The 1,153,433-nt window shown below is 39.2% G+C and overlaps 6 protein-coding genes, 3 non-coding genes and 1 pseudogene across 11 annotated transcripts; 5 read left to right on the forward strand and 5 right to left on the reverse strand.

Moving 5' to 3' along the window:
* The first annotated feature begins 69,643 nt into the window (after positions 1–69,643).
* Positions 69,644–69,715, forward strand: TRNAC-GCA (transfer RNA cysteine (anticodon GCA)). Its single transcript has one exon. It is a non-coding gene; the product is annotated as a tRNA-Cys (tRNA).
* A 92,336-nt stretch (positions 69,716–162,051) lies between these two features.
* CETN3 (centrin 3) lies at positions 162,052–179,906 on the reverse strand. The gene is made up of 5 exons (XM_068980818.1): positions 179,790–179,906; positions 177,675–177,810; positions 175,439–175,553; positions 167,204–167,395; positions 162,052–162,393 (listed from the first exon to the last, which is right to left on the reverse strand). Exons 1-5 carry the CDS (start codon positions 179,804–179,806, stop codon positions 162,350–162,352), a joined length of 504 nt encoding a protein of 167 aa, XP_068836919.1. The 5' UTR covers positions 179,807–179,906; the 3' UTR covers positions 162,052–162,349.
* Positions 169,701–170,733, forward strand: LOC138085530 (actin-related protein 2/3 complex subunit 1A pseudogene; annotated as a pseudogene).
* Positions 179,907–233,009: 53,103 nt separating the features above from the next.
* Positions 233,010–246,423, reverse strand: MBLAC2 (metallo-beta-lactamase domain containing 2). The gene is made up of 2 exons (XM_068981425.1): positions 245,970–246,423; positions 233,010–233,395 (listed from the first exon to the last, which is right to left on the reverse strand). The coding sequence occupies exons 1-2, from the start codon at positions 246,421–246,423 to the stop codon at positions 233,010–233,012; spliced, it is 840 nt and encodes a 279-aa protein (XP_068837526.1).
* Positions 246,424–262,924: 16,501 nt separating this feature from the next.
* On the forward strand, positions 262,925–294,883 carry POLR3G (RNA polymerase III subunit G). The gene is made up of 7 exons (XM_068981290.1): positions 262,925–263,041; positions 265,151–265,280; positions 274,936–274,992; positions 278,475–278,525; positions 286,277–286,359; positions 290,567–290,713; positions 294,785–294,883. The coding sequence occupies exons 1-7, from the start codon at positions 262,925–262,927 to the stop codon at positions 294,869–294,871; spliced, it is 672 nt and encodes a 223-aa protein (XP_068837391.1). The 3' UTR covers positions 294,872–294,883.
* Positions 294,884–299,820: 4,937 nt separating this feature from the next.
* LYSMD3 (LysM domain containing 3) lies at positions 299,821–310,674 on the reverse strand. Its single transcript, XM_068980914.1, has 3 exons — positions 310,564–310,674; positions 306,217–306,479; positions 299,821–301,827 (listed from the first exon to the last, which is right to left on the reverse strand). Exons 2-3 carry the CDS (start codon positions 306,469–306,471, stop codon positions 301,186–301,188), a joined length of 897 nt encoding a protein of 298 aa, XP_068837015.1. The 5' UTR covers positions 306,472–306,479; positions 310,564–310,674; the 3' UTR covers positions 299,821–301,185.
* Positions 310,675–354,142: 43,468 nt separating this feature from the next.
* On the forward strand, positions 354,143–891,564 carry ADGRV1 (adhesion G protein-coupled receptor V1). Its single transcript, XM_068981126.1, has 90 exons — positions 354,143–354,218; positions 369,846–370,030; positions 372,000–372,149; positions 373,313–373,408; positions 376,248–376,352; positions 377,842–377,955; positions 379,788–380,353; positions 380,721–380,991; positions 381,596–381,925; positions 389,861–390,037; positions 392,095–392,318; positions 397,015–397,141; positions 398,199–398,384; positions 399,124–399,304; positions 400,193–400,356; positions 401,705–401,828; positions 402,816–403,082; positions 409,369–409,495; positions 410,137–410,354; positions 410,999–411,742; positions 414,222–414,595; positions 427,302–427,478; positions 431,357–431,537; positions 432,501–432,703; positions 438,492–438,621; positions 441,375–441,455; positions 442,872–443,011; positions 445,324–445,933; positions 449,547–449,762; positions 454,858–455,073; positions 455,771–456,015; positions 457,232–457,413; positions 458,202–459,013; positions 463,300–463,509; positions 470,318–470,448; positions 471,502–471,601; positions 472,306–472,485; positions 473,198–473,361; positions 477,288–477,381; positions 479,464–479,542; positions 479,648–479,786; positions 480,416–480,557; positions 482,562–482,824; positions 484,666–484,841; positions 485,628–485,752; positions 488,923–489,080; positions 489,171–489,317; positions 489,642–489,749; positions 493,489–493,753; positions 494,490–494,612; positions 502,016–502,238; positions 502,563–502,767; positions 506,111–506,257; positions 508,799–509,054; positions 510,547–510,749; positions 512,184–512,360; positions 512,721–512,900; positions 514,829–515,008; positions 518,302–518,466; positions 522,328–522,445; positions 524,316–524,439; positions 526,347–526,485; positions 526,648–526,833; positions 527,116–527,348; positions 529,034–529,182; positions 532,516–532,717; positions 533,237–533,456; positions 535,792–536,031; positions 537,435–537,584; positions 538,716–539,189; positions 545,124–545,267; positions 548,179–548,357; positions 551,547–551,678; positions 553,683–554,788; positions 558,496–558,613; positions 561,737–561,908; positions 571,756–571,998; positions 576,784–577,191; positions 581,717–581,901; positions 584,929–585,178; positions 585,671–585,810; positions 587,341–587,501; positions 595,261–595,361; positions 702,422–702,538; positions 712,642–712,820; positions 792,467–792,624; positions 821,591–821,712; positions 879,766–879,957; positions 882,192–882,369; positions 891,446–891,564. The coding sequence occupies exons 1-90, from the start codon at positions 354,143–354,145 to the stop codon at positions 891,562–891,564; spliced, it is 18,978 nt and encodes a 6,325-aa protein (XP_068837227.1).
* Positions 419,910–419,981, forward strand: TRNAS-GGA (transfer RNA serine (anticodon GGA)). Its single transcript has one exon. It is a non-coding gene; the product is annotated as a tRNA-Ser (tRNA).
* On the reverse strand, positions 701,303–701,375 carry TRNAC-GCA (transfer RNA cysteine (anticodon GCA)). Its single transcript has one exon. It is a non-coding gene; the product is annotated as a tRNA-Cys (tRNA).
* Positions 891,565–1,064,504: 172,940 nt separating the features above from the next.
* On the reverse strand, positions 1,064,505–1,078,470 carry ARRDC3 (arrestin domain containing 3). 3 transcript variants are annotated; one of them, XM_068979666.1, is made up of 8 exons: positions 1,077,992–1,078,470; positions 1,073,932–1,074,013; positions 1,071,921–1,072,068; positions 1,070,808–1,070,910; positions 1,070,182–1,070,438; positions 1,069,701–1,069,863; positions 1,069,276–1,069,430; positions 1,064,505–1,067,173 (listed from the first exon to the last, which is right to left on the reverse strand). In XM_068979666.1, exons 1-8 carry the CDS (start codon positions 1,078,269–1,078,271, stop codon positions 1,067,117–1,067,119), a joined length of 1,245 nt encoding a protein of 414 aa, XP_068835767.1. In that variant the 5' UTR covers positions 1,078,272–1,078,470; the 3' UTR covers positions 1,064,505–1,067,116. The 3 variants fall into 3 exon arrangements, with proteins under 3 accessions (XP_068835767.1, XP_068835769.1, XP_068835768.1); XM_068979667.1 differs by lacking the exon at positions 1,064,505–1,067,173 and having other exon boundaries at positions 1,069,291–1,069,468; XM_068979668.1 differs by lacking the exons at positions 1,071,921–1,072,068; positions 1,077,992–1,078,470 and having other exon boundaries at positions 1,073,932–1,074,006.
* Between the last annotated feature and the right edge of the window lie 74,963 nt (positions 1,078,471–1,153,433).

The raw sequence follows: 1,153,433 nt of genomic DNA on the forward strand, positions 1-1,153,433 counted from the left end.
CCAAACCCTTCCCAACTACACATTGTTCTGTAAGCATCTGATCTATCAATTCTGCCTATCCATTCAACATCTAGCCAATATCCATAATCTACCAATCAATTATATCTTGGGTCCATCTCCACCCTCTTTTCTGAGGCACCATCTTCCCTTAACTAGACCATTGTTCTCATGTTTCCACTATGTTCCCTCCTCCAGTGTATTTCCCACAAATATTACCCTAGTCATCTTCTTGAAGAGCTTCCCAGATGGCTCAGTGGGTAAAGAATCCACCTGCAGTGCAGGAGACACAGGAGATGCGAGTTCAATCCCTGAGTCAGGAAGATCCCCTGAAGAAGGAAGTGACAACATACTACAGTACTCTTGTTGAAAAAATTCCATGGACAGAGGAACCTGGTGGGCTACAGTCCAAAGTCATAAAGAGTCGGAAAACAACTAAGCGACTGAACACACACAACACAACTTCTTGAAACATAACTCTAATCGTGTCAGTACTTCTTAAAACTTGTCAATGGTTTTCTATTTATCTTAAAATCCTAAATCCCATGGTCAGGAAAATGTCTGCACGGTCTTCTCCTGTCTTCTTCTCTAGTCTTATCTTACATCACCCACTCTCTCTTATTATCCTGCAGGCATATATGCCTTTTTTCAGTTTTGTCAAAGTGCCAAGCTCTTTCCTACCCCAGGACATTTGGACGTGCTGTTACCTTTGCCTAGAATTCTCATCCTCCCAACCTTTCATTTGGTCATTCCAGATCACTCTTCAGGCTCCGATATAATTGCATCTTCCTAGAGAAGCTTCAGCGAGAAGGCAACAGCACCCCACTCCAGCACTCTTGCCTGGAAAATCCCATGGATGGTGGAGCCTCCTAGACTGCAGTCCATGGGGTCGCTAAGAGTCAGACACAACTGAGCGACTTCACTTTCACTTTTCACTTTCATGCATTGGAGAAGGAAATGGCAACCCACTCTGGTATTCTTGCCTGGAGAATCCCAGGGACAGGGGAGCCTGGTAGGCTGCCGTCTATGGGGACACACAGAGTCGGATACGACTGAAGTGACTTAGCAGCAGCAGCAGAGAAGCTTCATAATCTAAACCAATTCCTGCCATGAGAGGTAATAATCTCTCATCATCTTCTGTGCTTTAAAACTGAATTGATGCTGTTTAGTTGCTGAGACTCTTTAGCGACCCCATGGACTGTAGCCCACCAGGCTCCTCTATTCATGGGACTTTCCAGGCAAGAATACTGGAGTGGGCTGCCATTTGCCCAGATCTTCACAACCTAGGAATCAAACCCACGTCTCCCGTGTCTCCTACAGTGGCAGACAGATTATTTACCACTGAGCTACCATGGAAGCCTGCTTTACTGAGCACTAATCACAATTCATAATTAGATATTTATTTATATCATTTACTCAACGCATCTACCTAGGTTGTAAGTACTGCCAAGACAGGTGGATCCACTGCACCTAGCTCAGTGCCTGCCAAAACTGATGAATATCAAGGTGGGTAATGGACTCAGCAAGAGCAGGACTGGATACACAATTTTAGAAATTTTTAGCATATGAAAGTGAAAGTTGCTCAGTTATGTCTGATTCTTTGTGACCCCATGGACTATGCAATCCATGGAATTCTCTAGGCCAGAATACTGGAGTAAGTAGCCTTTCCCTTCTCCAGGGTATCTTCCTAATCCAGGGATCGAACCCAGGATTCCCACATTGCAGATGGATTCTTTACCAGCTGAGCCACAGGGGAAGCCCAAAAAAAGAAAGCTTAGCTGAGGATGGTTTCGACCCATCAACCTCTGTGTTATGGGCCCAGCACGCTCCTGCTGTGCCACTCTGGTGAAAGACATTTTAACATATATTAGACATAAAAGTGCTACAAAACATTTCTAGTAAGAAGAAAAGATGACCAAAGACTGAAATCTGGGAATCTCAGTCATCCTTGTGTGTGGATAGCCTGTGCCCAAGCAAGTTAATTCCCAGCTGCCAAGACGAGAAAGAAATATTTACATGAAGATGATGGCAGCACTGCTGGCAACTACACTGAAGGTGGCCTTCATGTTGGCAACAATGATAAAGGGAAATTTTTATTTTTATTGACCCAGCATTTTCTGCACAATTTCAGTCACTTATTTTAACGTTAAACTTTATCACAGTTGAATTCTAACTCTAAGCATATAAACTACAGAACTATAATCCTCCTCTTTGAAAACCATAGACAGTTCTGACAATGTATTTGAAATCCTTAACCTCTTAACTCTGGTACAAGTCCATATTCACAAGTATGACAATGATCAAGGTAATGAGTTAATCATTCCCTTCTAGTTACAGTCTTTCTTAATTAGTTGATTTAAACTGGGGAGTGGGAGGTGGAAGGGAAAGAATCTTCTGTGGAGTCTATTTTCATAGTGCCAGATAAGATTTCTGAAGGCTCTTTTTTTCTTTTTTTTTGAAAGATGCAGAAATGTAGACATCTTTTTAATACCATTTATGATTTTTTAAGCTACCAAGTCCTCCTAAGCCGATTACCATATTTTAGCAAAATAAATCACTTGGCAAACACTTTCTACATGCCTGTCCTGCCCTGCAGAGACCATACCCTTAAATTGGGCCCTAAAGGAACAGAAAGAGGCCAAAGGATGTCACATGAGCTTTACAGGCTTGAAAATTTGAAGTTTTCTAGTCACCTAACCAAAAATTAAGGGCCATGGATCCTATTTTCAGGATCAGCTGTATCTCCTTTTCTTAAAAAAAAAAAAAAAATGTCAAAATTTAATGTCCCCACATGAATTGGACAAGACCCCACAAATACCCTATCATTACATTTTGCAGATACTGTTCAAATAATATCCTCAGCATTTTAATTTCTCTTTCTCATTTATGATTTAAAGAACTCTCTCAAGTGACCTTAAATAAATGCTAGATGAGAGTCTCAAATTTCTTCTCTTCAATAATTTCTCTCTTATCAGTGCACTTGTAAGTTTTAAAATATCTTTGCTCCTTCCCCTGTGTAGTATCATAGTATAAACTGGGACGATGCATACTTGTTCCGTACCTTTGGCATTCAAGACTATTTTACATTTTACCTCTTAATGTCTGTGGTAAAAAGAAGCAGAAAGGTGAATGAATCAGTAAAAGCAAGCCAACCTAAAGAACTTAGAAGATGATACGAGAGATTCATTGAGGCACTTAAGAGAAGTGACTTACACACAAATTCTCTTCCCATTTTCACTCTTTTCTCCCAAAACATTTCTCACTCTCTGTTTCTGTGAGTGTGACTGATATACATACACTTCCATACGCATGTAAGTGGAATCACACAGTATTTGTCCTTCTATGACTGGTTTACTTCACGTAGCATCATGTCCTCCAGGTTCATTCATGTTGTCACAGATGGCAAGAAGTATGTTATGGCTGAATCATAAAAGCAGAAAGCAGAATGGTGCTGACTAGGGTCTGCAAGGAAGGGAAAATGGGGAAGCAGTGTTCAACTGGTAATGTAGTTGCACTTATTCAAGATGAATAATTTCTAGGGATGTGCTGTATACTCTAGTGCCTATCGTTAACATTATTGTACTGTACATTTGAAATTTATGAAGTGGATACATACCATAAATTCTCTTACTACAATAATACTTAATACAATAAACTTCTCACTCCCCCTACCCTCTCCCCTACCACCTCTTAGTCTCTCTTACTCTTTTTATCTTACCTACATCTTCTATTCCTAAAATAAAAGCCTTACCAGGTTGAATTGATTTTCCTCTTTCCACAATCCTTTAGTCAAACTCAAAACATATTTCGATTTAAATACTTTCAGGTTTTGTATTCTGTTCTGTTTGTTTGTTTCACTATGCATTAAGTTTCCATAATCCTAAAGTAATCAAAACTGAAACTCCACGACACTATCATTTGGAAGTATAGAAAAGAGACTTTTTTCTTTAGGTTTCTCTGTTGCTGTTGCTAAGTTGCTAAGTCATGTCCGTCTCTTTTGTGACCCCATGGACTGTAGCCCACAAGGCTCCTCTGTCCATGGGATTTCCCAAGCAAGAATACTGGAGTAGGTTGCCATTTCCTTCTTTAGAGGATCTTCCCGACCCAGGGATGGACACTCCATCTCCTGTGTCTCCACCAGAGAAGCCCTAGATTTCCTAGATATCATCTAATTGTTAACAATTTTTACAAATTTATCTTCACTTAAGAAATTAGAATATCAAGGCTTCCTTGGAAGCAACTTGCCATAATTCTCTCCAATAAATTTAAGCCATTATAATAAAGAAAGAAAGCTTAAAAAGGCGGAAATTTACTAAAAGCCAAATCCTTGCTGAAGAAGGCCCATGATCCCAGGACTTGCACTTGGGTCTGTAGAGAGGTCTCACTCTATGTTTGGTTTGTAATTAACTCAAATATTGGCCATGGCAATAGGGAGAGGGTCTTGGCATAGCCCTAAGGTACCTAATAGGATAAAGGAGGAGAAAAAAGAGAGAATGGGGGAAGGAAAAGCAAGTCAAGCACTGACCTGGCAAACTATAATGTCATTTAGTTTCTGATTTGCAGTTGTCTCACATATTCTGAAAAACAAATGTGAAAATTAAACGTAAGAAATTGAGAACATTACTCTGAAAAGTAAATACTACCTAGCACTTTTAACTTTAATACAAATTTTATATTGTTCATACCTTTTATAGTTATTTCAGTTCACTTCAGTTGCTCAGTTGTGTCCAACTCTTTGCAACCCCATGAACCGTAGCACACCAGGCCTCCCTGTCCATCACCAACTCCCAGAGTTTACCCAAACTCATAGTTATTTATATGTTAATATTTGTTTTCATCCTATATTATAAGTTTCTTGAAGACAGGGATCTTGAAGTAGGGCTTGTACATACCACTCAGGAATCATAATGCACCCAGTACATACGTACTTGAATGCTGAGAGGAAACAGAATCTATCGTTGCTTAAATTTTTAGTGCTGTAAGACACAACTTAAATGTTTCATATTGACTTGAAAGGAATTAAATTTATCTGTATGCTAGTAAATTATTTTAAAATGTGTTTCAGAAAACGTTTATAACTTTGCAGAAGTGTTTCTTCTTTACCTGTAATTTAAAAAATTAAACACAATAGAATATGATAGTTCCAGTCTTTATATACATGTGAGATTATGTGTGCCTATGTATTAATATATCTTATATGTATATATGTGTGCATGTGAATAGAAGGGAATGTGTGTGTGTGTATGAGGGAATATGTGTGTGTGTATCTGTATATGAGGGAATGTTTGTATGTGTGTATAAAGGAAGGTACATGTGTGGGAATATCTGTGTATGAAGAAATGTATATGTGTGTGTGTGTGAGGGAACGTATGTGTGTGTATATATGAGGAAATATGTGTATGTATGTGTTTGATGGAATGTATATGTGTGTGTGATAGAATGTGTATTTGTGTGTTTGTATAAGGGAATGTATGTGTGTGTGAATATGTGTGTGTGTATGTGTGTGTGTGAGGTAATGTATATGTGTGTGTGTGTATGTGTGTGTATGAGGGAATGAATATGTGGTGTGTGTATGTGTGTGTGTGTATGAGGGAATGTATATGTGGTGTGTGTATGTGTGTGTGTGGGTGTGTGTATGAAGGAATGTATATGTGTATGTATGTACAAGGGAATGTATATATATGTATGAGGGAAAGTATGTGTGTGTGTGAGGTAATGTATATGTGTGTGTGTATGAGGGAATGTATATGTGTGTGTATGAAGGAATGTGTGTATGTGTGTGTGTGTGTGTGTGTGAGGGAATGAATATGTGGTGTGTGTATGTGTGTGTGTGTGTATGAGGGAGTGTATATGTGGTATGTGTATGTGTGTGTGTGGGTGTGTGTATGAAGGAATGTATATGTGTATGTATGTACAAGGGAATGTATATATATGTATGAGGGAAAGTATGTGTGTATGTATGAGGGAATGTATGTGTGTGTGTGTGTGTGTGTGTGTGTGTGCATAATAAGAAATGAAAGGAAAGAAGCATCTCTGAGCGCCTGAGCAGCCACTTGACTGAAAAGGACTACAACCAGCATGGCTTCCTGTCCTAGTCTATACACTTAATCAGCACCTGCCTCAACACTTGCAAATCAAATCTTTATTGATTTGCAGCCTCACTGCCTCAGAATGTGCTTTTGTAGGCAGAGTGTCTGGAAAGTGGGAGAATTCCGAAAGCAAAACACTGGAGGAGAGGTTGGCTCTATGGGAAAGAGGTCACAGGGCTTTCCTCTTCCAGGACATTCAAAGGAGGACAATCTTTCAGAGAAGCAACTGCTGCAAAACAAAGAAGACCAGTATAATACATTCAATATGATCAGACAAAGAACAATAACCCCAATAAATAATGATATGTAACTCATGAACCTGACTCTACATAGCACAGAATAAAGGAAATGGCAACCCACTACTGCATTCTTGCCGGGAAAATCCCATGGACAGAGAAGCCTCATGGGCTACAATCTGTGGGGTTTCAAAGAGTCAGACACAACTGAGCGACTGAGCACTCACTCAAAGAAATAATTTAACAATTATAAATCCATCAGATCAAAATAAGTAGTCAACATTTAGACTAAAATGGGTATTTTTCACACCAATTTATGCAGTTTGGCCAATTTCACTCTCTAAATCAATCTGTTTAAGCAGATTGATCAATTTCACCACCTAAATTCTTTCCACATGGATGCAGTTTAAGAATGTTGCTGCTGCTGCTGCTAAGTCGCTTCAGTGGTGTCTGACTCTGTGCGACCCCATAGACGGCAGCCCACCAGGCTCCCTCGTCATCGCATGCACACAGTCATCTCATAGGTGACTGACCAAAAATGGAATTTCCAACACAAGATAAAACGAATACAATTACATGAATGGTGGTGGAAGTTGTATTTGTAGTTAAAAGACTGCTCTAAAACATATGATACCTTAGATGTGTGCCCAGTTTTTTATAACTGCCCCCAGGCAGCCTTGCTGTAGGAGGTTTAGGGGCAGGTTATCAGAGACTAACGGAAGCAGCTCTGGGCTAAGAAAGGGACTTTCAGACCACAGCATTCTCACAAGTTCTAAGAAGTCATCCCCAGTGAGAGGGACCACATTCGAAGAGGATTGACAGTTTAGACTGAAAACAGCTTTCAAAGAGACTAATCTTATAAAGTATTGCAAATGAATAAGGGCAACAGGAGTAGGTGTTCACCTGCCAGTCTCCGCTGAACGAGATGAGAGCCTGTCTGTGCTCACACATGCGCTGACTTAAAAAAAAAAAATCACATAAAAAACAACATCTTTGCTACAGAGACGTTTTTAACAAGTATTACAGAAAGAGCACCAGCTACCAAAAAGAGTTGCCAGGGCCAGAAGGAGCCATCAATCGAAACAGTTTACATTTCAAAGTTTTTCCAAGAAGAGTGAAAACGTCTCCCCGCCTTGATGGAAAACGGAGGCGCTGTAGTAAAGGTTCTATGTGCTCCCTTCTAAGTCAAGTTCCTTTCTCTCCAGTGGTCCTTTAACCCTTAGGTTTGTGCCAACAGGTAGAGACAGCAGAAGTGTTTTCATCTCCTGGGGCAGGTGCTCTGAGCAGCTTGCTAGGCTGTGGAGTCAGGATAAAAAATCCTCTTCCTTTTACAAGTTTTGTAAGAGAAGCACCTGCTTGCTCTCGGGGAATGTTTGAGATTAATAGGTCACTTTTACTTCTATATTCAGTACTTCCTCCCATCACTTAACAAATAATTATACATATCTGCCTTGGAATGCTTTTTACCCCTGGAGACAATTCAAGAATTGTATTCAAGCTCTTACTTAGCTTCTTTAACAATCTAAAATATGAATACTAACAATGCTACATTTAACCAGGGTGTTGTGTATTTATTTGTCCCTTTTAAAGAATGAGGTTTTTATTTGTTTGTTTGGATGAGAGAAAAAGTTTGCAAGTGTTTCTTTGGCCTCAGGAAAAAAGAACATTTCTTAAATTCAGTAACAATTTTCCAAAGGTCTATAATCTAATGTATACTTTTGCTTCTAGCTTTTAATTTTCTGCTTAATTTTTTCATGACATTTCTAAACACCGTATCTAATTTCCTGAGTCTATTAGAATAAACTCTATATACTTGCATTCTTTGTTCTTAGAAGCTAGTCAGATAGAAACACTAATCTAAAAATTTTTTACAGTTAAGACTTGGGGAAAGAAAATAACAACAGACACTGCAAATCTTTTTTTAAGACTTGGGTCCCATGAAAATAGTTGCTTGTATGTCTCCCTCTCATACATATGGCCTGGTGTCAACAATCCCTCCACGAGATCCAGTGTCACGGCATCTCTTTGACCCACTGGCAATTTGTCCAACCATTGATAAGGATTCAGACACTCTGATAACCCAGCAGCATTGCCATGGCCATTTTCTTAGATTGCAATAGGATAGATTGAATAAAAAAGGGAAAAACTGAAAGGACCATTCTCTCTTCTTGTACACACATAGAAATGCTATTCATTATGATTATAAAAATTACAGTCACTTTCTTAGATTGACCTATTGATATTAATTACACAGTAGCCCTGAAAATTATTGCCAATTTCCATGCCAACATTCTTTGTAAATACCCGTGGTTCTCAATGAACTGCTTCTGACCTTCTGGGCGGAGGCTGTCACTGTGCGATGTACGTAATTCTCTCAACACTGATCCATTTCTTCTGTTCCGTGTTGGGGGTCAGGCCAATACTGCAAAGTCAAAGATAATTAGCAGCCCTATCAATAACCAGCTCCACCACTGCCACCTAAGTGACAGGCCAGAAAAGCTAAGAAAAGAGGTAGCAATATAAAGTAGAAGGGAAGTGCTGGTACATACTATGGTTCGAGCAGCTGCTATGGACTATCAGCATCACCAGGAGACCTCATTGCATTAGCATAAATTCAAATGACAAATGCACAGTGCTATTCAGAGACTCATTAATTTGCAATGGGTGCAGTGCTCATGACATGTTAGTGCAAAATTCAAATGTCTTTGTAGCAATGTGAATTTAGTTGTGAGACCAAAGTCGCTAAAATGAAAATGTGTGGGTTTTTTAGCAGTTTATTAAATTATGAACTGTGATGACTATATCCGTGCATCTTTTTAAGCAGATGAGGTCCAGCGTGCTCCAGCGGCAAATCGCATGGTTTATGTTGATATTTTCCTGTCAGACAATTTCCAAGCCGCAGATAAGATACTAGACTGTCTGCTTTGCTCTGTTGCATGCGGACTGAGAGCTCCCCCTTCTGGACAAATGACACTGCCACTCTAAAAGAAAGCCGGACTATTTATTGTCTTCTTTTTATGCTTTTAACAACAGGTTCTGATGCAAAAATCTTAAGTGTCCACCTAAAGCCAGAAGGAAATGATTTGGTATCATCTATTGTAAATGAAAGTATATTAACTCCTTCTAACAAAATGCAGAAAAGCCACCCACAATTGAAGTCAGTCTTACATAATTTTATATGAAGCTACTCCAAGACCTCATTTAAAAGTATCTTTTTAAAAAAATAATTGCCTGACATATATACCAAGAATAGAAGCAAAATACAAGATAATAATGAAAAATTTTTTCATATTCATATGCTTTCATGATGCCATAAACAAGCATACAATTATTAGCATTAAATTGAATAAAGAAAAAAGCATGCATACATAGAGACAGAGCCTTTTAAACAAAGCAACCGAGTATATATTGTATTCAACTCAGTTGAATGAGATTATGAACATACATAGACAAGGAAAATCAGATCAGACCTGTGTCAAGTGTATCTGGTGAGCTAGTTTTTTTTTAATATAAAGAATCTTTTACCAAATTATTTCAAATTAGCCAAAGTAGATTTATCACTGGTGAGTCTTTTCAAAATAGGCATACCATATATATATATATATAAAATGATTCAAATTGTTACAACAATGGAATAAAAGGGGTTAACTTTGTCTGCAGTACTGACATAACCCAACCATAGAAAATGTCAACACTTGCATTTCTTAGTATCCAGGGTTCATAGTCTCTTAAAGGAGATCTAGATTCTAGTTTATATGATATAAATACTCACGTTCATATCTAATACTTATAAAGACATCGATTTAGCATTTTACAGTAGAAAGTATAGCTTCCAAACCATGTAACATACCTTTGAATAAACTGAAATGCAGGTTACCATTTAACTTGCTTTTAAGAGAATATAAAATCCACAAGTAAAAGTTCAACCTTTGGCCATTTGAACTAATCTCCACCTGGCTACCAGAAGTGTGCTTTAGCAGATCCTTATGTAAAACCAGTACTTCCCTGGTAGCTCAGAGGTTAAAGTGTCTGCCTACAATGCGGGAGACCTGGGTTCGATCCCTGGGTCAGGAAGATTCCCCTGGAGAAGGAGATGGACACAGTCCATCAGGGTCACAAAGAGTCGGACACAACTGAGCGACTTCACTTTCACTTTTCACTTTATGTAAAACTATGTCTACCACTTTCTAAACTTTGAATAAATTATATAATGTAAAAAGAGGGTTATGTCACACTATGATTGCTTCTAAACTTAATTATGTACTTTCTGAGTACTCAGTTTATGATGAATTTGGGGAAAGCCATTCCACTAAAAGCTGTGTACTGTTAAATTACATTTTATCATATCATAGATGTTTTGTGTCATCTTCAACAATTAAAAGTAAGATCATTGTCATCTCTCCTACTTACTTGCACTTGAATTGTCTTCAGTAATTGAGCAGGCTCATTTTGTTTTATAGTCACTGCTACAAGAAAGATACAGAGGTGATGAGGACTGAAAAGGATCGCTATATATTAAACATGTGGAAGGAGCATATAACCGAGCATTATCAGATTTATCACTATACCTGCATATACAGGCAGTGCTTTTCTCTACCACATTCAGAATACAAGGCTCACAGAATGTTAGGGCTGTAAAGGCCATTGTTGATCATCATTTTATGAACACAAGAATCAGAGACTCAGAAAAGTTCAGCAAATTTACCAAGAACTAATGGCTAAAAGGTGGTAGAACTGAAAAAAGAAACTCTAGACATTCCTTTCAAACTTGATCACACACATCAGAATCACTTGGAGGGTCTGTTGCAACAGACTGCAGGCCCACACCCAGAGTTTCTCATTCAGGTATCAGCTGGCTGGAGCAGGAGGGGGAATTCTCATTTCTAATAAGTCAAGTTCCAGGTGATACTCTTGATGATCTAGGAACCACACTTTAAGAACTACTGGTCTCTCCACCAGTTTTCATAAACAGCTGTTATCTTATTTCCAATAACTTTTCTCTTCGTAATGAGCGAAGCAAACTCAGGTTAATACCATATTACTTGGCTATAATCTCTCTAATAGAAGACTGGGATAATACCTACAGTGTGAAAAACCTGGAAAAAAATTAAAGCAAGATTAAGGGATGTAAGGTCACTAAACACTCAAAAGATTATGGCCATTGAGGTGAATCATTATCCCAACCAGCCTATCTAAATCTCAACTTAATATTAAACCACACCCAGTGTGAAAGAGCCAAACAATGCCCTAAAATGTTCCTCTCTTTCCCTCCATCCTCAGAAGTCCCTGTGTCATTTATATCCTAAGAATTTCCTACTGCATTTGTCAAGTCATACTAAAGGTAGCTCTGCTTCTGTGATTTCCAAACTGTCCTTCTTCGTTGCCTCTTTACCTGCCTGATCACATGTTTATTTTGTGAGTACAAAATAGTCTCTGAGCTGCAGTTTTCTTAAATCATAACAGAATCTAGTCAGAAGCCAAATACAGGGAAGACGACCTTATTCCCTGCTGCCTTCCCCCACTAGCAATATTTAGACCAAAACAGACATTCCTCCTTTTCCGCCTCTAAAATAGAATAGCAGCTATAGACCTAATGAATCAAAGTGCAGTTCATCATTACCTAGAAGGTCTGAGCAAATTTCGGTCACAAGAACCAGAAAGAAAAAGCCTCTGCACAAGGGAACGTGAAACCGCCGTGCTTGAAGCACTGGCTCAGAAGAATAGGAGCGTATTCAAGAGGAATTTCACTCAGGCATTTGCCTGTTCTTAGTCTCCTGTACAGAAATCAGCAAACCTGTTCAGCACTCTGGTATCACAGTTGTGATATCACTGCCTTTTTTTTCCTAGTGTGGGGAATGTCTGTGATAAAGGTAATCACCAAAATACTACCACCACCAAAAAAAAAAAAAGTTTTAAAAATAGTTTCAATTTGGAAAATGAATTTGACTGATGGTGGGAAAAGGTTTTAACTATATATATATATATAAACCTTCATGTTTTTGTGCTCTCTCTCCCATTTTTATTGGGGTTTACTTACTTCTTTTTCATAAGAGTTTTAATTAAATTATTTTTTATCAATTTTCTTAAAGAATTGATTTCATGGAATAGGTTTGATTCCAATTCATACCATGAATAAGATCGCACTATTCTGAATGTTGAGAATCCTCCCCCCACAAAATAACACCTCTATTTCCAAAGTTCTTTGGTAAGCTATTACATTAAAATCTGCTTTGATGTGTTACTTGAATGTCTATACAAAATAATGTTTCCATTTCAGAATAATTTTCAATATAAATGGTTTCTAAACAGATTGCACTCCCTTTGCCAAATATTCACTTTTCTACCATTGTCCCCTTTTTTCAGATGAGCCACACAATCACAGAAAAATTAATATAGGTTTGTCATGATTGCAGATGCATCCCGGATATTCCTGGGCTTACCCCCTGCCTAAACCTGAACTTTATGTTCACCGCTATTTCACCTTGGCCTTCCTTTAATAGACTCCAAATCCCAAAACCTTTATTACTCTAGGTGGTTCCTTTCTTGTTTCTTCTTCAGGTATAGATAAAACAGACCTGTTTCCCACAATCCTTGAATGTTTTGAATTTCTGAATTGTAGCAAAAGTTTTGTTTTTTTCTAAATTAAACTGAATTATTTAGTGCTTCTTTCATCATTATTTAAAAACCACCATGAGTGGCAAACATGGAATTTGTTTGTTCAGAACAAAAGACAATGAAAATATAATTCCTCTTTACAAGAAAACAGAATACATATTCCTGCAAAAAATTCTTTTTTTAAATGTATTAGTGAGTGCAAGTATTGTAACTCAGAGGTTATTTAGCAAAAAGTTTATTAATGTAAATGGCTAAAAGCTAGCCACATGTGAATACTAAAGCAGATAAATAGTACTATATTAATTCAGGTTATCCACTCTATAACTGCATTTTTATTTATACTTTTTAATTTCATAATAAATGTGCAATACTATTTTTAATCCTTCAGTAAAAATGAAACTAGATATTTTCTAGTATATTAAGCAACTCTGTTTTACCTATTTCTAAAATTTCCTTCTGATATTTTTAAGACAGTTATCTTACACAGATTCTAGAAATGCAAAGGCAATAAAAATGAATGTATTTTGTCTCATAGAGGAATATTTTTTAATGACTATGTGAACATTCTCTCTACAATTTAATATGCTGTATCCACCCATAAAATTCTATGAAGAAGTTTATTTTTGTGTGTGAGCCAATTAAACTTGATTTTAATAAGAAAACAGTAAAATATGCATATTGAAAATGAAGAGAATACAGGTTTCTGTCATTTATAGTTAGAGCTTATATTTCAGAGCTTAACAATATAATATCTGAATATTATATTTCAGAACTTCCCTGGGGTTTAATAAAGCAGGTACTTTGGTATTGCAGGTAGTTTTGCTTTTCCATCTCTCTTTTTCCTACCTCCAAAGGAAAAAAAAAAATCTCATGACCCTATTTATCTAGGATAAATCTAGTAAAGTATAGTCTGAACTGTACACCACCTAAGCTGACCCAGATCTCCAACTCAACCCACTGTTCATTACTGAGTTTATAAAGCACACATGCCCTGTGAAATTATAGGCTGAACCATTCTCTCTCCATCCCTAACGCAAGAAGTATAAAACCAGTTTAGAGTAGCTGGCAATTGCACAGTATTTCAAATTTAAAGAAATACATGTTATGAGGGGGTGGAGTAGGGGTAGGAGTCGTTCTTAACTGTTCTTTTCTTCAACAGAACACTGAACATCTAAAACATGTTCAATCCTGTTAATGCTTGTCAAATATTTCACAGTTAAGCTTTGTTCAGATTTTTTTACTATGAAAAATCAATTTAGTGGATTTCAGATTCTAGAGATAGAAGTGCTGGGAGAGACCTTAAATAACCTTGTTCTACTGGGTTCTATAGGTGAAAAACAGTCCCAAGAAAATCAAGTGACTTGTCCAAGGTTTTGCAAAAAGTCCAGCATAGAACTCAAGTCTGCAGACACCCAGTCCAGCATTTTTCCCACTGCTCTTTTCATCCAATTTTTCTTTAATAATTAAACAATTTCAAGGAGCTATACAATCTGATTTTACAATTAAGATAAAGCAGTCATATTATATCCAGGATTGTGTAGAATTTCACTTGATGTTTAATCATTACAGTCAAATAGTATCATTATCTTTCAATTACAGAGATCAATTTCAGTTCATTAGCAAAATAAAATGCTTGCAGAAGGTCCACATGAATGCTTCAAAGCTGCAATTTTCTGAATGCCAGAAGTGAAATACATTTCATAAAAAAACAAAATTTGACAAAAGCACTTGAGGTTAAACCACAGCGGTGCAAGCCTCACTGCCCTGCTTTATCATAGATCTGCTATAAAAGCATGATTCAAAGGTCTGAAAAGAGAAGTATGTGCCATGGCCAACTAATAATTGCCATTTTCCCCTGTTTCTTGGTTTTAGCAGTTTTTCAAGAGAGATTTGGATCATGGGCTATTGTGACACGGATAGAGCATTATGTGCACAGATTCAAGCTATTAATAAAATGATCTACAAACTACACATAAGAAAGACTAAAATAATCTCTAAAACTTACAAAAGGATTACTACATCGTATAGGTAAAAGCAGTAGCCCAAACAATATAGCTATTGGGATGGTGGCAACCATATTAGACTTTCTGAACTATGAGCCTTAATTGCTACCCAGGGATACCCCAACCAGCTAAGCAAAGCTAAAGCCAAAGGGGTGGCAATGCTTTCAAGTCTAAGTTGATGTTAGCATCCTCTAAGGTTGTACTGGTGTCTCTTGGAAGAAGTCATTACATATATATATATGAGAGAGAGAGAGAGAGAGAGAGATGTTTCTCCTTGATAATGTTCAATTATTATGAGGTTACATGAGAGTTCCTAAAATGCTATGGACATGTGAGTGTTAAATTTTTAGATTGTGTAAAGCAAAACTATGGCCTTTGGTATTCCAACATATTTTTAACTGTATGTTTCAAAAAAAAAAAAAGGAGGTGTGGTTCGCTCATACTGTGATGTAGCCACATTAGTATCATTGTTAGTGATACTCATGGTATTAGTCAGGATTCTTTCATACATAAACCCTTTTCAATGTGAATCAACTCTTCATAAATTTGGTTATCCAACTTAAATAATACATGATCTCATCTGCTTAGTGATCATTTGTTTCATGGGATACAATTTCTGGAATTCTAAATTACTAAAATTTCGAGATGTTCATCTTGTTAAACAGTTAGTTGATATAGTAGAAAGATGTTTCTGTGTCATACCGGACAAAGGGCCATGATGGTCACGGAGCCTGACAGCAAGTTAAGGAGGCAAGTAAGTAAACTGCTTGGTCCTCCAAGCATGCAGTACTGAACTTTGAGCCAGTCAGGCACATGGAGGCTTGAGCCCATCCCAATTTAACCCAGCAGGGCAAAAGCTATGTGACTGTCCTTGCATGAGGAGCCTGGGGAATGGTTTATCCCAATCACATAATATTGCATTGTGCTGATGTCTCTTCTATTTTAAAAATATCACCACTGAAAGTAGCTGCTACATGTGCAGATGAAAGTGAAAACCCACTGCACAACCCCTGATCTATTTTTCATTTTCCACCTGCAAATCTAGTCTTTTAGATTATGACATCTACAAGCACAGGCTTGATACACAAAATCTAGCATTGCTTCTACTCTTGCTGTTATACATTATTCCATAAATAAATTTATTTATGAGGAACACTTCTTGTCAAATTATCCTAAATGCTGCCACTAATTCTTGGAAATTTTTAGCACTTCCTTGTTGTTTCATGATATTTTGCTTAGCATTCTTCATTTATATCTACCTTACAAAGAAAATAGAACTAAAAGAAACGCGTCACTATATTTATGTCCTCTTGATTTAGCCTAGAGATGAAGAAAAGTTTCAACTCTGGAGTTTAAAAAACACTGACATAACTAGAAATGAAGAGCCTCTTGATGAAAGTGAAAGAGGAGAGGAAAAAGCTGACTTAAAACTCAACATTCAAAAAACGAAGATCATGTCATCCAGTCCCATCACTTCATGGCAAGGAGATGGGGAAACAGTGGAAACAGTGACAAACTTTATTTTCTTGGGTTCCAAAATAACTGCAGATGGTGACTGCAGTCATGAAATTAAAAGACACTTGCTCCTTGGAAGAACAGCTATGACAAACCTAGACAGCATATTAAGAAGCAGAGACTATACCTTGCCAACAAAGGTATAGTCAAAATTATGGTTTTTCCAGTAGTTATGAACGGATGTACCAGACCACCTAACCTGCCTCTTGAGAAATCTGTATGCAGGTCAGGAAGCAACAGTTAGAACTGGACATGGAACAACAGACTGGTTCCAAATAGGAAAAGGAGTACGTCAAGGCTGTATATGGTCACCCTGCTTATTTAACTTATATGCAGAGTACATCATGAGAAACGCTGGACTGGAAGAAACACAAGCTGGAATCAAGATTGCCGGGAGAAATGTCAATAACATCATGTATGCAGATGACACCACCCTTATGGCAGAAAGTGAAGAGGAACTAAAAAGCCTCTTGATGAAAGTGAAAGAGAAGACTGAAAAAGTTGGCTTAAAGCTCAACATTCAGAAAACGAAGATCATGGCATCCAGTGCCATCTCTCCATGGGAAATAGATGGAGAAACAGTGGAAACAGTGTCAGACTTTATTTTGGGGGGCTCCAAAATCAGTGCAGATGGTGATTGCAGCCATGAAATTAAAAGACGCTTACTCCTTGGAAGAAAAGTTACGAGCAACCTAGATAGCATATTAAAAAGCAGAGACATTACTTTGCCGACTAAGGTCCGTCTAGTCAAGGCTATGGTTTTTCCAGTAGTCGTGTATGGATGTGAGAGTTGGACTGTGAAGAAAGCTGAGCGCCGAAGAATTGATGCTTTTGAACTGTGGTGTTGGAGAAGACTCTTGAGAGTCCCTTGGGCTGCAAGGAGATCAAATCAGTCAATCCTAAAGGAAATCAGTCCTGAATATTCACTGGAAGGTATGATGCTGAAGCCTCTCCAATATTTTGGCCACCTGACTCATTTGAAAAGACTGATGCTGGGAAAGATTGAAGGCAGGAGGAGAAGGGGACACCAGAGGATTAGATGCTTGGATGACATCACTAACTACATGGACATGAGTTTAAGTATGCTCTAGGAATTGGTGATGGACAGGGAGGCCTGGTGTGCTGAAATCCACGGGGTCACAAAGAGTCAGACATGACTGAGCAACTGAACTTAACTAGAAATGAAGCTCTCCATCAAAAAAAATCGTGTCTTTATATTAAAAAAAAAAAAACAGGGTATCTTAAATAGTTAAAATATTCTAAGGGCAAGCACCTAGAAAAGATAATTTCTTAAATTATTTTAATTTTTAATTCCTTAAGTTATGCGTTTTCACTAAACTGTAAACCTCACAAAGACCTGTAAAGTGCCACTTGATTATCACTCTAATTCAAATCAGCTTCCAAGAGGTAAGCACTGTGACCAGTTAGAAGTGTCCTCTTCTAAACTGTTTCCAATGCATTTACAAAGATATATAGAATAAATGCACAATTGCCTATATATAGAAGGGGGCTACCCTGGTGGCTCAGACGGTAAAGAATATGCGACCTGGGTTCAATCTCTAGGTCAGAAAGATCCTCTGGAGAAGGGAATGGCTACCCACTCCAGTATTCTTGCTTAGAGAATTCCATGGACGGTGGCAGTGCATGGGGAAACAAAGGGTCAGACACAACCGAGCAACACTTCCATTTTTTTAAATATTTTATGTGTATTATATATATGTATACACATTTTATATTTATATTTAGAGAGAGAGAGATGTGGGGAGAGAGAGCATCAGGATATATTATTTGCTTGGTTTTACATGAACAGAGAGGAGAAGGCAATGGCAACCCACTCCAGTACTCTTGCCTGGAAAATCCCATGGACGGAGGAGCCTGGTGGGCTGCAGTCCATGGGGTCGCAAAGAGTCGGACATGACTGAGTGACTTCACTTTCACTCTTCACTTTCATGCACTGGAGAAGGAAATGGCAACCCACTCCAGTGTTCTTGCCTGGAGAATCCCAGGGACGGGAGAACCTGGTGGGCTGCTGTCCATGGGGTCACACAGAGTCGGACACAACTGAAGTGACTTAGCAGCAGCAGCAGCAGCACATGAACAGAGAGAAGATAACTTTTAATTCTAGGATGGCACAACTTGATTAACTGTTCTGAGCAAAATAAAACATCTCCTTGAAACTACTGACCTACAAGCCACCACTAAATTTTGCTCCTGAAAAACCATACAAGCAGCAGCATTCCCTGCCTGAGGAAGAAAAGTCTGCTTTAGTAGCCACACCATGTCCTTTACAGCCCCCTGATAGACAGCATATATTTAGCTTGAGGCTCATGTACAAACTAGCAATGTTATTCACCCTCAGCACCCATTATGAAAACTTGTACCTGATGAACCTGAAAGCAAGTTTCTAGACCACACTCCCTCCTGGTCCAGTAACTGACTGTTCATTCTTATTGTCAGGCTTGTTAAATCCGCAACACACACACACTCATACGCATAGCCAGAAATCCTACACTGTTCTTCTCTTAGGAGAGAAGAAAAACAGGAAAATCAATATTCAATATTTGCTATGGTGATTTAAGCATACTTATGTGTGTGTTTCACCTTGGAGGTTGCTTATCTGATAGAAGATGGGTTTACAGAAAGTTTAAGTAAGTGGGTCAATTGCTATAAGACATACTTTTTTCAGCTCTTCTTATTGGGGAGTTGTTCGATTTGATGTTTGATTTTTAATTCAAATAAATGCTTGGAAAGTATACTGGATGGCGGTATTTAGCAATCTTGTTTTCTTTACAAAATGTAACACACTAGTGGACTGCATTTTTCCTTGCTTTCTGCCATTAACTCTGAAAATAAGCAAGTTACCGTCCAAATCAGAGCCAAAAACACCACAGGGCTTCTGATTGTGAAGGGACACTTCATGCATAAATGTGGGAAGGGAAAAGGTTGATTAACAGCCAGTTGGGAAGTGTGAAGAGATTATTTTTATTTCGTGGTGTTTTCAGCATGTAGCAAGTGTCTCAGATGTTCAAAAATACATCACTGTGCCTGAAAGTTTACAATCCCAGTAGTAGTTATTATCCAACGTAGTAGATGTGAAACACTTAAAACGGGGACATTCCCTCAGTCCTTCCCTCTTACTCTCCCTTTTTCTCTCTCTCTTTCTCTACTCCAATCTAATAGGGTTAAAATGCAGCTTCACAGAAATCAAGCACAGGGACCTTGGAATTTTAATGAAAGGGTCCATGAGATGTGGTTCCTTAAAAAATGAAACAGATGCTGCCCTTTTGCTGCTGTTCCCTCTTTCTGGTTATTTTTATTTCTTTCTCAGTCAAGAGTCTGGTACTTCAGGGTGATTTTTCTTTGCTAACCATCTTCTTCCCAACATTGAACACCCAAGTATTACGTTCAGGCCTCAAGGTTTACAATGATAGTGTTTGAACAAAACTGCAGTGAAAAAAAAGAACTTGAACAAATTACAATCTGCACCTCATTGTTGATCCCATAGAATTTTTTTTATTATTTTTTTTTTTTTACTTTACAATACTGTATTGGTTTTGCCACACATCAACATGAATCTTTTTTTAATTACACATAAATACACAGAAAGAGACATACACGGAAACACACACACACACAACATGACCAGTCTGGGTCTCCGAAATGATAAAAATATTATCTGACCGAAGTGCCAGCCTCCAGCTTCTTTGCAAGGTTTCTGGTGTGTGATACACATGTTCTATCTAAATGAAACATGACCTGTGCTGGTTTTGCTCGTTAGTTCATGTCTCTCGTTGTCATTGCCCTAATCATTCTATTCATCATGATCTTGAATTTTTTATTATTATTTATAGAATGTGATAGTTTTATAACACAGGAAACGTTTGAAATTTAATAAAGCAAAATCATAATTGTCTTATTTAATCAATAAAGTTGTGTTGATTGGTTGGAAGTATAAATGGGAAGTTAATTTGTTTTGTGAAATGAATGCCACAATAGAGGAAAGACAAAATGATTCAAAATTCTGTTAATAAAAAGCATCATGAAGAACATTTTCATTTGTTATTGTGGAAAAAAGGAATATTGAGATATAATCAGTTGACCAATGTATAATCATGATTATAAATATTTCTTTTATATTCACTTATCCAAAAAGGCTATTTTAAAAGCAAAGAAACTATCACACATGAGCTCTAAAGGATTCACCTATAATCAATCTGTTGCATGAAATTCAGAAATGCAGAGTTAAATCTTTTGTGAAGCTAGGAAGCAATTTAAAACCACCATCTAATCATAAGAGGTAGTGATTGAATGGGTAACTCATCTAGGTGTTCTCTATCAGTTCATTAGGTGACAAACAAGAAAATCCAGAATAAAACTCATTTCTTAGACTCTCCTTCCAAAAAGAACCGAAGTAAATCACCAAATTTCCAATTTAACTTTGGAAGCTAGTCAACCCTCTGTTCAAACTTCTGAAATATTGGTAAAATAGAATCACAGATTCCTATCTGCTAGCTTTCTAAAGACATGTGGTTCCTCTGTTCCTATGCAAAGAAAAAGTTTATTTCGAGTAAATAAAACATTTCATGGGCAGGAAACAATAAAAATGATTTTATAAGGATAAAATAATACTTCTAAGGGGAGAAAAGTGGCAATGTGCTTATACTGTCTATTTTAAGATACTTTCTTTTTATATTAGCAATTTCCTATCAAAACAAGGAAATAAACTGTTCTTAAGATATTGAAAGAACAGCCACTGAAAGATATTGATGTTTGACAATGTAAAATAAAAAATATAGTGATCTCTCCTTTTGTAAATTTTGAGGATTGCTAAACTCAAAATAAACCTCAGAAATAAGAGACTCAGTAGCACCAAGAAAAATATAGGACCTAGAGAAAATCCTTAACCCAAAACTCCTGCCTGCTTTTCTACTTAGTTTTACTGAATAAATAAACCCATTGGTTCAGTTCAGTTCTGTCACTCAGTCGTGTCCAACTCTTTGCAACCCCATGAACTGCAGCACGCCAGGCCTCCCTGTCTATCACCAATTCCCAGAGTCTATCCAAACTCATGTCTATTGAGTCAGTGATGCCATCCAACCATCTCATCCTCTGTCGTCCCCTTCTCCTCCTGCCCTCAATCTTTCCCAACACCAGGGTCTTTTCCAATGAGTCAGCTCTTCGATCAGGTGGCCAAAATACTGGAGTTTCAGCTTCAACATCAGTCCTTCCAATGAACACCCAGGACTGATCTCCTTTAGGATGGACTAGTTGGATCTCCTTGCAGTCCAAGGGACTCTCAAGAGTCTTCTCTAACACCACAGTTCAAAAGCATCAATTCTTCTGCACTCAGCTTCTTTTATAGTCCAACTCTCACATCCATACAAGACTACTGGAAAAACCATAGCCTTGACTAGATGGACCTGTGTTGACAAAGTAATGTCTCTGCTTTTTAATATGCTGTCTAGGTTGGTCATAACTTTCCTTCCAAGGAGTAAGCGTCTTTTAATTTCATTGCTGCAATCACCATCTGCAGTGATTTTGGAGCCCAAAAAAATAAAGTCAGCCACTGCTTCCACTGTTTCCCCATCTATTTGCCATGAAGTGATGGGAATGGATGCCATGATCTTAGTTTTCTGAATGCTGAGCTTTAAGCCAACTTTTTCACTCTCCTCTTTCACTTTGGTGAAACCTATTGGTAGAAGAAGTAATTAAATGTTAAGGCTTCCTTCTTGAGTCTGCTTACCTTACAAATAACCAGACAAATGTACTCCCTTTAAGTGTTAGAAAGTAATGTACATCTTTGGGTCTCAGTCTTTGGAGGAAATGGTCCCATATTTAGATGGCCACCCCCAACTCTCTCTCCTGCATGACCTCTTACAGGTATCTGGTCCTGCGTGACCTCTTACAGCTGTCCTGACTATAAAACTAATTGCTGAGTTTGTCAAAAAGATTAACATCTCCTCCTAAGTATACACTCAAAAAAAAAAAAAAAAACCTGAAAACAGTTGTTCAAACAAGAACTTTGATATAAATATTCATAGAAGCACTATTCAAAATAACCAGAAGGTGAAACAACCCAATTTCCATCAACAGATGAATGGATAAACAAAATATCAGATACATACACGGTGGAATATTACTCACCCATAAAAAGTCTTGCTACATGAAGTAATAATACATGCTACATGAATAAACCTTGAAAACATTACACTAAGTGAAAGAAGTCAGACACAGAATGTCATTTATTGCATAATTTCATTTACATGAAATAAATAGAAAAAGGAAACATGTAGAGACAGAAAATAGCTCAGCAGTTGCAAGAGGCTGAAAAGAGTAGGGAATGAGGACTGACTCCTTAATGGGTATGAGGCTTCCTTTGAGGGTAATGAAAATGTTCTGTAACTAGATAATGGTGATAATTGTCCACACTGTGTACAAAAAAACAATAAATCATGATTAAAATGGTGAATTTTATATTTTATCAATTTTACTTCAATTTAAATAATAATAATTTTGGTGCATGTGGCCTGGCCCAGAAAGTCTTCAGGTTTGGTGTATATGGTGCAAGTGAGCTGGAGACCTTGGCAGCCAAGCAACATTTTTGTTTTTTTGGCCACACTGCACAGTTTATAGGAGTTTAGTTCCCTGACCAGAGATAGAACCCAGGCTCTTGGCAGTGAAAGCATGGAGACCTAACTACTGGACCACCAAGGAATTCCCCAACCACTGTTTTTAAGTTGGGTAAAATTCCCATGCAAGATCTCAATGTCTAAGTGAACTCTCTTAAAATGTGGCAGTTGTGGCTCTAAAGATTAAAAATCCTTGCTATGTTGACTTTTATTACTCATTTTAATAGTATGCATTTTCAAGAGATCTGGATTTTAGAACACCACATCCTTCTTTCCAAGTTTAGGACTTTCCACCTTATAGCTCTTTGGCCATTAGGTAAAAGATACTTTACAGAGGAAACAGTGAACTAGCATCTTTATAGGGTAACTGCTGCTAAGTCACTTCACTCGTGTCCGACTCTGTGCAACCCCACAGATGGCAGCCCACCAGGCTCCACCATCCCTGGGATTCTCCAGGCAAGAACACTGGAGTGGGTCACCATTTTCTTCTCCAATGCATGAAAGTGAAAATGAAAGTGAAGTCGCTCAGTCGTATCCAACTCTTTGCGACCCCATGGACTGCAGCCTACCAGGCTCCTCCATCCATGGAATTGTCCAGGCAAGAGTACTGGAGTGGGTTGCCATGGCAATTTCCTGGAAAACTTCAAGTTTACATTGATTAACTTAGTATAATTATTACCGCACAATTGCACTCATCTCACACATTAGTAAAGTAATGCTCAAAATTCTCCAAGTCAGGCTTCAATGGTATGTGAACCATGAACTTCCAGATGTTCAAGCTGGTTTTAGAAAAGGCAGAGGAACCAGAGATCAAATTGCCAACATCCATTGGATCACAGAAAAAGAAAGATAATTCCAGAAAAACATCTTCTTCTGCTTCATTGACTATGCTAAAGCCTTTGACAGTGTGGATCACAACAAATTGTAGAAAATTTTTCAAGAGATGGAAATACCAGATTACCATATCTGCCTCCTGAGAAATCTGTATGCAGTTCAAGAAGCAACAGTTAGAACTGGACATGGAACAATGGATTGGTTCCAAACAGGAAAAGGAGTCGTCAAGGATATATATTGTAACTGTGCTTGTTTAACTCATAGGTAGAGTACATCATGAGAAATACTGGGCTGGATGAAGCACAAGCTGGAATCAAGATTGCCAGGAGAAATATCAATAACCTCAGATATGCAGATAACACCACCCTTATGGCAGAAAGTGAAGAAGAACTAAAAAGCCTCTTGATGAAAGTGAAAGAGGGGAGTGAAAAAGTTGGCTTAAAGCTCAACATTCAGAAAGCTAAGATCATGGCATCTGGTCCCATCACTTCATGGCAAATAGACGGGGAAACAGTGGCTGATTTTATTTTGAGGGGCTCCAAAATCACTGCAGATGGTGACTGCAGCCATGAAGTTAAAAGACGCTTACTCCTTGGAAGGAAAGTTATGACTAACCTAGACAGCATATTAAAAAGCAGAAATTATTTTGCCAACAAAGGTCCATCTAGTCAAGGGTATGGTTTTTCCAGTAGGCATGTATGGATGTGAGTGTTGGACTATAAAGAAACCTGAGCACCAAAGAATTGATGCTTTTGAACTGTGGTGTTGGAGAAGACTCTTAAGAGTCCCTTGGACTTCACAGAAATCCAACCAGTTCACCCTAAAGGAGATCAGTCCAAAGTGTTCATTGGAAGGACTGATGCTGAAGCTGAAACTCCAATACTTTGGACACCTGATGCAAAGAACTGACTCATTAGAAAAGACCTTGATGCTGGGAAAGTTTGAAGGCGGGAGGAGAAGGGGACAACAGAGAATGAGATGGTTGGATGGCATCACTGAATCGATGGACATGAGTTTGGGTAAACTCCAGGAGTTGGTAATGGATAGGGAGGCCTGGTGTGCTGCAGTCCATGGGGTCACAAAGAGTCACACATGACTGAGCAACTGAACTGAACTGAACTGAATTATTAGTAGTGTCTCTACAACTTCAAAAGTGTCCCAGTCCAGATGATAAATTATATGGTCTCCCTACTTCAAGGGGACCACTGTTTAGCTTCCCTTCCTGATTTGTCCAACAGAAGTCAATCTATGCCAGTTTGACCCAGTTCCCTGGCAAGTTAAATGTGATATGTCTTAATATATGCATTCTGTTTGCCAAGGCATACATAGCATGTTTGGACAATATGGTCTCATTTTGTAATGTTTTGTTCTTATTTATTCTTCATATCCTATAGTACAGCTAATCATTTGTGGAAACCAAAATGTAGGAATGATGCCAAGAGCAGACTTTTCTATAGGATATACTTTCAAAAGTAGGTTAATCCAAAAAGAAAATGTCTTAATATACTCAGTTTGGGTAGATCCTAGTGTTACTCAATAGTAGTATTGAGCTAAATCTGGAAGAAATTACGCTTACATATATCCAATGGGATCAAATGCTACAGATAATTTTGTGGTTGTCTCCCAAAGCTTACTAATATCCCTCTAAGTAAAAAAACTTGTCATACTTCTTTGTTCTTTTCATTTGTTAATCATCTTAGAACTATCTTCATACAAGATTAGATCAGAAAAGTAAGGGGACTGAGAAATCTGAAATGTGTGAGAGGTTTTCAAATTAGATTGCTTGTAAGCTTATCAGATTTGATGCATACCCTTAAATGTCTGCTTTTCACATCTAAAATTTCTTACTTCTAGGAATTTAGTGGAATTATGGTCACAAACCTAAGTAGACTTCTGAAACTCCCTTGTACAGCAAGAAGATCAAACCAGTCAATTTTAAGGGAAATTAACTCTGAATACACATTGGACTGATGCTGAAGCTGAGGCTCCAGTGTTTTGATCATCTGATGATCAAGAAAAAGGCAAAATGGTTGTCTGAGGAGGTCTTACAAATAGCTGAAAAAAGAAGAAAAGCGAAAGGCAAAGGAGAAAAGGAAAGATATACCCATTTGAATGCAGAGTTCCAAAAAATAGCAAGGAGAGATAACAAATCCTTCCTCAGCAATCAGTGCAAAGAAATAGAGGGAAACAATAGAATAGGAAAGACTAGAGATCTCTTCAAGAAAATAAGAGATACCAAAAGAATATTTCATGCAAAGATGGGTACAATAAAGGACAGAAACTATATGGACCTAAGAGAAGCAGGAAATATTGAGAAGAGGTGGCAAGAATACACAGAAGAACTATACAAAGAAGATCTTCATGACCCAGATAATCACAATGGTGTGATCACTCACCTAGAACCAGACATCCTGGAATGTGAAGTCAAGTGGCCCATAGGAAGCATCACTATGAACAAAGCTAGTGGAGGTGATAGAGTTCCAGTTGAGCTATTTTGAATCCTGAAAGATGATGCTGTGAAAGTGCTACACTCAATATGCCAGCCAATTTGGACAACTCAGTAGAGGCCACAGGACTGGAAAAGGTCAGTTTTCATTTCAATCCCAAAGAAAGGCAATGCCAAAGAATGTTCAAACTACCACACAATTGCACTCATCTCACATGCTAAGTAATGCTCAAAATTCTCCAAGTCAGGCTTCAACAGTACATGAACTGTGAACTTCCAGATGTTCAAACTGGATTTAGAAAAGGCAGAGGAGCCAGAGATCAAACTGCCAACTTCCGTTGGATTATAGAAAAAGAAAGATAATTCCAGAAAAACATCTGCTTCTGCTTCACTGACTACCCTAAAGCCTTTGACTGTGTGGATCACAACAAACTGTAGAAAATTTTTCAAAAGATGGAAATACCAGACTACCATATCTGCCTCCTGAGAAATCTGTATGCAGTTCAAGAAGCAACAGTTAGAACTGGACATGGAACAATGGACTGGTTCCAAATTAGGAAAGGAGCAAGTCAAGGCTGTATATTGTCACCTTACTTTTTTAACTCCTATGCAGAGTACATCATGCAAATGTCAGGCTTGATGAAGCACAAGTTGGAACCAAGATTGCCAGGAGAAATACCAATAACCTCAGATATTCATATATCACCAACTTTATGGCAAAAAGCAAAGAGAAACTAAAGAGCCTCTTAATGAAAGGGATAGAGGAGAGTGAAAAAGTTGGCTTAAAACTCAGCATTCAAAAATGAAAGATCATGACATCTGGTCCCATCACTTCATGCAAATAGATGGGGAAACAATGGAAACAGTGATAGACTTTATTTTGGAGTCTCCATAACCACTGCAGATGGTGACTGCAGCCATGAAATTAAAAGACACTTACTCCTTGGAAGAAAAGCTGTGACAAATCTAGACAGCATATGAAAAAGCAGAGACATTACTGACAAAGGTCCATGAAGTCAAAGCTATGGTTTTTCCAGTAGTCATGTATGGATGTGAGAGATGGACCATAAAGAAAGCTGAGCACTGAAGAATTAATCCTTTTGAACTGTGGTGTTGGAGAAGACTCTTGAGAGTCCCTTGGACTCTCCTTGGACTGCAAGGAGATCCAGCCAGTCAATCCTGAAGGAAATCAGTCCTGTATATTTATTGGAAGGACTGATGCTGAAACTGAAACTCCGATACTTTGGCCACCTGATGCAAAGAACTGACTTACTGGGAAAAAAAAAAAACCCTGATGCTGGGAAAGATTGAAGGCAGGAGGAGAAGGAGATAACACAGGGTGAGATGGTTGGATGGCATCACTGACTCGATAGACATGAGTTTAAGCACACTCCAGGAGTTGGTGATGGACAAGGAAACCTGGCATGCTGTAGTCCATAGGGTTGCAAGAGCTGGACATGACTAATTACCTGAACTGAACTGAACTGAGGCTCACATAGGCCATTTTAAGAATAATGGAAGTTTATTGTGAAATTATGCACAGTTATTGACCAGTTACTGTCTGCATCAACCTTCCCTGGACTAGATGGTCTTAATTAATACCTTGCTTAATTTATTCAAAATGTCAGCTCCATAAAATTTTCAGTTTCCTTATGGCCTACCATGGTGCCAATTTCACACCACAGCATACTTCAAGTTCCAGCTCTTAACTCTGTCCAATTACTAAAAGAGAGAAATAACTGCTCGAATAACTAAAAGGGAGAATCTACCTGTGTAAACTCATTTTGTATTAGGCCATGTGATGCAGAGTACATCATGAGAAATGCTGGGCTGGAAGAAGCACAAGCTGGAATCAAGATTGCTGGGAGAAATATCAATAACCTCAGATATTCAGATGACACCTCCCTTATGGAAGAAAGTGAAGAAGAACTAAAAAGCCTCTTGATGAAAGTGAAAGAGGAGAGTGAAAAAGTTGGCTTAAAGCTCAACATTCAGAAAATGAAGATCATGGCATCTGGTCCCATCACTTCATGGCAAATAGATGGGGAAATGGTGGAAACAGTGTCAGACTTTATTTTTGGGGGCTCCAAAATCACTGCAGATGGTGATTTCAGCAATGAAATTAAAAGACACTTACTCCTTGGAAGGAAAGTTATGACCAACCTAGATAGCATATTCAAAAGCAGAGACATTACTTTGCCGACTAAGGTCCGTCTAGTCAAGGCTATGGTTTTCCTGTGGTCATGTATGGATGTGAGAGTTGGACTATGAAGAAAGCTGAGCACCGAAGAATTGATGCTTTTGAACTGTGATGTTGGAGAAGACTCTTGAGAGTCCCTTGGACTGCAAGGAGATCCAACCAGTCCATTCTGAAGGAGATCAGCCCTGGGATTTCTTTGGAAGGAATGATGCTAAAGCTGAAGCTCCAGTACTTTGGCCACCTCATGCGGAGAGTTGACTCATTGGAAAAGACTCTGATGCTGGGAGGGATTGGGGGCAGGAGGAGAAGAGGACGACAGAGGATGAGATGGCTGGATGGCATCACCGACTTGATGGACATGAGTTTGGGTAAACTCCGGGAGTTGGTGATGGACAGAGAGGCCTGGCGTGCTGCGATTCATAGGGTCGCAAAGAGTCGGACACGACTGAGCGACTGAACTGAACTGAGCTGATGCCATATGTCATTGACTCACCTGTTGAATAGCTTAGCTGCCCTTGTGTCAGGTTCATCACCCTCACCCCCTCCCCTAAACAAAAGAAATTGCTTTGGTCAGAAAGGAAACACTGGAACAGGTAGTATAGTTAAAATGCATACCACCTCCCTGTCAGCAAGAATTTTAAGCAATAGAGCCTCTCTCAGAATGGGAGTTTCAATATGCCCCCTTGGGGAAGATTTTTTTGTATTTTTCTTACTCTTTTCAGTCCATCTCCATGAAAAGCTCACACCATGAACATGCTTTATCTCCATTCCTGCTCCAAACTCCCCTCGACTTCATTCTCATTACCTCCTACTCTTAATTAGATATCAAATATCTCCAGCATCAATTGCTAATGACAACTTGACGCTACTCCCAGGAGATTACATTTAAATTAGTGACTCCTTACAGTTAATGGAGACATATTGGAAACCTATCTGTACTATTGGAGAAATATTTAGAAAGAAGAATTTCTGCCAAGCACCTCCCAGCCCCCAATCATATTTCTGTCTATTTACTTGACTAACTCGGGATTTTCTTGCTTTTCCATTTAATCCAAATCAATACCCAAACAAAACATGCTTCACTAGACATTCCTATAACACTGTCTTTAAGTAAAAACTACATAAAATAAAGAGAGTCAGATTTTTTGAAGTATTTTTTAGAATTGTAAACATATGGTGTATTTGAAAGTCCTTTCTATAGAAATAAAGCCCAGACTGCAAGTGATAAAGCATCTTGTATTATCTGTGGTCTTTGCTGCAGTCTGCAAAGCAGTTTCTAGGAAGTTGAAATAACTGAATAATATTTATTAAATGACTATCTAACATAACATAGTACTGTAAAATAATCTACTTCTTTAATAAAGCTATTATATCTCCCTGCCCTCAGAGAGCCTATATTCAGCTCATGAGTTCCTCAGTGTTCCCAAACTTGCTCAGTTTCTCAAGTTTTAAAATGAATAACTCATTCAGAGACTTGGGGAAAATAACAAATGAACAATCCCGGAAAGTTTCTCTGGGCAAAAAAAAAAAAAAAAAAAAGCCATGAAATTTAATGTGTTAAGAAAATATCTTTCTTGTTTCTCTGGTGCCCCAGGGAAGCCTGTCAAATTCTCCTGTCTGTCTGCATAGGGACAATCAGGGGCTGTACTAGACGACAAGGTTCAGGAGAGTGATGTGTCACAAGCAGAGGGTGGTGTCCAGAGCAGCACAGAAGATAAAGGCACACTTAATCTTTCAGGGGTCATGTGTTTTGCCTATCTTTTGTTCTCTTCCTGTGTTCCCTGGAAACGTCATTCTGGAAGGTGAGGGTATGAGAAAAAGGGGACAAGATGAAAGACATTAGACAAAGGAGCAGGAGGGGAAGTAGATAAACAGCCTGGCATCTCAGAATGTGTGGATTTCGCTTTACCGGAAAGCAAAAACATTTAAAAAGAAAAGTCTTCTCAAGGAAATTTAACATTTTCATATATATAATTAATGTATTGACACTTTAAAAACATGGTGATATCAACTGTAGTTAATTCTATACTGAAGATACTGTTTTCAGGCCCAGACCATGCAAACAGTCCTCAAGCATATAATGAACTATATTCCTGGAAGAGGAGCTATCTCAATGATGTAACTGGATCTAGATTTTTCAATAGAAGCAATGCCATAAGAAGAACAGGATCGGGGAAGCATGTCTCCAGCTGATGCTGATATTAAACACTTTCAGTTCAGTTCAGTTCAGTTGCTCAGTCGTGTCCGACTCTTTGCGACCCCATGAATCGCAGCACGCCAGGCCTCCCTGTCCATCACCAACTCCCGGAGTTCACTCAGACTCATGTCCATTGAGTCAGTGATGCCATCCAGCCATCTCATCCTCTGTCGTCCCCTTCTCCTCCTGCCCCCAATCCCTCCCAGCATCAGAGTCTTTTCCAATGAGTCAACTCTCCGCATGAGGTGGCCAAAGTACTGGAGTTTCAGCTTCAGCATCATTCCTTCCAAAGAAATCCCAGGGTTGATCTCCTTTAGAATGGACTGGTTGGATCTCCTTGCAGTCCAAGGTACTCTCAGGAGTCTTCTCCAACACCACAGCTCAAAAGCATCAATTCTTCGGTGCTCAGCTTTCTTCATAGTCCAACTCTCACATCCATACATGACCACTGGAAAAACCATAGCCTTGACTAGACAGACCTTTGTTGGCAAAGTAATGTCTCTGCTTTTGAATATACTATCTAGGTTGGTCATAACTTTTCTTCCAAGGAGTAAGCGTCTTTTAATTTCATGGCTGCAGTCACCATCTGCAGTGATTTTGGGGCCCCCCAAAATAAACACTTTACAGACTAGGAAACATAAAGCTATTTAATCCCCCCAAAAATCTTTGTTTTAAACTTATACAGATAAAAATCTAAAATATATAGAAATTCAACAGAACCCGAGTATGTATCCCAGCTCTCTAGCTTGCTAGCTATGTGACTTCATGTAAGTTTCCTCATCTATAAAACTGAGATATTAATAATGATACCAATCTCATAGGGTATGAAATTGTGATATAATAAGTGATATGCACTTTGCTCCTCTTCCCTGATTCCTGGCCAGAACTCTTAAAATCCTTGTAACTTCCTAAATGATGAAGGTAAAAGGAGTGTGTTTTGTTATATTTGGTTTTTGTCCCTGGCTCCTGAAGTAGCTGAAGAGTGGTAAATGTGAAACCAATGTCTTTTACTGCTAAATAACAACCCCCTTGCAACCACATCTGAGTTTATGTTAATGAAGTGACTTTTGGTTAGCCCCTAATGATGGGAGGACTAGTTGCCAGGAGAACCAACAATGTGATCAGAAATTTGGAACTTATAGCCCATATCCAAATCTCAAGGTGGGAAAGAGGATGGAAGTTGAGTTAACCACTACTGTGTAATGATTTAATCAGTTGTACCTACCTAATGAATCCTCCATAAAAGCTCTACTAACCAAAGTGGCCTGGGGGTGTTTGTGAAGACATGTTACTGGAAGTATGACGTATCCAGATAAGGCATGGAAACACCCCACCCTTCCCCACATATCTAATCTTAATGCATCATTTCTATTTGGCTCTTCCTGAGTTGTATTGTTGGGCTGCACTCTCCAAGCCTACAAGCCCTGTACTCATCCAGCTTCAATACCAAAGAAAGAGCTGGGAGTCAGCAACTGAGCTATCAGTGGTTTAATGGATGGGGGATCTTTCACATCTGAAGCAAGGTTCTGGAGCCACACTCCATTGTGTGTGGCAGATGGCCAGCAAGACAAGGTAGCAGTCTTCACTCCCAGAGGGCGGGGGAGGTTACCACTTATAGGAGATTTGACATCAGATTGGCTCATCAGTTACCTAGGAAACCAACAGAGGGGTTGTCCCTCATCGCCCCTTTCAGTCTATGAAATAGTTGAAGCAGGCACATGTTGGGCATGGAATGTACAGAGGGCAAAAAAACAGCTAACTTGAGTGGCCTGACCATACATGTATCTTTTATAATAAAACACTAATAGTAAGGAAAGCAGTTTCCTGAGTTCTGTGAGCCATTTTAGCAAGTGATCAATCCTGAAAGGGGGACTTCAGGAATCTGCAATTTATAGTACGTCAGTCCAAACTGCTGCTGACAACCTGGGACTTTTGATAGATGTCTGAATTAGGGGGGAGGGGGGAGGAAGTCTTCTGGGGACTTAGCTCTTAACCTGTGAAATCTTCACTAACTCTAGTCAGATAATAGTGTCAGAACTGGGTTAAGTTAATTGTAGGGCAGGCTTCCCAGGTTGCACTAGTAGTAGAGAACTTGCCTGCCAATGCAGGAGACATAAGAAACTCGGGTTCAATCCCTGGGTTGGGAAGACCCCCTGGAGGAGGTCATGGCAACCCACTCCAGTATTCTTGCCAGGAGAATCCCATAGACAGAAGGAGCTTGGTGCTACAGTACATAGGGTCCCAAAGAATCAGACATGACTGAAGCAACTTAGCACACACACACAAAATTGTATGGCATCGACCCACTTGGCATCCATCAAGAAATGGAAAATTATTAATACTTGCTAGAAAAAACCCACACATTTTATGTCAGAAGTGTTATGAGAGTAGAGAAAGTTTTTCTGATATCTGTTACTGTTATTCAGTTGCTAAGTCATGTCCATCTCTTTGCAACCCCATGGACTGCAACACTTCCCTATCCTCCATCATCTCCCAGAGTTTGCTCAATTTCATGTTCATTGAGTCAATGATGCTATTAATATCTAACCATCTCAATCTCTGCCACCCTGTTCTCATTTGCCTTCAATCTTTCCCAGCATCAGGGTCTTTTCCAGTGAGTCGGTCTTTGCATCAGGTAGCCAAAGTACTGGAGCTTCAGCTTCAGCATCAGTCCTTCCAGTGAATATTCTGGGTTGATTTCCCTTATGATTGACTGGTTGGATCTCCTTGCTGTCCAAGGGACTCTCAAGAGTCTTCTCCAGCACAATTCCAAAGCATCAGTTCTTCAGCACTAAGCCTTCTTTATGGTCCAACTCTTACAACCATACATGACTACTGGAAAAACCATAGCCTTGGCTATATGGATTTTTGTCATCAAAGAGATACCTCTGCTTACCATAGCCTTGGCTATATGGATTTTTGTCATCAAAGAGATACCTCTGCTTTTTAATACACTGTCTAGGTTTGTCATAGTTTTTCTTCCAAGGAGCAGTTCAGTTCAGTTCAGTTCAGTCGCTCAGTCGTGTCCGACTATTTGCGACCCCATGAATCGCAGCATGCCAGGCCTCCCTGTCCATCACCATCTCCTGAGTTCACTCAGAGCCACATCCATCGAGTCAGTGATGCCATCCAGCCATCTCATCCTCTGTCGTCCCCTTCTCCTCCTGCCCCCAATCCCTCACAGCATCAAAGTCTTCTCCAATGAGTCAACTCTTCACACGAGGTGGCCAAAGTACTGGAGCATCAGCTTTAGCATCATTCCTTCCAAAGAAATCCCAGGGTTGATCTCCTTGCAGTCCAAGGGACTCTCGAGAGTCTTCTCCAACACCACAGTTCAAACGCATCAACTCTTCGGTGCTCAGCCTTCTTCACAGTCCAACCCTCACATCCATACATGACTACTGGAAAAACCATAGCCTGGACTAGACGGACCTTAGTCGGCAAAGTAATGTCTCTGCTTTTGAATATGCTATCTAGGTTGGTCATAACGTTTCTTCCAAGGAGTAAGCGTCTTTTAATTTCATGGCTGCAGTCAGCATCTGCAATTATTTTGGAGCCCCCCAAAAATTAAAATCTGACACTGTTTCTACTGTTTCCCCATCTATTTCACATGGAGTGATGGGACCGGATGCCATGATCTTCGTTTTCTGAATGTTTAGCTTTAAGCCAACTTTTTCACTCTCCTCTTTCACCTTCATCAGTAGGCTTTTTAGTTCCTCTTCACTTTCTGCCATAAGGGTGGTGTCATCTGCATACATGACGTTATTGATATTTCTCCCAGCAATCTTGATTCCAGCTTGTGTTTCTTCCAGGCCAGCGTTTCTCATGATGTACTCTGCATATAAGTTAAATAAGCATGGTGACAATATACAGCCTTGACGTACTCCTTTTCCTATTTGGAACCAGTCTGTTGTTCCATGTCCAGTTCTCACTGTTGCTTCCTGACCTGCATACAGATTTCTCAAGAGGCAGGTCAGGTGGTCTGATATTCCCATCTCTTTCAGAATTTTCCACAGTTTATTGTGATCCACACAGTCAAAGGCTTTGGCATAGTCAATAAAGCAGAAATAGATGTTTTTCTGGAACTCTCTTGCTTTTTCCATGATCCAGCAGATGTTGGCAATTTGATTTCTGGTTCCTCTGCCTTTTCTAAAACCAGCTTGAACATCAGGAATTTCACGGTCCACGTATTGCTGAAGCCTGGCTTGGAGAATTTTGAGCATTACTTTACTAGCATGTGAGATGAGTGCAATTGTGCGGTAGTTTGAGCGTTCTTTGGCGTTGCCTTTCTTTGGGATTGGAATGAAAACTGACCTTTTCCAGGCCTGTGGCCGCTGCTGAGTTTTCCAAACTTGCTGGCATATTGAGTGTAGCACTTTCACAGCATCATCTTTCAGGATTTGAAACAGCTCAATTGGAATTTCATCACCTCCACTAGCTTTGTTCGTAGTGATGCTTTCTTAGGCCCACCTGACTTCACATTCCAGGATGTCTGGCTCTAGATGAGTGATCACACCATCGTGATTATCTGGGTCATGAAGGTCCTTTTTGTACAGTTCTTCTGTGTATTCTTGCCACCTCTTCTTAATATCTTCTGCTTCTGTTAGGTCCAGACCATTTCTGTCCTTTATCGAGCCCAAAATATTCCCTTGGTATCTCTAATTTTCTTGAAGAGATCTCTAGTCTTTCCCATTCTGTTGTTTTCCTCTATTACTTTGCATTGATCACTGAAGAAGGCTTTCTTATTTCTTCTTTCTATTCTTTGGAACTCTGCATTCAGATGCTTATATCTTTCCTTTTCTCCTTGGCTTTTGCTTCTCTTCTTTTCACAGCTATTTGTAAGGCCTCCCCAGACAGCCATTTTGCTTTTTCGCATTTCTTTTCCATGGGGATGGTCTTGATCCCTGTCTCCTGTACAATGCCATGAACCTCATTCCATAGTTCATCAGGCACTCTATCTATCAGATCTAGGCCCCTAAATCTATTTCTCACTTCCACTGGATAATCATAAGGGATTTGATTTAGGTCATACCTGAATGGTCTAGCGGTTTTCCCTGTTTTCTTCAATTTCAGTCTGAATTTGGTAATAAGGAGTTCATGATCTGAGCCACAGTCAGCTCCTGGTCTTGTTTTTGTTGACTGTGTGGAGCTTCTCCATCTTTTGCTGCAGAGAATATAATCAGTCTGATTTCGGTGTTGACCATCTGGTGATGTCCATGTGTAGAGTCTTCTCTTGTGTTGCTGGAAGAGGGTGTTTGCTATGACCAGTGCATTTTCTTGGCAAAACTCTATTAGTCTTTGCCCTTCTTCATTCTGCATTCCAAGGCCAAATTTGCCTGTTACTCCAGGTGTTTCTTGACTTCCTACTTTTGCATTCCAGCCCCCTATAATGAAAAGGATATCTTTTTTAGGTGTTAGTTCTAAAAGGTCTTGTAGGTCTTCATAGATCCATTCAACTTCAGCTTCTTCAGCATTACTGGTTGGGGCATAGACTTGGATAACTGTGATATTGAATGGTTTGCCTTAGAGACAAACAGAGATCATTCTGTCATTTTTGAGATTGCATCCAAGTACTGCATTTCGGACTCTTTTGTTGACCATGATGGCTACTCCATTTCTTCTAAGGGATTCTTGCCCACAGTAGTAGATATAATGGTCATCTGAGTTAAATTCACCCATTCCAGTCCATTTTAGTTCACTGATTCCTAGAATGTCGATATTCACTCTTGCCATCTCCTGTTTGACCACTTCCAATTTGCCTTGATTCATGGACCTGACATTCCAAGTTCCTATGCAATATTGCTCTCTACAGCATCAGACCTTGCTTCTATCACCAGTCACATCCACAGCTGGGTATTGTTTTTGCTTTGACTCCATCCCTTCATTCTTTCTGGAGTTATTTCTCCACTGACCTCCAGTAGCATATTGGGCACCTACTACCTGGGGAGTTTCTCTTTCAGTATCCTACCATTTTGCCTTTTCATACTGTTCATGGGGTTCTCAAGGCAAGAATACTGAAGTGGTTTGCCATTCCCTTCTCCAGTGGACCACAATCTGTCAGACCTCTCCACCATGATCCACCCGTCTTGAGTTGCCCCACGGGCATGGCTTAGTTTCATTGAGTTAGACAAGGCTGTGGTCCTAGTGTGATTAGATTGACTAGATTTCTGTGAGTATGGTTTCAGTGTGTCTGCCCTCTGATGCCCTCTTGCAACACCTACCATCTTACTTGAATTTCTCTTACCTTGGGCATGGGGTATCTCTTCACAGCTGCTCCAGCAAAGCACAGCCACTGCTCCTTACCTTGGATGAGGGGTATCTCCTCTCATTTTTAATTTCATGGCTGCAGTCACTGTCTGCAGTGATTTTGAAGCACAAGAAAATAAAATCTGTTACTGTTTCCACTTTTTCCCCTTCTATTTGCCATGAAGTGATGGGACCAGATGCCATCATCTTTGTTTTTTGAATGTTGAGTTTTAAGCCAACTTTTTCACTATCCTCTTTCACCCTCATCAACATGCTCTTTAATTCCTCTTCACTTTCTGCCATTAGTGTGATATCATCTACATATCTGAGGTTGTTGATATCTCTCCTGGCAATCTTGATTCCAGCTTGTGATTCATCTAGTCCAGCATTTCTCATGATATACTCTGCATAGAAGTTAAATAAGCAGGGTGACAACACACAACCTTGATGTATGCCTTTCCCAGTTTGGATCCAGTCAGTTGTCTCATGCCCAATTCTAACTGCTGCTTCTTGACCCTCATACAGGTTTCTCAGGAGACATGTATGGCATAGGGTATAGAAAGAGTTAAACTAGATAATCTATATAAAGCAGTTAGCAATGCCTATCAAACACTATGCACTCAGTAAAGGTTAGTTGTTATCATTATCTCACATATTATTAATAAACAGTTTCCTGTCTTGCCACTCATCCTACAAATTAGCCTGGTTCATCAAAGCACTTTGCAACTTACATGTCCTAGATGAAAATGCCAACCAAGCCTGTCATATAGGATCCACCATGGTTATTTCCGACATGGCTTTGGTTCAGTCACTTCTCTTGGCTTGAACCATATGTCCAGTTCCCAACAGCTACACCATGCTCTCTTTAGCTCCAGTCCCTATTCTGGTCCCCAACATTTAGTTGGGACCTGCCCAAGCTATCTCCCCTGCACCAACCACTCATATGCATTAGTTCAATGAAAGGATTCAAATCACCATAATCACTGTATATTTAATACAACACACTATGAGGGTATAAAATATAAAGTTCTCATGATTTTCCCTTAATTTAATTGAATCTTGAATCTTCCCTTACTCCTATTCCACTAAAAATTATTCCTTCTCCTCTCACTACTTTTCCAAGGGGAAAAGCCTTTCCCTACTTCTCTGAAATTCTAGCGGTTGATTTTTCTCATTTTCCACTTCCAAAATTGAACCCATCAGCAAGTTCTATCACTCCAATTTTAAAATACATTTTAAATCTTTCCCCTTTTGTCTGTATTACTACTACTTTTGCCCACTGGAGGGTCAACATCAGCATCACGGCTGGATCGTTCTCAGGCCCCATCCAAAATGTACTGAGTCAGATGCCTGATGGAAATGGGAAGGGAAAGGGCCTCTGCCTGTGATTTAACAGGCCCTCCTGGTGATTCTGTTGAATACTTCAATCTGAGAACCACTGCTCCCCTCAAAACACCATCAGCTCTCAGTGTCAGTGTGTGGGAATTGCTCCCCTACCATCTGTTTTCCACACAGCAGCCAGAAAATATTTTTTTACGTGAAATCCTCCAATGACTTCCAATGTCCATTAAACTAAGATTCATTTTCCTTACTCTGGCTTACAAATCCCTACATGATCTTGCTACTCCCCACTTCTCTCTCCATCGTTCATGCTTTCACAACACTGGTCTTCTCTTTCTACTGCTTGAACATACCATGCTGGTTTCTGCCACAGGGCCTTAGGGAAAGGCTGCTCCTCAACTGAAAGCATTCTTGTCATTCGAGTCTCAGTTCCGATGTTTCCTCCTCACAGTTCAGTTCAGTTCAGTTGCTCAGTCGTGTCCGACTCTTTGCGACCACATGAATCGCAGCACACCAGGCCTCCCTGTCCATCACCAACACCCGGAGTTCACTCAGACTCACGTCCATCGAGTTAGTGAAGCCATCCAGCCGTCTCATCCTCTGTCGTCCTCTTCTCCTCCTGCCCCCAATCCCTCCCAGCATCAGAGTCTTTTCCAATGAGTCAACTCTTTGCATGAGGTGGCCAAAGTACTGGAGTTTCAGCTTTAGCATCATTCCTTCCAAAGAAATCCCAGGACTAATCTCCTTCAGAATGGACTGGTTGGATCTCCTTGCAGTCCAAGGGACTCTCAAGAGTCTTCTCCAACACCACAGTTCAAAAGCATCAATTCTTCGGTGCTCAGCTTTCTTCACAGTCCAACTCTCACATCCATATATGACCACTGGAAAAACCATAGCCTTGACTAGACGGACCTTTGTTGGCACAGTAATGTCTCTGCTTTTGAATATGCTATCTAGGTTGGTCATAACTTTTCTTCCAAGGAGTAAGCGTCTTTTAATTTCATGGCTGGGCTTCACATTAATGTTATTTAGTAAACAGCTTCTTGGATCCAATAACTAGTCACTATTAGCCAACCAACATTCATTCTCTACATATAAATGTGACCTTATAGTTTATTATTTGCTATTTTGAGAGTTTATTGTCTTTCTTCTACTCTAATAGCCTAAGAGTAAAGACTTTGTCCAATGGGTTCACCGTGTTCATCCAGCAACCAAAACAATCACTGGCACATAATAAATGTTTAACAAATATTTATTGAAATAATTAATTGTAATAAAACAGCAGAGGAAGAAATACGTCTGTCAGTGTCAAGGAATTTGTAAAGTCTTTGAGGAAATTGTGTCAAGCAACTCAAAAAGAAGGTCAAGGGATCAAAAGTAAGGGATAGGACAAAGGATCAAAACTAACCTTGGAGTCAGATCTAGCAAGGTTCAAATCGCAGAGCTACCTCTCCCGAGGTACAAGACCAGGAACAAATTTCTATCTTTTGTTTTGTAACCTGTTCAACATATTCCTCTTAGCATTGTCATTGGGAACAACTAAAATGATATAATATGGAACTCAGCACATAGTAAATACATGGTAATTATAACTTGGAACTACAGAAGATTTGGAGTCCCTTAAAAAATATGTTCTATATTGATTATGACAATGTGAATGTAAGTCAAAATTAAATAAAGGAAAACATTCACCTATAATCTTGTTACCTCAAAAAAAAATTTCATCTTGTCATTTCCCTTTTATGTACATAGAATATTTTTACATAACGAAAAACCTAAAGTAGATTCAATTTTGTAACTCTGATTTTTTGAAAACCCAATTCAGAGATGTCTCTTTTTCTGTTTCCTTTTTAAATTTTTCTCAAGCAGACAGAGAGAAGTGATCAAGTCGCTGGTCTCTCCTGCCTTTGAAGCTGAAAGTTTTACTACCTTCTTGAACTATAATCTCTACATTAGCAATTTCATCTTGCACTCTGATATTATGAATGTCATGCTTTTAAAATGCATGAACCAACCCTTATTTGCACTAAAAATTCCTAGCCTTTGATCATTTCTCATCTTTTTGTCTCAAAAATAACTGTTCCAGGTTTTGACTTGAATAGTGGTCAACTAAAGGCACACATCTCTCTGTTTGATCATGAATCTACAAAATTAAAAGCCTTTGTTCTCATTGGAGAAATGCTAGTAACAGGGAAAGGAGTGAATCCTGGAAGCTGATAGAAGCTGGAAGTCACAGTAGCATGGTGACTGTTATTGTTCCAGAAAAACCCCAAGTACCATAAATTATTGGATGCCCATGGTCACTCTAAGTACCAGGAATGGATGACACAGATGTGGTGAGAGACTCACTGCAAACTGATGAACTCTCAAAAGTGAACAGGGAGAGTGAATGTCTCCAAGTTCAAAAGCTATCCAAACAATATCAGTTGAATAGCCACTATATGCTATACAATGTGCTAAGTGCTAGGAGGATAATAATGATCAAAATTAAATAAATACATAAAATTGAAACCTAAGCATGGTTCCTATGGCCATAATGTACAACCTAATGTAGGAAATCACCTGACCCAAATAAACACACAAACACCATATATGTATAACTGAGATTATTTTGGAAACAAAGGTACATAGTGTTAATAACATCATGAAATAATTGGATCTCACCTGGATTAGGGGATAAGGAAAGCCTGAGAAGAGGGCATTGAAACTAAAATCTAAAAGTAAATGTTTTAGAAACAATTTACTAGAAAATTGGTTTTGAGTTGGGGGTAGAAGGTAGTGGGTAAGTGGAACATTCCAGACAGTGAGAATAGCATACACAAAGGCCCTGAGTCAGGAGGAACTGGCATGCTGATGGAACTGATGGAAAGCCAAAATGATGATAACCAAAACAGCTCAGAAGGTGAGCAGGAGCACTCTGGAAGTCAAGATCATATGTACCTGAATCAGTGATGGAGTTCTAACTCACAGAAATCTGTTTTCAAGATTTAAAAAATTAAATGAGATAATTCTGATAAAACACATAGTACAGTGCCTGACACAAAAATAAAGCAGTTTGTGTTTTCTATTATTATTAATGGAAAATATTAAATAAAATGGAGTCACTTATGTCAGGTTTTTTTTTAATGGAGCCCAGAGCCATTAAGGAAGTGGACCTTTTGCCTGTCCTCACTGGTAAAACTTGAACCTTAGAACTGGGTCAAACTGCAAATATTTCAAGGGAAGAATAAGTGCAACTGGTTCCAGCAACAGATTTTGCTTAGTGATAGCCTTAGCAAAAAATCATGTTTAGCCAAGACAACTTTCTGCTGCCAACACCAATCAAAATTGTTTATGAGCAATTCACAGACATTCTTTTTTTTTTTTTTTTGGTTTTTAAAGCCCATGATTTGTCTCCCCAGGGTGACACTATTTCAGTTGCTACCCAAATCTGTGTAACACAAATTGCAATTCTTTGACCCTCAATAAATGCTTTTGCATGATTACTGCCTCTTAACATTGTTGGGTTGGCATTAACATAATTTGGTATTTCTACATCTAAGGCCAATTGTTCGGGCCCATGGTAGGTCATCTCAAAATATGCCTCAATGGAATACTAATTCTTTTGAATTAAGGTTACTCAATAAACAGCCAACGTAAGAGGGACACAATGACTCTCTTTTCTGTCTCGCTGAAATCAGGAAACATTACTATCATGTGAACAGATCGCCTCCTACATCTGAAGGGAGAAAGACACTCATCACCAAAGATAGGGAATTTGAGGCCAAGAAGCCTATATAAACACACCTTGTTACTCCTTTAATTTACTACCCCAAGTCCAGACTCTAAATTCTTCACTAACTGGACATGAAAGTTGAGAACACTTACTTTGTTAAAAATATTTATTTATTTCCTGGTCATTAAAATGTATATTCAATATAGAAAATTTGAAAAAAATTAAAAAGCATGAAGAAGGAAGTAGAAAATCCACCAAAAACATACATAAACATTTTATTAAGGAGTTTCCCTGGTGGCTCAGTGGTTAAGAATCCACTTGCCAATGCAGAAGTCATGGGTTCAATCCCTGATCCAGGAGGATCCCACATGCCACAGAGCAACTAAGCACCACAACTCCTGAAGCCACAATTATTGTTACTCTAGAGCTCGGGAGCCATAGCTACTGAGCCAGCATGACACAACATCCGAAGTCCTTGCTACCTAGAGCCATGCTCTGCAACAAGAGAAGCCACATCAATGAGAGGCCCACCCAGCAGCTAAAACCCAGCTCAGCCAAAAATAAATAAATAAGTAAAATTATCTTTAAAAATTTTTTTATTAATATTGTGATGTATTTCCTTACAGTGTGCTTCTCTGTACGGGCTTATGCATGAATGTGTAATATTTTTTTAACTTTTTAAAAAATTTGCTTTATAATTGGAGGATAATTGTTTTACAATGTTGTGTTGATTTCTGCTGTACTGCAGTGTGAATCAGCTATAAGTATACATAGATCCTCTCCCTACGGAGCCTCTCTCCCACATCCCCCATCCCACTCTTCTAGCTCAACACAGCACTGAGCTGAGCTCCTTGTGCTATACAGCAGCTTGCCACTGCTGCTGCTGCTGCTGCTAAGTCGCTTCAGTCGTGTCCAACTCTGTGCGACCACATAGACGGAAGCCCACCAGGCTCCCCTGTCCCTGGGATTCTCCAGGCAAGAACACTGGAGTGGGTTGCCATTTCCTTCTCTAATGCATGAAAGTGAAAAGTGAAAGGGAAGTCGCTCAGTCATGTCCAACTCTTCACGACCCCATGGACCGCAGCCCACCAGGCTCCTCCATCCATGGGATTTTCCAGGCAAGAGTACTAGCTAACTATTTTACACATGGTAGTGTATATATGTCAATGCTACGCATTCTGAATTGTGTACACTTTTTAACAGCTTTATTGACATATAATTCATACATCATATAATTCACCAATTTCAAATGTACAATTCATTTGTTTTTTAGTATGTCCACAGGGTAGTGCAACCATCACCACATCTAACCTTATAGCATTTTCATCCTCCCCCAATTTCCACACTCCCCTCTCCCAGTCATCTTCATTTCATTAACAACCACTCCCTATTTTCTCCAGTGGCCCAGCCCCCAGTCCCAGGCAACCACTAATGAACTTTCTGCTTTACGGGTTTGCCTATTCTGGGCATTTCGTATAAATGGAATCATACAATATGTAGTGTTTGCGACTTGCTTCTCATTATAATATTTGCACAGCTCATCCATGTTGTAGTATGTGTCAGTACTTCATTCCTTTTTATCGCTGAATAGTATCTCATTATATGGATATACTGTATTTTATTTATCGATTCATCAATAGATGGATATTCCAGTTGTTTCCACCTTTTGGCTATTAGAAATAATGCTGCCATAGGCATTCAAGTACAAGTTTTGTGTAAATGTATGTTTCCATTTCTCTTGGGTACATGCAGAGGAGCAGAACTGCTGCTGAGTTATATAGTAACTCAACAATTAACATTTTGAACAACTGCTGAACTGCTTTCAAAGTGGCTATACCATTTCATATTCCCACCAGCAATGTGTGAGGGTTCCAATTTCTCCTATACTCTTTGAATTAAAATCTTAATGTGTTTAGTTTAGCGTCGTGCTTTACAAACTACATGAGTGCTTCTCTGTTTAAAGAATTACTTCTAATGACTGCATTAGTCTGTTTAGGTGTCATAACAAAATACCATAGCCTGGGTAGCTTAAACAACAAAAAATTTATTTTCTCACTATTCTGGAAGCTGAAAAGTTCAGACTAAGGTTCTGCCTGGGTTCAGCCAGAGTTTCTGATAAAAACTCTCATCCTGGCTTACAAATGACCACCTTTTCACTTTGTCCTCATGTGGCCTTTCCTCACAGCACATGCAAAGAGAAAGAAAGGTCTGGCTTCTTCCTCTTTATAAGTAGATCAATCCTATCAGTTCAGGGCCCCACCCTGATGATCTCATTCAGCCTTCATTGCATTCTTACCGGCTCTGTCTAAAAATACAGCCACATTGAGGATGGGACTTCAACATAGGAATTTGGGGAGAGTGGGATACAGAATGCAGTCCACAGCAAAAGCTAAACAGTAGTCTACTGAAAAATTCTATATGAAAATAATGCTCCTGTAGCAAAAAAAGAAAAAAAAAGTTAAGAAACTTTTTCCCTAAAATATATTATTTGCAAATTTCCTTTAAAATTCATTTTGTTGTGTTAGCTACATACCCTTCACGTCCAAGTGTGGATAAAAGTGTCTTTCTGAAATTTCTCACCTGCATCTACTTGCAATCTGGAAGAACAGACTTCACACTCTTTCAAAAGATATTTAAATTTTCTGTGTAGCTCAACTGTTGTTGTTTCTAACTCCATTTCTATGCTAGAGAAAATGATGCCTTTTACACCATTGAGAGCCTGAATAATCTTGAAAGTTTTCATGTGAACTGATGAAGGAAAAGAGGGCACCCGAGACTTAGCCTTATTGGAAGCTTCTACTAAACAAAAGAAAAACTTTAAAATTTCAAAGAACACGAATTGGAACCCTGAAGCAGATGGGAAAAGCAGAAATTTCAGGAACACCTCAGTGACCTCATTACAAGCATAATGAAGGAGGCAACGATGGAGTTAATTAGAAAAGAGGCAAGGAAAAAAGATTAAATGAGAGCACAAAAACAACAAAATGTAACTCAGAGAAAGGGAGGCATTCAGCAAGAAATAGAATATGCTGATCTCTGCAAAACTATTCAGAACAGTGGGAGATGGGAGCTAGACTCAAACAAAAGAAATACGAACCAGGTGGCCACTGAAGATGAAAAGTCTGTAGAAAACACAAAGAGCAGGCACCTGGGAAAGAACCACCAGATATCAAGCAGAAAATAGAGGCCTGGTAGCCAAAGTAATTTAGCTGGTTACACAAGAGGAGTCCTTCTTAGCTAAGTGGCATTAATTGTGTGCCGTGTGGGTCATGGATAAAATTTAAGGTTTTTTTTCAATAGTGTCAAACAGGCGCTAGTTCAAATTTGTTCTTTACCATTTAAGAACACCTGAAATTTTTAACATCTTCACTATTTTCTAACTTAAGGGATATTACTTTATTAACTATGTGTAGAGATTGAAAATGACTTCTAAAGATCAATTATTATTTTCACAAGCAATACTTGTCTTTCAGATATAGGCTGCAGGCAGTAAATTTTAAAACTTGTTCATAAAGTAGCATTTCAGATATGCAGTTTTTTCACTTATCTATGGCTCACACTCGTTTGGACAACAAAAAAAGGCCACGTCATAGCCCCAAATTTCACTGTAAAAGTTTGTGACAAAGAATATCATGCTTTCTAATCCAAGTATTATCATGCTACTTGTGTAGACTGGTGGTTTAGATTATGAGAAACAAGTGAAGAAGAGATCAGGAAGTTACTCAGCTAATACAAGTCAACTTCTAGAAAGTTCAGCCCAAAATCATGCTTCTGAACTATATAGAGGAGCTAGTTACAATGAGCACAGAAACTAGAAATTTTCCACGTATTTTCTTTTATCTATATTTAAAATAATCCCTGTCTATATCCTGTGATTGAATTAAACATGAAACCATAAAATATGACTTGCTATGATTCATGTTAATACCAAAATGCTGATAAATTTAGGGCTCCAAGTTCTCACTCATGCATGACCCCAGGGATGTTGCCAAGCAGGCATCAAGTTGGACTGACCAGTCATTTTTGCTATATTCATACAGCTCTCTGTGTGTCAAGAATATAAAACTTCTTCTAGCTCATGACTGTTACATGAATAATGTAGAGGGTATATTTCTCACATGTACCATATCTTTAAACCTCTCACAGAGCTACATTCCATTATAAAAGTAAATGAAAAGTTAATCTGCAAACTTCCTTTACAGTATAAAAGAAGATATGAAAAGTTGAAATAAAACAGAGAGGAGGGTCAAATTACTCTGTGATCTTTGGAGGGTAGATTCCAAATGAGAGAAATCTTATTTTATTTCTTGGTGGGTATCTTATTAGAACTTATTTAAGAATTTATACCATCATTTACTCCCCCCCTCCACCCGTAAGAATTATTTCCTAGCAATTAGTCTCTCTTAGAAAGTCAGAACCTCATTTTATCAACCATGGGTTTTCTAGTCCACTAATCTCTTTAATCACTTTACCTCGAACCCTTCCAATTATCTGCCAGGACAATTTCAAAGCCTGAAACTCCTCACTTCTCTCTTCTGCTTCTCCCCTGAGACTGTAGACTATTATTTATAAAAGAAGGCAGATAGCCATGTGGCCTGGCTTATGCAAACTCTCACCATACTTTTTTTCCCCCAATTGTTTTTAACTTACAAGATTGCCCTCAGTGAATAAACAACAGCTGTCCACTTGTCAGCCCTGGAGTCCCTCTTGCCCTGTCTTTTGACAACTCCTCTCCCTGCCTTCTACATGATAATTTGTGTTTAATAACTTTGACTCCTTATATAGATTCCTTCTCTTGTCTGACCACAAGGATTTGAATTGTGTTTTGAACTGTCATTATTTGCACTTGGCCTTGCTTTTCAATAAAGGTCATTCAGCGTAAAATACAACACTACTCTTTGAGGACAGGTCTAGACACCTTTGGTTTTCACATACAAGAATACAGTAGCAGCCACTGAGGTAACCTGTTCCCATCACCTATCCAAAAATTACTACCTAGTCAGGTGTTCCTTCTTCTTGGCTCCTTCCAGATGGGGGTCAGTTTTGAACACTTTTCAAACTGATTTAGGCTTCAACACTGTCTGGAAAAGGAAAGGCTACCCACTCCAGTATTTTGGCCTGGAGAATTCCATGGACTATAGTCCACGGGGTTGCAAAGAGTCAGACACAACTGAGCGACTTTCACTTTCATTGTCTGATCATCTTTTATCCAACTCTTGCTCTAATTTTTATCATGTTTCCTTTTGTGTTCTTCTCAGCTCTTACAAGTCCCTAAAAACCTGCCAAACACTCCACCGCTCATTTGCAGTAAACATTCTACTCTATCAGTAACTCCAAAGTCATTCAACAACATTAAGGCTCTTGACTTCTTAACATCCCAGGGCCAAGTGCCAGTTTCTCAAGAGCTGAGTTGGGAAATGCCTTGAGTTTGGAATGTCCATCTATAGCCTTAACACTTGAGTCACTGCCACTGGCAGGATCCTTGCAAATAGGGCAGAAACACAGTGGACTCCAAACTTTAGCCCCGCCATCTGGAGATCTGCTAGCTAAATTGGTTTTATTTGAATTAGAAGGAAAAACTAAACAGAGGAAAGGGTGTAAAATATCAAAGGCACAACAGATAAAAAGGGGTTGCTGAGAGTAAATTGAGGACCCTGGAAAATGTTTTAAATACTCATGTCGGAAGGTGTGAAAGCCAGCATCAGTTACTAGGAAAAGCATCATAGAAAACAATTAGCAGCAAAGCAGAATGCATATACTAGGATGGCTGGGCAAATAAATCAGGATAGGAGCAAAGGCACATCTCTCCAGAGACGGAGCTGAGCCGTGGCTGACAGCAACAGAGCGTGATGACAAGGGTAGAATGAGGGACTCACCAGGCTGGAACCAGTGCCAAGGCCTCACAGAGGAGGGGGAGAGAGCACATAATACTACATTAACAAATGACGCTTCTCTTTTAAAACAAGTTTAGAATTTCCTTGTATAGATTGGCATACACTCTTACCCAATTTGTTATTACCCTATTTTAAATCAGAAATACATGCATGGAGCAAGTATACTCCATGTTCTATATGAAAGTTTCCTGGGTATATTTGGCACCAAGGTTAAAGCATATGAGTACAGTAGTAATACCACCATTATATCTATTTAGCATTTCATTGTAATGCTTTTGGACAATATACTTAGCTTTATGATAATGAATCATATATATTTGTTGTTTAGTCACTAAGTCGTGTCCAACTCTTTGTGACCCTATGGATTGTAGCCCACCAGGCTGCTCTATCCATGGGATGTCCCAGGCAAGAATACTGGAGTGGGTTGCAATTTCCTTCTCCAGGGGGTCTTCCTGACCCAGGGATCAAATACATGTCTCCTGCATTGGCAGGCAGATTCTTTACTGCTGAGGCACCAAGGAAATTCTGGTGAGAAGGGGACAGCCAAAGATGAGAAAGACCCAATGATTAGGTAGCACACCAACTTAATGGGCATGAATTGGAGCAAATTCCAGGAGATAATGGAGAACAGAGGAGCCTGGCGTGCTGCAGTCCATTGGGTAGCAAAAAGTGGGACACGACTTAGTGACTGAAAAACAACATCATATAATGTGTGTGTGCTCAGTCGCTTTAGTCATGTCTGACTCTTTGTAACCCCATGGACTGTAGCCCACCAGGCTCCTCTGCCCATGGGATTTTCCTGGTACTGGAGTGTGTTACCATGTCTTCCTCCAAGGCATCTTCCTGACCCAAGCATCAAACTCGTGTCTCTTGCATCTCCTGCACTGCAGGCAGATTCTTTGTCACTGAGCCACCAGGAAAGCTCATATAGTATAACAGTTTACAGTACAATATAATAGTCAATACTATAAAGTGGTATTTGTCTCCAAGCCTTCCACCAAAGCATCAACTTCTTCTCTCCTCTTCCTGCTAGCTCCTAAACTGCTCACACTCCTTCTTGTCTGTGATTGGATTTAAAAGGACTTTCCCTCCACTCAGCAAAGGTCTTGCTTTGTAGCTGCTCTTTGCATTGCCCAGAAAAGAAGCCAGTCCTGCAGCTTCTATGAGTCCTGCTCCCCTTCCCTTCTCCAACACCATTATTACCTAAGCATCAATGTTCAGGGCATATTCTTCTCATTTATCTCTCCTTCTCACAAAGCTTTTCTAACAGAACTGAAACCTCTATTTCAGAATTCCCTGCGACTCTAGTAACCATGTAAGCATCAGTTCACATTCTCACATCTCAAAAATTATGCAAAAGCCAAATAAATAAAGACCAGAGACTTGCTCACTCCAGCTCCCCCAGAGAACTACAGCAAAAACACAGGCTGTGTCCTAAGCCACTTCATTTGTACCTAGTAGACAGATCATTATGGAAGGAAATACTGTTAGAGAGTTGATGGCAGGCCAAGACCACAGAATAGCCCACTGCGGGTAACATACTAGGATCAGACTCTGTGGAAGAAGACAAGTATGGAGATGGAGAAGGTGGTGGGGGATAGAAAGGGGCAAAGGGGAAGAGAAGGAAGAAGAAAATGGTATTCTTATTTGAAAATACATGAGATACCACCCTTTTACAAGATAAGTTTGTTTGGGAAATGACCACTGCTCAGTTAGACCCTAGATAAAACCACTTATCCTGATGGTTTACCTCATTCCCACGCTTGTCACTTTTCTCTGAGCCATGGAGATCTAAGATGTCAGCTAATAGACGGTGTAAGTTTACCTAGATGTCATGTAAGCCTTTAGCCACGTAAAAATATTTACAATGTTATACTTCTCTTTCAATGATCTAGTGCTTAGTTAAACTCTTTTTCCAAAGAAAATCAGTGTTTAGCAACAAACAATAAAAAATTATAGAGTCGGTGATCTTCAGGATGGGAAGTAATACAATTAATATTTATTAAATGGCTCTACACTTCTCTGAGGCTACAAAATATAATCTCAGTTCTGCAAATGTTTGTAATATATGTAGATATATATATATATATATATATATTATATAAGTTTTGAGATATAATTGCATATTTAAAATTTCCTAATACTAAGCATGGATTAATTTTAAATGAAACAGTTTTGTTCCAGTAAATGTTTTGTCTCTGATTTTAATACCTGACTGCCATTTAACAAGCACAATTCAAACTGGAAAAAAGCTAAATGATGGACTAAGATATAATTAGAAAATACTTCTTATATACATACAGCATTAATGTCTCTGAAAGAGTTAATATAACTTCCAAAAATACCAAACCAGGAACTATGAAAAAGCAGTGAGAAAACCAGTTCGATATGATATCGATTTTTGGAATTCTTGAGTTCAGAGCATAAGTTTCGCATTTGGTCTATAGATCCCATCTAGGTATTCCTGGAGCCAATATCCATAATTCAGGCAGAGAGCTCAAGAAAGATCTAGCAATATAAATAACCTTTGACCAAATTAATTCCAACATGGTTTAGCCATAGGTCTACAAATGTGCTCCTAAGAACTCTTGGACTTGGCATATTTTCCATCTTGCTGTGAAATGCCCAGATATACTCCAGCCGGCAGGCAAATAATGGATGGCATTTAATAAAAGCAAATCAAAGCTAACATTTTGAATCAACTTCCTTCCCTAATATAGCAGCAGAGATTTAAAGCAAATGTTTTAATTGTGAATTTCTTCTGGCCAATCTCATTATAGCATTAAAACAGTGCCTCCTACAAATTTGTCACTCCCACCTGCCAGTACTAATGTTGTAGTTGTGTAGGCATAACCCATGTGCATTTAGGCCCAAATTTAAAATATTCTGGAAGTTGGTGTTCCTTTTCAGTGTACTTTGCCATATACAAACAGGAAGAAGTTACGTCTAGACAAAGTCTGTGTCTCTTAGGATATTTTGACATAAGCATTTTCCTCACCATTTTTAATCTTTTTCACAATACGGCTTTGTCAGATAATAGCGGTTAAATTCTTAAACAAAAATAGTGAAGAATTGTAAATAAAGACCAGAATAAACAGCTCCCTCCTCCAAATGAATACATTTCCTATTATATTTTGTCAGTGTAGTTACAGCTTAAAAGATACAAAAGGAATGCCCAAAGCAGTCGTATAAACAAATAAATATTATCTAAAAATGAAACATCTTTATTAGCTTTTTAGGACTTTCTATTTCTTTTGGCTAATAGAGTGAACAATTCAAATAATACATTTGAAACTGAATGATAAATCCATTTAAGAGCTTATTTTCTCTAAATCCTAACTTCCAAAACATATGGAAAATTGCCCTAAGGTGAAGAAAGTTGTTGCTTTTATCACACTGTGCATCTAAATTCCCAAGATGACTGATTTAACGAGGTTCATACATTAGAAGCCTTTTCCATTGTTACAATAAGAGGAAATCACGAGAAAGATTAATGCCCACCACATGGGGCCACTGTATTAAAATGTCTTTGAAATGTCTTCACCCCAGGAGCACTTCCTTTTCATGCCAGTGCTCAGTAAAGTTGGTCTCAGTAAAGAATTTATTAGCTATAGCCGATGAAGCTGTTGTGCTGGAAATACATACCTGAGACATGCCCACTTTCAAAGAGACATATAAGCCAGTCAGTCTGCAAACAAAATCTGATTTCATGGCTTGGTTACCAGGGGAGCACATCTCTGAGGTGCTTGCAAGTGAGGCCGCCCACAGGTCTGCCATGGTATGTACGATCTTGTCACCATGGGGCAGTGTTAGCAAACTGGAAGCAAAGCCATGCACCCTCCTATCACTTAGAAAACCTCTCACACCTAGAGGCTTAAGGTGTCTTTTCTAAAAAGACAGGATGCTTTCTTGCCCTCACCTTCGCTTTTCTCCTCATATACAAGAGAAAAGAAAACATTTCAACCCAGTCTTACAAGTCATTGGGATGGTGACATCTATCTGAGTCCTTCCCTTCTTATATCACTCTGACTATATAAAAGAGGTGGCTTTAGAAGAATAGTTTTTGTAAAACCTGATTAAGCTCAGGTTTTACAGTCAATCATCCCACTACTGACATTAACTGGGCACCAGTCATATGCCTAGTAAGGTGCTACATACTGGGATATATACATGAAACTATTTATAAACCCAAAATGCTATTTATTTCATGACCACAAAGTAAATAATAAAGTCCAAAGTATGTAGCCTTTACAGCAATAAAAGTGAGATATAATCGAAATCATATTGAAAAGCAAGAGGACTATGGCTGACAGATACCAAAACGTATATGGCATAGAAAGACAATTGTCGGCACACATCGAATATAAGACCAGCAAGCCTCGATGCAGATTATCTATCACATCAATCTTATTCCCTGGTATTAAACATTTCTGCTTCTTACCTTTACTCGTGCTCCCCTGGTCTGGAGTATTGTATCTCCTCTCCATGCATTCATGGGATACTCTTCATAAAGACCCTACTGAAACCCCACATTTCTCATGGCAACTCCAAACCCCAACAACCTCTCACTTCTGTAAATTCTTACACTTTTTTAATCTTCACCTCATACTTCAACAAATATTGTTCTATACCACTTGTTATTGTTTCCTCTTGGTTAATTTTATAATCCTAGCTAGCTTGGAAGCTTCCTGAGGGTAGGAACCAAATCTTCCATAACTTCTGCCTCTCCACAACACTTACAGAGGAGTGAGCATATTGTTATTTGCACTTAATAAATACTAGACAATTTGATTTGTTCTAGGTTGGACTGGTGTGAAGAACTGACTCATTTGAAAAGACCCCGATGCTAGGAAAGATGGAAGGCAGGAGGAGAAGCGGACAACAGAGAATGACATGGTTGGATGGTATCACCAATTCAATGAACATGAGTTTGAGTAAACTCCAGGAGTTGGTGATGGACAGGGAGGCTTGGCGTGCTGCAGTCCATGGGGTCTCAAAGAGTCGGACGCGACTGAGTGACTGAACTGAACTGAACTGAGGTTGGACTGGTAGGGAAACAGTTCCTTTTAAAAAAAGTTGAGAAATGTAGAATACAGTTGTCAAATTATATAGAAAACAAGGACACTGGGGTACAAGTAATAAAGTTGTAAATGTTTGATTAGGTCATCAGTTTAAAACAGTAAAAATCAGAAACATGGAAAAAATCCATAAGAAACATAACAGGAACAAACATTAATGTAAGAAGATTCATAGCCTCTTTGCCCTATTCTGAAAAATTCCCGCATTGCTTCTTGAGCATGCCCCTCAATTTAAAGAGAGGATAAAAAGAAAAACTGTTGAGGCAGCTACTGGTGAGTGAGGTAGGCATGAGACCAGGCCAGGGTTGCAGTTTTACTCACATACCAAACAGCAGAAAGATTTGGGAAAGTTATTTAAACTCTTTAAATTAGAGATTTCATATCTGTAAAAATCAGAGTAATAAAACCTAGCACACTGGGGGAGGATCAAGTGAGTTCTTAGTTTACAGTTGACTCTCAGTAAATGGAGTAAATGTAATCATGTTGTTACCCATAACAGGCTTTGAAAGTTTTACTGATAATTACTTAGAAGGAAAAAAGTATCATTTATTCATATTTGAAAATACGCTTCCTCTTAGAAATTAGTATGTGTACACGTGTTTTAAATCACTTCAGTCACATCCGACTCATCGGCCTGTAGTCCACCAGGGTCCTCTGTCCTTGGGATTCTCCAGGCAAGAATACTGGAGTGGGTTGCCATGCCCTTCTCCAGGGGAATCTTCCCAACCCAGAGACAGAACCCATGTCTTCTGTCTCCTGCATTGGTAGGCAAGTTCTTTACCACCAGTGCCACCTGGGAAGCCCAGAAATTAGCATATCTATAAGCAAATTTTACAAACTGGACCCTGTAAGAGGGTCACTACACAAAGACTAAACAGCATGGTGGTCAGAGAGAGGCCAGGTGAGCCTGCTAGATCCTAAACTTTGCACTTGTCTTTTCTCTCCATTTTGCACTTCACCTTTCCTATTCTTTTGGAGAAGGCAATGGCAACCCACTCCAGTACTCTTGCCTGGAAAGCCCCATACCAGTTTCCTCTGGTAGGTTACAGTGCATGGGGTCGCAAAGAGTCGGACACGACTAAGCGACTTCTCTTCATTTCATTTCCCATTCTTCTGGAGAAGGCAATGGCAACCCACTCCAGTACTCTTGCCTGGAAAGCCCCATACCAGTTTCCTCTGGTAGGTTACAGTGCATGGGGTCGCAAAGAGTCGGACACGACTAAGCAACTTCTCTTCATTTCATTTCCCATTCTTCTGGAGAAGGCAATGGCAACCCACTCCAGTACTCTTGCCTGGAAAGCCCCATACCAGTTTCCTCTGGTAGGTTACAGTGCATGGGGTCGCAAAGAGTCGGACACGACTAGGCAACTTCTCTTCACTTCATTTCCCATTCTTCACGTATTTCTTCAAGTATTCTTGACCTCTTCCTAACTAAATCTTACTTTCACCCTTTCTTCTTTTCCTATATTTTCATGAGTTCCCTTTCACCCATCCTGCTGCCTATACATATTAACTCCTGAGAACACAGAAATTTCAAAAATGAAAAGAAAGAGAAAAGTATTGACTCTCTTTCATATATATAGTTAAGTTGAGCCACATGAAATTGTTGTTTTGTAGGTAAAATTTATAGACACAAAAATATACAGTATGTAACTATGGTGGTTAGTCACTAAGTCATGTCTGACTCTTATGACCCCATGGACTGTAGCCTGCCAGGGTCTTCTGTTCATGGGATTTCCCAGGCAAGAATCCTCAAGTGGGTTCCATTTCCTTCTCCATGGGATCTTCCCAATCCAGGGATCAAACCTGGGTCTCCTTCATTGCAGGCAGATTCTTTACCAACTGAGACTCCAGGAAAGCAATGTAACAGTATGTCTACCTACAAATATTACAAATATCTTCTAATGTTCTTACTGTCCTGAGTTTGTAAAAAGTGAAGATAACTTCACTTTGGTAGCAGTGAAAATTCATGTTCAAAGTGTATTGAAATTTTAATTGGTTTTGAATAACCTTAAAACTTCTTTCCATTTGGCCAAGATGTGACTACAATTTGTAAGTCAAATGCTTTTTCAAATAATAACCCATAGAACATGGATCAGTGTGTGGGGGTATGCAGTTACGGTTCTTTGTTTATAAACAACAGAAGCCCACTCTGGCTAACTTAAGAATGAAAAGTAACTTGATAAAATAATTCATAGAATTTTTAAAAGTCTGAACCATCAGGTCTTGGGAAAAGTGGAAGAAGGCCAGCCATGAGCTCTCAAGAGCAAGAATTAATGCTCAGAAACTTTAGGAAACTCCCAAAGAAGCTCCATTTTAAAAAACATAATTGATTTTATTTTTTAGGACAATTTGAAGTACCTGGCAAAATTGAGCGGACAGTAAAGAGTTTTTCCATATACCCTTTGTCTCTACGTATGCATGGACTGCCCCATTGCCACCCAAAGCTTATAGTTTACATTACAGTTCAATCTTGGTGTTATATATTCTATGGATTTTGAAAGATGTACAACATGTGTCCATCATTATAGTGTCATACAGAGTAGTTTTACTGCCCTAAAAATCCTCTGTGCTCCACCTATTCATCTCTAACTCCACATAAACCCTAGCAACCATTGATTTTTTTAACTATTGCCACAGTTTTGCCTTTTTCAGAAATCCATATAGTTGGAATCAACAGTATTTGTCCTAAAACTTATCTGAAAAATAAGTAATAAGTAAGTGTTAGTCTGCTCAGTCATGCCTGACTCTTTGCAAACCCATGGACTGCAGCCCACCAGGCTCCTCTGACCATGAGATTTTCCAGGCAAGGATACTGGAGTGGATTGCTATTTCCTTCTCCAGGGGATCTTCCCGACCCAGGGATCGAACCCAGGTCTCCTGCACTGCAGGAAAATTCCTTACTGACTGAGCTACAAGGGAAGCCCACAAGCGATAATAAAACTCTTCAAAGTTAATATAAGAGTGCTCAGAAAATGGCTTGGGACATCCTAAGTCTCAAAAAAATTGGTTGGATATTATCCTCCCAACAGTCCTGGCATACAACTGTTATTAATTCTACTATACAGTCACCCCTCACAATTTCAGCTTGTATTTATACCAGTCTCCCTGGAATATGATCCTGGCTTTCCCCCTAAACTATTTTCCTTTGTCTCATCTCTCAGAAAACCAACATAGAATACTTCTTTGGGCTGACCTAATTTTTCCAACCCACTTTTTGCCCCCCATAATCAGTCTCTTGGTCTGATCTCTTATGACTTCAAATATATCGGCAAACCAATGAACAATCTGTCCGGAGGTATTCAAAACATCACCCCCATGTTGTGAAGAAAAGATCACAGTAATTAGGAAGACATCAGTTTAGTAGTGAAACTACCATTCAAGTTAGCTAAAATATAGCTGATGGGATAAAACACTATACTCTGGAAATCTGACATCTATGCTAAAAATTATCTTTATAGTGTTCTTTTATGCCTAGATTTCACATAAATGTTTCAAATACTTCAAACAAGGTGGCTTGGACAACAAGAGCTCAGTGGTGCTCAGATTCATCCCAGGAAAGGAGTCAGGCCATGGGATCATAAAGCAAAGGCAAGCCACTGGAGAGAGAAGAAAGTAGATTACTCATTAAAAGTTGTAGTGGATTTTACTAACATGTAAAAGTAAAGGTTCAAGGAAACTAAACAGTACTCAGAATATACAGGTAAAGGATGAGGTTTATTTTAGTAAATTCAGGTAGCTTGTTACTGAGCAAAGAATAATGAAGTGACAATTACACACGTATAGACAGTTATGTTCCACCATGCATTGTAGTACCTACCCACTAGCGAGTTCTCTGCCTTTTCATTACTAATAGCATTCAATTTATTCAAATACAAGTCAGTATCATCTTCTCAAAAATCTGGGCTTCTAATCAATCCCAAGAAGATAAGCTTGTCTGATTCAGTTGTGGTAATTTTACTTCCCTTGCAAATGATTACTTTAGGAGTAGACATGTACTACCTAAAAATGACCAAAAAGAAATAAAAGGAGGGACTTCCCTGATGGTTCACTGGTTAAGACTCCAGCTTTCAATGCAGGATGCAGAGGTTCAATTCCTGGTAGGGGAACTAAAATCCCACATAGTTCAGGGTACAGCCAAAAAATTTTTTAAAGGAAGTAAAGGGAAAATTCTGAAGATGGATTGATGGACACATTTTATCACTTTTTTTTCAAGGCCAGGAAAAGGAAGTATCAAGCATTTATTCTCTCTTTCCTATATTTTGAGCAACAAGTTAGTTTATAAGGAAAAATTCTTCTTTATTCAAGAATTGCAACTAACAAATGCAACCCTTAAGAGAATAATTAATCTAGGCAACAACCATCAGTAGATGACAAAACATTATGCAAAAGCGGATGCAGAACTTTATAAAGAATGGATCTTATTGACAACTTCTGAATCCATTGATGAATCTTAATATCACTAACAGTAGAACAACCAGTTATTACCTGTCTTCTGATTTGGACTTTTAGGAAGTACACAGTATCACTTATGAAATTATTCCTACTTATTCCTACAAAATAAAATAAAAGTGAATCTAAATCTGTTTAAGTCTTGATATTTAAATACTTAAATATGAGGAAGAGGATGAAGTTCAATGCATCACAAGGAAGCAATCAGCCAAATCTAGTATGTGGATGGTCTACAGAATAAATATAACTCAATGTTGACTCTTTGTGACCCCATGGACTGTAGCCCACCAGGCTTCTCTGTCCATGGGAATTCTCCACGCAAGAATACTGGAATGGGTTGCCATGCCCTCCTCCAGGGGATCTTCCCAACCCAGGGATCGAACCCAGGTCTCCTGCATTGCAGTCAGATTCTTTACTGTCTGAACCACCAGGGAAGCACATGCCTATGCCTTCTCCAGGGGATCTTCCTGATCCAGGAATTGAACTGGGGTTTCCTGCATTGCAGGCAGGTTCTTTACCAGCTGAGCTACCAGGGAAACCCAAAAAGAGACTTAGACAAATATAACAATCAGCAAGCAGTGTATGGATCTAATATGGATTCTTTTTTTTTTCTTTAGACATTTGGGGAAAATTGAACATAGTAGTAAATGATTTTAAGGAATTATTACTTTTATGTGTGATAAATGTACATGATTATGTTAAAAAGTTTGTATTTGCTAAATGCATGCTGAACTATTTGGTAACTACATGGGTAAAATATGTGATGTTTGGTCTAACATAGTCCAGTAAAAAAAAAAAAAGTGGAAAGTGGAGGAAAGGAATAAATGAAACAGATTGGCAAAATGTTGATAATCATCAAAGCTGGGAAGGACATAGGCTTGAAGTTTTCAAAACTGAAAGATTTTAGAGACATGGGGGAAACCTGACACAGAAGGACGCACCATCTTTCCATTTCCAGCTTCTGATTATTACTATGCCCCTGATGGGGCACCTCTTCTAAGGCAGAGCAGAGACAGGGAAAGAAATTCAGTCACTGATGACATCATTGAGCCACTGGATTAACCAGCCCTGACACTATCCTACTCTGTGATTTTACTAGGTCAAGTAATAAATGCTTTATTATTTCAACTAATTTTAAGATGGGTTTTCTAGTACTTGCAGCCAAAAGTATCCTAATTGATATGAAGTTACATAAAATTATTTTATTGCTGTTTTCTAAATTATTATCTTTAATTAGACAAGGATTACCTGCTCATTGAAAAAACAAACAAACAATAGAGAAGCATATAGGGCACCAAGTTATTTCTCTTCATGTCTCCCCCGACCCTATCTATCTCCCACTCCTTAGCAGATGCATCTACTATAAACACATTTTTATTTAACTGGAATATCTGTACCTGTGTTCGCCAGATGATATTGTTTGTGAGTATTCCTTTGTGAATCTGTGTGCCTATATGTCTATGCATATTCTCATATGGGCCTTAATCCTTTTGGGACAAAGAACTTGTCTTTTCATTTAGCTATGATTATCTCCCTAAGTGGCTAATGTAGCACTAAAATTTCACCAGGCACTCAGTAAACATTTGTTTGTAGGTGATAATGATGTTAAAAAAAGACTAGCTGGGCTCACAAGAATCATTTCCAAACTGCACACAAACTGAACTCCAAGTCTGCAAATGCAATACTGTACCTTCCCCACACCCCCGCAGAAAAATAACAATAGATCACAACCGAAGATACCAGCAGGTGTGCAACATGCAAATGGCAAGCATGGAAACTGAAGTGACTGACATTCTGAAGACATTTTCCAGCAAGATAAATTGTCAAAGCTGAGAACATTTGAACAGCAGGGCACAGCAAAGAGGCATTACATCTTCACATTTCAAGTCATTTGGCTGTGCACAGCAGAGTTACTTATAAAACTTAGGAAAGAGAAATCTACATTAACTGTTGAGCCATCCATAGGACTGCATTTGGTAAGGAGAGAGGGCATATGTGCCCATCTGTTCCGGATCTAGCTACCTTCCCAACCTTCCCTCTCTTGTCATTTTTAGAATGTAAACATTTTGAATGTAGGGAGGAACTGGGTTCTGTGGTATGTTCTGAACAGTTTCCAGCACTTTGAGCACTTAGAACATTTTTAAGGAATAACAACATTTTGCATTGGACTGGAGGGAATAGAACTTCCCCTTCATTTGCTAAAATGAGAATATCTTTTATTCACCAAAAGCTGTTCTTTGGCTGACCAATTTAGTAAAAGAATAAAGAACTCTTCCTCTCAAGCTTAGAAGAGACCTGTTCTTAAACAATGAAATGGTAATTCAAGAAGACATGTAGTATCAGAGGATCAGTTTGTAAAAGCAGTACTTCTCTGAACCACAAAGATAGCTTAAGGTTGTAGAAGCTCAATTGGTCCCAGCCAGGGGTTCTGCTTTAGGAGGCCCAGTCTCTTGAGCAGATGTAGAAGAAATTTGTGCAAGATTAGACCAGGCAGAAAACGTTTTGATTTCAAGCGCTGAAGTTGCAAAAGAGGGGAAGGGCTAGTGTCAATCTTGTAGAATTTTTAAGAAATAATAATGAACTCTTTCTTGAATTGAAAATTAAAATTTTTTAAATACTATTTGGAATTTAGCCTACAAATATCATTGCTCAAGTGTGAAACCAGTGTGGAATTAAAGTGAGTCATTGTGCACTGTAATAGTGAAAGATTGGGAAACAATATAAACATCCATCAATATGGGACAAGTTGAGTCATTCATGGCACTTCAGTGGAAAGCTATGTAGCTGTAAAAAATGAATGAAAAAGTGCTCTACATAGTAATGGAAAGATTTGAATTTAAAAAGTACAGGATAGTATGTATAATAAAATGTTTTAGTATAAATGAAAGACAAATATCTATATTAGTGGAAAGTACATGCATAAACAAAACTCTGTAAGGGCACAAAACTTTCACAGTAGCTACCTAGGGAAAGTAGAAACTGGTCATGTGTGAGAAAATAATTGAAGGAATACTTTATACTGTGTAGGTTTTCATAAATTCTCATTTTGAATCATATGACTATTTAAACCATTTTTTTTTCTTTTTTTTTTTTATTTTTAATTCTTTAATTCTTACATGTGTTCCCAAACATGAACCCCCCTCCCACCTCCCTCCCCATAACATCTCAGTGGGTCATCCCCATGCACCAACCCCAAGCATGCTGTATCCTGCGTCAGACATGGACTGGCGATTCAATTCTTACATGATAGTATACATGATAGAATGCCATTCTCCCAAATCATCCCACCCTCTCCCTCTCCCTCTGAGTCCAAAAGTCCGTTATACACAGCTGTGTCTTTTTTCCTGTCTTGCATACAGGGTCGTCATTGCCATCTTTCTAGATTCCATATATATGTGTTAGTATACTGTATTTAAACCATTTTAAATTAACTTCCTTTTATACCTATACTGAAACTTAAAATCAAGTAAACAGGACAAATTTCTTTAGGATGACTTTTTAAAATGCATTCTTCCAAATATTACAAAAGAAAGCCATGCGCCGCCCCCGCCCCAGCCTCCCCTGATTGCCTTTAAAAATAAAAAATTAATAAAAAAAAAATTGGAGCAGGTAAAAAGGATGTAAGCATACAACACACTATTTTTCCCTAGACAGCTGTTAACCTGAATATATAAATATTTGAAATGGTGAGTTGCTAATGTAAAATGAAAGATGTAACCTCAGGGGTAGAACTGAATGCACAAGGGAATAACTACAATTTAGAGAAAGAAAAATACGTAGAGTCAGACTAATGCTAAAACCTCAATTTCGTCCTCAGAGACTGTAAACAAGAAGTCTAGGTGAGTGACAAACATTATAAGATCTTCAACAATGAATGCTGGTTTATATTCTTCACTCCATTTACGTCAATAACAGTTATATTTATGGAATGTATAGCCAGCCTCACCCAAAGGCCCTATTACCACAGAAAATAAAAGTGTGGATAAAGGGCAACTCTGCCCATTGCCCCTGGTGAAAATAAATTGTTGAGGATACTATCTAGTCAAAGAATGAATGCCTAAAGGCATCTGTTAAAAGTTTTCATTTAATTCCTAAAACCTTTTGCTGTATATTTATTTTCTGTTATTTCTCAGTTGTTTTGAAAATAAGCTCCTATGGTAGTAGGGGAAATAAATGCTATATTAGGTTCTCTGCCAAGGCAATATGGGTCCTTCTCCCTCAATAATAGCACAAAACAAAAAATTCAAGTACTATTTGTTGCGTACATTTTCTTTTTTCTTATTATAAGAGTTTTTTTAAAAAATGACCATTGCTTTACAATGTTAATTAAATGAGAATTAATTCAGTATTACACTAAAAAATGCAATGAACATAAATGATAAACCAGCTAACATTATTTATATTTGCTATTTAATTTAGAAATTTAATTATTAATATAAATCAATATAATATAGGCATAATGTTCTCTGATAGTAATAATTTCACACTGTTAGTCACATAAAAATCTTTCATTTGAAAATGAAGTCACTTTTTTAAATGCACTTGGCAAGATTGGAGTCTCTCCAAATAACTCACAGAAGCACAAACATTAATAATCTGAGTATCATTTCGACTCTATGTTTGTGAAATATCAGATGTATGAAAAACTATGGTAAAAAAAGGGGGGGGGAACATGTCTCAGCAAATTATTGTTATATATACATGGTTTTTAGGTTTGCTTTAAATCAGTTATCTTTCCTAAAACTCTGGACCACAGTATATCATACATGACTATTTCGTTTGTCTAACATCATTAAAATTTATACCCAAGTAGTTATCAGGAGTTGCAACTTTAAAAAAATTATAAAAGGCCCTGTTTAACAATTTGGGTATGCCATACTGTGACCAAAAATCAATCAATTAGTCAATCAATCAAATCAATCCAAATTTAAAAGCAAAAGTACAGTCACTCATTTTGACAATTTGCCTAAGTCACTAAGCATCAGAAAGTAGAAATTAAAAAACTCTTCAGGACTGGAAGGTTCTGAGAAGCTTTTAGTAGCAGAGGGGAGGGGACTTTTTTACAACAACTCGTGACAGATGATCATTCACACTGGATAACTGGGTGAGCGCTACCAGAGATGAGGAATTAACAATGAGCAGTTCCTTGTTGACTAGTACTGATTTTTATTGAAACGTTTTCCTTATTCCAGCAACTAGCCCCCATTCCTTATAGTAATTATTCCAAAAAAAAAAGTCTCTTTCCCCAACATGGTAGCTTTTCAAATATTCAAACACTGTTGCCATGTTCTTTGTGGTTCTAAACCAAATACTCGGAAACCATTCAAGTGTTTTCTCATAACATACTTTCCAGACTCTCTTTTTACTTTCTCTGATTCTCTTTGATACTCTCATATGGTGGTGTCCCTTTTAAGTGTGACACCTAGAACTGGGCATAAGTTTAGTCTAACCAACAGACAGTACCCCAGGAAGTCTCTGGATGTGAACAATACCAAGCTTCAACTAATGCAACCTGTAATTGTATGCCTTAACAGTCATACAACTTTTTTTTGTCTTTTATTGCACTTAGAGTTATCCATAATGCTAAAGCCATTATAATATTATACTTTCTGATGTCTTTTATATTATTTTAATAATCTTATGCTTATATATTAATATTGGCAAAATTTTATCTGATTTCATCTTTCCAATGAATATTGATTCTGTTATCTAGTATATTCACTATACCTCAAAGTTGATATTAATTGTAATTTTTATAAACTTCGGTACTGTTTCCAAGACATTAAAAAGAATGTTTAATAGGAAGACTAGTGCATTATGAAACTTCACTAGAGAAAGTCTTAAAAATTGACACAAGTGCATTAATTAACCAAATTTTTTTGCATTTAGTTCACAATCTTACAATTAATTCAAATTAATTGTTATCACCAATTCTGCATTTATAACCTCTTCTAAAAGTACATGAAGAAGGGCTGCCAAATGACCAGGCTACTCTAAACCATGGAACATTGTTGAACCATCAATTTCACAATACATTTTTTCAAAAAACAAAAGGAAATGGCATTACTTAGAAGGACTTTTTGCTGGTGAATTTGTGCTGCCACCCAGAGATTACATTTCGCATTTCTATATATCATGTATAAATTTATTTTCTCATCAAAAAATTTTTCTCATCCACACAGATGACCTTAGGATTTGGAATTCAACTATTATGGAGTGTTAAATTTTAAAAACACTACTGAAATTACTAAGAGTGGTCAAGGGGAAATAAATGGTGGTCAACAGTACGATTATTCACTTTGAATTGAATCTGGATGTTTTCTTAGAGAGATGAGTTCTATCCAATTTCATCTCCAATGTAGTAATAACATAAAATAGACTAGAGAAAATAGTCTTTTAAACATTATCTTATTAATATTATCCAAAGTCATGTGTGGTATTTGTTTTAAAATGGCTTCTCTTCTGTCAGCATTTGTTAGCTTCTTGACAAATAGAGAAGAATCTAGAAACAAGATACTCCTTGGTTATGATAGTATCTAGGATGAGCAAATGAATGAACTAACAAATTAAAAAAATAGGAAGATAAATGGAGAGAAAGGGAGGAAGGAGTGAGAATTTTGTCTGCTAACACATTGATCTTGTTAGGGTATAAATGCTTTCCTTAAGTGACGTATGGTGGGAAAGCAAATTCACCAAGAAGGGCACAGAAGCAGTGGAAAAGAGGTAGACTAAAGACTTGAGACACACCACCCAAATCTTTCACACAAGTTTTTGGATAGACTTGATTAACTTATTCCAAATGATTTTTTAATCTTTAGCAGGGAAAGATAATCCCCTCAAAATCCAGTCTGTGGACTAATCCAGAAACATAAGCCAGTTAAGAGACCATGTTCTGTCTACATGCAACATTTTGGAAGGTTTAATCAAAGTTGTAAGGATGATATAAATTATTTCTTCAATTATTTTAAAAATACTCTTTTCATAACAGATGAGTCTAATGTAAAACACTTTTTCCCTTAAGGGAAGAAAATTCATCTATTGAGATGAATAGATTTCTAGAAAAAACTAATTGAGTTGATGTAACCTTATAAGAAAACATCAATTATAATACAAGTAGATTATGTAGAGATTAACTGGTCTAAAATGCTATAACTTGTATAGGTGAAGATGAACTTGGTTTCACAAAGCAACTCTGGTCATCATTAAAATATCAGGTTAAATAGGGCAATCCAAAAGTTTTAAAGAATATTCTTAATTTTTGGAAAGTACTTTGTTTTCTATAAGATTTTTCATTAATGTGCATTCTTTTCTTGGATCTTTTCCCTTGACATTAAGAAAATCACTTGCTTTTTTTAACTTGTACTGTTTTGCCAACTACAAATTTGAAAGATAATATTATTTGTTCTTCCTCTCTCTTATTAAAGATTACAAGCATTAAAAATTCCTATTTATGCTTTGTGCCACTTTGGATAAAGTGTGTAAGATGTTATTTGTGTAACAGAGAAAGGGTGATTCTTCCTGGCTTACCTTTCTCCTGACATCATCTTAGCATGAGATTTTGTTGGTCCAAGGATGGCTGGGGAGAGGAGAGATGCATTGGTACATTAAGCCACACTGACTCTAAGTTCTTTGGATCCTCGAAGCTGGAAAAACCACCTTTTCAATGCTATGAGCAACTTGATGTCCTCCAAGATGTGAAATCATGTGCCACTTTTTCCTTTGTCCTTAGAAAAATACAATGAGTCCCTTTGTTATACAGACATAAAACACCAATGTTTAAGAAGCTGTGACTCCTAAGAGCTAAATTGTTCATTGAAATCATGGAAAAGGCTGAGTTCAACTTCTGCAGACTTTTTCCTATAAAGAAAAACTCCTTTTTCATATCTGTTTTCATTGCAGCATACTTCCAAACTGTTGCTTTCCTTGTGGGTGAGGATGTGTGATAAATCTAATTATTGCTCACAGAATAACAGGAACTAAGATTTAGAACTACCGAAAAGATATCTGACATTATACTAGTTTCAAGGATAGAAAAGTAAACTAGGGTCAGAATCTCTGAGGATGGAGCCTGCACATGTATATTTTAGAAAGCTCCATGCATCTTCTGAAGCACAGAAAAGCCTTCTACAATGGATTGTAGGTAACCCTCTCATGGTCTAAACTACCGTTAAAAAGCCCAGATTTTGAAAATAATCTGCTATTGGGCTTTTATGCTCTGATGTGACTGGAACAAAGACATACGGGAATGTTCTAAGACTGAAGGTTTTCTGAAAAGAAGTGGAAGTGAGAAGATCCATGGACAAGACTTGAAACAGCACATGTGAGACTGGGATGGTAAAAATTTCTCAACTCACATTGGGCCCCATAGTTCAGAGTACAGGAACATCAAGTCATACTAGATTGTTCTCCTGGGTAAACTCAGCTTCACTCATGGAAACAGACCGGAAGTCAGATTACAAAGCACAAGGGAATGGCAGGTGCCAAGGAAATACAGGCAGAGCCCTGACAGCTTCACCTGCACTCAGGAACTAGGTTATTTGTGCATGAATTATGCACAAAATTGCATAAAGACTCTGACTCTTCCATCTATTTCTTATTTTGTGTGTGTGTTGTTGAAGTTTGCTAAATTTGGGTCTGCACTGAAGTACAAAGATCACTCCATTTAAGATACCACAATTCGTCACTAGTTCAAAACATCCTCTGCCTCTGGGACAAATAGAGCAGAAAGGTTTTATCATCTGGCATTCTTGACATCTGACTTCTTATCCCTCAGCAGCTCAAGATGATATCCAAATGTTAGCACACGCTCTAGGCCCTGACAGAGACAAACACGGAGCAACAACAATTGCTGCTAGCATGTTCAGATTCACATGGATAATAGATGGGACTTTGCAGGTCGCCTCACAGTCAGTGATGAGGCTGTATTTCATGTAAGTGAAAAGTGTGTCATCATAATATGAGTGACTGTATGAGTTTCAGAATAATATGAGTTTCTGTATAAAACTCAAAAAACTACCATACTGCAATGAAATATGCACAAGATTTACAATATTTAATGACTTCTGTGCCACATAATGCACAAGGACCTTTGAACTCTTTCTTTTGGCTGAAAGATCTCATTGCTGAATTGTGCTGATACAGGGAACTTTCCCATGGCTACAGGAAGATTCTAACATTTCATACAGATATATATAAGATTCTTATTACTGGATAAAAAGGGAAAAGTCACCTGTTAATCTTGTTGCCAAATTCCTTCCAAAGGAGTTGTACATTTTTACACCCTCTTCCCCCAGAAATATAAGAACATGCCTACTTTCACAAACTTGCCAACAAGAGTATATTACCATACTTTTCGGTGATGATAATCTGATAGATGAGAAACACACCTTGGTGAAATTTTGACCTAACTTTCACTTGATATGAGCAAGGTTGAGTATCTTCTCATGAGTCTAGGGATCAAGTACACTTTATTTTTCTGTGTTGTACATGTTTATATCTTTTGCTCACTTTTCTATTGAGTTCTACTTTTTTCTTCTAAATTCCTAAGATTTGCAAAACTCCTTAAAGTAGCTTATAGATTTAATATAAGTCCAAGAAAAAAATGCCAACAGTTTTTTTTTTCTGAAATAGTAAGTGCTAGGTTGTGGGTTTTTGGATGCTTCTTGCTTGTTTATTTTTCTCTTAAAACTTGAGAAACAACTTGGATTTGCTTTAATATATATAGAACACCTTAGAAGATTTGAATATTTCTTGTTAACTTTTATCTAGGTACCATATTTTATCTTTATGTTACTATTGTAAATGAGGTCTTGGCTTCAATTATATTTTCTAACTCATTTTTGTGTCTATTAAAGAAATTTTTGTATATTTTAACTTCATATCCTTTTACCCTTCTGATCTTTGTTTGTAGTCAATTTTAACAGATTTTCTTGGAATTTTCCAGTTATCTGTTTATAGACTGCCTTTTTTCTTTCCTATTTTTACCATTTTAATTTTTTCTCTTATTTAATTGTGCTAGCTAACACTGCCAATACAATTTTAAACTTCAGTGCTAAAAACAAGTATCATTGTCTTATTCCTGACTTCACTGAAAAAGACTGACTATTCCTTTCCTGTGTAAAACGTGGTTGGAGGAAGATGACACAATTATCCACATAGGTGCATATATGTATTTCTACATTTAGATAAATAGCTATAGCTAATCTACTAGTCACCATCTTAAGGTTTTCTTTTTTATTAAATCAGAAATGGAGGCTGAATTTGGTCAAAAGCCTTTTTAGCACCTATCTGTTCTGTTCTATTCAATCGCTCAGACATGTCCTACTCTTTGCGACCCCGTGAACCGCAACACGCCAGGCCTCCTTGTCCATCACCAACTCCCAGAGTCCACCCAAACCCACGTCCATTGAGTCGGTGATGCCATCCAACCATCTCATCCTCTGTCATCCCCTTCTCCTCCTGCCCCCAGTGTTTCCCAGCATCAGGGTCGTTTCCAATGAGTCAACTGTTTGCATCAGGTGGCCAAAGTACTGGAGTTTCAGCTTCAATATCAGTCCTTCCAATGAACACCCAGTACTGATCTCCTTTAGGATGGACTGGTTGTATCTCCTTGCAGTCCAAGGGACTCTTGAGAGTATTCGCCAACACCACAGTTCAAAAGCATCAATTCTTCAGCACTCAGCTTTCTTTGTAGTCCAACTCTCAAATCCATACATGACTACTGGAAAAATCATAGCCTTGACTAGATGGACCATTTGTTGACAAGGTAATGCCTCTGCTTTTTAATATGCTGTCTGCTGCTGCTGCTGCTGCTAAGTCGCTTCAGTAGTGTCCGACGCTGTGCGACCCCATAGATGGCAGCCCATCAGACTCCCCCGTCCCTGGGATTCTCCAGGCAAGAACACTGGAGTGTGTTGCCATTTCCTTCTCCAGTGCATGAAAGTGAAAAGTGAAAGTGAAGTCACTCAGTCGTGTCCAACTCTTAGCGACCCCATGGACTACAGCCTACCAGGCTCCTCCGTCCATGGGATTTTCTAGGCAAAATATGCTGTCTAGGTTGGTCATAACTTTCCTTCCAAGGAGCAAGCGTCTTTTAATTTCATGGCTGCAATCACCATCTGCAGTGATTTTCAAGCCCCCAAATATAAAGTCTGACACTGTTTCCACCATTTCCCCATCTATTTGCCGTGAAGTGATGGAACAAAATGCCATGATATTCGTTTTCTGAATGTTGAGCTTTAAGCCAACTTTTTCGCTCTCCTTTTTCACTTTCAACAAGAGGCTCTTTAGTTCTTCACTTTCTGCCATAAGGGTAGTGTCATCTGCATATCTGAGGTTACTGATATTTCTCCTGGCAATCTTGGTTCCAACCTGTACTTCTTCCAGCCCAGCGTTTCTCATGATGTACTCTACATATCAGTTAAATAAGCATGGTGACAATATACAGCCTTGACGTACTCCTTTTCCTATTTGGAACCAGTCTGTTGTTCCATGTCCAGTTCTAACTGTTGCTTCCTGACCTGCATACAGGATTCTCAAGAGGCAGGTCAAGTGGTCTGGTATTCCCATCTCTTTCAGAATTTTCCACAGTTTATTGTGATCCACACAGTCTAAGGCTTTGGCATAGTCAATAAAGCAGAAATAGATGTTTTTCTGGAACTCTCTTGCTTTTTCCATGATTCAGCAGATGTTGGCAATTTGATCTCTGGTTCCTCTGCCTTTTCTAAAACCAGCTTGAACATCTGGAAGTTCATGGTTCACGTATTGCTGAAGCCTGGCTTGGAGAATTTTAGGCATCACTGTACTAGCGTGTGAGATGAGTGCAATTGTGCGGTAGTTTGAGCATTCTCTAGCAATGCCTTTTTTTGGGGATTAGAATGAAAACTGACCTTTTCCAGTCCTGTGGCCACTGCTGAGTTTTCCAAATTAGCTGGTATACTGAGTGCAGAACTTTCACAACATCGGCAATCATATGATTTCTTCCTGAATCTCTCAATATTACTAATATCAAACTATCCCTATTTTTATGGGATAAACCCCACTTGGCTTTGAAGTATTATATTTTACTGAACTGTTGAATACTGTTTGCTTATATTTCATTTAATATAGTAACTGCATCAATATTTAGAAGTGATATTGATTTGTAGGGCCTTTGATTCCCTGGTGGCTCAGAGGATAAAGCATCTGCCTGCAATGCAGGAGACCCAGGTTCGATCCCTGGGTTGGGAAGATCCCCTAGAGAAGAAAATGGCAACCCACTGCAGTATTCTTCCCTGGAGAATCCCATGGACAAAGGAGCCTGGTGGACTACAGTCCACAGGGTCACAAAGAGTCGGATATGACTGAGTGACTTCACTTTCTTTCTTTCTTTCTTTCTTTCTTTCTTTCTTTCTTTGTCTTCTAAAACTTTAGTAGTTTTTGTCTCAGTACTATTCTCCCTTCGTAAATGAATGTGTTTTCTTTATTAAACTAGAACAGCTTAATCAGCATAGGAAACATCCAGTCATGATGACATTTTTAAAGGATAACACATTGACCATGTTCTTTTTTTTTTCTAAACCCATCTTCCTTTTCCTCAATCATCCAATTTTAGCCAATGATTATTTTCCAGAGTACTTATTGAGAATCTTATATATGTTTACACACTTATGGCAGAAAGTAAAGAAGAACTAAAGAACCTCTAGATGAAAGTGAAAGAGAAAGTCAACATTCAGAAAAATAAGATCATGATATCTGGTCCCATCACTTGATGGCAAATAGATGGGGAAACAATGGAAACAGTGTCAGACTTTATTTTAGGGGGGCTCCAAAATCACTGCAGATGGTGACTGTAGCCATGAAATTAAAAGACGCTTGCTCCTTGGAAGAAAATCTATGGCCAACCTAGACAGCATATTAAAAAGCAGAGACATTACTTTGCCAACAAAGATCCATCTAGTCAAAGCTATGGTTTTTCCAGTAGTCATGTATGGATGTGAGAGTTGGACTATAAAGAAAGCTGAGCACCAAAGAATTGGTGCTTTTGAACTGTAGTGTTGGAGAAGACTCTTGAAAGTCCCTTGGACTGCAAGGAGATCCAAGAGATCCAAGAGATCATCCTGAGAGAAGTCAGTCCTGAATATTCACTGGAAGGACTGATCTGAAGCTGAAACTCCAATACTCTGGCCACGATGAGAAGACCTGACTCATGTGAAAAGACCCTGATACTGGGAAAGATTGAAGGCAGGAGGAGAAGAGGCCAACAGAAGATGAGATGGTTGGATGGCATCACTGACTCAATGGACATGGGTTTGAGTAAGCTCAGGGAGTTAGTGATGGACAGGGAGGCCTGAAGTGCTGCAGTCCATGGTGACTAAAGCGTTGGACACGATTGAGCGACTGAACTGAACTGAACAGAACAGAACACTTTTACCACTTGATTTGTCACCTTAAACTGATATTACTTTCAGTTCAGTTCAGTCCAGTTCAGCCACTCATTCTTGTCTGACTCTTTGTGACCCCATGGACTGCAGCATGCCAGGCCTCCCTGTCCATCACTAACTCCCTGAGCTTACTCAAACCCATGTCCACTTCTATTTATTACTAAGGAAGCACTAGTAATTACTTTACTCTAATATCTAAGCACTAGATATTACTTTACTTCTAGTTATTACTAAGGAAGCGCTGTTGAACTTACACTGCTTTCTACCATCTGACCTCTTCTTTCTCCCAGTTTTTTCTCAGGTATTCTATTCTTGCATTGTCAAAGCATATAACATATACTATTATATCATCCCTATCATTTTGCATGTTTTTAAAAATTGTTGGTACTATATTTATATCTATATGTTGCTTACTACTGGTCCTCTGCCCCTGCTTCCTGATGGTTAAAAGTGCATCTTCAAGGTCTTAGTCATTCTATACTTTTTATCTGAAACTTCAACATGTGAGATATACAGAGAGATACAGATATATATCACTCTCATATATTCCTTAGCTCACACTTTCTTGAGTATTGAGCTCTGCAATGTTCTGTAGCTGTTGACTTTAACTATTGAGAAGTCTGGTGCAACCTGATTTTTCCTCTCATAAATAACTCAGACTTCTTGTCTAGTTAAGCAGAGGATTCTTTTTTATTCCCAAAAGTCTAGTAATTTTATTATTCTATTTCTTTAAGTCTTAATACTAACCATCCTGGATTAATTTTCTGAAGTATATAACATGCAGTCTCAATACATAAATCCAAATCTTACACAATATAGGGATGTTTCCTTTACTTATAATTTTAAACATTTGCTATGTTACATTAATTTCTTTTTCTTCTTCAAGAATCAGATGTTTATGGATCTCCCTTGTCTTCAATACTTATCATTCTCCCCTCTAGTCTGTCTTTCATTTTTCACTTATGTTTTATTTTTTCCCATTTTCTCTGCCATACTTTTACCATGTTTGCATAGTGTCTCTTGTGCTTTTCATAATTTAGTCTGCATTTCTGAAATAAATGTATCTATTTTTTCAGTTTCTTTCCTGAAGGCTATTAAATCCCATTTTCATTTCCTATTGTCTGACCTCTGAGTTCCTTTACTTCTATTTCTATCTTTCTAAGGAAAGATGCATATATCTTTCCTTTCTAAGAACATTATTTGCACTTTTCTTCTAATTTTGGTGGTGTGTTCCTTGTGAGTTTTCTTCTGTTGCCAAGGTCACTTCTCTCTTTCCTTATGTATGTGGATGTAGCATCTTTACTTTTTTTATTCATCATTGAGTGAGTTTCTTTTTCTTGGCTTACCTATTATCAGGAAAACCTGGTCGATGGGAGAATTGTTCTCACTGCTTCCCGCATCCCTGACGCCTTGTCCTACTTGTTTTCAGTCCTAGCCTCAGCAGTTTTCACTCAGATAATGGCCCCCTTCTTTTGAAGGGTGAATATTTGCTGATACTTTGTATGTGTTCTGCTTCTGCTAGAAAAATCTTACTCCAAGTTCTTCCCCACAGTTCCTACCACTCTGCAGCACCTTTTGGTGTCTCATCCTATTCTGGTTTCATATGTTCTTTCCTCAACATATATTTTATCTCAGGTTTGTGGAGTGGGCTGTGGGGAGGTGTATTTTTTGTTGTAATCACTTGCTGTTTTAACTGGAAACCAGAATTCCTCTCGTACAAATTCCTGAAGTTGTTATCTCTGTTGCTCTTATCTTGTGTCATCCAGGAACCTTTAGTAAATTTTGATAAAACTAACACCAGGTCTCTGGAAGAAAAAACTAAGAAGCATCTATGCTCAGTTCAGTTCAGTTCAGTTGCTCAGTTGTGTCCGACTCTTTGCGACCCCATGAATCGCAGCACACCAGGCCTCCCTGTACACCATCTCCCGGAGTTCACTCAGACTCACGTCCATCGAGTCCATGATGCCATCCAGCCATCTGATCTTCGGTCGTCCCCTTCTCCTCCTGCCCCCAGTCCCTCCCAGCATCAGAGTCTTTTCCAATGAGTCAACTCTTCGCATGAGGTGGCCAGAGTACTGGAGCTTCAGCTTTAGCATCATTTCTTCCAAAGAAATCCCAGGGCTGATCTCCTTCAGAATGGACTGGTTGGATCTCCTTGCAGTCCAAGGGACTCTCAAGAGTCTTCTCCAGCACCACAGTTCAAACGCATCAATTCTTCAGCACTCAGCCTTCTTCACAGTCCAACTCTCACATCCATACATGACCACAGGAAAAACCATAGCCTTGACTAGATGGACCTGTGTTGACAACGTAATGTCTCTGCTTTTGAATATACTATCTAGGTTGGTCATAACTTTTCTTCCAAGGAGTAAATGTCTTTTGATTTCATGGCTGCAGTCACCATCTGCAGTGATTTTGGAGCCCCCAAATATAAAGTCTGACACTGTTTCTACTGTTTACCCATCTATTTCCCATGAAGAGATGGAATCGGATGCCGTGATCTTAGTTTTCTGAGTGTTGAGCTTTAAGCCAACTTTTTCGCTCTCCTCTTTCACTTTCATCAAGAGGCTTTTTAGCTCCTCTTCACTTTCTGCCATAAGGGTGGTGTCATCTGCATATCTGAGGTTATTGATATTTCTCCCGGCAATCTTGATTCCAGCTTGTGTTTCTTCCAGTCCAGCGTTTCTCATGATGTAATCCACATATAAGTTAAATAAGCATGGTGACAATATACAGCCTTGACGTACTCCTTTTCCTATTTGGAACCAGTCTGTTGTTCCATGTCCAGTTCTCACTGTTGCTTCCTGACCTGCATATAGGTTTCTCAAGAGGGAGGTTAGGTGGTCTGCTATTCCCATCTCTTTCAGAATTTTCCACAGTTTATTGTGATCCACACAGTCTAAGGCTTTCGCATAGTCAACAAAGCAGAAATAGATGTTTTTCTGGAACTCTCTTGCTTTTTCCATGATCCAGCAGATGTTGGCAATTTGATCTCTGGTTCCTCTGCCTTTTCTAAAACCAGCTTGAACATCAGGGAGTTCACGGTTCACGTATTGCTGAAGTCTGGCTTGGAGAATTTTGAGCATTACTTTACTAGCGTGTGAGATGAGTGCAATTGTACAGTAGTTTGAGCATTCTTTGGCATTGCCTTTCTTTGGGATTGGAATGAAAACTGACCTTTTCCAGTCCTGTGGCCACTGCTGAGTTTTCCAAATTAGCTGGCATATTGAGTGCAGCACTTTCACAGCATCAAATTAGCTGGCATATTGAGTGCAGCACTTTCACAGCATCATCTTTCAGGATTTGAAACAGCTCAACTGGAATGCCATCACCTCCACTAGCTTTGTTCGTAGTGATGCTTTCTAAGGCCCACTTGACTTCACATTCCACGTATGGCATCAAATAGAAGGTTCAGTGGAGCTTTTCCAATCAATCTAAGGATGGTCAGCCATCCCAGACTAGAGAAAGCATTCTGAGTGGAGGAAGGCTAAAGTCAGAGTATAGATGCAGTGTGGAAACAGCCAAAATGACATATGATATGCTATTTATGAAACTAGCAGGCACACTCAGGAAACCCGACAAGTTCTTGTGGAGGAGAATAATAATAATAGAAGCAATAACACCTAACATAGAGTGCTTTCTGCATGCCACTATTCTAAGTGGCAGTTATCATGTATCAGCTCATTTACCTCACACAGCACTAGGAGATGGTTACTTCTCTTACCATGTTTTACAGATAAGAACACTGAGGCACAGAACATATCAGCAATTTACCAAAGGTGTCACAGCTAGTGAATGATGGAGCTGAAATTCAAACTCATTCTGTTCCAAATGCCATGCTCTTGACTAGCATGTGATCTATATCTGTCAATCTTTTTGAAAATAAAAATAAAAAAGACACCTTTAGAAAAGCTGATTTGGGGGGGGGTGGGTCTTAAATATAGGATTCTACTTCCCTTAGTTTCTTAGGACATATGCCCAAAGCCACCATAATTTGAACAGTAATGTTTAACGTTACTACATATAAGCCAGAAGCCAATAAACAGGTCAAGGAAATTCTGCTTTGCACATATATGTTAAGAACAAATACCACTTTGGTACTTTAGAAACCAGTGGTTAAAATTTCACATCTGGAAGATAGTCATTTAAGTTAGAAAAGTGGTTTACTTCAAGAAAGCAGTGATTTGATGTGCTCCACATTTTAAAAAGAAAATGCAATTAATTTTATTTCATTTTAAAATCAAGTTAAGGTTAAAATAAAGTAAAAACCATACCTGCTCTGTTTGCTAAAATGACAACTTTTCTTTGTGTTCTGTGTGTGGCATATAATCTTGCTTGCTTGATAATGGTCCTACGACTAAAAAAAAGAGAATTTTTAAACAACCATCAGTATTAGTGTCACAATTATTGGAGAATATAGACAATACATAGATAATCTGTGTTCTTAATCCCAAACTAAAGTCTGTCTTTCTGAATTTAAAAAAAATGTATATTTTCAAGAAAACTGATTTCCCTGAAATATATTTCTCAGAGATGCCTAAAAATGATTACTCTGATTCATATAATAAACTGTTCAAAACATTTTTTGAAGAATTCTCACAATCTCCAAATTTTGCTGAAATGATTTTCTTAATGGTTTTCAAAAAATTATTACAAAAATGAATAAGCAAACCAATGACTGGGAACAAAAATATTTATAATACATATATCTGAAAAGGACTTGGGGTATATAAAAACTCTTATAAATAAATAATAAAAAGATAAGTAATCTATTATAATAGAAAATGTGCAAAAGATTTTAAACACTTCACAGAAGAAAATGTGCAATGGGTCACTAAAATAGTTTTTGTAAGTACACAATATTATGAATTTTTAGGGAAAAAGTATAAAATCCTGCCCTTTGGGACAAAATAGGTACACCTTGAGGGTATTTTGCTAAGTTAAATGAGTTAGAGAGAGACAAATAGCATATGATTTCACTCATATGTGGAATTTTTAAAAAGACAATACAAACAAGCACACAAAAGAAAAGATACCCATAGATACAGAGAGCAGATTGGTGGTCACCAGAAAGGAAAGGGGTTGGGGGTAGACAGAATGAGTGAAGAGGTCATTTGCATGGTGATGGATGGTAACTAGACCTTTGGTGGTGATCAAATATAATGCCGTACACCTGAAACATATAATGTTACATTTTAATTTTATGTCAGTTTTTTTAAAGGCAATGCAAAATGGATAATAATTAATTAATTAATTAAATTATGTTGTATTTATACAATGGAACATTAATATAGCAACAAAAAAGGAATGATTTCTGAAACACACAGTATGGATGAATCTTAAAAACATTACATTGAGAAAGTGAAACAAAATGCATAAGAATATTATTGTATGATTTCTTTTATCTGAAGTCTAAGAATAGGTGATATATGGTAATAGATATCAGAAAGTGATCCCCTCTTAAAGGTTGCTGCTGCTAAGTCGCTTCAGTGGTGTCCGACTCTGCGACCCCATTGACGGCAGCCCACCAGGCTCCCCTGTCCCTGGGATTTTTCAGGCAAGAACACTGGAGTGGGTTGCCATTTCCTTCTCCAATGCATGAAAGTGAAAAGTGAAAAGTGAAAGTGAAGTCGCTCAGTCGTATCCGACTCTTAGCGACCCCATGGACTGCAGCCTACCGGCTCCTCCGTCCATAGGATTTTCCAGGCAAGAGTACTGGAGTGGGGTGCCATTGCCTTCTCCCCTCTTCAGTTTGGGAGTGACCTTTGGGAGTGACTAAAAGGGAGCATAGAAACCTTTTTGATTATGGTGGTGCTTATACACATGAACCTATATATCAAACTCATCAAACTGAACACTTAAAATATGTGTATTTTATTGTGTGAGAAATGTGCATGCATGGTAAGTCACTTAAGTCATGTCTGACTCTGTGTGACCCTATGGACTGTAGCCCACCAGGCTCCTCTGACCATGGGATTCTCCAGGCAAGAATACTGGAGTGGGTTGCCATTCTCCAGGGGATCTTCCCGAACCAGGGATCGAACCCACATTTCCTGCATCTGCAGGTGGGTTCTTTACCACAAGTGCACTGCCTGGGAAGCCCATTGTATGAGAAATATACCTCAATAGATACAAAGGGAAAAATAACAATGGTCATTTTTCACTTATTTATTCAAAGACATTTATTGAGTAAAGTTAGTATAACTACATATTTGGTTTAAAATTTGGATTTATGCCCTCAATCTTTCTCAGCATCAGGGTCTTTTCCAATGAATCAGCTCGTCACATCAGGTGGCCAAAGTATTACAGCTTCAGCTTCAGCATCACTCGTTCTAATGAATGTTCAGGGTTTACTTCCTGGTTTGATCTTGAAGTCCAAGGGACTCTCAACAGTCTTCTCCAGTACCACGGTTCAAAATCATCAGTTCTTCAGCTCTCAGTCTTACTTATGGCCAACTCTCACATTTGTACTGACTATCCTTACAAAAAGAATACCAGAAACTAAATCTGGACTGAGGCCTAAGTCATCCCACTTAACTGAGGAGTCGGTTCAGCTCTGTCACTCAATCATGTCCAAAAACTCTTTGCTACCCCAGGGACTGCAGCACGCCAGGCTTCCCTGCCCATCACCAACTCCTGGAGCTTGCTCAAACTCATGTCCATCAAGTCGGTGATGCCATCCAACCATCTCATCTTCTGTCATCCACTTAACCTCCTGCCTTCAATCTTTCCCAGCATCAGGGTCTTTTCCAATGAATCAGTTCTTCACATCAGGTGGCCAAAGTATTAGAGTATCAGCTTCAGCATCAGTCTTCCGTGGATATTCAGGACTGATTTCCTTTAGGATTGACTGGTTGGATCTCCTTGCAGTCCAAGGGACTCTCAAGAGTCTTCTTCAACACCACAGTTCAAAAGCACCACTTCTTCGGTGTTCAGCCTTCTTTATGATCCAACTCTCACATCCATACATGACTCTTAAGAGTCTTCTCCAAGGAGGAATTGGTTAGATTTACATAATAATAGTAACATAACAATTACATGGCATTCCCTACACACCAGGAGCTCTTCTAAGCAGTTTGTGTTATTAACTCTTAATTCTTAGAGGAAACAAAAATACATATGGAATAAGTCACTTTCACTTATTCAATTGTTAAATATCTCCAAAATGGCAGAGGCTGATCCTAAGCAGCTCTAGAGTCCCTTTTAACTACTACATTATTTGGCCTCTTGTGGCTATTCACCAACTTACCAAGATAGAACGTAGTTTGAAAATGGAGGACTGATGTCTATTTTAAAGGAAGAAACCCTACTCCCAGTGGGTGATCTGCTTCTATTAACAGTGACTTGTTTAAACCTGGTAAGAAGCACAAAAGTAGCTCCTCAATGAAGTAATGAGAGTCACTTAGTAGTCCTTAAGTGATGCTCTAGATATAAAGCAGAAAGTGCAGGCCATTCTTGGAACTAACTAGATATCATTGGTGAGAGGGAGACCCTTCACCCATGAGGCACAGGATAAGTATAAACCAAGAACCAAGCTCAGAACCAAGCAGTAGTGGCCCCTCAATCACATGCCCATACATCCAGGAGAAAACCTCACCTCTCATCTTGCCTCACCTTACACTGTTTCACAGCACCTAATCATTTTCAAGGGTTTCCCTGGTGGCTCAGTGATAAAGAATCTGCCTGCCTAGGTTTGATCCCTAGGTTGGGAAGAACCCCTGGAGAAGGAAATGGCAACCCACTCCAGTATTCTTGCCTGGGAAATTCCATGGACAGAGGAGCCTGGTGGGCTACAGTACATGATGTTGCAAAATAGTCGGGCACAACTGAGCAACTAAACAACAACAATGATTCTCAAAACAGCTTCACTCCTATTGTGAGCTTACAGCAACCTGGTAAAGTAGGTAGGCCTTTACCATCCTCATTTCACAGGTTATGAGGCTCAAGTTCCAAGCCATTAAGCAATCATGTAAGGTCACATGAAAAGGTAGACGGTGAGAAGTGATGAGGACCAGGGTTTCTGTACCCAGATTCATGTTCTCATAGCACCTCACCAACATAGACATGTGAGAGACCATCCAAATACTTTCAAATAATAGAGCAATGAAACACATAACTTAAACAGGCTTTCCTGGTTAGGTCTAAGATCAGCAGTCAGATATCCAGGAATGCCAGCTAAGTATATAGCAGCTCATGACTTCTGATTTCCTGTTCAGTACAGAGATTATAAATTCATTTTGTTTTCTGTATATTTGCTTTTGAAGTCATCCATTCAGTCAGTAATAACTGTATTAAGAGAGGGAGTGCCATGTTTGTTAACCAAACATATACCTAAGTTTTCATTGGGGCAAAAGAGAGGCTTATATGGGTTAAAACTAGCTGAACTTCCATTACAAATACATTCCAGTAGATTAAAATAAGATGACCTAGACCCACACGAATAATCCACCAATGTGATCTTAAATGTAATTCTATTGATAGTCTATTTGTTTAAAAGTGTATTAAACAACTCTTTTATTTTAAATTATGAACAAACACATTTAAATTTCTCAAGAAACATATTACTTTTTATGAGATAATGCATTTATTTTTTAAGTCAAATTACATTAGACCAAAGCTTATGGATTTAATAATTTACTTCAAGAAATATAGAAATATACCCCTAACATAGTTTCTTCATATATGATTAAACTTTCTAAAATTCTCATTCATTAATTTATTTATTTACTCAAAAACAGTTACTAAGTGCCTACTATGAACTATTCTGGACACAAGAGATACAACAGCGAAAAACAAGCAAATTTTAAAAATCTTTTCCCTCGTGGGGATAGCTTTGGGAGAGGAAGCAAAGCAACCAATCAAATGCAAGAAGGTAAAATGTATATTATAATAGATGGCGGTAAATTCTAAGAAAAATAGTGAAGGAGGGAAGCCAGAGAGAGGAACCTGCAGTTTAAAAAGGGTGACAAAGTCATCCTGGCTTGACTGGGACTGCTGCTGCTGCTAAGTCACATCAGTCGTGTCCGACTCTGTGAGACCCCATAGACAGCAGCCCACCAGGCTCCCCCTTCCCTGGGATTCTGCAGGCAAAAACACTGGAGTGGGTTGCCATTTCCTTCTCCAATGCATGAAAGTAGAAAGTGAAAGTGAAGTCGCTCAGTCGTGTCCAACTCTTAGCGACCCCGTGGACTGCAGCCCACCAGGCTCCTCCATCCATGGGATTTTCCAGGCAAGAGTACTGGAGTGGGTTGCCATTGCCTTTTCTGTGACTGGGACTGAGGACGTATTAAAACTAGAAGTCCCAGCTCTGAAACATGTTCAGGGAAAACATGTTACTATAAGTCTAGACTGAGTAGCTAGAAGAAGTATACTATGAAAATATTTGAGTAAAAAGAACATTCCAGCTAGAGAAAACAGCAAGTGCAAAGACTGAGGCAGGAACATGCCTCACGTATTTAAGCAAAAGTGAGGACCAGTGTGGTGGGAGCTGGTGAGAGCAAGATGTGAGAGAAATGAAAAATGACCAGAAAAATTGACCACTAGCCCTACAGTCAGACGAAAATATGACCGAGTGAGGTGCTTCAGGGAAAAGCTCAGTGTCCTCAGCGGGAGAAAGGAATACTAACAGCACCGCTGCTCCTTACAAGGAAGAGACCTGCCCTGGATGCTAATTGCTCCCAGTTCTGACTTCAGTACTTTGGAGAAACCAAGAAGGAAAAGGGGACAAGAAAAGTATCTGGGGAAGGGAACAGACAGAAGTGAGCCTAGCCATAAAGAAAAGATCCCTCCCCAAAATTCATTTTCCTCAAGGAAATCTGAGGTTAAATCCTTGGATGTGCCTGCGTATTTATCCCATCTCTCCCTTTCTTCCTCTCTAATCCTGTTCAGCGAGGCTCCTTCTGTTTGTTGACAACTCAGGGTTTTAAAGTTAGTACTACCACCAGGCATTCCTGCTAATGGAAGAAGTCCAAATTCTATTTGGCCACGAATACAATTACACCCACAGAAGTATATTTTTGCTCCCAGCTTCAGTCTTCTTTTTGCCAGGTAGATAATTTATACAGAGCTAGAAAAAGATTGCTTGGGGGCAAATGACACAATACACTTGCCACAGACAGACACAGCCTCCGTTTCTGAGGAGACATTAAGCAGTTCACTTCACTTTTCAACTCCCATTTCAGCATCCTTTTTAATTTAAATGGAGACGATATTTCTTTACCATCTACTAGCACCAGAAGGATGTCATGAGGACACTTTTAAAATGCTTTCAACTACCCAAGATGAAAGATACTTTATGAGCATTATGTGATGCTCTCACTGAATCTTCATTCTCACTAGCCCTATTTATGTGTCTCTCTTTTTTATTTTCAACAAACATAATCATGCAGTACACCCATTGTCTGCATACTTGGCAAATTTGCTAACTAGGCATTTGTGTGCTCCTTCAGGTGTTTCATCCATATTTATTGATATTCATCAAATAAGCGGGAGTAGTGATGTAGCCTGTTTGCTTTTTTTATTTTCGGCTGCTCTAGTTGAAGACGAATTAAATTGTCTCTCAGATGCTATCAGCAGCTGTCAAAAAGCATACCTTACTCAAAGACTTATTTTGGATTCAGAAAGCACAAAATCATGCAACACATTCACTCCAGCAGCAAACTCAATAGTTATCTATAGCTGTTTATTGAGAGGCAACTTTGTGTCAATCATCAAATTCTTAAGACTGTATCTAGGAGAATCCCCAGAAATGGGTAAACCACCATGTGACATATAGGATTTCAAAGATGCCCAACGGTAGTAATCTGAATGCGTTTTCATTACATTCTCCTGAATGCATTTTCCTAAATGAAAGGGAAAGTGAAAGTCGCATCCGACTGTTTGCGATCCCATGGACTATACAGTCAATGGAATTCTCCAGGCCAGAATACCAGAGTGGGTAGCCTTTCCCTTCTCCAGGGATCTTCCCAATGCAGGGATCCAACCCAGGTCTCCCATATTGCAGGCAGATTCTTTACCAGCTGAGCCACCAGAGAAGCCCAAGAATACGGGAGTGGGTAGCCTAACCCTTCTCCAGTGGATCTTCCTGAACCAGGGATTGAGTCGGGGTCTCCTGCCTTGCAGCTGGATTCTTTACCAACTGAGCTAACAGGGAAGCCCAAATAGATGCCTCTAAATAACATGCTGCTGCTAAGTCACTTCAGTTGTGTCCGATTCTGTGCAACACCATAGACGGCAGCCCACCAGGCTCCCCCGTCCCTGGGATTCTCCAGGCAAGAACACTGAAGTGGGTTGCCATTTCCTTCTCCGATGCATGAAAGTGAAAAGTGAAAGTGAAGTCGCTCAGTCGTGTCCGACTGGGACTGCAGCCTACCAGGCTCCTCCCTCCATGGGGTTTTCCAGGCAAAAGTACTGGAGTGGGGTGCCATTGCCTTCTCTGTTAAATAACATGAGAGGACCCATTAATGGTTTTCAGGCCCTGAGTGGAGGCTTCACAGGTATTTTGAGCTACCAACACCCTCATACGAGAGAGGAATTTAGGTTTTGGAGAGTGGGAAATAAGAGGATGAGAGAATAAGCATAAGAAAAACACTCAAAGGAGATTAAACTGGGTGTGTGAGACCCCTGCCTGATAGAAAAATGAACAAAAATGAAAATACTGTATTTAAAGGGTATTTTTTAAAGTATTTGAAATCATTCAATTTCTAGAAATTGACAGTTGATACCTTATAAGAGTTCATAATCCAGAAAATGTGTATCCTTTAAAAACTGATCATGTGTAATTAACATGTTTGACTCTTTTGTTTTCTTTGTGTTTTTTTCTCTTTCTTAAAAAACAGAGAGATAGAGAAGAGTAAAACATTTTACTAGAATACATATACACACATGGAAAATAAACAAAAAGTTTAAGTTCCTGTAGCTCATTCTTAAACTTGAGATTGTTGACATTTCATTTAACCCTCATATATATTGATTTTGTAATCTGTAAAATGGTAATAGCATTGCCACCCTTCTCTTTTCACAGGGTACTCTATTATGTGAGATAACGTATACAAAAATACTGAAAAAATATGTCACTATTCAAATATTAGATGAAAATCATTATTTTTTTTTAGTTTTAATCTATTAAGTTTATTCTTCCTTTTGTCCATCAAAGATTACCCTGAATGAATGTACAAAAAAAAAGAAAGAAACCTTTCGCATTTGCTTATGTAGTAATTGTTGTACTCTGCCACTTCCATAGGAGAATATGTTTATCTTTACCCAGCCTCTGGCAAGCATATCACTCCACCCTGTGTAGCCAAAGGGAAAGAATAGTCCTGAATAAAAAATAAGGTTCAATCATTCAACAGACATACACTCCTTCTGTTTCAGTCATCTATTTGTCATGATGAGAAACCACAAAACTATACTTGCATAGGAAGTACAAAAACAAAATAAAGAATGGGGGAAGAAAAACCTGAGCAGTCATCACATATTTTTCCTTTGAGGGAACATTCCTCAGTCTGTGTTTCAAGAAGGTATTTTTGTTAAGGATTTTTTTGTAGATTTCCCAATATGTAACCTTATAATGATGTAACCTGCATCTCTATAAATTATATAGCATGTGTCAGAATCAAATGCTCTTAAAATATTATAAAAGGTTGCTAAATATATTTTGCACATTCCTTCCTAACTCTATGTTATACAGTAATTGATACACAGCCCACAAAACATCTAAAAATACTTTTACAGCAAAATAAATGCCTGCAATTTCTTTCTACTCTATGGTAAATGTGGACCACAAAAACCAATGTAGAAATTCAAAAGTACAATTCAGGAAGTGAAGGAAAGGAAAGACAAAATAGCAGTCTCCACAACTCAGCATTTACTTCATCTCTGCCTAAGTACCAATTCAAGCATAGTTCAAAGAGTTAGAGTCCATTAGAATCATGCTCTTTTTTCCCCAGTGATATAGAAGTGTTTTTCTCTCCAGTCAGGAGAATGAATTTAAATTAAGCAAATATGAAGAAGCAGCAAACAATTTGGTAGAACACACTGTCGCTTGTCTATCCCACATGTAGTCTCCCTTCGACCTTCCTAACAGAAGGATGGTTTTCCTTAGGTATCTATGTCTCCCTTCCATGACTCAGGAAAGGCTCTCCTGACTTCTCACCCTCTCTCAGTGTACTTCTCCACTTCTCCAGTAAACAGAAAATTTGTGTACCTCTCACGACTGCATTTGGTCTAAGATAGGATGTGTCCTACGGTACGCAGATTACACTGGCGGCAACAACTTGATTCCATACTTGAGGTCGGGGGTCTCACTCTCTCTTTGTTGGGTGTGAACAAGAAATAATTTAGCCCTGATAGTAACCACAAGGGAAAGAAACAGGAATAGGATGAAGCTGATGTTGTATATGCTAGAGCACAGAGGCAGAAAAACCTTGGATCCTCGATGACTTCTCACCAGACAACTGATGACAAGAAGTCTGTCTTACTCCTGACTTAATCAGCTATATAAAATAAACTTCATAATCGTTTAACCAATTTAGGTTGGATTTTTGTTGTTGTTACTTGCAGCCAAACACATCATAACTGTTAACAGATATGTTCCTTCCAAGTGTTCTTTTATTTTGTGCAGCTTTTTAAGGACTAGACTGGTTAGGTAGTTTCAGTCAAGGTCATACATATACATTTACATTCACTGTAATATATGCAAGTGATTAGTCCAGCTAATTGCTGCTACTGGGATGGGGTGGGGGGGGAAGGAGTCAACAGGAAAAATGCTGCATGCATCTCCATATAGAGCTATCCATTTTAGCACCAATAGAGTGACTCTTCCTTAAAAGGACTTGTTAAAAACAATATCCTCATCACCACAGTGTATAAAAATTATTCAAGAAGAGAAAAATTCATCAATTTAAAAGCGTGCATGCTATTTCATCTTCCTGGAGCAGTCTTCCCACTCTTCCTCTCTACCTGATCTAGCTTGAATGTTATTCTTCAGGATTCAATATCATGGCCTCTTCTCCTGGGAAGCCCTTTTTGACCATGAAGACTAGACTGGATGCTATTCATGTTTCCATAGCATTCTCCCTTTACCCTAATCCCAGCTCTCAGGGATAGGGCAGTTTCCTTTATGTGGGTTTGTACTTGCCCCTAGCATGTAAATTCCCTGGGGCTGGGATAATGTCCAATTCATTACTGCATACACAGCCTCTAACACAACACCTGTTCATCATGAGTGAGTGAGTGAGTAAAGTCGCTCGCTCGTGTCTGACTCTTTGCGACCCCGTGGACTATAGCTCACCAGGCTCCACTGTCCATGGGATTCTCCAGGCAAGAATACTGGAGTGGGTTGCCATTTCCTTCTCCAGGGGATCTTCCCAACCCAGGGATGGAACCCATGTCTCCTGAATTGCAAGCAGACACTTTAACCTCTGCGCCATCAGGGAAGCCTGTTCATCATAGGTACACAATAAACATGAGTAGAATGAACATAGACCCAGAATGCTTTGAATAGAATAAAACTTAGAGTTGCAACATAAAATAGCAATCACTTTTAGAAAATTGAATAGGAAATATTTTGGAAAAAGCAAAATTTCCAAAATAAGACTTTCTCTGAAGTGAACTTTGAGTATTTGGAATTGCATATTTTTAAAAATTTAATAAAGGCTCTGATGCAAAACACCTCTTCATAGAGGTGTCATAGCAAACACCCTCTTCCAACAACAGAAGAGAAGACTCTACACATGGACATCACCAGATGGTCAACACCGATATCAGATTGATTATATTCTTTGCAGCCAAAGACAGAGAAGCTCTTGTTTTGTCAGCAAAAACAAGACCAGGAGCTGACTGTGGCTCAGATCATGAATTCCTTATTGCCAAATTCAGACTTCAATTGAACAAAGTAGGGAAAACCACTAGATCATTCAGGTATGATCCAAATGGTCAAATCCCTTATTATTATACAGTGGAAGTGAGAAATAGATTTAAGGGACTATATCTGATAGACAGTGCCTGATGAACTATGGACGGAGGTTTGTGACATTGTACAGGAGACAGGGATCAAGACCATCCCCATGGAAAAGAAGTGCAAAAAAGCAAAATGGCTGTCTGAGGAGGCCTTACAAATAGCTGTGAAAAGAAGAAAAGCAAAAAGCCAAGGAGAAAAGGAAAGATATAAGCATCTGAATGCAGAGTTCCAAAGAATAGCAAGAAGAGATAAGAAAGCCTTCCTCAGCGATCGATGAAAAGAAATAGAGGAAAACAACAGAATGGGAAAGACTAGAGATCTCTTCAAGAAAATTAGAGATACCAAAGGAACATTTCATTCAAAGATGGGCTCGATAAAGGACAGAAATGGTATGGACCAACAGAAGCAGAAGATATTAAGAAGAGGTGGCAAGAATACACAGAAGAACTGTACAAAAAAGATCTTCATGACCAAGATAATCACAATGGTGTGATCACTCACCTAGAGCCAGACATCCTGGAATGTGAAGTCAAGTGGGCATTAGAAAGCATCACTATGAACAGAGCTAGTGGAGGTGATGGAATTTCAGTTGAGCTATTTCAAATCCTGAAAGATGATGCTGTGAAAGTGCTGCACTCAATATGACAGCACATTTGGAAAACTCAGCAGTGGCCACAGGACTGAAAAAGGTCAGTTTTCATCCCAATTCCAAAGAAAGTCAATGCCAAAGAACACTCAAACTACCAAACAATTGCACTCATCTCACATGCTAGTAAAGTAATGCTCAAAATTCTCCAAGCCAGGCTTCAGCAATATGTGAACCGTGAACTCCCTGATGTTCAAGCTGGTTTTAGAAAAGGCAGAGGAACCAGAGATCAAATTGCCAACATCCACTGGATCATGGAAAAAGCAAGAGAGTTCCAGAAAAACATCTATTTCTGCTTTATTGACTATGCCAAAGCCTTTGACTGGAATCACAATAAACTGGAAAATTCTTCAAGAGATGGGAATACCAGACCACCTGACCTGCCTCTTGAGAAACCTATATGCAGTTCAGGAAGCAACAGTTAGAACTAGACGTGGAACAACAGACTGGTTCCAAATATGAAAAGGAGTATGTCAAGTCTATATATCGTCACCCTGCTTATTTAACTTATATGCAGAGTACATCATGAGAAATGCTGGCCTGGAAGAAGCACAAGCTGGAATCAAGATTTCTAGGAGAAATATCAATAACCTCAGATACGCAGATGACACCACCCTTATGGCAGAAAGTGAAGAGGAACTAAAGAGCCTCTTGATGAAAGTGAAAGAGGAGAGTGAAAAAGTTGGCTTAAAGTTCAACATTCAGAAAACGAAGATCATGGCATCTGGTCCCATCACTTCATGGCAAATATATGGGGAAAAACAGTGGAAAAAAAACAGTGGAAACAGTGTCAGAGTTTATTTTTGGGGGCTCCAAAATCACTGCAGATGGTGATTGCAGCCATGAAATTAAATGACGCTTACTCCTTGGAAGGAAAGTTATGACCACCTAGACAGCATATTAAAAAGCAGAGACATTACTGTGCCAACAAAGGTCCATCTAGTCAAGGCTATGGTTTTTCCAGTGGTCACGTACGGATGTGAGAGTTGGACTGTGAAGAAAGCTGAGCACCGAAGAACTGATGCTTTTGAACTCTGGTGTCGAAGAAGACTCTTGAGAGTCCCTTGGACTGCAAGAAGATCCAACCAGTCCATTCTAAAGGAGATCAGCCCTGGGTGTTCATTGGAAGGACTGATGCTGAAACTGAAACTCCAATACTTTGCCCACCTCATGCGAAGGGTTGACTCATTGGAAAAGATCTTGATGCTGGGAGGGATTGAGGGCAGGAGGAGAAGGGGGCGACAGAGAATGAGATGGCTGGATGGCATCACTGACTCGATGGACATGAGTTTGAGTAAACTCTGAGAGTTGGTGATGTACAGGGAGGCCTGGCATGCTGCGGTTGATGGGGTTGCAAAGAGTCAGACATGACTGAGTGACTGAACTGAACTGAACTGAACTGATGCAAAAAGGAGATATATCTTATGCTATGACATAAATATATGTATATTTAAATACACATATATATTAATATTTTTAAATAATGTAAATTGGAGAAGAAAAAAATTGGAGCTAAGAGCAGAGACAGTACCTTTAGCTACATTGTCTAGAGTTATCATCAGCTCCTTAAAATAAATGAACATGGGGCTCAGAATTTTGTATCCTCTCACATTTATTTTTCTTAAATATAGCTAGTCAGTTCAGTCATTCTCAACAAATATGTAGTGTTCATAAATGTCCATATTTTAAAATCCTTTCAAGTGTTTTTGACATAGGTAAACCCTACTTGACTATTTTACCCTATAGTTTCTGTTGCCCAGATGATTATTTCTATTATGTATGAAACTTTTAATAATTATATTTTTAAATTTTAATCATTAATAATATTTTTCTGAGTACATACAATTCACTAGGTCAATTACTATTTGAAAAGTAAGAAAAGACAGCAAAATTGTTTTGTTATACCACATTTTTGGTATCAAACAATTACAAAAACTCAAACTTCACTAGAACTTAGAAATCTCCTTAAGCACTTTTCTAATATAGGACTTTGTTAAAAATAGAATTTGGTTTATGCCATTAGAAAATGTCAAAATTTTAATAATATAAATTGTAACAGAAGGCTTTCATTTTGCCTAATTAGACCAAAGGAATTTATTTTGTTTTTTCAAAGTAATATTTTTTATTCATGAGCACCAATACCCAAAGAGGTCATAAAGGGTGTAAAGAGACGATTTACTGGAAGAAAGGGCAGAATAGTTACACTATATCTCCAGAGTATTTACATTTAGTTTTTATTTGATGCTTATTTTCACTTATTTCTAGTTTTCTGATGATATTAAGATTTTCCAATTTTATTTCTGTTGGAAAGATAATGATTTTAGCTTCACATCTCAAGACAACACCTACAGAAGTTTTAAAGGTCAGCATAGATGCCCCTAATAAGAGTTCTCAAAGTAAAATTTATTAAAAGCAAGCAGCAAAACAAACTATGTAAACTGAATTACTTTTGCAAATTACAATTCATATCTATAAGTGTTTACTGAAAGCACATTGTGGTTATAAGTCAGTCTCTGTATGAGTTAGGGGTAGGAGGTTGAAGAGCTATAAAGAGTTTCATCTTACATTCTAGTATCTGCATCTTTGGCTTGTGAAAGAAAGAGCAAGAAAGAACAGAATAGAAAGAAAGAGCAAGAGATCCAAGAGAGACGACAGGGTTGGCAACAAAGTTAGCTGAGTAAACTCTCTCAGCCTCTTATAACCACCATGAAGAGTGTTAGTACACTTTATTGAGCATGTGTGTGTGTATTAGTTGCTCAGTCATGTCTTGACTTTTTGCAACTCTTTTATTGAGTATCAGTTCAATTCAGTTCAGTCACTCAATCATGTCCAACTCTTTGAGACCCCGTGGACTGCAGCATGCCAGGCCTCCCTGTCCATCACCAACACTTGGAGTTTACTCAAATTCATGTCCATTGAGTTGGTGATGCCATCCAACCATCTCATCCTCTGTCATCCCCTTCTCCCACCTTCAATCTTTCCAATGAGATCTTTCCAATGGCATCTGGTCCCATCACTTCATAGCAAATAGATGGGGAAACAATGAATGCAGTGAGAGAGTTTAATTTGGGGGGCTCCAAAATCACTGCAGATGGTGACTACAGCCATGAAATTAAAAGACGCTTGCTCCTTGGAAAAAATGTTATGACAACCTAGACAGCATATTAAAAAACAGAGACATTACTTTGCCGACAAAGGTCCATCTAGTCAAGGCTATGCTTTGTTCAGCAGTCATGTATGGATGTCTTTTCCAATGAGTCAGCTCTTCACATCAGGTGGCCAAAGTATCTGAGCTTCAGTTCCAGCATCAGTCTTTCCAATGAATATTAAGGACTGATTTCCATTAGGATTCCCTTGGACTACTTGCAGTCCAAGGGACTCTCAAGAGTTTTTTTTTTTAATTGGAGAATAATTAGTTTACAATATTGTGGTGGTTTTTGCCATACATTCAAATGAATCAGCCATGGAACATGGAACATGTGTTCCCCATCCTGAAACCCCCTCTCACCTTCCTCCCCATCCCATCCCTCAGGGTCATTTCAGTACACCAGCCCTGAGTACCCAGTCTCATGCATCAAACCTGGACTGGCGATCTATTTCATATATGATAATATACATGTTTCAATGCTATTCTCCCAAATCATCAATTCAAAGCATCAGTTCTTCAGTGCTCAGCCTTCTTTATGGTCCAACTCTCACATCCATACATGACTGCTGAACAAAGCATAGCCTTGACTAGATGGACCTTTGTCAGCAAAGTAATGTCTCTGTTTTTTAATATGCTGTCTAGGTTGTTCATAACATTTTTTCCAAGGAGCAAGCATCTTTTAATTTCATGGCTGTAGTCACCATCTGCAGTGATTTTGGAGCCCCCAAAATTAAACTCTCTCACTGCATTCATTGTTTCCCCATCTATTTGATATGAAGTGATGGGACCAGATGCCATGATCTTCGTTTTCTGAATGTTGAGCTTTAAGCCAACTTTTTCACTCTCCTCTTTCACTTTCATCAAGAGACTCTTTAGTTCTTCTTCACTTTCTGTCATAAGGGTGGTGTCATCTGCGTATCTGAGGTTATTCATATTTCTCCTGGCAGTCTTGATTCCAGCTTGTGCTTCTTCCAGGCCAGCATTTCTCATGATGTACTCTGCATAGAAGTTAAATAAGCAGGGTGACAATATACAGCCTTGACATAGTTTTTTGTCGATTTGGAACCAGTCCATTGTTCCATGTCTAGTTCTAACTGTTGCTTCTTGACCTGCATACAGATTTCTCAGGAGGCAAGTAAGGTGATCTGATATTCCCATGCCTTGAAGAATTTTCCACAGTTTGTTGTGATCCACACAGTCAAAGGCTTTGGAATAGTCAATAAACAAAAATAAATGTTTATCTGGAACTCTCTTTATTGAGTATGTACCCACTTAAATCCAAGTGTGTTAATTGGGACAGCTTATTCTATTATTGCATGGTTCATTGGTTGACTGAGTGATTTGTCAACAATGGAGGGAGTAGTTCCCCATACTACTATTACCTAAAACACTACATATACTACGGTTTGTTGCTTTACTAGTATTTACTCTTAAATCATGACTGTTCTCATACGTCATCTTAATGCTCCTCCAAAAATATATTTATGTTTCTGTTTCATGATCTAGTTCTCTGTTTTTCCCCTTTACCTCAATCCCACTCTCCCATAGGTAAGCTTCTTTAGGAAAAAACTGCTAGGAATATTTTAGAAAAGAAGTCTAGAAAGGAGAGATATTTAAGAACACCCAATAGATTGTACCTCCATAACCTAGTAGGAAGAAGAGATGATGTAAGATTACCAAGCTGACCAAGTTGAAGAGAGACGATGTAAGAAATGTTCCAAGAATGATAGCATTTGGGGCCTAAGTTGTGAATCTCTATGGTCAAATCTCACAGTGCACCATGCACATCTGAGACCTCATGTTAAGCGAAGAAAATGGAAAGCTTAGAAACCTGACATTTGACAGGAGAAAGGTAAAAATTGGTTACAATCCAGAGATGAACTGAAAGGAAGGTAGCACTGAAAATAGAAAGAAATCAGAAATGCTGATTAATTCCCATCATTTCTATTATTTCTACAGAAATTTCTATTTCAATACCATTTCTATAGAAGATGCATAAAGGAGAAGTGGATGGCAAAGTGGAACATTTGAAAAAAAGAAACTACTTTAGAAAATAAAAATGTCATCATCAAAAGTAGAAACAACAATAAAGGGAAAAGTTAAATAGTCTTGGGAGTACAAATTATAAAGATAATTGAATGGGATTTTGAATATTTATATACATATACATATGTGAAATGTCTGTTTAACAAACTGAATGCAGAACAATGGAGAAGAGGTTCACCTGGGAGCCCCATTGTTGAGTGGAAGTGAGTCTTGGGACCACACCTCCCTTTGCTTGCTAAGACATTAATGTCAAAACCTAATATTGATATTAAATAAATCACTACATCTTTGCTAAAGTCTGTAATATGTAACCAGAAATAATTCTCTAAAGATGTGTAGATAAATGTGAATACTCATAATAGTGTGCTGTGAGTACTACTATAAGCACTTTTTCCTTTTTTGATATTTCAATATCCAGCAGTGTGTAATTATATAATGTCAACCTGTTATGTTTGAAAATAATACCCCCACAGGGGTTGGCTTATATCACAAGATCTTTGAATATGAATGTGCTTATAAAAATTTCCCTTTTGATTATACCTGTGTTGAGGTAGTTTGTTGCTATAGGTTGTGGTAATAATACTTCACATTTTATAGCCCTTTCATCCAAGAATTTGGAGAGATGTTGCTAAAAATAGAAAAGGTAAAATTCAACAACTAGAAAACCTAAAACTGTGGTTCTTTATCATTTGTGGAGCATTTTAAAGGTAAGATTTCTTTTTTTGGCTATTTCTCACACTTTTCTGTGATTACGCATAAGAAGATAATGCTGATATAAATGCAGAGGCAATTACAAGAAATATACAATTGCATAATGAATTAGAGTATACATAATTCAAGAAAAAAATGTATCTAGAGCAAAGAAAGGACAGCAGTTAAAGACTGCCTTGAACGTTGATAAAAATGTGCTATATTTAAAAATAAAATGACATTAGTAAGCTTCTTTCTTGGGATTATAATTGGACCCATATTTGCAAAACAGTAGACTCTGCCTAGTGTGCTAGGCGAGTTCACCACTTGGAATGGAATCTACAACTAGTTCTTAAATATAATTCTCTGAGCTAATCCATGATGCACAAAAGCAGCCCACCTTTAATACAAAGGGTAGACCAAAGGAAAAGAAGACTTTAAAATTAACAGAGGAAGAGTATGATCTACTGTGTCAAAACACAAAAACTACTGTACAAGTGTTGGTCGGTATATTAACTTGCAATGAAAATAATGATGTTAATTATAGCACTTATTTCAAAGAAGAAAATATTTATAATATTAAATATCAACATCTGTGCATCTCAGCTTGAAACTGATATTTTTTTCCTCTTCTCACCTGCCAAACTAAAACTTATCACGTAACACCCTATGTTGATGGTTCTATTTTGATTGTTTTAAATATATATTCAAGTGGCCTCAAGGTGGTTCAAAATTGAATTGACGGGCTTCCCTGAGGGCTCAGTGTTAAAGAATATGCCACCAATGTTGGAGACACAGGTTTGATCCCTGGTCGGGGAAGATCCCACATGCTGTGGAGCAGTGAAGCCCGGGTGCTGCAGCTACAGAGCTTGTGCTCTAGAGCCCACACACTGCAACTACTGAGCCCACACGCTGCAACTACTGAAGCACAAGTGCCCTAGAACTGGCGATCAACAAGAGAAGCCACTGTAGCGAGAAGCCTGTGCACCACAAGAGTAGCCCCAGCTAGATGCAACTAGAGAAAAGCCTCTCAGCAATGAAGACCCAGCACAACCAAAAAGACACAGGACTTTTAAAAAAATATCTTTTAAAAATTAAATTCAATTTCCAGTTCCATTACTTAATTATTCAATAAATATTTAAAGAGGCCCTAATATGAGCCAGGGACTGGATTAAGGGCTTGGGAGAAAGTCATGAGTACATACAGACTCTGCCTTCATGGACCTGACAGTCCAAAGGGGAAGACAGATCCTAAGAAGGTAAGCCCTGAAAGTGCCGTGAAAAGAAGCGCAGGAATCTGGGGAGTACAGAACAAGATGACTGTGAGGGAGTGTTCTATAAAATAAGTCTTGAAGGATGACTAGGAGACAGGGCTAGGTAGAGGGGCAAAGCAGGGGCGGGAAGAAGAAGGCCATTCCTAAGAGAGGGACTAGCATATTTAAAGGTCCTGAGACAAAATACAACATGGAAAATTCAAGACAGGCTGGGAGGTTTCAAATCCACAGTTAGCACCATGAGGCAATAGCCATATCTATTATCTCTTGGTTCATTGAATACCATCATAGTGCCCAACACATAGTAGTCGCCCAGTAAATATTTCTTGGATGAATGTGTTGAAGGATAGATAACTAGAAGACCATTAGCAAAAATGATTCTACAGTGGTAAACAAGGGTCAGGCATGCAGGGCCTCACAGGGAAGTCAAGAATGTTGAATTCTACGACTCGTGTCCAACAGGGAAGAGTCCCTGTTATAGGTCCACACTAAGTTCAGTGAACACTAATTATGTGATCAATATACAGGCATCTGTTGGATTTATTGTTACATGTAATAAAGGTAATTTTTGCAAAGTATTTTTTAAAATAGTGAATAATATCTTAAAGGACAGTGGGAAATCAATGAAGTTTCTATGCAGGATAGTAGCATATCCAAAAAGATGATTTTTCTTATTATTCAGTTCAGTTCAGTTGCTCAGTCACATCTGACCCTTTGTGATCCCATGGACTGCAGCATGCCAGGCTTCCCTGTCCATCACCAATTCCCAGAACCTACTCAAATTTATGTCCATAGAGTCGGTGATGCCATCCAACCCTCTCATCCTCAGTTATCCCCTTCTCCTCCTGCCTTCAATCTTTCCCAGCATCAGGGTCTTTTCCAGTGAGTCAGTTCTTGGCATCAGGTGGCCAAAGTATTGGAGCTTCAGCTTCAGCTTCAGCATAAGTCCTTCCAATGAATATTCAGGACTGATTTCCTTTGGGATGGACTGGTTGGATCTCCTTGCAGTCCAAGGGACTCTCAAGAGTCTTCTCCAACATCACAGTTCAAAAACATCAATTTCTCAGCACTCAGATTTCTTTATGGTTGAACTCCCACATCCATACATGACTATTGAACAAACCACAGCTTTGACTAGATGGACCTTTGTTGGCAAAGTAATGTCTCTGCTTTTTAATATGCTGTCTAGTTTTGTCACAGATTTTCTTACAAAGAGCAAGCATCTTCTAATTTCATGGTGGCAATCACCATCTGCAGTGATTTTGGAGCCCAAGAAACTAAAGTCTGTCACTGCTTCCATTGTTTCCCCATCTATTTGCCATGAAGTGATGGGACTGGATGCCAAGATCTTCATTTTTTGAATGCTGAGTTTTGAGCCAGTTTTTTCACTCTCTTCTTTCACTTTCATATAGAGGCCCTTTAGTTCCTCTTTGCTTTCTGCCATATCTGCATATCTGAGATTGTTGCTATTTCTCCCAGCAATCTTGATTCCAGCTTGTGCTTCACCCAGTCTGATATTTCGCATGATGTACTCTGCGTATAAGTTAAATAAGCAAGGTGACAATATACAGTCTTGATGTACTCCTTTCTCAATTTGGAGCAAATCTATTGTTCCATGTCTGATTCTAGCTGTTGCTTCTTGACCTGCATACAGATTTCTCAGAAGGTAGGTAAAGGTGTTCTGGTATTCCCATCTCTTGAAGAATTTTTCACAGTTTATTGTGATCCACACAGTCAAAGGCTTTAACATCGTCAATGAAGTAGAAGTAGATGATTTTCTGGAACTCTCTTGTTTTTTGATGATCCAGCAGATGTTGACAATTTGATCTCTTGTTCCTCTGCCTTTTCTAAAACCAGCTTGAACATCTGGAAGTTCACAGTTCACATATTGTTGAAGCCTGGTTTGGAGAATTTACTTTACTAGCATGTGAGATGAGTGCAATTGTGCAGTAGTTTGAGCATTCTTTGTCACTGAGCATTACTTTATTAGCATGTGAGATGAGTGTAATTGTGCAGTAGTTTACTAGCATGTGAGATGAGTGCAATTGTGCAGTAGTTTGAGCATTCTTTGTCATAGCCTTTCTTTGGGATTGAAATGAAAACTGACCTTTTCTAGTCCTGTGGCCACTGATAAGTTTTCCAAATTTGCTGGTATATAGAGTGCAGCACTTTCACAGCATCATCATTTAGGATTTGAAATAGCTCAGCTGGGATTCCATCACCTCCTCTAGCTTTGTTCATAGTGATGCTTCCTAGGGCCCACTTGACTTTGCATTACAGTATGTCTGGCTCTAGGTGAGTGATTATCTGGGTCATTAAGATCTTTTTGGTATAGTTCTTTTGTGTATACTTGCCATTTCTTCTTAATATCTTCTGCTTCTGTTAGGTCCATACCATTTCTTATTACATTTCATCGACTCTAAGACATCACTAAATAGAAAATGCACCATCCTTTTACATATGACATTTTAAAAAATGCTGCTAATGGAACTATATATACTAAATCAATCATAAGATATATCCTGATTTCAGAGAAGTTAAAAGGTAAAAGAAAAACGTGTATATTACAGTTAATAAAATATAATATGTGTGAATTTTAAGTGGGAAACCAAGGACAGAGGATGACTAGTTAGAAGGTATTTTCATGGCTGCTCCAGTGACTCAGGCTATTGCAGACAGATAAGATGGAAGCAGAAAAGTGGCATATAAGAGTAAAGTGAACAGAAAAGAAAGCTATTCAGCAAGTAGAACTACAGGAACTTGCAACTGATGACTATCAGAGTGACAATGTCAGGCACTGGGTGGATTGTGGTACTGTTTACTGAGTTCAGATCATTACTATGGAAACTCTGAAGAGAAATCTGGACTAGGGATATGCATTTGTGGCTTATCAGCATACAGATAGTAAATGAAGTCATGGGAGCAAAAGAGATTTCTTTTTTCCCTTGGGTAGCACTTTTTAACCAAGGGCAATGACTCCAGCTGCAGGTTAAGGTGGAGATGGCCACAATGGCAGGCAGTGAAACAAATCAAAAGCTTCTTGGAGTAGTACCAGTGAGAACAAATGAGAGCCTGACAAAGGCATCAGTCATGGAACAGAAAGAGTGTTCAGATCCTGCAGATATTGTAGAGGTGAAAGCTAAGGACTCAGTGACAAAATTGACTGCAGAGGCTGTGAAAGTAGAATTATTTATAGGTTCCTGGGTAGACTATGGTGCCATTAACTATAATGAAGGAAAGAAGGAGGAGGTGGAGACGGGGTTTGCAGGGAAGACAATGAAATCAGTTTTAGGCCCTTTTAATCACTGACTATGGCCTATGGAACATCCAACTGAAAATGTCTCCCTAGCAATTTTACAGAGTGCTAAACAACAACTCTACACTACACTGTATTGGAAACTGTGCTAAGTCACTGCAGTCATATCTGACTTTTTGTGACCCCATGGACCATAGCCACCAGGATACTCTGTCCATGGGATTCTCCAGGCAAGAATACTGGAGTGGGTTGCCATTTCCTCCTCCAGGGGATCATCCTGACCCAAAGGTCTAACTTGCGTCTTTTACCTCTCCTGCATTGGCAGGTGGGTTCTTTACCACTGGCACCACCTGGGAAGCCCCAGTATTGGAACCTCATACATACTAGAAGGAACAGGGCGACTGTCATGGCCTTACTTATTTTTTTTCAGGGAAAAGTGGTATCATCGGTCACAGTAGTTAGATGGACTTGAGCAACAGACTGGGAGAACTGGGGCAAGACACTTCATATCTCTGAGCCTGATTTCCTCATTAGTACATTGAGGATGACGTTTAGCTTCTAAAGGTATTTTCCAAATTAAGCAAGATACAAAAATAATCAGACAGCACTTGGCATGTGAAAAGCACTTGATAGATTGTAGCTATTTTTATTATATGTTCTGGTGCGGGACAATCTCTTCAAATGTTCATAACTGTATTCATCTTTTTTATTCTTACATCAAATATTTATTGGACCCTGCTATGTGGGATGTACTGGTACCTATCTGCTTCTACCACTTCTCTCCATCTCTTATTCTAATCATCTGAGTTACTAGCTGCTATTCCTCAATTTTTCCTGTGTTCCTTATAGCCTTTGATATCTCACCTCCAATCTGGGTTGAAATATCAGCAAAGACTCACATGCATGTCAGCACAGAGTCACACAAGCTTTCTTCTTAAGAGGACAAATAAAAGGGCATGAGGAAGACAGACATGCGGCAAGAAAAAGAGGATCCAAGTTTGAACCCAAAACTTACATTTTTGCAGAACGTATGTATTAAAAAAGAAAAATGATTTTTACATCAGAGAGAGTCAATTTCTCAAAACGATTTAAATCTCTTTTCTTGCTACACTTGTGAAAATTGCACCACCATTCATTTGTGATTCTCTTTCTCTAACATTTGTAATTTTAATCCTTACTGGTACCTTTCTCTCTTTAGGGATTTATTCCTCTTTGTTACTATTTTATCATTAAACGTCTTTGTCACCAAGTCATTTTGAAGCTAGTCTCCCTTACAATTTTATTTTTCTCCACTTGACTTTAGCACTGATTTTAAAATTCTTACCCAGAGTTGCCTGTTGGAAACTGCCCTTGTTATAGAAGAGGTCACTGTGATTTATAATAGATCGAGATATGTATTCTTTTGTGGTTTCTAAATTTCCCTTTGCTTACTTGTTTTGGAAAATTCTTCAGTCTGCTTCTATCTGTTAATTGATCACTTCCTCAGCTAGGATTTTACTACTTTAACTTTGAAAATGTTTCCTTGTAATTATTTCATTTTTATCCTCTTCTTGTCTGGCTATGCCAGTAGAATACCAGGAGAATATCCTAGATATCACTATCCTAGTTTTAAAAGATTCCCATTCAGAGCCATCTGTTGACTCTTTGCTCATGGCAAACCACCCAGGATCCCATGTGGAAATAGAGACCTTTCATCAGTTTCTTCACTGAAGAACACACACTATAGAATTAAAACACAAACACAATTTTCTGCATTTAGAGGAACAAAATTTATGAGCATATTTTTATGTAATATCAACATGGCATTCCTTTGTTAGCTGTTTAAGAGCTTCCAATCTAGTTAGGAGAGACAGAACACCATGGAATGGTTCAGAGAAGTGAAAGTGTTAGTCACTCAGTCCTGTCCGACTCTTTGTGACTCTATGGACTGTAGCCCACAAGACTCCTCTGTCCATGGAATTCTCCAGGCAAGAATACCGGAGTGAGTTGCCATGCCCTCCTCCAGGGGATCTCCTCAACCCAGGAATCTAACCTACATCTCTTATGTCTCCTGCATTGGCAGGCAGGTTTTTACCACTAGCCCCACCGGGGAAGCCCTCAAAAGCAAGTTCCTAGGGAATATAAAATGTTTTAGCTATTTAACAAAATAAAATAATCTTGTTTCTTTCAAAATAGGTAATAACATGGAGATTTCAGGGTGCCAAGAGATTTAGAGACCAATGCAATAGTTTGAAAGAAAGTGAAAGTGTTAGTCACTCAGTCGTGTCTGACTTTTTGTGACCCATGGACTCTAACCCACCAGGCTCCTCTGTCCACGGAATTCTCCAGGAAAGAATACTGGAGTGGGTTGCCATTTCCTTTTCCAGGGGATCTTCCTGACTCAGGGATCGAACTTGGTCTCCCACATTGTAGGCAGACTCTCTACTGACTGAGCCACCTGGTAATAGTTTGAGACCCAATCTATTCTCAGCTCAAACAATATTATATATCAGATGTTTCCACATAGGTTTCAGTTCTTTGATTATCTGGATATTTTTCCTATAAATATTTAGCAGCTAGAATCGCCCTACCTCTTGAAAATAGGGAAGGAAGGGCAGACAAACAGGTTTTTGCCTTAAAGTAAGTGATAACTTCAAAATTGAAATACAGTTGACCTTTGAACAACACAGGGGTTCAGGGAGAAGTAAAAAATCTGCATATAACTTACAGTGGGCCTCTGTATCCACAGTTCCTCCAATATATGATTCCTTCATGGCTGCAGTTTGGCACTGGAATCCAAACAACCACAGACCATATAATACTATAGTACTTACAATTTTAAAAGTCTGCCTATTCGTGGATCCAGTCATTCACAGGTCATCTCTATGTCCCTTTATAATTCCCATGGAACAAAAATGTTTGAAAATGACAACAGCCCATCGTAATTCCACTTCCCCTGGTGGTTCAGACAGTAAAGAATATGCCTGCAATGAGGGAGCCTGGATTCGATTCCTGGGTCGGAAAGATCCCCTGGAGAAGGGAACGGCAGTACACTCCAGTGTTCTTGCCTGGATAATTCCATGGACAGAGGAGCCTGGTGGACTACAGCCATGGGGTCACAAAGAGTCGGACACCACTGAACAACTAACACTCTCACTTTTTCACTTGCATATGACATTGTCTCATAACCAGGACCTTCTCCATTCCTTAGCAGAAATATTAAAGTGAAGCTAGCACACTTTTAGATGGTGATTTCTTACAGAAACTCTCATACATTAAATGTTCTATTTGTTTGATAATTGTCTTTTGAAAAAAATCTTGTTTCACATAGATCTTAGTTGTTTCCCATAAGAAAGAACAAACCATTAATCGTATGGTGAATATATGGGAAAATTTACACCATGTGTTTCCAGGGTCAAAGATACGCTGAGAAGAAGCAAAAGGGAATTCTGGAATAGCCCAAAAGGAAACAAAATAAGAAACTTCCTAGAAATTTTAAGAAAAACACAAGAGTTAAAAAAGAAACTTTATTTTCTATGAAAGAAAATGGATATAGTCTATCAAGGAGAATAATCTTGACTTAGAGAAAAGTCTCAATTAGAGGACAGTTTTTCTAGAGTAGTTTTAGTAATTAATTTCAAACACAAAATAAAAACTAAAATAAGAAAAAAAGATATTAGCAAAATTACTTTGCATTTTGAAAATTTATAATTCATTATAATGTGATAAGAACTTAAGAATTTAATGCTAAATAGAGAAGGTGAACATATGAACATATATTGTAAAAAACTCTTACTTCATGAATCACTTGATTTCAAAAGATTGGATTTCTTCATACCTGTGAGTAAAACCTGAATTTCAAAATAGGGGGGGGAAAAAAAACCTCATTCTAAAATAAGGGTTCAAGTAACAGACTGAGTTTTAATTCCAACTTGTCATTCACTATGTTCCTTCAGCATTTTCTTTATATATACTAATACATGCTGTGGAAATACATTGTGATGTATATAAAGCAACTAAAACTTCCTGTTAAGTATGGTGGATTAAACACACCTGTCTCTGGTCCTTCCCCCAAAGCTCTAGAGCTCTAGATTAAAAAAAGAACAAGAAAAGGAAAAAAAAAAAAAAAACAATCCATACATATTAAATATTAATCTACAAGGACAACAAAAATAAGAGAAGAATGAAAGGGACAAGAGTTGACAAGATAAGTTTAATAGCTGGAAGCAAACAAGTAAAAGGTTAAGTGTCAACATATCAGAGAAAGCTGAAACCTGGCTATCATCTACTTGTGCCAAAGAGCCTGAAGTCTCAAGAACTCACAGTACCAAGTATTTCTGAAGCTACATGTAGAGTGGGACCAAAAACAAAATTATAGCCAAATCTCTCTCCTCAATCTGTGCTGAAGACTAAAGTTTACTATATGGGGAGGATGAACCAGGGAAGTTCTAAAACTAGGGATAGACGTTAGAGCTAAAGGCATGAGCAAGATACCAAGTTCAAAAGAGGGGCACAGAGTGCAAGGTTACATTTAGAATAACACTGCTCCTCAACCCCTACTTGTCTGTTAGAACACCAGCAGCCATTTTGACCCCATAACCCATAATATCAAAGATTCTTCTCTAAATTAGCTAGCCCAAGGGAAAAGACATAGATATGAAAATAAGACAGAGAGAAGTTAAAAATTAAAGGATCCATCTAGCAAGTCCAATATCAAAATACCAGGGTTTTCAAGAGGGAAAAAGAAAAACGGAAGGGCATAAATTGTTCTAGAATTAAACAAGAAAAAAACCCTCAAATCCTAAACGTCACAAGTTCCAAACTGAAAGCTGGATAAAAATAAACTTTTTTAAAGTACTGATAGCAACAAAGGCAACCTGGACTTCAAGAGCCAAAATCACAGAGGAAGGGGAAACTCATTGAGATGAGCTTACATTCACTGATGCTTTTTCCCCAGAATATTTGTTGATTTGCACTGTAGGGCACTGAAGTTGGACAAAAAAAGGTTGGCTTTTGTGTGTGTGTCAGTTTCCATGGTTTATGGAGACCTAAATTTAAGTTCAGTGATACCTAGGCTTCCAAATTTGAGGATCCAATATCCTAAAGAAAAGGGGACCACAGGAAGAAATAAACCTGACATTCCTTATAACTTCTCTGCTTAAGGTATTTGCAGATTCTTAAGATGCCCAAGATTAGAAGCCAAGAAACCAAGCAGGAATCTGCAGGTTAGAAGCTGCAAATGAAGCAGTGTTCAACTGACCACAGTGTCAAGAAGACAAAAATGGGGGTTCAAAGTCTGTGAAAGATAAGAGGTCTTGGTAGATACCTCCAGACTTTGAGCTGAGATTTACAAGCAGAAATACTGTGAGAACAGACTGAAATAACTATGCACAAATATATCAAGGTGATCCATCCCTCCTCTAACTGCCTGCCAGAGGGGGGAAAAATTCTCTCTGGGAAAAAAAAGATAAAATCAATCATTTTTAATTTGCAATGTCTGGCATTAAGTCAAAAATTATGCATGCCAGGAAGACAAATATGACTGAAAACAAAGAGAAAGAGAAAACAGAAACACATCCCAGGTGTTGGAGTTATCAATAAGAATTTCAAAATAACTCTAATAACACAGTCAAGAAAATAAATGGCAAGATGAAGAATTTCATCAAAACTGCAATCTGTTTTAAAAAGAATTCAGGGAAAATCCTAAAACTGAAAAATAACAGTTTAAGAAATCAATGAGTATAACAAAAGATTTAGATAAGCAAAAGAAAGAAAGGATTAATGAATTAGAAAATACTTCATTAGAAAAAAGATCTTAAGGAGACAAAAAGATCTTAAGGAGACTAGAAGAACGGAAAAATCAGAAATAGCACTAGAGTGAAATGGAACACAGCAAAAAGATGTAGTGTAAAAGTGAAAGTGTTAGTCCCTCGTCATGGCCGACTGCAATTCCATGGCTGTAGCCCACCACGCTCCTCTGTCCATGGAATTCTCCAGGCAAGAATGCTAGAGTGGGCTGTCATGCCCTACTCCAGGAGATCTTCTCAACCCAGGGATCGAACCTGGGTCTCCTGCATTGAGGGCAGATTCTTTATCATCTGAGCCACCAGGAAAGCCCAACAGACTTATAAATGGAACTCTCAGGATGCTAGCTATGCGGCAGGCCTGAAGAAACAACCAGGGCAGATAAGAGTAGAAGAAAAGAGATCTTTAAAAGAATACCTCTCACACATAATGAACATGACAGTTACCCAATGAGTTAGGATTTTAGTTTCATCAGAGAACTGGGGATGAATTAATGATATTTACATAGAAAAAAAAATGAAAACAGATTTTTTTTAATTTCAAAGAAAATATAAGTTATATCTGAAAGGAAATGAAATAGAGTATAATACATGGTTCACTATCTGTATATAATATTTACATGATCATAAAAATGTAAATAAACATTGACAAATAAAAATGATTATATAATTTCACTGAAAGAATAAGGAAGGAGAAATATGTCTGTCTTGAAGGAGTGGGGATATAAGAGAACTAAACCATAATCTTCTAGAGAAGGAAGTCAATAAATAATATTCAAAGAGATAAATCAAGAAATGGCAATAAAAGCTATTTTTATATATGGCAGCAAATATAAGACTAAATAGTTAAAAATAGAGTAGTTGCCTCTGGAGAGAAGGAATTAGAAGAGGAGAAAAATAAAACAGGGATTAGCTATTTCTTATGAGTCTTGAAGTACTGTTTGATTTTCTAAGCATTTGTCAATATAACTGTAATAAGAAAAAATTACATTAAGATAAAAAGATAAAAAAAACTAACAAAATGACTGATAATGGAAGATACTCCATAAATGTTTGTTATACAAATTGTATGACCTCAGGGAATATGGTGAAAAGTAAGTAATCTACATTTGTTGAGCTCAAGATCTTCTGGAGAAGTGAAGCACTGCCTGAAATTGAATTCCTGTATATTCTGAGTATGGCTTCTGCCCCATTGGCCGAAGTCTCTCCCAACAACTACTCACCAGGACTGTCCCTCCTCAGGGCAGAGTGGGCAGCTCCCTACATGAGCTATTTGATAACAGTAAATCATCACATGACTATAGGTAATACTCCCCAGTGCCTTTTCATAGGCTTAGATTTATTCAAGTCTTCCAAGCTCATAGAGTCTGGCTACTGATCCAATGGTGAGGTCAGTTGGCTATCTTTAGCTGATTGGCAAATCATGAAGAAACTTCAAGTGCTGGTTTGATCATGCTAAATGGTCCAGGTTGTGGTGGTAGATAAGAAATCCTCAGTGTCAAAAAGTTGGAATACTGTATCACTATCCATCCCACTTACCCAAAAATAAAACAAAACAAACAAACAAACAAAAAAATTGTAACACTCACATTTCACCTCCAAGTAACAATCATATCTGCTTAGGTGATCATATATCTGAGAAATGGTATTAATAGTGTGGATATTTACAGCCTCAAATAGCACAGCAAACCCGATAAGTACCTAGAGAAACAAAGCTAGTCTGTAGTAAAAGGCTCAGTATTTGTTATTAGGATGGATGTATAGTTAGATGGATATGAGGCTAAGTTGTGACTCAGAGGAAGAAATATAACTGTAGCACACAGCTAATCTTAGACATGCAGAGTCTGATAATATAAGAGTGAGGCTATACCATATATTTATTCCTTCTTTCACAATTTTGAGTTACCTTATACAGTCACAGACCTCAGAACTAGAAAAAAATATTAGGATATGGTTTTGTTCTCTTATTTCTAACAGATGAAGAAACAAAATATTCAAGAATTCAAGGTAGGAAGAAACTCTGGAGAGACAGTGATGGCAGTGGAGCAGTTTTGAATCTAATTCTGTCATAAAAACAGAAAACAATTGTAGCAGCGAAACCAAAACCCATAGACCAACATCTAATAATTGAATAGGTGATAAGGTTGAACCCACAAATCAAGAAAATAGGGACAAAATATCAACAGCTCATGACCTGTGTGGAATTGGCATTTTCGTATAAGAAGGTGGAGAAGTATCTTACTGACCTGAGGATGACACTGGAAAGTGGAAAGTGTTGCAGGCTGACTCAAGGCTTCTTTCTAATAAAAATAAAATCACTCTTTTAGAGGTAAATATTGATTTAACTGACATCACAAAGATCGGTGAGCTCTTCTGACACTTTCGTCTGCAGACTATGCTCAGTCGCTAAGTTGTGTCCAACTCTTTGTGACCTCAGGGACTGTAGCCCACCAGGCTCCTCTGTCCATGATATTTTCCAGGCAAGAATACTGGAGTGTGTTACCATTTCATAATCCAGAGAATATTCTCAACCCAGGGATCTCAACCCCCATCTCCTACATCAGCAGTCAGATTCTTAACCACTGAGTCACCTAGGAAGCACACTCTGCAGATTCAGTCAGTTCAGATGCTCAGTTATGTCTGACTCTTTGTGACCCCATGGACTCCAGCACGCCAGGCTTCCCTGTCCATCACCAACTCCCAGAGCTTGCTCAAACTCATGTCCATTGAGTTGGTGATGCCATCCAACCACCTCATCCTCTGTTGTCCCCTTCTCCTCCTGCCTTCAATCTTTCCCAGCATCAGTGTCTTTTGCAATGAGTCAATTCTTCCATCAGGTGGCCAAAGAATTGAAGCTTCAGCTTCAGCATCAGTCCTTCCAATGAATATTCAGGACTGATCTCCTTTAGGATTGACTGGTTGGATCTCCTTGCTCTCTAAGGGACTCTCAAGAGTCTTCTCCAACACCACAGTTCAAAACCATTAGTTCTTTGGCACTCAGCTTTCTTTATAGTCCAACTCTCACATCCATACATGACTACTAGAAAAACCATAGCTTTGACTAGATGGATCTTTGTTAGCAAAGTAATGTCTTTGCTTTTTAACATGCTATCTAGGTTTGTCATAGCTGGGTGCAATTTCATGGGTGCAGTCACCATCTGCAGTGATTTTGGAGCCCCCCAAAATAAAGTCTGACACTGTTTGCATTATTTCCGCATCTATTTGCCATTTAGTGATGGGACTGGATGCCAGTTAGAACTGGACATGGAACAACAGACTGGTTCCAAATAGGAAAAGGAGTACGTCAAGGCTGTATATTGTCACCCTGCTTATTTAACTTATACGCAGAGTACATCATGAGAAACGCTGGCCTGGAAGAAGCACAAGCTGGAATCAAGATTGCTGGGAGAAATATCAATCACCTCAGATATGCAGATGACACCACCCTTATGGCAGAAAGTGAAGAGGAACTAAAAAGCCTCTTGATGAAAGTGAAAGAGGAGAGTGAAAAAGCTGGCTTACAGCTCAACATTCAGAAAACGAAGATCATGGCATCTGGTCCCATCACTTCATGGGAAATAGATGGGGAAACAGTGGAAACAGTGTCAGACTTTATTTTTGGGCTCCAAAATCACTGCAGATGGTGACTACAGCCATGAAATTAAAAGACACTTACTCCTTGAAAGAAAAGTTATGACCAACCTAGATAGCATATTCAAAAGCAGAGACATTACTTTGCCGACTAAGGTCCACCTAGTCAAGGCCATGGTTTTTCCTGTGGTCATGTATGGATGTGAGAGTTGGACTGTGAAGAAGGCTGAGTGCCGAAGAATTGATGCTTTTGAACTGTGGTGTTGGAGAAGACTCTTGAGAGTCCCTTGGTCTGCAAGGAGATCCAATCAGTCCATTCTGAAGAAGATCAGCCCTGGGATTTCTTTGGAAGGAATGATACTAAAGCTGAAACTCCAGTACTTTGGCCACCTCATGCGAAGAGTTGACTCATTGGAAAAGACTCTGATATTGGGAGAGATTGGGGGCAGGAGAAGAAGGGGATGACAGAGGATGAGATGGCTGGATGGCGTCACTGACTCAATGGGCATGAGTCTGAGTGAACTCTGGGAGTTGGTGATGGACAGGGAGGCCTGACATGCTGCGATTCATGGGGTCACAAAGAGTCGGACACGACTGAGCGAATGAACTGAACTAGATGCCAAGATCTTCATGTTTTGAATGCTGAGTTTTAAGCCAACTTTTTCACTCTCCTCTTTCACTTTCATCAAGAGGCTCTTTAGTTCCTCTTCACTTTCTGCCATAAGGGTGGTGGCATCTGCATATCTAAGGTCATTAACATTTCTCCTGGCAATCTTGATTCCAGCCTGTGCTTCATCCAGCCCAGCATTTCAAATGATGTACTCTGCATAGCAGTTAAATAAGCATGGTGACAATGTACAGCCTTGATGTACTCCTTTCCCAATTTGGAACTAATCCGTTGTTCCATGTCCAGTTCTAACTGTTGCTTCTTGACTTGCATACAGATCTCTCAGGAACCAGGTAAGGTGGTCTGGTATTCCCAACTCTTGAAGAATTTTCCACAGTTTGTTGTGATTCACACAGTCAAAGGCTTTGGCATCTAATCTGCAGATTAGGTCACAGAAAATTTGAATATTGGAAATTCATCATGTTGTAAAAGTCCCATTAGTTGACAATTTTAAAAAACTAGTAAGAAAATAAAGAGCATTTTGAAAGACTATTCATCTCTGTGTGTATGTGACCTTACCAATATCAATCTATCAATATTTTTATATAATCGCCCCTTCAAGTTATTTGTTTTGTACTCTTTGGGGCACTAAAATGAGTACACTAGAAAATCACTATATTTTGACTTTAAAATTGTTTGAAACTATGAAATTGACCTTTAAAAATACGAATGTTTTAGCTAAATGCTCAAGTGTCCTTTTAGCATTAAGCTGCTCTTATCTTGGGGATACCAAGTCTGCTATTTTCCCCTCAAAATGCATGAGAAGACCCTCCAGTGTACATTGATATGGTGCCCTGAGGATGTCTCTATTTATAATGTGGGGTATCTCATGAACAATTCTGGTTCTAGGCCATAGTGCTTCAAGGCAGAACACAGTGATCGGTCCCAGGTGAGTTTCTTAGGTAGCCCCCTATAATGTAAATTGGGCTGCCCTCAAGGCACCCTATAAATTTATTATAAAAACCCAAAATAAAAAGTACACAAAACCCCTAAAAGTTTGCCTTAATAAAATGAAAACTGTTCCCCTGAACTAAATATAACTTGAAAATAGAGCAGAGCAACAAGTGCCAAAGGAAACCATGGAGGAGGCCTCTAGCACTTCCAAAAACATTTGTATATAACTCGGAAAGAAGTTTTTAAAAATCTGATTTCAAGGTGCTGAGGTGATTACAGTGTCTTCCCTGATCTGCAATCATTATATTGTTTTGTGGGCAGACAATGAGCATTAACTATTGTTAAGAGTTCATTGTAACAAATCCAGAATTTGTTTAATAACCTTCTTATTTTGATGTCTCCATCAAAGTATCCTGGCAAGAACTGCTAAACATTAGCTAAATACAAATCTTAAACTACCTTTTAAACTTTAATTATTTGCAAATCTGCTCTGACCGTGATAGAAGTAACAATGAGCCTTCCACCTTAAACAATTAGAAGATTTGACTGAAATCCAGGAAACAATTGTTTTTAGACATTAAATAATAGGTGACACAAGAGTGTGGCTCCCAAGGAGAGCTTCCTCTGTGAGCTCTACCACCTCCAACATTCTACCTGAAGACAGTTAACAGTCTCAGGGAATGGAAGGGAACCCAAACGGAGCCCTATGGTCTTGCTGAGCTGAAGCAACCGAAGTTGGAATTCAGAAACAGCAAGACAGGGAGACTTTCTGGGGCAGAGTACCACCAGAGAGCAGGGAGCTACAGAAGCAACAGAAAGCAGTAAGTAGATCAATTCTCAATTTATCTCCTACAGGGATGAAAACAATCCATGTTCCCACCAGACAGAGCAGGAAGATGTAAAATATGCTAAGCATGAGGAAGAGTTTTCAGAAGATACTGCCTTAGCCACTGGGGCAAATGAGCCCTAGACGAAAGGCTGTTCTGGATCTGCCCAACAAAGCTTAAAACTCAGCCTCAAAGAAATTTATTCCTAAGAATGCAATTGCATGCCAGGACAAAAGCCCTATTTTTAAAGGTACTTGAAGGAATACCAAAAAATTCACCCCCAAAAACAAAAACACAATATCCATTATTCAATCAGTATTCGCCACACAGGAAAAGAGGCAAAAATGACAGAGATAATAGAATTAGCACACATGAAGTGATGAGGTGAGAAAGGGAAGATTTTATTCATGAAACTTTTAGAGATGAAAAATATAGGAGCTGAAATTAAATATATAAATACCCTTGATATAATTAACAGCAAGTGAGGCACTACAGTGGGGGGGTGGGCGGGAATTAAGGAGGGGAAGGGAGTGGATTTGAAGACCTGCAATAGAAACTACTAAGAGTTGACTCACTGGAAAAGACCCTGATGCTGGGAGGGATTGGGGGCAGGAGGAAAAGGGGACGACAAAGGATGAGATGGCTGGATGGCATCACTGACTCAATGGACGCGAGTTTGAGTGAACTCCGGGAGTTGGTGATGGACAGGGAGGCCTGGTGTGCTGTGATTCATGGGGTCGCAAAGAGTCAGACATGACTGAGTGACTGAACTGAATAAAAACTACAGGAATTGAAGCATAGAAAGAAAAGATTGGGAAAAGAAAGTATCACTGACCTCTGGGATAATATAAAGTTGTCTAATATATGTATACTCAAAATCCACAGGAAAGCCAAGAAAGAGGAGGAGAGAAAAATCCACGAAGAAATAACAGTTTAAAAACTCCCAAATTTGGTAAATTCTAGTTATTTTTTAAATTTGTAATATCTTGGAGAAAATTCCATTCTCCAGTGACTGATAAATCTAATACTTAACTTGGAAAGACAAAAATTCAAAGCTAGAACCGAGAAATTCAACATAACACCTTAGCTCTTGTATCAAGATACAGAGAGAGAAAAAGAAAAAGAAAATAAATAACAGTCATAGGCCATGAATTAAGGTTAAAATGCCGTGTGGTATTTTAACCTTAATTCTGAATTTTCTTGTTCTCATCTATCTAAATTAGGCCCTAATGATATTTAAACAAAGCTACTTGTAATTCCCATAATAGGCAAATAGAAGGAAGGTTAAAATAATTCTATTATTTCGCAATGATGAAACAGATTGAATATTTCAATTATTCTACTTATTATAGTACACATAGAACAATGCTCTGTAATCTGCTTCGATATATATAGGCTCTTTACCCACACCACAGTGGGACTAATGCAGTCAATTTGGTTGAGCCTCACTCGCTGATTCAGTATTGGAATAAAGTACTTCACAGATTAGCTTAGTCTGCAGCACTTAAAGGTCAGGATTTATTGTAATGTAAATCACAAAGCAATTTTATCTTGACAGAGATTACATACTGTTACAATATTTCTCGCTGAATCTAGTGATGCGTTTGCTTTTTCTTTGCAACTGCTGTGCAAATTGGACTGTAGCCCAGAAAAGAAAAAGAGATGGCAGGCTGCTTTGGCTTTTTAGAAACAACTTAATTCTCTTCATTTTTCAAAGTTCCACAAAGAAAAAAAAAAAACCTCTGAAAATAGACATAAAACCATACATAAATACTTGTAAACCTTTACAAACCCTAAGCTCGAGTGCACATAGATATCTGTGAATGACCATCTTTCAAATATTTTGATGTGCTTTAGGACAGAGTGTAATTGCTAGTGGCTGACCTCTTATAATTCATACAAAAGAGTCTTGATATATTATCTAAATTGTCTCCATTTGAAGCAAACAAACAAAAGCAATAAGAAGCATTCATGCTTTCCACTGTCACAAACAAAAAGAAAAACTGAGTCCAAACAAAGCAAGGTGAACATCAGGAAATCCACTGCTGTCAGCATCTAGGTAACAAATATTGAAAGACAGAATGGCAACACCTTCCTACTTTTTCTGAAACTTCAACTGAAATAGAAGGGATTGAGACTAGATATCAGAAAAAACGTTTTTCATTACCAGAGAATTAAATGAACTACTCAGAGTCTGAAGAGTACTCATTCCTGAAATCTTCAAGACAAGATCAACTGTCTCCATCCGAAATCATGCATCTCAAAGAATAAACATGAATAAAATGTTCCCACAAAGTTTAAACCAGCATCTGTATTAAATTTTACCACGTTTTATCAATTCTTCATACATTTGTTGTTGTTGTTTGGTTGCTAAGTCATGTCCAAATCTTTGCAGCCCACAGACTGTAGTCCACCACGGTCCTCTGTCCATGGGATTCTCCAGGCAAGAAAGCTGGAGTGGGTAGCTATTCCTTCTCTAGGGATTTTCTCAGCCCAGAGATCAAACCCACATCCCCTGCACTGGCAGGCAGATTCTTTACCACTGAGCCACCAGGGAAGCCCTGATCATAAGTAGTTTCCAATACTGACTACATAAGTAGTGGTAAGGCCCAGAACTTACTAGAAAAAGTAACCAAAGCTAATTGTCAGATGCAAATACTCCATTTCTATTCCCCTCACCTGAGGCATGATTGGTTTGAGTATTTGTCTTTTCTCCAACTCTTGCAAAGCACTTTTCCTGGAATGAAAGGTGATACATTATAATATTGTTTATTCAAATACTGACTAGCTTATTCTTTCAGTCTCCTGGCTCTACCCTGTCAAGCAGGGCTTCCCACTTATCACTTATTCTGTAATCCAATTATAATATGATTCACTTGTTTTCTTTAAATGAATTCTAAATTTGGTCTAAATAAAAGTATTTTAGCATAGAAATTTTACTTTCAAAAATACAGATTTGACACGCTAGTTTAAAAAATTCAGTGTTTGCTCTGTAACTCTTGAAATGGTCTCGGGTGCCACCTGTTGTCCATGTAGCACATGCTGGGGATTATAAGCTATACAAGGAGCTGTGAAAATAAACAATAAGTGGTACAGGTTCAACTAGTATGTGGGCAGTAAATTGTATTCTTATTCATAAAACGCCAGCATCTGTGTCCACAATAACATATACAATTAGGCATAGTGAAAGAAGTATAAGTGCAAGTGTTAGTTGTGTCCGGCTCTTTGGCGACCCCATGGACTGGGGCCACCAGGCTCCTCTGCCCATGGGATTCTCCAGGCAAGAACACTGGAGTGGGTTGGCATTCCCTTCTCCAGAGGATCTTCCCAACTCAGGAACTGAAGTCTCATCTCCTGCATTGCAGGCAGATTCTTTACCATCTGAGCCACCAGGGAAGCCCTAGGTACTTCCCATCTGAAATTTCCCTAAGTCCATGGGGTCACAAAGAGCCAGACATGACTGAGCAACAGAACAACAACATGGACTGATCAGGCATCCTGGTTTGCTTGGGAAACCATCCCAAAGTCAGAAATCATTCCAGTTTCTGACTGTTGTACTAGAGCTCCCTCTTTCATTCTCAAAAAAGGTTCTGGTTTGGATGATACCCACAAGAGTGGAAAACTGGACACTCTCAGGAAACTGGACTGTCAAATGTTTCTGACTGGCCTTATTCATATCTGCTGGGTAGCTCTTCAGTTCTTCCCTACAAACTATCTTATTTAATCTTCACAGCAAACCTGTGACTTAGGAAGTACATATAAAGTACAAATGGGAGGAAAGGCTCTGAGAGGTTAACAACCCAGGGTTCACACAGCTCTTCCAGAGCACAACTAGAATTCACATCCAATCTCTGTTCCCTATCAAGAGATCTTTCCTAGGGAATTGGGAGGTCTGGGAGGTCTGGGAAGAAGAAAGGTGGGGTGTGGGAGGCAGAAGCATTCTGAGAAAGAGCCCATTCCTTTTCACGGTGCATTTGAAGAGGTTAGCGCAAAAAAGAGCACAGTTGGTCTGCAATGTTGCCACCGTCTCATGTCATAAGAATACCTCATTTTCCATTAAAACCATAAGCACTTGTTCAATTACCAGTATTATAAGCAGCAGGCCTTGTGAGTTAAATGGACTTTTGTGCTCTGCCCTGAAAAATCTAACCAGACTGTTAAACACAGCCAAATTTTCTAACTGGGTTTTCTTTTCTGATGCTGAAAAGAAAAGAATTAGAAGGAAGAAAAGGAGGCACCCCTGGGTGGAGATATGGAAAAAAGGGGAGGACGTGTAACATAACACTCAGCCGGCCTTTCCCCAAGACCCTCCTTTCCTCCTGTGCCTCTGTGCGCTGCCAAGCGCATCTCCCCTCCCAGCCCGTGTGGGGGAAGGCCAAAAGCTTTACATTACACCACTGGTTTACACCCTGAGAAACGTCGTGTGAGCTGCAAAATACACTTTGAAGCAACTTTCGAAAAGGCACATCTATATTTACCAATGTGTTCCACATGATTAAACTGTGAAATTTGTCTCCAGTTTGGCAATACCTTAGAGAGATGTTGTGAGGTTTAAAAAGAAAATGCCTGTGAAGTGCCTTAAGTTCCATGGGAGGGAAGCACATCCAAGGTGCTGTTATATGCCTTTATGTTATATTGGTGCAACAGCAAATAAAATAGCGTAAGTTATGATGTCACAATGTTGTCACGCAACATCATCCACAGTGAGAGCAAGAAAAATCTGTTTTTAAAATGCCTCTTTTCCCCCCTCCTCTTCAGCATGTTAAAGCATATGGTATCCAAAACTAGTTCACAGTGAACTTCATTTCTGCCGCTGCTGTAAATGAAGTTTCTTCTCAGGCAGATGTCAGTGCTAAAAGTTTGGTGCTCATAAATACCAAATTAACATAAAATCTATATAGCTTTTTTTCAAACGTCTTCCTTGGTTGATGTGGGCTGACTGGATAGAACATGTAGTTCACTTATTTAGTCTTGAATCCATAATACATTTGCAGATTCACTAATATGAAAAACAATAATTATAACTGAACCACAAGTGATATTCCCCGAGGCCTCTCTGACTGTAAATGTCATGTGACAAAAGAAAGAAAACAAAACTAGAAAAGTAACAGATATTCTTGAACTGTTAATTTAGGCTTTATGGTTCCAAACTATAAGTCACCACTTACACAAAAAAGCATTTGTAGATGGAATAAGAAATAAACCTTGTATATACTTTACTGCTTGATAAAACCATCAAAATAACCTGTTAATAAAGAAAACCTGAGTTTATTGCTCACCACAGTACAAGAGGCCAAAGATCCTGACAAGAATCGTGATGACGTTTCAGAAGAGGAAAGGCAAAGATGGGATACATATAAGACTTAGGGGATCTAGTTTAAGATGGATATTTTGGAGGGTTTGATTATGATTCGGCAAACTTGTGATCTGATAGTTTGGGACTGGCAGACTAAGAGAGAGGAAAGATTTTTTTTTTTAATTAAAAGGGTTTCAAAGCACATCTTGAAGAGTAAAAATGTTGTACAATGCTGCTTTAATTTGATTTGTCTAATATTGGTTTAAATGGATTCCCATGAATTTTCTGAAATGAACAATAAAGTTATAGTCAATTTTGTCCTTCTGAACAAGAATTTTCTCATAGTAAGTAAAATCATGTCAATGCAAAATATAGGCTGTTATGGGTAGAGATCATTACATATAATTACTAGTATTATTATGGAGCCCCTGGTGGCCCAGACAGTAAAGAGTCAGCCTGCAGTGTGGGAGACCTGGGTTCAATCCCTGTGTCTGGAAGGTCCTCTGGAGAAGGAAATGGCAACCCACTCCAGTATTCTTTCCTGGAGAATCCCATGGTCATAGGATCACAAAGAGTCAGATGCAACTGAGTGACTTCACTTTCACCTTCCACTTTTTTTCACTATTATTTATCTGGAACAGCCCAGCACACCAAGAGGAGCTCCTGTTTTGAGAAAAGAACTCACTTTAAGTCACCAAAACAGACAATGGTCTCTCCGATGCCACCTCCCTTCACCCTTGCTTTCACTGCTGACCGAGAAAGACGGGCTCATTATTCCTTACAGAAGTGACTGCTTCTTTCAGATCAGCCAGTTCTTGGTCCAGGGATCATGCCTTTATCTGACTTAACATGTCTCAAGGTTTATAACATAGCTCAACACTTTGAGGACTAACCTCAAGTTCTTCGGAAACACTTCATCATCATTTCCACAATAAAAATCCTAATCATATCTCTACTCTGCTTAAAGCTTTTTAGTAAGTCTCCTCTGTCCTCTGGATGAAGTCTAAACTTCTCAATGTGCCTCTTGAACTGTATCATCCCCTGCTCCTCTCTCACTTTTCCACATGCATGTGTGTATACATGAATTTTATATGCCAATCACATTGAACTATTAATACCTGCAATTCCAGGACATGTTTGGCTCTGTCTTCCCTCACTGAAAGTTCTCTTCAGTGCAGAGCTATGGCTTTTGGGAAAACTCACCAACACTCCTTCACTTCTCTTTCTACTGGTTGATTTCTATGCATATTAAAGATTCACTCAGCTGAGAAATTACTTTCCCCAGGATGACTCTTGAAAATATAAGAGAAATGCTCCCCATTAATGCTCCCTTAATACTATGTACTTATTTCCATCATCCCACTCCATTCTCAGTAATATGGTTCTTAGTACACTGTATTGTAATGGTCCATTTATTTGCTTACCCTGTCCTCCCTGTCAGTAGCAACTTGAGGGCAAATACCACATCTTACTGCATTGTCTGGGAAACAGGTCACTTGAGATATTTTTTTAACAGGCAATGAGTGAATGGATAGATAAAACCTTATGATTATGACCAAAAAATTATAAAGATGGATAGGATTCTGAAAAAAAAAATCATCTGATAGATCCTAAAAAATAAAAAGGGATTAATCCTCAAAGTGTTAATTACAAATCAACAGTGAAATTTAAGAAAACTAAAATTTGCACAAACCGAATTAATAAAACTTTTAAAACATGGGAAGACATTCTGTTGGTGAGGCTATGGGAAGGCAGGCACTTTCATATCTCACCAGTATACCCTTTTGGAGGGGAATTTAACATTGACAATACCTCATAAAACTACATGTGCATGTACATCTCATCCCAGCAATTCCACTTCTGAAATTGAGCCTAAAGTTTCATTTACAATAGAAAAATACATATGCACCAAGTTTTTCATTGCAACACTGTTTATAATAGCAAAATACTAGAAACGACATAAATGCCCATAAGTAGAATAATGATTAATAAATCATACTACATTCACAAAGGGAGAATTATTGCAGCTAAAAAAGATAAGAATAAGGAAGATTATGAACTGATATGGAGTGATTTCCAGGATATTTGGTTAAGAGAAAACAGCAAAATGCAAAAGAGCACCTATAGGATTTTATCATTTATGTTAGAAAAGGAAAAGGGAAATATAAGAAGATACACATCTGAAGGATAAACCAAAAATTAATAAAACTGGCCACCTACAAGGGGTGGAAACAGAATGGAAGGAAGGAAGAAAAAGAACATAATAAAATGGGTAAAAGGAAATTGAAGTACATCTTCTTGTATAATTCTGATTTTTAGAACAAGGACAGAGCAGAATTTTGGACTCTGAGAGAGAGGGAGAGGATGGCATGATTTGGGAGAATGGCATTGAAACATGTATACTATCATGTAAGAAACGAATCGCCAGTCTATGTTCGATGCAGGATACAGGATGCCTGGGGCTGGTGCACAGGGATGATCCAGAGAGATGATATGGGGTGGGAGGTGGGAGGGGGGTTCAGGTTTGGGAACTCATGTACACCCGTGGCAGATTCATGTCAATGTATGGCGAAACCAATACAGTATTGTAAAGTAAAATTAAAATAAAAAATAAAAATTTAAATTAAAAAAAAATAAATAAAATAAAATACAATCAACCAGGATTTGGAGAAAACCCAAAAGAAAATATAAACAGCAACAAATGAGCCTTACTGCCCTAGCAAGGAATAACATAACCCTATTTAAGAGGACAAAGAAGAAAAGAACTAGCTTAAGCAACTTTGTGGGAAATTTTATATATATATATATATATATTTTTAAGTCTAAAGACATTAATAAATTATTCTGAAACTAAACACATTCTGCTGCTGCTGCTGCTGCTACAAAGTCGCTTCAGTCGTGTCCGACTCTGTGTGACCCCATAGACGGCAGCCCACCAGGCTTCCCCATCCCTGGGATTCTCCAGGCAAGAACACAGGAGTGGGTTGCCATTTCCTTCTCCAATGCATGAAAGTGAAAAGCGAAAGTGAAGTCGCTCAGTCGTGTCCGACTCTAGTGACCCCATGGACTGCAGCCTACCAGGCTCCTCTGTCCATGGGATTTTCCAGGCAAAAGTACTGGAGTGGGGTGCCATTGCCTTCTCCAAAAGGAGTCAGTAAATAAATACATTGTAGGTAACAAAATGCAGGTATCTATTTTACTGTTGGAGAAAGGATTTACAAATAATGAAAGAGGGAAGGCTAGAATGAGTCTTGTACTGTTGGACTGGAATTGAAGGTATCAGTATGAAATTATGATTTTTAATCTATTCAGAGAAAGAGAGTGTTTCCTTGCTCTGTCCACTTAAAGGAATAACATCATAGAACTAATGAAGGCACTTAGTACCCAGATCTTGGTTTCTAAAGATATCAATAAAATGAACCAGGACTCCTTAGAGAAATAACTGAGTCAAGGGCTGGAGCGGAGAAAGTTCAACATGGGTCTGGAATATCTCATAGAACCAGAAAGTATGGAAGTGTTCAAATAGGTAATGTTGATATATTAGCCCCTACACAAATACACAAATGTCACAAAACCTAAATGAAATTAAAAAGGCAAAAAATACATGAAATTAAAAAAAAATTAAACCACTGGTGGCAAAAGAGTATGAAGAAAAAATGTACCTGAAATATTAAAAGTAGGTACCTAAAATTAATTAATTCATTTAACTCTTGTTTATTTTTTTATTTTACTTTGTCTAGGTATCCAACTTCCCCACTCGCTTTTGGAAAGTATGTAGAAACACAGGATAAGCAATTACTTTATATCATGTGCTCTAATACCTAAGCGGGAAAAAGAAAACACTTCATTTGCTTAATTATTTAAATACAAGTTCTCTTTGCCTATTATTGCTGTTATAAACAAAGATTAAATACCTCATGTTTAGTCACTCAGTTGTGTTGGACTCTTCGCGACCCCATGGACTGTAGCCCGCCAGGTTCCTCTTGTCCGTGTGAATTCTCCAGGCAAGAATACTGGAGTGGGTTGCCATGCCCTCCTCAAGGGGACCTTCCCAACTCACAGATTGAACCCAGGTTTCCCTCATTGCAGGCGGATTCTTTACCAGTTCAGCTATCAGGGACTACTTCAATGCCATTCTCAAGAATATTTTCCAACACTATGAAGGAAGATTCACTTTTATGTCTCATGACCTTATAATAGTGGTTGGTTAACAACTATAGACAATATTTCTTTGCCCTCCATGGGTTATCCTGGAAACAGAAAAGGGAAAAATGTAATTCTGGTTGCCAATATCAACTTCAGATGAATGCTTTTATTTCACATGAAAGTTGACCATTCTTCAGAATGTTGCATTAGCACATATTTATGCTAATGGTAAATGTTCTGACAATAACTCAGGTGCTACCTGGGGCAGCTCTTTAAAGTTGCTTTGAATGCTATTTAGATCTTCTATTTTTATTTACTTTCCACTTGTTTTTGATGTCTGTCTACTGGTGAATCCAAGATACCTGAAGACACATTATTTATCTTACAGTTCTCTTCCTTACACCTCCTATAGCATGTATCACAGTATTTGCTTGAAGAAGGAGACCAGGTTTGAGGAAGACAGTGCAGTTTTGACACACGCTTTCTTTACAGAAGACAGATCAATATTATATACTATGAATAGAAAAGATACCAATTAATCAGAAAAAATACCTTTAATCATCTTCAAACTGTCTGTTAGAAAAATGTAAATACAAATGAGAATTTGAAAGTGATAAATATCTTTAGTCAAGTTAAATTAAACTAAACAACTTTTTAAATGGCCAAAAGTTCTTTTAGAAAAAAGTATAGGAAATAGGGGCATAAGTATCTACTTGTTTCATCTATACAATAATCTTATAATGTAGGAATTATTACTCCCATTTGACAGATGAGGAAATGGAGGCCCACAGTCCTTTGCTCTGAGCAATTCACACACAATCATGCAACTAGTAACTGGCAGAACTAGAATTCATAATTCACTTTGATATCAAAGTAAATAATCTATTATGCCACAATAAGAAACATCTCTAATAAAATCTAAAAAGGACAAAATCAAAAATAGCCAAATGAAGTTTTAATTATATTAAAACTAAAACAGAACCTAAGAGGCAAAAACAATCTTAGATAAAAATCAACTCAAATAGCACTAGACTCGGAGACCTGGGTTCTAGATTTTTTCTCACTTTATGCCTTTTAATTCTAATACCTAGCTCAACAAAACCAGTCTTTAAATATTCATTGCCTTACCCACTGACTAAAAGGTACAAATAGAACACTTAAAATCAATCACCAAACTACATTATAATAAAGTTTCAATTAATCAGAACAATTAGATTGTTCATTTTAATACAACCTTTAGCTAACTAACAAGGAATGAGAAAAATCTTTTTGCAGATTCAAGGTTGCCATTGGAAACCTTTCCAAATCTATTTTGCTAAGCAGAGCAAATTTTATTGTATAGAAGCAGCACTCGAGAACTTGCTACAATGCAGATCCCACAAGAGAGTCTTATTTGGTATGTCTGTCTGGAGTGATTCTTATTCAGATCTTAAGATGAAACTAAGAAATGTTAAGGATATAAAACATAATAAAACCTTTTTGAATTGCAAGGCTCAACAGTACCTCAACCATCATTCTGACCACTAATCGCTTTTCCCAAATCTCAAAATAGATGTTGAAGGCACAGAGTCCTGAACAAGAAACTAGAAGTACAAAACCTGGGCTTTTATCTTTGTTTTCTAAGGAAACTATATTTAAAAACTTAAAACTGAGGTTAATTGCCATCTAGTAAACTGAAGTTTCGAAATTTTATTAGATTTACGTGACATATTTAGGATTATTAAAAACAATGTTCATAACACATCATACCTAAGGAATTAAGAATATGCCAATGTCATGCAAATGAGGTGCACCAGATCTACTACTTCACAACTTCCTGTTTCAGTAGGTCATAGTAGTATATTCATGGCCACAACACAGAGTGCATAGTCAAGAGCTATGGGTTGCTAATGGATATATTAGTAATTAATTTATAAGTAGCAGAATTTAAAATATATGTTAAACAGCTGGTACCAGAATTCTTCTTAAAGAAAGAAAGAACAATCTTTGTTTAGGGAAATGTCCTGATGAGCCACTTGGATTGGAAAATATAGATCAGGAAAAAAAAAAGAACAAAGGGAGGATTAAATTGCTGTGGATGAAAAATATAAGGCGTTTGGGGAAGGAGGTCTTCCTTGAGAGTGGAGGAAGAATGGAGAAAAATAAAGGTAAGCAGTATGGCAGGAGCCTAGAGTACAAGTTATGAGAAATAGCTAAAGTTTGTCATTTTCTTTAAGCCAGCAATGTTCAATGAAATTTAAAATTATGTTTGGCTAAGATATAAACTTTTTCTCTCTCTCCAAGCATTCACTGAAGGCTGCTACTCTCTCAACTTATATTTTTCATTTCAACCCCTTCTGAATTGTTCTATTTTTAATGTATATATATATATATTCATAAAAATGAAATATTAACATACTAAGCTCTTTGCTATTTCATTTAATCTCCAGACCAATTCTATAGAGTAGGTACTATCATTAAATCCATTTTATGGATGAGAAAGCTGAGTTCTAAAAGGCTAAACAACTTACTCAAGATCATGATGTTACTAAATGATGAACTGGGATTCAAACCTTTCTAGATCAAACTTAAGTTCACAGCTAAATAGGTACATAGGGTTTTCCACGTGGCTCAGTGGTAAAGAATTCACCTGCCAAGCAGGAGACATGGATTCAGTCCCTGGGTCAGGAAGATCCCTTGGAAAAAGAAATAGCAACCCACTCCAGCATTCTTGCCTAGGAAATCCCATGGACAGAGGAGCCTGGTAGACTACAGTCTATGGGGTCGCAAAGAGTTGGACATGACTTAGTGACTAAACAGCAACAACAAATAGATACATATATACATATACACATATATACACACATACATAAAATAAAAAGATATCCTGGTATCCACATTTAAGCAAAATATATTTTATAAAATAGGAATATTCAAAATACAAGTAACATTCAAAATATTAGCAATGATGCTTTATTACTATTTTTTTCAAAATATTTCAAAATCCCTAAAAGTTAAAATATACAAATTCCAGCTATTGAATTCTGACTATTCAGCATTTCTACTTTATTCTTTTATCATATAATCATCTTTGAAAAGTTAATCACTAATAAATATTTGCTTCTGAAAGAGATCAGCCCTGGGATTTCTTTGGAGGGAATGATGCTGAAGCTGAAACTCCTCATGCGAAGAGTTGACTCATTGGAAAAGACTCTGATGCTGGGAGGGATTGGGGGCAGGAGAAGAAGGGGACGACAGAGGATGAGATGTCTGGATGGCATCACTGACTCGATGGACATGAGTCTGAGTGAACTCTGGGAGTTGGTGATGGACAGGGAGGCCTGGCGTGCTGCAATTCATGGGGTCGCAAACAGTTGGACATGACTGAGTGATTGAACTGAACTGAACCTCTGCAGTGATTTTAAAATATACCTAGATTTGTTTGGACACTCCTCCCTCCAAAAAGTGGATCCTAAATCCCCTTCCCTTAAGTGTGGGGTGGACTCAGTGACTCACTTTTAATGAATAGTATGTGGCAAAAGTGATGGCAAGCGACTAGCTCATTAAAGTCTGTAACTTCCTCATTGCTCTCCAACTAGGATCACTTGCTCTGGGGAAAGCCTGCTACCGTGACACAAGGACAGTCAAGCAGCCCTAAGATGAGATGCAGATACCAAGGAACTGAGTCCTCCTGCAGACAGCCAGTGAGGAATGGAGCACCTAATCAACAGTTAAGTGAGTGAGCCACGTAAGACGTGGACTCTCCAGCACCTGTAGAGCCTTTGGAGGACAGCAGCCCTGACTGATGTCTTGACTGCAACCCTATGAGAGACCCCAAGCAAGAACCAGCTTGAACCAACTCCCAAGACCTGGGCCCACAGAAACTATGTACAATAATAAACCTTTAAGTCATCTAAGTTTGGAATGATTGGTTATACTAGCGATAGTTATCACTTACTATGTCAGTAATTCCCAAAGTGTGATTCCAAGACCAGGAGGATCAGCCTCTTCTGGGTACTTGATAGAAGTGCAGATTCTCAGGCTCTACCCGAGATGTACTGAATCAGGAACTCTCAAGATGCCGGGCAGCAATTTGTGTTTTAACAAGCCTCCTGGGTGATTCTGGGCTTCCCAGGTGGTGCGAGAGTTAAAAGAACCTGACTGCCGATGCAGATGACATGAGAGATGTGGGTTCGATCCCTGGGTGGGGAAAATCTCCTCAGGGGATGTGGATGCCATCACAACCCACTCCAGTATTCTTGCCTGGAGAATTCCCATGGACAGAGTCTGGCAGACTACAGTCCATAGCGTTGCAAAGAGTCAGACATGACTGAAGCCACTCAGCATGCACACACATACTAGGTGACCCACTCCAGTATTCTTGCCTGGAGAATTCCCATGGACAGAGTCTGGCAGACTACAGTCCATAGCGTTGCAAAGAGTCAGACATGACTGAAGCCACTCAGCATGCACACACATACTAGGTGATTTTAATATACAGTAAAATTTGGGAATCGCTATGCTAAGCCCTCAATAATTTAGCTAACAGTGAACAAACCTCAAATCTCCTTAATAACAGACCTCACTCTCCACCTCCAGAGAAACGTATTTATTCTTGGAATATGGCATAATCTTTCAGCATCAGATTGCAAACGAGCTTCATTCTCATGACAAAATGTCAGCTAGGAAAGGGCAGAGAATCCTCCTATCTCCATATTGTGCCTGGCATACAATCAATGTTAAATAAATATTACTTGACATGAATAACTGAATACACAACTATTGTTTAGTGAAGATTAAAATGAAGTCTTTTTTTTTTCTTTTCCATCTATCATCACTTGAACTCTTTTAAACTGACTTCAGCCAAGATCATGTTTGTTATGGTATCCATGGAAATAAGATGTTCCTAGTATTGTTATACACCAAGCCCGTATCTCCGAACCGACCGAGAGAACAAGTCCACCACAGTAATGCAAAGGCAAGAAGGGAGTTTATTTCTAGCGTGCTAGGGCCCAAGTCTCATCCAGCACAGTGGAATCCGACAAGAGCCCTGAACAAAGGATTACGGTGGCTTATATACAGGCAGCTCTTTGTCTCAGTTACAGGGGTAGCTGGCGTTACATGATTGGCTAGGCAAGATGAGCTCACGACCTGTCTCCTTTAGGTTGGTGTGTGCAGGAAATCTTCCTAATTTGGTCAAGGAATGTTCTGTTAAAGAAACACTCAGGTCCTAGGCTTAGTATACCTCACTGAGCTTGTCGTTTGGCCCCTAACATTCACCCCTGTCCTTAGATCATATAGAGGAATCTTCCTCTTTGTCCTGAGACACAGTTTGATATTGTTGCCAAAGCACAAATAGCTGTACTATGTTTATACATTCTTTTACAAAGGCTATAAGTCTATTGATAATACATGGACCAAAAGTAAGCATCAGTAGAAGCACTAGTAGGGGCCCCAGCAATGTGGAGATTAGAGTGGTCAACCAAGGGGATTGCTGAAACCAGGACTCGAACCACCCTTGTTGAGCCTCACGTTCCCGTTTACGTTGGGCTAGTCCCTCTCTCACCTTGGCCATAGATTTTCTAACTATTCCTGTGTGATCAGCATAGAAACAACATTCTTCTCCTAGGGCTGCACAGAGTCCCCCTTGTTGTTGAAAAAGCAGATCTAATCCTCTCCTGTTTTGCAGAACTACTTCAGATACGGAAGTTAAAGACGATTCCAAATGACTAATAGATTGCTCTATACGGGTGATGTCTTCATCTATGGCCGCTCTCAGGGAGTTAAATCCCTGGCTTTGCAGGGACAAGGCTGTTATTCCTTTTCCGGCCCCAGCTACTCCAAGACTGAACATAGTTGCTATAGTTACGGCAGTAATAGGTTCTCTTTTAACTCTGTAAGTCCTTTTTTGAGGATTTAAGGTCAACCTTTGGGCCCAGTAATCATATATTGTTTCTTCTGGTCAGTACAGAATTTTTGGCATAACACAGAATTCTTCTTTGGGGTCAAAGATTGAGCTGTGTACACATGGAGTCAGGCCCGTGTGTGAACAGACCCACCATCCTCCCATCTGTGGTATTAGCCACCTGGCTATGGGCAAGTCCGTAGGCTTAATGACATGCACACACAGTGGAGACCTACCTGATAATATCTTGCCCATACATAACCCTTTTCCCCATACCTCTCTCATTGTAAGGCCCACTTTTCATTCTCCCCATCGACATTGGGGAAGATCAGTGCCATTGGCCAGGTCGTAAGAGGCGTTGAGGCCTATTGCCTCATAGTAAGGGGGAATTAAGTTGTAACATAACCAACAGGATTTAGTTGCCTCAGGATGGGTCTGATTTAAGGTAGCATAGGCTGCCTTTACTAATTTCCATAGTGGATCTGTATGTCCGAGTTTAATAAGGGAGCCTGCCTCTGGGTCTTCTGTTGGTCTCTGTGATATAGGTAGGGAGGTTATCGGGTAGGGAGTTACATCAATTTTTTCCATTGGGTTGGGACCTATACTGTGTACCTGCGCTGGCTCTAGAATCTGGCTTATAACTATAATTCCTCCGTCAATGTATCCGAATCCTCCCACCTCTCTTGTCTGTATTCTCCAAGATAGGCCGGAAATCCAAGCCCCCTCCTTTTTTGCTTTTTCCTGATTGAACCTTATCTTAACCTGTGCATAGTTACAACTCTCTTCACATTTAAAAGTTGGATCCCCAAGGGCCTGGGGAGTGGGCTTTGCGAATGAGAAGTTGAGCAAGTCCAGATTTTCAACCTCCCAGCGCCGAGGCCCATCATTAGAAGTAACACAATCCCATGATTTACAAAAATAATCTTGTCCCCCGCTACAAGTCTTCCAATTGGTCCTCTGGTGGCCCGGGCATGCCCAGAACCCCTGCATCCGAAGGTAACCCCTAGCCCAAGGCACATTTACCACTGGTTTAAGGTCAAAGTATAAGTCTGGCCACCACGTATTTGGCGGATGTATTGCGGTGGTTGAGTTGAGCATCTCACGTGTTAGTCCATTCTGCAGCTTCCAGGTGATTCTGACGGGTTGATGCGGGTTTATGATGGCAGCTTCGGAACAGAGTAACATGGTCATCCACAAGACAGTCCAGACGATTTGTCTTGGTCTTGTCGGCGATGGAGCTTCAGCTTCAGGGGGTTGGACGGGTGTAGAGATGCTTCCCATTCTTTTTTGGTGTCTTCTTGTTCTGCTGAGGTAGCTTGGTGTACGTGGTTGCAATGCACTCAAGGCCCGATACCATCGACCTTTAGGGCAGTTGGGGTGGTAAGAAGAACAACATAAGGACCCTTCCATCTAGGTTCTAGTGCCTTGGTTTGGTGCTTCTTGACCCACACCCAATCTCCCGGGCCAATGTCATGCGAGGGGACAATTTCTTTATTTTGACCTACATGTAGTTCCCGGAGCAGTTTTCAAACATGGGAATGCACCTTACTTAAGGCCATCAAGGCCTCTTGGAATTGTCTCAACGTGGGAGGTGGTAGTTCTTCCCTTCAAAGATTGGACATATAGGGGGAGGTCTCCCATACAGAATTTCAAATGGGGTCAGATTAAGTTGATAAGGAGTATTACGCACACGGAAGAGGGCAAAGGGAAGGAGGGTCACCCAGTCCCCGCCAGTCTCTATAGCCCATTTAGTTAAAGTTTCTTTTAGGGTCTGATTCATTTTTTCAACTTACCCTCAGCTCTGTGGACTGTATTCACAATGTAACTTCCATTTGGTCCCCAGGGCTAGGGCAAGGCTCTGAACTATTTGACTCACGAAAGCAGGTCCATTATCAGAGCCGACGGTCACCGGCAGGCCAAACCTGGGAACTATTTCCTCTAAAATCTTTTTCGCCACTATCATCGCGGTCTCTCTCTTTGTAGGAAAAGCCTCTACCCACCCTGAGAAGGTATCTATCAAGACTAACAAGTACCGGTAACCATACTTACCTGGCCTTACCTCAGTAAAGTCTATTTCCCAGTGCTGCCCCGGTCCTTCTCCCCGATACCTCAGTCCTATGTGTTGTCCTTTTCCTGGTCTCATTTGTTGACATGCCTTACAAGCATGTACTACGTTCCTCACAGTCGTTTGGTGCCGGGGGAATCACAGGCGCACAGTTTGAAAGAGCATCAGAGTCTTTTTTTCTCCCAGATGAGTAGTCAAGTGTAAATGTTCACATAGTTGTCGTACCAACTGAGTGGGGAGTATCAACTAGCCATCTGAGTCTCGGTACCATCCATCTTCACCTTTTTGAAGGGTGGTATTTTCTTGAATCCAAGCAAGGTCTGAGGATGAATACTCAGGGGTCGGGGGCAAAGTTCCCATACCTGGAGGTGGAAGTTCGATTGCCAACACAGGGGTGATGTAATCTTCATCAGCTACCTTTCAAGCTGCCAGGTCTGCGGCACGATTCCTTCGTGCCGTAGGGCTGTTGCCCTTCTGGTGTCCAGGTACGTGTACTATTGACACAGCCTGAGGCATCTGTACAGCCTCCAAAAGTCTACGGATTTTAGGCAAATTTTTAATTTCCTTTCTTTTAGCTGTCAAAAACCCCCGTTCCTGACATATTGGGCCCTGGATGTGTACCGTGACAAAAGCATAGCGGCTGTCAATGAAAATGGTTATTCTCCTTTCTTTGGCCCTCTCTAGTGGTTGAATTAAGACAATTAGTTCTGCCTTTTGTGGGGAGGTATCTGGGGGAAGGGCCTCAGCCCATATGGTTTGTCCAGAGTCATCTACTACTGCGGCTCCCGCCCGTCTCTGTCCATCTTTTACATAACTGCTGCCATCTGTGAACCATATTAGCTCACTGTTATCCAGTGGAGTATCAGTTAAGTCTTTTCGTATTGCTGTTACCGCGGCCAATATCTCATCACAACCATGGAGGGGGCTATTTCCCTCCAGATTGGGCAGAAGAGTAGCCGGATTTAGAGCACAGGGCGTTTGGAAATGTATCCGTGGGGTGTCGAGCAGCAAGGCCTGGTAGTGTGTCAAGCGGGCATTAGAAATCCATTTACCTGGGGGTTGCTTTAGAACTCTCTCTATGGCATGAGGGGTGTAAACCAAGAGTCTCTGTCCATAAGTCAGTTTATCAGCATCGTGGACGAAGAGAGCGGTGGCCGCGATGATACGGAGGAAAGGTGGCCATCCGGCTGCCACTGGGTCCAGCCTCTTGGAAAGGTAAGCTATAGGTCGCTTCCATGGTCCCCATTTTTGTGTTAGTACCCCTTTTCCTATCTCCCGCTTTTCATCCACAAATAATTGGAAAGGCTTAGATGGATCAGGGAGGGCAAGGGCAGGAGCTTCTAGCAAGGCTCGCCTGAGCTCTTGGAAGGCCTTCTTCATTGGCTCAGTCCATTTCCAGTCCTTGTTTTCTTTGCTCCCTTCATATAGGGGCCTAGCCTTTTCTGCAAACCCCAAGACCCACAATATCCCACAGTTCCCAGAAATTCTCTCACTTGCCTAGGGTTAGCCGGCTCAGGGATCTGGAGGATGGTTTCTTTCATGGCCTGTGTTAGCCACCTCTGGCCCTATTTTATCTTATAACCGAGGTATGTAACCTCTTGTTTGATGATCTGGGCCTTTTTGGCACTTGCCCTGTAACCTAAAGTCCCCAAGGTTTGGAGAAGGTCACCTGTTGCCTCTTGGCAATCTTTTTCTGTAGCCGCTGCCAGCATGAGGTCATCAACATATTGTAATAAAACAATGGTAGGGTGTTCAACCCGATACTCACGGAGGTCTTCGTCCAGAGCCTCATTAAATAACGTGGGCGAATTTTTGAAGCCCTGTGGTAAGCGAGTCCATGTCAGCTGTACAGGGGTCTGGCCACCGTCTTCTTGCCATTCGAAGGCAAAGATCTCTTGGCTCGTAGGGGCAAGAGGCAGACTGAAAAAGGCATCTTTTAAATCTAAAACAGTATACCAAATGTAGGTTGGGGGCAAATTGCTTAGTAGTGTATAAGGGTTAGGAACCGTAGGATGAATATCACTCACCCGTTTGTTGACTTCTCGCAGATCTTGAACCGGTCTAAAATCCGTTCCCCCAGGCTTTCTCACAGGCAACAGAGGAGTGTTCCATGGGGACCGGCACCTTTTTAGGATCCCTGCATCTATGAGGTGTTGTATATGAGGCATGATTCCTTGTCGAGCCTCTTGACTCATAGGATACTGCCGTACCCTCACTGGGGAAGCATTGGCCTTTAGTTCCACAATGATAGGGGGCCTCTGTTTGGCTAGTCCCATTCCTGCTGTTTCAGCCCAGGCCTGAGGGTAACTTTGAACCCGTGGTTGTACTTCGGGGCTTATTGTCGCTGGGGCCTCTGGCAAATATAGTCTTTATTCATCTTTCAATGCCAGAGACAGGACCTGAAGAGGATGCCCGGTCCCATCTAAGACCGACACTTGTCCGTGGTCGAAATGAATTTGGGCATTCACCTTAGACAGTAAATCTCTTCCTAGCAAGGGCGCTGGACACTTGGGTATCACCAAAAAAGAGTGGGTTACCTGGTGGGCCCCCAAGTTCACATGCCGTTTTGTAGTCCATCCATATCGTTTAGTCATGGTTGCTCCCTGCACCCAGCTACTTTTTTTAGACATAGGTCCATCTTTTTGGTTTAAGACTGAGTATTGGGCTCCCATGTCCACCATGAAGCCAACCGGTTTCCCCTCCACATTTATGGTTACCCAGGACTCGGGGAGGGGCATCGAGCCCTGACCCCCCTAGTCGCTATCCTCACCCGCATAGAGGATATGACTTTCTGGAGAAGGAGTCTCGTTCTTGGGGGTCCTGGGCCTCTCTATCTGATTTTTCTTGGGGCATTTATCTTTCCAATGTCCAAACTCTTTACAAAACGCACATTGGTTTTTCTCAAGCTTACGCCTTGTTGTTTTTTCTTCAATTTTTTAGTCCATCTTTTTCCCTTTTTGGGACCTGTTCTTGTTTTCAATCCCCGCAAAAAATATCTGGGCCAGTTCCTTTTGATTTTTACGGTTTTCTTCAGCTCTAAATTCTCTTTCTTCCCGTCCAATGCGGTTCTCTCTCTCCTCTGGGGTCTCCCTATGGTTAAAAACTCTCTCGGCTGCCCTCACTAGATCCTGCAAGGATTGTTCACTTAACCTCTCTATCTTTTGTAACTTTTTCTAATATCGGGGGCTGCTTGATTTACAAATGCTAACATAACTGCCGCTCGTGACTCATCGGCCAGTGGGTCCATAGGGGTATACTGTCTAAAAGCTTCCATTATCCTCTCAAGGAAGGCTGCTGGGCTTTCATTTGGCTCCTGCCTCACTGAATTTATTTTGGCCAAATTTGTTGGCTTCCTGGCGGCTGCTCTAAGGCCGGCCATAAGAGTCTGGCGGTACACTCGGAGACACTCCCTACCTTCAGCGCATTCGAAGTCCCAGCTGAGTCGCACCAAGGGGAACCCTTCCTCAATAAGGTTAGGCTGTATCGTGGGCCTCCCATCCACCCCTGGCACATTTTTCTGAGCTTCTGACAGAATCCGTTCGCGCTCCTCTGTTGTGAAAAGCACCTGTAACAGTTGCTGACAATCATCCCAAGTGGGATTGTGAGTGAAAAGGATAGACTCTAAAAGATCAATAAGACCCTGCGGTTTTTCAGAAAATGAGGGAGTCTGGGTTTTCCACTTGTACAAATCACTAGTGGAGAAGGGCCAATACTGATATGTCCGTTCTCCACCCTCTCTGGCTGGCCCCGCCCAGACCGGAAACGCGTGAACGGTGGAGGAGGGAACTTCTGGGTTCTCTTCCTCTGCCACGCTGGCCATTCCCCTTGTCCTTCCCCGAGTTCCCTGGGCGGGGCCCCCTTCTCGGGGAGGAGCTGAAGGCTCGGTTCCCCTCCAGGCTTCTCCCGATGAAACCTGTGGAACCTGTGGAAGCAAGGGTGGATGTGGATCCACATATGGGGGTGGGGACAATTCAGTCTCCAGGTCTATCAGATTAGGATACAGAGAAGATTCCTGGAATACCGGTTTCGGCCGATTCTCATCTTTTTTCCCTTCCTTTTCTTCGGAAGCCTTCATGACTAGCACCTGTGGGCTTGGCGAGGTTGGAGTTGGGGAAGAGGGAGGGGGAGGTTTAGGAGGTTTAGGAGGAGTGAGAACAAAGGGTTTAAGCCATTCTGGCGGGTTCCTCACTAGATCCTGCCAGGCCAGAATATAGGGAGTCTGGTCTGGGTGCCCGGCAGGACCAGGAGTGAGCACCCTCTCTTTAACTGCCTGGATAATTTGTGGATTGAAGGTTCCCTCGCGGGGCCACCTGACATCAAAGGTAGGCCACTCGGTGGAACAGAAAGTCACCAGTTTGCTCTTCTTCACCAGCAATGATAGATTCTGAGCTCTAGACTTGAAATCAGAGAAGTGGTCAGTCATCAGAGACAACGGAGTAGAAGTAGTTTGCCCCATGGGTACAGAGAACACGGAACACAAATAACAATGAGACTCACAACAACAGAGCCGGCACACAGAAACACAGGAACGACACAACAAACAGATTTCAACTCTCAATATCACTTTCAGTCCTCTTTATAGCACTAGAAACCCCTTCTCTACTTGCAAGTGTCTTACTGTCAGGACGTCCTCAGTGCCAGCTGCCCTCCCGGTACGCTACCGGGGACTCGGCCTCACGCTGGACTTGCCTCTGCACCTATACCCAGATGCCTCCCCAGTACGATACTGGGCCCCGGACTTAGTCTGGGCCTTTACAGCATTAACACCGGTGCTCAGAGCTCCTACCTCCTAATGAGGTTACCCCCTTCTACCAGGAGAGTTGTTTGCCCCGGTTGGATGGAGATCCCAGACGAGCCCCCAAATGTTATACACCGAGCCCATATCTCTGAACCGACCGAGAGAACAAGTCCACCACAGTAATGCAAAGGCAAGAAGGGAGTTTATTTCTAGTGCGCTAGGGCCCAAGTCTCATCCAGCACAGTGGAATCCGACAAGAGCCCCAAACAAAGGATTATGGCAGCTTATATACAGGCAGCTCTTTGTCTCAGTTACAGGGGTAGCTGGCGTTACATGATTGGCTAGGCAAGATGAGCTCACGTCCTGTCTCCTTTAGGTTGGTGCGTGTGGGAAATCTTCCTAATTTGGTCAAGGAATGTTCTGTTAAAGAAACACTCAGGTCCTAGGCTTAGTATACCTCGCTGAGCTTGTCGTTTGGCCCCTAACAGTATATTAAAGTAGAGATTAAAATGACTAAGCCTGACTTCACAACAGACACTCACCTTGGTGGCTTGTGGAGTTGTCAAAAACAAAATGAAATTCATCAATTATCAGTAATGCACAGTATGTCCCCCCAGTCCTTATTAGGGATCTTATTAGATGTTTGAACACCAAAACAGAGCTTGAGGAACCTGGAAAATGCTAACAACTGCCTGACATTTGTTCTTATCATTCCTTTCTAAAACATGTGTTATTAGACTATAACTCCAACTGACTATAGGAGTGTTTAAAAACTAACAGGTAGTGATACGAAGTCCTCCAAATCAGCCAATTTGCTGAGTTCATAACACTAATTCTGTAACATCTTTAATTAATCAAATGAAAAAATCTCTATCCATATAATTTGGAGTTACAAGGTGGAACAAATTTTTTTCCTAGTGGACATATGCCTTTGGCATACACTAATGTGAAAATATGGACACTTTTAAAGGAGCAGCTTGTAAAGCTAACACTTTAGTAAACACCACCCTATTGCAAACCTTCAACAATTTCTTTACTTTGAATTTGTAAGTTTAACTTTTAAGTAAATTGTTTGATTTATAAACTGTATCTCTTCTTTCTGAGTGTGTACGTGTGTACGTATATACTAGTATATACTAGTCGTGTCCAACTCTTTGCTATCCCATGAACTATAGCCTGCCAGGCTCTCCTGTCCCTGGAATTCTCCAGACAAGAATACTGTTGAGTAGCCATCCCTCTGCCAGGGGATCTTCCCAACCCAGCAATAGAACCTAGGTCTCCTGCATTCCAGGTGGATACGTTACTCTCTGAGCCATCAGGGAAGCCCCTAGTGATATTTAAATCATTTAAATTATTACTTCCCATTTTTCCTATAGACTTAACTCCATACCCATTCCTATCTCCAAAAATACTATTATATATTCATTGATATTATTATTATATACGAAGTAATTCTTTTAGTATAAAGTACAACTTAGTTGTTAAAATGACATATCCAAAATTATATCAATATTTTCCCCTTGTTATTAATTTAAATAAAAACCATATAGAAATATTTTAACAGTTATAACAGTTCAAGGGAACATGTTTTTAAACTGAGATAGTCAAACCTTTTAAGAGTATAATAATAATCTATATAATTGTACTGATAATACTCTTAAGGCAATTATTTCCAACTACACTGTGTTCCAACTGTTATCTGTAGCATATACATTCTAGGTTGTCATCCTCATTCTCTGAGAACAAATATTCACCCCATTCAGAAATAGGCTCTAGTACCCATGTATTCTGGTGCCATAGATCAGAATTAGTTGGGCCAGATTTGGATACTAGACTAATATGTCCAGTCATATTCTCTTTCCAGGAAATTGTATTTAGGAATAAGAAATTCTAGTTTGTCTCTACTAGGGTTAAAAAACTGAGTCCATATAAATTTGGGAACTTTGGGGATGACTCTATAGATAGAAAAGAAAAATCATTCTGCAAAGAAAACCAATAAAACATACACAACAAGGAAAGTGTATATGACCTTAGAAAGGTACTTAATAAGTATCTATTTGTAAAAGCATGGTATATGTTTATAATGGATGCTTTATTACACATTTAGCAGAGAAGTCCCTTCAAGTTTGTCACTGCATACTTGAAATGATTATAAAGCAGTAGGTAAGTTGTGAGTCACAAAATCATACTTAGAAAATTCTGGTGTAATATAAATAAAAAAATAAGGAAACAAATAAAAACACTAAGAATTCTCCATCCTCCAAGGTCAAGTTTCAAAGATCCTTTACCCACATCCAAAGCAGTAGCCCCACTTTTACAAATGGCTTTGTGGCTGAGCCACATAAGAACTCAGGCTGCTCTGTTTCTCTATTGGCAGATTCCATTATAGGTAATGGGGCCTTGTAAGGAAAAACTTACCTCTGTGTGTTTCTCCTTTGCTCTCACACTACTACCACACTCACAGCATTTCTGACAGCAGATGCATGGGGCTTTGTCTCACACCAAACAATTCTTTGTGACACCAGCCAGGTGTCCTGCAAGTCAGTCATGACACTAACCAGAGTTAGTAAAGACCCCACAGGTTAAGAACTCAGGCCTACAACTCTGTTCCTAACTTTAGATATCAATTATAAGCAGTAGGACCTTTGGTTATACACAATTTCTGTCCAACATAGTATAAATTAGAGGTTCCCAGAACCCCCATCCTTGGGTTCGATCGTTTGCTGAAATAGCTCACAGAACTCAGGGTAACGTTTCCTTACATCTACCAGATTGTTATAAAGGATAGGATAAAGGATACATATGAAGAGTCAGATGAAGTGATACATGGAGCAAGATCTGGGAGGAACTTCACACAGGAACATCAGTCTCCACGGAGTTGAGATGTACCACTTCCAGGTACTTAGATGTATTTGCGAACCAAGAATCTCCCTAAATCCTGTACTGTGGGGATTTTATTGAAATTTCACCATGTAGGCACAATGGAATAATAATTCTATCTTGTTTCTGGAGAATGGAGATTAGGGCCAAAGTTTCAGGCTTTTAATTATGGCTTAGTCTTCCTAGTGATTGACTCCTACCCAGGAGTCCACTTAGAGACACCTCATTAGAACAAAACACATTTCTATCACCCAGGAATTTCAAGGCAATTCCAAGGAGCTCAGGGTAGAATACCCTTTTCACTCAGGAAATCACAATGGTCTTGGGAGCTCTGTCAGGAACCACACTTTTTTTAAGTTTCACAACCCCACAGATGGAACAGTTTCCACCGTAAGTAACTACCATGAACTTCCACCATTAACTACCTGTGACTGACATGACCTGTTGAGAAAGGTAAAGGTAAAACTTTATTAACCAAAACATATAATGTAGCTCATCTAACTTCAGAGGGAGTGGAAAGTTCACTCTTTTCAAACTCCTAAAAGTAGAATGTAATACTTATCACATTAAGACATAGCTTGCATTTGAACACCTGACAATTCTCATGTCTGGATAATACGTAGAAAATACTTCTGCTCACCTCCATACTCTCAAGTGAGACTTCAAATCTGACCTAAACATTTCAGTTCATATACAGCACCTCCAACACTTCTGAGCTAGCTTCTTATGATATAGGCGAATTCACTAAGGGATTCTGGCACAGACACTAGCAACCTTCCAGAAATAAGAAGATGATTATTTGTGTAAGCAAAAGAAATAGTGAGGCCTTGCTTTTCACATATATCTGCTACTCCTAAAGTCTATCAGTTTTGCATCTTTAGATTAAAAGGACCTTAAAATTATTTTAAATTTAGAAAGCAAATGTAAGCTCAGAAATTCCAGAGAGAATAGGAAAGAATCAAGACAATTAAAAGTACTCCTTTTCACTACCTAGAGATATCTATTTCTTATTATAGAGGACTTCAAAACATATTCGAAAGTATCTAAGTATTTGATACTAAGCACTTGATACATTATATATTGTTAGGCATTTAAGGATATTATAGTTTTTCTGCACTATAATGATGCAATAGGGATTTGTATTCATCAATCTTTGTGCAAATCTCTTAAGTGTCAGATTAGATTAATAAAAATATAAAAATTAAATTTTAAAGTGTGGGCTTTCTTTAAGTTCTTAACACATATTGCTCAACTGTAAAATCCATGAGGTCAGGAACTTTGTCATATTTGCTCCTGTATTTGTGTATGCTAAGTTGCTTCAGTTGTGTCTGACTCTTGCAACCCCATGGACTGTAGCCCACCAGGCTCCTCTGTCCATGGGATTCTTCAGGCAAGAATACTAGAGTGGGTTGACATGTCCTCCTCCAGGGGATCTTCCAGACCCAGGGATCTAACCAGCATCTCTTATGTCTCCAGCATTAGCAGGTGGGTTCTTTATCACTAGTGCCACCTGGAAAGCTATTTGCATCTCCTGGAGCAGTAGAAAAGTGTCTGGAACATAGGAGACCTTCACTAAGAATGTGCTAAATGAATGAATGAATATATTGCAAAGAAACTTTCCAAAGTAAACTGCACATTCCTTCCCTCACTTGTTAAGTCCATCACTTGTTACCATCCTGGTCTGATTCATTATTTAGCTCATTATTTCCTTCCTGATACTCACTAAAGGAAAATGTACATTTCATGAGAGCAATTTTCTAGGAAGTAATAAAAAAGAGAAGGATACAAATTTACTTTTGCCTCTAATTCCCTCCCCTACATTTATCTGGGACCTTAACAACTTTTTGATAATTTTGCAGCAAAAAAAGAAAAACCCTCCATAGGCTGAAGATACTTATATTTTTCTAAACCCCAGACAGGTGATAGATGCTCATAGGTAAATGAATATAGGTGCTATAAATTACTGCAGTGTGTGTGTGCGCATGTGTGCATGTGTGCCCACTAAAGGATACAATAATACAAATTACATTTTGACCCAGATTAAAAATTGTTTTAAAAAATTGTTCATATTTTTCAAATTAACCCACATCCAAAATGCATATATTGCTTTCCATTTCTACACAGTACTATGATTTCAGATCAGCCTTTGACAAATTCTTTAGCTTGCCTGACTCACCTTTCTCTAATAATACAAAGTATACATGGAGTAGTTCGATATAGAGCTTCTATATCTCAATTTCTAAATTAAGACCTTTCATAAAGCTTTTAATAATACAGTTCCACGCTCCTGGAATTACAAAGTTAAAAATCATTCTTTCTATGCCTTTCAACAAACTTCATTTCTCTCCTCTGTGTGCATGTAAATTCTATTGATGCTAATGGAGGCAACGCACATGCATACAGTGTGGAATATATCTCTAAATCACACTTCAATCTTTAGCTACAATTCTGGCACCTGTTCAAATGATACATGTGCCTCAAACACACACTGTATGTCTGTTGTTTCCTGTCTGGATATTAAAATTTATTCATGTATTTTTAGTAGCTATTACAACATTTTGGCCAACAAATTTTCTTATTATTATTATACATGTGTCGAGTTTCAACTGGGTGCTAGATGCAACTGTAAACATTCCTGATTTATTATAATATAATTAGAATGTAAATTCAATTCCTGACCAGGTTATATTTGTTTTAAAAAATGGAAATTTTCTGTTGTTTTCACCTGGTTAAACATATGTAGCAAAGAGAAAACATAATGCAAACAAAATAAATATAAGTAACCTGGTTGCTTGTTTCTGTACTGAATCATGGTTATCCTTACATAATTAAAAAGAATTTTAATGCATGCATTTAAAACCTAGTTAAAAGATATTATATTGTTTACTAAAAATACCAAACTTATTATATTAACCATACTTTTTGAAGAAAGTGGCTAGCTAAATAATTTTGCATTATTTTTACATAATCTTAATTGATGTTCTGTAAAACCACATAGCCATTTCTCAACAGAGCCCTATGCATCTCCGTATTTACATTTTTTTCTTTACTTTTCCACTTTTTAGGATGTTGCCCCAAAAGGTTAAAAAAAGATGATCCTGAAATATGTAAAACATAGCATAGTCAAAATTTATATAATTTGAAGTGAAGAAAAATGGTAAAATTTCTCTACAATTGATCTCTTCTTATTCTGAAGTCCTATACTAGTAGGAAAAATATTCCCAATTTAAATGTAATCCAGTTTATTTGCATTTTCAAATGTGAATATTCAGTCAGTGCAAAGTTCAAAATCTCTGTCAGATCTGTTTTTCCTCTAAATTTCCCTTTCCTTTCCAGAAACAGTAGAGGGAGTATGAAGGCTTCACATGCTGTGATCCATGCAGTTTTGTCAATTCTTTTGGTTGCTGCCTAAACAGTCTTTGGCTTCAACCAGTCTTCAGGCATAAAATCTACCTTCTGGAGGAATTTTAAATTATATGGTACTCACTTGTCTGGAGAATCCCAGGCACAGAGGAGCCTGTTGGGTGCCGTCTATGGGGTCACACAGAGTGGGACACGACTGACACTACTTAGCAGCAGCAGCACATGCCGTCTCAGACACTTAGCCCCATCCTTCAGGCATTTAATCTTTTAAAAAGAGGCATGTTGAATGTGGCTAAACTCCAATTTCAACATTTCCCTAAAAACCTTCAGTTCAGTTTAGTCGCTCAGTCATGTCCGACATTTGCAACCCAATTGACTGCAGCAGGTCAGGCTTCCCTGTTCATCACCAACTCCTGGAGCTCGCTCAAACTCATCTCCACAGAGTCAGTAATACCATCCAACCATCTCATCCTCTGTCGTCCCCTTCTCCTCCTGCCTTCAATCTTTCCCAGCATCAGGGTCGTTTCCAATGAGTCAGCTCTTCGCATCAGGTGGCCAAAGTATTGGAGTTTCAGCTTCAGAATCAGTCCTTGCAATGAATATTCAGGACTGATCGCCTTCAGAATGGACTGGTTGGATTTCCTTGCAGTCCAATGGACTCTGAAGAGTCTTTTCCAACACCACAGTTCAAAAGCATCAATTCTTCAGTGTTCAGCTTTCTTTATAGTCCAACTCTTACATCCATACATGACTACTGGAAAAACCATAGCTTTGACTAGACAGAGCTTTGTCAGCAAAGTAATGTCTCTGCTTTTTAATATGCTGTCTAGGTTTTAATATGTTGTCATGGATTTTCTTCCAAGGAGCGAGCGTCTTTTCATTTCATGGCTGCAGTCACCATCTGCAGTGAGTTTGGAGCCCAGGAAAATAAAGTCTGTCACTGTTTCCATTGTTTCCCCATCTATCTGACATGAAGTGATGCAACTGAATGCCATGATATTCATCTTTTAAATGCTGAGTTTTAAGCCAGCTTTTTTCCTCTCCTCTTTCACTGTCATCATAGGCTCTTTAATTCCTCTTCGATTTCTGCCATAGGGTGCTGTCATCTGCATATATAAGGTTATTGCTGTTTCTTCCAGGGATCTTGATTCCAGCTAGTGCTTCATCCGGTCCAGCATTTCCCATGATGTACTCTGCACAGAAGTTAAATTAGCAGGGTGACAATATACATCCTTGACATACCCCTTTCCCTGTTTGGAACCAGTCCATTGTTCCATGTCTTGTTCTAACTGTTGTTTATTGACCTGCAGGTAAGGTGATGAGGTATTCCCATTGCTTGAAGAATTTTCCACAGTTTGTTGTGATCCACACAGTCAAAGGATTTAGTGCAGTCAATGAGACAGAAGAATTTTTCTGGAATCCCCTTGCTTTTTCTATGATCCAACATATGCTGGCAATTTGATTTCTGGTTTCTCTGCCTTTTCAAAACCCAGCTTGAACATCTGGAATTTCTCAGTTAACATACTGTTGAAGCCTAAGTTGGAGAATTTTGAGCATTACTTTGCTAGTCTGTGAGATGAGTGCAACTGTGCAGTACTTTGAGCATTCTTTGGCATTGCCTTTCTTTGGGATTGGAATGAAAACTGACCTTTTCCAGTCCTGTGGCCACTGCTGAGGTTTCCAATTTTGCTGGCATATTGAGTGCAGCACTTTCACAGCATCATCTTTTAGGATTTGAAATAGCTCAACTGGAATGCCATCACCTCCACTAGCTTTGTTCATAGTGATGCTTTCTAAGGCCCACTTGACTTCACATTCCAGGATGTCTGGCTCTAGGTGACTGATCACACCATCGTGATTATCTTGCTTGTAAAGAGCTTTTTTGTACAGTTCTTCCATGTATTCTTGCCACCTCTTCTTAATATCTTCTGCTTCTGTTAGGTCTATACCATTTCTGTCCTTTATTGAGCCCATCTTTGCATGAAATGTTCCCTTGGTATCTCTAATTTTCTTGAAGAGATCTCTAGTCTTTTTCATTCTATTGTTTCACTCTATTCTTTGCATTGATTGCTGAGGAAGGCTTTTTTATATCTCCTTTCTATTCTTTGGAACTCTGCATTCAAATAGGTATATCTTTCCTTTTCTCCTTTACTTTTAGCTTCTCTTCTTTTCACAGCTATATGTAAGGCCTCCTCAGAAAACCATTTTGCCTTTTTGCATTTCTTTTTCTTGGGGATGGTCTTGATCCCTGTCTCCTGTAATGTCACAAACTTCTGTCCATAACTATTCAGGCACTCTGTCTATCAGATCTAATCCCTTGAATCTATTTGTCACTTCCACTGTATAATTGTAAGGGATTTGATTTAGGTCATACCTGAATGCTCTAGTGGTTTTCCCTACTTTCTTCAATTTCAGTCTGAATTTTACAATGAGGAGTTTGTGATCTGAGCCACAGTCAGCTCTGAGTCTTGCTTTTGTTGACTGTATAGAGCTTCTGCAGCTTCAGCTGCAAAGAATATAATCAATCTGATTTCAGTATTGAACATCTGGTGATGTGTAGAGTCTTCTCTTGTGTTGTTAGAAGAGGGTGTTTGCTATGACCAGTGTGTTCTCTTTGCAAAATTCTGTTAGCCTTTGCCCTGCTTCATTCTGTACTCCAAGGACAAACTGCCTGTTAGTCCAGGTATCTTTTGACTTCCTACTTTTGCATTTCAGTCCCCTATGATGAAAAGGACATCTTTTCGGGGTGTTAGTTCTAGAAGGTTTTGTAGGTCATCATAGAACTGTTCAGCGTCTTTGCCATTAGTGGTTGGGGCATAGACTTGGATTACTGTGATATTGAATGGTTTGCCTTGGAAACGAACACTGATCATTCTTTCCTTTTTGAGACTGCACCTAAGTATTGCATTTCAGACTCCTTTGTTGACTCTGAGGGCTTCTCCATTTCTTCTAAGGGATTCTAGCCCACAGTAGTAGATATAATGGTCATCTGAATTAAGTTCTCTTATTCTGGTCCATTTTAGTTCACTGATTCCTAAATAGTCGATGTTCACTCTTGCCATCTCCTGTTTAACCACTTCCAATTTGTGTTGATTCATGGACCTAACATTCATGGACCTAACATTCCAGGTTCCTATGCAATATTGTTCTTTACAGCATCGGACTTTGCTTCCATCACCAGTCACATTGAGATCGTCATCACCATACCTTCCAAGATTGACTAAGGAGGACATGTTTAGGAATCAGTTTATCCTGTATTTGTTTCTTTACAAGTTTTGCATTCCAGAAGTGTTTTAAATGAGCCATGCAACCTAAGGGGTGGAGTATATTTTGCTTTTAAATGTTGGTTTCACTTTTCTTGCAATACCATGAAAAGTAACCAGTAACACTGAAGAAGTTGAAGTTGAACAGTTCTATGAAGACCTACAAGACCTTTTAGAACTAACACCCAAAGAAGATGTCCTTTTCATTATAGGGGACTGGAATGCAAAAGTAGGAAGTCAAGAAACACCTGGAGTAACAGGCAAATTTGGCCTTGGAATGTGGAATGAAGCAGGGCAAAGACTAATAGAGTTTTGCCAAGAAAATGCACTGGTCATAGCAAACACCCTCTTCCAACAACACAAGAGAAGACTCTACACATGGACATCACCATATAATCAACACCGAAATCAAACTGATTATATTCTTTGCAGCCAAAGATGGAGAAGCTCTATACAGTCAACAAAAACAAGACCAGAAGCTGACTGTGGCTCAGACCATGAACTCCTTATTACCAAATTCAGACTTAAATTGAAGAAAGCAGGGGAAACCGCTAGACCATTCAGGGATGACCTAAATCAAATCCCTTATGATTATACAGTGGAAGTGAAAAATAGATTTAAGGGCCTAGATATGATAGAGTGCCTGATGAACTGTGGACTGAGGTTCGTGACATTGTATAGGAGACAGGGATCAAGACCATTCCCATGGAAAAGAAATGCAAAAAAGCAAAATGGCTGTCTGGGGAGGCCTTACAAATAGCTGTGAAAAGAAGAGAAGTGAAAAACAAAAGAGAAAAGGAAAGATATAAGCATCTGAATGCAGAGTTCCAAAGAATAGCAAGAAGAGATAAGAAAGCCTTCTTAAGCAATCAACGCAAAGAAATAGAGGAAAACAACAGAATGGGAAAGACAAGAGATCTCTTCAAGAAAATTAGAGATACCAAGGGAACATTTCATGCAAAGATGGGCTCAATAAAGGACAGAAATGGTATGGACCTAACCAGAAGCGGAAGATATTAAGAAGAGGTGGCAAGAATACACAGAAGAACTGTACAAAAAAGCTCTTCACAACCAAGATAATCACGATGGTGTGATCAGTCACCTAGAGCCAGACATCCTGGAATGTGAAGTCAAGTGGGCCTTAGAAAGCATCACTATGAACAAAGCTAGTGGAGGTGATGGCATTCCAGTTGAGCTATTTCAAATCCTAAAAGATGATGCTGTGAAAGTGCTGCACTCAATACGCCAGCAAAATTGGAAACCTCAGCAGTGGCCACAGGACTGGAACAGGTCAGTTCTCATTCCAATCCAAAGAAAGGCAATGCCAAAGAATGCTCAAACTACCACACAATTGCACTCATCTCACACACTAGTAAAGTAATACTCAAAATTCTCCAAGCCAGGCTTCAGCAATATGTAAACCGTGAACTTCCAGATGCTCAAACTGGTTTTAGAAAAGGCAGAGGAACCAGAGATCAAAGTGCCAACATCCGCTGGATCATGGAAAAAGCAAGAGAGTTCCAGAAAAACATCTATTTCTGCTTTATCGACTATGCCAAAGCCTTTGACTGTGTGGATCACAATCAACTATGGAAAATTCTGAAAGAGATGCAAATACCCCACCACCTGACCTGCCTCTTGAGAAACCTGTTTGCAGGTCAGGAAGCAACAGTTAGAACTGGACATGGAACAACAGACTGGTTCCAAATAGGAAAAGGAGTACGTCAATGCTGTATATTGTCATCCTGTTAATTTAACTTATATGCAGAGTACATCATGAGAAATGCTGGCCTGGAAGAAGCACAAGCTGGAATCAAGATTGCTGGGAGAAATATCAATAACCTCAGCTATGCAGATGCTTGATTCCTGGACCTGACATTCCAGGTTCCTATGCAATATTGCTCTTTGCAGCATTGGATCTTGCTTCTATCACCAGTCACATCCACAGCTGGGTATTGCTTTTGCTTTGGCTCCATCCCTTCATTCTTTCTGGAGTTATTTCTCCACTGATCTCCAGTAGCATATTGGGCACCTAATGACATGGGGAGTTCCTCTTTTGGTATCCTACCATTTTGCCTTTTCATACTGTTCATGGGGTTCTCAAGGCAAGAATACTGAAGTGGCTTGCCATTCCCTTCTCCAATGGACCACTCTCTGTCAGACCTCTCCACCATGACCCGCCCGTCTTGGGTTGCCCCGCAGGCATGGCTTGGTTTTACTGAGTTAGACAAGGCTGTGGTCCTAGTGTGATTAGATTGACTAATTTTCTGTGAGTATGATTTCAGTGTGTCTGCCCTCTGATGCCCTCTTGCAACACCTACCATCTTACTTGGGTTTCTCTTACCTTGGGCGTGGGCTATCTCTTCACAGCTGCTCCAGCAAAGGGCAGCCGCTGATCCTTACCTTGGACGAGGGGTATCTCCTTACCGCTGCCGTTCCTGACCTTCAACGTGGGATAGCTCCTCTAGGCCCTCCTGCACCTGTGCAACCACCGCTCCTAGGGATGCTCCTCCCAGCCGCTGGCTCTGGCCTCGGGCGTGGGTCGCTCCTCCCAACTGCTGCCCCTGGCCTCGGGCTTGGGGTGGATCCTCAGGGTCACCGCCCCTGGCCTCCGGGGCGAGGTGGCTGCTCCCGGCCGCCCCTGGCCTCGGACGCGGGGTGTCTCTTCCCGGCTGCCCCTGTCCTCGGACGCGGGGTGTCTCCTCTCGGCGCCGCCCTGACCTCGGATGCGGAGTATCTCCTCCCAGCCACCACTGACCTCGGACGTGGGGGGTCTCCTCACACCACCGCCCCTGACCTCGGACTCGGGGTAGCAAGATCTTCACAACCCAGATAATCATGATGATGTGATCACTAATCTAGAGTCAGACATCTTGAAAGTGAAGTCAAGTGGGCCTTAGAAAGCATCACTACGAACAAAGCTAATGGAGGTGATGGAATTCCAGTTAAGCTGTTTCAAATCCTGAAGGACGATGCTGTGAAAGAGCTGCACTCTATATGCCAGCAAGTTTGGAAAACTCAGCAGTGGCCACAGGACTGGAAAAGGTCAGTTTTCATTCCAATCCCAAAGAAAGGCAATGCCAAAGAATGCTCAAACTACCACACAATTGCACTCATCTCACATGCTAGTAAAGTAATGCTCAAAATTCTCCAAGCCAGGCTTCAGCAATATGTGAACCGGGAACTCCCTGATGATCAAGCTGGTTTTAGCAAAGGCAGAGGAACCAGAGATCAAATTGCCAACATCCGCTGGATCATGGAAAAAGCAAGAGAGTTCCAGAAAAACATCTATTTCTGCTTTATTGACTATGCCAAAGCCTTTGACTATGTGGATCACAATAAACTGTGGAAAATTCTGAAAGAGATGCGAATACAAGACCACCTGACCTGCCTCTTGAGAAATCTGTATGCAGCTCAGGAAGCAACAGCTAGAACTGGACATGGAACAACAGAGTGGTTCCAAATAGGAAAAGGAGTACATCAAAGCTGTATATTGTCACCCTGCTTATGTAACTTCTATGCAGAGTACATCATGAGAAACGCTGGACTAGAAGAAACACAAGCTGGAATCAAGATTGCTGGGAGAAATATCAATAACCTCAGATATGCAGATGACACCACCCTTATGGCAGGAAGTGAAGAGGAGCTAAAAAGCCTCTTGATGAAAGTCAAAGAGGAGAGTGAAAAAGTTGGCTTAAAGCTCAACATTCAGAAAATGAAGATCATGGTATCCAGTCCAATCACTTCATGGGAAATAGATGTGGAAACAGTGGTAACAGTGTGAGACTTTATTTTGGGGGGCTCCAAACTCACTGCAGATGGTGATTGCAGCCATGAAATTAAAAGACGCTTACTCCTTGGAAGAAAAGTTATGGCCAACCTAGATAGCATATTGAAAAGCAGAGACATTGCTTTGCCAACAAAGGTCCGTCTAGTTAAGGCTATGGTTTTTCCAATGGTCATGTATGGATGTGAGAGTTGGACTGTGAAGAAAGCTGAGTGCCAAAAAATTGATGCTTTTGAACTGTGGTGTTGGAGAAGACTCTTGAGAGTCCCTTGGACTGCAAGGAGATCCAACCAGTCCATTCTGAAGATCAGCCCTGGGATTTCTTTCGAGGGAATGATTCTAAAGCTAAAACTCCAGTACTTTGGCCACCTCATGCAAAGAATTCACTCATTGGAAAAGACTCTGATGCTGGGAGGGATTGGGGGCAGGAGGAGAAGGGGATGACAGAGGATGAGATGGCTGGATGGCATCACTGACTCGATGGACATGGGTCTGAGTGAACTCCGGGAATTGGTGATGGACAGAGAGGCCTGGCATGCTGCGATTCATGGGGTCACAAAGAGTCGGACACGACTGAGAGACTGAACTGAACTGAACTGAAGACAAGAGTAGCCACCATGCTAAGAATGGCACACAGGATAAGCACAAAAAAAATCTGGTCTCTAGTAATATCATTGAGCCATTGGGCTAAACACTCTACCTAGAACCTCAAGATTTCTTTTTATGTGGAGAGAATATTTCCTTATGGTTAAACACTTTTTGTTCGCTATTACTTAGCCAAAAGCATACTATTGGATTATATCTTCCCAGGAGTAAAAATATCAGAAGGGCCACAGGGTGAGAAATCACAGACTAGACAAGGAAAACTATAAGGAAATAGAATATAAAAAAATATTACACCCATAACAAATACACTGCTGTCAAATGAGGTGATGTAAAGTGATACAAATACTTCACAATTCTGAGTGGGCTCAGCTACAAAAGAGTTATTGGTGAATTCAGGTTTCTACCCAGGAGTAATGAGCTCCATTTAGCTACCTGGACACTACTGAGGCTAGATTTAATCTAGTTGGAATTAAAAAAGAATGCCCAAAGTGTTAACATCCCCTACTTGGTGGCATCTTTGATAGAGACCCAGATGTCTACAGTGCTTGAAAGGAACTCAAGACAGTTCTTAATGACACAGATATTTTAAAAAAAGAGAGAGAGAGAGACAAGTGATAACTCTGATTTCTCAGATGCTGCCTTCCATTTTTTTGTTGTTTGTGCTTTTTTTCAAACTTATAAATACACATAGTTTATGGAATCAACGAGTTCCACAAAGTTTTCATTCAGTTTAGTTCAGTTCAGTCACTCAGTCGTGTCCGACTCTTTGCGACCCCATGGACCGCAGCATGCCAGGCCTCCCTGTCCATCACCAACTGCCGGAGTTCACCCAAACTCATGTTCATTGAGTCAGTGATGCCATCCAACCATCTCATCCTCTGTCGTCCTCTTCTCCTTCTACCCTCAATCTTTCCCAGCATCAGAGTCTTTTCAAATGAGTCACTTCTTCACATCAGGTGGCCAAAGTTTTGGAGTTTCAGCTTCAACATCAGTCCTTTCAATGAATATTCAGGACTGATCCTCCTTAGGATGGACTGATTGGATCTCCTTGCAGTCCAAGGGACTCTCAAGAATCTTGTCACCACAGTTCAAAAGCATCAATTCTTTGGTGCTCAGCTTTCTTTATAGTCTAACTCTCACATCCATACATGACCACTGGAAAAAACATAGCCTTGACTAGACGGAACTGTGTTGACAAAGTAATGTCTCTGCTTTTTAATATGCTGTCTAGGTTAGTCATAACTTTCCTTCCAAGGAGTAAGCATCTTTTAATTTCATGGCTGCAGTCACCATCTGCAGTGATTTTGGAGCCCAAAAAAATAAAGTCAGCCACTGTTTCCACTGTTTCCCCATCTATTTCATTAGAGGAAACAAAAAGCAATCTCTCTTCCCTACTATCATATCCTGCTTCCCAGAGGCAACCACGTTTAGCTCTTTGAGGTGAACCTTTTGGAATACAATAATTAATTTGCTAGGGCTGCCATAACAAAATACCATAGATTGTGCCTTAAATAAAAGAAATTTTACTTTCTCACAGTTCTAGAGGCTACAAGTCTTAAGAGATCAAAGTGGCAGCAGGTTTGGTTTCTCCTAAAGCATCTCTCCTTGACTCGCCCTTTCTGTGTGCCACCTGTGAGGAAGACACACTTGTCCTCGCATATCCTTTTCTCTGTGTCCATGCATGCCTGGTGTCTCTCCGTGCATGCCCTAGTGTTTTCTTATAAAGACACCAATCAGATTAGACTGAGACCTACCCTAAAGGCCTTGTTTTGATTTATTACCTCTTTAAAGGCCCCAGCTCCAAATATTCATTCTAAAGTACTAGAAATTAAGGCTTCCACATATGAATTTGGTGGTGGAGAAGGGCACCATTCAGTCCATAACAGATAACATAAATTGAAAATATTTACATCACAGTTACTGTAGAACAGTACAGTGGTGGTCTAATCTTACCTATCCATTATCCTCACAGTAACTATGTGTGACGTGTATTATCATTATCTCCTTTTTAAAGATGACTACTAATGCACAGAGAAATCAAGTAACTTGTTTAAGGTCATACTGCTGGAAAGTAGCTATCATTCAAACCCAGACAGTATCAATCCAAAGTTCATGTTTATAATACTCAAGTATGCTCCATTCTTATAGTGCTACTTCCCTCTATAGAAAATGAGCATTTAGTTCTCCAATCCTATCAAATACAGACACGTGAACACAGTCTTCTGTCACCCTTTCAATATTATTATTTCATTAATTTTGGTTAGATCAATATTCAGCATTTACCTTTTGTGAGTATGTATGTGATTTTATAGTTAGGCAATAAAGACATTCTTTCTTTTTCTTTCTTGCATAAAATTTCATTTCCCTGGAGTTAATATTAATAGTGATCTTGTTTTTACATTTGCTTAGTTTTATGTGTAGTTATTGGGCGCACAGTGGGACGACGGTGGCCAGGACAGGGACGGGTGCTGGCCTGCAGACCCAGCATGAGCGAAGTTCCCTGCAGAAAACATGATGACTCAACATTCAGAAAACTCAGAAAATTAAGATCATGGCATCTGGTCCCATCACTTCATGACAAATAGATAGGGAAACAGTGGAAACAGTGACAGACTTTATTTTGGGGGGCTCCAAAATCACTGCAGATGGTGACTGCAGCCATGAAATTAAAAGACACTTGCTCCTTGGAAGAAAAGTTATGACCAACCTAGACAGCATATTAAAAGACCAGAGACATAACTTTGCCAACTCAGGTCCATCTAGTCAAAGCTATGGTTTTTCCAGTAGTCATGTATGGATGTGAGAGTTGGACTATAAAGAAAGCTGAGCACCGAAGAATTGATGCTTTTAAACTGTAGTGTTGGAGAAGACTCTTGAGAGTCCCTTTAGAATATTCAGGAAATCAGTCCTGAATATTCATTGGAAAGACTGATGCTGAAGCTGAAACTCTAATACTTTGGCCACCAATGCAAAGAGCTGACTCATTTGAAAAGACCCTGATGCTGGGAAAGATTGAAGGCAGGACGAGAAGGGGAGGACAGAGGATGAGATGGTTGGATGGCATTACCAACTCAATGGACATGAGTTTGAATAAACTCCACGAGTTGGTGATGGACAGGGAGGCCTGGTGTGGTGCAGTCCATGGGATCACAAAGAGTCGGACATGACTGAGTGGTTGAACTGATATGTAGTTATCAGGGATTTCCCAGGTGGGCACTAGTGGTAAAGAACCTGCCTGCTAATGCAGGAGATATAGAAAGACACACATTTAATCCCTGGGTGGAAAAGATCCCTTGGAGGAGGGCAGGCAACCCACTCCAGTATTCTTGCCTGGAGAACCCCTTGGACACAGGAGCCTGGTGGGCTATGGTCTATAGGGTCACAAAGAGTCAGACACGACTGAAGCAACTTAGCATGCACACACATGTGCATCAGTTCGGTTCAGTTCAGTCGCTCAGTCGTGTCCAAATCTTTGTGACCCCATGAATCGCATCTCACCAGGCCTCCCTGTCCATCACCAACTCCCAGAGTTCACTCAAACTCACGTCCATCGAGTCGGTGATGCCATCCAGTCATCTCATTCTCTGTCCTCCCCTTTTCCTCCTGCCCCCAATCCCTCCCAGCATCAGTCTTTTCCAATGAGTCAACTCTTCATAGGAGGTGGCCAAAGTATTGGAGTTTCAGCTTTAGCATCATTCCTTCTAAAGAACACCCAGGGCCAATCTTTAGAATGGACTGGTTGGATTTCCTTGTGCATAAGTTATCACTAATTTAACCCCAAACTCTGAAAATTATTAAATCTCTCAATTTTTTATTGACAGTAGGTATTCCAGTGATCTCATCTTGAATAATTTCTGCCAGAGCTTTCAGACTTGCTTAAATCTGGATTGGTCACTCTCTAAAGCCTAGGGCACAATTAAAATTTTGGTATTTGCTTAACCCACATCACAGAGATTTTGCTTTGCTTCTTCTTTCTTGGACGCTACATCTTAAAAGTTTCTTATTATATGTCCTCATTTCAGAGGATTTTATCTTCCAGGAGCTTCCAATGAAGACAAATGGGGAGGTAAAATTTCTGAGAACTTGGAGGTCTCCAAATGTCAATCCTATCCCACAAGAGTTTGACTCACTATGGAATATCTGGGCTTCCCTGGTTGCTCAGACAATAAAGAATTCACCTGCAATGCGGGAGACCCAAGTTTGATCCCTGGGTCAGGAAGATCCCCTGGAGAAGTAAATGGCTTACCCACTCTAGTATTCTTGCCTGGAGAATTCCATGGAGAGAGGCTATAGTTGCAGGCAGTTGGATATGACTGAGCAACTTACATTTTCATGGAGTATCTGCATCGAAGTCATTTTTCTTCTCCATTTTGAATCTATTGATACACAGTCTTCAAGCTTCCAGTGTGCTAAGAAATCATTCTGATTCTTAATATTTTATGACTATCTATTCTCTCCAGAAAGTTACAGAATTTTCTTTTTGCATGCCAGTATCCTGAAATTTTGCTGTGAGGTGCCCTAATTCACAAGTGGGCTGCTTGGAATTCAACCTGAAAATTCATATACTTACATTTGGGGAAATGTTATTATTTTGTTGGTGGTATTTACTTCCCCCTATTTTCCCTCATGACAGTCATTTCCTCTGTGATGTCTTTCTGAAGCTTTTTTTTATTCAGATACCACATATTTAGACTGATCTTAAGAACACCATTTCTTTCCTCTTTGTCCTTTTGCTCTACTTTCTGAGATTTCCTAAACTGTGTCTTTCAACATATTTATTCAGTTTTTTTTTCATTTCTACCATTATATTTTTAACTTTTAGAAGCTCTTTTATATTCTTTCGATTCTTCTTCTTGTGGTGTCTTGCTTTTGCATCATGGATGTAGTTATCTTCTCTAATTTATCTAAGGTTATCCATTTTTTCTTTCCATTTTTCGCATTTACTTTAGATTCCGTTATAAGTAGCATTTCCCGAGGCTGAGATTTAGGGGCAGGTGGTTAACTGGGGACCACCTTCAGGAACAATACCTTCAAGGGAGTGAGGAAGGCAGGACTGGAGTGACAAGAAAGCTGACCCGTGATGTAGTCACCACAGCCAATCTCACAGGGACTTCTGAAGCTGGAATGGCTCTTTAGAGTTGTTTCTCATTTTTGTCCCCAGATGGGGCACGGGAACCATGTCTTTGTAAAATCCTCCATCTCAAACAGACTGGATGTGGGCTGGTCTGAGGAAAGGATATAACTCTAGGCAAAGTGAAATTAGAAGGTCTTGGTATTCAGTCTGCAAATACTTAATAATCACTTTGTTTTCAGCAAGTTACTTACAATGCTCCCTGTACCCTCACCTCCTCCTGGTACATCTTAATCCAAACACAAAGAGTTTTGTGTTTTTTTTTTTTTTTTTTTAACCCAGTTCAGAAACTAAACCTTAAGATTGGGGAAGGGAATTTGCCTGGCTGTGCAACTGGGAACTTAACTGCTTTAAGAAGCTTTCAACCATTCTTCCTATTTTTAGCCCCACCTTCCGTCTCATTTCCAGAGGTAACTGGAGAAGCCAATTCCTGGACCTTCAGGATATTCTGCAACATGAAAGCTTCTGTTTTTCCCACTGTCAGCAAAGAATCTGGCTCTCTGGGTCTGCTGAGTCAGTACCATTCATTCATCTGCTTTCCAGCTTCCAGAAATTTGCTATTTCTTCCTCTTTCAGTCTGTCCTTGTGGGTATATGCCTTTTTAAAAATATCCCTTTACTGTCATTTTAGGAAGCAAAAGTATATATGTCTACTTAATCTCTTACGTATTTTCTCTCTTTCTCAGATACGCATTTTAAAAATAGGTTGTATATTCTCCTGGCTCTAAAGAAAATGTCTTTTTTACCCATCTCTGAGCTACCCAGTTACTTCTTTTGCCTTCAATTCTAAGCAGGAAATCACTTGTATTAGTCCTCTGTGTAGCCTTTATCAGTATAAAAGGAAATATGCACATTCTCTTTCCTTTTTAGACAAAAGATAGCTTAAGACTGTTCTGCACCTTGCAGTTTTCATTTAATATTGCTTAAAGTTCTTTGCCTATCAGTGTAGCGCTTGCTCATTCTTTTCAACAGCTGTGTAATAATCTATTTAACCAACCAACCACCTATCAAAGGGCATTTATTTCCATTTTTTGCTATAATAAACCTATGAATAACTTCAAACATAAATAATATTGCATGTGCAAAAGTATATCCACAGGCTAAATTCTAAGAAACTTGTTGCTGAGTCAAGTAGTGTCTATCATTTACAGTGCTGATAGATATTATCTACAGGTGGTTGTACCAATTTTTAATCCCAGCAGTGGAAGAATGTCTGGTTCATTTATTTATCCCCCCAACATATATACTTTTTAGTGTCTAACAGAGTATATTGCAAAAGTAACTAGGTGAAAATGGTATCTCAGGGTACTTTAACTTGGTATTTCTTTTAGTATGGGTAGAACTTTTCCTATATCTGAGTCCCATTTCCATCTCATTTTGCTTGAGTTACATTCAGTCCTTCATAGAGTCAAAACTTTTCTTTGGGGAGAAAAATTGGGTGTGTGTGTGTAAACAGAAATTCAAAGGCATCATTAAAACACTGTTGAGCCAAATGGATTATTATGGTATCAACAAAAAATATCTCTTGCCACATCTACACCACCATGTATTCGCATTTTCTAAGGACAAGGGAAATTATCCAAATACTTCATCTAGAGTGAGGCATTCCTCATACAGAAGAACATGTTTAGTCAGAAGACATACTAACTCAAATTATGAGTTCACTAGTCTTGGTCGAGAAATATGCTTGGAAAGATGGTTGGTCCATATCTGGAATACCTTAAAATCAACTGTGGTATTGCAGAGAAAATACTGGGCTTAGGATCAGAAGGCAGAGTACATTACATTAGTCAGGTAAGGTCATCATTCTCAGCCTCAATTTTCTAATCTGAAAAATGGAGAAAGTAATGTCTGCCTCACAGAATTTGTAAACTGTTCACCACTGAAAACCATTAATGTAAATTACTTCTAATCAATAAATTCAGGAAGTAGGAGTAATGCAAATCAGGTAAAAACACCTTGAATATAAAAACAATTATTTGAACCATAAAAAATTAAGGAATATTAAGAAATATGAGCATAAACAAATAGTACCTGATGCTAAGAAAGCATGTATAATCAGAAGGCACAAAAGAGAATGTCCTCACAACTAGAAGTGAGACAAAAGATTTACCACTTTGGTGATTATATAACTTACCCACTTCATGATCATAAATATTAGCTTGGTGCAAAAGTAACTTCAGTTTTTCATTCTTGAACTTTGCCATTTGATATTGGAATACATTCTTAAATGTGGTTATGTTATATATCATTTTAATGCACATTTCTTGCTTTATGGTTTTTTGCTAATGACTTATTACTTGCTGTTTATTTTATATTTATTTTAGACAATAGAAATTACATTAGACAAAAAACAAATCTAAGCGATTTTTTAAATTCAAGTTCAAAATAGGTCGTAAAGCAGCAGAGACAACTCACAACATCAACAACGCATTTGGCCCAGGAACTGCTAACAAATGTATAGTGCAGTGGTGTTTCAAGCAGTTTTGCAAAGATGAGAGCCTTGAAGATAAGAAGCATAGTGGTCAGCCACTGGAAGTTGACAACAAACAGAGCAGTCATCAAAGCTGACCTTCTTATAACTGCACGAGAAACTGCCAAAGAACTCAACATCGACCATTCTATGATCATTCAGCATTTGAAGCAAACTGGAAAAATGAAAAAGTGGGTGACTCATAAGCCGATCACAAGTCAAAAAAATTGTCACTTTTGAAGTGTCATCTTCTTATTCTACACAACAACAATGAAACATTTCTCAATTGGATTGTAACAAAAAGTGGATTTTATATAATAACCAGCAACAACATACACAGTGGTTGGACTGAGAAGCAGCTCCAATGTACTTCCCAAAGCTAAACTTGCACCAAAAAAGGCCCTGGTCACTGTTTGGTGGTCTACTACCCATCAAGTCCACTACAGCTTTCTGAATCCAGGTGAAACCATTACATCTAAGAAGTATGCTCAGCAAAGCAAAAACTGCAATGCCTCCACCTGGCATCAGCCAACAGAATAAGCCCAATTCTTCTCCACAACACCTGACTGCACGTAGCACAACCAGCACTTCAAAAGTTGCACAATTCTGGCTACAGAGTTTTGCCTCATCCACCATATCCACTGACCTCTCGCCAACCAACTACCACTTCTTCAAGCATCTCAACAACTTTTTGTAGTGATAACGCTTCCACAACCAGCAGGAGGCAGAAAATACTTTCCGAGGATTCACTGAATCCCAAAGCACTGATTTTTACACTACAGAAGTAAATAAACTTATTTCTCATTAGCAAAATGTGTTGATTGTAATGGTTCCTATTTTGATTAATAAAAATGTAAAAATCATCCTAGTTATGATTTAAAATTCATGGGTATGAAACTGCTATTACTTTAGTACCAACCTAATATTATAGTATAAGCTAAAATGTTCCATAAGAATTATAAGCCTTTACATCACAGACAAAAGCCAGTAGAGGAGCAAAAAATATATACTGAATTGGCAAAATTTATAAACATGTTTTGTGAAAAAGGTTCTTCTGTTTTATATAGGTCATTATGTACATATTTTAAATACAAGTTATTCACAAGACTGAACTTATATTTTCACTTTATAATTATTTTCTAAAAAAGTTTGTTAAATCAAACACACACCATCTTATTTCTCCACTTTTATATTTTAAGATATAATGTAAAAATAAAATTATAACACAAGAAATATTTATGAGGAATACAAAAGCACTATTTCAAACGTGTGTATGCTTCAAAAACTAAAAACTATTATCATGTAACTGTCATGCGAAATTCATGTTTTCTCAGATGATTTTTTAGTTGCAGCAATAGGTCCCCCTAGTGGAGGCTGGTAGTATATTTTATCCTATTTTTCTCCAAATGCTATTCTAATTTGAACAGTTAGATTAAGTACATTGATATTCTTCGCTGAAGAAATCATGAGAAACGCTGGGCTGGAGGAAGCACAAGCTGGAATCAAGATTGTGGGAGAAATATCAATAACCTCAGCTATGCAGATGACACCACCCTTATGGCAGAAAGTGAAGAGGAACTAAAAAGCCTCTTGATGAAAGTGAAAGAAGAGAGTGAAAAAGTTGGCTTAAAACTTAACACTCAGAAAACTAAGATCATGGCATCCGGTCCCATCACTTCATGGCAAATAGATGGGGAAACGGTAGAAACAGTGGCTGACTTTATTTTGGATGGTGACTGCAGCCATGAAATTAAAAGACGCTTACACCTTGGAAGGAAAGTTATGACCAACCTAGACAGCATATTAAAAAGCAGAGTTACTTTGTCAACAAAGGTCCGTCTAGTCAAGGCTGTTTTTTCCAGTGGTCATGTATGGATGTGAGAGTTGGACTATAAAGAAAGCTGAGCACAGAAGAATTGATGCTTTTGAACTGTGGTGCTGGAGAAGACTCTTGAGAGTCCCTTGGACTGCAAAGAGATCCAACCAGTCCATCCTAAAGGAGATCAGTCCTGGGTGTTCATTGGAAGGACTGATGCGGAAGCTGAAACTCCAGTACTTTGGCCACCTGATGCAAAGAGCTGACTCATTTGAAAAGACCTTGATGTTGGGAAAGATTGAGGGCAGGAGGAGAAAGGGACGACAGAGGATGAGATGGTTGGATGGCATCACCAACTCAATGGACATGGGTTTGGGTGGACTCCGGGAGTTGGTGATAGACATTGAGGCCTGGCGTGCTGTGGTTCACGGGGTCACAAAGAGTCGGACACGACTGAGCAACTGAACTGAACTGAACTTGAAGAAATGCATAGGGACAGTTAGTTTAAGAAAAGAATTGGCTTATTAAGAAGTTAGAAGGCCTGTGAATTTACTGTCAGCTACACTACATGTAAATTTGTTCTAAACACATTCAAAATTATAAGAATCAAAACCCACTCCCCCTAAAAGGAACATTCGCAAAACATAAGATTTCATTAATAGAGATTAACAAAGCTGAATATGTAACAAGATGAGCTTTAAAAAGTTAGACTCATAGATTACAAGAACCAAGCTAATGACTCCTTTTATTGGTCTATATCTATTAATGTACACAAGGCAAACAGCTCCTTAGACACAAAAGCACAATTACTGTTTGATGAAAACTCACAAGAATATTACCAAATTGAAGTGCCTTTAAAATTTTATACTTTTAATTTTTAGGTGAATGGGATGATACCCTAAGTGATACAAAATGGGAGAAGTGTGTTGACTTCTATGAATAAATGAAATGGAAGGAACCAGAACCAGGTGTTCCCATTCAATTCCATCAGTGGATGCCCAGCCACAGTCACCCTAGAACAGTATGGAACTTAGATTCCATTCTATGCTCTTTTGAAAACTGAGGTCAAGCAGAATCAGTCCCAGGACAAAAGCAGAATCATAGATGAGATTGTTTTCCACACCCTAGAGGTCCTGGAACATTCAAGATCTGACACTAAATGCACAAGCCAATAACTATTGAGCAGTCCTTTGCCATCAGTGTCTCTCAGCCACCCATCCTTTCCCTACAACTCCTGCCAACTTCTCCCATACCACTCCTAAACCTCTGGCTTCCTTGAGGTTTAGGAAGCCCTAAGCATCAATTGAAATGGTTACTGTACTCCTCAATGCCCAATTAATCAGAATCCTGAGCCTTAAGATATTGGGCCATACATTTAATTTCATGTTTCTATACTCTTTTAGAAAGTAGTATACAGGATATGTCATTCAGCAATGAGTCTTTGCATTAATTTGCACTTCTGAAACTTCTATTTTGACACAGTAACTCATATTCCAAATCCAGCTTTAAAAAAATAAATTATTGGCCCTCACATTTTACCTTAGTCTTGATTCCCGGGACAAGTATCTTGGTTATGTAGGCCCAGCTTAACTAGGCTGTAGATTCACCACACTAAGGCACAGCAGGACTCCAGTATTTTCCCTTCCCTATAGTTCCAGGAGTAGGGGACATGTACTGGAGAATGGGCTTCCCAGGTGGCGCTAGTGGTAAAGAACCTGCCTGTCAATGCAGGTTGAGATGCGGTTCAAGCCCTGGATCAGAAAGATTCCCTTGAGAAGGGCATGGCAACCCATGCCAGTATCCTTGCCTGGGGAATCCCCATGGACAGAGGAGCCTGGCGGCCTACAGCCCATAGGGTCGCAGAGAGTCGGACACGACTGAAGCGACTTAGCGTGCACACACTGGAGAATGAGGGGCTGCTGTACGTCTCACTCCCACTTTAACTAGAGATGGTTCTCAGTTAACTCAGCACTTCTTCAATCCCAAGGAGGTAAAAGGAAGGCGAGTATAGCGGTAAAAAGCAGCTATTTGTGATGGGGAGATAGGCCTTGTCCCCGGTCTCTGTTAGCCAGTTAATTTTAAAACTCTTTCAAATCAACACTGAATAACTAAAGTTGACTTTGATTTGTGTCTTCTTCATTCCATCTGGTTTGTAATCTATTATTTCTAATTGAATAATCTTATGGTATTTGTGCTGGAGACATTTGCTATAAATCTCTCTTTGGAAAAAGAGGAGATATAAATTATCAATAAAATAGAAACAAAGAACTCTCTAAGAAAAAAATTTGCCTATCTTTTTTTCTCATGAATTAATCCTTTAGAAATGAAGACCCTCATAGCTACCAGGAAATTAAGATTAGCTTTTTACAACAATTTTAAAAAAAATCTTTTGACAATAATAACTTGAGTAGAAATATGCTGCTGCTGCTGCTAAGTCACTTCAGTCATGCCTGACTCTGTGTGACCCCATAGACGGAAGCCCACCAGGCTCCCCTGTCCCTGGGATTCTCCAGGCAAGAACACTGGAGTGGATTGCCATTTCCTTCTCCAAGAGTAGAAATATAAATTGTTACAATTTTAAGCTTATTTCAACCAAATGGAAACAGTTAACATTATTACTGTTTTGACCAAACATAAACAGTATATGATTTATATAATTCTCTACTTTTATATACCAAGTTCCCTAAGAACATACTTCCTTCAAATGGACTAACACTGGGCTTACTCATCTGCTTATAAACATGTCAAAGAAACAAATGCAGGTTTGAAATTTTCCCCCTACCAATCTTCTAGCTACATGGGTCTGGGTACACCTGAGAGTCCCTTAGGGGACTTGGAGATCCCAGATGTTCCAGGACCAGACTATAGAACTACAAGTCACTTGGGCCCACAGATCACCAATTCCAACTGTATTACCTATCTAGTTCTATAGCAATTTACATTTTATTAAAATTTGCAATTCACAAAACATCTTCACAAGTATAATTTTTCCCGAAACCAAAAAATGTATTTACAACATATGTCTTCTAGTTTTTAAAAATCTTTCCTATTTTTTTTCTTTTAATCTTTGCTAAGCAGTGAAACTAGCCAATTAGATTTGAACAGTTTTCTCTCATAAAAAACATCCTTAGAATCTAAATCTTCCCTCCCCGCCCCCTTTGGAGTTATTTTGTTTTTATTGCTAATGCTGAAAAACATCACATCATCTCTTAGGAGTTAGATTAGCAATAATTATCTCTCAGCAGGACTGATATAGAGAAGGTCTCCTGGAAAGTTTAGTTTTGGCCAGCTATTTCAGATTTAATTGAACATGTTTACCTTAATAGGAAATGAAAAAGAAAAATGTCGATTTTGCTTAAAGTATGGTTAAGTTTACTAGGTTAGCAAGGACTTTAAATGCCTCAATTTTCAACACAAGCAAAATACATGTTCTCTAAGGAAAGATAGGTTCTCTAATGAAACACAGATCATTAACCAGCTGTTACAATTAAAGAGGTCATCCATGATAGATCCCCTGGAGGTTTTAAAAGTTTGATCCTTTGTACCTTGAGACAGTTTATAAACATCATTGTAGGCAGATAATCTAGTGGCTATGAGCAGACTCTGGAGTCAGAACACTTAGGAGCAAATTCCAACTTTTATTACCTTGAAGCGCTTCCCTAGTAGCTCAATTGGTAAAGAATCTGCCTGCAATGCAGGAGACCAGGGTTTGATCCCTGAGTCAGGGAGATCCTCTGGAGAAGGAAATGGCAAGCTACTCCAGTATTCTTGCCTGGAAAATCCCACGGACAGAGGAGCCTGGCAGGAGCCTCTTTGGGGTTGCAAAGAGTCGGACACAACTTAGCAACTAAAACCAAAGCATTACCTTGAACAAGTTACTTAAGCCCTCTAAGCTTTGAGTTTTGTGTATGTGAAACAAATGCCACTCAACAGTATCTATCCCAAGTTATTAAGATTAACATACATAATGTATATAAATACCTCTGTGTGCCTAGAACACAATAGCACTTAATTAAGTTACTTTTACTGTTTGTTTTCTTTTTAATCTTTCAGCTACACCTCAAAGCATGTGGGATTTTAGTTCCCCAAGTAGGCATCAAACCCATGCCCAGTATTGGCAGCATGGTCTTAACCACTGGACCACAGGGAAGTCCAAGTTACTAGAGTTTTAAAGACATTTACTTTATAAAACTTAGCTGCAGAATGGATAGAATATTCATGCGAAAAAAAAAACTATTTCTATAATCTCATGTAAGTGCAAAGGAAACAGGATGAAAGAATCTTCTCCAAAATAACAATGGATACTAGACCCAAATAAAAGGTGACAGTATGTCCTAGTTTGCCTAGACTAGTTCTGAGTTACACCTGTTGTCCCAATATAAATAATAATCTCCCCTAAGCCCCTTCACTCTCAAGTAACCTGGTTCAGATCATAAAATATATGGTCAATTGTGTTTGTTACTAAACTTTTTCCCCACACACCTCCAAGTCATATTCTATACTTAAATGTATAATACTAGGGGTTAGGTCTGTGTAAATGACATTTTCCTTTTGCCAGCTGAATTTTTTTAAGCTCCACTAAAAACTGAACTGGGGCTTCCCAGATGGCACTAGTAGTAAAGAACTCTACTGCCAATGCAGGATATGTAAGAGATGGGGGTTCGATCCCTGGGTCAGGAAAATCCCTGCAGGAGGGCTTGGCAATCCACTCCAGGATTCTTGCCTGGAGAATCGCCATGGATAGAGGGCCCTGGAGGGCTACAGTCCAGGGGGTTGCAAAGAGTCAGATACAACTGAAGTGACTTGGCACGCACGCATGCAAAAAGAGAACTAGAAGAATAAAGGAAGACGAGGAGGAAAGGCTCTTAACATTTCCTGTTTGCCTGGAGTTCCTGTCAGCATCTCCAAGGCAACAGGTCTTCATTTCAGGAGCATCATCTGGTTCCACCCGCCAGCTTTTTCTCGAGATTTCCCAAACCAGCCTCATCAATCCCCTACCAGTATCTTCCTCCTCAGGCAGCTCCGAGTCCCTGCTCTGCAGGACCTCTCCTCCAAACTTCTAGTTTCCAAGAACCACCACCTTTACCCTCAGCTATCTCAGTGTTCCTTTTCTTATTTTTTTTGGTTCTCTAGCATCAGGGTGATGGCACCCCACTCCAGTACTCTTGCCTGGAAAATCCCATGGACCGAGGAGCCTGGTAGGCTGCAGTGCATGGGGTTACAAAGAGTCGGACACGACTGAGCGACTTCACTCTCACTTTTCACTTTCATGCATTGGAGAAGGAAATGGCAACCCACTCCAGCGTTCTTGCCTGGAGAATCCCCGGGACGGGGGAGCCCGGTGGGCTGCCATCTATAGGGTTGCACAGTCGGACACAACTGAAGCGACTTAGCAGCAGCAGCACCACCACCACCAATTTAACTTATTTCCGATATTTGCCGTTATTTAGTCGCTAAGTTGTTGCGGGACTCTTTCGTGACCCTAGGACTGCAGCCCGCCATGCTCTTCTGTCCATGGGATTTGCCAGGCAAGAATACTGCTGTGGGTTGCCATTTCCTTCTGCAGGGGTTCTTTCACGACCCAGGGTTCAAACCTGCGTCTCCTGCTTTGCAGGCTGATTCTTTACCACTGAGCCACCAGGGAAGTCCACTCTCTATATTACACTCTGTTAAAATATCCAGTTGTGCTCTTCTTGATGTCTGAAGGCTAACTGATACTGATACTATTGAGAGGAATGGGAATGGAACTGGCAACTTTAAAACAAAAAAAGAAATTTTGCTGTTACTTTCTATATTATCTTTATATAATACCTACATACATTAAATTTAATTATATTTTTTAAGTGATTTTTTAAAAGTGTTTTGCCATCTTCACGTTGGTCTTCAGAACATTAAAAATCATCTTCAGGGTAGAACACATCATTAGCAATTCCCAAGAGGATTTACATTCAGCGATTAGCATCAGATAGATGGCTTAGGGAGTTGAGGAAATGAGCAACCCAACTGGATAGTCCACTCATCATAGTGTTTGCTAATGCAAGGCCATTAACACTGGCACATCAGCTAAATTTGAAAGTGTTCCATTAGAAGTGCTATATGAATTTCCTGCAATAAACTATTAAATAAGCATTATGCATCACATATTAAATGCATAATAAATATATTTCTGATTTCCTTCCCATCACAACTACCTACCACCAGACCCTAATCTAGGAACTGTTGAGAGGCACATAACTTCTTAAGAAACGAGGCTTTGTTGGCTTACATATAAAAAAAGATCTTAGCTGAAAAATCACAAACTATCAAAGCTTATCAAGACACCAGAGCAGCAAACGCACCAGCTTAAGTTTAACAATAAAGTTATTTTATTACATCATGAAATGTCATTGCATAATCAATATAACTATAATAATAAATGACTAATACTCACCTCCACTTCCTTTTGTAAAGCAAATTCACTCCTGTCTTCTTATTGCCCCCTCTACTAGCTAATTTTATAAGCCTTCGGACTCTACAGTTATTGACACTGGAAAAAACTTAAAAATAATTCATACCCTTCTGTAAGAGAAAGCTTTCACAAACAAAGAATTGAGGTTAGCACTCTTCCCCTCAAGCCACAGTTTCAAAAGAAAATGCTGGCATCCCAAGGAGAAAATATTTATATTAAGACTAAAGAAGAATCTCTGTACATGACAAAAAGTACCTTGGGTTATCTATTCCAATACAGTGGTAGAAGACTAGCAAGCCTGGCTATATGTTTGTGCTCTACTCTGCATTTTCTTTTTTCTTCAACTTCCTGGAAATCAACATATTTTGTGATTAAGACAAGGAAGGCATATTCATCATTATGATACAATTTTTTTAATTTCACAGTCTATTTGTTGCTCCAGATACTGGACACTCAGTTGTGTCCGGCTCTTTGTGATCCCTACACTATACTACTATTAACAATTGATTTCAAATTCAAAATTAAATTTTAATATGGTGAACAATTAACTTGCTTTCTAGATAATTATCTGAAAGATCACCACTATTATTTTTTACTGATTTTTTTTTTTGCTAAGTTCCTAGTGGATAATTCTTTCTATAGTATTCTAAGAGGCTCACATTTAGAGTGCCTCAAATTATTACTGTCTTTTAGATTTAAAACAAGAACCTAAACACCACTGAACCAAACTTTCTTCCTACCACCAGGAACAGGATTATTAGTGAAGGATGGGTATAAGTTCCACTTGTCTATGACCTATCTCCCATTACCAGGTGTCTTCCCCCAACATATCCTTCTATAAGGAAGAAGAACCCACCAATACCTGGAAAATCTGCTGCCACTGTTTTCTGGTGAATCACTGAATGTTCCTTTATGCAAGTAAAACAGAGCCTTACATGATTTCTGTGACTTACAGTTCCCTATTTTCATCACTGTGACGTTTAATTGAGTGATAATTATCTTAAGAGATCAAAATTCCAAAATTTACATCTTTCACTTTGTCAAGAAGTTAGATGATTCAAACTGTATTCAATTAGTTTAAGATGGAAATATCCAGATTTAACTGTCATAACTTACGTTGACACCAAAAGTATTATGGAACATAATACATGAGGATAAATGAATCTATATGCACAACACTTTTTCCCTCCAAACTGAAAGACTCATGAAAAAGGAATTATGCCTATATTGAGTCATCATTTTGTACTGAAACATCAAATGTCAAACTTGTAATGAAAAATGTACTATTATATTAAAATCTATATGTCAATTTTTATTTCTGAAACCAATAGTGTAAAGAGAAAAGATTTAAGAAAGATACTCTTGAGAGTTAACAGACATTTGGAATCAAAATAAAACAAAATGTACCAAATTTTAATACACTAAAAAATAAACATTTTATTAAAGAAAGTCTGAAAAACATATGCACCAAAACAAAAGTGACTAACGCTAAATAAAAAACCTTCAAAAAATGTGTACCACATGAGTCAATGTTTTAACTTTATATATAAAAGCTATACTATAAAATACAAAGCTAAACTATTAGAGTACTAACAATACTATTCATATAAGAAACTTAACAGTAGTAAAATATGAATACATAAGATGCTTATTTTTGGTCCTTTTGGAAAAACAAACTAAGATTTTTTTTTAACACAGCTCCAGGCACAAAAATAGAATATAAGATGACAACTGCAACATTCTTAGTGTTTATCCTTGTAATTCTTTAAATGTCACCAGTCATAATAGCAATGAATTCCTCTTGATTTACTGTGATAAGAAAGAAAATGTAAGTCAGAAATACAAATTTTTTTCAGAGAACACTTTTACTATTTTACACTAAGTATTTTTAAATTTTATATTATACAAAATTCTTAATAAACCAAGACATAGTATTTTGCTTTTACTTCTTTGTAGCAAATTGAATACATTAAATTGAACTTCATGAATACAAAAATATATAAAATATAATAAACAGAAATATTCTATAATATTAACTAGGAAAAGGACATAATAGTATCCAAGTTACAAAAAATCCATCATAATCATAATATTTATACACACAATAAAATAGTTTTAAAAGCTTGTTATTTTAAATTTCTTAGATGGTTAAGCTCTCTTTGATAATCTTTATTCCACTAGTTCATTTAACAAACACTTTCTGAATAAATAAGCTTAAATATATCATACATGTAAATTAGAATTATGAAGGATGAAAATAGAAAAAATGTCAACTTGTTTTTGGAACTTTTACAGACATAAAAGCCTCTGTTTAAAAGAAAACAAAACTGAAACATAGTTAAAGAAAAAACAGTGCCAAAAAAAGCTATAAGGAATTAAGAAGAATGAGTTGTTCAGAACCTGTGAAAAAACAACCAATTCATGCATTCAATATTAAACATCTACAACACAGTATGACAGACAGTAGAACAGAATACAAAACCTATAATACAAAACTCAAAATACTTTCAATGATTTTATAAACTGCAGTACTAATCTTTCACCTTTGCAGTTAAAGGAATACGCTTCAGTATCTTATGACAGTTATGACCCCTTTCCCTCTCTAGTTATAAAACATAATCAAAATATATTAAAACTTTGAACAATTTCATTGATATGCACCTTCATTTAAGAACCCCTGATTTAGAAAAATCTAGAATCAGGCATCTAGACCAAAACAGCAAACAAGAGTATATTTTTAAGGAAAACAACATAAGGAAAGTGGCCTTAGAATGATTTGACTAACATCATTTTAACAGCATAACAGAGCCATAATTAAAATATTTGAAATCTGCAAAGTACTTATGTTTTCTTACTTAAAAATCTCAAACTTTTTCTCTCAATTTGTAAAATCTCAATACTCAAATTTCAAATCAAGCATCATGGAGTTCTAAAACAAAACACTGGAGCATTTCAAAAGTATTTTAAACTATTCCATAATTTCATATCTAAAAACAAAATGTTTAAGTCCAAAAAAGTAAACTTAAAAGCTGGCTCAGACAGTAAAGAATCTGTCTGCAGGACAGACCTGGGTTCCATCCCTGAGTTGGGAAGATCCCCTGGAAAAGGACATGGCAACGCACTCTAGTATTCTTGCCTGTTCAATTCCACGGAGAGAGGAACCTGGCAGGCTACAGTCCATGGCATCACAAAGAATCGGACACAACTGAGCAACTTCACTTCACTCACACACTGAGCAACTTCATTTCACTTCACTTTGTTATCAGTGAGACTTCCAGACAATTGGGAGGATCAGTGATGCCTTCATACATTTGGTTTTTATAACCTTCTCTATCAATCCTATCTTATATCTAATATGTTTTATAACTAATAAAGTTAGTTTTATAACCTTCTCTATCAATCCTATCTTATATCTAATATGTTTTATAACTAATAAAGTTCCTTTATTTAATAATTCAAAGACAACACCTACCTTAAAATAAGCATTTGATAAAATGTATGTTGAATCGAACAAATATGCCACTTCATTTTTTTGTACACTACCTTTTCAAACAAAATTTTCATCAGTCATTTTATAGGGTAAATCTTATTATATGTTATTAAAATTAAAAAATTTCAGGGAAATTAAGTAGATTAATTACCTTAGAGACTATCTGGCTTCAGAGGGGAAATAACAAATTTTAATCTGAAGTGCCAGTTGAATATTTTACTAACACATTGTTTCCTATAAAAATACGTAATTTAAAAAACTCTATAAACATAGAAAACTAATTTTTTACTTTATAGCATAAGAGGCAATACAGTATTATGGTTAAAAGCATATTCTTTGTCATTATGGAGATTTGAGTTTAAATCGGACTCTGCTGTGTTGTGATAACCTTGAACAGGTTATTAAACTCTCAGAGCTTTAGTTTCTCCATCTATATATTCATCTATCCTAAGCATAAATAGGTAAAACAATATATTTACTTCAAAAAAGCTATTATGAAAATTAAGTGACATAATCCACAAGGTAACATTATAAGCACAGAATATAAAATAAATATTAAGTACTAAATAAATGTTAAAGGGATTCCCTGATGACTCAGATGGTAAAGAGTCTGCCCGCAATGTGGGAGACCCAGGTTTGATCTCTGGGTTGGGAATAACCCCTGGAGAAGAAAATGGCAACCCACTCCAGTATTCTTGCCTGGAAAAATCCAATGGACGGAGGAGCCTGGCGGGCTACAATCTATGAGGTCGCAGAGTCAGACATGACTGACCAACTTCACTTCACTTTCAATGTTAACATTCATTATTATTTAGAAGATGGTCCACTTGGGGTTTTTTAATGTTGCTACCGTTTTTCAAAAAGATTTATTGTGTTTTAGTTTATATATCTTGGGACGGAGTCTTTCTATATCACTACCACAGTTTTATTTAGAGAAGCAATCCTGTACCTAGTACAGGTAAAAGAAACTGTTTATAACTCTGGTCTTTTGACACATAAGTAGCAGGAGTATGAAACAGACACACCAAGATTCTCTCTACCACTGAAGAGAGTACTTTACATAAAGGAACTCATTTAAAGCTAACTCAGAGTAATAATCAACAGCTAGGGAAGACACAAACATTTTTTAACTATGAAGGCAGCGGATTATAAATCCAAATATTAGAGTTAGACCTTAAGAAGTCATTTAAATTTTCTCAAGTTTCAATCATCTCTGTTTTAAAATATAATTAACTATGTTGATTCTCTTCAAAGAGCTAGTACTAAAAATAGAAAAGTTGTATGCATGCATGCTAAGTCACTTCAGTAGTGTCCAACTCTTTGCGACCCTACAGACTATAGCCCACCAGGCTTCTCTGACCATGGGATTCTCCAGGCAAAAATACTGAAGTGGGTTGCCATCCCCTCCTCCAGAGGATCTTTCCGACCCAAGGATCAAACCTAAGCCTCCTGCATTACAGGCAGATTCTTTACCACTGAGCTACCCAGAAAGCCCCAGAAAAGTTGTATAATGCTCAATAATAATCACATAAATAAAATGGGAAAGCATAATAATGCACAATTCTAACAGACAATCTACAAACCTGAGTTGACAACCAGTTGCTGCTGTCTTACCTCCTTATTGAAGCATGCCAGTATTTCCAAGGTTATATAAATATATGTATATGACATATAAATATATATATTCATGTAAAAATGAATAGTTGGTACTATAGCAACATATATCTACTGTAACACACACTTCTGCTCACTACTTAAGTCAACAAACATCAGAGTACTCATCACGTTCAAGAAAACGCAAGAGAATAAAAACATGAAAAAGAAAAAAAAAGGAAAACAAGTTTACATTTAATGCTAGGCACGTTCAATTATCTTCATTTCATAATCATAACCACCTTGAAAGGTATTAAAGTTGATTTTTTGTAAATAGGAAAACTGAGACTCAGAAAATGTAACAACCTGCACAAAATTACAAAGCTACTAAGAAAGTGGTAGAGATTCAATTCAAATCCAGGCCTGTATGATTCCAAAGCCTCAGGCTTTTTGCACTGTATGATTCCATACTGCTCTTTAGTGGCTCACAATATAATTGGAAAGACACATATGTATATAACTAACAGAAGGCAATGTATAAAAGGTCAAAAAAGATTGTTTCGCTAAATGGGCCCTCAATGGAAATCTCATCATTTACAAATAGAGATCAATGAGGGAGGCTTTGGGGAGTTTAAGATGAACCTGAGATAACGACTAACATTTTAGCAGACAACCTGGCAATTAGATTAAAGAACAGCATGATGAAAGGCACAGCATAAAAGGACAGGTTGGAGTATATTCTGTCAAAGTATGCATACTATATAAGTGGTGAGGGTTAGAGTAAAAAGAGGAAGAATACACTGGGAAATAAAACGAGATGGCTGTTGTAGGACAGATCTCATAAAAGGCTTTGGAATTTATTCCATAGGCACTAAAGAATCGTAAGTGTCTGAATATGAAAATGACATCACCAAACTTGCATTTTAGGAAAAGAATGATATTAGGATGAAAACAGAAGCTTAGAGGCATACAGGAGGCAATTAGGAGGCTACAAGAGACTCTAAGTCAGCGAGAGCAGGGACAACATCAGCTTCTTATTGGGCAGCACCAGTCAGCACACAGAACTGTGTACTAGCAGGCATTCAAGGAAATAATGAACAAAGCTATTATATTATAAAATTCCAACAAAGAAATTAGGGCCTGAATTAGGACAGCAGCAGTAAATAAAGAAATAAAACTTCAAAATATTTGAAGGGTAGACTCAAACTTAGACATGCATAAAGGTTGAGGAAGAAAGCATTAAAGGATGAAATTTACGGAGTGGCTGAAATTTGGAGATACTTCACCCTCAAAAAAAAATACTTTCTTGAAGTGTGGAACCTCATATTATAACCTGTACAGTTGGTTTTAAAGGTCTGCTTCATTCCAAGCCAAGTATGTGTGATACTTATGCAAAAAGCCCATTACAGGATGAACAACATTTACACTAAATAAAGGGACAGTTTGCAAAGGGTCTTGAAAATCATTTGGTTTAAAAAAAATTACTTTTATGTACAAGTAGGAATATTTGAAATATATGTTTTACTCAAAACTTACTTTCTCCATCACCATCTTTATCAAATTCTTCTATCATAGCCCGAAGTTCTTCATCACTCATGTTTTCACCCAATTCTCTGGCAACACGTCGCAAATTCCTCAAGCTTATTTTACCAGAATCATCATCATCAAATAGTTTAAATGCCTTTAATATTTCTTCATGTGGATCTCTTTCCAATATCCAGTCTGTCACTATAGTTAAAAAGAGATTAAAAGTAAATCTTCACAGTCACAAAGGCATTCATTTGTAAAATCAACTAATTATTAGATGAATTAAAACTGTGAAATTAGTTTGGCGATAAAAATGCCAAACCAAAGTACAAAATCCCTGAGATAAACCTAAAATCAGAAAAGTCAAATCCATATTTTAGAATTTAACCTTCACATTATCAACAATTTATCCTATTATATGGCTTCCCAGGGGGCTCAATGGTAAAGGATCTGCCTGACAACCAGAAGACATGGGTTTAAAGCCTGGGCCAGGAAGATCCCCAGTGAAGGAAATGGTAACCCACTACAGTATTCTTGCCTGGGAAATCTCATAGACAAAGGAGCCTGGTGCGTTACAGTCCATGGGGTCGCAAAAGAGTCAACCACAACTTGTGACTAAACAACAATATCCTATTTTAAGAGTAAGCATAATTATATTACACAGAAGCAAATTTTTAAAAACTATATTTATACCATGTTTATTTAAGGTCTACTATTAAGAACTGTACTAGGTTCCACTGACATCAAGCATACAAGTCTAGGAGTTCATAACCTATTTGTAGAGATGACATACCAACAAAACAATCAAAACCAACTAAAAATTGTTTGCTGGCTAAACTTAATAGTAATACTGATTGTTCTCCAAATTTAACACAACTTAAAAATAAATTTCCCTAACAAATTTACAAAATTAACTGTCACCATTGATAAAGACACAATCTCAGAAAGTATATGAAAATTCTGCTGGTATCGTCATAACTTAGAAGAACCCCTTGGTTTCTCAAAAGAAGTTACTAAAAGGATAGAATCTGATTGTAGTAAAAATTAAAAAGTCTGGAAAGGAGATCTCTCTAAAGTCAAATCCGTTCTGTTCAGCAAGATAGTAACTATCAGACAGCTAAATTAAAATTAAATGTAAGCAATTTCAGGCCTCACTAGTAACAATTATTTAATATACTAAATTTAACAATATATAATAAGAGTAAGCTTAATATTTTCATAAAACCACAGTCTTTAATCAATAGCCACAATAACAAAACTTTTTAAATCTGTGGTATAAAATTTTTTAAGTTACTAGATAAAATTCTGAAAATATCAAAGTAAAAATCTTTGAAGTAATTCTACATGTTAGTCTACCACTACAAGAGGCATTTATGATTTTCATTGTGCCATTAAAAATAATCCCATCCTGTGAGGTTTACAGAATCATTAAAAATTTGCAAAGGCTTATAGTCGGAAAACACTGGAATATTTAATGCACTCAAAAGAAAAATACAATTCAAGTCCCCCACAAACTGTTGCTGTGCTGCTGTCTGCATCATATGTGGTTGAATGAGCTTTAGAATAAGCACCTATTCAAGCTAATGTTAAATCATCTACACATATATTCAATAATTTTCTCTTTTTGAGTTTTTCCTCTACAATAATTTTTTTATCCATTAATTTTATACAAAAGTCTTCCAAGTAACTAATTGAAGTATATTACTATAAGTATGCAAATCATCAAAGCTCATAAATATTCAGTTAAAAAGGAGTTGGCATATATACAGCCATAACACCAAAATAAAATACCACACTTAACTTTATGGCTCATACTCAACTTATTTTGAATTTAGTCCCAACAAAAAAGCAGGACAAGGAAAAAAAATAAGTGTTAAGAAATTTTCTTCACCAATTAAATAATTTACATGACAGGTGAACCAAAAAAGCAGCTTGCTGAAAATATTAATGTACTTAAAGAAGCAACAGGGTGATCTGGGGAACAGATGGGGTTCCAAGATGTATAAATTCCTATCCCAATGGTGCTTTAATTGTGTTAGTTACTTCAGACTTGTGTGTCTATAGAATCTCGTATCAATACTTTGCCTTAGAATGCAAATTTTCTTTGCAAGTATAAATACCCATCATTCTGGACAGCTAACGCATTTTAACTTTATGATGACTCTCCTCCATGCCTTCATGTTCTATTCTTGCTCTACAAAGTAGAATTATAACATATATTTTTTTCAATGAAAATAAATCGAGAAAGGCAGTAAAGGTGGGTTGAATCTATTTCACAAATTTCTGTCCATGTAACTCTATTTTCAAATGACTTAATTATACTATCAGAAATGTACTCACTCAAAACAGTTAGATCTTATACATTGTGAAAATCACTTAAGGGTCCTCCACCCGTGCTCACCAGAGTCTATGAGCATGCACTAACCAGAGACTGCAAATTCAACACTCCGAGCCCATCCAGATGGCCCCGATCCCAGCTTTCTATGCTTCAAAAACACTAAGAACAATGCCCCTGCATCAGTTTTTACTATAGCCAATCACCTTTCATGCCTAGAACACGGATCATTCCCAAAGTGCCCTTAGCCCAAATAATCACAAAATCCACATCTATAAGAAGAATGGGGGCCAGTGGGTGAAAGTTCAGGAACTCAAGGAGCACAACGGACACATCACAGGTCCCGGCTGGGCTCCCAAGGGTGACCGCACCATCACTTGCAGGGCCCACCGCAATGCCTATGTCTGGAGTCAAAAAGATGGTGTCTGGAAGCTAACCCTGGTGATCCTGAGAATTAACCCTGCAGCCACTTTCATCAAGTGAGAACAGATTTGCGATGGGCAGAAGGGCATGACTCATCTCTGTTTGGTACCTCAAGTCTGAAAATGACTGGTGGGTGAGCAAGCACGTTAAAAAGCCCACCCGCTCCACGGTCCTCAGCTTAGATTGGCATCCCAAAAACCTTTTGCTGGCAGTGGGATCCTGTGACTTCAAATGAAAAGTGCTTTCTACCTACATTAAACAAGTAGATGAGAAGCCAGCCAGTATGCCCTGGGGCGGCAAAATGCCTTGCCGTCAGCTGATGTCAGAGTATGGAGGCAGGGCACACGGGGTCAGCTTCTCAGCCAGCAGCAGCCGCCTGGCCTGGGTCAGCCACAACAGCACTGTGTCCATTGCCAACACCTCAAAAAGCATGCAGGTCTCAACTCTGAAGGTGGAGTTCCTGCCCCTCCTGAGTGTGTCGTTTGTCTCAGAGAACAGCATCGTGGCTGCTAGCCATGACAGCTGCCCCATGCTCTTTAACTAGAACAATCACAGCTTCTTGACCTTCGTCGCCAAGCTGGACATCCCCAAACAGAACATCCAACGCAACATGGACAAGCGGGCCATGACGGAGGACCACAACATGGCCCTGGAGACACTGCACCAGAACAGCATCATTCAAGTCTCTATTTATGAGGTGGACAACCAAGATTGTTGCAAATTTTGCACTAACGGCATCGACAGAGCCATGACCATCTGGGATTTCAAGACCTTCGGATAATGTGAAGATGAGCAGACCTCCAGACCCAGCATGAGGACAGACAGGATGCATGGGGCAGCTCCACCACTGGCATCAGAGGAAAGCCACTGCCAGGAAGCACTGCAGACACACGCAGTGCAAACCTTGTTCTGTGTTTTGCTGCTAAGTCACTTCAGTCGTGTCCGACTCTGTGCAACCCCACAGACGGCAGCCACCGTCTATGGCTCCCCCATCCCTGGGATTCTCCAGGCAAGAACACTGGAGTGGGTTGCCATTTCCTTCTCCAATGCATGAAAGTGAAAAGTGAAAGTGAAGTCGCTCAGTCGTGTCTGACTCTTAGCGACCCCAGGGACTGCAGCCCACCAGGCTCCTCCGTCCATGGGATTTTCCAGGCAAGAGTACTGGAGTAGGGTGCCACTGCCTTCTCCAGTTCTGTGTTTTGTTTGAGTATAATTGGTGAAGTGTTGGCTTTTTAAAAGCAGCAGAGATTGAGTTTTGTTCCACGGGTTTTTTGTTTTGTGATTTCATTCCATTCTTGACCGAAGTTTCTCTTTAAGTAGTTTACTATGAAAAATTGTCAAGACTAACTTAAAGGAAGAGCTGGGGAGGTATATAAATCATCTGCTAAAAAAATTAAACAAAAACACTGAATATGTTTTAAAAAATCACTTAATACAGCAAATTAGAAAACATCACATTAAAACTTTAAACCCAAGCAGTCATATCCTAGAATACTGAGGTTACTAACTTTTTTACTCGTAACTACATCCCTTTTCTTTTCACTCTCACCACCTTCAGCACAAAAAGTCTATTACAGTTGTCCCTCAGTTTCTATGGTATCCATGGGAGACTGGTTCCAGGACTCTCCTCAGATTTCAACGTCTGGAATGGATAGTATTTGCATATAATCTATGCACATGCCCCTGTATACTTTAAATCATCTCTGGACTACTTACAGTATCTAATACAACGTAAATGCTATGTAAATAGTTGTAAATACAATGTAGTGAAGTGAAGTGAAAGTCGCATCCGACTCTTTGAGACCCCATGGGCTATAGTCCATGGAACTGTCCAGGCCAGAAGACTGGAGTGGGTAGCCTTTCCCTTCTCCAGGCAATCTTTCCAACCCAGGGATGGAACCCAGGTCTCCCACATTGCAGGCGGATGCTTTACCAGCTGAGCCACAAGGGAAGCCCAAGAATACTGGAGTGGGTAGCTTATCCCTTCTTCAGTGGCTCTTCCCAACCCAGGAATTGTTGCAGGATTCTTCAACTGAGCTATCAGGGAAGCCCAAATACAATGTAAATGTATGCAAAAAATTGCCAAGTATTCAGCAAATTTAAGTTTGGCTCTTTGGAACTTTCTGGCATTTTTTTCCTAATATTTTCAACCCACAGTTGGTTGAATCCATGGATGTGGAACCCAGGGACAGAGGGACAACTGTATCTTCTATTGACAATCTCTCTTCCCTGTAACATAATCTTTAATAATCTCAACAGAGTTACCTCTCTAAAAACATATCTCCTCTTTAAAAAACTGGCAAAGATCCTCTGCTGACTAAAGGCCAAACTCTATGTCATATAAGACTTTACCTAGCTAGCCCAATCCTAGCTTTCCTACTCTCTAGAGCAGGGGGCTGGGCTTCCCCGATAGCTCAGTTAGTGAAGAATCTGCCTGCAATGCAGGAGACCCTGGTTCAATTCCTGGGTCTATTCTGATTCAGAGTAATTTGTCCCAAACTGGGTTCGATCTCTGGGGTGGGAAGATGCCCTGGAGGAGGGCATGTGGGTTGCCTGGAGAATCCCCATAGACAGAGGAGCCTGGTGGGCTATACTCCGGGAGGTCATAAAGAGTCAGATACAACTGAGCAACTAAGCACAGCACAGCACATAAAACATAAATTCGTCTGTGGTCAGTCATTATAAAATAATCAAAAATGGAGAGAAAACATGGTTCTTAACTATTTCCAAACAGTAATAAAATTTTATCTGACAGTTGATATTCTTAATAAGTGACCTGAGGATAGCTGAAGTATGTGCTGAGCCTGTGAAAAGGTTGATCTTTGAAAGTCAGGATGAAGTTTATTCATGAACATTTATTCTAGAAGGAACCCAGTATTTCTGCTCTATTAGAAACACAGAAGAGATGGAGGATGAGGAAAGGTAGAGATGACAAAGGACTCTGGCTTCAACTGCTAATAAAATCAAAATTTTAAAACTGTATCCACTTAAGATGAAATAATGTGTTTTATAGAAGTATTAGAGACAATTATATAGTCCTTAAAATAACCTACAACCAGGTGGCACTAGTGGTAAAGAATTCTCCTGCCAATGCAGGAGATAACAAGAGACGCCAGTTCAATCCCTGGGTTGGGAAGATCCCCTAAAAGAGGAAATGGCACCCCACTCCACTATTCTTGCCAAGAGAAGCCCTTGGACAGAGGAGTCTAGCGGGCTACAGTACATGGGGTCACAAAGAGTAAAACACAACTGAGCGTCAACATACACAGGAAAAGGTAATGAGAAAAATATAAATATATGCAGTAGAATACTTTTTATGCTTCAACAATACACATATATGATATTTTCGAGCCATTAAAACAAAGACTAATTTTTCAAGTAATAACAAACACTTAATTGGCACAGCTGGTGAAGAATCTGCCTGCAATGCGGGAGACCTGGGCTCAATCCCTGGGTTGGGAAGATTCCCCTAGAGAAGGAAAAAGCTACCTCCTCAGTTCTCTCCTGGCCTGGAGAATTCCATGGACTCTATAGTCCATGGGGTCTCAAAGAGTCAGACAGAACTTAGTGAGTTTCACTTTCAATTGAACTTACTATATACTATATACTTACTATATACTATATAGTAACTGAACTTTATACTATAGTAATTGAACTTACTATATACTATACTTACTATATATAAGTAAGGCTCTTTTGTTAAACACTTCACATATTTTTAACTTATTTATTCCTAAGAACCCTATGAGATAGTACAACCATTCCCATTTTATAGCTGAAAATGAGGCAGAGAGAAGTAAAATGACCAAGTTACACAGCTAGCAGGTGTCAAAACCAGGATCTAAACCCAGGGAATCTGATTCCAAAATGTCCATGCTAAACCACTACACTGGACCAAATTTACTTGAATTATAGCTCTTTCCTAGTAGTATCATTCCTACTGCATCCTGAACCTTGTTTCTATAAACAATCTAGTTGAAACTTTTGCTAAAATCATAAAGCCCGAAAGCTTCAATACTGGGAAAATGAAGATGGCACTCTTCCTCAAGTAAATCCTACAAATTAGAGAAAAAAAAGAAGATGCTCTAAAAAGGGACAAGCTCCTTTCCAAATAATCACCTATTAGTTCATAAGTTGGAGATCTTCTCTGTGGTGCTTTTTTTGTCTTCTAGATTTTTTTCCTTTAATTTCCCACTTCCTTGCTTTGGGTTCAAATTTTCAGATTTGAAAAAAATTACTAACAATACGAATCTATTTTTTTTCACATGTACTAATTGCTATTCCTTTTCTTTCTCATATTACTTCTTGTTGAATACTTAAAGGTTTCTTTGTATGTCTGTGTGCAGCTGAATTTTCCTAGATTCTTAGAATATCAAAAACTAACTAAATATTTGGGATTAGGATATTATTATTATTTAGGATATTATTATTTATGATTATTAGGATATTATTACTAACTAAATATTTAAGATTAGGATATTATTATTATTACATAATATTAGGATATTAGAAGGATATCCCTGGTGGCCCCATGGTTAAGAATCTTCCTTGCAATGCTGGGAACATGCATTTGATCCAGGAACTAAGATCCCATAGGCTGCAGAGCATAAAGCCCACACACTGCAACTACTCAGCCCAAGTAACACAATAAAAGTGTCTGTGTACTATAATGAAAAATCCAATATGCCACAACTAAGATCCAACACAACCAAATAAATAAATTTTTTTTTAATGAACAAAGGATTTGAATAGACATTAAAAAAAATAATAATATGCTTAGATTATGACCTAGCTGGTTGTTCTAAAATGTTTTCTTCTGCTCTCAGTCTGGCAACTGCCACCCTTACTACAATCTTCTCACCACCAGTAACTTTAAAGAGATAACTTTATTCATTGAGCTCAAGGTCATCTACATTATGGAGCCGCCCACATGCTTTGTCAACCTGAAGGCATGTACTTCATACATGGCTAAAAATACCGTATCTTTAGATATGGTAGATTGGTAGATACTGCTACCAATTTCTTCTTCTCCCACTGTGCCAACGAAAATCACATATTTGGATGGTCTTGGGAAATATTTTCCAAACAAAAATACACCAGATCTTATCTTTTCCTCTAAGAAAATAATTTCTCGACCACTCTTAGTTTTATCACATAATATAGGTACCCATTACGTAGAAAGACATCTTCCCATAACAAGCAACACAACAGTTGTTTGGTTAAAATCTTCAGAACAAAACAAAAGACAAAATGATAAATCTCATTTACAGTGAAGCTATTAATTTTTTCTTTGAAAATTAGCAAAAAAGAAAGAGCACCCAAAAAAAAACCCCAAAATAATGTACATTATATAGCAATGTTCAATGACAAAATTCCATAACCCAGAGAATTTTAAAAATACTGATAGTACCCAGATAACTTCCTAACAACAGTTGATTACAAAGACTTTTGTAAAACAGTGTTTACAAAATTGTAAAAATACACACCAACTTCATTGAAATCCTCAAAGGTTATTTTCCCAGTGGCTTCTCTGTCATAATCTTTAAGAATCTTCAGTACATCAGCTTTTTTTACATCAAACCCCAAGGCTCTCATTGCCACCTTTTGGATTAAAAGGGAAAAGCAAATTATAAAAAATTTTTACAAAATAAGTGAATTCCAATTCTTCAGTTCTTAAAACTTAAAAGATGACAACATATCAATAATGCATATTCTTTCACATGTTTTGTCTCTAAAATGACAGTGATCGTTTTTCATTACTAAAATTAAATGGCATTTCTTTTCATTTTTATGTATCCCTTTTTTAATATGACAAACTAATCAATGAATGTTTACAGAATATATTGTACAATGTATTGACTTTACTGCAGATAATTTTAACAAGTTATTTTTTTCTCCAAAGATTAACAACCAAATTTTAAAAAAAGGTGTAGCATAAATACTAAAAAGTTATACAACAGAAGAGATTAAAAAATTAAAATAAGAATTACTCAACATGATTAATTATCAAGTAAGTTATCAACTACTTACTGCTATCAAGTAAGTAGTCACGATCCTGAGCTTAGAAAAAGAAAAGATCTAGTTAACAGTAACAAAGAAGACGGGATGTTATTATTTAAAGAAGTCTTATTGGAGAGATACAAGTTGGATGAAGTGGAGTAGAAGGGCATTTAGAAAAGAATGACTAGTACTAAAACACACAAAGAAATACACAATAGGCTTGAACACAGTGAACAGAGCACTTTACCTTACCTGAATGGGGAAAGATCAGGTAGAAAAAAAGCAGTTAGCAAATGAGAAAAGTATGTGGTAGTAAAAGTGTGGAAGGCATTCAATGCAAATTTAAAAAACCTGAACTCTACCTAGTGTACAATGACGAGCCACTAAGTATTTATGAGCAATGAATAACATGAAAGAATTTTAGAAAGATGAATCTAATGACAGTGTACAGGAAATGGAGAAACCAAGTTCCAGATATAAAAAATCACAAACCAAGATAATAAGAATGGCCACAAACAGAAGAGACATTATAAAGGAAGTGAAGTGAAGTCAAAGTCGCTCAGTACCGTCCAACTCATAAAGGAAGTGAAGTGAAGTCAAAGTCGCTCAGTCCCGTAAAGGAAGTGAAGTGAAGTCAAAGTCGCTCAGTCCCGTCTGACACTCTTCGATCCCGTGGACTATAGAGTCCATGGCATTCTCTAGGCCAGAATACTGGAATGAGTAGCCTTTCCCTTCTCCAGGGGATATTCCCAACACAGGGATCGAACCCAGGTCTCCAGCATTGCAGGCAGATTCTTTACCAGCTGAGCCACAAAGGAAGCCCATTATAAAGGAAGAACTGATCAAAGCTAGGTAACTAAACCAGAGGGAAAGTAAGCTAAAGAGCCACAAGGATGCTACCTCATTCATTGTGCTGAGTTTAAGATCCAAACTATCTTAAACACCAATTTTCCATTGATTATTTATAAAAAATTCTAAAACTTAAAACTGATATTTTTCCCCATTAGCACTGCATCAACATCAGACACCACTTATATCATTTGAATAAGAGAAAATAGGTTGAGACTGTTACTAACATGTTTAAATTAGAAAACAAATAACACTGCCTCAATCTGAGAAATGAATGAGTCATAAAAAAACAAAAAAACATTCAATAGGAAGAGGAATATGGTTAGACTGTTTAAATCCTTCAGTTTCAAATATTTTAATTATGTGAATGAAAAATAAGCCCCTCTATAGGAATATATTTTTACATTTAAAATATTATTCATTTTACCATGTGAAAAGGAGTTTCTAAAAAGATACAAGTACTACTCAACTTTCGGAGAAGGCAATGGCACCCCACTCCAGTACTCTTGCCTGGAAAATCCCATGGATGGAGGAGCCTGGTGAGCTACAGTTCATGGGGTCGCTAAGAGTCGGACACGACTGAGCAACTTCACTTTCACTTTTCACTTTCATGCATTGGAGAAGGAAATGACAACCCACTCCAGTGTTCTTGCCTGGAGAATCCCAGGGATGGGGCAGCCTGGCGGGCTGCCGTCTATGGAGTCACACAGAGTCGGACACGACTGAAGTGACTTAGCTTAGCTTAACAGTAAATGTTTAAAATGGTTTACATTTCCAAAACCAGTTCAATTAAAATATTTAGAAATGCATTTTTAATCAGTGGACAAAAATGCAAAATATTTTAATAGAAAAGATATATTTTAAGTGTATTACCTTTAATTCATGATAATCTATTGCTTCATCTTTGTCTGTGTCAAATAGTTCAAAAGCATCTTTAATTTCTTGTTTCTGTTCTTCAGAGAGTTCTCTTCTTTTTTTCCTCTTTGTTTTGTCTACTACAAGGTCATTTCTATGGAATGATAAGAAAAAAGTCTATTTAGTCCACTTTAATCCTATTGTCATATGCTTCTAAATGATAAAATTCCAAAAATGCAACAAAAAAATTAGCCAATGAATGTTTTAAACTTCTAAAAAGTATTTTATAAAAAATTTCCTTACATGAATCAAAGCCCTGCTCATTCCATTGTCTAAGCTGCTTTAAATTTGTACCTCCCTAAAACTGAAGTTTTACAGTTTTAAAAGGTTATTAAAAGAAATGAGGACCTAGCTTTTCCTTCTTCCTAGCTTTGTATTCATTCCCACTAATATTACTGTGGAAGAAACAAGAACTGTGAAAAAGAAACAGTTCTGTCAGAAACCCCAACAAAAAACAAAACACCCATACTTATTCTCATCATTCTACAATACAGACTGTTTTAAAAAATAAGAATTCAATTCACAATTGTTGATCTCTATATATTAGTTTTACTTTTATAGTGCTTAGAATTATCAAAATTATGGCCAAAAAATCTAATTCATCAATTAATTTACAAACTATTTTGGCACTGTTTAGACTAGTATTTTTAGACTACACATTTTAAACTGTTTGGCACTTTTTTGTAATTTCTCCCATTGATATTAACAAATCAGCCAAAATAATGAACGTAAGCATACCACAAATATCAAACACCAAAAAAGTACTTAATATTTGTGGTATTTTATTTATATATAAGGTGAAGAGTCAACTGTCTCATAAATCTCAGCATGTACATCTAGACAGTTTGTCACAAACTCTGAAAAAACTTAAAAGTAAAAAACGTAATTTACTCTAAAAACTAGAAATGTATTCCTTAAGAGGTGCCAATATAAGCATTTCAAACTTTCAAATGGGGCTTACAACACTTGTACAAGCTTTGAAACAAGAATTCTATAAACTTTAAAAATGTAAAAACCAGTTGACTTTTCTTTAATTCTGTGAAATCTACTCTAAAAAGGCAAGAGATGACTAGAAAATGACCAAATGAGGTTATGATGAAGCTCTCTCTTTCACAAGAGATCTGAATTCACAAAAACTTGGAAACTCCGGGGGTTATTCTCTTCCCAAGATTCCGACCAAAGTTCACAACCCACCGACAGTAGACCTCATTCCCTCTTCAGAACTCGCTTCCTTTTTACTGAAGCGTAACTACATAAACACTTTTAAGGTAAAACTTCTAGTTGTGGTTGGGACAGAGAGCAACAAACAGTGGGTTAGAGGTTGGAAATGAATGAAAGGTAAAATCAGAAAATTTAGGAAAGCTAAGAGATTACCAACTAAAATCACTAAAAAGGGCCTCTGATTATACCCTTCTGCAGGGCCCCAGGAGAAAGAGGAGAAGTTCTGCGTTGTTTCCAAAATTTACGGGTAAATATGTTAGTAGGGGGCTTCCCAGGTGGCTCAGTGGGTAAAGAATATACCTGCAATGCAGGAGACGCAGGTTTGGAAGATATCCTGGAGGAAGGCAGGGCAATCCTCTCCAGTACTCTTGCCTGGAGAAACCCACACCCAGAGGAGCCTGGCGGGCTACAGCCCATAGGGTCACAAAGAGTCTGACACGACTGAAACGACTGAGCACGCATGTTAGCAGAAAGTCGGCCGAGGTGGAGGCCGTGGACAAGGCACTGAACCAAGGGATGCTCCAAGGCCTGGTTTCCCGGTTTCTCGCATAAACACCGCGCATTGAAACATCGCGATATTTCCCTGCCTCCTCAAGACTACCACAGCCCGGCTTTTTGGCGGTCTAAAGCCAGTGCCCTGACAGAAATGACCGCCTCAGCTAAAGTGCAGAGCTCACCAGGGCCCCCAAGGGGAGGGGTCTGGGCCCGGGAACGTTGACCAGGGATCCCGTCCCTCGTCCCAAACTGCATTCGCTTCCTCCCTTCGGCCCCCAGCTGTTTCCCTTCCACACACAACCGCCCTGGGGCCTGCTGCGAGGTGTGGAGTGCATCTGCCGTCTCCTCATTACCGACCTCAGAGCTAAACTCATTTTCTCTTCGGACTGAGACGTTCCTCTCGAGAACGATTTTAACCCCCTACCCAAAGCAGCAAGACTTCCACAAGCCGTTCGACAGACGCCAACGACCCTCAGCGGTCTTAAAAACCTCCCACAAAGCAAGACACTCCTGAGCGGGATTGGTTGAAATCGCTAACGTCCTGCCCATTGAGGCGAAAGCGTCACTTGTCCTCTGCTCTCATTGGTCATATTTCACGTCAATCAAATAGATCTCCCAGCCGGCGTCCCCCGCTACGCCTCTCCCCCTTTAGATTGGCCTGCTGCTTTCCGCCCCACCCCCACGCCCCACCCCAATCCTTTGAGAAGCTGAGTGTTCGCTGGACTCAGGTGGGAGGTGGCGAGCTATGCCTCTGACCAGAAAGGCTGTGGCATGTGGCCCAGTGTCCGGAGACCCGGTGGAAAAGGAAAGGATGAGATACGCCGCAGGCTCTCCTCCGGCTAGAAGGAGGGAGCGGCTTTCGAACTGTGTCTGCGAAACTTGACTCTACTGTATTGTACATTTTTGGATGGTTTGAGTACATGGGGAGTGTGTTTAAAACGCAGATTTAAATATCACTCATTCTAATTTCTAGTAGGTGTGAATCTGCATTTTTTTATACAAACTTCAAATGATTCTGAAGCAGATACTGCGGATTATATTTTGATAATCACTGAGTTGGATTATTAGGCTATTTCAGGTTGAAGCTGTACCTAAAGGGCCATTTGCTCCCCTATTCCTCCTTTGAACGGGTTTGTTCGTTTTTGTCCTTTATTTTCGAGTGCTGTAAGCTGCTTATACTCATGATGTTATCTTCACCACCAAACGAAGTCTCTTAAAGCTCACTTGGACATTTAATATCTTTACCTGTTCGTCTCTCCTACTAATCTTAAAAGGCTTATATCCTTCATTTAACACTATTCCTAGTGCCTAAAACAATGTATGATTCGTTGTAAATGTCTGATGCCTCTGCTCCGTAGATATTTGTTGCATTAAGTGGAATCTTGCTGTGAAAAATCACAAAGTACTGAGCTAAACTGCAAATCTCAAAAAGGAATGAAATAGCTAGAGAGTAGGTGTCCAGTAACAGAAGAGGGAAGATATTAATATATAAAACTGTGACATAAATATAAAGAGATACATGTACACGTTTAGAGAAGAGAGAGAACACAGAAGGTATAAAAAAGACTTCTTGAAGGAGATGGCATATATGTTAAGCCTAGAAGGATCAGCTAAATTTGGGTAAGTAAAGATGGTAAAAACATCCACTTCCGCTTTATTGACTATGCCAAAACCTTTGACTTTCAGATCACAACAAACTAGAAAATTCTGAAAGAGATGGAAATACCAGACCACCTAACCTGCCTCCTGAGAAATCTGTATGCAGGTCAAGAAGCAACAGACTGGTACCAAATCAGGAAAGGAGTACGTCAAGGCTGTATATTGTCACCTGACTTATTTAACTTATATGCAGAGTACATCATGAGAAACGCTGGGCTGGATGAAACACAAGCTGGAATCAAGATTGCCAGAAGACATCAATAACCTCAGATACACTGATGACACCACCCTTATGACAGAAAGTGAAGAGGAAGTAAAAAGCCTCTTGATGAAAGTGAAAGAGGAGAGTGAAAAAGTTGGCTTAAAGCTCAGCATTCAGAAAACTATGATCATGGCATCTGGTCCCATCACTTTGTGGCAAATAGATGGGGAAACAATGGAAACAGTGGCTGACTTTATTTTACTGGGTTCCAAAATCACTGCAGATGGTGACTGCAGCTATGAAATTAAAAGACACTTGCTCCTTGGAAGGAAAGTTATGAACAACCTAGACAGCATATTAAGAAGCAGAGACATTACTTTGTCAACAAAGGTCCGTCTAGTCAAGGCTATGGTTTTTCCAGTAGTCATGAATGGATGTGAGAGTTGGGCTATAAAGAAAGCTGAGAGCCGAAGAATTGGTGCTTTTGAACTGTGGTATTGGAGAAGACTCTTGAGAGTCCCTTCAACAGGAAGCAGATCCAACCAGTCCATCCTAAAGGAGATCAGTCCTGAATATTCATTGCAAGGACTGATACTGAAGCTGAAACTCCAATACTTTGGCCACCTGATGTGAAGAACTGACTCGTTTGAAAAGACCCTGATGCTGGGAAAGATTGAAGGCAGGAGGAGAAAGGGATGACAGAGGATGAGATGGTTGGATGGCATCACCAACTCAATGGACATAAGTTTGAGTAAACTCCAGGAGCTGGTGATGGACAGGAAGGCCTGGTGTGCTGCAGTCCATGAGGTCGCAAAGAATCAGACACGACTGAGTGACTGAACTGAACTAAACTGAAAGACGGTATAATAGCTCAGACAGTAAAGCATCCACCTATAATGCAGGAGACCTGAGTTGGATCCCTTGGTGGGGAATATCCCCTGGAGTAGGAAATGGCAACCCACTCCAGTATTCTTGCCTGGAGATTTCCATGGACAGAGGAGCCTGGCAGGTCACAGTCCATGAGTGTTGCAAAAAAGTCAGAGATGGTATAATGAAGTAAAGCTAAGAATTATAGCTACAGGATAGCCCCCCAAAAAATAACAGAACTAAAAACTCTAAATTTTAAAGTATAAATCACCTTTGAGTCTAAAAGGACAGTAAAACTGCAATTACATACTAGACAGTAATGACAATGGAAAACTATATTAAAATGGTAAGATACAGACCAAACTATAGAACAAGGTTATTTTACTATTAAATAAGAATAAAAGTAAACCAACATGAATCTGAATATTTTAGAAATGAACAAAATTAACTAATTGAAATTAGGAAGAAGAAATTACTAAAGATAAAACAACAAGAAAAGAAAATAGGTTTTTAGAAGAAAATTGTGAAAGTAATTGATAAATAGTCTCATAATCTAATAATAAACTGGTTTTTGGCAATAGCAATAAAATGGACAGAATTAGGGAATTGTAACAAAAAAGGTAATATTGCCACTAATAAAGTTGACAGTTTAAAAGAGAATTTCAAAAATTATTAAAATACTTTATACAACTTCATTCTGCCAATAAATATTAACACTAAAATGAAATAGTCACTTTTCAGGGAAAAAAAAATAAGGACTCAAAAAAGGTAGAAAACTGAAGCTATAGACAAGACTTTAAAATTATGCAAAGCTCTGTATCACAAAACAAAAAGGCATCCAGCCTACTCAGATTTATGGGTGAGTTTTAAAAATTCCTGGAGAGCTTATTCTTGTGCTTTAAATCTAAAGCATGATGGAGAGCTTCTTAGCTTAATTTCTGAAGAGAGCACAACCCTTAGCATCTTAAAAGTGTTTAAAGTCAGTGAATGCATGCTACATGATAAGCCAGATGATAAAGTTACTCAGTTGTGTGCGACTCTGCGACTCCATGGACTGTAGCTTACCAGGCTCCTCCGTCCAGGGAATTTTCCAAGCAAGAGTACTAGAGTGGGTTGCCATTTCCTTCTCCAGGGAATCAAACCCAGGTCAGCCACATTGCAGGCAGACGCTTTACCCTCTGAGCCACCAGGGAGGCCCATGATGAGCCAGAGCAGAGCCAAAAGTAAATAAAATGGTTTAGGAAAATTAGTAGCATTAGTTATTTGTTTAGCCTTCCTCCTGAAACCTTAATGAAACAATCGTTGATAAATTAATTTCTAATACAGAAGTGACTTGGAGAAGTACCATCTACAGACAAGATATTTCAAAAAAATATCTGAAATATCAAAAGAGGTATGGAAACCTCTTAAATGACAGAGATCATCAAAGTAGCATCTCAGAATTTGCAAGAGGTGACTAATGGTTCAGAGAGAGTTGATCTGCCTGGCAGAGTCCAAGATGCTAGGTTTAGAGTTACAAAGTAGAGGGTGGAAATGAGAAGAGGGCTACATAAAATGTAAGTTTAAAAACTCTAGGTAACCACTGAACTTCAGTTTCTCCAAGTTCTCCTCCTCATTATTCTCTCTTAACCTCTGTTTAGAACCCCACTCTTAAAAAGTGAATGAAAAAATCAAAAACCATTAGAGATATGAAGAAAATCAATGGTATGAAGGATGAAACTAAGGAAACAGCTATCTACGAAGACAGCTTAGGAACCAAAAGACCTCATGATAAATTTAATAATATTAAGCTTTCTAAGGACTTCCCTGGTGGCTCAGACGGTAAAGCGTCTGCCTACAATGCAGGAGACCTGGGTCGGGAAGATCTCCTGGAGAAGGAAATGGCAACCCACTCCAGTATTGCCTGGAAAATCCCATGGATGGAGGAGCCTGGTGGGCTACAGTTCATGGGGTCGCAAAGAGCTGGACGCGACTGAGTGACTTCACTCACTCACTCAAGCTTTCTAAGAGTCAAGAAAATATTGTATTGGAGAATGGGATACTTTGAAAAAGAAACATCCTGACAGTAAGAAAAGACTTAAATATGATTACAGAAATTAAAATTTTAATACATTAGTGAGATGATTTAATTGAAATATTTCAGAACACAGAGCATTCAGACAAAAACATAGAAAAATTGAAAGAAAAAAAAAAAACGTGGAAGATTAATTCAGTAGGTCCATCATATGACTAATAGGAATTCCAGAAAGAGACAGTAACAACTGGAGAAGAGGCAGAGTCAGACACAACTGAGCAACTGAACTGAACTGAATAAATAATTGAAGAAAAATTTCAAGTAACTGAAGAGTAGCCCAGGTCTTCAGATTGATAGATATTCCTAGTGCTGAACAAAATAAATGGTAAAGGAAACCACATCTCACCACATCAACAAGATATTTCATAACATCAAAAATAAAAGATACAGGCCTAAAAGCTTTGAGAGACAAGAATCTGATCTTCTATAAAATAATAATAATTGAATTAGCATTAGATTTTTTTATCAGAAGCATTAGACAGACCACAATGCCATCAAAATTTTAAGGGGAAATTATTTTGAATTTAGAATTCTATTCCCTGTCAAGACAAAAATCAAATGTGAGAACATAATAAGGATATCAGTAAACTCAATCATCATCTATGCTGAGAGGTGTACTCCATAAAAATGAGTGAAATTAAAAAATAAGATACATGTAAAAGACAAAAATTATAACTTTGTGTGGGAAATAGAATGGCTAGCCAAAAATGTCCATGCCCTAATTCTGAAATTTGTGAATATGTTATATTACATGGCAAAAGGAACTTTGCAGGTATAATTAATGCTACCAACCTTAAGATAGGGCAGTTATCCAGTAATCTCAATCTAATTACATTAGCCCTAAAACTTAGGGAACTTTCTCCCTGTTAAAGGAGAAGAGATCAGAGAGATGTGCAAAATGAGAAGGACTCAATCCACCATTGCTGGCTTTAAAATGAAGAAATGATGTCATGAATTAAGGAATGTGAGCAGCTTCTAGAACCTGAGACAACCTCCTGCTATCAACCAGCAAAGAAACAGGGATTCAGTCCTACAAAAGCATGAACTAAATCCTGGCAGTGACCTAATTAACCACATTCATCCTCTGAGCCTCCAGAAAGAAGCATGTCACTTCTAACACCTTGATTTAGGCTTTGTGAGACCCTAAGCAGATAATTCAGTTGAACCACACTGTGCTAGACTTTTGACCCATAAATCTGAGGCAAAATGAGTGGCTGTTGTTTTAAGTCATTGACTTTGTAGTAATCTTTTATGGCAGTAAAAGAAAACTAATACATTTCATAATTCAATGAAAAGAGAAAAGGCAAGATACAAAAGGCTTAGAAAGCAGTTAACCTAAAATAGACACCTAGAAAGTTTTCAACAAGAAAAATTGAATGGATTGCAAGCAATAGATAGAATATGTGTGTGTGTATGTGTGTGTAAAAGACAAGTGTGATATTAAAACCAATAGAGATCTAAAAATATAAAGATTAAAAAATTAAACAGCAGACTTCCAGGGCAGTCCAGTGGTTAAGACTTCACACGTCCACTGCAGGTGGCTTGGGCTCAATCCCTGATCAGGGAACTAAGATCCTGATGAGGGAATTAAGGCAAATAATGAAGTAGAAAAAATATTTGCAAATACATGAAGGACAAGGGGGTATTATTTTTCATAATATAACTGAAAACTGTTTATAATCTGACCTTGACCTGTTCCAAACCAGAAGCTTATTTTCTTGTTCTTCAAATACTGCTTTCAAGTATATTTTAGCCAATCTCTCCTTCCTGTTGCTCTCTGTTTAGGGCATCTCTTATAACTTTTTCTCATCGTTGGTTTTAAGACTAAGGCCCTATGATTATGATTTCCTTTCTGCTATTAAAAAGTCAAATCTGTGGCAAAACTATATCTAGTCCATTACTTTTCCCTAGTAGTTAGAAAGTTGTGTTGGAACAATTGAGTAGCCTTGCGGAAGAGGTAAAGGTGGGTTCATACCACCTTGGTTCATTGGTTTATGATGGAGAACTATGAATACATCTTCATACATTTCCAAAGTAACACTACATAGATGATTTTCTTGTCCCAAGGAAGGAAATGTCATTTTACCACAAGGTACCACAAGTCTGCTCTTTCCAGGTGGTGCTAATGGTAAAGAACCTGCTTGCCAGTGCAGAAGACATAAGAGATGCAGGTTTGATCCCTGGGTCAGAAGATCCCCTGGAGAAGAGCACAGCAATCCACTCCAGTATTCTTGCCTGGAGAATCCCATGGACAGAGGAACCAGGTGGGTTACGGTCCATAGGGTTGCAGAGTCCAACACCACTGAAGCGACTTAGCACACACGCATGCATCACCAGTCTGATATAATGCTCTAAATTAACACCACCAATTGCAATATGCAGTTCAGTTCAGTCACTCAGTCGCGTCCGACTCCTTGCGACCCCATGAATTGCAGCACACCAAGTCTCCCTGTCCATCACCATCTCCCGGAGTTCACTCAGACTCACGTTCACCGAGTCCGTGATGCCATCCAGCCATCTCATCCTCGGTCGTCCCCTTCTCCTTCTGCCCCCAATCCCTCCCAGCATCAGAGACTTTTCCAATGAGTCAACTCTTCGCATGAGGTGGCCAAAGTACTACAGCTTCAGCTTTAGCATCATTCCTTCCAAAGAAATCCCAGGGCTGATCTCCTTCAGAACGGACTGGTTGGATCTCCTTGCAGTCCAAGGGACTCTCAAGAGTCTTCTCCAACACCACAGTTCAAAAGCATCAATTCTTCGGCACTCAGCTTTCTTCACAGTCCAACTCTCACATCCATACATGACCACAGGAAAAACCATAGCCTTGACTAGACGGACCTTAGTTGGCAAAGTAATGTCTCTGCTTTTGAATATGCTATCTAGGTTGGTCATAACTTTTCTTCCAAGGAGTAAGCGTCTTTTAATTTCATGGCTGCAGTCACCATCTGCAGCGATTTTGGAGCCCAAAAAAAGTCTGACACTGTTTCCATTGTTTCCCCACCTATTTCCCATGAAGTGATGGGACCGGATTCCATGATCTTCGTTTTCTGAATGCTGAGCTTTAAGCCAACTTTTTCACTTTCCTCTTTCACTTTCATCAAGAGGCTTTTGAGTTCCTCTTCACTTTCTGCCATAAGGGTGGTGTCATCAGTGTATCTGAGGTTATTGATATTTCTCCCAGCAATCTTGATTCCAGCTTGTGTTTCTTCCAGTCCAGCGTTTCTCATATTACCAGGTGTCAAATATCTGCTAATGTAATTAATATGAAGTAGCCAACCCAACCTCTTACATCTTTTAGCCTAGAATGTTTAAGTTGAATTTTATTACATTGTAATATCTAATTTTCCATTCTATAGGAAATATAAGAGATAAAGAAACTTCTTTTTCTAAAAAAAAAAAACGGGGGGGGGAGCTAGTCCAGAAAAAGCACTCTATAGGGTAATTGGCCTTTCTCTTCAATAAGTTAGTGCATGAAAAAAGGGCTGACCTAGTTCAAAGGGTCTTAAAAGATATTACACTCAGATAGAATGCCTTGTCCTCAATTAAATACTGATTTGGACCAAGCAGTTATAAAAGGCATTATGTAGACAACCGAGGAAATTTGAATATGGACAGGGAATTAAATGATATAAACAAATTATTATTTTGTCCATCTAATAAAATTCTGTCCATCTATGAAAGCGTTCTCTTATTTAGAGATACAAACTAAAGTATTTAGAGGTGAAATGTTTAAAATGTTTATAGATTTTACATTAAAATAGCACACCAAAATCTGTTAAAAAAATTTTTTTAATACAATGATAAGTTCTATGAAGAAACTAAGACAGGAGGATGAGATAAGAGGTGAGTTTACTGCTCAGAGGTTGAATACCACAGATCTGGGAAGGCTCTGAGACAGTGATTTTCGGTCTGACACGTAAGATGATTGCCAGCTGTGTTACAGATCCTCCAAGTGCAAAAGAGAAGGTAGGATTAGGTGTGACAGAGACTAGGAAACATCTGTGAGGGTAAAGGTGTGGCAAGAGGAATCAAGAGAGTCTTCAAACCACAGGCTAGTTGTGACACCTGGGAAGGGAAAGCAGGAAGGAAGGAAAATTAGGTTGCAAGAGCTTTAGAGTGAAATACAGTTGTGAGAAAATCTGGGCCAGTAAGGAACCCCAAAGCAAGAACTGCTCTTTTGAGGAGTCCTATGGTAGGCAGAAATAGCCTAACACTAGCTAGCTCTGATATCCATGCTGTACTCACTAGCTAGGTGCAGCTCAGGTTAAGTGTGGTCTCAGTGTGAGTGGATCTGAAGGTATGCATGTTGCTGGAAGGTGTCACTGTGTTCCTCACAGCAGGATTTTTTTTTTTTAACTTTCTTTTAAAAGTTCTTTTAAAAGATGCCTTCATTACTGTCATACAAGAGTTGCAAAGGTCTGGAGGGAGAGGATATCAAAAAGAAGAACTGGCAAAGCTTCTAAGGTAGGAACAAGATTGGCATATTCAAGGGGGAAAAAAAAGAATTCAATAAGTTTGAAGCATGATGAGAGTGGCAGAGTCGTACAGGAAGGCAGATTGATAAATAGAGTCCTAATCACATAGGAACCTAATAGACTATGATAAGGAGATGAATTTCATTTCAAGTCTAATGGAAACCCATCAGCATGTTTTAAGCAGTGAATTATTATGATCTGATTTAGGTCTTAGAGCCAAACTTCCTGAAACAATCTATATTTACAGCATCCATTTCCTCATATCTCATTTTCTCCCAGCCCACAGCAAATCTAGCTTACATCCTCACCTCACTACTTGAAGAGCTTTTACTAGGTCACCAAAGACTTCTTAATTGCTAGGTTCAATTGCTTCTTTTCAATTCCCATCCTAGTTGTCCCCTGGGTCATGTCTGCATACTGACCTCTCACTCCTTAAAATTGCTCTCTTGGCTGCTTTTTTACTACTCCTTCTTTGATGACTTTACTTTACCCACTGTCTAAATGTGTTTTTTGGGGAAGAATTATATCCCTAATTTTTCCTTTTTTCCATGCTGTCTTAGGCCCTCCCATCTCCTAAATTCCCACAATCACCTAAAATTTCTCAGAAATGTTCCTCTAGCCCTCTACTCTCTGTTTTCAAACCTAGATTTCCATTTCTGTGTTAGCAGGTCCACCTTAATGGAAAATAATAGACCAAAACAATAGTCATTTTCTCCTAAAAGACTTCTTATGTACGCTCTACCTTGCATACCGGCCTCACCAGTCACCTAGTTCATGTAACTCAGTGGAATAAATTTAACTCCTCACTATTGTCAAAGTATAATATTCAAAACTTAAAGGCATGACTATTGTACAAATGTAAAGTGAATATGTTTCCAAGATCTATTTAATTCTTTAATCAGGAAACCAGCAAGATGATAAAGCTGGTTCACAGAAAAATTATAGAAACTGAGTATACATAGATAGCCACAAGAAGTGTGCTGAAATAAATTTGCTCAGTTATGATGTCCTGCTGGTTAATGTCTTTACAGGTCAAAATAAACTGTACCCTTTTGATTTATATTCTCTACCAGACAAAAATCATTTACAAAAATCTATGAGTTAACATTTTGTTCCATTTTAGCCCTATGTGTACATGTGCTAAATCACTTCAGTCATGTCCGACTCTTTGAGACACTATGAATTGACTGTAGCCGGCCAGGCTCCTCTGTCCAAGGGATTCTCCAGGCAAGAATACTGGAGTGGGTTGCCATGCCCTTCTCCAGGGGATCTTTCTGACCCAGGGGTCGAACTCGCATCTCTTACATCTCCTGCATTGGCAGGCAAGTTCTTTGCCACTAGCACCACTTGGGAAGCCTACTCATACAGTCAATTAATTCACTACAAAGGCACCAATATCATTTAATGAGAAAAAGAAGATCTTGCAATGAATAGTACTGCAGTGACCAAATGTCACACAGAAGAGAAATTAACCTGATTCCTATCTCTTGGCATAGATAAGAATTGATTTGAAATGAGTCTTAGACTTACAAGTGAAAGAAAATGTTTTAAAGCTTCTAAAAGAAAATATAGACTATCTCCATGACTTTAGGGCAGATACAATTTCTTAAACAGGACTTAAAAAGTATTCATCATAAAATTAAAGATTGACAAATTAGATAGCATCAGAAGTTTACATTTCTCTAATCAAAGACACCATCAGGAAAGTGAAGAGGCAATCCACAAACTGGGAGAAGACATTGACAGTACATATATCTGAGAAAGCATTAGAAATCAATTATAAAAATGCTGAAAATCAAACAGAAACCTTGCATAAAATATTTGAATAGGCACTTTGCAAAAGTATATATCTAAATGACCAATAAGCATATAAAGAGGTGTTCAACAGTATTAGTTCTTAAGAAAATACAAGTTAAAACCACAATGAATATCATCACTCATGCACCAAAATGACTAAAATTTTAAAATATTAAAGTTTTTTGAAAGACTAACAATATCCAATGCTGGGAAGGATGTGCGCCAACTTTTAAACATTGCTCCTGTGACTGTAAAATAAAACAACCACTTGTAAAATTGTCTGTCTCAACTAATGTCAAGCTCACCCAGCTTATGACACAGCAATTTTATTTCTAGGTATACACCCAGGAAAAGTAGTATGTCTCCCTAGAACAATTTTTGAAAGAAAGTTTATTGCAACTTTATTCATAATCACTCCAAACTGGAAGCAAACCAGATTTCCATGAACAGGTTAAAGAACAAACAAATTGAGGTATATTCATACAATGGAATATTACCAGGGATAAAATAAAAAAATTATAAACAACTGAAAAAAATAAAGAACTATTCATAGTCAACAAAAAGATGGATATTCATGGATTCTATTTTAAGTGAAATAAGACACAAAAAGTATGTGTGAGTAAATTTGTAGCATGATTCCATTTGTATAAAGTTCAACAGCAGGCAGAACTAATCACTGTTTACCGAAATCATAACAGCATTACTTTTGGGTAGGTGGAGATGGGATAGTAGCTGGTGGTATGTACTGAAAAGAAGCACAAAGGAACTTTATGGAGTAATGGAAGTATTCTATATCTTAGTCTACATGGTGGCTACAAGAGTGTATGCATGTACAAAAATCTTCTAACTGCATACTTAAGATTACCATGCTTTATGCATTTTACTAGGTATGTCATCTATTTAAAAATATTAGTTTTTCACAGGGCCTTTGGATGCAATTTTTGTAGAATTAGGGAATACAGATTGTAGAGAGTTAAAGAATGTTGAGATAGTGATTAACTTCACTTTGAAGAAACTCAGCTATGAAGAGGAGAAGATTGAGGAATTAATAAAGATATCAGCAAGTTTTAAAAATTCCTTTAGAACAGGGAACACTTTATCAGAGGAGAAGCCAATTGAGAGGTACAGGTTAAAGACAGGAGTGAAGCAGGAGAAGAGAAAGTTGAGAAGATTTAGATCTCTTAGAGTTGAAAGTGGAGGATTATCTACATAAAAAGAAGGGAGTTGGAGTGAAAAAAAGAGATAGGGTGAAGATACTCAGAGACTGTGAGATAGAAGATAATTTGAAAACTTTCACTGTACTTGTTCTCAAACTTGTAAGTACAATAGGAAGTTGGGATATCCACTAAAAGTCAGGATATGGGATGAAAAGTTGACCAGAAGTAGAGTGAAGATTTGATGAAGCCAGTTAGCTCTTTTATTAGCTGTGAGGGGATAGTTTTTTACTTTTCAAGTTTCCTCATCCCTGTGATGGGGATCACACTTAATTCACAAAGTTGCTTTGAAGAGTAAGTAGCTTAATGAATGACAGAATGTGGTCCACTGGAGAAGGGAATGGCAAGCCACTTCAGTATTCTTGTCTTGAGAACCCCATGAACAATATGAAAAGGCAAAATGATAGGATACCAAAAGAGGAACTCCCTAGGTCATTAGGTGCCCAATATGCTACTGGAGATCAGTGGAGAAATAACTCCAGAAAGAATGAAGGGGGAGCCAAAGCAAAAACAATACCCAGTTGTGCGTGTGCCTGGTGATAGAAGCAAGATCCGATGCTGTAAAGAGCAATATTGCATAGGAACCCAGAATGTCAGGTCCATGAATCAAGGCAAATTGGAAGTGGTCAAACAAGAGATGACAAGGGTGAACGTCAACATTCTAAGAATCAGCGAACTAAAATAGACTGAAATGGGTGAATTTAACTCAGATGACCATTACATCTACTACTGCGGGCAGGAATCCCCAGAAGAAATGGAGTAGCCATCATGGTCAACAAAAGAGTCCGAACTGCAGTACTTGGATGCAGTCTCAAAAACGACAGAATGATCTCTGTTCGTCTCCAAGGCAAACCATTCAATATCACAGTTATCCAAGTCTGTGCCCCAACCAGTAAAGCTGAAGAAACTGAAGTTAAACGGCTTTATGAAGACCTACAAGATCTTTTAGAACTAACACCCCCCCCCCCAAAAGATGTCCTTTTCATTCTAGGGGATTCGAATGCAAAAGTAGGAAGTCGAGAAACGCCTGGAGTAACAGGCAAATTTGGCCTTGGAATGCAGAATGAAGCAGGGCAAAGACTAATAGAGTTTTGCCAAGAAAATGCACTGGTCATAGCAAACACCCTCTTCCAGCAACACAAGAGAAAACTCTACACATGGACATCACCAGATGGTCAACACCAAAATCAGATTGATTATATGATTATATTCTTTGCAGCCAAAGATGGAGAAGCTCTATACAGTCAACAAAAACAAGACCGGGAGCTGACTGTGGCTCAGATCATGAACTCCTTATTGCCAAATTCAGACTTACATTGAAGAAAGTAGGGAAAACCACTAGACCATTCAGGTATGACCTAAATCAAATCCCTTATGATTATACAGTGGAAGTGAGAAATAGATTTAAGGGTCTAGATCTGATAGAGTGCCTGATGAACTATGGACGGAGGTTTGTGACATTGTACAGGAGACAGGGATCAAGACCATCCCCATGGAAAAGACATGCAAAAAAGCAAAATGGCTGTCTGGGGAGGCTTTACAAATAGCTGTGAAAAGAAGAGAGGCAAAAAGCAAAGGAGAAAAGGAAAGATATAAGCATCTGAATGTGGAGTTCCAAAAAATAGCAAGAAGAGATAAGAAAGCAAAGAAATAGAGGAAAACAACAGAATGGGAAAGACTAGAGATCTCTTCAAGAAAATTACAGATACCAAGGGAACATTTCATGCAAAAATAGACTCGATAAAGGACAAAAATGGTCTGGACCTAACAGAAGCAGAAGATATTAAGAAGAGGTGGCAAGAATACATGGAAGAACTGTACAAAAAAGATCTTCATGACCCAGATAATCATGATGATGTGATCACTAATCTAGAGCCAGACATCTTGGAATGTGAAGTCAAGTGGGCCTTAGAAAGCATCACTACAAACAAAGCTAGTGGAGGTGATGGAATTCCAGTTGAGCTATTTCAAATCCTGAAAGATGATGCTGTGAAAGTGCTGCACTCAATATGCCAGCAAGTTTGGAAAACTCAGCAGTGGCCACAGGACTGGAAAAGGTCAGTTTTCATTCCAATTCCAAAGAAAGGCAATGCAAAAGAATGCTCAAACTACCGCACAATTGCACTCATCTCACATGCTGGTAAAGTAATGCTCAAAATTCTCCAAGCCAGGCTTCAGCAATACGTAAACCGTGAACTCCCTGATGTTCAAGCTGGTTTTAGAAAAGGCAGAGGAACCAGAGATCAAATTGCCAACATCCACTGGATCATGGAAAAAGCAAGAGAGTTCCAGAGAAACATCTATTTCTGCTTTATTGACTATGCCAAAGCCTTTGACTGTGTGGATCACAATCAACTGTGGAAAATTCTGAAGGAGATGGGAATACCAGACCACCTCACCCGCCTCTTGAGAAATCTGTATGCAGGTCAGGAAGCAACAGTGAGAACTGGACATGCAACAACAGACTGGTTCCAAATAGGAAAAGGAGTACGTCAAGGCTGTATATTGTCACCCTGCTTATTTAACGTCTATGCAGAGTACATAATTGTGTGAAGAAACACAAGCTGGAATCAAGATTGCCGGGAGAAATATCAATAACCTCAAATATGCAGATGACACCACCCTTGTGGCAGAAAGTGAAGAGGAACTCAAAAGCCTCTTGATGAAAGTGAAAGAGGAGAGTGAAAAAGTTGGCTTAAAGCTCAACATTCAGAAAACGAAGATCATGGCATCTGGTCCCATCACTTCATGGGAAATAGATGGGGAAACAGTAGAAACAGTGTCAGACTTTATTTTTGGGGGCTCCAAAATCACTGCAGATGGTGACTGCAGCCATGAAATTAAAAGACGCTTACTCCTTGGAAGAAAAGTTATGAGAATCCTAGACAGCATATTGAAAAGCAGAGACATTACTTTGCCAACTAAGGTCCGTCTAGTCAAGGCTATGGTTTTTCTTGTGGTCCTGTATGGATATGAGAGTTGGACTGTGAAGAAGCCTGAGCGCCGAAGAATTGATGTGTTTGAACTGTGGTGTTGGAGAAGACTCTTGAGAGTCCCTTGGACTGCAAGGAGATCCAACCAGTCCATTCTAAAGGAGATCAGCCCTGGGATTTCTTTGGAAGGAATGATGCTAAAGCTGAAGCTGTAGTACTTTGGCCACCTCATGCGAAGAGTTGACTCATTGGAAAAGACTCTGATGCTGGGAGGGATTGGGGGCAGGAGGAGAAGGGGACGACCGAGGATGAGATGGCTGGATGGCATCACGGACTCGGTGAACGTGAGTCTGAGTGAACTCCAGGAGATGGTGATGGACAGGGAGGCCTGGTGTGCTGCTATTCATGGGGTCGCAAACTGACACAACTGAGCGACTGAACTGAACTGAACTGAACTGATCTAAAGTATCCATTAAGACAATCAGTAAATGTTAGTTTCTGTTTTCAAAAAAGGACCAGAGCTGCACAAAATTATTATTCATGAGTAGTTTGTTAAACAGATTGAATAATCTGGAATCAGGACAGAAGATGCAGCAGGGAACGAGGAACCTCATCCCCAGCAGGTCCTTACCATTGTGAAGGCTGGTGCAAAAGCACAAATATTTCCAAGTTACAAAGCAAGTTGTGTACATGTGTTAGTCACTCAGTTGTGTCCAACTCTTTGTGACCCCATGGACTTTGTGGCCTGCCAGGTTCCTCTGTCCATGGAATTCTCCAGGCAAAAATACTGCCATTTCCTCCTCCCGGGGATCTTCCCAACCCAGGGATTGAACTCAGTTCTCCTGCATTGCAGATAGACAGGTTCTTTACCTTCTGAGTCACCAGGGAAGCTCATAAATCAGACTTGCAAGCTGTTGCATAAAACATGTTCTATCATCCTACTTTAACAAACATGGCTTCATGGTGACCTGAAGTCCAGGTTCAAAGTTGGAATTCTAATTCTTTAGTTTTTCATACTGAATCCTGGTAATGGGGGAAGATCCAGAGAGACTCAGCCTTTTCTTCTTTCTTCCAACTCCACCCCACACTGTGGAGGGTCTCTAGTGTACATGTGTAGATACTACACCCTGCAAACCCAAGCTTCATTCTCACCCTTGGCAAATAACAGGCGTTTGGCTGTTAACCCATGAGCTCAGGGTTGTACACTCCAATGGCATGGTTCTTGCCATGCAAAAATCCTAGAGGCAGACTCAGAGCCATTTGGACAAGGAATTCTGGGGTCCCAGGTATCTGGAACTTGTACACAAAGTGGGTATGTGGGCTTTGGGTGTGTAGGGGAGGAAAATAATTTCCCCTCTTTCCCTTTGAGTTCTTGCCTGACAGCCCTGTAATAAAAGGCTGATTAACAAGAGAAAAACAAACAGAAGTTTATTAACATATTTACCCCCTATATACCTGGGAGATATCCAGAGAAAAATGAGTAATTCCAAAAAGTGGCTTAGAACTCCAGCTTATACAAAATATTCAACAAAGAACAGTACATTTGTAGAGAGAAGTTACAGGATAAAGGAAAACAATTTTAGGCTTTCAAGGACAGAAAACTGGGAAGGTGAGTCTATGAGAGGAAACTAAGAATAAGGTTTGCAGATTCCTCTGGTGCCATCTCTGGGTTAATAAGGGTCTGTCTGTAACAAAGGGAGAGTTTGTGTCCTTTTAAGAGGTGGGTCAAGGGAGCTTTTCCTCCATCTGCTGCTTCTTAATTGCTTTGGCTCAAAAAATTTTTGTCAGAGGCACTTTTTAAGGTAACGCATTCTGCTGCTCCTCAGATGGGTATTTCTTAGGCCCCTGAAACACCTTACCACATATGAAGTACAGCTGAAGAAGGGCCAGAGTGGGTTCCAAAGTGTGGGACCCTGAGCAGGGACCTCTTGTGCCCAGAGCTAAGGGCAGTATAGCTAGTCATAATGAAGTCTAGGATTATCCACACTTCATGCTTCCAGAACTCAATACACATAATATCTCTAATCACATTAACTAGAAAGAACAAAAAACCTCAAGATTAAAATATGCTGAAATTTTTAATCAACTAGAACATATACTTTCTACTTGAAAAGTAAGTCATCTAGCTTTTTGAGTTATTTTGATGGATTGAAAGTTTCCCTGTGAAGCCTTGTATAAAACTGAAAATGATTTATTAATCTCAGAGCTACTCTTCAAATCCGAATATTTAGTTGGCAGCAGTGGTCTTGTAACCAGCTTTGGGGAGCTTTAGCTAAAGAGAAGGAAATGTCATGGCTTCTTTATCTGGCTTTACATTTCTTAAAACCAGATAAGTTGTATTTAAATACCCATGCTTGTAGATTCATAGGGTGTCTTTGAACCCAAATGGTGTTCTTATCACAGCAGTCAGAAACAAAGGATTTTGCTTTTTTTTTTTTTTTGGATGAATTCTCGTTAGTAATGACGTACTAAACATGCTACTGAATACAATATAGAGAAGATTAATAGAGTTATTTTTAGCTACCACCTACATACTATAGGCAGACAGCATCAAGAGCAGGAGGGAAATAATGGTTCTTTTAGTTTAACAAATCATAATGTTCCTGCAAAATTCTTCTCTTTCCTCCAAAATTGGGGCATCTAATTATATAAAGTGATTACTGTGGCAACAGTTGAGATATTTAGAGAAAGAAAAAAGAGAAAGAGAGGGAAAAGAGGAGGATGTGGGGGGGTGGGGGATTAGTCTATTAAACAGAAAAATGATTAAAAGAAAAGAAAGTATTTTGACTGAAAAGTAAACTGTGATAACTGGTAACTAGAAGAGAAATGAAACACTGAAATAACTAACTAGGTTTGAACAGTCAATAGCTGAATATCAAAGTAAAGACAAATTTTCTGACTGTAGATAAAAGAACCACAATAGTAGCTTAGGTGAGGAAATAACAATATATTTATGTCTCCGAACAAACCCTGCAAGTCACATTCGACAGAATGTAAAATACCATATGAAATAAGATCAAATTTTATATGTTATATAGTATATTATGTATTATTAAATATAACATTTAATATCCTTTTATATTATATTCTCCAGCCCAGAATGCTGGGGTGGGTAGCTATTCCCTTCTCCAGAGAATCTTTCCAATCCAGGGATCGAACCCAGGTCTCCTTCACTGCAGGTGGATTCTTTACCAGCTGAGCCACAAGGGAAGCCCAAGAATACTGGAGTGGGTAGCCTATCCCTTCTCCAGCAGATCTTCCCGACCCAGGAATCAAACCAAGGTCTCCTGCATTGCTGGCAGATTCTTTACCAGCTGAGCTACCAGGGAAGCCCAACATTTGATATGTTTTTATATTAGAACCTAAAATATATGGAAGACAGCTTGCATAAAAAGAACTATAAATATCTTTTAAACATACAACTTGCTCAGCTTCTCTAAAAATAAGTTAAATGAGCAAATAAATTACACTGAGATAAAAATTTTCATCTACTAGAAATGTCTAAGCTTGGTATTGTTTTTGCTGTTGTTTAGGCGCTAAGTCATGTCTGACTCTTTTGTGACCCCATGAAATGTAGCCCACTAGGTTCCTCTATCTGTAGGATTTCCCAGGCAAGAATACTGGAGCAAGTTGCCATTTCCTTCTCTAGGGGACCTTTTTGACCCAGGGATTGAACCCATGTCCCCTGCAGCAGCAGGCAGATTCTTTACCCCTGAGCCACATGGGAAGCCCAAATTTGGTATTACAAACTTAACTATGGAGAATTAGCAGGAAAAACCTTCCTTAAGCATTGTTAGGCAATTTGAAACAAACTCTTTGGAGAGCCTTGGAGATCATATGTATCAAAATTATAAATGTATGTACGATTTAAACTAAGATTTATACTTCTCAGAAATTATGTTGTAAATATAGTTGCAAAAAGTGGGGCTTCCCAGGTGGCTCAGTGGTAAAGAACCCACCTATCAATGCAGGAGACCTGGGTTCCACCCCTGGGTCAGGAAGATCCCCTGGAGAAAGAAATGGCTATTCCAGTATTCTTGCCTGGGAAATCCCATGGACAGAGGAGCCTGGAGGGCCACAGTCCAGGGCATGGCAAAAGAGTCGGAAACAACTGAGTGACTAAACAGCAGCAACAGTGCATAAAATATGTGTATAACTATTCACTGCCATTTAGAAGAAAGATTGGGAAGACACTCAATGTTCATAAGGTCGTTAAATATATTTATTTACATCTTTAGCATGGAGTTATTACGTTCCTGTTAAAAAAGATAAGACAGATCTGTACATACTAATATGTAATATGCTTGAAATATATCCTTAAGCAAAATATAAGTACAAACTAGTATATATAATAAACTATCACTTGAGTTAAAATAATATTAACAGTAAGAATAAAGAGAGATTAAGGCCACTTCACAATGTCAATGCTCTTCAGCCAAAGACTACCAGAAATAACTGTAGTTGAACGAGTGAGTTTATTTATTTATATTTGCTGCAAATGCAGTGAGAGAATTGTGAGGTATCTCAGAAAAAAGAGTGTAGAAAAGACTTGTCTCTGATTGGGTAATTTGAGGGGGTCCGAGGAAGCAGGGTCAACTATAGGAGTGGGTGTCTGAATAAATTTCATCTATAGCGAGGACAGCTGATGGGAGGATAAAGAAACAATTGAACAGTCTCAGTTTCCCACTTGGCCTTTGCTGGCATGGGAGGGGATGAAGCCATAGTTTTTTCTGTGGTAAATTAGTTGCTTTGAAAAAGATTTCTGTCTTGCTAGGCCACCCTCTTCTGGTCATTTGGTTCAAGGGATAAGGCGTTGGTTGGACCTTTGTCCGTGTCCATTGTCATTCGCAAGGTGTCTGCTCCTCCAGTATTCATTCTAGCATGATATACCTTGAAAAAAGACATCCAAGGAACTCACCATGTGGTTGGCTCTCTGGATCTTGAAGTCCTTAGCTGTTCTGATCTATTTTTATCTACCAGGATCTTTATATGTTTGTGTTACATGTTATGCCCAGAGCTGTTTTTTGTTTTTGTTTTTGTAACTGGAAAAGTACAGCTGCTCCATCCTCCTGGAAGTGGAAGTCTCCTGGGTATATTTTTGCACTGTTTGAATTGTTTCACTCAAAGTATGAATCATCCATTCAAATGAATAAATACCTACATAGGTATATGCCTTGCTTTTTTAGAACTGATAATGGTGACTACAGCCATGAAATTAAAATATGCTTGCTCCTTGGAAGAAAAGCTATGACAAACCTAAACAGCATATTTTAAAACAGAGACATCCCTTGCCCAACAAAGGTCCATATAGTCAAAGCTACAGTTTTTCCAGTAGTCATGTACGGATATGAGAGTTGGACCATAAAGAAGGCTGAGCACCAAATAATTGATGTCTTTGTATAGCAGTGTTGGAAAAGACTCTTGAGGGTCCCTTGGACTGAAAGGAGATCCAACCAGTCAGTCCTAACGGAAATCAACCCTGAATATTCATTGGAGGAACTGCTGCTGAAGCTGAAGCTCCAATTCTTTGCCACCTGATGCGACTCATTGGAAAGACCCTCAGGCTGGGAAAGATTGAAGGAAAGAGGAGAAGAGAGCTATAGACGATGAGATGGTTGGATGGCATCACCAACTCCATGGACATGAGTTTGAGCAAACTCTGGGAGATAATGAAGGATAGGGAGGCCTGCAGTTCATAGGCTTGCAAAGAGTCAGACACTACTGAGTGACTAAACAATAACAATTGCTAAATATCTTTGAACAAAATAATGGAGAACAGTAGGACAAAAAGTAGATGAAGTGCGTAAAGCTGCGTTGGTAGAGTGGTCAAGGAAAGCCTCTCCACAGCACTTGAGCTGGGATCAAAAGCCAGTCTAGTGAAGAGCTGAAAAAGAGAAGAGAAAGGGTAAATGCAAAAGTACTGAGCAGGAATAAGCTTGGCATAATTCAGGAATAGAGAGAATTCTAATGTAAGTGGAGTGCTAGAGCTGGCTAGCATTGTCTTACTTATCGACATAATGAAAACAATTAATGACCATTCATATTGGAACTACATTTGTTTATCAATTGCAACCATAGTTTGAATACAGATACAAGAGTTTGGCAAAAATCAATGACAGAATGTTGCAAGAACTAATATGCTATATGGAATTTTTAATAAAGAATATTGCCTTCATTGTGCAACATATTTCTTATATCATTAAATTTTATTCTAAAATGTATGAATCTTCATATAAACACATATGTGAGTGTATGATGCCTCAGAAAAAAAGTGAAGGCTAGGAATAAATTTGAGTCATCAGTATTTAAATTGTAGTTAAAGTTATATAACTAGATAAATCAACTAGAAAAACCAGTGTGTTTAAAAAAAATAATAAAGTTCAAGATGAAATCCTAAGCGTGTGAATGGAATGGTCAATGTAAGAAAGAAAACCAGGAGAAACTGGGAACCAAATAGGAGGAAGTGATCAGCTCAACTGAACTTGGCAATATTGGTAACTTCAGCAGGAGCACATTAGTGGAAGGTTGTTGCTGGAAGCCAGATTGGATTAATTTAAAACAGGCATAGCATTTCTATTGTCGATCAAGATTTATACAAAATGTATTTTGAAATTTTCTTCTAAGTTAGAGAACTATAAGGTAGCTGCTGCTGCTGCTGCTAAGTCGCTTCAGCTGTGTCCGACTCTGTGTGACACCATAGACGGCAGCCCTCCAGGCTCCGCTGTCCATGGGATTCTCCAGGCAAGAATACTGGAGTGGGTTGCCATTTCCCTTCTCCAACTATAAGTTAGAAAACTACTTAAATGTTAGGTTTACCTGATAATTGCAGAAAGAATTTCTTGCTTTAACTCTATTAGGAAACCATCCCTTCTTGCTTATGCTTCCCCTCCCCATCATCACTAAGAATCTTCCCACGAGACCACTGTTTCTCACTCATCCCTTAGAAAACTGTATAAATATTGAAGTATTTACAAGTGAGATGATGTGATGTCTACAGCTGGCTTCAAAATAATCCAGTATGTGTGTAGGGTAGGAGAGTAGGGATTTGAAGAGGGTGAGGAGGAAACAAAATTGGCCAGATGTTGAAAATTCTTGAGGATAATCAGCTCAGGGTTTGATTATACTACTATTTTTCTACATCTGTATATGACTGAGATTTTCCAAAATAAAAAGATTTTTTAAGTGTTGGGAAGAACAGGATAGTCTTTACCATTAAAAAAACTTGCACACGACTTAGGACTTCCCTGATGGTCCAGTAGTTAAGATTCCACACTTCCAAAGTAAATGAGGCATGCCTTTGATTCCTGGTCAGGGAACTAAGATCCTACATGCTGCAGAACATTAAAAAAAAAAAAAAAAAAAAAGACCTTACATGCATTAAGAAAGGTCTTATTTAAAAGAGTTAAAACTTGGGAGGGTGAAGGGAGGAGATTGTGCACCGACAGGGAGAATGGCCCATGGATGTTTGAAAGAAGCCAGATTGTAGTGTGATTTAGGTAGAGTAGGAATATTCATGGAATGTTTATTTCCGTGGTGCTATGTCTTACAGGTGTTTTCTCATTTACTGATCATACATCCAGAGAGGTCATACATACACACAAAAAAAATGCTAGGACATGTCATGTTTCTTGAGTCACAAATCTGGTAACTTTTGGCTTAGTAATCTCACTGGAAAAGCCAGAGTGAAAAACTAATGGGCTAAGGGAGAGATAGCCAGAGACTGCTGCTGCTGCTGCTAAGTCGCTTCAGTCGTATCCGACTCTGTGCAACCCCACAGATGGCAGCCCACCAGGCTCCCCCATCCTTGGGATTCTCCAGGCAAGAACACTGGAATGGGTTGCCATTTCCTTCTCTGATGCATGAAAGTGAAAAGTGAAAGTGAAGTCACTCAGTCGTGTCCGACTCTTTGCGACCCCATGGACTGCAGCCTATCAAGCTCCTCCATCCATGGGATTCTCCAGGCAAGAGTACTGGAGTGGGGTGCCATTGCCTTCTCCGGCCAGAGACTACCTGCTAGACACATAAGACCTACAGAAGACATGTTTAAAAGTTTGACTTTGCTCCTAACATTTAAACCAGGAACCAGAAAACGAAGAACAAAAACGTTCAGTTTCCGATTTGTCTTAAAGAATGGAAGATTCAGCATGGAAGATTCAATGGAAGATTCACTGCTGCCCTCTTTGTGTGGGACTTGAGCTTTCTCCTTTTTGCCAGAGTCCCCTTCACTTGTTTTATTGTGAATGAACTGCTTCACTTTGTGCATTATGGCCTATATAAGTATTTGAGTTCATTTATATACTAATTGTAGGAGAAGGCAATGGCACCCCACTCCAGTACTCTTGCCTGGAAAATCCCATGGACGGAGGAGCCTGGTAGGCTGCAGTCCATAGGGTCACTAAGAGTCAGACACGACTGAGGGACTTCACTTTCACTTTTCACTTTCATGCATTGGAGAAGGAAATGGCAACCCACTCCAGGGTTCTTGCCTGGAGAATCCCAGGGAAGGGGGAGCCTAGTGGGCTGCCATCTACGGGATCACATAGAGTCAGACATGACTGAAGCAACTTAGCAGCAGCAGCAGCAGCATATACTAATTACATTCAACCTGGAGTGTTATGACTCTGGTTCTGATCAGTGAGAAAGGAATAGAGGCATAGAAACGCAATATGATTTTTCCACCACATGTTGAGAACTACAGTCCAAACCACTCCTTTAGCAATCAATCCCACACTCTGTGCCTATTGTAACGTCTCTTGCAGAGTTTTCTTGTGCTATAAATGTTAACTGCCAGGTGAATGAATGGTATAATAATAAACGGTTGAAAATTCAGAGGAGGGCACAATTATTTCTGCAATCATCAAGACAAAGAATTCTAAAGTTGTGCTGAAATTTTATGAGAAGCAAAAACATTTCAGATGGAAGAAAAATCAAAGGAAAAATGCATGAATTTAGGAAAGTACAAAATATGCGGAATGACTAGGAAAGTAGACTAGTATATTTAGAGCAGAGACTCCTTGATCCCGGTAACTCTATTATTCCATCAGGATCAGATGGAATCACAGAAATGTTAAAACTAGAAAGGGGCTTACAGCTCATCTATACCCAAAACCCTTCTTCCCACAGACAACAAACAAAATGTGATTTGCTTAATGTCACGTAGCTAATTGGTGAAGGAATTAAAATTAGATTTTCCAATTTCTCATATTCTTCCCACATAACTTCCCTTCAATGTGTCTTGTTTACATTATATGCAAGGAGAAGAAAATATGAGCTGAGTTCTGGGTATATTGTTTTCAATAACCTCAAGGAGCAGTTGCCCTTTTCCTTTCATCATTCATTTCCACTTCAAATTCTTTTTTATTTATTGTTATTGTTACTGGTTGCACTGACCTTGCATTTGGGCTTTCTCTAGTTGCAGCAAGTGGGACCAGTCTCTAGCTGGAGGTGCATGGGTTTCTCATTGTGCTGGTTTCTCTTGTTGCAGAGCATGGACTCTAGAGCATCTGGCCTTCAGGAGCTGCTGCACATAAAGTCCATAGTTGTGGTTCACCGGTTTAATAGCTCTGAGGCATGTGGGTTCTTCCCAGATCAGGGAAGCTGACATTCGGGAGCTTCCCTGGTGCCTCAGATAGTAAAGAATCTACCCACGATGCTGAAGACCCAGGTTCGACCCCTGGATCGGGAAGATCCCCTGGATAAGGGAATGGCAACCCACTCCAATATTCTTGCCTGGAGAATTCCATGTACAGAGGAGCCTGACAGGCTTCAGTCCATGGGGTCACAAAGAGTCAGACATGACTGAGCAACTAACACTTTCTTTCAAGAGGGTGGGATAGGGTGGCAGAGGACAAGATGGTTGGATGGCATCACTATTTCAATGGACATGAACTTGGTCGAACTGCAGGAGATGGTGAGGGACAGGCAGGCCTGGCATGCTGCAGTCCATGCGGTCGCAAACAGTCAGACACGACTTAGCAACTGAACAACAGAGTGGACAGTCACCTATGCTGGCCTGCAATCTCAGGCTCAATGTTTATACTAATAAGGGTCAGAATCTGAAAATAGTAATCAGTAATATTGCTCAAAAGGGGTTGATAGGCTGCCTCTGATTTTTACTGTCAGTTGGTGATACCTGGTTTGCGTCTTGGAATTTGACTGGCGATATAACATAGTGTTGGGTTTGAATCCCGGCGCTAGCATTTATCATCTAAGTGACAAGGACAATTTATTTAACCTCTCCAAGCATTAAATTGCACATATATAAAATAATGATAGGAATAGTTTCTACCTCTCTTTCTGAGTTGGTATGAGAATTGAGTACCTTTGTTTGGGTTTTCCCCAGAGCAAACTCTGAGATAAGGATTTCAAATAGTTTATTTGGAAGATGATCCCAGGAAACATGTGAGAGTGATAAAGTGAGACAGGGAAGGAAATATTCCTGGGGATCCTCCAGCAAAGGGCTAGGAAGCTCAGAAGGGTAATTATCCACAATCTGTATTCCCTATTAGGTGAGAGTTGTCCCTGGGATATTAACTGTCTAGCACTTCTGGCTGACCCTGAGCACAGGTCTACTCCAGGGGCAGACAAACCCCCCACAGAGAAAGATCCATGGCTTGAAGTAAGAAGCTTTGAGTTTTTCCAGGAATTGTCAACCAAAGTTACAGGTGACCTGGAGGGGGCTGAGAGGATATGAGCAGAGCATTGACAGCATCCTCTACAGTGAGATACTGTGTTTGTCGTGGTAGCATTTGAAACATAGCCAGCATTAACAAATGAAATTAGCTACTTAAAATACAAAATACGAAGATGGCAGAGGGAAAGTCTTCCCAATTAAAAAGAAGAGACACTGTTACCAAGGAGATGAGATGAATGGATTTAAAACCTAGAAGTCATCCTTCACACTATCTTCTTCTCATCCCACCAATCGAATCACTTGAACAGTTTCCTCTCTCTCTTCTCTATCAACACTCCTTAAAGTAGGCTTTTCACATGTCTTGCTCGAATTATCAGATGACCTTCTAATTGGGCTTCCTGCTAATTTCACTTCCTTGCCCCACACCAACCCTCACTCAACCCATTTATTCAGGACTATCAGAATGCTTTTTCTAAAATTCAACTCAGATGGAATTATCCTCTGTTCCTTACTTCAAATAATTCAGTGCTTCACCACTTATTTGGGGGCAAAAATACACCCCAAAGCTTAGGATGCTAGACTGTTCATAGTCTAGTCCTGCTTACTTCTCCAATCCGATTTCCCTTGTGCCTCACTCTTAACTCTTAAATTCCAGGTACAAGAAATCTTCCTTGGTTCCTCATATGTCCCACACTATCTCATAGTTCAGGGCCATTTTTCACGCTCTTCACCACCTTTCTTCATCTAGAAAACAACAAGTTTTTATTCAGGAATTCAAGTTGATACCACTTTTTATGAAAAACTATCCCTGATATTTACCCTTCCTTCTTAGTATGGATCAGTGATCAAATAGTATCTGTATATCTCTTAAAACTTACCACTTGTATTACAAATGTCTGTTTACTTTCTAACTTACTAATGAGACCAATTTCCTCATAATCAGATACTGAGCATCTGCATTCTTAATAAGTACCCAGGGTTATTTTTATTCCTACTGAAGTCTAAGAATCATTTTATTATACCAAGAGCATTCTAAGCGGAAAACTTGTTTCTCTATCATCTTAGTGCATGTTATAGCATCTGGAATGTAGCTGATATTCAACAAGTAACTATTGGATTAATAAATACTATTGTTTACATCTTGAGTATTTCTACTCTCAAAGAGATTTTATCAGGTTGCCACCTATGGTAATATGACTCATTAATTAAACATTAAATTCAGTATTTCTTGTACCAATGATGTTATAAATTGGGATTCTTATTGGTGATCTGCCAGTCCTCCAGTGAAGTGGCTATTAAATTGGACCAGTTGTTCCACTCTTTCACCCTCGGTAGACTTTAGCTTTTTCTATGGAAATTATTTAGTCTTACTGGTTTTTAATGACATTTAGAAGAATAGTTCTCAAACTAATATATACTAAAAAGACCTGGAGAGCTTGTTAAAAATAGGTGTGGCCTCAATCTCTTAGATTCTAGCTCAGTAATATTTGAGAGAGGAGGGGCAAACTTCTCTATTTTTAATAAGGTCTTGAAGAAGAAATTATCCCCTATAATAAATGAAAGTGAAAGTTGCTGTCATGTCCAATTCTTTGCAACCCCATGGACTATACAGTCTATGGAATTCTCTAGGCCAGAATACTGGAGTGGGTAGCCTTTCCCTTCTCCATGGGATCTTCCCAACCTAGAGATCGAACCCAGGTCTCCCTCATTGCAGGTGATTCTTTACCAGCTGAGCTACAAGGGAAGCCCAAGAATACTGGAGTAGGTAGTCTATCCCTTCTCCAGGGGATCTTCCTATAATAAATAGATTTACATATTACATAGACAGAGAAAAGACTGACACTTCTACAAATTGATTTATGCTTCAGTTTTATTTCTTCTAGTTAAATAGTGTGACCTGCTTCAACAGAGGTCATTAACACACTTTGCAAACAGGTCTTGAATTAGCAGTGCTACAATATTTTGCCTTGATTGACTTGCCTGGTAACTTAATGCACTTAAAGAAAACACGTCTAAATTTTTTCTTTCACTTTTGATGTATATAAATGTAGATTACATACTTAATCTACCAGGATCCTTTGCTTTTATTAAACAGCTCAGTTTAGTTCAGTTCAGTCACTCAGTCGTGTCCGACTCTTTGTGACCCCATGAATTGCAGCACGCCAGGCCTCCCTGTCCATCACCAACTCCCGGAGTTCACTCAGACACACATCCATCAAGTCGGTGATGCCATCCAGCCATCTCATCCTCTGTCCTCCTGCCCCCAATCCCTCCCAGCATCAGAGTCTTTTCCAGTGAGTCAACTCTTCGCATGAGGTGGCCAAAGTATTGGAGTTTCAGCTTTAGCATCATTCCTTCCAAAGAACACCCAGGGCTGATCTCTTTGGCTCCATCCCTTCATTCTTTCTGGAGTTATTTCTCCACTGATCTCCAGTAGCATATTGGGCACCTACTGACCTGGGGAGTTCCTCTTTCAGTATCCTATCATTTTGCCTTTTCATACAGTTCATGGGGTTCTCAAGGCAAGAATACTGAAGTGGTTTGCCATTCCCTTCTCCAGTGGACCACATTCTGTCAGACCTCTCCACCATAGCCCGCCCGTCTTGGGTGAGCTACTTGTCAGCAAAATTGGAACTGTAGCCAAGGGCTAGGAACGTGGTCATCTAGTTTTGGCTTGTGAGTTCTCCCATGCTTCCTTCCTACATGCAGCCTTCTTACTAGATGCATGAATCAAATCTTACTCTAGACCTTGAGTCTGGCTTATTTTCCACACAAACCACAACAGGATCTGTAGTTACCTGAACTCTGATGATAATTGCGTGTGTGCGTGGGGCAGGGGAGGGTGAGGGAGGCAGGATGAGAATGAGTATGCATAGTAATACTCCCTCCTTCTCTTTCTTTCTGTTTTTTCCATTACCATCAATCATCATTATATGTATGTATACATATATATTATTGATATATAGTTGATTTACAATGTTGTGTTAATTTCTGCTGCTCAACAAAGTGATTCAGTTAGGTGGCGCTAGTGGTAAAGAACTCCCCTGCTAATACAGGAGACGACAGAGATGCAGGTTTGATCCCTGGGTCGGGAAGATCCCCTAGAGGAGAGCATGGCAACCCACTCCAGTGTTCTTGCCTGGAGAATCCCATGGACAGAGGAGCTTACAATCCATAGGGTCACGACTTACTACACACATATACATACATACATTCTTTTTCATATTGTTTCCGTCACAGGATATTGAATAAAGTTCCCCTATGCTATATGGTAGGAACTTGTTGTTTATCCATTTCTACGTATTAAACTTCTCCTTACTTTAAACACTGCCCAGGGGTCATATGACAATCTGTGCCCCTGAACCATTTTTGGAGTAGAAGGTTTCATCATTTCACATCAGGATCATAAATGGAGCCTTTGATCATAAATGTCCCTCGGTCTAGTTTCTGTGTCTCCCTTTAGATTTTTATATCTACCCCAGAAGATGCCATGAAAAGACATCCTTTCTCTTGTTTGTCCCCAGCTGGATGGATTGCATCATGCCGCTTTCATGACCAAGCATGAGAAGGCTCTACCAAGTTCAAAGTAAGCATATGGTTCCCAGAGTGTAAAGTCTGCTTTAAAAGTGGAATCAGAATACTCAGAAATTTTTATTTTAAAATTCCCATTTGAAGAAACCTGGATACATGATGGTCTGAAAATACAAGAGGAACCTGGAAAATCCCTATCACAGCTAGATGGAGTCAGAGTGTCTTCGGGAGCTATTGTCTCTCATGCTGCTATGAGAAATGAAATGTTTCTACAGTACAACAGAGTAATTCTCCCTTATATAATACTATAAAAATTTATACCAATGCAGAAATGAATGATAATATCTGTGAATTTTCTGTTTACCTCTAAATAAAATTTTGCTGGTCTTTTACATATAATTTTTATGTTTAAATGTCAAAGTTAGGGGGTTGGAGAGTTTTATAGAAATACATTTCTTCTTTTATGATCAAAACAAATGATGGAATGATATTTTACTTAATGGAATATTCTTTTGTAGAGAATTTGCTATAATGGAGCTATTTAATACAAGCAAAGGATCCTGGTATAAGAGCCTAGCTTAAACCATACTTTAGAGGATACTGCTATTATAATTCGGAGAAGGCAATGACACCCTACTCCAGTACTCTTGCCTGGAAAATCCCATGGATGGAGGAGCCTGGTGGGCTGCAGTCCATGGGGTCGCGAAGAGTTGGACACGACTGAGCGACTTCACTTTCACTTTTCACTTTCATGCATTGGAGAAGGAAATGGCAACCCACTCCAGTGTTCTTGCCTGGAGAATCCCAGGGATGGAGGAGCCTGGTGGGCTGCGTCTATGAGGTCACACAGAGTCAGACACGACTGAAGCAACTTAGCAGCAGCAGCTATTATAATTGTATGTGATGTGTACCTATTTATTATATATAGTTAATTTCTAAAATTTGGTATGAACTATTCATTTGATCATTAATTTGATTTTATGATTTGGTTTAACATTTGGTTTGTGGCTTGCTTAACCAGTGGAACATTGTCTTTTATTACTATTTTCTTCAAATTATGAAAATGTTTTTGCTTGTTCTGATTAATACTTTACAGAGCTTAATAGTTAGGGAATGTAACCTGAAAAGAGTGACTAATCTAAAAAATCAATTTAAATATATATTAATAATTTCTTTCTAAAATCAAGGTTTGCAAGGGAAATTCAAGAGGAAGGAGACATATGTATACTTATGGCTGATTCATGTTGATATATGGCAAAAACCAACACAATATTGTAAAGCAATTATGCTTCAATTAAAAATAAATAAATGAAAATTTTAAAGTCAAGGTTTTTTTTGGTTTCTTTTTAAATTACACTTAACTTCATATAAACAGAGTATTATGTGAACTTTCAGGAGAAAAACTGTTTCACTGAATTTCTTCAATTAAACCACTAGATGGCAATATCTTTGTGTCTTTATGAATCAACTAGACAATCGCTCTTGAAAAAAACTGTTATATTTTTTAAAGCTCAAGCCTCAGCTACCAAATTGCAATTCCTCAATTTTAAAGAAAGAAAACTACTGAGGAAAAAAACTGAAGTCCAGTTAAAGATGGTGTGTTGTATTTCAGGTAGTAAACTAACATCCTTCCTCAATAACCAGAGGTGTCACTGGGTCACTGAGGTGAAAATTCACTTTGAAGCACACAAATTTCTGGGATTTTGTGCCTGTAAGGATACTCTATACAGAAAGACACAGCTGAAACAGTGTTCTTTAATCTGTTTTCCTTTCTTGCAACTGCTTTTTCCTTTTTTTGGCTTTCTCATCTAATTCCACTGTTTCTAACACTTCTCTTTCCCCTTTATGCATGACAAGGATGGAAGGAAGGATTTGAGAGCAAACCACCCTTGTGGAGGAGATCCCTTTACCACAGAACAGTTTACATCCTGCGTGGAAAAACTACAGTCACTATACCCAAAATGTTCTTTTTACCTGAAGATCACTACAACTAATTTTTGTGCAATTTAGGTTTACATATTTAGTAACCTGAGTTTCTTTTTCAACTGGAGCTCCTGAAATGCAATAATCAAAACATCAGGTATTTAATCACTAAAGCATTATGTCCAAAAAGAAATATATATTTTTCACTTTTATGTATATATAATATAAAATGAACACACGTGAAAGATTTCATTCATCTCATTAGTAATGAGAGAATCAGTTTAAAAGAAAATTTCAAAAACATACATACATATGCACATAGTAAGGAATGCTGAAAAGAATCTGCTAACAGATGCAAAACTGGTTAATAACCAATAAGGCAATATAATTTAATGTTCGTGGTAATCTTTCCTATAAGGCAGAAGTCAGTTTTACAGCTGTAACACAAAATCAATTAATTCGCACTGCTATGTGCAAGAATAATTGTTTTACTAGTAGTTTTGTACAAGTTAATTTCTACAGTATTGAGATGTAAAACAGCCTCTTCAGTAGAAAGTCAATCAAAGATACATAATGTTATGTAATCAGATCATCCCCAGGAAGTCTGATAAACTCAGTGATCTCTTTTGCCCATTTCCAAGTCGTGGACAATTTTTCCTCACGTGACAATTTTTTAAAATAACGATGTTGTTGGGATGAGCAGTATAGTTGCAGTAAGAGCCTTATTCCATGCGCTGTAATATTAGGACCAACCACAAGGGGGCACTTTCTGCACTTGATTTACTGCACTGCCCTGGTGGCTCAGACGGTAAAGCGCCTGCCTGCAGTGCGGGAGAGCGGGGTTCGATCCCTGGGTTGGGAAGATCCCCTGGATAAGGGAATGGCCACCCACTCCAGTAGTCTTGCCTGGAAAATTCCATGGACTGAGAGGCTCCTCAGAGCCTGGTAGGCTACAGTCTCGCACAGAGTCGGACACGACTGAGCAACTGCACTCGCTTACTGCACAGATGGTGACCAGGACCAATGATTAAATCAAGGACACTGTCATGAAATTTGCGACCCCAGGGACTGTACAGTCAATGGAATTCTCCAGGCCAGAAAACTGGAGTGGGTAGCCTTTCCTTTCCCCAGGGGATCTTCCCAACCCAGGGATGGAACCCAGGTCTCCAGCATTGCAGGCAGATTCTTTACCAGCTGAGCCACAAGGAAAGCCTCACTATCGTGAAGTTTTGTAACAAATTAAACTGACACTATTTCCTTAGCTCTGAAAGCAGATGTCAGAGGAGGTAAGCAAAGAATTGTCCCTAAAGTAAAACAGAATAGAAATTACTTGTCTCTGACTTGGCTCACTGTTTGAGTGTAATGTGGTGCCACATCATAGTTTCAAAATCTGGAGATGGGTCACATTTTCTCCAGAGGTTAGATCTGGGAAAAAAAGAAAAAGAATACAGTACATTTTATAAACTGAAAAGATCAAGATTTGCAAGCACAAATGCCTACAAGGGCAAGGCATTTAAGTACAATGAGAAAAGCAGGCTGAATGAGTACAGCACATAGTAGGGGAACTGTGACAAATTGGGAAGCTCATGACCCATCTAAAGAGGGAGATTGCTCTTTGGGTCCAACCGTATGAAACTATGGGCTTTCCAGGTGGCACTACTGCTGCTGCTAAGTCACTTCAGTCATGTCCGACTCCTAGCAACCCCATGGACTGCAGCCTACCAGGCTCCTCCATCCATGGGATTTGCCAGGCAAGAGTACTGGAGTGGGTTGCCGTGGTTTAAAAAAAAAAAAAACAAACCCTGCCAATGCAGGAGACACAGGAGACGCGGGTTCGATCCCCTGCTCAGGAAGATACTCCAGAGAAGGTCATGGCAATTCACTCCAGTATTCTTGTCCTGGAACCCCATGGACAAAGGAGCCTGGTGGGCTACAGTCCATGGGGTCACGCAGAGTCAGACACAACTGAAGTGACTTAGCACCTATGCAGGTATGAAAATACATATAACCAAACGCTGGGTTTTCAGATTTTTCAAGAGAAACAAGAAAAACATATTGTTATTTGAATTCTCCTGTTTTTTTTTTTTTTGTTTGTTTGTTTGTTTTAATGCTGGCTACTTACTTTGGCCACCTCATGCGAAGAGTTGACTCATTGGAAAAGACTTTGATGCTGGGAGGCATTGGGGGCAGGAGGAGAAGGGGACGACAGAGGATGAGATGGCTGGATGGCATCACTGACTCGATGGACGTGAGTCTGAGTGAACTCCGGGAGTTGGTGATGGACAGGGAGGCCTGGTGTGCTGCAATTCATGGTGTCGCAAAGAGTCAGACATGACTGAGCGACTGAGCTGAACTGAACTGACTTAACCAAAAAATAAATAAAATAAAATAAACATCATATGTCTTCCCTTCCTTTCCTAAAGCTTGCCTAAGGGAATTTTCTAGAATCCTTATCTCATGTGACGCCTGTTGAAGGAGCAAGTTCTGAGAAGTGAGAGTGCGATTGAGAGGTAGTGGCAAGAACTGAGCAGCAGAGATGAGCAGGTCAACAATAAGTATGTGTAGACTACACACTTAGGAGCCCATTGGGAATTACTGGAAATGGAGGATCTTTGGGGGAGTTAGACTTTACATAACTCAGAAAAATCTAGAACACCAAAGACCACTTGTATCATTTATTGTCCTTCTTAGCCCCCCACCACCCCAAGTTGTCCAGTGCTGAGCTCACTGAAGGGAGTCAATAAATATTATCTCATTGAGTTTATACTCATTCAAATAACAAGCCAAGCAGAAAGATCGAAATAGCAATCTTAATTTTTTGTCAGCTCTTTTATAACTTAGACACTGTGTGTATGTGTCTGTGATCATTCTTAATTTCTTAAAATCAGTGGGGAAGAAGAGGTGTGAAAGAATAAATGGTAAGATTCCAAAACGGAGCTGGGAGTATATTGTCACCGCAGCCCGGTTTACCCCTTAAGGATTTCATGAAACTGTGGATGATATGTATTTTAACTGGTCACAGTCCCTGTAAGGACATATACAAAGGCCACCACACAAACCACAGCCTATTGCTCCACCTGGAGACACCTGACCTAAACTGGAAAAAATCTGACTCTTTTTCTCAGGACTTCTGAATACAGGTACTGAGTCAATGAGTCAGAAGATGCTAAATGCTCCAACTGAAAGGTCAAGGCAAGACACAACAAAGGACAGCAAATCAAAGTCAACTACAAGATAATTTATGGGGGAGCAGAGATGCCACAAATAAACCGCAAACACAGAGAAAAACAGAGTCCATAACACTCAGAGGGATATGAAAGAAAGTTGTTGGGTTTATAACAGTCTCTTTCCCATTTTCCAGGTGTATTTTATTCTTCATTACCCAATTGTATTTTACTCTTCAAATGTTTTTGAAATGGCCGGTTTCATCGCCTCGATAAATCCTCTTTATTGATGCTGTTTTGAGTGTGTGTTTGCCACTTGCAACCACACAATTCTCTGTCTACTAGCTGCAGCCGTGTCAGATGCAGGGAGCTCGTCCTTGGCAGAATGGAGAGACCTCATTAATGTGACCTGACAACATGGTATGGTCTCCATGGTGATTCTTACAGTTGATTTTCAAGTACTTTTTATCGTTTTGACTCTGAGGGTTAAAGTGCTGCTAAAAGACATGAAATAGAACCTCAGGGTCAAACGGAATCTTCCTTGGCATTTCCTCTATAATTCTTCCAACATCATACGTTTCTATTAAAAATATCATGATGACTGTTGGGCTTACATTTAAAGACTATAATTTTTGCAGTTTTTGCCATAAGAAATAGCATTTAGATATTTAGAAGTTAGTTCTTTTGATTGTCTACTTAATGGCCAGATATTTTTAAAAGCTTGAAATAACCTAAATAGTTCAATGGAAACAAACTAAAAAATGTATTTCTCCTTAATTTATAGATCAGTGATTCAATTACTTTTTGTCCCCTTTTCCCATTATGTCTCATTTTCCCCAATACCTTACCAGAATCTCTAGGTAGCTTGACAATAGAGAACGTACTACCCATATTCTCTATTTGTGTGTTCATTTGTCAGTTCCCATAGCATTTAGTCCAGGACTATGTATCTTATAATGTTAAATGTAAGAATTGAATTGTAGAAATGAATTAAATTATAGAAATGAATTATAAAGCAATATTTATGACTATATTTGCGTTTATTTTTATATTATAAATCTATTATTGAAACGACTTATAAAACGTAGGATTTGGTTTGTTCGGGCCACGCTGGAGTACAGGCTACAAAACATGCAGGCTCAGCAGCTGCAGCGTATGGGCTCTCTAGCTGCAACAAGGGCTTAGTTGCTCCAGGGAATGTGGGATCTCAGTTCTCCAAACAGGGACTGGACCCATGACCCCTGCATCTCAAGGCAGATTCTTAACTACTGGGCCACCAAGAAAGCCCCCAAAACATGGATTATTATTTTTTTAAATTTTATTCAAGTCTTTTACAGGCAGGTAGCTTTGTAATCATATCTAATTATACCAACTATGTGGACAATAATGTTGTGGATAATTAAATTTCATTATTATTATTTTGCTATGAACTTAGTATAGCAATAAGAATAAATAGGCTCCGTAGCTTCTTTATTTCTAGTAATAAGCTTCATTGTACATTAGTTCTTACCATCGGTAAATAAATAGTAAATGACACTATAATAGAGAGGGTCAATTAAAACCAGTCTTTTCGGGACATTATTCTATTGGTAACACTCAAAGTAAGAGAGGGCGATGATGGAAAAGACATAGGAGGTTCCTGCAGTGATCTGTGTGTTAGATGATAGAGCCTTGAAATAGATAGAAAGCTGAAGGGATGAAAAGTAAGAGATCAGCTTGAAAAACATCATGAAGCTGATGGTACTTTTGATAGGAAAGAATCAGGATAACTGAGTGTTTGATTCTGAGTACCTATGAGAGAAATGGGGAAATCAAGAGAGATGGTTTTGTGGCAAGATTTCCTAAGTTAGAGTGATGATACAACAATTCTTCTTCTCATGATCAGTGAAAACTTTGTTATTCTCTCTTATTGGCACCATAAATGTTACTTTATCAATATTATACCTACAAACCCAGTCATTTAGAACAATCAGGTTTGCCCACATTGACTAATTCCAACCTAGAGTAAAAATTGGCATGAAGTAGGCATCTTGTGTTTTTTTTCCCCTCAGTTATTCATTAGATAAACATATTATTGAGCACCTACCTTGAGCACATTTGTGCTATTTAAAAATCGGCAAAGATGGGACAGGAATTACGTGAGCAGAGGGAGGGTGGGAAGAATTCAAAGGGGTAAGCGAGTAGATTGGCAGCATCTTATAAAAGTACACAAGCCATCACTAGGATTTAATTTTCATTTGAAATGAGAAAAAAATTCATGAAAGCCTTGGGGCAGAGGAGTGATATGATTCACCTTAAGAATTTTAAAATGTCACTTTGGACACTTGGTGAGAAAACACCATGGGGAGATACGCAGGAGAAGAGAGACAGTTGGAATTTGTTCTTGCAAAAACAAAATAATAATAATTTGTTATTGCAATAATTCAGATGAGATTTTGATGGGAGCTGAGACAGGTGACAGTGGTAGAGAGGATGAGAAGTACTCAAACTCTGAATTTGAATTAGATTTTGAAGGTAGAATTAGTAGGATTTGTCAAAAGTGGAATGTATCAGTTAGGAATTTAGGAACTATATTCAGCCATCAGGAACAGAAATCTACCTAGAGTGTTTGGTTTTTTTTGAATGTAAAGTAATTCTAGAAGTAGACCATCCAATGATGGTATAACCTGGACATTTTATACAACCTTTCCAGAAGTCTTATAAAACATTTTTACTTGTAACTCCTAAGGTAGAGCTTAGTCACAAAGCTATGTTTAATTACAAGGCATGTCTGGGAAATAAGGTCTCCCAGATGACATTATTGTTGCTCCCTGCCAAAGCACCCCTGGGGTTCTGATACTAAGGAAATAGGAAGAATAGATACTGGTCATAACTAGCACCTTTGACATAAGGGTGAGATAAACTGAGAGGTCAAGGAGGACCAGAAAGAAAGTGCTTTTACCCCTCATATGGCATGGATCCTTTAGCCTTTAGGGAAGCTTATGAACCACCCTCTGAGAACAGCATTTTAAGTGCATGAAGTGAAATACATAAGATTACATGGGAAGCTAATTCTATTAAAATATTACTATCAAAATATTAGAAAATATGTGATATGCATGCTCCTATAAAATTCAAAGTAACGAGAAGTGTTAAAGATATTTTGAAATCTCTGCAACAACTGTACTATGATATAAAAATATCTGTTAACCATTATTCGTGACATTGTCACAGATACTACTAACACTAATGTGATTGATTGCCTGTGATCATAAAAGAAGGAAATGTTACATTTCAGGTATAGCTTCATGGTGTGATAGGTGTAAATCTTTCCCCATCCAAGTTAATAGAGTCTGTCACCCCTTGAACATTCATGAACCCAAAGTTAAGGACCTCTTTCCAAGAGGGCTTCAGCCTACGCAACTGAAAGTATATAAGAAGTAGTTACTGAGGTTTGAGAGAAAAGAAATCCAGAGTCCATTTTTGGACACATTAAATTTGAAATGTCTGTTTTACTATTAAGATTAGATTCAGTTAGAGTAGTAGAAGAATTCTGACTATCCATGGTTTACGTAACAAAATCACGTGAACGTCTGAGACAGACAGTTCAGAGTTGGCATGATGGCCCCACAACGTCAATAACCCAGGATCATTTCATCTTGTTGCTCCACCGTGTGCTTTTTCATTCCTAAGTTTCCTCTATGGTCCAAGATGGCTTTTGGACTTGAATCCTTATATCCATTCTAAATGCCTAGAACAGAATTCTGCAAATAAATAATTGTTGAGTGAATACACAATAGAGGCACAAATATTGTAGTCATCATCCCAGAAATAACAGCTCAAGTTTTAAGAGGAGATAAGATTTTTAAGGAAAAAAAAAAGTTATGTATGTGCGTGCATGTATACACACGCATATGTATGTATAAAAGCATATATATTTGAGATTTTTCTTTAGAAATCTAATTTTTATATAAAAGTTTATGTGTGTGTACGTGTACACTCACATACAACACACACACACATATGTAGGAGGGCCTGCATTTAGAAGGCCTCTACACTCAGTTTACTGTTCTGCTATGGCAGCCCACTCCAGTCCTCTTGCCTGGAAAATCCCATGGACAGAAGAGCCTGGAAGGCTGCAGTCCATGGGGTTGCTAAGAGTCAGACACGACTGAGCGACTTCACTTTCACTTTTCACTTTCATGTATTGGAGAAGGAAATGGCAACCCACTCCAGTGTTCTTGCCTGGTGAATCCCAGGGACGGGGGAGCCTGGTGGGCTGCCGTCTCTGGGGTCACACAGAGTCGGACACGACTGAAGCGACTTAGCAGCAGCAGCAGCATGACCATCTTGAAATTCTTCATAATTTCTCAATGAAATTCATTTTCATTTTGCACTGGGGCCCCACAAATTAAGTTGATCTTGTGAACAGACTTTTTGTTCTGGTGATTCAAAACCTCAGCTTGGATTGTACTTTGTCTGCTGGAGAAAATAAAACCATGAGAAATCTTGGGCGAATGGGCCTATTTGCATTCGTCTATAAACAGTGAATCACAAGTTTCAACTCCCACATAAAATTTTAGTTTCCACCAAATAACACCTGTGCTAAGACACACATATAGAATTAGTCAACACAGCCGAACACATACCTGAAAAAACATGTATAGTGACTTGGTTGAATATAGATTAATACTACTTTACTATACTTATAAGCCATCACACAGGACAAATAAATTCAACTTCCATGCTTGTCAGAAAAGCCTCTTAAGTGGAATTCCAAGTTTTAAGACTATTCAATCTTTAATGGATGATACCAAAAAATAAAGTTAAAAAAAAAAAAAAAAACTTGGCAGTGAGAAAAAGAGGCTGGTGGCAGATAAGGTGAAAAAAAAATTTCTTGAGCTACTGTATCACCAGAAATGCAGCTGGCTCTAGTCTGCATTCCCCAGCTACACTTTTCTCACTCAAGCATAGGCCATCTGCTAACCAGCCAAGGTGACTGTCACTATCAGCCCCCAATATAAAGGAAACCAGCTCAGATAACTGTTGTGGGCATTTTGCCTAATTTAAGAAAAGAAGAGGATCGTTGTTACCATCTTTCTAAATTCCATATATATGCACTAATATACTGTATTGGTGTTTTTCTTTCTAACTTACTTCACTCTGTATAATTGGACTCTGTTGGAGAAGGCGAGGGTGAGATGATTTGAGAGAATAGCATTGAAACACGTATATTATCATATGTGAAACAGCTCTCCTGTCCAGGTTCAATGCATGAAACAGGGCACTCAGGGCTGGTGCACTGGGATGATCTTGAGGGATGGGATGGGGAGGGATGTGGGAGGGGGGTTCAGGATGGGGAACACATGTACACCCATGGCTGATTCATGTCAATGTATGGCAAAAATCACTACAATATTGTAAAGTAATTAGCCTCCAATTAAAATAAATAAATTAATTTTTTTAAAAAAGAAAGAAAAGAAGAGGAGACTGATGAAATCATCATTTGCCACAAGCAAATTTTTTTTAATTTAAAAATATATTTATTATTCTAATTCAAAAGACCCTGGATACCTTAGAAATGGTGGAAAGAAAACAGGAGTTAACAGATCTATTGCTTAAAGTTACCCAAACTGACATTCAAAATATCAGTATAGTAATGTTCATACCAGTGGTTCTTAACCCATCCTCTGAGCATCAGAATCACCTTGGGAAGTTTTCAACACTAAGATAACCAGATATTTTAAATTGCAGCCCTTCAGTTATACTCTCTTAATTGGCTTGTTACAGGCATTCATATTTTTCCACACTCCTACATGATTTAAATATACATTATATTATATTTAAATATCACATTTTATTATGTAGTATATAATATACATTATATTATATTATAGGCTGAGAATTGTGATTGCTCTCACCTTCAGATAGAGATATTAAAGTATTTTCCTATCTCCCAAATATCTCTGGATTTTTTTTTCTTTTTCTTTTTTAAATTATAGGGCAGGTCTGTAATGACCTGACTTAAACTTTAGAATTAATGATAGACTTGTAATTCACTTTTGGTTGAGTCCTGGGATTCCCTGAGAAAGACAGGCACCCACTTGCAGAACAGCTGCAGGAATGTTTCGAGCTAATTAACACAGCTTTAAAGAAGGCTTATGCAGCATAGCATACTCCGGAGTGAAAAACAGCAGGATTTTACTTCACAGTGGGCAACGAGCTTCCATACAGTGCTCGGAAGGCCACGAACTGATGAGGTAAAAGTTCAGAGCTGGACACCTTGGGAAATAAAGCTGTTTGGGTGTTAGTTTTCTGGATAGCAGTATGACTCTTCCTTTAAGCTTTGAACCTAAAACTATTTGGGAAGCAAATAATTCTCAAGTGTGTTACAGACTCACTGTTTTTCCCAAGAAGTTTACTGAGTATAATTTAATCCTTTTTAATACAGATTCTTAATCGTTATCAACTACGATGGTGTAATCAGTCAAGAAATTATAAGGGTGCCACGGGGCAACTAAGCCTGTGTGCCACGACTAAAGTGTCCATGCCCTGCGTTGAAGAACTCACATGAGGCAAAAAGACCTGCTGCACCACAACTAAAACCTGATGCAGCCAAATAAATAAGTAAATAAACAGGGTGCTGGGAGTTTTCCAAGTACCATGGTTAACTTCTGAAAAAAAAAAAAAAAAAGAAATTATAAAGGAAAGTGGAAACGGTGAGGTGAGGCAGGGCATCCAAGGTGAATAGAACCTGGCTTCCTAACTTGAAGGTCCAGAGAATTATTCTTATTATAAGCTGTTCCCTGGTGGCTCAGCTGGTAAAGAATCTGCCTGCAATGTGGGAGACCTGGGTTCGATCCCTGGGTTGGGAAGATCCCCTAGAGAAAGGAATGGCTACCCATTCCAGTATTCTGGCCTGGAGAATTCCATGGACTATATAGTCCATGGGGTCACAAAGAGTTGGGCACGACTGAGAGACTTTCACTAGATCACTAGAAAAGATAAACTGAGGCATATTAAAAATTTTAAGAATTCATTTGAGCAAAAATCAATTTGAATTAGGCAGCTTCCAATCTAGCAGATAGAAAAGAGCTCCAGGGAACTATACAAAATGGAAGACTTTTATAGCTTTAAGAGAGCAGGAAGTTATTCTAGGCAAAAAAGCAGATGGTTATGGCAAGGTTAATTCTTTAGGGGATAGTGGTGGGATCTACCAGGTGGTTTACCTAACTAGTAGTGAGCAAGTAATTCCTGATTGACCAAACATTCCATTTCTGGTAGTGCTGAAACTGTAATTAAATTGTCTTGGTTTGGCGATATGGGGCTTAGAATAAGCAGCTCCATTTTCGTGCTCTTGTCTTGCTTTTATCACAGCCCAGAGCCATGATCACATAAGATTAAATTCATAACATACTTACTGCTGGGAGGGATAGTACAAGGATGCCAAGTCTGTAACTCTAACTTTCTCACACTGGAAATATTGGTGTTAACCTAGCACATTTTTGCTCATCTTCAAGCTCCAATGGAAGCTAAATCAAAATGAGAAGCTAATTTATAGATTTATCTTGAGAAATCTCTGTCTCTGAGGCGCCGGTCTTCTCTATGTCTAGGGAATATAAAGTTGGGGTTAAGAGTGTGGACTCTGGAACTGAACTGGTTTGGATAGTAATCCTATTTCACTTATCTGTGAACTCTTTGTCTGTGGTGGAGGCTTCTGACAAAGGTGGTCCACTGGAGAAGGGAATGGCAAAACCACTCCAGTATTCCCGCCTTGAGAACCCCATGAACAGTGTGAAAAGGCAAAAATATATGACACAGAAAGATGAGCCCCCTCCAGATCAGTAGATGTCCAATATACTACTGGGGGAAAGTGGAAAAATAGCTCCAGAAAGAATGAAGAGGCTGGGCCAAAGCAGAAATAATACTCAATTGTGGGTGTGTCTGTGAAAGTGAAGTCCAATGCTGTAAAGAACAATATTGCATAGGAACCTGGAATGTTAGGTCCATGAATCAAGGTAAATTGGAGGTGATCAAGAAGGAGATGGCAAGAGAGAACATTGATATTTTAGGAATCAATGAACTAAAATGGACAGGAAGGGGTGAATTTTATTCAGATGACCATTATATCTATTACTGCAGGCAAGAATCCCTTAGAAGAAATGGAGTAGACCTCATAGTCAACAAAAGAGTCCAAAATGCAGTGCCTGGGTTCAATCTCAAAACAACAGAATAATTTCAGTTCATTTCCAAGGCAAATCATTCAATATCACAGTAATCCAAGTCTGTGACTCAACCACAAACTCTGAAGCAGCTGAAGTTGAACAGTTCTATGAAGACCACAGGAGAAGGCAGTGGCACCCCACTCCAGTACTCTTGCCTGGAAAATCCTATGGATGGAGGAGCCTGGTGGGCTGCAGTCCATGGGGTCACGAAGAGTCTGACATGACTGAGCCACTTCACTTTCGCTTTTCACTTTCATGCATTGGAGAAGGAAATGGCAACCCACTCCAGTGTTCTTGCCTGGAGAATCCCAGGGATGGGGGAGCCTGGTGGCTACCGTCTATGGGGTCACACAGAGTCGGACACGACTAAAGCGACTTAGCAGCAGTAGCAGTAGCAGCATGAAGACCACAAGACCCTCTAGAACTAACACCAAAAAACAATGTCCTTTTCATCATAGGGGGTGGAATGCAAAAGTAGGAAGTCAAGAGATACTTGGAGCAACAGGCGAGTTTGGCCTTGGAGTACACAATGAAGCAGGGAATGGGCTAAAAGAGTTTTGTCAAGAGAACACATTGGGCATAGCAAACATCCTCTTCCAACAACACAAGAGAAGACTACACATGGACATCACTGTGTGATCAATATGGAAATCAGATTGCTTATATTTTCTGCAGTTGAAGATCATTATTGTTTTTCAGTCGCTAAGTCATGTCCAACACTTTGTGACCCCATGGACTGCAGCATGCCAGGCTTCCCTGTCCTTCATTATCTCCCAGAGTTTCCTCAAACTCATGTCCATTGAGTTGCTGATGCCATCCAACCATCTCATCTTCTGTTGCCTGCTTTTCCACCTGCTTTCAATCCTTCCAAGCAACAAGATCTTTTCCAATAAGTCAGCTCTTCATATGAGGTAGCCAAAGTATTGGAACTTCAGCTTCAGCATCAGCCCTTCCAATGAATATTCAGGACTATTTCCTTTAGGATTAACTGGTTTGATCTCCAGTTGCAAAGAGTCAGACATGACATAGTGACTGAACAACAACTGAAGATTCTATTTAACTTGTTCCTAATGAGAGAACCAGGAAAATGTCACAAGTGATTCAAAGGCAAAGTTAAAGAATGGAGATATTTATAAATCAGAAATATGAAACAAATTTGCAGAGGGACCAAAAGCTTGCTTTTGGGACTGAGAGGGTCCCTATTGTCTTTCCACCAGAAAAAAAATTTATGTGCATCTCTAGATGAGAATTTTATGCATCGCCCTTGACTTCCAAGGTTAGGATATCACACCCAAGCAACCCTCTGAGCCAAGTTTTATAGACAGTACCTATAAATTTGGGGAAATTCCTCGTTCTTGAAGTTTCCAAAATATTGGAATATTCTTGGATTGCCAGGAAGGAAAGTTTCCTTACCACTTGTCAGTCTGGAACTGTCTTGGCCCCTTTAACCTTCTGTATCAAAAATATCATAGATTAGGTGGCTTACAGACAACAGAAATTTATTGGTTACAGTTCTGAAGAGTGGGAAGTATAAGATCAAGGCAGATTCCATTTCTGGTGAAGGTCTGCTTCCTTATTCATAGATGGTTACCTTTTCATTGTTTCCTTCCATGGCAGAGGGGAAAGGGAACTCTCTGAAACCTCTTTTATAGGGCACTAACTCCATTCATGCATGCTGCTCATGACCTAATCATCTCCCAAAGGCACTACCTCCAAATACCAGCACATTTGATTTCGACATGAATTTCAGGGTGGGGATATAGACATTCAGTGTACATCAGTGACCCTGTAAGTCAGGGGCAGGCCAGCTTTCCTAAAAGGCCTCCATAGGCACCAACTTTCCATTTCTTTAATTTTGAGTTATTTTGGTATTAACGTATATTAGGATGACATTAAATTTGTAAATAGCTAGTATAGAAGTCTTTATGATATGGAGTCTTGCTTGTCAAAAACTAGGAAGGGTATGAAATTTTGCCGCATTCACAAGCTGACAAGTAAGCCTGTTACCAATTTATGTATGCTCGCAGAAGATATGAAACTTATGAATCAGAGACCAAAGATTTCATTGCTTACTGCAATGGCAGTAGCTACAATATTATAATATTACACTGGTTCCCTAAGCACCAGTTGTGAAAAGAACCAGGTAACATCTCTACACACCGTGAATTGTTTCACAGGAAAGAAACTGTTAGCTTAGGGATCCAAAGTTTCCATACTGGCCGGTAAGAAGAACTTCCCTTTGCTGTAGAGGAGATATCATGTCATTTTTCAAAGCTGTTTGCTACATAAACACCGTTGAAAAGTTTGTCTATCTGGTTTTGGTAGTAGGGTGATGCTGGCCTTGTAGATTGAGTTCAGAAGTGTTTCTTTCTCTGCACTTTCTTGAGACTTTCTTGCACTTTCATTTGTGAAGGAAAAATGTTCACTTTTCTCTAAACGTGGTAGAATTCACTGTTATGCCATCTGGTTCTGGACTTTTGTTTTTGGGGAGCTTTTTGTTACTGACTCAATTTCATTGCTGATAGTGGGTCTGTTCCTATTTTCTCTTTCTTCTTGGTTCAGTATGAGGAGATTGTACATTTCTTCTAGGTTTTACATTTTGTTGCTGTATAGCTGTTCATAGCTATCTCTCATGATCCTTTATGTTTCTATACTATCACTTATATAACTTCTCTTTCTTCATCTGTGATTTTATTGATTTGGGCCCCCTCTCTTTTCTTCTGGATGAGTAGCACTAAAGATTTATCAATTTTGTTTACCTTTTCAAAAAACTAGATCTTTGTTTGATCTTTCCTATTTTTTTAGTCTTTAGTTCATTTATTTCTGCTGTGCCCTTTGATGCTTTTGAAATGTGATGTTGGAGAAGACTCTTGAGAGTCCCATGGACTGCAAGGAGATCCAACCAGTCCATTCTAAAAGAGATCAGTCCTGGGTGTTCTTTGGAAGGAATGATGCTAAAGCTGAAACTCCAGTACTTTGGCCACTTAATGCGAAGAGTTGATTCATTGGAAAAGACTCTGATGCTGGGAGGGATTGAGGGCAGGAGGAAAAGGGGACAATAGAGGATGAGATGGCTGGATGGCATCACCAACTCGATGGACGTGGGTTTGGGTGAACTCTGGGAGGTGGTGATGGACAGGGAGGCCTGGCGTGCTGCAATTCATGGAGTCGCAAAGAGTCAGACACAACTGAGCGACTGAACTGAACTGAACTGAACTGAACTGAATAACTTTGAATTTTGTTTATTCTCCTTCTTTTAGTTCCTTTAGGTATAATGTTAAGTCATTTGAGATTTTTCCTGTTTTCTAAGGTAGGTTTGCATGGCCATAAACTTCCCTCTTGGAACTGCTTTTTCATTTGTCTCCAGGTATTGTTTGATTTCCTCAGTAATCCATTGGTTGTTTAGTAGCATATTATTTAGTCTCCACATTTGTGTTTTTTTTTTTCAATTTCTTTTTCTTATAGCTGATTTCTAGTCTCACAGAATTGTGGTTGGAAAAGGGTGCTTGATATTTCAGTTTTCTTAAATTTACTCTGACTTGTTTTGTAGGCCTGGTAGACGATATATCCTGGAGCATGTTCCATGTACACTTGAAAAGAATCTGGGTGGAATGTTCTATAACATCTAGTAAGTTCTTCTTGCCAATACGTATGTGATCGTGGTAGAACGAGTTCTCCAAAACGGCTGCAGTCAGTGTCTGTCCCAACGTGATCTCAGATTGCCTCCCGCCTCTCCAGGAGGCTCTCCAAGATCGGCATATAGGTCTGAGTCAGGATCCTTTTCGAATGACTGCTTCTGCTTTGGGTCCTGAAGCATGTGAGATCTTGTATGCACTCTCTAGGAATGGAATATATTTCCCATAGCCCTCTGGGTCTCCCAAAAATGAGCCATTCTGGCCTTCAAAGCCAAACATTCTGAGGGCTTGTCTTCCTGGTGCAAGAGCCCTGGGCTGGGGAGTCCAGTGTAGGGCTCAGACTCCTTATTCTTTATTCTACAATTGTAATTATTCTCCTGCTATAGAATTGCCCACTGGTGGGTATAGGTATTAATTATACCACAGATCTGCCCCTCTTACCTGTCTCATTGTGGCTCCTTCTTTACATGTTTAGTTGTAGAAGATCATTTATGCTAGTCGACTGGTCCTTCTCATCAACAGTTGCTCTTTAGATAATCTAGTTGCAGTTTTGGTGTGCCCATGGGAAGGGGGCTCAGGGTCTACCTAATCTGACATGGCCATTCCCTGAAAGCTCATTTCTGTTTTTTAGCACTGAATAAGATGCCATTGTCTAGATGTACCACAGTTTATCACCTACAGAAGGACATCGTGTTTGCTCCCAAGGTTTGGCAATTATGAATAAAGCTGCTATAAACAAACATGTGCAGATTTTGTGTGGCCATAAGTCTAATTCAGTTGGGTAAATATGGCAGAGCACAATTAAATCGTTTAGTAAGACTATATCTTGTAAGAACATGCCAACATTCTTCCAAAGTGGCTGTATCATTTTGTGTTTTCACCAGCAATGAATGAGTCCCTGTTGTTCCACATTCTCATTACCATCTGGTGTTGTCAGTATCCTGGACTTTGGCCACTCTAATAGGTCTGTAGTGATATTTTATTTTTGTCTACATTTCCCTGATGACATATGATATGGAGCATCTTTTCATATGCTTATTTACCATCTGTATATCTTCTTTGGTGAAGACCACATATTTTTACGTTAATTTTATATGCTGCTACTTTGTTAAATTTTCTTACTGCTTTAAGTGGGTTTTTTTTTCATTTATTTCCATTTATTCTTTTAGTTTTCCATAACATGCTGGCTCTTGATGTATGTATTATATTTAAATTCAAATAAAAGACTACAATTCCATGTAGGAAAGGGCTAAGGAAGGGAGACTCAGCGATTGTGCACTGCATTGAAGGGTAATCTCCCAGAAACCTTTCTTTGGGGACTCCAGATTCAGTATCATTATGTCTTTTCTTTGGGGAGCCAAATTTTTAAGGCCTTAAAAATCTACTCCTAGAAAGTATAATGTTGATTACCAGCATTCTTTAAGCTAGGTTAGAGAAGTCTGGGAATGTGAACTTCTAGTAAACAAACTTCACTGAATGCAGAGCTTTGCTAAATCCCTCTCTTTTTTTTTTTTTTTTTTTAGTATAGGACCCTGACTTAACAATGTCTAGTTTATTTTGAATAAAGATCCTATTTTATCCTCCTCACATAATAATCCTCTAGCCAGGAGCAGATCCACTTTTCAGGACCTGAAGATTATGAAATTTGGAGGCTTTGAAACAGAGAATAAAAAATAGCTTAGTTTTACAAATTAAAACAAATGGAAAAATGGCCGTTTGAACACGTTTCTTGAGCCCCGCCCAGGGCCTTCGAAGGGACCCATACCAGTACTACACCATGAAGCTAAAAATTACTTAATTTCATGATAAATCTAAATTAGCCTCCATTCCCACCAACAGTGTAAGAGGGTTCCCTTTTTTCCACACCCTCTCCAGCATTTATTGCTTGTAGACTTTTGGATCGCTGCCATTTTGACTGGTGTGAAATGGTACCTCATTGTGGTTTTGATTTGCATTTCTCTGATAATGAGTGATGTGAGCCAGGACATGGAAACAACCTAGATGTCCATCAGCAGATGAATGGATAAGAAAGCTATGGTACATATATACACAATGGAATATTACTCAGCCATTAAAAAGAATACATTTGAATCAGTTCTAATGAGGTGGATGAAACTGGAGCCTATTATACAGAGTGAAGTAAGCCAGAAAGAAAAACACCAATACAGTATACTGACACATATATATGGAATTTAGAAAGATGGTAACGAAAACCCCGTATGCGAGACAGCAAAAGACACACAGATGTATAGAACAGTCTTTTGGACTCTGTGGGAGAGGGAGAGGGTGGGATGATTTGGGAGAATGGCATTGAAACATGTATACTATCAGGTAAGAAACAAATTGCCAGTCTATGTTCGATACAGGATACAGGATGCTTGGGGCTGGTGCACGGGGATGATCCAGAGAGATGATATGGGGTGGGAGGTGGGAGAGGGGTTCAGGATTGGGAACTCATGTACACCCATGGCTGATTCATGTCAATGTATGGCAAAACCAATACAGTATTGTAAAGCAAAATAAAGTAAAAATAAAATAAAATAAAATAAATAAATTAGCCTCCAATCTTCCTTGTAGTGGGAGAGAAGGAAGTGCTTAGCAGTATAGAATTAGGGGGAATTTGATGGTCAAAGTTGCAAACCAAAATTGAAGCAAAAAGGTTTTCACTCATAGTCTTAGAGGTACCTGCTACTATCAATTTCTGAGCATATGTAGGGGGAATGTAAATTGGTACAGCCACCATGGAGAACAGTATGGAGGTTCCTTAAAAAACTAGGATAGAACTACCACATGACCCAGCAATCCCACTACTGGGCATACACTCAGAGAAAACTAATTTAAAAAGACACATGCACCCCAGTGTTCATTGCAGCACTATTTACAATAGCCAGGGCATGGAGACAACCTAAATGTCTGTCAGCAGAGGAATGGATAAAGATGATGTGTGCATACACACATGGAATACTACTCAGCCATAAAAAGGAACAAAACTGGGTCATTTGTAGAGATGTGGATGGACCTAGAGACTGTCATTTTTTCTTAAAATGGTATATCTGCCCTCAAGCCTAGCCACTCCTCTGGGTTTTTACTTATATATAAAGACCTCCATGTACATATAAAAATATCAACATCAAATAGAATTTATATGCTTTGCCCTATTTCTCTCTCGTTTGTTTAATTCTCAGGCCCAGCCTCAGAATCTAAGAGGGTAGAGAAAAGGTCTTTCCTGCCATATGTTAATCTTTTTCTTGTTGACTTGCAGGCATTCTTTATATTTGCCTTAATTTTTTTTCTGTTACACAAGTTAATGAATATTTTAAAATTTCTCTTTTTAACTTTCATTATGACATCTGAGTTATATTTTAAATTCTAATATCGTTTTATCTTGTGTTTCTATATAGAGATCTTTCCTATTCTAATGGCTTAAACACGATTAATTTTCTTTCAATACACATGATTCTGCTTTAGATGTTAAATCCACCTAGAATTTATGATGATGAATTTATCTTTATGATCAACATTTTTATGATGATGTGGATTTTTTCCCACATCAATTGAAATATATGTTTAACATGCCATCTTTTATCCATTTATTTGAAAGGCCATATTTATGAACTAGTAAGGCATCTATCTACTTTGACCCAGCTGCTTCATTTATTCTGGGGCTATTGGTAATTCTCCTTCAGTATTCCTCAGTAGCATGTTGGACACCTTCAGACGTGCAGGACTCATCTTTTGGTGTCATATCTTTTTCACCTTTTATACAGTTCATGAGGTCCTCATGGCAAGTATACTGGAGTGATTTGCCATTCCGTTTGTCAGAACTCTCTGCTATGACCCATTCGTCTCTGGTGGCCCTTCACGGCATGGCTCATAGCTTCATTGAGTTACCCAAGCCCCTTCATCATGACAAGGCAGCTGGGAAAGATTGAGGGTAAAAGGAGACGAAGGCATCAGAGGATAAGATGGCTGGATGGCATCATGGATGCAATGAACATGAACTTGGGCAAACTTTTGGAGATAGTGAAGGACAGGGAGCCCTGGGGTGCTGCAGTCCATGGGTCAAAGAGTCAGACACAACTGGGTGACTGAACAACAACAAGGTTAAATAGGTATTATTCAGTTTCTAGGTTCTGATATTCTTGCCCAGGGATTTGACATCTTCTTTATTTCAAGTTTTAAATAAAGTTTTCTTTATTTTCAAGTTTTTTTCTTCTTTATTTTCAAGCTTCATACAGAAAATAACCTTTCAAGACATTAAACTGAAACTTGCTAACATTTATTAAAAAATACCAAACATAGATTGAAATAAAATGTTCACTTTAATAGATATCACGCAAATGTTCAGTTACAGTTATCTGAAAATTATGAGAACAATTTTGCATGTCACATTCATGTTACTATCCATATAAGAACAACTACACATAATCATTTTTTCAACTACATCAGGATAACACACAAGGTTTTGTTTGCTCTAGACTTCTCAGTTAAAAAGTAACACCAAATAAGGAAACTGAATTTCCAAGAATTCCAAAAAATTAAGTTATTAACAAAATAAATAATAAAAATTATTTCTAAATGTCTTATATTTTGACAACTTCGAATTATACTTACATACTATTATTTCTCCAAACCAAAAATTACAACAAGGGTCACTGTCAGGGTGAAAATACATATTTTTAAAGCTTTTTTAAAATACGCTATTAAGCTTTAACAAGACTTGATTTATTCTTGGCACATGTGGCATTTTGAAAAGTAAAAATACACTTTGCCAATTTTACGTTATTGTGCAGGTATTAGAGAAAGAGCACAGTTTGGGAGGCAGAGAGACCTGTGTTCAGTTACCAGCTTTGTTCCCAAGTTGTGTTGTTAGGCTGGTCAATTACTTCTTGGCACTAGGGCCAGGATTAAATTAAATAATGCCTATTTTAAAATGCATAGCATGGGCACTAAATGAATGATACCTCCTTTCCCTAATTTACTCACATTGAAGCAAAAGCAAAATATCACAGTCGTATGTTCTGGTACAATTTGAAAAATCTAGAAAAAAATGGGAAATTTAAAAATAAAATCAGTGTATTTTGAAAAATTGCACTTTTAAGAAATAAGGAAAGCCTTCATCAGGTTTAAATGTTTCCCAATAAAACTTAGTGCCTACTATACCCTGATTAAAAAAAAAAAGTCCTAAAATATGATAAAATGGTCAATGATTAAGGACTTTTGGTTTTCTTTTGTGCTATTGATATAAAAATAATGGCTATATTTAAGGCTCATCAAGTGATAGTTTGTAGTTGCCCTGAACCAAATCTGTAGTCTTGAAGTTGCACTATTAAAACAGACCTACTGCCTTGAATGACTATCACAGAGCAATTCCCATGATATTATTCATTTCAACAACCATGGCCTCCTTACTGATTTTAAGCAAGGGATCATTTGGTGGCACGTGGCCATATAGCTTGTCTGTCTTAAAGATGACTCTTATACACATAATCACTTTTTCATGCTAAATGTTTGGTGCTTAGAAGATCTAAGGCTCCTGAAAACTAAATCGTCACAAGGGAATAGCCTACTCTGGACAGCAACACTTCCATCCCTATTCTTAGCACCGAAGATGCAGAAACATCCCTATCCTTATTTTCTATCCTCACCACCTAATAAATCATCTTTCCAAACCTGACTCAAAATCTCCTCCTCCAGGAAACTTTCCCTAACCAAACTTCACACTCCTCCATTTATGTCCCTGACACTCATGTGTAATTTGTATAAACTTCAACCTGCATATACTTCTATTCATGTTTTGTCTTCTACTTCCAGCTAGGAGACAGTCTCTGACTTTGTAAGCTTCCACAGTGTTTAGCACAATGAACGCATGTATGTATGTGACTGTGTGTATGTATGTGGGGTGTGTATGTGTACGTGTGTGCTGAATGAATAAAAGACTAAGAACCTGAGTGGGGTGTAGGGTAGGAAAAGTTTCATAATTTTTCAGAAATCAAAATTGCTGGATCTTCCTAATACTAAAATTTCTGATTTACAAAGCTATATATGAGTTTGGTTTTGGATAAGTCAATAAAAAGGCAGTGAAAAAAATGTTTAAAAAAACCTTTATGAAATATTCCAAAGGTTTTTAAATAAATTACTAAAAGCACCAAACCAAAACATCTTACTAAATAGTGGGATAATCTTTCCTATAGTTTTATAAATGGAAATTTCTTTTCATTCAAGACAAAGAATACTGAACAGGAATAGGTGTTGTGAATCAGGATAAAAAAGGCAATTCATTCTAAGTTAGTATCTAACACACATTTTGCAATTAATCTGAAAAGCCTTCTGTGGTACATATGTATGCTTTGTTAAGAAAAAGAATGGTTTATTTTAGGATGTTGTCTGGTACTATAAAATAAGATACATGTACTGAAGCTGCTATTTAACAAGGAAAATTTTGTTTATAATAGCTGTTACTATTAAAATAGCATATAATTTAAAAATTATTCTTAATGTGTATATTTTCAAATTTGCCTGACAGTGTCCTTTTGAAAAATCTGACAATTTGTAGTTAGATTACAGACATTTGAACTTTGTTTCTACAATTGAAAATATTATACTTACATAATAACAAACAACAATATATTGTAGCTTTTTTACTGAAGTACTTTGCAATTAATATTTAAAACTTTTCTATAAAATAAAATTCATTGTACTTTTTATAAGTAAAATTACATAACACATAATGTACACTATAATTACATTAAGAACAAATAAAATGAAGCATAAAAATTCTGTACCATAACAATGGATTGTTTTAGCAGTCATTCTAAATGTTAGCTTATTTGTTATGTTTTGAGTTTTTATCTTAAACCCAATAACCTTTATTCTGAAGTAACATACTAAAAATATCAAGTCTGGAGTTTAAAACTCTCTTATGCTCTTTTTTTCTAGATCACCTAGGAAATAAGAGAAATGAGACACAGAGATAATTCTATTACTGCAAAATGCCTCCTTGCTTCTCCATATATCTCTATATCATTTCTAGGGCAAATGATACAGGACAATGGCAAATTACAACTTTGGCAAATTATAAGCTCATTTAAGTGGTTTCTTATTTGGAAAAAAGAAAAACTAAGAAGTTCCTTTTTTGGCTTATTCATTCTCAATCTTTTTTTCCTCTAATATATAACAGTACTATAAAAGCACTTCTTAAAATGTTCACTGTTTAAACAACACAAAATGAACTGGAATAATTTATAGAATTAATCAAAGTTGATACTAGGGTGAGGTCCTAGAATTTGTTACACGTAGGGCTAAACTTGCAAGAGATCGCATGGCAAAAGTAGAGACTTTATGGCATATCCCAGCTTTTGAAATATAGTTAGAAGCCAATCGAAAAAGCCTTTCAGCACCAAAGGTATTGAAGTGCCCAGGAAGTACTTTCTCTACCAGACCTCTGTCCACTAATTCTATCAGACGTTCACAGGTTCCAACATAGTCACTTATCCTGCTGTATGGGAGCCAGTCAATTAGTGATCCATCATACACGACGTCTCCACTGAAGAGAATCTTTCGGTCTTTGTCATGCAAGCAAATACTGCCCCTAGAATGACCAGGCATGTGCATAACAGTGAGCTGTCTGTCACCAAGGTTGATCACATCTCCTAAAAATGAAAACAGAATTTACAGATAAACGTGTTAGATATTCGACTTCAATCACTTAAAGAACAGCAGAACACAACAGTTTCAAAGATGTTGGGAAGATGATATTTATTTTACTTTTATTGTAAAAGTAGCCTAGTAATAAAAGATGATTTAAAATAAGTTGCCTACATTTCATTTCTGTTGTTTATTAGACCAGTGTTTGCCAAAGTAAACAGTGGAACACAATTTCTGCTGGTTGTTATAATACATAAAAGAAAAGATTCAGTGGTCAAATAATTTGGAAAACCCTTCCTTCAGTGAAAATTAAACAGCTTTCTTTTCTGCAAGTTATGCTAATGTACATTTAATATGCTATGTACATTGTGGATATACACAAGTGAGATATGGCTGTATAGTTTCACAAATTTATTTGACCAAAAAATTCATTTTCAGAATATCCATTACACTAATATCCTGGTGACACAATTCAATAATGATACTCTAGTGAGGGTATGGTATTTTTGCCCTTTGTTTTATCACTCTGTGGAAATTAAGGTCTGAGGAACCAGTACAAATGATGATGCTCTGGCTACTGCTATTGCTGTAATAAACTGTTCTTAGTCTCGGACCCAGGAACTTCAAGTCTTCCGTCAGAATCCATTAAATCGTCGCAGCCTAACTTACTAACCTACAAATAGGGTAAAATCTCAAACTCCTCCCAGTTATTTGACAGTGGGGACCAAACTGAGCTATATGAATACAAAATTGCTCTTTCACTGGATTTAAATCAGTACAAACTTATGTAAATCATAATAAATTAAAAGATTAATATTGTTATCTCTAGTGAAAACATATACATATACAGAAAAAAAGAAATATAGCTAAAATTAATAGTGAACTTAAAATGGCATAATAATCAGGAATCACTAAATAGAAAAGACAACAGAAAAAAAATAAAGGCATAAACAGGAAATGACAGAATGGCAGACCTAAATACAACTGTGTCAGTAATTATATTAAATATGAAAGGGATAAACATTCTAATCAAAGGCAAAGATTGTCAGACTAGATTTAAAAAGCAAGATATGTACTCAGTCTACAAGAGAGGAACTATAAAATCAAAGCGAAAAATAGGATGATACGTCATACCTTATAAATATGAATGACAAGAACTAGAGTGGTTATATTGTCAGACAAAATGGATTTTTATATAAAGAATATTACTAGAGAAAAGAGGTACATTTTATGAGGACAAAATTAGGTCAATACCTAATGAAAAAAACTCTAAATGTATATGTACCTTAAAAATTCATAAAATAAAAACTGAGAATTAAAATAAGAATAAACAGTTGAACAATTGTGCTTAGATATTTGAATAGTTTGAATAATTCATAATATAAGCAGATAGAAAATCAGTACGGATACAGAAGACTTGAACACCACCACCAGCCAACTTGATCTAGCTGACATATATAAAATAATTCATGCCCAAAGAGCAAAGTACACATTCCTTCCAATGCACACAAAAGAGATGTTTTGTTATATCTGCACACTGAAAACTGCAGTAACACTTTAAAGAGAAATTAAACAGAATGTGAGCAAAAGGAGAAATATGCCATATCCATTGATTGAAGACTTGAAACTTAAGATAGTAATTAAATTCAGTTTTTCCTATACTGCACTCTCTAATATGTACTTTCTGAGATAATACAAATGTTCTGTATCAACACTAGGCAATATGGTAGCCACTAGCACAAGAAATAAAGCTAATGTAACTAAGAAGCTAAAATTTTCATTTTAATCAATCTTAACTAATTTAAATTTGCATTAGATAGCTACAAGTATTAGATAGCTACATTCAGAGAACTATACAAAGAAGATCTTCATGACCCAGATAACCGTGATAGTGTGATCACTCACCTAGAGCCAGACATCCTGAAATGCAAAGTCAAGTGGGCCAGAGGTAGCATCACCACGAACAAAGCTAATGGAGGTGATGGAATTCCAGCTGAGCAACTTCAAATTCTGAAAGATGATGCTGTGAAAGTGCTGCACTCAAAATGCCAGCAAATTTGGAAAACTCAGCAGTGGGCAGAGGACTGGAAAAGATCAGTTTTCATTCCAATCCCAAAGAAAGGCAATGCCAAAGAATGCTCAAACTACTGCACGATTGCACTCATCTCACACGCTAGCAAAAATAATGCTCAAAATTCTCCAAGTCAGGCTTCAACAATATGTGAATCAAGAACTTCCAGATGTTCAATCTGGATTAAAAAAAGGCAGAGGAACCAGAGATAAAATTGCCAACACTCGTTGGATCATTGAAAAAGCAACAGAGTTCCAGAAAAACATCTACTCTTGCTTTACTGACTATGCCAAAGCCTTTGACTGTGTGGATCACAACAAACTGTGGAAAATTCTGAAAGAGATGGGTATAACGGACCACCTTATCTGCCTCCTGGGAAAGCTGTATGCAGATCAAGAAGCAACAGAACCGGACATGGAACAATAGACTGGTTCAAGTTGGGAAAGGAGTACGTCAAGGCTGTATATTGTCACCCTGCTTATTTAACTTATATGCAGAGCACATCATGCAGAATGCTGGGTTGAATGAAGCACAAGCTGGAATCAAGATTTCAGAGAGAAATATCAATAACCTAGATGCTCAGATGATACCACCCTTTTGGCAGAAAGTGAAGAGGAACTAAAAAGCCTCTTGATGAAAGTGAAAGAGGAGAGTGAGAAAGTTGGCTTAAAGCTCAACATTCAGAAAACTAAGATCTGGTCCCATCACTTCATGGCAAACAGATGGGGAACAATGGAAATAGTAGCTTACTTTATTTGAGGCAGGGCTCCAAAATCACTGCAGATGGTGACTGCAGCCATGAAACTAAAAGATGCTTGCTCCTTGGAAGAAAAGCTATGACCAACCTAGACAGCACATTAAAAAGCAGAGACATTACTTTTCCAACAAAGGTTTGTCTAGTTAAAGCTATGGTTTTTCCAGTAGTCATGTATGGACATGAGAGTTGGACTAAAGAAAGCTGAGTGCCAAAGAATTGATGCGTTTGAACGTGGTGTTGGAGAAGATTCTTGAGAGTTCCTTGGACTGCAAGAAGATCCAACCAGTCCATCCTAAAGGAGATCAGTCCTGGGTGTTCACTGGAAGTACTGATGTGAAGCTGAAACTCCAATACTTTGGTCACCTGGTGCCAAGAACGGACTCATTGGAAAAGACCCTGATGCTGAAAAAGACTGAAGGGCCGTGAAGGGGATGACAGAGGATAAGATAGTCGGATGGCATCACTGACTCAATGAACATGAGTTTAAGTAAGCTCCGGGAGTTGGTGATGGACAGGGAAGCCTGGGATGCTGCAGTCCACGGGGTTGCAAAGAGTCGGACCTGACTGAGCGACTGAATTGAACTGAGCTACATGTGGCTAGTGGCTACTGTAATGGTTAGTGCAGATCTATAGATTCAAGAATCTCAATCAAAACCTTGCCATGTTTTTTTATAGAAAAAAAAAATCTGGCTCTAAAATTTATATGAAATTCAAATGACCTGGAATAGTCAAAGCTGGAAGACTTAAACAATCTAATTTCAAGAATTAGAATGAAGTTTAAATAATCAGGAGAGTGTTGTGCTGGCTATACGACAGACATAATTGATGAAAAAGACTAGAGTCCAGAAGAAAACATTCATATATATGGTGAGCGGACTTTTGACAAAAGTATCAACAAACATAATCCACTGGGTAAAAGGACAGTCTCTTCAACTAACTGGCCTGGACTACTTTGGAAATCTATATGCAAATAAACAGTAAAGCACCTCATAACCTTTCACAATCTTTGCATGAAATGTTCCCTTGGTATCTCTAATTTTCTTGATGAGATCTCAGTCTTTCCCATTGTATTATTTTCCTCTGTTCTGTTCATTGAACACTGAGGAAGGCTTTCTTATCTCTCCTTGCTATTCTTTGGAACTCTGCATTCAAATGGGTCTATCTTTCTTTTTCTCCTTTGCCTTTCGCTTTGCTTCTTTTCTCAGCTATTTGTAAGGCCTTCTTAGATGACCATTTTGCCTTTATGCATTTATTTTTCTTGGTGATGGTCTTGATCATCTTGTGGTGTTGAAGAAGTCTCTTGAGAGTCCCTTGGACTGCAAGGAGATCCAACCAGTCAACCTAAAGAAAATCAGTTCTAATATTCATTGGAAGGACTGATGTTGAAATTGAAACTCTAATACTTTGGCCACCTTATGCAAAGAACTGACTCACTTCAAAAGACCCTGATGGTAGGAAAGATTGAAGGCGGGAGGAGAAGGGGATGACAGAGAATGAGATGGTTGAATGGCATCACCGACTCAATGGACATGAGTTTCAGTAAGCTCTAGGAGTGGGTGATGGACAGGGAAGCCTGGCATGCTGCAGTCCATGGTGTCACAGAGTCGGACATGCCTGAGCAACTGAACTGAACCTTTCACAACAGTAACAAAAATTAACTCAAAATGGATCATAATCCTAAATGTGAGAGCTTCCAAAAAAAAAAAGAAGAAAATCTTTGTGAGTTTGGGCTTGTCATAGAGATCTTAGAATAACCCAAAAAGCATAAAGCATAAGGAAAAATGATTAGTTGGACTTCATCCAAGTTAAAAACTTTCTTGCCCAAAAAGATACCATTGAGGACTTCCCTGGTTGTGCAATGGATAAGAATCTGCCTGCCACTGCAGGGAAGAGAAGTGTTAGTAGCTCAGTCTGGTCCAGCTCTTTTGATTCCATGGACTGCAGCCTGCCAGCCTCCTCTATCCATGGGATTCTCCAGGCAAGAATACTGGAGTAGCTAGACTTTCCCTTCTACAGGGGATCTTCTCAACCCAGGGATTGAACCTGGGTCTCCTGTATTGCAGGCGGATTGTCGACCATTTGAGTAATAAAATTCCTGGTCTGGGAAGATGTCACAGTTTGCACAGCAACTAAGCCCGTGCACCAAAACTACTTCAGGGCCCACTAGCCGCAACTACTGAGCCTGTGTGCCAAAACTGTGGAAGTCTGGAGCCACAGACTGCAACTACTGAAGCCTGCTCAACTACACAGGCTTGTGCTCCACAACAAGTCAGCACAATGAGAAGCCTGTGCACCACAACAGAGAGTAGCCCTTGCTCATTGCAAGTAAAGAAAGCTCGTGCACAGCAACGAAGGCCTAGTGCAACCAAAAAATAAAGACAAAAAAATTTGCTTACTTAAAAAAAAAGAGGATACGAGACATACACTGGGAGTAAACACTTGGAAAATGTATATCTGATAAAGGGCTTGAATTAAGAATATATAAAGAATTCTTACAGCTCAATTAGGATAAAACAAAATTTCAATTTTTAAAAAAGAGAAAAGATTTTGATAAGATCTTACGACAAAGAAGATATCTGAATAGCAAGTGTGTGCCTGAAAAGATGCTCAACATAATCAGTCATTGAAGTGAAAGTCAAAGTGAAGTTGCTCAGTCGTGTCTGACTCTTTGCGACCCCGTGGACTGCAGCCTACCAGGCTTCTCCATCCATGGGATTCTCCAAGCAAGAATACTGGAGTGGGCTACCATTTCCTTCTCCAGGGGATCTCCCTGACCCAGGAATCGAACCCAGGTCTCCCGCATTGGAGGCAGACACTTTAACCTCTGAGCCACCAGGGAAGCCCAAATGCAAATTAAAACCTCAATGAAATACCACTACATACTCACTAGAATGCCTAAAATCAAAAGGACTGACAAAATCAAGTGCTGACAGTGATGTGGACAAACTGCAACTTATGCACTGCACTTGGGAATGTAAAATAGCATAGCACTTTGGAAAACAGTTTGGCACCTTCTTAAACATTTAACATACATTTACCACATGTGTGTGTGCGGTATGCCACATTCACCACACAACCCAGAAATTCATTTCTAGCTACCTACCTAGGAAATAAAAGCATGCATCAACATAAAAACTTACATGTAAACTTTCATGCTGCATTATTCATAACAGTTCCAAACTAGAAAGTTCAAATTTCCTTCAACAGGTGCGTATCTAAAATGTGTTATATTGATAAATGAGTAGTTTCTCAGCAACAGAAAGGAATTATTCGTAGATAAAACAACATGGATGAATCTCCAAAAACAGCATGCCAAATGAAAGAAGACACAAAAGATTGCACGTGATTATGTTTTATATTAAGTATTCAGAAAAAGAAAACTATAAGGGCACAAACAGGTCAGTGGGGCCTGGGTGGGAACAGAGGTTGCTTTGGTCTTGTCTCGAATCCCAGTAATTATTAATACAGTAAGATGGAATTAGGTACTCTCAAATTTCCCCACATTCCAGTCATAAGGGGCCAGAGTCCTTCACAGGATAATTGTTTCAGATTTAAGGTGCTTCTGGGGATCAAAACCCACGGCCATTTCCTGTATGATTGGTGAATAAGGTAAAGGATATTATAGCTAAGTTGATTTAATAATAGAACTGTTGCAGACAGACTGTTTAATAAATGTACAGAAAGAAGAATAATGAGGGAAGTTTGATGTTAAAAATGAAGCTGTAGAGAATTACCAATGGAGGGATAGAGTTTTATGGATTTTTGATATTCAAAGCCAGGTGATATTCAAAATACTTAGCAGCAGGTAAGACATAAGCACCCACCTATCAAAATGGATGCCAACTGTAAAAAATTGATAAGGCCACAGTGATGAAATATTATATTAGGTCTGCCATTACCATATGGCTTTATAAATACCTCTCCTGTGCATATAATGCTAACACATATAATTTCATCAAGACCTCTCTTACAAGAATCAAAATTGTCTATGAAATGTATAAATATCATATATAAATTTATGTAAAAAAATATACATATATATCACATACTATCCTTCCAAGCCTTCACCCTAACCCAGTTGTCACCACATTCCAACCACACTACACTTTTCTTGGCTTCTCAAATATCCTTTCCCATCTTGGCATTCCCCATTTTTAATTTTCATTTCACTTTTAATTAAAGAACTAAATTACATATTTCAAATAAAAATTTCAGGAGGGCTTAAAATGCAAGAAAACATTCTTTGCCCCACTCTGGCTCTATCTCTAATCCTGCTCCCAATAGGCAACCACTGTTAACAATTTTAGCAACTTCTTCTGCTAGTTGCCTCTACTAGATAAATTGTTGTTTGTTGTTCAATCTCTCAGTCATATCCAACTCTGCGACTCCATGGACTGCAGCACACCAGGCTTCTCCATCCTTCTCTTTCTCCCAGAGTTTGCTCAAATCCATGTCCATTGAGTCAGTGATGCATTCAACCATCTTGTCCTCTGTCATCCGCTTCTCCTCCTGCCTTCAATCTTTCCCAGCATCAGGGTCTTTTCCCATGAATCAGCTCCTCGCATCAGGTGGTCAAAGTATTGGAGCCAAAGTATTATTTACAGATGACTACTAGGTATAAGCATCTGTAAATAATGTTTATATCTCATACTCTACTGATTTCATTCACGTATTATCATTTCTTGGTTTTTTAGATGTTATCCACTGACTTCCACTATGACACATAAGGATTTTTAGTAGCTCTTTTTATTCCTCTCTACCACCATAACGACACATGTATACATTTCTCATCCTCCCACCCCTCAAAAGAATGATGATTCAACTGCTTAGATCTGAAATCCTCTCTGCTTGAGGTTCTATCATTGTCAGTGTCATCCTTTGCCATCATTCTGAGGCTTCAACTTTGTCTTGAATTAGATCTTCTATTTCCTATATTCCATGTCTTCCTTTTGGTTTATTCCCTTATTTTGAAGGGAGCAAATAGGATAAAGATATATCTTAAAAAGTGAAGTTTCTCAGTCGTGTCTGACTCTTTGCAACCCTATGGACTGTAGCCCCCCAGGCTTCTGCGTCCATGGGATTTTTCCAGGCAAGAATACTGGAGTGGGTTGCCATTTCCTTCTCCAGGGAATCTTCCCAACTCAGGGACTGAACTTGGGTCTCCCGCACTGCAGGCAGACTCTTTACTCTCTGAGCCACCAAGAACTATAAGATGTATCTTAGTAGCTTCCTAACAGCATGTGGGAAATAATTTGACTGATACTGGAATGGATGTCAGAATTCTAAGCTGGAAATTGGTTTTATTCAAATAAGTCACAGCTCTTCTTTTCTAGCTCTAAAGCCATTATGATTGGTATAGATGACCTTTTTTGTTTAAATTTGGAAGTCTGTAGACTCTCCTTTGATCCCAGCATTCTGAAATTTTATAATAATGTGCCATGGGTTGAATATGTTTTCATCTATGGGCTCTTTCAATCTGAAAATGTATATCCCTTAATCACGGGATATTTTCTCTATTATTCTTTTCCTCTACTTTCTCTATTTGCTCTATCTGTGCTCTTATTATTCTAATGTCAGATTTTTCACACTGGTTCTTTACTAGTTTTCTCCTAGTTTTTCATTTTGCCCATCTGCTCCTTTTCTAAGTTTTCAACTTCATCTTCCAGACCTTGCACTAAATAATTTCTGATGTTTTAAATTCCAAGGGTTCTTTTAGGAGTGTGAATATGGATCTGCCTGTTGCTTATTTTTAGGGCATCCTATTGTCTCTCATATATCTTGAATGCAATAGTTTCTGTTATCCCCTGATGATATTAATGATTGTCCTCTTCTCAAGTCGCTTTATGATCTTTTACTATTTTACTTCATCTGAGAGGATTTTCTCAGATTCTTTTTCATAATGCTTGTTTACCTGTTTAAGAGTTGGAGGATAGCGAAAAATCTGTTTGAAGCACATGCATGACACCTGGTGATGCAGACTTCATTGTAGAAAGTTCAAGCCAAGAATTACCTAGGAGTCAGCATCTTAATCTTTACCCCAGGGCTGGGCAGATTTCCAGATAAGATTCTTCCAAGTTTCTACCTGGAGATAGGGGGGCTAAAGGCCTGGCTCTCATTGTTCTGGGAAACTAGTAAAGAACATATATGCTGCTGCTGCTGCTAAGTCGCTTCAGTGGTGTCCGACTCTGTGCGACCCCACAGACGGCAGCCCACCAGGCTTCTCCATCCTTGGGATTCTCCAGGCAACAACACTGGAGTGGGTTGCCATTTCCTTCTCCAATGCATGAAAGTGAAAAGTGAAAGTGAAGTCACTCAGTCGTGTCCAACTCCTAGCCACCCCATGGACTCCAGCCCACCAGGCTGCTCCGTCCATGGGATTTTCCAGGCAAGAGTACTGGAGTGGGGTGGCATTACCTTCTCCAAGGATATATTATCTATCTATTATTTTTCTGTATTTTTATATACATTCACACACACTTATCCCTCCTCTTTTCCATCTGAAGCCTTGAGCTCATTAGTACTCGGCATCCCTCAATCAAGAAACCCTTTTGCTTCATTCTCCCCAGAGAACCAACTACCTCTGGGGAGAGGCGCATTCACTTAGGGAGAAGAATTCCAGAGTTCTAACAGCTTCTTAAGTGGCTTTCCATCAGTTCTACTTATTTTAGTTTTCTTCCTTTTGCCCCTGCTAAGGTACTGGCTACTGCTAATTCTTGAGCCTATTAATCTCCTGCAGAACAAAGTGGACTGGCTCTCAATTTTCTATTGCTGGCATAGGATAAAACTGCTAACTCAAGTCACCACACGATTGGCAAGATCCCCTGGAGAAGGAAATGGCAACCCGCTCCAGTATTTCTGCCTGGGAAATCCCACGGACAGAGGAGCCTGGCGGGCTACAGTCCATGGGGTCACAGAGTTGGACACGACTTTGCAACTAAACAACAACAACAATGCAAAACAGAACCTCAGTCAATGTGGATTTATACATAAAACAGACAAACCACGGTCCATTGGCTGCAATCTTAGTGAGATTTTGAGAGGGAGTCAAATTAAATGTGTTCAGTCAACCTGCTGCCTCTCTGGAATCTTCATTTTTAATCTCCCCAAACGATCTAAGTCTACCTAAAACAACTCTTGTACTCTCTTGATGACTCTGGGAAAATCATTTAAACATGTATAACAGGAGTCAAAATGCCTGTCTCTTGTGAAAAACAGACAGCATGATGTGTGCCCCTTCAAGAAGAACGTGCTGTATCTATCTAGGGTTTATTGCTGTCTTCTTATAGGAAGATATGGTCTCACTATCAGTAGGGTGAGTAGCTTTTTTCATCAAAAATGATGCAGTGGGTGATGACCTCACCTTGTTCTCCTCATCCCTCATATGCAAGTCAGCTTTTAGGTTAATGACACAGTGCACAGACTCATGCTTCTCCATGACAGGTGGTCACCAATACACTAAATGAAACGTAGCGAGCTAGTGAATCCAGCCTCCTTATTTTCTAACTGGAACAACGATGACTATGCTGTTAGGTATGTGCTGTTCACATGTGTGTGTAACTGTATATGAATTTTTTGTGTATGATTTTTTAATATAAATATTTTGTATCTCCTTCCAGGCTTATGATTATGGATTATGATAATATTAAGTTAGCAGGCCACACCATTCAGAAGAGACAGGAAATTAATATTCCTGAGAGAAGAGGATATTGGTTTCTACTTGAGAGGGTGAGACATCCAGCTCCTAATGAAAAACAACTTTTAATTTAACACAGTAGTATCACCTTCCAAGTGTTTAGTAAATATTAAGCTTTCTTTTCACACTTTCAAAGACTTAAAGCACCACACAGGTGGGTTGCATGTCCCCTGCAACTCCCACAGCCTATAATTCTAGCATTGACTGGGATTTAAAAAATCCGATTTCTAGTCCAGGCTCTTTCCCTAACAGGCTATGTGATTTCAGGCATAATATTCAACCCTGTGTGGACACTTCATCTATAAAACAATATTTCTTATCATGCTTTCATCATTAATTTCCTGACACAGGAGCCAAAGTAAATAAAAGTCATCTATTCCTTTAAACAACTTAAACATAAATACTGATGCAAAATTTTTCTTTTTGGGGGGAGGGGTCTGAGTTAATTTAGTCTGTATATCCATAAATTGCATGGAAATCCTACTTCTGAAGTATTAATTTAAAAGAAATATAGTAATTAAAAGCACATTTAATTAAAATTTAGTTTTCTTTCACCTCAAAGTGTCAGGTAATGTAAGGCTCCCATCTAAACCATTTTAATCTTCAGATTTAAAATTTTAATGAATAGACTTTTTAAAGTGGTGTGTAAGGTACAGAATCTTGCTATTTTTTATATATCAACTGATCAAGATCTCATCTGTAAGATAAACTCATTTTCGTAAAGTACTTCATTATTTATCATACTGGTTGGTCATAAAGTGAGCCTTACTGTACTGCAGCAACTGGACTTTTTTTTTTTTTGCCTCAGAACAGTTCAATAAATTAAACTGGCAAATAAAATAGTTTCAAGATAGGAAAGGGGGTTTCATATCCTATTCAGAATTACCATAAAAATTTATTTTGGGGGTAGGATTAACGTGTGATCTACACGCTTTGATCTATTGTGCCTGGGTTGGAATCCTAGCTTTTGTCTCTATCTTGCTTTGTGGCCCCTAGGCAAGACATTTAATTGAAGCCATTTAAGTAGCCTCACTTCAAACGTGTTGGAGGATAAAATGGTATCAACAGCAGCATTCTAAAAAGAACAAAGAAATTAATACACAAATATCACTGCTGTGACCAACTGGCTCAATCATTTGGTTCAATCATTTCAGTGCCTGTGTGGGGTTGGAAGGGTTGGAACCCTACACTATTTTATTCCATTAATTTCTTTCTGAATCCCATTCTGTTTTTTGCAGAGCCAAAGAGGCCCAAGGTTATCTATGCATTAGTGCACATACTTCACCATTATGGGAACAGCCTCCTTATTAATCTATCTCAGGCCTGGCTTTCAGCCAGAAGAGAGAGCTGTCATAACGTTAAGACTCAGGCACATTCTACTTCGTATGTTCACTATCAAGCTTTTTCTCCTGTGAGGCAGCATCAGGAGCAGAAACCTATCTGGAAGTAAAGAGGCGTGAGCAGATAAGAATCACTGCTCTGCAATGGCCTTCTAAGCCTACAGGTGGGCACTGTCCGTACTGAGCCGATGGAGTGAGCAGTTCTCAAAAAGCACAGAGCAAACAACACGCATTCTCTCCACGAAGCATCATTCCTTAGGAGTCTTTTCGCTAGAAAAGTGCTTGCAAATGACGGACATGTCTGCGGGGGAAAGAATGGAAATCCTAGTGACCAGTCTCTGGTGGTGTTACTGCACACCGTAGACCTTCCAGAGGAAACTGACTAGGGGGTGGGGCTGGCTTTCAGTCGAGTGCGCGGCGTCGGTACCCGGCGTCAGAGCTGGCTGGTCTCCTATAGGAAAGGTTGCGATGGCCTTCCAGCGACTCGATGGTGGAGTGAGTGGGCTTTTTGGCCCCCGGGGAGAGGGGGAGGGAGAAACTGAAGCAAGTGTTTCTGCGATGTGACAAACCAAACCAACCCCCCCACCTCACCCCCTTAACCTCACAGCTAAGCAGGTCTGCATCAAGCATCCCTCGGAACCATCTCTCCCCCAATCCCTTCCCTTAAATGCGACAGCAAGCGCCCGAGAAGGGGGTTGGGGGTGAGGGTGCGCATTACCGTCCTGAAGGACGAGGGTGGGCTGCACCGCCTGCACTCGGAACTGCCTGGCCCTCCAGCCCGGGCTCGGCGCCCGCACCACCTCGCTGTCGGACAGCCAGGTCACGGTCTCGAAGTTGTCCCCGCGGGCCAGCGCCTCGGCCTCGGCGTGGTGCACCGCCACCCGGTCGAACTGGTAGAGGCCGCCCGAGTGGTCGAAGTGCACGTGGGTAGCCACGGCCAGCAGCGGCCGGCACGCCGCGTCTTCTCTGGCCGCGCGGTCCCGCAGGAGGCCGGAGGAGTACAGGTACTCGGGGAGGCTGCGCAGCCCCAGGCCGGTGTCGATCACCACGTCCTGCTCGGAGCCCCGCACCAGCCAGATGTTGGCGCGGTTGCCCGACTCGTAGAAGCGTTCCTGAATCCAGAAGATGCCGTCGCCCAGGGACTTGTGGGCGTACCACTCGAGCGCCGACATGCTGCGCGGGGTATGGAGGCCCAAGCCAAGAGGGGGTTTGTGGGCGCGCGCGTGTATGTATGTGTGCCTTCTCGCGGGCGGTCCGGACTCGGGCGCTGCGGCGGTGTAGAGCCGTCTGCCCGCAGCCGGGGACGAGGCGCAGAGCCGGGAGGGGGCGGCGGGGGATGCGGCTGCGGTGAGTGTGTGTGTGTGGAGACCTAGGCGAGGAGGAAGGACGCGGGGAGAGGCGCTGCTTGGCGCGTCCGCCCGCACCCTCACGCCGGGTCCGCGGAGAGCAGACGCCGCTGTCCCCGCGCCGGGGCGCCGGAACAATCGCAGCCGTGACTGGCCGCAGCACCAGGAACGTTAACGCACGGGCCAATGCAGTAGTCGGGAGATCCAGAAAGTGACACGCTTCCTAACCTCAGGGGGGTCGGACCGCAGAGGCTTTAGAGCGGGGCGAGAGGGTGGGAGTGCGAGGAAGCCAGGCCGCCCACCCGCCGCGCGCCGCTACGCGCATTTCCAGCCAGCGCGGAAGGAGTCGGGCGAAAGCTGGGTGGGGGCAGGGAGGTGGGGCTGGCCGACTACGGCGCCTGCCGAGGGCTAAAAAAGCTCTGGGCCCGGGGGGCGGGGCCTCGCTAGGGAGTGGGCGGGGATAACTGGTTGGGATCTGAACGCCGCTGGGAGGCCGCGTGGAGGGAGGAGCGCGCCTTCTCCAGAGGTGGAACCGGCCGGCCCTGGAGCGCCGGAACCTTCGGTCTGCACCCCTTGGTTGCCGGCCGGCACTTCAGCTGCACGCTTTCCCCGAGCTTCGAGACTTAGCGAGCAGGTAACTGAGAAGGCAAGCGAGGGCTTGGGAGGAGTTCGGGGTGTGTGTGTGGGGGGGTAGTTAAAGGGGCACGTGGAGAAGGTGGAAGGAAGCGCCTCTGGGTTGAGGGGCGTTGGAAGATTAAGCTTTTGGTTCCCCTTCTAATCCCTTCACACTCTTAAAAAATCGTAGTTTCCACAGTTTACCTAGTCTACACTTCTTAGGACTGTTTGCGGTGAGTTAGAAGGGAATTGATGCTCTTACTGATGGTCAGTTTAATGCGGATGGTGTGATGGACTTAAACGCGAGTCATTGCCGCAGACTTGCAGCTAAGGGCAGGATATTCAGTATGTTTTCTTAACTGTTAGCACTTTATCTTGTATCCCAGGGAGGGATGTTGTTGATAAGGTTTTTCTTCTCTTCTAAAAGAATTATATATTCGTTCCCCTGCCTTCCCTTGTTTTTGGTGAGTTTGTCCGCTCTTGGAAGAGAGCAAAGAAAGTTGGTAGAGAAAGAGTAAAGTAAAGAGAGGTAGAAGCAGCCGCACCTTGAGAAGACAGGGAAAGCAGATAATGACATGGGTGTGGCCCCACCGGCTGCAGAGATCACCCCCACTAATAACACCAGCTTCCTCCTGTCCCCATCCCGCATCTTCTCGCTGTTGAAACCGCCAATTAGGCTTCAAAAATTCTCTTGAGAACTTGCCTAACCTCCCTGCTCAGCCAGGAAAAATTATGAAGACTCATGAGACAGCATTATGAAAGATAATTATGAAAAAAAACACTTACTGTGGCAGCTACTAATAAGCCTTCATGGAGGGAGAGGTGTATTCTCCTCCCCTACAGTTAAGTCTTGGATGAGCATGTAGCCTTTCTGAATATTTGCCTAACCTAGTTAGAATTTATCCAGACATTCAGTTCTGCAAGCTAAGTGATGTATAAAAGTACAGAGTTTTTTTTTTTTTAAGATCACAATCTGGGTTCTCAAGGAATTTGAAGGAAGATAATATTTGCACACAAATATTGGCAATATAAAGCAAATGAGCTAAGTCCCCAGAGAAAGTGAAAACTAGATTCTATGAGAATATGCATGGAAGGAACTGTTTCGGAGTAGCAATTTGAGCTGGCCTTAAAAGACCACTGTTAGCATGATCTCAGCAGGGACATACACACCTCTCTGTCATTTTATTTTTCCTCTAGTCAAAGGGAGGTGAATTGCAGTGATACCCTTACCAGGCTGTGAGCTCAGCAATAATTCTCCCAATTTTTATTGGACTTTTGCCAGGCTCTGGTTAGTAATAGGACAGGAAAACGTGAATGAGTCTTCAAAGAGGCCTTCACACTTACAGATCCTTCTTGTACACTTTCTTCTACATATCCTTTCCTAGTTCTCAGCATGACCTTTTCCTTCACTGTGTCAGGTTTGCGTTCAAATATTACAAGATACAGGAGAACTTCTTTATCTAGTCTTTCTATAATAGCACCCATGTTTCTTGCTTTTTTTTTTTCATAGCACTGATCACTACCTGACACTTTCTATAAAGTACATTTTTTTTTCCATTTCCCATAATAGACTGTGAGCACTATGAAAGCAGGGATTTTGTTTTGTTCACTATTATATTCCAATTGTGTAGAAGATGGTCTGACACAGAGGGTACTTAATAAATACTTGAAGAGTGGATAATTGAAGAAATTACTGAGGAGATAGACAAGAACTGACAATTACAACATGATTTTTTAAAGGGCAATAAAAGCAGTGTGTGTGCTATGTCCCTTCAGCCATGACAAACTCTGTGACCCTATGGACCATAGATCCTATGGACACAGGCTCCTCTGTCCATGGGATTCTCCAGACAAGCATACTGGACTGGGTTGCCATGCCCTCCTCTAGGGGATTTTCCCGGCCCAGGGATCGAACCCGCATCTCTCATGTCTCCCTCATTGGCAGGCAGGTTCTTTGCCACTAGCACCACCTGGGAAGCCCCCAAAGCAGTGTAGCACTTGGGAAACAGGAAAGAGAGAGGTCTGCCTCCACTTAGGGTGAAAGAAATGGTAGAAGAGAAGTAGTATTTGCATATAATTTTCAGTGATGATGAGCCTTGATCAGGTGGACTTGGCATTCCAGGCAGAAGGGACGCAACATGTGACAGCGGGAATAGCAGATTTGGGAGTGGTTAGAGTTGGGGTGAGAGGGTGGTGCAGGAAGCAAGAGGTGGAAAATTAGACCCCAAAGTTAGTTAAGAAGAGTGATATATTAAGGTTTGTGTTCAAGAGAAATGACTGGAGAATGGATTGAAAGGATGAGTCTAGCCATTAGAGGGGCTTCCCAGGTGGAGAAGTGGTAAAAAATCTGCCTGCCAATGCAGAGAGACATGGCTTTAATCCCTGGGCCAGGAAGATCCGCTGGAGGAGGAAATGGTAACCCACTCCAGTATTCTTGCCTGGGAAATGTCATGGAGAGAGGAGCCTGGAGGGCCACAGTCCATGGGGTCGTGAAGAGTCAGACACGACTAAGCGATTGAGCATGGACAGGCAGCCATGAGAAGTTTACTTGTTCTGATTAGAGATCCAGCCAAGAGATGCTGAAGCCCTGAACTAAGGCAGAAGTAAAGAAAGGCAAACTAGTAAGAAGGGACACAGCTGTTTGTCTTCTGTGGTTAGATGAGGGGATCAAGGGAGATGGAGACAAGGTCAGCACGACTATTAGTTTCTAATTAGGGCAATTTAGGTGTCATTCATCAGGAAAGATACTGTGACCTGGCTTTCAGTGCCTCTCCTAGCTTCTGTGTCTACTTGTATCTGTGTATTATTCACCTCGGGAATATGTGCAAGAAACTTAACTGTGTGAGACGTGGAGGACAGCACAGTTCAGCCACAGTTACAACTCATAAAACGTTAGAGTGAGAAGGAGTTTCCGAACTGAGCTCAATCTCTGCCTCAGGGTTGTTTCTGTTATTAATTAGAACAGGCTTTCACAGGTCAGCTCCTGGGTGTTTCAACTGCACCCATGAAGCTCTCTGAAAACAGTGTTGAATACGAATTTTCAGGAGGCATCCCAAAAAGGAAGGGTAGTACATCTGATTTTACATCTTTCAATCCAATTTATTTTGCCATTACTATTTCTGTTCATTGTAAAGATTAAAGATATTGCCGGGATTTGAAACATCTTCACCTAACCTCAAAGTGTGCTACAGGCAGCATAATATAAATATAAGGACAATGGAAAGGTAATCTGAACCTTTAACCCAGACCTGGCTTTGTTAGGAATTAGCTCTGTCTTTAGGTGCTCCATTGACCTTTCAGTGCCTCACTTTCCTATATGATGGGAAGTTCAGTCTGGAGCCATGGTTTGTAATTTAGGTTACACACTGGAGTCTCCTGGGGTGATTTAAAAAGTCCTATGGCACCCCACTCCAGTACTCTTGCCTGGAAAATCCCATGGATGGAGGAACCTGGTAGGCTGCAGTCCATGGGGTCGCTGAGGGTCGGACATGACTGAGTGACTTCACTTTCACTTTTCACTTTCATGCCTTGGAGAAGGACATGGCAACCCACTCCAGTGTTCTTGCCTGGAGAATCCCAGGGATGGGGGAGCCTGGTGGGCTGCCATCTATGGGGTCGCACAGAGTTGAATACAACTGATGTGACTTAGCAGTAGTAGTACTGCCTAAATCCTACCTCTGCAGATTCTGATTTCCTTGTTCTGGGGTGATGTTGGAGGGTTTCTTTATTTTTTTTCTCTTTATGCTGTTGTTTTTTTAACTCTCCTGATGATTCCAGTGTACAACCAGGTCCCAAACTTAGTTCCAGAAGATAACAAACGAAAACAAAAGTTCTTAATAGTTAGCTGAATAAGTTGTATTTCTGAGGGGAAATTTGCTCATCAAATCACCATTAGTTCAGATCAGTGGCTTAGTTGTGTCTGACTCTTTGTAACCCCATGGACTGTAGCACACCAGGCTTCCCTGTCCTTTACCAACTCCCAGAGTTTGCTCAAACTCATGTCCATGGAGTCAGTGATGCCATTCAAACATCTCATCCTCTGTCGTCCCCTTCTTCTCACGCCTTCAATCTTTCCCAGCATCAGTGTCTTTTCCAATGAGTCATTTCTTCACATCAGGTGGCCAAAGTTTTGGAGTTTCAGCTTCAGCATCAGTCCTTCCAATGAATATTCAGGACTGATTTCCTTTAGGACTGGCTGGCTTGATCCTTGCAATCTAAGGGACTCTCAAGAGTCTTCTCCAACACCACAGTTCAAAAGCATCAATTCTTTGGTGCTCACCTTTCTTCATACTCCAACTCTCACATCCATACATGACTCCTGGAAAAACCATAGCTTTGATTAGATGGACCTTTGTTGGCAAAGTAATATCTCTGCTTTTTAATATGCTGTCTAGGTTTGTAATATCTTTTCTTCCAAGGAGCAAGCATCTTTTAATTTCATGGCTGCAGTCACCATCTGCAGTGATTTTGGAGCCCAAAAAAATAAAGTCTGACACTGTTTACACTGTTTCTCCATCTGTTTGCTATGAAGTAATGGGACCAGATGCCATGATCTTACTTTTCTGAATGTTGAGCTTTAAGCCAACTTTTTCACTCTCCTCTTTCACTTTCATCAAGAGGCTTTTTAGTTCCTCTTCACTTTCTGCCATAAGGGTGGTGTCATCTGCATATCTGAGGTTACTGATATTTCTCCTGGCAATCTTGATTCCAGCTTGTGCTTCATCCAGCCCAGCGTTTCTCATGATGTACTCTGCACATAAGTTAAATAAGCAGGGTGACAATATACAGCATTGACATACTCCTTTTCCTATTTGGAACCACTCTGTTGTTCCATGTCCAGTTCTAGCTGTTGCTTCCTGACTTGCATAAGATTTCTCAAGGGGCAGGTCAGGTCGTCTGGTATTCCCATCTCTCTCAGAATTTTCCACAGTTTATTGTGATCCACACAGTCAAAGGCTTTGGCGTAGTCAATAGAGCAGAAATAGGTGTTTTTCTGGAAATCTCTTGCTTTTTCGATGATCCAGTAGATGTTGGCAATTTGATCTCTGGTTCCTCTGCCTTTTCTAAAACCAGCTTGAACATCTGGAAGTTCACGGTTCATGTACTGTTGAAGCATGGCTTGGAGACTTTTGAGCATTACTTTACTAGCGTGTGAGATGAGTGCAATTGTGTGGTAATTTGAGCATTCTTTGTCATTGCCTTTCTTTGGGGTTGGAATGAAAACTGACCTTTTCCAGTCCTGTGGCCACTGCTAGTTTTCCAGATTTGTTTCACATTGAGTGCAGCACTTTCGCGGCATTATCTTTCAGGATTTGAAATAGTTCGACTGGAATTCCATCACTTCCACTAGCTTTGTTCGTAGTGATGCTTCCTAAGACCCACTTGACTTTGCATTCCATAATGTCTGGCTCTAGGTGAGTGATCACACCATCGTGGTTATCTGGGTCCTGAAGATTGTATAATTTTTCTGTGTATTCTTGCCACCTTTTCTAATATCTTCTGCTTCTATTGGGTCCCTACCATTTCTGTCCTTTATTGAGCCCATCTATGTATGAAATGATCCCTTGGTATCTCTAATTTTCTTGATGAGATCTCTAGTCTTTCCCATTCTATTATTTTCCTTTGTTCTTTGCATTTATCACTGAGGAAGGCTTTCTTATCTCTCCTTGCTATCCTTTGGAACTCTGCATTCAAATGTGTGTTTCTTTCCTTTTCTCCTTGCCTTTGACTCCTTGTCTTTTCTCAGCTATTTGTAAGGCCTCCTCAGACAACCATTTTGCCTTTTTGCATTTCTTTTTCTTGGGGATGGTCTTGATCACTGCTTCCTGTACAGTGTCCCAAACCTTTGTCCATAGTTCTTCAAACCTCTGTCCATAGTTCTTCAGGCACTCTAGCAGATCTATTTGAATCTATTTGTCACTTCCACTGTATAATCATAAGGGATTTGATTTAGGTCATACCTGAATGGTCTAGTGGTTTTCCCTGCTTTCTTCAGTTGAAACCTGAATTTTGCAATAAGGAATTCATGATCTGAGCCACAGTCAGTTCCTGGTCTTTTTTTGCTGACTGTATAGAGTTTCTCCATCTTTGGCTCCAAAGAATATAATCAATCTGATTTCAGTGTTGACCATCTGGTGATGTCCATGTGTAGAGTATTCTCTTGAGTTGTTGGAAGACGGTGTTTGCTATGACTGGTTCTTCTCTTGAAAAAACTCTGTTAGCCTTTGCCCCATTTCATTTTGTACTCCAAGGCCAAGTTTGCCTGTTACTCCAGGTATCTCTTGACTTCCTACTTTTGCATTCCATTCCAAGTCAACCATAAGTCAATAAATAAGGAAACAACATTGATTATGAGACTTGCTGTATAAAGAGTATTCTGCTAAACAGTGGGGAATATAAGATTTCTAGTGTTAATATATTTGAAGAAACAGAAAAATGGAAGTGAAACTCCTTTGGAAAAGATGCTTTTCTCAAAAGAGACATTGTCTGTATTTCTTCCAGAATTGAAGATAATGGCAAAATATATCACCTGCGTTTTTAAAAATCCATGTATTTAAACAGAAGAATCTTTCCAAAAGCAAGTTGGGAGGAACTGACAGTTGTGATGTTGAGCAAGTTAAACTGGATCTTAAGGTGAAAAGGGATGCAGCCAGACAAGGAGGAAGTGGTTTCCAGTGGAAAGAGTGCTAGACAAGAAATGATTACAGGCCAGTGAGTCAGGAGGATCCGTGCAAGCATCATAAAAGGGCTCTCAATACTTGGAATAGCGAGTTTGGACTTAATTATCTAGCCAAGAGGGAAGAGAAGAGAAGCATTTAATCAGAACAATGCTTTAGAATGAAGAGTGTGACAGAATAAAGTAAACAGGAAGAACAGGGGATACTACAAAATCTGCAGCCATTAAAAGTGAGGTGGAAAGAGCCAAACTGAATTATGGTAGAGAAAACGGAAAGGAAGGGACATTTTGAAAACACTTAGATGATTGATTCCAATGGAGGGGTAAAACAGAATGGTAAATCAATCCTGACTCACTCCAAATCTTCAAATATTGGTGACTGGGGAAATAGCATACTGTGGACAGGAATAGGGACATTCTATATGAAAAGTGAGCTAGTTACTATAGAGAGATGATCTCAGTATTTGAAGCTAAGATTGTTGTTGTTTAGTCTCTAAGTTGTGTCCAGTTGTTTTGCAACCCTTTGGACGATAGCCTGCCAGGCTCTTCTGTCTTTGGGATTTCCCAGGTAAGAATACCGGAGTGGATTGCCATGTCTTTCTCTAGGGGAATCTTCCCAACCCAGAGATCAAACTGCCGTCACCTGCATTGGCAGGTAGATTCTTTACCATTGAGCTGCCAGGGAAGCCCTGAGTTTAAGGTACTGTCCAAATATTCTTTTGGTAGTAAGAAAATGGGATGAAAGTCAGAACAAAGGTTAGTGGTAGAGGTAATTGTATGGAGGACGTTATCAAACCCTGAGAGGGGGTGCTTTTTCCAAAGATAAGGAGCCGAACTGTAGATTGAACCTTAAGGAAATCCATATTTAGGAAGTTTTAAGAAGAGAAGTAGACAAAAACTGATCATGAGTTAGGAGAACCTGCATTCAGACTAAAGCCTGGAGAATAGACAGTTTCATAAGGATGGAGGCAATAATGAGTGGTATGCCTTGCATATACCAGTCCCATCACTTCATGGCAAACAGATGGGGAAACAATAGAAACAGGGGCAGATTTTATTTTCTTGGGCTCCAAAATCACTGTGAACTATGACTGCAGCCATGCAATTACAAGACGCTTGCTTCCTGGAAGGAAAACTATGACAATCTAGGCAGCATATTAAAAAGCTGAGACATCACTTTGGCAACAAAGTTCATATAGTTAAAGCTATAGTTTTCCCATTAGTCATGTGCAGATGTGAGAGCAGGACCATAAAGAAGGCTGAGCACCAAAGGATTGATGCTTTCAAACTGTGGTGCTGGAGAAAAGACTCTTGAGAGTCCCTTGGACACCAAGGAGATCAAACCAGTCAGTCCTAAAGGAAATCAACCCTGAATATTCATTGGAAGGGCTGATGCTGAAGCTTCAATACTTTGGCCACCTGATGTGAAAGGCTGACTCATTGGAAAAGACCCTGATGCTGGGAAAGACTGAAGGAAGGAGAAGGGGACGACAGAGGATGAGATGGTTGGATGGCATCACTGACTCAGTGAACATGAGTTTGAGCAAGCTCCAGGAGATGGTGAAGGACAGGGAAGCCTGGCATGCTGCAGTGCATGAGGTCACACAAAGTCAGACACAACTGAGCGACTGAACAACAGCAGCGTACCTTTGACGTCTAAGAGCATGAACAAGGGGAATAGTCCAGTAGATTTTGCCACTGAGGACTGTTAAGGACCTTTGCATTTCAGCATCTGCCTCAGTATCATTCCCATCACAATCAGATAAAAGCCAAACCTTTTACCAAAGCTCACATAGGGCTCCATAAGATCTGGTCTTAATCAGCCTTTCCTTGCTTCTCACCTGCATGAGCTTCTTCCTCAGATACTGCATCTTGGGGCTTCCTCTCCTGCCCTTGTTTTGCCTTCCGTGCATAGCCATCTTCTGCAGAAGGCAATAGCAGCCCACTCCAGTACTCTTGCCTGAAAAATCCCATGGACGGAGGAGCCTGGTAGGCTGCAGTCCATGGGGTCGCTAAGAGTCGAACACAACTGAGCAACTTCACTTTCACTTTTCACTTTCATGTATTGGAGAAGGAAATGGCAACCACTCCAGTGTTCTTGCCTGGAGAATCCCAGGGATGGGAGAGCCTGGTGGGCTGCCGTCTATGGGGTCGCACAGAGTCGGACACTGAAGCGACTTAGCAGCAGCAGCAGCAGCCATCTTCACCTCATTCCTCCATCTTAAAACTCTTAGTCCCTCTACCGCACACCACCGCTCCAGCTTATTGTCCACAGAAAGACTGCACTTGTGTGAAAAAGTCAGTACTGCACCTCTTCATTATTCTTTACCCCTTTACCATGATTTATTTTTCTTCAGAGCTATATTGATTCTGTGACTTAAAAACAACAGAAATTTATTCTCTCATTTTTAGAGACAGAAATCTGAGATCAAGGTATTAGCAGAGTTTGTTCCCTCTGGAGGCTCTGAGGGAGAATGTTCAGTGCCTCTCTTCCAGCTTCTGGTGGTTCCTGGCACTCCTCGTGTTTCTGGGTTGATGCTATGGCACTCCAGTCTGTGCTCCCATCTTCACGTAGTGTTTCCCCTGTGTGCCTCTGTCTGCCCAAGCACCCCCGTTATAAGGACATCAGTCACTAGGAGAGGGCTCACCCTTCTCTTGTATGAAAGTGGAGTGAAAGTGAAAGTCGCTCAGTTGTGTCTGACTCTTTGCAACCTGATGGACTATACAGTTCATGGAATTCTCCAGGCCAGAAAACTGGAGTGGGTAGCCTTTCCCTTCTCCAGGAGATCTTCTCAACACAGGGATGGAACTCAGGTCTCCTCCGTTGCAGGTGGATCCTTCACCAGCTGAGCCACAAGGGAAGCCCAAGAATACTGGAGTGGGTAGCCCATCCCTTCTCCAGTGGGTCTTCCCAACCCAGGAATCGAACTGGGGTCTCCTGCATTGCAACAGGATTGTTTACCAACTAAGCTGTCAGGGAAGCCCAATCTCCTATGACCTCATGTTAATTTGATTACATCTCCAAAGACTTTATTTACAAACAAGGAAGGTCATATTCACAGGTAAGGGGGTTGGGGGAGGACATAATTCAACCCACTACAGGAGCACATAATATTATGTTACATAGTTATGGTTGTTCATCCACCAAAATACAAGCCCTGAAGGCAGAGACTTGGTTTTGTTCAGTGCTGTCTGAATGCCTGGAATGCTCAATATTAACTGGATGAAATTGGCCCACATGAAGTAGAGGGCGATTTGGATAATGAGAAAATGGGGAAAGCTGGTTAAAAAAAACAAAAAACAAAAAACTCTTCATTCAAGAAGCTTAACAGGATGAAAAAGGACCACGGAAATGGCTTAATCAACTTAAACGATTTCAAGGGATTCAGACAGTGAAGCTTAGGCCACAACTTGTGAGTTTGTTGTCTGTTTTGCCAAGAGACTGTTACCAGAGTCCAGCCATTGACTCTCAGTTCTGCAGGAGAAGCGAATGAAGTTTAGCAACTTCTCCAGATACAGGAAAACTGACTCATGATAACCAAGCTAGAAAGAAATGGATTTCTAGGCCAAAATGCCATGTAATTATTAAGGGTATCTCAAGAGTTAGGATTGATTTTTCTGCCAAGGGCAGTGCATTCACTAATGATAATCAAGTTTATACACCCACAGGTTTCTTAATAAATAATGAAACTTTAGAGTCAGCAGAATTCGATAGCTCTCAGGAGATACTCCATCAAGTAACGACGGCTGATATACTCTCTTTTTAGGTGGGTTTTCCTCAGAGTGAAGGTGTGAGCTCTTGTTCAGTTGCTCAGTTGTGTCCAACTCTTTGCAGCACCATGGACTGCAGCTTGCCAGGCTTCCCTGTCCTTCACCATCTCCTGGAGTTTGCTCAAACACTTGTCCACTGAGTGGGTGATGCCATCCAACCATCGCATCCTCTGTCGTCCCCTTCTCCTCCCGCCTTCAATCTTTCCCAGCATCAGGGTCTTTTCCAATGAGTTGGCACTTCACATCCAGTGGCCAAAGTGTTGGAGCTTCAGATTCAGCATCAGTCTTTCCAGTGCTCAGCAATTTTCATACTTGGGAGACCTGCTTTCTATAGATTTAGCATATGTTTTAGTGACTCAGCAATTGAAACAGGGCCATTTGTATATTTTCCCTCTCTTAGTGTGGACAACTGGCATGAGCTTGGTTATTAAAATAAGTATCTTTTCTATGTGAATTGTATTTCATAGTAACTAAATAGTAGATGAGGGGAATTGATTACTGGTGGGATTCAAGTTAAGAAAGAAATGATAAAATTTGTTTTATCACCACATTGTAATCCATAGTGAACTTGTAAATCTAGGATATGATCATCAATACCTACAGTTTTAAAAATCATTAAGTGAAAACTGATTTCATGTTACAGTTGACTCCAAACAACACAAATTTGAATTACATGGGTCTACTTATGTTTGGACTCTTTTTTTAACTTTATACTGGACAAAACAGACTAACAGCACATGACCCCAATGACTGAAGAACATCACTGAAAGAGACTTCATATGCATCATGTGATCAGTAGGAAAAACAGCATTTCCTTTGTGTATTTTTGTAAAAAATCAAACCCAAATTTGAGTAAGCCTCTAGTCCATCTGTTTATAGAAAATACAGGGAGTAGAGGAATGCGTTGATGCTGCTGCTGCTAAGTCGCTTCAGTTGTGTCCGACTGTGCGACCCCATAGACAGAAACCCACAAGGCTCCCCCGTCCCTGGGATTCTCCAGGCAAGAATACTGGAGTGGGTTGCCATTTCCTTCTCCAATGCATGAAAGTGAAAAGTGAAAGTGAAGTCGCTCAATCGTGTCTGACTCAGCAACCCCATGGACTGCAGCCCACCAGGCTCCTCCATCCATGGGATTCTCCAGGCAAGAGTACTGGAGTGGAGTGCCATTGCCTTCTCCGAGAAATGTGTTAGGAGAAAGCAATGGCACTCCACTCCAGTGTTCTTGCCTGGAGAAGCCCAGGGATGGGCGAGCCTGGTGGACTGCCGTCTATGGGGTCGCACATAGTCGGACACGACTGAAGTGACTTAGCAGCAGCAGCAGAGGAACGTTAAACCACATCTCATGTATGCAGTCACTGAAATCCACAGTATGGGAGATTGTCCACCCCTCCTACTCTCAAAGTGTGGTCTGCAAACCAGTAACACTGCTGTCTTCAGAGAGCTTGTTAGAAATGCCCATCTTCAGGCCTCATCCTTGGCCAGCTGGTTCAGATTCTGCCTTTTTGACAAGATTTCTGAATAATAATCTGCACATGCCTTAGGGTTGAAATTGGAGAAGCATTGTAGAGGATAGTGACCTGGTTTTCTCAACACATAAATGGTCAGGGAGAAAAGGGAGGTAACTGTTACAGTGTTATGGAGGACCTATTCTTGCTTTCTTGGACTTAACGGAGTTGAATGATACTCGGTATCATCATTGGGGGAAAGATTTAAAGAATGTGCATTATAATCTTCACTATAGTCCAGTGAGTTGTAGCGAAAGGGCCCTAGTGTAGGAATCCTCTTTTCACGCTACAGTTGACTGAACAACACAAACTTGAAATGAATGGGTCCTCTTAATATGTGGATTTTTTTTCAGTGAAAATTAACAGTACACAAACTGAGTTTGGTTGAATTTGAGAATGGAGAACCATGGATTTGGAAGGTTGACTGTAAAATTATACACGGATATTTGACTGCGTGGGGTGGTCAGTGCCCCTAACTCCATTTTGTTCAAGCATCAACTATATAGAGTAGTCATGTTTCAGATGACTCAGAAGTTCAGTATAGGACTTTAGAATGGTATTGTTCTCTAACAATGATAACTTTATCCCTAAAGTCACAGAGCACAGGTTTATCTTTAACAATTTTTTCTGCTTGGACAGACCTGTTCAAAGTCTTATGAGTCCATTCCCATTTCTAAAAGGAGGACTTTGGAATAGATCTCAAGGATTCTTTCTGACACTCAGATTTTGGGATAAATAAATCATTTAAGCATTTAAAGTATGTATGACTGCTGATAGTCTTCAAGTTGATTTGGAAAACAAGGTGTCCCATGTTCATCAGCACAGCCCCTGCTGGTGCACATTTTTAATGCATATCTGAGATTCCATTGCAGAACCACAGAGGGGTGGAGGGAATCGTACCAGCTGACCGCACAGTGGTTGGGGCAGATTCACAAAGAAGCCATAGGGTCAGCCCTCCAGCCAGTCTCTGTGAGGTCATTGAGACCGTCATCACCATACCTTCCAAGCTCGGCTAAGGAGGACATGTTTAGGAATCAGTTTATCCCGTATTTGTTTCTTTACAAGTTTTGCATTCCAGAAGTGTTTTAAATGAGCCATGCAACCTAAGGGGTGGAGTGTATTTTGCTTTTAAATGTTGGTTTCACTTTTCTTGGAATACCATGAAAAGTAACCAGTAACGCTGAAGAAACTGAAGTTGAACTGTTCTATGAAGACCTACAAGACCTTTTAGAACTAACACCCAAAAAAGATGTCCTTTTCATTATAGGGGACTAGAATGCAAAAGTAGGAAGTCAAGAAACACCTGGAGTACCAGGCAAATTTGGCCTTGGAATGCGGAATGAAGAAGGGCAAAGACTAATAAAGTTTTGCCAAGAAAATGCACTGGTCATAACAAACACCCTCTTCCAACAACACAAGAGAAGACTCTACACATGGACATCACCAGATGGTCAACACCAAAATCAGATTGATTATATTCTTTGCAGCAAAAGATGGAGAAGCTCTATATAGTCAACAAAAGCAAGACCGGGAGCTGACTGTGGCTCAGCTCATGAACTCCTTATTGCCAAATTCAGACTTAAATTGAAGAAAGTAGGGAAAACCGCTAGACCAAACCGCTAGACCATTCAGGAATGACCTAAATCAAATCCCTTATGATTATACAGTGGAAGTGAGAAATAGATTTAAGGGCCTAGATCTGATAGATAGAGTGCCTGATGAACTATGGAATGAGGTTCGTGACATTGTACAGTAGTCAGGGATCAAGACCATCTCCATGGAAAAGAAATGCAAAAAAGCAAAATGGCTGTCTGGGGAGGGCTTACAAATAGCTGTGACAAGAAGAGAAGTGAAAAACAAAGGAGAAAAGGAAAGATAAAAGCATCTGAATACAAACTTCTAAAGAATAGCAAGAAGAGATAAGAAAGCCTTCTTCAGCGATCAATGCAAAGAAATAGAGGAAAACAACAGAATGGGAAGGACTAGAGATCTCTTCAAGAAAATTAGAGACACCAAGGGAACATTTTATGCAAAATTGGGCTCGATAAAGGAGAGAAATGGTCTGGACCTAACAGAAGCAGAAGATATTAAGAAGAGGTGGCAAGAATACATGGAAGAACTATACAAAAAGATCTTCACGACCCAGATAATCACGAGGGTGTGATCATTAATCTAGAGCCAGACATCCTGGAATGTGAAGTCAAGTGGGCCTTAGAAAGCATCTCTACGAACAAAGCTAGTGGAGGTGATGGAATTCCAGTTGAACTATTTCAAATCCTGAAAGATGATGCTGTCAAAGTGCTGCACTCAATATTCCAGCAAATTTTGAAAACTCAGCAGTGGCCACAGGACGGGAAAAGGTCAGTGTTCATTTCAATCCCAAAGAAAGGCAATGACAAAGAATGATCAAACTACCGCACAATTGCACTCATCTCACATGCTGGTAAAGTAATGCTCAAAATTCTCCAAACCAGACTTCAGCAATATGTGAACCGTGAACTTCCTGATGTTCAAGCTGGTTTTAGAAAAGGCAGAGGAACCAGAGATCAAATTGCCAACATCCGCTGGATCATGGAAAAAGCAAGGAAGTTCCAGAAAAACATCTATTTCTGCTTTATTGACTATGCCAAAGCCTTTGCCTGTGTGGATCACAATAAACTGGAAAATTCTGAGAGAGATGGGAATACCAGACCACCTGACCTGCCTCTTGAGAAATCTGTATGCAGGTCAGAAAGCAGCAGAACTGGACATGCAACAACAGAGTGGTTCCAAATAGGAAAAGGAGTATGTCAAGTCTATATATTGTCACCCTGCTTGTTTAACTTATATGCAGAGTACATCATGAGAAACGCTGGACTGGAAGAAACACAAGGTGGAATCAAGATTGCCGGGAGAAATATCAATAAGCTCAGATATGCAGATGACACCACCCTTATGGCAAAAAGTGAAGAGGAACTAAAAAGCCTCTTGATGAAAGTGAAAGGGGAGAGTGAAAAAGTTGGCTTAAAGTTCAACATTCAGAAAACAAAGATTTTGGCATCCGGTCCCATCACTTCATGGGAAATAGATGGGGAAACAGTGGAAACAGTGTCAGACTTTATTTTGGGGGGCTCCAAAATCACTGCAGATGGTGACTGCAGCCATGAAATTAAACAACGCTTACTCCTTGGAAGAAAAGTTATGACCAACCTAGATAGCATATTCAAAAGCAGAGACATTACTTTGCCGACTAAGGTCCATCTAGTCAAGGCTATGGTTTTCCCAGTGGTCCTATATGGATGTGAGAGCTGGACTGTGAAGAAAGCTGAGCACAGAAGAATTGATGCTTTTGAACTGTGGTGTTGGAGAAGACTCTTGAGAGTCCTTTGGACTGCAAGGAGATCCAAGCAGTCCATTCTGAAGGAGATCAGCCCTGGGATTTCTTTGGAAGGAATGAGCTAAAGCTGAGACTCCAGTACTTTGGCCACCTCATGCGAAGAGTTAACTCATTGGCAAAGACTCTGATGCTGGGAGGGATTAGGGGCAGGAGGAGAAGGGGATGACAGATGATGAGATGGCTGGATGGCATCATGGACTTGGTGGACGTGAGTCTGAGTGAACTCCGGGAGATGGTGATGGACAGGGAAGCCTGGCGTGCTGCGATTCATGGGGTCACAAAGAGTTGGACACAACTGAATGACTGAACTGAACTGCAATACTATGAAACCTGAACAGTAATAGTGTGTTAATGTGTCTGCTTTTTCTGATATAACTAGTTCCAATGGCTGGGAATAAAGGAAGAGGACGTGCTGCTTATACCTTTAACATTGAAGCAGTTGGATTTAGCAGAGGTGACAAGTTACCTGATGTTGTATTAAAACCACCTCCACTATTTCCTGTAAGTACATTAACAGCGAAATTCTCACAGTATGTTTTTCATGTTTCAGAGAGAATTGAAATACTGTATAAGACTTGAATATATGCTATCATTACGATATCCTAAACTGTATGAAAGTAAAAGACGTGGTCACTTACCTTTAATTTAAATATTTCCACTGTTCTTTTCTGAAACATTTCTAATTTTCAGACTACTTTCTTGAAATGCAAAAAGCTATATATATATATATTTTTTCCCTGAATATATTCAATATTTTGTGACCTATAATTTTTTTCAATTTTTGTGTCTTACATTGCTGTTATTTATATATTCCAATATTAAAATAATATGTTTAAAAGTAAAGTTAGATTTTATAGTGGTCCTCACTTCCTATTTTGCCAGACCTTCAGTTAGTGACTTTATTCTCATCTTTTAGCTATAGAATTTAATTTTGCTCCCTAGTATACCACTTGCCCTTTTTTCCCACTGAGCTTTTTTTTTTTTGCTTAGTTCCTTATTTTATTAAAGTAAATTTTAATTTTGTTACTGTTAATATAAGCATTTCTATTACATTTAGTATTGCTTTTAAATTTAATTATGCTGGAGACTTAATTGGTGTGACTTTTTAATCAAATGCTTGACTTTACATTTAGTTTAAAACTTAAGCTTACCTTTCCAGATGTGCATGTGCTATGGTACAAAATGTGAAAAATATAAATATCTGTCATAAATAACCAGATAGTCCTTCCAGGAATCTTTTCCATCTTTCAGAAGGAAACATCCTTTGTTGAAAGATTTCTGTAAGTAGAGGACCCTGAACAGATGTTCTTGGGATCTAGATGTCCCACTGGGGGAGAGTCTACTTTTTACTCTTGATATTTTTCCTTTCTGATATTCAGTGCAGCTTAAAAACAAAGGTAAATATCTCAGATATAGACAGAATGTCACTTTATATTGATTTCCTTTTAAAACAAGCTCTTCTTCATGTGTGAGATTACTTCTAAAGCTTGGGCATATTAATACATACTATTGTTTTCTGCAGGGAAGAAAATTTATTACTGGCTAAAAGGCTCTGTCTGATCTGGCTTTCTGATGTCCTTCTGACCCTTTTCCCACCACCGTCCTCATTCCTTAGCCGTGGTGGTCTCCTGTTTCCCTTAGGCATTTTCCCCTGTTAGTTTCCCTGGCTGGCGCCATCAGTCTCCCCATTTCTCTGTATGGATGGCTTCATATTCTTATCCAGATCTCTCCTCACAGGTGACTCTCCCGAGAAGTGCATGCTTACTGATGGACCAGTGATTTACAGTCTCCATGGGCTCTGTCCGTCCCTCTTTCCTTTTCCTGGCTTCAGTCCTTCTCTCAGTTACCACTGTCTGAAATTGTGCATTACCCCATTTGTTTACTTATTTTTCTCCCCTAGAATGTAAATTCCACACAGGCAGAAGGTTTGACTAGTTCATCCTGGTGTCTCCTGTTGTATTATAAATATATATGCATACATAATACATATGTGTGTGTACTTGTAATTCTTAACAATTGAAGATATAGGTTAAAATTCCTGCTTGGCCACTTTTGTGTTATATGGACTTACAGATTATTCACTTCTCAGCTCCCTCACTATAAAAGGGGAATTATTGATACTTTAGATGAATTCATGGATTCTGAATGTTGAGTACATCCAGGTTGTAGTAACCGCTTGTTAAATAGTAGCTGCTACTACATTTATTTTAAAATTTTAATGCTACTGCTCCTACTAATACCACCATGGCTAATAGGAACCCACCATTATAGAAGACTAAAGCAACTGCTTTTATCATGGTGCTTTGATTTTTAAAATACAGAATCACAGTCATCAGACTATATAGCAAATGATTGTTGGTATGATCAGTAGAAAAATTAGGCAGGTAGGAAAATTAAGTACCTTTTCTACTTACAAAGTAAGAGCAAAATAAGACATGGGTGAAAAGGCTTAATATATAATAAAAGGTCAAAATATTTTAAGTTGATGGTAAAACTTAATGCCTATAAAATGTGATTTTTCAATAAAACTGACATGTTTTCAGAACATAGACAAAAGGGATATTAAAATATTTCATTTATTTTTAAAAAATTGCCTCTTAATGTAAACAGGATACAGACTATAAACCAGTGCCACTAAAAACAGGAGAGAGTGAAGATTATGTGCTTGCCTTGAAACAAGAGTTGAGAGAAACTGTGAAAAGAATGCCTTATTTTGTAGAAACACCTGAAGAAAAACAAGGTGCGTATTGGACTCTGATTATGTGGTTCACTGTCTATAGATAAAAAAATTAGTGTTTCACCATAAGATATATGATCTTTAATGTTGATTGATTTGATTTAGTCGGAAATTATCAACTACCCTGAAAAAGCATATTTATGTTGATTTAACAGAAAATATTGGAGAAGGCAGTGGCACCCCACTCCAGTACTCTTGCCTGGAAAATCCCATGGATGGAGGAGCCCGGTGGACTGCAGTCCATGGGGTTGCTAAGAGTCGGACACGACTGAGCGACTTCACTTTCACTTTTCACTTTCATGCATTGGAGAAGGAAATGGCAACCCACTCCAGTGTTCTTGCCTGGAGAATCCCAGGGACGGGGGAGCCTGGTGGGCTGCTGTCTATGGGGTCGCACAGAGTTGGACATGACTGAAGCAACTTAGCAGCAACAGAAAATATAATTTTAATTTTTTGATATTTTTAAGATTACCTTTCAAAATAAAAGTGTTATATGTTCAGTGAAATTTATGAAAACAGAAATATTAAGAAACTGAAAATCACCCTGGGACTTCCCTGGTGGTCCAGTGGTTAAAGCTCAGCGCTTCCAATGCAGGAGGCGTGGGTTTGATCCCTGGTCAAGGTAGTAAGATCCCACATGCTGTGCAGTATGCCCCCCCTAAAAAAATATCACCTTTATTTCTTATGTCTAGAGAACTACTACTGATATTCAGTTCAGTTCAGTTCAGTCGCTCAGTCGTGTCCGACTCTTTGCGACCCCATGAATCGCAGCACGCCAGGCTTCCCTGTCCATCACCACCTCCCGGAGTTCACTCAGACTCATGTCCATCAAGTCTGTGATGCCATCCAGCCATCTCATCCTGGGTCGTCCCCTTCTCCTCCTGCCCCCAATCCCTCCCAGCATCAGAGTCTTTTCCAGTGAGTCAACTCTTTGCATGAGGTGTACAAAGTCCTGGAGCTTCAGCTTTAGCATCATTCCTTCCAAAGAAATCCCAGGGTTGATCTCCTTCAGAATGGACTGGTTGGATCTGCTTGCAGTCCAAGGGACCCTCAAGAGTCTTCTCCAACACCACAGTTCAAAAGCATCAATTCTTCGGTGCTCAGCCTCCTTCACAGTCCAACTCTCACATCCATACATGACCACAGGAAAAACCATAGCCTTGATTAGATGGACCTTAGTCGGCAAAGTAATGTCTCTGCTTTTGAATATACTATCTAGGTTGGTCATAGCTTTTCTTCCAAGGAGTAAGCGTTGTTTAATTTCATGGCTGCAGTCACCATCTGCAGTGATTTTGGAGCCCAAAAAAATAAAGTCTGACACTGTTTCTACTGTTTCCCCATCTATTTCCCATGAAGTGATGGGACCGGATGCCATAATCTTTGTTTTCTGAATGTTGAGCTTTAAGCCAACTTTTTCACTCTCCCCTTTCACTTTCATCAAGAGGCTTTTTAGCTCCTCTTCACTTTCTGCCATAAGGGTGGTGTCATCTGCATATCTGAGCTTATTGATATTTCTCCCGGCAATCTTGATTCCACCTTGTGTTTCTTCCAGTCCAGCGTTTCTCATGATGTACTCTGCATATAAGTTAAATAAGCAGGGTGACAGTATACAGCCTTGACGTACTCCTTTTCCTATTTGGAACCAGTCTGTTGTTGCATGTCCAGTTCTCACTGTTGCTTCCAGACCTGCATACAGATTTCTCAAGAGGCAGGTCAGGTGGTCTGGTATTCCCATCTCTCTCAGAATTTTCCACAGTTTATTGTGATCCACACAGTCAAAGGCTTTGGCATAGTCAATAAAGCAGAAATAGATGTTTTTCTGGAACTCCCTTGCTTTTTCCATGATCCAGCGGATGTTGGCACTTTGATCTCTGGTTCCTCTGCCTTTTCTAAAACCAGCTTGAACATCAGGAAGTTCACGGTTCACGTATTGCTGAAGTCTGGTTTGGAGAATTTTGAGCATTACTTTACCAGCATGTGAGATGAGTGCAATTGTGCGGTAGTTTGATCATTCTTTGTCATTGCCTTTCTTTGGGATTGAAATGAACACTGACCTTTTCCCGTCCTGTGGCCACTGCTGAGTTTTCAAAATTTGCTGGCACATTGAGTGCAGCACTTTGACAGCATCATCTTTCAGGATTTGAAATAGCTCAACTGGAATTCCATCACCTCCACTAGCTTTGTTCGTAGAGATGCTTTCTAAGGCCCACTTGACTTCACATTCCAAGATGTCTGGCTCTAGATTAGTGATCACATCATCATGATTATCTGTGTCGTGAACATCTTTTTTGTACAGTTCTTCCATGTATTCTTGCCACCTCTTCTTAATATCTTCTGCTTCTGTTAGGTCCATACCATTTCTGTCCTTTATCGAGCCCATCTTAGCATGAAATGTTCCCTTGGTGTCTCTAATTTTCTTGAAGAGATCTCTAGTCTTTCCCATTCTGTTGTTTTCCTCTATTTCTTTGCATTGATCACTGAAGAAGGCTTTCTTATCTCTTTTTGCTATTCTTTGGAACTCTGCATTCAGATGCTTTTATCTTTCCTTTTCTCCTTTGCTTTTCGCCTCTCTTCTTGTCACAGCTATTTGTAAGGCCTCCCCAGACAGCCATTTTGCTTTTTTGCATTTCTTTTCCATGGGGATGGTCTTGATCCCTGACTCCTGTACAGTGTCACGAACCTCATTCCATAGTTCATCAGGCACTCTATCAGATCTAGGCCCTTAAATCTATTTCTCACTTCCACTGGATAATCATAAGGGATTTGATTTAGGTCATTCCTGAATGGTCTAGCGGTTTTCCCTACTTTCTTCAATTTAAGTCCAAATTTGGCAATAAGGAGTTCATAAGCTGAGCCACAGTCAGCTCCCAGTCTTGTTTTTGTTGACTATATAGAGCTTCTCCATCTTTGGCTGCAAAGAATATAATCAGTCTGATTTCGGTGTTGACCATCTGGTGATGTCCATGTGTAGAGTCTTCTCTTGTGTTGTTGGAAGAGGGTGTTTGCTATGACCAGTGCATTTTCTTGGCAAAACTCTATTAGTCTTTGCCCTTCTTCATTCCGCATTCCAGGGCCAAATTTGCCTGGTACTCCAGGTGTTTCTTGACTTCCTACTTTTGCATTCTAGTCCCCTATAATGAAAAGGACATCTTTTTTGGGTGTTAGCTCTAAAAGGTCTTGTAGGTCTTCATAGAACAGTTCAACTTCAGTTTCTTCAGCGTTACTGGTTGGGGCATAGACTTGGATAACTGTGATATTGAATGGTTTGCCTTGGAGACAAACAGAGATCATTCTGTCGTTTTTGAGATTGCATCCAAGTACTGCAGTTCGGGCTCTTTTGTTGACCATGATAGCTATTCCATTTCTTCTGAGGGATTCCTGCCCACAGTGGTAGATGTAATGGTCATCTGAGTTAAATTCACCCATTCCAGTCCATTTTAGTTTGCTGATTCCTAGAATGTTGACGTTCACCCTTGCCATCTCTTGTTTGACCACTTCCAATTTGCCTTGATTCATGGACCTGACATTCCAGGTTCCTATGCAATATTGCTCTTTACAGCATCGGATCTTGCTTCTATCACCAGTCACATGCACAACTGGGTATTGTTTTTGCTTTGGCTCCATCCCTTTGTTCTTTCAGGAGTGATTTCTCCACTGATCTCCAGTAGCATATTGGGCATCTACTGACCTGGGGAGTTCCTCTTTTGGTATCCTTTCATTTTGCCTTTTCCTTAATTTTTCTTTTATGTGTATATCCTTTTACAAAATTGGATTTGTGTTACTTTGTATCTTCCTTTTTTACTCAATAGCATATTATTAGCATTGTCACATATTCTTTTTTTTTCATTAATCTTTATTGTAGTATAGTTGGTGTACAATCTTGTGTTAGGTTCTGCTGTACAGCAAAGTGAATCAGTTATACAGATACATATATCCACTCTTTCTTAGATTCTGTGCCTGTATAGGTCATTACAGAGTACTGAGTAAAGTTCCCTATGCTATGCAGTAGATTCTTAATAGTTACCTATTTTATGCACATATTCTTAGAAAACATGATTTTTGATGACTGAGTGGTATTCCATCGTGTGGCTACAACATTATTCATTGTAACGTGTGTGTTTTTTTTTTTTTTTGCCACTTTTAGTTCCCTGCTGTTAGATTTAAGACTGTTTTTAGTTTTTTTGCTCATATGTATAATGCTGTGATTTTTATCCTTATACATAAATCTTTAAGCAGATCTCTGATTATTTAATATTTGGGTTAAAATTTTTGAAAGCCTTAACTATATTTTGGCTCACCGTTGATATCAAATATAAAATGTAAAAGATGTGTTCATTCATTATGCCAAGGACAGAGAGGAGAAATTGTAGCTGGAGAAGGCTTGACAATCTCAGACTAAAAGTGAGGAGTGGTTTCAGAGGAAGGGAATACATTCCTGAGTAGTTATTTAGCACAGTAGAACTATATTGATTTCAGTTTTTGCCCTTGAATGTTGAAATTAGAGATCGATATCATCCTTGAGTTCTCAAAACATCATTAAAACATGAGAAATTCCTATAGTGTCATCTCATTCCATTAATATTAAAAATGCATACCCTTTCCCTCTTTCTAAAAGACTTAGAATTGGATAAGAATCAAAAAGGAAGTCTTATATAGTAATACCACATGTGCCTATAATTGTAAGAAGCATTTTAGATGGGTTTATTTAATTTTTCAAAAGAAAGGTGCTTGAAGGTATATAATAAATTATTTGACATTTTACCTCAGAAGTACTGAGTTTTTTTTACTTTCATGATTATGTCACATGCTTTTATCTGTTTGAGTTTAAAAATGAAATTAAAGCTCATTTTAAAGATTTAACTAAATAAGATAAAGTGAACTAATAAATACCCATTTTTATTGAAAAAAAATGATAGTGTAGGGTATACTTTACCCTTTTTAAAATTAGTCTATAGACTATGGAACATACATACTTAACCAACTGTAACTGTTAGTAAAGTACCTATCTAATTTAAAAGTACATCATACCGTGAAGACATTTGAGTCATTAAGACCAGGAACATAATTTTCTTCCTGATTTCTGGGAGTAGCTGTCTTATACCTGGGTCAAAAGGCTCTTTACCTTTTATAATTGCTTAATGAAGTATTTAAAAGTATAAGGAATCATTTGCTACTGTTTCAGAAGAAAACTCTCGCATAGAATTTTCCAAATTGATCCAAGTATATTCTCTTTGAATACATACATGTTTACCTCTCTTTCCTGATGTAATGTTTTATTAAAACAACAACAAAAAAACCCACTGTGGTTGATATAGTATATACGTATATGGTCTTCCCTGGTGGCTCAATGGTAAAGAATCCACCTGCCAATGCAGAAGACCTGGGTTGCATCCCAGGCTTGGGAAGATCTTCTGGAGAAGGAAATGGCAGCCTTTCCAGTATATTTGCTTGGCAAATCTCATGGACAGAGGAGCCTGGTGGACTAGAGTCCATGGGGTGCAAAAGAGCTGGACATGACTTAGTGACTAAACAACAACATATACATATATATGTGAATACAGATTAGTATAATATACACTGTAGATACACATTATTATATCTATATACATGCACAAATAGTGTGTATGTATACACACTGTGAGTGGGAAAGAATTGACCAGACTGAATAGACGTACACAGCTGTCACAGGAAGCCATATTCTAGGGAGTGTTCCATCGCCGTATCCTCACTACCCTTTCCCCAGCACTGACTTCCTATGTGCTTTAGGACAGAGAGACTTATGGACTAACAATGTAAAAAACTAAATCTCTAGAGACTTGGACAGATAGGGTAGGAGATCTCTTGCTGATAATCAAGTGCCTGGTGGCTCAGGGCATTGAGATTTTTCACAAAGAACCAAGGGCCCAGAATAAACATTTTTCATGTTGTTTGGTATTCCAGGTTTGTTTATAGTGTTCTGAGGTAGAAGTAATAGAAGTGACTGGCATTTTCTCTGCAGTGAAATGTATTCTTTTTATAATAAAGAGAAAAAAATCAGTGAATATTATTATTTTAATGAGTTTTAGCTCCAAAGGTACACAGAGAACATCTGGTCCAGTGGTTCCCAGCTCAGGTTCCTGAACCACTGGGGTCCTCCAAGCTAGAAACAGGAGTGACAGTGGTGATGGTTCTGTAAGCCATTTTCAGAGCTTCAGAAACTTAATGGAAATCCTGCCTCTACCTACATTGTGACCACAAGGTCTCTTACTGAATGAATGGAGTTTGTTTGGTTTATTAACTCTCACTGTATGGTCATGGTCCACGAGACCTCATTTTAATTTTTTAGTTTCTTTTTTGGAGCATTTCTTACTATATGTAATGATTGATATTGTAACTTATTTTTTCGTAGAGATCTTCCAAGGAACAGAGAGAACTTGCTTTAAAAGAGAAGAAAAATTATTTTGTCCTAGCATTACCTGTATTTGCCCATTGGACCCTTTCCTAAATCTAAAGTACATTTTAGAATTTCAGTGATCTTACTTTTCTTGCACCTAGAAACATTTTTCTGTTTCATCATCATAGATATTATTTCATCATTTTTCATCAATTAGCCTCTACTATGCTAGAAAATGGAGAAGGAAATGGCAACCGGCTCCAATATTTTTGCCTGGAGAATCCCATGGACAGAGGAGCCTGGTGGGCTGCCATCTATGGGGTCGCACAGAGTCGGACACAACTGAAGTGACTTAGCATGGGTGCATGCATTGGTGAAGGAAATGGCAACCGGCTCCAGTATTCTTGCCTGGAGAATCTCACGGACAGAGGAGCCTAGTGGGCTGCTGTCTATGGGGTCGCACAAGAGTTGGACATGACTGAAGAGACTTAGCAACAGCAGCACGCTAGAAAAGACTAAAATATACAAAATGGAAGAATAATGAAATTGCATAGAAGCATTGTGCAGTACTGAAATAAATCATCACTGTTATATCATCCTTGTGTTGGCCAAAATATAATATTAATTTTTAAGAAGCTATAGAATAATTCTGGAGAGACTCCTGTCTGTATAGTTGTTTTGGTTTTGTTTAGCTTTCATAGAATATAATTTAGAATTCAGAAATTGTCATTTTCTACCCATAACTGCAGAGAAGAAAATTGGCAGAGGAACATGTTTCAGTTACTAGACAAATCAGAAGAGGAATGCAAAGAGAAAGGAGCCTCTTGATGCTAATATTGCTGGTGGTATTGATGGTATAAGCAGAGCCTCACACTGAGTCTTCAGATGACAGTATCCTAGATGAATTTTCTCGAACTTATGAATCAATAAGTAAACGGTGTCTCTTGAAGAAAGAAAAGGAAAATATGGTGTTCTCATATATAGTTAATCTTTGAAATGGACCTTATCACATAATATTTTGTGGTAGGAACATGGAAAATTCCATTTGCTAAAATGACATATGACCATATTTTTTTCTTTTTTGTTGGGTTTTATGTACCAAATATTTGTAACTAGACAGCTGTTGAAAGCAAAGGCAAAGACAAAGAAGACTGAAAGGAAATAGATAATGTAGAAGTGAAACAATTTATTGGATTGATCATATTAATTGGTAATGATATATTTAATAATGAAAATGAAAATGGCTGGGCCATCCTCTCTTCAACAGAAGTGTGAGCCATAAAAATTTTTTAAAGCATTACTTTTTGATGGTGCAAATACAAGAAGAATTGGACATAATGATAAGCTAGATCATGTTAATAGAAATATATTTATAATCTAGAATCACTTGGGTGGTACAGGTGTGAGAAAAGCCAGAAGTAATATGTTAGAATTTATTAAAGATGTATTTGAAGTCCAGAATAGGATATATGAAATACTTATATTTAATGTTTGCACATGACAAACTCCCAATGCACAGTTGATGCACACTTAGCTGTATTCAAAGGATGTTGCCCATTTTGGGCAAATATACCTTCAAAACCAAGAAAATAGTGGAGTATAAGTTTGAGTTTACTTAATGCTTATTAAAATTCCCAATAATTACTTTTCTTTCTTTTTAAATAACAGCTCTGTTGAGATAGTGAAAGAAAGTGTTAATCACTCAGTCGTGACTGACTGTTTGTGACACCATGGACTGTAGCCCATAACCGCCAGGCTCCTCTGTCCATGGGATTCTCCAAGCAAGAAAATCCTGGAGTAGGTTGTCATTCCCTTCTCCAGGAGATCTTCCTGACCCAGCCACTGAACTCAGGTTTCCCACATTGCAGGCAGATTCTTTACCATCTGAGCCACCAGGGAAGCCTTATTGAGATAAAAATCCAGATATATAAAATTTATTTTTTACAATATACAGTTCAGTCCCTTTGAGTGTACTCACAAAATTTTGCCGCCAACAGTACTATCTAATTTATAGAATTGGTTCATCATCCTGAAAAGAGACTCCCATACCCTTTAGTATCAATCCCTATTGTCCCCTCCCTCCCTCAGCCCTTGGCACCCTATAATCTGCTTTGTCTGTTTTATATATTTCATATAAATGGAATCTTAATGTGTATTCTTTTGTGACTGGTTTCCTTCACGTAGCATAATGGTCTCAGGGTTCACACATAGTAAAGCATGTATCAGTGTTTCATTCCTTTTTCTAGTTGAATAATATTCCATTATATGTATATAGCACACTTTGTTCATTCATCAGTTGATGGACATTTGGGTCACTTCTACAGTGGGGTTTTCATGAATAATGCTACTGTAAACATTCATGTATGTGTTTTTGTGTACCATGTCATTTTTGTTGTATATCTAGGGTCAGATGGTAAATTTTTATTTTACATTTTGAGGAACTGCCAACTATTTTCCAGAGTGGTTGCACCATTTTATATTACCTACAGTGTATGAGGGTTCCTGTTTCTCCACAGCCTTGTTAACACTTATTATTAGTTCTAGCCATCCAACTGGGTGTAAAGTGGTAGCTCATTGTAATGCCATCCAACCATCTCATCCTCTGTCTCCTGCCCTCAATCGTTCCCAGCATCAGGGTCTTTACCAGTGAGTTGGCCCTTTGCATCAGGTGGCCAAAGTGTTGGAGCTTCAGCTTCAGCATCAGTCCTTCCAGTGAATATTCAGGGTTGCTTTCCTTTAGGATGGACTAGTTTGATCTCCAACCTTGCCTCCTCCTATCCTTTTCTCCACTGTCTTTCCCAGTGGTTGTGAAAAGTGTCTCCCTGAGAAGACTGACTGTGTATATTAAGTATTTGCTTACTTTATTAGAGGTAAGCAAACAGCCCTCCATCCTCATTTAGGTACTTAATACCTCCCAGTTACACGAGATTTAAAGATTGGGAGCTAGAGGCCAGTGTCACAAGAAGAAAAGAGAAGATACACAGCCCTCCCCCTCCCCCCACCCCCGACTTTTTGTGTAAGTGGCTTCCTGACTTGCCTTTGGGCTTTTGTGAAAATTCTCAGAGATGAATCAGATTATCTGCTACTGAGAACTTTAATTAGGGTTTTGGTCTCTGCTCACCCCCAGCCATTTATTCTCGGGTGCTTCTTGCCACTTCCCTAGATGTGTATTACTCTGTTCAGTATGTGTCCAGAAACACATTAAACTCCCTGTATTGGAAATAAAAGGTGTTACCTGGTATTTTCAATTATTTTAAAATTCTTTTTTCTATCTTTTTTTCCTAGATATTGAAAGATATAGTAAAAGATATATGAAGGTGTACAAAGAAGAGTGGATACCAGGTAACCATAAAACTTAAAATGTTAAAATTAATCTTCAAAGGCTCTCCCTACCATGTCTTTTTAGGACCAATTTGCTATTTTCACTATGGGAAAATAGAGCCTGGCTCTCTTCCTGTAATTAATTAGCAACATAAATCTTTTGAAAACTAAGATGAAAAGATTTTTATATTGTAACAAGGAATATTTGAAGTGATATTGTAGAAGTTCTTAGGATATTTTTTTTTTCTTTTAATAGGGCTGGCCAAACTCATTGGATTTTCCATTTTCATTTGATACAATCACAGTTTTCATCTTTAATACTAATAGTACTCACTTCTGTGTTCCTGAGTGATTTTATAGCTTTTGAGGAGGAACCAGGTCTAGCTTTAAGAATATTTTCAGCCGAGCTTGTGTATCTTCCTTTCTTTTCAGCAGGCATAGACTCTTTTTGGTTGTTAATGTGCCTCTTCAACAGAACCATACCTAAGAGAGTTTTTTTTTTTTCCGGCATTCACAAAATTGCCTTGGTAGAGGCAAGGTGTAAGGGGCTGCAGAGATCTCATCTACTTCATTTTGTAGAAAATTAACAGTTGCTATAGAAACGCAGTGACCTGTCAAGGCAACTTGGAATATTTTAGTAAAACCCAGGTTTCCTCATTTCAGCACTCTTCCCTTTGACATCTCTGTCCTTGGTGTGTTACAGAAACTGCCTGTATGCAGAAGCCTAAGTGACATTTACAGCATTGATTGCTTTCCCGAGTTACAGCATCTCTTTTCAATGCTAATTGTTAATAATGTTGTGTCCCTCTGGAAACACTCCTCTTAGGTCTCTCATTTCTTCTACTAATAAGTATTTGTCTCTGAATGATTCTGTTTAAGTCCTTTGTCATGATCACCTATGGATCATTTATGAAAACAAACATATTAGGTTGGTGCAAAAGTAACTGTGGTTTTCTTATTGTTGAACTTTGTTGTTTGATATTGGAATACATTCTTAAATGTGGTTATGTTATACTTCATTTTAATGCTCATTTCTTGCTTTATGTGTCTATTTTTTTTGGCTAAGGACAAATTACTTGCCGTTTAGACTAGGGAAATGATGTTAGACAAAAAGCAAATTCAAGTGATTTTTTGTTTGAGTTCAAAATGGGTCGTAAAGCAATGGAGACAACTCTCAATATCAACAACACCTTTGGCCCAGGAACTGCTAATGAACATATAGGGCAGTGATGGTTCAAAAAGTTTTACAAAGGAGATGAGAGCCTTGAAGATGAGGAGTGTAGTGACCAGCTGAGAGCCATCATCAAAGCTGATCCTCTTACATCTACACAAGAAGTTGCCAAAGAACTTGACATCAACCTTTCTATGGTCATTCAGCATTTGAAGCAAATTGGAAAGGTGAAAGGCTTGATAAGTGGGTGCCTCATGAGCTGACAGAAAATCAAAAAAACTGTCATTTTGATGTGTCATCTTATTCTATACAACAGTGAACCATTTCTTGATCGGATAGTGACATGCAATGAAGTGTGGATTTTATTTGTCAGCTAGCAATGACCAGTGCAGTGGTTAGACCGAGAAGAAGCTCCAAAGTACTTCCCAAAACCAAACTTGCACCAAAAAAGGTCGTGGTCACTGTTTGGTGGTCTGATGCCCACTGTCAGATCCACTCCAGCTTTCTGAATGCTGACGAAACCATTAGATCTGAGAGGTATGCTCAGCAAATCAACGAGATACCCTGAAAACTGCAATGCCTGCAGCCAGCATTGGTCAACAGAAAGGGTCCAGTTCTTCTGTACAACAGTGCCCAACCGCACATTACGCAACCAGTGCTTCAAAAGTTGAATGAATTGGGCTACAAAATTTTGCATCATCTGCCATATTCACCTGACTTCTCACTAATTGACTACCATGTCTTCAAGCATCTTGACAAGTTTTTGTAGGGAAAATGCTTGCATAACCAGCTGGAGGCAGAAAATGATTTCTGAGAATTGCGCAAATTCTGAAGCACAGATTTTTACGCTATAGGAATAAACAAACTTATTTCTCATTGGCAAAAATGTGTTGATTGTAATGGTTCCTATTTTGATTAATAAAGATGTGTTTAAGCCTAGTTATAATGATTTATAATGAAGAAGAAGGGTGAAGAAGGCTGAGTGCTGAAAAATTGATGCTTTTGAACTGTGGTGTTGGAGAAGACTCTTGAGAGTCCCTTGGACTGCAAGGAGATCCAACCAGTCCATTCTGAAGGAGATCAACCCCGGGATTTCTTTGGAAGGAATGATGCTAAAGCTGAAACTCCAGGACTTTGGCCACCTCATGCGAAGAGTTGACTCACTGGAAAAGACTTTGATGCTGGGAGGGATTAGGGGCAGGAGGAGAAGGGGACGACTGAGGATGAGATGGCTGGATGGCATCACTGACTCAATGGACGTGAATCTGAGTGAACTCCGGGAGTTGGTGATGGACAGGGAGCCCTGGCATGCTGCGATTCATGGGGTGGCAAAGAGCTGGACATGACTGAACAACTGAACCGAACTGAACTGATAATGATTTAAAATTCACAGTCTGAACCTGCAATTACTTTTATACCAACCTAATATTTAAAGCAAAATTTATTAGTTCAGGAAAAATAGCTTGAGATATAAAAGTATTTTCTACAAACAGTACTGAGTTTTTTATTAGTAGGCAGCATTTTTTTAATCTATTTTCATGTTGCTTCACTTTTCTGATTGTCTCTAAGCTTAAAAAAGAAGAACAAGCGACAAATTAGAGGAATTATTTAGCTAATGCAGGCAAAATCATTAAATGGAAGGAATTTACTTTTCCATAGCTATTTCTATTTTTAATTTTAAAGTCTTCCTATAATTATTAAATTGTTTAGTTTTACATATATTAGGATTATGGTCACATATTTTAACTTTGAAAAAATTTTTTCATTATGTAAGAAATACATATCAACTACAGAACATGTACAAAACACAGAATAATTGAATAATAAATTACATTTAAGGAAAATAGCTATAATCCCAACACAAGGAATTACTGTAATATTTTGCTTCCAACCTAGAGCTTTCTCTGTACAAATATACATCTGTTGAAGCATTTACATGTTAGGTTTATTCTTTTAATGGAATTATATATATATTGTTTTAAAAACTGTTAAAATTTAACAGTGTATTATGAATAACTTGTCATGCCCATAAGTATTTTTCTATATTTTTTCATTATGAAAATTCTTGTACTTGAAATTAATTATATAAATATTATTTAACTTAAAAGAATATTATAGAAATTTTATAAGTATTTCAAAGGTATTGTAATGAATTTTTTTCTTTATAGGAGAAAATATATCACTATTATAGTTTAATCCCCAGTAAATCTATACAGATACTAAATTTTATTTCCATTGCATGAGGCACTCTCATGTTCTTTAAATAGTTATACCCAGTGCCAGTAATTCCCAGAGGAAACAGCCCTTTTTATTTCTCCTTTTGTACACACAGATTGGAGAAGACTCCCTAGAGAGTTGATGCCAAGGAAAAAATGCAAAAAAGGTACATTAACTAATGTAAGAATAATCCAGATAGGAAAAGGTTATTGCTTAACTTCTATCTATATGAAATTGTCAATATAAAGTTACACTCAATTGTTCTAAATGCTTTTTCTGAAAGTATTTTTGATATTTTGATTATTTTATCAGTGCTTTTTGCTTTTGATTTTTTGTTTGTTTTCCCCTTAATTAGGAATTTTGAAGTGCTAGGAAAGACTTTTCAATTTTGTAGATATTCTCATTTGTATATTTGAAATTTTTTAAATGATTATACTGGCTTTATTTTGAGTTTTTAACTACAACATTTGGAACTGGTAACATTTGGGAACTGGTAGAATAGAACTTTATGGTGTACGCAAAATGCCGAAGTGAAAGTTTTTGTTGTGTTTTTCCTTCATAATCCCACCAAATAAAAAGCTGTTGAGCATCTACTATTGCCAGCCCCTGCGCTAAGAGGGATAAGCCAGTGAGCAAAGGAGGAGCAATCCTCACCCTCAGAGAGCTTACAGTCAGATGGAGTAAAAACATTCAGCATAGCACACCGTCTTCACTGGGAGGTCAGGGAAGGGTTTGTTGAGGAGACGCAGTTGAAATCCAGATTGAATGATGAGTACGAGCTTGCTGTGATGAGGTCATGGGAGTGACGCTGGAGAAATTGGGTTTGTTAATGTGTTTTTCTTGTTGAGTCTTAAGAGTTCTCTGTGTATTTTGGATACTAATCTGTTGGAAAAATATTCCTGCTGTGTGTCTCTCCTTTCCTCTTATACCACTGCAGCATTCACAGTACTTCTGACACTAGATTTAGGGAGTTATTTTTTCCTGCATATCAAACAGTTCTCTGCAACACCAACTACGTGTCTTATCATTTAATTCAGTTCTGACAGTAACTGGAGTTAGTGCTGATCCCACTAAGGGCTCAGTCTCAGGAGACTGCTCCCCGCTACAGATGTCGGTCTCAAGTATAGTGTGTCTCCAGGTTTCCCACAACTGCTGTCTGCATTGGCTACCAGTTGGAGGTTCCCATGACCCTCCCTGGTGGAATTTGATTTACCTGAACAGCTCACGGAACATGGTGATGTATTTACTTATATTTACCAGTTGACTATAATAAAGGTTATGATAAAGACCCAGATGAACAGTCAACTGAAAAGAGGCATAAGGTCAAGTCTGGAAGGTCACCCATGCATGTCTGTAGAGTTGGGATGTGTCGCCTTCCAGTTCACGAATATGTTCACCAATCCAGAAACTCTTGGAACAGCATACTTTGGGGATTTTTATGGAGGCTTCATCACGTAGGCCTGATCAGTCATTAAGTCAGTCTCCAGCCCCTTTCCCCTTTTCCAAGGATTCTGATCATGGCTGGATGTATCTGGTAGCCAGCCCCATCCTGAAGCCACCCAGCACCCCACTGAGAGTCACCTCCATAGAATAAAAGAGACTCCTGTGCTCAGTTGCTTCAGTTGTGTCCAGCTCTTTGCGACTCCATGGGTGGCTCCTCTGTCCATGGGATTTTCCCCGCAAGATTACTGGCATGGGTTGCCATGCCCTTCTCCAGGGGATCCTTCCAACCCAAGGATCGAACCCATGTCTCCTGCATTGGCAGGCGGATTCTTTTACCTGCTGAGCCATCAGGGAAACTCCAAAAGACACTCCTATTGTCCAGTAAATTCCAAGGGATGTAGATTCTTCTTAGAACAACAACAAAAAAATTACTCTTATCACTTAGGAAGTTTTAAGGGTTTTAGCAGTTCTCTGCCTGGAACCAGATGCTGAGACTAGTATATATTTGTTTCTATGTCACACAGTCCTTTTTCAAATATGTCTTTTGCAAACATTTTCTCCCATTCCATTGTTTGTCTTCTTAGTCTCTTGACACTGTCTTTTACACAGAAGTTTTGAGTTTTAATGTAGTCCGGGTCATCTGTTCTTCTGTTCATGGATCATGCCTTTGGTTTTGCATCTCAAAAGTCATCACCAAGCTCAAGGTCACCTAAATTTTCTCTTATGTTATCTTTTAAGAGTTTCATAATTTTATGTTTTACATTTAGGACTGTGATCCATTGTGAGTTAATTTTTGTGAAGGGTGTAAAGTCTGTGTAAATTTATTTTTTTGCGCATGGAAGTCCAGTTGCATTTTTCTGTATTTATGTTGGTCTCTTTCTGGGCTCTCTATTCTGTTTCATTGATCAATGTATTTATTCACCTATACCATAGTTTTGATTACAATAAGTTTATAGTATGTTTTTAAAATCAGGTAGTACCATCCTCTAACTTTGTTATTTTTCTTCAGTATTGTGTTGGCTGTTCTCAGTCTTTTGTGTTCCATCTATATAGTAGAGTCAGTTTGCTGGTATCTGTAGAATAACTTACTAGAAATTTGATTGAGGTTGCATTGAACTTATAGATGGAATTGGGAAGACAAGACATCTTGAAGATATTAGCTCTTCCTACCAATGAATATGGAATATGTCTCCATTTGTTTAGTTCTCTGATATCATTATTCAAAGTTTTATAGTCTTCCTCATATAGGTCATGTATATATATATTTTGTTAGACTTATACCTAAGTATTTCATTTTGGGAAGTACTAATGTAAATAACACTATGCTTTTCACTTCAAATTCCACTAGTTCATTGTTCATATATAGGAAATCTGTTGAATTTTGTGTATTAACCTTGTATGCTGTAATCCTGCTGTAATTTCTTATTAGTTCCCAGTTTTTTAGCCCATTCTTTCAGATTTTCTACATATTGTCTATGAACAAAGAAAGTTTTATTTCTTCCTTCTACATACCTTTTATATCCTTTTCCTATCTTAGTGTATTAGCTAAGACTTCTGGTACAATGCTGAAAAGCCCCTGGAGAAGGAAATGGCAACCCTCTCCAGTATTCTTGCCTAGAAAATCACGGAGAGAGGAGCCTGGTGGGCTACATCCATGGGAGCAAAGAGTTGGACACGACTAAGCCCACACAGCAGCATGAATGATACTAATCATGCCCTAGTGGATCACGAATTTTTAGCAGACTTTACGGGGCTGAAAAGAATATATCTGATTTGGAGGAATTCATGTTCAAATACATCCCACAACTGCTCATCCTTAGAAGCCCATGGACACATTAAAGATTAGTAAAAGCTTCCAGCGCGTCAGGCTTTTCATTTGTTGAAAAGCAAAACCACAGCAAAACTTTCCTTTTCCATTCTGCTCTCATATTTTTGTTGCATATTATACAATTTTTGTGTTTTGTTCCTGGTAAGCTTATATACTCTCTTTTTAAAAAAATGGTCTCCCCTGATTTACAAGAAAGTAGATAATACCTAAAGAGCCAAAGACAGAAAAGGTTTGTTTCTTGAAGATCCAGCTATTGGCAGGTGTTGTGTTGAAAGAAATAAAAAAATTCAAATATATGCATGTATTTGGCCAAAGATTTTTTAAAAATGTAAATGTTTTGGGGTTGAAATAGTCTTTTAACAGATTTTAGTAATTTTACACTTCTTTTCCAATTATAAATAAAAGAATTGGGCATTACATAAAACCAGAATGGAATGTAGCAAAAATTGCTGAATGGACTTGAATATGTAGCTATGACTTTCTTGGCTAAGAGATTAATAATTACTCTAAGTTTATTTACCTGATCATGTTCTATAATATCCATTTAGCAGATTTATGTGATGAAATTTAAATAATTTGACAAAAGTTCCTTAGACAAAAAGACTTCTTGATGTAATTTACATTCCTAGCTAGTGATTTCTGAAATCAGTAATATATGTTGAGAGCTTATTCATATATGATATGATATTTTACATGCTACAATTCAGATTAAACAGTCTTTACCCTCAAGGGAAGCAGAGAAAGTTACCCATCATTACATCTAGCTATTTTTTTTTAAATAACTTTTGTTCAAGCAAAACCTCACTAATATATATGTTCAGGAGTCTCAAACTTAGAGACTCCCCAAAGGGCAATTTGGTATAACACAATAAATTGTAAATTCCATTAGTTATGGGTCATGTCCACAATCTAAAAATTTCTTCTTCTGTAGGTTAAATGTTAATCTTTAACAGAATTACATCTTTCTGAGCCATATTTTCCTGTTACCAAGTAATTTCTAAGTATTTAGCTTGATTTTGGGAAAGGATGGTAATACTTTGTGATCACAATGGGACAATTTTTAACATTATCAATTTTGTAACATAACATCATAATTTTTGTAACATGTCAGTTTTGGTAACTGACTACCAAGATCTATATGTGAAACAATTTTTTATACCCTGCAGTTTCACAGTACCCTCAAAATGCAATATTATTTGATATAGCTTAAAAATTATGTATCCCAAAGCCATTAAAGGGCTTCCCTAGTAGCTCAGACAGTAAAGCACGTGCCTTGCAATGCAGGCGACCTGGGTTCTATCCCTAGGTTGGGACGATCCCATGGAGAAGGAAATGGCAACCCACTCCAGTGGTCTTACCTGGAGAATTCCATGAACAGAGGAGCCTGGCAGGGTACAGTCCATGGGGTCACAAAGAGTTGGACACAACTGAGTGTTATTATTGCTTTGAGTTTTCAGATTCATGTGATTGGTATGTTCCGTTTAACTATTTTATTCTTCATTTCAAAGATACTACTATGTTGCCCTGAATATAACCTCTTTCTCATCTCTTCAGCCACTGGCAAATGTGTGTTTATTCTGCACTTGTTTGTTTTTTAATTGAAATGTACTTGATTTTGTTGGTTTTCAGTCACTCAGTCATGTCCAACCCTTTGCGACTCCGGGGACTGCAGCACACCAGGCTTGCCTGTCCTTCACCATCTCCCTGAGTTTGCTCACTCATGTCCATTGAGTTGGTGATGCCATCCAACTATCTCATCCTCTGAATCACCCTTCTCCTCTTGCCTTCAGTCTTTCCCAGCATCAGGCTCTTTTTCAGTGAGTCAGCTCTTTGCATCAGGTGGCCAAAGTACTGGAGTTTCAGCTTCAGCATCAGTCCTTCCAATGAACATTCAGGGTTTGTTTCCTTTAGGATTGACTGGTTTGATCTCCTTGCAGTCCAAGGGACTCTCAAGAGTCTTTGCCAACACCACAGTTCAAAAGCATCAATTCTTCGATGCTCAGCCTTTTTTATGGACCACCTCTCACATCCATACATGACTGCTGGAAAAAACCATACCTTTTGACTATATGGACCTTTGTCAGCAAAGTAATGTCTCTTTTTTCAAAGCACTGTCTAGGTTTGTCATAACTTCTCTTCAAAGGAGCAAGTGTCTTAATTTCGTGGCTGCAGTCACTTTCCGCAGTGATTTTGGAGCCCAGGAAAATAAAGTCTGTCACTGTTTCTATTGTTTCCCCAATTATTTGCCATGAAGTGATGGGACCGGCTGCCATGATCTTCTTTTTTTAAATGTTGAGTTTTAAGCCAGCTTTTTCACTCTCCTCTTTCACTTTCATCAAGAGGCTCTTTAGTTTTTCTTCACTTTCTGCTGTAAGGGTGGTGTTATCTGCATATCTGAGCTTATTGATATTTCTCCCCACAGTCCTGATTCCAACTTGTGCTTCATCCAGCCCGGCATTTCTTATGATGTAAGGGCTTTCCTTGTGTCTCAGCTGGTAAAGAATCCTCCTGCAATGTGGGAGACCTGGGTTCGATTCCCGGTTGGGAAGATCCCCTGGAGAAGGGAAAGGCTACCCACTCTTGTATTCTGGCCTGGAGAATTCCCTGGACTACAGTCCATGGGGTCACAAAGAGTCGGACACGACTGAGCGATTTTCACATTCACTTTGCATATAAGTTAAATAAGTCAGGTGACAATATATAGCCTTGACGTACTCCTTTCCCAATTCTGAAGCAGTCTGTTGTTCCACGTCTGGTTCTAACTGTTGCTTCTTGGCCTGCATACAGATTTCTCAGGAGACAGGTCAGGTGCTCTGGTATTCCCATCTCTTTCAGAATTTTCCACAGTTTGTTGTGATCCACACAGTCAGAGGCTTTAGTGTAGACAATGAGGCAGAAACACATGTTTTTCCGGAACTCTCTTGGTTTTTATGTGATCGAATGGACGTTGGAAATTTGATCTTTGATTCTTCTGCCTTTTGTAAATCCAACTTGTACATCTGGAAGTTCTAGGTTCATGTACTGTTGAAACCTACCTTGGAGAACTTTGAGCATTACTTTGCTAGCATGTGAAATGAGTGCAATTGTGCTGTAATTTGAAAATTCTTTGGCATTGCCCTTCTTTGGGATTGGAATGAAAACTGACTTTTTCCAGTCCTGTGGCCACTGCTGAGCTTTCCAAATTTGTTAGCATATTGAGTGCAGCACTTTTGCAGCATCATCTTTTAGGATTTGAAATGGCTCAACTGGAATTCCATCATCTCCACTAGATTTGTTGATAGTGATGCTTAGGCCCACTTGACTTCACACTCTAGGATGTCTGGCTCTAGCTGAGTGATCACACCATCATGGCTATCCGGGTCATGAAGATCTTTTTTGTGTAGTTCTTCTGTGTATTCTTGCCACCTCTTCTAAATATATTCTGCTTCTACCATTGTTGCAGTTTTGGCCCTGATGTCATAAATTGCCAGTTCAAATTTTTAGTAAAATGTCTGGTTGTATAACAGACCAAGATGAGCATAGCCTTTAGCAGGTAGCTGTTGCTATGTGTCATTACTCTGCGCCGTTACCAAACAACAGGTCTTGCTCAGCTATTGCTCGTTGCCTCAGTGGCCCTGTCCCCAAGCAGCCAGCTGTCAATGAGGGACCACTGGGGAAGTGATTCAGTCAAGGACTGGTGGTGGGTGGTCATCATGTGGAGAGTGAGGTCAGAGGCAGATTTAGGCCTTCTGCTGGAGGCCCTTCAGCTTACCCAGTCTTGGGCCAGCAGCTCAGCAGGGGGGCCCAGGGAACAGACTGGGGACTATGTCCTGCTGGGCTCCAGAGCCTTCACTAAAGCCCTCCACTAGCTGTGGTTCAGGCCTTCGGTGAGCCTTTCCCCCATACCTGTCTCTGCAACCTAATAGCAGAGGCCGTCTGTCTGGGTCACAGTCCGTGAGACCTGGTGCCTCCCTTTGGGGCACTGAGGAGACTGAGGGCCAGTTGAGCTGGGCGCCTAACTCCCTCAGGGATGACAGCTGGGTAGGATGTGGGAACCTGGCCCTGAAAAAGCCGCCAGCTGAGATTTGCCTCCTCTTAGCCAGGACTGGGACCTTGGGGAGTGAACGTCGTGCCTTGGGACTTTGCCCTTTGTCGTCAGGACAGAGGATAGCGTTCATCTGGTAGAGGTTTTCAGGAACATCATTGCCTGATCATGACCTGACTGAGCAGCCTGCAGCTGCTACCCACGCCCGTCCCCCACCTTTTGCTTTTAGAGGGGCTTGCTGAAAGCTTGCAGTAACTTCGGGGTTCCTAGAGCATGAGCCACGTTTGTACGGCTCCTTGTGCCATCTGTAGTAAACCTTTCTCTGTTCCAAACTCTAACGTTCAGTATTGACAGGCTTCACTGCATCAGGCACACGGGCTTGCAATTTCGGTAACAGTTGCAGTCTTAGAAAATATCCTATTAAGTGATTATCATTTGCTCCTTATCATAGAAAATTACGAATGTGTGCTGATTTATTTTTTTCATTCTTTAAGTTAATTCAGACTGCAAATTAGGTGTCCAGTGTGCCATACCACCCTGCTAGATGGCATATTAAAAGGCGAAGACATTCAATACACAATTGCTGTTATACAAAAATGTGTTACCAGTGGTTTTACTTTAGCAGGCGCCAAATCCAAAAAGGCAGAGGATGCAGGCAAAGGCCCTTCACTTACAAATCCTGTGGATGTATTGAAAAAAATTGAGGTAAGGTTTTCTTCTCACTATAAGAACAGACTGAGAAAATATCATACCTTTTTGTCTTCTGCAGCCTTTCCACCTTCTGTCTCTTTTAAATGACTTGTGAATTTGGCAGAATCAAGCCCAGCATACAGGGTAGCTAGCAATGTTTGAACAATGTTGGCTGGGAGCTATGGGGGCTCCATCCTATTCTGTCATCTGCCTCTTTTCCACTCTATTCCTCTTTTCCTCTTGAATTATGCATGGGAAGGAAACATAAATGTATATCTCTAAAAACCTCTCGTTTTTTTCTCTTATTGGTATATGTGTATTTTTAATGCTTTTATTCTGTCTTATGTCTAAAAGATTCTATTGAGGGAAAATCCTTTCTTATGGCACTTATTTTTATTGCCTTTTAAAAAATATTTGAAAAATAAAAAGATGTAAAATTCTAAAAATTAATAAACTGAAAATATGCCCTCTGATCCTTGCCCCTAGCCATCCATCCAAGTCCCCTATTAGAGACAGCCAATGTTACCAGTTTCTTATATATCCTTCCAGAAACATTTTATACATAGAAAATACTATTTTTTTCTTTTTAATAACAAAAAGTAACATATTGCACTCTTTGCATTTTTATCTTATTACTTAAAATATGTTCGCTTCTGTATCAGTCTACAAAAGAGTTCCATCATTCATTTCTTCCTTTTTTTTTTGGCTACACTATAAGAATGAACCATAATAAATTTAATCAGTAACCTGTTGATGGACGTTACATACATGGCTGTCCTGGCAGTGATTGTTCATTAAAAAGTATTTCACAGAGGATAGGAAGCTCTGTGAAATACCAGAGGGCTTCCCAGGGGGCACTAGTGGTAAAGAACCTGCCTGCCAATGCAGGAGACGTAAAGATGCAGGTTCAACCCCTGGGTCAGGAAGATCCCCTGGAGGACGGCATGGCAACCCACTCCAGTATTCTTGCCTGGAGAATCCCAAGGACAGAGGAGCCTTGCGGGCTCCGGTCCATAGAGTCACAAAGAGTCACACAGGACTGAAGCGACTTAGCACACGCACGTGTTTCATTTAGTGTTTCACTATTAGAAGTAATGCTAGGACTTCCCTGATGGTCCAGTGGTTAAGGCTCTGAGCTTTCACTGCAGAAGGTGCACACATTTGATCCCTGGTTGGGAGACTAAAATCCCACATGCCATATGGCATGGCCAAAAAAAATTTTTTTAATTAAAAAAAAATATATATATATATATATACATATATATATATATACAGTGGAACAGTGAATCCATGTTAAGTATGTGATTTCACTTGTGTAAGGTAGATTTCTAGAGGTAGACTTGCTAGGTTAATTGTTATATGTACTGTATAATATAGAAAATATGGATAATATGCATAAATAATGGCAGATCATTCTCCATAGAGGTTATTCCAGTTTATTCCCTTATTCCCACTGTCAATGCATGAATTACCTTGCATTGATTATGATAGTGATGATGATGATGATATAATTATGATAGCAGCTATTGCTTTTTGAGAACTTTTTATATAGCAGGCTCTTTTTTACATCCGTTGTGTCCTTAAGACTTCATAACAACAGAGAATAGGTATTATTATTCCTTATTTACCAATGAGGAAGTCAAGACTTTAAAACTTGCCTGACCAAGTTAGCATAGCTACATGGTAACTGAAACTCTTTTTTTTTTTTTCTCATTTTTCCTTTATGGAAAAATCTTTCATTCACCCTTTAAAGATAATCAGTGAACATTGCTTTAAGTTTCTACTCCCTGCAAGGTGTAGGATGAGCACAGCTGATAGAAGGCACTTAAGAACAATCTCTGATTTAAAAACCTCAGTGTCTAAGGAAGAAGGTAAGATGTGAACTGAACTACTTTAGTGTTAAGGATTAGGACTTAGTTGGCTGCAACACAGAAGGTGGTGGTCCCTGGTCAGTGTCTGAAGGGTTCCCTGCTGCCCGGGACCGCCTCTCTCAGCCATGGTGCCACAGCCTGTCTGCCGGACTACTCTGCTGCCCTGACCTGTTCCTCAGGCTCCTCCATGTCTTTGCTCTAATCAAGACCTCCCATTCCCTACATAGACTGAATGAATTCTATATTTAAAAAATATTTTTACATAACTGGTTTAAATAATTCTATTGCTAATTATGAAATAAGAGCTAACAGCATGATTTTTCAGATATAGCGTATACTTTGCACAGAGTTAAAAATAGCCCTACAATTCACTTTAAACTACAGTCTTGTGGGATGTAGGCCTTTTTACTAGGGTTTGATTAAAATAGAAAATAAAAATGCTATATTAACATTAACATAGCATCATTTTATATATAGGTGTGTATCTATAGACATTTCAAAATATCTGTAAATACTATTTTGTTTGCTTGCAATTTTCCAAAGGGACTGCCAGTTGGTAAAAATTGCACACATCATATTGTAGTAATAACTCATAAAAGGTAACATGGGTCAGTAGCCCCAGTATGAAGATAAATCATCTTATATCTATTACCTTCATTTTATTTGTTCTAGCTAAGCGGGGTAGGGTGACAAGAAAGGTGGAGTTTGAATTTTTATTAAAAATTGAGACTATCTGATGTAGTCTTTCATTGCCTTTCAGTTCAGTTCAGTTCAGTCGCTCAGTCGTGTCCAACTCTTTGTGACCCCATGAATTGCAGCACGTCAGGCCTCCCGGTCCATCACCAACTCCTGGAGTTCACTCAGACTCACGTCCATTGAGTCGGTGATGCCATCCAGCCATCTCATCCTCGGTCGTCCCCTCCTCCTCCTGTCCCCATTGCCTTTGCTTTCCTTAAATTCATATTTGAGTGGATTTTTAAAAATATTTAAGAGCCAAATGGAATAAAGTTGTAGTTATGCCAAATACAAAGTATGTTTTCTCTCTGTATGTAATCTACAGAGCAAATATCTTACAAAAAGGTGCAGTATGTACAGATTTATGAATTAGAGTTCTGATTACTGATTAAGAATAATAATGTTTTAGCTAAACTGATCTTATGCCTCAATTATGAGTATTAATATATAAAACTATTGCTGTTCCCCACCTCTTAGAAAACTTGTGAAATTCTGTCACTTGTGCAAATTAAACATAGGATAGATTAGTGAGTCGATAATAACAGTAATGAAAACAGGTTACTTTTATCAAATGGAAAATAAATGTTGGTAGTCATAATAGAAATATAAAGATATAATCTTAAAGTTAAATCTGTCTTACGAGAAGGTGGCGTAGTGATTTTAACAAGGTAAGTGGAGCCATCACATAATCAAAGATTTTCTAACTCTGTATCTCTTGTTTGCCTCCATTCTTAGGAGTGTTAATAAGTACTAATATTGACTCAGATTTGAGTTTTAATCTCTCTTTTTTTCAACCTGCCAGATACATTACGAAACAAAAATCCTTGGATATGGGAAGTAAATAACGAGAGAGAACAGATAAAAACATAGATATCACGTTTTACATTAGAAACCAACACAACATTGTAAAGCAATTATCCTCCAATTAAAAATAAATTTTAAAAAATAATGAAACGTTAAAAAACATGGATAATCTGCAAATAGGATAATTCACCCCAAGATGACTTTATATTATTTTAAACAGTTTTAGTTAGCAGCTAAAACATAGACACTTTGAAATGTTACCATTACATTCTTTTTTCTCCTTTCATGAAGGAGAAGAAAAACAAAATAACATTCTGAAAGTTCTTCATAAGCTGAATCAAAATAATTTAGAAGGAAGTAGGATAGTAATCATAAAAATAAAGCACTATGCTGTAGAGCCGAAATCGAAGCATTGCCCAAGACTGAGGTTTTTGTGTGTTCTTTTTTTAAAATATTTTTATTTATTTGGCTGCATAGAGTCTTTCTTAGTTGTGGCACATGGGATCTAGTTCTCTGACCAGGGACTGAACCCAGCCCCCCTGTATCGGGAGCACAGAGTCTTAGCCACTGGACCACCAGGGAATTCCCCCAAGACCAAGTTATGAAATAACAAAATCAAAGAAGGCACCCATCTAATGACGAGCCAATGAGTACCTCCTTTCTTGAGGTAGCTCAGAGTGTCCTAGGTGAGGGCCTGGAGGTGTTGGTAAGGGAGGGTTAGAATTAGGTGGTAGGTAACTGTTCTTTTGAGGTTGGGCAGGAACGTCAGTCTGGTGCTTTCCATTTAAATTAATGAAGCTCATTTATACCAGGAATTGGAAAAGAAAGGTGAAGGTGAAAAATCAGATGAGGAAAATGAAGAGAAAGAAGGAGGCAAAGAGAAAAGTAAAGAAGGCGATGATGATGAGGAAGACGACGCTGCAGAACAAGAGGAATATGATGAAGAAGAGCAAGAAGAGGTAATGGTCTATTCTGGGAGAGTAGCAAAGCTCCTAACCTTAAGGATGATCTAATAAGGAATCAGATATGTGGTATATAATCAAAATGTTAAACAAAAACCAAGTTGATGGAAACCAGGGGTATATTATTATCCATGGCATCAAGTCTTTGGTACTAGAATTATAACACTGAAATTATAGTGATACCAAATGGAATGTAGGAGGTGAGAGTTACTTGATAGACAGCTTTGACCGTGGAAGTTTGTAAGTTAAGGAAATGGTTCAGTTTAGTTTGAGATTTATCTACTTAGCACTTTAAGTCAACAATAAGGTATAAATTATGGGTTTAGTCATATTTTGAGGGGGAATCCCAGAAATACCATCTGGTTTTAAATCCCAAAGTGCATGTGGATGCTATCAGAGAACATTCATAATTCAACCTCAAGTATGACTGAGTCAGAACTCCGTGTTTTAGATTTGGGGTTTCCAACTTTCAGAAACAAGGTGCATTTCAAAATAAGCTGGAGTCAATCAAGCAGGGTGATTTTTTTGGTCACGGCCTCTTTGGGACTTTGTAGATGCCTCACAGAAGAGTTTCTTCTGTTGATACATTCCAGTGACCATTGTCTTCACTCCATTTCAGCTTCACACACCACACTGATGAATCTTTCACCTGAACTGCTCCACCTAAGAAATCTTAATTATATGCTACAATTACTTTGCCTTAAATTTTGGTTTTAATGAAATTTATATTGGTGTGCAGGAAGGGTATTGATTCATTTTTATCTGCTTCCAAATGGCTACCCAATTGCCTGCCTCATGTACTAAATAATTTTCTTATTTTTTTTAATTTTTTTTTTTTTACTTTACAATACTGTATTGGTTTTGCCGTACATTGACATGAATCTGCCACAGGTGTACATGAGTTCCCAACCCTGAACCCCCCTCCCTTTTTTCTTTCTGCATTGATTTGAAATTCTCCTTTATCAGCTCTTAGATTCCTTCATCTGCTTAGACGTATTTCTGGCCTCTGTTCCATTGATCTATGTCTGAATCATCACTAAGACATTCCAGTTAATAGAAACTTCTCATTATTTGTTAATATTTTTTAAGAGCGTGTTACTCTTTTTTGAAATTTTCCTGAATATTCTTTGGCTTTTGAAATGCTCTGTTTATAAAGTCTAGACTTGAGTTGAGCTGTGTTTGAAATTAACATCTGTCCTAACAAGAACAACAAACATTAGAATTCTGGTAATTTCAGAATTCTATATAGAGTACTAAACACCACCAATGGGTTCATATGACTGTATTTCATTTTTAAAAAACCCAACTTTCTACTTTAATAAACAAATGATACATATTTTAAGGGTGAGTCTGGGTATAAGCAAGCTCAAAGCCTTTCCATATTTAAAGTTACTCTCTTCACTCTTTCTAGCAGTTAACTAATGAAAAATTACTGCTAATTAACTCATTGGAGAAGGAAATGGCAACCCACTCTGGTGTTCTTGCCTGGAGAATCCCAGGGATGGGGGAGCCTGGTGGGCTGCTGACTATGGGGTCGCACAGAGTCGGACACAACTGAAGTGACTTAGCAGCAACTCATTGATATATATATATATATTGAGGATGCGATAAGCATTTTGTTTGGAAGAGTAAAATGGAGCGAATTATCTATATAACACCTACATGTAAAATTGAGAAAATATGGACTTTTTCTTCAGCCTTTTGAATGTTGTAGTTAAAGAGCAGGGGCCCAAATGAAGCCAAGAACCCTTTACGCCATCAGTTTCAACAGGTTCTGACTCTGTACCAGTCTATGTATCAAGATTACTAATCTCACAGAATTACCAAATGTGAGTCACTGAACCTACTTGGACATGCTCATGTCTAAACCCATGTAGCATATGCTCAGTTTGAAATGCAGTGTCTCTTCCTTTCTCGTTTCCACCTGTGTGTACAAACTGGCTAGCTTACAGCTCCACACCGGTGTCCTCAGCAGGGTCTCGTGTACAAAGTGGCCTCACCTGAACCATGCCACCCCTCCCCCACACACTACCCCCAGGATTCAGCCAGGTTTCCAGACTGTTGGATTTCTTAGCACCAGAGAAACCAGGACAACTTCCTAGATATAGTAAGGGTCTGAGCTGGAAACAGGAAATTAAAGTGTTTAGGGAGGACAAAGTAATGAAAGACATATCTGAATAATACAAGTTAACTTTCTTACGTTATTTATATAAATTCATATATAGTATTCCACCATGCAGATCCTAAAAAAGATGATATCCAGGAGACTTTCTTTTGAGAATAGTCTCTATTTCTTAATTACTCTGTGATAATTCCTGCTATAGATAATAGAGATATAGAGATTAATTTGGCAGGGGGTGAAATAGAAAAGAATAGCTTTGTGCTTTGCCAGGCAAAGGGGGCCACAGCAGGCTAACACCCTCAAAACAATATCTTGGAGGTTAATTTTTTAAGGCAAATTTCAATCATGTTCAAAAACTAGTGACTAGTAATAAAAACACCTACAGACTCAGCACTCAGCTTTAACAATCATCAATTCATAGCCAGCCTTTCTGCTGCTCTTTCATCCACCCAGTCCACTCCTGCCCCCCAACCCCCTTCAAAGCCCCAGCTGCCTTGGATCATTGTAAAGCAAATCCCAGGCATTGTATCATTTCATCCATAAATATTTCAGTCAGCTCAGTCGCTCAGTCATATCCAACTCTTGGCGACCCCATGGACTGCAGCACGCCTGGCCTCCCTGTCCATCACCAACTCCTGGAGCTTGCTTATGTGCATCGAGTCAGTGATGCCATCCAGCCATCTTATCTTCTGTCATCCCCTTTTCCTCCTGCTTTCAATCTTTCCCAACATCAGGGTCATTTCCACTGAGTCAGTTCTTTGCATCAGTCAGCCGAAGTATTGGGAATTTCAGCTTCATGATTTCAGTATGTACTCAAAAATAAGGGCTCTTTATCACAGTAACATTATCATAGCTAACAGAATAAAATGTATTTCTTTAATATCATCAAGTATTAAACCAGTGTTCAGATTGTTTTGATTGGAAAAAAATATTTGCTTGTTCGAGGCGGAATCCAGTGACAGTCCATGCACTGCATGGTTAATAACCCCCTTAAGTCTCTTTTGATCTATATCCAAAATGGATTTTTGAATATTTGGTAGAAAGCAGAACTATCTTGAGTCATTTACATGGATAGTAGATGCTAAAACTGAAACTCCAGTACTTTGGCCACCTCATGCGACAAGTTGACTCATTGGAAAAGACTCTGATGCTGGGAGGGATTGGGGGCAGGAGGAGAAGGGGATGACAGAGGATATGGCTGGATGGCATCACTGACTTGATGGATATGAGTCTGAGTGAACTCCGGGAGTTGGCGATGGACAGGGAGGCCTGGTGTGCTGTGATTCATGGGGTTGCAAAAGGTCGGACACGACTGAGCGACTGAACTGAACTGAACTGAGTCTTACTCACCCAGAAGAATTGGAATGTTCCCAGGGAATTAATCTCTCTTAAAAGAAACTGAGCCACCCTAGATAGAATGTAGTATGTTATCTTCTATATTTGATTCACTATCTTGAGGTCTTTTATTTATTTTGATAGGAAGCAAAAATCTCTGCTTATGCTCAGCTATTATAACTGAAAACCTTAGTTCTGGTGTAGTCAAATGAATGTTAGTGTAAACTGGCTTCATTTATTGTTTGTACATTTGTTTGGAGTAAGTGTATAGTGGTTAAACTAGCTAAACCACGTATCATCCCTCCTCTGAGGTATAATGAATGAGATGTATGCTGGTAACGTGTAATGGGCACCCGTATATGTTCTCTCAGCTAGTTGGTGCCTGAGACTAGTAGGGGATGGTGGTCTCGAGGAAGAAAGAGCACAGGTAGATGTGTGAAAGTTAATGTTTTAAGCATTGAAATAACAGAGACTTTTAAGCCTGGCATAGTTTCTAGTTACCTAACTTTGGTATTTATAAACTTATGTTTAAAGGGATAGCCCACGTTATATTCTTTAATGTTACTACTCATACTTTTAAAGTTTACTGAGGAGTATACCATTTCACTTAGGAAAATGACTACATTAATTCCTACTTTGAAGATGGAGATGATTTTGGTGCAGACAGTGACGACAACATGGATGAAGCAACCTACTAGCTATGGAATTTCTCATAAAATATTTTTATGATACAGCTTCTGAAGGTTTGGACAGACTTATTTTCTATTTTATTTCTGATAAGAAATGAGTAAGTACTTTATTTTTGTTACTGTTTTGTTAGAAAAATACTTGTTACTAAAATATTCAGAACCACTCTGAGTTTACACACTAGTTACCTTGTCAGTCAATCTCTGACACTGACATTCCTTCTCAACACCTCTGTCATCTCTCTAATGTATTCAAGTGGATTTTTTTTTTTATGTTTTGGATTAGAATGTGCCTGAAGAGTTTTTGCATCTTTTAATCTATGTATTCATACTTTAAAAAATTATTATTTAATTGCTGATCTTTTCTAAAACTGCTACTAGTCATAATGGATTTCTATAATCTGAAAGTTGGTTTAACACTGCACGTGGAGCACTTTAGAAACAAAGAAACTTGAAAATAATTTTATTTTTTACTTTTACATGGTATGTTCTGTGCCACTATATTATGACTACATAAACCTACCTGAGCTCTTACAAATGCATATTTTATGAGATTAAAAGTTTTGTGATTGGAAACACACGCACAGGGAAAAATGCCAATCTGAGCTAATTTCACAATTTAATCTGAAACCAATACAAAGACCTGGGACAAATAAATACCTGAATTTGAGGCTAATTTCATATCATCCTATAGATCAACTAATCATCCCACTGTAACAAGTTAGTTATCTTTGAGTCATTGGTTAATGAAAAATTAGACTGAGGTATTTAATTTCATACTTGATGAAAATGTGGAGTAAGTTCAAGTTGTATAAATCTCATTGCAGAATGCATATATGTGTAATCTGTGAGGTGTAGTGGCCTCTGTTACATTTCATAGGATTCAAACTGTCCAACTGATTTAACAATGCAGAATAAAACTCAGGTCACTTTGAAATTGAGATTAATCTTTTTTGACTCACTTAAAAACTAGCTCCCCTTTTTGTATTGGGGTAGGAGAGAAGATAGCTAAAATCTTCAGCTTCCAATGACTCACATATGCCAAAGATTTTCAAAGACATTCTTATTATGTATTTTTAAAATGATTTATTAACATTACTCACCAGAAGAAATAACTTTTCCGTCTTGGCCTCTGACCTGAGAATCAGAGCCGTAGATTCTGTTTCTACCTTTACTATTAAACTCAGCCTTGAAATTGAACTTGATGAGGTTTTCTTTGCCTTAGTTTCTTCACTTGTAAACAGTTTTCTATGAAAACTGCTTAAATTCCACCCAGAGTTCACCATGTGTGTTCATTCTCTCACCTTATGGCAGTGATCATGCTTAAATTTGATTCTCACCCTCTAAAAAAATTGTAACTGGCAAAGTGATTGAAAACAGTTTTGAGAGACAGACTTATTTTCCTCACAAAATGTATTGAAATCTGATTTTCCCATCTTATTTTCTAGTGGAAAAAAATGTGTATTGTCTTGTGCCATTTTGTAATATGGCTTTCTCAGGAAAAAAAAGACCACTTTCAACTGTAATATTTCCTCAGATCATTCACTATGGGTGTGAGGGCCATTATTCAGTATTGTGTTGATCCTATGGGATTTCTTAAAGGAGTTTATGAAAAATTTTAAAGATTATAAATGGAAAACATGAATGAAACACTCTAAAGTAGCAACCTACCTAAGAGGAGAAGTCTCACTTTTCAGTTGTAATGGGCAATAGTCATTTAGGATTGGTAAATTACATGCTTCTTATTCTCTCAACTCCTTAGTACTACAGCTAAATACTATTTAATTGATACAAATCTTACCTTATTGTTCTGTTTACTTCCTTTTTTATGAATCTGAAGATAACATGTGAATCAGGCAAATACACCAAAGATACAGGAATCTTTTTTTCCTGGCTTTCAGTCAGTTGCCACCATTTTAGTCCTACAGATGGTAAAGCATCTACTACGGGCAAGGATTTGCTGGGGAGGCCCAGCCATGTCTATTAAGTGCATTGCCTTCCTCCTTGGGAAGATCTTTTTATAAGTTTAAAGTAGACTAATTGTGAGAACAGGCAGGAAGTATTTGTGGGTTGCTTTAACAGTGGCAATCTTATTTTTCTGGCTTAAAATCTAAGACTGTGAGATTATTCTGTAAGAAGGTAAACTTTAGTGCAGAGATTCGCCTCATACTTGATGGTGAAGTGTCTTTAAAATTTCTATATATAAGATGCAAAACTGTTTTGTTGCTCTAATGCTTATTTTTATTTGTTTACACATTAAATTCCTGCAAAAAAAAAATGTGTCCTTTTGTTGTATATTATTTTGACTCTACTGAAATATGTTTGAGAAAACTAATTTGTTAATACTTGTTTTACCTAGTACAATAACTGTGTATTTGTTGAGCAGGATGCCAGTATCAGATGTTCTTGAACAAACCACCATCAACAATAAAACTCTAGGTGATTAAAAGCTGTAAGAACAAACTAAGAGATTTGGATATTGAGAGAATGCTGACACTCATTGGACCTTGTTAACCTTTCCTTCCCCACTTTCAGATGTACAGTATCATGGCTTTTCTTTAGTATGCTTAAAGGCTCTGAAGTAAGTAACTTTTTATAAGAAAAAATATAAATACAACTTTAAGATTAAGATGCTTTTAAAAATGAAGAAACCAAGGTTTACACCACAGATTCTCCATTAAATAACTCCAAATAACTGATTTTTGTTACTAGTATTTTTTAAAATTAGTATTTTGAGATGAAAAGTTTCATAATAAAATTTAGATGTAAATAGAGCATATTGTTACATGATCAATCTGTAATCTCCATGCCTCGTAAGGCCTTTTTTTACTGCAAATAACGTTCATCTGAAATTTGTTTTCATTTCCTTTCACTTATGTACTATAAGTCATCCAGTGTATTTTGTTTCAATATAAGGGAGAATCTAAATTGGTAAATCTTTGGCAATTCAATCTATCTTACATAGTATCTCTTTTATTAAATAGCTAGAAGAGGAGAAAAGATTTGCTTTATTCAATTAAATTAACCGGCTTCCATTTTTGATTGAATAATAAAATAGAAACTTTATTACATTTTGTATATCTTTTAAAATATGAAAAATAAGGGGCAGAAAGTTTTAAAACCCAGTTTTACAGATGTACATGCTACCATAATATTCTACAATTCCATGCTGCATTTGTATAAAATATATTATACAAAGTTTTATATAATTTGCATACATAAAATAATTAAAGCATTCAGATTTCTGTGATCCAACAGTGCAATATGCACATACTTGGAAGAAAAATACTGATTTCCTGAGCAACGTAATTCAAAATAAGAATGATTCCCATCATAATGTACCGTTTAAATACAGACTTCCCAAAACTCCACCTTTACTCTGTAACACTTTGACTGGATCCTGTTTCATGGTATTTCTAAAACCAAATTAATTGTATGCTTCATATTCCAAGTAGGTAATTTGAGTAAAACTAATGACTAAATAGTGGTTCATTTAAAGAACTCTTCAGGCCATTGAACAAGTAGGGTTCAGAAAAAGACAAGCTTTAAAACACAAGTTTTCGAAGAAGTTAACATTACTGTCTTCTAATTCCTAATGACTCTGTAACTGATCCTAATATATCTACTAAGGACAGAAAGCCTATAATTTTCTAGGAACAGGATTGCAAAAATAATTTAAATACCATCCATTGTTTGAAACAAGCTTAACCATTTGTACCCAAACTTTAAGAAAGAACTGCCCCTTTTAAAAATAAGCAGGTTTTTCTTAAACACTTGCAACTCCAACATTTTAAGTGAACCAAATGCAGTGATTCACAGTTGTTACTTTTACATCCGTATGTACATACGTGTGTATGTATCTTCTAATGTAAAGTCTCAAAGTAAATTCAAATAAGGGTTTCAACACAAAAGCCACAATATCAAATGATAACTTTGCTTTATTAAGTTTTACAAAGCAATCTGCATTTACTACAAATTTTGTAGTACTACTCAGTACTTTTTAAAAGTTAAAATTATTGTATCTATTAAATGCTTAGGAAATTTTTTTTAAATGATAAGGATTAAAATCTAGAATTCTATATATATAACATAGAATTCTCTCTATATATAACATATATATAGAATTATATATATAATTCAAACTATATTCAATCAAGTAAAAATATATATTTAATTTTAATTATATATAATTCAAACATAAGGACAAAGGAAACTGCCTGTGTCATAAGGATATGTTATAATTCCTTCAAGGAATAGGACACTCTGCAAGACAGAAAATGTTTTTAACCAACACAGAACACCTACTTTTTAAAATGTTAGTGATTTTGAAAATCAGACTTCTGTCAACTTCCAAGTATCACAAGCAGAAAGGAATTCTTGACTATCTGAAATTTCATCAATTTGATGTAAACAAAGTTCTTCAAAGGCCATCTAGCCCATTCTATCCTAAAATAATCTTTATTTTCTTCCCTAAAACTTGATTTTCAGCAGGCTTAATAAATACAATGTAAACTGACCAAGTTAACACTGAGCATAAATTAGAAAGATGACCAAGGCACATTAAAACAATTTTTAAAATCTCAAACTAATAGTCACTCAAAAAATCAATTTGCTACAGACTTCCATATTAACGCTTTCTGGTAATTATCTAAGGCCCTCTGATATATATATGGAAGGGCTTTAATGTTTGACTTCTTTGTCCTATCTTTCTCAGACACATTGCTCCTGAAAGTACATTAAGCCTCATTAAGCATGCATATATATATATATATATATATGTGTATATATATATATATTTTGTTCACCTCACTTTGTATCGATTGAAATCTGAAATATAAAACAACTGGTCAAAAATTTTAAACATTAAAAGTTAGGAAATAATGCCCAGAAAATGAGGTGTTATAATGTATCTTAAGGTACATACTTTATTATACACAAAATAGGCAAGCCAGACTCCACCAAATCTTGCTTCTAATGAATTATTTTGATAACATTTTCAAAACAGATACTTTTAAAAATTAAATCATGGAATCAATATGCAAATGCAATTTAGTCAGAGTCTGTCTGATCCACAGTAGATCTTAAAATGTGGCCCTATAAAAACCCCTTCTTTCTGACCAAACCATACACCTCTGGCCTCTGTTCCCCAGTGTGATGCTCTAATTCAGGGAAAAAGGATCTAAGTTGAACATTTTCTCTTTGAAAGACTCTAGAGGCAAAGGGATCAATAAAGCAATATGTCTGTTACTGCTCATGCTAACGGTCTCTTTACCCCTGCTCTTCTGCAACAGACCTCAGAGACAGACTGAAAATGTTTTCATCCCATTAACTTGTGCTTGATAGTGCAGGTGGAGGCTAATTTTATACGGCCTATGTTATGAATCCTATTGGACTATCTAAAACAACACTTAATTCTAAAAATTATATAAGGCATTAAATATAATTAAGGCATGTTACTACATGTAATACAGCAACAACTTATTACAGTATGTAAGGAAATATTTCCTAAATAGTGGTAATCTGTACATGTGTAACACTTTCATCAAACAACAACAAAAGTGCTTTCAAATATCAGAGGCAAATAAAATTACTTAAAAAACAGAAGCAGTGGCAGTATTCTTTAAGAGAGAAAGATAACTTTTACGACCTGACATAATCCAGTGTTCTAATGACCAAATGGCAACTTCCCAACAGTAACACATTATTTGGGGGGTTTAATAATAATATATCTCACCCTCTATTACAGACATTATAGATAACTTTCCCATTTCTGTTCTACTTATGCTCTCATAGTGTATGAACTAAATGTTTTTTTTAAAACTTCAAAATAGAATTTTAAGTGCTATCAAATAATTTTAGAATCAGACTTTCTTGCAACTGAACATCTTGATGGTTCACAGTATTAAAATCTCCATCAGTTGCAGACATCTGATGCTATCATTATTTGCTTAATAAACTTATTACTAATAACCTCAAAACAAAAATACTTTAAAATTTACAGATAACCAGTCTTGACTAAGAAAAATGATGCATTTTTCAAGAACTTCCTGGACACATATTCAAATTCATTTCTGCTTTAAGCATTGATAAAACAGATACAGATTCACTGCTTTCAATATCAACAACTAGCAACTGTAGGGATTTTATACTCAACCCATTTGTAAGTGGCTCCAAATAACAAAAGGTGAAAAAGCATCTTCAGTCTCCCTAAATTCTGCCTTTGAAGTGGTGACTGACTGTAAGTGATTCACCACATTCCAAATGCACATGTGATTGGTAACACTGTAACTGTGAACTGCCTGCTATGTTTTGTGTTGAGCAGCAGGTCATTGAGAATCTTGACTATATAGTTTATGATCATCTTGTGGACCAAAGGGTATTCCTTTAGTTGGAGCAATTCCATTTTCCATTTCTCTCTGCTGTGACGGGGGTGTGACTCCTGAATGCAAATGTGAAGAATCCACTGTTGAATGGTGACTGACATCCACCTTAGCTAAAATTTCATAATACAGCAAATAAAACACTGGTGTTATTATGCCTACTATCAACATTATCACTACAGCTGTCCACCACCCTATTCCCCAATCTGCTCCATAATAAGGGTCCTTCCGTTGAATGTTTTTGTTGTCAGGTTCAAAACGGACCTGTTGTGCTGTCAAAGCAGACACCACCTCATTCAGGTTCTCTCTTTTGGTGTCTGTACATTTTACTATTTGTTCGATGTCCCGGTCTACTTCTTTTAGAAAGCTACCAGCTGACTCAGTGGAAGAAAGAGAGTCATTAGCTGACAAAAGTTCCTGTTGTTCTGGAAGGTATTGAACAGTAGAAGGACGTGAAGCCTGTCTTCCTTTTGGAGGATAAAGTGTTTCAGTCAATGAACTAAACTTTTTTACTGGAATTTTGATAGACCTAAGGGCAAAAAAGTCTTGGTCACTGATGAGATTGTTAACCCTCTTGATATCTGCTACCTGTAAGAAAAAAAAAAGCAACATTCAACTAAATTCTGAATCAAAATAAAAATAGGAACAAGTCATTCATCCCAGTTACTTTTAGAGGGGAAAAAATGAGCTTAATATTAGAAGTATTGAGTTATCACATCCAGAAAGATTTTATCTGTGGGTAACAGTTCTACACCACACTTGATCTACCAGTCTTAAGAAATCACCAATTATATTCTACCATCACCCCCATATATTGTTAACACTAATTCTAGTTATTTAAATAGATTCTAGGATCTTTTGATATTTCTCTTTGTACCTTATGTACAAATATCACACTCTGCTGCTTATAAACAATTTGTGAAGGAAGGATTATAGACTTAAGTTCTTTCTTCTTATGTGGCAGTTAAGAGTATAGGCAAATGTCAACTTAACCCAATAAAAGTACCATGTTTTATCAAAGCTAAGATGCCATCCACTCTTAGAATGTCCCATTATTTTATGTATCATTAAGGTAAAAAAACTCCACCAAATATTGAAGATGCCACCATTCTAATTTTAAATGTTAAAATATTTTATTTTTAAAAATACACGTTGGAATTAATAAAGTGATAATATATCTCCTTCACTTGCTTTCTGAAGCCATTTCCCCCCAAACTTCTTGCTGTAAATGCATTATTCAGCTCCTCCCAAGATCAGTCATTTCTATAGGCTTTCCTTGTATACTTTATATAGTCCTCAACCTGTCTATATATCCTATCCAACTGCCAACAATGGCAAGAGTAAGGGAGTATTTCTCAGGCTACCAGTTACTATGCCAGATTCTCCAACTACCTTTAAATTATTAGTCCATCAAAGCTGTAAACTAAGCCCTTATCATTTATCACCTGATTGATGTCAGAAAGGTTAAAGTGAATCTAAGATAACACTTAGATTTCTGACATGGCCAACAATGGATAATCATGTCCCTTATAAGATACGGAACACTGGAGAGGGATAAGAGAGAATGAACACAGATTTCACATGTGTTGACTTTGAGGTGCCTGAAATATGAAAGTGGAGGATGTCCAAAAGGCAGTTAAGAGATGAATGTCTAAAATTCAGAATGATCCAGCTAAAGAGAGAGATTTGTGGATTACCAGCAGAAATGATAACTTAAGTCACAAGAGTAGATAGATTTGCTAGAAAAAGGTAACACAGGAAAGATCCCTGAGGAATGCCAACATTTGAGGTGCGTGCTGAGTGAGAGAAAGCCACAAAGGAGCCTGAGAAACAGGAGCCAGGAAAGCACTATGTCATAGTGGGTAAAAGCACAGGCTACCAGGATTTGAAGCATGACCTGGACACTTTCTAGCTGTATGATTTGGGGCAGGTTGTTTAACCTCTCTGCAAATCAGTTTCACGTATGTAAAATGGCCCTAATACTACTACCTACCACATACGGTTACTGTGAAGATTAATGTATTAAAATGTCCAAAGAACATCTATAGCGAAACACATATATTATGCAAGTGTTAGCTTATATTAAACTTTAATAGTAGGAAAATCAGAAACCTGCAGAATCCAAGTTGTCAAAGAGGGTTTTTAAGAGGCAGCAGTGGCCTGGATTAATTGCATATTACTGATCCAGTGTGATGCAGAATGAGAAAAAGTGAATTCCTTTGATGTATATGTGTGGAAAGAAAAGAGAGGAGATGACAGTGTAATGTTAAAGGGTGTTTCGCCATTTTACTATCTTAGGAATCTTTTTAAGACAAATGAGGATTCACTGACAACCTGAAAACCTGACCCTATTCTCTTTAAATGCTCTTTTGTTTGGTATTGTACATTCCAACTAATAACTACTCAGCAATCTTTCTGAACCATGCTTCCAAGATTTAGCCTCTATCTCTCTAAATATCGCTATAATGTTTTCTCTGTTATGCAAACTTCCTTGGTTACATTTAGGATTCCAACCTTGAACTTTTTGTTCCTCATCACTGTTTTATAACAGGCATATTTTAATAATTCCTAAGGTTGAATATTTATAAGCAGAATATGGCACTAACTTCCATAATTTTTAAATGATAAATCCTTTTTGTAAGATTAATCCTTTTTTTTTCCTATTAGTTGCGCTCTGTCAAACAGAGCACTGTTTAACCCCCTAACTCCGCTTTATCAGTTTTCCCATTACTATGGCCAATGCCATCTTCTCTGTTAAGCTAACTGCCTTTCAGCACTCTACATTTAATTAAGGAAACAGCAGACACATCCTGTGATTGCCCCTAATACATTTTCTATCAGCTTCTTCTCTATCCTTGCTATAAATATTTTAGCCCACACACTTACATTCATTGGATATTCTAATAACCACTTTCTTAGATTCCCTCTAACTCACTAGCAGGTTCTCCCTGCCCCACCCCTACCCCCATTTTGCAGCACTCTTTAAAACCTTAAAATGATCTTCTCTTACTATGTATCAAACTTTTCCTCAGTTATCTTACAGCACTTCATCCTAGTCTGTCACTCATTTCTGACACACCTAATAAACTTCCTCTGTTGTCTACTTTATTTCCTCCTTGCTATCTTTTCTACTTCACTGTCATACGTCTGAAATACTTAGTCCTTTTCAAAACCTCACTGATTAAAAATATGACCTATTTTTAAATCATTCAGATGGCATTTCAGATTTCTCTTTTTCTAAGAAAACTTTCCAGGCTCTAGAAAACTACTGTTTCTCTAATAAAACTACTAGACCATACTCTTCTCTTGGATCTCCATGTTGATATTTTTAGCCTTGCCCCAATCTTAGAAGTCTTGATTACTTTCCATTAACAACCTTCTAAGGTTTATTTCTCCGTGGTCTTATTTCTCTACAGAATACATATTAACAATTTTATCTGCATTAAAGAATGAAATCAGATCATTTTCTGATTTAACAATAAATAATGTTCCCATGCATGAATAAATCACAAAAAACCCCAAACCCAGCTTTTCTTACTCCATCAAGAAATGCATTTCAATAAAATATTTTATTAAATGTTTAAACTAAAATGTATAATATTTGTTTTGATCAATCATGAATAACTGCAGTACTTATTCATAAAAAATAACACAGAATAAAACACATAAAATAAAAAAATAAAAAATAAACACATAGAACCTCATGGTCATAGGAAACTTTATAAAATTAAATTTAAATATATATATAAATTTATCAATATATGTGTGTTTCTACTGCAGGGAACTGTGACAGGTAATCCATAAAAGGTTTTCAAGCATAAATATATTTTATACTATGAAAGATTTTGAGGGGGAGAATGAAAATATTAATCAAGGAGAAAAAGGAATATATAAAATTTCATGCTACCAAAAAGAGAGCTCATATATATTTTAAATGAATGATTTTAGGTAGCAAATCCTGGTGGTATTTAGAATTCCATGCATACATTTAAAGAATATTGTAATAGTCTTTTTTTTAAATATCAATATTGACAACATTCTGGAAATTAAATTCTTTGAAACAATTTTAAGTCACGATGTATTTAAGATGTTCACTTCAAAATGTGCGAGGTGTTACATAGTACATACATTTCAAAATTCTTTTGGGAGCATAAAAATAAAAACTTTGATAACAAAGGATTTAAACGTGTTTACATGAAAACTGATTCCATGTTATGGATGCAAGATGGACATGACACAGATATAAAATGAATTTAAACAGAGTTTAATACCTAGTAAAATAAAAATATACCTCTCCTCTATAAATCCCTCTTAAGAGAATCTATTTCACAGAAACAAAGGTATTAGTAGTGACGACATTCACTGCCCAATGCAAAACATGGAGAAAATCCTGACTACCCATGAATAAGAGAACAATTTAATAATTGTGGTATGTCCATACTATGGAACATCTTAAGCTATATACCATAGTGAGTTAGACCTGTATGGCTATCAGGGATGTCCATGATATACTAAGAAATGAAAAAGAGGCAACTTTCACAGTAACATGGATAATATAAACCAATTTTAAAAACATCACCACATACATATACATCTCCCCCCAGAGAAGGTATGGAAAGAGATACACCAGTGTGTGTTATCTTAGGAAGTTGGGACAGGAAAAATATTTTCCTCATTTATTTCTACATTCTCTTACAACCTGAATAGGGAGAAAAATAAATACATTTCAGTGTTTTCAATCTGAAAACAGAATCATTTAGAAATAAACAGAATTCAAGTGTTCACTTAAAAGTTAAGAAGTTAACATCCACCAACAGGGTAAGAGGAAAAACGCGGGGGTGGGGGGGGGGGTGGCGGCGGGAGGGGTGTGTGTGTGTGGAGAAACAAAGATGAAAGGGCATAGACTTTACTTCAACTTGTACTATGAACAAATAATGTATTTGGGGCTGCATTATGCAAAATCAGATTACAACTTACCGTACAACAGTATTGAAGGGCTATTGCATTTAAAGTGTCTCCTTCCTGTATATCTTTTGTTAACACTATAATGTCATCAAGTCTATCTTTTGATGTACTTCTTCGGATTTTTTCTTTTCCTCGGGATCGAAGCTCATACACTTCAGCATCTTCCTCCAACATATCACTGTCTGTACAATTTCCAAATGCATGTACTTGAGCACTTGAATGAATTCCTGGAAGAGGAAAACTACGATTCTGATGCCTCCCAGCCATGTCCAAATCTGGTGGGGAAAGAAGGCAGAGAAAACTTTGGAATGTAGCTGACCCATTTGACTAATTTACATGAATCCTATATTCAAGACACTATATTTTGTTTTTTAAAGAATGGTTTGAGTCATTTAAAAACTTAGGTTCAAGTTTTGTAGCTGTTGAAGAACAATGAGCATATCTGGCAATGGAGACAATGGGATGGGAGGAAGAGGTAATCCATTATTTTAGACTGTATGTCACAAAACAGTGATGCTTACATTTTAATAAGGGCAAGCTGCTGTATTTTTTTAGGTCAAAAAATTAAGTTTCCCCATTCTGAGTATGTGAAGAAAATATAAGAAATAACTTTAAGATCACACATCTTAAAAATGTGTGATCATATATATAATTTATAGATCTGATGGAATCAAAGTATATATATAGTTTTTACATATATACACACAATGTTTTTATAAACCCCAAACTTTCTGAGTTGTCCTGAGTTTTAAGTTCCATGAGACTGAACTATCTTTTGGTCTCCCTTCCCACTTCCCTGGATCAGGCTAATTTCAGTATTTATATTTAGTACAATATGTGCCATCTACACAGGTCATGATTTTGCTCTCAACCAGGGATTTCTTCCCTGGCAGCTTTTCATCAAACTTTAAGGTCAATTTAAGGTCCATAGAGACTGTGAACAGATTTTAAGGCACTATATTCACTTACACTTCAGAAAAGACATTTTAAGACTGAGATGAGAGCTGACTTAAGTATACTCACTCACAAATCACCTTCATCAAGCTGACCTATTCTCATTAAAAAAGATTAAGTGGGAGAAATTCTCCAACGGGAGGGGCATTCGGTGCTATGTGTTCTGAATGGATGGCTTTGACACAGGGGTGCCACTATGTACGGCAATGCTGTCTGTGTCATCAACCACCCCTGTGAACCCAACTGCTTTCTTGAGTCATCCACGTGGAGGGCTAGGGGCACATCATCATCTTTACCTACCCTGCATTGTGTCCTGCGCGGTGAGGAGCTCATGTATGACTACAAGTTCACCACTGACGATGCCAGCAACAAGATGCCCTGTAACTATGGTACCTAGTACTGCTGAAGCTGTGGCTACCTGCCACAACCCCTGTTGCCAACTTGGCCCTAGCCTGGGGACCTCCTCATCCCTCCCAGAGCATCTCACGCCACCATCATGTTCAGGGTGGATGCGGGCATGCAGGTGGCAAGGGCTCTGCCTCCCCACCTCCAGGCCACCCAGCAATTGCCCCTTCCTGCCCTGGGGCCCCAGAATATAGACCCTGCACAAAGGTTTCTAAATCCCTTCTTACCTCTGTTAGGAGAGTGGGATCCCAGGGGGCAACCAAACCCTCCCCCACCAAAGTCTTAAAAAACAAGAACATAAACCAATTCCGCACTCACGGTTTTAGCTTCATATTAATTATTCACATAGGGAAGGATAGATTATTTTCAATAATTGTGAAAGAGAGTAGAGAAGTAGTAAAAGGAATTGGGAAGGTAAAATACTTAGGGCTTAACGCTGTGGCTCAGATAGGAAGAAATTAAAGGTCACACCAAGATTTCTGATTTATGTCCCTGAGTAAACATTGGTGCCATTTGCTAAGATCTGGAACACTGGAAGAGCATGGGGTGAGGGTGGGGGACTTTGATTATAAATTCCTTTAAGACAACCAAAAAGAATGTCAAATAGTCAAGTGAACTATGTAATCAAATTCAGAAAGGTGTGAGTGACATAATTTCATGACTCGTCTGCACATAGGTGGAAACTGAAGCTGTATAGATGAGATTACCTAGAGAGAGCACAGAATAAGAAAAGTGGGTCCAATGCGGACCCTTGGAGAACTGCTACATTTAGTATCTAGATGAAGGAAGATCAGCCTACAAAAATGGAAAAGAAGTAATCAGAGGAGGAGGAAATCATGAAAATGCTGTGCAATGAAAGCCAAGACTAAATGATTTCCCAAAGGCAGTTGTGAATACTATGGACAAGCACCAGGTGGAAAAGAAAAAAAAAAATCAGAAAAGACCAACTCCAAAAATCTGAATTTGTAATATACACAATAGATCATCTACTGTGTTGGGACATACTTAGAAAATTTGGGAAACTATTTCATATCATTGAATCCAACCCCAGAAAACCAGTTTCTGACCCTGCTCTACGGCAACACGGTAATGCTTTAAAAATTCAAAAGTTTCTACTCAATAAGTGACTAATAGCTACATATTAAGTCGATAATTTCACCTGTTCCCCCAAGAGCTACATTATACTACCATAAACTGGAACTCCTAACTCAGCAGCCACCAAACTGAAGAAAGCTACCCACATTTTACATCTCAAAAGCAGTTTTAAAATCACATCTGTTCCTTCAAGGAATTCTAACAAGTGACAACTCTAACAAGGTTAAAGATGAAACTTGTTTTAATACAATAAATTAAGGATGCTTTATTTTTATTTTGTTCTCAAAGAAGTTGAAAGAGTATCTCACCTTCACCTAAAACACATAATAGTTTTATTTCCACTTTTTTTTAACAGTCTTTCAATACTGTCTTTAGGAAATATCTGTGAATACTGTGGATTCCTAGGCAAAATTTTATACATATGCACACTTTTCTGGGGATAATATTCATTGTTTTCATATTCTCAAAAAGTTTTACAAGTTATGAACCACTTAATATACAGCAATTTACACTTGGCTATACTAACTCAGTTATGCTGCCAACTTTAGATGAAAAAGTCTGATAATTTGTTCTTAGAATCCCAAAGTGGCTTAGTACCGCTGAAATTCACTGAGCAAGGCACAAAAGCCATTTTAGGTACTATTATAAATGTCTCTCCATACATGTGCTACACAGGCGGCGCCAGTGGTAAAGAACTTGTCTGCCAAGCCGAAGACCTAAGAGATGCAGGTTCGATCCATTGGTCAGGAAGATTCCCGGGAAGAGGGCATGGCAACCCACTCTGGTATTCTTGTCTGGAGAATCCCAGGCACAGAGGAGCCTGGCAGGCTACAGTCCATAGGGTCGCAGAGTCGGACACGACTGAAGCGACTTAGCAGCAGCGACTCCATGATACACTGAGAAACAGTATCTCTGTCTCACGATCTCTTCACTCCACTTGTACTGAAGTAACGCAGGCAGTAGAATACCACAAACTGGATAGTTTGTTTCTGAATAATCAAGAGTTGGTTGTGTCCCTAATTGACATGAAAAGCTAGACTCTGGCCCTGGCATATAATTATCTGAGCCAACTATATAAAAGATTACAAAGTACACAGTAGTGAAGTCATCTGGCTCAATTCGCTCCACCTGTTACAATTCTCTTAGGGCAGGACAGAAAACACAAGTGCCTCCTTCAGAAACTGAAACAAGCCTGCATGCTACGTAGATTGCAAGAATTGGCAAAAAAGTACCCCAATGGACCCCACGTTAAAGCACTCATCAGCTCACTCGGTAACTGAAAATTATTTCCCCAAATACCTGCGTGCTCTGTAAGTGCTGTTGGGTGTTTTCGCTTTGACGTTCCTTAAGCAAGTAGCAGTAAAACGGCCACAGGTCTCAAGCTACTTCAGCACTGGGACAGTATCAGAGAGACTGTTCAGGGCCAGTAGAGTTTCTAAAAACTTAACTTCCCCCCTCCTCCTTTCCACACGTCTAGTTTTTTTTCTCTGTTACACCTAGCGATGATTAAACCTCAGATCCCTATGTTGTCATCGCACTTGGGACGATGCGTACCAGATGCTGTCAATGAATATCCAACACAAACACGAGGTTGTGGGAGAAAGGTAGCGTGTCTAGTCGGGAAACGCTCTGCTCCGGGATGCAGGCAGGGAGGAGCCTTTCCTCTGAGCCTCAGTTTCCCCGAGAATGTATCAGGGGGCTTTGGTGGAGCCGGTCTCGAAGGTTTCCGCTGCCTCGGAGTCTCTTCCAAGCGGGGCCGGGGTCCGAGCCCCCGACACCCGGCCCGCCACATCTGCGGCCGCTGGGTCCGCGCCGCCTCCAGCGAAAGGGCAGTCGGGGCCTCAACACCGCCGGCCGGACTCGGCCACCCCCACCCCCGCACCCACCTCTGGCCGCCATCTTTACCTGTCCCGTTAGCAGGGGGGACTCAACGAGGAGACGGCCACCAGGTCCGCCGCCGCCGCCGCCGTCCCGGGCCAGTTCATGGCCGAGCCTCAGTCTCTGACTGCCCCTGTCCTCCTCCACCCTCGTCGCCGCTGCCGCCGCCACCAACGTCTCCGCCTTTCGTGCCGTGCGCCGCCGCCACGTCCGCAAACCTGCCGTGCGTCATCGCGTCAAGTGGGCGGAGGTGGGAAGGGACCGGGAGGAGGCGGAGGGCGGGGGCGCGAGGGCGAGCCCAAGAACCCGGGACGCTCTCACCACAGGCCGACGGGGGCGCGCAGGCGCAGGGATTCCGCCGTAGCCCGGGAGTCGGCTGCGGGTTCCAGCCCCGCCCCTGACGCCAGCCCCGCCCCTGACTCCTCGCCTTCTGCCCCGCCCCTTCATTTTCCCCAGTACATAAAAGGTTCGGGGCCAAGTCCGCAGGCTAATCGAGCTATTTGGGCGGACCTCGTGTAGTCTTCTGTTTCTTTCGTACAGCGTTGGCAAAGACCGGCTGGAAAACACTGAGGGGGACGGTACTGAGGGTTTGTGAGGGTTTGTCCGGGGCTGCTGTGCATTTCCTCTTTGCCTCTGAAGACTTGTGTGATGTGAGGAAGGACGCCCCGAAGCATAGTATTGACATCCATGTTTTAAATTATTCCATGCTTCTTGCTCTTCGTACTGAATCCTCTCGACTCCTGCAGAGAAGACAAAATACTGGAGGGAAAAATCCCTTGGGCGGCAGAGGACAATTGTCTCAGCCTTTATATTCTTAGATGAGGAAAGTGAGCCACCTAGAGTTAGGCTCCAGAAAATGTTTGCCCTCGAGCCCGGGGTTTTCAGGCTTCCTTTTCTCAATGAGACAAGGCTATTTACAAATTGCAACTTAATTTGTTTTGAAAATTAACTGAAAGTCAATAAGATTTTAGTTTGTTAAATGACAAACTCATGACATCATACATGGTGCTTCTCAGAAATTTACTGAATGAGTGTGATAACGTGTTTGAATTTATGTAAATAAGTGTAAAGCGTTTTTAATGATGTGCGTAATGTCTCCCAGTGTTGACGTTAGACTTTACATTTTGACTACCAGGCTGTTCTTATGACAATATAAATTTTAGACCCAGACAGGCAGGGTGCAGTCTACTTCTTTGAGGAATGTCTGAATATTTATGCATCCTGAAGTCTTCGAAGCTTTGTTTTAAATTATTTTCAAAGATGATGTTTTCTGTTTTCTGGGAAGTGCCTCAGTAAAGGTTAGGAATTCTGCATTGCAATCTTTTTTCTTTTATTTCTGAAGATAGGCACTGTGCTCCACAATGCAACAAAAAGAACTGGAGTAGAAGACTTAAAAAAAAATTGTTTTTTAAGTTTGTCGGAGCTGTTCTGTGTGCTGTTGCCCTTCTGACACCCCTGTCTGTAACCATTTATCACTGAGACATTTTCTCATCAGTAGACAAAGGATATTTCCCCTACTTGATGTGTAGGACTCAAACAGCTCAGCCTTCATGAATGTTAATGTGAATACAACCTTCTTTCTCCATATAGGTTTCTTTTCTTATTTTAATGTCAATAGGCAGTAGAATCCATGTGAAAGTCCAAGAGATAGAATTTCAAGCGCTTCTACAGGACTGCTACCTATTCCCTTTGTATAAATACTTTCTCAGTGATATGTGCATGCTCTTGAACCATTATTTATATTTCACAAAGGTGCAGTTACTGAACTTTTTACAAAAAGACAATAATAGAGTTATATTTTATTATAAAAATATACAAAGGAGGCAGTTAGCCATGAAGTTTGGCCAAGTTCCAAAAAACTGGCCAGTAGGAACAAATACTTTGTCTGAGGAAAAGGATGTCCCTAGTATTGAGCAAGGCTAAAAGGATTTTCAGTTTTTTAGATCTCTGACAGTTTTCAAGCAAAGGCTGTAGACAAAAAAATATGTAGTTTCTGGGAATGTGTATTTCTGTTAAACATTTAGGTTTTGTGGTATGTCCCAGAATAAAAACTGTATTTTAATAAGAGTGTAAATTGATGTAACCAGTTAAGAGTGTTACTTGGAAATATCAAAGTTAAAAATGAAAATGACTGAATTATTACATTGCAAAGTAATTACCTTGGATTCACTTACAGATAAACGTATACGATGTAACAGGTATTTTCAGGAATGTTTATTACAGTAATAGCCAAAAATCTGAAAATATGTTAAATGTTCATCAATAACAGACTGAAAACTTCTGGTACTTTTAAATAATGCAATATTATGCCTTTGCTCAAAGCAATGAAGTTGTTTTTAGTATTTTCTGATTTATTAATTTAATTACCTAACATGCTTTTTCTGGAGAAGAACTAAGTGTGAAATCTTTGTTGTAGGCATTGGGGATACAATGCTTAAAAAGCCAAATTTTCCTTATTCATGGGGCTTCCATAACTAGGCACATGGAAAGAGAGTTCTCCAGAATGTATTTTAAAAAGAAAAATAAGTAAGATGCCACATAGAATGTGTGATGTCACTGCTTTGGAATAAAATTTTATTTTATTTATTTATTTATTTTGTACTATTTTATGACTTTTAATAGGACCAAGTTGTTCTTTTTTTATTCCATAAGTTATGGCTTTTTTAAAAAAATTTTTAATTGGAGGATAATTGTTTTACAATATTGTATTGGTTTCTGCTCCACAACAACATGAATCAGCCATAAGTATACATATATCCCCGCCCTCATGAGCTTGGATTGTTCTTGACTTCTCTTATATTGGAGCTGGACTGTGATTCCTGTTTCTAATTTGATGGCTGTACTCTAAGAAATTGGGGGGAGGTAGGATGGAGGCATCTCCAAAAACCTCCTGGGTATTCTCACGAGATGTCCACTTACATCTGAATCTTAATATTGTCATTACACCATCATCATTATGACCACATATGGAATAAAATTTTAAATGCACACCCCTCACCCTCCCCACTCACACACACACGTTCGTATATCTGTACAGGAAAGTGTGTTTAATTTTTCTTTCTAGAAAATTACTAAAGAAATTTTTAACAGTGGTTGAAAGGACTAGATGTGGTGGAAACCTTTGCCTTTTCTTCTTAGACCTCTCTACATAGACTGAATTTTTATTACCACGTGCTTTTATTATTATTGAAAAATATTAAGGTTGAAGACTTTTTTTAATAGGCTGTGCTTGACGGGTCTTTGTTGCTATGTGGGATTTTCTCTAGTTGCAGCGAGTGGAGGCTACTCTCTAGATGCAGTGTGTGGGCCTCTCATTGTGGTGCCTTTTTTTCTTGCTGAGCACTTAGGGTATGCAGGCTTCAGTAGCTGTGTTTCCTGGGCTCTAGAGCATAGGCCTAATAGTTGTGGCACAAGGGCTTAATTGCTCTGTGGCATGTGGGATCTTCTTGCATTGGCAGGTGGATTCTTTACCACTGACCCACCAGGGAAGCCTGCGTTGTCTTGTTGAATAACTGGACTTGTTTTATCCACAATTAGCCAGTAGTCAACCATGCATCGCTTAATCATTCCTGAGTCTCTTTGTGCTTTGTATTCAAGTAGTGAGTATCTATAAAAATAGAACCAAATCAAGTCCCTTGGAATGAAAAGACAAAAGAGTAATGGAACATTTAATTGTTTTTATATTTCTTCTTTATTTCCCTTTGCCAGATTTCTTTCAACCTTGCTTTTTGACTCTCTACTCCTTGTATCCTTTTATCAGCCGTTCCTTCTCATTCTACTTTCTAGAAGCAAAGACTACAGTACACCAAGGAAATACTTAAAGGACTTTAAAACTGGATTGCGATGAGACCTAAAAACTCCCCTCATCTCTGATCTTCAAACAATCTATATGTAGAAAAAAATTATTGTGTCTCTTCTCCAGAAGTCTTTAAAAAAACAGACTGCGTGGTTTAGATATGTTCCACTAGAGGTAAGCCAGATGAACTCCCTAGCTGCTGTTCCTCCTCTGATTCTAAAGCAGAGTGATTGTCATAATCAAGCGCTCCCTGGTGGCTCAGACAGTAAAGGATTCGGGAGACCCAGGTTTGATCCCTGGGTTAAGAAGATCCCCTGGAGAAGGGAATGGCTACCCACTCCTGGAGAATTGCCTGAAGAATCCCAAGGACAGAGGAGCCTGTCCAGCCATAGTCCATAGGGTCACAAAGAGTCAGACATGACTGAGTGACTAACACTTTCACTTATCATAATGCTCTGCCATAATGTGTATAAAAGAAGAGTCAAGTGTACTTCAGGAATTCAGAGTTGCTTGCAAATGCAATTTTAATGTATTTGTACATGCAAATATAAGTGGTTATAAATGCAAGTGAATATAATTCAGGGATATTAACTATTGAATATGATTTGAATGGCTTCAAATGTCTCCATCTACAGACATTATTAGATGAAAACTAGACTCAAAATACTATTCTTAAATTGTCTAGCTGGGAAGTTATTACACAAAGAAAGGAATGGTTACATGTTTACAATTAAGTAGACTATAACTTGAAATTCCTTGTTTCCTGTGATCTCTACAATTACTCTGGCTACATAAATAAATGGGGCAGATGGATGCCCTAGAATATGTATCCTGCTTGCTGTCTTGCCTACTCTTCCAAAGACCTATGATGGTCAATAGACTTAAGTCCACTTTCACCAAAGGAAAACATAACAGATGACCTCGTCAACGGAATTGGATAAGAGCGTACAAAGTTGGAGAGCAAGTCAAAATAAAGTCCAGAGAGTAGACATGCAGTTACATTTCTAAGTAGTCAGTAGCGTACTCATGGAGTTAGGAAGATTAGGAGGTAGGGAAGCATGAAGAGAAAATGAAGAGGTACATGGAAAGATTTCTAAAACGAAGACACAAAAGTGTTTTCCTATTCTAGCCTAGGTCTTTCCAGATAGTTAAGAGACCACTCCCATGGCAGTCCTCAGCTTAACCAACAGTATTTGAAAAAACAAAATAGAAATTCCATTCCCAGATAAAGAATCATAGAACAGCGAGGTACATATACCTAAAGGGAAGGTAGTACTCGTCTGACAAAATATAGACAGAAATTACATCTATTCATTTGATAAATATTAATTAAGCACCTACTGTGTTTCAGGCTCTGTTTTAAGAGCCAGGGATCTGTAGTAACCAATCAAGCCCAAATCCTTGCTCTCTTGGAGCTTATATTCTTGTGGCAGAAGAGAGAGAAATAAATGGAACATTACTATGTAAGATAGCGATAATTTCATGGAGAAAAATTGAGTAGGGAAGAAGCTTGCAGTGGTTTGTTGTTGTTTTGCTGTTTTTATTGAGGTACAGTTGATTTATAATGTTGTGCCAATCTCTGCTGTACAGCAAAGTGATTCTGTTTTACAGATATAGACAATGTTTGGGGTTGGTGGGGGAGTTTGCTTTGGGGATTGAGTGGGTAAGGAAAGGCCTGACTTTTGTTTCACGTGTATTTATTTATTTATTTGGCTGTGACAGGTCTTAGCGGCAGCACATGGGATCTCGTTCCCTGACCAGGGATTGAACCCCAGGCCTTCTGCATTGGGAGCATGGAGTTTTAGCCATGAACCACCAGGGAAGTCCCAGGAAAGGGACTATTGAAAAGATAGATAGGCACCAGCCTGAGGAGAGTCTGTTTGAGAGCCACATTGGCAGCTGGGAGGAGAACTTGCCAGGCAGAAGGAAGAGCCAAGAGCCCAGTCAGATGGCTGGAGTGGGTTGCGCCAGATCTGAGAGCAGCAGGACATGAGGTTGCTGCTGCTGCTGCTGCTGCTAAGTCACATCAGTCGTGTCCGACTCTGTGCAACCCCATAGACAGAAACCCACCAGGCTCCCCCGTCCCTGGGATTCTCCAGGCAAGAACACTGGAGTGGGTTGCCATTTCCTTCTCCAATGCATGAAAGTGAAAGGGGAAAGTGAAGTTGCTCAGTTGTGTCCGACTCTTAGCGGCCCCATGGACTGTAGCCCACCTGGCTCCTCTGTCCATGGGATCTCCCAGGCAAGAGTACTGGAGTGGGGTGCCATTGCCTTCTCCGAGGACATGAGGTTAGAGGGATCCAAATAGGGTAGGACTGTGCAGGCTATTACTAGGACTTGGGCTTTTACTCACAGCAAGGTGGGAAACCATGGGAGGATTTGGTGCAGAGGAGGACATTAAATACATTTTAAATGGATTGTTTAGTAGAGCCAGGATACAAGCAGGTAGATCACTGAGGAGGCTATGGCCGTAACAGGGGCAGGAAAGAGGTTGGCTTTAGTCAGAGAAGACATAAAATATCAGATTGATTTGGATTAGAAATACTTGGCGTAAAATCATTTTTTCAAATCACGCAAATTCCTGAGGTTACATCATATTGGTTTTTAAGATACTTTTCACCAGTTCCTTCTTGTATACCTTCAATTCCGCTGTTAATCCTAAATAAACCAGATTTACCACTGTGGCAACTGATGGATCTAAGTAAAGTTTCCCTTCTCACCATGTTTTCTTTTATTTACAGTTAAGGTTGAGCTGATTTTTTTTTCTTTTTTTTCCCAAGCTTTAATCCTATCTGGCTTCTAAATCCCTTCAGAATTGTTTGAAGCAAAGAATGCCTGCTGACTTCAAAGAGTGTTTCACACTTGGATTTACTCACTGGGGCATATAATGAGAGGGGTAGAACCTTCCTTTCCACAGAATTGCATGTTTGGCAATGGTATATGTTGACTGGTAAGCAGTCTGTTAAGAAAAAACACCCTGAAACTCATCTTTTTTTAATCGATTATTTTACAAAGGACTTACATTCCTTCTGAATATTCTAAATCTAATCTGTTATTTTATAGGAGAATCAATTTGTATTAACAGAAAATTGACTAACTTCCCTTTCATTACTTTGACCTTAAGACTACACTACAGACTTGGTTATCTGTAGCATAACATAGTATAAATGAATAATTGGTGTATGAAAGTGAAAGTGAAGTCGCTCAGTCATGTCCAACTCTTTGAGACCCCCATGGACTGTAGTCTACCACACCTTCCGTCCATGGGATTTTCCAAGCAAGGGTACTGGAGTGGGTTGCCATTTCCTTCTCCAGAGGATCTTCCTGACCCAGGGATTGAACCCAGGTCTCCCGCGTTGTAGGCAGATGCTTTGCCATCTGAGACACCAGGGAAGGTGTATAAAGATTTCTAAATCTTATTGCCTTACTACACCAGTAGTATAGTAAATACACTAGATAGCATATTGAAAAGCAGAGACATTACTTTACCAACAAAGGTCCGTCTAGTCAAGGCTATGGTTTTTCCAGCAGTCATGTATGGATGTGAGAGTTGGACTGTGAAGAAAGCTGAGTGCTGAAGAATTGATGCTTTTGAACTGTGGTGTTGGAGAAGACTCTTAAGAGTCCCTTGGACTGCAAGGAGATCCAACCAGTCCATCCTAAAGGAGATCAGTCCTGGGATTTCTTTGGAAGGAATGATGCTAAAGCTGAACTCCAGTACTTTGGCCACCTCATGAGAAGAGTTGACTCATTGGAAAAGACTTTGATGCTGGGAGGGATTGGGGGCAGGAGGAGAAGGGGACGACCGAGGATGAGATGGCTGGATGGCATCACGGGCTCAATGGATGTGAGTCTAAGTGAACTCCAGGAGTTGGTGATTGACAGGGAGGCCTGGCGTGCTGCGATTCATGGGGTCACCAAGAGTCAGACATGACTGAGCTACTGAACTAAACTGAACTGAACACCAGTAGTAAGAAAATTTTCAGAAGAAAATTCCTTGAGTGTTACTCTTGGCTTTGTGAAAGACAATTTATATAGACTTTATAATTAATGCCAATGCAAAATCAGACATTAGCTTGAGAAAGAATGATTCTTTCTTTGCATAAAAATATTATGGTTGCTCATAGGGTAAAGCCATTAAAAGCATTTCATAATCTAGTCTGGTAAATTAGATGTGTTAGCTCTTCTGTCTTATTTGGTTTTAGCAACTGGAAGGGATAGTTTGAAGGTGAATGTAATGTGAAGACATGAAAGTGATATAATGAATCTTTTTTCTTCCTGTCTTGTCCTGCCTTCCATGAGCCATGTTCACCTTTCTCTAAATATCTATTCTTTACTCATTAAAATTCAAATTTCATAATAACTGGAAGTGGAGACAACTACTGCTGGTTCGGTGTATGTAATGAGAGCACCCAAAGACATTGGTAGTAGACTGCAAAACTTCAACAAGGAAATTATGATAAGAATGGTAACATCTACTTCTTTTAATATTTGTGAAGTTAAGGCAGTCTGTGCAAAACTGATATTTCAACAGTTATACCAGCTTTTGTCAAAGTGTAGTCTGCCAAATTTGTCTAAGTGTAGTCTTGCCAATCCCCAAGACTCCTTCATGGAATCCTCATGATCAAAACTATTTTTGCAGTAATACTAAGAAGTTATTTATCTGGTTCATTGTGTTATCATTTATACTTATGTGACTGAATCAAGAAGGTGACATCAAACTATTAATAATAATATATTAGTAGTTATGATAATACATGGGGCTTCCCTGGTGGCTCAGTTGGTAAAGAATCTGCCTGCAATGTGGGAGACCTGGGTTGGGAAGATCCCCTGGAGGAGGACATGGCAACCTACTCAGGTATTCTTGCCTGGAGAATCCCCATGGACAGAGGAGCCTGGCGGGCTGCAGTCCATGGGATTGCAAAGAGTTGGACATGACTGAGTGACTAAGCACAGCACAAGACATTATAATGCTCACTGATACATATTCATTTTTAAATTTTATTTCTCTGTTCATCTATTTGGCTTCACTATGCAGTTTGGAGGATCTTAGTTCCCCATCTAGGGATCGAACCCGGCCAGGCATGCAGCAATAAAAGGGTGAAATACTAACCACTGGACCGCTAGGGAATTCCACATACTCATTTTTTTCCCTAAATAAACCTTTACTTTGAAAATGTTCCTTAATTATTATATTTCAACCCTTGACTTCTTAGTTTTATTATTATTCTTTCTGATGAGATGGTAAAGCTGTACAAATGTATACACCATATATATATATTAGATATATATTCTGCTATATATATCAAAGTACAGTGGTTGCTTGGAGGGAAAACTCTTATGCCCTTGTTTGAGCTGGAGTCATTTTTACTATCAAACATAAATTTAATGGGAAGAATGACTGATAGAAAAACTATGGTCAACAAGACTCGGATATTTCATGCACATTTTCTTGAAAATGAGCTGAGTAAGACAGTAACTTCAAAGAAGACACTATTGCTACCATTGATAAAATTCAAGTTTTATACCAATCAAAAATTTGATTTTAGAAAACTTTTATTGCCTCCATAGCTTTGGCAACTTCCCCAAACTGATAGAATTTTGTGATGATAAATTGGTGATGATATTAATAAGATGACTTTTCAAATATCACATAATGAATAGTATCAACACTTAGAAAATGTTCATAACTCAGTAAACCCAATATTTTCCAAATATAAAATGTTACAAAATCATGTGTTGATAAAAGATCCCTTTAAAGTGTAAGGCCAAGGGATTTTAATGTGACTACATAAAAAACGCTTATTGATATGATTTCACATGCCACATTGCAACTAACCTTTAAGAAACTATCACTTGTTAAGACTTGATATAGTATCAAAGACAAATATCTACAATTATCTGAAAAAACTTGTTAGAACTCTTTTTTCCTATCTTAACTATCTTCGAGAGGCTGGATTTTCTTCATATACTTCAGCCAAAACAATATATAGCAACAGACTGAATGCAGAGCAAATATAAGAATCTACCTGTCAGTGCCAATAGATATCTTTAGTAAAGTTGTGGGATGCAAGATCAATGCATAAAATTCACTAGTATTTCTATACACTGCAATAAACAATCTGTAAAGAAAATTTAGAAAATAATTCCATTTTCTTAATTGAACAATGCAAAGAAATAGAGGAATTGAGAAATCCAGTCTGCATTTGTTCTGTAGCCTGTACCTTGATTTGAATTTGTTTGATTATTTTCTCATGATTAAATTCAGGTTAAATGTTGAGGGGCAAGAATTCTCCATGAGTGATGTTGGATACTTCTCAGGGCATCATATCAAAAGACACACAATGTAGCTTTGTCTCATTATTGGTGACCAGGCACTTTTTTCAGTACTTAATACATTTAATTTTTAAAATAATTTATGTTGTAGGTATTTCTTTTCTTTCATATGGGTTCCAATACTTTGTATGTAAGGACGCTGAGAGATTGTGTCTTGTCTAAGGTCAGCTAACTAGTAAATAGTAGAGCAGAGTTCTGAACTCAATTGTCCTAGATTCTGCAAAATTAACCACTTCCTTGGGTCGGGGAGATACCCTGGAGAAGGGAATGGCTATCCATTCCATGTTCTTGCCTGGAGAATTCCATGGACAGAAGAGCCTGGCAGGCTACAGTCCATGGGGTTGTAAAGAGTCTGACACGACCGTGCAACTAACACACACACACACACACACACACACACACACCTCCTTCCCAGGTTTTTCAACCCAGAACAAGCCATAAAAGAGTACAGTAGAGTGGATAAGTTTAAGAGTTGGGAGGAATCGAGAAAAAGAATGCCCATGCCTTCCTACTCCACTGTAGGCTTTATAGTCTGGCTCAGACTCAAGCAAGCACAGACTGACTCTCAAAGCGTAAAGGGAAGGGAAGTAAACTTTGCTTATACTATCTGAGAATAAAACCATTTGTTAGCAGTTGAAATGAGTGTGAAACATGGGATCCACCCAGGATTTCATCCTGGAGCAGAAAAGAATACAGTGCAGCTTTAATGAGTCAGCGGTTAGCAAGAACATAAGTGACTTCATTTAGTAAACTGGCTCCTTCCATGCGGAAGTATTCCTTTCCAGTGTTTCCCCTCAGGTTCAGTTCAGTTCAGTTCAGTCGCTCAGTCATGTCCAACTCTTTGCAACCCCATGAATCACAGCACGCCAGGCCTCCCTGTCCATCACCATCTCCCAGAGTTCATTCAAGCTCAAATCCATTGAGTCGGTGATGCCATCCAGCCATTTCATCCTCTGTCGTCCCCTTTTCTTCCTGCCTCCAATCCCTCCCAGCATCAGAGTCTTTTCCAATGAGTCAACTCTTTGCATGAGGTGGCCAAAGTCCTGCAGTTAGTCTTACATTAAACTCTGGGAAACAATTTCCTCCTCCATCACTGCTGGACTGCCTCTGATCTTCAACTTTAATTTAGGAAGAGTTGTTTAATGGTTATTCTTCTCCTGGGCAACGTCCAGAATTGTGGGCTGAGCACAATTTTGTGAATTGCAAGCAGTGTGAACTGCAAACAGAACTCTTCCAGTTGTCAAATGGAAGATATTATCATAGACAACGTGGTATTTTTCAATAGTACCACCACCCAAATATTGCCCCTACAATGGGAGCCAAATGCAGCTGTCTGAGCGCGGGCCAGGCATTTGCTGGGAACCCCATTCTGCTGTTCCTGGAATATGGACAGGAAATGAGACCTGGAAAATGGACAGTGCCTGTCCACTCCCCCCTCCCTCCCCTGGCACTAAATCTTCCAGCTGGGTCTTTCAGGCAGCACTCAGTGGCAATGTTCTTTGTCTCTTTCGACTCAGTCCCATTCTGCCCCCTTTCTCGCCTCCCTTTCTTCTTTCCCTTCCACACGTTTCCTAACATGAGCCGGCTTCTCCTCTTTGGCTTCACCTTCCACTTTCCAGCATTAGGTTTCTCTTGGGACCTTGAGGAGACATGGTATTTCTGAGTGGAGGTAGGATGGTCATCCACAGTGAGATTGGCTTTTGCTCTCTGGTTCCATTAGGATTGGGCTTCCCTTGTGGCTCAGCTGGTAAAGAGTCCGCCCGCAATGCGGGAGACCTGGGTTCGATCCCTGGGTTGGGAAGATTCCCTGGAGAAGGGAAAGGCTACCCACTCCAGTATTCTGGCCTGGAGAATTCCATGGACTATACCGCAAAGAGTCAGACCTGGCTGAGCGACTTTCACTTTTACTTTGCACTAGGATTAAGTTTCACTCTGTCTCCCTCCGGCAGCCCTACACTTCCCTCTCAGCTCCTCCAGCCCCTCAGTGTGCCCACACTGTCTGCTTCCGGGCCTCTCAAAGTAGCAAATGGAGGAAGCCTGGCACACTTTGCATCATCATTTTGTAGAGGATTATAAGAGCAATCGATCTGGAAAAGTGTTTTCTCCTCTTAACCATCATATCAAATAGAGAAAAGCCTCCATTAAAGTGCCTCATGACTGCCTGAGGGTAGCCCCAGTAGAAAGGTGGAAAATTTTAAGTAACTGTAAATATATCCAACTTATAAAATGTTTATTAATCAAGGGGGGGAAGAAATATTAACCTATTCATGTGTTTAGGGAAAGGGACTAAAAATGTTAAGTAGTCTAAAATTAAATAAACTACATAAAATTAAATAACTGTTTTGTATTCTATTGAATGATGATTGATAAAGAACACAATGGCCTGCCATTTTAATGAGGAGGAAAATTGTGTATTCAAGTTATATAAAATGGCTGTTAGTCAACAATTTTGCCATTATTTGACCATTTTAATGTAAGAAAATATCAGTTTCATGTGGTTCAGCCTAATATTGGTGTTTTAAAGGCATTTCTAATAGTATTTCTCTGCTGTCAATGAATGATAATGTATGTTAATCTAAATTTTTTCTTTTATATTGTTCTCAGTTACTTTACAGTGCCAGTAGAGTGTGTTGGGTGCCTGGTGATATCAAAGGAGATTTGTATAATAAAAAAGTATGCTTAGACACATCTGGTTATGATTTGTGTTTCCTTTTCTCCAATTGCATAATTCAAGTTTATGCTGCATAATTCTTTCTTCTTTTATTCTATTCCATATGGTGGCAGAACAACTACCAAAAGATGAATACTTTCAGTACCTTTCATATCAAAGCTGCAGCTTTCACATTCTGTTCTATTGATACTGCATTTTGGCAGTAGATAAAGGGACACAGTTAAAATCTCTGCTCTTAATTGGGTTTTTTTGGAGGGAGAAAGACTTTCTTTGAACTAGTGACCACCCGTGATTTTATAATTATCAAAAATTAACCAGCTCAGCATTTCTTGTAGGAAGTATTCACAATTCACTTCTTTGCTTTTAGATGAAAAAAGAAAAGGAAAAAGAAAAGAAGAACTAAGGAGTATGAGAGAATTCCATTTTGTTTGGGAGTATTCCGTGTGGGATTATTCTAATGCAATGCTAAGGCTATGTTTGTCTGCATAGTACTCTTTCAAGCACAATCTTAAAAACCTTTTATCTTGTTCAGAACCCTACAAAGAAAAACTTGAAACAAGTTAGATTCTCTGAAAAGTGAGACAATTCCAATGTAAGATTTCTGATATGACCTGACTTATAATACAAGCTACAGACAAAGCAATGAAGCTCTCTGCAGAATACTCTTGTTTTCTTTCCTTTCTTTAAACCAGTTTCTTGACATATAATTCATGTACCATACAATTCATTCATTTCAAATGTACAGTTCAATAGTTTTGATATATAACATTATTATGGTTGAAGAATAGTGGTAAAATAAATATAAAATATGCCAGTTTAATAATTTTTAAGTATGCAGTTCAATGCTATTAATAACATTCATGAAGTTAGATATATCTATGGTTCACTTTAAAAACTTTTTAACCACCTTAGCCAGAAATGCAGAGTATTCATACATATTTCACTATGAGTTGAAATTCTTAGGGCTGTATGGAATTCAATTCCTCTGAAATTGTTTAAGAAAGCTAACTGGATATCTGGAAGACAAAGCACTCCAAACTTAAGTCTAAACCTGCTGGCAATGATGTCTGTTTTAAGTAGGCAATCACTGACACATATGTATACTTTGCAAAGCCCTGCGTGTTCCCCAAACATACCATGGGTCAAACCTCTCTGCCCACTGGGCTTGATTTTCCCACCCATGTGGGAAATAGACAGCGGGAGCTTTGTTTGCCCTGGCTTTGTTTCCTTGCAGTCATTGGTAAAATAAACATTACTTCAGTTTGGAGAAGTCTTCAGTAGAACTTGGGGGTCCTGGGAGAGCAGATTCTATGACCCAGCACAGAAGACTTCATCACATTATCTGGCGTTGGGTCATTCCGTTAGGATAACTGCATCACAGCATCCTGTGTGTATCCTTGTAGGACTGGCCTACATCAGAAGATGCTACGTGGGAGACTGCTCAGCCCTGGAAAGAGATGTAAAGGAGGAATACTGAAGACCTGCCCTATGTGTCACTGTAACTTCAGAGACACTTCAGGGTTTCCCCGGGCAGAGCTACATTTTAAAAAATTTCTTATACTTTCATCATTGGACAGTACCAATGAGCTCTGCACTGAATTCGGCACAGGGATAACTGAAAATACACACAGGGAGTGTTTAGAGGGAGAACTCAGACGCATTTTGTGACCCTAACCACTAGAAGCTTATGTGATTATAGAAAAGTCTTTGAAGAAATCTCAGTATTTGAAAATAGAAAAGATAAGTTTTATAATTTTATATTTGTGGAAGGGAAAGTAGACATTATTAAACAGAACGACTTACATAAAACGCTTACCCTCATTCTTATTCATTATGCTTCTAGATGGGATACATATAAAAATGGAATTTAAGGAATCTTATATCAGAGATTTAAAGATTTTTTTCTATCACAAGAAAATCTCTCCTTCCTGCCCTCCAGCCCCATAACTGCCAGGAAATTAGCTATTTGAATTCAGCATTTGATAAGCTTACCACAGCTCACACAATGTTTTCATAAACTTTAAATTCTTTTTCACTGTTTTATCAGTCATGCAAATGCAAGCTTATTACAGGATAATTATGCAAAGAGTGGAAACCTGATAGTCCATCCTCATAAATAAAGTGTCAACAGAAATCATAATCTTGGCCCACCTAGAATTGGATAATCAGAATGAGAAGGGTGTGTTTGCTTTGCCTGCTCCCAAACCTCAAGTAATAAATCTCAAAAGCTTCAATATTGATTCAACAAAATGAAGGGCTGAGTCACTTCAGAACAACTCTGACAAGTGGACAAATGCTGCCATGGTGACATTTTGATATGCAGGGTGGTTCCTGAACTTTGCTGGTTTCTTCCCCCGCCATTAAAGCAAAACGACAAAACCACGGGAAGTACCACACACAGCATGCCTAAACCAGAGGCAGCCAAGAAAAGAGACTTCATAAGCTGTTCTTAAAGGATTAAAAATTCTATACACATTCATATCTGATTTATGGGGAAATTCCTTTCAAAATATGAGAAAAACTGTTCTGAGACACGCTTGTGCATTGCAGGTGGATTCTTTACCTGCTGAGCCATTGGGAAACCCCTAAGACATGTTTCTTATTAAAAAATGGAAACTGTTATTAATCTAAAGATAGTCTCAGAGCATTTCCTGTAAATATTTTGTAAACATTGCTTGAGGAAGAAATATTTTTAACTTGGCAAGATAAAGTTTTAAAATATTTTCTACAGGACATCAAGTTATACCTAATTCATCGTTTGCTAAATAATGTAATAGATATTGTATATGGTCATAATAAAAATAAAATAAAATATATGTGGTCAAATACTACTATGGTGTATATTTAGATTTATAAGGAGATGAGACTATTTGTTAGAAGGTGATATGTACACTTGATCTTAATATTCATTTGATGGAGCTATTTAGCAATTATGTATATATTTTTTTACTGGTGTAAAATATGCCCAGATATATTAAAAAGAGATGCTATCGCATCATAGCAATGAAAAGAAATTATTTAAAAATTTTAATGGGAAAATGCTTTTAAATATATAACTATAAATTTATAAAATTGTGTATGTATAATTGCCATTGTAGTGCTTTCAATGTTAGATTGTTTAACTCACAAGAGAAATTTTCTCAACTGTATCTAAAATACAGCCAAAGTAGGAAATCATTGTTTTTATTTTATGTCACTGTTTTTCTGTCAGTTATTGAAATCTTACTGTATACCAGACTTCACTATCTCTTTCAATCCACTTACAAGTCTGTGCCGTAGGTATTGTAAAAACTTCCATTTTGCATATAAAGAAAGTAAAAGTGTCAAAGATTAATAAAATTTATGTTTGTTCAATCTAGTTATGCTGTATTATCTCTTGGCATCATCTGGACCTCATTAGGAGAAAGTTTTATTTTTGTCCTTCTATGCCTTTAGAAATAGATACTGTGTACTGATCTTATAAAATCTCAGCTATCAGGTTCTGCAAATGGACTTTTTGAAGAAGAATATTTTTAACTTGGGAAGGTAAAGATTTAAAGAATTCGTAGTAGAACATAAAAATCACAGTTAATTCATCCTTTACATTTTGCTCATTAATTGTAGAAAAATTAAGTACTGAGATTATGAGAAACTTAGAAAAGGGAGATATAGCCAAGTATAGAAAAAGTAAAATGTTAATTTCACATGAAAAAAGCAAGAGATAAGTTTTAATGTTGTTATTTATTTATTTCTGCATCACATTTCTGATTTAAAATTCTAACATGCCACCTAGCTTCTGTTATCTGTGATGATCTGGGTTGACTGCTAACCTTGTCAAATATCTCATTCTTAAATTAAAAAGTAACTACCCTTTGTATGGGCTTCCCAGGTGGCTCAGTGGTAAAGAATCTGTCTGCCAATGCAGGGGATGCAGGAGAAGTGGGTTCGGTCCCTGGCTTGAGAAGACCTGGAGTGGGAGATGGCAACCTGCTCCACTTTTCCTGCCTGGGAAATTCCGTGGACAGAGGAGTCTAGCGGCTACAGACTCAACTCTCATGGGGTTGCAAAGAATCAGACACAGCTGCACATACGTGGATGTACTCTTTGTATACTTCATCTCTGTAGGAACCAAATCATTTACAGAGAAGTTTCTGACATGGCACATTAGAGTTTTCAAAACAATTGTGATAAATCATGACAAATTAGTCACCTCTAGACAACTGCTAAGACAATTGGTAAACACGTGTGAGCCAGGGTAACCAAAGGCTTTGGTAAGACAGGAAAATATGGGGCTATGGCTCCTACTAATTCTTTAGCCTCTTCCAGTTGGCTCTTCTGAGTTGACTGCTGAGCAGTAACTTTCAGCAGCCCCAACTTGTCCAACTAGAATCAACCAGGGCTCAAGACTAAATCTTTCCTCATGCCCAAATCTTTTCCTGGGAAGATGTGAAGTCACCTCCAGCTGAAGCTGTGTGTGAATACTTTCTGCCATACTTCTTTGTCTGGGCACTTCCCTCATACAGCTGTACATATGTCAACTTTCATGGTGCTTTGGTACCATTTTTGTTTTATTTTGTAGACCTAAAACAAATAAACTGGCAGATACTTTTTCCAGCAAAGATCATTTATTTGGGATCAGCAGAAAACTGCAATTCAGGGCTGGCAACCATGGTGAGCCACATGCAAGTCCCCCACAGCAAGGAAAAGAGAGCACTTTCATATAGAGGAAAAGGAATTTGGAAGGACTACAGTAAACAAAGGCTATTCTTTGGCTGAGTCCTTCTCAGGAAAGAAGAGGAGTCTTTCTTCTTCCTGTTAAAAAATTAAGATCATGGAATCTGGTCCCATCACTTCATGGCAAATAGAAGGGGAAAAGTGGAAACAGTGGCAGATTTTATTTTCTTGGGTTCCAAAATCACTGCAGATGGTGAGTACAGCCATGAAATTAAAGGACGCTTGCTCCTTGGAAGGAAAGCAATGACAAACCTAGACAGTGTGTTAAAAAGCAGAGATACTGCTTTGCCGACAAATGTCCCTGTAGTCGGGAGAAGGCAATGGCAACCCACTCCAGTACTCTTGCCTGGAAAATCCCATGGACGGAGGAGCCTGGTAGGCTGCAGTCCATGGGGTCGCTAAGAGTTGGACATGACTGAGCGTCCTCACTTTCACTTTTCACTTTCCTGCATTGGAGAAGGAAATGGCAACCCACTCCAGTGTTCTTGCCTGGAGAATCCCAGGGATAGGGGAGCCTAGTGGGCTGCCGTCTATGGGGTCGCACAGAGTCAGACACGACTGAAGCGACTTCGCAGCAGAAGCAGCAGCAGCAGTAGCAGCAGTCCCTGCAGTCAAAGCTATGGTTTTCCCAGTAGTCATGTACGAATGTGAGAGTTGGACCATAAGGAAGGCTGAGCCCCCAAAATTGATGCTTTCGAATTGTGGAGCTGGAGAAGACTCTTGAGAATCCCCCAGCCAGCAAGGAGATCAAACCAGTCAATCATAAAGGCAATCAACCCTGAATATTCATTGGAAGGACTGATTTTGAAGCTGAACCTCCAATACTTCAGCCACCTGATGCTAAGAGCTGACTCACTGGAAATGCCCCTGATGCTGGTAAAGATTGAAGGTGGGAAGAGAAGTGGGTAGCAGAGGATGAGATGGTTGGATGGTATCACTGATTCGGTAGACATGAGTCTGAGCAAACTCTGGGAGATAGGGAAGGACAGAGGAGTCTGGTGTACTGCAGTCCATGGGGTCACAAAGAGTTGGACAGGACTGTGACTGAACAAGTGTCACAGGGTGTGAGAACTCTCTCTTCTGGTTTCCTGAGCCCATTTTAGTTGAGGGTTCTGTTTATTAATTTTTAACAGCCTATAGAAGCTTGATTATGAAAGTCAGGGTAGAAAAGACATGAAAAATGCCTCTCAGGGGCTACGGTATTGATCACCTTCCACTTCTTCCAGGCATCCACCTTTATTTTCTGATATGAGTCTTATACTCCCCAGAAGGACTTCTCTCAATTTTCCAAGACCTCTTTCAGTTTTTCAACCTACTTATAAAGTGCAGGTTTTCTCATGTGATCTTTGTTGGTGTGGACAACTACTGGGGGCATGCAGCCCTCACACAGATTTCCACGCAAACGATACTGCTGAGACCCGCACAACTCTTGCAGTCCTGGAGAGATTGCACAGACAGCAAGGAATACAACCTCCACCCCCCAAAATAGGTCTCTTTCCGTTAGCTGCGCAGCTGGCATTCATATGACTTTGATTTTAGACCTATAGCTAGACTTCGATACTTTTTTTGAGTAGAATTTTCAATGTATTTTGAAGGCTATGAAGAGGAATCACACAGAAAAAAATGTTTCCATGATTAAATAAATACATCATACAGTGAGCTAATCAAATTAAAACTGGTTTACTATAGTGTTCAGATGTTTTAACGTTTTATTGTGCTTAACTGTTTTCTAAGAATGTTTCCCACACTTATGGTTTGATTATGGAGACTTTTGCCAGTTAGGGGAACTGAAATCTACAGTATATGCTTTTGAAAATGCTGATATAGCTGGTTTACTGAGGACTTCTATTCAGTGGCATTCAAATGTGAATTTCAAACATAAATATGAATCAGTGTTGTTATCCATAGTCTCTTCCCTATGTGTGCTCAATTGCTCAGTCACATCCGACTCTTTGCAAGCCCATGGTTCCAGAATACTGGAGTGGATAGCCCTTCCCTTCTCCAGGGGATCTTCCCAACCCAGGGATCAAACCCAGGTCTCCCGCATTGCAGGTGGATTTTTACCAGCTGAGCCACAAGGGAAGCGCAAACCAACTGAGCTATCAGGGAAGCCCTCAATACTTGTCAATCTCAAGTTGAATTCAAAGTTTTTTTCTCCTTACTGCAGGCTGGACCAAAGGCTCCAGGGGCTTGAAATGGAAGGGAGACATGATTAGTTGTTGAAGTATGTAGTGGGGTGTGTGTGTGTGTGTGTGTATGTATGTGTCTGGTGATTCTGGTTCAGGGGCATGAAATGGAAAGGACACATGATTAGTTGTTGAAGTTTGTAGTGGGGCCTGTGTGTGTGTGTGTGTGTGTGTGTGTGTGTGTGTGTGTGCGCGCGCGCACGCGCGCATGTGTGTCTGGTGATCCTGGTTCTAGAATACCTGTCTTTTCTAACTCTTTCTTTTCAAGATCTAACTCTTCTGGTGCTGAAAGCTGAGAGGGAGAAGGGACGGACAAACGTCCTTTCGTCTACCTGCTTATCTGCATAGTGCCCTCTGGAAAGGCTGTGGCTGCTTCGCTGGATGGTACAGACTCACTGTCCCATATGTGACTGGCCCACTGATGTTCTCAGACGCACAAGGGTACATTCTGGTGGATTCTGCGAGGCCTTCCCATTACCTGTTTCCGTGAAGTGGGTTCTTCCCTCATGGCCTCCTTCAGCAACTTCCCGGAAGTACACAGCGTCTTGTTCCTGGAATCTTCCTTCCTCATGGGCTGTTCTCTTGGGTCAGGTATTGACAAGATTTTACCAAGGTGCACCCTCTATGGTATCACAATCAATGAGAGATCTACACATTTTTGTACAAAGGTGACAGCGAGGCTGCTCCCTTGCCCTCTTTCTTTCTGTCCCGCCATCTTTCTTTCCCGGTTCTCTTTCCTCTCAGCGGTAGTGTCAGGGCAGATCAACACATCTACTGACCTGAGTGGACAATAGTGGAATGAATTGCCCATCCTCCCTCTCTACTGTGATCTCCAATCTCTGATATTTACCAAAATTCTGAAGGAGAGATAAAAGCCAGAACGCCACCACAGGTTAACTACTTGGAGCTGATTTTTCTTCCCCCTGAAGTGAAGCTGGAGGCAGGTGATTGTCCCATATTTGTCTTTCTGTCTTTGAAAAAGCCCTGCAGGCATGATCTGGCCTCAGTGGTTGGCAACTATCTTTACAAGTCAGTTTCTTGTCTCTTCGGTTCTGGTTTGAACCAAATCACCAGTTCTGCAGGAACAGAAAATGGCCCATTCAGTACACTGAATTTTAATATTGTACAAGGTACACAGTAGGTGGACAAGAAGATGCAGTTCATGCATACGTTGATAATAGTTGTTAGCTGCTTTTTTAAAAGTTTCTTCTCTCTTTTAAAGAGTGAGAATGTTGAATTCAGGGCAGGTTTGTTAAGGGGCAGAACTTTAGATCAGACTAAGCAAGAGGCTAGTCAGAATCTACGTATAGTTGTCGTCAGGGTCAGATGAAAACATTAATTAGAAACTAGGCAGAGAAAAAAGAAACAGTATATTATAAAAATGAGGACCTAGGACAGGGAACAGCATAGATTTCTTGCAAAGAATCAGGACTAGAATATACATAAAATGGAATATATAGAGGGACTTTGTAGACTAGGACAGCAAATTCTAGTACTGAAATCTTCGTAAAGACTGAGACCATATCCTTATTCATTTTTACATTTCTGAAACATCATATATAATTGGCACTCAATAAATGTCTGTGGTTTTGGAGAAGACTCTTGAAAGTCCCTTGGACAGCAAGGAGATCAAACCAGTCAATCCTAAAGGAAATCAACCCTGAATACTCATTAGAAGGACTGTTGCTGAAGCTAAAGCTCCAGTACTTGGGCCACTTGATGGGAAGAGTTGACTCACTGGTAAAGACCCTGATGCTGGGAAAGACTGAGGGCAGGAGGAGAAGGGGGCAGTAGAGGATGAGATGGTTGGATGACATCTTTGACACAATGGACATGAGTCTGAGCTAACTCCAAGAGACAGTGAAGGACAGGGAAGCCTAGCGTGCTGCAGTTCATGGGGTTGCAGAGTCAGGCATGACTTAGCAACTGAATGACAACAACAATAACATTTGTTGAGTGAATTAATCAATTTAGGATACCAGTGTAAAAGAAAACCTGATAACAAAAGTAACTTTTGTTTCTGCATAGAGCAGGGAGCCACAAACTACGGCCCTTCGGCCATTTCTGCCACTGCCTGCTTCTGTAAATCAGTTTTATTGGAACACAGCCATGTACTTCTGTTTACATATTGTCTTTGATTGCTTTCACACTACAGTGGCAGAGTTGAATAGTTTCGACAGAGACTGCAAGTCTCAAATATTTGCTGTCTGGCCTTTTATAGAAAAAGTTTTCTGACCCCTGGCCAAGAAGTTTAAAACTGATTTTATATATGCTTCCAGTTGAACATGACTCAGTCGCAGCATAGGTAAGTCAGGTCCAGAGGTCAGTGGGAGCAGCCAGCTGTTTCATCCAACAACGCCAAGCCCAGGGAACCACGGGAAGGTGGATGTGACAGGTCTGTCAGAGCCAAGAAGAAAGTCATCTTGATGCAGGCCAGTAACCTCGTCTCTCCCTTCTCTGAACTATCTTTGTATCTCTCTGATGGTCACACTGTACTTTTGATTATCATGATTTGTGTCTTCTTTCTCCAGTTCAGTGTGGACTAGAGGAAGGCGGAGATGGCATTTTGTCCATGTTTTTATCCTGAGGTCCAGCAGTGCTTCTGGTTAATCAGGTACTGATTTAGAAGATGAATTTTAGCTAACAGGATTATAGTGCTATCTGCAGAAGAAGAAAAGCCAATTCTGGCAGCTCAGTGACAGATGGTTTTTAATTACCAATAAACAAGAGACTGAACTGAACTGAACTGAAAAAAGAGACTGGGGCTTCCCAAGTGGCACAGTGGTCAAGAATCCACCTACCAATGCAGGAGATGCAGGTTCGATCCCTGGGTTGGGAAGATCCTCTGGAGTAGCAAATGACAACTCACTCCAGTATCCTTGCCTGGGAAATCCCATGGACAGAGGAACCCGGTGGGCTACAGTCCATGGGGTCGTAAAGAGTCAGATGCGACTGAACGACTGAGAATGCACGCAAACAAGAGATTAGTTCAATGAACATCAGTTTGGAGCGGAGTGTTCGAGGAACTGATAACACCAAGGCGTAGCTCTGACTGATATAGTTCAGGGACTTGCTCTGAGGCTTTTTATGGCTCCAGAGCCCAAGAGTATTTGTCTTTTTCTGACCTGGGAGCAGAATCTCAAGCTTAAAGCATTCTCAGTAATTAAATGAATTCTCTGAGCCAATTTTGGCAGAGAATGGTTTCCTTTGGCTCACAAAATGAAATTTTGGATTCGACAGTGGGGCCTCCTTCTCACGCATTTGTCCAGTCACATCACTCACCAACAAATGCTTAACGAGCTATTACGTTGTGCCAGGCCCTTTGCGAGCTTGGGTTTAAACTGTCTGTTTTTCCATTATGAAATGCTAAGATGAAAAACAAACACTCCAATTTATTGACAACTTTATGACGTATTGGGGTGCGAGGAAGGAAAGTTGATTGGCTAATAGCCGAGGTGGGTGTGAAACTAGGGGCAGAAGGGTCCGGGTGTGTAGCAAGCTTCTGACAAGTCCCAATTTTTTCCTGTTTGTGCCCAAAGGAAAGAAATCTCTGGCAGGCAGATTTGGGTACTCTTACTTCTGCTTTTTTTTTTTGGAAGGAAGGATAAGTAGATACTGCCTAAGCTTGGTTTTGTTCCTTTCATGAAATTCCCTTATGCATACCTAAGCTTAAATATTCAAACTCAGAATGTCAAGTATGAGAAACACCTTTGTCAAGGAACTAAAAAGATCTTTGGAGAAGATTTACAAGGTTTATTAGTATGCAGGACTAAACTGGAGAAGGAAGACAAATTGTAAGAGATCAATACTTTTCTTACAGGGTTAAGAAAATGACTTATGCTTTAATGTGTGACATTTAATGATTTACTTGATTTCATGAAGATTCCAATAGTGCAACAGACTTAACATTCCAACAGTGCTGCATTTAGGCGGAATTGGGAATGAGGCCAACTTGCCTTCAGATCTTTCAACTTCCCTTTCAACACCCTTCTCTTTCAGTGGCCCCTCCACCTCCCACCTCCAGATGTTCAGTAATCCTCTTCCTTTCTGTTTTCCTTGTCAAAGCCTGACTTGAAGACCCACTCTTTAAGCTATAAAGGATGGAAGTAGGAAAATATCTCTGATTCCAGCATATTTGTATTTTAATATGGGATCAAGGCATGTTTTCTAAGGCTGGATCGTGAAGTACAAGGAAATAGGCTCTGGGAATCTTTTTGATGGGATTGCCACCAGGTTCTTCACACAATCTTATTATATAGGCTTTTCCTCCTTCCCTCCCTCCTTTCTATACATACTAACTTTCTACTATATTCCAAAGCTGCTTGGTATAGAGCAGTGAGTGAGAGCGACATGGAACCTACCCTCTTGGAGCTTTCATTCTTATGGGTAGACAAAAATACCTAAATAAGCAAATAAGATCTTTATTAGGGATAAATAATAGGAAGAAAATAAAACAAACTAGCAGGTAATAGTGCACACAGAAGTAATCAGGGCACACATCTCCAAGGAGAGGACAGGTGGCCCCTGAGCTACCCCTGAAATGGAGGATATGCTAGAAGGAGCCAGCCATACGAAGGTCAGTGTGATAGCAATACAGAGATAGGGGGAGTATGGGACCAAGTAAGGCTGGTCAGAACCAGGTGTGGCTCTTTCAGTCCAGGAGAGGAGTTTGGATTTAAGTCCAATGGAACAGATGTTCACTGAGAACTTTCAGAATTTGATAACATCTATGTGACTTTGCCGGAGAAGGCAATGGCAACCCACTCCAGTACTCTTGCCTGGAAAATCCCATGGACGGAGGAGCCTGGTAGGCTGCAGTCCATGGGGTCGCTAGGAGTCGGACACGACTGAGTGACTTCACTTTCACTTTCATGCATTGGAGAAGGAAATGGCAACCCACTCCAGTGTTCTTGCCTGCAGAATCCCAGGGGTTGGGGAGCCCGGTGGGCTGCCGTCTGTGGGGTTGCACAGAGTCAGACACGACTGAAGCGACTTAGCAGCAGCAGCAGCAGCAGCAGCAGCATGTGACTTTGCGGAGGCTTTCCAGATGGTACTAGTGGTAAAGAACCTGCCTGCCAATGCAGGAGAAGCAGGAGGTGGAGGTTCGATCCCTGGGTCATTAAGATCCTCCGGAGGAGGGCATGGCAACCCACTCCAGTATTCTTGCCTGGAGAATCCATGGACAGAGGAGCCTGGTGGGTTACAGTCCATAGGGTCACACAGAGTTGGACACGACTGGAGCAACTTAGCACAGCTGCACATGCGTGGGACTCTACTAAAAATATCAGCTGTACGGTTTGCTGTGGTTTATTTTTCAGCTCTTGGGAGAAGCTTTCAGTTTTCCATATATTCTCTTGCTGTTGAAGCATTTCCAGTACTCTCTGAGATGCTCATTTTTCTGCTTGGCATATTCTGCTTTGTGGTTCATTAAACTCTCACCCTAGCGAGAATGCAACCTCAGTGATTGTGACTCACAATCACAAACTCAGGGTTGTGATTTAGAGATCACTGTTTTTCCCATAGTGCCTTCCTGCATTTTCTGCTTCCTAAACACTTAGTAATAATTGTTAATTAATTACTTAGCTCTCTGGGGAAGCTTTGAGGAGAGTGGGTGTATGTTTTCATTTTGACCCATCACAAGGCCTAGGGCAATGTCGCCCACAGAGTGAAAATGTATGCTAAGTCCAGTTGTGCAGAATGGAACCTGGTGAAACAACGATTAGCAAAGAATAGTTCACTGATAAACACTGACTTTGTTGCGGTCTCAGTAAAGTAATATATAGTTGCAAATAAAGCCTTTAAGCAGGCTTCCTAGGTGGTGCTAGTGGTAAAGAACCTACCTGCCAATGCAGGAAATAAAAGAGACATGGGTTCGATCTCTGAGTGGGGAAGATCCCCTGGAGGACGGCACAGCAACCCACTCCAGTATTCTTGCCTGGAGAATCCCCATGGACAGAGGAGCCTGGCTGGCTACAGTCCATAAGGTCGCAGAGTCAGACTGAAGCGACTTAGCATGCAGGCAAAGCCTTTAACCATCCTAACAATACAATGAAACTGTGGGTTGAATATATATTTCAGTAAGATATTTTAAAAAATCAAGAAGCTACAAGAGGTCTGAAATAATTTAGGAGCTGTAAATCCATGCGGTGTATTAATAGAGTAGACGCATGTTTATAATAGTTAATGTAAGAAAATATTTTTCTAATATTGTTTTCTGTTTCACATTATCAGCACAACTGATTCATTATTTTGATTCTAATTTGTCTTCAAGTTTGTTTTTCTATTGCAGGATACAGTAAGCAAGTCTATGTTTACTCTGTTAATAACGCCTCATTTATTTACAGCTTCTAGACCCAGCTCCACCTTTGTAGTTGAGCCTCACAGGGAAACTGTTCAATCCCCTTGATCACTTAGGTCGCTCTTTTTACTACCTGTTCTTAAGTTCTGAAGTGCCTCATTTGCATTCCCACATGGTCTCTCTAGCAGAACACTTTTGCCTGAATAACTTTTGGCTTTGATGCCATTTGTTGACCGTTGCAGCTTTGAGATGATAAACTTCACAACAGTTCATAATAATGCTAAATTAGTTCTCCAGGATAGCAGTTTGGAGCTCAAAGAAATATTCTAGTTATTCCTATTCCTATGCCCTTCCTTAGGAAGGGTACCTCAGTTCAGTTCAGTCACTCAGTTGTGTCCGACTCTTTGGCTTCCCTGTCCATCACCAACTCCCAGAGCTTGCTCAAACTCCTATCCATCGAGTCAGTAATGCCATCCAACCATCTCATCCCCTGTCATCCCCTTCTCCTCCTGCCTTCAATCTTTCCTAGCATCACGGTCTTTTCCAAGGAGTCAGTTCTTGTATCAAGTGGCCAAAGTACTGGAGTTTCAGCTTCAGTATCAGTCCTTCCAGTGAACACCCAGGACTGATCTCCTTTAAGATGAACTGGTTGGATCTCCTTTCAGTCCAAGGGACTCTCAAGAGTCTTCTCCAACACCACAGTTCAAAAGCATCCGTTCTTTGGCGCTCAGCTTTCTTTATAGTTCAACTCTCACATCCATACATGACTACTGGAAAAACCATAGCTTTGACTTGACAGACCTTTGTGGGAAAAGTAATGTCTCTGCTTTTTGATATGCTGTTTGGATTGGTCATAGCTTTTCTTTCAAGGAGTAAGCGTCTTTTAATTTCATGGCTGCAATCACCATCTGCAGAGATTTTGGAGCCCCCTCCAAAAAGTCTGTTTCCATTGTTTCCCCATCTATTTGCCATGAAGTGATGGGACTGGATGCCATGATATTAGTTTTTGAATGTTGAGATTTAATCCAACTTTTTCACTCTCCTCTTTCACTTTCATCAAGAGGCTCTTCAGTTCTTGGCTTTCTGCCATAAAGATGGTATCCTCTGCGTTTCTGAAGTTATTGATATTTCTCCCGGCAATCTTGATTCCAGCTTGTGCTTCATCCAGCCCACCATTTCACATGATGTACTCTGCATGTAAGTTAAATAAGCAGGGTGACAATATACACCCTTGATGTACTCCTTTCCCAATTTGGAACCAGTCTATTGTTCCATGTCTGGTTCTAACTTGGTTCTTGACCTGCATACGGATTTCTCAGAAGGCAGGCAGGTGGTCTGGTATTCCCATCTCTTGAAGAATTTTCCACAGTCTGTGTGATCCACACAGTCAAAGGCTTTAGTGTAGTCAATGAGGCAGAAGTAGATGTTTTTCTGGAATTCTCTTGCTTTTTTGATGATCCAACGAATGTTGGCATTTTAATCTCTGGTTTATCTGCCTTTTCTGAATCCAGCTTGAACATCTGGAAGTTCACAGTACACGTACTGTTGAAGCCTGGCTTGGAGAATTTTGAGCATTACTTTGCTAGCTCCTAATACCTGGAATAACAGGTAAATTTGGCCTTGGAGTACGAAATGAAGCAGGGCAAGGGTAACAGAGTTTTAACAAGAGAACCCACTGGTTACAGCGAACATCCTCTTCCAACAACACGAGAAGACTATACACATGGACATCACCAGATGGTCAATAGTGAAATCAGATTGATTATATTATTTGCAGCCAAAGATGGAGAAACTCTATATAGTCAGCAAAAACAAGACTGGGAGCTGACTGCAGCTCAGATAATGAACTCCTTATTGCCAAATTCAGACTTAAATTGAAGAAAGTAGGGAAAACCACTATACCATTCAGGTATGACCTAAATCAAATCCCTTATGATTAAACAGTGGAAGTGACAAATAGGTTCAAGGGATTAGATCTGATAGACCCAGTGCCTGAAGAACTATGGACAGAGGTTCGTGACATTGTACAGGAGGCAGTGATCAAGACCATCTCCAGAAAAAGAAATGTAAAAAGGCAAAATGGTTTTCTGAGGAGGCCTTACAAATAGCTGTAAAAAGAAGAGAAGCTAAAGGCAGAGGAGAAAAGGAAAGACATACCCATTTTAATGCAGAGTTCCGAAGAGTAGGACAGAGAGAGAAGAAAGCCTTCCTCAGTGATCAATGCAAAGAAACAGAGGAAAACAATAGAATGGGAAAGACTAGGGATCTCTTCAAGAAAATTAGAGATACCAAGGGAACATTTCATGCAAAGATGGGCACAATAAAGGACAGAAATGATACGGACCTTACAGAAGCAGAAGATATTAATGAGGAGGAAAGAATACACAGAAGAACTATACAAAAGAAGATCTTCATGACCCAGATAATAAGAATGGTTTGATCTCTCACCTAGAGCCAGACATTCTGGAATGCAAAGTCAAATGGGCCTTAGGAAGCATCACTATGAACAAAGCTAGGGGAGGTGATGGAATTCCAGTTGAGCTATTTCAAATTCTAAAAGATTATGCTGTTAAGGTGCTGCACTCAATATGCCAGCAAGTTTGGAAAACTCAGCAGTGGCCACAGGACTGGAAAAGGTCAGTTTTCATTCCAATCCCAAAGAAAGGTAATGCCAAAGAATGTTCAAACTACCACACAATTGCAGTCATCTCATTTGCTAGGAAGGGTACCTACATGCTGTGTATTTAGAAATAGGTACCCTAGGATCTAGTCCTAATTATGTCTTTAACTAAGCCACTCAATCGGCTAGTATTTTAACTTTTTTCGACCATAAAATCTGCGGTGAGGTGGTGTTAGACAGGTGATTGCTAATTTCAATCTCCTTCCTGGTTTCAAATTTCTATAATTCTAATAATCCTTCATGTGCTGTATAAATCTCTGATGCAGATGGTGAGTTGCACGTTGCTGATGAGATGGTGTGATCTTGCAGGCTGAACAAATAATTGCCAACATTTGTTGAGGGTTTACCAAGTGCCAGGTGTAAAGAGTTGTACCTCACACAATCTCATTCATCTAATCCTTCCCACAGCCTTCTTAGGTAAGAATTAATAATCCTATTTTATAAACAAGGAAGCAGATAACTTACTCAGATGTTGACCTCAGTTTGTGTTTAGAAGTGTTATGTGGGAGTAGATTCCTCATTTCTAACATTTCTCCAATTCACACGCAAATTCTCCAGAGGTTAACATCTCAAGGAGCGCTTCAACGTTAAAAGCCATGTCCTTTTAGGAACGAAATAAGACTCAGTACATGAGTTTTCTCTGCGGAAAGAAAACCAGCAATTGCGCACAGTGTTGTACGCAGGGCACAGTGCCCTGCTGCCTAGGTGTGCGTGATTCTTGTGCCCAAGGGGACAAACTAGCAAGTTGAGTCAAAGCGGACTACCATAAAGCACGGTTCGCTCCCGAGGTCCGAGATGCGCTGCAGCTGCAGGATGCGCGCGTTGCGGCGCGCTGGCAGGTCAGCTCGGGCGCCTAGCTGCTGGAAGAGTCCATTAGGGAGGGCCAAGGCAGGGTGTTTCGGTCGCCGGAGGGCCGGACCTGGCGGCCCGCTGCGCAGACGAGGGCGCGCCTCCTTGGGCGGCCACCCCCGCTCCGCTGGTCAGGTGAGCGCAGCCCGGGGAGCCGCGTGTCCGATTGGAGCAGCTGGAGGAGGCCGAGAGGAGGGTGAGTGGGGGAGGATGGAGCCGCCTTCCTGATGCGACCGCGGGAGAAAGACTTGGCAGCACCGGGCGAAGTGTGCGGACGCGAGCGGGAGGCGGAGCGAGGATCGGGCGAAGGGAGGCTCGGCGGGGACCTCAGGGCGCGCGCGGATGTCGGTGTCCCCGGGGCCAGGTAGGCGGTGCCTCTGCGGGGTGGTCCTGCGAGCCTCTGGGTGGCCGCGGGAGCGCCGCAGCATCCCGGCCGTGCGGGGTGGGTCGCCCGCACCTGTTGCTGGTGGTGTGGGGGGCGAGCGAGCCATGCGCTGCGGCTCATCCAGGCATGCAGCCCGCGGCCACACCGCCTGGAGCAGCGGCGGGGCACCCGGCGGGGTAGCTGGCGTGGCTTTCCCCCATCCGCCCCTGCCGAAGCCGCCTAATCTCACGGAAGATGAGAAGCAAGCGAGCGGAGGGAAATAAAAGTTTTCTTCTCATTCTGCCTGTTTGAAACTTGAATTCTGGCTTGAGTTTTAGACAGTCTGCTTGAAAAACAACTGATCTCTAGATCTGTCTTTAAGGCGCGCATTAGATAATAATGAATAACGGGAAGGTTGAGATAAATTGAAAGCGTCTTTTGGTTCCAAAACCGCTACAGTTGAAGAACTTTCAGAGAACTGATTTCAGGAAAGTAGGAATTAGCCTGGAACTGTAGAATAATGTGTATTAAAAACGTATCCATTTTTAATGTTTTAAATTACTTCAAAATTGATTTTTTTCCCTTGAAACCAAAACTTAAGAAATTATGGCAGTTTTTATCAAGCGGAAAAGCTGATTTTAAGGTGCCGTGTTTACTTATTCTGAGTAACTTTTCCTTTAAACCATCTTTTCATGTTTCACAGAATCCACAGCCTTTAAAAATGTGTGTAATGTGTTTATATGTTAGCTGTACACTGTTTTAGAGATTACTGATATCAGATCTTAAGGACGCATAATTACTGACAATTAGAATAAAGCTCAAAAGTGTACTTTAATACATTGAACATTAAATGCAAATACTTGCTGAAGTTATTACCTTATAATACTAAAGTTCTTTTTCCTCCTCAATGTGTCATTTATCAAAAGAGCCAGATAGAACCGTAAAAAATATAAAAGGAAAAAAAGATGTTCTGTGTCTAGTAATGATAAAAATGAACTCCAGCAATCTGTTTTTTGGGGGTTATTTCCTAGTCTGTAGGGAAATGCCAAATACACCTTGAACTGTGTTGCAGTAAAACATTTGAAATGTATGTGTTTAGATACAACATCCTGGCTCTGCCATTAATACTGTGACTTTGGACATTCATTCACCCTTCTGTGCCTTAGTTTCTTCATTTATAAATTAAAGGGATTGGTCTAGGTGCTTGAAAAGACTTAATTCAGCTAGAAATGAAATATCTCAAGGTTATAACTTTTAAAAAAAAGGAGTTCAGTTCAGTTCAGTGGCTCAGTCATGTCTGACTCTTTGTGACCCCATGAATCGCAGCACGCCAGGCCTTCCTGTCTATCACCAACTCCCGGGGTTCACTCAGCCAAAATGTATACACTGGAAATAAGTATGACCCAAACTGGTCCATGTTCCTGTTTCCATGAGTGACAATAGCAGTTGCCCAGTATTGAATGCTTGCTATCTAATGAATTTTGAGAAGCCCTTTATAGAGATTATTTAACACTCACAACAAGATGTAAATTAAATAGTATTACCCAGTTTACCGTTAATGCCACTAATTGTAGACTAGATAATGTAAATAACTGTAGACTAGAATGTAAGTCCGTAATGGAGGTGAAGGTAAATTATGAAACACATGGAGTTTTAATATCAGCAGATATAGAAATGATGAATTAGCTACATCTTTATTATATTTTAATAACAGTTATAGTTTGTGTTGTATATATACTTAACAAATATTGAGTGGTAATTATATTCATTGTCAGAAAATGATAACATAAGGTTTATTTGGAACACAAATACTTTTGTAATAATCATGGATAGAAATGATATTAGGAAGGCTAGGGTTACACAAAAGTATTTCAGATATCTTTCTAGTTGGAGGTATCATTGGCCTTGGTACATGCAAAGAAAAAGTGTTCACAAAGGAATCAGCTGTGTCTAAAGCCTTTTGTACATATTCCCACGATGAGTGATAATAGTATGCCACATTTTTCGAAAGTCCACTATATACCAGCTTTGTATTTACTTGGCAAATATTATTTGATATGCAGATGAAGAAACTGAAGCAGAAAGATCTATGCTCTGGAAAGGTCCACAAAGAAAACACATTTTAACTCAGATTAGGTGTGTGATCCTTTATTGCTCAGAAATTCATAGGCTGTGAACATAGCATTGAAATCCTCAAGCACTGGGAGGAGGCTTGCAGCCAAACTAGACTAATCCCTTTTATTTTATATTTGGGGAAACTGGAACTTTCTAAGTTAAGAGACTCACTTAAAGTCACATATTCTGTTTTCCCATTTATGACTTTAGATCTGTACATTCCCAGAAACAAATAAGTGAGACGCATGTTAACAGATGAACTTGGTCATCAAGTGTTTAGTTTATTGCCTCTCAACCAAATGCTGCCTCATGCCCTTTTTAATATTGCTGACCTACTGTTATTGAAAATTTCAAGGTTGCCCCAGTTAGGACGCAATATCTTTGAGGACAGTGACTCTATTTTGTATTTTTCTAGTATCTGTAGGATTTAGCAAAGTGATATATTGAGTAAATGGCTTTGCTACCTGTTTACCTGTGACAAGGGTCCACAGTTTGGATCTTGTTTTGATGCACTAGACCCAGGGTTTGCACAGTGAAATCACTATACCATCACCACTTTGGCTTTGTGTACAGAGCAACTAGACAATTGATACATGCTCAGAAAATATATTAAGCTGCTTGGATGATGATTATTTAATTTTACTATCAAATGTAAATAATATGTTACCATGGAGATGGATGGGCATTTCCCTGATTTCGTGGGAAAAAAAAATCACACAGCTAAGTATTACACACAGTTGAGTGTACACATCTCTCTAACTTGCAGATGACTTTTTTCCAGTTGTAAAGTTAATACAAATTCCTGTAGAAAATTCAAACGGTACAGAAAAAAAATAAAAGAAAAATCACCAGGAACTCCACTGTCCAAAGGTTTTGGTGACCATCCAGCCAGAGAGATGTCTTCCTTCTATTAACTCTCACCTAATCAGGGTGAGAGCTGAATTATTTATTTAAACCGTTGATGGTTTAAAGCTCTATTTAGTCTTAGTACTCTCTCACTCAGCTGTTCTATAAACAAAGATGTTTGCTGAGAAATGAAGATAAGCATGCCGCTAATAAACTGGACTCTTGCCCTCTCATGCAGAATGAAGTAGTACAGAAAATTGATTTTGCCACATAATGCATGTCTGTTTTTTTCCCTTCAGCGGGCAGGACAGAAGGCATCTTTGAATGTATGGAGGATTCTCTGATATGTTGGGATGTCCGGCCACACAGGAAGCCAGAGCAACAGAGCTCTGTGGTCCTGATAAGAGGTGTGGCAGAGGAGAGGAGGGTGGAACTGGGACACAGGAGGCTGTGGTGATACAAAGGCTGTGTTTTCTGATTCCACTGTGACACACTATACACTTTAAAATGTTCCACACCAAGTCCCTCCCACAGCTGTTGGGCAGGTGGTCACGGGGCCCTTTCGGGTGCAGTCAGGCGTAAGTCTGCCTGTCCCTCTGAGTGAGGGCAGGATGCTGAAAGGGCAATTTCTCATTCATTTATTCAGGATTCTGAAAACTCAGAATGGAGTGCCTTTCATCTAAAGGAGTCAGACTGACTGTTGGGATAGTGGTCCATCCATGAGTTTTGAACTAATACAAAGTTACTAGTTATAAAGGAAGGCTAAGGCTTCTATTTGAGAGCGACAATGCCAGCTCTCTCTCTATGCATTTGAATGTCTTTACATTGTAAATGTTAGTTTTAAAGATTATTTGATTATTTGCATTTCATAAATTTATGTGTCATTTAAAATTCCTTCTCCCTGGGCATGTTTTCTTGATTCGTACTATGTATTTGGGAGTAGCATTCTTTCATGCTTTACTTTATTAGGGGCTTAACATGGCTTAAGTCCAACCATCTGTTCTAGTCTTGGCACATCAGCACATTAGTGGTGGTGGTAGGGGCTAAATAAAATTCCCACAATTTAAAGGTTAGGGAAAGAGCTACCTTTATGAATAGATTTCAAACGATTCTCAGCAAGACAATAGAGCAGAAGTGGAGTAAAAATGCATTTCATTCTCTGAAGCACAAGGTCCCCTGTCTGTCTTTAGTTTTGCTGAAAGGCAATTAGCATTTCAGCTAGCCAATTTGCTTACATGCAACGAAGTACTTGGGTTTATAATTTGCTGCTTTCTGTCTGAAGCTGTTGAGTCCAGCTCTTATGTAATTCTCTCCCAAGTAGCCTTCTCTCCTGCATAGTTATTGTTGCTGGTCTTAAATAACTAATCAACAGAGAGTTTTCCTTGCCTTCAACTGTAGGGTGCCATAGGGCATGGAAAATGAAATGCCAAGCTAATAAGGGGATGATTGTAATTATTAAATAGTCATTATTGAAATGGGGCATAGGTTGAAAGATGCTGAATAGCTTCAAATCAAATGCAACTTCAAAAAGGCATTGTGTGGTACTCTTAATAGTTTATTTCTGCATGCAGTATGTACAATAAACAAAGAGTATATATTAATATGTTGGAATTAATTGAGGAAGGTGATGACTCAAAATTAACAAAGAAGAAGCGATTCTTAATTATTTATATTGACTTTGCTCTTTTCTGCAAGAAAGAATTCTTGAGGGAGTATGTTTAAAGAGAAAATATTTTATTTCTTAAGTGTTACAACAAATAAACAAGTGCTCTGAGGCATATTGTGGAAATAATTCAAGGGTTTGTAATTTGAATGCTAGTTGGAAATAAGATTTTGTAAGCTTCTTTAGTCATGAATTCTGATTATTAGGGTGCTATTACTATATTTCATGCATATACTGATATCCCTCTGAAAGAGCCACTGTATATTATGATAATCCTTTTGTTAGGATAATTGGAATAATATTATCCTTTAATCCATGTCATGGGGCAGTAATTCAATTTAGCTCATCTTTTAATACAATCCTGTTTTTGCAAAGTTATACTTATGTAATTATTTGGAAGTAAAATAATACACTCCTCATTTTTCAAAGAATGTTTAACTGAAAGAAGACATGTATTAGATACAGGCCTTGTAAGTGATCATTATAATTGAGAACATATATGAAAAGACTGCATGATCTTTATATTTCCAGTCTGTGATATAAAGAAAAAGCCCTATCTGCAGCTATAAATAGAGTGGTTTGTATATTGTTCAACTGCATTCACCAGTGTTGATGAGTAGGAATGAATCAAAGGCTTACCTGTCCTCTGGTAGACTAGTCAACTCAGGATGGAAAGTGTCCTGGAAACAGGGGGACTTGATCTGCACTTTGAAGAGTGGTAAAGGAGGGGGAGTGCTGAGAGGTAGAGAGAAAGGCCTGGGGAATGTCTTGGATCAAAGGTGGACAGGTAAGAATGACCCGGCTGTCTTGTCCCAGATACACATTAGATCAACTTGTTGACAGAAGAGAAAAAGATGACTGAATGTACGGTGGTATGAATTTTTTTTTTTAAATTGAGATATAATTCACTTACCAAAAAAAAAAAAAATTCACCTTTCAAAGTAGACAATTCAGTGTCACTTAATGTATTTACAAATTTGTGCCGCTGTTACCACTGTCATTCCAGAACATTTTCATCACCTCAAAAAGAAATCCTGTTCCCATTCACCATCACTTCCTGTTCTCTCCCCACTCTCAAGTCTTTGGCAGCCAATCTACTTTCTGTCCCTATAGACGTGCCTCTTTTAGACATGCTATATACATGGAATCATCCAGTACATGGCCTTTTGTGTCTGTCTTCTGTCACTTACCTGATATTTGCAAGGTTTGTCACGTGGTAGTGTGTTTGTACACGTAAAGTACTTTGTTCTTTTTTATGGCTGAATAATAATTCCATTCTGTGAATTAATACTACTTTTTGTTTATCCATTGATCAATTGATGGACATTTAGATTGTTTCTAATTTTTAACTATTATATTACGGACAAGTTTGTGTACAAGTTTTTGTGTGAATAAATGCTTTCAGTTCTCCTGGTTAGGAGTGGAATTGCTGGGTCAATAGAGAGGTGAATAAAATAGCCGGGATGCATTTAGAAGAACTTTATCCCTTCTATACATTCTGTTAAGCTCAGTATCGCCATATAAGGCCGATGATTCAGGTGTGACCTGAAGTTTTATCACTTAGAACTCTACTTGCATAGATCTCTGCCAATTGTGTGTGTGCCAAGTCGTTCCAGTTGTTTCTGACTCTTTGCAATGCTATGAACTGTAGCCCACTAGGCTCCTCTGTCCATGGGGATTCTCCAGGCAAGAATACTAGAGTGGGTTGCCCTCCCCTCCTCCTGTGAACTGTAGCCCACTAGGCTCCTGTGTCTATGGGGATTCTCCAGGCAAGGATACTAGAGTGGGTTGCCCTCCCATCCTTCAGGGGATCTTCCCGACTTAGGGACTGAATCCACGTCTCTTATGTCTCCTGCATTGGCAGGTGGGGTCCTTACCACTAGTGCCACCTAGGAAGCCCAGATCTTTGCCAATTATAATTCATTTAATACAACCAACCTGTGATAAAACAAAATAAAAGAACAGTTTGCAACCAATGACTTCTTCCTCACTAGTGGCTGTAGGTTTTCTTAAGATGGGAAGTATGGTAATGGCTGGCATAATGCTTGACCTTTCTAGGATATGCAAAAATAAGAGATGTGATTGTATATTACATGATGCACCCTGAATTCAGTTTTCTGATGACTTCTGTCCTTTTGGTAGGCACTCATCTAAATGATATGGTTGAATTGACAAAATGAGATAAATTTATTTTTTCTTCTAAGGTAAATTACAGAGCTTTAAAATGTTATTTTGTTAAGGAAGGCAGTTCATAGATTATTTGATTGAAAGTTGGGCTTTAAGTAAAAGACATGTTCAGTTCACTAATGTATAGTTTGTCAGATATCACTAATTCTGTGGTGCATGTTTGTATGTGTACATTTGTGTCTTTATCTGAAACCTTAAGTAATTTCCTGAAAGGGTCTGATGTACTTTATGAAATAAACTGACATTTGAATTAATTTGTCTAATTTTGGATGAGGCAAAATATTTTAAGCTCTTTTGAAAAAACCTGATATATTTGCTCAGGGCCTTATGATTTGGGCTCTTCTTGTGGCTCAGCTGGTAAAGCATCCACTTGCAATATGGGAGACCTGGGTTTGATCCCTGGGTTGGGAAGATCCCCTGGAGAAGGGAAATGCGACCCACTCCAGTATTCTGGCCTGGAGAATCCCATGGACTGTATAGTCTACGGAGTCGCAAAGAGTCAGACACGACTGAGCGACTTTCACTTTATGATTTGGAGTATATGTTCACATAAATTAATTCATGTAATCTAAATAACCACTTCATTGTTAGAGCCACTTTGACCTTCTGATGGCAATATACTCATGCATTTTTACATTTTAATTATTTATTTTAAAATTAAATTTATTAATGTAGAGTTGATTTACAGTGTTGTGGTAATTTCTGTTGTCCCCTGCATTTTTCACAAGTTGGAATTTTCAGCTGAGGCACCAAAAAAGTTGTATATCAAATGTCAAAGTGAGTTGCAAGAAATTATCAGGACTGAGTTTCAAAGAAGATAACAGGAACTAATTGGATAATTTTAAAATTTCTTCATATAAAGTAAAAGTTAAGTCCGAGAGAGGCTTTTCTGGGGAGAATTTATATTGGCAATCCGTGGAAGTGCTGTGACTATCCCGTCTTGTGTGTATCTGTGTGTATGTGTATTAGTTGCTCAGTTGTGTCTGACTCTTTGCAACCCATGGGCTGTAGCCTGCCAGACTTCTCTGTCCATGGGATTCTCCGGGCAAGAATACTAGAGTGGGTTGCCATTCCCTTCTCCAGGGGATTTTCCCAATTTAGGGATCAAACCTGAGTCTCCTACATTGCAGGCAGATTCTTCACCATCTGAGTTTGTGCCTCTTCTTGAATGTGGTGGGAAGGGCTTCGGCTCTGCTTGGAGAGTCTGATTTGTGGTTGAGGACAGAAGCAAAAATGTTACCAAGAGAACTCAGCACGATGGAGGGATGTGTCTGGTGGTGCTGTGCATCAGCTCCCACAGCAGCGAAGGGAGCTGAGCCCGAAGAGCCAGCTATGGCACTCACAGTAGGGATGTTAGCTGAAGTCATTTTCAAAGAATCTTGCCTAAGAGGACAGCTTGTGGAAGGCCCTGGTTGGGGTAAAAGAAGAGTTAGTGTTAAATTAATTAGAGCTTTGCTTGTTAATGTGAGTTTGCCGTTAAATAGGTTTTACTATGAAAGCTTTCAAACATGTACATAAATAGAATAGTAAAATGAACCCCTTTATACCTACCGCTCAGAATTGATAGTTTTCAAGATTTTCTGTGTTTGTTTCATGTATCAACATATCACAGAAGGAAGCTGTAAAAATACGGTTATTTTCTTACATAATCACAATTCTGTTATCTTACCTAACAAAATGTATGGATGTGAGAGTTGGACTGTGAAGAAGACTGAGCGTCAAAGAATTGATGCTTTTGAACTGTGATGTTGGAGAAGACTCTTGAGAGTCCCTTGGATTGCAAGGAGATCCAACCAGTCCATCCTGAAGGAGATCAACGCTGGGATTTCTTTGGAAGGAATGATGCTAAAGCTGAAGCTCCAGTACTTTGGCCACCTCATGCGAAGAGTTGACTCATTGGAAAAGACTCTGATGCTAGGAGGGATTGGGGGCAGGAGGAGAAGGGAACGACAGCGGATGAGATGGCTGGATGGCATCACAGACTCGATGGACGTGAGTCTGAGTGAACTCCGGGAGTTGGTGAGGGACAGGGAGGCCTGGCGTGCTGCGATTCATGGGGTCGCAAAGAGTCGGACACGACTGAGCGACTGAACTGAACTGAACCTAACAAAATTAACAATAATCCCATAGTCTCATTCACTAGTGAGTTCATTTTCAAATTTCCTTTATAGTCTTAAATATGTCTTTTTAGAGTTTGATTCTTCTAATTAGGATGTAAATAATTCTTAGCTGGTCCTTCTGACAGAATCTCAAAGTCGTTTTGAATCTCCATTTTCCCCCATACCTTTGATGTACTGAAGAAATTTGGTAATTTATCACCTGGTGTATCTGTGTTCTGCATTTGTTTCTTTCTTTTTGGAATACTTAATGAGTTTCTTTAGCCTCTGTTTTATTTTTTGCCTAGTAAACTGGGAGTTAGCTGTCAAGCCTCCATTGGATTCAGGTTCTGTCTTTTGGACAATATAGGTGGTGCTGTAAACTTTATATGGTATTTATATGGACATATCTGGTTCCCTGTCTTTAGTGACACTAGGCGTCAGCAGTGGATTTGAATTTAAATCAATAGTCAGAAAGCCCAATCTCTACATTCAGAAGTTTCCCATTAACATCCCATCCCCAGTTTTACTGAGATATGATTGACATGTAACACTATTATTTTAAGGTGTACAACAAAATGATTTGATATATGTGTATATTGCAAAATTATTACCACAGTAGTTTAGATAACATCCCTCTCCTCACATAGCTATAAATATTTTTTCTTGTAATGAGAACTTTTAAGGTTTTCTGTCTTAGCAGCTTTTGAATATATAATACCATCTTGTTAGCTGTAATCATCATGCTGTGTATTACATTCTGGAAAGAACTTATAACTGGGAATTTATAGTTTTTGAACACCTTTACCCATTTTCACCTCCATCTCCCTCTGGCAGCCGCAATGTAATCTGTTTCTGAGTTTGTTTTTTAAAATGCCACGTATAAATAAGATCATATAATGTTTATCTTTCTTTGTATGACTTGTTTCACTTAGCATAAAATCCTCAAGGTCTATCCATGCTGTAAAAATGGCAAGATTTCCTTCTTTTTTATGGCTGAATAATATTCCTCTGTGTGTGTGTGTGTGTGTGTGTGTGTGTGTGTGTGTACACGTTTATCACATTATCCATTCAGTCCATTCATTCGTTGATGGGCACTTAGGTTGTTGCTATGTTTTGGCTGTTGTAAATAATGCTACAGTGAACACGGTGATACAGATACCTCTCTGAGATAGTGATGTTGTTTCCTTCAGATATATACCTTGTAGGGGAATTGCTGGATCCTATGATGGTTCTATTTTTCCTATCTTTAAGGAACCTTTATAATGTTTTCTACAGTGGCTGCACCAATTTACATTCCCTCCAACAGTGCCCAATTTCTTTCCTCCACATCCTTATCAATACATCTCTTGTCTTTTTTATTACAGCCATTCTAACAGTGTGAGGTGATATTTTATTGTGGTTTTGATTTCATTTCCCTGATGGTTAATGATATTGAACATCTTTTCATGTACCTGTTGCTCATTTTTATGTCTTCTTTGGGAAATGTCTGTTCAGTTCCTCTGCCTATAATTTTAATCAGATATTTTTGGTATTCAGTTTATGAATTCTTTATATCTTTTGGATAGTAAATTTTTATTAGATACACGATTTGCACATATTTTCCTCCGTTCTGCAGGTTTCCTTTTCATTTTGTTGATGGCTTCTTTTGCTGAGTGGAAGCTTTTTAGTTTAGTGTGGTCCTACTTGCTTAGTTTTGCTTTTGTTGAATTTCCTTTTGATGTGAAATATAAAAAATCATTGCCAGAACCAGTATCAGGGAGCTTACCCCTTCGGTTTTCTTCTAGGAGTTTTATGGTTTCAGGTCTTGCATTAGAATCTTTAATCTTTTTTTTTTTTTTTTTTAAATCTAATTGTTTCACCCATGAATGGTCATTTCTTTAGTTATTTTTTTGGAAGTTGCAAACAGGTGGTTTTCTAACTCTGTCCCTCTTGCCACATTAACTGGAATATTTTTAAGGAAAACTTTTTCCTTAACTAGGCTATTTGGTTACTCTGAAAAGGAATTTACCTAGGATAGATAGGATAAATATTTAATTCTTTCCCTTTAAATGTTAATTTCAGAGTAAGGAGTTGATCTCCTGGTTGCATTTAGTAGTGACCAAGGAGATCAGTCCTGGGTGTTCACTGGAAAGACTGATGCTGAAGCTGAAACTCCAGTACTTTGGCCACCTCATGAGAAGAGTTGACTCATTGGAAAAGACTCTGATGCTGGGAAGGACTGGGAGCAGGAGGAGAAGGGGACGACAGAGGATGAGATGGCTGGATGGCATCACTGACTTCATGGACATGAGTTTGGGTAAACTGCGGGAGTTGGTGATGGACAGGGAGGCCTGGCGTGCTGCGATTCATGGGGTCTCAAAGAGTCAGACACGACTGAGCGACTGAACTGAACTGAATGACACAGACAGAATGTTGATTTTTGTATCCTTTTAAACTTAAGGGTTTATATATTCCGTGTGTTTCAAACAGTTGCAGTCTTTACCCTCTTAGATAGACAAAATTTTAATCTTTGGCCAATGGAAACCCTTTCATATTCCTCTTGTGCCCCATTGACATGACCTCATTAATCTTCAGTAGCTTCCTTGCTGGTATGAGATGTTCAGGTTCATTTTATATATTTTCTTCCCCAGGTAATCAGTTATTCCTCTAATGACCCTTGGTTCCTTTTAGTGGGGAGTGATGTTTAGAAACAAAAATGTGGGCTCTCGTAATGCTTACTGTTATGGATTTGTCATTACTTTTAAGCCTTTTTAATGTTCAACAGTCAGGAAACACCTGTTTGTACAAAAAAAAAAGTCATGAGGTGCTACCACTATTTCCAACTTCGGGTTAACCTTATAAAGACTTGGCATAGCGTCTTTGCTTTGATTATCATTTCTTTCTTATGTAGTTACCTATTATTTGTTCTGTCCTACAACATATACAGTTTCAATATATATATTCTACAGTGTGTAAAATATGGTCTTGAAATGTGTATTCTACAATATACAAATTTAATTTAAACATAATAATACTGATATTACCACTGACAGTAAGAATACTAAATGAAGTATAAACTTTCATTGAAGCAGAGTGTTTGTCCTTGGAATTTATTCTACTTAGGTCAGAGGGTCAAAATACTATGTTCTAAAGCCACTAGAAAGAATTATTTTGTCAGTGATTATATATCACCACTTGATATACAGTTAATCTTACTTGTTTCAGTTTGTTTGTCCATATGTAGTTCTGTCTGCAAAAGAAACATTGGCAACATAATTCCAGGGCTAGTAAAAGTGGTTACCTGTGGGTGGAGGGAGAAAGGAATAGGTGGATAGAAGTGAGAATTCTCTCAATATACCTTGTTATACTATAGGTTTGAGCTTTATTCATGGAAATGCATTATATATTTTGAAAATAAAAGTCAGATTTAAAAATTACCTATACCTAGAGATGTCAAGTGAAAGAGGAGTGAAAAAGTTGACTTAAAGCTCAACATTCAGAAAACTAAGATCATGGCATCTGGTCCCATCACTTCATGGGAAATAGATGGGGAAATGGTAGAAACAGTGGCAGACTTTATTTTGGGGGGCTCTAAAATTACTTCAGATGGTGATTGCAGCTATGAAATTAAAAGATACTTACTCCTTGGAAGGAAAGTTATGACCAACCTAGACAGCATATTGAAAAGCAGAGACATTACTTTGCCAACAAAGGTCCGTCTAGTCAAGGCTATGGTTTTTCCAGTGGTCATGTATGGATGTGAGAGTTGGACTGTGAAGAAAGCTGAGTGCTGAAGAATTGATGCTTTTGAACTGTGGTGTTGGAGAAGACTCTTGAGAGTCCCTTGGACTGCAAGGAGATCCAACCAGTCCATCCTAAAGGAGACCAGTCCTGGGTATTCATTGGAAGGACTGATGCTGAAGCTGAAACTCCAATACTTTGGCCACCTCATGCGAGGAGTTGACTCATTGGAAAAGACCCTGATGCTGGAAGGGATTGAGGGCCGGAGGAGAAGGGGATGACAGAGGATGAGATGGCTGGATGGCATCACCGACTCGATGCACATGAGTTTGGGTAGATTCCGGGAGTTGGTGATGGACAGGGAGGCCTGGTGTGCTGTGATTCATGGGATCGCGAAGAGTCGGACACGACTGAGCGACTGAATTGAACTGAACTGAGAGATGTCAAATATTCTGCTGAATAAATTCCAAATTTAGAGGTGAAGTTTGGCAGGAGATGTACATTTGGAAGACTGTGTTTAAAGCAGTGAGGTCAATGAGATCCCAGTGAGAGTGAGTGTAGTTGCAGAAAAGGTCTGGGATTGGGACCTGGACTGTTTTATCACACAGACATCAGAAGACAGGGATCCAGCAAAGGAGACTGAAGGGTACCTAGTGAGTGAGAAGGGAAAGCAGATGAATGTGGCATCAGGAAACCACATGAGAAAGTGACTCAAGAAGCAGGAAGTGACCAACCACCTGCTCTTTCAGTCACATTAAAAAAAAAAATTTACTTTTTGGCTGTGGGAGTATAGTTCCCAACCAGGGATGGAACCCACGTCCCCTGCATTGGAAGTGTGGATTCTTTTTTTTTTTTGGCATTTGGGATCTTAGTTCCCTGACCAGGGATTGAACCCATGACTCCTGCAGTGAAAGCATGGAGTCTTAACCACTGGACCATCAGAAAAATCCCTGGAAGTGTGGATTCTTAACCACTGGTCTAGGAAAGTCCCTCAGTCACATTTTGTATTATGATTTTTCCAGCACATCCTAAACCACAAGAGCATATTTAAAAGAGTTATAGGAGGTGGCTGAACTTAGAGAAATGGGAGATATTCAGGGTGGGAAAGGATGTGGTCTGATAATGGGAAAGTTAAGTCCAAGTTACGAGAGAAATTCAGGTAAGTCACTTCTTGTGAAACTTTCACTTCTAGTCTACATTCGCAGAGCCTCAACTCTCTCATTTTGATTTTGTAAGTTTAAATGAAACTCTGGATTTAAAATGGGGTGAAATTAAAATTTAATGTTGCAAGAAGTTACAAAAAGTATTATCTTTCATGAATTGTAAAAAAAAATACAGATAGAAAAATGATACATCTTTTTTTAAAAGGCAGTTAAACTTTATGATTGAAAGAAGGGACAATTAGCATGCTAGAAGGTGAGGGCAGAGTGGGTGGTATAACTTCAAGGTATTTTGTACTCTGGACACATTGATCAAAGGCAAAATAAAAAAGGAGCAAAAGTCTGAGGGAGTCATTGCATTATCAGAAAAAGATTCCCTGTATTTCAGTTCATGATATCAGGTCTCCTAAGGCAAAGTCAAGAGATGAAAGATAGTGTAGTTGATACACACAATGAATTCTATTCAAGTCTTTTTCACTGGTGAATTTTCTTCAAAGGTAAGTTTTGGGTAGAAAGGATTTCATAGAAGCATGTGAAATAGACCTGTTTGGGGGGAACTGTGTTCTTTTCTGAAGTTGTATATTATAGCTGAAGGAAGAAAATGGATAATGGAGGATAAGGAAGGAAACAGGAAAGGTACAAAGATGATGAGAGATGTGTTTGTCTACATTCTTATTTTGATTGATATTTCTGCCTTTTTTTTGTTTTAGAAGAACACTTGGGCACTAAACGTATCTAGAAGTTACCTATTTTATAATGGATTGAGAACACATTGATAGAATTCTAAAGTTGTAATTCTTGGATTATATTAAGCCCTGGAGATTTACAGCTACAATTCAAGTGTTAGGATGGGGATGTTAAATAATCTTTAGTTTTAGATCTCATTTAGAAAATGATCTTCAGTTTCAGAGTTCTATATTTTGGTATTTTGCTTTTCAAAATAGGATTAGAAATGACCAAAGTAGAACATTTTCAAATGCAGTAGCTATGAAAAAAATAGAAAACCACAAAGAAACAGCAAAATCACTTCAAATTTCTTTTGCCTAAAGTTGGCCACGGCTTTTTCAGTACTTTTCCAGGAGGATATTCACTTGTATACATAGACATGCATGTATATTTAGTATTTATATTTTATATAAAGTATTTTATTTTAAATTAACATACTACATCATAAAATTCATTTAAAATAGACTATAATATTTTATAATATGATATTCATTCTTTTAAATAATTATGTAATAAGATTGGATATGCATGCTCAGTCATGTCTGACTATTTGCTACCCCATGGACTGTAGCCCACCAGACTCCTTTGTCCATGGAACTCTCTGGGTGAGAATACTGGAGTGGGTTGCCATGCCCTCCTTCAGGGGATCTTATCAACTCAGGAATCGAACTTGCCTCCCTTGCATCTCCTGCATTAGCAGATTTTTCCAGCAATCATGTGCAATCATGTACTGATGTGAGAGTTGGACCAGAAAGAAGAATGAGCGCTGAAGAATTGATGGTTTCAAACTGTGGTGTTGGAGAAGACTCTTGAAAGTCCCTTGGACTGCAAGGGGGTCAAAGCAGTCAATCCTAAAAGAAATCAGCCCTGAATATTCATTGGCAGGACTGATGCTGAAGCTGAAGCTCCTATATTTTGGCCCTCTGATGTAAAGAGCTGACTCTTTGGCAAGGACCCTGATGCTAGGAAAGATTGAGGGTAGGAGGAGAAGGGGGCAGCAGAGGATGAGATGGTTAGATAGCATCATCAACTCAATGGACATGAATTTGAGCAAACTCTGGGAGATAGTGGACAGGAAAGCCTGGAAAGCTTCAGTCCATGGGTTCACAAAAAGTTAGACAGGACTGAGCAACTGAATAACGATCTTAACTGAACAACGATCTTTTCTGTTCCACATTACTGTACAGTATTCATTTTTCATCACCCATCACAACTTGTTTTTAAAAATGGAACATTTTTGTTACGTTTCAGTAGAGAAATGCATGTGGAAATACAGTCAAGATTCTTTTTGCTTAACTTATGTGGAAATCAAACATCAAAGCAATAAACATAACCAAGCTGGTGCAAGTGATTTCCAGTGCTTGACTTAGGTGTTCTGAGCATATTAGGCTATCTCCTGCATGGTATAATGCTGACTGTTTTCCATTAATGTCTCAATTTGATCGCTGTCAACTTCAACTGGTCTGCCAGACCATGGAGCACCATCCAGCGAGAAATCTGCAACACAAAACTTTACAAACCACCTTTTGCATGTTCCATCAGCCACAGCATTGCCAACTACCTAGACAGTTCCATCTAGCTATTCTTAGCACATTGCCTAACCTAGAGTAACTGCTCATTAATTGTGCATTACTGTTATTAATTTACCCAATTAATACTGACAAAATGAAAGCAAAGAGGAACTAAAGAGCCTCTTGATAAGAGTGAAAGAGGAGAGTGAAAAAGCTAGCTTAAAACTCAGCGTTCATAAAACTAAGATCATGGCATCACTTCATGGCAAATAGAAAAAGTAGAAACAGTGACAGATTTTATTTTCTTGGGCTCCAAAATCACTGTGGATGGTGATTGCAGCCATGAAATTAAAATACAGTTGCTCCTCGGAAGAAAGCTATGACAATCTAAACAGTATATTAAAAAGCAGGGGTACCACTTTGCCAACAAAGGTCCATATAGTCAAGGCTATGGTTTTTCCAGTAGTCATGTATGGATGTGAGAGTTGGACTATAAAGAAAGCTGACCACCGAAGAATTGATGCTTTTGAACTGTGGTGTTGGGAAAGACTCTTGAGAGCCCCTTGGACTGCAAGGAGATCCAGCCAGTCCATCCTAAAGGAGATCAGTCCTGAGTGTTCATTGGAAGGAGTGATGCTGAAGCTGAAACTCCAATACTTTGGCCGTCTGATACGAACAACTGACTCACTGGAAAAGACCCTGATGCTTGCTTCCTGTGTTCCTAACAAGGTATGGAATTAGTTAATACTCTGGCTCAAGTTTTGTAGGTCATCTAGGAATATCAGGAACCCGGTGATTTTGTTCTTTGAACACAATGTTGCCGTTCATTCCCCTTCTGACTTGAAGTCAGCACCCATGATAGAGTTTTGTTGTGCTTTTCCAACTTTCCTAAATTCTCAATGCTTCCATCTACCTCAGACAGCCTCCTTTTATTTTGATGTTGCTGCGTTAAGGGTGGGTGGGTGAGAGGATGGTCTGTACACAAGGCCGTCTAGATTGCCAGATCCATTTCTCTTGACCGCGTGGACACTGAAGGCCTAGAGCCTGGAATCTGGCCCCTTGTGGCAGACGAGGGTGGGACTCCCCTGATGCTGCAGCTGTTCATTTTTCCTTCCTTTAACACTTGAGGGAACTTGAGTCCCAGAGAAGTGAATTGATTTGTCCAAAGTCACACAGGTGGGAAGATGGTTGAGATTAGCGTGGAGCCCATGTCTGACTCCAGCTCTAGTATTTACCTCCTGCTTGACCCCCAGCAGCATCCCACTGAGGATTTGTCCTAGCAGCATCCCGCTAGAGGCTTCATAGCACCTATCACAGAATCTTCACATGCCAGGAATGCTTCCCAATGTCTTATAAAATCAAGTGCCTGCAACTCTGCAGAGAGGCAGTCCGCAAGATGTGTAAGGAGTGAGTGTGTGTGTGTGCGCATCTGTGCCGATGCACACTTGTGCCTCTTTTTCCACCTTTGAATGGCATAAATATATGAAATATTCTACTTTCCTCTTTGACCCTAGACTGAGGAGACATGGGCAGGTTTCTGGAGAGCTAATTCTCTGTCCAAATAACAGCTGCCACTCAGATCCAGCCAATCAGTATTGTGTAAAAACATGGACTCAGATTTACCAATTCTGTGATTTTTCAAAATAGTCCAGAAATCCACTTTTGAAAAATGAAGAATTTTCACAGATGATCTTGGCAAACGTTCTCTAGTGTTATTTTTTTAATACAGTTTAGACTAAAACACATCTCTCTGGATTGAAACCTCTGAGTTTGTTTATGAAGCTCTCTCCCTTATTTTCCATGAGGGCAAATAATTCATTTAGAAAATACAAGCACCTAGATACTTAGTGAAAACAGATGGTATTCCATAAGTGGGTACAGAATAGAAAGAAATCACACAAAGAATCTCTCCCCACCTTTTTTTTAGGTTAATACTGAATCTCAGTGGAAAGACTAGAACTAATTAGAGCTGTTTTCAGCGAGACTTCAATTTCAAGAAAATTATTTTTGACTTTTGCTTTTGAGTTCTATGAAGAATTAAAAATTGTACAGTGTTATGGGTGGCAAAAATTCTTTCAACCTCTTTTCATAATTTGAGAAATTGTTATTGATTGTTTTGGAAGATGGAGAGGTGCCATCTAATGGTGGTTCAAGAAACCTTTAGATACAGGACCCTTGTATTTCAAAGAAGCAAAAAGACAAGTGTGTCTTATCTCTTGACAGAAGACCTTTCAAATTTAGTGGCTGCAGGAGAACATACCTTGACTTAATTTACTCCTTTTGAATTTGCCTCAAAGGATTTAGTGTAGTGAATCTTTCATTTTGTGTTTTGCCAAAGTGGAGTTGAAAGAGCACAGATGAAACCCATAATCTTGTAGCACTCTACATAGCTCTAGAATTGAAGCATTTCTACACTGTTCATCCTTTTTCCTCAGTGGGCATTTGTAATCCAGATATGAGCCACTTGATCAGTTTTTATGATACACTTATTTGGTGACTTACAAAAATGAGAGTACATGAGCTCATGGAAAATGAAGAAACATTACATAGAAGATAGATTCCAGAATAAATAAGAAAGCAACTTGGAGGCAACAAAGGCTATAAAGAGAATATTGTTGTTGTTGGTATTTAGTCACTTAATCATGTCCAGCTCTTCTGTGACTTCATGGACTGTAGCCTGCCAGGCTCCTCTCTCCATGGAATTCTCCAGGCAAGAATACTGGAGTAGGTTGTCATTTCCTCTTCCAGGGAATCTTCCTGACACAGGATCAAACTCATGTCTCTTGCATTGCCAGCGGATTCTTTTACCGCTGAGCCACGGGAAGTCCCCATAATGAGAACAGAAAATTTTAAAAATAAGTATTTTCTGAGAAGTAAAAGACGGTTTAATGGATTAAGGGGAAAAGAACAGGCTACAACTATTTCCTAGAAATTGAAAACACAATGGCATAAACAAAAAAAATTAGAATTGAAATTTTATTGTGAATTAAATTTTCTGAAATAGGGCAAAAATCAAAAGTTAGAAATTAGAGATAAAGAGTAGAAAATTAGAGGGCTAGTCTGAGAAAACCAGTGTTAAAGAATTTCAGGATGAAAGAACAGTGAAAATGGAAGGTGAAGAAGTCACTGTGAAATAATATAAGAAAAATTTCTGATACTCTAAAGATGAATATATGAGTGAAAAGGACTGACTGAGTGTTTAGCCAAATGGACAAAAATAATCACGTTCCAAGAAAAATCTTGTGCAATCCTATGCTTTGGACAGAGAGAACATTCTGGGGCGGCGGGGGATTGGGGTGTGGGGTTAACACAAATAAGCAAACACATATAATACTTTGGAATCAAAATGATTTTAAATTTCTTAACAGCAACATTGGAAGTCTGAAAACAGTGGAGCAAAGCTTTCAAATAATGAAAGAAAACTATTTTTACCAAAAATTCTATACCCAATGAAACTATTATTTAATTGGAAAATTAATATTACAGTAATTTCTGATATGCAAGACCTAAAACATTTAAATTCACATACACTTTTTTGGGAAGTTACTGGAGGATGTTCTCCATCAGAAAAAGGGATAAACCAAGGAAACCATAAAAGGAAAATGTGGGAATCAGTAAACAGGAGATCAAATGGGGAACAATAAAAAACAATCCCAGGATGAAGTAAAAGGGGATCTCATGATGACTCTTGTGTTCCAGGTATAGAGGTCATGCTCAGTGTAGGTTTGATAATGTGAGATCTAGTAAATTTCAAGTTTCCGTAGTTGTGTCTACCCTTCCCGAGAGGGTGAATTGGTAGATACAGTGAAAGGCAGTGGGGACCATCATTTTATGGATGAGAGCTATAAAGTTGACAGTGTGTTGTTGAGACAGTAAATATTTTCCCACGGTGGATGTCTACCTCGAAGCCTAGTATTTACCTGTTTATGTCTTGAAAAAAATGTGTTGATTCCTGTAGTCTCTGTGTAGAAGAAAACAGAATTTGTTGCATGAATTTTCTCCTTTAGACATAACATATTAATATATGGATAGATTCTCTCATGAGAGACAGATAAGGTCATTAACCGTAATGGACTATGTATGGAAGAAGCATCTGGCTGGTGGGGGTTGGTAAGAGGTAAACATTTTATTGTTTTCTTTTTTGTTCCTTTTTAATATGGTACCACATATATGTCATTTATAGGTGAATAAAATTATTTTCCTTAAAGTTGTAAATTATATATATATATAAAGATAAGAAACATTTATAGTCTGAAAAACTATGAGACTATTCCTTTTATCATTTAAAAGTATTCAGCATTTCCTCAATTTATAACATTAGATTATTTGATTTTGAAAGATGCCCATTTAAATTCTGTTTTAATATGGAAGAAGGAAACAGCCAATTTTTTGTAGTACTTGCCAAATACCACTAACACAGATTAAGAATTCTTAGAGTCTGAATAATTGATGATGTGAATGATGAAACCTCTGTTGTTCCACAGAAGTAATTCTATAGTTTGAGAATGCCCTTTAGTAAATGTAATAGAATTCAAGTAATTCTAAACTTGAAAACCTTGCTCCATCAGGATCATATTTTCAGTATGAATTACCTGGTGGTCCCACTGTGGGAAGATGCTTGCTATGGCACGGACAAGACAACAGCTGAAGCTGAAAAATCAATGTAACCCTTCAGTTCTGCACTAGTAATGTTTATCTTTTTCCCTCATCCTGTCACTCACAGAGGTTGTACAGTTTTTATTGTGAAACTTAAAAGAGACCAAGTTAACATTCAGATTGATGAAAGGTTATGTATGAAGGTTGATTGCTTCAAAATTGGCAAATCAGTTGAATTCTCCTGTTTTTCTTTACATTGTTATCTGTTGGGTCCTGATTTTTATTTTATGTATTTTTTTTCGGTTTTGTTTCCACAGACTTATTGAAACTTAAACTAGAAGACCATTCCAATTTATTTAGAATATAGTATACTTGGTACCTTTTCTATGGTACCCATTAATAAGAGGCAAGATTAGAGGAAGGTAATATCCTAGATAACAGAATTCAGAATTCTGTGATTATTAGAGCATATCATGTTGGCAGGTATTGTTTTATAAATGAAACTTGGTTTGTTTATGTGCTAAGTAATGCGAGTGAAAAGGCTTCCCCGGTGGCTCAGTGGTAAAGAATCTGCCTGCCAGTGTAGGAAAAGCAGAGGGTACCAGTTCAATCCCTGGTTCAGAAGGATCCCCTGGAGGAGGAAATGGCAACCTACTTGGTAATCTTGCCTGGAATACCCTGTGGACCGAGGGTCCTGGTGGGCTACAGTCCATGGGGTTGCAGAGAGTTGGGCATGACTTAAATGACTGAGCACAGCACCATGCAAATGAAGAAGGAAATTAGCAAATACCAGATTTTCAGAAGGGAAGAAAGAGCTAGACATCCAGGAAGAAAGGAAGAGAAAGGAATTAATGCCTGACTAATGAAGGAAAGTTATGAGCAACCTAGACAGCATGTTAAAAAGCAGAGACATTACTTTGTCAACAAAGGTCTGTCAGTCAAGGCTATGGTTTTTCCAGTGGTCATGTATGGATGTGAGAGTTGGATTATAAAGAAAGCTGAGCACCGAAGTGATGCTTTTGAAGTGTGGTATTGGAGAAGACTCTTGAGAGTCCCTTGGACTACAAGGAGATCCAACCAGTCCATCCTAAAGGAGATCAGTCCTGGGTGTTCTTTGGAAGGACTGATGTTGAAGCTGAAACTCCAATACTTTGGCCACCTGATGCACGAGCTGACTCCTTGGAAAAGACCCTGATGCTGGGAAAGATTGAAGGCAGGAGGAGAAGGGGACAACAGAGGATGAGATAGTTGGATGGCATCACTGACTCGATGGACATGGGTTTGGATGGACTCCGGGAGTTGGTGATGGACAGGGAGGCCTGGCATGCTGCAGTTCATGGGGTCGCAAAGAGTCAGATACAACTGAGTGACTGAACTGAACTGAACTGAATTTGAGGAAGAATGATATTGGAATTCCTTAGGACAATTAGAAGTGCGTTAACTTTTTCAGTACACTGAATCAGTGTGGTATATGCCTATCTTAATTTGCTCTATTGTAAAGACATTTTTGGTTTGTCTGTTGTAAATTTCCTCACTAGTAATTGTCCATTTCAGAGTGGAGGGGGAAATATTATAGATGGTGGTAATAATTGTATGGGGGCCTCCCTGGTGCTTCAGCCTGGGAAAATTTGCCTGTCAGTACAGAAGACACGAGTTCAATCCCTGGGTCAGGAAAACCCCCTGGAGAAGGAAATGGCAACCCACTCCAGTATTCTTGCTTAGGGAATCACCTGGACAGAGGAGCCTGGTGGGCTTCATTCCATGGGGTCACCAAGAGTTGGACATGACTTACCAACTAAACAACAGCAACAATCACATGAAAACAGGGAAGATTGCTGGTGTGGTTTCCTTTCACAGAAGTTTATGAAATTCTATGGCTGTTGAGTAGGAGAGTGGAAGAGGAGGGATCTTCCACTTGGTATATCCAAACATGAGTTTACAGTGTCTTAGGTTTGAATTTAATGGATGAATATTTATGCTGAAAGTGACTGAGTATCTAAACCAAACTGGCTGTAGTAGAAAATGTATTTTATTGCCTTAGCCACTGAAAAGGCCACGGTAGAACTGGCTTCAGGAACTTGAACTTGAGTTTCAAGACTTGGCACTTCTCCACCTCTTGGATCTGTGTTTAGCTGTGTTGCTTTAGTTTCAGACTTCAGAGAAAGCTGGTCCCAGTCAACAAGATCCTGAATCCAACAGTAGAGGGAATCTGCATCTTTATGCTTAAGCAAAAGTCTCAGAATTGTGTCTTAAAAAATATTTTTTTTAGATTTTATATTGGAACTATAGTTGATTTACAATGCTGTGTTCGTTTCAGAAATACAGTATAGTAATTCAGTTATACATATACATATATCTATTCTTTTTCAAGTTCTTTTCTCACTTAAGTTTTTACAGAATATAAAGCAGAGTTCACTGTGCTATAAAGTAGGTCCGTATTCGTTACCTATTTTATGTGTAGTAGTGTGTATATGTTAATCCCCCACTGTTTCTCTTTGATAACCATAAGTTTGTTTTCTAAGTCTGTGAGTCTGTTTTTGATTTGTTAATAAGTTCATTTTATCATTGTTTAAAACTTCCACATATAAGTGATATCATATTTGTCTTTGTCTGACTTACTCCATGTAGTATGATAATCTCCAGGTCTGTCCATGTTGGGGCAAATGGCATTATTTCATCAGAATTGTCTTGTTGACTTTCACTGGCCTGATCTAAATCTGTGCCCCTCCCTGTGAGTAGTATCAGGAGCCAGGGGCCCTCTCTTGAGGGTCTTTGTGTCCTCAGTGATTAGCACAGGTGTTACACAGCATATAGTAGGTGCTCAGTGTGCAGATGTTAGGTGAAACTGTAACCTGCTCTTCTGAAAGCAACCAGTTTGCATTGTTAGAGCTGTTCTAATATAGTCCTGATTTTAATTTTGAAGGATTTTTGGTAGGATTAGGTGACTTGTTGGATAGCCTGAATGAAAAGTGAAAGTCAAAGTTGCTCAGTTGGGTCCAGCTCTTTGCAACCTCATGGACTATACAGTCCATGGAATTCTCCAGGCCAGAATACTGGAGTGGGTAGCCTTTCCCTTCTCCAGGGGATCTTTCCAACCCAGGGATCAAACCCAGGTCTCCCTCATTGCAGGTGGACTCTTTACCAACTGAGCTATCAGGGAAGCCACATGGATAGGCTGAATATAATTACTAAAATCCAAGAACCTGAGATTTTATATCTGCATATTATCTGGACTCTGTCCAAACTTCATAGTATAATTTGGGATAGATGTAAGAAAGTAACCTAAATATGAGTATTGTTTAAACACAGTAACAGATTAAGAGATAAGAGATCCCCTACTGACAGGAAAAAATTGCTTTTTTTTTTTTTTGCTGCATCATGCTGCTGAGGAGTGGGAGTCATGAGGGTAACGTAGATGATAGTTGGAAATGAGAGGATTTGAATTTTGGAATATCATGACATTACAACTCAAAGGAATGAGTCAATAAAACTAAAATTACTCTTTCACAGTTGTGACAGAATATGAAATAGGCACATAATGATCTTTAAACGTATGTTTAAAATTCATTTTATAGAGATGTTTAAAATAGGTGGTCTGGTGGGTTGTGTAAAATATTCATTAAATCTAATAAGAGAAAAAGTGACCTGAAATAGATGTAAGACTTGTGTGTTGTGTCAGTTGCTAATGCCTAGTCTTCTGAGTTTAATAAAGGGAATTTCAAAGACAAGATTTTTAATATGATAGAGGAAAAAGTACCTAGTTTACCCTAAAAAAGAAACTGTTCAGCACTTGTGTAATTATGTCTGTCTTTTGATGGGAACTTCACTTTCGAAGCTTTTTCTACATCGTCTTAACTTCCATTGAATTAATGCATCATTTGAGCTCATTGGCCCTGGCATTAAAAGATGTTGTTAAATATTTCAAATAGTCAAGAGAATCATAGTTTCAGTTAAATAAATGTTCTGTTTATCAGAAAAATAAGGTGCAAACTTTTAGGAGACTCATAATTATACAGTTTTATGAAAATCAGTCCTGAATATTCATTGGGAGGACTGATGCTGAAGCTGAAGCTCCAATACTTTGGCCACCTGATTCGAAGAGCCGACTCATCAGAAAAGACCCTGATGCTGGGAAAGATTGAAGGCAGGAGGAGAAGGGGATGACAGAGGATGACATGGTTGGGTGGCAACACTGACTCAATGGACATGAGTTTGAGCAAACTCAAGGAGTTGTTGATGGACAGGGAAGCTTGGTGTGCTGCAGTCCATGGGGTCGCAGTTGGACATGACTGAGTGACTGAATTTAACTGATGGTGGTTTTGGTTATTGTGTATAAGTTTAAAATAATAGAATGCTTAGAAATGTGTAGCATAAATGACCTACCATATTATTGAAGACAGAGATGTGTGGTTTGTAGGAATAACAGGTAGTAGACAGTCTCATGGAGAAGGCAATGGCACCCCACTCCAGTACTCTTGCCTGGAAAATCCCATGGATGGAGGAGCCTGATAGGCTGCAGTCCATGGGGTCGCTAAGAGTCAGACACGACTGAGCAACTTCACTTTCACTTTTCACTTTCATGCATTGGAGAAGGAAATGGCAGCCCGCTCCAGTATTCTTGCCTGGAGAATCCCAGGGATGGGGGACCGTGGTGGGCTGCTGTCTATGGGGTCGCACAGAGTCGGGCACGACAGAAGTGACTTAGCAGTAGCAGCAGCAGACAGTCTCATGTGATTATGGGTAGGGAGTCTGGAGGTGAACTCCTGGGTTCAAATCTTGCCAGTCACTTAACGTAGCTAAGGGACGCTGTGTGTGTTAACTAATATCTGTGCCTTAGTTCCCTGAGCTATGAAATGGGGTTAATGATACTGACACCTTTTCATACTGTTCATGGGATTCTCAAGGCAAGAATACTGAATTGGTTTGCCATTCCCTTCTCCAGTCGAATCAAGATTGGAATCAAGATTGCTGTGAGAAATATCAATAACTTCAGATATGCATATGACACCACCCTTATGGCAGAAAGTGAAGAGGAACTCAAAAGCCTCTTGATGAAAGTGAAAGAGGAGAGTGAAAAAGTTGGCTTAAAGCTCAACATTCAGAAAACGAAGATCATGGCATCCGGTCCCATCACTTCATGAGAAATAGATGGGGAAACAGTGGAAACAGTGGCAGACTTTATTTTTGGGGGCTCCAAAATCACTGCAGATGGTGACTGCAGCCATGAAATTAAAAGACGCTTACTCCTTGGAAGAAAAGTTAGGACCAACCTAGACAGCATATTCAAAAGCAGAGACATTACTTTGTCGACTAAGGTCCGTCTAGTCAAGGCTATGGTTTTTCCTGTGGTCATGTGTGGATGTGAGAGTTGGACTATGAAGGAAGCTGAGTGCTGAAGAATTGATGCTTTTGAAATGTGGTGTTGGAGAAGACTCTTGAGAGTCCCTTGGACTGCAAGGAGATCCAACCAGTCCATTCTGAAGGAGATCAGCCCTGGGATTTCTTTGGAAGGACTGATGCTAAAGCTGAAACTCCAGTACTTTGGCCACCTCATGAGAAGAGCTGACTCATTGGAAAGACTGTGATGCTGGGAGGGATTGAGAGCAGGAGGAGAAGGGGACGACCGAGGATGAGATGGCTGGATGGCATCACGGACTCGGTGAACGTGAGTCTGAGTGAACTCCGGGAGATGGTGATGGACAGGGAGGCCTGGCGTGCTGCAATTCATAGGGTCGCAAAGAATCAGACACGACTGAGCGACTGAACTGAAGTGAATACTGACACCGTCACAGAGATGTTGTAAAGATTTAAATGTGTTATTGTGTATAAAGTACCTAGAACAACACTATATAAGCATTTGCTGTTGTGATTACTTTCTATAGGTCTTAAACTTTTTCTTCAGGATATATGGAATCTTAAAATGCTATATCACATGCTTCCCTTGTGGTCTAGTGGTTAAGACTTTGTTTTCCAGTGAAGGGAGTACAGGTTCAATCCCTGGTTGTGGAGCTCAGATCCCAGGTGCCTCGCAGCCAAAAAAAAAAAAAAAAAGCATAAAACAGAAGCCATGTTGTAACAAATTAATAAAGACTTAAAAAATGGCCCACATAAAAAAAAATCTTAAAAACTCTGTTTAATAATATGTAAAAAAAAAATATGGAAAGTCTGCAGTAAGTTCGAGTGGCTTGCGTTGAAAAATTCAGTGATTAAAGCTACAAATGTGGTTTATTTTGTGTCTGCTCTAAGACACATCCCTCACACTTCCTCATACTTTTGGATAGTGCATTTCAAAGTGTATCCTAAGGGTCAACTATATTGGAATCAATGGGGCTGACTGGTAAGTGCAGACTCCAGAGCCCCCCCTTGAACTAAGTGGATTAGAATTTCTGGGTTTGCAAATCAGCATTTTTCACAAAGGTAGGCGTCGATTGTTGCGCGTGACAGACTTTGAGAATGTGTGTTCCCACAGGTTAGTCATCCTTCTCACGCTGTGACTCAGTCTCACTCTTTCTCACTTGGAACTGCAGGTGTCGTCTTATTTCTCTAAGCTCAAGGTTCTATCACATCTCATGTTCAAGCAATTGCATTTTCTTTCAAAATCACAACAGACCAAAGTTGTCTTTTTCTTCCACGTCCAGGGCCTGGGTTGCTACGTCCACACCCCCTCCACTCAGCATTCTCTTTCTTGTCCCTAGTTTATTTCTTTCCCACTGTTTGTCATAAGTGAGATGTAGAATTATTCTGGCTTTAGAATTCCACAAAAGATCTTCATTTGCCTCTGGTTGAGCCCAGCACGCCCAGTTTCCTGCCTCGCCCTAGGCTTTCCTGTTCTCCTTCTCTTTCTCTTCCTTTTCTCTCAGTGCACACTCCTGGCGTAGAAGTCAGGGAGGAGGTTGCAGTTGATGAGGAAGAACTATCTACTATCTTATTTCTTCTCCAAGTCCCTTAGCCCCATGGCAGGCTTTCTAAGAGAGAAGGCACAGGTGTTAAAAATGTCTGGAATATCTGTGCCTGTTGGTGTGTTGGAGGAAGGGGGACCCCTTCCAGGGCCCGAAACTGGGCTCTTGTCTAACACTCAAAAATGAATTGTCCGAGGAGACATATGTGCTGACAAAGTGAGAGATTGTATTGGGGAAGGGCACCCTGGTGGCGAGCAGCAGGGTAAGGGAACCCAGAGAACTGCTCTGCCGCGTGGCTTGCAGTCTCGGGTTTTATGGTGATGGGATTGGTTTCCGGGTGGTCTTTGGCCAATCATTCTAATTCAGAGTCTTTCCTGGTGGCGCACGCATCGCTCAGCCAAGATGGATGCTAGCGAGAGGGATTCAGGAAGGTGGACGGACACGCAGTGTCTCCTTTCTACCTTTCCCGGAACTCTTCCGGTTGGTGGTGGCTTATTAGTTCCGTATTCCTTACTGGGATCTCCTGTCATAAAACAGTGCATGCGCATGGTTACTAAAGGGCCTGGCCAGGGTGGGTGGGTTCACTCAGTGTGCTTCCCCAGGTCTACATCTCTTTCCTGGACTCTTATCTGAACTCTGCATCCCTGTCTATGGATTTTGCAGCCTCACACATGTGAGACATCATTAGTCAATCCCAGACTGCCTTGTTTGAATATATTCCACTGAGCAGTTTGCCTTTTAACCCTAAAGTACATTAAGAACATGTGTATCTGGTGGTTCCTAAATATGAAGCCTTGTGTAGCCATGTGGCAAAGGCAGCTACATGAAAATTTTATTACTTCTTGACCAAGGTAAAGATTAATAGGAAGCATTTTGGTTCATAGAGTACGTAATGCAACTTTTTTAAAAGCCATGAACTTGTTATGTTCGGGTGGCTGCTCACATAATCCTTTGGAATCTTAATGATCCATGAGATAAATTGCTCACATTTTTAGAGATACATCTACATCACAAAACAGCAGCTCTTTCAAGAGGCCCCTGCGCTGTTGTGCTTTTGAAAACACTTGAATCACACAGAGCTGAAAGTAGGAACAATATTGGCATCTCATAAACACACACATTGTACGAACAAGAAAACAATAAAGGTTATGGAAAAGAAAGTAAAAGCTTTGCCAAACTTGCTTAGTTTTAAAGAAGCATGGGCATTTTTTAAGAAGTGATATTAGTATTTTAGCTAGTACAGTGGGAGAAATTTAAGTCCTGGAAATTTAGGTGTTCTTTCAAGGATTAGCATTTCCTTGCAATAACTGAAAAATGCTTTTAAAAAGCATTCTCAAGACAAAACTATGGGAAAGGAGATAGGACCAAGAAATAAACTTTGGCTTTCACTCACTGCCTTTTGTGGCCGTTCAAAGAGTTTTGCTCATATGGATACTTGTATAATTGTCAAATAGAGAATATCACATTAAGATGATCAGTCCTTTTGATAATTTTAGTTTTTGCTTGTCTTTTAGTTTGATTTGGGGGGAGATGGGCTTTAATTCAGTTCACATGTTGCTGCCTAGGTTTTTCTTAGAATAAATTGGAGGGACATGTAATAAACTAAATTTGACAAATACGTGTAAGGCAAGTTATTACTATTATGTTAATATCCAAGGTAAAGAAAAAAAAGTACTTATGCATAGTAAACAGTACCACAGAAGAGGATTGTCATTTTTGACTTCTTTCTGTGACCACATATTTAAATTGGATAGCTTAATATTTGATACATTTTTTGTGTCTTAGTTGCTTACTAACTCTTCATTCTGTGTTTATATCTGTAGACAATGCACCCTAATGAAAATATATTGGATACATTTTGTGAACAAAATCTTTTTCTTGTTTTTCTCTATAGGGATGCCCTCTGCATCTTTATTAGTCAATCTTCTTTCAGCTTTATTCATCCCTTTTGTGTTTGGAGAAACAGAGATCAGGTTTGCCGGACAAACAGAATTTGTAGTTAATGAAACAAGTACAACAGTTATTCGTCTTGTCGTTGAAAGGATAGGAGACCCAGCAAATGTTACTGCGATTGTATCGGTAAGAGATGACAGTAGTTCTGTTTTTACAGAAATAGATAGGAAATGTCTTAGTGATCAGAATGCCTTTAACTGTCTGAGATTCTGAGTAGTTCTATTATGATAAATGATTTACAGATAAACTATTCATTCTTTTTATATGTCTTGGAGGTTTATAGAGTGATCTAAGGTAGCATGTGTATTTGACAGTAATAGTATTTTAAAAATATAGACTGATTATTTTAAAATAATTTTAATATGCTTATTTTAAAACAAATATAAACTAAAAAATATCAAGTATTCTAGTTATCTCTGCTTGGATTTATTGCTTAGAATCTGGTGACTTAGAGAAAAATATATGACATTTTAAATGTAGAGGAATGGCAATTAAAAAAACCTTTATGTTAGAGAGCTCCTCTTTTGGGAGAAATTAAGTACAATAAGTAGAAGTGAGAAGTAGAAATTTGATAGAATATTGCTCTATCTTGCACACAGTTTAGTTAATAGATGGGTTGTATGTACACGTATCTGTGTTTGTATTTAACCAGAAAATCATGTCATATGAACACTAAGGACATTGATATATTTGAGGCCCAAACTACTTGGAATTTTTTTTTAATAAGTTTATTTAAGTGATAGGTTAAATCGTAACATTGGGAAACATTGTAAAGAGAGACAAAGAAGAAAAACTAAGAACCCCAATGTTATAATTTTGTGCATTGCTTTTAGTTTTTAATTTATGACATGTTTGTATTTATTTGAATTTATTTTTAGTTTGATTATATTTGATTATTTAGTTTGATTATATATTTATATATTTTTAGTTTATTATATTTTATAGCCTTTTACATATAATTTTGGTCATGTGCTGATAACTTTTTTAGATCGCTCTATCATAATCACAACTTTTCTTGATGGTGGCATCATTTCCCAGTCATTTCTCAACAGTTTTTCATTGAGGTTTCTTCTAATTTTTGTTGTTGTAAATATTGCTCTGATGAAACTGTTTACACATACATACCAATTTCTGCATATTTTGGATTGTTAAATGATTTTGGGGTTATAGGACCATCATTTTCTCTTTGTATCCATTTCTTTTGATATTTAATACTTTTTGAAAGACTATGCCAACTTTTTTATTAAGGTATGAATACAAGTTTTTCAATACCCTTAACAACTTACTTGGATTTCTCAAGTGTTTAAAACTAACTTTATTTTTGTAAACAAGAACTAGACATTGACTATAATATCCCCATACATCCTTCATTTTTTACTTATACTCAATCATGATTTTTTCCTAGTAGCTAAGTTACTCATTTTGCATTCTTTGGCAGAAAAAAATCTCATTTGGATTTTCACAAGAAGTTGCTGCTTTATAATTTCATAATTATTGCTCCTTTGAGAATCTTAGCAATGCTGACATTACAGAATGAGGTCTTAAAAAGTTCTGAGGAAAAGTTTATAACGACTAATAAATTTGGTATACTGAAAATCGAGTCTTTATTGGTGCTGTGGGAGAATATAAATAAAGCTTCAAGTTGAAAGTTTTGGAAGGAGTAGTTTCATTAACCCAATTTTTTTCCTGATATATTTTGGCAGGCTACTTATACATCTTCTTTGGGAGAGTTTTAGCTGCAGTTGATCTTCTTGTTAGGTTTGCTGTAATCCACGTCAAATCAGTCAAGAGTGGAGAAAAATAAAATTCACATCACTGTTTTCCTATGTATTACTTTTCTATGAAATTATCCTTTTACCTTCAAGAGCATAAACACATGTTTTTATGTAGAATCATTTCTTTTTATAATGCTTTTGAAAGGTGATTTTTATCAGTTGTTAGATATTTGTTTAGTTTTTGTACATCCTATTTATAAACTTCAGTGTCGTTGGATGATTCATTTTTTTTTTTTCCTGTTGATTGCTGTATTTAGCATCAATTCTGCTTGTCCTAACTCTATGTTATGTAAGAGCTATCTGTGTTTTGCATTTGATAGCTGTATGGAGATGACACTGGGGACTTTTTTGACACATATGCTGCAACGTTTATACCCTTTGGAGAAACCAATAGGACAGTGTACATAGCAGTATGTGATGACGATTTTCCAGAGCCGGATGAAACTTTCATTTTTCACTTAACTTTACAGGTGAGTCCTTTTCTCCCCCCTCCCCATTAAAGCTTAAACTTATAAAAATCTTACAACGCTTAAAAATCAGTTTCTCTAGAGATAAGCCAGTTTAAGTGCTTGATGGTGGTTTTCATAGAAGCCAGAACTGACAATCTCTTTGGCAGTTCCATGGTCTGGTTATTCCTCAGACAGTCTTGTTTAGAAGATTCTGCAGCTAGTTTTTGGATTAATTCAGCTTTATTTAGGAATTGCCGTGACAGATGCTCAGGAAAACCTTGTCTTCCCTTTGGCCCTTTTCTCTATGACCCCTCCCATGCTACCAGCTGCACAAAGAACGACCATGACTTCTGAGTTCCAAGGAGCGGGCTGCAAAAAGCAGGCCTGGAAGTGGGAGGTCCCTGTGCTTAGAATACATTTGGAGTGACCCTGGGGAAAATGCTTGACTAGCCTAAGGTTTAATCATCCTTGATGACCTGATCTGTTAGGTTGAGGCGATGATGGCTAACACTGCTCTAGTTAATTTTTCTCCAGTGGATTGAAAGTTTTTTTTTTAGAAGAATTGTGTTGGTATGATTAAAAATTTTTATGAAATTGGTGCCGGAAGCAATCATGTTTTGCTTTTGTAAAAAACTTTTCTCATAATCCTTTATGCTGCTGTTAAATATCAATAAAACTGTTGTAGCACACTCTTCCCACACTTCTTAGAAAAATTGTTGTACTGTTTTAACTTTATTTTGACTCTACGACTGGTAGAATAACTAATTCTTTAAGTTTTAGCACCTTCTATAGTGTAAAAGAGTCATGTTTGAACTGAATTTCATACTGTCACTTAATTCTCTGTTATATTGTGTTACAGAAAAACCTGAAAGAACTTTTTGGCCAACTCAATATTGATCATGAAATTTAAGTAATTATAATATGTTACCTGCCAGTAATGATTTAGAATTACAACAGTTTATATTTTAACAGTGATTAATGGTTTTAAAAACTCTTTTGAAGAGTTCTTGTTTGGGACTTCAACATGTTGACTTAGTTTGAATATATTTTCTTAGTCTGTGCCTTAAAAACATACTTGTATTTTTATTCATTTTCTGAATGATGGCTTAAAGACTGAAATGCTATTAAAATAATTGTTTTCCTCTTGTTTAATATGTTAATTTATTTTTTGGCTTTTGTTTTAGAAACCTTCAGCAAATGTGAAGCTTGGATGGCCCAGGACTGTTACTGTGACAATATTATCAAATGACAACGCCTTTGGGATTATTTCCTTTAATATGGTATGGTTATGATTTAATTTATCTTGTGATTGCTGGATAATAGTTTATTAAATTTTTGGATAGCTTTTTATGTTACCTAGTATCATCCTGTGTAAACATCCTGTATGTGTAAATAAGATTTGCTCACCTTCTTCCATATTCCACATTCGGTAGACTGTCCTTTTGTTTTATCTAAGATTACTTAGAAGTGAGGAGGCCTGTACAATCATGGTCATCTCTTGCCCTAATCTCTTTCTGCTGATCATTCCACCTGCTTCATTTGTTCTCTAACTTGGATGTTGTCTTAGTTCAATCTGCTATAAACAGAGTATCAGTACATAGACTGGGTGGTTTAATAACAACAGAAATTTATTTCTTACAGTTACAGAGGCTGACAAGCTCAAAATCAGGGCATCAGCAGATTTGGGGTTTGGTGTGAGCCCTTCTGGTTCATAGACAGTTCTCTTTTTGTTGTGTTTCCATGTGGCGGAAGGGGCAAGAGAACTCTTGGATGTCTCTTTTATAAAAATACTAGTCTCATTCATCACAGTTCTGCCCTCATGACCTACTCCCCTCCCAAAGGCCCCAGCTTCCAGTAACATCGCATTGGAGGTTAGGATTTGAACATGAATTTTGAGGAGGCATGGACATTCAGTCTATAACAGATGTTGTAACTCAGCTCCTTTTGCTTGATATCCCCAACTGCCACTTAAAAAAAGGCATTGTCTGTTAGCCTCCTCTGAAAGTGTGGAGTGACTTGAGACAAGAGAAATACATTGAAAGATCACTGAAAAAACAACAACAACCCTATAGTAAGCTAAAATTGAATAGCAGACATTATAGCTCTTAAAAATTCTATAATAATTTTTATACATGGAGATTTTCCTATTAATTAATATTTCTTGAAGGTTAAAGCTCCATGTCATCCCCCTTAGTTTTGCTCAAAAATTCATTGTTTTTCCCTCCATTATCACTAAATTTGTGTGCCCGTGGTCAGTCCTGTGTTCAGAGGGTTTTGTCTTTCGAAACAAACATACGAGGCAGGTCCCCTCCCTGATAAAAATCGTACTCAGCTCTGAAATAAAAACCGAATTTGTATTAAGTGGAATGATATATTGCAACCACATTTTAGTCTACAGTAAGGTTCCTGGGTTTTAGAGTCTTTTGAATATGCTACTGATTATCATTACTAAAAGATGATGTGGCGCTCCCCACCTTGTTATCTATATTCCAGTTTAGGTAACTCCTTCAATTGATGTATTGTATGTCATTTTCCTAGCACCTTAAATTGCCTTTGAAACAAGGAGAGCTATAGATAACATGATTTTAGAGTTGCAGTATCCTTATTAAAAAGGATATGTGGATCATGCCAATGTAGTAGACATTTTGTAACCTCCATTATTACAGCATTTACAAAAGTTAATTAATCAAATCAGGTCTTTTTGAATGATAGGGAATTATTAGTTAATTATGAACCAGGCTCCCTTAATTGCTTGATTTTTCTCCCCACTGCCTTTACACTCACTCCCAACTCATTATCCCCAACCTCATACTGGTTCATTTAAAGGTTTCTTTCTTTCTTTCTTTTGACATTAAATATCTTAGCCTCAGAATGAATCCCGGTCTCTAGCGTTGGTCCCAAGTTCCCTCTGGCTGGGTACCTGCCCTCTGTGATTAAAACTGAACTAAGTAACTGATGAGCTTGCAGTCAGTACTTTGGTTTCCTGAAGTACCTAGTCTGACTTTGGTTTCCAGATTGGATGATGATTGTATCGATGATGAAGATGACAGTGATGGTGATAATAATTATAGTCAACCTTTGCTGGCCCTCACTGCGTGTCCTGTACTAGGATAAGCACTTAGGCGTGAATTATCTCGTTGCAACTGCATCAGAACCCATTGAGACAGGCATTTCTTCCCCTGGTGATGGATGGAGGTACTGGGACCTAGGGGTCACCTGCTGCCTTGGCTGGCCTGTACCTGGCCACTCACCTCTTCTACCCTGAGTTTCAAATGTTGGCCATGCCAACATTTTCCAACACTTGAAGTCCTGGCTCTTGCTTCCCCTCAGTGATCATGTCCTAAAAAAAGTCATTCAGTTCAGTTCAGTCACTCAGTTGTGTCCGACTCTTTGTGACCCCGTGAATTGCAGCATGCCAGGCTTCCCTGTCCACCACCAACTCCTGGAGTCCACCCAAACCCATGTCCATTGAGTCGGTGATGCCATCCAACCATCTCATCCTCTGTTGTCCCCTTCTCCTCCTGCCCCCAATCTTTCCTAACATCAGGGTCCTTTCAAATGAGTCAGTTCTTCCCAGCAGGTGGCCAAAGTATTGGAGTTTCAGCTTCAACATCAGTCCTTCGAATGCACACCCAGGACTGATCTCCTTTAGGATAGACTGGTTGGATCTCATTAGCAGCTACCTGTTTTCAGTGGCAAGCTGACCGATGAGGAAGGAACAGTGGTTGAGAGCAAGGCTGAGCCACGGTCCCAGTGAATTGCCTGGGTCTGGAGGCACAACTCATTCCTGTGACTTCCTGGGGCCCTGGGAGCCTTTGAATTAATCACCTTTCAATTAGGTAACCTTTAATATTCCTCAGCAGAACAGCTCGTTGTTGGCAGAAGCAGGGCAAGAACCTCCATCTTTTGCCTGACTAGTTTATGTTCGCTTTATACTATTATTTGAACCTTCTAAGCCTTATTAGCTACAGTTGATGAAGGCGAGGAGACCCCACATTCTTAAGAGCACGATGTAGATGGATTTGTCTGTGGACAATTAGGATTTCTAAGGTAATAACAGTTTGTACGAGCTCCTGCCTCTGGTTGATCAGCACCTGATGGTCTTTGCTCTCCCAATAGCCTTTCTCAATCACAGTGAGTGAGCCCAGAGGCAGAAATGAATCTGTGCCTCTTACTCTCATCAGAGAAAAAGGAACCTATGGGATGGTGACTGTGACTTTTGAGGTAAGTTTACTGTGAAGTCATTTTAATGCTTAGAACTCATACCAGATCCCTGCAATTAAAAAAATCAAGGTCCTTGGTATAATAAACATGACGCTTAATGAAAATGAAATAGAATGCTTTCATCATCTGATAAATTTCATGTTTAATATAAAACTATTTTCCTTGCTGCTTGGAATATACTATGCTTCCACAAACAAAACAGATTATTTTAGATACAGGATAATAATAAACCACAAATTAATAACAATAATTCTATAAAATTCATAGAACATTTATGACAGATCTCTTTAAGGATATAAAATTTTAAAATGCTCATGGGTTCCTTAGGCTTACATAAAATAATCTAATATGTGGTCTTCCCCATATACATTCTCCATTTAAAAAAATACACTTCATGGATGGTGTTAACAGCAGTCACATTCCAAAAATTGGAAAAAAAATTGGCTGTAGAAATGATAAGGCATCATCAGGTTATAGTGTTTTCAACTCTCTGTGAATGTCTGAAGTTATTTTATTGAATCTTGAGCCTTTTGTTCTGTTGAAATGATTACAGCTAACATTCGTGGAGCGCTTAACATTGCTCGGCCCTGGTCTAAGTGCTCTACACTGATTATTGCTGCGTGTGAACTGGAGCTCTTGCCAGGACTCAGTGTCCCTCATGCCATTTAAAATGTTTTTTTTCCATAATCTGCACCATCATCCGCCATGTGTTTATTTATCTTCCATTTGCTCTCTTTCATTAAATGTCAGGTCCTGGTGGGTAGAAAGCTTGCCTTGTTCTCTGCTGTATCCTTAGTACCTAAAAGAGGTCAGACACAGAGTACTTAATAAATACTTTTTGAAAGGAATATGATTTTATTAAATATTTATATCTAGCCTGGTAAGTGGACCTTATTTCCTCATTTTAAAGATGGGGAAACAGCCACACAGGGTTGTTAAAAATACCTCATCCAAGGTTACACCACCAGGGGTAGAACTGGTATTTGATTCCATTACTTAAGAGAATATAATAATTTTGAATGCATTCTGCTCAAGAAAAAGTTATTATAAATTTTTTCCTCAGGCTTAATATTATGGTTGAGAAAAAAGAGAAAACTCTTAGAAACCATGTTGTTTTTAATCTGTGTGTGTGCTAAGTTGCTTCAGTCGTGTCCGACTCTGTGTGACCCTATGGACTGTAGCCCACCAGACTTCTGTGTCCATAGAATTCTCCAGGCAAGAACAGTGGGATTGAACCTGGGTCTCCCACATTGCAGGCAGATTCTTTCCTCTCTTAGCCCCTAGGGAAACCCTTGTAGTTTAATTATAGTCAAGATCTATAATGATATTATAGGCCTTGACTCCATTAATTAAAAGGACAGACTTAATACAGGTTAGTGTCATTCTTCTTGAAAGCATTTTAAAGTAAGTTTGCCAGTTTATATCACAGTAATGCTTTCTTACTCTAATGAAATGTTTTGTTTATTGATGGCACCATGTTTCTTTGCAGGTAGAGGGTGGCTCATATCCACCTGAAGAAGATTTAAGTCCAGTTAAAGGAAATATCACTTTTCCTCCAGGCAAAGCAACAGTAGCTTATAACTTGACAGTACTTGATGATGAGGTAGGATGTGTTAAGTGCTTAAAAGGAACAAGGACTCTCTGTATTACAGTCATGTTAGAGAATATTATGTCAAGTATTAAGTTGTGTTCAGTATTTGAAATTATTCAAAAGCACAGTCATATATAAAGTAATGTACTGCAGCCAGATACGCCATAGCTGTTAATGCCTATTTTGAAATAGATCTTGTTAATATTTACCTTATTTAATTCACATTAAGTTGTATATCTGAAAGGCGATGAACTTGAATGTAACTGACAGCCACACTCAATACAAGCATTTCCGCATTTTGCAAACCTTGGTGATTGATTTTGCTAGTCATTGCAGTTTTGAGCAGGTATAGTATTACTTACCCAGCATAAATGTATTACTATAAAAGCAAAGAAAATTCTGATGCAATTGATATTTATTTGTTTGGATGTTTTAAATGTTCACATTCATAGGAAGGCTTTTGTTATTTTCAATTTCACAGTGAAGCTACCAAGGATTGAGATATATGACATGGCTAGTTTAACTGGCAAGGAAAGAGTGAATTTGAACAGTATATACAGGGATGTTCCTTATGAGCTAACCAAAAGAAAATATGCCTTTTAATACAATAATCTTAGCAGTAATACCGGAAGAAAAGGGATAGCTGGGAATTTATCTGTCTACCCTCCCACAAAAAATCATCTAAATCACAACAAATCCCAAAAAAGATGAATTATAAGACATTATTAGAAAAGAGTATTTCTCTTGAAAAAGTGAAATATTAAATAGTGCTGATAGCTCTAGCTCACTGGTTGTGAAAGCTAGCAAAAACCATTTTTAGAACCTGGAACATTGAGCAGGTTATAATTTGGAAGCAGTGATTAATTATACATTTTAATTGTAAGTTTAAAAGACTATAGTTAATAATATAGTATTCTGTACTTCAGAGTTACTGAGAGTAGGGCTTAGGCATTCTCTCCACACATACATACATAGAATTAACTGTGTGAGGTGATGGATTTGTTAATATCTTGAACTTTGTAATCACAATATATATGTATATCAAATCATATTGTACCCATAAATATATTAGTTATATTTTTAAATTATTCCTCAATAAAGTTTGAAGGAAAAAGATCTTCAGTCAAACCATTGCATTTTCTTTTTTGAGATAAATAGCTTTGCTTCATAAATTTCTGTTGATGGAGGTAAAAGTATATATTATTTCACTTTCATTCATTTATAGTGAAGTAAAAATTCAAATAGCACAGTAGAGATTATCCCTGGGATTTCTATGTAGTTAGAAAAAAGTTTCATTTTAACAGTGTCATCATTTTGCCTAAAGTGACTCTTATAGCTTGTTTTTCAGAGATACATGGTACGTATTTTGAAAATCATATAATTGATATCATGGTTAAATCTTGAGATAGAAGCTGCTTAGAAGCAAGAGTAATTGATATGATAGAAAAACTAACAATTTGTGTGTGGTGTTTATTGTAGTCTACCAAATTCTTAAATACTAGACCTTGAATGTTGCTTCTGATCCTGCACACCTGATGAAACTAATAAGAACTTGTTTTTCTGTCAGATCTTTAGTTCTCTAGGGATTGATCAAGGTTGAAGGTCACTATGCTGATACTTCATTTCTTATTCATATCATTGCTTTATCTAAAATATGTTATTTACCTTTGGAAAATAGTTTAGTAAATAGACAGTGAACAACCCTCCTTATCTGCTCCTTTCAGTTAAAGATTTTTTTTTTAATTTCTGTGAAATTGCATTGAAATGTAAGTGCTTTTTACACTGTGTGTTTTGCAGGTGTTTGAGCTCTTGATGTTTTGCCATTGCTTGTATTTCTCTGACAGGTACCAGAAAATGATGAAATATTTTTGATTCAACTGAAAAGTGTAGAAGGAGGAGCTGAGATCAATACCTCCAGGAGCTCAGTTGAGATCATTGTTAAGAAAAATGACAGTCCTGTGAGATTCATTCAGAATGTTTATTTGGTACCCGAAGAAGACCACATACTTACAATTCCAGTGGTTCGTGGAAAAGATGACAGGGGAAATCTGATTGGATCTGATGACTGTGAAGTTTCTATCAGTTATGTTATTATAACTGGGAATTCAACATCACATGCCCAGCAAAATTTAGACTTCATTGATCTTCAGCCAAACACAACTATTGTTTTTCCACGTTTTATTTATGAATCACACCTGAAATTTCAAATAGTGGATGATGCCATACCAGAGATTGCTGAATCATTTCAGGTTATGTTACTAAAAGATACTTTACAGGGAGATGCTGTGCTGTTAGGCCCTTCTGTTGTACAAGTCACCATTAAGCCAAATGACAAACCTTACGGTGTCCTCTCATTCAACAGTGTCTTGTTTGAAAGGACAGTTATAATTGATGAAGATACAACAACAAGGTAGGATTTATTTTAAACCTTGTATTTCTGCAGTTATTTTAATATATTATTCCAAGATTTGATATTTGTGGTGTTGGACACAGTGCTGAACTGTTAAGGATATGTGTCATTTCCTCGACCATGTGGTTTCACTGTTTTCTTTCTTATCTGGGGAGTGATACTTAAAACATATATTTAAATATGCAAGTTAATTCATGTTATGGTAGTTTCCTAGGGCACATCTTCATACCTACTCCTTCATATTAAAAACAGTCATTCTTTATGGTTTGGATTCTGCTTACCAGTGGCTAGTGGCCAACTTGGTGTTGAAAATGCCCATTTCAGGGGAAATAGAGTGTATTATGTGACCATATCATCTTTCTTCCAGATTTGAAGAAATTACAGTGGTTAGAAATGGTGGCACTCATGGAAATGTGTCCGTGAACTGGGTGCTGACACGCAATAGCAGTGATCCCTCACCAGTAACGACAGATATCAGGCCAAGATCTGGAGTTCTCCATTTTGCACAAGGGCAGATGTTGGCATCAGTTCCTCTCACTGTCGTTAATGATGATCTTCCAGAAGAGGCAGAAGCTTACCTACTTCAGATTCTACCTCATACGATACGAGGAGGTGCAGAAGTGAGCGAACCAGCGGAGGTAGGTCTCTTGCTACGCTTTGCTTGTAGAAATACTTCTGTGCTCTCGAACAGACAAAGAATTTGATCATACACATCTTATATATGTTTAGTTTGATGTGACAGGAAGAGCATGGGTTTTTGGGAGTGGTGGTTAATTCCCTTGCTGAAGGTTGTCCCATCTGTAAATAAAAAGTTTGTTCTTAAAAAAAATTCCACAAAGTTTTCAAATGTGTTTTTAACTCATCTTCTTTTTGTTGTTGTTGTCGCTAAGTCGTGTCCAACTCTTTTGCGACCCCATAGACCGTAGCCTGCCAGTCTCCTCTGTCTGGGGATTTCCCAGGCAAGAATACTGGAGTGGGTTGCAATTTCCTGTTCCCAACTCAGCTGGGATCTTTCCAACTCAGGGATCGAACCTGCATCTCCTGCACTGGCAGGCGGATTCTTTACGACGGAGCCACCTGGGAAGCCCAGTTCCTCTTTTACGCTATTACTTATATGAGTAATCATTTTTGTATATGATACAGAATTATACATTAAAATTCAAAATAGCCTAGAAAGTAAACAGCTTGGTGATCTCAGATGTGAGAATTCTGCACTTTAACGTTTTATTCCTTTACCTGCAGCTTTTGTTCTACATTCAGGATAGTGATGATGTTTATGGCCTAATAACATTTTTTCCTGTGGAAAACCAGAAGATTGAAAGTAGCCCAGGTGAACGATGTTTATCGTTGAGTCTTACAAGACTGGGAGGAACTAAAGGAGATGTGAAGATATTTTATTCTGCATTTTATATTCCTGCTGGAGCTGTGGACCCTTTGCGAGCAAAAGATGGCATCTTAAATATATCCAAGAGAAGCAGTCTCATTTTTCCAGAACAGAAAACCCAAGTCACTATAAAATTGCCAATAAGAAATGATGCATTCCTTCAAAATGGAGCCCACTTTTTAGTACAGGTACTTTAATGATTAAAATAATCTCAACTTTGGTTCAGCTGCAAGTGTCCTTACCTGAGTGAGAGAGTTAATTAGTCATTATTTTATCCTTATTTATATTTTGGATTCTGTTGCTTACTGAAAGTTATGTAGGGAATCTAAAGAGAAACTGTCTGCCCCTCAGGTGTATAAGGATGAATAAAACAAGCGTTGTACTAAGATAAGTGTTTTAATTATGAGATAATAAAAGCAGATCAGACATACTAAGGTCAGTGTTTTAATTAGCCAATAATAAAAGCAGGTCAGATATGAAATGTAGGTCAGTATAATTCATGATATAATGGAGTTATTCATGAACTGTGAGTAGGGGAGGGCCGGGAGAGAGCCAGTGAGAAGCCTGTCATTCTTTTGAATTGATTTGGGAAAATATGACATAGAAATTTGGATTGTAGAATAAGTACGTTTTTCATGATGGATATTTCAGGGAAGGCGTTCAGAAATGAAAAAAGCAATATGACAGAAAATTGTGTAGATACTTTTAAATAGTATACCAAAAAAATCTGTTAACATAGGTGGTCTTTGGACTTTTATTACTTAATAAGAAATAAAGCTCTTATAACATTTTTCTATCTTACTTCTTTTATTTCTTAACTTTTATTAACCAAAGCATTACTTAAACATTTTTTAAATTTAAATTTTTTGGCCACATGGCTTGGCATGCGGAATCTTAGTTCCCTGACCATGGATCGGACCCGTGCCTCTTGCAGTTAAAGTGTGGAGTCGTAACCGGTGGACTGCTGGGGAAGTCCAAACCAAAGCATTGTTTTTATTGCCAAAGTTTGATACATCTGTACTCACAATACTATAGTTGTATTTTCCATATGGTTGCTATTGATTGATTTTGAAAATCAGAAAGTAATAAAGGGTGCTTAGCAAATTTTGATTATGTAACTAAATTTGTAAATTTCAAACAGAATCAGATAGTATGAATAGAGCAATAAGGAAGGAATGTATAATCTGTTACCATACATTTTGCTAATTGAAGTATATATGAAATGAAATCTCATATGTCGTCAATTTCTTTGAACCATGGGATATTTAAGTTTGTTTCATATTTTTCCCTAGCTTTGTTTTACTAGTTTATTATTGCTTTCTCTGGAGTTGACTGCCCCCTTTTATATGCCATTCTTACCAAATTAGGTCTTCCATCCAGCTGTCTTTTTTGTGCAGTCGATAAATTGTATCCAGTTCTTTGTGACCCCATGGATTGCAGCATGCCAGGCTTCCCTGCCCTTCACTATCTCCTGGAGTTTGCTCAAATTCATGTCCATTGAGTTGATGATGCCATCCAACCATCTGATCCTCTGTTCCCTCTTCTCCTCCTGCCCTCAGTCTTTCCCAGCATCAGGGTCTTTTCAAATGAGTCGGCTCTTCACATCAGGTGGCCAGTATTGGATTTTTAGTATCAGTCCTTCCAAGCTGTCTTACATGTGTTGAATGCTGAATTTAGCTGTGCCAGCTGCCTTCTCCAACTTGCTTCTCACGTGCTGCTTGTGACTGTTTTACTAACTCCTTAATTTTCTTGATTTCTTGCATCTTATTTCTTGGATTGTGTTTTAGTTTTATTGTAACATATGTATCATCAAATACATGAGCAGAAAAAGTATGTGCCAGGTAAACTTCTTGAACCTTTGAGCTTAGTGAAACTTCATACATTGGTTCCTGGCTTATAGGAATTTCTAGATTAAAATAATTTCTTCTTAAGAACTTGAAAGGTATTCTCTTTTAGCTTCCAGAGTAGCTAATGAGAAGTTTGAGGAGAAGAAATCATTTGCCTTTAGACTAACTTTCTCATGGCTGTCTCATACATTGCTTAGCAGTTGATGGGTTGGGCCATTTTATTCTGAAGGTTTTTTTTATCTTTTTTTTTTTTTTTTTTGAGCTGGTTTACTTCTCGGGTTTGTGTGGTTTGTGCATTAATTGAGGACTTCTAGTGGAGGTGTCTCGGAGAAGGCAATGGCAAGCCACTCCAGTACTCTTGCCTGGAAAATCCCATGGGTGGAGGAGCCTGGTAGACTGCAGTCCATGGGGCCGCGAAGAGTCAGACACGACTGAGCGACTTCACTTTCACTTTTCACTTTCATGCATTGGAGAAGGAAATGGCAACCCACTCCAGTGTTCTTGCCTGGAGAATCCCAGGGACGGGGGAGCCTGGTGGGCTGCGTCCGTGGGATCGCACAGAGTTGGGCACGACTGAAGTGACTTAGCAGCAGCAGCAATGGAGGTGTCTAGTGAGTGCTCTGTTAAGGGGTATATGATTTGTCAGTATGTAGGGATGACTTTTTGCAATATGTCTATGTACAGGGAGACCTTTTGTCAGTATCCCAAGGCTTTGTCCCTAGTGGTGGGAGATCTGTATTTCATCTTTATTGATATTACTGTTATTCTGTTGTGTCTCCTCATAATGAGTAAATTATTATATGATGCACCCTTCTGTCTATGAGGATAACCCACTTTTTAGAGGACCCTTGAATTTCTCTTCTTGGGATGATGGGTGAACAGAATTCTGTTCCCCCTACCACTGGTGGAATGCTCTTGTGAGATGAATGGCCAGACAGTGGTGGATCTGAATCTGTGAAGTGAAATTGAGCAAGTGGTCAAGCCCGTGGTCCTGGCCCTGTTGAGCAAGAAGTTAAGGCAATTTAGAATACTGCTGCTGCTGTCAAGTTACTCTGTGCAACCCCTTAGATGGCAGCCCACCAGGCTCCTCAGTCCCTGGGATTCTCCAGGCAAGAACACTGGAGTGGGTTGCCATTTCCTTCTCCCATGCATGAAAGTGAAAAGTGAAAATGAAGTCGCTCAGTCATGTCCGACTCTTTGTGACCCCATGGACTACAGCCTACCAGACTCCTCCGTCCATGGGGTTTTCCAGGCAAGAGTACTGGAGTGGGGTGCCAGTGCCTTCTCTGAGAATAATGCTGCCAGAGCACATTTAGAGATATACTTGGAAAATTTTAAAAAGCTTTAAGTTTGGCATTCTGAAAAACATGTCGTAACTTTATTTATTTATGGCTGTGCTGGGTTTTTGTAGCTGTGCATGGGCTTTCCCTGGGTGTTTAGATGGTAAAAGTGTCTGCCTACAATGTGGGAGACCCAGGTTCAATGCCTGGGTTGGGAATATCCCCTAGCGAAGGAAATGGCACCCCACTCCAATACTCTTGCCTGGAAAATCCCATGGACGGAGAAGCTTGATAGGCTACAGTCCATGAGGGTTGCAAAGAGTCGGACACGACTGAGCGACTTCACTGTCACTTTCTGTGGGCTTTCTCTAGTTGCGGTGACGGGGGGCTACTCTGTATTTGCCGTGCACAGACCTCTCGTGGTGGCTTCTCTTGTTACTGAGCACAGGCACACGGGCTTCTGTAGTTGCAGTTCCCTGGCTCTACAGCACAGGCTCAATAGTTGGCGGCACACGGGCTTAGTTGCCCCATGCCATGTGAGATCTTCCCAGGCCAGGGACCGAACCCGTATCCTCTGCACTGGCAGGCGGGTTCTTATCCACTGGACCACCAGGGGCACTTTTTTGCCTTCTCTGCTATTGGTGTCCTTTGGATTCACAGCATTCTCATTAGTAGACGTTGTCTTGGTCAGTTCAGGCTGTTGTAAAGATTGCCACAGACTGGGTCGTGGCTTAAACATCAGACATCAGGTGTGAGATCAGACTCTTGGGGGAGAATCCCCTTCCTGGTGTGCAGAAATGATGTCTTTTTGCTGAGTGCTCACGTGGTACAGAGAGACAGGATCCAAATTCTTTGGTGTTTCTCCTTATAAGGGCACAAACCTCATCATAGGGTTCTACTCTTACAACCTGGTTGCCTCCCAAAGGTCCCATCTTCAAATACTATCATATTGGGCATAAGGGTTTCAACGTATGAATTCTAGGGGTGGGGATATAAGCATTCAATTCATAGCATGTATGTTTAAGGTGTTTTGGTCCCTAGAATCTCAGTATTCAGTTCTCCCTTTGCCTCCGATCTTGGCTAGGTCAAAACTCATATGAGAAAGAAATTACTAAAACAAGTGAAATGAAGGCAGGATTTTACACAGTTGATTTTGCTTTCATGGAGCCCTGGAATTCCTGTAGTAGTTGCAGTGACGTGACCCGAGAATTGATGAACTGATTGATGTGACCCAGGATTGAGAATTGATGATGCAGAGTATTGATTTTGAATTGTATAGAACTTTTCTGTTTTCCATTTCTGATTTGTTTTCTTACGCTGCCTCAAAACCAGTTTTTACTGTGGCTAGGAAGGGTTGAGGGCAGGAGAAGAAGAGGGTGACAGAGGATGAGATGGTTGGATGGCATTACCGACTCAATGGACCTGAGTTTGAGCAAACTCCGGGAGATAGTGAAGCACAGGAAGCCTAGCGTGTTGCAGTCCATGGGGTCGCAAAGAGTTGGATGTGACTAAGCGACTGAAGAACAAGAGACACCCTATGTTTATGCCAGTGTTAGTAACCTTTATATTGAACTTTTAGCCTCTGAAGACATCCAATATCTCTGTCCACATGGCTGCAGAATCCCTATGTAAACAAAACTCTATTAAAAATCTTCAACTGGTCGGAATTACTCTAGTGATTTTATTTCAGCCTTTTATATGAACATGACCAGTGAAAAAGCTGGCTTAAACCTCAACATTCAAAAAACGAAGATCATAGCATCTGGACCTATCACTTCATGGCAAATAGATGGGGAAACAATGGAAACAGTGGCAGACTTTATTTTTTTGGGCTCCAAAATCACTGCAGATGGTGACTGCAGCCATGAAGTTAAAAGACGTTTGCTCTGTGGAAGAAAAGCTATGACAAACCTAGACAGTGTATTACAAAGCAGAGACATTGTTGACAAAGGTCAAAGCTATTATTTTTCCAATAGTCATGTATGGATGTGAGAGTTGGACCATAAAGAAGGCTGAGTGCCGAAGAATTGATGCTTCTGAACTGTGGTGTTGGAGAAGACTCTTGAGAGTCCCTTGGATTGCAAGGAGATCAAACCAGTAAATCCTCAAGGAAATCAGTCCTGAATATTCATTGGAAGGACTGATTCTGAAGCTGAAACTCCAGTACTGTGGCCACCTGATGTGAAGAACTGACTCATTAGAAAAGACCTGGATACTGGGAAAGATTGAAGGCAGGAGGAGAAGGGGATGACAGAGGGTGAGATGGTTGGATGGCATCACTGACTCAGTAGACATGAGTTTGAGCAAGCTCTGGGAGATAGTGAAGGACAGGGAGGCCTGGCATACTGTAGTCCATGGGGTCGCAAAGAGTCAGACATGACTGAGCGACTGAAGAATAAATATGAACATGACAGAGTTTATTTTTGATAACACTCGAAAAGTAAGGAGAAACTTGAAGAATATCTGAATTTTGGTGATCGTGGGTTAGAAATCTGTTTGTACTAATTCCAGGCTCAATTTTTATCTATCTCTATATTCAGTTGAATAAGAAAGGTCTTATAGTGCAGACGGTCATTTTAACACTTTAGGAAGAAAGGGCATTATTAGTCACTGACACAGTTTCTTAAGGTTCAGTACAGCTGTTGGCTCTGGAAGGCCGGTTGGAATTAAAAGGTTGTGTAGTTGGTATAGTACATAATGGATGAGCAACTTTAGAATAGGAGGCATCAGACTCTGCATGGAAATCTGAATGAAACTGAAGAAAGGAGAATCAGAGACATGAGCTTCTTATTCTTTAGTGACCCTCTCAGCTAAATACGTTAGTCTGGGATACAGCTTTTGGCAGGCATGGGGTTACTAATGTGCTGTCCCCCTTGCAAACTGTCTGAAAGCAAAGAACGACTATGAATGGAGTAGTCTGATTTAGCAGATGCTTAAGGAACCCAGACAAAAAAAGGCTTGGAGACTAGGAAGTAAGCCATGGAAAATTAGCATTTTCCTTTTGATCAGTTCATTTCATGGCCTTCTATATCTTCTTTCTTCTTAGTTTTCAAAAATACTATGTTTAGAATTAGTGCTGTAACTGTTTTGATAAATTTAAGTAGAATATGAATCTTCTCCTTTTTGAGAAGATTCGAAGTAAAATATGTTGTTTTCCCCCCCTTGATGTTTTCAACAGTGCTATCAGTTTGACTCTCTGTGAATATATAGGGATGAGAGTGTTCATTCACGAACACGTTCTGACTCACACAGGACCATTATGTTTTCAAGTCTTTGCCTCTAACCAGTATGCACTTTATATGCCATTCAAATATATATTTTTATCTTAAAATTTTTGTGCTCTCTTTAAAGATAAATACATATATATGTATGTATATTATTTTTCTGTAGAAGAATAACAGTTATGTGGTTTTAACTATTTATTTTCACACTTCATTTATTTTATTAAGTAAATGCAGTATCCTGAAGAACTGAATGTTTTATTTTACTTGATTCAGTCTACATACCAATATTTGGCAAAATTAGTTTGATTTCTTTTTTTTCTTTTACTCAAGTGAAGTGAATATTTACCAATTATGGAACTTTTGGCATTCTTCTCCTGTATATGATTTTCAAAGCAAAGTGTGTTACATTTAAATAGCATTTACTTTTGCCCTTAAAACGTACACTGTTCATCAGAAAATGTGAGCTTATGTGCAATATCAGTTTAGTCCTTGTCCACCAGTGGAAAACTCAACTTCAATCACCAGTGTCTACTACTGGTTACATAGTGGCTTTGTAGCCACATTACAAAGCCTAACAGAGGGCCCTGATAAGGGGGAGATCCGTAACGCTCCATTAAGTTTACAGTTGCTTTTTAACCTAAAATCTCTATGCTTTTTGCAATCCTATAATGACTGTCTATTCCTGCAGTCACGTGAACACTGTGAGGATTGATAAGTTGGGTTTTTGAAAGTTGAAGATTTTGATGTATCAGGATTTGTAGAGAGTTCATTTTGTGTTGTAGGGGTAAATCAACACATTTATTGTGTAGCTGCTGTACTTACAGGTCTATGTCATGTTTCAGGAAAATATTGAGAAGGACACAGATCCACGAGAGTTCTGTAGTCCTGTTGGGAAGTAAAAGTCTGGAACATGGGAAATGATGATAAGCAAGCAATATGTGAAATTTAAAGTGAATTTCTAAGTTTAGTGAGGGTAGTAGTAGAAGTTGAGGAAGAGATAGAAGAAAGAGGGCTGGAGAATCCAAGGAAATTTTCCTAGGGGAGAGGGATATTTAACTGGTTTTTAAAGCGAGTGCATTTTGATTTTTGTGATGATGGTTAGAGGCACTTCTACATGAGGAAAAACTTTGAAAGTTACAGTGAAGGTCACGTTCATTAATCACAGGGACACATGATGCATTTCTTTAAACATAAAGACATATTAAGTCACATTTGGAGTTGTGAATGGTCTTCTGATAGTGAATCTTTTCTGGCAGAGAGGAGGAGTGAATGATTTCAGTGGAAGGGAGGAGGGAGGTGTGGGCAACTCGCTGATATTTGGCTTTAAATCAAGGTAGGTGGGTACAGGCAACAAGGAGGAAAAGTGGATGGCAGTACTGGGGAAAATCGTGCAACATGGAGCAGAGATGGTGGTTTCTTTTGTGCACATTCTATCTGTAAGGTGTCTCTGCAACATTTGTGTCATATTCAGTGGCAGTTATAAAGATTTGGAATTTTGAAGGAGAGATCCAGAGATTTTTAGGGCGTGGGTGTGAAATTGTAAGGTAAAGGTCTCAGGAAGAACCCTGGGAATAATCATAATTGAGAAGCAAAAAGAGGTTAAGAGAACAGTGCAGGAGGTTGAGTTAGGATAATGAATGAAGGAGATGGAAGTTGCCAGATTATTGGTGGCCTTTACCCATGCTTGTCTTTTCATTCAATTGAGACTTGAAACATTTTCTTAAAAATTTCTTTTATTTTCATTTTCTATGGTGTTTTTCTGTTTATTACAGTTGGAAGCTGTGGAGTTGGTGAATATAGTTCCCCCAATTCCACCTATAAGTCCTAGATTTGGGGAGATCCAAAATATTTCTTTGGTGGTTACTCCAGACATTGCAAATGGAGAAATTGGCTTTATTAGCAATCTTCCAATCATTTTGCATGAGCCGGAAGATTTTGCTGCTGAAGTGGTAAGTAGACTTTTTCTTATTGATGGGGCATATTGAGTTTGAGAGAGAGACACTTTATTTTGAGGGGGAGTCAGGTTAATATAGAGTTAACAGAACTTGAAAAACTTCACCGTTTATAGCAAGCCTTCAGTTTGTAATTTGACATAAAGTAATTGATGAATGTGTGGTTTTTTTCCATCTTTTTCCATATTCGATAGAATAAAGTTAGAATTAATTGCTCACAGGAAAAGAAGGGTAGTATGATATGAGGCTGTTTTCAGCTAGTGCTTGTGACATTTGATAAAGTAATAGCCCAAAACAATTTTTTTTAAAAAATTTAGCCAAGTCATATGTACCACAAGAATCCTTGACTTTTTCCATTTCCAAGCACTCCTCATGCTTGCCTTGGGCAGGATTGGGATGGCATCCTATGTTTGGTGGTGAAGGTGGTGGTGATAAAGTAGGGGATACCAAATCTTAGGAATTATATATATATATATATATATAGTTTATATATATGAATATTTCTGGATACACACACACACTAAAGCATGTTCACTTATATGGCACCTCTGCCTGCCTGCCACCTGGTGGAATTTCCTGCCAGCTATCTAGAGACCACTCTGACCTTTGACCATGCCATTCCCTGAGCCACAGTCTGTCTCTAAAACCCTCTCAAGTTCTCTCACACTTAGATTTGATTTAAACTGGTTTGTGGTTCAGGTTAGGAATGTGTATAGAGTTGTTTTTGTTACCAAAGCCTCATGTCAAAATATGGTGACCACAACTTCTTTTGTTTGTATATTTGATTCTGTGAATTGGCAGAGAAGCTCAGTTTTTCAAGACGGTTTTGCTATTTTGTATTTTTCATAATACACTGTTTTCTTCTAAAACGTCAAAAGCATTCAGTTTGGTCTGAAAGAATGGTTTGTTCTTACTCATCTATATTCCGAAGCTCTACATGTACCATCCCATATTTTTCCCTGGAGGGAAATGAGCTTCTAGGGAAAGTTTTGGTCTCCCTGAACTTGCATTGTTCCCCTTCTGGGAAACAGCAGAAGTGAGAATTTCCCTTTGTTCTGTTTGTTCTCTTTACAGCCTGGCCACTCCCACTCCCTTGGGGTGATTCAAGGGCCCAGCCCTCAAATTAGGAGAATGGTTAGTGAGGAAAATATCTTCAGTGTTTTTCAAGATGGCCTATGTTAAATGGCAAAGCTCAGAGAATACCTTTTTTATGCACTTAAAAATAACTGCATACCTACTACTGTTAAATATTTGTTCATATTCTTTGCTTGAAAAAAAACTTCATTATGATCTTCAGTGATCCGTTTCTTAGACATTTTGAAAGTGTGCTGTACTCAAATGACACCACCAAATACAATTTGTTTCAGAATTATTATACTAGTTTCCATTTATTTAGTTCATGCTATGGAAAGACACTTTACTCTTCACCAGGACCTGGCAAAATAGGGAGCCTCTAGCTTCATTTCACATGTGGAAATTGAGGTCAGAAAGGTTAAGTAACTTGCCCATGGAAACTCAGAGCCCTGAGTATCAGTATTTGTTTGGTTAGAAGCATTTCTTATTCTTACTTGTATTATTATTTTCTTATTTTTCTTCTATCACTTTAGGATGCATTTGATGTAACTGTGTACTTCCCAGATTTATTCGCAAAAGCTTATTTTTCAGTTTGTATTGTGATATTAATTCTCTTTTCAGAGACCTTCTGGTGGAGATTTGCTTTTTAACTAAATTGTTCTATGTTTTTCATGGTTCTTTGGCTCTTAAAATGAAGCCTTTTTGTTAAGACAAATCTCAGGATAAGCATATTGTTGGGTGGGGGAAATTTAGTAGATAAATTTGACTAGCAAAAACTAATATGAAGTAATTAAATCTTATAATTGTCATGCGTAGAAAAAAGCTTGTTCAATTGTGCTTTTAATAGCATTTTAATTGTTCGCTTCTCTATGCAGAATGCCCGAACATTCATTTAGCATGTGTCTGTACTGACTGAAAGTTTAGGTAGTTTGTGAGCATGTATTTCAGAAGAACTTGTTCTGTTTTCTTCTCTTTATCAGGTATGCATTCCCTTACATCGGGATGGAACTGATGGCCAGGCTACTGTCCACTGGAGTTTGAAGCCCTCTGGCTTTAATTCAAAAGCAGTGACCCTGGACGATATAGGACCCTTTAATGGCTCTGTTGTGTTTTTATCTGGGCAGAGTGACACAACAATCAACATTACTGTCAAAGCTGATGACATACCGGAAATGAATGAGACAGTAACACTTTCTCTAGACAGGTAATAACGCATTGAGGTAGCGTTTAGTGACGTGTATATGTTCATGTTCTCTGAAATAATTTTATTTCTTTTCTTCAGGTAAAGTATGGGGAATAATTCTTTTTCCATGTAAAGTAAAAAGGAAAAACTAAGTAGATAATGCTCTGTTGACCTGACTTCACTGCTGTTTTATGATGGCTTTTGGTTAGTTCATAAATATTAAGATGTAGTGAACTGTTAATGCTGATATTTTTGTGAAGAAACATTGCATCGAGAATTTAAGGTATTAGATACACCTTAAGCATAGCTAATATGTTGCTATATTCAAAAAATAGGCAGCAATAAATGCAGAATGTTAGGTTAGGCAAATAGCTCTGGTGGCTTCATTTTCATAAAGTAAGAGAATTAAAACTTTTTTGAGTGAGTAAAAAGAAAGTGTTAATATTCATATAATGAAATTGTCTTTTTTATATGGAATTTAAATATTAAATAATACTTTTTTTTCCAAAGGATAAAAAAAATAATACACATTTAAGGGGTATTTTTAAGTAATAGTAAGGATTTACTTAACATTTCTCAAGTAAGTGATTTAGATCAAGAAAATACCAGGATCTCTCAAGGAGAATTTTTCAGTAATTCAAGAAATTCCAAAAATAAAAAAATATTTTGCTTAATTGGTTTTAATTGAGTTAAAATTAAAACCAGTTTATCTACCATAGGTCTCTAAATTAAAGTTGATAAATATTAAGAAGGCTAATGTGTGATTTGAGGACTGCAAAATTTTCATTTTAGAAACAATAAAATTCATAGATCAATTCAGTGATTCAATAGGTGTTATTTTGTACTATTTTAATCAGGACTGAAGTAATAATAATCATTTTATGTAACTCTTGATCCTCTCCAAATTTTGCTTTCAGACTCTTATAGTATTGTATAAATACAAACACATTTAATAAACCTTATGAGTAGTTTTTATTTTTATATGAAAGAAAAGAATTCAGAATATAGGGAACTAATCTGTTGAATGTCGGCTGTTCATTTTGTTTGCTTTCATACCACATTGTGTTTCTTTTTTTTTATATAAAAATTAAAACAACAGCAAAATAGGCAAACGAAGAAACCCAAAAAAGCAAAAACCAAATACTGTGCGTGCGTGCGCATACACACACAGACACACACACACACACAGAGTCTAAATACTTACGGTTTTAATAAATATTTTACATTAAATGTTTTGGAATGATATTTCATATGATAAAAAATTAGTGAAATGAAATGTAAACTGAAAATTATTATTTTTTCACTTATATCCTTTTTTTGTTTAAGTTAGATTTGAGTGCTTATGGACTGTCTTAAAAAGAAACTAAAGAAAAATGAACAGCAGTTATAAGCCAAAGAGGCAGTAATCTATAGAGACTTTGTTAATTGATTTGAGAGTTTCAACTCTGACTAAACATGTAGCAAGTTCATAAGTGACTACTCTTCATATTCTTTCAAAATAGTCATTTTTAACCTTATATAAATCTTTGAAATTAACTAAATATAATTTTAAAGTATTTTTTTCTCTGTCTCTTTCCTGTGGGTTAAAGTAGTATGTAAGAAAGTATAAGCCACAGGGTAGAGAATTTCAGAAGTTATTGATTCCTCTCTTTTCAAGTGGAATAAATTAGTTCAAATTCATACTAAATTTTTTTAGCTCAATTAGTAACTAGCACATACTTGTATTATCTACATGTGTGTGAACAAATTACAATTCAGTATTCTGCTAAGACATATTGAAATAAACATGACAGTCAAATCCACAATTTAAAGTAAGATATTTTGTCAAAACCTCCATCTCAATTTGCAAATTTTTAACAAAACTAAAAGAATGAATGAATGCTAGTGTGATTATAGTAAGTTACAGTAAAATATTGCAAGAAAACACTTTATTCTGATATCATTTGTGATTTTCTTTTAATGTAAAATTCAAATGAAAATTTTGTATATTTCTGTTAAATAGAGATAAAAGTTGCCCTAGTACTGAATGATTTATGATGCTTTTAATACCATACTAATTAAAAATATTTTTAAGTTCTCTCCAGATCAGAAACAACTTTATCATGCCAGTTAATTTCAGGAAAATTTGCAACATATGTAGAATATATAACTCCTTATTTATGGTATTATTTGACTTGAAAAGTGAAACACCAGGGACTAAACATTCTGACATGTTTCTCAAGGCTGTTTTAAAATGCAGCACATTGGAAATCTGAAAAAGTGTTTATATTTCCTGATAGAAAGTTATATTTAAGTAATATTTGTCATAATTAGAAGATACAGTGATATCTTTTGCTTTCTTAAGTATATTCCTGTGCAAACGATGAAAGGTATGTATTTCTCTGCTGATAAGAGTTTTTATTCTTTCCAAGAATAACTGGCTTCAGATCTGAGGATGTGGGTTTTTTATTGTTTTTTTTTCGAAACCTAATTAAAACTACTAAGTAATTATAAGTCAGGCTGAATGAAATTTGCTCAGCTGCTGGGGTTTTGTGAGCACACACAGTGCTTGGTAGGCTCTAGTGCCTTGGAGCGGGCCTGGAAAGGAATGTCTTCAATGGGTCTTGACATGCTGGCTGGCCGTGGGGTCATCTTCCCTAAGTGGGAACTGCCGAACCTCTTGCTAGCATTTGTGAATAGCAAAGAACCCAGTGTACGGAGTTCCCTTCAAGTGAATATGACCAGCTCGTGTGAGGGGGCGGGGGCAGAAAAGAAAGGCTTTCTTGAGCTTATTTTTACCCTGCCATTCCCATTTCTAGCAGCATTAGTGAAGTTTGGCAAATACTGTCTCTGTCTCCCTTCCCCCCTCCCCCACCCCACACACACTTTCTTCTGTGTTGGCAGGGTAGAAACCGAAAGGTTTGTCGTGTATTTTGGGTAAGTGTACCGAAGAATGTCTGGTTTGGGGTGACTCAACACTTTGCTTTTGCATGCCAGTGTTTGGGACAAGGCTTCAGTTCTGCATGACTGCCAGCCCTGGGAAAGTCTGCTTGGCCACCTGCTTGCGCATGCTTTGTGTGTCCATTTATCTTCTAATGCTAAGCTTATCTGAAGGTTGTTTTGTTTTTTTTTTCTGTATTAAGAGTTTTAAAATTGTGAATAATATTAAGATAGCTGATAAAAATTTTGAGAATTTATATAATTACATATTTTGAAGAACTTAAAAATTTTAGCTTTTCTGATAGTGTATGTATAACCAAGAAAACAATTAAGTGTCCTTTGCTTGTGCAGTTCTTACTTAACATCTTTTATGAATCTTGTGGTTGTTTCACAAAGAATTCAGAAACAGAGCGCTCATTTCTTCCATTGATTTTTGAGTGCGTATCAGCAGTTTCTTGCCTGCATTCTCTTAGTTGTTGTGTAAAGAACTTTTTAAAACTTTGCCTTTTTTCCAAAAGGGTAGCATTTTTAAAGAAAGCTTAAAAACAAATTCATTTGTTTAATGTTTAGAATGGATTTTTATATTCACATTCCGATCCTGTTTTTGTCTCAGCTTGGACATAGGAAGTTTTAATTAATAAAAATATTGTCATAAATGAAATATGGGCAAATTTACTATGAAAATCATATTAATAATAGAAAAAGCCTAACTGTCTTATTATTTTGATTATAGCTTCTGTGGGCACTAGTATGCTAGGTATTGGTTGGCAGATTTCCAAAAACTGGGGACGCATGTTAATTCAGATTCTCTGTTACACAGGAAGTGTGCTGTTCTTTCTACATATTAATTGTGGCTGCATTGTAATTTTGAGGTTTGATCAGGGTACTTTTTGATTCAATAGAACGTGACATTTGGAAAGGTTTAGAAGAGCTTGCGGGATTGAGAATTCTCAGAGTATGCTGGCTTTTAAACCCTCAGAGCTTTACAGTTCTAGTCCCTTTGATCATTTTAATTATAGGCTGAACATAAAAACCAGAAATAAAAAAAGCATCTTGTTTTAATATGTTCGTTTGAGATTTGTATAGGAATTGCTCTAGCATATCGTATATTTCACATCCATTCCATTCCATTTTTTCATGATGTCCTACTTTTTCTTTTATTATAAAAGAAATATTATCTATTTATATTTATTAGTTATAATATTTCTTTTATAATAGAAAAAGCATAAGGTTAAAGTCAGGGTGAACAGAATCATACTGAAGGTCATGAAATATTTCTAAAATCTAACCACAACTTTATTTTTGGTCAGTGTGTCTTGCTTTAGTCCAAGCAGTTATCCAATTTGTATTCAATTAATATAATCTTATGTAATGAGTTTTTAAAAAACAAATTCAAGTGTATGTAAAATTTAAGCAATTTTATTTAAATTACTTTAAAACTATGTATTACAAGTTAAATTTCTCTAAAACTGGAAACAGGTCTATAAATTTGATACTACTTTATAAAATATATTTAAAGTTTCAATTACTGTATTTTTAGTATACATATGCAGTGTTTGTTTTCAATCAAATATAAAAGATATAATGAACTCAGAAAGAAAATTTCTCCCAGAAGTGTTATCAGTGACACTGTTTTGATCTTACGTGATTTTAATATACTTAAATTCAGTTTAAGTTTTAACTTCTAATAACCTTCATATCCATTATCTGAAAGTGTTATAAATATTGTAAGTAAGACTTCAAATTCAGAAGTAGGTCTATAGGTAGTAGATACCTTTTCTCCCACTGTTTTCTCCAGGGTCAGTGTGGAAAACCAAGTGCTGAAATCTGGATATACGAGCCGTGACCTAATTATTTTGGAAAATGATGATCCTGGGGGAGTTTTTGAATTTTCTCCTGCTTCCAGAGGACCCTATATTATAAAAGTAAGTATGAAAGAGACTTCAATCTGCTCTGTACTCACAACCTCAGAAGAGCAATTTCAAAGGATTTGAACTTCTGTTGACTTTTTTCCCTATCCTTTATATGGTACTTTACTGGCAAAAACATAGTCATCATCATTATTATTGGTATAATCATATAGATAACATGTAATTAGGATTCTATTACATTCTAGTCACTGTTCTAAGCAGTCTGTGCTATATTTCAGTGTGAAAGAAACACATTGGCACTTCTAGCTGAGCCTCATACAAATTGCTTAGACTTGTGATGCAAACCTGTTCAGTCTGAATTCAGAGTGTGGGATTATTTTTTTTAATACAGTTTTGAAACAGTACTTTCCATTTACAGTTATTGCAAAATCTTGGCTATATTCCCCAAGCTGTACAGTTTGTCCTTAAGCCTCTCTTATAGCCAGTAGTTTGTACCTCCTGTCCGACCCCTCTGTTGCCCCCACGCCACTGGTAACTGCTAGTTCTCTGTATATGAGCCTGCTTCTTTTTTGTTATATTCACTAGTTTGTTGTATTTTTAGATTCCACATTGAAGTGATATCGTACATTATTTGTCTTTCTCTGTCTGACTTCACTTAGCATGATGCCCTCCAAGCCCATTCATGTTGTGTGTTAGTTGCTCAGTTGTGTCCCACTCTTTGTGACCCCATGGACTGTAGCCTGCCAGGCTCCTCTGTCCTTGGGATTTTCCAGGCAAGAATACTGGAGTGGGTTGCCATTCCCTTCTCCAGGGGATCTTCTCGACCCAGGGATCGAACCTGGGTCTCCTGCGTTGCAGGCAGATTCTTTACCATCTGAGCCACCAGGGAAGCCATTTGGCAAATGGCAAAATTTCTTTCTTTGTGATGACTGAGTAGTATTCCATTCACACACACCCCCACACACCCACACACCCACACCCACATCTTTACTATTCATCTGTTGATGGACACTTATGTTGCTCTTTTATCTTAGCAATTATAAATAATGCTTCCATGAACACTGGCGTGCATATATCTTTTTGAATTTTGTGAATTTTTTTTTTTTTTAAGGAAGGAGAATCTATAGAGCTCCACATCATCCGACATAGGGGAGCACTGGTTAAGCAGTTTCTACACTACCGAATAGAGCCAAGAGATAGCAATGAATTCTATGGCAACACAGGAGTACTGGAATTTAAACCTGGGGAAAGGGAGATCGTAATCACCTTGCTGACAAGATTGGATGGGATACCAGAGGTATGGGATTTTAGTTTTTTCTTGTGCCTTTGTGGAAAGTTGATAATATCTAGTATGTTATGAATATAAATAGTTTGAATGTTGGCAAGGAAATATAGGAAAGGAGGCAGGCAAGAAAAGATAAAGAGAAGTACTTATGTCTGGAAACTAAGAAACAAGCTTCAAAAGCAAAGTAAAAGTCATACCAATTTGAATTGTCCATTCTTACATAAAATGATAGCCCAATCTGAAACTTATGAGTTTTTGTCTCCTTTTAGCTTTATATATGTTAAACATTGTTTTATATAATATGTGTTGACTGAACTTTCAGGATGTGGTTTCAAACTGAAGAAATTTTTCTGTAAAATTACTCTTTTAAAGAAAATAAATTTAAGTTTTAAATATATTAAGAGAACCAGATATTGTTCCATTATGTATGTACATCATTGCATATGTAACTTTTAAATTAATTTAATTTTATTAGTTTAAATGAGTGGAACATCAGTGATAAGATCCAATCTCCTTACTGTTTTAATGTAGTAACATGATTTGCCTTTTCCATTTTTGGGTAATGTGTATTTATACCTGATATCTCTCTTAATTGATGGAAAAATGTTAAAAATTAAAAAAAATCAGCTTTGTTTTTTTCAGAGTGCATCATTGTGAAAAATTGATGGCATTAACATTCTTGAATATATATTTTTATTTGCTCTGAGAATTTCAACTTTTTATATTTCCTAATTTGACACGCTCACTTTAGTTGGATGAACATTATTGGGTGGTCCTTACCAGCCATGGTGAACGGGAAAGCAAGTTGGGAAGTGCTACAATTGTCAACATAACGATTCTAAAAAATGATGATCCTCATGGGATTATAGAATTTGTTTCTGATGATCTAATTGTTACGATAAATGAAAGTAAAGGAGAAAATACCTATAGTGGTAATGTATTCTACTTCTTATATTCCATTACTCTTTACTGAAGAAAAAATTTGGTGTTTTTAAATTTATTTCCTTAGTATATAGTTATTTTTAGTTGTCCAATTGCTTTAAATTACACATGGTGTAGAAATTAGTGTTTTAAAAATCATATTTAAGATTGTAATTTTTATTCCTTATATAATATTATGACGATGGTGGCTCAGATGGTGAAGAATCTGCCTGCAGTGCAGGAGACCTGGGTTCAGTCCCTGGGTTGGGAAGATCTGCTGGAGAAAGGAATGGGTACTCACTCCAGTATTCTTGCCTGGAGAATTCCATGGACAGAGGAGCCTGGTGGGCTACAGTCCATGGGGTCACAAAGAGTCAGATACGATTGAGTGGCTAACACATACATTACAATTATATTTTGATTTCCATTAACCATATGCAGTAGAACTCAAGCATTTAAAAGAATGAGTTGAGTCAAATAGGAAAAGCTCTGAAACTGAGCGTTACATCTGGGGAACTCTTGCAGTGGCATGAAATGAGACGTAGTTTATCTCTAGAGCCATGTCTGTCTGGATAAGAAAATCGCTTCTGAGTGTGCAACTTTCTGTGTCTTTAGCAGATACCCTTATGGGACTTTGTGATAGATATACCCTGTGCTGAGTGACTTTTAATATCTCAGACTGTGGTAGCAAAGATTGAGTCCATTTATTTTATCAATTGTATGGCTATAGAGGAAAGACTGGGTTAATTTATATATACCTTGAGGCTGGGCTAAGCAAATAATTGATTTTTATTAAAAAGGGGGCTTATTTTTACTTCTCTTTGATCAATTTCTTTACTCATCTTTTAAAAATTGTTTAATATGTGATCAGATGTGTTATACCCATTTGTATTTCACAGCTGTTTATGGTGTAATAAGAAATCGAGGCAACTTTGGTGATGTTAATGTATCATGGATTGTTAGTCCAGATTTTACACAAGATGTGTTTCCTGTCCAAGCGACTGTTTTCTTTGGAGACCAGGAATTTTTAAAAAATATCACCATTTACTCCCTTCCAGATGAGGTAAATGTTACATGTTTAACTCTTACTGTTGTTTAATAGTTTTTTTTATTGAATATTAAACATCTGATAATACTTTGCTATGAGAGTATGTGATAAAGAACTCAGGTATAGTGTCTTGACTATAAACCAAAGTGATTCCCAGGTGGCTCAGTGGTAAAGAATCTGCCACCCAACGCAGGAGATGCCAGAGATGCCAGTTTGATCCCTGGATCGGGAAGATCCCCTGGAGTAGTAAATGACAACCCTCTCCTGTGTTCTTGCTGGCAAAATCCCATGGGCAGAGGAGGCTGGTGGGCGATAGTTTGTGAGGTCACAAAGAGTCAGACATGACTGAGTGAGCACACGCACACGCACACACGCACATGCACACACACACACACACACACACACACACACACACACACATACACGTGTCAAAGAAGAAATGTTATTTTTGGTTCCCCTACAGGCATTTTTAACTTTTAGAACTGATTGATAGTCGCTGGTGACACTGCCTAGGTGTCAAATATTAGAGATGCACTCTTGTGAGAGAGGTTGTCAAGCCTTTGAGAATGAGAGCGCTATCTACTGATATACTAGGGTGCACTTGCAGATTTAGGACATTGGTCCAGGTGGATGGTGGACTCAGTGTAATGCAGAGAAAGAACTTAGTAACAGTGGAATGGACCTTTCTGAGGGGAACTGCACTTCAAATAGGTACAGAAGCCTGTCTCCTTTCCCTCATACTCCTGCCTCCAGAGACAAAATTCCAACACTTCTGTTTTAGGATGCGGAGAAGACTAAGGCACACGGATGAGGAGAAAGCGAAGCAGAGTCCACGCGGGGAGGCATATAGGCTCAGAGATGTGGGGAGTCTCACCTTGTTAGGACAGTGGAATGCGGTCTTTGTGATGCACTTCCGTGAAACTTAAAATTTATAAGGGGCCTTTGAAAGCTAACTGAATGTTTGTTACTATTATGATTTCTGTTCTAAATGTGTCCAGAAGTTATTTTTCTGTTTCACTGTTTTTCCTTAAAAACAACATATAGCCCATTTTCTTCCAGAAAAAACTTAAGCTATGTAGTATTTCTCTTTTTGATTTGTGTAAGGGAAAAATATCTCTATTTCCATTACATTTTATAGTGAGTCAAAATAAGGTGGCTGTTTGGATGAATGCATGTTAAAATTTTGAAGGGTTCTGATTCTTACTTGAATAATTTAGGGTAGTTCTGCTCAGAAGTGGAAATGAATGTTAATACTGTTATTAATAAAGCTTTTTTTTAAAAGATGAAACAATTTAGGTATATGTAGTGGAATTATTTGTACAGATCACCTGACTAAAAAGCATGTGTAACATTTTCCCAAAAGATTCCAGAGGAAATGGAGGAATTTACTATTATCCTACTTAATGCCACTGGAGGAGCTAAAATAGGAAATAAAACTACTGCTACTCTGAGGATTAGAAGAAATGATGACCCCATTTATTTTGCAGGTGGTATTGCTTTCTTATTTGAGTGAGTTCACATCTTTCTTGAACAGTGTAAGGATGCTTTTTTTCAATAATTGTTTTAAGTGAACATTTTCAATAAAGCATGATTGATACACGTTTAAATAGGATTTCATAATTTGACCATTATTGAATCTCTTTGACATTTTAACAGATATTTTTAAGGATTCTGAAGGAAAAATTAAGTACTATTTTGTTAGCTTTGTTTTCCTCTTACTTTTAAATTTCAAGGTATTTTCTTTCCTTTGTGCAAAAATGAACACTTTTCCATGTTACCTCTTCCAGTACACAGGGAAGTAGTGAAGACAGTTCAGGGTTTGCGTATTGTACTTAATGAATGGTTACTTACTATAATTACTGTTAATTTCATGGACATATAAATTAACATGTAAATTAAGGTTTCCCCATTTTTCCCACTTGAATGCTTTCTTTACAACTGTCTTTGCCACTGGAGACATCTTTTAGTTTTATTTGGTATCTTATTCCTCCTTAAATCATTTTTGCAGGCTGTTCAATTTGCAACTGTAGAACTCATAAACCTCTTGAATTTAATCGATTTATGTTTTAACCTTCAATTAACATGTACTTAATGAATTAGTCCTGTGTTCAGTCTTCTGTTAATCTGTAGAAGATGTGGAAGGTATCTGGGCCTATTTAAAAAAAAAAATTTATGGTCTAAGTTTGGAAATGAATTCTGAAACGGTAAGAAGAAGATTCCAGATAGTATACAGTTTACTGACAAATTGGAAATTGCAGACAATGGATTTTGTAGGAATCAAGGCAAGAGGAAGGGCACTGACTCACAGTAATCAGAGGAGACCTCATGCAGGCATTGGAATCATAGCTCTCTTTCAGCAAAGACTCAGTGGAGGGCATTTCTTGTGGTGGGCAGGGAGAAACGTGCGATCTGATAATATGTAGATGGAATCAGAAAAGCTCACATGTTCCTTCTTTTCTTTGTGAATATTTTAGAGCCTCGTGTAGTGAGGGTTCGGGAAGGTGAGACTGCTGACTTTAAAGTTCTCAGAAATGGATCTGTTGATGTTCCCTGCACCGTCCAATATGCTACCATGGATGGGAAGGCTACTGCCAGAGAGGGAGACTTTGTTCCCATTGAAAAAGGAGAAATGCTCATTTTTGCAGTTGGAAGTAGAGAGCAGAACATATCTGTATTCATTATGGAAGATGATATCCCAGAAACAGATGAGCCCTTTTATATAATCCTCTTTAACTCAACAGGTAAATAAATTATATTTATGGCAGATCTGTTGTTTCAATTCTTTTACAAGATGGCATTAAGTACTTTGCTGTCACCTGTGAATGTTCAAGAGCAAAATTGTTTCACTGATTTCTTGAGGGAAGGGGTAAAAGAATACATGTGTTGAAACTATGTGTACCTGGTATACCCTATGTCATTATTTTTAATCTTTTTTTCACAAATAGCACACACAGAAAATTATGTTATTATATGAGGAATTGAAATCTTCTAACTGAAACTACCCGAAGTCTTTTTTAGTCACTCAAGGCCTTAGGGCGTTAGTATAGACTTTTCCCTCCTACCAGGGCACGGGGCATAGTGGTTGGGAAGCTGCAGGTGTGTGAGCCCAGCTGACTGATAATTCTCTGTAGCTATAGTCACAGTGTTTGACAGTTTGCAAGAGGGAAAGATAGACTTTTCCTTTGTCTCTATACTGTAACTGAAGCAGAATGTTTTGACCCTATCTTTATTGAATTAGAGGGGCTATCGCTTCTTTTGGTAATTGTTTTATTCTTTTAAGAGTACACAGAGCTATTTTTTCTTTAATCTTTTCTAGTAAGTTGAAGACATGATACTCTTATCATCCCTGATTATGCAGTGTTTTTTTTCATATATACAAGACATTTTCCTACATAACCACAATATAGCTATTAAAATCAGGAGATTAATACAATCATTGCCTCAGACCCCATTCAGATTTCTCCAGTTTTCCTATCAGTGTCCTTTCGAGCAAAATGATCCTTTCCCAGATCATGCATTGCATTTAATTGCTGTGTATCTTTAATCTCTTCAGTCTGAAATACTCAAGTCTTTCCTTGACTTACATGACCTTTATAGTATGGAAAATTACAGGGCAGTTATTTTGTCAAATGTCCTTCATTTTGGTTGGTTTGATGTTCCTCATTATTAGATTCAGGTTTTGCATCCTTGGCAGGAATTGCATAGAAGAATTCTGTGTTCCCATTACATCCCTTCTGTTGGCACAGATTTCTGTTTTGTTCCTTTACTGCCAGGTCTATTTTGACCACAATTTAGGCGGTGATTGCCAGGCTTCTCTACTGTACTTTTTGTTCCTTTGTTTTTAATACAAATTTTATGGGAAAAGTACTTTAAAACTACATAACTATCCTGTTACTCATCAAACTTTCAATTTTTTCATTGACATTTATTTATCAGTATGGGCTTATGATTCCTATTTAATGCAGTGGGTTGTATTTCACTATGATTATTAACTTTGAAGGTCAAATTATCCCAGGTTTGGCTAGGGGTGGTCTGTTAAAATGACTTTCTTGTCTTTTTGACATGTTCCTATTATTCTTTGAACATTTTCTTACTTCCTGGCACAGCAAGCTGTTTCATACTCATCTGGTACTTTCCCTGTCAAGACCCTGAAATCAGTCATTTGTTTCAAGAAGCCCTGAAGCCATTTGTTTCAAGAAGCCATTGCAGTGTAGAATGCTGTTTAGAAACCAGAACCTCAGTACTAGGTGTGGTAATTGTTTCTTGGGCTATTCTCCTCCTAGGCCCACTTTCAGAGATAGGGAATGCATGTATATCTGTATGCATTTATGTCCTGGGTGAGCCAACAAGTTTGCTTAGGTTTTTCTGTAAAGTTACGGAAAAACATGAGTGAACTTTTTGACCGTCCCTATATATGTTTGTCATTGTTGTGTAGTCGCGAAGTTGTGTTTGACTCTTTGCGACCCCATGGACTGTAGCCTGCCAGACTCCTCTGTCCAAGAGATTTCCCAGGCAAGAATACTGGAGTGGGTTGCCATTTCCTTCTCCAGGAGATCTTCCTGACCCTGGGATCAAACCCATGTCTCCTGCCTTGGCAGTGGATTCTTTGCCTCGGAGCCCCAGGAAAGCCCCTTAATATATACACACACACATTAACATCTGTAGTTCTGGACCCAGCTGTATATATTGATGGCTGTTGTATCTAGTATCACAGGGCTTGTTCTAGTGTTCTCTGTTTCCCTATTTATCCCTCTGTCCTCTGGTGGTGAGAAATCCAGCTCCCTTTATTGTTATTATTTTTTAAAATTAATTAATTTATTAAAATTGGAAGCTAATTACTTTACAATACTTGGTGGTTTTGCCATACGTTGACATGAATCAGTCACCGGTGTACATGTGTTCCCCTGTCCTGAACCCCTTTGCCACCTCCCTCTCCATCCCATCCCTCTGAGTTGGCCCAGTACACTAGCTTTGAGTGCCCTGTTTCATGCATCAAACTTGGACTGGTGATCTGTTTCCCATATGGTAATATACATGTTTCAGTGCTATTCTCTCAAATCATCCCACCCTCACCTTCTCCCACAGAGTCCAAAAGACTGTTCTTTATATCTGTGTCTCTTTTGCTGTCTCGCATATAGAGTTGTTGTTACCATCTTTCTGAATTCCATATATATGTGTTAATATACTCTATTGGTGTTTTTCTTTCTGACTTACTTCACGTATGCTAGACTCCAGTTTCATCCACTTCATTAGAACTGACTCAAATGCATTTTTAATAGTTCAGTAATATTCCATTGCGTATAAGTACCACAACTTTCTTATCCATTCATCTGCTGATGGACATCTAGGTTGCTTCCATGTCCTGGCTATTATAAACAGGGCTGTGATGAACATTGGGGTACATGTGTCTCTTTCAATTCTGGTTTCCTCGGTGTGTATGCCCAGCAGTGGGATTGCTGGGTCGTATGTCAGTTCTATTTACAATTTTTAAAGGAATCTCCACACTGTTCTCCATAGTGGCTGTACTAGTTTGCATTCTCCCCAACAGTGTAAGAGGTTTCCCTTTTCTCCACACCCTCTCCAGCATTATTGTTTGTAGACTTTTTGATAGCAGCCATTCCGACCAGCATGAGATGGTACCTCATTGTGGTTTTGATTTGCATTTCTCTGATCATGAGTGAGGTTGAGCATCTTTTCATGTGTTCGTTAGCCATTTGTATGTCTTCTTGGGAGAAATGTCTGTTTAGTTCTTTGGCCCATTTTTTTGATTGGGTCATTTATTTTTCTGGTATTGAGCTACATGAGCTGCTTGTCTAGTCTTAAGATTCATTCTTTGTCAGTTGCTTTACTTGGTATTATTTTCTCCCATTCTGAAAGCTGTCTTTTCACCTTGCTTATAGTTTCCTTCATTGTGCAAAAGCTTTTAAGTTTAATTAGGTCCCATTTGTTTATTTTTGCTTTTGTTTCCATTACTCTGGGAGGTGGGTCATAGAGGATCCTGCTGTGATTTATGTCAGAGTGTTCTGCCTATGTTTTCTAGGAATTTTATCATTTCTGGTCTTACATTAGACCTTTAATCCATTTTGAGTTTATTTTTGTATATAGTGTTAGAAAGTGTTCTAGTTTCATTTTTTTACAGGTGGTTGACCAGTTTCCCAGCACCACTTGTTGAAGAGATTGTCTTTTCTTCACTGTATATTTTTGCCTCCTTTGTCAAAGATAGGTGTCCATAGGTGTGTGGATTTATCTCTGGACTTTCTATTTTGTTCTATTGATCTATATTTCTGTCTTTGTGCGAGTACCATACTGTCTTGATGACTGTAGCTTTGTAGTATAGCCTGAAGTCAGGCAGGTTGATTCCTCCAGTTCCATTCTTCTTTTTCAAGATTGCTTTGGCTATTTGAGTTTTTTTGTGTTTCCATACAAATTGTGAAATTATTTGTTCTAGTTCTGTGAAAAATATCATTGGTAGTTTGATAGGGATTACATTGAATCTCTAGATTGCTTTGGGTAGTATACTCATTTTCACTATATTGATACTTCCGATCCATGAACATGGTATATTTCTCCATCTATTTGTGTCATCTTTGATTTCTTTCATCAGTGTTCTATAGTTTTCTACATTTAGGTCTTTTGTTTCTTTAGGTAAATTTATTCCTAAGTATTTTATTCTTTTCATCGCAATGGTGAATGGGATTGTTTTCTTAATTTCTCTTTCTGTTTTCTTATTGTTAGTGTATAGGAATGCAAGGGGTTTCTGTGTATTAATTTTATATCCTGCAACTCTACTATATTCATTGATTAGCTCTAGTAAATTTTCTGGTGGAGTCTTTAGGGTTTTCTATGTAAAGGATCATGTCACCTGCAAACAGTGAGAGTTTTACTTGTTCTTTTCCAATCTGGACTCCTTTTATTTCTTTTTCTTTCCTGATTGCTGTGGTTAAAACTTCCAAAACTGTGTTGAATAGTAGTGGTGAGAGTGGGCACCTTGTTTTGTTCCTGACTTTAGGGAAAATGCTTTCAATTTTTCACCATTGAGGATAATGTTTGCTGTGGGTTTATCATATATGGCTTTTATTATGTTGAGGCATGTTCCTTCTGTGCCTGCTTTCTGGAGAGTTTTTTTTTTATCATAAATGGGTGTTGACTTTTGTCAGGCTTTCTCTGCATCTATTGAGATAATCATATTGTTTTTATGTTTCGGGTTATTAATATGTATCACACTGATTGCTTGTGAATATTGAAGAATCCTTGCCTCCCTGGGATAAAGCCCACTTGGTCATATTGTATGACCTTTTTAATATGTTGCTGGATTCTGTTTGCTAGAATTTTGTTGAGGATTTTTGCATCTGTGTTCATCAGTGATATTGGCCTGTAGTTATCTTTAGTATGTTTACTTATTTAATCAGTTCACCCTATGTGTAACCACTTTCCATTGCTTTGTTTACCTTCTTGCTAAACAACCCTTACTACACTTGGGTTCTCACTTGCCGCTCCAGGCCAACCCTCTTCCATCACGTGGATGTCCTCCCACTCCACTCAAACTCCAGCATCGAGCATCAAGGTTTTCTTTGTTGGAGGTGTCCTTCTTTCCCTGAGCAAGCTCTAACCTTGGGCTGGGTTCCTGTGGTGCCCTGTCCCTTCCTCTGTGTGCATGTGTACCTCATGCCTCTTACATGCAAAAACTCAGAAAGAAGATGGTGAAAAAATAGAGATTGCTTAATTTTTGTTTGTGCTGTTTGTCACTCTCCCTATTCCTTTGACTCTCTCTTTTGTGTCTTCCTGTTTCCCTTCATTTCTATTATTTGCTGAACCACCTGTGACATATTGCATCACAAATGTGCATGAAAGCAGAGCCCTACCAAAATTAGGCTTTCTTGTTTTTGTTTTAGAGTTTATGATATATTTTAAGTTACTCTATTACTCTGTAACATCAGGATATTTTATATAACTTACTGTCTGTCTTTTTTGTTTTCTCCTTTTTTCATTGGCTAATTATCTAGTATGGTTAAGTACAGCTGTGTATTTATATAAATTACTTATAATGGGCTGGTTTGCCACACATGTCTGTTTCTCTAAGTTTAGTTTTAGGTGTTGTCCTCACCTAATTTTCAAAGTTTTAATTGTATTCGTTCAGTAAACTTTCATGAATACCAGTGACCGAGCCTCTACCCTGCTAGGAGATGAAGTTGATTAAGAAGCATTTGTTCAAGGACTTATAGTGAATTGTGTGTGTATGTGTGTGAGTGTGTGTATGTGTCAGTATAATGTGATAATCACTATGTTAGATTGACAAAGTGTGAAGTGATGTAGGAACACAGCAGAGATGCACTTAACTTGGGAATTCAAGGAAAAATTCCCAAAAAGAGTTGTTGCTTGAGCTGGGTCTTGAGGAGTGATCAAAGATAAGTAAAGATGAAGAAGACTTTGGTTACAGAGGTGACAGCTGCAGTGGAGAGTAAAAGCTATGGACCTCAAGGGACTGGTGAGAAGAGACATAATTTATTGGCTGTTACAGTGTTAACAGGCTGCGGAAAGAATTGGAGTAGAAAGAAATCATGTTCAACATCATAAAGATTGCTTTGTTCTGTGTACAACCAGATCAGATTCTGCTATGTGAAGGGAGAGATCGAAAGGGAATTACTTAAGCCAGTGATTCTAATTAATGTATCTTATAGGGTAATCCTTTCATTCATTGTTTTTTTATGAAATGAATCTACCTCAACATTTTGAAACTTGATAAAGCTATGTTTTAAATTTCTAATTAAACTAGTGAAGTGATATTCCTATTATAAAAATGTCATGTATGTTTCTCAATAAAATAATTCTTCTGTAATTAAACATTTCCTCTGAGACAAGTCATAGTAAACTCATTTAGGCATCTATTTCTCTCATTTATGACCTTCAATGAGGAAATTCCTCCTGGAATTTGAGCCTTATTACAGGCTGTTTCTTAGTTTAAAAATACAGATTTAGTAGTAAGTTAAGTACTCTTTTGTTATTTTGACTCCTCCATTTTTAATTTAGGTGATACAGTTGTATATCCATATGCAATAGCTACAGTGATAATTGAAGCTAATGATGACCCAAATGGTATTTTTTCTTTGGAGCCCATAGACAAAGCAGTCGAAGAAGGAAAGACTAATTCATTTTGGTAAGCATGTTTACATAAGGCAAATTGAAAGTTGAATGAAGTAAAATAAAATCTTTACATATGCAAAAAATTGAAACATAGTTAATCTTTCAAAATAAAAAAATATGCCTATGAATGGAATAATTGAGTTGGTTGATTAAATTGTAAACTTCTTTATGCTGTTTTCATTTGTTAAAACTCTTGACATTTTGGATGGTAAGTAGAAATTATTCTTTTTACCCTCCATAACCCCAACTTTTGTTCCTCATCAGAACACAGAGACTTGAATTATCCAAGGTCTTCTGAAACTCTTCTCTCAAGTGATAGGTACCTACCTTCGTCCTGGGCTTTGCTTTTGAAGAACTTTGGTCAATTCTCATCTGTATATTTTTGATTCAATTTATCTTAGAATTTATCTATTAGTTTGGATTTCCAAGACTATGATGTTTAAGCATTCTTCTCTTTATTATTTAAGGTTCTACTTCATTTGTCCTTTTCCATGAGATTCTTCATGGTTGCTCAGTAAAAACTGGCTGGCTGGTTTATATTAAAGATGATAGACAAAGTATATTTCTGAAATAATACAGAAAGTTCTCATTAGAGTTGGATTTGCCACTTCCACATTTTCCATAAGAAATAATTTTCTTTACTTTGTTTTATAGGATTTTGAGGCACCAGGGACACTTTGGCAATGTTTCTGTGGCTTGGCAGCTCTTTCAGAATGATTCTGCTTTGCAGCCTGGACAAGAGTTCTATGAAACTTCAGGGACTGTTAACTTTATGGATGGAGAAGGAGCCAAACCAATAATTCTCCATGCTTTTCCAGACAAAATTCCTGAATTCAACGAGTTTTATATTTTAAAGCTTGTAAACATTTCAGGTGCAGTGTTTTCCCATCTATTTTATTTTACCACTAGAGTTTAATATTTTATGCTGAAATAACTAGAGCTAGATAGAAAATGCATCTAATGAAGTTTTATGGATAGAAACTTATTTCCATACTCAAACTTGTAAATAAATTTTTTCCCCCACACCAAATAGAATATCTCAAGTGAAACAGTAATAGACAATAAGAAGTACAGATTCATGATAGCTTAAAAAGCTTGGCCTTTGTACCGTAATTTAAATAATAGTCAGTGTCCCCATCAATTTTAGTTTTAAGCATGAGAGTTAAGACTTTCTACTTAATATCCTGGATAAGGAAATGGCAACCCACTCTAGTATCCTTGCCTGGAAAATCTCATGGACAGAGGAGCCTAGTAGGCTGCAGTTCATGGGGTCACAAAGAGTCGGACACGACTGAGTGACTAACGCTAGTTAATATCCTCTTCAGACTCAGCTGGTTGTTAATGAAATTACAATGAATACCCTTGAAAAATGAGGTGAAAGCTATATGGTGACACTGTGTTCATTGATCAACAAGTAAAGTACTTAATGAGAAGTTTGGTAAACAAATTCCTGTTGCCTTCACTTTATACTGGAAAGTATTTTCAATTCTGAGTTTTCATTCTGATTTCATTACAGGTGGGTCCCCAGGTCCTGGGGGCCAGCTGGCAGCAACCAACCTCCAGGTGACAGTAATGATTCCATTCAATGATGATCCCTTTGGAGTTTTCATCTTGGATCCAGAGTGCCTAGAGAGAGAAGTGGCAGAAGATGTCCTCTCGGAAGACGCTATGTCTTATATCACCAACTTTACCGTTCTGAGACAGCAGGGCGCCTTTGGTGATGTACGAGTGGGCTGGGAAGTATTGTCTAGTGAGTTCACTGCTGGTTTGCCTCCAGTGATAGATTTTTTGCTGGCTGGAATTTTTCCCAGCACCGTGCATTCACAGCCACACATGAGGCGTCACCATAGTGGAACAGATGCCTTGTACTTCAGTGGACTAGAGGGTGCATTTGGAACTGTTAATCCAAAATACCATCCCTCGAGGAACAACTCAATTGCCAACTTTACATTTTCAGCTTGGGTGATGCCCAATGCCAATACGAATGGATTTGTTATAGCAAAGGATGATGGTAATGGAGGCATCTACTATGGGGTAAAAATTCACACAAATGAATCCCACTTGACACTTTCCCTCCATTACAAAACTCTGGGTTCCAATGCTACGTATGTTGCCAAGACCACTGTCATGAAATATTTGGAAGAAAATGTTTGGCTGCATCTTCTAATTGTCCTGGATGATGGTATAATTGAATTCTACCTTGATGGAAATGCAATGCCCAGAGGAATCAAGAGTCTGAAAGGAGAAGCCATTACTGATGGTGAGTGTCATGTCCACAATTAGGACCCTGAATTTTGAGTTTGGAAAAATTTTGACTTCTTAAAAGCCTTGCAGGTATTTCTGGGGAGAGGGGAGGAGAGAGTGAGATGTATGGAGAGAGTAACATGGAAACTTATGTTACCATATGTAAAATAGTTAGCCAATGGGAATTTGCTGTGTGTCTCAGGGAACTCAAATAGGGGCTCTGTATCAACCTAGAGGGGTGGGTTGAGGAGGGAGAGGGGAGGGAGGTTCAAAAGGGAGGGGATATATGTATACCTGTGACTGATTCATGTTGGTGTTTGACAGAAAACAACAAAATTCTGTAAAGCAATTTTCTTTCAATCAAAAAAAAAAAAAAGTCCTAGCTAGTATTTAAAAATCTGCTTGGTGTTTTGGTTTCTAATTTCTTTAAATAAAACTATGTGTATACCAAGACCATAAGTTTTGTGCTGGGTACTGTAGAAATGAATTGGGCAGAGACTCTGCCTTTGAAGGTAGCTGAAATGGGCTCTGGGAGAAAGGTATGCAAACAGATCATTTCAACACATGATAGGAAGAAAGAAAAAAAATTACCAAGTAGAAACATTTATTCCTCTTGTGGTCATAGGAGAGTTGGGCATGATATTCCAGATAGAGAAAAGAACAAAGGTGTGGAATATTGAATATTGAATCTGGGGAAACTGCTACCAGCTCAGTATTTCTGGAGGTAGAGTATGGTGGAGATAAGATTAAAGAGGAGTCAAAAGAAAATTATATTAAGCAATCAATCTAGCAATTACAGAGGTTTCAAGTAACAGGAGTTAAAGTGGTAAATTCTATGGTGTGCTTCATAGAGAGGATCTTTGTTGTCTTTAAGCTGGACCACAGTGTTCTGTTTCCTTGAGAAGCACACTTGTGTGCATGTTTCTTCCCAAATATCACTTATCTCTATTAGAATCACAGTTCTCTCCCAGCCTCTCTGTCCTGTGATTTGGTTCTGCTTTTTTTTTTTTTTTTAAGTGGGAAAATAGAACAGAGCTTGTATGATATCATAACAGATTATCTTTCCTTCTTAAACCTCCTGCATTAGCTATCTGGTTGTATTTTTTCTTTCCTACTAGAAAAGAAGATGGGCAAAAGAAAACATATACACACTGCTGATTTCAACCTCAAGAACTATGCTTACAGCACTCTGGCATTAAATTATTATCATTTGATTGTGAATATATACATATGTTTGTTAACATTGATTTTTTTTGGGTGATTGCATGGTGGTAGAATGAGAATGGGAAAGACTGGGGAAAGTAAGACCTGGTCTTTCTATTCTCTGTGTAGCTTGCTGCAAGGAACTTACATTGTTTATGTAATTTGTAACTTAAAGTGGAGAAAGTGTATATATATATTTAGGTTATGAATGAAATGCAGGGTATTATATGTTTATTATAAAATATATAAAAGTACACATAAGTGTACAGATACATGAATTTTTAAAAATTTTAAATGAATCAGTTTCAGCACTCCATATAACAAGTCCCCACATCAAGATATTTTTTTCCAGAAACCCTCTCTTTTTCTCTTTGCTAGTCATTGACTCACCACCATGCCCAGCTACTATTGCCATTTCTAAGAGCCTAACATTAGTTTTTAATGTTTTTAAAATTTAGGTAAATAGGATTGAGCAGTGTGTACACTTGAGTGTCTGAGGTTTGTTCAATGGTGTGTGTGAAGTTCATCTATATTTTTGTCTATCGTAGACATTTCACTGTTTCAGTCAGTCCAGAACCACTGGAGAAGGCATGGAGGCAATCCCAAATCGCTGCCAAACTCTCATCTTCTATAAATATTTTAGTTATTGAAGGGAATAAGTAAAGAAAGAAGAATTGTTGAATTCCTTAAAGGGTTTATTATTGCTACATAGCAATGTAATTAAGCTGCATGTTGTTATTATCATGAAAAAGTCTCTGGGCTCATATAATTGTTGTTCCTAGAAAGGGATATTTCTTTTTCTACATTTATTGCATTGATTGTTTGGGTAAAAAGTTATATTTGGTCCATAAGAATTTCTTTTGCTGAATTCTCACAACTTTAACTCAAGGTAACTTTCTAACAGACCAAGAATTGAAGTTCTCAAAGAACAGTAATACTAAAGTTTTAAAATTGTGAGTTGAATCATTCCATTCTTAGATGTGCAAGGAAATTTTTAAATTTCCTGGAAGAAATGTCTGTCTTAATATATACACATACATTTCTATATACACATACATACACATGTACAACATATCCTTTGGTACAAAATGTCTTAAATCCCAGTGATTCCTGGTTCATTTTTCATTATAATATTGACAGAAAATAGCCTTTATTTGTGTTCTAGTTATGCAAAAGTTTTGCTTACCTAATAAGACCTTTTAATAAAATCATTTCACTTTCTGAAGCACACTTGTCATTTAGAATAGTGCAGTTGTGGTTATTGTAGCATTTAAACCCATTTCTAATTTCAGGTCCAGGAACGTTGAGAATTGGGGCAGGAGTGAACGGCAACGACAGATTTACAGGTCTGATGCAGGATGTGAGGTCCTATGAGCGGAAATTGACCCTTGAAGAAATTTATGAACTTCACGCCATGCCAGCCAAGAGTGATTTGCATCCTGTTTCTGGATATCTGGAATTCAGACAGGGAGAAACTAACAAATCATTCATTATTTCTGCAAGAGATGACAATGAAGAGGAAGGAGAAGAATTATTCATTCTTAAGCTAGTTTCTGTATATGGAGGAGCTCGCCTTTCCGAAGAGAATACTACAGCAAGATTGGTAATACAAAAAAGTGACAATGCCAATGGCTTGTTTGGTTTCACAGGATCCTGTATACCAGAGGTAAGTAGTGAGCTTGGTGAATTTCAGAGTGAAAAAGCTTGTCACATGTGGATTTGTTTGGGAGTGGACTCTCTTTCATTTGGTAAGATGGCTTGAGTGTTGACACTAGACCCAAAAGTATGCTAGAGACAGTGGTGAAAATGTAAATTATAAGGTCTTTGCTCTTGTAAGTTCTCAGTTTGAATCAGAAGCTTAATGAGGAGAGAGAAGTAATAATAAGGTAGCAAATGCAGCTTTAGCAATTATCCTTAGGGTTAATGCCTTTCACAGAATGCATAATTGTACTCCACATGGAATTTACTTTCTGGTTACCAGGTAAGTAAATGAAATAATATATATTGAAAGCATCTGTGAATAATTGAAATTTTATTAAAATATATTTTTGTGTGTGTTTTTTCCCCCCACATGTGAAATATTCTTAAGTAGTTACAACGTTCTTCCATGCTGGGTGTAAATGCCTTTCTTATCACCCTCTTGGCCAGCGTAATTCATTAGGCAGTTTTACCGTCCTTATCAGCCTTTTCCAAGCATTCAGAGATTTGTAATCATCTTGGTTTCCTGCTCAGTAACGTGAGATCGCGTGAAACTGCTTCACAGGTGTTGTGTGTGACAGCAACAGCTCAGTGTCTGTGAAGGATGCCAGGGAACTAGAGAGGCATTCCCTTTGCAAGTTGATTCTTGCAGGTTTACAGGGGTATATACGTAAATTGAAGCAATTAAGAAAAATGTGAAGGGTAGAACTTGAAAAAATATCTAGGTCACAGGCCTCATTTGTAGCTCAGATCAGAGTTCCTGGCTCCCTGGAGTGTTTTATTGCCCCTCCTACTCTGGTTTGGTGACAGTCGTAAAAGATCTTCAGTAAGTGCTCTTTTTTACACCAGCAATAGAGTATCCTAGACAGGAGGACAAATGTCCTCCTTTGATTTAAAAGAGAAATATATTTTATCTTTAATGATAGTACCTTTAGATGCTTAGTCATCAAAGAACTTTACATGTTAAATTTTTTGTTCAACTTTCTGACAATTCCTAATGTACTGCAACAAATATTACTCTCTCCATTTAGTAGGGTTAGAAATGGCTGCGTAGAGACCTTAGAAAATAACTAACCCTAGTTGAATGAAATGAGATAGGATCAAATAACGGATTCAAAGCCTGGCAGTTACTAGCATTTTAATAAATATTAATTTTTCTCCTCCTTTTTTTGCTCCTAAGAGGCAATGGGAAGAACTGGAATTTGAATTTAACGTCTTGTGAATTCTAACCTGCTGTTTTTCCCCCTTGTATCTTCAATATCATCTTTATTTTTAAAAAGACAAAGGGGCTTCCGTCAGGTTGTGAGAACCATTCTGGCACCATGTAAGATCAGTTTACCTTCATATCTCTTCAGGACCTGGCACCTGCCTCTGACTTCTCGTGTTAATTCTCCCCTTTGGTCAACATGTTTCAGTCAGACTTGCCTTCTTTCAGTTCCAATCTCAGGGCCTCAGCACTTTCTAGCCTCTCTGTCTGGAACATTCTAATTCCAGATCCGCAGAATTAATCATTCGAGTCTCAGCTCCAAAGACATCTTCTCAGTGAAGACTTTTTGATTTAAAGTAATCCTCCCACTTCTCCCAGCTGGTCAGTCTCCATTCCTTCACCTAGTTTTACTTGTTTCATAGCACTGATCACACTTTTCAATTCCTTATATTATTTATAAGCCTACTTATATACTGGCTTTCCCTTTCTCCCACAAAGGGGAAAGAGCTCTGAGTGTAACAAGGTTCATTACTGTATCTCTGAGACCCAGGTTTGGTCCCTGGGTCAGGAAGATCCCCTGGAGAAGAAAATGGCAACCCCCTCCAGTATTCTTGCCTGGAAAATCCCATGGATGGAGGAGCCTGGTAGGCTACAGTCCATGGGGTTGCAAAGAGTTGGACACGACTGAGCAACTTCACTTCTTCTAGCTTTCTGGGCCATTAAACTCAATACTAAGTTTTCAGTGTTGGCTTGTCTCACAATTTCCCTTGATTGATTGTGTTGGTGTTGGTTTAGTTCCATCTAGATATATACCTTTGTTACAAGATATTTCAGAATTTGAATGGGGTCAGTCAATCTTTGATTGCAGAATAGAACTTCCTTACATGAGCCACAGCACCTGTAGTTGTAAAATCTCTGGAAAGAAAGAGAAAACATGACTGATTATGCTGTAAGTCCACATGAGAGAAAAATAGCATATACATCTGTATTGGGAAAAAGTTTAAATGGTTAATACAGGAAAAGTGTTGTGTCTTAGATAGTAGATACTGTAATTTGATTGTCAAGAAGATTATAGAATTTTCATGCCTGAAAGTGTTAAGAAGTATAAAACTCTTACTTTCATCTTGGAGGGATTTGAAGACAGGGTGATGTGAAATATTTTTGTTGTGATGACCGTTGTCAGTATTTATTGATTGCTTACTGAAACTGTTCTCAGAGTGTAGTCTAAGTCCACGGACCGTTATGGGTTCCTGACTTCTTTTAGGAGTTCCCCAAAGATCAAATCTAATTTTATAAAACACTACAATGTCTTTTTCATTTTATTGACAATTGACACTTGCACTGCAAAAGCAGTAGTTGCCAAAATTGCTAGTTGCTAGTGCCTTTGTATGAGTCAAGGCAGCAGAACCTGACTGTACTAGTTGTCATTATTGTTTATTACCACACACCTGTAGTTTAAGAGGTGAAAATCTCACTTGAGTATATTTGATGAAGGAGTACAAAACATTCATTTGATAAAATTTCAACCCTTAAATACCCACGTTTTTAACACTGCGTATCATAGTAGTGGTAAAGAACCCGCCAGTCAGTGCTGGAGACATAAGAGATGCAGGTTTGATCCCTGGGTTGGGAAGATCCCCTGGAGGAGGGCACAGCAACCCACTCCATAATTCATGCCTGGAGAATCCCTTAACATCTCCATGTTCTTGCCTGGACAGAGGAGCCTCATGGGCTGCTGTCCATAGGGTCTCAAAGAGTCGGGCATGACTGAAGCGACTTAGCACATGCATGAATCATAAAATGAGAAGCACAGATAAAACACTTCTCTGCATTAACCAAACATGGTAATTGTGGAAGGTGTGCAGATAGAGTTGTGAGCTGAGCTAGCTGCCCTTTTTGTGGAACACCATTTTTACTTGAAAAAATGACCAACAAAGTTTGGTTATTCAGATTTGGGCACCTGGCAGACATTTATGGAGACAAATGAAGTGAGCCAGTGACTACCAGGAAAACAACTGATAGTATTTATTACCAGTGATAAAAACTTGAGCTTTCAAACAAAAATTAAGAGTTGTTGAAACATCGTACAAACTAAAGTGAGCTTGACTGTTTTCCAATACTTAAAGACTTTTCAGTTAAGATTGAAAGTGATATTAGCTTATTTTGATAGTGATTAGCTTTTTATTGATAGTGATTCGCTTATTTTGTGTAGTGAAATGCATCAACATTTGGAAGATCTGTGTAACTAGGTGAACATTTTCCAGATAATCAATGCGTATTGCTACAAATATAATAACAGAGTTTAAATTTTATGGTTACTTGCTTCATTTTCAAAACTAAGAACCACTGTCATTTCTGTAGATTCTTCTCCACTGTGTTGTTGCAGTGACATTGAAAAGTTAACTTTTTCTTATCCCTTCAAAAATGCTGAAGTCAGTAGAGATCCTTAAAGACTTCTCTCTGAGTTATGTTATGCTTTTAATTTTTCGTAGATTCATATGACATAAAGTAATATTAAGGTTAAAATGAAAGCATAATCAGATCTGAAACAGGTAATGAAAGTATGTAGAATATGACACGGAGAAGGCAATGGCACCCCACTCCAGTACTCTTGCCTGGAAAATCCCATGGATGGAGGAGCCTGGTAGGCTGCAGTTCATGGGGTCGCTAAGAGTCGGACACGACTGAGCGACTTCACTTTCACTTTTCACTGTCATGCATTGGAGAAGGAAATGGCAACTCACTCCAGTGTTCTTGCCTGGAGAATCCCAGGGACGGGGAGCCTGGTGGGCTGCCGTCTATGGGGTCACACAGAGTCAGACACGACTGAAGCAACTTAGCAGCAGCAGCAGCAGCAGAATATGACATAATCTGCTAGTTGGCATCTTGAAAGAGATGACATTACTCTGTGATATGTTTCCTCCTACCCAGGTACAGTGTGTTCTGGCAAATAGCAGATATGTAATAAGTTTAATTGAAAGAATGAACAAACTTATATGTAGTTTAGCGCCCTGGTGGGGTATGCCAAGTAGTTCTTTTTATTCCAAGAGGGCCCTCTACTGAACAGGTGACTGATTTTTGTTGGACCTGTTGCCTAGTAACCATGTTCTCATGTTGCCTTCCTGTATTCTGCTGTTCTTTGTACTTTCAATGTTATTTTCTCTCCGCTTTATTTTCTCACTATTTTTGAATGTCCTGAAAGGTTATATGCCCCATAATGATAAAGTTTCCTTTCCTAATGATTCATAGAAATTGCAGGTCTTACTGGTTTACTTTTACAGCCAATATTTGGATTATGTTTTATATTTTTGGTTTGTTTTTAAGCATTTATTTTTTAAACACTTATTTATTGGTTTATTTTTGGCTGCACTGGGTTGTCAGGGCTTTGCTCTGGCTTTCTCCAGTTGTAGCGAGCTGGGGCTACTTTTTGTTGCAGAGCACACAATCTAGGCACATGTGAGGGCTTAGTAGTTGTGGCACATGGGCTTAGCTGCCCCGTGGCATGTAGGATCCTCCCCGATCAGGGATCAAACCTGTGTCCCCTGCATTGGCAGGCAGATTCTTAACTGCTAGACAACCAGGGAAGGCCCTGGATTATGTTTTATATATTTAAACTCGTGGCTTAAGAATAAATTTAGAGATATTTTGAGAGGATCTTTGTAAAAAGAGAATATTATTTGACTTGGACTGTGTTCTCTTTTGCATGCCTGCCATCTGTTATGTGAATAGATTCCTTTAGATAAAAGTGATGCTGATATAATCTGATATCACACATCATCACCCAAGCACGAAACAAACTAAAAAATTAATTGAATGTGTAATCGTTTAGCTTTAATCTTCTGTTTCAGTAGAGAAAGCCAAGCCATGGCTTATAGTGTATTATTTTTTCTAGAAAATGTATTTCTAAAACTCTTCTCACTCTTAACCTTTATAATTACTTTTCTGATGATCTGAAGATATGACAAATTCCTGACTCAGTAGAGGAAACAGTAGTGGCTGCTGTTGCTTCTTGTGAAAAAATGACTGATGGTGGTTCTGATGTTTATTACTGGATGTTATGCCCTTTTTTTGGGCTTCCCTGGTGGCTCAGAGGTTAAAGCGTCTGCCTGGAATGCGGGAGACCCAGGTTCGATCCCTGGGTTGGGAAGATCCCCTGGAGAAGGAAATGGCAACCCACTCCAGTACTCTTGCCTGGAGAATCCCATGGACAGAGGAGCCTGGTAGGCTACAGTCCATGGGGTCGCAAAGAGTCGGACGCGACTTGACTTGACTTGACTTGACTTTACCTTTATGCCCTTTTATATACTATCCTGAACATTTGCTTGTTTTATGATTCTAAAGTCAATTAGGTGAATATTTTAATAGTAGAAAAAATCTTCTAATTACTTATTCTGTCTGTCTTAATCCCCTTTTGGTATTACTGATTTCATCATCTCGTCTGCTACTTCCCAAAGTGCTGTGCGTGGATGGTCTTGGATGGAAATATCTAATGCATTTTTCTCGACACCCTTCCTGAATTAAGACCCCATTTCTGAGTCAGAATCTCTGGCATGGGATGGGAGGGGAGGTTAAAAAGCTGAATTTAAAAACTCTTTTAAAGTGGGAAATACACATACAAAAAATAGGATATGGCACCCCAGTTACCTCTCACCTAGTTTTAACATTTATCAGCCTTTTGTCAGTCTTGTTTTTTTCTTTGCTGGCTGAATTAATTTTAAAAGCAAATGTCAGGCATTATGTCATTTCTCTGTAAATTTATAAATTAGTAAGATGGATTTTTACCAAACATCCTATGTGATTTTTTTTATGGGTGCTTGACACTTCAAACTTCTTCCCTAATTAAAACTTTAAAATTTGCTTTATTGTATAAATTACTAAGTTATTAAATTTTCTATGAAATTTTGATAAATAGCATTTATCTTCACACATTGTATTGAATATGGATAGTCTTTTTTGCCTTTCTTTTTAAAACTGAAAATAGTAGGTGATAGATCTTAATGAAATAGATAACTTTCCCTCATGTGATTCTTGCGACAAAAAGCTTAGTCCTATATCCTGCCTGGCTATTTGTCATTGATTTGGTAAAAAGCTATAAGGAAACATCATACTCCCCAGTGTATCTTTGGATCTATTTAATCTGTATCTTGGACTTCGCTGGTGGGTCAAGTGGTAAAGGATCTGTCTGCAATGTGAGAGACCTAGGTTTGATCCCTGGGTTGGGAAGATCCCCTGGAGGAGGGCATGGCAACCCACTCCAGTATTCTTGTCTGGAGAATCCCCATGGACAGAGGAACCTGCTGGGGTACAATCCATGGGGTTGCAATGTAAGGGGAAGAAATGTAAGGTTTTTTTTTTTTTTTCTTAGCATTTAACTGTATTATTGGGGACCATGTAAAGCACTTGTTTAACTTCCACCAAAACCCATGAGACTTTGTGATCTTCATTCTAAGAAGCGATCTCTGAGACTGAGGACGCTTGGTAAATGACAGAGTGAAACAGTCCACCAGGACTGAGTGGCCGTAAAGTCATGCTCTTTCCAGCACACACGTGTTTGTGTACCATTTGGCTGTGATGAACATGCTGATGTTAGTGTCTAAATTAGGTACTATGTTAAACACCTGTGTCTGTCTGTTGTTTCTTCCCTTCAGCCTCTGAGGCTTGGAGAGCCCCACCTTCAGAATAGTTAGTCCTCACATAACATGATTGATGGGTTTCTAAAAATCACCACACTATGGCAAATCACATAATGAAAAACACAGAACTTAGGGGAAAGATGGGTTAGGAGAACAGGACCCCCCAGATTGGTCAGTAGTAGAGAAATTGAAATGTAGGGACCTAGTAAAGAATAGGTTTACATAATGTTTTTAAGTCTTAAATATGCTTATCAAGTATGGAATGTATACCTTAAAAAAATGTTAAGTTTGTTTGTAAAAGTTGGGAAAGTGCAGTTAAGTGATAGAAGGAGTGTTATTTGAAATCAGAGGGAAAGTTGTCACATTAGATGCAGATAAGTGGCTGATAATACACATGCTGAACCGAGGTAGCAGGTAGGTGTGCACGCCCCTGTAGCTTGTTTCAGCTGGTGCAGTTTTCTGTGTTTGCCATCTTTCTAACGGATGAAGTTTTACGTAAAGAAATGTGAAATCCATGTTATGTTTAGAATGCTTCCCGATATGTCAGTTGTATTGGGATACTCGTTTCAAAACCAGGATTACTTCAGAGCTGATTGTACTTCGTCGTTTTCTATCTCGGTTTACTTCTATATTGTCTCTTCCAGTCTTTGCTTACCATTTATGTCATGACATTAAAATATACCATTTGCATATGGCCTTAAAATACCAGTTTTTAAACTGAACTGTAGTTGATTTATAATATTGTGTTAGTTTCAGATGTATGGGAAAGAGATTCAGTTACAATGAATCAGATTCTTTTCCACTATGGGTTATTACAAGATACTGAATATAGTTTCCTGTTCAGTTCAGTTGCTCAGTCGTGTCCAACTGTTTGTGACCTCAAGAACCACAGCCTGCCAGGCCTCCCTGTCCATCAGGAACTCCCAGAGTTTACCCAAACTCATGTCCATTGAGTCGGTGATATGATCCAACCATTTCATCCTCTGTCATCTGCCGGGGTCCTGCCCCGGTGGATCCAGGGTAATTCGAAGCGGGGATGGCGTGGCGAGAGAGATATATAGATTTAGACAGAGATAAGGAAAGGATTTGCAGTTAAGGGAATAGAGGAGAGAAAGAGGCTGTATTCCTTGGTTTACATAGAAAACCAATAAACCCCCCAGACAAAGAGTTTGCCCTGTTCACAGAGGCCACAGGTACCCTCCGGGTCTCCTGAGGGAGTGAAGACGCAGAATGTCTTTCCGTTTAGGTCTTAGAAACCCCGGGCAGATAAGTGAACGCAGGGAGCCTCTATGCTCCAAGGGATCAGCCTGAAAAAGAGAGGGAGGGAGAGGGGAGAGAGAGAGAGAGAAAATGATTGACATGGGGTGACCGAGCTTCTTCGAGCAAGGCCCAATAGCTTTATTTTCAAAAAGGAATTTTATACCTTTCCCACAAATGATGTGTACATTATCTTCTGGCCTTGGAGGCCTGTGAAACATTTTAAGACCCTCTTTTGATAAAGGCTGCTCAACCAGAAAACTTATTTTCCCTTTAAGTGTTTTTTTTTGTTTTGTTTATATTTCTAATTTATGTCAGCCTGAGAAAGTATCAAACAAAGTTACATTTCTCTCACTGAGCGAAGGTGCAGTAAGTTACAATGAAGAAAGAAGCAATTAGCTCAAAAGTCTGATGTGGTTAGTTTCAAGGCTACTATTTTGTTTTCTTACATTCCAACTATGTTAACTAATGCATTCCCAGGTGCACAGTGGATAAGAGATATGGGAACTTAGCAACAAGCATTGGCCCAATAATGAAATCTTACACCAGCACCACTCTAATAACTTAACTCTTTGAAAGGCTCTATGTTTTAGGCTTCCTGTGCCTCTCACAGTTGGGAGGCTGTGAACAATCATATGCATATCTATAAAAGTCCAAGTAAGCCTGGCAGGGGTTAATATTGTTGCGGTGGTGGAACTGAAGTCTAGTCCTGAGCTATCTGGGGTTGATTGGCATGGCTTGTTGTCTCTGTTTAGCAGGACATTGCCAGCAAAAATGTCCCATTTGGCCACAAGAGAAACATTTTTTATTTGTAGAATCTTTTTTATTACGATTGTTTTTCTTTTTTTTTTTTGCTTGGGTGAGGACCCCTGGGGGGGGGGTTTCTGCAAGGAGCAGGCTCTGTTTATTGCGTATGCTTCTGCTTTAAAAGCTCCTTTGTTTTTTTAAAAAAATCTCTTTATCTTTTTCAACCTTAGGCAATGTTCTGGGAGGCTTTGGAGGCAAAGTGGGGAATTCCTGGAAGGTGCAAGTGGAGGTGGGGTGGTCGCCTTAAATCAGAAAGTGCTGGATAAATTTTTAAAGGTTTGCGTAGAGGGGGAGGGGGCTCGCGAGGGCACTCGGCCACAGTGTCCTGTAAGCTCTCTCCTTCCTTGGGAGGTAGAACACAGTTGTCCCCTTCTCCTGCCTTCAGTCTTTCCCAGCATCAGGGTCTTTGCCAGTGAGTCAGCTCTTTGCATGAGGTGGCCAAAGTATTGGCGTTTCAGCTTCAATATCAGTCCTTCCAATGAACACCCAGGACTGATCTCCTTTAGGATGGACTGGTTGGATCTCCTTGCAGTCCAAAGGACTCTCAAGAGTCGTCTTCAACACCACAGTTCAAAACCATCAATTCTTCCGTGCTCAGCTTTCTTTATAGTCCAACTCTTATATCCATATGTGAGTACTGGAAAAACCATAGCCTTGACTAGATGGACCTTTGTTGACAAAGTAATGTCTCTCTGCTTTTTAATATGCTGTCTAGGTTGGTCATAACTTTCCTTCAAAGTAGTAAGCGTCTTTTAATTTCATGGCTGCAGTCACCATCTGCAGTGATATTGGAGCCCAAAAAAACAAAGTCTGACACTGTTTCCACTGTTTCCCCATCTATTTGCCATGAAGTGATGGGATCAGATGCCATGATCTTAGTTTTCTGAATGTTGAGCTTTAAGCCAACTTTTTCACTCTCCTCTTTCACTTTCATCAAGAGGCTCTTTAGTTCTTCACTTTCTGCCATAAGGGTGGTGTCATCTGCATATCTGAGGTTATTGATATTTCTCCTGGCAATCTTGATTCCAGCTTGTGCTTCCTCCAGCCCAGCATTTCTCATGATGTACTCTGCATATCAGTTAAATAATCAGGGTGACAATATACAGCCTTGACATACTCCTTTTCCTATTTGGAACCAGTCTGTTGTTCCATGTCCAGTTCTAACTTTTGCTTCCTGACCTGCATACAGGTTTCTCAAGAAGCAGGTCAGGTGCTCTGGTATTCCCATCTCTTGAAGAATTTTCCACAGTTTATTGTGATCCACACAGTCAGAGGCTTTGGCATAGTCAATAAAGCAGAAATAGATGTTTTTCTGGAACTCTCTTGCTTTTTTGATGATCCAGCAGATGTTCGCAATTTGATCTCTGGTTCCTTTGCCTTTTCTGAAACCAGCTTGAACATCAGGAAGTTCACGGTTCACGTATTGCTGAAGCCTGGCTTGAAGAATTTTGAGCATTACTTTACTAGCATTTGAGATGAGTGCAATTGTGCGGTAGTTTGAGCATTCTTTGGCATTGCCTTTCTTTGGGATTGGAATGAAAACTGACCTTTTCCAGTCCTGTGACCACTGCTGAGTTTTCCAAATTTGCTGGCATATTGAGTGCAGCACTTTGACATCATCATCTTTCAGGATTTGAAACAGCTCAACTGGAATTCCATCACCTCCACTAGCTTTGTTCATAGTGATGCTTTCTAAGGCCCACTTGACTTCACATTCTAGGATGTCTGGCTCTAGGTGAGTGATCACACCATCGTGATCATCTGGGTTGTGAAGATCTTTTTTGTACAGTTCTTCTGTGTATTCTTGCCACCTCTTCTTAATGTCTTCTGCTTCTGTTAGGTCCATACCCTTTCTGTCCTTTATTGAGCCCATCTTTGCATGAAGTAGTTCCCTGCGCTATACAGTAAATCCTTGTTGTTTATTTTATATATGATGGTGTGTATCTGTTTTGCCATACTCCTAATTTATTCTTACACCCTTTCCCCTTGGGTAAACATAAGCATTCTGTGTCTGTGAGTCTGTTTCTGGCTTGTTTTTCTTCCCAGCTCCACACAGCTTGTGGAATCTTAGTTCCTTGGCCAGGGATTGAATTTGGGTCCATGGCAGTACAAGCCTGATTCTTAACCACTGGACCACCAGGGAGTTCCCTGTTTCTGTTCTGTGGATAGTTTATTTGTTTTATTTTTTAGATTCCACATATAAGTGATAACAGATAATATTTATCTTTCTCTGACTTGCTTCATTTAGCATGATAATCTCTGGGTCTATCCATGTTGCTGCAAATTGCAGTATTTCATTCTTTTTTACGGCTAATATTCCATTGTCTGTGTATGTACAACATCGCCTGAAGCAGTGTGCCTAGTGTAACAATGGAATGTCCTGTTGAAAACTCAGCCAAAGTACCAGCTCAGGGACAACATCTTGAAGGGTTGGGTGCTGTCCTTCAGGATCTGTATGTGTACCCAGTGGCTGATAACTATTTTTGTGTCTCCAGAGATTAGACCACATGAGCATAGGAAGCAAGAGGTAGGACTGAATCTCCATCACCTCCTGCTCCCATGTTTTAGGCTCCAGTGGATTAGAAGTTCTGGTTGGACCTGGAGACAGAATATGTCCATCAGGAAACAGACTAAAGGCTGTTTCTGAACAACCATATGGTCACTTTGGACTCCTGCTAGTGGATGAACAGGCAAATAAAGCAGTTAAGCAATACTGCCCCCTGGGATACTTGATCTTGTCTACCATGAGGCAGTTAGGGGTGTTGATGCTCAGTGAAACTCAGTGGGTTTACTGGAACAACAACTGGTGTTTCCGTGCTCCTTGATAACTGACTCTTCCCTGTTAGCAGACAAATTTCAAGTCTGTTTTCTTCATCTCTGATGTTAGCACCAAAATAGCTGTATTTAATGTTGATCAGAGGTTCTTAAGATTGATATGAAAAATTAAAAAATGACATTATATATTAAGATTTATAGTTTGAGCTCTGTTTATTCAGTTTTAGTTCTTTTTTTATGAGTTATGTATTTGGTACTATAAAAATAGAATTGGGAGAACAAGAATATGAAGACCTAAGATATTCCAATTCCCTACTCCATGTAATAGCTAAACATTATCTTAAGGTATAGGAAAAAATGCTTTCCACATGAAAAAATGCACACATGTGTATGTAAACACACATATATGTATTTATGTCAGAAATAGCAAAAATATATTAATCATGGTATCAGTGCCTTCCTGTACCTGTTGTCTCCCCACCAGGAATTTGTCAAGGTTCTCTCCACTGGATACTTTGTATCACCTCCAAATTATTTCACCAAATACTCTTTATTACTTTTTATGTTTATGCCTAAAAAGTTCTCCCTGATGCCATGTTCCACTCTCTACCCTTAACTTCAGTGCTGAACTCATCATAAAATCATGAGTTTGTTTTCCTCTTTAGACTTACCTACAAAAAGGATTGTGCTTAAAAAAAAAACCAAAAACTAGCACAGTGCCAGACTTGAGAGGTTTCAATGAATGAATTATGTGGTATAGTTAATTATTGCTGTTTTGCGTTTATTTATCCTTTTAAAGGAATGAACCGAAAAATCAATGATTGTAAATACTTTTTAGCAATCAGAGATATATCTGGAAGAATGTAGAGGCCTTCTTACAGATGTAGAAAGTTTGAGAACAAAGTTTATGGTGAAAGAATTTCATGAACGCATTTGTAATTTTATCACTGGTTTGAATCAGTATATACTTACAGAGAGTTTATGTTCAATTTCAGATTGCAGAGGAGGGATCCACCGTTTCGTGTGTAGTGGAGCGAACCAGAGGAGCCCTGGATTATGTGCATGTTTTTTACACTATTTCACAGATCGAATCTGATGGTGTTAATTACCTTGTTGATGATTTTGCTAATGTCAGTGGAAGTATCACATTCCTTCCTTGGCAGAGATCAGAGGTAAACCCTACCTTCTTTCTTTCTTTAAATACCTCTTGGGAAGCTTCTCCTTATCCATTTGTTGTGTAATTTATTTTTAGCGTCCTGCTTTTTAAACAATTTAGAATATTTAGGTGATTAGGTATATCTCATGGTCTAAAATATTTTGTATTTATTTTTGCAAAAGAAACATTAAGAATGTTGAATAATGTGTGTTATAATTTTGTCACTGTTTTAGTCGCCAAGTTGAGTCTGACTCTTGTGATTCCATGGACTGTAGCCCACACACTGCTCTGTCCAAGGGATTTTGCAGGCAAGAATACTGAGTAGGTTTCCTCCATTTCCTTCTCCAGGGGATCTTCTTGACCCAGGATCAAACCTGCCTCTCCTGCATTGGCATTCTTTACCACTGAGCCACCAGTTATAGTTTTACCTATTGTTTAATCTACATATAATAGAAATGGTATAGCTTGAAGGTTTATCATTACATGTTTTTTATTACCAATACAGTGAGAAACTGCAAAATTCTTAATGCTTAAAAATTCAGTACTATTAAGAATTCTGTCAGTCAGCCAAGAGGAACTCTTTTAAATGTAATCTCATTTTATTTTTAAATTTGGAAAAATAGGTAATTTTTCTTTGTTTTGAAAGTAAAAGATCGCCAGTTTTACCAAAAACTTGCTGTGAACCAGAGTCTGATTTCTGAATATATACTTCAGAAATAAGTGACAATTCTTATAAGTGAAATCAAAATGAGACCTTCTCCTGTATCAGAAATTTTCTTACATTCTTTTAGTCTTGTATGTTGGAATATTCGTATCAGCATATTTTTTCATTAGAAATATAGATAGCTTATAGGTCATCAGTGATAAATAGCATAAATATTTAAGACTTGGAAATGTAATCTTTGAAGAAATTTTTAAGGGACTTAGGCGTTGACTGGATGAAAAAGATAAAATTAGGGCAAACTTAAAATATTCTTAAGATTTAAAGAGTTAAAGCTCAAGAAGAGTGGCCGAATGTCTATACTTTGGGGAAAGAAGGAAAAATGTTAAAACAAAAGTTCCCCAAAAGCAGTCTGAGGAGAGAGTGATGATAAATATTTTTACTGATATTTGATAAAATGAGGACTATGAGTAAATTTTCATGAGGCTGAAATCATTCAATTTAAAGGACTATTTTTGGATGTTTTTTTCATTTCTCTTTTGGATTTGAAATACTCAGATCAAATAATAATAGCAATATGTGGTGATTTTTTAATGTTCCTCCTTGGAAAACAGAGTTGATCCTCAAATTTTTCTACTGGAAAATTTGCCAACTATGAAATAAAGGTGTAACTGGGAACCACTGTTTTATAAAGTGGGTTCACATATATTTTGGAAGAGATAAGAGTTAATAAATAAGATTTTGGTTAGGCAAATAGTCATATATGCTGCTGTCAAGATTTATTTAAAGTAATTTCTTCAATCATTTTACAAGTACTTTGAAAAATAAATTGACCTTTTTTTTTTAATTTTTATTTTTACTTTATTTTACTTTACAATACTGTATTGGTTTTGCCGTACATTGCCATGAATCCACCACGGGTGTACATGCATTCCCAAACATGAACCCCCCTCCCACCTCCCTCCCCATAACTTTAAAGCAACGGTGAAAGCACTGAATAAAGGTGTTGGTTTACAGCGCCATGCCTGCTGAATCTGCAGCAGCCTCTCAGTCTTACCAAGCCAGAGACTGCATCCTGGGGTGTTTGCTGATGCTCTGTGACTGTGCTTTCCAGCACAGACAGCAGTAGTTTTGCTGTTGCTTTCTAGATATCTGAGGGAGTGTATTTAAAAGTATACTTAAGTTGCATCCAGAAATGTAGCTGCCAGAGAGTCTAAAAGTATGTGTTTGTGTTTGCCACAATGCAAGAACTTGAAATGTGTTTTTAAAGGGTCTATTAGTTATGAAATCAATTTAGTGAGTTATGATCAAAATTTTAAAAATAGAATAGAAAGTAGAAAGTATAGCAAAATAAAGGGAAACACTGATTTATATACTGAGTCCCTATGTGAAATACATTTATAGCTTGATATGGTCTTCAGTTTGAAACTCTTCATTTCACTAAAATGAGCAGTTACTTTGGTATCATTCAACACTTGAAAAACTATTCATTGCTTCATTTTTAATGGACAGCTTGATGTTTGGTGTTGCTTTTCGTAGTAACATTTGTCAGCTTGCTTTATGGGGCGAGATGTGTTGAATCTTAAGTCTACTTTTTGTTTTCTCTAGCTCAAGAACAATGACAAGCGTTGAGTAGAAGTGTCAGTTTTATGCTTCTCCTCTGAGCACACTGGCCATTCCATATATTACTTTATTAATTAAAATTCTGATCAAAATGAACATCAAAACCAAATTCAGATTCTCTTAGGCCTAGTGCTAGAAAAACTACATTAGAAAAAAGGCTCTCCAAATGATTTTAGGCCCAACGACTAGTGTTTGAAACTTGCATTTGGAGTTACAGTCTGTTTTCAGACGGTTGTCACCTTCCTTTCTCGAAGAAACCAGGAAATCATACGTCATTCCTTCCTGTCCATCACTCCCTTTGCTGAGTCTTTAAGATCTGGGTCTTTTGTTTCCAGAACAAATCTCAAATCCATCTCTTTTTCTCATCTCCTTTGTCCCTGCACTAGTTTAGAACCTCAGTATTTCTGGTCCGTCACCTCCTAGTTCAGCCCTTTGCACCCCTTTCTGGCTCCGTTCACTCTGTTTACTTTTTGCCTTGGTACTGATTCTAAAACACAGTTCTCATTTTGTCTGTCTCCTGCTTATGATTCTTCAGTTTTGCTTTACTCTCTATGGAATGAAGTTCATTTTTCTAATGATTCCTGACAGGTCCCTATAATCTTGACCTCTGTTTATCCATCCAGCCTTCCCTCCCGCTCCAGCCTTAGTGTCTAATTGTAGTTCCCCAGATATCTTATTCTTTCATGCTCTTGTTTCTTTTACTTGCCCTTCCCCATAATTACTTACAACTACAACTAATTCATTAAGACTTGCTTCAAACCTGTCTATTGTAAAACCTTTACTAGATAGAGGCTTCCCTGGTGGCTCAGGGGAAAAGAATCCACCTGTAATACAGGAAATGCAATACAGGAGACATGGGTAGAGCAGATTGTTTTGTTCTCAGTTTATTTTGTACAAAACTCCATGACATTTTTACATTGCATTTTAAATGTTTTTCCACAGGTCTCTCTCCTACAGAAGACTCTAAGTCTTTGGACTAGAAATTGCCCATTGTAGATGTCAACATGCTTGTTCAGTTAATAGAAGAGAGAGGAATCATTTTTTCACTTTTAATTTTGACTTACATTTTGCAGAGCATGGCTGAATTATTGCTATTTCTTTTCCAAATGTTTTTTGGGTAGTTTTTGTATGCCAGACTTCGAGGGTCTATTGTAAATCTGTTTTCTAGCACGCTACCTCTAGGTATGTCAGACTTTCCTTAGGCAGTAACTAGACATGTTGCCCTTTTCTACAATCTTACCATATCCTAACAGATAATGTGCAATTCCTTAAGTAGGAGTTCTATACCCTGAGGTTGGTAATACTGCTGTCTTTGGTACAAAGAATATATGAAATGGGTATATCACTATATCACATATGCTATGATATTAATACGCAACTAGGATATTTTTATACAGAAAATATTACTGTTCAGTACCCATTATTGATTAAAGAGTTAATTTCTCAGATCTTTCTCTTTCTCTCACTCTGTGTTTTGATGTATAGGTTTTTGTGGAAATCTCTCATGTGAGAAAGTAACTTCAGTTGGCTGCTTTATTTTCTTCTGGTTGAATGGTAAATAATTTCTATTTGCATCATTGCTTAGTGCCTCTGGATTTTTGTATTTAAAGGTCCTGAATATTTATGTCCTTGATGATGATATTCCTGAGCTTAATGAGTATTTCCGTGTGACCTTGGTTTCTGCGATTCCTGGAGATGGGAAAATAGGTTCGACTCCCACCAGTGGTGCAAGCATAGACCCTGAAAAGGAAACAACAGATATCACCATCAAAGCGAGTGATCATCCATATGGTAACCAAGGCTTTGTGCAGGAATAATCTTCCCTTCTCTGGGTATACTTGCTCTTGTTAAGAGTTTAAGGGACTTTTGCAAATGATTGAAAAATCATTTGGGTCTCTAACCTTCTAAGCTCTTGAACTTCTAAGCTGCCATTTTGAGGGACGATGTGTATGAAATATAAGAACCAATTTCTAAAGTTTAAAAATATATTTTATAAAGTATATGCAGGATTATTTTAAGTGAAAATCAAAATATTTTTATTCATGGCTATCAAAAGTTTTAGTTTTAAAAACTATCCTACTGTGATATGTTAACACCTGATTGAAGTACTTTGTAATTTATGTTTTGTTCGACTTCAAGAAGTAGAGTTATCACTGTCTGTTTGTATTCATTTCTTTTGGTCTTATGCTGAAAAGTGATAATTTTCTTAGTTGGGTGACTGTAACAGATGTCTGTTATAAGTTGAGACTATTTTCTGCACTGAAAAGTAGTAGTTCTTTTGTAGGAAACCATCCAAAAAAAATCTGTGTAGGAAACATGGGAAGTTCTTCAACTCATTTTCATACTTAAATTAAAAAAAAAAATGAATTGCAGTCCTTTGGGGTGCCATTAATTTTGTTTTGCTATATGTTTAAGGATGAATTCTAGAGACCAATATATGAGTAAATGTGTGATAATATATATTGTAAAACTCCATCACTGTTCTTTTTATTGACGTTTCCTTTAAAAAAAAGTTTTCTTTGGATAGAGACAAGGAAAATTGTCATTTTAGTTTTTAATATCCTGAAAGCTTCCTACCATATTCTGTGTCAAAAGCACGTTAATCAAATCATCACTGAGGTCTTTTCTAAAGGAGAGCCCTCTGAATTTTATCCTGGTAATCAAAATAATTGTGTAAGATTGTTTCAAGTGTGTATGAAATTCTTCCACAGATAACTGAGGCAAATATGCCCTGCTTCTCTTTGTATCTGCCAGGCTTGCTACAGTTCTCCACTGGGCCGCCTCCGCAGCCTGAGGACACAATGACCCTGCCTGCAAGCAGTGTTCCCCACGTCACTGTGCGGGAGGAAGATGGAGAAGTTAGGTTGTTGGTCGTCCGTGCACAAGGGCTCCTGGGGAGGGTTCTGGCAGAATATAGAACAGTGTCACTGACAGCGTTCAGTCCTGAAGACTACCAGGTAAATCCCTTCATCCTTTTGAAGCAGCACATACGCTTGTAGAACAGACACAGTCCCCTTCGAGGATTGCAAGGGGCTTGGCACTATACGTGCAACTTATTAAACAAGGAAAAGAAGCATTGATGGTTTGATATTTATGTGAAGCCTTTAAATTTATGTGAATTTAAAGTATTTCCATCCCCCAAAGTCTGACACTTAAATAGCTATCCTATTGATTTCAATGGCACCCCACTCCAATACTCTTGCCTGGAAAATCCTATGGATGGAGGAGCCCAGTAGGCTGCAGTCCATGGGGTCACTAAGAGTCGGACACGACTGAGCGACTTCACTTTCGCTTTTCGCTTTCATGTATTGGAGAAGGACATGGCAATCCACTCCAGTGTTCTTGCCTGGAGAATCCCAGGGACAGGGGAGCCCGGTGGGCTGCCGTCTGTGGGGTCGCACAGAGTCGGACACGAGTGAAGTGACTTAGCATTGATTTCTCTCGTCCAGTTTATCTGTCATAGTCTTCATCATGTTATTTTAATCTTCTAGATTTTAATCATATGTATTTAAAAATTTTGTTTTGTACACATTTTAAATCCCCTTGTCTGTGTCTGTCGAACACAACCAAAATTGTAAAAAAATTATATGTCTATGTCATTTCAATTTTAATTTTTTTCTCCAAGTGAGAACCTGTGTGGTACTGGCAAAAAAAAGAAAACCAGTTTGGAAACTGGGTTTAAACTGAGCTTCTAAATGTGTGGCCTAACGGAGACTCAGTCTTTCCTAACCTGTTTCCTTATTGGTAAGAGAGAGAAATTATCTGTTGGGCAGGTCACCCTGAGGATTGATGGCAGTTTTAAGTGTCATGTACTGTATGTGGCACATATATGGCAACCCTGAATGACTGTTATGTAGTCTTATTATCACCACCTCTCATATTAAGTGAATGCTCATAATTTCTTCTTGGCTGTACTTCACAGGAAGTATTTTATTTCCTTCAACATTTGTTTTCCCAAAGAATCTTTTTCTTTAAATTTAATATTAATTATCTTGGTTTCCCTTTTATTCCTAATAAGACCTGTACAAGGTTATAGTCTTCAGTAATTTGTGCATACTTTTTCTCCCAAATTCCAGAAAACTTGGCTAAGTGAATTCAATTAATTTCGGCCGTATTGCAGTTGGCAAAGTTTTCTGATTTTTTTTTTAACAAGTTATATTTCTCTTGCCCTGACATTTATTTCATCTTTAGCTAGTTTGGTATGAAATACCTTCCATGGGGCATCTCAACTCAGCTTAGAGCTGTCTTCTCTGCATTCTCTTAAAGAAATACTTTAGTTTTATACTGATGTTCTTTTAAAAAAAATTTTTTTTAGCTTTATTGAGGTATAGTTGACAAAATTATATATATTTAAGATTTACAACTTGATATTTTGATACACATATACTGTGTGAAATACTTACCACTGTCAAGCTAATTAATATATCCATCACCTCACATAGATAATGTTTTCTTTCCCTTCCTTCCTTCCCTCCTTTCTCACTTTCTTTCAGAAAGTTTAAGATCTACCATCTTAGCAGATTTCAGGTGTACAGTATAGTACTGCTCCAGAACTTATTCACCTTGCATTTCTGAAACTTTGGAAGTATCCTTTGGTAAACATCTCCTTATTTTCCCCTTCCCCCAGTTCCTGGCAAGCACTGTTCTAGGCTGGTCTCTGCTTCTGTGAGTTTGACTCTTTTAGATTCCACATATTAGTGAGATCATGAAGTATTTGTCTCTCTGTGTCTGGCTTATTTTACCTAGCATGATGTTCTCTAGGTTCATCCCAGTTGTTGTATATGACAGAATCTACTTCTTTTTCTTGTTTGTGCCACTTGGCATGTGGGATCTTAGTTCCCCAACCAGAGACGGAACCCACACCCCCTCCCTGGAAGGTGGATTCTTAATCACTGGCCCACCAGGGAAGACCCCTTCTTTTCTTAAGGCTGAATAATATTCTGTTCTTTCTGTCAGTCAGTGTATTTATGAATCTATATAATTTTCTTTTTTCATCTGCTGACAGACGTTTAGGTTGTATATCTTGGCTGCTGTGAATAATGCTTCAGTGAACATGGAAATATAGCTGTCTCCTCGAAATAGTAAATTTATATCCTTTAGTGAGTTTATATCCAGCAAATATATATCCTGGACATATATCCAGGAGTGTAATTGCTGGATCATATGACAGTTCTATGTTTAGTTTTTTGAGAAACCTCCTTACTGTTTTCCGCTGTGGTTGTACCGATTTGCATTCCCACCAGTAGCGTATGAGGGTTCCCTTTTCTCCACATCCTTGACAACATTTGTTATTTGTGCTGTTTTTGATGTCAGCCATCCTGACGGGTGTTGAGGTGATATCTCATTGTGGTTTTGATTTGCATTTCCCTGATGATTGGCGATGTTGAGCATCTTTTCATGTGCTTGTACATCTACATTCCTCTTTAGAAAACATCTGTTCAGTTCCTTAGCCCATTTTTAAATTGAGGTGTTTTTTTAATGTTGAGTTGTCTGAATTGTATATATATGTTGGATATTAATCTGTTATTTGTCATATTATTTGGAAAAAATTTCTCTTATTTGATAGGTTGTATTTTCATTCTGTGGGTGGTTTCCTTTGCTGTGCAAAAGCTTGGAAGTTTTATTAGTTTTGACTTGTTTACTTTTGCTTTCATTGGTTTTTGTGTCTGTTTTTGTGCCAGTACCACACTGTTTTGATTACTGTAGCTTTCTAGTATAGTCTGAAGTCAGGGAATGTGATTTCTTCGGCTCTGTCCTTCTCAAGATTGTTTTGGCTATTTGAGGTCTTCTGTGTTTCAGACAAATTCTAAAATTATTTGTTGAATAAAAGGGGTGAGAGTAGGCATCCTTGTCTTGTTTCTTATCTTAGAGGAAATGCTTTCTGCTTCCTCCATTGAGTATGCTGTTAGTTGTGGATTTGACATATATGGCCATCTTCAATCTCCAGTTGGATTATCATTTTCTTTAATAACTAAAACAAAATGAGAAAAGATGTTCTTATCCTCCATAACTGTCAGAAAGTTAATACCTTTGGAGACCTTTCTGAGAGTTTTCAGGCTATGAGCTGCTGAATGAATGTTGTGTTAGCAGGCAAGAAAACAATATGCATCTTGTACATCTCCATTAGAACTCCTGGATGATCAGGTCCCTTGTCAGTTAGCAGTGATATTTTGGAAGGGATTTTTTTTTTTTTTCTGAGAAGTAGCTCTCCACGTTAGGCTTAAATATTTAGTAAACTATGTTGTTAACAGATGTGCTGTCATCCTGACTTTAGGGTTCCATTTATAGAGCACAGGTATGGTAGGTTTAGCATCATTCTTAAGAGCCCTCGGATTTGTGGAATGGTAATGGGCATTTACTTCAACTTAAAGTTACCAGCTGCATTAGCCCTTAATAAGAAAGTTAGTCTGTCTTTTGAAGCTTTGAATCTTGCCATTGACTTCTTTCTAGTTTTGAAGGTCTTCGATGGTGTTTTCTTCCAATGTTAGGTTGTTTTATTTACATTGAAAGCCTCTTTAGTTTAGCCACCTTCATTAATTATCTTAGCTAGATCTCCTGGATAACTTGCTGCAGCTTTTGCATCAGCACTTGCAGTTTCACCTTGTACTTCTGTGTTGTGGAGTTGGCATCTTTCTGTCAACCTTATGAACTAACCTCTGATAGCTTCAGACCTTTTTTCTGCAGCTTTCTCACCTCCCTCAGCCTTTATGGAATTGAAGAGAGTTAGGGCCTTTTGTGGATTAGGGTTTAGTTTAAGAGAATGTTGTGACTTGCTTGATCTTCTATCTACACCACTAAAACTTTCTCCATATCATCAATAGGCTGTTTTGTTTTCTTATCATTTATGTGTTCACTGAAGTAGCACTTTTAATTTCCTTCAAGAACTTTTCCTTTGCATTTAAAACTTAGCTAACTATCTGGCTGAAGGGGTATGGGTTTTGGCCTATCTCAGCTTTTGACATGCCTTTCTCATTAAGCTTAATAATCATTTCTAATTTTTGATTTAAAGTGAGAAACATATGACTCTTCCTGTCACTTGAACACTTAGAAGTCATTGTAGGGTTACTTATAAGCCAAGTTTCAATATTGTTGTATCTAAGGAAATAGGAGGCCCCAGGAGAAGGAGCAAGATTGGGGAGTGGATAGTCAGTGGAGCAGTCAGAACACACGCGACATGTATTAAATTAGCTATTTTCTATTGGTGTCTTTCCCTATGCCTCCAAACAATTATAATAGTAATATCAAAGGTCACAGATCACAATAGAAAATATAACAATTATGACAAAATTTGAACTATGGCAGATATTACCAGAATGTGACACAGAGACATGAAGTGAGCAAACACTATTGGAAAAAATGGTACCAGATAAACTTGTTCTGTGCAGGGTTGCCACACACTGTTAATTTGTAAACAAACAAACAAACAAACAAACAAAAAAACTGTCTGCAATGTATAATAAAGTTAAGTGGAATAAAATAAGGTCTGCCAGTAGAACTTTGGGAGTTGGAAACATATACATGACATTAAAAGCTTAGAATATAGTATAGCCTTGTCTAGAGATAGAGTCTAGAGAGAATCTGATGAAGAATGGCTTTTTCAGGTCCTAGGAGAATGTTAAAATTGCAAAGAACACAAGGATGAGCCAAAAAAGTAGAAAAAACAGAAAGTGTGATATCATGGAATACCAGAGAGTGAGGGAGTGGCCATTGTGTAAGATATTGCTAGGGTTAAATACTGTGGTTTCCTAAGACAGGCAAATGTTATTTCTGTTGTTAAGACTTGTAGAATTACTCCTCTGATAACTGGACACTAGGCAAAGGTACTTTTTTTCTCTTGAGCCTGCAATATGTCTCTTATAGCCACTGTTTTCTATCCTGTGCTTAACACTCTTTCTGGAGTATATTCATGGAGATAGAGATACGTCTTGACTATTTTTGAGTCCTAAGCATCCTAAATGATGTCATGCGTATGCTATGTGTTTGAAGATATTGTAAAAAAATTAATCAATGAGTGATTAAGTGGATTGGTACTTGGGTTCCTCAGTTTAGTTTTAGGATCATTAATTGTCCCACAGGATGAAATATAGTTGTCCACAAAAACCTAACCACAGAAAAATTTAAACGTCTTTAAAATTTATTCTCATGACTTGAGGGGAAAATGCTTATATTAGGTAATGGGAGAAAAAAAAGACCTTAAGACTTCAAGTAATTCTTTATTTTTCTCTTTGTTATGAATTTTTCTGATGGGAAATCTATGTTATGACTTTCATTTGAGTATGATCAAAGAATGATTAATGCCCAGTGGATCAATATTTATTATTGCTAGGGGAAATTTTTGGAATGAAAATGCCATTATTATTATTATACCCTAGTATTTAAATTACTCAGTGATGTAAACTGCATAGTTCTCAGGATACTTAATCAAAGGAATTTCATATATCTCATTGAATTAATTTTTTAGGAATCTGTGGATTTTACCTGTACAGATTTATTTGCCTTAATAGTTTTTTGATGAATAGGCAAGTAAGAGAAATAAAAATCCAACTACTTTATTTAGTTTGAGGGTATTTACTTAGAATTTATATTAATCACTGTTCATAGCCATTTAAATGTTTTCAATTTTAGATTTATCTTCATCTGTTTCAGTATTTATAACAATCTGGGGCATAGTAAACATTCTCATCTTATACATTCATACACAAAATAATTATAATCTAATGAACAAACCTTTTATTTATATTTCAGAGTGTTGCTGGTACCTTAGAATTTCAACCAGGAGAAAGATTTAAGTACATTTCTGTAAATATCACTGATAATTCTATTCCTGAATTGGAGAAATCCTTTAAAGTTGAGTTGTTAAACTTGGAAGGAGGAGGTAAGAATGGTGACTCAAAAATATCAAATGTTTACTTGTCCACTCACCATGATAGTGGATTAAGTAAATAAGTTTCTTTTGAATTAACCTATTGTGCTGGTTTTCCCTCTTTCAGTATCCTTTGGTCTTTTCCTAAAGTTGATGTGCTTTTACAGTGAAATAATTTAATTATACCGAATCACCAAATTATAGTTATCATTCATAGTAGGTACCTCTAAAATCATCTCTCCTTCTTTCTCATTTCAGTTTTCACAGTAGCTCCTTTAGCTATATCCAGTTGTAGAATAGATCAAAATTAATCCCTTTAGGAAACCTGTTATGAAGTAATTATCAATAAAGCAGGTTAACAATATTCTCATTTCTAATATACTGAAAACTCTGATTTATCACAGACTTTTGGAGTCAAAAATCCATTTTGTGGCAAAACTCCTCTGTATTGAAGAGAGGCTGCTTATCGTCTTTATTTGTCCCAGATAGATTAACTGTATATGTTTCTTTGCAGAAGTATCACTGTGTTTGATTATCAGGTGCTGCTGGGGGTTTATAGAATACATGAGATGTGTACCTTATTATCTTTATAAGTGTAAGAATTTGAGAGTTGGTATTCATCAGATCAGTCTCTTCCCTTACAAAAGCTGGTATTATTATCTTGTTATTATTTTTTGTTTTGATGAGGAAAGTCATAGTACTGAATAAGCCATCCAAGGGGGAGAAATTGGGTAGGACAGAAATACTAAGATTGTCTTTTAGTATTAATGAGACTTTGGGGTAAATATGACAGAATTTCCCCGTGTTTTCCTTCCCTATTCTCCCAAAGCGCAGGTGAAACCAAAGGAGAGGACAAGTCAGGGAAATGATTAAATAGCACCACAGCTTGGTTGACTACATAAAACAGCGAAAGTAAGCTGGACACCCTGCTGGGCTGGTGTCATGTAACAGTAGCAGCTTTGCTTGTCTCAAAGAGACAAGTCCTCCCATTTCCAGATCGTTATTTTCATGAAAGGACTTCGTTAATCAGAAGTCACTGTAAAGTATTTGAAAAGTTGTTTTTTGTATTACTTCTAGCGAAAACTACTTGGGTAATAGAGAAAATGTTAGTGAGCCTTACCTAATATTGATTGATAAGGAACATCAGATTTTCTTTAGAAATTCTATTTGTGATCATAGTGTTTACTTGTGATTTTATAGAGGAACTTCCTTCTACATCTCTAGAATATATATTGTTGTGTATTATTGGGCATGAGTACTCATTTGAAAACCAATTTTGCACTGTCCTAAGCTGGCAGTACTGCCAGAGAATCTGATCCTCCCAGCCCACCTTGAGTGGGGATTGGAGGTAGAGGAACCTAGATGCTGGCCTCCATTCCTCGAGTCATAGCTGGACTGCCTAAGAGGTGAAATAGCTTGTAGAACTAAGCTTTTGTGGGGAACAAAGGAGAAATCCTTATTCCACAGTTTCGCCTGTAAGACCCATTCTACATATGACAGCCACCCGAGTAGGTGTTCAATGCTAGTCAGGGTACATTGGGATTAAATTTCGCCCCTCTTCCTTGTAACCTGTGGTTAATGCGAAAGCAGAGCCATGCACTGGATATTCCCTGGAATCCGTTGACTGTTTCAGGTTTTGGGTGTCATCAGTTCTCATGTCTGGTGTTTCCCAGACCCGGGCAGGGGAAGCCTGGAAGAAGCCTGGAAGAGCAGGGCAGACCTTAGGCTCACATGTCAATCACGGATATGGTAGAAGCACATAGTGTGGATGGCATCTTGCTCCTCTTATTCCTTTTCCACCACTGCCCTTCTGCCTTCTTTGTTTGCAAATTATTACTTGGTAAAATAATGGTTGGCTTCTGAGATGTAGTGGAAGTAAAGTTAGAACCAGTCTTGATATATTGCCAAGGTCCCTCATTTTCTACGATATCCTTTATTTGGTTTTTACAGCAGTTCTGTATAAAAAGCAGCAGGCACCTTTTATAGGTGAGAAAAGTGAGGTGCCAAGGGCTTTCATGACTGGCTGAAGGTTTTACAGCTGGTGTCTGTCACAGCCAGGGCTGAAGCCGAGGTTTCTAGACCACTTGTCTAGATGCCGAAATGTGAGAACTTAAGTGTATGGCTAGAGGGAAATATTAGATGCATTTCCCCAATTTTTGAATTAGTTGTTATAAGTGGGCTTTTCTGGTGGCTCAGATGGTAAAGAATCCGTCTGCAACGTAGGAGACCCAGGTTTGATCCCTGGAGAAGGGAATGGCTCCCCACTCCAGTACTGTTGTCTGGAGAATCCCACGGACAGAGGAGCCTGGTGGGCTATACTCCATGGGATTGCAAAAAGTCAGACGTGACTGAGTGGCTAACACACATAGTGTTGTAAGTGGGAAGGTGACTGTCACAGGTTTATAGCACTAAGTATAGGCTGATAGATACACACAAATATTTAAAAATGTTTATATAAATGATGAAAACAATTTACACTGCTATAAAGGGGAAATTTAAAAATAAAGCTAGTTAAATTGGCAGAAATGGGAAGTGCCAGTTGCAACCTATGTAGAATATTTTCCTGAAGCTATGAATGAACGTTTTATAACTTGGTAGCTTGACTAGTGTTATACCATTACCACCTAATCTGTTTTATTTGAAAGAATGCATGTCTAGTATTTCTGAATTTTCCTCTTCGCTGGATATGTTTTAAGAACTCTCAATTTTCTCCTTGTGTCAATGTGTGTTGTGTGGGTCGTGACTCTGTGTTTCTCCTTGTGAAGTGCCTGAACTCTTTAGGGTTGATGGCAGTGGTAGTGGTGATGGGGACATGGAATTCTTCCTTCCAGCTAATCACAAACGTGGTAAGCAGCTATTCCAAGGCCCTTTACTATTCTGCATTTTAACTTTTCTTTTTAGAGACAACAATACTAACCATTTATCGATATCCGCTATATGCAGGTCCTTTGTATAGTTTGTCCCATTAAGCAGCACAGCTTTAGCGAGTATTATTTGCTCCACGCTGTTACAAGTCAGCTGGAGAGTGATCAAGTCAGAAGCAAATCCTGTCTGCCTCTGAAACTCAGACTCTCCTCCTCTCTTTGTGAACCTAATGCAGTTTCCTGATTCTAATTATAACAGAAATTTTGCTTGGTACCATTTACAAAAGTGATCATTGAAAAAGCTTTTACATAGCTTTGAGTACCTAAAAAACAGATAAATAGAATATTTATATTTTCATGTAAAATGTGTCATACTGGTTTTCTTTACAACAGCAAGTGAGTCATTATATGCTGCATTTAATAAAACGCATGGGAAAGAGAAATTAAGAAGAAAATAAATGGGGAGAATAAATTGCCAATTTACTGAAGGAAATATTGAAAAGAGGATGCCTTTTGAATTAGATGTATATATAAATATAGTTCAGCTTTTTTTACCTCAAATATTTTTTCATATAAAGAGACAATACATAGACTATTTGTTTTTCTTTAGGGGGAACTCTTTCTAACCCTCAAAAAGATTCCTTTTGAAGAATGCACAAAACATTCCTTTTTCACAGTGTCAGGTTTTATATTTTCGTTTCAGAAGTTGTTACCACCCCTCTCATTCCTAACTTCTGCCAATGTCTCCTGTAACTTCTATATTTAATTACTGTCCTAATTTTAGGATTCCTTATTGTCTTGTCCACATATTTAATGTTCAACGTAAAAGCAGAACATACTTCCTAGGACAAAAGTACTTCTTTGTTTAGACTTTGGCATCTTTTTAGTTATAGGACTGGACTCTGTGAGACCAGGAAAGATAGATCTATTATATCATAATATGATGAAAATAGGAGTAGAATTACTGCACATTTGGAAGCCAAGAATCTATGCAGTCAGGTTGGTGAAAATCATAGAAAAACTACTGTTTTATAAAGGTAGGAGTCATTTTGGCTCATGTTCTTCCAAGGTCAGCAAAGGTCGTGAGAGACTTTCCTCCTATGCTCTGTGTGGAAGAATGTTCTCTTTCATAGAGAAGAAAAAGAAAAACAAGTTTTCCTTATTCATCTTCAAGTGCTTATACAGCACTTGTATGTCACGTTGGAGCCCAAACAGAGGAAGGTCATAAAAGCACGAATATTGTGGCAGCCATTTGTGTCTGCCTTTCTTTCTAAAGCAAATTAGAACACACTCAGTGAATGGTACAACTCTTTTCAAAAAGTTGTTCCTTGCTTTTCCCTTTGGTTTGTGAATTACTGATTAACATTTTCTTCTGTTTGTTGGAACTTATTCATGCAGCCAGTCTAGGAGTGGCTTCCCAAATTCTAGTGACAATTGCAGCCTCTGACCATGCTCATGGTGTATTTGAATTTAGCCCTGAGTCACTTGCTGTCAGTGGAACTGAACCAGAAGATGGATACAGTACTGTTATATTCAGTGTGAGTACATTCTTTCCTCCAGTTGTAGACCTTTTCTGTTTTTTTTTAAACACTGTTTTATTGTATTATTAAGGTATACTTTATGTTAATTTTTTTCTATGGAAGTGGAGGGGACTGAATCTGTTGCAGGAAGAGGGACCCCTTCCAGGGCCCGAAACTGGGCTCTTGTCTAACACTCAAAAATGAATTCTTCCGAGGAGACACACGTGCTGACAAAGCAAGAGATTTTATTGGGAAAGGGCACCCGGGGGGAGAGCAGTAGGGTAAGGGAACCCAGGAGAACTGCTCTCCCGCATGGCTCGCAGTCGGGTTTTATGGTGATGGGATTAGTTTCCGGGTGGTCTTTGGCCAGTCATTCTAATTCAGAGTCTTTCCTGGTGGTGCACGCATTGCTCAGCCAAGATGGATGCTAGCGAGAGGGATTCTGGGAAGTGGACGGACACGTGGTGTCTCCTTTAGACCTTTCCTGAACTCTTCCAGTTGGTGGTGGCTTATTAGTTCCATATTCCTTACTGGGATCTCCTGTCATAAAACAACTCATGCAAATGGTTACTATGGTACCTGGCCAGAGTGGGCGGTTTCGATCAGTGTGCTTCCCCTAACAAATCTAGTAGCACAGACAATTCAAATTGATAATTAAACAGTGATTTGTCTTTTGTCTTTGTATTTCATTTTGCATACATTGTGATTCTGAGGATTCCTGACTCTTTAAGAAGTATCTATTAATATAAAAGTATAGTTTTCTATCTTAATTCAGATGGACTGTGGCAACATCTCCAAATTCTAATTGACTTACTACAACAAAGATCTGTTTTTCACCCATGTTTTATGTCCCATCTGAAGTTGGCTGTCATCAATCACTTAGGACTAAGAGTTGCAAAGGCTATAACTCAATAGATACTTCTGTCTCCACTGACTGGGGAGATGTGGTTGGGGGAAACTGCACGTTTGGCTTTTCAGCTTCTTTCTGGAGGTCATTCACAGCATTTCCATTTAACTTCTTTGGTCAAAACATGTTGCATGACAACACAAAAGTAATTGGGTAGAGAAGTGTAATCCTGGCTTGTATCTTTCCCAAAAGGAAAGAAAATGCAAAACATTTGTGAATAGCAATAATAATACCATCTCTATGTAGTCTGTGTGTGGGGGGGGAGGGGGGGTATGTATATGTGTTTCTACTCTACATTCATCCAGTAGGAGTTAAGGCTTCTATTGTTAGATAATTTAGAGGAGCCAGAAGCTTGGTCATTGTCTTCAGATTTTATTCAAAGGATGAAGAAAGATCACTCAAAATATATCTTTTCTGTATTCTTATGGCAGATCTGCAGTAAACTGTTGTGGAATAAATTAAACAGCTTTAGAAAGGATAATTAAATCCTCAAGAAAGAAAGGAAAAAGGATTCAGGGAAAGCATCAAGTTTATAAAGAAATTTTTAAATAAAAATTCCTGTCTCTAATTGAATCAGCATTTTTATTTTAAGTATAAAAATTACTTTTAGTTGGGACTTAACTTGAAGTCTGGCTTTCCTGGTGGCTCAGACAGTACAGAATCTGCCTGCAATGCAGGAGACCCGGGTTTGATCCCTGGGTTGGGAAGATCTCCTGGAGAAGGAAATGGCAGCCCACTCCAGTATTCTTGCCTGGGGAATTCCATGGACAGAGGAGCCTGGCAGGCTTCAGTCCATGAGGTTGCAGAGTTGGATAAGACTGAGCGACTAACACTACAGTAACTTAAAGTGATTTAAAAAAAAAAAGATTTTTCATTCTTTTTAACATACTATTGACAAAAGCATTTCTTGCTTCTTAAATATATAACCTTGGGTCGAGTGCATTTTTTGGTGAATTTTTGTTTTCCATAGTATATTGAAATTAAATATAGTCTGTTTTAAAAGATGAGTCTTATGGCTAACTTTTCAGAAAAATTATCAGTCATCTATTCCTTACAATAAAGTGTATACCATCTTTGCAGGAAATGTAAACATTTTCATGGATGTACAATATAATACACTGTTAATTGCATTTGCTTTATTACTGATATATGTTGTAGTTGCAGAAATGATACAGCTGCAGTTTAGTTAGAAGATAAGCATGTTCCTTCAATCTGTCATTTCATACAATAGTCATTTTAAGTGGGACTCCCTGAGGGTCTTCAAAGATGGGTAGTGCATTGCCTTCAGGAACCTTATATTCTTCAGAACAGCTTATATAAAATAAAATTACAAATTAATAACCTGTTGTTTTGTATATCCAAACCTCTAAGTTGGTGGGTTTAATGCCTGTTTTAACATATTTTAATATTAAATATTTTAAAGATTATGAGAAGTCATGGGGCTCTGTCTCGAGTGATTTTGCTTTGGAGCATAGACTCTGACCCTGACGGCGATCTGGCCTTCACCTCTGGCAATGTCACATTTGAGATTGGACAGAAGAGCGCCAACATCACAGTGGAAATATTGCCTGATGAAGATCCAGAACTGGATAAAACATTCTCTGTGACCATCCTCAGCGTCTCCAGTGGCTCTCTAGGCATTCATACTAACGCCACACTAATTGTTTTGGCTAGTGATGATCCTTACGGGGTCTTCATCTTTTCTGAGAAAAATAGACCTATTAAAGTGGAGGAAGCAACCCAGAACATCACATTGTCAATAATAAGGTTAAAAGGCCTCTTGGGAAAAGTTAAAGTCACATATGCAACACTGGATGATATGGAAAAGCCACCTCATTTTCCACCTAATTTAGCCAGAGCAACTCAAGGGAAAGACTATATACCAGCTTCTGGATTTGCTGTTTTTAGAGCCAATCAGAGTGAGGCAACAATAACTGTTTCAGTCTTGGATGATGATGAGCCAGAAAGGTCGGAGTCTTTGTTTGTTGAACTACTCAACTCTACTTTAACAGAGAAAGTGCAGAATCGCCCAAGTAAGTAACCATTAGTGTGTTGTTTTTATTATTAGAGGTAAGAATTCTGAAACAAATTAAGAATTCGGTATAGTAAAAGTATTCTGTAAAAATAGTAAGCTCTAACTTTACTAGCATCCTCTTACAAAAGTTTATAAGGCAAATGGAAGTAGGATGTGTGAAAATGTGCTGTCATGTTTTAAAACTGTTATAGTCCCATACTAAATTTTTAGAAATGCTTATGGAATCTGGTATGACTGATATCTCATACTATTTGTACTAGATATCGTAGCTTCTGGAACCTTCTGAAATCAATCTGGGGTTCCAAGGACAGTCCTGGTAGCAAGATCCTGAGTCTCTTTCACCTTGATCCACCCTAGATGATTCCTTAACCAACAGAGTCTCTTTGTATCAGTGGGAAGCAGTACAGAGAGATGGTGGATCTGGCAACTGCATGAGGGAAGGGGGAGAGGGCTGTATAGTAGTGAGAAGACTTTGGGAGTGATCCTGAAAGTTGAGATGAAGGCCCTGGTTGGGAATAAGAATGAGGAATGAGGGGTGAGTGATGACCTGTGTTGGGCAGAGGATCTGGCTCTGCAGCTTCTATTTGGACAGAGCAGCCTTTCCCCCTGGGGTCATGGCTCAGTAGCTTTGGAGGGAGTGGGGGCTGCTGTCACAGAGCCGGCCTGAGCTGGGGGCTCACAGTAGCTTGTTTGTTAGTCACATCTCTCTCTGAAGACCTATAACTTTAGATAGGGGATTTTATATAAAGAGAAGAATCTAGATTTCCTAGAATAAGGCAGTAAGAAAAGGAAAGAAGATTGGTGATATTAATTTAATATCAATTTAATGTCAGTTTTAGAATAACATTTATAAATATGATATTAAGTAGATATCTTTTAAAATATAATAAAACTATCTTAAGAAAATTGGAATTAAATAGTCGAAAGAGTTGAGATCTACATGTTGACTATGTTCTACCATTTAGATTAAGATTTCTTACAAGTGTATTTTGTCACCTTACTGATACATGTGAGCACCATTCTTGCCCACATTGTAATTGTAGTCCAGGGCTGTAAAAGGAAAGTTGCTTTTTTAGGATAACTGCTATCGTTGAATTTTTAGATTACAGTCAGGGTTAAAATTCTCACACAGTAACCTATCCCTTGTTTTGTTAGCATGATTTAGCATCAATTACCATAGCAATACATTGCCCTAAAACCCAGTAAGTAGTCTTAGTAAGAATTATAAAGGGGCTTTCCAGGTGGTGCAGTGGTAAAGAATCCGCCTGCCAATGCAGGACACCCAGGAGATGCCAGTTGAATCCCTGGGTCAGGAAGATCCCCTGGAGGAGGAAATGGCAACCCACTCCAGTATTCTTGCCTGAAAAATTCCATGGACAGAGGAGCCTGGTGGACTACAGTCTCTGGGGTCACAAAGAGTTGGACACGACTGAGCGACTGACTACAAGAATTATATGGTATAGCCCACTTTTCAAGGAACTGCAGTTTACTAAGTGAGCTAGAAGTAAAACCGGGTAGAAGGATCACAGGTAGCAGTGGCTAGCTAGGAGCTGTGGATGCTGGTGTCAGATAACTTAGGTCCAAGTGTATCATAATAAATTGTTGCCCAAAAGCTTTTAAAGCCTAAGTTTCCTTATCTATAGTTCAGACTTATTATGGAGATTAAATATGATAATACAGGTGAAAATGAATATAGGGTCTGGCATATGGTAAGCATTAAATAAATGTGAACAATTATTAATAAAGTGGTATATGCAGGATATCACTGTGCTGTGGATTGGGAGAAACAGTCAACGTGTGTTTGTTTATGCTGGATATGTTCCTGGAACCATGCAGCATACTTGGGGAAACTCAAGACTCAGCATAAGCTGTGAAGTGAAACAGTTAAAGAACAATTAAGTGCATTAGAAAGGAAACAGTAAATGTCATTAAAAATGAAGAAAAAGAATAATTCAGTGCAAATCTATGTGATACGGTCTGAGTTTTAATAGGTAGAATCACACACTTTGAGGAAACAGTGTGAGAGGAGCGGTGATGATCTGGCAGAGGGCAGGACGAACAGTCGTGGGTGGAGGAAGGTTATCTACCTGGTTTGCTGAGGAATTGCAGAAAGGGAGCTGCAGCTTGCTAAACCCTTACATGATGTCTCTAAAATGTGTCCAGCAGGTTCTCGTCTAATGCCTTAGCTGACTACCTCATCCTCTTTGCACCTCTGATTCCTTATCTGTAAGACATGGACAGTGTTACCCACCACACAGAGATGGTATGGGAATTAAATTACTGGATGTTAGGAAAGTGCTTGAACAATGCCCGTCAAGTAGTGCACACGCATAAAATGTCATCTGCTGCTGCAGCCCTGGGTTACTGCTGTTTTCCCCCAATGTAGTTGAATTTAATTATATCGATTTACAGTTTGTGATTTTAACTATATAATTTAGTGTGACCTGGAACTGTTTATCTTTGAAATTAAATGATAAACAAGTCATTACTTGTTTTAGATTACATTATCTGAAAATACTGAATTTTATTCATTGTCACATGCTTTCAAATACCACCATAGTTGGAAATGTTCTAAATATGAACTCAAAATTGTTTACTTGTAATATGAGCCTGCTGATGCTTCATTTGTGTCAAAGTTCATAAGAATTGTTTTGGCAAGGGTGCTAAGTCAGAATTGAATCTAGAAGGCAAGTCAGGGAGAGTTTGTGGAGGGTCTTAAATGCCTTCAAAATAAGTTTTGTGCTCCCTAAAATCAGTGGCAAATAAGATGAGATTCTTAAAGATAGGCTTAGAAGTATAGCAGTGAAAGCATAGGTAAGCACACTCTTTCTATACCAGCTTTGGCATGACTATTAATTGAGATGGCGCAGGGGGAATAGGTTTGTGGGGAAGGACAGAGAGAGGCAGTAATTGAATTGGAGTGTGATGATATTCAGCTCCTCTTCGAGGACAAGGAACTAAATGACTTTCCTGCTCAATTTTGTAACTGTAGTGGCTTAAAAAAATTTATAGCATGCTGGTTACTAATTGGAAGAGCATAATTCTGTAAGTTTCATCGTTATCTGTTATAATTTTATGTGAAGTGATGATTAATTATCTTCTAATCATGTTTTCTTTTGAGAAATTTCAAATACCTATTAAAATAATCCTTGTAGGGTAATTATTCCTTTGCTATAATAAAAATCACCCTAGAAGTTACAGGGAAGTAGGAACTTTGTTTATTTTTGTATCCCCAACGTCTAAATTCATGCTGGTACATAGTAATCGATAAATATTTTTGATATAAATAGTAGAAAACACAAAATGATAACCCCATTTGTTTCACGGATCTTGCTGCGGCTTCTTTAAAAATTTTTTTTTATTGAAGTATAGTGGATTTACCGTGTTCTGTTCATTACTGCTGTATAGCAAAGTGATACACACACACCCCACACATACATTCTTTTTCATATTCTTTTCCATTATGGTTTATCACAGGATGTTAATCATAGTTCTCTCTGTTATATAGTAGGATCTGTTGTTTATCCATTCTATAAATTGGCTGAGGCTTCTTGATGACGTTTGACGAGTTGTTAGATTTTTGATGTATTAGTTTTTCTTCTTTCTTTCAGTTCCAAACTCTCCACGCCTAGGGCCTAAGGTAGAAGCTATTGCTCAGTTAATTATCATTGCCAATGATGATGCCTTCGGAATTCTTCAGCTCTCAGCACCAGTTGTTCGAGTAGCAGAAAATCATGTTGGACCCATTATCAATGTGACAAGAACAGGAGGAGCATTTGCAGATGTTTCTGTGAAGTTTAAAGCTGTGCCAATAACTGCAGTAGCCGGTGAGAAAAGACATCTAAGGAGCAGTGAAGTGTTTTGAGGGAAATTGTATCCTTGATTAACAAAGCCAGTCAAAGATGTAGTGAGAAAAATCAACCAGAAAGCAATAATACCTTTGCATCTTTTTAAGGCACAGATCTAGACTTTTTATTATGTATTTATGACATTGATTTTGCAGAATTTGTGAAAACAGCTGGCAAATTGTATATGAATTTAAAAGGTTAATATGCACAAACCAATAAAAAGTAAACCAAGGAAGGCATTGTTAGGCTTTCTCCCTGAGTACTTTTAGGTTTTTGGAAGGGATTCATGTGTAAATAATAATGAGGAATGCAGGATAAAACGTGCAGCTGTATAATTGCAGTATTGCCAACAGTTATGTCTCTCAACTCATTTATTCTATTGTTTGTTTATTTATGAAAAACATGGTAGAGACAGTTATTAACATTAACTATTTTATGTATAAGCAGAAGGATTTTATTGTCAAATGCAAACATTAGGAGACAGTCTTCTTTCGTAGTTCAGTTATGGCCTCTTAGGGAGTTTTGCCTACGAGCTATTCAGTTAGAACCTTTTTAGTGTGCACTCAAAAGTCATGCGGAGGAGGCAGTGGCACCCCACTCCAGTACTCTTGCCTGGAAAATCCCATGGACGGAGGAGCCTGGTAGGCTGCAGTCCATGGGGTCGCAAAGAGTTGGACACAACTGAGCGGCTTAGCAGCAGCAGCAGCAGCAGCAGCAGCAGCAAAGGTCATGAGTGTGAATGGATAGGATAACCCGATTGATATTTTGAAATAAATCATTTGGATGTGACGCTGCTTGAAAAGGAAATAAAGCAGGCTTACCTAGTCCCTGCTGTGTGTATGAATGACGTGAGTGTGTGTATGTGTGAGTGTGTGTGTGTGTGAGTGAGTGTGTATGTGTATGGGGGAGTATAGCCCAGAGGAATATACAGAGGGCTTTACACTTTGACAGTTTGTGAGGATTGATCCGTGTTCTAGGAAATTAGCCTATAAAGTCCATAAGTGCGTGCATGCTAAGTCACTTCAGTCATGTCCAACTCTTTGCGACCCTGATGGCCTGTAGCCTACCAGACTCCCGTCTTTCCCTGGGATTCTCCAGGCAAGAATACCGGAGGGGGCTGCCATGCTTCTCTAGGGGATCTTCCTGACCTCAGGGACTGAACCTGCATCTCTACCTCTCTCTTTTCCTCATTTGCTGTTTGACCAGAGGCAAAGCCACCCTGAGTGATATGCTTTTGCCGTTGTTGTTCAGTCATGTCCGACTCTTTGTGACCCCCATGAACGGTAGCACGCCACGCTCCTCTGTCCTCCACTGTCTCCTGGTGGTGTTGATGGTCAGTCGCTAAGTCATGCCTGACCCTTTGTGACCCCATGGACTGAAGCACGCCAAGTTTCCCTGTCCTTTATTATCTCCAGGAGTTTGCTCAAATTCGTGTCCATTGAGTCACTAATGCCATCCAACCATCACATCCTGTGTCACCCTCTTCTCCTCTTGCCCTTAATCTTCTCCAGCATCAGGGTCCTTTTCAGTGAGTCAACCCTTCACATCAGATGGCCAAAGTATTGGAGCTTCAGCTTCAGCATCATCCATTCAATGAATGTTCAGGACTGATTTCCATTAGGATTGACTGGTTTGATCACCTTACTGTCCAAGGGACTGTCAAGAGTCTTCTCCAACACCACAATTCAAAAGCATCAATTCTTCGGTGCTCATCCTTTATAGTCCAGATCTCACATCCATACATGACTAAACTGGAAAAACCATAGCTTTGACTAGATGGACTTTGGTTAAAGTGATGTCTCTAGTTTTTAATATGCTGTCTAGGTTTGTCATACCTTTTCTTCTAAGGAGCAAGGGTCTTTTAATTTCGTGGCTGCAGTCACTGTCTGCAGTGATTTTGGAGCCCAAGAAAATAGTCTGTCACCGTTTCCACTGTTTGCCCATCTATTTGCATGAAGTGATAGGACCGGATGCCATGATGTTAGTTTTTTGAGTGTTGAATTTTAAGCCAGCTTTTTCATTGTCTTCTTTCACCCTCATCAAGAGACTCTTTAGTTCCTCTTTACTTTCTGCCATTAAAGTGGTATCATCTGCATTTCTGAGGTTATTGATATTTCTCCTGGCAGTCTTGATTCCAGCTTGTGATTCATCCAGCCTGGCATTTTGCATGAATTAATGGCACTCTGCTTAGAATTTAAATAAGAGAGATGACAACATGCAGCCTTGTCATACCCCTTTCCCAATTTGGAACCAGTCCATTGTTCCTGTTCTGTTCCAACTGTTGCTTCTTGACGCACATACAGATTTCTCAGGAAGCAGGTTAGGTGGTCTGGTATTCCCATCTCTGAAGGAATTTTCCACAGTTTGTTGTGATGCATAGTCAATGGCTTTAGCATAGTCAGTGAAGCTGAAGTAGATGTTTTCTGGACTTCCCTTGCTTTTTCTATGATCCAACGGATGTTGGCAATTTGATCTCTATTTCCTCTGCCTCTTTGAACTTTGCTTTTACGTCTGGAAGTTCTTGGTTCATGAACTGCTGAAGCCTGGTTTGAAGGATTTTGAGCATTACCTTGCAGGCATGTGAAATGAGGGCAATTGTATGGTAGTCTGAACATTCTTTTGCTTTGCTCTTTTTTTGATTCGGAATGAAAACTAGGTCTTTTCCAGTCCTGTGACCACTGCTGTTTTCTAAGTTTGCTGCCGTATTCAGTACAGCACTTTCACAGCATCATCTTTTAGGATTTGAAATAGCTCAGCTGGAATTCTGTCACATCCACTAGCTTTGTTCATAGTGATTCTTGCTAAGGCCCTCTTGACTTCACACACCAGGATATCCAGCTGTAGGTGAGTGACCGCACCATCCTGCTTATCCAGGTCATTAAGACCTTTCTTCTATAGCTCTTTTTTTGTGTTATTGCCACCTCTTCCTAATCTCATTTGGTTCTGTTAGGTCCTTACTGTTTCAGTCCTTTATTGTGTCCATTCTTGCATGAAATGTTCCCTTGATATCTCCAGTTTTCTTGAAGAGATCTCTAGTCTTTCCCATTCTGTTGTTTTCCTCTACTTCTTGGCACTGTTTTTTTTTTTTTTTTTTTTTTTTTAAGATGATCTTCCTCTCTCTCCTTGCTATTCTCTGGGACTCTACGTTCAGTTGGGTGTATCTTTTCCTTTCTCCCTTGCCTTTCACTTCTTTTCTTTTCTCAGCTATTTGAAAAGCCTCCTCAGACAACCACTTTGGCTTCTTGCATTTCTTCTTCTTTGGGGTTTGGCCATCATCTCCTGTATAATGTGTTGAACCTCTGTCCATAGTTCTTCAGGCACTCTGTCTATCAGATCTAATCCCTTGAATCTATTTGTCACTTCCATGGTATAATCCTAAGGAATTTGATTTAGGTCATACATGAATAGTCTAGTAGTTTTCCCTACTTTCTTCTTAAGCCTGAATTTTGCAATGAGGAGCTCATGGTCTGAGCCACAGTCAGCTCCAGGTCTTGTTTTTGCTGACTGGATAGAGCTTCTCCATCTTTGACAAAGAACATAGTCAGTCTGATTTCATATTGATCATCTGGTGATGTTTATGTGCAAATTCATCTCTTTTGTTGTTGGAAAAAGATGTTTATTATGACCAGCATGTTCTCTTGACAAAACTCTGTTAGTGTTTGCCTGGCTTCATTTTCTACTCCAAGGCCAAACCTGCCGCTTACTCTGGGTGTCTCTTGATTTCCTACTTTTACATTTCAATCCCCTATGATGAAAAGGAAATCTTTTTTGGTGTGAATTCTAGTAGGTGTTGTAGGTCTTCATAGAACCATTCAACTTTGGCTTCTTTGACATCAGTGGTTGGGGCAGAGACTTGATTACTGTGATATTGAATGGTTTTTCTTGGAAACAAACCGAGATTGTTCCATCATTTTTGAGATTGCACCCAAGTACTGCATTTTGGACTATTCTGCCGACTATGAGGGCTACTCCATTTCTTCTAAGTGTTTTCTTGCCCACAGTAATAGATATAATAGTTCTGAATTAAATTTGCCCATTCCCATCCATTTTAGTTCACTGATTCCTAAGTTGTTAATATTCAATCTTGCCATCTCTTGCTTGACCATGTCCGATTTATCTTGGTTCATGGACCTAACATTCCAGGTTCCTATGCAATATTGTTCTTTAAAGCATCAGACTTTACTTTCACCACCAGATACATCCACAGCTAAGTGTCGAGAAAGAAGTTCCCACTTTGGCCCAGCCACTTCATTCTTATTGGAGCTATTAGTAATTGTCCTCGTCTCTTCTCCAGGAGCATATAGGACACCTTCCGACCTCTAGGGTTCATCTTCTGGTGTCATATCTTTTTTCCTTTTCATACTGTCAAGGAGGTTTTCGAGGCAAGAGTACTAGAGTAATTTGCCATTTTCTTCTCCAGTGGACAACATTTTGTGAGAACTCTTTGTATGACACATCCGTCTTGGGTGGCCCTACACAACATGGCTTATAGCTTTGTTGCATTACGCACATCCCTTCCCCATGACAAGGCTGTAATCCATATAGGGTATACATTAGCAGCTTTTAATCCAACTCTATAGAAAAATTCTTGTTTTCCAGCTGTAAGATTGATGATATTGACGTACCCATCTCTGTGCAGCAGTGTAATTGGTCTTCCCAGCGAGATCAGAATTCTTGTTTTGTTCATTTTGAAAGTACCCTACATATTTTTTAATTTTTGTAAATAAGAGGCCATCTTGTGGTAGTGAATGATTCATGTGCATATCCATATCTACATGTCTGTGTATGCTTGTGTCATCTATATATGTATTTGGCCACTAGAACACTATGTATATGTATTTCTAAAAATGACATGAACTTGAATAGCCAGGATGGTTTTTCATTATTGTGTTGTATCAAACCCATTTTTTTCTTGCAAGAGAGGTGAAATCTTCTGTTTAAAATAAATGTAATCCCTGTCCTCAGAAACATCTTGTGAAGTGTGTCCATGAATTGTGATATGTCATAGTATATATGGGGAGTTTATTATCATGTCCTAGAAGAAGTTTTAGCATTTTTCTTTTTGTCTTTGCAGGTGAAGATTATAGTATAGCTTCATCGGATGTGGTCTTACTAGAAGGGGAAACCAGTAAAGCTGTGCCAATATATGTCATTAATGACATCTACCCTGAGCTGGAAGAATCTTTTCTTGTGCAACTGCTGAATGAAACAACAGGAGGGGCGAAACTCGGGGTGTTAACAGAGGCAATCATTATTATTGAGGCCTCTGATGATCCCTATGGATTATTTGGTAATGAGACTAGTCTGTGTCTCTTACTTATTTGTATAGATTCATGCCTTTCTTTATTTTTAGAGCCTCAAAATTGATTTAATCTTGTTTCCTTTTAACCTGCTATTACTGATATATAAGGACATCTATGTATGTTCACCACCTGTGGTTAGAAATCAACCTCTTAGCATAAACCTAGAGATCATACACTTTTAGGCTTTTACGTCAGATCTGGCTCCTGGATGTATTTTGTGAATCTTAGACCAATTGTTAAAAGAACTTTTTTACAGAAATTTGTACAAAAATCTGAATTTCTGAGGTTTCTTTATATTAAAAAAGGTATGGTGACATCAAGCTCCCCTTTTTGCATAGCATCAGTCTTCGAAGCAAAATACCAACTGCCAGGCTTGTACCATGCCATTCACCCCAGAAGTCATGGGACCCACTTCACTCATGACTGATACATGTCTGACCTCTGTGGGCATCTGAGTTTATGATTTCTGGTTCTATCGTAATGAAAAATAATTTGGAAAATTTGGCAGGAAGGCCTGAGCAATTTGTATCATAGCATATTTCTCTGATTTTGTGGAGTTTAGCCTCTTAGATTGCTCGGTGGGGTCGGGGGGCGGAAATAAATAACTATAGGGTGGCAGTTGGTTTGCTCTATGCTGACTTAGTTTCACTTTGTATTTGAAATTATCTCTGCTTTGCCCTTTAGGTTTTCAGATTACTAAACTTACTGTAGAGGAACCTGAGTTTAACTCAGTGAAGGTAAACCTGCCAATAATTCGAAATTCTGGGACACTCGGCAATGTTACTGTTCAGTGGGTTGCCACTATTAATGGACAGCTTGCTACTGGCGACCTGCGAGTTGTCTCAGGTAATGTGACCTTTGCCCCTGGGGAAACCATTCAAACCTTGTTGTTAGAGGTCCTGGCTGACGACGTTCCGGAGATTGAAGAGGTGAGAGGAATGGCTAGTCTAGAATGACACTGTAAACCGTATCTTGTCTTATAGTGATTAGAACAGATGCCTGTTGTTGTGACATTTATAGAGGTGTCCGATAAGTTATTTCTGTGAGAATGTTCAAAATTTGGTAGTGTGAAAGTGATCCTTACAGAAAACAAAAGCGTTAGAAATAGGTCTCATACTTGTTCACATACTAGTTTACTAGTATAAGTTTTTTTTTGTACAATTATATTTTTCTATGTTTTGGTTAAGTGATTAAAAATATATAATCTGGCAGAAAGTTTGCTATATTGTTTCACATAAACAATTTGTTTGTATTCATAATCTCTCTTGGCTTGAGTGTGAGCCAATCAATCTTAATTATATGTGGATTTTGATTTTTCTGCTCATTCATTTGTTCTTTAGGATTTACTCTGTGACAAATTCCATGTGAGATTTATTTGCCTGATATTTATTTTTCATGAAAAAAGAAATGAAGTGGCAAATAAAGATAGCGTCTCAGTGGGGAAGTTGATTCATCACTGACATATATTGACTGAAGATAATTTTATTTTATGAAATTCAAGTATTATTAAAACCTAGAGCTCATAAAATTAGATTTAACAGCATTTATTCTTTAATAGTGTCAACTTTTTGTAGAAGGGAAGTCCATAAAATTTCAGTTGAGTGCTAATTGTGTCATTACTCACTTTTTAAATATTAGTTATTAGTTAATACATATAAAACATTTCTCTTTCCTTTCCTCTAAATTCAGTGACATCATGATATATTTTTGTTTCAAATTTTATCAGAGAATTTCCACTTATGAGAATGTGGGAAATAAAGCATAATAAATGAACTATTCATCAGACACATATGCAATATTCTCCCTTCGTAAAAAAGTGTATAGGGATTACAAGTATATTATTGAAGGGGTAAACATAAAGAGACATCTTAAAATTGATTCACACGATTGTATAACAGAATATTAAGGAACTTAAACAGCCTGTATTTCTTACGTGCAGTCATGCTCTAGTGTTAAAGTTGGTGAGGGGTTGTTCTGTTACATGCTGAGTTTGTAAATGTGTTGGAGGAGTTTCTTTATGTTCATTCGTGTTACAATATACTGTGTTCTTGTTTGGATATCTTTGATTTTTTTTTTTTCTTGCATCATGTTTATTCCAATTTCAGAACCGGGATTCTGTTAAGGAAGTTTTCACTGTATTTTTAGGTTATCCAAGTGCAACTAACTGATGCCTCTGGTGGAGGTACTGTTGGGTTTGATCGAGTGGCAAATATTATTATTCCTGCCAATGATAATCCTTATGGTACAGTAGCCTTTGTTCAGTCGGTTTCTCGTGTTCAAGAGCCCCTGGAGAGAAGTTCCTGTGCTAACATAACTGTCAGGAGAAGGTATATGAGATGGCTGCTTGGGACTTGTGGGGTGGTGGAAGAGGATCTCTTGCACAATCCAGTAATTTAATTATGATAGTTTTTACATAATGTAAAATATTTTACAGGTTATTATAATCTGTTAATTAAATAATGCTTATCACTATAAAGTACTGATGATTTTTCCCATACCTTTTATTATTGAAATGGGTTATACATCATTTGGCTTTCTAACCCCAGACATTTATTGCTTTAATTGGTGATTTGTTTGAATTAGAACTTAGAAACAACTGGTTTCTAAATTGAGGATCATTCAGATACCATATGAAGTAGTTGGTTTTCAGGTTCTTATCTTCGCCTGCCTTTTCTTTGTGAGGCAATATACTGCTCACTGAGCTCCTTCAGAAATAGAAAAATAGGTGGTCTTGCAACCTTGTGGCAAGTAATTACATTTACATTTCCTTAAAATGTACCCATGTCGGTATCATTCATTGTTAGTTTCAGTGAAAGTTAGTAGTGAAGATTCATTTTCTAACTCTGCTTGAAAATTCTGGAATGGTTGCGTATCTTGCAAGATATTTTCATAGCTGGGTTAAAAATAAGTATTATCTGAATGAAAATGAACCAAGTTTCCTTACATGAGAAAACTCAATGAGACATGGAAAGCTAATTAAGAAGCATGGTTGTGTCTGTGCTAGTACCTTATCCACTTAAAAAAAGTGGAAGCCACAGTCCGCGTTCTCGCCTCTGCGTGTAATGCACAGGTTGCTTTGGATGCCTAACCCATCTTTTGTCACCCCACGTTTTAGCGGAGGGCACTTTGGCCGGCTGTTGTTGTTCTACGGCACTTCTGATATTGATGTAGTGGCTCTTGCAGTTGAGGAGGGTCAAGACTTACTGTCCTTCTATGAATCGCCAATTCAAGGGGTACCGGACCCACTTTGGAGAACTTGGGTGAATGTCTCTGCAATGGGGGAGCCCCAGGATACTTGTGCCACTTTGTGCCTCAAAGAACACGCGTGCTCAGCGTTTTCCTTTCTCAGTGCTTCTGAAGGCCCCCAGTGTTTTTGGATGACTTCCTGGACCAGCCCAACTGCTAACAAGTCAGACTTCTGGACCTATAAGAAGAACGTGACCAGAGTAGCATCTCTTTTCAGCAGTCAGGCTGTGGCTGGTAGTGACTATGAGCCTGTGACGAGGGAGTGGGCCATCATGCGGGAAGGCGATGAATTTGCAAATCTCACCGTTCCTATTCTTCCCGACGATTTCCCAGAGATGGATGAGAGTTTCCTGATTTCTCTCCTCGAAGTTCATCTCATGAACATCACAGCCAGTTTTAAAAACCAGCCAACCATAGGACAGCCAAACACTTCTACAGTCGTCATAGAATTAAATGGTGATGCCTTCGGAGTGTTTGTGATCTACAGTATTAGTCCCAACACCTCCGAAGATGGCTTATATGTCGAAGTTCAGGAGCAGCCTCAAAGCACAGTGGAGATGGTGATCCACAGGACAGGGGGCAGCTTAGGTCAGGTGACAGTCGAATGGCGTGTCGTTGGTGGAACAGCTACTGAAGGTTTAGATTTTATAGGTGCTGGAGACATTCTGACTTTTGCTGAAGGTGAGTGATGGTTCTCAATGGATTTCAGTTCCCCCTGGGAAAGTCATTATAGTCCATTTTTATGATAGTGTTCATATGCATTCTTACTATGTACATTCTTGCTAATATGTAAAAGTGAATAAAAAAAGTAGTAGTTGGCTTGTTAATGGTTGACCTGACTTATAGAGGGCTGATGGGGCCCTACGCGTGTATCTTTTTAGCTGAATAAAAAGAGAAGAGGGAATGTGAGGATTTTATCCCTTTTATGTGTGATAGCAGAGCCTTTAAGGAAATGGAGACGCATACCTAAAGCCAGTTTTAATTTTGTAAAGGAAGTTATAAGAACGAGCCATATATCCACAATTAAACGTGCGAGTAAAAAGTGTTGATAGCCAAGAAATGGGAAGCTTTTTCATATGCACTGACAAATCAGGATAAACCTCCAAAGAAAATAACAAGTATGAATAGTATAAGGGCTTCCCTAGTGGCTCAGTGGTAAAGAATCTGCCTGCCAATGCAGGAGACACAGGTTTGGTCCCTGGCTTGGGAAGATCTCTTGGAGAAGGAAATGGCAATTCAGTCCTGTATTCTTGCCTGGGAAATCCCATGGACAGGGGGAACTGGTGTGCTATAGTTCATGGGGTCACAAAGAGTTGGATATGACTTAGCAACTAAACAACAGCAATAGCATAAATAGTATAAACTTGGGCTTCCCTGGTGGCTTGGACGGTAAAGAATTTGCCTGCAAGGAGGAGACCTGGGTTTGACCCCACTCCCTCCAGTATTCTGTCCTGGAGCATTCCATGGACAGAGGAGCCTGGCAGGCTACAGACCGTGGGATCACAGAGAGTCACACCACTGAGCGACTTACACTTCATTGGGTGACTTTATTCATGTTATATTAAGTGTAGTGACCTAGTGATAGATGAGCTTGTAATACTGGTCCTAGACTTGAATGGGATCACTATTTTAAATTTTCATGAACAGTGAAATTATAGAGAACTTGGACAATGATTAGGATTAGTGCAGATTTACCAGTTCTTTTCCAGGGTTGATTGAATCACCAAGTATTTGAAAATTTTGAACGTTCATATATTTAAAATAGTTTTCTTTGGGTGAAAGAAAGATATCTTTACTGAAATCATTATTTAACTCATGATTTGGGCACTTATAAATTCCATATGGCTTCTTAACATAGTTTTTTTCCTGATTGAAAGTAATTATACTCATAAAAGCTTCAGGTTATACAATAAAATGAAGGAAGTAAATGTTATTTGCAATTTCGTATCTTAGAGCAATTCATTGCATATTTTATCCTTTAATGCATATACTTTTTTTTGGAAACAGTAATTAGGGGTTATGATGCATATAGGGTATACTTTTAAAACATCTAATAAGCATTACATTTTAGAGTAACTTTTTAAGATAGTTTAAAACTTGTCTATAGTGGCTGGGCTTGTGCTTAGTCAGTCATGTCTGACTCTTTGCAACCCTGTGGGCTGTAGCCTGCCAGGCTCCTCTGTCTATGGAATTTTCCAGGCAGGGATACTGTAGTGGGTTGCCATTTTCTTCTCCAGGGGATATCTTCCTGACCTAGGAATTGAACCTGTGTCTCCTACATTGTAGATGGATTCATTACCTGCTGAGCCATCAGGGAAGCCCTCTATAATGGTTATTTCCCAGTAATTGATTTTGGGAACAATAGAATACTGATACACTTGATGTGGGAGGTATGTATGTGCATAGGTTAGCAATTGGTAACATTTTCCTGTAGTTCGAGGAAAGTAATGAAAATTTGAGGAGGGAGTGGAGATGAAAATTTAAGATTAGATGTTTTAGTGGCTTTGGTAACTATAAAGAATTTATCATGTAATGTAGTACCATTACAACAGTTAATATTAACCTTGAGTTGTAACTTTAGCATCATGCAAAATGGACTATATTTTGTAGTTGACCTGTATTCTCAGATAATACATATTCTCTTGAAGCAGTCTTAACACCGAATTGATAAAACATACCAGGGTCATCGGGATTCCCAGGTAAGTGGGAAGTGGTAAGGAATCCGCCTGCCAGTGCAGGAGACAGAGAGATGCAGTTTCAGTCCATGGGTTAGGAAGATCCCCTAGAGTAGGAAATGGCAACTCACTCCAGTATTCTTGCCTGGAAAATTCCATAGACAGAGGAGCCTGGCAGGCTACAGTCCATGGGACTGCAAAGAGTCAGACATGGCTGAGCACACACACTTGCATGCCAGCGTCATGAAACAGAGAACATGCATTCACACCTACTTTCTCCTTTTTCCTGTTTTTTCTCACCATTTCAGTCTCTTTCAAAACAGTGAATTAGATGGGGACCACTGTGGGCTGAACAGCAGAAGCAGTGTTGGGTTTGGGGGTATTCAGTGGTCTGTCTACAAGTGGGGTCCTAAACTAAATCGCAGAGTAAATTCTTGGCCCTGCTGCTGTCACAGATCACTTTGAAGTCCTCTTCTGCCTCCTTCCCCTATTGTCCACATCCTGGGAACTAGTATTTGATGTTGTCATCTCATCTGGCTCCCCTAAGACTTATCCCATTTAGGTGGGCTCTTTGCCTCAGAATTTACCATCCTTTTCTGTTTCTCATTTTGACCACTATTCCCTAAGTGTCCTTGGTCTTTCAGGGAAGTTTTGGGTTGGTTATCTGAAAATCATTCACAGTAACACCAGGATGAGAATGAGATCCACCTTTCTAGGAGGAACTATTTCTAAACAGTAGTTGCTTCAGCATCTCTTCCCCTAGCTAGGGCACGGTTCTAGGCTAGACACCAGGAATAAAACCATGATTCCTTGAAATAATTCTACCCTTTAACTTTCCGAATTCAAAATGTCCTTTCCACAGTCTGTCCATGTTAATGGAATTTTACAGTGCTTTATAAGTGAAAAGGGTATACAGGCTAACATATCAGTTCAGTCGCTCAGTTGTGTCTGACTCTTTGCGACCCCATGGACTGCAGCACACCAGGCTTCCCTGTCCAACACCAACTTCCAGAGCTTACTCAAACTCATGTCCATTGAGTCGGTGATGCCATCCAAGCATCTCATCCTCTGTTGTCACCTTCTCCCCCAGCTTTCAATCTTTCCCAGCATCAGGGTCTTTTTCTAATGAGTCAGTTCTTTGCATCAACTGGCCAAAGTATCTGAGTTTCAGCTTCAGCATCAGTCCTTCCAATGAATATTCAGGACTGATTTCCTTTAGGTTTGACTGGTTGGATCTCCTTGCAGTCCAAGAGACTCTCAAGTCTTCTCCAACACCACAGTTCAAAAGCATCAATTCTTTAGTGCTCAGCTTTTTTTATAGTCCAATTTTCACATCCATACATGACTGCTGGAAAAACCATAGCTATGACTAGAGGGACCTTTGTTGGTAAAGTAATGTCTCTGTTTTTTAATATACTGTCTCAGTTCAGTTCAGTCGCTCAGTCGTGTCTGACTCTTTGCAACCCCATGAATCGCAGCACGCCAGGCCTCCCTGTCTATCACCAACTCCCGGAGTCCACTCAGACTCACGTTCGAGTCAGTGATGCCATCCAGCCATCTCATCCTCTGTCGTCCCCTTCTTCTCCTGCCCCCAATCCCTCTCAGCATCAAAGTCTTTTCCAATGAGTCAACTCTTCGCATGAGGTGGCAAAAGTATTGGAGTTTCAGCTTTAGCATCATTCCTTCCAAAGAAATCCCAGGGCTGATCTCCTTCAGAATGGACTGGTTGGATCTCCGTGCAGTCCAAGGGATGCTCAAGAGTCTTCTCCAACACCGCAGTTCAAAAGCATCAAAATTCTTCGGCACTCAGCCTTCTTCACAGTCCAACTCTCACATCCATACTAGGTTTATCATAACTTTTCTTCCAAGGAGTAAGCATCTTATAATTTCATGGCTGCAGTACATTTGCTTACAGTGACACTAATGTTGCTCAAGATATTGAACTGTTATAATTCACTCATATATTTTTACTTAAAGGACTTCCCAGGTGGCACAATGGTAAAGAATCCACCTGCCAATGCAGGAGACACAGGTTCTATCCCTGGGTGGGGAAGAGTCCTTGGAGGAGAAATTGGCAACCCACTCCAGTATTCTTGCCTGGGAAATGCCACAAACAGAGGAAGGAGTTTGGCAGGCTATAGTCCATGAGGTTGCAGAAAGTCCGACATGACTGAGCAACTAAGCACCCACACATTTTACCTTAACAGTTTTTGAAGGAAGTTATTTTGGGCCTTTGTGAATTCTCTGTTGATGATTTTCTTACTTAGGTTTTATCCCATTAATTCTTTACAGGTGAAACCAAAAAGGTTGCCATTTTGACCATTTTGGATGACTCCGAGCCAGAGGATGATGAAATCATTGTAGTTAGTTTGGTGTACACGGAAGGTGGAAGTAGAATTTTGCCCAGTTCCGACACCGTCAGAGTGAACATTTTGGCCAATGACAATGTGGCGGGCGTTGTTAGCTTTCAGACTGCTTCCAGATCTGTCATAGGTCATGAAGGTGGGTTCTTTTTATTGTTGAGCACATTCACTCTCTTTTCCATGGAGGTAATTTTTTGTCTTGTTTTTTAAAGTTTCCCATTTTTACAAATTCTTTCATTATTTTGTACAGCTGGGTCTGTTAATGTATGTGGAGCTTATTTGGGAGAGGGCTGTGTAATGATCTGTTTAACTTGATTCGGAAGCCTTACAGATTGGTATTGTGTTCTAGCTTGCCACTCTCCACTAGAGTGATTTTAAGGAAATTGGTCAAACCTGGGATGCTCAGCTTTCTCATCTGTTAAATTACAGGAAATACTATTTCCTTCACTGGTTTCTGTGTGAGGATTAAATTAGCTCTAAATGCTAAGTGCTTAGCCTAGCTTTAGGCACATAGCATATGTATGCTAAGGGTTAACTGTTGATATTAAATGGTGAAATATTGACTGTCCCAAACAAATAGTAGTTTCTAATCAGTGACTATTTTAGCCTGGATTTTACATTTGTATGGCAGTATATTTATGAACTAAGTGGCAAATTAGAAAATTTACAAAGTATCCCCTTTTCCCATAAAAAACAGTAATTTCTTTGAAACTTAATATTTTACATCATTTATAGGGTTTACATTTATAGGCTGCTTTTTGTTTGTTTAAAGCATCATGACAATGTTTTTGTCTTTGAATAAGTCTGTTTGAGATAAAACTGGTATTTATAGATTGTGTTTCACTGTAATTTGTGTTTAAAAATAATTGTATCTCAAAGATTTAAGAAATGAAAAGGATTAGACCTTTCATTTGGACTTTGATTTTTACGATGAGAAAACTGGCACACAGGTTAAGTGACTGGACAGAATCCTGTAGCTGGTGTTTGTGGCTGTCTGGAAACTGAGGGCCTTTTAGTGTGCGTCGTCTTTTACCTTACCATATTCCCAACTTGCAGGTTTATTCAACTTAATGCAAATATCTGAGACATTTTCCAACATTCTTCCCTTTTATTAACGGTTTAGAATCTCATATTGTCATAGCAACAGTGAGTAAAAGTGACTAACGAATTGCTGTAAATCCAGTCTAAAGACCTATCATCAACTCTCAAAAAATTATTTGTAGTATAATACGAGTTAAAAGTCACCACAGGATAAGTTAATCTTAATAATAATGACAACAACAATAACATTTATTGAGTGTTTTCTGCCTGCCAGACATTTTACATCAATTATTTTGTTTAATTTTAACAATAGGGCTATGAAGTGGGTATGATGATATACACCAGGTTTTCAGACAAGGAAACAATGTTTGAGGGACTACCCAACACATAGTTATTCATGGTGGAGCTTAAACCTAGTGCTGTCTGAATCCAGAGTTTATGCTGTAGGGCACCTTGTGAGAAGAAGCTTTGTTCTGCTTGGACTTAGGTCTACTGCAGAACTTGGCTATGCAGGAATGTCGGGTAAATATTTGAGTTGAAAGAATGATGAATTTGAGTAACACTGTCCATGTGAGAGGAGGAAATGGGTGAGAGAAGCTGACTCTATCTTGAGTTAGATGAATTAGATTTTTAGAGATAATAGTTGGAATCAGGAAAATTACTAAGATTTTGGTGGTCGGAGGAAGAAAGGCAAGTTGTCAAGGATGGAGCTGTGTGAAATACCAGGCAAGGGTCCAGGAAAGGCAAAAGGCAAAGGAGAGAGGGGAGAGAACACTCTGCCAGAGGAGTGGGAAGAGACCAAAGTAAGAGTGTGTTCTCATTAGTTATCAGAAGAAAGTAAGCCTTGTGTCTGTGCTGTACTCACCTCACTGGACAACCAGTGAGATTAGATTCCCAAATGGGCCATAGGAAGCAGTAGTAACTGCAGAGGAATTTTAGAGGAGAACTTGGGATGGACAGCAAATTACTGAGGATAAAAGACAGGATGTAGACGCCCTGGGGGCAGTTAGCCACTCAAAGTCTGGTCCTCAAGTTGACGTCTTCACACAAAGTATTTTTTGCTTCTGGTTTGTGACAAGATAAATTCAAAAATGAAAATAATCTTTTCTAGAGACTTTTATAATCTCATTTTGCTGTGAAATCCAAAAGTGATATCTTTGGGTTTATACTTTGTATGTGTGTCCTTTTGACATTTAACTTACCTACTCATTTTTTTTTTTCTGTTTTACAAAACTGTCAGTCTGAGACAGATCAAGGAAAACAAAGCAAAAACCCCTTGTCTTTCACTGCTTTAGGGGTGAGAAGCACTGCCTTAGGGGGTATTCAGCTTATTGGCTCTGAGAGCAAGGAAAGGAGAAAAACTGAAGAAAGCTGATATGATTATTGTATCATATCTAATATGTTAAAGTAGATATAATAAATCTGCTTTATCATATCAACCTGTGAGCATGAGTTTGGTACAGGAAACAGGACAATGAATTCCGTTCATCAGTTAGTACTCCCTAGACTTTTTACATTGTAGATAGTAAAGCATAGAGTGTTTTGGCCTTGTTTTTATTTTGTTGAAGAAATACAGAGAAGAAGGAAATGTAGAAGAAGAGAATAAAAGTGTTAGTTTCATGGAGTAACCAGAAAGGATTAGATTTACTGGAGGACTTAAGAGCTGCTCTAGGTATATGATTTTCAGCAATATGCTGGGATATTTTTTCTAGGAGTACAAAAGTACTTGGATGTCCTGGATCACTTTAAGGGGATTAGAACTGTAAAGGAGGCTAGTGTCGCAACGTTCATCTTAAGGAAATCTGGATGGTGGCGGTAGTGGTGGGCCGGGGGCCCTGAAGAAGCTTAGGCTCTCTGCTGAGCTCCTAGTCGTCCTGGAGAAACTGCACATTCTGACATCGGTGTTCTCTTTCACCTGACCAAACTTAGCCTGAAAGCCAGATTGTGGTCTCTGCAGTTTCCAGCAGCTAAATATCTGCAGGAGGATGCAAACAGGAAAAATGATTGACTCTTAAAACACATGGTCCACGTGTGTTATTGGTTAAATAGCCGCTTTATCATATCAACTTGTGAGCATGAAGCAGAGAGATGAATTGCTTTCATTTATTAGTACTCCCTAGACTTTTTTACAGTTTCCAAATAAAAGATGGAAGAAATTTCTGTTTTTTTTAGTTTACTTTTCTTTCCCATTCCTCTTGAACCTTTTCTTAGAGTCTAAGTTAATTTTCTTTTTTCAAAAGCATTATGTCCGGCCTCAAGAATTCAGCATTTTGTATGTGTATTCTTTATGTTACTGCAAAATTGCATAGAGAAATATATATCACGCAGAAGTTTACAAAAATGAAAACTTCTTAGTGATTCTTCAAAGATAACTGCCAAGGAAATGAAATTATAAAAGTGCCATATGTGCTTTTGGCAGTGTTAACATTGCTTTTGACCTAGTGTTGGAGTTTCATTTATGTGACTGGTTTTAAAATGTGTACTCTGCTGAACTTCTGGCTTTAGGATACATTTTCAGTTCATGGGGAGGAATTGCCCTAGTGTTTAACAATATATTGAATTCTGTAAAGTCCTACTTCTACATTTTTGTCCTATGGCAATTGGATAGATGCCCAGTGGTAAATATTACTCTCTTTCAAATGTAATGGGCAGAATTGAGAAATATGGGAGAGTAGGTTTTTATCGCATGCTGTGTATAAATGCACTCTTTATAAATCTGTGTGAGATGGTTCACTTCACACAGCTCTGCAGCACCAGAATCATTATGTCATGTTCAATAGATTTAAAATATGTCCTTTTCTTAGAGACAGCATATATCTTTTGTAGGCAAATATTTGAACAAGAGATGTGATTCTTTAAAAAAATATTTATCAAACTGCTATATTAGAAGCATTCAACTTTCTATCTTAACTGTTCTTATTGACAGTATGTGTTTCGTACTATTTGTATTTCTGTAATTGTTTTAAATCATTTTCCATCGTAGAGCATGGTCAATTTGGATGGCACCTGTATACCATGTATACATGAATCTATTAAAACACATTTCCCATATTTTAGTTTTCCATTATTGTTATACACATTGTAGTTGATGTTTATCTTTGTGAGGAGAATCTTGATTTGTTTTGCAACAAGCAGATGAAACACTCTGGGTTATTAAAATGAATTTTATGCCTAGTTCTTATTTGTGTTAGGCTAGGCCAAGAGTGCGTATGATAGATCATCTGCTTAGAGTTGAAATGTATCACTGACTTTTGCTAGACTCTCGATTTCATATCAAGATGATCTTTCAGGAGTTAGATTTTTCAGTAGGGGAGGGCCCTCCCTAGGGCTTCATCCTGGGAAAAAACTATAAGCAATATGTTGAGACATTTGTTATCTGAAAATTTGACTTTCCCTCTCTAGGCCTTATCTTCTGTCCTTCCCTTATATTTAGAAGCCTGAGCACTTATTTCTAATTTTTTTCTTTTGCTATATTCTTTGACTCCTTCTCTAGGTAGAAGATAGCTTTCCAGTAATTTTTCCTAGGAAGCATTTCAAATGGACCTGATTCTTAGCAGTCTGCCTTAAAGAGGCAGAGTTTTTTGATTAATAGAAAATCTTCACATCATTTATACTATTGATATGATTTTCAGTAGCTTTAGACAATTATGTGCTTAAGGAATGCTTGATTTACCTTTTATGAGTGTGTGTTGTGCTTTAAATTGTGTTTCTTGTCATATTTTCTTGCAAGTTACTTGCGAGGTATTGTTAAATTTTCAAAAGTGGTCTTAAAATTGGTATTAGACTGAGTATTTTTACATGTAATAAGTTCATAGGAGGATTTTACATCTTTCTTCTTAGCATTTCATTTTTAGTTTCACCTTTAATGGTGCATTTATTTCCAAATCTCTATGTACCATCTCAGAACTGTAATTTTTTATTATGACGTTTACAGGTTCCCCTTCAACATGGGTTTTCATTGATCTACATTTTTTTCACCATTAGTATTTTTATTACATCTTTAGTAGTTTTTCAAACTTACATAATTTTTATTTTTAAATATTACTATGTTTCCTTGAAATCCATACTCTATAGAACTTTTTATTTGTGTCACCAGACAACACTGTAGGTGAAACGGCTTAATAACTCCAAAGGTCTCTCCATGTCTTTCAATAATAAACCCCTGTGGAATTCTGCATGGTATACAAGAGAGCTGCTCTAGGGTTTCATGATAGTATCTTTGTTTTATTCCTCTGAGTTATACAAGTATAAATGTTTCGGATGGTATGGCAATTATTGCTGATTGTACCCATTCTTTCAGTTATATCCTAACCTTTGGACATTCTAATAGTGTTTCCTTTATGTTTCAAAAAAATCCAAGTCATAGCCTACTAACATGATACAGTTAAAATTTTTTTTCATATTGAAACATTTTAAAATGTATACATTAAATATTGAATTGTTTTGGGAAATTTTATTTAGAGGTCTTTCTGATGTTTTTGCTTTCTTATATTTTCTGCTGTCCCCAAATAATTTATTGCATTAAAGTTATGTGTGCTCAAATTTAGTATGAAAATTTTTTGCTTGTTAGTATTAAAAAATTGAGGGTAAGAGGAGAAAGGGGTGACAGAGGATGAGATGGTTGGATGGCATCACTGACTAATGGACGTGAGTTTGAGGAAACTCAGGGAGATAGTGATGGACCGAGAAGCCTGGCTTGCTGCAGTTCATGGGGTCGCAAAGAGTCAGACACAACTTAGCGACCGAACAACAACAAATTGAAATTAAGATAATCTCTAAATTAATTAATTTATGATATTTTAAGAAACCTGTTAGAAGTAATTATTTAATTTTTTTATTTTCAAGAGTAAAAAAGCTGTGGTAGTTAACATATATTTGGAAAAGCTGTTCATATTTTTATTGCTATTCTCCTTTAAAAAAAGGTCATAAGTATTTAACTTGTTTAGATAACTAAATAAAAGTGATTTTTTAAATGAATATGCATGGATTTCAACTATATGTCTATGCTATAAAATTTGAATAAGAATGTGTTCTTTTAAAGCTTTTTAAACATTAATTCACTTATCTTTAAAATTATTATTACATTTTAGTAATATGCTTCATTAGTATAACGTGTTCATCATCATCAAAATCTTGAATGCAGCATATTTTCAGCAAGCCATCACCAGTTTCCATAGGAGCTTACTTTTCACTTTAAGTAATTTAGAAGAGATGTCTGTTTTGATTTTCTTCAGTTTTATAAAGTATTACATGAGGATAAAAGCCAGGAATGGAAATTATCTAAAATGCCTCAATTATCCAGGAAGGATAACTGTAACGTTGGTGAAGTTACAGAGGTTGATATACAGATTTGACACTTTTCCTTTGTATTTCTTTTTATAAAACAAAATCATTGATGGTATATGTAAGTTACAATTTAAAGAAATGTGATTTTCAGGTATTTGCAAGCATTTTTATGCATGCATTGTGTAAAATCACATTGCATACCAGTGTAAGGAATTTGTGTCCTTTTGAGAAGTGAAGAAAGAATTTACTTGTATTATTGCTAGTTTTGACCATGAGGACTTAATTATTAAATTTACAGAACATTTCTGTTCTGGTGCATGTTTTGGAGTGTATAAAAAGTTTGTGTTTTCCATTTTAGCATGTGCTTTTTAACTTTTACCCATTAAACTTCCTGAAGTTCTACTAAATGGAAGTATTTAGAAGTGGAATCAGCAGTAATGTGTTAACAAACACTAAGCATGTATAAAGCTTCTAGAAAATTGCAAACAGAACAGGTTTGTAATGTTCTTAGAAAAGGCATTGTAGCAGTTGCATGTTTGGGATTTGGGTTTTGTTGACTTCAAATGTGAGTAAGTTCATTTTACATTAAACATTCATCAATCTGTACATTTGACTTGCAGGAGAAACTTTACAGTTCCATGTGATAAGAACACCCCCTGGTCGAGGAAATGTTACTGTTAACTGGAAAATTATTGGGCAAAACCTAGAACTCAATTTTGCTAACTCTACTGGTCAACTCTTCTTTCCTGAGGTAATAGCACCAAGAAAAACTGTACTGAACTACTTGGAGGAAACTGTGTTTTGTGAGGAAAATGGGAAAATTCTAAAGATGTGATACAAGGATTAACAGAGATTGATGAGGGAGCTACTTCCTTAGGAACTCAAAGGATTTCTAAGACTTCAGGAGGAGGTTTGCTTTTGTATATGTGCTTGTATGAATAGACCTCCTTTAAGCAAACAGAAAATGCTGTTTCTGGGGCGAGCCCTCTGGGTCTCGTTCCCTCCCAGTGTTGGTGTCAGCTGTGTCATTCTGCAGATGATGGATACTCTTGTCCCTTTTTGCTTACTCCTCACTCTCTTGGAACTTTAATTGCCCTTGGAACTTAAATGTTTCACCGCTATGAAACAGCTAATATAGCCCTAGAAACAAATGTCTTTTTATGTCTTGTTCACACATTGTCTTTGAGCTTGCATTTAGGTGTTCTTTCTGATATTTGGAAAGAAGATGATTGGTGAAAGATAACTATGTAAAAACAGTTCTTGGGTACTAAGTTAGTACTACTTTATTATTACTCTTCATCTTCTCTTCCACACTCACTTGATAGGAATTCTCGTTTGCTGACATGTTTAATTCTTTTTCTCGTCATTTCCACTGCCTAAATATTAAGCCAAACCTTTATAACCTTCTGCCTTGATTACTTGATTACATTTGACTTCTGTTAACTGGTTTCCCTACAACATGAGTCTTGTTTTCCATACTCCAGTTATTCCCATTCACCACTGCCATAGAAATCTCTCCAACTTATTGCATTGTCTGGAATTTTTAGTAGTGCTACTTTGCTTATTAGATAAGATTGACATACATTAACTCAGCACTCAAAATCTTCCAGTTTGTTCCCTATCTACTTTCAGCCTATTTTCCTAGGAGTCAGTGTTTTTTTTTAAATATATAATTTATTTTTTAAGCCAAAGAACAGTTTAAGGGAAATTATGTTTGAGTGCACGGTTTATAAAGACAATAAAAGTAGAAGATAGTTTGTGCTCAGTGACACTAGAGGGATGAATTTCTTTGTGTTTGATACAGGGGTCATTGAATAAAACAATATCTGTGCATTTGTTGGATGACAATATTCCTGAGGAGAAAGAAGTATACCAGGTCATTCTGTATGATGTCAGGACACAAGGTAATGCAGAATTTTATTGTTATTTTTCTGGTATGTTATTTTCAGAAAAAATAATAGTTGCTATTTATATTTAATGGTTAGGTGGATACCGATTTTAAAAATGTTACTTTAAATATCATCTGCCCTGTAACAGTTTAGATCCAAACAAATCAGCTCAGCATGAAAATACTTTTCTTTATAGATTCAGTTAAAAACTGTAGAATTTTTGCTAAGTATTTCCTATGGAAAAAATGCATCTCTGAAGGTAGAATTTGATGAAATTAATTTTATACTCAGTTCAGTTCAGTCGCTCAGTTGTGTCCGACTCTTTGCAACCTCATGAACCATAGCACATCAGCCTCCCTGTCCATCACCAGCTCCCAGTTTGGATTCTGGATCAGTTATATGGGATAAATTAGATTTAGTAATTTGTGGAAGTTATCTGGGTATTTTCCTCAGTTTCTGATCACTTTCTGTAATTCAGATGACCAGTACAGCAACTTAATAACAATAATTGGTCAAGCAAAAAAGAATCATGATTTACTACCTAAGAAGAACAGTAAAAGGTAGTTTCTGTTTGTCAATCTAAAGATTTCTGTTAGAGAAGTAACAGTAACCACTTTCTGCTTACGTTACTATGTTTCAGAGAGTGAGATTATATTTTAAGTGTTTAGCAGTTAATGTCAAATCACCGTTCGATTTCTTGTGGTCCCTGACTTTCTTAGGAGTTTCACCAGCAGGTGCTGCTCTGCTCGACGCTCAAGGATATGCAGCTATTCTGACCGTAGAAGCCAGTGATGAACCACACGGAGTGTTAAATTTTGCTCTTTCATCAAGATTTGTTTTGCTGCAGGAGGCTAACACAACAATTAAGCTTTTCATCAACAGAGAATTCGGATCTCTAGGTTTGTGTTACTCTAGAATGAATGGAATTTCCAGGCAGGTGCTTTTTAAGTATTCTACTAGGGTGGATGAAAGCTATTGCTAAAATAAACCAGGAATGGGAAAAAAAATGAATATTGTACTATCTAGTGTCACAAAATGCTGTACAATAAATAGTCATACAGTCTCAGCAGCATATGATAGCGGGTGGGCTATGGGTCCACTAACTGAGCTGGACTTGGCCCAGGGTGACTCTGTTCCAATATGCCTCTCATTCTTCTCCTGCCACCAGTAGAGGCCCTGAGGACGAGCAAAAACATGCAGACTCCATCAGGTCTAGGCTCAGAACTAGCACACAATCACTTTGTCTCTGTGGTAGCAGCCAAAATAAGTCACACAGTCAACCCAAAGTCTAGAGGTGGGACAGTCTACCTTGCCCACAGCGCAGTATCACTGAGCCGTTACATGATAAAGGCCAGAAACATAGGAAGGGGTGAAGAATTGGGGGCCAACAGTGCAGCTACTGAGGTGCTTTTACGAAAGTCAAAAAGTTTGTAATGTTATTTTAAAAATTTTATTTATTTTTAATTGAAGGATATTTGCCTTACAATATTGTGTTGGTTTCTGTCATACATCAACATGAACCGGCCATAGGTATACCTTCGTTCCCTCCCTCTTGAACCTCCTTTTTTTTTTAATTTAATTATAAAATCTTTTCCCATCCAATTCACTTAGGAGCAATTAATGTCACGTATGCCACAGTTCCTGGAATGTTGAGCCGAAAGAACCAAACAGAAGGAAACCTCGCTGAGCCAGATGTGGACTTCGTCCCGGTCGTTGGCTTTCTGATTTTAGAAGAAGGGGAAACAGCAGGAGCCATCGACATTACTATCCTTGAGGTAAAACACTTATTTTGCTGTTGCTGCACTAAACGTGAATAGCCAGGTAACAAGTAGAAATCGATTAAATGCTCTGGTGCCCTTAAATCAGCTTCTTTCTTTTTGTGATTTCTTTTTTTTAACCACACAGGGATTCTGTTCTTGTCTAGATAGGGTCATCTGTTGTAGTGTATTTTATTATAGAAACAACTTTTGATAAAGAAAATTTCTTTAGAGCAATCCCCTTTAAGATGGCAATGGCCTGAGAGATTCCAGAGGAGCATTTTGATTACTCTGAAGGATTCATTGGAGCAGTGAAGCCATGTAGGTCAGCGTCTTAGTTTTTAAGACTGGTTAAATTAGAGATAGCAGGAAACTCACTAGAGGCTGATGGTATAAGATGTGATTATGGTCAAGCTTAAAGTAATCATTGGTGACTGAAATTGTGTTTTAAATGATTTTTCACATTGCAGAATCTTGTGCTATTTTGGGACCTGGTGTTTCAACTACCTAAATTCACTTCCAAGAGGTTTATGAAAATAATACCTATGGAGAGTGTAGGAGATGACTGTGAGGCAGAGGGTGGAGGAAGGGAGAGAGTAATATTGCCTTAGAAAATGAATTTTCAATTACTGTGTATTTTGGGGGTTCTGTTTCTTGAGAATTCTTATTTTCTCAGAAGCTTTTTACATTTACAAAATTGTAAGTACTAAACCATCTACCATCTGAAGTCAGTAATTCTTGTTTTGTTGATTACCATGACACTGTGACCTAATACAATAATTTGAGAATTCTAACGCTGTAGCATGAAAGGTAATATTATTTCAGTCTGTGACATACGACACAAGATTTGATGAAACTTTAAGGTGGTCTTCTTTCAAACATAGTATCTGTTAATGTAACAATAAAAATAAATTATTCCTCAGATATGTTATTATTAAAGCAGAAAGTCACCTTTCAGGGGTCTAGTTTACAGAGTCTTATTCTATGAACACAGAATTTCAAAGTTTCCTTTGTTTCTCCCTAGGTCTTTGTAACCTTTTTGGTTCTTAGATTATTAGCACAAGATTAAAAGACCACAGGTCTGTATGTGCAGAAATAAGCCAGGCCGGGGGGATATATACAGAATATACAGGCTGAGGAGAGTTGTTCTGTGGGGATGGGGTATGGTGGGGGTAGATGGGAGACAGTCCCTGTATATCGCTGCTTCCGTAATTCATTGGTCCGTGTATTATAGAAGACAGAGCCAGTGACTTGTATTTTCTTAATTTTTCATGTGGCCACATATCTCCATTAAATAAAATGAAGAGAGAGGTATATACACTGATACTGTTTATCCATATATATATGTATATACTGGATTTCTGTGTAGATATTGCTGTCTGTCTACTTACTGATGATGTGGTTTAGCTAGTCCTCCTGTTTTGAGCACCTGCCTTGTTAGTCATTAATCATAGTATTGTATGAAAATTAACCATCACTAGTATCTATCACTCTGTAGGGACTCACTCTAGGGCCAGGTACTCCATATGCATTATGTATAACCAGTTTTACATATTTCAATATCCCCAAAGTAGCTGTTATTTCCCTCATTATAAACTGGAATTGGACTTCCCCTGGTGGTCCAGTGGTTAAGCATCTGCTATGCATTATGTTTAATCAATTTTACATATTTTTAATCAATATCCCCCAAAAAAGAAAGTGAAAGTGAAGTTGCTCAGTTGTGTCCGACTCTTTGCGACCCCATGAACTGTAGCCTACCAGGCTCCTCCGTCCGTGGGATTTTCCAGGCAAGAGTACTGGAGTGGGGTGCCATTTCCTTCTCCAGGGGATCTTCCTGACCCAGGGATTGAACCTGAGTCTCCCACATTGTAGGCAGACGCTTTACCATCTGAGCCACCAGGGAAGTCCCCAAGGTAGCTGTTTCCCTCATTATAAGTTGGAATTGGATTTCCCTGGTGGTCCAGTGGTTAAGCATCTGCCTGCTGATGCAGGGGACATGGGTTCGATCCCTGCTCCAGGAAGACCCCACGTGCTGCAAGACAACTGAACCTGTGCACCAAAGTAGCTGAGTCTGTGCTCTAGAGGTGCTCTAGCTGTGCTGAAGCCCACCCGCCCTGGAACCTGTGCTCTCCAGCAAGAGAAGCCTCTGCAATGAGAAGCCTGTGCACAGCAACTATAGGGTGGCTGCTGCTCACTGCAGCTAGAGAAAGCCCACGCGCAGCAACGAAGACCCAGTGTGGCCAAAAAAAAAAAAACACATGGCAGAATTGAGGGCTGAAAGTTTTAACAACTCAACTAAAATTACAGAAATGTACTAGGTCTCTTTGACTACAAAGCCTGTGTTTTTCCCACCGTGTTATTCTATTCTTCACTCTTAATTGGATATGAAAGCAATTTAACATCTTTTATTATATTTAAAATAATATTAAGCTTGTATATTTATATAATTGGTTTACATATTAGTCCAGGTAAAAACTGAAATCAATATAAAATGATTTCATGTGGTTCCACATAATAACATATAATTAGGTATAAAAGTTTAATAGTTTTATTATTATTATTTTTTAAATTCAGCTTTATTGAAGTACAGTTAGCCCATGCTGCATGGTAAACTTATGTAAAATCTTAAAAAGTATATAAAATTGGTATATTGTGTTGATTTGATTTATATTTACATTGTGAAAGGATTTTGCATATCTAGTTAACACCTCCGTCCCCTCATGTGTTTATCTTTTTGTGTGTGTATGAACATGCACGTTCTACTCTACCAGCAAATGTCAGTTACACAGTAAGGTATTGTCAGCTAGAATCACCGTGTTTTACTTTAGATCCTCGGATCTGTCATCTGTAGCTGAGTTTATACTCTTTTAACAATTCCTTCCCTATCCCCACCCTCAACTTCCCCACCTAGCCCCTGACAACTGGTTTTCTATTCTCTGTTTTATGTGTATGACTTTTTTTTTAGATTCCACATATAGGTTCTACCATACAGTATGTCTTTGTCTGGCTTACTTCACTTAGCGTAATGCCTTCAAGATCCATCTTGGTTGTCAAAACGAATGATTTCCTTCTTTCTTGTGGCTGAGTAATGTTCCGTCTTATACACCACATCTTACCCCTTCATCTGTCGATGGACACTTAGGCTGTTTCTGTAACCTGACCATTGTGAATAATGCTGTAATGAATATGGGAGTGCATATACCTCCTCATTATTCTATTTTCATTTCCTTTGGATAAATACCCAGGTGTTCGATTGCTGGTGGTTCTATTTTTAAGTTTCTCAGGAACCTTCATGTTGTTTTGCAGAGTGACTGCACCAGTTTACACTCTCACCAACAGTGTAAAGGGGTCCCCTTTCTCCACATTCTCACCAACACTGATATCTTTTCGATAATAGCCATTCTAACAGGTGTGAAGTGATGTCTCATTGTGGTTTTGACTTGCATTTCTATGATGGTTAGTGACATTGAGTGCATTTTCATGTACAGGTTGGCCATTTGTATATCCTCCTTAGAAAAATTTCTATTCCATTCCTTTGCATTTTAAATCAGATTATTTGTTGTTTTGCTGTTGACTTATACTACTGTTAAAACATATTTTGGATCTTTGTGATTTGCAAATATTTTCTCCCATTTGATAGGTTGCCTTTTCTTTTGCTGATGTTTTCTTCTGCTCTGAGGAAGCTTTTCAGTTTGATGTAGTTCCACTTTTTATTTTTGCTTTTATTGCTTTTGTTTTTGGTGTTAAATCCAAAAAAATCATTGCTAAGACATGGTTGTTTTTTTTTTCTGACTTAAATCTTTTCTACTCTGTGTTTGAATTTTTGTATTTTCTGTATACCATTTAAATATATATATTTAAAAGATAATTTCAAAAAGCAGCTTGTGAGACGTAATTACTTTGAGACCGTAATTGTAGAGAATTTAATGGGTGAATTTTTGCAGGACGATATACCAGAACTAGAAGAATGTTTCCTCGTGAATTTAACTCATGTGGAACTTATCATGGCCCCTTTCACTTCGTTTCCTCCTAGATTAGGTATGGTGGCCTTTTTTGTTTGTTTGTTTCTGTTTACTCACTGCAAATGAAATAAAATTTCTTCAGTTTTTAATCAGAAATGATCATTGTGAAGTTTGCTAATCTCAGCTATATGTGAAAATATGGTGAGCTTTTAGTTTTAGTTGAAAGACCCTCATATATTGTAGTTGTGTGCATTGGACAGCATAAAGACATTTAAGAATTCCTGTGTGATGCTTCTTTAAACATTGCAATTATTTTATGAACAAATTTGTAATCTTCAAAATAGAATTAGTTCTTATGAAGTCATTTTCCTTTCAAAATTTAATTTGCTGTTTTCATTAGATCTCCAGATTATCAGATGTTTTTATGTTCTCGTAGATTAAGAACAGCATTTGTTTGTTTGTTGTGTTCTCTGCTGCTGTTTTGACTTTTTATCTCTTTCCTTTCATGCTTTAGAAAAGACTCAGTTAATTCGTTACAGACTGAAAGGTAAAACTCGAACCTCAGTACAAATTTATGTAGATTACTTTAAAAAGAGAAATTCTTCCTATTAAAACACAAACTCCTGTTCACGATTTGGACATTCGATATTGGAAAGTTTTTTCGAAACTTTCAGATGTGATGGCCTGGTGGGGGGTGGTGGTGAGTAGCACTGAGGTAGCCTGCTCCCTGTCCCTTGGTTAGAAGGTGTTCTGGGCAGAGGGGAGATGAGTCTGGGTTAAGGGGGAGAAGCGTGGCCCTACTGTGGCCTGAGGAGTGGGACTTCCTCACTCACTTCTGAGGCTCAGTGTGACAGCTTTGAAAGTAGCAGAAGGGAATAATCAGTTTTTAATTTATTATTTGGAAAGTTTCCATTTTTATGCAAAAGGAATACATGATCGCAAGGACTAGGTTGTTTATATTGAGCAGTTACTACAAGGTTATTACTGTTCACACTAAGAAAACTTGCAGAGTACATCATCTTCCCTGTACTCAGAGATAATTTGAACAATTTAGCTTTGGGTTAGTGCTTTCTGATGCTCTTATTTCCAAGTGTTTTGTATATCAGGACCATCATTCCTTAGTAGTAGTAGCTGTAGTAGTGTTGATCACCCAGTCGTGTCCAACTTTGCAACCCCATGGACTGTAGCCCACCAGGCTCCTCCGTCCATGGGATTCTCCAGGCAAGAACACTGGAGTGGGTTGCCATTTCCTTCTCCAGGGGATCTTCCCGACCCAGGGATCGAACCCGGGTCTCCTGCACTGCAGGCAGATTCTTTATTGTCTGTTATATTTGCCCGTTTTACAGATGAGGGAACTGAGGCTAAGAGAAACTGGGAATCATGCTGCAGTCACGCAGCTAGGAAATGGTGGGACTGGGCCTCTGCCCTGTAGCCTGTAGGCACAAATCCTGATGTATGCTTCCTCGACGTTATTGATCTCCTGACTCATAGAGAATGCCACTCTCCTTACCCTTCTTCACCTAGACAGCTGTCATAAGGATCCGAGAGTAAGGCGGAGCTTCTGAAACTTAAAAAATAAAAGTCAAACATATTAAAAAACAGAGCAAAACAGTAACTGGTTTAGTTACTATTTCCAGACTGAATAATAGATATTGGTAACATACTGAGCTTGGTGAACAGAATACAGAGTAAAAAGGGATTAGAAAATTTACGTTAAGCTTAGTCTTTATTCCACTTACCTTTCCCCTTCTTTCCCATCTATCCCAACTTCTGTTTGTACCCCTGTCTCTCTCTGGCTCTTTGATGCCTGTATTTTTCTCTGCAGCACTTCCTCTCCTTCTCTCCCCAGTTTTTCCTTCTTCTTTCTCCTTCTTGCAGCTATCCCTTATTTTCCTTCCTCTTGAAATGGCTTAAAATAATAGAAATAAAACCATAGCTCCAGTTGCTTATTTTATCCTGTTCTCAGTTGATTAGATTTCTATGAGTTAGTGGTGTTTGTTAGCAAAAGCTTGCTTACTCATACAAGTATTTGTATATTAGCATCTTTTGATTAGTGTTGACAGCACCTCTGTATACCAAAGATATGGTCTTTAAATTCTGTATCAAATAGTTCTCATTTTGATTGCTTATTTAAAGATATGTTTCTATGCTCTTTCAGATTCAGAGGGCTTGACTGCCCAAATCATCATTGATGCGAATGATGGTGCTCGAGGCGTAATCGAGTGGCAGCTGAGCAGGTAAAGCCAAGGCTGTGTGAGAGCTCTTAACGGAGTTTCAGATTCTTTACTGTCTAGTGGATAGAAGCTTGTAAGGGAAAAATGAACGTTTTCTCTTTATCATAGGTTTGAAGTAAATGAAACCCAAGGAAGTCTAACATTGGTAGCCCAGAGGAGGACAGGGGCTCTTGGCCCTGTTTCCCTGTTTGTGTATGCCCAGAATTTGGAAGCACAGCTGGGAGTGGATTACGCCTTTATACCAATGGTGAATTCATTGACAGTTACAGTGATTTAGGGCCTGTACATCAGTTAACCTTGAAATAATAAACTACTCTGTATTCCACAGTCAATTAGAGCCACAGAGTTCCACCTGGTGGAATAGCTCTCTTCACTGTTTTGGTAAATTATACAGATTGAATTTTCAGTACTGTTTCAAAGATTATTCTATATTTTACTTCATTCATTATTTTATTATAATATTTGACACTTTTCTTTTATTCATTTGCTATCTAATTGCAATATTTGATACTGGAAGACATACATTATTGTGTTAAAAGAGTTTATATAATTGATGACCATACCAGAGTGCTTCTTATGCTTCTTGAAAACGTTACTGCTTTCATTTCTTTGTTTTGCTTTACTGAAACACCTTGAGTGTTTGAAAATATTTTTTGTCTTGTCTCTTGTTGCCTTTTACTGCTTAGTCAAATGTTTCCTTTCTTCCTACTGCTTTTTAAACTTAATTGAGAGAAAAAAAGGTCATGAAAAAGTAAGGAAAAAGTCCTGTAAATAGCTTATTTCACATTCAGCAGTACTTCATATTTATTTCCAAACATTTAAAAATGACTCAGCGTATTAAAATATAATACTGCCTACTTCTGCCTCTTGGACCAGATTCTTCATTTCGCTAATGGAGAAAGGTATAAAAACGTTGACATAATGATTCTTGATGATGACATTCCAGAAGGAGATGAAGCATTTCAGCTGATTTTAACAAATCCTTCTTCTGGACTGGAGCTGGGAGAAAATATAGTAGGTAATTGATGATTTATACACAGCTCCCTCTCACCTCTCTTCACTCCTGAGTGAGCCCTGTGGTATGGTGGGGCATTGACAGCATCTGCCATAGTCACACATTAAGATTGTGCACTTTTTTTCATGTAAGTCTTTTGACTTTGATTCCTAGGTATTGTTACTATTATGAACTAGGTCCCTTGTAATTATATTTTTAAGTGATTATATATCCATCTACAATGCAGGAGACCCTGGTTCGATTCCTGGGTGAGGAAAATCCCCTGGAAAAGAGATAGACTACCCACTTCAGTATTCTTGGGCTTTCCTGTTGGCTCAGAGGGTAAAGAATCCGCCTGTAATGTGGGAAGCCTGAGTTCTATCCCTGGGTTGGGAAGATCCCCTGGAGGAGGGCATGACAACCCACTCTAGTATTCTTGCCTGGACAATCCCCATGGACAGAGGAGCCTGGCAGGCTGCAGTCCATGGGGTCACAAAGAGTTAGACATGACTGAGCAACTAAGCACAGCACAGCATATATTATAAAAATCTTCTAGATTATTTAGAGATATTATAATAATCTTTTAGATTATTTAGAGGTATTATAATAATCTTTTAGAATGCATGCTCTGAAGCAGATTTCCTAGCTTTGACAGCTATTCCTGCCACATCTAGGCTTGTGAATGTCCACACATTGCCTGTCTGTGCTTCAATCATTCGTTCTGTGAAATGAGAATAATAATAGAATCAATTGCACGGGGATACTGTGAGCATTAAGTGAGTTAAGAATGTCGGTTAAGCAATTTGTAAGTTCTCAGTAGTAGTAGTTGTTGTTTTGGCTGTTACTAACATTATTAGTAGTGGTAGTAGAAGATAGAAAGCTCTTGATTTCTGAAGGTTCAGTCAGTTCAGTTCAGTCGCTCAGTCATGTCTGACTCTCTGCAACTCCATGAATCACAGCACGCCAGGCCTCCCTGTCCATCACCAACTCCCGGAGTTCACCCAAACTCATGTGCACTGAGTCGGTGATGCCATCCAGCCATCTCATCCTCTGTCGTCCCCTTCTCCTCCTGCCCCCAATCCCTCCCAGCATCAGGGTCTTTTCCAATGAGTCAACTCTTCGCATGAGGTGGCCAAAGTATTGGAGTTTCAGCCTCAGCATCAGTCCTTCCAATGAACACTCAGGACTGGTCTCCTTTAGTTAGCTTATATTTTGAACTCTTGTAATAGTGCTAATATTTTTTCTCTTGCCTTTTTGAAGAAGATAATCACGATGTCTAGAAATAGTGGCATGCTGATGCCTCCTTTCCATTGCTTTTATACTGTTACCTGGCTGGTAGCTCCAGGGCAGTGCTGAACAGTAGCAGTAATGAGAGGCATCACTGTCTTCTTATGTTTCAACATTAAAGTTTAGTACTTTCTGTTGGCTTCTGAGAGATATTACTTTATCATGTTGAAGAAGCTGCCTTTTGTCTCAAGATTACTGAGTCTTCTTTTGTGACCCCATGGATTGTAGCCTACTCTGTCCATGGAATTTTCCAGGCAAGAATACTGGAGTGGGTTGCCATTTCCTTCTCCAGGGGATCTTCCCAACCCAGGAATCAAACCCAGGTCTCCTGCATTGTAGGCAGACGCTTCTTTAGAAGCGTCTTTAAAGAAGCTTCTTTAGATCTGCTCAAATATTCAATAACACTTGCAACTCTAGAAATTTAGGTCAGATGGGCAAACTTTTTAAAATAGAGTCAGAATATACATTTTGACTTTGTGGGCTAGAGGATCTTTGTCACATGTATTCAACTCTTTGCTAGTATAGTGTAGAGACAGCCATAAAAAAAAAAAAAAAAGATTACTGAGTCTTTTTATTTATATCATGAGTGAGAGTAGAATTTCATTAAATGCCTTTGAACATTTATTTTTAAGATGATCTAGAAAAGCATTGGCGTAGTTTACAATGAAGTATCCACATACTTCCCACCACTTATAACCCATTCTATTTTAATTTATTGTTTTAATATTTTTATGGTGATAGCCTTCATTACCATCCTTGCTAATGACGATGGCCCTGGAGTTCTGTCGTTTAACAACAGTGAGCACTTTTTCCTACGAGAACCGACAGCTGTCTACGTCCAGGAGAGTATGGCAGTGTTGTACATTGTTCGGGAACCTGCCCAAGGACTTTTTGGAACTGTGACCGTTCAGTTCATTGTGACAGAAGTGAATTCTTCAGTGGAGTCGAAAGACCTGACTCCTTCCAAAGGCTATGTTGTTTTAGAAGAAGGTGTTCGTTTCAAGGTACAGGATGAACGTTTAATGAGAATGAATGATTAATATTTACAAAATAATTTTTTCTTTGAGGAGCCCCCTTGATCTTAGAAAAAAAATCCAGGTTAGGGGATAGGTGAAGATAATGACTAGATTACTGCTGTATTGTCTGTATAGAATGCAGGTGGAGAAATTTGCTCCATTAACAGAGTTGTGGAATGTGCAAATAACAAAGAAAATATGCATATTGGTGCTTTGAATGTTAAGTATATTTAAATGACATGCTTCATGTTATATTGCCTTTAAGTCATAAACTACAAGAAACTCCAGGACCTTCATTGCAGTCATAAGCAGTAGGTAGTCATTCTTTTTGCCACATTGTCATTAAACAAAATACAGCTGTTTCCTTCAGACAGCTTGTTTGAGAAGCAAGTATCTTATGAAAACAAGAATAGCTTATTGGAGGAGGAATGCTGGATTTAGGATTAATCATAAATTGAACTATGTTTGCAGAAGTTCATTTTCGGAAACTTCTTTTCTATATAGTAATAATTTTCTGTTCCTGCTACTAAACTTTATTTTTAAACACAGTTGAGGTTTAAAACAACTGATTATATTAGCTTAAGATATGTTTAAGCCAAGTATATAAAGTATAGTATCTAAAATAATACATTTAAAAATATTTCACTGGAAAACAATCCATCTAATAATTAAATAGTTCTATTTATGATCAATTTGTGTAACCATCACACTTTTGAATTCATATTTATTTACATGTCCAGTTTTTTTTGTGTGTTTTGGAAATTTAGAACATTTAATTGATTTGTTCAGGAACACTTACATCTTGATATAGATGAAAATAATTTAAATTTGAAGTATTTTATGAATTTTCTGTTGCTTTACATTCACATGCTTTCCTTTTTTAAAAAAAAGTTTAAAATTTTATCTATATAACTTTTTGTATATTTTAAACTTATGTATTTTTTTTCTTAAAAGACTTTTTCATAGTGTATTTAAAGAACTTTCTATTCATTAGGCAAATTAAATGTTTGAACAAATTGGACTAAATAGGTTTTTCTCTTACCTCTATAATTACTTTTTTCCCCACATATTTTTATTTTCTGAGATATAAACAGTAAAATACAAAAATCTTAGGCGCATGGTCGATGACTTTAAAAATATGTATACATCAATGTAACAACCGCTTGGATTAATGTGTTAAACATCACCATCAGACAGAAGTTTCCTTCTTGTCCCTTACCCTCCCCAGACGAAAAGGCTTTCTGGTTTCTGTCATGAAAGATTCATTTTGCCGATTCTTGAACTTCTTATAAATAGAGTCATACAGTATGAATTCTTTTTGTGTCTAGCTTGTTTTGGTCAACACAATTTTTGATTGTACACATGAGTAGTTGATGCTTTTTTAAACTGCCTGGTAGCATTTCATTGAATAGATGGCTGTTTGTTTATCCATTCTCCTGTTGATAAACATATTGGGTTGTTTCTAATTTGTGCTTTTTAAGCGTGAGTCCTAGGCTGAAATGAGACCAATGTAGTTATATAGCTAGGGCAGGATAAAGAAGTAGCAAAAAATGAAGACCTAAATTTAGTTTTTAAATCTCAGTGATATTTTCAAATACTATACATATTTATTTTTAGACTTTTCAGTGGACTAAGTCACAGTGTTGATAATCTTGAAAGCTGTAACTTGAGAGAGTTGTTACTATTACATTTTGAGGCTCAGTATTAAAATAAAAAAGAGGTGATATTTTCCAAAAGTATTATTTTGTTGTCAAAAAATGTCAAATTACTCTATATGTATGTGGCAAAAATACTGAATTCTAGTAATAATTTTTTGCTTATGTTTTCAGGCCCTACACATATCTGCCATACTGGACACAGAACCAGAGATGGATGAGCATTTTGTTTGCACCTTGTTTAGTCCGACTGGAGGTGCTAGACTAGGGGCACATGTTCAAACCCTTATAACCATCTTGCAGAACCAGGCCCCTTTGGGGCTATTCAGTATCTCTGCAGTTGCAAATAGGTATAGTGTATTCATAAGAAAACTGTCATTTCTGAAGCTAAGTTGGAAATGTGATATAAAGAAAATGCAGAGGAAAACTGATCTCTGTTATAATGGGAACGTTTAAAATGAGCTCTAGCTGATAGATCCAAAGAGGCCACATGTTGTCATAACAGGAAGCATCAAAAACGTAATGATGCCCTATTTAATGGTGGTGTTAGAGTTCTTGTTTGCTCGGAATCGACACTCTCAGTCAAGAGCACTATTTTGTGTTTTCAATAATAATAAAAAATGAGGAACAATATAAATTATGTTTAGGTGCTCAAATTAAATGAATGACTTTTTATATGACTTTTCAATCATATATTAACATGATTGGGCTTTAGAAATTCCATCTAGAAGCTAACAAATATATATATTTTTAATTTCTACAAATATTCCAGATCTAGTTTTATTACCATGTTAAGAGTTTTCTGATTTGTTTTTTTTTCTCTGTTAAGTGGTTTTGATTTACGTGAAAAGAAACTTAGGAATGACAGGGCTTTATTTTGGAATATGTAGTGTGAAGTTACTGACTCTTAGCAGTTTCTTACTTTCATAGTATGAGATCATTGTGCTTTTGAAAATCCTCATAAATGAATGTTTTGAGCTGTAGATTCTAGCCTCCCTGCTGTGTAAAATTTGTGGATGGATCTCATCTTGATTTGTATAAGTTTAAAAATATATTAAATATATATTAGCAATGTGATATAGATATTTAATATGTAGAAATGATATACTTTTTCTGCAACCATTTGTTTCTTTTAGAGGCACCTCTGTAAACATTGAAGAAGCCAACAGGACTGTGTATTTAAGTGTGTCACGTACTAATGGCATTGATTTAGCCGTGAGTGTGGAGTGGGAGACAGTTTCTGAAACAGCCTTTGGCATGAGTACGTTTAGTTTCTTTAAGAACAAAATTCTATAACCAAGAAAGATTGCATGTTTAAGATTTACATTTTCCATTATGAGTTGGATCTTATGGCTCTACTGAACATGGATTATAAATATTTAATTCTTTGATTGCACTCACAAATGTTTATTGACTGTGTCCTGTGCCCGGCCTGATACTGAACTTGTGGGGCTCAGAGTTTAGAGAGAGGAAGAAATAAATAAGTAAAAATCAACTTGTAGTTTGAAGTACAATAAATGTTTTTTAAAGGTGAAGTTCTAAGTGTGAGAACATAAGACAATGCTTCCCAGGGGGTGTCAGGGTTTGAACTAAGACTTGAGGATGAGTGGGGTTTATGCAAAGACCTGAGTTAGAGGAACATACAAGAGAAAGCAGGAAGCCAGAAGTATAGAGCATATAAGTGAAAAACTGGAGTGGGCACTGGGTTTAGAAATAAGCGGGAGTATTGAGTTTGGAGAGCTAGGTAAGACCAAATCATTCAAGAACTTGAAGGATATTATCACATGCATTAGTCTTTATTTTAGGGTTATGGAAAGTCTCGTGATCTAGGCATGAGGGAGGGCTCCCATGTATAACAGGTGGGGTGGTTATGATCACATTTATATTTTGAAGGCATCATTCTTGCTGCCATGTGAAGAATGGATTGGCACAGGAGAAATGAGGAGATAAAAGAACAAACATAAGGGCAATAGATGGTGGTAGCTTGGACTAGGTGATAGACTGGATGTGGAGAAGGTGCTGGCTGTGACTCCTAGGTTTCTAGCTTGTGCAGTTGGTTGGAGAGTCATGTCTTCAGTTAGAAGGGGAGTACTGAGTGGAAACAAAGTGTTACTTTGGTGAGGGGAGTAAAATATTTGAATTTGAGTTAAATTTTAGAAGACATTTCTTTAGACTCAATAAAAGGTCTCTGTCGGAGAGAGAAATTTGGGAACGTTCAGTGTGCATGTTGCTAAGTCATGGAAATTGACGTAAAACACTGGCCAGTGAGAATGGAGACAGAGAAGGGAAGAGGATCCAGACTGAGTCAAATGGAAGGAGTAGGGAGAGGGGAAGGAGACTTAGAAGACCTGGTGAGAAACCCAGGGGAATGCAGGATTGCAGACTGCGGCAAAAGAGCTTTTTAAAAAGGGAGGAATGGTAAATTGTGCCAGCTGCTCATGAGAAGTAGGACGAGAACTGAAAAAATACTTGTTGTCATTAGCAAGAGCTGTTTGTTTAGAGGGATGCAACCCAAGTAACATTTTGAATCGAAGTGAGAGAATGCAGACCTCAAATATATGTAGCTAGCACAAGAAGTTTGGCTGAGAAGGTAGAACCTAGCAAGACTAGTGGTGGTGGTGGGGAGGGGAGTAGGATTCAGGGTTTTTGTTTATTTCTTTGGTTTGACGAGACCTGAGTAAGTATAACGGAGAAGGCAATGGCACCCCACTCCAGTACTCTTGCCTGGAAAATTCCATGGATGGAGGAGCCTGGTAGGCTGCAGTCCATGGGGTCGCGAAGAGTTGGACATGACTGAGCGACTTCCCTTTCACTTTTCACTTTCATGCATCGGAGAAGGAAATGACAACCCACTCCAGTGTTCTTGCCTGGAGAATCCTAGGGATAGGGGAATCTGGTGGGCTTCCTTCCGTCTATGGGGTCGCACAGAGTCGGACAGGACTGAAGCGACTTAGCAGTAGCAGCAAGTACATATAAATGCTGATGGAAAAGACATAGTAAGTAGAAAAGGATTGATTATTTAGACGAGAAAGGGAATAATTAATAGTAGTACAATTACCTGGGGCTTCCCTGGTGGCTCAGACAGTAAAGAATCCACGTGCAGTGTGGGAGGCCTGAGTTCGATCCCGGGGTTAGGAAGATCCCCTGAGGGAGAGAAAGGCTACCCATCCCAATATTCTGGCCTGGAGAATTCAATGGACAGAGGAGCCTGGCAGGCTCCAGTCCATGGGGTCGCAAAGAGTCGGACACGACTGAGTGACTTTCACTTTCATAGTTGCCCGGAACCCATGAAGAGATGAGAGACAAAAAAAGAAAGATTATGGTTTCTAATTCAGAGTTAAACCTCTACATGGGTTGGGCTCTGTATGTGTTTTGTGGATGTACTTGTGAGAGTATATGTTGGAGATTCTTAAATCTCAACAGGCATTTTTTTTTATTCTTCATCCACCCTTTTCCTGAATTATGGTAGGGAAGGATTTAACCATATTGTTAAGATTTCAGTGCAAAATATTCACTCTCTGAAGGTCAAAGCTGTGGTGTTTCAAAAGTGGCAAGGCAAGACTAAAATATTGGATTTCTAGGAGAGGAAATCACCAATGGATAGTACATAAAAGGCATTGGCATTATGACTTCTTGAACTGGTTATCTAAAAAGTGATCAGTAATTTACAGAGAGCCTAGGTTTCAACCTTGACATTTGTTCTTGGTATGTTATGTTTGAACCATTAACTAAAGTTTAAAAAGAACCAATCTTCTATGGGAAACTGTCATGATAGAACATGAGAGGGTTTTTAAAAGGTAAAAACTTCATTAGGTGGAGTTTTTTTGTTTTTGTCTTTGTTTAATTGTAGCTCAGACTTTTAGGACATGTATGAAATGTAATTACTGCACAGAATTTTAGGAGACGCAGGCTGATCAAATTTGATAGCCACTGGTAGGGAGTCTGCTTTGGCATTCTTAAATATGTAACACATGAAGTTAGAAATTATTGGATAGGGGTAGTTTCAAATTAATAGTGTTAAGCTTTTAAAACCCAGCATTTAGCATGTTTCCATAAAAGGTGTTTACTACTTTTAAATTTCTCAGTTGTATTTTCATTATCTTTATGGAAGCTGATAAAAATCATACTGAACATATTTCCCTTTAAAATATACATTTAATATTTATTTATAAATATACTCCAGAAATGTCTTTGTGGGTTTAGATATTAAAAATTTTCTTGTTTTTGTAAGTTGACACTGTTACTGGTTTGAAATTCTCTAGTTTGTCTCTTTTCTTTCTTATATACACACACGCATGTGTGCACTTGCTTACCATGGAAATATTTTCATTTCTAGTAACAAACTCACTAGTTTCATTGTTTAAATAAACTTTGACTAGGTGAAGTCTGGAGAGGATTTTACACAAGGATACCATGGTTTATGTTTTTCAGGGGGAATGGATGTTACGTTTTCTACGTTTCAAAGCTTTCTGGATGCATCAGCTTCTGGCTGGTGTTTCTTTACTTTGGAAGACTCGGTACATGGTTTAATGTTAAGAAAATTGTCTTCTACTCTTTACCGATGGCAAGGGATTTTTGTCCCATTTGAGGTAAGCATCACTTACGTTATGGTACACAGACTAAAATGTACATGTAGATTTTGGATGCCTCCTGATTTCCTATTATTCCTTGTTTCCCAGGATTTAAGTATAGAAAATCCTAAAACATGTGAAGCTTTTAATATTGGTCTTTCCCCCTACTTTGTGATTACTCATGAAGAGAGAAATGAAGAAAAGTCTTCTGTTAATAGTGTGTATATGTTCACATCTGGATTCAAATTATTCCTGGTAAAAAAAAACTTCACTTTTTTTGTAGATTGCTTTATTTAAAAGAAAAATCAGATTTGTGAAACTGAGCTAAATAGAAGTTACTATATGTTGTATGTTAAAATGATAAGGGGCTTTTGTAAGTTAACACACATTTAGCAAGTTGTCTTAATCCAGGGATATTTTTGTCTTTCTTGAAATGACACATAGATATGCTTACCTAGGGATCAGAATGATTTTTCAAGTTTTGAGGTTCAAATATTTACTCAGCTTTGCCGTATTCAGGGGTTTTCTGCGTAAAATTTCCTTTAAATTTTTATCGTCACTATTCTGTGTTCTTTGCAGGTACAAACAATCAATATTTCAGAAAGTTCTCAAGTAAGATATTTTACTTCAGACAGTCAAGGTTATTTGATTGTTGCAAGTCAAAGTGATGATTCTCAATTAACTCAGGTTTGATTTTTTTAAACTGAATTTTTTACTATAATCATTGAAACACATCAAAGGTTTCGTCTGTAGGTTTGGTATAAAAGAAAACCATAATTTGATTATGATAAAGTAGTAAAGATGAATATAGATATTGATTAGTCACAGTTAATTTTTAAATGGTACAGTCTTCAGGAGCCAAGTATAAAAATAGGCATGACTATTTAATTAGAATTTAATTGCATTGGAAAATATGGAGAAAAATCACACAACTGGTTTCACAGAGCTTCATCTTAACATTGCTAATGCGGCACATATCACCCCAGAAATCCCATATGTGTCTAATAAGCTGTATCACAGTGTCTTAATAAATATTTACTTGATAATTTTTCTCGCTCTTCCAACTTCCGTACCTGCTTCTCATCTCTTCACATTCGGTTTATGACTTTGTTGAAAGGAGAGCTACAAGGTGGAGATTGCTCATCTTCCCAACCCCAGATTCAGAAAGCTCCCGGTACCCAGTCTTATTCCCCCTCCTGTTGCAATGGCAGAAGTGTTTCTTCTATAAAAACCAGGCTCCTCACCTAGGGGTCCCTCTTGCCTTCCTTAGGGTTAGTATTCCCTTTACTGTGCCACTAGCATCATTCTCAGATTATTATCAGTTCAGTTCAGTTCAGTCACTCGGTCGTGTCCGACCCTTTGTGACCCCGTGAACCGCAGCACACCAGGCCTCTCTGTCCATCACCAACTCCTGAAATCCACCCAAACCCATGTCCATTGTGTCGGTGATGCCATCCAGCCATCTCATCCTCTGTCGTCCCCTTCTCCTCCTGCCCTCAATCGTTCCCAGCTTCAGAGTCTTTTCACATGAGTCAGCTCTCCACATCAGGTGGCCAAAGTATTGGAGTTTCAGCCTCAGCATCAGTTCCTCCAATGAACACCCAGGACTGATCTCCTTTAGGGATGGACTGGTTGGATCTCCTTGCAGTCCAAGGGACTCTCAAGAGTCTTCTCCAACACCACAGTTCAAAAGCATCAATTCTTCAGTGCTCAGCTTTCTTTATAGTCCAACTCTTACATCCATGCGTGACCACTGGAAAAACCATAGCCTTGACTAGACGGACCTTTGTTGGCAAAGTAACGTCTCTGCTTTTTAATATGCTGTCTAGGTTAGTCATAACTTTCCTTCTAAGGAGCAAGTGTCTTTTAATTTCATGGCTGCAATCACCATCCTTAGTGATTTTGGAGCCCAGAAAAATAGTCAGCCACTGTTTCCACTGTTTCCCCATCTATTTGCCATGAAATGATGGGACCGGATGCCATGATCTTGGTTTTTTGAATGTTGAGCCTTAAGCCAACTTTTTCCAATCTGTGTAATAATCTTCACATTTAAAAAGTGATTTCTCTCCTGATCTCATCCCCTTTTACTTCTTGTTTCATTTCTTTTCTCCCCTCTGTAGTAAGATACCTTGAAAGAATCATCTACTTGCTTTGTAAACTTCTTCATGATTCCTGATGACACTTGGCTTGCAAATACAGTGGATGCTTTTGTCTGTCATTATTTTGCATTACTTCCCATTAGCATTTGACAGCCACCTCATCCTCAAACTTAAAGCATCTCTTCTCTTGATTTTGGTATACCACACAGATTTTTGTTCTGTTTGTCTGCGTCATCTTTCTTGGTCTCCAATGCTGCTTCCTTCTCCTGTTTCTGAACATATTCTGAACATAGATATCTTGGAGTTTTTCAGGTTCAGTTTTTTTTCTCAGTTATTATATATAAAAATTGTTTTAAATTTATTTTGAATTGGAGGACAGTTGTTTTACAGTATTGTGTTGGTTTCTGCCATACGTCAACATGAATCAGCCATAAATATACGTATGTCCCCTCCCTCTTGAACCTCCCTTCCCACCTCCCACCCCGTCCCACCCTTCTAGGTTGTTAGAGAGCATGAGGTTGAGCTCCTTGCATCATACAGCAAATTCCCACTGGCTGTCTATTTTCCAGCTGGTAACGTATGAGTTTCAGTGCTACTCTCTCAGTTCATCGCACCCTCTCCTTCCTGTGCTGTGTCCACAAGTCTCCTCTCTATGTCCGTGTTTCCATTGCTGCCCTGCAGATATCAGATTCAGTTTTGGTTCACAATTCTTTTTTTTTTTTTTTTCCCCTCTCCACTCACTCTGACTATTTTTACCAGTCCTATTACTCTGAATATCAACTATAGGCTATCTTCCAAATTTACCAGTAGCCTTTTCTCTGTATTCTAGACCTCCTGTCTAACTGCATGTTGGCATGTCCACTTATATATATTTTATGTAGCTAAGATTTAACAGAGCGCAAACTAAACTGTAGATTTTCTCTATGAAACTTGTTTCAAGTGTTTGCTTTCATCTTGGGAGATAGTACCCTCATAAATAAGATTGCTCAAGATAGAATGCTGGGTTATAACTTTCTTGATTTTTTCCTAGTTATTCATTCCCATCTAATTTATTATAAAGTGTTTTTTATTATATCTCCCCAGACTTTTTTGAGTATGGGCAGTTCTTTTCATCTCTGCTTCTTTATCCCCTAATCAGGTCCTCGTCACTTCTCAGCACGCTAGTAAAGTAGCCTCCTAGCTGGTTCTCCAGACTTCTCTGACCTCCTCAGATGCATGTGCCAAGTAGCTGGAGTAATCTTTAAAAAATACTAATTCATGTTGCTCCTCATTTTAAAATTATTCAGTGATTTCCAATTATGTTTGAAATAAATTCTAGATTATTTAATACAGATAGTTAATAGTATAATGGTATCATCTTCTTTCCACAGCACAGTGCTTGGTCATGCCTGTTGTCCTGCAATGATTAAGATCGTCTCTTTCACCCTTCCTACGATGATTGTCTCTTTCACCCTGTGATAAATTGTATGGTCACCCAACCAAAGGAACCTCATGATCTTACCTGTCCTGTCTGATCTTCACTGCCCCAGTGCTGTCAACTCCATTCCAGCGGGGCCAGTCTTTGTTCAGCTTGTGATGAACATTTTCTACCTTAGAAAATCTGTCATGCCATTCTTTCTCATTTTATTTCCTAGGACAGTCATAATTCTCTATCACGCCTTCCTAACTGTTATGTTCAGCACTTGTCTCAGATTAATAATCATACATTTATATAATTATTTATGTGTTTATTGTTTGCCTTTTTCTACTGGTTAATAAGCTCCATAAAGGGAAAAGCAACTCTGTCTGTAACTTCTTGCATAATGTTTGGCTTATATGTAATTCTTTGTGAAATTAACCAGATGGCATAAGAAATCAGGTGGATTCAGGGTTTTCTTTTAAGTTCACTTGAAACCTTGTATGCATTGCCACCTTCAGGAGTAAAACGTTTAGATGGTTTATCTTTATACTTTATTGCTTGAGCCGTGAGTTATGATAATACAGTGTTGGGAAGTTTCTTTTCCAGTTCTGAAGTTTTAGTATTTAAACAATTTTTTTTTTCTCTTTTTGAATTTCTCTTCTCTTTCTGTCACCCACCCCTGCCCAGATGTATATTTGAAATTTATTTATTTTCAAATAACTTCTCTTCAAATCTCTGTGTATGGAGAGACACACACAGAGATAAGAAGAGGGAGAGAGCAATGAGAAATCATGTTTTGATATTTCCTCATTTATGAAAGTATCTTCCTAACTAAAGAGTCCTAGAGAGTAACATACGATACTGGCTCCATTCTTACAAGTGCTAAATCCCTAGTCACGAGCATTTTGCATTTGCTCTTTCCCTGCAGGTCTTCAGGTGGAATGGAGGAAGCTTTGTGTGGCATCAGACCCTCTCTGTCCGAGGTGTGCTGAGCATGGCCTTGTTCACCAGAGGCGGCGCTGTGTTTTTAGCCATTGCCCAGGCTAATGCCAGGTCAAACTCCCTTTTACTCAGGTGGTCCAGCAATGAGTTTACTAACTTCCAGGAAGTTCCCATCAGTGGAACAACACAAGTGGAAGCCTTGACTTCAGGCGATGATATTTACTTAATTTTTGTCAAAACTATCTTTCTAGGTAAGACCATAGAGTGTTTGCAAGGCATATACAGTTGTTATCAGAAGTACCTTGCATTCATATTATGTTCGTATGAAAATACTCTTGTAATAATTTTTTTTGGCTAATCCATAGAATATTTCTTGTTGGATCTATTGACTGTCAGGTAAAGATGGATTTGGGGAACAAAGAAAAACATTTGAAGTGTTATGTTCATAACCTGTAGGTTTTCTGAACCACTGTTTTAAAGATACTAAAATAAAACTGGAGTTGGGTGGGTAAAGTAGAAAGAATTATGAAGATTTTACACTATATGTGCAAACAGGTAACTTTTTATATGACTGTGCGTAGGATGCTATGGATAACCTGAAGTGGTAATAAATAGTGCCAAGTGACTTTTGATAAGACCATTTAAAAATACTCTCTGAATACAGATATGCTTTTTTTCTGCTTAGCGGTAGTTTCTTAGGTAAAATTTCAACATTCCTAAAAAGTAAAACTTCAATATTATTTTTTTGATATCAGATCATAATTAGTGGCTAAACCATGCTTATACTTCTTGTGGTAAATGCAAAAAGACTTTTGAAGTGTTTCCAAGTTGTATTTTTGTTTAATTGAATGAATTCTGAAGAAATGTCATACTCTTTGTTTCTTTAATTAAATCTAACATTTTAATTATAGTTTTATTGTGTAATTTTGTCTTTTTTTTTTCCTGTAACTTTTGCCTTCAGATTGGTCTTTTATTCTGTTATTGTAGGAGATCAGAATTCAGTTGACATTTTTGTCTGGGAGGCAGGACAGTCTTCTTTCAGATATTTTCAATCCCTGGATTTTGCAGCTGTTAATAAGATCCACTCTTTCACACCAGCTTCAGGAATAGGTAAAGCATTTCAAATGTTAACAGATCCTAAAGGAAGTGTGAAAAGCTGGAATGGTTTCAGTCTTACTGAATTAAAAGTAGTATCACTCTGCTGCTAAGTTGCTTCAGTCATGTCCGACTCTGTGCGACCCCATAGACGGCAGCTCACCAGGCTCCCCCGTCCCTGGGATTCTGCAGGCAAAAACACTGGAGTGGGTTGATACGGATGTAAAATTAAGACCATTTCAATAATATTTCCAGAATTCTTAGAATTTCAAAAGGAATGGACCCTGTGCTTGAGAAGAATCAGAATGACTAAAATAGTTCAGCTCGTCAGTCGTGTCCGACTCTTTGTGACCCCATGGACTGCAGCACGCCAGGCTTCCCTGTCCATCACCAACTCTTGGAGCTTGCTCAAACTCATGTCCATAGAGTCGGTGATGCCATCCAACCATCTCATCCTCTGTCATCCGCTTCTCCTCCCGCCTTTAATCTTTCCCAGCATCAGGGTCTTTCTAATGAGTCAGTTCTTCGCATCAGGTGGCCAAAGTATTGGAATTTCAGCTTCAGCATCAGTCCTTCCAATGAATATTTCGGACTGATTTCCTTTAGGATGGACTGGGTGGATCTCCTTGCAGTTCAAGGGACTCTCAAGAGTCTTCTCCCAACACCACAGTTCAAAATCATAAATTCTAAAGGGAAAATTATTAGTGAAGGATAAATAAAGATAATGTATTTCTTTTGTCTAGAGAAAATGCAGAGTAACATTTCACAAACTTTTTTAAATATGGAAATATTTATAAGTGAGATAGCAAATATCCACATTTAAGAGTTTGTTTAAAGTCAGAAAATGATTATGAGAATTCTGCTTTCACTCTCCAAACTTTCTCCTTCAGTCAAAATCCTTTCTGGGTCCTCTGTACCTTAAATCCACATCAGAAATATAAGCAGTCTTATAATCTCAGTGGTTTCTCCAAGTCTGTTAGTGAGAACCCAGGGGGTTAATGCTATTTGGAGGCTGTAGGATTATTTTCAGAGTTGCTAAGAAAGCACTTGAGCTGAGGGGCACCTAGTGGCCATGAGGTGAAGAAGCCCAGGACAGTTGACCTCGTGAGGTTGGAGGCTGCCTCCCAGAGCAGGTGTGAACAGCTCAGAAGGCGAGTGCAGGAGACAGTGTGTCTCCTGTGAGGTGCCCCGTGGAACTTAGAGGCCAACCGCGAGCGACTCAGCAGGCGAGTCTGAATAAATCTGGGTCCCACTTGCAAAGTGAGACACAGCGATTCAGTATGAATTAAATAGCATCATTTGTTAAATAGCCATATGTAAGTCAGTGTTTAAAGTTGTGAAGAATCCCTCACCTTCAAAGGCTTAATGTCTGATTGGAGAAGTAAGAAAAGTATGAAGAGAAATGTTCGACATAGAGTACCGATACTGTTTGCTGTGTGAATGATATAGCATTGGAGTGGTTGAAAGGTCCACGAGGGGAGCTTGAGCTGTGCCTGGGTGCACTGGTAGGAAATACTGTGGGCAGGGGCAGAGTTGGGAGTGAAAGAGAAAGGCAGAAGTGTCTGTGACGTTGAGGGCACAGTGAAGAGGCTGGAGTGCAGAGGACGGAGGCTTGGACTCAGAATCGGTGGTGGTAGCGTTGAGGACAGGCAGGCTAGAGCCTGTGCAAGAAGGTCTGGAATGTCAGGCCCCGGGGGTTGAACTGTGCCCAGGGGTAGTCCAGCGGTTCCTAAACATTTTGTTCTTAGAAACTTCTCACCCTCTTAAAAAATGTGAGGACCCTGAAGAGCTTTGGTTTGTGTGGATTATATTTATTGATATGTTATATTAGAAATTAAAATTGAGAAATGTAGAAGATACTAATTCATTTAAAAGTGAAAAGTGAAAGTCTTTCAGTTGTGTCTGACTCTGCAGCCCCATGGACTGACTGTACTGTCTGTGGAATTCTCCAGGCCAGAATACCAGGGTGGGTAGCTGTTCCTTTCTCCATATTCATTGAAAAATGACAGCAATAAACTCATTACCTGTCAACATAAATAGTATACCTTTTAATTTTTAAAATAAAACCTTTATAAGAAGAGTGGCACTGGCTTTTTTTTTTTTTTTTGGTAGATCTCTTTCCTGTCTGGTTTAATAGCTGGATTCTCATGTCTGCATCTGTAATTTAGCCATTTGCAATAATATCAGTCATCTGGCCTATGGGAGATCCCACTGGGCCCTCACGAGAGAATGTGAGTGAAGTAGACAGACAGCATCTTGGTATTATTAGAGAAGTTGTTTTGCCGTCATAGAACGTCTTAGAGGGTCTCAAGGACTGTTAGGGGTCCCTGGACTCACTCTGAACGTTACTGAGGTGGAGAAATCCTCACACGCGTTTCAAAGGCAGATGACGACCCGAGGTGTGTTTTACGACTCCCAGCTGTCTTCGCTCTGTAGGACACGTTGTGCTGTGCGCAGCCGCCCAGGCCAGGGGAACGGAGAATCCTTAGTGGGTGGTTAGAGGTGAGGGGCTGAGTCAGGAGGACATCAGTAGGAGGACCTGTTGACCCGTGGGGGTCGTTGAATTCAGGAGTTAAAAATCGACAGAGAAAATGCTGTTGAGAAGAGGAGAGAATCTTGCACAAATGCAGGAGTCTGTTTGTGGGCTTTCCTCTTGGGGCCCGGCCGCTGCTTTCTCGGGCAGCTGATAGAACCTTTAGGCATGGCCACCTTCAGCCACCGCAGCCACTGCCCAGGGCTCGGGGCCTGTGTGCCTCGTTTTCATGGTGGACACTTGCCTGGCGGCACTGAGCTTCCACGGGTCCTGCTCCCCGCTCCTCGGCCCGCGTCCTCGCAGGTGCCCACACTGTGTGCTCCCCTCGCTCTGGACTCTTCTGTCAGTCTCCTGCCTCCGCACCAGTCCTGTGTCTGCTGCCAGCCCCCCATCTGTCTCCGCTCTGCTCACGCTTTTCTTAAATACCTTCCCTTTACACTGTCAGCCTCTGACAGCCTGTCGGTCTATGAAGCTATTATGTGACAGCCACCTCTGACTTTCTTCTCACTCACTCAACAATCGACTAACTGAATAAATTCTGTATCTTCCATCATGTATTTGTTTAGTTTTTGTCTGCTTGTCCTTTAAGTTTGTGCCTTTATCTTTTTTTTTTTTTTTTACTTTTCTTAGACCTCAAGATTTCAAGTGGACTAACTCCATCTACTTGAGCTACTTATTATGATTCAAAATAGTTGCCTAATGAATGTGTTTAAGGATGACGAGTGCTGCCTGAATGGGCCTTTAATTGAAGTTATAGAATTCCCTTTAAAGACTTTAAAAAAATAGAATAGGCACACTTTCTAAAAGAACTTGTGAAAAATTCTGCCAGAGGCTTGTTAAGGGACCATTGTGAGGTCTCTTTATTTCTTTTGTTTCTGTGACTTGAGGATGCAGAATATGAAAAGATTATAGGTAATTATTTAGAATGGCTTATTATAGATCTCCTGAAAGCTGAAATTATGCATTAAATAATATACAAGGACTTTCTTATTTTGAACGTGTCAAATATTTTATTAAAAGTATTAGATTGGAGCCATGACTCGGAGGATTACATATTTATTCTGGTTAATGACTTGACAGAGATTAGTGACTGAATTCTTTAAATGAAAGAGGAAGAATGAGTATAACAAAGACTGCCAAGACATATAAACCTGACTTCCCCTTCTCCCTGTTTTCCTTCATTATTTAATAGATATTTCTTAGTGCCAATTATGTGCCCAGCACAGTGGTAAACCCCGAGAAGACAGGGATAAGCAAAATCAGGTATAGTTCTTGCCCTGAAGAAGTTTTAACATCTAATAGGGAAGAAGGGCCATTATATATAATCACACAAGTTAAGTTTTTGGCTACAAACAGATAATCACCATTAAAAAAATAACTTGCATAAAACAAAGATGAATGACCTCTTCTAAGGGATGCCCAGGATGCTTTCTTAAGGAAGAAACATTTACTTGTGAACTAAAGGGCTTCCCTGGTGGCTCAGAGGGTAAATAAAGCATCTGCCTGTGATGCGGAAGACCCAGGTTCAATCCCTGGGTCAGGAAGATCCCCTGGAGAAGGAAATGGCAACCCACTCCAGTATTCTTGCCTGGAGAATCCCATGGACAGAGGAGCCTGATGGGCTACAGTCCATGGGGTCGCAAAGAGTTGGACATGATTGAGCAACTGACTACACTTACGTACTTACTTATAGGATGAGTAGGGGTTGATGAGACAAAGATTTGAGCACAAGGCAAGCTCTAGACCAAAGGAGCAGTGTGGGTAAAATGGTCAGTGTCTGGGAAAGGACAAGGAAGACAGCAGTGTGGCAGTGAGGGGAGAGTGGTCCAGGGTGTAACTGAGGATGAAATCAGATAGGCCATAGGGACTTAAAGGGTTATTGTTTTTATCCGGTAAGTATTAGGGTGCCTTTCTGAGAATGCGGTGAGATGAAAAAGAGAAGGGTGCAGAGAGAAAGAGGAAGACAGACAATGAGGCAGAGATTGTGTGTGAGAGTGAATGAGTGTGTGTGTGTGTGTTTTCAAAATGGAGTGTGGATTGCCAGTGGGAGAAAGCTTAGAGGCTGGTAAGAGATGTCAGTAGACAAGCTGGGGGCTCTCATCACATTTCAGACTAAAGATGTTGAATGTTGGAGCTTGGAAAGCGGTAGGTGATCCAGGTCAAAGTCAGAGAAGTAGATTAATTCAGAAGCTGTCTCACAAGTTGTGGGAGCTGACGGTTGAGTAGATACGGGGGTAGGTAAGGGCGTGAACACCAAGAATGAGCCCTTAGTTCATTTGCTCAGTTATGTCTGACCCTTTGCGACCCCATTGGCTGTAGCATGCCAGGCTTTCCCTTCCATCACCAACTCCCAGAGCTTGCTCAAACTCATGTCCATCGAGTTGGTGATGCCATCTAACCATCTCATCCTGCCTTCAATCTTTCCCAGCATCAGGGTCTTTTCTAATGTGTCAGTTCTTTGCATCAGGTAGCCAAAGTATTGGAGTTTCAGTTTCAGCATCAGTCCTTCCAGTGAATATTCAGGAGTGATTTCCTTTAGGATTGACTGGTTTGATCTCCTTGCAGTCCAAGGGACTCTCTAGAGTCTTCTCAACACCATGGTTTAAAAGCATCAATTCTTTGGCGCTCAGCTTTCTTTATAGTCCAACTCTCACATCCATACATGACTACTGGAAAAACCATGGCTTTGATTCTACGAACTTTGCCAGTAAAGTAATGTCTCTGCTTTTCAATATGCTGTCTAGTTTGGTCATGGCTTTTCTTCCAAGGAGCAAGCGTCTTTTAATTTCGTGGCTGCAGTCACCATCTGCAGTGATTTTAGAGCCCAAGAAAATAAAGTCTGTCACTGTTTCCATTGTTTGCCCATCTGTTTGCCATGAAATGATGGGACTGGATGCCATGATCATAGTTTTCTGAATGTTGAGTTTTAAGCTTTTCCACTCTCCTCTTTCACTTTCATCAAGAGACCCTTTAGTTCTTGTTGGCTTTAGTCATGGAACTTCTCTTTTTCCACATGCACTTTTTAAATAATCTCATCTAATTGCCTTCCTTTAGGATATTTTTTCTTTCTTATGGAAGAGAATTCTGTAATCAGTACTAGTTAAAATTCTGTTCCCTGGAGTAGGTAGAGATTTAGGAATTTTTTTTCCTTTATAAATTCTCTGTCCAATATCATAATCTTGAACAAATATGCATGTCTATTTTCTGAGAAAGTACTCCCTGCATACATATATGTAGATTTGAGCCTGTATGTTTCCTGCTCTGAATGTCTGATTATCTATTTGCTGCCTTGTCATTCTAATGAGATTGCAAGGATTTGAATAGGGTATATCTCTAAGGGTTAAGCTACATAATCAGTGATATTCAGAACACTTCAGTTTATGATTCTGGTTAGACTATAAAATCAGTTAAACTTGAGAGATGTTGTGATTCATCTGAGGAGTTTGCTCTTTACTGACTGTGTACCATTTTACAAAGCTCTTTACTGACTGTGTACCATTTTACAAAGCTTTATGAAAAATATTTGATGAATTTAAAATGCAAGTTTATTAATAACCTTTCTTGATCTTTACTATGTAACATTTGCTAAACTGAAATAGTGAAAGAAAGTGAAGTCGCTCAGTCGTGTCGACTCTTTGCGACCCCATGGGCTGTAACCTACCAGGCTCCTCCATCCATGGGATTCTCCAGGCAAGAATACTGGAGTGAGTTCCCATTTCCTTCTCCAGGGGATCTTCCTGACCCAGGGATTGAACCTGGGTCTCCCACCTTGCAGGCAGATGCTTTAACCTCTGAGCCACCAGGGGAGCTTAATTTAATTTCCATAGATAAACTTGATCAATAGTTCTTGACATTTAATAATGAGGATATGGGGTTTTCCGTTTTAACCTATTAGCTACAACTGTAGAAAGACCCATGCTTTTGGTTCTGTGCGCTATTTTAATGCATAGTCAATCTCAAATGATATCTTCTAATTCCAGTGTGTTTTTCCAAGTATTGGCATTTGTGCGTGTTTCTGACTTTTCTTCCCAGTTTTAAGTCTGAAGATTGCTAAATGGTATATACAGTGTAGTGAGCCCCCTTCTGCTCCTAACTTTTGTAGATATAATTATATGCCATTGCTTTGAACTATTAAGAGCATGCTTTCCTACCAGCATTTCAAAAAGCATTGGCAGAATATACTGAATATATTGGCCTTTATTGAATACAGAATATAATCAAAGATCATAAAGTTGCTAATATCCTTAGGACACCTTTAAGAATTTATCAGATGAAAATAAAATGATTACCCCTGTCTCTAGTTATTATTGACAAACAGAATACAAAAGTAAACATCCAAAGGAGGGGAATAATTAAATATATTTTAATATTAGTAGTCTAGTATCTGTATATAAAATTATAAATCTGGATTGCTATATTATAAATATAGCATTAAGCTGTTTAAGTTTTCTCACATTTAGACTATTTATAATTTGTCAATTGTAAATTCATATGGATTCAGTGGAAAGGAAAATACAAAAATGCAACATTCAGTGGTATAATTACCGATCTCGTTTACTTTAGAAAGGATCTTTCAGTGCTATTCAATAAATACATATTAGGGTGAATGCAAGAGTTTAAAATCCATTTGGATTTTATTAGCTTTTGATTTTTTAAACAAATTAAGTGGGTTGTGGGTACATTGTCAGACTGACTTGGTTGTTTCACAGTATTTTTAAATTATTGTTTATATCCAGTTGTTTCAGAAATTGTATGATATTTAGTTACTTCAGCAATCTAAATGTAGCTTTGGTAGGTGGGAGAATTTTGTTGCTATACCAGTGTTGGGAGCCTGTGAGTTGACATTCATTTTTCATTCTGGTTCCCTTTTCTTTCCTTCCTACAGTCCACTTACTTCTTCTTGGCCAAGCTGTGTCTGCGCTTTACTGCTGGAATTCAGAGCTGAATCACTTCTCTCTTATTCTTGAAGCACCATCTGCTTCTGATGCAGCCTTTGTTACAGTGAAGTCCCTTAATTCAAGCAAAAATTTAATTGCTCTTGCAGGAGCCACCCACTCACATATATATGAGCTAGCCTACGTCTCAAGCCAGTCTGACTTTATTCCTAGGTAGGTCCAACATTTTATGTTGACTGTCTTTATCTCACCATGATTTTACATGGCATTCATTTTTAAGTTTTTATGTAGTGATGGAAAAATACACAAAATAATACAAGCTATTTATAAACCAGAAGTTTACTTATTATCCATATTTCTAATATCTATTCTTCTGGTTAATTAGTATTAATTATGTTTTGGATTACAATTTTACTAATGAAATGTGATTTCTGCACACTTTTAGTAGTAATCAATGTTCTGAGAATTTTATGATTACCATTTATATGCTTTTAATTTGTTGCAGTAGACTTATTTTATATGTACTTCTTATGCTAGTTCAGGTGAATTGATATTTGAGCCTGGAGACAAAGAAGCTATAATAGCGGTAAATGTCCTCGATGATACAGTTCCGGAGAAAGACGAATCCTTCAGAGTTCAGCTTAAAAATCCCAAAGGAGGAGCAGAGATTGGTATTAATGGTTACGTACAAATAACTATTCTGTCTAATGATGATGCCTATGGAGTTGTTGGATTTGCTCAGGTAAAGATCCCACACTTAGAAGGCAAATGGTTTTTTCACGGTATTACTTCTTAGCTGCTATCAGCACTCAGTGATTCATATTTTGAGTGTCTTAAGCCCCTCTTTTTCTCCCTTTCCCTCTTTACCACCTACTCTGCATTATAAGGTGAACTCTACTGATGATTGCACAATGGACCCTGAGTCACCTTGACTCCACCTTGTTTTGCTACTGATCTTCTTTATAAGGTTGAATTTGAAATGGTACTAGCTGGCCTTAGTGCAGGAGTTCGGCTCTGCTGTTAGCCTTGTTCCCAGAGGGTAAAGGTGAAGCAGATCCCAAGTACCCTATACACTGTGTCTTGTCACACTCATCGCCTGCAAATATATTACTGTCCATTTATGCCTTTGTTGCTTCCTTATGAGAGAAGGAGAGAGAGATATTTATAATTACGTGTGTTGTACATATGGACATGCTCCTTCCAAGGAAAGCTGCTAAGTCGCTTCAGTCATGTCCAACTCTATGCGACCCCATAGACGGCAGCCCACCAGGCTCCCCCGTCCCTGGGATTCTCCAGGCAAGAACACTGGAGTGGGTTGTCATGTCCTTCTCCAAAGCATGAAAGTGAAAAGTGAAAGTGAAGTCGCTCAGTCGTGCCGGACTCTTAGCGACCCCATGGACTGCAGCCTACCAGGCTCCTCCATCCATGGGATTCTCCAGGCAAGAATATTGGAGTTGGGTGCCATTGCCTTCTCCATAGCATGGCATATAGGGATCACTCTGTTACCCTGCCTGTCCATTTCTGAAGCCAAAGGCAGGTCAGCTTCCTCTGAGTCAGCTCTGCCCAACAGAATTGTAATATTAGCCCCTGGGTAATTCTGAGTTTTCTAGAAGCCCCATTAGAAAAGTAAAAAGAAACAGGTGAAATCGGTTTTCATGTTTTATTTAACTCAATATATTTGAAATACTGTTGTTTCAACATGTTGTCAACATAGAATTACTTAGGAAATATTTGACATCCTTTTTTCATATTTTGTCTTCAAATCCAGTGGGCATTTTTATTCTTAAAGAAAGGTGCCATTTCATGTGGCGAGTGGCTGCTGTGTAGGACAGAGTAACCCTAAGACATGGGCTGTGGGAGGGTTAGAGAGAAAGAAGATGCCCTCCTTCCCCACCAGGTGTTCGCACTGTTCGACTTGTTCCCTCATTTTATTTCCTCTCTGCTGAAATGCCATCTTACCAGAAAGGCCTTTTATGATTGAAAAATGCGACTCCCACCAGCAGTCTGTTGCTTTTTATTTCACCTTAATCTTCTTTCCGGCACTTAGAACAGCCTAGTTTGTCTGGGTTTTTTTTGCTAATATTTAAGAGCATTAGGGATTCTCCAAGTGGCGCTAGAGGTCAAGAACCTGCATGCCAATGCAGGAGGCATAAGAGACACGGGTTCGATCCCTGGGCCGGAAAGATCCCGTGGAGGAGGGCATGGCAACCCACTCTAGTATTCTTGCCTGGGGAATCCCAGGGACGGAGGAGCCTGCTAGGCTACGGTCCATGGGGTCGCAGAGTTGGACATGACTGAAGCCGTTTAGCACCCATACCTGCAAGAGCATGAGAGCACACATACCACTTTCTCTGCAGCTTTCCCTGAACCAGAAAAGTGCCTGCACACAGTCGGTGCTTCCTGTGAACCTGTCATTATGAGGGAGAGGAAACAGAAGACTCCCATGGGCTTCTCAGGGTCTTATACAAGTTTGGAGGATGGAGCTGTAGCTCCTGGGGCAGGAACCCACATGCTCTGCCGCTCAGCTTCATCCTCTCCCCTCAAGTCATGCTGCAGCTGGGGAGTCTATTGTGTTCCTCAACTGCCTAAGCATAGACCTCTGTTTGTGAAACTTGTTTCATAATTGTTTCAGAGCTATCAAATCACTGTGGTGTGATCCTTGCCAACAGACAGAATCCTAGGTTTCTTCAGTCCACTCAGTCAAGTTCCTCAGTACTGGCCTCTTGTGTCTGGACAACCTCATTCCAAGATGGGACTTAAGAAGATGTTGACCATTTCTTGACTATTTTCTGGCTATATTAAATCCTCATTTTACCAATCCTTGTTAATAGACGGCGTAAAACCAGAGAGAGGCTTCTCTTTTGAAACGGCATTTTCTTTATTTTTTTTAAAAAGCATTGTCTTTTGTGAAGAAATTATACGCATATTTCAAAATCAAAGCACTTTCTGTAGGAATGTTTGATTGCCTTGAGCAGGATTTTATTACTGTGTAATATCTGTAACAGTGTGTTGAGATGCTGTGTAAAATGTTGCCATAGGGTTGGATATCTTCTCAAATTAGCATTCTAACTAGAAGCTTTCATAAACTTAAATGAAATTTCTTAATTCATTTGAGAAATTAATGGGGTAGTTTTTTTTTCAGATTTAGTAAAGAAACAAGAAAAACCTTACTGGGAAGATTTTTAAAAGTCTTTGTATTCTTTGTATTCTGTCTGTATTTCCTATGGAGGAAGCAGGGCTATTGTAAGAAGAGATTTTTTGGAGTATTAATTTTGAGGAAAAGTTTGTTAAATGGCCGCAATAGAAGTTGTGGGCCTTGGGCAGAGAAAGTTCCAGTCAGAGAGATGCAGAAATCAGTTTGGAACAAAGGAAAGAGGCTCAGAAGTATAGGTGAGCTGAGGAGTAAGGGGTTCTAACAGGAGGGAGAGGGATCGTTCTGGCAGGAAAAACAGTTGTAAAGAGCATGGGCTAAGAATGGAACATCGTCCGCGGGAACGTCACAGCCTGTAGAAATGTTTCAGAGGATATGAATGTAAGGATAGGAGACATTTGTCAATGATCAGAAAGGAGCTCCTGGGTTCTCATGATGTCATTACGTTTGGACAGGACCTTGCGGACCATTTGGACCAAACACTTATTACAATCAGGAAGCAAAGACCTGGAAGGATTGCCAGAGCTTAATGTAGGGGAGGAAGAGGCTTCTCTGTTCTGCTGACTTCCCTATGACATTGCTGTTCTACAAGCCGCTTACATGCTGTGTATACTGTTTATAAAAATGAGCATGCTTTCTGAGTATAAAAATGATATATGTGTTTTGAGGAAAATTTGAAAAATATAGAGCTGGAGAAAAAAAGCTATAAAATTAACATTTTCATTTACTTTAACTTAGTCTTTTACTTATTCAGACTCACATGTTTTAAAGTACAGTCATGGTCATTCTACATTACCATTTTTAAAATTATTGTTTTTTTTTTACTTAATATGTTGCTGAGTACTGTGAATTTTGCAAATGCATGCTATCATGAAATAAAAGTCTGCTTAGATAATTTCAAATAGCTCTCTGTGACTTCCTGTGTATTTTCCAGAATTCATTATATAAGCAAGTGGAAGAAATGGAGCAAGATAGCCTAGTAACCTTGAATGTGGAACGCTTAAAAGGAACATATGGTCGTATAACTGTAGCATGGGAAGCTGACGGAAGTATTAGTGATATATTTCCTACCTCAGGAGTGGTATGTAATTTAAAACATTACAGGAAAGTCACTTTTAAATTGTGGTTACTCTTGATACATGGGACCAAACCCTGCCCTGTGGGTGAAGTATTTGAGTTTGACCATGTCATCACTGGATTCCTCCTAATCACCATAGAGAGGGCTACACATGGGTTAGTTTTATTGTAGTGATTCTTCCTTTTTGCCCCTGTAATATCAAAACTATCCTTAAAAGCACTATCCCTTTTGAAATTCAGTCCACTCGTCAGCCAGATTATGGGTGTATTACACTGTCAGAAAGATAAAACCAATGCATCTGGGGCTGGAAATGTGGTTTTGAGATGTGGGTAGAATAAAAGCTAAAAATAGAGAACAAGCATGTGTGAAATAGCCAGGTGTATGGAAAAATAGACCGGAGTTGTGTCGTCAGTAGTTGTTGAGTTTCCTATTTTCCAGCTTGAGGGAGGGGATGTGATACTGGCAGCCCTGATTTAACGATCCTTGGTCTCAGATCATCTTCTGTTTTGGGGCATACGTGTGTGTTCAGTTGCATCTAACTACCTGCAACCACCTGGACCGTAGCTCGCGAGGCTTCTCTGTCCATGGGACTTCCCAAGCAATAATACTGGAGTGGGTTTCCATTCCCTTCTCCAGGGGATCTTCCCAACGCAGGGATCAAACCTGTGTCTCCTGCATCTCCTACATTAGCAGGTGAATTCTTTACCACCGAGCCACCTGGGAAGCCCTTTGGGGGATAACCTTGGGTACAATAGTGTGCTGCAGCTGAAGACAGTTCCCATGAGAAATATAGAAGCTGTTATTGCCAATAGCTGCAGGATAGGTACATAAGTCACAGGAAGGGGTCTGGGAGAGTATCACATTATGTACTGTTGGAGGGTAGTAGACATTCATGACACAAGTTTGAGGATGGACTCAGAATGGGCCAAAGAAGTAGGCAACTCACAAAAAGAGGGTTCAAGGGGCTTTTGGCTCCTCATTGGAGGATGGCTTGTTTCCTTGACTTGTCTTGGGTTTCATAGATTACTCATGTGTATTTTGCCCAAGTGTTTCTCTGAAGAGTGCTTTTAAAAGACCTCTCGTGGAATTTTCTCTAAACAGGGTAGGTGTTTATTCTGGTTCATCATTTCTAGATTTCTGTATCATTGGAAAGATGATTGGAGCAAAGTGTGTTAAGAATATTATGGCAAGTTTTATTGCAGTGAATATGTATTCAAACTACCAAAAACTTAAAGTTGTATTTCTCAGGTTCTGAATTATATTTCCCCAATTAGTATTTCTCATGTAAGCATAATTAAAATGATTTCTAATTTAAATGCCTAAAAGAGTATCTTTAAATGTAGACTGTAGTTTGGATGAGAAGTATTTTATCCAAAGGGGAGTAAATTCTGTAAAGGGTCAGATAGTAAATACTTTAGACATTAGGGCCTGTATGGTCTTTTCTCCAGCTGTTAGCTTTGCCTTTGTAGCACAACAGCAGGAATAGACAATATGTGATCAAATGAGCTTTTCTGTTTGCCAGTAAAACTTGATTTCTAAAAAATGCATTTGACCAAAGGGCAGTAGTTTTCTTACTTCTGATTTTATTAATAAAGCTATTGAGTTTATATCCTGAAGTGCTGAAGAGCCTTCTCTAGGTGGAGAGATGAGTGCCAGCAAAATAGGCTTGTAATGCTCATTTAAATAGTTGTAAATAGTTGTAAATAGATTGTATCCCTATTAATAAGTAAGTGTTAGTTGCTCAGTCTTGTCTGACTCTTTGGGACCCTGTGGACTGTAGCCCGCCAGGCTCCTCTGTCCATAGAATTTCCCTGGCAAGAATACTGGACTGGGATGCTATTTCCTTCTCCAGGGAAACTTATCGACTCAGGGACTGAACCTGAGTCTCCTGCCTTGCAGGTGGATTCTTTACTATCTGAGCCACCAGGGAAGTCCTGTGTCCTTATTACTAGAGAATAAAGTCTGAGGTGGGGAACAAAGAGAAATGACATTCAAGAAACAGACAGAAGCCCTATCAGAAAGGACTTCAGGTGCCTTTTAGCAAATTCAGTTTTGAATCTTCAAATAATGGAGACACAGGAGAGAGCTTCTCTGATTTGTATCTCTGTCTTTCTACGTCTATTTTGGCTGAATCATTGTTAAATAATACATTCAAAGTTTAAGCAAGGGAAGTAGCATTCCTAGCAAAAATTTTGTAGAGGAAGATATTTAATGTTTATAGATTTTATATATGGTACCTAGGATTTTATACCTAAATTTTCAGAGATAGAGAGAGAATGAAATCAGTGTTTCATTAAGAATGTAGGTTCCAGGACAGGACAGTTTGGCTACATGATTTATTAGCTTAAGTTTTAGTAGTGGTTTACTTTTTCTTTTTCCTAAAAATCTTCTCTTTCTCATGTGAAAGGCATTTGATTGATTTGTAGGATCACATGTTGTTGCTTATTTAAGATATGGTCAGTATTAAAAGATAATCTAACCTTTGATATTCTTACTGCACAGTGATAACTAAATAAATAAAATCCTCTTTCTTTAAAATTTTAGATTTCATTTTCTGAAGGCCAGGCACTGTCTACAATTACTCTGACTGTTCTTGCTGATGATCTACCAGAATTGTCAGAGATTGTCATTGTAACACTCATCCATATTATCACAGAAGGGGTTGAGGACCCATCAAAAGGTGCTACTATTGATCAGAAAAGAAACAAGTCTGTGATAACCACTCTGCCCAATGACTCACCTTATGGCTTGTTTGGCTGGCATGCTGAGTCTCTCTTCATTAAAGTAGCAGAGCCTAAAGGTAAATCTTGTTAGATATTTTCAGGTTCTCATAAGTTTTATTGAATAGTTTAATATTTACTGGGGATATACATTTCTTTTTGTGTGATATTTTTCAGTTCGACAGGTCATAATCCTTTTTACTTTTTATTTGTCTTTATTAAATTGTCTGGTCATGTCATCAGTCAGTGATATGGCTGTATGAAATGCTTTTACTTTTGAGATATTACTGTCATAATCGAAATATTAATGTTTTAGTAAATCGTTGTAGTAGAAATGTTTGGTTTTTATTTTACTTTCTCTTTTTCATTTTTAATCTGTCTGTTCTCTTTTCTTGCTCAGTTTCTCCTGTATAGATTTTCAATAGTTACAGAAAACAATCAACAGTACAGGGAAGTTTATGTGGTACTTGAGATGTTAATTATTAAACCCAAAGCAATAATTAGAATAATATTTTTCTGTGAAGTATGAGTCATCAGTTTCTATTTCCCTGTTTCCTTTGAGTTTCATGTTGACATTTTTGCCTGACTATTTGTATAAATTGTAGAATAAATAGATTTTTATAGATAAAGGTCATTTGACTTATTTAAATAAAAGGTTAAATATAATATGTATGTGTTGGGTTGGTCAGAATGTTTGTTTGGGTTTTTTCATAAGACAGTACAGAAGAATATGAATGAATCTTTTGGCCATCTCAGTATTAATATGCTATCTGAAGGTTCTAAAATTTTCAAGTAGAAACAGACATCTTTAAAGGACCTTTCATTTAAATAGCTGATGGAGACAAATGACATGTAATTATTCACATAGGTCTTTATATGTCTGTATATATGGGAACAGAAATAGTAGCTTTAAAATAAAATGATCTGTTCACTTATCCATTCAGCAACCATAGCACCTAGTAAGTACCAGAAATCATGCTACATGTTTTGGAAGAAAAGACATGGTATTCAGTCATTAGAAACTCAGAGACTGGTAGGGGAAGATTGACGTGCTTTTTTTTTTTTCATTTTTAGCAAATTAGATTTTAAAAATCTAAGAAGTGAAATAGGTGCTGTGAGATACTTTGAGCTCTGTGATAGCCACCTTTAAGAACAAACTTGCTCTTTTAATAATGAGTCATTAAATGACTGTGTGTGTTTAATTTTTCATTTTTGAAGAATCTTCTTAGCATCTGTCATTAGCCCCTCTGCTCATCCTCCAGGTATGCACTTTCTTAGTATTTTCAGCAATTTCTGTTAATGGGCATGCCATGTGCAGCATAGGAGAGTGAGAGAGACCCAGAAGTGAGGGTTTAAAACTGGGAATTAATACCGGCAGTCTATGGTGATTTTAGCACAACTCTGGTGACTGGTTGGGAAGAGCACAAAATATTCCTTGGGAGTATACATTGCCTTTGTTTGTCTTTCTTTACCTGTCCAGAAGATACAGTCAGAACACTCCACCCTAAGTGCTTAGAATAGCATCAACAGCTATTAGAAAGTTTACTTACTTGAGGCACGTCTGTCTCATAGAGAACGTCACCGCTCTTCAGTTACAAATCGTTCGAGATAAAGGATTACTTGGAGACATAGCCATTCAGTTGGTAGCTAAACCCAATTTCTTACTGCACATCAATAATCAAGCCACTGAGAATGAAGATTATGTGCTACAAGAAACAATGATAATAATGAAAGAAAACATAAAAGAAACTTACGTCAAAGTTGCCATTTTGCCGGTGAGTCTAGGCTTCAATGGGTATGATATGATAATAAAGGAAAATGAAGATAAAAGATAAAAATGTGATGCTCTTAAAGGTAAAATCTTTAAAAAATATACTTGTAAAATATTAGATGTAAGTACTCTAATGCTCCCACTCACCCTAATATTTAATATGTGTGCGAAGTCACTCAGTCATGTCTGGGTCTTTGCAGCACTATAGTCCACCAGGCTCCTCTGTGGAAATTTCCAGGCAAGAATACTGGAGTTGGTTGTTACTTCCTTCTCCAGGGGATCTTCCCGACCTAGGGACTGAAGCTATGTCTCCAGCATCTCCTATTTTGCAGGCAGGTGGATTCTTTACCACTGAGCCACCAGGGAAGCCCCTAATATTTAATAATAAATGAATATTTTATAATTTAAAGATAAAAATAACAAATGTATTCATTTTTTATATTTATTTTTGAACTGGAATATTGTTGGAATGAACTTTGAAGCCTTGAATTTGGATTGATTATATGTCTGGTTAGATCCTGTCTTCTGTTGGTTTGTTAGTTGTTTTCAACTAATGACTGAATGAATGAAATGCCCAAGCTCATCTGGCTATTTTGATTATTGGTTTCATATGATCATTTGAATTAAGATTAGTCTTCAGATGGATTAGATCATTCTCTTTCTCTCCTTTGTCTAAGGAGAATGTGTATACACTTTGTATATACATCTGTAATGAAGCAAAGGAAACTGAAATTGGTTAATAGTGTTATCACCAACATATAATTAAATATTATCTTTATATATTGTGTAATGTATAATATTAATTGTAATCATATTGTTGAGTGAATATAATATTGTATAATATAGTGTTATTGATAGTGGTATTCATGGTATTAGATCATAGTGACTTCTGGAGAGGACATTCTGGAAAGACATGAGGGATAGAACAGAGATTTCCTTTCATTTTCACTAGGTATTCTATCTTTTGAAATCTTTTATTGCCTATTGAAAAATAAGATAATTTTTAAATAGTTAATTAAAATATAAGATTATAATTAGATTTTTTAAAGTGTAGAACTTTCGATTTTAAGATGTATGAAGCATTTACCACCTTCTCCTAAACTGAGGGAATGTCATGTATATAGAACATATTTAATAGGATGTGGTCAAAATTGTAGGATAGATTTTTTTTTTTAATTTATTTTACTTGCTGATGAGTATGTGGCTTCCATTGGGTAACATCACCCATATGCTTGAATATCCCTTGAGATTCTGAGATTGTCAATAGGAATGTATTAAAACATAAAAAAGGAATATTTTTGTGTGTGTGTGGTAGAGCAGCCTATTCCTGTGGATGTCATTTTTTACTGAAAAATATTGCATTTCTAATGCAAATTGAATGTATTTTAAAAAATAAAACCCCGTCTGTCTCTCTTCTCCCTTGGTTCTTGGCACCTAGGATGATGTTCCTGAGCTGGAGGAAGGGTTTATTGTCAACATCACGGAGGTGCGCCTGGTGAACTCTGACTTCTCTGCAGGACAGCCCAGTGTGCGAAGGCCGGGGCTGGAAATGGCTGAGATAATGATTGAAGAAAATGATGATCCCAGAGGAATTTTTAAGTTCCACATTACCAGAGTGAGATGAACTTTAACATATTTATAGTAATACAAAAGCTTGTACCTGCTGATTGGGCCAGTGTCCTGTATTTTCTGAAAAATAATTGACTTTTATTGTAGATATTAATAAATATCTCAAAGTTTTTCTTATAGACTAATTCTTAAGCTCTCTTTGAGCTAGACCAAGGGATTAAGCAAGTTTAGTTACAATACATTTAAATGTAAGAATTCTAAAGACTGAATATGCTTACTTATATCCAGCTATTAATTTGAAGAATAAAGTATAAGAACTAGTAGTAGAGATAATAAATTTAGATAGTGATGAGTTGTAAGAGTTACTTTTGTTTTGCATTTTAACTTACATATTCTTTACTTAAAGGATGTTGCAGTTATTACTGCCTATGAGGTGCCTCCACCCATGAATGTTCTTCAAGTTCCTGTAGTTCGGCTGGCTGGAAGCTTTGGGGAAGTAAAGGTTTATTGGAAAGCAACAGTGGATAGTGCTGGCCTGGAAGATTTTAAGCCGTCTCATGGGATTCTTGACTTTGCAGATAGACAAGTATGCTAGTCACAGATATATTAGCATTTTTTGGTTGTACTTCAGACATTTTATAGGCATCTACCAAATGAACGCGCAGTGGTGATGGCTAAATGTATAATATTCTAAATTCCCATGTCAGGCTAACAGAGATATTGTTAGTTAATGTATAATTAATTAATGGACATGGAGAGAGGATATAAATAAGCAAGAATCACACCCTTTCTGAGGTTTCCCACCTTGTATTCTATTTTAAATAAAGTTATAAAAGGATAATAATTGGCTTAGAGGTACCTAAGAATGTATAAAACATTGCCTGATGAACCAGACTATTCCCATGAATTTTATGTTTTTTATTCTGTTTATTTCTTAATGTTTATAAATATAAATATTTATTTAGGATTTGCACCAAAAGTGTATATATTTATTACTAAAGATATTTATTATGTACATTTATTGTTATCCAACAACTTTTTTTTTTTAACAATTAAAAAATACTAAAGTGATAGAATAGGAGCACAGTAGTTAAAACTGGAAAAAACCAGTATTCTAGATTTGGGTCAACCAATGCTAAAAATTATAAAATATTCCTTAAGATTTGTAAGCTTGTGAACTGGGCATTTTGCAATATGTAAGCATAAGATGTTTTCATAAATTTTTAAATCAGTAAGTGGAAAAAGCATGTGAACAATCATGAAAACGTTAGTAACTTCAAAGAGCAGTATCGATTTACGTGCAGTCCGATTTTGCCTACACACATATGCGTCGTGTACATGAACTTACTAGTTGCCCTTGGGGGATAGTAAGTACTGCTAAAAGATAAGCATGCAGGTCTAGAGTTTCCTGCACATAAAGGTCTGCTGTTCATATTTGAAATCATGAGATTTTAGCAATTTTGGACTATGAAACATTTTCCACTAAGAGGAAGGGAAATGTAGATTTTGCATTAAAAGTAGAAACAAGTTGACTTTTGTTGAGGTGGCTTTCTAACTTTTTTTATCAGTAGCTTATTCTTCTCGAAAAGTTGAAGTCCCATCACTTAGCATCCTTCGGATCATCATTGTTCTTAAATTTAACATCCTGTAGGGCAAGTATTCTGTGTTCCACAGCATTGACCAGGCGCAGGCATTTTGATCAGCTTGTATTTTAGCATTTGATTTTGTTCAAGTCTCAGTTTTCCTGAGTATGACATCCAGGTTTTTCATTTTCTCTGTCATTATATTAAAGGTGGTTTTAGGTAGGAGAACCATTTCTTGATAAATGTCTATGTCATTTCCCTCTGGGATACAAAAAAGGATTTTAAATATGGACATAAAGCTGGAATATTTTTGTGACCAATAGTTATATTATAAGCTGGATCAAATTATAAGTTATAAAATCTTTTAACATAGAGCCAGACAGATGAATAAACCCCTAATCACAAACTTCTAATAATAGAATTTGGATTTTCTCCTTCTTGTCTTTTTCCCTATATTACAAGAACAATAATTTGAAACCAAAGGGATTTACTTTAGTTGCAGAAGATAATAATAATTTATGAGGTACGGTTTTATATCAGGTCATATTAATACTAAATATACTAAAATTTTTGTTTGTGCAATGGCTATTTGAACCTGCATGACATTTAAAATAGGTTTTGTTCGAGAATAAAACTTCATTGTTTTTTTGAATCTGTAGCTATATTTTATTATGTATATAATTTCCTTTATTTTGGAAACAGTGAACTGAAACCTTTTGACTTTGAAATACTATAAATATATGACTTTAAAATAATATTATGAATACAGCAGGTAAAAATGCCTGCTTTTTTCTTTGGTACTGTGTTTCTAAATTGCAACTAAAAATGTTTGCCATCAAAAATTAGTATCACATTCTACCCTTCCTGCCTCTCCCCCTCCTTCTTCTTTCTCTCCCTCCCTCTTTCCTTTCTTCCTTCTTTTCTTTTATAGGTTATGGCAGTGATAGAAATCACCATAATTGATGATGATGAATTTGAGCTCATGGAGATATTCAATATTTCCTTAATCAAGGTGGCTGGAGGTGGCAGACTTGGCGATGATGTTGTGGTAACTGTTGTTATTCCACAAAATGACTCTCCATTTGGAGTATTTGGATTTGAAGAAAAGACTGTAAGTGAAATACATCAGGGGGTGCGGGGTGCTTTTCTCTAGGCTCATTTTTTATTTCATTTATAGTAGAAAGGTAATTTTCTTTTTTTCTAGATTTCACTACTCTTTACTTAAAGCTTCTTTTCTCAAGGCTCTTTTGAGTTGACTGTTGAAGTAGGGGCCAGTCCTCTAACCTAGGCAGTTTCATAGTAATGAGAGCTCTTAGTATTAAGCAGTTAAAAAGGAAAACACATTTCCATTATTGGGTGTGACAGACCACGAGGTACTTTTGTCTAGATATTCTGTTCTCTACCTGCTCTGCTACCAGACTGCCATCCTTGTTACAAGGAAAGATTCTGTTACATTCTGACCCCAGGATGGTTTGGCTGCAGAGAGATTTATATTCCTCACCTCTTGGGTCTTCTATCTTGATTTATATTGAACAAAACACTACAATCACCCCTGACTGGTGTTTTCTTGTATTTCTTCTCTCTCCCCTCTTACCTCCCCTTAACTGCCTGCTTTCAAGGCCTACAAGAGTGAGCCCAATTATTATTGGTTCAGCCCCTGAGAGAGAAAAGCTTTGACTAGTACTAAATTATCTCTACACCTTAAATATAAAATAAAGTGTATCATAATTATTGACATAATGATTACATCATAATTACTATGACTTTATCTTTCAAAGGAAGTTTCGAGATGAAACAGCCATGTGAATCTTTAGATAATTTTTATGTACAACAACTTTTCTGGCTCCTGTGTCACCATTCCCTTTATTTTGTCACTTATAGATAATCAGCAATTCACCTTAGATCATTTGAAATAGTAGCAAATAGTTCTAATGCTTATTATCTTTACTGTTCTTTGGCTGCAAGGCTAGAACTACGGCTTGCACCACAATTTAGATAGACACTAGTAACTGCCTAATTATTTGATCATTGAAATTTCAACTTCATAAGAAAATGGAAACTATAAAAGAACAAAGTACTTCTGTTGCTGTAGTCTCATGACACTCTTCCCTGAGAAAGGAATGAGTGGAAGTAAGTGTTTTGTAAAGGGTGGAAGAGTCACACGAGAGTATCCGTGAGTGTTTTGCAGGCAGCCTAAGAAGTCTGGGAAATATAAAAGGTATAAAGAAAACAATAGCCATAATATTACTGCTCTAAGGTAGATATCATTAGTATTGATTATATTTCCATCCAGGCCTTCTTTGCATATATGCAGAGTAGTGGTATATATGAATATGCAATTTATTTTTATAAAATGTATGCAGTGTGCTAAAAATGTATTCTCTATTAGCTTCCAAGGTTAGATTATAAATGTTCAGGGTTTAAGTAGTCCAGCCTCCAGTTGATGAAACCTTATAATAATGTTTTTACTTTTCACTTTGTCACACTTTTGGACTTAGCTGTTGGGGAGTGTATTTACGAGTTTCTCTCACTTTTTGAGAAAATGAAGAGTTCCACTATTATTCATAAAAAATGTCTTATTTATTCATTTTATTTTAGCAGCAGTTGTAAAGTTTACTGCAAAACCTTAGTGTACCCTTGATCTGGGAACTACTGTCTTACTATAATAGCCTCAGATTTCCAACTTGTCTTATTATCTAAAAGTAGGATCTAAGGTGCCCAAACTCTTGTTGTGAGGAATGAGTTGTTATATGTAAAGCATATATAATTGGGCTTTACCCTCAATAGGTGTCAGTTGCTATTTTACTTGTTGATAATAATAGCAGTAGCTTGTTGCTCACCCTTTGTGGCTCCTTTCCTTATATCTTATCTTTTTTTTCAGCCAGACGCTCTTGATAACATGGAATTGATATTTTAATATGTATCGATAAGATACAGTATTTTGTGCACATAGTGAATATTCTGGTAGCATTATTTGGTGATACTGATTAGATTCAGAACCGAAAAACCCTGAAACACAATTATTGGTATTAATCTGTCAAAATTAATAAGCTGCTCCTGGGACAATGTGCTAAATATACCAAAGCCCTGGGTAAAGCAGAGACTTATGGAAATACACTTGTGAAGCTGAAACTAGAATGTTACTATTTATAGAAACGAAAAGGACTTATACATGCAGTTTGTTAATAATGGATTTATTTTTCTTACTCACTTAACTCTTATTTGATATTTTTGGTCTCTGAGGACTGGTATGAACAACAGTCAGTGTGGAATCAAATTATCAGAACCAAATCTCAGATTCCTTTTCTCCAAATATATGTATATCTTTGGCTCTCAGATTTCTTAGTTTTTGTGAGGTTTAAATAAGGTAAGGTGAAAATGTTAGTTGCTCAGTCGTGTCTGACTCTTTGCAACCCCATGGACTGTAGCCCCCCAGGCTCCTCTGTCCATGGAATCCTCCAAGGAAGAATACTGGAGTGGGTAGCCATTCCCTTCTCCAGGGGCTCTTCCAAATCCAGGGATTGAACCTGGGTCTCCTGCAGGCAGATTCTTTACTGTCTGAGCCACTGGGAAGGCCCATAGTATGTGTAAGAAGGTTCCTCCATCCATGGGGTTCTCCAGGCAAGAGTACTGGAGTGGCTTGCCATTTCCTTCTCCAGGGGATCTTCCTGATGCAAGGATCAAACCCGGGTCTCACATTGTAGGTGGACGCTTTACTGTCTGAGCCATTGGGAACGTCCCAAAAAACATCATTTGGCTCCAAATCTCTACTCTTGGCACCAATGCAAAATGTCATAAAAAAACCAAAACCAAATAGGTGTCTTTCTTGAGAATTGAAGGTGTTGTGCCATATTGTTGTATTTACATAGCAAATGCATGGAATAGGCTCAGTTTGGACTTTGCTTCACAGAGTCAATATATATAATTCATATTAGGTCTGTATTATGTGGGGAGTGTTACTGCCATAAAAAGAATCCCCAAATCATAGTTCCTTAATAGTTTATTTCTTCTTTATGCCAAAGTCCTACGTTGCTCTTCCGAGTTGGGATCTTATGAATACCTCTTCTCCTACTGGCATCTCAGGCACTAGACTCTCCATCTGTGACTCTGCCTCCTCTAGTCACCCAGCAAACAGAGACAGAGGGGATATGGAGATTGTGTGGGAAACTGATGGCCAGGCTATGATTAGCAGGCTCTGCCTGTATTTTTTGGGCCAGATATTCAGTAACAGTCTCCACCTAATTGCAAAAGAGGTTAGGAAATGCCAAGTAGCTGAGTGTCTAGGATAAAAAGAGAATGGGATTTGGTGAAGCATTTTTTTTTTTTCTGCCATGTGATTGTATTATAACATGCCATGAATAAAACTCTAGATTCGGAAATTGCGGTTGATTTTCTCTTTTTCAGGTAATGGTAGATGAATCCCTTTTGTCTGATGACCCTGATTCATACGTGACATTGACAGTTGTCCGGTCCCCAGGAGGTAAAGGAGCTGTCCGACTTCAGTGGACCATAGATGACATGGCTAAGGATGACCTCAGTCCTTTAAGTGGGACGCTTCATTTTGATGAGGTATAGTCATTGTCAGGATGCCTGCAGTTTTTCTTTAATTTGTCTTTGATGTTCTTTTCCATAGTATTGCTTATAAATTCATTTGATATTAACAGTATTCACTATGTCTGGAATTTTTTGAAATCATATGCACCGTGGGAAAATTACACACATACACACCCCTAAATGTCTGAAATGAAATTTAGTTTCGACACTGCCTATATCCAACCATTAAAACTACTCTGCTGTCCACATTGCCTCCCCTGATTGAGGGCAAAATCAGTCAAGCAAGCCGGACATCCAGCTGTCATCCCCATCTCCATCTGTCCTGTAACTCTTGCATATATTTGACAACCAAGATTGGTCAGTTTTCCCTTTTAAATACCCTTTCTATCCTCCTACACTGTCATGGTTGTGACAGTCGATGCCTCCATCATTTCTCCTTGGGTAATCTTTTAACTGATGGTCTCACTCCAGATCTTTTTTCTGTCCATTATCTGTGCCTCTGATTTTTTTTTTTTTCATTCAGTTGGTCAGTCATGTCCAACTCTGTGTGACCCCATGGACAGCAGCACGCCAGGTTTCCCTGTCTTTCTTGCTCAAACTCATGTCTCTTGAGTCGGTGATGCCATCCAACTATCTCGTGCTTTCTTGTCCCTTTCTCCTCCTGCCTTTCTGAAAGGAAGATCTTGTTTTGCCATCTCCTGCTTAAAATGATCCATGATGTCTTTTTACCCTTAGAAATTTCGGCTCTAAAGCATGGAACACAGAGCCTCTCGGAAGGAATCCTGGCTGTACCTTCTTCCCAGTTAATCCGAGCACAGGGTTTCAGTGAATCCATTCTAACTAGAGCCAACTAGTAGTTATCAGCCAGACTCTGAGGTCTTTTGTCCTGGAAGGAGGGATGGCAAAGTGAAAGAGAATTGACAGGCTGATTCTTAAACCTTTATGGAGATGTAAAAGACCAAGAATAGCAAGAACCTCACAAAGAAGGATGGAGGCTGGCCTTCCCCAACTAAATTTAAGATAGTATGTATCAAAGGTAAATGCGATAGTATGATTGGCTTTTGGATAGACAAGAAAACTAAAGAAACTGGGGAGTCTGGATTTATCAGTCTTTCATGGTTTTTACTTTCCTGTTCGCATAAATCATTCCTAAATTCATAACAATGAAAACAAAAGGGAATTAGTTAAAACCCAGAAAAACTGTAGAATTGGTGGATACGTTTTTTAAAAAGCAACAAAAAGTAGTCTCACAGGATAAGACCAAGTAAGAAAGAACTGTTAAAAGAGAAAGCATAAAATTTTAAGAGATTATTTTGTATGCTGCTGCTGCTGCTAAGTCACTTCAGTCGTGTCTGACTTTGTGCGACCCCATAGACGGCAGCCCACCAGGCTCCGCCGTCCCTGAGATTCTCCAGGCAAGAACACTGGAGTGGGTTGCCATTTCCTTCTCCAATGCGTGAAAGTGAAGTCACTCAGTCATGTCTGACTCTTAGTAACCCCGTAGACTGCAGCCTACCAGGCTCCTCTGTCCATGGGATTTTCTAGGTAAGAGTACTGGAATGGGGTGCCATTGCCTTCTCTGTTACTTTGTATAGATCTAGACAAATAAATGTAAATGCATATATGAAATTGATTCTAATAGATATATAGTAGATGTAGAAAGTCTAAGCAGGTGAATTTCTGTAAACGAAATAAAAAATAAAAGAGTAGAAGGTCCCCGAGGTGGTTTTCTAAAAGAAAACTGACCATACATTTAAAGATAAGATAATTCCAGTGAAACATAGTCTATTTTTTTTTTTGGCCTAGTGGCCTTTTATGAGAGCTTTCAACACCAAGCAACACAGAAGCAAATCCTTTTTTTTTCTTTCAATTTTCTAATTGGTGATTGGGCTTCCCTGGTGGCTCAGCTAGTAAAGAATCCATCTGCAGTGTGGGAGACCTGGGTTTGATCCCTGGGTTGGGAAGGGAGAAGGGAATGGCTACCCACTGCAGTATTCTGGCCTGGAAAATTCCATGGACTGTATAGTCCATGGAGTCAGTGATGCCCTCTGGCAATCCATCTGCCACTTGGGACATTCTGCCGCCTTTTTTGAGGTATTGGTTTCTCTAATGGAATTGGATGTCAGATGTCACAGATGTTTCAACCACTCACGTCTTAGATTCTGATGTGTGATGGCCCAGGAGACCTCTCAGTTACATGCCCTAGCCTTCTGTTAAATCCTCACTTGGCATGAGAAGAATTTAGAGATTACTTTGAAATTTCTTTGGAGATTTCACATAGTAATAATGAGCAGTCAGTTTTCAGTTACCGGATTCTAATCACTAGATCTGCTTCCCAGATGATTAGAAAGGTTGTCTGATGTTAGCAGGATATTCATGCCAAAGTGGCAAATTGTCTGATCTTTCCCCCAGGGAATAAGGCCATCCTTGTTCAGAGTACTGAACACCAGGAGGGATAAGCTTGTGGGTGACCCTGGATTTGACTCCCTCCATCTTGTTCTTTGCTTCACAGTCTGGTGCGTTTCATTTACTTCTGCATAACAGTTTTGTTGTTCTTGGATATTCAGCTCTGACATACCTATATCTCCACTCTTAACAAATGGCTGTGTAGCTAGGCACACAGTTCACCTAGTTGACAGTGTGTGCAAAGTAGAGGGGTGAGTGCCATGGGCGGAGTTCCTCACGCTGGCCCCCGGCATGGCAGGTGAGGGTGGTTTACTGTATTCCAGGAAGTTTAGATTTAGATTTTAGTTTAGTTTTTTCATGAGTGCACTCCTGTCTGGGGCAGGAACTATGCATTTTCCTAGCAGCTCTTATATAAGATTTTTAAGAAGTATAGACACTATAAAATAGAAAAAAAGAACTCTGAAGAGCAGCTAGAGTGAAGCGATTAAAATAATACTTTTAATACATAAAAATCTCAAAGAAAAGATGATTGCAGAACTAAGATTCTTATTGTTTAGTCTCCAAGTCATGTCCGAATCTTTTGCCACCCCTTGGACGGTAGCCGCCCCCAGGCTCCTCTGTCCATGGGATTTTCCACTCAAGAATACTGGAGTGGATTGCCATTCCCTTCTCCAGGGAATCTTTACAACCCAGGGATCGGACCTGCATCTCCTGCACTGGCAGGCGACTTCTTTACCACTGAGCCACCAGGGAAGCCTGCAATACTGAGATAAGAAGAAATAAACAGCAGAATTCAAACTGTGGAAAATTATTCAGTGATGCATGGGAAAAACTGGACTTTTTTCAGTCAGCATCGGAGGAGACCTTAAAGATAAAAATGATTTCTGTCCTGGTTACATCGCAAAGTATTAAGCTTGTTGTCTTCTGTGTATTTGCTTTTCCTTGTTCTTTCTCTTCCAGTCTGTACTGAAAACTTACCATATGTTCCAAGAAATTACTGAGCTAAGTGTTAAGACCAGAGAGGGAAGGAATAATATGAGCTCTCTTGAGCTCAACACCTGTGAAGGGAATAGGAAGGAAGCAGGAGTGGGTAGAAAGCAAGTAGCAAAAAGGGGTCGTAGGTAGATAACCCTTAAAAGTATTAAACCTCTCACTGTGATTTATTTACAGCATGCTGTGGCCATTTAACTCAAGTGATCCAACTCTCAGTGGTTGAACATTTTCAGTAAATTTGAAAGTTGTGTTAAAAATTTTTCCTTTCTTCCTGTTAAGAATTTTAATGGGATTTTTGCTCAGAGCTACTTTTTATGTAATAATTATCTCTGGAAGAAACCCGTAATTCTAAAGGGTTTAAAGAAAGGGTATCTTTAAAAAATGCTTATGAACTTAAATGTCATTCTGCTGATGAGAACATTCAAAATTTAAGTCTGGCCACTCTGCAAACACGTGTTCTCCTCTCATTTGGTGTAGACTGATTCCCAGAAGACCATTGTGCTGCACGCACTTCAGGACGCCACGTTGGAGGAGGACAGGCGTTTCACCATTCAGCTGCTCTCAGTTGATGAGGTAGAAATATCTCCAGTAAAAGGTGAGAAAGAGCGACATTTTTGGAAATTAAAAAGTAGTTTTTTGGAAAAATGTGACCAAATAATCAGTAGCTATAATGATGGTTAGTGTTTGTTTTTATAATTCATAAAATGTCTGTTAAAACATGAGGATGTTATTTCCTACTTGTATGACAGCTAAGGACTTTTTAAAGCTAAAATTATAATATGCAGTATTGGTAGGGTCACATGCCAGGGTTTTCATATTACTTAGCTGTGTGATTTTTTTAAAAAAAAGATGTTTACTTTAGTAATGTTCATAAAGTAAAATATGAAAGCTTCCTAAAGGACCCAACAGCAGGGGACTGGTTACATTTAACAGAATAGTCTGCAGGTATTCAAAAAATGTGGCAGAAAAAGTCTTACTTGCATCAAAATTAAGAACATTCAATTACATGGATAATTTTTACATTCATAAAACTGGCTTTATAACATGTTCAGTATAATCCCACTTTTCCATGTGCATGTCATAAACATTAGGAATTATTTACTTGAAATGTTGATAGTGGTTTTTGAGTATCTGTATTTTCTATACATACTTAAAATGACCACCGTTACTTTTGTAATGTTGTTTTAAAACTTAGCCTGTTATTTATGTCTCTTTCAGCCTATCTATACCTGTTTTCATCATAAAATAACTGTTTAGATATTTCAACATTTCAGAAACAGGTATCATAGTTCTCATTTCCCAAGGTCCATGTGAAAATTTGTTTCTTACATCTGGAGAAAGAAGATTAATGGTGGTAAAATGGTTTCATTATGTAATGCCCATAAAAAATGGCACAGCAATGTTGATATGAAAGCTTAGTTCCTGTTGCATGTCCTATTTCGAAAATAAGAACTTCATCCTCTGCAAGGGTTTGTGGCCAAAGAAGCAGAATTCTGTGGCAAAGGAAATACTTAGAATTGTAGAGAGTATCATGTACTGTCACCCCAGATGTCACCTGGGGTAGTTAATCTTTTTGCATTTTTATCTAGAGTACTTTGCTTCAGGCATTTGAGTCAATCATATCTTTGCATTATATTCTTGCATAAATCGTAAGTCAGTTAGCTCAGTTATTTACATAGTGTTACACAGCAGAGTTGATGTTTCTATGGACTAATTAGATGCAAGAACAAGAGTATACCAGTGGATCGAGGTAAATTATTTGTTAATAGAAAAAAATTCATCATGTATTCCTAACTGTGACATACTTACACTTGACAAACCACTGTTGGCGCTATTAATCCATTGCCACAGAAAGTGATAGTGGAATAATCCAGTCCTTTGTTTCTTGAAACTCTAATGTGTGCTTCTGGAAACAAGCTCATTTAAGTTACTACCAGATTATGATATGAACACTCAGATTACTTGATAACGATTTTTATTTCCATTTTCGTAGGAATACTTGACACATTTTATAAACACTTAGAAGCAAATGATTGTCAGAAAATTAAAAAAAAATGGGTCCCCAACAATTCTTGCTTTTGCTACATAGCTAACAGATAGAGCCACATAGCCAATTATAGTGAACTGCAGAAAGGTTCCTGTAGGAGTGGATTAATGCATAGGGTAGAATGCAGTCCCATACTCGCTTGGCATGGGAGTGGTATTGGAAGTACCGCCCACTTCATCCTTTTCATTAAAATGTGACCGTGGGCAAGTCATTTGCCATAGTGTCTTCAGTGCCTCTCCGCACTTACATGTCTTCATTGGTAAAATGAGGATAACATTAGCACCTAACTTATATGCTTATCATGAATATTAACTCACAGGATTTGGGTATGTAAATCCCTTAGAACTTTGCCAGGCGTGTATTAAGTGAATACATGTGTTTTCTACATGAGCGGTATTATGTGTCATCTTGAACTCAGGTAGCGCATCAATAATCATTCGAGGAGATAAGGGAGCATCTGGAGAAGTTGGGATAGCTCCATCATCTAGGCACGTCCTCATTGGAGAACCCTCAGCAAAATATAATGGTACTGCCATCATCAGGTAAGGGCTTCATGATTTTTATTGCCCAGGTGAAAATTTTGAAGTTGCATTTAATTAGCATTTTTGTGCCCTAAATACATTGTTCTCAGTGCAGACATATTCTTCTTATAAACTGGTACAATCCTGTGGCGAGAGCACATTTTTGATAAACACTGAAGGTATGTTTTGACCTGTCTTGATGTTAAATCTGAGGTTTGTGGTTTTTAGATGATTTGCAGAGCCCATGACAAGGAAAGCACATTGAACAACATCAAGAGATCTCAGCAACGTCTAGCTCTCAGCCCTGTTTTGTCACTTTTGCCATAAAATAGGAGCTACTTTTGTATCTGAGCTACAAAATCATTCCTTAAAAAATCATCTGAATCAAAGATTTTAAGATGTTCTAAAATTAGAATCTGTTATATAACTAAGATATTCCCAGCTGGTGCAATGGTAAAGAATCCTGCATGCTAATGCAAGAGGCACAGGAGATGCAGGTTAGATCCCTGGGTTGGGAAGATCCTCTGGAGAAGGAAATATCAACCCACTCCAGTATTCTTGCCTGGAAAATCCCAGGAACAGAGGAGCCTGGTGGGCTATATCCAAGGGATCTCAAAAAATATGGACACAAATCGGCAACTAAACAAAACAACCACATTATGATCATAGGCGATTTTGTTTGTTATAAATTCTCTCATGAGGGGTGGAATAGCATCGATCAATAAAGTAGCTGGATTTATGTTAAAACTTTTATCTTTTTGGTTGTTTTTCCAGTAGTATTGCGTGTATGAAGTGTTTCCTGTTCTTCAGTCTATTTGAGCTTTGTACTTTGTGTAGTACATGAAGAATCTCTACACACGTTTTTTTTTAAATTCCTTTCCACCTTATACTTTTAGTGTTCAGCTTTTGCCAGTATTCTTGTCAAGCAGATTTACACAAGCTCAGTATTTTGGGTGTTGTCTTGGGATTATCCAACTTTCATTTGCTTTATAGCTGATAGATAAGGTTATTTAAATGCAAAGAATGTGAGTCTGAGTGAACTCCGGGAGTTGGTGATGGACAGGGAGGCCTGGCGTGCTGGGATTCATGGGGTCGCAAAGAGTCAGACACGACTGAGCGACTGAACTGAACTGAATGTTCATAAAATAATGCCAGTTGCAACAACATGGATGGATCTAGAGATTGTGGTACTGAATGAAGTAAGTCAGGCAGAGAAACGCAAATATCATATGCTATTGCTTATTTGTGGAATCTAAAAAAGGGCACAAATGAACATATCTACAGAATGGAAATAGACCCACAGATGCAGGAAACAAAACTTTATGATTACCAGAGGGTAGGGTGGGGGAGGAATGCATTGGGAGATTGGGATCAATATATACCCACTACTACATGTAAAATGGGGGTTCGCCAGTGGATCAGATGGTAAAGAATCTGCCTGCAATATGGGAGACCTGGGTTTGATCCCTGGGTCTGGAAGATCCTCGGGAGAAGGGAATGGCAACCCACTCCAGTGTTCTTGCCTGGAGAATCCCTTGGCTAGAGGAGCATGGCGGTCTACAGTCCATGGGGTCGCGAAGAGTAGGACAGGACTGAACAACTAACGCTTTAACTTTACTTTGATATGTAGAATAGATAACTAACAAGAACCTTGTATAACACAGGGAACTTTTCTCCATTCTCTGTAATGACCTATGTGGGAAAAAAATCTAAAAAAGAGTGGATATATGTACTTACATAACTGATTCACTTTATAGCTGAAACTAATACAACAGTATAAATGAACTGACTGTAATACCAGGTTTTAAAAAAATGCATAATGTTCTGGAAATAAATGAAAATTTTTTATTGTTGAAGGATACAGCAAATATCTAGGAAAAGCTCTTTCAATAAAAAAGTATTGAAATATACATGTTACATTGTTGTAGCCTTATTCGTGGCCCAGCGATTTCTGGGGAGGTCACAGTGTCCTGGAGGATAGTCCCTCCTTCCGTGGAGGAATTTGCTGAAACATCAGGAAAGCTCACGATGCGAGATGGACAGTCTGCGGCCATTGTAGTGATACAGGTATCTCGGTTACTGATTGCTATCACGCCCTTTGCTGTCAGTGTGCGTGTGTGGTTGGGGGGTAGGCTTAATAGCACAGCTTGTTGTCGTTGCTTATGTGATATATATTTTTCTTGAAATGTTCAGATTCTGCTGCGAATGGCTCTGTCTGTCTGTCTCTAGGCTTTGAACGATGACCTCCCCGAGGAAAAGCGTTTCTATGAGTTTCAGCTCACTGGGGTCAGCGAGGGCGGAGTGTTGAGCGAGTCTAGCACCACCGCCAACATCACCATGGTGGCTAGTGACTTTCCCTATGGCCGGTTCGCCTTTTCGCAAGAGCAGCTGCGAGTGACGGAGGAACTACAAAAGGTAGCGCGTGAAATGCTTAAAGCCGTAGATGTCACTTTTTATCTTTTGAATCACGAGCGATCTTTAAAATGTGTTTCTACGTTCACATTCTGAAGTCTTCACAGCTGATTTCATGTGCTCTTGCTGTCATTTTAATGTCGGCTTTATATACTTTTTTTTTTTATCAATTTGCATAGAACTTCCAAATAATCCTGGTAAGTAAAATTAGAGACGCTCAAAATTAAGTCTGGCCTGGTAGAGTACTCACCCAAACCAAATGAAAAAACACTGCTTCTCGCACAGGTTAACCTCACAGTCATCCGCTCGGGTGGGTCTTTCGGCCGCGTGAGGCTCTGCTTGGAGGCTGTGAGCGGGACAGCCGAGGTCGGCGTGGACTTCCTGCCTCCACCTGTGCAGCTCCTCTTTGAAGCCAGAGAGACGGTGAAAAGCGTGCACATTGAAATCCTTGATGACAGCCTTCCTGAAGGTCCTGAGGAATTTTCCCTCGTGATGACGGAGGTGGAACTCCTTGGAAGGTAAAAATAGAAAAAAGAGAGAAAGGATGAGTCAGAGCTGGGCTGTGCAGCGATTAATTCTAAGCTCTAAGATGGTCTACCCCGGCTTTTTCTCACATTCATGTGACATTGGAACAGGACATGGTGGCAAAGGCTGTTAATTATACCACGTTGTAAAATATAAAGTTTTTCTCCTGAAAAGCATGCGTTTTCATTGTGTGAAGTCACTGCGTAAGCAAGAGAATTGAACACCGCGTAAGCTGGTAGTAATTGGTGAGAAAAGAGAGGAGCTGTTCTCTAGGTCAAAGGTCAGCTGGCAGGGCTGATTTTGGTTCCCCCATCTCTTGCCTGTACACCACTGAGCGGGCTGGACTGAGAGATTTCTTTCCTTGGAGTATCTCTGAAGACTGTATTGTCTTCTTTGTGGATGAATGAGGTGGAAATTTGCCCAAAGGTGTTTTTAAAGCAGGGGAATTTTTGAGTCAGAGATAGTTGGTGGGTAGTGCACCAGGGGTTCAGTGAAGATCAAGAATTAACCCTGTCGAGACTCTCTTGTTCTCTGAAATAGCGGGAGCGACTTGCTTAACAGGGTGGGGAACACGTGTTCCCTGATGAAATGGATGAAATACTCAGAGCTTGAGTGGCGCACGGAGCACCTGGACACTTCTGGCTCACGCGTAACCTTCAACTGGAATCATGTTTGCATTTAGGTAGTTCTTAGAGGAAGTTTATTTGTGCGTGCAGTGCAAATGGTTTTGCATTGGTGATATTAATGCCAATCTTTAAAGCTTTCTTCTAACTAAAATATTTCCCTGAAGGAGGCAGAATGTATATCATTCCCCTGGGAAGAATTAGCTGTGAGCTGACAAATCCTTCAAATCTTCAATTTCCAGAAATGAGTCTGTGTTTGATGATGGGAATGAATTTGTCCTTATAGTAAATGTATTAAAACATGCGCTGGTCAGTTTTAATTAATTGAGTGAACTTTGATAAGCATAGCACATTATGTGTGATATTATATCTGTGTTTTTGACTAAGTAGGGCTTGAAGCATTTGTCCCATTACTATCCTTTTAAAAAACCCAATTCCTACTTAAGCCTAATTCTAAGGAAGTAATGTTTTTCTTCCAGATACATTTCCAGGCTTACTTTGATCTGAAAAGGATAGTATAAACCCAATTTTCCTAGTTTCTAGAAAACTTATTGCCTTGATATTAAGTTATGTTAAGCAGCTAAGCCATAATCCTTCTCAGACTATTGATAACAGTTTATTTTAATATTTTAATGCCCAGTTTTCTAATTTTGCCTTATATATAATCATATTAATGAGCTTTCAAAGCTAGGTAGGTTAAAAATACTAGGTAGAATTTGGAAATTGAAGGAAGGACTAAAGTGGTTTAGTGTGTGTTCAGCGGTACCTTCCTAGCCCTAGAAGTTAATTTTCCAACTTCTTCCCAATTTCCTTATAGTTTTATTATCTTCCCATGGCCTATGTTTAGTGACAGTATATTAGTTTTTATTTTATCCAGGCAGTAATAACTGAGAGCAGTGCAGAAACCTATTTCAAACATCATTTCAGAAAAGAAAAGTATTTTCGTGTTGAGCTTCATAAGACTCAATTACAGGAGCTAGTAGGGCCCTTCTTCAATTCATGCTAAGCACTTATGTACTCAGTTTATTTTATTTTATTTTCTATGACTTTGCAAGAGGGTATGATTTTACCATCCAAGAAAATGGACTTCAAATAGACCACCCTCCTGAAATAGGAAACATCTCCATTGTCCGAATCATCATAATGAAAAATGATAATGCAGAGGGAATCATTGAATTTGACCCAAGGTATACCACCTTTGAAGGTAGGTTCAGTAACCTTACTTATAAATTTAGCACCAATTTCTGAATCAGAGTACCTGAGCATGACATTGTCAGTTTAAATTCCTACATGCATTTTCTTGGTTTGGGGTGTGTGTGTGTGTGCATGTGTGTGTTTACATATATACTTTGTATTCATTTATGCCTTTATGTGTATATATTTGTATTCAGTTTTAAAACGTATTTTGAGTTACTTTTGGGCAGTCTTGAATCTCATTGTGTATGGCAAAATGAAATGGTTAGGAATAAGGCATTTAGAAAAATTATGTTTAATTTTAGGATTATTGAAATATTTATATTTTGAAGAGTTTTATGAATATAGTTCAAATTTATGCAGTGTTTAATTTCCTTTGCTATTAAAAAACAGTGGATTATTCACTTTCTAATGAATAATCACCTTTGAAACATTTTACTGGACTGCAGGCACAAGCAGTATCTGGACTCCCAATCATCCCAATCTTTCTTCAAACAGTTCCTAATAGCAGCTTGCCTTCTGTTGCCAATTCTCCCCTCATGTAGAAGTGGAAAGTGGAAAATATGGTTATACATCCCCCTGGGTAGAAGAAGTTCGCTGCCTTTCTGTTTTTATTCAAAGGCAGAATATGAATATACCTTTCAAATAAACATTTTATCTTATTACTGCAATCAGTTTATCACCTTCATTGCCTCTGTCAAATTCTTTTGTTATCTGCCCTTTTAAAGTTCATCAGAAATCACTTTAGGAGTGATTGATTACTGGCTTCTTGGGTAGCATCATAGAAGACATCATCGTTTTGCAAACTTCAACCTACAGCAAGCAGAAGTCAGGCTGCCTTTTTACACCAAGAAAAAAAAATGGGGTCTTTTTTCTGTTCTCTGATTTCTGTTTGATTCACTGTCTTTGGGAAAATTTAGGGCATGCACAGTGATAATTACAATGTAAGTTCAGTACTACTTAGCCATGGCTGTTGTAAAATCTATTAAATGATTTTTTAATATACTGATATTAGTATAGCTGAAGAAGAAATAAGCTTTTGAATAGAATTCTTAAGTTGAAATCAAACACTGAGGATATATGTTCAGATTTACAAGTAGATAGAAGCTGAAAAAGTAATAGAATCATATTTATATCTGGACTTTTAAAACACTTACATAAATAACATATACCTTATTTTTTAATGTTACCAATGTTTCAATAAAATATGCAGAAATAATCCAGAATGGTTTCCTTTGCGTACAGTATACATGTTCGTCTACCATTATCTCGGAGAAGGCAATGGCACCCCACTCCAGCACTCTTGCCTGGAAAATCCCATGGATGGAGGAGCCTGGTGGGCTGCAGTCCATGGGGTCGCTAAGAGTCAGATACGACTGAGCGACTTCATTTCACTTTTCACTTTCATGCCTCGGAGAAGGAAATGGCAACCCGCTCCAGTGTTCTTGCCTGGAGAATCCCAGGGATGGGGCAGCCTCATGGGCTGCCGTCTATGAGGTCGCACAGAGTCGGACACGACTGAAGTGACTTAGCAGCAGCAGCAGCAGCAACCATTATCTACCAGTTTGTCTACCAGTAAGGGTCAGTGGAGGTGATGGAATTCCAGTTGAGCTGTTTCAAATCCTGGAAGATGATGCTGTCAAAATGCTACACTCAATATGCCAGCAAATTTGGAAAACTCAACAGTGGCCACAGGACTGGAAAAGGTCAATTTTCATTCCAATCCCAAAGAAAGGCAATGCCAAAGAATGCTCAAACTACCGCACAATTGCACTCATCTCACACTCTAGTAAAGCAATGCTCAAAATTCTCCAAGCCAAGCTTCAGCAGTACGTGAACCATGAACTTCCAGATGTTCAAGCTAGTTTTAGAAAAGGCAGAGGAACCAGAGATCAAATTGCCAGTATCTGCTGGATCATGGAAAAAGCAAGAGAGTTCCAGAAAAACATCTATTTCTGCTTTATTGACTATGCCAAAGCCTTTGACTGTGTGGATCACAATAAATTGTGGAAAATTCTGAAAGAGATGGGAATACCAAAGCAACTGACCTGCCTCTTGAGAAATCTGTATGCAGATCAGGAAGCAACAGTTAGAACTGGACGTGGAACAACAGACTGGTTCCAAATAGGAAAAGGAGTACGTCAGGGCTGTATATTGTTACCCTGCTTATGTAACTTATATGCAGAGTACATCATGAGAAACGCTGGGCTGGAAGAAGCATAAGCTGGAATCAAGATTGCCGGGAGAAATATCAATAACCTCAGATATGCAGATGACACCACCCTTATGGCAGAAAGTGAAGAGGAACTAAAAAGCCTGTTTCTGAAAGTGAAAGAGGAGAGTGAAAAAGTTGGCTTAAAGCTCAACATTCAGAAAACGAAGATCATGGCATCCGGTCCCGTCACTTCATGGCAAATAGATGGGGAAACAGTGGAAACAGTGTCAGACTTTATTTTTTTGGGCTCCGAAATCACTGCAGATGGTGACTGCAGCCATGAAATTAAAAGATGCTTACTCCTTGGAAAGAAAGTTATGATCAACCTAGATAGCATGTTGAAAAGCAGAAACATTACTTTGCCAACAAAGATCTGTCTAGTCCAGGCAATGATTTTTTCAGTGGTCATGTATGAATGTGAGAGTTGGGCTGTGAAGAAAGCTGAGCACCGAAGAATTGATGCTTTTTAACTATGGTGTTGGAGAAGACTCTTGGGAGTCCCTTGGACTGCAAGGAGATCCAACCAGTCCATTCTGAAGGAGATCAGTCCTGGGTGTTCTTTGGAAGGAATGATGCTGAAGCTGAAACTCCGGTACTTTGGCCACCTCATGCGAAGAGTTGAGTCATTGAAAAAGACTCTGATGCTGGGAGGGATTGGGGGCAGGAGGAGAAGAGGACGACAGAGGATAAGATGGCTGCATAGCATCACCAACTCGATGGACGTGAGTTTGAGTGAACTCTGGGAGTTGGTGATGGACAGGGAAGCCTGGCGTGCTGCAATTCATGGGGTCGCAAAGAGTCGGACACAACTGAGCGATTGAACTGAACTAAAGGGTTATTGTATGTGGCACACAGAGGCAGAATGCCTTTGCTGATGATTAAGTCAGTTATTTAAATTCTAGCTTACACTGCTCACTATAACTTTCAACTTTTGACACACTGTATTTCTCCTAAAAAGTGAGTCGTGACGTGTTCGCTAATGGTTCTTTAAAGCAAGAAACGAACTGCAGAAAAATTGAGTGCTTGCATCGTCCTGTTATGTTTAATTGTCATGTTTGATTTAGATCAACCATATTAAAGTCAGTTTCTTTGGCTGGCATACCAATCCATTGCACATTCCTGTTCCAGTGGAGGAAGACATAGGGATGATCATGATTCCCGTGCAGAGGCTTCACGGCACTTACGGCCCTGTCACGGCTGATCTCGTCTCTCAGAGCTCCTCTGCGGTTCCTGGTGGTGTCGATTATGTACTGCATGGTAGTTCAGTCACCTTTCAGCATGGGCAGAACTTAAGTTTTATAAATGTTTCCATCATTGATGACGATGAAAGGTAATACTGTTTCGTATGTAACATGCACATATGTAAATCATGAGTATTGTGTTCCAGTCTTTACCTATGTTTTGCACTAAAAATAGAATTTTAGATTATTGTTGTGCCCATGGAGATATGAGTGAGGAATTCCAGGGGTTGGGGTACTGGCATAGGGCAAAAGGGAGTGAGAGACCATAGTGATTATGGGTCACTTTTTCTGAAATAGAAGAAGAAATACTGATTTTTGTTCTTCTAGATTGAAACGTCTCTAGTCAGAATGTGGAAACATCCTGCAAATCATTTCCTTAATTCATTAAACAATAGAAAAGAAGGGCAGAAAGTCTAATAACTTGAAGGTTATGTAATACTGAAGTTGATCATTTCACGCTACTAGCTAAGCACCCTCTCCTTAGCGCTTGGTGTATGACTACTGTGCCTTGAATATGTATGACCAATTTGGAAAATGACTAGTTATTTGGGTTTTAGAGGCATTTTATTATGTTTAGACTCACAGAATTGCTCCTTCTTGCTATGCAGTGAATTTGAGGAGCCCATTGAAATTATGCTCGTTGGAGCTACTGGTGGAGCGGTCCTTGGGCGCCACCTAGTGTGCAGAATCACGATTGCCAAGAGTGACTCTCCTTTCGGTGTAATAAGATTTCTCAATCAAAGCAGAGTTTCTGTTCCTAATCCCAGTTCCACAGTGATTTTACCCTTGATGCTGGAGCGGACCGGAGGACTCTTGGGAGAGATTCAGGTAGAGTTATTCTTTTCTCCATGATTTTAAAAGTAATTTTGATTGATAGATATGGTGTTGGATTTTCTTCTCAAATATATTCATTTTCCACAGTCAATACTATTTATTGATTACCAAGTAGATGTAAAGCAGTTTCCAAATCCTGTGAAATACATAAAATGTATGAGGCATCCAGCTGCCTTCAGGGTACTCTTGAGAGAAAGTTAACAGTTAAATGAAGGATTTTGGTAAAATTCATTATGTCGACAAGTACATTTGTTGAGTGCTTTCCATGTGCCAGACCCTGTCATAGTCCCTGAGAACGTGCAGGTTAGGAGGACACAGTTCGTCCCTGTTCTCTTAGAATTTTCAAACAATAAGCAAACAAATCGCTATAAATTTCCGTCTTAGAACTGCTTTTGCTGCTTTCCACAGACTTTGGATTGCTGTGTTTTTGCTGTCGTTTGTTTCTTGGTCTTTTTTGACTTCCTCTTTGATTTCTTCAGTGATCCATTGGTTGTCTAGTAACATAGTTTTTCCTACTAGCTACCCTTGATTAGATGGTAAGGGTGTGATATTTAAGCCAAAAGAGGTGCTCATGTAACCATTAGGGGGCTGAGCGTTTGGGCAGAGGAATGAGGCGGTAGAGATCTACAGACCTGGTATGCTTGAGGTGCAAAGAGGTCCACAAGGTGGGTGGGCTTGGAAATGAAGGGATAGCAGCCCAAGTTAAATCAGAGGGGCCTGTAGGTGTTGGACCACAGAGAACTTTCTCAATCAGATTGAAGATGAGTCGAAGTGCCAGTAGGATGCCATTGGAGAGTTTTAAGCAAAGGAATGATATCAGTGTCACCGGGTCGTCGGCTCATTTAGAACTGCCGAGAAGGAAGTAGGTTGTCCAAAAGCCAGAGTAGGAGCAGGGAGGGGAATGAGAAGCGTGTCGCCCTCTAGTGCCCACAGCAGAGCTAACAGTGGCTCAGACCGGGAGAGAGGTCGAGATGGCCAGGCGTGAATAGAGGTTGAGTATATTTTGGAGGAAAAATACACGAGGGCTGATGGAGCCTGAGGGACAGAGAGGAATAAAGGATAACCTAGAAATTTTGGAGGAGCAACTGGTTACATTGTAGTGCTGTTTATCAAGATGTGGCTGCTTGGGGAAAAGTAAGAGTTCTGCTTTGGCTTTGTTGGTTTGGGATAGCGGCAGGACACCCCAGGGCAAGGTCAGGAAGGCAGGGGGATGTGCAGGTATGGGTTAGGGGGAGGTCAGGGCTGCAAACACCAATCTGAAAGATGGTGACGCACTTGGAGGCATTTGAAACTCTGAGGCCCGAGGAGTATAGACAGGGATGGAAAGGATACAGACCCAAGTCCTGGGCCCCCCGCATTTATAGATTTAAGGAGGGAGAACCAGCCAAGAAGACTGAGATGGAAAGAAGGAAAATTAGGACGACTTGTGCCGTGTAAGTATCACATAAGCCAAGGAAGATGGGACACAGTGTTTCCAGAGAAAGAAGTGGTCAGCTGTGTCTCACGCTGATCAAAGATGAAAGAAGCAAAGACAAGTGGATGTGAAAAGTATATAATTCTTTATGGATGTGAAAAGTATATAATTTTAAATTACACAAACTTTAAATGATGCCTTTGTTGCAACATAAAAATTCTGTTTCTTATAACTCTGAACATTTCTGTTTCTCTTATACTAGGAATTTATTTAGGTGTACTTGTTGCTGCATACCCAACAGAGTTTTCACTTGATTCAGATAGGTTTCAATGGACAGAACCTGTGCACTAGCAAGACGGTCTGTACTTGTGTTTATCAGAGTTTGTGAGTGGCCCAGTCATGTCTGATTCTGTGACCCCAGGGCCTGCAGCCCGCCAGGCTCCTCTGTCCATGGGATTCTCCAGGCAAGAGCACTGGAGTGGGCTGCCATGTCCTCCTCCAGGGGATGTTCCCAACCCGGGGTTTGAACCTGGGTCTCCTGCTTTGGCAGGCAGATTCTTTACTACTGAGCCACCTGGAAAGCCCTACAAAGTGTTTATTACTCACATATATATATGTGTTTAGAGTATGTACTTTTATATTTTTGGTGTCCTGTGATGTTGACAAATGACCAGGTATTCAGATTTTTTGTTACTTATTAGACACTGTTGTTCATGAAAATGGATATTCTATAGATTACATAGTTTATGTTTGTAAAGATTATTTTAAACAGCATGAGTTGATAACATAGGACTTTGTGGGAGATATTCTAGAATAACTTTCACATGTATGTATATATTTTTAATACTGCATATCCTGCAGAGTAGTTATTTGTTGAAAGCTGATTGTTTTCTTTAAAAACTAAACACCCTGCAGGTGAACTGGGAGATAGTAGGACCCAATTCTCAGGAAGCCTTACCATCGCAGAACCGGGACATCGCGGACCCAGTGAGCGGGTCCTTCTCTTTTGGAGATGGGGAAGGTGGAGTGAGAAGCATCATTCTGGGAATCTATCCACATGATGACATTGAAATTGAAAAGACTTTCATCATTAAACTTAAACTTGTGAAAGGAGAAGCTCAATTAGACACCACAGCTAAAGATATTACATTAACAGTAAGTCTGACTTTATTTTTCCCATAGAATTTTGGCTTTAAAGGATCTTTCAGAACATGTGCTTACATTTGTTGAAACTCTGTGGCCTTATGATAAATTAAAAGTTATAAAACCCAATGAAGTTGTTGCAATTCCTGTGGGTCAGATGTTCTGGTTGTTATATTTATTACATAGCCTGATACTGATAATTCTTTAGGATACTGAGAAATAGTTATTTTGCACTTTTTGAGAAAATTTGATGTTTTGTGGAGATTTGGCACTTTTCAAGAGAAGGGATTTGTTGTATCATAAACATTGGATATCTTTGCCATTAAAGAGTGTCAGAGTTCACAGGTAATCACAAGTCAGACTGCTGAAAGGAAGAATGGTACTTTTTCAGTCAGTGCAGTGATGGTGTGAGTCAGATCCAGATACAGTTTATTTGGTATGAATCACCCAGTCCACTGGAGCAGAAAGTCCTGGAAACCAAGGTTACCGGAAAAAAAGGTAGAGAGATGCACCCTTTTCTAAGTTTGGAAAAGCCTGTTTAATGTGGGATCTGTATCAGTCAGATATCCCCAGAGAACTGAAACTGTTAATGTTGGGAAACAGATATGAAGAAAGAGAGAAATTTTGTAAGGAATTATATCCCGTAACTGTGGGTCTGGCAAGTCAGAATCCATAAAACAGGTGGAATAAATCCATAAAGCAGGCAGGAAGCTCAGGAACGAACTGAAGTTGCCTTCTTGAGTCTGAATTTTGTGGCGAAGGGCAGCAGGCTGGAAATGCAAGCAGGATTCCTAAATTGTGGTCTTGAGGCAGAATTCCTTTTTCTCCGGGACGCCTCAGTGTTTGCTCTTTAAAGCTTTCATCTCATTGGATGAGGTCCATCCACATTACTGAGAATAGTTTTATTGACTTCGTCAGCTGGTTGTCAGTTTTAACCACATCTACAAAATATTACGACAACATCTGGAGACACTTTAGCCTAGTCAGGCTGACACATAAAATTAACCATCACAGGGCCATTACCTCTCTCCATATTATCAATCTAAATACATCATAACCAGTAGAAAGAGGTTGGCTAAACTTAGCTGGTTAAATGAAGCGAACATGAGGTGAGTAAAGCTAATTCAGGCTTTGCAGTTCTATCCTTTTAAGGTTCTACAGATTGTCATTTTCTGAACACTTATTCCCATTATCCTTGAGGAGTAAGAACCTTCTTGCTTTAGGTAACAGTCAGGGAAAGGAAGGATTTTAAAAGTTGCATAGCCAGATACAATCATGCCCAAGTGTCCTTATTGTGCTTCTTTCATTCCCTCAGTTTATCTCGTACATACACAACATATCAGCGTACTGGTACGTTGGATACTGTAATTTCATCTGTAGCTGTTACATATGTCTCCCCTCTGCTCTCTTTCTAGATAGAGAAGTTTGGTGATCCTAATGGAGTGATTCAGTTTGCTCCCGAGTCTTTGTCTGAGGAGACCTATTTGGAGCCATCCACTCTGGAAGGGCCCCTGATCATTACCTTCTTTGTCAGAAGACTCAAGGGTGTTTCAGGAGAGATTATGGTACCGTTTTTCTTTGGATTTTTAAGCAGAGTAATCGTTTGCCTGATGGTTGTGGTTGAGAAGACCAGAGAAACTGCATGTTCTGGAGAATTAGAGTTTTTGATAAACTGAAATGACATGAATTTTCACACATGCTGAGGTTCACCAAGGCCCCTTTGGGCTGGCTCGCTGGCACCAACCTCTGGTTATCTCTTTAAATATTCAGTTGCAGTTAGGTTAAAAACTCTTTCTCATATTTAATCACAAAGAATATGATTGAACTATTTTGTAATTTCTTGTTTGCTATAAGTGAAAGTGAAAGTGAAGTTGCTCAGTCATGTCTGACTCTTTGCGACCCCATGGACTGTAGCCTACCAGGCTCCTTGGTCCATGGGATTTTCCAGGCAAGAGTACTGGAGTGGGTTGCCATAAGTGAAGCTTTTTCTACTTAACAAGACTATCCATGATTTTTACAAATTGCTTAGTATATTCTTTATTCTCAATATCATTGAGATGCCCTTATAAATTATCAAGATATTCATTGAACAGATCAAGTTTATCTTTTGCTAGCTAAATTTATTTTGTGAAATCTCTCTATAAACTTAGCTTTTCCCCTGTATTGGAGATTAATTGTTACTTTTCTTCAGGTGAAGCTTTATGGAAGTAAAAAAATTTTGGAAAATAAATTTTTTAGAGATTTTTTGGGGAGAAATTCTTAATTTTTAAAATCTTAGATATCCTCTTTTTATTAAAAACAAACAGAAACCAATTCCAATGTGAATATCAGATTATCTGCTTACGTTTTACCCTCAAATATGGTCTTGTTCACTGTTGAATGTACTTGCGGAACTGGTATGGTATTTTAAAGTTAACTTGTTTCTCTTTATCTTTTCAAATTATGTTATTAATTTAGAAGCAGGTGAAATGAGATTTTGTCATCCTGTCCTGCAAATGCCATTTGATAGCCTGAAAGAGTTAAGACAGTTTCTGAATTACTTAAGTAGAGATACTTGGAAATTTTAAATTTGAATATATTGATGCACACTTACATAGGCAAGCTTTTTATATATAATTGAGGTAAACGAATTTAAAGGATTTTGATTAAATACACTGCGTTATATGACTTTGTTGGTGTTCTTCCTTTTGTTTTAGGTTTATTGGGAATTAAGTAGTGAATTTGATATTACTGGAGACTTTCTCTCTACAAAAGGAATTTTCACCATTGCTGATGGAGACAGTGAAGCCAGCTTTGATGTTCATTTGCTGCCAGATGATATTCCTGAGATAGAGGAAGTGTATGTGCTCCAGCTTGTTTCAGTAAAGGGAGGAGCAAAACTGGATACAGAAAAGTGTGTCATTCGGTTCTCTGTTTCTGCAAATGACGACCCGCATGGAATATTTGCCCTGTATTCAGATCATCAGTCCATACTTATCGGGCAGAACCTTCGCAGATTGCTCCAAATTAATGTAACCCGGCTTGCGGGCACATTTGGAGATGTGGCTGTTAGATATCGAATATCATCTGACTCCAAGGCGCAGTCTGTTGTTACAGAAAATGCAGAGAGGCAGTTGGTGATCAGAGATGGTACCAGATATAAAGTGGACTCAGTGCCAGTCCAGGGGCAGGTTTGTAGCATCTCTTTCGTTTTCCCAGTCATTCCGAAAGACGCCTTCAAGAAAACCCTTGTTAATCTCATGATCAGTCTAAAATCTGATTTCGATATTTAAATGGAACCGTGGAAAATGCCTTAGAAAATGCATAGTAATTAGTCACTTCAGTCATGTGCGACTCTGTGAGACCCCATAGACGGCAGCCCACCAGGCGCCCCCATCCCTGGGATTCTCCAGACAAGAACACTGGAATGGGTTGCCATTTCCTCCTCCAATGCATGAAAGTGAAAAGTGAAAGTGAAGTCACTCAGTCGTGTCTGACTCTTCGCGACCCCATGGACTGCAGCCCACCAGGCTCCTCCATCCATGGGATTTTCCAGGCAAGAGTACTGGAGTGGGGTGCCATTGCCTTGGTATTTGCAAATTATAAGTGAATAAGTATCTGTTCCTTCCTGGAGAAAAAATATTTTTGTCTGGATAGTAGAAGGCAGTTATTTAGTTCTTCAGAATTCCAGGAATTGTTCCAAGTGCTGCACACACTCACATTACACACTCATGTACACACTGGATGCTTATTGAGGGGGAGATATTTGAGCGCTTCCTTGCGCTCCTGTCTGGAGAAGGAAATGGCAGCCCACTACAGTATTCTTGCCTAGAGAATTCCAAGGACAGAGGAGCCTGGTGGGCTATAGTCCATGGATGGGGTCACAAAGAGTCGGACACGACTGAGTGACTAACACTTGTGCTCTTACTGAAGATCAGTGCAGTGAGAGACGGATACATGTTTCCTGGGGTTTGATGGGGCTACATGGTATCTGCCTTTCTCTCCTTGAAAATCTGCCACCCAGGAAGTCAGCTATGGTTTTTTTTTTTGTTAATGAGGAGAGAAGACAGCAGACTATTCTGCCAATATATCAGATGAAAGTGGCAGGAACCAAGTGGGTGCCCAGCAGTCTTTCTCACTCTGAGCCACAGAAAGTGATTTGAGGGACTGTCTTAATCCTTCCAAGAGGATACCTAATCTCCTTCCATATGCATAGGAGAGGAGCTCATTTATCTCACACATGGGATGCATTGCACCAGTGGGGCTGTTATCTCATGGCCATGGAAGGCCGTGCCAGAGGGTAGCCAGATTGGAGTCGTCTTGAGAATGGTATGAGGTGGATTGTGAACTTAGGAGACAGTAAAAAGGGTCACTGGAAGAGTGTACGTTTCTGTGGTGGAATGGCGATGAGCTGAATTCTGAAGTCTCTGATGAACATACAGATGGATTCCATGAAAGGTGAAATGTTTGGGTGCCTGCCAGTGTTATTCAAGAAAGGACTACAGAAGTGAGGCAAGACCCTTGTCATTCTTCCTCAAAGCAACTCCCCACCTGCTCCAGAGGTGCCGGAAGATTGATGGAAAGGTCCAAGAAGGGCTGGAGAAGTACTAAAAAGTCATGCCATGATCCCTTTCCCACCTTATCTTTAGCTGTGGATTGAGCAAGAACTGGGATAAATAGAGGAGCTTTAATGGAGTGTGAGATGAAAGTTTTTACTGGTATGGATCTGGCCTTTACCTTCATAAAAAATGACAGGAAGCTTTGAGATCTACACACAACATTGTCAAAGGGAAGTGCAAAGAAACCCTACAAAGCAGAAAGAGGACAGAAATGAGACAGCTTTCGGTTTATAGTCCACTAAGTTCAGCCCACTCAGTAATGGATGACCTTGGTTTCATTTAAGCCTATGATCCATAGAAAATTGGCTACCTTTTGACATAGTATACTAATTGGTACCTCCAACTGCCGCATAATTGCACTCATCTCAAATGCTAGTAAAGTAATGCTCAAAATTATCCAAGCCAGGCTTCAGCAATATGTGAACCGTGAAATTCCTGATGTTCAAGCTGGTTTTAGAAAAGGCAGAGGAACCAGAGATCAAATTGCCAACATCCGCTGGATCATGGAAAAAGCAAGAGAGTTCCAGAAAAACATCTATTTCTGCTTTATTGACTATGCCAAAACCTTTGACTGTGTAGATCACAATAAACTGTGGAAAATTCTGAGAGAGATGGGAATACCAGACCACCTAACCTGCCTCTTGAGAAATCTGTATGCAGGTCAGAAAGCAACAGTTAGAACTGGACGTGGAACAACAGACTGGTTCCAAATAGGAAACGGAGTATGTCAAGGCTGTATATTGTCACCCTGATTATTTAACTTATATGCAAAGTTCATCATGAGAAACGCTGGACTGGAAGAAACACAAGCTGGAATCAAGATTGCCGGGAGAAATATCAATAGCCTCAGATATGCAGATGACACCACCCTTATGGCAGAAAGTGAAGAAGAACTAAAGAGTCTCTTGATGAAAGTGAACGAGGAGAGCGAAAAAGTTGGCTTAAAGCTCAACATTCAGAAAACGAAGATCATGGCGTCTGGTCCCATCACTTCATGGGAAATAGGTGGGGAAACTGGAAACAGTGTCAGACTTTATTTTTTTGGGCTCCAAAATCACTGCAGATGGTGACTGCAGCCATGAAATTAAAAGACACTTACTCCTTGGAAGAAAAGTTATGACCAAACTAGATAGCATATTCAAAAGCAGAGACATTACTTTGCCGACTAAGGTCCGTCTAGTCAAGGCTATGGTTTTTCCAGTGGTCATGTATGGATGTGAGAGTTGGACTGTGAAGAAGGCTGAGCGCCGAAGAATTGATGCGTTTGAACTGTGGTGTTGGAGAAGACTCTTGAGAGTCCCTTGGACTGCAAGGAGATCCAAGCAGTCCATTCTGAAGGAGATCAACCCTGGGATTTCTTTGGAAGGATTGATGCTAAAGCTGAAACTCCAGTATTTTGGCCACCTCGTGGGAAGAGTTGACTCATTGGAAAAGTCTCTGATGCTGGGAGGGATTGGGGGCAGGAGGAGAAGGGGACGACAGAGGATGAGATGGCTGGATGGTATCACTGACTCGATGGGCAGATATACTATATATATCTATATATATCATATATATTTATCTCACAGGGGGTAAGATCCTTGATCTACCTAGCTTTTAAATTGTCTCTTGGGGTACCTGAGACATTTTGAAGGATGATCATCCTCTTTTCCTTTCACCTTGAATGCTTAATGGTACACTTTATAAAGATCTTAACTTTCCTAATAACTTTCCTTTGAGGTATCTATGGATATCTTCATATCTGTTTTGAACCTATATTAATTATTTTTACGATTTCTATTTTCAGTAAAGAGTAGCAAAAGTTTACTAGCTTGCACATACATGAAAGCTTCTCTCATTGGCATGCTTTAACATCTTTCATTAATACGATTAAATTTTCATGGGTTCCTTCTGCCTCTATGTTCCAGGATGTATGGTGTAGGCTGCTCCTAGATGGTTAGGTGTTGCTCTGTGCGTTAGTCTCCAAGGTGACCCTTTGGGGCCAAGTGTGACATGTGCCAAAGCGAGGGGAGGATTTTCCCAGTGGTCCCTTTCTTGCCTCACACCCCGAGTGCTCTTGAAGTTTGGGATGTTAGTTACAAGGTACATACAATTGTCCTTGCAGCACCCTCCTGATAAATGTTAGGATTTCAGCTGGGTCAGCCACAGGGAAGGACCTTCAAGTGGGTGTTGGAACAGAATGAGTTTCCATTAGGTTCTGAAAACTAGAAGACTCTTGATGTTGATTTAACATGAGGGTCAGAGTGAACAGTTCACCATCTGGTTAACAAGGTTAACGACAGGCTTCTTAGATGAAGTGATGGCAAGAATCACTGGTACACTAAAGAAACCTGTGTTTAAGAGAGCTCAGAATGCAAGATAAGATTATATCCATTGTTGTCATCTATTCAAGTATTTACGGGGCACTTACCATGGGTCAGCAGTTGTGAGAAGCACCACAGACACAGTGATCATGGGGTGTAATCCCTGTTGTCACACTGCTCCCTGTCGATGCAGGAGAAGGCCCTTTAACAGCCAGTTATAAAAGTGAGTAAGGAGGCAGTATTCAAGATGCACAGAGGATATTATGGGCGAGTAAATTCTATTCGTGCCAAAAGCCATCAAGAATGATGGGCAATCTGTAGAATGGTTCTGTGATCCCTCCTGGGTCCAGAACATGAGAGAGCATAACAGAATATGCTCAACTCCTAAAAACCTTCAAGTTCCTTTTCAAATTAGGCACCCTGCTTTCCTTCTGTAGGCAAACCAGCATTTCCCCAAGTGCCCTGTTGACTCCTGTTCAAACTTTAATGTTTTATTACCTCACGCTGGGGTCCTGGCATGCCACACAAGTCCTTGTGCTGAATGGGCCCGTGAACGGAGCTGGGTGGCAAGGCACAAATGCCTGGGTGCTTTGAGCTTACATCTGGCCCTTAGATTTTTAGGATATGGAAACAAAAACATGCTTAGCTGCCCAGCCAGTGCACTGCATGGGGAGGGGGCACTCCTTCAGGGAGAGGAGGGAGGCACACGATTGGAGTCAGGAGGCTGATTTATGTCTTGTTTCCTCAGCCCTTGATCTGTGCTTCATGATCAGTGAATGTCATTTTGAAAAAATGAAGATTGATCAAATGAGTAAAACATCTGTTCCCCTCATGTTGCACGTTGGAAACCACCGTAGTACATTACACATTTGGGTGGTTTGATGTGTGTTTAAGTACATTACACTTAAAAGAAGAATAGACCTCACAGAAATGGTTATTTTTACATCCAGTAAAGATGTATAGAGTCGTCAGTAATATTCCACGTTATGGCAGCGTATCCATTATCATTAGCAAGGTTTCTATGGACAAATGTAAGTGCTAAAAAAAAAAATCTCTGTAAAGTAATGGTCGTGGTGGTGGTGGTTTTGTTGCTAAGTCGTGTCCGACTCGTGGAATCCCGTGGACCGTAGCCTGCCAGGCTCCTCTGTCCATGGAGTTCTGCAGGTAAGAATACTGGAGTGGGTTGCCATCTCCTTCTCCACTGTAAATTAATACAAGTTTTTAAATTCAGGATTTCCCTATTTTGTTGGATTCTAAAACTTTGAAAATTGGTAGTCTAATACATGGTGTTAGAAGTTTTTACTTGTCCAAAATATTTGAATAATCAGTGTACCTATATCGTTATCTGTTTTGAGTAAATGTCATGAGAGTTATTAGTTCCTACCCAGTGAAGAAGGAGAAAGTGAGTTTTGCTGGTCTTAGGAGCTGACACTTTTCACCTCTGTGCTTCCTCCATTCTTGGAACACGTGATCCTATCACTGAGACTCCTGGGATTCTCATCATTCTTCAGGTCATCTAGGCTTCCCTGGTAGCTCAGCTGGTAAAGAATCCTGCAGTGCAGGAGACCCTGGTTCAATTCCTGGGTCCAGAAGATCCCCTGGAAAAGGAATAGGCTACCACTGCAGTATTCTTGGGCTTCCGTGGTGGCTCAGCTGCTAAAGAATCTGCCCACAATACAGGAGACCTGGGTTTGATTCCTGGGTTGGGAAAATCCTCTGGAGAAGGTACAGGCTACCCACTCCAGTATTCTTGGGCTTCCCTGGTGGCTAAGATGGTAGAGAATCCGCCTGTAATGCAGGAGACCTGGGCTTGATCCCTGGGTTGGGAAGATCCCCTGGAGGAGGGCATGGCAACACACTCCAGTATTTTTGCCTCGAGAATCTGCATGGACAGAGGAGCCTGGCAGGCTACGGTCCATGGGGTTGCAAAGAGTTGGACATGGCTGAGCAACGAAGCACAGCACACACAGGCATACATGGTGAATTTGAAAATTTTTGGTATTTTAAAAATAATATATGACTCTCACTCTTAGCCTAAAAGTCTTCAGCATGGGCCTTTGTTTTATAATGTGGGGGAAAGGGCATATATTGATGAAACTGATACAAAATGAGGCAAGTGCTAATGACTCACATCACATGTCAGTATTTTTCTTTGAAAATTATTTTTTGCTAATAAAAAGTCACTTACACTGTTTGTTTATAGGTCTTCCTACCCCTGGGCTCGAATTTCACCTTACAGCTGGTGACCGTGATGCTTGTTGGTGGAAGTTTCTATGGCGTGCCCAAAATTCTCCAGGAAGCAAAATCCGCCATCCTTCCAGTTCCAGAGAAAGCTGCCAATTCTCAGGTACTTGGCACTGGGTGTGGTACTCCCCTGGTACCACTAGAGGGCAACTCTTACAGAAAGGACTAAGATTCTTAGTTTGATTTCTTAAATCTATGTAATCCTGTGAATATCTAATTTAAGCATTATGGATACCCTATATGAAAGTAATTTGGCAATTTTTGTCAGTAGATGGAAAACCATATCTCCTTTTTTGAGTTTAAAAAAGTCTGTATCTTGTAGCATGTAAGGTATAGAATTTTTATTTGAATGTAAGGTATAGAATTTTAAAAATAACGGTCACCTAGCGTCAAAACTTCTGTTTTCCTGATAATGAGTATTTAATATTGAGATATTTTATGCTAAAAATTAAAATTAGAATGAAGCATCAGTTAATATTTCAGACTTTCTCATTTACTGACATTGTGAATATTTAATCTGTGGGGCTTTTTTTTTTTTTTACTGTGGCAAGCTTGTGCTAATGCAGATGAAAGCTAGTGGCACACTTAGGTATTTGAATCTTCTGCCTAAGTTCATTTTAGGGAAGATTGTTCCCCAATCACTTCATAATTCACAAGAGAATAAAGAATGCCTTGAGGGCTTTGCTTCCTGCGTAGGCCAGTTCTGTCAGTGTGGGAACAAGACAGGGCTGCTGCCTCTGGCTGTGGTACCATGTGTGTTTTATAAACCGTGAGAAGATGCCACCCTGCGTCCCACTCCCTCGGGTGGGGGCTCCTTCAGCTTGACCAGGAAGTGGGCATGGTGTCTATCCAGACAGACACTGGAGGCAGGAGTGTTAAGGCCTGGCCAACGGCTTAGTAACAGGGTCTGTGGCCATAAAGGGGGTGGTCTTCAAGTTACTACCTCCTGGGCGGGCTGCTGCTTCCCAGGGAATGAATTTGCTTTGCCCCTAAAGTGGAACCCACAGTGTTAAAAATAACTGAGAGGAATGGTTTTTGTCTGCAGCTCCTCTGTTCAAGAGGGAGTGAGAGTATAGCATATAATGCTTTGACGTTTTATCTTCTTTTGTTCGTAGGTCGTTATAACAAAGATTGCTTTCAACCTGAACCATTCACTTGGTGTAGTGAACCATTTTCTATTCCTTGTCTCTGCTTGTTGTCACAACACTGTATCACCTCGAAGGGCTAGATCACGGCCAGTCATAGTGTATTCCTGTCCTTGGTGTATCCTTCTATACTCCTTACCAGTATTTGAGTGTGTGTGTGTGTGTGTGTGTGTGTGTGTGTGTGTGCGCGCGCGCGCGCACATGTGATGTTGCTAGGATACTTTCAAACAGCCTTTAACCAAGTAGCAAGCATGAGCTGAGATATACTACAGATTTTGGCAGTTGCTAAGCAGAAAGCTTGCTGTAATAGGGAATCTAGACGGGTGTCAAGTTGAAGTTGTTTTTCTTTTCTGTGGCTTCAGAAGCTGTCCTATGGCCATCTCACACTTTTCTGCTCCTTTCCAGTCCAATTTAAAATGGGGAGAATGAGCCTTAATATAGAACTGTTGATCCTATGGTATCCCAAATTTATAGATATTGGGACCAAAAGAGGTAAACTAAGTTGTCCAAATAATAATGTAAAGCCAGGAATCTGGTTTTATTTCTATTCTCTGACCTGAACTTATTTTATCTATAAATCTAGATTTATATGGTACTCTGGGAAGGTTGACCCTAAAAACCAGATCTTACTTTATGTGGATGAAAAATATCATCATTTAAAAAAATCTTTGGGATAGAAAAAAAAAAAAATCTTTGAAGGTTTCTGATCCTCAAAAAAAGATATTAAATTGAATCAAAGGCTGAAAAAATCCTTAATAGAAAGTCTAGTTCGTGGTGTTCATTTTATAAATTCATTGTTGTATCTCAGAAAGAAGTCAAAGTTTAGTTTTAGACAGAACAGTTTCTATTAAGACCCATCAGTTCAGTTCAGTCACTCAGTCGTGTCTGACTCTTTGTGATCCCATGGAGTGTAGCATGCCAGGCCTCCCTGTCCATCACAAACTCCCGGAGTTTACACAAACTCCCGGAGTTTACTCAAACTCATGTCCATTGCGTCAGTGATGCCATACAACCATCTGATTCTCTGTTGTCCCCTTCTCCTGCCTTCAATCTTTCCCAGCATCAGGGTCTTTTCCAATGAATCAGCTCTTCGCATCAGCTGGCCAAAGTATTGGAGTTTCAGCTTCAGCATCAGTCCTTCCAATGAATATTCAGGACTGATTTCCTTTAGGATGGACTGGTTGGATCTCCTTGCAGTCCAAGGGACTCTCAGGAGTCTTCTCCAACACCACAGTTCAAAAGAATCAATTATTCGGCACTCAGCTTTCTTTATTTGTTGCTTTGTTGCTAAGTCACTTCAGTCATGTCCGACTCTGTGACCCCGTAGATGGCTCCACCATCCCTGGGATTCTCCAGGCAAAAACACTGGAGTGGGTTGCCATTTCCTTCTCCAATTCATGAAAGTGAAAAGTGAAAGGGAAGTTGCTTAGTCGTGTCTGACTTTTAGCGACCCCGTGGACTGCAGCCTGCCAGGCTCCTCCAACCATGGGATTTTCCAGGCAAGAGTACTGGAGTGGGGTGCCATTGCCTTCTCCAAGCTTTCTTTATAGTACCATATAAAGACCCATAGCAAGTCATTAAAATGGCAGTTTTAATCTTTTCATTTAACCATAGTTACAATTGTATTTTTAGATACTGTTAATTTAGAATTCACATTTTGATAATAAAGCTATAACTATAATCAAAGTTAGAAATAGGATACATTTTCAAAATTCAGGTTCCATTTCTTAAATACTATTCTTTAATCAAAAGTATTTTAGAGCAGAGAAATATATTGTGTAAACAAAGAGAAAGTTGACTTTTAACCCACTCCTCAGAAAACTAACCTTTAGAGAAAAAGAAAATATTCTAAGCATGTTTTCCTCTCAGGTTGGGTTTGAATCTACTGCTTTTCCACTCACGGACATCGCTGCCGGGACAAGCCAAGCTGTGATTTCTAGGAGAGGCACGTATGGCTCTCTCAAGGTTTCCTGGGCAGCTGGATACGTTCCTGGGTCAGAAATCCCTGAATTCACTGCTGTTGGCAACATGACCCCCAAAGTAGGTGAGTTGTGTCTTTTCTAGGGTTTTATCTATGAAACGTGGAAATGTATCATTGGCCACTAATTTTCTAGGATCCTCTTCACTCTGGACAATGAATGAGCTAGCTGTTTGCCTTCTAATCCAGTCTTCTCATATTTAAGTGATCAGAATTGCACTGAAATTAAAAACGTCATACCTGACCTGAAAATGATGGTCATCAGCAGCCTGCTCTATTTAAGCACGTTGCTTAGTTGCTGTCATGTCCGACTCTTTGCTACCCCATGGACTGTAGCTTGCCAGGCTCCTGTGTCCGTGGGGTTTCCCAGGCAAGAATACTGGAATGGGTTGCCATTTCCTACTCCAGAACATCTTCTTGATCCAGGGTTTAAACCCACATCTCCTGCATAGTAGGGAGATTCTTTACCACTGAGTCACCTGGGAAACCCCAGGTTTATACATGAGGAGTTTGTTAAAAGTAACTCTAAAAACCTAATGTGGCCCATGTGTGTCAGTCACTTAGTCATGTCTGACTCTTTGCAACCCCTTGTATTGTAGCCTGTGAGGTCCCTCTGTCCATGGGGTTCTCCAGGCAAGAATACTGGAGTGGGTTGCCATTTCCTTCTCCAGGGGATCTTCCTCACCCAGGGATTGAACTTGGGTCTCCTGCATTGGAGGCAAATACGTTACCATCTGAGCTATCAGTTCAGTTCAGTTCAGTCGCTCAGTCACGTCCGACTCTTTGCGACCCCATGGACCAGAGCGTGCCAGGCCTCGCTGTCCATCACCGACTCCTGGAGTTTACTCAAAATCATGTCCATTGTGTCGGTGATGCCATCCAACCATCTCATCCTCTGTCGTCCCCTTCTCTTCCTGCCCTCAATCTTCCCAGCATCAGGGTCTTTTCAAATGAGTCAGCTCTTTGCATGAGGTGGCCAAAGTATTGGAGTTTCAGCTTCAACATCAGTCCTTCCAATGAATACCCAGGACTGGTCTCCTTTAGAATGGACTGGTTGGATCTTGAGTCCAAGAGACTCTCAAGAGTCTTCTCCAACACCACAGTTCAAAAGCATCAATTCTTCGGTGCTCAGCTTTCCTTATAGTCCAACTCTCACATCCATTCATGACTACTGGAAAAACCAGAGCCTTGACTTTGTCGGCAAGTAATGTCTCTGCTTTTTAATGTGCTGACTAGGTTGTTCAAAACTTTCCTTCCTACGAGTAAGTGTCTTTTAATTTCATGGCTGCAGTCACCATCTGCAGTGATTTTGGAGCCCAAAAAAGTAAAGTCAGCTACTGTTTCTACTGTTTCCCCATCTATTTGCCATGAAGTGATGGAACTGGATGCCATGATCTTAGTTTTCTGAATGTTGAGTTTTAAACCAACATTTTCACTCTCCTCTTTCACTTTCATCAAGAGGCTCTTTAGTTCTTCTTCACTTTCTGCCAGAGGGTGGTGTCATCTGCATATCTGAGGTGATTGATATTTCTCCCGGCAGTCTTGATTCCAGCTTGTGCTTTATCCAGACCAGTGTTTCTCATGATGAACTCTGCATAGAAGTTAAATAAGCAGGGTGACAATATGCAGCCTTGACATACTCCTTTTCCTATTTGGAACCAGTCTGTTGTTCCATGTCCAGTTCTAACTGTTGATTCCTGACCTGCATACAGATTTCTCAAGAGGCAAGTCAGGTGGTCTGGTATTCCCATCTCTTTCAGGATTTTCCACAGTTTATTGTGATCCACACAGTCAAAGACTTTGGCATAGTCAATAAAGCAGAAATAGATGTTTTTCTGGAACTCTCTTGCTTTTTCCATGATCCAGCGGATGTTGGCAATTTTACTTCTGGTTCCTCTGCCTTTTCTAAAACCAGCTTGTATATCTGGAAAAATCACGATTCATGTACTGCTGAAGCCTGGCTTGCAGAATTTTGAGCATTACTTTACTACCGTGTGAGATGAGTGCAATTGTGCGGTAGTTTGAGCATCCTTTGGCATTGCCTTTCTTTGGGATTGGAATGAAAACTGACCTTTTCCAGTCCTGTGGCCACTGCTGAGTTTTCCAAACTTGCTGGCATACTGAGTGCAGCACTTTCACAGCATCATCTTCTAGAATTTGAAATAGCTCAACTGGAATTCCATCACCTCCACTAACTTTGTTCATAGTGATGCTTTCTAAGGCCCACTTGACTTCACATTCCAGGATGTCTGGCTCTAGATTAGTGATCACACCATCGTGATTATCTGGGTCGTGAAGATCTTTTTTGTACAGTTCTTCCGTGCATTCTTGCCATCTCTTCTTAATATCTTCTGCTTCTGTTAGGTCCAGACCATTTCTGTCCTTTATCGAGCCCATCTTTGCATGAAATGTTCCCTTGGTATCTCAAATTTTCTTGACGAGATCTCTAGTCTTTCCCATTCTGTTGTTTTCCTCTATTTCTTTGCATTGATTGCTGAGGAAGGCTTTCTTATCTCTCCTCGCTATTCTTTGGAACTCTGCATTCAAATGGGTATGTCTTTCCTTTTCTCTTTTACTTTTGGCTTCTCTTCTTTTCACAGCTATTTGTAAGGCCTCCTCAGACAGCCATTTTGCTTTTTGGCATTTCTTTTTCTTGAGGGTGGTCTTGCTTCCTGTCTCCTGTACAATGTCATGAACCTCCATCCATAGTTCATCAGGCACTCTATCTATGAGATCTAGTCCCTTAAATCTATTTCTCACTTCCATTGTATAATCATAAGGGATTTGATTTAGGTCATACCTGAATGGTCTAGTGGTTTTCTCTACTTTCTTCAATTTAATCTGAGCTATAGGGATCCCAGTCCCAATACAATAATAAAAAAAAAGACACACTCTTATATCCATGTATGTGTTCAACTGAATATTTCGGACAGTAAAGCAGCTGTTACTTTATCTACTTTATTTTGTAGTTATACCATTAGTTCTGTGAGGGTCAGTGACATGCCAGTGTTGGATGGTTTGACCTCTACCTTGTAGAATAGACAGGATTGAAGGCAAGGTTTATGTGGTCTACCGAGCTTCCTCTAAATTTATTTACACCCTGCCCCCACCATTGACTTTTTAAATGTTTTACCTTTTGTAGACCGTCGTAGAATTTTGGAAAAGGAAAGATTTCACTATATTTTTAAGAGTTGAATCCCAGTTTAAGAACTCAGAGAAATGAAACCCTGCTTCCTTTTTCCTGTTCCCTGTCAGGGAGGCTTTCCTTTTCCCATGGAGAAGAAAGTAAAAGAGTCTTGCTTTGGACACACCCAAGCCCCGGGCAGCTGGAGGCCTTTGTCGTTCATCTCTCTGGAGTGCAGAGCAGTGTCCCTGGTGGGGCTCAGCTTCGGTAAGACCCCCTTGATTTTTAGCCAAGAAAGTCCCCGAGGGATAAGCTGGAATTTACTGAATCAAACAAAAAAGACAGAAGGATTTTTCTCCTTGAAGCAAAGGCAAAACCAGTTTTAGTTCAGAGCAACACATGGCTGGCATGCCAAAGATGCCACACCACACACTGCTTGCATGAGGAGAGTTTATCATGACCTCTGACTCGAGAATGCTGGCTTGGGGTGCCATCTCCAGTAAGAACCATGATGGCAAAGCCATCTATTTTAAAAGGAAACTGTCTTCTGAAAAGGTAGCCCCAAATCCCGGATTTTCCTTATTGACAGAATAGGAATAAGAAATCGTAGTAGAATAATACTGTGACTTTTGAGTTAGATTTATACCAGTATATTTGCAGGTAAATATGTCCCAACCAAAAGCAGTTGACTTTTCTCATATGTGGGATGGGGTTGATCAGAACAGCAGAGAACAGATCTTAGAGGCAGACTCCTGGGTTTAATCCTGCCTCTGTCACTTACTTGCTGTGTGACTTTGGGAAAGTTACATAATCTTCCTGTTCTTTAGTTTACTTATTTGGAAACGGGGAAAAGTGTGTGGGCAAAACCAGTGTGTATTCAAGTATATTTGTGTACACGCTTATGTATGGGAGATATTGGTTGGTGTAATTCAGTATGGCTTTTGATTTAACACGTGTCAATCAAAAAGTGGACACAACGTATTTTAGGTTAACAAATTCAGTTGACTTTAATGAGAACAGTAATAGCTATCAGTTTAATTTTTAATTTATTTTACTGACGTATAATTGACTTACAATGTTGTGTTAATTTCAGCTGTATAGCAAAGTAATTCAGGCTAACAGTTTTATAGTGCTTACCCTAGACCAGGCATTGCCTCTATGTATGTGTGTGTATTTAGATTCGCTTACTCCTGCTTTTACTGCTCATGCTAACCATATGACATAGATACTACTGTTAGTCCCATTTTACAGGTAAAGAAAACGAGTCACAGATAGATTGTATAATGGGCTCGGTGTCACACAGATGATAAGTTTTGGGCCATGATATGAACCTAGGCTGTCTGAACTCATAATTATGACTGACAATAGAAAGTGATGGCTCTAAGTTGTCCTCCCTGAATGCATTTAAATTTAAATGAAAAAAAAAATCTATTAGCCAGAGAGATGATGTCTGTGGTCAAGATTAGGCTGATGGGCTACCGGTGTTACTTCTGAGATAACTGATTAAATCACAACAGAATTCCATGAAGTGAAGTGAAAGTCACTCAGTCGTGTCTGACTCTTTGTAACCCCATGGACTATACAGTCCATGGAATTCTCCAGGCCAGAATACAGGAGACAGTATTCCCTTCTCCAGGCGATCTTCCCAACCCAGGGATCAAACCCAGGTCTCCCACATTGCAGGTGGATTCTTTACCAGCTGAGCCACCAGGGAAGCCCACAGAATTCCACATGAAAGCACTAAGAACCGATCGGTGTCAATCACGGATGATTCTTCCAGTTCATATATAAGATTTTAGCAACATTTGTGTGAGAAAACAGTCCCATTACCGGCCAGCTGAAACCAGCAAGGATTTTTACATCTAGGAGGGGCAACTCTTCCTGCCTGGTAGATCGGAAATCTGACCAACATCCAGTGAGACTTTGATTTTGGTCCCCTGTGTGCTGATTATGAGAGAGAACCTGCCATCTCAGATCCTTCAAAGAGCTGCTGTGGGGTGATTGGAGAAACAGACCAGTGAGCTCTGAGCGCCTCACCTTGCTAACACTTGTTAGGTCCTGTCACCTGCCACTGCAACTCCTGTTGGCTCATTTCTTGTGCTCTGGTATATTCATCAATAAGTTAGTAGGGTTTTACGGAATTTGAAAGGGCATGTCATTTTTAAGACGCCCTCATGAGCAGCATCTTCCACGTGTGAAAGATGACTCTCTGCAAGTGGTAGCCCCGGTTTTTATCAGTTCTCTCATGGTTTAATTTTTTTTTTTTTCCAGGTCAGGTTTCACTGTTGCTGAAATTGAACCGATGGGAGTCTTTCAATTTTCCCCCAGTTCAAGAAATATCATTGTGTCAGAGGATACACAGATGATCAGATTACATGTACAAAGACTGTTTGGGTTCCACGGGGAGCTTATTAAAGTTTCCTATCAGACAACTGCAGGGAGGGCAAAGCCCCAGGAAGACTTTGAGCCTGTTCGGAATGGGGAACTGCTTTTCCGAAAATTCCAAGTTGAGGTTGATTTTGAAATAATTATTATTGATGATGAGCTTCCTGAGATAGAAGAAATTTTTTACATTAATCTAACTTCAGTGGAAATTAAAGGATTGCCAAAATTTGATGCTAATTGGAGACCACGCCTGAATCGAGATTTCAGCGTGGCAGTGATCACAATATTGGATAATGATGACCTGGCAGGAACGGATACTTCTTTCGCCAAGACAGCTGTGACCACGGCAGTGGACACAGCCCTTCCTCTGGAAACCGACTCTGCCACCACACACCCTGACACAACCGAGATTACTGCCATTCCACAGCCCACCGAAGTGGTCGCCATGGTTACGGAGGTGGCTGGCATATCTCCAATCCCTGAGGACCTTGTCACTCTTGCTGGGCCCTCTGCCATGTCTGAGAAGCCTAATGCGGCCACTGTAACTACAGATACCTCCGTTCATGGAACATTTAGTCTTGGGCCCCCTGTTGTTTACGTCGAAGAGGAAATGGAGAATGGCACGTTGAACGCTGCAGAGGTTCTTGTCCGGAGAACTGGTGGGTCTGCTGGCAATGTCAGTGTAACAGTTAGAACTTTCGGTGGAACATCTGCTCAGAAGGAACCAAATGCATTGCCTTTTCCTGACAGCCATGGGATTTCCAACCTAACATGGGCAACCGAAGAAGAAGATTTTGGAGCGCAAACTCTCATCCTTGCATTTGTAGATGGAGAAAGAGAACGTAAAGTGTCGATTCCAATTCTGGATGACGGTGACCCCGAGGGACAGGAATTCTTCTGTGTGTTTCTTACAGACCCACAAGGGGGAGCACAGATCGTGAAGGGAGAGGATGACACTGGCTTTGCAGCTTTTGCCATGATCGTTATTACAGGTATATATTTGGAGTGATGGGGTTAGACATGTGCCTTTGTGGTACAGAATTTGTAATAAGATTATTCTAGCTTGAATTTAATTTAAGAAGGTGAATTACTTGAATCAGTCATAGATTACATAGAGGTTGCTCAATTGTGTCCAGCTCTTTGCGACCTTGTGGGCTGTAGCCTACTACGCTCCAACATCCATGGGATTTTCCAGGCAAGAGTACTGGAGTGGGTTGCCATTTCTTTCTCCAGAGGATCTTCCTGACCCAGAGGTTGAACCTGGGTCTCCTGCATTGTAGGCAGATGCTTTACCGTCTGAGCCACCAGGGAAATCACTCATAGTGGATCATTAAAACTTTGTTTTCTGGTGGCGTGAAACCCTAACAGAAACTCATCACGTTGTTCTGAGATGCCAGGCTAGAGTTTAACGGACTGTAAATGTCACTTAGCTCAGAGGTAACTAAACATTCTATACATTTGTACTTCCACAATATACAGAAACGCTTAAAAATGCTTAAATTCATGTATATCTTCTGGAAAATACTTAATTTAGTCACCCCAACATGATTGCCTGTCCTATTTTGAAATCTCATTCTGAATTTCTCAACCACTGTTATTAATCCATTGCAAAGTCTAAGATGTCATTGTCAGAAAATTGTTTGTGTCTGTTGGGAAATAGATTATAACTATTCCCTTTTGTTCTGCTTTTGAACCAGTGTAGTTTATATAAGTTTTGTACTATTGGGAATGTTTGTGTTATGTATATGTGTATGTTTGAAAATTTTTTAGTCAGGATTTGCAATTTTTCTCTGAAATCATACTGTATTTCTTTAAGTGGATTAGCTCAACCTGTCAATATACTTAACGCTAATTAGAGTATTGACAAGGCTATCTCATGATTCTTACCTGGTCTACCCTTTTGTATAAACATTAATAAGTCTTACACAGTGTTTTAGAGTTTCAGATGACACTATAATAGAACAGTATAGTGGGAAGAAAATTAAAAATCATGAAGTATATAATTTTGACTTAGCTCAACCATTAATTCAGAGGCCCTGATTAAATCATTTAGTGTCTATGCTCTCGGAGAAAGCACTGGCGACCCACTCCAGTACTCTTGCCTGGAAAATCCCATGGACGGAGGAGTCTGGTAAGCTGCAGTCTGTGGGGTCACTAAGAGTTGGACAAGACTGAGCGACTTCACTTTTGCTTTTCACTTTCATGCATTGGAGAAGGAAATGGCAACCCACTCCAGTGTTCTTGCCTGGAGAATCCCAGGGACAGGGGAGCCTCGTGGGCTGCCATCTATGGGGTCGCACAGAGTCGGACACGACTGACAGGACTTAACAGCAACTTAGCAGCAGCAGTCTATGCTTTATGTTTCTTTTTTTTTAATGAAAGAAAACTTTTAGGATAAATATGTTTATCTTCCATTTGCAAGATTTGGTGTTTCCTAGAATTTTATTTTAGCTGTTATAATTCAGTCATAATTTTGCACTTGTGTAACTTCCTCTTATACCCAACATCGTCCCATTTATGTAACCCTGCAAATTTATACCAATTATCATTTATTCCTAATCATCCAGTTTATTGAATATTATAAATGCAGATTCTATTCTCCAAGTTGTTTACTGAGTTTGATTCACATTAACTTAATGCCACCTATATATTTCTTTTAAAATTAAATCAACAGTCTCTTCCCCCATCCCATGACATAAATATTTTGTTATATTTATTTGAATAAGATCAGAGTTGATGGTCAAAATATTTAGCAAGTAGTTTTACAGAGGTACAGACCAATCACAATAGTTGATGGAGGCTTTTTGCTCTCCAAAGCGTTACTCCATTAGTTACTGGATCATGGGAGATGTTGTAATGGTTAGGGTGGCAGTGGTTAGGGTCCCTTAGGGGCTCAGGAGAGCAGCTGTGTTCCAACTGGAATGGACATGCTCCTCAGTCAGTTTGGCATGCCAACGCATACCAACATGGTTCACTAATACTATGTCAGTATGGCATACCAGTGCTTACCCATAGGTCAGCTCTGAGTCTAACTCATCAGGCAGTTCCCATCAACCAGCTCTGAACCTAACTCACCAGTCAATCAGTTGAGCCTCAGGGAAGTTCTCTAATGTTTTTTTTCTTCTCTGCCCAACACCAAGCATCTCAGACACGTGGCAAATGCTTGACTCCTCTTGGAGCCATGTGGTGTAATTCATCAACACTTTTGCACGTCAAATACCCTGACTTCCCTTACTCTGTGAATGTTCCTGTCTTCTCCTTATCTGGCTTTTTATTTTAAATTAGTATTTATCCTTTAACTATATCATTAATTTTGCTGATTCCTCTTATCTTTAACCTTCATAATCATTTCACATTTAGATATTAGAACAAACGCTCAAGACAAATCAGGGGAAAATGGTTTATTTGGTTTTGTTTCTGATCATTGGCACTCTGGAAGTCTTGATTCATCTTACTAGAAACTGGACATAAAGTTTATCATTGTAGATGCTGCAAGGAAAGTATTATACTCCTTAGGACCATGCTAGTCACTATTACATTGAAAAAGAAAATGCAAGTTCTGCTTTGAGATGGTTATAATCTGTTTGTTGTTAATTGAGAGACGAAATTCCTATTCAAAGTGACAAGAGAAGAATTGCTGCTGAAGAAAAAGACTTAAGGTCAGGTTCCAATGCAGGACTAAGATGCAGTCGTAGTGATTAATTAGTGAGGATGAGGATGGGCAATGGCTGAGATAAAACACCCATGAGCCCCCAGGACAAGAGTGGTCCACCATCTGCATGTCCCTAAGCTGCAGGCTCCACATTTACTCACACTTTCGAGACAGATCAGTAGTTTTCTGTTTCCTTGCAGAAGTTCTGTCTACTTGGAGTTTCAGGTTTCAGGGTGATGGCTACAGGTGGTTTTTGAGGCTGATTCCGCTGGGTCATTGCTTTCAGAATCACTTTGCAAAACTGAGTTATTGAGAAATAGAAAGCAGCAGGAGCTGTTTACTGATAATATCTCTTGTCTGAGACGCTAGCTTATGTGTTGGCCAGGGTTTGGAGTGACTACTTCAGCATAGTGTGGGCTGTGGGTTTGTTCCAGTTTTTGACACAGTTGTGTAGTATGATGGTGCCTCTAACCTCAGAGTTGCGCAGAGGAGTTTTCTTTTACTCTGAGATTCCAAAGAGTTCCTTAATAGTTCCGTTTTTTTCTCTGGGGAAAATAACCAAATGATTAACATCAGCGGTCTTTTAGTCAACTTTCTAATAGGGAAGTAAACCAATCAGACGAAGGTCATGGATTCACTAAATATTTTTACACCGTTCTTGGTACCAGGGATACAGCGCTAAATAAAACAATGGCTATTCAGTAGAACTTATATTCTATCAGGATGTGCTGACTTTAAACAGCAGTATCAGGGACTGAAATAAAAAGTAGAGCCTCATCAGAGAGAGATGAGTGTGTGTATCAGTGTGGGCAGCAGGCTTTGATGTTTTCTTTCTTTAGGTCCTTTGTTCTCACAGTGTCAACTACCTTGACGTGACCATTTTGATTCTAGTCTGTTTTGGGTGAAGATCTTTTAAAAGTTGTAGCTCCTGCCTGCCCCATTCACTTGTGAATTTCTCGCTTTAATACCATCTGAGCTGAATAGATGAGGGAAACGGAGACCTTTTAAAGTCTTTGATATATCATCATCTTCTATTTTTCTTTCCAGGGAGTGATCTTCACAATGGCATTATAGGATTCAGTGAGGAGTCCCAGAGTAGACTGGAGCTGGGTGAAGAAACTGAGATGAGCAGTCTGCAACTTACTGTTACAAGGCAGCCAAACAGGTTTGTTTATATCTATATAGAAGACATAACATCCTGTGTGTCTACGTAGTGTTTAATTTGCATTTATAAAATGGTAGAAGCAGGATGAAATGTTGGTAGAAGAAAGTGACGTGGAATTTTATGTCAGTGTTCAAATACTCTAGTTTCTCTGGAGTAGGAAATGGCAACCCACTCCAGTATTCTTGACTGGAAAATCCCATGGACAGAAGAGCGTGGTAGGGTATAGTTCATGGGGTTGCAAAGAGTCGGATGTGATTGAGCCCTGATTAGGGCTGCCTTGAACATTTAATATTTTATTAAGTACCATGCCAGGAGAAGCTCTATACAGTCAACAAAAACAAGACCGGGAGCTGACTGTGGCTCAGATCATGAACTCCTTATTGCCAAATACAGACTTAAATTGAAGAAAGTAGGGAAAACCACTAGACCATTCAGGTATGACCTAAATCAAATCCCTTATGATTATACAGTGGAAGTGAGAAATAGATTTAAGGGTCTAGATCTGATAGATAGAGTGCCTGATGAACTATGGAATGAGGTTCGTAACATTGTACAGGAGACAGGGATCAAGACCATCCCCATGGAAAAGAAATGCAAAAAAGCAAAATGGCTGTCTGGGGAGGCCTTACAAATAGCTGTGAAAAGAAGAGAGGCGAAAAGCAAAAGAGAAAAGGAAAGATATAAACATCTGAATGCAGAGTTCCAAAGAATAGCAAGAAGAGATAAGAAAGCCTTCTTCAGCGATCAATGCAAAGAAATAGAGGAAAACAACAGAATGGGAAAGACTAGAGATCTCTTCAAGAAAATTAGAGATACCAAGGGAACATTTCATGCAAAGATGGGCTCGATAAAGGACAGAAATGGTATGGACTTAACAGAAGCAGAAGATATTAAGAAGAGATAGCAAGAATACACAGAAGAACTGTACAAAAAAGATGTTCACGACCCAGATAATCATGATGATGTGATCACTAATCTAGAGCCAGACATCTTGGAATGTGAAGTCAAGTGGGCCTTAGAAAGCATCACTACAAACAAAGCTAGTGGAGGTGATGGAATTCCAGTTGAGCTGTTTCAAATCCTGAAAGATGATGCTATGAAAGTGCTACACTCAATATGCCAGCAAGTTTGGAAAACTCAGCAGTGGCCACAGGACTGGAAAAGGTCAGTTTTCATTCCAATCCCAAAGAAAGGCAATGCCAAAGAATGCTCAAACTACCGCACAATTGCACTCATCTCACACGCTAGTAAAGTAATGCTCAAAATTCTCCAAGCCAGGCTTCAGCAATACGTGAACCGTGAACTCCCTGATGTTCAAGCTGGTTTTAGAAAAGGCAGAGGAACCAGAGATCAAATTGCCAACATCCACTGGATCATGGAAAAAGCAAGAGAGTTCCAGAAAAACATCTATTTCTGCTTTATTGACTATGCCAAAGTCTTTGACTGTGTGGATCACAATAAACTGTGGAAAATTCTGAGAGAGATGGGAATACCAGACCACCTAACCTGCCTCTTGAGAAATCTGTACGCAGGTCAGGAATCAGCAGTTAGAACTGGACATGGAACAACAGACTGGTTCCAAATAGGAAACGGAGTATGTCAAGGCTGTATATTGTCACCCTGCTTATTTAACTTATATGCAGAGTACATCATGAGAAACAGTGGACTGGAAGAAACACAAGCTGGAGTCAGGATTGCCAGGAAAAATATCAATCGCCTCAGATATGCAGATGACACCACCCTTATGGCAGAAAGTGAAGAGGAGCTAAAAAGCCTGTTGAAAGTGAAAGAGGAAAGCGGAAAAGTTGGCTTAAAGCTCAACGTTCAGAAAACGAAGATCATGGCATCCGGTCCCATCACTTCATGGCAAATAGATGGGGAAACATTAGAAACAGTGTCAGACTTTATTTTTTGGGCTCCAAAATCACTGCAGATGGTGACTGCAGCCATGAAATTAAAAGACACTTACTCCTTGGAAGAAAAGTTATGACCAACCTAGATAGCATATTCAAAAGCAGAGACATTACTTGCTGACTAAGGTCCGTCTAGTCAAGGCTATGGTTTTTCCTGTAGTCCTGTATGGATGTGAGAGTTGGACTGTGAAGAAGGCTGAGCGCCGAAGAATGGATGCATTTGACCTGTGGTGTTGGAGAAGACTCTTGAGAGTCCCTTGGACTGCAAGGAGATCCAACCAGTCCATTCTGAAGATCAACCCTGGGATTTCTTTGGAAGGAATGATGCTGAAGCTGAAACTCCAATACTTTGGCCACCTCATGTGAAGAGTTGACTCATTGGAAAAGACTCTGATGCTGGGACGACAGAGGATGAGATGGCTGGATGGCATCACTGACTCGATGGACGTGAGTCTGAGTGAACTCCGGGAGATGGTGATGGACAGGGAGGCCTGGCGTGCTGTGATTCATGGGGTTGCAAAGAGTTGGACACGACTGAGCCACTGAACTATCTAACAAACTGAACTAAGTACCATGCAGATGTCAGATTATGTCGGTCATCACTTCATCATGTTTACTATTCTCTGTCACTCTGCATGTACAACCACTTACTATTTAGGAAGACTTGGATCACCAGTATTTTGCTTATAGCTTAGTACAGTATAGCACACATCTGAGTGTTCATGATGTACGTGCACTTGGGATGCAGACAGAATCATGTGTCAGTGTTACCTTTTCCATTTTGTGTCTAAATATTACCAGAAAAGGTAGATCATCTCTTGTCCTTCATAGTAACGACCATTTTTAGCAGTACTGTTTTTCCTTTAGAAAGGTTCTTGTTAAAAGACAAATGAGGAATGTTTACTTCAAGGCAGTGGTTCTCTATAATTTTTATTTTCATATTTCTGATACATAACATCCAGAATTATATTTCAATAAATACTTAATCATCCCTGAATGGAGTGTGGTCAAAGAATGCCATGTAAACTCTGGCCTTAATTTCTTAACTGTAGCAGGCAGAACTGGTTATTTTCAACATTCTCAGTGGGAGAGATAATGCTGGTATTGAATGAAGAGGTGCACTTCAGACATAGTGGTAATATATTCTACATTAGCCTCAGGAATAATGCAGTTTTTGACTGCACTGGCATAGGTTTTGCTTTTTTCCTAGAGCCTTCGAAGATGTCAAGGTCTTTTGGCGAGTCACATTTAACAAAACAGCTGCTGTGCTCCAGAAAGATGGTGTGAACCTGGTGGATCAGCTTCTGTCTGTAGCAGGGACCACTGTCTGCATGGCAGGCCAAACAAAGGGCTTGATCACCATTGAGCTCAAGCCTGGAAAGGTAAGAAACAATGAGGCCCGGTGTTGTAGAATTCTGATTGTACTTCTTTATAATTAGTCATTTCCAAGCTACTTTGTTGACACATATACATGTGTACATTACGTGGAGATTCTTTGTGTCCACCTAGCTGCAATGTCTGAGTCTCTCTGAGTTTCTGTAAGTAAGCTCATCAGTTGTACACCTGAGACTTACATATGTTGTAAGTCACTTGTATCTCAGTAATGAAAAAGCTCATCAGTTTTTTTACGTTCTATTGCTTGTCATTTCCAAGATTCTTCCTGGCCCACCTGCTCACAGGGTGGATGGTTCCTTGAGTCATTTTCAGCCTGATTAGTATTATTTCTGATTACTCTGAATGTGTAGTTCTTTTCCTTTAATCATGTCTATAGATTTGATTACATTGTATTGTATCCATAGATTTCATCCTTAACCTGAAAGTTCTCTTATTCGCTATCCATTTAGTTAGGGAGGTCAGCTCTGATCTACCAAAGGGCACAGAGGCCATGCTCACTGAGTCTTTGGATCAGTTTCTATTGGTTCATGTTGCACATGGCACCCAGGAGCCAGGCATTCCTCTCCTCATTCTAATGGAATCTGCATTATTCAAATGCTATTGGCCGCTGAGGTTCTAACAGAGTTTTAATCATTTAGTAATCATGTGTCACTTTTTAAAAAATGACTATTCTATGATACTTTAATGTCCAAGGATCACTCAGTAGCATTTATTCCTTGTCTACCACTTAATTTATTAAACTCAAATATTTAATGCAAAAACTAGCCATAATATTTTGAATGTTCAAAAGTATCATGACTTTTTTGTACATGCCAAAAACTTTGAACAGCATAAAAAGCATTGCACAAATAAAATTATTTCCAAATGGGTAGCTGTAGTTAAACCCATTCTAAATAATAATCTTGTAGATTTAACTCTTCATTCATTTTTTTGTCTACTTGGTTTTCCACTTTCTGAGAGTTCCTGAAGCATTGTATTGATGTTCTCTAAGGTTATAGTAATACATAGTTTCGTATCTTCCCAGAATTTAGGAATTTTGATGGTTCCAGAAGAGAAAGACCACTCATCTCAGATCACTTCAGGTTACTTGGTTATCACCACTTTGTTCTTTGTTAGGACCACAGATCCTAATGCTTGTCTGCAGCTGTTTCAAATGAGAATTGCTGGACAGTGGATTGAGATCCACTTTATGACGTGACTTGTGAGATCAACATGGTTTTTTAAGTTCATGCTTTACAAGTTAATGTTTTCAGCACCATGCGTTTTCCACAGAGTGATTTGTTCTTTAAATCTTGCAGTGATGCTTCCCCTTAACCAATGCCCTGTCACCGTCAAACACTGAGCTGGTCTATAGGGGCATTGAAAAGATAGACCTGAAAGTAAAAAAAAAAAAAAAAAGATAGACCTGCCTCATTTAATATCTTGTTATATTTGTGAGGGCAAGCTGGGGGCCCTACTTCATAAAAAATGAGATAACAGGGACTTCCTTAGCAGCCTGGTGGTTAAGACTCTGCCTTCCAGTGTAGGGGCCATGGGCTCAATCCCCGGTAAGGTCCCACATGCTAGGGAATGTGGCACAAATTGAAAAGAAATGAGATAACAAATCTGTGATCTTGGTGCATCTTTGCAGTTCATCTGTTCTACCATATTTGAATGAATATAAACTGCATCATCTCTCACTTTCTGTATGAAGTACTCTTTAGTTTCTGACATGTTTTCATTTGCATGCATTTCACAGGTCCTAAAAATTTATTCCTATTTTTGGTACAATTTTTATTTTTCCTAGAAATGATTGTATTACTAGCATTTTTTATTAACTCCTTCCTACATACATGCACAGAGAAGAATGTTTACCACTCACTAATAAATCAATATATACTTAATTAAAGGTATAACTTTATTGATATGCTAACATTACCCTATATATTAAAACTAATAAAATATTAATTATACACGTCAAGGCTGTATATTGTCACCCTGCTTATGTAACTTATATGCAGAGTACATCATGAGAAATGCTGGACTGGAAGAAACACAAGCTGGAATCAAGATTGCTGGGAGAAATCTCAATAACCTCAGATATGCAGATGATACCACCCTTATGGCAGAAAGTGAAGAGGAACTAAAAAGCCTCTTGATGAAAGTAAAAGAGGAGAGTGAAAAGTTGGCTTAAAGCTCAACATTCAGAAAACGAAGATCATGGCATCTGGTCCCATCACTCCATGGGAAATAGATGGAGAAACAGTGGAAACAGTGTCAGACTTTATTTTTCTGGGCTCCAAAATCACTGCAGATGATGATTGAAGCCATGAAATTAAAAGACACTTACTCCTTGGAAGAAAAGTTATGACCAACCTAGATAGCATATTCAAAAGCAGAGACATTACTTTGCCAACAAAGGTCCGTCTAGTCAAGGCTATGGTTTTTCCAGTAGTCGTGTATGGATGTGAGAACTGGACTGTGAAGAAAGCTGAGCGCCAAAGAATTGATGCTTTTGAACTGTGGTGTTAGAGAAGACTCTTGAGAGTCCCTTGGACTGCAAGGAGATCCAACCAGTCCATTCTGAAGGAGATCAACCCTGGGATTTCTTTGGAAGGAATGATGCTGAAGCTGAAACTCCAGTACTTTCGCCACCTCATGCGAAGAGTTGACTCACTGGAAAAGACTTTGATGCTGGGAGGGATTGGGGGCAGGAGGAGAAGGGGACGACAGAGGATGAGATGGCTGGATGGCATCACCGACTCGATGGACGTGAGTCTGAGTGAACTCTGGGAGTTGGTGATGGACAGGGAGGCCTGGTGTGCTGCGATTCATGGGGTCGCAAAGAGTCGGACATGACTGAGTGACTGAACTGAACTGAACACTCACATTTTTCATTTTAACCATTTAAAAAAATACATCGCCATAAATTTCTCTTTTAATTACCATTATGTTATAGATTCAAATTCATCTAATTTTAATTGCTTACTAAATACTTTCATTTTTGTTTTTCTTATTGTTCAGTCGCCCAGTCATGTCTGACTCTTTGCGACCCCATGGACTACAGCAAACAAGGCCTCCCTGTCCCTCACCATCTTCTGGAGTTTGCCCAAGTCTATGTTCATTGCATTGGTGATGCCTTCCAGCCATCTCATCCTCTGATGCCCACTTCTTCTTCAGTAGTCATATCATAGACACTGAAAGATCTACTAAGCTACTCTTGTGTCTCTTCATGTTGCTTTAACATCTCTGGATACTTATTTGCTTTATAGCAATAACCTATGTTTTAGAGCCATCTTCAATTTTCCTGCCCTAAGACATCCAAGGATTTGATTTCTTTCATCAGCATTTCAGAGATCTGAGTCTTTGTTCTGGAGATAGGCATAAGAGTTGATGGTTGACACAGCTATGGCTATGAACCATCTTGGTAGTGATGGAGCTAGAAAACAAGTTTAAAATATTGAGTTCCCACTGATTTTTTATCCAAGAATTTCATTTTTAAAAATTTTGAAATTGAAGTATACTTAATGTACAGTGATGTGTTAGCTTATATGTACATGAGGGCTTCCTTGATGGCTCAGGTGGTAAAGAATCCACATTCATTGCTAGAGACCTGGGTTCTATCCCTGGGTCAGGAAGCTGCCCAAGAGAAGAGAATGGCAACCCACTCCAGTATTTCTGCCTGGAGAATTCCTCAGACAGAGCCATCAGATGAGGTCACAAAGTGTTGGACATGAATAAACAACTAAACAATAACATACATATATGTGTGTGTGTCTGTGTGTGTGTGTGTATACATTTGTCTTCATATTCTTTTCCATTGTATGTATTGTAAGGTAACAAGTATAATTCTCTGTGCCGTACAGTAGGTCCTGTATACCTGTTTTCTGTATAGTAGTGCGTATGTACTAATCCCAAACTCCTAATTTATAAAAATATTATATTTTGCTTTTGTTGAGTGGAGGTTTGATCAGTTGCTATGGTTTCTATTGCACTAAAGAAAAGGAACTGGAATTTCAATATTCAAAACTTTTGGTCATGTTATTCTACTTGATAAGTTTAAGTCCTCCTCTTTGCATTTGTCTAAATAGTCTTATGCCTTCCTTAACCCCCACAACTCAACATTTCCTAACTCTCCCTTCAGTTCAGTTCAGTTCAATTCAGTCGCTCAGTCATGTCCAACTCTTTGTGACCCCATGAATTGCAGCACACCAGGCCTCCCTGTCCATCACCAACTCCCGGAGTTCACTCAGACTCATGTCCATCGAGTCGGTGATGCCATCCAGCCATCTCATCCTCTGTCGTCCCCTTCTCCTCCTGCCCCCAGTCCCTCCCAGCATCAGAGTCTTTTCCAGTGAGTCAGCTCTTCGCATGTGGTGGCCAAAGTACTGGAGTTTCAGCTTTAGCATCATTCCTTCCAAAGAAATCCCAGGGTTGATCTCCTTTAGAATGGACTGGTTGGATCTCCTTGCAGTCCAAGGGACTCTCAAGAGTCTTCTCCAACACCACAGTTCAAAAGCATCAATTCTTCAGTGCTCAGCTTTCTTCACAGTCCAACTGTCACATCCATACACGACTACTGGAAAAACCATAGCCTTGACTAGACGGACCTTTGTTGGCAAAGTAATGTCTCTGCTTTTGAATATGCTATCTAGGTTGGTCATAACTTTCATTCCAAAGAGTAAGCGTCTTTTAATTTCATTGCTGCAATCACCATCTGCAGTGATTTTGGAGCCCCCCAAAATAAAGTCTGACACTGTTTCCACTGTTTCCCCATCTATTTCCCATGAAGTGATGGGACCAGATGCCGTGATCTTCGTTTTCTGAATGTTGAGCTTTAAGCCAACTTTTTCATTCTCCTCTTTCACTTTCATCAAGAGGCTTTTTAGTTCCTCTTCACTTTCTGCCATAAGGGTGGTGTCATCTGCATATCTGAGGTTATTGATATTTCTCCTGGCAGTCTTGATTCCAGCTTGTGCTTCTTCCAGTCCAGCGTTTCTCATGATGTACTCTGCATATAAGTTAAATAAGCAGGGTGACAATATACAGCCTTGACGTACTTAAAGACTAATAAAAATATCACTTCCTCCAGTATGTCACCCACATCTTCAGTTTTGTTGTTGTTCAGTTGCTCAATTGTGTCTGACTCTTTGTGACCCCATGGACTGCAGCACGCCAGGCTTCTCCATCTCCTGGAATTTGCTCAAACTCACGTCCATTTAGTTGGTGATGCCATACAACCATCTCTTCCTTTGTCGTCCCCTTCTCCTCCTGCCTTCAGTCTTTCCGAGCTTCAGGGTCTTTTCCAGTGAGTCAGTTCTTCGTATCAGGTGGCCAAAGTATTGGAGTTTCAGCTTCAGCATCAGTCCTTCCAATGAACATTCAGGATTATTTCCTTTAGGATTGACTGGTTGGATCTCCTTGCAGTCCAGGAGACACTCAAGCATCTTCTCCAACACCACAGTTTGAAAGCATCAATTCTTTGTCACTCGACCTTCTGTATGGTCCAACTCTCTCTACCATATATGACTACCAGAAAAACCATAGCTTTGTCTATACGGACCTTTGTTGTCAAAGTATGTCTCTGTTTTTTAATATGCCGTCTAGGTTTTTCATAGTTTTTCTTCCAAGGAGCAAGTGTCTTTTAATTTCATTACTGTAGTCACTGTCTGTAGTGATTTTGAAGCCCAAGAAAATAAAGTCTGTCGCTGTTTCCATTTTTTTCCCCAGCTGTTTGCTATGAAGTGATGGAACCAGATGCCATGATCTTAGTTTTTTGAATGTTGAGTTTTAGGCCAGCTTTTTCACTCTCCTCTTTTACCACCATCAAGAGGCTCTTTAGTTCCTGTTTGCTTTCTGCCATGAGAGTGGTGTCATCTGAATACCAGAGGTTATTGATATTTCTCTTGGTGATCTTGATTTCCGCTTGTGCTTTATCTGCCGTGGCAGTTTACATGATGTACTCTGCATTAAAGTTAAATAACACTTACTCCTTGGAAGAAAAGTTATGACCAACCTAGATAGCATATTCAAAAGCAGAGACATTACTTTGCCGACTAAGGTCCATCTAGTCAAGGCTATGGTTTTTCCAGTGGTCATGTATGGACGTGAAAGTTGGACTGTGAAGAAGGCTGAGCACTGAAGAATTGGTGCTTTTGAACTGTGGTGTTGGAGAAGACTCTTGAGAGTCCCTTGGACTGCAAGGAGATCCAACCAGTCCATTCTGAAGGAGATCACCCCTGGAATTTCTTTGGAAGGAATGATGCTAAAGCTGAAACTCCAGTACTTTGGCCACCTCATGTGAAGAGTTGACTCATTGGAAAGTCTCTGATGCTGGGAGGGATTAGGGGCAGGAGGAGAAGGGGATGACAGAGGATGAGATGGCTGGATGGCATCACAGACTCGATGGACACGAGTCTGAGTGAACTCTGGGAGTTGGTGATGGACAGGGAGGCCTGGCGTGCTGCAATTCATGGGGTCGCAGAGAGTCGGACACGACTGAGCGACTGAGCTGAACTGAACTGAAGCAGATGATAATATACAGCCGTGATGTATTCTTTTCCCAATTTGGAACCAGTCAATTGTTCCATGTCCGGTTCTAACTGTTGCTTCTTTACCTGAATACAGATTTCTCAGGAGGCATATAAGGTGGTCTGGTATTCCCATCACTTGAAGAATTTTCCACAGTTTGCTGTGATGCACACAGTCAAAGGCTTTAGCATAGTCAGTGAAGCAGATGTTTTTCTGGAATTTCTTGCTGTCTTCATGATCTAGCAAATATTGTCAGTTTTAGTACGGTTCCTCTGCCTTTTCTAAATACAGCTTGTATATGTGGAAGTTCTCAGTTCACATACTGTTGAACCCTAGCTTGAGAGACTTTTGAGTATTACCTTGCTAACATGTAAATTGAGTGCGATTGTGAGGTAGTTTGAACATTCCTTGGCGTTGGCTTTCTTTGGGATTGGAATGAAAACTGACCTTTTCCAGTCCTGTGTACTGCTGAGTTTTCAAATTTGCTGGCGTGCTGAGGGAAGCACTTTCAGAGCATCATCTTTTAGGATTTGCAATAGCTCAGCTGGAATTCCTTCACCTCCAAATAGCTTTATTCATAGTAATGCTTCCTAAGGCCCACTTGACTTCGCATTCCAGGATGTCTGGCTCTAGGTGGGTGATCACACCATCCTGGTTATCTTGGTCATTAACATTTTTTTTTTGTATAGTTCTTCTGTATATTCTTGCTACCTCTTCTTAATATCTTCTGTTTCTGTTAGGTTCATACATAAGATGATAGAAGACCTGGGTTCAAACTTTTTTTTTGGGGGGTGGGTTCAAATTTTGACTCCTCCACTAAATAGCTTGTGACATCAAACAAGTTGCTAAGGTTTCCTGAACTTCTCAGACTTGGTGGAGTTAATAACAGGGCCGTTGTATTAAATGAGATAATGAATGAGAGGTATTTCCCATGGTTCTCGGCAAGGAGTTGGCTCTTCATAGGGTGGCTTGGTATTACTGTTATTCAGAATGAATGGGAGTGGAGCTGAGTAGTAGCCACATAAACACTGGTAGTAGATGAGTGGCAACATAATAGAGTGTGCACACTGCATGCTTTCATCTGCAGAGTTGCACCACTGACTGATGGCGGTTTTTCCTAAGTCCAGTCTGTCTACTGATGCTCAACTTAACGTTTTTCCACTCCTCAGTTCAGTTCGGTTCAGTCGCTCAGTCGTGTCCATATCTCTAATTATCGTTCCTATAGTCATTCAGTTTTTTTTTTTTTCAAGTTATAAAGAACTTAAGTAACTTTCCCCAGGTTGATTACTCAGTAAAGATTAGAATTCGTCTTTTGAATTGCTGTTCATGCACCCTTTCTCTGCTGAGTATCTTATGGTTTATGGTTCTATCATATGGTCTATATTAGGAAAATGTATGAAGGTCATAGTTAATAAACTTAGGATGCATTTCTTAACCCACAAAGTCTGTTTAAACAGATTGTTGAAACATTTGTTGCACATATTTCTTTAAGAACTATTTAAGTAAGATCTTGCTTATTTATTACTTTGCTTGCTTCTGAGCAGGTCTGGGCCCACAAAAAAATTATTTTATACCAGTTGGGCAAAAGATCATCTTGGAATGCTGCTGACCTAACTAGGAAAGGAACTTGAGTTCTTGTGAGGTCTCCAGTCATATTTAGGTCCAGAGAGGTTCAGATAACCATCTGTGAGTTTTGCTTTCCCAGTATACTTCAGGCATAGTCTTTGAACGAGTATTCTGTTGTTAGACTGAAAGATTCCTTTTGTCTCTTCTAATTATGTGTTGGCACCCATCTGCACATTTGTTCAATTTCTATGGTTCCCTACTTAGATTACAACATATTTTTTTTACTCAGAGTAGTTATAAGTAATGTTTTAATCATCATCACAATGAGAAGAAATACTATACTGAAGAAAAGGCAAGAGTTTGTTGAAATGTAATATTCTGAAGTTCTTAGTTAAATGAAATTATTGTGAACTCAAGCTCATTGGCTGTTAGGGAATAATAGTTGTTGAATATAGTTACCCATACTTTGCAAGTGCTGCAGTTTATTGTATTTACCAATTTAGTTTGCCAAAAGTGAGAAAAACATTTACCTTCATTTCAACATTTACTGAGAGTTAATCAGCAAAATAAAGAAAATCTATATCACATGAAAACTAAATATGTTTCTTCAGACAATAAAAAGAGATTTGGTTCATTTACTGTGCTACTATATAAATCATTTTGAATAATACTGAAGAATTTGTTGTATTGTTTCATGACATAATGATTCTCATTAAAATGATCACGAAACAAACTATTACTAAGATCCTGGCTGATAGAAAAAAAGGATGCATTATATCAAGTTAGACAGTGAGACATACAGTTGAAAATGCATCAGTTTAGCTTCTTGGAGTTATGCTAGGAAGCTAAAAATGATGCTAAGATTTCTTAATTATTACGTAAGAGAAAATAAGTAAAAACGGGTGATTAACAGTATGTTACAGAATTGAATTCAGGCTTTAGAAAATAAATTATCTGAGACTGTTGACACAGAACCTAGGGAAAACATGACCAAACCATAACCAACAGGCTAAATTTAGATTTCTTGATACTGAATTTAGGGAAATTTTGAATAATGCCTGAGACCACTAAATTAACCCATCAATACTAGGCCAATTTATGTAAAACCTTTAACAATGAAACCTTACAGAGTTGAAGCTGCTTTCTCCCCTGTCCTGTTTTTTCAGCTCCGCACCCTCCCCTGACCTCAGGGCCACCCCTCCAGCTGAGATCACTACTGTCCTGGTGTCTTGTTTTCTTTGTTACCCTTCAGCGATATGTGTATCCAGTAACAAGATGTAGTAAGCTTTATGTAATTAAAAATTTTCCATTTGTTGTAGCATGGCATACATATCATTATCAAACTTGATTTTTTTTTTCTCATTGTCATGTTTTTGGATCCATCCACGTTGAAAAATATTGAAATAGTTCATTCTTTTTAACTACTGGATAACATTTTCATTCTTTGAATTATACTTTGTGTATCCTTTTGTTTATTGAAGTATATGCATAGATTATCTCCTGACATTGATTTTCTAGTAAGATGCTCTCCCAGAGAGAGTAAAGGTGTTGAAGAAAGACCGAAAAAAAAAAAAAAATCTCTTGGTAATCTAACGTAAGAATTTAATTCTGTAATTATACAGACTGTATCTCTAAATGTATATTTATTTCTGTAATAGTGTGTACGAATGATGCTATTTCTTAATGTCAGAATTATTTTAAAGTAGAAATCTATTTGTAATTATCGCTCCCCCCTCCTCTTTTTTCTCTCATTGGCAGATACCTCAAAGTGAAATAGATTTTTTTGTGGAACTGTACGAAGTAACAGCTGGAGCAGCTCTAAACAATAGTGCCAGATTTGCACAGATTAAATTATTACAGCGTGATAAACCTCCAAGTCTCGTGTACTTCTCTGTGGGTTCTCGACTGCCGGTGGCTCATAAGAAGGCCACTCTCATTAGTCTGCAAGTGGCCAGAGAGTATGGGGCAGGACTAGTGATATCTGTCAACTTCAGCACCCAGGTAAGCAGGCAGTAGGCATCAACACACAGGAAGCTGTTCTTTAACAAATATGGCATGTGTCATGGAACAGAGAAGATGCGATATATTATTTTCTGTTGATACCATCATAACTCACATTATGTCTATTACATTAAGCTTTATCTTTGGCCCAGTTCCATTCTTTTCACTTAGGTCATGTTTTAAAGTGGTAGTCTATTGTCTTTTTGTTTCTTTTGGAAAAGTTGATTATACAATGCAAAATGTCTTATGTACATGTATCATCAACTTTTCCAAAAGAAACAAAAAGACAAAGACTATCATTTAAAAACATGACCTAAGTGAAAAAAACCTGTAGAGATTTAAAATTTCTTCAGGATGTAACTGGGTAAGACCAGAAACAAAAAGTATGGGTCTTTGGTCTGATTTTTACCTGAACTAGTTGAAAATCTTCAGGACTTCAAATACTAGCTGTGTGTTTCCTGTGATCTTTGTGTTTCTTCAAACCCATGGGTTCAGGAGACTGTCTCACAGCTACTTTTAACATCCTTTCTATTAGGTGACATCAAGTGAAAGGGAGGAAGCAGTATGTTTTAAACTGTATTTTGGGAGCAAAGCTCTAATGTATTGAAACAAAGCTGTCTGTCTGCTCCCTTTGAAGCCTGATTGTGGAGATTGGAGCTGGCCCACCGCAGCCCTCTGTTTGTCCCTCCCCTGGACTTGTATAACTCCCATTCTGGACAGTGCTGCCATTTCTTGTGTTTCAAGATGTCAAGCCTGGTGATACTTTAGGCCTCAGGGTTTCTAAGTTGTGGTTTTACGCCAACTGCTATTTAGTGTGTGCTTGGTTATGTCACTGTTGAGTGGCTGGAATACACAGAACATTCTGTGCATAAGATACAACATATGTGCCACCAGTTTGCTGTAGCAATCCTGTGAGTCAGGGATTGGAGGTGAGGACGGTAGCTGTGGGTAGTGAGCTGTCCTGGAAGCTTGCCAGGAAGAAAAGTTGTCTTTATAACAGAGTCTGCAGCTTGGCAAGCCAGAAGATGCAACTCTTATCACATGAGACTCTAGAAATAAACTTCATTCTAAATAGCCCTGCAGTGGTATGAGCATGAAAAGAAGTATTTTGATTCATTGGGAGATTTTAGCATTTTTCCTTTTAAGCATTTAAGATGGTAAGAGAAATGAGAAAAAAATACGTGTTCTTTCTTCTCCCATGAAATATATATCATCATATGCTCTCTACTTTGTAGGGCAGAAGAATGGAAGAAGTGATAAAAAAAAAAAAAGATTTCAGACCCATTTTAAACTAGTTCATACACTCAGTTGGAAGGGGAGTTGAAAATGCCAAAAGAAGAATCTGAATGCCAATATCTCTATCATACTCATTTATGTTCTTTCTAGATTATTCACAAATGATTCCTTGTAAAACACATGCTGTCACTAGCATGTAACTCATAGCATTTTAATAACACTATAAAAATCAACACAGAGGAGCCCTGTGGTGATGAAAATGTATCTTGACTATATCAACATTCATATCCTGGTTGTGATATAATTATGCAAGATGTTATTAATATCTATGAAGGATATTAGGGAAGGGTAGAGGAGACCACTCTTTTCTATTTCTTGTAAGGGCATGTGAATCTGTAATTATGTCAAAACATAAGGTTTAATTTTAAAAATTAGAAAAAAATTTACCTCTCTGGTCTGATGTTATTTATTTTCCTGTTGCTTCATTGCTCTTGCATTTTCTCTCTTTGAATGCTGGGGATATTGTTAGAAGAGAAAGTCATATAATTCAGTTTTCCAAGTAGCTAGTAAGTATGAGAAAATAATTATGAACCAAGTTGCTATTCTGTTACAATAATACTAATCTTGATTTTATGTTAAATAGATTTTAATAATGTAGTTTAAACAATAGCTGTAGTATACATACAGTATACCAACCTTCAATAGGTCAGCTTTCCCAGTATGTACATACTATAAGTTCCCATTTATCTACATATTTCTGATCTAAAGGTAAAGGATATAAGGACTTGAGATAATGAAAATATCACTCATTCCAGTTATCTTTAAATTAAATAGGCCTGTAGCTAAGCCAAGTTTGAAAACCAATTTCAGATATTTCATTTGTGTATGTGTGTACAAGAAAGACTATGTCTTTCCTTCTTATTCTCACATTGGTTATTCCATCAAGAGCTGTTTGTTGATTTTCACTGTTGCTTTTAAACTGCATAGTGCTTCTTCTTTGTGTTTGTTACATGTTATTTTACAAACATGAGAACATTTTGATTGTTCTAGTTCCTTTAAACGTCTATATTGTGAAATTCTATGAATTCTACCAAAAAACAGTGAACAGAATGTGTATGTGCAGTATACAGTCATAAAATCACCACCACGTAATTTAGGAAATGCAGCTTTATCAGACGCTTAGCACTAGCCACCCTAAACCTTCTCTCATGCATTGCTAAGAGGGTAGGATAACCTCTCCCCATCTTGCAGATAACCTCTATCCTAAATTACACGATGAATTACTACCTTGCTTTTATTTATAGTTTTACCACAAACCATATGCTGTTTAGGTTTACCTGTTTTGGTAATTATGGAGATGAGATTCTTCCAGTATTGTCTCACGATGTGCTTTTTTCTGTTGTTCAGCAACATATTTTTGAGAAACACCTGTGCTGATGTATGTAGTTCTTTCATTTTTGACTCCTGTATGGTTACCTCAATGGATAGTTTTAATTTCTCCATTTTGAAGCCAGTAGACTTCTGTGTTGCTTCCTTCAGTGAGTCTTTCCCTCCAGCCCCCACCATTATGCTGCAGAGACTTTTTTTTTGGTCCCCTGCATTGGTAGGCAGACTCTCTGTCTCTCTTTTTAATATAAAATGTCTCTAATAACTTTATACTGTCATACATTTTTACATAATATTTTTTTGGGTTAGGCTGTGGTTGTGTTAGTCACTAAGTCGTGTCCAACTCTTTATGACCTGGTGGACTGTAGCCCACTAGGCTCCTCTGTCCATGGGATTTCCCAGGCAAGAATACAGGTGCAGAGACTCTTGAAAACCCTTTATGTTCATTGATTTTTCACTTTTTGCTGCCCTTGGGCACTTCCGCCTCTGGAAACCGGCTCTTCTCCTGTGGGCATCTGGTGCACCACACTTTCCCACTGTTAACTCTTTTCTCTCTGGCAACCCCTTCCTGTTGCTTGTGTTAGTCTTTCTGACCGACAAATCTTGGGGTCCACCTATACTCACTCTGTAGGCCCGACCATCCCCACCTGTTTTCTTTAAATATCATCTGTAAAATGAGAACTCCTGAATTTTTATCACCAGCGTCTTCACCACCCCATGCAGACTCATTTATCTGATTACTCTTACTTTGCATCTTCATTTGAATTGTCTAAAAAGCATCTCAAGCTTAATATATATCACATGTATATAATGGATAACTCTTATTTCGCCCTTGGCAATATTTCCCCTAGTTTACTCCCATTCATCCAGGCAAATAGCTTGGAATTATCCTCATTCTCCTCTTCTTTTACATACAACACTGAATTAATCAGAAACTCCTGCTGACTCTACCTTCTAAATACATTCCCAGTCTGAGCTCTTCTCACCCTCTCTACTCATACAACCAAAGCTACCGTTATTTCCTTTTTCTGCAGGAACTAATGTAAAAATCTCCCGTCTCTTCTCCCTACTTCCATCCTCTCCCCCTGCTGCAGCCTAACTGTCCACAAGAGCCAGAATGCTCCCGAAAATATGAAATAAAGTGTGTCACTCTCCTGCTGGAATTCTCCAGTGACTTCTTAGCACATTTTGTATCAGGGACGTACATGATCTGACGCACACATCTTCAAATTTAGTTGGCTCACCACTGGAGAAGTTCTGTGAGGCAGTAATGGCATTTCTTCTCTAATTCTCTTTTCTTGATCTATTCTAAGGCATGTATCTTTCTTAACCTCATCACTGTATGATATGTATTTATCTCTCTAATTTATCTTGGGAGATTAGAAAATTTATAAAACTCCATGTTTTTTTTTAAATTAAAAAAACACAACATGGTTATATTTTAATACACAACTGAAAGAGAAAACACCATAGTAAATTGACAGGAATAAAATACAATGTTTTGAGACTTCCTTGGTGGACCAGTGGCTAAGGCTGAGCTCCGAATGCCGAGGGCCTGGGTTCGATCCCTGGTCAGGGAACTAGATCCTGCATGCCATGACTGAGAGTGCATTTTTCAACTCAGGGTCTTGCGTGCCACCATGACGATGGAAGATCCTGTGTACTGCAACTAAGACCTGGCACAGCCAGATAAAAAAACAAAATACCGTGCTTCATTTGCATCGCATGACAAATGATTAACATTCTTTGTCATAAATGAGTTCTTAGAAACCAGTAGAAAAGACATTGACTGATCAAGGAAAATGGAGAAAGAAAAGGAAATAACACAGGTGACTAGTAAGGATTAAAGCGTATGTGAAGGTGACTGAGCTGAACAATAAAAGGAAAAAAAAGCCACTTCTTTGTAATATCATAATTACCAAGGATTAAAAATCTGGCATTTGTGTAGTTTGAGGAAGTAGAGCCACATTGACACAGGAGGGCAAGATTGGTGAGGTCCCCACAGTCAGGAAACATCTAGTGTGGACCCAAAATCTATAAATTTAAAGCAACACCTGTCTTAATACTAGTGTTGTGGCCCATCAGATTGTTTTAAGAGAAAATTGGTTCTGGACGAGATCAGAGGTTTATCGTTTGACTGAAGTGATCTTGTCTAATTTCTAGGAGTTGAGGAGCGCTGAGACCATCGGTCGTACTCTCATATCTCCAGCTATTTCTGGGAAAGACTTTGTGAGAACTGAAGGCACATTGATCTTTGAGCCTGGCCAGAGAACCACTGTCCTCGATGTCATCCTCACGCCAGAGACAGGGTCTTTGAATCCATTTCCTAAACGTTTCCAGATCGTGCTTTTTGACCCAAGAGGGGGTGCTGGAGTTGATAAAGTATACGGGACCGCGAACATCACTCTCGTCTCTGACACAAACTCCCAGGCCTTTTGGGGGCTTGCGGATCAGCTGCAGCAGCCCCTGGACGGTGACATTCTCAACAGGGTGCTCCACAGCGTCAGCGTGAAAGTGGCCACAGAGAACACAGATGAACAGCTCAGTGCCGTGCTGTATTTAATAGACAAGGTAAGAAGCCCTTGCGAGTGTTAGCAGTTTCATACTTCTTTTTAAAAGACCAAAGCCACATACGGTTATCGTATCAGTTGTAATGAATTTATGTGGTAGAGTCAAATTTGTGAATCTCAGAGTGGAATTCACCATATCTGACCCTGTGCTTTTGCTTGGATGCGACTGGTGCTGGTTTGGAAGCTCAGAGAAGGATGAGTTCTCTACTGCAGCAGTAAGGATAGACCGGTGTCTGAAAAGAGGCTCTGTAGGTCAGGAGCTCCAGGCTCTTTCTGATACTTCTAGAAATTGCGAGGACATCTTGTGAGCAGTTTTTCGAAGTCCATAAATGAGGACTAGGGCCAGATTATATGGCTCCTCGAGTTGAAGTGCCATGAAGCTGTTGCCCTTCGCTTGTTCCCTGCTCCTCCTGGGCACTGGAAAGGATTTACTGTAGGAAGTGATGTTACTTAAATTTTCTAATGATGAAATAGTATAGTACAATTACAATTTGATTTAGGCTATGAAGAGGGAAAGAATGCACAGTAACTGTATTTTAGAAAAGATACATTAAGAAAGCTACATATTAATGGTCGAGAATCAACACTTATTTAACTAGAGCTGTCAGGTAGTACATCTTGGTTTTGTTTTTTTAGTTGAATCTGTGATGAATAATGAAACTGAATTATGAAAGAAGATCCTATGGAAAAAACATAATTAACTTTTTTTGAGTAATCATTAATAAACAGTATAAGTTCTCCTATATTAAAACAATTTATGTGAAATAGGTAACTTGGCAATTATTAGAGGTATAAAATATATTTGAAGTGTTCTAAACTATTATAAGATCAAGTAGAAAACATTATTTGTATTCTTAAAAAGAAAGTGATTTTATTTCCACTGACGTTGCCTTTGCTCTGATTATTTTCAAATCATGTTATTGTTACTAAATTTTTTTAACCACTTATCATTTATTTATTATTATTATTATTTTTTTACTTTACAATATTGTATTGGTTTTGCCATACATCAACATGAATCCATCACAGGTGTACACATGTTCCCCATCCTGAACCCCCCTCCCACATCCCTCCCCGTTCAATGTTATGGAATATTGTTTTCTTGAAGCTATTTACATGTCAGTACTGAAGGAAATGGCAGCCCACTCCAGTATTCTTGCCTGGAGAATCCCATGGATGGAGGAGCCTGGAGGGCTACAGTCCACGGGGTCACAAAGAGTCGGACACTACTGAGCGACTTCACTTTCACTTTCACTGAAATATGATGATTCAAGTAACTGACATCATTCAATAATATTATACATTAAAATATATGTTAAAGAAAACTGAAAATTTCTACTAACAGAAAAGCCTTGAAAAAATAGAAATCTATAACTTGTTCAGCAGTGGGAGGACTCAATAACATAGAGATAACAGTTTTCTCTAAATTAACCTATAAATGGAATATAAGTACTATCAAAATATCAGTAAGCTATTTTGGATTTTTAGAAATTAATCAAAAATGATGAGTTCACCTGGGAGAACATACATCAGAAATTTTATGAAAAAGATGAAAAATGATAAATTCTTCTTAATATGAAAATATGAAGTTACAGTGATTAAAACAGGATGAACTGGTGCTGTCACAGATATTCAGATTAGTAAAATAAAACAGAAAGTGAAGAAATAAATTCAATTACATATGAAAATTTCGTATACGATAAAAGTGACATTTCAGGTCAGCGTGTCAGTTCAGTTCAGTCGCTCAGTTGCATCCAACTCTTTGCGCCCCCATGGACTGCAGCATGCTAGGCTTCCCTGCCCATCACCAACTCCCGGAGCCTACTCAAACACATGTCCATCACATCAGTGATGCTATCCAACCATCTCATCCTAGGTCATCCTCTTCCCCTCCCACCTTCAATCTTTCCCAGCGTCAGGGTCTTTTCACATCTGCTCAGTCTTTCCCAGAGTCAGTTCTTCACGGGCCAAAGTATTGGAGTTTCAGCTTCAACATCAGTCCTTCCAATGAATATTCAGGACTGATTTCCTTCAGGATGGACTGGTTGGATCTCCTTGCAGTCCAAGGGACTCTCAAGAGTCTTCTCCAACACCATAGTTCAAAAGCATCAATTCTTTGGTGCTCAGCTTTCTTTGTAGTCCAGCTCTCACATCCATACATGACTACTGGAAAAACCATAGCTTTGACTAGATGGGCCTTTGTTGGCAAAGTAGTGTCTCTGCTTTTTAATATGCTGTCTAGGTTGGTCATAGCTTTTCTTCAAGAAGCAAGCATCTTTTAATTTCATGGCTGCAGTCACCATCTGCAGTGATTTTGGAGCCCAAAAAAATAAAGTCTGTCACTGTTTCCATTGCTTCCCCATCTGTTTGCTACGAAGTGGTGGGACCAGATGCCATGATCTTAGTTTTCTGAATGTTGAGTTTTAAGCCAGCTTTTTCACTCTCTTCATTCACTTTCATCAAGAGGCTCTTTAGTTCTTCACTTTCTGCCATAAGGGTGGTGTCATCTGAGTATCTGAGGTGATTGATATTTCTCCCGGCAATATTGATTCCACTTTGTACTTCATCCGGCCCTGCATTTCACATGATGTACTCTTCATAAAAGTTAAATAAGCAGGGTGACAATATACAACTTTGACATACTCCCTTCCCTATTTGGAACCAGTCTGTTGTTCCATGTCCAGTTCTAACTGTTGCTTCTTGACTTGCATACAGATTTCTCAAGAGGCAGTAGTTATTATTCTTTAAATGGTGTTGGTACATCTGATTTAACCATTTGAAAGTTAAATAATAGCTGTATCTCCATGTTAAATCCACAACAAAACAAATCCCAGACAGGTCAGAGTCTAACTGTAGAGCTGAAACCAGGAAAGTAGTAGCAGAAAACATGGATGAATCACTTTTAATATAAAAGTTTATATTGGGGAAGTGGGGAAATTCCTTCTAAATATAAAAATGCAGAAGTCATAAAGGAAATGATTGATAAACTTGACCACATAAAGTTTAAACAAAATTTCTTTTTGTATATACCACAAGAAAAATAAAAAAGCACCTCAATTATATAGTCAAAGCTATAGTTTTTCCAGTAGTCATGTCTGAATGTGAGAGTTGGACCATAAAGAAGGCTGAGCGCTGAGAAATTGATACTTTTTAATTGGGTTGTTGGGGAAGACTCTTGAGAGTCCCGTGGACTGCATGGAGATCAAACTAGTCAATCCTAAAGGAAATCAACCCTGAATATTCATTAGAAGGACTGAAGCTGAAGCTGAAGCTCCAACACTCAGTGATTTGGCCATCTGATGCAAAGAGCCAACTCATTGGAAGAGACCCTGATGCTGGGAAAGATTGAAGGCGGGAGGAGAAGGGAAAGACAGGGGACGAGATAGTTGGATGGCATCACTCAATGGACATGAGTTTGAGCAGTTTCTAGGAGATGGTGAAGGACAGGGAAAGCTAGTGTGCTACAGTCCATGGGGTCACACAGAGTCGGATATGTCTGAGCATCTCAACAACAACAGCAATATATATAGTCAATTATATCCCAATAAAACTGGAGGGAAAAACTAAAAAAAATAGGTGCCTAATAGGTGTGGGGAATATTTGTACAAATACCTGTATAATGAGTATTTAAGCGTTACTTATAATAACAAGAATTGGGAAAACTAGCCATTAAAAGGGGCCTGCCATATCCATAAAATGTAACATGTTTTCACAATTTAGACATAAAATAATTAGGATATGACAATAATGAAACAAGCATTGAAAATATAGGATTGAAATTTTAACAATAAAATATGTGGTGCCAGTTAACTTTGAATTTCAGATGAACAATGTATTTTTTAGTATAAGTGTATTACAGATAAAAGTAAATATTTTTATTTACAAGCACTATTTGGAACATACTTATATCAGGCAATTATTGGCTGATTCTTTGAAATTCAAATAGAATCACCTGTGCTTTATCTGGCATACATTCATATGTCCCATATGTATTTCATAGGTACTCAGATTCAGAAGTATAGGATGGGATTTCCAAGTACTGATAGAACTTTGTTCTATTGGGTCTCATATTTAAGTGAAATTGTTTCATGTTTGTAAGTTTTATTATCTCTCAAATTCGCACTTCTTTGAACCAGAATCTGCTTTATGCTATATGTGTCTTTCATAAGGCCGTACGAATTGGGATAGATGTAACAGTGAGTTTAATTTTAACTCATGATATTTATTATTGCAGTTAGAATTAAGTGACCCATGCAATCCTTTGGAGCTGTATCTAGATATTATATAGAAAATATTCTTGTGACTATGCCTTCTGTTTATGAAATGATTATACTTTTTAAAGTTCAAATGTATTTGACATTTAAATGTCAAATATAATTTTGACACTTCTCTCAAATTCTTTATAGGTTCATGTTTATTTTTGTTAATGTTAGTAACTGGTAATAAAGAACACATTATACCTTAGGTATCATTTAAGCAGTTGATTTTTTTAAGATACAAGTTTCATACTTGGGATTTTTTTTCAGATAACTGTTGAAGGGAAACAACAAGCATTAAGCATTGAAAGCCGAAATCTTTTCTATGAGATCCTTTGTGCTCTCGTTAACCCAAAGCGCAAGGACACTAGAGGATTCAGTCACTTTACTGAAGTGACGGAGAATTTTGCCTTTTCTCTACTGACTGATGTTACGTGTGGCTCTCCTGGTGAAAAGTAAGTTTCTTTTAATATAATACCTTACCTTACATGTATTCCTTTACAGGTTACAAGGTAATAAGAATGCAAATTGACATTTAGATGATGTAACTAAGGCTTATACAATCAATGAATTATACCTTATGGGCAAATTAAGTTAATTATTTGAAGAAAACATAGAAACTACATCCAGAAAAAATGAATTCATACTGTCAGTAATATATTCTTCTTGTTTTGTAGGGTCTTTTAAATAAAATGTCTTGTTATTTACTCATATAATGAGTAGAAGATACATTCTGAATAGGAAAGAAAAAGGATGATTCCAACTTTTAGAGTATTTTAGGCTATTTTTTAAATTGTGGTAACATATACATAAGACAGATTTTACCATTTAAACTATTTGTCTGTACTTCCTGGTAGCTCAGATGGTAAAGAATCTGTCTGCAGTGCAGGCAGACCTGGGTTCAGTTCCTGGGTGGGAGAGATCCCCTGGAGAAGGAATGGCAGCCCACTCTAGTTTTCCTGTGTAGAGAATCCCATGGACAGAGGAGCCCAGCAGGCTACAGTCCATAGGGTTACAGAGAACTGGACATGACTGAGCGGCTAACACTTTCACACTATTTTTAGGTGTACAATTCAGTGACACTTAGTATATTCACAGTTGTTGGGTAACCATCCCCAGTATGCATATCCAGAACTATCATCTTCTCAAATTAAAAATCTATGCATTACTAACTTTCCATTCCTCCTTCCCCCGGTCCTGGTAACCTCTATTCTACTTTTCAGTCTCTATTCAATTTGCTTATCCTAGCCATCTCATAAGTGGAATCGTGTAATATTTGTCCTCTGTGTTTGGTGTACTTTGCTTAGCATAATGTTTCTTCAAGTTTTATCCATGCTCTAGCATGCGTCAGAAATTCACTTTTTAAAAAAAAAATTGTTTTCATTGCTGTATAGTTGATTTACAATGTTGTGTTTCCACTGTACAGCAGAGTGATTCATTCATACGTATATTCTTTTCATGTTCCTTTCTCCTGTGGTTTATTACAGGACGTTGAATACAGACCCTGTGCTATACAGTAGGAGCTTGTTGTTTATACATTTCTGTACGAGAATAGTTGCACCTGCTAACTGCAAACCCCCGTCCCATCCCTCCCCTGACCTTTGGCAACCACCGGCCTGTTCTCTATGTCTTTGAGTCTGTTCTGTAGATATGTTCATTTGTGCCATTCCGATTCCACATATAAGTGATGTGATATAGTATTTGTCTTTCTGTTTCTGATTTACTTCACTTAGTTTGATAATGTCTGAGTCCATCCGTGCTGCTGCGAATGACATAATTTCATCCTGTTTTATGGCTGTGAGGTTCTCCATGGTATGCATGTACTACGTCTTCTTTATCCATTCGTTTGCTGATGGTCATTTAAGTTGTTTCCATGTCGTGGCTATTGTGAATAATGCTGTTATGAACATAAGGGTTCATGTATCTTTTAAAATTATAGTCTCTTCTAGACATGCGCAGGAGTGGGATTGTTGGATCATATGGCAACTGTGTTTTTAGCTTTTTGAGGAACCTCCTTAGTATTTTCCATAGTGGTTGCCCCAACTTACATTTCCGCCAACAGTGGTTCACTGGTCTCAGTCAGTTTGTACCTGGTCATGGGTGGAGAGGTCAATAGTGGCAGCTTTTAGCTCCAAGTCACCAGTGAAGATGTGGATGGAGAGATGAAGAGATGATTTTTTTTTATAAGCTGTTGTGGGTGGCCTATGTGGATTGAGATGTTTTAATGTGCATCCTGGATGCAGAGGTCTAGAGTCTGAATGAATGGCTGGACTAAAGATAAATATTCAAAAACACCAATTCAAATATGGTAAATATTTTTTTAATCTTTTTTTTTAATTTAAAAAAAATCTAGTATATAGCTAGAGGAAAAAGTTAGCCCCTCCCTTTTTCTTTTGTTTCTCAAATCTTCTATTTAAAATTCTCAACTCCATTTCCCAGGTTGGGCCTTGATGAGGTATTTGTATCCATGATGCAATTATATATACTCAGCATCACTTATGGCCCATCTAACTTACTTTTATCCTACTGTTTTCCACATATTTTCAGACAGGTTTCACTTATGATTTATCTTTGTGTCTTTTCATTATTTGCAGACATGATGCATCCACAGGAAAACATCTGTCAGATTTTTTGGAGGACTGGTTACAAAACACAGACTCACAGAACTTCTAGCCTCCCCTAGGCAAGGATTTTGATTTAGTAAGAATGGGATGTAATGTAGAAATTTTTTTTTTTTTTTTTTTGGCTAAGCCACTCAGCTTACAGGATCTTAGTTTCCTGACTAGGGATTGAACTCATTTGCCCTGCATTGGGAGCTCAGAGTCTTAACCACTGGACCACCAGGGAAGTCTCTAGAAATCTATATTTTTTAAAACAAGCTTCAAGGTGATTTCAACACACATTGAGGTTTAAAAAGCAGTTTCACTGAGCACAGAGTCTAGTGGCTTGGGGCTGTTGCAAACAGAATTATTAAATGGATAAAGACCCTGTTCAGGGCTATTTCTTTTATCAGACACATGGTTAAATTAGAAATGCTCTGATGGCTTAGAAGAGGGTGAGGTGAACTTGATGAGAACTTGGCTATAGATATATAAGGTTTATGATACTATTGATTATAAAGCAGAGAGTTTCAGTTGAATGGTGCATCCTTTCTCACCCTATTGCACCCATGCTGATGTGACTAACACAGAAATAGACATTTTATAGCACAGATTCTGATACCTGTGAAACAACTGTCAAAAACCCATGTTCTAGGTTAGAGGGGGGTTCAGGCAAGAGGATACAGACAGTTCTGTGCAAAAATCCTAACAATTCACCATAAAAGAACTGAAAGCACATTCTCTTTACTGCTTCTGGGTAGGCAGTATCATGGTTGTACATAAAGAACAGAGATCCGGTGTAATGGATTTTTAACAAATGTGAGTGGATATACATATGCAAATACATGCCATTTTAGCAGAACCTTCGCTTTTCTGTCATAGAGGCAAAACCATCCTTGACAGCTGCCCGTATTTGTCCATACTGGCTCTTCACTGGTACCCTCAGCAGATCAATGGGCACAAGTTTGAAGGAAAAGAAGGTGATTATATCCGAGTTCCAGAGAGGTTATTGGATGTTCTGGATGCAGAAATAATGGCCGGGAGAAGCACGTGTGAATTAGTCCAGTTTACAGAATATAGCAGCCAGCAGTGGTTTATGACTGGAAACAATTTCCATGCCCTGAAAAATAAGGTAATCTATCATTTAAAGAATTATGTAGTTGGAATCTGCTTTTTCCTTTGCAAACATGCTCCTTAGGACACATGTACTTGATTCGACTTATGGTAAGTGCTATATACGGTAAGCTAATGATGAAACATGTCCCATCTTTATGAGCTCTTTGTAGAATGTTTAGGCTCAAAAATAGTTGTAGCTATTTCCTTCATGTTTTATTGAATGAAATGAGGAGTAAGTGAAAAAAAATAGCTTTCACTAAAGCTATATCCCACTCCTGATGAAGACTGACAATGAAAATGGATATTATCACTTGGAGACTGGTCAGTAGCTGGAGTGAGGTAGGTCTGTGGTGGAAAACCAACCAGATGCCCTGTATTCATAATGAAGCTAATGATTAATAGTGCCAAAAGTGATGAGGAAAATGAAGCAAATTTCAGAATGGGAGATCCAGTCTTGACATTTAATTTGAAGATGTCGTTACATTTTCGGCTCTTTCTGGCATTACAGGTATTATCTTTGAGTGTGAAAGGTCAGAGTTCACAACCCCTGACCAACAGCAATGAGATTCTGTACAGGATTTATGCTGCCGAGCCTAGAATTGTTCCTAAGACTCCTCTGTGTCTCCTTTGGAATCCATCTGCTGCGAGGTACTTGTTAATAATTCTTTAAAATCAGAATTTGTTCCTTCTTCATTCTGGTACCATTAAGCCCAGTTTTTTGTACTGAACGTAGATGGTCTGGAGTGAGATTTTTTGGACTGGAAAATCACCTCCACACTAAATGAGGCAAAGCAGCATAGGAAGTGGTCTAGCCTTGTGCAGGTGGCAAATGGAGCCAAACAATTTTAATGTGTGTATAACACGTTACTTAACTCCTTTATTATTACGGCTTCCATGGGACTTAGCGTGAGTTCTGCTCAATTCAGATAACCTTCCTGTGATTACAAGTTAATTTATTGAGCGGTGAAGGAAATTCTTTTGACCCCTTCCCTCTGGACTTGTGGTTCTGGATCTGATGCTCTGTGTCTGGAGGGATCAGTATGGATTCATAACTCTAATCCATGTATGACTTGCAGCACATTTGGGGATTAAAGCACGCACAAGAAAAGGAAGAAGACAGTGACTCTTCCTTTGACTCTCCTTGGCCTCATGTTTCTGAGCAGTTCTCTCCCTGGGAGTTCAGCCGAGGTTGTAAGGTCAGGCATGGCTGGCCTAGAGTGTTTTGAGTTCAAATCAGTCACAAGATTCTGTTCCTTTCAGCCACACAAACTAAAATTCTGAAAAGGTTCCACAGCTTAGTTGAGTAACCAGCTGTCCTCTTCAAACACCAAAGTTCTGGCTAGTCTCTGTGGGAAAATAATTTTTCTTTGAAATTCCTAATATCTGAGGAAAGACTTTAAACCTAATACACAGATACTCTACAATCCTCAACGTATAATTACTAATGAATGTTTCAAGCTTGAATCCACTGTTGGGGTTAAGAAGCTTCATGTCCTTAGAAAAATAAGGGGATCAAGAGGAACTGGAAGTGACTACTCTTGAGCAGAGTAGTCCCTAAATAGTCACTGAGGGATGCTCAGAATTTGTGGCATGTGACACTGTATTTGCTATAATTGTGACCAACTTTTGGTGCTTAAGGTCAAACCTTATAGAAGGAAACACCTGAAAGAACCCTAGAAAACATGTATGTAATATAACTGGCTCAAAATCCAAATAGGTGGGGAAGGAAGTACTTAGACAAGCAAGTAATTTATGTGGTTCAAAATACAGGAGTTGTGTAAATGGGGAGGAGTGAGCACTGCTCGTCTTTGGCTGTGTTGACCTTTTGGTACTCTTGAATGCTGGGGAAGAATTCTTCCTGTTGAATACCTTGGGTTTGTTTGCTTTAGATGAGGTGGGGGCAAGTGCTGCTGGTTTGAGAGGGCCAGCTTCTTCGATATTGGCGATGCTTTTGCAGGTTTGGTTAATATTTAGGCGGCTGTTTAAGGTGTCTGTGGGATCTGCGGTTTCATGTCTTGGACAAGATGTTCCTTCTGGTGTTTCTTCTTAAACATTGGTCTGCTTCCATCTTGAGTAAAGAACACTTAGGATCAATAAATTATTTTTTCTTCGAAAGCTATCTCCACACCTTAAGTATTGATGAAAGAGGAGCAGTGACGATTGTGTTTTTTGCCCTAGCTGGTTGTCCGACAGTCAGTTTTGCAAAGTGGTTGAGGACACTTCCGGCTACGTGGAATGTGCCTGTTCATACATGTCTGTGTACGCGGTCTACGCCCAGACTGACAACTTGTCTTCATACAATGAAGCCTTTTTCTCTTCTGGATTTATATGTATTTCAGGTGAGTTATAATATGTTTGAGTAAATAATTTAAAATATTGATGAGAATAAAAGTTTTCCTAGGGTCCTTTTATATATATGCAGATGTACTGTAATTCATCAATGCTACAAGAAAATAAACTTTCTCATGGTCTTTTTTTTGTTTGTTTTTGTTTTTAATTTTCTTTTTTTGGCTGCATTGTGTATTGTGTGGGATCTTAGTTCCCTGACCAGGGATTGAACCTGTGCCCCTGCATTGGAAGCACATAGTCTTAGCCACTAGGCCAGGAAAGTCCCCTCTCATGAGAGAGGACATGAGAGATCATGTCCTATTCATTAATTCATACAGCCATTATTTATGGAGGACCAACTTTGTACTGGGGATAAGCAAGAGCAAGATATAGTTCCAACTCATCAGCAGTGTATATACACTACAATGTGAGACAGAAGTTAGATAGTAAAAAAGAGTTAAAGTTGATAGTGTTGATTTAGAAGGCAGATTCTGCAATAGATATCAGGATTGCATGAGATAATATAAATAAAGCATTTTGTATTTTCATTAAAAAATAAACCTACCTCGTGGATTGATTTGTATTTTTTGGTCTAGAACCTTTAAGTATATTCAACCACTATGTTAAAAGATAAATTTTCTTTCACCTTCTACATCTAGGTCCCATTTCTGTCAAGAATAGGAAATTGAGTAAGGTTAATGTCTGTCAAACGATTTACCTATAAGTAAACTTTGAACAGCTATAGAATTATTCTCATTTGCTGTTTTTACTTTATGGTTGGGAGTCTGAGAATTCCTTGCACTATATTTCTGTCCCCACCCTTATGGATTCTGTGTCCCGAGTCAGCTTTTACAGCCCTACAGCTGCTTTTATGAACAATATGCTACACAGAGAACTGGGTATAGGGTGACTGTGCATGTATTCAAATCCTGGTCCTGCTGTTGGCTAGTTGTGAGACCTGGGGCAAATACCTGTCTCCCCACCCCAAATACATGATTTTAAATTGTGTTAACAGGGTAGTAGATATACTGTCTCAAACAGTCTGCTTTAATGATGTTTGGTATGTAAATGTGATTATCACTGAATGCCTAGTGTGCAAACTGCCCCCTAATAATCTTTATTGATTCGGAAAATTCTGTGGAGGTAGAAGCGTGTAATTAATTATTCTTCTTTGTCCTGGTTGTTAAAATCTTTCCACTGTAATTTAATACTCTTTGCCCTAGTTCAAATATTTCCACTGTAGTTTCACTTTATAACATTATACATTTTCCTTACTGTGTCCTAATTCTAAACCTTAGATTCAATAGCAGATGTTAATAATTTCTCATTCTTAATAACATCTTCCATAGAATGATGGTTCTTGCTTAATAGATTCTTCTAGGTTCCAAAATCAGATGGCAACACCCTATTTTATTTGGATGCAATCTGTTTAGAGAAATTTCATAGACTGATGAAATAGAACCAACAGGTACAATGCTGAAATAACATCTGGATATCATCTCAAATGTAGAGACATAATTCTGAGTGCTAATATGACCCACAAAAATCCCTTGCTTGTTCTAAATACTCAACATCAAAGCAAAGAATTTTGCAAACTAAAGAGAGAGTGTTATCTTGATTATTTTAGAAGACTAGCAGGACTTTAAGATATTTTCTGAGAGAACTGGTAATAAATATATATGTTTGCAACTCACTCTTAAAAAGGCTACATGGACTTGCTCATGTATTTGAAAACCAACACCCAGATGTTAGTCTCTACCTGATTATTTTTGACTTGGAGTCATATTTGAAATCATCAGTGCTCTCCCCCTCTGTTCATGACGTTTTGCAACGTGGATTGCACGTTCATGAGGTGCTTCTGGCTTTGTGCTCCATTTCAGTTTCGGGGGAGGCTGATATTGCACTCCTTGGAGGGCCCCCAGACACAAGGTGAGAGATTTTTCCATATTTTACATACACATGCTCTCATTTAAGTCAGGACACACCAAATATCCCTTTGAATTTGGGAGCACTTTTCTTTTCTTGAAATGTGGCAACATGCAGTCAAATAGGAATTAAACCATTGTTTAATTTAAAAAAATTAAGATAGGTCACAGTGTATCTATTCTAATTCTGGTTTACAGTTCTGGTTACTCTACTAGAGCAGAGCAGTTGAAATGATCCAAGTATGTGTAATGGGGATGTAAGCCACGAAGTTGAGTAATCCTCAATTTGGAAAGGTGAAAGATTAGGATATATACCTGTGACTTTTAAAACTGTAAACCAGTTTATCAAATTGCAAGAAATTAAACTGAAGTTATCCATTGAAACTAATAATTATAGAGAGGAGAAGTAAATGACTGTGCATATAAGTGTAACGTTATGGGACTCATCTCAAAGGGGGAAGAAATACAGCTTATAATAACTTCAGGTGATAATGCCATAATCTTATAGTTACTAAGGAACCTAAGCATGCTTCTTACTATTTGGAGAATAACGTCAAGGAAACCTGCTCTGCTTCCCATAACTGTTGATGTTGGCCTGTCAAAGGTGGACATCAGATTAAAATCATCCTGATTTGATTCTGGGTACAATTCGTATGGCCTCATGAGCTTAATGAGACCCCTATATTCCAAAATCCACTTCGTTGTCAACATCAGTATGTGAACTTATCCATGTTTGATGTACTTGTAGGAGAGTCTCCTATTTTGAAGTGCTTTTAAACTGAGATTAGACTGCAGATCTCACATTTGTTTCTTTTTTTTTTTCTTTTTGTTCTCTGTGGTGGAGAAATCCTTTAACACATTAGTCAAACTAAAGCTATCCCTTTTAAATAACTAATAGTTTTGTTTACTCTATAGATTACTAAGTATATAAATGCCAACACATTGTCATTGTTTAAAGTAAGAGGAAATAACTGTCTGTAAATCGCTAAATACTTAGGTTTACAGGATAAGTAAATCAGCACAATCCAGAGTTCTTTGAAGCATGCTTATTCTTTTGTTCAGGTTTATTAAACTGTAAGGGCTTCCCAGGTGGGTCAGACAGTAAAGTATCTGCCTACAATGTGGGAGAACTGGGTTTGACCCCAGGTTGGGAAGATGCCCTGGAGAAAGGACTGGCAACCCACTCCAGTATTCTTGCCTGTAGAATCCCATGGACAGAGGATCCAGGCAGGCTACAGTCCATGGGATTGTAAAGAGTCAGGCACAGCTGAGCTACTAACACTTTCATTAAACTGTAAGAATATTCTAGTTTTGCCTTTTATAGTTTAGAAGCTGATATTTTGATAGCTTTTCTAGAAAAAAAAAAACTTTATTAGATGCCACCCATTCTTTTCAAATTATTTTTGAAGATGAGATATTTTCTAAACTTCTGTGTCACATTCGCCCCAAAATATTAAGTTCATATTCACAGTAATCATTGTCCTAAGTTAGCCATTATCATTATGGGGAGAGTATATAAAAAGTTTCATTCTATCAAATAGGGAGTTATTCACAAGAAGAATAGAGAAAGATGTGTAAGAGTTTTAAAAATATATATAAGTAGTTTGAAAGGGTAACTGCAGGTGATAGAAAAGGCAGAGAGCTTCATCTGACTCTGACATGGCATGAAAATGTAGAATGTGTCTTGCTAGGTACGCGTAGCTGTGTTGTTTAGCATTGCCCTGGCTGCACGTAACGGAAGACGAGTCAAACATACTAAATAAGCAGATTTAGTTCCAGGATTGATGAGTTCAGCACCTCAGTGGCATCAGCAGGGGCCCAGGCTCTTATGTTCCTGTCTTGCGCTCCTCAAAGGTTTTTCTTTTACTTTCTCCACCTCGCCTCTCCATGGTCTTGAGCGGGCTGTGGCAGCTCTGAACTTCCCACAGCTATGTGTGGGCTTGCCAAGAGAAAAGCACTTATTTGGATCCTGTTTTAAGAGCCATGAAAACTGCTGAAAACCGCCCAGAGTGTTTCCCCTCACATCTCTGACCAGAACTGTGTTGTGTGGCCTTTTCCAAACAGTCCCTTTACAGTCTGACACACCATCTCTGGTCAGTGTTTCTTTGATGATGGAAGCATTGTGCCCTCTTGAGGGTGGTGGCTACTGACCATATCTGGTTATCGAGCCCTTGAAATGTGGCTAGAACAGTTGGGACCTGAATGTTTCATTCTATTTAATTCTAATTAATTAAAATCTACATGGCCCTGTGAGGCTATTGTACTGAACTTCACATGTTACCCGAAGGCTGGTCTCCTGGTAACCTCCTCCCTCTGGAGTAAATTCTTCTAATACACAGAACTTGTGTACTGTCAAATGTTGCCTATGGACTTTTGTTCAACCTAGTAGACTTTTCCGGACTGACAGTTTTGTTTTCCTGTCTTCAGCTTATTAGTAGTTGTAATCCAGGGGCATTGTGTGGAAGGGAGGGTTGAAGGAATTTGGGAATTAGTAGAGATGAGCAACAGAAATGTTAAAAAGGTGATAGTTACAGCTAGCATTCGGTGGAGGAATGGAAAAAACCTAAGGTAACAGGTGAGTATCTGATTTAATAATCTAGCGGTCATTTGGGTTTTCTTATGTTTATCTATAGAGGTGGCGTTAGTGATAAAGAACCTGCTTGCCAGTGCAGGAGACATGGGTTTGATCTCTGAGTCAGAAAGATGCCCTGGAGGCGGGCATGGCAGCCCACTCTGGCATTCTTGCCTGGAGAAGCCCCTGGACAGAGGAGCCTGGCGGGCTACAGTCTATAGGGTCACAAAGAATCAGACACAACTGAAGTGATTGAGCACCTATGCATAGAGGAGACAGAGATACATAATAAAAAAATATAAAATTTATAAATATTTTAAAGGAATTTTCATGGGAAAAATGTAATATTTGACTTCTGGAGGATAAACTAGTTATTTTGAAAGTATATCTCATTTTTAAGGGATACCAAACAAGAGTTGTTTGCTAGATATGAATGGTCATACATAAACATTACACATTTATGCACATACAGACATTCAAATATTGTATAGATAGATAACAAGCTCTTTGGTCGTCTTTGGTACTAACAAAAGAATCTAGCTGTTCTTTAGAGTTTTTCTTATCTAAATCAAAGATTATCAATGTTATTATTTTGTTAAGGGTAATTTATCTTCCCTCTTACTGTCTAATCATATAGAAAAGTTATTTGTGTTAGTAAACTGATAAATTTTTTTTCCAATGAGGTCTGTAACCTACATAGTGCTAGGGAAAAAAAGTAAATGAAGATTATTCAATTAGTTACATGTTTGTTTTTCTGCCTAGTTGCCATGGAATCAATCTCTAAGAAACTATTTAGAGTTTACCTTGAGATAATACCTGGAATTGTTCTGCTTTACTTTTTAGAATTCCTTTTAGAATTATAACTTTTGTACTATGTGATTTATATATTAAGGAAATTTAAACCAAAAAAATAATTGTTAGTTAAAAAAAATCTGGCTTGTAAATTTAAATTTTGTATGCTAAATATAGTTCTTCAATATCAGATGAGAAAATAAAAGATAAATACTTGGTCTTTAGGAACTCGGTAACCAAAGTATTTATTTCTTTACATCTAAGGTATTCAGTAACTCTCCCAAGGTCAGCTGAGGCCAGGCTGCCTGAGGCTTTTTTCGCTGCGTCCTTTTTTCCTAAATAAAACAAGCACTTAAATAACATCATACATCATAGTTACAAGCTATCAGAGTCCAGCCCATTTTCCTGCCCCTGGCTTTGAGTCCTGGACTGCCACCAGGCATCATGCTAGCATTTTTAATTACAGCTTCGTAGACTTAATTAAATATTCTTGATCTGGTCAAGTTTAAGTGTACTAAATTTATATCATGAAATGGGAGTATAATGGAGAATTACCAACTTAGGGGGAAAGGCTGTGAATAAGCTCTTTGGGGGAACTAGAAAAAAATAGTTGATTCAGGAGTATTTTTCCTTTGCCCAACACAAATCCCCTTGCCTCATATTGTTACCATCCACCATGGTAAGCTCACAGAAAAGCACATATTTGTCATCATGTGGCCTACAATGAACTGAGACTTGCAAGGCCCTGCTTTTTAGTCAGTGTATTTCACACAGAGACATACACACACACTCAGTCTCTCTCTCTCTCTCACTCAACTTGAACTTTGAGTTTAAGGTGGCTCTGATCATCATAGAAATGCAAAGTGTACATTGGTGAGTTTGGAACAACAGCTTCAATAGTTTATAAGCTGCCTAAGCAAAGATGCAGTTTCTGGGTATATTGTATACCTTTGTGGTTGGATTTGGGAGGCACCCTCAGGACCTGCACACCTGTCCCAGAATGCCTCATGGCAACCTTCCAAAAAAATGGATTACTGCGGATCTCTTGGCCAAATTTCTAGGCCGAAAGCCTTGACTAATGCAGAGCCTCACTTCCTGTGTGAAACTTTGTCTACCTTTTGCAAACCTAAACATACTGAGAGCTTTTCCCGAAAGGACTTCTGAGAGGCATTTCTGTGCTGACGAGTAGTCACAGACCCCACGTGGGCATTTTGCAGCTGCCCAGTCAGCTTATGCCAAAATGTGGGTATGTTCCATCGCTTCAGAAAAGATAATGAGGAAACAAAATAAACGCAGCTTCTCCTGTTTGCCAGGGGGGCGTTGATGAATGAGATAATGCGTGGAAAACACAGGGCAAAGCAACATACACAAGCTGGTTGTTATGTGTGAATACTTCTAGACAGAATAACCCTGCAGAGGGTGAGAGTGGAGTAAAAGGCCTAAGTGATAAAGCAAATGCGTTGCTTTATGCAGCACACTTAAATTTTTAAAAGTCAGGAAATCTTTTAAATTATATATACATTCTGCATTTAAAACCTAATACTAGGGACTTCCCTGGCAGTCCAGTGGTATAGACTTCTCCTTCCAATGCCGGCGGGTGTTGGTTCAGTCCCTAGTTGGGGAGCTAAGATCCTGTATCTGTGGCCAAAAACCCAAAACATAAGCAATATTGTAACAAATTCAATAAAGACTTTTAAAATGGTCTGCATACAAAATCTTGAACTAATATTAAAATAAACTTATACAAATTGCAAGATAAAAAAATTATGGGTTAGTCCTGAGATTCTGATCATTCCCTTGAAGTAGTGTAGGTAGGTGAGTTCAAGTAGATTCAAAGAAAATAATAATGTTTTCAACACCACTTAGAAACGTAGATATTTAGGTTAAAAACCATCTTGGTGGGAAAGAACACATTTTGTTCCTGGGTTTTGGCACCCAGGAGTGTAAGGTTGCTTTTAAAATTCATAATCACCACTTTTGTAATTGCCTAACTATTCTTAGTAGATAAAAGGGGTAATTACCAAACCTGAGTTTTGGTAGCATCAACCCCAATTTTATGCCTGAAAAATTCACCTATTCACCTCCACAAATACATCTATTTAGCCAAGGCACCCATTCTTAGAAAATTTAGATTGGAATTTGATTCTTTTCTTAAGCAGTAATACTTGCCTGATGTATTACTGGAAGTTTTATGAAGTTATTAATCAGCTTAATTTGTGCTTTCTTTTTAGTAGGGAAGTAAACAAGTAGATATTTGAAATGTAAAGTTCCCCTTTGGGCTTAATTGAGAAGTGTGAGGATTTTATATGTCTGGTCAAGTGGAGTGGGTTGAAATTGAAACATGAATGTCCCCAGAAATATTGTGCTACGCGACTTTGTACTGTAAGCACAAAGATATTGTGCTTACCCTCTGAAGATTTAACCATGCTCCTGTTTGTTCATGGATTGTAAAACCACACACGGGCTCTTTTGTTCCTGCAGGTCTCTGCCTGGCTGTTCTTTCCCATATCTTCTGTGCCAGGTATTCCATGTTTGCGGCTAAACTTCTGACTCACATGCTGGCAGCCAGCTTAGGTACACAGGTAGGAGAGCGTGGGATTTCCCACTTTCATGCAATGTTCATTTCTTCTTCTGTGATCCTTGAGCTGAGTGTATAAGTAAAATTTAATCTCACCCTAGTTGAAATAAGCTTGCTTAGTTTTGTAGTGGAGAAGGATGAGAAAGGAGACCGTAAGAGCAAATGAGAGTATCAGGTCTAAGCAGTGTAACATTTTTGAGCTCCTTTATCCCTTCTATAGATAATTGCCTTAATATCACCACTCACAAAGAAAATAGCTGCTGCTTATTAAGAAGCATCATGTTGGCAATGTATACATGTAAATATATTGTATATATAATGTTTATATTAAAATTAGTCCATGGGGTCGCTGAGGGTTGGACACGACTGAGCGACTTCACTTTCACTTTTCACTGTCATGCATTGGAGATGGAAATGGCAACCCGCTCCAGTGTTCTTGCCTGGAGAATCCCAGGGACGGGGGAGCCTGGTGGGTTACTGTCTATGGGGTCGCACAGAGTCGGACACGACTGAAGCGGCTTAGCAGCAGCAGCAGCAGCACATTTTAGTTTAATCTGAATAAAATATGCTGTGTTACAGACCCTTTATATGGAGGGCATTAAAATGATAGACATTTTAAGACATCTGGATAATATATTTTGCTTCATTTAGTGTTATAGAATACAATTTGGTAGAAGTTTCTCTTTTGAAAAGCTGTCTATGGCAGAAGAAATAACATGGAAAACACTGAGTCATTCATTAGCATGCGTTTTAAACTGTATAGTTTTTAAAGCCCAGAAGGCAGATCGAGATGAAATTAAATGCCTTTTCTGTCCATAAGGTACTCACAGTCTAAAACAGTAGATGTGTGTACAGATAACTCTGATGCAGTGTGGTAAGTGTAAACACTGACTGTGTGTGAAGATACGTGAGGACTTAAATTTTTCTGTGAAGGTTAAGAAAGTCTTCCTAGAGGAGGTGATATTTGGGCTGAGCTCAAATGAAAAGTTCCCGCAGCTTCTTGATTAGCAGTGAGATGGGCATAGACGTAAGTATAAGTAAACAGGAAAAAGCATGATCACTTCTACTTGAAGGCTGTAATTACAGTTCTAGATTGTAAGGATACACTATATAGTGTTATTATTGAGAGAACTTGGTAATACTATTTTATAAAATTTCCTCTTTTTTGGATGGTGGGTGCACTTCTAGAGTGCAGAAAATGCTGTTTCCTGATTCTTTGCTGGTGTATGCATGATTCGATGTATGTAAATTTATTGTGCTGTATGCTTAGATTTTGCATGCATTTTAAAATGCTAATGGCATTCTGTTGAATTCCAGGCAGAACTTTTGAAAATATTATTAGAGGAGGGGCTGAAACATAAAATGGAAAATTATTTGGAACACTGTCCTTCTCTTGCCTATTTTGCTCCCAGGAGTGAAAATGACATGAGTAAATTTCATAACTCTCTTTTTTAGGGGACAATTAACTGCTGAATTCTAAGTAGAAGATCCCAGATTGTGCTTTTAAAGTACCTATGAACTATGAAAGGTAACAGCTGTTACCAAAGAGGGGCTTACATTGAGTTTGACAAGGCTATTTATATTGCCTTGGTAACTATCTTAGCTGTCTGATCTTGCCTTTGCTTCTTGTATTTAAGATCTTAGAAAACCCGCCTTCCATAATTAGCGTTTACTTGGCTGTATTCACCACCCACTCTGGTGATTTTTTGGCAGCAAAGTTTGTACAAGTCTTAATTATAGAACCATAGAATTACAGACAACTCTTCAGTGTCCTAGCAGACAAATTTGCTCATGTCTAGGGATGTGAAAAAGAAGACTCAGGATTTATATCTTGGGATGTTGCCTTCTGATTCACATTGCACTTAACATTAATTTTGGAGAAAGTGGTTAGTCAAATCCCTGTTTTTCACTATATTTTTAGAAGAGATAAAACAGTGTGGCATGAACACCCTGCACTGTTTGACTTGTGACATGGAATAACTAAAAAATAATGTCCGTAGTTTATTTTTGGCAGGAGGATTGTTGATAGGTTTTTGATAAAAAGTTCTCTTTCCTCAAAATGTTTTACCCATCTACTTTGATTTTTAAATACACCCTCTAAAATAAAGAGAATAATTTTCTCCCTTAAAACCTTTTAGCTAAGCCTTTGAAAATTTCTTAGATTCTCCAAAAATAGAAATGGAACTGACTGTAGGAACTTGGGCCTGCCTTTTCTTTTATTGATTTTAAAATCATGTTTATATCTGTAGTTACAGAATCTTGCCAGTTGTGGGGCGGGTGGCGGGGGGAGGGGGGGGTCTAGGTCCTTTCTTAGATCTCTCTTTTGAATCTTCTATCAACTCAAGGTTCATATTCTTGTAGAGAAGTCTTAAAAAAAATACAGTTCGACCTGTGGTTCTTTGGCTAAAAGAATAAAATTTCTCTAGATGACCTCAAGAGTTTGAGTTGTGAATCTTTTGCAGGCAGGTCTGCCAAGACCGTTTGGTTTTAAAGTCTTTATTTCTGGCCTAAGTTGAATGATTTTGTGGGAAAGGGCAGAATGGAAATGTAATGGCCTCTGACTTCCTCTTAGGACCGTGTGTCAGTGAGGGAGGCAGTCAGCAGGAGGAGAATGTGGTAGTCTGTCTCTGCTTCTAGAAATATATATTATATCTAATATTCATAAATCTGGAATTTATGCCATTCAAGCATCTTTGAGAACCACTGACTATAAACTACCAGCAGGTGGCAGTAGACGATTTTTCTTTTCCCCCAAAAACTGGTTTTTGGTCTCTAGCAAAGATGGAGTTTGAATCTGCCTGCCAGTGTAGGAGATTCAGGAGATGTGGGTTTGATCCCTGGGTCTGGAAGATCTCCTTGGAGTAGGAAATGGCAACCCAGTCCCGTATTCTTGACTAGAAAATTCCATGGACAGAGGAGCCTGGTGTCCGTGGGGTCACAAGGAGTCGGACATGACCGAGCTACCTAACTGAACTGAAAGACGAAGTTCAGTAGAAAACTTGAGATTTTTTTTCTCAGCACTTCTTTCACTGGGCTAAAGAGTATTCTACTGCAGCTTAGAAAGTAGGCATTTGTGATTTTCTACCTCTCCTCTTTTATCTCCTTTGTTCAGAATTGAACTAACGAGTCTGAAAGGTACTGTGAGAAAGCTTATGCATTACTAACTTGGGCTTCCCTGGTGGCTCAGACGGTAAAGAATCTGCCTGCAGTGCAGGAGACTCGGATTCGATCCCTGGGTCAGGAGGATCCCCTGGAGAAGGTCTTGGCAACCCATTCCAGTATCCTTGCCTGGAGAATCCCATGGACAGAGGAGCCTGACAGGCTACAGTCCATGGGGTTACAAAGAGTCGGACACGACTGAGCAACCAGTACTTTCTTCTTTACTTACTTTTCAGCTTGGACTATATCTTTCTATCACTTATCATTTATAGAAAGTATATATCATTCAGGGGCATAACATTATTTTCGTTATATTTATGTTGTTATAAGCTTTAGGAAGTGTGTTGTTACAGAAAACTCTGTTTATTGAAGTGTCACGGAAGTTTTGAGATCCAATCTGTGTTTTCATTATTGTTTACTTTTAAAGGATGTGTTTTTCCTTCCATGCCAAGTTAATATTTCTCGTTCATCTGAAAGAATGACAAGAAATTTTGAGACCGTTATCTTCAAGCTTGAAGGAGAAGAGAGCAAACACATTTTCATGGCATTGGGTGCTATTTCTCAGAAAAACATCTAATTATATCTTTGAAATTTTTATCTTAGAATCACATTGCCAACCCATGTGTGCCCTGATAAGGCTGGTAAACAGCTAGGACAAAGGACAAGTTTGCAGTTCAGGGTTCTCAGTTCTGGGGGTTCTGTCAGGAAAAGCAATTCTCCAAATCTAAAAAAAGAACAGAAGTTTCCTCATAGAAAACATGACGATAAGATAGAACTGCATTTGCTGTGATTAATAAACTTAACTAGAGCAAAATGTTTGCACTTTTTTTTTTTGTCCCCTAATTTTTTGTTTTTGTTTGCTTGCATGGCCTAAGCAGGGGGTTTTCCCAAGTGGCGTGGTGGTAAAGAATCCGCCTGCCAATGCATGAGACGTGGATTCAATCCCTGGATCAGGAAGATCCTCTGGAGTAGGAAATGGCAACCCAGTTCAATATTCTTGCCTGGAAAATTCCATGGACAGAGGAACCTGTCAGGCTACAGTCCAGAGAGTCACAAAGAATCAGACACGACTGAGCATGCACGCGCGTGTGTGCGTGCACACACACACACACACACACACACACACACACGGCTTAAGCACATTTTTCTGAAGCTGCAAAGCAAATTAGTCTAGAAACAAATGTGTATAAAAATACTCTCTGAATTCAGATGATGCCAAATATCTGAGAATTTGATATGAATTATTGGTAGCCGCTTGATGTCTAGGTGTTTTAGCTTGCATAGGCCTTCTCCTTAAGAAGGGACTAGGAAATCACCTTAAAATTCGGAGGACTGTCCTCTGGAATTTAGCAAAAGCGATGTGTACAGTTTTCTCATTCCTTCTGTAATGTTTTGAGAGGTCATGTTGCCATGTCATTTTGTTTCCTGGGTGGGATTGTGCTCAGATCTTCCTGCCAGTAAATTCTGCTTTAAACTGCAGTTTATTTTATTTTAGCTGTGAGTATCTGCATCTTTGAGTCTCAGGATCATTGGCTGTACATGACAGAAGCCAGAAGCCCGCTGTGACCTCTTCAATACTGGTTCCTTGTGGCTACTCCAGGGTCTGGTTTCTCTCCTGGCAGCTTGCATTGCTGTGTTGAGACTGTCAGCTCAAGAAGGTCATTGTGTGTGTAGGATCTGGAAACATGTATCTGATAGGCATGTTCTTGTGGATTGAAGCAGGGTCAGATGGCAGTTGTAAAATGTTCATTACTAAGAACAGATTTTTCATTAGTTGGAAGTTTTGGTCAATAGCTTGTTAAGCAGAGTATCCTTTGTTATTTTTGCTTTTGTTATTTAAGAAAAAGAAATTTAAAAATTTAAGTACGAGAATCAAAATTGAACCTTGCTTGAGTCTAGGAACTTGAGAAGCACAAATGTTACTATTCAGTATAACATTTATGATCTTATATTAGTGCAGATGTAAATGGATTAGGTAAGTGTTTCCTGAAGTTTGATGTAGGCATCTTGTTAAAATTCAGATACTAAATCATTAAGTGTGAGTAGGTTTCTGATTTCTGTTTATTGAGGGATTAGGCTAGCTCTATCAGTGAAGAATCTGCCTGCAATGCTGGAGACCCAGGTTATATCCCTGAGCCAGGAAGACCCCCTGGAGAAAGGAGTGGCAACTCACACTCCAGTATTCTTCCCTGGAGAGTCGCAGGGACAGAGGAACCTGGCGGGCTACAGTCCATAGGGTTGGAAAGAGTCGAGCGTGACTTAGTGTGTCCAACTAACACTTTCATTATTTCACTTCTGGTTGTTGCTGCTGCTACTGCTGTATTGCTGTTATTGGTATTATTATTACTTAACCAACCCGTAGTATTAACCTGTTTGATTTACTATAAAATTATTTGTTGAAGAAATTCCACTAATTAAATGTTTACTATCATTTAAAGTGTCATTGCCTTGAAAACATTTACAAATATTAATGTTTCCTCCCTGAGGAAGAAACTTCCGCTTCTGTTTCCTTCTGGTTTTCTTTTCTTCCCCTCTGGGTTACTAAGGGGATTCCCTGGTAGCTCAGTTGGTAAAGAAGCTGCCTGCAGTGCAGGAGACCCCAGTTCTATTCCTGGGTCGGGAAGATCCACTGGATAAAGGATAGGCTACCCCCTCCAGTATTTCTTGGGCTTCCCTTGTGGTTCAGCTGGTAAAGAATCTGGCTGCAATGTGGGAGACCTGGGTTCCATCTCTGGGTTGGGAAGATCCCCTGGAGGGTTACTAAGATCCTCAGACAAAAGAACTCATGTAGGTCTGAGAGTGTAGACCAGACTTTTATTTTGGTTTTCTCATAGCATTTCACATTTCCAGAACTTCTCAGGGTTGTTTTTGGACATAAACTGCCAGAAGGAAAGTATAGCCAGCCCCATCCCCCATTTCTTTCCTCTGTAGAGCTTGTAAGCACCCCTACGTCAATAGTATTGAGTATGTAGGGCTTTTATTTTTGTACAGAAAATTTTCAGGTATTTAACCGTATCTTTCCTTTATGTAGACATTGACTTGGTGAACGTGAATAAAGAGCATTCTACACACAGCCATGAATATACATTTGAGTTCAACTTATTGAACTATTCACTTCTAGTTTAGGTATGCTCATTAATGTGGCCAAAATATCACCACATTCATGATTATGAATACCCATTTAGCCATCCAGCGGTGAAATTAAAACAAAAATTTGAACATCCCCCATTAGAATCATCAATCATCTGTGAACTCACCTGCTTCCACCTCATCCACCCTATGACAGTGTTGAAATTGTGCAGCGGGAAATACCAGGCGAGATATATACACGTGAAGCGTGTAAATAACAGTCTGAAAGTGAACCTTATGGTAAGAACCAAGCTGTATGTTAGCTGTGGGTGGGGGCCTCAGCTTGAAAAGTCTCCATGGAGCGAGTAGAATCAGACTCAGTTGTTTAAAAGATGGATGAGATTTGAAGAAATAAGATGTGGCACACTCTAGGCAGGGAAAGACCAGGAATAAAGACCCAAAGGCTATAGTGACCCTGGGAGTCCCATTAGGAAAGGCCTGCTGGAAAGGCCAGCAACAGGTAAGGTGGTTGTGTATTATTTAAGAACTAATGGGAGACACCGATGGAGTAGTCCAAAAGGGCACAACATTAAAGGATTAATCTGGCAATTAGAGATTAACTTGAAAATGGATTAAGGCAGGAGAAAATAGAATTCAGGAGATCAGTTTTGAGAGGCGAGTTGGGCAGTTTTGCCATCATCTGGTTATCATGCGTCATGAGGTTGGACAGTGGCAATGGCAATGAAAACTCAAAGGAAAGAACTGAATGAACACACACACTCTGTTTTGGACTTCTCTAGCGGTCCAGGGGTTAAGACTCCGCACTCCCAAAGCGGAGGATTCTCTATGCTGCTGTTGCTGGAAAAACAACCCCCAAAAAACACTAAGAAAAACTTGTTTGCTCTGTGAAAGTGTTACTGTTTCAGTTTTGTATTTAAATCAGTACAAAAGTCACATTGTAAATTTTATCTTATTTAATGTATCAATAAAGATTCTATAGCACCTACTGAGCATTAAATGAGGTTGATACTAGTACTCTTCCTATTTTACAACCGAGGAAACTGAGGCACGAAGAATATTAAGTTACTTGTTCTAGGTCTTGTAGTAATACGTGAAAGAACTGGAAATGGAACGCAAGCAGCCTTTAATCCTGGGCTTCCCAAGTGGCTCAGTGGTAAAATAATTCACCTGGCAACGCAGGAGACATAAGAGATGTGGGTTCGATCCCTGGGTCAGAAAGATCTCCTGGAGAAGGAACCAGCTACCCACTCCAGTATTCTTGCCTGGAAACTTCCATGGACAGAGGAGCCTGATGGGCTATAGTCCACGGGATCACAAAGAGTTGGAAAAAACAGCAGGCATGTGGCCTTTAACCGTTATGTACACTGCCTCATAAGTCATGAATTAATGGGATTCACTGCAGATGGTGATTCCAGCCATGAAATTAAAAGACGCTTACTCCTTGGAAGAAAAGTTATGACCAACCTAGACAGCATATTCAAAAGCAGAGACATGACTTTGCCAACAAAGGTCCGTCTAGTCAAGGCTATGGTTTCCAGTGGTCATGTATGGACGTGAGAGTTGGACTGTGAAGAAAGCTGAGTGCTGAAGAATTGATGCTTTTGAACTGTGATGTTGGAGAAGACTCTTGAGAGTCCCTTGGACTGCAAGGAGATCCAACCAGTCCATTCTAAAGGAGATTAGTCCTGGGTGTTCTTTGGAAGGAATGATGCTAAAGCTGAAACTCCAGTACTTTGGCCACCTCATGCGAAGAGTTGAGTCATTGGAAAAGACTCTGAAGCTGGGAGGGATTGGGGGCAGGAGGAGAAGGGGACGACCAAGGATGAGATGGCTGGATGGCATCACAGACTCGATGGACGTGAGTCTGAGTGAACTCTGGGTGTTGGTGATGGACAGGGAGGCCTGGTATGCTGCAATTCATGGGGTTGCAAAGAGTCGGACATGACCGAGCGGCTGAACTGAAGTGAACTGAACTGTATCATCAAAAAGGTAGAGAGCCTTTTCTGTTAAGTCATTTGACTTAAATAGAAAAGACTGAAAGTTTTAATAGATGGAGAGGGATACATGTAGTTTGGGACATTAGGAGTTTGGCGTTCCTGTAGCACATTTAGGCTAGTGACTTAAATGTTAGCTAAGTAGACAAATGTTAACACTATAAAGTAGTTCTTTGGTACAAGTTGAAGAGAGAACCTGATTCCAGAATAGACATAACTGATGTCCCAGGGACTTGCCTTTGAGGCACTGAACTGTGCAAAAAGAGATTTACATGCTTTGCTTTATTCATTCCTTGTAGCAGCCAGATGAGGTGGGCACTTTGATCATCGCTATTTTACAAATGGAAAGAATGGGCCTAAGAGAAAATCAGTCACCTGTCGCAACCTTCAGAGCTAGAACGTGGCAGCTGGAACAGTTCAAACTCAAGTCCGTCTGCCGCCAAAACATCTGTGTTTAAGACCTTGTGCCCTGTGGAATGAGAAGGGTCATCAGAAGCAGCTAACTAAAAGCACAGTTAAAATTTCTGAGGCCAGAGAAGAAAAAAGGTTTCAAATGGGAGGATTTAGGATTGGTGGGAGATTAGTCCTCCAGTTTGGCAAGAGCGGGATCACTGGAAACCTTGGTGAGAGATGATGAATAATAAGACATACAAGGCTGGGGAGTTCAGTAGGATGGAAGGAAATAGAAGTGCTGTTTCAGGGACACCTGAGGGAAGTGTGGCCATGAAAGAAGGGGGCTGTTGGGGCAAAGAAAGCGAACAGCTCTGTTCCCTCTGATATAAAAAGCTTGCAGCTTTTTAAGGGGAGGGTTTCCTTCTCTCCCATCTGACCGCCATGGGGCCCATTGGTATATTTCTTTTCATGAGATAGAACTTTCTATAGCAGTTTGATGGGATGTGATAGGAATTAGTAAATTTCTCTCTGGTCCATGTTTTTATTTATGCTTTTTGATTACTTTGAAATTTTTTACCCCTAAGGCAAGTTGACTCTCTCCTCTGCTGTCTAACCTCCTAATCATGTTATATCTAGGAGAAAATGAAAGTCTAATTTGAGCTCCCCGCCCCCATTTCTTGAATCCAAATTTGTTTGATGACCTTATATTTTTAGCATTATTATTATTTAATTTTGTGTGAACTTGTAATCCGTCATGAAGAAAATTCGTAACTAGTGATTATCAAATAATTTGATAATCCCGTCTATCAATACAAATGAAAATATTAATATTATGCTTTTCATAGGTATGTGCTTTGAGGGATTAAGTTGATACCGGTATTTAAAATGGAAGAAAACTTGAATATTGATCAAAGTATTGAATTGCAGAAGAAATAGTATATTTTTTGTTTGCTTTCTAAGAACACATTTTCCTTATATATCACATTTTTTTTTCTTAAAAATCTTTTAATAATAAAATCTAGCTCCCTTTTTTTTAGCAAGCCTTCAAAATTCAGCTCAATTGTAGACTCACTCAATTGAAAATTAGTGGATGCTAAAGATACAAAAATAGTATCCTGGTCACACTATTGGGAAATTCAAACTTTCCCAAGTGCTGAAGCTGCAAAGCTGTAGAAAGAGTGAGTAATATTCTGAATGAGGCTACAGTGACATTATCATGTTTGCAGCATGGCTTCTGTTACTAGGAAAAATTGTGAAGTAAATCCAGACTTTACCAGAAAATACCGGTTTGGAATCTTATATTACAGCCTCAAAAACATAAACTATCCTTGACTTTTAAAAGACTTCATTTGATTTCCCAAAGTAGGGAAAAATCAGAGTCTGATCAAATGTTTTTATGAATGTTTAATGATAGCTCTAAAGAACTTTAACAAAAATGGAGTGTAGGAGGAAGAGTCCCATTTTTGGAATTGAAGGGACAAATGGGGTAATATCCCAGTGCTGCAATTGAAAAATCTTTGGAAAAATAATAAGAATATATGCCTTGCGGAGTTGTTAAGAAGATAAGCGGTCACGTTCAAAACGCCTGAAGCACAGGCCTGGGCAAAGTCTGAGCGTAAGGTAGTCTCTGCTGTCACACACTACAGAGTCCCACTGGGTTCTTCTCTGAGTCCAGTGCTTCCTAATGCCCGTAGGAGAACTGAGCCTGCTTTTCTCTGCTGGAGGTTTTCTTACATCAATAGCAGGGGCAGGGACCATTTTTTCAGCCCCACCCTTTTTATGTAATCAGCTCTATCATGCCTGTTATCACACCTCTCACGGTATTATCCCAAAAAGGCTTTTATGCTAGTGTGCAATATCTCTAGACACTGTATTAATTGTGTTTTGTTTTATTTTTCCAATGTGACTTTTTTGTCTCCTAATCTTAAGTATTTTCTAGGTGCTTGTGTCTTTATTGCTTGTATTGAATTGTTAGAACCTTAGGAACTTGTAGAGAGATGGATGGATGGATGGATAGATAAATAGATAGATACCTATTTGAGAAAAAGAAAACTGTTTATCTGTATTTATGGTTTGACCTTGTGGATATGCATTTGAAATTTGGAATAAGGATTTATAAAAAATTTTCTTGAAGTATAGTTGATTTGCAGTTTCTGCTATACAGCATAATAGCTTGGTTATACATATATATTCTTTTTCATATTCTTTTCCCTTATGGTTTATCACAGGATGTGGACTATCGTTTGTTGTGCTATACAGTAGGACCTCGTTATTTATTCTTCCTGTATATGCTAATTTGCATCTGCTAATCACAAACACCTAATCCTTCCCTCCCCCAGCCCCACTTCTGCTTGGCAACAACACGTCTGTTCTGTGTCTCTGAGGCTGTTTCTGTATCATAACTATGTTCATTTGTGTTGTAGATTCTGCATATAAGTGATATTACATGGTATTTGTCCTTCTCTTTTAGACTTACTTTGCTTAGTATGATAGTGTCTAGATCCATCCATGATGCTGCAAATCTGCAAATGTCATTATTTCATTCTTTTTTATGGCTGAGTAATATTCCATTGTGTTTTATATTTATATATATATATATGTATATATACACACACACCATATCTTCTTTACCCATTCATCTCTCAGTCAAGGACCATAGGGTGCATGTATCTTTTCCAGTTGAAGTTTTATCTGGGTATATCCAGCAATAAGATTGCTTGGTCATATGGCAACTCTATTTTTTAGTTTTAGGCTTTTGTGGAACCTCTATACTGTATAATGGCTATACCAGTTTACATTCCCATCAACAGTTAAGAGGATTCCCTTTTCTTCACACCTTCTCCAAGATATCTTATTTGTAGACTTTCAAATGATGGCCCTCTTGACTGGTGTGAGGTGGTACTATTTGTAGTTTTGATTTGTGTTTTCTAGTGATTAACAATGATGAGCATCTTTTCCTGTACCTCTTGCCATCTGTACGTCTTCTTTGGAGAAATGTCTTCACATCTTCGGCCCATTTTTCAGTTGGGTTGTTTTTTTTTTTTTTTTTTGATATTGAGTTGTGTAATCTGTTTGTATATTTTGGAAATTAAGCCCTTCTCAGTTACATCATTTGCACATATTTTCATGTCTGTAAGTTTTTTTTTTTTTTTACTTTTATGGTTTCCTTTGCTATACAGAAGCTTATAAGTTTGATCAGTTCCCATTTGCTTATTTTTGTTATTTCTTATTTTGCTCATTTTGTTTATTTCTATTGGGGATAGGCATATTTTTTTAAACACAGAAACACTCTTTAATGAAATAGTACTGCTAAGGACTACCATAAGCACTTAATCTACGTGGCTCCATGCAGTCCTTAAAACACTCTGTGGAACCAGCAGTATTATTATGATTGCCTCCGCATTGCACATGAGAAATCTGAGACCCCAAACAGTCACATTACTTGTCCTAGCTCCATGGCCCCATCTCTATCTGCAAAGGACACCTCAGGACCCATCAACGGTGCTTTTCCCTCCTCTTTCATGGCACATAGTGTGTTCCCCTGCAGACATGAAAAAAAAAAAAAAAAGAATAGCCTTGTTGAAATAGAATTCACATGCCATACATTTCACCCATTGAAAGTGTATAATTCAGTGGCTTTCAGTATATTCACAGAATTGTGCACCCACTTCCACAGTTTTATTTTTGCAGTTTTTATTGAGGTATAGTTAACATTTGCTCCTGTACTGATCATGTTCATAGGTGTCTCTTTAATCTTTATAGCTTCTCGACATCTTGCTTCCCTTTGTGGATCTTTTCAATGAGTGGACCTCACAAAATTGGTTTCTGCATTTCCATGCACATCTGTAAGTCCCAGGAAGTTGTACCTGAGTTTCAGCTGCTTGCTCTGCCAGCAGTGTCTTACATGTAATTGTCTATCTGCCTAACTGAGCTTTAAGTTTCTGAGCAAAGAGATTATTCTTTTTTTTACATCATATACTATTGCCAAAAGGTATATGAGAGGGCCAGCAGTTATCCAAGTAAAGTAGCCTTTGTTTCAGGTTGTGAGTCGTGTGAGTCTAGAACCATCCTTCTGACAGAGCCCCGTTTGGGAGCATCTTCCAAGAACATGGGCTCTGTGTTCTGCCAGGAATGAAGAGGAATTTGGTTTCAGGTACTATGTTTTAGTCGTCAAGGTGAATGTTAGTTCTAAGAGTGAACGTTACTGCCAAATAGAAACATTGACATGTCACGTATCAACAACCAAGTGCATTTCAGAAGATAGCATGTGCAAGTGCTTTCATGGGGTTTGGCCTGGAAACAGAGAAATTCTACTGCCATCCCAGAGCTCCCCTCTCAGCCCCACCTCATCCCAGATTGTGCCCTCACTCCTTCTGGAATACAGAAATCAAAGCTGAGTGAAAGTCAACTTCTGAAATGATATTCTCAATTTTTGCATTTTTTAAAGCTCTATTGATATGAATATTCCCCTTCAAAAAATGTATAGTATTAACCATATTTGGAGATTTAAATGCATTGTATCTGTCTGCTTCCAGAAGATATCTCAGTTGTATCCTCTTCTGTCAATCTTTACCTTTTTCATGCTCATCTCTTTTTTTATAGTAACATCCAAGTTATTGGGTTGACCAAAAAGTTTGTTCACATTTTTTTTCATGATGAAACGTTTATTACCCACAATTTTACTCTGGCCCCTTTCTTTATAATCTATTTGTTTTCAGCAGCCAGAATAGTGCTGTTAAAGACTAAATCAGCTCAAGTCCTCTCCCACCTAAAATCCTTCAGTAACTTCCTACTGTAAATAAGAAACTTCTGATGTGCATCCGACAGACCACGAGGATCATCGCTGCCTACGTCGCCCTTACCTCCTCCCATCTCCACCCAGCACCAGTGACAGTGGACTCTTTTCAGGTCATTAAATGCGCCGCTTCCTTCTTATCCTGGGTCCTGGGTTCCAGTTGGTCTCTAAGCCTGAAAAGTTCTGCACTAGTGCTTTGCTCATTCATACATTCATTCATCCATCCTCCATTCACGTATTATCCGCTCACGCATTGTCACTTCAGAACAGCCTCCCTGAGTAGCCCTCCCACCCCTCAATGTCACACCTTCATTCTGTGCACTGCCTGCCATATATCGGCATCGGAATTCTCTTGTTCATTTACTGTATTCATCCCTCTCCTCACTCCCTGCTTCCTACCTCCTAGAATGTAAGCTCTGTTAGACCAGGACTCCCTGTGTTGCCCATTGCTCTGTTTCTAGCAGCCATAAAAAAAACTTTGGGGATCATATTAGACTTCTAACGAAAACTAGTTAATGTGGTAAGCAATGAGATGAAAGGAAATTGTAGTCTTGCTCCTAGGAAACATCTTCAACTTAAAAGTAACCCACTGCCATTTTCTCATGAAAATAAACTTCCCATATTCTCAATCCCTTAAAGAAAAACCAGAATTAAAAAAAAATAGATTATTCATGTTCTTGAAGAACTGTAATGTTCTAGTGAGCTACAATTTAGAAAAAAATTACATTTTAAGTCTTGGTTTATAATTTAAGTATGTTCAGTTCAAGATTAGTTTTTCCACAAAAGTAGTTATAATGAGACATTAAGATCTCAAACCAGCTACTGAAACTCTTTAACTCTTCATCTGACTATTATGGATTCTAATAGTAACTTTTCTTCGTGGTATAAACACATTCTGATTTCTGTCTGGGAACTTCAAGAAAATCCTTGCTGCTTCCACAGCCTCTGTTTGCCGTCCTTCAGAAGTTCATAGAGGAGCTTCCCTGGCAGTCCGGTGGCTAAGACTCTGTGTTCCCAATGCAGAGAGTCCGGGCTTTATTCCTGATTGGGGAACTGGATCCCATATCAATAATGAAGAGCAAATATCCTGTGTGCTGCAAATAAGACACAGCGCAGCCAAATAAATAAAAATAATCTTTTTTAAGTCCATAGAAGCTGACCTGAGGGTTCAGAATGGGGTAGGGAGAGGAGAGAGGAGCTCAGGGGGAGAGGAGCTCCAGGGGAGAGGCAGATTTCTTGAACCCTGCTTCCTGAATTTGGATAAACGCTTTTGCACATGAGTTGGATAGCAAATCTGAAGGTTTTCTAGAGCTTGTGGACATCGTGTTAAGATAGAGATTTGGTTCATAAAGCAGAGTAGCTTTATTAACTTCTTATTGAGAAGCAAGTTTAGAGATGAGAGAAACACCACTGGAATACACAGAATAAGTTTTTCTGTACTCTGTAATAAAATTGCTGTATCACATAGGAATAACATTTTGTGTTAAGGTTGAGTGTAGACACTCAGGAGAGATAGTAACCAATTATAACAGCTGCTTCTAATAAATAGTTCACTAATAATTGTCTGTAAGTGCCAAAGTAATTAAAATGGGCCATTAAAAATAAGGATGTAAGTATCAAGGTTATCATATTGGATAGTGTGTTGAAATTAGGGCTTTGATAAAATACCCCAACACACTGTGATATCTCTAGATATAACGAACAATCCTACCTTGTTTAGGTCATGTTTTTAATCATTATGAAACCACTGTTAGTTTCCAAGCTTATTGCACATACGTGATACCACATCCCTAAAGCCTTTGAATCTATACATAACGGAAAGCATTCATTTCCATGCTTGGTATTACAAGTGGGTTAATTTGATATAGCAATCACAAAACCCCATTCTATCCCTCCAAAAATTTTTTTAAAAATTAGAGCCTTTGCCTTTACAGAGTATGGTTTTGTACCTCGGAAATCTTTAGAAAAAAATGTTAAAGTATTGGTTAAGTTCCTTTGCCTCTTTGAATCTGCCTAGAGAAGTGTTCAATAAATATTTGTTTTACCAGGGCAATATAAGCATGTTAAATTATATAAATAGAGGCGTGAAGGTATTGCTTACACAGTTTCTTTATTCCACAGCGGTGCAAAGGCTGGAGGTGTTTGAGATTAACCCCAGGGAAACAGAGCAGTGAGAGGGCCACTGTTAGCTCAGGTCATGGTCATGGCTGCTGTTAACTCCCTGGGCACTTGTGGGGCTCCATAAACCTGGTCTTATATTGTACAAACAGTCCATACTTGAGCAACTTTCAACTCTTAGGATTAGGAATTGCTCTTTGAAAATGTTTGTCAGGGTTAATTATTGAAGGCTCTTGTGTGAATGTAGAGGAGTCAAATGAGGGCAGGTGGGTCTGTCTACTGCCTCTTGTTTGAGTCTAAGAGCAGCAGAAAAAATATATTTACTCTCTAGGTAGCCAAAAGAAAAGGGCCTTTCCTAAAGTTTTTGTGGAAACCCAATTTAGATTTTATCTCCTTGTGTATATATAAACCACCTTTCAGTGTTCACATTTTGCAAGCATTTGATGTCATATGTAACATTCAGCTCTTTGCTGGGAAAGGCAGACATAAATGGCATGTACTTTAGACACTGGAGTATTTATAGCCTTCTACAGTGGGGAATAAACATGTAAATAAACGAATGCAGTAGAGTGTGGTAGGTATATGATTGTAGTCTGTGCAGCATACAGTGGGAAACCAAAAAAGGGGAGTTATTAAATCTTTCCACGGTGAGGGGTGGGGTCAGGAGAACTTTATAAGATGAGAGTACTAAAGCTGTTTTGAAAGATAGAAGTCTTTACCAGGTGGAATCTACATATAATTAAAATACAGACATTAGTAAAGGCAGAGGAATGGGCTGTGTCTGGCAGGATTGCAAAAAGGATTGCTCTGCATTGCATGCTATGCTGTTTATTTTGCAAGGCTTTAGGGGTGGATCATCTAGTTAAGGGTTGATGGTGGGAAGAGAAGAATGACTTCTGCTGCAGACCTGGAAGACATAGAGAATAGTCTCCAGAGCTGAGCAGAACTGATACTTGGGGAAGGAGCAGGAAACAAGAATTTTATACAGGTTTTTCTAGGATACAGTTTGTATGCCAGAGATACATGTTTGTGTCTCATGAGAGTTTTTCTTAGAAATATGTTGACTAGTCTAACCAGAGAAAGGCTAACATATCCAATTCTATACCACTGCTCATTAAAAAAAAAAAATCAAAAGTCTCTACTCTCTATAAAGTATAAATAAAAGTTCAGATACTTTTTTTTGGTCTTTTATTAATGCATGAGGTAATACCTCCTAGAAATTGAAGCATTTATTATGCATGGACATAGAAAGCTACTTCATATTTTAAAGACTAATTCCTCAAAACAACCCTGATGAACTCTTTGTTGTTAGTTGTAGTTAAAAAATAGGAAAAAGCCGATCAGGTATAAAGTATTTTTCAATGTAATTTCATATTTAGTCTACAATTGTATATTAAAGACCCATAAAGGCATAAGTCATATATATATATATATATATATATATATACATATATATATATATATATCTCACAATATTTAAACTCAGATAAACATATCTATACAGGCTTCCCAGGTGGACTTAGTGGTAAAGAACCCACCTGCCAGTGCAGGAGACTTAAGAGATACTGATTTGATCCCTGGGTCGGGAAGATTCCTGGAGGAGGGCATAGCAACTCACACCAGTATTCTTGCCTGGAGAATCCCTCAGACAGAGGAGCGTGGTGGGCTACAGTCCGTGGGGTTGCCAAGAGTCAGACACGACTGAATTGATTTAGCACTCACATATGCAAACATTTCAACACAGCACTACATTCCGTTTGCCCTTTAAGTGAGTCCTAAGGACAGAATTTCACCCCCCCAAAAAAAACTCCAGAGGAATTATGATAACTTTAACTGTATAACGATAGGAAATATATCCTGTGTGTTTTTCCCATGATACTACTCTTTGTGAATTTACTATTGAATTCATATTCTTGAGGTAAAGATAGAATTCAGAGCATAGAGAAAGGCAGCAAAAATATCCCAGGAAAGGATTAGTGGTGTCGCTTAAAATTCAGTGTGTGTAACTTTTTTCTAAGTTATTAATAGGCTTGGGAACAACAATATAAGCCATTTTTCCTAAATAGAAGCTAGTCTGAGAGAATAGACTTCCGTCAGAAGTGGCCGCTGCTAGGGAGAGGGGAAGCTGAATTCAAACGGTTTTGTGAGAAACTGGAAAAGAGGAAGCAATTCAGCTTTGCAGTCGGTCCCTGATATTTGATTTACTCTCTTTGGAGTTTACAAGTAGCTGCCAAGTTACGTATAACGCACACTGACTAATCCTGGGAGGCCTCTCTTCCAGTTGATGTCTGCGTCAGCGGTGGTTATGAGAGAGGAAGCAACTTGGGGAAAAGATTGTTTACCACTTGGGTTTGACATGAAATTAGAAGATTAAAGTGAGTGGTTTAAGACACCCTGGAATACTGTTTTGTATAAATTTAAAATATCTACTTAGTTCAGTTCAGTTCAGTTCAGTCGCTCAGTCATGTCCGACTCTTTGCGACCCCATGAATTGCAGCACTCCAGGCCTCCCTGTCCATCACCAACTCCCAGAGTTCACTCAGACTCTAGTATCTAGTCCTAAATGTTAATTAGAATCTCATTCTTTTTTTTTTTTTTTAAGGATTTTTCAATGTGGACCATTTTTAAACTCTGGCTTCCATTATGGCTCAGCTGGTAAAGAATCCACCTGCAATATGGGAGACTTGGGTTCGATCTCTGGGTTGGGACGATCCCCTGGAGAAGGGAACAACTACCCACTCCAGTATTCTGGCCTGGAGAATTCCATGACTGTAGAGTCCATGGGGTTGCAAAGAGTCGGACACGTCTGAGCGACTTGCACCCTTTCACATTTTTAAAGTCGATATTGAATTCATTACAGTTCTTCTGTTTTATATTACGGCTTTTGGCCACCAGGCATGTGGGAATGTTTAGCTCCCTGACCAGGGATCGAACCCATACCCCTTGCATTGGAAGGTGAAGTCTTAATCACTGGACCACCAGGGAAGTCCCTGAGATCTCACTCTTCAGAGCACCTTTTTACCATTTCATTGGGGGATAATTATAAAAAGTTAGAGACATAACTTTTCATAAATACCTCTTATCTTTACAGTGATTGTAAATTCTGCATGAAATTAAGCAGATAATCAGACCGGCTAACAAACCCCAAGTAGTCACAATCGTGTCCTCAAGAAGGTTATAATCTAAGGAATGCTGGGGCCGTTTGTACAGATATGGAACCAGAAAAAGTAAGGAGAGCCTGAAATCAGCTACATGTGGTGTATGGCTCTCACACATTCTTTACACTTTTCCCTGCTTACACATGATAATTTTCTTGATGGGGAGGACTCAAACCGCTTTTGTTTGTTTGCATCTCTTTCTGCGGAAAGACTGGAACAAATGGGAAAAGAAACCATTGACCAGCTGCATGTGAGTAATTCTTTCCCTGGAATAAGCCTACCTCAGCTTTCCAGGGGAGGATGGCTTGGGGAAGGTGTTGAAACAAGGTCACAGACCCAGACAAGTTTGAAGGGAGGCTTTTGCCTCTGTTCACCCCGTCTGCAAGCAGGTGAAAGGCAAAGGAGCACCCAGCAGGAAAAGCAGAGTAAAGACTACACAGTCACTTGCAGGGTTCACACATGACTCAGGAGTGAAACCTAAGATTGTCCACCCCTACTCTCTCTCCAGAAGTCACTGCGAGAGCTACAGGAAAGATGAGTCTTATGCCTGCAAGTAAACATACTTCACATGTACATCCGAAGTGAGGTCCAAGTGCACATTTTGAAAACAAGTATCGCTGAACAAGATGAGATATAAATTTGAAAGGAGATTTGCAAAGAAAAGAACTAGAGGTTTTCATTCAGATAAATAAATAAGGCATGATATCGTGGGAGTAAAACAGTTACGGTATTTTGTTAGCTTTGTTGTTCAGTCGCTAAGTTGGTCTGCCTCTTTGCGACCCTATGGACTGCAGTGCACCAGGCTTCCCCGTCCTTCGCTGTCTCATGGAGTTTGCTCAGATTCATGTTCATTGAGTCAGTGATGGGCCATCCAGCCATCTCATCCTCTGCCACCCTCTTCTCCTTGTGCCTTCAATCTTTCCCAGCATCAGGGTATTTTCCAATAAATAAATCCTTTTAAGAGCCTATTTTCTGGATTTTTTTTCCAGTTGTATTTATATACCTTCTAGAGAGGTGATGACATTGTTAATAATATCCTTTTTAAGCTCCTGTTATAATTCAGAAATTTTAACTATGGCTACTTCATTCTGTTCTCAAAATAGTGAACTTGGTAGGCATTGTTGTCTTTATTTTATAGCTAAGACTTAGAGTCTCACAAAATGTTATTAAATTTGCCCAACATGCCACAACTACAAAGCAGGACTAAGATTAGAATCCGTGTGTGTCTGATTCTCTTTAAGCCACTGAACTACCCACAAGTGTGTATGCATGTGTATGTCACAGGTACATGAATGTGTGTCAGATATAGTGGTGCTTTTCCCTTTTCTGTGAAATTGCTGAATGCTTTAGCCAGATAGATGAAATGGAAACAGTCAGAGGTGGAAGGTGGCTCTTAGTGAGAAGAAAGCCTTTTGAGTAAAGAAAGCAGCATGGATAACACCTTGGGTTTAAGAAAGTACAGGATGTGTTTTTAAAATCCCTACCCAGAGTAGGACATTGTGACTGACGTGCCTCATTTTTGAATGAAGATGTTGAGGGAAAAGCTTGGAAAGTCAGATCCAGATAAGCTTATGGGAGACCTTGACATCTCAGTGTGAGAAGCTGAGGCTTTACTTTGCAGGCATTGGAAAGTTTCGGTCAGAGAAATGACACGGTCAGAAGGTCCATCCCGGAGCCATCTCTCGACTCAGCTTGTTTGGGCATATGGAATTACTAACTTAAGCAGTTTCTCAGCTGTTGACTTTCATGCGCTGGAGAAGGAAATGGCAACCCGCTCCAGTGTTCTTGCCTGGAGAATCCTAGGGATGGTGGAGCCTGATGGGCTGCCGTTTATGGGGTTGCACAGAGTCAGACATGACTGAAGCAACTTAGCAGGAACAGCAGCAGCAGCTGTTGACAGCAGCAGCAGCATCCCAATTATGTCAGTTTTCTGGAGACTGTTTTTGCTGTTAAGATATGGTAATAATCTCAAGTTTCCCATTCCTTTGTAATGTCTTACCCTTATAAGTGAGTTTGCACTGAAAAGTGGACAGAGTTTAGCAGTGACCTTTTCTGATCAGTGACTGCCCTTATAAACCGCATGTTTCTGTGTGGCCCTGCAAAGTTCTGACATCCCTGCGATCACTCTTTCAGTTCAGTTCAGTCGCTCAGTCATGTCTGCCTCTTTGCGACTCCATGAACCGCAGCATGCTGGGCCTCCCTGACCAACACCAACTCCCAGAGTTTACCCAAACTCATGTCCATTGAGTTGATGATGTCATCCAACCATCTCATCCTCTGTCATCCCCTTCTCCTCCTGCCCTCAATCTTTCCCAGCATCAGGGTCTTTTCAAATGAGTCAGCTCTTCACATCAGGTGGCCAAAGTATTGGAGTTTCAGCTTCAACATCAGTCCTTCCAGTGAACACCCAGGACTGATCTCCTTTACGATGGACTGGTTGGATCTCCTTGCAGTCCAAGGGACTCTCAAGAGTCTTCTCCAACACCTCAGTTCAAAAGCATCAATTCTTCGGTGCTCAGCTTTCTTTATAGTTACTCTTTGGGGAAACTGAAAACTCTGCTCTGTGATGTTCTCTTCATATCTGGATGATCTCTGGGGCTGCTTGTTAGCCAACTTGGGCTCTGAGGGTGAATACCAATGTGAGAAATTTTAGTGTACATTTCATCCCTAGTTGGTAATTGATGGAATATATTGTATTTCTTGGAACCTACCTCAGTGCATTGCCAAGAAACTGCTGGATTCCACCTGTGCAATTTGTTAAAAGAAATTAAATGATGTGTTCCAGGAAGAGTTCACATTTGCTCATTATTTCTGGCTTAAGTTGAGGAGAAAGAATAAAAATTAGTTAAGACCAGAGCACCCAAAAGCAGTGTTGCCGGAAATTATGACCCTGTTACTTTGACGTTTTGTGTGTATGTAGCAAAGGGGTCTAATTATTGGGCTGCTAATAATATTATTTAAGAACTCATTAAATGTGCTACCATTTAATAGACTTGTCTGATCACAAACCTTCATTAAAAGTCTTAGAAAATTGTTATTAAATCTTGTATTTTTCCATAAAACACACATCATTGGATAACTCATGAGAGATGGACTTTGGCCTGTGAATCACAGTAAAGGACAAGGATTGGGTATTGTTTTTGAAGGATGCTCAAAACTTGTAGTGTTTCATAGATGTTCCTGTAGTATTAATGCAAAGGTTTGAAAATAAATCTGGAAAATGCTTAGTGATTGGAAAGAAGAGATACCAAGAATAAAATTTGTGGGAGATTTCATCATTAACATTTGACTACAAGTTAACTTTTACTGGAGAAGGAAATGGCAACCCACTCCAGTATTCTTGCCTGGAGAATCCCATAGACAGAGGAGCCTGGTAGGCTACAGTCCACGGGGTCGCAAAGAGTCAGACACGACTGAGCGACTTCACCTTCACCTTAACTTTTACTGAGGGTGAAGTCAATGGAAAAATGTCTAGAATTCACCTTTGAGAGAAAATTCCAGATTTTCTCATAGGGGTAAAACCATTATCCCTTCCATTCGTATATTCACCTCCAAACAAAAAGCTACTTCTGGGTTTTAAAATTGAATATTTTGATTTAGGGTAATTATTTTAAAAGAAATACTTTTCTCATTTCTGAAAGCAGTTTTTCAAAACTTCACTGCTTCTCTGTGTGTCTTTCTCATTCATTTTGGAGGTGAAGATAGGAAAAATAATGAACACTCCCCTCAAAACTAGATATTGTCATCTCTTTTAAATCCCCGTTTTACAGATGTAGAGACAGACTTTCGCATAGTCACCTGCCTGAGTAGCTGAGGAAGCTGTGGCTATAACTTGTATCAGGCTCATTTCAAAACCTGTTTGTTATTTTTTCCTATTACACATATACCTGTCTATATATTTTTCATGACTGACTTTTAAAAACTTCTGTGCTATTTCTCGTTTAATACTTTCAAGAAAGCTATTGTTCTGGATGGGAAAACACCACCTGTGCCCAGACAGGCCTTTGGATGCACTCACCACTTACCTGTTCAGACATGATAAATTGCTCACTGCGTTTGCATTTCAAGCTAGAAAATAAATACCTTTTCTTTTTCTAAAGAAACTTGTATTTATGGATTAAGTTCATACAAGATGAGAGACAACATCCAAAAATACACAGATCTTTTAAGTAATAAGTACATAATAAATATATGGCAAATAAGTAATTTTTAACAAGAATAGAATTGGTATTTTAAAATTCTAAAATAGTCTATCAGAGTCCTTAATATTGTGTTGAATTTAAAAGTCTTACTTTAAAAAGTGTCTTGACCATATTATATATTATTCTATTAGTAATTAAGAGTCTGTAAATTAGGGTGTTTTTTCTAGTAATATTTATATGAAAATAGCAATGCAGCAAAAAAGAATTCCATCTTTACTTTGAAAGTTCAAACTTTGAAAAGTTATTGGATATGTCCTTAAAACTACTGTTTGCCTTAATTATCTCTGAATTGATTTAGTTTAACAATATGATTTTAAAGAATCATTTTTATTTCTAAAATATTTTCAGATGAATCCTAATAGATTTGAAGTGATGGAGATATTACATATTCATCTCTGGGAATCAGAAGGAAGGTCATACCTTGCTCTGTCTTCTAGAATAGCTGCATAGCAGCTCAGGCCTAGAAGAAGAGGGACAGCAAATATGTGCTGATTCTTAAATAGTTGTCTGGTATTTTCCCCTATTTTTCATATTATTTAAATAATTATAAAGTCCAGTACTGAGTTGTATAGAAAACATTGGTCTGCAGGTCCCTAGTTAGTACTTTGAACATTTCATTTTGATTAATGGTTTTCTTATCAACTGGGCCTTTTTTTATCATGCACAGTTCCCTTTCATGGACTTCCCTGGTGGCTCAGATGATAAAGCGTCTGCCTACAATGCGGATGACCCCACAGGTTTAATCCCTGGGTCGGGAAGATCTCCTGGAGAAGGCAATGGCAACCCACTCCAGTACTCTTGCCTGGAGAATCCCATGGACAGAGGAGCCTAGTGGGCTACAGTCCATGGTGTTGCAGAGTCGGACACGTCTGAGCGACTTCACTTTCTTTTCTTTTTTTTTCCCCTTTCACAGCTTCCAGATTTAACTGGAGGAATACTCGTGCCATGTCAGTCTCGTAATTACATTTTTAGAATAAAAATACTTTGCAGGCACTTTAACCTCACTGGCATTATTTAAGTGGTTTTCATAAAGGTTTTATTGACCTAAACTAAGATTTCTCAACCTCTGCATTATTTGGGGCCAGAAAATTGGTTGTGAGGGACTATCCTGTGCATCGTAGAATGTTTAACACCATCCCGGGCCCCTGCCTATTAAATGCCAGCAGCATCCTGCCACCCAACTGGGATAACTAAAGATGTCTTCAAGGCATTATCAGATGTTTCCTGAGGACCAAAATTACCTGCAGTGGAGAGCCAGTTAGACAGTCAATCTATTCCTTTTATTGTTTTTACCTACATGCTTTATGAAATGTATCCTGTTTTTATGTTTTCTTTCAGTTTTATTGAAATATAATTGATATACAGCACTGTATAATTGGAAAATGTGTAGCAAAATTATTTAACTTACATATGTCATGAAATGATTACTGCATTGTTTAGTGAATATCCATCATTTCATGTAGACACAAATAAAAGGAAAAATTTCCATGTGATGAGAACTCTTAGGATTTACTCACTTAATGTTACGTTCATGTGTAACATACAGCAGTTTTAATTATATTAATCATACTGTACATTGCATCCCTAATACTTATTTATCTCATAACTGGAAGTTTGCACCTTTCAGCTGCCTTTGTCCAATTCCTCCTGCTCTTATCTCTGGGAACCAAAAATCTGATCTCTCTTTTTCTGTAAGTTTTTTTGTTGGTTGGCTTTTGAAGAATAATTGACCTAGAACACTGTGGCAGTTTCTGGTGTGCAGTGTAGTGATTTGATATTTCTGTATATCACCACAGTAAGTCTAGTTAACATCTGTCACCGTATGAAGGTATTACATAATTAAGACTGTATTCTCCACACATACACTACATACCTGTCACTCATTCATTTTGTAAATGGAAGGTTGTTCCTCTTAATATCTCTTACCTATTTCTTTCTTCCTCTTTCTTCTATCCCCTCTAACAAACTCCTGTTTGTTCTCTGTATCTATGACTCTGTTTATGTTTTGTTTTGATTGCTCATTTGTTTTGTTTTTTATATTCCACATACAAGGGAAATCATACAGTCTTTGTCTTTCTCTGTCCAACATATTTCGCTTGTCATAATACCCTCTAGATCCATCAGGTTGTTGCAAATGGCAGGAGTTCATTTCTTTTATGGCTAAGTAATATTCCTTTGTTTCTTTACACCTCCTCTTCTTTATCCAGTCATCTGCTGATGGACACTTAGGTTGCATCCATATGTTGGCTATTGTAAATAATGCTGCAGGGAACATAGGGATGCATGTATCTTTTCTAATTAGTGTTTTTGTTTTCATCAGATAAGTACCTGAGTAGAATTGCTTTCTACGTTAGTTCTATTTGTAATCTTTTCGGAACCTCCATAGGTTCCCTTTTCTCCACATCCTTGCCAGCCTATGTCATTTGTGGTCTTTTTGATAATAGCCATTCTGACAGGTGTGGTATGATATCTCATTATGATTTTGATTTGCATTTCCTCAATGATTAGCGATGTTGAGCATCTTTTCATGTGCCTATTGGACATCTGTATGTCTTTAGAAAAATGTCTATTCAGGCAGGTCCTTTGCCCATTTTTAGATGAATTGTTTGGTTTTTTTGTTGCTGAGTTTTCTGAAATCTTTGTATATTTGGATATTAACTACTTTTTGAATGTATCATTTGCAAATATCTTCTACCATTCAGTACATAGCCTTTTTCATTTTGTTGATAGTTTTCCTTTGCTGTGCAGAAGGTTTTTAGTTGGATATGGTCTATTTGTTTAGTTTTGCTTTTGTTTTCTATGTCTGAGGAGACAGATCCAAAAAAAAAAAAAAATGTTGCTAAGACTAATGGCAAAGAGTAAACTAATGCCTGTTTTCTTACAGATATTTTATGGATTTGGGTCTTACATTTAAGTCTTTAATCTGCTTTGAATTTATATTTGTGTATCATGTGAAAAAGTAGTCTGATCTTTTGCAGGTAGCTGCTCTGTTTTATCACTACCATTTGTGGAAGTGGCTGTCTTTTCCCCATTGGATATTCTTCCCCCCTTTGTCATTGGTTAATTGTCCATGTAAGTGTGAGATCAATTCAGGGCTTATTATTCTGTTCCATTAATCTGTGTGTCTGCTTTTGTGCCAGTACTATGCTCTTTTGATGACTGTAGCTTTGTCGTATAAGCCTGAAGCCAAAGAGTGGCTTCTCCACCTTTTTTTCCTCGTATTTTCTTGTTTTTTGTCTTCTGTTTTGCTATTTGGGGTCTTTTGTGTTTCCATACAAATTTCAGAATTATTTATTCTAGTTTTGTGAAAAATGCCATTGCTATTTTGATAGGGATTTCATTGACTCTTCAGATTGCTTTGATGAGTATGTTCATTTTAGCAATATTAATTTTTCCAGTTCATGAGATTGGTATGCCTTTCCACATGTTTGTGTCATCTTTAATTTCTTTCGTCATTGTCTCACAGGTTTTAGAGGATAGATCTTTTACCTCTTTAGATTTATTCCTGTTTATTTTACTCTTTTTGATACAGTTGTAAAGGGGATGGTTTTAATTTCTCATTTTTAAAAATTTGTGGTTAGTGTACATAAATGCAGCAGATTTCTATATATTAATTTTGTATCCTGCTACTTTACTGAATCCATTGATAAGTTCTAATCAATTTTTGGTGGTGTCTTTAGGGTTTTTCTGCATATGCTCATGTCATCGCAAATAGTGACAATTTTACTTCTTCCTTTACAACTTGAATTCCTTTTATTTTTTCTTGTCTGACTGCTGTGTCTAGGACTTCTAATATTATGTTGCATTAAAGTGGTCATTCTTATTTATGATCTCAGGATGTGCTTTCAGCTTTTTGCCCTTGCATATGATATTAGCTGTAAGCTTATCATATATGACCTTCATTATGTTCAGAAATGTTCCCTCAATACCCACTTTATGGATTTTTTTTGTGCATAAATGTTGAATTTTGTCAAAAGCTTTTTCTGCTTTTGAGATGATCTATTGAGATGATCATATGATTTTTATTTTTCACTTTGCTAATATGTGTATCACATTGATTGATATGTGAATATTGAACTATACTTGTGTCCCTGGAATGAATCCTTCTGGATTATGGTGTATGATTCTTTTAATGTATTGTTAGATTTGTTTTGCTAATATTTTGTTGAAGATTTTTACATCCGTGTTTATCGGTTCTATTGACCTGTGATTTTTTTGTGATATCTTCATCTCATTTTGGTATCAGAGTGATACTGGCTGCATAGAACGAGTTAAGAAGTGGCCTTTGCAGTTTTGGGAATATTCTGAGAAGGGTAGGTGTTTACTCCTCCTTAAATGTTTGGTAGAACTCATCTGTGAAGTGTCTAGTCTTGGACTTTCATTCACCAGGTCTTAAGTTATTGATTCAGTTCCATTCCTGGTTAGTCTGCTCATGTTTTCTGTTTATTCCTAATTCAGTTTTAGGAAATTGTACATTTCTAGATGGACATGAGTTTGAGTAGACCCTGGGAGTTGGTGATGGACAGGGAGGCCTGGCGTGCTGCAATTCATGGGGTCGCAAAGAGTAGGACACGACTGAGCGACTGAACCGAATTGAACTGAGGTATTTGTCCATTTGTTCTAGGTTGGCCATTTTATTCGTGCGTTTAACAGTTCATAGTAATTTCATATGACCCTTTGTATTTCTGTGGTTTGAGTTGTAACTTTCCCATTTCTCATTTTATTTATATGACCCCTCTCTCTTTTTTTACCTGGTGACTCTGGCAAAAGGTTTATCAATTTGTTTACTTTTATGAAAAAGCAGCCCTTAGTTTTATTGATCTCTTCTATTTTTTGAACTATATTTCATTTATTTTTGCTCTGATTTTTATGGTTTTGTTTTTTCTACTAACTTTGTATTAATTTATTCTTTTTCTAGTTCCTTTAGGTGTATGGATACGTTGTTGTTTTTTTTTCTTGTTTCATGAGACAGATTTATATTGCTATAAACTACCTTCTGAGAACTACTTTTGCTGCATCCCATGGGTTTTAGATTGTTGTGTTTTTGTTTTCGTTTGTCTCTAGTTGATTTCTTCCATGACCTATTGGTTGTTTCAGTTCAGTTCAGTTGCTCATTGGTTGTTTAGTAGCGTATTGTTTAGCTTTTTGTCGTAATTGATCTCTAGTCTTACAGCATTGTAGTTGAAAAAGATGCTTGATATGACTTTAGTTTTCTTAAATTTGCTGGGGCTTGTTTTGTAGCCTAGCACATGATTTATCCTAGAGGGTGTTGCTTGTGCACTTGAAAAGAATGTTTACTCTGCTACTTTTGAATGGAGTGTTTTTTATATGTCTATTAAATCCATCTAATCTAATATATCTGGAGGAGGAAATGGCAGCCCACTCCAGTATTCTTGCCTGGAGAATTCCATGGGTGGAGGAGCCTGGTGGGCTCTAGTCCATGGGGTCACAAAGAGTCAGGCACGACTGAGTGACCAACACAATCTAATGTATCACTTAAGGCCAGTGTTTTCTCACTGATTTTTTGTCTGGAAGATCTGTCCATTGATGTAAGTGCGTGTTAAAGTCCCTTGCTATTCTTGTATTACTGTTAAGTTCTCTCTTTCTTTTGTTATTTGCTTTATGCATTTAAATGCTCCTATGTTGCATGCATGTCTATTTACAATTGTTATATCTTCTTGCTGGATCAGTCTCTTTATCATTATGTAATGTCCTTCTTTGCCTCTTGTTACGGCCTTTGTTTAAAATCTGTTTTCTCCGATATAAGTACTGCTACCTTAGCTTTCTTTTGATTTCAATTTGTATGGGATATCTTTTTCCATCCCATTACTTTCAGTCTGTGTGTGTCTTTAGATCTTAAGTGAGTCCTTTGGGAGGCAATATATTTATAGGTCTTATTTCATATGCATTTAGCCACTCCGTGTCTTTCAGTTGGATCATTTAGTCCCTTTCCATTTAAATTATTGCTAGGTATGTACTTCCTGCCCTTTTTAAATTGTTTAGGGGATGTTATTAGAGTTCTTTTTTGCTCCTTCCATCTTCTTTTGTTCTCTTTCCTTGTGATATGATGACTACTTTAGTGCTATGTTTGGCTTCCTTTCTCTTTTTTTGTTTGTATATCTGTTGTAGGTTTTTGGTTTGTAGTTACGGTGAACTGCATGAGCTTTATATATTGCAGAGTGTTTATGTATACATGATTATTTGAAGTTGGTCATTCCTTAAGTTCAAGTGCTTTTTAACAAATCTATATTTTTACCATCCCTCCATGATGTTTAATTTTTTGATATAATATTTTATATTTTTGTATGTATTCTTTAAGTGCTTATTGTGGACATAGATACCTTTATTAATTTTGTCTTTTATTTGTCTTTATAGCATTGTAAATGGTTGATCTATTTAAATGTATATTTGTCTTTACCAATGAGATTTTTTTTTTTCTTTTGTAATTTTTGTGTTTCTTGTTGTGGCTTTGTCTTCTGCTTAGAGAAATCCTTCTAACACTTCTTGTAAAGCCTGTTTTGTAGTGCTAAACACTTTTAGCTTTTGCCTATTTCTAAAACTTTTGATCTCTCCATAAACTGAATGAAAGCCTTGCCAGATAGAGTATTCTTGATTGTAGATTTTCACTTTTCTTCACTTTAAATATATTATGCTACCTCTTTCTGACCCTCGGAGTTTCTGTTGAAATGTTTATTGATACTTTTTTGGGTAAACCTTGTTTGGGTAAACATAACTTATTGCTTTTCCTTTGTTGCTGTTAATATTCTCTCTTTATCTTCATAGTTTGCCATTTTAATTACAATGTGTATGGGGGTGGATCTCTTTGGATTGACCTTGTTTGAGACTTTGTGCTTTCTGGACCTGGATATCTGGGTTCTTTTCCAGGTTAGAGAAGTTTTCAGCTATTATGTCTCCAAACATGTTCTCTACCCACTTTCTTTCTCTCTTTTTCTTCTGAGACCCCTCTGATGAGAATATGAGTATGTTTAATGTTGGCCCAGAGGCTGCTTAAATGGTCCTCATTTTTATTTTATTTATTTTTACCTTTTTCTGTTCTGCTTGACTGATTTCCACTCTTCTCACAGTTGGATAATTTGATCCTATCGTCTAATCTGCTGTTCCTTCTAGTGTATTTCTCATTTCAGGTATTATATTCTTCATCTCTTTTTGGTTCTTTTTCATTATTTTCGAACTCTTTATTAAACTTCTCACTGTGTTCACCCATTCTTCATCCAGGTTCTTTGAGCATCCTTCCATCCATTGCCCTGAATTGTTTATCAGGTAGATTGCTTATCACCATTTCAATTAGTTCTTTTTCTATGATTTTATCTTGTTTCTTTGTCTGGAACACATTCCTTTGTCACTTCATTTTGCTAATTCTTTGTTCTCCTTTCTATGTATAAGATAGGTCTGCTACATTTCCTGATCTTGTAGAAGTGACTTTATGTAGGAGATGTCCTATGGGGCCCAGAATACTCAGCTCTTGTCACCAGATCTATATGCTCCAGGGATGCCCTGTATTTGAGCTTAATGGCCCCTTCAGCTGTGATGGGGCTGACTACTTTGGGCACGCTGGTGGGTGTGACTGTCTCTCAGTCCAGTTGGTAGCCAAGTCCTGCCTCCTGGGGAAGTTGTCAGCTCCTAGAGAGTTGGGCTGGGTCTTGGCACAGTTAGCTGCTCAGCCTGGTGAGGCCCAGTCCTGGTTATAGCCTGTTGGTGGGCATGGCTGGATCATGGGGTAGTTGGTAGTTGGTAGTTGGTAGTTTGTCTGTGGGGATCCTGAGCTGGTGTTAGCCTACTGATGGGCAGGCCAGATCCCAACTCAGCAGGCCACAGGGCCCAGGAGTTCCTGGAGCTAATGCTTACCCGCTGGTCAGTAGAGCTGAGTCCTGGGTCCTCCAGTGGGCAGGGCTGGATCTCAGAGGATGTGAGGGGCTAGGTGGGTCTCTTGGCATCTGGCCTGCTGGTAGTTGGGGCTTTATCACCACACAGCTAGCTGCTGGCCCTTGGGGTCCTGGGATTAGTGACCGCTGGCTGGTGGGTGGGGTTAGTTCCTGGGTGCTAAAGGGAGGACTCGAGCTGCTGCTTCCTAGTTCCAGTGTCCTCCTGGTAGGATAGACTCCCCAAATTGTTCTCCTCTGCGTTGTGTCCCAGGATGAGCCCTAGCTGCTCCTGCCTCTCCAGGAGGTTCTCCAAATTGGAAACCCAGACCCTTTTCAAGTTGCCACTTCTGCTCTGGGCCTCAGATTTTTTGTATGTGCCATTTAAGAGCAGAGTCTCTGTTCCTACTGCCCTCTGGCTCTCATGAAAGCAAGCCCCAGTGGCCTTGATTACCAACACTTTGGAGGCTTCTTCTCCTGGTGCAAGATCCCCAGGCTGACAAGCCTGATTTGGGGCTTGGACTCCCTTCTTCTTGGAGAGAACCACTACGGTTGTGATTACCCTCCCATTTTCGGGTCGGCTACCCAGAGGCATGGGTCTTATCTATATCACATGTATACCCCTCCTGTCTGGCTCATTGTGGTTTATTCTTCATATCTTTAGTTGTAGATCTTTTTTTTGTTAGTCTTCAGGACATTCAGATCGATGGCTGCTGTGGAAATAGTTGTAATTTTGGTGTACCCGTGGGAGAAAGTGAACTCGGGTCTCCCTCCTCCACCATCTTGATCACTCCTCTATATCCTGTTGTTATTCAGTTACAGAACAGTTAATCTACTTGACTTTAGAATGTTAGTTTCGACACTTCTGAGTTGTTAAATTGCTTCTGACTCCTTCCGTCTCCTATCATAAACTCTTCAACAGCTGTTACTATGTTTTCACAGGGTTGTTTTTGTGTGAAATATTGAAAAGATCGTGTCAGTGAACCTGGTGCTTATGACAATCAGTTGTCTTATTCCTCTGGCTGCTGTTTGGAGAATGTCTTGGTGACGTCTCTGCCTTCTCCTTTATATGCAGCCTATAATTTTTTTTTCTAAACTAAGCTACCGGTTTCAACATTTTTGTGAAAACCAGACTACACATTGTCATTATGTTTGTTCACCTAGCTCCAAAGCATAGTACAATAATTGGTTTGATTTGGAATGAACGACTATCCCTGTTGGCCCAGGATTGTCATGGTGTGGCGCTGAAAATTCTGCATCCCGAGAGACTCTTCAGTCCTGGGGAATCCAGAACAGTTGAAAGCCCTACTTGGTGTTACCTTTTATTTCCTTGGCAGTCAGAGAAATTTAGTCCCCCTCTAATGTCTCTTCTGCAGTGGAACGGGGAATTTAATGAAGTGGCCCTGAGATTCTTGGCCCACATTTGTGGTATGTGTAGACTCACAGTGCTTACCAAAAGTTGAATTCAGGTCTTGGCCTCAGAGCTCCCGACCCCATCTATCTGGTTTCCCCACACATTTATGTTGTTTGCCTTGTATCCAATTGTCTTTGGTTTGTAACCCTTCATTTAAAAATTGCTTCCAGTTTTATTATTTTGTAAAGGAAATCTTTGGCTTTATTAGATTTTTTTACAAGGCAGACTGCTAGACACATATTTGTTGTTCAGGATTTTTTCAGCTATCACATAACATGAAGTCAGCTTTCTGAAGCAGTTTATAATCTTTTGGCAGTCTTTTTAAGTGTTTTTTTGCTCCCAGGTGAATAACTCAGAGACTCTTAAACTGTCTGTCAAGACTTTACAAGTAAAATAGATAGGAATCTATGTGGTGTTGACTAAAGATTGTTAAAGTTATCTTCTACATACTTAGTATGTATCGTCTCCATAATAATACAGGAGTGATCCAAGGTTAGCTTAATGACTTCAAATTGAAGTTTGCATCTACAAAAGCTCCTGTTAAAGTGCAAACTTGTGAGTAGTAACAATTCCATCAGGACGTAATAATTGTCTGGATCAACTGGTTATTACTCAAGCCCAGGTGAAATGTGACAAGCTCTGAAAGGTCATTGAAGGGAAGGCACTAAAGCTTGGTTTGTCTGACATAGGTAAAGGCTGAAACCAGTTATAAAAATTAGTTTTAGCAGGCAAGAGATAGGGCATACCAAGAAAGGAGCTAATACTAGTACATAAAGTTGAGAAAGAAGTAGAAATGAATCTGTCTGCTAATTTGTCTGGCTCTACTGGTCTTAGCCTATTGTTTTAAGAAGTTAATTTAAACTGGAGTTTAAATTTAGTTGCATACTCCAGGAAAGAAAGGGATAAAAACTCATGGTGTTAACTCAGTAGGTCAGTGAAGTTCTCATTAACTCTAACATGGCCAGTACTAATCCCATGATGCCTTCTCTTGATTTCATAATAGTAGTGATCATACTTACAAGGCATCAGCAGCTGATATTGTCCATATTTTCTTCTTAGAGTAGCAAAGCACAGACTCATTGAGCAGCATTGAGCAGTTGTGTGGACATACTGTTTTGGAGGCCTGCTCTTGGCACTGTTTTATAGGAAATTGCTGAAGGGAACTCTGAGCAGATTCTTGCTAGTAGTACCTAGCAGGTACATTTTATTTTCCCGTTGAAGATGGTGTGCATTGCATGAACCAGTCTCTCCTGGTTCGTCTATGGCTTCAACTTCTCAGAGTCCTCCTCTTCTGTCCAGCTACCAACTGCTAGAGTTTTCCAGCTCACTGCTGGGCTCATTTATTTTCTGTCTCTATAGCAGTATATAACTAAATGGTACAAGAATGAGACTGGAGAGTATAATAAAAATGCAGATTCAGAGTCCTCACTTCAAACCTGCTGAGTCATAATCTCCCAGGACATTTTTTTGCACATTAACATGATAGAAATATTACTCTGCACTCTCCATCAGTGATATCATCATTAGCCATAGCTTAAGTACCATTTTATGTTTCACGACTCACAATTTTATCAATATATCTCCACTATAAACCAGTCTTTGAAGCTCTGGTTTTGTATGCTCTCTTGCCTTTTGATATCTCCTCTTGGATGTCTCATAGGTATCTCAATCTTAACATGTCCAGAAAAAATATTTAACACTCTCTCAAACCTGTTCCTCTCAGTCCCCCATAGCTCAGCAATTGGGGCCATCTTTTCCAGTTTCTCCAGAGCATTATTCATTGATTTCTCTGCCTTACACAGTTTCCGATCTATCAGCAAGTTCGATTGATTCTGCCTCCAAATCATGCCATGATTTCATCTACTCTTTTATAGATCTGTTGAGTACCTTCTGTGCAACCCACCACCCAGACTTCTGTGACTGCTGAAATTGGCTTCTAACCGGTCTGCCTACTTCACCTCTAGCTCTCTTCCAATTTGTTGTCTCTTTAGGAACCAGTATCATCTTTTAAAAATGTCATGTATATTCTTTATTCGGACTCTTTAGGACTCCCCACTGCTCTTCGTATTCAATTCAAAGATCTTAATGTGGCTGGTAGTTAGTACATGACCAGCTCAGTCAGCTTCATCAGTGTAGCCCACCCCAGCACTTCACTTCTTGCTACTGGCCTTCCTTGGTTCCCTGAAGTTCCCTTGTCTTGGAACCTTTGCAGGGGTACTGGCCTCTTCCTGAAATGCTGTTTTTCCTTATACTTGGCTCCTTACATTGCAGATTCCTTCATTCACTTCAGGTCGAATGCCACCTTTTTAAGGAGCCCTTATCACCCTTATTTCACTTTAATTCTCCCTCATCCTCAGCACACGGCATTGTCTTAGTTCATTTTCCTTTCCTCTATAATACTAAGCATGTTGTGGTTATTTGTTTATTCATTTCTCCTCCCGTCATGAGACTGTATTCTCCATGAGGACAGGAGCTGTGGCCCTTTTCATCACTGCTGTCCACTAGATACCTAGAATAGTGCCTGATTAATAATAAAACACTCAGTGCATATTTATTAAATTAATGAAGGTTTAGGTTTTGTTTGTGTTTAATGTAGGGCCAGGAAAATGTTAGTTGGGGAATAGAATTTGGGTGAGATTTTTATAAAATTACTGACTTTATGTTGAAAGTGGAAGCCTACAGACTAAAATCTAATGTGGCATTGTCATAATTCAACTCAGTATTATCCCATCAGGCATCTACCTTGCTGTTATGTAGTCTACGTGTAAATATTTAATAACATTAACTAGCCAATGCTTACTTCCTTTATTTGTATGATTTACAGTAAGATTCTTGTGTTTTATTTGCCTATACAGCAATCCAGACACAGTAACTAATTTTTTTTTCATCTCTGTGGAAACTGAACAAATACAGGCGTGATCTTAAATACAGGTAGAAAATGGCCATCTGCCTTCATATGCTGACTTGAGGGAGGTTATAAAAGCAAAAGTAACTGAAAAGTATTCTTTAACTCTTGTTTTCATGCCTGAATTTTAATCCTTTTGAATATTGTTTTCTCAAAATTATATATATATATATATGAGGGGTCATTATACTGTTGAAGTTTAACATACATGAGACCTATTGCATCACTTTTATTTTGACTAGTGGAACTGGATAGCATTAAAATAATTTTTTTTTTCCTGTAGAATGAACTTTAGGAGAAAAATGATCTCCATATACAGGTATACCTTAAAGATATTGCTGGTTTGGTTCCAGACCATCACAATAATAATGAGTATCACAATAAAGTGAGTCACATAAATTTTTTTGTTTGTTTCTCAGTGCATATTAAAAGTTATGCTTACACTATGTAGTCTATGAAGTGTGTAAGAGCATTATGTCTAAAATGCCAGTATACATAGATTAATCAGAAATACTTTATTGCTAAAAAACATGCTAACCATCCGCTCTAATCCTTCAATTTGTAACAACAACAAAAAATGCAGTATCTTCCTTGCTTTACCTCATTTTCCTGTGGTTCACTTTATTGTTCTTCACAGATTCTGCATTTTTTACAAATTGAATGTTGTGGCAATCCTGCACTGAGCAAGGCTGTTGGCATTCTTTTTTCAAGCAGCATTTGTTCACTTCATGTCTCTGTGTCACATTTTGATAATTCTTGTCATATTTCAAGCATTTTCATTATTATTTGTTACTGTGATCAGAGACCTTTGAGGTTACTATTGCAAAAAGATTATAATTTGCTGAAGTCTCAATTGTTTTAGACACAATGCTATTGCACACTTAATAGACTACAGTGTAGTGTAAACATAACTTTGATATGTGTTAGGAAACCAAAAAAGTCATGTGATTCACTTTATTGAGGTCATCTAGAGCCGAACCCGCCATACCTCTAAGATATGCCTGTACATGATTGCAACTCTTGTGCCTGGAATTATATATTAAGACATGCATAAATGTGCTTATGGGCTTTGGAGAAAGAAATGACTCTACTTGGCCTTTTTTCATAAAAAATAACATATTTGATATTGGATATCATGTGTCAGTCACTTGTTTTTAATCGTAGAACCCATTTGCTTAGTCAACTCTTACATTAATAGCTTTTGTTTTCTTCTTTCTTATCTAACCAATTTCACCTTCTATGCTTGGCTTATTTTTGTTAAGTGATACAAATATTGAGTAACATTTGTTGACGTTGGCACACTTTCATGACTACCCCCCACCATGGCCTTTCTCCTCATTACCTTACCTGACACTCTAGGCTGTATTGTTACTGTTCTTGCACAACTGATTCAGGTGAAACAGAGAAGCCATAGTTTTTAATCCCCAGTCTACTCTTTTTCTCACAGTAGAAACTGTGGTTATATCTGGGGTATCATGAGCGAGTTAAAAGCTGAGTATCACATTTTGGATTGTGGCCTCTTATGAGTCATTTGTCTTTGGAACAAGGTGTGTCCAGTGTTGGAAAGAAATCATAGCAAGGTCTCCACTGGAGTGCCAACAAGTTTTTCAAAAGGAGTTGCCACACCCAAACCTAAAGCATTTTTTTAAGAACTAAGATTAACAGTAATTAATATTTAATATACCCCCACTTATTTGTCATTAAGCTTCCATGAAAACTAACACTTTAGCCATGTGTGTCAATGCTTTTCTTGATCTTTCAAAGTTATGTCTTTCTTAGATTGGTCTTTTCTCCATACAGATCTTTTTACTTTAATATTTACTGCTGTTCCATAAAGAGTAGGCTTCCCTCGTGGCTCAGTCAGTAAAGAATCTGCCTGCATTGCAGGAAACCCGGGTTCAATCCCTGGGTCGGGAAGATCCTCTAGAGAAGGAAGTGGCAACCCACTCCAGTGTTCCTGCTTGGAAAATCCCATGGACAGAAGAGCCTGGTGGGCTACAGTCCATGGGGCCGCAAAGAGTCAGACATGTCTGAGCGACTTCCACTAAAAGAGTAATCTTGCTCGATAAAGGCTGATGGTCAAGGTGAACTGATGCCAACATTGTGCTCTCTTGATAGGTCTTCCTTGTTCATTACACAGAGAAGTCTCATCTGGGGAGTGAGGAGGAAGAGCTATGTGCTAAGATCTTGTACAGATCATTGTTTTCAGAGCTAGAATCTCCCTTAAGTTTATATTCTTAAAAGGAGTACTTTTTTGTTAAGAGTCTTATTTCAGTAGGAGGGAGATTCCTTGACAGGCTTATCTTCCAAGTTATACAGTATAAGAACTATTAAATTTTATTTTTGCATCATTTGTTCATCCTTTTCTGGTCATGTAAATGTAAGCCAGATTTCTTATACCATTATATGGTTTTCTATGAATATTTTTGTGTGCAATTTGGTTTGTAAAACCTTTCCATATATTTGTGAAAAACATATCTAATGTATGTATAGTTTAGTGAAGTTGTTTTGATTTTTATATGAAGATAATTGTCATAAATCAAAAATGTAAGCCTTAATGATAGTTATGGGCCCACATGTTTAATAGGAAGCCTATGGGGTGATGATGGAGAATGTTTTCCTTTTTTGCACATAAGCAAATTTTTTTAATCATTTGAAGGACTTTGCATGCATGCTCCAAACAGCTAAAAAATCCTTCACTATTCTGGGTGCTTACTCCAAAATCCAATCTAGTTTATCAGTCTTACAGTTCTCAGAACTGACACATTATCAGTTCTTAACCTCAATGGAAATTTAAAAAGCCCATTTTTGCTCTTGATTTTATATTTTTATTAGTATGTATGGCCTTTAGCTACTTTAACTGTTGGAAATAAAGATGGGCTTAGGTATCATGCAGGCTTCCCAGGTTGCTCAGTGGTGAAGAATCCGCCTGCAATGCAGGAGACATGAGTTCGATCCCTGAGTCAGGAAGATCCCCTGGAGAAGCAAATGGCAACCCACTCCAGTACTCTTGCCTGAAAAATTCCATGGACAGAGGAGCCTGGTGGGCTACAGTCCATGGGGTCTTAAAGAGTTAGACATGACTGAGGAACTAAGCACACCAAGGCAAATGCTTATCTGTCTGGCAGTATAGGTATCATGTAATACAAATCATTTCACACCTTGCCTTTTCTGTCCATGCCAGGCTGTTGGAATGTATGCAAGCTGCTGTGTGTAGTCTGGCTTTTGCCTCTTACTGGCTGTGCTTTTGTGCTGCATGTGAATGGACGACCAGTTGTTTGTTTCTTCCTCTTTAATCTGCTCTTGGATGACCTCTACCCTTTCACTCTTACATATCAGGCTTCAGAAACCCATACACAGTGGTTAACAGACTCCAGAACTAGATCACTTGGGTCTGTGGTTCTACCGCCACTAGTTTTGCAGCTGTGGCAGTTCATAAACCTGTGTCTCAGTGTACTCATCTGCGAAGTGTGGTATGTTTCCTCTGAGGAAGATGTGTTATGAGCATAATACACTGAGAACATAGGAAGGACTTAGAATGGTACCTGGCATGTAAGAGTCTCTGTACAATTTTAGCCATAATATTTATTAACATGATCTTTTTACATGCCTTCTGAGGTCACAGTGTGATACTTTCTCACAAGTAGATAGCTAGAAGGGTAATCTCTGGGCCATAGCACAGAAATATTTTATTTTTTTTTTTTTTTGAAAATTGTTCTCTAAAGACATTGTACCTACTTGCACTTCTACCTGTGATGTTTTTTCTCATGTTCACCAACTTTCAGTCTGATAAGTGACAGAGTATTTCTCTGTTATTTTAACGTGCATTTTCTGATGAAGAGTGAAGTTGAAAATCTTTTCTAATTGACATTTCTTGGAATTGCCTATTAATATTCTTTGCTCATTCTTTGTTGAAAACAAAGATATATAATGCTGGATACAAGCATATGAAATGAAAATATAAGGAAACTCACTTTTTATCTCTATTAAGAAGGAGCAGGAATGGAGTGAATGAATAAGACAAATGTATCTGAATATTTTATTTTTTTAAACAACAAAAATTCAAAGAAAATTTGGAAATTTTTTATGTTATAGCTGGGTGATGAGTAGCTAGTTATGGTTTACCTTCTTTGTCATTTTCTATATTTTATACATTTTATTTTTTAATATAAACTTTTTTTTAATTGGAAGCCAATTACTTTACAATATTGTATTGGTTTTGCCATACATCAACATGAATGCACCATGGGTGTACACGTGTTCCCCATCCTGAGACCCCCTCCCACCTCCTTCCCCATACCGTCCCTCTGGGTCATCCCAGTGCACCAGCCCTGAGCATCCTGTCTCATGCATCGAACCTGGACTGGCGATTCATTTCACATATGATATTATACATGTTTCAATGCCATTCTCCCAAATCATCCCAACCTCACCCTCTCCCACAGAGTCCAAAGACTATTCTAGACATCTGTGTCTCTTTTGCTGTCTTGCATACAGAGTTTTCGTTACCATCTTTCTAAATTCCATATATATGCGTTAGTATACTGTACTGGTGTTTTTCTTTCTGGCTTACTTCACTCTGTATAATAGGCTCCAGTTTCATCCACCTCATTAGAACAGACTCAAATGTATTCTTTTTAATGGCTCAGTAATATTCCATTGTGTATATGTACCACAGCTTTCTTATCCATTCATCTGCTGACGGACATCTAGGTTGCTTCCATGTCCTGGCTATTATATATTTTAAAAGAGAAATCAATATACTTTTTATTATCAAGTCCGGTCATGATGTGCTTGTGATTCAGACCTCTTTTTGATTGGACATACGTTTGTACTTTTCTCACTTTTCTGTGGGAGTCATTGGTTTTCTTAGCATCTCAAGAGTAGTTAGCCATAGATGTGTGTACAGGATTAGTCATGCCCTATTGTGTAACACAAATTGAAAGATAATATCTTAAAATAGCCTTTATATAAAATCAAATTCATATAGATAAAAAGGACAATTAAGTGATTTGTTGTTATTTAATTACTATATCATGTCTGACTCTTTTGTGATCCCATGGACTGTAGTCCCCCAGGCTCCTTTGTCCATGGGAGTTTTCCAGATACTGGAATGGGTTGACATTTCTTTTTCCAGGGAATCTTCCTGACCCAAGGATTGAACCCAGGTATCCTGCATTGCTGGCAGATTCTTTACCACTAAGTTACCTGGGAAGCCCCAGTTAAGTGTTAGCAATAGTCTAAGTATCATTGATTAAGAAAATTGGTATGTACATGTTACTGGAAGCTAACCAATTACGGTAAAACCTTAGTTATAAAAGTATAAAATTAAAATGATAACCATTCACTTTATTAAAAAATATGGAAAATATACTTGGAAAGTAATGGGATCAGAAAAGGGAAAATCTTTAACTTCTTGACAATAGAGGATAATTGTGATGTGATTAAATAATAAAATATTATATAGAATATTCTGTTTTAAATGGTTTATCGAATATGAGTTACCAAAATTAACTGTATCAGTTATTATACTTGGATGTCGTATAAAAATGCTGTTACTCTTAGTTTTAGAATGAATTAAAAACAATATCATTATAATAGATTAAATGTTATTGCTGATAAAAGGAAGCAAGTCACATAAACCCACCTAGTCTCATTGCTTGTCTGTTTAGCATGTTTCAAGGCTCTTGAAACTCACACTCAGCTCACAAAATCTACTTTAGCAGGATCCGTATGCCTAATATTTATGAGCTGATTATCTAACAGTCTTACAACTTCTTGAATAATTTTTAAGAGCACATATTTGTTTAACAGTTTATTATCAGCCATTTAAAATCACAGTGTGTATTTCCTTTGAATACTCAATATATTTCAAGAACTTTTTGTAAATCTGGTGTATTTCATCTCTTTGTGTTGGTTAAACCTACAACGTGTTGCAAAAGAATCTGATTCTATTAGTTGTAGTTTTATTCAGGAGGATTACTAATAATTATTATTTATTCAATAATAATAAATATTGAATTAGAAAGGTTAACTAATTTTTATTTTAAATTTTCCCCAAGCCCTATTATGGCTCACACAGTGAAGAGTCCATCTGCCATGTGGGAGACCTGGGTTCAATCCCTGAGTCGGGAAGATCCCCTGGAGAAGGGAATGGCAACCTACTCCAGTATTCTTGCCTGGAAAATCCTGTGGCTGGAGGAGCCTGGTGGGTAACAGTCCATAGTAAGTAAGTAAGTGTTAGTTGCTCAGTCTTGCCCAACTCTTTGTGACCCCATGGACTGCCGCCCACCAGGCTCCTGTGTCCATGAGATTTTCCAAGCAAGAATACTGGAGTGGGTTGCCATTTTTTTCTCCAGGGGATCTTCTGTGACCCAGGGATTGAACCCGGGTCTCCTGCACTGCAGGCAGATTCTTAACCAACTGAGCTACAAGGGAAGCCCCCATAGGGTCACAAAAAGTCAGACACAACTGAGCGGCTAACACACACTGTAGCAAAAAGTTGTTTGTTTTGAAAATTGTTATGGAGTTGTTCACACTTCCTAGACAGCATATTGAAAAGCAGAGACATTACTTTGCCAACAAAGGTCCGTCTAGTCAAGGCTATGGTTTCTCCAGTGGTCATGTATGGATGTGAGAGTTGGACTGTGAAGAAAGCTGAGCACTGAAGAATTGATGCTTTTGAACTGTAGTGTTGGAGAAGACTCTTGAGAGTCCCTTGGACTGCAAGGAGATCCAACCAATCCATTCTGAAGGAGATCAGCCCTGGGATTTCTTTGGAGGGAAAGATGCTAAAGCTGAAGCTCCAGTACTTTGGCTACCTCATGCGAAGAGTTGACTCACTGGAAAAGACTCTGATGCTGGGAGGGATTGGGGGCAGGAGGAGAAGGGGATGACCAAGGATGAGATGGCTGGATGGCATCACCGACTCAATGGACGTGAGTCTGAGTGAACTCCGGGAGTTGGTGATGGATAGGGTGGCCTGGCGTGCTGCAATTCATGGGGTCGCAAAGAGTTGGACACGACTGAGCGACTGAACTGAACTGAACTGACACTTTTCAGTATATTTCCTGTATTTTAGATGTAGATACTTTTAAAATTTCTTAGTAGTGTTGCTTTGAAAATTGGTATGGGGAGAAATAAAGAAGAGGATTTGAGTGTAAAAATAAGCTCCACTTAGAAATTTAGCATACTCTTAAAAGATCACCAAAAGTTATATTATGCTATAGTTAAACTCTAATAAAGACTCAAAATATTAATACATGTTCCCACATATTAACAGTAATAGAGTATGTGATTTAAAATAAGCCCCCAAACGCAAACAATGAAACAAAATTGAGCACAGCATAAAAAAATCTGGCAGTGATGTCATTTTGCCCCACCCTATAGCTCATGCAGTTCCCAAGGAAGAAGCGGTGCTTTCCAAGGCTTCAGTGTTGCAAAGGTTTTCATCTCTCTCAGTCCTCCTTAAGCTCCCAGTTCTGTATTCCATTTCACTATTCTTTTCATACTCTTGTTTTGGTTCCTCATCATTTGCCGCTACTGATCACTTTGTAAAACACCAGGAATACCTGCACAGCTTGATGTAATTCACCTGCACCTCAAAACAAAGCAGCATCTAAAATGAGTAAGTAAGTAGCTTTCCTTTGCTTAGTAACTTGAAGACCCCCTTACTGGGGGCAAGGGGTAAGAGTAGAAGCGAGACTGTATTTGTTGGCTAACTGACAAAACTGAGTAGATGAATACATTTGGACTGTTCTATTCCCAGGACAGTTCTTTATTTTACCACTGTTTATGCCTTTTTTTTAAATTTTTATTTTTACTTTATTTTACTTTACAATACTGTATTGGTTTTGCCATACATTGACATGAATCCGCCACGAGTGTACATGCGTTCCCAATCCTGAACCCCCCTCCCACCTCCCACCCCATATCATCTCTCTGGATCATCCCCGTGCACCAGGCCCAAGCATCCTGTATCCTGTATCGAACATAGATTGGCAATTTGTTTCTTACATAATAGTATACATGCTTCAGTGCCATTCTCCCAAATCCTCCCACCCTCTCCCTCTCCCACAGAGTCCAAAAGTCTATTCTATACATCTGTGTCCCTTTTGCTGGAGTGCAACAGTCACAGTCTACAAGGCAGGTCGGTTTCTCAGACTGCAGCAGGTTCCCTGAGTGTTGGCATTGATGCACCAAGCCTAGCATGTGGCAGAGATAGGGCACCACGTATCTACTCCAAGAATGAGTGTGATGCCTAATTCATTCTTTCCCTTGACTTTCTTCAAGATAAATTTTGATTAAATGGCAGTATTAAGGAATACTGTCTTATTTTTTTAATTTGATCCTGAAGATGCTTTTATTAAATCAGTTTTAATCATTCATTCAGTTCAGTTCAGTCACTCAGTCGTGTCCAACTCTTTGCAACCCCATGGACCACAGCATGCCAGACTTCCTTGTCCATCACCAGCTCCCGAGCTTACTCAAACTCATGCCCATCGAGTCGGTGATGCCATCCAAGCATCTCATCCTCTGTCATCCCCTTCTTCTCCCGCCTTCAATCTTTCCCAGCTTCCAGGTCTTTTCCAGTGAGTCAGTTCTTTACATCAGGTGCCCAAAGTATTTGATTTTCAGCTTCAGCAACAGTCCTTCCAATGAATATTCGGGACTGATTTCCTTTACGATGGACTGGTTGGATCCCCTTGCAGTACAAGGGACTCTCGAGAGTCTTCTCCAACACCACAGTTCAAAAGCATCAATTCTTTGGTGCTCAACTATCTTTATAGTCCAACTCTCACATCTTTGATTATATGGACCTTTGTTGGTAAAATAATATCTCTGCTTTTTAATATGCTGTCTAGGTTGGTCATAACTTTTCTTCCAAGGAGCAAGTGTCTTTCAGTTTCATGGCTGTAGTCACCATCTGCACTGATTTTGGAGCCCCAAAAAATAGTCTCTCACTGTTTCCATTGTTTCTCCATCTATTTGCCATGAAGTGATGGGACTGGATGCCACCATCTTAGTTTTCTGAATGTTGAGTTTTAAGCCAACTTTTCGCTCTCTTTCATTTTCAACAAGAGGTGCTTTAGTTTTTCTTCACTTCTTCTGCCATAAGGGTGGTGTCATCTGCATATCTGTGGTTATTGATATTTCCCCCAGCAGTCTTGATTCCAGCTTGTGCTTCATCCAGCCCAGCATTTCTCGTGATGTACTCTGCATATAAGTTAAATAAGCAGGAGCCTTGACATACTCCTTTACTGAATCATTCATTACATTCATGAATATTTGTTGAGTTTCTAATAAGGGCCAAGCAGCCATGTTCACTGTGGTAAACAAAAAAGAGTAGGGTCTCTACTTTTTGAGTGTATACATCTTAACATTTGAGACAGATATAAAGAGGTGGATAAACACACTTATATACTAGTAAGTGTTAGGGTGAAAATCTGTTGGAGGTATGTGGAGTCAGAGAAAGTATCCCTGGAGAGGTGACACGTGAACTGAGAAAAAATGCAAAGATTGGGCCAAGAACCTTTTTGGAAGTATAAACAGCAAGTGCAAAGAAAGGCCCGGAAACTAGAACAAGGTTGGCAAAGTTGAGCAATAGAAATGACAGTGAAGCCCTTGTTTAGTGAACAAGGTTGGAAATCTTAGAAAATGTCATCAAGGGGTGGGCAGGGCCTTGGTAGAACATATCTTTTTTTTTTTTTTCTTTTTTTTAACTTTTAGTTTGTATTGGGGTATAGCTGATTAACAATGTTGTAGTAGTTTCAGGTGAACAGCGAAGGGACTCAGCCATACATATACATGTATCCGTTCTCCCCCTAACTCCGCTGCCATCCAGGCTGCCATGTAACATTGAGCAGAGTTCCCTGTGCTGTGCAAAAGGTCCTTGTCTGTTATCCACTGGAAATACAGCAGTAGGCACATGTGCATCCCAAATTCCCCAACGGTTCCTTCCCCTGTCCCTCCCACCAGCAACCGTTAGTTCATTCTCTAGGTTTGTGAGTCTCTTTCTGTTTTGTAAGTAAGTACATTTGTGTCATTCCCTGTTAGATTCTACATATGGAGCATATCTTAAAACTTAGCATTTCTTTTTTCTTCAGTTCAATAAACATGTAGACGGCCTCTTTTCCAGTAAATTTTAGGTCAGAGGACTAGCTTATAATAATGTCATTATTTTGGCTATTTATAGCTGAAATAATTTTTGTTTTGCCAGTGTCTCAAATTTAGGAGATGTCCTGTGACGTGGAGTGAGCATGTGGCCAAGATCTGTACAGACAGTTGTGAGCAAGCAGTCAGGAAGAACATATCAAAAAGAAGGACTGTGTTCACATTTTGCTTTGATCGAACATTCACTTATCTCTTCATTTTGTGCACAGAGTTGTTTCATCTATAGATTTGTGCCGTTCATTAGAATGAGGTATGTTCTGATCTGTCAAGGCTCAGGCATGCCTGTAGAGTTGCAGATAACTCCTTGAAACCCAACCTCTGACACAGCTGACTATCAAATGATCAAGCTAAGTGAACTTTACTGTAGCTGAAGATATAAATTGTTAGACCATACACTTTTTAAAAAACTGTCATCAATTAGTTTAAATGCAGTCTATCTGAAGTTTCTTTCTGAGATATATCAGAGTCTACAGAAAGAAATTTCTCTATTTACTTGAACTTACGAATTTAGCCTGAAGTGATCAAATTTAAAAACAAATTCATTATTGCAGTGAGTTATTTGTTACTCATTGCATATGCATCGGGGTTTCTTCTTCACAACTGAGAAGAAAAGTTTGTATTGTTGTAGCGAAAGTATCCAGCAGTTGATAACCATTCAGTGTGTTTAGTCCTTGATTGCTGTGTTTTATTCTTACAGTCTCAATGTACATGTATTGAAAGTGAAACTAGCATTATAAAATACATTTCCCATGTGAATGAAGAAGTAAGCACTATGATTTCTCAAGGAAGAAATACTATTAAAAAATAGCCTTGTCCTGAGTTAAATGCCCAAGAGGGGATCACCTTGGTCCACATGCAGCTCATCATGGTGCCATCTTGCTGGCAAGGATGCCAGCATAAGGATAGATGGTAAAGTACCTAGGTACTGAAGCTCCTTTGTAGACAAAGACAAAATAATGAGTAACACTTCCTATTCACAGCAGAACAGAAGGGTCTCTGATGACTTTAATCAGTATTCCTGGGCCAAGAAGTAAGGATCCAGAAACAGTCACCTTTTTGGGGTCCTCCCTGGTCATTTCATTGCCTTAAGTGCTTCATATATTTAGCCTCCGCATTTCAGATGGGTCATGGAAATTCATTTTTCAAGCTTGATAAACAGACAAGTTCCATGGCTTAGTTGGCTTAGTCAGTCTTGAGTCATTAGAGTATTCTCACTTTCATAGCAAATGTCATCAATAGGATTTATTATACTGAAGTACTTTCCTGCTCAATAAAATGTAGGTTAACGTTTTCAATGTGCCTGATTTTCAGACATGCTTGGATAAATTTAAATGCTGGTAACTGGTGGAAAGTAATTGAATCAGAGCAACTGGGGATGGTGGTGTCACTGATTCTTGGAAATCATTTATGGTTACAGATTAGAATGGACTCTGCCGCTGCCTGTCTCTGTTATGCAAACATCAAGTCCAAGAATCACATGATATTGAAAAAAATTACTGAGCTTCTGCAAAACATTTTTTTTAACTCCTTCTTTAAATAGTTTCATGATCATACCCTGTTTGCAAAGTCCATGAAACAGCTGAACTTCCTGGCTGTTGGGTTTTAACCAAAATGTCTCAGATGGTGCACTCACTGGCTTCATTCACCTGCGGTGGAGGAAGACACACAGCTCTGTTGGGTCATCACGCTGCCCAGACCTGCGGGACAGTGTATCTCACCTCTAGTCTACTTGGGGGACAGATCACTCCACATACCCCTCTGTGTTTATGTTCTGTATGCTACCTGACCCTTAATAAGTAAAACATCCCTTACCTGGCCAAAAGCAGCAAAGTTGGAAAAAAACTTGGCTGAATCAGAAACTGGTTATTAATCTGCCTCTTCCTGTTTCCCGGGGTCCGACTTCAGGCCACGAGGCTTCCTCGCTGGCCTTGACCTCAGCTCCCATTTAGCATATGAATTTGGACTTTGCTGTCTCTGCCTTGGAGAAGGAAATGGCAGCTCACTCCAGTATTCTTGCCTGGAGAATCCCATGGACAGAGGAGCCTGGTGGGCTACAGTCCATGGCGTCACAATGAGTCGGACACGACTGGGTGACTAATACACTCTCTGCCTCATTTCACTCTTCCTTTTGTACCCTGCCACTAATTTTTATACTCCAGATTACTTTTGGATTTTCTTCTTTCTTTGAACGAACTTTCAGGTTCCCCCCGGCCTGATGTCCATCTGCTGGTCTCTCACTCTTCATTCTTCCAACTTCTCCCCCACCATTGCCCCATCTTTTCCACCTCTGAACAGTCTGAAATCAAGCGTGAGCTTCGTCCATCTCAATCTGATAGAGTTTCGGCCAGCTAACCTTCCCCCACCATCTAGGACACCTCACCTGTCTGTCTTCTGTCCACCAGGGGTGACACCCGTTGCCACTGGTTCTCTAGGAGAAGGAGTTCTTACTGTGGATTTGTCCTAATGGATCCCCCTGGTTGCCTTTCTTTGACTCACCTGGTCCTTGCACTCTTTCTCACCGTAACTTTCATGTTGGATTCACAATAAACACACACACACACATACTTCTTTCATTTACTATTTTAGTAAGTTTTACCACCTAGCGCTCATTTTAGATCACTCTACTTATTTTGTTCGATCTTGTTAACATAATGGTAAACAGAATGGAATAAATTTTACTAGCAGAAAGTCATGCTTTAGAAATGTCTCCTATTAGATGGGGTTGTTTCCGTTTACAGAGGGATTTCGTAGTTCTCATGGTCTACATTCAGACCGCTGTTATTCTCTTCTTTGATCTGGAATTGTGCTTCTCGGACTTTAGGGTGAATATGGATTTGCATACAGAACAAGTAAACAGATATGTATCTTGTATTTAATGGGCAAAATCACCCTCAAAAAATCCCTTAAGCTTTGGCCCCTTAAAGACTTATGTATTTTTGTTTTTTAACTTAAATCATTTGCCAACATTTAAAGAGCAGGACATTTTTTAAAAATCCAGATTTTCAGTGTCAAAAATTTTTTAAATCTGGCAATACCACTACTTTGCATTTCTCTGTGGCAGCTGTTTTTTGGCACCAAGGAAGAGCTGCCCCTTGACATGGGGATGTACTCACTGGTTTGACACAATTCCCATCCTCCAGGCTTCACTCACTCACAGTAGCTGCTGGGCCTTACAGTATAGAGGGGTTAATTTCTCCTTCAACAAGTTCCCCCACCATAAAGTACCTTTTTCCTCAGGAGATGCAGTAATATCAAGTTTGCAGAATCCATTCAGTTTGTCATTAGGGCATTAGACGTTCTGCCAATCAGGAACTCTAATAGCCCCGTTCAGGGTTCTCTCTGGCCAGTAGGTACAAGTAGAAAAGGTGTCTGCCAGTTGGTTTCATGAGGGCTTCCCAGGTGGCTCAGTGGTAAAGAATCTGCCTGCCAAGGCAAGAGACACAGGAATCGTGGGTTTGAACCCTGAGTCAGGAAGATCCCCTGGTGGAGGAAATGGCAACCCACTCCAGTGTTCTTCCCTGGAAAATCCTGTGGACAGAGGAGCCTGGTGGGCTACAGTCCGTGTGAGTCGCAAAAGAGTCCCATATGGCTTGGCAACTGAGCACACAGTTGGTTCCATAGTGGTTTAAATAGGACAACAGCACAGTCCTGAGTCCTTTTAATGGGTTACTTGGTAAGTATTCTTAAACGTGGGATATTTCAAGGCAGTTGGGTTCATCTTAGTCCTAACCTCACATGTTTAGGAAAGTGCATTTTTCAAAGATTCTGACCGGCTTCAGGCCAATGGAAGAAGTGAATACAATCCAGTATTCATCTGGACCAAAACTGAGAAAGTCAGCTGCCTTTCATGTGATATGACATGCCCAGCCCCACATCATTGCCTTCAAACCTTTGCAGTCCTAGAGTCCTCCCCGTGGGGATAAATGTGAACCTATTTGATTTTTGTTCAGACTACTTTTACCCTTACCAATCTCTAATTGTAGTTGCTGTGCATGTTAGCAGTTCACCTTATTTATACTTAGATGTTTAGGATATAAATAATTTTTTAAAAGTTATTGTTTAAACTCCTTTGCTTACTCCCAAAGATAATTTAATCTATAATATGACTATAATATATAAATACGTATATATTAAGATTATAAAACCAGTTTTTCAATGACAAAGTATAGAAATGAACAGTTCAGTATTTAATTGGTGTTGAGTTGAGGTCAGTCTCATCCTTATTAGAAATATGTACTCTTCCAGCAATATAATGGGTTAAATGGGATACCATGGTCTGTTGGGGAAGCCTCACCATCTCCTATCATGGTTTCTATGGAGAAGTGCATTCTGTAATAAGCATGTTCGAAAGGCCACAGAGATGCTGGGAAACTTTTTTAATTGGATAATTGCTTTACAGAATTATGTTGTTTTCTGTCAAACATCAACATGAATCAGCCATTGGTGTACTTATGATCCCTCCCTCTTGAACCTCCCTCCCATCTCCCTGCTCATCCCACCCGTCTAGGTTGATATTGAACCCCTGTTTGAGTTCCCTGAGACATACAGCAAATTCCCATTGGCTAGCTATTTTACATATGGTAATGTCAGTTTCCATGTTACTCTCTCCATACATCTCACCCTCTCCTCCCCTCTCTCCATGTCCATAAGTCTATTCTCTATGTCTGTTTTTCCATTTCTGCCCTGCAGATAAATTCATCAGCACAATCTTTCTAGATTCCATACATTCAGCCGCAACCCCTGGGCAAGGTGGTAAAGCATGTGTGACTTTGGATTAAGGATTAAAGTCTTTTGGGGTCTTTGGGATTAAGACTAGAACCGTATCACCTCCACTTTTCCCAGCTCCACACGGTTATGTGTGGCACATTTTGGTGCCTGTATTGCCCCTCTCTTCCTGTCTCTCTTTTCTTACCATTTCTCTCCTGTTTGCTCCCACACATGCAGTGTTGGTGAACATCTCTCATGCTTCAAAGGAACGTATTCACCCAAAGCCAGAGGTTATTTCTGTGTGTCTTTCTACTTACTGTTCTTATCTTAAAGACAAATTTGAAAATGCCTTATTGTACTGCTTCATTTATTCGGTACTCAGGGAAATCACCACTATTTTTATTTCCAAATGTAAATTTCTACAGTTGAGTTCAACAGCAAATTCTTCTAGCTAAGACAGGACACATGATTAAATATTGTCTGTGCATGGTCAGGCCTTAGTGTTCATGAAACAGCAGTTAACCGAGGTTTTGAATTGAATACTGGGAGGAAGTCTAGGATGGCTTGGCTGGAGAAAGCAGGGCAGAGAATGGAAGAGGATGCATTTTTAAGGGAGAAGTAGGGTCCAGATAGTGTAGGGTCCAGTTGCTTATGTGTGATCCCAAGTCATTATAAAGTTTTGACTGTTGAGTGGAGGATTGTTGTTCAGTCGCTCAGTCATGTCCGACTCTTTGCAACCCCATGGACTGCAGCACACCAGGCTTCCCTGTCCTTCCTTCACAATCTCCCAGAGCTTGCTCAAACTCATTTCCATTGAGTCAGTGATGCCATCCAACCATCTCGTCCTCTATAGTCCCCTTCTCCTCCTGCCTTCCTCCTGCCTTTTCCAGGATCAGAGTCTTTTTAAATGAGTTGGCTGTTTGCATCAGGTGGCCAAAGTATTGGAGCTTTAGCTTCAGCATCAGTCCTTCCAATGAATATTCAGGATTGATTTCCTTTAGGATTGACAGGTTTGATCTCCTTGTAGTCAAAGGGACTCTCAACAGCCCAGTTCCAAAGCATCAGTTATTCTGTGCTCAGCCTTATATATGGTCCAGCTCTCACATCCATACATGACTACTTGAAATACCATAGCTTTGACTATACGGACCTTTGTTGGCAAAGTAATGTCTCTACTTTTTAATATGCTGTCTAGGTTTGTCATAGATTTTCTTCCAAGGAGCAAGTGTCTTTTAACATCATGGCTACAATCACCATCTGCAGTGATTTCAGAGTCTAAGAAAATAAACTCTGTCACCGTTTCCATTGTTTCTCTATCTATTTGCCATGAAATGATTGGACCAGGTACCATGATCTTAATTTTTCATGGAGTATAGACTATGGTGAACAGTGGCTGTTGGGGAACAGTGAAGACAAAGAGAAGAGTTAAGCCTTTGCAGGTGTCCAGGTGAAAGACAGTGATGGCTTGAACTAAGGGATCCATGACAGGGAGAAGAGGTTTCAGATTTACACTATACTTGAAATTAAAAGACGCTTACTCCTTGGAAAGAAAGTGATGACCAACCTAGATAGTATATTAAAACGCAGAGACATGACTTTGCCAACAAAGGTCCGTCTAGTCAAGGCTATGGTTTTTCCAGTAGTCATGTATGGATGTGAGAGTTGGACTGTGAAGAAAGCTGAACGCCGAAGAATTGATGCTTTTGAACTGTGGTGTTGGAGAAGACACTTGAGAGTCCCTTGGACTGCAAGGAGATCCAACCAGTCCCTTCTAAAGGAGATCAGTCCTGGGTGTTCTTTGGAAGGAATGATGCTAAAGCTGAAACTTCAGTGCTTTGGCCACCTCATGCAAAGAGTTGACTCACTGGAAAAAACTCTGATGCTGGGAGGGATTGGGGGCAGGAGGAGAAGGGGACGACAGAGGATGAGATGGCTGGATGGCATCACCTACTCAGTGGATGTGAGTCTGAGTGAACTCCGGGAGTTGGTGATGGACAGGGAGGCCTGGCGTGCTGCAATTCATGGGGTCGCAAAGAGTTGGACACGACTGAGCGACTGAACTGAACTGAACTGAACTTGAAGGTAAAACCAATAGAATTTCCTCCAGGATGAGATGTTATGGGTAAGAGGAAACAGAGAGTCCAGGGAAACCCCTGGTTTAAGTCATCTAATTGTCATGATTACTTTTCTTCAGCACACCAGCTATCCAATCTACTTCTTCTTAGGAGAGATCAACTTTGAGCCATACTCCATGACTCAGATGCTTCCCATCACTTCTGCCACCACCTTCCCCTGGAAGCTTACCAATTATACCTATTCTGTGAACTTTGTAACAGATTTTGAAATCCTTTCTCTTTCATCAAACTCTTCCGACTGACCAAAGACCAGACTATTTCCACATAGTTTATTCAGTTGGGAGGAAGAATTCCCATCACTTGCCTGTCCTCAGCCTAGTTGGGTATGTTGCCTCCTTGCTGCAGTGCATACTACCTGTAACTGTGAAATGCTTGTGCCTCGTTTTCTGTTCAGATACTTGCTCTACAAGTTTAAGTCCATGCTTCAATATATGCACATTCGTCTGAAGTGCCTATCTTTGGTTTTTAATACCTTGATGGCACTTCCTACCTTATACTTGTGCAATTCAGTTTTAAATATATGTTTTAAAAATATACTATTTGACTCTGTCGTAGTGGCAGTGTTTCGTTAAGAATTTTAATTACACTTTTCCAGTAGTCAGGCTCTTTCCCCCCAACCATGTTAAAGTGATGATACACCTGGGCTTTTCAGAAGGCGGCACTGTGCTTTCAGGTTTGAAGGACTCCTCTCTTCACCACGCTGAGTTTACCATGCTCTCTATTATGCCAGTATCTTACCTGTCCCAATCTACAAGTTCACCACCAATTTCCCAATCCTGTAAAGCTACTTTTGTGTTAGAAAAGGTTTGGAAAGGGATGGAAAAATATCTTGTCTTATTAAGAAAAAAATGACACCTTGTTTTAGTCATAAATCTAGATTTTTTTTAATTGAGTTGACTTTAATATGTTTTTATGAACAATGTTTAGCAAAGGCAATTAATTTCCTTTGAGAATCATCATGAACTTTCAGAAACCAAGATTGATTTATTTGCTTTTGTCTAAGATTAACCAAGTTAAGAATGGAAAAATCCTATTAGGTCATAAAAGGCTGTTCCCTTCCCCCACTGCAGGGTGATGCTTGACAGTATATTTCCTAATCTTTTTTCTTTTTAATAACATTCTTCCTGTATCCATTTGAAAGTCATTACCCCCAAATATTTCCGCAAAATTATAATATTGTGCACTGTTTCAGGTGGAGATAAACTCCGTATGTTTGTTTTATAATATATTGCAAAGTTTTTAAAAAAATACTGAGTAATGTTTATCTCTTTCAAATGGGACAATTGTATTAGCTTTCTACAAGTTAGATAATAGCAGTATTTTCTTTTACTTGAGTAGCTTTCACTGTCATTTTGGAAGAGTGATATTTTGTTTGGAACATGCTGTGGACTGGATCATTCATCATATATGCTTTATAAAGAAAGTAGAATATACCCTAAACTGAGAGGCAAATAGGTCAGGATTTTTTTTTGTCTTTTTGGTCTCTATTTTTTAATATAAAATGGGCAGAATGGTAGACATGAATAACTCAAGTAGTAATTTGTATTACTCTGTATATATGAATGTGTAAATAAATTATATATATTTTTATATGTATATAAATTACACTCTGTATATCTCCATGTGTAGAGATGCTCATACAGACCTCCCAGACCTCTCAGCAGGTGACTTGTGCTGTCATTCATGATTCCCAGATGATAGTCCAGGTAGGACTTAATTTTTTGAAGTTAAGATGCATCTAGAAAATGTGACTAGGAAATAGCCTAAGTTAATTGTTAATTACCAAATTATTAGGCATGTCATTACTAATACACAAAGCAGTGTTACTGCGGACATTTCTCTTTCAGTCTAATGGTGTGTGTGTTTTGAATTATTCTCAAAGATAGTTTGGAAGTCCTCTGGCTTTAAAAAAAAATTAGCTAACTCAGAAACAAAAGAATTAGTCTGAATGTTATATATCACTTTCGATTCTCATACTATCTTAGTAATTAAATAACCACTTAATTCAATAAGTAGTTAATTTTTTTCACCAACCCAGATGAAATTTACTTATTTACCACTTTAAACTTGGCAATGGCTCCTCCATCAGTGCTTCCAAGATGAAGCCTAAACTCCTTACCATCATGTGAGCTTCAGTCTCACCTTCCATCCCTTCTCTTCCTAACATACCCCTCCTGCCCCACACTCATGCTCTGGTGGTCTCATAGCTTTTCTCCTGTAGACCAGGCTACCACCTGCAACTTCTCTCCTGTCTTTGCCTAGTGAGCTCCTACTCATTTTTCATCCCTGATGTCAAATGGCTGGACAGCCTTTCTGGGTTTGATTAGGTGGGCTTCTTTTGCATTCTCTAGTCTTTTCTAAGGCTGAGATGATGCTTCATTCATTTTGATATTCCTCTTTTCACCTAGCATGTATCCTAGTGTCTTTATGCTGTTGAATAGCAGGGGTATTGTAAGTATTTGTGGAATTTGTCAATAAATTGGTAAGTGAATGTATGGTGACCTCTTCCTGGATGGATAATAATCAGTGCTTTAATGACTGGTGGCCAATATTTCCTATTGTTTTCATACTTCACATAAGTGAAGAAATCTGTTATATTTTGGTGAAGAAGCCTCTTTTTATTTGCTAACCTTTACTTTGAATTTACTGGTAAAATTTTGTCATAATTATCTCCAGTAAATTAGATGAATTACCCAATCTGATATATATGCTAAACAGTGTGTGCATGCCTGTCTCTGCAGTTGTCTGGGTGAAGAATGACATCACAGTATTCTAAGAACTCTCAGAAACATTTAAGAATCATTGACTACTAAAAGTCAAACTGTACCATGAATGCATAGCTCACCAGATCTTTGGAATCTCATTGGGTACACTGACAATGAAATTTAAAAAATGCAAGGCTTTACCTAGTTGTTTCAGAATGCTCAGAGGATGAAATAATTGCTATAGGAATTCATAGAGTGGTTTTGGGATAGTTAAGGAAGGACTAAGGGAGCAGTAAGATTTGTGTGTGATTTTAAGGATGCATAGGATGAGAGCATCATAGGAGAGGTGCAGGCTAGAGAATATTCCCTTGATCCCTCCTCCTTATTCTACCATTTCCTCCAGATACTCAGATTTGCACAGGGTCACACTAGCCAAGTTCTGGGAAAGGGTCCAGTAGGAAACGTGTAAGAAACTTCCTGGCCATTCCAAAATTGCTTCAGTATCAAATTGCTTTGTTGCTTGGGTCTCACATCTGTTTCCTTGTCCTTTCAGCAACCCCTGTGCTAGTTAAAGTGGGTCTCCTGGTTCCTGACTCCTCGACCTTTTGACCATTCTTGAAGCGTTGCCATTGTGCCTTGGGGTTCTCATCTGTCTGCTTGATTACTTTTCTGCCTTCAGACTCTGAGCTCCAGTCACCCGTGTGTTCTCATTTCTGCCTGGCTGAGGTTTCCGACTTGCTCTTCTCCTTCGGACCCTGGGCTTGTTAATATCGTTAGCTTCAGTTCAGTTCGGTTCAGTGCAGCTTACCCTCTGTCTAATCGCTCGCTTACTGTCTGTCTGCTGATCGTTGCTGACCTGCCGCATAGACTGCGTTTCCAACCAGAGGCTGCTGTCGTCTCAGTTTTCTGCCCAGTTTCTTTTTCTCTCATAACAACCAGCTTGCTTGCCACGAAAGGTTCATTTGTGGTAATACTGAAAAAATATCTGTGGAAATTCTAAAAGAAAAAGGTTAAAGTTGCACTGTGAAGGAATTTTCAAGACAGGTTGAATTGTATACTTCTGTGTCAGGGGTCTTCAGAATGGAGTGTTCTTACCTCAAAAATATACAGGATGATCCACTGGGCTGTGGAAAGATATTATTATCGTATTTAGTTCAGTGCATGCTTATCTTTAAAATTGTTTATGACCCTGTATGCAAGACAGCAAAAGAGACACAGATGTGTAGAGCGGACTTTTGGACTCTGAGAGAGAGGGTGGGATGATTTGGGAGAATGGCATTGAAACATGTATACTATCATGTAAGAAATGAATCGCCAGTCTATGTTCGATGCAGGATGCAGGATGCTTGGGGCTGGTGCACGGGGATGATCCGGAGGGATGATGTGGGGTGGGAGGTGGGAGCGGGGTTCATGTTTGGGAGCTCATGTACACCTGTGGCGGATTCATGTCAATGTATGGCAAAACCAATACAGTATTGTAAAGTAAAATAAAGTAAAAATAAAAATTAAAAAAAATAAAATAAAATAAATTACTTAAAATATGAAATAAGTATAAAATGAAAATATTTAAAATAAATAATTTAAAAAGTGGGGAGAGGCTTCTCTGGTGGGCCAGCAGTAAAGAATCCACTTGCCAGTGTAGAAGACATAGGTTTGATCCCTGGGTCAGGAAGAAGGAAATGACAACCCACACCAGTATTCTTGCTGAGAAAATCCCATGGGCAGAGAACCTTGGCAAGCTACTTATCCATGAGTCTGCAAAAGAGTCAAACATGAGTTAGCAACTAAACAACAACAACAAATCAAAAATACAAATATTTCAATTATAGAGTAGTCCAAGATTCTCTGTATGCTAGGTAATCAGGCATCACATGTGAAATCAGGTTTCTGGAGGGAGGAACCTAAACTCAACAACCCAGAAGGGTTGACAGTATGGACCTTATGTGTTTATTCACTTTCAGCTTTTTGGGGGATATTGCAGTTTATGTGTAGATAGATTTACAGATTGTGTTTCTAGCTTTAACCAAAATAGCACTCACAAATGGATCAAGAGCCTTAAAAAGATTCTTGCCAAGAACCTGCAGACTGAAGCTACTACTCATGACGCAATCATATGTTGAAGCTGATACTTCTAATACCAACCCTTCCTTAACTGCATTTAGAGCAAAAGTCAGTGGTATTTTAGTCAGGTATCACAGAAACCCCATCAATGAAAATAGATGATTTCCAAGTGGACTATTGAAGAGTACATACACACCAATATCCTGGAAGAAGAACTTCATCCTAAGTGTATTCTACTTTAAGAAAGTAAGCATTGTGAGTGTGGTGCGTGCTACAGTCCTTGTGACCCTGTGGACTCTAGCCCATCAGGCTCCTCTGTCCATAGGATTCTCTTCTTTTTTGGCTTTCCGTCCAGTTTAGGACACCATAGAGCATTGAGTAGGGTTCCTAGGGAAGGATTGTTAATAGAGAACTATAGCATCTTAAACAAATTTGATAATGGTTTTACCAAGGAAAGTAATTATAGCTGTAAAATCCATGTGGGTCTATTTTTAAGTGAGGTTCTTCAGGAAAAGGGGTTAAGTAACATGATGAGAATTCTATTTTTAACATAGGTCGGTTCTTTCATGTATTGACAACGTGACCCTTTCACACAGACAACTCAGCATTTACTTTTTGACCTCTTTCGTATTCTGTAAACATTAGGAAGGATCAGTTTGCCTCTTGATCCAGCAATTCTCATCCAGGCTTTATCTCTCATCAGTTACCTTTGTTTTTTCAAAATCTCTTAAAAGGGATGATTTGAATCTGTTCTTGTAATGTTTCCATAAAAACTAAAAAATTAATCTATAATATTGTTTTACATACTGGCTTCCCTAGAAGGAGAATAAAGTTTATTTTACCTTGTGAGAATTTTTATTAATATAAACATATAAATCACGCCAAAGTTGACCTTGAAACTTCTCATTTGTTATATTAGTGGTTTTAATATTATTGCACCTGAATTTCAATAAATATTAAATATATAATATTTCCTCCACTTATTTATGGGTTTTTTGGGGGGGGCGGGGCAGGGCTTCTGCCTTCTTAGCTTTCTAAATCTCTAAAAGATACAGTTTTTGAATCTGAAACAGTATCATGGACTTTTTTCTGCTTATCCTCTTAGGAAGTTAATTAAAATGGGAACTCAGGTCTCAGGTCCCACAAAAAAGCATCTTCCCGTAGCTCAGGTTGAGGGCACACTATACATAGAGAACGATTGCAGAGTCTCCTGTGGAAGCAGCCCTGTAGTGACCAGAGCTCTGAGTCTGCAGTGCAGCTCCCCGGATTTATGTCTTGACTCGGCCAGTTCTGAGCTTTTTGCTGTGGGCAGCTGACTTAATGAGCCAATCTCAGGAAGTTGGTAGAAGCACAAAATGCAATAATAATAATAATAATAATAATAGTATATAAATGCCCTCACAAGATGCCTAACACATGGTTAGTACTTCTTAAGTAAAAGCTGTTATTATTGTCATTATGATTGTGGAGAGGACAGACCCTTGTTGAAAGGGGTATTTAAGGAACTATATACTTTTATTTCCCAAAAAGACCAGTGATGTGTCTTCCCAGGTAGCTCAGTAGTAAAGAATCCACCTGTAATGCTAGAGATACAGGTTTGATTACTGGGTCAGGAAGATTCCAAGAAGAAGGAAGTGACAGTTCACCCCAGTATTCTTGCCTGGGAAATCCCATGGACAGAGGAGGCTGGCAGGCTACAGTCCATGGGATCACAAGGGTTTAGCGACTAAACAACAAATACACACACACGTGCATACACACACACACACACACACACACACACACACACACAGATATATATCCTCACAATTATCCTAGGTACTTATTGAGGCACAAGAAATTTAACTTTCCTGAGATCTAGTATCCATTAACCGGCTTAGTATATGTTTCTGCTCCAGAGCTCATGTCCAGACCTCTGTGTCCCATCACCTCGCTTAACCTTATTCGGTATTAATAAAATATACATAGATTTCTGATCATTAAAAGCCTCACATAAAAATAATGTACCACAATTAACCAGGAGTTGGTGATTTTCCTGGATAATTTGAGCTCCAGGCAAATTATGTGCATTATAGACTGCAGAAGTATGCCTTCTCAGTGGGTTACCACTGAGGGCAGGGTAGATGCAGGGCTCTGTGTTGATCTGGGTCCACCTTTAGAATGAAGTGTCATCTCTCATGGTAGCAGCACTTATCCTAGCCATCAGGAAATTAGCACTTTCATGGATTTCACTCTTAACCTAAACATAAGCCTAAATTTGTAGACTTTTCACTGCAGTTATCCTGGTATCTCAATACTTGCCATTTTCTTAATGAGAATGTTTACTTTTATGATTTGGTAAAAGTCATCTAACTAATTGGGCTTCCCTGGTGGCTCAGTGTTAAAGAATCTACCTGCCAAATCAGGAGATACAGGTTCAATCCTTGGGTCAGGAAGATCCCCTGGAGAAGGAAATGGCAACCCACTCCAGTACTCTTGCCTGGGAAATCCCATGGACAGAGGAGCCTAGTGAGCTACAGTTCCTGGGGTCACAAAATAGTCAGACCCAACTCAGTGACTAAACAACAGCATCTGATTAGAAGTTTCACTTCTAATAAAAGTTTTACTTCTGAAAGCAGTAGCATTTAAAAATTAGTTTTGGATTTAATGACTGATATAGAATTAAAAATAACTTTATAATAGTATCCATTATAGTAAAATTTTAAGACATGTTTTCAGAATTTTTTCTCAATTGCAAGGAATATAAACTTGATATGGGAAACCTAGGTATCCTTCATTCAGAGTTTTTTTAGCTCTGCGCTTTGTAAGCCCTATTTGTCACGATTCATGCATCTCTTTCCGTTGCTGAGTAGTTTGCTAAATATATCACAAAGGGTAAGCTTCCTTTCTGTAAAACCTCATTTTAAACTGAGTTCCATGTGAGTGTCCACAGGGAAAACCGAGGCAACCCAGAGTCACTTTCAAGTGATTTTTATTCATGTGTTCCTTTGATGTGAAAATCTTTAGAATTAGTTGTTCATAGATGTGTGATACTTTTGTCCTGCCTCAGCGTGATGATCTGTGCAGGCGAACAGCATGCTATAACACCTTGTCACATGACATGGATCTTAAAGTTTTCATGAGACCCTCTTAGCAGTTACACTGACAGTGAAAATCTAATTCTTTGTTAGGTATGCAGTGTAGTGTGTGGAACTATGATAATGGATCCAGACTTAGCTGAATAATAACCTTACTGAGGTTTTACTCTGTGCCAGCTACTGTGCTAAAGCTTTCCTGGAGGTCGTCTCATTCAATCACAACAAATCTTTAAGTGAGCTCCTCTTATCGTCCCTATTTTAAGAATGATAAATCTGAGGCTCAGAGAGTTTATTCAGCTCGTCTAAAGTCACATAGCTGCTAATTGGTGATATACTAATTGGTCCTTAATTCCAGACCAAGGAATTTGTATGTTACACATAGTGAAGCATAACTGTAGTGTTTGAAATAATATATAGGAGAAAAATTTGTAAACGTGACTATTTTATCTAGTAATTAGTAACAGAGATTTTCCCTCCATTTCTCATTGGTTTTCATTTACCAGCAGCTGCTAGATTCTTTTCATTAAGTTTTTAGGTCAAGTGGTTAACAATCTTTAAACAGACCATTAAATCTACCAGATAAGTTTATTTATTAACAACAGTAAAAACAAAACAGCCTGTTTTCCAAGAAACCTTTTCTAATTAATAGTAGTCATATGATCATGATATTTTAATTACCCTCCAAGGTCTCTTAAGAGACAAATTCTCCAGTTAACTGTTAGAATACTTATAAACAAAAATAATTTAGTGTTTGCCTGTGTGCTCTCCTCAAAACTGGATAAGTTGTAGTGTTTTTCAGTTATGTATATATAAACATATATACATATTTTCAGTTTTATATATATATATACACACATATATGTATACATATATTAATGTATATGTATATATTAGTGCATGCCTAACTCACCATCCAGTGCTGACTCCTGGAATCCTTGTCTCTCTCCTCACTTCTCTGCCCCACTTAACAAAACTGACACCAGCCATAATTATTAAATAGAGAAAAAGTCTGGTGTTGATATCTTGAAGAATGCAAAATGCTCTGATATTTCTCTGAACTGTGCAACAATGGCTTGGACTCCATAGGCCACTACTGTCATGTAGTTTATTCCTGTAAAAATATTCAGCGTATGTTGTGCTTAAAATTTCTCCAAAGACTCATTTTGCATTGGCAGTGCAAAATAACAACTAAATAATGCCTTCGGAATTTTTTTGAAAGACATGTTTGTTGGACCCTTTTCCATTATAAGTCATCATAGGGGACTGAATACCGTTCCCTGTGCTGTGTAATAAATCACTTTTGTTTATTTTATATATAGTGTTGGGTATTTGTTATCCCCCCTTTAGTGAGTGTTAAGTTTGTTTTCTGGTCTGCCTCTGTTTTGTGAATAAGTTCGTCTGTGTTATTTTTTAAATTCCACATGTAAGTGATACCATATGTTTGCCTTTCTTTGTCTTCGTCACTTTACTTAGTGTGATCAGCTTTAGGTCTGTCCATGTTGCTGCATGGGCTTCCCTGGTGACTCACACAGTAAAAAATCTGTCTACAGTGGAGGAGATTCGGGTTTGTCCCCTGGGTCAGGAAGATCCCCTGGAGAAGGGAAAGGCTACCCACTCCAGTATTCTTGCCTGGAGAATCCCATGGACAGAGGAGCCTGGTATGGGGTTGTAGAGTCACACACAACTGAGATACTCACACTTTCACGTTGCTACAGATGTGTCAGACTTTATATTGGGGGGGGGCTCCAAAATCACTGCAGATGGTGACTGCAGCCATGAAATTAAAAGACGCTTACTCCTTGGAAGGAAAGTGACGACCAACCTAGATAGCATATTCAAAAGCAGAGACATGACTTGGCCAACAAAGGTCCATCTAGTCAAGGCTATGGTTTTTCCTGTGGTCATGTATGGATGTGAGAGCTGGACTGTGAAGAAGGCTGAGCGCCGAAGAATTGATGCTTTTGAACTGTGGTGTTGGAGAAGACTCTTGAGAGTCCCTTGGACTGCAAGGAGATCCAACCAGTCCATTCTATAGGAGATCAGTCCTGGGAGTTCTTTGGAAGGAATGATGCTGAAGCTGAAACTCCAATACTTTGGCCACCTCATGTGAAGAGTTAACTCATTGGAAAAGACTCTGATGCTGGGAGGGATTGGGGGCAGGAGGAGAAGGGGATGACAGAGGATGAGATAGCTGGATAGCATCACTGACTCGATAGATATGAGTTAGGGTGAACTCTGGGAGATGGTGATGGATAGGGAGGCCTGGCGTGCTGCAATTCATGGGGTCGCAAAGAGTTGGACACGACTGAGCGACTGAACTGAACTGAATATTCCTGTGTGTGTGTGTGTGTGTGTGTGTGTACCACATATATATTCGTTCATCTATTGATGGACACTTAAGTTGCTTCCAGATAAATTGAAATGTTTGCAATTTTTTTTTTTGCTTTCTTTGTTTTTCTTTTAACTTTGATAAATTTAAGTCTAAACTCTTTTTAATATTCACTGTAATTAATTAGTGAGAATTATCCCCTAGAAAATACTAATTATGAGGACAGTACAGTAATCTTAGAAAATATAATGTATTCAACTGTAGCTTAGCATAACTTTTAAAAAGTATTTGTTACAGGGTATTATTTTTAAATAGCAAATACAAGTTTTAAATAATCAATATTCTGGTGTAAACAGATATTGATGTTAAAATATTATTTTGAAACTTGAGTGAGTGTGGAGTTTGGCTTGAGAATTCAGTGTTCTTTTTCATTCTCTAACTTAATATTACTTATTAATCTCTGTTACCTTTGGTCAGATATCTGGGAAAGAGCCACATGAATGGAGCATGATAAAGTCCATGACCTTGTTTTCTTGTTTTTCCTTTGTGTCTGAAGGCTAAACTCTCTGAGGAGGGCAAAAGCATTCTGCAAAATATGAATGCTGACTGTGAGTGAGATTGATAGAAAAGGGGGTGGGAACAAAGTGAAAAAAAATACACTTCAAATTCTAAAATTAGCCACTGTTATCAATGTGCTGCCCACCAGGGGCTGTTGGCTGGCCCACTTTTGGGAGGACCCTCCCCCTCCCACTGGGGTGCCTGGGGAGGAGGAGTCCAGCCTCCTGATACAGGCTTTGCCCTTATAAGTATATTCTGTGGGCGTGCTTCATCCTTCGGCAGAAAAATTACCAAGATCACTTCCAAAGAGAAGATTGGTTGATTTCAGTCATAAATGCACACGTAACTAACAGTTCAGCATTTTATAATACATTCAGACTCTCCTGATTAGGCTTTTGTAAGTATGACCATACTTAGCGGCATCATTTGTCCAAATTTCGCTGCCCTCGAATGTTTCTGATGCGCCTGTATTTGGGGTTGACAAGTCGTGGTTTAGATGGGCCTGGGCCAGGAATATTAACCTCCTTGCGTTGCCAGGAGGTTTTCTCTGGGTTTGGACTAACAGCAGAGCTTAGAGAGCTGGAGAGATGTGGAGCTGGTATTTGGATGTGGGATGGTCTTGGCCTCCACATAGAGTCTTCGGTTTAACCACTTTGTTACAGTTTTACGGGATTGCTTCTAGAATCCCATTCCAGTGAGTTAATCAGAAGTCAGGATTATAATTTAATAAGGCAGTGGCAATTAAGAAAAACAACAATGTAGACTTAATATAACAATTTTTATTAAATTTGAAGTGGTCCTGATTAAGGTGATTTAATAATATTTAAATCATCTATGTGATTTTAAAACATTTGAAAATATGAAAGTATTTTGAAATTGATAACATCATTATACAGAATATAGAGAAAATGTAAATTCTCAACAATTTTATCACCAATCGATCAATTGATTGGAATCCTTTCGTGGTGGATCCTTGGCATTTAAAGATTTAAGAAGCTCTGCAGGTGGTACGTGCACCCTGGGGTAAAGAACTGATGTTTTATGTAGTTTTAACTACAGTGTACGTGTTATTTTACATTTTATTTGTGTATACCATTTTACTTAATGTTATAGCAGATATTGTCAATGCTTCTTCATAGTCTTCAAATTTTTCATTAAAATGTCCATATATCTGTGTTTCATAATTTCTGGAAATCATTCTTACAATGTTCAGTGTTTCATGTGTAAGTCAGTAGAAAACAGTGGTGCAGTATCATTTGATTTCTGCTGGATCATTTCCAGGCCAAACTGGAGAGAATGAGTAATGAACCTTGCTGCTCATCGTTGCCACATCGCTTTCATAAGGGATGTAGCAATCTCAGTACTGTCAGCAGTGAGTGCTTTCACCACGGATTTCCTGGAATTGGGAATTATCATTTGCTAAGCACATGTTAAATCTTCTCATTTTGGGGACTCCAAAAATCAGAAGATGAGGAAAAGTGCTGTGAATAGCTACATTTACAAATAGAACCACGAACAATTCCCTGGCAGTAAGGGAATGTACATCATGCTGTGTCTGAAATCAGATTGATAGAGGTACATTATTCTAATTTGAAAATGACTTTCTAAATCATTACCAATAAAAAAAGTTTTTAAATGAAAATTACCTATAGCAGCCCAGAATAGATGAAAATTAGCTACCATGGCAAATGCCAGCCACAGTCACGTGTTCGCAGTTGGGCTACTCAAAATAATCAAACAAGATCGTAGTAAATCAGAACAAACTGAACAAGTGAAATCAGCTGTACATTCTTAAGGTTTTTATCAGGCTCTGAATCTGACACACTGCTAAAGAAATTAGTTTCAAACCTGATAATCTCTTGGAGAGAACAGATTTCTTTCTTTACAAGAAAAACCACTTAGAGTCTCTCATCTTTTTACCCCTTATTTATGGAAAGCATACTTCTAAGCACAAAGACGGTTATTGGCTAAGAAATACATAGAGGTGCAGATGTTCTGGGAATATCCTGAAGTTTTGAATTAGACTCCTTCTCTTCTTCCCCTTCCTCATCCTCTAGCATTTTTCTTATCATCATCGCCATTAGAACTCCTAATAAAGGTGCATTTGTCAAGGACTGTACTGAGTACTTTCTCCGCCTTGTTTTGTTTCATTTTTATTGTCGCTCTTAGGGAGATTTACTTATTTCACTGCTTCATTTTTCAGATGAAGAAACTGAGCATGGAGAGAATAAACACTCAATTCCAGGTTATAGGACTAGTAAGAACAGAAGCTGGAATTTGACTGAGACCTGTCCCAGAATCTATCCTTCTGATCCCTGTAATAAGACGTCTAAGTAGACTTTCTGAGACTGGATCGCACAGATGCTGTGATTTGGGTGTGAAACCATTCCAGTCTAGTGGCTATGAAAGTGAAAGTGAAAGTCAATCAGTCGTGTCTGACTCTGTATACAGTCCATGGAATTCTCCAGGCCAGGATACTGGGGTGGGTAGCCTTTCCCTTCTCCAGGGGGTCTTCCCAACGCAGGGATCGAACCCAGGCCTCCCGCATTGCAGGCAGATTCTTTACCAGCTGAGCCACAAGGGAAGTCCAAGAATACTGGAGTGGGTAGCCGATCCCTTCCTGACCCAGGAATCAAACCAGGGTCTCCTGCATCGCAGGTGGATTCTTTACCAACTGACCTATGAGGGAAGCCCAATAGAAGGTGCTAATTCCTGTAGGAAATTTTCCCAGAGAAATTACCCACCTCTGACTCCTTGACTTTCAGGAAGCCTGCAGGGGGTTTCTGACAAGCCATGTTTACTAGACTAAACAAAGGTTCAGGTTCAGAAAGAAATTATCTAAAGTTCTGTTTATCAGAGGCTAGTTCTCTTTTATTAACATTCACATCAGTAGGTTTGAATCTTGAGGCTATTTTGTCTGATTTTTATCTCTCTCATCTTCCATGTCTATGAGTCACCAAGTTCAGTAGGAGAGGTAGGTACAAAGATTAGTGTGGAAAGACTGCAGATTTTCAATGTAGCTATTTCCAATTTTGAAATCCAGCCCTACTAATGACTATTTTTGTAACTTCAGACAAGTAAGTCATTTAATGTCTCTGTGCCTTGTTTTTTTGTTCTTTAAAATGTGTATAATGGTAACAGGTTTGCAGGGTTTTATGGAGACTGACACATCTGTATATAAATTTTGATATAGTTTCTGATACATGTAGGCTCTTATCCCCAGTGCTTTTCACTCCACAATGATTATTTAAGATATTATTTTACATTTCCACTTCTAATATTACTACAGCCAAGGCTTCCCTCTCTTCATTTCTTAGTTAGTGGAACATATACCTATACCAGCTACCAAGATCTTTTCAGATAATCTTTTAATCATGTGTTTCCCTGATAGCTCAGCTGGTAAAAAAATTGCCTGTAATGCAGGAGACCCCAGTTCGATTCCTGGGTCAGAAAGATCCTCTGCAGAAGGGATAGGCTACCCACTCCAGTATTCCTGGGCTTCCCTTGTGGCTCAGATGGTAAAGAATCCACATGCAATGTGTGAGACCTGGGTTCCATCCCTGGATTGGGAAGATCCCCTGGGGAAAGGAAAGGCTACCCACTCCAGTATTCTGGCCTGGAAAATTCCATGGACTACAGACCATGGGGTCACAAAGAGTCGGACACAGCTGAGCGACTTTCACTTTCCTCAGTTTAGGGACCTGATCAGTCTGTCCCCAGGTTAGACCATCTACCTAGTGTGGCTTTCTCTGATAGAGATTTCAGGATATATATTACCTAAAAGTACTAATTGCAACCCATTTTTTCAGCCTTAATAAAGGCACATTTCCCAATATAGTTACTGGTCCTAATTTTTCCATTTTTCCATTAATTTCTATACATCTTTTTTTTTCTTTTGTGCCATAATGCAAGCTTTTCTAAAAGTTTGCTGTCTTTGATCTTTAAAAAATATATATTGATTTTAAAGTAACTCTTTTAGCCATACTGATGCCTTCTACATCCCAGTTTCTATTTGTGCTTTTTTTCCCCCATATTTATCATTGTACAGACTTTCATTCTGTCTCCCTCAGCCTTCTCGTCTTGAGTCCTAACGGTTGAATTTGTCAGATAGTCACTGCAGCACCTCTCCCATCCTTGTCAGCATTTTATTTGATTCCAGACATTACTACACATCAACTTTTACATGCATGAGAACTTTTTCTTTCTGGGTGGATTGTGATGCATAAACTTTTGCTTGGGCGCTTTGTCTGTAGCAGCATAGGGCTTTGAGGAAGCAGCCTTCAAGGACCATACAATTTTGTATTCATCTTTTAAAGCTGGCAGAAAAGTTCATTGTTCAACCATAGAGTTTGGGCTAGTTTCTCTGAAAGCTTTTTTTCTGTTTAATTTGCCTTCTAAAGATCATGCCTCAGTGTTTTGGCTACACATAAAGCATTGTAAACTACCCATTATCCCAAATATCAGAGCAGAACCTCTTTTTCTACTTTTCTATTTCCGCTACTAATAGCATTCTTCCTCTCACCCATATTTAGAATGACAGAATCAGAAACGGCCATGAAACTCATCTGGTCCAATCATTTCCTTTTTGTCCGAGCTTGCACCCTTCTTCCTATATCATCTCCTGTATACTTCTTGACAATGACTCTGTATTCCCAAACACCAATGAAATAGAAAATCTTACGCAATCATAATAGCAGTTTATTTTGATGATTATGGGGATGGTTGTTGTTCGTTGTCGTTTAGTCTCTAAATTGTGTCCGCCTCTTTGCGACCCTGTGGATTGTAGCCCACCAGGCTCCTTTGTCCATGGGATTTCCCAGGCAAAAATACTGAAGTGGGTCGCCATTTCATTTTTCAGGGGATCTTCCTGACCCAGGGGTTGAACCCACATCTCCTGCATTGCAGGCAGTTTCTTTACCACTGAGCCACCAGGGATTAGATGGCATTAGAAATTTCAAAAAGAAGTATAAGAGAAAATTACTTTGGGAAACATAATTTCTCTCTCTATATATATATTCTGTTACTACAAATTCAAATTCAAAATTAATTTTTTATCAGAATCTTATAGAGATTATAATTTTCAGTAAGAAAAAAAACAGCTAGAGTTTGAAAATTGAAGTTCTTCCTTGAAAGTCATCTCTTATCTTGCTAAAATATACAGTTATTTAATGTACTTATCTGTGATTCAGGTGAGGTTTGGTTTGAGTTTAGCTCCATCAGAGGAGACATATACAATAGCTGGAGATCACATCGCTACTAGAATAAATAGGAAATATATTTTGAAAGAGGATTATTTTGCAATACTCTTGAAAATTGTTTGCTCTCTTCTTGAATAAAAATGGTATTTCTTCCCTTCAGAGTCAGTCCCTACTTTTCATTATTCTAGATTGTGCTGTCCCCTGAAATTTATGTAATTTTATCAGAAATGGGATTAACTTTTAATATGCTACTAGAGAAAGAGTAACACTTTATAGTTTACTCCTATAAGCTAAGCTAATCAAGAAATCTGTTTTGCTAGATGAATTGAAGTTATGATCTCATTAGTATTTTTTCCTCTATTGAAGAAGCAAAAATTATTTTTCTCATAAAATAATTATGTTTCCTATAAACTGAAAAATTCAACAGAAATAGTGTAGTCAGTGTTTAAAATGTAAACATGAAATTCTTGTCTGTTAATTTAAAAAATCTAACTCAGCTCTTCTGTACTTATTAAAATTCCTCTTATAAATGTCATTAACAAACTGCTTTCTGCCAAATTCAATTGTTTTTCCATTTCTCACCTTTGATACTGTTTATAGCATCCTACTCTGTGAAACTTTTTCTAGCATTTTAATTCCTTTCCAAAATTCAATTGTGAAACATGTAAACTATTAAAAATGTGAGCACTTATGTGCTGCCTTCCAGTTTGATAAATGAAATAATATCAACAGAGTTCAGGGTTCCTGTGTATTCCTCCCTGATGGTAATTTCCTCCCTGCCCAGACAGAAGTTATCAAAGATTTGGTGTTTACCATTCTTATGCACTTGTTTATACTTTTATTGAATATGCGCACTCCTACTCAGTATGTCATATGTCACATTTTTGTGTTTTCATATTTATGTAAATGAGATCAGAGAGTGTGTGTGTGTGTGTGTGTGTGTGTGTGTGTGTGTGTTATTTAGCATCTATTTTTGTATTTTTCACTTGGCATTGCTTTATGAGCTTTGTCCTCTCTTTTATTTACTTAAACTTCTATGAGACTGTTTTTGGTTTTCCCAGTGACTGTCCTACTCATCTTCCTTGGTTGGACTGTCCTCAGTTGGTTTTATTCTCAGGGTCCTGTAACTGTCAGCCTTCTCTTTTTTACTGCAAAGCCTGTCTCTGTACCCCCTACCTCCGGTGACTTCTGCAGAGCTCTTGTATTCTCTTGTGATCCAGGCCTTGTTTGTCTAAAAACTTAGTGGATATCTGCAACAGGATATCCTGCAAGTACCATCAACTTCATCCCTCAAAAAGTGAATTTACTCTTTTCTCCTAGCCCTGAAATTCCCTCTAATATCTCTTGATTTGAATAAGGGTATACCGTCAATCAGCCTTGTGGTTCATACAGTTTAATTGGGTCCTCCTGTAATCCCTAGTGTTCCTTACTCTTCACAGCTACTTAAATCACCAAATCCTCTAGAGGCTGAAAGTAAAAACTAAGCTACTTGAACAAGACACATATTAATTCAAGTACATAATAAGCACGGTTTAAGCCAGTAGAGTTTTGTTTTATTTTGTGTCTTTGTGTTTTTCTCATTCACCCAGTTTGAAGTGAGTGCTTGGGTCAGTGGACAGCTCTGATCCGCACAGTTCATTAGAGACTCAGTCTACAACAGCTCTCCCATCTTCAACACGGGACTTCAAGTTTCACTGTTCCAGCCAGTGTGACAGGGGCTGGTGGAAGCCCAGGGTCAAAGATGGATTCTTAAGGAAGGCCTAAGTTGTTCACATCGCTTCCACTCATATGCTGGTGACTGCAGATGTCCATGAAACACAGTCTCTAAGCAGGTTTAACTCTGTACCGTGAAAGCCTGGGAGAATGGACTTTGGTGGATGGTTCCATGTCTGGGCCACATATAGCTTCATGAATGTTTTGGGGGTACCCTCATCCCCACCTTATTTAAATGCCACTGCTGTAGTCCAAGGCTTCAGTATCTCTGAAAGTGAAGTGAAAATGAAATTTGCTCAGTCCTGTCCAACTCTTTGCAACCTCATAGACTATACAGTCTATGGAATTCTCCAGGCCAGAATACTGGAGTAGGTAGCCTTTCCTTTCTTCAGAGGATCTTCCCAACCCAGGGATTGGACCCGGGTCTCCTGCCTTACAGGCGGACTCTTTACCAGCTGAGTCACAAGGGAAGCCCAAGAATACTGGAGTGGGTAACCTATCCCTTCTGCACAGATCTTCCCAACCCAGGAACTGAACCGGGGTCTCCTGCATTGCAGGTGGATTCTTTACCAACTGAGCTATCAGGGAAGCCCCAATAGTTTCAGCATCTCTAGCTTAAAATATTTCGGATAACTGTTTCCCTGGTTATGTTTATCTCTTCCAGTCCATTCCCCGTACTAATGTCAAAATTAACTTTCTAAAGTATTAGTGTGTAATGCGTAGTATCATGAATATAGATGACAGTAATATGCTATAATCGTCAAACTTGCTAAGAGACTAAAATTTAATTATCCCAGCCACTAAAAAGAAATTATGTAATAATATAGGTGCTAATTATTGCTACAAATGCAATAGTATTACAGCATATAAGTGTACCAAAGTACCATGTTGTACACCTTAAATTTACATAATGTTATATGTCAGATATTTTCAGTAAAAAAATTAACAACAACAAAAAAAAGTCCCGTATCCCCCTGGAATCTCTACTGCTTAGTGAATAAATTCCATGATGCCTGACAGATGTATAGAACAGGCCCACCCAGCCTCAGGTTACTTCTGTGACCTTGTCTCCTGGCACCCTTTTCACATATGCTATACTTGGAACACCTTTGCTAGCTCGTTATCATTTAGCTATATTATGTATTTTCATCACTGTATGTTTTTAATTTTGAAGTTTCCTGCAACTAGAGCTCTTTCTCCCTTTAGCCTGTATAGCTGTCACCTCCTATCAGTGGCTTTCCTAGATAACCTTCCTTTGAAGTACAGTTAATTAGTGCTTTACCTGTGTTGCCAAGAATTTAAACCTTCACTACTCAGAATGTGGTCTGCAGACCAGTGGTCCTGGCATCAGCTGGAGACTTGCAAGAAATGTGGAATGCTGGGCCCAGCCAGACCTACTGAATCAGCATCTGCGTTTGTAACTAGCAACCATGAGATCTGCTGGTGCGCAGGCTTTAGAAATACATATATATATATATTTGTTGTTGTTAAGTCGCTAAGTCATGTCCGACTCTTTTGCAACTCCATAGACTATAGCCTACCAGGTTCCTCTATCCATGGGATTTCCCAGACAAGACTACTGGACTGGGTTGCCATTTCCTCTTCCAGGGATTAAACTTGGATCTTCTAATTTGCTGGAGGATTGTTTACCACTGATTCACCAGGAAAGCTCCTAAATAGTGACCTGTGTGTGTGTATGTATCGGGTTCTTGATGCATTGACAGGAACTGTGTCTTGTTCAATGTGGAGTCCTCAAAAACCTCTACAGAGCATCTGTTACATAGTGGCTCTCAGTACATTTATACCGAAGACCAGGTTTACATTTCATTTTGTCGTCTCCAGAGGTATAGTGTCTTAAGAAATAATTACCTAAAATTAAAGAATAAGGGAACCATTATCTAAAATTTAAATATATTCTGGAATACACACATAGACACACACACACATTGCATATATGCACACACAATCTGGAAGTTGAAAGGTACTGCTAGTATTTGTCTTTTTATTTTGCTATTTATGACCAGGCACATCTCTAAATAGCTTTTGGTCATGAGTTGGTCCAGTATAGATTATACTGCTCTGAGTAAATTTAAGTTGTTGACTAATATATAGATATATGAGTTTTTTTTTTTTTTTTCTGTGCATTGTGAAGGAAAGTAGAGTGATGACTATGGGCTACAAAAACATTAAAAATCATTTTTTTAAGGAAGGTTTATATTTTACCTCATTTGTTCATCCATATTCTCCTTATCGCCAAATTCAGACTTAAATTGAAGTAGGGAAAACCACTAGACCATTCAGGTATGACCTAAATCAAATCCCTTATGACTATACAGTGGAAGTGATAATCAGATTCTAGGGGTAGATCTGACAGACAGAGTGCCTCAAGAAATATGGACGGAGGTTCATGCATCGTACAGGAGGCAGTGATCAAGACCATCCCCAAGAAAAAGAAATGCAAGTAGGCATTACTGAGGAGGCCTTACAAATAGCTGAGAAAAGAGAAGCGAAACGCAAAGGAGAAAAGGAAAGATAATACCCATTTGAATGCAGAGTTTTGAAGAATAGCAAGAAGAGATAAGAAAGCCTTCCTCAGGGATCAATGCAAAGAAAAAGAGGAAAACAATAAAATGGGCAAGATTAGAGATCTCTTCAAGAAAATTCGAGATAACCAATAACATTTCATGCAAAGATGGGCTCAGTAAAGGGCAGAAATGGTATGGACCTAACAGAAGCAGAAGATATTAAGAAGAGGTGGCAAGAATACATAGAAGAACTATACAAAAGAGATCTTCATGACCCAGATATCCATGGTGGTGTGATCACTCACCTAGAGCCAGACATCCTGGAATGCGAAGTTAAGGGGGCCTTAGGAAGCATCACTACGAACAAAGCTAGTGGAGGTGATGGAATTCCAGTTGAGCTATTTCAAATCCTGAAAGATGATGCTGTGAAAGTGCTGCATTCAATATGCCAGCAAATTTGGAAAACTCAAGAGAGGCCACAGGACTGGAAAAGGTAAGTTTTTATTTCAATACCAAAGAAAGTCTGTGCCAAAGAATGTTCAAACTACCGCACAGTTGCACTCATCTCACATACTAGCAAAGTAATGCTCAAAATTCTCCAAGCCAGTCTTCAACAATACATGAACTGTGAACTTCTAGATGTTCAAGCTGGATTTAGGAAAGGCAGAGGAACCAGATATCAAATTGCGAACATCCACTGGATCATGGAAAAAGCAAGAGGATTCGAGAAAAACATCTACTGCTTTACTGACTATGCCAAAGCTTTCTACTCTGTAGATCACAAATAAACTGAAAAATTCTTCGAGATGTGAATACCAGACCTCCTTATCTGCCTCCTGAGAAATCTGTATCAGGTTAAAAAGCAACAGTTAGAACCAGACATGGAACAACATACTGGTTCCAAATTGGGAAAGAAGTACGTCAAGGCTGCATATTGTCACACTGTTTATTTAACTCTATGCAGAGTGCGTGCTTGCGTGCATGATAAATTGCTCAGTCATGTCCAACTCTTTGCGACCCCATGGACCGTAGCCCGCCAGGCTCCTCTGTCCATGGGATTCTCCAGGCAAGAATATGGGAGTGGGTTGCCATGCCCTTCTCCATAACATGTGAAATGTTGGGCTGGATGAAGTACAAGATGGAATCAAGATTGCCAGGAGAAATATCAATAACGTGGCTTAAATATCAATAAGCTGGTTTAAAACTCAACATTCAAAACAGTGAAGATCATAGCATCCAGTCCCTTCAGTTCAGTTCAGTTCAGTTGCTTGGTTGTGTCCGACTCTTTGCAACCCCACGAACCACAGCATGCCAGGCCTCCCTGTCCATCACAAACTCCCGGAGTCCACCCAAACCCATGTCCATCAAGTCGGTGATGCCATCCAACCATCTCATCTTCTGTCGTCCCCTTCTCCTCCTGCCCTCATTCTTTCCCAGCATCAGGGTCTTTCCAAATGAGTCAGCTCTTTGCATCAGGTGGCCAAAGTATTGGAGTTTCAACTTCAACATCAGTCCTTCCAATGAACACCCAGGACTGATCTACTTTAGGATGAAAACCATCAATTCTTCGGTGCTCAACTTTCTTTATAGTCCAACTTTCACATCCATACATGACTACTGGAAAAACCATAGCCTTGACTAGATGGACCTTTGTTGACAAAGTAATGTCTCTGCTTTTTAACATGCTATCTAGGTTCATCATAACTTTCTTTCCAAGGAGTAAGTGTCTTTTAATTTCATGGCTGCAGTCACCATCTGCAGTGATTTTGGAGCCCAGAAAAATAAAGTCTGACACTGTTTCCACTGTTTCCCCTTCTATTTGCCATGAAGTGATGGCACTGGATGCCATGATCTTCGTTTTCTGAATGTTGAGCTTTAAGCCAACTTTTTCACTCTCCTCTTTCACTTTCAAGAGGCTCTTTAGTTTTTCTTCACTTTCTGCCATAAGGGTGGTGTCATCTGTATATCTGAGGTTATTGATATCTCTCCCGGCAATCTTGATTCCAGCTTGTGCTTCCTCCAGCCCAGCATATCTCATGATGTACTCTGCATGTAAGTTAAATAAGCAGGGTGACAATATACAGCCTTGACATACTCCTTTTCCTATTTGGAACCAGTCTGTTCCATGTCCATTTCTAACTGTTGCTTCATGACCTCCATACAGACTTCTCAGGAGGCAGGTCAGGTGGTCTGGTATTCCCATCTCTTTAAGTCCCTTCACTTTCATAGTAAATAGATGGCAAAACAATGGTAACAGTGAGAGACTTATTTTTTGGGCTCCAAAATCACTGCAGATGGTGAGTGCAGCCATGAAATTAAAAAGACGCTTGCTCCTTGGAAGAAAAACTAAGACCAACCTAGACAGCATGTTAAAAAGCAGAGACATTACTTTGCCAACAAAGGTACATCTAGTCAAAGCTATGGTTTTTTCAATCGTCATGTATAGATGTGAGAATTGGACTATAAAGAACGCTGAGCACCGAAGAATTCATGGTTTTGAACTGTGGTGTTGGAGAAGACTCTTGAGTGTCCTTTGGACAACAAGGAGATCCAACCAGTCAATCCTGAAGGAAATCAGTCCTGAATATTCACTGGAAGGACTGATGCTGAAGCTGAAACTCCAATACTTTGGTCACCTGATGCGAAGAACTAACTCATTTGAAAACACCCTGATGCTGGGAAAGATTGAAGGCAAGAGGAAAAGGGGACCATAGAGGATGATATGATTGGATGGCATCACCGACTCAATGGACATGAGTTTGAGTAAATTCTGGGAGTTGGTGATGGACAAGGAGGCCTGGCGTGCTGCAGTCCATGGGGTCACAGAGTCGGACACAATGAGTGACTGAACTGAACTGACTCTGCCTTAAAATAGATGAATTTAAGGTGGCCAATCACCAACTCAATGGATATGGGTTTGAATAAACTCCGGGAGTTGGTGATGGACAGGGAGGCCTGGTGTGCTGCAGTTCATAGGGTAGCAAAGAGTTGGACACGACTGAGCGACTGAACTGAATCTGTATTTAAATTTGCATTAAATTCAGCCATGGGTTTTGGATTTCCATTGAATGGACTGACCTGGTAAGATTCCTTTTGGTTTTTGTTTCTGTTTTCTTTAATATGATATACCCAAAACTGTTTGGAAAACAAATATGTTTCATAACAGTCCTCATATAAAGACAGACCCTGGTGTGATTCTTGATGCAAGAGCTTCCTGAACTGTAGAATCTGATGTGCAGCTTTCTCATAGAAAGTGAGAAGCAGTGATGCCAGTACTTACTTTCCATGTTGGTCTAATAAAATTTGATAGGTCCCTTTGGCAAACTGTGAATAAAAAACAAATATAGTGGATAAGAATGTCAACTTAAAATAATGCTTTGCATTATGGGCTTATTTGTCCAAGAACATCCTGCACAGTCTTCTGCACAGTTCATAATGACCAAGTGGTGAAGCCCTTTCCATTGTTTGGTAGTTTTGTACATAGATTTTTATAACTTGGCATTTAAAGTGTGAATTCTGAAAGAGATGGGAATACCAGAAAACCTGACCTGCCTCTTGAGAAACCTGTATGCAGGTCAGGAAGCAACAGTTAGAACTGGACATGGAACAACAGGCTGGTTCCAAATAGGAAAAGGAGTACATCAAGGCTGTATTTTGTCACCCTGCTTATTTAACTTATCTGCAAAGTACATCATGAGATACGCTGGGCTGGAGGAAGCACAAGCTGGAATCAAGATTGCCGGGAGAAATATCAATAACCTCAGATATGCAGATGACACCACCCTTATGGCAGAAAGTGAAGAAGAACTAAAGAGCCTCTTGATGAAAGTGAAAGTATAGAGTGAAAAAGTTGGCTTAAAGCTCAACATTCAGCAAACTAATATCATGGCATCTGGTCCCGTCATTTCATGGCAAATAGAAGGGGAAACAGTGGAAACAGTGTCAGACTTTAACTTTTGGGTTCCAAAATCACTGCAGATGGTGATTGCAGCCATGAAATTAAAAGATGCTTACTCCTTGGAAGGAAAGTTATGACCAACCTAGACAGCACTTTGAAAAGCAGAGACATTACTTTGCCAACAAAAGTCTGTCTAGTCAAGGCTATGGTTTTTCCAGTAGTCATGTATGGATGTGAGAGTTGGACTGTGAAGAAAGCTGAGTGCCGAAGAATTGATGGGTTTGAACTGTGGTGTTGGAAAAGACTCTTGAGAGTCCCTTGGACTGCAAGGAGATCCAACCAGTCCATTCTAAAAGAGATCAGCCCTGGGATTTCTTTGGAAGGAATGATGTTAAAGCTGAAACTCCAGTACTTTGGCTACCTCATGCGAAGAGTTAACTCATTGGAAAAGACTCTGATGCTGGGAGGGATTGGTGGCAGGAGGAGAAGGGGACGACAGAGGATGAGATGGCTGGATGGCATCACCGACTCGATGGACGTGAGTCTGAGTGAACTCCGGGAGTTGGTGATGGACAGGGAGGCCTGGCGTGCTGCGATTCATGGGGTTGGGAGGCCTGGCATTCTGTGATTCATGGGGTCACAAAGAGTCGGACACGACTGAGCGACTGAACTGAACTGAATGTGTGAATTTATGTAAGTGCAATATTGTTTTTTGCATGTGTATTTAAGTTTTTTTTACCAAATAAAGAGTGTCTGAATGCCAATATTGGCTGAACTTTTAATTTTTTAAATATTAGAAAAATTTTTTCAGATTTCCACGAGTCCAAATTTCTGAGTGGGCAATATAATTATCCTTTGCTCGTGATAATTTTATTATCCTAATCACCTTGGTCTTGCACTTTTATGAACCATTCCATTTAACGGAAAAGAGGAAATACTGTGGTTTCAAGTTTAATTATAATAATTTTACCTAGATTTGAAAGAAACATTTCTCATGATGTGGGACCCTATATAATATAGATTACCCAACTCAATTAGCACTTGCATAGCATCCACTATGGACAGTGTATGGTGCACAGGGCTAGGGATAAACAGTACCTGCCTTTGAAAAGGGGAAGGCAAAACAGGTTGATTTACTACAGAGTGTCACTCCTAAAATATGACTTCTGAACAGGCGCCATGAGAGCTCAGAGAAGCAACCACTGCATTCATCCCAAGGTGACTTCGAATAGATGATATCGCAACTGATCATGCAAAGATTAGCTCAGTAGACTTTTGATAGGTCAGTTGAAGGAGGAAGGGAAGAGGAGATACTGGCTGCAGTGTGTCCAGCTAGAGCAAGTAGCCTCGATAAACACAGGCAGTTCTGATAGAATGTGTCATGTGTTGATGGAGAAAGAGATCAAAGTTCAGTTTAAGATGACTGGAGTGAGTATAAAGTAAAACTGGGCCAAAGTGCAAGGTGAAACTGGACTGGTAAGCAAGAGCTTGTCATCAAGATCCAGGTGTCAAAGAAGCTTGTAATTTTTACCATTGATGGGAAAACAGTGCAGGTTTAAGAGGAGAGAGGTGATAGGAAAGGAATCAGTTATTGAAAAGCTTAGTCATTCATCCAAGAACACAGCTAACTCACTTAATGCAGCTTCTGTAAAGTTAATGTCTTTTAGTTTAATTCAGCAAATTGATGAATATCACTGGGCGAAATGTTTCTTAAAAGTGATATAATTTTACTTAGAAATTGGTGAATCTTTTAAAATCACAGATTGTAAGAATAAACAACTTTTTGCTCTCATCAGTACTTTAGAGCTAAATTTTATATAATGATTGAAGTATGGAAAGTAGAGAAGATTCAGCAGCATGCAATTGACGACACAATTTCTGAAGAGAAATATTTCAATAACTTGCCATTTCTTCTTATTTGATTAATTTATAATTAGGTGTGTTTCCTTGATGGTGGACAGATATGAAATCACTATCTCTGAATAGGCACATACTTGAAAATCTTTGCTATATACCGACTGAGAGAAAAATCACTGACAATTTACCGCTAATCTAAATTTGACTGCTTGGAATCTTAACACCTTAATTGAAATTGGTCATAAAATAAGTGGTTCAGAGGAGCTGAGGTACAAAGTTAGAATAGGAAGGACCATAAAGAACTCTCACTTTATGTTTTTACTTTACTCACGTGGTTTTATTTTCCTTCACCGCACAAATTGTTAGAAATTTTCCACTTGCCAGAAAGGGTTTCTCAAGCACTGTTAGACAATTACTGAAAAGTTAGTCCTTCATTTTAGCTTATCTTCCTCAAGGATAAATCTGTATATAATCATTTTAACAGGCGAGAGAATTCAAGGAAGTGGTCATTTGCTCGGAAATGAGTTTGCAAGGCTGTGAATTTGTTTTCCTTAGGAGTATGATTTCCCATTTCATTTTCACGTGAAAGGTACTTTTCCACCTTGTCACTTCTACATTGAGCAAGTCCGCCCACTAGGAGGCGCTCTTTCCAAGCTCATTTATCAAAGCACCCAGAAGACTTTCCCAATAAACCTTGTTGGGATATTCACTTTTTCTGTTTCTAAGCTAAAGATGCAAACGCACAGTCCTTTTTTGCTAGTGAAAGCAGGCCTTTTTTATTGTTGTTAAAACAACAATAACAAAAACTTCCAGACGTTTTGGTTGGTACCTGTTTTTCTAGGTATTGTTTTGTGGCCAGAGGTGTTTAATTTGTTAGAAAAATGCAGTCTTTATTAAAATGCAGAACTTTTATTAAAAGTTCTAATAATGCCTTTAAAATAGTGATTCTTTCCCCAATATTATTTTCTCTTAAGTAAAAACATATAGATCCCTAATTTTATCTCAGTTGTGAAATGTTGAGGATATTAAGCCATAACAGAATGCAGTGTTACAAAAAGTAATCAGTGATTTGTGTTAAGAAGAGTTTTCAGTTTCCTAAGATTATCAGAGACTATAAGGATGGTGTGTAGCATATATACATAAACATAAATCCCGTTGAGAATCACCAGACCATAGAGAACATTTTTTTAGTGGCATGTGAAAGTCAGTTTCATTGTGGCTGGTCCCATGCTGCTATAAGCAGTCCCCTTGTCATAAGGATGCACATAAAATTAAACTAAAGTCATTAGCGGTGTCAGAAAAAAAATCACACTCTGCATCTTAGAGATGTAATCAATATAGCTATTTAATTTCCAGACAGTTTCAAACTTCTGTTACTGAAGAGAATAACTGAACATTTAAAATCGAAATTGGCTGGTTTACCTTAAAAAGCATGGATTTTCAGATTTGTTGTATCAGAGATTCATTCAGTGCAGACTGTCCTATCCAGAACTTTGTTAAGAGCAATCAACATACGGACAGAAATCCCTTTACTTGTGTTTATATTTGGTAGCAGTGGTGGTAGGGCACAAGGGTACATACCAGGTTGCAAGAAAAAAGGGTAAAGCTCTTAGAAGAGGATTGAAAGTAGCAGAAGCTGAGCTGTTTCATACGGAGAGGCAGGAGAGGTCTCTCTGAAAAGGTATCATTTGAGCAGAGATCTGAAAGAAGTGAAAAAGAAGGTCACACACAGGACTAAGGGAGAAAGTTTCAGACAAAAGGAAAAGCAGGCACAGTTCTGTGGTTTATTCTAGGAACAGTCAGAGAGCCTGGGCCTGAAATGTGGAGGAGGGAGTTGGGAAAGGAAGACAGAGAGATGAGAGAGAGCCTAGTAGAATTTTCCTACCAATGAGATGGGGACCTCATGGGTGGGATTTGTGCAGAAGAATGGACTCATCTGACCCAACTTTTCACAGGGTCACTCTAACTTCCAAGGTGAATCTCGGCCACATGGGGCTGGAATGAAAGAGAGAAAATTAGCTTAAGTGGTTTTGCAATTGTTTAGGCAAGAGATGATGGGTTCTTGATGAACCTGAGGAAGTTCCTTAACTTTGCTGAGGCTGTTCTCTCCTGGTAGCAGGAGATAATGAGACCGATGTATCACCTTGTTTTGAGAATTAATTGACAGAACATGCTGGCTTCATGTGGCTAAGGTCGTGTAGAACTGATTCATTCAGAAGGTCATCTCTTTGAGTTTTATTATATGCATGGACATGTGTGCACACACCCATGTGTAATATCCTGTATATTTCACCCAGTCAAAATCATGTCTTTGATTATTGTAGGAGTCAGTCTACTTATGTTCTCTCAGTCTCCTTTCTTCATCAAATACATTTTTCCACGTTAACTGTATTTCTCATAAAGTTCTGAGTATGTGTTTCTTTGACAGCACACTCCCAGGTCCCAATCCTGTGATGATCCCCTGTAGGTTTGTCTTCGTCAACTCAGTGGACATGAATCTGATCAAACTCCAGGAGATAGTGAAGGACAGGGAAGCCTGGCGTGCTGCAGTCCACGGGGTCGCACAGAGTCAGACACCACTGAGCGACTGAACAACAACAATATCTTTAGCATGAACTCAGAACTTTGAATTCAGTTATTTGAAGTCTTCGATATTCAGTTTCCTTCACCCACTGTTGAAGCAACACGAGACTGCTTGCTAGTTCCTGTAAATGCCCCGTGTTTGATTTAGGGTCCTTCTACCTAGAATGTCCAGGGTATGAATCTCAGTTCCCCCCACACACAGATATGGAAGGAATATGACTCTTATTTGATCATAGCCGAATCGAGCCCCATTCTGCTAGGGTGCAGAAACTTAATCTGGCAATTCTGGGCTCCCTTGGCCTTTTCCTGTGGCTATACTTAGGTCCTTGGGGACTCTTGTAATTGTAAGCCACTGGGGGTGGAAAGCAGGGACATCAGTCTGGTCCTCTGTGGAGACCCCTTGGCAATAACATGCTGCCTCACATCTCAGATGTCTGCCACTCAGCTGCTCCAGAGTGAGAGACTAAGGCCCTCCCTTCTCTTCCCTCAGGGGTGAGTAGTTCTGAGACTCTGCATCTCCCTGCAGTCCCCTGGGCCCTGAATGCTAACAGTGGACTGTGGGAATTAGCTGTAACTTATTCAGGCGAGTTTTGCTCTCTAGTAGAGAAAGGAAAGATTGATTATGTTCTTGAGACTTTTGGGAAGTTCATAGTGGTGTATGTTCAGCAGGAAACCATGGGCATATGATTTGCTAATAGTTCTTTTGTTATTGTTTTTAGTTATTAATTCTCTGGGCACCACAGAATTTACACCTTTACCCCTATACACCTGTGATGTGTGACAGGAAGATGTACTGAGCTTTTATAGATGGATGTCTGGATGTCCTGTGTCTTAAAGCAGTGTTGCTCAGAAGATGGGTGGAAAGCCAAGTCTATCAGGGTTACTTGTTCAAAATGTGTTTATTCTAGAATTTTTGACTTGGAATCTTTCATGATGAAGACTGATAGTTTGCATTTGTAATGAATTTCTAAGGTGATTCTTCTGTACCCTAAACTTTTTGAACCATCATTGTAAGTTGAGAGAAAGACAATGGCCATAAGACAGTGTTCTTCCAAATAACCTTTTTGATTTTCTTCTGAGCCAAGATATTTTGGACTATGGATCAAACAGAGCTAATTAGTACTGGATTATTAATTAGTTTATTATCTGTTTATCTCCAACATAGATTGTACTTTTCTTTCTCTCTCACATGTATACAAACATATTGTCAGTATCTAAATCTAATTTAGATCTATACTTAAGACCTTTTTATTTTTATGATTTTTAAGGTGCTGTCAATTTATCTATAAATCTCTCTCCATTTTCATACTCAGTATTGTTTATTTGTGCCTCTTTTCTTGATAAGCCTTTCTGTAGGTTCATCTATTTTATTTATATCTTCAAAGAATCAAGTTATGGTTTTGCTTATTGTCTCTGCTTTTTTCCAGTAAATGTTTTTTCTTTATTATTTATTTTTCTACTTAATATTTACTTTTTAATCTATAGTTAGTTTTGAATTAATTTATCTCTTTTTAGTTTTATAAATAAGTACAGTTAAGTCTATGAATTTATTTTTCATGTCCCTGTAGCAGCTTTACAATAAAATTTGGCAACTTTATTTAGTTCTAAACATTCTGGGATTTTCATTTTAACTTTAGTTTGAGAGCACAGTTTTTAAAGGTTTAAATATTTTCTTTTCCTATTGAGTTTTCGTATTGTAGTATTGGGTCAAAAGTGGAGTGTATATGACATCATTTTGAAAAAAAATTTTTGAGATTTTAGCAGGAATCTTGTACATAATCAGTTTTTATAAATATTTTCTGTTAACTTGCCAAACTTTTTGTTTGTTCAGACTCCCTTTTATTCTTGTTATTTTTTTATCTGCTTGATCTGTCATATATCTGACAAAAATGTTTTAAAGCTTTTATTTTGACTGGGTATTTCTCACTGTCTCCTTTGAATTCCATCAGGATTTACCAAATATGTTTTAAGATTACATCAATATTTTTCATATATTTTGATAGTTTTTCTATTATAAATATCCTTTTAATGCTTTTTTCTTTGAAATTATGTATTTGTCTGATTTCCATTTTAAGCATATTTATATTTCCTTTTTCATACTTTATTTTCAGCCTTTTATGTGTTTTTGTTTTAGATGGGATTCTTGTTAAGCGATAAATAGCTTGATTTTTTTAATGAATTCAAGTATTCTCTTTTCTAATGAGTTTAGTCTATATATATTTATTGTGATTACTGATATATTAGATAACTTATGGCTTTATGTTTTCTGTTTATTATCTTTTTTTTTATTTTCTTCTTCATTTTTTCTCCTTCCCTGTGTTCTGGTGAATTGATAATGTTTTCTTTAACCTCTTATTTTTTTCTGATAATTTGGAAATTGTGGGTTGTATTAATGTTTATTCATAAATTTTAATGTATTATTTGTGAGAAGTTTAGCAGTATCTGTAGTTATTGTCTTTGTCCTCTTTGTAATTAAAATGAGTCATCAATTTTTTACATTATTATTTTTTATATAAATTTATTTATTTTAATTGGAAGTTAATTACTTTACAATATTGTATTGGTTTTGCCATCCATCAACATGAATCTGCCACAGGTATACACGTGTTCCCCATCCTGAACCCCCCTCCCTCCTCCCTCCCCGTACCATCCCTCTGGGTCATCCCAGTGCACCAGCCCCAAGCATCCAGTATCATGCACCGAACCTGGATTGGCGATTCATTTCATATATGATATTATGCATGTTTCAATGCCATTCTCCCAAATCATTCCACCCTCTCCCTCTCCCTCTCCCACAGAATCCAAAAGACTGCTCTATACATCTGTGTCTCTTTTGCTGTCTTGCATACAAGGTTATTGTTACCATCTTTCTAAATTCCATATATATGCATTAGTATACTGTATTGGTATTTTTCTTTCTGGCTTACTTCCCTCTGTATAATAGGCTCCAGTTTCATCCACCTCATTAGAACAGATTCAAATGTGTTCTTTTTAATGGGTGAGTAATACTCCATTGTGTATATGTACCTCAGCTTTCTTATCCATTCATCTGCTGATGGACATCCAGGTTGCTTCCATGTCCTGGCTATTATAAACAGTGCTGCGATGAACATTGGGGTACACGTGTCTCTTTCGATTCTGGTTTCCTCGGTGTGTATGACCAGCAGTGGGATTGCTGGGTCATAAGGCAGTTCTATTTCCAGTTTTTTAAGGAATCTCCACACTGTTCTCCATAGTGGCTGTACTAGTTTGCATTCCCACCAACAGTGTAAGAGGGTTCCCTTTTCTCCACACCCTCTCCTGCATGTATTGCTTATAGACTTTTGGATTGCAGCCATTCTGACTGGTGTGAAATGGTACCTCATTGTGGTTTTGATTTGCATTTCTCTGATAATGAGTGATGTTGAGCATCTTTTCATGTGTTTGTTAGCCATCTGTATGTCTTCTTTGGAGAAATGTCTATTTAGTTCTTTGGCCCATTTTTTGATTGGGTCGTTTATTTTTCTGGAATTGAGCTGCATGAGTTGCTTGTATATTTTTGAGATTAGTTGTTTGTCAGTTGCTTCATTTGCTATTATTTTCTCCCATTCAGAAGGCTGTCTTTTCACCTTGCTTATAGTTTCCTTTGTTGTGCCGAAGCTTTTAAGTTTAATTAGGTCCCATTTGTTTATTTTTGCTTTTATTTCCAATATTCTGGGAGGTGGGTCATAGAGGATCCTGCTGTGATGTATGTCGGAGAGTGTTTTGCCTATGTTCTCCTCTAGGAGTTTTATAGTTTCTGGTCTTTTGTTTAGATCTTTAATCCATTTTGTTATTTAATCCATTGTATTAATGTTTATTCATAAATTTTAACATGTATTATTTGTGAGAAGTTTAGCAGTATCTGTAGTTATTGTCTTTGTCCTCTTTGTAATTAAAATCAGTCATCAATTTTTATTTATAGATTTTTTTCAACAAGAATTGTCATTTTTTTTTTAGCAAATACATAAAAATTTTGGCTCACATAGTAACTTGCTATGTTTGCCTTTGTTTCTTGTATATTATACCTTCCTGCTGAGTTTAATTTTTCTTGTTCCAGAAGAATTTATTTTAATGAGTCTTTTGTTAAGTGTGTTAGTGTCAAGTATTTCAGTCATTTTATGTCTGAAACATATTTATTTACCCTCAATTCTTGAATAATAGTTTGAGTAGGTATGAAATTTTAGGTTAAGAGTTTTATTCCCTTGGCACCTTTCTAATATCTCTTCATTGTTTCTTGCCATCTGTTGTTGCCTGTCCATCATTCTAATGTAGATAATGTAGATAACACATTCTTGCAGTTCAGTACAGTTGCTCAGTCGTGTCAGACTCTTTGCGACCCCATGACTGCAATAAACCAGGCCTCCCTGTCCATCACCAACTCCCAGAGTTTACCCAAACTCATGTCCATTGCATGTTAGCTAATGACATGTTTTTCCTTAATTTTTAAAAATTCTCAGCAATTGCCTCATCACATATTTCTTTATCAATTCTCTTTTTCTGAAAGGTATATTAGGATACTTTCCAGTGGGCTTCTCTGGTAGGTCAGATGGTAAAGAATCTGCCTGCAATGCAGGAGACCCCAGGCTTAATCCTTGGATCCGGAAGATCCCCTGGAGAAGGGAATGACTACCAACTCCAGGATTCTAGCCTGGAGAATTCCATGGACAAAGGAGCCTGGCAGGCTACAGTCCATGGGATTGCAAAGAGTTGGGCACAACTGAGCTATTAACACACATACACTTTCCAAATTTTTACATATTCTTTTATAATGTTTAACCTTGTCTTTCTGTGCTGCTTTTTGGGTGAGTTTTCCAGTATTTACTACCCTTTCATTAATTCATTCTTTGATGCCAACCTAAAGTTATCCAACTGATTGTATCTTTAATTTCAATAACTGTGCTTTTAAATATCAAGTTACGTATTTTTCTCATTTGTCTCTTCTTATTTCACTTCTGTGTATATTTTGTGGACTCTTGTTACTTTTATTGATAATTTTGTCTACACTAAATTCTGGTCATCGTTAACCTACTCTTTTAAGGTCTTTGTCAGATTGTTTCATGAAATTAATTTCATCAGAAGCACATTTATATTCCAATAGTTGATTTTATTGATTGCCTTTTATTTGCATTAGGTTTATTCATGTGTTTTAAAGTATTGGTTGGCAGGCGTGTTTGGAGTAGCAGATTCTTTTTTCTTCTCTTTTTTCTCCTCTTTTTCCTTTTCTTCATCATCTTTTCATGTCTAACAGTATTGCAATGGCTTCCACCCAACACTTAGAGTCTCCATTCTGGGACTCAGACTGATAATAACAACATACCAGTCAATCTAGTCTAGGAGCCGAATAATGACTTGGCTCAGTTTCAGGTAGGGTGGCTGTATTGATGTTTTCACTTAGCAAGTCTTACAACTTCATAAAACACTAGCCACAGGTGACAATTGACAGACACTGTCTCAGTCTTTTATTAGGAAGTTGAGGTGGGGGACATCAGTGCATGCCACCTGCAGTCCCCTGTCTCCTGTGAAACATTCTCGTTTCTCTTTATCCCACAGGAGCTGAAATTTCTGATGTCTCAGCATACTTACAGACCCATAATCCAACAAGATCACTACTTTAGCACCTGGCCAGTCTCTTGATTTTTATTCCTTTCCAGTTCACAAAACTATTTGATTATATTTGATGCTGGCTATAATTTTTACTCTTCCTACCCTTAGAAAAAAATTCTTACCATTGGTCTGTATTTAGAGTGGACTTTTCCTCTGTGAAGCTATTGTGAATCTTAAGTTGGAAGTTCTGAACTGTTTGAGCAAGAGGAAGAAATAAATAATTTTATTTGTTATCATTAAGTAATGTTTAATGTCCTTTAAGCAGAAGTAAATTTTTTGTTTACTGACTTTTATTCTAGTTGTGAACTCATTGCTCTGAAAACTTCACTTTGATTGCCTTGAAGCTTTTCTTATTTAGATTGCCTCAATTTTGGTACTGCTTCATTTTGACTTATAATTTGTTGCCAAAATTAATACACTACCCATAAGTATTGAAGAGTATGCTTTTGGGATGGAATGTATAAGAGCAAGGCTGGCAATGTTTCATTGTCAAAAGAGATTATTTTATTAAAGGCTTCCCTACTGAACAGTTCTAATAAAGATTTTTGTGAGTTATTCTGGATAATATTACTCTGCTTCCTCAAACAGAGCCTCTGTTTAATTCTCCACTCTTTGATACTTAATTGAGTACCTATTATATGCAAGCCACTGTTCTATGCATAACATATGGGCATGTGACAGCAGACAAATCATGTAAAATCTCCATCTTCTTGAAGCTTACATTTCAGCTTATTGTTAATAATAGCTTTGATTTGGCAGCATTTTCATTAATCAGTAAACTCTAAGGAAATTGGTTATTATGTTCAATATTGGTTAGAGAAAAGCAGTTGGTGCTTCAAGGTTCACTTTTATTATCTTTCTACCCAGGAGTTATGTCCAGAGGAACTCAATTGATTATTCTTGTCACATGCCTGAAACAAGGACACAAGAAATACTACCCCTATCTGCATGTGCTGTGTCTCTCTATGTATATTTTCTGTTATAAATCTATGGTGGCAGAAGACTCTCAGTTATTCTATTGCTATTGTTATGGACTTAAATGAAGAAAATCCAGGAAAAGATAGATAATATATTTTGTCTAAATACTAAAAGTTTGTCTAAAAATTAAATGTGCCACTTGTAGAAAACCACGTTGAAACCTTCCAGCTTGAGAAGCAAAGTTAAACTAAGGTGATGAAAAAAAACTTGTTGTTAGTTTAAGTCATGATTCTATGTTGGCAACCCACTGCAGTATTCTTGCCTGGAGAATCCCATGGACGGAGGAGCCTGGTAGGCTACAGTCCACGGGATCGCAAAGAGTCGGACACGACTGAGCGACTTCACCTTACCTTACCTTACCTTACTATGTTTTAAAACATAGTAGTCAAAGAAGGGTCCCCTTTTTAATGAGGTACAAGATGTGGATTAGAGTTTCTCCCATTAGTTAGCTGTGTGAGGAATGACACTTAAAAGCAACTCTAGGGTATCGGTTTTCATTGATTTACTCATTTTGTTCAGATTTGCTGCTGTGATTAATGAATTTTTGAGCGATGACAATTAGGTTAATTTGAGTTCATTATTCAAAACCAGGGCTTAACAGATGGAACACTAAACTGAAGGTCAGGAAATGTGAATTCCATTCTAGGCTCACTGCTTACTTTCCATGCAATTTGAATTTCTTTCTGCCTTGTAGAGATATTGTGGATTAACGTTATTGTGAGTGAAATGCTTTAAAGGACTAGAATATAAAGTACTATGAAAATATGTGTGGAACAAAATTATCATAATTTAGAGGAAAAAAGAAACTTTCTTGTTCACCTTGGAATCATATTTAGAATTGATAAACAACTTTTCAGTGGAAATTTAGATACTATGCTCTCTCAGTTAGAATAGCTTTCTTCTCCAAATTTTAAAGAATAATCATAATACTTAACATTTGAATAGTGATTTCTAAATTTTTAAGCACTTTCTCATTCTAACTTCATATCACACTTACAAAAGCCCTGTAAGATAGACCATATATGTATAGCCTCGTGAAAAAAAGACAGTACTCTTCTTGTGGGGCTTAAGAGTAATTGGACACATTTATCTTATCCTTTAACACCAATGTCAATTTAGAATTTCCCCATAGAGGCCAGAGATCCTGACTGTCACATCACCTCTTCATGCAGTTCAGAAATAACATATTTTCCAAGCATACACCTTGATATTCTGATTTTCCTAAGACCTTCCAAACACCACTGTTGTCTTTTTTCTCTTAAGGACTGTTCTTGTAAACAGCTCTTAGCATTTACTGTACACTAGCAAAATAGCAAAGGAACTGCAGTTATTTCAGAAAAAGAATGTAAACAGACCAAGAATCTACCACCCTCCACTGACTGTCCTTTAAGGGATGGAATGTAAATCTGATCCTGTCTTATCCAAAATATGAGCTACTGTAATTTTGTGATGTACAGAAGCCCAGTCAGCATTCAAACGATTTCACAAAAGGGAAAACAGATTATTTGTATCATTTTCTACTTTTCTCTAAGAATTCACAGTAAGTCAAAAGGCCACAGTTAGTTGGCATTTACCCTGAATTTATGAGTCATCCATGATGTTGATGATGTTACTTCGTATTCCAGTTTGATCCATTGCTGGCCAAAGGAGGACGCAGAGGAGAGTTAACTGAGTCTTGGTATAAAGCTCTGTCTAATTGTAAACATGTACGCTGGGGACAGGCAGTCTGGGATTTTGTATACACGGTCATGACTGTTGTCACAGTGAATTTGCTTCTGAGATGAAATTCCCAAAGCAGAGAGGAAAATGTGTGTCAGGAGCTTGGAGACAGGCCTTATAATGTGGTCAGTGGAGATATTAGGCCATTGCACTCAGTTTCTGAAGTGAGGTCCCCAATTCTTAAGTCCTCTGGGGGCCGGTCACACAAATGAAGACAAATATAAGGCAGTGGGGACCCCAAGAGCACAGGCCCTGCTGAGGGGAGCTTACATTCCAGTCATTAAAGACCCTGCACTGGCCAAACAAAGCACGCGGCCAGGCTAAAGGTCACTTTCCCGTGCATCCCGCCTGCTGTCAGGCCAAGTTCAGCTCCCTCAGCCAGGTTAGTCTGGGGGAACCCATTAGATTTCTCAAGTGTGTGTCAGCATTTGAGGAGCTTCAAAGCCTTGACTGAAAGAGTCACTGACCCTGTCATGTTGCCTTCATCTTTCCTCTGTTCCTCCTCTCCCTCCTACACACACACACACACACAGACACACACACACACACACACACAGACACACACACACACAGACACACACACACACAGACACACACAGACACACACACACACACGCACGCATGCACGCACGCATGCACGCACGCACACAGTCATGGCAGGCTTAGAGATACAGAAGCCTGATGCCAGAACTCTGCTCATACAGGCTTCTGTATTAATCTGCAACACTAGAAGCGAAACTGCAGTTAACATAGGGTGGCAGTTTGTTTGATGTAAGTAAATAATGTGAGGTTTTATTTTATCAGAACATAATGTTTATATGCTTTAAATTGCTTTTTTATTTCCTTTGGATTATGATAATAGCATGTACTTAATTCCAAAACTAAAAACTGCTTTGCAAGAGTTTCCTTCCCACAGGTATTGCTACAGAAGGGACATATTCAGTGCTTCAGATGATTGATTCTAAAAGCAGTGCATTGCTTAAAATAATGCCACTGTATCAGTGACATTTTCCAGGTTTCTCTTTGTTGGATGACTCAGGACTGTTCTGTTTATGCTTCCTGCCTGTTTAGTGGAAAAAAACAGGAAAAGTTACAATATTTGAATGAACTTTGCTTGGATTCTTTGCAAAGTCTTTATATACACATTTCTGTAGAACTTCATAAACAAACAGAAGAGTTACACAGAATGACTTATGCTCAGCTAAGGGTTGAAAGCTATTTACTACCAGAACCAGGAGAATAGAGGAAATATAAATATATATGATAATATTTAAACGTGGAGTTATAATTGCTTTAGATTAATGCTATCTGTTCAGATAATTAAGACCTTAACAGGTTATTCGGTGATTTTTTTTTTTCAGTTTCGGGGTTAATTGCAAAGCTGCATGGAAGCAAAAAGCCATGCTCTATTCTAACTCAAACAAAAGCCCAGAGAAACAGAGGAAGGATGCTGCAGAGACTGGAGCCAGCCAGTTTGAACCGGCACTAGTTAGTAATGACAGGGAGAATCGAGGTGGGACTGGCAGAGAGGAGGAGCGCACAGAAGGGAAATTACATTCAGCCAGAGCCTGTTTCAAGGTTCACTGTGAAAGCCATTTAGAAGCTCTCATTTCAATGTGTGGTTACAGACATAATTTCTTACAAACTTCTTACTCTTCTGTGGAAGAAACACAGAAATAACTGTGTGATAGCCAAGCTTTATATGCTTTTCCCCTGGGATTTGCTCTTGTTTTCCCCTCTTGTTTGGAGCAGAAAATGAATACTAATAAAATCCTTAATTTGGAACATTTCCTAAGGAAAAAAAAAGCCAAATATAAATAAAGCCTGCTTCTAAAGAATTCCTAAGAATATTGTGCCAAGTAAAATCACTTCTTTTAAATATTGTAAGCAAACTTCACCATCCAAAGCAAATGAAGCTTTCCTTCAGAACGCTGATTACAATATTGTAAAATGTGCATGGGATCATCCATTTGCTCCAAATCAACAGGGACAGGAAATCACTTATAATCCTCTGTGAGTCTTAAAGTCACAAAAAATTTTCTTAAGTAAAAGGAAATGAAATTGGTTGATAGTAAATGATCAGTCTTGTGGAAATGTGTAATACATAAAGCTTTTTTTTTGTTTTAATGAGAACGACCTTCAGGAATGAGTTAAATTGAGTGGGCAAGAGTGTGGCTATGGAGCTTCTGGCATATTTCAAACTCATCATTCTCAAATCAGTTCTGTCTCATTAATTTTGGTTTTACTACTACCAGGCAACAGTCCAAAACCATTTAAAACCTGCTAGATGGTTTCTGCTCTAGGAGTCACTGCCAATCTTGTCCCCCAACTGAAAATACAGGGATTGAAGACAGAACTGGGAGAACGGTCTAACCCACATTCTCAGCCACACAGAAATCTTAGTAACTTAAAGATTCGACTTCAGAGCCGACTCTCATGCAAAACAAGGATAGTCTAAATTCAGGTGCGTATGAAATAAAAGCCATAGCTAACTTGACATCTCATTTAGTAGAAGCAACCCAGGATTAACTCATGGGGTTATAATGATTACGGAAGTTAAAATATGATGATGCAATTGGTTTTTATTTTTGATTATGTAATTCGTTAATCCAGGGTAGTCTAATAACCCTATTTTAGCCACTGATTTCAGTCTTTCTCCTCATAAAGCCTTGTGTTAGAGCATTTGCAAGAAAACTATACCCTGCTTTATTCTCTCCACTCTTTGTTACCTACTTCATAGTAAAGAATTGTCTGAAAATAAGAGGGTAAAGCCTAGAGCCTAGCGAATATAATCCAAAAGTGTGAATAATTAGAATTATTAACTATCCCACCTTTCTTTGATGATGACTCATTGAGACCATTCACTCATCACTTTATACAACTAACCATGAACATTTTAAGTGTTAAGTGCTAAGACAATAGCAAAGACATTCATGAAAACACTGTATAACCTTTGGCTTAAATACATGTACTTGATAATTAATTAACAATGCCAGTCAGCATTCAGTTAAGAAAACTTTAGCAGACATAATAAGGAGTTGGTTCTAGAAAAGTAATGGGCCACATATATTTGGCTCAAGTGTCATAACGTACGGTGTTCCCTGGAGGAGGGGTAGATTTGACTAAAAGAGAGCTGAGAAAGAGAAATGAATATGCGATATTTACAGAAGAATGAGGAGTTTCTCAGAGTTAATAGTAGGTTCTGCGTTTGAGACTAGTGAGAGGTTTAAATGTACAGATAATGCGGAGTCAGGTTGGAGATTGTAAAGTTAATTTTTATAGAACAAGGCTCACAAACCCAAATGCCTACAGGAGACCAGAAAAGCTATTTAAGTGTAGCCCTGGGGACTATGGTAACTGGTAAATGTATGCCCTTTCTAAGTGGAAGCCATTACCCAACTCTGACTAATCATTCCCTATGGCAAGGATTTTTGACTTTTTAAGAAAAATTGAGCACCTAAACTGTTGTGTGAAATAGTTGGATTTTTTAAAAGCACTAAGCAGACCAAGCAAAAACCTACCCGAAAGCTGATTTTAGCCTATGATACTACAGCTACAGTTTGTGTAGGAAAAGATGAGCCTTGCAGCTTTTTTCATCAAGCCAGAGACCTGATGAATATTTCAGGAAGGTTTCACAGTGGTTGCCTCTAGGTGCTTTTGAATCACAAAAAGCTACAGCCTCCAGGAAACTTTTTCTGCCTCTTCTTCAACTAGGAGCTACAAATAATCACTAAGACTTGAAGACTGATTAAGCTGGTTTTCATATGTGTTTCTCTAGGGTGCTTTGGCCAGGAGGAAAAATTGTAGAATAGTTCTTTAGTACTAGCCTTCTCCTATCTCATAAAAATGTCCTTTGTCAGCAATCTCTGCTCAGCCTCTAGCCATCCTTCACTTTTAATTGCCAAAAAAATTGAACACTGAGGGGTGGATTGGTGAGCAGATTGGCCAGTTGGTTGGTTGTTTTGAGGCTGTGCTGAGAGCTGGGAGGTAGTATGAAAGGTGTAACCCCTGGTCTTTAAATCTGAAGTCTTAGAACCAAGTCTCAGTTCTTCTCTTCCTGGTCTTCTCATCTTGGACAAATCATTCACCTTATTGAACTTGACAGACCCTTCTCCATCCTGGGAATCATGGCACGTGCTGTGTTTCCTTGGCTTGCAAAACCTCTCTTACACTTACCTGGCCACCACTTTCTTTAGTGCTTACTCACTCAGCTGTGTCCGACTCTTTGCGACCCCATGGACTGTAGTGGGCCAGGCTCCTCTGTCCATGGGATTCTCCAGGCAAGAGTACTAGAGTGGGTTGCCATGCCCTCCTCCATTCTTGTCTTAAGATGACAGCTTAAATGTCAGTTCTTCAAAGAGGCCTCCCATGAGCTGCCCATCAAAAGGCGAGCCTGTGCTTGTTTCCTAGGGTTGCTGTAACAAAGCACCACAGTTGGGGCAGTGTCAAACAACAGAAATTTATTCTCTCATAGTCCTGGAGGCTAGAGATCTGAGATCACAGTGTCAGCAGGTCTGTGCCCCACTAAAGACTCTAGGGAAGAACCTTTCCTTGCCTCTTCAAAGTTTTTGGTGATTTCTAGTGACCCTTCGCATTCTTGACTTTCAGCTTTTCACCTCTAGTTTCTGCCTCTCATCGCATGGACTTCTTTCCTGTGTGTGCATCTGTCTGCTTCTTAGCAGGACTGTCATTGGATTTAGGGCCTACTCTAAGCCAGTGTGACCTCATCTAAACTAGTGAATCTATAAGACCCTGCTTCCAAATGAAGTGTTCCAGGTAGTTATGAATTTTGGGGTCCCACTGTTCAAACTAGTAGGAGCCCCCATTTATTTATTTTTTAAAATGCAATTCCAAAATGCCTAAGCAATACAGTGCAAGACCTTCCCTGGCCAATGAACTGAATTTCTTTTTATTCAAAAGACAGATTTTTCTTCTCCCTTTTTTTTTCTTTAGTATTCTAAGCAGGTCTGAAATACTATTATTTAAGAGTGGTAGAAGGAAGAGAATGCAGGTTCTGAAACAGCATGGAGGTCAAGATTGTCTATTCTTTTCACAGGAGTATTTATCCCCTGGATAAAGGAGGACAGTATTACAGCGTGAATGAGAACCCATGTGTCTGTCCTATCTTCCTACATCATCAGTTATCAGTCTTATTTTACAGCAAAATAAAATTGATATACATATGGTTAGATAAGCATGATGCTATTAAGCAACATGTAAAATTCACCTGGGCTTCCCAGGGGCACTAGTGGTAAAGAACCCACCTGCCAGTGCAGGAGACATAAGAGACACAGTTTCGATCCCTGGGTTGGGAAGATCCCCTGGAGGAGGGCATGGCAACCCACGCCCATATTCTTGCCTGCAGAATCCCACGGACAGAGGAGCTTGGCAGGCTATAGTCCATAGAGTCACAAAGAGTTGGACACGACTGAAGTGACTTAGTATCACGTATGCAAGATTCGTGTATGCATGAATACTGTACGCACATATGCAATATTTAAGATGAAGCATGACACACGCACAAAAGAAGTATTTGCCAAGGACACAGCCCCAGACTTCCCAGGAGGAATCAGACATACATATTCTTTTCCAGTAGAAGTTTGAGATACACTACATTTGACATAACTTATTCTTCACAACTACCCCACGAGATGAATATAGTTAGCTTGATTTAAAAGATATAGATACTGAAGTTCAGAAAGTTGAATAACTTCCCTGACATCACTGTGGTCTACTGGTAATATTAAAATTTGAATCCAGGACTCTTTGGTTCAGAAGAATGAAATCTTTATGTTATATAAGGAAGAGATTTAGAAGCAAGCAAATATAAAGAAGGAAGGTATGCCAATAACAAAATATCAAAGAGATCAAGTTGCATGAATACTAAAAAGTAGTCTTAGTGGCTCCTTGGTAACCATGGAACCTAGTTAAAGAGGGTTAAAAAATGAATGTGAACCAGAATGATACACAATTGTTCATCAACCAGAATGACTAAAATTCAGAAAAAACATACAATACCAGGTGTTGCCATTGGGAATTTCTGCTAAACAAACACACACCTATCCTACAATCTATCAATTTTCTTCTTAAATAAGTACCCAGGATAAATAAGCCATAAAAGACTAGTCTGTGAGATATTGATTACAGCTTTATTCATCAGTTCAGTTCAGTCGCTCAGTTGTGTCCGAATCTTTGTAGCACCATGGACTGCAGCATGCCAGGCCTCCCTGTCCATCACCAACTCCCGGAGTTTACCCAAACTCATGTCCATTGAGTTGATGGTGCCATCCAACCATCTCATCCTCTGTCATCCCCTTCTCCTCCCGCCTTCAATCTTGCCCAGCATCAAGGTCTTTTCAGATGAGCCAGCTCTTTGCATCAGGTGGCCAAAGTATTGTAGTTTCAGCTTCAACATCAGTCCTTCCAATGAACACCCAGGACTGATCTCCTTTAGGATGGACTGGTTGGATCTCCTTGCAGTCCAAGGGACTCGCAAGAATCTTCTCCAATACCACAGTTCAGAAGCATCAATTCTTCAGTGCTTAGCTTTCTTTATAGTCCGACTCTCACATCCATACATGACTACTAGAAAAACTATACCTTTGACCAGATGGATCTGTGTTGGCAAATTAATGTCTCTGCTTTTTAGTATACTGTCTAGGTTAGTCATAGCTTTTCTTCCAAGGAGCAAGTTTCTTTTAATTTCATGGCTACAGTCACCATCTGCAGTGATTTTGAAGCCCCCCCCCAATTGAAGTCTCTCACTGTTTCCATTGTTTCCCCATCTATTTGCCATGAAGTGATGGGACTGGATGCCATGATGTTAGTTTTCTGAATGTTGAGTTTTAAGTATAGCATTCCCAAATTGTAAATAACCCAAATGTCCATAGGAAGTAGAATGGATCCATTTTGGTGTATTCATTCAGTGGAATACTATACAGCAATGAAAAACAGAGTGAAACATTATTGCAACAACATAGATGAATCTCACACACATTTGTTAAGAGAAATAAATCAGATATGAAATAGTACATACTACAGTCAATTCATATGAAGTTTAAGAATAGCCAGAACTAACTGATGGTATTACAGGTGTATATGGTGATTTTCTTAAAGCTACTGAGTATTAACTGGGAAGGGAAATAAGTGAACCTTATGAGATGTTGGAAATGTTATATATCTTGATCTTGATGGTGATTTTATAGGGGGTATATAGAGATGTAAAATTTTGTCTAATTGCAATTAAAGATTCCTGAGATTTACTGTATATATGGTAGACTTTAAGTTTAAAAATGTTAAACAAACTTTTTTCTTACGAGTATCTTCATGAGCTAGATGGGGAACAAAGAGGGTAGTAAATAAAAAGAATATATTTTTAGAAGAAGAAGGAAAGAAGGAATCAGGCCAGAAGGTCCAATACCTAGTTAATAATGGATCTAGAAAGTGTGAAAAGAGACAATGGAGAGGAAGAAATTATCAAAGAAATACATAATAAAAATGGCCAGAATTGAAGAATATGATTCATAAGAGCCCTTAAAATGCTTAGCAAACAAAACCAAACAAAGTATGGAATCACTGTGACATTTCAGAACACTGTAATACAACAAGAGCTAAGGATTTCCAGAGGATCCACCCAACCCTCAGCCCAGTGTCACATGTTGGGGATTAGAATGGTCTTAGACTTCTCAACAGCAACACCAGAGGACAAAAATTAGTAAGTTTAGAATTCTGACTGTAAATTGTTATTATAACACAGTCATACAAGACCTCAGTCATACAAGTCTTCAAAAAAGTGATCTCTGTGTACTGACGTAGCTACTAGAGATGTGCTTCAGAACAGGAAGGAGGAGGAAAACAGAAATTCAGAATCTAGAATGCAAGGGGAATCCCAGGATGATGACTGCACGGCAGGCCTTAGAGCACAGCTGGTCTGTTCTCAACCTTCTAAAACAATTGAAACTTAAAAACCATGTACATGAAATTGTTTTAATGACTATAAAAACTGAATTAAAAATGCATTGGGCTTAGATGGTAGAGGTAATAAATGGGTGAGCGGGATCCCAGAATAGGTTACCAGAAGAAGGAACTGGAGTAGGCAATGCAACCCCCTCTAGGATTCTTGCCTGCAAAATTCCATGGACAGAGGAACCTGGTGGACTATGGTCCATGGGGTCGCAAAGAAAGAGTTGGACACGACTGAGCTATTGAGCATGCACGGACGGGTGTAGAGAAGAGAGAGTGCTTGCCTTTCCCCGAGACAGGGAAACTCTAGGGGTTCTCTGCATCATAAAGTACCTATGCTCGTGATGGCTGAATTTGATTTAAAGTCTGACCCACATATTCTGAGATGCATTTGAATGACAAGTCAGAATGAAACAAACAAACAAAAAAAAGATCATGATATTGTAGAGCAGTGTGGTAAGGCACATTAGCCTGCATCCAGCCCAGTCCTCTTAGTTTTTAAAACAGAGTGTGTTCCGTTCAGTGTTTGGAAGTGACTCAGTAAAGTACATGGTGTTCTGATACGGAGCTTCTTTGACAAAGAAGGGATTCACTCATGCTTGATTAACCATTTCCAGAATAATGCACTGTTAAACTTGAACTTTGTACAACAGCTGCTCCATAATTCCTATCAGTATCTTAACTATTGAATGGTTCCAAATATTACGAGAGCTGACCACATATTCATAATTATGGTAGTTATTTCAATGAAAAATACAGTAATGAGTAGATGTAAAAGTTTGGTGCTTCATTTTGAACTGTATTCATCTCATGGATAAAATTGAATATATATATATGGTGAGAAGGAGAAAGAGAGATATAGAGTATATATATAGCTATGAAAGTGAAAGTGTTAGTCGTGGGTTCCATCTCTGGTCAGGGAGCTATGATCTCACATGCCTCATGGCCAAAAAACCAAAACATAACACAGAAACAATATTGTGGCAAATTGAATAAAAACTTTAAAAATGGCCCACATCAAGACAATCTTTAAAAAATTAATAATCTATTATAAATAATGTTCTCTTCCTGCAGATGAAATGGCTAATTGAGCTAAACATTAATGCTGACTATTTCATTTTACTGCCATCAATAGAAATAAGCCTCCATCTTCTTTTATATCTTTATTCCTCCTTGGCAGAACAAAGAATGATCACTTTATAAAAGTTTGGGGTTAAGGCATGAAAACGGTAAGAGAGAGGGAATCTTGTGTGTGACCCAGCCTTGATGTAGATCATCTCATCTCTGCTTCTAGATAATCCATTGTTCCCAGTTAGGAAACATTTCTCCTGCTCCTTAGTGTCTTCCATAGAGCCCACCTCAGTGCTAGATACTCTGTGCCTACTAGGTAACTAGTTGAACTGGGTTGTAGAGAGGTAATGAGATTGCTAAACTAGTTGAACTGGGTTGTAGAGAGATGATGAGATTGCTAATTTTTCAAGACCAAGTCAGGAACAAGGCAGAATTTTGAGTTCTTTTTAAAGTGATACAGAATTTTGAAGATACCTGTTCCTCTTGCTTTAGTGAGAAAAGAATGAACAAAATTTCATCAGTTACTGTGAATCCTTGAAAATAGACTGTATGATTTTAAACATCTTCCTGAAATTTTCTTAAGTTTTATATGTAGAACTATTCTTTGTAAACAGCCTTTTAATCTCCCTCACCCGCTTCTTTGCTCCACTCACTTCCCTCCACTCTGGCAACCGCCTGTTTGTTCTCTGAATCTATAGATCTATTTCTGTTTTGTTATGCTTGGCCATTTTTATTTTTTTATATTCCATGCACAAGTGAAATAATATAGTACTTGTCTTCCTCTAACTTATTTTACTTGGCATAATACCGACTAAGGCCATTCATGTTGTTGTAAATGGCAAGATTTCATTCTCTTCTATGGCTGAGTAATATTCCAATATCTCTTTCGTGCACACACACACACACACACACACACACGCTCGCGTCTATTGATGGACACTTAGGTTCCTTCCCTATCTTAGCTATTGTAAATAATACTGCAATGAACAGAGAGACGCATTTGTCTTTTCTAATTAGTATTTTTGTTTTCCCTGGATTAATGCCCCCAAATTCCTTAGTGGAACTGGTAGGTTATATGGTGATTCCATTTTTAATTTTTTGAGGCACCATCATACTGTTTTCCACAGGGACTGCACCAACTTGCATTCCCATCAGCAGTGTACAGGGGTTCCTTTTGCTCTACCTTTTTGCCAGCATTTGTTATCTGTGGTCTTTTTGATAGCCATTCTGACAAGTGTGACATGATATCCCATTGTGGTTTTGATTTGCATGTCCCTCGTGATTAATGGGGCATCCTGGGTAGCTCAGCTGGTAAAGTATTCTTGGGCTTCCTTGGTGGCTCAAACGGTAAAGAATCTGCCTGCAGTGCTGGAAACCTGGGTTCGATCTCTGGGTTGTGAAGATCCCCTGGAGGAGGGCATGGCAACCCACTCCAGTATTCTTGCCTGGAGAATCCCCGGGCAAGACAGAGGGACAGAGGAGCCTGGCGGCTTACAGTCCATGGGGTCACAAAGAGTTGGACATGACTGAGCGACTAAGCACAGCCCAGCATGATTAATGATGTTGAGTGTCTTTTCATGTGCCATCTGTATGTCGTCTTTGGAAAAATGTCTATGCAGGTCCTCTACCTATTTTTTAATCAGGTTGTTTGGTTTTATTTGAAGAAGAGTTGTATGAGCTCTTTATATATTTTGAATGTTAATTCCTTATCAAGTGTATCATTTGCAAATATTTTCCCCTGTTTAGTAGACGGCCTTTTCATTTTGCCAATAGTTTCCTTTGCTAAGCAAAAGATTTTTAGTTTGATGTAGTCTCATTTGTTTATTTTTGCTTTTGTTCTCTACAAATGAGGAGACACATCCCAAAATACTGAGACTGAAATGTATTACTGAGACCACTGTCAAAGAACTTGCCTGTGTTTTCTTCTAGAAACTTTATGGTTTCAGGTTTTATATTTAAGTCTTTAATCTGTTTTTGAATTTAGTTTTATGCATAGTGTGAGAGAGTAACCTAGTTTGAGTCTTTTGAGTGTAGCTGACTAGTTTCCCCAAAACCATTTACTAAAGAGGCTGTCTTTTCCCTGTGTATATTTTTGTCTCATTTGTCGTAGATTAATTGTTCATATAAGTGTGGATTCATTACTGGACTCTGTATTCTAGGCCATTAATCTATGTGTCTGTTTTTGTGCCAGTGTTACACTGCTTTGATGACTGTAGCTTTGTAGTATAGTTTGAAATCAAGGAATGTGATGCCTCCAACTTTGTTCTTCTTCCTCAAGATTGTTTCAGCTATTCACAGTCTTATATGTTTTCATACAAATTTTAGAATTATTTGTTCTAGTTTTGTGAAAAATGTTATGGGTATTTTGATAAGCATTGCTTTGAATCTGTAGATTGCTTTGAGTAGTATGGTCATTTTAACAATATTAATTCTTCTAATTCATGAGCATGGTAGATCATCTTTCCATCGGTTTGTGTCTTCTTCAATTTCAGGTCTTTTATTGCCTTAGTTAGATTTGTTCCTAGATATTTTATTCTTGTTGATGCAGATGTAAAGGGGACTATGTTCTTAATTTCTCTAATAGTTAGTTGTTAGTATATAGTTCATTAGTTGCAACGTGTGGGCTCAGTAGCTGTAGCTTGATGGCTCTAGGTCGTGAATTCAGTCTTTGTGGTACACAGGCTTAGCTGCACCATATAGCATGTGGAATCTTTCTGGACAAGGGATTGAACACATGTTCCCTGCATTGGTGGGTGAATTCTTAGCCACTGGACCACCAGGCAAGTCCCTTAATCAGGTTTTTAAAAGATTAAATACACAGCATATGGCCCAGCCATTCCTCTCCCAAGTATTTACTCAAGATAAATGAAAGCATATGTCCATACTAAGATTTGTACATTCGTAGCAGCTTTTCTCCGTAAAAGCCCCAAACTGGAAACAACCCAAATATCCATCAACAGGTGATAGGACACGTTATTAGAATATTATTCAACAATAAAAACAGAATAAACCATTGATACATTATTTTGGATGAATTTCAAAGTAATGATGCTGAGTAAAATAAACCAGAGAGAAAAGAGTACATATGTTTCCATTAACATAGAATTCTAGTAAATGAAACTAATGTACAGCGACAGAAAACAGGTTGCCTGAGGATGTGCAGTGTGGTGGTGGAGCAAGGAGGTACTACAAAGGTCGTGAGGAAGCTTGGGGCAGCATACGTTAATTATCTTGATTGTGAAGATGGTTTCACAGGTCAAAACTTATTGAATCATACACATTATATATGTCCCATTTATTGTCTGTCAATCATACATCAATAACACTGTTTAAGAAAATACTATGCTCAAAATCATGATAGAGTCTGTATAGGATACTGAATACTTAGCGATACTTCCTTCTTAAAAGTATATTCAAAATAATAATAGAGAATATTACTGGATTGTTGCCTTTAAGGAGTTGACAGTTTTCCAGGAGATTAAAGTTTATTTTTAATCTAAAGAATTGGATAGCAAAAGGGATTGATTGTTATAACAGAATCCTGCCTTTAAAAATTCAGAGCTTGAAATGGTTGCTTATGGTTGAAAGAAATAGCCATATGATAGAGTTGACATTTCCACCACACCTTGAAAAATGGATATAATTTCTGATAGAGAAAGATCAAACAAAAATTCAAGCTACACAGAAGACAACGAACAGAAGCAGAGTTGAGAGATGATGCGAACATGTTTTAGAGAAGGGCAATCAGTGCAGTTAGAGCAGCAGGTTTGGAACATGAAGGGTCCTATGGAAGAGAAGGTATAGGCCAACCCACTGCAATTCTATTTCCTCTTTGAATATTCCTTTGACTTCCATACACAAGCAGAACTGTTCAGTCTTGACTTTGCATTCCCCTGATGTCTTACACCATCGTCTACTACAGCACCTGTCACATTTTATTGCATCGTATGTGCATGTCTTGCTTCCTCCTAGGAACTTCCCTGTTTGAAAGGACAAGATTTGGCCCAGTATAAATGCTTAGCAAGGGCTATTAGCACTCAAAAAAATAGAAAAGTCTAGGAGTCTGTCATGGTCAGAATAGGTGAAATTTGAGCTGCTTCTGTAAAAACTGAGTAGGTCTGGGTAAGATGGAGAGTGGAGAGAAGACTGTGTCATAGAGAGAGGAGGGGGAATGTGCGTGGTAAAGGGAGGGGATGGTGGCAGGAGTGTGTATAAAGGAGTACTGAGAAATGGAATTTACAGGAAAACCAGCTTTTATTAATTGTTATTATTTAGCCCAAGTTAGAAGAGACACGTGTTATATATTTAAAGTGAAAGAATATATGTCCTCCATGTCCTCCCTTGTGTGTGTGCGTGTGTGTGTGTGTGTGTGTGTGTGAAAGTCACTCAGTTGTGTCTGACTCTTTGCGACCCCATGAACTATACAGTCCATGGGATTCTCCAGGCCAGAATACTGGAGTGGGTAGCCTTTCCCTTCTCCAGGGGATCTTCCCAACCCAGAGGTCGAACCCAGGTCTCCTGTATTGCAAGTGGATTATTTACCAGCTGAACCACCAGGGAAGCCCATGTCCTCCCTTAGCTGTTATAATAGAGCTCTAATCAACCAGAAGAAGGAAGAATTTTATAAGTTGTCAACAAAATATATCAGATATTCTCTTTTGGGAATACAGTTTTCTTTTAGTTAAGAAGTACATATGTTGTATCAATATAGAATTAAGAGTAATGTTATATTTGCCATAGTTGTTATGCTCTGTTGCCATTGTGAACCTGTGGTGGGCCATGAGTTACAAGACGTTGAGAAACAAACACTAAACTAGAATTTCAGGACTTGAGATAGGACTCCTGCTTGATGTTGAATAGCTTGGGGAGCAGCAGCATGATGTTCTAGAAGGAACACTGGTTTTACAAATTGGAACACCAGGATTTGAATCCCACTTTAATGCTTGTTCAGTGAGCCTTAAACAAGTTAGTTCCCCTATCAGATCCTCTGTCATCATTTACTAAATTGAGATGGAAACAGTAATGACTTCACATCATTAGTACGTGACACGCATGCACGTGTGCTCACACACACATGCAAACCAAGAGAAAATATGTAGCACCTCTCTTTACACTGTTTTGTGCCATCAAATTCTTCATCTTGCATAGCTAGTATAGTGCTTTGTAGACAGTAGGCGCTCCAACACTTGCTTACCAAATGAATCAACACCTGAATGATGGAGAACCATTGAGAAATTTATTGTTTCCTCCTATGGTGTTCAACTTAGTGTATCCAGAGAACTAATTGAGAATATCCCTTTTTCCTGGACATCTCTATGTGTTTGAGTAAAAAAGCAGTGGTAAACTTCCTGTCTCTTAGGTAATGTGTCTTAAGGATATGTGAGCCAAATATGCTAGGAGATTTTATTTTACTTTCATTGTTTAATTTGTATTTCAATTCACTTTAATTTAGTTATAGATAGGCCCAATGTTGTGTAATTGCTGGTTCTCCAAGTATTCTTAGCTCATCCTTGTTTTTGTAATATTTATTAAGAGCTCAGCCTTCTCCTGCTTATCGACCTATCAATCTTTTCTCATTATGAGAAAAAGCATTTCTCTTAGAGAACGTTCTGGAAGAATGTTCCTAATTACACAAGTAGGTTTGTAAATAGTCTTATGATTTAGAAAAAAATTACAACATAATAAAACATGAAGAAGTATCTTAAGAATGAAATTTTGGGTGTTAAAATTGTATTTTGAAAGTAAATACAGTTTTAAACAATGACTTGTACTGATTTGTTTCAAAGAAATAGACATTGAGAAGAATAAGAATCATTTAAATTAGTTTACCATTTATAAATAGTGTCATAGAATGCATAAAACTAAGCATATTCAATTACAGTTTGAAAAGTGAAAGGTGAAAATGTTAGTCTCTCAGTCATGTCTGACTCTTTGCAACCCCGTGGACTATAGCCTGCCAGGCTCCGCCGTCCGTGGAATTCTCCAGGCAAGAATACTGGAGTAGGTGGCCATTCTCTTCTCCAGGGAATCTTCCCGACCCAGAGGTTGAATACAGGTCTTCTGCATTACAGGCAGATTCTTTACCTGCTGAGCCACCAGGGAAGCCTACAGTTTGATTTATGCTGTCGTTTTACCTAGCAAACTATTCAGGGTGATCAGGACAAAACTACAGAATAAATTCAACACAATCTATACTATAGGATCTGAATTAGAGAGGTTTATAAGTAATCTCATGAAGACTTTATGAAAAGATGCCACTGTAAAAAGGAAAACATACAATTTTGATTTTTTTTTTCATTTTTGGGGACTGAATCTCATAGTTCTATATCTCTTGAATCTTTTAAAGTACAGTTTCTAGTGTTTATTGTTCATTGTTAGTGTTTTGATGAAAGTGTTAAGAGAATGAACTTCCCTGATAGCTCAGCTGGTAAAGAATCCGCCTACAATGCAGGAGACCCTGGTTTGATCCTGGGTTGAGAAGATCTGCTGGAGAAGAAACAGGCTACCTACTCCAGTATTCTTGGCCTTCCCTTGTGGCTCAGCTGGTAAAGAAATCATTTGTACAATTTAGGAAGGTTAAATTTATAACATATTACAACTCAGAACTTAGAAGCTAAAAATCTAGGAAAATTTGAGCGTGTTTTTAAGGTAAGCCCTAATTAATTCAAAAGCTATATTGTGATAAGTTCTGGAAAGGGAATTTGTTGACTTTGTTTATTCAGGGAACTCATTTATACCAGATTGTTAGGAAATAATGAGACATTCCTTCCTAGTGTCTGCTTTTATTTTATTGTGAGCAACGTATACTCCCAACCTAGAACTAAATAAACAAAAAATTGAAATAGGAATACTTCTCATTTGAAAAAGAATACTGGAATTTTGAAGTAGAAAGGGACTTTACAGTTAATTTTTTCTAACTTCCTCCTTATACTGATGAGGGAATTAGTCCCAAAAGGGTAAACTGACTTGTTCAGTGTCCATAGCTTGAAAAAGAAAAAAAGGCAGGATTCTTTTTCTCCTATACTTGGTACAGGAAGTACTCAATAAATAATTCCAAAGAGGGAGGAGTCAGCATGGCATGAGATACATATTATTGTAAATTTGTGAATTAGCATTTTGGTTCTTCTGTAATTGGCTGAGGAGACTGGTTATGGTTAGTTTTTCCCTGTGAAATAGTGATGCTGGAAGCATGTGAGGTCTCATCCCAGATCCTGTCATTCACCACAGTGATGCCATCCTGGGAAAACTTTCGGGCAGAAATTTTTGAGAAAATTTAATGTACACATGTTTGGGACAAGTGGATTGGGGAGGGGCTATTTCATTTGAAAATAAAAACAGTACTCTGATTTGATTTTGAGCAAATTATTCATTTTTTAAAAATCCAAGAAGCATTAGTGATATTTGTATTTCCTATTTTGAACGCATTTTTCATTTTTTTAAATCCAAGAAGCACTAATATTTGTGTTTCCTTTTTAGAAGCTGGGCTGTTTTGAGACATAAGTCAGTTTTCTCCTTTCAACACTGCTCTATCATTTTGGAATCTTTCTTTCTTTCAACAATCATTTGTTGAACATTTCAGGCATGTTTCAGACATGGTGGCAGCTTATAAAAATATTAAGTCGAGAAGACGTGGTCTCTGAACTAAAGAGGGAGGGAATTTATTCCTTGCAATGTTACAGTATGTTATTATTGCTGTAAAGTTTCCCTTGCCTTGTGTACTTTCCATTATAAAATTTAACACAGTAGTCATATAATAGAGAAAATTCAAAATAATAGAAATCACAGGAGTGTTTCACTTCATTTATTTATCCATTTATTCAACAAGTACTTATTGAGTACCTCCAATAAAAGATTGAAGTCGCTCAGTCGTGTCCGACTCTTTGCAACCCCATGGACTCCTCCGTCCATGGGATTTTCCAGGCAAGAGTGCTGGAGTGGATTGCTATTTCCTTCTCCAGGGGATCTTCCTGACCCAGGAATCGAACCTGGGTCTCCTGCATTGCAGGCAGACGCTTTACCATCTGAGCCACCAGGGAAACCCTATAAAAGATTTAAGAGTACCTACTATGTCCCTGGTGGCGCAGAGGTTAAAGCGTCTGCCTACAATGCAGGAGACCTGGGTTCGATCCCTGGGTCAGGAAGATCCCCTGGAGAAGGAAATGGCAACCCACTCCAGTATTCTTGCCTGGAGAATCCCATGGATGGAGGAGCTTGGTGGGCTACAGTCCATGGGTCGCGAAGAGTCGGACACGACTGAGCGACTTCACTCACTCACTCACTCACTATGTTCCAGATACTGGGCTATGTGAGTTGGGTACAACAGTGAGTAAAACATTCAGTGATTCTGCCTTTACAGGGATTACATTCTAATAAGTGAGACTAAAAATGACCAAGAAACATAAGAAATAAATTATAGAACGTGTTAGAAAGTGGCAAGTGCTATTAAAAAAAGAAAGAATCAGATGATCACGTGAGTGGAAATAAAGAAGAAAAGGGGATATAATTTTCAATAGTGTAGTCAAGAGAGATCTTACTGTGAAGGATACTTTTGAACAGACTTGAAGACAGTTGAAATAAAAATCCAAGAATTAGGGTAACTGTAGGGTTTGAAATTTAAAATTTATTTTAAGTCTATTTTGTTACATGAATTACTTCCTAACAAGATGATGCAGATGATAATAAACTTAGAAATTTTGCCTGTCTTTTTTTTTTCCTCTCCTATGAGATTTGACTTACATAAAGAATGGTGCTTCCACTCTATTTTCTCACTTTTACTTAAGTAAATATATTTCATATGATTTTTGTCCATCCTTGATAAGAACAAGATTTACTCTGAGAATTTCCAATGACAGTCCAAAACAGCATGTAGCATAATTTCGTATCATTAATTTTTTTTCTTAGAAGCATAAAAACCCATATATTTTTGTTTTAGGATGACTTGGTCTTCTCAGTTTGGGCAACAAATCAACTTATTTTCCCTTTGAGTCATTGAATCATTGATTCAAATAAGAAAATTGATTATTTAAAATATTCTTGATTGACTTTAACACGATTTAAAAATAAAGGTATTTGTTTCTTACAGATTGTATTTCTGGCATCTGCATACGCAAGTCCCCAACTCACAGAGGAGAGCTGTTCAGCCATTGCCGCAGTCACACATTACCTGTATCTTTGCCAGTTTAGCTGGATGCTCATCCAGGTTGGTACCTCATTCCCTCCTTCTACCCCATGCAACTTTCCAGGGCATCTGGAGGGAGTGGCCTTTATAGCTGATATTCTTTATACTGAAATGGAAGTAATTCCATATGTCCATCACTGCATCCCCAGGAGATCAATGTAAGAAAAACCTTCCAAACTGTACAGCATTAGAAAGCATAGTGAATCTGAGGAAGTGGGAAGAGGTCTAGTAGAGTTACGTAAGTGAGTGGCAGGAGATGAGGCTTGTGATGTGGGTCCTATAAGACATAGTAAGAAACTTCCATTTTTTTTCCTTGGGGAAGTCAATGGAATTATTTTTAAGCAAAAGAGTGATATGATGAGATTTGGATTTTAGAAAACCTCCCTGTTGTAGTGAATTGAGCTCAGGAAAGAGTTGATACGGGAGCCGTTTAAGCAGCTTTAGCTGGATTCAGGGGAAAGAACATAGTGGTGTGAACCGAAGAGGAACAGAAGGGGCAAAGCGAAGTGAACAGCTTCTGAAAATTGGTTTTTAAAGTAGGACTTCAGGATTAGAGATTTATTATTAGTAGTGCAGAAGGTTGCTTACCCAAGTTTCCAGTGTGAGTGAATGGATGGATAGCGGTGCCTTGAACTGAAGTAATGATCGCTGGAGATTGGCGAAAGATGGTGGTTTTTGTTTTTTTTTTTTTAAAGACAAGCTGAGTGTGTAGTTCTTGTGAGCTCTCCAGTGGAGACTCTGAGAGAAGTGGAATGGTAAATTCCAGAACAGAGGTGCCTGCTAGATGACTCTTGGCTTAGAGTTGGAAAATGGTGCCATTGCTTTAGAAGAGATCACTTTGGGAGAGTGCAGAGCAAGACAAAAGAGACCCAGCATACTCTCCTGAGGAGCTGGGAGGCGTTGAGGAGAGATTTGAACACTCCTTTTCCGACTCAAACTCCAGATTCTATTGCCCAGTGCTGATTTGCTTGATGAAGAGGCTAATGTGAGAATTGGATGCACTTAAGCACCATTAATGTCACCAATTCAATAGGTCAACCAAAATATGCTGCCTTTGAAAATGATTTCTACATGGTGGTAATGTTCAGTCTTTCATGAGAGATAGTTTCCTATGTGTTTCTGAGTATGCTTGTGAACTTCTTTTATGTAAACAGATGCGTTCAGGCCCTCTCATATTCTTTTTTCTTGTTTAATAAGAAGAATGTAGGATTTCTACCATCTGGCAATTTTGGAGGAAAGTGAGGAGATACTATTAAGAGAGAACACTATACAGACTCAAGGCAGAGATCTTTTCCCAGGTATGATATTATAGTTAGCTCTGAAGGAGAATGGAGAAGGAAATGGCAACCCACTCCAGTTTTCTTGCCTGGAAAATCCCATGGATGGAGGAGCCTGCCATGGGGTCGCAAAGAGTCGGACACGACTGAGCGACTTCACGTCACTTCACTTTTGAAGGAGAAGAAAACCAAACTGTTTGGTTAATAGAACTAATTGGAACAATTAGAGACCTGCATCTGGGTTTGAATTCTGGCTCAGTCATTACCTTTGTAACCTTAATCAAGTTATTGACTCTCTCCAAGTTTTGTTTCTAAATCTGCATTATGGGGACAATAATTCCTACCTCATAGAATTATTGTTTTATAACTCTTTGAGAAGTCTTAATTATGGAAGGTTTATGGCGTTCTCCAACCTCCCACCAAACAATTAAAAAGCAAAGCTGAACTATAGCAGTTTATCTAAGTTGAATTTTTTATATATATCCTGTGTGTGTTGTCATTTATCTGCCGGAACTGAGGTCCATAGTGGTTTGCTGAAGGCCTCTGTCCATGTCCCTGACCTATTCAGTTTTTGATGAATGACCTGGATGAAGACACAGAAAGCTGTTTTATTAGGTATGCAGATGATACAGAGCTGAAAAGTTAGCTAAAACATAAGCTGCCGGTGTTACGAGTACAGGTAGAACAAATATAGCGAAACTGTACTGTGACAGCTTGAAAAGGAGAGTGAAAGACATAATCTGATGGGGGCTAATGTAAACATCTTGAAATTTCAATTTAACCCAAACTCAGTAGCAATCAAATGTGTGACCAGATTGCTTAAACCGTAGCAACTACAGTTAACTACAGAAACACAGGCCTGGGTTACATAAATAACAGTATGCAGACAGCTGAGGGAGCCATGTTTACATTGTAATCTACAACAGCTTGGCACCCTGTAGCTACTTTCAGCAAGAACATTAACCAGCCAATGAGAAGCTGAAAGACAGTCCTATAAGAAACTTGGAGGCAGCTGGAGATAACTAACCTGGAAAAAATTTTCGGAGATAGGCTGGCTGTCCACAAATTACTTGGAGGGCTGTTATGGCAAAGAAAAGAATGGACTATATAACTTTATTTGGAATAGCCGGAAGAAATGGGTCAAAAATTAGGGAAGCAAATTTTTATTCACATCAAGAACTTTTATAGCCAATAAAAATTTCAAAGTTGATAAAGCTGGGTCTGAAAGTAGAGAGCATCTACTCGAGAGATATATTCAAAGAGGGGGAAATGACTGACTTTCAAATAATGTTTTAGGTGGATCTCCTGCTTTCAGTTCAGTTCAGGTCAGTCACTCAGTCATGTCCGACTCTGCAACCCCGTGAATCGCAGCATGCCAGGCCTCCCTGTCCATCACCAACTCCCGGAGTTCACTCAAACTCATGTCCATTGAGTCAGTGATGCCATCCAGCCATCTCATCCTCTGTCATCCCCTTCTCCTCCTGCCCCCAATCCCTCCCAGCATCAGAGTCTTTTCCAATGAGTCAACGCTTCTCATGAGGTGGCCAAAGTACTGGAGTGTCAGCTTTAGCATCATTCCTTCCAAAGAAATCCCAGGGCTGATCTCCTTCAGAATGGACTGGTTGGATCTCCTTGCAGTCCAAGGGACTCTCAAGAGTCTTCTCCAACACCACAATTCAAAAGCATCAATTCTTCGGCACTCAGCCTTCTTCACAGTCCAACTCTCACATCCATACATGACCACTGGAAAAACCATGGCCTTGACTAGACAGACCTTTGTTGGCAAAGTAATGTCTCTGCTTTTTAATATGCTATCTAGGTTGATCATAACTTTCCTTCCAAGGAGTAAGCGTCTTTTAATTTCATGGCTGCAGTCACCATCTGCAGTGATTTTGGAGCCCCCCAAAATAAAGTCAGCCACTGCTTCCCCACCTATTTCCCATGGAGTGATGGGACCAGATGCCATGATCTTAGTTTTCTGAATGTTGAGCTTTAAGCCTACTTTTTCACTCTCCTCTTTCACTTTCATTAAGAGGCTTTTTAGTTCCTCTTCACTTTCTGCCATAGGGTGGTGTCATCTGCTTTAGGGGAGTGTTAATAGGATCACATATAAATCTTCACCCAATTTAATAGAGATTAGTGTATTCTGTATGTCTTCACGTTTTGAGTAAATATGATTGTGGCTGATGCATATTTAACAAGCTAATTACATTTCTGCATGGCTTGATGGCTTAGGAAAACTGTTTAAAGTACCAGCGAAGTTTAATGTGCTTTAGGTGGTACACCACACATTTTTCATGGTTTGTGGTATGACCACAAGGGAAAAATTCAGTAACTTCTCATTCTAGGTAGGTTACCTCTAATGAGTTACTTTGTGGTCAAAGGTTGTTGCTTTACTAACCTGTATTTTCCTGTTTATAAAATACTGTCTGCTAAAATCTTTTTAAAGCTAAAATTTTTTTAAAAAACATTACATAAAAGATTAGCCTATCCAGTCTTATTAGTTGAACAAAGTTGAAATAGCTGAAAGAATATTAACATTTTAATAATTCTACTTCATATAGCAACTAGAAAATTTGATATATGTATGTGTGTGTATAGCTTATACTGATAAAAGGTTAATTACTAACTTAATCATTGAGCTCAGCATGTAAGGACTATTTATTTTGATCTGCATTCTATCTGCACTCAGAATAAATGGATTTAAATGAATTTATCTTAGAGAGTTGCTTTACTTTTATATCATACTTTTAGTACATTGTAGTAAAATTGGATTCTGTTTTAGAGTAAAGGACAGTTTTGTAGTTGAACATGTTACATAACTTCTCCGAGCCTAGATTTTTCTTACCGAATGACTAGATCTGTAGATTTATAGTAATGGTACCTATCTTTGAGGACTGTGGAAAAACAGATGAATACATGGAGAGAGCTTGGAGTAGCAGTTCCTGGGATGGACGGCCCACTCCATATGTGTTAATTTACCATATTAATGGCTAGGAAAATACATAGGCACATGTTGAAAACTCTTTTTCCAATATTATTCACATCTTTGTTTTGCAAAAGAGAATTAGCTTGATACAGGGGAAAGAGAAGGCTGACAGAATGAGGCAGACACGAGCTGCAAAGCTGATCAAACCGATAACCTCTAACCTCTTTACTGAAGTGCACGCACGGTGCATAGCCGGCTCCAGAGCTGGTGGAGTTTTCCCCTTTCCTGACTTTTTCTTTCAGCTCCCCTCTTCTCTGGCAGGGAAATCATATTGTGCATGATGGGAATAGAGTAACAAATTATTTTGCTAATTTTTTTAGAGGGATACAACTCACAAACACTCTCTTTGCCTGTGGAAATTGAGTTATCCTTCTGTTTGCTCTTTATGTAAGATCACTCTGAAATTATTGAAACACTTTCCCACTTCCTTTGACCAGCCGAGTTATGTCTATTTCTCCTTCTTTCGTATGCTTTCCACCCTCTGCTCTACCCTCACCCTACTCCTGAAGGTAAACACTGTTAATCATATCCTGTGTATGCCTCCAGATATATTCCACAAATATATAAATATTTATAAATATATAAAGAAGCACATATGTGTGTTTGTGTGTGTGTATAGTCTATATATGTTTGTATACAGTATGTGTGTATATATATATATATATATATAAATTTATCCCATCCTGATACACTTTCTTTTCTATACTATAATATGGTTATTCCATAATTTATTTTTCCAGTCTCCTAGTGATGAAGTTCTGGTTATTTCCAGTTACTTTATAAACAAGGTTTCCTTGAACATCCTTGGACTCTGAATATTTATTTACTTATAGAATATCCATGGAATAAATTCCTAGAACTAATGTCTTTGCTCTTAACATCTACATGAAACATGTTACCAGATGGGTGGCCAGACCATGAGTTAATCTTTGCAGGAAATAAATCACAAGTAAATTATTTGAGATATAAATATATAATATAGGTAAGTAGGAACTTAATTTTGCCTGTGTATTCATTTGGCCCAGTGTTAGGATCATTTCCTATCACCAAGTTAAATTGTATTAAAAAATGCTTCAGTTAATATCCACGCCTGGATTGTCCTTGCAATCTCTTCATTTCATGCTGAGGGACACAGCTTAATCAAAAATATAATGTTTTATTTTGAAACTAAAGCTTACTTGAAGAACATATGTTTAAATAGTAGAATAAAGTTAGAAATCATTTCACAGTTGTTCTTGAGCATTTACCTCTTGTACTTTAATTTCTCTGTAAAATCAGGTTATGAAGAACCAAATGTACATAGATTTATTCCTTGGTAGAAAGACTACTTAGTGCCAGAACATAACAACAGGAAGGGAAAAGCTAATATTAGCTGTGTTTTTCCTTCATCATTGATTTAATTTGAGGGAACATCAAAGGTATTAAGGGCAACAGGCTGGTAATTATCAAGATAAAATGACATACCCAGGAAATACTGAATTCTCCAATCTTCACAAAGCCTTGTAAAAACTGTTAAAAGGAAGGATAACTGGAACAAGGACACATGATAACATTTCTCAGATTGTCGTCTGAGAAGAATGACTAAGAACCAATGGCAATAACAAAATTAATAGCATCCATGATCTGTGACAAAACTTGATGTTATATATCAATGCAAGGTTTCTGGTAACAAAATTAATCAAATATTAAACAACAGGCTGACCCTTCTCATTAGGAGTTCAAGTCAGTCCTACAGTTCTTTCTGGGAAGGTAGCGTATAAATGAGTAAACTCAATACTCAACCAAATTATGAAGTTTTTACTGAATTCAGTGATAATGGTTAAATATTGAAATTGTATATATCTTCATTTATTTTATGCTTCTCAATAAAGATTGTATGCAAAGCATTTTACTAGGTACTACGAGGTATACACCAATTAATTTTCCATGGCTCACAGGTATGTTTCAGCCATTCTATTCTGGATGTCCTTTGTAAATTCTCATTTAGTTTTGGCAAATGAGAGAGTGGGTTATCTCCAAGCTTGAACAAGGAGTATGCATCTCCACTAACACATACAGCTGGGCGGGGAGGAATGAAGACAAAATATAAGCCTTGTGTAAATAATAAGTCATCAGTATTTGTATGACTTTCTATGGAAATAAATCTTAACCTTAGTCTTCACAAGATGCTTTGTTCTGTAACCCAAATATGAAAAAGTTATGCTTTTCTCTAACCACCTCAGCTTCCTTATCTCTAACTAAGATGTCCTGAAATGGTCCATAAGATGGTTCTAACAAAATATTTAAAACTAGAGCTAGAAATGTAATTGGAGACCTAGATACTGACGTTGCAATTCAAAGTTAGTCTTTAGCAGGAAATAGGTATGTGCGATAAGCTGTTCTCAGTCAGTATGAAGCATGTTGGTGAGAATAACACCTCTAACTTATATTGAATTTTCATAACTTTTTTGTTCTAACATTGGTTAAACAGAGATACTGAGGCCCATATGCTATATATCTGTCAACATAAAAATATCATGCAAAGATAATGGTCTTTTGATACTTTTTCGAATACAACGGAGGAGCCATGATTACAAGGAAAGGAATATATCTCAAATGTTCCCCTCCCACCTTATTGTGGAGAATGGAAGTAACTAGAAATTTTAACACAAATGCTCCAGAAGAACAACATGTATCTCAAATTGTTAGAACAATGAAGGAACCTAAATTTAAGCAAACATTCAAATCACAAAAGGGAGAGTAAGCATATAGGCTAGCTCATTGAACCCATGCTGTGTGAGTACCGTTGGACCTCAGGGAGCTGTGAGCAGGAATGGACGGCATTGTCCGTTCTTCTCTACACTCTCTTCACTGTGCTTTTTGCTACTCTCACCTCTAAAGTTCATGTGTTTTCTTTTTTTTAAGTCAGCCAGCTTAGACTCTCACAAAATTTCAGGGCATTCAATGCCAGATAAGTGGCCCAGCCTGGGTCAGGCTTCTCCAGATCCGCAGCTTTGGCAGAAGGGCAGGGTCATGAGCGTACCCTGCGTGTGCTGGCGGCGGGTGGGAGGATATGAGGAGAGAGACAGGGTTCAGAGAGAGAGAGGGCTGATGACCTGGGCAGACTTTCCAGAGTGTACCTCCCATACATACCATATTAAAATATTTAAAATTCAAGGAAAACTTAAAGTGAGTTAGTCAAAACAACTCTTAGATTTAGGCCATGTACTATGTCCCAGAATAATTAAATGTTGTTTCATAACATAACGTTTCCACTCTTTGACCACAATAAATAAAAAGTCATACAATGGTAAATACTGTCCTTTGAGTAGACCTTAATGATTGGATTCTTTCAAGAAAGAAAGGGATTTTTTTTTATATAATTGACAAAAGCTCATGACATTCAGAGCTGGATTTGCTTAACTGAGTATTCAAGAATTCTGTTCTTGTATTCTGTTCTGAATTCTTGTATTCTTGAATTCTGTCCTGAGTATTCAAGAACACTGTTCCTTGAGCTCTTTGGAGCAGAAGCGTTGCATGTATAAATCTGACAGCACAATTGCATTTGTCTCAGGTAAAGGTCAGACAGCTGCTGAAAGGTTCAGTGATTCTAACTGATGAACTAATGTTCATCTGTGTAAAAGTGGACATTTTGGAAATGCCCTGATCTTTATCATGATGAATTAACTTAAAAGTCATTTACCGGTCTGTACTCTCTTTCCTGAATCTTCTGCCTACTGCACCACCGAGTTACCCTGTTGTAAGGATATATACAATGTCTATTTAAAATAAATGACCCATACTTTTATTTTGGGAATGGGTTAGTCATCCTTCCCTGGTGGCTAAGAGGTTAAAGCATCTGCCTCTAATGTGGGAGACCTGGGTTCCATCCCTGGGTTGGGAAGATCCCCTGGAGAAGGAGATGGCAACCCGCTCCAATATTCTTGCCTGGAGAATCCCATGGACGGAGAAGCCTGGTGGGCTACAGTCCATGGGGTCACAAAGAGTCGGACACGACTGAGCGACTTAACTAACTGTAGTCATCCTTACTTGGCATGAATTTTCTTTCTTTAAACAGTATCGACCACTCTAGCCTCAGACACTTGGTCCAGTCCCACCTGTTTGGGTCATGTCCCTTCACTAAGGACTTCCTTTGTAGCTCAGTTGGTAAAGAAATCTGCCTGTCATGTAGGAGACCCGTGTTTGATTCCTGGGTCAGGAAGATCCTCTGAAGAAGGAAATGGCAACCCATGCCAGTTCTTGCCTAGAGAATCCCATGGACAGATGAGCCTGGCAGGCTACAAGACTTAGGGAGTAAACCACCACCAGTTAACTAATAATAGAAAGGAGGAAAAAAGCCTCTTGGACCATTAAAAAAAAAGAAAAGAAAAACTCAGAACATATTTACATAAGCAACAACTCAAAACAGGCTTCATACTTACAGATATAAGCAGATGTACACAAAGATACGGAGTGCTGACAGGAAATAAAATTCAGACACAAAAATCTGCAAGTAACCAAACATTTTTATCCTTTCCTGCTTTAGGCCAGTCAATACTAATCCCCCACAGCTAATTTGGTCCAGATAGAATCTTACCTGGAAGCCTCAGTAAAACATCTGAAAACCTTCCCAGGAACATTAGGCATGTTGTTTTTCACATAGAAGAGTTTCCACTGTATCACTGCGTACTTTTGTTCTTTAACTATTTATCTTTTGTCTTTCACACCGTCTGACATCTTAATGGGAGATTTAAGTGAGGCGATCACATTTTCCGGTGATGACTATGTGCTTAGCACTTTGTATATAGTGTCTTATGTAATCTTTATAACTTTGTTGCGTACATAAAGAAACTGAAGCACTGGGATTGTCGTCACTTGCCCAAGTTACTCCTTTAACATATAAAAACGTATATATATGATTAGTCTGTACCCACACTCTCTGCCATATGAAGTTGAGCAAGGGGATTTAGCTCGTGGAGAAGTGTCATTGGGTGAAATACGTATGATATGACTTTCAATATTGTTTCTGTAATAAATGATAATTAAACATAAGTATTCTCATGGAAAAAGAACACTAGAAGGCAGAATATTTAAGTTCAAGATTTGACTTCCATACATGGCTAGGTGTGATTTGGGACCAAGAGTAATATTTCTAGGCCTCAGATTCCTTCTGTCTGGAAAGGAAGATTCAAGAAGGTAAATACCTTTGTCATCTCTGCTACTGTTATAGTCCCAGTGCCTTTGAAATTTAGTATGCTCTCAGTAATCAAGTGAATGAATGAAAAAGAGAGTATAAATTGAGAAAGAAAAATGGCCATAAAACCTAGCCCATCACAGTACATTTTTCTCTGTGCAAACTTTCCTTGTTTACTTGTCTGTCTTCCACTGGGGACTGAGACCTGGGGCTGTGATCACATTTCCCCATTCCCTGGAATGGTGTCTGATTCTACCACCTGATCAGCTCTCAATAAGTAAAAAATTGTTTAAAAGTCTGGAACAAAGGACCGTTTACTTCATCATCCTCACGAGGCCGTTCACATGGAAAGTAGGTTTGAACGTCATGGTGGGTTTCTTCAAGCACGCATTTACAGAACAATGACAGTTGATTATAACTGAGAGTAAATAAAAACAAATGAAGCAAAATATAAAGTAACATAAATACACTAAGCATTTCCTAACATTTGCAGACTTTGGGGATACCCTGAATTTCTTTATGGAAAAAAATGAATGTGTGAACTAATTAAAAAATCAAGTCAGAACTTTAATCATTGAGTAGATCCCGGCCCTTTGTTGGTCAGTAACTCTTCACGTCTAAGCCATGTGAGTGTGTGTCCTGCGCCATCAGACCTGCTCATTTTATGTTCTCTTTTCTTCCTTAGTCTGTGAATTTCTGGTACGTGCTGGTGATGAACGATGAACACACAGAAAGGCGCTATCTGCTCTTCCTCCTTCTGAGCTGGGGACTCCCAGCTTTAGTGGTGATCCTCCTCATAGTTGTTTTGAGAGCAGTCTATCATCAGAGCATGCCACAGATCTATGGACTCATCCACGGTGACCTGTAAGTACATCCAGGGAGCGCACACTGCCTCCTCAGCCTTTGTGTACCCCGGCAACTCTACTGATAGATGGTGGAAGCCAGTGACTGGGGGTTCCGACTGAAGAACGACCACTAAGACCTTTGTCTTCCTGCCACATCATCTATATCTCTCCTTCCTCTAATTCTCTCTTTAAATAAAAGGCTGTTGCCTCTTGAGTCCCTTCGATAGATGCCGTTTCCTCACGTGGGTTGATATATCAAACAGTTCATGGCCATTTATATTGATACCTTACTATAGGTTAGTTTGTTAGATTGTGACAAACCAAAGATACCCAGTGCAATCAGGGAACTATGAAAATTTTGATCAAGAATTTAATCAGTGGAAAATTTGGAGAGTGGTGCATTGTCTAAGGAGTCTGATGCTTTTGGGAGGGGGAGCAGAGTTTGGCAGGTACCATCATCCATAAGATGCCTAAATACAAAAAGACTATGTCAGAGTGAATGGAGAGTGGCTGCAAGAGTACATGGGACGGAGCCGTGGTCAACTAGGTCCTTTTGATAGATTCTTATTAAAGTTCAGTGTAGTTTTGAAATCTAACAGATCTTTATACATGCATGTGTATGCATGTCTTAATCCTGAATCTGGTATCTCACAACTTTGAGGACCACTCAACCCCTTCCAAAAAACCTTTGTGATAATAAAGCTTAGTCAACTCCCTTGGTGTCATGAAGATTCAGAGGATAAAGTAACATTTGTGAATGAGAAAGAATTAGTCTACTTGCAATCTTATGAAGACAGTAGTAACCTCTTTATCTCACAGGTTATCGTGAAGAAAATAATTAGGTGATAGATGTGAAAATTCTTTTAAAGTGAAAGTACTATATAAGCAGAAGTTATTTAATGTTATTTTTGCCTATGATCAGTTGTAATCATCCATTATATACTTAATCAGTGCTTGTTATCCACGTGTGCAGATACACTTCACATATGGGTAGTCACGCTGATACCCTGCACCCCATTTGACCAAAGGATATTAACTATGTAATACACACATACCTATTGAGATACAATATATAGTAATTTTGTCTTTTTATTTAAATTCAGTAAGATTCCTTTATGCTCATTAATTTGTAGTATTACAACAATTTATTAAAATATAGTAGTATATTCTGTACATATACAATTCTTAAAGCCTAATCTTCTAGAAAGGAGTAGTTGTGTCTTTTCCCAATTATATCATGACATTTAAAAATTTTTTATTGGAGGGACTTCCCTGGTGGTCCACTGGCTAAGACTTCATGCTCCCAATGCAGAGGGCCTGGGTTCAATCCCCAGTCAGGGAAGTAGATCCCACCTCTCCCAACTAAGAGTTCATATGCTGCAGCTACAGATCTCATACGCCACAACTAAGACCCAACACAGCCAAATATATAACTAAATGTTTTTAAAATATAAAATAAATAGATTGGAATATAGTTGATTTGCCATGTTGTATTAGTTTCAGGTGTACAGCCAAGTGAATCAGTTATACACACACATATATATATATATATATATATATATATATATATATATGCCCTCTTTTTTTTTTAAATTCTTTTCCTGGATAGAGCATTACAGAGTATTGAGTAGAGTTTCCTGTTCTGTACAGCAGGTTCTTATTAGTTATCTGCTTTATATACAGCAGTGCGTGTATGTCAGTCCCAGTCGCCCAGTTTAACCCTCCCCTCCCCCACCCCCTTGTGATCAAGTTTGTTTTCTACATCTGTGACTCTCCCTCTGGTTTGTAAATAAGTTCATTATGACCTTTACTACTCCTGACATTAATTTAAATCTTGGACTGCCAGGATTAATTTCAGAAAGTCCTGCATCTTTCTTTGTCAAATGCAGCATAACCATGAGACAAGTCCTGGGGGCCGGCAGCCTCTCTTTCATGAGCTCCCTGGCGAGACAGGGTTATTTGGTGGCAGTTCTAGCATCACATGTGGATACACCCGCCTAGATAAAGGGGACCCAATGCAAGAGATGTTAATTAGAAGAAACTCCCTCTTGATGCTTCTAAAAGGATTTTTAAAGAGAAAAATAAACTGTTTATACAAGAATGTCCAAATCAACTGAGTCTTAAAATATTTGCCTCTGAGGCTTTTGCAGAAAGTTCTTTATTACCAACTCAGCTATAATAAATGAAATGTAAAATATATTAACCTTTTACCCAATCTTAATATTATAGGATTACTGAAACTTTGTTTGGTTAGTATAGGTTATTTAGCTTCTTCATTCACATATAATATTCATGTGAATTTATTCCAGATTTTTTAAAAAATTGTATTTTTAATATTACTTTAATCTCAATGTAGAAAGAATAATTACTATGTTATTTTCAAAAAATATTTATGTAAAATATTTTATGCTTATATAATCATTTAAAAACATGCCTTTCCTCTGGGGATGATAGGATTTGTGGTTGTAAAATAGTAGGACATCTGTTGTGCAGTTGTTTGTAGTAATAAAATGTTTTTAGTTAAGAATTTTCCCTAAGTAGATTTCTAATGCATTGATATATTCAAGTTGTTACAAGGCTTTTGTCAAATCTTGGAACCAAGCTTATGATAATTACATAAAACCAGGAAGTGATCTCTCTTTTCCTATTAGATGAAAAAGTTTACAAGTTTAGTGTTATTTCTTCTTTATTATTTTTGAAGAAGTCATACATGAAGCCAGCTAGGCCTCATGTTTTCTTTGCAGGAAGACTTTATTACAGATTCATTTTCTTTTAAACATATAGAACTATTCATATTTTCTGTATGCAGTTCTTTCTGGGTCAATTTGATAAATTGTCTTTTTTTCTAGGAATGTTTATATTTCATCTACCTATTCAAATTTTTTAGTGTTTGTAGGAATGAATCTTTTTTTCATTCTTGATATTAATAATTAGTATCTTCTCTCACTTTTTATCTCTTGATCAGTCTCTTATGAATATTGTTGTTTTTTCCCGAGTTAAACTTTTGACTCCTTGATATTCTCAATTGTCCATTTATTTGCAATCTCATTGCTCATTTTCTTTTTTTTTTTAATTTTTATTTTTACTTTATTTTACTTTACAATACTGTATTGGTTTTGCCATACATTGACATGATCCACCATGGGTGTACATGCGTTTCCAAACATGAACCCCCCTCCCACCTCTCTCCCCATAACATCTCTCTGGGTCATCACCATGCACCAGCCCCAAGCATGCTGTATCCTGCATCGGACATAGACTGGCAATTCATTTCTTACATGATAGTATACATGATAGAATGCCATTCTCCCAAATCATCCCACCCTCTCCCTCTCCCTCTGAGTCCAAAAGTCCGTTATACACATCTGTGTCTTTTTTCCTGTCTTGCATACAGGGTCGTCATTGCCATCTTTCTAAATTCCATATATATGTGTTAGTATACTGTATTGATGTTTTTCTTTCTGGCTTACTTCACTCTGTATAATTGGCTCCATTTTCATCCATCTCATCAGAACTGATTCAAATGTATTCTTTTTAACGGCTGAGTAATACTCCATTGTGTATATGTACCACAGCTTTCTTATCCACTCATCTGCTGATGGACATCTAGGTTGTTTCCATGTCCTGGCTATTATAAACAGTGCTGCGATGAACATTGGGGTACATGTGTCTCTTTCAATTCTGGTTTCCTCGGTGTGTACTTTATTTTTAGGTTTCATCTAATTTTTCTTTTTTTATTTACTCTATTTATCTTATTTGCTTTGTTTACTGTGTGCAGCTGCTGCTGCTAAGTCGCTTCAGTCATATCCGACTCTGTGCGATCCCATAGACCGCAGCCCCCCAGGCTCCCCCATCCCTGGGATTTTCCAGGCAAGAACACTGGAATGGGTTGCCATTTCCTTCTCCAATGCATGAAAGTGAAAAGGGAAAGGGAAGTCGCTCAGTCGTGTCCAACTCTTAGCGACCCCATGGACTGCAGCCTACCAGGCTCCTCCACCCATGGGATTTTCCAGGCAAGAGTACTGGAGTGGGGTGCCATTGACTATGTGCTAGGTACTATGTATTTATTTTATTTATTTAAAATAAATTTCTGCAGCTTTATGGAGACATAGTTCACATATATCATTTTATAAGTTTAAGGTATCCAATGTGATGATTTGATACTCACATCTGTTGTGAATTAATTATCACAATAAGATTGGTTCACATGTCTATCACCTCACATAATTACTTTGTGTGTGTGTGTGTGTGTGTGTGTGTGTGTGTGTGGTAAGAATATTTAAGATTTCATCTCTTAACAACTTGCAAGTACGTAACATATTATTGTTAAATATAGCCACCATGCTATACATTGGATCCCCAGAACTTATTTATAACTAGCAATTTGTGCCTTTTGACCAACATCTCTCTGCTTTTCCCATCCTTGGGTCATAGCAGCCACCATCCTAATCTCTGTTTCTATCAGTTCAACTTTTTTAACATTCCTCATAAAAATACGGTTATATATCCTCTATCTCAATTATTTCACCTAGTATAAGGCCCTCAAGATCTATCCGTGTTGTTGCACATGGAGAATTTCCTTTCTTGTGACTGAATAATATTGTAGTGTATTGTATATATTGCAATATATATCTCACATATTTATCCATTCATTCATAGACAGATTCTTAGGTTGTTTCTATATCTTTGCTACTGTGAATAACACTGCTATGAACAGGGGGGTGCAGATATCTCTTCACAGTCCTGATTTCTTCAGGAAATCTGTGTGTATACCCAGAGGTGGGATTGGATCTTATAATAGTTCTATTTTTAACTTTATGAGGAACCTCCATACCATTTTCTATAGTGATTGTAACAATTTGCATTCCCACCAACAGTTTGTGATCTTTATTATTTCCTTCCTTCTGCTAACTTTGGGCTTCCAGTTCCTTGAGGTTTAGATTGTTTATTTGAGATCTTTCTTTTTTCCTCATGTAAGCTTTTATCACTATAAACTTTATCTTAGAATTGCTTTTACAGCATCCCATGAGTTTGGTATATTGTTTTACATTTTTAAGTTTTTTTTTTAAATTTCCCTTTTGATTTCTTCTTTGACTCATTGGTTGCTTAGGAATGTATTGTTTAATTTCCACATATTTGTGAATTTTCCAATTTTATTCCTGTAGTTGATTTCTAGTTTCATACTATTGTGGTTAGCAAACATACTTGATATGCTTTGAGTATTTTTAAATCTGTTGACTGATTTTGTGGAGGATGTTCTGTGTGCACTTGAGAAGAGTAGATATTCTACTGCTGTTGGATGGCATGTTCTGTATGCCTTTTAGGTCCATTTGGTCTAAAGAATAGCTCAAGTCCAGCATTCCCTTACTGATTATTTGACTGGGTGATATATCCGTTGTTGACAGTGGGATGTTGAAGTCCCCTACTATTGCTGTATTTTTGTCCACTTCTCCTTTTAGATTGGTTAGTATTTGCTTAATATATTTGGGTTCTCTGATGTTGGGTGCATATATTTCTGATTATTGTATCCTCTTGATTAATTCACCCTTTATCATTGTATTATGACTGTCTTTATCTCTCGCTACACCTTTTGAGTTAGTCTGCTGCTGCTGCTGCTGGCTGCTAAGTCGCTTCAGTCGTGTCCCACTCTCTGCGACCCCACAGACGGCAGCCCATTGGGCTCCGCCATCCCTGGGATTCTCCAGGCAAGAACACTGGAGTGGGTTGCCATTTCCTTCTCCAGTGCATGAAAGTGAAAAGTGAAAGTGAAGTCGCTCAGTCATGTCTGACTCATCGACCCATGGACTGCAGCCTATCAGGCTTCTCCGCCCATGGGATTTTCCAGGCAAGAGTACTGGAGTGGGATGCCATTGCCTTCTCCATTGAGTTAGTCTAGTTGTATGATACAAATATAGCTACCCCTACTCACTTTCAGTTTCATTCATTCACTTAAGCCCTTGTGTGTCCATAAAGGGGAAGTGAGCCTACCAGGCTCCTCTGCCCATGGGAGTTTCCAGGCAAGAGTACTGGAGAGGGATGCCATTGCCTTCTCCATTGAGTTAGTCTAGTTGTATGATATAAATATAGCTACCTTTACCAGTATGTTGTATATTTTCATGCAAGTGTCCTTTCTTTTCAGCCTGAGAAACTTCTTTCAGCTTTTCTTGTAAGGTGAGCCTAGTAATGAGGACTTCCTTTGCTCTTTGTCTTTTCTAACTGACAGCTTTGCCAAGTAGGAGGGTATTGTTGGTTGGAAGGTTTCTCCTTCAGCACTTTGAATATATTACTCCACTCTCTACTGGGATATCTCTAAGGTCTCTGCTGAGAAATCCACAGATGGCATTATAGAGATTCCCTTGTAGGTTACAAGCTTTTTTCTCTCTTGCTGCTTTTTAAGATTCTTTCTTTGTCTTTGATTTTTGATAGCTTTATTATGTGTTTTTTTGGAGAAGGTCTCTATAAGTGTAGTTTGGGAACATCTATTATTTGCCCCCAAATAATATTGTCCCCATCTATTATTTACTTAGAAGTCCAATAAACATCTTTACCAGATGACACATGGCTATCTTATATTCAGCAAGGTTAAAATTAATTTCTTAAATATGTGCTTTGACCTACAGTCTCTATGAAAAGTCCACCGTCTTCCAGGGTTCTCAAGCTGTGAACTTGAGAGTTTTTCTGCTTTTCCCCCCTCTTCCATTTCACATCCTATTAATCACAAATTGTTTCCTCGCCCAACTCTTCAATGTTTTCCTAATCTACTTCATCATTTTCATTTCTTATTTCTCACCATCTCTTCAGTTCATCTCTGTCATCTTTGTCTAGTCTGTTGGATTACCTTTTAACTTGTGTTCTTATCTCTTAATTTCTTCCTTTTATAACCCATCTACTAAATTTTGAAATATGGAAATGATTATATAACTCTGATGCTTAAAATCCAAGTTATTTTTCATTGCTTCAAGGTCATGGATGTTAGGTTATCCACAGCTGACGCTAAACTATTGAATCAGCTTCTTTCAGCACCCTTCCCACCCATCCTTTCTGGTTGCCCTTTGTAACTAAAGTCAAGTCAAGTCAAGTCACTCAGTAGTGTCCAACTCTTTGCGACCCCATAGACTGTAGCTTACTAGTCCATGGAATTTTCCAGGCAAGAATACTGGAGTGAGTTGCCATTTCCTTCTCCAGGGGATCTTCCCAACCCAGGGATCGAACCCAGGTCTCCTGTATTGCAGGCAGACGCTTTACCGTCTGAGCCACCAGGGAAGCCCCTTTGTAACTAAGTCACTTGATATTTCCCATGGTCTCTTATGCCTGTACCTTTACCTATATCTTCATCTCAAATGCTTTCCTTATGTCTGCCCCCCAAATACCTGTTTTTCCCTCTAAACATCAGCTTAAATATCAGCTGTTTGAAGTATCTATTTTCAGATTAAAGCACTACCGCATATATACTCTTGGTAGAGTCAGAACTTTTCATAAATCCTGTGATTGTACCAATCATACTATATTATGAGTATTTGATGAAGTTGTCTATGCAAATTGAAATTCAGCCTAGAGGTCAGTGATTAATGCCAAAATATATGGTAAAAACAATATATTTATGAAGAATGTAAGGCTTCATTTTTCCCTTGATGGAAGTAACTGAACCAGAAAAAAGAAAAGCCTTAACAACCAAGGTAAGTGTATACAAAGGTGGGTTTAGAGGAAACTTTCATGCTTTCTCTATGCAATAATATATGTATTATAAAATTTTATAGACTGTAGGCCACTGGGCTCCTCTGTCCGTGGAATACTCCAGGCAGAAGTACTGGAGTGGGTTGCCATGCCCACACACACACACAGAAATGCATGGATAGAAATAGCAGCGTTCTACTAGCATTTTTCATTTATTCAGAACTCCAAAATAAAGAAATATTGAGTGTATGCTTCCCCACAAGGTCCTAGAATCATGGAACCAAAGGGTTGGAAAATCTCCAGCTTGCCTTAATAAACTTCCAGTCATGTCCTCAAAAGCATATCATGATTCAAGCTCCTGTTCAAAGACTCATTAGGTTCTTGAACTTTGTATTCTAAACATACTCAGTTTATCTGACCTTTTATAGCTGCTGATTATACAGCTCATCCTACCTCCCTTACCTCCTTCTCTTAGCTCATGTTAGCTTTAGCTCCCCTAACACCAGCTTCAGCTTTTCTGACTATTGCTGCATCTCCATGAGAAAAATTCCAACTGGTGCTTTGTCTTCTATCCCTCATGGCTTCTCTTAAGTCCCTGGATTCTCTTCTTCACAGAGAAAGGGGAATGTTCGTGAAATGGAAACTTGATAAAGCATTGAATCCAGTGTCCATCCAACCCTTGAATAATCTTCAGAGCATCACTGACAAATGTTCATTCACTTTATATTTGAACTGCTCTGTGAGAAGGCATGTATTTCCTCTCAGGACTTTTCATACAGAGTAGAAATCTTTTAGATTCTGGCTCAAAATCTAATTGCCAGACTCACACCAAAAAAATCCCTAAACATTTCAATTTAATAATCCCCCCGTTTGTCCCTATTCTTTTGCTTCCAAGCTAAACATTTCCGATTTGTTCAAATATTTCCACATAAAGCATGCTTTCGTGTGTCTTAGTAGCTCTCCTTTATACTTGTTCTATCTATCTATTTTTATACATTTTATTTTTAAAAGAATTTTAAACATAGACAAGTTGAGAAAAACCATCAAGTTCACATATACCCTTCACTCAAGGACATATATATACATAGTTATATAACCGTAGTACAATGTTCAAAACCAGGAAATTAACTATGAGAAGACACACTTAACTATATTGCAAACATTCTTCAAATTTCACCAGTTTTCGTCATCTTTGGAAACAAGAGTGTGGTTTTGTTAATGGATGTCAGTATACTAACATGATGTATGATATTTATTAGATGGAGCATACTACTGTTCCATTAACCTACTGTTCCTGGAAGACATCCATCTTGGTCATTGTTTTATTTCTTAACGTGGAGTTGGATTCTCTTTATTTTTCATTTAGTATTATTTTATCACTGTTCAAGAGTGATGCTGATCTATTGTTTTTCCCCCCTTTGGACCACCTTTATTTGGTTTAGGTAACAGTGTCTGTGAATGTGTCACATATGAAGTAATAATTGCATGCAGTTTATCAGACAAGCCCGGCTAAATGTTATTGACCTCATGAATTCCTGAAGGGCGGCTTATCATTTTACTACCTCCAGTTATTCTGAAACTATTATTTCAGTTATTTCTATCCTTTTGTTTTGTATCTTTGACACTAGGATTGCAAATAATACACTCTCTAATATTTATGAAATTCAACTTTTATCAACCTAAAGTAGGATTAGGTTTGTTTTGCTTTCTCTTTTTGTCATAAATGAGAAAAAAAAAACCTCTAAAGCTTGCAATTTTCTATGATACTCTCATTTAGTTTAGACTGATATAACAGAATACCATTGACTACTGGTGGCTTGGAGAGGGAAATGGCAACCCACTCCAGTATTCCATTGAGCTATTTCCATTTTTCCTTTGTAACATAGTCGTAATTAACTCCCCTACATAGGTATCTTTGTATACTTGTGTGATTGTTTGCCATAGGATGAATTTTGAACAGTGAGATGACTCATTCAAAGAAGACAAAAAATTTTGTACTTTAAAAGATAGTACTAAAGTGTTTTCCAAAAATGACACACACAAAATATGACAGAGCCTGTTACAGCACATTCTTGACAACTCTGGGAATTATGAAATATTTTTCAGTACTTGCCAACATGAGATACATATGTTTATATATACATGTACGGATAGATATGTTTTATATGTTTATGCACATAGGTGTTTTTATCTATCTGTTCACCACTCAACAGGCTCTGGTGCTTTGGCTTAGTCACTCAATTGTGTTGTTGCAATTGTGTGTTGTGACTTGTTGCAACTCATTGAGTTGCAGGCTCCTCTCTCCATGGGATTTTTCCGACAGGAATACTGGAATGGGTTATCATTTCCTTCTCCAGGGGACCTTCCCAACCCAGGGATCGAACCTGGGTCTCCTACATTACACGCGGATTCGTTACCAAGTGAGCCACTAGGGAAGCCCCTATGTATATATATATCGGAGAAGGCAATGGCGCCCCACTCCAGTACTCTTGCCTGGAAAATCCCATGGGTGGAGGAGCCTGGTAGGCTGCAGTCCATGGGGTCGTGAAGAGTCAGACAGGACTGAGCGACTTCACTTTCACTTTTCACTTTCATGCATTGGAGAAGGAAATGGCAACCCACTCCAGTGTTCTTGCCTGGAGAATCCCAGGGACGGGGGAGCCTGGTGGGCTGCCGTCTATGGGGTTGCACAGAGTCGGACACAACTGAAGCAACTTAGCAGCATACACACACACACACGTATACTTTAATAGCTTCATTTATTATGTATCAGATGTTATACTGAGTACATGTGTACATTTATATATCATTTGTATATTTATTTAACATTTTATTTATTTTGTTGTTCATCTCTCTCCATTAATTTTTCTGATTGTTCATCTTTTCCAGTAATTTGAAGAGATTTTTTTTGGTCTTGTTTTCTTTTTCAGTTTTTTTGGAGGTGAGGTGCACTATATTAGGGCTATTAGCTCTTGTCTCCCTTGAATTTTTATTTCTCTATTAACACATCTATCTGTTTGAAGGAAAATTTACATTTTAATGTATGAGATAAGCTTTTGTGTGATATCAGACTGTTTCAGAGAATTATTTTAAGTGTTTTGTGTGCTAATTAAATTTTCCAAGTACAATAACAGTACAGTTAACAGGTTGGGAACATTTAAAGTGATTTACTCAGGGTCACAATGGTGAAAACGTGTTGCCACAAGACTCTCAGTCTGTGTTCCTCCTAATTTATTAACTAAAGGCAGAATCAGGAAGACTAATGATTACTTTTTAATGCAGAGTGCTAGGAATTTAGGCGTCTGAAATATCAAACTGAATAAAGTGTTAGGAAAGAAGTAGTTGTAAAACTGCAGGAGATGGAGTTGTAATGAGAGATGCTTGTGAATTGCATTTCATACTTGCTTATTTCCTTTAAAAATTTTACATATAAAATGGAAGAGTTGATCAACTTTCATTTTCAGATGCTCTGTGTTACAGGGTATCTTATAATGTATCAACAAGTCTCATTTGGAAGACTAAGAAAGCTCATACAGCCACAAATGGTCAAGCCTGTATTAGTTCAGGAAACAAATCAATTATTTATAGAGGAAGTTTTGTTGACGTCTCTAATGAAAAAGGAAATGCCTACAAATACAAACTATTTGTCCAACAGGATATTTGGTGACTAAAGGAAACTATTCCTGGCTCAAAAGAATATTTTGACAGTTGATTTTGGGATTGTATTTTCTAGCTTTTAGCTTTTCAAGAGCAAGGAATCTGCTTGTTATTTTTTTCCTTAAAATAACATTTTTTATTGTAAAATTAATCATTGTTTTCATTTTAGTGGCATCATACAATATCTGTCTCAAGATAGACTTTATCATAGTGCATTTACCAGAAGGAAAATGGCAACCCACTCCAGTACTCTTGCCTGGAGAATCCCATGGAGGGAGGAGCCTGGTAGGCTACAGTCCATGGGGTCGCAAAGAGTCGGACACGACTGAGCGACTTCACTTCAGTATTGGACATTTAAGTTCTTTCCTTCCCGCCTTTTTAATATTTAAAAGATCTGCAGTAAGTGTGCTGTGTCACATTTCTACATCACCGATTTCTTGAAATTACTGGATTAAAAAATATGAAATTTTAAGAAATATTGCCAAACAGTCATCCAGAAAGGTTGAAAATTTAATCTTACTGATACTTCTGGAGAATACCAGTCTCCCAACAACAGTGCTAGTCTTGATTATGAGCTTTATGGTTTTAATAGGTAAATGCAGTTCATTAAATTTTCCCAGAGAAACAGAACCAATAGGGTATAGACAGGTGATAGATTAAAAAAAGAAAGAAATTTACTGTTAGGAATTGACTCATGACATTACAGAGGATAGCAGTTACCAAGATCTGCAGGCAAAGTCAGCAAGTTGGAGACCTAGGAGGGCTGATCGTGTAATTCCACTTCAGAGACCGGCAGGCTTGAGACCTCAGAAGAGGTGATGTTTCAGTTGGTGTCTGAAGGCAGGAAAAAAGCCAATGTCCCAGTTCAAAGGCCATCAGGTAGGAAGAATTCTCATAAGAGAAAACAGTCTACTTTGCTCTGTTTATCTACCAATTTAAATACTAATCCCATCCAGAAACACGCTCATAAACACAGGCAGAATAATATTTGACCACATATCTGGGCATCCCATGGCCCAGTCAAGTTGACGAGTAAAATTAGCCATCACATGCAGTGACTTATTATTGTTTCTGTTGCTGGTTCCTTAATGAAACCAGAGTTTGAATACATTTTTATATACTTGACCATTCTTACTTCTCTTATAAATTATTCATGTTCTTTGTTTTTCTGTTTGTTTTTTTTTCATAGATTTGTGAGAGCTTTGTTCCTATTAAAGATATTATCCTCTATAGTATTTGATGAAATTATTTGTCACAATGTCATATGATTTACATTTTTAATTTGTAGCAAAACCTATCTATATTTTCCTGAAATATGCATCTTGTATGCTTAGAAAAGTTTTGTGTTCTTTGAACATGAATATTTATTTCTTCCTTAATTTCAGAAAATTTTTCTTCAGTTGCATCCTTAATGCCTTTCTGTTTCTTTCCATTTAGGGAGGTTATTTCCTAAATACCACCTAACTTATTGGATCCTCGTATCTCCCATATATATTCTCCCTAATTTCTTTTCCCTTTGTGTTTTTTGGTCTCAAATATTTTCTACTTTTTGATAATTTAGTTGCTTGCTGTATTTTTTATTTCTTATGCTCTTAAAGAATTTATTATGTTTGCCAGATATTATTTTTCACACCAGAACTCTGGAAATAATTTATTATTATCATCTAACATTTTGTATTACAGAGATTAGCCTGATACTGTTTTTCCACTCAGGTAAATTTATTCTTCACCTTGGATGCTTGTAGATCTTTATTTCTGTAATGTAAAAATTGGGGCTGAATAGATATATAGTTATGACTATTTTTCTCCTTTAAATGTGTTACTTGGATTCTTAACTCCACAGACACAGTGTGCTCTGCTTCTCTGAGTTTCCCAATCATATGTATTTTCCTTGCTATTTTCCCATGGTTTTCGAATCAGAGATACCGCAGTATTAGGAGTACGGATCTCTGTACCTTGTCTTCTGTGATCACAAGAATCCCACTTTTTTCACTGTTTTAGTTCTTTGACCTTTTCCCATGTGTTCTGCCACAGCTTCTCACGTTTGAAGGCCCTGTCAGTCAGTTGAGTTTCAGCATTGTCATTCTGCTCATCACGGCTTCCAAGGCAGATTTCAGTTACATATTTTCCCCATTTCTTTTGCTTCTTTGACAGTTCCTTCAGACAGCATTCTTCTGGGCCTTATTTTACTTCTTTTCCTTAGGCTTTGCCTTCCTTCTTCATTCTATTTAAGTTCTAAGAAGTTAAAAAAAATTTTTTTTCTGGCCTCTTAGTAATTTTCAAAATCAGTATCTTTTAAAAGAGGTTTCACTGTTTCTCCTTATGTATCCTGTATTGATGCTTCAAAAATTATTTACTCATCCTGGAATGAGATTTCCCTGGAGCCTTGGGTTGTCCAATACATGAAGCTGTGAAGGTTTGCTCTGCTTGCTTTGTTCTTAGTTAGAATTTTCTTTTCACGTATAGAGTCTGATTTGAGGTCCAGGTACATACTAACGTCCCAATTAACAATAATGTGTGGCATATATCCATTGCAGGCCTATGGGATAGCATGCCATTTTCATCTACCTACATAGCCTCGTTGTCTGCCACTTTAAGTGAATAGAATACATGAAAAATGTCAGCCCCCAATAGGCATTGTTGTCAAGGTTTTTCCTGACTCTATACCTGTGAAATATATCTTTCCTAGGAATCATACTTCTCAGACTACCACACCCAATACAGTCCCCTTTATTTCTATTGCTGCCGTAGGTTTGTTGAACTGCAGGCTTGGAAATGATGGCTCAAGGTCATTAGGAGCAACTGGATTGGTGGACTGATGGTAAGAGGAAAAGGACTCTGGCTATCTTACAAGGAAATTCTGTGAGATGCTTAGCTTGCTAGTGATAGATACCCTGGCTCTTATTAGCTAAATTAATGCCATGTAGCTCATGGCATGGGTAACTTGTTTCTTCAAGTTACAGAGAAATTAAGGTGCAAAGCCTGAAAAAATTATGGATAGTGCAGCTGGGATTAAACCCAGTGGCTCTACTTATCCATAACTCCATAGCTGCTCTCTCATACTGGAAACCCTGTTCTGCTTAAAAGAGAGTAACTGAGGATATTGTATATGGAATACCTGATAACTTCTCAGAAGGTAGAGGAAGCAGTAAGGCAAACGTGACATAATTCTGTTCGAGAAACAGAAACAGTAAGATCCTGCTGCTGCTGCTGCTAAGTCGCTTCAGTCGTGTCTGACTCTGTGCAGCCCCATAGACGGCAGCCCACCAGGCTCCCCTGTCCCTGGGATTCTCCAGGCAAGAGCACTGGAGTGGGTTGCCATTTCTTTCTCCAATGTACGAAGGTGAAAAGTGAAAGTGAAGTCACTTAGTCGTGTCCAACTCTTCGCGACCCCATGGACTGCAGCCTACCAGGGTCCTCTGTCCATGGGATTTTCCAGGCAAGAGTACTGGAGTGGGGTGCCATTGCCTTCTCCACAATAAGATCCAGCAGATAGCAGCCTTTGCCAGATGGAGCCCTTGATAAACAGAAAAGGAAAGCCTGAACATAATCAGATATGTGTGCACACTAAAATTTAGGAAGCTCAATTTTGAAACACTCAGACAAAAATTAGATAATATTTCATGACCAGACTCTGAACGGAAGTCCAGTATTAGAGGAATTAAAGTTTTTTAAAAAATTAAATGGAGTGGTTACAATAATTTTAAAGGGGAAGAAGGGAAAGAGAGTCATCACAATCAATAGGGTGTGTGTATTCTTTCTGGCGGACTCAGATGTAACATGGACAGGCATAGTGAAAGAAAGTAGGAAAGCATCATTAATAGAAAAAGAATGGCCAGTGTAAGGAAAAGGGAAGGGTAAACTTCAAGTGACATGAGAAAAAAATGATAAAATGACAACTGGAGGGAGAGAGGGCCATTTAAAGTTATTATTCTGGTTAAAGATACACTCAACAGTGGGGAAAACATCTACTATAGGAAAGCATTTAATATTAGAAAAAGAAAACATGGTTAAAGTAGTTTGGTTTTAACTTTCTCTGTCAAGTAGAAAGAATCTCTAGAGGGAGAAAAAAAGACTACTGGTAAAAGACTTGAAATCCCAAAGAAGTAAACTGATTGGAAGAGCACCAAAGTGTTCTAAAAAACTTCACATTTCTCTTCCTGCATTGATGGTGACATTTAAATATGAGAGAATTTGCTCAGCAGACACTGAGTGATACAGGACAGTTAGGTAACAGAAAACAAATGGAGAATATGCAGATATTTCCCCCAGTTTCATAAATTGGACTCTGCATCTTCCTGGTCCTGAAAAAACTTACCAAAATATCTTTTCTTTTTTTTTTTCATTTTAAAGTACTTTTTTTTTATTACTTTACACAGATAAAATTTCTTAAATCTAGGTAGACAGATAAACCTCAGATACTTATATTTTGCTCCCTGTTTTTAAAATCTATATAGCTAGTTGATTTTTATCTGATTACAGTCATCATACTTTTCAAGAAAACGGTTTCAGCACCGTATTGCCAATAATCAGTAATTGTATGTTCTTCACTATAATGAGAATATCACTAGATTTTCATCATTAAGCATAATTGCTGCTCAGTGATACATGAGTGAAAACACTCAAACATAAATATACACATTCCTTTATCAGAATGTTAACTCTGTTCATTGGAATGTTCAACTCTACTCATTATGCACTAAAATCTGGGTTCATGGCTAAAATTCAGGGGATTTCTCCTTTCCACCATCCTACTATTTTTCTTTTTGACAGAAATAAAGCTAGGGGAATTTCTTACCTTCAGATAAGTATTTCTTCAAAACATCTTAAATTGATTCCTTAGGAGCACTTAGAAAACAGAAAGTGATGATAAGCTATGTATAGTCTTAGACCCGTTTCCTTTATAAAGGATGTGTCTATACATCAGGAGACTGCTACAAACATTGTCAACTATGACATGTATTCCTATTATTTTGTTGAGGACATGATAGTAAAATATGGCAGAGGACGCAATGGCACCCCACTCCAGTGTTCTTGCCTGGAGAATCCCAGGGACAGGGGAGCCTGGTGGGCTGCCGTCTATGGGGTCGCACAGAGTCGGACACGACTGAAGTGACTTAGCAGCAGCAGCAGCAGTAAAATATGGACTGGATATGGTTAAGTTGTTTTATGCCTGCTTAAATAAATGTGTCTGAAGGGTATTGATTTAGTAATTTGTTTTGAATTCTGAAGTTAAAGTGAAATTCAAAAACCAGCCTGTCAGGAGAAGAATGGCGATGATGGTTAGGAGGATGTCAAGTGACATTATGTAGGGGTTTATGAACAGAAGCAGGGCCTTGTTATGAAAGAAAACTCTTAGGGGACACAATAGAGCTTTCTTCAAATATGTGAAGAACTGACAGAACAAAAAGGGAGACCAAGAGAGTCAAGCTTTGATGGAAAGCTAATTAAATGACCTCTAGAGTTATTCTACTCTCAATGGTTTATAATTTGATTCTTTTTCATAAATCTGAAATACTGATTTGGTTTCTTTAATTGCTTTTAAATGTAACACACTGCAGTCAACTCTACACTAAAAAGCAGACTTTGTATACTTTTTCAGAATTCATTTTAAACTTAAATCTTATCTATGTGCCAGTTTTAGAGTTAATTCTCAGTATTAATACTGACAGTGAGAGTTAATACTCAGTAGATAAATTTGGCTGGCTGATTTACTTTTAGATTCTACTTGTTGCTAAAAGGTCACTCAGGATATAATTCATAACCCCCAAACTGACATTTCCTATAGGGAAAAAGACATGCCAAGATACTCATAAAAGAGAAGTTTAGCAGTAATTTTTAAAAAGTCCATTTTCAAAGCATTCAGACTTTGTTTTATTGAAGCTTTGTATTTTTTATTGGGGAACAGCCGATTAACAATGTTGTGACAGTTTTAGGTGAACAGTGAAGGGACTCAGCCATGCATACACGTGAAAGTATATAAAACTTTTTTAAGGCAACAGTTCCAATTCGTTTGCCACTGATATTTATGTTGTGAAAATCTGCTTATGCTGCATTCTCCAACTAATTATCAGCCATATGATTTCTGTAGGTGCTCAGGCAAGAGTATTTGGCAGCTTCCTCTCACCTACTTTCCACATCCTCTTAGTCACAGGGCTATCGATCCTTTTGATAACACTTGAGACCTGTTCCCTCCTGTCCTTTTCTATTTCATAGATCTAATTCTAGTCCCTGTAGTCCTGAACAAAGCCTACAATAGCTTCACAGTCAGTTATCATATTATTTACTCCCCAGTTTAATCCTTTCCTTGTACTCTCACAGAGTTCATTCTAAAACAAGATCTGCTTAAAACCCTTCAACAACTCTCTGGAAATAAAATTCAAGCTCCTATAAACAGCAGGCAGCGCCATTAATGCACTGGCCCCAACCTATAATTTTTTTCAGCTGTTCATATCCACTTGTGTATGCTAAGCCCTGGATCTATACTTTTCAAACTAGAAAACTAATAAGATGCCCCAGAGCTATAGACAGAGCCTCAGAGTAGACGTGGTTTATCTTCCTGCAGTTTAACTTTTTAAAAAAAGATACAATAGCTTAGTTGATAAGTAAAATGCTAGTTTTATACTAAATGTAATATTATGCCCTGTGATATTTGAGTGGGAATATAGGCACTTGGCCTTATAGGGGCAGATCCAGATTTCAGGCCAACTATGGAGAGACTAAAAAGATCTCTGGTGTTCCAAGGGACCGCGGAAGGGAGGAGCGTCGAGGGGGCACAGAGGATCTGTTCAGCCTAGTGAAATATTCTGTATTATACTACAGTGACGGAGATTCCACTGTACATTTGTCCAAACCCGTAAAATGCACAACACCAAGAATGAGTTGTAATGTAAACTGTGGACTTTGGGTGATTATGATGTGTCAATGTAAGTTTATCAGTTCTAACCCATCGGCCACTCCTATGCAGGAGGCTAGGTGTGAATAAGGGCAGGAGGTGTGGGAGATCTCAGGACCTTCCCCGCAGTTTTGCTGTGAACCTAAAACTGCTCTAAAAACTATGAAGTCTTAGTAAAAAAAACCCCCCAACTATATGTGTGTGTGTGTGTATATATATGTAAGTATATAGAGCATCATCTTATTCATTGGATATGTTTCTGACAGAAGAGAAATAGGGGCCTGATAATAATCTGAAGCATTTTCTACAGGCCAGCTTTCGAGAGTGTACCTTCTAAACCTTGTTCCTCCTCCATGCTCTTCTCAGGCTGGACTCAACTGCATGTTTTCATATTTCAGTATAATCCCTGACCCTGCACGTCCTCATCATTGATGCCCAGCGAGGTGGTACAACGGGTGATGTCGAACAGTCAGTTCACTTCAGTTCAGTCGCTCAGTCGTGTCCAACTCTTTGTGACCCCGTGAACCACAGCACGCCGGGCCTCCCTGTCCGTCACCAACTCCCCGAGCTTACTCCAACTCGTGTCCATCAAGTCAGTGATGCCATCCAACCATCTCATCCTCTGTCATCCCCTTCTCCTCCTGCCCTCAATCTTTCCCAGCATCAGGGTCTTTTCAAATGAGTCAGCTCTTGGTATCAGGTGGCCAAAGTACCAGAGTTTCAGCTTCAACATCAGTCCTTCCAATGAACACCCAGGACTGATCTCCTTTAGGATGGACTGGTTGGATCTCCTTGCAGTCCAAGGGACTCTCAAGAGTCTTCTCCAACACCACAATTCAAAAGCATCAATTCTTCTGCGCTCAGCTTTCTTTATAGTCCAACTCTCACATCCATACATGACTGCAGGGAAAACCATAGCCTTGACTAGATGGACCTTTGTCGGCGAAGTAATGTCTCCACTTTTTAATATGCTGTCTAGGTTGGTCTTAACTTTCCTTCCAAGGAGTGTCTTTTAATTTCATGGCTGGAGTCACTATCTCCAGCGATTTTAGTGATGTCTAACAATATGTCATGATAAATGGAAGTGACTCTAAGCCACACAAATGTATCCCTCAGATGCCAGCAGAATTGATCCCCTCTGGATTTCCCCTTAGCCACACTGCCATGCATTCCGCCATCACCTAACACAAGAGGCAGCGGGGCAGAAGAGAAGTTGGGATTGAAAAGACAGCAGTCTTAACTGATTTCAATGAAAATATCTTAGTTTTATAAATTTTTCAAAAACTCATGCCCAGGTGAACGTATTTCTGGGGCCACTCCCAAACCCCTGAAAAGGGTGTATTCAAGTGAGTGGCCGTGAGGCTTAAACTTCATTCACCAGGTACACCCACCTCTAGTTCATTTTAAGAAAGACTGCAGTCTACTGATACCTGGTCATATATATATTGGGAGTCTAGGGGATGATGAGAAAGCGTGTCCTGCCAGTGTAGCTTAGGACATTCTAAGAAGCTTTCTCTCCTTGATCTCTCTACTTCTTTTTATCTCCTTGGCCCTGCTCCATCTGGCTGCTGTGTCTTTTCCCATTTCTCTCTCCTTCCTGGGAGATTAGTGTCCTTGCACCCTCAGCATAGCATATACAAGAAATACAGTTGCTTCTCTTGGTAGTACTGATTTTCCTTCACGCCTTTAAATACTTGATATACTGAAAGACCTTTCCCTCCCTCTTGGAGAGGTTGAGATGGAACAAAGAAGATGAAGACAAGTGACAGTGAACATACATACAGATAATGGAAAGTTCTGATAAATTTTTGCAGCCAAATAGATGAAGACATTTCTCTAGGCAGTGAGTCTTTTCAAGCTGCAACTTCAGATCACCAGAATAACCCATTCATTCTTTGCGATGATTATATGTGGTGAAGTCTAAGAAGCACTGCCCTTGACATATTCAGTTATTTGCCCTTTCCAAAACATGCCAAGGCATTTCATGCTTTACCCTTTGTTCTTTTTTGGAAGCACATTTTCCTTCTTCTCTGCTAGTGAACTTTCGCTCAATGATTAAGGTCTAGTCAAAGGTTGTTTACTCTATGAGACCTTCTAAGAACACCTCAAGCACAGTTCATTGTGTCGCTTTCTTTTCCTGTCACGTCTTTAACTCCTGTTTTCTCACTTAAAAGACAAGTCTCACAGTTAAGTATTTACCTGTCTCCCAATTAGGTCATAATTTTTATGAAGACAAGGTCTTATTATTCTTTGTAATCCTGGAACCCACCCTACCAGGATAGACTGATCTGCAGCCTTAGTTTCCAGGTTTTAAATGCTCCCACCATGGCTAGGTTCAAACTACCGGTGTGACTGCCCTGCAAGGAGAGGTGGGAAGAGATGCATAATAGCATACCATTATATGATATTTCTACCTACACATATATAATAGCTATATGGGCAATAATAAAATGTAGTCAAATATTGCATTGATCCAGAACTTTGTTCAGGTTTTTCTGTACGATGTTACAGAAAAATCCAAATGTACTTTTTGTCCAACCCACTAATTAGAAGATGATAAGTTTTGAGTTGATGATGGACAGGGAGGCCTGGCGGGCTGCAGTCCATGGGGTCGCAAAGAGTCGGACACGACTGAGTGACTGAACTGAAGTTTTAAGTATTTATTGGTTTTTCTTTTAATATAGTTAACTGTAAGCCTGTATAATTTCATTTTTAATAATAGCTCTATTTGACAACTGGTTCACAAAAATTCTTAAAAATTTAATAGTCTGTTCTCATGAGCTCGTACAAGCCAGCATGAGCACAGCACTGTGTGTAGCTCCTTAGAAGCAAATGTTGACGAATCATAATGATCATTTTCAGAGGATTCTGATAAAATATCATGTTGAAAGTGGAATAGGGACACTAATGTTTCCCCCAAGTCGATAATGATGTTGTTGTTCTGTCACTGAGTTGTGTCTGACTCTTTGCGACCCCATGAACTACAGCACGCCAGGCTTCCCTGTCCTTCACTATCTCCGGGAGCCTGCTCAAACTCATGTCCATTGAGTCCGTGATGCTATCCAACCATCTCATCCTCTGTTGCCCCCCTCTCCTCCCTTTGAGCTTAGGATCAGAGTCTTTCCCATGAGTCAACTCTTTGCATCAGGTGGCCAAAGTATTGGAGTTTCAGCTTCAGCAACAGTCCTAACAAAAAATATTCAGGGTTGATTTCCTTTAGGATTGACTGGTTTGATCTCTAACAAAAAATATTCAGGGTTGATTTCCTTTAGGATTGACTGGTTTGATCTCCTTGCTGTCCATGGGACTCTCAAGAGTCTTCTCCAGCATCACAGTTTGAAAGCATCAATTTTTCAGCGCTCAATGGTCCAATTTTCACATCTATATTTTCACTACTGGAAAAGCCATAGTTTTGCCTGTATGGACCTTTTAGCCTCATAATCTGTTGTGTTTGTATGTGACTTGCTATTTTTTCTTCAATTCATAAAAGTCTTCCAAATGTGTAGTCCAGAGAGGCTGATCACAGAGTAAATAATGTAAAGACTTAACATTTCCTAAGTTTCCTCCAAGTGTAACCTAAAGGAGTCATCTATGACCTTCCACTCTCAGAATCTCTGGAAAATGATCTTTCATCAAGGAAATGATGGGGAGAGTAGATGTGGTATCCAGAACTGTCAGTATTTCCCCTGATAAGGTTTTACTAGCCCAGCATTGTAATCCTGCCATGTGTCCTCAGATTCTAGGTACCTCTAGGTTTTGTTGGACAGAACTGAAACAAGACAAGGAGAATCATACAGGCCTGGCAGCTTCCAAGAATGACTTACTGCTGATTTCCCTTGACGTGAAATAAGATATTCCTGGAAGATTTCAGAATGATTTTTTTTTTTTACATCCAGATGTTCACACCTCTGATGTTTGCTTTGCTCAGTCTCAATGGTATCCGACTCTCTGAGACCCCATGGACTGTAGCCTGCCAGGCTTCTCTGTCCATGGAATTTTCCAGGCAAGAGTACTGGAGTGGATTGCCAGATGTTTGTTTTGTCATATAATAAATATCTGTCTGTGACAGACAATTAGAAACAAATAATGAAAAATAATTGCAAATTTTCTTTTGCTAAAGCTGTAACTTTTGAGTATGATTTTAAGAAAAAGAATCCCACTGAAGTTTTCTTTTTCCATTTTGCAATGGTGAGAGGCGAATCGGTCGGCATAAACTAAAGTTATTTAATATGGATTAAATTGTGCTGTCATGCCTGTGGCACTAAATTCAGTGGATTTCAAAACACTCTGTCATAGCTCTTCAGATATTTGGAGTGAAGGAGGACGAGAGACTAAAAGAATCAGAAAATTAAGGCCATATATTTAAGTTATGTTTCAGTAATTTAAGGATAGTTATATGAATTATAAGTATACACTCCATGTGTCTCTAAGACACTGACAGTGGCTTTTATTTCTGACCTCCACTAAGGTGTTACAGAAACAAAGGGGCATGGACTGGATCAGAGCCACTCTGGTAATCCTGCCATCATCTTAGCAGCTCGTTCACAAAAATTTGTCTATGGTAGTTCACAAACAAAATAGTCTTTAAATGCAAGTTAGTGAAAGCTGGCTGGGGTGGGACATAGATCTTAGTAGGGGTACCAAATGAATGGGAATGTTTAAAAGCTAAATTCAGCATGACACACGGGCTTCCTAAGTAATGAATAATGATCTCATTCAGTGTTTCTGAGAAGCGGTAGTTTCATACGAAGTTCCTAGGGTGGATCAAAGAAACACCTAAATACAAGCACATCTGTCCATCTTCTAAAAGAGGAGGAAATGCTTGAGTGAACACAAAGACTGAGTTAAAACGCCAGTTTTGTTCTCAGAGACCAGATGATCTCTGAGGCACTTTCCATTGACTCTTGTTTGCCCTTGTACAGACATAGTCACGAATAGTAAGTCTTTTTTTTTTTTTTTTTTGCCTCTGAGTTCTAAAATATTTGGATATAGAAAAATCAGTGTTCACAGTTGTTCAGATGGATTTTTGATAGGGCAAAAATAAACTGAAAAAATTTAGGTCAAAGATATTTTTAGTTATTAAAATCACTGGAGAATGAACATCTAAGTGATAGTCACTCCATAATATAAAGAAACTTTGCCTAACTTATCTGAAAATGCCTGGCTAAATAACTTTGGTAATACTTGCATTAGAAACCTGAAAATCTAGATTTGTCTCCTAGAAATCACTTTTCATTCAACTGAAATATATCAATTTTAATTTCTAGAAAATTTTCTGAAAGTTTTGAAATATTCAGTATGCATTAGACAAAGTAATGATTCTCAGGAGACTAAGTTCTGTATCATAATAATTGACTTCTCTGTTTCCCAATAGATAGTAAATTCCCTGCAAATAAAATCCATACATTACTTGACTTTAGATTCTCAGCATAGCACAGAATTAAACTATTTGATAAATGAATAATTTCTTGGAGAGGGAAACACATTGAATAGAGTTTATATTGCAGATGTTAACATGCATAGAGCAAGTCTGTACAGTGTACAGCAAACCACTAATATTTGTTTTCTCTAGGGAAGGAAATGGGGAAATGGTCAGGAGGCCTTGACTTTCTGCTTTGGATTATTCTGATTGTGTTTATCACAGACTTGCTGTACTGTTTCCTTATTAATAATGTTTAAGACCAAGAATAAATGGCACCTGAAAGGTTTACAGAAAGGAAAACTTCGCAACTATCTAACAACTCTCCTACATTTATACTGGCGTCTTCACAAACTTCTGTTACTATTTATTTTGTTTCCAAAGGAAGAAAATTTTTACTTGGACTTTTTTGTGATTATGAGCATGTCTGTTCTAGTTCCTTTCTGATTTCTTGGATTCAGCGTATTTTCGTAGATCTGTGTCCTCTTCCTTTTCTTCCAGTTTCCTCATTTAGTCATCATCCCATTTGCAAGTGGCAAAAAAACACCAGCCTAAATCCTAGGAGATTTCACTCTGCGGTTTTTCTCATTCTTTTAGAGCACTGTTAACTTCAAAATATTTACTTTTATGGACTCTTTATATGTATTAGTATATTAGCATATTGTATAATATACAGCATTACTCAGGGCTTCCCAGATGATGCTAGTGTTAAAGAACCTACCTGCCAATGCAGGAGACGTAAGAGACTCAGGTTTGATCCCTGGCTCTGGAAGATCCCCTGGAGAGGGGCACGGCAACCCACTCCAGTATTCTTGCCTGGAAAATCCCATGGACAGAGGAGCCTCGTGGGCTACAGTCCACGGGGTCACAAAGAGCTGGACACAACTGAAGTGTCTGAGCACACATACTTGCAAAGCATTACCCATCTATAAAACTAGAACATAATAAATTTTAAATTTCTCTATTCTTCCTCTCACTATCCCCTTATCATTGTCAATTTATCTTGTAATAACATGGTTTATATTTTCCTTTTACAAAGGCTTTTATTGATTAGTTTTAGTAAGGCAAAAGAAAAATGTGGTGCTAGAAAGACATTGTTTCACACCTAATAAAAGCTACTTTATTAGCTTCAAATGGCCTTCCATTGATAATAGTAGCAATTAGTTGATCTATCCATTTAAGCTAATGCACTTTCCTTCTTGGGAAATGAGCCATGATTTCCTTCAATTCTGAGACTTCTCCCAGGTATCTGAACTTACCTTGACTCCATTCCCCGCCTCCATTCTTCACAGCAAATAAAATCTCCCCTTCTTTTCTATTCTTCCTTGGCAGAACATCTCACATCCGACCTTTCTTTCCATCCCCACTGTGCTTAGTTGTTCAGTCATGACTCTTTGCAACCCCATGGACTATAGCCTGCCAGGCTCCTCTGTCCATGGGGATTCTTCAGCTAGAATACTGGAGTGGGTTGCCGCACCCTCCTCCAGGGGATCTTCCCCACCCAGGGATCAAACCCAGGTCTCCCACATTGCAGGCAAATTCTTTACTGTCTGAACCACCAGGGGAGCCCTCCATCCCTCTGCTGCTGCTGCTGCTGCTGCTGCTAAGTCGCTTCAGTTGTGTCCGACTCTGTGCGATCCCATAGACGGCAGCCCACCAGGCTCCCCCGTCCCTGGGATCCTCCAGGCAAGAACACTGGAGTGGGTTGCCATTTCCTTCTCTATTGCATCAAAGTGAAAAGTGAAAGTGAAGTCACTCAGTCGTGTCTGACTCAGCGACCCCATGAACTGCAGCCCACCAGGCTCCTCCGTCCATGGGATTTTCCAGGCAAGAGTACTACTACCACTTAAATCCATGATCTAAAATTCTGAAATAAAATCAACCTCAGTAGCTCACTGGTAGCCCTCAATCTCTCTTTACATGGGGGTCAGGTTGGTCTGTCTTCCCCTGCTGATTGGTTTCCTATTTATGCTTAAATAAAATTTGATTTCCCTTTGCCCAGCTTTCAGTGTCCCTGGACGCCGTTTCAGCTTGGTCTGTCACTGTTAGACATTCCATTTGTTCCGGTCTAGTTGCAATCCTTGTTATTCCCCTTCGAATAACTGACTCTTTCCTTTCTCCACTCCTTTGCTTATACCATTTGTTTTAATGAATCGCCTTCAGTTAAAATACATGCTTTGGGGTTAAATTCCATGGCTTGCTAGAAGCCTCGCTTCATTTTCATCATAGGCAGACTCTCTCTTTTGAATAGCTTCCTATTTATTTAAATACTCTTTATGGCACTTATCACATATCTTCTTATATCATTTATGTAATTTTTTCTCTCCTTATTAATTTACTCACCTACTGTGCATCAACTAGTGTGCTGATGTGGGTGTTTTCCATGAGAGATAAGACCATTACTCGTTGCCTAACAAATGTTAGTGATAAAGTATATTCACAGATGATGAAAACATGTTTAAAATTGAAATGGCCCAAATATACATCTATTTGTAAATTTTAATCAGCGTTTTATTGACTGATTTGGGCCATCCTTTGCCTTTATAACAACAAAATCTATTCTATTCATTCAGCAAAGATTTACTGGTTATCTGTTTGGACCCAGGCATTATGTGGTGGGAATTTCTTCAGAAATTACTAAAACCTGGAGAACTGTTGCTCTTACGTCGTCTAGTCACTGTCTCAGTTCTCAGCCCTTGTAAGTTTCACACAGAAGTGCAGACAGATGCAGACTTGTGACCCAGGTCTCTTTTTTGAGCTCTGTTTCTATCTGAATTTCCTTAAACTGACTGTTGATTAAAGGAGAGAAAACTTTGGGACTTTGAAGGAAAGGGAAATGCTGGCCAGTATTCTCTAAAAACTATTCCGTGTCCTTTGGCTTTTTTAGTTGAGAAGTAGACATCAGTCCCATAAGCTTGCCAAAGGCAAGGTTGATGGATTTTAGGTATCCTGTGGCAAATGATATTAAAAAGGATAAGAAATTACTCTCACTCATTCCACCTTGCGTAGATGACTGAGTAAAGTTAAGGTGGAATAAAAGACAGTGTGACCAGAGGGGAAAAACCATTTAATTAATTTATTCATTCATTTGTTCATTCATTCAAGAGGTATTTGTTAAGTCTTTTTATGTACCAAGCAGTCTAGTAGATTGGAGGTTGAAAGGGGGAAGGTAAAGAAAGCAGGGAAAAAGACGTTGATATTACTCAAGACTATCACATGGTGTAAAACCTAGGGATGTTTAGGCTGTCATTTGAAGAGTTAGGATGGAAAGACCATTTATGAAACTGCTGCTCCGTTGCACTCAGTGGTACCCAGCAGCCTCCAAGAATTAATTAATTAATGTATAATCAATACATTCCAAACATGCCTTACTTTAAGTGTGATGTTCAAAATGAATATATACGACTCATGAAGATCCTTGTTCTATATGCTGTTTACTTTCAGTTTTACAGACATATTTTTTCTCACTAAGGGATCTTCTCACTTGCCATAGTGATTGACCAGCTACCAAGCCATGTAAACCACATTTAGACCACAACTGGCAGAATCTGTTCTGATGTAAAGTAGAAAACGCCAGGTACTTTCCTAGAATTCTGTGTTAAAAATTGGAGTAAAAAATAAGCCCCCCTCATAATGTTAGCTTTTCAAATGAAAATGTATCAGTGGATCCACAGGCATCTATGAAATGCTTTTTGCTTTGTCACCTGAAAGAGAACTGAAGCTGGCGATGCCACTTCCACTATGAGTCGGAAACACTTTATCCTCCCGTGGTATGAATATAGGAGGTGATTGCAGACAAAATAACCAGTTGGAGCAATATTACACTCAAAATTTTAACTCTGTGGCTCTTGATAAGTAAGATTTTATGCTAAAACCATCAAGTTGAAGACATAGCACCAGTGACGTGAATTGCTGTTAGAGTTACAGAGACAGATGAATACAAAGTACAAATGACTCTGTGCCCTTGAATGTGAATTTGCCCCCGGGATAATGTTTCTCAGTGTGTGGTTCTCAGGCGGCTTGCCTCACCTGAAAATTCAGATTTCTAGGCTCTACCTACAGTCATTCAGGTTTCTTAGGGCTGGTGGGTAGGCCCTAGGGGATTACCCTTTTAACAAGTCCTCAAAGTATTCTGTTGTAATTTGAAATCTGAAAGCTAGGGACCTAGAAGGAAAAGAATCTTTTCCTGTCAATCAATATACAAAATTGTTAATAGAAACAAAAATATAATTATTACCTGTTCAAAAGAAGAGACTAATACATCAAGCACTGGAAGAAAGTGTAAAACAAATCTGTTTCACTGAAAATATTCATCATCAGCCCTTGCCAGTTTTTATCAAGCACATGCTAGGTTTTCCATATTTATTTACAGAAAGAAAGCAACAGCCAGAGACCCAATAAAGAGTCTCGTCCTGAAAGAGGAAGGATAACGTTTTCTGTAAGCCTCTGAACATCACCAGCCCCTGCTGACCTTGTCTGTTGGAAGAGCTGGTGCCCTGCAGGAAGTCCTGGTGAGCTTCCTGGATTGCAGTGCCATACTCTGCCAGCTCTCCCTGCCCTTAACTAGGATGCTTGGAGTTAACTGAAGCTCCAGACAGCTCTGGTAGCCAGCTGGGTTTCGCAAACAGTTCCCTCTGCTGTCCGAGGGCCTGGACAGAGATTCATGCGAGATGCCATCAGGAAACTTGATATGGGAGATTTACATAGTTTGTGGGACAGAGTTTTTGACAGAGCCTCTTCGAGAGAGGTGTTGATAGAAAAGTTGAGATTCATGTTACTCAACATCTTGACCTCAAACAGTGTTTGTTTTGGGTTTTGAGGTGTGAAAGTCAACTTTTGCCCTTGTAAGAGGTAACAAACGTGCTAAGTCTTGCATCTCATGTTTGCTTTAAATCAGCTAGTAGAAAAAAATGTACATTCATGCAAATAGATTAAGAAGTCAGTCTGATGTCCTTTTATGCAATATTCCCATTGATACTCCTTTCCAAAAGCTGTGTTCTAAAGTACACTGGTACTGATTCAATAAAAGTCCCAACATATGAAGCATGATCATAGTACTCAGAATTCATGTTAATAAAAAAGGCAGAAACTCAGTGCTGACTGGCAGGACATAAACCTTAACGATTATTTATGTTAATCGATGTGCTATTTTTGAATGGCTTTAAGCATTGCTGAATCCAGGGGTTTAAGGTGTCGTAGCACTATGGCTTCCGCCATCCAGGGGCTGAACCCATGTCAACAGCAATCAAGTCTTTCAGTCATTTTATCTCTGCAAGGTCTTTCTCTCAAAGTGATAGCTGGTGGCTTCAGACTAGATGAAAGAGGTTTTTTCTTTTCAAGAGTTCTAGCAGAAGTCCTAAATGTGAGTCTTATTGGCTTCATGAAGTCAGTGTCCAGCTCTGAACTTACCCCTGTGGATAGGGTAGCAGATGACACTAATTGGCCACGTAATAGGCCCATTCTTAGAGAAGGAAGATGACATCAGCTGTGAACAAATCACACGGATCTCAAAGGAAATGCTGAAGTGCTGTTACCAGTAGAAGAAGAAATAAATGCTGAGCAGGTAACTAGCAACTGTGTCTATTACATAGGTATCAATACATCATAACTATGTAAAAATCTTTAGGAAATTAGTCATAGGACTAGGAAATGTGAGAGAAGTACCGGTGTGCTTTTTGATATCCACTCTTCTGATTGGGTTGCTATCTACTTTGATCTGGTGTAGATGACCTTTCTTAGCTAGAATACTTTTAATCACCTCTTCTTCCCTTAAACTGTTGAATAGGCATGTTGCTCTTTAGTGTAAAATGAAAGCTCCTTAAGATTGCTCTTTGTACTCTTGTCTAATGGTAATAGATGGTAATAGCTTGACCATTGTTATGTCTCATTAATGTACTTAGTTTTTTTCTCATTTTCTGGGGAAACCCTGGAAATGATACTATTAGATTTTTGCCTTTTTTCACAGAAGTCCGATGATTAGGAAACTGCTCCATTATTTTTTTAAAAATATAAAACACCTAGACTCTTTGTGGTAGATGCCATCCAAATAAAATGGTTGTTAGTGAAAATATTGTCATCCAAGCACATTTTTTGGTAATGTTCTTCACATTTTACCTCTTTAGATTTGCAAGACTATTTAAATACATATGGAGAGAAATACAGTTCTTTCTCAGAAAATTTCCTGAAGCATTTGTCTAGCTGCTTCCTACTCTCTGCATCTCTCACTCCCAGATTTCCCATACTTTCTCCCCATATAATTATCATTTGAGCATCTGGAACTTGAAACTTCTCATCAAATAATTGGGCTTGTCTAAGCCTTGGTGATCAAAGTAGGCCATGTTTGAGAAAAATTTTAAGAAAATCTGATAGTGTTTTTAACTCTCATTTCATCATGGCTTATAATTACAGCAGAATGACCATGGTTTCCTCCCCATAGATTGCATATGAGACATTACATATCTGTGTAATGTTTGCTGGTTTATATTCTTTCTGGGCAGGTCCCAGTAATCATTCTTATCAGGCTGCCATGGGTGTGTGCTTCTGGAGGCCAGCTTTCATCCTAAGGAGTGGGACTGGGGATCCTACATGCGTCCAGTTCTGCTCTCAGCCCCCTAAAGTTTCTTAGTATTGACATTGGCACTGCATTTACCTAAGCAGTGAATTACAGAAAAAAGAGCTTTCCAGACTGCTTCTATCTGTTTTGTGACTTTCCATTTTAGAAACTGTTTTCACATGCATTGTCCCACGTGAGTCTCACAATATATGAGGCATCGTTATCCTGAGTTTTCAGGTAGACTGGAGCTTGAGGACGTTCAGTAACTCATGCCAAGTTTTTATCCGTAAGAAATGACAGTCAGGGCTTTGACTCTGGATTGAATATGTATTCTTTGTATCATGCCATTGCCAGGAATCCCTTCTGGCATCTACAGACTGTGAGACAGCTAAGCATGTGTAGAAGACTCTCTGCCATTGTGCATGTCCATCAGAAAGGCTGCAAGGCTGAGGAATTTCAGCTGGAAACCATAGGGCCTTGACAGAAATTGAGACTGTCAATTGGGAAGAGAATGAACCAATAGGAGACACTGTAAACGACATGAAACCTACTGAATGCCATTTCCTTGCCATCTAAATTTCTGAAACATTAAGAGATACTGACCTTGGCTATAAGTCAGTTCTTACACTGCTTATATCACAGTTCAAATAAAACAAATACTTTTATTGAACATCACTTGTTTTGTAATAAGTAATGTTTAACTTGGAATTCTTTCAAATTTATTCCATTTACTGATATACAACAGAAAAAAAAAGCAAACTTTTTCCTTAAGTCCTTTTTAAAAATATTTTCAACTTTTAATGTAAATTTAAAGCAAATATTCCCAAGTCAGAAAGAGACATAAATCAATGCTTTGGATCCCCAAGGGCAGTTATTTTATATCAGTTAATTTATTGTTGGGAGAGTGAATTGCAAAAAGAAAATATTTTCTCTAATCTCATTTCTATCTTGTTTGAAGAATGTCAATAACCACTGTCACAAATGATTTTTTTGAAGTGCTATAATGCAGAATGGCATGAAGTTGTCAGTTTCATTCATCAGTAAGATCTGACTTGAATTCTAACGGAGGACTACTGTCTTGCCTTGGGTGGTATTATTTTTCTCTCGATTTCCTCACAATGTTGTATTTACAAGGTTAAGGACATAAAATCCAATTTGAGTGGCTGGAAGCAGATCAAATGGTTTAATGAACTCAGCTTTATTTCTATTAGGTGGGGAAATCAAAGCTGAGTCTGATCATTTCTGTGCCCACAAAATAATCAGAGACCTAATTAAGCCCACACAGAGAGCCACGTTAGAGACTGCTTAGCTTCCACCCTTCCTGTATGGCATAATCCTGTACTGTCTCATCAGCTTTTACATGAATGTTTACCAAGGAAGTGCAGAACCGAGGTGAGCATAAATCACATCGGTGCTTGACAAAGGCTGGCAGCAGGTAGGTTTAGTGTGCTTGTACTCCTAGAAGACTCTTGAGAGGTCCTTGGATGGCTAGGAGATCAAACCAGTCCATCCTAAAGGAAATCAACCCTGAGTATTCACTGGGAGGACTGTTGGTGAAGCTGACGCTCCAACAATTTGGCCACCTGATGCAAAGAACTGACTCACTGGAAAAGGCCCTGATGCTGGGAAAGATTGAAAGCAGGAGAAGGGGACAACAGGACGAGATGGTTGGATGGCATCACCGACTCGATGGACATGAGTTTGAGCAAGTTCTGGAAGTTGGTGATGGACAGGGAAGCTTAGCGTGCTGTAGTCCATGGGGTCATGAAGAGTCAGACACAATACAGTGACTGAACAACAACATCAACAGTTACGAGCATTGGGCAGCACTGTTATTAGTGTCTGCTTCAGTCAGCACAGTGGCAATTAAGGAGGTGAATATGGTGACTGATTCAAAAATTATGCCAGCAGTTGTATAGCATGTAATGTAAAACATTTTGAAATAAAAATAAAAAACAGAACAGCCCGTAGAGTAATCAGCCACCACCTTCAAAACAATTCCATTTTGAACTAGTTAAAATAGCATAATCATTATCTTTCCTTTAACCTTGTGTGTCTGCTTCAACTATCTACAGTGTGTATCATCGCACCCTCAGCTTGGATAACAGATCTTTAAGAGCAGAGTTTATAAGCAAGTAAACATATTTCTGCTGAAGCTAGGCTTCAGCTTAGACACATCCAACTGCTTTAGAATGTCCATGGAGCTCAGGTGGGAAGAACCACTAAAATTACCATCAAGGAGAGCTGAATAGTTGAAAATACAAAATACAAACATTTTCTATGGCTTCTAAGAACTTTTATTTCCCCCTGCCATGAAAATGGCAGCAGGAGGAAAAAAAATCTGAGTGAAAGATTTGATTCAGATGCTCAACATAGAGGACCCCCTGTACTTTAAGATTTATGGAAAGGAAAGCCTCTAAGCAATTTTCTAAGTTCTGGATACGTTTGGGTTCTTATTTGTATAACCCTTGTAATCAAAGCTAAATACAGACAGCTAAGAGTTTGGGCTTGGCCTGTGTTTTCTTGAAATGGCTAACATCCATTTAAAGGCTCATAAATCCTTCAAGTGTTTCCATTGTGGGGTTTGTGGAACCCCACCCCCGTTTATGGGCAACTGGAACTGGGTCACAGATAAGCTTGATTACTGCTGAAGATACAGTTTGGGGTAGATGAATACAGTGATTTAGCTTCCCTTAATATGAGGACTAGATTTGTTCCAACAGGTTTTCAAGCCATAGTCTTAGCCTACAGCTTTCAGTATTGCTGTTTTAAGATGTTACATTTAAAGACAAAAGAGCCAACATAACTGAATTTAGGTGTGAAAGCTTGGGATGTTTGAAAAGAAACTTAGGATCCTAGGATTATTTCTGACATTTTTAAGCTCCGTGTTGTCTCAGGCCTTTGTGCGAGTTAAATTAGAAGTGATTTCTTTTTCCCGATTGAAGATCCTGCAGATAGACTTAAGATCTAATGATTTTAAAGGGGGATTGATGCTTAAACAGAAACCATACAAGCAGACTTACATGTTACAGTTTTACAGTTAATAAGGCCAGTGTTTAATTAATAACAGTCTTATGACAGTAACACTGTAACATGTAGTTAGACTTTGACTTTACTATAAGCACTAGGTACTCAGAGCATTAAGGTTAATATGCAGACGTTCATAGGCTGAATTAAGGGTGGGTAATCAGAGCTCAGGGGGAGTATGTGATTATCTAAAGAAGTGGTAAAGGTGAGGTGATGGAGATCTTACTTAGAGACACAGTGGGAATGGAATGGAGAATAAGGACCTGACACCAGAAATACAATTGCTGCAGTATATTCAAATGAAGAGTTTCCCAGGTGGCGCTAGTGGTAAAGAACCTTCATCCAGTGCAGGAGACTTAAGAAGCACCGCTTTGATCCCTGGGTCAGGAAGATCCCCTGAAGGAGGGCATAACAACCCACTCCAGTATTCTTACCTGGAGAATCCCATGGACAGAAGAGCCTGGCAGGCTACAGTCGATGGTTTCTCAAAAAGTCAGACAGGACTACAGTGACTTAGCACACAAGCATGCATTCAGATTAAAAGGTGTTTGTTTCCTCTTCCTATCTTTTGTTTTTGAGTTAGGGTTGTTCATTTTCCTGAACTGTTTCAGGTTTAGTTGCCTATGAATAGTGAATGAAAGATATTTGGAAATGCATTCCAGTATCTGGTTCAAAAATACAAATCATATCCCCACCCATGGTTTCTATCTCATAATTTCAAAAGGATCCTGGACCATCCCCAAACCCCAGGGGTAACATAGGGGACAGGGGACCCAGAGTCCTAGCAAAGCTTCCCACTGAAGCCCTGAGCAAGGCTGTTGAAACTACATTTCCTTTTTAGAAAATGCAAGTGTTTATATGACAGAGATGGGTCGGAAAACACAGAATGTTACTTCAGTTCAGTTGCTTAGTCATGTCCAACTCTTTGCGACCCCATGGACTGCAGCACGCCAGGCCTCCCTGTCCATCACCAACTCCCGGAGTTTACTCAAACTCATGTCCATTGAGTTGGTGATGTCATCCAACCATCTCATCCTCTGTCATCCCCTTCTCCTCCTGCCCTCAATCTTTCCCAGCATCAGGGTCCTTTCAAATGAGTCAGCTCTTCGCATCAGGTGGCCAGAGTATTGGAGTTTTAGCTTCAACATCAGTCCTTCCAATGAACACCCAGGACTGATCTCCTTTAGGATGGACTGGTTGGATCTCCTTGCCATCCAAGGGACTCTCAAGTCTTCTCCAACACCATAGTTCAAAAGCATCAATTCTTTGGTTCTCAGCTTTCTTTATAGTCCAACTCTCACATCCATACATGACTACTGGAATGTTACTTAAATGCTTTTGACATGCTATTTTTACTTTTAGAACCTAAATTTAATAATATATGGAAACTAGTAACTGGGCTCCCCAGGTGGCTCAGTGGTAAAGAATCCATTTGCCAATGCAGGAGATGTGGGTTATATCCCTGGGTTGGGAAGATCCGCTGGAGAAGGAAACCCACTCCAAGATTTTCCCTGGAGAATCCCATGGACCAAGGAGCCTGGTGGGCTACTGTCCAGGGGGTCACAAAGAGCTGGACACGATTGAGCACACACACAACTAGCAACTACCCATACTTAAACTTCAACATTAAAGTTTATCCCTTCATGTTTTTCATCTTATAGATCCATGTACATTTGACTGTATGTTGGAATCACATGAAAGCTTTTTGAAACTAGAGTTAAACCAGTTTCTGTACCTAAGGCGTAGGGCTCAGGTGTGAGTAGGTTCTAAAGACTCCTCCCCTGCTGATTTGAATGTACAGCCAGAGTTGAATTCCTCATCTCTGCATGGCCAACCGCATAGCCTCACTTTGTCTCAGCTGTTATTCTCTTGATGATCTTAGTCATTTCCCTCATTGTGTCACTAGCCTCGTTACTCTGTGACAATTTTGAGACAGAAAAGAAGGGCAGTGTAATGGAAAGGTTTGAGCATTTTCACTCTAGATGAAGAAAGGAAATTCATGTTGATAATATCCTATTTTGGAATGGGAAGCAATCTCTGTATGCTCTGAATTATTTTATTGTTGTTGTTGTTCAGTTGCTAAGTTGTATCTGACTCTTTGTGACCCCATAGACTGGAGCCTGACTGGAGCCTGCAGTTCTCCAGGCAAGAGTACTAGAGTGGGTTGCCATTTCCTTCTCCAGGGGATCTTCCCAGGTCCAGGGTTAAACCCATGGCTCCTATATTGCAGGTGGACTCTTTGATCAGTAAACTTTAAAGTTAATGCTTTATCATCTACCCTTTTTGCTCTGCTAAGATTTAGGATTTGGAAACATTAAATGTTTGTTTACATATTCTGTAAGTCAGCACTGATTTGTTTGTCTCCTGGGATTAAACTAAAAGCAGTGCTCAGTTACACACAAATTTTTAAAAATTGAACAACTATACAAAATGATTAAAAGATATAAAATTAAGTTCCTAATCCCTCAAATATGCCTCTGCATGTTTCATAATGAGGGGAACTTGGTTCTACTAAAACTTTTCCTTTTTGGTTAAAAAAGAAAATCGGTATGTTCTCATAGACACAAACAAAAGCATGACCATTTCTTTAGGGGTTTAGAACCGTGCTTATTGCATAATGCGCTAAAGAGGTTAAATCTTTCATTTAAGGAGAAACCATGCTCTTTAAATTTCTTTCCAGGCTAAGTGACAGATGAGACAATTTACATCCACGAAGATTTCAGTAACTTGATGCAATAGCCTTGGCAACAGAATTCTACCAAATGAAAAGTGTCAAATTGCACAGAATGGTGTTTGTAGCCAGTGGGTCTCCATGTAGACCTCCCTGGGAATTGTGCCAAAATAAAAGGCTTTAAAGTTCCCATTGCTACTTCTGAGTTATAAACTGCGGCTTCTTGAGCCCTCATTAGACTCGGGAAGTTGAATGCCTATCACAACCTTCTCTGACCAGCCGTGTCAACCTTGAGACCATTCCAATCCATCGAAGTAGGAAGCCTATTACACACTGAGTAATGAATCCCCGTTCTGCGTAATTCTCCCTCTCTTCTCTGTAACATCCCCTTGCTTTTCTGTTCTGTTTTTGCTTTTACTCCTCCCATCCACAGTTCCCCACCTCCTCCCCTGTGTAGAACTTAGCTAACTTATGTAGAAATCCCACAATTAGTCAGCAACTAGATCAGGAGCTAGTATATTGCAAAAACAATAAAGTTGCCCAAGGATAGAAGGAAGACTGTTGAGGCCGCATCTTACCTAAGCCTGAGTATTAAGCATTTTAATACCAGTTATCAAAATGGATGCATACATGCCTTTATTTTTTTTTCTTTGTTTTATGAATGTTGAGTTTTTTTTATTTATTATTATTATTATTTTTTTAATTTTAAAATCTTTAATTCTTACATGTGTTCCCAAACATGAACCCCCCTCCCACCTCCCTCCCCACAACATCTCTGTGGGTCATCCCCATGCACCAGCCCCAAGCATGCTGTATCCTGCGTCAGACATAGACTGGCGATTCAATTCTTACATGATAGTATACATGATAGAATGCCATACATGCCTTTAAAAGAACCTGGGATTGATTTAGGATAAAAATGATCTACCTTTGCGGACAGAGCTGAAACAATGGATATAATTACTTTTGAATATGTAGGATGTTTTCAAAAGGCCTTGAGAAAAGACAGGTTCTCAGATAAGATGGTTTATTTCCACTGATCTCTCAATAGACTGCCACAGGCAAAAGACAAAGCCAGTGGGGTACCGTTCCCCTCCCTTCTGCCACAACGTTCGGCTTGTAAACCACGGCTATCGCCAGTCAGCAGCAGTGAAAAGAGACCACACAAACTCTTAAATTCCGTTTCCATGAGTGGCCATTGCATTTATGCCAGTACCTCCACTGGCAGCCCAAACAGGGAATGGAAACAACACTGTTTTGGTGCTGTAATTCCACTGTGGTTGGCCCAGGAGCCCTGGATAGACTGGTAAAAAAAATAAATAAAAGTAAGGCCTAGTATGTAGAAAAGCTCAGTGGGTGAGCTTTGACACATGAAAGCACCTCAATTCTCAGCAAGACAGAGGTGACAGATTTGAAGAACTGGGCATATTATAGTGATGAGATGATTACCTAGAAAGGGCCACCTAATAATAATATACTTTCTGAGTATTTAAGATAAAGTGCTGCTATGAAGTATGTATTAATATTACCATTTCTGTTTTAGAAATGAGAAACCTGAGGTACAAAGTAATGATGTAAAACTTGTACAGGTCACCTAGCTCTCAAGTGGGTTAGCTGGGATGCAGACTTGCTCCGAGGTCAGTGCTTTAAACCCTGAGCCTACCGTTGTGTTAGCTTTTAGGAAGCTTCTGTGACTTGCAGAAAAGATTGTTGTCTTTTAGTTGATAAGTTGTATCCGATTCTTTGCAGCGCCATGGACTGTAACCCACCAGGCTTCTCCATCCATGGGGTTTCCCAGGCAGAAAGACGGGAATGGGTTGCCATTTCCTTCTCCAGGGGGGTCTTCCTGATGCAGGGGCTGAACCTGGGTCTCCTGCATTGGCAGGTGGGTTCTTTACCACTGAGCCATCAGGGAAGCCCAGTAAAAGAAAAAAACTAGAATGCTATAAAAATATAGCAATTTTGAAAAGCTACATTCAAAGCAGTAAAGAAAACATTTAAGAAAAATGTTAAATTTTTTTTGAAAAAGGCAGCAACTTCTAGAAAGTCCCAGGTATGGAGACTCCTGGAATTCACAGTTTCACTGGGGCTTCTGTGACATCCTTCGTGGTTAAGACCTCGTTTTTGTCATCTTTTCCCATTTCATGTATAAACTTCTCCCAGGTAGGATTAAATGTTTGCAAATGCTTTAAAGTGGAATTGGTACAATATCAGCAAATGAAATATAAGCTGTTTCCTTGGAGCAGGGCATAGAACAATGCCATTTAAAAATAAAGCAGTCAAAGATCATTTGACCACCAATATGTGTCACTTGGGAAACATTAACCAAACTATTTAAGAATCCTGCAATTTAATTATTACATAATATATATTTTTTCTATCTTGGTACAATTCCCTTTCTCTAGGTTGCAACACAAGTTTTGAAAAATGGAAAATGTCAAGATTAAATCTCTATTGAGAAGTAGTAGGAAAATACGTTTATGCTATTAACTAGGGATGACTTTGGAGTGGTGCCTCCTTGGATTTCAGTGAATAGAAGGAATTTGTTCAGTGTTGAAGCTCTTAGGGAGATTTAAAAGCACTTTGAATGTGAACATTCCTGAACTCATAGGTGACACAGCCATCTGTGCTCTGAGTGGGTTTTAGAGGCATGCCAAAAAGACCTGGCAGGTGAGAGATGGGAATACCGAAAGCCTCGGTCAAATGCCTCATCTATCAGTAAGAATGAATGTTTTCTTTCATAAAGACAATTTAACCTCAGTTCTTCTAGTGTAATGAAGATAGGACCAAAAGTCCACAGGACTCTAAACCAATCCTCTCTCTGCCATTAATGAGCTGCCTAACTGGAGGAAAAGAACAATCTCTGTTATTCATTATCCAATCCATAAAATAATTAATGGACTAAATCATGGTTGCTAACCTCTTGGTAATCTAATGAAAACCCAGAACTCTTCTCTCTTGAGAAATGTGCAAGTATAAATTCAGTGGTGTTCTTGGGCTCCTAAATCTCATCTTATGCTATTAACTAGGGATGACTTTGGAGTGGTGCCTCCTTGGATTTCAGTGAATAGAAGGAATTTGTTCAGTGTTAAAGCTCTTAGGGAGCTTCAAAAATTTAATCAGGACTAAAAAGACTGGAAAGACAGATTGATGAGCAAAGAATAGAGTTGTATATCCCTGCTTCTGAATCTGTTTTGAGGCTGCCTGGATCATGATGTGGGGAAGGATGCCTACCAAAATACCTCCCAGGTTAAAAACATATAGATGAACTCTCTCGCATTCTTTACAATGCCTGCATTGGTGTGGTGCTGAGAAGTTGGGATACAGTGGGTGTGATTCCTTGTTTGGCAACAGGGCAAGGCCAGCCCAGAATATGGAAAGATACAGGAACATCATGAGAAAGGCCATCAAGCACATTATTGGGTCAGTTAGGACAGGCAGTGAGTGAAAAGAGGGAGGTCACTGAAGTCAGAAGGCTCAGCTCTGCACTGAGGATAAACTGGAGTGACTTGGTGGTGCTGGCAGGGGAGAGGGAGACAGAGATTTTCATTTCCTTCTACTGCTTTGGTATATACCGTGCTTTATACCTTGGTCCAGACTGTCTAATCAGGATCTCATTAAGGAAAAGCTTAGCATTGTTTGAGTTCTCTTTCCCACAGCAGAGCTAAAAGTAAACAGCAGCCAAAGATAAACAAGGAACATTGCTCTTTTCCTGTGTTGTACAATAGTGAGTCTAATTTATTGACAATGTTGGTGGTGGTGTAAATACTGAATCTTACAATGAACTTTTTAAAGAGCCTGCTGGTTTCTAAGCCTTACCAGGCGAGCAGACTTTCTTTTGTTGTTAGTGGAATTTGTTTTCTAAATCAGGATTTGTTAAATAACAGGCTTTGGGTACTAGAAGACACTGGAGACCACTTGTTATTCAGGTCCATGGTTTGTTTTGTTTTGAATTCTTTAAACCAATGGATGGCTGGATTTCAACTTTTCTCTGCTTTTATTTCTTATAAAAAGACTAGAAAGACAGATTTATGAGCAAAGAATAGAATTATATATCCCTGCTTCTGAATCTGTTTTGAGGCTGCCTGGATCATGATGTGGGGAAGGATGCCTACCAAAATACCTCCTCATCACCCTCAAACCCAGTTATATACATAAACCTAGATAGACCTGACCTCAGAGAACCTAGAGTTCTAAATAGAGACAAGGCTGGCCTCGGTGACAGGCTGGGTTTTATGCCAGAAAATTATATTTACTGAGGCCTGCTTCACCATTCCTTTTTGCTTGCTTGCTTATTTACTTTTGGCTATATTTTCAAGAGAATTTAAGCTGACTTTGATATTCTTAAGGTTGATTTTGATATCCTTTTTATTTTGCACTTTGTTTGTCTGATCCAGCTTGCGTCCTGCCCCTAAACTGATTCTCCCAGCAATAAGACGCTTTTAAACATGACTGGACTTACCTAACACACTAGAAACACCCTAATCTTCTGGTGATGCCTTGCACTGCCCCAGTGTTAAGGCATCTATACTATCAAGGAACAGCCCCTTTGAATACAGCCTGTCCCAGACTTACCAGACTCCTTGAACATGACTGAACCAAAATCCAACAAGTGAAAACGTTAGACTTTTTTTCTGAATTTTCTTTTTAAAAGACATACTCCACAGGTACAGTTCAACTTCTCTTTCTATCCTCTGTATTATGAAGGTTACTGTATATCCTTTCTACCCATGTTTTTATATTCTTCATGAACTATATAGAATATTAATTTATTTAAAGGAACCTATCCTTCTGCCATTTGCTTGTTTAATCAATGTAATGTTTTAGAGGCTTTTCCAACATGGTCCATATACCTTTAGTTCCCCTATTTAAATGGTTCTCCTATATGCCATGATGTGAATAGAATGTGATTTATCTTTCCAACTTGATAGCTATCAATAGATGGACATGTGGATTTTCCCTGATTTTTTGTTGTTATAAATAGTGGTTCAGTGAATCTAATGCATATGCAAAATGTGCATGTGCAGAAAATAAAAATTTCTCTGGGATTTAGAACTCGAACTACATGGAGGCACATCTCAAATATTAACGAAAATTGACAAGTTGCTCTTGAAGTTGACTGCAGCCATTTATACCCCACCAGACATCTAGAGTCATATCCCCACAGTTCTACCATTGGTAACTGGTCCTTTCAAATAATTGCCCGCTCTTCCAGTAGATAGTCTGTCCTTTAGTTATTGATTTGTAGGCATTTAAATGACTTTTTTCATGATAATAGCAACTTGTCCAATAAATATGTTGCAAATATCTGCTTCTCTTCTGTCCCTTGTCTTTTTAATTCTGTGTAGCTAATGAATATTCAAGTTGGTGTAGTCTGTTAAACACTGTTTTCCTTTAACACTTATATTTTTTTACTTCACTTAAGAAAAAATGTATTCTGATACCATGAATAATCTCTTACATTGTCTTCTAAGATATTTGAAGTTTTAATTTTTACAGTTAGGCATTTATCAGGAATGTATTTTTATGAGTGGTGTCAAGTAGGGTTTTTTTTAAAAAAAATAGCCACCAATTGTCTCAATACAATTTATTAGGCAATTTATTCTTCCCCCATTTATTTCTTTTATACTAAAATTCCCCAGCACTTGTGAGTAAACTCTTTCTTTGTTCCTTTTGCTTATCCTTATACTAAGACCGTGCTTTTCATATTGCTGGATAGTATTTCTCCTATAATCTGTGAGTGATAAGATTATATTTATGGATATCCTTTTATGAAGCTGTCTTTGAAATCCTTGGATAAACCCTACTTTGTTTTGGTCCACTCTTGGATTCAAATTACTAATATTTTAGATTTTTTTGTATTCATCTCCATGAGCAGGACTGGTTTATTATGATTCTTTTCATATATTTCTGACCTTTTGATATCCAAGTTATAGTAGTATCAAGAAATGAGGTAGAGAAGTTTCTGTTTTGTAATATTATTTATATGGTGATTTATGGTGATTTTATTTATTTTTATGGTATTTATGTGCAGCCATGAAATTAAAAGACGCTTACTCTTTGGAAGGAAATTATGACCAACCTAGACAGCATATTAAAAAGCAGAGATGTTACTTTGCCGACAAAGGTCTGTCTAGTCAAGGCTATGGTTTTTCCAGTGGTCATGTATGGATGTGAGAGTTGGGCCTTGAAGAAAGCTGAGCACCAAAGAATTGATGCTTTTGAACTGTGGTGTTGGAGAAGACTCTTGAGAGTCCCTTGGACTACAAGGTGATCCAACAAGTCCATCCTAAAGGAGATCAGTCCTGGGTGTTCATTGAAAGGTCTGACTTTGAAGCTGAAACTCCAATAATTTGGCCACCTCATGCGAAGAGTTGGCTTGTTGGAAAAGACCCTGATGCTGAGAAAGATTCAGGCAGGAGGAGAAGGGGATGACAGAGGATGAGATAGTTGGATGGCATCACAGACTCGATGGACATGGGTTTGGGTGGACTCCAGGAGTTGGTGATGGACAGGGAGGCCTGGCGTGCTGCGGTTCATGGGGTCGCAAAGAATCGGACATGACTGGGTTTGAGGGAGCATGTGGGTTGCACTTTTAAGAAGATGAATAGGGGAGATGTCACTGAGAAGAAGAAAATTGAGCACCCCCTTTAAAAAGGGGTGGGGTAGTTAGCTATGCGAGTATCTGGGGAGAAATTCTGGGCAGAAGGAACAGCCAGGGCAAAAGCTCTAAGGCAAGAGAATCCCCAGTATTAAGAGACTGCAAAGAGACCCACGTGGCCCAAGTAGAGTGATTGGGAGAAAGAGAAAAGAAATTAGGGAAAGAGGGAAGTGTAATCACTCTGGGTTTATATTGAGACAGCGATGGAGGGAATGGCAGGATCTGATTACAAATGTGAAGGAAGCAGGGTGAAGTTAAGAGGCTTTTGCCATAATGGAGGCAAGAGGTAATGGCCGCTTAGCCCAAGGTGGTAGCAGAGCAGTGGGAATGCAGAGGTGAGTCATCTCTGCAGTTTTGGTTATTCATTTCTTTTTCACCAGTGTTGGCTGGTATCTTTATTATAGTCTTCTACTGTCTTGAGTAACTAGCCACCTTTTCTTAACTATTTTGTCCTATTAATTATAATTAAACATTGTCTTTGATCAAATCCCTTCATTATATAGTTTATTCTTTCACTGTTTTTCTAATTTTCTGTTCTTGTCAATTTGATCCATCAGTTTTGGCAAAAAAAAATGAAATTTCCCAATTAGATTGTAATTTTGTTGACTTTATATCAGTGTTTGCCATATGTTACTTCAAGACTGTCTTGCTAAGTACATATAAATTTCAAATTATTATCTCTTCCAGGGAGAACTGTTCTTTTATCATTAAATAGGATATCTTTTTGTCTCTATCAGTGCTTATAAGGTTTCTCTTCTATTGGGTTTTGTATTAGTATTACTGTGCTAGCTTTCTGTTTTCCTGTGGCATTTCCTGACCTCTATTTTAACTTTATGGGTATTATATGGATTTGGTTAAGTCAAATCTAGGCTTTATTAGCTAGTGGGTTTAATACAGTTACGGTTGTTGCTCAGTCACTAAGACCATGCCTGACTCTCTGCGACCCCATGAACTGCAGCACACTAGGCTACCCTGTCCTTCACAGTCTCCCTAAGTTTGTTCAAACTCGTGTCCATTGAGTTGGTGATGCCATCTCATCCTCTGTTGCCCCCTTCTCCTCCTACCCTGAATCTTTCTCAGCATCAGAGTCTTTTCCAGTGAGTCTGCTCTTTGCATCAGGTGGCCAAAGTATTGGAGCTTCAGCTTCAGCGTCTGTCCTTCCAATGAATATTCAGTGTTCATTTCCTTTAGGATTTCAGGTTTGATCTTGCTGTCCAAGGGACTCTCAAGAGTCTTCTCCAGTACCACAGTTTGAAAACATCATTCTCTGATGCTCAGCCTTCTTTATGGTCCAGCTCACATGGCTACTGGACCTTTGTTGGCAAAGTAATGTCTCTGCTTTTTAATATGCTGTCTAGGTTTGTCATAGCTTTTTTTCCAAGGAGCAAGTGTCTTTTAATTTCATGGCTGCAGTCACCATCCACAGTGATTTTGGAGCCCCCAAAAATAACATCTGCCACTGTTTCTACTTTCCCCTCCCCCCATCTATTTGTCATGAAGTGTTGGGACCAGATGCTGTGATCTTAGTTTTTTGAATGTTGAGTTTTAAGCCAGCTTTTTCACTCTCTTCTTTCACCTTCATCAAGAGGCTCTTTAGTTCCTCTTTGCTTTCTGCCTTTAAGGTGGTATCATCTACATGTCTGAGGTTGTTGATATTTCTGGCAATCTTGATTCCAGCTTGTGCTTTAGGCATATAAGTTAAATAAGCTGGGTGACAATATATACCCTTGACATTCTCCTTTCCCAATTTGTTGGTAAACTTTGAATTATTTCTACTAATTTTGCATTTTCTATGGATCTGAGCTTTCTGTTTAGCTTTTCTTTTTACTATTCTTTCATTGGTTTAATTAAGCAATTCAACTTTTTGCCTCCAAGTTTGTGTAGTTTTTATATATTTACTCAGCACATTTTTTAAAGTTAATAATGTCTTTAACATTTTCGTGAATGAATCAAGGACCTTCATTTCCTTGTATGGTCTATGATTTTTTTTTTTAAGTTTAACTAGACACAGGTTGTTTTCTATAGGCATTTTTTGTGCTCTTTATTGAGTCCTGTACGGTTAACACATTCCAAACAAGTCTTTTTTTAATTTTTCAGCTTGAGGTTCCTGATGATCCAAATGTTTGAATTTGGATGTCGCATCTACATAAGTTAGAGGTTAAAGTTCAGATTCCCGGCTAGCACCTATTTTTCACTTCTTCAGGGCAGTGAGCAATGATTTCTCTGATTCCCTTTCATGATCTTGGCAGCCATTCACAGCTCCTAGATTTCTTCATGGAACTCAGTTCTATAACTTGCAGGCACAGCCCTGCCACCTCTAGACAGGCATTAAACTCAGATCTCCCTGGTTCTAAATGCTCTGAGTCACAAGACTGCAGCCTCCATTGGCCAATGTGTGGCTTTCTTTTTGGCATTTAAGGATTTGTTGTTTTATATGTTGAGTGAGACTGTACATGTACATTTTTATTATTCTTGTTCATTTTTTAAGTAGTTTATTTTGAGCAAAGGGGAATTCAGTATATTCAACTGTACTGATTTGAGGTCCACCTCCACATTTTTACTTTAAACTGATATTCAGAATATTAGTGACATTGTTTCATATTTCTGTCGCCTTTTTCAAATACACTGTTCATTTAAAGTTCATTTTTTTCTTCTTTCAGGTCACCAAATATTTTAATATTTATATAAGATAAATGAAATTCACTCCATAGAAATTCTCAACCAACTGCTATTTTTTGACAACTTGATCTTATATGTGGATTTAAAATTGTTAAACTTTTAAGTTAATGTGTGGTTGAGTACTTATAAGAATGTGGAAACAGTGATTGCTTTTTCTAAATCTTCCAAACTGTAGCTGAAAGACTGAGACTGGGGTAGGTTAGGAGGTTACCCACACAGTTTTCTGAGACTTGTGAAAGTGAGTCAAGGCCAGTCTAAATACAAAACACAGGGGCTTCCCTGGCGATCTAGTGGTTAAGATTCCGCACTTCCACCGCAGGAGGTGAGGGTTCGATCCCAGGTCAGGGAACTAAGATCCCACATGCCTCATGGCCAAAAGGATAAATAATAAAGTAATAACCTTTACAATAAATAAATACAAAACACATTGCATTTCAATCCAGTAAGACCTGGATGCAAACTTTAAGCAGGTTAAAATCTAACATGAAACTCAGGGAAGAATAGCACAAAAGCTCATAGCTGACTGCACTGCAGCAGGCTTTTCTGAACATCTGAAGAGAGATTCAGGAGCGGTGCCATTATTAGTATCAGTTAATCTGTTTTGTTTTAGAAAAAGGATCCTTTGGGGATTTTTATTTATCAAGTACTCCATCCTCTTGGGGTCACCTTCCATTTTATGATTTTGAGGGCTCAATCTGATTCCCCGTCACGGGAAATGTGGGGAGTCCAGTGTTCTCACCTGTATCTCCGTGAATGCTTGGTTTGGATTCCTGCATTTCTTATATTCCCCAACTCTACTCTGCATCTAGCGCCTTTCATGAACTTTCTTCTCCCATTCTCTTATCAATAAAGACAGAGGAAACATAGACTTCTTGCTTTTTTGTACCCTGTCAAATTCTGCAAGCATAAGTGAGGGTAAAGTGACAGACCAGTGTAACGAACACCCTGCTTGACATCCCTCTTTTTAGTTCTTCTCCTGTCTTCTCTAACATAGAGACTTTCTCAGTGGCTCTATCTTCCAGCTTGGTTCTTCCATCATCTAGCTTGTCATGTCTTCTCTTTCATGCACCCTCTTTTGTGTCCTAAGCTTTTACTATCTCCCTCTTTGGCTCCCCCTGGAAAGGAACCAATTCTTTCTCACATTCTTTGAAGAACAAATCAACCTTCCCTTGGTCTCACCTTTTCTTTCTCTTGAATCCCATGCATTTACCTCCCAGTGGCCTATTAAGTTTTGCTCACCAAATTAGACCCATAAGAAAAATTCTGTTTATCAGATTTTAATAGCAGATTTTTTTCTTCCCCAACATGTGTTTTAGAATCATATTTGTTTAGCCTCAGTTTTCTGACATGCTTCAATTAACTTTGATTTTGTCAAGTAATAAAATTTATAAGAATGTATATTTCAAGAATGTGACTGGTTAGCGATTATCTTTTTAGTTATATTATTACTTAGCCCAACTTAGCTAAATCGAGTAGCACACATAGGCCAATCCATAAAAGCAAAAAGAATCCAAAAAGATCCTGAATTTTTAATCAAATTGAAAAGCCAACATAGCTTATATGTAAGGTCATATTTATTTATTTATTTATTTATTTGGGGGGAAGTTTCGTTTTTCTTTTTTGTAAATTAATTTATTTATTTTAATTGGAGGCTAATTACTTTACAATATTGTGGTGGTTTTTGCCATATGTTGGAATGAATCAGCCATGGGTGAACATGTGTCCCCCATCCTGATCCCCCCTCTTCACCTCCCTCCCCATCCCATCCCTCAGGGTCATCCCAGTGCAGCGGCCCTGCACACCCTGTCTCAGGCATCAAACCTAGACTGCCAATCTGTTTCACATATGGTAATACACACGTTTCAATGCTGTTCTCTCAAATCATCCCACCCTCGCCTTCTCCCCCAGAGTCCTAAAGTCTGTTCTTTACATCTGTGTCTCTAATTCATATATTTTCCAGTCTGGTTTCAAATCTTCAGTCACTTTCTAGCTATGTGACTTTGTATAAGGGATTTAACTTCCTTGCTCTTCAATTTTCTCAACTGTAACATCTAATAATAATAGTACCTGCTTCATATGGATGCTGTAACAGACAAGTTAATACATGTAAAGCTCTTAAAACAATGCCAGGCACCACATTAGCTAAGATTCACACGTTCACACCACGTCCTTTATTTCAAGTCATTAAGAACAAAAATATGATTAAAGAAAGAAGTTGGCCAATTGGGATTTAGATTAAGTATCACAGGTATGTGATGTTTAAAATATACTTAATGGGACTTCCCTGGTGGCTTAGAGAATAAGAACCTGCCTGCCAGTCAGGAGACACAGGTTCGATCCCTGGTCCAGGAAGATTCCGCAATGCGCTAGAGCAGCTGGGCTTGTGCGCCACAACTACTGAGCCTACACTCCATAGCCCGCAAGCAGCAACTACCTAGCCCACATTCCACAACTACTGAAGCCTGCACACCCAGGGGCCCGCATGTCACAACTGGTGAGCTCCCATGCTGCAGGTGCTAGCTGGGCTCCACTGCCAGAGAAGCCACCACAATGGGCAGCCCACACACCACAGCAAAGAGGAGCCCCTACTCGCCCCAACCAGAGAAAGTCCGCACAAAGCAATGAAGACCCAGCACAACCAAAAGTAAATAAAAATAAATATATACGTATACTCCATGAATAGATTGCTGTTTTTTCACCTTATTCTAATATATCATGCTTGCATGCTAAGTGGCTTCAGGCGTCTGACTCTCTGTGACGCTATGGTCTGTAGCCCACCAGGCTCCTCTGTCCATGGGATTCTCCAGGAAAGAATACTGGATTGGTTTGCCATTTCCTTCTTCGGAGGGTCTTCCCCATCTAGGGGTCAAACTTGCATCTCTTTTAGTCTCCCACATGGGCACTCGGGTTCTTTACCACTAGTGCCATGTGGGAAGTCCTTAATATATCTTAAATCGAAAATATTCATAAAGAGGTAAGACATACACCCTTAAATGATTCTTTATATTTTTCTGGCCTTTTGGAAAATACGACAAAAGCAATTTATTCTTTTCAAGAGCTATGTTAAAACAGTAATGCTGATATATTCAGAGAAGATAATGGCACCCCACTGCAGTACTCTTGCCTGGAAAATCCCATGGACTGAGAAGCCTAGTGGGCTGCAGTCTATGGGGTTGCTGAGGGTTGGATACGACTGAACGACTTCACTTTCACTTTTCACTTTCATGCATTGGAGAAGGAAATGGCAACCCACTCTAGTGTTTTTGCCTGGAGATTCCCAGGGACGGGGGAGCCTGGTGGGCTGCCGTCTATGGGGTTGCACAGAGTCGAACACGACTGAAGTGACTTAGCTTAGCTTAGCTGATATATTGGATTCACTGTTCTCATGAAGCCCATCCTGGTACCTCAGCTTAAGAATTCATGGCTTAAATATTTTCTTAGATCAGTCTCCTAAGGCAAAAAAATAAAATAAAAAGCAAAATTAAATGGAATCTAATTAAACTTAAAAGCTTTTGCACATCAAAGGAAACCATCAACAAAATGAGAAGACAACCTATGGAATGGGAGAAGATATCTGCAGTTGGTGCAACTGACAAGGGTTTAGTTTCCAAAATAGACAGATAGCCATACAGCTCAGCAACAACAAAAAACAAACAATCCAATGGAAAAACAGGCAGTTCTAAATAGACACCTCTCCAAAAACAGCATACAGATGGCTAACAAGCACATGAAAAGATGTTCAACATTGCTAATTACTAGAGAATGCAAATCAAAACCACAGTGACGTATCACCTCACAGAATGGCCATTATCAAGAAGTCTATAAATAGCGGATGTTGGAGAGGATGTAGAGAAAAGGTAACCCTCCTACACTGTTGGTAAAAATATAATTTGGTCCAGTCGCTATGGAAAGCAGTGTAGCAGCGCCTTAAAAATCTAAAGATAGAACGACTGGATGACCCAGCAGTTCTACTGGATCAGTCGTGTCTGACTCTTTGCGACCCCATGAATCGCAGCACGCCAGGCCTCCTGTCCATCACCAACTCCCGGAGTTCACTCAAACTCATGTCTACCGACTCCTGCGTATCCCCGACTCCTAGGTATATATCTGGAAAAAACAGAAACACTAATTCAAAAAGATACATACACCCCAGTGTTCATAGCAGAATTATTTACAATAGCCAAGACATGAAAGCAACCCAAGCACCTGTCGCCAGATGATTGGATTAAGAAAATGTGATATACACATTTACCACAGGTATTACTCAGGCATAAAGGAGAATGAAATACTGCCATTTGCAGAATGTGGATGAACCTAGAGAATATTATGCTTAGTGAAATAAGTCAGGCAGAGAAAAACAAACACTATATGATATTACTGATAGGTGGAATCTAAAGAATAGTACATATAAATTTATATGCAAAACAGAAACAGATTCACAGATATAGAAACAGATGTGGGGGAGGGAAGGACAAATTAGGAGTATGGGCTTAATAAACTACTATACATAAAACAGATAAGCAACAAGAGTAGGATATATTGTATAGCACAGGAAATTATACCCATTATCTTGTAATAACCTATAATGGAGTATAATCTGCAAAAATACTGAACCACTATGCTGTCTGCCTGAAATCAACATGATATTCTAAATCAGCTATACTTCAGTAAAAAAAAATATTATGGCTTAAAGAGTTTGTAGTATAATCAGATGCCCTGAAAAGTTTTTAAATTGTTTTTAATGTTAAGGATTACAAAAAATAGATGATCTCCTGTGGTCAGAAATTCAAGATCTAAAAGTTTGCCCTCCTTGTTTGCTGGTAAACTATAGCCTGCCACAGTTCATGGGTATTGGCAGATATGAGAATTCTGGGTCAAGACATGACAACTTTAACACTCCTGATACATACAACAGCTCAGCTCTTTATACCATCAGGTCCCCTTGCCCTGCCTGATAGCCCTAGATGCCCGGGACAATGCAGGGCAGCCTAGCTGGATGCTGTGCCTGGAATGGATTTGCATCCCAGCTGAAGATCCATAAGGTTAGGAAATCCCAATTGTTTTATAATAGGCTGCAGGCAAACCTGTCTGATCTTTGCACAGGAAGGACAAATATTTATTATACAAGACAGTAACTAAATCTGCCTTCTGCTCCTGAGGGAAGCACTATCTTTTCTTTCCAAATCTGTCCATACATTCTTGAAAAGATAGTCTAGGACAAAAACTGACAGTGCCTCTGGACGCCATCCAGAGAGAGAGAGACCCATGGAGAACTATCTCCCAGTATTTGTCCCATCAAGTCATGGAGAAAGGTATTATCATATGTTCACTGGGGGAAGGAGAGTAAAGTTAGTTATATGGATAGTTAATCCATGATCTCTTCACTGTAATAGGAGGAATTTGAAGGGAACAAGATACCTAGAGCGTTTGCCTTCAGGAAGCTTCCAGGTTTTAAACAGATAGGCCTTAAATTGACTCATTGCAATTTGGATAGATTCCACCAAAGAAAATTAAATTATAAAATTATATACTGGGGGGGGACATGGTCTAGTTCGTGATGTCAAAGAATGTGTCCCTGAGGAAGTAACAGGTGAAAATAGGACCTAGCAGAGTAGTAAGAATCATAGGTTAAGAGGAGGGAATACAGTCTTCTGGATGGAAGGAAGATTATGCTGGATGAGGGAAGCCTAGGTTATTTGATGAACCACAAGAAGTCCAGAGTTATTAAATCAGAGTAAACTAAGCAGGGGCTAGATTGGAGTTTGGACTTGATCCAAGTGACACTAAGTCAGTCACTGAAGGGTTAAGAGAGAGTGCCATTATTTGCATTTTTAAAAAGCCTCCCATTCACTACCATGTTGTGTAAGGAACATGTTGTAGGGGACTAGGTGACTGCAGACAGTGGAGCTGAAGGCTTATTTCTGTAAGCCAGACAGGAGGCAATAGTGATCTGGTCTGTAGACAGTGGCAATGTAGATGAAAAGAAATGAATGGATTCAAGAAATACTTACAAAGTACAGTTGTGAGAACCAAGTGATTGATTTGATTTAGAAAGAGAAAAATAAAATCATGGATGATTCTCAGATTTCTGGCATGGGCAACTGCACAGGCAGAGTGCCTAGAAAGAATTAACTAGCCTCTTGAGGATTTATCTCATAAATTCACTTCTATTTCAATGACAGCAAGCATTTTAGATATATATACATAAGGAACCTGATTCTCTCCAGGGCACTAAGAACTGACTTTGGTGCAGATGAAAGATGAGCTGTAGGGAATTGAGATGTTACAAATACCTCCTAACCTCAGTATATAGTATTAGTTTTTTTTGTTTTTTGGTTTTTGTTTTTTGTTTGTATTTTTTTTTGCTTAGATTCATTGAAGAATGAATAGCCTTATGCTATCGGTGTAAAATTATGCCTCACATTTTCCTACCAGTATGATTGATCCCTTCCAAACTTCTACAATTTAAATTAGGGTATAATGCCATCATTAATGCTCCCTGATTTCCTAGTTTGTTAATTCTGAGGCTTATGTCCTTCTCTCATACTGTCTTATAGCTCACAGACTGGATATATAATTGATACGCAATTATATCAAATACGTATTGAGCCTGATGTTCACAATGTGTAAATAATTTTTTAGGATTTAGAACCCCAACTCAAGCTTGCATAAGAAAATATATGCCTCATGTATGTAACATCCTTCGGAGCAGAGTAGGCTTCAGGCAGCTCTGAATACAGATGTCCTCAGGATTCTGTCTTACTCCATGACTCACCTCGGGATTCCTTTGTTACTTTCACTCTTTCTCCATGAGACAGGGAAAGAGGCCACTGGCACTTCCTAGCCTATGTGGTCCTTCTGGTTTCCCAATAGAAAAGTGTATTGTTTTCCCACCATGAAGAAGGGAAGATGCTGACTCACATATCTGTCTCTGAACCATTCTTTGTGGCCAGAGAATGAAGTACTGACTGTCCAGCTCAAGTCACCTGTTTGCCTTAGTCAGTCTAACCACAATTTTAGGTAATCTGCTCTCCACAAGCAAAGGGAAATGTGATCTCAGAACACCAGGACAGGGGCGATGGATGGGCATGCAAACTAACAAACAGTATGTCATTTCAGGAAGGAGAATTAGGACAGTGCAGAAACATCGCTTGAATTGAATGACTTCAATAAGGACAGAAGCAGAAACAGGCCTGAAAGATTAAAGCAAAGCAATAGATGTAAGATGAAGAGAAAATTATGCAAAATATAGATCAGTTCAGTTCAGTGCAGTTGCTCAGTCGTGTCTGACTCTGCAACCCCATGGGACACGCCAGGCCTCCCTGTCCATCACCAACTCCTGAAGTTCACTCAAACTCAGGTCCACTGAGTCGGTGATGCCATCGAACTATCTCATCCTCTGTCATCCTCTTGTCCTCCCGCCTTCAATCTTTCCCAGCATCAGGGTCTTTTCCAGTGAGTCAGTCCTTCGCATCAGGTGGCCAAAGTATTGGACTTTCAGCTTCAGCATCAGTCCTTCCAATGAATATTCAGAAGTGATTTCTTTTAGGATGGACTGGTTGGATCTCTTTGCAGTCCAAGGGACTCTCAAGAGTCTTCTCCAACACCACAGTTTAAAAGCATCAATTATTCTGTGCTCAGCTTTCTTTATAGTCCAACTCTCACATCCATACATGACTACTGGAAAAACCAAAGCTTTGACTAGATGGACGTTTGTTGGCAAAGTAATGTCTCTGCTTTTTAATATGCTGTCTAGGTTGGCCATAACTTTTCTTCCAAGAAACAAGCGTCTTTCAATTTCATGGCTGAAATCACCATCTGCAGTGATTTTGGAGCCCCCCAAAATAAAGTCTGTTGCTGTTTCCACTGTTTTCCAATCTATTTGCCATGGAATGATGGGACCAGATGCCATGATCTTAGTTTTCTGCATGTTGAGCTTTAAGGCAACCTTTTCACTCTTCTGTTTCACTTTCATTAAGAGGCTCTTCAGTTCCTCTTCACTTTCTGCCATAAGGGTGGTGTCATCTGCATATCTGAGGTTCTTGATATTTCTTCCAGCAATCTTGATTCCAGCTTGTGCTTCCTCCAGCCCAGCATTTTTCATGATGTACTCTGCATAGAAGTTAAATAAGCAGGGTGACAATATACAGCCTTGACATACTCCTTTCACAATTTGAAACCAATCTGTTGTTTCATGTCCAGTTCTAACTATTGCTTCCTGACCTTCATACAGGTTTCTCAAGAGGCAGGTCAGGTGGTCTGGTATTCCCATTTCTTTAAGAATTTTCCACAGTTTGTTGTGATACACACAGTGAAAGGCTTTGGCATAGTCAATAAAGCAGAAATAGATATTTTTCTGGAACTCTCTTGCTTTTTTGATGGTCCAACGGATGTTGGCAATTTGATCTTTGGTTCCTCTGCCTTTTCAAAAACCAGCTTGAACATCTGGAAGTTCACAGTTCACATACTGTTGACGCCTGACTTGGAGAATTTTGAGCATTATTTTACTAGCGTGTGAGATGAGTGCAATTGTGAGGTAGTTTGAGCATTCGTTGGCATTGCCTTTCTTTGGGATTGGAATGAAAACTGGGTCAGTTTTCCATTCCTGTGGCTGCTGCTAAATTTTCCAAGTTTGCTGGCATATTGAGTGCAACACTTTCACAGCTCCATCTTTTAAGATTTGAAATAGCTCAGCTGGAATTCCATCACCTCACTAGCTTTGTTTGTAGTGATGCTTCCTAAGGCCCACTTGACTTCAGATTCCAGGATGTCTGGCTCTAGGTGATTATCTGGGTCATGAAAATCTTTTTTATATAGTTCTTCTGTATATTCTTGCCACCTCTTCTTAATATCTTCATAATATAAATAAAAGGTTGAAAAGACTGTACTGTGTTGCTTGTGAATTAGTAGGTGCCAAAGTTTTAAAATCAAGAAAATAGGAAGATGAATAAAAACTATGTATAGAGTATAGAAATAGTGATTTAGTCTTACCATTTTACTACCCTTAAACAAGATGCTTATATCCAAGCTGGTACTCTTCAACTAAAAAGATAGACTGAAAACAAATTGGAAAAGATTCAGGAGAGTTCTACAAAGATGCATGATGGGTAGAAAATGAAATTTAAATATCAATAAGCATGGCTTTGTCTCTGCAAAATAAAACCTTTTGAGATAGATAAAAGGTACAAAATTATTGCAATAATAAAAGAGAAGTGGAATACTTTTATATATCTGTGGTTCTAATTGAGAAAAAAATTACTCTTTCTGCATCTATACTCAAGATAAAACTGAATAAAAGAAGTTTAAGAAGAAGCATGAAACATTTGGATTTGAGATAGAGAAATTTTCAGCTGGTAGTTAATAAGCATTGGAATGCATGAGAAGCCTGTCTGAAATCTTTTAAAATAGAGTTCCTTCTTATATGTTTGACTGCTGGGGCCCCTGTGTTGCTAGGAATCAGAGTAAAGAGGTAAGTGAGTATAGGCTTCATGAGGGCAAGAATCACGTTATGCAAGTTTGCATCTTAGGGGCTGGAACATAATAGACCCTAAAATATTTGCTGTATAAATGTGCATTAATGCCAGTTGTATAATAAACTCAATTCTTAATTATCTGTGTATGGAATCTGTTTTGTGGATCCACCAAAAAATATTTTATTTATGCTGGTGTTGTCATCATACACAGCAGACTTCTAGCCTGCCAATTTTCTAGCTATTGTGTTCTCAATGAATAGAGGCTGGGTATGCTATTAATCCAAGTAAAAGATTAATGACAATGTGAAACTGATATAATTTCCAGTTATCTGCAATCTTGGATCATCTGGACCATTGTCTCCTTCTATTAGTGTCATCAACTAAGAGTTCCTTGTAACAGTAATTATGAAAGATGGAGTTTGTTAACATCATAAATTATACTAATTAAAAGCAAATGTTCATAGCACCTTTATAAGTAGACTGTATATTGAACCCAGGTTAAAGTGAAATTGGATGATAGAATGTAGGTTCTGCAAAGAAACTGAAGTGTTCTCTGGTCATCTCATTGTTTACATGATAATGAGATTGAAGCCTGTGTTAAATGACCTTCCCAATGTAGTTGAACTTGGACTAGAACCTGCTGAGAAGATAGTTTTCACAGCCAGAAAAAAGTTTTCACAGGCTGTATCTTAACTGAAATATTGTTTCAATTGGTTAATCTCTGCCTTAATACCATTATGAGATTTCATTGATTTATCATTTCCTTTTTTCCCAATGTTCTGAAAACAAATTCCATACAGGCAGCTAAATACAGGTTCAGTATGTTTTCCTTTCTCTTTATGTATAAGGTACGTCTTAGATTTGAGAATTGTGTATTTAAAAAATTAACTATCCGTTAGGAGGTAGTTTTAAGGATAGAGAAATGAGGAAGTTATTTAACTGCATTTAATCTTGAGGTTCTTCGTCAGTTTTACTGGTTTCCTTCAATCTGATTACTCCAGTCCAAACACCATTGGCCCAGGAAGACTTGCTCATTCAGTTCAAAGATCTCCTTAAACTCTTATCTAAACTTTTCTAAAATCAATTAAGTAGTTGATGCATCATGAAAAGATCATGCTTTTGCTATAGACAATCACTTTTATTTTGAATAATATGCAATTCAGTAATCATGGTGTTGGCTGCTAAGTCACTTCAGTCGTGTCGGACTCTGTGACCCCATAGACGGCAGCCCACCAGGCTCCCCCATCCCTGGGATTCTCCAGGCAAGAACACTGGAGTGGGTTGCCATTTCCTTCTCCAGTGCATGAAAGTGGAAAGTGAAAGGGAAGTCACTCAGTCGTGTCCAACTCTTAGTGACCCCATGGACTGCAGCCCAGCAGGCTCCTCCGTCCATGGGATTTGCCAGGCAAGAGTACTAGAGTGGGGTGCCATTGCCTTCGGGAGTTATCATAAATGATAATGGATTCTAATAAGCATCACAGTCAAGTTGGTATGTAAAAAAATTAACACCTTTCTTACAGCCACAAAGTAAACTGTTTTATATCATCCACAGTTGGGCCAGAGCTGTGCCTTTGGACATCATAAGACATGTCTACCACCTTGGACGTTAGAACAAATGTTACACTGCTTCAGCATAATACGTTTTGGGTTTTTGCCAGTCACACTGTCGAGAACTATCTGTTAAATCAGGGTAATTTAATATGAATAAAATGTCAGTATTGGAAAATACAGGAGACTTTAAAAAATAAGACCCTATACATTAGCAAACAATCTCTGTCCTATTTCCTTTATGCATTTCTAAAGTTATGTATGTCAGGCGTTAAATTTCTGCTTCTAGACCCGTAAATGGGAAGCGCCCTAGAAGGCCGCGTATGTTTTTTTCCTTTTACATGGAGTTCCTAGTGCTGAAAGCATTCACTGTTTTGCTCCAACTCTTTATTGAGATCCTTAAAACTTGATTTCTGGGGGTTTTTTTCCCTTCCCAAGAGAACAAACAAGCTATAGTTTGAACCAATAGTAACCCCCAAGCATTTTCATTAATCTGTATTCAGCAACAGTCTGGGGCCTTCTATGGTTACTTTATCTAGAGTCCAGTGTTTATCTGCAATTTCCTGTTCACCATCTGGGAAAACCAGATGTAACTCTTTTGAGAAGAAGCACTGAAGTCCCATCTCTGCTTCATTATTTCAGATGTAATCAAAGAAGCAAACCTGTGGAGTGCTGTCGATTCTTAATACAGTAGAGTTGTCCATAGCCTGGACAAAATTCCATCTGTTATTCTTCTTCTAGAGGCATTTCTGTTCCAGATATAGTTACATTAAGTATTATGTTGGTTCAAGCTGACAAATCTTAATTTTATAAATTAAAACCAATATCTTACATCTTGATGGCAGTACTCTTTGAAGCTCTGGAATTCCTTGCTACAACTGTTTAAGGAGGATTCACTCAATACCCATCCCCCACAGCCCCATTGTTTGGAGAGGGAGTGTTGTGCAGTGGTTAGAGAAGAGCCACTGGAGCCAAAGCGACTGTTTGGGTTTAAACACTAACTCTGCCTTCTCCTGGTGTTTAACCTGGAACAAGTTATTTAACTTTTCTATGCCTTGATTCCTCCATCTGTAGAATGGAGATGATAATACTAGCACTTCCTCTTAAGACTGTTGTGAGAATTAAATGTTATTCCACTCATTCTACCCTTCTCTTACCGAGATGCGTACCTAGCATTTAGTAAATAACACTTTATGTGTTACATATTTTTACAGCTGTTCCTGTCTCAAAACTTTCGCTTGATGTTCCTTCTGTCCGAAATGTTCTTCTTTCAGATATTCACATGGCATGCTCTTTGACTTCAAATATCACACGTCCGAGAAGCCTTTCCTGACCATCTTTTTCACTATTTGCTGCTTTATTTTATTAGAGCCCTGATCACCACCCAGTGTTATATTTTATATTTATTTCATCTTTCTAACTCTTTGTTTCTTTAAAAAATGACATTATCTCCGGAAGGATTTTGTGTAATTCTATATTGCTTGAGTCTAGAATGGATCTGGTATATAATATATAGTAGGGACTCAGCAACTATTTGGTAACTGAGTAAATGAAGACATTGTAATGAAAGGAAATTTATATTAGAGTTCATTTCTATAGATATATGGATCTTTCTATCAAAACTCCCCAAAGCACAAAATAATCACAAGTACTCTAAAATGAAGTAAATTAAATAATTAAATACATGCATACTACATCAAATGGCCACACATGGATACTTGTTACCCTAACTAATAATGCACACTGGTAATAAATAGTATTATTCAGTATATTTACTGGATAGCTTGTGTTTAGGCAAATACTCTGATTTAAGGGATGACTATAATCAAATGAATTGAATTCTTACAGGACGGAAAAAAATATAACCCTCAGACAAATTTAAGGTTTGAATCACCAGTGTCCTTTGATCATTTTTGAAGAGAGAATGCTTTAGGCAAAAAAAGAAACTGTGAGAAAAACAATATCGTGTATGAGGTCTAGAAATACTTCATATAAATCCATAACTTATCAGCTACTCATTGCAATTATTTTACTAATGTGGGTCACGTTCTGCCCTTCCAGGGAGAATTCTAGGCGTCCTCCTCCAGATCCTGCTGATAAAGAATTAGAAAACTAATTAACCATACCTATTTGTGTGCATTTGGTGACAATGAGGATCTTTATGTTTTAGAAATGAAATGATAGGATTTTTTTTTCCAGTAGAGTAAGGTATTCATTGGGTGATATTCTGCCATTTCAAGACTTAGCATCAATCTGTTAGGGACAACAGGGTGTTGGTAAGAATACCGTCAGTTACCAGCTTTTCCTGTTGTATGAAAGAGACTAGTTCCAGTTCACTGATCACTAGTCTGGTTCACTTATTTATTTATCAAAAGATCTCATATCTCAGTTAAGATATCTCTCTCTGATAGAACATTAGCAATTGCCGGAACTTCATAGTGACTTTATCCTATTTTATTTTCCATCACGGCAATTATCACCGTCAGATGTAATATCTATTTATTTGAATGTGGGTTTTTAAAATATTTTCTTTTCTCTCAGGCCTCCATATCAGATTCCAATTGTGGTCTAAGAGGAAGTTTTTACTTTTTAATTTCTTCCTAATAATTTAGTTTAGGACAAGTTTAGATTACAAAGAATTAAGAAAAAAGCAGTATTCACTAGAAAGTAAGCCCCCAGGAGGGCAGGACCTTTTCATGATGGTAGTTTTTCACTGCTCTAGCCCTGGAGCCTTGAACAGTCTCTTGCGTTTAACAGGTGTTTGGTAAATATTCTTTAAGTGAAAGAATGGAGAAAACAATGTCTTATGGATTTGTCTTGAGGATTAAACTAAAAATTGTGTGCAAAATGACCTAATATGACACCTAGAACAGGAAATGGAAACTAAAAGCCCTGAAAGGACCCATATGGAACCCATAAATGCCAAGCCTGACTTACATATAAGAGTATCAACCCTTTAACTGGGAGGTACTGACTAAATGCATGTTTTAAATAAATTTGACTTCTGAAAATTATATTCAGCATCCTTATTTTTATAATGAATGAATGCTGAGAAGCTCATTGTGATTTCCATTAGCAATTGGCTATTTGTTTGGCTTATAAAGCTTCTTATATAAAAGATGTAATGATAGCCTAAACATTTTAACAAAGCATAGACTGAGAACTCTTTGGTATCTTGGCACTGATCATTTGATAAAGATTATAGCTAAACTGTAAAAGGAACTTTCTGACTTTGCTTTTCCTTCTTTTTAAATTAGTATCAAAGTGCTCCACTTGGAACTCTAAGCAAATACAAATATTAACCTCAAGAAGTCTGCAGTGAGATTTTGCAAAGATTAAAGAAAGGGAGTTACAAAGAACAAGATATCTGATATTAGTGTGTTTGATACCCTGATAGCCTCTTTATTTTCTTGATCCATTCTCCTCAGGAAGATGCATCTTAGAATCTAACTTTCCAAAATGGCACTGTAATAGCACTTATTAGATGGATTGCAATGTTTTGTGCTCTGTTTTGGTGGAAAGCATTGAAATAGAAGCTTTTCAGTGTTTCTTTACAAAGTAGCTACATGTTGACAGTGACCCTGCTCTTGGATTACAGGAGAGTCTAGCTTTTAGACCTAGTGTTGTAAATATCTTGTGTCTTGTTAAAAATGATTATGTCAGATTCCAGTTATAGTTTAGGAAGAATATTTTTTTTTTATCAAGAAAGGACAGATTTACATTGAAAAGATATGAGCGGAAAGCAGCATCAAAGGCTCTTCTTCCAGAAATCTTGCTTCTTCAGTGTTTTTCAGTTTGCTACTTTAGCTAACTAAAGAAAGTAGAATTTTTCAAGGAGTGGTTAATTATGCTTTTAATCCACTCCCCAAGCCCCCTTCACTCGGTTTTGATATTATAGATCACATCTGGTCATGTTCATTGGGTTGAATGGTCTTGAGACGAGAGCATTGGTTTAGTAACTTTCCTTTCTGAGGGCATCCGTGGTAACTGGGTTGTCTGATTGTTCTTTTTTTTATATAAATTTATTTATGCTAATTGGAGGTTAATTACTTTACAGTATTGTATTGGTTTTGCCATCAATCAACATGAATCTGCCACAGGTATACACGTGTTCCCCATCCTGAACCCCCCTCCTTCCTCCCTCCTCGTACCATTCCTCTGGGTCATCCCAGTGCACCAGCCCCAAGCATCCTGTATCCTGCATCGAACCTGGACTGTCAATTCATTTCATATATGAAATTATACATGTTTCAATGCCATTCTCCCAAATCATCCCACCCTCTCCCTCTCCCACAGAGTCCAAAAGACTATTCTGTACATCTGTGTCTCTTTTGCTGTCTCGCATACAGGGTTATCGTTACCATCTTTCTAAATTCCATATATATGCGTTAGTATACTGCATTGGTGTTTTTCTTTCTGGCTTACTTCACTCTGTATAATAGATTCCAGTTTCATCCACCTCATTAGAACTGATTCACATGTATTCTTTTTAATGGGTGAGTAATACTCCATTGTATATATGTACCACAGCTTTCTTATCCATTCATCTGCTGATGGACATCTAGGTTGCTTCCATGTCCTGGCTATTATAAACAGTGCTGTGATGAACACTGAGGTACACGTGTCTCTTTCAATTCTGGTTTCCTCGGTGTGTATGCCCAGCAGTGGGATTGCTGGGTCATAAGGCAGTTCTATTTCCAGATTGTTCTTTTAAAATTCTTATATGGCAGCTTTCTTGAAACTTCCTCCAAAATTATCCATCGTGCAGACTGTATTAGAGGGGTTTTAGAATAACAGGTCTCTCTTTTACTCTGGGCCTTCTTTCTACAATTAGTAAAATACATAATCTGTGTGTCTTTGGACCAATCAAACCTGGATTTTAATTCTACGTGGCTATTGATTATGGTCCTTGCCTGACGTCATATACCCAGAATCAGGGTATATACACAAATCCTTGCCCTTGAAAGCTTTATAGCCCCAAAGGAACAAAGATAAATCATAATTCTGTTATCTTCCTGAAAATCTCAGACCATACTTCCTTTTTAAGAGCACAGATGATTCCTGAAGCAACAGGAAACAGAGCTGAGAAATTTTTTGAGCATTGCCTTTTCTTTGCCGTTTTCCAGGAAAGGGAGTATGGCCCACCCAAGACTGTCCAAATCATTTTCCTATCGGGTCACTTAAGTAAAAAATGTCCTTCTTTATTCTCACCTCGTTTCTTTCTTGGCAAATATGGTTTCACTCTCCAGCTCCCCAGCACACAATAACCCATGGCTTCCTTTGAGCTCTCCCCACACTCCAGGTGGCCGTGCTATCACACTTAACACATTGAACTAAGATTTGGCACGAGCCTTACCTCCTCTGTGGACTCTGATCTTCTCCAGGTCAAGAGGCATGTGTTATTTATCGCTAATGAATGGCAAATAGCACGCACGTAGTTCTTACTTGGTAGATGTATGTTGAATGAATAAATAGCGGCCGTGTAAAAATCAAACTGAATTTCCCATTAAAGTAAGATCCAGAACATTGTCCATTGTATGACACAGTAACCATGTTGCTCTTGTATTAGAGTTATACTTCTCTTGAACTGCTATATATGTGTGTGTGTAGGTGTGTGTGCCTGCCTCTGAAATACCTGCTAGAAAAAGCACACTGGAATGAATGCATTTTTAGCAATGAGCACTTTGCTACCCCACTCCTGATGCAGTCTTAATTTATTTTTTTATTTACCTCATTTCTCTCATTTTTATTTTATCTTACGTAGATTATAGAAACTACTTAAAACCCTTTTAGGAACATTAGTTAAGCTTTAGTATTTTATAGAAATAATAAAGAAGCATAGATAGGGTCCAGTATCTGTTTGCTGAAGAGGAAAGTAGGGGGAAAAGCACCCCAAGGATGCTATTTACTATTACCCCGGTATTGAAATAACATGATGGAACCTGTAACAATGCTGCCTCAACTGCCCAAGAACACGTCTTCCAAGGACAAGTAACATAGCTGTGAAAGTAACGGCTTAGTCATAGTGAAGGAAACCACTATGATGCCATATGTCCCTTTACCCTTCAAACACAGCAATCGTAGGGAAACATCCCAGAGCAGTTAAGCAAAGGGCCTCTCAACATGAAGACTTCATCACAGTGCACCTTTTTGTGGCTTTAAATCTAGGATTTAGTGTATACACTTTTGGGTTACCTTGGCAAAACCTAATGAAGATTTAAACATATATTTTTAAAGATTATATGTCTTTTTAGCTTTCAGTGATTAATGTTGACCCGGAGCCTTAACATTTTTTATTGAAGTATCATCGATGTACACTATTGTATTAGTTTCAGGAATACTGCATAGTGACTTGATGTTTTTATGCATTACAAAATGATCACCACAATAACTCTGATAACCATCTGCCACCATACAGAATTATTACAGCACTATTGATTCTATTTCCTCTGCTGGACATTTCCTATCCTTGACTTACTTTACAATTAACCTCTTAATTCCCTTCCCTTACTTCACCTGCACGTTCCCTCTTCTTGCCAGCTATGAGTTTTTCCTTCATGTCTATGAGTCTGTTTCTGTCTTATTATGGTTGTTCATTTGTTTTGTTTTTTAGATTCTCTGTATGAGTGAAATCATATGGTGTTTGTCTTTCTCTGTCTTATTTCTCTTAACATAATACCCTCTAGGTCCATTCATGTGGTCATAAATGGCAAGATTTCTTTCTTTTTTATAGTTGAATAATATTTCTTTGTGAATATGTATGTGTGTGTGTGTGTGTGTGTATAAAGTGAGAGTGTTAGTCGCTCCTTCATGTCTGACTCTTTCAACCCCACAGACCGTGACCCTCCAGGCTCCTCTGTCCATGGAATTCTCCAGGCAAGAATACTGGAATGAGTAGCTGCTCCCTTCTCCAAGGGATCTTCCCCCCTCAGGGATCAAACCCAGGTCTCAGGCATTGCAGATAGATTCTTTACTGTCTGAGCCACCAGGGAAACCCTTGTACACACACACACACACCCATGTCTTCTTTATCCATTCATCTGTCAATAGACACTTAGGTTGCTTCCATGTCTTACCGACTGTAGATAACGCTGTGGTGAACATTAGGGTGCATATATCTTTTTGAATTGCTGTTTTCATTTTCTTGGGATAAATACCCAGAAGTGGAATTGTTGCTGGGTTACATGGTAGCACTATTGATTAATTCTTTGATTCAAGTCACTGCTGTGGGTGCTAAAGGAAATGCTTGCTCTTCTGAGACATGGTGTTGGACACTAGATTAGAGGTGGTGATGACTTTGTGGCTAAGCTTGATGTTACAAAAAAATCAATAATATTAGCAAAGTATATGAAATAGACTCTGAATACAGTTAAATGCCGCATATAATTTCTACTCACCAGTTTACATTACTGTGTTTCAGCACAGTAATTAGACCAATTCACATGCTAAAGTAAATAACAACTGTCCTTTATTGAGTCTTTACCACATGCTAGGCATTGTGCTAAACACTTTAATCATGTTAATCTAATTCTCACTACACATTTATGAAAAATAATAATGTTTTTATTCACATTTTATAAACAAGGATACTGACGCTCAGAGAGGTAACTTCCCTTGCCCATAGTCACATTGCCATGAAATAGCAGTGTCAAGGTTCAAAGCCAGGCCCATCTGATTCACAGTCCCCGTCTGTAAGCACTTCACTTTCTTACTCCCTGTTGTGAAATCATCATCTTCTTCCTCTCTTCCATTTAGAATGTCCCAGACAGGAGTGTGTGTTGATGCATTTTCACCCAAAAATCAAACCCAATTGGATTAGTCTCTGTTCTTGTTGATAACAGGCAGCAGAATCTTCAAGCAAGTGTTTGATTTAGAGGAGATGATATCTCCTGACTCCTCTCAATACACCTGGGTAATAGGCTTTCAAATGAATTATGGAAACAGTCTTGACATGTGCTTGGTAAGATTTTATCACAGAAGTACAATGATACCCTCCCAGTCAGCATGCATATCACACACTTGCATTTTCAGCAAGTTTTTAAAATTATTTCTACTTTGTAGCACATGGAACTTTCATTTGAAGAAAGAGAACAAAATAAAGAGCACACTAGTGTACCATCAGAAAGGAAAGTTTTTGAAGACTTTGGCTGGCTCAGGTCTACACTTAAAAAGTTTGGCTACAATTAAAATGTTAAGAACTTTAGCCAAAAAAAATTACTGCATGTTAGATCATGATATTTTTTTAATTAAAAGAAACTCAGAAAATTCATGAAGAAGATAGCCTTAATTGTTTTGAGACAGGATTTTGGACTATTTGTGCTTTTCTCACACATTCGTGATTGTGCTCAGAGATGAATATTGCTCTGCTGTTCCCATTTCATCTCACTGCTCTGAAATCCTGTTGTTGAAATTACAGGGCTAGAAAATAACAGGAACATCCTGTTGTCAAAAATAAATTCCTTCAGATAAAGTATTAATTCAACTGTAGCCAATTTTTTTTAGAGGGTGAGAAGGACCTCAGCGGGAGGGGAGTTTATGAATGACGGTGTGCCATCTTGGATCCCCTGCCCTTTCTTTATATCTTTGCTGTCTATCTGACTAAATGAAATTTATTCTTCTGTGTGAATTTTTGTATTTTGCAAGAATTTAATATGTGGTATCATTAAAAACTTTCATGAAAGAGCTAAGTCAGGTCTAATGTTCTTGGGTCATGACTATTGAGTATTATATTCAGAAATATGCATGTTTATTGTTTCATTCTGTTATTTATTTAGCAGTCCCCTAGCCCCTAGGAATTCATATCCAAAGTAAAATAAAACACTGGGACCCTTTCCATAAAAGGAATTTTTAGATTATTAGCCAAATATGCCCCTGAAAACTTTCAAGTTTTGTTTTGTTTTTTAATGTGGATCATTTTTTTGAAGTATTTATTGAATTTGTAACAATCTTGCTTCTGTTTTATGTTTTGGTTTTTTGGCCACAAGGTCTGTGGGGTCTTAGCTCCCCAACCAGGGATCGAACCTGCACGTTGGAAGTTGAACTCTTAACTACTGGACCACCAGGGAAGTCCCTGGGTTATTTTCTTGAGTCTGACTTATGCTTCAGACCCTCATTTGGAACACTTGACTTAGGAGCTCAGACAGTCGGGTTCTGGGCAGACCTCAGAAGCCTTTTGGTCCTGGGTTCTTCACCCACAAAGCTGGAGGGAGGGCAGAATGACCTTTACTATTCTTTCTAGTTTGAAGATTCTACAGAGAAAAAATGTCTTCATGAAAGGAGGAAGTACAGTTCTCTTTCTGGTGGGCAGCTCGGGTTGATGGGACATTCACAATGCCTTGCTTTCTGATAGTCAATATTGGGGGCCCTCCAGCAGTCAGCCCATCCAGAGTGCGGACTTTCCAGAGGCTTGAATCTCTCCCTCTTCTGGAACACCCATCAGCCCCTCCCGCATCTTGTGCCTCCTTCTTGGCAGCTGGAGGGGCAGGGGGAACAGAAGGACAGCAGGTAAGAAACCATCTGCTCAGATGCCTAGAGAAGCCGTGAGCCCAGCTCTTCCCCTACTGCTGGCACTTCCGGGCCAGGCCTGCTCCTCAGCCCGTGCGGTGCCATAACGTTCTGTTGGGCTTCCTTGAGGATTACCTGCCTCTTTTAGAATGACCCTTAATTACCTTGACTTTTCAAGTTGGAATCAAGTTTCCTCAACTGGTTTTGCAGAAACACAGATGAGTCATGGGGGAAAGCTGCAAAGGGAAACTTCTCCTCCTTCCCCCTCTCGCAGATTCTCTGTGGACACAGGCAGATCATCTTCTTTGCATGACTAAATCACACTCAGTATCTGCTGATTGGCAAGGAATTCTGGAGGGAAAAAAGCTGCTATCAAACCCCACCTCTTCCGTGAAGCATTCCCTCACTACCCCAATTTAAAGACTTTTCTATCTTTAAATTCATACTATTTGACTTTTCCCAAACAGATAAAAATGGTCCTAGATGTTCATCCTTCCTTCTAACCTGTACTTTTTTATTCAGACACAGGTTAAGTCTTGTGTAGACATAAGAGGATTTGGGCTTAGTAATAGATGATGATAATCATCATAGATATCTTTACTGAGTACCTACACTGTGTCAGGCTCTGATCCAAGAGATTTACATTCAGTTCTCATTCCACTCTTACAAAGCAGTTGCTATTGTTCACTCCATTTTATTTTTTTAGGAAACTGAAGTATGGAGAAGCTCATTACTGGCCCAGGTCACAGAGTTAATAAAAGGGATACCAAGGATTGACTCAGACAGTCTGATTCCAGAGCCTTCATGCCTTCATTCTTAACAGTACAGTCTTTTTTTTTTTTTTGTAAGCAGTATTATCCTATTCCAATAAAGAGACTTTTACCCACTCTGTCCATCTCCCTACATGTAAATTGTCAGTAGCAAGATCAGTTTCCTTTGAGAAAATTATTTACATAAATCATAAAGGAAACCATTTTATATCTCTATATCTGGTGTCTAGGTTAGGACTTTCCTACTTGGGACTTTCAAATGTTGCTTCTACATCCATGTGAGCTAATCCTGAAGATTTCAAAACTTCAAAGCAAGTGAAATGTGTCATTTCCCATCAAAGCTGGGGATTCCCCATAGCGTGGTTGGAACTTTGGTCTCCATTTGCTTCCAGTTTTACTTTCCTTTTCTGAAATTGATCCATGAACTCTGTCTTGTTTTCTCCAGGTATTTTGTCCCGTATTTCTTAGCCATTTAAGCATTTATTAGATATCTCTCACAGGTTGGCAGTATTTTATGGGATTTTATCACATTCGCTCATTGTTATATTGTATTTTCTTGCTCCAAGACTCTTCCGGGAAGAAGTTATATCTTTTACATTTGCTAAGTTTCCAGGTGAAACTGTAGTATTGCAGAACATATAAAAATACTCAATAAATACTCATTAATTGTAGTGTCATAGATGAGCTTTAACAACTGCCTCGTATGAACATATTAAGGGTGTTTAGATATCTTATACCCAACTGAATGCAGAGTTCCAAAGAATAGCAAGGAGAGATAAGAAAGCCTTCTTCAGTGATAAATGCAAAGAAATAGAGGAAAACAATAGAATGGGAAGGACTAGAGATCTCTTCAAGAACATTAGATATACCAAGGTAAATACCAAAATATTTACCAGCATTTTGTGTAAAGTGAAATGAAGTCACTCAGTCATGTCCGACTCTTTGTGACCTCATGGACTGTGGCCTACCAGGCTCCTCTGTCCATGGGATTTTCCAGGCAAGAGTACTGGAGTGGGTTGCAATTTCCTTCTCCAATTTTGTGCAAAGATGGGCTCAATAGAGGACAGAAGTGGCAAGGACCTAACAGAAGCGGAAGAGATTAAGAAGAGGTGGCAAGAATATACAGAAGAACTGTACAAAAAAGGTGTTAATCATCCAGGTAACCTTAATGATGTGGTCAGTCACCTGGAGCCAGACATCTTGGAGTGCAAAGTCAAGTGGACCTTAGGAAGCATAACTACAAACAAAGCTAATGGAGGTGATGGAATTCCAGCTGAGCCATTTCATATCCTAAAAGATGATGCTGTTAAAGTGCTGCACTCAATATGCCAGCAAATTTGGAAAATTCAGCAATGGCCACAAGACTGGAAAAGGTCACTTTCATTCCAATCCCAAAGAAGGGCAATGCCAAAGAATGTTCAAACTACTACACAATTGCACTTATTTCACATGCCAGCAACTTAATGCTCAAAATCCTTCAAGATAGGCTTCAACAGTACGTGAACTGAGAACTTCCAGAAGTACAAGCTGGATTTAGAAAAGGCAGAGGAACCATAGATCAAATTGCCAACATCTGTTAGAGCATTAAAAAAGCAAGGGAATTCCAGAAACATCTGCTTCATTGACTGCATGAAAGCCTTTGACTGTGTGGATCACAACAAACTGTGGAAAATTCTTCAAGAGATGGGAATTCCAGACCACCTTACCTGCCTCCTGTAAGCAGGTCAAGAAGCAACAGTTAGAACCAGACATGGAAAAAACGAGAAATTGGGAAAGGAATACGTCAAGGCTATATATTGTCACCTTGCTTATTTAACCTATATGCAGAATATATCATGTGAAATGCCAGACTGGATGCATCACAAGCTGGAGTCAAGATTGCCAGGAGAAATCTCAACAACCGCAGATATGCAGATGACACCACCCTTATGGCAGAAAGTGAAGAAGAAGCAAAGAGCCTCTTGAAGGTGAAAGAGAACAGCAAAAAAGCTGACTGAAAACTCAGCATTGAACAAATGAAGATCACGGCATCTGGTCCATCACTTCATGGCAAAGAGAAGGAGAAAAAAATGGACACAATGACAGATTTTATTTTCTTGGTCTCCAAAATTGCTGCAGACAGTGACTGCAGCCATGAAATTAAAAGATGCTTGCTCATTGGAAGGAAACTATGACAAACCTAGACAGTATATTACAAAGCAGAGATATCACTTTGCTGACAAAAGTCCATATAGTTAAAACTATGGTTTTTCCAGTAGCCATGTATGAATGTGAGAGTTGGGCCGTGAAGAAGGCTGAGCGCTGAGAAGACCCTTAAGAGTCCCTTGGACTGCAAGGAGATCCAACCAGTCCATCCTAAAGGACATCAGTCCTGAATATTCATCAGAAGGATTAGTGCTAAAGCTGAAGCCCCAGTACTTTGGTTACATGATGCAAATAGCCAACTCATTGGAAAAGAACTCAATGCAGGGAAAGATTAAGGGCAAGAGGAGAAATGGGTGACAGAGGATGAGATAGTTGGGTCCCATCACCGACTCAATGGACATGAGTTTGAGCAAATTCAGGGAGATAGTGAAGGACAGGGAAGCCTGGCGTGCCGCAGTTCATGGGATCGCAAAGAATCGGACACGACTTAGCGACTGAACCAAAATATCTTAAAAGACTTCTTTGATATGCTAACACAATACTCTGAAGACCAACATCCTTAAAAATTTCTTCACATTCAAAAAATTCAGCACATCAAATTGAATTGCACTCAGCAATAGAGTATTGCAGTTGAGAGAGAACTCTGTTATCTACAAGTTGACATGACCTTGAAATAATTGACATATCACCTCATCTATTTACATTATCTTTGTTTACTCAATAGTTCAATGTTACCACTGTTGTTTTCAGAATTAAAATTTTATAGAAAGCACAAGGAAATGTATAGTGTGTTTTAAACAGGGTCTGACTAACTTTGATTAACAATTAGTGATTTTAAGTCAACATTTAGGAACATTACTGATTAAAATGTGCTGTGAATATTAGCAAGAGTATAGATAATAAAAGGTGGGCTTTAACTGAGCATTCACTCCTATAGGGAATATGCTGGGCATTTTTTTCTTGGAGTATTTGCAACTTTCACATAAAGGCAGAAAAATCTGTGGACCTAATCTTCAGGACAATGTAATTTGGCCATTGTTCAGTAGTAAGTCTGTGTGTTCAGTCGCTTTAGTCATGTCCAACTCTTTGCGATCCCATGGTTGGTAGCCTGCCAGGCTCCTCTGCTCATGGGATTCTCCAGGCAAGAATACTACAGTGGGCTGTCATGCCCTCCTCCAGGGGATCTTCCCAACCCAGGAATCAAACCTGCATCTCTTATGTCTCTTTTATTGGCAAGCAGGTTCTTTATCACTGGTGCCACCTGGGAAGCCCTGAATGAAGATGGGAGGTGGTGCAAAAAGATTAATATTTTTTAGACTTTAATCTTGTATTCCCATGGTCACCTCTGTAAATTTATTTTTTATGAACTTAAAAAACTTGATGATTTTTCTGTTTTAAGATACAGGAAAGTAATAGGATTAATTAAGGGGGAAAAAACTTTTTTAGCCATTCATTAAGAGGCTTGGTTAGCAAGGAATAAAGATGGGATGCCTTTGAAGGCTCTAGGGCAATGATGTTTCTAGTACCAAACAATTTTGTTTTATGAGAACATAGAGCATTATTAGTACATGCAAAAAAGAACAAGTCAGCCTGACCTTATTCTGATTAAATTCTGAAAGGGCTTGATTCACTGGAACCTACCTGGAGTACAGTTGGCAAGCACTGACCACTAGACATATTTCAACAGTTTCACCAAGTTGTTCAAGGAACAGACTGCTCAGATTTGAGTTTCTTGTCGGGGGAGGGAAAAGGTCATTTGAAGGTATCATGATTTTCAGACTGTTTTTCATCAAATCTAATTTTAATTATTAAAATTTTGTTAATTAATTGTTAATATTTTGAGTGTTAAATGAGCTGGGGTGGGGGCAGGTGTCTCATTCATCAGAAGCTAATTATGTACAGTATAAGACTGCATTTATAATATGTCTGACTACTTCAAAATTTAAGGCAGTTTAATACTCAGTGAGGACTTCCCTGGTGGCTCAGATGGTAAAGCATCTGTCTACAATGCGGGAGACCCAGGTTTGATCCCTGGGTCGGGAAGATCCGCTGGAGAAGGAAATGGCAATCCACTCCAGTACTATTGCCTGGAAAATCCCATGGACAGGGGAGCCTGGTAGGCTACAGTCCATGGGGTCGCAAAGAGTCGGACATGACTGAGCGACATGGTCTGGTCTCAATACTCAGTGAATCAAGATATCTGTTCCTTCTGAACTAAGTGAGATAGGAGTGCTCCAATATGTCTTCATTTTTCTCTGCTCAGCCATTTCAAGTAATATAAGCATATGGACAAGTTTTAGGTACTAAAAGGTGAGACTGATCCTTCTTCTTTGGTCCCTTGTCAATGCATAGAGTTAGATAACAATGCTAACAGCGTGGTAGATTTGAGCTCTGAAACTGGTCGACATGGCAGTGATACCCTAGTGTGTCTTCAAGAGCAACACACTCTTTTAAAGAGTGTGTTTAAAGAATAGATGTGCGTTCACTTCTTTCTCTCATTATCACTTACTAGCTCTTTTTTTTTAACTATGGGCATTATCAGCTCAGTTCAGTTCAGTCACTCAGTCATGTCCAACTCTTTGCGACCCCATGAATCGCAGCATGCCAGGCCTCCCTGTCCATCACCAACTCCCGGAATTCACTCAGACTCACGTCCATCGAGTCAGTGATGCCATCCAGCCATGTCATCCTCTGTTGTCCCCTTCTCCTCCTGCCCCCAATCCCTCCCAGCATCAGAGTCTTTTCCAATGAGTCAACTCTTCGCATGAGGTGGCCAAAGTACTGGAGTTCCAGCTTTAGCATCATTCCTTCCAAAGAAATCCCAGGGCTGATCTCCTTCAGAATGGACTGGTTGGATCTCCTTGCAGTCCAAGGGACTCTGAAGAGTCTTCTCCAGCACCACAGTTCAAAAGCATCAATTCTTCGGCGCTCTGCCTTCTTCACAGTCCATCTCACATCCATACATGACCACAGGAAAAACCATAGCCTTGACTAGACGGACCTTAGTCGGCAAGTAATGTCTCTGCTTTTGAATATGCTATCTAGGTTGGTCATAACTTTTCTTCCAAGGAGTAAGTGTCTTTTAATTTCATGGCTGCAGTCACCATCTGCAGTGATTTTGGAGCCCAAAAAAGTAAAGTCTGACACTGTTTCCACTGTTTCCCCATCTATTTCCCATGAAGTGATGGGACCGGATGCCATGATCTTAGTTTTCTGAATGTTGAACTTTAAGCCAACTTTTTCAATCTCCTGTTTCACTTTCATCAAGAGGCTTTTTAGTTCCTCTTCACTTTCTGCCATAAGTTGCATGTAGAAACCCACTAAAACTACTTTAATTAAAAAAGTGGGGTTATAGAAGTGTGTGTACCCCACAGGCATTCTCACAGACATTCAAAAGCAGGAAATGAGGTCTGTGTGGACCTCAGAGGACCTGGAATCAGAATGCTGAAAGCCAGACCTCACTCTTCATCTCTCAGGGACCACAGAGTCCCTCAGTGCTTGTGGTGAGCATCTCAACGCTCCTGCAACCACCACCCCTCAATTTCTCCATCCCTTATTCTGTATCTGCGTTGTGTGCTTACTCCAGCATGGCTGTTTGCCATGAATTTATAACGGCTCTAGCACCCACTGCTGCTGCTGCTGCTGAGTTGCTTCAGTCATGTCTGACTCTGTGCAACCCCACAGACAGCAACCCACCAGGCTCCTCTGTCCCTGGGATTCTCCAGGCAAGAACACTGGAGCGGGTTGCCATTTCCTTCTCCAGTGCTTGCATGCATGCTAAGTCACTGCAGTCGTGTCCGACTCTGTGTAGCCCCACAGACAGCAACCCCCAGGCTCCTCTGTCCCTGGGATTCTCCAGGCAAGAACACTGGAGTGGGTTGCCATTTCCTCTTCTCTAGCACCCACTACTACCTGGCAATTGTCCATGTCACGTGCTCAAGAGCAGAAAGCTGATTGGCTTAGCTGAGTGTTTAGAGCAGAGTCACCAAGTTATAAATCATGGGCACACCAGAAGAATGGCTGTCTTTGGGCCAGGTGTCCATCTCAGAGCTGGTCACCTGCACTTGAGTGGTCTGTGGCTGTGGTGTGAGGATGGAGTCACAGGGCACCTGGGAGCACCTCTTTCAGAACCCGTGAGCAGTGTGGGCAGTTACGGAGCAAGTCTGTTGCTCTTACAGCTGCCAGAATCCTTGTTCCTTCAAGGGTGTTTGGAGGCAGCAGGGTTGAGTGTTTACCTCCCCCCACACCTATCGCAACCCAGCACTCCCCTTCTTGTTTCTTTCCACCGTCAGCAGATCTGTTGTGTTTCTCTCACTTTATTTGCTCTCTCTCTCTCTTTTCCTGTAATGAGAATGCTCAGGTTGCTAATCCCAGCTTCCGAAATATGGCAGAAGCTAATTCCCAGGCTTCTAAATATGACAGATTTCTGCTTCTCTATCCCCTTTTTTTTTGCCACTTTATTTTTTTTAATTGCAGGATACTTGCTTTACAGAATTTTGTGCTTTTCTGTCAAACATCAACAAGAATCAGCCATAGGTACACCCATGTCCCCTCTGCCCCAGCTTCCCTCCCCTCTCCCTCCCCATCCCACCCTTCTGGATTGTCAGAGAGCTCCTGTTTGAGTTCCCTGAGTCACACAGCAAATTCCCATTGGCTATCTATTTTACATATGCTATTGTAAACTTCCGTGTTACTTTCTCCATACATCTCACCCGCTCCCTCCTCCACTCCCCCCATGTCCATAGGTCTGCTCTCTATGTCTGTTTCTTTATTGCTGCCCTGAATAAATTCATCAGAACCATCTTTCTAGATTCCATATATATGCATCATTTTTGTTGCAGCACTATTTACAATAGCTGGAACATGGAGGCAACCTAGATGTCCATTGACAGATGAATGGATAAAGAAGCTATGGTAAATATAGACAATGGAATACTACTCAGCCATAAAAAGAATGCATTTGAGTCAGTTCTCTGTCCCTTTTACTTCCTACTGTTTTTCTCTCTCTGGTTCTTCAGGCTGCTATGACCACCCAGTGCAGCAAAGTCTCTGGGCCTGATTCTCCTTGAGGTTACATAGTCCCTTGGCTTCATGGCCAAAAAGAAGTAAAGATCAGTGAATTCATTAATTCCATTAAGCTACTTTATGCCCCAGGAGTGTGCTAGAAGAGCGCTTCTCCAGCTTTCATCGAGCACATGAAACGCCTGGGGATCTTGTTAAAATGTAGCTTCAGGAGCTATGTTATGGGGTGTGAGAACCTACATCTTTAACAGACTCCCAGGGAGTACGGATGATGCTGATGAAATAACAGTGCTTTGAGTCAAAGACTAGAATCATTTATTCAACTATGATCTTCTTGATGGAATGGACCATGTTTTAGGAATCTTTATCTGTCTTTCCATGGCCAGCACTGTACCTGGAATGTGAGAGATATTCAGAAGTTGCTTGGATTATGATTAAACTGAACACACAGGAAATATAGGCCTTTCTATGCCTACTTTTTTTAAGTGGGTGGTTTTCAAACATTGCTAGAAATCAGTGAAAATTTCTTAAGGGTCTGATTATGCAAAGGACTAGGAAAAATATTTTTTAAATTACAATCTCAGTCTTCAAGGAAAACACTGGCATCTTTTCTGCTAACTCTACTATGTCTTTGCTGGAAATGTGAAATAATTTTAGAATTACGGGGGTAGCAGAATGAGCCTATTTATGCTACTAGCATTTGACCTCAAATATTTTTTATGTCATTTTCATGTGTACAGTGAGGCTAATGTGACTGTTGTGGTGTTAATGTGTAATGAGCCATGTAAGGATTGAGTTTCGTGCCTGGAACAGGGTAAATGATCACTGCTAATACTGTTAGTAGTGGTAGTAGAAGTAGAAACATTAGTAGTAGTATTTAAGATTATTTTATCCTGCTAACTCAGCTTAGGAAAATACTTTGTTCTCCCTCTTCTTCTCTAAGTCCATACATTATCCTAATAAGAGATTTCACTTTGTAGGGCTTACCTACAATTTAGTCTTAATATCATCCTTGTTTGGAATTTAAAGTTATAGGAAAGTGAATTTTAGAACTCAACTGTGTGCACTATAGCAGAAGGACAGAAAGAAGACTTTATTTTTGTACCTTGCAGCTAGTTAAATTGTTCTTTTCACTCCAATGTCTTCATAAATTGATTCGTGAGAAAAAATTAATGTGCTTAACAGGGTCTCCCTAAACCTCTCCAACCATTTTGGATGGGACTGAAAATACAGACACATACACAAAAATATATGCGTACACACATATATACATACACAAATTCACAGGTAAATTACAAGTGTATGTTTGATAATATAATCTTTGGAAAGGAGGTAAATTGAGCAGGCAAGGAAAGGACTGTTGAATGCATAAGTATTGGCTTAGATATTAGTTATAAATGATAAACATCTACGTAATGAATAACATCTGTATTCTTCAACTAATAGGGCCAGTAAACTGATGTACTTTCTGCACAAAGCAGAAAACATTTGGTGATGAAGGAACAATTCTTGATTCATCATACATTTTAAAATTTCTAGAATAAAATTGGCAGACCATCTCTTTTTTTTCCCATATAAAGAAGGGCATCACCATGATGGTCCATGTGGAAAAGGAAAGGCTGGTTGGAGCAGCAATGTAACCGTGACATAGGTGCCATCATTGAAGAAATCTCCCCTCCTGGGGAAGGTTGGCATATGAGCCTGTGAATCATAACTATTATCGTTGTCTTGTTGAGGAGAAGCGCTTAGAAAGAAGACCTAGGAACATACATTTATTATTCTTTCATTACCTAGTTCCTTTTTCATTACCTATGTAACCCAGATGTAACCCACGTGTCAGCTGCCTGGATCGCTTCAAGTCCTCCAGTGTACCAAGGTCAGCTTGTTCTCTAAAATATAATTAAAATGGACTCAAATCACAGACTCATGTACAGGGAGTTCCCAGCATTCCGTCCAATATTTACAGCAGTTGTAAGTGAAGCCTTTGTCTCTCCTGGACTCTTGGCTTCTGAGCTCCTCCTTATGCTGATTTCATACAAGAATTAAAACAACAGAAAAAAAACCTGAAATACCCTATGCCGCCCACATAATTTATTTAAATCAAGTTGAGTAATGCAAGTGGAAACACTTCAATAAGTATAAAGAGCTACCTACGGGAGGTAATAATCTTAACTAAATGAGAAAGTGACATAAGGCGTTGTGAATGCTCCAGGGTAGACTTGAAGAGAAAAGCTGAAGGTAATGAAACAATATCCACTCATTTCATCTGGCTGAAAATAGAAAAAAGGATGAAGTCCTGGCAGGATTTTGAAATAAAGTCAGATTGTCTGTGGGTTATAATAAGAAAAAAATTTACCCATGAAACTTTAAAAGGGAACAACAACAAAAAGTTAGTCATGGGATTACCAGAACCCAAAAGAAATATTTAACACCAGAAGAGAGCAGGGCCACCAGAATGCTTTGAAGCCGGTTGAGCTGGTAATTAGAAGGAACAACTTTGCTCATCCTTTTTAAGAAAGCAAATCCACATGGCCTTTGTCTCATTTTCTGGTAACTGCCAGAGCTGTCCTTGAAGCAGTAAGTTGCCAGCACGTTAATCAGCTGCTTCCACAGCCCTGTGTATGCATAGCATTCAGCCTGCTTGCTTCTTACATTATTTTTCCAAGAATTTGTTCCCGGCCTTACTTCAGAAAGCATTTTGAACGTAATAGTCACAGTTTCCCAACTCCCCACATCACTGTCCTGTGATCAAATCTTCAGACTACCTGGATGGACTGTATATCTTCTTCAGTTGGACTAAAGAAAGTTCTGGTCAATGAGGCTTTTTTTTTCTCTTGCAAGAATAGGATATAGTTCACTTGGGCTTCCCTGGTGGCTAAAGAATCTGCCTGCAATGCAGGAGGCCAGGGTTATATCTCCAGGTTGGGAAGATCCCCTGAAGGAGGAAATGGCTACCCACTCCAGTATTCTTGCCTGGAGAATCCTATAGACAGAGAAGCCCGGCAGGTTACAGTCTGTGGGGTCCCTAAGAATCAGACACGACTGAACAACTAACTTCTACTTTTCTTTCAATAGTTCATTTATCTTGGGAACTTTTAAGTGTACGGGCTTTCCTTGTGGCCCAGCTGGTAAAGAATCCGCCTGCAATGTGGGAGACCTGGGTTCCATCCCTGGGTTGGGAAGATCCCCTGGAGAAGGGAAAGGCTACTCATTCCAGTATTCTGGCCTGGAGAATTCCATGGACTGTAGAGTCCGTGGGGTCGCAAAGAGTCGGACACAACTGAGCGACTTTCACTCACTCACTTTAAGTGTATGTCACAAGCTCCCCCTGCATTCCGTGGCTCCAGTCACCCTAGTGGGTGCCCTGACTGCTGTCTCCGCCTGTGGGTTACCCTTTCAGCCCTGTCTCCAGTGTTCCTGTTTCAGCAGGGTTGCCTGAGCCCCTCATCCCTCAGAGAGAGAGTGCACAAGACAGAGACTTTCTGTTGGAGGGAGATGGGGATTGGAGTCACAGGAGTGGGTGAGGGAGACCCCTGCAGGACTGTAGGGCCTGAGGTGAAGAGGCAGGCAGGAGGGGTTGCCAACTGAGAGACCCCGGGGGCCAAAGCCCTCCTTGTTCATGACCTGGCCCCGTGCTGCGTGTGTGGAGGGCAGACTTAGGGCCCTCTCAGGAGCCTGATACTAACAAGCAATCACAACTTGTGGGTCTCTGAAGAAACAGAGGGGAAAAGGGTCGCTTCAGGACTGGGTCATTTTCCTGCCGCTTTCTCTGAGAGAATGGTTCAGCACAGCCATGTCACTGTGCAAGCAGGGAGAATTGCCAGAAAGTTCCCCCTCTCTCCCCAAAGACACCACAGGCATGTCTGCTTCCTACTAACCTCTCAGAGGATCACTTGGCCCAATTTGCTTTTGGGCCAGGGTGGTAATGTGCTTCACTGGAGTTCTTTCCAAGGATTTCCTCTAAGGTAAACAAAAGTTTTCAGGAATGCCCTTCACACCAACAGATGAGATGCCAACATGGCCTGCCACCAGAAAGGGTAGGTGTTGGAGAGCCAAACCTGAATACCGTAGCACTCTGTACAAGATGTTCATCATCCCAAAGCAGCTCACAGTAGACTCAGCAATTATCCCCATTTTACATCCTGAGAGTGAATTGTGATGACATTTCTCAAGATAAAAAGAAAGCACTGAAGCCCATGTGACTTCCTTTGTCAGTGTCTGCATTTGTCTAAGCTGCTTTGAGCCAGTCTGTAGCAGTGAAGCCATAATTCAGATGAAAACAATAAGAAATCATTTAAAGTCAGTGTACATGAAAGTGAGTAGCCCACATGACTACTATTTTTAGTGCAGAAATATATTCAAGATCAAAGCCATTAATGTTTGCTTATTTTATTTAATCATGTGCCTTTTACCTGGAAGATGCAGGTCTTATAACATACAAATGAGTGTACAGGGAAAGTTTCAGGCTTTATGCTGTCCAAATTAAATTCTGAAAAGCCAGAAAATTCATCATTTTGACATCTCTTTACAGATGCAGAATGTGTGTTGAAATATCTCTTGAAATGTGTCTTGTTTACTTAAGGAGTACATTTAGCAGATCATGTTAATTAGAAGTAATATCTGAGTAAAGTCTTTCATAATGTATCTCATTTTAAACATAAAAATCAAGGAGCTAATTTCCCAAGTTGTGAGAATGGATATTCCCTCTCATTATCTGTATTTTGGATTTTGAGGTTTTCTTGTAAGTAAAAGTTTATAGCATCTTGAGTTTTTACAGCATTGCTTGAGTTTCCAGCATCCCCCCCCCCTTTTTTTTTTTTACTATATAATAGTCTAGGTTTACAGATATTATGTATTAAGAAATGGAGAAGTTGGGGAAATTTTTTGAAAAGAGACATTGCCTACTCTTGAAATTCCTTGTAAAGTATTATTGTCATATAAGTTGTAGGAGGTGTGTCCTCTATAAGAATACTTCAGAAGCACAATTTTAGATATTGAGAACCTTTCTAACCATTCTCCATTTTGAGTTGTTTGTGTGTGTGTGTGTGTGTGTGTGTGTGTGTGTGTGTGTGACAGATTTCATATAAACAGAATTTTTATGGTGCATGGGTAAAAACTTCCAATTACATCTCTGAAACCATTTTCTATGGAATTTCAGTGTTACCAAAATATGTAATGTTAAGTTTACCTTAAACCTCATTGACCTGAATAAACTCCATGAGTAATAGATACAATTATATAGTATAGCTTCTAGATGGAAAATTGTCATCATTTTCAAGAGCATGAATGGCTCTGGGGAAATGTACAGCTTAGGAATGACAAAACTGTCATTCACTCAGAACAAAATTGTGGAAATGACAGAGTTGAGCCCTGGGAATCCTCAAATTTGCCTTTAAACAATACCTTCTTCAAACTAGTGGTTACCAGTGGGGAGAAGAAAGGGGGAAAGGCAATATAAGGATAGGGAGCTAAAGTGGGAACTATTAGGTATAAAATAAGCTACCAGGATATATTATACAACACAGGGAATATAGCCAATATTTTATCACTATAAATGGAGTATAATCTTTTTTGATAGTTTTTTATTTTATTATTGGAGTATATTGCTTTACAACGTTGTTTTAGTTTCTGCTGTACAACAGGAATCAGCTGTATGTATCCATATATCCCCACCCTCTTGAATCTCCCTTCCACTCCCCCAATTTCTCAAACTTACTTGACCATAACCCTTTTCTGAGGTTTTCTGAGCCCCTCAGGATACACATGTTCCGTGGAACCCATTTTGTGAAGCACTGGGCTAGATTTAGTCATGTAGCCGCTACGCAAACAGAACTCCAGTTTGGCAAACCAAGAAGCTGCTGTTGCCAGCCCTGAGATGCAAAGAGCGAGTATAAAGTGTTGTGGCGCACGGTGCATTTAGAAATGTGGGTGTTGAAGCCGAGTTCTCTCTTCTCTGGTCTCTTCCAGGTGTTTCATCCCAAACGTCTACGCGGCTCTGTTCACTGCAGCCCTCGTCCCAGTAACGTGCCTCGTGGTGGTGTTCGTGGTGTTCACCCACGCCTACCAGGTGAAGCCACAGTGGAGAGCATACGATGACGTCTTCAGAGGAAGGACAAATGCTGCAGGTTTGTGGGCAACCGTATTCGCACTTTGGAGCTGGGCACTTTAAACGGGGGGAAAAAGTCACTGAATGATCTCTTTATCAAGAACAGGAAGGAGGTTAGACTCAGCTTTCAGCTCTGAAGCCAGAAGTTACAGTTCTCTGATTTCTCCTGCTCCTTGGGCCTTCCTTGCAACCTCTCTCTCTTCAGGGCTCTGCAGGTTTCGTTGCTGGTGCCAGTTTTGTCCCTAAGATATTAATATTCAAGTAAATGACTCACAGCCTTTGGGAGCTGCTTCTCTAAGCATTTTTCAACTCAAGCAGTAACAACCTGGGTTCAACCTGTGAAATCTGTTCATTTCTTGCAGACTCTCAGACTTTGTCACAAACAAACCATCCTAATGCTTGTGAGTGCTGTGTTTTGCATGTGGAGTTCTGAGTGTGCGGACAGATGTTTAAAAGCATATGTGACCAGACAGCTTCATAAGTGGCTACACATGTCTGGTTACTTAAGAGTGCAAGTCTTTCCAGCTCAAATTGGCTTTCACTACCAGCTCATTTTTTCCCTTTGAATCATACTTAACACCGGTTTTTATGATCTGATTCTTTTTCTGTTGTTAGATTAGGGTCTCTTAGGAATGTTTTTAAAGAATGATAACCAAATACCTACATACAGAAAACCCAATCTAAAATGGTTTGAGTGACTGGAATATTGAGAATCTAATGAGTTGGGGAATGGAGGAATCCCTCTTGGGCCAAGAGGAAGACTAGTCTTTTCTATAAGATCAGTTAAAGATAAGTCAGTTGCTCAGTCGTGTCCAACTCTTTGCGACCCCATGGACTGTAGCCCGCCAGGCTCCTCTGTCCATGGAATTTTCCAGGCAAGAATACTGGAGTGCATTGCCATTTCCTTCTCCAGGGGATTTTCCTGACCCAGGGATTGAACCCAGGTCTCCAGCACTGCAGGAAGACTCTTTACCATCTGAGCCACCAGGGAAGCCCAAGTCTTTTCTAAATTTTTGCAAATCTAAAGCCAAAGGAATGAGAGAAGTTCTTCACATGTTAAGTACTGTCCAGAGTTTAAGCAAGATGCCATCCATGAAGTCACTTAGAATAGTGTCTAATACATTATTAGAGGCTCAATAGATACTGTCTCTTATATGCTAATAAAAAGATTCATTCTAACATAATAAAAGCCTCTAGTTCGTAAACTCTGTCAGGGAAGATGCAAAAAGATTTTCCTTGTAGTGTGAAGAGAAAGGACTCTTTTATATTAACTTATGGGGTAGTTTGTAGGAGAGCTGTATCTAGCCAACTCTTCCCTCTTCTCTCTGATTTAGCGTGCAGTTATTATGTGGGCAAAAATAGCACTTAAAGTTATGATTAAACTTAGATTCTTCCATTAGAAAAGCAATGTTTGATGTAGAAATTGTACTTTTTCATGGACATAGAATTTATCCAGAAGCTGTGCTTTTATTCAACTTGAGATTCATTCTGTTAAAATAAATATTCTCTTTTGAAGGCAAAGTTTGTTTCTCCCTAGTAGGAAGATTTATTTTTTTCTGTACACTATATAGAAGTGCCAGTGTTTGCGTGTTTCAGTACTGATAACATCATAAAGGCCTAACCTAATGAGTTAGTCTTTTTCATTCCTGAATCACCCCTGTGCCTTTTGGATATGATCCATGGATACAGTAGATAAACAATGCTCCAATTCTCTGAAAAACAGCTCTCAAGCACTGAACATAAAATCTCTAGAACACTTGTATCTCAACTGGAGAACCTCTCTTACAATGAAATATATTAATAGAAGCATTGCTCTTATTATAGCTTTTCAAATAAAAAAAACAGTTATGGCAGTTGTGATTTCCCTGCTCCCACTCAACCTAACAGTCATTATCTCACTTGGACTTTTAAACAGTGTTTTCCTAGTTAGTCACTAGTTCCAGTTCTTGTCCATTTCATTTTCTTAGATGTCTATATTTCAACAATGTCAAGTGGCTCCCCTCACTCTCTATCTAGCTTTACAATCATTCATCTTTATTGCCCAAAAGAAAGTCCAGGCTCTTTGTAACACTAGAGTCTCTATGCATTCACCCCGGGCCGTCTTATCACCCCCAAGTTAGTTACCCCTCAGCCTATGTTCTGACCATGTCATTGATTCAGTTTTACTCATCCTTGAAATTACCTGATCTGTCATCTTTGCTCATGTAAGATGTCCTCTATGAACTCCTCATCATTAGTTGATTAAAAAAAGAACTCATGTGTTTAATAAATAATGAGAGAAAATGTAGATGAAAGAGGTGTAAGGGACTTACTATGCTCCCTTAATCTATCCTAGCTCCCCAAAGCCATCCTCAATAAATGCATAATCTCAGTAAAAAAATGTGTGCTGAACAATCCCAAGTTGACTCCTTCCAACAAGATACTGCTCACTTTTTTATGGAAATTGTGGAAGCTCCCAGTATGCTACTTCTTCCATGAAAAGTGAAATTAACGTCTTTACCGCACCAAATAAGAATTACTCATCCTTCTATGATTTTAAAGCACTTTGCTGCTATGGCCATTAGAGCCCTAAACACTTACTTCAGAATGGAATGGTGACTTGTTTTGGTGTGTGTGGCTGATTTCCTTAATAAATTATGGATTCCTAAAGGGCAAGGACCATTTATTATTCATCTCTGCATCACCAGAGCCTCGTGGAATGCTTAGTGGATAGCAGGAGCATAATTAGTATTTGTTGACTGAATAAACTAATAATCATCTATGCACCATAAAATCTTATAATTATAGGAATGCACCCGCAAGCTAAATATAGCATTAAGAAGAAGAGGAATCTGTCATATCATCCAAAGTAGAAATTATGGAATTTATCTCATTGATCTGTTTGTAGATACCCCTTTGAAATTTATTATTAGGACTATTATTTTTTCCTTCTATGATTCCCAAAACTATGTGTTCAGCCTTGACCTCTGACTTGATACTTTACATTTTATTTGAAGCCTCCTTTAACTCTCCTACACTTGAGTATGTTCCACTTAGCTCAAATTCAAAATGTCAAGAAAAAAAATGTTTGTCTACTCAGGGCCATTTGATAATCTCTTTGAATCTGTCTGCTAAAATTCCATTGCCTTGACCTAAAAAATATTGTCAAGTTGGGACTGTAAATTCACGTTTTGCCCATTTTGCTGTTCCAAATGCATCGCAGTTAATGACAAGATATAACAAGAAAATATTAAGAAGAAGATGAAATGGGGATCAGAAACACAAAGTGGAATGTAAGCTGGGCTGCAGCCAAGGGCCTGGTGTTTTCTGGGTCCACAAGCTTGTGAATGCAGAAGTATCTCAACTGCTGTGGTGGTAAGCTGGGATTTAGAGGTCTCACGCAAGGCAGGTAGACTGGAGCAGCAGCGCCTGCAGGAAAGGTGTCTGCGAAAGGACCGCCACTGAGGTGTGGGCTTTGGCTTAGGGGTCTGGGAGCCCAAGGAGAAAGCAGAGGAAGAATCTTGTCAGGTTCCTGGGCCAGACTCTCTAGAGTTCGCAGTTTTATCTGCCATATTTGTATGTCATTATGGGGGTAGAAGACCCAGGATATCAAATTAGCCTTCTTTGGACAGGAAGGTTAAATGGAGGCCACCATAAAACCATTAGACAGAAAGAGGTAGCCAGAGAGGAAGACAGAGACTAGGGGAGAGAGAGAGTGAGCAAAGAAGCACATGCTTTCCACTTGACTGGCTGCAATGTCAAAGATCCAAACGCTGGAAGAAAACTGGTGGAGACAGCCCTTCAAATCACCGATCAAAAAGATAAATATAATCCAGAAAAACATATAAGGATAAACTATACATAACTTTGGTAATTATGTTTGACTCTTCAAAAAGATAAAGCAGGAATCGGCAAACTATGCCCCTACCAGCCACTCACCTGTTTCCTCATTTTATCTATTTCTTTGTTCACAGCTTTATTGAGATATAGTTTACGTGTCATAAAGTTCATGTATTTAAACTGTAGAGTTCACTGGTATTTATTATATTTATATAGTTGTACAACTATCACCATAATCTAATTTTAGAATATTTTCATCATCACTCAAAAAACCCCATATGCGTTAGCAGTCACTCCCCATTCTCCACTTCCCTGGGCCCTAGGTAACCATTAATCAGCTTTCTGTCTCTGGAGATTTGTCTGTTCTGCACATGTCTTATAAGGCGATCATAGAATAGGTGGTCTTTCAGATCTGGCTTCTTTCACTTAGCATAGTGGTTTCCTAGTTTATCTGTTTTATAGCATGTATCAGTACTTAGTTCTTTTCATTGCCAAATAATATTGCACTGGATGAACATACTACATTTTTGCTTATCTGTTTATCAGTTGATGGACATTTGGGTTGTTTTCGCCATTTGGCTATTATGAAGAAGGTTCCTATGGACATTCATGTACAAGATTTTTTATTAATATATGTTTTCATTTCTCTTGGGTATATATACCTAGAATTGGAATCTCTGCATCATATGATAACTGTATGTTTAACATTTTGAGGAACTACAAAACTGTTTTCCTAAATAGCTCCAGTGATCTGTTTTGTAAGTAAAGGGTTTTTTTTTGACACCCATCCACACCCATTTTTTTACGTATATTCTTGACTGCTTTCACAATACAGAGTTGAGTATATGTAGTTAAATAAATGCCATGTGGCCTGAAAAATCTAGCATATTTAATATCTGGCCCTGTATAGAAAATGTTTGAACATCAATCCCTCACATAAAGGCAGATATATCCACTCAAAGCCCTTAAACATAAGAAGCAAAAATAGATATAAACAAAATTAAAACACAGACCAATATGAAAATGAAAAAATTTCAAAAATCTTGGCAATGAAAATACTAGTAGTTGAAAATTTTAAATATCTTAATATTTGAGATAAGATACAGATGAGACACACAAAAGAGGGAATTAATTAGAATCTGAAACTAAGATTGAGAAATTTATCAGTGAAACCTGCGAAAAAAGAGAAAATAGGAAAACAGAGCTAAGAAGTATGAGTACACATTGCCAGAAGAAAAGAATACAGGGAATGGAGAAAAAGATTTGAACAGGTAATTGCTGAGAATTTTCTAGAATTGAAGAAAAAAATAACATAACTACACATAAATATCCATTGTTAAAAAAAAATCAGAAGGAGGTGGAAGAATGCTAAAAAGTCTAGTATGTTAGTAAAGTTCTCATGTATATTTTTGAAAACCTGGATAGTAAATACCTTTTCTTTGCTTCTCATATTCCTTACTGTTAGAATAATTGGCACAAACCCCATTCAGGAGTTTGGAGTCTACAGTGGATGCAGATGCTGCCAAGTTCTCTAAAAACCTAACTTTCAAAGCAGCACAGACTGGTCCCAAGCCTCTTCTCTTGTTTCCTATGAGGTTCGTGCACACCCGGTGTACACTTTATACCCGAGAAGGGGGGCAGTTCTGATTATAGTCATCCCTCTGTATCACTGGGTTCTGTATTTGAAGATTCAACCAACTATGCATCAGAAAATATTTGGGAAAATAACATTTCAGAAAGTTCCAAAAGGCAAAACTTTAGTTTGTCCCACGCTGGCAACTATTTACATAGCATTTACATTTTGTTTACATTGTATTATAAGTAATCTTGAGATTATTTTAAATATTCCAGAGGATGTGGGTAGGTTATATGCAAATACTACACCATTTTGTATAAAGGACTTGAGCATCCTTGAATTTTAATTTCCTACAGAGTTCTAGAACTAATCCCCCATGGAGAGAGGAAAGACTGTAGTCTCAAGCAGGTCCAGCCTATTTCTCTACAATTCCAAGCATGCAAAAGTGACCCTTTTTCCTAATGCAGCTGAGATGGTTTATGGTTTAGCTTTATTTTGCCCTGCATTTTTAAACTGGATGAGCATTTTCAGATATTGCAGTTAACCCTTGAAGAGCACGAATTTGAACTGTTCAGATCCACTTACACACAGATGTTTTTCAGTAGCTATGTACTACAGTACTATAGACTTCCCTGGTGGCTCGGGTGGTAAAGAATCTGCCTGCAATGCAGGAGACCCAGGTTCAGTCCTGAGCCCAGAAGGCCCCCTGGAGAAGGGCATGGCAACCTCTGTCCATAGGGTTCTCCAGGCAAGAACACTGGAGTGGGTTGCCATACCCTTCTCCAGGGGATCCTCCGGACTCAGGGATTGAACCTGGGCCTCCCACGTGGCAGACAGATTCTTTACCATGTGAGCCGCCAGGGAAGCCTAAAGAGTTGGACACAACTGAGTGACTTTCAGTTTTACTTTTCACCATACTATACCACCTGCTGTTGGTTGAATCCTCAAAAGCAGAAAATATACATAGTATTATGTACAGAACTATAAAGTTATATGGGGATTTTTTACTCCGAGGGGTGTGGCATCCAACCTGTGCATTGTTCAAGTGTCAACTGTATGAGATAGTATTATGAGAAATACATTCTCAAATAATAAATCGAGTTGAAAGTTGGGACTTCCCTGGCAGTCCAGGGTTGAAGACTCCATGCTTCCACTACAGGAGAACGTGTTCTCCCTCCTGGTTGGGAAATCAAGATCACGTATGCTGCATGGTGTGGCCAAAACAAGAGTAAAGAAAGAGTTGAAAGTAAATCCCCTTTTCTTAAAGAAGCATGGTTTCCTGATGTTTCAAACTGCTAGGTTTTAAGTAATTTTGATCAAACCTTGTAAAGAGTGTTTTTTTTGCTTATTTACAAATTACTTTTAGCAATGAGTGAAATGCATTATGAGACGGAAAGGTCAGTTTATACTTTCCGTATAGCTAAGCTGTTTTTCATTTTTTCATAACTGGAATAATTATGATTACATATTTATCTTAGAGATTTAGGTTTGGTAAACAAATGTGATGAGTTAACACCAGCATCAGGCCTGTTTGCATAACTTAAGAGCTTGCATCAGTTATTTTGCTGGACCTGGCCTCTTCCGTATTTCCATAGAACTGTTTTCCCAGCTAAGTACTCTTGTGCAGATTGGATGTGCCTGACAATAGGAGCAATTTTTTGGCAACACTTGTGTGTTGTTTATGTCTGCCCAGTATCAACCCCGTTATACTCTCTTGTTTTATTTTTAGTGACTTTTTTGCTCCTGACATCCCTTAATTTCAGAGCTCAAATTTCCACTGAAATCCAGAGGAAATGGAGAGCAGGGGAAGAGCTGCTAGTAAATAAAATACACTCTCTGCTGTAGTCTCCAGAGAGGGCCTCTGTCAGTCCCTCCCTTTCTGAGCGTGGCTGGAACAGTGATGTCAGTCTGTCTTCCTTCTGTGCCCCCTTATTACTCAACTGCTAAGTAACAGATTTTCAAAAGTCGACGACTCCTAATGAAATTCACTGGCCCCCTCCTTCAGCGAAGTGAGTGCGCAGTGAGAATGAGTCAGGATAAAGGTATGTTCCCTGAACTTAATTTCAATGTCTCAAACAGCCTTTTAAACAAAGCCTGTAATTTTAGGATTTGGTTTTGATCTCTGGCAATGATAAGCTTGTCTCTCCTTTTAGGCTCAATAGAGTTTACTGACTTTTTCTGATTCATCAGCCAGTTCTTATGATTCATGGATCAGGAAGGAAAATTAATTTGAATGAAAAGAGGAAGTAGATGATTACAAATCCCTTTCTTATAAAAATCCCACACATATGTTTCAGGATGATATGTAAAAATGTAAAGGTGGCTTGATCCAGCTGGCTATGTATAACATGAATCCAAGGTAGCTGGAATCTCCTGGTGCAATAATGGCTACTTCTCTGCGTGGTAATATATTTGAGAATGAATGCTTCTATTTCTTCTCAGATTCCATTTCTTTATATTTACTAATACTAATGTAAATCAAGATTCCATTGCTATTACAAAAATCACTGAAACCCAGTTATAATATTATGAAGTATCATCCCTTATATCCTGAGAATGAGTGACTTGTCTTCTCCCGGCATCTTAAAATATTTCTAAAAGAGTCCAAGGAAACTCATTAAAAGCCAAAGGAAAAAGAAGGAGAGGAAATCAGTTCAGTTCAGTCGATCAGTCATGTCTGACTCTTTGCAACCCCATGAACTGTAGCACACCAGGCTTTCCTGTCCATCACCAACTCCCAAAGCTTACCCAAACTCATGTCCATTGAGCCGGTGATGCCATCCAACCATCTCATCCTCTGTCATCAGGGTCTTTTCAAATGAGTCAGGTCTTTGCATCAGGTTGCTAAAGTATTGGAGTTTCAGCTTCAACATCAGTCCCTCCAATGAACACTCGGGACTGATCTCCTTTAGGATGGACTGGTTGGATCTCCTTGCAGTCCAAGGGACTCTCAAGAGTCTTCTCCAACACCACAGTTCAAAGCATCAATTTTTCAGCACTCAGCTTTCTTTATACTCCAACTCTCACATCCATACATGACTACTGGAAAAACCATAACCTTGACTAGATGGACCTTTATTGGCAAAATAATGTCTCTGCTTTTGAATATGCTGTCTAGGTTGGTCATAACTTTCCTTCCAAGGAGTAAGCGTCTTTTAATTTCATGGCTTCAATCATCATCTGCAGTGATTTTGGAGCCCAAAAAAATAAAATCAGCCACTGTTTCCCCATCTATTTGCCATGAAGTGATGGGACTGGATGCCATGATCTTCGTTTTCTGAATGTTGAGCTTTAAGCCAACTTTTTCACTCTTCTCTTTTCACTTTCACTAAGAGGCTCTTTAGTTCTTCACTTTCTGCCATAAAGGTGGTGTCATCTGCATATCTGAGGTTATTGATATTTCTCCCAGCAATCTTGATTCCAGCTTGTGCTTCATCCAGCCCAGCATTTCTCATGATGTACCCTGCATATAAGTTAAATAAGCAGGGTGACAATATACAGCCTTGACGGACTCCTTTTCCTATTTGGAACCAAATAGCTCGTAGTTAATGCAATACACACTGTGCTGTGTCCTCCAGCGATGGCCACCATCAGTTATTTCCCTCCCCTGATGAGTGTCCTACTCCCCACAAAAAGCAGTAGAGTCTGTTTCCCCTCCCTTTAACTTTTTGGACTTGCATAGAAGGTGAAAGTGTCTGTTGATAAGTTGTGCCTGACTCTTTGCAACCCCGTGGGCTATAGCCCACCAGGTCCCTCTGTCCGTGGAATTCTCCAGGCAAGAATACTGGAGTGGGTTGCCATTTCCTTCTTTGGGGATCTTCCCACCCCAGGGATCAAACCTGGGTCTCAGACATGCTTAGACCAAGATAATCTGATGGAAGTGATACTGCCCCATAATGGGTCAAGTGTTTAGGAGGACAGGCAGTTTCAGCTTCCTTTCTCTTAGAAGCCAGCCACAATTTAAGAAGTCTGATTACTCTGAGACAACCATGATATCAGCATCTCCAAGCTAGTTGTGTGGAGTGACCACATGAATAGGCATATTTAACCCGCCTCCAGGCTTCCCAGGTGGCTCAAACAGTAAAGAATCCACCTGCAATGTGGGAGACCTGGGTTCGATCCCTGGGTGGGGAAGATCCCCTGGAGAAGAGCATGGCAACCCACTCCAGTATTCTTGCCTGGAGAAGCCCCATGGACAGAGGCACCTGGTGGGATACAGTCCATGGGGTCACAAAGAGTCAGACATTACTGAGCAACTAACACATCAGCCCGCCGTTGTTTCAAGCATCCCAGCTCTGATTCCAGACATAGGGGTGAAGAAGCCTTCTTGTCAGATCCAGCCCAAGTAGACACCACACAGAACAGAAAACTGCCCGGCCCAGATTGTAAAATATTTTAAGCCACCAAGTTTGTTATGTAGCAATCAATAGCTGAAACGCTGTGGTTCTGGTGTCCTGATTTTTTGCACATCAGAATTCTAAGTATGTCATTGTCATTTTAAATTTTATTGTCATTTTTATTTTATTGCATCGTTTTAATTTGTATTGCCTGTCATTTCAAACACATATTGCAAAATTCTAAGTCTATCATTGTCTTTTTAAATTTTACATGGTTTATAAATACAAATGAAAAACACAATATGCTTTTTTTTCCCTAAACCAAAATTGAGGTTTCCACTGAAGTAAAGTAAAAGTAATCTTACCTAGTAATAGTACATACTTAAATCAGATCCAGAATGACCAATATTACAGGTTTCACATGTCCTTGGCAGAAAACTGCTTGTTTGCAGTCTACTCCCAGTTCCATTGCTGAAAAGAAAATAAAAAACAATACCTAAGGACCAAAGGAAAACTCCAGAACTCCTCGCTGCACAATAAACAATCTCTTCCACTTGAGCTTTAAAAAAATCTTTGTGAGCACAGTTTAGTCTCCCACATTTTATCAGTAATGCTGGAGAAAATCCAAAATATTTAAAGAAACATTTTGGATGCTCATCCCCTGCTTGGATTTATATCTGTGACCTCAGTCTTCAAAGATTCAAATCAGAATCTTTGAACCTGAAAGATGATATGTAGTTGTTCAATGTGTATTGCTTTGTTGTTGTTTTTTTTTATTATTGTTATTGACTGGGGACTTGATATTGCTCATTAAAATCTCCTAGAACTTTAACATCAGGAATTAGTTTCCTAAGGCTTAGAACACTGAGATAAAAAGTAAAAATTAAAATCAAAGAATTGCGAGAAAGCTTACGTTTCTGTTTGAACTCCTGATTTCCACATGTAACCAAAGAAGAAAAGGGACTAGTAATTTGTGGCAGAGCTGGGTCTTTCCAAAACTCAAGTTTCCCAAATGTTTATACCTCAGGGACTGCCTTTTACCTAGTCTCTGTTTAAAACTGATGAGCACAAGGGTGGTTCTCTGTTTAGGCTATTTCAGTACTAAAGCTTCAATTTCAGTTTATTTTCAAGGTGGATAAAGGACATAGAGCATGGATGTAGTAGGATTGGGAGAGAATAAAAGGCTGGACTGCATGTAAGTGGCAGCTATGGGTGGACTTAAGCCCTGGTGGTATCATCATTATCATCGTAACAGCTACTAATTGCTGGTATACCAGCACACTGTGCTAAGCATTTTGTGTCTATTTTCTCAATTTTCACAAGAATCTTGTGAAGCACATATAGTGAGACAAAAAAAATGAAAGAAACGAGAGGCTTAGAGAGGTGTCAGATTTGCAAAGCTGTTGAATTGTGCAGTTGGGGTTAAAACCACAAATGGCTCCTAAATTCTCCAGAGCTCTCTTTACCACCATCACCAGTGCCTCACCGTTCGCCATTTTGCCGTCAAATCTTTCATTGAGAAAAATGACATGTAAACGTTAAGTTAAACCTAGAGAGCTCCAATTCCATAAAAGGAATTGTTAGGCTCCGTGCCCCAGGAAGAATTTGAAGTGATTCAGGCTAGCAAATTGTTTCTTCATCTTCTAATTTCCAAGAAAGACTGCCTTGTCTTTTTATGGTACTGAAATGTGCCTAGTTTTCCTCACTATTCGCATATATAGTGCAGGCGTAATAATAATATTTAACTTTATAGAGCTGTTTCAAGGATTAAATGTTAATTCATATTAAGTCTTTAGTATACTCTGAAACATAGTGAGCACGCAGTATGCATTGGTATTTTGATCAGCATAACAGCTCTTTCAGTGTGTAACTGGTGCAGAATATTTTGTCCTGGATCATCCCTATATATCTTTCAAATATGCGCCTCTCTTCCTTCCTTCATCATTAGGCCTGGTGTATATTAATCGACTCGAGTTGTCGTAACAAAATGCCATAGACTGGTTGGTTTAAACAGTAGATATTTATACCTCACAGTTATAGAGGTTGAGAAGTCCCACAGTCTGGGTGCTGGCCAATTTGGTTCCTAACAAGAGCCCTCTTCCTGGCCTGCAGATGACCATCCTCTTGCTATGTTCTTACTTGGGGGAGAGAAGGAAAGAGAAAGGGAGAGAGTTGGCCCAGGTCTCTCCTTGTAAGGGCACGAATCCCATTGTGAGGACTCTACTCGCATGACTTAATTAACTCCTTATGTCCCTATTTCCAAATACCATCATATTGAGGGTTGGGGTTTCAACACATGAATTTTACAGAGACTCAATTCAGTTCATAGCACATTGTTTCTATCATCATCTCACAGCTCTTTTAAGACTGATATTTCTTGGTTCTTGTCTGTCCTCCTTCCACATGGAACTTTTAAAAGGTTAAATTGACGGCATCATTCATTCATTCAATAGCAGTCCTGAGACTATAGGATAAAAGGGAAATTCTACTGCTTTCATGCATGAAGTTTCCATAGGCACAGCCATTCTGAATTAGTGCTATTGTCTAAAAAGGACATGATGTCTGCTCAGTCTGGACTTAATAGTGGAACTGAATTCAGTCTCACTTGCGGAGTTCATCATTCATGGTGATTGGGCAGGAGAAGGAATGCAACTGAAAATAATTTCTTGATACCCATCATGAATAGGCTTCAGCAGAATGTTAGTGGAAGATATGATGATGGTACACATTTAAAGCCGTTATCTAAGAGCATCACAGTGGCATTGCTGCTCATATGCATTACACATTCTTTGCCCTTCATCTGTTATTAACGTAGGCATACCATTGCCGTGCCTCAGCTTGACCCAGAGGGTCAGTGAAACTTTCCCAGTTGTTTGTAATTTTTATATATAGGCCGAGTTTTTCCATACATTTCCTTGGCAGTTTTTTCCAAGTTAATTACAAGTTTACACTTTAATTTTCCTGGCATACTCCACTCTTTCAAAGGACTTCCCCCCCAACCCCGCCTCAAATCCTTCTTTAGTTATGTTGGGAAAATTACCAGTGAAGCATTACTTTCTACTCTTTTGAAAGCTACATGAAACAGTTATTCATGTTTATTGCTTTGATCTAAGAGCACATTTATTTCTTTAATAGGTGACTGAAATCTTTCATTCAACTTTTGGTTGATGAAAATACAAGTTCTGATTTTTTAAAATATCTCTCTCAAATTTGTATTCAGACTATTGCCAAAGAATATGTTAAAACTCTACTGAAGAGTAAAAGAAAATGAATTTTTAAAGCATCTGCCTCCAAAGCAGGAGACCTGGGTTTGATCCCTGGGTCGGGAAGATTCCCTAGAGAAGGAAATGGCAACCCACTCCAGTATTCTTGCCTGGAGAATCCCATGGACGGAGGAGGCTGGTAGGCTACAGTCCACAGGGTTGCAAAGAGTCGGACACGACTGAGCGACTTCACCTATCTTAGAAAATCTGTGCCATTGAAAACACTATTTCCCTCTAACCTAGTCTGTAAGGCACCTCAGTTGGTATCAACATGGAAATCTTGTGATACTCCATGGTTCTCTCTAATCAGTGAAATTCCAAGTAAGGTATAAATTACATTTATTAATCTATATTTAACGTGTAAATTCCATTCATTATTTGCAAGTTTTTTCATTTATTCATTTTTGCCATGCTTGTTATTTAGAGAGGGCTTCCCTGATAGCTCAGTTGGTAAAGAATCCACCTGCGAAAAAAAAAAAGAATCCATCTGCAAGGCAGGAGACCCCAGTTGGATTCCTAGATTGGGAAGATCCTCTGGAGATGGGATAGGCTACGTGCTCCAGTATTCTTGGGCTACTTTCAATTTATGACTCAGTGTCTATGCAATTCTTTAAAAAATACATAGTCACTAGATAGTTGTTTGATCACACTTTAGTCAACTGGTACAATATTAAAGAGGACATCCAGAAATAAAGGAAAATAGAGTTGTTGGGACTAGGGAAATAGGGAGTGGGGACAAGTAATCTGGGGAATTTAAAGTTGTATCATAAATTTCTTTAGAAGTGTATAGCTGGTACAATATCTATGATCACAGCACTATATTTAATAGTTCATGCATTATAAAACTCAAAACGTTGAATGGAGGAAAGGACATTTTTATAAAAGTTGTTTTCTTCACCATATCAAGGTGAAGTTTGAATTTTATTGGGCCGACAGGCAATAACAAACTTGATCTGAGCCTTTTATAAAATTAATCTTTGACTTGTCTTATCATAACCAAGATGGCACTCTCATAAACAAATTACTTTCCTACAACCAGTTGCAAGAGGCTACTCCTTCCAACTAGTAGGATATCAAAAGTATTTGTGGTCCATCTTGAACTTCAAAGTCATTATGTCCCTGCTTAATGATTTTTCCTATTTTTAATTTTGTGTTCTTTTGCTTGCATCGTCCTTGTCCTATTCATATTACTGTGCTTACCATTTCTCACGCTGGCCTCCCTTCCTGGGTCCCCCTCTCCCTCTTCACACCTCCCTCGGCCCACCTCTCCCAGTTTCTCACTCCTACTGGTCTTTATCTTCACTGTGACCTCCCTTTAGGATGTTTTCAGCAGCTCCCTTGATTTCCTCACCAACATGACTCTCTCCTTAAGCAATTTCAACGTTCACCATTCTAGTCTATGTCACATACTTCTCTTTTTGCCAGCCAATTAGTGCTACTCTGCAATAGATACTGATTTATTCTGAGTAACCTTAACTGAGCCATCTCTGCTTCTCAGTGAGCCTTTGGATTATCTTTACTTGATTCTTAGGTAATCTTTAGGAAACAGATTGCCCATAAGTCTTGCGCTTAACACCTTCTAGTCTCACTCTCTATATAAGATAGGAAAACAACCTGATGTTCTCTTACTTACTTTATCTGAACACTGCTTTTTGTTTTCTCCCTTCTTTGCCACTTTTCCTCCCACTTAGGTAAGGACGTAAATAATTCATTCTTACCAGAGAATGAATTATTGCCATGTAAAACAATTGCCGTGCAGTTTTCTTCTTTTGGAACTTGTTTTCATTAAATTTTCCACAGTTGCCTTGCATCTTAAATATCTCCCTATTCTAGGTCTTTCCTCTCCGTCTAAAAACCTGCATCACTTTTCATGCTTAAAAGAACGTGCTCATTATCCTGCTGCTTCATCAAGTTACCTCCCTGCCTCTCTTGTTCACCAGCAGACTTCTTTTTTTTTTTAATTAATTTTTTTTATTTAATTTTAAAAATTTTAATTCTTACATGTGTTCCCAAACATGAACCCCCCTCCCACCTCCCTCCCCATAACATCTCTCTGGGTCATCCCCATGCACCAGCCCCAAGCATGCTGTATCCTGCGTCAGACATAGACTGGCGATTCAATTCTTACATGATAGTATACATGATAGAATGCCATTCTCCCAAATCATCCCACCCTCTCCCTCTCCCTCTGAGTCCAAAAGTCCGTTATATACCGCTGTGTCTTTTTTCCTGTCTTGCATACAGGGTCGTCATTGCTATCTTTCTAAATTCCATATATATGTGTTAGTATACTGTATTGGTGTTTTTCTTTCTGGCTTACTTCACTCTGTATAATCGGCTCCAGTTTCATCCATCTCATCAGAACTGATTCAAATGAATTCTTTTTAACGGCTGAGTAATACTCCATTGTGTACATGTACCACAGCTTTCTTATCCATTCATCTGCTGATGGACATCTAGGTTGTGTCCATGTCCTGTCTATTATAAACAGTGCTGCGATGAACATTGGGGTACATGTGTCTCTTTCAATTCTGGTTTCCTCGGTGTGTATGCCCAGCAGTGGGATTGCTGGGTCATAAGGTAGTTCTATTTGCAATTTTTTAAGGAATCTCCACACTATTCTCCATAGTGGCTGTACTAGTTTGCATTCCCACCAACAGTGTAGGAGGGTTCCCTTTTCTCCACACCCTCTCCAGCATTTATTGCTTGCAGATTTTTGGATCGCAGCCATTCTGACTGGTGTGAAGTGGTACCTCATTGTGGTTTTGATTTGCATTTCTCTGATAATGAGTGATGTTGAGCATCTTTTCATGTGTTTGTTAGCCATCCGTATGTCTTCTTTGGAGAAATGTCTATTTAGTTCTTTGACCAGCAGACTTCTTGAAGAGGAGTCCATGCAAGCTGTCTGTACTTATCACCTTCTGTTCTCTGCCAAGCGTTGCTGCTCTCTTCGAGTCATCACCCATAACCTTGAACACCAAATCTGCTGACCTTTCATGTCCTTGTCCTTAAAAACTCTTCTGCATAAGCTGTACTGGTAACTTCCCTTCCTTGAATAGTTGCCTCCCCTGGTTTTCATAATACTCTCTTCTTTTTTATTTTCCTGTAAACCCCAGGCCATGACTCATTCTTTGTGTGACTCATAACTCTGGAAGAGATGTGTTTTTCAGGGATTGCCTTTGCCTTTTTCACATCACAGTGGTAATTTTCAGATCTATCCACTTGAGCTCAACTTGTTTTCTCACCTTCTTTTCTGTCCTCTTCCCGGGAATAAGAGATTGTTCTCAGAAGAACAAAACTTGTCCACAACTTGCCTGCCCCAGTTTCTCTGATCTCTGTTATTGTTTCTCCCTGTTCCTTCTATTCTTCCTCTTAATCCTTTTCTCATTTTCCTAATTTTGAAGCCAGTGTAATTTTTTTTTTTTTACTTGATAGCCATAGACTTTCAGGTCAGAAGTTGTCAAAACTGATCATCAAAATCGCTGTTTCACTAATCATGGTTTGATGAGTCTCTTTACCGCCTCAATGTGTTGGAGTCTCCAGGGATGAAGTCCCAATATCTATGATTTTTAAAGTTCCTCCTTGTTTTCTGATTCGGGGATACTTCACCTTTAGATTCTTTACCATATCTTTATGTCCATCCCCTTGTTTCTATTGTGGGAGTCAGTCCTTCACCATGTTCTTGCCCCAGGTCTTCATCATGTCTCACTTGGACCACTGCCGCGATTTCCTGGCTGGTATCCCTGCCTCCAGCTTTCTGTCCACCAATCTGTTTACTTTCCCGTGAAGATTAAGGAGATTTCTCTTCTGATTGGACACTCATCTTCTCAGAAATTTTAAATGCCTCTCCATTTCCTGTAAAATCATTCTGTGTTGCTTAACCTGGTCTGCACAATCCCTTCATGACCTCATTCTTCTCACTATTACCCTTCCTGGACTTATCATGCAAGTCAGAAGGGATATTTTACACTAATTTACGCCCTTGCGTTTTTGCCTTTCTTTCCTACCTTAAGCTCAAAATCCACATGTTCAGACATAGCTCATCTTTAAATTCCAGTTGAAATTCCTTCTTTCTCACAAAAGCCCTGCTGATACCATCTATGGGAAGTAACTGCTGCTTTCCCTGAATTTTTATGTAACCTGATCCCTCTCTTCTAATATGTATCTTCTACCTTTTATTATAGTGTGTGTGTGTGTGTGTGTGTATGTGTATGTGTATTCCCCCCCCCCCCATGGAATTCTCCAGACAAGAATACTGGAGTGGGTAGCTATTTGCTTCTCCAGTATATCTTCCCAACCCAGGGATCGAACCCGGGTCTCCTGCAATTGCAGGTGGATTCCTTACCATCTGTTTTATATATATATATATATATATATATATATGTATATGTATGTATGTATGTATATGTGTGTATACATGTATATATGTATGTATGTGTATGTGTATATATATGTATATATATATTTGAAAGAAGATCCATATGTAATTCATCCTTTTACCTGTCACATTTTATCTAATACACTTTTGAATCTTAAAAATATATATGTATATTTATATCTATATTTTTTTAATAAGCAATCACCAAAGTTTATGTAAAGTATTTTGCATTTCAGTCATTAAATCCTCACTGAATTCAATAAAGCATATTTAGGAGGTACTAATGTTATCTTTATTGTACAGATGAGGAAATTGTGCATCAGAGCAGTCAAGTAACTCACCAAGGTCACACAGCTAGTAAATGGACCTCAAGTAATCTGGCCCCAGAGTCCATGCTCATAACCTCTCTACTATTCTGCCTCTTTTAGAATAAATCACATTCAGTCAACTTCAGTGCATGCTTTTAAAAAAAATTTATTTGGCTCAGGGCCCTTGTTCAAAACATATCTTTTCTTTTAATGGAATTTGACAGAAGGAAATTATAAAATTTAGTGTAAATTACCTTCAGGAAAGCAAAATGATATGATTTATAATTAGGATGCATCAGCTTCAAGAAAGAAGTAGAAATTGGGTCATGGGAAACACTAAAAATGTTGAAGAGCAATTTGAAGCTCTATGGTACAGTTTCATAAGACATTGTAAATCGATGTGGTTGTAAATCAACAAGTAATTGAAATGAGCAATTGTTGATACTTACACATTTAATTAGATGATTTCGAAGAAGTAGGGTGATTTTCCTCTCTCCAGCATTCTCCCCACTAATGCCAGAGTCTTTGCAAGTAAATACAATCTATGGTTATATGCCACCATGAAAAAAATTTTTATTTTTCAAATGTGACTCACAAACTTTGTAACAGAATAAACTTCACTTGATTTTTTTTAAAAAAAAGAAACAAATGAAAAATGCAGAAGGATCTGTCTAACCTATTAAAGATGAAATTGAATAGTAACAGTAATACTACTACTAATAATAATAATGAGTGAGTAGCTCCATGTCAGAGGCTTGGAAAGGAAGGAAGGGAAGGAGAGAGGGAGGAAAGGAGGAAGGAAAAAGGGAAGAAAAAAGTGGAAACATAGTTTTGAGCCTGAGGTGAAAATAAGCTCTAATATCTACCCTGTATTTACTACTAATAGCTGACACCTGAAATACTAATAGCTGAAACCATCTAACCATTAACAATGTTAATTTCCACATGAAAGAGGAGAAAGAGTTAGAATTAAAATCTTACACATTGTCAGATCTACATATGACATTGACAAGCAAATACAGAAAGAAAATTTTAAAGCTTGTCATTAGATCCAAGTCACATTGGTAAGATTACTTTGGCCACCAACATATAAATGTTGTCAATGTAGATGGCTTTTTTGGGACAGCCTCCTTCTCCCTAGATCACGCACATGGCCATTCACCCAGCAGATTGCCTTTCTTTCTTAGCACAATGGTTTCTCTTTCCCTGTAAGGGCTTGATCCAAGGTTGTTAGTAAGAATGAGCAATAAAATATTAGATCATTTTCATCAGCATAGACATTCCTGGCACACCTCTGGGTACTGTGCCATTATTTAAATAGACAATGATAAGCCTTTATATAACACAGGTATTACACCACTTTATGGGCTGTTATTATATATTCTTGAAAACAGCTCTCTCTGTGGGTTTCGTATTAGTTTTCTGTATTTACAGGTATAGTTATTTAACAATAGACAGTAAATAATATCCCCAAAGCTTTTGAGAAATACCTAGCTATGTTTTTAAGATCAGACTATGCCCTGATAATCTGATACCAGAATATCTGTTGGAAGAAGAGATGCAGTGAATCATGTTGACAGGAACCAAAAGATTTCGTTCAATTGGGCTTTTTAGAACAGTGGCGTGGCAAAGGAAATAAAATGAACATTTTACTCAGTGTTACAGTTTTGTAGTGTGAGGGCTAGAGACCCAGATTAAAGAAAGGAAATATTGAGGTCAGCTGGCATTTAATCAGATCAGGGGTCTCTACTAGGAAACAGTTCTGGGAACTGATATATTTAACACACTGTAAAAATATTTTCTTGAGCACAGAGAGTTATTTTTAGTGTTAATTTTTCTGAGACATTGTGTCAGAATTGACTCAAGATTTCAGTGTTGAATTAGAGCCTATTAAATTGTAATGACAGCCCTGTGATGTACTATGGAATTATCTTTAAACATAACTGGCTCAGTTCAGTTCAGTCTGTCAGGTGTGTCCGACTCTTTGCAACCCCATGAATCGCAGCACGCCAGGCCTCCCTGTCCATCACCAACTCCCGGAGTTCACTCAAACTCATGTCCGTCGAATCAGTGATGCCATCCAGCCTTCTCGTCCTCTGTCATCCCCTTCTCCTCCTGCCCCCAATCCCTCCCAGCATCAGAGTCTTTTCCAATGAGTCAACTCTTCGCATGAGGTGGCCAAAGTATTGGAGTTTCAGCTTTAGCATCAGTCCTTCCAATGAACACCCAGGACTGATTTCCTTTAGAATGGACTGGTTGGATCTCCTTGCAGTCCAAGGGACTCTCAAGAGTCTTCTCCAACCCCACAGTTGAAAAGCATCGATTCTTCGGTGCTCAGCTCTCTTCACAGTCCAACTCTCACATCCATACATGACCACTGGAAAAACCATAGCTTTGACTAGACAGACCTTTGTTGACAAAGTAATGTCTCTACTTTTGAATATGCTATCTAGGTTGGTCATAACTTTCCTTCCAAGGAGTAGTTCAGTTCAGTTCAGTCGCTCAGTCATGTCCGACTCTTCGCGACCCCATGAATTGCAGCACGCCAGGCCTCCCTGTCCATCACCAACTCCCGGAGTTCACTCAAACTCAAGTCCATTGAGTCGGTGATGCCATCCAGCCATCTCATCCTCTGTTGTCCCCTTCTCCTCCTGCCCTCAATCCCTCCCAGCATCAGAGTCTTTTCCAGTGAGTCAATTCTTCGCATGAGGTGGCCAAAGTATTGGAGTTTCAGCTTTAGCATCAGTCCTTCCAAAGAACACCCAGGACTGATCTCCTTTAGGATGGACTGGTTGGATCTCCTTGCAGTCCAAGGGACTCTCAAGAGTCTTCTCCAACCCCACAGTTGAAAAGCATCGATTCTTCGGTGCTCAGCTCTCTTCACAGTCCAACTCTCACATCCATACATGACCACTGGAAAAACCATAGCTTTGACTAGACAGACCTTTGTTGACAAAGTAATGTCTCTACTTTTGAATATGCTATCTAGGTTGGTCATAACTTTCCTTCCAAGGAGTAGTTCAGTTCAGTTCAGTCGCTCAGTCATGTCCGACTCTTCGCGACCCCATGAATTGCAGCACGCCAGGCCTCCCTGTCCATCACCAACTCCCGGAGTTCACTCAAACTCAAGTCCATTGAGTCGGTGATGCCATCCAGCCATCTCATCCTCTGTTGTCCCCTTCTCCTCCTGCCCTCAATCCCTCCCAGCATCAGAGTCTTTTCCAATGAGTCAATTCTTCGCATGAGGTGGCCAAAGTATTGGAGTTTCAGCTTTAGCATCAGTCCTTCCAAAGAACACCCAGGACTGATCTCCTTTAGGATGGACTGGTTGGATCTCCTTGCAGTCCAAGGGACTCTCAGGAGTCTTCTCCAACCCCACAGTTGAAAAGCATCAATTCTTCAGCGCTCAGCTTTCTTCACAGTCCAACTCTCACCTCCAAAGAGTAAGTGTCTTTTAATTTCATGGCTGCAGTCACCATGTGCAGTGATTTTGGAGCCCCCCAAAATCAAATTTGACACTGTTCCCACTGTTTCCCCATCTATTTCCCATGAAGTGATGGGACCAGATGCCATGATCTTAGTTTTCTGAATGTTGAGCTTTAAGCCAACTTTTTCACTGCTACTGCTGCTAGGTCGCTTCAGTCATGCCCAACTCTGTGTGACCCCATAGACGGCAGCCCACCAGGCTCCCCCGTCCCTGGGATTCTCCAGGCAAGAACACTGGAGTGGGTTGCCATTTCCTTCTCCAAGGCATGAAAGTAAAAAGTGAAAGTGAAGTCACTCAGTTGTGTCCGACTCTTAGCGACCCCATGAACTGTAGCCCACCAGGCTCCTCCATCCATGGGATTTTCCAGGCAAGAGTCCTGGAGTGGGGTGCCATTGCCTTCTCACTAGTCATGGCCAAATACACAGTAACCTAATTCCTCAAATTATGAGACCATCTAATAAGATTTAAAATATAGATGTAGCAGGTTGAAAGATACATTGTACATTTTCATTGTATTATGAAAGCCAAGTGTGTTGGGAATTGCTCTTAGGTGCCTGAGCATGCCTGGAGATGACTGTTTTGAACTCCTTCACGGCTAAGTAACTGGTAATGTAGTTAGAAAACTAGGTTAAGCCAGTCTTCGATTGTTGGTTGGCTGACTTCATGTTTGTTTTAGAACTCTGATCTTCTAAAAACATTGGTCATAATGTCATTTTATGAAACATTTATGAAGTGTGTAGAAAGTTGCTATGTTGGCTGTGAAACCAAATGATATTTCTCTTTCCCATAGTTGTAAGACATTTTTCTCACAAGGAAAAAAAAAACAAAACAGGTCACTTCACCTTTTCCTTAAGAATCACAGACCTATTTGACCACCCCCCCACCCCAACCCAGTAGAATATTATCTGGCAACTTTGAAGTACATGGTTCCAATGGAATTACTCTAATAACAGTGCTTGCAAGGTCCATGTGGGTATGTCTCATCTAACTTGATTATTCTCCTTAGATTCAAAATTATAGCCTGCAAATTGAAAATTATATATAGCTTTTGCAAGGCGAGACCATAATTCTAGGTTTGTACCATTTTTATTCAATCCCAATAAATCACCTTCAAAGTAGGCCTGACACTCAACTGTCTTCTAACATCCAGGAGAGCCCAAAATCACCCACTGACAAAGTACTGCTGTTTAGGTTCCCAGCAGACTTGAGACTTCTTTGAGAATTTTTTAACATTTCTCTTATACCTGGAAAATATGCCAGTATTGACTTTCTGCCTGCAGAGTCAATATATTACCTGTGCAGGGCCCTCCAAATTAGTCTTGCCTCCTTCGCATCCCAGGAAAGGTCAGGGTAAATCCATATCAGAACATGATAGCAGTTGGTGTCCCATGATAGTTATGTTTACTGTGCCTACTTTATGTCTAAGATAGCCTACTAGCTTCTTGAACTATCTTTTAGAGCAAAGATTTACATGTTGTGGGTCACGATACACTGGTGAGTCTCCTTGCAGCATTTTGGAGTGAAGTGGGATGAGATGGGATGGGATGGGATGGGATGGGATGGGATGCGATGGGATGGGATGGGATGGGATGGATTGGAATGGAGTAGAATAAGGTAGGAGAGAATAGGAAATATCAAAGGTGACAGGGGAATAGCAGACATGGAGAGGTTCATTTTCAATAAAGGTTCATCAGGAACTTTTGAATGACAGTTTAAATGTGAGTGTGCACATTAAAAGCAACCCTCCAACCTGTGTGATCTTCATATTTCACTGGAGATGATGAATTTGGTCAGGATGGCTAAAGTGAAGAACCTGGCATGTCATTGAGTTGACATGCACAGGGTCTAGCCTGCTGCAACAAACATGTGCCACTGTGTCTGAAGACTATGGCCAGGAGGCTTAGAGTGGATTCCCTGTTGTCCAGGTGGGTTCTCAAGAGCTCTTCTGGGAATGTGTTGAAGTACAAAGGAAATTCTAAAACAGAACCAAGTATAGGACTAGTGACCGAAGATTAGGAATACAAACTACCCAAATGAAGTAGGGAGCATTTCTTTGGACAGTTTACAAATCCGATCTGTAAGTCTGTTGTCTGTTCCAGCCACAGTATCCTAATGCTGACTTGGCAGCTTTGTGAAGAATGTGCCCTGTTACCTTCTATGACGTTAGGTTTATTTGCTTAAAACACTGGTGGGTGACTGTACATTGTGTCTTTACCCTTGTTAAGAAAGCTCAAGAGCGCATTTAATATTTTCTCACCAGGGAATGGATCAGATCGATGAAATTTCTTGGCCTTCAAGTATCTGTTCATTTCAGAATAAAGGCCCATATTTTAGAAATAAGACCTTTTGATGCCTTCTTTTCGATTACCTCTTTTTCTAATTTAAAAATGATGCGTGCTTATTGTTGGAAATAGACTCATAAATATCTTAAGTCTACATTATTTCACAGTTGTCTTCCTTGTTTTACATTGATGAGTTTGTTTTAGTAGCACATCCAAATTGTTAGAATCAGAAGGTCAGTGAGGTAAAATTAAAGCAAGTACTTTAGAAGATTGTAAACACAGAATAAATTTCAGCTTCATGTAAATGAGGTGTGATTTCCATAATAAAGCCATAATTGTCACTGGTGCATAGCAATAAAGCCAAGGCTGCAATTACAAAGAAAAGAGATAATTTAGCACCATACTTTCTTTAAAAATGGCAATGAAATTCATTGGAATCATATTTTACACTAAAAAATAAAGAGATTTTGTGTATTCTCAGTGGAAGCTACTAACTCCCATAAGTAGACTTTTCTAATGATAGTAGTACTAAACGGCAAATGCACGGGCTGAATATTTTTGTTTGTTTTTTTACTTTCCACCAGTAACTTCTTTCACTAAAATCTTTTCAGATGGCTTTGTTTTTCACATTAGTGATTCTTGCTAATGTAAGGATTTCAAGGATTTATTTTTTTTTTCTCCCTCATTGTGGACTTTATCTTGACACAAGCTTGTCTTGTTTTTATTAATAGTATAGCTTTCAAAAAATAATAGTAAAATATGCATGGCTTAAAAGTTACCATTCTGATTCTATGTGTACAGTTCAGTAGCGATGAGTGCATTCGCAGCGCTGTGCAGCCATCACCACTGTCTATTTTCAGAACTTTTCATCATCCCAAACATAAACTCTGTACCCATTAAGCAATAACGCCCTCATCCCCCCACCCCCACCCCGCCCCAGCTCCGGGCAACCTCTGTTCTTTGCTTTGTTTCTGAATTTGTCTATTCTAGGCACTTTGTGTAAGTGGAATCCTACAGTATTTGTACTTTTGTGTCTGACTCATTACTTAACATGTTTTCATGGTTCATTCACGTTGTAGCATACGGCAGAATTTCACCCCTTTTTAAGGCTGAGCAATATTTCACTGCTTGTACATATCACGTTTTGTTTATCTGTTCATCTGTTGAGGGACTTTGGGGTTGTCTCCACCTTTAGGATAGTATGAATGGTGATGCCATGAATACTAATGCAAATCTCTGAGTCCTTGTTTTCAGTTATTTTGAGCATGTACCTAGGAGTGAAATTTCTAGACTGTATAGTAATTGTATTTTTAACGTTTTGAAGTACCACCAAACCATTTTCCACAGCAGCTGCACCATATTTCATTCTTACCACTGAGGCACCAAGGTTCCAATGTCTCCACATCTTTGCCAACGCTTGTAGTAGTCTAATTATCGACAAGAGCCATCTTAGTGGGTATACATAGTATCTTATTGTGGGTTTAATTTGCTTTTCCTTAGTGACTAGTGATGTTGGTCGTCTTTGCCTGTGCTCAGTGGCCATTTGCTTATCTTTCAGGGAGAAATATCTCTTTAAGTCCATTGCCCATTTTTGAATTGGGTTCTTTGGGTTCTGTTGAGTTGCAAGGGTGTTTATATATTCTGGGTAGCACAGTCTTTTTACAGAAAAATGTTTGTTTCTTTGTTTATTATTGGCTGTGCCAGATCTTGGTTGTGCCATGGGGGATCTTCTGTCTTCGCTGCAGCTTGTAGGATCTTTAGTTGCAGCACGCAGGACCTTCAGTTGTGACCTGCATGCTCTTAGTTGCAGCGTGTGGGAGCTAGATCCCTGACCAGGGATTGAACCTCGCCCCCTGCATTGGAAGCATGGAGTCTTAGCCTCTGGACCACCAGGGAAGTCTCAACAGTCTTAATCCAGATACCATTATTCCATGGGCCCCGTACTGTGTTTTAAGTGTTTCCTTTCATTGAGAACATTGGAATGATTCTGTTTTCTGTTAAGGAATTCACTCCTAAAGGTAACTTGTTAACATTGCCTCTTATAAATGGCTACATCAGTAAGCAGGGCTTAAACAGCCAACAGAAAAGTTACTAGCCTTTCACCAAATGTGAAGTATCAGCTTAGGATATATGTAACTAAATGCTGTTCATTAAAAGAGCATTCATTTTGAGTTTGCCAAGTGGATTTCATAGGAGCTTTTAAACAGAAGAAGCGTGCCTCCTCCACTTTCATTACCATCTCCCACTCTTACACCCCTTCTTTTGATCACTGTTACTCTTGACCCCATGGACTTCCCAGGTGGTGCGTGTGGTAAAGAACCGTCCTACTAATGCAGGAGACACAGGTTCGATTCCTGGGTCGGGAAGATCCCCTGGAGAAGGCAATGGCAATCCACTCCAGTATTCTTGAGTGGAGAATCCCATGGACGGAAGAGCCTGGTAGGCTATGGTCCCTGGGATTTCAAAGAGTCAGACACAGCTGAGTGACTAACACAACACACTTCTCTTGACCCCAGAAAGGTACCTCCTTTAGGTTAACCATAAAGCTGATGAAGCATACATTTTAGGGGCTCTTCCAAGATCTCCTATCTAACTATGCTTTGGAAATTTTTGTTTCTGAAAGAAACTTTTCAGAGTTTTATAAACTTCAGGCCCACAGAATCCAGATTTCCCTCTGGATATGTTTCGTCCAGCTGAAATCAGGTCTGAATCATTGTTACACTGCCGGAAAAGCAGGCAAGGGTCTTCTGTTCGGTATGCTGAGTTATTTACGACTGGCTTTCTTTCCGTGCAGTTTCTGATCTGGGGTGCCAAGCTACCACACTTTTCTGCAGAGTTCCAGAAAAACATGAGCTCTGGTTGTTTCTCGCCAGCCCCGGTATGCTCTTTTGGCTTGTGCACTGAGCTTTATCAGCATTCAGCGCTCGTCTGGCTCTCGGCGCTCACACGAACATGCAGGCCAGATTTTGAAAATTTGGTTTATTGCTGTTCATGCAAAATATGCATGTCCTCTTGTACTGTGCACAGAGCCATAAATAGAATCTTGTAGCTGCACAGTGAGAGCAAAGAAGCAATTGCCAGACTAATACCTAACCTTTGAAAACTTTTATAAGCACAGCTTAGGCAGTTGCCTCAATATTAGGGTATCTTGTAAGAAGCACAAATGGCCTTTACCAAACTGTATGACTTCATTAAGCAAAAATGAATTTTAAAAAAAAGGCTAAATAAACCTTAATATATTCACTCCTGTCCTATGGTAAGGTATTAATGACAAAAGGACTATTCATCTGCAAATTATGTTGTGTTATATTATTCTTATTTGTTCTGTGTAGTGGTAATAACTCAGACAATTGACATTTTTTCTGTGAAAAGAATATCTCACAAGATGTCATCATGGTCTCCTTCTCAAAAAAAAAAAAAAAATGCTCATGTTCCTTCTTCCCTGCTTTTTCTTCTCACTTCCAGAACTATTCTAATGCCATAGTCTGTATAGAGCAAGGTATGCATCCACTGGAAGGTGTGCAGGATGGAGTGTCCCAGCCCCATCATTGTGAGGGGGCATCCGTGTGAAGGGTGGGGTGTACTCACAAGGCTCATGAGAACTGGAGTGGCTTTGGGGGGCCATCTGTGCCAGGGACAGACGATAGCAGTGGAGATTGGTTGCAATCAACTCGAGCTGATCAAATAGGCAAATATTTTAGGAATAACGAGAAATACCAACAGAGAAGGAAATTAAAATACAGAGAAAGAGGAAATTACAGTTAACATTGTGGCATTGGATTGGAATTGGAAGTATTGGTATAAAAGGATGTTTTTCATTATACAGAGAGAGATATAGATATAGGGATGTGTGTGTGTGTACGCACGTGCGTGCATGCACACACACAGACATGTATGCTCTAGCTCTGAGAGGACTTAGGAACAGCAGTAATCCAATGCCACAGACTATCCGCAGCCCTGGACCTTGGTTTCTAAACACCCTTCTACCCCAAAAGAAACCAGGACTGTGGCAGGGGAAGTATGACATGAACTTGAAATGTCTTGTTGGGTCAGAAGCAAGGAAATGCTCCCAGAACGATGACCTAACAGAAGTCACAGAAACCATCTTGAAGGGGCTCCCATTAATCAGACTTAGGACAATTTGAACATCAAAATAAACAGGTAGCAGTATAAGGGCTACAATCCAAGGAGTCTCGAGTCAGACACGACTTAGCAACTAAACAACAAAGTATACCATAACCCATTACACTGAGAATCTATATGACAAAAATAAATGAAAGAATAAATCAAATATTCGATTAGTGAAAGAATATTTACCCAGTTCCTAAGTAATGCCATACAAGATACATACTAATTACGAAGGAAAAAGGACTAACTCTGTAGTGGAGGACTCATGCAGCCACTACCTTAATCAAGTGGCCAAAACAAACAGCCTAAATAATAGGACAAATTGAATTCTTGTGGAAACCAGTAGAATGCTGTAAAAAGAACCCAGCATCACTTCTGTGATTTCTGGCTAAGTTTATAATCTAAATCATGAGAAAATATCAAACTCAAATTTAAGGATGCTCTACAAGACAGACTTCCCAGGTAAGGTCAGTGGTAAAGAATCTGCCTGCCAAGCAGGAGATGTAGTTTCGATTCCTGGGTCGGGAAGATCCCCTGGAGAAGGAAGTAGCAACACGCTCCGGCGTTCTTGCCTGGAAAATCCCATGGACAGAGGAGCCTGGTGGGCTGTAGTCCATAGGGTTGCAGAGCAGTTGGACATGACTTAGCGACTAAACAACAAGATCTGATTCACTTTCCAAATCTTATATGGCTTGCCATTTACATATTACTATCTCCTCTTTTAAGATTATTATTCTAAATCCAAAATATCAGAGATAAAGTAGAAAGGGTCCTTTGGCCCGCAAGAAATCTGTTCTGGGAACTGTCAAAACAAATTTCATGATAAAACAATGGTAGAATAAACTTACTCTTGACAGTAGTGAATCAGTCTCTTCATCTTTGCTCTTAACCACAGCTGTAGAGCTTGGTGTCCACTCAGTCAGGAAAAAAGGTATGAATGCATATGTTTCCATTACATACAAACAAGTTCATTAATGTTTCAAAATGTTAGACTAGGCTTCTGTAATTTTGGAAGCACATTGCTGCCTGCCATTTTCTGATAGAGAGCGCTTGTAAATTTTCCAAAGTAAAAAGCAGGTTTATATACCGGGCCTTTCCTGGGATCGAAATGTGAGTGCATCTCCAGCGCTTCCTGAACAGGCCAGCAGGTGGTAGTCTAGGAGAGGAACAGGTCTCATCCTTCTCCAGCCTTGGAGGGCAGAGAGAGAACAGAAGGAATGTAGACTCAGCAATGTTCCCTCCTCTTCTCTGGAATCCCTAAGAATGAGATTTCCAAGGTTGTTCTTGCAAAACAGGTACTTGGGCACAGAGGGTATCTCCAGGAAGGAGCTAAAAATAATTTTGTATACATGTATGATTATGAAGTATTCTCAAGTTCAAAAATTCTTTTTCTTTTATGGTGTCTAGAAATTCCACTGGTTTTGTATCTCTTTGCCCTGATTTCGATGACATGGCTTTGGGGAGGCCTGCACATGGCTTACAGACACTTCTGGATGTTGGTTCTGTTCGTCATTTTCAACAGCTTGCAGGTAAGCCTCACGGTTGGGTTACAGCACGCATGTGTCGTAGTGAACACAAGGCATGGAGTCTCAACATAAAGGAATCAAGCATCCACAGAGGTGAATTCATATGCACAAAACATCACGCAGAGTGTTAGATCAAAGTAGTAAAGATTGTGTTAAATTTTTTTAACACCTTAAATATTGCTGCTGCTGCTGCTAAGTCTCTTCAGTCGTGTCCAACTCTGTGTGACCCCATAGACGGCAGCCCACCAGGCTCCCCCGTCCCTGGGATTCTCCAGGCAAGAACACTGGAGTGGGTTGCCATTTCCTTCTCCAAGGCATGAAAGTGAAAAGTGAAAGTGAAGTCGCTCAGTCGTGTCCAACTCTTAGCGACCCCATGGACTGCAGCCCACCAGGCTCCTCCATCCATGGGATTTTCCAGGCAAGAGTACTGGAGTGGGTTGCCATTGCCTTCTCCATCTAACTTGCTGGTTATACAAATAGAAAGATATAAAATCTTTACCCTCCTTCATTTTGACAACACCTAAGTAACTACAAAAACATGTTTCTTTTTCAGCAGTATTGATGTTTATAAACTTTACAGATGGCAGCTATTTAGGGCACATGCATATATTTGGACTGGGTTTGTGTATAAAAATTAGATCAGCTGAGAGTGAAATAACAATGATGGTCAAGCAGTTCCCTATTAAGTCTGGTACTTGGTGTTTTGGTTCACTGAAAATGATTGACATCCTCCAAGTCTGGCAATGCCTAGCTTAAGTTAGCTTTGTGAGCATGTTTGGATAGCATAACTAGGAATTATATAACTAACAAAAATTAAAACTGACTTTTTTGTGCTTTTGTTAAATGGAAAAAAAGTTGCAACCTGAAATTAGCAAATGGAACAAATGAACTCATTTTTTTCTTATTTTCCAAAGTAAAAAGATCTGTCTGTAGACTAAAACAGTCTCTTGAATTTATCAAGGATTTCTCTAAACAGCCCTTGTTTGGATCACCATCTTATAAAATAACCTCTGTAGAGAAAGTATTAGGATTATAGCACACAACTGAAATATGACTCAAACCATGTTTAGGTTTGCTTTTTCTGAGACAGGTTCATTAGTGAGGTCACATTTAACAAGGTAGTGCCTACTCAGATCAGCATATCAGTTTAGGGAGGGGAAAGATACAAAGTAGCTTCAACATTTGGAATCAGTTTGATACAAGTTGACATATAGACATCTCTCAATAGAGTTATAATTGAGTACCCAGTACTCACACAGTGGTACCAGTGCTGCCATTACGAGGACAAAGATGACAGCCCTGCTCCTCTAGGATCTGATGATTCAGGGAGTAAGCAAACAATTAGCTGTAAGGGTATACTGTGGCAGGTGCCATGTAAACACGGGGTTACAAGCGCAGAGTGGAGGACTTGTTCACTCCTGCGCGGGCTAGTGTTTGAGCTGAGCCCCAGAGGTTAGCCACTCAGGTCAGAGGCCCTGTCTTGGTCACCTTTGAATCCCTCGGCCTAGCAGAACTAATACCAAAGTCTACACTGACAGCCTACTGATGTATTTTGTTTGGTGAACTGAAAATGGTACACAGAAGACGGTTTTAATATTTGCTCAATTTTAAAATTTCACATCAAAACCTGAATGTCTGGCTTTTCTTTGATGGATTATTTGCATGGCAGCAGTTTTCAAGTCCTGAGTAGACGTTGCCCTCTTTAGATGAGGCCTGTGACCTAATGTGACCTAATTATACTCGATATATCTCATTCATTTTACCTGCTCCTAGCTTGTGTCACCTTTGTGTGTCAGTTGCTTAGTCGTGTCTGACTCTTTGCAACTCCTTGGGCTGTAGCCCATGAGGCCCCTCTGTCCATGGGATTCTCCAGGCCAGAATACTGGAGTGGGTTGCCATTTCCTTCTCCAGGGGATCTCCCCAGCTCCAGGGATCGAACCTGGGTCTCCTGCATTGCAGGCAGATTCTTTACCATCTGAGCTATAGGGAAGTCCCAAAAGTGACAAGTAGCCAGAGTTGGGTATTTCAGGCAGAGAATACAGTGTTAGACTAGGCTGCAGAATGGAAACGTGGTTAGTCTTGCCTACATGTGGGGAAGGAAGAAAGTTTATGCAGCTAGAAAAGATGTGGTGGGAGAGGAGAGAGAAGGCTGGGTTGTCTGAATTGCCGTGTTTCCATGCTCAGAATGGGATGATGAACTTCAGCCTTTAGGTAAAGGGAAACCGTCAGAGTTTTTTGGTTTTTAAATTTTGGGCATTTTTAAAAATTTGGGATAGGAATGACATGCTCATACCTACTCTTTAGAAGGATAGCTGGAAATGTTTCGGAGAATGCTGGGGGGAAAGAAGAGCGCCCCAGGCAGGAAGGCTGTTGTCATTATTCCAGCCTATTCTGCTCGGGAGTGCACCTGAGAATAGAGAGAAGCGCCAGCTTTGAGAATATTATAGAGATAAACATTGATGCAGTTTGGTTTCGCCACTTCAATGCAGGAGTTGGGGGCTCCCCAGGTGGCGCCAATGATAAAGAACCCACCTGCCAACGCAGGGGACATAAGAGACCCAAGTTCGATCCTTGGATTGGGGAGATCCCCTGGATCTTCTTGCTTGGAGAATCCCATGGACAGAGGAGCCTGGTGGGCTACAGTCCATAGGGTCACAAAGAGTCAGACACGACTGAAGTGACTTAGCCTGCACCGGGTGTTAGAGAGCCACGTCTCCTGGAGATCCTCACTCAGGTGCATGGCTGGGCACTGACTCCTTTGGTCAATGTGGAAATTACAGCAGGAGAAAGTCCTGGGGAATATTCACTGGAGTTGGTGAGATTTGGGAGACTTTGGTAAAACTAACCAATGTTTTAGTAAGCAGGCTAATGAAAGAGAATCAAGATACAGTGGTTTGGAACTTTTGGAAGAAAAGAAATCTTCAAAAGAAGACCCCTAACTCTGTCCAGTTAGCAGAGAAGTTACTTAGGGTAAGAAGAGGGCAGTGTGGTCTAGTGCCCTGGTCCCCGAACTGGAGTGTCAGCAGAGGCACGTGAAGGACTGGTTAAAACACAGGTGGTAGGCCCCACACCCAGCATTTCTGATACAGTAGAGCAGGGTGGGGCCTGGGAATCTGCATTTCTGGCAGTTCTGGGCGATGCTGACGCAGCTGCTCTGGAAATCAGTTTGAGAACCACTGGTTAAAGCAAGTGTGACTGCAACTCCACAGCCTGCCATCTGGTTGACTTCAGCTGAGTCACAGGTATTTACTCAGTTCTGCTCTCTTCATCTATGAAAAGAGAATAAAGACCATTCAAGATCACAGTGTGATTTAATTAAATAGCATAATGTGTGTAAAGCACACAGTACCTCATACATAAAGAACAGGGTGTTTTTGTTTGTTTGTTTGTTTGTGATATTGAAGACGTTTAATGGAGAAAGCAATAGCTTAGGAAGGAAGGCTGGCTGGTGCAAAGGACATTTGGGGGTTTGGTTTTCTTGTGAAAAGAACTAACGTAGAAGAAAACCAGAGGAATGACTCATTGCCTTGGCAAGATCATGGACAGGGCAGGGAGAACAGAAGAGATACACGGTCTGTCTGAGGGAGGCCCAGACGGGTTTCTTTCTCCGAGGCTCAGGAAAGAAGGAAGGACAGGAATACCCGAGAAACTATTTTGGAGCTGAAATTGTGGAAAGCCAGAGTTTGTATCCAGTCTTTCTCTTATCTCTGAAAGGCAAAAAGCAAGGATGTTTGTTGAGAGGAATGGGTTAAAAGCTTGAAGTAAAAATATTAAAAGGTAAGGAGCAGGTTCTAGGCAGGATGTAAATAGCAAACTATGGTGAGTTGGAAGATGGTAAAGGCATGACTGTCTAGAAGTTGGTGGGATTCAGGTTGGACACCTGATTGTAATTCAGCAGTTAATTACATAAATTAAGCCCTGAGATGAAAATGATAGCCATTGTAACCTCTCCAACCACACACACAAGGAAAAGGTTTATTAAGCTGTTATGGAGGGTGGAGGTTTGGTAGTAAAGGAGGATGATTGAGCATTGAACTGCATTTCATGAGAAAATATAAAAGGAATTTTTGTGATTTCTTTCTTTGAGGAACTGAAAACAAGCTAAGTATAAGCAATAACTAAAAATATTCCAAATGCCTGTTTAATGAGCTTCCTTCCATCTCTGTGGCACCACTGAAGCCTCACCTGTCTCTATCACTGATGCCGGGTATCTGGAGCTTTGGCACGTTCCTAGTACCAGTGCTGAGTCAGAGCTAAAACGAGCACCTGTGAAGAAACACTTGGAAAATACGGTTTCTCTAGGGTTTATTAAGGTTCATTTAATGTGTTAACCATCTCATGTCTTCATCTTGGGCATTTCCATGGTATATGGCTATATAGTAGTAAATACATTCCATGAAAACTTAACAGTTGTTTTGTTTTGTTTTTACTGAACTTCGTGTTTTCTTATTGGCTTTTGTCAACACCTGTGACCGCAGAAGGATATTATGTATCATACACTTGGCTTTTATATTTTGCTCAGAGGTTATTACTGCCTCACTTTTTAATCCAGTTTATTATGTCAGTTTAATCCAGTTTTTATGTCAGTTTATCCAGTGTATTATATTCAGGTGCTCTGAAACTGACAGATGGAGGTATATTTCTATACTATCCGGATTTTTGATATATATTATTGGATACAATTTTAAAAAGAAAACCTGATTACTTGAAATATTATCAGAAATTTCTCAAGATTTGGGGTTGAGCTTCCAAACTTCTGTTTGAGCATTTTAAGAAAATGTATATGAAATACTTTCTAAAGAGTGATGGATGCCAATGCAAAAGTGATATTAAAAAAGTTATTCTAAATATGTCAACTGTTATATTTATTGTTTTTCCTTGAACTCTAAGACATTTTTCCCCCAAGAGCTTAACTTTAATTCATTTTTAAATTTTATATGTGTGTGTTATTTACATCTTCTTGATAAAAAAAAAATTAAACTGTTGAGTATCAAGAATGAGCAGAACATAGAGAATGAAGGGGGAAATGTCGTCTAAGTTTATTCCCTAGGATTTTTTTTCTGATTCTAGGAGTTGCTTGCTAGCATGTCAGAATGTTTATGGTATCTGTTTTTTTTCCACTTCCCTATTGTGCTTGATGTGTGAATGTGAGGTGAACACATCCTGATTTTCAGGGAATAAAGCAGGGAATACACTATGAAAGACTTAAATTACCCTCACCCTAGGTCACTGATTATCCAAAAACCAATCATAGGGTGGCAGGTCCTCTGGCCATGCCTGGGTCATGAGCAGATGCTAACGGTGGAAAGATGTATTGCTCACGAAAGCCACGTGAAATGGAATTCCCAGCAGAAGAAAAGAGTCTCTTACCAATAGAATGGTAACAGGGCTAGGCAGACCAAAATAATACATGTCCACTAAGCATATTTCTATATTTTCTTGTTCATTGATGTAAGTTCGGACAAGGCCAAGTACAACTGCTGTCAGACTATTAGAAAACTTAATCAGCGTGACACTGGTATATTACGAATATCCTTAGGATCCATTATAAACCAAATGTGTCTACATTGTCCACAGAAAGTCATAAAGGACTGTGTTTAATATTTTTCTTAATTCTCTTATCCATTAATTTGATAATTTCTATTTTTAAAAGCTAAAAGTTGAGCTTATGATTTCTTTTTATATAATTACATTTATTTTTAGTTGATTGATGCTTGCTTTACAATGTTGGTACGCTTTCTGTCATACGTCAACTTGAATTAGCCATAGGTAGACACATGTCCCCACCCTCTTGAACCTCCCTGCCACCTCCCACCCTTTCCCACACCTCTAGGTTGTTCCAGAAGCCCAGTTTGAGTTCCCTGAGTCGTCCAGCAAATTCCCATTGGCTGTTTTACATATGTTAGTGTATATGCTTCTGTGCTGCTCTCTCCAGATAGCCCACCCTCTCCTTCCTCTCCCCAGCCCTTGTCCATCAGTCTGTTCTCTCTGTCTGCGTCTCCAGTGCTGCCCTGCAAATAGCTTCATCAGTACCATCTTTCCAGATTCCATATATATGCGTTACTATATGATATTTCTCTTTCTCTTTCTGACTTACTTCACTCTGTATAATATGCTCTAGGTTCATCCACCTCATTAGAGCCAACTCAGATGTGTTCCTTTTTATGGATGGGTAGTATTTCATTGTATATATGTACCATAGCTTCTTTATACATCCATCTGTCAGTGGACATCTAGGTTGCTTCCATGTCCTAGCTATTGGAAATACTAATGAAATGAACATTGGAGTACATATATCTTTTTCCGTTTTGGTTTTCTCAGGGTATATGCCTAGAAGTGGTATTGCTGGGTCGTATGGGAAATAGATGGGGAAACAGTGGAAACAGTGTCAGAGTTTATTTTTTAGGGCTCCAAAATCACTGCAGATGGTGATTGCAGCCATGAAATTAAAAGACGCTTACTCTGTGGAAGGAAAGTTACGACCAACCTAGATAGCATATTCAAAAGCAGAGACATTACTTTGCCAACAAAGGTCCATCTAGTCAAGGCTATGGTTTTTCCAGTGGTCATGTAGGGATGTGAGAATTGGACTGTGAAGAAAGCTGAGCCCTGAAGAATTGATGCTTTTGAACTGTGGTGTTGGAGAAAACTCTTGAGAGAGTCCCTTGGACTGCAAGGAGATCCAACCAGTCCATTCTGAAGGAGATCAGTCCTGGGTGTTCATTGGAAGGACTGATGCTAAAGCTGAAACTCCAATACTTTGGCCACCTCATGTGAAGAGTTGACTCATTGGAAAAGACTCTGATGCTAGGAGGGATTGGGGGCAGGAAGAGAAGGGGACGACAGAGGATGAGATGGTTGGATGGCATCACCAACTCGATGGACATGAGTTTGGGTAAACTCTGGGAGTTGGTGATGGACAGGGAGGCCTGGAGTGCTGCAATCCATGGGGTCACAAAGAGTCAGACACGACTGAGCAACTAAACTGAACTGAACTGATGGTAGTTTTATCCCTAGTTTTTTTAAGGAATCTTCATACCATCTTCCATAGTGTCTGTATCAATTTATGTTCCCACTAGCAGTGCAAGAGGGTTCCCTTTCTCCAAACCCTTTCCAGCACTTGTTGTTTGTGGGTTGCTTGATGATGGCCATTCAAACCAGTGTGAGGTGATACTTCATTGTAGCTTTGATTTGCGTTCAGTTGCTCAGTCATGTCCAACTCTTTGCAACCCCTGGACTATACAGCCCATGGAATTCTCAAGACCAGAATACTGGAGTGGGTAGCTTTTCCCTTCTCCAAGAGATCTTCCCAACCCAGGGATCGAACCCAGGTCTCCCGCATTGCAAGGGGACTCTTTACCAGCTGAGCCACAAGGGAAGCCCAAGAATACTAGAGTGGGTGGCTTATCCCTTCTCCAGCAGATCTTCCTAACCCAGGAATTGAACCAGGATCTCCTGCACTGTAGGCAGATTCTTAACCCGCTGAGCTATCAGGGAAGCTTTTCTGGTAGAGCTTATCATTTCTAAGAATTGTGCTGAAAGTTATAGGTGACAACTTTCTTAAAATGTTTAGTCCACGGTATATCCACATTTGTGTAAACCATTAAAGGAAGTAATTACTAAGTTTGATACTCTGCTGTATCACTAGTAGAACCCTATCAATCATTATACTGTTGAAACAGCTACTGTCTAAACCCCCTGCAAGTATTCCAGGGGACCTGCCAGCTGAAAGGCTAATGCTTGGCTAGACAGAGAGCCTCCAGCAACTGCTCCAGGGCTAGTCCTACAATCTGAGGGGTTGGTACCTATGCCACACTCGAAACATTGAGTGCATCGCACCCAGACTAACTGTGTTCTAAATGCATTTCTATTTTTAACCTGAACCACTCAGCTTCAGACTTAAACACAGTGTATATTCCAGGGTTCTCTAGGGCTCTCCCATTTGCTCAGTCAAAATTTCACCGACTTGATAATCTTCTTATCAGGGAATCCTGAGTAAGATAATGAGGGTAGCCAGCAGTAAAGAGGCATGAGCTTCTTGGAGATGCTGAAAAATAAGTTTTGGGAGCTGATTCATATACGGAGAAGAACCTTTCCAAAAGCTGAAATGCATTCTTCTTGGAATGCATAAGTTGGCAAGGGAGCAGAACTTTACATAGTATGGGGATATGACACTTCTCAGTATGTGAGTTATGAGACCACATTCTTCAGAGTCTTACTTGACTGTCTCTGTGTAACTGACTTAAACTTGTTCGTTTATGTGAGCATCTGGTCTCGAGATGCTCCCTGGCAGTTTTTGAGTCATTCCCTATTTCAGAGAAGGCAGTTACAACATGGAATTTGTAGCTAAAAATATATAGCCTGTATTCAAATTTAAGGTCAGCTGGTTAAAATCATTTTCATTCCTAGTCCCACATCTTAAACAGCTAAATGGCTAGGGAAATAAGTGCCTAGTTCTCAGAGGTGGGAACCGTTTATCATACATTTTAGAAAAGATAATTGTTCTTTGGTGGCCACTCGAGTGCCTTGAACACATAAAACATTTTCCTTCTACTAAAAAATAGTGTTTATTTTCTTCTTCTCTCTTTTCTTTCCCTCCCTCCTTCATTCCTTCCCTCTCTTTCTGTCTTCTTTCCTCTATTCTTGTGTGTCTGTGTGTTAATTGCTCAGTTGTGTCTGACTCTTTGAAACCCCATGGACTGCAGCATGCCTGGCTCCTCTGTCCATGGGATTCTCTAGGCAAGAATGCTGGAGTGGGTTGCCATTCCCTTCTCCAGGGGATCTTCCCGACCAAGGATTGAACCCAGGTCTCCTGCATTGCAGGCAGATTCTTTACTGTCTGAGCCACCAGGGAAGCCTTTTCCTTCCTTGCTTTCTATCTATTGCTTGTTGTTTTATATTGAAGTTCAGCTTTAAAACTAAAGCCATCTTTCATGAAGAGATTTTCCCAATAAAAGTAGTCCTTGAGGAATCACAAGAAATGGAATATGTTTCCTTTCACACAAAAAGGTACAGAGTTCTTTGCAAATGGAATAGAAAAGAACATTAATAATCCTCTGTTAATTTTCTTCTCACAATTCCCGTTTAGCATCCAGAGAGCTTCAGTGCAGGTGTCTGCTTAGATCCAGTACATATTTAGTCTTGGCTGCTTCCTTTTGCGGATGAACAGCTCTTGGGAAATACACATTGTTAAATAATCAGTTACAGAGGACTAATTGTTTCAAGGCACTCCCTTTGCGATTGCTTTCCAACAGCCAGCAGTAATAAGAAATGTCACTTTGTTTCCATTGGAGACTAGCACATGAACTATTCATGAAGAATGGAAAAGCAGTCCTCCCAGGAAGCCCTGGAATAAACATGTAGAAGCCAGGGGAGGTTGGGACTGTATCACTGATTTGTCCCAGAACCATGTCAAGTTCAGTGGAAAAAAATTAACTACACTTGTTTTGGAGAGTGAAATTCAGAAACTAATGAATGCCTCGTGTGCTCTTCAGAACATCCCAGAACATTTCTATAACTTTACAAATAAATATACAGAACCTAAGACAAGGAGATACATTTAAATTGTCCTGATTGGGTCATGCCACTCTGTTCAATGTTTAGTAGCATCTGGGCTGGCGAAATGTTAATATCCTTGGGCTTTCATGCAATAAACTTCTTACTCCATTTGACAGTGAATGACAGCATTACCTTTTCATTAACTTGTTGATTGGCCAAGCAGGGCCCTTCAGACAGACTACAGGATTTTCACTTCTGTTTGTGCTAGGTTCTCCAAATACAAAGTGCCTGGTTCTGATCTGCCGGTGACTGTCTTCTACAAATACAGGTTTAGACATGATGGGCTTGAATAAACTTACCTTTTGATACCTGGTTCCATCCTTGCAAAGCATGTACCCCCATTGCTCCTGCCCCAGTCCTATCTGAGTTTTTTACTTGGTGGCTTTTTCATTTCCAAGTTTTTCCTGTGCCCTCTATGACCACATTTTTTGCATTTTTAACTGTGCTTCTTGGGCTTTGTGGGCCTTTACTGTACCTGCAAAAAGACCTAGCATGCTCTGATTCCAAAATATCAAACCAACAAGAATTAAAGTAAGCAAGATACATACCACCCCTTGTTAAAAGAGTTTGGGGAGAACAGAGCAAACAATGAACATTTGGGCCAGTTTTTCTCCAATCATTCAGACTCTTTGCCTTGGTGTTAATTTATCATTTTTCCAGAGTCTAAAACTCTGTTTTTATCTCACATATTACTCAGATATTGGGGTGGGGAGAATATATTTTTTTATAAATATGTGCATATTTTATAACAGTCTTTCATATTAAGCTGTTAGCTGTAGTAGAAAGAGAATACAATTGAGTGTCTGCCAAATGACTTGGCATCTCTGAGCTTTAGTTAGCTAATACTTTCCAAAGGGAGATGCTGATTCTCACCCTCAGTTTTGTCCTAAGTATTATATAAATTTATATATATGTAAAATTTGTAAACGACATGATGTTTTACAAAGTCCTGTAAGTGAATAAATGGACAAAAAGAAATGTTTGTCTCAGAAAGCTGTACGAGATCAATGGGAGGCCAGAGAGGAAGTTTTGTAAGCGCAGTCTTTTTTGTTAATTGAAGCTTAGTTGATTTACAGCGTCATGTTAATTTCTGCTGTACAGCAAAGGAATTCAGTTGTACTCTTTTAAAATCTTCTTTTCCATCGTGGTTTATCCCAGGATGTTGAATGTAGCTCTCTGCGCTAGACTGTTGTTTATCCTTTGTATATACGCTAGTTTGTGTCTGCTAATCCCCAACTCCTTCTCGAGTCCTCCCTCGCCTCCCACTCCCCCAAGCCTGTTCTCTGTGTCTGTCACGGCTCAGTCTTTGAATCCCCTCTTCAGCCAGTGGCTCACCCCGCGAAAGGTCTCGTCCCATCATAGGTATTCCCCTGCTGCAGTCCTTTGTGATTATACTCACAGTGCTTGGCTTACAGCATAGATCTGTCATCATCACTTGTCTGCTTTTAAATGTGTAGGACATGCCTCAGGTTTCAAGTAAGTAACCTATGTGGGCAGACAGGTTTATTGTGAGACTCCGAGGATTGGTGGGACTGTAGAAGAATCAAACACTACAGCCTCCTCCCCAAAGCATGCAGATGAGAAAAGCAAATATTGCGTGGGCCAAACGAAAGTTTTGGCAGGTAAACTCTCATAGGTGGCAGTCATGTGCAACTCCTGTATACAAAATTCAATTTCCTTCTCTAAAGAGGGTTTAATTTTTCTCTTGGAAGCCAAGAGGAATATAGGCCAATCAGGTCTTTGGTCCAGGCACTGTGGGTTTCAAGCATTGCGATGGTTAATCCACTTATGGTCTTCACCCTCTCTTGGGGCAAGCTCAAAGTTTGTTCAGGGTACCAAAGTGACTCAGCTGAAAGCCGATCATGTTTCCTGGAACTCCTCCTCAGCAGTCTCGGGACACCATTTTTTCATTCCTTGGTACTATGAAACTGCTAGATTCTCTGCTTGGTTTGTGAGCATCTGAGCAGCTGCTTTCTGCTGAGTTTCTTAGCCTTTCAGCCAACACGCAGGCAGCTTCGGCTGTGGCAAATGCCTTTACCATTGCCTTTTTCTCGGGAGTCTTGGCCCCTCAAGTCCTGGGTGCTTCAGTAGGTTTGAACTCTATTTTTTGTCTCGCCAACCTAGTCAGATGGCGGCAAGTCCCAGGCTACAACTTTCTGTTTGGCCTCTGGGCATCTCATTTTGCATTGGAAAATTCCCTGAAGAAAAAAAAGAAATAAACAGAAGTGAATATAGGGCTCCCCGCTCAGTTGATTGTGCTTTTCTCTAGGATCTTGGTCCCTCAAATACTAGCTGTTTGGATGCCCTCCTCCTGCTGTTTTGATACTGTGTTTGTTGTTGTTTTGTTATTGTGGTTGTGTATCTGAAAGTGCATTCTCCAGCTTGTAGAACTGCGCTCAATGAGAGCTCATCAGATATAAACTCTACTAGAGCCAGGAACAAGTCTCAAATTCATCTCACCAAATTTCTAATAAATGTTTAACATAAACAGAATTCACATTAATAAATGAAGATATTTAAAGTCACTGCAGTTCATTGCATATCTAATGGATATCTCTTAAAACATATGCACTGGGCTGGTGCTCCTGAGAACATCAGTGAGGAAGCCTGAATAAGCATTAAGGTCAACTGATGAGGTGTGTTTTATGTCTTGTATATCACCAGTATATGTACACACACACAAACACACATAGGTATAGTATTTTTTAAAAAAGTAAAAACTGAGTAAGGTCTTAGAATTTATAATCCACCTATTGAAAACAGATTCAAAGATGATATTCTGGCTATAGGATCACCTTACACCTATTTCACAAAATTAGACCAATAGGACAAACAGCCAGTCAACACAGAAACACTGAGGAGCAACTAAAGGTGCAAGTCCCAAAAGGTTACTGCCCTCGGAAACAAGTCTGCCTTCTCAGAATGCGGATTTTAAAAAAATGCCTGCAAAAATCCTCCTGACAAAACGATTTAAAGGCATGAATTCAAATATAAGCTGAAATTTTAAAAAATACTTTAGATGGCTCCAGGAAGTCCTCCTTTCTTCATCCTTCAGAATAGATCAATTCTGTGTTGCTGTTTTCCTCTGCAAATATTTTAAATAACCTTCTCCTTAGCTTGAGAAATAGCATGAAATAGTGAGCTGAAAATATTTTGAAATACAGATACTCTCCTACACATTTGTGGATTAGACAAGTTATTTAATTTTTCCAAAATGGGAATACTATGATTTACTTTATAAGGCATCTGTGGACGTCAACCAAAAACAATGTATTTTACAATTTTTAGTCATTTTTAGTACATAATAGTTGTTTGGTGACATTAACTGCCTTTCTCCTTTCCCTCATGTGACACCATGATTGCATGTGAATTTAAGATTATTTTCATACAGAGGCAAACCATGAGCTTCAGACCTTCATAGTGTATCACCGAAATCAGTTAGCGGTGTTTCTGTCATTGCTGATTATTCAGTCTGTTCAGAACCCTGATGATGTCACAGGCCGCATTCCCTAAGTTATCATCTCAATGATCTTATTGGCTACAAGACCCTAGTGTATTGATACTATATAAGTCTGATATAAACATACAGTCTATTAGTTATAATGTATCCTTTGTTCCATAACTAACATTTTTTAAAAATTTCTAATTGGAGGGTAATTGCTTTACAATGTTGTGTTGGTTTCTGCTGTACAACAACGTGAATCAGCTATAAGTATACATATATCCCCTCCCTCTTGAACATAACTGACATTTTAGGACAACACTTCAGACTCTGTCAGTCTTGGAAACTCTCATCATAAAGTGGTGATATGGTGGATTACGTGTATTTTACGTTATTGTTTAAGCCAGTATCATAACACTGAAATTTTTAAATCATCCCTTCAAAAAACAATCTATCTAGAACGTGTTTGTATATGTATGTGTTAGGCCACATGTCTCCATGCCTCTGGGCTCAATATATATTTTATAATGAAAATCACAACAATAGGACTAATATTTATTAAGTCATTTATTATTTATTAATAAGCTTATATTTATAATATAATATAAGCTTATTATATGGAATTGTATTTATTTCATTTAATATATTTATATATTTATATTTCGTTTAGTATATTTATAATATAATGTATTTATAATATAAGCTTATTATATGGAATTGTATTTATTTATTTATTTGTATAATAATTGTGTTTATTTATTTATTTCATTTAATTCTTACACACCTAGTAGCTTATCAGTTCCCCCACTAGTCCATGTGATGCTGGCATACTGTGGAACCTCATATTATTTACTTATTCCACAGCGCCTTAGCAGAAGGCTGTGCTTATAGCAGCTATTCAACAAATGCTTGTTGAATTCAAAATTTTGCTAAATTAAAATGCATAAAGAAGCAGCTTGGATTAAAATGAATCGGTGAGCATAATTAACACATGAATTATTGTTTTGTTATCTTTCACTTATAAAACGTCCACATTTCCACAAATGTTCATCTGTTTTAACATTGGCGTTCACTATAAAGTCACAGTCTCCCAAAGAACAGTCTCTTTTTGGCTTAATTGAAGATCTTCACTGGGGTCTGTAGGGCTGCAGTACCATACAGCAGACTCCAGATCAGACGGAAGGTTCCACAGTGAGTGTGCTGCCCACAAGTCATCTGCCATCCTTCATTCCCCTAGTTGTGTAATTTAACCAGTCTAGATAAAAGTGACCTTGAGCATCAAGTCAAGTTAGCAAGTCAAGTTCCTCTGGCTTGCTTAAGACGTTTGTAAGCACTGAGAAAATTGAAACAGAAATAAAACACATGATTCCAGCCCTCAAATGCAGAAAAAGCTCTAAAATCACATGTGAAGTTGGTGGCATGTCTGTGGCTCCCTTACAGATCCCTAGCTTTCTCTTCCTATCTCATTGTGCCCACCACTCTCTAAAGCCCCTGCTCTGAACTACTGCTGCAACTTAACTGCCTTCCACCTGGATGAGTAGCCTGGTCCGTCATTTTAAATGTCATATAGACCTTGGGTGCATGTGTGCTGTGCTCAGTCACTCAGCTGTGTCTGACTCTTTGCAACCCCATGAACTGTGGCCCACCAGGCTCCTCCAGCCATCCGATTTTCCGGGCAAGAATACTGGAGTGAGTTGCTACTTCCTCCTCCAGGGGGTCTTCCCGACCCAGGGGTCAAAGCTGCATCTTCTGCATTGGAAGGCAGATTCTTTACCACTTGAGCCACCTGGGAAGTCCATATAGGCCTTACTGGGTAGGAAGAACTTACACATGAGACACAGTTAGAGCCTAAGGCAGGGTTAGAAGAAATCAAGCATGGGATTGCACTGCCCAGGGTCCAAGCATCTCGGAGAGTGCCTGTTAAAGGAGACCCAAGAGCTATGTTGACCTAAACAGGACAGATGAAGTGGGCATCCCAAATCTCTGGTAACATTCTCATCCATGAACTCCACCATTTTCTGAAATCCCTAACACACATTACTTTTCAGTGAATATCACTGAAGTTTAAGCATGGCAGCAAAAGCGCAGTACAGTTACCATTTTTCTAGGAAAACGTGGTACGTCTCTGGCTTTGTTTTTCTCCCCTTACATGATATTTGCTGCGAAGACAAAGACATAGAAAATTTAGCACTAGCTAGGGATAGACAGCACATCTGAAGTGACGAAAAGGAAAGGACACTGTGGATTCACTGGCTGTATTCAGTCCGAGGAGCAGTTGTCCCAGGTGTGCTTTGGGGCCTCTTAAAACGAAGTCAGGGATTCGGTGCTTGAGAAATCACTGTCTCTCTTTTGCTTCTTTGCTTTCTCTGCTCTTTGAGGGTAAGGGCAGCCTTTTTGTCTGCTGACGTGTTCACAGCTCTTTGTACTGCAGATTTCTTGTTTCATCACTGAATGCCCACCCTCGTCCCCAGCACTAGCAAAAGTTGGAGAATCAAATAGAAGAATGCAGGAAAAAAGATTACTGAATCTGTATAACCTAATTACTCGAGGTGTATTAGTGACCTGATCATTTACTAAAAGGGAGTTTTTCAAAGGAATTTTTTCTTCTTTTGTAATGAGTGATAGGCAAAATAAAATTGAATAAATTTACCCATTTTTTAAATTAGAAAACCTGCAGATATTTTCCCTTTTAAAATCTAGCAGAATTAACAGTTCACAGGGTAACCAGAGTTATTACAATGAGTTGGAGGGGGTATAGTCTTATTAAATGAATTTTATCACAGTTGTAAATATTACTGAATTATAGGTGATATGCCTGTAAGGTATCCACTTTTCATGAAGAATCACTATAAAAATAAAAAGGAGGTTTACAGAGATGTGTCCCTTTACACTGCTCATCCCAAGTGTGAAAGTTAGTTGTCTCTGAGTCTGTGAGGAATCTGCTTCTTTTTAATTTTCTTATAATAATATGTATTAGTAAAAATTTTGTTCATAATAATTTTCCTATCAATAATCATTTTCTATTTCACAGGACCTTTTTAGAAATATTCATGCTTGAAACAAATTTTATAAAAGGAGTCATTCCTATAGGTGCTTTTCAGTATCACATTCCTATGAGATACTTTTGAGAAGCTTAACTTTGTCATAGCCTTTTGCTTTACTTTTATTCAGACAACCTCATTCATCATATTTTAAGGTTTCTTTCTTCCAAAGAAGCCAAGTTAGTAGGCATTGTAGGGAAAAACTCTGCAAAAGTTTTTCACATCTACTTGAATTTTGTCCATTTGCAAATTTGGTTGCTTCCAAACTGATAGTCACTTGGACTCCAAGGAGATCAAACCAGTCAGTCCTGAAGGAAATCAACCCTGAATATTCATTGGAAGGACTGATGCTAAAGCTCCAATCCTTTGGCCACCTGATGCAAAGAGCCGACTCATTGGAAAAGAACCTGATGCTGGGAAAGACTGAAAGTAGGAGGAAAAAAGGGCACCAGAGGATGAGATGGTTCGATAGCATCACCAACTCAATGGACATGAGTTTGAGCAAACTCTGGGAGATAGCGAAGGACAGGGAAGCCTGGCGTGTTGCAGTTCATGGGGTCACAAAGTGTCGACTTAGCAACTGAATAACAACAACAAAACTAGTCTCAGTATTTTAAGGAAATATCCAAATGTGTATTTTCTGTTTCTAAATACATACTGGTTTCAGATAAAGTGTCTGACATCTCTCATCAGTGCCGATATGACCTTGTATGTGTACATTCTTCAGTATGGAATAATACTCTACAAGCAAACAAAGAGTGCCAGGTTCCTACCGACTACAGTAGCTGACCAGAGAGTCTATGCTAGAACCCCTTTTCCATTCTGTTGTATACCCATGAAATCCACTTCAAAGTTAAATTATCAGAAAAATGCTAGACCAGAATAACATAGATGTGAACTCCCAATGCGAGAGTTGTCTTAAAGAAAGGGTCCCTCTGAATCTTTGCTTCATTTTCTGTACTTGCCGTGTTTATCACCCCAATTCTTGTAGCTTTAATAAGATGTACTTGTAAAATTCTTATTTTATCTTCTTCTTCTATGCTTCAGTATGTTATTTATGTATAAATGATCAAAGCCACAGTGTTTTGCAACTGGTAGGTTTCTTTTAGTACACTATAATTGAATACTTTCATCTTTGGACGGAGTCCACAGTGGTTTTTTTTTATGCCTCTAAACCATATAAATCAAAAGTTTTATTAGGAAATGTAGAGTCAGAGAAACAGAAAGGTCATCTCTACCAAAACAAAACCACATTTTGCTAGTCCTTGATACGTAATTTCATCATGTGCTCTTCTCTGTCAAGCCTGAAACACACATTTTTAATGCAGAAGTGAATAGAAACCAAATATAAAATCGGTTTGAAATCTGGCTTTGTTTGAATCGCCCAATGGCTGCTTTAATCGCTGTGAATTAACGAAGTCCTATGCAACCCCGACCTTGATGCTCGGTGGCCCTGTTCTTTCCTCCTGCCTCGCTTTACTGGCCCGAGGAGAAGGGCTAGTTCTGCCGTGCTGGAGATCTAGCAGTATCCCCACGCTGCCTGCCCCTGTGAATGTTCCAAGTATTCTCCATGGCTGCCACTCTAAGCCCCTCACGTCTGTAGGGGTCATTCTAGCTTGGGCTTCTTTTTACTCATTGCTCTTCTTCTGCAGACCTCTCCCTCTCATTCTATACATCCAGAATTTTGACAGATTCTGCCCCTCTCTCTACTGTACCCACACTATTTATAATTCTCTTCTGTTTATGGCAATCACTTGCCCTTTTGTTTTCTGCTCTCTGAATTGTTATCTCCTATCAATTATGTTGCCTTTTTTTTGCTCCTTTCCCTGTGACAGCTTGGGCACCAAAAGTAGATTTCTCATCCTACCAGGATCTCATTGACTTCAGTAAATCCTGAGTCAACTACTTCACCTCGTGGATGAAGTAGCCAAGGCTGCAGAGGTCGACTTGCGTAGTCACTAAACTTTCTTTCTAAAAGTTCTACTTTTCCTCTTTATTTTCACTTGGGGCCAAAATAGTCTTTGAAGAACACCATCATAGAAAGAAATCAATTGCAAATGCATGACTATATAGCCCAAATACAAATAGATATGTATGGAATTGCTTATACTTATGGGTCGTGATGAGGGACTAAGAATGAGGGAGCACAGATATGTGAGTAACTAATTGTATGACACTGTGAAAAAGTTGGCTTAAAGCTCAACATTCAAAAAACGAAGATCATGGCATCTGGTCCCATCACTTCATGGGAAATAGATGGGGAAACAGTGGAAACAGTGTCAGACTTTATTTTTCTGGGCTCCAAAATCACTGCAGATGGTGATTGCAGCCATGAAATTAAATGACGCTTACTCCTTGGAAGAAAAGTTATGACCAACCTAGATAGCATATTCAAAAGCAGAGACATTACTTTGCCAACTAAGGTCCGTCTAGTCAAGGCTATGGTTTTTCCTGTGGTCATGTATGGATGTGAGAGTTGGACTGCGAAGAAGGCTGAGTGCCGAAGAATTGATGCTTTTGAACTGTGGTGTTGGAGAAGACTCTTGAGAGTCCCTTGGACTGCAAGGAGATCCAACCAGTCCCTTCTGAAGGAGATCAACCCTGGGATTTCTTTGGAAGGAATGATGCTAAAGCTGAAACTCCAGTACTTTGGCCACCTCATGCGAAGAGTTGACTCATTGGAAAAGACTCTGATGCTGGGAGGGGTTGGGGGCAGGAGGAGAAGGGGACGACAGAGGATGAGATGGCTGGATGGCATCACTGACTCGATGGACATGAGTCTGAGTGAACTCCGGGAGTTGGTGATAGACAGGGAGGCCTGGCGTGCTGCAATTCATGGGGTCGCAAAGAGTCAGACACGACTGAGCGACTGAACTGAACTGAACTGAACTGACCAAGTCATGAGGCTGGGATTTCTTCATCTAGAAAACACAATCAGACAAAATCTTGCCTAGCTCTGAAACTTTATGATTCTTTTCCAGAACTTTATAAACATGAATATTGCTCTGTGTGAGGAACCAGAAAAGTTGGAGACAATTGCTTTTGCCATTTATCCTTTCTATAACTTATGTGAGTACAGGTGTTTTCTGCTATTCTTTTGTTTCAAGTTGGAAAATGGGGACCTCAGAGAGTAAGATGAGCTATAGAGTAATCGACTAGTGAGGGCGTGGTCTGGGACATGAACCTGGATTTCCAGCAAACGGCCACTGGTCCCAGATGGCATCCCAGTGCTCTTGTGGGCCGCCACTGTTCTTTCTTCACTCACAGGTGCCCTCTACACTCCTCCTCACTGAATCGCAGATATCTCATACATCTCCCAGAACCCTGAAGAGCAGCCACAGGACTAACAGAAGAGTATCTTTTGTATTTGAAACCCTACTTTTGCTACTCACTAAAGCCCCTTCCCCAAACAGTACATTTAAAATAGTTTGATGACTGTGTAGTAAATAGCAACTCAAGAGACAAAGATATTCATAGTTAAATGCTAAATTGATAATACTGACCAGAATACTCTTATCACTTACTACGTATCATTGAGAAATGTACTTCACTTCTCTAAGTCCCAGTTTCTCCCCCTCTCTCTGAAAAGTGGGGATGATAACAGTACCCACCTTGGGACTGAGTAATATGAATAATAAATATGAAGCATGACCAAGTTTGTGGAGCTGAAAGAAGCTCAGAAATATTAGTTACTGTGATGGTGATGGTTGTGATATAACCCTATTTGTGGTTACTCTTAGCAACAATAGTAATAATTAGAGAAATTCACTGAAAGATCTAGAGAAGACATAGATGACTTCATGAAAAATGTTGCCTATAGCTGGGCTGCCAAAGATTCCAGATTCAAATGAGTTTGGAAGAGGAGAAAGTCTCTTCTAGTTCTTCGGAATGAAGAAAGGGAGGGACAAAGGCACAGACAGGAAAGAGCATGGGCGTCTTCATCTGGCTGGCACTTATGTAGGAGAGGAAAGAGAAATAGCGTGGAAAAGGCCCTGGGGTGGGAATGGGGAGCTGACATGAGCCAAGTCTTTTCACCACGTTGTTATGAGATCCTAGAACAGTTTCAAGAACTTAAAAAAAAAAAAAAAACTTCCAAAGAAGTCCAGTATTTGAGGTATTGTTAAATACCTTAACCACTGTAAATATTTCATTCGGTTCTTTTGCATTCCGTCTGTAAAGACAGATTCAAGGACAGTCACCAGGGTGTTTGTTTTGCCGGAATGCAGAACCGTCATCACGCGTGTTCTTGTTCTTCCTACTGTCACTGACTTGGAGTGCGCTCTGAGCAGTGTGAAAAGAATTTACTATAAATAAAGAATGCATCGTAAATGCATCAAATAAAATTGCGACCCAGAGTGTAAGCTTGAGAGCAGGAGCCGTGATTTATGAATCCTCCGTGCATCTGATGATCACAGCCCCTGCTACAGTGCTGAGAACTTGCTGAATGGAATCCAGAAAGCGCTCGCAGATTTGGACACTGCACGAAGGGGCCCTGCGGTGAAAGCTCTGTCACATCCCGAAGGCAGAGAATGGTCACCTGGAACCTGATGGAGGGGTTCCCTGGATCCTGACACTGTTTGTATCCATCTGAGACCCCTGGCCGTTCTTTTTTCCCCTCTTCCTGTCTGTCTCTGTTCCATCAGCTGGAATCTGTTATCGTTTTTCTTTCCCTCTCAACATCTGTTGTCAATTGCACCCTGTTGTTTTTTTTTGCCTGTCTTGATAATTCTCACACCTTCAGGGTTCCGTCAGTAGTCCTCAAGATAACTGTGTGTGCTATCGTCTGAGACAGCAAGCCTGCTGCTCGCAAGGACCCCCCTCTGCCTGGAGAAATCCACCTGGTTGTGGCCCGCAGGGTGTTTTTTTGGTTTGTTTTAGGAGACACGGTGAATTTCCCAGTTCAGAAAGGGTAAAATGAAAGACGAAAACCTCCAGATCTGTGCGATTTTCAGAAAGCCAGGGCGCATTCCTAGGAGCAGTTCATAAAGGCAGGTGCTGTGAGGAATCTGAGGCAGGAACTGGATTCCTGAAGCCAGCCAAGAGTTGATTGCTTATGTTTTTAGAGCTGCGTGAAAGAGAGAAATGTAGCTGCCCCACTGCTGTGCAGTCAGCGGCATCTCGCAGCTGCGGGCCCCGAAGCACTTTGAAAAGCACCCCGAATGGTCTTCTGCCTCTGTGCTACCAACTCTTCACCTAGCCCTGCAGCGGGTTGCATGGTGTGTGTCACCGTACGTGTGGATTGGGTTCAAGAAGCCAGCCTCTGCTGTTTTCTAAGGCGGAGAGTTGGCAAGTGTCCTGAATACAGTCTCAGTGTAATCTCCATAGTTTCAGGTTGAAGCAAAGAAAATATTTGAGTTGCTCTGAGCTTGACTTCAGACATCACGCCTTATGTTGATCAACTTTACATTCTAATTTGGGGCCCGCGTGAAGGCATAAAACCACACACACACACACACACACACCCCTAAGACTCTCTCCCTTGGCGTGACGTTACAACTTTTTAGCGACAAATAGTTGGCTCAATTATGAGTTATCTCTCTTCCTCACCAAGTTCTCTCCCTACTCAAGCAATTGGATTCAGAGACAGAAGGCCATCAGCAAGTGGCGGTATCTGGGCCTTTCTTGAACTTCTGCCCCTTTGGCAAAGAAAGATGATTCTTACTAGTAAGTGTTCGTGCTATTTCAGGGCAGCTCTGGAGGCAGGAAAAAACAGAGATGGAAATGGTTAGAGGAGGTATCAGGCAAATTGCCAGGTATCTACTGACAGCCACCTAGTGCTTCTACCAGGCTCTCTTCTCAATACTTGGTGTGCCCTCACCAGCAGCTGCAGACTCCCCCCGAGTGCCAGGGGCTACGAGCACAGGCTGTTGGTCAGGAGGCCCTTGGCTAAAGGGGCAGCAGCTGCGTGGCTCCAGTTCAGCGTTTGCTAGACAGGAAGCAGAGCCAGTGTCAGCCAGGTCTTCTGATTTTTCTAGAGAAGCCTGAAACCAGATTTTTATGTGAAAGCTCCTGATGTGTTAATGTTGGCAACCATTAAAAGACAACTTTTAAATAGCGCGCAGGCCAATCACAACCTGTTGGCAGGCAGTGTTCAAGCTGCCAGTGTGGGCACCCCCCTGCCCCCAGCTTGCCTAGCAGGTGGGCCCTCCCTGAAGGGGTTCCTCTGTCATTGTATGTGTGGATTGGGTGCAAGAAACCCTTTTTCGGCTTTGCTGTCACTGACACTTTTTTTTTTTAATACCAAACATTTAAAAAAAATCAGCCGTTTTAAGAGTTCTTGGACCCCTTTTCTGAACATAGTCTGGAACGAACCCCAACTCCCAGGGTGGCCGCCAGGATGAGCCATCCCCTCAAGTGACCTCCAGTCTGCAGCGCGTCCAAGAGGGGAGGAGGGGAGAGGCTGGCCTTTCGGGATGTTCTGGATGACTCCAAAACGGGCTTCAGCCTTGCTCGGATCGACAGCCTGAGAGCAGGCGAAGATCCAGTTAGCCGTGCTCGATGGGGGAAAGCACATGCCTGGCAAGTCAGGTCAGAACCTCCTCGGCTGCGCGTGGCAACCTGCGTGCAGTGTGTCTGTGCAGAAGCGAACGAGATGCTCCTGGAGACCGAGGAGAGAAAGCAGTCAGCGGATAGGGAGCGTGGGGCATGGTGGTTATCCCCGTTCCCCAACTGGAACTAAAAACAAGCCGTGAAAAATCAAAAGAAAAGTTCAGTCCCCGTGGGAAACGCTCTGGGCACCTTCTCTCCGAGTTCCTTGAGCATGCCCATCCATTCTCCAGGCTCTTGGAAATTTTCACCAAAAATAGAAGCAGTGCCAGTTGGTCCTGTGGCTGGGATAGAGACAAGAGACGATTTTTGTTCCACGTGGAGGAATAGGGCCTGTGAGCAGATGACATGGAGCAAGGCAAAAGACATGTCAGCACCCCCCACCCCCCGCCCCTGGGTGCACGGTTGTATTTCTTTATGGCATGTGAGTTGGGCAAGCAATCTGATTAACCGAGTCAGGACCTGCAGTTTCAGCTTTATGGAGTTGCACTGCAAAAAATGCAGCTCAGCGTTTGAGACCATGTCATCTGTGTCTTGTGTTTTTTCTTTCTTTTTTTTTTTAATTGATTCCCCACCACCACCAAAGAGGCAAGGATGACATCAGCCAAATATGTGAGACAGGCTCATCTAATTAAAATTGTGTTTATTTACTTGTTATTTGAGAAAGAATATGAAGCATGCTTGTGAGACATTTGTGTCTGGAAAGAGTTGAGCAACTCCAAAGCTGTAGCGTGGGGCCATTGGTTAGAAATTGCTAAATTATGTTTCTTTATTTTCCACGAAATGTCAAATGTTGTTCTTTTGCTTCTATAAAGGTCAGTATGGCTGAAAGAGGGGGGAAAGAATGAAACTTGGACCATTTACTTGTTATTGAACTTCAGAAGTGTTTTATTTACCAGTAAAATTAAATCAAGAAATGTTTTCCTGGCTCTGAAACAAGAGAGACTAGATTGCAATAAAGTTAATGACTTTGTGTGACTTTCCTCTTCTTTCTGGGCCTTTCAGTGAAAAAGCAGGGAGAAAACTGGTTTGACAGGGAAAGTTGTTGATGATTACTCTGCGTCACACATATATGTGGAATATATATTGCGTTGCATAGGTCAGGTGTCTTAATTATTCCCTTATGTTTTTCTATGCTTTGATGTTCCTGAACAGAATATAGTTGTGGAAATAAAATTCTCTTTACTGAAATATTTCATAGGCATTTTCCAATTGCTAACCAGGGCCTTGCTCCTCAAGCAGAGAAGCCGTCTCCTGTTTATAACTGATGATATACAACTGGGCATACGCACACAGGGCCAGAAAGAGAGAAAGCACTGTTTGTTCTAGGTTAGTTCCAAAGAACTATTGTTATTTATTAGCACTGTTTGATCTGGTCATGGTGCATTACCACCTCATACCTCTTTTTGGAAAACAAAAAAGTGAAAATAATAAAACAGCATTATTTAACAGTGAGAAACCATGAATTTCCATTGAGTTTACCTCTTCTAATCTTATTCTGAAAGTAGTCTGGCAAAATCCAGGTGAGGAAATGATCATTGCTGTCAGTGACAGAACACCTGCTAGTAACATTTTCAAGATTGTTGTTGCTGTTCAGCTGCTAAGTCATGTCCAACTCTTTGTGACCCCAGGGACTGCAGCATGCCAGGCTTGCCTGTCCTGCACTATCTCCAGGAGTTTGCTCAAACTCATGTCCATTGAGTCAGTGATGCCATCCAACCATCTCGTCCTCTGTCACCCCCTACTCTTGCCCTCAGTCTTTCCCAGCATCAGGGTATTTTCCAGTGAGTCAGTTCTTCGCATCAGGTGGCCAAAGTATTGGAGCTTCAGCTTCAGCATCAGTCCTTCCAGTGAATGTTCAGAGTTGATTTCCTTTAGGATTGACTGGTTTAATCTCTTTGCAGTCCAAGGGTCTCTCAAGAGCCTTCTCCAGCACCACAATTCAAAGGCATCAATTCTTCAGCACTCAGCTTGCTTTATGGTCCAACTCTTACATCCATGAAGACAACACATGGCTACAGGAGAACTGATAACTTTGAGTATACAGACCTTTGTTGGCAAAGTGATGTCTCTGCTTTTTAATATGCTATCTTGGTCTGTCACAGCTTTCCTTCCAGGGAGCAAGCATCTTTTAATTTTGTGGCTGTAGTCACCAACTGCAGTGATTTTGGAGCCCAAGAAAATAAAATCTGTCACTGCTTCCACTTTTTCTCCTATTTGCCATAAAGTGATGGGACCAGATGCCATGGTCTTATTTTTTTGAATGTTGAGTTTTAAGCCACCTTTTTTCAATCTCCTCTTTCACCCTCATCACGAGGCTCTTTAGTTTTTCTTCACTTTATGCTATTAGAATGGTATCATGTGCGTATCTGAGGTCATTGATATTTCTCCCGGCAATGTTGGTCCCAGCTTGTATGTAAAAGTGTATCTTTAGTAACTCCTCACTCAGCTTCCTATGTCTTTTTCCTTCTCTTGACTCTCTTACCCCACCCCTTAATTGTGCTTTGTTTTGAGTGGGGCTCAGAGTCGTCTCTGGGGTCGCACAGAGTCAGACACGACTGAAGTGACTCAGCAGCAGTAGTGTCGCTTAATCCCCCATGACAGTCTCAAGGTGCAAGTCTCAGCTGTGCCTTTTGCCAGGATATTTAAATCTTAAAAAGGGACCGTCCAGACCTCCTTCCATTTCTCCTACTCCTGGAGAGAAAGTGAATATAGTAAAACCCCTTCGCTTCCGTTATCCAGCTTCCAGGGTATGCAAATAGCAAGCACAAGCTCTTCACCACACTTCTTGGGTCCTAATCCTGGCTTGCCATTTGCTAGTTCTATGATTTAAGACGAGTTACTTAACGTACCAAGCTCCCCAAGTAGCTCAGTGGTAAAGAATCCGCCTGCCAACGCAGGAGCCACAGGAGACATGGGTTAGATCCCTGGGTTGAGAAAATCCCCTGAAGGAGGAAATGGCAACCTGCTCCAGCATTCTTGCCTGGGGAATCCCATGGACAGAGGAGCCTGGCAGACTCCAGTCCGTGGGGTCGCAGAGTTGGATACAACTGAAGCAACTGAGCACTTAACATACCCCTGTGCCTCAGTTTCCTCATCTGTAAAGTGAGCATGGTAGTGGTACAGATCTCACGGTGCTGTTGTGAGGACTGCATGAGGCAATATATATGTAAAGCATTTCAGAGTGGTAGTACATAGTAAGCATTCAGTAAATGCTCATCTTCTGTTATTACTGTTATCCACTCCCATTTTACAAATTTTACTTCATCTGTGAATTGGTCTGTAATTGCTTCTCTGTTCCTGAGCTGTGAACTTTCTATAGTTAGCACTAGAAGATGTTTAATGTTAATTGATTGATTAATTTACTCTGTTTCAGGAATTATTATATGTACTTAAGGTAAACCAATGAACACAACAGACCAAAATGCCTGCCCTCGAGAAACTTGTTTTTGGGTGGAAATGCAAGAAAAGAAAAGAAATACAAAAAGAAAATCCTCCTCCTTCAGGGGAGTTCCCCAGCCCAGGGATCTAACTCGTGTCTCCTGCGGCTCCTACATTGGGCGTTGGGGGTTGGGGGGGATATATATTACAAATAAACATAGTAAGGAAATTATGTAGCATATTAGAAGGTGATAAATGCAAGTTCAGGAGAATGAGGGGCAGGTCAGTGGGTTGCAGTTTTAAATAAGTGGTCATGGAAGCTCAGTGAGAAGACAAGTGATGACTACATCGAAAAGTTCGCAAAGGAAGGCCCAGCTTCATTTGCTTTTACGTCCTTGTCTATTTATTTTTTAAAATTTAAAAAGTAGAAGATTTTAGCTGTATTTTTTGAGTAGCCATCAGTGAGTTCCATTATATTATCAGCATTGCAAACTGAATGTCTCTTAGACTAGCTCTTTTGATGTATTTTTTTGGCCTTTATCCTGAAATTTCCCATCGCATTTATTTTCTGGTGCATTTATTTTGAGTTCATCCATCCAAAAGCACCACAAAATTAATTTTTAAACATATGTGTCTTGCTTTTCTCTCCCAGGTAAGTGGGGTTCATATTAGGTTCACAGTGTATAGTTTCAATTTCACTTTAGGCCAGTCTAGTACTTCTGCATCAAAAGAAAGTTTAAACTTGTTTGCTTCACATCACTTACCAAAGTAGGAGCACGGTGAGCCAAACTAGGACAAAAATAACTAGATCTGGAGGTTGAAGAAGTTCCAGGGGTGACTTTACCGTGGCTGTTTAGAAAGCGTTTTCTCCTGTAGTGCAGATGCCTGAAGGAGAAGGCAGTGACAACCCACTCCAGTACTCTTGCCTGGAAAATCCCATGGACAGAGGAGCCTGGTGGGCTGCAGTCCATGGGGTCGCACAGAGTCGGACACGACTGAGCAACTTAGCAACAGCAGCAGCAGCAGATGCCTGAGGTTAACTTAAGGATAGAAAAGATGACAGAGGAACAAAAGCAAAATGGAGTTTTCCTCCCCCCAAAAAAATCTGTTCATTACAAACTTCAGCATTCCTGACATTCAGCGAGGAAGAAAAATTTTAGATGGACTGGTTTTAGTTCAGGGGACGTACATAAAAAATTTTGACTCCAAAGTTTTCCATATAACTCTCGTATATTTGAGTTTGTGTGAGTTTAGATAAATGAACATCAAGAGGGATATTTTCATTGTTTTATATTAAAATTAACTATCCCTTCGAATGGGAAGTTTGCAAGTGTCTGCAACTGGGACAGTCCCTCAGAGATGTGGAGTTTCAGCCTCTTTGTTGTGGGCAGTGCAGACCTCAGAGTGAACAAAACTTTATAGATAAAACCAACAGAGTAGAGGAAGGAGCGTCACAACACTGCTTTTCTCTGTACTTCCTGTTCAGGTGTTGACTCTCAAGACACGCCTCCCCTGAATCTATCTATGGGAGGAGAGAGGAGCGACCCTTGATGCTCCCTGAGTGTGTTACTTCCCAGGCATTTTCAACTATGGGCTGCTGACATAATACATAAACACTGGCCTTTAAAAGTGCCCATCGTTCGCTCTGAGTAGGTCCTGTTAAGTAACACTGTTGGCCCCAAAGTGGGCTTTACCATGCTCTCTGCATGGATCAGGAGTCTAGTTAGAAGATACAGTGGAAGCTCTAATTTTGGAGCATCACAACACAGCATTAGGAGATGGGGAATCCTGAACGCACTGAAAATCCCCAAGGTCCAGAGAGAGTCAGGCAACACTACTCTTTTTCAAAAAAGTTTTTTAAAGACTTCTTATTTTGTGTTGGTGTATAGCCGATTTACAATGTTGTGTTAGTTTCAGGTGAACAGGAAGGGACTCAGCCATACATATAAATGTATCCATTCTTCCCCAAACTCCCCTCCCATCCAGGCTGCCACCTAACACTGAGCAGAGTTCCACGTCAAGCAACACTAGTCTTGATAAATTACAGCGAAGAATTGGGGATTTGGAATCAGGCCCAAGTTTGAATTCCAGGTTCAATGCCATCCCAAAGTCCCAGTAAATGAAATAGTGCACATAAAGTGCTTAGCTCAGCATTTGGCACATAAGTGGACACTCAATAAAGGGTAGTTTTGCTATTTAAAAAAAAGAGAGAGAGAGGAAGAGAAGGGTTGCATGGCCTTAAATAAGTCTCCAGATTTATTTTAAGTAAATGCATTTTGTGCTAAAGCTTTTCCTGGTAACCAGGTCACCGAAACACGGAAAGCACTATTGCCAGGGGATATTGGCTAGAATGAACAAATACAGCAATTATGGTTTTTACAATACAGAGGGGTTTTATTTCATTCCCATCTCCTTGCCTCCCACCACACTACTATGTTCATGTGTAAGCATGTTCCCCTTTAAATTTTTTTTCCCAAATCTTACTTTTCTTAAAGGATCCAGCACTAAATGTCCCACTTCCCTGAAACCGTCTGTGCCTCACTAGTTTACTGTAATCTCCTGATGCCAGTCCCCACATTCTGTTCTGTATTTTCACTCTCTTGGCATATCCTCCACCACCTGGGGCTCTTTCCCAACCAGTTCCCTGAAGACCTACTCTTCCACTTCTTTTGTACTGCCGGAATGCTTAATTACAAGGCTGGCAGAAGGTCCTCGGTAAATTCTTGTCGAACTAAATCTCTTATTTGAAATTTCCAATATCTCCACTTCTCTCCCACAGACCTCCTCAGTTTAGGGGAGTCTCTTGAAATGACTCACAACTTTTAGCGCCTCATCCCAAGCTGACCTTTTCAAATTATTTACATGCTTCATAGTTTTCCAGCATGTACTACCAACATATTTATATTAAAAGAACATATTTAGTTATCATGCATTGGCCCTAAGACGTGTGTGATAGCCAGCAGCATTGTTCCACTTAAGAGCTATTTTAATAGCTGCAGGTTACATGCTTTGCCACAAATCATCGACTTCGTGGCGGGGTCAGGGGAAGAAGGAATGATAGCTTTCCAGGGCAGTCGGGTGGCCTTAAGCAACCAGGAAGGTGAAGTCGGTGCCTCAGCTAACTCATTCAGTTTACTGGAAGTGCATATTTTCCACGTGCCAAATTCAGTAAGTCATGGAGCAAATGTTTATTTTGCTAGGCTTTGAAAAGTTGCTTTGCTTCTTGTAAGTTTTCTCGGTGGAAATATTCCAAGATGTGACTTAATCTATGTTTGCAGCATTGAACTGGAAATAAGATTTGTTATGGGACTTGGCTCTGTCATTTATGGGCCACTTTTGTAGGGAAGGTGTGCGGAAGCAACAGGAGAAATGCCTGGTGTTTGAACAGTTGTGTCTCTCAACAAGAAATATACTAATATTACTCTATCTTTTTTTCATGTTACCAAGATTTTGGTTTTCCACCATGTGAAGGGAGCCATCCAACCTTACAGAAGAGTCATGAGTCCATCTTGTAGATTATTTTCACTTGTTTCCAGAATTACAGTGAGCGAGTAATACATGGGGTCACCTCCTTCGACTTCCCAATAACCTGGACAGAGTACTCTTTTGCACTTTCCTGTAGCTATTATGGTTTGACTGTTTTTCTAAACTCCCTCAGGCCAGAGATGAGCCAGCCATCATCAGTCGGGAAGCCCAGTCGGGGCTATTATTACCCTTGAACTTACTCTGTAGGCATCGTATAAAGCATTTGAGACTTTGTTTGTTAACTAATAATAACCTTATTAGATGTTTGATTTATTACAAAAGGGACTGCTTAACAGCTTATAGCTTAGAAAAGCCCTCAGCTGGATAAATAGTCCATGTAGTTGCCCAGTAGACAAAGCCAAAGCAAGACTTACTGACAGTTTGAATCCTGGGTCAGAAATTAGGAAGCTAACTTCATAGGTTGACTCCAGCCCTTGCCTGAACCATTTCAAGTGTTTTTCTGTTTCCGTAATACAAATTTGGATTGTTTTCAAAATCAGCAGGCTGTCTTGCTGTTGATTCACCACCTGAACAACTTTATCAAGCCTTTCTTAAAGTCACTCTTTAAGGGGCTTCCCTTGTAGCTCAGCTGGTAAAGAATCTGCCTCCAATGCAGGAGACCTGGGTTCGATCCCTGGGTTGGCTACCCACTCCAGTATTCTGGCCTGGCGAATTCCATGGATTTACAGTCCATGGGGTTGCAAAAAATTGAACACGACTGAGCGACTTTCACTTCACTTCACTAAAGTCACTCTGATTCTTGCACTCACTGGAAGTGTATTAGCTTTAAAGTGTTCAGAGTTCCTCAGCCTCACCCCCTAAAGCAGCACTCTACAATGTTTTGGGTTGGCCAAGAAGTTTGTTTGGATTTTCCTGTAACATCTTATGGGAAAACCACGAGCAAACTTTCTGACCAACCCAAGAATGTAAAATCTAATCACACTTCTTGGTACTACAATTTTGAACAATCAACAGGAGTCATTTGGGGGCTTTTGAAGTTCTCATTGGGAACAGTAAGGTCCATTTAGTAACCATCTGTGATTCCCTTTAGTTGTAGGGTAAAAATAACGTGTTACAGGCAGATTCAATTCAGTCTGATGTCTGAAGCGTCTCTGCCCTTCTCCAGCAACCAGTGGGTTGATAAGGCATGGACATGTTGTCTGGTCCTCTTGGGTACCTTCTTGTGCTGCCATTTCCTGCTTCCTCCTGCCTGCCACGTGGCTTCCTAGTTGTTTTTAAAAACTCACTTAGAAGTCAACTCTTAAAAGGGATCTTATCTTCTTACCCCCAACCACTTTTTGATGTCTTTCCTTTGAGTTCCTGCAATATGATTATTTTCCTGATTCATCTGCTATAATATCATTTACTTTTGTTTTTCTCTCACTCACCTGGTGGCCACTTGAAAATAAGTGTTACATGTCTTATCTCTTTGTTCCAAACTCTTAACAATGCCTATGCTCAATAAATATTGAATAAATGATTGGATCCATGAATGAATGAATCCTTGAATGAATGCTGAGAATAATAAAAGGTTTACTGTACCTTTCCAACATGTTGACTTATACTGGTGTATCCTAAATTTAAATGACTCTCTACACAACCACCCCCCCAACCCCCACACATACACACACTGGGGAAAAAGCTAGTAAAGACAGGAAAATCCACTCTGCTGTTCTTAAAGGGAATAGATAAGGACCCCACCGATGTCAGAATGGTCTATCCTGTGTTCCCAGGACTTAGAAGCTGAATAATCAACTTTGGGCAAATCTGAGAGGATTTATTGGGAAATAAAATTTCTGTTTCAGTTCCTAGAGGATTATTATGAAAACAAGGAGGCAAGGATTCTTTAATGTTAAAAAAATAAAATGAGACTTCTGTAATGAAAACCAAAAGTTATAGTATAGATGAAGAAAAACAGTAATCAGCCTAAAATAGAAAAAGCCTGAGTTTAAAATATTTAATTTTCTCTGGACTGAGAAATTGATGCAGACTGTTATGGGTGTTTTAAGATCCCAATTATTTGGACAGATGTATGTATATATAGAATGTTTTGCTATTTAATTTATGAGTTAGAACTAACCCTAAAATTCATCTCCTTTATTTATAAACAAATACAGTTAACATTTACTAGAGATGTTCTGTCTTCTCTGACACATAAAATTCAGCTCTCTGTAACAAGAAGAACAAAAATTACCATTAAAGACCTATTTCTTAATTTTCCCCTGTTACCACTCTCACTTATCCAGGCCATGAGCCAGGCTAAATGAGAAAGCACTTTAGAAAGAGGGTATAATTCTTCCCTTCCTGTGAATTCTGTCATCACTTGCTGTGGTTGGATTCAGTAGTATCTTTATGATGTGTAGGAGGTGGAACTATTTGCTTTTTCTCAACTATTGAATATATTGTGGTCAAGTCACTTCAGTCCTGTCTGACTCCTTGCGACCCCATGGACTATAGCCTGCCAGGCTCCTCTGTCCACGGGATTCTCCAGGTAAGAATACTAGAGTGGGTTGTCATGCCCTTCTCCATTGAATGTATTGTAGAAACTGCTTTTATCTTTGGGGGTACCATAGATCAAAATACGTAACTTTGCAGGCTCAACAATTCACACTTAACAAAGCTCTAGAAAGCTAATTCACTATTAAGTATTTATGATGTGTTACAGTGAGATTTGTGTGTGGCTGGGAAATAGACCACTTGTCTACAGAAAGTAAATTTGTAGAGTTAACCTTCTTTGTGATAGGCTTTAAAAGAACACAAAATATCTGCAACTGTGTTATGCTCTGCAACTATAGAAAAAAAATCAAACTTTAATTCTAGAAAAATTCATATAAAATCCAGTCTACAGCACACCTTGATTTTGTACATGAGAAACTGGGACCCTATGTAGTGACGGAGCTGAGACTAGAATCCAGATCTTCTGGGTAGAGATCTGTGTACTTTTCACAGCCCCTGCTGTCTCCCTGATCTTAGAGTGAAATGAATAGTCAGCAGTTGGACCAAGAGATGGTTCAGATTCTTTAGTGACCATATATTAAGCTGGAAAAAAATACTCAAAAATAATATTCCATTAAGCTGAAATCATCTGATAAAGCACCTTGTCTCCACTTTGGGTTGGAGGGACCAATAAATTTCTAAATTTAAAGATGGAAGAGGACATCAAGAAATAAAGTGCCTGGGTCACTGGTTAATGATGGAGAATCTCTGACAGATTCTTGTCTGTCTCTGGCTACCTAAATGATCCTTTGTCATTGGTTTTCCAAATATTTTGTCTTCATAGAACAAACTGCTAAATTTATTTTAACTACATTGTAGATCATTGTGTCTTTAATTAGAAGATTCTCTAGAGTTTCTGATAAATTTGAGTCTCCTTGTTACCTTCATAAGTAACAGATTTCCAAGTCATATTTTAGGTTATAAGTAAAAAGATTTCAACAGGCACCCTCCCTCATCATTTATTCACTCAGAGACATTTATTATGTAGGTCACTGCATCAGGTTCTGAGCATGGCAGAAATGGTCCCAAACCAAACGTGAAAAATCACAGAGGCTGCTGCTACTGTGGGAGGCATATTTTAATAAGACAATAACACAGACCTTGTTAAAAATTGGAGAAGTTCTACAGGAGAATACTGCAGGGTGCTATTTAAAAAAAATAAAATAAACAGAAGAAAGTTATCTAAATTTGGGGGATTCCTGAGGAAGAGAGGTCAGATGTTGGCGTAAGTGGGACCAGTAAGCCCAGAAGGGATTATGCATTTTGGAGGAGTTTTCTGGAGGGAGCAGCAGTGTAATGAAGCGGCTCTTAGAATTGTGCCTGGCCATCATACCTTATGATATACATTCATGGTTGGCTTAGTCACTAAGTCATGTCTGACTCTTATGACCCCATGGACTGTAGCCTGCCAGGTTCCTCTGTCCATGGGATTCTCAAGGCAAGAATACTGGAGTGGGTTGCTATTTCCTTCTCCAGGGGATCTTCCCAACCCAGGAATCGAACCCAGGTCTCCTGCACTGTAGACAGATTCTTTACCAACTGAGCTACAAGAGAAGCCCTTGAAAAGATGACCATGCAAAGGCCTTGAAATCAGACTAATATAGCTGAATTTGAAGAGTGCAAGCTGACTGGTGACAAGTGAGCTTGGAAAAGTGGATGGTCCACGTTATACTTATAAAACATAGCAGGATTGGGGCCTTTGTCTTAAAAATAGTGGTAAGCCTTAAAGGGTCGTAAGGAGTGAAGTGACGCTTCATATTATAGAGAATTAATTATTGTAGGACAGGAGGGGAAGAGAGCAGGGGCAGGGTGATATGGAGTTTCTTGCCATGATGAAGGTGTGAAATTGTGGTAACTTTGGCTAGCGTATGAGCAATGGATTTGCAAAGAAGTCCAAGGTTCAAGAAATATTTTGGAGGTAAAATTGACGGGATTTGGTAATGGATTGGATTGGGGATGGGGAGGAGGAGAGAGAAGGGTCATCCAAGGTGGTCCCCCTCCTGGGGACCACAGTGTGTGTAGATGATCCATCCTAGGCAGCTCTTGGTGCTCTGCAGCCCAGCTGGTGCCATCTGGACTTTACCGTCACCTCCAATTATTCCACCACTCCAAGGTAAGGGAAGCACAAACTGTTCTGCTTCCAACCACTTCACACCTAGGTTTCCGAGCCTACTAAGGAAAACTGTGTACTTGAAGAGGTTCCCAAATCCCTCTGAAGGAAGGCTTCATAGAGTTGTTCAAAGATTTTAATGACTGTTTGCAAAGCTCCTAATACAGTCCATGGCACATACAGAAATGCAGTGAGGTAGAAATTGCCTTTCCCCTTTGGTGTGCTGATTCTTGTATTTACACTTCAGGGAATCCCACTCACCTTGTCTGATTTGCTACTATAGTAAATAAGTATATTTTTAATCTAGCACTTATTTTATCAGGTTCTTGTGCAGAGGTCAGCTCCACCATACAGCTTATTAAAGATACATACTTGTTGTCAGTTAGGCAGTAATGGGTCTTCTGAGGCCAGAATCCAATGTGTGGGAGTGGGGGGAAGGGAGTGTTTTCCACTTAGAACCAACTAGCAATTCTCAGGACACCAAGTGTATATCCTACCGCAATTCTGACACTATTATCTGGAGATTACATTAGATTCCTCAGGTTAAATGCTCAATCTTATGACTGCCCATCTCAGCACCTGCCTCCAACTTCAGATGTCAATTGCAAGCTCAGGTTGTTACCTGCGCTTCTAACTGACTACAAATCCGGGATTCCCAAGACCCTCTCCTCAGTTCAATTAATTGACTAGAGCAAAACTCAAAGACGCATTTACTTACAAGATTATTGGTTTATTATAAAAGGATATCAGGGGTAGCCAGATGGAAGAGATGCAAGAGCAAGTCATGGGAAAGGGGGAGAAGGCCCACCCCTCCTCCAGGTCCATCACTCTCCTTGAATCTCAGTGTGTTCGCCAACCTAGAAAGTCTCCCAACCAGGTCCTTTTGGGTTTTTATGGAAACTTCACTACATAGGCTTAGTTGTTGAAATCACTCGTCATTAGCAATTGATTCAACCACCAGCTTCTCTCCCCTCCCTGGAGGTCAGGAGGTGGGACCGAAAGTGGCACCACTGTTATCTCACCCCATTCTGGTGCTTTCCAAAGGTCACCTCATTTACCTAGCCACAAACACCTTTACTATTATTCCTTTCCTCACTAAACAAATCTCCAAGAGTTTTAAGAACTCTGTGCCAGAATGGGAGTGAAGACCGAATATGTATTTCTTAATATAAATCACAGTATCATAGGCAATAACTCTGCTTGCAGCACCAGGAAGGTCCTTGCTCCATTCCTTAAAATGTAGCTACCACTTTTTTAAAAACAAAAGATAAATGCTCAGGAAGCTACTGCTTCAGCCTTCTATATTGAAGATTTAAAGTGAAAAAGACCACCAATAGCTGTTACCTTCCTGTGAATTCTATCATCACTTGCTATGATTGGTTTCACTAGTATTTCACATCTGTGCAAAAATTATGTAGGAATGAGGAAATAATATGTACCCTACAGAGATATGTGTCCAAAATTCCTGAGGGGGGGAAAAATAGGCGAGCGTAAAGCTATTTGTTTTACCCCATGTAATGTGCAACGAATGGTATGATGTTTCTTGGGGTCCAGATTTTGTTATTATTGACAAATGAAACAAGGGGTCTCAGTCATCCTTTTGCCATGTGATAGAATACATAAATTCACTATTTTTCACCAATAACATGTAAGTAAATATTTCTAGATTATTTTTATTAACTGTGCAAACATATCCTTATACAAACTGAGAGTTTTCTCTAATATTTTTTCGATTATTTTTTTCAGAGAATATGAGGTTTCATTTCTTTGTCTTATAAATCACACATTTTCATTTGTTTATAAGATTTTTTATTTTGGCCATGCCACATGGCTTGTGAGATCTTAGTTCCCCAACCAGGGATTGAACGTGGGCCCGCTGCAGTGAAATCTCTGAGTCCTAACCACTGGACCACCAGGGAATTCCCCACATATTCATCTGTTCTGAAAATTACAGGCTAGCTTAGAATATATGCCTTCTCTTATAAGGGTGGTAAAATTTAAAGTCAAGGTACAGACTGGCAGAGTAAAAGGACATGCATTCATCTCCTTTGGTGGGAACACCAAAACTGCAAGTAGTTGTTGAATAGCCGCCAACAGGAGGATGCTGGAACCCACTGAAGAAAGACACCCCACGTCCAAAGGCAAAGGAAAAGCCGCAACGAGGCAGTAGGAGGGACATGACCATGGTAAAATCAAATCCCATAACTGCCGCATAGGCAGCCCACAAACGGGGAAGTTCTCCCACTGTTGTGAAGGTTCTGAGTCCCATGTCAGGCTTCCCAGCCTGGGAATCCGGCAAAAGGACTAGGAATCCCCAGGGAATCTGACTTTGAAGACCAGCGAGATTTGATTACAGGACTTTCACAGGATTGGGAGAAACAGAGACTCAGAAGGCACAAACAAAATCTTGCACGCACCAGGACCCAGGGGCAAGGAGCAGTGACCCCACAGGAGACTGAACAAGACCTACTTGCTGATGCTGGAGGGTCTCCTGTGACAGCCTAGATCAGCAGTGGCTCACTGTAGAGATGGGGACACTGGCAGCAGAAGTCCTGAAGGTGCCCCCCTTGGTGGGAGCCCTCTTGGGGGTCACCATGAGCCCTACCATAGAGCCTATAGACTCCAGGGCTGGGATCCCTCAGGCCAAACAACTAACAGGGAAGGAGCACAGCCTCACCCCTCAGCCAACAATTGAGTTAAAGTTTTACTGAGCCTGGCCCTGCCCACCAGCGCAAGACCCAGTTTTTTCCCACCACCAATCCCTCCCATCAGCAAGCTTACACAAGCCTCTTTGCCTCATCCACCAGAGGGCAGACAGAAGAAGCAAGAACTAAAATCCTGCAGGCAGAATGAAAACCGCATCAGAGAAAGTTAATCAAGATGAAAAGGCAGAGGGCTATGTCCCAGATGAAGGGACAAGATAAAACCTCAGAAAAACAACTAAATGAAGTGGAGGTGGGCAGAAAAAAAAAAGAATTCAAAATAATGATAGTGAAGATGACCCGGGATCTCAGGAAGAGAATGGAGAAGAGGCAAGAAATGTTCACCAAAGACCTAGAAGAACTAAAGAACAAAGAAACAGGCAAACAGTACCCTAGAAGGAATGAAGGGCAGAATAACTGAGGCAGAAGAACAGATAAGTGACCTGGAAGACAGAATGGTGGAACTCACTGCTGCAAAATGGAATACAGAAAAAAAAAAAAAAAAAATGGGGGAGACGGGGAGGAAGGCAGCCTAAGAGACCCCTGGGACAACATTCATTAAATGCACCAACATTCACATTATAGGGGTCCCAGAGGAGAAGACAGAAAGGAACCGAGAAAATATTTGAAGAAATAATAGCTAAAAACTTCCCTTACCTGGAAAAGGAAATAGTCAACCAAATCCAGGAAGTGCATACTCCCAGGCAGGATAAACCCAAGGAGGAACACACCAAGACACATAGTAATCAAACTGACAAAGATTAATGACAAAGATAAAACATTGAAAGCAACCAGGGAAAAATGACAAATAACATACAAGGGACCTCTCATCGGGCTACCAGCTGATTTTTCAACAGAAACTCTGCAAGCCAGAAGGGAATGGCATGATATATTTAAAGTGATGAAAAGGAATAATCTACAACCAAGAATACTCTACCCAGAAAGACTCTCATTCTGATTTGATGAAGAAATTAAAGTCAAAGTAGAAACTACTTTCTGCATTGAAAGATTTGCAAACGTACAAAATTTGGTGTTTGGAGTTTATTTCTTGATTTTAGCAAATTTTCTTCTTAGACATAGCTATTCCTTCATATACTTAAAATGTTTTAAACCAATAGAATAGTAAAAATGTATCATGCTTTCACATATACACCCAAGGGCTTTAAACATGTACACAGAGGGTTCAGTTTTTGTTGCAACTTAATAATCTATAAAAATTTGTGATTATATTCCCTCCCACCCTTACTTACTTGGGATCTGAGTCACAGGAGCAGCTTGCCAAAGAGAGCACTCCAATTTGTCTTCTAGAATTTCTGGTAAGGTGTATTTTAAAAAATGGCAGAGATGGTACAGCTATACCCATTTCTTGGTTAAGAGTAAGCTAAGACATCAGTACTGTTCATAGTGGGATCCTGATTCTTCTTGCCCTTATTTTTCAAGGCCCCAGATGATACAGATTTGGGGGAAACTTTATATATTCCTTCATTCACTCAACAAATATTTATGAAGAGTCTTCACAGGGTGCTGTGCTGGGCTTATGGCAGTGAAAAAATCCAGTTGTCTTGATTTTGAGAAGTTGACCATCTGCAGTGTGATGTAGGACACCAGCTAGAAAACTGGCCATGAGCATAGAGCATAATAAATGCTATGAAAGGGGGGAGTCTAGGGAGCAGGGACAGGGTGTTGGGTTACCTAACCCAGGATGAAGCGGAAGGGTAGCTGCAGAAACATCTCTGACCTGGAGGAAGCTTATACTTAAAGAGAAGGGCCAGCCAGCCTAGGGGAGGAAGAACAGCAAGTCCACTGGGCAAACCTGAGAAAAAGCACAGCTCATTTGGAGGAGCTGAAAGTGCCTGGTGGTTCATTTTGCCTGGAGCGTGGAGTCTGAGGCAGGGAGTGGTGACATTGAGGACCAAACCACGAAAGGCTTTATTATTAGCCAAGTTACAAGTTGTATTCTCTCTTCTGAAGGTACTGGGAACCACTGAAGCAATGACACCTCCCTTTTGTGAAATGACTCAGTGCAGAATAAACCCTATCAGTTAAAAAAAAAAAAAACTGATGCTCAGGTCTTAAGAAAAATGGTTAAGACTTGTGTTTGTAATCACACTAAGGCAGAACAGCACCTTGGTTTGTGTTCTTCACCAGTTCTGGGAAAGAAGTGGTTCTTAGCCATGGTAAATATTCAACCACCAAGATCCTGCTTGGCTTCATAGTGTTACATTATTTCTCGGAACACGACTTTGTGGCAGGCTACCTCAACTGGTAGGAATGTGCTGTGCAAAGAAAGAAGCCAACCAGGTTAAGGATGAGACTAGCTTTCTGCAAACCCTTTTAGCATAAAAACAGTATCTCCTTATATTTATGAAGCACGTTTACAGTTTGCAAAAGCACCTAGCATTTGTTTTATCAGAGCCTTGTAATCCATTGAGGTGACAGGTATTGCTTCCCATTTTATAGATGAAGCAACTGGGGTGCATATAAATATAGCTGAATACAACAGTATTTAGCAAATAACAAAGCACTTTATCATACTAACTATACTAATTAGTATGTACTATTATGCTAATATTACCAGTTGCATATTCAATTCCAAGATATATGACTGTAAATTTCACTCTCTACAAGAGAATGGTTATAGCCAGTCAAGAAAATTAAGTTTAGGGATAGAATGAAATCCTTATTTATATTTTTTGTTAAATTATCAATCTTAAGAATTGAGCTGTTCCTAAAAGAACAGAAGATAATAAATAGTGTTCTTCAGCTCAGTTGCTCAGCTGTGTCCAACTCTGTACCCCATGGACTGCAGCACACCAGGCCTCCCTGTCCATCAACAACTCCCAGAGTTCACTCAAACTCATGTCCATCGAGTCAGTGATGCCATCCAACCATCTCATCCTCTGTCATCCCCATCTCCTCCTGCCTTCAATCTTTCCCAGCATCAGGGTCTTTTCTAATGAGTCAGTTCTTCTCATCAGGTGGCCAAAGTATTGGAGTTTCAGCATCAGTCCCTTCAATAAATACTCAAGGCTGATTTCCTTTAGGATGGACTGGTTGGATCTCCTTGCAGTCCAAGGGACTCTCAAGAGTCTTCTCCAACACCGCAGTTCAAAAGCATCAATTCTTCTGCACTCAGTTTTCTTTCTGGTCCAACTCTCACATCCATTCATGACTACTGGAAAAGCCATAGCTTTGACTAGACAGACTTTTGTCAGCAAAGTAATATCTCTGCTTTTTAAGTGTTCTTAGGCTCCAAATATAAAACAATATAATACCCATTTTGCTTATTTTTATATTTGTTTTGGTCTAAGAAAAGAAATGCTCTATTTAAAGTGTTCTTTAAAAAAAAGAAAAGGAAAATAATTAATTGACTTGACGATATGGTTATTCAAAGAGGCACCAAGTAGAAAATTTATATGTTACTACTAGTATAATATATATAATTGTGTTCTGAAATTTTGACTATGGAGTCAACATGTGAAATTTAATCTTTTTCTTTCCTTTGACTTTCATCACAAGAGATAATATATGCCCATATGTGAAACATTCCAACTATTGCAGAGTTGAAAATTTCTGTTGTGAAAGATTTTGGGAGTGTGGACCTGCGTCTTAGGAGGTACTTTAAGCCACAGGACTTAATGTTATTTAAATGCTTCATATTTTCCACTCTAGGGTAAGATCTTTAAAATAGATATCCCATCTTTATCTTATTTTATGACTCACAGAATTTTCCATGTACTAGACACTCAAAAACTTTTCAAAGAATAGTATACAACCTTATTTTGTTGAAGAAAGGTAAAAATATTTGGAAGAATATCCCAATTTAGGTAAAGCCAATCACTGGACCCATCTTTCACTTCACTTATTTCCCCTTCAGGCAGCGTTCTGAGATTTAGGAAGCAGAGGAACTCCTGGTGGAGCTTCAAGCATTGAACCACAAGACTGGGCATGAAACGCTGGAGGAAGCGCTCAAGCCTGTCTGTCCACTGCCTGCATGGAACCTAAGTGCACTTCTTGGTGGGCATTCAGCTATGACATATGAACTTAATGAAAGAATCAAAGATGGTTAGGAGAGAATTTAAACTGCAGACCATCCTTACATAAAGAGGGCTGGTTAGAATCTGGATTTTTATTAAGATTTAAGATACGCTCAATAGCTCTGCTGATTCAATCAGGATTTATTCCTCGGTGCTGGATCCTCTTGTGTGTGTTAGTCACTCAGTTGTGTCCGACTCTTTGTGACCCCATGGACTGTATGTAGCCCACCAGGCTCCTCTGTCCATGGGATTCTCCAAATGAGTGGGTTGCCATTCCCTTCTCCAGGGGATCTTCCTGACCCAGGGATCAAACTGGGATCTCTCACATTGGAGGCAGATTCTTTGTCATTGAGCCACCAGGGAAGCCCGGATCCTTCTTGAGCCCTAATGTAAGGGAGGTGATGTTGATAAAAATGCTGACACAACAGGCAAAACCAGGAATTTCTAACAAACCAGGGCTGTCTCAGGCAAACCAAGATCTAAGGTTTCTTCAGCTATTGCCCAACTGTAAATCCAACCTTCAGCTCTTTTTCCCAACAAAATGCTTACATATGGAAACATGTCCTTACATAATTAACGGGTTGGGGAAAAATAAACCCTCTCTAGAAACTGTAGTTTTAAGAAAGTTTATATCCAAAATAGAGTGGTGATTTCTGAGTGATAAGATTTGGGGATGAGGAGTGGCTTCTCTGTATTTTATTTCCTTTTCCCCCTTCTGCAATAAATATTAACAATGAATGGGCTGCTTTAAATTAGTGCTCTTTAAAATTTAAATATCCATACATTTTAGAAGTTTGTTAGTAAATTAGCTTTTCTATAGAGCATTACTTGAGATATCTTAGTATCCTTGTTTCTAGAAAATTGCAACAAAAAAGTACAAAATGATTTCTCCCTACTAAGTAGCTCAGTAATCATCAGAAAAGAGTATTTGAAAATAGTAACAATATTTTGATAATATGTAATATGGGCTTCCCTGGTGGCTCAGTGGTAGAGAATCTGTCTGCCAATGCAGAGGCCTTGAGTTCAATCCTTGGTCCATGAAGATCCCCTGGAGAAGGAAATGGCAACCCACTCCAGTATTCTTGCCTGGAGAATCCCATGGACAGAGGAGCCAGGCAGGCTATAGTACACGGGGTCACAGAGTCAGACACAACTTATCAACTGAATAACAATAACAACAACAATATGTTAGATAGTTCTTCAGTTCAGTTCAGTTCAGTCACTCAGTCGTGTACAACTCTGCGACCCTATGAATTTGCAGCACGCCAGGCCTCTCTGTCCATCACCAACTCCCGGAGTTTACCCAAACTCATGTCCACCGAGTCGGCGATGCCATCCAGCCATTTCATCCTCTGTCATGCCCTTCTCCTCCTGCCCTCAATCCCTCCCAGCATCAGGGTCTTCTCCAATGAGTCAACTCTTCACATGAGGTGGCCAAAGTTTTGGAGTTTCAGCTTCAGCATCAGTCCTTCTAATGAATACCCAGGACTGATTTCCTTTAGGATGGACTGGTTGGATCTCCTTACAGTTCAAGGGACTCTCAAGAGTCTTCTCCAACACATCTGGAATTATTGATTTCTGTTTACATGTTGTATTAACTCAAATCTGTAAATGTAAAGATTCCCAGAAGTGTAGTAACTCGGAGTTTTTATCTGCTGGTGAGATATCTCAGAATTTGCCAGTCTTACCAATTGTGATAAATCTCCTTCTATCTCTTCAGTGCAAAATTTATACCTGTTTCCAGTACAGTGGATCATAAGATGTTGAGTTCCACATTTCTATAAAAGTCTACACGGACTGTGTCCTTATTTTGGAATTGACTCATACAAAAATATTTCTAAAACAAGGCCGTTTAGATCATCTTTGATATTTGACTAACCATGTTATGATGAAATGCATAATTTCTTCAAAGCTTACTAGATTTTTTTTTCCTTTCAAAAGCAGCATAAAAGATGTAGAAGCCCAGTAGTTATGAGTCATTGTCTGGCTAGCTGCCTTCAGCAACCTGTGGGACAGGAACAAGTCAAAAGTACAAAAAATTGGGCATCTCCCAAAGGGACCTCGGTATCAGAGGTGACCTGAAATTGGCAGGAAGAAACACCCATTGTAGCAAATGTGAAATTGTCAACATTCATTCAGTATCTTCAGATGGAACGCCTGAAGTTCACAGTGTAAAGGTATTAAACTCTGTGCTCTGCAGTCTTTTGCTCTGAATGAGAATAATAATGAATTGAAGTGGGTAAAGTGGAGGGAAGAAAACTCCCATCCAGTGTCAGCATGTAGATATATCAAACTGGCTGATCTCATGTCATGAGTCAGATCATTCTCTAACCTCAGGTTACCCTTTTTCTTGACAACTGTGTGTATTAGGCATTTAAATCTCTTCTTACTGCTCTCTGGATGGGATGACACTAGACTGAAATATATAATATATAGTGCTATCACGGGACAAGTCCTCTTAGGATAGGGAATGATCTGCTTGAGTTTTTCCCAGATAATGGTTGCATCTGCAGTGACAAAAAAATGGCTCTTTTCACGTCTTCTTAAAGCATCTGTTTGTAGTGATGTGGACCCCCTCACCCTCCGGGAGCTGAGTCTTGTCTTGGCGTCCCCAGTGTAGTCAGTTGTGGCTGGCCTCTCATCTGACCTGCTTGACCAGTTGCTGGTTCCTTGTTTCCTTAAGTGATTCTTCCTGTTCATGTCCTGCAGCTGTGCTGAGTCCTGAGCACTCAGCATTTTCCTCTACGTTCAGTGTCTTCCTTAAAAAAAATCATACACCCACAATGGCTTCAGCTTTTAACAGTGCACAGCTATTTCTGCACTTAAGTCTCTAACTTTCTCTCTAACTTTCTCTTGACCTCCCATCTAGTACTTACAGTGATCATACTTATTTTCACATTAGTGTGGGTGATATTTCACTTAGTTTCCACAGCAGAATGATCTCTTCTCTTTCTTCTCTTACTTTTATGGGCTCCAAGTCAATTTTCCCTTTTCGTCATCATCAGCCCTTTTCTTTGGTCACCTGTCACTCTCCAAACAATTAAAATGAATCCATAGAGTTGTTAACAAATACCTGAATGCTAAATTTTGGAGGACTGTTGAAAAGGCAATTTAAAGGATTCTGACCAAAAACTGTGTTGAAAAGTTCTCACCGTGTTTTTTGTTTGTTTTTAATTTTTGGCTGCACTAGGTGTCCATTGCTGCATGGGCTTTCTGTCAGTTCAGTTCAGTTGCTCAGTCGTGTCTGACTCTTCACCCCATGGACTGCAGCACACCAGGCCTGCCTGTCCATCACCAACTCCTGGAGTCTACCCAAACTCATATCTCTTGAGTCAGTGATGCCATCCAACCATCTCATCCTCTGTTGTCCCCTTCTCCTCCCGCCTTCAACCTTTCCCAGCGTCAGGGTCTTTTCCAGTGAGTCAGTTCTTTCCATCAAGTGGCCAAAGTATTGGAGTTTCAGCTTCAGCATCAGTCCTTTCAATGAATATTCAGGACTGATTTCCTTTAGGATGGACTGGTTGGATCTCCTTGCAGCCCAAGGGACTCTCAAGAGTCTTCTCCAACACCACAGTTCAAAGGCATCAGTTCTTTGGCACTCAGCTTTCTTTATAGTCCAGCTCTCACATCCATACATGACTACTGGAATAACCATAGCTTTGACTAGGCTAGACAGACCTTTGTTGGCAAAGTAATGTCTCTGCTTTTTAATATGCTCTCTAGGGTGGTCATGGCTGTGGCAAATAGGGACCGCTCTTCATTGCAGTGCTTGGGCTTCTCATTGAAGTGGTTCCTCTTGTTGCGAAGCACAGGCTCTAGAATGTTCAGCTTCCAGGCTCCAGAGCTGGCTCAGTAGTTTGGGCACACAGGCTTAGTTGCTTCATGGCAGGTGGAATCTACCCAGATCAGGGATTGAATTTGTATACCCTGTATTGGCAGGCAAATTCTTATCCGCTGTGCCACCAGGGAAGTCCTCTTATAGTGTTATGGATGGCTTTTTCATTTATAAATGATAGGAGAAGTAAAAAGGAGAATAATATTTTATGACCTGGGAAAATTGTATGAGAAAAATTTCAATGTAGTTTCAACAGAGACCATATGCCCTCCTAAGTCTAAAATATTCACTATGTGACTGCCTTCAGGAAAAGTTTGCTGACCCCTTGGTTTAAAAGATAAGCGTTCACTTTATTAAAACAGCAAATTCAAAACCCTATTTTGTTCTTCAGCCTTTAAGAAACCAGGTGGCTACACACTCGTGAAACCACAGTCAAGACAGAGAACATTTCCATCTCCCCACAAAGATTCCCCAGGCCGCTCTGCAGACCATCCTTCCCTTTGCTCTGATAGCCAGGGAGCCACTGATCTGCTTTCTGTCACTGTATAGCAATTTGTGGTTTCTAGAATTTTGTATAAATAGAATCATACAGTGGGCACTTCTTTATGACTGACTCTTTTATCCAGCGTGCTGATTTTGAGATTCATTCATGTTGTTAGACGTATCAGTGATTTGTCCTATTCGCTATTATAGGCTTTTTTCAGCTTTGTTTAGGTATAATTGACAAATAAAATGATAATATATTTAAAGTGTTCATCTTGCTGATTTGCCATGTGTGTGATTTTCTCTAAGTGTACAAAAGGGCTGATTCTGCTTGACTCGCTACAGACTTTACTATTAGACAAGACTATTAATAATAGTAAACTTTTGCGTAATCTGTTCTACATAGAAAAACCACCCCAGAAACAAGAAAACAACTCACTTTAACTATTTTATTATTGTCATTGTTATTATTATTAATAATAATAGTATTTTTACAGATTCTGGGTATTTCCAGTTCCCTATGACAGAGATTTCTCAAAGTAAACCAAAAATGATTTCAAACTATGTTTTAAGGTTCTTGTAAATATAACAGTGTTTAAATAGTCATGGTACAGTTTGGCAATTTTTGTAATTTCAGTTAAAACTATTTTTCATGTTCAAAGCTTAATCCAACTCAAATCTCTTCTCCATTTTCTATTAAAACCTTTAAAAATTACCCTCCGATTCCAAACCTCTCCTCCACTCTTTAGTTCCATCTGAGTACTCTTATGATCACTTTCAGCCTTGTCTGTTCTCAGTCCTGCCACCCAACTCAGTATGTCCTTCTGAACATGTTCTTATCTGGGAACTCTCAAAGCAGGGTGTTGGTGGGGTCAGGGGTTTGTGTTGTTGTAACTTTACAGAAAAAAACAACTTTAATTTTCAGTTCCTTGTATCTTGTCAGAAATAGTCTGGCTCCTGATAAGTAGTATCACAACTGATTAGCATGCCATGCTTTGAAACTTAACAGAAGCATAAAGAACCTTGAGAGTCTCTGCGATAAAGTCCTGTAGGACAAGGTTCAAGAGGAAAAACTGAAGGACGGTGACCATGCCATCTGGAGATGAAATTGCTGAGGCATAACCAAATAATTGTCTTTTGATTCATGAGTATCCATCCCAAAAAAGACTGACCAAATGTTTCTCCTGCCCGTAAATGACACATAGAGAAAAAGGTTCTTAAATTGCAGATAGAAACTTTAGTTGTATTAAGCAAAAGGTATCTTATCTATAATCTGGATATTTCTGGTTTAAAAAAACAGACAGAATTGTTGCTCCTAGGATTTACAGAATTTAGAATAGACATCGGTCTCACCCTGAAAGTGAAGCCATGCGACCCAGATAATTTAGTTACAAACATCTCTGAAGCCAGCAGACTAAGCTAACTGAACTTCCATTGACTCTCTTTGTTCTGAATAGTGGCCCTTAAATTAGTAAGGAATTTTAGAAGAACTTGATATAACCCATGGTGAATACTAGGTAATTACTGATCCCATCCAAATATTTTTAGGAGCATTTGAGTGATAGTTGTTCCCAAAGCATTCTAAATGTTTCAATTGCACTGAGAGCTGGTGGCCATCAAGATGACTCACTTATTTTCCTTTTCTCTATATATTTAATGCACACGTCAGATTGAAGAATCTTATTGTAAATAGGAACATTAACAAAAGCAAGTTAAATTGTGAAAAAGAGCTGTTGAAAAAAATGTGAATCAATGAAAGATGAAATTCCTAGTTTTCTCACACCTGAAGAAAATGTACAGACTCATAAATACAGTATTGGTCTTTTCAATCCTGTCATTGGTATGAAATCCCTTGTCTCTGCTGCTAAGTCACTTGGTGATGCAAAACAGCAGTAGGTCAGCAGCTCTGTGTGACGCCAGAAGCAAGAAATCACGGAGACTTCACAGGAGTGTCTGCCAAGCGGAGAGCAAAAGCAGAAGCTGTGAAGCCCTTTAAGAAGAAGCAGTCATAAGAAAAGGCAGCAGCAATATGCAAACTCAGGCCCAGCAGAGAAGCCAGACACAGCCAGGAAGTCACCTGGAGGTTCAGTGCCAAGCAAGCCCACCACCACAGGGGCACAGACCCAGAAGAGCAGAGACCAGCCATCAGTGGGTGTTCATTCTCCTGTAAGAGTCTTGGCACATGGAATGTGAGAAACACAAAGCCTGAGCCAAAGCAAATTTGTATTGAGCAACTCCCAAATTACCTAACTATGGTGAGAAAATTAGAGGACTAGAACCAACACCTGCCCGTCCCCACCCCATCCTACTCTCTGTCACTAATGAAAATTCAAAGCCAGAATCTCTTATTTAACAAATATTTCTTAAGCTCCTTCTAGGTGCCAAGGACCTTACTATGAACTAAAAATTACATCAGTGAACTAACTGGAGATAATGTCTTACTTTCTAGGAGGTTACCACTGAATCAAAGATATTCTTTTTTTGTAATCTCAAATTTGTAATTTTTGAGTTGAAAAAATATAGCCTAATTTTATTGAAGATTTCATTCTTCTAAGTTCTTTAGGCTGCATTGTCCTGTGCTCTTTCTTAGGCTATCCAAAAGATAGGTGGTTTTGAGTAGGCCACTTGTAGGACTGTACTGACTATTTCTTAACTATTTTTCATAACAGAATTAACATATACCTGGAGATTTTGAAATGGCACATTTTCCTTAGGTCTCCAAAACCATTCTTCCTATTATTTTAATATTATTGTGCTTCAAAGTTTTAAAAACAGAAAAAAAGCAGTATTAATAAATGGTCCTTGTGTCTATATACTGTTTATGTAGACTTGATCACTACTAATATATCGACAAATTTGCTTAGACTATTTTTTAATCATTGTTTTTAGAAAAATGATAAAGATCCATTATAGGAATTGAAACAAATAATAAAAATATAAAGATTAAAAACTGTTAAAAGTCACTTCAAACTTCATCCATAAGTAATCTTCATAAATATTAAGTGACTATCATGATGTCCAGGAATTTTCCAAGTTTATTAGCACAAAACACAAATCTAAATTGCTTAGAGAATCCCAAGCAAAGAAAAGTATCCCTAGGCATATCATAGTCAAATTCTTGTGAATCTGAATAGCAGATCGTGAGGGCAGCTTGGGGAAGTGAAGGGAACATTGTATTCAAGAAAATCATAATAGAAGTTAATACTATTCTCATCAGAAACTGGAAACCAGTAGACAATGGAATGACCCCTTTAAATTCCTGTAAAACAAACAAACGAAACCTGTTAACCTGCAAATCTATATCCAGTGACAATATCCCTCTAACAGAAAGGTACAATAAAAACACTTTCAGGCAAAAACTGAAAGAATTTATTTCCAAAAAATCTGAGCATCAGGAAATGCTAAAAAGAAGTTATACAGACTGAAGGGAAAGGGAAATGATAGGAGAGAAATCTAATTCTATGAAAATTAATGGCGAACATTGGAAAGAGCAAGTAAGTCATTACATATAAAGGTTTATTTAACAAATCATTCCGACTTTATATATTATATGTCATTTTGTCGCAGACTGTTGACTATTTTAAAGTAAAAATCACATTTAAAATAAAAAATGATGTTCATATCTGAACATCATTTCTAGACATACTAAATATGATTGGATGCCTACTTATAAATGTTTTAAATATGTGACCATATTATAGTTTCTATAATATACCAAATTTAATTTCAATTTATTTGAATTTGTCTTGAGAAAAGCTAAAATGGAAGAGAAATAATTCTTAAACATCAAAAAATGCTTCTATACCACAAAATACATTCTAATCATCATAAGAAAGATAAAAGGTCTCTCTTAAGAAATTATAAAGACAGTAAAGGATTGGAATCACTGTTTTTTATGACCTAGGTATTTCAATTTTATAGTATCAACTTGACTACATACTGTAAAAGATAATAAAATCATCAATGCTCAGGTCTCCTCCCATTTCACTCTTCCGAACATTAGGTGTGTGTGTATATATACACATACACACACACATATATATAGGGGTGTATATATATATAGGGTTAATATTATATGTTTTCCATTGTCTAGGCTTAACATTTACATTTAAATCTATAAATATAATTCTCATAATTGTAAGATTATTTCAGTATCTAAATGCATAGGTGGTAGTACCTTTTCCATGATCCTTTTGCCATCATCATTACTGAATTCTGTTTTTTCATTGGTATGGACAGGTCCTCTCTTTATTAGTTATATTTCATTATCATGTAGTTTGGTTTTTAAGTTTTTTACCCAAGGAAATTTATGAAGGCTGCATTCCCAGCATTGTCTTTAAGTTTGATAATTTAAAATGCTATATTGACTGAATATAATATTCTTTCTCCCACAGAACTAAATAAATATTGCTCCATTATCTTTTAACACTAAAAGCTGATGTAAAGAAGTCTGAAGGCAGGCTAAAATTTACCATTTATTAACAGACTGGCTTGTTTTCTTTTGGAATCTCTTAAAGTTTAACACCTAGTAAGGCTATGATGTGATATCAAGGAATCTATATCAAAATTTTCCTGGTACATGGAATCCCTTAGAAGAAATGGAGTAACCATCATGGTCAACAAAAGAGTCCGAAATGCAGTACTTTGATGCAATCTCAAAAACGACAGAATGATCTCTGTTCGTTTCCAAGGACAACCATTCAGTATCACAGTAATCCAAGTCTATGCCCCAATCAGTAACGCTGAAGAAGCTGAAGTTGAATGGTTCTATGAAGACCTACAAAATCTTTTAGAACTAACACCCAAAAAAGATGTCCTTTTCATTATAGGGGACGGGAATGCAAAAGTAGGAAGTCAAGAAACACCTGGAGTAACAGGCAAATTTGGCCTTGGAATGCGGAATGAAGCAGGGCAAAGACTAATTGAGTTTTGCCAAGAAAATGCACTGGCTATAGCAAACACTCTCTTCCAACAACACAAGAGAAGACTCTATACATGGACATCACCAGATGGTCAACACCAAAATCAGATTGATTATATTCTTTGCAGCCAAAGATGGAGAAGCTCTATACAGTCAGCAAAAACAAGACCAGGAGCTGACTGCGGCTCAGATCATGAACTCCTTATTGTCAAATTCAGACTTAAATCGAACAAAGTAGGGAAAACCACTAGACCGTTCAGGCATGACCTAAATCAAATCCCTTATGATCATACAGTGGAAGTGAGAAATAGATTTAAGGGCCTAGATCTGATAGATAGAGTGCCTGATGAACTATGGACTGAGGTTCGTGACATTGTACAGGAGTCAGGGATCAAGACCATCCCCATGGAAAAGAAATGCAAAAAAGCAAAATGGCTGTCTGAGGAGGCCTTACAAATAGCTGTGAAAAGCAAAGGAGAAAAGGAAAGATATAAGCATCTGAATGCAGAGTTCCAAAGAATACCAAGGAGAGATAAGAAAGCCTTCCTCAGCGATCTATGCAAAGAAATAGGGGAAAACAACAGAATGGGAAAGACTAGAGATCTCTTCAAGAAAATTCGAGATACCAAGGGAACATTTCATGTAAAGATGGGCTCGATAAAGGACAGAAATGGTATGGACCTCACAGAAGCAGAAAATATTAAGAAGAGGTGGCAAGAATACACAGAAGAACTGTACAAAAAAGATCTTCAAGACCAAGATAATCACAATGGTGTGATCACTCACCTAGAGCCAAACATCCTGGAATGTGAAGTCAAGTGGGCCTTAGAAAGCATCACTATGAACAAAGCTAGTGGAGGTGATGGAGTTCCAGTTGAGCTACTTCAAATCCTGAAAGATGATGCTGTGAAAGTGCTGCAATCAATATGCCAGCAAATTTGGAAAACTCATCAGTGGCCACAGGACTGGAAAAGGTCAATTTTCATTCCAATCCCAAAGAAAAGCAATGCCAAAGAATGCTCAAACTACCGCATAATGTCACTCATCTCACATGCTAGTAAAGTAATGCTCAAAATTCTCCAAGCCAGGCTTCAGCAATACGTGAACCGTGGACTTCCAGATATTCAAGCTGGTTTTTGAAAAGGCAGAGGAACCAGAGATCAAACTGCCAACATCCGCTGGATCATGGAAAAAGCAAGAGAGTTCCAGAAAAACATCTATTTCTGCTTTATTGACTATGCCAAAGCCTTTGACTGTGTGGATCACAATAAACTGTGGAAAATTCTGAAAGAGATGGGAATACCAGACCACCTGACCTGCCTCTTGAGAAACCTGTATGCAGGTCAGGAAGCAACAGTGAGAACTGGACATGGAACAACAGACTGGTTCCAAATAGGAAAAGGAGTATGTCAAGGCTGCATATTGTTACCCTGCTTATTTAACTTATATGCAGAGTACATCATGAGAAACGCTGGGTTGGAAGAAGCACAAGCCGGAATCAAGATTGCCGGGAGAAATATCAATAACCTCAGATATGTAGATGACACCACCCTTATGGCAGAAAGTGAAGAGGAGCTAAAAAGCCTCTTGATGAAAGTGAAAGAGGAGAGTGGAATAGTTGACTTAAAGCTCAACATTCAGAAAACAAAGATCATGGCATCTGGTCCCATCACTTCATGGGAAATAGATGGGGAAACAGTGTCAGACTTTATTTTTTGGGGCTTCAAAATCACTGCAGATGGTGACTGCAGCCATGAAATTAAAAGACGCTTACTCCTTTTAAGAGAAGTTATGACCAACCTAAATAGCATATTGAAAAGCAGAGACATTACTTTGCCAACAAAAGTCCGTCTAGTCAAGGCTATGGTTTTTCCAGCAGTCATGTATGGATGTGAGAGTTGGACTGTGAAGAAAGCTGAGCCCTGAAGAATTGATACTTTTGAACTGTGGTGCTGGAGAAGACTCTTGAGAGTCCCTTGGACTGCAAGGAGATCCAACCAGTCCATTCTGAAGGAGATCAGCCCTGGGATTTCTTTGGAAGGAATGATGCTAAAGCTGAAACTCCAGGACTTTGGCCACCTCATGTGAAGAGTTGACTCATTGGAAAAGTCTCTGATGCTGGGAAGGATTGGGGGCAGGAGGAGAAGGGGTCGACAGAGGATGAGACGGCTGGATGGCATCACTGACTTGATGGAGGTGAATCTGAGTGAACTCTGGGAGTTGATGATGGACAGGGAGGCCTGGCGTGCTGCGATTCATGGGGTCGCGAAGAGTCAGACACGACTGAGAGGCTGAACTGAACTGAACTGAACATGGTATTATAGTTAATACTTTCAATCTGTGGATTAAAATTTTTGTTTTTTTCCAGGAACCTTTTCTTGTGTTAATGTTATATATTTTCATTCCTCTTCCGTTACATTCATTGAATTCCCTTTTTCACGGATAGTAACTACCAATTCTTGAGTATTTTTCTTACCGATTATCTTCTTTTAGTCCTTTAATCGGTCTGTTTTTCATCTTAATCCACTGGAATTTTATATTAGCCAAACCTCTTCCTGTATTTTCAAATTCTCTGAGTCATGATATGCCTCATCCTAATCAGTTCCAGCTACTGATAGCTCAGTTGTTCATCAGCTATCATGGCATCCATGAGATCTGTGGTGTCTATAAGTCCAGCTTTTTATTCCTCAAATATTAAAGTGCTGTATATGAAATTTAAATTTTATCAAATATATAAAATTTAAATTTTATCATCTTAAATTTATATTTTAATATAAAACATATTTATAAAATTTATATTTTAATATAAAACATATTTATAAAATTTATATTTTAATATAAAATATTTATTTTATATTATAAAATTGATATAAACTATAATTTAATATTGCAGGAGGAGTCTTTACCATCTGCGCCACCAGACAAGCCCTGTTTTTTAATATGTAGACTGACTCAGTTCTTTGTTTTAATGGCTTGCTAGCTACTGTCACTGGTATATTTTTATCATATATAATAGCATTTTGCCAGAAACAAAAATAAATATTAGAAATAGAGGCCACATGGAATCAATATGTCAGGATGTGGGACACGTTTAGCTCAGGATTGCTGAGAGCTCTTGCTGTGTGGGTGTGTCCATGCTCACAGGTGGAGGACGTAGCATGGGGTTTGTCACACTCGCTCCAACGGACTGTGCGTGCAGGCCAGCATTCAGAACGCAGACAAAATAATGAACTTATGTGTCACATTATTTAGAGACAAATAAAACTAAAGGTATGAGCTTGGGCAGCTGTTAAGTGGGTTGGTTCATTTACTGTATTTGATTTTTCTTTTCTTTTTTTTATTGGAATACAGTTGCTTGACACTGTTGTGTTAGTTTCTGCTGTATAACATCGTGAATCAGTCATATCTATGCATGTATACTCTCCCTTTCGATCCTGCCTCCCACCCTCCTATTCCACCCCTCTAGGTCATCACAGAGAACAGAGCTGAGCTGCCTGTGCTATACATGGCAGCTTCCCACTGTCTATTAATATTTTACTCATGGCAGTATGTATATCTCAATGCTACTCTCTTAATTCATCCCTCCCTCTCCTTCCCCAACACGCTGTGTCCAAAAGTCTGTTCCCTATGTCTGCACCTCCATTCCTGCCCTGCAAATAGGCTCATCAGTACCATTTTTCTGTACATATGTGTGAGTATACAGCATTTGCTTTTCTCTTTCTTACTTACTTCACTCTGTATGACTGGCTCTAGTTTCATCCGCATCACTTCAACTGACTCGATTTCGTTCCTTTTTACGGCTGAGTAATATTCCATTGTATATAGGTACCACATCTGTTTTACGATTCATCTGTGAACGGACATCTAGGCTGCTTTCATGCCCTGGCTATTGTAAATAGTGCTACAGTGAAGACTGGGATGCATGCGTCTGTTTTGAGTTATGGTGTTCTCAGGGTACACGCCCAGTAGTGGATTGCTGGGTCCTATGGCAGTTCTATGTTTAGCTTTTTAAGCAACCTCCATACTGGTCTCCACAATTTACATTCTCGCCAACAGTGTAAGAGGGTTCCCTTTTCTCCACACCCTCTCCAGCCGTTATTGTTGGTAGATTTTTTGATGATGCTCTTGTGGCCGGTGTTAGGTGGTACCTCATTGTAGGTTTGACTTGCATTTCTCCAATAATGAGCAGTGTTGAGCGTCTTTTCACATGCCTCTTGGCCATCTAACCACTTTTTTTGTAACCTGAAGAAATTATGGGATGTGAAAGCAGAGACAGAAAGGACTGCTGACTAAGACAGAGTGCCTTTAGTTATGGCTTGATACCTGGTGTTACCCTCCTGAGATCTTTGTTTTCCCCCACTTATTTGTTTATTTTTGGCTGTGCTGGGCCTTTGTAGCTGGGCGGGCTTTTCTCTGGTTGTGGTACACAGGCTTCCCGTTGCAGAGGCTTATCTTCTTAGAGAGCACAGGCTCTAGAGCTTCAGCAGTTGTGTCTCCTGGGCTCTGGAGCACAGTCTCAGTCGTTGTGGGCACACAGACTTAGATGCTCTGCACCTCCGGGGAGCAACATGTGGGATCTGCCTGGATCAGGGATCGAACCCGTGTCTCCTGCCTTTTCTTTACCACTGAGCCACAAGGGAAGCCCTCCTCTGAGATCTTTTTACAAGTTTTTAAAAGCTTAACTGTTCTTAGCTGAGGGCTGCATCTTGGGCCTCAGAGGGGACACTTAGATGAGGTCTCCGAATCAGTATGAAACCCTGAGACTTCACTTCCTTCAGAGACAAGCAGCTTAGTCAACTTCACGTTTCCCCACTTCTCCTCTGCCACTGCTTCCTGGGTGAATTTGTTAAATGGCAATGTTGATTCTTTCCCATCTTGTGTGGAACCGACATGAATATCTGAGATAAGCAGCCAAAATCTCCTGTACTTATCTGCTCCCTGATGATGTTAAGAGTATTTATTAACTCCTTTAGAGCAGGGGTCTCTAACCTTCAGGATCTAATGCCTAATGATCGAAGGTGGAACTGATGTAATAATAATAGGGATGAATGCACAATAAATGTAATTCACTTGAATTATCCCCAAACCATCCCCCTGGCCCCAGTCTGTGGAAAAATTGTCTTCCACAAAACTGGTCCCTGGTGCCAGAAAGATTGGGGACTGCTGCTTCAGATCATTATGGTCTCTTTTGTGTCTCACTGAGCACTTGTTAATAAGTTTACATTCCTGCATCAAAATAAATTCAGAGCTGGCCAATCCAGATGTAATCCAACTAAAGATTTTTTGAAGGCATTTTTTCATCATTGTAGTAGGAAATCCAGTAAAATAATAAAAACAGCAATACACAGAAAGAATCTCCTTCTCTGTAAGCTTTCACTAAATAAAGACTAGGAAGGACAGATGAATTATATATATCCTGCTTCAGAAACAGTTAACCTGTTATTTGGTAGGATATTGTCTTTGTTAGCAACTTGGAGTAGGAGCCATATGGCCTGTCCTTGCCTCCCATTGCCTGGCAGTGCACATAGGGGTAGTCAGCACATTGGACTGAGTAACTGAGATTCTAGATGCTCTCATAAAATCCTTCTACAGAACACCACACAGCACAGGGGTGAGGAATCTGCTGCCAGTGCAGGAAATGCGGGAGACGTGGGTTCGATCCCTGGGCCGGGAAGATCCTCTAGAGGAGGGAATGGCACCCCACTCGAGGATTCTTGCCTGGAGAATCCCATGCACAGAGGAGCCTGGGAGGCTGCAGTCCATGGAGTCGCAAAGAGTCGGACACACACACACACGCGCGCGCGCGCATTCAAAGGAGAACCTGAGATTTAACATACAGCTTTTGAAATAGGGACTTGGTTTTACTCTGAGGTCAGGAACCTCCACAGCTGAGTACTTTGGATAATGAAAGTCCTTTTTCTATATTTGCCCAGCCTGAACTGGACACAGCAAATGTCATACAATCTGCATTTAAACATTCTTTTCTTTCCATTTTAACAGTGTTTATATTTCCTGATACACATCTAAAAGGTTCAGAGTATTTACTGTATATGTAAATATACTTTTAAGAAAAACAACAAAAAACGCAGCATATGCAGTTTTCACATGCAAGTTATTTTCAGCAGATAGTTCCTCCTCTGAAGCACAAAAGGCTTGATATAAAAACAAACAAGAGAGAATCTGCTGTTTTAACAAATGGGTCCTTGGAGATGAATTTTTAGGACATTTTTTTTTCCAATCTAGCTTTTACCCCATTACTTAGTCACACTTAGAGAAATCCTGAAATAAATCAGTGACATTCTCACAATTCTCAAGGCTGACAGTTTAATTTTTTTTTCCTGTTTTGTCTATTGCTGTGGCCAATATAGTTAAGTCATACCCATGTGAAAAATTACTTGTACAAGAAAAATGTTGGATGTGTGTGTTTTCAGGAAGATTTGTTTCTGCTAATGTGCATGACATCATTTGCACGTGAAACTAATTCGCTTACCCCACGTAATTTAGAATATTAATGTTGTTTCCAAAAAACCAAAACAAGCCCAATTCAAAAGGAAATTAATGTTTCAGTTACTAATTTTGTATTATGGTTAGAGTAATTGCATTTTTAAATATTTTAGCAGATAAACCACTGATTTCAAAACAGAGTTGTTAATTATATAGACTGGATGCCAACTCAGGATGGGGTTATTTCAGTACAAAGAGGAGACAATCCTAATTTATAACAATATTCAAGAAATGGCAACAGGGATCAAATGCTAGTGTTCCTACCTTTCAGACTGTCCTCTAATTTCATTTTCCATTAAAAGTTAGTTGTGATTCTTGTGCCTTGAGGATTTTCTAATAGACTTTTTACTATTTATTCCAGCAGGTACAAGTCTTAAGTCCACAATATTGTTTGGTTTCCTGCTTCTACACTGCCAGAAATATTAGGGGCCATGGGAGAATGCAGACCTCAAAACTGACCATACTTACTTGTGTTTTATGAAGCTTTGACATTAACTCCTTTTTTTTCTTTAACAGGCTGTGTGTCTTACTTTCATTTTTATGGATTAATATAAGAATTTTAATAACTAAGGAGATTCTTATTTGCTTCCAAAACTTAAACATCAGTATTAATAGACACAAAAGGCACAATTGAACATATTTTATTGGCTGAGTGTAAAGGTCAAAATTACCAAGCTTTATAGAAGCATGATTAGAAGTATACAGTAGACCCCTTGTAGAAATCATGAAGGAAAGCCAGTGTAGGCAATGTCTGGAACACAATTGCAAAATGTGAGTTGCTCCCTGTGACGGAAGCAGAGCAATTGTCGAGTTTGACTAGATTGCAAAAGAATTTAAAGGGCCAGCAGATGTTTAAGAAGGCATGAGATAACTTTGTCGTCCTCATGTAATGTTCGCTGAGAAGCATGCTAAGTATTAAGCAATCCATACTGAATCCCTGTGCAGTGATTTTATTCCAACTGAGATAAGTAGGTGAGATAGAAAACAAAAGCAGAATGCTTAATTAGCCCTGCCCTTGCCTCGGTCTCTAAGGTGGCTGGAGCATTACTCACCGATTTGCTGAGAAAAAAGTAAAAAAAAAGAGAGTGCAATAGGTGCGGGAAGAAAAAAACAACTAATTTTTTCAAAGGCAAGAGATTGCCCTGTAAACAAAATGTACACAGTGAATCAGACAGACATTTCTCTGCAGATCTCTATTCAAATATTAGTAGAGCTAGATTTCAGAGTTCTGATGTTTTAACTAAGAAAAAAATGACTTGTTAGCGAGAGGGCAGTTTTCTCAAATAACACTGAAGAACCTTTGTGCCACTCAAAATTTGCAACGGCCTCCTGCTCCAGACACGTTCTGTCATTCGCAGCTTTGGGGAGAATTTGGAGAACACTTGCAGAAAGGCAGCTATGCTTGCAATCATGTTTATTCCTTAGCTATGGTAGCAGGCTTCCCTTTAACATGCTAGTATTCTCTTCTTTTGCAGGGACTTTACGTTTTTGTGGTTTATTTCATTCTACACAACCAGACGTGCTGCCCTATGAAGGCCAGCTACACAGTGGAAATGAATGGGCACCCAGGACCTAGCACCACCTTCTTCACCCCCGGGAGTGGAATGCCTGCTGCTGGGGGCGAGATCAGCAAGTCCACCCAGAATCTTATCAGTGCTATGGAGGAGGTGCCTCTCCTTGCCCTTTCTCCTTCTCCATCTGTCTGTCTGTCCGTCTCATACACAACCTTTCCATTTGATAGAGTACAAGTTAAAAGGTGCCACGTAACTTTCAGGTCCTTTTCCTACTGATATTCTCTGATCTCTGATATTTGCTGTGCTTACTGTGGTACCATGTCTGTTATCTAATTCTTTTTCCTCTGTGCTTTGTGAGCTCTACTCACCAGTGGTTTGTACTGGGAAGTCAGCATGTAATTTGTCATTTCTTTCTTCAGAAGCTTCCTAATTTGACCTTTGTGCGTAGTCACTCAGTTGTATCCGACTCTTTGTGACCCCATGGACTGCAGCCCGCCGGGCTCCTCTGTCCTTGCAGTGACTAAATCTGCTTCAGAAATAGTGTTTCAAATACTGTTCCTTCATGAAAATATTTTCACGGCTCTCTTCCTTTGCCCCTCCCAATTCACCATTCAATCCCAGCAAACAAACAAACCTCCCACTGTTCCTGACCACATCGTTTTGGGTTCCTTTGTCTAAATCACGTTGCCACCAACCCATCATTAGTGTCAGCCATAGCACTGGTACCACTGCTCATATTTTAAGACGTATTGAGGTTATTTGTCCAGAAGGACATGGTCAGGAAGGTTACCCTGACAATTTCTGCAGTGCCTAAGATGTGCCTGCCTACTATTCCTTACAGAGCTTATATCAGTGTCTCTATAATAAAGAGCCAAGGGAAACAGTATTTGTGTGTGTGTCCTGAAAAAAATCAAGAAATCAAAGTCCATATATCTGAAAAGAAAACAGGTAATAAATAGGTGGGTAGATAAATAGATAATCTGCCTGTTCAGTGATATGTTTTATTGTATTTCATGTTAAATTTTGAAAGTAATTTTATTCATGTTAGGTGAAAATTAAGGTAAGTGATCACAAATAAAGTATCATATTTAAAGACTGGGATATATGTTTAGTACCCTTAAATGTTTAGCAACCTAGTACCATTTCTATATCCCAGAAGCTCTTAAAACTGAATTATTTTCACATCACAGCTGATAACAATAGAAACAAATATTGCCAGGATCAGCAGTGCAGGAGTAAATCTTAAAAAAAAAAATTTTTGTCTCTTTGATTGGTTACCCAGTTTAGATCTGTCTAGATCTGAACTGTGCAATACATTAGCTATTAACCATGTGTGACTGCTTAACTTTAAACCAGCCAAATTTAAGTAACAGTAAAAATTCAATTCATCCATCACCCTGGCCACGTCCAAGTGCTCAGCAGCCATCTTAATGGAGAGCAAAGATATAAAATGTCTGTAGCCTCACAGGACTCCGCCAAACCGTCCTGAACCATCGCTGTCCTGAAGAGTGCTAGTCCGATGTTCTGCTGCGTCAGGAAATGTTTCGGGTTTCCTCTTCTCTGATTGACTTATCCCTCCCTCAGATCACTTTCTTCGGTTGCGAGGCATCCTGCAGTCCCTCAGAGCACCTTGTATTGGGAGGCAGCAGTTGTGACGATTCAGTTCCTGGCCTGGGCTGTCTCGGGTGTAGCACAAAGCCATACCCTGAAGCGCGCCCTGCATTCCTCAGAAGCTTGGAATTGGCCTTGCTCCAGCTGTCAGCGAGGAACTGACGGAGACATTCTGAAAAGCCACGCAGAGAAGGGAAAGCATTAGGAAAGGAAGGATTAAGGGATTTTTTTTTTTAAGCAGTAACCAAAAAGGAAGCAAATATCTTTACTCACTTCAAGATAGAACTATCTTTTTCATCATTTAAATTTTAAAAAGGAGGACTTTAGAATTCTATCAAAGAGCTTTTCTTTTCAATTCAGTATATCCTTGTAGATAGCTACTATATTTAAAACTCTGTTTTATCTTAAAGATTAGGAGAGTTCTTTTCTAGTTCTTACACTGTTAACAGCTTTTTATTTTTTGCACATATTCTGTGAAAAACAATTAATGTATGGATTGGGTTAAAAGATACTTCTCTTTTTCCACACACAACAGCATAGAAATCTACAAGTAATTCTCATAGAGAAGTTGTTTAGTGTTACCAGGTTAGATTGTCTCATGAAAAGACATACTTTTCTGAAGAACAGGTCAAAGTAAATGTCTTACATCTATAAACAGTTCAACTGCCCTTTCACTTGGTCTCTGTAATGAGGTATAGAGATAAATAGCTCAGATAGATTTCAGGATAAATATATATATACTCATATTATGGTTTCCTTTTCTTCCAACCCCAAAGGTACCACCTGACTGGGAGAGAGCATCCTTCCAGCAAGCCAGTCAGGCCAGCCCTGACTTAAAACCAAGCTCACAAAATGGTGCCACGTTCCCTTCCTCTGGAGGATATGGCCAGGGGTCACTAGTAGCCGATGAGGAGTCCCAGGAGTTTGATGACTTGATATTTGCATTAAAAACTGGTATGTGAACCCTCAAACCCATTAGAAGGAAGCACTCTTGCTATGCTATGATTTATATCTTCTTCCCATGAAGTTTCAGAAGTACAATGTCACCCTTAGCGCATTCCAATTCCCATGACCCATTTCTAATCCCAGCCGAATTCTAGGATATTTTGTTCTTGGCACCAATATGAGACAACCTAAAAATAATTGACAATTTGCTTCTAAGAAAAAGGCATATTTTAACTCGATGTAAATATCTGTGCACTGAAATCTTGATGGATAGAACACTGATTGAGATAAATTCAGCACTGTAAGAATCTGGTAGCAACCTCCCTGAGAGAGTTTTGCCTTTGACCTGCCAAAGAGAATTTCTTATGGAGTAGCTTTGAAGCAGATACTTTCAAAGGCAACATAATGTGTCTCTCGTACAGTTCTACAGTTTTTAAAGTGCCATCATATGTAGTATTTCATTGGATCTTACTGTATATTCAGCTTCACCAGTCTGTGACCCCCATGGAGAATTGTTTTCCAATCAAATATGCAACTTCTTTCTTTTCCTTTTTTTTTTTTCCTCTCAGAAAAATGTTGATCTGTCACTGCTACCAAAAGTTCAGTGAACTTTTACATTTCCAGATGTACAAACATGCAAGAAGATATGTCTGTGCTCAGATGAATTTATTGAAAGTTATTCGAAAGTACATTCTATTATATATATCCCTGTGTTCAGATCAGTGCTTGGCAGTTGGTAAACCTTTTGTAGATGTTGTTGGAAAATGAATGAATGAGAAAGAGAAAAAAAGAGAAGGAGGGAGGGAGGAGGGAAGAAAAGAAAGAAAGGTGAAATTTAAGAGTTTGCTTGGCGGAATAGACACACAAACACAACATTAAGAAGAGTAAGATAAGTAGTGGAAAGAGTTGTTATTAATTATTAAGGATTCAAGGAAATTTACAAAAAAATCTGATCCATTGTGTCTTGAAGAATATGTTGAGTTTACATAAGTAAAGCATAGGAAAGGTGTTACAGGCTGAGGAAGCAGAATTAGCCAAAGCCCAGGGCTGCAAGGGATGGGGAGTGGGGTGAGTGAAGTCAGGCACCAGGAGCAAAGTCTGGAAAGTAGTTTACCTGCTTTGTTGATAAATCACTGTAGTTCCTCAGCTGGGTTTCAGCTGGCACCCTGTTTGGGATATTCACAGGCATGCTCAGTGAAAAGGTCCCCCTGACCAGATATACTTGGGAAACTGCAGAGATTCGGTATTCAGTTGAGAATTTTAACAGATCTAAAAAGTCCTAAAGAAACCCACTTCATTCACCTGTGGCTTCCAGAACACGTTTAGCAACAGATTCATTTGGAAAAGCAGAACACTTACTGACACTCTGCATGATAGAAAATTCTCTTCAGGTGCCACGCTAAGGGGTGGGCTTTTTATAGAACTCAGTAAGCCATGGAGGTTTTTGAGGAGAAGAACAACATGTTCCCACTGGTTTTGAGGCAAAGTAACTCTTAGGGAAGTCTGAAGAATAAATTTAGAAGCAAAATCAGAAAAGCTGAGAGGTAATTCCCATAGCCCCAAGAAACGTGGTTTAAACCGCGAACCTGGGAAGTGGCAAGAAAAAGGACAAGGGAAATGCTGAGGAAACACAGAGACGACAGTCAGCAAAGACTCATGCTGCTCACCTAGGAGACCGGGGAGTCGTACACAGAGCATTCGCTCGCTTGCTTGCTCTCAAGGGGACACTGGTGAGTTCAGACCCACGTGGATCATTTGATCATTCAGCCTGGTGGCTCTTAAATATTCAAGTTGGGATCTTTGGTGAGAGATCAAGGTTGGAGGTAATGATCTTGAATGGCATCGTGCAGAGTCACATGTGAAACTATGGGGAGAAATGAGTTTACTCTGGAAGAGTGGAAGCTAAGAGATGAGATGGAAGGAGGTGAGGAAGGAAACAGAGAGGGAAGAATGGAAGACGTGATGAGAAAAGAAAGGAAAGAAGAAGAACATCCAAGATAATACTTATGCTGAAGAGTGAATAGAAGAGGGTCCTACAAAGGCCACTGTAGCAAGGTCACGAGAACTAGAGAGAAGAGAGTTCCATGAAGGAGGAAGGGGCAAGTGTGTAAAATGCTCATCCGCGTTAGGGCTGAAAGGGGGCTTTCAGGTTACAAATAATTCTCAGGGTAGATTATGTCCCCGGCATTGCAATGCAGACAGTTGCTGTTATGACACTGGAAGCATGAAATGAATTCCTACAACATAATTAAATTAGATCTGGATCCTATATATATAACAAGTATTAAATGCATTCCCTTCAGGAATGCATGGAATGACTCGCTTACTTATAGACTGAGTTTACCATTCCTTAGAGTTCCCGAAACTCTTTTAGGAAGTAAATGCTTAAAAAGACCAAAATAGCAGTCTCTCACACTGGCTCCCTCTGTTTTTAGGAAAGGTACTATAATAATCAAGTCCTACCCCATAGATGCTTTCCATCATAGAATATGGTCAAATCAAAGGGGCAGCCCACCTGCCATTCTATCCACAGTGGAATTCACAGTTGACACACAGGCCAGATGTGGCTTAACCGGGAGTTCTGTTTGAACCTCATTGCACTTTTAACATTTTTTGGAGCCAAAATTTTAAAATGTAGAGATATGCCATAAAAATCCACAATTTCTTCATTTAAAAAAAAAAAATCTACCAATAAGGTGCTTAAAATCTAACACAGCATTGCTTGATTGGAGCTAAGTAATGGCTGCTCTTCTAGCAGGACGTGAGCTCTTCAGTTTGTCCCATGCCCACCAGCCCTGTGTCACTGATTCATGCAAGCCTCCCTTGCAACTGTGATGTTTGAGTTTATAAACCTTGACCTATCTCAGATCCGCCTTAACTGTGGGCCACACAAAGTCAAGTACTGGGAACAGTGGATCTTCCAAGTCTTTCTCATTGGAACCCCTAAACAACCTCAGAACCCTGTGTTACTGTTTGCATATATCTAAATAAGCATCTAAAGGTGTTATCCTGAGTTTAAATAGTATCAAACAATGTCATTTCTATTGTATTATAAATTTTAGGGTTTAAGGGTTTAAGTACCAGAGCAATTTGATGCCCACTGTTATTCATTGTATTTCAAAAATATAAAGCAAACTTTTATTCTACAGTTGGAGATTTTACACCATTCTCTTTTCTCTTTTAACTTGTATTGCCATTCTACTCACAGCACAGAATTTTATCCTAATTTAATATATTTTATGTTTGAAATTCATTTGATTGATGTAAAATACAAGCCCTGGCCCCCAAACCAGTCATGGATTTGTTTTTCCATTTGAATTTTAACCATATTGAATTTAATTTTTAAAAAAGAACACAAAGAAAAAGAAAACACAACTGACCATTTTCATTTTTAAAATAAGTTATTTGTCCCTGTAGGAGAAATTCACATTTCACTCTAAAAAGAGGACATAGTATCTTTCAATTAGTTGTTCTCGAAATACATCAGCCTCGGGACTTTCCTGGCAGGCTAGTGGATAAGACGCCAAGTTTCCACTGTAGTGGGCACAGGTTTGATCCCTGCTTGGGGAACTAAGATCCCAGCATGCCACACTGCACAACCATAAAGAAGAAAAAAGAAGTCCATCAGGCTCTTCACAGGGAAATGAGACAGTCAGTTCTAGACTAGTGGTGTCTTGTTATTATTAACAGAACTTTCCAATGTATCCTCATTGTCTCCAGCCAGGACTTTGGGAGAAAGAGAAGAATCACCCTAGAGCAGCCTCCATTTGAAGGAAGAGGAGAAGGTGTTGAGCTAACTAGAACAGACAGCCTACACAGAGCATGAGTCCAGAATGGAGGGGGATGTAGTCTGTGCACACCCCTGATGAGAAGTGTTTAGATTACTGTCATCTTTATGTCAGCCAAAGCTGGCGAGATTCTAGAAAACGTCAAGCTGGGAGCATACTGGGCTTTGAAACAGCGTGTTTTTTCACTGGGGTTTTCCCCAGAGGGACTAATCTGACTCCCCATCTTCCTTAGTCCATTAACTTCCTTCTTTTACCTCAAACCAGTGACACTAATGTCATGGTAGACGTTCCCTTCCTGGAAACCTTTAAATGATTTCTTTTTCAGTCAGAAGAAAATAAATACCAAGTCCTTGAACAGAAATGAAAACATTCAGAATCAAGGTCCAAATTCATGAACTCCTCAAAGAACCCATTAATAAATTTCTCTTTCAGAGGCATCACAGAAAACTACAATGACTTATTTAACTCCAGGAACTTAGGCACTCCAGTGTACTAAACAAAGTTAGATGGAGATCAAAGTGGAAAAGTAGAACTTGAAAAGATTTGGATTTCTTTGCCTCAGAAGCAAACTGAAGGAGTGTGACCTTTGTATCACTGCCACATTTCAAAAGGCCATAGGAAATAAGAACGGGCTTTGAGTTCAGAGACGTTTGTGTTGCGACCCTAGCTCTTCCGTCTTCTGTCTGCATGACTTCCAGTAGGGAGCTCAACCTTTCGGTTTCCTCATTTATCACATAAGGATTCTCATCGTTAGTTTCCATGAAGTTTAGAGATATGTCTATGTGAAGATTCTACTGTAGTGTCTGGCAGAATTTAAATTCAGTATGTGGTATAAAGTATCTGTTGTTAGGCTTAAAAACAGTTTTACATGTTTATAATGTGTTCTCTTAACACCTCAGTGTTCACTGCAACATAACTCTTGAAAATAGTGAGGTAGGTTGGTGCCTGAATATCTGCCAAGTAGTTTGAAATGTATTCTATAAACAGATGTGTGAACACTTGAAACCTGGGGGACAAAGAAGTCACGCAGTTAGAGCTGACCCCATAAGAGACCGTTAGTTCAGTTCAGTCGCTCAGTCATGTCCGACTCTTTGTGACCCCAAGGACTGCAGCACGCCAGGCCTCCCTGTCCATCACAAACTCCCGGAGTCTACCCAAACTCATGTGCATTGAGTTGGTGATGCCATCCAACCATCTCATCTTCTGTCATCCCCTTCTCCTCCTGCCTTCAATCTTTCCCAGCATCAGGGTCTTTTCAAATGAGTCAGCTCTTCACATCAGGTGGCCAGAGTATTGGAGTTTTAGCTTCAACATCAGTCCTTCCAATGAACACCCAGGACTGATCTCCTTTAGGATGGACTGGTTGGATCTCCTTGCAGTCCAAGGGACTCTCAAGAGTCTTCAACACCACAGTTCAAAAGCATCAGTTCTTTGGTTCTCAGCTTTCTTTATAGTCCAACTCTCACATCCATACATGACTACTGGAAAACCCATAGCTTTGACTAGATGGACCTTTGTTGGCAAAGTAATGTCTTTGCTTTTTAATATAAGAGACCATCGGATGTATTAAAAGACAACACCCTATATTTGGTGTCAGAAGTCCAGTTGGAGGGACTTCCCTGCTGGTCCAGTGACTAAGACTCTGTAGGGAGTCTAATGCAGGGAGCCCACCTTCAATCCCTGGTTAGGGGACCAGATCCCACATACTGTAACAAAGATTGAAAATCTCACATGACACAACTTAGATCCAGCATAGCCAAATAAATTAATTAATTAAATTAAAAAAAAATAGAGAATTCCCTAGCAGTCCAGTGGTCAGGGGCTTTCGCTGCCATGGACCTGGATTCAGTCCCTGGTCAGACAACTATGATCCCACAAGCAGCATGGCATGGCCAAAAACAAAGTAAAATTTAAAAAAAGAAGTCTAGTTGTATATCTTCATTCTAGAATTTCCCTGCTATGTGACATGGGCCATTCAGTGAACACCTCTGATCCCCATTCAATCTCTGTGTCTATAAAACAGGACTACTACTCATGCTTTCTAACTAAAGTATGTTGAAATGTTGAGGAGAGACTCTAGATAAATGTGAATTGTTACTTGTGGTTCCTTTGACATCGCCTGTTCATTCTACCAAGAGGGAGAGTTACTATCATCACCCTTACTGGATTTTTCATAAATTTTTAGCTTAAAATTTAAGCTCGAAAATGCTTTTCAGAATATCAGGATGCCTATTGCCAAGTCGGAGAAAGTGATAGCACCCCACTCCAGTACTCTTGCCTGGAAAATCCCATGGGCGGAGGAGCCTGGTGGGCTGCAGTCCACGTGGTCTCGAAGAGTCGGACACGACTGAGCGACTTCACTTTCACTTTTCACTTTCATGCATTGGAAAAGGAAACGGCAACCCACTCCAGTGTTCTTGCCTGGAGAATCCCAGGGACGGCGGAGCCTGGTGGGCTGCCGACCGTGGGGTCGCACAGAGTCGGACACGACTGAAGTGACTTAGCAGCAGCAGTGTTACCAAATACCTTCCTAGACCACTGAATGAATTACAAAGAGACAAGAAACCTGGGCTGTGTTCCCAGTTCTGCCGTGTTATACTTCTGTGGAGGATGTGTTCCGTCTTGAGTCTCGGCGAGGGATTAGGATTTGGGTATTGTGCATTTATGTCAACTGGGAGGAAACTGAAAAGGAGGACCAGGTGGCTCACACAGATGTGGTGACTCAGGGGAGGCTGCAGCAAGAACTTGCTGACATCGTCCAGGGCTCCACGCTACTGGACAAGGAGGCGACACCCAGTCACTTGTACAGCTGCACCCACGTTCAACCTCTCAGCCCCGTGTGCCCCGACACTCACAGTCTGCTCAGCAGGCTCTCAGTTCATGAACTTCTTTCAAGCATGCTTTGTCGCCATACTGGGCAGATGCTTATACGTTCCTGGTGTCATTTAGAGGGGCTTCCCAGGTGACTCGGCAGTAAAGAATCCACCTGCAGTGGGGAGACATGGGTTCGATCCCTAGGTCAGGAAGATCCCCTGGGGGAGAAAATGGTAACCCACTCCAGTGTTCTTGCTGGAAAAATCCAATGGACATAGGAGCCTGGTGAACTGCAGTCCACGGAGTCTCAAAGAGCTGGACGTGACTGAGCACAGACAATGACTAAATCAGAGGGAGTTGGTGCTCGATTGTTACACTAAGCCCCACTTTCTCCTGGTACTAATGCTGAGGTCCTTCCTTTCTGTTTCTCTGGAGTTAATCCCATATTGGGCAACTGAACCATTGAGTTACTCAGATCAAGCTGCTATAGGCCTCAGGGCCTCAGTCACCACTTTATAAAATGCCAGTGTGTCACCAATCCACTGGGAGGTTCTTCTGTTATAAGTTGGGCAGTTCCTCTGCTTCCCTGGCAGAGACACATGGGCCCTTTGTCCTTCAAAGACAGTGTGGCAAACTCAAATATTACTTAAAACGTAGGGCCAAACACCATAAGGGATTCAAGAAGACTGATAACAACAGCAGCGAAAGACTAGAATATGTCTATTTGGTAAAGTCCAGTCAGGTTAGTATCTTGAAAGACAATGCAGCAAGTTCCAGGCTTGATGCAGTTTATAATAGGAACTAATGTTTGTTCTTGAGAAGGCAGTGGAATGCAGAATAGATCAGAGGGACATTCTGATGAACTGGTGATAAAAATTAAAGAGGCATTTTCAAGAACTAAGATGCAGAACATAATTTATTACTGTACTCAACAAACCTTTGCTGAATACACACAGTGGCTGGGCACTGTCCTGTGACCTGGGGGACATAATCCAATGGAAGAACCAGAAATTTTTAAAGAGAATCAACATGTTGTCATGGGTAGCACAGGAGATGCTACCTGAGTTGATATTTATAGGAAAAGTGAAAGCAACCAAGCAGAAGGGTTGAGGGGCAGGGAAAGAGCCTTCTAGGCAGAAGTGCTGATTAATGACATTGTGGGGAAAGGGAGTGACCAGTGGCTCTAGTGAGACATTTAGGCGAGAGAGCAGGACAGAGTCAGATGGATCAGCCTTCAAGCTGGGCTGAAGACAAGCCCTCCAGAGATCAGACAGCAGGAGGAGACACGAAAAAAAGCAGAAGAGCTTTGAAAAGGGTCCACAGGATAAGATGGGCCAGTGCCGTGTCACGGAACCAAAGCCAGGCAGTGGGGTTTCAACAGCAGCCTTTAAAAGAGAGAGGGTGGGAAGGACAGAGACCCAAAAGAGGGAGGGTTTGGCTAGAAGGAGATCCTTAGCAGGCTCCTGCTTCCATCTCCAAATAGGTTGAGAAGAAGCTAATCCATTGTCTTCGCATAGCTACCAGCTCTGCAAAACTACCTTTCCTACACCTCAGATAGAAAGGGAAGTATGAGCTGCCCGGGTAACTGGTTTTTCACTTTCCGTCTTGTTTGCAATCTTGTGCCCAGCAGAGGGGGTGGGGCTGGGAGCTGTAATCTCTGATGATTCAGCCAACAGCACACCCTGTGACTACATCCCTATTCTGTCTGTGTGTATGTGTGAGAGAGAGAGTTTGTGTGTTTACACATTACAGAAGAAAACAGCAAGGTGTTAGTCTAGCCTTGTGTCAAGTTTTCTGAATCATTCCGAGTTGGGAAAAAAGTAGTAAATAGTGGCACTTCCTCAATACAAAGATTCTGGGTGCTATCTGCAATCAACAGCTAGCTTTGTGGGATTCCTATGCAGATCTGTTTTTGGCACTGGGTTACATCATTATTTTTATCTTGGGATCAGATCTGAGTCATTCAGAGCCAGTGTCTTCGGGGTGCTGATACGATACCATGTGTTAATGCACGGTTTTCTCAGGTCCCTGCCCACACCAAGTGTCAGCCGAGGGACCTGCTAGGTTCAGTAGATGTAGGGTCGAAGGATATATGTTTTCTAACAGCAAATCCTACCCCCCACCCTCTGCGCTGAAAAATTCTAATTAACTCGCCTGATTTCTTTTGTACTTTAATAAACCCCCAATTAAGAAATGGTGTTCCTGGAGTAAGTTATGCCTGTCAACCATGTAGAAACAGGAAAAAAAGGATTGAGAACACGAATCCATGTCTTTAGAAATTAATCTGTACTTACGGAAACTACCAAAAGGAATTTAAAATACAGTTTAATAGTTGTTAGGTGTCAATAATATGTATTCTATGTGTATAGCTCACTTTTTACTAAGACAGTGGAAACAGACGTGTGTTAGCTTAATGGAATTTGACCGCTAATTTGCTGCACTAATAGTTGGGAGTTTTGTGTTTATTCTTCTTTCTGCTGCAGGCGCTGGTCTCAGTGTCAGTGATAATGAATCCGGTCAAGGCAGCCAGGAGGGAGGCACCTTGACTGACTCCCAGATTGTGGAACTCAGAAGAATCCCCATTGCCGACACCCACCTCTAGCACCTCAGTAATCATTAGAACGAGGGTACTTTCATATTTGTATTGGCTCTGTGCTAAAACGTTCTATAATAGGATTCTGTGAATTGTGCTGGATGATGAAGCCAGAAGTGATTGTTGTGTTCGGAATATAAATTACTTACCTTTGTGCAACCTGAAAATTAACTGCTTACAGTGAAAGCCTGGATCGATTTCTATCAGTTAATAGGATTGATTTATATCAGTTAATAGAATGTACATATTCCAAGAGTATTCATTGTTTTTTAATAATGCTAACATTGTTTAATAAAAGTAATAACAATCAATAAAAAACATAGAATCCATTTGGCATCACACAAGCTTGTTGTTTATGAGAAAATATTGTGCCCAAGCAAAGAAGCAAATTCTGTCTAGACAGTGTCCATCACCCAGTTTCTTCCCACACTGATACAGGTGATCCAGATTTAAGACTTCACCTTCATTCCTAAAAGCCAGAAAATGTATTGTCTGCTGATTTTGCACCCGAGTATTGATGGAGTACTGTAGTTTACATAGTCTTTCATCAAAAGTATTTATTTCTGCTCATTACAAAATTAGGGAACTGAACATCTTCCAGAATGAATGTTCTGTTCCCAGTTAAAAATAACTTCACCAAGCATTTTAACACAGCTAAGAAGAGGATCATCCAAACAGTGCAGAGTTTGTTTGGGAGAAGTTATTTCTTGGTTTGGATTTTTCAGTCTTTGACTTGGAATGAGAAATCAGAAAGTCTGTCCTAGAACAAACACTATTGTGTTCAAGATGATTTCATTGACTATAGTTCCAGAAGAATCCTTTAAGGACAGAACAAGGTTGTTCTAAGAAAGACTTTTTGGCCTTTTATTTTTGAATTCTCAAGTATTTGGGGGAAAAAATCAGTAGTCATTTTAAGAAAAAATTAAAATTGAATAAAGAAACCCACCTAAGGGAAATTTTGTTAATAATTTCCCTTAAAACCATAATTAAATCACTCAAGTGTTCTATCATCACCATGAAAAGTGGCTTTATTTTTTATAAAGCCTGAAGTGGCAGTATTAATCTTGATGAATTATAAAATGACTCTCCTTTCTTCTCCCTGTTGGTACTCCCCTACTTCCATCTCATATTATATTGTTTTGATCAATCTGTTGTCTTTTTAGCTGCCCAGGAAACAAAAACTGCACAACAAAGTCAAACAGCATAAAAGATAAAAACATTAATGGCAGAGTCACAATCCTTTTTAGGAAGTTTAGAAATGGTGGTAATACAATTGAAATATACATTAAATGACAAATAAATGTGTTGCCTCTCAAGCTACAGCATTGTACTATAGTATCTTCCAAAATAGGATAAAAGCAGTTGATGAAATTGGTTATAAAGTAAAAATTTAGCATGAAAATTTGTAAATGGGTAATAACCATTTTAAAAATGTTAATAGGCTTTAATGAATTTGAGGCTTAGATGATGATTGTAGAAATGTGAGATTTCATGGTGTGGAATCCATGAGTCATAATGACTGTAACATTTTTTGGCAGATAATTTTATTCTTATTTGTCTCTTAAGGTGAAGTTAGCTTATTGTCAGCATTTTTAAAGCTCCTAAAAGGATTATAACTCCACCATGATGAATAACAAAGGCAATTGTCAATATCTATTTTCATTTCTACTTGTCAGAATTTGGAAAAATCTGGCCAAAACCATTCTCAATCAGGGACAGCTTTCTTACTGTAGCTCACTGAGTTTCTATTGCTATCCAAAATGCCATCTCACTAAAGAATCAGAAGAACCTCCTGCCACTGATCAGCATGATTCTTTAAATATTGAAAGGAAAGGCAAGATTTTGAGAAGCTACAATCCTAAAACAAATAAGCTTCATATTCCAACAGCGGCAATGTTTGGCCATTCAGTTTCCTCTCAATGTAGAATATAAAATGGGACATCAGCCAGGGAAGGACGTAGGAGGAAGCAGATCAATTTGTGGTCTTGACAGTTCAAAATCTAGAAGTGTGACACTTTGTGATCTTTCTTTTCCAGGCTTGATACTCCTCCATGACATTTTAAAAATAGAATTATTAAGATAGATTATTATTATAATTATTAAGATATTCACATTCAATACAACTCACCCATTTAAAATGTGCAATTCAGTAGTATTTGACGATATGATATTGTTGGGGTTTTTCATTTTTGTTGGAGTCTCTAATTTAATTTCTTTGGGAAGTGTCTCTGCTTCTGCATTTTTGTGATTATTTAAAATTTGTGTTTCTTGTTGCTTTAGTTCTTTCTCAACTTTTTTTAGAATTTCTTTTTTAAGAGGATTTTCCTAATTTGGATGCAAGTGCAGACAGGTATGGGGCTTCCCAGGGGGCTTAATGGGTAAGGAATCCATCCGCCAAGCAGAAGATACAGGTTCAGTCCCTGGGTCAGGAAGATCCCCTAAGAGAAAGAAATGACAACCCACTCCAGTATTCTTGCCTGGGAAATCCCATGGATGGAGAAGCCTGGCAGGCTACAGTTCATGGGGTTACACAGAGTTGGACACAACTTAATGACTAAAGAGCAGCAGCAGCAGCCAACAGGTATGCACTTGAGATGTGGGGTAGCAATAGAGCCAGGAGAATTCAACTAAGAGGGGAGAACAGGCACATGAAAATCTTAGTAAGCAAAGCACAGAAAGCATCTCACCCTGGAACTGGATCTTTGAGTTGGTTTTCGATCTCTTGAGCTGTTTTAGGGTTTAATTAGTATTTTCCATGGTTCCTAAATCTGACCATAGAAGTTTAAACATGTAATGGGGCTGTGACTGGAAAAAAAAAAAAAAATGCCATTCAGGAACCTAGCTCCCAAACTATCTTGTGTTTACCAGCACTTAAGGTCCACTTTGAGTTTAGCCTTAAGTGCCCTGGGTAGATCTGTTTGAGGGTAGATCTCAAACAGAGAAGACAATGTTGAATTTTCAAAGCAACTGGGTGGCAGAATGGATCACCTCTAGGCAGCCTGACCTTAATTGGGAACAGAGAAAACAATGAGGGAAATCCTGTGTTTCTTGTGATTTTTGTTAATGGCACGACCCAGCTCTCCAGGACTGCCCTAGGAGGATGTAAGTCAGAGGACCAAGTTGCCTGTAACATTTAAAGAATGGACCAAGCGACAAAGGCTCAGAACTCTTCCATTACCTTGAATCTCTTCTAGTTTCATTGACCAACAAGTGAAATAAAGGTGAGTGATTTTCATAAGGCTTAGTTGGTACTTTGATGTTATTATTCAATACATCTCATCTACCCAAACTTTTCTCTTATTAAAATAATTTCAACACTATAATAGAAAAACAAACTCACCTTTGCAAAAATTTAGAAAACCCCACATGCTTAATTAAACTGTAATCCATACTACCTAGCTCATATGATGAATACACGTGCAGTATTTTTAAGAAATAATAGTCCTGAGCGGGGGGAAACATTATTTCTATTGTGGTCTGTATTCACATCAACCTGACAAGTTTAGCAACCGCCGAACCTTAAATCTTTTACTTAAGAAACTTACATGGTTTCAGGAAAGGAAGCAAATGGAGATTAACCTTGTTTCCCATCACCTATAACAGTGCGATGCAGTTATCAAACACTGTTGTCATGGTCCTTGGGAGTGTCAGCTACAAATTGGCACTTTCCATGGGCACTTGCCATCTACCTCTGTAAGGATTAAGTCATATGCTGCTGTAGCTGCTGATTTTCACACCCCTTGAAAGAAGTTCAGGGTGGAGAGCAGAAATGAGGCACTCTGTGCTCCAGGAAAAACTGGCAAAGCAGGTCCTCTGATAAGATATTTTCAGGAGCTGATTTTATGAGCCCAATTCTTGTATCTCCTCGTATCTAGAAAAGTACTAAAGTCCTTCCTGGTGACAGCTGCTCCATGTGACTAGCAGAAACTTTCTGCAAAAAATATGTACGTGGTTGCATGTATTCTCCCTTCACCAGAACCACACTATGCTTACCTTCCTCCCTGCGTCTTTGGAGCAGTTTCTCAGAGCTATCTGAAATGCTGTCTCCTGGGCTACAGTCCTCCCTTTGCCCCAGGTAAGATACTCAGAAGGCTCATGTTGTGCTTTTTGCTTTTTTAAATAAGTCAGCAAGAGTACTATGGGATGTTTCATTTCAGTTCCTAGCCAACCCCTCCAGAGACTCAGCACTGGGACCCAACAACTTAGGCTGTGCCATGAGCCCCGAGGTTAGAGCTGAACCCCTAGAAGAGACTCAGCTCAAGGAAATTGCTAGCAGTTTCAGAGCATGAAATGGTATATTAGTCCAATGAGAAAGATAAGTACTCATTGTTTTCTAACAGATAAAACGATTCCAACAAGGTGAGTGAAGTGAAAGTCGCTCAGTCGTGTCCGACGCTTTGAGACCCCATGGACTATACAGTCCCTGAAATTCTCCAAGCCAGAATACTGGAGTGGATAGCTTTTCCCTTCTCCAGGGGATCTTCCCAACCCAGGGATCCAACAAAGTAAACTATGCTTTTTACCGTGATTAGCCTTTAAGAGTCTTATGAGCAAAATCATAAAGTTAATATGTTTTTTAAATTCAGGAATGTTTTATAACAAGAATGAAGGGGAAAGACAATGCAAATAATTTCAACATTACCTTATTTGATTATATTTATTTCAAAGGTAAGTCTTCCCTGCTGACTCAGTGGTAAAGAATCTGCCTGAAATGCAGAAGCGGTTTTAATCCCTGGGTCAAGAAGATCCCCTGGAGAAGGAAATGGCAATCCACTCCAGTATTCTTGCCTGGGAAATCCCATGAACAGAGGAGCCTGGCGGGCTACAGTCCATGAGGTCACAAAAGAGACACGACTTAGTGACAAAAACAACAATTTCAAAGGTAAGGGTGTATATATACTCACAAGAAAGAAAAACAGAGAAAGGAAGGAAGGGAAAGAGAGATTGAAAAAAGAATAAAAGAATTCTGAGAAGTCAAAGCTTCTAAGCGCCAAAGAATTGATGCTTTTGAACTGGAGTGTTGGAAAAAACTCTTGAAAGTCTCTTGGACTGCAAGGAGATCCAACCAGTCCATCCTAAAGGAAATCAGTCCTGAATATTCATTGGAAGGACTGATGCTGAAGCTGAAGCTCCAATACTTTGGCCACCTGATGTGAAGAACTGACTCATTGGAAAAGACCCTGATGCTGGGAAAAATTGAAGGTGGGAGGAGAAGGGGACAACAGAGGATGAGATGGTTGAATGGCATCACCAACTCGATGGACATGAGTTTGGGTAAACTCTGGGAGTTGGTGATGGACAGGGAGGCCTGGTGTGCTGCAGTCCATGGGGTTGCAAAGAGTTGAACACAACTGAGTGACTGAACTAAACTGAACTGAGAAAAAAGCAAGGAAAATCTTGATAATAACAGTTTCCATTACACTTTACAATACATGATAAAGAGATATTTTTAAAAGCTGATTCATGAAGCAAGTGAAAATGTTGATTATCCTGGCCCAGAGTATATACCCAATAGTCTATTAATTCATCAAAGTCATTTTGAAAACTTTTGCCACGTTTCAGGAGGGAAGTAGTAATCATGTAATAAAAAACATGCATGAGGTTAGAACAAATTAGAAAGGTACTCAAGAACCACCAGGGGCTTTACGTTTCCTTAACATTCTATCCTATCTAATAGCACACTGGTATGTAGTAAATGAGTGGTTTCTTCTTTTAAATGATCATCTTTATCGTAAGGGTTCATCCATGTGGTCATGTATTGCAGAATTTCCTTCTTCTTTTAAGGCTGAATGGTATTTCATTGTTTGTTTTCACATGTTCTTTATCTGTTCATCTCTTGATGGACATTTGGGTTGTTTCCATGTCTTGGCTATTATGGATAATGCTGCAATAAGCATGAGAGGGTGGTATCTTCAAGACATTGATTTCAGTCCTTTTTCATGAATACCCAGCAGTGAGATTGCTGGATCATTTTTAAGTTTTTTGAGGACCCTCCATACTTTTTTCCATAGCAGCTGTGCTATTCTGCATTCCCACTAACAGTCACCAGCATTGTTGTTTTTTGTTTTTTTCATATTAGCCATCCTTACAGGTAATATTTCATTGTGGCCTTGATTTGCATTTTCCTGATGACTAGTGACATTGAGCGTTTTGCGTATACCTGTTGGCTGTTTGTATATCTTCTTTGGAGAAATGTATTTTTAAGTCCTTAGCCCATTTTTAAAGTAGGTAATTAGTTATTTTCCTGTTGAGTTACAGAAGTTTCATATAAAGATTTATTTCTTACCAGATTTGTGGTTTATAGATATTTTCTCCCATGCCACTGGTTGCCTTTTCACTTTCTCGATAGGTGAAAATAATACAGTGACAGAAAAACAAATTCTGCATGATTCCACTTATAAGGTATCTAAAATAGTCGAATTCATAGAATCAAAATATGGAATGGTGGTTGCCTGCGGCTGAAGGCACGGAGAAGTGGGGAGTTTCTAGTCCATGGGCATAAAGCTTCAGTTAACAAGATGAGTAAGTTCTAGAGATCTACTCTTCAGTATTGTATTTACAGGCAACAACACTGTCATATACATTTAAAATTTTGTCAGAAGGGTAGAACACATGTTCAGTGTCCTTATCCCAATAAAATAAAACAATATTTTAAATGGTTAACAAGATTGTTTGATCACTGTTCTCCACTGAAAATGTTAGCATGGCATGGAGAAGGAAGTTCAAATAATTTTTTTAATGTTTTCCAGTCTCTTCTGGAACTCCTAGTTCACCTCTCACAGAGTCCCTAATGACATCTGCAGAACCCCCAGGTAGAAACCCACATGTGACCATAAGCTCCTGAAGAGTAAGAACTATGTCCTATTTGTTTTGGTTTCCTGAGCACTTAGCACAATGTCTGGAACAAAATTGATGACCAATAAATATTTGTCCACCCCCCAAAAAAAAGATCTCTATCCTACTAGGATCGCTAATTAGAGCATAATCTTTGTTGATCTTTTATAGTTTTAGTTACAGATGTTTTGCCTTTAAGACTCCAAATGAATGGCAGTTATTGCACAAACCAGATGCCATATCATCTCCACATTACCAGCAGCTTTCATTTCCAAAGCTATAATTCGTTGAATTATATATATGTAATTCATTCTGTTTCCTAGTCATCCATGGAGTCTTGAAAACCACCAAAGACCTGTGAAAAACTTGTTATTTTCATTTTGTCAGTAGTCTATATTAGTTTCAAACTAGGATAGTTGTGTTTTTTTTTTTTTTTAAGGATTACTGGGCAAGAAGGAGGCCAAACCAAAAGTAAATAGACAACAAGAGGTGATATTTACTCCTCACATCTCATTATTATTCCATGACCTGCTCGTCATAAGGGCTTTCTGTGGGAAACTGCATATGCATGAATATTTTGTAACCAAAGGGTTATAATCTGCAGTCTTTCTCATGCTTATCTGGTTCCACAGTAGGAAGTCAAAGAAGTATGTATGTGTCATTTCATGGCTGATTCATTATGCCGGTACTAAATATATTTGAAATAACAGTCCGCATTGAAACACTCAAACCTAGATAACGTATAATTTCTAATCTTAGTGAGCCAAGGGAATAAGACTAATTGTACTCTGAAGCTAAGAAGTCATTGTCTGTTAGATTAATTGTGAGTGTTCAAGCTCAGAACACACTATCATCTTCATAACTGAGCAATGTCTCTACTCTGTGCTGCTAGGAACTCATTATGGATAAGAGTCAAGACCTCCCATATCCAGCCATTTTGTGATTTTTCAAGACAACCCAAAGATTATGGATCAAAAGTCATTGTTTCCTGTTATTCTCCAAGATAAAGACTGAACTGTGGAGAAGAGACTTTCTTTCTGGCAAAGGACCAAAAATATGTTTGAAAAAGCAACCAATTTTTTAAATAAACATTTTAGAGTCAGTCAAAAATAATTGATAAATTGCTCAAAACTCACAGTTTGCCTGTGTAGATGCCATAGAATATACAGCGGAATTGCCAGATTGGAAGGATGAACAGAAAGAGGAACAGATTTTCTTTGGATATATCTTCAGTCCAAGTATTTTAAAACTCTTATCAACTAGAACAGTATAAAACTATTTCTTAAATTAATTTATTTTTTATTAAAGGATAATTGCTTTACAGAATTTTTCTGCTTTCAGTCAAACCTCAACATGAATCAGCCATAGGTATACATATATTCCTTCCCTTTTGAAACTCCCTCCCATCTCCCTAAACCATTTTGAAAGAGAGAAAACACATTTGTTTAATTCTACAAAATCTCCCTTTCTGTCTTACCATGTAAGACTGCTCACATAGTAGGGAATGTTTGGGATCTTTACCCTTTGTCTTCCTATTGACCATTTCCCCTTTTCCTCATGCAGGCATGCTTATTTTATATGAGAAATAATCTCTGAAAATTTATATTAAAGTACCTAAAGTATATCACATTTTTCACACTATGTGAGAAAGTTTGATTATAAATAAGGATTCTGAAGGTAAAGTCCCAATGTATAGCACAGGGAACTATATTCAGTGGAAAATAATATAAAAAAGTGTGTAAATGTGTATAACTGAGTCATTTTGCTGTACAGCAGAGATTGGCACAACATTGTAAATCAACTATACTTCCATTTTTAAAAAGCAAAGTAAAAATAAGAATTCTGATCAAAGTTTGGCTTGTATAAGATGAAGCGCACCTGCCTAATCATAATAAGAGAAACAGGCAAAAAATGGAGATGTGTGATGTTCAGTCAGTTCTCCTCAGGGCCTTAGTCCCCAGATGATAATAATTCAGCTGCTGGATGTGTTCTAAAGGCTCAGGTGACAAGACACGGATCAGAGACTAGACAGAGCCAGGCAGGGAGGATGGAGCAGTAAACAGTAGGTTTCTCTTGGTGTTTTATCTCATCATCAGGGTTTGTTTAAGGCTGACAGCAGCTCTGAACTGTTGCAGCTGCTCCTTAACACAGAGATGTTGACCCTGAGATTGGAATAGCCGCTGGATTAGAAGCCCTGTTAGAATATTCAGTCCTAGTAACCTTCATGACAAGTCCTCTGTCCACAGAGAACAGATTGAGGTTGGAGCTCCGCCACAGTCCAGAGTGAGAATCTCTCACCTCCCCACTGCCCCCAGGCCAGCACCTGCATTCGTGCCTCCTGTGGTTGGGGATGTTCAGAGTGAAAATCTCTCACCTCCACCGCCCCCAGGCCAGCACCTACATTTGTGCCTCCTGTGGTTGGGGATGTTCAGAGTGAAATTTTCTCACCTCTACCGCCCCCAGGCCAGCACCTACATTTGTGCTTCCTGTGGTTGGGGATGTTCAGAGCCAGAAAGGTCCATTTCTGAATGCTGATCCCGGTCAGAACAAGTAACAGACCCACATGGTCAGCATATTCTTCTCACCTCACGTCACTTCTGCTTTGTAGCTGGAAATACCAGATAATTTTTTTTTCCTCACACAATTCCTACCTATCTTCTCCCCACTGAGTGTTGAAACACAGGTTATATAATCAACACTGGATTTTTAAAAACTTCTATTTAACAAATACCTTCTCTACTCTTCAGGGAAACGAGAAGCAGTTGATATTTTCTCCCTTCTGGTATTATCATCACCAAAGTAAACGCGTTTTCAACATAGATAAGGTAGAAAGACACTCAACTGTAAGTGTTCTCCTTGGAATTTGTGGTTTTGGCAAAGACAGGAAAGTTTTTATTTTTTTATTTTCCTGTTTGTGGGTGAATTATTTTGGTATATGATGTAGACAGGGGCTTCCCTGGTGGCTCAGTGGTAAAGAATCTGCTTGTGATGCAGAAATTTGGGTTCGATCCCTGGGTTGAAAGATGCCCTGGAGAAGGAAATGGCAACCCACCCCCGTAACCTTGCCCAGAAAATCCCATGGACAGAGGAGCCTGGCGGGCTGCAGTCCATGGGATCATAAGAGCTGGACAAAACTGAGCAACTAAGCAGCAATAACAGCAAACAAAGGTATAGAAAGAGGGGAGATGGGATGAACCTTCTGGCTCTCTCCTCAGCAAAGGAGGAGCGTTTGTGATACTGCGCTCCCCTGCCTTTCTCCTCCTTCCTCTTTTCCATCTTGGTCTTCTCCATTCTCTCTCACATACCCACAAAACCTAAAAACCTTAGACGGTAAGATGTAGTTGTTAAGGGTTAACTTACCAAATGTAAAAAACTGCTCATGGTTTAAGAATACTTTATGTACACAATGATCAGTTCCCTTATGACATTCACACTAGAAGACTCTCTGCTTGTCAACGTCTAGGAAATCCTTTAAAAAATTACTTTCCTGGATATGAAAGGAACTTGTACAAATAAATACAACCAATTCTATACAACTAAAGAAAAATGTATATAACAATACACTGGATTTTCATAATGAAGCAAACCATAAAAGGAATGGATGAAAACTTTAAGACCAAACAACAAAAGGAATCTCAGTCAGGTGGAGAGCTGTGTCTTTTCACGCATCACAAGTAGATGCAGTTATTAGAAATAAATCAAGAACTGAACATGTTTTAAAGGTGAGATAGATTTTATTTCTTTTGCAATACAAAGCCAAGCATTGTAAAATATTGAACAAACTTGGAGCACAAAAGATTTACTAAAAAGTTGGAAAATGGTACAACTCTAAACTAACGTCTGCCTATTTTACTTAAAGGTGGTCTTACTAAGAAACAGAATTATTCACTAAATGATTATTCTGAAAAGTTTTATTTGCAAACACCCAACAAAATCACTGCAGATGGTGATTGCAGCCATGAAATTAAAAGACGCTTACTCCTTGGAAGAAAAGTTATGACCAACCTAGATAGCATATTCAAAAGCAGAGATATTACTTTGCCAACAAAGGTCCATCTAGTCAAGGCTATGGTTTTTCCAGTGGTCATGTATGGATGTGAGAGTTGGACTGTGAAGAAAGCTGAGTGCTGAAGAATTGATGCTTTTGAGCTGTGGTGTTGGAGGAGACTCTTGAGAATCCCTTGGACTGCAAGGAGATCCAACCAGTCCATCCTAAAGAAGATCAGTCCTGAGTGTTCATTGGAAGGACTGATGCTGAGGCTGAAACTCCAGTACTTTGGCCACCTCATGCGAAGAGTTGACTCATTGGAAAAGACCCTGATGCTGGGAGGGATTGGGGGCAGGAGGAGAAGGGGACGACAAAGGATGAGATGGCTGGGTGGAATCACCAACTTGATGCACATGAGTTTGGGTGAACTCCGGGTGTTGGTGATGGACAGGGAGGCCTGGCATGCTGTGATTCATGGGGTTGCAAAGAGTTGGACACAACTGAGTGACTGAACTGAACTGAACTGAACTGAACTGAACATTTTCTGAAACTATTGGATTTAGCATGCTGTGATCCATGTAAGTAAACTCAGATGCTGCTTTATTTCAACAAAGAAAGTAGTTTATATTTTCTATTAAAACACATACAACTGCATACTTTTCTTGCTTTCATGATTCCATACTTGAGCTTATATACTCCTATCTCATCCAACCAATAGAGGTGTACAGGCAAAGTTCAGAGGATTTTGTATTTTGCTCAAATACTATAGAATACAAGGTTGTCCATTTGGAATGAAAAGATTCCTTCACTTTCAGGCATTAAACTATTTGATTTTTTCTCTCCTTGGAGGACAACCAGTCTTTGCAGGATTTAGATCACAATAAATAACTGAGACCACAAACTAGAAACTCTCTAAAGATGACAAGCCTTTTAACTTACAGTGATTTGTACTGCTCTCTGCATCCACACCTTCTCTGGAGCAAAATTTCTGAAGACCAAGACCTTAAGACTGGATAAATGCCCATCAGACATATAATAAATTTCATACATTTCATCAGCTCAATTCCAGTTATCATGTGGTACAGTCTGTAGAAACCAAGGCCCTATATGGCTCTTGGAATCCACAACAGTTGCTTTCTCTTTTAGGACTAAGCTGTCATGTGAAGCATAGTGGGGAATTGCTCACACTCTGTCTGCTTCAAGGCAAAGTAAAAATTAAGCTCAGTGTGTCATCACATACTTACAAGTGACTTATGTGAACATTCTTTATAAATAGATTTTGACACTGCCAAGGTTTCCAATGAAATAGGAAGCCATTAAAATGGTTTATCGTTTATCACTTTCATTATGGGAAAAACAAAGAGACCTCTGATTCCCCTCAGGCAATAACTGACCCTTCAAGGACTGTAAAAGAATCATAGACAATGGCACAAACTATTCATTTCCCAATAGGTAGACGTTCAAAAATACGGCCTCTGCAGTGACCACGATGGCAGTACGCATGCTCACAGTGTGTGAAGAAGTACACGTAAAGAAAGGTTTTATAAGCTCCCTTTTGATGAGGTTCATGACTTGTAGTTCACAGTTTTCCCTAATAACTCTAAAACTTCCTTTCAAAGCAAAGACTATCATTTGTTTTAAAGAAAAGTGTAACAGTGGTAAGATTAGAAATTTACACAGTATACATGCCCTTCTATGGTGCAAATTTTGGGGAGAATGAAATAAGTATTGCAAGAAAACTCTTGTGAAGTCACTTAAGAGATTATTTTTAGAGTGTCTTAAAAACATTCAGGAATAAATAAGAAAACTTCTAAAGTTTATAGCTGACAAAGTTATATACAATAAAATCCCTCAATAGGAAAATATATAAATATGAAATTGTATTTACATATTATATGTATGTAAATATATAACATATACATTTATCTATTACATTTACAATAGAAGTATATTTCTACAGACTTCTTCACAGGCACATGAATGCACACATAATATGTATATAACAAGTTAATAGTATTCAGAGATTTTCTTTGGTTTTTGTGAATTTTTCAAGTTTCCTACAAAGAACATCTTTGAAATCAGAAAAAAACATATAGCTTTTTGGAAATTATTTCAGCCCTGAATTTAGCACAGGTGGTGTTTAAGACACCTCTTTTTTTTTTTTTGGCTCAATTTCTAGTGAAACAATTATAGCTAGTGAGATCTTTTGAAAGACAATTTTTAAGAGCAGTTTTAGGTTTACAGTAAAATTGAGAGGAAAGAACAGAGATTTCCCATATACCATCTGCCCTGACACTTGCATCGCCTCCACCATTATCAACAATCCCCAACATGGAACATTTGTTAAGACTGATGAGCCTACACTGACATCATAATCATCCAATATCCAGAATTTACCTTAGGGTTCACTCTTGATGTTGTAACTCTCTGGGTTTGGATAAATATGTAATGACGTAATCCACCACTATTGAATCATACACAGCATTTTCACTGCCCCAAAACTCTTCTGTGCTCTACCTCCTTCTCTCTTCCACACCCACCGCTACCTCTGGGTGGTAGATTTTTAGAGTTTAAGGACCCCAAACCCCCTGTTCCTTGGGGGAAATGACATGCTTTTATAATCTCCCTCATAGACGCTTCCCTCATAGCTCAGTCAGTAAAGAATCTGCCTGCAATGCAGAAGACCTGGGTTCAATTCCTGGGTCAGGAAGATCCCCTGGAGAAGGAAATGGTATTCCATCCTGTATTCTTGCCTGGAAAATCCCATGGATAGAGGCGACTGGCGGGCTACAGTCTATGGGGTTGCAAAGAGTCGGACACGACTTAGCGACTAAACGCCCCCCCCCCCCATAGAGGCTATTAGGTGATCACACACAGTAATTGACTCACAGAGACCACCATGAGCCACAGACCACTGGAGCCTTGGGCACTGGAGCCGTGGGTATCTCTAATCAGAAACTCTCAGACTTCCTAAGTCAGACAGAGAAAGAGAAACATCATATGACATCCCTTACATGTGGAATCTTGAAATGATACAAATGAACTTACTAACAAAACAGAAAGAGACTCACAGACTTAGCAAATGGATTTATGGTTGCCAGGGGGCAGGAGGAAAGGATGAAAGGAAGGGATAGTTAGGGAGTTTGGGATGGACATGTACAGACTGCTTTATTTAAAGCGAATAACCAAGATCCCACTGTATAGCACAGGAACTCTGCTCAATGTTATGTGGCAGCCTGGGTGGGAGGGGAGTTTGGGGGAGAATGAATACATGCGTATGTATGGCTGTGTCCCTTCTCTGTTCACCTGAAACTATCACAACATTATTTGTTAATTGATTACACTCCAAAAAATTTTTTTAAGTTTTTTCAAAGGACAACAACAAAAAGAAACTCTTAGACTGCCCACTCAGGCTAAGGAAATCTCGAATTCTGGAGTGGAAAAGAAGGGGGAAAAGAAAAGGAAGCTCCAAGCTGCAGGAAAGGTCTGTGACTGGTAATTTATAGACAGAACAAAGGAGTGCTTTTATCCCAATCAGTGGGCGCCAGAATGTTAGCATACTTTAAAGATAATGACATATATTTGGTGGTTAATCACTGAAGAGTGAGCATTTGGGGTGTTATTTCAGATGTTTGGATTTCTTTTCTGTTTCAGAAAAAAAAAACCTGCTATATTTCAAAGGAAATGTTAGTTCTAATTTTTTACACTTCAGATGTTTGGGAAACTTCAAATAACTGTTCCAAATCTGATCACTAAATATTTCTTTTGTTGCATAGAAACTGACTTTTAAATCACTGTATTTACTAAAAAGCAAAGGGAAGAGTTGGTCCTCTCCAGCCACATTCTCTGGGCTCCCAGGCTCAGCATGCTTCATATTTAATTGCACACAATCCAAACATTCTCTACATACAGTTCTCATCCTCTCAGCACCTTCCACTCAGCAAGCTCAGAGCTTCTGGCCTCTCCTATTTTGAAATCCATGTAGCAAACCTCAGCATTTTTGAAAAATTTTTATATTTAAGCACTTTATAGCACTTTGATTTTTTTTCCTATCTTGTATTTTTAAACACACTTAATGTATTGTGCTTCATTTACAGTTGTATGAAATAGATATTCCTTTAATTATAGTTATTAAAAATATATCAGTCTACTTTGACACAAATTGAGGTCCATTGAGAGGTGTCTTGCTCAGTTCTGAAGTTAGATCTGTACATCCACAGAATGTTTTCCATCTCTAGAGGCCCTCCATGCCCAAATGCCATCTGTTTTCTGCCCTTCATCCCACCCACCTCCTTGAGTTGGGTATTCTCTCAGAGGATTCTCTCTGTACTCTTTGCAGAGAATACTCTGAGTCTTCTCTCTCTGAGTAATATTTTTCCTGCTTCTTTATTCCTCCATTTATTCTCTTACTCTACCAATATCAAAGACAATATCATAACCAAAGAGATACTATGTTAGTCGGGATAACTGATGCTAGCTACTGTAAAAAACAAATAGCAACTTTCAGTGACATACTTTATTTCTTATTTTGCAAAATCTAATATACCTCCCCTCCAAAGAATGACTCAGGAGTCCCAGTTCCTTCTCTCCTGTGGTTGCATATTTCAGACCCTTGGAATCCTTCATTTTTAGCAGAGTGGCCTGGGAAAAAAGAGAGAGAGTGGAAATCTACTTGAAATATATTGTGGTCAGCACTAGAAGCTCATTGGCCAGAGCTCAGTCACATGGCTGATATAAGAGGGGCCAGGAACTACTTGAACTGCAGCACTGTGAAGGAGCACATGTAGGTAAGTCCCAAGAGCCTGTACCACACAGAGGCTCTCCATTTTTCCCATGTACAGATTGGTCCTGCGTGTTTATTGGAAGGACTGATGTGGAAGCTGAAACTCCAATACTTTGGCCACCTGATGTGAAGAGCTGACTCATTTGAAGAGACCCTGATGCTGGGAAAGATTGAGGGCAGGAGGAGAAGGGATGAGAATGAGGCAGGAGGATGAGATGGTTGGATGGCATCACCGACTCAATGGACATGGGTTTGGGTGAACTCTGGGAGTTGGTGATGGACAAGGAGGCCTGGCATGCTGCAGTTCATAGGGTCGACTGAGCGACTGAACTGAATGGAACATGTCAGGTGACCAACCCTTATTCCAGGCATGTGTTTTATGTATACCCTCCTCTTACCATCCACCACCATGTTGCCCTCGCTGTCTTCACTCTCTGGCAGTATCATTTTGACTCACCCAGAGCTTTTCTTTGCACAGTTCCAGTAAGTTACTCCCTGCCAACCCTTCCCACTGTATTTCAAGTTCCAGGGAAGAATCAAACATTTTCAAAGCTGATATCCTTGCCTCAGTTGTGTTGATCCCTTCAATGTTCGCAAGCAATGAAAAAATAAGGGAGAAATAAGTCAATAGAATCACCAGTCACCATAGGAAACTATTAATAAGAGTAAGAAGCAATCAAAATGGCTATGGTGAAAATTCTAGAAAAGAAAGGAGCTGAAATAAGAACTTAGAGGTTTTCATAAAAGACGCACACAATAATGCTTGATACTCTGATACAAGTTTACACTCTTTCAAAATCCTCTGAGATGAAAAGGTAATCCCTTAGTGCCAGAATAGAATGCCTGGGGGTAGAAACTAGAGTTATGAAAGACAAGTGCTCCAAAGAACAAGCTGCATGAGGAAATATCTTGCAATTTTCAGACCTGAGGTCAGTGACCCAAAGATGAGTCGAAATATTCTGAAAAACAATCTCTTACAGCAGACGTCACTACAAAACCAGATATTTTTCTTCACCGGAAACAAAAGAAAAAAAAATAATAATGAAAAGACCTCACAGCAATTCTGGAATTCAAAACCATCCAAACACTGCCGGGAAAATAAATAGAGGGCAATACTGTGAGATTTCTTAGCCTTTGCCTGTAGCCGTCAAATTAATCATATACAGTAAAATTAAAAAGTTCCTATATGACTTAATTATAATAATGTTACATTTTCTTTCTAAAGCATGTTACAGTTTTTCAAACTTTGTTTAGCTTTATCTTATTAATTTCTTCATCTGTATCTCTTCAATGACTTATGGCAGTATAACAATTCTTCTAATTTAAATTGACTTTCTGTTGGTGCTGGAGAAGACTCTTGAGAGTCCCTTGGACAGCAAGGGCATCAACCCAGTCAATCCTAAAGGAAATCAACCCCGAATAGTCATTGGTAGGACTGATGCTAAAGCTGAAGCTCCAATACTTTGGCCACCTGATGCGAAGAGCTGACTCATTAGAAAAGACCCTGAGTCTGGGAAAGATTGAGAGCAGTAGGAGAAGAGGGTGACAGAGGATTAGATGGTTGGATAACATCACCTACTCAATGAACATGAGTTTGAGCAAACTCCAGGAGATAGTGAAGGACAAGGAAGCCTGGTAAGCTGCAGTCCCTGGATTCACAGAGATGGACACAATTTAGCAACTAAACACCAACAAATTGTTGCTGTTGAAACTTTTTTTTAATCTAAATTATTCTAAAGCTTTACACAAAGTCTTTCTTGCCTAAATGGGATAATAGTAGCTATAATTAAAAGTGAAGAAACAACTTAGATTAAAATAAAAAAAAATTCCCTGGCTCTTTTACTTACAGGAAATCATAGATTATTCTTTTCTAAAGGGTAAAAAAATAATCTTGTGTGAGTAATAAGATAAAGTTTTACACAAATAACCAATAACATGAGCTAGACAGATGTTGTTTATAAATTCTTTCCCTTGTGCCATTTCTCTGGAAAGTTATTCAATTTAGGAAAAAGAAAATCATTTAAAGCACAAGAGAATAGATGCTTTGCTATTAAAACCTTATTATAATAGCAATAGACAAAGTTTGAATCATTTTTAATGTTAGTTTATCTAAATTATAAAATCATGAACATGAATAGTGTGACAGGTCCTTTTGGTTGCAGAAAGATCCATGTGTAACCAGCTTCCATGACAACTGTAATAAATTGACAATTTATTACAAAATTACAGGTCATAGGATGGAGCTGTCTTCTCTACTTCTCTCCCTCCCTTTAGGTGAGATTTCTGTGCTTTGCAGGTAGATATGGAAGAAAATGTGGCTGACAACATGTACCAACCTATCCTGCATTTAAGAGAATACTTCAATCCAGTCCCAATTCTTAATTCTTACAAATGAATCTCAGGTTATTCTAGTTTGAATCAAGGTTGAACCTCTGATTCAATCAACTTTGGTAGGGGCTGGGTCATTTCATACAAATGGGGATTAAACGTCCACTGCTGGTACAGTTCAAGGAAAACACGACATACGGTAATAAATGCCAAGAACACTTTAAGTGTTAAAGCCTGGAAAAGTAAGCTTGAAAGTGAAACTCGCTCAGCCATGTCTGACTCTTTGTGACCCCCATGGACTGTAGCCCACCAGGCTCTTCTGTCCATGGGATTTCCCAGGAAAGAACACTGGAGTGGGTTGCCATTTCCTTCTCCAGGGGATCTTCCCAACCCAGGGATCAAACTCGCATCTCCTGCGTTTCCAGCAGATTCAGGCTGTCTCCTGAATCTGCATTTCAGGCAGATTCCGGCTAAATCACCAGGGAAGCCCCTTCAGTTATATTATCAACTGAAGCATGACAAATCACACCAAAAAAACTTAGCATCTTGAAACAAAACACATTTATTATCTCACACAATTTCTGTCAGCAATCTGGGAACAGCTTAGCTAGGAGCTTCTGGCTCAAGGAGAGCTCAAGGGGTCGCAATCAAGCTGCCAGCCAGAGCTGCAACTTCGTGAGGAGTCAGCTGATGGGCTGGCCACAATTAGAGGCTCCATTTCCAAAATGGCTTCCTCGGATGACTGCTGGCAGAGGCCTCAGTTCATCAAAACATGGGCTTCTCAGGGGTGCCTGAGTGTCCTGACCCATTTCAACTATTCTCCCTAGAGTGAAAGATGTGCACTCATGAGAGGGAGAGACCACCACAGGGCCTTTTTATGACTTTCATCTCCAAAGTCACACACCACAACTTCTGCTTTATACTGTTGGTTAGAAGCAATTTATTAAATCCATCCTCAAGGAGAGGGAAATTAGGCTCCACCTCACAAAGGAAATGAAACCCTGTGAACTCAGATTGGGCTTTGAAGCCCCCGCAGCTTTTTAACTGAGATTACACTTGGTCTCAGGACCTAATGAAGTTCAGGTTCATGATGTCTCATCATAGAAAGAATTCAAGGACAAAGTGGTAGGTAAGAAGTGGATTTATTTAGAGAGAAACACTCCACAGACTGAGGGTGGGCCAGCCCAGAAGGAAAGAAGCCCCAGGGTACAGTGTTGTCAGTTTTTATAGGGACTGGTAGTATCATAAGCTTGGAGAAGGCAATGGCACCCCACTCCAGTACTCTTGCCTGGAAAATCCCATGGATGGAGGAGCCTGGGGGGCTACAGTCCATGAGGTCGCTGAGAGTCGGGTACGACTGAACAGCTTCACTTTCACTTTTCACTTTCATGTACTGGAGAAGGAAATGGCAACCCATTCCAGTGTTCTTGCCTGGAGAATCCCAGGGACGGGGAAGCCTGGTGGGCTGCTGTCTATGGGGTCGCACAGAGTCGGACACGACTGAAGCGACTTAGCAGCAGCAGCAGCAGCATAAGCTAGTGAGTGGGAGTATTCCAGCTCTTTTGGGGAAGGGGCAGTGATTTCCTTCCAGGAGTTGGGCCACTGCCTCCCTTCTTACCTTTATGTTGGCCTTGGAACTGCCATGGTGCTTGTGGATGTGTCATTTAGCTTACTGATGTGTTACAGTGGTGCCCATGTGGCTCAGGCGGTAAAGAATCTGTCTGCAATGCAGGAGACCGAGGTTCGATACCTGCCGGGACAATTTCCTGGAGGATGGAACGCAACCCACTCCAGTTTTCTTGCCTGGAGAATTCCATGGCCAGTTACAACTCATGGGGTCACAAAGAGTCAGGCACAACTGAGCAGTTAACATAGATGTGTTACAATGAGGTCAAGTGGAAGTCAACTCATCTGCCATCTTGGACCCATTTGGTTCTGATCAGTTTATGTTGTGTCCAGTGACTGTCATTCTTTCCAAAATCATGCCCTACCCCCTTCCCTCCTGTTTCAGAAGGACTATCATAGAGCTTGTTAAAGCTGCCATTGATTTTTCAGGGACATCTTCTGAGTTAACCTTTAAGCCAGTACTCAATTTTTATTTTTTGATTGACTGCATTGTACAATTCACCAAAGTGAGGTGGAGGTGGTATTATGATTTACAATAAGAAACATGTTTTGGGTCTTCATCCCGTTTCTGGCATAGAGTTCCTTTAGTGGTGAGAGTGACAAAGGTGTTTTCTGTTAAGTTAATTGGGTGACGAGCCCCCCGCCCACCCCCACCACCTAAGGTAGGGAAGGGAGGGAGCCTCCAGGTTGAGTCATTCACTAATGGCCAATGACTTAGTCAATCTTGCCTTGTAATTAAACCTCCTTTAAAAACCCGAAAGGAGAAGATTCGAAGAGCTCCTGGGTTGTTGGGCACAGGGAGGGTCAAGGGGAGAGTGCAGAAGCTTTGCTCCCTCTCCCAGGCCAGCACTGGGAGTCTCTCCATTCGGCTACTCCTGCGTTATATCCTTTCACAGTAAACCTGTGATCCAGTAAGTAAAATGTTTCTCTGCATTCTGTGAGCCACTCTAGCAAGTTTTTTTACCCAAGGAAAGAGGGGATCACTGGAACCTCCAGTGGGTAGCCAACTGGTCTGAACCACAGGTGACAGCCTGGCATTGTTGTAGTGTCTGAATGGAGCTTAGGGTTGGGTGGGGTGGGACACAGTCTTGTGGGACTGACTGTGTGGAATTTGGAACTATCTCTGGGTAGATAAAATGTCAAAACTGAGTTGATTTGTAGGACACTCTGCTCATATCCCCAGAGAATTGGTGGTGGCAAGGGGCAACCCTCCCCCCACACCCATTATAAATCGAGTTCTCAGACCAAAAGGATCATAGCTCAAAATACTTGCTTCCATTTCAACTTTCCAAAAAGTTGTTTAGTTTCTATGTATGCTATTTAATCCAATGTATTGATTACTTATACACTTGGTAATACATTTATCCTTTCCTTTTAAATTCATTATTAAGCTCAGACTCTAACCCAGAACAATTAAATCTGAGTCTCTTAGAGAAGGGCTTGGTATTGGCAGTTTTGTTTAATTCCTCTGGTGATTCTAATGTACCGGTAGCCACGAGAACCACTCAGCCCGATAGTAATTTTGGAAGTCTTTTTCAGCTCCAATTTTCCATGATTTATTCCCTTCCATAATGACCTTCTGACTTGATAGCAGGTCCCTCACATAAGACCTATACAAGAGTATGCATGTAGTACCGAAGGCGGATCAAGAGACAGCACAGGGCAAGACAATAGGCATCTCACCATTTCCTGGCACATGGTGTGTCTTTAGCTATTTAGATATAAGAAAACCATATTCCCATTTGGTAACTCTTTCTTTGATTGAGAGGATAACGGGGAGACCACTTGCATGTGCTTCTGTTGCTAGATTGTAACTAAGATTATAACTAAATACACAGCATTTCCCTTCACTGGAGTAGGAACAGGGTTCAAAAGACCAGAGAGGACCCCCTCAGAGATCCATCCTAAGGGAGGACCTAGTATGCCTGGGATACATTTCTCGGGGTTTGCTGGCTCAACATATAATTGCCTGCTTCATATGAAGACTCCACCTGAGGGCAACAGGCATCAGCTTCCTTCCGTGTTTCTATATGCAGAGCTTTTACAAAGTCATTTGTGTTTGACTGGCTACAGACCTCTCTCCTCTGGGTGGAGCTGAGCTCACTGAAAGCAGCGTTATTTTGAAAACACCACACCTACAACTGAAAAGGATTTGTTAAGGCCTTTTATGATCTATCTTTTTTCTGTGGCCTCTTACACCATCCAAAATCAAACGAGCTGAATCCAGAACCCAGGTGGCAGCTGTTCAGGCTTGGCACCCCAGAGCCCTTGGGACTCAGGGCGTGACTCTTTAGTGAGCTCAGATGTAACCCATGAGGCATCTCTGGCTACTTTCTAATTATTTCCATTGCAAAAGGCCCTGAGTTATTTGATGAATCATGTCATTTTTATTGAAAAGTAAACCAAGCGTGATAAAAGACCTATGGCCACACACACAAGAACCATAGGTTCATAGTTGGGATCCAGAGGAAGAAAATCTGTACATACTCACTGTATATTTGGGTTCTGGGCACCAGGAATTGTGGCCAGAAGGCACATCTTCTCTACCACACATTTCAGCAAGAGTAGGGATTATGGTTTGCTTTTTTTTAGGGAGCTATTTTTAGCTAAAGATAGATTGGTACATAGGCGATTTTTAAAAATTATTCCTTATGTTCCAATTCCCTTCTTATAACCATTTAATATAATAATTATTGATTGCTAGGAATGTTCTGGGCACTACTTCATGGTCTTCCTATACTTAATCTTACTGAATCCTCCCAACATTTCTAAAAGCTAATTGCTTGATTATTCCTGTGTTACAGAAGAGGAAACTGAAACCCAGAATAATTGAAATCTTTAATCAAGAATGATTTCCACCTCAGCTTTCTCCTCCCTAGCGTCTTCTAGCTTTCTTTCTGTTCTACCTTCATTTTTCTGCCTTTTCTTTTTTTTTTTTTTCTTTTGCGGGGCATGGGCGGGTTTTTTTTCTTCTTTCTTTTCTCTGTTACTTGCTTCTCTGGGCTTCAGGAGCAAAAGTTCAATTTTAGAAGCATAAATGTTGAACTCACATAAGCGAAAACAAGTACAAGCTAAGTTGAGGTGAAATTGCTGGGCAAAGAGGAGAAAAACACAGGTCAACAGAGCAAGGATTTACTCCTGACCCATGCCCTCCTGCATTCCTGTCCTCAGAAGAGGTCTGCTCACTCACTTAACTGATGAAACAAGCTTTCTGAGGAGGGCGAAGTGAAGACAAGAGCCTGCAACAAAATCTGCCCCACCTCCCGCCCACTTACTCAGAGAGCAGGAGGCTAAACATCACCTCTACTGGCGTAGCTGCAGTTTAGCTCTCAATGCTGGGGGCCAAGCATCCCAAGGTATCTGGGAGACTCAGACATGTGAAATTTGAGCCATAATGTCTTCCACTTGTATAACCTCTTTACAAGGAATATTCTCACATGTCATCTCATATAATCACTTACATATTTTATTCATTGAAGTGTATGAAGTTTCAGATTAAAGTAAGGATGCTATTCCCTCAAAATAGTTTGAGACTTTGATTTTAAACAAATCCTATCTTTACACTCCACATTAATAGTTTTCTGATGCAGGTTCATGAAACACAGACAGGACTTGGTGGCACAAACTAGAACTCTCTCTCTGAAGACATCTGTGTAAAGAACTATGGGTATTTGCTGCATATAAGCAAGTCAGCAGTATTCCACTGAAATATTGGACTCCACTGGCTGGGTGTGAGGCCTCTCCCTATAGACTTGCAGAAGTCTCTACTGATTTTCTAGATAGCTCATGAATAGGAGAGGTCCTCAGGTGACAAGAACTTGGAAAGACTTTTTATGGAAAACTGGGAAACTGGATTTAGAGAATCAAGCAAGGGTTTAATTTATCTTCACAGTCAGCCTGTGGCCTTTCAATATATTGATGTCTCAAGGATCTGTGAAGGGCATTGGTACGAGGTTACTGCACTCCCCTTAATCCTTACTTCAAGGGGCCTGCTGCTTAGCTTTCTGTTCCCAGCAGCCCTATGCTTCTGCCAGCAATCCCAGCCCTTCCCAGAGGTCATTTAGAAGTGTTTTATCAATGAAAGAACAAAATGTTAATTCCTACTGGCTCTCTGGAACCTCCAGATCCACACAGAAACATCCTTATATATAAAACAAGGTTGGGAAGCTCCCACAACTCCTAGAAGCAACACCCATTTTGAAAGGTAAACTGGCTTGTTTCCAGCCCAAGGAGATACTTCAATCTGAACTCTGCTAATCAGGCAAATAAGTAAACATATAAAATGTATAATAATATAAGTAATATAAAACATTTACTTTTATAGAGTGAATGTAAAATTTATCATTTAAAGCAAGACACTTCAGGGACTTCCTGGTGGTCCAGTGGCTAAGACTCCAGGCTCCCAAGGCAGAGGGCCTGGGTTCAATCCCTGGTCAGAACAGAGAGTTGACATGCCACAAGGAAGATCTGGCACAGCCAAATAAAATTTTAAAGTAAATAAATAAAAATAAATATTAAAAACAAATAAAGGATGACACTTAAGATCAAGAGGGACTGCTACTAACAGTCACAGCAGGTCAACACATAAAAACCTGGAATGTCCTGGGCAAAGTAGGACATGTGGTCAACCCAACCATCAGTGAATATTTAAAACAGCTTTTCTCTGTTTCTCATAATGTTTTTATTACATTAGAGCGTGGCAAGGATCTTCACTTTCTTTTTTATACTGAGAAGTGGATTTGTTCTACTTTCCTGAGAAATAATCTTATATTCTAAGTCTCAGCTAATCTGTTCTGAACTTCATTGTATAATCTACTTCTCTGAAACTGAGCTGTAGGTTTCCCACATATCTAAGTTTCTGTGAATCCTTCAGAAGATTATTCTAAAATATCTACAGTCCTTCCCATGATTTCAACATTTCGTCAAAGACTTTTAGTTTTATTTTGAACAACTTCAAAGTTTATTTTGGAAGGAAAGTGTCAGTTTTTCCCTAAAATTCGCCAGGTTTTAGTAGAGCAATGGACTCACCTTTGGGAAGAACTTTGAGTACCTGACTATATCAGCAATTTACTGGCCAGTATCAAATGATATAGACTAATTGTCCAGCCCCTACCCCATCAGTCACTTGCCTGCCTAATTTATATATTGACATAGATATAGAAATACAGAGACAAAAACGTAGGTTAATTGGTAGACAGATAGATACATGTATTCTTTTGGGCCTAGGTGAGACAAACACACAGGGAATATCAGTTTGAATATTCTAGATTTTAAAAGGGCTCCTTTGGCTACATTTTCAAATTTTAATTTTATTTAACAGGGCGCTATGTATTTTGTCTCCTGCTGTACACATTTCTGTAAGCTTTCTCAAATTCTCTGGAGTCAAGAAAAGTACCAAAAAACAATCACAGGGTTGTGGTGAAGGATGTGGAAGCTGGGGTGGGGTGGGGGGTTAAGCAATGGCTAGTTAGGGACAAAAATCACATGGAATCTGCAAGGCGTGAAGAGGATTCCTGTGAGTGGATCCTCCAGTTTGGATTCTGAGGTTTTTAATCTATTTATTTAACTTGGCTGCTCCAGATCTTAGCTGCAGCATTGAGAGTCCTTTGTTGTAGCATGTGGGATCTAGTTCTCTGACGAGGGATCAAACCAGGCCCCCCTTCATTGGCAGCAGAGAGTCATAGCCACTGGACCACCAGGGAAGTCCCAAGGCATTTTTAATTTACCCATTTTCTCCCCTGTAATAGCATCCAAATATTAGTTGCCACTTTTGCAATAGCTGATATAGTCGTTCAAGATAAGGGCACTATTCTAAGGGATTTCCAAAATACCTGTTTTCCGATAAAATGATCAGCTATTTATGAACATTCTAAAATTTAATGTGTTGGCATTGGGAAGCTATTCTGGATTATATTGAGTGATAAAATATGCTTTAGAAAGATTGGGCAATGAATAAAATAACATTTACACAGTGCTTGCTCTGAACTGAGCACCAAGTAGCTCATGTTGATTATATCACTGAATTTTCCAAGCAATATATGTAAAGTAGATACTTTTATAACACCCATTTCCCAGGTTAAAAAAAAAAAAAAAGATCTATTTGTATTGAAATAACTTGTGCAAGTTCATCTAACTATAAAAAGGTGGAGATGAGCCAAATGTCTGCAGCAGCTGCTGCTAAGTCACTTCAGTCGTGCCCAACTCTGTGTGACCCCATAGATGGCAGCCCACCAGGCTCCCCCGTCCCTGGGATTCTCCAGGCAAGAACACTGGAGTGGGCTGCCAGTTCCTTCTCCAGTGCATGAAAGTGAAAAGTGAAAGTGGAGTTGCTCAGTCATGTCCGACTCTTAGTGACCCCATGGACTGCAGCCTACCAGGCTCCTCCGTCCATGGGATTTTCCAGGCAAAAGTACTGGAGTGGGGTGCCATTGCCTTCTCCAATACAGACTAGATTGACTAGAATAAAACACTGAAAGCAGGAAAAGGATGTAACTAACTCCTGCGGTAGTCCAGACACAAGAGGATGAAGCAAAGGGAAGGGGCTGGGAGGTCAGGAAGATGTTACAAAGGGAGAAACAATAGGACTGTGACGCCTTTGTGGGTTTGCCAGGTTGTAAAGAAGGCACTAGATATGACTCTCTTGATTAATAGTGATTCATCAACAATGATAAACTGGTCAACACTGGCAAAAGAATAGAGGTTTTGTTAGGTGAGGGAATAGTTCCTCTTTGGACATTTTTGAACTAAAGGCTATGTAGAATCAACAAATGTGATATACTGATATAGTTTGCAAAGGAAAACAAAATACCCAAATGAATGTTTGTTGGATTTCTCTACAGTGTTCCACCTCACTAAGAAAAAAAAATATCTTGGTAGGACATACAGGATGTCTAACAAGAGTCATATAAGGGAAGCTCAAGAGAGAGGAGATACATACCTAGTTATGACTGATTTGTGTTGTTGTATGATAGAGGGCAACAATTATCCTCCGATTAAAAAAAAGGACCATATAAAGGACATATTATAATTTTGTTGCTGAAATATCAGGCTCTTAAGAACTTAAATAACTTGTAAAAACAACCAAACCTTTTCTATTTCTTTCATGATAATAATAAGTTAGAATACTTACCACTGGTGACGATTTTTCAGTCCCAGGAGAGCTCAAAGTGCAGGAAGGAATGAACAAATGACAGATTGATGAATGAATGCTTGATATGCGAATTTAAGAAGAAATAAATGCTCTCCACTTGGAATTTACTTTTCCTGCTTTTCCACTAACCCCTGTAGTTTGTTTTCTTTAAAATATTACTCAAAATTTAGCCTTCGTTTCTTAAAGCTTTCTAAATGGGAAATCATTTGCGTCTCTTCCCTTTGCAGCCCTTCATACACCTAAGTGTAATCTCAAGATATTTCTGCTTAGAGCCTATATCAATGTTGGGCTGACTGTCCTTTAGGAAATACTACTGTCCCAAAGGACGGGCAGCAACTTCCAGTCTTTACTTTGTTCAGAAGTTCGTGCTAGGCCATATTTTGTGGTTCACTGGGCAAACATAACTTGGGCACTGACTGTATCTCTGCATGTGTTTGCAGGCTCGCTTCTTGCCTTTTGACTTTTAAAGCACTAGTCGGGGGAACAGGTTTCTTTCTGCTAACTGAATCTTGACAGATGAACTCCTCCTTGTTTGGAAGTATTTTAATCCTTGCCAAATTAATTTACCTAGTTGATTGACTGGAGTTAAAATTCAACTGCAAAATGAGAGCAGATTGTTCTCTTCCTTGTGACAGATTCATGTCCGTTGGAGTACATCATCTTCAACAAAAGATGACCAACGCAGGAGGTGACTCTGAGGATTAACAAGGTTTGGCCATGTTTATATAACTTTTTAAGCTCTTATTCGGAGAAGGCAATGGCACCCCACTCCAGTACTCTTGCCTGGAAAATCCCATGGACGGAGGAGCCTGGTGGGCTGCAGTCTGTCGGGTCGCTAAGAGTCGGACACGACTGAGCAACTTCACTTTCACTCTTCACTTTCATGTATTGGAGAAGGAAATGGCAACCCACTCCAGTGTTCTTGCCTGGAGAATCCCAGGGACGGGGGAGCCTGATGGGCTGCCATCTATGGGGTCATACAGAGTTGGGCACGACTGAAGTGACTTAGCAGCAGCAGCAGCAAACTCTTATTGGAAAAATGCTTTGGGGACTGTAAATGTTGATCTTAATCTGTATATGCTTAGAATCAGAATTGCCTTCCATAAGTTCAACTTTTTCTCCAAAGGCAGTGGGGATTAGTAAATCGTGTTTCCAGAAAGTTCAACCTATATTTGAGACCAGTTTAAATGATAGCTGATGTGAATTCAGTTGTTCCTTAGAACAGAGGTCCTGGACTTTAGGATGTCTCGAATCACCTGGAGGGCTGGCCCGGGGCCCCAGAACTTTGGATGCAGCAGGTCTGAGTTGAAGACCAAGACCGGATATTTCTGTCAAGTTCTGAGGTGAAGTGGGTTCTCCTGGCACTTTGAGAACCACCGCCCTGGGAATTGTACACCCTGACCAGTGGGACTGAGACCAAAAACATCCAAAGGAAGTTGTGTAAACTTCTCCAGAGAGGCTCAGATGCGGTCATTTAAAATTAGGTCCGGTTGGTTTCTATTTGTTTTCTTATCTTTTGTATATTGTTTTGGAAGGGAGTTATTAAGGGGGAAAAAGGTGGCTTCTAATACTCACAGCTAGATCTAGTATTATTTGACTGAATGTCTATTGATGCCTGCTTCTAAATCCAATAGCTCCCCTCACACCTTCTCCCTGCACCCAGAACAGAACAAAAACGAAGCAAAAATCCAAACTGGATGTTGTCTCCAACCAGCACTTAAAAAGTTAACAACAGCACCAAACAGAGTTGCTCAGGTCAGTGGAGGGTAAAACCAGCATTTGGAAATGCTGTGAGAACACAAATAGTTTAAACTGTAGAAGAGGCCCGAGGAAATTACAGAGGGAAAACTTTCCGTCCAAGGTTCCAGTTGCCAAGGAGTTTGTGTAGGTTGCTGGAGACCTCACCCCTCCGTGGCTCCTCTGTGACTCACTGTGTCCCTGGGAAGCCTCAGATTCAGCAACCAGAGAGAATTCAAACTCGGCCTTTGAAATGCACCAGGGAACTTGGCTTCTAAAACATGGATGTTTCTGATCAAATAGCTAATACTCTGGTTCCTAGAAATCGGTCTGGTTCTGGCCCAGGTGCAGAGGCTGAGATCAGAGAAAGCTGTGTCATGGGCCCCCTTGCAGCTGCAGGAGAGAGCAGGGCAGGCTTAGAACACACTTGGACCCAGTTGAGATGTCTGGTCGGTTTGGTACATCAAAGTCACTCTTGTTATGTTCTTGGAATCCAGCTCCCAGATTCCCCTGGTTTGAAGTCGGATGGCTGCCTACAGGTAGAAACTCCCAGCCATGAAGTAGCTTTTCGTTCTGGATACCATCTTACTCTTTGCCATTGTACATTTTGCCCTTGCTGGTCCAAATCCAATACTAACCAGAGACAGATATGTTCATTTTCCTTTCCATAACAATGAGGAGAATACAATCTAGTGCTGCAGCGCTTAATCAAACTTTCCCTGGGTTTGGATCAGTGCCTCTGACACTTTAGTGTGCATGTAAATTATCTGAGCATCTTGTAAAAAAAGTAGAATCCGATTCAGTAGGTCCGGGTTGGGGCCTGAGCTTCTGCCTTTCCAACAAACTCCCAAGTGCTGAGCCTGCTGTTCTGAAGAGCAAGCTTGGAGTGGCAAGGGGATTCTTTCTCAACTTGGGCTTCTCAATTCTATCACCCTGAGAGGGCTGGGTGTTTGCTCTTTTTTTTGAGACCAATAGCCGGATGCCCAGAGATTTTGATTTCATTAGTCTGGAGGTGGGGGGCAAGAACTTCCTAGGTGCTTTATTATGCAACCAGGATTGCAAAAACAAATTCAAATGAATGTTTCTCGAACTATGGGTAGCAATCCTAAGTGGGTCACAATCAGAAATAGTGTTAGAAATACTATCTAATCATAACATGATCTACTATGTTCTGCTCAGTTCTAAAAATTTATGTTGCAACTATTTAACGTTGCTGTTATAGTGTGAAAGACATTGATAACATGCAAATGAATGGGCATCGTTGTGTCAAATTTGTATTACATACTAATTTTACATATCACAAATTATTTTCTAGTGTGTTTTTTAATCATTTAAGTATATAAAATCATTATTAGCCCATGATCCCTGTGTAGACTGTCTACCCAGATTGAGATATCCTCTTGATTCTGACTCTCAACTTGATGCAATCTGTCCTAACCAATTGCCTGAAACTTGGTCCCAGAATATCTCCTATTATGGTTGGCTACTTCATATTGTTTTGATTAAAAACACCTGCATTTAGATGTGCAGGCTATTGTGGTTGTAGTAATAATAATAATTGTTGTTGTTAAAACAAAATAGTATTTTGGACTTTAAAAGTCTATGTCAAAGGCCTGTTACATATGGCAAAGTAGTGCTGGCGAAGAACTGGATCACTGGGTAGAAGACACGTGTATTCATACTTTGTGTAGCATAATTTCACTCTGATAGTGAAATCCCAATGCCTCCCTTAATAAATTGGCAGTTTATCACTATAAGGAATAAATCTGAAAGGTGTGCTTTGCAAATTAACAATTGATGACAAATAATTACTCAATGCAAGTAAGTTCCTTAACAGAAAACATGATTCTTTCATATTGTTTACAGGAAACTTTTGTTCTTGAACAGAAAAGGAAGCAATTCCAATATAAGTAATGATTGAAACACCCCTCCCTTCTGTTATTTGGTATATTGTATATTTTGTAGTAAGCTGTTATTGAACTTTATTTTAAGCCATCCAAGAGACCAGAGATAAAAGTCCATTGGGTACTTTTTGGGGTGGGGGAGAGTGTTTCACTTCTTTTGGCTATGATAATAAATAATGAATGCCCACTGTATACCTGGTATTCAGCTCAACCCTTGAGGATACAGCAGATGTGGTCTGTTATTTTTAACATGTTTCCATGACTTCTGAATTCATAGAGCTTACCATCTATCTCATGGCAGAAGCAGCTCTTGGGCAGCTACAAATAAATCTGTATTATCAACTATGATAAAGCTAAATGTAAGTGCTGTGAAGAGAGTGCATTAGGGAGAATCAGTTGTGATGAGCTGTTTCATGAGAGGCATCTTTGAAGAGTGACATTTAGTCAAAGCCTAAAAGAAGCAATGGTTACTTGAAGATGAGAGTGAATTTTTCCTAGGCAGAGAAGATCCTACGTGAAAACTCTGAAGGGAGAGGCAAGTGCCAATTTCAAAGGGCTGTGAGACTGCTGCAACCAGAACCTAGGGAGGCTGGAGAAGAGTTATACAAGCTGAAACTGTAAAAGTAGCAGAGCCAGACCACAGAGGGCCTGGTGGCTGGGTAAGGATATTTCCCTTTATTCAAAGGGCAAATGGGAACAAATCTTTAAACACTTTTATAGGGTGGTTACATGAACAGATTTTCATTTTTAATCTCCAAGGGAGACAAAACTCATGCGGAGTTTATTCATCTTCAAGGCCGACAGAGTAGCACATAATTGAACCAAATACCCATTCACTCCTGAAATACCCAGCATCACTCGGGCTACTGCTTAGAATATAGCTGGGAAGATGTGCCAAGAATGAAAGTGGAAGATCTGTTGTCAGATGCTGTGTTCCAGGCCAGAGATGATGGCATTTTTGGACAAGGATGTGTGCTGTGCTTAGTCACTCAGTCATGTCTGACTCTGCAACCCCACAGACTATAGCCTGCCAGGCTCCTCTGTCCATGGAATTCTCCAGGCAAGAGTACGGGAGTGGGTAGCTGTGCCCTTCTTCAGGGCATCTTCCCAACCCAGGGATTGAACCCAGGTCTCCACATTGCAGGTGGATTCTTTACCATCTGAGCCACCAGGGAACCCTTGGACAAGAAGAGCAGTGGTAGAAATGGAAAAGAAGATACATTCATGATACGTTTTAGAACTAGAATAAGATGATTGCTTATTGACTAGATGTAAGGAAGGGAGGGAGAAGGAGAAATGAAAGGTGACTTCCAGATGTTGCTTGAACCATTCTATTCAGGGAACATGGGAGAAGAGCAGTTTCATGGGATAGATTAATCAATTTGGAAACTTGTAATCTGAGATGTCTATAAAATAGTCAAGTGGGACAATGCATTGCAAGCTATTGGCATGTGCATCATATTTAATTTAGGTTTTGTCATAAATGCTTAGTACCTACCACAAGCCAGGCACTATTCTAGTCACTGAGACTATAAAGAGAAACAAAACAAAAACAAAGTTTCATATATGAAGTCCTCTCAAGGCACAGTGCTTACATTAACCAGAATATACAGTTAGAGAGAATTAGAGCAAGGGGAGTGCCTCAAGGTGACAATTAAGAAGGGAAAGATGAAGATAGGAAACAAGCCATTCAAAGAGCTAGAAACGTGGGCTCCAGACCAGGTAGTCAGCAATTGTGGATCCCTGAAGGAGAAGTGAGTAGATGTGTATCAGTTCAGTTCAGTTCAGTCGCTCTGTCGTGTCCAATTCTTTGCGACCCCATGAACCATAGCACACCAGGCCTCCTTGTCCATCACTAACTCCCAGAGTTTACTCAAACTCATGTCCAGTGAGTTGGCGATGCCATCCAACCATCTCATCCTCTGTCGTCCCCCTCTCCTCCTGCCTTCAATCTTTCCCAGCATCAGGGTCTTTTCCAATGAGTCAGCTCTTCGCATGTGTATGAGTGAGAAAAGACTTGGTATGGCCAGTGAGGTGAACAACAAGGAACTGGAAGAAGGAAGAGGGTCTGAATCTACGGAAATTTGTGGTCCACGGAACATTGGTTTCTAAACATGGTTGGATGGCACTGGAGGATTTTTGAACTGTGGAGTGATGTTATCCAATTTGTATTTTTCAAAAATCCATCTCTGAGAATAGATTATAGGGTCTGGTGAGGAACCGGGAGATTCATTAGGAAACGGGTAGAGTCCTCCTACGCATGTATTATATTAGCGATTTGAGCTGAATTGTGTCTTGCCTGAAATCAGTATTGTTGATGCCCTAACCCCAAGTGTGATGGTATTTGGTGATGGGCCTTTGGGTGGTAATTAGGTTTGGATGAGATCATGAGGGTGGGACCCTTAGGAGAATTAGGAAATAGATGCCTCAGAATAGACACCAGAGAGCTTGCTTTGTGTCTCTCCCTCTGTCCTGTGAAGACACAGCCAGAAGGCAACCATTCGCAAGGCAGGGCGAGGGCCCTCGCGGGCAACCCTGGTCATGCTGGTACTCTGACCTCAGACTTCAGCCTCCAGAGTTGTGAGGAAAGAAACTCCTGTTGTTTAAGCCAACCAGGCTATGGTATTTGTTATGGCAGCCTGAGTAGTCTGATAGGGCTAACCAGGAAGGGAGAAATGATGTGATGAGGGTAATCAGGTTTGGACGAGAGGGAGGGTCCAGGAATGTCCACTTACTGACTTTAGCTCACCAAGGTACTGTACAGAGTTCTCATTTCCAGTGTAAGCAAAAGCAGTGGGTGTGCCTGGCATGGGAAAGAAATTACTATGGTTTGGGGTAAGATCCATCTCCTGAAGAGTAGGGACAAAAGAGGAGCGTCTCAGCTCTGGCAACTAGTTTGCCTTCTATCCGTTTCCCTGTCACATTCATTTTCTGTCTCTGAAAAAGGCCAAGCCATTAAATGTAAAGAGAGCAGTTCTACAGGTTGTAGGATTAGTCAGCTCTCCAGAGGAGACTCAGAACTCCATCTGCCACAATTTATTAGATCCCTGTGAACCACACAAGTCTATTGACGAGTGGTAGCCAATGAAATGCCATTGCAACAATGGAGATAATGTAATAGCCATGTCATAAAATGATTCCTATCATCATGGTTACATTTGAATTGTTTCTCAATGCACTGAGCGCATGAAAGCGTTATGTTTCTACCCGCTAAATGGAATTCGGTGCTGGAGCTCCTCAGAGACACCTGCTGTGAGTGAGAGGTAATATCATGAAGATTATTTCTGCCTGGAGAGCGATTGGACAGATATGTGCCAGCTGCCTGTCCCAGTGCCGGACCATGTAACAAAGTGATTTAAATCCAACTGAAAATTAAATCAATTAAAGTATTTAAATTTCCCAATGAAGCAAAATTGCAGGTAGGCTGACTTCTCCTGTCTAATTTTGTGCCCCTACTTTGGGCAACAGGCTGTTATGAGGGTTCCATGAAGCATCAGTTCAGTCACTCCGTCATGTCGAATTCTTTGTGATCCTATGAACCACAGCACGCCAGGCCTCCCTGTCCATCATCAACTCCCGGAGTTTACCCAAATTCATGTCCATTGAGTCGGTGATGCCATCCAACCATCTCATCCTCTGTCAAACCTTCTCCTCCCACCTTCAATCTTTCCCAGCTTCAGGGTCTTTTCCAATGAGTCAGTTCTTCACATCAGGTGGCCAAAGTATTGGAGTTTCAGCTTCAGTGTCAGTCCTTCCAATGAATATTCAGGACTGATTTCCTTTAGGAAGGACTGGTTGGATCTCCTTGCAGTCCAAGGGACTCTCAAGAGTCTTCTCCAACACCACAGTTCAAAAGCAACAATTATTCAGTGCTCAGCTTTCTTTACAGTCCAACACTCACATCCATGCATCACTATGGGAAAAACCATAGCTTTAACTAGACAAACCTTTGTTGGCAAAGTAATGTCTCTGCTTTTTAATATGCTGTCTAGGTTTGTCATAGCTTTTCTTCCAAGGAGCAAGCGTCTTTTAATTTCATGGCTGCAGTCACCATCTGCAGTGATTTTGGAGTGAGGCCTAGATATATTACTATTCTAGACTCTTCCTAGGATAACTGTTTCACAGTAGTTCATTCCGTATCTGTTTTTCCTTCTGAGGAGCAGAGAGGCCTGAAAAAAGGATCTCATTTTTGGTCAAATATTTGAATTTGTCCAGTTCTTTCTCAGTTCAGAGAAAGAATTCTCTGAGAAAAAATTCTTTCTCAATTCAGATTAATGAAGAAAAGTGTCCTACCCCTACAATTATGAAATTAATGACAACTGATTTCTAGTCACTTTCCCAGGGATTCATCAAACAATCCTTTGACCTCAAGAATGAGGGGCTGTCAAACCTGCAGCCTAGATTCATGGGCTAATTGATCATCGGTTCAGGAGAGCTGAGAAGCCAATCCTGGCACCAAATCTAGGATTCTACCCTGGCCTTTGCTCTCGTAGTGCCATCTCCACAAAACCTGCAGGAGCCCTAAAATGCAGAGCTCCAGATGTGATTCACACAATCACCCATGACTGTACCCCTACCCCACTGTGTCTATTATTTCCTGTAGCCTTTATTTTTAATCTGAGTGGTTTTTTTTTTAATTGAAGTATGGTTAATTTAGAAAGATGTGTTAGTTTCAAGTGCACAGCACAGTGATTCTGCTAAATACAGGTATTCTTTTTCAGAAGCTTTCCCTTCTAGGTTATTACAAAATACTAAGTATAGTCCTCTGTGATATATAGTAGGTCCTCTTGGTTATTTTGCATATAGTAGTATGTAAATATTCATCCCAAACTTCTGCTTTATCTCTCCTCCACCATTTCCCCTTTGGTAAGCATAAATTTGCTTTCTATGTGTGTGGGTCTATTTCTGTTTTATTTAAATTCCGCATATAAGTGATAGCATATGATATTTGTCTTTGGCTTATTTCACTTAGTATGATAATCTCTAGGTCCATCCCTGTTGCTACAAATGGCATTATTTCATTCGTTCTTATATCTCACCAATATTCTGTTGTGTACATATGGTATACCACATCTTCTTTATCCAATCATCTATCAGTGGACGTCTAGGTTGCCTACACTGCTGGTGGGAATATAAATTGGAATAGCCACTATACAGAATGGTATGGAGAGTCCTTATAAACTAAAAATAGAGCTAATATATGATCCAGCAATCCCATGCCTGGGTATATATCTGGAGGGAACTATAATTTGAAAAGATACACTCACCTCAGTGTTCATTGCAGTCGAATAGTTCATTTGACTATTTACAGTAGTCAAAGCAAGGAAGCAATCTCCACGGCTTTTGCTCAAGAAACCTATGGAGACAAAACTGATCTTTCCTAATGCTACTCAGTCTTAAAAGAACTACACTGAGAAAGTTGCTACGATTTTTCTCAGTTCAGCTTAAAAAAAAAATTGAGGTTTGGGCTGGAGACTATAGGGCTAGTAAATATCCACATGCTTTCTGCATTCCCCAGGCTCCCTGACGGCATCTGGGTCATGTGACTAGCTCACTGGTATCAGCATTTCACTCTGAAAGATAGAGACTGTTTGTTCAAATCCCACTTTCCTTTTATTTGCCCAGATAGCAACAATCCCTGTGGTGAACGTCAAAGGAAGTTTTCTTAAAGCTCACTTCACTTTGCTGGGTGATTTTTGCTGTTTACCTAATGAAATAGACATTATCTGTAGAAATAGGGTTATTTCATGTTGGTTAAGGGTATTATCCCACTGGTCTCTTAGAAGTCCAAGTCAGCTGGTATTTGTATGGACCCTTTTCACAGATATCTCACAATCGTCCAGTGAGGATATTTATTCTTTCTGTAGTGCAGATAGGGAAGCTCTGCACATTTAGTGTAAGATAGAGCTAGGTCTCCAACTTGACTTTTCTGACTCTTGATCCCTTGTCAGTTCTTGTTCTGTGAAGCACTCAAAACTAGAATGAGACTATCTTATTGTCTGTGTTAGTAAAGCAGATAAATAGCAATAACTTATTAGAAGCATAGAGAAGTAGAAACAAAAAGGAAAAATTTTTTTATTGATTTGACTGAAATGACACAAAATTAGTGGCATTGAAATACAAAATATTTTATTTTCTTTAAATGATGGACTAGAGTAAAAAATTCTTGGAAAAACAGTTGAAAAGTAGGAATGAAGCAACATGTATCCATAGATTGTCTAAAATCTAGTTGTTTTTCCCATGAGAAATGGCTTCTTTTCTCCACCATTAATTCACAAGATAAAAAAGCAAATCAAGTGCACTTGGTCTGTACCTCATATACCCATCCTTTGGGATTTGAGAGAATTAAAGAAAACAATAAAACAGCAATAGCAAAAAAAAAAATCACTGTGCTACTTGGCCTCTAAAACAATCCTTTCAACATTAATTTCTCCTCACTAAACTCACTTAGCTTCAAACTTCTGATGTAGTGTTTCTTTTCAGATAAGACAGGTATATCCAGTAAATCAATGTTTAATGTGTATATTGAGTTTACGGCTCTCTCTTTGGAGACATCTCCTCTCAGTTTTATGCCAGTGGTCCCACTGGCTCTGAAGATTACAGAATGGTTAGTGCAGAAGGGACTTTCTCTATGGAATCCTTCTTGAGAAATGGTTTCATCTCAGAGCCAAAGTGCTGGAAGCTACCAAAATGATTCTGAGCGATGGAAAGAGAGGCCTCGCATTATCTCATGGCTCATTTACGAGCTTGCCCCTTATCCCCAGACTTTTTCATCTTCAGTGTTGTTGCCTTTGTGGCAACCATCCCTCGTTCATACAGATGCTTTCAAATGTTTCTTCTTCCTAAGAGAATCTTTCCTCTGTTGTACATTTCTTTCAATCTTCAGGCATTTTGCAAAATTTCCAGATAGAACACTGACATTTCGTGCTTGCACGTCTTTATTTCCCTCTCAGTCACTGTAATCTGGCTTTCTTCCATTCTACTACACTTTCCCCCAAAAGGTCTCCAGGGGCTTTTGTCTTAGTAAGTATGGAAGCCTCTGGTCCTTCTTGTAGCATTTCAAGTGTTTGCCGTGACTGTACTACTTGGCACTTGAAGGCTTACATCAGAGTTGCCTTCTTCTTCCTCCTTTAGTTTCTCCTTTTATTTAGTCGGGTACTGAAATGTAAGTGGCTCCTAAACCTCCACACTTGGCCCTCCTTTCTTTCAGCTCATGCTGGACAATCTCCCTTGCTTTATTTCATTCTTAAGTGAGAAAAAAATAGTCTGCATCTAAACAACTGGAGATGACACTGCAGGAGGTCTGTTCTAGACCTTATCCTTTGCCATCTGATGCCAGTGTCAACCCTCACACATATCAAGCAAATTACTCCATCTATCCTCATGTATCCTTATGTACTGTTATCATAAATATGGTGGTTTTTAAATCTACCATCCTGTTTGGTTTGGGATGCCATGTATTAATTAGGGAACTGCTAGCTATTGTAGAAATATTATAGCAAGGAGATCAAACCAGTCAATCCTAAGGAAAACAATCCTAAATGTTCATTGGAAGGACTGATGCTGAAGCTGAAGCTCCAGTACTTTGGCCACCTGATGCAAAGACCTGACTCAGTGGAAAAGCCCCTGATGCTGGGAATGATTAAGGGCAGGAGGAGAAGGAGGTGACAGAGAATGAGATGGTTAGTTGGCATCACCGACTCAATGGACATGAGTTTGAGCAAACTCCAGGAGACAGTGAAGGACAGAGAAGCCTGGCGTGCTGCAGTCCGTGGGGTCGCAAAGAGCTGGACACAACTTAGTGACTGAACAACAGAAAGCTGTTGTAGGAGATAAACACCTACATCTAAGTAGTTTAATGCAATAGACATTTGTATTTCTTGCCCATAAGAAGTCTAAAACAGATGTTGCTAATTGTCAAGGGTGGCTCTTCTCCAAGCAGAAGTAGGGGTGTCAAGTTCTATCTTGTGGCTCAGCCAGTTTCAATACCTGTTTACTGTGAGAAAGGGGAAGGAAGTGTTATGGGTCAGGCTCGCTAATATCACACATGACTAGCGTCCATGAGCCACTGGGCTCCAGCACACTGCCACACCTAATCAGAAGGACTGGGAAAAGTAGTCTAGCTGCGCACCCAGGAAGAAAGGACTTGGGTAACAGTCATCCAGGCTCTGCTTGAGTTAGACCCTGCTTTTCATGTCTATTGTCAGTGCCTGGCATGTGCCTGGCATAAACCTGACAATAGGAGTTGGGTGAGTGAATGGAAGGTAATAGAGCTTCCAGTTCTCAGCCCTGAGCTCACTAGTACAGTAATCCATAAGTAGAAGCTCATGGAGAGTCTGGAAAGATTCAGAGAAGAACCAGGAGAGATTACTAAAGTAATCAGAAAATAGAAATCTGTGAAACAAGGAAGAGTTCTGGACTGTTCCTCATGGAATAAAATAGCCCAAGAAAAAAATTCATCATGTTCCTAAAAGTTATCAAAGTCTAATAACAGTAGTTCAAATATTATAATTAATCATTCTACCACTAAGCTTTGCTTGTTGGTTGTTGAAGGGTTTGGGGAGGTATCACTAGGATTTCTAATAAGAAGTAATATTACTGGTAATTTTTTTTAAATGTTCATGTTATGTAAGATTTGCTACAAGGAAGATCATGATGTATAAATCTCAGGTATACATCATGACCTTTATGACCTATGGATCTTTGAAAATGCCAGGCAGGGACATACTCATCTTTTTTTTTTTTTAATTGTAGGAAAAAAATAACTCTTCAGATGAAAAAATGAAATCTGCAATAGGAATTCACTCTTTTGTTGCTATATAATGATTATTTTTTCTCCTTACGTCTACTGTATGCAGTAAATAGCAAAAAAGTTAGGCCTAATGAACTAGGATAGAATTTCTGTGTGATTTTCTTCTCACTAGCAGTTCTCTCTCTGGCATGAGAAATGGGGGCACAGGGAGTGAAGAGAGTGCTGATATTTTGGTTGATTTAAAGTTTGGAGGATTAGATCTTAGTCCAAGAAGATGTCTTTTTTAAGATCATGGTCAGGGTGTTAACCATGTGAATGACAGTTAAACATATAAGACAAAGATGTCCAACTAACTATTTTGTTTTTTAAATTTCTGGTGTATGTAACCTCTTTGGAGCTTGCCCTGGTGGCTCAATGGTAAAGAATCTACCTGCCAATGCAAGAGACCTGGCTTATATCCCTGGGTTGGGAAGACTCCCTGGAGAAGGAAATGGCAACTTACTCCAGTCTTCTTGCCTGGGAAATCCCATGGACAGAGGAGCCTGGCAGGCTACAGTTCATGGGGCTGCAAGAGTTGGGCACAACTTAGCTACTAAACAACAACCTCTTTAAGCATAGAGCCTGGTAATATTGCTTTAGTTTATGTCACAACTAAAATGTATGTGAATAAGCTCTATAACTGGAAGTATCATAATATAACTGGGGACTAATTGGGATGGAAATCAGGACATCTGAGTTCTATCTCCCAGATCTGGAACAAACAACATAATCCTGAGACAGATCAGCCGGCCCCAGGCTGAACGATTTCTCCCCTGTGGACAGAAACTCCATAAAGGTAGCATGATAGAGGAGGCTGGGCCCTGCCCAGATAAGAGATAAAAGACCACATATTCCTCATTCTCGAGATCAAGGAGAGCTTCCACATGCACAGAAAGGCTCCTTGGAGGTCTAAAGAGAGGGGCTGTCACCTCATGGTGAGTGATATCAGCCTACTCAGAGACAGGCCTCTTTGCTAGAATCCACCTTTGCTAAGAGATGGGCATGCACACCTGGGGGGTACCCTGAGAAATATCAGATACAGACTCAGACCTGGGCAAAGCAAGGTGATTGGCTACCGGAAACCCAGAAGAAATGCCGCATAAAAGTGATTCAAACTACCACGAGGACATGACTCTCTAGCCACATGTACTGTTTTCCTCCTAATAAGCACTACCCTTGCTTCATTGCTTTCCATCTCTATGTGGGAATTCCTTTCCCCACAGCTGACCGCCCAGGGCCTTGTCACTGGCCACTGGTCCCTGGCGGTCTCGTGGCCAGGATTCAGCGCCCTCAGTGCCGCAGCCAGATCTCAGTCTCTGGCAGAGAACCGAAACCTTGCTTCAAGCTGCTGCAGGCCAAGGGCACCTGAGAGGAACCTAAATAAGTGTAAAACTGAATTCATCTAAAAGTATAATGGATATAAGTCCTACATATTTGAACACTAGGTGAAATAGGGCTTTTTAAAATATGAGCACTAGAACATAATGGTTAAAAATTGGGGCTTTGGAATCAAATAGAATAAACTGAGTTTGCTTCCTGACTCTAACATACACTAAATGTGTGACATTGGGAAAGTTGCTTAATCTCGCCAAGCTTCAGGAAATGGGAATAATGAGTGTATAAAAAAGTGACCCTGGCTTCCCTGATGGCTCAGTGGTAAAAGAATCCACCCACCAATGCAGGAGATGTGGGTTCGATCCCTGGGTCAGGAAGATCCTCTGGAGAAGAATGTGGCAACCCACTCCAGTATTCTTGCCTGGGAAATCCCATGGACAGAGGAGCCTGGCAGGCGAGAGTCCCTGGGGTTACACAGAGTTGGACAGGACTAAAAGACTCAACAACAATGAAATAACCCACTGCGTTGCAAACAGTTGGTTTGAGACTAAAGTTAGACAATGGATATAAAGTTTTAAATTCAAGGCCTGGATCTTTGTTGACCATCTTATTCACTTAAGATCATATGTATTAAAAAATTCTGTACTAATCTCACTGCTGATGCTGATTTGTGGGCAAATGATTTAGCATGAAACAATCCCCAAGAATGCTGAATAGCAAATAGTCTCACATGACAGAGGTTACTTGATTTTGCTTTCACAAGGAAAAAGCAATTACAATGAGAAAATGGGTTATTTATATGCTGAAGAATGTCTTTTGCATTATGACTGTTTATGAGAATGTTTTATTTAAATCCAAAGCTAATTTTTCAGTCATTCAGCTTTTGCTCCTATAGGAGTCTTTCTTCCATTGTCTATAGTTTTAAAGACTTCAAACCTTATGTCTAAATTGATAAAATAAGAGGACTATATAGTCAAGGGAGCCCCTTAGTAAATCAGCTGTGCTAGATTGCGAAGCTAGTCACACACACACCTAATTTGCTTATAGTGCAAAAATTAATATTTGTTACAGCTAGAAATTAAATTTCTGTTGCTACGCTTGCTTCAGATAAAAGTAAAATCAGTTGTATCAACCACTAGCCAGAGAGAAACCTAAATAATTAACTTTACTCATATATTTCAACTGATATTCACTCATAATTTTAAACAAGAGTTTAAAATAGTAGGTCCCTGGTCTGTGAAATAGCTAGCTAGTGGCAAGCAGCTGTATAGCACAGGGGCTCAGCTCAGTGCTCTGTGATGCTCTAGAGGGATGGGGAGGGCTGAGAGAGAGGCTCAGGAAGGAGGGGATATATGTGTACATACGGCTAATTCACTTGGCTGTATGGAAGAAACTAAGTCAGCATCGTAAAGTAATTATACCCCAATAATAAAATAGGTCCCTGGCAATGATTAGAAGTATGTGGAGTATATTGCTCTAAATATTTCTTTCAAATTACAGAAGAGTGATAACATTTTTTGCAGCAAGTGTGGACTAAACCTTCTTTATATAAGCATTAGGTTGGTTTTGTTGTTCAGGCGCTAAGTCGTGTGCTGCTTTTTGCAACCCCATGGATTGAAGCACGCCAGGGTTTTGTATAGTCATTATAAGAAAGGCAGGTCTTCCCTGGTGGCTCAGAGGGTAAAGCGTCTGCCTGCAATGCAGGAGACCCGGGTTCGATTCCTGGGTCAGGAAGACCCCCCTGGAGAAGGAAATGGCACCCCACTCCAGTACTCTTGCCTGGAAAATCCCATGGATGGAGAAGCCTGGTAAGCTACGGTCCATGGGGTCGCAAAGAGTCGGACACAACTGAGCAACCTCATTTCACTTCACTTATAAAAAAGGCTAAAAGGAAACTTGTAACAGGCTAATATTACTCTTAAAATGTTTAGGGAGTGAAATGTAAGGAATGAAGTGAGAGAAATTAGTATGAACTCTACTCTCATGGAAGGACTTCCTTGGTGGGTCAGATGGTAAAGCGTCTGCCTACAATGCGGGAGACCTGGGTTCAATCCCTGGGTCAGGAAGATCTCCTGGAGAAGGAAATTATTCTTGCCTGGAAAATCCCATGGACAGAGGAGCCTGGTAGGCTACAGTCCATGGGGTCACAAAGAGTTGGACACCCCTGAGGGACTTCACTTTCACTTTCACTACTCTCACGTACACCTAGATCATTCACATAACATAGTTTAATCACCTATGGAAGACACCGTGCTTGGTTTAGGTCATATGATAGAGAAGAAGACAGAAGCAGTCCCTCCTGTCATGGAGTTTAAGTTAAAGAAGGAGAGATATGAAACAATGAAATCCTTAACCATTTGTTTAATTGGAATCGTGACATGCTGGGAAAGAGTACAGAAAACTGATAGAATAAAATCACAGAGACTGTCTTGGTTTGGGAGGATCTGAGAAAGGCTTTAAATGAAGTGAAGTTTCACTGAGCAAAACTCTGAGGCATGAGCTGGAATTAACCAATAAAGGTGAAGCAGGAGAGTGCAGAGTAGGGTATATTTCAAGCAGAAAAATCTCTTTGGTCGGAGACCCAGAGAAAACCAGTATAACTGGAATCTGCTATGCTAGAGGGGGTAGGCAGCATCTGTGAGAAGAGTTTGGTCTTTATTCTAATAGCTCTGGCAGATCATGGAAAAGATTTAAACAGAGAAGTGAATTGGTTGTGGTTGTGTTTTTGAAAATTAAATTATAAAATTTTAGCTCATTCTGGCTGTAACTAGGAGAGTGGTTTGGAGGAAAGAGTTGTTGAGGGAGTTGGACCTTTTAGAGTGGTCCAGAATGAAAGATGGTTAGTGGCTTGAAAGAGGCATGCAGGGGAAGTAGAGAACAGTGAATGGATTCACAAGTTCTTTTTGAACCCTGGAAAGTTCTCTTATTTTCCTGTGAAGTCAACTGTGCATTTTAAAGGATATTTATTATATTTTAACTCAGTACCTCAAGAGTAATTAAAGACCACTTAGACCACAAGTCCACTAAAAAGTCTTCTTCATCCAATTAGCTAATATATGTTTTTTAAAGAAAAATTTTAAATAAATAATAAAGGTTATGAGCACTACTATAGCAAGAGTCATGAAAATGTTACTCAAATGACATTTAAGAAATATCCCCATAAAAAATCAACAGTGATGGTAGTTGTATTCATCTGCTGGCTCTGCCATGGCAAAATACTACACACCAAGTGACTTAAACAAGCAAACAAAACACTGTCTCAGTTCTGGAGTATAGAAGTGTGAGATTAAGATGTTGGCAGTATTGGCTCTGTTACCAAAGTGGTCAAGTGGGCCCATGCTGAGGTCCTAGACTGGGTCAAAAAACCCTTTCTTGGCCAGGGAGTTTCTCCTTTTCAACCAGATCCACATAGCCAATAGCGAAACTGATGCTAAGACTAGAAAAGCACAAGCTTTATTCAATAACCAAGAATCTGGATCCCAGCTCACTGCAAATCAACTTCTCAATCCAGTTCAGGTATAGATACCAAATACATAGGAGGGTCAAAGTAAAAGAATTGGAAAGAGAGGGAGGAATATTCATGACAACAGTGATGTGGTGTGGACCTGGAACTGATGCAGCTCTCCTTTTCAGTCCTTGTCTGAGGGTTTCTAGTTGTTGTCATGGCAACCATCAACTGGCATGGTATTGGTGGGTGTGTCATTCAGCATGCTAATGTAATACAATGAGCATATAATGAGGCTCAAGTTCTTCTGGAAGTCAAATCTTCCTCCATCTTGGGCCTAGTTGGTTCTAACCAATTCTTGTTTTTCTCTCTTTGCAGCTTCCTCTTGAAACTAAGATACCAGTAATTGGTCTTTATTCAGGAGGGCCAGGAGTCTGATTCTGGGGCAATAGTCTGGTTACAGTTATTTTGATAGCTGGGAGAGAATCTCTTCCATGCCTCTTCCCCAGTTCTGGAGATCTGCTGGCATTCTTGGGCATTCTTTGGCCTCCGCTACAGCTCCTGATCTCTGCCTGCATCTTAGCACACATTCTCCCTGTGTGCTTTTGTCCAGATTCCCCCTTTTAATAGGAACACCAGTTATATTGGATTAGGACCCACCCTATTGCCATGTCACCTCATCTTAACTAATTACATCTGCAAACAAAGACCTATTTCCCAATAAAGTCACACTCTGAGATACTAGGGGTCAGGACTTCAGCCTATGAATTTTTGAAGGACCTAGTCCAACCAATACCAGTAGTATTTGTGAAGTTCAGATGGATTAGCCTCCCAATTTATCTTTACCTTGACATAACACTTAAAAAGAATCTCCTAATCTGGATTGGATTCTTTTCTGTTAAAGAGCAAATTCAGACTCCCAAAGACCTTACTAGCTGAAGAGGGATGATGAGATAGGAAGCAAATCTGACACCATGTGCTCCACAGCAATATTAAGAATTAGCAACAATATTAAGAATTATGGCAACAACATTAAGAATTAACCTTACCAAATCACATTCTTCCTTTGGAACAGAACTAATCAAACCTCTAAATGTCCATTGCAAGCCTGATATAAAGTTCAAATTGGTCAAAGAAGTGTAAAACAGACTGAAGAACTGATATAAAACATTCTTTTTTCAATGTAGTACCATGAATCATTTCTGATGATGGATGAGTAGCTTGTATTAATTCAAGTATTTCAGAAGAAAAGGTCTAGTCAGTGTAACAAAATATGAGTTTAGCCCTTATTCAAATTTTATAATTTTGAATTATCACAGAAAATTTTTATTATTTTAATATTCATGGATCTTAAAAGTATAAATAAAATAATTCTATGGCCAAAAAAAGTGTTTTTTTAATCTTCCCAACAACTGATACTGAGCTCTTAGAAGAGACATACTGTAAACCAAGGTAGGGTACTTTGCTTTGACTGGAAATTCAGTGTCAAATTTTTTTTTTTATGAATACGTTCTATTCCCCTAAATTTCCATCTAAATGCAAGCACATGAGGGATCTTTTCAACAAACACATATACGAAGTGATGTCTACCAATTAAAATGGCAGCTTCAATAAAAATCTGATTTCCTACATTCTCTGGGCAAACACGAAGTGGAGCAAAAGATATCTTTTTCTCTTCTTTGGTAGAGTTTTTCTTAAAGACTTTATAGAATTGTAGAATTAATGAACTTGAAGCAATTGTGAGATTATCAGGGGAATTTCCAGGGGTTCTCAGCAAAACCCTCAACGTTCATGGGTGTTCCAAGGGGTGGAGGCAGCTGGGGGGTGGGCTTGGGGGTGGCGTATGGGTAGAGTAGGGGGGCATTAGGTAGGGAGTCAGGAGGAAGTGATTCTAGCCTTGTCAACCCAACCCCATCCCAACCGGCCCCGGGGTAATCTACTGTCATCATCTTCATAAAGTACCTATGGTGGCTTTGTTTGCAGAAAGGATTTCACACTTTATAAAATGAGAGAACTAAGACCCAGACTCTGACTCCTCTAACCAGTGAGCCGCAGAACTGAGATAGAGTTGAAGTTGTCTTCTTTGTCAGCTCACATTAAGCTACATTTCTCCCCTTCTCACACAAAAGCAGGGAGGGAGACCTGCCAAAGGCCCTTTTAAGGCAAATATGTTGTCTGCCTTGATCAGGTGAGTTTACAACTCAGCCTAAAGGTTCATAAAAATAACCCAAGCCAAAATTGGAGCATTTTTAGCTCAGCCCTCCCTCGCAGCATAGTGAGGATTTTTTAGGATGTAAAATTGTAAATCTTATGTATGACCTATTATATTTCAAGTTAATAACAAATCTAGCCCTTTATTCCTCATCTGCAATTCTCTTTCTCTTAGTTCAATGAAGATTGTCTAATTTTTAAAGGCCAGTTAGTGTGGCTGAAGCTGACTGAGCCATAGAAGCATTTCACCAAGTAAAACATCACAAAGTTTAAATTTCAAAGACAGTAATAAGCGTTTTTATTTGCTGCATGTAAATACCGTAAAACCAGCCTGAAGCTGCTGCTTAAGTTCAGTGTACTTAACAAAGGGGTTATTTTAAATAAATGTACTCCACATATTCTATTTTAGTGTAAGTAGTTACATTCTTTTTTGTGCCCAAGTGGTCCTAGGAATGGCTCTCTGTTCTTTTCCTTTGCATCCCAGCTGTTTGTTTCTCCTCAAGACTTGGAGAATGGAAGTGGTCAAAGGAAAGAAGGTCCTCTTCCTGTCTGAAAGGGAGAAGAGAGGGATGTTAATAGTAGAAAAGAAAGAGCCTCAGAAGCATCAAGGAGTTGGAGAAAGAGGAAAGGAGAACAGAAGATGGGACAGAGGAGGCAGCAGAGAGAAAAAGATACATCTCATCGTAGCTTCTCTTCTCTCAAATGCTTCCTTGTCCTGTCATCAGGAGTACATTTAAATTAGCTTAAGTGAAAAAGAAGAATTGATTGGAAGGACAGAAAAGACATTTCACAGAAAACACAGACCAATGGGAGGGACTGGCATCTAATTGACAGCAACAGGGAAAACTCCCCTCTGTTTTTATTTTTATTTTTGCTCTTTCTATCTCCTCTACTTTTTCTCCTCTCCTTCCCCACCATAATGTATGGTTCCTCATCTCTTCTTTTCTTTCTCTGTGTGTGTTTCTCATTCTTCTATGTATGCTGGCTCACTGCTGGTCCATTCCCTTGATATGACTGACTCCCTGCAGCCCCTGGAAATCTCTTCATTTCAAGTGACCAACAGGCATTAACTTGTACAACTGGCCCCATTTGCAAACTCTCAGGTATCTGGTTTACCTACCTTAGATCAAGTGCCTGCCCATGGTTCCATCAGTTTTCCCTTCATTGCCAAAGTAACTATTCATGTTGGATGTGACAGCAGAGAAAGCAGCCACCCTAATGTATTTCTACACTCCTTTTCAATCCTGTCCTGGGCTCTCTCAGCCAGTGTCCTCAGTCTCCTGCGCTTATCACAGGAGGCTTCAACCTCTTATAATAGTGTTTCTCATACTTGTGTCAGATTGTTCAGGTCACTTGCAGCAAAGTGTGTTTATAAAAAAAATGCAGATAGTCGGGTCCTTACCTATTCCAGATAGCCTATGTGCTAAATACACTTTGGGAACTGGCATGAAAAACTCACTGTTGATAAGATTCTTTGTATTGGAAATCATGCTCTGAGTTTCAAATAACCTATAGACAAAATTTTTGTTGAATTTTTCAGTCTCTAAGTCATGTCCAACTCTCTGAGACCCCACAGACTGCAGCCCTCCAAGTCCTTCACTATCTCCCAACATTTGCTCAAAATCATGGACATTGAGTTGGTGATGCCTTCCAAACATCTAATCCTCTGTTGTTCCATTTTCCTCCTGCCTTCAGTCTTTCCCAGCATCAGGGTCTTTCCAGTGAGTCAACTCTTCACATCAGGTAGACAAAGTATTGGAGCTTCAGTTTCAGCATCACAGTTCTTCCAGTGAATATTCAGGGAAATTAGCTTCTAGAATAAATATATTCCACATAATAAATTGAAAACACTAGTGATAGTGTTTTAAATATTAAAAATATATGTTTAATATTTACATATTAAAAATATGTGTTTTAAATATATTAGTGCCATATACCAAAGCATATGGTATTTTAAAAGTAAAATCCTTTAATACTTTAAATATTAAAGTTTAATCCTTTAATATTTCAGATGCTATCATGCAAAAATTAATACAGAGAATTTTTGTCTTTACCATTTTGTTCACTTCATGCATCTGCAATCAGTATAAATCTATAAGGAACCCAGGAAATGCACACTGGTTTAATCACTTTCCTGCCTCTTCCCCATCCATCTTTATGACTCTCTATTCTGAGTTAATGGTCTCTTCTAGATACTAGATAATCTAGATACTTTTAACATCCCTGTCTCATTACAACTATGCACCTTATCTTATCATCAAAAGCCACTGTTCCCTGTGAATGTCATCCACAGCAGAACTCAGGCTAACTCTCCTTACCAGCAGATTGATCATTAATACCCATTCTTCCCTGACAAGATCCTCTCCCTCAAGATTCTTCTGAGTTTATGCTTCTCAGATTTGAATACATATAACCCTGGGGATACACAGTTTCAGATCAGAAGCCACAAGTTAATGGTGATGCTTCTTATTGGAATATTTAGCTAAAGATTTAATAACTTATCTGGAATGCAACCTTCATGTTATTTTTGTCTTAAACATGGATAGATTATTCTTTGCAACCCCATGGACTACAGAGTCCATGGAATTCTGTAGGCCAGAATACTGGAGTGGGTAGACTTTCCCTTCTCTAGGGGATCTTCCCCACCCAGGGATCGAACCCAGGTTAAAGACAGGGATACACATTTCACACTAAACTTTAAGAAAAAAGGTGAGCCTTCAAAAAATGTGAGCTATGTTTTCCAAGTTCCCAACCTCAGGCACATTATTAACTTGATAATATGTTATGGAGTTAGCTGATCTTCATGAAACATGCATTCAATAGCTATGAAAATAACAGCTTAAGTAGTGAGAAAGTTTTAAAAAGCGGATCAGGTCTAGCTGTCATCTCCCTTCTCTAATTCTATCTGAGCCGCAAGGGTTTCTGGTTTTCAAGGGGCTAGGAGGGACCCAGGAGAAAGCAATTTCATTTTCAAGCAAGTGTATCTTTCAGCCGATCTTCAACAGAGTAAATATCCTCTGGAGCTGGTTTCATAATAGGTTCCTCTTATGAAGACTGGCTCTAACCAGTTCTTGGGAAATGTGGTTACAGACAAGGATTGCCCAACTGATCTCAGCAGACAAGAAAGAACACAGGCCAGCAGAGGTCATGCCAATGAACGCACGCCCTACACACATCTTTATGGACAAACTGATCCACCCCACAATGCCATGCACTTACCTATCACTAGGATTTAGATAATACCCTCTAAAAGAGTTCAAGGTACTCTTCATAAAAATATAGAGGTAAATAATGTTGTTCATTCTTTTCCTGCTAGCAGAGTGAAAATTACCCCCATAGGGTAATCTGTACCAGCATACAGATAGCTAGAGTACACAGCTGTGCTCACAGTCTTTGAGAGGAGCCATAAGGTCTGACCTGCTGGAAAATAGTTTCCCCTTTGATTTCTCAGAATATAGCCTTCTTCATATTCCTGGCCTCCATTCCCACCATTAATGAATTAGACTCTAAGTAGAAGTGTTATCTCCATGAGGTCACTGTGAAAATGTATAATTAAATAAGCTGGGAGGGGTGTTGGGGTTTTTTCCCATTTATACAATAAAATACATTACTCACTGACATGGGTTAATTTACCTGCATTAATTGTCAGCTTGGAAAACAAATATTAGGATTCTGATGACATATGATATAAAATGCTAAGTTTCTAGTGAAGGTTGAGGCATGAGTTTCATGGGCTATTGCCACGCATTAGAACTCTGGTTGAAGCCCAGCAGAGGGCACCCCAGGAAACCAGCAGGAGGAGCCTAGACACAGTAGTGGAGACAGATTCACTGAGCCTAACCATTTCCTCCGTTTTAATTTTTGCTAAACCAGCCCTGATCACTACAAAATAAACTGGTTGAGTGGTAGTGAGTAGAGTGATCAGGGAGCAGCCAATAACTTCTGAATTCTCTAAAATGCTAAAGTGAAAGTGTTAGTTCTTCAGTCATGTCCAACTCTTTGGGACCCCAAGGACTGTAGCCTACCAGGCTCCTCTTGTCCATAGAATTCTCCAGACAAAAATACTGGATGGGTTTGCCGTTTCCTTCTCCAGGGGATCTTCCCAACCCAGGGATCGAACCCAGGTCTCCTACATTGTAAGCAGTTTCTTTACTGTCTGAGCCACCAGGGAAGGCCTGGTAAAATGCTTTAAGATAAAAACAGCAGTCATCATCATGGTTTTCACCATCACTCCTGTGAGCCATATATCACTTCTCCGTTGCTTCTGGTAGAATCAGTCAGTTTCATTTCTCTGGTAGATGATATAAAGTTGCAGACAGCCACAGGAAACGCAAAGAAATACAGTTAGGAAGACACAGAGGGGAGTTAGGACTGATAAGCATAGTCAAGGGAAGAGTCAATGGTAGCCTGGGTAACATTCTCACTGATTGCTCCACAATGTAGATTGCTGAAAATGCTATCAAATTCCTTCTTTCTTTGAGACCTGTTTGCACACATACCTGTACAGTCTTTATAGAAATTGACAGATGAAGCCAGATTGGTTTTTACAGAGACAAAGGATACCTCATCCACCCAGCACACTAAATGGTTTCTAAGGAAAAGTACGGAGTTAACTTTAGATTCACAAAGATGATCCTGAAATAGAACTGAGCGTGTGCTTGAACATGCCCAGGAGTGGGAAATGAACTTTGAAAAATTATCAAAACTTATCAAAGTTAATTTAAATCATCCCAATTGTATAGAGCAAAGCATGAGAAACCAACATAACAGAGCCAATAACCATTTCCCTTGCCATTCTCCTTCCCCAAAAATTAAAATAATTTTTAAACAATGATCTTATTTTGTGATATAAGCAAATGTAAAAGTGTTAAGCTTTCTTGAGAAAAGAGCATATAGGGATGATGAAGGCCAACACGTGTCCCTGTACTACATGGGACTGTACTATGCCTTCTGTTGTCCATCTTCCGCCACTATTCTGTAAATTATGAGCACAGACCCAGAGTGATTTGATTTGATAAATGCTCTGCAAATATAGGGGTGACAGCCTACTCAGAGGTACTAAGAAGAAGTCTAGTCGGACTGGTAGATCTTGATACTCAATACGTGTGTACTTAGAGGTAACAAATGTCAGTGATATCCAGAAAGAAGTTCTGGAATATGCCAGTGGTTGAGTGACAGGAGCCCAGGAACAATGAATCCAGGAAGGGCAGCACACAAATGTACATGTGCAGGAAAAAATAAGGTCAGGATAATCGGTCAGCAGGTAGCAAAGTCCCAACATCAAGCTGATGTCCAGGAGAGAGAGCCGTTGAGAAAGCATCCAGACAAAGAAGGCAGAGGCTAAGTCCTAGAATATCAGATGATCAAGACAGGACTCTAGATATTTTAGGAATAGAAGCTTCCAAACCTAGGGTAAACAAGAGAGGAAGTTTGGTTTCATTAGCAAGGCAAGTGATCACAGCAGGTCAGCAATAGGTGTTACTGGTCCATTTTACAGATGAGGAAACTGAGGCTCAGTGAGACTAACATGTCCAAAGCCTTACAGCTAATTTAAGTACCTAATCCCAGGTTTAAAAATAAAGCCCACCAAAGTCTAAAGCTAATTATCCCTCTTTTTCTTACTTCCACCTACAACTCTAGGAGATCAGTTACTACAATAAGTCCTAGCTTTGTAACTTGAGTTGACGTCTCCAGACTCCTCAGAGCACTGAACTAGCACTCTACTAATAATCCCTGAAATGATTCCACAGCTGAAGATGGAGCTGGGTGTGCAGTAGTGTTTCTCAACTTTGCTAGCACACTGGAATTATCTAGGGTTTTAAAAATACTAATGTCTGGGTTCTGTTACCAGAGCTGATCATTTAATTGCTCTGAGGTGTGGCCTTTGTCTCAGTATTTCTAAAAAGCCTTCCAAATGATTCTAATGTTTAGCCAAGCTGGAAACTACTGGCTACAAGCAAAAGTCAAGAGCCCTCAGCTGTTTGTAGAGGAGAGATATACAGGCCAAGCTTGTACATTTCAACGAGCTAGGAAAAATACTAGAAGACTCATAGACTTTTTTTTTTTTTTTTGGACAAGTCGACCATTTGCTTTTACAATTTAACCTCTTAGAAAATATGCCAAAAGTAAACAGGTGTACGATTAACCTTGCAAATCAAAAGGTTCCGTGTTTTTAGATTCTAAGCGCTAGCTGTGTGTGACCAAAGGCAAAGTTTTAGAACTGGATCTCCCAAATTGCTCATTACTATTCCATGCTTGGTTGAAACTTACATCATCCTGCAATGGAATGTGACCCAAGTCAAAGACAAAATAAAACCAGTTGCATCGCTTTCATGACTAGTAATGATATTAGAGAGGGGTTAAGGTGTCTCAAAACAGCTTGTACTTTTCCCAGCCTATTTGAGACCTGATTCATGCTATAGTTTAGTAACCTTGATACTTCCAGATGATATCACAAATGTATAATTTCTGGATGTGTAACTCTAGATGTGTAATGTGCTTGGACTAAATCCAAATCTGGAAAATCATTTTTTATTTAACGTATATTCTTAATGAAAAGCAAACATAATCCCCTACTCCCAACTTCCATTATCAGAATCCTTGTCCTCAGCTCCCTAATAGAAAGCAATGAACTATGAAACAAGTACACATTTGTCTGTGATGACAATACATCTTGGTTTACCCTGACAGTCTGGGTTTATGCCTATTGTTCAAGCATAATTATTAATAGCACCCTCTCTTATTCTTAGAAATGTTTCCATCTGGGTGATAAATTATCTGGGCACCTTACATATAGCTCACTCAATCTGCATTCCCTCTACAAGTACTATAGGGAAACCTCATGATTGAAGTGTGGTCGCTTTATATTTAGAATGCTCCCGCAGCTACACATGAAAGTAAGCGTATTGAAATATCAACCAGCTGATCAACATACCTTCCTTAAAAACAAAATAATAGAGATTTCTAAAGTATTTCTGTTTACCTCCATCAACACAGAGGCCCCATTAAACAAAAGTAAAAACCCTGTACTTTTCCAGCTTAAACCCTGCATTCTTTATCTGTTTCTGCTAGAAACTAACCATGTGGCCTTGAACAAGACATTTGGCTTTTTGTGATCAGGTTTTTCTCCTTTGCAAAAGAGCAGATTAAGTGGTCTCTATCATCTTTTTGAGAGACAGTTCTGAAAGTCTATGTTGCTACTTTCTCTAGGCATTTTTCTTAACCAGTGTTATGCCAGTTCTATCCTTCTGCACTGTCTGTTTGAAACTAAGCTCATAGATATCTAAGACCAAATCTACTGAACCCACTTTTTCCAATTTTTACTTTACCATCATAATCTATATGTGTGATAATTAAATATCCTTTAAGTTAGTCTTGATTCCAGCAACATTACTGTAATATTTGCTATCTGTGAAACTCTGTCCTAGGCACATGGATCCTCTACTAGTTAAGCTTTTACTAAGTCAATTTCATTTATTTGGCCATTGTTCACTGTCTGTAGCCCACCAGGCTTCTCTGTCCATAGAATCCCCCAGGCAAGAATACTGGAGAGGGTGGCCATTTCCTTCTCCAGAGGATCTTCCCCACCCAGGGATTGAACCCAGGTCTCCTGCACCACAAGCAGTTTCTTTACTGTCTGAGGCACCAGGGAAGCCCTTGTCTATGAGCTATTTGGGCTAGTTTGAAAAATACATAAAGGATTATTTTTAAGACTTAAACAGATCACTTGTTTTAAAGCACGCATCTGCCAGTTATATGTGTATCTTTAAGGACAAATGCAAAGTTTTGTGTTTAAGCTAAAAACAATATGATTAGAATTACCCATCCCTTTATTCAATAAGCATGTATTTAAATATCCACTATATCCTGGAATGGAGATAAACTCTGGGAATACAAGGGCAAATAAATCATTGTCCCTCAAGTAGTTCAGAGCCTAGTGCACCTGTGGAATAACCAGTCACATCAGTAATAAAGGGGCTTCCCTGGTGGTTCAGAGGGTAAAGCATCTGCCTGCAATGTGGGACACTTGGGTTCTATTCCTGAGTCAGGAAGATCCCCTGGAGAAGGAAATGGCAACCCACTCTGGTACTCTTGCCTGGGAAATCCCATGGACGGAGAAGCCTGGCAGGCTACAGTCCATGGGATCGCAAAGAGGCGGACACGACTGAGCGACCTCACTTTCACTTTCAGTAATAGATAGTGGTTCAGAATTACACTAGTGCAGAAGGTATAGGCAGTGCAGACTGTGGTCACTCGATTCAAGATGAAGCATAAAGTGGCCTATTGCCTCCACTTTACATCTAAAGGCAAGGATTGGTATCTTTACCCTATTGGACTGTTTGCAGATAGATGGGCCACAGTGAGCAAAATGATAGTCTGTATTTCATGGTGTACACTTGTTTTCTTGTTGTTTTATTTATCCACCCCCATGTATTCTTTCACAGAAGCACATTTTTATGATACCCTAGTTAAAAAACATAGACAAATGAGGAAACATCTCGAGGAAAAGTGTCCAAGACAATGAAGGCTGTAGAAAATGTGTCGTGTGAGAAATGGCTGAGGAAACAACACTGGGTGGCAAGCGTGCTTTGCATCATATCTGACATCTTTCAATTGAAAGAACGTCATTTTAAAGTAGGAAGGGGCAAGTGCTATACTCTAAAGAGCAGCATGTAGAGAGATTGTGCTTTTAAAATCCAAGGAAGCAAGCCTTAATTCAATATAAGGAAGAACTTTATCACTTACTGGCAGCAAAATAGATCGCCAAATGAGAGAAAAAATGGGTCAACAGAAGGCGTGTACAAATAGAAGGTGAGTCACAATCAGTGACGTTAGAGAGGAGCCTGATGCTCCTGGTGATGCTTAGAATCCAAGCTCCTCTAGTGAAACGGTTGTGAAATGGTCCTCTGCCTGGCCAGCATCCCATTCTTCTTCTGATAGTAGCATTCTTTGTTGAACCGCTTCTTCCCTTCTACGAGGTTTTAGATTTGACAGAGCCACGGTCATTTTCGGGTTCTAGGGATGGGAATGTCATCCTGATACAGGCATTCAGCTTCCTTCAGATTCTTGGCCAAGAATAGCACATGGATCATACGCTGGGTAAGTCTATGATAGTCCTAGGACTTTTTAAGAAACTGTTGGGTAAAAAGAGTTATTTTTTGCTGAGAGAAAAAGATGTAGGCCCAGAACTTCTGACAGCCATCTTTCGAGCAGTAGAAGAGGGCTTGCCCAGGAATGAAACTAACACAGAGGAAAGTGTTGCCCAGCAATGGAGAGAGGTAGACTGGGTCCTGATGAGGTTTAGCCCCTGCAGCGAGCAATTCCTGAGGCCAGACTAACTGGATCTTTCAGTTCTGTTTGCCAAACACATTCCTTTTTTTAAATTTTAGCCAGTTGAATTGCATTTTTATTATTCAAATCAGAAAGAATCCTGAAAAATACAGGTACCCCTCAACAAAACTTGATTGGATGATTATGTATTCTATAAATCTAGCTTGGCAGATTTTTCATAATTTCTTGTAGCTTTCTAACATCTCTAGTAATGCTTTGTTGGTATTTAGATGTCATTACTTACTATAAGTACTTAGAAATTATAAAACTTCATTGCTTTTAAAAATTGGTATTTTTACATTGACCTAGAAAGTCCTTCCTCCTGTGTAATTTGAATTAATGAGGTTTTATTGCACAGTGTGCACATTATCTCAACCTAGTGATCCTCAATCTAAAAGTAGTGATGAAGCATATATCTTATTTTTAGAATTCTTAAATTGATGAATGGTATAATTTCATCTGAGCTAAAGTTGCGCAGACTTAACAAATGCATTTTGCTTAATATTAAAATACTTCAAAATAAGAGGTCTGTTTCTTTTAAAAATAGATTTTTAAAAAGGGATCATTTTGAAGGCATTTTTAAAACGTGATTCATAAGGTTGACAAAATTGTTGGAAACCACCTTAACAGACACTGTATTAGTTGGGATTCTTGATTTCTAACAATTCTAGCTAGAGTTAAGTATAAAAGGAATTTATTGAAAGGACTAGTTTACAGGCACACTGGGAGGGTCAGTTTAGTTCAGTCGCTCAGTCGTGTCTGACTCTTTGCAACCCCATGAATCGCAGCACCCCAGGCCTCCCCGTCCATCACCAACCCCCGGCGTTCACTCAGACTCACGTCCATCGAGTCAGTAATGCCATCCAGCCATCTCATCCTCTGTCGTCCCCTTCTCCTCTTGCCCCCAGTCCCTCCCAGCATCAGAATCTTTTCCAATGAGTCAACTCTTCGCATGAGGTGGCCAAAGTACTGGAGTTTCAGCTTCAGCAACATTCCTTCCAAAGAAATCCCAGGGCTGATCTCCTTCAGAATGGACTGGTTGGATCCCCTTGCAGTCCAAGGGACTCTTAAGAGTCTTCTCCAACACCACAGTTCAAAAGCATCAATTCTTCGGCACTCAGCTTTCTTCACAGTCCAACTCTCACATCCATACATGACCACTGGAAAAACCATAGCCTTGACTAGACGGACCTTTGTTGGCAAAGTAATGTCTTTGCTTTTGAATATGCTATCTAGGTTGGTCATAACTTTTCTTCCAAGGAGTAAGCGTCTTTTAATTTCATGGCTGCAATCACCATCTGCAGTGATTTTGGCCCCCCCCCCCAAAAAATAAAGTCTGACACTGTTTTCACTGTTTCCCCATCTATTTCCCATGAAGTGATGGGACCAGATGCCATGATCTTCGTTTTCTGAATGTTGAGCTTTAAGCCAACTTTTCTGCTCTCCTCTTTCACTTTCATCAAGAGGCTTTTTAGTTCCTCTTCACTTTCTGCCATAAGGGTGGTGTCATCTGCATATCTGAGGTTATTGATATTTCTCCCAGCAATCTTGATTTCAGCTTGTGCTTCTTCCAGTCCAGCATTTCTCATGATGTACTCTGCATAGAAGTTAAATTAACAGGGTGACAATATACAGCCTTGACGTACTCCTTTTCCTATTTGGAACCAGTCTGTTGTTCCATGTCCAGTTTCTAACTGTTGCTTCCTGACCTGCATATAGGTTTCTCAAGAGGCAGGTCAGGTGAGGGAGCTCAGTTTCAGGTTAAGATGCCAAAAGAAAAGCTCCAAACTAAGTCTCTGTCTTGTTTTTATTAGGAAATAATTGCTGTCATTGTCATGATCACAAACACACAGAAAAAAGTTTTCTTGCATCAGTAAATACTTTGTCAAAGTCCAGCTATGACTTTAAGTCTCAAGAGACTGTTCGGTCTTTAAGGGAAAGTGTTAAGTGTCTGAGGTTCCCAGGTGGCTCAATAGTAAAGGACAGACTTAATGGATGTGGTGGGGGAAGGGGAAGGAGAGGGTGAGATGTATGGAGAGAGTAACATGGAAACTTACATTACCATATGTACAGTAGCTAGCCAATGGGAATTTGCTGTATGGCTCAAGGAACTCAAACAGGGGCTCTGCAACAATCTAGATTGATGAAGTAGGGAGGGAGATGGGAGGGAGGTTCAAGAGGGAGGGGACATATGTATACCTGTGGCTGATCTATGTTGATGTTTGGCAGAAAATGACAAAATTCTGTAAAGCAATTATCCTTCAATTAAAAAAAAAAAAGAATCTGCCAGCCAATGCCAGAGACACAGGAGACATGGGTTTGATCCCTGGGTTGGAAAGATCCCCTAGAGAAAGAAATGGCCACCCACTCCAGTATTTTTGCTTGGAGAATCCCATGGATAGAGGAACCTGGCGGGCTACAGTCCATAGGGTCACAAAAAGTCTGACACAACTTAGCAGCTGAGCACACAGGCACACTAAGTATCTAGCATTATCGGCTTCTAGAACAATAGACTCTCTTTGCCCACTCTACTACACCAAAGCAGAAGTGAAGTGAAGTGAAGTCGCTCAGTCGTGTCCGACTCTTTGCGACCCCGTGAACTGTAGCCCACCATGCTCCTCTGTCCATGGGATTTTCCAGGCAAGAGTACCAGAGTGGGGTGCCATTTCCTTCTCCAGAGGATCTTCCCGACCCAGGGATCAAACCCAGGTCTCCTGCATTTTAAGCAAGACGCTTTACCGTCTAAGCCACCAGAGCAGAGAATTCCCCAAATATAGAAAGGGGCTTGGTTGTTATGTAGCCAAAATGAATCACAAATTTCCTGTATAAGTGAAACCTTTGGCAGCCCAACATCAATTTACACACTTCTCTTGCATTTTTCCTAAAGTAACTATTTTTCCCCATATAAAGGGAATGAGCTGAAGTCTTATCCAGATTTAAATCCAGGCTTTCTGGAAGATGTCCAGTTCTTCTGGAGTTGTGCCATGGTCTTGTCTCAATATTCTATAAATTATCTACTAATATTTAAGTTAACCACCAGAAAAATACACTACATAAATCACTGGAGAAATGGAGGAAAATGTAGGAAAACGTGATAAAATATATAAACACAGCTGAAAGACTATATGGGTGGATACAATCCTTATTTCTGCAACTAATCGTTGGTGCTGTATTTGAGTTGTTGTTGCTGTTGTTTTAAATAACAATCCTTTTTCAAAAAGTAATTGTATTACTCTTGGCTGTGCTGGGTCTTTGTTGCTGCATAGGCTTTTGTCTAGCTGCAGTAAGCAGAGGCCACTCTCCAGCTGCGGGCTTCTCACTGGGGAGGCTGCTCTTGCTGGGGAGCGCTGGCTCTAGGGCATGTGGGCTTCAGTAGTGTGGCTCCCAGGCTCTAAAGCACAGGCTTTAGAGTTGTGAGGCGTGGGCTTAGTTGCTGCACAGTACATGGGATCTTCCCAGACCAGGGATTTGAACCTGTGTCCCCTGCAGTGGCAGTGAGCCACCTGGGAAGCCTGTATTTGTATTATTGACTTCCCTCCTCTGTTAACAATTTCATGTTTCTTTTGCCCATAGCCAAAAATTTACCTATGCGTTTATCCCTGAGAAAAGGGACCCCTTGACTATCTTTCTTATATTGGGTTGTCGTGGATTTCCTTTAACTTTTACGCTGCAAGCGGCAGTATTGATAAGCACCTCGGAAGATCACTGGGTTTCCATCAAGCCCTTGTTGACCCCATTGTGGGACAGCAGCACTCTTTCCCCAGTACAGCTACGATCAATCATTTCAGTCACTCCATAATCCTCTTTGTGACTACTCATCCTGTGGTTTCAGAATCAGAATCAGAAAAGTGGCACTCTCAGCCTCCAATTCCATTAAACCAGTCAATCTTTACTTGATTCCAAGGCAGCAGCATCACCCACCCCCAGCAAACTAAGACTCCTAAACTCATGGAGCCTAAAGGAATTGGAATAGAATATAAAACTTTGGTGAGTGAGCCATTAGGTGAATATGTGGGAGGGGTCACTTCCACTTTTGCCCCTTGCTTACTTACCAGAGTCCCTGTATTCTGGCTGTGGAAGCATCAGTACCATAAATGTTTACTGGTTCAGCGCACATACCAAATGTAACATACTAGCACCTCAACTTCCAAGCTAGTATAAGAACTGAGTATTTCAGGTATTGTTTCAAAATTCTGTAAGATCAGCTGCTGCTTTATAATGGGAACACATGATAAAATAATTCCATAAACACTAGTCCACTTTCTCCTTTCACCATAAATTTCTTGATTGGAAGTTATGCTGTATGGTGTTTCATGGTGGAGAATACACATAATAAATCTGTGAATGGGGATTCTGGTAGAAAGGACAGGAAAAACAAATATAAGCATAAAATAATCATCTAATCATTTATTCCCAAATGTGTACTTCATTTTGGAAGGAGTTCAATAAAAACAGGCTACCAGGAGGCTGGTTAGTCTCCAGAGAGTGTAGAAACTAAAATGTTGGTAGCTCAAGCCCAGGTGGGGGTATTATCACCCTGAAATATATTTAGCAGTTTTCTTCCCAGGGCCAGTTCCGGTTTGGAGTTTTGGGGGGAGACTTCCTTGATTAATTATGCCAAATTCTGGTTCTTCAGCTCTCCCAATAATCCTATGAGGTACTCAATATGTTATTATAACTGCTTAATTCAACAACAGTTAATGTCAAGAGCTTAAAACTAAGTAATAAGTAACCTTCCTGAAATAGATGCATTTATGAAAGTTGGTTATGAGTCAACATGCCACAAACTGAGTCTTCATCTGTTTATTCCAAGTCACCAAATGACTGTCCAATAGGCACCTTAATCTTCAGTTCAGTTGAGTCGCTCAGTTGGGTCCGACTCTTTGAGACCCCATGAATCGCAACACGCCAGGTCTCCCCGTCCATCACCATCTCCCAGAGTTCACTCAGACTCACTTCCATCGAGTCTGTAATGCCATCCAGCCATCTCATCCTCGGTCGTCCCCTTCTCCTCCTGCCCCCAATCCCTCCCAGCATCAGAGTCTTTTCCAATGAGTCAACTCTTTGCAGAGGTGGCCAAAGTACTGGCATTTCAGCTTTAGCATCATTCCTTCCAAAGAAATCCCAGGGTTGGTCTCCTTCTGAATGGACTGGTTGGATCTCCTTGCAGTCCAAGGGACTCTCAAGAGTCTTCTCCAACACCACACTTCAAAAGCATCAATTCTTCGGCCCTCAGCCTTCTTCACAGTCCAACTCTCACATCCATACATGACCACAGGAAAAACCATAGCCTTGACTAGGCGGACCTTAGTCGGCAAAGTAATGTCTCTGCTTTTGAATATAATATCTAGGTTGGTCATAACTTTTCTTCCAAGAAGTAAGCGTCTTTTAATGTCATGGCTGCAGTCACCATCTGCAGTGATTTTGGAACCCAAAAAAATAAAGTCTGACACTGTTTCCACTGTTTCCCCATCTATTTCCCATGGAGTGATGGGACTAATGCCATGATCTTCGTTTTCTGAAAGTTGAGCTTTAAGTCAACTTTTTCACTCTCCTCTTTCACTTTCATCAAGAGGCTTTTTAGTTCCTCTTCACTTTCTGCCATAAGGGTGGTGTCATCTGCATATCTGAGGTTATTGATATTTCTCCCGGCAATCTTGATTCCAGCTTGTGTTTCTTCCAGTCCAGCGTTTCTCATGATGTACTCTGCATATAAGTTACATAAGCAGGGTGACAATATACAGCCTTGACATACTTCTTTTCCTATTTGGAACCAGTCTGTTGTTCCATGTCCAGTTCTCACTGTTGCTTCCTGACATGCATACAGATTTCTCAAGAGGCAGGTCAGGTGGTCTGGTATTCCCATCTCTTTCAGAATTTTCCACAGTTTATTGTGATCCACACAGTCAAAGGTTTGGCATAGTCAATAGAGCAGAAATAGATGTTTTTCTGGAACTCTCTTGCTTTTTCCATGATCCAGCAGATGCTGGCAATTTAATCTCTGGTTCGTCTGCCTTATCTAAAACCAGCTTGAACATCAGGGAGTTCACGGTTCACATATTGCTGAAGCCTGGCTTGGAGAATTTTGAGCATTACTTTACTAGCGTGTGAGATGAGTGCAATTGTGTGGTAGTTTGAGCATTCTTTGGCATTGCCTTTCTTTGGAATTGGAATGAAAACTGACCTTTTCCAGTCCTCTGGCCACTGATGAGTTTTCCAAATTTGCTGGCATATTGAGTGTAGCACTTTCACAGCATCATCTTTCAGGATTTGAAACAGCTCAACTGGAATTCCATCACCTCCACTAGCTTTGTTCGTAGTGATTCTTTCTAAGGCCCACTTGACTTCACATTCCAAGATGTCTGGCTCTAGATAAGTGATCACATCATCATGATTATCTGGGTCGTGAAGATCTTTTTAGTACAGTTCTTCTGTGTATTCTTGCCATCTCTTCTTAATATCTTCTGCTTCTGTTAGGTCCAGACCATTTCTGTCCTTTATCGAGCCCATCTTTGCGTGAAATGTTCCCTTGGTATCTCTGATTTTCTTGAAGAGATCTCTAGTCTTTCCCATTCTGTTTTTTTCCTCTATTTCTTTGCATTGATCGCTGAAGAAGGCTTTCTTATCTCTTCTTGCTATTCTTTGGAACTCTGCATTCAGATGCTTATATCTTTCTTTTTCTCCTCACCTTAATCTTAACGTGTTTAAAGTATAACTCTTGTTTTTTCTCCTTTCCCTCTCCTAGTCCTCTCTATCTTAGAGTATGATGCCACCATGCTCCCTCATGCTCAGGCCCCAAACCATAGTCTTTTCTTCCCTTGCTTCTTGTCATTCTTCTTTCCACCCACATCCAGCAAGTTTTCATAGTTTTGCTTTCAAAGTATAATCTGAATCTACATATTGTCTCAGTTTCTACCAGTGTCATTCTTTACACAGCCTTTATCATTTCTCACCTTGACCCCTGTGTTAGATTTACAACTAGGCCCTCTGTTTCCACTCTTTCCCCCAACTGGTCATTCAGCACACAGCAGCCAATATGATATTTTAAAAAGTTAAATCGGATCATATCATTCCTGCAATGGACTGAATGTTTGTATCCCCGCCTCCAAGTTCATATCTAAAACCTTACACGGTCAATAAGGTGAAGTTGCTCAGTCGTGTCCGACTCTTGCAACCCCATGGACTGTAGCCTACCAGGCTCCTCCATCCATGGAATTTTCCAGGCAAGAGTACTGGAGTGGGTTGCTATTTCCTTCTCCAGGGGATCTTCCTGACCCAGAGATCGAACCCTGGTCTCCCGCATTGCAGGCAGACGCTCAGAGCCTCTAAAAAGTAATTAAATTTAAATGAAGTCAGAAGGATGGAGGCCCTATTCTAATGTAATTGATTACTGTCTTTATAAAAAGACATATCACTAACAATCAAGTATCCAAAAATGAAATCAAACAATCCCATTTATGATAGCATTTACCAAAAACTAAACAAATAAATAATTAGGAATAAGTTTAACCAAGTTTCTCAGTCGTATCTGACTTTTAGCGACCCCATGGACTGCAGCCTACCAGGCTCCTCCGTCCATGGGATTTTCCAGGCAAGAGTACTGGAGTGGGGTGCCATTGCCTTCTCCAAAGAAACTGAAGAAGACACAAATGGAAAGATACCCCATGTTAGTGGATTAGAAGAATTAATATTGCTCTATCACTTTATCCTATCACTCTTCTATTCTTCTTTATAATGCTAATCTCCACCTAAAATTGTATGTTCATCATTTTATTTGCTTTTCTAAAGTATCTTTCCCACTGGAAGATAAACTCCATCAGGGCAAGAATCTAGCCTGTCTTGTATACTATTGTATTATAGGAATGTGCATATTCCTGTTGAAAATTCTAGCCTTCCAGATATTGGTTTAAAAGCCATGCATGATTCAAAAACAACTTTTGCCCAAAGTTTTAAAACAGACTAAGAACAGACAAAGTTTCTTTGTCTGAAACAGCAGACAAAGGTTTAAAAACTACATATTAAACTGAATAATAAAAGCTTTCTAGGAAAAATCAATAACATTTTTAAGTCAAGAACTGTGCTAAAAATATAACACTGCAGAGTAATGCACAGCATGACTTCACCAGAAATACACAGGAAGGAAAAGCCCTCAGCGTTCAATTTATGATAGAAACACCTTAGAAATGCTTCTTAAGGGACCATTAAAATCGGTGTTCAGTGAATGAACTCAGCTATGAAACGGAAACAGACTCACAGACTTAGAGAACAGCCTCATGGTTGCCAGTGAAGGGGAGGTCAGGAAGGGGTGGATTGAGAGTTTTGGATTAGCAGATGCAAACTCTCATATATAGAATGGATAAGCAACAAGGTCCTACTGTATAGCACAGGGAACTATATTCAATAGCCTATGATAAGCCATAATAGAAAAGAATATAAAAAAGAAAGTACATGTATTTCAGAAATGTGGTCTATAACTCTTAATACATATTATATCCCATATTTTAGAATACAAGTTCTCCAGCTGATATTAATTTTGTTGCGCCCACACTTTAGAAATCAAACATCACTACAATGAATATCCTTTGGTTGTTCTTGTTGTTCAGTCATGTCCAACTCTTTGTGACCCCATGGACTGTAGCACGCCAGGCTTCCCTGTACTTCACCATCTCCCCAGGCTTGCTCAAACTCCTGTCTATTGAATCAGTGATGCTGTCCAACCATCTTGTGCTCTGTCGTCCCCTTCTCCTCCTGCCTTCAGTCATTCAATCAAGGTCTTTTCTAATGAGTCAGCTCTTTACATTAGGTGATCAAAGTACTGGAGTTTCAGCTTCAGCATCAGTCCTTCCAGTGAATATTCAGCATTGATTTCCTTTAGAATGGACTGGTTGGATCTCCTTGCAGTCCAAGGGACTCTTGGTGATGGACAGGGAGGCCTGGTTCGCTGCAGTCCATGGGGTCACAAAGAGTCGGACGTGACTGAGTGACTGAACTGAACTGAACACAGTCAGAGACTTGAGTTTAGTCAATGAAGCAGTAGATGTTTTTCTGGAACTCTCTTGCTTTTCCTATGATCCAACAGATATTGGCAATTTGATCTCTGGTTCTTCTGCCTTTTCTAAAACCAGCTTGAACATCTGAAAGTTCATGGTTCACATACTGTTGAAGCCTGGCTTGGAGAATTTTGAGCATTACCTTTCTAGTGTCTGAAATGAGTGCAGTTGTGTGGTAGTTTGAACATTCTTTGGCATTGCCTTTCTTTGGGATTGGAATGAAAACTGACCTTTTCTAGTCCTGCGGCCACTGCTAAGTTTTCCAAATTTGCTGGCATATAGAGTGCAGCACTTTCACAGCATGATCTTTTAGGATTTGAAATAGCTCAGCTGGAATTCCATCATTTCCACTAGCTTTGTTCATAGTGATGCTTCCCAAGGCCCACTTGACTTCAAATTCCAGGATGCCTGACTCTAGGTAAGTAATCACACCATCATGGTGACCTGGGTCATGAAGATCTTTTTTGTACAGTTCTTCTGTGTATTTTGCCAACTCCTCTTAATATCTTCTACTTCTGTTAGGTCCATATCGTTTCTGTCCTTTATTGTGTACATCTTTGCATGAAATGCTTTAACCCACTCATCTCATCCTAAGAATTCTTTTTTTTTTTGAGAATGAAGCTATAGTAAAAAAACAAAAAAAAGAAGAAGAAGAAGAAAGAAAGAAAAAGGGAAAAACCCAAATGGCATGTATCTGTGATACCTTTAGGTTGACAGTGTAACAAAGATTAGCCACTGGAGACAAAGAAAATCCCAGTTAGACGTTTCTGTACTTTTGTAAATTCTCCTGCCTCTGCTCCTTGTGGCAACAGCACTGACACTATGGGCATGTGGCGAAGCAGTTTGCTCACATTCCCTGCTTAGACAAGAAAGGGTGGCTTGAAGCAACCAGGAAGACAGGTTTAAGTTGGCAACATCAGTTTCCTGATTTGACCCTGTGAATGAAGCATCTTCACAGCATGTGGGTCAGTGAATCAGTAGGTCTTTATTCAATGCTTCCTTGGTGTCCAGATGCAATTACCTCAGCTGCATAACCCTGGCAAAGGTAAAAATTTAGAGGCAAGAAAACAAAAAGGCAAAAGAACAAACCCTAAGCAGAGAAAATCATATTACACTGAAGAAAACTTTAGTACCAGTAAAAACTAGATCACTGTGTTCACAAATGCATGAAGGAAAGAATCATTCACAGCTGTAATCTGTTGATTTAAACCAAACGTAACTGTCCGACATATGCTAAAAACACTGGATTTGTTGTTGTTCAGTCACTAAATCATCTTCAACTCTTTGTGACCCCTTGGACTGCAGGGGGTCATGCCAGGCTTCCCTGTCCTTCACTATCTCCCAGAGTTGGCTCAAACTCTTGTCCATTGAGTTGGTGATGCCACTGGATAAATATATATATTAAAGTGTTTTGCTTTTTATTTCCTAATGAGAATGCATAGTTATTTATTTTGATGAAAGAAAATTCCATACATCACCCCGCTCACCCGTCAAATTCTCATTTTTCTCAAAATATTAAACAATTGTTAAAAACATTTAAAAGCTCAAATTTGAGTACAGTCAAGCACTGTGAGACAATGCCTGGAATTGTAGTGATTCCTAAATGCATTCTAATGGCAAGAAGAAGGTGGTGTCAAGCCTGCACCAAAGAAGAGTCCATTGCTGTAAACAGTCTGATGTCAGAGAGGATCTCTCCTACTGTCTCAGTTATTTTCACATCCTTGGTCTTGGAACCTCCTCCTCTGGTCTTGTATCCCCGTTTCTGGTTCAAGAGAGACTAGACAGGCCATATGCACAAATCTGCAGCAATGTCTCAGCCTTGAATATGTTATTTTATGTGCGGGTCAAGTCCTTAGAGCTGTGAACATAGAAAACCATTATGGTTAACACCATCAGATATATCCGCAAAGTTACTGAGATCAAGTCGCTACTTTCACATCCCCTTAGCAGAGGCCACATCTCTTACCCCACTGAGAACGGCAAGAAACAGATGTGTAAGGGGCCCATGACTCACTTCACTTTTTTTTTTCCATCTCAGGAGTTCGCTCCTGCACTAAAAGGTAATTCTTCTTGATTCAAAAGTATGTCCCCTACTCTCTCTTGCAATATTTTGTTTCATAAATTATTTCCTCAAAAGTGAAAGTTGCTCAATCGTGTCTGACTGTTTGTGACAGTCCATGGAATTCTCCAGGCCAGAATATTGGAGTGGGTAGCCTTTCCCTTCTCCAGAGGATCTCCCTAACCCAGGGATTGAACCCAGGTCTCCCACATTGCAGGCGGATTCTTTACCAGCTGAGCCACCAGGGAAGCCCAAGGACACTGGAGTGGGTAGCCTATCCCTTCTCCAGGGGATCTTCCCAACTCAGGAATCAAACTGGGGTCTCTTGCATTGCAGGCAGATTCTTTACCAGCTGAGCTACAAGGGAAGCCCTTATATCCTCAAAAACTGTATTTTAATATTATCCTCCTTTCCCCTGTGAAACAAACTTAATCCTGCTGTTAAAAACATATAATTGAAACATTTTTCCTCAACTTTACATCCACTCACAGTTGGCCACCCTGTTCCTCTACCCTTCACAGCCTAGTTCTGCAAAAGAATGGTCTTCAGTCTCTGCCTACATTTCTCTCTTTTTCTAAGTTGAAGTACGTTGGCTTCCCTAGTAGTTGAGATGGTAAAGAATCTGTCTGCAAGACAGGAGACCCAAATTCGATCCCTGGGTCAGGAAAATCCCCTGGAGAAGGGATTGGCAACCTGCTCCAGTGTTCTTGCCTGAAGAATTCCATGGACAGAGGAGCCTGGTGGGCTACAGTCCATTGGGTTGCAAAGAGTCAGACATGACTGAGAATTAACACTTTCACTTTTCATAGTTGATTTACAATGTTGTGTTAGTTTCATGTGTTCAGTAAAGTGATTCAGTTTTATATAAATATATATACACACAACTGAATTATATATATTATATATAACTGAATTATATACATTATATAATTTTAATTATATAATTATATATAATATTACATATATAATTACATTATATAATTAAGTTATATATATATATACATATTGGAATCAAGATTGCCGGGAGAAATATCAATAACCTCAGATATGCAGATGACACCACCCTTATGGCAGAAAGTGAAGAGGAACCAAAAAACCTCTTGATGAAAGTGAAAGAAGAGAGTGAAAAAGTTGGCTTAAAGCTCAACGTTCAGAAAACGAAGATCATGGCATCCGGTCCCATCACTTCATGGGAAATAGATGGGGAAACAGTAGAAACAGTGTCAGACTTTATTTTGGGGGGCTCCAAAATCACTGCAGATGGTGATTGCAGCCATGAAATTAAAAGACGCTTACTCCTTGGAAGGAAAGCTATGATCAACCTAGATAGCATATTCAAAAGCAGAGACATTACTTTGCCAACTAAGGTCCGTCTAGTCAAGGCTATGGTTTTTCCAGTGGTCATGTATGGATGTGAGAGTTGGACTGTGAAGAAAACTGAGGCCGAAGAATTGATGCTTTTGAACTGTGGCACTGGAGAAGACTTTTGAGAATCCCTTGGACTGCAAGGAGATCCAACCAGTCCATTCTAAAGGAGATCAGTCCTGGGATTTCTTTGGAAGGAATGATGCTAAAGCTGAAATTCCAGTACTTTGGCCACCTCATGCAAAGAGTTGACTCATTGGAAAAGACTCTGATGCTGGGAGGTATTGGGGGCAGGAGAAGAAGGGGACGACAGAGGATGAGATGGCTGGATGGCATCACTGACTTGATGGACACGAGTCTGAGTGAACTCCAGGAGTTGGTGATGGACAGGGAGGCCTGGCGTGTTGCAATTCATGGGGTCACAAAGAGTTAGACACGACTGAGAGACTGAACTGAATTGAAACACATATTCTTTTTCAGATTCTTCTCCGTTATAAGGTTTTACAAGATACTGAATATAGTAGTTCCCTGTGGTATTCAGTAGGCCCTTGTTTATTTCTTTCATATTTAGCAGTGTACTTGTTAACCCCAAACTCCTACTTTACCCCTGCACTCACCCATTTCCTTTCTGGTAACCATTAAGTTGTTTTCTACGTCTGAGCCTGTCTCTGTTTTGTCTCCACCTCAGTATATTCCAATTCCTCCTTAATCTCTGGCTATTTTCCTTGTGGCTCAGTTTCTAATACCTCCTTGGTGAAACTTATCAAAGACTTACCTATTTTGAAATCCCTGGGTCCTTTCAGTCCTCATCTTAATAAAATTATCTTCTATGTTTCTGCGGTAGGAGTTGGACCACTTCCTTCTTGAAACCCTCACATCCCTTGTGTCCAGAGTCAATTTCTCTGACCACTTCTTTATCTTCCTTACTGGTATCTGCTATTTAAATGTTAGCATTTCTTTTCTATATTTCTCCACAATTCTCCTAGGAAATTGTATGTGCTGGTACCTCATAGATCTATGTACCCTTCCCTGCCTTTTATGTATCCATTCTATATTCTTCCCCACATATCCACTTGCCTTTGAGCATGCTAAGTCAGTGATGTCAGTGGTATCTGACTCTTTGAGACGCTATAGACTGTAGCCCTCCAGGCTCCTCTGTCCATGGGATTCTCCAAGCAAGAATACTGGAGTGGGTTGCCATGCCCTCCTCCAAGGGGTCTTCCTGACCCAGGGATCAAACCCACGTCTCTCATTCTGCATTGGCAGGCAGGTTCTTTACCACTAGCGCTACCTGGGAAGCCCATCCAGGTGCTTAGTCTCTTATCTATCCTGTAGTCCCAGACAAAGTAGAGCTCACCTAATTTCATCCTCAAAATTTCATTCTCAAAATTTCATCCTCTGTCTGTTTTCCTTATTTTAACAAATGTCAGTGTTAGTTCTATGTCAAACGGTTCCTTGCCATCTCTATTTTTATTTATTCTATTACCTCTGCTGAAATTACACTCTTGTCCCACATGTCTGACTAGGAGAGCTTACTCATCTTCAAGTTTGAGCATCAACCCTGTCATGAAGCATTACCAACCTGGTGCAGTAAAAGTAACTACTGCCTCCTAATCCTTAAAGAGCTGTCGAGAACAGTACCCGCAGCACTTAACTGTGAATGAGAAGCAGATTCCAGCGCAGGGGAAAGCCTTCAGACGAGGAAGAACCACAAGAGTGCTGTGTGGCTGGAGGGAAAGGGATCGTGGCAGGAGAAACAACTGAAGAAGGTAGGGTCCTAATCAAGCAGGGTCTCATAGGTTATGGTAAAGATTTATGCTTTCTATCCTGACTACAATGGGAAGCAAAACATTTTCCAAGGCTAGAAGTGACAGGATACAAAAATTAGGTTTTAAAATGATCTCTACAGCTAGGATGTGAATAGATTTCAAGGACGCAAGGTTATTAAAGAGGCAATCAGTAAGTCATAACAGTAATCCAGCTGAAAAACAGTGGTCACTTAGGCAGGGGTAGTGGTGGGAATGATGAGGAGAGTCAACGTGTCTGACAGATTCTCTTTTACAAGCAAACAAATGAGACTATGTTGCTTGATTAAACTAATAACGATGTTTTATGGTCATTACTGGCTGCATCCTGTGACCATCTGGAGATCAGAATGACCAGCCAAGCCCTGTGTCTTCGCACACACACACAAACAACTTTTACAAAATTCATTGGCATGTTCCTCAAAGTTTGCTGTGTTCTTTGAACTGTCGTGACCTTGGGAAAATGCTTTGCCCACAGAAAACTTTTCAGCCAATGGAGCTTGGACTCTTCTTAAAGGTCACATGGACTCTTGTATGAAAAATGCTATTTTGTACATTTCTGTTCCCTTTGTTGGCTCCAGATGCTACACTGCTCTCATAGGGCAAGCAAAGAATAAAGGGAGATGAGTACAGAAAATGGGTTTCAAGGACCAAAGTATCTGGGCTAGCTCTGAATTCAAAGCTATAGACCTAGTTGCAAAGATACTTCATTATTAAATCAGTAATACAATGTTCATTCCATAAATATTTATTGAAAACTAATTATGGTCTCAGACCCACACTAGATGTTAGGGATGACAAAGTAATTGCCCAGGAAGGAGCCCATTATCAGCCAACAGATGGACACTTTTTGTCAACAATACATCAATTTCCATCCTACAAACACAGATAATTTTTTAAATATCACATAAGAAATAGAAGTATGGCTTTTTTGACTACCAGCTTTATATAATCAAAGGGACATGAAAAAATAGGCTATTTTCTAATGAATTTACATATCTTGCAAATTTGAAGAGTCTAAATTCATCTGGATTGGCTATCTTCCCACTATCCCTATGTCTGCTAATTAGTTATCAGTTTTTTCTTAATCTGTTTCTACAATGGATCTAAAAAGATTTCTCACATTTCTTTTAAAATACAGCAATAGTTGTTGTTGTTGTTGTTCAGTCACTCAGTCGTATCCGACTGTTTGTGATCCCATGGACTGTAGCACTCCAGGCTTCCTTGTTCTTCACCATCTCCTGGATTTTGCTCAAATTTATGTCCATTGAGTCGGTGATGCTATTTAACCATCTCAATTTCTGTCGCCTCCTTCTCCTCCTGCTGTCAAACTTTCCCCTCATCAAGGTCTTTTCTAATGATTCAGTTTTCACATCAGGTGGCCAAAGCATTGGAGTTCCAGCTTCAGCATCAGTCCTTCCAAAGAATATTCAGGGTTTATTTCCTTTAAGATTGACTGGTTTGATCTCCTTGCAGTCCAAGGGACTCTCAAGAGTTTTCTCCAGCACTACAGTACCATAATAGGAAACGTTGCTGAAGATGACAGCATATCTATATGGGAATAAATTTCCCTGAGAACACACCTTGAAATATTGTTTTTTAAAAAGCTCTCAATGAGAATATAGCTCTCCGTCATAAGGAAGGAAAATCACCCTATTTTATTTCATTGTTGAGAAGTATCTGATCTCTGGGGTTTTAGGGATGACCTGAGTTTGTTCTCTCTGGAAAATGGTCTTTTCTCATCAGCTAAAATGCTTGCAAGATATTTTCTTAGCTATTTGTACTAAACTGAGACGTGATAGCTGAAACATACTTTCAGTGTTTAGTAACCTAGGTACAAGTGAGCAACATTTTTATGCTGGGTTTGTCTGTGTATCTTCTCTGTTTCTGATTTTTATGGTTACTGTGAAATCTCAAATAGAATAGAATTCTGAAAGCTTTTAGTCATTGAACCTTCCTCACCAATCTTTGTGTTAATTCATCTACTTGTTCAGCAAATATTCATTATTTATCATGTGCCAGGTGGTGAAAGAACATACTGGTAGCAATAAAGTGATAAGCAAGCTGAAAAAGATCCTTACCTACATAGGCTTGCACATTGTAGTGGTTGGAAATAGATAGGATAAGAACAGTCAAAAAAATATGTAGTGTGATAAGTGCATGGAGAAAAAATAATCCAAGAAAGGAGATAATGGTATGTTGATTAATAATAGAATGGTAATTATTACAAGAATAATAGAAAGGTGATTATTACAAGAATAAGCCTACCTATCTTGTTATCACAGTGGTTTCACATACTTGAATATACACTTGTTTATTACTTGTAAATGTCTATAATAGCTAGGATGTCCTATGGGTTCATATTGTATTCAAAACAACTGGTTCTATCTTTTATATATAATCAATCAAATTACATATTGAAATTGTATGAGTTTTTCTTTGTAAATTTCCACTGTGAAACTCAACTGTGGTCAAATTATAACATCTTAGAACTTTGTCTGTTTTCATTGCTCTGAAGTGAAAGCTGACTTTTGTTGGCTCTACCAAGTGAAGTATATAATTACCTGGCCCCTGCCAATGTGTATTCATTTGCTTTCCAGTGTACACCAACCTGTACCCTACATTTGAGGGACTTTTGGTCTTCTATATCAGGTTTGGCTGAGGTTCTAGGGAAGGCTATTCTTGCTTGACATCAGGATAACCTGGAGCAGACCAGAGCCAAGGTGCTTGATAAGATATTCATTTAATTACATTACACATCCCTTTTACAAACATACTAGATTGCTCAGAACTTCCCATAATTTAAAATTCCCAGTAGCTGTTTCCTAATTTTCCAAACTCATTGATCTCACAAACGCTGAAAATATTCTTCAAGGACATGACATTCTGAATATTTTCCAATTCTAAATCTGACTGCTGCTGCTGCTGCTAAGTCACCTCAGTCGTGTCCGACTCTGTGTGACCCCATAGATGGCAGCCCATGAGGCTCCCCCGTCCCTGGAATTCTCCAGGCAAGAACACTGGAGTGGGTTGCCGTTTCCTTCTCCAATGCATAAAAGTGAAAAGTGAAAGTGAAGTCTCTCAGTCGTGTCGGACTCCTAGCGACCCCATGGACTGCGGCCCACCAGGCTCCTCCGTCCATAGGATTTTCCAGGCAAGAGTGCTGGAGTGCGGTGCCATTGCCCTCTCCACTAAATCTGACTAGTCATTCCAAACCCAACTTACAAATTTCATTGCCTTCCTACAACTGAAACCACATCCATGTTTCCTTTTCTTTTTTTCCCCCTAAATAGTGCTATGCTGATCAGTGTTTAACAGCTGGCTTTCCAAGGTAAGAAGAAAAAAATTTACAGTATTTTCCATTTCTGTGGTATAACTCTTCCTGTTGGTGGTGTTGTTTAGTTGCTCAGCTATGTCTGACTCTTTGTGGCCCTTGCAACCCCATGGACTGTAGCTTGCCAGGCTCTTCTGTCCATGGGATTCTCCAGGCAAGAATACTGGAGTGGGTAGCTACTTGCTTCTCTAGGGAATCTTCTCAACCCAGGGGTCAAACCCATGTCTCCTGCATTGGCAGGTGGGTTCTTTACCACTGAGTCACCTGGGAAGCCCATACTTCCTTCTACCAGGGCTGATCTTGAACTATCAGTATGACGTCACTGAATGTGGGGTTGGAAAGCACACATTGGTTCTCAAGAGCCAGTTTGCACCAGTTCTGGCACACCATTGACATGACTTACTACTACTACTACTACTACTAAGTCGCTTCAGTCGTGTCCCACTCTGTGTGACCCCATAGGTGGCAGCCCACCAGGCTCCCCCATCCCTGGGATTCTCCAGGCAAGATCACTGGAGTGGGTGGCCATTTCCTTCTCCAATGCATGAAAGTGAAAAGTGAAAGGGAAGTCGCTCAGTTGTGTCCAACTCTTTGCGACCTCATGGACTGCAGCCCACCAGGCTTCTCCATCCATGGGATTTTCCAGGCAAGAGTACTGGAGTGGGGTGCCATCGCCTTCTCTGTAACATGACTTACCTCTTTAAATTCCACTGAAAAGTACACAGAATTTGACCTGTGAAAACTTTAACTGTTTCAGGCAGCTTTGGGGATGGTAGTTGAGAAGACTGGGCATAAGATATTTGGATCTGGAATCTAGTTTATAGATAACTGCCCCAGGAACAGTCTTGTTTTGTATCAATAAATTATTATTAATGAAAATTTTATACCTCAAAAGAAAGAGCTATAGATTTATTTAAATTACAAATTCCTATCCTACAATACATTCTTAGTTGATTAAAAATAATATTCTATCCCCCTATACATTCTTAATTGATTAAAAGAACTATTATTTTTCACTGGGAGGTAAAGACCTTATGAAATTTTGTCCTTGGCATCCTCACACAGAAATACTAGCCAGTTCACCGTCAGCTGGCCAGTGTATGATTAACATCACAAGTATTATAAACATAGGAATATTTAATTATAATGATGGTTGGTTACTTTCATTGTTGAAGGAGAAGAGTGTGTTTTTCTTGACAATAACTCAAAATGAGCTGTTTTGAAATATTATATGAAGTCCCCATTACAAGTATTTTAAAAATTTTGAAAGCTGAGTTTAGAAATAACAATATTTTAAACTTACAAAATATTACACAATACATTAAGTTCCACTTCATGCTTGTAAATTACACATGATATCATAAAAACAAACAAATTTTTTGTCATGCACAGATATGCATGATCTTCCATTTGCAGTCTCTTTCTAGCACCCTAGTCCAGTACTCTTGCCTGGAAAATTCCATGGATGGAGGAGCCTGGTAGGCTGCAGTCCATGGGGTTGCTAAGAGTTGGACACGACTGAGCGACTTCACTTTCACTTTCTTTCTACATGCCTGAGAGTAGATAGTTGACAATGACCTTTGAACAAGCATCACTGATAGGTAGCATGAAAACACGAGCAAAATATGCATCTAGAATGTTTCAAGTAGTGAGCTGGCAGTGAAGAAACTGTTCAGAAAATATTTGTTAGGCAATATCATACTTATTACAAATATATGCGATATTTTTATTTCAACTGTTAGTTACTAGAACTATGAATTGGAAATGGACCAAAACATAGTATTTTTGCTTTACATTATATTTTTAGACACATTAATTCATTTGATAATTTCCATCTACACATGTAAAAATATTCTGAAAATGGAAATATTTTAAAATTTAATTTTATTGTCCTATCACCCCTCCAAAATTTAAATGTTTCCCTAAAATTTTTTCATCAAAATCACCAGTTTAAAACTTTTATTGATCTTATCTCAAAGGAAACTGAACTTAATAATAATACTTATCATTTAAAAAATGTCTGCTCCTGCGATTCTAGAATTTTTATCCCCATTTTACATATGTACACACTGGTGATGTGTGATGAGTTAGAACTCAAGTGCAGATTGTTTTTAACTAAAAATTCAAAGCATTTTATGACACTTGTTGGAAACAACATTTATTTTTGAACCTATTACTGGAGCCTTCCCCCAAATTTTATGGAGATACTATGAAATTTCCTTTGAATGATTTTTCCTTTTACTTTATTAATTGCTGATGATTCAAAGGTTCCCTCCTTACATTGCATTTGTGTGTGCATGATGTCTAGCAGAATTCTTCCTACTTTGTTCTCCATATATGTCTTAGTTACACTTGGGTTTTTTGCATTTTCATGAAAATTATGGACCCCACTTATCAAGTTATATACACACACTAGAATTGGAATGAGAGGTGGAAAAGCGTGCTGGAAAGAAGAATAAGGAGAGAGATTGAGTGGTTTTACGGGGCATGTTGAGTACAGTGGTCGAGAGATCCACCCCTACGAACTTGGTCTACTCTGCTAAGTTTATCAGACAAAAGAAGGAAAAACAAAACAAACAAAAAAAATAGATGCCTTCTTTCCTCTAATAATTCAGCTCTTAATAGACAAAACTGTTTCACTACAAGTAGCTAACTCCACCACGAGGCCTCCAAAGATGGGAATGATGTTCCTCACCATTTGAGGTCACTGACAAAGAAATCAACATTAGAGTTAACAGCAAAGTCCATGCTTAGCACCATAAATTCTCAAGGCTCTGTGGTGGAAGAATGCAGTTGAATAACACTGTCTGGAAAAAAGGACCAATATATGCTTTGATTTTCAATTCTTTCTGATGAGACATTAGACTCATAAATGACCAGACTTCCAGAGACTGCCATTTTAGGGACTGTCAATCAGAAGCAGAATTGAGGATCTAAATGTGTGCATGTCTGGACTCCAAGACTGCTAAAACTGTTCCAGCTGCCAAACAGAGGAAGTTGAACGTTTTGTCAGCATGCAACAGAGGGGTAAATGAGGACAGCCAGGCTGCGTACACAGCCACAGTTGCCTCTGTACGTTCAGTTCACGTCATAGGTTTCCTTCCCTGCAAGTCAGCTCTATCTTTCCCTCCTTTATGCTTAATAACACTCATATATTTAAATTTAAATGTAAGTTCTTTGTTTATTTGTGAATGCATTTAGATGTGGGGTTTTTTTTTAATCTCTTTTTGAGATAAAGCTTGTTAAGGTTAGAGATCATCTCTTCTTCCCTTATAACTCACGTGATCTGATTTGAAATAATATGAACCATGGAATAGGGCTATGACACAGAACAAAAAGCTTGCTAATTTCCTCAGCTCTTGGCAGGAGCGGTTGGGGTTGGGGCGGGGAGGGCAGTGCATGGCACACTGTGATCTACTGATTCTAAAGAATCTAGAACTTCAGATTTAATGACTTACTACAAGTGATAGGACACATTCATATAGAAATTCTTATATGAGACCTTCGCCCAGCTCCAACAAAGTTCATTTTTCCCATCAGTAGGACAATTAAGAAAAAGGGAAATAGTAAAGAAACTTGCCTCTCTTGATCTTAACTCTGGATGAGGGTGGGAATTCTTTCTTGACAGTATTTAACCTCAAGTTAGCCCCCAATCTGAGTTTGGGTCGGAATTGCTACTCAGTGTTTCTCAAAGTGCCCAGCTTAAAAATTTACATCAAAGCGATCCTAGGTTGGCAATGTTCCCAGGAAGCACTGATAGAACAAAGTGTATGGTTCTTAAATCCAGGTTTCAAAGAGTTCTCACAGATACATTTCCAAGGAACAGGAGCATACCATGAAAAATCTCAAGACATACAACACAAAAGGCCACTCTGAGCAGGAGAAACAAGAAGAAAACAAAATGATATCACCACACCAAAACTGCAAAGATGCTAAAATTCTAGCTACAGAATATAAGATAATAAGCTTGTTTAATGCATTTAAGATAATTATTTTTAAAAGAACTAATAGATCCTAAAAATAAAATATATAATTAAAGTTTGAAATTCTACATTCAGTTTAAAGAGTTTATACACATAGCTGAAAGGTGAATTAGCATGCTAGATGATTAAAGAAATTGTCCAAAAGAAAAAAAAGATGTCCAGAGTTGGGCACAGCTGTGTGTACAATTGCTAGTAGAAAATAAGTTTTTAAAATGTAAAGGAGAATACTCTAGGATTGAGAAAAGATACAAATCTTTATATTCAGGAACATAAGGAACCCCAAGCAAGATAAATGAAATCCACACCTAAACTCATAGTTAAATTGCAGAAAAGAACAATTGCACCAAGAACAAAAAAGAATTGGAAGTCTAAATAGGACTCTGAAAACCAGATGCATTTAGCAGAACTCAAGAAGCTTCCTACTCTAAAATGACAGTCATCGTCAGCTGTTCATGCTCACTTGTGTCCAGCTTTTGCAACCCCATGGACTGTAGCCCGCCAGGGTCCTCTGCCCATGGAATTTTCCAGGCAAGAATACTGGAGTGTGTTGCCATTTCCTTCTCCAGGGAATCTTTCCGAACCAGGGATAGAACCAGGGTCTCTTCCATTGGCAGGTGATTTCTTCACTGTCTGAGCTACAAGGGAATCCCCCAAAATGACAGTAGAGAAAGCAAAAAGAGCAACCGAGTATATATCCCTCAAAGTTACTAGTATTCTCAGCATTGCTAAGATCACATCATTTTGGAAGTAGGAGCCAAGTTGGGCCTAAAAAAGAAGGACCTAGACACCCAGAGCCTTGCAGCCAGGGGACTACTGTCTTCTTGCTCTAGCAGAACCCTGGAGGTTTATTCCCTAGAGAGACTAGAACAGTGTTTTTCTTGACTGGAGGGCTCAGGGCACAGCTGAGGGCAGAACAGGCTACCACCCTGAACACAGAAGGATTAAATGAAATGTTTACAAACTGGCTGCTGAGATACCATCAACCCCCACCAGCCTCCTGACTCTGAAACATTAGCAGTCAGGTTTCAAAGGCAAGGAAGGAGAAAGGAAGAATCTCTTCTGGGGAATCTTCCAGCTCTCATTAAAAAAAAAAAAAAAAAACCAATAGGCAAGATGACAGGGATTCCCTAATAAAATGGTTTAGACAAAACATCTTAAAATAAGCTTGCAGTCAATAAGCCCCAGACATGAAAATGGAAGTCTGAACATATTGTTAATGCCCCATCCATAAATGAGAGTGACAGGCCAAGGATCACTATGAGACACTGAAGAATATGAGAGTCACCCAAGCCAAGAAATGGAAAAGAGCATTTCCAAGAACACAGAAACCATGCAAAGAGGAGGAAAATATTTCACAGTTGTTAAAAAGATGGATAAATAAGATGGTGTCGCCATAAAAGAATCTGAGTCTTCAGTAAAAGAACAGATGAGGAGAAGGAACTGTATAAGGAAAACCACCTTTTTTTTTTTTCTCTCCCGTGTCTCTCCTTTACTACTCACAGAGAATACTTCACTTTTGATATTCTGATCACCAAACATGTGGAGGTTTTCCTCTACATCATGCAACTCCCCATGACTTCAGCTGGGTGTCCTCCAGTTTAACTTCATACTGCCTGGAGATAGTGTCAGATATCACAGGTTAAAAACTCAGTTCCACAAGATTGCCCCCAGCCCTCTTCAGCTGTCAATCGCAAGTAGTAGGTCCCTAGGTTACTTCTGTCCAGTTTGGCTACAAAATAGAAGTTCCCGTGATCCCCTTTGCAGGCTTGATTATTTCACTAGCGCAGCTCACAGAGCTCAGGGGAACACTTACTTCTGTTTACCATATATAAAAGGATATGATAAAGGACCCAGATGGACAGGCATGTGAAGAGGTGCACAGGGGGAGGGCTGGGAGTGCCTGAGAGTGGGATCATCTGTCCCCGTGGAGTTGGGGTACACTACCCTCCCGGTGTGGATGTGTTTACCAACTTGGAAGTTCTCTGAACCCATTCTACTGGGATTTCTATAGAGGCTTCTTTACATGAAAGTGTAAGTGATGTCGCTCAATTGTGTCCGACTCTTTGTGACCCCATGGACTGTACCTGCCAAGCTCTTCCATCCATGGGATTTTCCAGGCAAGGATACAGGAGTGGGTTGCTGTTTCCTTCTCCAGGGGATCTTCCCAACCCAGGGATTGAACCTAAGTCTCCTGCATTGCAAGCAGACTCTTCACCATCTGAGCCACAAGGGAAGCTCTTCTTTATATAGGCATGATCAATTGACTCCATTTTCAGCCTCTTTGTCCTCTCTAGAGAAGTAAGGGGACAGGGCTGAAAGCCCTAAGCTTCCAATCGTGGCTTTGTCTTTCCCAGTGACACCACATAGAACAAAACATGCTCTTTGAGCTTTAATCATTTCGAAAATTACAAGGGTTCTAGGAGTTCTGTGCCTGGAACAAGGGGCAAAGGCTAATATATATATATATATATATATATATATATATCTTTTATCTCATAGGAGCCACTGGAAATTATAGACATGATAGAAATTAGAAGGACTTAAAGATAGAATTAAGACAATGAATGTCCCAGAAAGTATAGCAAAAAGGCAAAGCGATTTATTTAAAAATGAGAGAAAATTGTTAAAGAGTTAGAACACCAGCCCATCACATTCAAAGTTCAAATTAAGAATAGATAATCACCAAAAAAGTAATCCAATAACATTTTATAGAGCAGGAGTTCATGAATTTTGAGAGTGAAAGGGCTCACTGAGTGCTCAGCACATGGATACAAATAAACCCACACCGAGACACGGTTGGGAAATTTCAAAGCACTGCGGACAAAGAGCTTCCGCAGAGGGTGAAAAGCAGGTTACGAAGGGTAAAGAATCAGAGTGGCATCAGGAGTCTGAAAAGCAACACTGGAAGGTAGTGAAATAGTGCCTTCAAAATCCTGAGGTAAAATATTTTCCAACCTAGAATTCTATACTCTGTCAAACTAGCAACGTTGGGAAGGGAAATACAGTGGTTTCTAAGACAGGAGTAATGTTTTCTCTTTTAGGCTTGCTGGAGAGTACATATTACTCTTTAAGTCATACAGGTGAGTTCTCTATACTATTTAAACTGATTTAGCACATTGTCAAAAGGAATCATTTTTATTTTTTTTATTTTTTTTTTCCATTTTTTTTTTTATTAAATTTTAAAATCTTTAATTCTTACATGTGTTCCCAAACAAGGAATCATTTTTAAAAATTAGCAATTAATGTTAATGTTAGAATAAAATGTTAGAATTCGATGGAGTCAGATGCTGGGTACGTGGATGCTGGTTATGTTATTCTCTGTACTTTCTTGTATATTTAGTATATATTATGATAAAATAAAATTTTTTATTTATTTAAAGAATAAAGGTTTGGAGGAGAGATGATATGGAAAAAGAGAGAATGAGTAACAGCTCACTAAAAGAACATTCTCTCTGTCCAAAATTATAAAAAGACTTCCTCATGGTGGGCTCTGATCTTTATTACCTTATCTTTGTCATTTCTGTTTTATCTGCTGAGGACCGTATGAATCCCAAGCAAATGGACTCAGTGAATAGTCTCTTCCACGTACAAACCACAACATAATCCTATCTGTCAACTTAAAGACCTCTTGGCTTTTTACGTATGCCATTCAAATTGCATGTTGATGCCTTTCTTCTTCTGATATTCTACACTAGAAACAGGAAGGCTGTCATGATCCATCTAGTGCTGTCATTATATTCTTAGAAGTGACTACCTTGTATGGATGAGCTGGGCTCTGACCACTTGGTAGTAAGTTTCTTAGGAAGTTTCTACCTTCTTTTCCAGTATCCTCATCAGTATATTGATAATAGTGTCTGGTTTATAGAGGTTTTCTGAGGATTAATGTCAGCTATTATATATTATCATTATTTGCAAATGGCAGAGTTGTATTGTCATTTTAAAAAGTGGTCATCATAGTCCTCTCTAATACTGTTAAATAAATGCATAATGAACATTTTTACTTGCAAGGCTAGATGTAAACATAGTCACATTGCAGAGAGACAATAAAGTTATCCTAAAATGAATATAAATATGACAGCACTAAAGACCAGTGTACAACAGTACTAAAAGGGTCTCAGAAATGCAGAGCTGTTCATTCATTTTGAAAGAATTTTGTTGGCATGGAGTTTTGAGTTTTTTCCCCCAATGAATACTCTCAACCCTTCTTGCAGTGCAAGGTAGTTGAAGGACAGCTAAGAAATTTTGGTTTGCTAAAAAATATATTACCAAAAAGGACAAAATGAATGAAGATGGCCTTGTCTCCTTGGAAACCAGTTCAGTTCAGTTCAGTTGCTCAGTTGTGTCTGACTCTTTGTGATCTCATGGACTGCAGCACACCAAGCTTTCCTGTCCATCACCAGCTCCCGGAGTTTGCTCAAACTCATGTCCATTGAGTTGGTGATTCCATCCTACCATCTCATCCACTGTTGTCTCCTTCTCCTCCCACCTTTAATCTTTCCCAGTATCAGGTTCTTTTCCAATGAGTCAGTTCGTTTTCAATGAGTCAGGTCTTTTTCTGACAATGAGTCAGGTCTTTTTCAATGAGTCAGTTCTTCCATCAGGTGGCCAAAGTATTGTAGCTTCAGCATCAGTCCTTCCAATGAATATTCAGGATTGATTTACTTTATGATTGACTGGTTTGATTTCCTTGCAGTCCAAACCAAAATCATAGTTATTTCTACCAAACAAGTATTGTTTGGCTGAAGTCTTAAAAAAGTAGGGTAGCTTAAATACTGAATTTCCTAGCCAGTGGTTTCTCATAACATGTTGAAAAGATCACAAGACTGATCAAAAACAATACTAAATACAGCATTTAAAAGATCAAGTAAACTTCATATAAACACATTGGTAGTATTAAAATTTGTCATGAGTTCATGTTGTCTTAATTTTAACTTATAATTTCTGCCCTTTGACTATCAGTAAAGCATTCCCGAATTAACTCTAAAATTATAATGTTGTTTAAACTTGAAAACTTACATAGTATATCAACCTGAAGGCATCTATTATAGAGTTCAGCATAGTGAACTTTGGTGCTAAATCTGGAATAATTTGGTTATGATCCTGATTACATCAGAGGAAAAGATTAAATGAACTCTGTCCTTTCTAACCTGTGCATAGGACTTATCTGAGTTTGAGCTATACTGTAGTTAAAGATGCAAACACAAAATGCATTAAAAATTTTTCCAAACCTATTATCATTTTTTTGTCTGCCCAGACTTCACTCATTCTCAATCTATAAGACTCAGATAAAACTGACACCACCCAGGCCTAAATCATGACTCAAGAGAACAAAAAGAATAGCACATCCTCTTGGGCAAGAGATTGTTTCCCTCACTGGAGCTATTGAGAAAAAGATTCTCTTTATCTGCTGAAGTTTCTAAACCATGAGGATGTAAGTTCAGAGCTATGTGTGTGTGTGTGTGTGTGTGTGTGTGTGTGTGTGGGTGGGTGGGTGAGTGGGTGGGTGTGGGTGTGTGTGTGCGCGCGCACGTGCACACTCAGCCGAGTCTGACTCTTTGCACCTCCATGGACTGTATGGCCTGCCAGGCTCCTCTCTCCAAGGAATTTTCCAGGCAAGAATACTGGAGAGGGTTGCCCTTTCCTACTCTAGGTAATCTTCCTGACCCAGGGATCAAACCTGCGTCTCTTTCATCTCCTACTTTGGCAGGCGGATTCTTTACCACTGCACCACCTGGGAAAACCTCAGAGCTGCCTCCTGGGATTGCCTGCCTTAGAATGAAGGTAACTCTGAATAAAACAGAGCAGATCAAAGGAGTGATGTAATTTTTTTTTAATTTTTATTGGAGTATAGTTGCTTTATGTTAGTTTCTACTGTACAGCAAAGTGTACACATATGTATAGATACAACTCCTGTTTTTTGGGTTTCCTTTCCATTTAGGTCGCCACAAAGCACTGCGTAGACTTTCCCGTCTTATCCAGTAAGTTCCTGTTAGTTATCAGTAGTGTATACCTGTCAATAGTGTATACCTGTCAATAGTGTATCAATAGTGTATATGTGTCAATCCCAATCTCCCAACATTTGAATCTCTGTATCTGAAATAGATCAAACCACAAACTTCTAATTTCACAAATGAAGAAACAAGACAAAGACCAACTGTAAGGGAAACAAAAGATTATGAAGGAGAGAAGAAAAAAATTATAAAATGCTACAGGGATCTGCTGTGAATGACTTTAACGTACTCATAATAATGTAAATAATGAATATTGCAATATAATTATATTAGTTGGATGCGAGGATGAGAAGAAAGACAGAAATGAATGAGATAATGGTGAAGCAATACTAAACCTACCACGTGAGGACATCAATTGATAATACTTAAAGCTGCTAAATTAAGAAGCAGCAATATAAGCACATGATTCTGAGATATGGCAAAAAATAGAGAGTGGAAGATTTAGAAATCCTTATTGTGGTACTTGGTACTTTTTTTTATATGTATATAAGTATTTATTTGGCTGCATTGGGTCTTAGTTGCCGCTGCCAGAATCTTCACTGTGTCATGCAGGATCTTTCATTGAGGCACACCGATTCTCTAGTTGTGGCGTGCAGACTCAGTAGTTGCCGAGCACAGGCTCTAAATCAAGCAGGCTTCAGTAGTTGCAGCAAGGAGGGTTATCTGCCCATGGCATATGGGATCTTCCTTCACTGACCAGGGATCAAACCTGTGTCCCCTGTATTGCAGGGTGGATTCTTAAACACTGGACCCCCAGGGCAGTCTCAGTAGTCCATTTTAATGGGAGTATTCAGATCTTTTAGTTCTGCAAAATGTTCGTGATTTCCCTATTTGATTATTTTCTTCCATCCATTTTCTCTTATCTCTATTTCTTAAATTTCTGTTATTCAGATGGTGGACCTCCTAGATGGTCCACAGTCCTCTGATTCCAAAACCTTTCCTTCCTTCTTACCCTCTCATTGTCTTTTTGCTCTGCTTTCTGAGAGATGTCCTCAACTTATCTCTTTATCTTTCGATCCTTTTTTTTTTTTAATTTGTACTCTCATAATTTGAATTTTTATGAGCTTTTGTTTGTTCTCCTTGTAGATGATAGACAGACAGTCACCCTGTTCTAACTTACGGCTACTGCACTCTCTCTTGTGAATCTGGGGTACAAAGGACAGTGTTTTTATTTCCTTCCCTTGCCTGCGTTCATCTCCTCAGTGCTGCTTTGTCTGATTGTTTCCATCTTTGTCTTTCACACAGAGGCTCCCCTTAGATACTGCATGAATTTTGGTTTTCTAAGAGTGCGGGGACTAGAAGGCTGAGGGCAAGCTCTGAGCACCTCTGGGTGCAGTGTGCTGAGGGGAGCTTTGCTTTGGGTGGGTGGTTTGGGTAGCCCATGTCATTGAAGGAACCCTGCTGTCAGGATCTTGAAGCTGGTCAGATTCCCCAAAGATGATTTTTCCATTCCTAGGCCTGGGAAGTAGAGGTTTGGAAGCTAGTGTTCTAGGAACCAAGGGTGAGAAGATAAGATGGTTGTTCTTAGAATTTCATATCTTAACATTCACTTAATTCTACTGTTTTAAGCATAGTACCAGTAGCTTAGATTTTGCCTAGTGTTGTCCTTTTCAAAAATCCTCTTTAGAATAAACTTGCGATCTTCTGTACTGGTTGGGGAGGCACAGGTTGCCCTTCTAGAGAGCAGAGAGGAAGCTCTGTGACAGGGAAGTGTCCAAATGCTTGCCATAGACACTCAACTCATTCTCTTGTTTATAGCCTCGCAATTAACACATTTCAAAAACACCTAATGTCAACAATTTTGAGCCCTGGGGAATTCTGAAATGTACATTAATTGCTTCTTGACTTTCCCTAAGGTTCCTTTCTAAAGTTTTAATAGGCAGTTACCACTTTTCAGACTGCTTCTGTTTCTAGAATTTTCTTGTATTAACTCCTCTTCTATCTTCTTTGTCGTTATGGATTAGTTCTTTTTAAATCACTGTCATTTTGATGATATTATAAAAGGAAGCAAACACAAGTACATATATTTGATCCTTTATCTAGAAGTCTAAACTCAATTTTTCATTATTTTAACTATTACAGCAAGCACCCTAAAACTATAGGTATTAGGTTTATATAAAATATCCAAAGGTAGATAGCATTTAAATGGTTTAGATTTAAGCAAATCATGGACACTCCTATTTGGTCTCACAAATTTTATTGAATATTTTTGGCTTTTACAACAGTTCGTGCATTTCTTAAATCGACTCAGAAAAATTTCCCTCTAATTTTCTAGATCCTAAAACTGATTTATTCTGTACATAATTTCCTCTATATTTGGAATTCAATAGGAGATTGTTTTACTAACAGAAGATAATATTTTCAAATCTATTTTCATCAAAATGCTTGTATGTATATATATTTACATATACATCTATATTTCTTATGGAATATAAACAATAAGCAAGCTCTTAAAACTGTATTTTCCCTTCATTCCCCATTCTATTTTTAATGATAAAAACAAAAATAACATTAATTATTTATTTTGACAACAGCATATTGTACAGCACAGCTACCAGGTACATCTTAGTATAAATTCAACTTCACAGAATTTATGGGATTATCTCTGGTGGATGTAAAGCATCTGGATATCAAATACAGATTAATGTTTTTGTGTTTCTTTCCATGTCTAGCACAGTGAATTGTACCTCAAACTTGCACAATAAATGATTATTGAAGTGCAACTGATATTCAGTATAGTGACCATGAGCTAGGATTACATATGAAAAATCAAAACTTTACCAGTCTCTAGGTAATTTTTACCAAAAATTTTGTACCAAAAACGGTTATTATTATTTTTTTCTTTCTAAAGAACACCAAGAGGAAACAGTTTGGACTATGTAGTGATTAGGTGAGATGGCTGAGCAGAATGTCCAACAAGATTGTATAATTAGTCAAATTTTATTTTTAAGCTGTTTTTCTAAAATTTAATTGCTTAGTTTAAATGCTTGCCTCTTTGATGCTCTCAGAATCTGTTTACAAAGGACACTGGAGTGCTTGGTGTACATTGCACATTCTCTCATGTGTTCCTCATCAGCACCAGGAAGCAGAACCAGTATTCTTTTTTCCTTTCTGAGAGTGAAGAAGCCCACAGAGGTCACCTGGCTGGTCAGGACTTCTTCACACTGAGATACTTCAAATAGGTATACGGAACCTTTACTCACTGAATAAAATAAGGACCTCAGTTAAAGGGAACATTTTCAAAACTGTTTATTTACTCTGTGGTATTGTCCAAAAGAGTCTTGTGGTTCTGACAAAATTTGGTTCTTTAAATAAGGATATCAGTCATGTCCCACCCTGCGACCCCATGGACTGCAAGAAGGATATCAAGAAATACGTAAATTTTTTATCTACTAATCTGAAGCAAAATTGTCACTAAGAACTAGATTATAAATCTTTACAAGGTAAAGACAATTCATTTTATCTCTCATATTTCTTCATCACCCTAAACCACTGATGGACATAAAATAGATGTTCAATGCCCTTGTTGGCTGACTAATTAACAGCAGTTTCCGAATGGGCTTATCTTTTCCAATTTTAAATGAACTCTATTGAAATTTACTGCCTGGGCAATGTCAATTTGTTACTTCATTGAGGAAGAGCTATAATTCACATTTCTACTGATTGGCTAAGTCTTCCAAAGTTGTTTAGCAAAATGAACTTGGAGTTCAATCAGCTCAAAGGTTAGAAAAGTCAGTAAGAGTCTTTGTTTATTATTTCATTTATTATTTTACTTATTCTGCCTATTCTGATGTTCCAGAATTAAATGAACCCCAATTTTGCTTAGAGGCCTGCATTTTATTTGGAAAAGGAGATCCTTCCCATTAACAACTTACTACACTCTCAATATATACCAGTATAAAATGTGCATTTGTACTCTCTCCATCAGCAAACAGCAAACTTCTTTGCCAAAAGAACAGCTCAGAATCAGGGATATCTGATTCAGGGCCTCACTGATCTTCAAATCTAAAATTAATTAATCATGTTCTGGTACTCATTGTACTGTTCATGTAACTTTTAGCCGGCTGCACCACATTTAAATAATTATACCTCTGTCTGTGAAATAGAAATACCACCTAATGAATAGTTTCAAGGAATAATAAAGAAAATACATTTTAATACTAAAGTACATGTGTATGTATAAATGTAAGGAGTCATGGTTGATTAAAGAAAAAAATAATCAGGTACCAAACTATATGTGGCAAATTATTAGATATTATAAAGAAGGTTGAAATTTCAGCCTTAGAAAGAAATATGCTCCTTTATTTTGTCCCACAATTAGATAAAAACTTTTCTTTATAAAATTTTAAGCTATTTAGTCTTAACTATTTAATAAAATATGTTTACATCATATTAAGTCAACAGTAAGAATCTTGTCAGCCATCTTTGCTTTGGTAAACAAGGCTTCCAGAATTACTGAACAATCTACTTATACTTAATCTTTCCAAATACACACAGCTGTTGTGTTTAAGAGTGACAAGTTACCATTATGGCCTAATTACTGGTGCCAGCTCTAGACATATGCAAATTATTTATAACGGAATAAAATTGCCTTGGTACAGATAAATTCTACAGCCCTCTCTTTTTAAATTTTTATTTTTTATTTTAGGAGAAATGTATGCTCAGCATCAGGGAAGTAAAAATTACAGTTTCTAACTCTGCTTTGTTTAAATGTGTTTGCAAATATTCCTTCTGTGTGGATTTCTAAACATTCCCTTCATTTCCCTGCAACACACACACATTTGGACAGATTTTGCCATTGCAAAATAAATCTACACAATTATAGTAGCACTAGATGTTTCAGAATTCTTAGAGGAACTGATACAGATCATAGTTTTCTTAGAAATTGGTTTGCACAAAGTCTTTATACGTCACTGATCTATCATTTGGTTTGTTGTTGTTCAGTTGCTCAGTCATGTCTGATTCTTTGTGACCTCATGGACTGCAGCACACCAGGCTTTCCTGTCCTTCACTGTCTCCTGGAGTTTGCTCAAACTCATGTCCTTTGAGTCGGTGATGCCTTCCAACCATCTCATCCTCTGTCACCCCCTTCTCCTCCTGCCCTCAAACTTTCCAAGCATCAGGGTCTTTTCAAATGAGTCAGTTCTTCGCATCAGGTGGCCAAAATATTGTAGCTTCAGCATCAGTCTTTCCAGTGAATATCCAGGGTTGATTTTCTTTAGAATTGACTGGTTTGATCTCCCGGCTGTCCAAGGGACTCTTAAGAGTCTTTCCAGCACCAGAGTTTGAAAGCATCGATTCTTCAATGCTCAGCCTTTTTTATGATTCAAATCTCACATGACTACTGGAAAAGCCATAGTTTTGACTATAGGGACCTTTGTCGGCAAGCTGATGTCTCTGGCTGTCTGTTTGTCATAGCTTTTATTCCAAGAAGCATCTTTTAATTTCATGGCTGTGGCCATCATCCACAGTGATTTTGGAGACCAAGAAGAGAAATCTGTCACTGTTTCCATTTTTTTTCCCATCTATTTGCCATAAAGTGATGGGACTGTATGCTATGATCTTTGTTTTTTGAATGTTAAGTTTTAAGCCAAGTTTTTCACTCTCCTTTTTCACCTTCATCAAGAGGCTCTTTAGTTCCTCTTCACTTTCTGCCATTAGGGTGGTGTCATCTGCATATCTGAGGTTACTGATATTTCTCCCAGCAATCTTGATTCCAGCTTGTGCTTCAACCAGCCTGGCATTTTGCATGATTTACTCTGCATGTAAATTAAATAAGCAGGGTGACAATATACAGCCTTGACATTTTCATTTCCCAATTTTGAACAATCAGTCCATTGTTGGATCTTACTAAATATGGTATCATATAGAATCTTCTTATAATTATCTATTGAGGTTGCTGGATATATGTCATAGATGTTAAAGGTATTGATATTTAATATCCATCATTAAAGTAGACAGAAAAAATAGCCCTGAGGAGGAGTCAGCAATGATCAAAAGTATTATCTGTGCTACAGTTTGAATAAGTAGACTCTGATCCTAGTCTCTGATTCATTAGATTTGATCCAAAGGGTCATATATTTATCTTGACTTTTAATTTATAACCTATAGAATATTAAGACTAATTGTTGCTCATCTTATATTTTATAGGATTGCTATGATTTTCATTTTACTCTCTTATTAGTTAAACTTTGAGTGAAGTATTTTTATATACTCAGGATTCTAAAGCACTGACAAATCAACATGTAATCTGTATATTACATTTTTTCATAACACTGAATTTTACTTTAGGTAGACACCATGAGCTATTTAGATTGAAAATATTTGGGTTGATTAACATAGTTTGGATTTGCCAGTGACCATGACTTTCAACTTAGTTTCTGACAGTTTTTAAGGATACAAACTGTGTGATTGTTTTCTCCCTTTTTCTTCTTGAAACAGACTTCCGCCTATACTTAGAGGAAGTGTAAGCTTGGAATTAAATCGATGAGTTTGACTCCTCTATACAGAACACTTTCAATCCATTGGTTACATTGTTGGCTCTGCCTTCAGAACACATCCAGAATCCCACCACTTCTCTTCAGCTTCACTGTTAACATTCTGGTCCAGTCTCCCATCTGGGCAATTGTAATAACCTCCTAACTGATGTAGGCTTCCCTCGTAAATTGTAATAACCTCCTAACTGATGTAGGCTTCCCTCGTAGTTCAGTTGGTAAACAGTCTGCCTGCAATGCAGGAGACCCAGGTTTGATTCCTAGGTCGGGAAGATCCCCTGGAGAAAGAAATGGCAACCCACTCCAGTATTCCTGCCTGGAGAATCCCATGAACAGAGAAGCCTAGCAGTGCTACAGTCTATGGGGTCACAAGAGTCGGACAGGACTGAGCGACTAAGTACACCTAACTGATATACCTACATCAAGTCTGGCCTCCGATAGTTTATGTCCCATATTAGAGTGATTTGTAGGAAATTATGCCAAACGTAATACTAATCTATCATGTTAGAATGCAGAACAATTGCCTGAGATTGGGAGAAGAGGTAGGACTGACTGAAAAGTGCTTTAGCAAGAGAAGACTTTGAGTGGGGAGATGCTTTTATCTTGTAGCGATGGTGTGAGTGCCTATATGCTCAGTAGTGTCCAGCTCTTTGCAACCCCATGGACTGTAGCCCATTAGGCTCCTCTGTCCATGGGATTCTCCAGGCAAGAATACTGGAGTCCATTTCCTCCTCCAGGGGATCTTTCTGACCCAGGGATCGAACACATGACTCCTGTGTCTCCAGCATTGCAGGCAGATTCTTGATCACTGAATCATCGGGGGAAGCCCAGTGATGGCTTACTCAAGTGTATATATATATTTGTCAAGATTGTACAGTTAGAATGAATGCATTTTATTGTATGTAAACTCTAATTCAATACAGGGTTTATTTTTTAAAGGAGGCTTTATAAGAAAAAGAATTTTATCTATGGCTGAAAACAGTGTTTTTAATTATATATCTTAGAAGAGAGGAGAATCTGAGGGTACATAATTGAAAGTTTTGATTCATTTTTTCAAATACAATTCCACTGTGCGTTACAACTTAAAATGGCTGGTAAAAGCATCTGGATAGCATGATAAGAAAGGTGAAGAAGTCACCACGAAATCAAAGCTATGATTCCTGTTAAGCTTCTGAGCTAGTACTGAAGCACTGAAGCTCTGATCCTTAAGAACATGAAAAGCAGTGCCCCAGAGATGCAATGTCACGAAGAATAAAATCCAAAAGGTTGGGGAGGTGGTGAAAGGGGGATAGTGCTAATACCAACCTAGCTCCTTTGCTGGGAACTCTTGTTATCTTGTTCTGTATTTATCTAATGCCTGCCATATTTAGAAAAGATTAAATCAAAACTGTGAAATTAAAACATGATGAGTGACAGCTGTGAGAGACGACAGCTGTGGCATTAGACTTTCATCATGTTAGGCCTGAGATCTGTATTTCAGGTCACTGCTTTCCACTGGCACCAATCCTGAAGGACAAGAATTGTCTTTCTATTGGCTATTTACTAGCCCACCTGTTGCTTCCACGTGGTAAAAGATTAACAGGGTTTCGATGGGAAGGGAGCCATTTCAGAGGTCTGGGTTGAATAGGGTCTTCACAGAGCACTTACCCTCAGAAGGTTAAGCAAAGTGTTAGCTAATGTTATTAGCAATAATAATCAAATGTGATCTATTCCCATTCTAGGTAGAGAAAACCTTTCAAATCACAGCACACCCTTCAAATGTACATCCACAGGGTTGAACAAATATCTATACTTTTTTCAGTTACGTTAAAAATGTATTTTTTAAAATAGATATACCTAGTATATAGTCAAATAAATCTAAAGTAATTACACAATTCAAGGCACAAATGGAATATACCTTATTTTTTCTTCTTCTTGATAAATGCACAATTTCATAGTCATGAAGCCATCCTCTTTTACAAAATAATTAATGATCAGTTAAATATTAATAGTTGGATAAACCAACTATGGTACATCCATACAATGGAATATTATTGCAATAAAAAGGAACAAACTAATGATACATGCAAGAAAATGGTAACTCTTAAATGCATTATACTAAATGAAAGAGGCCAAGTTCAAAAGGCTACATACTGTTTGATGATATTTATATGGCATTCTGGAAGAGGAAAAACTGTATGTAGAGAAAACAGATCAGTGATTACCAGAGGCTAGGGAGAAGGTAGGACTTGACTTTAAATGAGCTTGAGGGGACTTTGAGGAATAACGGAATTGTTCTGTATTGATCGTGATGGTGGCTGTGTGTCTGTATGCATTCATCAAATCTCACAGAAATATGCACTAAAAAGGCTAAAAATTACTGCATATAAATTATACCTTAATATTTAAAAAGAGAAAAAAAATTAATATTTTCATAGACCTATTTTCCCCCAAAATGTGTCTTAATATGAAGGAGCTATTGATGGTCATCACAGGGTATTACAGGTCTAAAAATCCTCATTAGATTTTCAGTGTACAAAATGAGTCACCAGGCTGTCCTATTAATAGAAATTGAACTGTGTGAATAGCAATATTTTAGTAAGGATATAAGACTTATAAAGAGCTGTGGATACTGTTGTGGGTTGTGGTTGCTCCCCCCCGCCCCTTTATATGTGTGTTCAGGTGTAGTAAGTACAAGAGGTACTATATGTTTGAATTTTGCTCTTTTGTATTTTGTGAAATCGGGACACTTGATTAAAAGGGAACTGGGAACTTTCCACCAGGAGATCACTCACATTTAGTCTGGACTTCCCTTGTGGCTCAGATGATAAAGTGTAGTCTACAATGAATGCTCTGTATATGTTTTAAATTTACCTTTGTTAAGTTGTTTAAAGTGAGTAGATTGTGCCTTTTGTGCATATAAATACTAGTTCCCCAGCCTCCATATCCACTATGCAACAAGTAATACAAGCATGCAATGGGAGAGAGATGGGTGAGAGTACAGAATGAGGATTCTGAGAAGCTGTGTACCTCATTTAAATTAAGTTTATCAGTAGAACTCAAAAAGACATACATTTAGTGTTGACCAATACGAAGGCTTTAGGCTAATCTTTGCTTGCAAAGAAAAGATCACATTTAATCTGGCATAACAGAGACACTGTTTCTATTTTGTCCATTAACCTGCTGGTAAACAGCTCTAATTAGAAACTTTGGAGTACTCTTCTTTAATCTCTTTAATACTGCAAGTATCATGAAAACCACAATGAGCCATTGGAGGCAACATAAAGAAGATTATTGATGTCTAGGAGTCGCATAACAAGAGTGATTCTCTCTTTTGTACCCCTTGGCAATTTGGATGGTTCAGAAGGGAAGAATGACTCAGCTTGAAACACAGGGCAGTAATGATAGCTGAAAAAAATCAGTTGAAGAAAGCTGAAAAGAACTTCATTACATTTCAAGAGTACATATTTTTTTAAGCTCGTCTTATCTTTAGTCACATATTTGCTATTACCCATACTTCTTTTAAGAGTTTTACTCTTTATTTTTATTTCTTTACTTTTGGCTGCGCTGGGGTTTTGTTACTGTGTGTGGGCTGTCTCTAGTTGCGGTGAGCAGGGGGCTACTTTTCATTGCTGTGCAGGGCTTCTTTTGTTGCAGAGCACAGGTTCTAGAGCGTGGGCTCAGTAGTAGCGGTGTGTGGGCTTAATTGCTCTGTGGCATGTGGAATCTTCCCAGACCAGGGATTAAACCCATATCCCCCTGCACTGGCAGGTGGATTCCTGTCCACTGTACCACCAGGGAAGTCCTCGAGAGTACATATTTTGTTCAGTATGAATGCAAACTACTCTTTCAAGTTGTCCTTGTAGGGTGGCTGTAGGCTACATGTGTCCTCCCCATCAATATTTTCCTAGTAGTTCCATTCCTTTGGCTAAAAGCAATAGAAACCAACTGGGCCTAACTCATGGCCCCATAAAAAATAATAATAAATTATAATAAGATAGTAGAAAATAATGATCTAAAAAGAATAAGTTAAAAACAAACATTGAAATCTTACATTTTTAAATAAATTAATATTTGGAAAGATACTGGGTAGCTCTTAGCAAAAAAAGAAGAGTTAAATAATTGGGACTTGAGAAGACTGTAACTAGGGTTACTCTGGAATTCTCAATGGTGAAACAAACACACACACCTGGTTGGTGTCTGAAATGACCACTGACATGACCTACCTTCAACCGCTTTCTGCATTTTTGAGACTCACCCAGATTTAGATGTGAGGACAAAAAGTAAACAGTCATGTGTTTTAGCCTTGGGAGGAGTTGGGGAGGGAAACCCTGTGGTTGGCAGCCCTGCACAAAAGTGCTGGAGAGAATGATGAGAGCTTGCTCAGGGGAATGGGGAAAATGCATGCTGACCAAACGAAATCAGCCACTACAGACTGTCAGAGGTTTTTAAAAAGACATTACTGTTTTGGAGCTGCCTCTCTGATCCTATTCTTATCCTTTCTTGAGGTTATAAGGATTCCCTTCACTTTCTTGTAAGTACTTTTTTCCTTTATTTTAGGGCTTAATTTTTATGGTCAAGCTCATCTTTGTGGTAGAATTTTCTCTGACCCTGTACCACCAGTTGATTAAAACATGTGAGATTTTCTACATTTGTCTAATAGTATTTTGTAACTTAATTATCATACTTAATAACTACTAAGCTCTTACTATGAACTCAGCATTGTGTAAAAAAGGGTTGCAAAGAAATCTGGTTTTGGAAAGAGTGCATTATCCAGCTAAGAGAATACAAGACAAAAGGGTGAAATAATAGCCAATATTATGAGAGAATAGTTCATAATTACTTTATAAAATGTGATCAGATTATTTTACAATACTTATGTTTAATGTTACTTTTCACATAATACATTTCTATATATTGAAACTAGTCCCTTTTCCAGGGGATCTTCCCAACCCAGGGATCAAACCCATGTCTCTGGTATTAAAGACATATTGAAAATGGAATTTCCATATCTACCTATCATGGATTGAACTGTGTCCCCCAAAGAGATATGGTGAAGATGTAACCCCTGGTACCTGTGTATATGACCTTGTTTGGAAAATCCTGTAGATGTAATCAATTTAGCCTGAGTTCATTAGGATGGGCCATCATCCAATAATCACTGATATCCTTATAAGAAGAAATGTAAAGATAAGACCGCATGGACTATACAGTCCATGGAATTCTCCAGGCCATAATATTGGAGTGAGTAGCCCTTCCCTTCTCCAGGGGATCTTCCCAACCCAGGGATTGAACCCAGGTCTCCTGCATTGCAGGCAGATTCTTTACCAGCTGAGCCACCAGGGAAGCCAAAGAATACTGCAGTGGCTAGCCTATCCCTTCTCCAGCGGATCTTCCCAGCTCAGGAATTGAACCAGGGTCTCTTGCATTGCAGGCAGATTCTTTACCAGCTGAGCTAACAGGGAAACCCTCATAAGAAGAACTATAAAAACAAGAGACACACAGGCAGAAGCCCATGTGATGATAGGGGCAAAGACAGGAATGAAGCAGCTATAAGCTAACAAACACCAAAGATCCATGTCTATCACAAGAAGCTAAGAAGAGTTCCACTTAGTCTCAGGGAAAACATGGCCTTGCTGACACCTTGATTTTGACTTCTTGCCTCCAGAACTGTGGAAGAATACATTTGTTATAAACCACTTAGTTTGTGGTACTTTGTTACAGCAGCCCAAAGAAACAAATTTACCCTACTCGATTTCTTCTCTTTTCCTTCAGCAACCCCAGAGTATAACTCTTCCCATTAATATTAGATAGCACTGCCCAAATTTTAATATACAAACAAATCACTTGGAGATCTTACTAACGTATTGATTCTGATTCAGTAGTTCTGGATGGGACCTGAGAATCTACATTTCTTACAAGTTTCCAGGTGATATGCATGCTGCCAGTCCAGAGATCACACTTGAAGAAGTAAGGCTACATGTGTACAGTCAGCAAGGAGATGTCTCTTTCAGGTGTGGGTCAGATCTAGGCTTTTGGACACAATGCTAACAGGGATGAAATGAAAAAACTTATTCAGTGAGACAAAAATAAAATGAGTAAATAAAATATTCAAAGAAAGAGAGTGAGAAAAATTTCAAATAAACTTCCAGATTATTCTTCAATCATCTGCCATCCTCCCCCTCCACTCCCCTCAAAAGATCTGGAATACAAAGATTTCAAACTTGCTTTCTGAATAAGTGAATTTATCAATAATAAGATGATATTTTATGTGGTCACTTTTAACTTTATTTTTTAAATGGTGATTTCAGATGCAAACAGTACAGCCTGAGAGATGAGTGAGCAACATAGATGAACACAGGCCAACCACCCTGCAGTTAATGACATTTTTATTGTATTTGGGGGCTGCCCTGGTGGCTCAGGGGAGAAGGAAATGGCAACCCACTCCAGTACTCTTGCCTGGAAAATCCCATGGATGGTGGAGCCTGGTGGGCTACAGTCCATGGGGTCTCAAGGAGTCAGACATGACTGAGTGACTTCACTTCACTTCACTTCTGGTGGCCCGGAAGGTAGAATCTGCCTGCAATGTGGGAGACCTGGGTTCAATCCCTGGGTTGGGAAGACCCCCTGGAGAAGGGAATGGCAACCCACTCCAGTATTCTTGCCTGGAGAATTCCATGGACAGACAAGCCTGGCAGGCTACAGTCTTCAGGTTGCAAAGAGTCGGACATGACTGAGCGACTAACACTTACTACTTATTGTATTTAGGAAGAGTGCCCTTTTGCAAAGATACAGAGACTAACTTGCAGGGCTCTTCAAACTGCCTGTTCTTGAAACTGCACTGTCCTTCCGATAGTGGTTCTTTAGGCCTAGGGTCTGGCCCAGGGATTAGAATCCTCTAATGCTTTATGGGTAATTCTGATGCAAAGCCAGGTTTGGGAAACACTGGTCTGAAATAACAAAATGTACTCAATAGGTCGGAGAAGGCGATGGCACCCCACTCCAGTACTTTTGCCTGGAAAATCCCATGGACAGAGGAGCCTGGTAGGCTGCAGTCCATGGGGTCTCTAGGAGTCGGACACGACTGAGCAACTTCACTTTCACTTTTCACTTTCATGCATTGGAGAAGGAAATGGAAACCCACTCCAGTGTTCTTGCCTGGAGAATTGCAGGGACAGGGGAGCCTGGTGGGCTGCCGTCTCTGCGGTTGCAGAGTCAGACACGACTGAAGTGACTTAGCAGCAGCAGCAGCACTCAATAGGTACGTTGTTTTATTCTAAACCGGAATTTCCAATTAAAAAGAAAAAACAATCTGTTAAAACAAACATAATACTATATATAAAACTAATTTTAGATATACGATTGCCTGGCATCAGAACTTCAATATCGACTTTAGAGCAGTGTGTTTTTGAGTATAAAGATTTCTCCTGGTCTTAACAGAATACCTCATTAGCCTCAATCCTCTACCTAGCAGTTTACAAATCTAAGTGTACATCAGGAATCCTCTACGGGCTGATTTCCAGACCCTAACCCAGGACACTCTGAGTTTGCAGTTTGGAGTGAGGTCTAAGAACCTGGCTTTTGACCAAATATCGCCAGGGACCCTCCATGCAGATGGCCTGTGGGCTACACCTGAAGAAATACTGTGTCGGTATTCCTCTCCGCGCTGAACCTCAGGAGGAAACTAGCAGGACCGCTCAAGAATCCGGCTATTAGCAATGTAAATGTATCCCAGGACCTCGCAAAGGGTACTGACAGACTGAAAATGCACGCGGCATCTAATTAGGAAGCGAGATGGCAGATACGGACGTTCTCTGGCTTTTACAGTAAAGCCACTCAAGGTCCAAACATACTGCCAAGTCCCAACCTGATCTGCGTCACCCCAGTTATGGGTGTGTGCCAAGGTCTCACACACACTGAAATGATAACCTGCCCACACGTGGGCCCAAGGAAGAGGCGAGCTCGGTACGACCGACGTAAAACTCTGAGTGGAGGTCATCTCTAAGTCACCGTGGACGGACGCTGTTTGGGATTTGTTCCAACAAGCTTTTGGAAGAATTTCACCAGTGGACTATGGAGCCCTTCAAAGTCAAAGAAAACAAAGCCAGTTAATTCCCTGCTTGTTCAGGATTCAAAAGCTATAAAATCCGCCCTGCTCTGTTGCAAGCACCGAGCCTAGTCTGCGCGCAGGAAGGGACTGGGGAGCAGGCAGCGGCGGGGCCGTGCGGGCGGAGCGCACAGACCGGGAAAGCCACCCGGCAGCGGCCGCGGTGAGTCAGCGCTGAGTCACGCCGGGCGCTACGTGCGGGCCCGGGCGCCCCTGCGGAATGCGCAGGCGTGGGCTCCGCTGCGCTTGGGTCTTCCTGGAAGACCCTCCCCGCACCGCTGCACCCCCCCACCCCGTCCCCGCCCGGGACCCCCGCGGTCACATACTCACCGGCTTGCACGCACAGCCTCCTCGCTCCGGCCTGGAGGCTTCAGCGCCAGAGTCACAGATGACAGCTGGTGACAGAGCTCCAGCGGATGCTTCAATCCCATGTGTTTCCTCAAGACCGAGATTCCAGTTGCTCTGGTTTTTTGGGTTTTTTTTTTTTTCGTATTTTCTGGTTAGTTGTTTTTTTTTTTTTTTTTTTTTTCCTTTTTCCTGGCAGAGGAGTAACACGCTTATCTTTTTATAGTTTCCAGTATTTTAAATGAAGCACAGGAAGAATGGATTAATAAAACATGTGTTGAAAATTATGCATCCAATTCTCACACTGCTTTGGAGTCTAAAATGATTATGATGGGACTGCAGTTGGGGCTCTGAAGGCTGGGTAAACTGGAGAAAAAGACTGACTCTGTTCTGATTTGCTTTTTGTTGGTGGGAAAAAAAAAATCTTTACCGGTTTGTCCAATCACTTTTCTAATAACTAAATTATTTTGAAGACTGGAGACGTGTTTGTTAGTGATTTGATATGGTGTTATCAGAGAATGGGGGAAGCATGTCTGTGTGTGACGTAGGATATTCCCGTCGGTATGGATGATATTTTGTTGGTCTTACAAAATATGGCGATGATGGCATCAGTGCTGAAAGTAGATAGCAGGTATTATGTCATTAAGTGTAGCTAGTCAATGAGATGGTCCTGGTGCAGATGGGGTAATTATTATTTAGGGGCTGTTTGAGGCTGATGATTTCCAAACAGAGTCAGACTGAGTCTTTAGAAGTTGTTGTGCCAGCTGTTGCCAGTTGTTTTGCTTCTTCAGGAAAATTATATCCCTCCTTATCCCCTGTGTGCGTGTGAGATGATGCAAAACATTCGAGTATTCTTGTATTTTGACAGCCTTTCCTGCAAGGAAGGAGACTGAAGTAATTAGAGGTTGAACTGACTCACCAAGTTTACAGACAAGCATGACTGTTCAGTTTTTTAAAAGTAGGGAAAAGCTACCAAACTGAAAAAAATAAGGAAATATGAAAATATGAGAAATGTTGAGAGCCCAGAAAAGCAAAATGGGTACTATGGACCAGAAATGGAATCTAATAAGCTATTCAGAGCCAGAGATATATGCTAGGCTTAAAAAAAAAAAAAAGTTAAATTATTCTCATATAAAATATCTAAAAACTTACCTGTTTATATAGGTCTCCTTCAACTTAAAATGAGTTTGTGTCCCAAAACACCCATTGTAAGTAGAATATGTAAATCAAAAATGCATTTACTCTTTCTAACCTACTGAATGAGGAGAAGGCAATGGCACCCCACTCCAGTACTCTTGCCTGAAAAATCCCATGGATGGAGGAGCCTGGTAGGCTGCAGTCCATGGGGTCGCTAAGAGTCAGGCATGACTGAGTGACTTCACTTTCACTTTTCACTTTCATGCATTGGAGAAGGAAATGGCAGCCCACTCCAGTGTTCTTGCCTGGAGAATCCCAGGGACAGGGGAGCCTGGTGGGCTGCCATTTATGGGGTCGCACAGAGTCGGACACGACTGAAGTGACTTAGCAGCAACCTACTGAACATCATAGCTTAGCCTAATCTACCTTACAGGCTTCTCAAGTGGTGCTAGTGGTAAAGAACCCACCTGCCAGTACTGGAAATATAAGGAGATGTGGGTTCAATCCCTGGCTCGGGGAGATCCCCTGGAGGTCATGGCAACCCACTCTAGTATTTTTGCCTGGAGAATCCCACTGACAGAGGAGCCCTGGGGGGCTACAGTCCACAGATTCATGACTGAAGAGTCAAGAGTTGGACACGGCTGAAGTGACTGAGCAACCTGTCCTAAACATGCTCAGAACACTTACATTAGCCTATAGTTGGGCAAAATCATCTAACACAAAGTCTACTGTATAATAAAATATTGACTCTCTCATGTAATGTATTGAATATGGACAGCAAAGAACAGATTAGTTGTAAATACATTATGTAAGTTAGAAGTGTATGGATCACCCCTGTGCTCATGTGGCTAATGTGGGGGGCTACTGCCCACCACCTCTGGAGTGTACACCTCCAAGCTCATGTGCTTGGGAAAAGATCAAAATTCAGAGTACCATTTCTACTGAATGTGTATCACTTTCCCATCATTGTAAAGTCAAAAAAATGATCATTCAAACCATTGTAGGTTAAGGGATCATCTGTACATCATTTGATATTTAAAAACATGTATATGATTCTGATTCTTTCTTTTTTTTTTTTTTTTTTTGATTCTCTCTTATTACCTGGTCAACATTGATACTGCCTTGGCATTTATGGAATCATTTGAAACCCAAGTTCACTTTTTAACAGCATCAACCTGGGCTACTTACTTAGCTTCACTACATCTCAGGTTCGTCCTCTGTGAAATGGAAATTAAAATTACTATTTCATAGGCTTGTTACACAAGATTAAAAGAGATGATGCCTAAAAATGGTTTTGCACATTGCTGCTGCTTCTGCTACTGCTAAGTCACTTCACATTGCTCAGTTCAGTTCAGTCGCTGACTCGTGTCCTACTCTTTCCGACCCCATGAGTTGCAGCATGACAGGCCTCCCTGTCCATCACTAACTCCCAGAGTTCACTCAGACTTGTGTCCATCGAGTCAGTGATGCCATCCAGCCATCTCATCCTCGGTTGTCCCCTTCTTCTCCTGCCCCCAAATCCTCCCAGCATTAAAGTCTTTTCCAATGCGTCAACTCTTTGCATGAAGTGGCCAAAGTACTGGCATTTCAGCTTTAGCATCATTCCTTCCAAAGAAATCCCAGGGTTAATCTCCTTCAGAATGGACTGGTTGGATCTCTTTGCAGTCCAAGGGACTCTCAAGAGTCTTCTCCAACACCACACTTCAAAAGCATCAAATCTTTGGCACTCAGCCTTCTTCACAGTCCAACTCTCACATCCATACATGACTACTGGAAAAATCATAGCCTTGACTAGATGGACCTTAGTCGACAAAGTAATGTCTCTGCTTTTGAATATGCTATCTAGGTTGGTCATAACCTTTCTTCCAAGGAGTAAGCGTCTTTTAATTTCATGGCTGCAATCACCATCTGCAGTGATTTTGGAGCCCAAAAAAATAAAGTCTGACACTGTTTCCACTGTTTCCCCATCTATTTCCCATGGAGTGATGGGACCGGATGTCATGATCTTCGTTTTCTGAATGTTGAGCTTTAAGCCAACTTTTTCACTCTCCTCTTTTACTTTCATCAAGAGGCTTTTTAGCTCCTCTTCACTTTCTGCCATAAGGGCGATGTCATCTGCATATCTGAGGTTATTGATATTTCTCCCGGCAATCTTGATTCCAACTTGTGTTTCTTCCAGTCCAGTGTTTCTCACGATGTCCTCTGCATAGAAGTTAAATAAGCAGGGTGACAATATACAGCCTTGACGTACTCCTTTTCCTATTTGGAACCAGTCTGTTGTTCCATGTCCAGTTCTCACTGTTGCTTCCTGACATGCATACAGATTTCTCAAGAGGCAGGTTAGGTGGTCTGGTATTCCCATCTCTTTCAGAATTTTCCAGTTTATTGTGATCCACACAGTCAAAGGCTTTGGCATAGTCAATAAAGCAGAAATAGATGTTTTTCTGGAACTCTCTTGCTTTTTCCATGATCCAGAGGATGTTGGCAATTTAATCTCTGGTTCGTCTGCCTTATCTAAAACCAGCTTGAACATCAGGGAGTTCACAGTTCACGTATTGCTGAAGCCTGGCTTGGAGAATTTTGAGCATTACTTTACTAGCATGTGAGATGAGTGCAATTGTGTGGTAGTTTGAGCATTCTTTGGCATTGCCTTTCTTTGGAATTGGAACGAAAACTGACCTTTTCCAGTCCTGTGGCCACTGCTGAGTTTTCCAAATTTGCTGGCATATTGAGTGTAGTACTTTCACAGCATCATCTTTCAGGATTTGAAACAGCTCAACTGGAATTCCATCACCTCCACTAGCTTTGTTCGTAGTGATTCTTTCTAAGGCCCACTTGACTTCACATTCCAAGACATCTGGTTCTAGGTGAGTGATCACACCATCGTGATTATCCAGGTCGTGAAGATCCTTTTTGTGCAGTTCTTCTGTGTATTCTTGCCATCTCTTCCTAATATCTTCTGCTTCTGTTAGGTCCATTTCTGTCCTTTATCGAGCCCATCTTTGCATGAAATGTTCCCTTGGTATCTCTAATTTTCTTGAAGAGATCTCTAGTCTTTCCCATTTCCTCTATTTCTTGGCATTGATCACTGAAGAAGGCTTTCTTATCTCTTCTTGCTATTCTTTGGAACTCTGCATTCAGATGCCTATATCTTTCCTTTTCTCCTTGGCTTTTCACTTCTCTTCTTTTCACAGCTATTTGTAAGGCTTCCCCAGAGAGCCATTTTGCTTTTTTGCATTTCTTTTCCATGGGGATGATCTTGATCCTTGTCTCCTGTACAATGTCATGAACCTCATTCCATAGTTCATCAGGCACTCTATCTATCAGATCTAGGCCCTTAAATCTATTTCTCACTTCCACTGTATAATCATAAGGATTTGATTTAGCTCATACCTGAATGGTCTAGCAGTTTTCCCTACTTTCTTCAATTTCATTCTGAATTTGGTAATAAGGAGTTCATGATCTGAGCCACAGTCAGCTCCCGGTCTTGTTTTTGTTGACTGTATAGAGCTTCTCCATCTTTGGCTGCAGAGAATATAATCAATCTGATTTTGGTGTTGACCATCTGGTGATGTCCATGTGTAGTCTTCTCTTGTGTTGTTGGAAGAGGGTGTTTGCTATGACCAGTGCATTTTCTTGGGAAAACTCTATTAGTCTTTGCCCTTCTTCATTCCGCATTCCAAGGCCAAATGTTACTCGAGGTGTTTCTTGACTCCATACTTTTGCATTCCAGTCCCCTATAATGAAAAGGACATCTTTTTTGGGTGTTCTAGCCACATTTAAAAGACACATTAAAAAGAAAAACTCCTGTAGATGAATGCTTGTATCCTATTATCATTATTATTGAACTTGATTAAACTGTAGATTAGATCAAGAAGAGGCAGTATTTTATCCAACTCATTGGACTAATAAAGGCTTTGCAATATACATCACAAATGCGTTGACTCAGTGACCTTAGGCAAGATATTTGGGTAAGATTGTAAAGCAGCTGGGTGAGTGTTTAATGTTCTTTGATCATGAGAGGAAAGCTAAAAGAGAATGACTACAATCATCAGTTGGCCGCAAAAGTGATGCAAAATAGCCAAGCAAGAGCCCTTTTCTTCTGTCCTCAGAGAGAACAACTTGGCAGAATAGTATGGCAGTCACTAGGCAAAGAGAATATAACATTTTCCCTTTAAACTATAGATCAACCCCCATGATATTCAATAATTCATTATTTCACAGAGACAGAAACTTGGTTCTTTCCAAGTGTAAAGTAATGAGCTTAGCTATTAATGAACGTTAACAGCCAATCTCCCATCAACCACTCCAAAGAGCTCTGAGCCCCCTACTCATAAGATGTAACAGTCATTCTCTTGAAATAATAAAATAAATATTTCTTTTAGAATTACCCTCAAATAAAGCAACTGCTTTGTACATGATTGCAGTCCTACATTTACCGTATCAGGAGGTGAACATGGGCATGAAAGCAATTACATTTAATGATAGTTACTTGTTATAATGGCTTTCCATTTACTTCCTTTAGCTTACCTATTCAGTGTTCTCTGCAGACTTCAGCATTAGATCGTGGAGACTGAGAAATGAACCTGACAGACAAGACCTAATTGTAGAAGTTATATTCTGGTAGGAAGAACCAACATTTTAAAGCTAAGAAACTAACTAATTGAGAAAGTATCAACAATTGTAAAAAAAAAAAAAGGTAAGGACAATTCATAGGCTGCCATTTAGAATCCCAGAAAGAAATTATTTATATAGTTAGATTAAAAAGATCTCTCAGAGGAGGTGAAATTTAAGCTGGAGCCCTTGAAGTAAGGGCTTCCTTGATAGCTCAGTTGGTAAAGAATCCACCTGCAATGCAAGAGACCCCAGTTCGATTCCTGGGTCAGGAAGATCTGCTGGAGAAGGGATAGGCTGCCTACTCCAGTATTCTTGGGCTTCCCTGGTGGCTTAGCTGGTAAACAATCCATCTGCAATGTGGGAGACCTGGGTTTGATCCCTGGGTTGGGAAGATCCCCTGGAGAAGGGGAAGGCTATCCGCTCCAGCATTCTGGCCTGGAGAATTCCACGGGGTCACAAAGAGTCGGACACAACTGAGCGACTTTCACTTCACTTGAAGGGTAAGAAGGTTATGTGAAACAGGAGAAGGAACAGCTCAGGAAGAGAGCACGGGGAGCATGAGGACCTTGAGTCTGGAAGCACTTTGTTCAAAGAACAGCAAGGGAGGGGATGAGCAACACGACATTAGGTTTGAGATGCTAGATTCTGCATAGACTTGAAGGCCAGAGTAAACCATCTGGATTATATACTCAGTACGACTGACAACTGTTGAAAGGTTTTCAGCAGAGGGTTCCATGATGTGATTTACGTGATCAGAAGACAACCCTGTGGCAAATGCATTGTAGGATCAGGAATGGAACAGGGGTACCTTTAGCATCTGTGCAACAGTGGATAATGAAGGCTAATATTGGGGCAGTGGAAATAAAAGGGGAGCAAACTGAGATATATGCTAGAGGAAGAGGAGCCAGAAGGAGCTGATGGACTGGAGTGAATCGAGAGCAAGAGGATTCATAGATGAGCTCTACTTTTCTGGGTGCAGAGCCTTTGGGGATTCACCAGGTCTTGGTGGTGTTTTCCTGCCGAAATTTAAAGTCAAGAGTTCTGACATGTGTGCTCATGTGTACACACACACACACATACACACTTGTGAACACCCCCACTGCCAATTATGAAAATAAGAGTTCACACTGAGAGAAGTCAGTTCCACTTAAGGGATGACTGAAAAGTGCTTAAATGAATGCCACATGGTTAATGACATTTATCTCTTCCCCTGCACTTTTATCCAGGTACATAGGTGCAAGGTGCATAATACCCTCCCCTCTCCTCTTTGAATTTGTGTAGTCAAATCCAGCTCAGTATTCATGCACAGGTAAAGGTCTATTTTCTCTATGACATCCAAATCAAAGGGATCTCACTGTCTGTGTCCAATCTGCTTGACCCTTGAAATTTGGCCTTGTCAAGTGGCTGTACCAGTGGTTTACGTCTCATAAATGCTATATAAATGTCTCTCCATCTAAACTTTAACCCTCTTAAGCTCAGAGACAGATTCTCATATGCCTGTTATAGCACCCACAATATCATCAATGTGTTCTAAATGTAGACAGGGCTCAATAGCAATGCAATCACGGGCATTTTTATGTGGATGAAAACTTGGTGATCACCAAGTTTAATAGTCCACTTACTTAGTAGATAGATTAGGTCACAAAGTGATAGTACTCTGTCCAGATCATAGAGCTCATAGAATGTTTGGGAATTTATTTCACAAACATGTGATCTCACTCACCTTAAGTGGGATCTTTTACTTCTGGACCTCTAATTCTCATTTAAAAACTATAGGATTTTAAACCTTGAGATCTCAAAAGTTCTTTCAGGATTTCTTTTTTTAAACCACAGTTTACTATCTATTTTTATGAGCCAGATACTGAAGTAGGCACTGTAAGAGTTGCTTCAGTTCAGTTCATGTCGCTCAGTCGTGTCCGAGTGTTTGTGACCCCATGAATTGCAGCATGCCAGGCCTCCCTGTCCATCACTAACTCCCAGAGTTCACTCACAGTCACATCCATTGAGTCGGTGATGCCATCCAGCCATGTCATCCTCTGTCGTCCCCTTCTCCTCCTGCCCCCAATCCCTCCCAGCATCAGAGTCTTTTCTAATGAGTCAACTCTTCGCATGAAGTGGTCAAAGTACTGGAGTTTCAGCTTTAGCATCATTCCTTCCAAAGAAATCCCAGGGCTGATCTCCCTCAGAATGGACTGGTTGGAACCCCTTGCAGTCCAAGGGACTCTCAAGAGTCTTCTCCAACACCACAGTTCAAAAGCATCAATTCTTTGGCGCTCAGCTTTCTTCACAGTCCAACTCTCACATCCATACATGACCACTGGAAAAACCATAGCCTTGACTAGATGGACCTTTGTTGGCAAAGTAATGTCTCTGCTTTTCAACATGCTATCTAGGTTTGTCATAACTTTTCTTCCAAGGAGTAAGTGTCTTTTAATTTCATGGCTGCAATCACCATCTGCAGTGATTTTGGAGCCCCCCAAAATAAAGTCTGACACTGTTTCCACTGTTTCCCCATCTATTTCCCATGAAGTGATGGGACCGGATGCCATGATTTTCGTTTTCTGAATGTTGAGCTTTAAGCCAACTTTTTCACTCTCCACTTTCATTTTCATCAAGAGGCTTTTTAGTTCAGGTCCAATTCTTTGCGACCCCACAGACTATAGCCCACCAGGCTCCCCTGTCCACGGAATTCTCCAGGCAAGAATACTGGAATGGATAGTCATTGTATTCTCCAGGGGATCTTCCCAACCCAGGGATCGAACTTGAGTCTCCTGCATTATAGGCAGATTCTTTACCATCTGAGTCACCAGAAAAGCCCAAGTAATCACTAGAGACTTGCTTTTATTTAATTATTGTAAAAGCAATTTTGTGAGGTGCTGTGGCACTATATTTGCATTTTCACAGATCAGAAAGCAAAGAAATAGAAAGTTTAGGTAACTTGCCCAAGAGTACTTAGCTAATAAGCGGGAAATAGAATAGAATTGAATTGGAATCCAGGCCTGTCCAGCTGCAAAGGCCGAGGTCCTCATCCTAATGCTATTCTGCCTCTTTTCTACACTCATCATTTTTGGAGGGTCTGAGAAAAGTTAGCTATTTCACTCAGAACTTCACATCTGGGGCTTGGTAGAAGCAGCCCTGAATTCCAGCACCAGCTCTCTTTCCTTTGTAACATGCTTCAGGTATCAATTTTATCAACGAATATTCAGAATGGGGGTTGTTTTAGCCTATTTCAATGAATCTACTGGTATTATAATCAATGCCATTGAATATAATTCGACAATGAACATAGCTGATTGTATTTGTGGAATAAATGAGATTCTCCTCTAGTTTACAAAATACCTCTATGTTCACCAGTTCTAAGTCAAAATCAGTGAAAAAGCAAGTACCTGGTAGATTCTAGTAAGTAACTGTGGGAACACCCTGGAGTGTGAGGGGAGCAGCTGTCACTAAAGTGTAGGAACCAGCTTTTGTGAGCAGTTTATTGAGAAAAGAATAGTGTGTTCCTTCTTAATCACATTGTCGAGGAATGACATAGAGCATGTTATCTCTATCTTCAAGGAATAATAAATGTGGGTTCTTGCCCTGAGATCAAATTTGGATGTGACTCACCCCAGAAGCCACTTTTCCTCAGGAGGATCTCTCAGGGTGTAGCTCGTGAAATGTTCAAAAGAATAGCATGGACCCCCAGCTGCAGGAGTTCGTAATCTACTTTAGGAAACAAACTCAAGAGAGGAAGTCTAGGGCCTAGCAGATCTGTCCTTGACCACTTCTGTCCCTTGCATAAGCCCCCTGAAATGACCTTACTGGGTGTTCTGTGAAGCCAGGCAGGCCAGGAAACCACTCAGCATCTTAGACCTTCTTGTCTCTCAGATCTGAATTCAGTTAGAACAGCAATGAAATGGTGACGAAGGCCTTTCGGAGAGCCCAGTGTGAGAAAGAAACAATTTTGAAGAGACGGACCTACACAAAAAGATGATGATGGTGGTGATCTAACCACATGTCCCAACCCAGATATTCCTAGAGAAAACCCTGGGATTTCCCACAGCCAGACCAAAGCATAAAGCTGGCGTCTGTCCCAGTAGATCAGGGCTTGTTTTGAGTCTCCTCAGCAATTTGACAGACCCTGAGGAAACTTGAGTAATCGTGAAAAAAACAGACTCTTCCGTGTCTTCAAACATCAGAGAGTTGGCCTTAGGGTTAAGAATGATCATTTGCAATTTCGTGTGTGTTTTTCCCACAATTGTACACAAGATATGTATTTGTGTGACTAAAGAATGATTCACCAATATTTCTAGATGAGGTCTAAACAAGGCAGGGACTTCAGGGCAGCTTGAATAACATATGTAGATGCCAAGGAACATTTATTCTTATTAATGATTGTAAGAAAGCACAGCTCCGCTTTTTAAAGGGCTGGCCAAATGTTGATCTGTATAACTTTTCTTTTCAACAGTATAATCAGATGAAAAAAGATCTGTGTGTTGAGGGCAGGCCTAATTCAACTGACATTTGGCCACTTGCATTTCATACGGCCAAGTCTTTGCCTCTAAACTTCACACTTTGTAGGACAGAACCTTCCATCTAATGGAATAAGTCGGTTTTGCTTTGTTTCAGAAGCTAGGAGAGAGACTGAGAGACTCAGTTGAGTTCTCTATCTTGAATGAAATCTAGAGGCCCAGAGTGAAAATGCCACACTTTACATTACTACAGGGAATGGCTGTAGTAAACAAACAAACTGACTCACCATTAACCAATGCTGGTTAATGATAATCACAGCATTTGCATAGTGCTTTGTCCTTCAAAAGTACAATCTTTTGTTTTACATAATACCCCTTTGAGGCAAACTGGCACAGTATCATTATCCCCCTTTTGTAAATAAATTAACTGAGTCAAGAGATTGAAAGCCTTGAGGCCACCCAGAGATCAAGCAAAGACTTTATGGTGCCTCTTCTGCCAGATACAGACTATTAGCCCCTGTGGCTATTGTTTTATTACCTGTGTGTGTGTGTGAGTGTGATAGTGGCTCAGTGTGTTAGTTTCTGACTCTTTGTGACCCCATGGACTGTAGGCAGCCAGGCTCCTCTGTCCATGGAATTCTCCAGGCAAGAATACTGTAGTGGGTTGCCCTGCCCTTCTCCAGGGTATATTCCTGACCCAGGAATCGTATCTGGGGACACAGCAATTTCCACAGCCTTTGTATTTTGATAGCCGGGGTTGAAACTAGGATTGCCCACCCACTCTTGAATAAGAGACATCTTGAATGCTTTGTCTGATGAAATTTCTCAAGTCACAAGGAGGCCCTAGAGACATGGATACTGCTGCCGCATCAAAAATGTTGTAAATACTGGTTACTATATAAGGGCAATACATTAATAAAACCACTCCATAACTGAATCTCCTAAAGGAGTTTTCAGGATGCCAAGCATAAAGCAGTGTTCTTGAGTGTGTGCCAGGGTGAGGCTCAAGGACACTGTGCCTCTGATGAGTTTGGCAAGTGAAAGTGAAGTTGCTCAGTCATGTCTGACTCTTTGCGACCCTATGGACTGTAGCCCACCAAGCTCCTCTGTCCATAGGATTCTCCAGGGAAGAATACTGGAGTGGGTTGCCATTTCATTCTCCAGGGGATTTTCCTGACCCAGGGATCGAACCCAGGTCTCCTGCATTGCAGGCAGACGCTTTACCCTCTGAGCCACCAAGGAAGCCCGAGTTTGGCAAAGAGGAAACCAAATGTGAAACTTTGGGCCACCCACCACACCTCCACCTAAGAGATATGGGATGGGCAGTAGGGTGGGAAACTGGAAAGAAACTTTCCTCATTTAAAATTTAGATTTCTATCTTACTTTTATTCCTTTATCCAAAGGAATCTTACCTCAAATTCTGCCAAATCTAGAGGAACGTATCTCTCCCTCAGAACAAGCTCTCAGAATTAAACAGTAAACATAAACAAACATGTAAAAGGGGGTACACCTTAAATGCTGTCTCTAAAGACCTGTGCACGAATGTCCCCTTCACCTCTTAGTGAAACCAGGTAACCCAGATTGGGACTTCAACCCCCAGTCTTTTAATTGAGATCATGTCTAGCCTCAGGACTTAATGAAGCTCAGGGTCTTGATGTCTCATTGCAGAGAGAATTCAGTGTGAGACAAAATGATAGGTTAAGAAATGGATTTATTCAGAGAGATACACACTCCTGAGAGTATGGGCCATCTCAGAAGGTGAGAGGCCTTGGGGGAAACATACCCCACAGGCAGTGTGGGCCATCTCAAAAGGTGAAAGTGGCCCGACCTTAGAGGTTTGTCAGTTATTTTATAAGGATGGATAATTTCATGAGCTAATGAGTGAGAGGAGAATTCCAGCCGTTTGGGGGATGGGGTGGGGATTTCTAGGAATTGGGCCACTGCCCACTTTTTGACCTTTATGGTTGACCTTGGAACTGTCTTGGTGCCTGTGGGTGGGTCATTTAGTTTGCTGATGTGTTGCAATAAGCAGATACTGAGGCTCAGAGTCAAGTGGAAGTCGACTGTCTGCTGTCTTTGACCTATCTGGTTCTGGTCAGTTCAAGTCATGTCCTTGGGCTATGTCATTCTTTTAAAGATTGTGCTCTTTCCCCTGCCCTTCTGTTTCATTAGCGTTTACAATCTTGGTAGCTGGATGTGCAATGCTATGTGTACAACAGGTAATTAAATCCTACCAATTAAAAGTTCTGCAGTCCATGGGGTGGCAAAGAGTCAGACGCAACTGAGCGACTGAACTGAACTGAATTAAAAGTTCAGACTCAGAATGAACATATGCGTAATGATAATTATTGTCACAATCATGATAAGTAACGTTTACTAAAGGCGTGTGTGTGTACATGCACACTCAGTCATGTACTACTCTTTGTGACCCCCTAGACTGTAGCCTGCTGCCTCTATCCGTGGGCACGTATATCACCTTAACATCCAGTGAGAATGCGGTCCTTGGTCTTCCATCATCCTCTGTCCCTGCGGCCTTGGTGGCAAGAGTACTAGTGTGGGTTAGTTAGTAAGGGCTTACCATATGCCAGGTCTTAGGGTAACACCTTTATCTCATTTAATCCTCACAATAAGGCTACAAGATACTGTCATTCCTAGTTTAACTGAAGCAGAATCTTGTATGAAAAAAATTTGCCCAAGGTTATCCAGCTATATTTTGCCACTAGAATCTATGATATTATGACTGAGCTTATGTATTTCATTGGGCATGAAATTCCAGACAAAGACTCAGGTATAGCATTGTTACAAAATTGGTTATATAGACCCCCACTTGGGCTCCAGCCCAACAAAAGCCTCATGTCTTGGCAAGGACGATTCTTTTTCTGTTTGGATACATACAGCCAATAAGGAAACTGTTGCTGAGACTGAAACAGTACAAGCTTTATTCAATGGCCAGAGAATGGAGAAAGAAGAACTTAGTTTGCAAGTCAACTTTCAAACCCACTCAGGCCAAGACACCATATATACAAGAAGGTCAAGGTAAAAGGGAGGGGATTGAGTAAAGAGAGAGAGAAATATGCACAACTCCATCAGTCTTTGCAGGGTTCTTTCATCTGTTGCCAACACAATTGTTAACTGTCATTGCACTGGTGGGTGTGCTCTGTGGCATGCTAATGTATTACAATGAGTCTATTATAAAGCCAAGGTCCACTGGAGGTCAAAGCTTCTGCCATCTTGAGCCTTCTTGGTTCAACCGCTTCTGGTGGATTCTTGTTTTTTGTTTCTGGTGGTTTCCTGTAAGACAAAGATAATGCTTCTCTACAGCCTACCTGGTTCCCTTGAAGAAGAGGGAGGATTAGAGCTGGAGGCTAACAGTCATGATGACAGCATGCAGTTTTGTTTCTCTGTTACTAATCTTAGCCTAGCCCTACTTCCACTGCCAGTGGAAAACTGCATTTTCATAGTTCAAAACTCATTTTCTTTTGAGTAATTCTCACTTAACTCAGGACTACTCTTTCTCTGTCTTTCCCCTCTCCTTTTCTGGAGCTGAGATATTGAAAAGAGGAGAATAAAGCACGTATATCACCTTAACATCCGGTGAGAATGCGGTCCTCGGTCTTCCGTCATCCTCTGTCCCTGTGGCCTTGGTGGGCATAGAACCCAATCTGCTCTGTCCCTCTGGTCTCCACTGCTGATGCTCACAGTCCATGTACTGCAGGTGTCATGACCAGAATTCTGTATCCTCTTCATCCGAACCCAGGCTCCTTTAGGTCCCCTGGCTATTGTCAGCCACCCCTGTGCTCTTGAGAATTGGGGGGTCTGGTGGGTCCCCTCGTGCCCTGTGTGGGATGAGACTCCCCTCAGTTCTGACCGCTCAGATCCTCTCTCATCCACTATGCTCGTTTGTCCTGCTGGACACGACGTTTCTCTGAAATGTCTGGAGCTTCCTCTGGGCATACTCTACAAACAGGCAAGATTTCCCACATTCTCCATCTCTAGTCTCCCTAAGTCTTTATGGGGCTTCTACTGTGCCCTCTCAGGGACTTAGGTACTAACCAGGTCTCCTTTGAATTTCTCACCACTTCAATCTGGAGAAGCATATATCTCCTAGATCTTAGTGATAAGGACACTAGCCATTTTACCCACTTTTTACCTTACCACTTAAGCTCCCTGGGGCTCTGGCTCCCTCGGGCTCCAAGTCTTATGGAACTTAAAGTATCCTTTATTCTTTTGTAAATATGGGCTTTCAAGATAACTCTATCTATCTGAGCATTCAGCAAAGCTACTGAGTAATTTACTTTGGTACTCTTCTCTTTTTTTTTTTTACTATCTTTGATCTTTCCAAGGCAATATTTTCCCCCTAACCTACAGGTTGATGTGGGAAAGCAAGAGAAATGCAAAAAATAAGAACCTTAACCATTATCTCTAATACTAACTCATAAAATTTCTGTACAGAAATATGTATATTGTGTGTGTGAACAGTCATACTTTATAATTGTCTTCTAGGTTAAGTGTCTTAACGTCAGCAGTGTCTTAACCTCAACTTGCCCTGTAAATGTGTATATTTTTGTCATTTTTCACTACTCTTCAGGATATATTACCTGCTTATAGAATGAAGGATGCCACGGTTTCATGATTTGCAGTTTCTCTTTCCTTAGTAGAAAAGCAATTAAGATGTGTGAAAAGCACTATATTTGTGTGTGTGTGTCTGTGCCTGTGAACTAATCAGGTTGCCACTTTGCACATATATTCTAATTGCCTTTTGTGCTAAGAGCTGTGCAAAAGTGAGCCATAAAATTTTAGCCACTGGGAAGGTTCATTCCAATTTCATTGCATTCAAATCGTTGACATTTCCAGTTGAATCACATATCATGAAGTCATTAGCATGGCCCCTCCTGGCTGGTTAAAGTTAGTCTGGTGCTGGCCTATGCTGGGCCCTGAAACCCAAGTACCCGACTCTTGGCTTCTTGAGTCGTCTTTGAAAACCAGATGCTCTTTGTGCCAGTGGCCACGCCTCTGCTGCATGACGCATCCTGGATGCCACACCAGAGGGCTCTCCTTTGTCCTTAGGTCACACAGAATCAGCGCAGGGGCAAGCCGAGAAGGAGAGGAGGGAGGCAAACTGCGCCTGCATCTCCTCCACCTGCTGCCCCAGTACCCGGGGCAGATAAAGAGAACACTGAGAGCCCCTTTTTGTAAAAATAAACCCCCCAAAAGCACAAACTCATAGAAACATTTACATGTATGCATATGTGTATATATGTATATATATTTGTGTATATGTGTGTGTGTGTATTGGAGAAGGCAATGGCACCCCACTCCAGTACTCTTGCCCGGAAAATCCCATGGACGGAGGAGCCTGGAAGGCTGCAGTCCATGGGGTCGCTGAGGGTCGGATATATTTGGGCTTCCCAGGTGGTGCTAGTGGTAAGGAACTCACCTGCCAATGCAAGAGATATGAGAGAGGTGGATTTGGTCCCTGGGTCAGGAAGACCCCTGGAGGAGGGCATGGCAACTCACTCCAATATTCTTCCCTGGAGGATCCCATGGACAGAGGAGCCTGGCAGGATATGGTCCATAGGGTCGCAAAGAGTTGGACATGACTGAAGCAACCTAGCACACACACACACACACACACACACACATATTTTCTGCAGAAAAGCACCAAGATGAGGGGGGTACAGAAGGGTAATAATATGGACTTCTACTTTCGATTTATACAACTCTATGCTATTCTGATTTTTCTTCCCTGTAAGTACAGTCTACATTGTAGTTTTAAAATATATATATATATTTATACTTTGTGAACAAGAACATCAATGTCAGCATTGAAAGGGAACAAGTCATGCCCAGAAGGAGAAGTGGAGAGGTGTTTCCTTCCTTCAGTTGCAGAGTCAGCTCCAGGAACTGCTGTTGTAGAAGCCTTTGGTTTTACAAAAGGAGCAAGGGGGGAACAGGAGTGCTTTACTCTGAAGAATGAGGAAACAAAAGGGTTCAGGAGCAGCTTTCAGGTACATGATGGAGAGGTGGGCTGAAATCTACAGGCTACAGCCTGACTCTTCTCTAATACATGCCTCCCAAGGGTGAGATAATAGACTCAGCATGCATCTTGACTCTGAATCAACAGCATCTCTGCCCAGTTGCCCAGAAATTCAGTATTTTAACCAAATGAAGGATGTGTGGCAAGCCCAGCTCTGCAGTTGGGACACAGCCCTGGCACACCTCTGGCTGACATGTGCCACTCCTGGAATGCTGGGCCACTCCACCCTCAAACTAACATCTGGCTGAACTGGGGGTATCCTGGCTCTAGCTGAGAAGAGGCTTCAGTCCTGCTTTTCATGCTTGAACTTTTGGTTCGAGAGCAAAAGCCAAAAAATACAATGTACCCTGAGCATTAGCCAGGATGTTGATGCTGCCAGGCAATTCCTGGCTCACTGGACCACCGCCTCCCACTTTCTCGACCAAGAGGATACACCAGAGCCTAGCTTCCCATGATTCAGGACTTGCTGACCAATCACTCATCCAGCCAGAGTGCTTCCTTTGCTTGAATTACTACCTGCTAATGAGTTACACATTTTGCGAGGTGTATTAATACTCTTATACTAGGAAGATGTGGAAGGAATTCATGCAGCATCTATTTTAAAGTCATGGCCTTGGGGACTGGAAGAGTTTTAGGGGAGGTGAAATTTTATTTTTACTACCATATCTGCTCTAACGAGTTTAAAACTTCATATAACTTGCTACTGATGTGATTCATTGTATCATCATCACAGTTCTAGTATGGTGGTGTTTCTTTTTATGCAGAAGTGTTAAATGCATGGGACTTAAACTGCTGTGATCAAGTCACAACTGTATGGGAGGATAATTCTTAATCTCCTTGGGAAAGTGGACCGTGATGTGCATAGACTAAACAAACAAGGTTGTGGTACCTTTTAATACAATGTGGTATAGTAAAGATGAGAACAGTCTAAAAACATTGAAAGAATATGCAGTGAAGAATTCTGCAATTATAATGACAACAGTTTCTCAAAGCCTTGCTTCTGGATCTGCCAATAAAGTACTTAATTTGCATTTCATTTCCATATAATCTTTTTGTGCCACATTATATTTAATTGACAATTTTACTTTTAAAAATTAATTCACATCTTCACATTCTTTTTGCTTTATTTTGAATATTGAGTCATGAAACTTTGGCTAAATTTTGCCAAATAAATTTTCAATAGAGACAAATTCCAATCATCTCTTCACTCCAAACCAAATATGACGCATTTTATTTAACCAACCTGCCTCCAAGGCTGTGATTTCCAGGCAGTTATGTTTTATTGCTGCTATTCTTAATGCCATCGCAAAACTTTTTAATTTTTTTCCTTCTTCCTCATTTCCCTATTATCACTGGGCCATCTATGAGAGAGAGTCGCTCAGTCATGTCTGACTGTTTGCCACCCCATGGACTGTAGCCTGCCAGGCTCCTCTGAGCCATCTATACTATACCAGAAATGCTCAACAAATATTGAAAACACACACAGAAACTTTGAAAGCATAAGTAGATTAAAGGCTTAAGTATCAGAAAAAATTCTCATAGGTGTTTAGAGTAGTAGAATATGAGGCAACAAGAGTAGTTTTCTTGTTTACAGTTACATTGACTTTGTCTTAACAATGAGAGCACAAAGTTCAAACTTTATATCTGGAAATGGAAGACGTTAATAACCATCTTTTTATATATTTCCAATTTCATCAGTTTACATTTTAGCTCTGGAAATTTGCTACATTTTTGTGCTAACAGTAAGAGGTTTGCAATCTTTATGAGAATACTGATTACAAGAAAAATTAATAATGTCAAGTAAGGCCGAAGAATTGATGCTTTTGAACTGTGGTGTTGAAGAAGACTCTTGAGAGTCTCTTGGACTGCAAGGAGATCCAACCAGTCCATTCTAAAGGAGATCAGTCCTGGGTGTTCTTTGGAAGGAATGATGCTAAAGCTGAAACTCCAATATTTTGCCACCTCATGCAAAGAGTTGACTCATGGGAAAAGATTCTGATGCTGGGAGGGATTGAGGGCAGGAGGAGAAGGGAACGACAGAGGATGAGATGACTGGATGGCATCACCGACTTGATGGACATGAGTTTGAGTGAACTCCGGGAGTTGGTGATGGACAGGGAAGACTGGCATGCTGCGATTCATGGGGTCGCAAAGAGCTGGACACGACTGAGCGACTGAACTGAACTGAACTGAAGAAAAACTGAATTCCCTCTACTTGCTTCAACTTTGACCTTGGAGAAAACAGAAAGTTTTCTTATTAGGCATTGTTTATAGTTCATGTGTTCAGATGAAGCAAGCTAGCAAATTTGTCAGAGAAAAATGAATGTTTCTCAGGAGATCAAATATTAATGCCAGCCAGCATCCCATCAAAGAACATGATTACCTATATTCATATATTGGAAACTCTATGGTTTTATTTCTGTCATTGTAAGCTTCAGTTCATGAGCTTGTTGACATATGAGTGTCTTCCTTTTTGGAAATCCAAACAGACAGAAAAAGAAATTGTGAAATCACACGACACTCAGAAATATTGCATCACTCTATTCCTACTTTCTGTCTCAAAAGATTTCCTAACCTCTGAGAGCATCATCAGTGTGAGTAAATTAACATTTACAAAGATGAAGAGATGTTTTTTAAAGCCCCCAAAGCATTTACTCTTAAAAAACATAGATATAATGAATTTACCATTAAAAGTTAACGTCAGATGTGCTTGTGTTTTATTCCATCTCAAGCACAGTTGAAAGAACACTGTTGCTTTGTATTTAAACTATATCAAGGTAGCTTTTCTTTTCTTTTACACATCTCTTCCAGTATTTGAGTAGGAAATAAAGAAGTACAGTTAGAAGAGTTGTGTGTGGGTGTGTGTTCAGCCACTCAGTCATCTCCAGTTCCTTGTGACCCCATGCACTGTAGGACGCCAGGCTCCTTTGTCCATGAAATTTTCCAGGCAAGCATACTGGAGTGGGTTGCCATTTCCTCCTCCAGGGCATCTGCACAATTCAGGAACTGAACCCACGTCTCTTGCATTGGCAGACAGATTCTCTACCATAGTGCCCACCTGGGAAGCCTCCAGAGAGAATGCTAGCTCATACTGGGTTGTGACATTTTATTCAGCAAGCTATTACTATTCATTAATACAGTAGTAGTACATACTGCATTATATGTTATTATTATCTGCCTTTGGTCATTGCTGCATTTCTAATACAGAGATGAGTACTTGGCACATAAAAGGCGATCAATAGGTATTTACCGAATAGATGAGTGACTCAATCAAGGGATAAGTATTACTACTTAAAGAAGAGTAATTTTGCCCTTGTTTTACTGTGTAAAAACAGCACTTGATAATCAGCTATACTTATTTTCTTTCAAACCTTTCTTTGCTAAAACTTTGCACTTCTGTCTCTCCTGCTGAGAGTCAGTGAGCTTAGACACTCAGCTTTAATTTCATTTTTTTCCTATTTGTGGATATCATCCATATATATGACTTTCCAGCCAGCGTAATCTTTCCAGAAGTTCTTGTTGACTGCAAATGCTTAAAAGCTCTTTATTGTTGAAGGGACAAGAAGACTGACATCCATTGTATTTCATTTGGTGACTGAAATGTGTGACACATAACAAGGCCTTTATCCTCTGTTTATCCATCTGGAAAATGAAAACAACAATTCTCACTAGTCTGGTATGGAAGTGATTGCCAAGGACTTTGTGATCCATGCAGGGAAGGAGACTCTTTAGTTGGTACATAATACAGATGTATCCCTTTGATCAATTGGGTGTTTAGGTCCTAAGGACTTACAGAGATGTTAAGCGAACAACCACCACAAAAAGAAGAATCTGTCTTTTTAAATGATTTTTAATGATATTTACATGCTTCTTTCCCTGGTGGGCTGCCGTCTATGGGGTCTCACAGAGTCAGACACGACTGAAGTGACTTAGCAGCAGCAGCAGTTCTTAATGTATTTAGTTTTTCTTTAAGAATTCTTTACATGGTCACCAATTAGAGACCATTGAGTCTGGGGCTTCTTAACCAGAGTGTGTCTACACTTCCTTGTGGAATCTTTAAATCTACACATGCCCTATCTCTACCTTAACTTCCCCTGGTTAAGAACAGGATGGGGGTGGGGGTCCAACTTCTTTTCTATTTTATGAAACAGCACATTAACAGCCAGGCTTCCCTGGTGCCTCAGTGATAAAGAATCTGCCTGCTAACGCAGGAGATGTGGGTTCAATGACTGGGTTAGGAAGATCCCCTGGAGAAGGGAATGGCAACCCACTCCTAGTATTCTTGCCTGGGAAATCCCATGGATGGAGGAACTTGGATGGGTATATAGTCCATGGGGCCACAAAGAGTCAGACATGACTTAGCAACTAAGTAACAATGTTAAGGGCCAGCTGGTAAGTGTAATAACCTCAGGACTAAAATCCTCATCTTCTGACTTCTGATAGGTTTTTATTCCTAGCCTCTAATATATTAGTTTGTATTGTTACACAGTTGACCCTTGAACAACACAGGTTTGAAATGTGAGGAACCACTTATATGTGATTTTTTTTCCAATAGTAAATACTATAGTACTACACAGTCCTGGGCTGGTTGAATCTGAGGGTATGGGACCAAGTTTCTAGGGGCATAGGTGTAGTTATACTCGAATTTTTGTGCAGAGGGCCAGCAATGCCAACCCTCACATGGTTCAAGGGTCAACTGAATTTTAACTTTTTAGATATAACTTTGTTGTAACCACTGAAAATTTAAATATCTCTGTTGCTTTTAGTTCATAGCTATGCTCCCCTTTCTGTTTCTTGCCTGTTCTATAAAGCCTTTTGTGATTCATCTTGTTAGAAATAGATTCAACCCTTTATAAGCTTTCAAAGCGAATTATACCTGTATCGGAGCATTTATCAAACAGGATAGTCCTATATTAAAGAAACTGATAAAGAACTCTGTCTTTCCCTAAATTGTAAACTCTTAGAGATAGAAGTCAATATACTCATTGTCTTTAGAAAAGTAACAACAAATAAAAGCTTAGGCACCAAGCAAGGTGTGTGACCAGCAGTTCTCAAACTTTAGCAACCATCAAAATCACCTGGAGGGCTTGTTATTAATAAAGTATTTATCACTGGACCCCAACCTCAGAACTTCTGATTAAGTGGTTCTGGGTTAGGGCAGAGGATTTGTGCTTCAAACAAGTTCCTAGCAATGCCACTCTTCTGAAAGGTTTCTATTTGAATATTTGCAACTACTTCAGTAAGGAGGTTTTATAATTCTCATTTTCAAAGAAATTAACAGCAAGTAATTGGGCAGGGGAAAGACTGTAATCTTATCTTTCCCTTGCATGTATGCTAAGTGGCTTTAGTCGTGTCCAACACCGTCAGCACTATGGACTGTAGTCCACCAGGCTCCTTTGTCCATGGGATTCTCCAGGCAAGACTACTGGAGTGGGTTGCCATGCCCTCCTCCAGAGGAATCTTCCCAACCCAAGGGTCAAACTCATGTATCTTACATCTCATGCATTGGCATGCAGGTTCTTTAATACTGGTGCCACCTAGGAAGCCTGTTTGTCCCTTAATTCTTCCTATATGCCATATCTTCCAAGAAATATACATGAAAGATAATTTGTTACAGTGGAGATAGACATTTTTTTTTTTCCAACAGTGCATTTTTAATTTTTTAAATTTTTTTAATTTACAATACTGTATTGGTTTTGCCATACATTGACATGAATCCACCACGGGTGTACATGAGTTCCCAACCCTGAACCCCCCTTCCCACCTCCCTCCCCATGTCATCTCTCTGGGTCATCCCAGTGCACCAGCCCCAAGCATCCTGTATCCTGTATCAAACCTAGACTAGCGATTCGTTTCTTACATGATAGTATACATGTTTCAATGCCATTCTCCCAAATCATCCCACCCTCTCCCTCTCCCACAGAGTCCAAAAGTCTGTTCTTTACATCTGTGTCTCTTTTGCTGTCTTGCATACAGGGTTATCATCACCATCTTTCTAAATTCCATATATATGTGTTAGTAAGGCAATGCCAAAGAATGTTCGAACTACCGAACAATTGCACTCATCTCACATGCTAGTAAAGTAATGCTCAAAATTCTCCAAGCCAGGCTTCAACAATATGTGAACCGTGAACTTCCTGATATTCAAGCTGGTTTTAGAAAAGGCAGGGGAACCAGAGATCAAATTGCCAGCATCCACTGGATCATGGAAAAAGCAAGAGAGTTCCAGAAAAACATCTATTTCTGCTTTATTGACTATGCCAAAGCCTTTGACTGTGTGGATCACAATAAACTGTGGAAAATTCTGAGAGAGATGGGAATACCAGACAACCTGACCTGCCCCTTGAGAAATCTGTATGCAGGTCAGGAAGCAACAGTTAGAACTGGGCATGGAACAACAGACTGGTTCCAAATAGGAAAAGGAGTATGTCAAGGCTGTATATTGTCACCCTGCTTATGTAACTTATGTGCAGAGTACATCATGAGAAACGCTGGGCTGGAAGAAACACAAGCTGGAATCAAGATTGCCGGGAGAAATATCAATAACCTCAGATATGTAGATAACACCACACTTATGGCAGAAAGTGAAGAGGAACTAAAAAGCCTCTTGATGAAAGTGAAAGAGGAGAGTGAAAAAGTTGGCTTAAAGCTCAACATTCAGAAAACGAAGATCATGGCATCTGGTACCATCACTTCATGGGAAATAGATGGGGAAACAGTAGAAACAGTGTCAGACTTTATTTTGGGGGGCTCCCAAATCACTGCAGATGATGATTGCAGCCATGAAATTAAAAGACGCTTACTCCTTGGAAGAAAAGTTATGACCAACCTAGATAGCATATTCAAAAGCAGAGACATTACTTTGCCGACTAAGGTCTATCTAGTCAAGGCTATGGTTTTTCCTGTGGTCATGTATAGATGTGAGAGTTGGACTGTGAAGAAAGCTGAGAATTGATGCTTTTGAACTGTGGTGTTGGAGAAGACTCTTGAGAGTCCCTTGGGCTGCAAGGAGATCCAACCAGTCCATTCGGAAGGAGATCAGCTCTGGGATTTCTTTGGAAGGAATGATGCTAAAGCTGAAGCTCCAGTACTTTGGCCACCTCATGTGAAGAGTTGACTCATTGGAAAAGACTCTGATGCTGGGAGGGATTGGGAGCAGGAGGAGAAGGGGACGACAGAGGATGAGATGGCTGGATGGCATCACTGCCTTGATGGATGTGAGTCTGAGTGAACTCTGGGAGTTGGTGATGGACAGGGAGGCCTGGCGTGCTGCGATTCATGGGGTCGCAAAGAGTCAGACATGACTGAGTGACTGAAATGAACTGAACTGAACTGATACTGTATTGGTGTTTTTCTTTCTGGCTTACTTCACTTGGTATAGAGATAGACTTTTATGGAGATAGACTATGGAGATAGTCTTTTGGAGATAGACTTTTAAGATTCAATTATGATCCTGGGCAAATACCCTGATACCTGATTTCAATGGATTACTATAAGAATTAAATGAGATGATGCATTAAAAAAAAAAAAAAGCTTGCAGTATTAAGGACATATCAAATACAAATTAAATATCATTATCAGGGAAGTGACTAGGTCCAAATTTTAAAAAATATATATTATAAGTGGTTTGATCTTGGTTTCCTTTCAAATTCTCCTTCTCTACCAAGAGCACGTGACCTTAAATGCCATGGTCAGCTCCTGACCGAAAGCTCCCTTGGAGGTGTTCTCAACAGCAGGATTAGAGAAACCAAAATAACCAGGTGAATATCTCTGTCAATGATAGAGAATGTGGCTATAACAGGAAAAGATTATTCTGAGTATTGAAGACTCATGGAAAAACAGACACAGTTAACTTACTAAGGAGAGTTACAAAATAAGCGCATCAGTATATCAATACTTGAGTCATAACGGAAGTGAAGGTTCATATTAAGTGAATTGTCCCCAGTCTTATAGCAGAGATGGGTCTCATCCAAACCGGGTGCTCATGTTACTTGTGGTGGACGTCTGTTCCTTTAGTTGTTGGGCATGCCACCATTCCTTTGGGGCACTGCTTTTCTTCAACATCCCATATGTAATAACACGGGGTTCTTTGGGGGTTGCCAAAAATACTTTGCTCCTTTGTTTCCTGGGCTAAAATGAAAGTATTATTTCTTTGATAATTACACTTACAGTCACTGATTCATTCACAAGCATATTAAAATCCAAGTTTTCAAAGGAAGCAAGAAAGGATCCATAGAGGACACATGGTCTGCAATAATAGATGATTCCATTATATCTTTTTTAAAAAATGTTTATGTTTTTGGCCATTCCAGGCAGCACGTGGGGTCTTAGTTCCCCAACCAGGGACTCAACCTGCACCCCTTGCATCTGAAGCGCAAAGTCTTAACCGCTGGACCACCAGGGAAGTCTCCCATTATGAGATCTTTAGGGTCTGGAACTCCCTGACCAGTGCATTAGACAAAACATTTCATAAGGATTGGCCATAGAGAGGGAGAATAGATCCATTTGAAGTTGAAAAGTGTGATTTGGGGAGTAAACTTGAGTGGGGAGATGCTTGCAAGTCACTGGAGCATGCCTTGGACTCGGGGTCTGTGTGTCTGTCTTGGTAGTGATGTTGTGTCATCGCCTCATTCTTGGCACAGGGTCTGTACTCAAGAAAACCAGATTGAAAAGTTGGAATCTGTGCTTTAGTGGATTGAAACTGACCTCCAGTCACTAAGGAAAAATCCAAACAAAACACATAAGAATTTAGAGAGGACATTTTTCTGCCAAAAAATAATTTTTCCTTGATGTTATTTCTTAGTTGGGCCAATATTCCAATGGAAAAAAGTAGATAGGTTGATCAAAAGTTCAATATAATCTTCTGTAATATAAGGTCAAATATGTAATTTGACCTAAAGTGACATAATAAAATATTAATGACAGAAACTTGTATTCTTTCCTATGGATGCATGTGTGACAACTTGTCTCACACACATTATTAAAGAGAAAAAAATAGAAAAGATAATCTAATGGTATTTTGTTTCACTTGAAAGGTTAGGTCTCAAACGAATTTATTCAATACGTATTTATGCCAGTTATTCTTATAGGCACTTGGGATACATCAGTGAGCAAACAAAACCAGTACCAAAACTGTACATGCAAAAGAGGGCTTAAATTGTTGCTGGGCTTCTGAGACTCTTTTGTGAAATAATTTCATTTGCTTGCTGCAATTGCTTTAATATTGTTGGCGACTATAATGTCTCAATTTGGGGAAAGCTTGCTGCAGTTCATGGGGTCGCAAAGAGTCGGACATGGCTGAGCGTATGGACAACAAGCTAGGATCTAATTTCCTGTCCTTTGTTGAGCCAGATGACATGATGGGGGGCAGAGAAGTTAAACTGATCTTTGTGAAAACAGGGGGGCCAACTCTGAGGTATTGTGGAGGAAACAGGGGAAGAAAAGTGTCACCTAGGTAAGGAAGAATCTATATGAAGGGAGATGTTGGGATTTCTACAGAAAGAGAAACTCTGAGTGAAACTGGTCAAGGTTTCAACAAGACATTTATTATCTTTGTGGTGTGAGGTACAGTACAAATGCCTCAGCCGTCCTTAAGAAAACTCCAATAAAACTTTCATTGCTCTTCAGTATTTTTGGTGGGGGTCTTTTATCCCCCCTTGTATCTTTTCTTACTTCTCCTCTTTTTCTTTTGCTTCTTTAAAAAAAAAAAAAAAAGGTCCTCCTCTTCTTTTTTTTTTTTTAATTAGTCGATCAATTGTGTCCAACTCTTTGCAACCACATGGACAGTAGTCTGCCAGGCTCCTCTGTCCATGGGATTCTCCAGGCAAGAGTAATGAAGTGGGTAGTCATGCCCTTCTCCAAGGGATCTTCCTGACCCAGAGATTGAACCCAGGTCACCTGCATTGCAATCAGATTCTTTACCATCTATATGAGCTAAACGTGTAGGAAGTAGACCTTAGGGCAGGGGCAAAGCAACCTGCTTAATTAAATCAGTTCACTTCAGTTCAGTTCAGTTGCTCAGTCGTGTCTGACTCTTTGCAACCCCATGAATTGCAGCACGACAGGCCTCCCTGTCCATCACCAACTCCCGGAGTTCACTCAGACTCATGTCCATCAAGTCAATGATGCCATCCAGCCATCTCATCCTCTGTCATCCCCTTCTCCTCCTGCCCCCAATCCCTCCCAGCATCAGAGTCTTTTCCAATGAGTCAACTCTTCCCATGAGGTGGCCAAAGTACTGGAGTTTCAGCTTTAGCATCAGTCCTTCCAAAGAAATCTCAGAGCTGATCTCCTTCCGAATGGACTGGTTGGATCTCCTTGCAGTCCAAGGGACTCTCAAGAGTCTTCTCCAACACCACACTTCAAAAGCATCAATTCTTCGGCACTCAGCAAGGCCATTAATCTGAGGTGGTTCTAACGCCTTAGCAGCCTAGTAAGTAAACTAAAATATAACCCTGTAAACGCCTCAAGGTTAAGAAATAAAAACCTAAGGACATCCAGCCACAAACAGCCAATCATTATTTTTCAAATAATGTAACCACTTAATCTATAGCCAATAATTTCCTTGCTGTCTTGCACCTCTTTTCTATAGAAGTCTTTCCCTGCCTTCTTATTGGAGGAGCACTCCTAACCACTTCTGGTTTGATGCTGCTCCATTTAGTCTCATCTTTAGGGCTTCCCTGATAGCTCAGTTGGTAAAGAATCTGCCTGCAATGCAGGAGACCCTGGCTCGATCCCTAGGTTGGGAAGATCCCCTGGAGAAGGGAAAGGCTACCCACTCCATTATTCTGGCCTGGAGAATTTCAGGGACTGTACAGTACATGGGGTCAACAAAGAATTGGACATGACTGAGTGAATTTCACGTGCTCAGATAAATTCTTAAAATTGTTAATATGCCTGTTTATCTCTGAACACTACTTATATTTGAGTTACATATCATTTTAAAAAACATTCAGTCATATAATTTTATGTTTGGGAAAAAATATTGCTCTCATAAATTAAGCATTCTAAGTAACCTAGACAATATCTTCTTGACTGGGATTTTCAACTGGGAGGTCAATATTGGGTTTTTAGGATTGTTCAGAAAAGAATACGGGTCTAGAAAAGACACCCTGAACCATAGACTTCTATGATTAAACAGAAGACTACTGGTCATACCCGGAAAAATTGTTGGCTTTATACAGGCAACCTAAGTAAGAGTAGTGGGCTTCCCAGGTGGCTTAGTGGTAAAGAATCCACCTGTCAATGCAGGAGAGGCAAGAGACACGGATTTGATCCCTAGGTCGGGAAGATCCACTGGAGGAGAAATGGTAACCCACTCCAATATTCTGGCCTGGGAAATCCCATGGACAGAGGAGCCTGGCAGGCTATAGTCCATGGGGTTGCAAAAGAGTCAGACACAACTGAGCAATAGAGCACACAGCACAGGTGATAGTCATAGAAAAATTGATGGCAATGATAATAAGAAAAGCTGCAGTTGTGATGCCTTCTATTTACAAGGAGCCTACTGTGGGTCAGGCACTGTTCTAGACATAATCACATTGAATTCTCACAACTCTTTTATGAAGTGGGTAAATTATTTGCTTAATGTTACACAGATTTGCAACCATTCTTTGACACATCTGTTGGGCATGGACCATCACAGGAATAATAGATTCTCTGTCTTTAGGGATTATGGCCCATTCCGAGGAGGAGAACAAAGGGGTCTTGCAGTCTCGGAGGGGGTTCTCAGGACTTCAAGTGTTGACCTGATCTCAGAATGGGCCTCCTTGATTCCAGAACTTTCCTGATTAAGAGCCCACAAGTGTCTTCAGTCACAGGAGACTTAACAGATCCACCTATAGTGGATCAGGAACCTGTAGTCTATTTGAAATTCTCATTATAGAAGAAAAAAATTAATGCTTTCATCTTTACTTCCAAATACAACAAAAAATATAGATTTCCCCCCTCCTCCCTTCCTTCTTTCTTTTATTCATTCTTCCTTCTTCCTTTTATTCATTCTTCCTTCTTTCATATATTTCCTCAACAAACAAGTGTTGAGGGTGCTGCTTCATCCAAGGCCCAGTGCTAGATGTTGTGATATAATAAGAAATATAGGAACTTCCCTATAGTCCAGTGGTTAAGATTTCTTGTTTCTACAGCAGGGGTTAGGAGTTCCATCCCTGGTTGAGGAACTAAGGTTCTGAGTGGCACGTGGTACAGACCCCCTGACCCCCCCCCACCCCCCCCGAAAAAGAAGAAGAAATATCTATTTTGGTTTTCCTCCCTAGTTTCTGGCCCAGAGCTCTTAAAACTCTTGGAGATTCCTAAGAGATAGTGGTGATGCTGCTGCTGCTGCTAAGTCGCTTCAGTCATGGCCGACTCTGTGCAACCCCGTAGATGGCAGCCCATCAGGCTCTGCTGTCCCTGGGATTCTCCAGGCAAGAACACTGGAGTGGGTTGCCATTTCCTTCTCCAATGCATGAAAGTGAAAAGTGAAAGTGAAGTCGCTCAGTTGTGTCCGACTCCTAGTGACCCCCTGGACTGTAGCCCACCAGGCTCCTCCGTCCATGGGATTTTCCAGGCAAGAGTACTGGAGTGGGGCTAGGACCATCTTTTGCAATTCACAGTAAGCTACTTTCAACCATAATTGAGTTCATGACACAGGTAGCTCTTGCAGGGTGGGGGCTGATTACCAGTGGATCCAACCATGTGATTAGAGGGTTGGAACTTTTAACCCCACTCCCTGATGTCTAGGGAGGGTCGAGGGACTGGAAATGGACTCAGTCACCATCCATCAGTGATTTAGTCAATCATGACTACATAATGGAATCTCCATAAATATCCTAAACTATGGAAAGCTACTAGGTTGTGAACAAATCAGGGTACTAAGGAAGGGATGTGTCCAGAGAGGAAATGGAAGCTCCATTGCTCACCCCTCCATCCCCAAACCTTGCCCCATGTCACTCTCCCATCTGGCTGTTCCTGAATAGTACCCTTTATAATAAACCAGTAAGCGTAAGTATTCTTTCTGAGTTCTGTAAGCCATTCTGGCAAATTATCAAACCTGAGGAGGGGATCACGGAAATGCTCCATAGAGCCAGTTAGTCAGACATACAGGTGACAACTGGAACTTGGTGTCTGACGTTGGGGCTCCTCTTATGGGACTGAACCCTTCACCTGAGGGTTCTGGACTGTAACTCCAGACAGAATTGAGTTGAACTGTAGGATGCTCAGTGTTTGCCAAGAACTGGAGAATTTCTTGGTGTGGAAAACCCCACACATCTTGGTGTCAGGAACGCTCTGTGGGTAGAGAGGAAATACAGTTTTCCTTTAGTTGATGTTCCTTTTCATGGTTTACAAAGCACAGCCCCTGCCTCTGGAGGGCGAGTATAATTTCCATAAAGCACAGAACATCAGTATCATAAGGTCAGGAGCTGGAAGGTCTTGTTTGCCCCTGTATCCTCTACTTCTTCCCCAGCACGGTCTGTAGCCCTAAACACGTGCTCCAAAACACACTGAATGAATGAGTACAAATCTAGTGTTGCTGCACTGATGGGAGGGTACTCTTGCCGCTTCATCTGGGGAAATGCCACGCTACAGGCTGCCCAAGTTGCCCTCAGGAAACACAGAACCAGTGTGCATTCAGATCCTGAGAGTGGTCATCCGGAGCACATACCTTGTGAATCAGTGAGGATATGGAGGTAGAGTAATGATACACTTGGTTTGCAAATAGCCCATGCTCGTTTTCATGTTGCTGAAGACTCCTTGCTAGGATACGAAACACTTGTCATTTAATATGTTCTCAGAGTCTGAGGCCAAACCATCTCAAGCTGTGAACGCCTTGGCTCCGGAGAGTCAGTCAGGGTCAGGGCAGGGCAGTTCTTGGCCTGCTGCCCTTCCAGAATAAACCAAACAGCTACAGGAAGTGGTTTCCGTGATTCAGTAGGTGGCACACTTCCTTTTGAGTCAGAACTGAATCACGGCTCGGAGAGGCAAAAAGACCTATTTCTTTATCCCATACTTTCCCTCTATTCCCCATAGTCCATTTATTCTCGTCTGTTGTCTGATATATCCTGTTGAGTTTAATGGGTTTAACTGAAAAGAAAAAGATAAAAAGCAAGTCAACTAGGAGAAAGCAAGAAGGGAGTGGGAAACCTGGTAGATTATAATGAATCCAAGCATCTCGATTTCATCAGAGGGCCGTATTCTCTGAGGAGATGGAAAGAAAAGCCGTAATCTGATTTCACTGGGGTCATTAAGGCCTATGGTCCTCTTGACTCAAATCTGACCCATTTCCAGTGGAAGCAATTAGATCACACTTACATAAACTGTGTTGCTTTAAATGGCCCTACTCTTCTCTTCGCTCACTGACCCTGGCTTATTCCCTGGCATGTCTGCTGGAAGGCTCGTCTCAGAGCTGTCCCAAGCATGGCCCTCGTTCAGCTGCGGGTGAAGTGATCCCGTTCTGAATGTACTGAATGCTGCTGGCAATGCTGTAAATTGTTCTGGGGCTTAAGGAAAAACGCCATAGATATCAAGTCGTAAAAACAGACAGATTTTCCCCCTCATCTTTTTCCTAGTGGGTCTTTCATTCTTCAATAGAGTTCTGCAAACGTGAATTTGTTGATCCATATTTTCACCTGATGAATTAGATTTTACTGTGTTCCTTGCTTCCTTCTACTCCAAGTTATTCTGACAGGTTTCATGTTGCAAAGATTCAGATACTTGTACTATACATCCTGTACCTATATCACTCTGAGAGGACTGATCATCAGACTGGAATCAGAAATCTTATTACCGTATTAATATTCCACAGATCTTCCTGTGAATTATTCCAGGAGGTTAAAGAATAGAAGAGTCAGAGTCACATAGACCTGTGTTCAGATTCATGCTCAACAAAAAAATTGTAGAGCTGTGTAACCTTGGATACATCCCTTAACCTCTCTGGGCCATAACTTCCTCAAACTGTAAGATAGGGTTCTAACATACAGACACTATTACTGTGAGAACTAAAAAAAGCTTTTGCATAGCGTCTCGGATAGCTCCTAGCTCATATCTGGTGTTTCAAATAAGGTCCTGCCCTTTCCCTTTATTTACTGTACCTTTCCACTGGAAGCTAAGGACAGCATTTGGACACAACAACCACATGGGCACACCGTCTCGTCCTTCCCAAAGACGTCACTCACATCCAGCAACTTTAGTACTTTCATCAACAGCGCTTGCAGCACATGTGATATCAAATGGTATCCTTAATGGAGTGGCGGAGATACACAAGCCAGGAAGCGGGCTTGAAAGCCAAATGCAGCGCTTCTGGCCAGGACAGCCGTGGCTGATAGATGACAGCCAAATGTGAAGAGAGTCCTCATCTGACACGCTGGAGGGAGAACCTAGAGAATGGGCAGAGAGAAGAGAACCATCAACAGAACTCACAGCCAGACAGAGCAGCCGGCGGGGCCAGGTCAAACCGGGCGATGGCTGGCAGGCAGGTGGAAATGCAAGCACGCTGTCAGATTTGCAAAGCCCTTCTGAAACGCCCATCCTCCCAAATCCCCTTGATGCCTCCCACATCCCTTCAGTTCCTCCCAGAGAGCCACACACAGAGAGTGACAGCTTTTAGAGAAGAGTAGTTAGTTACCACTTCCCATGGATGGGGGAGCCTGGCAGGCTGTGGTCCATGGGGTCCTAGAATCAGAACGCGACTTAGTGACTGAGCAGGGACATGCATCCTCCCTACCCCAAATTAAGGTTCAAAACATCACCTTGTACTTACCTGTCTTGGAGCTGTCACTTTGTAAATTGTAGTTGCCTGGAAGAGTCTCTTCCACCAGACTCTTAGCCTCTAAAGGCAAGGAATGTGTCTCATTTATCCTTTAACCTGGAGGTCAGTGCCTCACCCATCACCAATATTCAACCCATGTTTGCTGACTTGACAGAAATACTGTACCAGAAAGGCCGTGAGGAAACTTTGAAACAGGAATTGGTGCCCTCTGGGGCCAAGGGGCCCCTGGAGTATCGGCTGAAGAGACCCATTTGGAGGAAAGGAGGCAGAAGTCAGAACCCCCTAGGATGATAAAGTTGGGAAGAGGATGGAAACCGTTTTTGCACGTGTCGTGGGCAATCCAAGCTGGACATGGTTTCCGCAGGTCTGGGCATTGTCTGAGTGGAGTGTTGACTGTGTGTCTCCTGGAGACTTCTGTTTAAATAGCTCCCAGAGTAGGATGACTCAGCAGCCGGCGGAATGAACAGTCTCGGGCTGTGTCCTCCTGTAAGTGACAAGTCACGTGGCCCCGGTTGCCTGTGGCAGTCCCTGATATGACACACGAGAGCTCCTTTCTTGCCAGCCCAGCAGCCCCAGTGCCAAGTCACCCATCACTAATCTGAAGACTGACAGAAATTGCTTGACAGGCCAGACCTCGTGCTCCAAGTGTGGAGATTCCTATTTGAAATGAACTCTCATGAACGGATTCCATTTCTGAAATTTAGAGGCTGCTTTCAAATTTTTATTCTATCTCCTTATCAAAAACTGCTGATTATCTTCAAGATAAAGACAAAATTCCATCTCCTGGCAATTGAGGTCCTGCAGAACCTGATCTCCCCCTAATTCCCAACCCCCTAGACCCACCTCCTTTTACACTGGCTTGCTACTTTTTTAGCTTTGGTTTTTGTCCCTGGCCTATAAACAGGAGTGGGACAAAGCTTTAAGAAAGAGGCCTGAGAGGAAATCCTAGTGTTAGTCGCTTAGTTGTGTCTGACTCTTTGTGACCCAATGGACTGTAGCCCGCCAGGCTCCTCTGTCCATGGGATTCTCTAGGCAAGAATACTGGAGGTGGTTGCCATTCTCTTCTCCAGGGGATCTTCCTGACCCAGAGACTGAACCCTGGTCTCCTGCATTGTAGGCAGATTCTTTACTGCCTGAGCCACCAGCGAAGTCCTGCCTAGTAGTTATTTCCTGAAATTGTGGAAATTAGCATTATTAAAATGTAAGAGCATGACACTTGCATACTGGCAATTAAAGAGCAGTTTCTCTGGATTTTTTGTTTGACAAATGCTGGTTGCCTTTCTAGTAGGGATCCAAGAATAGCTCAGATATAAGGATCAAAAACTATACCTATAGGAGCCCGTAAATTAAACTCGTGAGTTGGGCTAGCTGTGAAGTGCTATGCCTGAAAACAGCTAAATAAGATTTCAAACTTTTTTTTTTTTTTAAGCACGTTAAGTGTTTCAAATACCTGCAGGACTGAGTCAACTTTCAAATCACATTTTTGCAACCTCTGGCTCAGTTTAAAGAAGTAACACAGTATCCACAGACCCATTCTTCGCCCTAAACACCATCCTTCCAACACTCACAAAACAGCCTTCCTGGCAAGAATGGTCTTGGCTGCATCAGTACAGTCACTGATCAGCAAGCACTTTGCATCACATGTTCTGTTTCTCAGGGCTTAGGTCTGTGGCTTCAGCGTAGGCAGCGTGCTTACTGTTGTGACGGTTGCTCAGTCGTATCCGACTCTTTGCGACCCCATGCATGGTAGCCCACCAGGCTCCTCTGTCCATGAGGATTTTCCAGGCAACAATACTGGAGTGGGTAGCTATTTCCTTCTCCAGGGGATCTTCCCAACCCAGGGATCGAACCTGGGTCTTCTGCATTGCAGGCAGATTCTTTACCGTCTGAGCCACCAGGGAAGCCCTACGTGCTTACTACCATTTATTTGACTTGAATTTCACAGAGGCCATCTCCACTAACCTCTGCAGACTGTACTCAAGGACCATGGTGAATTGTGGCTTTAGTATTTACCCTCTAGGGTTTTCAGCATCAGCCTAGTTATTGTTTGCAATTATAATTTCTGTTGGCAGATGGTGATTCTACAAATATCCTTTTTGGAGTCCAGAGAGAAATGTTTTTCCACTTGAAATAAATACTGGATAACAGAAACTGAGAAAGAAAATACATTCAGACATTTTTTCTGATTTTAATTCACTTGATAATTTCATTTTTCTAGTTTGAGATATGTTATAGATACAAGCCCTTAGGAAATCCATTTTGAATTGCTTATAATAATTTTTCAACAGCATTGAAAAATGAAAGAAAATGAAGCAATACTTTGTTTCAAAATTTATTGTAGACATTTAAAAATGCATAGATAAGCATATAGAAGAAACTGAGACATCTATAATCTCACAGCCTAGAAATAACCACAGTTAATATTCTGGAGTTCTCAAAAGTTTTTCCATATATAAGGGATTAGGTTGAATATGCTAGTCTGTTACCTACTTTTAAAATTTAATAATGTATAATATATCTCTTCTATAGCAATTTAATTGCTATAATGATTTATTATTTCATGAATTTTTCATAATACATTTAACCAAACCTCCTTATGTTTCAGGGATGGTGCAAAGACACTTTTGTAAATATATGAATCCTCTATTAACCCCTACAAGTGGAATTTCTGGATCAAGAGTCATGATTTTTCTTAAGTTTATTCTTTAATATATGGTAAAATTTCCCCTTAGAAAATTTGAGTCAATTTATACTTCTACAGGGAAATGTTATACTCCAGTATTCTGGCCTGGAGAATTCCATGGACTGTATAGTTCATGGCAAAGAGTTGGCCACGACTGAGTGACTTTCACTTTCACTTCCATTTTTCACATACTTTGACAAGTGGTGTAGATTTTTTTGGAATCACCATGGACATGGAACAATAGACTGGTTCCAAATAGGAAAAGGAATACGTCAAGGCTGTATATTGTCACCCTGCTTATTTAATTTACATCCAGAGTACAACATGAGAAGCGCTGGGCTAGATAAAGCACAAGCTGGATTCCAGATTGCTAGGAGAAATATCAATAACCTCAGATATGCAGATGACACCACCCTTATGGCAAAAAGCAAAGAAGAACTAGAGCCTCTTGATGAAGGTGAACGAGGAGAGTGAAAATGTTGGCTTAAAACTCAACATTCAGAAAACTAAGATCATGACATCCAGTCCCATCACTTCATGGCAAATAGATGGGGAAACAGTGGAATCTGGCTGACTTTATTTTTGGGGGCTCCAAAATCACTGCAGATGGTGATTGCAGCCATGAAATTAAAAGACACTTACTACTTGGAAGGAAAGTTTGACCAACATAGATAGCAGATTAGAAAGCAGAGACATTACTTTGTCAACAAAGGTCCGTCTAGTCAAGACTATGTTTTCTCCAGTAGTCATGTATGGATGTGAGAGTTGGACTATAAAGAAAGCTGAGCACTGAAGAATGGCTGCTTTTGAACTGTGGTGTTGGAGAAGACTCTTGGGAGTTCCTTGGACTGCAAGGAGATCCAACCAGTCCATCCTAAAAGAGATCAGTCTTGAGTGTTCATTGGAAGGACTGATGTTGAGGGTGAAACTCCAATAGTTTGGTCACCTGATGCAAAGAGCTGACACATTGGAAAAGACCCTGATGGTGGGAGGAATTGAAGTTAGGAGGAGAAGGGGACGACAGAGGATGAGATGATTGGATGGCATCACCGACTCAATGGATGTGAGCTTGGGTAAACTCCAGGAGTTGGTGATGGACAGAGAGGCCTGGTATACTGCAGTCCATGGGGTTGCAAAGAGTCGGACATGACTGAGTGACTGAACTGAACTGAACTGATGACAAATACTTTTAAAATAAGTGTGTGTGAATTAATAGAATTTATTGACCCTCCTCCTCATGGCCAGTCTTGATTCTAGGTACTGGAAGAATAAACAAGGCAGACAAGGACCTTGTCTCAGAGAGCTTAAATTTTATTGATGGAATTGAACAATAAACAAATAATATAACTTCAAACTGTGATATATGCTATGAAGAACAGTAAAGCATTCTGTGTATGTATTTGTGTGAAAGTAGGGTGGGATGGGGGTGGAGGGAATCACTATTTTAGGTAGATGGCTGAGTAAGCACAGTCTAAGGGTGAGAATCAAAATAGAAATTGTTTCTAAAACTAACTCTTGATTAATTCAGAAAACTTTGAATGTGTACAAATATAAATGGAAAATTAAAAAATTACTTATAATCTTAGCAATTTGGGTTTTATCTTTTCAGTTTTTGCTTCATCATAAATACACACGCATCTGTATATTACTGAGATTACTGAAAATACTATGCACTTTTGTTCACCATAGGCAGTAGCAGTCAGAGGTTTGTACAGCCAGTAGTTCAAAGTGAGAACATTCAGAGTGCTCAGAAACGTAGGGTTTTATTTTGTCGGTTAGTAGATACCAAGAGTTTTGCAATTGCAACCTCCCTTGGTGATTTGACTTAAAATATTCCTTTCCTTCTTTTTCATAAAAAGGCTATGTGACGTGTGTATAAGTTTGCTCTATTAATTAAAGTGGCTTAAAATTCATTCTCTTGTGTGGAAATATCTGCAACAGTCTAGAGATAATTGAAGAAACCGTAGAAGGCCCCAGGACGGTCCTAGGAATTACAGTTTTGGGTTAGGGTGGACTCCAGGAGTTGGTGATGGACAGGGAGGCCTGGCATGCTGTGGTTCACGGGATCACAAAGAGTCAGACAGGACTGAGCAACTGAACTGAACTGAGGCTCAGGTTCTAGTGGGAGTCAACCCTTTGCTATCTTGGACCTATTTGGTTCTAATCAGTTCATGTCATGTCCTCAGGCCATGTCATCCTTTTAAAGGGTGTACCCTTCTTTATTGACTATGCCAAAGCCTTTGACTGTGTGGATCACAATAAACTGTGGAGAATTCTGAAAGAGATGGGAATACCAGACCACGTGACCTGCCTCTTGAGAAATCTGTATGCAGGTCAGGAAGCAACAGTTAGAACTGGACATGGAACAACAGACTGGTTCCAAATAGGAAAAGGAGTACGTCAAGGCTGTATATTGTCACCCTGCTTATTTAACTTCTATGCAGAGTACATCATGAGAAACGCTGGACTGGAAGAGGCACAAGCTGGAATCAAGATTGCCAGGAGAAATATCAATCACCTCAGATATGCAGATGACACCGCCCTTATGGCAGAAAGTGAAGAGGAACTAAAAAGCCTCTTGATGAAAGTGAAAGAGGGGAGTAAAAAAGTTGGCTTAAAGCTCAACATTCAGAAAACTAAGATCATGGCATCTGATCCCATCACTTCATGGGAAATAGATGGAGAAACAGTGGAGACAGTGTCAGACTTTATTTTTTTGGGGGGCTCCAAAATCACTGCAGATGGTGACTGCAGCCATGAAATTAAAAGACACTTATTCCTTGGAAGAAAAGTTATGACCAACCTAGACAGCATATTCAAAAGCAGAGACATTACTTTGCTGACTAAGGTCCATCTAGTCAAGGCTATGGTTTTTCCTGTGGTCATGTATGGATGTGAGAGTTGGACTGTGAAGAAGGCTGAGCACCGAAGAATTGATGCTTTTGAACTGTGGTGTTGGAGAAGACTCTTGAGAGTCCCTTGGACTGCAAGGGGATCCAACCAGTCCATTCTGAAGGAGATCAGCCCTGGGATTTCTTTGGAAGGAATGATGCTAAAGCTGAAACTCCAGTACTTTGGCCACCTCATGTGAAGAGTTGACTCATTGGAAAAGACTCTGATGCTGGGAGGGATTGGGGGCAGGAGGAGAAGGGGACGACCAAGGATGCATTGGCTGGATGGCATCACGGACTCGATGGACGTGAGCCTGAGTGAACTCCGGGAGATGGTGATGAACAGGGAGGCCTGGCGTACTGCGATTCATGGGGTCGCAAAGAGTCGGACACGACTGAGCAACTCAACTGACCCTTCTGCCTAGGACCACAGCCTTGTCTAACTCAGTGAAATTAAGCCATGCCCTGTGGGGCCACCCAAGATGGGCGGTTCATGGTGGAGAGGTCTGACAGAATGTGGCCCATTGGAGAAGGGAATGGCAAACCACTTCAATATTCTTGCCTTGAGAATCCAATGAACAGTACAAAAAGGAAAAATGATAGGATACAGAAAGAGGAACTCCCCAGGTCGGTAGGTGCCCAATATGCTGCTGGAGATCAGTGGAGAAATAACTCCAGATAGAATGAAGGGCTAGAGCCAAAGCAAAAACAATACCCAGCTGTGGATGTGACTGGTGATAGAAGCAAGGTCCGATGCTGTAAAGAGCAATACTGCATAGGAACCTGGAATGTTAGGTCCATGAATCAAGGCAAATTTGAAGTTGTCAAACAGGAGATGGCAAGAGTGAACGTCGACATTCTAGGAATCAGCGAACTAAAATGGACTGGAATGGGTGAATTTAACTCAGATGACCATTATGTCTACTACTGTGGGCAGGAATCCCTTAGAAGAAATGCAGTAGCCATCATGGTCAACAAAAGAGTCCGAAATGCAGTACTTGGATGCAATCCCAAAAACAATAGATTGATCTCTGTTTGTTTCCAACGCAAACCATTCAGTATCACAGTAATACAAGTCTATGCCTCAACCAGTAACGCTGAAGAAGCTGAAGTTAAACGGTTCTATGAAGACTTACAAGACCTTTTAGAACTAACACCCAAAAAAGATGTCCCTTTCATTATAGGGGACTGGAATGCAAAAGTAGGAAGTCAAGAAACACCTGGAGTAACAGGCAAATTTGGCCTTGGAATATGGAATGAAGCAGGGCAAAGGCTAATAGAATTTTGCCAAGAGAATGCACCGGTCATAGCAAAAACCCACTTCCAACAACACAAGAGAAGACTCTACACATGGACATCACCAGATGGTCAACACCAAAATCAGATTGATTATATTCTTTGCACCCAAAGATGGAGACGCTCTATACAGTCAACAGAAACAAGACCGGGAGCTGACTGTAGCTCAGATCATGAACTCCTTATTGTGAAATTCAGACTTAAATTGAAGAAAGTAGGGAAAACCACTAGACCATTCAGGCATGACCTAAATCAAATCCTTATGATTATACAGTGGAAGTGAGAAATAGATTTAAGGGACTAGATCTGATAGAGTGCCTAATGAACTATGAACGGAGGTTCATGACATTGTACAGGAGACAGGGATCAAGATCATCTCCATGGAAAAGAAATGCAAAAAAGCAAAATGGTTGTCCGGGGAGGCCTTACAAATAACTGTGAAAAGAAGAGAAGTGAAAAGCAAAGGAGAAAAGGAAAGATATAAGCATCTGAATGCAGAGTTCCAAAGAATAGCAAGGAGAGATAACAAAGCCTTCCTCAGCGATCTATGCAAAGAAATAGAGGAAAACAACAGAATGGGAAAGACTAGAGATCTCTTCAAGAATATTAGAGATAGCAAGGGAACATTTCATGCAAAGATGGGCTAAATAAAGAACAGAAATGGTATGGACCTAACAGAAGCAGAGGATATTAAGAAGAGGTGGCAAAAATACACAGAAGAACTGCACAAAAGAGATCTTCACAACCCAGATAATCACGATGGTGTGATCACTCACCTAGAGCCAGACATCCTGGAATGTGAAGTCAAGTGGGCCTTAGGAAGCATCACTATGAACAAAGCTAGTGGAGGTGATGGAATTCCAGTTGAGCTCTTTCAAATCCTGAAAGATGATGCTGTGAAAGCGCTGCACTCAATATGCCGGCAAATTTGGAAAACTTAGCAGTGGCCAGAGAACTAGAAAACGTCAGTTTTCATTCCAATCCCAAAGAAAGGCAATGCCAAAGAATGCTCAAACTACCACACAATTGCACTTATCTCACATGCTAGTAAAGCAATGCTCAATATTCTCCAAGCCAGGCCTCAGCAATACATGAACAGTGAATTTGCAGATGTTCAAGCTGGTTTCAGAAAAGGCAGAGGAACCAGAGGTCAAATTGCCAACATCTGCTGAATCATGGAAAAAGCAAGAGAGTTCCAGAAAAACATCTATTTCTGCTTTATTGACTATGCCAAAGCCTTTGACTGTGTGGATCACAATAAACTGTGGAAAATTCTGAAAGAGATGGGAATACCAGACCACCTGATCTGCCTCTTGAGAAATCTATAAGCAAGTCAGGAAGCAACAGTTAGAAACTGGACATGGAACAACAGACTGATTCCAAATAGGAAAAGGAGTATGTCAAGGCTGTATATTGTCACCCTGCTTATGTAACTTATATGCAGAGTACATCGTGAGAAATGCTGGACTGGAAGAAACACAAGCTGGAATCAAGATTGCCAGGAGAAATATCAATAACCTCAGATATGTAGATGACACCGCCGTTATGGCAGAAAGTGAAGAGGAACTCAAAAACCTCTTGATGAAAGTGAAAGAGGAGAGTGAAAAAGTTGGCTTAAAGCTCAACATTCAGAAAACAAAGATCATGGTATTTGGTCCCATCACTTCATGGGAAATAGATGGAGAAACAGTGGAAACAGTGTCAGATTTTATTTTTCTGGGCTCCAAAATCACTGCAGATGGTGATTGCAGCCATGAAATGAAAAGATGCTTACTCTTTGGAAGGAAAGTTATGACCAACCTAGACAGCATATTCAAAAGCAGAGACATTACTTTGCTGACTAAGGTCCATCTAGTCAAGGCTATGGTTTTCCAGTGGTCATGTATGGATGTGAGAGTTGGACTGTGAAGAAAGCTGAGCACTGAAGAATGGATGTGCTGAAGAACTGATGCTTTTGAACTGTGGTGTTGGAGAAGATTCTTGAGAGTCCCTTGGACTGCAAGGAGATCCAACCAGTCCATTCTAAAGGAGATCAGTCCTGGGTGTTCTTTGGAAGGAATGATGCTAAAGCTGAAACTCCAGTACTTTGGCCACCTCATGTGAAGAGCTGAGTCATTGGAAAAGACTCTGATGCTGGGAGGGATTGAGTGCAGGAGGAGAAGGGAACGACTGAGGATGAGATGGCTGGATGGCATCACCGACTCAATGGATGTGAGTTTGGGTGAACTCAGGGGGTTGGTGATGGACAGGGAGGCCTGGCTTGCTGCAATTCACAGGGTCACAAAGAGTCGGACACGACTCAGCGACTGAACTGAACTGAACCCTTCTGCCTTCCCTCCTGTTTCAGATCTGGAGTGGCAAACAAAAGGAATATTCAAAAATGTAAATCAGGAAATGTCCGTCCCTGCTCCAGATCCTTGAATGTGTGTTTATCTCAGTCATTAGTGGGATCTGCTTTTTTCCCTCCCCTGATTTCCGTAAAGAAGAAATATTACTAAGTACATTCCTAGCTTGTATCTGTAGACACTCAGTTCCTGGGAAGATAGATTGGCTTATCTGATAAGAGTGGAATGGTAGACCAGGCCTGGTACTTGATCCAGTCAGGTGCTCTGCTCTGCTCTGCTCTATCGTCTCGTGTCTCTTCCTTAGGTTGCTTCTTCCCCCTGTCAGTTGATGTACTGATCACTGGTTATTTCTGCCTAACTCTGGGATTCAATATTGGCATGTCAGCTTGGCCAAATAACCCAAAGCAGTATCTAAGAGCTGTACCTCTATCAGCAATAAAGCTGATGTATTGGTTTCTGTCTTTATCTAAAAATAGATTTTTTTCCTTTATTCACTCATCAAATGTTTTTTGAGACCCCTTAAAAGTTTAAAAAGTGAAGTCACTCAGTCATGTCTGACCCTTTGCGACCCCATGGACTGTAGCCTATTAGGCTCCTCCATCCATGGGATTTTCCAGGCAAGAATACTGGAGTGGGTTGCCATTTCCTTCTCTAAGAGATCTTCCTGACACAGGGATTGAACCTGGGTCTCCTACATTGCAGGCAGATGCTTTACTGTCTGAGCCACCGGAGATGCCAGATACTGTTCTGCTGCTTGGGATACATTAGAAAGGGGAAGAAACAGAATCAGATTTTTTAAAAAAAATCATTTGCTTTATTTCATCAATTATTTAAAACCTGGGTGAGGAAGAAGGGTGAAGCTTATTGGGCCTTTCTCTTTATTCAGAATCAAGTTCTAATTAAGACAGAAGGTTCTCATCATAGTCTAAAAGCTCTTCCTGACTTGGAATCCTTGCTTCCTTCTGTCCTCATCTCCCACTGAAACAGAAGGGAGGGGATAGGGCACAGACTTTAAAAGAATAACACAGCCCAAGGATATGACAGAAACTGATTAGAACCAAATAGGTCCAAGATGGTGGACAAGTCAACTTCCACTAGACCTTGAGCCTCAGTGTGCTCTCATTGTAACACATCAGCAAGCACCATGACAGTTCTGAGGCTAACCGCCAAAGACCAAAATGGGGCTGTGTTGGCCTGATTGCTGGAAATCCCCGCCCCTTCCCCCAAAATAGTTGGAATAAGCCTCCAACTCATGAGCCTATGAAATTACCCAGCCCATGAAAACTAAGCATGCTGTATTTTGAGGCTAGCCTCACCTTCTAAGCTGGACTGCACTCTGTCTGTAGAGTGAATTTCTCTCTAAATAAATCCACTTCTTACCAGTCATTTTCTTTCTCACTAAATTCTTGCTGCGATGGGACATCAAGAACTGAGCCTCATTAAGTCCTGAGACCGGGTGTGTGATCTCCATTCTAAGACTGTAGGTTCAAGTCCCCATTGGAGTTACATGGTTTCACCACCATACTCCCTTTCTTGGTTGTGTTGGCTTCCTTGCTGTTCTTTGAACATAGTTGTAAAACCATGCACGGCCCCTCCTCTGTTCTTTGCTCTTCCTTCCACCCAGACCCTTCCTTCCCTTGATGGCTGTGATCCAGGCTCTCACTTCTATCAGGTATCTGTTCAAATGTCCCTGTCACATTGAATCTTTTCCCAACCACTTGTATAAAATGAACCACCCACATCTATTTCTAGTTTTTCTCTGTTTGGCATGATAGGCAGGCTGCTACTTTGTGCACGTGTACGTACTTGTATGCAGAGTCACGTCTGACTCTTTGCAACCCCGTGGACTGCAGCACACCAGGCCTCCTTGCCCATAACCAACTTGTCCTATTTTCCTCCACCTTCAATTTTTCCTAGCATCAGAGTCTTTTCAAATGAGTCAGTTCTTCACATCAGGTGGTCAAAGTATTGGAGTTTCAGCTTCAACATCAGTCCTTCCAATGAATATTCAGGACTGATCTCCTTTAGGATGGACTGGTTGGATCTTCTTGCAGTCCAAGGGACTCTCAAGAGTCTTCTCCAACACCACAGTTCAAAAGCATCCATTCTTTGGTGCTCAGCTTTCTTTATAGTCCAACTCTCACATCCATACATGACTACTGGAGAAACCATAGTTTGACTAGATGGACCTTTGTTGGCAAAGTAATGTCTCTGCTTTTGAATATGCTGTCTAGGTTGGTCATAGATTTTCTTTCAAGGAGTAAGTGTCTTTTAATTACATGGCTGCAGTCACCATCTGTAGTGATTTTGGAGCCAAAAAGATAAAGTCTGACACTGTTTCCTTTGTTTCCCCATCTATTTCCCATGAAGTGATGGGACCGGATGCCATGATCCTCATTTTCTGAATGTTGAGCTTTAAGCCAACTTTTTCACTCTCCTCTTTCACTTTCATCAAGAAGTTTTTGAGTTCCTCTTCACTTTCTGCCATAAGGGTGGTGTCATCTGCATATCTGAGGTTATTGATATTTCTCCTAGCAAACTTGATTCCATGTTGTGCTTCATCCAGCCCAGCATTTCTCATGATGTACGCTGCATATAAGTTAAATAAGCAGGGTGACATTATACAGCCTTGACCTGCTCCTTTCCCTATTTGGAACCAGTCTGTTGTTCCATGTCCATTTCTAACTGTTGCTTCCTGACCTGCATACAGATTTCTCAAGAGGCAGGTCAGGTTGTCTGGTATTCCCATCTCTTCAAGAATTTTCCACAGTTTGTTGTGACCCACAGAGTCAAAAGCTTGGCAACTATTAGCTGATTAATATCATACCATATCATTTCATATCAGCCTCTAAGGTAGGAACTATTATTGCCTGCATTTTACAGATAAAGCAGTTCAGGCACGAAGATTATGAGAGATGAAGCAGAGATTTATACACAGAGTTGTACCCTTGATGAGAATTATAAGTTGTAGTAGAGTAGGGGCTTTGTTTTGTTCATGTCCTACCCCTGAGACGTAGAATAGTGCCAGGCACTTAGTAAAATGTATTAACAAATAAGAGAATATTATAGGTTTCTTAGAGTTTTGAAGATTAAAAATATTTCTATACATAAAGAGTTTAAATCAGTGCCTGGCACATATTGGGTGGTTAAAGATTAAAAAAAAAAGAAGTTACCCATAACTACCTTTCAGTTAACCTTGACTCATATTAGTAACGATCTCTCTCTTCGCAGCAGCAATTAGATATAACCCATTCACAACGTAAAATTAGAGGAACAATTCTCAAGCTATGCTCAAATCTATTATTGCTGGACTATGAGCTGGATTAATGTCTTCAGTGCTAAAATCAAATAATGGCATTTTCCCATCACAGAAAAAAATCTCAAATAAGTGAATACAATCTTTAAATTTTTTTATTTTTCTCTCATACATTTTTCTTTAAAACATCAACTACTGCATCTTATTTGCTAGGTTCAAAAGTGAGTGAACAAGTAGCAAACAAATACTAACAGGAAAAGGTGGAAGCGGCCCTAACTGGAAACCAAGATCCAGCCATGTTTTATTTATAAATATAAGATCAAGAGAATGCTGTTTAAGACACCAACATTGAATAGTCTTGAAAGATGAGTAAAATAAAGGCATAACTTTCAATGTATTTATACAGAAATCTGTCTCTAGATAGACACACACAGGTCAGACTTATTGTCCTGAATCAAAATAACTATATCTGTATTTTATCACATGACATAAAGAGCACCTTAACTTACAGGATGTTCTACTTTTGGAATAAATTAGAAAACCATTGAACTTAGAAAGCAAGAATAAAGAAAAAGTCTAAAACCTGGCAAACTCAGTGTCAGAGATTTCCCACTGGCTCACTCATCACTTAAATGAGGAAACCCACAAGGACTTTAGCAGAACTGTATTTTCAGTGTAATTTTTGGCCTGAAGTTTCTTCTCCACCTATGTGGAACTCATTCAAGTGTTCAGAGTGCCAAGAAACGCAGTTCTACAATGCTACTCAGACACTATAAAGAAAACTCAAAGGTCATTTAAAAATGTATATAATTAATCAAGGAAATCATGATTTTTTTTCTATTGGTAAAGCTTATCAAAGAATAGCCAAAATACATTTTTTAGAAGTTATCCTGTAGCCTAATGTCTTGCTTAATTATTTTCGCAAAGGAATAATCTCAGTGCAGACACAGGATGGCAAGAAAAAGTTTTGCAGCTTAAGAGTAAACATGTGAAAATAACATGTCATTTGAAGGGCCTAATTATGCTTTTGCAAAGAGCACTGAACTGTAGCTATTTTCATTAGTGGACATTGACTGTGCAAATTCCCACTTCAATCTGGCCTTGCCACTGCCTCCAAACCATGCCCTTCGTGTAAATATTAGTGTAATTTCCACCACAGGCATAAATCATGGTGATATTAACCAGATCTCCTTGAACAGTTCCACTGAGTTCCTCCTGGCTGTAATGAATCTCACCCAGCAGTCAGCTGAAACATGTTTATTTTAAAATATTTAAACATTTACTTGGTGCAAAATAAGGGAGCAGCAGCAGCATGTTTAACAGCAATTCTCTCAGCAGAAAGAGGAGAAATAGACATATACATTTACAGTAACTCTTCCTTACCTCATAGAAAGATACGTTCCAAATCCAAAAAAGAGGAAGATACAAAATCCCCATCCTGCCCGCAGCCAAAAGTTACAAAATCACTTCTCAAACCAAAACAAAACCCTGAAAACTTTGGAATGTCCCCTTTCCCTAATGTTCCTGTCCTCACTGATGTTGGCATTCCATTTCTCTTCTCTCCACTGGATCTTTCATCTTGGTAAATCCCCTTAGATCCTCACTATATTAAATTAAAAAAAGTTTCTCCCCCGGGCGCCCTTATTGAAAGTAATATAGTTTCCTCTGTACCGGCTGGGCAACCGCTGGTGGGAGTCACCTGTCACTCCAGCTGAATGACTCCTGCTCACTCGCAGAACCAGACAGGCTGTCTCAGCTTTCACAAGCAAAGGTTAAAACAGGTTTGCAAGTCTCCGGATCAGACTGGGGCTGCTTAAGCTTTCTGGAAGGGTTTCCACATCTACGAAAGTTGTATATAATGTGCTTCAGAAAAATGCACGTGTACCAGATAGAGCTGGCACTGAGAATTCCGTTTTAGTGAAAGTGTTAGTCGTGTCCAACTTCTTTGGGCTACAACCCTGTAGATTGTAGCCCGCCAGGCTCCTCTGTCCATGGAATTCTTCAGGCAAGAATACTGGAGTGGATTGTTGTTTCCTTCTCCAGGAGATCTTCCTGACTCAGGGATCGAACCTGGGTCTCCTGCATTGCCGGCAGATTCTTTTAAAATACGGAAAAAGAGATAAACATTTTGCAAGCAGCCACTTATCTTGAGCCTTGTCTTCTAACCACACCACACAGCTGCTTCACCCTGGTGTTCAGCCTCATGGAAGATGTGACTCAGCATCTGTTGCGTTTTAAGCACATCTGGTCACATTACAGAAGAAAATCAACAGACAGTTCCATATCTCTACTTCCCTCTAGTCTCACATATTGGTGGCTCACACCAGCAAACAACCCACTCTGGCACCTCAACCTTGTCTGGAATGTAACACAAATGTAAACCTTAATATATCTGAAGAGCTAATGCTTAAATTTCATTTACATCTCCATTCATGAAAAGACGTGAGTGCTTTAAAAAATGTTGTGTAAGAATAGAGAATGGAAAATGTTAGGAGACTGGAGTTAGAATTTCAATTAAAAGGTTAGGAACGTTGCTCTTTAAGTGTAACTACAAAGTCACCAATGATTATAGTGATTAGGAATTTGCATTTGTAGCATGTGGTTGGCATTGACAACAAATGAAGAGACTTATGGGCTTCCCAGGTGGCTCAGTGATAAAGAATCTGCCTACAAATGCAGGAGACGCAAGAGACGCAGAAGATGCACGTTTGATCCTGAGTTGGGAAGATCCCTTGGAGGAGGAAATGGCAACCCTCTCTCTTATTCTTGCCTGAAGAATCCCATAGATAGAGGAGCCTAGAGGGCTATAGTCTATGAATTTGCCAAGAGTCGGACACAACTAAGTGACTGAGCGTGCACAGAAGTGTGTAAAATTCAAATGCTGTGCTTATACTGGAACCACATCAGGCAGTCCTAAACTAACTTCAAGAAAACTTTTAATACAAGTTCACATTCCGTAGTTGTGCACCCTGAATTATAAGATCTGTTTTAAAATGCAAACTCAAGAGTAGCCTCTATTTTTTTTTTAATAGATGACTATTTTTTAAAAGATGACTATTGGCTTGACCAGGACTAGTAAGTCTATTTTCAAGTAAAAAATCAATCTCATCTTTCAGTAATAATAAGTTCTTTTAAAAATTGGTCTCAAATACGTTATTTTATACAGTTCATAAAACTTCTGCAGTGAAGAACACAGTATAGCATATATCCTAGCATCCTCACGTTTATGGATGAAGATGAGGAAGGAAAGGAAAGCAAATACCCAGTGCTGTTTACCAGGAGGGGAGCTCTGTGTTCCGCCTCCTCACATCCAATCTCCCACGAAGTCCTGTCTATTCTACATGAAAGATCCACCGTTCATCTTCCTTGTTCCTTTCCTCCAGGACTAGTTAACCATCCTCTCTCACGCGGACTACTACAGACTGTCGGCCCACCTTTATACTCCACATCCTTCCTGATCGTAATCTATTCTGCACCCAACAGCCAAAGAGATACTTTACAAATTTAAGTCAGATTACCTGACTCTTCTGAAAACCGAACGCATCCCACTGCACTTAGAGCACACGGCCAGAGCCCCTGCGGCCCTGGCTGTAGGGCCCTCCCCGGCTGCATGCTCACGTCCACCGCGTTGCCTCTCATCGACTGCTTCCCAGCTACACACTGGCCTCTTCCCTGTTCCTTTAATGTGCCAACCACTTGCATCTCCCTTTGCCTGGAACAATTGTCCTTCTGATATTTTAAGCCACCCTCAGTACTTTTCATCCATTGGAGAAGGAAATGGCAACCCACTCCAGTATTCTTGACTGGAGAATCCCATGGACAGAGGAGCCTAGTGGGCTGCTGTCTATGGGTGGCACAGAGTCGGACACGACTGAAGCAACTTAGCAGCAGCAGCAGCAGCAGTACTAAACACGGATTGTATTTACAAGCAGGCAAGTTATTGTTTAGCCACTTCCTTTTCTTTGAGCCGCTGAGTAAATACTGCTGGGTCCCCATGATCTGTCTTCCCTTCCTTCTTGGAGTAATAGGAGACTTTACTTCCCAGCCTACTTGAAGTCTGTGGAGGCCATGTGAAAGGAAAATGAATCACTTCTGGATAGAGGGTTGGCAGAGGCAGAGTGTCCTCAGATTTTTACATCATCATTCCCATCATCATTCAGGTTTTGGTTCAAATATCACCCACTCAGCGAGTCCCTCACTTCTAGCTCAGTCATTCTGGCCACATGACCCTGTTTTGTTTTCTTTTTTTCTATCTCTATTACACTATTTGGGTTTCCCTGGTGGCTCAGTGGGAAAGAAGCCGGACCTGCAATACAGGAGACATAGTCTTGATTCCTGGGTTTCGAAGATCCCCTGGAGAAGGAAACAGCAACCCACTCCAGTTGTCTTGCCTGGAAAATCCCATTGACAGAGGACCCAGGTCTTCCTCATTGCAGGCAGATTCTTTACCATCTGAGCCACCAGGGAAGTCTGGCGGCATGAATCTATTGGTGTATGGCTTTAAAAGTACCTGCTATTTAGTGGACTTCTACACAAACAAGACTTTTGGATTCTCAGAGTAGTTTTACTCTTAAAGTATCAGTAGTACCTACCAAATCAGCATTTCATATAACCAGCAAATTTTAAGGATCAAGGCTAAATTTAATTTATGTCATTCTAAATAGGATCCTTCTGGCTTTGTCTAGATCTACCTGGTAGCTGAATAAATAAAACATAAACATGGTGTACAAGAAAATAGTTTTTATTCCCAAATATATGACTTAAGTGGAAAGACATTCTGGAAACTCAAACTCACACCAGGACAGAACATTAGGAAGAATTGCATTGAATTGGAGAGATGTCATAAACTCTCTCCCTCTCTGAGCTTTTGAGTATGCATAGTCCTTGGCATTGGTTACTAGTTTGCATCAAGGTGTTGTTGAATGCAATTATGGAAAGGAGAGCTTGGGAACTAACACACTAAAATGGTGTCCATAATCATTGCCTAATCATCTCTTGGAAGATTAGCCTTGACAGAGAATCGGGCACAAGGAAGTGAGACTAAGGGAGGGCAAATTTGTACCTGGGAGAAAGGTCAGGAAAAGTCTGGACCAGAGCAATGGTTCTTAAACATCCGTGGGATTTAGGAATCACCCTAGAATCAAGCTAAAATGCAAATGCCCAGACCCATCTCTCAGGAATGTCAATTAGTAGGAATAGCGGGAGTCCCAGGAATCCGGATGCAGACATCCTGGATCGCGCGGGGTGCGGATGGGAGGGGCGTCCAGTCGGAAGAGCTGTGACACCTGCTGTCACAGCCGTCACCCCTCACCTGTGTACGTTCCTGCGGACCATCCCAGGGATATAGCGCATAAACGGAGTGATTCTCTGGGAGAGGAAGACTGACAAGGATGTGCTGAACACACGGGGAGGGTGAAAGGTTCTGAAAAAAAATTTTTTTCTTGCATATAGTTGTTTTTTACAACTGTTCACATTCCTTTTAGGAGCCTGCATGATGAATGAAAACAGAGTATTCAGATATATTGCTGGAATGTGGAATTACGTGTTTAATGCCATAATATTCATTGCTTCTAAATTTATATTTTAAGGTTGCTGATTCATGCCAAAAAATTTAGGCCCCGAGAATTTCAAACCCTTAGGTCTACATACCAAAACCCTGACGCACCCAATAGTAATATGTTTCACGTGTGTCTATAGACAATTTCTTGACTTTAAAAACCAGCTGTATTCATTCTTTAGGGTCACTGTGACCACTTACTCTTTCATTCTCTCATTTACCAAACCTGTATGGTATTTATGATATATTAGGGTTGACAAGTTTAAACTCTGATAAAGACAAACAATGAATAAGTAGTACATGGTAAATGCCATGGGTAAGAGGGGCGTAGAGGAGAAAGCAGTGGGGTTCACTTATGTATGTATGTATGTATATATATATTTGGCCATACAGTCTGTGGGATCTTAGTTCCCCAGCCAGTGATTGAACCCAGGCCCCAGCAGTGAAAGCAGTGAGTCCTAACCACTGGACATCCAGGGAATACCCTAGCACTGTGTAATTTTAAACAGAGCTTTCAGGATAGGCCTATCATTTGAATAAAGACTTGCAGGAAATGGGGAAGATGACCATGCAGAATTTCAGGCAGAGGGACTGGCCAGTGCTGCAGCCCTAAGGCAGAGAGCTGGTGTGGGATATTTGAGGACAAGAAACACAGGTAGTCCGGTGTGGCTGGCTGGATGCATGCATGGGAGGGGATGAGGTCATCATAAAGAGGAAGGAGGAGCCTTACTGGTCATTGTCACAATCTTGGCTTTCACTCTGAATGAAATAGGAAGCCACTGAATGGTCACAAACAGAGAAGTGACTTGATCTGACTTTTGGTATTAAAGGATCACACTCTTGTCTACTGTGTCCAGAGTAACTTGTTAGAGGGTGTGTATGGGTTCTGTGTGAGCAAAAATAACAACCTGATAGCTTTAAGTTCTCAGTACAGGGCACAGTGAGAGAGCTTCTGTGATTTTCCTGAAAGACTCTCTTATTGCTGGCTACAAGGGCTAGTAGAGCTAAAAATCAGCAGCAGAGTTTTAATATTCCTTGCGTGCTCAGTCGTGTCTGACTCTTCGAGACCCCATGGAATATAGCCCACCAGGCTCCTCTGTCCATGGGATTCTCCAGGCAAGAATACTGGAGTGGGTTGCATTTCCTTCTCTGGGGGATCTTCCCGACTCAGGGACTGACCGGCATCTCCTACATTGTCCCCTGCATAGGCAGGCGGATTCTTTACCACTTAGCCACCTGGGAAGTCCCTGTTAGAGGTCAGGCCTAGGAAATATTTGGAAAATTAGTGCAATAATCCGGAGAAGGCAATGGCACCCCACTCCAGTACTCTTGCCTGGAAAAATCCCATGGATGGAGGAGCCTGGTAGGCTGCAGTCCATGGGGTCGCAAAGAGTCAGACATGACTGAGCGACTTCACTTTCACTTTTCACTTTCATGCATTGGAGAAGGAAATAGCAACCCACTCTAGTGTTCTTGCCTGGAGAATCCCAGGGACAGGGGAGCCTGGTGGGCTGCTGTCTCTGGGGTCGCACAGAGTTGGACACGACTGAAGCGACTTAGCAGCAGCAGTGCAATAATCCAATGGGGAGATGATGGTGATTTAGAGCAGGATGGTAGTAGTGAAGATGATGAAAAACAGTTGCGGTCTGGGTATACTTTGAAGTTTCCTGGAAAATCAAATGTGGGATATAAGAGAAAGACAGAATTCAAGTATGTTTCTCTGGATTGAGCAAATGAAGGACAGAAAGAAAGAAAGTGAAAGTGAAGTCACTCAGTTGTGTCCAACTCTTTGGGACCCCATGGACTGTAGCCCACCAGGCTCCTCCGTCTATGGGATTTTCCAGGCAAGAATACTGGAGTGGGTGCCATTTCCTTCTCCAGGGGATCTTGCCTACCCAGGGATCAAACCTAGGTCTCCCATATTGTAGGCGGGCGCTTTACTGTCTGAGCCACCAGGGAAGTCTGAAGGGCAGAGGTGGGATTACTGAGATGCTATCTTGTGTTTTACCTAGCTATGTACCATATTCAAAAGCCCACTATCACTGTCAACTTCTTCACACTGGGGCATGAATGCACACTGGGTTGAGTGTGTAACCTCTGGAGGCTGACTGCCTAGGTTCTAATCTTGGCTCATCACTTACTAGCTATGTGACCAGAAGCAAGTTACTTAATCTTCTAGTGCCTCAAATATTTTTCTGTGAAATAAGGATAATGATAGTACCTTCCTCAAAGAGTTGATGCGATTCAGTGAATTGATATATGAAAGCACTTAAAAGCAGAATTAAATACTAGCTGTGAAGACATTGCATTTCTTTTTTCCCACACTTCATTAGAGTTGGTTTTTCCCATTTCTTTCCATAATGAGTCACTTGGTGACTTTTAGTTAGGAAGTTGTAAACCTTTCTGGGAATGTCAGAATAAAGGGTAAGTATGATTTCCATTTGCCAGTTTGTGAGATGAGAATTCAGGGAACAAAAGAAATAATACTTGGACATGCCAGAGAAAATGTATACACATTCAAATGCTAAAATCAAAAGCAGTTTTTCTCAGATTCGTGCTTCAGCTTTTATATTACGAAGAATAAACAGAGGAAATGTTTGGAAAAGAGATCTTAGATATCATCTAGCTTAACCCTTCCTTTATTCATTCTGCAGTGCTTTGTAACACAGATGCCAGTGTCCAGTGTCACCTGCTTGGAAGCAACTAGACCTCTAATTTTAAAGTAAGATGGACTCAAGCCCTTTGTATGAATATGGGGAAACCCCAGTGTCTATCTCCATATCTTCAGTAGTCTTCAAAGGGCACACCTTTCTCATCACTCTACTCCAACTGGCTGTTATCTGCTGAGATCTCAGGCTTCTCTCCTCTCTGATGTCTGTTTTTCATTGTGTTTCCATTGTTGGACACAGCTTGGATTACTCCCATTTCACAGAGCACTACTCTTAAAAAGTTGAGAGTACAAAGTTTTTGCTGGAATTCATATTGATTAATGATTGAGAGTCACTTGGACTGCAAGGAGATCCAACCAGTTCATTCTAAAGGAGATCAGCCTTCGGTGTTCTTTGCAAGGAATGATGCTAAAGCTGAAACTCCAGTACTTTGGCCACCTCATGCAAAGAGTTGAGTCATTGGAAAAGACTCTGATGCTGGGAGGGATTGGGGGCAGGAGGAGAAGGAGACGACAGAGGATGAGATGGCTGGATGGCATCACTGACTCGATGGATGTGTTTGAGTGAACTCTGGGAGTTGGTGATGGATAGGGAAGCCTGGCATGCTGCGATTCATGGGGTCGCAAAGAGTCGGACACAACTGAGTGACTAAACCGAATGGTTGCAGATTGGTACCAAAGAGAAACAACTTCAAAATCATTCCTAGAACTCTCTAAAAAGCAGTTATTCCCTGTCATAGAGAATTTCTGTGTCTCCTGAACATATTTTGGGGGCCCTAAATCTCTTCTCTTCTATTTTTTTCCCATTTAAGCTATGCTTGTCAGTGTTTTCCCTTCCACAGAGAGTAGATGCATGAGACTATGTTGTTAAACAGACTTTTCTTCCAATCACCATCAATTGTGTTAACTCCTAGAAAGCAAAACCTGAGATTCACTCATTCAGTAACATAACTGAGCTACTTATCAGACATCATGCTGGACTTTGGAGAAGAAACAGTGGGCAAATTAGCTAGTGGCTGTACATTCAAAGGGGCTTCCCTGGTGGCTCAGATGGTAAAGAGCCCACCTGAGATGCAGGAGACCCGGGTTTGATCCCTGGGTTGGGAAGATCCCTGGGAAAAGGAAATGGTAGCCCACTCCAGTATTCTTGCCTAGAGAATCCCATGGACAGAGGAACTTAGAGGGCTATAGTCCATGGGGTTGTAAAGGATCAGACACAACTGAACAACTAACAGTGCATTCACAAACTTATGGTCAACTAGGAGAGCTAATTTACATGAGTGTATAATGTAAATTGGGCTTCCCTGGTGGCTCAGATGGTAAAGAATCTGCCTGCAATGTGGGAGACTGGGTTAGATCCCTAGGTTGGGAAGACCCCCTGGAGGAGGGCATTGCAACCCATTCTAGTATTTTTGTCTGGAGAATCCCCATGGACAGAGGAGCCTGGTGGGCTACAGTCCAAGGGCAGAGAGTCAGACAAGATTGAATGACTAAGCACAGCACATAATGCAAATTAGGCAGAGTATTAAGAAAAAAAAAAACTATAGGATCAGACGGTGTTAGTGGTGGAGAATCCACCTGCCAATGCAGGAGCCATGAGAGATGCAGGTTTGATCCCTGGGTCAGGAAGATTCTCTGGAGGAGGGCATGGCAACTCACTGCAGTATTCTTGCCTGGAGAATCCCATGGACAGAGGAGCCTGGTGGGCTATGGCAACTTGAAAAGAGTTGATATGACTAAAGCAACTTAGTATGCATGCACATGAGAGTGTATTTATCTAGTGAAGATGAGTTGGGGAAGAGTTCCTGAAACTGAGATTAGATCTGAAAGATAAGGAATAAAGAAGGAGGGGTGGATGCAAAATTGGAAGGCTCTGAGGTGCAAGGGATCAAAGTGACAGGAATGAACTGGTGATAGGCCAAAGTGGCTTGAAGCGGGGAGGGGAGCTCCCACAGGTCTCAAAGGACATTGACCTTAGTGGGGTCCACAACAAGGGAATCTGCCATCATTTAGGCCATTCTGGTTGCTCCAGAGAAGTCTGGAATAGAGGAACAGAAGTAGAAAAAGGGAGACCTGAGGGGAGGCTATGGGAGTAGTCCATGCAAGAATGTATGGTACAAGTGTAACTGTGTAACTCAGATCTGGACTTGAACTCATGGTCTTTTAACTGAGATCACACTTGGTCTCAGGACTTAATGAAGCTCAAGCTCTTGGTGTCTCATTGCAGCAAGGATTCAATGAGAGACTAAGTGATAGGTAAGAAGTAGGTTTAGTTAGAAAGAAACATACTCCACAGTCAGAGTGTGGGTCAGCTCAGAGGCAAGAGAAGCCCCAGGGTTCATGGTTGTTAGTTTTTATAGGGGTGGGTAATTTTATAGTCTAATGAGTGGGAGGAATATTCCAGCTATTTTGAGGAAGGAATGGGGATTTCCCAGAATTGGGCCACCATCCACTTTTTGACCTTTATGATTGGCCTTGGAACAGTCACAGTGCCCATGGGTGTGTCATTTAGCTTGCTGATGTGTTACAATGAATGTATACTGAGGCTCAAGGTCTCAGTTCAGTTCAGTTCAGTCGCTCAGTCGTGTCCGACTCTTTGCAACCCCATGGACTGCAGCACACCAGGCCTCCCTGTCCATCACCAACTCCTGGAGTCCACCCAAACTCATGCCCATTGAGTCGGTGATGTCATCCAACCATCTCATCCTCTGTCATCTCCTTCTCCTTCTGCCCTCAATCTTTCCCAGCATCAGGGTCTTTTCAAATGAGTCAGCTCTCTGGATCAGGTGGCCAAAGTATTGGAGTTTCAGCTTCAGCATCATTCCTTCCAATGAACACTCAAGACTGATCTCATTTAGGATGGACTGGTTGGATCACCTTGCAGTCCAAGGGACTCTCAAGAGTCTTCAACACCACAGTTCAAAAGCATCAGTTCTTCGGTGCTCACCTTTCTTTACAGTCCAACTCTTACATCCATACATGACTACAGAGAAAGCATAGCCTTGACTAGACAGACCTTTGTTGGCAAAGTAATGTCTTTGCTTTTGAATATGTTGTCGAGGTTGGTCATAACCTTCCTTCCAAGGAATAAGTGTCTTTTAATTTCATGGCTGCAGTCACCATCTGCAGTGATTTTGGAGCCCGAAAAGATAAAGTCTCTCACCGTTTCCATCGTTTCCCCATCTATTTCCCATGAAGTGATGGGACCAGATGCCATGATCTTAGTTTTCTGAATGTTGAGCTTTAAACCAACTTTTTCACTCTCCTCTTTCACTTTCATCAAGAGACTTTTTAGTTCCTCTTCACTTTCTGCCATAAGGGTGGTATCATCTGCATATCTGAAATTATTGATATTTCTCCTGGCAATCTTGAATCCAGCTTGTGCTTCATCCAGCCCAGCGTTTCTCACGATGTACTCTCAAGGTCTAGTGGATGTCAGCTCTCTGCCATCTTGGACCTGTTTGGTTCTAATCAGTTCATGTGATGTTGGGCTATATTATTCTTTTAAAGGTTGTGCCCTGGTTCATGACCTAGAGGGATGGGATGGTGCGGGGAGGGAGGCAAAAGAGAGAAGGGATATATATATATATATATATATATATATATATATATATGACTGATTTGCATTGTTGTATGGTAGAAACCAACACAACACTGTAAAGCAATTATCCTCCAATTAAGAAAAGGTTGCACCCTGCCCTCTTCCCTCCTGTTTTACAATGGTCTAAGGTACAGGCATTGCCTATGGCAGAAATGGTAAGTGTTAGGTTATTTTTTATCCCTGTGCGCTAAATTCTATTTCAAGAGCCCTGTGTCACATTGCACATTTCAAATAAAGAGGGACAAAAATGCATCTATATCAAAGTTACTCAGTCTCAGCACTCTCAATATTTGGGATGGACTGATTCTGCTGGGGGTGGGTACAATTCTCTGCATTGTAGGATGTTTAGGAACTTCTTTGACCTCTGTCTATTAGATGCCGGTAGCATCCTCTCCTCTTGCCCAGTTAGGACAGAAATGAATCTTGACTTCGCCAAATTTTCCCTGGGGTTGGGTAAGGGTTGGGGGTAGGAGGAGCCAAAATTGTCCCTGTTGCAAATCACTGGTCCATATGTATGAACATAGATGTGTATTTCTTTGAAATTATCCCAGAAATGTTACAAATTTCCAAACTGGCTTCTCTGAAAATAATTGAGATGAAGTCACAGCAAGACTGAATGCTTTTGGAAGTATTCTACAACAAAATTTGAGTTTGTGTGCAAGTAATAAAAAAAAGAAAGTGATTTGGAAAGGGAGTTTTGTTTGTTATTATATTTTACACTTTGTTTTTCAAACTAAAATTTCTATATGCGTTCTATTACTACAGGAGAAAAATCAACAAAACAAAATTTGGCCTGAATTTTTTAGGAAGGTAGTTCTCAAGGTCTTCTTTCACCTCTGACATAATGTCCAGGAATGACTGAGTTGTGCTCCTGATTACATAACATTTCCTTAAGAGGAAGCAGGAGTTTTGCAAACACAGATATAGGAGTAGTTTAGAAGAATTTTCGCTGATGATGATTTCCTCTGCTTGAACACAGGGTCTGGATATTTTAGATTCACATGAGAAATAATTCAGGCTTAAGGGCATTGGAGATTCCACCTGACACTTTCTAATTGAGGACTGGCAAAAAGTTGTATTGAATAGATTACTTGCTATCTGAAAATCTTAGAGATTAGAGATTTGATTAGCTGTTGAGATTGCATCGGAGGAAAAAAAAAATCTAGCCCGAAATTTGTTTTTCAAACAGCTCATAACTTGCTTTAACAATGGTAACATTCAATTAGCGTAAGGATTTTAATATCACTGGCCTGACTGAGAGTAGATCTGCTAGGGTTCTTATAGTACAAAAAGTTCTCCTTTCTCCCTGTCCCCTACCTCATCCTCTCCCCAAGTCAGCACAGCCAAAAAATTGTCCATGTGGCAGATCACTCTTAAAGGCCTCCTGGCAGGAAAAACTCTCTTGGATTTTGTCCTTTACCTTCCATAGATCTGTTCAAATGATTGATCTGTGCTTCAGTTTCCAAATCATTATTGGCAGCTAACTGGAGTTTAGAAAGATTTATTGTTTTTAATTTAAAGCATTGCATTCTGAATATAGATTACAAAGTGTAATCATAGATAGAGCTCTTTCTTAAACCCCACGCACTTCAGCACCATCAAACAGTCCAGGAGCTCCTTTATGGTTTTCAGCTTCTCTCCAGGGTATATTTTTCTTTCAAAGAAATATTTACTTTCAATACAGCAGGGGCTTATTTGAATCTAAGCTTACAAAAGCTGTGGAATCAAGCTAGAATTCCCTGTAGGCACTTTCAGATTTTGAAATTTGGAATTTTTTTTTAAAATTTGTTGGGGCTTCCCTGGTGGCTTAGCAGTAAAGAATCCACCTGCAGTATAGGAGACGCAGGAGACTTGGGTTTGATCCCTGGGCCAGGAAGATCCCCTGGTGAAGGAAATGGCAACCCACTCCAGTATTCTTGCTTGGGAAATCCCATGGACAGAGAAGCCTAGCAGGCTACAGTCCATTGGTTTCAAAAAAAAAAAAAAAAAGTTGGACACAACTTAGCAGCTACACAACAACACATACTGTTTTAAAGTATTCATGTAATCGGTTGTGCCAAGTGTTAGCTGTGGCATGTGGGATCTTTGATCTTCATTTCAGCATGTGGAATTTTGAATTGCAGCATGTGAACTCTTGGCTTTCCCTAGTGGCCCAGTTGGTAAAGAGTCTGCCTGCAGTGCAGGAGACCCGGGTTCGATCCTTGGGTCGGGAAGATCCCCTGGAGAAGGAAATGGCAACCCACTGCAGTACTCTTGCCTGGAGACTTCCATGGATAGAGGAGCCGGGCAGGCTACAGTCCATGGGATCACAAAGAGTTGGACACGACTGTGAGACTAACTTTCAATTTCGTGTGAACTCTTAGTTGCAGCATGTGGGTTCTAGTTCCTGGACCAGAGATTAAACCCAGGCTCCTGCATTGGGAGCTTGGAGTCTTACCCAATGGCCCACCAGGGAAGTCCCTAAAATTTGGGAAGATTTTGATCACTCTTTGACACCCTTGATCCTTGAAGCTAAACTCTGAAACTTAACCTAGAGATCATCAGAATATTTTGCATTATGTGTTTTGTGCATCAGCCTAGCAAAAGCTTGTCACTTTCTCCAGGGGCTGATACGCTCTGAAGTACCATACACGTGATAGCCGCAGAACGTGTGTACAACGTGACTTTCCCCTTAACATATACTGTCTGTGTCTCACACGACTGCAGTCCCTGCCTACAACCAGGGCAATCAAGTTCTTCCTTCATGGTGATGTTCATTAAAAGGAAGCAAGGTCTTTGCTATGCCATTTTACATTTCACAGGCACTGGGTCTTAGAGAAAAAATACATATAACATTCCACAGGTGGCAAATACTGTCTCGAAATGGAATCCTGGGATTACAGGAAGCCTTAAGGACTCCGGTTCATGATAAGATGCTCACAAAAGCAGAGGCAAAATATTGCAGTGCAGAGAAAAGACCTGTCCTCTAGTCCTGTGGGAACTGTGTGCATGTGTGTGTATATATGTATGCATGTGTAAATCATTTAGCCTTTCTGATTCTGTTTGCTCTACTATGAATAAAATCATATTCTTAGAATTCAAGATGTCACTGATGGGAAGATGCATCATAATTTTCAGGTAACATTAAAAAAGAAAAAAAAATTGATGCCAAATAAACCAACAAAAACCGACAAACCCTTTTATCATTTAGAATTATTAATTATTTTTGTAGTTGAAAGAGTTCTTTTTGATTTAGATATAAATTTTTGTCAAATTTTACTCATGTATATAGAAAATGGGAAATGGAGATAATTAGGTAGGATATTCCTAATATTTCTTCGGTATCAGCTTTTCAGATTCACTTTTGAATCAGATTTATCACTGCTTGTGGATGTGGAAGCAGCAGTTTTAAAAAGAATACGTTACTGTTATTATAAACTTTCCCCAAGCTTCTGACATCTATTTACAAGTTTTTACGTTGTAGCTTTTTCATCTTACCGAAAGGTATCAACAGGAAGCTTCCGTACAATAAGCACAACTCAAGTGGGTCTGAAATGACATGGGTTTGGAATTTTCTAGTTTTGCCATCAGAAATAAGTAAAAGTCTGTACAATTGCATCCTGTTCCCTGCTTGACTAACAAAAATTGCAAAATACTATCCAATTTCAAAGCTGCTAAAATGTGAAATAAAAGTGTGTTTCTTAAAATATTGATTTAAAAAGACAAATGAGGTGGTTCTGAGTTTGTAAAATGACTTAGTAAATTTTAAACATCATGCCTCTGTAATGCCTTTTTATTTAGGTATTTCCATGTTCACTTGCAATAATAAGAGAGGTAGCTGTGGAGAATATTATGCCTGCTAGGTTCTGGAAGAGAAATATCAGACTCAGAGTTCAAGATAGCTCTTTGAGGAGAGTTATTTTTAGGGATCAAAGTGGTCACCTTTCCCCTGGTAGAGCATCAGAAATTCAAAAGTATTTGCATTCTTTTAGGGAACACATGTGTTAAAAACATAAACAGCCTAAAAACAGGGATATGTTAATCTATGAGTAGTCAATAACACCTTGGGTTAAGGTTGTTTATCAGAATAATTATGAAATCGACAGCCCAGTTAGAGAGGAACTAATCCGTAGACATGTAATAGGAAGGGAATAATTGGAAAGTAATAAACCTTAATGGTTTTGAGATGGACAACTGATTCTGTAAATCTTTTCCGTACGTATCAATTCATATTTTCAGGATGTTTAAAGAAAATAATTGTAAAACAATGTAAAACAATGATGCTATAGTAGCATAGTGGATAAGGAATAGGTGGCTTCCTTAGTATGACTTTTGGAAATTTCCTGTACTTGCTGTATCTCTCACCCTCCCCATCCACAGTGGTGATGATAAACATATGTACATGCGTACATGTGCATGCCTTTCACTTTGTTCTCTGTGGCTTCCCTCGTGGTTGTCAAATGAATGCTGCTGTTTCTGGTGTCACATCTAGACACAATAACACTGAAGACAAGAAGATAGGATGTTTCTTTCTTCTGTTTTACTTTAAGGGAGAGGAAACATTTCCCAGATGCCTCATGGCTCATTGATGAGGGCTGAATCATGTTCTCTTTCTTAACCCATCACTGGCAAGAGAAGGGGTTTCTTGTGATCACCTTCCCAACTAGAATTCATTCCAGAATCACTTGTAAGAGATGGATGCCCTGAGTAGATAGGAATTCTGTCAACACAGAAGTAAGTGGGAATGCCTGTAAATTGGACCACTTAACAGTAATGCTGTATTATCCCATGGGATTTTTAGAGAGCTAAATGATATGACTCCTGTAAAGTAGTTAGTAATAATGATGGCAATGATGAACACTTCTGTGATGCTTGGCGTGTGTAGCACATTGTCCTATATATATATAAATGTATGATATGCATTGGAGAAGGAAATGGCAACCCACTCCAGTGTTCTTGCCTGGAGAATCCCAGGGATGGGGGAGCCTGGTGGGCTGCCGTCTATGGGGTCACACAGAGTTGGACACGAGTGAAGTGACTTAGCAGCAGCAGCAGCAGCATGATATATATATATATATATGTGTGTGTATATATATATATGGAGAAGGACATGGCAACCCACTCCAGGATTCTTGCCTGGAGAATCCCCATAGACAGAGGAGCCTGGTGAGCTACAATCCATGGGTTCACAAAGAGTTGGACACGACTGAGCAGCTAAGCACACGCACACACATATATATATATATATATACACACATGCACACACATATACAACTTTTTATATATAGCAATTCTTACAAAAGCCCATGAGGCATTTGTCTTATTGTTATCTCTGTTTTACAAATGTGGAAACTGGGCACAAAGAGGTTAAATAATTTGCCCAGATTTCACAGGTTGTAGTGGCTTCACCAGGTTTAGAATCCTGCAGTCTGGTCCAACAGTGCATGTGCTTAACCATAGTCTTAAAAAATAGAAGAGTTCAATCCTTGTTAACTATTTCTGTCTTCTCCTTGGATCTAGGTTACTCCAGCAACCTTTATAGCATTTTCTTGTCTTCTTGTTCTGTCCTTTGAAGAGATGGAGAGATACATTTTAAAAAATGTAATAGAAGGGATTTGAACATAAATTTAATGGACGTGTTTTTCAAGCTTTATAACACTACCTATTAGGGGGCCAAAAAAATTCTTTGATAAGTAATGACCAATATTTTAAAACACACACACACACACACACAGTAGGATAGAATAAAACAGTGGAAGCAGATAAAAATGTTAGGGTCTATGCCATAAAATAACTTTTTTCCGTGTTTCAATTATATGTCTGCTCTGCATATGTTCTAGGTTGTCAAGTTAAATGTATTTCTTATTTTAGCTTGCTGTCAAAAAAAGTTTGAAAAACCTACTCTATAAAATCTTGCTACTCAAAGTGTGAACCAGTCCTTTGAAACATCTGAGATCTCCTGAGAAATGTGAATCTCAGGCTAAACCCTAGACCCATCTAGACCTTAGAGTCAGTCTCTGCAATTTCACAGGATCCCCAGGCGACTCTCATTTACTATTTGAAGGTCAAGAAACTTTGTTCTGGGGACTTCCCTTGTGGTCCGGTGGTTAAGAATCCACCTTCCAGTGCTGGGGATGCAAGTTTGATCCCTGGTTAGGAAACTAAGATCCCATGTGCTGCAGAGCAACTAAGCCTGCATCGCAGCAATGGGGCTCACACACATGGAGCCCAGGCACCACGGCTGGAGCAAAGATCACACACCATAACAAGGCCCCATGAGCCGCCACTGAGACCACATGGAAGTGAAAGTCGCTCAGTTGTGTCTGACTCTTTGTGACCCCATGGACTATACAGTCCATGGAATTCTCCAGGCCAGAACACAGTCCTGGAGTGGGTAGACTTTCCCTTCTCCAGGGAGTCTTCCCAACCCAGGAACTGAACCCAGGTCTCCAGCATTGCAGGCGGATTCTTTACCAGCTGAGCCACATGCAGCTGGTAAATAAATTAATTTTTTAAAAAAAGGAGCCCTGATCTGGCACTGGCCAGTTTCTGCCTAATAACATCTGTGAGGGCTAGTCTCACGGACTGGGGAGAGGAGACGTGAGTGTAGTTTGAAAATGATGATTCAGATGGTCTCCTCCTCAGGCTCCTTGAAGATGACTTCTCTACAGGATGAGTGGGAAAAATGGCTCACTGACTTCCTTTTTTCCTTCCCTCACCCTTCTTTCCTTCTTCTGGACTGAACACTGATATATATATATTTTTTCTGACTAGTTCATTTTACACACACACGTGCCCACACTCCATATACATACATTTTCAGGTTCTCTTGAAAATTTTTGACAATCTGATAGCACAAGGGTAATATTTCTAAGAGCAACAAATCTGTGAAACTGAGTAGTCCCTGTGCACTTTGAACAGAGCAGACTAATCCTCTGTCCTCTCCATGCCCCGCCGTTCACAACTGACTTACGTGTGGTACCTGGCTGGGCACTGGTGGCGTTTGATTTTGTATTATCTGCACTGTATTATTCCGGCTTTAAGCTTTCCTTCAAAGATCTTAATCTGCAGTCATTAGATCTTCTGTGGACTTGCCCACTGAAAATGACTTTTAAAAAATTAGGCTTCTGACCCCTGAATCAGCAAGAGAGTTTAGTTAGAGTGTATTATCACAATCATGACAAAAAGACACAATTCTGGATCTCTTGTGTTTGCAATTGTTTTTATACTATTGACTCTCATTCGACTGCTAAGAAAATGAGACCCCGGCTCTTTTTGGTGGTTTTTACAATTATTTCCTTAATTCTTCTCATTGGAATTTTGGTCCTCCTGAGGCAGGAGGTAGATGGGCCCCAGGCTGAACAGCTGAAGTTTGTCCCCTGTGGACAAATACTCCAAAAATAGCAAGAAGAAGAGTGCAGCCCTGCCCAGATAAGAGATAAAAGACTACATATTCCTCATTCTTGAGGTCAAGAAGACCTTCCTGACTACAGGCGCGCAGAAAGGTTTCTTGGAGGTCAAATGAGTAATGACATCATAGTAAGTGATGTTATCCTACCCATAGTCCTTTTCACTAGAATCCATCTTGGCTATGAGATGTGTGTGTACACAGGGAGAATCCTGAGACAAACCAAACATGGACTCAGAATCAACAAAGCAAGATAATTGGCCAAAGGAAACCCAGAAGAAATGCTCCATAAAAGTAATTCAAACTACCGCAAGGGCGCCACTCTCAGCCCGTGTGTCTACTCACACGTACTGTACTCTTTTTCTTCCTAATGAACACTTTACTTGCTTCACTACTTTCCATCTCTATGTAGAAATTCATTTCCACACGGCTGACACATGAGGGCCTTGTCACTGGATACTGGTCCCTGGTGGTCAAGTGGCCAGGATTCAGCACCCTCACTACTCCAGAATGATCTCAGTCTCTCTGGCTGGGAATAGAAATTCTGCTTCAAGTTGCTGCAGGCCACCTGAGCTCACTTCTAATACATGTCCTTGCTTTGGTTCTTCAACTGTTCATTCTGTTCTGTTTATTTTATCAGAGACTTTAGTTTGTTCTTTGAGGACAAATTTATGTAATTTCTATTTAATGTACTCAGAGTGAAATGCCTCAGGCTGTGGGATGGGCCAGCACTTACAGAGAAACAGTGTTGGAGGGTTGGGACAGATGTTCCTACAAAGCATTTGGGGGATGAATTGGGTCAGATAACAATTCATAAAATACAAAAGGAGAAGGTCTGGATTTTCTCCTGTGAATAACAGTTTCTTCATTGTAATGGGCTTAGCTCTCCTTTCTATAAGAAAGATGTTTCTGGTTGCAAGTATTTGAAGGCCAGGCTCACACTGCCTATGAAGGAAATTTACCAACTCATAAACCAAAAAGTTCAAGAGGTCAGGCTTCAGGTGTCATCTGATCAAGGTTCCCTCTCTATTTTGCCTCTCTCCCTCTCAGCTCTGCCCCTCTCTCTGAGTCTGCTTCCTTTTTAGCCTGCCTTCCTACACAGCAAATAAACAGTTGAAGCAATTCCACACACAACAACTTACTGTTGAGAGAATATCTGTCTTGACAACTCTTTATGGAGAGCAAGGAATTTTCCCAGAAATTCCCACAAAATTCTTCTTTTATCCATCTGGTCAGCATCAAATCATTTATGTGTCCTTGAAGGATTCACTGTGGTCAAGGTAACAAGACTAAGCTAACCAAGGCTTTGTCTTTATTAAGCTCATTCATGTGCTGTGCTAAGTTGCCTCATTTGTGTCTGACTTACTGAGATCCTATGGACTATAACCTGCCAAGCTCTTCTGTCCATGGGATTTTCCAGGCAAGAATACTGGATTGGGTTGCCATGCCCTTCTCCAGGGGATCTCCCCAACCCAGGGATTGAAGCTGTATCTCTTGTGTCTCCTGCATTGACAGGTGGGTTCATTACCACTAGCGCCACTTCATACCTCATGGCTAAGAGGTGTGGAGTAACAAAATAAGATAGACTGGCTGACTTAAGCAACAGAAGTTAATTTTCTCACAGTTCTAGATGTTGGGGAGTCCAAGATCAGGGTACTAGCATGGCTGGCTTCTGGTGAGAGTTTTCTTCTGGGTTTGCAGAAGACTGCCTTTTTGCTGTTTCTTCACATGGCACAGAGAGAGAAGGAGGTGGGGAGAAGAGAGAGAGAGAAAGGGAGAGACACAGGAAGAGATCACTCATCCTTCTAAGGCCTTAGTCCTATCAGAACAGGGCCCTACCCTTAAGACCTTGTTTACCTTTAATTCTCTTCTGAAGACCCTGTCTTCAGATAAATGACTTGGGTATTACCGCTTCAACATAAGAATTGGAGAGGGCAGGGCGCATTTAGTACATAGCAGTGTCTAAATGTTAACTATTGCCTAGTATTTTTTGAGCATCTGTCCTGGAACAGGCTGGATCAGGCATTATGAAGACTGAGAGTAGGGTGGGGTGGGATAAAATACTCACTGGGGAGGTAAGACCAGGATATCATAAACTAGAATAAATGCTGAGGGAACTCCAGAGTATCAGGGACCCATGAGGGCTTGGAATGATCCAGAAATGAAAATGGGGGAAAATGGGATTTTAAAATGGGTGGAAAGAAGTAAGAACTGGGTGAGAGGATAAATACCTAGACGAGGAGGGTAGCAATGGGAATGAAAGAACAGGGACAGGGACCCTGGAGATCTTACTGAGAAGACCAAGGAAGCTTCATAACTTACTCACATGGAGAAAACCTCAGTAACTGAGGCATGGATTCAATGGGTGAGGAGAGCAGTTCTTTTTAACAGAGATCAGAACTTCCTGATAAAGGGAAGGTATTGAGGGTGGGGGCGGGTTAGGTACATGAGGAAAGATGAGTTCATTTTAGAAATATTAATTTTTAGGAACTGAAGACTTTACTGAGTAAAATATCTGTAATGTCTTTGGAATAAGAACAAAGAGATGGGGAAAAGTAGGATAGAAGATAATGGTTATTTGAATCACTATCAAAGAATTGATAATTGAAGCTAGGGAAATGAAAGATTTCTTTGAGAAAATATGTAGAGAGATGTATGGAAAGCAAAGGACTATTAGCTATCACTATCTCTCTGAAGGATCTAGCAACAGCAAATGGCCTAGTGGTGTTAGGCTATTGAAATGTTCATGGGTTTAGTTCTGATTTTTCTCAGGGCACACACAGCACTTAGTGCCACATATAATGAATATTTGTTGTTTGACTTAATGACTGAATGAGTACATTTTAGAAGTTTCAAATCCAAAATACCTCATGGGCATCAGGGAAGATTTTGAAGTCAAGGAGCTTTCCCACCTCCACTGAACTGAGTGTTGTGAGCATTATTTATTACTCAACCCTGTGGCTCAGACGGTAAAGAATCTGCCTGCGATGCAGGAGACTGGGGTTTGATCCCTGGGTTGGGAAGATCCTCTGAAGAAGGGAATGACAATCCACTCCCATATTCTTGCCTGGAGAGTTGGATGCACAGAGAAGCCTGGCGGGCTACAGTTTGTGAGGTCGCAAAGAGTTGGACACGACTGAGCAGCTCACACACACACACGCGCACACATGCACACACTGAAGAAGTGATTAGCTAAAATGGTTCTCCCATCACATGAAGGGATGAATTAGTTCAGTTTTCAAAGGAGTCATCTGACTGTCAGACTAGTCCAGGTACATTCACTGAGACATTCCCAGTGGGCAGGGAGCCTGGGAGAGAATAGCACAGAGGTGCTGTGCTATGACCTAGCTTTCCCCTTGGAATCGGGGCCTGTCTCCTGGGCCCGCCGTGGCCTCTCCCCGCGGCAGTTCCACTCTCACCGACCTTTCTCCTGTACCAGCAGCTGCTGCTGACAGTTGGGCTGACTCCCTCATTGAAGGCACCATGTAGTAGTCTGCCCTGAAACTTCCTCCTTGTCCCCTAGGAGCTCAGGGCTGCCTACAATTGCACCCAACCGCTTCCACCTTCCACTTGCAATGTTTAGCACCATAGTGTCTAGTTCTTGAGGGGTCCTAGTGAGGATGAACGAATTTTATGCTAACTGGGGGCTTTCTGGAGACAAAGCCTAGGTTCAGATAAAGGGTTCATTAATAATATGTACAGCGTTACAGCAAAATGCCAGGGCTTTAAATATATACAATCCTGGATGTGAGTCACAGATCTTTAATGGGAGAGGTGTGTGGTTTGAGAAAGTTGCTCAAAATTTTCTTTCTAGCTCTCTTTCTTTTAAAAATAATTTTTATTTCTCTGTTTTTGGCTGTGTCGGGTCTTTGTTGCTATGAGTTGGCGTTCTCTAGTTGTGGTGAGGGGGGCTACTCTCTATTTGCGGTGCGGCTTCTCATTGTGGGGGCTTCTCCTGATGCAGAGCACAGGCTCCAGGGCACATGGGCTCACTAGTTGCGACTCCTGGGCTCTGGGGCACAGGCTCAGTAGTTGAAATACTCAGTATCTAAAATACTGGGTTCTAGGGCACAGGGCTAGTAGCTCCGTGGAATCTTCTTGGACCAGGAATTGGATCATGTCTCCTCCATTGGGCAGATGGATTCTTTACCACTGAGCGACCAGGGAGGCCCTTGATCAAACTTTCTTGAAAACAGTTTCCCCAACTAAAAACTATGACTTGTAATAACTATCTTTGAAAGTGGCTATAAGGATGAATAAGATAAAGAGAACTTTCAGGGTGCCTGACACATTGTAGGAGCTTCATAGGCTGGTATTCGAAAGACAGGCCAAAGAAAAGCACACGTGTACCATTTCTACGCTTCACAAATCATTCTACATGGGCTTAGGACAAAGATGAAGGCAGACAGGCGCACGATCGTTCCCTTAGTTTAGGAATGTATATTCCGGGTTTTACCTGGTCAGAGCATTTCAATTTCTGTGATGTTATTTTGTAAGCTAGTTCTTCAGCGTAGGGAAGAATAGTACCTTAGAGAATGAAATGAGTTAATAGATTTTCCTCAAATTGGAGCAATTTTCTTCTTCTTTATTGAATCAGGAAAGCTAACTGTCAAAGAGGCATAGAGTGGCGTAGATAATGCCCTAAGGTAACAAAACTCTATTATGTTGTGTTCCATTAGCACTGAGCAAAGGGTATTTTAGAAGGAAATTTCACTGTGTAATAAGGGGGAATTGCAGCTCAAACTTTATCCTGCATTTTTCCAGGTTTTTCTACTTTGTGCCGTAGCAGCATTGCCCCAGATGGAAAGATCCCAGGTGCACTTTTTCCTCTTGAAAGAATCTAGTGTTAGCACAAAATTGAAGATTATCTTTGAAGTAAACTACCTTACGATGAACAGAGAAATACTCAATTTCTCTTCGAAGGGATGTTTTGACTTATCATTTATCTCCCTCCCGCCTTTGATGGAAGCCAGGGTCACCAGTGTCTTCACCCTAAATAAGCAGGCAGGTGACCTTGCAGCTGCTCCTGTGTGTGTGCATGCTAAGTCACTTCAGTCATGTCCAGCTCTTTGTAACCCTATGGACTGTAGCCTGCCTCTATCCATGGAATTCTCCAGTCAAGAGTACCAGAGTGGGTTTCCATTCCCTTCTCCGTGGGATCTTCCTGACCCAGGCATCGAACCCTGGTTTCCTTCATTACAAGCAGATTCTTTACCATCGTTACCATGGCTCAGAAGCAGCTGCTCCTGAGTACTAGCCAAATCTTCTCCAGAAGTTCTACTCTATTCTGACTCTTATACCAACTCAGACTCAGTGGCTCTTTCTATAAATTAATGTTTGCTTTCATAAATCTTACAAAATTGAATATATTTCTCATTTAATAGTCATATACTAAAATTTAAAAAATGATACCTCAGAGCATTAGGAATACCTATTAAAATTGCTCAATAGTAGGTAAAAACACAAATTTTTGTGCTAGAATTGAGAAGATTCTAGTTACTTTAAGTAAGAAAGGCTAATCCCTTAATAATCAAACTCATGCCAAATCGCATAGTTTCAGTATGTGGTACTCTGAGAGCAAGGTCACACCTGAGTTCCTACCCACAGGGTAAGAAAGAGGTTTGTCTACAAGAAACTGCAAAAGTCCTGGAAAAGTTTCACTTTTACTGTTGAAGAATGAAGAAGCTGAGGTACCAGTCTGTGGCCTATCAGAAAGTGGGGTGCAGGAGGTGAGTGGCAGATGAGCAAAGCTTCAAAGTAGCAAAGCTTCTTCTGCCAGTCCATTGCTCCAGGGAAGATCCCCTGGAGGGCATGGCAATCCACTCGTGTTCTTGCCTGGAGAATCCCATGAACAGAAGAGCCTGGTGAAATACAGTCCATAGGGTAGCAAAGAGTCAGACATGACCGAATAACTGAACATGCACACACAATGAGCTACATACTACTACAAACTATTTTTGAGAATGAAATTCAATTGTATAAGTTTTAAAAGCTACAGTATTGGTGTAACCATTGGAAAATTATAATTTTTGTAATAATATAAAATCTTAGAAACCCTAGAGTCTGAACACAAGGTGTTTTCACTCCATCATATCAGATAACCCAAGTAGAAAGGTATTGTTGGAAGTGTCCCCAAAGACTTTTGTTCCTTAAATGAGGAAACAGAAAATGGGGGCGCCAGAAAACTCAAATGACTTGTCCAAGTTCATTCACCTTCTTAGTGTCTGTGGACCAGAATTTAGGTTTCTTACCTCCCAGATGAGTTCTTGCCTACCACAGCCTCTCAACAGCAACCCCCTCCAAAGTGGTAGCCTTTCCTTTATAAATGCTGTATTGTTATGATGGTTTCCTTTTTGGCATGAAGGAAGGTGTTATGGGTTGAATTTTGTCTCCTAAAAAGATATGCTAAAGACCTGATCCCCAGCATCTCAGAAAGTGAGCTTATTTGGAAAAGGAACTGGAGTAGTAGTTGTTCTTCAGTCCCTAAGTCATGTCCGACTCTTTGCGACCCCATGGACTAGAGCACGCCAGGCTTCCCTGTCCTTCATGATCTCCCAGTTTGCTCAAACTCATGTCCATTGAGTTGGCGCTGCCATCCAAGCATCTCATCCTCTGTTGCCCCATTCTCTTGCACTCAATCTTTCTCAGCATCAGAGTCTTTTCCAATGAGTCTGCTCTTCGCTTTAGGTGACCAATGTATTGGAGCTTTAGTTTCAGCATTAGTTCTTCCAGTGAATATTCAGGGTTGATTTCCTTTAGGATTAACTGGTTTGATCTCCTTGCAGTCCAAGGGGCTCTGAAGTCTTTTCTCCAGCACCACAATTTGAAAGCATCAATTCCTGGGTGCTCAGCCTTCTTTACGGTCCAACTCTCACATCTGTATACGACTACTAGAAAAATCATAGCTTTGACTTTACGGACCTTTGTTGGCAGGGCTTGCCTGGTGGCTCAGATGGTAAAGAATATGCCTGCAATGAGGGAGACCCAGGTTCGATCCCTGGGTTGGCAAGATCCCCTGGAGAAGGAAATGGCACCCCGCTCCAATATTCTTGTAATATTGGCCTGGAATATTCCACGGACAGAGGAATCTGGTGGGCTACAGTCCACAGGCTTGCAGAGTCAGACACGACTGAGTGACTAATAGAAATTAGGGTAGAGTGGGTCCTTAATCTGATATGACTGTGTCCTAATGAGAAGAGAGAGTCAGAAAGAATGCTGTACGAAGGGAGAGAGACACCCAGGAAGATGATGGCCATTAGGTAACAGTGAGAGACATTCCAGTGAGGTATCTGCAAGCCGAGGAAGCCTGAAGACTGCCTCCTCCTATCAGAAGCAAGAAGAGAGAAAAGAATTTCTTCTTTGGGCTTCAGAGGAAACATGGCCCTGCCATCATTTTGTACTTCTAGCCTCCAGAACTGTGAGCAAATAAATTTTGGTTAAGTCTCCTGGTTTGTGGTACTTTGTTAAGGCAGCTATAGGAAATGAATACACTTGGCAGTGTAACACGGCAATTTATTTGGCTTTTCCGGATCAGTCTGCTCAAGGACTCATAAAAGCTCAGCAGTCTGAGGCATTTGTCTACGGCTTCCCTACACAGCATGTACTCCCATGGCTATTTCTTCTCTAGGGTTTTGTAGAATTGGTTTTCCAAATGGAAGGAAAAATAGTGAAGGGGAGGGAACATTTTCTCCTCTGCTTTTTGTAATTTTGGAAGGCAGCTATGTGTACCACGATACCACCAACGCTGCTATTGTAATTTTGGAATTGACAATTTGGAGAACAGCCTGTGTGATTTTATTGTTGTAGGTTCTGGGTATGCTTTTATAGGCTGCCAGCATACTGTTTGTTTGCATGATCTATGTGCTGAATTTGAGTTTCCTATTATTTTCCTAATTAGTCTAAACATCTTGGGTACACTTTGTGGGATTCAGGTGTGTCAAAATGTCTAGATTATCAAAGTGGGGCTTGCACTAGAAGATGGAGATGCTGATTTTCTAAAAAAAGAAAAGAGCAGAAACTGGCTCATTCTAACGTTTGTTGTTTTGCATTTATATCATTGTGTAAGCTATTAACTCATTTAACAAAAATGACTTAATAAATCAAATTCCTATATTCAATAAGGATCAGATAGCTTTTGACAAAAATTCATATCATCTAAAACAGTAACAGAGTAATACTTTGACTTTCACTATTTATATCATTACCATTGGATCTATAAGTTGGCAAAATTAACACCATCTTATAGGGTTAAAAATTAGGAGAGTGTAATCTTTCACATTCTTCTGCTCACTGATAAGACTCATATGTAACTGGGAAACAGACCTCTGAATTATACAAAATGATGTTCTCATTGTTTTACTTTTATTTTAGAACTAGCAAAAATCCATTTCCCGTTGGATTAACTATGATTTATCAGTTACTTTTTAAAATAATTTTCTTGATTAGAGAACACACTTTCTTATTTAAAAAAAATTTATTTATTTTGGCTGTAATGGGTCTTCCTTGCTGAGGGCTTTGCTCTAGTTGCGGCGAGCAGTGGCTACTCTCCCTTGTGGTTCTCGGGCTTGTCATTGCAGTGGCTTCTCTTGTGGTGCATGGGCTCTAGAGTGTGCAGGCTTCAGTAGCTGTGGCTTGTGGGCTCTAGAACCCAGGCTCAACAGTTGTGGTGCATGGGCTTAACATCTTCTGGTTATTTTCCTAAAAATGTTTTTTTTTTTTTTTTAATTGTAAGATTGCAGACTTACATACCTCAAAAGTCAAAGTCAAATTTATTGTTTTTTTTTTTTTCTCATGACATGAAAAATGTCATTTCCCCTCTGTATTGATTTGATATCATGAAAAGGTAAAATCAGTCATGGAAGTTTTGAAAAATGCTGATTATAGACCTGAGGGTTCTGAAGGTATAGTAACTGCTAGCATCTCAGTAGTTACAAAGATTTTTCAAAAATATCAAGCCATGAATACACTGTGGGATTTGAAATGGCAAGTTTATTTTTCACTTACCAAGTGCCCCAAACCCTCAACTCAATTACACCTTGGTATTCATGAGAACAAATTTGCCTTTTGCTTCCATTTAATACTTTTGTTTGGTGTGCTGCAGTTTCTCAAACTTTGTTGTACTTACAAATCACCTGGGAATCATGTCAACAGGTGTTTTGGGTCTATCTTCTGAGACAGATTTTGGTATCTCCCTCCTCACATGATGCCATTACTGCTGGTTTGGACAACACTTGAACAGTAAAAATACAGTGATCTTCCCCTATGGCTCAGCTGGTTAAGAATCCGCCTGCAATGCGGGAGACCTGGATTCGATCCCTGGGTTGGGAAGATCCCCTGGAGAAGGAAACGGCTACTCACTCCTGTACTCTGGCCTGGAGAATTCCACGGACTGTATTGTCTATGGGGTTGCAAAGAGTTGGACACGACTGAACGACTTTCACTTTTCTCTCTTCTGGAAACCACCATGGGGTTGCAGAGTCGGACACAACTGAACGACTTTTACTTTTCTCTCTTCTGGAAACCAAATTCTATTGGGAAATCCATTCTGGGTAGTATAAAACATGACCAAGGTACTGGCCAACTAGGATTTTCCCTAACAAATGTCTTGGGGCTTAAGGTAACATTTCTTCTGTGAGCTATAAAAGCTGAGGTCATCTTTCCTGACCCATCTAGCATGAGAATGAGTCTGATAGGAAAGACTAATGCTAATACGAAAAAGGGGAGTGAATGGAGGTTAAGTGTATCCTTACAGTATTTGGGTTTCTGGATCCAAATGTGCTTAATACAGTTCATCCCTGGAATTACTATTTAATATATTTTACTTAAGTAAAAAAAAAGTTGAGTTTCTCCGTTACAATCAATAAATTAACGACACAGGGAATTTGTTAAGTAAGCTGAAACACTTTGGCCACCTGACGGAAAGAACTGACTCATCGGAAAACACCCTGATGTTGGGAAAGATTGAAGGTGGGAGAAGGGGACGACAGAGGATGAGATGGTTGGATGGTATCACCAACTCAATGGACATGAGTTTGGGTAAACTCGAGAGTTGGTGATGGACAAGTAGGCCTGGCGTGCTGTAGTCCATGGGATTGTAGAGAGTTGGACACAACTGACTAAACTGAACTGAGGTGATATAAGGAAAAATCAGACCCAAGCAACTCACTTTTATGTAACTTGAGACATGTACTGAACTATAAGTATTCAAATGCAAATTTAGAAGTAACATGGTTAATTTCCAACATTTCAGCAACTGACACAGAGCATCATAAAGTTGTATTATAACTGTATACCGTTCCACTCTGTAGATGAAGAAATCAAAATTCACACATCTTGTTCAGTTTTATCTAAAGTCAAAGAACTCAGAACATAGATGTTCCCTTCTCATGGTTCCTCTCCTAGTAATTTTAACTTCCTTATTGTATTAAGATATTGTGCAGATTGCTTTTACTTAACAAGGATGATAGTGTATTGCTATAAAATCAATTATAAATGTCTCTTAATGTCTCTTTGTAGCACACTTCTTCCATGTGTATATACATTTGAGAATAGGGGAGAATTATATAGTAATGTACATGTACGACTTGATAGCTCATCCCTGAGTATATAAACACTGTAAGAAGATAACGTCTAAGTGTGATTCCAAATGTTACAAATCACTATAAAATCCAGACATTCTTTGAGGAAAAAAAATGTTTTAAAATTTAGAAAAATTGTTTTAAGATTAGATTAATACAATTTCTAAATTTATGTGCTCTTGAAATACTAGAAACTTTGACACATCAGAGTTAGTACCTGAGAAGTGAAAACAGACCTGGTTCAGTTTGGTTCATATATAACATGGAAACATACGTCGAACTCCTAAATTTTATTAAAAATAAATCATCTATCACTTGATGAATTATTAAGTAAAACAATAATTTATATTAAAAAATTCCTCTACACCTCTTTAGTAGAGATCTAGAAACAATTCTTATCCGGCAAGGCTTGAAATAAGAATTGTAGTTTTTTTTTTTTTTACTTTTTGGCCATGCCACATGGCTTGCAGGATCTTAGTTCTTCAACTAGGGTTGAACCTGGGCCACAGCACTGAAAGAGCCCAATTCTAACCACTACTCTACCAGGGAACTCCCTAATTGTAGTCTTAATATGTGTTTGCATGTATGATGAGTTACTGAAATGATTACAATTCAAATAAATCTCCAAACAATTTTATAAAAAAGAAAAAAAAAAAAAGAAACACTTTTATTTTCCACAAGGAAGAGCAATAGGAAAAATTAAATCATTTCCCACATGTTGTTTTCTTAAAACAGCCTACAAGGACATATTCAGCACCAAATAAAAAAGAAGAAAAAAAGAGAATTACAAACAGCCATAGAATATAATCTATAAAGCAAACATTTAATATTGCACTTCGTTTTGCTAACATTTTGGATTTTACTTTTCCTAATTGAAAAATCAGGAATCTATCTTTGAATACTGGAATACACCTGTGAAGCTCATATCTTGTATCAAGAATTGACCAATATTTAGAAAAGAGTAATGCCTCTAAGTAAGAAAGTAAAGGAATAATGGGGGAAATAAAACTTTATTTGATAAAGTTTTATATATTTAAAATTGTATCACATTTTGTGACCCAGTGCCAATTATTAGAATATTGGTCATTCCTTCCTCATGTGTTATTTATAAGAGTATATGGTGATAAGTATTCCAATGCTATGCATATCAACAATTGTTCCCTAGTCAGTTAGACATAAGAAGAGAGAAAAGAAAAGGGATTTTCTGACAATCCCCCCCACCCCCAACAAAAATAAAACCACCAAATGCCCTTTATGCCAAATATTCCATTAGCTTCTTTTGAGGGGGACATTCACAAAATGATTTAACAACAATAAAAAAATATTCACCCCCATTTCCTTATTATCTAGTATTAGTTTGCTACGGGAGCCCAAACCCTTTAACTGAATCACTTAAAACGTGATTCATTTTTACATGGGCTTTCTTCACCCTGTCAGCATTTTTCAAACATGAATTGTCTTCCATGTTTTCTTAAAGGCCACTTATGGAAAAGCCTATTTGTTTTGTATGAAGCTTTAAGACAGTATTTAACCAGGTCAAGCACCAAGCCAGAGTTACTATTATTTTCAGCCACTTTATTAACTGTGGGATTAAATGGCAGGATAGATATAAGACCCATTTCACACATATGTTGCAACATCAGAGATGCTGATTTTCATTAAAAAAAAAAAAATCATAGCTGAAATCCTTCTAAAATAAAGACATTCAGTACACTTGGTACCTTGGAAAATGCAGTTTTAAGGGTCTTCATGAATGCTGGTATATTTATGAGTGAACTGTAAATTATCTTTCATACAAGCTGTAATTTAGTGATGTGATCATTCTTCATAACTATATATACTCAAAGTGAATGATTTCTCTCATTTAGCAAAATCTTCTTTAGGTTATGGAAAAACATACTTTTGTTTAAAAAAAACAAAAATATAACTATTTCAACAAATATTCTAGTATTTCTAATTTTGACATTCTATACTTTTATAATATACTGGGGCTTTCAAGCTGTGAAGCTTGAGGACAGGTAATGTATAAAATGAGCTCTCTCATAATCTGAACATCCATACCTGCTCATGAAAATACCCTGCACCAGCAAAAATGATTTCCAACATACGTGTTTTGGAGGTAATTAAGTAACTCTGTATAAAAATAAATGCACTTTCTCCTCCTTTCCAGTGACTGGAAAACTTTCATACTTTTAAAATAATAATAAAAAATAACAATAATTTGTAAGAGCAACAGCCCTTAACTCTTTGCTGGTGCCTGCCATACTGCCTTTCTTGACTCCATTCTCAGTTCTGCTAGCTTCTTCTTATATGTAATGATAAAAAGGGAATGCGGGTGGGTTATCACTTTTGTGTATGTCCCTTTTCCAAATATCCCTCTCCAAAAAGCCAACCAAACAAACATAAAATAACTCAACAGTGCAACAAAACACAAATAGCATTCCAACAGTTTGGCAAGTGATGAGTTCACCTGAGATTAAGTGATTTTAGGCAGTCAATAACAAAATGCTGCTTTGCTGTAATAGTAGAAAGGCAACGAATTCTTAAAAGAAACCAAGAAGGTATACAATCTTGACAAAGTCTATTAGCTTCCTCCTCTTATCTCTTTTCCCACATATCTGTTGCTTATCTACCACAGTAGGCTGCAAACATACAGCAAGAAGGATTGGCTTGAAGGCATTTGATGTTTGTAAATAAATCCACAATAGGATCCAAGCTGAAGAGGTGATACATGGTCAGCCTAGTAGGACAATTCTGAGCATGTGCATACGCAGGTAAAGTCCAGGCTATATTAAATAAAAAAAAAAAATGTCAGTGCATTTTTTTTTCATGTTAAAGTTTCTTTCAAAGCTTTCTTTTGTTCCTTGCTGTGCTCACCACAAACAAGTTTTAAAAGAGTATCAAGAGTCTGGCATAAATGGAAAAAAAAAGCTGTAGTGACACTGAACCGCACAATGTAAGCATTGAGCATGTGCAAATTTTCAAATCAAAAGAAGGAAATCATCCCTCTTTACAACGTGGTGTCTTGACACGTATGACCATAGGCTAAGAAGACTGCTCTTAGTATGTGCCAGTTTTAAAGGAGAAAAGCTTAGATCTTCAAGCATGTTGGAGCAGTCCAGAATGTTGCTGCAGGCTTCTAAAGCGTGATCACTGGTTGTTTCATGTTTGCCATTTTTCCGGGCAAAAGCTATTCCACTTCCTCTGAAAACATGTTTCCAAGATACTTCTCTGTCCTCAGCCGGGAAGGGAAGAGATATAGTTCGGAACCCACATCAACTTGATTTAACCAAGTATTCCTTCAGCGAGAGGGGCAAGATGGTCTATCATCAGCTGGCTGATCAGGGTTTGGATCAACCTAGAAAGGGAAAAAAACAGAAACAAAAACCTCAAAACCAAAGTTAACTGACAGTGATTTAGTAAGAATGTAGCAAACAGGCTAATATTTTGAATGCGGTAATCAGAAACCCAATTACATTGAGAAATGTAATCAGAATGAACATAAAGGGTTTATATGGGGAAGAAAGAGGATTAGTAGCATTTATGAAGTACTTGCTATTCAATTACTAGATTAACAATTACATTTGTAGAGGTATGCCAGGATAGTTTTATTTGACAAAAGCTAAGGGTAATATTTTATCAGATAACAGGAGCTTTATTCAGCACTTAATAGAACTTAAGACTTAAATATATAATGGCCAACATTTTCATAGCGATGATTTTCTCCTGTAAAGTTTCCATTTCATCCTGTTACAAAAAAGTCAACTGATGTTTTCCCTAGGCTTTGGGAAGAATGTAGTTGTATAAACAATGTTCTTGGTGTTTACTTGAGGTGATAGCTCAGAGCCTAAAGCCCCAGAGAGGGCCTAGGAATAAATACAGTGTGTATCAAGAAATAAGAATGATGAACCCAAATGCTCCAGACATCTCATTTTGCCTCTTTCTGTAGTGACTTTCATATGCACTTAACACTTTTCTTTCTTTTTAATGACTATCCTTTAAAGAAAAAAAAATCAAAATAGCTTTAATACAATCAAGAACCCCCTCTATCCCCAATGTGGGTAGATGTTAAACAATTAAATCACATCCTGAACCAATTTAGGCTTTTAAAAGGTTTACATTCTTTTAATTAGCTTTAGTTCATTTTAAAAGAAGGTAGAATTTTATGACAAATTGCTTAAACGTGGATACTTAAGACTGCCATTCTTTAAAAATGCCTGTTGTACAACTAAGACGTCTCAGATCAAATCACAAACGAGGAACTTAATAACCAAGACAGAAATGTCAAAATAAAAATGTAGTGAAAGTATTTTTAACAAGTGGGAGTATACTTTTAGCATCTAATGAAAAATTTCATGAACTGAAATAGTGAGACAGAAAAACTATGTCCAAATAAGAATTTGCAGAGAACAGAACAGATTTTGGAACATCCTATAATCAATGAATACAGTGGATTTCATATTAATCACATCCAAAGGAAAACTGACTCTTCCAGTTACGGTATTAAGGGGAAAAAAAATAAAAGCAACTTGTTGAAGAGTGAAACAATCCTCTTGTATCTTTCTTGGGAGTAGTATTTCACTGCAGAATAGCTGTCTAAACTATAGCAACCAAAAAGCAAAAGCTGATTCCAGTGATTTAAAAAGTTATCTGGTAATATATTGTTATCAAAGCCAATTCTAAAAGTCTCTTACAATGCATATTACATATATGCATATGTATATATTCTGATGTATCCTGAAATTGCTGGATTTCTCCCCAACTCCTTTCCTTTGCATATATTTTTCTTCCTGCCTGAAATATTCTACATTTTGAGAAAACTTACTCTTTAAGAATCAGCTTAACAATCACCTTCTTAGGGAAGCCCCTCCTGATTCTCAAGACCCAATAAGCTGCTCCTCAAATGAACTGTGCATTCCTATCACTTTGTTATGTAATATTTTGCTTCTAAGTTTTTTTTCTCACCAGTCTGTACGCTTTTCCCAAATAAGGGCCATGTTTTATTCATGTAAGTGCTTAGTTACTTGAGACGAATAAAAATAATCTAACCATGTAGGAATGCTGTTTAAGTATGTTACTGCAAATGTTATTTTCCCCATCACTGAGAATGCTGAAATACGAAAATTTAAAAGGATGACGAGTAAGATAAATTCTACCTATCTAATCACTGGTTGCAAATGCCAGTTCTACAGATGCTTTGAAATATTTATTCCTTTAACTGCCATGTTACAAGCATGAGGTTAGATCATTATCTTTATTTAGCCAATAATATAAAAGACCAGTCCAATGCTGGGTCAGTCTTTGTATTAAATATTGACAATCTTAATCTAACTTTTAATCTGTTGTTCAACATTATTTATTTCTCTCTTACCATGATAATCAAAACCTAACTATTTTCAGAAACTGCAATACTGCTTACTAAGAGTCAGCCCATTTTGAACTTGAGGGTGTGATGCTTACCTCTGAATAAAGGGGTGGAGGCAAGAAACGAAACTCTTGAATATATGCAAACAGTGGTCCTTGAAGTGCTCTCTCAAAGTCATCACAAGCACTCCCTGGTGCAAGATTGTTCCGTCTTTGTTCCTCTGTTACCACTTCTGCATAGCTGGGTGGTGCTGAAGGAAAAAGATACACGCAATTCGAACAGCATGTTCTTATGCATGTCAAAATACACAGAATAGAAGATATTAAAAAGGAATGTCAAAGTAAAATAATAATCTCTCTTGTAATTAAAACTAGGGAGATATAACATTTTAAATCTAACACTAGGGGCACACACCACTCTTCAATACAGACAAATTTTATCTAATTGTAAAATATCAGAAGCAAAATTATTTTCTTACAAATACCAGATTAAGCTTAGATATGCATTATCAAATTATTACCTTCAGGTCTTTCAGGTAGGGATAAACCAAGCCAGTTCATATTCATGCTACACTGACTGCTTACACTTGAGGTTCTGCTTCCAAATGGATGTAGAGGAATGGTACCAATGACAAGTGGCAAATTAAGAAATAAATCCATAGCTCCAGGAATATCCACATATACCTAGACAATAAAAAGAAATGGTAGGTTTAGAATCCCAAGCACTATTTCTTTTTTAAGAACAAATAACCCAATCTATTGTCATACTTCATTTTTTAATGATATACTTGAAAAGTTTCTCCATTATGTACACTATTATACGGTACACTGACCTCAGATAAAATGAGTAATTATAGTCCAAGTTATATAAAGAATTACATGTAACTATATATATCATATATGGAATAAAAAAACCATATTCTAGATATAAGACAAAACGATACCCTTATGACATTAAAACTTCAGAAAACATCCACTCCAAACCCTTAAATCTGTACGTACCATTAGTGAATATTCCACACGGATTATACTACAGTCGAGGATGGAGGGAGAGACTGGTGGAATTTTCAGCAACTTGCCATTCCACGTCTCTGTCTTTCCAGATGATAAGGATTCCCCACGCAAGTTAGCCACAAGCTGTTTGACTTCCTTCATTTTTCCTTTGGCATAGAAGGCCTGTGTTTGGTAAATGGCTGCCTTTGGCACCACCATTCGGGAAGAGCAGTTCTCAATCTCAGCAAATATCTGAATTGATTCACCTACAGGGGAAAAAAAAAAAAATATATATATATATATATATATATATATCTACTGTTAAAAAACAACCAACCAACCCCAAAACAAATGTAGATTCTTGGACTAAAGTTTGAAATTTCAATGAACTATATGGATTAAGCCACCCTAAGAACAGCAAGTAACTTCTAAAAATCAACTACACATTGACAGTAGTTATTTAAAAAAACAAGACTACACTCCAATTTACAAAAGAAAACTGGATAAGCACTATTTATGACAGTTTAGCAAAGAATACTGTATCATATTTGCATTTAGTAGGAAAAAATGTAAATTCATGCACAAAAGTTAAATGAAGAAAGATCAGTCTTGGTGGGAGTCCACCTCAAACGTACCTGGCGTATAGCCCTTCCTTTCGATCTTGGCACTTAAGGATATGGGGCCTGAGGTACAGAACCAGCAACAGAGAGTCTTTTCTTTTGTGCCTGCTTGGGGTGACTGTAAGATATAAATTTAGACAAAAGATCAAGATATGAATTGAGACAGGAATAAAATTTTTAAAATACAATCATAAAATTTTTAAAATACAATCCTCAATTCCTGAATAATTTAACATTAAAAGCAGTGTTACTTTTCTGTAGCAAATATACTTTTCCACCAACCGACAGCTTTTGATTTATACTGGTATTATACAAGTTTCCATTCAATTAAAGAAAAAAGGGCTTAACATATTTCATAAACATAGTTTTAGCACACACTACATACACAGTAATTAAAAACCAATTTAAAAAGAAAACACAGGAAAAAAACAAACAAAAAAACCCTTTCCACATTCTATTTAAACTGCCTTAAAAAAAAAAAAGGCAGTTTGGAAAGCAACTTGGTTATAATCTCAAATGATAACATCTTTCTTTGAGAAATGTAAAACTCAGAATGTAAAAAAAAGAAAATTCATTTTTAAGATTGATTCTTATTTGTCTAAAGATGTTATTATTTGTTTAAACCAAGTAAAGTTTTTGAATTTAAATTTGAAACTTGTGAAAAAGTGCAATTAAAAAAATTTTCTTTAAAACAGAATTAAAGTTTTTTCATGAAAATAACAATCTCCCCATGATTTGACAACTATCCCTATATTGGAGTAATGCAATGCAGTACAAATTTTACATTATAATATTTTCAAATTAAGTGATATTGTTATAGTAATAATTGATATTACCGTTCCTTGGAACAGATTTATTTTTGTTACTGTTGTTATCTTCTGAGTTAAGAGATATTTCATACCAATATTGGTCTTATTTTAAATATTTACTTAAAGTTATTACAACATCAGAAAATATGAGCATATTCTGCATTAATTGGTATTGCTCTTCACTGTGGTTTGGAAAATATTTACGTAATTTAAAAATAAAGTTACTATTTATAAATTGTAAAGAATATATAGAGTAGGTGATTATTCTTTAGTATTCATATGCCAAAAACAGAGAATGAAGAATTCAGTCAATTCTTACCAGTAATGAAGGAGTGTTGATATCTATATGCTCAAAGACTGTAAATTCCTTCTTTAATTTTACTGGTAGAAGCCAAGGCCTGTGCAATTCGGCTTTCACCCAATAGCGCACACTGCCATGTCGGCCTTCGAATGAGGTAGCAAGTGGTCTGTGCAGAATATAAAGATCATATATTAATCTTACACCTCTTTTTAATTAATTATACAGTAGGTCAGCATAGAAGTGTTAATATATGTTTATACACCAATGAGGTATCGAAGGCCTAATTTATATTTCCAAAAGGATAAATCATGGGGGGGGGGGGGCCCTTCCAAATAATAAAATAGATAATTGTCAAATATTGCAGAAATTTGGTTAAAAAAAGCCAGACGAATACAATTGCTTTAAACTAAGAAGAGGCTACTTTTAATGCTGGTGGCAAAATTATCAAAGTCTGGAAATGAACAGTTTTTGAAAAGGTCAAGACTTTAGTTTAAAAATAAAATTAAGAATGGTTTAACTATTTCTCTTGAGAAATTCTAGACTCTGGTTAAACATTCAGACCAAACTCCCTATGGTGCTCCATTTTTCATTAGCTAAAAATTACTATTTCCTATTATAGCAACTAATTAAGATCCAGAAAAGGTCTGAATAGTCATTATGGCTTCAAAAGCTTTTTACATTTCATTTAAGTCCACTGATCTCTTAAAAAATGCTTTCCATTTCCTAATTTTGGCCATGTTTTCTAACTACATTATAGACTTAAAAAGAAAGAGAATTTCTTCTGTTGACCTGTTATCAAAAGAATCAGAATTCTTCTGAACTCTCTGATTTTATTATTTGTGGAAGATTTTTTTTTAGTGAATTTAGGCTCCTTTTCATAATTTCATCAGAAAAATGCACAAGGTTCATTTATTTACAAGGTAGAGTGCTAGTTTTTTTGAGTAGTGGTGTTTACTTTTTGTTTTACATTTTAGACTTCTGCATTAATTTGTATAGCACAGAGAAATAAAATGCAGGATCTATTCAAGACTTCTACAGTTTATTTTAAGTGACTGTGGCTTATTGAAAGAATTAAAATATATATTTATATTAAATTACCTTCATCGTTTGAAAATATTCAGGCCCAACTGTATTAGCCCTATTGTATTTACAAACTTAAAATATTTCTCTTAGAAAGTAATTAGGGTATTGTATTAAAAATGTTCTTAAGCAATATGATACTCTGAAAAATACTCCTTATGAACTCTATCCACATATAATAAGTACTAGAATTAAAGAAAAAAGAATTATGTACATTTGGCACTTGACAAAATCTTCTGTAACGCAAGTTTACAAACATTACAAGTACCACTTTGCATGCTTTAATATCTGTTAAGGCATTATTTTAAAAACTGCTTTTTGTATAATTTCCTCTAATACATTATTATTACATTATGAATATTTTACTTTCCTTCTTCCTTTCATACTATATTCCAGGCCTTACATTAAGATATCTGATTGACATTTCCTTTTAAGTCTAGGTCGCAATATCTCTTGTGTGACATTCTCAATAGCTCCTTGCACAGAAGCTAATGAATTCATATCATAAACACACATTACTTCTAAAATTAGGATATTCCTAATTATTTTTACCTTCTTAGTGTTGGTAAGCATCAGTAGAAAGGACAGAACACTTAACTTTTATAAACTACTAAATGACAGACTTGATATGCTCTTTTTTCCAGCTAATGCTCATGGTGAACTATTAGGTGCTTACCATTTGACTAGCACCTTCCAATTCATTCACTTTAAATGAAATACTTTTAAACATCATACAAATCCTGAGACAGAGTATTAAGAATTGAGGTTCGCTTTCTATAATTTTGCCACTCTAGATTAAAAAATAGCTTTTTTTTAGCATATTGTTTTCCTCTAGCAAGTTTCAGTAATGAAAAGGGTTTTTTTAAACTAAAAATATTTAAATATACAATGTTTCATTTTAAAAGAAAGGATGTTTATTTGAAAAAACGCCTGTTAACAAAATACTTACGTCTGTGGAAGCTCGAAGCTGAATGCATATTCATGCCTTCCTGAATGAACAGTGTTGAAGCCTTCTTCCGAATTATCATCATCTAAAACAGAAAACAAAAAATTTATTAATAAACCTTCACACTCTCTTCACGATGTCAGAACTTCAAAGATGCTCACATAGTTAAATAAGGCCACAAACTTTGGAGTGTGAGAGATCTGAACTCTAATTCCAACTTCATCACTTCTGGGTAAAATAAAACTCCTGTCTTCAGCTGGTTCACCTGTAGAATGGGGATAATTAATATTTATACCCCATAGGTGATTTTTTTAATGGAAAACAACCTAAACTGCAAAGCATCTACAGCTAACATCCTACAGGCTAAGACTCAGACCTCAAATCTCATACTAAGATGTTACCTTTGTCTTCAACCATTTACTTAAATTTATCCTAATAAGCCTACATATAAAATGAAAACTATTCACGTAAACCTTAAAAAAAAATCAGTTTTGATACGTAAAATATGAATGTGAAAACTCAAACGATTAGAAAACTGCTAAGTAGATGTTGGGAGTTAAAAAAAAAAAAAGGAACAGTGATTTTAATGTCGGTTTCATAGTCAAAAATAAAAATTGTTACTGAACCTAAAATTATGAGCTCAGTCTAATAGCTAAAAATTCACATATATATAAGATGTACCTTAGACTTAAAATGTGCCTGCTTAACGGGAAAAAACAGGTCATACATCCTTGAAAAATGAAGATAAGGATGTTCCCCAGTGCTAGGAAAAAAACAGGATGACCTTTGATTTTACATCCAATTTCTTTTGATGAAATAGGTTATTTTTCAAACTATCTAAAAAAAAAAAAAACCCTCAGGGAAATACGGGAGGGGGTTCTGGATTCTTGACATGCTTTTCTGAAGCGTTCTAACTAGGTAATTTAATTACATAAATGTCTACTAACGCAGCTTCCTCGGTGTAGGAACCTTTATCATTAAATAGGCTGTCAGAAACTGGTATTATCATTTAACTTTCCCTCAAAAAAGTAATAAATACACACACAAAAAAATGATGCTTCCCTCGGGGGGGGGGGGGAAGATGCCTATATGTGGATACCTTTTATTCAATAACCATCACGACTCAAGTCTTGTCACCAGTATTTTGTTCTTCTCCCCCCACCCCCGTGCAAATTCTCTCTCCTGGATTTCGGCCCTGAAAGCGGCTGATGAGTTGGGGGACATTTAAAACCGCTCCCTCCTGAAGGCGCCCAAAGTTTGCCTCCCTGTCTCTCCTTTTCTTCCCTTCTCGCTCCCTTTTTGTGCCAGCTCAGCAGTCTCATTGAGGCGAGCGGCGGCGGCGGCCGCGCCGTGGTAAACAAGTGCCGGGCTGTCAATCAAGAACTAGACCGGAGCAGGAGAGGACCGGCCTAAACCGGCGCGAGCAGATCCCAGCCGGCCCGCCCGCGCGCCGCCGCCGCCCGCGCGCCCCGCTATACATACGGCATATGTCGCGCGGCGCTCGCACTCGCGCTCGCACAGCCTAGCCTGCTGGCGGCGGGGGGCGGGGCCAGGGCGCCGCAGCGCTTCCGCTTTACACGCCCCAGCCGGTGACCGGTTCGATCTGGCTCGGGCCACCCTGACACCTTTAAATTTGCGGCAAAGGAAATAGAGGCGGGGGCGGCGAAGGGACGCAAAAGCTCGGTGGTGGCGGTGGGGGAACACTGGCGGGGCTGGTGGTAACAGGGAATACTCGCCAAGGCCCCCACCAAACCCTGCCTTCGATGTTCGTGTCACTTTCCCCGTCCTGGCCAGCCTTGGGGGCGCGCTCTCTCCTCAGGGCAAATCAAGGTAGCCCGTCTGGTGCCTGCAGAGACCGGGCAACATGCTTTTGTTTCAGCTAGGAGGGGGATAGAGCGTTCAAAGGAGCTTCCAACAACTTCTACCTGAAAAACCTGGAAAATGGGGTCCGGCTAACCCGGCCCAGCCAACTTCCCCGTGACAGAGAGAACTGTCAGCTAAAAAGTTGCGCCCAGGGCCACCTGGCACCTGGAAGGCTTGCCTCTCCTCTCGGTTGAAACCTGAAGTCGTCCCTTTCCAGGTCTGCAAGCGAGGTGAGGTGAGGGGGGGGAGAGAGAACGTTATGTGACAGGAGCCCCGTGCGTTTCCAGAAGCCCGGGCAGGGACTCGAGAAGGGGCGGGGGCAGCGGCGGCTCAGGAGGGACCTTTACCGGCGCACGCCGGTTCCAAGCCTCGCCCCAGCCGGCGAGCCCTCTCTCCCCACCCGCCTGCGCCCAATCCAATCAGAGCCTGGCATCGCCTTAGCAACAGGCTAACAAACCCGGCTCCGCCTATCGCCGGCCGCCCGGGGCGGGGCCTCAGTTACCAGGCTAGTTTGAGAGGTCCCAGTTCTAAAGTCATTGAAACTCTTCCAAGCCGAAGAGCTCGTCCATGCTTGCAGGGGTTGAGGGGTGTCCCGTGGCGGGGGTGGGGGGGTGCAACACAGTGTTCTTTACTATGAAACCGTGGCGCAAGCAATGAAATTTGTGTTTGTCCCCGTAAGTCGTATTATTATTCTACTTTTACCCCACTGTGCACCTTAACTCCTTAAAAACCTGTTTTTTCTAACTCATCTTAAAAAAAGCTACCAGTCTAGGAAGGATCAAATACAAACTCCTGGGCGTGCTGTTCAACCAATACCGGGACTGCAATTAGGCAGTTCCATTTCTTAAGACTGTCACTGCTTGGAGAGATTAACTAGAAATTATTTCAGTATGCAAATGATCTGTGTGTAACTGAAAACGCAATTAAAAGACTAATTTCATCTTAATACTTTAAAAATAAGCGTTCATGCAGTAATTCAAAGCACCCTACGTTTCCACCCTTGCCTTAGTTCAATTAGCACTTCCTCATGGGTGTGTATTTTTTAATTAAAAGGTTAAAAACGTGCTCTATTTTAAAAGAATTTCAACATTCGAACTAAATACTGCATTAAAAAGGAGAAGCACAAAATTACATAACCAGTTTTCACATTATATTCTTCTTGGGCTAGGAATTAAGTCATCGTCACCACCTGACGCGTGTAACCAATCTGCTGAGAGCAGAACAAGCGCCCCTCCTCACCACCCCCCAGAACTGGTCCGAAACAGGATTGAACCGCTTCTAACAAAGGGTGGAAACTTAGAAAAACAAGCTTAGAGTCTCCTATATTTCCACAATGTAACCATTTCAACAATAGATTGGAAATCTCAGGACCCCCTTTCCCTTTGACAACCGTTTATCTTCCTTTTCTAACCAAAAATCAAATCCAATGAGCCGAATACTTTTCAATTCCATTTGACTGGCAGGGGTTTCATTGAATCCACGTTCCAAAGTTAGGCATGATGCTCGGAAAAGAAAATTTCTGACCCTAAATGGCTTTTAAAACTGATTTTTAACACATCATCATGATAGGTGCTGTCCTTTAAAATAGAGAACGCCTGAGTAAATTTCTGAAGGAATTGGAAAGAATAGGGAAAAAACACGTGGGGTGTTCATACCATATGTCAAAATAACCCACAGAAACCCTTTATCGAGAACTACGGTCAGTTCTCTAAAAGTCTTTTGCGTGTCAATATTAAAAAATGAAATACACCTATTAACCCACTTTAAAGTGTTATTTCTTCATTGAAGCTTAGTTTTTTAAGACCTCAGGTTGCAGCGTATAAGGGAAAAATCTAATATTCGACTGCAGCTTTTAGCAATTCATTTGAAAACATATAAGTAAAATTACTGAATCGGTTTTAAGCATAATTTATATGTAAGGTTGAAATGGATTCCAAATGTGTATGGCACAAACCAAGCCGGGTATAGAGGTAGTTGAATAAGTGCAGTTTGCAGTCACTTTGCAGATGCCTGCATGCGTTACGGCTTAACACACGATGAATGTCAAGGAGAATCCAAATCTTCTAACTTTGCTAACCTTTATCAAACTGCTATATGTTATGCTAGGAGCAGGATTACATTAATTCAGAAAAATTGAAAAGGCACTTTCCAAAGAAAGGTCTAATAATTTCCTAACAATGTTAAAAAAAAAAAAACTTACCTCTTTCGTGTCCAATTAAGATGTCTTTATGGTTGAAATATTCTACTTCTTCAGTGTAATTCTGTGTATAGGCAGTATTGGAGCCGGCGTTTCTCGATTCGGTCCAGCGTACTTTCGCATGTCCTCTTGCATGAATTTTAAGAGATTTTACTCTGATTTCCCCCGTAACTTCTAAATTCACCCTTCCTGAGACTGTATCCCCACTAGAATACACAGGGACATTGCTGTCATTAAGACAGTCAAAGCTTATTGTCAAACTCTTTACCTTTCCAAGCACCATGTTTATAACAAAATCTATAAAAAATATAATGTAAGACAAAAAGTCAAGATCACATATATGATGTGATCCTCACTTAACACTGATCTATGTCTTTGCCGTGCAAAAAGCTTGCAGGCAGATCAGCGATTCTTTACAAATAGTTCATTGAGATTTCTTAAAAAGTCAGGGCAGCACAGAGGCTGCTGGCTGCTCCGCGCTCCTGCGAGTCTCAGTGGTCTCCTTACAAAGACGGGCGGCTGGAAGCTGCCAGCTCACTTTAAGAGGAGCTTTGTGAAAAACAACCCAGGTGCGCATGCGCACGCCGCGGCTGCTGTCGGCCCTCCCAGCGCGCCCCCTCCCGCGCCCGGCTCGCTCCCTGGCTCGTTTGCTCGCTCGCGGGTACAGTAGGTGTAAGCCACGGGAGGAAGACACTGGGGCTGCTGGGAGGCTGAACCAGACTTCTCTGCATTGTGGCCTCCTATTGGTAGGCAGGCTACCGTAAACCCTCGATGTGCTAGCCAGAGTCCCTTATCGAGCACACTCTAGTAGAAAGATGATGGCCGAGGGGGCCCACCGGGGGACAAGGTTTGGGTGGGGAGCTGTTTGCAAAGGCCAGTAAGGATAAAACTGCTGAGTGACCGGCCCGAAGCATGCGTTCCCGGCACTGCAGGGTTTTGTCCACTGCCTGGATGGGAGGAGGAAAAAGTGATGTGTGTAGAGAGATGGGGGAAGGGGAGAAACCGGTTGGGCAAGGGCTGGTCGCTGAGCATAATCTTAACGAATTTCAAAAGAAAATGTAATAAAAATCAGAGAAGAGGTAATGTTCAGTAGACAAGAGCATTCTTGGCTTGGGTTTTTTTTTTTATTTAAAAAAGACCAGTGCCTTGTAGGCAGGGTGGAAATGACCTAGTCGAGACGTTAAAAGAGATTGCAACAAGGAGCAAAGAAGAGAAGCATCTATAATTTAATCATTATATTTTGCTTTCTCCTCCACTGCTTTCTCTTCCATCTCTTAATTCGATACCAATGGAAACAACCAAGATGTTTGCTTGATGACACCAGGGGAAAAAAGGTTTGACCACTTCCTCGAAGGAAGAAGCCATCCTTTTTTTGAGACACCACCTACAGCTAGATTTGCAGGGTATGACATGATTGTAACTCCTGTGTCCAGAGGGTTAAGAATAGGATTTGGCCTAAAAAAGTTCCACCTTATAAAAGGCAGCATGACATAGTGTTTTAGCTGACATAATGTTTACAGCAGCATTGAAAAATCTTTGTTAGAAGTTAGTGAAGCCCAGAGGATGGTTTTTAAAAAAGAATGATTTGTTATATAACTAGGACTTAATTCTGTGAAGCTTTAATTTTGATTTTCAGCTTTGGACTGTTCAACATAATAATTCACATAATATATCTATCTTAAGGACAAGTACATTTGTCTCTTTATTGAGAATGTTTTGATAACAAATTGGAGTGCTTTCCTGTATCACACTGGGAAGCAAGGCTTAACAGCATAAAATCATCTAGATTGTATGGAATCAATGAAATTACCTGTAAGAGAGAAATGGGGAGAACAGAATATGAATCTCAAATTATGTATACATAAAATTTTTGACTGTGTGTAAACTGCTTTAAATTATTTTGTGCAGTGTATTAAGATAGGATGAAGCTCTAAATCATGACCCATTGAGCTCATTGGTCTTGCTGTTTTTTTTTTTTAAACCAGAAACTGAGTTTTATTTGTTGCCTTTAGTTGAAAGGCAGTGTTTGGGAGTCAAGAGCATTATATAAATTGCTTACATGGAATATAAATATGCAAACTATTTTGACAGTTAAAGGGCTGGACATTTATCTCTGATAGAGCTTAGATGGTTTTGCTGAAAACTATGAATTCGTGTATTTCAGTGGTGGTGAGGGGAAATAGTCTTTTTTCCCTCTTGGATGACACCTGGTGGCTTTTCTAGTTGTTCAAATACTTGGGATCTTGTGCTGGCCTTGATAACTGATGCTATTTGGGTTTTTCTTGCCACCTAGTGGTAAAAGTGGTGAATTTGTGTTAGCTTAAGGTCAAACTATATATCTAGTGTTCAGATGACTTTGGGCGTGGATTTAAAAGTGAAGTTTATGGTGAGGCCTTTACTACCAGAGTTATTTTAAATTATTAAGGGCCAGTGAGCAGTGGTTGAATTCTTCAGAATTTTTAGTAAAATTTCTCCTTTACTAAAACCTCTTTACTAAAATCTCTTTAGTAAGTTGGAGTATAATTTATTTCTGAAAAAATAAGTCAGCTGTTTAAATTAAGACAACTAGAATTCCATTTAACCAAAAAGAATTCTGAAGAGATTTACTTGTATTTTGGAAAATTGTTTTAGACCATTAAATGATTCAATCCTGTCATTATATTACATTATTCCTTCTGTCTGAAGCTTTTAGGATATTATAAATCATTCTCGTCATTATTTTTCTACTTCTCTGTTTTCTTTTTACAGTGTCTTCCTAAACGCTTTAGTAACTGACAAGTTGCCAAGAAATTGTTATCCCCTATCACTTTGACTCAAGATCCTACTCACTTACCCTAATTATAACCATTCTTCTCTTTGGATTCAGTCATGTGATTATTTCTTTTAAACTTGAGTTTACTTTTTGCGTTTTGTTTTCCTCCTCCTGTTTATTCAAGCTATAAAACCGTCGGGAACAAACAACAAATGAACAACACTGGCACCTCTTAATCCCTGCTCGTGTTTTCATTTCTGTAAAAACACCTGGACTAAGTTTTAAATGTTTTGTCTCCTGACTTTTATAACCTCCCCCTTTTAAGACCCCTTATCTCAATATCTACCCTTTGGACAGCTTGAAATGTTGTACTGTAGCCATTGTCTCCGGCTTCTGGACTTGCTGCACTGGGCCCTAATTGTATTTTGTGTTACGTTTAAGCTATTCATCTTTACCATCAAGACTCTTTCTTATTGCACCCCTGCCAGCGTCTCATATGCCATCTCTACTCTGCTAACTCTCTATACTCCTGTGAAGTACATCTTCTGTTGGCATTGTTAACTTGTCTCACTGTTGCCAAAATAGAGTTACAGGCTGCTTTTCTGTGCCCAGAAAGACATCCAACTGCTGTGTTGTCTTCTTTCTCTTCCTCTAACCCCTCTACTAGATTCACTCGGAACAGCTGAATAAAATTCTCACTAGGCAGAATAACCAGTTCCTTTTCCCCTTTTTATAGCTTCTTCAGAAATTGTGTAGTAATCTCTTCTTATGGTATTTGTTTCAGGGATTTTTTTTTTTTTTTTGCTCTGGCTTCATGGCATGTGGGATCTTAGTTCCCTGACCAGGGATTGAACCCGTGTGCCCTGCATTGGAAGCATGGAGTCTTAACCACCGGACCACCAGGGAAGTCCCTTCTTGGATTTTAAATTCCTTGGCTGTTCCACCTTACTATGTAAAGTTTGAAACTCAAGCTCAACAACTCTGTCAATAATAGACAAATGACAATTGCTTTTAAGATATAATATTGAGGCCATATGTCAAAATTACTGCAGAGTCTGGAGTGTTCCATGTATAATATCAAAATGCTGAGTATCATTAAAAGCAAGGCATCTCAACCGAAAGTCTTGTGGTGTGTTTGTAAGAAAACTGTATCAGCTGTCAGAACCTGTTTCTTAAGGAGAAATATGAAGTCCATGCTTACTCCTGATTTTAACACCTGACAGGATTCAGTGCTGTAGAACTAAGGGAGATTCTGTTTGTTTTTTGAGTCTTAACTCTGCATTTAAAGATTTTGCAACTGTGGCTTACCTTTAACATCTTCAGGCTGCAACAAACTTGACTTTGATGTGGAGATTAGAGGTAAGATTTGCTATACGTAGTATTAGCAAAATAAGTAAGATTTGCTTTTCATATTAGTTAATTATATGGTATGTTACATTCTTTTTACTTAATAAATGTTTTAATGTCTTTTGGATTTTGTGATAAAATTCAGTACCAAATTTGGTTTCTGTTTGCCATCATTAAGAAATAGTGTGATATGTATTATGTGAATGCCATTTAATCTTATTTTTGATTTACTGTAAAATCATAAGTATTCTATTCACCCAGAGATGCCACTGTTAACATTTTGGTACATTTCCATCTAGCTGTACATCTAAAAAAAACTGTTACCAGTTAAGCAATTACAGTGCTTCTCATCAAGTACAATTTTTAAACTTTAAAAAGAAGGAACATAAGTGTTAGGTATGGAAAGAAAAGAAAGAAAGTGAAGTTGCTCAGTTGTGTCTGACTCTTTGCGACTCCACGGATTGTAGCCTACATATAAGTTAAATAAGCAGGGGACAATATACAGCCTTGACGTACTCCTTTTCCTATTTGGAACCAGTCTGTTGTTCCATGTCCAGTTCTAACTGTTGCTTCCTGACCTGCATACAGATTTCTCAAGAGGCAGGTTAGGTGGTCTGGGTCTAGGTATTCCCATCTCTTTCAGAATTTTCCACAGTTTATTGTGATCCACACAGTCAAAGGCTTTGGCATAGTCAATAAAGCAGAAATAGATGTTTTTCTGGAACTCTCTTGCTTTTTCCATGATCCAGTGGATGCTGGCAATTTGATCTGTGGTTCCTCTGCCTTTTCTAAAACCACAGACTGCAGACTGGTTCCAAATAGGAAAAGGAGTACGTCAAGGCTGTATATTGTCACCCTGCTTATTTAACTTCTATGCAGAGTACATCATGAGAAACGCTGGACTGGAAGAAGCACAAGCTGGAATCAAGATTGCCGGGAGAAATATCAATAACCTCAGATATGCAGATGACACCACCCTTATGGCAGAAAGTGAAGAGGAACTAAAAAGCCTCTTGGAACGTGAAAGAGGAGAGCGAAAAAGTTGGCTTAAAGCTCAACATTCAGAAAACGAAGATCATGGCATCCGGTCCCATCACTTCATGGGAAATAGATGGGGAAACAGTAGAAACAGTGTCAGACTTTATTTTTTTGGCTCCAAAATCACTGCTGATGGTGACTGCAGCCATGAAATTAAAAGACACTTACTCCTTGGAAGAAAAGTTATGATCAACCTAGATAGTATATTCAAAAGCAGAGACATTATTTTGCCAACTAAGGTCTGTCTAGTCAAGGCTATGGTTTTCCCAGTGGTCATGTATGGATGTTGAGAGTTGGACTGTGAAGAAGGCTGAGCACCGAAGAATTGATGCTTTTGAACTGTGTGTTGGAGAAGACTCTTGAGAGTCCCTTGGACTGTAAGGAGATCCAACCAGTCCATTCTAAAGGAGACCAACCCTGGGATTTCTTTGGAAGGAATGATGCTAAAGCTGAAGCTCCAGTACTTTGGCCACCTCACACGAAGAGTTGAGTCATTGGAAAAGACTCTGATGCTGGGAGGGATTGAGGGCAGGAGGAGAAGGGGACGACCGAGGATGAGATGGCTGGATGGCATCACAGACTTGATGGACATGAGTTTGAGTGAACTCTGGGAGTTGGTGATGGACAGGGAGGCCTGGTGTGCTGCGATTCATGGGGTCGTAAAGAATCGGACACGACTGAGCAACTGAACTGTACTGAACTGAGGCTTCTCTGCCCATGGGATTTTCCAGGCAAGGGTACTGGAGTGGGTTGCACTTTCCTTCTCCAAGTGTTAGGTATACAGCATAATAATTCAACATCTGCGCACACTACAAAATAATTTCCACCACAAGTCTAGTTACCATTCATCACCATTCCCTTCCCTTCTGGTAAGATCAGATCTGATCTTATCTCTGAATCTGAGTTTATTTTTGTTTAATTTTTTTGTTCACTTGTTTTTTCTTTTTATGCTCCACATATGAGTGAAACCTTAAGATATTTGTCTTTCTTTGTTTGACTTATTTCACTTGACTTCCCAGGTGGCTCAGTGGTAAAGAACCTTCCTGCTAATGCAGGAGACTTGCAGGAGATGCAGGTTTGCTCCTTGGCTTGGGAAGATCCCCTGGAGAAAGAAATGGCAGCCCACTCCAGTATTCTTGCCTACAGAATCCCAAGGACAGAGGGCCCTGGTGGGCTCCAGTCCATGGGGTCACAAAGAGTTGGACATGGCTGAGCATGCTCAGCACACATTTCACTTACCATAATAGTCTCCAGGTTCGTTCAGATGGGGAACATGATATTCTCGGTCATTGCAGATGGCTGAATTCATTCTCATATAGCTAATTATACACTTTCTATGTATAACACACCTTTATCCATCCATCTTGGACACTTAGGTTGTATTCATATTTTGGCTATTATAAACAATGCTGCAGTGAACATCAGGGTGCACGTATGTTTTCAAATTAGTGGTTCTTCAAGTAAATACCCAGAAGTAGAATAGCTGAGTCATACACTAGTTCTATTCTTAGTTTTTTGAGGAATCTCCCTCCTGTTTTCCACTGTGGCTGGACTAGTTTACAGTTCCAGCAATAGTGTATGAGGTTTCCCTTTTCTCTGTGTCCTCTATAACATTTGTTATTTTGTGTCTCTTTGATAATAGCCATACTGACAGGTGTGAGGTGATATCTCATTGTGGTTTTTGTTTGCATTTCTTGATAGTGATGTTGAACATCTTTTCATCTGACTGTTGGCCATCTGTATGTCTTCTTTGGAAAAATATCTATTTAGATCTTCTGCCCGTTTTTTTAATCAGGTTGCTTGTTTTTTTGTTGTTGAGTCCAGTAGAATATTTTGACAACAGATTTGATTAGTGGCTCCAAGAGTACAGTCTGCCTGCTTGCTAAATTAGATGAGTTGAAAAAGTTTATTCATCCAGGCTCATGTGGCATCAGGCCTAGAAGAAGGATCAGAAATGGTTAATTTCTTTTCTGAACTATTTTATGATTTTTGACCAGGCACATCATTATGTAATGAAGATAAAAGAATTCTAATTATAATAACTAATATTTTCTGACGGATGTTGAGTTTTAGTGGCAAAGTATTAACTGAAAGGAACCAGTTCTCCATTTTTTTTTACATCAAATTCATATTGGGCCAACTGGGATTTCATATTCAGTATCTTACTTGGCGTATTTTGCCTTTCTAGTTATCTATATATTTTTCTTTTAATGTAGAGGATCATTATGAATGATTAAAAAAAAACCCCAAACTTGTTACTTACTGCCACTATCTTCTCAATACGGTTTAACGGAAGCATTTTCCAAAGGTTTGCCTTCTGTTTTATTTACTGTTAATTGTTATTATCATAATTAAAAAACTATAAGAGAGAATTCTTGCTTCTCACCCATCTATAGTCAGCTCAGTTTTCATGTTACTGTCATTTCTGTTGTTGAGGAATTTTACTCGCTACCACATTGAAGAGATAGTTGTGATGAAGGACATATTCAGTGTGAAAAGCTGTGAGGAGAAGGGGCGATTTAAGTTTAGAAGTTTCATGAGCACTCAGTGTCTCCAGAATTTTAAGAATTTCAAGTGACTTTTTATTTCAGGGTCAGGAAACAGTTTAGGTGATAGCTAAACCTTAAAATTACACATTCAATCTATGACCTAGTAAATTCATATGTGGATCATCAGCAATTAGCGTTATATTCATTGTTTTTGTAACATAAATGTCTTTTTTAGTTCATGTATAACTCCCCTGGTGGCTCAGAGGTTAAAGCGTCTGCCTCCAATTCGGGAGACCCAGGTTCAATCCCTGGGTCGGGAAGATCCCCTGGAGAAGGAAATGGTAACCCACTCCAGTATTCTTGCCTGGAGAATCCCATGGACGGAGAAGCCTGGTAGGCTACAGTCCATGGGATTGCAAAGAGTCGGACACAGCTGAGCAACTTCACTTTCACACTTCTTAAATTAGTACATTTCAGGGGAATCATGAGGCAACTATAATTTTCTGACTCAACTTGTAACATTTTTGTGGTCATTTAAGAATTTCTGATTATTTTGCTACAGAATATCTGATTAAAAAAATATTTTGGAGTTTGAAACATACATGAAGGATTTTGTTGGCATGGTGGTATACACGTTGTTGTAAAGATACCCAGAGTGAAGTATCCAAAGTGAGGAACAGAATTAAATTATTTCTTTGGAAGGAATGATGCTAAAGCTGAAGCTCCAGTACTTTGGACACCTCATGCGAAGAATTGACTCATTGGAAAAGACTCTGATGCTGGGAGAGATTGGGGACAGGAGGAGAAGGGGACGACCCAGGATGAGATGGCTGAATGGCATCACGGACTCGATGGACGTGAGTCTGAGTGAACTCTGGGAGATGGTGATGGACAGGGAGGCCTGGCGTTCTGCGATTCATGGGGTCGCAAAGAGTCAGACACGACTGAAGGACTGAACTGAACTGAACTGAATTTACAAATTAAAATAATGTAGTCTGTCTTGGTCTTTAGAAAGTAGGAGTAATGCTTTGATAAAGCCAAAACAATTTTGTAAGGTATAGGTTAAAAGCAAAATTTGGAAGCTAGTCACCCTTTTGTGTGACTATGTGCTCAGTTGTGTCTGGCTCTTTGTGATACCATGGACTATAGCCCACCAGACTCCTCTTTTTGTGAAATTTTCTAGGCAAGAATATTGGAGCGGGTTGTCATTTTTTTTTCCAGGGACTCTTCCCAACCCAGGGATTGAACCCGCATCTCTTATGTCTCCTGGATTGGCAGGCAGATTCTTTACCACTGCATCACCTGGGAAGCTGCCAGATACCCTTTTGCTCAATAGTTATAATACCTAATCATATGTTTTGCACTCTTAGAAATAAGGAACACTTTATTTCTTCCATGAGTCACTTGAATAGGAAAATATCTTTTAACTTTAATTTGTTATTTATTATTATTATTTCCTGCTATCATTTGAATTTTTTTTTTTGGTAAAATTTGGAAAAGGTCTCAAAAAGGTGAATGTGTAAGAAGAATTGAATTGAGCCCTGCTGCTCCCATAGGTGTTTCTGCAAATAGAGAAGAAAATCTTTTAGAATAAGTTACTTGATAGATGCATGGCCAGTGGGAGATTATTAGCCTGGATTGTAAAACAGAGTCATGATCCTAAAGAGAATAATGTGGGAAAGAACAAAAGGCCCAACTGTTACTCTTTTTCTAGCACTAGCATTCCTCAGCCTCACAAACCTTGCTGATTTTGTGTTTTAATCACATTTTTTTTTTCTGTCTCTGCAATATTGATAACTCCAAATGAAATAAATATTGGCTACTGGCTTGGAGACATGGTGGCTAATAGTTAAGAGGGCAAAACTGATAAAGTGAAATGCATAAAAAAATTCCAAAACATTGGTAAGAAAGACCCATCAGAGAGCAGTGTGAGGGTCAAGGCCACAAGATGTGTCCCCTGGTGAATATGGGGAACAGTGAAGGAGAGGAAAGTAGCGGTGGACAGGTAGTCCAGAGAAGCTTCAGTGGTCAGACTCATGTTCAAAGAATGAACATGGTGAAGGTATGCCTGGTAATGACCGCAAGTCAGGCCAGCTTTTCAGGAGACTGGAAAGCCTGGCTGATAACAGAAGACGGGTGACAATGGAGTGGGTTTTTCTTTGATAGATGTGTGGAATATGCGTACATTGGCCAAGAAGCTTAGAAACCCCCAGGCTATAGTGAGGTGTGAGAAAGAGTATGACATCCAGAATACAGGTACATCTTATGTGCTCTCTACTCTTATTTGGTCCTCTTAACAGCCCGATGAGGTAAATACTATTACATCCATTTGATGATCAAGGAAACAAGCTTGGGATGATAAAGTAAGTTGTCCAAACTTACACAGCTGGTATAAGATGATGCTAGGATTTGAACCTGTGCTGTTACTAGGCTGTACTGCAAGCAAGTCAGCAGGCTTATTTATCCGTTCCTCCTCCAAGAAAGCTCCTGTCACCATCCTCTCCTCCGCCTGCTTGGATTATGTATTTATTTTCTTTGTACCCAACACCTTATAAAAACACTATTCCTTAGCAATTTTTTATATAGTTTGTACATTAATTATCTCTTCTGCAGTGCTCCAGGCCTCTCAAGGGCACACTGCATGTCTTATCTAGTACTCAAGTGTTAGTAATTTTTATATCTCCAGCACTTAGCATAGTGCCTGGCACATGATACACACTCAATAAATATTTACTGATATGTGATAAATTGATAATGGAGTATTATCTTTAAGCAGTTTTCCATTGTAAGATTGTAGACTCTTATGGGAAGTTTTTCCAGACAACCACATGAGACTGAAGAATTAAAAATAAGATTTAAGTTTCAAACCATCATTTTCTAAATATATGCTGATTGCCACAAGGTCACTATCATGATGTATTATCCAATACCAGTTAAAGCAAGTAAGGATTACAAGTCTTTGCTAAAGTTTTATGACTATAAAGTAATAATCATATTAAAATATGATTATTAATAGTATATCCTCTTAGGGCATTTTTCTAGTTATATTGCATTATTTTACATTATTTACAACTGATGAACAAAGAGTCTTCCAGCTTGCTTTTGATTGCTTAAGAAAAATGCAGTTGTGTGTCATAGCAGAGAGCAAAATACCAGATTGTAAAAATTTAGGGACGTTAAATGAAACTTGTAATATTGTTTACCTGTATTCTTGACACAATTTCACAGCTGACATTTAATAAAGTATTCTGAACAGATTTGCAGGTAGGCAATAGGTTTATTTCAAAGGTTTCAATTATACGGTACTTTATTTGCTATATATATTTAGGTTATGTACAGATGATATCTCTCTTAGAAATTAAAGTCACTAAAAGCACTTCTGAAGACCAGCATTTATTCATAGCTTTGGTAAATTCAACAGCTATGTGAAACCCTAGTTGTTAAAAATACATATTATTTTTAAATGATTTTACAGATACTGTTGACCCTTGACCTTGAGGGCTACAGGCAACAACCTCCCCACTCCCCTGTGCATATAATCTGTGTGTAACTTTACAGTCAGCCCTGTATTTCCTAGGTTTCTCCAAATCCAAGGTTCTGCAGCCTCTGATTCAACCAACTCCAGACAAACTCAGATTGCCTAGTCCTATAGTATATATTCAGTGAAAAAAGTCCATATATCCATGCAGTTCAAACCCATGCTGCTCAAGGGTCAACTATATTTTAAAATATGTTTTTATTTTTAAAAATGTGAAATAATTAGGTGGAATATTATGCAGTATTTGCTATGAGAAGCAGATATTTATGCATTTATGACTCAAGATGTAACATTCCAGATATCCGCAAGATATCAGAAAGCTTGAGCAATGGTTAGTGCTGTGGGTTAAATTTGTTTGTATAAATTTAACCCTGATAATATGAATTACTGTCCTTTAATAATGAAAAGCTTTAGGGATGTGGTTACTGTATTATTTTATGTAGTTTACTAAACAAAGGGTATCTATGATTAAATTGTACAATTAACAATGACAGTTAAACTTAGAGAGTATAGTCAGTGAGCAGAAATATACAGTCTTGTAATTCTGAATTTTCACTTCTAGAAGCCATAATTTTTAGCTTAAAAATTATAAAAGACACACTATAAAATAGCTTCAAAATATCTACATATTTTTCTTCACAGTTATAAAATCCACAAGGCTTTTAAATGTCATATTCAATGTTTATTTTTATTTTTTTTTTATTTATTTTTTTTTATTAAATTTTAAAATCTTTAATTCTTACATGTGTTCCCAAACATGAAACCCCCTCCCACCTCCCTCCCCATAACATCTCTGTGGGTGATCCCCATGCACCAGCCCCAATCATGCTGTATCCTGCGTCAGACATAGACTGGCGATTCAATTCTTACATGATAGTATACATGATAGAATGCCATTCTCCCAAATCATCCCATATTCAATGTTTAATCTGTCAGTGTAGGACTCATTGATTGTTTTTGTTGAATTATTCTTTTTTATTTCAGTAGGACTTTCTTTCCCAAAATAATGTTTAGTTATTAATAAACAACTCTTTAAGTGATTGAAAACATTGTTTTCCACAAATTCATACATTTGGCTCCCAAATATATTTAAAGTGTATATATGTACTATATTTGCTATACTACATATATGAAGAATTTGCTATGGGAACTTGTCTATACTCACTAGAACAGAGAGGAAAGAAATATCCCCTCCCTGAGAAGAGCTAATCATTTCTGGTGTTATCTCATTTCCCAGACGGAGAAGGCAATGGCAACCCACTCTAGTACTCTTGCCTGGAGAATCCCATGGACAGAGGAGCCTGGTAGGCTGCAGTCCATGGGGTCGCTAAGAGTCGGATACGACTGAGCAACTTCACTTTTACTTTTCACTTTCATGCATTGGAGAAGGAAATGGCAACCCACTCCAGTATTCTTGCCTGGAGAATCCCAGGGACAGAGGAGCCTGGTAGGCTGCAGTCGATGGGGTCGCTAAGAGTCAGACACTACTGAGCGACTTCACTTTCACTTTTCACTTTCATGCATTGGAGAAGGAAATGGCAACCCACTCCAGTATTCTTGCCTGGAGAATCCCAGGGACAGAGGAGGCTGTTGGGCTGCTGTCTATGGGGTCACACAGAGTTGGACACGACTGAAGCGACTTAGCAGCAGCAGCAGCATTTCCCTGAAGATAACTTTCTGTAAGGACATGTGTTTTCTTTAAAAAAAAAAAAAAAAAGGGAAATAAAATTAAAGAGAACTTTATCATAGAGACTTGTTATATTTGTGTTAAGAAATAATCTTGCTCAAGAATAACTTGCTCAAGGTCACACTCTCAGGAGCAGAGTAATCTGTACAGAAATACAGTTTAAGAGGCAATATAAACAGGTATACTAGACATATGTATGCAATAGAAAGAGTTGCTAATAGGATTAGTATAGTGTTAGGGAGCATATAGCAAAGGTAGTGAATTCTGCTCCAGTGCTTAGGCAGAACTTTCCAGAAGAGTTGAGAGCGAGGAGAGGAAAATTGGGCGAGTGCTTAATGATCAGGCTACAGAAGTAAACAGAGGCCAGATTTTCAGAGCTTCACAGTGAGAACGTGTTACATATGCCATTGTTGGGGCTTCCTAGCTGGGCTAGTGGTAAAGAACTCATCTGTCAATATAGTTGTTCATTTGCTAACTTGTGTCTGTCTCTGTGCAACCCCATGGACTGCAGCACGCCAGGCTTCCCTGTCCTTCACTATCTCCCAGAGTTTGCTCAAACTCATGTCCATTGAGTCAGTGATGCTATCCAACCATTTCATCTTCTGTCATCCCCTTCTCCTGTCTTCAGTCTTGCCCAGCATCAGGGTCTTTTCCAGTGAGTCAACTCTTTCCATCAGGTAGTCAAAGTATTGAAGCTTCAGCATCAGTCCTTCCAATGGATATTCAGGGTTGATTTCCTCTAGGATTGACTGCTTTAATCTCCTTGCAGTCTAAGGGACTCTCAGGATTATTCTCCAGCACCACAATTTGAAAGCATCAGTTCTTCAGCGCTCAGCCTTTTCTTCTTTATGGTCCAACTCTCCCATCCATACTCAGAAAAACCATAGCTTTGACTATACAGACCTTTGTTGCCAAAGTGATGTCTCTGCTTTTTAACATGCTGTCTAGGTTTGTGATAGCTTTTCTTCCAAGGAGCAAGTGTCTTTTAATTTCATGCCTGCAGTCACTGTCCACAGTGATTTTGGAGCCCAAGAAAATAAAGTCTGTCACTGTTCCCATATTTTCCCCATCTATTTGCCATGAAGTGATAGGATCAGATGCCAAGATCTTCGTTTTTTGAATGTTGAGTTTTAAGGCAGCTTTTTCACTGTACTCTTTCACCTTCATCAAAATGCTCTTTAATTCCTCTTCACTTTCTGCAAAGAGTTGGACACAACTGAGCACACACACAGTAATTGATTGTCCTGGTTGGGACACTTGAGAATGAAAAGGAGGCCACTAATGTCTGTTTCAATAGAACAGAAATGAAAACTGCTCTGGGCAAACCAGGATGTATAATAACATAGGGAATTTGGACTTTAGGAGGGATAAAGAGTACCTAAGGGTTTTTAAGGAAAAATAACATGATCAGATTTGTGTTTGAGTGATAGAATAACTCAGACTGATGTGTGGGAAATGCATTGGAGGAAGTTTGAGCTTATTTTAGGAGACTGTTTAGTAATGCAGGAGAGTGAGGATGCTGGGCACAAATCAGAGAAGTAGAGAGAAATGTGTAAGTTCAAGATATACTCAGGGTGTAGAATCACTGGAGCTTGATGTGTGATTGGATGTGGGTTCAGTGGGAGACATTAATTAGACATGTAATTGAGGGAAGCAGAGTCAAGGATGACAGTAGCTTAGTCAACTTGATTAATGAATGGTGCAGTCATTCACTGAGATGAGGAACATGAGAAGGACTAAGGATGACAATGAATTTGTATTTTAGTTTTATATTTGTTCATTTAAATTTTCTTTGATTTTTACAGTTTTGAAGCAATGAAAAATTGATAAGAGGATTTCCAGGCACAAAAAAGTACAAAGACTTTCTTTCCTGAACCATTTGGAAGTAATTTGTCTGTGTGCTGCTCCCCTACCCCTAAATCCTTTAGTATGTGTTTCTTGTAAGTAAGGACTTTTGCCTGTATATCCATAACACAACTTTGGAAATAAGGTCATTGACATTCTACATTGACTACCGTCAAATCCCAATCAAGTTTGTTGTCTTAATACTATACTTTAGAACAAAAAGATAACAGTTCAAAATCACCTGTTGTGTATAGTTGTCATGACTTTTTAGTGTCCTTCAGTTGAGAGTGGCAACACCATCCTTTCCTGGTCTTTAATGACCTTGACATTATGAAAATTATAGATCAGTTCTTTTATGGACTGTACCTCTGGGCCTTTTCCATTCTGGGTTCTAGAAGAGAATTAAGCTCTAACATCCTAAAGCATCTATTGTATGAAAAAATTAACTTCTCTAATACACCAAAGTAGTTACAAACTGTTCTTGAGAGAGTTGAGGAAATAGTATGTTTCTGTGGTTCAGTTTAAAAAAGCTAAATTATTAGATTTTGACAGAAATACCTCAAAAGTGCTGCTGTTTTCTTCTCACTGAATCCTGTTAGATGATAAACAATTTTGATTTGTCCCATTACTAACAGTTATTTTATTAAGGGTGTGTTTGTCAAGATTCTCAGCAATTCAGTTTTTTTTCTTTGGGCAGTTAATATTTTTGGGGAGGTTCTTTGAGAGCTTGCATGTATATCATTGGTCATTAAGCTTTCAATATACACATTTATAGTTCTTTGTTGTTGTTGCTTAGTCGTGTCCGACTATTTGTGACCCCATGGACTGCAATACACCAAGCTTCCCTTCCTTTACCATCTCCTGGAGCTTGCTCAAACTCATGTCCATTGAGTCGGTGATGCCATCCAGCCATCTCATCCTCTGTCGTCCCCTTCTCCTCCTGCCTTCACTCTTTCCCAGCATTAGGGTCTTTTCCAGTGAGTCAGTTCTTCGCATCAGGTGGCCAAAGTATTGGAGTTTCAGCTTCAGCATCAGTCCTTCCAATAAATATTCAGAGTTGATTCCCTTTAGAATTCACTGGTTTGATCTCTTTGCAGTCCAAGGGGCTCTCAAGAGTCGTCTCCAACACCACAGTTCCAGTCATAGTTCTACTGAGCCTTAATTCATTACTATCATTATCTTGATGTTCACATTGTTCCCAATTTAGCTAGAGGAAAATCCTTCCAGGTAGCTTGTGTGGCTCTTGCATTTTTCCATCACTTTTTGACTACTTTCTTTCTGGCACAAGATATTAATAAGTTCATCTTGTACTTTTCCTCCCCTAGCTCTGGAAGTAGCTATTTTAGACCTGAGTCTTTTTAGCAGAGAATAATATTTAGAAGACAGGATCTGTGCTTTAGGTATGCTATTTGCTTTAGGAGTATGGTACTTGAAGCCTGTCTCAGTGAAGAGATTAGGATAAATATGCATGTATATAGGAATGTACATACACACCTTTGTGTTTTATCTGTCTGCCTGGCCATGAATGTAGACTGATACCATTAGTTCTAATTTCGCACCTCCGAGTTTCTTATAATTTTCTTCCTTTCCATATACGGTACCCCCCTTTGATGCTGAGAAATGTGGCTCCCATTGGCTTTCTTAGATTTGCTTGTTTATTCATTCTCCCTGTATGTAATGAATCCGCTGCCATCCCTTCTCTCATATAGGTGTTCTCTTCTGCGTGGGCTCAGACATCCAGCATCAGACTGCCCCCCTACAGGCTTGGGCTCTCCACAATGGACTGACATTTGTGTGATGCTGTCTTCCTCCTGTACCAGGTGGGGTCTGACTCACATGCTGCTCCTGTTGTTTCCTCCTTCTGTGCCCTTCCTTCCACAAGCAGGGCAGATATACGATGATTTGAATTTAGTTGTGAATGAGTAGAGAAAGGACAGTAGCTGAAAGGTGACTCATTCAGGAAAGAATTGTTTTTTGTAAGATGCCCATTTGGAGGGTGAAGTTAAAGATATAGAAGAGACAGAGATAATTGACAAAGCTACTTCTCTCAGAAGGTAGAAAAGAATAGGATCTAGAGCACAATCCTAAGGATTAAAGTACAAGACTCTTTTTCGACTCCAGCAGAGAATGGGAGGGAAGAATGGGTTTAATACAGATTTTTTTGAGAGTTTGCCACCTGGAAGAGGAGTGAATTTCCATCCTATGGCTTTTACTTTCTGTGTGTGGAGACTGTTGAGGAGTGATTTAGTTGGAGATTTGAGTAAAGTGGAGAGAGTTCTAAAATCATCGTAGAAAATGAGAACTGAAATGAGCAAAAACACAGGAAGATTTCTGAGTGGTATGGCAAATCTAACTGAAAACAGAAACTGAAAATGAATGAAGACACTAGCCTGAACAGTTGTAGTATTTTCTCAGCAGTCCCAGTAATAGGAGTGGAGAAGGCAGTTTTTATCAGTTAAATAGTTAAATAGAAAGATATGGTGAAAGTTGAAGATACTGACTAGAGAGAGGCTGACATGAAGGAAATAAATATTGAATGTTGAATAATTCTTTTATAAAATTTATTGAAATATAGTCAATTTACAATGTTGTATTTTAGGTGTACAGCAAAGTGATTCAATTATATATATATATATATATGATTATGTAGATTTGAATTCTTTCCCATTATAGGTTATTATAAGATATTAAGCATAGTTTCCTGTGCTATATAGTATGTCCTTGTTGGCTATCTGTTTTTTAAAATAATTAATTTATTTATTTTTGGCTTTGACGAGTCTTAGTTGTGGCATGGGATTCGGGCTGTAGTTGCAGCTCTTAGACTCAGATGCCCCAAAGCGTGTGGGATCTTAGTTCCCTGACCAGGGATTGAACCCATGTCCCCTGCATTGCAGGGCAGATTCTTAACCACTGGACCATCAGGGAAGTCCCAGCTATTTATTTTATGTATTTGTTGTTCAGTCGCTAAGTTGTGTCTGATTCTTTGCAACCCCATGGACTGCAGCACTCAAGACTTCCCTGTCTTTAACTATCTCCCGGAGTTTGCTCGAACTCACGTCCGTTGAGTCAGTGATGCCATCCAACCATCTCATTCTTTGTCACCCCCTTCTCCTTCTGCTCTGTCTTTCCCAGCATCAGGGTCTTTTCTAGTGAGTCAGCTCTTTGCATCAGGTGGCCAAAGTATTGGAGTTTCAGCTTCAGCATCAGTCCTTCCAATGAATATTCAGGGTTGATTTCCTTTAGGATTGACTGGTTCCATCTCCTTGCTGTCCAAGGAACTCTCAAGAGTCTTCTCCAGCTCCACAATTTGAACGCATTAGTTCTTCTGCACTCAGCCTTGTCTATGGTCCAACTCTCCTATCTGTACATGACTACTGGAACAACCATAGCTTTGATTAGATGGACCTTAAAGTGATGTCTCTACTTTTTGATATGCTGTCTAGGCTTATGATAGCTTTTCTTCCAAGGAGCAAGCATCTTTTAATTTCATGGCTGTGGTCACCATCCGCAGTGATTTTGAAGCCCAAGAAAATAAAATCTGCCACTGTTTGCTCATCTATTTTCCATGAAGTAATGCACCTGGATGCTATGATCTTTGTTTTTTGAATGTTGAGTTTTAAGCCAGCCTTTTCAGTCTCCTTTTTCATCCTCATCAAGAGGCTCTTTAGTTCTTCTTCACTTCTGCCATTAGAGTGGTATCATCTGCATGTCTGAGGTTGTTGATATTTCTTCTGGCAATCTTGATTCTAGTTCGTGATTTATCCAGCCTGGCATTTTGCATGATGTACTCTGCATATAAGTTAAACAGGCAGGGTGACAATATACAGCCTTGATGTCCTCCTTTTGCTATTTGGGATACGGGTAGTTCCTCAAAAGAAAACAAATGTGCTGTTAAGAGAAGGAAGAGAATGGATGCTGTGGTGGCAGAAACGTGTTTAGCAGTAGTAGATTGCTTGTGTGTTGTTGAATTTATATAGGATAAAGCATGATTTGGTACAGAAAGGAAGATGATAAATAAAATATATTTTTTAACTTTTATGTTTCTTAATCACAAAAATAAATCTACATTATAAAAATAATTAAAACTATCGCCCTTTCCCACATCTTTAGTGACTGTGAATCAGTGAGCAAGATATAACAACAAAGGGGAGAAGTTGGTAGAAGGTGATAGATTGATTTGAAAATCATGGTTTGGACATTTTCTGTGGTTCAGGTCTGTCATGTACACTGTGGATATGAAACACATAATGATAGTTTGTTCTCTTGCTCATAAGTTAAAGTACAAAACAGTGCATTGAAAACTTTGAAGTCAATACCAAGGTTGGTTTTAATAAAAATGTCCCCTTTTGGAAAAGATATAGGTAACTATTATATTCAACTTATACAATAAAATAAAATCTGTATGATTTTTTTTCTAAAATCTCTTTCAATGATCCCTACATTTATGAACTGACTTGTTTTCATTATCATTGTTCTTTTCATTGTCCATTATTCTTGAGACAGTGTGTAACCTTCTTCCTCTCAAAACAACCCCTCCCAGCCTACTTTGAAAAGTCAACATTTAAGTGTAAACAGTTTATTGAATAGACTGTACTTTGTGGATATTAACACAGTGATGTTTTTATTTTTCTCCAATCACAATTCCCAGTAGTGCTATATAGAATCTCCCAAGACGATTTCTTGGGTACATTCCATAACTTTCTCATCACTTTCAGTTATTAAAAAAACAAAGCCAAGCCAGTCTAATTTCACTCCTGTGTAAAAATCCAATCTCGAATCTGATTCAAATATACTCCTTTCAGTTCCCTCTGCTATCATCTAACTCCTTTGTGTGGAGGGTGGGGGAAGGAAGGAAGAATATGAGAGGTGGTAGGGGGTGCCATTGGAGATGAAGAGTGCTCCTCCCCACAAGACTGTGCCTGATTCTGTTGCTGCTGTGGCCTCTGAGGTTGTGGTGGTCTCCTCATAACTTTGTACAATTTTTATAGTTGTTTAGCTTTACCTTGGGCTACCACATCACCGAGGATGACCTCCAGAGGGAGCACCTATGTCTTCCTGTAGTCTTGTCTTTGGTCCACATCCCAACCATATTTCCTCTCTTCTCTATATTCCTTCCTAAGGTGTCAAGCGCTTCCCAGGCGGCACTAGTGGTAAAGAACCTGCCTGCCAATGCAGGAGACGTAAGAGACGCGGGTTCGATCCCTGGGTCGGGAAGATCCCCTGGAGAAGGGCATGGGAACCCACTCCAGTATTCTTGCCTGGAGAATCTTATGGACAGAGGAGTCTGGTGGGCTACAGTTCACAGGGTTGCAAAGAGTCAGATATGACTTAGCGACTTAGCATGCATGCATGCTAGATGTGAAACATGCAAGTTCTTCTCTGCACCCTCCGAAAGATGAGGAAACCTGGAATAGGTTGGAGACTTCCTTACCTTCTTTTTAAGTTCTCTATAACATAGTCTCTTTTTATTCCTTTCCTGGGCTCAGCCAGCAAGTCCTTGTCCTTCAAAATCTCCAGAAAAGAAACAAGCGCAATCTTTGGTGTTCAGATATGTTCCCAAATTCCAGAAGACACAAGTCAAATTCTTCCCCAAACTCTTTCATGAGACTCACTGCACTTTGAAGGCAGGCATCAGGTTGATTCCCGACTCTGCAAGTCTTCAGCCAGGAAGCAGGGATTCAATCTTTGCTCCTTGCCAGCACTCACATTCTGTGTTTCATTGAAATTCCTCACCCACTTGGCTTCAGGGGCTTGGTGGTTGGTAGTGGTTTAGTCTCTAAGTTGTGTCCAACTCTTGTAACACCATGGAATGTAGCCTGCCAGACTCCTCTGTCCTCTGTCCATGGGATTGCCAGGCAAGAATACTGGAGTGGGTTGCCATTTCCTTCTCCAGGGGATCGTCCTGACCCAGGGATCAAACCCTCGTCTCTTGCATTGCAAGTGGATTCTCTGCTGACTGAGTTACCAGGCAAGGCCTTCAGAGGCTTGAGGGGAAATATTTTTCTGCCCACCTAGGGCTGAGATATCAGTTAGCAGGAGCAGAGATGGTTACTATGCCTCTGAGGATGTCCTTTGGGAGACTTTGGACCCTAGTAGTTGGAGAGGCCTTTAAAAGCATGAAATCCTTGTGCCTTTTTGTTATCACTTTTCAGTGAGAATAACTAATTTCAAGACAACAGGAAAAATCCAATTCAACATTCTGTTATTATAAAACTAAAGTAAATAGTAACCTTTATTCCTAGTTGATACTGCAGTTTACCATGATAAGAAAAACATGCAGACTCTAGCCCATAAGTTATGGCAAACCAGATCTTTTCAGTGCCTCAGATTTTTAGTTAGGTATGTTTAAAACAACATCAGTTTTCTAGTCATCAAAAATATTATGAATAATATTATAGTTTTTTCTGGCTTCCTATTGGAATATGGCAGGTGACAGGGAGGGAGAAGAGTTAGGCCTATTATTAAATCATTGGTCAGTCAAAAATATAGCTCAGTGACAATGTTTATTTTTATTAGAAGGGCTTTCAATATAATAAGCAGAATCAGCATCAACTAAAAAAGAAATAGATTTCAATTTAAGACCTTTGAAAGACAATTAAAAAATTTAAGTAGATGTTAAAATGTATTTGTTAATCTTGCGCCTCATAGTCCCCTTAAGAGAGGTTTGAATAGGGAAGTATTTTAGGTTCTGGCTTAAATATGAAGATGATTTTAAGTGTTCCCAGTGGCTAACAAATATAATGATAATCATTCCCAGAGTGGTACTGTCTTCAGACTTTCTCAGCTGAATTCTTTTCTGAGTGACAGTTCTGCTATCCATATCTTTCTTGTTAAGAATTCAATAATGGACTAGGTTAATTAGAGATAGGTAATCTTACCTTATAGTAATCATCCTTCTGTCAGAATAAATTAACCTTTTTAGCTCCTATTTTCTGGAATTCCCAGCCTCTGTAGACTGTCTTCTCAAGGCATTAAATAGCCTCATAAAACTTTAATCTCATTTGAATTTAGAAATCCCCATCACTGATAGAATTATTAAACGTGATAATCAGAGATTTACTCTGAAATCATTGAAGGTAATCCTAATTCAGGCATGTCACAGCCTTGATCCTTCCTAGCTGTGTGATCTGAGGAGATTCAGTGATCATTTCTGGGTCTTCATTTCCTGACTTAGAGAATAGGGATAAGTTGTAGCCACTTCAACTTGTGGAAATCAAGGGGGAAAGCACCTCCAGTAGATTCTCAGAGCCCTGCTGAAATGTTTGAGATTGTGAGGATTGTTTTGAAATGTGATCAAGTCAGAGGACTTTACTTTTTCCTCTGTTGATGTTAACTGATCCCTGATATCATGGAGTCTTCCCCTGGCTCCCCTGTATCCTTGGCAGAGAGAAAAATAATGGTGAACAGCTGTGTGAGAGAGGATTCTCTCCACCTATGGTTCCCACAAGTCTTTGCTATATGTGTGGGCCAGGGACCAAATGTGTCAGTCCATCAGAGACTAGAGCTCGTTGGGCCATCTATGCTAGAGATTCATGACACCCCGTGACAACCACACTGAAAATTACCATGCCCTGAAAAAAATCTATTAACAATTTGTACATGTAAGTTCCTCTGCTTTTTTTTTTAAAGGCAAAATATTGCTGTGAATTTCATCAGAAGTAATTTGGGATCTATTCAAACATTTGGCTTTAATTAGGAAACAGGAAAATATGTCAAAACTAGATCCCATTTGGACAGGATTTGTTTATCCTTCTCATCTTGGGTTTAAGCCCCAAATCCTAGTTTTGACTAGTTCTTAAGTGTTTTCTCCAAATTTGGGCAGAGCCTTTGGCTTATTTAGATACAGATGCAACTTAGTTCAGTGATGGATAAGAAGGATGGTGGCCTATGCATATCAGCCCCTCAAAATGGAGAGCAGGAGAAAGTCATGGGGTATGTAATGCTGCCTGTGTGGACAGAGGGGCTCCACTAGTGGGTGAGTGAGTTCTTCCTGAGGTGGAAGAAATGCCATTCCTTAGAGCTGCTCCTGAGCAAACAATGGGTGTATTTTTAAAAAATGCTTTGATAAACTACTGGGGAATAGTTGTTAGTACTTGGGTTTCCACATAGAGCCCTTTGTTTTGATCACTTCCCTAAGGAGCTGATAAGCAGATTTGCAGGTAGAATTAAGGAGAGGGCTGAGTCAGGGAGTATTTATGAGGAGAATGGAATAAGAGATTCTGAGGAATGCTGGGGGCAGTGAGGAGCCAGTTTGTTGGGCCCTTTAGAGAGGGAGTAAAGGAAAGCAGCCACTTGGTTTAAGAAAGACATTGAAAAACAAGCATGTTTAATAAAGAGATTTTTAAAATTAATTTTTCGAGTAGAAGGTAGAAACACGTTTCAACAGAAGTATAAAAACATGGACCATAAAGTTTCATTAATAGCCTTGTCCTTTAGTGTTCACCCCTCTCTCCACCAGGAGACAACCATTGTTTTTTTTTAATTTAAGCTTGGAAATTTCTTTATATGCATAAAAGCGAATATGAATATTGATCTTTAGCTTCCTCCTCTGCTTTTTTTTTTAACACCAAATATAGGTTATTTCATTGTTTTGTACCTTAATTTTTTTTTTCATTGTACTGTATATTTTGGATGTACTTCCCAGGTTGGTCAATGGTAAAGAATCCACCTGCCAATGCAGGTTTGTGGGTTCATTCCTTGGGACAGGAAGATCTCCTAGAGGAGGAAATGGCAACCCACTCCAGTATTCTTACCTGGAAAATCCCATGGACAGGGGAGCCTGGCAGGCTACAGTCCCCAGGGTCACAAAAAGTAAAACATGACTGAGCATGCGTGCACAACAGCAAATATGTTTTGCACATCTTTCTTGTCACCACATAGAGAACTTTATGATTCTTTTTATTGTCCTGCTGCATTTCATTTTATTGATATATCATAATTAATCTAACCTATTTGTGGGCATTGGGTTATTTCTAATTGTTTGAATTTATAATATTGAGTAAACTTATATACAGCTTGGAGCTTCCCAGGTGGCACTAGTGGTAAAGAACCTGCCTGCCAATGCAGGGGACATATGAGATGCAGTTTTGATCCCTGGGTTGGGATGATCCCCTGGAGAAGAAAATGGCAATCCACTCCTGTATTCATGCTTAGAGAATTCCATGGACAGAGGAGCCAGGTGGGCTACAGTCCATGGGGTTGCACAGAGTTGTACACAACTGAAGCAACTAGAGCCAGACATCCTGGAATGTGAAGTCAAGTGGGCCTTAGGAAGCATCACTATGAACAAGGCTAGTGGAATTCCAGTTGAGCTATTTCAAATCCTGAAAGATGATGCTGTGAAAGTGCTGCACTTGATATGCCAGCAAATTTGGAAAACTCAGCAGTGGCCACAGGACTGGAAAAGGTCAGTTTTCATTCCAATCCCAAAGAAAGGTAATGCCAAAGAATGCTCAAACTACCGCACAATTGAACTCATCTCACATGCTAGTAAAGTAATGCTCAAAATTCTCCAAGCCAGGCTTCAGCAATATGTGAACCGTGAACTTCCAGATGTTCAAGCTGGTTTTAGAAAAGGCAGAGGAACCAGAGATCAATTTGCCAACATCTGCTGGATCATAGAAAAAGCAAGAGAGTCCCAGAAAACCATCTATTTCTGCTTTATTGACTATGCCAAAACCTTTGACTGTGTGGATCACAATAAACTGTGGAAAATTCTTCAAGAGATGGGAATACCAGACCACCTGACCTGCCTCTTGAGAAACCTATATGCAGGTCAGGAAGCAACAGTGAGAACTGGACATGGAACAACAGACTGGTTCCAAATAGGAAAAGGAGTACGTCAAGGCTGTATATTGTCACCCTGCTTATTTAACTTCTATGCAGAGTACATCATGAGAAACGCTGGGCTGGAAGAGTCACAAGCTGGAATCAAGATTGCCGGAAGAAATATCAATAACCTCAGATATGCAGATGACACCACCCTTATGGCAGAAAGTGAAGAAGAACTAAAGAGCCTCTTGATGAGAGTGAAAGAGGAGAGTGAAAAAGTTGGCTTAAAGCTCAACATTCAGAAAATGAAGGTAATGCATCTGGTCCCATCACTTCATGGGAAATAGATGGGGAAACAGTGGGCAACAGTGGCTGGCTTTGTTTTTTGGGCTCCCAAATCACTGCAGATGGTGATTGCAGCCATGAAATTAGAAGACATTTTCTCCTTGGAAGGAAGGTTACTACCAACCTAGATAGCACATTGAAAAGCAGAGACATTACTTTGCCAACAAAGGTCTGTCTAGTCAAGGCTATGGTTTTTCTAGTAGTCATGTATGGATGTGAGAGTTGGACCATAAAGAAAGCTGAGTGCAGAGAAATTGATGCTTTTGAATTGTGGTGTTGGAGAAGACTCTTGAGAGTCCCTTGGACTGCAAGGAGATCAAAGCAGTCCATCCTAAAGGAGATCAGTCCTGGGTGTTCATTGGAAGGACTGATGTTGAAGCTGAAGCTCCAATACATTGGCCACCTGATGCGAAGAGCTGCCTCATTTGAAAAGACCCTGATGCTGGGAAAGATTGAGGGCAGGCAGAGAGGGGGATGGCAGAGGATGAGATGGTTGGATGGCATCACTGACTCAATGGACGTGAGTTTGGGTAAACTCTGGGAGTTGGTGATGGACAGGGAGGCCTGGCATGCTGCGGTTCATGGGGTCGCAAAGAATCGGACATACTGAACTGAGCTGAAGCAACTTAGCATGCCATTTCATATAGAGCTTATTTTGCATTAGCACAAACATACCCACAGAAAGAATTCCCAGTGTTGGTATTGTTGGACAACATATATGGAGTTGGAATTTTTAATTGACTTTGCTACATTTCCCTCCTAAGGAGTTGGACCAATTTATACTCCCAACAGAAGTGAATGAAAGCCCTTGTTTTTCCTAAGCTTTGGCAATGCAGTGTATGTCAGATTTTTAGATTTCCACAAATCTGGTAAGTAGCAAATAGCATCTTGGTATCTAGGGTTTTTTTGTTTTATTTTATAAAGTTCAGTTTTTCAAAAACTTCAAGCTATCTCAAACTTATAGAAAAGTTTTTTTTTCCCCTATTTAATAGTAAGTTGCTGACATGATAACTCCTGCACTCTGGAAAACCTTACGTATATATTTTATAAACAAGTACATTCTTTTTATAACCAAAATAAAACCATCAATCTCAGGGCATTAGCTTTGCTACATAACTACCATCTAACCCTCAGACTCCATTTATGTTTAGTTTATTATCCATAATCTGTCCTTTATAGAAAAAAAATATCCAATAAGAATCACGTGTTGTGCTTAGCTGCTTGGCCTCTTTAACCTCTTTCAATCTGAAATGGTTCCTTCCACTTTCTTTACCTTTCATGATCTTGATAGGCCAGATATTTTGTAAAATTTCTCTTATTTTGGGTTTGCCTGATGTTTCCTTTTGACTCAACTCAGATTATACATCTTTGGCAGGGATATCACAGAAACCGCTGTGTTCTCATTGTAACCTATCAGATGGTGTATAATTTTGAGTTACTGCATTAATGATGATGTTCATTCTGGTCATCTGATTGAAGTTGTGGCTGCCAGGATTCTCCGTTGTAAATTTAATCTTTTCCTTTTGGAATTGCTAATGTCTTGTGGCAGGGTCCTTTTGAGATTATATAAATATCTCTTTCAGTATTAGAATTTGATTTTACTAATTTGTTTCTTTTAGTTGTCACTGTGAACTCATTGGTTTCTATTATATTGAATAGATCATAATCTGTTACTGTCATTATTTATATCATTGATCAGATTACCCTAGATTTGGTGAGTGGGTGCTCCTTCAAGCTGGCTCCTCTGTCCTTTTGACTTACTTCTATCATTCTGTGAGCATTTCCTTGGTTTCTGATTCAAAGAGATGTTCCAGGGCCACCTTGTACTTTTTCTGACCCAGACTTGGAATTACTAATTTCTTCAAGGAAGCTTTTAGCAGAGAGTGGTGTATGGAAGTTAAGATCTGGTGCTAGGTTTGCTCCTTCCTATTGGGGTGTCTCTGTTCCTAGGCCACCTTAACAGACACATATTCACGTCTATATTTATTTATTTACTTCTATAGTGAAAATTATGAGTCTATACCGTGCTTTCAATTCTTACCTGACACCACGGGATCAATTTTAGTTTTCTTCGTTTGCATCTTTTTAGTTCCCTTCTCTGACAATGAGTAGCTAGCTCTCATTATCCTTACAGATTTCCCTAATTGATCATTCCCTGTGTGTAAACATCTCATGCACTGCTTCACTCCCACATAAAGACTTGCCACTCTCCACTTGGGCTTTGTGCCTCCCCTTCCATTTCCCACTCCACATCCCCCATCTCCCAGAGAAGTTCTCTTTGCTCCTCCTCAAGCTTCTGAGTGCAGTTTTAATTTATATTCTTTTTGTTGTGAGTGAGGTTGAGCAATTTTTAATGAAGAGTGCCAATATAAACTCTATCTTCATTTCCCATAGAAAATGTTCAGTAAAATCAACATTGCCCAATAGTATTTTTGTTTGAGTGAATTATTTAGTAGTATTTGAATCACAGCTGAGTTTTATGTTCAGCTGCATAGTGAGTACAGTTATTTAAATCATTTATTCACTTAACAAATTATTTGTTGAAATCAAATCACTGTACATTCCAGCCACTCTTCTAGGCACCGAGGATCACATGGTAAAAAAGAGAGACAAATTGTCTTCCCTCATAGAATTTATGTTTTTAACAGTGGACTCAAATAATGAGCAAGTTAACCTATCAGCTTAGAGTGTAATTTCCAGTAGTGAAAAAAGCTAAAAAGAGAATAAAGCATAGTGACAGCATCTACTGTTGTAGGTGCCAGAGCAGCAGGGAAGCCTCAGTGGACACCGAGTGACAGAACGAAAGAAATGTTTTGTGTATAGATCCCCAGGGATCAGCATCTGGTGAATCATGTCCACCTGGAAAGAACAAGCCAATTTCTGGGTTTCAGAGCCTGGGTCAGAGAGCCAAACCAAGATAGGATGGAAGCTACTCCATAGTCTGTAGACATCTTGCTAATTAACTTTGAAGTCACTTCCCCCATGTAGGCCTGTGCAATACTGCCTTCTCAGCTTCAGTTCTAACAAAAACATGAGAGGCAGCAACTTCATAAGTAACAAAAAAATCTTTGTCTTGAAATTCTTTTAAACCTATTTCTAATCTTGATGACATCATTCTTGCAGGTTAGGAGATATTACTTCCTTCTTACAGACGAGGAAACTGAGACTTTTAAAGATCAATAATGTACTCAGTATTATGCAGCTAGTAAGACATTGAGCAGTGATTAGCTCCAAAGCCCAGCTCTTCCAGCTATTGACAAGGGTCAGACTCAGTCCTGTTATTTTTTGGGAAGTGCTTTGCAGAGGCGGTTCCCCTATGATGTAAACTAGGGCCCTAAATAAACCAGGATTCTCTAGACAATGGGCCTCATGCTAAAACTTAATTAACATCCTTCTGTCAGGAAGATCTGTTTCCATTTCAATTACACTAAAATATAAACAAATTTTTGTTCACCTTTTTAGGTTGAGACTATCCTCTAATGTTAAGAATCCAGGGTATATTCGATGATTAGTTATATATTTCCAATAAACTAAAAGTATACATTCAACCAGTCGATTCTGAAGGAGATCAACCCTGGGATTTCTTTGGAAGGAATGACGCTAAAGCTGAAGCTCCAGTACTTTGGCCACTTCATGCGAAGAGTTGACTCATTGGAAAAGACTCTGATGCTGGGAGGGATTGGGGGCAGGAGGAGAAGGGGACAACCGAGGATGCGATGGCTGGATGGTACCACGGACTCGATGGACGTGAGTCTGAGTGAACTCTGGGAGTTGGTGATGGACAAGGAGGCCTGGTTTGCTGCGATTCATGGGGTTGCAAAGAGTCAGACACGACTGAACGACTGAACTGAACTGAACTGATACATTCTTATAAGAAATAAAAATGCATAATATTATTTCACAGCAAGTACAACTACCCCACCTGATACTCATAAATGTATGTCTCTGTACTATATTTTACCAATGAGATCACAGATAAATTCACCCAATCAACTCAGCAAAGCCCTGATCACAGATCAGTTACTTAAATAGATTTATTTGGATTAGGTATGAGAACTCAGTAATTAAATTGTAGAGATGGTTAATACTACACTTGAAAGCATCAGATAATTAACAAAACAAACTTCATAATTGGGGAACAAGTTAACAATATTATAGCCATCAAAAATCAAGTTTTAAAAAAACCCAGAAAAGGTAATAAGAGCAAAATAGTTGAATTGCTTTGTTTATAATGAGAAAGACATTTCACTGTGGAAAAGTGAAATTTGCCTCTTCTGGGCTTTAACCTAAACATGGGAGGGTGTTATCTTACCGGTCACTTGGGAGTTCCTGCCTGGATTGATGTATTGAGAGACTGTGAATACTAATCAGGTTGTTTTTTGGTCGCTCAGTTGTGTCCGACTCTGCGACCCCATGGATTGCAGCAAGCACGCCAGGCTTCCCTGTCCTTCACTATTTCCCTGAGTTTGCTCAAACTGAAGTCCATTGAGTTGGTGATGCCATCATCCAACCATCACATCCTCTCTCTTGCTTGGAAAGGTGAATGAGTGGTGGCTTTGGTTTTGCCTGGGACTGCACAGATCTTGAAGTCACTGCCAAACTAACTCTGCAGTGGCAACTTCAGAACACAAAACAAGCACTAGACCTAGAAATGCTTGACACCCAAACTTAATGTATAGTCAAATAAATGGTTTAGTTTAGCACCTACCAGCCTTGTCAGTATACTCTTTCCTGTTGAAAGGAAAGAGTTGGAGAAGTCTCCAGTGGTGAGGGAAAGGAAATCAAGACTGTGTGAGGAGACGGCCTGAGAGATGGAGGCGTTGTTAGGGTCTTCAACAGCTGTGGCCTCTACCAGCTGGCATCAAGGCCCTGGTTACAGCCCAGGCAGGAGAGGCATGTGGAAATGGAAAGGAATTCTGCACAGGAAAACTAATAAATCATGCCATAAATAGCAGCATTAGGTGAAAAGAATCACTTGGCAGTAGCTTTTTCAGCACAGGAGCAAAATGTATGTACATTTTTGGGGAGTGATATTCAAGAAACTATTAGTACTTGGGTACGAGTGGGGAATAAGTTCCATAAGCCTGATTTTTCACTATGTACATTTCTGTTTGAAATTTTAAATCATGCATGTATACTTTTTAATTGTAAAGAACAAGTTTAAAGTTAAGACTTTATTTTCTATATATAGAGGTCTTAACAGCAACGTGTTCACTCACCTAGAGCCAGACATCCTGGGGTGTGAAGTCAAGTAGACCTTAGGAAGCATTTCTATGAACAAAGCTAATGGAGGTGATGAAATTCCAGTTGAGCTATTTCAAATCCTAAAAGATGATGCTATTAAAGTGCTGCACTCATTATGGTAGCACATTTGGAAAACAGCATTGGCCGCAAACTGGGAAAAGGTCAGTTTTCATTCCAATCCCAAAGAAGGGCAATGTCAGAGAATATTCAAATTACCGTACAGTTGCACTCATTTCACATGCTAGCAAGATTATGCTCAAAATCCTTCAGTCTAGGCTTCAGCAGTACTTGAACTGACAATTCCAGATGTATAAGCTGGATTTAGAAAAGGCAGAGGAATCAGAGATCAAATTGCCAACATATGCTGGATCATAGAAAAAGCAAGGGAATTCCAAAAAAACATCTACTGCTTCAATGATTATGGTAATGCCTTTGACTACATGAATCACAGCAAACTGGAATATTCTTAATGAGATGGTAATACCAGACTACCTTATCTGCTTCCTGAGAAGCCTGTGTGCAGGACAAGGAGCAGCAGTCAGAACCAGACATGAAACAATGGACTAGTTCAGAATTGGGAAAGGAGTACTTCAAAGCTGTGTATTGTCACCCTGCTTATTTAACTTCTATGGAGAGTGAAGTGAAAGTGAAAGTTGTTCAGATGTGTTTGACTCTTTGTGACCCCATGGACTATATACAGTCCATGGAATTCTCTAGGCCAGAACACTGGAGTGGGTAGCCTTTCCCTTCTCCAGGGGATCTTCCCAACCCAGGGATCGAACCCAGGTCTCCCACATTGCAGGCGAATTCTTTACCAGCTGAGCCACAAGGGAAGCCCAAGAATACTGGAGTGGGTAGCCTATCCCTTCTCCAGTGGATCTTCCTGACCTAGGAATTGAACCAGGGTCTCCTGCATTGCAGGTGAATTCTTTACCAACTGAGCTATCGGAAAACATCATGCAGAGTACATCATGCGAAATGCCAGGCTGGAAGAAGCACAAGCTGGAATCAAGATTGCTGGGAGAAATATCAATAAGCTCAGATATGCAGATGATACCACTTTACTGGCAGAATGTGAAGAGGAGCTAAAAAGCCTCTTGATGAAGGTGAAAAAGGAGAATGAAAAAGCTGGCTTAAAGCTTAGCATTCAAAAAACAAAGATCACTTCATGGCAAATAGATGGGGAAAATGTGGAAACAGTGTCAGATTTCATTTTCTTGGACTCCAAAGTCCCTGTGGATAGTGACTGCAGCCATAAAATTAAAATACGCTTGCTCCTTGTAAGAATAGCTACAACAAACATAGTGTATTAAAAAGCAGAGATATCACTTTGCTGACAAAGGTCCATATAGTCCATATGGTTTTTCCAGTAGCCATGTATGAATGTGAGAGTTGGATCATAAAGAAACCTGAGCAGCAAAGTGAATTATGGTGTTGGAGAAGACTCTTGAGAGTCCCTTGGACTGCAGGGAGATCCAGCCAGTCAATTGGATATAATCACTGACTTTTCATTGGAAGGACTGATGCTGAAGCACCAATACTTGGGCCACCTGATGCAAAGAGCTGACTGATTGAGAAAGACCCGGATGCTGGGAAAGATTGAAGGCAAGAAAAGGGGACCACAGAGCATGAGAATGGTTGGATGGCATCACCGACTCAATGGATATGAGTTTGAGCAAACTCAGGGAGATAGTGAATGACAGGGAATCATGGCATGCTACAGTTCATGGGGTTGCGAAGAGTTGGACATGACTTAGTGACTGAACAACAACAGGTAAATATACACTCAGGGCAGACATTTTTCCAAAATATTGTTTCACCTTTGAAATAGGAATTTTCATTGGTGAATTCTGAAAGTGAGCTATTGCTAACAGAATGATCCTTAGCATTTTCAATATGTATGTTTGATTACTTAAATCTGTAAAAAATTATCTGTAGTCAATCAGGATCTATAATAATTTATAGTTTATAATGGTGAAATGATGTAATATGTTTTGGATCTGATTTAATCCTCGTTTTTAATTCAGTTCTTTGGATTAGAAGTGTTTCTAATTAACTGAAACTAAATCACAATAGTGACTTAATTTATCATTTATGAAGCCTGTGACACATTTTAGCTAATCATAAGCACAGACTTTTTTGTATTATTGATTTTTATTTATTTGACTGTGCTGGGTCTTAGTTGTGGCACGCGGGATCTTCAGTTGCTTAGTTATGGCTTGTGAACTTTTAGTTGTGACATGTGGGATCTAGTCCCCTGCCCGGGGATTGAATCCCCTGCATTGGGAGCATGGAGTCAGCCTCTGGCCACCAGGAAGTCCCACAAGCATAGACTTTTAAAATAGCATATGAGCAACCAACAGTGGTTTTTAAAATGAATAATAATGTATAACATTCTTGTTTATTAAAATCATGTATATTTGTTTTAGAATACTTGGAAATTATAGAGATAGTAAACGTTCCCCACCTATAAAATTTCTATCTTTTAGACCTACATCTATGAGTGTATTTTCTTGCAGCCTTTTTCCTCTTCAGTTGGTTCAGTTCAGTCGCTCAGTTGTGTCCGACTCTTTGCAACCCCATGGACTGCAGCACGCCAGGCTTCCATGTCTATCACCAACTCCCGGAGTTTACTCAAACATGTCCATCGAGTCGGTGATGCCATCCAATCATCCTCTGTTGTCCCCTTCTCCCCCCGCCTTCAATCTTTCCCAGCATCAGATTCTTTTCCAATGAGTCAGGTCTTTGCATTAGGTGGCCAAAATATTGGAGTTTCAGCTTCAGCATCAGTCCTTCCAATGAATATTCAGGACTTGATCTCCTTTAGGATGGACTGGTTGGATCTCCTTGCAGTCCAAGGGACTCTCTAGAGTCTTTTCCAACACCACAGTTCTAGATGGAACTGAGAAAGCTGAGTGCACGTAGGGAGTGAGGCCAGTGGCTGAGTGGGCAGAAGAGAGCCAGAAAGCAGCAGGTTCAGGGGAGACTTTGAATCCTGGGAGTAGGGTCAGTCCAAGCTTAGGATGAGTAAATCCTGTCTCCTTGGGTTCTAAACAGTCAAGAAGGAGTTGGGACTCAAAGCAGAATGGAAGAACAGACATACCATTCAGTGAAATAGAGCTTTTGGATGGAGAAAAAGGAAATCCTGAATTCAAAAATGAGAAGAGCACCCAAGAAAATAAAAATGCATCACAAAGAGGCTTTCTGGAGCCAAAAACAAAACAACCAAAGCAACCAAATACATAATTTATTAGAGGAACTTGGGGATAGGGTGTTCCCACTGTTGAAACCTGACATTTTCTGAAAATCAGTGCCAAGACATTTCTCCAACTGCAGAATAAACAGATAAAGAGACGGGCATCTAGGAAAGCAATTAGACATCTAGAAAATGTGTCTAGAAGTCTACCATGAGACTTATGATAGTTTCAGAAGAGGAAAAAGGAAATCAGACAATAATTAAACAAATGAACTCAAGTTTCCATAAAATGAAAGAAACGACCTTGCAGATTATTTAATATCTCACTGAGTTCCAGGCTGGAGAGATGAGGGAAAGCGCTTAGTATATCATGATAAAATCCCAGAACTCCAGTTATTAATAGAAAATGGTATATGACTTCGGGCAGAAAGAACAAATTCTATAAGGAGAGAGATCTTGGACTGATAAGAGTCCTCTTTTACCATGCTGGAAGCCAGAAGACAATGGAGTCGCATCTATTGGCACTTCTTAAATACCTTAGAAATATTAATTAACTCATTTATTCTTCACAACGGTTTTGTGAGGTAGATATCATTTTAATGTACTTTTCACCAGTGAGGAAACTGGGGCTCAGAGGGATTTAGTAATAGGACCAGGGTCTCATAGCTAGAAAGTGACAGAGCCAGGACTCAACAGAGGCGGTCTGGCTCCAGAGGCACATTGATTTTTTATCACACCAAAGTAAAGTTAAGACTTTTACCTAACATCATACTCAAACATATATTTTTGGCATATTAAAGTCTTAAATGTGCATGAAAAGCTTTAAAATTTTTTAAATATAAGGAAATATCTTTCACCCATAAAATAGTGATTATTATTTTAAACAAGACACAAGATACAAAAAGTACAAAGCATAAAGCAGAAGAGATGAAGCTGCCTGGTAGATACTCCTAATATTACTTTATGTACATTTAAAAAGCATTAAAAAGTAAAAATAGGAGCCACAGATGGAAAGAAGATATTTGCCATACTTATTCCTGACTTTCAAAGGAATGGTATTCCAAATATACAAAGAATCCTACAAAATTAATAATAGATCAGCAACCTGATAGAGATATAGATAGGTATATGAAAAGGCATTTTATAGGAGGGAAAAACTGGCCACTAACCCAAGAAAAGATGCTTCAACTCACTTGTAATTCAGAAAAATACAATTAAAAACTCATTGCAATACTATTTCACACTTATCAGACTGGCATATGGTTTGAAAATTTTGTTAAAATTTGGTGAGAAAGAGAAACAAAGAACTCATACCACTAATGAGAGACCGTGTCAAGTCAGTGATGTACCTCAAAATGTGGAATTCAGGCAAAGTCTTGTATGGGCCCAAGGAGACTGGGGCAAGAAGGTTGATACCAGCATTGTTCATAATAGAAGTATGGAAAAATATCTAATTCCAATAATAAAAGTGTGGATAAGTGCTGTGTATGTGGTAGAAAATCTGAATGACCTTTAGTCATATGTGTCAGTGTGTAGCTAAATCCTAACATTATTATGTTAGATGAAAAGGCAAAATGGGGAAGCATCTGTACAATAGAATACTATATGTATACAGTTTAAAAATACGCCAAATAATATTGTACCTTGTTCATAGGTGCTTAGATTAAGTAGTAAAGATATAGCAACATGCAGGATCATGATGACATCAAGTTAAGAGTTTATCTCTGGGATGAGATTACAGTGTCTGGAGAAGCACAGGAAATTTAATGTTCTGTTTCATATTTTAAGCTCAGGAAAGGGTTCTTAGCTATTTCTACTGTTACTGTCTGTATGTTTTGATAGGCCTGAAAAATTTTACACTTAAAATGAGGGAGAAATTCACTTGTTATTTTTTAAAAGCATATGGCAGTAGGCATTTTCCAAAATGATGAATAACATTATAATGAACTTGATTGGATTCATCTTTTAAAAATTAAGGCATTTGTTGAATGGATAAAGAAGCTGTGGTACATATATACAATGGAATACTACTCAGCCATAAAAAGGAATGCATTTGAATCTGTTCTAATGAGGTGGATGAAACTAGAGCTCATTATATAGAGTGAAGTAAGTCAGAAAGGGAAATATAAATATCGTATACTGGCACATACATATGGAATCTGAAGAGATGGCCCTGATGAATTCATTTTCAGGGCAGCAATGGAGAAACAGACATAGAGAACAGACCTATGGACAAGGTAGGGAGAAGGGAAGATGTATGGAGAGAGTAACATAGAAATTTACAATACCATGTGTAAAACAGTAGCCAATGGGAATTTGCTGTATGGCACAGGGAACTCAAACAGGGGCTCTGAGAAAGGCTGAAGGGTGGGGTGGGGAGGGAAAGCAGAGGGAGGTCTGGGAGGGAGGGGACATGCATTTATCTCTGGCTGATTCTTGTTGATGTGTGACAGAAAACCACAAAATTCTGTAAAGCAATTATCCTCCAATTAAAAAATTAAAAAAAATTAAGGCATCTCTCAATTTATTTACAGTGGAGAAGAATGCCCTGTATAAAGGAATATGTTTTTAAAAGTTAATATAGAACAGCTTTTTTTTTTTTTTTTAAGATAAGTATAAAGTATTATTTTACTTCAAAGGACAACACTGTGATTTAAAGTTAGATTAAAATCTTGATGGAAAATGTACTCTTGGTTTCAATAACTCCTGATAAATACTCATAGTTTAAGTAATGCTTTCTTTCTCTAGAGTGACACATGTATAAATAACTAACCATTTAGTGCTTAAAAGTGAGAAAAAGTGAAAGTTAGTTGCTCAGTCATGTCTGACTGTGATTCCACGGACTGTAGCCTGCCAGGCTCCTCTGTCCATGGACTTCTCCAGGCAGGAATACTGGAGTGGGTTGCTGACCTGGGATTTAGTGCTTAAGTAGTTTTGTTTTCATAGGATGATGTGGTAGAATGGGTCACAATGAAAGTAAAAACACAAATAAGATTAGCATTAGATTAGTTTGCTGCATTTCCCTGGGGCCAACTCTAGGAGAGAAGGTTTCTGTGTTAGTCCCAGAACTGGGGAGGGTGTTGAAATGCTTTCTAATTGCCCAGTTAAAGCTTTGTTTATATAGCATTTTTTTCAAGATTCATAGAACATGTTGAGGTGTCAGATATTCAAGAACTCTGTTATACAAATCTTTGAAAGAAAACCTTCTCAGATAGGGAGGTGGGAGGTAGCAGCAGGGGCGTGTCGGACTCTGTGCTATGCTGTGGACTGTGGCCTGCCAGGAGAGAACAGGTTTATTTTTAAGGTCTCTTTTTGCTTTCCCTCCACCATGCCTCTCTTCTGTCTGCATCCTAATCTAGGCTCCTGTGTCTTGCCGTAGGTCATTTTATATGTTCTTTCTTCTACACCCCCCTTGCAGCCTCCCATCCTAATTCTAGTTGGCCTTCTACTCAGAAACATACAGTAGTCACTGGTTTCCCACCAGAGATTACTCTGCCTTGTTTTGAAGACGTGCTGACTTTCTCATTCATCTCAATTTGGACTGTTTTCAGGTCAGCTACTCACAGAAGCTGGCTTGTGACAGAGTTTTCACTGGCCCATAGTAAAATGATAAATATATAGAAAATGTGCCTAGAATAGGGTATTCAAATTTCAAAAAATTGAGGTTGTTTTTCTTGCTTTTTTTATGATCAGATGTTTGTTCTTCATCAAATGCTGGTTGTTGATGGCAGAATTTTGGAAAAGATCTTGCTTGGGAAAAGTGTAAGTTGACAAGTTTGATGGTTGCCTTCTTTCCACCTCAACATCCCTCTTAGTTCTCCCTACCACAAAAACACGACACAGACACACACACAGACACACACTTTCTCTCTCATTTTCCCTTTCACTCACCCACACATACTTTCTTTTCCCTTCAAATTTTGTTTTTGTTTTTGCAGGGCAGAGAAATGATGATCTAGGTTGTTTTACATAATCCATGCTCAACAGTTGTTTATTCCTACTTCTGTCCTTTCTCATAGTCATTCCTATTGTCCCAAATATCTTCCTGCTACTTCAGTACAAATTCTCCACTTCCTGTAATGCTCAGATCAAATCGCCTCTTCTTCAGCTAATTTTCTTAAACACTTTGTGAAAGTTTCATCATTTTATTTATTGGTATAGGTATTGATTGACATAGTTTTGTTTTTTTGATTCCTGTGAAAGAAAGAACTTTGGCATTTTGTTAATACTAGGGAGATTTGGCAAGGCCATAAAAATTCATATAAAATGGTTTCTATTAGTCCTAAATCTGTTGTATATGGTAGTCTTAATGTAATAGTTATGAATAGCATACAGTGACTCTTCACCAGGTATCGCCAGCATTCTGCTTTGCAAGCCTCCTGGTGTTGGTGTATCCGTGTGACTGATTTTGGCCATTGAGATGTGAATGAAAGTGGAGTGTTACTCCCAGATGGAAGCTTTCAAGCAACTATAACAATATTCCAGTTGGCAGGTGATCTTTAGCTTGGCTTCTAGGGGCTTCCCTGGTGGCTCAGACAGTAAAGAATCTGCCTGCAATGTAGGAGACCTGGATTTGATCCCAGGGTTGGGAAGATCCTCTGGAGAGGGAAATGGCAACCCACTCCAGTATTCTTGGCTGGAGAATCCCACAGACAGCCTCCACGAGGTCACAAAGAATAGGACATGACTGAGTGACTAACACCGTCACCTTTTTGAGTCCTAGAGTGAGTATGATGTGAAAGAGAGCCCTGTACAGCCTTCAATGGACTTGCAATGTGAACAAGAAATAAACTTTTGTTTCTTAATCCACTGAGATTTTGGAGGTTGTAGATAATATTAATAACAGCACAACTTAATCTATCGATACAAATATACATTTTACAAAAATAAAATTTCTAACTTTATTGATAATTTAAAAATTAATCATTTATAATGTTAAATATCTACCATTTCAATATATTCCATTTCTTACATTTAAAAAAGAAGAGAATATTGACACCTGAATCATTTTAATGAGATAAATACCGAAGACTCAGGATCTCATAGTATCGTTCAGAAACATGTAGAATGGATTTAAAAATATACAGTGGAATACTGAAAGTGACAAATTGGCAACTAAAATACAGATGACGAAGAAGATTCATATGTAGATTAAAATATTGAGAGCAAAGCAAGAATCTGGTAAGATCTCATAAAGGAGTCTTGACCCTTGAGAAATAATTTCCCTTGATTCTTCAAGATGGTTGTGTATGTAACCACAAAAGTCAGTAAGCAACTGACTCACCTAAATTAACTTTTGAATGCGGTTTTGTTTGCCTGCCACAAAGATTTTTGGGAGCTTGGCGCCATCTTCTGGTCAAATGCTAACTTTTCAGATTCAAAACGTTTCTTGATTTTTCAGTAACTACTTTGATTATACTTTCTAGTAAATACCATTAAGTAAATAAGTAAAAATTTTTCAAATATAAATTTCAGGAACTTATCCACATAAAATGAATGTATGTCTGTACAGTTTTAAGTGAAGTCGCTCGGTCGTGTCCGATTCTTTGTGACCCAGTGGACTGTAGCCTACCATGCTCCTCTGTCCATGGCATTTTCCAGGCAAGAGTACTGGAGTGGGTTGCCATTTCCTTCTCCAGATGATCTTCCCAACCCAGGGATTGAACCCAGGTCTCCCGCATTGTAAGCAAGATGCTTTACCGTCTGAGCCACCAGGGAAGTCTTAAGCTAACTATATTTATATGACAGTTGCAATTTTGAATTTTTTTAATGTTTGTTTTTGAGAACATTACACAAACAAAACTGTCACCTTTTTCTTAACAATACAAGAGAAAAGACTCTACACATGGACATCACCAGATGGGCAACACCGAAATCAGATTGATTATATTCTTTGCAGCCAAAGATGGAGAAGCTCTATACAGTCAGCAGAAACAAGGCCGGGAACTGACTGTGGCTCAGGTCATGAACTCCTTATTGCCAAATTCAGACTTAAATTGAAGAAAGTAGGGAAAACCACTAGACCATTCAGGTATGACCTAAATCAAATCCCTTATGATTATACAGTGGAAGTGAGAAATAGATTTAAGGAACTAGATCTGATAGATAGAGTGCCTGATGAACTATGGACTGAGGTTTGTGACATTGTACAGGAGACAAGGATCAAGACCATCCCCATGGAAAAGAAATGCAAAAAAGCAAAATGACTGTCTGGGGTGCCTTGCAAATAGCTGTGAAATGAAGAGAAGTGAAAAGCAAAGGAGAAAAGGAAAGACATAAGCATCTGAATGCAGAGTTCCAAAGAATAGCAAGAAGAGATAAGAAAGCCTTCCTCAGCTATCAATGCAAAGAAATAGAGGAAAACAACAGAATGGGAAAGACTAGAGATCTCTTCAAGAAAATCAGAGATACCAAGGGAACATTTCATGCAAAGATGGGCTCGATAAAGGACAGAAATGGTAGGGACTAACAGAAGCAGAAGATATTAAGAAGAGGTGGTAAGAATACACAGAAGAACTGTACAAAAAAGATGTTCACAACCAAGATAATCATGATGGTGTGATCACTCACCTAGAGCCAGACATCCCTGGAATGTGAAGTCAAGTGGGCCTTAGGTAGTAGCATCACTACGAACAAAGCTAGTGGAGGTGATGGAATTCCAGTTGAGCTCTTTCAAATCCTGAAAGATGATGCTGTTAAAGTGCTGCACTAAATGTGACAGCAAATTTGGAAAACTCAGCAGTGGCCACAGGACTGGAAAAGGTCAGTTTTCATTCCAATCCCAAAGAAAGGCAATGCCAAAGAATGCTCAAACTACCACACAATTGCACTCATCTCACATGCTAGTAAAGTAATGCTCAAAATTCTCCAAGCCAACCTTCAGCAATACGTGAACCGTGAACTTCCAGATGTTCAAGCTGGTTTTAGAAAAGGCAGAGCAACCAGAGATCAAATTGCCAACATCCACTGGATCATGGAAGAAGGAAGAGAGTTCCGGAAAAACATCTATTTCTGCTTTATTGATTATGCCAAAGCCTTTGACTATGTGGATCACAATAAACTGTGGAAAATTCTTCAAGAGATGGGAATACCAGACCACCTGACCTGCCTCTTGAGAAACCTATATGCAGGTCAGGAAGCAACAGTGAGAACTGGACATGGAACAACAGACTGGTTCCAAATAGGAAAAGGAGTACGTCAAGGCTGTATATTGTCACCCTGCTTATTTAACTTATATGCAGAGTACATCATGAGAAACACTGGGCTGGAAGAAGCACAAGCTGGAATCAAGATTTCTGGGAGAAATATCAATAACCTCAGATATGCAGATGACACCACCCTTATGACAGAAAGTGAAGAAGAACTAAAAATCCTTTTGATGAGAGTGAAAGAGGAGAGTGAAAAAGTTGGCTTAAAGCTCAACATTCAGAAAACGAAGATTATGGCATCTGGTCCCATCACTTCATGGGAAATAGATGGGGAAACAGTGGAAACAGTGTCAGTCTGTGAAGAAAGCTGAGCACTGAAGAATTGATGCTTTTGAACTGTGGTGTTGGAGAAGACTCTTGAGAGTCCCTTGGACTGCAAGGAGTACAACCAGTCCATCCTAAAGGAAATCAGTCCTGAATATTCATTGGAAGGACTGATGCTGAAGCTGAAACTCCAATACTTTGGGCACCTGATATGAAGAACTGACTCATTCGAAAAGACCCTGATGCTGGGAAAGATTGAAGTCAGGAGGAGAACGGGGCAACAGAGGATTAGATGGTTTGATGGCATCACCAACTCAATGAACATGAGTTTGAATAGGCTCCAGGAGTTGGTGATGGACAGGGAAACCTGCTGTGCTGCAGCCCATGGGGTCACAAAGAGTCAGACATGACTGAGTGGCTGAACTGACTGAAGGTAACATGTCTCTTTCTGGAAGGTTGAACTTAGGTCCTTTAATACTTTTGGCTCCTGTAGTGTTGGCATAAAGAGGCACTTGGAGAAGAAGACTACATCTTTCTGTAGTCTACAGCCTTTGTTCCCTATTTATTCATCCCACGTAAATTTACAGTCTAAAGAAAAATACCATGATCATTTTGCAAAAATAAGCCAAGACTAACCCCACTCTCCAACCAGTTCACCTAAGTCCCTTCTGTAAAATGACATTCTGTACTTGCTTATTTAGATTGCATTATGTAGACTTCATAGCTGATATAAATATGCAGATTAGCACAATGCACTTACAACTGATGAAAAGCTGTCTGTAATTTACTAATTTATGTATTTTTTGGTATTCATTAGATATGAGATTACTCTGACAAAAGAACAGGTTAATGAGATGAACTCTTAATAGCTTTTAAACAGGTCTGAGATCATTTTTATCACTTGCATTTTCATGTGCATGTTCATTTAATAACTCATTGGTAACTACAGCATAGATCAGTATACTGAAATGGAAATACACTATTTTCAAAACAATAGGGCAGTTTTTGTGTTAGATTGGTTATTAAATATTATCATATGAAATCTTACAAATTGATTGCTGTCTCCCATGGGATTTTATAAATGTTTGTTAAATATCTTCATAGTCTAAAACAGAGGTTGGCAAATTATAGCCAATGGACCAAATACAGCCTACCTCCTATGTTTGTATGGCTGCAAACAAAGAATAGCTTTTGCATTCTTAAGTGGTTGAAAAAAGTCGAAAGAGAAGTGATATTTTTTAACACATGAGAATCATATGAAATTCACATTTGAGTGTCCCTAAAGTTTCACTGAGACACAGTCATGCAACTTTGTCTATGTATGGCTGTTTTTGTGTTATAACTGCCCAGTTGAGCGGCTGCAACAGAGCTGTAACGGCCTACAAAGCCTAGAATGCTTACTCTTTGGACCTTTACAGAAAACCTTTGCCTTCTTCTGGTCTGAAATAAAGCAGAGACTCTCCAGATCCCTTCAGGTCCCACCTATCCCTGGAGTGCAAAATCCTTGCCTCTGTCTGAGGGCTTTCTCTGGGCCTGAGCGCCCTACCCTGGGTTCTCAGCAGGTCGCAAGCAGCCACAGATCACTACCTTGAGGGAGTTGTTTTGTCTCAGTGAGTATTGATGGCTACATACCCAGGCTCCCTTGTCCCTCGTTGGGCATATTCAACACTGTTAGAGTCCTCTTTGGTTGCCACAGTGCAAACTGCCTCAGTAAAACACCCTTCACTGACTTCCATTCCACCACACTGTTTGCTTGAGATCCTCTACATCAACTACTTGTACTAGAGTCCTTGTTGCAGAGTGTGCTTCTGGGGGAAAACCCAAACCAAGACAAATGTGAATTATTCGTGTATATGTATTATTTAGGGTGTCACTTTGATATATAAGCTACTCAGGTGTGATGAAAAATTTATAACCAAACATTTGGGTCATTTTTTTCTTACTACTAAAGGAAAGGCAGGCTTTATTAATTGATAGTTTTATTCTATATGACATTTATCGGCCAAATTTATCCTGAAAGATGCAGTTTGATAATTTTCTCATATTTTTGAACATAAATGCCTGTTCCAGGACAGTGATTCTTGAAGTATCAAATTAATCTTTCATATGACCAAATCTTTCTTTCATCTTTTGTTAAATTTATATTTTCTCCTTTTATACTAATAAAACTTTCCTACTTCCTCTTCAGAAAACTTCAGCCTAAATTTTATTTTGCATCAATACTATATGGAAAAGCAAGCTCAGTATTAGAGGTAGCCAAGATAATATTTTCCATATGATAATTAGCTATGGGCTTCCCTGGTGGCTCAGCTGGTAAAGAATCTGCCTGCAATGCAGGAGACCTGGGTTTCACAATTTAAAAAAAATGTATTTCATAACTGGAAAATGTCTATATTTTGTTCTTAGTATACCCTTCATATTTTTTCTCCTATTGGTTAGTTAAAATTAATTAAATATTGTCATGCCTAAACCTTTGCTATTTACCATTTAAGATTCTATAGGTGTCTGTTGCTTGAATAAAACTTTAATATTACTATTTAAGTTACATGGCCTGATTTTTTATTTGCTTAATGAATGTAAAATTCGATATTCCTAAACTGTTTTAAGGAATGCAATACACATTTAATAGATTTAATTAAAAAACACGAGGAATAGAATATTTATTTTGTTTTTACTACATTAATGTTTTATTATTTAAACAATTATACTGAGTCAAATTACTTGGATATTATCCAGTTTTTGCCTGTTTTTTGTGTATACGTTAATGGGCGTATTGTTTAACAATTTTGGAGACATGATTATGTGAGAAAAAGTTACATTTTGCATTTATAATACAGCCTTTTGTGTAAAAAGAGATACTCACATATATTTGTATTAATAATTACCTAGGATATGTTTAAAACAATACAGAGGAAACTAGTAGCTTTGGAGAATGGGAGTGGGAGACCAGAATCAGAAGTGAGAGAGAGACTTTTCACTGTATGCTTTTGACACTATTTGTGGAATTTTTTGACCACTTATATGAATAACTAAAAAACAAAGTTCAAAAGAAATGAAAGAAGGGAGAAGGCAAATAAGGGGACTCTGGTGTTAGAGATACCAGGTTTGAATACCAGTTCAGCCACTTACTGACCATATGATTTCATTGACATCACTTAATCTCTCTAATCTATAAAGTGAAGATAATACAATTATAAAACACATATAGGGCACTTTGCATACTGCCTGGTACCTAGTAAGTCTCCAGTAAATGGTTATGTGACCATATGCATTATTAATGTTTAAAATAATCGTCTCCCTTGACTTCTACAGAGAGTAGGTTTTCGTTTACCCACTCACTCAACACATGTTTTCTGAGTATTCTTTTGTTGACAGGGACAGTAACCTGCCTGGGAAGGCATCACTTCTGCCTGCTCTGTTGATCATAAGATTCAAGGGGAGGGGCTCCAGACTACGTTTCAGTGGGAGGAGTCTAAGAATTTACTGTCATCGTCAGTCTACCTCAGTCTGCTTTCTAGTTGCAGATTATTTACATCCTTCTCACTTGCAAAAACATGTACCCCTTCCAGAGTTTTCCAAAGTGTCCTTCTTCTATAGCATCAGTTCATAATCCAGGACTTCTTTAGCTAAATTGGATCCAAGTGTGGTTGAAGATCTTCACATGTGGTAACTTGGGTACAGTTCCTTGCATTCAGAGCCATTAGTTCTCAAGACCTGTTCATTGAAGAGACTGGTTAACTGTCCTTCTTCCCCAATTTAACATCCCCACTCTTAACATCGTGGGAGAAATATCAATAACCTTAGATATGCAGATGACACCACACGTACGGTAGAAAGCGAAGAACTAAAGAGCCTCTTGATGAAAGTGAAAGAGGAGAGAGTGAAAAAGTTAGCTTAAAACTCAACATTCAGAAAACTAAGATCATGGCTTCTGGTCCCATCACTTCATGGCAAATAGATGGGAAAACAATGGATACAGTGACAGATGTTATTTTTTTGGGCTCCAAACTCACTGCAGATGGTGACTGCAGCCATGAAATTAAGAGGCTTGCTCCTTGGATGAAAAATTATGACCAACTTAGACAGCATATTATAAAGCAGAGACATTACTTTGCCAGCAAAGATTCGTCTAATCAAAGCTATGGTTTTTCTAGTAGTCATGTATGGATGTGAGAGTTGAATTATAAAAACTGAGTGCTGAAGAATTAATGCTTTTGAACTGTGGTGTTGGAGAAGACTCTTGAGAGTTCCTTGGACTGCAAGGAGATCCAATCAGTCAATCCTAAAGGAAATCAGTCCTGAATATTCATTGCAAGGACTGATACTGAAGCTGAAACTCTAATACTTTGGCTACCTGATGCGAAAAACTGACTCATTGGAAAAGACTCTGATGCTGGCAAAGATTGAAAGTGGGAGAAGGGGATGGCAGAGGACAAGATGGTTGGATGGCATCACCAACTCAATGGACATGAGTTTGAGCAAGCTTCAGGAGTTGGTGATGGAGAGGGAGGCCTGGCGTGCTGCAGTCCATGGGGTCGCAAAAGGTCGGACACAACTGAGCGACTGAACTGAACTGAACATCCCCACTGCCATGCATACGTTGATGAGATGGAGATAGGATGGATCACTGCAGAAGATGTCCTACTAAAAAGGGGGAGAACAGAAGGCTTGTACCACTTAGTGATTATGATTGATAAAACCCCTCTCCATGTCCTAATCCCCAGAATCTGAATATGTTGCCTTCCATAGCCAAGGGGACTTTGCAGGTGTGTTTAAGGTTAAAGGACTTGAAATGGGAAGATTATTCTACATTGTTCAGATCACCTGAGTCCTTAAAAGTAGAAGAGGAAGGCAGAAGAGTGAGTCAGAGAAAGGCTGCTGCTGGCTGTGAAGGTGGAGAATGGAGACTATGAGCTGAAGAATGTCGGAAATGGCTGGAAATGGCCTCTGTTTATAGTCAGGAAGAAAATAGGAAACTCATTCCTATAATCTCAAGCTATTGAATTTTGCCAAAGACCAGAATGAGCAACAGATTCTGTCTTAGAGCCTCCAGAAAATGCTGCCAGTACCTTGGCTTTCATCTGGTGAAACTTGTACCTGATTTCTGATCTCTAACATAAATTTGTGTTGTTTTAATCCACTGAATTTGTGGTATTTTGTTATGACATCAGTGGAAAATGAGTCTCCTGATCCATAGCAATTCTGAAATCCATTCTGGCACAGGCTGCCACCAGTTCCTTGATCAGGCCCTGGTGATGCCTTGGTTATACGTCTCTAAGCTCTTGGCTCCATACCCTAGGATCTTTGGGTCTACCCTGTGTATTATCCTTCCTCGTCCATATGGTAGTTGGGCAGACTAACTTTGCAGACGGCTTTCCACCCTCTGCAGAATTGGTGGCACCATGGATCTTCTTCCTTGTCCCCTTTAGTTTGAGCCAATGGTGCTCCTGTTTGGTATAATTTTCTTGAAAGTTTTGTGAGTTTTCTATGAATCCTGTTGGGGTTTACTCCATTAAATAAAAACCACACCCACAAGTCTCTTCAAGACAGATCCCTCTCTGGGTTGGCTGATAAGGTGCTATGAGACAAAGCCCTTACTAGTCACAGAAGCCAGTTGGAATGGTGGAGAGGATTCGTTTTTCTGAAGACTTTAAAAAAAAGTTTCATAGTCACATCCTTAAATAATCTTTATGCTGAATCTTCCTACTTTGAGGACCTCTTGCCTGGAGATGTTGGGAATGACTTTGGGGCTTTCTGTGGCTTTTCCTTCTGAATTAATTTATAGCAAATATTCTTGTCTGCTCTTGCCTGCTTGCTCATTACAAATACAGAATAATGTACTTTTTCTCACTTTTTAACACATATCAGAATCACTTGGGGCTGATGCCTAGGTCTTATATACAGAAATGCTAATGAACTCTTCTGGGGTGTAGTCTGGACAGTAGGAATTTTAAAAGCTCCCCACATGATTCTAACAAGGATTCAAGATGGAGAACAGTTGCCTTTAAACAACACTGTACTATTGCTTATAGTCAAAGTAAGCTTTCAGTTCAGTGCAGTTCAGTTGCTCAGTCATGTCTGACTCTTTGCAACCCCATGAATTGCAGCACGCCAGCCTCCTTGTCCATCACCAACTCTCGGAGTTCACTCAAACTGATTGAGTCGGTGATGCCATCCAGCCATCTCATCCTCTGTCGTCCCCTTCTCCTGCCCCCAATCCCTCCCAGCATCAATCTTTTCCAATGACTCAACTCTTTGCATGAGGTGGCCAAAGTACTGGATTTTCAGCGTTAGCATCAGTCCTTCCAAAGAAATCCCAGGGCTGATCTCCTTTAGAATGGACTGGTTGGATCTCCTTACAGTCCAAGGGACTCTAAAGAGTCGTCTCCAACAAAAGCATCAATTCTTCAGCGCTCAGCTTTCTTCACAGTCCAACTCTCACATCCATACATGACCACTGGAAAAACGATAGCCTTGACTAGATGGACCTTTGTTGGCAAAGTAATGTCTCTGCTTTTGAATATGCTATCTAGGTTGGTCATAACTCTCTTTCCAAGGAGTAAGCGTCTCTTAATTTCATGGCTGCAATCACCATCTGCAGTGATTTTGGAGCCAAAAAAAAAAAAAAAGTCTGACACTGTTGCTACTGTTTCCCCATCTATTTCCCATGAAGTGATGGGACCGGATGCCATGATCTTCGTTTTCTGAATGTTGAGCTTTAAGCCAACTTTTTCACTGTCCTCTTTCACTGTCATCAAGAGGCTTTTGAGTTCCTCTTCACTTTCTGCCATAAGGGTGGTGTCATCTGCATATCTGAGGTTATTGATATTTTTCCTGGCAATCTTGATTCCAGCTTGTGCTTCTTCCAGCCCAGCGTTTCTCATGATGTACTCTGCATATATGTTAAATAAGCAGGGTGACAATAGTGAGCTTTAAAGCATATTTATTTGTCTTGAATTCCTAAACTTTTTTTTTTTTCCTATAGGAATTTCCTAAAGAATCAAATATGTGATAAAGGAGCATTTTTAGGTCTCTGTGTTTTAGTAAATTATTAAGTTCAGAGTAAAAAGCCCATATCCTTAGCTTTTCAATTTTATAAAATCATTTTGACACAAACCAGAAGTTTTACAGCCATCCTAAGAATTAGTGTGAATAGATGCTTTCAAATAACTCAATGGAAATACTGTTTTTATTTCATAGTTTCTCAATCAAACTACTATAGTAGGCACTTTGAAAATGATGATCAATTCTTTTGTAAACTAGATAGAAAACTATATTTTATAAGAACAAAATAACGTGAACAGGAAGACATCCCCTGCTGCTGCTGCTGCTGCTGCTGCTAAGTCACTTCAGTGTTGTCCAACTCTGTGCGACGCCATAGATGGCAGCCCCCCAGGCTCCCCTGTCCATGGGATTCTCCAGGCAAGAAAACTGGAGTGGGTTGCCATTTCCTTCTCCGAGACATCCACTACTACCTGCAAATTAATGTGTCCACAGTTGCCCACTTTGCTATGTGTGGCTTTAAATGTAGAATATTCTGGTTTGTTGCATGCATTCTTTGTGAGCAATGTCTTTTTAAAACTGATTTTGGTTTGTGTTAGAAGGACCACTTTTCTTGTTCGGCAGCTGGTATGAATTTAATTATTGAAAATAAATATGAACCAATACAGTATTGTAAAGTAAAATGAAGTAAAAATAAAAATTAATAAAAAAGAAAATAAATATGATCTAATATTTCATTGAGGTTTCTGAATAACAGGATAATTTGGTCAGCACTGCTATCTAAAAGGGCCTGGAAGAAAGCCAAATCGCTAGAAGCAACTCCTCTGGTGAGGAGGAAATTAACAGCAAATTCATGTGATTTATGCCATTTAACATACAATTAAAAGCTGGTATGGGTTTGCTTGATACTCTAAGTGCTTCTTTATCTTGCAATTTGGTGACAGAGAAATGTTATAAAAAGGAAATAGCTGCTGATGTATGTTTTACATTTAACACGTGGTTTCACAACTGAAGCTACTGTCCCTGAGTGGAACTGCTGCTTACAGTGGCAGCTGGATTGGAAGGTGCAAGACCAGGAGCATTTGCAATGTGAACGTGTTCTTGGCGCTGAAAGTGCGTAGGCAGCGGAGAGAAACAGGGTTTGAAATGCAGAGAACCAGAAACCAGGCATATATGAAGGAAACTTAATGAGAAGCCTTGTCAAATTAAAAAAAAAATCCCCCCAATTTTCTCAATTCCATATTAGGTGGTGGTATGAAAGAAACTTTTAGAATCTGTAATAAAAACTAAAAATCTGCCAACTGTGTTAGAAGAAAGACTGAATTACTTTTCTATTCCCTCTTTAGAAAACATGAGCTGTTGTCATTTAAAGAGATGGTCAATGAGTATACAGATTAAAACAATGTAGAAATCCGTCTTAAAACTCTGGCAGACATGCCATATAGATAGGTATCAAAAAGTATATCTATAGATATAGATAGGTTAACAGTAGCAACAAAAAGATTTTTTAAAATACTTTGGAATAAATATAACTAGAAATGAGCAGAACCTTCTTGAAGAAAATGTTATATCTCTATCTCTATGTCCATAAAAGATGACTTAAATAAATCACATACTTATCTTGGGATAAAAAGCTTAAACTTGTAAAGCTGTCAATTCCATTTAGATTAATGTATACATTTATTGAGAGCCAAATAAAAATATGGGAAAGGCTCAAAAAATGTGTCAGATATGTCATCTTTAAACAATGAGTAATTCATTGTTATTTATTTTCTCATTCTAAATACATTTTCACTTTTATGCCAATTTAAAAATAAACCAAAAAAAAAGTCAGTCTGCATATCACACGAACGTCAATCTTCCCCTGTCATTCTGATTGAAGCAATTCACCTTACAGACTTTTCCTTCCCTCCTTCTAGGTCCTAACTTACTTTTTTAAAATTAACTTTTTATGTTGTGTGGGGGCATAGCCAGTTAACAATGTTGTGGTAATTTCAAGGGAGCAGTGAAGGGACTCAGCCATCTATATATTTACTTCTTATACCTTCCCATTTTTTTTCACTTCTGCCTTTAATCTGTGTTTCTACTGGTGACTAACTCACATCAGAGCCAAATGTCTGGGTCCAGGCTTTCTAAGTGCTTGCTTGCATTTTTCATCCCTGTAGCACAAGACCCCTTTCCATGGCAGTGGCTACTCATGCACTAATTTACCAAGGGCTACTGCTGCTGCTGCTAAGTCGCTTCAGTTGTGTCCAACTCTGTGCGACCCCATAGACGGCAACCCACTAGGGTCCTCTGTCCCTGGGATTCTCCAGGCAAGAACACTGGAGTGGGTTGCCATTTCCTTCTCCAATGCATGAAAGTGAAAAGTGAAAGTGAAGTCGCTCAGCCGTGTCCGACTCTTAGCAACCCCATGGACTGCAGCCTACCAGGCTCCTCCGCCCATGGGATTTTCCAGGCAAGAGTACTGGAGTGGGGTGTATTTTATCAGAGTTGATCAGGACTTAAATGTCTGGGGTTATTAGTGTGGGAATTTGGGGGCAACGTGAATGGTTACATAGAGGAAGGAGCACCATGGAGACTTCTTTAGCAACTTGTAAGTCATAATGTTTTCTCTTCCTGTGTTTGTCTCTATCTGAGAGCTAGTTGGTTGAGCAGGGATTGATTGATCCAGAACACTGAAACAGAAACTGAGAGATGAGGGTACGATGGGGGTGCGGTGCAGGAGAGAAGGGGAAGGTAGAAAGTGAGGGAGGGGGAGGAAAGGAGAGATTTTGGTTTGTAGATGTGTAGTTGGGCAAAATAATTGTACTAGCTTTGGGGACAGCTGATGAGTACACCTGCAGACTGCTTTGGTCCTAGGACTCGAGAATAAGACTTTCCTGTTGATCAGATTAGTTAACCTATCTTAGCAGGTGGTTTACTTCACTGGAACATAAAAAGCCAATTCCTAATATTTGCTATTTGAGGTAGCAAGCGCAGGGTGAATGATGCCAGTTTCATGAATGATGAAATCGATTTAGATTGTGACTTATAAAGCTTTTGAAAACCATTATAGCAGTTCTTTGATGGATAAAGAAAAGCAGAAACTGCAAGTAAAAATCTTCCAGGTGTTAGAAAACAGTTAAATTTAATTTCTAATATTAAAGGAGCATGGAAAAGTAAATGAAAGCTGTATTGAAGTTTTAAAATTTAAGCAGAAAAAAGATGTGTTAATTCTGAGATCTAATTGTGTGATCTGGCTGTAGACAATTTTAAAATTGTAACTGATGGGGATTGGGAGAATATATATTTTTTATAAACTTTATGCTAAAAAATTGTGGGTGATATAAATAATACATGAAGAATAAGTAATTTTCATTGTGGGAAATCACTGTTTTGGCAAGTAGACACAGCTTGGCCTATTACTTGTGTAGGGAAATCAGAAAATAGTGCTACTGGAAGTGATTCTAAAATTCTCTTATCAAGTCATGTTATTAACTCACCTTGGTAATGAGGTAGGTTGTCTTTGTGGAAACCATCTGGCTTGGGGATTGAGAGTCCAGTAGGGCAGAGTTATTGTGCACAACTCCTGCACTCACTTGCTGTCTAGCTCTTAGCTGTGTGCCATAGCACACTGCAGATACAAACTTCAGCCTAGTTATTGAGCAAATTCTATACTTCTGCAATTCAACTTTTCCATGTACTCTTTTCTCTTATCCCTAATTTTCTTAAGTTCTGTTTGGTATGTTACAAAATTCTGGTTTTATGTTAGCTTCTATTCTTTGACCTTTTCCATCTGTGAAATGGCATTGTCACCTACTGACATTGGATGGGTATGGTGGAGAGTTTTATTTTGCAAGGTGTTTTCAAACTTTTTTCCGTAAGGGGCGAAAGAATATACAGTTGATTTATTGAGAGACTATCATGGGAGGGACTTAATTGTATGAAATGATATGTGTATCACTGAGGCGTTTCGGGCTTTAGGAAGCAAAGACTCTCCTTAGTAAATTTAGGCCAAAAAAGGGGAAGCAGAGGAAGAGTTGAAAATTCAAGGCCTTGGGAAGGTCAGCAATCAGAGTAGCTCCAGGGATCTCTATGCTAAGAACTCATGGAGAATCTCTTAAGGGCACTAGTCTTGAAATGTCTCGGTTCCAAATTCCTTCTGTCCTGTGTGACTCTACTCAGATTTCAGATCCTAAGAGAGAGAGACTGATTGAATGCTTGGTCCAGAAGTTGGTCAGCTGCAGTAGGAAGACTCTTAGGATGTCATAGTCTTGATACTGTGCTTATCCTTTGTTTGTAGACCCAGAAGGACCTCATGGAATAGAAACCGTTAGGGGGTACCCTTTAGGGTACTGTTATCAAAACAGATAGCCATTACAAGTCCACTGGGCTACACTATCCAGACTTGAATAAATCTCAAATCAGGTAGTGGGGTAAAATCATTTACTTACTAGATTAGTTTGCTAAAGCTGCCATAACAGTATCACAGACTGGTTTAAACCACAGAAATTAATTTTTCTTACAGTCTTGCGTGCTGGAAGTCCAAGTAAGGCCTCTCGTTGGCTTGTAGATGGCTCCAGTGTCTTCGCTAGGTATTGTTTCTGTGTGTCATTTCCTAATCTCTTCTTATGAGGAGACTAGTTGTATTGGATCAGGACCCACTCACATGACCTCATTTTTTACTTTACCACTTTAAAGGCCCTATCTTCAAATAGAATCACATTCTGAAGTTCTGGGAGTTAGAACTACAACATATGAATTTGGGGGGAACATGATTCAAGCCATAATATCTACCTAGTAAGCTGTAGGTTAAATGACAGTGTATTTAAGTGGCGAGCATAGTCTTCAATCAGTGGTAGCTAAAATATTGTTACACAGCTCAGAATATTTGTAGTGATGATGAAGTATCAGGTTATTATACTGAGCACTATGATACAAAGATGGCTAAATTACGGCTCTCGCTTTAGGGAAGCTCAGTAATATATATTTTGCATGAATTGTGTGAATATACATAGATATGTGTGTGCTATATATCTAAGTGTATATGTATAATATTGTATATAGTACTTGGTAATCATACCACCTGATTCAGAAGACAGACATCAGTTCCTGCTTTGGCAAATGACATCCTCTCTTCTGTTCCCTGAGAATTCGTATGTAATCCTTCACCCATCCCTCAAAATACCTTTTGTTTGTCTAGTACTCATAAAGGCCCAGAGGTGACAGCAAGTCAAGAGAACCAAGAATAAAACTTAGGATAGGAATTATTTTGTATTTTATCTTAGTTTTTAAACAGTGATTTTCCCCACAAATTCACATAGTTCTTATAATTTTTTTGAGAGGAAGTGAGCAAATCTTTTGTGCAAGAGATTTGTTGTTCCTTAGATTTCTGATATTCAGCAAATTATTTTTGTATGTATGAAAAACCAGGAAACCTTCTTGATTGAAACACACATAAAGTGTGAATATATATGCTCATTGTAAAAATCCAAAACAATATATGGAACTCAATACCTCTCTTTACATTTTCCCCCCTCTAACTCCCTCCAACCCGTTCTCCTCTCGAATGGCCAGCATGGTGAGAATTTGGTTTGTATCCTCTGTGACCTTTTCAAACATTATTCTCATAATTGTATAAGAACATACACAAAATTTGGGGACATTTTTATTTGACAGAAGCAGAATTATCATGTAGATACTGTTCTAAGGCTTTTCTTTCTTCCACTAAAAGATTTGTGCTGGAATTTTTGGTGGAATTTTAACACTGAATCCTACCACTGGCCCACCTGCTCTCTAGGACTCTTGACTGGTAAACAACCACCGAGAGCCTGGGAGGAGGGGGCCAAAGTACAAGCCATGGCTTCTGGTATAGAATAGCTGGACAAGTGTCCAGAGCTTTAGACATCAGGTTTCCCTGTGAAATGGCAGTGGTTCATGAGGAAGTGGCCTAGCCCTCTAGGCAGGGCTCCTTGCCCCTGGCTTCCTAAGTCCAGGTACCTAGCCAGCCCCTGGATAAGGATGCTGGCCTGTTTCTGAGGCTAGGCTCTGGTCTGTGAACCAACAGAAGAGGATCAGGTAGCAACAGAAAGTTAGTGGAAGTTATTCTTAACTTTTGGAATAGTAGCTCTGTTACTAGTTACCTTGGATCCAAGCGTGAAGCTGATGACATCAGTGTTTCCTCTCATAGGAGGCAGACGAAGAGCTGAGAAGTGGCTGGAGAGATGGCCTGGGAGCACAGGTGAGAGTATGCTCTCTTCCATGGGCTGACAGGAAGACGTGAGGGAGAAGGATAAAAATGTCTTCTCAGAAAATAATATCTTGAAAACCTTACCATTTCAACCCATGAAAATTTAAATCATGTGAAGAATTGATGCTTTTGAACCGTGGTGTTGGAGAAGACTTTTGAGAGTTCCTTGGACTGCAAAGAGATCCAACCAGTCCGTTCTAAAGGAGATTGGTCCTGGGTGTTCTTTGGAAGGAATGATGCTAAAGCTGAAACTCCAATACTTTGGCCACCTCATGCAAAGAGTTGACTCATTGGAAAAGACTCTGATGCTGGGAGGGATTGGGGGCAGGAGGAGAAGGGGACGACCGAGGATGAGATGGCTGGATGGCATCACCCACTTGATGGACGTGAGTTTTAGTGAACTCTGGGAGTTGGTGATGGACAGGGAGGCCTGGCGTGCTGCAATTCATGGGGTCCAAAGAGTCGGACACTACTGAGTGACTGAACTGAACTGAAAGGGGTGACAGCAACCCACTCCAGTGTTCTTGCCTGGACAATCCCATGGACAGAGGGGCCTGGAGGGCTATAGTCCATGGGGTTGCAAAGAGTTGGACATGACAGAGCAACTAACACTTTCACACACTTTCACAAAGGGGTGATACTATTTTATAATTTACATTTACGTAGCATTTTGAAGTTTCAAAAACTTTTGTACTCCCCCTGATTTTATTCTCACAGCAGTTCTATATAGGGCTTGTTTCATAGATATGGAAGTAAAGCCTTAAGTGAGGGCAAAGGTGGAGTAGGGGATCAAGGTATTTTTCTGTGAATTTAAGATCTCTGGCCATCTGGGGCAGTTCCCTTTCCACTATAACATATTGCTTCTTGTTAAATGCTGGTTTATATTCAAGTTGGGCAGGAGTAATTGCTTGCTATTACAATTATTTGTCAATAAGAACTCTTTTTTATGAAAGGCCTAATTTCAGCTCTTTGTTGTAGATGTGATTCATTTATTGAAAACTGTCATTGACATGTTTGTGTCAGTTTTTATTTTATGACATCCAGCATCTGAACCCACGCCTATATTCTGCATAATCTACTTTATTAGTGTTGCTGGGGGTAGCATTTGCTCATAATTATAAAGCACAAGCAAACATTTGTGTATCCAGCCTCCCTTGCAGCTAAGATACGTGTTCACAATCTAGGCTTGGCTAATTTTTACACCCACATTAGATAGACTTTGAATTGGCAGCTACTGACCCTAGAAGCCAGGACAGAGAATCTTCTCCGCTGACCTGGGGATGTCATGAAGTATTCATATTCAGTTTTGAGGGCTGTAGGGCTAACAGGGGCAGTGAATCCTGATGGAGCTTTGCATGCTTCACACCCTGGATGATGGCAGTGGTATGCTGTCTGGCGTCCAGTCTCCAGAAGTAGTCATGCTGTGTCCCCACTGAACTGATTTGGGCTGTGACCCTCAAAATTTAAAAAATTTCTATTCAGTTCTCAATCTAGATCACCAAAAATATAGTGATTATATAAGCTATCAAGTAACTTTTTGTTTTTCAAATTTACATACAGTAAATTCACTCTTTGTGGTAGGTAGTTCTATAGATTTTGACAATGTATTAGTATAAAGTTATTTACCCACCACTGTAGTCATCCTCAGCCACCCCAAACCCTAATCTTTTTTCTGTTTCTATAATTTTTCCTTTCCCAGAATCTTTGAGTATTATCTAATAACCTTTTAATAATGTTTCATTATTAAATCAATAGCTTTCATTTTTAATTTTTATTAATATTTCTATGGTTGATTTACATTGTTTTGTTAGTTTCAGGTGTACAGCAGAGTGAATGAGTTAGACATATATATTTATCCACTCGTTTTTAGATTCTTTTCCCATATAGGTTATTGCTGCCGCTGCTACTGCTAAGTTGCTTCAGTCATGTCTGACTCTGTGTGACCCCATAGATGGCAGCCTACCAGGCTCCCCCATCCCCGGGATTCTCCAGGCAAGAACACTGGAGTGGGTTGCCGTTTCCTTCTCCAATGTATGAAAGTAAAAAGTGAAAGTGAAGTCACTCAGTCGTGTCTGACTCTTCAAGACCCTATGGACTGCAGCCTACCAGGCTCCTCTGTCCATGGGATTTTCCAGGCAAGAGTACTGGAGTGGGTACCACAGAGTATTAAATAGAGTTCCCTCTGCTATACAGTAGGTCTTTATTAGTATCTATGTTTAGTTGTGTGTTTATGTCAATTCCAGTCTCCCAATTTATCTCTCACCCACCTTTCCCCTTGGTAACCATAGGTTTGTTTTCTACACACATATGGTCACATTTGTGACTCTATTGTAATAAGTTCTTCTGTACCATTTTTTTAGATTCCACATACAAGTGATATCATGTGCTATTTGTCTTTCACTCTATGACTTACTTCACTCAGTATGACTGTTAGGTCCATCTGTGTTGCTGCAAATGGCATTATTTCATTCTTCTTATGGCTGAGTAATATTCCATTGTATATATGTACTACATCTTTATCCATTCCACTGTTTTTTTTTTTTTGTTGTTTGTTTTGTTTTTTGCTTTGAGCTGGGTATTTTTTTTTCTTTTTCTTGAAGGATAATTGCTTTACAGAATTTTGTTGTTTTCTGCCAAACCTCAACATGAATCAGCCATAGGTATACATATATCCCCTCCCTTTTGAACCTCTCTTCATCTCCCTCCCCATCCCACCCCTCTAGGTTGATACAGAGCCCCTGTTTGAGTTTCCTGAGCCATACAGCAAATTCCTGTTGGCTATCTATTTTACATATGGTAATGTAAGTTTCCATGTTACTCTTTCTATGCATCTCACCCTCTCCTCCCCTCTCCTCATGTCCATAAGTCTAGTCTCTATGTCTGTTTCTCCATTCAGTTTAGTTCAGTTCAGTTCAGTCACTCAGTCATGGCCAACTCTTTGTGACCCCATGAACTGTAGCACGGCAGACCTCCCTGTCCATCACCAACTCCTGGACTCCGCCCAAACCCATGTCAATCGAGTTGGTGATGCCATCCAATCATCTCATCCTCTGTCGTCCCCTTCTCCGCTTGCCCTCAATCTTTCCCAACATCAGGGTTTTTTCAAATGAGTCAACTCTTTGCATCAGGTGGCCAAAGTATTGACTTTTCAGCTTCAACATCAGTCCTTCCAAAGAATACCCAGGACTGATCTTTAGGAAGGACCGGTTGGATCTCATTGCAGTTCAAAAGACTCTCAAGAGTATTCTCCAACACCACAGTTCAAAAGCATCAATTCTTCTGCACTCAGCTTTCTTTATAGCCTAACTCTGACATCGATACATGACCACTGGAAAAACCAAAGCCTTGACTAGATGGACCTTGTTGTCAAAGTAATGTCTCTGCTTTTGAATATGCTATCTAGGTTGGTCATAACTTTCCTTCCAAGGAGTAAACATCTTTTAATTTCATGGCTGCAATCACCATGTACAGTGATTTTGGAGCCCAGAAAAATAAAGTCAGCCACTGTTTCTACTGTTTCCCCATCTATTTCCCATGAAGTGATGGGACCGGATGCCATGATCTTAAGTTTTCTGAATGTTGAGCTTGAAGCCAACTTTTTCACTCTCCTCTTTCACTTTCATCAAGAGGCTCTTTAATTCTTCTTCACTTTCTGCCATAAAGGTGGTATCATCTGCATATCTGAGGTTATTGATATTTCTCCCGGCAATCTTGATTCCAGCTTGTGCTTCCTCCAGCCCAGGGTTTCTCATGATGTACTCTGCATAGAAGTTAAATAAGCAGGGTGACAATATACAGCTTTGACATACTCCTTTTCCTATTTGGAACCAGTCTGTTGTTCCATGTCCAGTTCTCACTGTTGCTTCCTGACCTGCATATAGGTTTCTCAAGAGGCAGGTCAGGTGGTCTGGTATTCCCATCTCTTGAAGAATTTTCCACAGTTTATTGTGATCCACACAGTCAAAGGCTTTGGCATAGTCAATAAAGCAGAAATAGATGGTTTTCTGGAACTCTCTTGCTTTTTCCATGATCCAGTGGATGTTGGCAATTTGATCTCTGTTTCCTCTGCCTTTTCTAAAACCAGCTTGAACATCTGGAAGTTCATGGTTCACATATTGCTGAAGCCTGGCTTGGAGAATTTTGAGCATGACTTTACTAGCATGTGAGATGAGTGCAATTGTGTGGTAGTTTGAGTATTCTTTTGTATTGCCTTTCTTTGGAATTGGAATGAAAACTGACCTTTTCCAGTCCTGTGGCCACTGCTGAGTTTTACAAATTTGTTGGCATATTGAGTGTAGCACTTTCACAGCATCATCTTTCAGGATTTGAAATAGCTCAACTGGAATTCCATCACCTCCACAAGCTTTGTTCATATTGATGCTTCCTAAGGCCCACTTAACTTAACATTTCAGGATGTCTGGCTCTAGATGAGTGATTACACCATTGTGATTATCTTGATCATGAAGATCTTTTTTTTATAGTTCTTCTGTGTATTCTTGCCACCTCTTCTTAATATCTTCTGCTTCTGTTAGGTCCATACCATTTCTGTCCTTTATTGTGCCCATCTTTGCATGAAATGTTCCCTTGGATCTCTCCTTATTATTCTTTGGAACTCTGCATTCAGATGCTTATATCTTTCCTTTTCTCCTTTGCTTTTCACTTCTCTTCTTTTCACAGCTATTTGTAAGGCATCCCAGACAGCCATTTTGTTTTTCTTGCATTTCTTTTTCTTGGGGATGGTCTTGATCCCTGTCTCCTGTACAATGTCACGAACCTCATTCCATAGTTCATCAGGCACTCTATCTATCAGCTCTAGTTCCTTAAATCTATTTCTCACTTCCACTGTATAATCATAAGGGATTTGATTTAGGTCATACCTGAATGGTCTAGTGGTTTTTCCTACTTTCTTCAATTTAAGTCTGAATTTGGCAATAAGGAGTTCATGATCCTAGCCACAGTCAGTTCCCGGTCTTGTTTTTGTTGACTGTATAGAGCTTCTCCATCTTTGGCTGCAAAGAATATAGTCAGTCTGATTTCGGTGTCTACCATCTGGTGATGTCCATGCATAGAGTCTTCTCTTGTGTTGTTGGAAGAGGGTGTTTGCTATGACCAGTGCGTTCTCTTGGCAGAACTCTATTAGCCTTTGCCCTGCTTTATTCTGTACTCCAAGGTCAAATTTACCTGTTACTCCAGGTGTTTCTTGACTTCCTACTTTTGCATTCCAGTCCCCTATAATGAAAAGGACATCTTTTTTGGGTGTTAGCTCTAGAAGGTCTTGTAGGTCTTCATGGAACTCTTCAACTTCAGCTTCTTCAGCGTTACTGGTTGGGGCACAGACTTGGATTATCATGATATTGAATGATTTGCCTTGGATACAAACAGAGATCATTCTGTCGTTTTTGAGATTGCATCCAAGTGCTGCATTTTGGACTCTTTCGTTGACTATGATGGCTACTCCATTTCTTCTAAGGGATTCCTGCCCACAGTAGTAGATATACTGGTCATTTGAGTTAAATTCACCCATTCCAGTCCATCTTAGTTCACTGATTCCTAGAATGTTGATGTTCACTCCTGTCATCTGCTGTTTGACCACTTCCAATTTGCCTTGATTCATGGACCTAACATTCCAGGTTCCTATGCAATATTGCTCTTTACAGCATTGAACCCTGCTTCCATCACCAGTCCCATTCACAACTGGGTGTTGTATTTGCTTTGGCTCCATCCCTTCATTCTTTCTGGAGTTATTTCTCCATTGATCTCCAGTAGCATATTGGGCTCCTACTGACCTGGGGAGTTCATCTTTCAGTGTCCTATCTTTTTGCCTTTTCATACTGTTCATGGGGTTCTCAAGGCAAGAATACTGAAGTGGTTTGCCATTCCCTTCTCCAGTGGACCACATTCAGTCAGACCTCTCCACCATGACCCGGACGTCTTGGGTGGCCCCACAGGGCATGGCTTAGTTTCATTGAGTTAGACAAGGCTGTGGTCCATGTGATCAGATTGGCTAGTTGTCTGTGATTGTAGTTTCAGCCCGTCTGCCTTCTGATCCCCTCTCTCAGTGCCTACCATCTTGGGTTTCTCTTACCTTGGATGTGTGTCTCTCTTCATGGCTGCTCCAGCAAAGCACAGCCAGTGCTCCTTACCTGTGATGCAGGTAGCTCCTTTCCGCCGTCGCCCCTGTTCTTGAGTGTGGGGTAGCTCCTCTAAGCCGAGCTTGTGCGCCCTCGCAACCCTGTAAATAAGTTCTTCAGTACCATTTTCCTAGATTCTGTATGTTTGTGTTAGAATACAATATTTATCTTTCTCTTTCTGACTCACTTCACTCTGTGTAATAGGTTCTAGGTTCATCCACCTCATCAAAACTAACTCAAATGCGTTCCGTTTTATGTCTGAATAACATTCCACTGTGTATATATACCATGTCTTCTTTATCCATCCGTCGATGGCCGTCTAGGTTGCTTCCGTGTTCTAGCTATTGTAAATAGTGCTGTCATGAACAATGTACATGTGTCTTTTTCAGTTTTATTTTCCTCAGGGTATATGCCTAGGAGTGGGGTTGCACGGTCACATGGTGGTTTTATTCCTTGTTTTTAAAGGAATCTCCATACTGTCTTCCATAGTGGCTGTATCAATTTACATTCCCACCAACAGTGCAAGAGCATTCCCTTTTCTCCACCCTGTCTCCAGCATTTATTGTTTTTAGACTTTTTGATGATGGCCATTCTGACTGGTGTGAGGTGATAATCTCATTGTAGTTTTGATTTGCATTTCTCTAATAAGGAGCGATGTTGGGCATCTTTTCATGTGTTTGTTAGCCATCTGTTGTCTTCTTTGGAGAAATGTCTGTTTAGGTCTTTTCCCCACTTTTTGATTGGGTTGTTAGTTTTTTTGGCATTGAGTTGTATGAGCTACTTGTATATTTTGGAAATTAATCCTTTGTCAGTTGTTTCATTTGCTATTATTTTCTCCCATTCTGAGGGTTGTCTTTTCACCTTGCTTATAATTTCCTTTTCTGTGCAAAAGCTTTAAGTTTAATCAGGTCCCATTTGTTTACTTTTGTCTGTATTTCTGTTACTCTAGGAGGTGGGTCATAGAGGATCTTGCTTTGATTTATGTCGTTGAGTGTTCTGCCTATGTTTTCCTCTAAGAGTTTTATAGGTTCTGGTCTTACACTTAGGTCTTTAATCCATTTTGAGTTTATCTTTGTGTATGGTGTTAGGAAGTGTTCTGATTTCATTCTTTTACATATAGCTATCCAGTTTTCCCAGCATCATTTATTGAAGAAGCTGTTTTTGCTCCATTGTATATTCTTGCCTCATTTGTCAGTAATAAGGTACCCATAGGTGCATGTGTTTATTTCTGGGCTTTCTATCTTGTTCCATTGGTCTATATTCTGTTTCTGTGCCAGTACCATACTTTCTTGATGACTGTAGCTTTGTAGTATAATCTGAAGTCTGGATGGTTGATTTCTCTAGCTCCATTCTTCTTTCTCAAGACTGCTTTGGCTATTTGGGGTCTTTTGTGTTTCCATGTGAATTGTGAAATTTTTTGTTCTAGTTCTGTGAAAAATACCATTGGTAATTTGGCAGAGATTGCATTGAATCTGTAGATTGCATTTGGTAGTATCATCATTTTCACAATATTGATTCTTCCTATCCAGAGACATCGAATATCTCTCCATATGTTTATGTCATCTTTGATATCTTTCATTAGTGTCTTATCATTTTCTGTGTACAGTTCTTTTGTCTTGTTAGGTAAGTTTGTTCTTAGATATTTAATTCTTTTTGTTGCAATGGTGAATGGAATTAATTCCTTAATTTCTTTTTCTGAGTTTTCATTGTTAGTATATAGAAATGCAAGTGATTTCTGTATATTGATTTTGTAGCCTGCAATTTTGCTAAATTCACTGATTAGCTCTAGTAATTTTCTGATACTATCTTTAGGGTTTTCTGTGTACAGTATCATGTCTTCTTCAAACAGTGAAAGCTTTACTTCTTCTTTTCCAATATGGATTCCTTTTATTTCTTTTTCTTCTCTGATTGCTGTAGCTAGGACTTCCAAAATGATGTTGAATAATAGTAGTGAAAGTGGACACCCTTGTCTTGTTCCTGATCTTAGGGGGAATGGTTTCAGTTTTTCACCATTGACAATAATGTTTGCTATAGGCTTATCGTATATGGCCTTTACTATGTCAAGGTAGGTTCCTTCTGTGCCCATTTTTTTGAAGAGTTTTAATCATAAATTGGTGCTGAGTTTTTTCAAAGCCCTTTTCTGCATTGAGATTATCATATGATTTTTATCTTTCAGTTTGTTAATATGGTGTATCACATGATTGATTTGTGTGTTTTGAAGAATCCTTGCATTCCTGGAATAAACCCAACTTGATCATTTTGTATGAGCTTTTTGGTGTGTTGCTGAATTTTGTTTGCTAAAATTTTGTTGAGGATTTTTACATCTATGTTCATCAGTGATATTGGTCTGTAGTTTTCTTTTTTCGTGTTGTCTTTGGTTTTGGTATCAAGGTGATGGTGACTGCATAGAATGAGTTTGGAGGTGTTTTTTTTGCAATTTTTGGAAAGAGTTTTAGAAGGATAGGCATTAGTTCTTCTCTAAATGTTTGATAGAATTCTCCTGTGAAGCCATCTCATCCTGGGCTTTTGTTTTTTGGGAGATTTTTGATCACACCTTAAATTTCAGTGCTTGTAATTGGGTTGTTCATAATTTCTATTTCTTCTTGGTTCCGTCTTGGAATATTGAACTTTTCTAAGAATCTATCCATTTCTTCCAGGTTATCCATTTTATTGCCATATAGTTGTTCATAGTACTCTCATAATCCTTTGTATTTCTGCATTGTCTGTTGTAACCTCTGCTTCTTCATTTCTAATTTTGTTGATTTGATTCTTCTCTCTTTTTTTCTTGATGAGTCTGGCTAAAGGTTTGTTGATTTTGTTTATCTTCTCAAAGAACCAGCTTTTAGTTTTATTAATCTTTACTATTGTTTCTTTCATTTCTTTTTCATTTATTTCTTCTTGGATCTTTATGATTTCTTTCCTTCTACTGATTTTGGGTTTTTTGTTCTTCTTTTTCCAGTTGCTTTAGTTATAAAGTTAGGTTGTCTATTTGATGTTTTCCTTGTTTCTTGAGATAGGATTGTGTTGCTATGAACTTCCCTCTTAGAACTGCTTTTGCTGCATCCCATAGGTTTTGAGTTGTTGTGTTTTCATTGTCATTTGTTTCTAGAAATTTTTTGATTTCCCTTTTGATTTCTTCAGTAACCTGTTGGCTATTTATAAACGTGTTTGATATCCATATGTTTGTGTTTCTTACAGTTTTTTTTTTCCTGTTATTGATGTCTAGTCTCATAGCGTTGTGGTCAGAGAAGATGCTTGAAATGATTTCAATTTTCTTAAATTTACTGAGGTTTGATCTGTAACCCAAGATGTGATCTATCCTGGAGAATGTTCCATGTGCACTTGAGAAGAAGGTGTATTCTTCTGCATTTGGATGAAATGTCCTGAAGATATCAATGAGATCAATCTCATCTAATGTATCATTTAAGACTTGTGTTTCCTTATTAATTTTCTGTTTTGATGATCTGTCCATTGGTGTGAGAGGGGTGTTAAAGTCTCCTACTATTATTGTGTTACTGTCAATTTGTCCTTTTATGTCTATTAGTGTTTGTCTTATGTATTGAGGTGCTCCTATGTTGGGTGCATAGATATTTATAATTGTTATGTCTTCCTCTTGGATTGATCTCTTAATCATTATGTAGTGTCCTTCCTTGTCTCTTGTAATCTTTTTTATTTTAAGGTATTTTTTTGTCTGATAGGAGGATTGCTATTCCAGCTTTCTTTTGCTTCCAATTTGCACAGAATATATTTTTCCATCCTCTCACTTTCAGTCTATATGTGTCTTTAGGTCTGAAGTGGGTTTCTTGTAGACAGCATATGTATAGGACTTGTTTTCATATCCAGTCAGCCAGTCTGTATCTTTTGGTTGGAGCATTTAATCCATTTACATTTAAAGTAATTATTAATATATATGTTCCTATTGCCATTTTCTTAATTGTTTGGGATTGCCTTTGTAGATCTTTTTTCTTCTCTTATATTTCTTAATTACATAGGTCCCTTTAATGTTTGTTGTAAAGCTAGTTTGGTGATACTGAGGTCTCTTAACTTTTGCTTGTCTGAGAAGCTTGTTATTTCTCCATCAATTTTGAATGAGATCCTTGCTGGTACAGTAATCTTGGTTGTAGCTTTTTCCCTTTCAGTGTTTTAAGTATATCCTGCCTTTCCCTTCTGGCCTGAAGAGTTTTTGCTGAAAGATCAGCTGTTAAGCATATAGTGCTTCCCCTGTATGTTACTTGTTGCTTCTTCCTTGCTGCTTTTAATATTCTTTCTTTGGGTTTAGTCTTTGTTAGTTTGATTAGTATGTGTCTTAGTGTGTTTCTCCTTAGGTTTATCCTGTATGGGACTCTTTGTGCCTCTTGGACTTGATTGGCTATTTCTTTTCCCATGTTGGGGAAATTTTCAACTATAATTTCTTCAAAAAATTTCTCATACCCTTTCTTTTTCTCTTCTTCTTCTGGGACCCCTATAAATTCGAATGTTGGTGTGTTTGATATTGTCCCAGAGGTCTCTGAGACTATCCTCAGTTCTTTTCATTCTTTTTACTTTATTCTGCTATTCAGAAGTTATTTCCACCATTTTATCTTCCTGCTCACTGATTCGTTCTTCTGTCCATTCCCCTGTTGATGGACATCTAGGTTGCTCCCATGTCTTGGCTATTGTAAATAGTGCTGCAATGAACGTTGGGGTGCATGTACCTTTTTGAATTATAGTTTTCTCTGGATATGTGTCCAGAAGTGTGATTGCTGGATGAGATGGTAGTTCTATTTTTAATATTTTAAGGAACCTCCATACTATTCTCCATAGTGGCTGTACCAATTTACATTCCCACCAACAGTTTAAAAGGGTTCCCACTTCTCCACACCCTCTCTGGCATTTACTGTTTGTAGATTTTTTGATGGTGACCATTGTGACTGGTGTGAGGTGATACCTCATTGTAGTTTTGATTTGCATTTCTCTAGTGGTTAGTAGTGTTGAACTTTTCATGTGTGATTTTTGGCTATCTGTGTGTCTTCTTTGGAGAAATGTATATTTAGATCTTCTGCTTATTTGTTAATTGACTTGTCTGTTTTTTATATTGAACTGTATGAGCTGAAGGAATAACCTTTAAAATTAATATTAGTAAATTTATTTTCTGCTTTAAATAGTAATAGTCAAAATTTACTGGATGCTTAACATTTACCTTGTTTTGTTCTTATTAAATGCTTTAGATGAAAAGGTGCATTTAATCCTCACCACAGTGGTAATACATAGATCCTCTTATAATCCCTATTTTACATGCGAAGAAGCTGAGGCACACAGAGATTAAGAAACCTGTCCAAGACCACAGAGGTAATAAGTGGCAGAGTCAGTTTTCACATCTGGGCAGCTTGTGACTGACATAGATTTTTAACCTGTAGATTTTTAACCTTTTTGTCTCTTATGTTATAAATCAGTCATAACTGGTTGCTTCCACCCATTGAATTTGAATGATAGAACTGGTGAGCAAAAGGCTCAAAGTACATACCCTTATGGATGTTATCACTGAGCTGTGGACACAGACATTATTAGAGTATCCTCTTGCAGATTGCCTGAGATATATCCATATTCCATCATGAATGCATAATTGCAAATGTAGATAAGTGACAGAAAGGATCATAATCCTTTAGAGTTGCTCATAAACAGACTTGACCTAGACTGGGGAGTTATGAAAAGTTTCCCTGAGAAAGTGATACTTTAACAGAGATTGCATCAAGACTGTGTGTGTGGGCCCATGGAGCGTGTGACTAGAATCTTCCTGAGGGAGCTGCAGGTGCCAGGGCCCTGGGGCAGGAGGCAAGGTGGCTGCTATAACTGGAGCATGAAGATTTAGGGGAGCTCCACTGCTCACCAAGGCAGTGAGGAGTTAGAGGCAGACGAGTAGCCAAGCCATGCAGAGACTTGTAGGTCACATCAAATACCTATGAGGCTTTATCTCCCTCTGGTTCTAAATAACACTGGAGAGTCTTTAATCACCCATGCAAAGCAAGAAAACCAAACAGAGGGCAGTGTACACAAAGGACTGTGCTTTCTCATGGAACAGGGAAAGGCAGTGATGGGAAGGCAGTGGTCCCAGGATCTCTTGCATAGTTCCTGGAAGGTGTTCTTGGACCACTTGCCTTACCTCAGGAGGTTTCTGGGTGTATATGGGGACCCATTGATGGTGCATTGAAGCATTGTGAGGCTGATTTCTGTTCATTGCTAGGCTTGAAATTGTTACAGAGTTTCTAGAAACCTCATTGCAGACTGTGTATTTGGTGTCCTTGAGTGACTGGTAGGTCTCTCCACGAGCAGGGAGTCAGCAAACAGACATAGGCTTTTGACTCTGCAGGTTTCACAGACCTAGACTTCAGTGAACCATGGCCATCTTAGAATGTCGCCTCATTTTACAAATAAGGACGAGTTAACCCAACACAAAAAGACAGGTTAACTTGAACAGGGTTGCAAAAATAGTGAACGAAAGAATCACAATGAATTCTCATGGGCTTCGACCTCCTACCTATTTGATGTGTATTTTGACACGTTATTTCTAAAACAGATCAATGACAATCATTGTTTAAATGGCTGAATTTGATGATGCCAGAAGATACATTTATATTTGAGAGAAAGTAGATTCTAGAAACACAGAGTTGAAGTTTTCCTAGATACTACAAGTGCATTTTCAGTAAACTAATTTAAAAATCAGTAACAGAAGGCTTATGATAATTTTTTAAAAAGCTTTTTTTTCATAATTTTACATTTGACTGATCTTTTATGATTACCCAAATGTACGGCCATAAGTTTGCGCTGAGAGGAAAACTTTCACAAATCTATGAACTGAAGAGGACCATGAGGCATTCAGAAAATAAGTTAATATTCTGAGGTGTATTAATTAATACTTTTGACTACCCTGACCAGTTAAGATCCTCAGAGACATAAACCCCAATTTCAAATCCAATTAAAGTGATATCCATTACTAAATTAACCCATGTACATTCAAATCTTGAAATAAAATGACATAGTCTCAAGACACCAATTAATTAATCAAACATGCAAGAATATGTCAAGAAAATTATTAATCCATCTATTCCGATGTTATATCTCAAAGGTCTTCAAGCTCCTTATATATTAGAAGTATTATATACCACATCAGTTTGTCTTCACTTCATTTAAAGGATAACCCTGAAAAAATATTTCACCATATGCTTGTTTTAGATGCAGTGAAAAAAATGTTCTTTTCAAAGCATATGGTGATATAATTAGGTGTCTCTGAATACAGCAAGGTTGGAAAGAGGAACTGTATGAACTAAATTGAAACAATTTGCTCCTCTGGTGTTCCCCCAACCCCTACCCTCACCCCCACCGTTGCAGTATCTTCTTGGGATTAGCATCCTGTTAATGAAGAAATACTGTCTTAAGCACTTGCATACGAGGCAAGTCTGCTGTCACCTCCCATAGCCATGGCTTAGAGGATCGCAGCCTGCTCCCCTCGCCCTTTCCCTTTGTAAGCCTGTGTGATCACGTTCCCTGGCTGAGGCGTCCTGGCGTCTCTCCAGCATCGTTGACATCAGTGTAAAGTTCTGCCGCCGGGAGCCTGTTTGTATCTATGGCTTCCCTCGCTTTCTTCATCGACCTCATGGGGATTATCTTCTACTCGTTGTGAGAGGCCTCACGTTCCTTTTACTTCAATAAAAGGATTTGTTTTAAAATATTTCTTCCTCTCTTGCTAGACTCAATCTCTGAAGGAAAGAAAAAGTTTGAAATAGATTCTATATGATTTGATAAGGACATTGTTGGGAGAGATGTAAAGATTCATGTTTTGAAATCTGGGAAACAGAGCATCCTGACTTCAGATGGATTTGGGCTTGATCTTGTATGCTGTTTTTTTTTTTTTTTTCATTTTCCCCAGCTCATTAGCATCATTTACCAGTACAATAAGGGTAGTGGGATGTGTCACTTATAAAAAAATTTTTTTTAACTTAGTTGGCTGTGCTGAGTCTTAGTTGGCAGCATATGGAATCTTTGATCTTGATTGCAGCATGCAGGTTCTTTTAGTTGTGGCATGCAAACTCTTAGTCATGGCATGTGGGGTCTAGTTTCCTGACCAGGGATTGAACTCAGGCCCCCTGCATTGGAAACATGGAGTCTTAGGCACTGGACTACTAGGGAAGTCCCAGGTTTGTCTCATTTTAAACAAGTTCTTGAGTACATTTGAATAATGCACCTTTCATTTTAGAATATAAGTGTCTAATATTCTACTGATAACTGGAGTCAGGATATATATATTTTTAAATTTTAATATTTTTCTTCAAAGTGTCTGACTGGAATGAATAATATGTTTATCTTAGGCATATGTTGTTTTCAGCCAAATTCATTGCTAACTGATACGGTAAGTTTCACTAATTTTAAGTCCTATTTTTATATCATTTATAGTGAGTATTCTTGGTTTTGGTTAACAAGTGAAACTGTCAGCAAACAAATGTGGATTGTATAGCAATATACATAGAAGATAGATGCTACTGAGATTGGTGCCTCATGATCACTTAATGGATTAGTTGCCGTGCTTCTTTTGTGACATTTTGATAGATATTGAAGAAATGAATCGTTTCCTCTAGCTCTCCTAGCACAGGGACTTTCTAGTTAACTTGTTTTTGTTTTTACCTTTTATCAGGGGACCAGTACCTCCTGAGGTGAAATGCTGTCATGAGCCAAATCCTATTCCCTAGCCCAGGGGTTTGCAAACTTGTGTGTTTGTCAGAGTCATCTGGAGGCTTATTAAAATACAGATTGCTGGGCCTCAGCCCCAGAGGTTTTAATTTAGTAGGTCACCAGTGGGGCTGCAGTGTTTACGTATCAAGTAGGTTCCCAGGTATAAATGACACACTGGCCTGGAAACCACATTTTGAGAAGCGCTCCTATAGTACAGCTCCAAGCGCCTGTCCTCTGGCTGGTCATCCCTCTGTCCCAGGTGTGCCATGTGCTCAGTCACTCAGTCATGTTTGACTCTTTGTGACCCCATGGACTGTAGCCCACCAAGCTCTTCTGTCCATGGGATTTCCCATGCAAGAATACTGAAGTGGATTGCCATTTCCTCCTCCAGGGGATCTTCCTGACCCAGGGATCAAACCTGCATCTCCTGTGTGTCCTGCATTGGCAGGCAGATTCTTTACTGCTGAGCCATTGGGGAAGATGGTGAAATATCCTGCTGCTTATTGAGATGGACCCCAACCAGCTCCCATGCACCCAAGTTCAATCTCTCTCTCTCTCTTTTTTTGACCACAGAGCTTGGTCACTTCACTTAGGTTTTTCTGTCTTGGGCACTTCTGCTGCAAACTGTCACTAAAGGTCTTCATTCTCCCTACTCAGCCTAGTTGTTAAAAAAAGAAGCTCCTTTTTTTTCTACTGTGCCTGAATATAAGCACCTAGATCCTCTTCCCTTTATGGGTTTTCAACAGATCACTTTGGACAAAATGAAGTTAATGAGGTAAATATACTTAAGAAACTTCCAGAGTTCGTAAATTTTCCTAGCAGTGATTCTGGTTCATAGGCTCAGCCTCCTTTGAAATGGTAGCTGGAAGCCTCGGTGGGGTTTTCTCTTGGCTTGTGTTCTCAAAGATGGAGCCGAACAAAGTTAAAATTCCCTTTAATCCAGCCCCGTGGTCTCTTTCCTTCCTGGGGTCTTATTGAGGAAAAGCAGTGGTACCTTTGTGATTCAAGTGAAAATATATATCTTTGAGGACATCTATGTGTCTGTCTTGAAAATTATTATTCATTTGATACTTTCTCTCTGAAAGATAATTAGCCATTTTGTTCTTTGGAGTGGTATAATGGGTGGTAAGTGTTTAATTTGCAGCTAGGCAGATTCAGATTGAATCTTGATTTTGTATCCTGTTAACTGCATGATCTTGCCATATAGAGAGAACCTCAGTTTCCTCCCCTGTAAAGTGGAGTGATAATACTTACCTCACACAAGTATTTACATGAGACTACATGGGACACTTAGCATAAAGCCTCTGAAATATGAGTTTTCAGTGGTTGGTAGTAATAATAATAATATTAATAAAAACACAAAGTGTCCCACGTGTTAGAATGCCAAATAATGCTCTTCTGAATGGACCTCTGGTAAAATGACAGAATCTTGGATTTGGACTAGACCCCTCAGAGGAATCTTCTCTCTATCATCACTGCATCTGTTGGTTATGGAGCATTCACTGTGTGCCAGCCACTGTGCATGCTCTAGTGTATAGCTTTGATATAGCGCTATTGATCCTCTGAGTAAACACCTACAGGCGCAGATGACTCGCTACTTTAGAGCAGTCTCCATTCCATGCCCAAATTACTTTAATGGTTAGAAATTTGTTCCATAATGTAGTAAAATCTGCATCTCTGTTAACTTCCACCCACTGAACCATTATACATTAGTCTAAAGTCAACACAGAGCTCTTGTCAGAACAGTAAGTCCCCTACATACAAATGAGTTCCATTCTGAGAACGTGGTTGTAGGTCCAATTGGTTCGTAAGTACAACAAAGTTAGTCTAAGTACCCAACTAACATAATCAGATATATGGTACTGTACTGTAGTAGGTTTATAACACTCTTCACACCAATAATATATAAAAATAAACAAACATAAAACATAAAGAAAAAATTTTTTAATTTTACAGTGCTGTACCTTGGAAATACAGTAGTACTAGCTACATCACGGCTACTTTTACACTTGCTTCCAGACATCCTGGGCTTGAACTAAAGATACTGTACGACTGTCCTCCCTCTAGTACTCTACAGTAACATATACAAAAGCACAACCGCTTGTAGAGGATGCACGCTTGTGACAATATACACCAGACACATGAACTACCTTATGTGATTGGGCAGGTGAATGCACGTTTGCATCTTTGAAAGTTCGAAACTTGAAAGTTTGTATGTAGAAGACTTACTCTATGTGGAAGTTATTATGCAGGAACGAACTTTAAGAAGTTTGAAATAAAATTTATTCTTCATTAAATTTTTAAAAAATTAATAAATTTTTTGGCTGCACTGGCTCTTTGTTGCTTCGCATATGTTTTCTCTAGTTGTGAAAAGTGGTTTGGTGCTTGGGCTTCTCATGTGCACAGGCTTAGTTGCAAATGTCAAACTCATGTCCCCTGCAGTGGCAGGCAGATTCTTCACCACTGCGCCACCAGGGAGTCCCTGCACTGGGTTTTTTTTTTTGTTGTTGTTGTTGCTTTGTCAGGCTTTCTCTAGTTGCGGGGAGCAGGGGCTATGCTTCACTGCATTGAGCAGGCTTCTCTTGTTGTGGAGCACAGGCTCTGGGTACATGGGCTTCAGTTGTGTTGCATGGGCTTAGTTACTGCATGGCATGTGGAATCTTCCCAGATCAGGGATTGAACCCATGTCCCCTGCATTGTCAGTTGGATTCTTATCCACTGCTCCACCACGGAAGTCATTGAATGTTAAATTTAAAGAACAATACAAAAGAGGACATACAGATATATACATAGCCACCTTAAAAATGTGAGTGGTTCCAGGAGTACAAAAAATGGCCTCTAGCCAAGGGGTTGCAAACTTAGAAGCTTCAGAGAACTCAGTTCAGGTCAGTCACTCAGTCATGTCCAACTCTTTGGGACCCCATGGACTGCAGCACGCCAGGCCTCCCTGTCCATCACCAACTCCTAGAGCTTGCTCAAACTCATGTCCATTGAGTTGGTGATGCCATCCAACCATCTCATCCTCTGCTGTCCCCTTCTCCTCTTGCCTTCAATCTTTCCTAGTATCAGGGAAATGAGTCAGCTCTTGGCATCAGCTGGCCAAAGTATTGGAGCTTCAGCTTCAGCATCAGTCCTTCCAATGAATATTCAGGACTGATTTCCTTTAGGATTGACAGATTGGATCTCCTTGCTGTCCAAGGGACTCTTAAGAGTCTTCTCCAACACCATAGTTCAAAAGCATCAATTCTTCGGTGTTCATGTATCTTTATAGTTCAACTCTCACATCCATACATGACTACTGGAAAAACCATAGCTAGACAAAAAGACCTATAAAATGGGTAGATTTTTTAGCACTATCAGTCAGGGGCATTATTTTGCTGAGCATTGAGTGAAAGTCACAGTGATCACAGGAATATACTCTCCTCAGGTAAACTAGGTTATATTGTTCTTAGAGAAAAATTAAGATTTGATATTGTTATGGGTTGAACTGTGTCCATACGAAGATGTTCAAATCCTTACCCCTGGTATCTGTTAATGTGACCTTATTTGGAAGTAGGGTCTCTGCAGATGAAATGTGAATTAAGATGAGGTAATTCTGGTTTAGGGTAGTGAAGTGAAAGTCTCTCAGTCGTGTCTGACTCTTTGCGACCCCATGGACTATGTAGTCCATGAGATTCTCCAGGCCAGAATACTGGAGTGGATAGCTGTTCCCATCTCCAGGGGATCTTCCCAACCCAGGGATCAAACCTAGGTGTCCCACATTGCAGGTGGATTCTTTACCAGCTGAGCCACGAGGGAAGCCCAGTTTAGGATAGGCTCTTATCAAATGACTGGTATCCTTATAAGAAGCGGGAAAGTAGGGGACAGACACAGGCACAGGAGAATGTCATGTGGTCATGTCATGGGTCCTGTCCACCCTCAAGCAGAGGGCTTAATACAAGCATGTGAATAACCTGGTAAAAGGGATCACAGGGCCATCGTAGAGTCTGTGTGTCAAAACTGAGTATATACCTGTTCAGCTAGAGTTTACATTTCCTAGCCTTCCTTGTAGCTAGGGGTTGCTCTAAGGTTTGGCCAATGGGAAGATAGAAGAATTAATGGGTAAAAGTTTTGAATCTATCTTAATAAGGAAATTTCTTGCCATCCAGTCTGCTCTTTCCCCCTTTCTACAAGAGACAGTGTGAATATGCTGCTGGTGAGTCACGTTGACCATGCAGATGAAGATAACCTTAGGAGGTGACAGAGGATAAGCTTGAAATGACTGGTTCCCTGGCCAAACTTGTATAGCGGAGCCACTTTGCTAGCCCTGCAGTGTTTACTTCTGAACTGTTACATGAGAGCAAAATAATCCTTTTTGTTTCTCTGTGTTTTGGAGCCTGTTATAGCAACTTAACTTATAGCTAACTCATAGTGTTCATTCTAATGACAGACTGTCTTAACATGGTGGTCAGCCACGTGGCATTGTCTAAATCAGGGGAATCTCACCTGCGCTGATGGATAGTACAATTAGTACAACAGACTTCATAAACTTTTATTTTATATGATAAAGGTATCACATTAAAAGCAAACTTTTATGTAAATTACCTTAAAACATGCTTTTAGGAAAAAAGACTAGTTTCTAATGTTAACTTAATCCTTCTGGTATTAAAAAGTGACTTTAATAAGTAGCTGCAATGGACATGAGTTTGAGTAAACTCTGGGAGTTGGTGATGGACACGGAAGCCTGGCATGCTGCAGTCCATGGGGTCACAAAGAGTCAGACACAGCTGAGCGACTGAACTGAACTGAACTGTTCTAGTTATCTATTGCTTTGTAATAAATTGTTCCAAAATGTAGTGGTTTCAAACAACAGGAATAATTTAATTTTTGTTCTGCTTTTGATTCTGGGGGTAATTGGGCTCAGCTTGGTGGTTCTTACTTGGGATGTCCATCAAGTAGTGAACAGTCAGATAAAGGCTGTGCCTAGATTGTCCCTAAGCTCACTCCCTCATGTGTCTGGAGGTTGATGCTTCCTCTTGGCTGTGACCTCACCCAGGGCTATTGGCTAGAACACTGTTATGTGGTTCTCAGTGAGATCTTTCCTCTTCCTCCTGATGTAATCACTGATTCCAAGAGGGAGTGTCCCAAGGGTCCCAGGTGGAAACAGTTTCCCCTTGTATAGTCTGTGCTCTGAGACTGAATCACTTCTGCCATGACCCTTGACTTGCCCACATTTAAGGAGGAGGGGACATGTACCCCCTTGGTGGGAGGAGTGAGCTCACCGGGTCACATTGCAAGAACATTGGTGGTGGAAGGTCTCACTGTGGTTAGGTTGGAGAGTACTGTCAGTTGCAGTCAACCCTTTGGCCATAACATTTTAAATCCTTCCCTTGTGCAAAATACACTTATTGCGTCCCCTTCCTCCCAGTCTTACTCTATGATGGCATTTGCTCAAAGTCTTGAATCTTGTCACGGAAGTGAAGCTTCTTGAATATTTCCTCAGGTACATCTCCCTGAGTTACCTTCCTCTCAGTTTGAAGACCTATAACTAAAAGGACAGACTGTCTTCCTCTCACACCCCAACATACAGCTGTGGGATAGTGCCCCAAGGATAAAACAAGAGCCACTGGTTTTCAGCCTGTTTCCTGTGTCAATGTACCTGCTTGGCTCTTGGCTCCATCTACCTTCTGGGCTCTTGGTTCTGCCCTTAGTCATCCTTAAAAAAATTTTTTTTTCCAATAGGAAAGCTTGAGTTTGCAATTGAGAAGCCTTCTCAGCTTGCTTCCTGCCTGTAAAACAGAAATTCAAAGTCCTCTTTTTATTTAGTATTTTTCTGTTCCTTTTGGTCTAAGATGACAGTGGTTCCACCAGAATAACTCTCTTAAAAGCACTGTGAGTTTGTGTGTCTTTAAATGTATCACTTTATAATCCTATTTTTTCAAACTAAATTCTTTACCAGAGTGCATGTGACACTGGTGTGTGATGACATCCTTAAGATTCTGAGAGGCCCAATTATTCAACTAAGAGGGTCTGCAAGGCATGTTCTCAAGCTTTGGGGCTGATTGAAAGGGTCTGTGAGGTACTCTTTTAGATCTTTCTAAAATCTTAACAAAGAATTTTAGTCATGCCCTCACTTTCATTTTTAGACCATGCTTTCTTGATAGTGCACTGGATTTCATCTCTGCCCAGAAGCTACTTTTAATTTTAGAATCATTTGCTGTCTAGAGAGGCTGGGAATAAGAAATCGTTTTATTTTCAAACCCAGCGAGTCTTGGCGCCTCTATATTAACAGTTCATTCTCTAGCTCTTTCCTTTTGCATTTTATCACTGGCAGGAGAAGAAGCCAGGTGGCAATTTCAGTATCCTGCCTGAAAAGCTGCTTAGCTAGATCTTCGAGTTCGTTAGGTACACTTCACATTTTGCACCTTACCGCAGGCGACAGCATTGCCGAACTTTGTGACTCTTCATGAAAATTGCACCCTTTCCTCTTGCTTCCGGTGGGACTGACCTTTCTTTGCCATCCCTCGCTGGCAGCCTTCTTGAGGCCCTCAGGTTCCATGGATGCTTTCATGGAGGTTCTTTAGTTTTCCACTAACAGCCTCCTCAGTGTTCTTCCATTTTCTGCTCTCCACCTGGTCCCCCACACAATACTGCATGTCTTGGGTTTTGTTACG

The sequence above is a fragment of the Capricornis sumatraensis genome, chromosome 9 (assembly GCF_032405125.1).
Source record: "Capricornis sumatraensis isolate serow.1 chromosome 9, serow.2, whole genome shotgun sequence".
NCBI classification, from domain to species: domain Eukaryota; kingdom Metazoa; phylum Chordata; class Mammalia; order Artiodactyla; family Bovidae; genus Capricornis; species Capricornis sumatraensis.

Bases quoted from the DNA above. Each gene is read 5' to 3' on its own strand.
- CETN3 (XM_068980818.1), bottom strand. The intron at 175,554-177,674 runs GTAATACACTTA...TTAATCCAAAAG, and splicing joins TAGATTATCATGAATTAAAG to GTGGCAATGAGAGCCTTGGG. The intron at 162,394-167,203 runs GTAAGTTTTGAG...TTCTTATCACAG, and splicing joins TAAAGATGGTGATGGAGAAA to TAAATCAAGAGGAATTCATT.
- MBLAC2 (XM_068981425.1), bottom strand. From the start codon at position 246,423: ATGTCGGCGCTCGAGTGGTACGCCCACAAGTCCCTGGGCGACGGCATC. The intron at 233,396-245,969 runs GTAATGCGCACC...TTTCATTTTTAG, and splicing joins CACCCTCGTCCTTCAGGACG to GAGATGTGATCAACCTTGGT.
- POLR3G (XM_068981290.1), top strand. From the start codon at position 262,925: ATGGCTGGGAATAAAGGAAGAGGACGTGCTGCTTATACCTTTAACATT. The intron at 274,993-278,474 runs GTAACCATAAAA...TTGTACACACAG, and splicing joins CAAAGAAGAGTGGATACCAG to ATTGGAGAAGACTCCCTAGA. The intron at 286,360-290,566 runs GTAAGGTTTTCT...CATTTATACCAG, and splicing joins ATGTATTGAAAAAAATTGAG to GAATTGGAAAAGAAAGGTGA.
- LYSMD3 (XM_068980914.1), bottom strand. From the start codon at position 306,471: ATGGCTGGGAGGCATCAGAATCGTAGTTTTCCTCTTCCAGGAATTCAT. The intron at 301,828-306,216 runs GTAAGTTGTAAT...TTTTTCTTACAG, and splicing joins CCCTTCAATACTGTTGTACG to GTAGCAGATATCAAGAGGGT.
- ADGRV1 (XM_068981126.1), top strand. From the start codon at position 354,143: ATGGGAGATATTCAGGGTGGGAAAGGATGTGGTCTGATAATGGGAAAG. The intron at 489,318-489,641 runs GTAAAAAAAAAC...TGTTCTTTGCAG, and splicing joins CTGGATTCAAATTATTCCTG to GTACAAACAATCAATATTTC. The intron at 512,901-514,828 runs GTATGCTAGTCA...TTTCTTTTATAG, and splicing joins TTGACTTTGCAGATAGACAA to GTTATGGCAGTGATAGAAAT.
- ARRDC3 (XM_068979666.1), bottom strand. From the start codon at position 1,078,271: ATGGTGCTTGGAAAGGTAAAGAGTTTGACAATAAGCTTTGACTGTCTT. The intron at 1,072,069-1,073,931 runs GTAAGTATTTTG...TATTCTGCACAG, and splicing joins AGCTTCGAGCTTCCACAGAC to ACCACTTGCTACCTCATTCG. The intron at 1,070,439-1,070,807 runs GTACGTTTGAGG...TTTCCCCTGTAG, and splicing joins AAGGAAGGGCTATACGCCAG to GTGAATCAATTCAGATATTT.